The following is a 917,303-nucleotide window of genomic DNA, read 5'->3' as shown; positions in this document are numbered from 1 at the left end:
TTGAAAGCTACTGTCGGGCCATTGATCAAGTTCGAAGACCAAATTGTTGTGAAAAAGCACCATAGGGGGGAGTACATGAAATTTCCAAAATCGAAAATTTTTTTTTGATTCCGAAACTCTTAAAACTGCATGAAACATCAAAATTTAGTGTCACCTAAAAAATTTTTTTTTGTTGAAAAAATCAATTTTCTGGGACTGGGATTTTTTTTTAGTCCTAAAAAGTCGATTTTTTCAAAAAGTTTTATTTTCGAGATGACACTAAATCTCGACATTTCATGCAATTCTAAGCCATATGGCATCAAAAAATTTTTTTCGATTTCGAAAATTATAAAGATATATGAAAAATTCCACTAAGCGGACTGAGAAGGGTTATTTTAGCATCACTGTTCTCATACAAATATGCAATGCAAATGCCAAGCACTAGTTTGAAAAAATAATACTGACTGTGTGACACAAACACTGAAGCATGCTTTTGTGAACTACTCGAATCAATCTGAATCAACTGATGTCAAAATTAGTACCCGAAATTATTTAATAAAAGTATGAAATATATTTTCATGAGACTGTTATGAAAAAAGAGAAAGGCATTATCACACCACTAGGTGGATTAAGAAGGGTTTTTGATTCTTGTTTTTGGCTTGAGGAACGGATCCTCATATTCGCCATTGACTTAGCTAATGATGATGAAACACTTCAGAAGAAGGTTACTGCCAGACAATTCGATTCGATAGTCTTAGCGCTATAAATATAATTGGGTACAAGCAAAATTTGAACACAAATTTGGCATAATATGAATACAATTGCATACATTAGGAGTAGTGTTGGTGATTGCCGAAAATTTGACAGAAGCTGCTCGATATTTATCAATATTGTATACAACATTTTCAATCCGGTAGAAGATGCTACAAGAACTCGAGTCTCTCAATGCATGAACCGCGAGAAAAATTTTCTACATTTCTTCGCTCCACTTCATACTCTGAGTATTTCACGCCCTTAAAAAAAATTTACAGTCTGATAATGATCGGTGCCGTGTGGAATTTACCAAGAGAGAATCGCAAGTTGACAATTAACGCTGAAAATCGAATCGATGATTCTCATACTAGGTTGCAATATTCCAAAATCCTTGTGTGCAGCATTCACATAAACATCACTTATACAAAGGTTATATGCACATATTTAGAATAAGCGGCAATAGTAAAATGATTCTATCGCAATTATCCACTGCCCATGCAGAGTCGGATCGCGAAACGAGAATAAGCGGCCGTTTGATGCTTAAAGGAAATGGCCGCAGCAGCGAGTTAACCTTTGATATGTTAAATGAACCATGCCGGTTTTTGTTGCTGCGATGATATCCGTCTCTCTTTGATGGCACTGATTGAATCGTGTGAAGAGTTGTTAGTGAGCGTTCTTTGATACGATAAAAGCCATCCTTCACAGAAAGAAATTATGAATTTTACAGGTGATATAATTCTTCAAACTATACAATTCATAGCTACTTAACTTCTCAAATGCCACATTATTCCATTCGTACAGAAATTTACTGGCTCCGAGTGTAATTTGCACTCGGCTAGCAAGTGAGACTGTATGAATTTATATGCACGATTTACCAGCCAAGCAGATATGTGCTTCTGTGGCTCAGTCGACTAACTGGTGTGCTTTGTGATCTAATGTTTTTCGGTTCAGGTCGCATTGTTGCTGTCGATCTTTTGATTTTTATTCCATTCGTTTTAAAGCCATGTAATCTTCAAATCACACAATTTTTCATCTTCTTGAATATAAATTTGTGTAAAATATGACGCTCCATTTATGTGCGTCTGATAAGATGTAAAATCACAAGAATTTTTCGAACTGTACGATTTTTCACGAAAAAATCGAACATTTTGTTGCTGTAAACCTTCTTATAGTAACAAACGACGAAAAGGAAAACGTTGGGGTCTGGTTTTTTTATATGTAGAAAGTGTGTGCAAAATTTGAAAAAAATGGTGCAGTAGTTTTTGAATGACAATGGACACCGTCTTTCAAAAACTGCTTTCGAGAAAAACGCGTTTAAAGTTTATTGTCTGTAGAATCGAACGAAACAATTTATTACTCAAGGAAGCACGTAGGCTCTAACATTCTCAAAAAGCCAAATTTTTTCTTTTGTATTTTGTTATAATGAAACCTTTCGAGAATGTTTTGTCAAGTTTTTAAGTTAATCGAAGCAGAAATCTTAGGACTGTGTGCGCAGCTCTTAATTCTTCGTAGTATGAGATCGGCAAAGATAAAGGCCCATAACTTGCTGAGTTTTTCCGATAGGCTTCAAAATTTCACAGAATATTCTTGAAATGTTTTACTATCAGAAAATAAAAAGAAAAAAATAAATGATTTTTCAAAAGTGTTAGACCCTACCCGCCCCTTAAACGTAACGCACCTGACGTTGTTGGCTATAACTATAACAGCTATAACAGACGTGTTTCTGCTACGATGGTCATTTTTGCAACATAAATTCAGGCATTATGTGTGATTTTTGCAACGATGATCATATTTGTCATTCAGTAAAAAGCACGACGACTTACCTTACCTAACAGCTATAGGCCTGGGGTGTCCTTTGCTGTATCAAGCATACGTCTCCACATAACTCGGTCCATGGCTGCTCGTCGCCAGCCACTGAAGGCACGGATGCTTCTGAGATCACCCTCCACTTGATCAATCCACCTAGCTCGCAGCGCTCCTCTTCTTCTTGTACCAGTCGGATTAGATTCAAGAACCATTTTCACTGCGCTGTCGTCCGACATCCTTATGACATGCCCAGCCCATCGTAGACGTCCGATTTTAGCTGTCCGTACGATGGGTGGTTCTCCTAGCAGCTGTTGCAATTCATGATTCATACGTCGTCTCCACGTTCCGTCTTCCATCTGCACTCCGCGCACGACGAACTTTTTTTAAAATTAAAATGTTCTGATTTTGAAAAACGACGACGCAAGAGATAACGTGTTTACTTGCGTTCATTACTTCAGTTTTGATTTTGTGTTTCAGAATTTAAACACATAAACGAACTGAATGAAAAAACACGAGTGAATCAAACCTCTTAAAAAGAAACTCTATGTCGAATTCTTGCAAAAAAATCTATGAAACAAATTAATCAAAGTAGTTGAACAAAATATTTTTCTGATTTTCGTTAGTAGTGTTCCAAATTCACAATCGAATTAAACTCTAGCTCTCGGAATATTATTCTAGCAACAAGAGTCACATCAAATATGTAAGAATACATTCGAACAAAATGTAACATTGATGTTTGAAAAGCGTAGCCATGCTTAGTCTCTTATGATGTCAATTTTCGGTTCATTATCTTCTTTTTTATGTAACGTTTAATTCTCTATCAGCCGGTGGGTAAAACAACACGATTAATAAATGAACATGCTTCAGGATCAAGTAAACATTTTCATTAGGTCTTGCTTTTCAATGTCTGCTTTTTGCTTTACCATTAATCTATTAATCTATCACATCACTTGAGGCAGAGGGTTTAAAGTGATATCCAGGTAGAAAACTAGAGTTACGAGCTTTGAAAGAAATGCATTCTTTAAGTAACGCATTTTCGAACCATGATTAATTTTCATGGGAGAAGAGTTATTGCTCATGATTTCATGATAAGTTAAAATGATTGGTTTCATGGTTATCTAATCATGACAGCAGTAACGGATTTCTTTCCGTGTAATAATGGCTCAACGTTCTCGGAGATAACTTAACGGATTTCTACAAACTAAGGCACATTTAGAAGCATCTATGAGTTCATTGATCAAGTTTGGAAAGGTCATCATCGAACATTGGGCAATAAAATCTTACGAATGGCGAAACCGACAAAACGCACTTTTTGCACGTCAAATTCTCGGAAATTTTTATTGACAGTTTCGTTCTCAGAAGAGCTAGATCTTTTTTTTATTCGTTGATATTTAATTGCGGAAAGTAAAAAACTAGGTATATTGCATTCAACTTTAAGATGGAACAATTTATCTCTACCGTTGAATAATTTTACCTTACCAATAAGTAGCTTCTTATGAGACACTATAGAAAACTATTTTTCTAAAACATACCTTTCTACATACCGTTCTTCTGCGTGTGCCTAGTACTCAATTCGCTTTTGTCAGTGTGTACCTTTAAAACATTGATTTTTTTTCCATAATTCAACTTTCTCTCTAGATATCTGCTTGGCTCATATCCATGTCAACGAAGCAAATACGCCAACTAATAGCGAACAAACGTCAATCAGGTGTATAATTTTAGCATGGCACACGCCAATCTTACCATTAGTGCAAATGTCCACATCATCACTGTCTCCAGTGTGCAATAAATAATCGGTTGTCCAGTTTGCCATCCGGGGCCAATCGAGAAGATCGATTCCAGTTTGTTCTTGTGATCGTCTGTCGTCTTCGGTAGGCAATCGGATGGACAGGGCATCTCGTCAGCCGGTAATTAATTCGTTTGCTCGCGAGGCACTTGCGGACAGTTACAGTGCAAAAATACCCCATGTAAAAACAGCGTGCCTGTCTAGAATAGATGGCTTTACCGAGGCTTAGAATTAGTAATCCCGAGCTGGGTGTTGATGACGTCGTCTGAGTTGCTTCTTACCGAGCCTGCCCCTCGTTGGTGATGGTGATCAAAGCACGGCGATTAAATAGATAAATAGGCTCTAATTATGCGTACGGTGCCAAGGTACCGTTTTGATAGCGGTAAGCAGGGCTTCGACGCTATGGTCTTAGAAAAAAAAACAATTACTACAGCACGTGCCATATACATGCCATTTTTGGGTTGCACTAGCTCATATTAATACCTGCGAAAGTTATTGAATAATTCAGTTAACGTAATATTGATTGGTAGGAGGAATTGTTCAAAATTTTCATAAATAATTCAGCCGTTGGTAGTGATTAGAAATTACTAACGCCTCCTAAAAATCCGGATTTCGAGTTTTATGTCTTAATAGTATCGTTTTGTTTTTCACTACAATAATCAATCCCGTTTTCAGAACACTGGCGAATCCAGGATGTGAAGCAATGCAAACTATGCTTATCGTTTTTAGTTTTCTTCTCGATCTTCTTGACTAGCTAAAAGGCAAACTTCAGTAACCGTAAAAATCAAATAGCAGTCAATTAATCACACCATAATTGTGTTTATCTAGAATCTGGAATCAACAAACTTCAAGTTCACACCCTGATTTGAAAAGGGGTGAGGCGTCAAGCGATAAACAACGACGTTCTCACCTGTTCTCTGGAATGCTGTAACATAGTATCAAAACGAGTTAAGCTTGCTGGCCCAACAGCTCCACTGAAAGGATAATAATCTTCAGTTAATATCCGAACTGGATTTCCCTTGGTAACAGTTTCTCTCTCTTATATAAATTCGAAGAAAACGCATAATTAAAAGTATTGAATTTTATGTACTTACTATTCATCGTTTTGGCTTCATTTAATTTCAGTTGAATCTCTGGGATCGATAAAGACGAACAAGAAAAGTGATAACAATGTTTTACTTTCTGCGTCCGAAAGCACCCTACACGCATTGGTAAATTGTGCGGGTGGACTTTTTGCAAACCTCTGATCTACCGGAATTTTGTTTCGTCAAGCTGACAAACTATTTCTTTGTTTTAACGTTTCAGCATTATAACGATAAACGATTCTGCTAGCCATATTTGAAGGACTATCTACCACAAAAAATGTAATCCAGTCACCGTGCAGTAACAACACGAAGTTGAATCATATTTATCTATGCAAGTTACAGCACATTCTATACCTATTTAAAAATTTATAAAAAAGGTGAAACAGTAGATCAAGATGTAAATTATACTTTCTGTACATTTCTCAATTTTTCTGTGGTACACCCGCCAATAGCTTACTTATGGCACCCTCAGATACGCCCACGGTGACATTCTACATCCATCGTTTTAAATGAATTGTAATTCAAATTGTGGAACTGCAAGACGAATTGAAGATATAACTTGTATGAAGCCTTGACATTATTCCTTTCAATCTAAACGTGTTACAATCGATTAAGCATTCGATGAGATGTTAAAGTGAGATCCTCTTTAAAGTTGACAAACATGATTTATGGTACTTCCAGAAACGGTATTCAGAGACCAGCATAACCAAAAATAGTTCGTATGTCCATGAATTAGTATGACGAATAAATTGAAATAGTTTTGAGCCCAACTTTCAATATTTTTTGGTATCGCCATCTTCTATGACGGTTGGAATTTTTAAAACTCTTAACCTTGTAATTTCAAAACTGGAAGTCGGAACCGGACCAAATTCACCAATTTTGTATGGGACCATAGGTTCATTTTAATTTGAATTTTTGTTTATTAAATTCATTTTGGCTTTCATTCAGCTTCTCTATTCTCGATACTTTCGAAAACGGAATTCGGAAATTGGTGTTGAAAAAGTCATTTAAATTCGCCTACTGGATTGCAAAACATTTCATTAGATTCGAAATTTTTGAAAGTTCGTGTAGAGAAATCGTAGTGCGTTACATATAATAAAGTTAAAACTGTAATAAGTTTATTTTTTCATCGACTCTCAAAAACTGTGATGCCGAAAAACACCGATAAATTTAAGTGATATTTTTACACTAATATCCTGAACCGGATGTCGGATCTGAGCGCAGTTTTTATGGTACCTTAAGATTTTTTATTGGAATGTTAGATATATCGGTTCAGCCACCTACGAGCGAAATGAGTGACATTATATTAAATTCATTACATATATCATCCTGTAGTTCCGGAACCAGAAGTCGGATCCAATGAAATTCAGAAACCTTATATGGAAGCATAGGACTATTCGTATGAGTCTAAGTTTCTAGAAATCAGTTAAGCCATCTACGAAAAAAAGATTTAAATTATTTTTAACACACAAATTTGTTTCTCTCGACGAACTTCTTCGAATAGTAAAAAGGTGTAAGAATTTGTGTTCTTCCAGCAATTATTGTTGCAAGCAGTTTAAATCAATATAAATATTGAAAATTCTTTTGAATTTGAAAATACTGCCATCTTTCTAATACATATTTCATGTTCGAACGATTATGTTGCCAAAAACGAACCATGCTAAAATCGAAACGTCATGGAAAAAAGTGATAGTGCACAGTCTTTTAGGTGCTAAGAAACAATTGCATGAAACAGTATTGAAAATCGTGTTTTACTTTGCTCCGAAACATCGCTTTATCATCTAGCGCATAAAACTTCTACTACTGGAATAAGGCGAAGAGTCGCCTGCGCCAAAAAGGTCGATATCTCCGCTAAAAATGGACGGATTTTGACAATCTATGGATTGTTGGATAGCTATTATCGTGCGGAATCTAAGTCTGGAAACATATTCTGTTTCCAAGGCCAATTGTGACAGATACTGTAAAAAAACTGAAATTTTTGACATAAAACTTCGTATAACTCAAAAAGTAAACATCCGATCTCAAAACCATTCAAAAGCGTTCAGGGTGATAGGGAAACCTTTCATTTGCGACTAGTTTGATCAGAATCGGTCCAACCATTTCTGAGATCTCGACCTCTTTGTTCACAACACACACAAGGACATTTGCTCAGTTCATCGAGCTGAGTCGATTGGTATGTGACACTCGGCTCTCCGGACCTCAGAAAATTTGCCTAAAGTTTGAGCGAATTCTAAATTTATTTTTTATATTCATAAAAAAGGTAAAGAGATAAAACATTGGATCAAGATGTAAATTCTACTTTATGTACATTTCTCAATTTTTCTGTGCTACACCCGCCATTAGCTTACGTACGGCACCCTCACATACGCTCAGGGTGACGATTATACATCTTGTCTTAGTTTCTTCTTAGTTTCCGCTGAACTAGAGCAAATTATTTCTCCATTAGACATAATTCGGGACATTTTCGTGGATTGACAGTTTTTGGCACGTATTTGACCTCTTGTACCTTACACCATTCCTGGATCGATTTAGCATAGTAACAAGAAGCCGAATTGGGCCAAAACAGAATCGTGGCTTCTGATAAATACTAGCAACTGCCTTCGCAAACATTCTTCCTCGTACACATTTTTATTGATAGTGGCAATAGGAACTCAAATTTTAGATTTTCGACCCCAACTACATGTGGCCTGCCAGATCAAATTCTTCTTCGGGAATTTGGACACCTTTCTTGTCCAGCAACGCTTGTCAACGGCGTTCCTTTGCGTAGCAATACAAAAAATTTAATCCCGGAAGCTGTTTAAAGGTTCCGAGCGCGTATGCTTCGTCGTCCATCACGGCACAAAAAAAAATTTGCAAAAAAAATAGTAAAACATTTTGCTGTGAAATTTTACTTGTCATCACGGTTGGGAAATTTTTCGACTTTTTACTCCTTCAGTTCTTACCACTGCTTCAGATTTTATACGTATGATTTTTACCTTACTGTCCATTTGACGGAAGCATACTTTTCGAATTATTCCACTTCCAACTTTCCGATCTGTTATGTACTTGTTCGAACTATTTGTCTAAACCCTTTATTAGTACACTTCTCAGCATGTGAGAGTAAGTAACTTTGCAGAACTTCATATAAAAGAGACGTACAATATAGAGCCGGTCTCTCTTACCAGTCGTTCACTAAACCTAACGTGTCTAGTGTTATTATTACTGAGATTTTACTGCCGTACATACAAAATAAGTTTTCGTACTTCAACTTGTTCGGCGTCATTTTACTGAATGTAACAAGTCTGTGAACAAATTGTACCACCAAATTAAATAGACAGTTTCAGCTAAAATATAAGTTCTGCTCTATAAATGAATCAACATCTGATCATTCTACAGGTTACTCTAATGATTAACCAAACACATTGCTTTGGATCACAAATATACTTTTAAAAAATATTCAACTTAAACTAGTAAGCAAAAGCTATTCGAAACTCTAACGCCAACTAGTGGATACTTGCTGGCCGACCTCAAATTGTGTCGATCATGGTTTTCTGTGTCGTGTATGAATCCTACGTGGAAAACAGTATCATACGTTGTCTACATAGAAATCGTTGTGCATGTAGAAAATTCACAAACTGCACCAATACACAATCCGAATAAAATCCGGAGCACTGAATAAGTTCGCAAAAAATGTATACATGAAAATTTTCCACATTTCTTCTACACATATTTTCAAATGTAGTTCGAGAAGATATGTAATAAGACTGAATAAAAACAAAGAAAAAGCGACCAGTCGGTGTTGAACAGTCGTTCGCATCGCACGCGTATAGCTCTTGCCTCCTGGAAATTTTTTCTGGCTCCCTAGAGTTTCATTGGTTCAAGGCTTCAGTCTTTTTCAAGGCTACCTGAATCACTAACAGTCTTTCTAGAGACTAACAATTAGTCAGCCTTTCTCAAGGCTATACCATCTAATATAATCTAGTGACGGTGATGAATTCCGACTTCAAAGCAATCCGTACTGAGCTTTCTAGTTTTCTCCCGGAAGTAAAAGTCTCATTTCAAATCGGACGAAGAGGAGACTGTCGAGTCTTGGTTGATGGATTGGAAGATTACGAACGTCTTATCCGATATTTGTCCGAGAAACTTCATAAATTTATTCATATGATATAAAATCAGACAGACACTTCAAGGCTGTCTTGAAAGGCTTATCAAATGATCAAAGTACTGATGAAATTAAAAATGAACTAAAAGAATTGCTTGGTTTTACCCCTTCCCAAGTAATACTTATGAAAAAAGAGCGAATGGTACTTCTAAACCACGCTCTAGAATTTCCCATTGAAACTTTACCTAATACACTTCAATCGAAGTGACGTAAACAATTTGAAAACTTTAGAAAAAGTACGTTTCATTTCCCACATTAAAATTCATTGGGAACATTATAAACGGCATAATCGCATTGCAAACTTAACGCAATATCGTCGTTACCAAAAACTGTCATATGAATATACGGTGCTTGAATTGTGGTGAATCGCATTCGAAAGACGTTTGTCCAATGAATGAAACCACTGATAAATTTTCATGTTCAAATTGCGATGGAAATCATGAATCCAATTTGAAATGTCCTGTCAGGGAAAAAAATTTAAACGCTCGTTCACTTAGACAACAAGTCAAATCAACGACCTTAAATTTACAGAACATACCTGAAAATCTAAAAACCGTTACAAATGTCACGCCTAATTCTTCTAAGGCACTTATTTCTTTGAATTTAAAACAAAAAACAGGTACGCCTTCCAATTCGTCTTCTAACGAAAACAATTTATTGACAGGTAGATCGACCTCGTCATCATCTTCTTCTAATGTCAGTTACGCTAGTGTAACAGGTAGAAATGTACCACTTAATTCTTCTAATGTAAATAATCAAAACACAGGAGCGCCTTGCAATTCATCTTCTTACGAAAACAATTTGTTAATACGTAGATCGGCCAAATCATCTTCTTCTAATGGCAGTTACACTAGCCTACCAATATTCCTTCAATGCCATTCGCTTCTTTAAACGAACTCGATTTAGGACATATAACTGAAAATAAAATGATCTACCTACAAGATCAACTTTTTCAAATGATCATCCGAATGAATTCGACTTCATTACTTTTTGAAGCATTCCAAATCGGATGGCAGTTTGCAAATAATATTACAATGAATTTAAAATTTTACAGTAATGTTATATAATTATTTGAATATTTTCAATTGGAATGCTCGATCTTTAAAATCGAGTGAAGATGAATTTTATAATTTTCTCAAAGCTCACAAAATTCATATTGCCATTGTGACAGAAACATTTCTTAAACCAAATGTCAGATTTAAAAGTAATCCACATTATGTTGTTCTTCGATTTGACAATACCTTCTTTCAATACTAAAGTTATTGAAAGCTTGGGAATCGAAGTTGAACCCATTCATGGAATTTATTTCATCGCTGGAGCATATTTGCCATTCCAATGCACCGACGAACAATTAAATTTATTCAAAGGCGATTTGCAAAAACTCACTAGATATCGAACGAAACTTTTCGTAATAGGGGACTTAAATTCTAAGCATGTCCAGTAGAATTGTAGGCAAAATAACAGTAATGGTAAAATACTTCATAATCAACTCTCAGCTGGTTACTTCACAGTTCTTCATCCCAGTAATCCGACTTGTTTCTCTTCCGTGAAAAACCCGTCTACAATTGATCTGGTTCTAACAGATCAAAGTCACATTTGTAGTGAACCGATTACACATGCTGACTTTGACTCAGATCATCTTCCAGTAACATTCAGACTTTCCAACGAAGCTATAATTAATCCAATTAGTTCTATATTCAACTATCATAGAGCTAATTGGTTGGATTACAAATCTCACATTGAGAATCATGTGGATCATGAAACTTATTTAGAAAATTCTGTGGACATCAACACAGCAATTGATAATTTGAATCATTCATTATCGAAGCTAGAAATCTTTCAGTTCCCAAAGCTCAAACTAAATTAAATTCTCCTATCATTGATGACAATCTTCAACTGCTCATTCGGTTGAAGAATGTTCGTCGACGACAATAGCAACGTTCTCGTGATCATACTATGAAAAACATGGTTAAGGATTTACAAAAAGAAATTAAACTTAGATTAACTCTTTTGCGAAATGAAAATTTCACTAAAGAAGTTGAACAAATTAAACCATATTCTAAACCTGTCTGGAAATTTTCTAAGGTTCTTAAGAAACCTCAGAAACCAATTCCTGCTCTCAAGGAGGGAAATCAAATACTTCTTACAAATGCGGAAAAGATCAAAAACTTGCTCAGCAGTTCGAAAGTGTCCACAATTTTAATTTGAACGTTGTGAGTCCTATTGAAAATGAAGTCTCACTGAAATATGAGCATATTTCAACCCATGTGTTATTACACGATGACATTATTGAGACGAATTTTGATGAAATTAAGTCAGTTATTAGGAAACTTTAAAACATGAAGGCTCCTGGTAATGATTGAATTTTCAATATTCTTATTAAAAATCTTCCCGATGTTGCCTTGAGACTCCTGGTTAAAATTTTAAACAAGTGTTTTTCATTAGCTTACTTCCCAAAAAGATGGAAAAGTAATTCCTATCCTCAAACCTGATAAAAACCCAGCAGAAACATTAAGTTATCGGCCAATTAGCTTACTTTCTTCTATCAGTACACTTTTTGAAAAAATTATCTTGTTGAGAATGATGTCTCATATAAATGAGAATTCAATTTTTTTATCAGAGCAGTTTGGATTTCGTCATGAACATTCAACTACTCATCAACTTGTAAAAGTTACGAACATGATAAAAGCAAATAAATCTTCTGGGTTATCCACTGGAGTTGCTCTTGTACACATAGAAAAAGCATTCGACAGTGTTTGGCACAAAGGTTTAATAGCAAAAATGTCTGATTTCCAGTTTCCTATTTATTTGATCAAAATGATTCAAAATTATTTAACTGATCGTACTCTTCAGGTTAGCTATCAGAATTGTAAATCTGAATGAACCCGTACGAGCAGGTGTTCCGCAGGGTTCCAGCGTAGCTCCAATCTTGTATAATATTTTCACTTCTGATCTTCCAAATCTACCCGTTGGTTGTCAGAAATCGCTATTCTGTGACGACACAAGTCTGTTAGCCACAGGTAGAAATCTAAGAGTGATCTGCAGTCGCCTGCAAAGCAGCTTAAATATTTTCAGTGATTATCTGTCAAAATGGAAAATTAAACCAAATGCTACAAAAACGCAACTAAATATCTTTCCTCATATGCCAAGAGCTTCTTTTCGTAAACCAAACAATAATCACATTCTCTAATTTAATGGCTTGGAATTAACATGGTCCGATCAAGCAAAATACTTAGGTTTAACGTATGCCAAAAATCTCACTCTCAAGGATCACATTGAAGGAATTCAGGCAAAGTGTAATAAATATATTAAATGTGTATATCCTCTTATAAACAGAAATACTAAGCTCTGTCTAAAAAACTTATTAATTAATAAACAAATTTTCAGACCAGCCATGCTTTATGCAGTACCAATTTGGTCAAGTTGTTGTTCCACCAGGAAGAAAACGCTTCAAAGGATTCAGAATAAAATTCTGAAAATGATTTTGAAGCGTCCTCCCTGGTTTAGTACAAATAAGCTACACAGACTCACAAATATAGAACCATTAGATGTAATGTCACATAATATTATAAGCAAATTCCGACAAAAATCGATGCAATCTTCAATTGAATCGATTCGCACTCTGTATTAGTTAGTAAGTTAGTTTCAAGGGGAGAGTCGCTTAACACAAACTATATTGTGCCTCTAAAAAAAACACGTGATATACTGTGAGTCTAAGTGTGCCACGCTGTTCCCCATGAAACAGCTACTTGTCAAAACTGAGCCCTTTGTGTGCCGCAACTGTGCAACTGTATGAAAACGAAAGTGCCAATATTGATAAATGCGCCAACGCATTGTGTTAATGTGTGATTGGCACATTGTTCTAAGCGTCCTCCCCTTGGTTAGTTTATAAGTTCCTTTTCCCCATTACACAACACAAGTAGGCTTAGAATTTTCCCTACACAAAAATCTCAGAATTGCGGAAGCAAATGAGCAACCACTAAGGCATAAACAGAATTGAATTGAAATTACTGCTGATGTGTCCAATATAATTATTCAGTTTTTCGATTGTTATAACGTGTTTTCGTCTTGTCAGATTTAAAATTTCAACAGTCAGATTTTTGTTTCGAAAATCCTCATGAAAAGGAATATTTTACATTACGTTCATGACTCAAAGGGCATAGATTTCGACAACTTTGAAATTCAATTCGACGATTGTAAGATCGCTGAGAAATTATTTCATCAATTTTCTACTTTTTGTAATTATCAAAGAACAATTATTGCAGAATTGTTTCTGATGAGGAATTATACCGCATTCTATGTAGGAAACTATAAAAAACTTGACAGAGTTTTCTACATGGCATCCTGGGTTACGAAATCTTAACTTGTTTTTAAACCGCTTTATATCCGTATATTTTTTTTGTAAACGCGAGTGGGCAATAAAGTGCCCGTTTGGCATGAATGGGTTAAAATTATTCCCAGATTCAAACTTTTCATTACTAATTACTCCCATAAAGCACCGATCACGATTTACTAATTGTATTGAGAGCTCTGTCTAAAAAAACTAACTATAGCAGCCCATGGTGATAAATATTGCAGTCGTTTATCCGTTTGAATCCGACAGCAGTTTGACACTATCTCACCTGTCAGCACGGAACACGCCACTAAGCTATTAGGGTCTGAATATGGCAAGTTAACCCGAAAGACCGCCGATGCGGACCATCGACACTCGTGTCGGCGCAAACAAAGCAACACCGGTGGGTTTATCGAACATGTGCAACAGTCCTTGGCCGAGCGATTGGCTGCGGTGGCTTGTTCCAGATCTGAAAAAAACAGTAGCACATTATTTGTTTGCAGTGGAAAATGATTTATGTTCATACATTCGTTTACATCCCTTTCCCCTTGTGTGGTCGACGGTGCCCGCTGGTTTACGAATGTTGGTAAGAGATTTATGAATGTTGCAAGTGATGAAAAGCGGCAATTTTTCAACTTGATTTTAGGCATAAGGTGGAATATTTCAAAATCAGCTAACAGTGGTTGATTCTATTCGATGTATTTTTTTTTTTGTTCGTAAAGAACAAATTGCTAAAACGAGTCAGATAATTTACTGCGAAAGTTTGCTGAACGTCGTCCTTTCACCTTCTATCTTCAAAGCTAATAAGCATCTGTGGGCAATATTGAGGGCTCGATTACAAAAGCGATTTCCGAGACGGCCCATTAAGCGAACAGCACTTTGCTTCAAGAGTGATGCTCTCAGGCTAGTTCGAGCGTTGCATAAGGTAATTATTAAAATTCGAAGCCTGGTTATTAAAATACTCAACAGACTCAACATCTTCCATGTTTAGCAGCTTAGTAAAAGTGAATGTAAGAGTAATATATGTAAACCGTACCAACTCTTCGGTTCAATATTGGGACACAATTACACCCTTGGAAAACATAGTGTGCGATCAGCCAAAGAAAATCACGCAGTAAACCAGGTTAGTAAGCGTTTTTTGTTAAAATGATACACAAATTTGGAATAGGACAATAAAACAATTTTATAAAAAATATTCACCAATCGTTACCACCTTTCTGGTAACATACGGATACCATGTCAGAAGAAATGATCGCTTTTGGTACAAATCATTCACACTGTTTTCTAATTCTTCGCTGGAATCGAAGTTAAATGAATATTACGGGTGAAGTAATAGCTCCCAGCCAAGTGCTTTGATTGTATTCTGAACCGGTTTTGCTTTGTGTGCAGGCGATCATTATCGTGCAACGAAACTATTTCATTGCGTTTTCTGATCCGGTTTCACCAGGTTTCTAGAAGCTCATGATGCACCACACCCTTCTGCTTCCACCAAACACAGAGCACTGACTTCTTGTCAAAACGATCTGATTTTGCAGTCGATGTTGATGGTTGCACCGGATTACCTCATGACTCATTTCCGTTTTCATTCCCTCTTTCATTCAATTCATGCGGCACCAATTTCTCACACTTTTGGATGGCCTTCCACGTTGATGCGACTTTGCAGCACTTTTCTTCAAATGAAATTAGAAAAGTAAAGCGTTCCGCAAATCAATAATTTCTGGTACAAAATTCGTCATTTTTAACACAATGAAAATGTATGACATTGTATGTTCAATGAATTGATGTATATTAAATATGTTTTCAGATGGCATACCAACCAAACAAACAAAAATTAAGGCACGTTTACACCAAACTTCCTTTATCGACATTCATTGTATGTTAACGGTCACTACAAACCGGTATACGGCGACGGGTATAGCGTGTAAGTCTTTTTCTGGCAACCCGCTTGGGTTCGATTCCCAACCCCGCACAGATAGTTATTCCAGCACGAAGAGGCGATTGACCTTAAGGTTAAAACTTCTGGTATCGGAACATAGAAAATACAGGTATACCAGGTATTTATCCCGAATTTAAAAAAAAAAAACCATCAGAAAAGAAGCTATACTATTGTTATTATGTTAATCGTACCTGTAATTATAAAAATTTTGCTCCACAAACCACAGCTACCATTGGTCTTTTTATTTTTACGTTTCGTCTTTGACTCATCAGTGCAGAGCAGTTCAAATTGAACTGTTTAGTGCTAACTCGGCAGTTCAATTTGAACCGCAAAGCAGACGTAAAGTTTCTGCTACTTACAGAACGCTTTTTGTTTTGCAACGGAGTGCGATGTCTTTTCTGATGGCCGAACGAAGACGTGTTTTCGACTATTTCCGGCCGATACCATTGGTATCCGCTTTTTAGAGAACTTCGATAATTTTTCGATTTTATCACATTGTAATGCGGCTTTATCACATTGTAATGTGACTTAAAATTTGATTCATCAACCATCTCACTAGAATGTGAATGATGAAAATATGAAACGATCTCAATTATACGTTGGTGTGATTACTAACTTTTACACGTTTCAAACAAAAAACTACCTACTTCTTGTTCGAGAAGTTTCCGAATACAGTCTAACACCAAATAATGAAATTGACAGTAAAAACGAAAATTATTCGAGAGGTAAAACACTACTGAGGAATAGGTTTGTGAACTCTAATTGCTAATCTCCTGTCAAGTTGAGTTCTTTCTTCGTTTGATTTATCAATTTCTCCTCAGTTTTCGCGAGAGAATTGTTGGGGTAGGTTGGCCCAAAAATTCTCCATGGGACGCAGCTGGGGAAAGTATGGCGGACTCGCCGACTTGGATACGACATCGATATTCAGCCGCTCCATCTCCTCTAACGATCGCTTTGAGTAAAGCTTGCTTCAGATAGAATTGGAACAAAGACAATTGCCTGTATTTCAGTTATTTATTACTGAATTCAAGTTCTTTTTTATACAAATGTAGTGTTTTCTTCATACTTTTAAGAAAAAATACGGATAAAATTATTCGTCACGGTTTCGAATTTTTTCCTGTCACACGGCTCATTAAGCGGCGCACACCTTCTTCGTCCATCGTTTTAGCTATTTTATTCCACCAGGTCGTCATCTGATTGATGTCTTCGACAACCTTTCCCTTGGCCTTGAGTCTCCGTTTCATGACTGCCCAGTATTTCTCAATAGGGCAGAACTGGGGGTAGTTGGGTGGGTTAAGGTTTTTCGGAACAAACTGGACCCCTTTCTCTGCATATCATTCTTGAACGATTTTGCTGTAATGACAGCTTGCCAAATCCTGCCAAAACATTACGGGATGGTCGTGGGATCGAATGAACGGCAAAACTCGTTTTTGGAGACACTCTTTTTTGGTATAGCTCCGATGTCATTGTCTTACTTGTAACGAAAACTTTCGTTTTTTGCCACAGCTGCAAATGCTTTGCCATATCATAAATTTTCTTGCAAATTTGTCGGCAAAACCAAATTTAAATTTGGCTGGAACATCCCCCCGAGCCGTTGCCAAGTAAAATTTTTGACCTGGGATTTGCCCGACATAGGTTTCATCGTCCATCAGAAGATACCCGTCGAACTTGTTCAGCAACTGGTCATATAGATTCCGAGCACGAATTTTGACCACACTATTCTGTTTTATGATCCGATTTCGCTGTTTGCTAGCTCGATACGACTTGATTCCTTCCCGGAGTCGAGTTCTCTTCACGGTACTATGGGCAGCACCGAATTTTCTGGCCAAATCACGGTCCCACAGATTAGGATTCCTCTTAATCGTCTTCAAAATCTTACCACACCGGTCGGCAGTTCCACTCCGACGATTGGCTTGAGGCTTCCGAATCGTCGTCAATGTTTCCTTATACCGTTTGATAACGCGCCATACGGTATTTCTGGGCAAATTCAGCTGTTTAGCTAGCCTAGATGCAGACCACAATGGATTTTCCGAATAACTGTGCACAATTTTTTTCCCTTCTTTCGGTTTCCATGTTGATTGTTTACAAAGTACAGTCGATTTGCGGAATGTCAAAAATCATACGTGATACTGACAAAATTCCCGACACGTGGGCGCCAAGAACTTCCAAATCCGTCCACCAGGAGCGCCACAATATGAGCAAAAGTTTGTTCCAATTCTAAATGAAGCAAGCTTTGGACCGACACCAGATCCAGCCAGAACACCGCGTCTTCGCCCTGACTCTTGATGAATGACGCAACTTCCAGCAGTCATTTCATACTATAAATTTCACCGTTAACTGAAAGCAGCATGGTATTTATTTAATATAACAAGTGCAAGTTAAACTATTAGATTACGGAAGAACGATTTTTCAGAAAGACGGACAAATAGTTCGCAAATGTGAAGAAAAGTGAGAGATATCGAAAAAGATCTACTTATGCGAAAAGTCGAAAAAATCGATTTTTGATCTGTGTTCCGTTTAATGTTTGGCTTGATAGCAACTGAAAATGAATTCCGAATTAGGGTAGTTAAATTTAAATTTAAATTCAGAAGAACAATGTCTATAAGATTTAGTTTTATTCCTCTTATGAACGATAGATAAAAGATTAAGGAAATAAACTTCATTTCAAATTCCATGCTTGTTGTTAAGTACAGTGGTTCTATAGTTTTTCATAGCCTTTCTCAATCAATTGACGAGCCTAACAAATTCTTCAGTGATTGTTATGAGCGCTGCCAATGCTTAGAACCAAGCAATGGTGTTTTTTTTTCGGTTTTGCTTAGAAAAATTTAGAAGTTTTATATATTTTTTTCTAGTGAATTATATACAACACATATAAAAAATGGGTAAACAACTCGCGCGTTACTATTTCAGTGACTTTTCGTGATTTGTTTAACTAATATTAAAGGAGAAATCGTAAAATGGAATATAAAAATCGAGGAAGTGAGGTTGGGTGCTATTTAGAAAACTGGAAAATTCTTAGTTGTTGGATTTGTAAATTAGATGATGAATTAGGATCGAAATTAATTTTATTCGACTATCTCGGAAGATTATATTTCTACTTCAGGAAATAGGGCACCAGTCTAAGTCAGCTGAAAGTTAACCAATAGCGGCAAAATCTATGGAAGCAAATGGTTGAGTTTATTTAGTGCCATGAATATTCGTTGAGAGTGAAAAATTGGAGGATCCGCAAAAAAACCCAACGATTTCGACCTGACAGATAATAATTACTAAAAAATGTCAAAAATGAAGTTCTGTCAGTAGATTCCTGGTATTCATAATTTCCTAAAAGTTTTACTTGGAATTTTTTTGGACTTAAACATTGAATTTTTTCAAGATAATTTTTTTTTGGCGTAACATTCCTTTTGTGGAATTTGGCCTTTCTGTTTCAACAGACTTCGCAGCCGATTCTTAGCGTACAGAATCATTGCATGGCTAGTACTACGATCCTACTGACACTAAGAATCCTTCCAGGTCGAGGCTCGAACTTACGACAACTGGCTTGTGAGACCAGCGTCCTATGCATTGAACCGCCAACCCGGGACAATTTTATTTTAATATAAAGCAACCGTTTTAATCCGAACAATAAAAATATTTTGATGTTATACAATTTTGAAGACATTTTTCTCAAGTGTGTCGGATCAATTGAGATAAAAATAATTGCCTTGTCAACTTGCCGTGGTAAGAATTTGCTAATTATGAATGCTGGTTGCGTGTTATGGTTTTGTTTAAGTATCAAGGGAGCGGACTAATTCTTGATTGATTCACTATCGACTTTTTGATTCGATTGGAAGAAAACATTGCAAACAATACTTCGGGATCGATTTATTAGTCCTAAAAAGGACCGAGAAAAAAGACTTCTGTGACCTCGAATCTCGGTTACTTAAATAAAGCTCCTAGAACCTGTATTCTGTTATGAGAAACATTAATTCCGATTCCTTTTTGAAATTTATAAAATACTATCATTCTTGGAAAAAACACTTTCTATCACTCATATTTTTTACCAATTATCTTAAACCGCCCGCAAACAAGGTGCTTATTTTTAGGTCATGTTTACCGGGAAAAATTTCAGGGAATTAAAAACTACTAATGCGTTATTATTTGCAAAATTGGCTATGTTCAATTTCGCCTCCTATCCTAAATGCCCGAGCTTTCCTTTTCACTGCACTCATTAAATTTTGTATTACGGATTTTCACAGTTTTTTTGTTGTTTGGAAGTTTGGGAATGTTTCCGAAGTTTCTTTTTGCTTTCTCACATAGGCTATGCAATCGCCGTGTGTGTGTGTGTGTGTGTGTGTGTGTGTGTGTGTGTGTGTGTGTGTGTGTGTGTGTGTGTGTGTGTGTGTGTGTGTGTGTGTGTGTGTGTGTGTGTGTGTGTGTGTGTGTGTGTGTGTGTGTGTGTGTATGTGTGTGTGTATGTGTGTGTGTATGTGTGTGTTTGTGTGTTTGTGTGTATGTGTGTGTGTGTTTGTGTGTATGTGTGTATGTGACAAATAATTGCATTTAATTTTCTCAGATATGACTTTGCCGATTTTCTCAAACTTAGATTCAAATGAAAGGTCTTAAGGTCCTATATAAAGTTCCTGAGTTCCATTTGAATCCGATTTCCGATTCCGGAATTACTGGATGATATGCACCAAAAAAAGGAAAAAAATAGTCACACATGTTTCTCAGAGATGTCTGAACCGATTTTCACAAACTTATATTGAAATGAAAGGTTTTATGGTCTCATACAATTTTCTTGAATTTCATTTGGATCCGACTTTCGGTTCCGGAATTACAAGGAAATATGTGCAAATTTTATAAAAAAATCGAACTCTATTTTCTCGGAAATTTCTTAACCGATTTCCACAAACTAAAAAGCAAATAACAGGTAATAAAATTTTTAAGAAAATCCCCAAAAAGTTGATCCAGATCCAACTTTCAATTTCGGTATTACAGTGCGATTAGTGAATATTTTCAATAATATAATATTTCTCACAAGCGATGGCGAAACGAAGTGAACATTTTATAAAACTTGATGCTAAATTCATATAATAGGCAGATTTTATTAGTTAGTGAATATAGGGGTGCAGAGGAGACTAAAGTCTAATCCAAAATCATTCTGGAAGAACGTTAACGAGCAAAGGAAGGAGTCAGATCTTCCTTCATCTATGTTTTACAATGAACAGACAAGTTCTAGCATGCAGGAAATTTGCGAAATGTTCATGAAAAAATTCTCTGAGATATTTTCTAGAGAAATCTTAACACCTTCCCAAATCACCCAGGCGGCACTTAACGTTCCCGTTTTGGGACAGTCAATGAATTCAATTAACATAAGCGCTAGTTCCGTAAAAACAGCAGTCGCAAAAATGAAGTCTTCACACTCTGCTGGACCCGACGGTATTCCGGCAGTTATTTTGAAGCGATGCTCTAGTGGTATTGTAGTACCTCTATGTCTTCTGCTCCGACTGTCACTCATGACTGGAGTATTCCCTGATATCTGGAAATCTGCTTATATGTTTCCTGTGTACAAAAAAGGAGACAGGAAGAACATCGACAATTACCGTGGTATCACCGCTCTTAGCGCCATTCCTAATTGTTTGAGCTTGTCGTTCTGGAGCCTATTTTTAATCACTGCAAGCAGTACATCGTTGAAACTCAACACGGGTTCATGCCGAAACGCTCAACGGCAACTAACCTACTAACTTTCACGACGTTTATAACGGATGCTATGTCTAAAGGCCATCAAACGGACGTTGTCTACACAGATCTCTCTGCTGCTTTTGATAAAATTAATCACGTTGTCACAATTGCCAAATTGTATTTCAACGACGTGAACTATTCATTGAAAGGTTCACGATTATCTTTCGCGGACGACTTAAAGTTATTCCAAATTATCAAGACTCTTGAAGATGCCTATTTCCTTCAGAGTGAGCTTGAAATTTTCTCCGAGTGGTGTGAAATTAATAAAACGACGCTAAACATCAGCAAATGCTCAATTATCACCTTCACACGAAAAAAACACCTATTCGTTTCAATTATTGTCTTCGAGGATCAGTGATTGATAGAGTCAATTGTGTCATAGATCTTGGCGTTCTTCTCGACGAACAGTTGAAGTACAAGCAGCATATTTCGTACATCGTGACAAAGGCTTCTCGTTGTCTAGGATTTGTCATGAGAACCGCTAAGCACTTCACAGATATATACTGTTTGAAATGTTTGAAATTACTGCTCGCTTGTACGGTCAACACTCGAATATTGTTCGTCAGTATGGAACCCTCACTTTCATAATGGAGCTTTATGACTTGAATCAATACAGCGCAGATTCGTTCGTTTCGCTCTTCGTCGTTTGTCCTGGAATAACCCTCACCAGCTGCCTAGTTATGAAAGCCGTGTGATGCTTATCGGACTCGATACTCTACAAGTACACCGAGATTTGTTCCGTGCAATGCTAATTGCCGATATTTAGACGAACAATATTGATTGCCCTGCAATACTTATGCAAATCAACATCAATGTTCGTTGTAGAGCTCTTCGCAACAACAACCTCCTCATAAAATGTGTTTATTGTGGGGAAAGCCCTCATGATGATCTTTCAGTGTGCGCTGCATTTAAGCTGCGTAAAGACAAAATGAAGCTTTCTTTAAAAGCACGGTCTAAGCGCACATATGCAGAAATGCTCAAAACGGTCATACATGTCTCCCCTTTGGAAACCGAAAACGGTTTTTCAAATCTTGTGGAGCCAGAGGAATCTGACTCTGATGGAAATAGTGAAGATACCTCGTTTGTCACTCCTCAAGGGTCTGTTAAGAGGAGATTAACAAACCACAAAATACCAAAAAAGACACCTAAAATTATACCTTCAAAAAAAGATCCCCGTGTTAAAGCTAAAAAGCCAAATTTAAAACCAAAAACTGTGCCTCCTGGTTTGTCAAATTCACAAACCAATCCAGGAACTAGCTCAAGAAAAGACAATAATCCAGTGGGCTCCATTTCACATTCACCAACAGGATTACTGAAATTTTCGGAAATTGTAGAATGGATTTTCGCTGCATTCAATATTTCTGAACCTCTAAAGACCATCATAACAGCATTCCTTCCAATAGCTAGAACTTTTTTGAAACAGTTATCAGCTCAATGGCCAGCTCTTTCAGGTTTTGTATCATTTGATGGATAATTTATCATCCGCCGCAAATGATTCAATCACTGTCCTGCAGTGGAATTGTCGAAGCATCATGCCAAAACTTGATTCATTTAAAGTTTTGTTGCATAGTCAAAAATGTGATGTATTTGCTTTGTGCGAAACATGGCTTACATCAAACATAGCCTTAAATTTTAATGACTTTAACATTATACGTCTCGACAGAGACTCCCCGTATGGTGGAGTGCTTTTAGGAATTAAGAAATGTTATTCCTTTTATAGATTAAACATTCCTTCGACTTCTAGTATAGAAGTTGTTGCTTGTCAAATAAACATTAAAGGAAAGGACATTTGCATTGCTTCGGTATATATTCCTCCAAGAGCTCAAGTTGGACAACGACAGCTTAATGAAATTGTCGAAGCCCTTCCTGCTCCACGTTTGATTTTAGGAGATTTCAATTCGCACGGAATGATGTGGGGTTCCGTTTACAATGATAGCAGATCATCTCTAATATATAATATTTGCGACAATTTTAGCATGACGGTACTAAATATGGGTAGCATGACACGGATCCCAAGACCTCCTGCACGTCCAAGTGCATTAGATTTATCTCTTTGTTCGACTTCAATTCGACTAGATTGCACCTGGAAAGTATTTCCTGATTTACATGGTAGCGATCATTTACCAATCATCATCTCAATTAGCAGTAACAAAGGCATTGCTAATTCAGTTAATATTCCATATGATTTGACAAAAAATATTGACTGGATTAAATACCAAAGTAATATTTCAAGTGTCTTAACTTCAATGGAAGAGCTTCCCCCACTTGAAGAATATGACTTCCTCGTTTGTTCGATTCTGGAGGCCGCAGAACAAGCCCAAACCAAACGATTTCTTGGTCCATCGTCTAACAGAAGACCTCCAAATCCTTGGTGGGACAAAGAGTGCTCAGATGCTAAACACGCGAAACAAAATGCTTTCAAGACGTTTTTAAAACGAGGAGGAGGAACTCCTCAGAATTTTGAAAAATTCTTGGTTTTAGAAACCAAGTACAAGAACATACTTCGGGTTAAGAAATGCAGCTATTGGAGACATTTTGTGGAAGGTTTGTCAAGAGAAACCTCAATGAGCACTCTTTGGAATACGGCCAGACGAATGAGGAATCGTAACGTAGGAAATGAGAGTGAGGAGTACTCGAATCGATGGATATTTGATTTTGCGAGGAAAGTTTGTCCAGATTCCGTTCCTACGCATAGCATTGTTAGGGAGTCTTCTTCAAATGATGATTCCATTGATAGCCCCTTTTCAATGATGGAATTTTCCATAGCACTCATGTCTTGTAACAATAACGCTCCTGGATTGGACAGAATTAAATTCAACTTGGTGAAGAATCTGCCCGACCTCGCAAAAAGACGTTTGTTGGAATTGTTCAACAAGTTTCTTGAGCAAAATATTGTTCCACCTGACTGGAGACAAGTGAAAGTTATCGCCATTCAAAAGCCGGGGAAACCAGCTTCCAATCACAACTCATATAGACCCATTGCGATGTTGTCCTGCATCAGAAAATTGTTCGAAAAAATTATTCTACGACGTCTCGACACTTGGGTCGAGACGAACGGTTTGTTGTCAGATACTCAGTTTGGCTTCCGTAGAAATAAAGGGACGAATGATTGCCTTGCATTACTTTCGTCTGACATCCAAATTGCCTTCGCTCAAAAGCAACAAATGGCATCTGTATTTTTAGACATTAAAGGAGCATTTGATTCAGTTTCCATTGATGTTCTTTCAGACAAGCTCCACCAACATGGACTCCCAGCGGTTATAAATAATTATTTGCACAACCTTTTGTCAGAGAAACGCATGCATTTTTCACATGGCGATTTGGCAACAACCAGAATTAGCTACATGGGTCTCCCGCAAGGCTCATGCCTCAGTCCGCTCCTCTATAATTTTTACGTGAATGACATTGACAGCTGTCTAGTAACCCCATGTACACTAAGACAATTGGCAGATGATGGCGTGGTTTCAGTTACTGGATCCAAAGCTATTGATCTGCAAAAACCATTGCAAGATACCTTAGATAAATTGTCCGTTTGGGCTGTTCATCTTGGTATCGAATTCTCTGCGGAGAAAACAGAGCTGGTCGTCTTTTCAAAAAAGCATGATCCCGCGCAACTTCAGCTTCATATGATGGGAAGAATAATCGAACAGGTTTTGACTTTCAAATACCTCGGGGTGTGGTTTGATTCCAAATGCACGTGGGGAGGACACATTAGGTATCTGATAACGAAATGCCAACAAAGAGTAAATTTTCTTCGAACAATAACAGGGTCTTGGTGGGGTGCTCATCCGCAAGATCTAATAAAATTGTATCAGACAACGATACTTTCAGTGATGGAATATGGATGCGTTTGTTTTCGTTCCGCTGCAAATTCTCATATTATCAAACTTGAGCGAATTCAGTACCGTTGTTTGCGAATTGCTTTAGGCTGCATGCATTCGACACATACAATGAGTCTTGAAGTTCTGGCGGGAGTTCTTCCATTAAAAGATCGATTTTGGGAGCTTTCATCACGCCTGCTAATAAGATGTGATGTGCTGAATCCCATGGTAATTAATAATTTCGAACGACTAGTCGAGCTTCGATCTCAAACAAAATTCATGACAGTATATTTTAACCATATGTCACAGGAAATCAACCCTTCAAGATATATTCCTATCCGTGTCAGCCTCCTAAATGTACCTGACTCAACTTTATTTTTCGACACATCCATGCAGCGCGAAGTGCGTGGAATCCCGGACCACCTACGCTCTATGGAAATCCCAAAAATATTTTCAAGTAAGTTCAGGCATATTAACTCTGAGAAAATGTTTTACACGGACGGATCGCGAATGGAAGAAGCGACAGGGTTTGGTATGTTCAACAATAATGTTTCGGCCTCATTCAAGCTTCAAGAACCTGCATCTGTTTATATAGCAGAGTTAGCAGCAGTTCATTATAGCTTGAATGTAATCGTCACATTATCTCCAAACCATTATTTCCTCTTCACAGATAGTCTGAGTGCAATTGAAGCCATTCGCTCAAACGCTGCTGGCAAAAATGAACCGTTTTTCTTGGGTAAAATAAAACAGTGTCTGAACGACATATTGAATAATAATTATCTAATCACAATAGTTTGGGTTCCGGCTCATTGCTCCATTCCAGGCAATGAAAGAGCCGATATTTTAGCCAAACGTGGTGATATTGAGGGTGAAATTTATGAGAGACCGATTGCTTTCAACGAATTCTATAGCGCGTCTCGCCAAAGAACACTTGCCAGCTGGCAAGCTTCTTGGGATAAAGATGATCTGGGTCGGTGGATGCACTCAATTATTCCTAAAATATCGACAAAGGCATGGTTCAGGGGACTGGATGTGAGTAGAGATTTCATTCGTGTGATGTCCAGACTCATGTCCAATCACTACACGTTAGATGCACATCTCCTTCGAATTGGACTTTCCGAGACTAATCATTGTGCTTGCGGCGAAGGTTACCGCGATATTGACCATGTTGTTTGGACATGCGTGGAGTTTCGTGATGTCAGATCTCAACTAATAAATTCCTTGCGTACCCAAGGTAGACTATCCAATGTCCCAGTTCGCGACATTCTTGCTGGTCGTGACCTTCCATACATGAAACTTCTTTATCATTTCATTAAATCCATTGAAGTTCCAATTTAAGTTTTATTTTATGTTAGACTATTTTCTCTTCCATGAGTACAACCAATAGCCAACTATAGGATATTGAATATAAGTGGTGAACTGATACAAACAACCCTGAAATAGTTATAAGATCATGTACAAAATAAATGTATTTTATTTAATGTAAGTTATAATAGCAACTCGCTTGATAAAAACAGTGTTTAGATTAACTAATGAGTACCAACATACTAATATGATATTCGAAATGTATTAGGTTTAAACTACTATGTATTGTGGATGCCACGGCGAAGAAAAACTTATGTATATTGCCTATGAAATAAACGTGTATATGAAAAAAAAAAAAAAACAACCTCCTCAGAATGCCTCTACGTCGTACTAACTACGGAATTAACGGCGCCGTTGTTGGATTGCAGCGAACCTTCAATGGCGTATCTATTGGATTCGATTTCCATTTTCCTCGTAGCAGAATGATAGCGAATTTTTTGAATATTCTTAGAAATAACCATTAGGACTTTAGTTTGTCTGTTGATTAAAATATATTTCGTTCAATTGTTCAATTTCGTATAGTGTGCAGTGTTGCCACATAAATATTTATATTTTTTAAGTGAAAAAATGTAAATTTCTAATTCTTTTATTTAATTTGTACCTACTTGTTAGTGTAATTACAAGATCATGAAAATGATGCTTTTCAATAAAAGTACACTTATTGCCTTTCTCATATAGAAAGTTTATGCAATCACTAGAAAAATTGACTACTGTAAAATTGGGCCAGAGGGGTAAGTGTTCTATATCATTCGACACAGTTAATCGAGCTGAGCAATGTATGTGTCTGTGAGTGTATGTGTGTGAGTGTGTGTCAAATAATGCCACTCATAAAATAAAAAATCTCGTAGTCTCATAGGTTGCTATTGAATTTCACACCGTCATTTGGAGTGAATATGCAAGAAAGGATATAATTCATCTAGATTTGACCCAAAACTGCTTTAATTTGTAGGCTATATTAGTTACTTAATAAACGGACCGACTTTGGCTATAATGCTTCCAAGTTCCCGGTTCCAGAAGTACCCTAAATAATGGTCAAAAAGTTTAAAACGAGACACACTCAATTTTCTCAGAGATGATTTGATCGATTTCCACATACAGGCTCAAACAAAAGTTCCTATAGTTTTATATGTTGCTGTTTAATTTCATCCAAATTTGACTTCCGGTTCCAGAACTATAGGGCAAAGTGTGTTTAATCATTTAGTGCGACGATGCTAAATAAAGAAAAATTCTTAACTTGACTGTTTACAAATTGATAAGGTTAATGTTAGTTTATACCCAAAGAAAGTTTCTTATTTCATTCTAGATTGAAAAAAAAATTCTTCAAGTGATATTTTCGAAAATATAAGTAATATGAGAAAGGCATCATTACACCACTAGGTGGATTAAAAAAGTTTTTTTCATAAATGCGTTTATTTCAAAATTTTGATTCAGAATGCACATTAGTTTTTCTTCTCGTAGCATCCATCATATATAGTTCTTCAAACAAAATATATTCCGAAAACAGTCACAACGGTTAGTATTTAATGAAACATATTGCTACTAGTCTCCGTAAATATCATATTAGTATTCCGGTATTCATTAGTTGATTTACTCTAATACATTGTTCTTTTCAAATGGTTATCTGCTATAAATTACATAAAAAGCAATTTTATTTTGTATACTTTGTATAGGATCTTATATCTATTTCAGGTTTGTTTACACCAGTACATCACTTTTATTCAAAGTAAGAGGGTTTGCGATGATTCATCTTTCTAGTTGTCCAGAAATGTTCCAGTGCATTTGGTGGCTTCATATCTTTCGATGTAAGCGATACGCTCTGGATAAGATGTGCTCAAATTTTCAGGTTTTTTACTCATAAGTTTTCAAAAGTTACAAAATATTTTGTGTGTGGCAGTTTTTCAAATTGTAAATTCTAGTGTAGCAGTCTTTAAAATTGCAATTACTACATCACCAAACCAGTATCTTCGGTTATTCTGTATATCGGTCTATCGAAAGAAGGAAATTGTTATGGGAAATTATAATCGAATCGAGTTCACAATTCAAACCGTTTTCAATATATTCGAAAACAATCATCCATCCAGTGCCGAGAGCCAACTCCTACTTCCTCTAAGAATGATTGAAAGTCATTTCCTAGTTTGTCTTCGCTGGTTTCACCCTCTTGCAAAATATCAGACGCAAAAGGCAGTGCGGTTCACCGGAATTAATTTCTGAAAGGGAGAAGAAAGGCGCAAATAGAAATGCATTTCATTTGCCAAAGCAGCTGCCTCTCGTAGCAGTTTGCACACACGTGGATCGACCGAAGGTCGGCCCCAGGAAATTGAGGCAAAATATTTACATTTATCACAACTAATGGTAAACTTCAACTGCGAACCCTCGAATCTTGCATGTGTCGTTGTCGCAGAAATCGAATGAATGGGTACCAAATTGAATGTTAAATAAGATGCGGAGATTTCTTATATCCGATCGGAGTTAGCATTCCCCTCGAGTTTCACGCGTTATATGGACGACTTTATATGCTTTCTACAGAAGTTATTTATTGTTTATTAAAAAGGGTCTTCGGATGTTACGTAACCGGAAATGTCTAAGATTTTAATAAATTGAATTTTGTGCAATTCTTCGTAACGGAACCATAGAACATATTTCATATCTCTTTGAATGAAAATGATGATTCAATCTTAAATTATCACAGACGATTTAGTTTACATCGACTTAACCGCAGCTGACTCGACGAAGCCATCTCTTTGAAAATGAAGTCAGTAATTAAGCTATAAATTAACATTAAGCTAAGATTTATCTTAATTCGCATGTTGGCTGTCCTGCTGCCACCGCAGCCGGGTGTGTCCTTCGGCAATAAGTGCTAGCAATGTTCGCAGCCATGATGAAAGCTTTCATAATCTCCGTCATTTCACAGAAGATACGACGTTCGACCCAGCGAATATCTACTGCCCGGAGTGACACGATAACCGACTGCTCTCGGGTTGTCTTCCCGGAGCACAGTAGCTTTTCGCATGTTGCCAGCATAAGCTTGGCAAAGCAAATAAGCACTTGTGGAGTGTACTTCACTTTGACATAATCACCCGGCATCGAATTGATGTTCGTAAATTTGCAGGTTCTCTGCCATCCTGAAAATGGAATCGATCGGAAACCGACACGGCAAAGGGCATCGCCACTTGGAATGTTTTTCCATGACATGCCAGTCTGCAAGGTTGAATTGTTTCAATTATAGTTTTAGCTCTCCACAACTCGGCTGGATCGGTCTATCCCTTATTGAAGGCTATTAAGTGTAATCAATTCTCGAAATTAATTTCCAATTTCCTGACGGCATGCGGCGCTCTCCCGTCTGCTTACCGCTGCCAATAATTGCCGCCAATTAATATATCCTTGTCGCGATATTCTTTTTTTCGTAATTTATAGCATCGGATGGATATTTTCTTCCTCCACTGTGGAGGAAGGACATTTGTTGTAGGACCAGATGGTTGCGTAAAGTTGATCGAGCACATAAATGTCTGTGAAAAATAGTAGAAAAAGAAAAATGCATGTTTATTTTTTACAATTTTGCTCGAGTTTCTGGAAGAGTTTGTGGAAATCGATTAAATCATATCTGAGAAAATTGAGTGAGTTTCGATTTAAACTTTTTGACCACTATTTCCGGTTCATCTGGAACCGGCAACTTGGAACCAGTATAGCCGAAGTCAATTCTTTTAATAAGCAACTAATATAGCCCTAAAATTGAATCAGTTTTAAGCCAAATTTAGAAGAATTTTACCCTTTTTTTGCATCGTCACTATAAATGGCGGTGTGAAATTCAATAGCAACTTATGGGACTACGAGATTTTTTATTTTATGAATGACATTATTTGACTGATACTCACACACATACACCCACAGACACATACATTGCTCAGCTTAATTTACTGTGTCGAATGATAGGTATAGAGCAATTAGCTCTCTAGGCCAATTTCACTAGTCAATTTTTCAATTGATTGTATAAACTTTCAATGTGAGAAAGGCAATAAGTGTACTTTTAAAGAAAAGCATCATTATCACGATCTTTTAACAACACTAAAAATTAGGCATAAATTGAATAAAAGAAATATAAATTTATGTTTTTTCGCCTGAAAAATATTAATGTGGCAACCCTGCACGCTATACGAAATTGAACAAAGCACGCTGCGAACGGAGAAAAGCCGCACGTACCGGCGCGTACCAGTTTTGCATCGTCATTTTGAATGAAGATTTAAATGTTTTGGCACTCATCGCCCTATAATTTTGGAATAGTCGAATCTGGATGAAATCGCAAAGAATATTTAAAGACAATGAGAGCTTCAATTTGAATCATGATTCGTGAAAATCGGTTGCTGAGAAATCGAAGTGAGTTCCGTTTTTGGAGATTTTCCTCACTATTATCGGTGCTTTTATCAACGGAAACCGGGGACTAGTAGTTCCAAAGTAGCTTTATACATTCACTAACAAATAATATCTGCCTATTATATGAATTTAGCAGCAAAGTTTTATAAAAATGTGCACCTCGTTTCGCCATCACTTGTGAAAAAGTACTCATGAAATTGAAAATTTTCACTAATCGCACTGTAATACCGAAACCGAAAGTTGGATCTGGATCAACTTTTCGGGGACTTTTTGAAGAATGTTAAGAGCTTTTATTTGCCTTTTAGTTTGTGAAAACTGGTGGAAAAAATTCCGAGAAAATGCAGTGCGCATTTTTTATCAAATTTTCACATATTTTCTTGTAATTCCGGAACCGGAAGTCGGATCCAAATGAAACACAAGAAAATTGTATGAGATTATAAGACCTATCATTTGAATCTAAGTTTGTGAAAATCGGTTCAGCCATCGCTGAGTAAATTGTGTGACAATATTTGTCACTTACTCACACACACACACACGCACACACACACACACACACGCATACACCCACACACACGCACCCACACACACACACACACACACACAGACATTTTGTGATCTCGACGAACTGAGTCGAATGGTATATAACACTCGGCCCTCCGGGCTTCGGTTTTAAAGTCGGTTTTCACAGCGATTGCATAGCCTTCCAATATGAGAGAGGAAAAAGCATGTAAACTTGTATATATGAATTATATTTTGTAGTATACGAAGTCAATAATAGTGAGTACTTTTTGACAAATATTTTTATTACTCTTTTGTGTATTTTTTAAAGATAGCGAATGTATGCAACTTTGACCATATTCTTAAAACCTGCGACCGTTCCAAAATAAGTAGTTGAAGTATACACTATCTCAAAGAATTTGTCTACTTCCTGATTCATTGAAATAAATTGGGAGCTATCATTCTTATATTAGGAAATCTAGTTCACTTATTCTTCTAGATGAAATAGTTCTTTTAATCGCGCGTAGTTAGACAACGGATTGCATTTCTCTGGATTTAACATACGGTAATAAGTGTTGCTTATAGCGTGCACGAAATTGAACAAAGAACCATGTATGCATCGTTTGTGAAGGCCTGTTGTGTTTTCTTTTTCCGTGCCAGCACATACCGATGCGTACCGGCTTTGTATCGTCATTTTATATGGCGGGTTAAAAGCTTCGACACTTACCAAATGAAGTAGCAGGCTACCAGTTCCACTGTAACTGTCGGACTGATCGGACGTAAATTCGTGTTTCTCCAATAGTGCGGTGAATTGTTTTATTCTGTTTTCAAGGTCATTCCGTATTCTATTGTCTGCATCAGTGCGGTTGAGTTAAAATTCGAATTAGTTCGTCCTCAAGGTAAGCTGTGTAAAGATGCACTGTGTGTGTTACCGTTAGCCAACGCCTGCTATATCGTTTACAAATACATTAGACAGTGTATAGTGAAAAAACGTGTAATGTTTCATTGTACAGTGCAGCAAGAGACTGCACAAAAGTGCTTTTTTTCCAAGTGTTTTTTTTTGCACTTTATTGAACAGGAATATTCACCGATTGCCAAAAACCGGGTATTGCCGGCTGAGAGCTAAAGCTAAGTATTTTTTCTTCTTCTTTCTTTTCCCTTGTTGTTCAATACCACCACATTTGTCCTCAAATATTCACCCGCACGGACACATTTCCGTGCCATGATAAAAGACAGGCTCAAAATTGCCTGACCTCCCTCCAGTTGACGAAATGGAATCATCTGAATCTAGTGTTAAAAATTATCCCGATGGGCTTGCACTTCCCGCCGGACCGTACGCGGTTTACATCCGAACCAAAGCAAACTAAAAAAAAAATTGAACATCCTTAGATTATCTAAAGACCTGACCTCGCGATATTCTACAATACAAAAGATTGAAAAAGTACGTCCGGACAAGGTTAGGGTCTTGTTAGCCAGTGCAAAACAGGCTAACGAGATCGTTCAATGTGAGCTCTTCACGCGGGAGTATCGCGTTTACATTCCAGCTCGCGAAGTCGAGATAGACGGCGTGATCACCGATCCGAGTCTGACTTGCGAGGACGTTCTTAAGCATGGGGCAGGCGGTTTTAAAAACCCCCTACTCAAGAATGTTAAGATACTGGACTGCAAGCAATTGCGCTAAGTATCGAACACCGAGGATGGGACTAAGTCCTATATCCCATCAGACTCGTATCGGGTGACGTTCGTTGGCTCGGCTTTACCTAACTACGTCTTCCTGGACATAATCCCGGTGTATGAAGTGTGGAGGGAGTCATGCGGATAACTCCTGCAGTGGAGACATTGAAAAGTGTCTCTACTGTAAGGAAGGGCCGCATGACCTCTCGGCATGCCCCGCGTACCAACTGCGCAAAGACAAGATGAGGCGATCACTCAAGCAACATTCCAAGCATTCCTTCGATGAAATGTTGAAGAGTGCTACGCCTCCAGTGAATGTTTTCGCTTGTTTGTCAGCTGACGAGAGCGATGCTGATGATCCACTTGAAGGTACATCTTCGGCGGTCCTTCATAGCTTCAGAAAGAGAAGAAATAAATCTTCTAGTAAGCTCCCTAGTAAGGGTTTGAAGATATCTTCTGGTGGTCAAAAAATTAAAACAACTTTAAGTGATGGCAAAAAACCGGAGAAAGCTCCAGGCTTTGGAAAATTAAATTTCGAACAAGAATTTCCATCACTTCCTGGGACTTCAAAACTGCAGTAATAAAATTTGCCAGATACTGGGTTTGTTAAATTCTCTGATATTGTGGACTGGATCATGTCTACTTTCAATATTGCTGAACCTCTTAAAAGCCTGATAATGGCTTCTATTCCTACAGTTAAAACATTCTTGAAGCAGTTGACTGAAAATGGTCCCTTCTTTCAGCGATCGTAACCTTCGATGGCTAAGTCACCTACCGAGGTCGAGGCACGTGGAAGGTGATCTCTGATCCCCACGGTAGCGATTATCTACATATCGCGATTTCAATCGCCAACGGATTAAGACCATCGGAGACAATCAATGTTTCGTATGACCTCACACGAAATATTGATTGGAAATGCTACTCAAATTCGATATCTGAGAAACTAGAAATAACACAAGAACTTCCTCCGGAGGAGAGTACTCGTTTTTGGTTGGCTTGATTCTTGAAACCGCGACTCAAGCTCAAACGAAACGTGTACTCGGCGCGAAAACTAACTTCTGTCATCCCAACCCGTGGTGTGACAAAGATTGCTCAGAATTAAACGCGGAGAGAGCTTCATCATTTATCGAGTTTAGGAAAAACGGAACTTCTGATAATTTTAGAAACTACGCGGCATTAGACGCTAAAATGAAAAGGTCGATTAAAGCGGAGAAAAGCGGTTATTGGCCTCGATTCATAGACGGATTATCGAGAGACATATCAATGAGCACTCTTTGGAACACAGCCCGACGAATGTGCAACAAAAACACCACGAACGAAATCGAGGAATATTTTAACCGCTGGATATTCGATTTCGCTGACTCTGTTCCGGAACGCGTCGCCTCATCTAACAGAAACGAAACACCATTTTTGATGGTAGAGTTCTCACTTGCGCTCTTATCGTGTAACAATAAAGCTCCGGGGTTAGACAAAATCAAACTCAATTTGTTGAAAAATTTGCCTGACTCTGCCAAAAGGCGCTTATTGAATTTATTCAATAGGCTTCTTGAGGATAATATTGTCCCACATGGCTGGAGACAAGTAAGAGTTATTGGCATTCAAAAACCAAGGACCAGCCTCCTATCACAATTTGTATCGGCCGATTGCTATGCTTTCCTGTATCCGGAAATTGTTCGAAAAAATGATTCTGTTTTGTCTAGACAATTGGGTCGAGACTAATGTCTTACTTTCAGATACACAATTCGGCTTCCGCAGGGGTAAATAAACGAACGATTGTCTTGCGTTGCTCTCAACAGAAATTCAAATGGCATTTGCTCGTAAAGAACAAATGGCATCAGTTTTCTTAGACATCAAGGGGGCTTTTGACGCAGTTTTCATAAACATCCTATCTGAGAAGTTGCATCAGCATGGTCTTTCACCAATTCTGAATAACTTTTTGTATAGTCTATTGTCCGATAAATACATGTATTTCGCGCATGGTGATTTGCCGACAATTCGATTCAGTAACATGGGTCTTCCTCAGGGCTCATGCTTAAGCCTCCTTTTATACAAGTTTTACGTAAACAATATTGGTCAATGTATCAACACATCTTGCACGCTAAGACAGGTCGGGGTCTAGTTCGACTCCAAAGGCACCTGGGGATGTCACATTAGGTATCTGAAACAAAAATGCCAGCAGATAGTCAATTTTCTTCGCACAATAACCGGAACTTGGTGGGGTGCCCATCCAGAAGACCTGATCAGGCTGTACCAAACAACGATATTGTCCGTAATGGAGTATGGATGCTTCTGCTTCCGATCCGCCGCGAACATCCATTTCATTAAACTGGAAAGAATTCAGTATCGTTGTTTGCTTATCCGATGCGATATCTTGAATCCAATGGTGATTGAAAACTTCGAAAGGCTTGTCGAGCTTCTCAGACCCGTTTTATGTCCTTGTATTTTGATTCCATGGCTCAGAATATTAATCTTTCTTCGTTTGTTTCCAACCGTGCTCATTTCTTGGATACTTCTGATTCTACTGTGTTTTTCGGCACATCCATGAGAGAAGAGATTCGTGGAATTCCGGATCACATACGCCCTCGAATGGCCCCTAATATCTTTTATAATAAATTTAGAACAGTCAATTGTGAAAAGGTGATTTACACTGACGGATTAACGGGACGTTTATATATGCTTCTCATATACCAGTACCTTGAAGACATTAACATACAAGTGTAATCCGTTGAACATGGCAGAGAAAGTTCTCCTTTCTCTTGTCGAGGTTAAGAATAATCCTCACCCACAGGATCGACACTAACATCCGCCCAATTCTCCCGACCCCCCGTCTGTCTACCATCTCTATCGAAACATCTTTTCGCTGTTACTAACCTTCTCGCTCCTTCTTCCCTCATCTCTTCACCATCTCGGTGTCAACTAACTAGATCTTTTGTCGTTCTTAGTCGATTCGTTCCCATATCCCCTTTTTTACTCCGTTTTCCACAAAATTTACTTCTTTCATTCTCCTCGGCAATATCATCATCATCGCCCACGGAAAGCCGCCTCAATCGATGACCAACATGCGGCCTTCGTAGCCTGGGGGTGTTTCCCACGGACCCACACGGACCGAAGGATGCGGCCAACATAGATATTCTCCAACGCCATCTGACTGACTTGTTATATTCAATTCACCGGCCACTGCAGATCACCAGCTGAAAGCTGAGGCTCGCGGCCCCGATACGCCATTACCTAATGATATTATTCTAGTATTAAGTTTATTTATTTATTTATTTATATATTTATTTATTTATTTATTTATTTATTTATTTATCTATTTATTTATTTATTTATTAACTTTTTTATTTATTTATTTATTTGTTTATTTATGTATTCATTTATTTATTTATTTATTTATTTATTTATTTATTTATTTATTTATTTATTTATTTATTTATTTATTTATTTATTTATTTATTTATTTATTTATTATTTATTTATTTGGGAGCAGGAAAAAGCCCGGTGGAGATGAAATTTGGCAATCTCTCCAGCAGGCATAAAACCTCCTGATTATTTGTTTCAACAGATTACAATGATCCAACAGATAAATTTAGGCTTAGCACTAGAATTAAAACTAACAGTTGAAACAACATTTATAACACTATAACTAGTTGGAGACACCAAGTATAACAGATTAGTAATAGTGCTCTTGCTAAGAAGGTGAGAGAGAGGAGAAAAGTGGATGGTTAATTAAGATTGGAAAATACCCTTGGCATCTTAGAGCTTAAGCAGTGTGCTTTAAAATTATATTATATTACTGAATGAAAAAACGATTTTTATAAAGGGAATGATATTTTCTTTGAGCGTTAAGGGGTTAACACAGTTTATTTGTTGGTACCTCCAATCAGTTACCTATAAATAATCGATTAGTGCACGAATTACACCGGATTCACCCTGGAACTAATACCCGTCATCCTACGCAATTTGATTCGTTTTGAAATCATCCCAGCTCATAATTACTATTTAATAAATTACCATCAATATCGCTAATAAACGATAACTTTTATTTTTAATAACTTCATTACGCGGTTCACATTCGCAAACTGTTCGCAACCGAGCACAGTCCACAATCAATTATCGGATCCCTGGCTGGCGACTGCCGACATTTGAAACAAATTCAGCCTCAATCTGGCCACCGGTCTACGAGAGCTTTTCTGTTCCATCGTTCGATGTTGGCCGCATGGTGAATTCAAATTAAATATATTTTATAAGCAGACTGTTTATTGAATTACTCCGCTCGCCTAGTAGTTAGTAGTGTAGCGGCACTACACGGATGCTGCTGTTGCTGCTGCTCAGAGGAATTTACTCTCGGAAGCCTCAACCATGTCCGCGGTTAATTTCATTTGCTTCGGACAAACCAATAAACACAATACGCGGTGCCCGGTGCAGTTTGTCTACTGAGTCGGGCCGCAGCGCTTTTATCGACGTGGTTGTAGCGTTTTACGATGTGTTTTATTATTGAATTTAGTTCGTTTTACCCACCGTCGGTAAGGTTTTTTTTTGTCTCTATTATTGAATGAAAATTAATATCTGTTGGAACTATTACACTTACATTAATATTAGACAAGATCTTCAACAGCACTGTAACCAGTGAACAGTTTTAATAATAGTTATCTATCACTGAAATAATGAGCACAAACTAACTGATTAGCACCGTGAAACCTAGCCACACATGGAACAAAACTCTTCGTTTTATCTGCGTCCTTAAAATACAAATCTGCTGAACAAGTACCGACGATTAGAAGCAGCTGGTGTACAGCTGAACGATTAGATGATCCCGTAGGATCGGACAACGGCTCGTTCGCATGGTAATAACCATTTTGTCGAGTAATGTGAATCCATGTTCAACAAGATTAACCAGCCGACAAAGGCACGTTACTTGTAATTAAATGAGGTCGTTGCACAGCTTGGGTGCGGCATCGCCTGAAGCAGTCGGCTACCCACCGGATTGCCGCTTATGAAGAACTTTAAATTAACGTACTTCATTTGTAACTTGCACGTTTAATTGAACCCAGTTGGATCCATGTGTTCTAAGTCCGTGCGTAACTAGCAAAGGATGGTGAGTCTAAATGCGGTGAATTTATTGCAGTTCAAGGGAGATTTTGTTTTGCTAACATTTATTTGACAATTTACCAATTAGCGGTCTCACGTTACTGAAACGATAGTTTTTATTCGTGGTAAGTGAACTTTGGAGCTGAAATGTTTTATGTAAAGCTTGAGTCATTTAATACCTGGACACATTATGAAATCAACCGTAGCGCTCTTACATGTGGGATTTACAATGTTTTCACAGCAGTTCTTTTAACATTTCCTCTTTCAGCGCTAAAAGTTTTGTCGCTATTCATTTTATTTCAGCTGTTGGAAGCCGGAAACCGGAAATTTACATTGAGCACCCATTTCTGAACCCCGGAGTGGTCAGGTTGAAACATTGTGAAGTCGTTGAAATTGGCTCAATCGATCAGCAGGTTCACAGTAAGCTTCGTAGTAAAACTAAGTATCGGAAACGGTATTTGAAGGTGTTGAAAACAATTGAGGCATATCTAGGGCTGTCGGATTCAGGTATCAGGTATCAGAATAAATTGGATCATAACGGCACGTTCCCCATATTTTCGGGGATTTGTGCCTTGCCGTGACTTTTCATCATTTATCTGAATGATGGTGGGAAATAGAAGAGGATGGAAAATAAAGGAACGGGAGAAATACGAAATAAAACACGAACACAACATAAATGTGTACAGAAACCAACCGCAACTTACGAGACGTAGAAACCGCTTGCGAGAGTAATTAGAGCTCTTTTCCACATTGGGTTAGAAACCCAAGAATATCTCTGAGTTTCAGTTGCTTGGACATAGGTTCTTCAATGTAAAAACAACCAAAAACCCGATACCGTAGTTGAGATACTGCAGGGCAGTTACATATTAGGTGATATGAAGTCCCGTAATCGGATTCACAGAGATCACATGAAAATGGTTCAGCAAGATGTATGGTAGCCATGTGATAATTAAGTTTACAGTGGCCCAGAGCCCTCACCAGAACACCACTTCGCCAGTAGTTTGCATGCTCAGACGAAGCCTAAGACAGAGTTTTTTGTTTTATCCAGCATTTGGAAATTGGCAGTGCTGGTTCAGGACCTACGAGGTCGTTTTCTGCTCCCACTCTGGCCAGTTCATCCGCCCATTCATTTCCAATTATGTTGGAATGACCAGGTACCCAGACTAGGTTTACAGCATTGAAAATGCTAAGTTCTTCGATCTGAGTACGGCAATCGATCACAAGTTTTGAACGTGAGTCACCCGGTCTAAGCGGTTTAATTGCAGCCTGACTGCTTGGAGCAAAAATCTATTATTTTACCAGATATGCCTTGCCGGAGGGTACACTGTACTCCACACATGATTGCAAAGATCTCAGCCTGGAAAACGGCGCAGTATCTACCAAGTGAGTACAATTGCTCCAATCTCAATACACGACAGTAAACACCCGCACCAGCTCGGCCCTCCATCAGTGAACCATCAGTGTAACAGACTACGTGCTCTTGCTGTAGTGTTTCCATAAATCCAGACAGCCACTCCTGTCTAGATGGAATTTTTATTTGAAAAGTTCTATACGGGAAACCACAGTTGAGTGTTAACTCGCTAGGGGCAAGAAAAACATCATCCCATGCAACCAATTGGGACCACAGACGTATATGACCTATTTCTGAATTTATTGATTTATCCTTCCATAGACCGGTAGCTTGAATTGTAACTACTTACCCTCTCTGCCATCATACGAGGCATCCATATGCCAGTATTGGACGTATAATTGTAGTATAAATCCAATAGATATATTTCGGTTTCAAATCCCACGGCGTTTTCTAATAAAAGCGGCCCTAAAGATATTCCTCCTTTTGGCAAGCGTGTCCATACCAAGCAATCTGCAGCGATCTGTATAGGGTGGTAATTCTGTAGGGTTACGCCATGGCAGAGATCTTAGAGCATAACGAATGAATCTAGCTTGAACTGATTCAATTCGGTTAATCCAGACATCTATGTAAGGACTCCAAACTACAGATGAAGTTTCAAGGACTGATCGCACAAGGGTGAAGTACAGTGATCGAAGACAATATGGATCTTTGAACTCTTTCGCTATTTTGAATATGAATCCAAGATTTCGGTTGGCTTGAGCAATAATATGACAGTAGTGGTCTCTGAAGGATAGCTGTGTATCCAGTAGTACACCAAGATCTCTGACAACTGATAGTCTCTCGAGACATTCTCCGGAAACAGGCTTTTTCTTGCGTGTGAAGGTAACTACAGAACATTTGGATACACTTAGCGTCAATCGGTTACGTGTACACCAATCACAGAAAACGTCGAGCTGTTTTTGCAAAACAATGCAGTCCTCTTCGGATCGAATGATGAGGAAGAGTTTTAGATCATCTGCATAAATAAGCTTACATCCTGGTGGCAGGATAAAGCAAATATCATTAAAAAAATAAAGAAAACAGCATAGGTCCTAGGTTGCTACACTGAGGTACGCCTGACAAGTTGGAGAAATTATCTGACTCGTTATTTCCAAGTTTGACAGAGAGAGTTCTACCAACGAGATACGATCTAATCCATTCAGTGAACGTTTTGGAAGCACCCAGTTTTCAAATTTTCGCAAGTAAAATAGCGTGATCCACGCGATCGAATGCTGCTTTGAGATCAGTATAAATCGTGTCCACCTGTGCCCCATCTTCCATACTTCGAATGCAATGCGATGTAAACTGAGCAAGGTTTGTAGCTGTAGATCTGCCTGGGAAAAATCCATGTTGATCTGTCGATATGTATGTTTTAATTTCACTGAACAGTACATTGCTCACGAGAATCTCGAATAATTTAGATCCGGCGCAGAGTGATGTAATTCCACGATAGTTTTCTACATTTTGCTTATTTCCTTCTTTAAATACGGGAAACATGTATGATTTCTTCCAGCATTGCGGAAATATTCCTTGCGAGAGCGACTGATTGAATATAAGTTTTAAGGGAGAGCATAAAGCATTTGCACATCTTTTTTATATAATAGCAGGAATGCCATCTGGACCAGACGATGATGATGACTTCAACTTATTCAATGCAGTGAGTATATCAGCGTTGGTGAACTGGATGTTATTAATGCTTAGTACATCACAAGGAACATCTCTTAGACCGGACTCCACCTGTGCTGAAGTAGATGGCACAGTCTCAAAAACACTTGAAAAGTGTTTAGCAAACAGCTTGCAGATTTCACCAGACAAACTTGAACTTTCATTCCCAAGAGTCATCATGGAAGGGAGACCGTTCTCCTTGCGTATGTTATTCACAAAAGACCAGAAACGTTTTTGATTCTGTTTAAGGTTGGCTTGAATCTGTAGAACATGTCTCGAATAAAGGAAGTGATTATACGCCTTATAATTTTTGCTGGCATGAGTGAATTCCCGTTTGGTAGTAGGATTACGTCGAATTGTATAGTGCCGAAGTGCAGCTGTTCTTAAACGTTTTAGTTGACGAAGGTGTCGATTTGACCAAGGTGGTTTTGGTCGATGACGAGGGGCTGATACATGTAGTCTAAACAAATAGTTGAGCACAGATGTAAATCTTTCCACCGCTACATTGACGTCTTTTGCATTGTCCAAGAGTAATTCCCAATCGATTGACTCCAATGAACTATTAAGTTTAAAAAAATCGGTTTTAAAAAAATCAAATTCTACATCTTCGACCACATCATTAAAACAGATTTTTTGGTAGCATGTTAATTCAGCCAACAGAGGAAGTTGATGGCAATCTATACCAACAAGCGCTTCATCAGCTTGACGCACGTGACAGTTCGCTAACGCTTCCTCGTTAACGAACAAAAGATCCAAAGTGCGATTCAATCTATTAGTCACTGTACAAATTTGAATCATGTTCAATAAAGACATCCCGTCTAACAGAGTGCTACTAGATCCCGACACGACTGAGGATGACGGATCGGCAGACGCAAATCCATAGGAAGTGTCATTCCACACAATACCAGGTTGATTGTAATCACCAAATATTAGATGAGAGGTTGAAGGGTCAAGCGAGTTTGCAACATTCATCGCGGAGTCAATATGCTGTTGTACTATGCTTGCATTAATTGCCAATTCTGGCGGAATATATACTACACCGACGCATACGTTGAAATCTTGACTACCTATGTTCACCCAAAGCTGTTCGAGAGTAATGTTACAATTTTTGTTTGCTTTAGACATTAACCTATTAAAGCTTGCTTCAAATAGAATTGGAACAAAGCCAATTGCCTGAATTTCAGTTATTTATTATTGTATTCAAGATCTTTTTTATACAAATGTAGCGTTTTCTTCATACTTTTAAGAAAAAATACGGATAAAATTATTCGTCACGGTTTTGAAGGAATTCTCGAATTTTTCCTGTAACACGGCTCAGTAGGCGGCGCACACCTTCTTCGTCCATCGTTTTAGCTATCTTATTCCACCAGGTCGTCATCTGATTGATGTCTTTGACAACGTTTCCCTTTGCCTTGAGTCTCCTCTTCATGATTGCCCAGTATTTCTCAATAGGGCGGAACTGGGGGCAGTTGAGTGGGTTAAGGTTTTTCGGAACAAACTGGACCACTTTCTCTGCATACCATTCTTAAACGACTTTGCTGTAATGACAGCTTGCCAAATCTGGCCAAAACATTACAGGATGGTCGTGGGATCGAATCGATTTTTGACTAGGATTTTGACTAGGGCCTCTCGGAGTGACATCTTTCCTGTTGCGATTTTTTAGCACTTCAGCAAATGATTTTTGTTCTGTATTTCCAGATAGTTCCCGCAACAAGTCACTTTTTAAGTTTCCTACTGCATTTTCTATTTGCTTGCCTACATCATATTCTAATGATTTCACCTTTTCAATCAATTCATTCTTCAACAGCTCAACATTCTCACTCATTTTTGCAAAAATGCGATTACATTTGGCTATGATTTCATTTTGACCAGATTGATGCTTGCGACAAGATTGATAGATAGAAGATAGATAATAGTCCGTATTCGTGCTAAATAGTGTTTGTTACTCTCTCATCTTTATTCATAATGCAATAAACTTCATCAGATGTACAGATGTTTCGCCGAATAGGTCATTTCGCCGAAAGTCGTTTCGCCGAAAGGGTCATCTCACCGAAAGGATCATTTTGCCGAAAGCGTAATTTCGCCGTAAGGGTCATATCTCCTGCATGTTATGTCTCCTGTATAACTGATGTGGCGCAGCCACATAACCGAAGCCAAGATGGCTCGGCGGCACAAAGCTAAAACTAAAACGATGTGGCGTAGCCGCATTAGTATTTTTTCATTTTCACTTAATAAACTGAAAGAACCACCTACATTTGCCTGGTAGATACACCTATGCAATTGCTTTGATGCTTACTAGCTAATAGTCAACAAGTTTTCTTGGGAACTACTTTCTGAGGTTCATGAATCAATCTTTATTCAAGAGTACAACAATCAATCATTATTCAAGAAGTACAATTGTAAATTAACAAAACGGGCGTTAACGCTATCATCTTTTGTTTGTCTTTAATTTAAATCAATTCTAATTACGATTTCAAGACGATTTCAGGATTCGGCGAAATGACACTTTCGGCGAAATGGCTTTCGGCGAAATGGTTTTCGGCGAAATGGCATTTGGCGAAGTGACCCATTCGGCGAAATGTCATTCGGCGAAATAACCCTTTCGGCGAAACGGTTTTCGGCGAAATGACCCTGATACACCTATTACAACATATCAGAAAAAAAGTTGAGAAAGTCCTTTTCGTGAAATTTTATGTTTTCAAGATATTTTTTCCCAGTATACATTTTCCACACAGGTTTAATATACAAGTTATGTTATTTAAAAAAACATCATTTTCCGGTCCGTAGCAAACGGTGCATAATGTCACTTTCAGGTGTATCGAATATTTTCATACATTATGAAAGAGGAAATATATTCAGAGACCTCAAATTATTAAGAAAAATTCATCCAGCTGACGTTAATCGACATATCTATGGTTTTTGCCAACTTTTGTATGGAGAGGCATCACTGTGCGCGCGTGCGAGTTAGTTGCATTTGATCAAAGCAAACCTGTCAGATTGAATGCGATGCGAAAACAGTACATAGCATTTAATCGCTTCGCTTCGGTCCGCGTTCCGCGCTCACTCTGACATCAACTTAAGAATTCTGTAAAAAAAAGTCACACTTAATACGGTTTGCCAACCGGAAAGTTCATGTTTCAGCAAGCCACGACCTGATGCATACTGCCAAGAAGACAAATTCTTTTTTTTCGATTTTGTTTGATCAAACTCAAGGAATAACCTACACAAACTTTCCGAAGGATGATGAATTATTATTTACAATGATTTGTTTTTTTCTGTTTCCATTATTCTTTTCATAGTTTGAATTTCAAGGGGCACTTTTTTGTTGCTTTTCTATTTAAATACAAATTTAATTTATTATTTTGTTTGGTGATGCTTTCCGAAAAATTAAACGTTTAAAAAATACAACATATGAGCTTCATTGCTGCAACGCTCTTCATCTGCCAACCAAATCACATCAGTTTTATGTTGAACATGATTTGCCCATAGATTGAACCAAAATTGTATGGTTTCGCTAATCATTGAAAGCTCTTCTTCAAAGTTGAAGTTACTGCTTCGGATATATTTGTAAAAGTTCCTCCCATGTATATTGAACATCCTATTTTGTTCTTTACGCTTCCAATCATGTAACGAAAATCACAAAATCGCATTCAATATTAAATTAAGTAATGGTGGTCCCAAAAAAATTCTTACGTGGTATGTCTAGTACCGTCTCAGAATGTTATGATGTTAAAAACAGAATTCTATAAAGCTTCCGAATACTTCCATGGAAGGTGACACCTGATATATAGGATCATATCGGAACAATTAAAATTAAATGAAATCCGATTATTCTTGATCCCGCCTTCCAGTACCGAACGTTAGCAGAAACCAATCCGGCTAGGCACAGTTGAATCTAGATTAATGAACATCCCTGCAATCATCAGGTAGCCGCTCTTATTTAATAACTCATTCCTTGGTGGGCAGTCCTTGAAGAGGGTATTGATTATTATTGTTGTTATAATTTATCTTTGGCAGCTACCTTTTCGCTTGTTTCGCCTTTGTGTCCAGCTATTCTACTACTTGTTGTGCGTGGATTGCTCTGTGATCACGGGGCAGGCAGCATCCTGTGCGAAGATTCATTAACTTAAGTACAGCTGCGGACGGAAATTACCTGCCGCAGGTACATGGGTTTCTCCTTTTTTCGTGCTGAGACGAAAAACGGGCCTGACGGAGTCAACAAGGATCGACCGTGAATCGAACTAAAGACGATCATCAACGGTTTGGTCAGTGAGTGGTAATCTCGTGATGTCTTGTCCTCTGGCCCCTGCTCATCTTGAGATACTTTCCCGGACAGATCAATCTGGGTTTGATTTCCAGCCCCGTACATAGGGTCAGAAAGCTTTTCTGACCCGAAGAGACTTCTATAATTGAAACAAATAAAAAAAATTCTAAACAAGAACAAATCTGAACTATTTTGGGGGTTTGTGTTGAGACATGAAATAGTCTTGAATTCAGTTTATACACATTGTTGCGCGTCGACAGGATGAATAACGAATTTCCGATTAAGTTAATCCAAATTATATTTCACGGTAAAGAGATGGATTACAAAATTCCTGATGCAGATGAAATATGTTAAATTGACATTAGTATTTATTTATTGTGTTAACTTACGTTTACTAATCTTGCTACGCAAACAGTAGTCTGTTATCTGACGGTAGAATAATTATTCACCCTGACGTACCTAATGATCGTATAAGAACGGCAGATACATTCAATTAAATCTCACTTTCGGTATCTAAATTCATCCGTTTCAATCACTTACCAACTAAAAATTCAATTAAGCCTAAGCATATTCTTATTCTCCTTTATCGAGCTCGCGGTCCTGTTCAAACAGGTTAGATCACTTGTGTGATGTAGGTTAGGCTATAGAAATTAATATGATTTAGCTCAGTTGAATGATATTTGTTGGTAAATTCTTACCAGTCTTTCAGAATGTAAACTGTATTAAACTTCAATTAACTGCGTTGAAATTATTTAAATCTTAGCAATAAGTAGTAAATTATAATCACTCAATACACGATGCTATTACATGACAATTGTCCATGCTTTTTCTGTTTTCTCGTTCGATAGACCTCCCTGTCACTTGACGTCTGAGTGTATTAGTAGTGATAATGAATATGATAAGATGTAGTAAGATAATTAAGAATGTGGTATACAGACGAGCAGTGCAGGCAGTTTGGCTTAGTCGCGTGAGAACTACTTAGTTCTGCTAACAGTCCCCCCGGGTACGCCAACCTCTTGATTAGCTTACAAATTGTCGCGACGAACATCCAATACTGCTAGCTTTGTTGATGGTCGTTCATATACTCCGCTCGCCGTCTGGACAGTTGCAGATCGTATCTGTCTGTCGCGGCCGCTACACGTGTGAATTACTTTACCTTTCGGCCAGCAGTTCCTGGGTGAACTCGGGTCTACTATACCCACCACCTCGCCAACAGCCAAAGGTCTGGTGTATATGAACCATTTTGTTCGTCGGATTATCTCGGGGAGATAATCGGTGATCCAACGTTTCCAGAACTGGTTTGCTAAAATTTGCGAAGCTCTCCAATTCTGTTGTAGTGTAGATTTGTTATCGTCTATTGAAGTAAGAGGCTTCACGCCATTCGAAGAACCCAACAAAAAATGGTTTGGGCTGAGCGCAGGGGCCGAATCCTCATCTACAGCAACATGTGTCAGGGGGCGAGAGTTAACAGTAAATTCAATCTCGGTCAGTAAATTACGGAGCAGTTCGTCGGAAGGTTTTCGCGTAGGATGTATCGCCATCAAATTTTTCTTAACTGTACCTTTCCCAGCTTCCTCCCATGTGCGAGGCTGCCGGAGGGTTGAACACCCAGTCCATATCTGGGCTTATGAACTCCTTCATGATTGCTTGCCGATCAAGCAAACTTTCAGCCTCTTTCAGCTCGCGAGAGGCACCAATAAAATTCGTTCCACGATCACTATAGATTTTCCTTGGAGTACCGCGTCGAGCGACGAAATTACGAAGTGCCAAAATGCAGGAATTAGTGCTAAGTGAATGAACTACTTCAATATGAATAGCACGGGTAGTTAAACATATGATCAGCATTCCCCAACGTTTTTCAACACGTCTGCCCAACACAAATTCCATTGGTCCGAAGCAATCGATACCGATGTGTGTAAAGGGACGTGTGAAGGCTGCAAGTCTTGCTTCTGGTAGATCCGCCATTACTGGAGGATGGGGTGTCGTAGATTCGTTTTTGCATCGTTGACAGTTTCTACGGACCTTGCCGTACTCGACACGGATTCGAGATACGTGGTATTTTTGGCGCAACTCGTTGATAACTGTTTCATGACTCTGGTGATGGTACTTGTTGTGGAAGTACGCAATTATCAGTGTGGTTAAGTGGTGGTCACGTGGTAGGATAATTGGACTTTTTGCGTCATCGGTGGCGAAATGACAAGCTGCTATTCTTGTTCGCATTCGTAGTATTCCATGAACATCAAGCGACGGAGTGAGCTTGTACAATGGACTGCTTTTTGAAAGTGTGTTTTTGATAGCAGGTGGTTCATGTTTCATTAGAGACAAGGCGGTTACTTCCTCGGGATAGACGTCGAACTGTGCCTGACGTATAAGATATCTCTCTGCTGTGCGCAATTCCTCCATAGAAAATGGTCCTATGTAGATTTGTTGCTGACGGAGCTTCAGTCGGCAATTTATTGGAAAACGGAATATCGTTGCTACAACGTTGACCAGGCGTTTCCAACTAGAGAAATCCGTAACACGAATGAGTGTTTCGGAAACTTTGCGATGATGACATAAATGGGGACGAAGTTCAGTTTCGGTTGAGCCATAATTAGAAGACTGCTTAGGCCATTCCGCCTCTGGACGCCTGAGAAAGGCGGGTCCCACAAACCATCTATTGTTTGACGTGAAATCTGACAATTTTTCCCATTTCGTTCCGTCGTCCGCAACGTTTTGTTTGGTAGGTACCCATCGCCACTCGTTTGTTTCACAATTTTCTAGAATTTCGCCAACCCGGAATGCCACGAACTGTGTATAACGTCGGTGATCTGAATTTATCCAGCAGAGAACATCACGCGAATCCGTCCAGAATACTCTTTTGGATATCGGAATAGAAAGAGATTCACCGACAGTTCGTGCTAATCTGGCACCGATAACAGCTGCTTGAAGTTCCAGTTTAGGAATTGACACAAATTTGAGGGGCTACACGAGTTTTAGCTACGACAATCGAACACCTAACAATATTATCATGGACAAATCTAAGATAGCAGACGGCTGCCATTCCATTCTCGCTAGCGTCTACAAGTGTGTGCAACTGCGTATCGTCACTATCGCCTGGTGACGAATCAAGGCTATAACAGCGCGGAATTTGCACATTTTCAACTTGAGGTAGTACTTTAATCCACTTTAACCATTTTTGGAAAGCCTCGTCATTGATATCTTCATCCCATTGGACTCCTGATCGCCAAACTTCTTGTAGCAATATGCTCTTGTATAGATGCAGACATCTCGCGTTCTGATTGGCTGGTGCTGTCATAGGTTAAATCAAACAGGTGTGTACTATTGAAAAACTTCAATGTTATTGCAATACACGTTCAAGTTGAAAATTTTTGATTCTATTGGTAGTTAGATTATATAAATCTTCCACAGATCACTGAGCTATGAACTTTCAAAATACGAGAAAGGCAAACGCGCCTTATGAGTTATCCTCTTTGATACTCGTTTATACCAAACATTTCAGAATAGTTCAATTTTGAACTATTTGAGATTATATCACGCAATTGAAAATTTTATCATAAAATTGTGATCATATTTCCGATGGTATGTAGTAAGAATTATGTTGATTCATTAGATACAACAGGAGATATTGACGATCAAGAACTTATCACTCTCTCAGAGGGTAAATTTTGAAAAGGCGCCCCATAGTAAAGTAAGTCGTATGCACGACAAAGTACTTACATTTTTTACATGATCCATATAATTACTTAGAACATTGTAGAAGATACCAAATCAATCGGACCCACCGTTTCTTCAAGAGATTTTTACTTAGTAAGTAAGGCTAGACTAAAAAAGGTAAACTGATGACGCAGATTGTTTCGTTTTGGCAATAAATAACGCTTAAGCTAAATTTGAGCCAAATCACAAAACACAAAAACAAAATATCAAAAAAAATCTGTCATTTCCGGTGGAATTGCTCTCTCGTTACCATCTGCTTTTCAAGCACCTATATGTGACCCTAGAACTACAGATCAGTTCATGTGGGGCCCTAGAGCTACAAATCAGAGTAAGAAATAATGAAAATTTCGAAAGATTTTCTAATGTTTCAAATATACCTGTTTCATCCATGAAATGCGGTATAAGGAAGGTATCTCCTCATATATATAATATATATGTTTTCATAAATAGTGCTAAGGGATTCTTCAAAAAACTTTTATTCGAATCTTTAATAAGAAAAATAAAGTTTGTTTAATTATACATTAGCAAATCCATTCCAATTTATAAAATTAAATTTTTAAAAGGCTGTAATTGCGGAATAGGAATTCTTATCCGGATGAAATTTGATAGAGTTCTACAAAAGTTGATAGAGTTTTATGAGATTATCTATGAGACCTTCCATTTGAACCTAAGATTGGAAATTTGGTTGAGCGGTCTTTGAGAAAATCGAGTACCTTTATTAATTTTTTGTCTCGTCGAGCTGAGTCGAATTGTGTATAACACTGTTGATCTACGGAGCTCCGATCAAATGTCGCTTCCCCCAGCAATACTTTTGATAACCGATATTAAATCTTTATTGATGTTACGTGCTACACTTTAAACTATTACTAGTAAAACCAATGACTGTTCTGATGAACCTATTTGTGTTAATTTTTTTTTTTATAATGGTTCAATTGGTTAATATATTATGAATTATATAATATTTATTAAAAAGACGAAAGTGGAAACATTGAACAATGAAATAGGTGGAAAACCACCTGACAGTCGACTGTCAGTTTTACGAATTCAGCAAGATTACAGTTTTGTTCGCTGTATTTTCTATTAAGATCGTATTGTTTACCAAATCATATCGCAGATCTTCTCGATCCCTATTAATACATCTCATATCTTGTGATACTGGTGGTCTCTAAAAGAAACGAGTGTCGGAATAACATTCCTCTATTTTCTCAGTAGCACAGCTTTTGAGAAAGTGGGAATGCACAATGAAAATTATTTTCTTCTCACAATGAATTCGAATTCGAAGGATTCGATGAATCTGTCCTTTTGGGAGCATTCTGCATTTGTGGATTCTGGTACTGTTGCGCATTTTTATATTCTACACAGATTTTGGCCAATTTTTAAGAGAATGCGTTTCTTCAAACTTCTTAAAAGTCTTGAGCAGTAGATATTTAGCACACTTCAAGTTTTTTACAATTCTTTAAACAACAAATTTTTGGAAAGTCATTTGTGCATAAGTAATTGGCGAGTTCCGACCTGCCGTTTAAAGCTCCTTCCTTTTTTTTATTTCCCAGATGTGTTGCTAAAAGTAAACAATAGTTGTACACACTGAGTAAAAATTAATATGTTTTTAATGAACAATGCCCAATATTTATGTGATATATGAAAATGATATGATGATATGAATAATGTAACATTACATCACTAGATGGATTAAAACTAGGTTCCCAATATGAATCGCCCTTTTTAAGAAAAGTAACAAAATTTTTAACTCTGAAAGAGAAGAGCTTATCAAATGATCCACAGCCAAAATACTACTAATATTAACTATTTGTGCATTTACTAAATATTTGTGCGTTTATTAAGTGAATCGAATTTTACTTGATGTCCGATTGAGTTAAATTGAAAGTCGTGTACATAATACTAGTAAAATATTCTTAAAACTTTTTCCGTACAATACCAAAAACGTGACAACTCCTATTCAGATAATCCAAACCTTGGTCATTCCTGGGTTGAAATAATCCCGTCCGGTAGTCCATTCCAAGAAGCAGTATTCTATCTCTTCACTTTGTGCGATTTTGTTTCAAAGCGACGTTTTTCATATGTTCAACACTAACCACATCCTTCTCGAAAGAGCCCACAGGGGGGAATTTTGAATTTCGCAAGTGTGGAACTTCACGCTGTTTTCGAAGAAATTCGGCTGGCGAACTGTGCCGTGCAGTTGGCCAACGAAGCTATCAAATTACCCCTCTTAGTATGATGAACTGCAGGTAATTATCAAGCCAAACGGACACCAGTGTGTGGCATAATATTTTCTCTTCCCATAAGGTTCACTCAAGGTTAAGCGGGCTCGATTGGTAAAACGTAAGAAGCATCGCACCGAACCATGTTTCACCACTTGCCATCTCTTCCGGAACGCCATTTAAAGCGATGTTACGATCGTAATCGATGAACTACCAAATACACGGCTGCCCTGCCGGCTACCAAACAGCATAAAACTGTCATCACCTGGGAGAATCTTCGGGTCACGTAGAAACTCCATCTTTCCATTTAATCTAATGTACGTACCTACCCTCACTCGCCGAAACGATGGAAAGCCTTTTGTTGTAGGCTCGTCATTCGGAGAGAGAGAGAGCAGCAGAGAACTAAATGGCGAAACCCTTTCCGTGTTGTTCCCTGTAGCACTCAGTAGGCTCCAAGTTTAGCATATTTTACATTCTTATGAATAATTTATGCCGTTTAGCTGGAAGATAATTCCTGTGAGCACAGACATACTGCAAGACCCATCTTCGACATGGGGGCACTCCAAACAGGGCATATATCATCTCCGTCCCGCGTTCAGTTCAACCACCAAGGCTCCTTTACAAAACAGAATGTTGAGTATGTCGCCTCTGCCTGCACCGAGAGACGTCTTCGCCGGGCGGCGACATACAAAGGTACTACTTAAGAACTCGTACTTCTCGAGAACGAAAGTACGTCTAATTGAAGCTGCCAGCGCTCAACGGTGCGGATTTTTGCTGTAGCTAGTTTTCAACGTTGTCTGCGAGTTCCGTTCAGTGCAGTGCCGATGTCTGACTTCGCAGTTTGAAACTGCAAATTTAGCCTCGTTGCGAGCGGCGTTGGTTGTATCCGCAAAATTAGTGTCATTAGCATTTTCGATTAGGGCACCACCTACCTGGGGAACGAATGGTGTCGTTATTGTTATTATAAAATTAGTTGCAATAGTTAGTCTGATGTTAGTTCAATAATTGTAGAAATAATGAAATCAGAATAAATTGTTGTTGTTCCTAAACAGGATCGGGGTTTGTGAAAGTGTGTTTTGATGATTTTCTGAGTGGAACATTAGTAATAGTTGGACTTGATTTCAATAATCAGTTTTGTATTACCTAAACGGAACGAAGCTCTGTTTACTTTCAAATCCCATTTCTGTTCGGGACAATTCGCAGAAATTTGTCTGAAAAGCGATCATTTCTTTTATATCGGATACAGCACGGGTAGCGGTGAATATCAAACAAGGATCAAAATAATAACAAATTAAAAATTAGTTATTATACCTTGATTCGTTATGGATAAGACATACCAATTACATAAGGTAAAATTGATCGAGTGGTTCTATTTTCAAATGAAATACAATTGAATAAACTGCATCAATAAGAGAAATTCTTATGATGTAATACTATTCTCAGAGCAAATTAATGAAAAATTTATCCTATTTTAAACATTTTGTTCTTGCTTTGATGTTACAATGACAGAATTTTATATTTCGTTGCTATTTCCTCATGTAAACTTTGTTATGATTTTTCATATTTTAACTCTTATTTCTATCTAAATAATATTAATTTATACTATTGAGATGTTTGGTTTTAATAATAAAATTTGTTATTGGTTTGCAACTCACTTCTACCCGGGATGTGTAACCTCTAGGATTGAAGTTGTCAAAAGATGTAAACAAAATATTGAAAATAAAGTTGTGTACGATGCTCGCGAAGGAAGTCGTGTTCAGTTTGCTACATGCGGGAAAACCTTTAAACTGGCAAAAGAGGCCAATATCTTTAGAACTTCAAGCCAAAGATTGGTCACAGATGACTCAAATTTAAAGTCCAGGGCCAGAGTAAAACGACACCTGATAATGGCACTATGGCTGGAACGATCGAAGATTTTGATGAACGTGTTCAAGAAGAAGCAACCGATTATCGTGTTCTCTGACTTTCCACCATCGATTCTGCATCAAATTCTTGCACCGACAGGTTTCTTTCGCCGCAGAAGCTGAGGGATGTTCCAGAGAAGGTGAAGTTTTAGTTCACCACTAAATATCCCACTGGAGTCATGGTTTTCGGAACAGTATCATACCTCAAGAGTGGCTGAAGGATAACACGGCTCCGTATGGTCAAATGTTCAGACAAAAAAGCCTCCATTACAAAAGCATGGAACTCGATGTCTGCTTCATACATTCAGAAGGTAAAGTCTCCCGATTCCGGTCACGCCTGGAGGAAGTAATAGATAAAAACGGTGGCCACATCGAATAATGAACAGTAGAAAGGGTGAAGAAACGTATCCATAATTCGCATAACACTTCTCGAGAGTATTCAATACAGACCCGGCTAATTCAACTCAGGCCTTCAAAACGTTCCATATAATGTGATAAATATAGCAAACATTCGATTTTCTGATGAGGACATTACGGAGGCAATCATTCCCAAGTAGCAAATGTAACTTATTGAACTTTCAAGATGTTTTACAATTGATTTAGAAATGTTATTTATGATAGATAAGTTTAGAAATATATATTAAAATTGGTTGTGCAACTTATCACTGTTAAGTTTCACAATACTACCGAAAAAATCACTGTAGAACAACTTTAAGTACATCTAAAACAATTGTGCAGTAAATCACCAACTTGTTAATTTTTCACTAGAAGCTCTACAAAAAATCTCACATCGTCATGTAAAACGGGAGTGACTATAACAATTGTGCAACTTATCAAAAACTTTCCAAACGGCTGTCATAATTGTCCCGGACACAATATACGTTGAAATTTCTATAAATCTCTTGTGGAAGAAAAATTAGTGAAATGATTGATGCTCTCCGCAAGGCAAAAAAGGCTGAGCCAAATTGATAACGTTGCTGTAAAAAATATATTTCTGCAGAGTCCGCATTGCTTTTGCAGCCTCATTTTTTTTTAGATAAGTGTGTGCAGTTTTCTTCAGTTTTAGAAAAACATTTATATAAAATTCAAAACCAGCAAAAAAAAACTTGCAGACATGAGATTATTATCATAAAAGTTGCAGGAATACAGTGTTATATACGCAATGAAAACAAGAACCAATCAGATAATTTGTATTCGGTTTTCATCTCGCGAAAAAAAAGCAGACCTGACATCACTTTTCAAAGATATTGAACGAAAAGTTAATTTCATCATAGTTACTACCATAATTATATATTACCGCTTGTGCAACTTGTTTTTGCAACTCCAGCACACGGACTTACAAAATAATACCTACAGTGCGTATCACAAATGTCGGGTCGCTAAGATGAATGACTATACTGTATTGTTGTTTAATTTAACTAGAAGATTTAAACTGATAAAAAACAAAATGTAGAGCAATTATTTCCGAAACATTAACATGGTAATGTTTCCTGTTATTTAGATAATATATGCCATTACGTAGGGTGAACTATTTTCTATTCAACTCACTGTTACCATCGATGTCATATTGGAAAATATTCCTGAAAAATTCAGTTCGAGATTTTTCAGGTTTAATTACACATTAGTTTGATCAAATTCGTCTAAGAATTTTAAAGAATGTTTGAATACACGTATTTTAAACACCATTCCGATGATTCTCATTAAAAATAATAGACTGTTATTTTCACAGAAATTGGTTTAGAATCATCAAAACACGTTAATTCAAAGGCGCTTGAAAATGTCGGGCGTACGAATACATGTTTCACCATAAAAATGATGTTCGTTGTCGATTTTTCATTTACAAAAAAAAAAAGATCAATTCTACAATATGTTGGATTATAATTTTTTATGAACAGATTATTTAACAAGATCCATGTTTGTGTTAAGAGCCGTTGTATTGAAAATCAAATGTGAAACTTATTAAGTTTGCATGTTTTTGTAAACGTCATTCCATTTCTTGTTCACATTACATAGTAGTTCTCACGAGTTTCACAATTGTTTTTTCGCTGATTTTATTACTGCCTTTGTGGTGGGATCGACGCATGACTGTTTGTATCAGTTGCACAATCGTTGTGAATAAATGTTCGTGATGATAATTTCGCTTTTTCCATAACACACTAGTTACTAGAATAGTGATTTAAACTAATTTGATAAATTGCACAATCAGTAGAGAAATACAGGACAACAACTTAACATGCTACTTGGGAAGTAAGTTTGAGTGCTCGATCGAAGTCAATGTGCGTGGGAAGTGCTTGTTTTAGAGTAGCCGTTTTTCAACCAACTATTATAAATGTTACACCATACTTGACGAAAAATATTTGTAGTCGTTTTGCCCTGAAAATGAAGGTATAACCTTCGAAACGTTGGCCTTTATCGAAAAATAAACGTTTTGACGAGAAACCAATTGCCCAAAAAGCCATCTCTTTATTTGAAAATCCTCAACATCCGCAGGGCCAGATGGAACCCCTTCCAAAGTATTGAAAAAATGTTCGAGGGCATTGTGTGCGCCTCTCAGATCAATTTTCAACCAATCATTGTCGCTGTCACGGTATCCTGCGTGCTGGAAAAAATCGTATATGTTCCCGATATTCAAAAAAGGAGACAAATAAAATGTTGCAAATTACCGAGGTACAACTTCTCTCTGTGCTGGATCAAAGCTGTTGGAGATTTTAGTAGGGAACATTTTATTCCGTGAAACAAAGACATATATCTCTAATGATCAGCATGGTTTTTATCCAGGCAGATCTACAATCACAAACTTGACACAATTTTGTTCCCTTTGTATTAAGAACATTGAAGCTGGATCACAGATAGATACAAGATAAACGGACCTGAATGCTACGTTTGACCGTCTGGAACATACGCTCTTGCTTGCGAAACTGGAGCGTCTAGGTGCATCGTCTAGTTTTTCTCAGTGGCTTAAATCATATCTCGAAGGCCGAGTTTCATCCGTGAAGCTATGAAAAGTCGAGTCGCACAACTTCATTAACGAACCAGGTGTTCCTCAAGGAAGCAATCTCGGACGATTGCTGTTTTCATTATTTTTTAATGGCATTTCTTTTGTCTTTTGTATGCGGACGATTTGAAATTGTTTCTTGTTGTGCAATCGACAGCTTATTGCATGGAACTTCAGCAGCACCTAAACAATTTTTGCGAATGGTGCAATCTCAACCTCTTAACTATAGGTGTGTCCAAATACTAATACTGTGTGATTACTTTTACACGTAAGAAAAGCCCGATAGTCTGGAACTACACTATTTCTGGGGAAACACCTGAAATAGTAACTGTTTTCAAAGATCTGGGAGTGCTTCTTGATTCTCAGCTCTCCTGCAGACATCGCTTCTCGCATATAATTGCTCAGGCAAATAGAAACCTAGGTTAATGATCCACACTGTTTGCGAGCTTTATATTACGCGTTAGTACGGTCTACCCTTGAAGCCTCAGTGCATATTTGGTGTCCTTACGCCAGTGTTTCGATCAATAGAATTGAAGTAGTACAATCACGATTCCTACGATTTGCTCTTAGATCTCTGCCATAGCGTAATCCGTTAGAGCTTCCACCATACATTGAGTACTGTCGTTTGCTCGACATGGACACACTAGACAAACGACGAAATATACTCAGAGCTGTATTTATAGCGGAATTGCTGAATGGACAAACTTATGCTCCTGAGATTCTTTCGCAAATATGTATTAATGTCCCACCAAGAACGCTAAAAGCGCGGAATTTCTTGCGACTCGACTTACGAAGAACGGAGTATGGCCAGAACGAACCGATTAGGGCAATGTAATGCTTTCAATAGTGTGTACGACCTTTTTGACTTTTCTGTATCTAGTGTTGTTTTCAAGAATAGGATTAAGAGACTCAGATAGATTATAAGTAGAACTTAATCATTTTTTAGCACTGGGCAATGTTTGTACCTTATGATGTATCTAATGATTGTGAAATGTAGTTATGTAAACAAATATATTAAAAAGATTATGGGGTTTTACGCGCATTTGATGAATTTCAAATTGGAGCCACACAACCCCCCCCCCCCTCGACTGGAGTGGTCTTCCGTGGGCGGTGATGGTGATGTTACGGAAGAGAATAAAAAGAGGTAAATATTGTGGAAAGCGAGGTAAAAAAGATATAGCTATTCTGAGTGAGTAGATCGATGAGTTTATCATTAGCTCAGCTCTCGGTGCTGCCTGGTGCATTCAGGCACTTGAATCTCTTTTCGGTGGATTCAACGAGGAGGTGACTGGCAGGCGAGGACAAGCCAAAATCGTAAACTCACGATCCTATTACCATCCAATTGCTAATCCCAATCGATCTTATACATCCCTATCCCATTATCAGCTGCCGTTAGTGGTTTGAGTATCAGATTCAACGATGACATAAAAGTCAACCGCTGTCAGTTGACAGATCGGTCGCGCGCGATACGGTTCAGGTAGATCAAGCCGCGATTGGGAATCTTCGAATCTTCTAGAGTGAACTGTGAGAAAGTGAATATCGAGAAAACGCATTCCGCGTCTAAAGTCTTTTCTTTATTCATTTAGCTTTCCGGAAGTGTTTTAATAGCAACGGAGGACGGTCGTAGACCGCCCGTTGACCGTGAAGTTCGTACCAGTTACTAAGAAGTATTAGTGAGGCGAAAATAGCGTATATTTTCGCAAAAGTGTCGGCCCTCAACCACGTGCTAAGAGCAGTATCCATCACGAGGAGTCCTGTACCGACGAGAGCAGTCGGAGGAGGTGAGTCTGATACCTGTCATAATCCAAATCAGCGTCTTCACCCTAGGCGTGAAGAGTGTTTGGGTGCACCACGCCGTGCGTTTGTTGGGTGAACGTAGATTCACCGGTTTCTCTACCTTACTTTTGTTGCAGACCTGCCCTAACCTCATAGCTCTACCGACACATCGAGCTGCGACTAAAGGGAGAAGATCTACGGTCTAATCCGTACACTTAAGTAAATCTTTACTGCGACAATACTCAACACCCACAAAGGGGTGTTCGTAAAGAAAATCTAGTTACAAAGGGGTATGGAAACAAGATGTCTGAAAACTACAGAGATCTAATTAGTTGCCATCGAAATGGTGAAGAGACGGGGAAAGGGGGAACGAAAAAGTTAGTAACAAAAAAAAAGATCTTGTTAGTTCCAATGAAGATGGTGGACAGGGACGGGGATCGAGAGAATCGAGCGGATGTTAGTATCGAACCTGTAGGTGGAGATTATACTTTCTGAGGGAGAAATAACACATTACACTTGGATATTAATGTGTTTGAGGAAATGGTATATGAGAAGCATAGATGAACTATCCCGACTCGCCAACACATCCCGAACCGGAACCTCAGGCGGTCTACCTCGGGCCCTAAGGGATTCCAGTAGCTTCGACCTGGCGTCACGATACTCTACGCACGACCACACGACATGCTCGATGTCCTGATAACCGTCGCCACAGGTGCAGAGACCGCTCTCCGCGAGCCCAACACGCCGGAAATGTGCGTTGAAGGTGTAGTGATTTGACATGAGCCGCGACATAACACGAATGAAATCGCGACTCACGTTCATCCCCCTGAACCAAGGTTTAGTCGATACCCTAGAGATAATGGAATGTAGCCATCGTCCCAATTCGCCATTGCTGCATGAAGTTTGCCAACTTTCGAGAGTTTTCTGACGAGAGATACTGAAAAATTAAAATTCATTGAAGCAGATTGGTCTTTCATAAATGTCACCTTCTAATGCGCACACCTAAGCCAATGAGTCTGCCTTTTCATTGCCCGTAATGTAACAATGCGAAGGGACCCAGACTAATGATATTGAATAAGACCGTTCAGATAAACTTTAAAGGTAAAGGTAAAGGCGCTATAGTGATTTTGGTGGAATATTAGGTTACTCATGTAGGGAAGAGTATTATGAAGCGCCCCTGCTGGCCAAAACGCCCCCCTTCCTTTTTTTAAGTATTCGAGACTTTTTTAAACAAAAGCGTTATCACTAACAATATAGTTTCGTAAAAATTGTTTGTTTGTTTTAAAGATTTATAACGGTTATTAAAACAAAATGTAGCGTTGGGAGGATAAAAAATGTTGATTTCTAGTTGTAATTAATTGATTATGCAATTGATTTTTGATGCAAAGAATATCTTCTTTATCTGCTTTTCTTCTATATCGACATTTCAAGAGGCATATTGCATCATTGTTGTGGAGCATGCCATTGATTTGTTGTGAGGCATATTATACGGTTGCTCGGGCATTATGTCTATGGCATGCGAAAAAACTGAGAATGTTGTCGTTTTGGAAAATGTGTTTGTATCAATCAATTCTCATCACCGAAATCATTGAAAATTATGTTCCTAAGGCGTATTGCAAAGAAATACCTACATTCTCGAAGAAAATATGTCAGTACATTTAGAAATATCTCAATGTTTCATGAGGGGGGCGCATTATAACACTTTACCCTACCGACGTAATTTCAGGTGTTTTTTTGTCGTTTGTACAGCAGCACGTTTATTCTATTTTCGGCGCTGAAATGTTCTCCTAGGGTGAAGTGTTATAATATACCCCCCTTAAGAAAACATTGAGATATTTCTAAATGTACTGATATATTTTCTTCGAGAATGTATGTATTTCTTTGCAATACCTATGAGGATCATAATTTTCAATGATTTCGGAAGAAGTGATGAGAATTGATTCATACAAACACATTTTCAAAACGACCACATTCTCAATTTTTTCGCTTGCCGTTGGCATAATGCCCCAGCAACCGTATACACCGAAACCTCCATTTACGAACTAAACGGGGGTTCGTAAAAAGAGGTAGTTCGTAAAAAAAGTTTACGTTATTTCGGATTAGGTTCGTAAAAAAAGTTTACGTTATTTGGGATTTGGTTCGTAAAAAAAGTTTACGTTATTTGGAATTTACTTCGTAAAAAAAGTTTTGTGTGATTATTGTGGAAACCGCGCATCATATGTTTATTTTCGGAACGGATGTGAAGAGTAAGTGCAAGAAAATGATGTTTGGGTTCGTTTCAAAATCCAAGATGGCGGCTTCCGGTTTATTGAGATTGTCTAAAACCCCTAACAATATGGATATTTTCGGAACGGAATTGATGAGTAGATGTCAGAAAACGATGTTTGAGATAGTTTTGAAATTCAAGATGGCGACTTCCGGTTTGTTGATATTCCTTGAAAACCCTTGCAATATGGGTATTTTCGGAACGGAATTGATGAGAAGATGTCGGAAAATTATGTTTGAAGTGGTTCTTAAATCCAAGATGGCTACTTCCGGTGTGTTGATATTCCTTGAAAACCCTTGGAATATGGGTATTTTCTGAACGGAACTGATGAGTAGATGTCGAAAAATTATGTTTGAAGTGGTTTTCAAATCCAAGATGGCGACTTCCGGTATGTTGATATTTCTTGAAACCCCATTTAATATGGATATTTTTGGAACGGAATTGATGAGTAGATGTCAGAAAACGATGTTTGAGGTAGTTTTGAAATTCAAGATGGCGACTTCCGATTTGCTAATATTCCTTGAAAACCCATACAATATGGATATTTTCGGAACGGGATTGATGAGTAGATATCAAAAAATGAAGTTTGAGGTGGTTCTGACATCCAATATGGTCTCATCCGGTTTCTTGATATTCCTTGAAAACCCTTACATAATGGGTATTTTCAGAACAAGATAGATGAGAAGATGTCAGAAAACAATGTTTGAGGTGGTTCTTAGTTCCAAGATGGCAACTTCCGGTTTCTTGATATTCCTTGAAAACCCTTACAATATGGGTACTTTCGGAAAGAGATTTAAAAGTAGACGTCGGAAAATTATATTTGAGATGGTCTTGAAATGCAAAACAGTGACTTCCGGTTGATTATTATCTTTTGAAAGTTTTTGCCATTTTCCTTTAACTCTTTATTCCTTTAAAACACTATACCGTTCCGAAAATACCCATATTGTATGGGTTTTCAAGGAATATTAACAAACCAGAAGTCGCCATCTTGAATGTCAAAACTACCTCAAACATTATTTTCTGACATCTACTCATCAATTCCGTTCCAAAAATACCTATATTGTATGGGTTTTCAAGGAATATCAACAAACCGGAAGTCGCCATATTTGATTTCAGAACCACCTCAAACATCATTTCCGGACATCTACTCATTAACCCCGTTCCGAAAATACCCATATTGTAAGGGTTTTCGAGAAATATTAACATATTGGAAGTCGCCATCTTGAATTTCAAAACTACCTCAAACATCGTTTTCTGACATCTACTCATCAATTCCGTTCCGAAAATATCCATATTGTATGGGTTTTCAAAGAATATCAACAAACCGGAAGTCGCCATCTTGAATTTCAAAACTACCTCAAACATCGTTTTCTGACATCTACTCATCAATTCTGTTCCGAAAATACCCATATTATAAGGGTTTCCAAGGAATATCAATAAACCGGAAGTCGAAATCTTGGATTTCCAAAATACCTCAAACATCATTTTCCAGAATCTACTCTTTAAACCCGTTCCAAAAATACCTATATTGTAGTAGTTTCCATGGAGTCGGAAATCGCTTTCGATGAATGACAAAACCTCTTTTTACGAAGTAGGTTCGTAAAAAAAGTTTACGTTATTTGGGATTTGGTTCGTAAAAAAAGTTTACGTTATTTGGGATTTGGTTCGTAAAAAGAGGTACGTAAAAAGAGGTTACGTATAAAAAGTGTTCGTAAACGGAGGTTTGGGTGTAATATGCGTCACAACAAATCAGTGGTATGCCCCACAACAATGATGCAATATGCCCCTTGAAATGTCGGTATGGAAGAAAAGCAGATAAAGAAGATATTCTTTGCATCAGAAATCAATTGCATAATCAATTAATTACAATTAGAAACCAACATTTTTTATCCTCTCAACGCTACTTTTTGTTTTAATAACCGTTATAAATCTTTGAAACAATATTTTAACTCCAAGCATACTGTTGAATCGAAGATGGGGCATAATGTCCATAGAGTGATTGTTATGAGCAAATTCGTATATCAAAGAAATGGCTTTGTTTCTCTAGATATTTATACTGTAAATAGAGACATTAGCACTGCTGAAAGTTAACTACTATGTTGCAATCGACCATTAGACGTTTTACACGATTAAAATGGGTGCTTAGTCGAAGCAAAACCTTACATCGAAAAGCTATCTAATGATATTTTCAGTTTTTTCATATTTTACAGCAAACCACAACTGCCAAACTTGCATACCAGAAAGATCTTACGAAAAGATAACATTTGAGATAAAACTTTTGTTTAGAAAAGTCTTGAATACTTTAAAAAGGATGGGGGGCGTTTTGGCTAGCAGAGGCGCTTTATAACACTTTCCCCTACATATATTATATTTTTTCAAACTCGGCCAACCTACTCCGACTCTGGGGTTGGTTGGCCAAGTTGTCCGCATTTGATTGTTAATAACTATTTCCTTGATTTTTATTCAGAAATGAAAAAAAATCACACATGTGTTCAAAAGGTGTATTTTCATGACAGAGCAAATCGTTTCTCAAAAAGTCTAATCAGAAACAGTACAGAAATTCCCAAAGCAAAACTTGGTCAACCAGCCTAAGTCTTCCCTATCATCTTACTGTTAGTAATTTGAATTTAATAATTCAAGGTCTAATTGTTTGGTTTATTTAATAATTCATGAATTTCAATTTACGGATTTATTAAAATGCAGTGTCTAACTTATCACGTATTTCCCAGAAACTCGTCCTAATTCAAAAAAAGCTTGAGCCGATCCAACGCATTACAAGCGTTAACCCATTCTGATCCGAAACCATAATATACCAATTTGAAATGCTATCATCATTTCCTCAACCACTTTTGTGATATTACTGCTTTTCGCCTTATTTACGTATTGGCAAACATAGAGCAACTGACTCATTTTGAACACGAAAAACCGCAAACTGCCAGCTTTGATTTCACGATGTGGTTTACCACTTGAAAACTATCATCGGTGTCTGATTGCAGTACGTGTGTACATACATAAGCATCAATTGCACTAAAGGTAGCAAACGACATCGAAATCGAACCTCATCAGGATAAACACAGTGCAATTTGTGCGGTTGATGATTGCTGGATCTAGCAGGCGAGGAAAACAAATCGTTCCTTCAAAAATGATGGATCGTTATGGCATACCCGCGTTCATGTCATAGCGTAAAACCACCCACGCAGATGAAAACAAATCTCACCGATTAGCTACACAAGAAACCCTTGTCAAAAATCATTTTTGTTTCTAGGTCAACAAGCGACCACTGCCAACCATTGCCCTCGTCAGTGTGTTCCGACGCATCGCATGGCATCTTTATAATGTATCACTTTCCTGATGGATAGAGATAGGCATTCATAGTCATCATGTACGATTCCCTAGTTTTCCGGAGCCGGCAAGAACATGATAATAATGACCCACTGGAATCGGGTGGCTGGGCGGGGGATTTCAAACACCACCCCATATTGCGTATTGGTGTCAGTCACAGTCAGGAAGGATAACCGACCAACACAGCGCTACTCACAAACGAGTATACATTTTATCCGCCGTCGCTTTTTGAATTTTCTGCTTCCTGCTGAAGCCGAGTGGTGATCATAAAAACGAGACATGAAGGTGAAAATATGAAAATCCTCTTCATTATGGCGTTAAGTGTGGGACAACCGCTTAAAGTGGAATAATGATGAGCGGATTAAGTCTTTGTTTTGTTTCCAAAGCAATGATGCTTTTTGTCGCGGCCGAGATGAATGCGATGAAATATACATTAATTGAATTATTAATGGTAGTGGATGGATTTCGCGAGTTTATAAGTAACGTTTAAAAACTTGTGAATGGTGTATAGTAAATAAGCATGAGTCAGGATTTACACTTTTCACTCACTTATCAATCTTTTCATAAACACGCTTACCACATCACATGTCAAATTGCTATGATCTGTTAAAGAGAATTGTACATTGTCCAGTGGGTGCTTCATGCCAAGAATAGTTCCGTAAATGAACTAAGAGCATGAAGCCACCCATCTAGGCCACCATCATTTTCCCATCAAAAACCTGTAACCAACTAAATTACACTGACAAATGGTTCTCCATAGTTCATCACACCCCCTCTGTGGACCATTCACCATCCAACACGTGAACCTCGGGGAACAATTGGACTTGCTCAGGTCCATCGGTATTGTGTGCTACAGGATTTTCGGTTGTGTTGTCCGATTTCGACTTGCATTCCTGTTTCAGTTGTTTCACATCCGAACGGTGCTCTTCGTTGGAAATGTGCAACCTGGACGACTGATTCGGTGGGCAAGAAGATGAATGGAACGGAATCAGTACCAACTAGTTCCCCGAAATCCGTTCCGGCTAATTGGATTCGTGTGGTTTTACAGTGTTTGTTTATGCGGGTCTCACTCCGTCAAGCACGCGATGGATTTCAGTGCGCGTAAATTTAACATTTGATGGACAGTCATGGGCGTTGGAAAACATGGCGCCAAGCTGGATTCAGAGAGATGTATATGCGATTTGCGGTGTAGGATTTCGCTGCATAAGATCAGGCAGTGGAGATGGATTTTTCCAGTGGTATTATTTCAATTTTACTCATTTAACAATATTTAGAAATTGTTAAACAAAATAATGCAAATCCATCGCATGATTAAACGGTCGAAATTGTAAAATTGTCTATCAGACGCTGATTGTAAACCTACGACCTTCAGACGAGAGGAAAGTTAAAACATTTGCCTTGATAAAGACCAAACCCTGTAGGCCGTACCCGATCAAATGCACATATCAAAATTATAACAAAATTATTTTAACAGTTGTTATTTTTATCAAAATGTTATATGTTCAGTTATCTATACAGTATATTTGTCGGTTTATAATAACGCACAATATCAACATTATAACACAGTCTGTTACTATTACTTTAAACGTATACTATTAAAGTCAAATATTTATTATTGTTTATCGTCTAGACATCTAACATGGAAAGATGGGATATTACGCACCTTGAGGCAAACAAACATATCGCTTTTTAAAAAAAATACGACAAAATTATTCAAAATATAGACGCAAATTGCTGAATACTGAAGTTATGTTAGGAAACAGCTGATTCCACAAAAAAAATTTTTTGAAAATGGTTTTGTTCCAATATAGGTCAAATATTTGGAATTCAATTAGTTACTCTTCACTTATGCCAACTGAGCAAAATTATATAAATTCCAGAAGAGCAACACCCCGCCATTGGTTCCTAGGATTTAAGTATGAATTATCGAATTAAAGAATAATCGTGAATAATTCCTACATTTAACAAGCGCACTCGCTTACAAAATGTTCATCTATCTTTAATATAAAAACAACATATTTTAGTAATGAGTTTATATGTGTCGTTCGTTTTGTCATTTTATTGCATTATTATAGTGCAATTAGTAGTCTTTTTACGATTTTCGGAACCGGGGATCGGTTAGAACGAAGCAAATCTATTTGGTCATCAACATAAATTGACCTATTACACTCAAACCTTCATTTACGTTTTAATCGGGGGTTAGTTAATGACGTTTAAAAAATTTACGTTACTTGGAATTTTCAACGTAAAAAAGTTTTTCTTACGTAAATGTATTATTGGGTATGTATAATATAATGAATAATTTTTGAACGAAAATCATCAGTGTTTGCAGGAAAAGGATGTTCTAAATAGCTTCAAAATTCGCCTTCCGGTTTATTCAAATGTCATAAAAACCCTTACTATATGGGTGTTTTTGGAACAGGATTGATGAGAAGATGTCAACTTTTTGCCTATGTAAGGTTGTTTAACTAACTCTTACCACTTCATCGAAATTTTCCGACATCTAACCATAACACCCGATATGAAAATATCAAAATTGTTACGATCTTTAAAAGATATCAATAAACCGGAAGTCACCATCTTGGAATTTAGAACCATTTTAAACATCCTTTCTCGACATCTACATATCCAATGCGTTCTGAGAATACCCATACTGCAAGGGTTTGCAATGAATATCAAAGAGGCCATCGTAGATTTCAGAACCTCTTGAAACCCCATTTGAGGACATCTTCTCATCAAATCTGTTCCAAAAACAACCATATTGTAAGGGGTTTCATGAAATATCAATGAACCGGAAGTCGTCATCTAGGATTGCAGAACCACTCCTTACATCATTTTCAGACATCTACTCGTCAAACCCTTTCCAAAAATACTTATATTGTAGTAGTTTCCGTGGAATATAAATGAGCCGGAAATCCTTTTCCTTGTATGCAAAAACCTCTTTTTACGAAGTAGGTTCGTAAAAAAAGTTTAAGTTATTTGGAATTTGCTTCGTAAAAAGAGGTAACGTAAAAAAAAGTTTACGTAAACGGAGGTTTGGGTGTAATCGAAAACAATAAGACCAATATTGCAAATTTCACGTTCATCACTGTAGGACAATTTTGTAGTCATCACTCATCACAAGGCTCGAATTTAAAAATAATCTGGAAACTTGCAAACTTTTGGTTGGTGGCTATTTTCACAGATTTCACAAATCCGTTATTCCGTAACCGGAAATCGAAACCGTATAACATCCAGTAGCTGCTGATCATGATCTATGAAACAGTTCATATTTCGTATATGTCGATTTAGTTAACTACGTAAAAATTATGTGCACATTCTTGTCTCATTCACTCGATTTATTTATGGAATGTTAGGTTGGTTTTCGTGCTTTTTTGTATAAGAAAGCTAGTGCTAATCTAAAACAAAATAATCAAACTAATCCCATATGAATCTAAAGTGTATTGTATTTAAAATAATTTCCGTTTGTTTCAACTGATTTAAAGCCATATAAAATTTTCACTAAGTCATATAAAAAATATGTTTATACATAGGTAAACATCAAACCTATGTACATCCCGTTTCACATCTATATAACACGCACAACAATTGTATTTAGAAAATTGAGCGAATTGATAAAATATGCACAAACATGTTATTAGTGGTATCAGTGGCATGTAATCTACCCTGTAAGAAACAATGACAATTACATTTCATTTAATCTTTTCTGTCGCTAAAAGATCCTCCTCCAGTTTTGAACTGCCACTTTTATATTTAGTAGAGTAAATGTCATCATTATCGTAAGGGACTGTATAATTACTTTCACTGCTACGAGTACAAAGAAGAACAAAAATTAGAATGAATTCCAGGAATAGCTAATAGAAATATTCAGCACTCAATTTAGACAAAGTAGCTATTTTAGGCAATCTGCGATCATGCTTTATCACGTATGCCATTATTTACAGGAATATACAGTTTAAAAAAGACAAACCAACTTTTAATCTGTAGCGTATAACCATTTAAACATGTCAGGTTTACATACCCCACGCAAAAACCCGCTTACATGATCACTCACTGATTAAAAAGAAGCAACGCAAGAAGTGTGCGACGATGGAAACTATCTACATTCGGCTTTATTATTAAACACCGCTTATCATGTATTGATGATATTTCCATCCACTCATGAGTAACCTTCACAGTCTCGTGTATTCGAAATGTATGTTGGCAATCGCAAACTTCCCAATTGAAATTTGGTTCCGATTGCCGGATGCTTTTTTTTACTTCAAGCAAAATCCCCTAAAGGTATGCAATTGTATGGCACATAAAAATCTATTTTTAGAATTGCACGGTGAAATCTTACGCACCATAAAATTTGTAATAATAGTTGAAAACCGTACAGAATTCATAACAAATTTGGATATAATATTGATATTAACATATTAAGTTTTGTTACAATTTAGTTGTCATCTAAGCCAATTTTAGATATAATTTATGTTATTTTAACAGCTAACCAGCCAAATATAAAACCAATTTTGTTATGTGAAATAAATATCCCATTTTGTTATAAACTTGTTTCGACCATCTGATCGGGTATGTTATAAAAATTTATTTTTTTATATTCCGCATTCGACATATTTCCAAAGAAAGTGTGGAGTTTCAATTAACTCAATCTTGAATCATCTTTTTGCATTATGTTAGCACTCTCAACCAGGGCTGGCAATAATCAACTCCCTACTTCATCATCACCGAGTTCAGCTCACCTGCAAATCGGTTTCAGAAGCATCGCTGAGCGAGTTGAGTAACTGGGTAACCATTTGTGTAGAGAAAACATCGTCTCAACATCGTAGTGTCAAGCAATCAGCAGATGAGCGCTGAGTGCACATCAAATATTAGAACCCACTGAGAGACGATTTGTGAGTTGTGATTTGATGTGTTTGTACATCAACACATTGAATCAGATTCTTGTGAGACTGTCTCGCTTGTATTCCCCATCCAACAGAGTTGCCATGGGCGGCCAACGTTCGAATCGATGCCATTTCAATCCAATTCTCAAGACATGTTTTCGTATGCTGGAAAACGAATTCGGTTTTAGTAGCCAGTTGTGTTTAGCTCGAGACATGAAATTCAATCGCTACGGAACATCACGCTACGATTCGACTTTTGTTTTCGTACATTAATGCACGTGCTCGTTTTGAGTACCAGCAAAAACAAAACCGAAAAGCTGGGTCGTGTTGGCAGCTCTGTGGTTTAGGCATACACTCACCGGTGTAGCTCGTACGGTGATGCCAAACTCAGTACTCACTTTTTAAAACTAGGAATGAGAGTTAAATGCTATGAAATCAAAACTGAGAACCATCAATACCATCATAATTTGATGTCAGCGGTGCTCTGTATAGGTGAGTGTGTTTGCTTAGATCAGCGATGAGTTTCATCTTTACCATCATTTTACGGATTGCATCGTAAATCATGAGGTGAGCTGATTAATAGAAAAAATCGAATCTTATGAGCGAGTTTTTGCCACCCTTGCTCTCAACATAGACGAACTTTGCGCTAAATCGTATTCGGAGTTGGAAGCACCCTTTCAGATTTCAATGGAACTTCATGTACATGAAAACTTTGTCACAAAAAACGCTTTACGTACTTTGTTTTTCAAAAATTGATCAAGGCTGTGTTTTGAAAAGAGTCAAACTGTATTTTCAATTTTTTTTTTCAAATGATTGTAGATGAATATGTTTTGCTTGAGTAATTTTCACAAAACTTGATTTTGATGAAATTTTGTTCCAAATTAGGTGATTTTGTTCTCTGCCAAACCTTTGATACATTGTAAAACGGGCAAATTTAAAAAAATCCGAACTGAATTTTTTTTTTATTCAGTGTCTGTTTACAGAAAACTAAAATAAACAGATTGTCGTAATCATCCAAGGTCCCAATGAAACTCAATTTGTGAGAATATTTCGGTGCTAGTTGCAGGTTTCCCGATATTAGCATAAAATATCAGTTCTGAGAGTGCTGCCAACATTTGTTCGAATTAGCGCGAAACTCGTTCATATACAAATCGTTTCGTAATGCAAACATTCTACGGCTGCAACCCTGCAATCCTTGACACGTACACTTTCTGATATTTGTACTATACAATCGGTACCGGTATAAATCGGTATAAACACTCGTGCTATAAATTATCTGACAAGGGAACGTTAGTGGTCGATGGTAATATTTATCGAAATTAAAGAGAAACAATAATCCTTTTCGACCATATATACTTTTTGTATCTAATTAGGGGTCATAGGACTTCAGATGGAGGAAGTAGTCAATGTATCTAAATCTCTTTCTGAGTAGATTACACACTGGAAAAAAATATTAGTTACACTGAAATCATTCAATACTATATTATCGATAAGAATCAGTAAAAACCATTCAAGCGAAGAGGTTGTGTTTCGATTATACTGCTCGTGAGTTAACGGCTGCAGGTAGTTAAAACTGCTGGTGCTAATCGCAAAGGCAATATTCGGGGCGTTTCCCGACAGGAAAGCCAGCAACGAAGGCCATCCCGTTCATATGCACAGAGGTGTAGAGACACAGAGGTGCGATCGCATAGAAGTGACGAGTCACAGAGGTGCCATCGCATAAAGGTGCGAAGACGAAGGGGTGCAAAGGCACAGAGGTGCTAAAGCAACCCAGTGCTGATCTACCAGGTACCAGAATTTGTACGCTGCGCAGGATCGATAGAGACGACATATATCGCGAGGTGTTACACTGCAAGCATCGCATTTGTTCGCCACCAAGAGTAATAGCACTGTACCAGGGGTCAGGTACAGGCAGCCCACCATGTACAGTGGTGACCACAACGACGGTAGAGCAACTGAGATAGCAGAAGACGATACCAAAAGACTGCCAATTGGAAATCGTTGGATGAGCTTCACGTCGTTCTTTACGATAGAGGAACAGAGACAACAGCAAGAAGCAAAGTCATTATATTCCTTTTGTGCAATTTGGCCATTCTGTTTCAACAGACTTCGCAGCCGATTCTTAGTGTACAGAATCATTGCATGGCTAGTACCATGGATCCTACTGACACAAAGAATCCTTCCAGGTCGGGGCTCGAACATACGACAACTGGCGTGTAAGACCAGTGTCCTATGCATTGAACCGCCAACCCGGGACAACAGCAACAAGGTTGATTTAATTTATTTTAATTTTTTTATTTCTCTTATAACAGAAATTTTACTGTACATAAATTTTCATTTGATATTATTAATTTAAAAAAAACAGTTAATGTAATGGATGATCTCATGGAAGATCATCCGAATCCGATTCCGGATACTAGTAAGACCTTAAATACTCCAAAGCCTAAACATTATCGAGAGAGTACCACTGGGCCATGGATTGTCTATTTTCGAAAAAAAAAAAGAAAAAATATTAAATTTGATGCAAATTACAAAGGAATTGACATCACATTTTTAAAAAGTTGAAGTAATCTTTAAAGTTAATAGAGATAAAATTCGAGTTGTTGTTAACGATTTGAAACAGGCAAACGATATTGTAACCTGTAAGTTGTTTGCTCCCATCGAAGGAGGTGGAAATTGACGGTGTTGTGACTAAAGCAAGTTTGACAGCCGATAATTTACTTAAAAATGGAGTTGGTCGTTGTAAAAACTCCATGCTTGAGGGAGTTAAGATACTCGAGTGCAAGCAATTGTACTCAGCATCTATTGTCGATGGAATTAAGTCTTATCGTCCCTCAGATTCGTTTCGAGTAACATTTGCCGGATCTGCGTTGCCTAGCTATTCGTCTTCCTGTTTGACTGTTCGTACCGCATGTTATTTGACAGTTCGAAAATTGTTCTATACTGATGATATAGCGACGCGAAAACTCGAAGCGGATGCACCTATTTTCACTTATCATTTTAAAACAATGATTCAAAGAAAAGTAAGAAGAAGTGGTAAATGTACCGTTCCATATTACAAATCAAAAAAGTATAAACAGTTCGCTTTCACATCTCATCCAAGTCAGTCGATAAAACAAAACCGCTTACGTTCGGGACAGACGAAACCAAGTACAGTATTGTGTAGTGAACAATAGAACGACCTCGAGATGAGTGAACCAAACGAACAAAAGCTACTGCCGACACGAAAGAATACAATTGTTGTTGACTCAGGCAGTGCAAAATTCGACCTTCGATACGAGAACTTGAAGGTTTGTTTAAGCAGCAAATGCATCTTGACATTAAACGTGTGCATTTACTTCAATGCAATAAGACAAATAATGTTTTTTACATTCAGTTTTATAAAGAGTTGGATGCAATTCAATTCGCAAAAGACAATAACAATGTGCACTATGTGGAGCACGAGAACATTAAGTACAACATTCCAGTATATATGGAAGATAGTGCTACAGAAGTGCCTCGCAGGAGGGAAATGGAAACTCCTCTCCCCCTAGAAAAAAGGGTGACAACGAGATCCAACTCAAAAAAAAAATATTAAAAAAATCGGCTCAATCGGCCACGTAAAGCTTGTACGCAAATAGTAATGAATAGAAATATCTTTTAAATGAAAAAGTATAAACTACATTCATTGTTATTATGAGATCTTGCCAGTAAAAATTGTTTCCGCACAGTTAATGAGGAATAGGGTCTAAAATAGCTGGATGAAAATTGGCAGAGATGAAGCTCGGTAGTCATGCATATCTCTTCTTCCAAAGATAGATTCGTCACTCTCGACATATCAGTTACAATTTTATTGAGCCGTCATTACAGGAAACACGATCGCTGACATTCTTATGCGCATCGACGGTGCACCACCCAAAAGGTCAATCATGATTCTGATATGTCATAAAGATAGTATTTTTACGACCGGAGAATATTGAATTCCAATTCACGGCAGCCCAAGTGCTTCCTTATTCTGCCGGTGCATTGAAAGAGAAGGAATTCTTTAAAACGGTTGCCACCTTTGCCACGGGTCGAGTTATGCGCAATATTGGTAGGAGGGTATCTGGCTTCTTTCGGAGTACCTCAGCGTTTATTGGCCGACAAGCGATCTCTATCGCAGCTCGCCGTCAGCAACGGTTCCGATACCACCGGGCTGACTTATATAATTGCCTTGTTCGATCTCCGGTCTTCGGACCATGCAATCTTATACGGCAACGAAACTTTTATGGTCTTCATTAAAAATGGAAAACGGTTTGCATGCCGGATTGGATCCTTGCCGGTGTCGGTGGCGTATGACATTTATCTTATTTAATAGCCGGGATGATGCTTTTTTTTCGTTTCAGGCATCGACACTATCTCACATAAAAGTGCTTTCTAGTTTTAGAACAGAATGAGGCGATAAATATTGTTTGTTTTACGTACACTATAATGCTGTCATTTTCATTTTACATCTTTTAAGAGACCAATAAAATTCGGTAATGGCACTGATACCTGAGAAACCATCCGGCATGCGGAGGTTTTAGAACACCAAAACTGTTGAAGCGGTTTTGACAAAAAAAAACAGCTCTTTTAATGAAGAAAGTAGAATACTGACCATAAACCAGTGTCGTTCTTCTCGGTATTAATGTGATGCCGTTTAGTTTGGCCGTTCTGGTCGGTCACTACCACGCAAATATCGCTCACTCCTAGAGAACACCCCGAATTTCGCCTCATTTACAGTCGTAAATCCACCGCCTTACAAGCACGGCTCTACCCTAGGGACAGCCAATTATCAGGGCTGCCGAGTCCCGGCTTCGACTGTTTAATACACATGTTTATTCATAAGACCTGTTTTTATCGCCATCAGCATATCTAAGCCGTTTAATAGCTTCTGAATTGGAAAACCATCCAAATATGTTCTAGGCCAATATCGAATTTCACAGGTTTTTTTTTTGCATCCCCCGGGATCCGAAACCTGAAATGGAATGATTCCCCTCTTTGACCTATTCTCACCTTGGAGTCCGTTATAGAATTTATTACTGTTGTTGGATTCACTGTAATGGGAACGAATCAAACCTCAACAGTTTGTAATAAATTATATCGCTTTGAATATTCATCATTATTAGCACTGACTATAGGCCGAATGGCAAACCCAGGCGACAATCGAATCATGTTTCCAAGAAGTGATTATCACTGGAAGGTCGAAAATCTACCGAAATCCGATGATCCCACTGAGTGATATCGTGCTGAGATTGATGCGGTGAAGTGTTTTTGGGTAGAAATTTAGCATTGTTGATTAGGAACATGAAACAGATTTCAGCCGATCGGTTCGATAGTTAATCATTGTCTGATCAGATCATTGAACCTTGAGGTTTCGTTGAATTGAATTCGTGGTAGTTACGATTCACAGGCATTATTATTACGACAAGCATTATTATTGGCAATAAAATCTTTCAACTCTAAATCAGTAATCTGCAAGCTTAGCAGTTCCAGAGATCAGTATCAAGTCATCAGACTTGACACACGTTTTCAGCATAGCGATTTTTTTTGGTTTGGTCGGAAAGACTTATTACACTAAAGAGTTTGTGTTTGTGAACATCAGTTGAGGCGACTAAGATTTGGAGTTTTTGACTACTTTTCCTGGTAGATCCGGAACTGGGAACTGGATAGCGGTATAGCCTAAGTCGGTTCGTGCTGTCTATCAACTAACAAAATCAACAAATTAAGCTTTTGATTTTTGAGTCATATTTAGAAAAATTCGTTTGCTTCGTCGCTCGAAACTAGAGTTTTCAAATTTTTAAAACTCATCACCTTGTAACTCCGGAACCGGAAGTCGAAACGGAATAAAATTCAATGCAGTTCTATGGAAAGTATATTCATTCAAAGGAATTTAAGTCTGTGAAACTCGGATCAGGAAGCCATTTTTGAGCAAATAAAGTGCATATTGTATTGAAAGTACAAATTAGCTCGGTTCGTTTTCAAAATATGGCTCTGGCTGTTATGAATGTTGAACAGTAACAGTAAAGAAAAGTGCAGCTGAAGCACATCAAATGCTTGTCTATGGTGATAATATTCCAACTGATAAACCATGTAGGGAATGGTTTCGACGTGTTTCAAGAATGAAGATCTCAGTGTTGAAGACGCTCTGGACAGTAAAAAAAATCGAAGACAAATAGTTGGAAGCATTACTCGATGAAGATCCGAGATCGATGAATCATTGAAAGTGACTGATTAAAATCCAAGGGAACGATTCAAAGGCAAAGCAATTGAATGTCTTATGAACTGAAATCTAGATACATTGAGACTCGATTTTTCACATGCGAACAGCTGATTCAAATGCAACAAAACAAACAATTCAAATGCAACAAACGATCGGTATATGCTGCAATTGGTGCGTTTAAGTCGTGTATTACGAGAAGAACAGCCGAAATACAAGCAAAGACAAGAAAAAGGTTATTCTCCTTCATGACAACGCTCGGTCTCATGTCGCAAAAGATGTGGAAAAATATTTGGAAACGCTCAAGTGGGACATTTTGCAGCACCCGCCGTATTATCCTGACATTGCTTCTGATCCTTCTGATTACTGGTTGTTCCGATGGATGCAGCACGATCTGGTATGGCCATCGGTTTACTTCTTTCGCAGAAATCGAAAATTTGTTTCAAACTTGGATCACCTCAAAAGACAAGACATTTTATCGAGATGGAATTCAAAAATTGCCTGAGTAGTAAGTAGTAACTAGAGATGGACGATACTTTGAATTATAAAATTACTGATTTTATAGAGAATACAAGACCAGAATTATATTTCTATTGGGTTTGCGAAATTTTGTCTGAATTTGATTGTATTAACTATAGACGGACGCGCACGATACCCTGCGCATTTTGCTTCCTCTTGCTTGAATTCTCAGTGAAAGAGTGGTTAAACTGAGTTTCCAGTGATTAAGGTATTGAATATCAGTGAATTGAATGTACTGCTGAAAGTGACAGTTCAAGTAATTTCTGAAATGAAATGTGCTATTGCCAGTTGCGATGCAAATTTTTCGAAGCCTAAGTCAAAAAGTGGTGTTTCCAGCCACCAGTAATTGTAAAGAAATCATTTCTAACAGTAATAGCTTCTGGCCTCATATAATTTTCCTGAATTTTATTTGGATCCGACTTCCGGTTCCGGAATTACAAGGAAATATGTGAAAATTTATGAAAAAATGCGCAATCAGTTTTCTCGGAAAGTTCTTGACCGTTTTTCACAAACTAAGCGGCAAATAAAAGGTCTTAAAATTCTTTAAAAAGTCCCCGAAAAGTTGATCCAGATCCGACTTCCGGTTCCGGTATTACAGTGCGATTAGTGAAAATAGTCAATTTCATGAGTATTTTTTCACAAGCGATGGCGAAACGATGTGCAAATTTTTATAAAACTTAATACTAAATTCAACTAATTGTCAGATCTTGTTAGTTAGTAAATATATAAAACTACTTTAAGACTACTAGTCCCCGGTTTCCGCTTCCGAAAGCACCGATAATAGTGAAGAAAAGCTCATAAAACGGAATTCACTTCGATTTCTCAGCAACGGTTAAACCGATTTTCACGAATCATGATTCAAATTATAGCTCTTATTGTCTTTAAATATCCTGTACAATTTCATTATGTTCCGACTTCCGGAAATTATAGGGCTATGTGTGTCAAAACATTCAAATTCAATGACGATGAAAAACTAATACGCGATGGTACTTGCGGCTTTTCTCCTTTCGAAGCGTGCTTTTTTCAATTTCGTATAGCGTGCAGGCTGGTCACATTAAAATTTATATTTTTCAGGTGAAAAATATGTAAATTTCTAATCCTCTTATTCAATTTGTACTTACTTATTAGTGTTATTACAAGATCATGAAAACGATGCTTTTCTATAAATGTACACTTATTGCCTTTTTCATATAGAAACTTTATACAATCACTTGAAAAATTGACTAGTGGACATTGGCTAAAGGGCTAAGTGTTCTATATCATTCGCCACAGTTCATCGAGCTGAGCAATGTATGTGGCTGTGTGTATGTGTGTGAGTATGTGTCAAATAATGTCACTCATGAAATAAAAAATCTCGCAGTCCCATAGGTTGCTATTGAATTTCACACCGTCATTTAGAGCGACGAAGGGTAAAATTCTTCTAGATTTGGCCCAAAACTGATTCAATTTGTAGCCTATATTAGTTGCGTACAAAACGAACCGACTTTGGCTATACTGGTTCCAAGTTCCATGTTCCAGAAGTACCGGAAATAGTGGCCAAAAAGATTAAAACGAGACTTACTCAGAGATGATTTGATCGATTTCCACAAACAGGATCAAATAAACATTCCTACAGTATCATAAGTTGCTGTTTAATTTCATCCGAATCCGACTTCCGGTTCCAGAACTATAGGGTAAAGAGTGTTTAATCATAGTGCAACGATGCAAAACATTGAAAAATTCTTATTAAATTGTCAATTTGAAAAGGTTATGTTAGTTCGTACCCAAAAAAGTTTCTTATTTTATTCGAGATTGAAAAAAATTTCTTCACAAAATCTTCTCGTGATATTTTCAAAAATATAAATAATATGAGAAGGGCATCATTACACCACTAGGTGGATTAAAAAAGGCTTTTTTATTGGTGATAATATCATAAATCTCGCCAGGTAGTGAATTGGAAAAATAGCTAATCACCATGCAAATATTCATGGGCAAACAAAATAAAATGCTTCAAAATAAAAGATATGTGGAAGGCACTACAGACCTGAAGAAAAAATGTAGTTTGAAATCAAACACGCTTGTTCAAAGGAACGATACCAGTGGTTTTTGCTAAAACTAATCCTTGTGAAACGTATGGTTTTAGTCGATTTTAAGATTAGACGCTTGTTAACCGTTAGAGAATATTTACAAGAACAAATATTTTGAAGGTAACATAAAACTCGTATGCTTTTGCAGAAATGTCGTCGGCTTGAATTAGGGTAGCAAGCATGAAAAAATCGATTAAAAAACTAGGAATAAGGACATGTTTGAAATACTAATTTTGACTTATCTAATGCTGTGAATATTATTATTTGATCTACAATTTAAGCTTTCGGCACAAGTGTTTCGTTGGTTCGTGCTATGCATAATTATCGTTTTGGGTAACCCTACTGTGATGAGTTCAAGAATTTTGAGACTGCATTGCATTACTACTCTCCGCGTGCTTATCAATTCGTACGTCAAGCATTTTGAGGGAGATTAAGTGTTTAAGTTCAGTCTAATTATTAAAAATTATAGCTTGAAATGTGCTTTTTGTGATAAACAAATTTCGAATCTGATTAAAACCGATTGAACAATTTACTAACTTTTTCTTCATCCGATTTGAGGGCAAAACTCATCTAGATCACTTGTAGCACACTTTCGAACAGTTTCAATTCGCGCTCTGCTTCCACCGCATCGATATGTAGTGGTGCTAGGATGGCGTTCGGCTCCGCATTCAGTCCTCATGGTTGGTTTATGCACTTGCCGCTGCTTGTTTACATCCAGGAAACACACGTACACTGACACCTTCGCATTCGATTCATTCGCACACGAGTCCGACCCGAGCGCTGTGTTGCAGGCAACCACCATCATCCGAACATCATTTCCATTCAGTCTTTCTTCGGTTGTTGTCGAGCTCGGTCTACGTTCGGACGTTTACGCGTCGGTGTTCACTTCGGCAGACAGGATTTTTGTTGCGATAACTGCAAGGAAGACATCCAAACCGTAGCATAAGTTGCAAATTATGCGTTGATCGCAGCGGTTGGATGTTGCACCGCTGAATATGTGATAGTGATTTTTGGGTTGAATTTTAGTATGGTGAAAACCAGTAATCAGAGGAAGCAGTTTTGGCTCGAAACCCGAGTGAAATCCATTCAACAAGCGAAGTGTGAGCGTTTATCGGAATTGGTTTGAAGAAAGCAAAATATTCTTAAAAGAAATCACATTCGGTTGGTCCGCATCGGCCGAGGGTTGTGAAAAGCGTGCAAAAGGAAAAGTGGGAAATTTAGGATACACGGTTGTGTGTTGGTGTTTCGCCAAAAAATATTGATGTCGGCATCGTATTGAAGTGCAAGTCGAGCAAAATTTGTCCGGAGTGAGAAGAAAGATGTGTGTTCAGATTGCTTCATCTGGTTTGATGGTTTTTTGCTTAAGGTTTCTTGCTTCGGTTGTGAAGTGAAGCAACACAGAAGCGAAAGAAAAATCCGAGAATTTCGTGTTGCTACGGAATATAATGAAGTTAGTGGAAACAAGTGAAAAAAACAACAAAAAGGGTGTAAAGAATGAGCAAAATGGCAAACGTGTACTCGGTGTTCAGTTCCATTGTCCTGGTGTTTGGTTATGCTAATGTTGGATTAAGCATTCAGCAACCGGATGCATATGGCATGCATGAAATGTCGGGTATTGGCCCGGATGTCGACTTCCAGCACCACAACCGCTGCGAACCGATTACAATACCGTTCTGTACGGATATTCAGTACAACAAAACCATCATGCCGAACTTACTCGGTCACGTCAAGCAAGAAGAGGCAGCCCTCGAGGTGCACCAGTTCATACCGTTGGTTAAAATCGACTGCAGTCCAGATCTCAAATTTTTCCTATGCTCCTTGTATGCTCCGGTCTGTACAATCCTTAGCTATCCGATACCTCCCTGTCGGAGTCTGTGCGAAAGTGCTCGCGTGTGCGAAAGTATCATGCGGACTTTCGATTTCCAGTGGCCGGAGAACCTCGAGTGCAGTAAATTTCCGACCGAAGGCAAGGAACTTTGCGTGTCGCAGAACAACTCATCCGAAAGTACCCCGATACCACCGAGTGCGATCCATACTACCAAGCCGCAGATACCCCGGCGGAACACCGCACCAAACGTGCCCCACCGGGATTTGGGCTTCGTCTGTCCCGTTCAATTGAAAGCCCCAACGATTATGGGTTATCAACTGACGGTTGGTGGAAAGGTAAGCCTTGAGGGTTGTTACTGTTGTTGTTGTTGTTGATGTTGATGTTGATGCGGGGTCGAAAACCAGATCTGTTCACATTTCAATCACGTACATCAGCATCCGTTGAGCTGCAGGTCGGTTCGAACCGCCAGCTGAATCGTTCCGTATAGTGCGACTGACAGACTGACTGGCCGGTTGTACGACCGAACGTGGAGCTACTCCGTTTATCCATTTAAGGGAAAAATGAACAACTACTCTTTGTGCAGAATAACGTGCCACAAGGCGAAAGCTGTGAGCAGAGGCGAGGAGTTACACAGCTTGCCTTCTGGTGATGTTTGAAGATTAGATTCCTGGCTGTCTGTTTGACGACGTTGGCTAGCCGGCCTCGGTAGCGACAGAAGATGTCAGATCCACGAAGTCGTCGCTATCATGTGCTGAAAGTTCGTCTTGGGAATGGGACGTACAGAAAAAAGCAATTGTTGTGTTACGACGAACGGTGTCAGATTGGGTGCTCGTGTAGGATGAATGAGGGATGCGTTTGCTAGTTGCTATGTATGTCAGTAAATACAACACCTTACCCAGTTGTATCACATTTATCACCGTGCTAACGAGAGGTGTGCCTGGTATACTAATATTTATATTATTGAACGAAACGCTACGGTGTTAAACTTTTCAGTTATCCTGCGTATATAGGATTCCGTAGTAATTTGTGTCAGTATTTTAGATTCTATCCTAAATCTTTAAAAAAAATCTGTAAACTTTCTCGTTTTATGATCTGTGACATGTTATGTTATGTTATGATATGACAAGCCAATGAACTGCGATCGACATGAGAGATGTTGTTGTCATTTAACAAAAGCAAAGCCTTGGTATTACATTCCTGTAGTGGAATATGACCTTCTGTTTCTACAGACATCGAAGCCGATTCAGAGTGTACAGAACCATTGCATGGCTGGTGCTACGATTCTACTGACACAACGAATCTTTCCAGGTCGGATTTACACTGTGTAAATACTCTTGAAGTTTCAATACTGTCACTTCATCAATTAAACATCTATTCGTCCAAGCGTGGACGAGACTTTTGTGAATCCCAAAACATCAAAATATTATAATTAAGAGAAGTTGTCAAATTTATTATCAGCGAAATTCATTAGTCAACCATATTTACGTTTTTATGTCGAGATTGGATATGTCTGCAATGTATGTTGCTCTATCAAGCGTTGGTGTTCTGTTCACTCGAAGTAAGGTCGTTCGTCACTAGCCACTGAGAGCATCAATACTTATTCTTCCTCTACTTGATCGTACGTAACCGGTCTAATAAGCGTTATCTAGACGATCAATTTTATACCAATATTTCTCTACCGCACGGTTATTTCTAGTCCAAAGTACACATTGGAGTAAAGTAAAGTAAACCTAAACGTATTTATTTATCAACCACTTTGATATCACTGCCGAAGCGAAAAGTGTAGGGTTCCTTCTTTGGAACAGCTTCTTCCCATGTATTTTGTGTTTTTTTTTCCACCAGTCCGATGTATGTCTCCTTCATCATCGCCCTTTTTGAAACTCGAAGGAACTTGAAAGTTGCCTCGATCGGTCAGTATAGCAGAACAAAAATGTATGTGAGTAGAGAATAATCAAAAAGTCATATTTCATATAATTTGCAAACCCACTATTTCAATGGAAACATGGGCTGTTTCAGTAGGTGCCAATTAGTGATGTTTCTCATCATTTTACAATGCAAATTTTTCCCCCATCTGATAACTGACATACAACGATTAATCAAAAGGCAAATATACCAAAAATAAATAATTTCGGACCTACCCCGTACAGTCAGTTTGCACTCGTGTCTCATTCCGTACAGTCAAAAGTTGCTTTCGATCGCAATGACAAATACGAAGACAATACAGCTTCACAAATAATAATACGCTACCGAAGTGAGAGAATCCGATAAACAAAGCCGGAGTTTTTTCCGACACGATCAGTTTTTTTTAACTACGTTTTACTACGGTAAATTCTGCTCTGATACAGCGAAAAATACACTTTACACCAAAATCCAGGGTAAGCGTTTCGCACCGGCAACTAGTGAATCCTGGACTTCTGATCCAAAAACACTTTCATCATCGACCCAATTGACACTAATTGTACAACAAGACGCATCTACTGCAACTAGCACTCAAGACGAAAAACAAATAAAAACCACCCTCAACAATACTTTCTCCCACTGATGAGGAAACAAAGGGCGAAAAAGCGAGTTGTGAACAAAGTGCCACTCAATTCTAGCCAGAACTGGATGCTCTTTTACTTCAAGAACATGGGTGACTGTGACATCCTACAATAACAATTTTTTTAACTAACGAAAATGAACAAAAATGAAATCTTTTTCTCAAATTGAGAAACAAAACAAGCCCCGTGCACGTGCAAGCACTACCCAGTGTTTGGGCTATTGATACACTGATAAAAATCCATTCCCGGTACCATGATTAAAAATCATGTAAACATGAATCATGTCTATCATCAATAATAAATCATGATTTCATGAGCAAAATGATTGATATCATGAACAATAACACATCTTTCATGAAAATTTTGATATCAATCGTTTTGCTCATGAAATTTCATGAGAAGGTGTAATTCATCATTTCATGATTAAAAAATCCATGTATAATTTCGTCGGATACAAGACAAACACGAATCAAGCAAACAGAGTCTGTGTTCGATGTTGGTTTTTAATACACTGAGGTATTTTGTCGTGAATACGACTTACTTTACTATTGGGCGCCTGTTCAAAAATTACCCTCTGAGAGAGTGATAAATTTTTGATCGTGAATATCTCTTGTTGAGTGACATAATCTCAAAATATTCAAAATTAAACTTTTCTAATATGTTTGGTATCAACGAGACGCTTGTTTGCTTTTCTCGTATTTTGAAAGCTCATAGTTCAGTGATCTGTAGAAGGATTTATATAATGCAACTACCAATAGATTCGAGATTTTTCAACTTGAACGTATATGGCAAAAACAACGAAGTTTTTCAATAGTATACAGATTAATCTGTATTTTTATTATAAAGAACTATACTGATTATTTCATAATATTTAATTGTGTTTCAGATTGTTTAATGTAACTAATCTGAACTTTAGTTTAGGTGCTTCGTTTCAAATTCTAGTAGTGAAAAAAAGAAATGCTTGCATAATTCATACAATTGATCAACTAATTGATATTCGGAAATGTTAAGGAACATGCCAGTTGTTTTCGTATTCACGACATCCAGTTATGTATCTAACATTACCCACCCTCTTTTTCACGCGGGGGATACGTACCGCGTAAAAATCCGCGTAACTTCGGGAAACCGCATAAAAAATCGTGTGGCTTCGAAAACCCTCGTAAAAAACGGGTAATTAATCGCGTGTTATAGATCAATAATAGATGTGATATCATTCCAAGTGCTCCTGCATATAACATCTATTAACTATTAACTATTCTAGTGATCAATCAATATGCAGGATATTTTTTTTATATAAATACGTTTATTTCATAGGCAATATACATAAGTTTTTCTTCGCCGTGGCATCCACAATACACAGTACTTTAAACCTAATACATTTCGAATATCATATTAGTATGTTGGTATTCATTAGTTAATCTAAACACTGTTTTTATCAAGCGAGTTGCTGTTATAAATTACATTAAATGGATTACATTTATTTTGCACACGATCTCATATTTCAGGTTTGTTTGTATATTCATCACTTTTATTTAATATAAGATAGCTGGCTATTGGTTGACCTCATGGAAGAGAAAACAGTCTAACAACATAAAATTTAAATTGGAACTCCAATAGACCTAATGAAATAATAAATAAGTTTCATGAAAGGAAGGTAACGACAAGCAAGAATGTCGCGAACTGGGACATTGGATAGTCTACCTTTGGTACGCAAGGAATTTATTAGTTGAGATCTGACATCACGATACTCCACGCATGTCCAAACAACATGGTCAATATTGCGGTAACCTTCGCCACAAGCACAATGATTAGTCTCGGAAAGTCCAAGTCCATCTCTACTCACATCCAACCCCCTGAACCATGCCGTTGTCGATATTTTAGGAATAATTGAGTGCATCCATCGACCCAGATCATCTTTATCTCAAGAAGTTTACCAGCTGGCAAGTGTTCTTTGGCGGGACCCGCTATAGAATTCGTTGAAAGCAATCGATCTCTCATAAATTTCCCCCTTAATAGCATCACGTTTGGCTAAAATATCGGCTCTTTCATTGCCTGGAATGAAGCAATGAGCCGGGAGCCAAACTATTGTGATTTGATAATTATTATTCAATACGACGTTCAGGCACTGTTTTATTTTGCCCAAGAAAAACGGTACATTTTTGCCAGCAGCGTTTGATAATATGCAGGATATGTTTGGAATAAATATATTCGTAGATAAAGCATATATAACATTTAAAAGTAAAAAAATAGACGGAATATGCACATAATGCAGAAATCTGCCTAAAGTTCTACTCATCGATATAGCATGCGTTGCGCTCACATTACGGCGAAACATGGCAGTTTTTTACTGTATGATATCAGAAAACCCCGTTTTCGGAATCATGGCTTGTTGACTTGATCATCATGACAAATTCGGACTTGTACCTTTGTATGATACAAATTATACTGATGTAAACATTTATACTTGATCCGGTGTTTTTGTTCCGCAATAGATTAGAACATGGAATCATTTTAAACGGTTTAGAAAAAGCTTGTTGTTCAACTACTCTTTTCATATTTCAACCAGGTAATAAAAGATCTTTGCTATAGACAAACTTTATAAGTACTATAGCAGAGAAAAACCCATTATTCTATATGTTGCTTTAACGATGTTCGCAAGATAAAATATTTTAGAGTTGAAAACCATTAGTTTTACGCAGTGTTGGTGATTGCCGAAAATTTGACAGAAGCTGCTTGATTTTTATCTATATTGTATACAACATTTTCAATCCGGTAGACGATGCTACAAGAACTCGAGTCTCTCAATGCATGAACCGCGAGAGAATTTTTCTACATTTCTTCGCTCCACTTCATACACTGAGTATTTCACGGCCCTTTAAAAAAATTACAGTCTGATAATGATTGGTGCTGTGTGGAATTTATCAAGAGAGAATTGCAAGTTGACAATTATCTCAGAAAATCGAATCGATGATTCGACTTGATGATTCTCATACTAGGTTGCAATATTTCAAAACCCTTGTGTGGAGCATTCACATACATTTTCATAGACACAACTTATGCAAAGGTTATATGCACATAGTTAGAATAAGCGGCAATAGTAAAATGATTCTATCGCAATTATCCACTGCTCATACAGAATTGGATCGCGAAACGAGAATAAGCGACCGTTTGTTGCTTCAGAGAGAATCCCCACAGCAGCGAAATAACCTTTGATTCTCAGACAAGTCATCGAGAGAAATTCATTCTCGCACTGGTGTCTATTCTATGTTAAATTAACCATGCCGTTTTTTGTTGCTACGATGTTATCCGTCTCTCTTTGATGGCACTTATTGAATCGTGTGAAGAGTTGCGAGTGAGCGTTCTTTGATACGATAAAAGCCATCCTTGGTTTTACGTATTGTGATACCCGAAAGTATTTCATGAAATATGAACATGAACTTAGCAAGGCACCTCTCGCCGATGATAACGCAAATTGGTGAATAATTTGTTTCTAATATGTTTCTAATTAGTTACGGTGATTTTGAATTTGTTGCTCATTTATTTTTAATTTTTTTTGAGTACTTCGTCAAGTTCATATGAAGCTAGCAAAGCCCCCTTCCAAATATGTTTCAAAACAAATCGCACCCCAGTGAATAATTTACTGCTAATTTGTTGCTAATTAGTTGCAGTAATTTTGAATTTGTTGCTCAATTTTTTTTAAAGTTTTTTGAGTACCTCGCTAAGTTCATATGAAGTAAATCTTTCAAATATGCTTCAAACAGATCGAAGCCCAGTGAATAATTTGTTACTTATTAGTTGCGGTAATTTTTAATTTGTTACTCAATTTTTGTTTTTATTTTTTTGAGTACTCCGCTAACTTCATATGAACTTAGCTAAGTACTCAAACAAGTAAAAACTAAATTGAGCAACAAATTCAAAATTACCGTAACTAATTTGCAACTAATTAGCAATAAGTTATTCACTGGGCTACGATTTGTTTTTAAGCATATTTGGAAGGGGGGTTTCACTAACTTCATATGAACTTAGCGAAGTACTCAAGAAAATAAAAAATAAATTTCGCAACCAATTCGAAATTATCGTAACTTATTAGCAACAAAATATTCACGGGGCTACGATTTGTTTTGAAGCGTATTTAAAAGAGGGGCTTCGCTAACTTCATATGAACTTAGCGAAGTACTCAAGGAAATAAAAAAAATAATTGAGCAACAAATTCAGAATTATCGTAACTAATTAGCAACAAATTATTCACTGGGTTTCGATTTGTTGTGAAGCATATTTGAAAGGGGGCCTTCGCTAACTTCATATGAACTTAGCGAAGTACTCAAAAAAAAATTGAGCATCAAATTCAAAATTATCGTAACTAATTAGCTACAAATTATTCACCTATTTGCGTTATCATCGGCGAAAGGTGCCCCGCTAAGTTCATTCTCATAAGTATTTCGAAGTGATAATATAATTTGAATAATTTTCAACAATAAGCCGAAAAGCTTTAAATTTTCAAGTACACCCTACATCAAACACATAAACATGCTCCAGATAGGTTTAGTTTTCAATTCAATAACTGAAGTGCTTACTAATATTAGTACTCTTATTAGTATATCAGTTTCATCTTTGCTCAATTTCGTTGAAAAAATAAAACTTTGCATTAAAACCTGCCCGGCTGAATTTCAACAGCAAGTGTTCCCTATGAAAAGCCCTCCAAAAACCAAATACATCTCTTGCGCAACGTGGTGCTTAACGGCATAACATGTGAAAGTTTTTTTCCGAACGATCGAAAGATGAAGCTACAAGATCGATGACGGAAAAGGCATGAAGCTATCTGCGCAATACAAAGAAACCGTGGAACCGATCAATATTGCAAAATGCACACTTCACTTCCTTTGTCCAAATCGTAGACCGAAAATCGATCAAGTGTAAAAGAGCTCTCAGTTCCCCATCTCCATCGTTGTCCGTCGGTCCCGGGGCAAAATTTAAAATTGTACTTCTACAGACCATTAGATACCACCACCACACTGAACAACCGAGGAGAACAGTGGAATGGTAAATAAATACACCTTCACCGATTGAAGTTTGAACTTAAGTTTTTTCGAAGAAAACAATGTTGCATTTGACTGCAGGAAGAAAAGCTTCGCCAAATTGATAAAAAGCAAGTGAACGTTTAAATTTTCTTGTACCGGTAGCGCAAAGATCTGCACCCCATTCCCCATTGCGCACGTTTCTCCAACAGAACGGTGGAAAATGCTTTTATAGTAATTAGCTGGTTCGGTGGTCAGCGCATTCTGTACGGGTCTTTGTTATGTATACTCTACCCTGGAGAACACTGTAGATGAAATTGAACATTGAGAAAGAAAATTGTAAAAATGGATTCGGTTTGCTTAAGATTTATAGCGTCGGCCAAGTGAATGAACTTTCTATGGTTGAAATGGAAATTTCCTGAATTATATCCCTTGTTCTTTCGTTATGCACGATATGAAATTCTTTCAATGAGGTTTCTCGATAATCTTGAATTGACTTTTCGTAAGCGGAGTCCGGCGGCAGTGATGCGATGGAAGCGTCGATTCGTTGATTGTAAGATAAACTGTCGGTAGCTGTCTCTACGGACGGCTGTCTTACCGAGAAATATTTGCTTGTCGGAAAAGTTTTGCGGTTCGATCTACGGAGCAGAATCGTACCAATACTGGGGTGGAAATAATTAATTGTTGTTTATTTTGCTCCATAACTTTTGGTGTTGGTATGGTGGTTCTTGATGCCAAACTTGGTGGTAGCAAAGCCGAAAACTAGGTGCTCATTCGAACGTTGTTGAACAGAAGTAGCATATCACTAACATTGACGAGTGCTTCCTAGAAATGTTAAAACTCATACAGTTTGAGTTACACTTCACATAATTATCACTCATTTCATTTAAAACAGATTCTCGAGTTAAACATTAAAAACAAACACACTTTTCTCAGTCATAGCTTGAACTACTTTCACATATTTATGTTTAAATAAATGTTCATACGAAATTCCTTTATTTCATCCGAATAAGAATTCTGGCAGCGAGATTACAAGGTGATGAGAGTAAAAGTTTTCAAACTAACATATAAAATGCACCACACAGAAAAAAACAATGAAATTTACACAAAATGTAAATCAATAGTTTTATTAAATAGACATCAGTTAAATCAAAAATCATCAAATCGAACAGGTTATACTAGTTTCTACTCAAATAACCAATGTTTTTTTTGTTTATTATTCGAAATCAACGATAGAAGGTTTTGAATGACGATGGACACAAACTTTCAAAACCTGCATTCGAGGAAAACGCGTTTAAAGGTTTTTGTCTATAAAATCAATGCACGGAACGACCGAAATTAGCTCTGCGCCTAATTCGTATTACTGTTTTTGAATTAGTTGATTTTAACAACAAAATTTCCAAAATAACTATAAAATTAGTTAAAATTGAGAATTTACTTTGCTGAAAAAACTCTTATTTTTAGAGAATGTGTTTAGTTGGTGAATATCCTGGAATCAGGAATCAGGAATCAGAACAAATTGGCTCAAATGGCACGTTCCCCTTGATATTTGGAGATTTGTGCCTTGCCATCAATTTGTTTTTAGCATCATTTTCCCGATATATAAGAGGGAAGGATTGAAAGGAAATGGTAAGGGTTGGACTAGGAGGATGGGAAAAATTGACGACACAAAAACACATAAAAGCAGAAGTAAATTCTGCACCCCTAAGGGATGCTGAACAATCTGCTGAGGATCACATTTAGTGGAAGCAGAAGGAAATTCTGAACCTCTACGAGGTCCCGAACAGTCTGCTGTTAATAAAACCTCCAACCCCCGAGAGGATTTAGAGATCTTACAAAAGCGACACCATTCTGCACTCCCGGAAGAATGCAGAACGACTCGCAGTATGTACGAGCAGAAGTAAATTCGGTACCCAGGATGCCAAACAATCTGCTAAACCCTATTTAAGGTGAATACAGAAGGGATTCATTCACTCCAGGAAGAACGATGAATCCTTCTGACTATAGCTCCTTACCACATTGGGTGAGAAACGAAAGAATATCCTTCAATTTTAGCTCCGCATACACAGACTCAACCCTGTATGGAGAACCAAAAACCCGGATACGTAGCTGCGTCAATGCGGGACAGTTACATATCAGATGATATGAAGTACCATAATCTCATTCACACAAATCACACGAATAATACTCAGCACGTTGAATAGTAGCCATGTGATAATTGAGTTTGCAATGTCCAGTCAGAGCTCTGACCAGAATACTTCAATGATACTTGGAGAAATGCAGTAGACACTTTGACATTTTCAGATTTAAATCTGGTAGAAATGCTTTTGTCTGAGCGCAAGCTTGCAAGCTGCGCCAGTAGCCGGCATGTTTGGATGCAGCCCAAGAACGTATCTTGTGCTTTATTCAACTAGTTGAAAGTGGTAAAGCTGGTTCAGGACCAACGAAATCATTCGTTGCACCAGCTCTAGCCAACTCATCAGCCCATTCATTTCCAGTAATACCAGAATGGCCGGGTACCCATATGAAGTAAACAGCATTTGAAATGCTGAGGTCTTCAATTTGAGTTCGACATGCGATCACTAGATTCGACCGTGAGTCATTCGAACTGAGTGCTTTTAAGGCTGCCTGACTGTCGGAACAAAAATAAATACGTTTACCACAGATCCTCTGCTGAAGTGCCGATTGTACTCCACACAGAATTGCGTAGATTTCTGCTTGAAACACAGTACAGTATCTACCAAGTGAATGAGACTGCTCCAGCCTATTTCACGACAGTAGATACCAGCACCAGCACGACCATTCAACAGAGAACCGTCCGTAAAACAAACTATGTGTTCATCAAGTTGTCGTTCCAGACAACCAGACAATCATTCCTAACGAAGAGGATAGCTCACATTGAATGTTTTAAAAGGAAAACTGCATGTGAGAGTTAGGTCACTAGGAGCGAGTAAATACTCATCCCACGGAACCATTTGAGACCACAAGCGAGTGTGACTGGTAGCATATTCTAATGGGTTACTGTTCCAAAGCCCTGTAACCCTAAGACGGTATGCACAAGATAATGCTTCTTGTTTTAGGAACACATGTAGTGGTTTAATGCACAGTAGCGCCTCTAGAGCAGCAGTAGGAGTTGTCGTGAATGCTCCTGTCATCGCCATTAGGACCATCCTTTGGAGATGATTTAGCTTTGACTGAACTGTCGCGACTTCTCCTTTCTGCCACCATACAAGACATCCATATGCTAAAATTGGTCTAACGATAGTTGTGTAGATCCAATGAATATATCTGGGTTTGAGTCCCCATGATTTTCCAAAAGCTCGTCTGCATTGGCCGAAAGCCATGCAAGCTCTTTTAATCCTGAAATCAATGTGAGCAGACCAATTCAGTTTTGAGTCAAGAATAACCCCGACGTATTTAACTTGATCGACCACAGTGACCCCTGAACCAAAGAACTGCAACGGACGAGCTCCTGTAATTATCCTACGATGAGTGAAAAGCACCATTGATGTTTTGCCCGGATTTACAGATAATCCAAACCTGACAACACCATTGTTCAACAGATCGCAGGGCTTGCTGCATTAAATCAAAGAGAGTGTTAATGCTTATACCGGTCATCAATATATGATAATCGTCGGCAAAACCATAAGTCGGAAATCCAAGGTTATTAAGTTTCCTTAACAAACTATCAGCGACTAGGTTCCATAAAAGTGGGGATAGTACACCACCTTGAGGACACCCACAGACACTCAGCTTTCTAATCTCTGGCCTGCCGAAGCGATGATCAAAGAAGTTGATTGCTAAGCATTGCGTGTATCCAGTAAGGGAAAAGCCCAAGATATTCCGTTCACGACTGCAATGTTTAACCTCCTGCAGCCATTCAGCCATCGGCACGGAAATACACCTTGACTTAGGAGTTCCTATTTTTGTGGCCTTTTACGACATGGAATAGGAAACCAGTGGATCAATTCTTGGTAAAAAATAATTCCGCCGGATGCCACACGGCTTACCTGTTTGGTGGACTTATACCACCGGTACAGGTGGACCGTAGCGTTATTCTTAGCAGTTGGGAAACCGCTACCGACACTACACGGCTATCTAGGCTGCTCAGAGAGGGAAGTTAACATTGATGGTCAACTTCCATGGATGGCCGAGCAGCCGGAAAAACTCTTATTTTTAGAGAATGTGTTTAGTTGGTGAATATCCTGGACACAAACCAGCAATATTTCAATCCAACACAAAATTCTCTTTGACAACTAATTTTGTTATTAAAATCAGAAAATTTGTTTCTATTTATCTATCACCATCATTACTGAAGGACAGCACAAAGAAAACAAAACTGAAATGGGTATTATTAACAAGTTTATTAGCCAAAAACTCATGAGAAGTGTCAAAGCAAAACAATCCATTAAAAAGCTAAAAAGGACAGTCTTATTGAAACTGCTTGAAAATTGTTTTGATGTTTTTCGCATTTGTTCGATATATCTTTATTTAAATTTCTAAACCGATATGTAAAAATGTCGTAAACTGTTAGTGGAAATCGTATTTATTCAGAATTTGTGCGCACTTGAAGCGATTGTGGGTAATAATGTTTTTAGGCGGAACAGTGAAGTGAATTTCGAATGTTTCACTCTAATTGTGATGAAGTTTTTTTGTATCTTCAAACCTTCCGAGCTGCGCCGTCCGGTGTACTACTTGTATTCGGTTTTTGTTTTCCGAGTGCTCAAAGTTTTCAGTGAGAATGAAGAAAACAGTGATTTAGAAGAAAAAAAATTCAAAAAGATGTTTATGTTTCGTTTATGTCTTTTTCTCCAATACTACATCGTATTTATACCTGCCAATATGGAAAAGACAACCGCGTCTGAAATTTTTTCGGCAGTAGTGTGCCATCTAGTGGCTAGTAGTCATTACGGTGTTACCGTTTCGGTGACAGGGCGCCATGTAGCTGCAGATTGCAGAAGCCAATTCAACCATTCATATTGGTTGAAAACAACATTTTATTTCTTTGATTCAACTAAAAAATTAGTTGAATGGAAATGAAATGTGCCTTAGCTAAGAAATGACAGCACGTTTAATTTGTGAATTCAACTAAAAAAATAGTCATTTCAACAAATATTTTATTATTATTAAGGGAATGAGAATAAAAAATCTAAATTAGCAAAAGTAAGAATGTTTTAGTTGTCTCAAAAAATAACTAACTAAAATCAGCAAATCAACTAAATTTTTCGCGAAAATGCTGATTTCGGTCGTTCCGTGTGAAAACAATTAATTACTCCAGGGAGCCCGTAGGGTCCAGCATTATCAGAAAATCATACTTTTTCTTTTATAAAAGAATTGTCAAGTTTTGAAGTCAATCGCAGTAGAAATCTTGGGCCTGTGCGCCGAGCTCTTGCTTCTTCGTAGAATTAGATAGCCACTGAAGATCCATAACTTCCAGAGTTTCGTTCCAATAGGCTTGAAAATTTCACAGAAAATTCATCAAATGTTTTACTATAAGAAAATAATAAATGATTTTTCAAAAGTGTTAGAGCCTACCCGCCCCTTAAAGGGGGGAGGGGGGGGGGGTTAAGTTATAATTCATACTTTAAGTAAATTTAAGAACATTTTTTATTTCAGATAGTTCTACCCCGAGTTATCGTGTTCACCGCGTAACGTGATTCTCAAAAGAGATTTTGGAGCATGCTCTGTTACCGACTTATTTTTCATTATTAATATTCGAAAATTAAACTAAATGTTCTTTAAATAATGTTTTATAATGTAAAAAAATTTGAAGAAGTTTGCTTAAGCTGTTTCTTCGTAAAAAATAACAAAATAAGTGTTTTTTGATTCAAATTAACCCTTACTCTAGCTAGTGTTCTAGCTTTCGCTGAAATTCGGTGAAATACGTGTCATGAATTTAACACTTTGCTTGAAAATATACATACTATTTGAGAGAAAAATAATGTAAATTCCTATATTTCACGAAAAGAATGACAAAGAAAAATCATCAACATATAGTAGAATGAAAAACTTTAACTCTGCTATCCTCAACACGTGGATCAATTAGTCACGGAGCTGAGACATAGGTGGCGTTGTCAACAAAATTGTCGTACTTTTTTTTTGTCGGTGGTTCAGTCAAAATTTCATTCATACCATTTGTCGGTAGTATTCAGATTTTAAACGTGTTTGTACTGACACTGAAGATGCCGGCCAAATGAACCGAACAAAAATAATTGAAGCTAAATCGTTTTCGAAAACCACCGTAAATCAAGATTGTATGAGATAGTTGACATCGTAATAATATCGTACGGCAGTGTGTACATTATTTCGTCCATGAGGAAGCTGTTGTCAAAGTGGGTGCCGCGTTTGCTACGCCCGTTAAGTTAGGTTTACCACTTTAAAATTCACTAACTGCAATATTAGCGATTACTCGTCGAAAATTAGTCGTGAAAACAATAGAATTATCGCACTTTTATTTGTTTTTAAATACCTTGGAAATGGTTGAATATTGACGAAAAAAATATAACACATACTATGAATATGTTGGTATTTCTATATATATATATATATATATATATATATATATATATATATATATATATATATATATATATATATATATATATATATATATATATATATATATATATATATATATATATATATATATATATATATATATGAATATGTTGGATCTATGGTCTATTTTCTTGTTGGGTCCTAGTTTCTGTGAAACGCTCGCACTTTGGACTTGACATTCTTCATTGAATTCTTCACAGTTACTTTTGGGACTTTCCTGGTGGCAGCTGTCCAGATTTTTTTTGAACTCCTGCATGTTTTGGAACACTGTACCTTCCTTCCGAAAGTGCCGCTTGACAATTGTCCAATACCTTTCAATTGGCCGAAGATCGGCCAATTCGGTTCGGTGGGTTGATGTCCTTTTCCACGAATTGTACATTATTTTTTGACAACCACAGTAGAACGGAGTTGGCGTAGTGGGCTGAAGCCAAATCCGGCCAGAAGAGAGGAGGAGCCTTGTGCTTTCTGTAAAGTGGCAGCATTCTCTTCTTCAAAATCTTCCAAATCCCGCGTCGACGCCGATGGGTTTTGCCTGATGTACTCAACCACTTTTAAGTCCCGGCTGGGCTGGCTGGGACCCGTTTTCCTACCGGATCGGGGCAAATCTTTCATGGAAAGGGTCTTACCGAACTTCTTGATAATATTTTTGACACTGGGGTGGTGCATTTTCACCCGTTATTGACATGTAAACAAACATGTCACCGCAAAACACGCTGCAAAAAATTAAGCCATTTCAGAGTAATAACTGTTTGAATGTTGCTAACTACTTATCGATACACTCCTTAGTAAAGCTTTCGGTAGCAAGTTATCAATTGAATACCCGATACTCTATTTCGGCGAGAGAAGTTTCGACGAAACTTTCAACTCTTTTAATGTAGGTGGAACAACAGAAGCGCTCGAAATTTGGCCTATGTTAGTAAGATTTCCTTATGTTAAATATTACCCTTATCATTTAACTCTCTACCCAGACTACGTCAAGATATGATCTTATTGTACTTTGAAAATGGCATATTTTTATGGACTAGCATTTGTGTGAAACCCCTTAACAATAAGGGCAAAATGCCGATTCTGGAAATGAACTAAATGAGCCATGATTCCGACCAAGTATTGTATTTCCATGTCCAAATACACCACGAATAATAATCTGATATCACGAACTATTGCGGTATTGCATCATCAAGTGCATCTTATAAGTTTTTTGAACTGTTTGTCATGGACTTGTACTGCGTTCAATAAGCACAAATCGCGTTTGTTACACATCACACATCATTTCTGAGTTGTAGAAGAGATATCAAACTGATTTTATTAATACCGAGTCATTAACTATTTAGGGCAAGATTGATCATGACATCGCTCTAGGAAAATTCAACTCCATCAGTTTCCATGGTAGATTTCTCGACTGGATAAAGTCCCATCTCGTTGGCATATGCTGGCGCAAAATGTTGGTGAAAATTTCTGACAATATTTCTAATTTGTTTACCATTACCTCAAGGTAGTCAGCTTGGATCACTTCTGTTCCTGCTTAACATAAACAACATTAATCTCTCCTTGAAATGCATCTAGCTCTCGTACGCAGACGACTTCAAACTGTTTTGAAAAATTGATAGCCAAAGCGATTCTGAATTTCTTCAACATCTACTCGATATTCCCGGAAGTTGGTTTCAGGTCAACAGGATGGATCAAAGTGTTCTATTACAACGTTCAGTTGCAAAAAGAAACCAGAAATTTTCAACTATTCGTCTTTTTGGATCGAGTTAAATAGAGTGATCTGCATTAGGAGTCCATGATAGCAAATTAACTTTTTGCAATCATATATCATATATCGTTTCTAAAGCATTCAAGTAACTCTTTACGCATGTTTCGTACATTTTTCGAATTCTTTGACATTTTTTAATGCTTTTCTGTATTCTTCTTCGTATATATTTCTTCTAAAGTTCAATATGAAAAATTCAATTAAACTCAAACTTAATTCTTCGAAGTATTAAAATGTTGAGTTTTTAGAACATGTCGCGTTATGACGTTCTCTAAATAGTTCACATTTGGTTTATTGCTCTCGAAATATCTTCGTTTCTTATTTGCACAGATATTTGAGAACCCTCTAAAAATTATTTCCGACTAACGACGCATATAAAATTCATTCCATAGAAAGTGAATGTTGAATCTAGATAACAGCAAACAAATGAAATGGGAGGTTGTAGGTGACATAGATTTCAATCCCCACGTGCTTCTCTGGGTTCAACACCAAATAGTTAGATTTCTTTTCAAATATGTTGATTCGTGTTGATTCAACATATTGAAGTTGCTCTTTTTCACGGAATACCTAGAAAAGTTCTCTAAACTTAATATTATGGAAACTAAAGCGTTTAGTGTTACCTAGAACTAGAACGGCAAACTTTTGATTGGATCAATCGCCCAACCTCCTACGGGGCGACCCGTTCACACCACAGTCATCCGATTACAACACGATACTTCTTCTCACACCGGGGGTCAGACCGTTTCATGACCCTGGTCTGTGGGGTTCATTCGATATTTGAAGGTACAATTAGCAGTCTCTCTTATAAAAACGATACCAACGAATCGCATTTGGCAAATGATCGGAAAGAAAAGGACGGCGTGTGATTTGTGGTACGCCCTACAAAGCCAATCAAATATAAAAAAAAATATTTGAAAGATGCTCGGATTGGTAGCTGTCTGTTTGACTGGGAAAAGCTTTTAGGGTAAATTTCCGCCGGTAGGTGTGATCGATCGATCCATCTTACATAGCAAGTAGCATTTGGAGTGTTTCGAAGAAGCCATGGAAAGCGGATCGCCCACATTTTGGGGTTATTCACCATTTATTGGTTCGAGATCCATTCATTTAGCGAGGAAGTTGCGTCAGTGAGTTATTTTACCACTTCATTTTATGTCCGCTATTGCAACACTCTCACCATTAATAGAATATAGCATTACCGATGGGTTTATGCGACGTCTGAAAACATTCTCGTCATTATTTACAAACAATAATCCGTTTTGACTGCCCATTGTCGTAAAGACCAATTATCGCTTGGCTTTCTTCGTCAGCAAAGCTCACTTAACTAAGCCTAGTCACCGAGTGCCAAAACACTGAAGTACTTGACCGTTCTGAATACATGTTGCCGTTGAAAAAGATTTTTTTTTGCACCATCCCCCAGCTTATTCTGCAGACGACTTTTACAACCGACCGTAAATTATTACAGCTATAAAAAGAGTCGCACCAGAAAGCTTGAGTATTCCCCAAACCGCATGCTCGATTATTTCCGAAGATCCCACAGGGAAACGAGAGAAAATCATCACCTCTGTTTCGTTATTTTTTTTCCATTGGTTGATTCGCTTCAGAAACACAAAAGAAGTAATCCCATAAAATTTTCTGAAATCGAACAAAAAGGATCTTAAAATATACGCTGCATCAGCAGGAGTTCGCCTCTAAGCTATTGAGAAGCGTTCTGGTTTCACCCGGTACTATATAATGCGATGTAGGATGGTCTCGACTGTGCCTCTGCTCTCATGAGCGATGAAGTGAGTAATTAAAATGTCATCTCTAATTCATTGTCACTTGTTATAGAAGGTTTAGTTTGTGTCAAAAGCTATCCCTGATACGGAGCGATTGATAGGATTTTGTTGATGTTGCAGGTGCAATCTACAGGAGATCCGTTGTGACTATTCGAACAATGAACGAAATACTCTGGGCAAGGGGTATAGAATCAGAAAAAAAGGCCAGTAATTTACAACACTGTTTTATTATTAATCAGATATAGAAAATGGAATATTTTTTTCATTTCGTTTACGAGTAACAAATAATATTTATTTTGTAAATGAGATGGGATTGAAGTTTGATATCTTAATCACCTAAAAGCGAGGCCAGTCGAACCAGTTTCTGTATGAGCTGTATTGCCATAATGGTTTAATAAATCGCACGCAACATGAAGAAGTGATCTTCACATGAATTTTACTTGCACGTAAGAAAATTATTGGAACTGTGAGTCGTACAGTTTCTTCTGAAAATAAACTTCAATTAGTTCACTATCCCTGATGGGTGTTTGAATCAGTGTTTTTATTGCGGACCACTCTAAACAAAAAAGTACGGGTGTGTAATGTCAGAGACATAACTGGATGTCGTGAATACGAATAACACGATTTCTTTACACTTTCGAATTCGAATTGATAGTTGATCGATTTTGTGAATTGCGAAACTTTCCCCTTTTTCACTACTAAAATTTTAAACGAGTTTTGACGATTATCTCATTTTGGATTTGCATATTTCATTGAAAGAAACTATAAAGATGCTGTACAGGATTTATTTCTGCCTTTTAGAAGGACCAAATTGTGGAATTCTCTACGATATTTGGCACAGTTCGGAACGTTTTTCTCGAATAATTTTCGCACAGCGAAAAGTGCACGAAGCAAACAAATTATTTTGGATTTTCACTAAACTGATGATTTTTACCTTCGATTCGCAAAGAAGTAATCTTAATAGTTCTTTAGAAAACATTTAGAGCCATTAGAACGGCTGATTTCGTATAATGTTGTCCTCTTTTCGTTTCTTGTTTTCGTTCTCTACATTGCAAACGACCAGCAGCAGATGCAATCGTTCTTGCTTGAATTGAAACTAGCTTTGCAACAAACCGACACATCCGCTCGCAGTGCCAAATGATGCCAAACTGAATGAATTTGTCTTAGGAGGCTTCTTTTTACGTGATTTCGTTTGTAGCTTTTTCATAAATGGGCGGTTTCAACGGCCACACATATAGGCACTTATAGAATTTCGACGTCGATTATCTCATTTCGGATTGGCATATTTCATTGAAAGAAACTATAAAGATGCTGTACAGGATTCATTCATGCCTTTTAGAAGGACCAAATTGTTTAATTCCCTACGATATCTAGCACAGTTCGGAACATTTTTCTCGAACTATTTTCGCACAGCGAAAAGTGCACGAAGCAAATCAATTTATTTTTTATTTTCACTAAACTTATGATTTTTACTTTCGATTTGCAAGGAAGTAATCTTAATTGTTCTTTAGATAACATTTAGAGCCATTAGAACGGCTGATTTCGTATAATGTTGTCCACTTTTCGTTTCTTGTTTTCGTTCTCTCCAATGCAAACGACCAGCAGCTGATGCGATCGTTCTTGCTTGAATTGAAACAAGCTTTGCGAACAAACCAACACATCCGCTCGCAGTGCCAAATGATGCGAAACTGGTTTAATGCGTCTTCTCGCCTTGACGATCGGAAGGCAAATGAGAACTACGACCTGAGCGTTTGAGGTTTTTAACCACGCAGAAGGTGCGCTCTCCGATGCCGCTTTTTTAATGCGTCTGCTCGCCCCGACGTCTTCTTCCATCCAACGCACAAGAAGAAATGATCGATTTTCGACCACGGTTTCCCTTTTATAACGTTCAGTTGAAGATATGTCACTGACTACCTCAAAATCGTCGTCCTTGCAACCCAAGCAAAAGTAAAGAGTTTTCCGTGTTGTTTCAAAATTTTCAGAAAACTTAATTTTTGAGTTGTTTGTGGTTATCTCACACTGTTCAAAATATTATCCTAAATTCCTGATCATATTTTTGATGAAATAGTGAAAAAATTATGTTGCTGCCATTAATACAAGTCGAGATATTCACGATTAAGTTCTGCCCATTCTTCCATATGGCTAATTTTGAAAAGGCGCCCCATAGTAAAGTAAGTCGCATTCACGACAAAATCTTAGTTCCAAATAATAAACTCTAAATAAATCTTCAAATTCAAGCTTTCGACTCAAATTTCCAAGCTCTAAATAAAAATCTTTAGACCCCAAAGCTTGAACTCTAAACTCTAAGCTGTCAACTCTTCACATTACACATTGAACTTACAACTCCACAAATTCCATAAACTGTAAACTCTGAACTCTAAACTCTAAACTCTAAACTCTGAACTCTAAACTCTAAACTCTAAACTCTAAACTCTAAACTCTAAACTCTAAACTCTAAACTCTAAACTCTAAACTCTAAACTCTAAACTCTAAACTCTAAACTCTAAACTCTAAACTCTAAACTCTAAACTCTAAACTCCAAACTCTAAACTCTAAACTCTAAACTCTAAACTCTAAACTCTAAACTCTAAACTCTAAACTCTAAACTCTGAACTCTAAACTCTAAACTCTAAACTCTAAACTCTAAACTCTAAACTCTAAACTCTAAACTCTAAACTCTAAACTCTAAACTCTAAACTCTAAACTCTAAACTCTAAACTCTAAACTCTAAACTCTAAACTCTTAACTCTAAACTCTAAACTCTAAACTCTAAACTCTAAATTCTAAACTCTTAACTTTTAACTCTTAACTTTTAACTCTTAACTCTTAACTCTTAACTCTTAACTCTTAACTCTTAACTCTTAACTCTTAACTCTTAACTCTTAACTCTTAACTCTTAACTCTTAACTCTTAACTCTTAACTCTTAACTCTTAACTCTTAACTCTTAACTCTTAACTCTTAACTCTTAACTCTTAACTCTTAACTCTTAACTCTTAACTCTTAACTCTTAACTCTTAACTATTAACTCTTAACTCTTAACTCTTAACTCTTAACTCTTAACTCTTAACTCTTAACTCTTAACTCTTAACTCTTAACTCTTAACTCTTAACTCTTAACTCTTAACTCTTAACTCTTAACTCTTAACTCTTAACTCTTAACTCTTAACTCTTAACTCTTAACTCTTAACTCTAAACTCTAAACTCTAAACTCTAAACTCTAAACTCTAAACTCTAAACTCTAAACTCTGAACTCTAAACTCTAAACTCTAAACTCTAAACTCTAAACTCTAAACTCTAAACTCTAAACTCTAAACTCTAAACTCTAAACTCTAAACTCTAAACTCTAAACTCCAAACTCTAAACTCTAAACTCTAAACTCTAAACTCTAAACTCTAAACTCTAAACTCTAAACTCTAAACTCTAAACTCTAAACTCTAAACTCTAAACTCTAAACTCTAAACTCTAAACTCTAAACTCTAAACTCTAAACTCTAAACTCTTAACTCTAAACTCTAAACTCTAAACTCTAAACTCTAAATTCTAAACTCTTAACTTTTAACTCTTAACTTTTAACTCTTAACTCTTAACTCTTAACTCTTAACTCTTAACTCTTAACTCTTAACTCTTAACTCTTAACTCTTAACTCTTAACTCTTAACTCTTAACTCTTAACTCTTAACTCTTAACTCTTAACTCTTAACTCTTAACTCTTAACTCTTAACTCTTAACTCTTAACTCTTAACTATTAACTCTTAACTCTTAACTCTTAACTCTTAACTCTTAACTCTTAACTCTTAACTCTTAACTCTTAACTCTTAACTCTTAACTCTTAACTCTTAACTCTTAACTCTTAACTCTTAACTCTTAACTCTTAACTCTTAACTCTTAACTCTTAACTCTTAACTCTAAACTCTAAACTCTAAACTCTAAACTCTGAACTCTAAACTCTAAACTCTAAACTCTAAACTCTAAACTCTAAACTCTAAACTCTAAACTCTAAACTCTAAACTCTAAGCTCTAAACTTTAAACTCTAAACTCTAAACTCTAAACTCTAAACTCTAAACTCTAAACTCTAAACTCTAAACTCTAAACTCTAAACTCTAAACTCTAAACTCTAAACTCTAAACTCTAAACTCTAAACTCTAAACTCTAAACTCTGAACTCTAAACTCTAAACTCTAAACTCTAAACTCTAAACTCTAAACTCTAAACTCTAAACTCTAAACTCTAAACTCTAAACTCTGAACTCTAAACTCTAAACTCTAAACGCTAAGCTCTAAACTCTAAACTCTAAACTCTAAACTCTAAACTCCAAACTCTAAACTCTAAACTCTAAACTCCAAACTCTAAACTCTAAACTCTAAACTCTAAACTCTAAGCTCTAAACTCTAAACTCTAAACTCTTAACTCTTAACTCTAAACTCTAAACTCTAAGCTCTAAACTCTAAACTCTAAACTCTCAACTCTTTACTCTCAACTCTAAACTCTACACTCCAAACTCTAAACTCTAAACTCTAAACTCTAAACTCTAAACTCTAAACTCTAAACTCTAATCTTTAAACTCCAAACTCTAAACTCTAAACTCTAAACTCTAAACTCTAAACTCTAAACTCTAAACTCTAAACTCTAAACTCTAAACTCCAAACTCCAAACTCCAAACTCTAAACTCTAAACTCTCAACTCTAAGCTCTTAACTCTAAACTCTAAACTCTAAACTCTAAACTCTAAACTCTAATCTCTAAACTCCGAACTCTAAACTCTAAACACTAAACTCTAAACTCTAAACTCTCTAAACTCCGAACTCTAAAATCTAAACTCTAAACTCTAAACTCAAATTTTAAATATGATTTCTAAATCTTTGAACTCAAACCCAAAACTCGAAATTCCCATTATAAATCTCAAATTCGGAACTCTAAACTCAAAATCCAAAAAATTTGGAACACTAATTTCAAAACTTAGACTTTAGTCTTAGATTCTAAAAACAATTCGAAATTCAAAGAAACTTTAAAAACTTAATCGAAAACTTGCAAATTTAAACTTGAAACTCAAAACTCGAAATACAAAATCCAAAATTCGAAACTCAAAAACCGAAATTCAAAACTTGGAACTTATCTTAAAACTCGAAAATCAAAAATCTAAATTCGAAATTCAGAACAAGAATTTCAATATTCGAAACTCTAAACCTCAAAGGTAGAAATATTTCGAAATTCAAAACTCTTAACTCATCGAAGTAGAGCTTCGATGAGTTTAGAGTTTTGAATTTCGAAATAAAAACTCGCCACTTCAAACATGAAACCTTAAAACGTGAAATTCGAAATTTTTAATTTCAAACTCAAAATACAAAATTCGAATCTCGTCGAAATTTGAAACTCGAATCTCTAAATTCAATAGCTGAAACTTATATAATCTACACTCAAAACTCGATTTTTTAATTTTTTTTTCAAATCTATTCAACTCAAATTGAATTTAAACAGCTCGAAAATTTTGGCTCTAACTCTAAACAATAGAGAATAATCTTAAACTACGGATACTTAAACTCTAAATCGGAATTTTAAACACAAATCCTTCAACTCTAAATTCTAACAATAAAGTATAAATTCCAGACTCAAAATCGTAATATTAAATGCTAAATTCTAAGTTCTTAATATTAAATATTACACGGAAAACTAAAAATTCGATACTCGTACTCTTCGGTTGCAATTTCTCGTTTATTTGTTCTGATATACACATCACTAATTACGTGATTTAAGCTTAATCTCAATGATTTTGTGATTGAATCGAACAATATTTCTGATCAACAAAACTTCTGCCCGCAGTCGAAGAAAGTTTTGTGGTGAAAAATCAAATCCATGCTCTTGTTAGTTTTTTCATTCATTACATCATTCCAGCTCATTAGTTCGAGTATTTCAAAATTTTACTAAGTGTTCCAAATTTTTGTTACTGCAGCAAAACCGAATGAAGTGAAAAACCATCCATTGAAATAGGAAAAAATTTACCTTAGTAACATTCCAACATGTATAATCTGTTTTGCATTGTGAAGAAAGATTTATTCGACTCAAAACAAACTCTACGGAATCTGAACGAACGTTCTTCCAGGAATCGCTCATCCCGAAAACATCCTAAATCACTCTCGCTCAATTATCCCGTGCACAGTAACGCATTCGTTTTCCCCCAATGGAAGGATCTGTCGAAGATTTTCGATCAGACAACCCCGCACAGCGCACCGCCTAGACCAACCCGGACTCGTCCTGCGTCCGTGATAGAACGAAACACGAAAGCATGATTCCAAATCAAATCCAAACCATCGACGTTTATTTTTCGATTATGTTCTGCTGGCTATCGTAGCCGCGATTCTACGGTCTGAGAAATCGTTATCGTTTCAACTCAACCTTGCATGTCGCTTCGAATGGTTGGTCGGTGGGTTGGTTGGTTGACTGGTTTTTCGGCGGCCGTCTACTCGTCTGACTCAGCCTGCAACCGGTCGATATTGAACGAAAATCTTAAGAGGCGTGGCTCTGCTGGATGTCAGACAGCCGCCGGAAAAAATGTTTCTTCGAAAATTAATTGAAGCGTTTTCTGGTTTCGGTCTTTTGCTTGGTTCGATCTTAGTTAGCAACGATGACTCGAAGGATCCCAAATGGCCTCCCGTTCGCGTTCAGAGAATTACAAATAAATATAAAACGCAGGCATAAATTAATGATCTGAGTTTTTAATTAACATCGAGACGACTAGATGTAAGCCAAAACCCTCGACACTGTACGTGACCTTTTTCGGATGAATTGTGGCTCAAACGCCTCATGTGTCATTAGAAAATATTAACCGAAGAAGAATACAGATAATTACGGAGCATAAAAAATGTACTTGGAACAATGTTCCCACAAAGGATAACCAACTCGTTTCGTCTTCCATCGTAGGAACAAAATAAAAAGCAGTTCAAGTGCGTACGTAAGGACTCTCGAGAGTCATCCAACGACAACGAGACGGAACGAATTCCGGGAGCAGCAGAGTCGAGGACCGATTACCTGCACCTGCCGTCCATAATTTATCTGGTCGTTTGAAGAAGACACTGTCATGCCGGCGGAACGTTTGGAAAGTCATGCTGACGCTGAGATAGGGAAAAATACACAACTTCTCGAACAACTTGACATGTTCGGCTAGGAATAGCCAGAGGAGGTTATATCCTTCGGTTGTTGTGATGAGTGGCGGGGGAAAAAAAGGAACTACGACATGCCGCAAAAACTTTGAACTTTAAAAAAAATTGCTATGCCATCGGTGAGTTATTGAGTATAAATCGAAAGAGAGAGAGAGAGAGAGAAATTCACAGTATGAAATATCAATCGTAAACAGATTTTTTTCGCTTCGTACAGGAATGGAAACGAGGAAAACTTTTCTCATGAATGATTATGTTTTTATAAAGCATGAAAGTATACTTCGCCTGGCAGACAGGAGCCATTCGTTGGCACAGAGTTATTCGGTGGAATATTGTTGGCAAAAAAGAAAAGGCTTACGATATCAGGATGTAAAAACTGAGGATGCTAGTCTGTGAAAATGAAAAGTTTATGAATTATGTAGTTGTCAACTGCTTCTTATTATCTTGTGCATTTTACTAGGAACATTCGGAAAAGCAAAGGAATATCGCACTTCATCAGAAAAAAACGGTGATGAGGTAAATTGTTTCTTCACGTATTTCTCGTCCTCTGAATTCCGTTATTTAATCCTTTTGCTTTAAACTTCGGAATAGTTCATGATGATTTTTGTATACGTGAGATCCCTAATCTCTGACAACAAAATTCTTCGTCGTTTGGGCTCTTTCATTTCAATAATAATTTCAACTAGTTTAAGAGCTTTCGCGCCCTGGTTGTTTGAAAGCCACTGTTGGGTTCAATCTTCTGGAGATATAATCGTATTAGTGACGTAACCGACAAACGCACTGGCTAAACCGAATTTTACAAACTAAGCTCGTTTGAAGGCTTATATTGGGTTGCATTTCATTCAATTGAATGATCAAGTTTCAATGCATTATTGCCAATACTTTCGGTTTCGTGAATGTTACCGGATAAGCAACGTAAGCGTTGAAGTAAGCTTTGGAGAATAACCCGAATCAATCTGAACCACCCCGAATAAATTTGTGGTAACTGTGTGAATATTTTTATTTTATTTAAATTTTTTTTTTATTTATCTATTTTATTTCGTCAAGCAAATGTAGACTACATATCAATTGTTTACAATGTTCACTTACATACTACGCATTATTTCTACGACAAAGCTGAGATTTGATTTGATTTTTTGACATAGTAAGGTCAAGATGTTCGCAGTATTGATTGTAATGGCACATTATTCGATTGACTGGACTGTATTTTGCATAATTTGTTCTAGCTTGTTTTTCTAAAAATAGTTTCCTGGAACGTAGTGGACGGCTAGGTATGTAAAAATTTAATTGCGATAATAATGGAGCTGATTGAATGCGTTGAGAAAAAATGTCGTTGATAAAATAAAGCATTGTAAAGTCGCGGCGTTCTTTAAGTGTTTGTATATTGATGAGCATGCAGCGTGCTTCATACTGTCCAGTTTAATTTACATGCTGTCCAGTTTAATTTACGAAGTGCATATAAAAGAAATTGTTTTTGTATATATTCAATGCGTTCTTCGTGAATAATGTTATATGGATTCCATACTAGGCTGCAATATTCCAAGATGGGTCTGACATATGTACTATATAGCAATTTTATAGTATATGGGTCTTGGAAATTATGACTGAAGCGTTTGATAAAGCCCAGCATACTGTTTGCTTTATTGATTATTGTTTTATAATGTTCCACAAATGTTAGTTTGGAGTCCATGATTACACCTAAATCTCGTACAATTTTACTTTTTTCTACTATTTGATTTCCTAAAAATATGTCTACAGAATGGGTTTCGTTTTTCCTACTGAAAGTTATTGAGTTGCATTTTTTTACATTGAGTTGAAGTAGACTGGAATATTACAGGGTCGTTGATATTTTTAATTTCTATTAAGAGATTTTCATATCGTATGCATATATAAGCACTTTTAAATTTTTGAGTATGAAGGAAATGTCATTTATATTTAAAATGAAAAGAAGAGGCCCTATGTGAGAGCCCTGAGGTACGCCAGATGTTACATTAATTCTTTCAGAGTTTATGTTTTGGAAGCGAACTACTTGTAAACGATTCGTTAAGTATGATTCAAGACACTCCAGAAGGCTATGTTCTATGCCATATTTTTGTAGTTTGTATAGAAGTAATGGTGTGTCAGTACGGTCGAAAGCTTTACTAAAGTCGGTGTAAAATCTCTAAATCCTCTCAGGGGTTGGAGGTTTTATTAACTGTGCATCGTTCATCAGAAGGAATGCACATAGTAACAAACCTAAATAGGTTTTACAGCAGACTGTTCGAGAGGTTCAGAATTTACTTCTGCTTACACTAAATGTCCCTTAGGGGTGCAGAATTTACTTCTGCTTTTTGTGTTTTTGTGTCGTCAATTTTCCCCATCCTCCTAGTCCAAACCATACCATTTCCCTTGAATCCTTCCCTCTTATATATCGGGAAAATGATGCTAAAAACAAATTGATGGCAAGGTACAAATCTCCAAATATCAAGGGGAACGTGCCATTTGAACCAATTTGTTATGACTCCTGATAGTTATTACGTTCTTCAGTTGTTGAAAAAGTTTTTCGTTTACATTTTTTTCAAATAATTTTGTAATGCAAGAGATAACGGCTATTCCACGGTAGTTCTGAATGTTAGATTTTGAACCAGATTTAAATATTGGTACAAGAAAAGAAGATTTCCATGCTTTAGGAAAGGTACATTTATTAAGCGATAAGTTAAAAAGTAGTTGTAGTGGTAGTGTGAGTTCTTCAGCTAGATTTTTTAAGAATATTGGTGGTATACTGTCAGGTCCAGGCCCTTTTGAGGCGTCCAAGTTTTTCAGTGCTGTCGAAATGTCATGTTCTGATAGATAGTTCACAGAGATGGAGTTGGAAAATGCAGGTATGAAAGAAAAGTGTTCACGGTCACGGTCAGTTTCTGAATATGATCTATATACTTTCTGAAAAAAGTTTGCAAATTGTTTGCAGATTCCCTACATTCCTACTATTGTTTCCTACATGTCCGTCGATATGCATTTGTGATGAAAAATTGTTGCTTTTTAGTGTAGTTAAAAAAAATTGCTAATATGTTGTTTACAATTTGATACAAATTTTCTACTTCGTCGTCGACATTTCCTTCTATACTCAATACATTTCGCCAATTAATTATATTTAGTCTACGCTTGATTTCTTCAAAGTCAATTTTATTGTATTCCGGCACTTTCTCATACTCCAAGTCGTAGGGAAGGGATGCATTGTGTGAAAATAATGAGTATTCAATTGCGGTGTGAAATGCTTCATTTTTCCATAATGGCTGGTTTGATGCACTCACACAAAAGTCTTCTGTGCAATTTGTGAAAAGAAGATCTAAATATGTATTTTGTCAATTTTTTACGGAGTTTACTTAATGCAGGCCAAAATTAGAAATTTTGTCGAAAACATTGCATCGTTTTCTCCTACGACTGGAAGTAAGGTGGATTCATTTTCAATGTCAGAAATGAAGTTCGCATGACGTTGGTTGAAGTCGCCAAAAATATGAAGCTTTACTTCAGGTTCCATATTCGAAATGACATATTCGAAATGACTGTGTCTAAAGATTGAAAGAATAATTCAAAAGATAATTTGTTTGAATTTTCGGGGGGAAGTAGACAGAGCAGAACATATGAACTTCACCCGATATTGAGGCTTTGGCCCATCAATGTTCAAATTCTTTAAATTTAGGAGTAATAATTTCTGCAGAAGTAAAGCAAGAGTTAATGGCTATGAGGACTCCACCTCCAGATTTTTTCTGACAAAGAGATAAATTTCGGTCGTGCCGAAATACACTAAAGTTATTTCCAAATACTTCTTCGCTTCTGACACTTTCATCCCAGCTAGTTTCAGTTCCTAGAATTGCTTTGAAAGAGGAGGCTATTAAATTTTGATGAATTTCTTTTATTTTGTCTGGGCTTTTCATGCGATTAAAATTTTGGCAATATACCAGAATTTCAGTCACATTTTGTTTAAGAGGCGAAGAAGTTTTTGAGAATTTTGTTATACTTAGATTACTAATTTCTGAGTCTATTACTTCGTCAAAGGGCGTCATTTGTTTCGAAAATTTGGCTGGTAAAATTTGTTCGTATTTTCGCGTACTTGTTGTAAGCGACGGGTCCGCTCACTGGACAGATAGTTTCGATATGAGTCGAGATCTGCTACGGCTTCGTCCGGCTTAAGTCCATATTCTTGATGAACTTCAGTGTAGATGCGCAGGAGATATTCAGCAGATACTGGAAGTCCTTCGGAGACTAGCAGCATTTTTATACTAGTTGGAGTTTGTGCGTCTATGCACACGTTGGATGATTGGTCCTCCATGTATGCTAGATATAGTCGCACGATGTTTGAAATTTTTGGGTCGCGAAGTCTAGCTTTCAAGAACCGACCGTCGTCATTTGAAGACTGTTCAGTCAGTCGCACAATAGGTGGCCGCATGGGGTCCAGTTCAAATTGACTGTCCTTCGTACTGTCGAACAAAATTGCGCCAGTGCATTTGACTCCGATTGATGATGGTTCGGCGATGTTGTTTTCTGGGTGTTGGACTATAGATTTATTGTTACTGCCTTCAGCTGGGGTTTTCCGATAAGGGTTTATTGTTTCGCCCTTTTTGAAGTTTACAAATGTACAAATGTCAGGTAATACTGACATTTGTACTTCGTTGTCCAGAAAATTGAATATGCACTGCTGCCAGTAATTCCTTGTCCGAAGGTAAGTCATTTTGGATAACCGACGGTGAAGGTTGACTAATTTTATTGTTGTTGCAGTTGATGTTATTGATATTATTTTTGGTTTTGTTACTATTGCTCTTATAGCTTGTATTAAAGTTGACGTTGTCATTTGTTTTACTCTGTTTCTCCTGAAGCCGGCGATTGCACTGTTTACGGTCGTATTTACTTCAATCACTCTTCCAGATATTTTTATTCCCGATGAAGCGCCAGCCATGCTCGTTGCAAGTGTCTTTTTTTCTATTGGTTTTAGTGGTTTGTTTGCTTCCAATTCTTCAGCTAGAGTTTTAGACTGAGTGTTTTCCACGTCTTTAGCGACGATATTCGTGATTGATTTGACTTCATCTCTCAATTCTTCCAAAATAGGATTGAATGCAGCGGTGGGGGTTTCGACAATTTTCGAAGGAAGCATAAATTCTTTTTCGAGGCGAGAAAGACGCTCACTCATTTCATTCATAATTTTGTTGCTGGATTTGTTCGATTTGCAGACGTCGCTTATGGCTGTATGCAGAGAGGCATCGCATGTCTGTACACGCTGACCTAGATTACCGCAAATGTTAGTGTCCTTTTTGCTGATATTAAGTAATGACTGCTTTACGTCAATGACTAAGCGCTCGACACTATCGAAAATTTCAAAGTAGTGACTTTTAATGGTCCGGTGGAACGCTTCCGTTTGTGATTTTGTATACTTTAAAATCTGCTCCAGTTGGTGTAGCAACTTCAGGGTCTCTGCTCCTGTTCTTATTAAAGGCTGGCCAAGATTAAATTTTCCTGATGTCGTTGTACTCCAATGCAAGCGGCGTGATAAGCCTTGTCGCAATGTTCGCACTTCTATAGGAAGCGGTCGTCAATGTTAGAGCAAGATTTCACTCCACACTTCTTTTCTCTTAAATTTCACTAAACTTGATTGCACTATATACTTAGACTATAGAAAGCCCGCGCGCGATGTTTGACAACGCGTGCGAAAAATAAAATAAATCAATTATTACTTGCGGACCGCTCGAAAAATTCACAACTAATCGGTTTTTAACCACCTAGGATTTCTAATTTAAAATGGGGAAATTAATATGATGTTTATTTCTATTTTAAACCCGTATTGTACAAATTGTATAACGAGTTGAAGGAATATCCACGAACGGGATGTAAGAATTCTAAAATATAAATTATTGATATCCACTCGTCAAGCGTGGACAAAAAGTAATATTCTAACAATATCTTTTTCATATGGAATGACATAATAACAGATTTATAAGAAGTTCGTCAAAAATATCTAGTTTGTGAAGTGAATATTATATAAGTATATAAGAGATAAGTTTATATTTCATTCCAAAATTCGTGAGAAATGGAAAAATATTATTCTCCTGTATACTTCTCTATATTATTCACTTCACATACTTTGATAACGATACTTTTGATAACCATCGTATAAATCAGTTGTAATTCCATATGAAGAAGGTTTTGCTTGAATATTACTCAGTTCTTTTATAAAATGATGCATAGTTTTTTTTTTTTATTCAATATTATAATATAATTTTAAGGCACACTGCTTAAGCTCTAAGATGCCAAGGATATTTACTAATCTTAATTACGACTATATTAAAACTAGAATAGTATCATTATGTAATGCCGGTGAATTGGATATTGCATGAGGGTCTTCCATATGGCGTTTACAAATATCCATGTTGGCCGCATCCTTCGGTCCGTGTGGGTCCGCGAGAAACACCCCCAGGCTACGAAGGCCTGGCGGGTGGCCCGCATGCTGGTTTTCGACTGGAGCGGTCTTCCCTGGACGATGATGGTGATGTTACGGAAGAGATGAAGAAAAAAAAAAGTAAATATTGTGGAAACGGGGTAAAACAGGGGGTGTGGGGACAAAATGTCTGAAAACGATAGAGATCTAATTAGTTGCCATCGAGATGGTGAAGAGACAGGGAAGGGGGAACGAAAAAGTTAGTGACAAAAAAAAGATCTTGTTAGTTCCAATGAAGATGGTGGACAGGGACGGGGATCGAGAGAATCGGGCGGATGTCAGTGTCGAACCTGTAGGTGGAGTTTATACTTTCTGAACGAGGATAAACACATTACACTTGTATATCAATGTGTTTAAGGTACTGGTATATGAGAAGCATATATGAACTATCCCGACTCGCCAACACATCACGAACCGGAACCTCAGGCGGTCTACCTCGGGCCCTAAGGGATTCCAGTAGCTTCGACCTGGCGTCACGATACTCTACGCACGACCACACGACATGCTCGATGTCCTGATAACCGTCGCCACAGGTGCAGAGACCGCTCTCCGCAAGCCCAACACGCCGGAGATGTGCGTTGAAGGTGTAGTGATTTGACATGAGCCGCGACATAACACGAATGAAATCGCGACTCACGTTCATCCCCCTGAACCAAGGTTTCGTCGATACCCTAGGGATAATGGAATGTAGCCATCGTCCCAGTTCGCCATTGCTCCATGAAGTTTGCCAACTTTCGAGAGTTTTCTGACGAGAGATACTGAAAAATTCATTGAAGCAGATTGGTCTTTCATAAATATCACCTTCTAATGCGCCCACTTTAGCCAATGAGTCTGCCTTTTCATTGCCCGGAATGGAACAATGCGAAGGGACCCAGACTAACGATATTAAATAAGACCGTTCAGATAAAGTACTCAAATGTTCCCGTATTTTCCCCAGGAAATATGGGGGACACTTTCCTGGCTTCATTGCCCGGAGAGCTTCTATTGAGCTTAGACTGTCCGTGACAATGAAATAATGGTCTTTGGGCAAGGTTTCAATGATCTCGAGGGTGTACTGAATAGCAGCTAATTCTGCGACGTAAACTGAAGCCGGATCACTGAGTTTGTAAGAAGCGGTGATGTTTTGATTGAAGATGCCGAAGCCTGTGGACCTGTCGATGTTTGATCCGTCAGTGTAAAACACCTTTTCACAGTTGACTGTTCTAAATTTATTATAGAAAATATTTGGGGCCACTTGAGGGCGCACGTGATCCGGAATTCCATGAATTTCTTCTCTCATGGATGTGTCGAAAAACACAGTAGAATCAGAAGTATCCAAGAAATGAGCACGGTTGGAAACAAACGAAGAAGGATTAATATTCTGAGCCATGTAATCAAAATACAAGGACATCAAACGGGTCTGAGAATTGAGCTCGACAAGCCTTTCGAAGTTTTCAATCACCATCGGATTCAAGATATCGCATCGGATAAGCAATCGATATGAGAGATCCCAGAATCGATTTTTCAACGGTAATACGCCCGCGAGCACTTCGAGACTCATCGTATGAGTCGACTGCATGCAACCTAAGGCAATACGCAAACTACGATACTGAATTCTTTCCAGTTTAATGAAATGGGTGTTCGCGGCGGATCGGAAGCAGAAGCATCCATATTCCATTACGGACAATATCGTTGTTTGGTAAAGCCTGATCAGGTCTCCTGGGTGGGCACCCCACCAAGTTCCGGTTATTGTGCGAAGAAAATTGATTCTCTGCTGGCATTTTTGTTTCAGATACCTAATGTGACATCCCCAGTTGCCTTTGGAATCGAACCAGACCCCGAGATATTTAAATGTGAAGACCTGAGCTATGGTTTCACCCCCTAGTTGAAGCTGTAGTTGTGCTGGTTCTCGCTTCCTTGAAAATACAACCAGCTCAGTTTTCTCCGTAGAGAACTCGATACCCATTTGAAGAGCCCATGTCGACAAGTTGTCGAGGGTATCTTGCAATGGTCCTTGGAGATCGGCAGCTTTGGGTCCTATAATAGACACAACGCTGTCGTCGGCAAGTTGTCTTAGCGTGCAAGATGTGTTGATACATTCATCAATGTTGTTTACGTAAAAGTTGTATAAAAGGGGGCTTAAGCATGAGCCCTGAGGAAGACCCATGTAACTGAATCGTATTGTCGACAAATCACCATGCGCGAAATACATGTATTTCTCGGACAACAGATTATACAAAAAGTTATTCAAAATTGGTGAAAGACCTTGCTGATGCAGCTTCTCAGATAGGATGTTTATGGAAACTGAATCAAAAGCCCCCTTGATGTCTAGGAAAACTGACGCCATTTGTTCTTTACGAGCAAATGCCATTTGAATTTCGGTTGAGAGCAACGCAAGACAATCGTTCGTTCCTTTGCCCCTGCGGAAGCCGAATTGTGTATCTGAAAGTAAGCCATTAGTCTCGACCCAATTGTCTAGACGAAACAGAATCATTTTTTCGAACAATTTCCGGATACAGGAAAGCATAGCAATCGGCCGATACGAATTGTGATCGGAGGCTGGTTTCCCTGGTTTTTGAATGGCGATAACTCTTACTTGTCTCCAGTCATGTGGGACAATATTATCCTCAAGAAGTCTATTGAATAAATTCAATAAGCGCCTTTTGGCAGAGTCAGGCAAATTTTTCAACAAGTTGAATTTGATTTTGTCTAACCCCGGAGCTTTATTGTTACACGATAAAAGCGCAAGTGAGAACTCGACCATCGAAAAAGGTGTTTCGTTTCTGTTAGATGAGGCGACGCGCATGATCGTCTGTTCCGGAGCAGAGTCAGGACATACTTTTTTAGCGAAATCGAATATCCAGCGGTTAGAATATTCCTCGCTTTCGTTCGTGGTGTTTTTGTTGCGCATTCGTCGGGCTGTGTTCCAAAGAGTACTCATTGATGTTTCTCTCGATAATCCGTCTACGAATCGACGCCAATAACCGCTTTTCTTCGCTTTAATCAAGCTTTTCATCTTAGCGTCTAATGCCGCGTAGTTTCTAAAATTATCAGGTGTTCCGTTTTTCCTAAACTCGATAAATGATGAAGTTCTCTCCGCGTTTAATTCCGAGCACTCTTTGTCCCACCACGGGTTGGGAGGACGGATGTTAGTTTTCGCGCCGGGTACACGTTTCGTCTGAGCTTGAATCGCGGTGTCGAGAATCAAGCCAGCCAAAAACGTGTACTCTTCCTCCGGAGGAAGTTCTTGTGTTGTTTCTAGTTTCTCAGATATCGAATTTGTGTAGCATTTCCAATCAATATTTCGTGTGAGGTCATACGAAACATTGATTGTCTCCGATGGTCTTAATCCATAGGCGATTGAAATCACGATAGGCAGATGATCGCTACCGTGGGGATCAGGGATCACCTTCCACGTGCAGTCCAACCGTAGCGATGTCGAGCAAAGGGATAAATCCAGCGCACTTGGTCTTGCTGGCGGTGCAGGAATTCGTGTCATTTCTCCCGTATTCAAGATTGTCATATTGAAGTTGTCGCAGATATCAAGGATCATAGCTGATCTGTTATCGTCGTGAAGACAACCCCATCCCGTACCATGAGAGTTAAAGTCTCCTAAAACCAACTTCGGTGCGGGAAGGAGCTCAATGATATCACTGAGTCGCTGATGCCCAACCAAGGCTCTTGGTGGAATATATATGGAAGCAATGCAAAGGTCCTTGCCTTTGATTGTAACATGACATGCGACAACTTCAATACCTGGTATCGATGGGAGGTTAATGCGATAGAAAGAATAGCACTTTTTGATCCCTAAAAGTACTCCTCCATAGGGATCATCTCGATCCAGACGAATAATGTTAAAATCGTGGAAGTTTAAGGGTATTTCAGAAGTTAGCCAAGTTTCGCACAATGCAAATGCGTCACATTTCAGATTATTTACTAGAAATTTGAAAGGATCTATTTTTGGGATGATACTTCTACAATTCCACTGTATAACAGTGATTGTATCCGTGACCTCGGTGGGTGACTTAGCCATCGAAGGATACGATCGCTGAAAGAAGGGGCCATTTTGCAGTCAACTGCTTCAAGAATGTTTTAACTGTAGGAATAAAAGCCATTATCAGGCTTTTAAGAGGTTCAGAAATATTGAAAGTAGACATGATCCAGTCCACAATATCAGAGAATTTAACAAACCCAGTATTTGGTAAATTCTCTGACTGATCTTTAGGGACTTTCGGGGGTTTTGAAGTCCCAGGAAGTGATGGAAATTCTTGCTCGGAATTTAATTTTCCAAGGCCTGGAGCTTTTTTCTCTGGTTTTTTGCCATCACTACCAGTTGTTGTAATTTTTCGAGACCCATCAGAGGACATCTTCGAACCCTTACTAGGGTTAGCTTTTGAGAGGATTTATTTCTTCTCTTTCTAATTGATGAGCTATGAGGGACAGCCGAAGATGTACCTTCGAGGGGGTCATCATATTCGCTCTCGTCAGTTGACAAGTAAGCGTAAGGATTTTCGGTAGGTGGCGTAGCACATTTCAACATTTCCGCAAATGAGCGTTTGGAATGTTGCTTGAGTGAACGCTTCATTTTATCCTTACGCAATTTATACACGGGACAATCAGAGAGGTCATGCGGCCCCTCCTTACAGTAGAGACACTTTTCATTGTCTCCACTGCAGGAGTTATCCGCATGACTCCCTCCACACTTTATACACCGGGATTTATTGCAACAATGGGATGCTGTATGTCCCAATTGTTTGCAATTGGTGCAGTTCATGACCCGCGGTACATAAAGACGAACAGGTAAACGAACTCGGTCCAGGAGGACGTAATTAGGCAAAGCCGAGCCAGCGAAAGTCACCCGATACGAGTCTGATGGGATATAGGACTTAATCCCATCCTCAGCGGTCGATACTGAACGCAATTGCTTGCAGTCCAGTATCTTAACGTTCTTGAGTAGGGGGTTTTTAAATCCGCCTGCCCCATGCTTAAGAACGTCCTCGCAAGTCAGACTCGGATCGGTGATCACGCCGTCTATCTCGACTTCGCGAGCTGGTACGTATACGCGATACTCCCGCGTGAAATTCTCACTTTGAACGATCTCATTAGCCTGTTTTGCACTGGCTAACAAGACCCTAAGCTTGTCCGGGCGTACTTTTTCAATTTTTTGTACAGTATTGTATCGCGAGGACAGGTCATTAGAAAGTTTTAGAAGGTTCAGTTTTTTACCATTCGCTTTGGTCCGGATGTAAACCGCATACGGTCCGGCCGAGAGTGCAAGCCCATCGGGATAGCTTCTAATGCGCGATTTATTGCCATCTGAAGCATCCATCTGATCATCAAGGGGAAGGTCAGGCAATTTGATATCGCCTGTCATGTCACGGACTTGTGTCCGTGCGGTCAGATTCGGGGTGCAATTGAAGTGGTATTAAACAACAGAGAAAATAAAGTTTTACTTAGCTTAAGCTCCAAAACAGTGAACGGCTGCCAATACCCAGTCCGAGGCAATGGGTAAATATTCCTTCCAGTAGAGTGCAAAAAACCTCTTTCAGGAAAAAGCACTTTTTTTTTGTCTCTCACTACACTGTCCAATGAAACGTTTCTCTTATTATCACTATATATATTTATCACTGTTTCTAATGTACAACGATATATACGCAGCGCCCAGCGCTGGCGCTGGCTAACGGTACCGCACGCAGTGCTGCTTCACACAAGCTCACAGTCGGCCTTGAGAACGGATTAATTCGAATTATCACTGATGCAAACAATAGAATACGGAATGACCTTGATAACGGAATAAAACAATTCACCACGCGATTGGAGAAAGCCGAATTTACGTCCGATCGATCCGATAGTCACGGCACGAATGAAATGATGCATAGTTGGAATCAGCTAGGTGAAGGTTTGTTTCAGTGCATGAACATCGTATTTTGGCGCTGAATTTCACCTTAATGCTCGTTCATACCAAACATTTCAGAAACAAATTTGAGTTATTTGTGGTTATCTTTTACTACTGAAATTTTAATCGTAAATTGCAGATCATATTTCCGACGAAATGGAAGAAGAATTATGTTGCTGCATAATAACAATAACAAGAGATATTCGCGATCAAAGACATATAACTCTCTCAGAGGGTAAATATTATTTCTTGTTCGATTTCGTCATTTTGCAAAATCATGAGGAATTTCGAACCAATTTGCAAATTGGGTCAGTTTGAACAAATATTTATGATCATGTTTTGAAACGTAACGCGGCATGTTGGCAATAACAGGGTGGCAAGTGACCAAGAAAAAGTCGTGAATTTGGTTTCACTGGAAAAAAGTTTTTTACATGACCGGGAAAAAATATTACTATAATATGAGTAACAGTTTTCTGCATAATGATTTCTTTTATTCAACAAGTAAAAAGTAGGAGAATAGCAAAGTCTTGGCATTACATTCCCTTTGTGTAATTTGGCCATATTGTTTCAACAGACTTAGTAGCCGATACTTAGCGTACAGGACCATTGCATGGCTAGTGTTACGATCCTACTGACACTAAGAATTCTTCCAAGTCGCTTATTGTCTCAATTAAAGTAGATTCTTAGCAGCTTTCGTTATTTTAAGTTTGCCATTTGGCAATCATTTTTCATCATTATTTGACTTAGTAATGTCATCTCGAGACTTGTGTTTGTGTGAGATTTCAACAGGACTCAAAAAATTGAAAAAACTATCGACTTTGACCATCAGTTGCAGAAGATGTTGGATTTCTCTCTTTGAGAGCTGAAACTGGTTTCTGACGACTAGTATAGAACCTGAGAAAGATTTAGAATATGGTTTGATTTATTCAGTGAATCTATGTTTAATTTTTTTTAAAGGTCCTCAACTATGGATTTCATAGTAGGATCACAATAATGTTTATATTGATGTAGACGAAAGAGTAGTTGAAGATTGTCGATGACTGGAGAATTTAATTTAGTTCGAGCGCTTGGGACTAATAGACTCCTAGCTTCAATCATGTAATTCTTTATAGAATGTATTGCTGTATCGATATCAACCGATTTTCCCAAAACAATTTCATGGTTCATATTACATCATTGCTTAATTTGAAATCATAAATGTTATTGGTTGATGATTTAAATCAAAACAAGTTCGCTACAACTGTATCATTGATCTACTAGAACCAGATCGATTGTAGCAGGATTTCTCATAGAAGATAAATTAGTTGGACTGTTCGGAAATAAAACTGGCCAAAAACCAGCGGAGAGTTCATTATGAATAACTCATACTTAATATATATTAAATATATTTGTTCATCAACGCCATTATTTGTAATCATTTTGCATTTAAAAACTACACGGATCAGCCCCATGGGGTTGTCCGAGCCATTGATGTGGAACAAGGCATCCAAAATTTCTAATAATCTACAATCAAACAGTTTAATCAATCGTCACACTTCACTCTGGTCTCTTTTCAAATGTCGAATAAAAATCGTCACACTTTTGAATCCGCAATTGCACGAGAGTCTGCTTAGATTGGTCTTGATTAGGAACCAACACCTAACATTGTTTGTTTTATAGCCGACGGAATTACATCAATATCACAAATGTATGCAATTATATCTTTGTACATACTTGCGATACGGATTTCAGTATTTAAGGAGCAAGACTCTTCGCAAGCGAATGAGTAAGCCAACAATGTGTGCGTAAAAACAAATTCCGACGCTTTTTTTCCTGATTTTACTCAATAAATCTCTCATATGGTTGAAAAATAAACCAATCGGTTCATACTACTTGAAAATGCAGTTCAGAAAAAGCGAAAATCTTAGTCTTAAACTCTTCCGTTTTCCTTAAAACTGCTCGAGAAAAATTATTTCAGTTTCAGCTTACTTCCACTGACTTATTTGGTTAGCAACAAACACATTCCTATATGGATTTCCTCTTGCAGAAATTATTGCAATATAAAGATTTACGTACCTTCTAAAAGTAAACCCGCAAAAAAGGAACCTTAAATTTAACACGCGAAAAGCAATGGATATGTAATGTTGTCGTAAAACTATTTATTTTTCCGGAAAACTGCTTTTGTAACAGAAAATATTTAGTTTTGTTTATTCTGTGTAGTGAAATCTAATTCAAATGCATTGAAGCAGTGTTGCTAACTTTTTACCTTTTTTTATATATATAAAAAATAGGTATAGAATTCGCTCAAACTTTCGAAAAATTTTCCGAGGCCCGGAGGGCCGAATGTCATATACCAATCGATTCAGCTCGACGAACTGAGCAAATGTCTGTGTGTGTGTGTATGTGTGTGTGTCTGTATGTGTGTTGTCAACTAAGAGGTCGAGTTCTCAGAGATGGCTGGACCGATTTTGATCAAACTAGTCGCAAATGAAAGGTCTCCCCGTCACTCAAAACGCTATTGAATGGTTTTGAGATCGGATGTTTACTTTTTGAGTTATACGAAGTTTTATGTCAAAATTTTCAGTTTTTTGACAGTATCTGTCACAATTGACCTTGAAAACAGAATATGTTTTCAGACTTAGATCCCGCACGGTAATACCTATCCAACAAGCCATAGATTGTTAAAATCCGTCCATTTTTAACGGAGATATCGAAATTTTTGTGTAAACGACTTTTCCCCCTATTCCAGCAGTAGGAGTTTTGAGCGCTGTATGACAAAAAATTGCTTGGGAGCAACGGAGAACACGATTTTTTATACTGTTACATACAATTGTTTCTAAGTACCAAAAAGACTGTGTACAGCATCCTTTTTCATGACATTTAGCTTCGGACCGATTTTAGCACGGCTCGTTTTTGGCAACATAATCGTCCGAATATGACATATATAAACCAGATGATGGCAGAATTTTTATTAAATTATATTGTTTTAAACTACTTACAACAATAAATGCTGGAAGAACATAACATCCATATACCATTCGAATCAGTTCGTCGAGACCAGCAAATGCGTGTGTGACAAATAATTTCACTCAATTTTCTCGGAAAATTTATTTTCTACAAATTCAGATTCATACGAAAAGTCGTATGCTCCCAAACAAAGTTCCTGAATTATGTTTGATTCCGACCTCTGGTTCCGGAACTACAGGATGATATGTGAAAAGAAATCAAAATTGTGTAACTCATTCTTCTCGTAGATGGCTGAACTGATCTAAGATTCAAATGAAATCTAAGAATCATCTAAGATTCAAATGAAAAATTTCAAGATTCTATAAAATATCTTGCTTTTCAGTCAGATCCAACTTCCGGTTTCGGAGATACAGGGTGATTGGTATAAAAATGTCTATTCCACATAAATTAATCAGGTTTATCGGGTTAGCAGATTTGAATAATCGATAAAAAAAATTAACTTTTTTCAGTTTTAGTGGTATTCAGTTGTCGATTCAGAAGGCACCTAAAAATTTAATTCGTGCTATGATTTCTCAAAGATGTCTTCACTGATTTTCAAATATTTTGAAAAAAATGTAAACTATACAGCTACTCAGGTGAATTTATCTGACTTCGGCCATACTGATTTTAGAATTCCGGTTCCAGTATAAAATCGTTTCTCAAAGCTCAATAGTTTTCTCAAAAAAGGCCTAATCAAATTTCAGAAACAAAAATTCAAATTAAAATAAACTTATATACAAAATTAATTAATTTTATCCAATTATGACTTCCGGTTCTCGAATTACATGATGATGAATTTTTAAAATTCAAACCGATATAGAAGATGACAATCCCGAAAAGCTTCAAAGTTGGACTCAAAAATATTGCAATTTATTCGTCATATGGCCATACGAATCGGTTTGGGTTATGCTGGTTCCTGAATACCGGCTCTGGAAGTACCTTAAATTACCGTAAACTCTAAAGTGGAACATACATATCATGGCACCTTTAATCGATTATCACACTTCTAGATTTAAATTCGATCCGATTTGCAGTTTCGACATGACAGAGTAATGAGTGATTAAAATCTCAAATTGTCGCTTAAAACGACGGTCATTAAAATAATGTCATGAAAACTTGAACACCGAAGAATATTCATGCAAAAAACACATGCGGATTGATAAAAAAGGTATCATCTCACTGCTAGGTGGATTAAACACGTTTTTATAAGGGAATTAATATCTATATTCATAAAATGTAAGCAATTTTCCATCAAACGTTGGTGAAAAATTGATCAAAACTGATATTTCATCCAAGATGTCAGGATTAACATACATTTGAGAATAAATTATTATGAAAAAAGATTGTTTGAAACTCAATCGTGCAATCCACTTTGGTAAACTCGGTGCACTGCATATACGAACACATAGATCTATAGCATTCGTACCAAACAAAATGTACGTAATACACAAATTACCAACACAAGTTAACTTGGTTTACACTTGATCCTTAAGCTTCTCTTCGCCAAGCTTGTGTTCAAGTTTTGTATGCAAGCAGTTATTTTTATAGCGTTAAGTTTCTCTACCATTCTGCGATTTCGGTTGAAGCGATAAACTTTTTCTCATTATCAATCGAGTTCATCTTGTAAAAATTAGAAATTAATCTTAAGCACTCAAAATATACACAAGATCAGACACAAGATCAGAGCATACCAATTAAAGCTTTAAATCGTTTTATGGCACTTCTTGTCTTGCTGTCTAGCAACAACTTACCTCTAGCACGCTACGCGTAGGACTGAAACGTTAGCTATAATTTTGCTTCTATTTATAGATTCGCGTGCTTCCAACAGCTTCGCTTTTGCGTCGATTGACCAATCAGAGCTATGCTTTCCCTTTGATATATCGCTTACTCCTTCAAAACTGTCGTCTATGGCAGGGAAATCCGATATGCCGTAGATGTTTTGCAGACAAAATAGTACACTGCTCGCTACTAATCTAAATTTCAATCATTTATAATTGAAAATACATGGCCTGATACATTCAAATTGAATCTTAGAAATATTTGCAATCAAATAACGAAATAATATTACTAATTGATACAAAATATACTGAGCTGTAAGTGTTTAAAACCTGGCCACATTTCTACGTGTATTTTTCCTTGAGTTTCTGATTTGCACCCCTATATAGAAAATGAAGATGTGTTCCACATCAAAATAGGATGACGTGATGGATGTACGTATTATTAACTAAAGATACATTAAAATATTAATACTGTTTTGGAAGGGCCAGGCGTGGAGCAGAAGGATAACAGATTTTCCAAACAAATCAAATTGATCTACGAAAAGAAGCACTCAACATGAATACGATACCAGAGTCGAAATAAGGAAGCTGAATTGCAGTGCAACACGGCAGACATTTAAATGCAACACACATCCAAACACGTTTATCTAAAAGTTCATCTAAATACTTAGATCTTCAGCTAAGCTGTGAGGTTGTGATTGGTTTGCTTTCATTAGTCGGTAATAAAATACTTCCTTTCAGGGTCGAGTAGAGCTAGTCTCTATCGGATCTAAATAGTATTTCATAGCCGATATCGGAACGGGTTGAAACCTGCAGTTGAAAGTTAACACAAAGAAGGCTTTTATTAAATTGCTTGTTACCTTCATGCTGACAGGGGAAAGCGATTGCCAAGTTGGATCGAACAACGAATGAAATTTTCCTGTAACCTGTAAGCCGAAGGTCGTCAACAAGCCGTTAGAAATTTATAACAACGAAACTTTAATTGAAATAGCTGTAAGTGACGGGAATGGATAATGTGCAGACTGAAAACAAAAAGGATTTTAGTGAATAGAAAATTTATCGATTATTCATCAGACATATCAAACATCGTACGCCTCACCCTGATGCCCTCTCATTAAGTTGTCGGCAGCAAACGTTGGCAAATTGAATTTGACGTTTCTAACTAATTTTGTCACCCAAAGGCATGATTGTCAATCAAACGAACTGGTTCACAAAACAAAACTGTCACGAAATGATTGAGGACCCCCTCAAGGCATTTACTACTACAGCCAACCGGAGGCCAGATGTGCGAGTGTTTGCGTACTTTGCCAGCTATCCAAATCAATGAACAACGTTAATTAATTGCGGAATGCTCGATTCACGATAAACCCACACGAACACTTCTAAAATATGGAAAGATGGAATGTGATTCTGCTGTATCCAATTGAGCTGGAAATGATCTATTTATATTTTCTTTTAAAGAAAGCGAACGAATACAGGTTTTTTTCGTGCTAGTTCTTTCTAATAGATGGTAACAGTTTACGATTTGTGGTTTTGAATTGGGTTTCGTTTCGGAGAAGTGATCCAAGTTTGATGGAACTGCATCGAAGCAGTAGCATATGTTTCGCCAATTTACGTTTCAACTTGCAACGCTAAAAGGCAACAGATGGAACATCGCTTGCCCAACGCTAAACTGGATGCTACACTATTCCTTGATAATTAAAACACCCTTCATTATGCTCTTTATAGGTTATTAAGTATTTAAATTGAAGTGTTTCTTTTTGTCTCACACTTTGTTCTCGTTTTGCTTACTTCTCTTTCCAGGTCACAAAAGATTGCGGTGCACCCTGCAACTCGATGTTCTTTTCAGAAAACGAACGAACCGTGCTCAAGTACTGGGTCGGTTCGTGGGCAGCCGTCTGCGTGGCGAGCTGTCTGTTCACGGTGAGTTGCTTTTCGGGCTTTACATTTGTGCGCTTTGAAGTGAAGCTTCGCGGCTGAGTGGAGGATTTCCTTTATTTGCGAATTTGGTTTCTGCTGTACAATGTCTCTATTCAAATAGAAATGAAAAGAGGAAAATTTGGTGTTGCTGAATTGAGAGTATTTTTTCCTATAAACAGTTTTTACTGTATATAACAAGAATGCCATAGCTATGAAGAAGAAAATAATAAGTAAGCAGAAATTGAGAAATAGATCTGAATGAAAAATAGAAAATAAAAACTAAGCTTCCCATATTCGAATAAAAAAACGTACAAACAAAGACTTCAAGAAAACAAACAAACAATTATGCGAAAAATCAACATTGGGAATGAAAGAATATTGATAAAACGTATGAACATAGTAACAAAGTATTAGGAAAACAAAGCTTCTGACCCTGGACATTTAGATTGTAGTCAGATTGTAGCCATCCAGGGGTTTGATATCTCATGAGGAACGAGTTTATATAAAGGGCACAAAGAAACAAAGAAACAAAGAAACAAAGAAACAAAGAAACAAAGAAACAAAGAAACAAAGAAACAAAGAAACAAAGAAACAAAGAAACAAAGAAACAAAGAAACAAAGAAACAAAGAAACAAAGAAACAAAGAAACAAAGAAACAAAGAAACAAAGAAACAAAGAAACAAAGAAACAAAGAAACAAAGAAACAAAGAAACAAAGAAACAAAGAAACAAAGAAACAAAGAAACAAAGAAACAAAGAAACAAAGAAACAAAGAAACAAAGAAACAAAGAAACAAAGAAACAAAGAAACAAAGAAACAAAGAAACAAAGAAACAAAGAAACAAAGAAACAAAGAAACAAAGAAACAAAGAAACAAAGAAACAAAGAAACAAAGAAACAAAGAAACAAAGAAACAAAGAAACAAAGAAACAAAGAAACAAAGAAACAAAGAAACAAAGAAACAAAGAAACAAAGAAACAAAGAAACAAAGAAACAAAGAAACAAAGAAACAAAGAAACAAAGAAACAAAGAAACAAAGAAACAAAGAAACAAAGAAACAAAGAAACAAAGAAACAAAGAAACAAAGAAACAAAGAAACAAAGAAACAAAGAAACAAAGAAACAAAGAAACAAAGAAACAAAGAAACAAAGAAACAAAGAAACAAAGAAACAAAGAAACAAAGAAACAAAGAAACAAAGAAACAAAGAAACAAAGAAACAAAGAAACAAAGAAACAAAGAAACAAAGAAACAAAGAAACAAAGAAACAAAGAAACAAAGAAACAAAGAAACAAAGAAACAAAGAAACAAAGAAACAAAGAAACAAAGAAACAAAGAAACAAAGAAACAAAGAAACAAAGAAACAAAGAAACAAAGAAACAAAGAAACAAAGAAACAAAGAAACAAAGAAACAAAGAAACAAAGAAACAAAGAAACAAAGAAACAAAGAAACAAAGAAACAAAGAAACAAAGAAACAAAGAAACAAAGAAACAAAGAAACAAAGAAACAAAGAAACAAAGAAACAAAGAAACAAAGAAACAAAGAAACAAAGAAACAAAGAAACAAAGAAACAAAGAAACAAAGAAACAAAGAAACAAAGAAACAAAGAAACAAAGAAACAAAGAAACAAAGAAACAAAGAAACAAAGAAACAAAGAAACAAAGAAACAAAGAAACAAAGAAACAAAGAAACAAAGAAACAAAGAAACAAAGAAACAAAGAAACAAAGAAACAAAGAAACAAAGAAACAAAGAAACAAAGAAACAAAGAAACAAAGAAACAAAGAAACAAAGAAACAAAGAAACAAAGAAACAAAGAAACAAAGAAACAAAGAAACAAAGAAACAAAGAAACAAAGAAACAAAGAAACAAAGAAACAAAGAAACAAAGAAACAAAGAAACAAAGAAACAAAGAAACAAAGAAACAAAGAAACAAAGAAACAAAGAAACAAAGAAACAAAGAAACAAAGAAACAAAGAAACAAAGAAACAAAGAAACAAAGAAACAAAAAAAACAAAGAAACAAAAAAAACAAAGAAACAAAGAAACAAAGAAACAAAGAAACAAAGAAACAAAGAAACAAAGAAACAAAGAAACAAAGAAACAAAGAAACAAAGAAACAAAGAAACAAAGAAACAAAGAAACAAAGAAACAAAGAAACAAAGAAACAAAGAAACAAAGAAACAAAGAAACAAAGAAACAAAGAAACAAAGAAACAAAGAAACAAAGAAACAAAGAAACAAAGAAACAAAGAAACAAAGAAACAAAGAAACAAAGAAACAAAGAAACAAAGAAACAAAGAAACAAAGAAACAAAGAAACAAAGAAACAAAGAAACAAAGAAACAAAGAAACAAAGAAACAAAGAAACAAAGAAACAAAGAAACAAAGAAACAAAGAAACAAAGAAACAAAGAAACAAAGAAACAAAGAAACAAAGAAACAAAGAAACAAAGAAACAAAGAAACAAAGAAACAAAGAAACAAAGAAACAAAGAAACAAAGAAACAAAGAAACAAAGAAACAAAGAAACAAAGAAACAAAGAAACAAAGAAACAAAGAAACAAAGAAACAAAGAAACAAAGAAACAAAGAAACAAAGAAACAAAGAAACAAAGAAACAAAGAAACAAAGAAACAAAGAAACAAAGAAACAAAGAAACAAAGAAACAAAGAAACAAAGAAACAAAGAAACAAAGAAACAAAAAAAACAAAGAAACAAAAAAAACAAAGAAACAAAGAAACAAAGAAACAAAGAAACAAAGAAACAAAGAAACAAAGAAACAAAGAAACAAAGAAACAAAGAAACAAAGAAACAAAGAAACAAAGAAACAAAGAAACAAAGAAACAAAGAAACAAAGAAACAAAGAAACAAAGAAACAAAGAAACAAAGAAACAAAGAAACAAAGAAACAAAGAAACAAAGAAACAAAGAAACAAAGAAACAAAGAAACAAAGAAACAAAGAAACAAAGAAACAAAGAAACAAAGAAACAAAGAAACAAAGAAACAAAGAAACAAAGAAACAAAGAAACAAAGAAACAAAGAAACAAAGAAACAAAGAAACAAAGAAACAAAGAAACAAAGAAACAAAGAAACAAAGAAACAAAGAAACAAAGAAACAAAGAAACAAAGAAACAAAGAAACAAAGAAACAAAGAAACAAAGAAACAAAGAAACAAAGAAACAAAGAAACAAAGAAACAAAGAAACAAAGAAACAAAGAAACAAAGAAACAAAGAAACAAAGAAACAAAGAAACAAAGAAACAAAGAAACAAAGAAACAAAGAAACAAAGAAACAAAGAAACAAAGAAACAAAGAAACAAAGAAACAAAGAAACAAAGAAACAAAGAAACAAAGAAACAAAGAAACAAAGAAACAAAGAAACAAAGAAACAAAGAAACAAAGAAACAAAGAAACAAAGAAACAAAGAAACAAAGAAACAAAGAAACAAAGAAACAAAGAAACAAAGAAACAAAGAAACAAAGAAACAAAGAAACAAAGAAACAAAGAAACAAAGAAACAAAGAAACAAAGAAACAAAGAAACAAAGAAACAAAGAAACAAAGAAACAAAGAAACAAAGAAACAAAGAAACAAAGAAACAAAGGAACAAAGAAACAAAGAAACAAAGAAACAAAGAAACAAAGAAACAAAGAAACAATGAAACAAAGAAACAAAGAAACAAAGAAACAAAGAAACAAAGAAACAAAGAAACAAAGAAACAAAGAAACAAAGAAACAAAGAAACAAAGAAACAAAGAAACAAAGAAACAAAGAAACAAAGAAACAAAGAAACAAAGAAACAAAGAAACAAAGAAACAAAGAAACAAAGAAACAAAGAAACAAAGAAACAAAGAAACAAAGAAACAAAGAAACAAAGAAACAAAGAAACAAAGAAACAAAGAAACAAAGAAACAAAGAAACAAAGAAACAAAGAAACAAAGAAACAAAGAAACAAAAAAACAAAGAAACAAAGAAACAAAGAAACAAAGAAACAAAGAAACAAAAAAACAAAGAAACAAAGAAACAAAGAAACAAAGAAACAAAGAAACAAAGAAACAAAGAAACAAAGAAACAAAGAAACAAAGAAACAAAGAAACAAAGAAACAAAGAAACAAAGAAACAAAGAAACAAAGAAACAAAGAAACAAAGAAACAAAGAAACAAAGAAACAAAGAAACAAAGAAACAAAGGCTCTTGGTCAGTTTAGTTTTAAAATGTTGTATTGAAACATACCAAGCTTTAAAAATTCTAATTACAATATTGAAGCTACAGATGAATTGAATGTCATTAGCAAAAATACCGAATTCATTGGTATCGCATCTGCTGTCAACTGTTGAAATCGGACGCAATTGGACATATAATTTTCGAAAATTAACCCAGTAACCACGCAATCGTAAGTAGGATTAAGACATTTTTAATCCATAAAACCTTAGATTTGAATACATGTGAATTTGTGCAAAATGGTTAGGCCATTTCAAGGAAAATTAACTGTACATTTTTGTACAATGCATATGCAAACATACCCACATATACAAAAAAATTACACCCATAGTCTTTGGATATGGGAAAGCACAAAAATACAACAGAATTAAAACCAGAAAGAAACAGAGGAGCTAAGAAAAGATAAAATTGCAAGTGATTACCTAACAATACGATCATTATATTGCTAAAATAAGGAAGTAACAAAAAATTAATCTAAGGAGATGAAAATTTTTAATATATTTAATCCCATCGAATGAAAATTGATGAAATGAACTAAAATATAAAATAAATAGATAGAAAATGAATAATAATGGAAACTAGAAATAATAAGGTGACATGGAGAAAACCAACAGTAAAACAGTAAACAGTTCAAACAGTTCAAACAGTTAAAACAGTTAAAACAGTTAAAACAGTTAAAACAGTTAAAACAGTTAAAACAGTTAAAACAGTTAAAACAGTTAAAACAGTTAAAACAGTTAAAACAGTTAAAACAGTTAAAACAGTTAAAACAGTTAAAACAGTTAAAACAGTTAAAACAGTTAAAGCAGTTAAAACAGTTAAAACAGTTAAAACAGTTAAAACAGTTAAAACAGTTAAAACAGTTAAAACAGTTAAAACAGTTAAAACAGTTAAAACAGTTAAAACAGTTAAAACAGTTAAAACAGTTAAAACAGTTAAAACAGTTAAAACAGTTAAAACAGTTAAAACAGTTAAAACAGTTAAAACAGTTAAAACAGTTAAAACAGTTAAAACAGTTAAAACAGTTAAAACAGTCAAAACAGTTAAAACAGTTAAAACAGTTAAAACAGTTAAAACAGTTAAAACAGTTAAAACAGTTAAAACAGTTAAAACAGTTAAAACAGTTAAAACAGTTAAAACAGTTAAAACAGTTAAAACAGTTAAAACAGTTAAAACAGTTAAAACAGTTAAAACAGTTAAAACAGTTAAAACAGTTAAAACAGTTAAAACAGTTAAAACAGTTAAAACAGTTAAAACAGTTAAAACAGTTAAAACAGTTAAAACAGTTAAAACAGTTAAAACAGTTAAAACAGTTAAAACAGTTAAAACAGTTAAAACAGTTAAAACAGCTAAAACAGTTAAAACAGTTAAAACAGTTAAAACAGTTAAAACATTTAAAACAGTTAAAACAGTTAAAACAGTTTAAAAAGTTAAAACAGTTAAAACAGCTAAAACAGTTAAAACAGTTAAAACAGTTAAAACAGTTAAAACAGTTAAAACAGTTAAAACAGTTAAAACAGTTAAAACAGTTAAAACAGTTAAAACAGTTAAAACAGTTAAAACAGTTAACAGAGTTAAAACAGTTCAAACAGTCCAAACAGTTCAAACAGTTTAAACAGCTAGAACAGTTGAAACAGTTGAAACAGTTAAAACAGTTAAAACAGTTAAAACAGTTAAAACAGTTAAAACAGTTAAAATAGTTAAAACAGTTAAAACAGTTAAAACAGTTAAAACAGTTAAAACAGTTAAAACAGTTAAAACAGTTAAAACAGTTAAAACAGTTAAAACAGTTAAAACAGTTAAAACAGTTAAAACAGTTAAAACAGTTAAAACAGTTAAAACAGTTAAAACAGTTAAAACAGTTAAAACAGTTAAAACAGTTAAAACAGTTAAAACAGTTAAAACAGTTAAAACAGTTAAAACAGTTAAAACAGTTAACAGAGTTAAAACAGTTCAAACAGTCCAAACAGTTCAAACAGTTTAAACAGCTAGAACAGTTGAAACAGTTGAAACAGTTAAAACAGTTAAAACAGTTAAAACAGTTAAAACAGTTAAAACAGTTAAAATAGTTAAAACAGTTAAAACAGTTAAAACAGTTAAAACAGTTAAAACAGTTAAAACAGTTAAAACAGTTAAAACAGTTAAAACAGTTAAAACAGTTAAAACAGTTAAAACAGTTAAAACAGTTAAAACAGTTAAAACAGTTAAAACAGTTAAAACAGTTAAAACAGTTAAAACAGTTAAAACAGTTAAAACAGTTAAAACAGTTAAAACAGTTAAAACAGTTAAAACAGTTACAACAGTTACAACAGTTAAAACAGTGAAAACAGTTAAAACAGTTAAAACAGTTAAAACAGTTAAAACAGTTAAAACAGTTAAAACAGTTAAAACAGTTAAAACAGTTAAAACAGTTAAAACAGTTAAAACAGTTAAAACAGTTAAAACAGTTAAAACAGTTAAAACAGTTAAAACAGTTAAAACAGTTAAAACAGTTAAAACAGTTAAAACAGTTAAACAGTTAAAACAGTTAAAACAGTTAAAACAGTTAAAACAGTTAAAACAGTTAAAACAGTTAAAACTGTTAAAACAGTTAAAACAGTTAAAACAGTTAAAACAGTTAAAACAGTTAAAACAGTTAAAACAGTTAAAACAGTTAAAACAGTTAAAACAGTTAAAACAGTTAAAACAGTTAAAACAGTTAAAACAGTTAAAACAGTTAAAACAGTTAAAACAGTTAAAACAGTTAAAACAGTTAAAACAGTTAAAACAGTTAAAACAGTTAAAACAGTTAAAACAGTTAAAACAGTTAAAACAGTTAAAACAGTTAAAACAGTTAAAACAGTTAAAATAGTTAAAACAGTTAAAACAGTTAAAAAAGTTAAAACAGCTAAAACAGTTAAAACAGTTAAAACAGTTAAAACAGTTAAAACAGTTAAAACAGTTAAAACAGTTAAAACAGTTAAAACAGTTAAAACAGTTAAAACAGTTAAAACAGTTAAAACAGTTAAAACAGTTAAAACAGTTAAAACAGTTAAAACAGTTAAAACAGTTAAAACAGTTAAAACAGTTAAAACAGTTAAAACAGTTAAAACAGTTAAAACAGTTAAAACAGTTAAAACAGTTAAAACAGTTAAAACAGTTAAAACAGTTAAAACAGTTAAAACAGTTAAAACAGTTAAAACAGTTAAAACAGTTAAAACAGTTGTAACAGTTAAAACAGTTAAAACAGTTAAAACAGTTAAAATAGTTAAAATAGTTAAAACAGTTAAAACAGTTAAAACAGTTAAAAGAGTTAAAACAGTTCAAACAGTCCAAACAGTTCAAACAGTTTAAACAGCTAGAACAGTTGAAACAGTTAAAACAGTTAAAACAGTTAAAACAGTTAAAACAGTTAAAACAGTTAAAACAGTTAAAATAGTTAAAACAGTTAAAACAGTTAAAACAGTTAAAACAGTTAAAAGAGTTAAAACAGTTCAAACAGTCCAAACAGTTCAAACAGTTAACAGAGTTAAAACAGTTCAAACAGTCCAAACAGTTCAAACAGTTTAAACAGCTAGAACAGTTGAAACAGTTGAAACAGTTAAAACAGTTAAAACAGTTAAAACAGTTAAAACAGTTAAAACAGTTAAAACAGTTAAAACAGTTAAAATAGTTAAAACAGTTAAAACAGTTAAAACAGTTAAAACAGTTAAAACAGTTAAAACAGTTAAAACAGTTAAAACAGTTAAAACAGTTAAAACAGTTAAAACAGTTAAAACAGTTAAAACAGTTACAACAGTTAAAACAGTTAAAACAGTTAAAACAGTTAAAACAGTTAAAACAGTTAAAACAGTTAAAACAGTTAAAACAGTTAAAACAGTTAAAATAGTTAAAACAGTTAAAACAGTTAAAACAGTTAAAACAGTTAAAACAGTTAAAACAGTTAAAACAGTTAAAACAGTTAAAACAGTTAAAACAGTTAAAACAGTTAAAACAGTTAAAACAGTTAAAACAGTTAAAACAGTTAAAACAGTTAAAACAGTTAAAACAGTTAAAACAGTTAAAACAGTTAAAACAGTTAAAACAGTTAAAACAGTTAAAACAGTTAAAACAGTTAAAACAGTTAAAACAGTTAAAACAGTTAAAACAGTTAAAACAGTTAAAACAGTTAAAACAGTTAAAACAGTTAAAACAGTTAAAACAGTTAAAACAGTTAAAACAGTTAAAACAGTTAAAACAGTTAAAACAGTTAAAACAGTTAAAACAGTTGAACCAGTTAAAACAGTTAAAACAGTTAAAACAGTTAAAACAGTTAAAACAGTTAAAACAGTTAAAACAGTTAAAACAGTTAAAACAGTTAAAACAGTTAAAACAGTTAAAACAGTTAAAACAGTTAAAACAGTTAAAACAGTTAAAACAGTTAAAACAGTTAAAACAGTTAAAACAGTTAAAACAGTTAAAACAGTTAAAACAGTTAAAACAGTTAAAACAGTTAAAACAGTTAAAACAGTTAAAACAGTTAAAACAGTTAAAACAGTTAAAACAGTTAAAACAGTTAAAACAGTTAAAACAGTTAAAACAGTTAAAACAGTTAAAACAGTTAAAACAGTTAAAACAGTTAAAACAGTTAAAACAGTTAAAACAGTTAAAACAGTTAAAACAGTTAAAACAGTTAAAACAGTTAAAACAATTAAAACAGTTAAAACAGTTGAAACAGTAAAAAAGGTTAAAACAGTTAAAACAGTTAAAACAGTTAAAACAGTTAAAACAGTTAAAACAGTTAAAACAGTTAAAACAGTTAAAACAGTTAGAATAGTTAAAACAGTTCCAACAGTTAAAATAGTTAAAATAATTAAAACAGTTAAAACAGTTCAAACATTTAAAACTATTGAGCCAGTTATAATACTAGTTATGACAGTTGAGACTTTTAAGCAGTTAAGCCATTTAATTATTAAGAATTAAGCCCGAATATTTAAAAAGAACCAAAATTATATGACAAAAACAATATGTAAAGCATTGTAATATTAAATGGGAACGTGCCGAACGCGCGAATAAATTCAAGAAATGAAAAGAAAAGGTCAACAGTTCAAACCGTTGTGCCATAAATAACCGCATATCAAAATTGCGAAATCAGGGAAACGCTCTACGCTGTTAATCGCCAAGATAGATTTCACAAAACAATCCGGAATCACATTTCCGATATGAGACACCACTGAAGATTAATAATCTTTGGCAAATCATGAACACCACGAGATACAAACAAAGAAAGAAAAAGTGACCAACCCACGAATCGAATTCCCAGCAAGGATGAACCCGAAGAGCAGGAAATCAAAATTGCTACACCACTATTATTGCGAACCGCTCAGCATAGATTGATTAAGAGCTGCCATTTTTTTTTCTTCCACTTGTTTTCTACGGCAAGGTTAACCGGGTAGCCGGTGTCCGCGAGACCAGAGAATGCAAACATCACAAACAAGCTTCCAGGCGTCGGGACCGGCCTGTCCGACTCAGCTTCCAGAAGTGGCTGGCAGCAGGTTCGGTTTGATGAATGGACGTAGGAACGGTCATCTACCTGCATCTTGAACTAGCAAAGAGAAACCACGAGTAACCGCAGGTTTGGTAGCAGAAAAACCGGAGCACATGTTCGCTGTTCGTTCTTCTTACGGGCCCGGGTATTGGGATGTTGATGGTCAACGTTCGATCGTGGCTGGGAATATCCGCTAATGAATATAGGAGTTCATTAGGCGACCCGATGGGGATGTAGAACTCATGAATTTATAGCCACTTTGCTGGGGCTGGGCACCGGAAAGTTGCCAGTGGACGTGTGGGCCTCATTTGTTCGGCTAAACGAAATCGGCAAATCAGCGCTTGCATCACATATTTTGTTCCAATTTGCAACGAATGCAAAATAAGCGAAGCTGTCGCAAAATTTTACAAACTCATTCGCAACGGTAAATGAAGACCAAATGACTGAAGTCAAGATACGAATCAGCATTGCTTGTGCCATCCGAACCCGGTCCAACCGACCGACGGATTTACGACCGACTTCCATCGATTTGTTGGGCAAAGTCCGTATTCAAATGAATCTGATTGATGGACCGAAATTAAATCTGTCCAGTTGTCGTTTTTTTCCTCTAGCCGAAACGGTCGTAATAAAGTTTTTAAACTGTTTTTTTTCTGTTGCTGTTTGTTCCGCTTTGCTTACAGGTGCTTACGTTTCTGATCGATTCGTCGCGTTTTCGATATCCGGAGCGGCCGATTGTGTTCCTTGCAATCTGCTATCTGATCGTTGGCTGTGCCTACGTGGCCGGACTGGGGGCCGGTGATTCGGTAGCGTGCCGGGAGCCGTTCCAGCCACACATCAAACTGGGCCGGATGCAGATGCTGGCGACCATCACACAGGTAGGACGAATTAATTATAGTTTGTTTATTAGTTGTACGTGTAGTCGTTGAGGGGATTTGGTTTTTGTGACCTACTTTTCGGAGGTTGTCTATGTCAGTTGAAGAAGTTTATTTCTTATTACTTTTTCGCACATTGCACATATTTAACCCTTATTATATGATAAAAGTTCAAGTGCCGAGCAGATGAACATTCCAACTTTTAATTACATATCAGCAATAATCATCATTATTATTTAACAGTGGCGCCATAAGATGTTGCAACGCTTCAACAATTTATCCATTGAAATTCTAGTTAATTTTTGCCTTTAATTTAATACGCAAAGTCAAAGTTTTGGCATTAACATTCAGCAAATACCCCCATGTTTGAATAATTTATTTTTCCAACAAGGCAGTATGACACACCCTATGGGTTTATTTCTTGAAGAACAGAACTTCGTTTTTATAGGTTCTTATTACTACCTAAGGTTCAACGAAAAATTCGAAGTAGTATCGAATTAGTCATTAAGAAAACCCTTCGAAGAAATACGCTCACTGAATTTACTACATTAGAACCTCTTATGGATATGAATTACATATTTTTTTGGACAAGTTTTTTCTGCGAATGATGAATTATATTCACAATTATGTGCAGCGCTGTACCGTGTTGTCCCAAAGAAAGAAAAGCGCTATATCTCGAGCTACGTGATTTATGAACGGTTTCTAAGATAAGAAGGGTGCTCGATACGTTTTTAAATGAACAATAAAGCAAAAAGATTTTTCTCAAAAATGAATTATTATGGTATCAAAATAACACAGCAAATTTGCATGGCCATAAAGAAACAAGACCTGTATTGGATTCCTTTGAGTCTAAGTTTGTGAATAGTTGGTTACCTTTTCCTTGAAATATTGGAAAGTGTTCCGTTTTTTATACTTTTGGATTCCACTACTTCCACTATTTCGTTACTACCGAAAAGTAAAAATCAATTCATTTAGCTATCGGTTTAACTTTTCCTGAGAAATAAAAATGATTTTCTTAGGTTTCACTTTTTCAGGTATTTCCGGAACCGGTAACTGGGGATCAGTACAACCAAAACAGTTCCACCTTGACATCAACTAACGGAAACTTACATGATGGAACAGTTTTTAGCACAGCTTCGTGAAATCTTTGCAAAGTGATAGTTGGAAATTTTTACCTACCTTCACCTTTCAATTCGGAACCAGAAGTCGTATCCGCATGAAATTTCGTTACAATTTATCGGACCATAAATTCTTTCTTTGAATCTATGCTTGGAATAATTTGTCGCAACGTATACGATAAGTCAAAGTAAGTTGCAATTCTAGGGTAACGGCTCCCTATTTCATCTGAGCTCCTATTTCCATCTCATCCCGTCACCTCATTACTTTGAACATGAATAATATTTTACGACGTACCTGAACCAAACTGTAAAATGTTTTAAAATGATTATAAGAGCTATTGTCATACTTTCCCATTGAAAGAAATGGTTTTCAATTTTTCGGTGATCGTTTTTTTCATTTAAAATAAACTTACTTTTCAATTTAGGACACATTTTCGTCTCATGATTTACAGTTCGTCATGTTTCTGAATATCTACTAATCGATTCGCCTCAAAACATGATCACTATTTCGCTCAATTACACTACTATTGAATGCTGGATGACATCATAATTAGTAATTTTTACTTGCCACTTGTTTAATTAACGTTTAAAAACTTCAAAAATTACACGACAAGCAACAAAAATCTTCAAAATTATGAGATGAAAGTTTTTCACTTAGCTCACTTGATTGCGCTTTGTTTTCATCTCATTTGGTTTCGCAAAGTTGCCAAGTTATCTCATAATGTTTTTCTTCTTCAAATTATCATCAAAAAGTATATATTTGGTATCCGTGACATTAGTTTAATTATATTATTGATATCAATATTGCAAAAAACTATTTCGGTTTCGAATATTACCAGAAAGAGCGTGTTAAATACTATTGAAATAACCATTGTGACAAATCTAGTAGCACTGGTTTCATTCCGCTATACTTCAACAAAACGCTGTGAAGTGTGTGTGTTTCATTGGCTGTGCACAGAGATGCCAGATATTTTCATAGAAAATATGTATTTCTTTGAATAGAAAGTCTATATCTGCTCAATTTGTTTTCACTAATAAAATGGTGTTAATCATAATCAATAATCTGCATAAAAGATATCCACTTTAACATGTGATTAATCCGTTGATTAATAAACTTTTAAAGAATCACTGCAATCAAATACTAATAGATACTCAGAGCGAAAGATCTATTTTTTTTACTTCACACTTTTTATGAACCTGTACAAATCTGTATTAAATTTAGGAAATATATATAAAATCTGTACATTGATTTAAATCAGTATGCGAACGCAAAAATCTATACAATACAGATAAATCTGTATAAATGGCATCTCTGGCTCTGCATTTGGTTTTAAGAAGGGCTAATACCTAAATAGTAACAATTCCGTTTTGGTTTTATTTAAAGTTCACCAAATTAACTTTGCAATAAAATTTTAAATTTAAAGCGAACGGTAACGGAAACGACCGAAAAATTTTTAAACGTTGAAATGATTCCAGATTGGTTTCTGAAAATATCGTGTGTTGTCTCATAGTTGGCATTAGGCCGTTTTTAAGAAAAATTCTGACATTTTGAACTTGAGAGTGGAATAGTGGAATTTTTGGTTTTGATTGCTGTCGCCATTACTAATTTATAGGATGAATAAAGGACCAACGATAGGATGGAGATAAATCCATTGAGATGAAATTAGGAGCAGAGTAGTGAACACATCATAAGTGTTTTAGCCGTTTCATGAATATTAGTTAAATTTTCAAGAAATGTGAATCATTTCTTAACTTGGAGCAAGGCGAATGAAGCAGTAATATGAAAAATTTAAAGTGATTTTATTGGCTAAATCACGGTTTTGAGGCGACGTTCTTACAAATGAGATGAAATAGGGAGCCCTTACCCTATGTGTTTAATCATTGTTTCCGATACTTTCGGAATTGAGATTGTTTGGTCATTAACTTACAACATCTAGTATTAACTAGTTCTAAAGTATGCGCTTCGTTTTGCATGGTTACTTATAAAAACAATCAGAAATTGAATTTTTAGAAGTTATCACTCGTAACTCCGGAACTGTCAGTCGGATATAAATTAAATTTGGGATATTTCTATGATATCCTAAGACATTTAATTTCAACCTAAATTTTGGATTAAGGGCTCAGCCATTTCTACGGAATTAGCATACAAATTATCGTTTTTATGTTTCAATCACCCTGTAATTCTGGAACCGCAAATCGAATTTGGATAAAAGTTAAGAACTTTTTATGGTACTGCAAGACCTGTCATTAGAATTTTAAGTTTTTTGAAATCGGTTCAGACATTTTAGAGAAAAATAAGTGCACAAGTGGTATACAACATTTGGTCCTCCGGTCCTCGGTTTTCGCAGTGATTGTACTTTCTATGGAAAGGTAAAACACTCCTGAAATTTAAATTTTCACACCTATGACTCTGTAATTCCGGAAAATCGAATCGAATATAACTTCGGAACTTTTCATTTTAATCAAAATTTTGAAGAATTGATCCAAAATTTGGAAGTTTTCTATGAGACCACAAGAACTTTTATTTGAATCTCCGAGAAAACTGAGTGCACAAAAATATTGCATACATACACATTTGCCGACCCTGGCGAACTTAATCGAATGGTATACATTTGAAAATCTGTTTTATTCCACCTGGTGGTGTAATGATGTCTTTGTTATATATAATACAGTGGAATTCTATTCAAAATGTTTCTCTCGATTTTTTGAAGAAAACAAGGGATTGCTTGTGCATTAACTAGTATAACATACAGAACGAAACAGTGCTTTGCTCGCGTAGGTTCACTATTATATGCACCGGATCCCGAGAACCGGTATAATCGGAGTCGGTTCGTACGGCTACAACATGACATACAAACTCTACTAGTTTTTATTCAAATGTTGAAAATTTAGTACGATTTTGCCATCGTACTTGAAACGATGATTTAAATTTTTGTTGCATCCGAAAATATGCAGTAACTTTTGGAAGGACCATTTTCATTTGACCCTAAGATTGGGAATAACGGTTTTGGGTATTGTTTAGAATCTTTTTATGGTTTTTGTTCCGCCGGTTTAAGTGACGGTGTACAATATTGAACACACTTTACCCTATAACTCCGGAACCGGAAGTCGGATCCGGATAAAATTCAGGAATTCCGTATGGGACCACGAGACTTTTCATTTGAAGTTTGTCAAAATCGGTTCAGCCATCTCCGAGAAAACCTAGTGAGATTATTTGATACATACACACACAGACATTGTCACTTGGCCCTCAAAGCCAATTTTCAATAGTCGGTTTTTCAAGTGATTGCATAACCTTTTTATACGAGAAAGGCAAAAAGAGCGCTCAGGGCCTCGATTCCAAAATCGATTTTCACAGTTATTGCAAAACATTTCTGTATGAAAGAGGCAAGTCTCATGATTAATTCAACTAATATTTGGATGGATTCAAAATAAGGTACTTTGAATTTCTGCCCGTGTTGGCCATTCAGTCCGTAAGGCCTTGGTTTTACAAGCCAATTGGCGTAGATTAACCTGACTACCCTGACAACGGTTCTGTATAATTAGAATCGGCTTCGAGGTATGGGGAAACAGAATGTTCAAATTCCAAAAGGAATATAATTCCAAGACTTTACTTTCACTTTGAATTTCGAAACTTGGTTTGTTATTTAGTTTTTAAAGTTTATTAACTTTCAATAACTTTTCAAAGTGAGCCGTTAGCTTTCCAATAATGATAATATTGTCAATATTGCAATTGTAATGAAGACAACATGTTAAAAATTGCGTGCTACATAAGATTACAAGGATGCTCTAGTTCGATTGGATTGTCTTAAGAGTTGTGTTTCATCACATCTATAATAGTTCAATTGACAGAACGATCACCCAAGTTTGATACTGATTGCGGGCTCTGCCTCTAGGGATTTGTTCCATATTTTTTTTAAAGTAACTATTTATGGGAATATGAGTTAAAATTCAATTATTAAGATTTAAATTAGGTGTTCAGCCACAAGTGGTGACTTTTCTGAGATTTTTGTGTAGGGAAAATGACTTTTTCTGAGATTTTTGTGTAGGGAAATCGATTTTTGTCGGAATTTGCTTATAATATTATTTGGCATTACATCTAACACTTCTATATTTGTGAGTCTGTGTAACTCATTTGTACTAAACCAGGGAGGACGCTTCAAAATCATTTTCAGAATTTTATTCTGAATCAATTGAAGCGTTTTCTTCCTGGTGGAACAACACCTTGATCAAATTGGTACTGCATAAAGCATGGCTGGTCTGAATATTTGTTAATAAATTAACAATTTGTTTTTTAGACAGAGCTTAGAATTTCTATTTATAAAAGGATATAAACATTTAATATATTTATTACACTTTGCCTGAATTCCTTCAAGGCGATCCTTGAAAGTGAGTTTTTTGTCATACGTTCAACCTAAGTATTTTGCTTGATCAGACCATGTCAATTCCAAGCCATTCATTTTGAGAATGTGATTATTGTTGGGTTTAAGTAAAGAAATTCTTTTCGCTTATGAGGAAAGATAATTTATTGCGTTTTTGCTGCATTTGGTTTAATTTTCCATTTTGACAGATAATCACTGAAAATATTTAAACTTCTTTGTAGGCGACTGCAGATCACTCTTAGATTTCTACCTGTGGCTAACAGACTTGTGTCGTCACAGAATAGCGATTTCTGACAACCAACGGGTAGATTTGGAAGATCAGAAGTGAAAATATTATACAAGATTGGAGCTACACTCGAACCCTGCGGAACACCGGCTCGTACGGGTAGCAATTCAGATTTACAATTCTGATAGCTAACCTGAAGAGTACGATCAGTTAAATAATTTTAAATCATTTTGATCAAATAAATAGGAAACTGGAAATCAGACATTTTTGCTATTAAACCTTTGTACCAAACACTGTCGAATACTTTTTCTTTGACTAAAAGAGCAACGCCAGTGGATAACCCAGAATATTTATTTGCTTTTATCATGTTCGTTACTCTGACAAGTTGATGAGTAGTTGAATGTTCATGACGAAATCCAAATTGCTCTGGTAAAAAAATTGAATTCTCATTTATATGAGACATCATTCAACAAAATACTTTTTTCAAAAAGTTTACTGATAGAAGAAAGTAAGCTAATTGGTCGATAACTTGATGTTTCTGTTGGATTTTTATCAGGTTTGAGGATAGGAATTACTTTAGCGTTTTTCCATCTTTTTGGGAAGTTAGCTAAAGAAAAACACTTGTTGAAAATTTTAACCAAGAGTCTCAATGCAACATCGGGAAGATTTTTAACAAGAATATTAAGGATTCCATCATTACCAGGAGCCTTCATGTTTTTGAGTTTCCTAATAATTGACTTAATTTGATCAAGCAAGCTGAGCAATTTTTGAGCTTTTTATCCATTTGTAAGAAGTATTAGATTTCCTTCCTTGAGAGCAGGAATTGGTTTCTGAGGTTTCTGAAGAACCTTAGAAAGTTTCCAGAAAGGTTTAGAATAGGGTTTTATTTGTTCATCTTCATTAGCGAAATTTTCATTTCGCAAAAGTGTAAATTTATGTTTAATTTCTTTTTGTAATTCCTATGTTTTTCATAGTAGGATCACGAGAACGTTGATATTGTCGTCGACGAACATTCTTCAACCGAATGAGCAGTTGAAGATTGTCATCGATGATAGGAGAATTTAATTTAGTTTGAGCTTTGGGAACTAAAAGATTTCTAGCTTCGATAATGTAATGATTCAAATTATCTATTGCTGTGTCGATGTTTGCAGAATTTTCTAAAATAGTTCCATGATCCACATGATTTTCAATGTGAGATCTGTAATCCAACCAATTAGCTCTATGATAGTTGAATATAGAACTAATTGGATTAATTATAGCTTCGTTGAAAAGTCTGAATGTTACAGGAAGATGATCTGAGTCAAAGTCAGCATGTGTAATCGGTTCACTACAAATGTGGTTTGATCTGTTAGAACCAGATCAATTGTAGAAGAATTTAAACGATATAGAAGAATTTTTCACGGAAGAGAAGTAAGTCGGATTACTGGGATGAAGGACTGTGAAGTAACCAGCTAAGAGTTGATTATGAAGTATTTTTCCATTACTGTTATTTTGCCTACAATTCCACTGGACATGCTTTGCATTTAAGTCCCCTATTACGAAAAATTTCGGTCGATAACTTGTGAGTTTTTGCAAATCGCCTTTAAAAAATTCAATTGTTCGCCGGTGCATTGGAATGGCAAATATGCTACAGCGATGAAATAAATTCCATGAATGGTTTCAACTTCGACTCCCAAGCTTTCAATAACTTTAATGTTTAAAGAAGATAAAACTCGAGGTTTTATTTGCCGTTGGACAAAAATGGCAACTCCACCACCCATTCCAGTAAACCTTTCAAATCGATTAACCACATAATGTGGATTACTTTTCAATTTGACAATTTGTTGAAGAAAATTTTCTGTCACAATGGCAATATGAATTTTGTGAACTTTGAGAAAATTATAAAATTCATCTTCACTCGATTTTAAAGATCGAGCATTCCAATTTAAAATATTCAAATAATTATTTAACACCACTGTAAAATTTTAAATTCATTATAATATTATTTTCAAATTGCCATCCGATTTGAAATGCTTCAAAAAGGGATGAAGTCGAATTCATTCGGATGATCATTTGAAAAAGTTGATCTTGTAGGTAGATCATTTTATTTTCAGTTATATCGCCTAAATCGACTTCGTTTAAAGAAGCGAATGGCACCTGTTACACTAGTGTAACTGCCATTAGAAGAAGATGATTTGGCCGATCTACCTATTAATAAGTTGTGTTCGCTAGAAGATGAACTAGAAGGCGTTCCTGTGTTGTGATTATTTACATTAGAAGAATTAAGAGGTATTTGTCTACCTGTTACCAAAGCATAACTGTCATTAGAAGAAGATGATGACGAGGTCGATCTACCTGCCATTAATTGATTTACGTTCGAAAACCAATTGAAAGGCGTACCTATTTTTTGTTTTAAATTCGAAGAAATAAGTGCCTTAGAAGAATTAGGCGTGGCATTTGTAACGGTTTTTTGATTTTCAGGTATGTTCTGTAAATTTAGGGTCGTTGATTTGACTTGTTGTCTAAGCGAACGATCATTTAAATTTTTTTCCCTGACAGGACATTTCAAATAATTGGAGTTATGATTTCCATCGCAATTTGAACATGAAAATTTAACAGTGGTTTCTTATTTTATTCATGATTAAAAAAAAGTTTCTTCATAGAATCTTCTAGTGGTATTTTTGAAAGATAAGTAATACGATAAAGGCATCATTACACCACTAGGTATATTAAAAAAGATTCTTTTTTGTTATTTTCATCCATCAATCGACCGGAAAGTGAAATACTTACCAATACAACATTTTCCTACTCCAAAGTAATTGTTAGCTGAAGCAAGCTCTTTCTCTGGAAAATAAAGGGTGATTTTTTAAGAGCTTGAGAACTTTTTTAAACAATAAAACGCATAAAATTTGCAAAATCTCATCGGTTTTTTATTTTAAACGTTAGATTGGTACATGACATTTACTTTTTGAAGATAATTTCATCTGCCACAACGTCGAATTTTCAGTGAATGGGCCCTAGAAAAGTTGGCAGAAAATCCACTTTTTTATCGACAAATTTTGTTCAGCGATGAGGCTCATTTCTGGTTGAATGGCAACGTAAATAAGCAAAATTGCCGCATTTGGAGTGAAGAGCAACCAGAAGCCGTTCAAGAACTGCCCATGCATCCCGAAAAATGCACTGTTTGGTGTGGTTTGTACGCTGGTGGAATCATTGGGCCGTATTTTTTCAAAGATGCTGTTGGACGCAACGTTACAGTGAATGGCGATCGCTATCGTTCGATGCTAACAAACTTTTTGTTGCCAAAAATGGAAGAACTGAACTTGGTTGACATGTGGTTTCAACAAGATGGCGCTACATGCCACACAGCTCGCGATTCTATGGCCATTTTGAGGGAAAACTTCGGAGAACAATTGATCTCAAGAAATGGACCGGTAAGTTGGCCACCAAGATCATGCGATTTGACGCCTTTAGACTATTTTTTGTGGGGCTACGTCAAGTCTAAAGTCTACAGAAATAAGCCAGTAACTATTCCAGCTTTGGAAGACAACATTTCCGAAGAAATTCGGGCTATTCCGGCCGAAATGCTCGAAAAAGTTGCCCAAAATTGGACTTTCCGAATGGACCACCTAAGACGCAGCCGCGGTCAACATTTAAATGAAATTATCTTCAAAAAGTAAATGTCATGTACCAATCTAACGTTTAAAATAAAGAACCGATGAGATTTTGCAAATTTTATGCGTTTTATTGTTTAAAAAATTTCTCAAGCTCTTAAAAAATCACCCTTTACAAGCTTTTACAAGATAAATTGATTGTTTGAGGCTACGTGAACAGTCTGACCTTAGAAAACTTGGTGTTCAATCCATGTCATCATTCTCCATCGTTATTAGTGAACAACAGAAAAAAAACGATAAAATTAGTATGCCATCTGCTAAAATTATCACGAATCACGCTAACGCAAACAAGAAATTTCCATAAATTTCAATGTTAATAATTGCATTGAGTCGTTCTCTTGGAAACGAGTTCTTGCAAAAAATTCTCTCAATTTCATCTAAGCCATAGTCGGAACTTGACTCTGTGATTTATGTACAAGATCATAGTCACGAATATTGAACAGAAACCTGCTGCATTGTTAAATTTCTTGAATTATATTTAATTCATTAGCCACACAAAAATGACCAGATCAATCAGTTAAAATAAATCAAATAAAAATGACCCATTTCTCGGTTGATCAGTAATTCGGTTGATCATCCGTTGTAGCACCCGAAGCAACTGTTTGCTAGTCGTTCATGGAACATAGTTGATTGGTTTTTTTTTGTCGAGCCAACATTTCCTAACAATCTGTTAGGACCGGTTTTGATGTGCTACAGTTTGCTGTTCAATTCCATCGGACCGCTTCCCAACCGAAGCAAGTTTCTCGCCAGCTGACGAAGAAGACAAAACCAAAGTACATACATACTACTCGGGGAATGAATTGCGAGAAAAACACGCTTGTAACTGTTCCGAGCGGCAATTGTTTTGCTCCTTTTTTTCTGCTGGTGTATCACCACCCTACCAACCAGCTCAGGGACATTGACTTTCTAGGAAGTACAGCGCGTGCAAGAATGGCTAAGAAATGTGACATATCAACTTTTCCCATCACGTTGCTGATCCAATGACCAGTTTCCTGTGCATTGAATAAATATTTATATAACACGAACACGAAATATCAACGCGAGCCATATCAACAACGGCGATGGTAAATGTGTAACGGTCATAATTTGCAACTTCAATCGAGAACTCGGCAGTGACGTTGTCGTCACTGATTCAAGCCTACACCGAGGCCTGTGTTTGTGGTACTTGTACCATTTGTATTCAAAAGCGCTCCGAAGTGCTCGTTACCGGCTGGCACGACTGTAGCGACTAACTCTCTAACGAGCCATTCAAAGTTATGTTTATGCACGCAGAAATTGTTATGTCCGTCGTTCTAAAATCCATTTGGGGATATTTGTTTGGCGAGCGATCCTCAACAACCAGTCATAAGTGGGAGGACGGAGTTTCAACATGGACCATTCGTTGGGTAGTTTTTCAAAACCCATTGAACTCGGTGACAGATTGTTAGAAACTGCTCGGGGGACTTAAGCCACCAAGCGACGAACCAGTCAAATTTAGCTCATTTTATTATTTTATTCTGGATTTCACAATGTTCAGCACCGTTGCATTTCCTGTAAAACTCTCGTACAATATTCCATCTATAGCAGTGGAAGTACAAGAACCGAGACCTTTAAGTTCACCGAGCATCCATTGTTCTTTTTCCTGGCAGCGTGAATAGGTCTTCTTAGCTGCGCGTCGGTTGACAATGACGACAACTGAAAGACCACGATTCGTTGCATTTTTTCCCTCAATCGACTGCGTGCACTTAATCCCGATTCCAACTACCCAATTGTTGTTGTTGTTGTTGTTGAACATGGGCCGGGGCAAAATGGTACTGGCTTTTGGAAGGAGACGGCAGCCGATCCGGCTGAACATGACTGCAAAAAAAGGAACATGGTTGAGAGCATTCCCTGTTGCTCGGGGCTCGCTTAGTGGAAATGGTTTGCATCGTCCTACTTTTTCTTTTGCTTCACACCAACATGTGGTGGCGGTGCTTGCATAAGGCATAGCTCGAACAGTTGACGGCGACATGGCGATGAGCGGTGCGCGTGCGAAGGTGGGAATAATTTACTGGCACTGGTGGAGACAAACGGGGATATAATTATAAACTTTTGCCATTTTTTAGACTCTGTCTTCAGTGTGTTTCATTGGGTGGTGGGATCTGCATGGAATCGAATGAATAATGAACAAATTCTTGTGCATAGTAACGACCTATTGTAAAGCTTTGCAGAACTTTGTACGGAAGATAAGGCCTTCCGGTAAGGTTCTAGCGTTGATAGCCTCTCGGGTTGGGCTCTGCAAGATTATTTTTGATTAAAATGTTCACAACTTAACCTGTGAACAATTCCAGAAATTACCTGCAAAAAGAAGGCAAATCTTGGATCGGTTTTCTCGGCAGTTGAATGGAACTTTGTACAAGTCTTTAGTATGACAAAACCGAGTGACCGATTCAACTCAAAACTCTCGTCATTCGGAAAATGAAGAAGTTGCAGCTAAGACGATTTACAAATATTAGCAAAAATCTTAGAGCTCTGTGAAGTAATGGTGTCCAAAAAGAATTTGTAGGAGGTTGAAAGAAAACTTTTAACAATGTGTCCTCAGATAGAAACGTTGAATGCTTTTCCAAAAATAAGAAAATTAACCGAAAAAGAAAATAATAAAAAAATACGGTTCCCAAGTTTTATTTGCACACTGTTTTAAACTAGTAATGGAAACCAAACTGGTTAAACAGTTACAATGTCTTTGAAAACTTACAATTTTTGTAAAAAAAAATTGGTCCTCTTAGTGATGTGACAATGCTTTTCTCGTGTCACTTTAATAGTACCCTGATTATTTTTTAAGATCCTTGCCTCGACTATTAGTTTTGTTAGCTTAACAAATATCCTAATAGTAGCTTTCAACCTTGTCTAAGTTTTTCAAAATCGCATCAGGCATCTTCGAGAAATTTTGGCGATTACGTCATATACCTATTACATATCCTCTATAGTAGCTTTAAAACGAGACTGGACTTGTTGAAATCGGTTCAGACATCTCTGCGAAAATAGGGCGATAAAAAATAACGCGTTTTGTCGGTTACGTCATTTATACACTTATATCTCCGGAACCAGAAGTGATAGCCATTTGATTTTAGAACTTAATAAATGGTTTAAAAGTACTTTTCAGACGAGCTTAAGCTTGTTGAAATCGATGTAGCCATCTCAGATAAAAGTAGTAGGCTAGTAGGCTCCGTTTGAAAGTAGGTTTCTCAAGCAATTCTAAGGAGTGTATCGAAAATAAGCTATCCACAAAATTTGCTTTCAAATTATGATAAAAAACGATATTTTATTCAAATTTAAAATTGATCCTTTATTGTACGAGGTTAAACTTGAGCATAATAAAAACCGGATCAAATTTAGATTATTCCTTCACGAATTTTCGAACTTTTTTCCCTTAAGCCAATTGAGAGTGGTTTTTGCATAGTGAGCCGACACTAAATCTGGTCAAAACAGTGGAGGTGAACTATGCTTCTTATATAAATGCAGCAATCTCTTCTGGAGACACTCAGATCGATAGATTTCTGCATTTATAGTTCCGGTAGTGCAAAAAATGGTTGACTTCAAACCCCAGGAACATAATGCTTGCCATACCAGTACCTTTCGACCGAATTTCTCCACTTGAATCGACCTGTCCGCATCGCTCACATCCTCCTCAACGACGACAGTAAAGTATTGTGGACCTGGGAGGGTTTTTGAGTCCTCCTTTACATAAGTCTCATCGTCCATCAAAACGCATACATCCTAACATTGCAAAAGACGCGAATATTATTTCCGGGCCCTTGTTGCTGCTCGCTTCTTCTGTTCTACACTTTGATATGAGATTTTCTGCTTCTTGTAGGTCTTCAGGTGATCTCGCCTTTTGATACGCTGGATCATTCCGAACTCGTTCCTGCTTTCTTGCCAAATCACGTATTGACATTGTTTTGTTCTTCATGATTAGAGATACCACTTTCTGGTCCAGTTTCGGGTTGGAACAACCGGGTTGTCTTCCTCTTCCGGGTAGCTCATCCAAAGAATAGTGTTCCCCAAACCTATTAATGATGTCATTTAGGGGTTAGCCAAATTTTGTGCTAGGGCACATAACCGTTTTCATTATTTTTACGTTTCGTCTTTGACTCATCAGTGCAGAGCAGTTCAAATTGAACTGCTTAGTGCTAAACTCGGCAGTTCAATTTGAACCGCTAAGCAGACGTAAAGTTTCTGCTACTTACAGAACACTTTTTGTTTTGCAACGAAGTGCAATGTCTTTTCTGACGTGCCGAACGAAAACGTGTTTTCGACTATTTCTGGCCGATGCAGGTATGGTCATTTAGGGGTTAGCCAAATTAATGATGGTTTTAACACTGGCATGATAAATTCTAAACCGCTTCGCCAATTTTCGCATAGTAATACCCTTCTCACTCAGCCATGTGTCCAGAATCTTAATTTTCACTTCCTTTTTCAATACGTGACATTTTGAAAACGCAGAATTTCAGCCGCACAAACAAATGAACAAACGAAAGCTGACAGTCAAACGCACAGCATGCTGTGATCTGAGCATAAAAAACCATCACGAATACATGCGTACAACACAAATGAGATTTTTAAGTTCAAGAGCAATAAATTAGTTTATGATATCCATTCTCCTTTAAATAACCGTCCCTGAGATATCCGACTGCGGAATTGCAGGGGGATCAATAATAGAAACTTCAATATTAAAAGTGTGTTACCATTCTGCATGGAAAGATAATAGAGTTTCTGGAAAAAGCGACTTTCGAAAGATGCCTCGGAGACCAACAATGTTATATACCATTCGACTCAGCTCGACGAGATCAGAAAATGGCTGTGAGTGCTTCGTTTGAAACTATTTCGTTTGCCACTATAGCACTATTGATCTAGTTCAAAAATCAAATGGCTGTCACTTTTGATTCCGGAGATGTAAAAGTATAAGTGACGCACCTCTCACAAAATGTGTTATATTTTTATCGCTCATTTTTCGCAGAGATCGAATCGTTTTTATCAAATTTAGTCTCATTTGAAAGCTATTATTGAATTTTTGATGAAGTTCACTTGCGGTTCTGAAAATATAATAGTATAACTGGCGTATCCGACTAAACACACATTTATCATCCGTTGAATTTTCTGGAAGATGCCTCAACGAATTTTGATAACCTTAGGCTTATTTGAAAGCTAAAAATGTCAATGAAATTTGGAAGGGTTATGGCGAACAGATTGGAATTAATTTAATCGGGGTCCGACTTCCGTTTCCGGAAGTATTGATGAGTTGATGAGTTTTATTTATTTCAAATCGCCATTCGTATTTCAAATCACCGTTGACGCAAAACGTTTGAAATCTTCTAAACTTGTTTCAAAACTAGTTCAATGTCTTGTTAGTTGATGGTTATACAAACTTACCCTGCCTGCACACAGTTTTCGGCAAACACTCGAAAACAGGAATTCATCAATTTTTTAGATAAGGCTGGACCATTTTTTTACGTTCCGTCTTCTGTTATGCTACCTGGCAGTGCAACATAAACAGCTGAGCAGCATCGACCAATTAGTTTACTCTCTTCTATCAGTAAACTTTTTGAAAAAAATATCTTGTTGAGAATGATGCCTCATATAAATGAGAATTCAATTTTTTTACCAAGCAGTTTGGATTTCGTCATGAACATTCAACTACTCATCAACTTATAAGAGTAACGAACATGATAAAAGCAAATAAATCTTCTGGGACATAGAAAAAGCATTCGACAGTGTTTGGCACAAAGGTTTATTAACAAAAATGTCTGATTTCCAGTTTCCTATTTGTTTGATCAAAATGATTCAAAATTATTTAACTGATCGTGCTCTTCAGGGTAGCTATCAGAATTGTAAATCTGAATTGCTACCCGTACGAGCCGGTGTTCCGCAGGGTACGAGCGTAGCTCCAATCTTGTATAATATTTTCACTTCTGATATTCCAAATCTACCCGTTGGTTGTCAGAAAACGCTATTCTGTGACGACACAAGTCTGTTAGCCACAGGTGAAATCTAAGAGTGATCTGCAGTCGCCTACAAAGAAGTTTAAATATTTTCAGTGATTATCTGTCAAAATGGAAAATTAAACCAAATGCAGCAAAAACGCAATTAATTATCTTTCCTCATAAGCCAAGAGCTTCTTTTCTTAAACCAAACAATAATCACATTCTCAAATTGAATGGCTTGGAATTGACATGGTCTGATCAAGCTAAATACTTAGGTTTAACGTATGACAAAAAACTCACTTTCAAGGATCACATTGAAGGAATCCAGGCAAAGTGTAATAAATATATTAAATGTTTATATCATCTCATAAACAGAAATTTTAAGCTTTGTCTAAAAAACAAATTATTAGTCTAAAACAAATTTTCAGACCAGCCATGCTTTATGCAGTACCAATTTGGTCAAGTCGTTGTTCCACCAGGAAGAAAACGCTTCAAAGGATTCAGAATGAAATTCGGAAAATGATCTTGAAGCGTCCTCCCTGGTTTAGTACAAATGAATTACACAGACTCACAAATACAGAACCATTAGATGTAATGTCACATAATATTATAAGCAAATTCCGACAAAAATCGATGCAATCTTCAATGGAATCGATTCGCTCTCTGTATTAGTTAGTAAGTTAGTATATAAGTTCCTTTTCCCCATTACACAATACAAGTAGGTTTACAATTTTCCAAACACAAAAATCTCAGAATTGAGGAAGCAAATGATGTCTTCATGGTAATAACCAAATCATGTATATAATAGGGCTGAAAACTCACCACTTGTGGCTGAACACCCAATTTAATTTAATTTAGGTTCTTTTTCCCCATTACACAATTCAAGTAGGCCTAAAATTTTCCTTACACAAAAATCACAGAATTACGGAAACAAATGATGTCTTCACGGTAATATATAAATCGTGTATATAATAGGGCTGAAAAGTCAACTCTTGTGGCTGAACACCCAATTCAAATTTTAATAATTTAATTTTAACTCATATTACAATAAATGGTTATTAAAAAACCGATGAGCAGACAGACTTAAAGCTCAAATTTTACCCTACCTAACATCATCTGTTATGTCCTGCTGAATCGAAGGCGAAACGAAAAGAAAAACCAACTTGTCTAATATGCCCTTGGAACAAATTTAATCGATGCCCTGCATTATAATGTTATATATTGTACAGTGATTTAAAATGAAAAAATGCTGGACAAAATAATAAAAGCACGAATTAGTAACTGTCAATCAGCGAAATGTACAAAACTCTGTTTATTATAAGGATTCGAGTGAGTTATTCCAATCTGAAAATTTACAAATTTTTTTTCCGAATTTTGAACATGCTTTCCTACATGAGTGCTAATCATAATTTGCATCGGAGGATAAGAAGGACCACTACGATGCAATTTTCCATCTTCCATGCGCGACTATGTCCCAGATTATTGTACTCTTAAAGAACTTGTTTTCTATTATCAGGTCCAAACATCTTCTCAATTGACTTCATTTGCAATTTTCGATTATTCTAACTGCCTTCAAATTCGGCGTAAAAAGCTCTAATCAACCATGTCCACGCTCTGAGGAGCACCGGTTGTTTGACAGTGTCCGAAACGGTTTCCAAACTAGACAAGTTTCATTTGAATCCACGACCAAAAGGTTGTTTCATTATAGAATGTTTTCTTCAACCAAACGCTTCCCCTATGTTTTCACACCTATCATAGCCGTATTTCTATTTGAATTTGCACTAAGCTTAGATTTTTAGGTTGGCTTCTTGCAAACCTCGTCTAATAGTGTTAGAGCTAGCATGAGTTTTCTTTCTGGCTAGCACAAGGTGATGGTTCTACCTAAATATATGCGATCACTCTGTAGTGTTTTCTGAATGTTCAGGAAAAGTATCATCAACGAACCTTTTCGACTATTCAATTATTTTAGCGGCCCAGAGTTCGTTAACGTCAGTCGGTTTGCATAAGTACACAGAACACATGTTCCGTCTCCTGTTTACACTTTTCAGATGTACAAGCAAAGTCTTAGCATTACATTCCTTTTGTGGAATTTGGCCTTTCTGTTTCAACAGACTTCGCAGCCGATTCTTAGCGTACAGAATCATTGCATGGCTAGTACTATGGATTCTTCTGACACTAAGAATCCTTCCAGGTCGGGGCTCGAACATACACGGAAAGACCAAAATTAGCATTTTTGCGAAAAAATTAGTTGATTTTCTGATTTTGGTTAGTTATTTTTTGGGACAACTAAAAAAATCTTACTTTTGCTAATTTAGTTTTTTTTAATTCTAGTTCCCTTAATAATAATAAAATATTTGTTGAAATGGCTATTTTTTTAGTTGAATTCACCAATTAAACGTGCTGTCATTTCTTAGCTAAGGCACACTTCATATCCATTCAACTAATTTTTAGTTGAATAAGAGAAATAAAACGTTGTTTTCAACCAACATAAATGGTTGAATTGGTTTCTGCAATTTGCAGTTATATGGCGCTCTGTCGCCGAAATAACGCACCGTAATGACTACTAGCCACTAAATGGCACACTACTACCAAAAAAAAATTTTCCGTCGCGGTTATCTTTTCTATATTGGCAGGTATAAACACGATGTTGTATTGGAGAAAAAGACATAAGCGAAACATAAATTCCTTTTTGAAAATTTTACTTCTAAATCGCTGTTTTCTTCATTCGACTTCGCGAAATCGTCTCTCTCACTGAAAACTTTGAGCACTCGGAAAACTAAAACCGAATACAAGTAGTACACCGGACGGCGTAGCCCGGATGGTTGGAATATACAAAAAAACATCATTTGACATATACAATTAGAGTGCAACAATCGAAACTCACTTCATTGTTCCGCGTAAAAAAAAACATTATTACGCACAATCGCTTCAAATGCGCACAAATTCACAAATTTACAATATCAATAAGAATTTCGTGTTGGACTGAAATATTGCTGGATATTGTCCAGGATTTTTACCAACTAAACACATTGTCTAAAAATAAAAGTTTTTTCTAGCAAAGTAAATTCTCAATTTTAACTAATTTCATAGTTATTTTGAAAATTTTGTTGTTGAAATCAACTATTTCGAAAACAGTAATACGAATTAGGCGCAGAGCTAATTTCGGTCGTTCCTTTAGCGTCCAGAACCGGGGTTCGAACATACGACAAAAGATGTACACTAATTGAAAACAAGCGAAAAACGGTCTCAAGACTACTATTACACTACACAAAAAAAAAGTGATGTGACTCAACCCTGACTACACGATTGGCCCAACCTAGACAACAAGCGTTTTTGTCAAATCGCGAAACACTACACGCGAACAGGTTGAAAAAATAAAATTTTCTTTTGAAGAATTTGTTGATGAATAACCACTTAATAGAAATAAATACTTACTTTGGAGGTGACATCGTTTTTGTTCAAGCTTTGAGCTGTTTTACACGGTTTGCTGTCTGAAAAGAATAATACTGAAAAGTTTGCTGTCATTGAGAATAATACTTCCGCGATATAACACCGATGGCAGCACGTGTCATATAAAACAAAAAGCAATGGCCCAACCCTGACGACATTTCCCTACCAAACTAATATCAAATGTAACTATCATATCCTGACAATATTTCTATACTGTCATTATAATACTTAACAAGACTAAAACATATCGTTAAAAGTAAAATAACTGTTGAACAATAATTTTCACTTCATTGTTTTATTGGTGGAAAATTTCAATTTTAGTAGAAATGTTCTATGGATCATGGTAATTTGGCCGAAAGCCAGTTCACCGATATTGTCATTTCGTTAAATTTCACTTCGCTGTACGGGTAATTTCGCCGAATTGTACAATCGTCTCTAGACTGGCATTCAATACTACATAGCATTTACGATCGTTTTATCAAATTTATAAATTTAGTGATATTTATGTTTTGTACGATGTTTTGAAAAACTCTTTCGGCGAAATAATACTTGAGGCGAAATGACTTATTTAATGAAATGGATTTCGATGAAACGGTCCACTCTAACGTTCTAAAAGATCCATCTTCAAATGACCAGCAATCAAACAAACTTCATTAGAATCAGATGAGATAAATGTGTATGATGTTATCCTATTTCTAATATTAAACTAACAACTAAGTGAGAAGCTCGTCTTGTATAACTATTTCGCTTTTGATTTGTTATCACGACGACAGAATTCGATATTTTGAGATTATTTCCTCATGCAGAATTATTTATCTTTTGGATATTCTAACCCTTATTTTAAATAAAATAAAGTTTAGTTATATTATTGAGATAATTCGTTCTCATACTAAAGTTTACTATCGGATTGTAAATCATATTTTTTTACAGGCAAGATAGCCCTCATAGCGTTTTGCGGAAGTGGATCTCATTTTGATAAACGATTGATCTCTTCGTAGTTTCGAGAACCATTCTGATCAATTATCAACTAAAAAGAGGGAAGCTAATTTGAATATTCTGAATGTTTCTAATCGAAAACTTCACCTTGATTGTTTTGTAACAGAGCACACATTTATATTAAGAATTTGCAAATTCATTCGAACTATAACAATGAAGATGCTATTGATATTTTATACTCAAAAAACTATCAGAAGAAAACGTTACGTACTACACACTTGAAAAGAAATGATTTTGAGACAAAAAAGGCGAGTGGGTAATGTCAGAGACATAACTGGAATACGAAAAAACTGACTCGCTCCCATCACTTTTCCGAATAACAGTTAGTTGATTGATTGTATGAATTGTGCAAGCTTTCCTCTTTTTCACTAATAGAATTAGAAGCGATGCACCTACATTAAAGTACAGATTAGTTACATTAAACAGCTACTATTCTACAACTATATATTTCAAACTTGAAACAATTCCTTTTAAATTTGCTAATATAGGAGGCTAGGTACGACAAATTTGAAGTTTATTTTTATTGAAGTTATGAAGTTCGAAGATATCTGATTCTTCTCGAAATTTCAGTACGAGACAATTGCAATGGCCTGGTCTGAAATGTAACGACGATCTTCGGTATGCAAGAGTCATTCTAGTAATAATAATGGTAATAATAATAATAATAATAATAATAATAATAATAATAATAATAATAATAATAATAATAATAATAATAATAATAATAATAATAATAATAATAATAATAATAATAATAATAATAATAATAATAATAATAATAATAATAATAATAATAATAATAATAATAATAATAATAATAATAATAATAATAATAATAATAATACAGATTAACCTGTATATATGGCAACCCTGTTTGGCATGGCATATTTTCACACGACCCCATACTAGTATAAAGATATGTTCAACATCATCACTTTCGCTTTTGCATTGCCGTTCGTAATTGAATGTGTTAGTGACGGTACAAATCTGCCTTTCTACCGGTTTTCGGTGCCATCGTGCTGACGGTGTCTCGTACGTTCAGAGTAGCTGCTTTAACTTAAATGACGCAATTTCTCACATCACATTTCATTTTATACTTTCTACTGGTATCGGTGTACGGACGTCCCCTTTGTTAAAATATCGCAGAACGGGAAACTGTGAGACGATATAAAAGAGAGAGTTAGTAGAGCGGCAGCCAGTAATACTGAATTGGCTGTCAAGCTGTTAACAGCATCTTGTGGAATTTTTACGCATAAACACGCACACAGGAGGAACAGATAAGGGCAGGGCAAAGTCCCGCTCGAACCGTGCTGATCTGCAGTTCCCAGTTGGCAACATCCATCGTCTGCTCCGGAAGGGAAACTACGCAGAGCGTGTCGGTGCCGGTGCACCGGTCTATCTGGCGGCAGTGATGGAGTACTTGGCTGCCGAAGTATTGGAATTGGCCGGTAACGGTCCTTTTCAGGATGATCACATCACTGTGATAAAGAAATATTTAAAATTGCTTTAAGTTTAGCCAGTTCTGATACGCCTGGAAAGTAGAATGCGCAAATCAAGTGGAAACAATTGTTCTAACAATTAGTTTATTTTTGTTTTCGGCCGCATACTAAAGTAATCACGACAAAAATACATATTGATCTGTATACGTGGCAACTCTGTTTCGCACGGCATATTTGTATACTAGTATAAAGATGTGTTCAAAATCATCACTTTCGCTTTCGCATTGCCGTTCGTAATTGAATGTGTTAGTGACGGTGCAAATTAATTTAACTTCCATCTTGATGAATCTTTTGGTAGGAAATATTGAGATCTGAGATGGTTCTCGTGTGTGTCTTGTTTCGGCAATGGGCCTTGCTGGACTTTTTGGCTGCCTTTCTACCGATTTTCGGTGTCATTGTACTGACGATGTCTCGTGCATTCAGATCGCGAAACAGTGAGACGACAGGTCCTTGATGTTGCTATCGTGTGTCTTTTTTCGGGAAGAGTTGCTCAGCAAATGGTAGGAAAAATGAACGACTCAACTTTTATATGGATGCTCTTGTATAGATGCAGACATCTCGCGTTCTGATTGGCTGGTGCTGTCATGGGTTAAATCAAACAGGTTTTCCAATAGTGTACTATTGAAAAACTTCAATGTTGTTGCAATACACGTTCAAGCTGAAAATTTTCGATTTTATTGTTAGTTAGATTATATAAATCCTTCTACAGATCACTGAGCTATGAGCTTTCAAAATACGAGAAAGGCAAACGCGCCTTATGAATTATCCTCTTTGATACTCGTTTATACCAAACATTTCAGAAAAGTTTAATTTTGAGCTATTTGAGAATATGTCCCACAACTGAAAGTTTTATCATAAAATTGTGATCATATTTCCGATGGCATGTAGCAAAAATTATGTTGATTCGTTAGACACAACAAGAGATATTCACGATCAAAAACTTATCACTCTCAGAGGGTAAATTTTGAAAAGGCGCCCCATAGTAAAGTAAGTCGTATTCACGACAAAAAATAGTTCAGAGACCAACATATTCGAGCGCCGAAAATGGTTAATTTTTACACTTTCACGTATTTTCAAGTGTTGAAATGTGTGCCTCATTACATATGTGATTAAATAAAAACGTGTGTAAATTTTTCTGGTAAAACCGATGCTTCAAAGTTTTAAAGACTGTCCCAGAAAGTATGGACGCAACCAAAAACCGCTGCCATATCGCAATGGTTCAGAATCAATCAATTTTTATGGCTGCGTCCTGTTGTTTACACTATTCTCTAACCACTTGTGCAGTTGTTTATTCATTTTCATTAGTTTGTTTCGAAATGCGTGGGCTTTCAGCAGAACAACGTCGAAAAATTGTGCACAAATGGTACACAGAACGCGGACTGTCACTGAGAAAGATAGCAAAAATGGAAGGAATAAGTGAAAAAGCCGTGCGAAATGCAATCAGGAAGTTCGATGAGGATAACACCTTTGAGGATAAACCGAAAACGGGTCAAAAAAAAAGGTCCTGCTAACCCTCAGTTGGATAAACGTACACTGAAGGCGTTCGAGCAAAAGAAGGAAGTTTCAGTTCGGGATGTGACCAAAAAAGTGGGCACTTCGAAGTCAAATGTTCTTCGTGCTAAAGAACGTTTGAATCTTCGAACCTATAAGAAGCAGAGACAACCCAAACGTAGTCCGAAACAAGGAGCATCGATCAGGCCGAGGGTTCGAAAGCTGTACAATACGATTCTTGCTGGAAATTTGAACTGCATAATCATGGACGACGAAACCTACGTGAAACTCGATTACGGTATCCTTTTGGTAGTGCTGAATAACAATAATTAATTATAACAGTTGTTACAGTTGGAAAACGATAATTTAGGAATTCGTCTAGAGAAGTTTACAGTTTGAGTAGTTTTGAATATTTTCCCAAATTTCCACAAATCAGCTCAAAGGATTGAATCGGAATAGGTTTTTCATTAGGGTTTTGGTTATTTTTTTAACATAAAAATAGCAGAATGTAAGTTTTATGTACAGTTTTGTAGAGAATTTGATTCCTTGGAGCTCCTTACCATTCTAATGTTGCCAAAAATGTTCCACAAGTTAAAATCTTAGAATGAACAATTCGAACAAAAAACGTAAGAAGTCCTGAACACCTAGAAATTCAGTAAAAAATAAACAATAATTTTCCTGGAACGCTTAAAACAAAAATGCTAGGAAAACTCATGTTCAATTTTTTATGTGGAAAATATACAAAAACTTGCATCAAATCCCATATCGCTTCAGGTTTTGATTTATTCATCCAAACAAATAAAGCTTGATAACAGCCAATATTAAGTGATGCTCCTGAAAAAAAAAACTTGTTCTTCGTTTGACGGTATAATGCGTTTGAGATAAATCAAATCATGTTTATGCAAGCATAACTTTTTATATCGCCTCAAAATTAATAGCCTTAATTGGACAGCTAATATTTTTCAATCAGCTATAAATTCTTGATTACCGACAGTTTTTACAGGATTACTCCAACCGTATGGCTAGGAGAAGGAAAAAAAACATCTCAACCTGCCACTATCACTGTTGTTTCTATTTACTTACTCCGCCACTTAACTGTGCGTTCTTTTTTAACTCATTTGCTCTCCCTCCGTCGTTTTTTTTCTTCCGCAGGGCCACCGGCAGTCCACTCTCTGTACGGTACTCTTCATGTCGCTGTACTTCTGCAGCATGGCGGCTTTTGCCTGGTGGGCCTGTCTGGCGCTAGCCTGGTTCCTAGCCGCCGGCCTCAAGTGGGGTCACGAGGCGATCGAGAACCGGTCCCATCTGTTCCATCTGGTGGCCTGGGCCATCCCGGCGGTGCAGACGATTTTCGTGCTCGCACTCGGCAAAGTGGAAGGTAAGTTGTGTATTTTTTGTCGTTTGTTTTTTTTTCCTGGTTTCTTTCAGGCCGCGGTAATATTGACGTCAATTTTCCTGCTGGTTTCATCGAGCTGGATCGAAATTGTTTTAGGGGGAATCAATTTACGGTCGGTGTCGGCCGTGCGCACCGCGGTGCTGATGATTACGGGTGGTTCTGTTATGGCACCTGCACAGTCAGGGTCAGCTTATTGATGGTTGTCACGCTATGTGGGTCGAGTAATCTGCTGGGCGAACCGCATAATTGTTGATGTGTAGTAAATAGCACAAACTTTTATGAATTGTTAATGCTCCAAACTCAAACTTATTCTACCATCTCTGGCCTGGTGGCTACACGAAATCAGGCAGAACGATTGAGGAATGGATCAATAAAATGTGTGAAAAGATACATGGAAACTACTTCGCATAGCAACAAAAGGGATACCTTTTTGGGATCAGATGGAAAAGATTTATTGCTTGTTTCGTGCGCGATAAGCCACATCTCCAGAAGCAGGCTATTGCCGCATGAGGGCTCGATTGTGGTTGGTTGGTATTCAGTTTTATAACAGTGCTAATGTATAAAATACAACGCGGTTTTCGGTTCCACTTAAAATAAGAATGGTTATAAAAATAAGGATGCTTTTATCCCTTCGTAAATATCGAGCACTTTATCCAAACCATCGTGGTAAACTTTTGCAGTGTGAAAAGTGTGAATATTTGTACGTATCTTCGGGGCCTCATTGTTAATTCAGAACGTGTCCGGCGGTGTCATAAATCCATTTAAGTCTGAATTCCACGATATTTGAAAACCACTCACCAATGCGAGAGCAATGGGTGTTTTATGGTTATTGGCATCGGATGCTGCGAAAAATGCTTTCAAGTGTGGCCGTTGAACTTACTGCCGGGCTGAAAAAACATGCATCGATGGTCATCTTTTTTACGTTCACGCATTTATTGCCTGAGCCGGATAACAGCTCCGATTGCTTTAATGGTTATTCTGAGAATTATTTTCCTTCTATGAAGTTAACAATCTACTGAATTCCGAATACTTGCTTTTAATTATGATATTCGGAATGAATATCTAGGAAACGGACATTAAGCTCACATTTCGATTGGATTCATTTGCTTGAAGCCTGATTTTAGAACCAAGTTGAGATTCGGTTTTTCGAGCATCAGCAAACATGATTTTGATTTTCAAATTTGAAAAACTTGACGTTTGGTCACTCAAAAAAATTTTTCGATGACAAAAGATATCACGAATGTGTTCGTTGAACGTTCGTCCACAGGCCCGGTGATGTAAGAACGTTGAAAATAGTGGCGAATCGTTTCAATCGGAAACCCCAATTCTCCGTCCGAGATGTCCCAAGCAAGCGTGGAGTGCGGTCTTTCACCTTGTTTCGGGCTTAAAAAGGCGGGTGGGTAATGTCAGAGACATAACTGGATGTCGTGAATACGAAAACAACTGACATGTTTCTTAACACTTCCGAATATCAATTAGTTGATCAATTGTATGAATTATACAAGCATTCCTCTTTATTTTATCTCGATTACTGTGAATTTCACACAGCGAAAAGTGCACAAATCTAATCAAACAGTTCCAGATTTGCACTAAACTAAGGTTCTTTACCTTCGATTTGCGAAGAAGAAAGCCTAATAGTTCTTTAGAAAATTTTAGAGCAATTAGAACGGCTGATTTTGTGTGATGCTACTCAGGGTTGTTCTCTTTTCGTTGTTTTTTCACCAATGCAAACGACTAGCAGCTGTGACGTAACCGCTCTTGTCGGAAGCGAAACTAGCTCTGCAAACGACACACAATACATCTGCTCGCAGTGGCGATAGAATCCAAACTGATCAAATTTTTGTTAAGAGGTTTCTTTTTACGTGATTTCATTTGTAGCTATTTCACTCATGGGCGGTCCTAACGGCTAAAGAATAGCCGCATACAGAATTTTAATGTCGATTATTTCATTTCGGATTTGCATTTCATTGAAAGAAACTATCAGGATGCTGTACGGGATTCATTCCTGCCTTTCAGAAGGACCAAATTGTGGAACTCACTACGATATTAAGCACTGTTCGGAACATTTTTCTCGAACGATTTGTTGTACAGCAGCAGATATTGTGTTCTCTTCCTCAGAACGCGTACTGATTGGCTGGTGTTGACACGGGTCAAATGAGACAGGTTTTTCAATAGTGTATTATTGAAATACTTCAATTCCGTTGATATAACACATGGATCAATAAGTCCCGAGACTAAAGCAGAAATGGCGCTCGTAATAAACCAGTAACCACGTCTTTCTAGAGTACTAACCTTTGCTTGAAACGGGTCAAAATTTTAAGTCGATCCGACCAGAAACAGCTGAGTTATCGAGGTTGGAGTAAAGTCGTTTTGTAGTTTGTTTAAAAAATGGAAAAAACCGAGTTTCGTGTTTTGACAAAACATTGTTTTTAATGGGTAAAACACCGTGCAAGCGAAACAATGGATTGAAAAATGTTATCCGGACTCTTGTCCATCAAAAGCAACGATTTGTCGGTGGTTCGCCGAGTTTGAACGTGGTCGTACCGACACAAATGACGCGGAACGCTCGGGTAGACCTGTGGAAGCCGATACACCGGAAAAAGTGAGTGAAGTGACAAAAATTATAATGAAACATCGTAAAGTGAAGCTCCGTGAGATTGCTGAGATGACACAGATATCATTTGGAAGTGTATTTACTATTCTTCATGAAAAATTGAGTATGAAAAAGGTTTTTTTCCAAGTGGGTACCGCGACTGCTTTCGATGGAACAAAAACAGCAACGAGTCGATGATTCAGAAAGCAGTTTATCGCTATTTACTCGCAACAAAAAAGATTTCTTGCGTCGTTACGTGACCATGGACGAAACATGGATCCATCACTACACTCCAGAGTCGAAGCGGCGGTCATCTGAGTGGCGCACAGCTGGCGAAAGCCGTCCGAAGCGTCCGAAAACGCAGCAGTCAGCTGGCAAAGTCATGGCGTCAGTTTTTTGGGATACGCATGGCGTGATTTTCATTGACTACCTCGAAAAAGGTAAATCGATCAACAGTGATTATTATATTGACATACTGGTGCGTTTGAAGGAGGAAAAAAACGCAAAAAAACGATCGCACATGCAGAGAAAAAAATCCTTTTTCATCAAGACAATGCACCCTGCCACAAGTCGATTAAAACAATGGCGAAATTGAACGAATTGGGCTTTGATCTGCTTCCCCACCCCCCATACTCGCCAGATTTAGCTCCCAGTGACTACTGGCTCTTTTCTGATCTTAAAAAAATGCTCCAGGGAAAAAGGTTTGGCTCAAATGAGGAGGTCATCGCTGAAACTGAAGTTTATTTTGAAGCGAAAGATAAATTTTTTTATAAACATGGTATTGAAAAATTGGAAAAACGTTGGAACCAATGTATCACCCTAAAAGGTGATTATGTTGATGAATAAAAAAAAAATTTGCGAAAAAAAATGTTGTTTCCATTGTTAGTCTCGGGACTTATTGATCCATGTGTTTACACGTTTAAGTTGAAAAATTTCGATTCTATTGGTAGTTAGATTATATGAATCCTTTCACGAGAAAGGCAAACGCACCTTATGAATTATCCTCTTTGAAACTCGTTTATACCAAACATTCCAAAAAAGTTTAATTTTGAATTATTTGAGATTATTGTATCATAAAATTGTGATCATATATCCGATGGCATGTAGCAAAAATTATGTTGATTCGTTAGATACAACAGGAGATATTCACGATCAAAAACTTATCACTCTCTCAGAAGGTAAATTTTGAAAAGGCGCCCTATAGTAAAGTAAGTCGTATTCACGACTAAACAAGCCGGATTATGCTGACTTCCAATCGTGACGATATGCAAAACCAGTTGGTCAGAAAAGAAAGTTTCATAGAAAGGAAAATTATACGGTATCTGGAAGAGGAAGAACGTAAAGTTGTCGAAGGTCGCAATAAAATATTTCGTATGACAGGCATGAAAAACAATTTATACATCGATTTTCATTGACCGGTTCCATCAACCAGAAAATCAGTCTGCATCATCCTGGTGATGTCCAAGGAAATGAATCATCCCAATATGTCAGAGCTCCAGCTAGTAGTAAAATATTAAGCAAATGATAAGCGGAACCTCAAGAAAACGCAAAAGATAGCAGTATGTACTACATGTCAATCTCATAAGGAAATACTGTTGTTTAAAAAACAAATTGACGATTCAACGATTACTGGATTGATCAGTAATTCACAGATTGAATTATATACAATTGCATAATTGTATACCGGAACAGGTATGAATTGCTCGATTATTTTAAAGTAGACTACAGAGGGGTCTCGTATAACGACGTTCACCGGGAGCGTGGAAAGCGAATCCGCGATAAATGGGACCCAGAGCGTATGGGATTTCGACTGATTGGGGCAGTAAACGGTTATCATGCTTCGGTCGACAGATAGAGCCACACAATCTTCGGCAAACTTGTTGTAGATACTTAGACCCACAATTTAGTGTAGTTTGACAGACAGTTAGCTGAGAACTGCTCCACCAGAGGCGCTTTGAAAAGAGCATGAAATAATTCATATATTTACAATAGAAAAAACAGTTGAAATATCGCGAATATTTTAGCATCTAGAATCTTCAAACAACTTTTCGAGAGACTCATAGTTTATTAACAAGTTGAATGTATCTTCCGGAATCAATCCATCAGATGGAATTATTGTGCTCGCAATGGTAAATATCTCAATATCAAAATATTGCTCTAATTCTAAAACTAAAACTAATGTAATAGTCTACATTATGAAATTCATATTCGTTAGAAACTCCCTCACCTAGTGGCCCTAGTGGGCTCACAATTTTGCCAAAGAAAATTGATTCTGTTATACCTTTAAAGTTTGATGATGTAGAATGTTGGTGTTTTCGGAAAAAAATGTTCCGGAGTTCAAAACAGATCAAATAGTGTAAACAGTAACTGAACTTTATCTCATTGGTAACCCTAGTGTGCAATTCAGGATTGGAAATAACTGCAGCTCAAGATCGCGTTGACTTATTGATATGATTTCTTCGAGAGGGTGTTTTAGTGTTTCGAGAACCATTCAATGAATGAGTTTTTATTATATCTACAAGGTGGTCTAAAATCAAAGTTTTGGCATTACAATCCTTTTGTGGAACTTGGCCTTTCTGTTTCAACTAAGAAGATTAATGTAATGTATAAGTGTACGACCATAGTGTAATATGAAAATGTATGTATAATTGTATTATTGTCAACCGTCAGAAAAGATGAAGGGACTGACTTGGCTTTTCCCTTTCCAATACTTCATGGAGATTATAACAGGTCAGATAAAGGAATAAGAAATAAATAAATAAACAGACTTCACAGCCGATTCTTGGAGACCAGCGCCGTATGCATTGAACCGCCAACCCGGGCAAGGTGGGTTACTATATCTAAAAATCAGAATTGTTTACGAGAGTGATGTTATCAATCAGTTTTTAAATAAGTTGGTGAAGGATAGACAAATTGAAAACTGTTTTACTAGAAGGCGCTAGTAAGTTACTGGAGTATTAGAATGAATATCGACATCTGAAATCTGAGGAACTTGATAGAGTGAAACTCGTACATCCTACTAAAGTCTTGACTATTTACATTTAAACTGGCTCAGCACCACCACCTTTCCAAATAATCAAAACCGTTACCCGTAATCTAACTTTATGGTATTGAATGCAATATATTTTTTTCATGCTATTCTCAATGCGGTTCTGGTGAGACAGTTTATAACTAATTTTCATTGAAATATTTATATTTGTCTCAATTTATCAGAGTATTCAAGAAAATGAATTCTCGGTCGCTATAAAATAAAATTTAAAAAACCATACATGTCACGTCTTATGCACTTATCATTATATCTAGTAATACAAATAATCAAAACTTTAATATGAATTTCGAGTTTCACTCTCTCAAGTTCTTCAGATTTCAAATATCGATAGCTTATTCTTATAGCTTGTTAATTTTAGCTAGTAGCTTACTACCGCTTTCTATGAAAACAGTATCTGATTTGTCTATCCTCCACCAATTTATTGAAAACCGGGTTCAGTAGATACAATAAGAACTGTTTAGTCAATCATTTAATAGGTATTGAAACCCTAGAACAACTTCTCGAAGAAACCATCTGAATGAGTCAACATGAATTTCCAACCTTGAATTGCACACTAGCGTCACAAATGGGAGTATTTTCAGATACTGTACACACTATTTGATCTGTTTTGAACTCCGGAATATTATTTTCGAAAACACCATCATTCTATATCATCAGGGTTTAAAAATATAACATAATAATTTTTCTATCGTCAAATCATGAACCCACTAGCGCCATTCGATGGACAAGTTCTCGACTAACATGGTTTTCAAAATGTATATCCTAACATTCCTAACAACTTTTCAACAAAAAAAACCGCTCTATATCCTAAAGTTTTTTTGAAAAGAGCATAATTCTGATAATTATAATGTGAATTCCCGCATTCTTCAAAATACTATAATTTGTGATTTACTTGAAGATCAAGTCGTTTTGTTTGTATTAAGCGAATGATTTATATCAACTAATTGTCTGTCAAACTGCACTAAATTGTTCGTCTAAGTATCTAAAACAAGTTAGCCGAAGATTGTGTGGCTCTGTCTGTCGACCGAAGCCAGATAACCGTTCACAGCCCCAATCAGTCGAAATCCAATATGCTCTGGGTCTCATATATCGCGGTTTTCCGGCAATAACGAACCCGGCAACAACGAATACCGGCAAAACCGAATCCGCGTTGTACGAGACCCCACTGTATATTTTTGTAAACGTCACAGAATTTGGGTACATAAATTTGTTCTATACGATTCAATTTATTTATGTTAGAGCAAAACAGGCTGAAAGATGATGTTTTATACTTTTACTGATGCAGTGAAATGCTCACTTTAACTGTCAAATCTTAGTTGATTGCAATAGGGCGATAAAACTAGTATTAATTTTGTTCACGAAATAGTTTTCTTGTGTGAAGTATATCCCATATAGCCTCAATATCCTTGTTTCACGATTATCATTTCCTCACGAGAAAATAAACTGCGAAAAGCTGATGAAAACATGTAGAATTTGAAATTTGCGAAGAAAAATATCACAGAGACGGCTCTTGAACCGATAACTTTCCTGCCCGAGAGAAATTGTTCAGTCAATTCAAATACTCTACGTGTGAAATAAATTTGATCATTGTCAGACGAGGAAACCGAATTGTAAAAATAACATGTGAATACAACTATGACATAAAAATTTCGAAAAAGTTCTCGCAAAGACGAGACTCGAACCCGTAGCTTCCTCCTTGTCGGGGAAATCGTACATGCTCAACAGTGTATGAGTGTGTAGGTCTTTCAATTATCAAACCTGTCTCGTAGCATCATTCCGCAAGAGAACACCCTACACACATTTACCAAACCTATTTTTACCCTCTGTTTGTTTGGTTAGACACTGATAATATGAGATTTTATTGTGTCTCGTTTTGCCGCTTAAATGTAGGAGATATTATTGATCATATTTTTCATTTGTCCACATGCTAAATGCTTCAGAATATTGCCCTGTCCCAATTTGTATTATCAAGCCCAAACAATTTTTTGATCGATTATCTACATACGAACATTTTCGCTGCGAATAAAGTACCAAATAATGTAGTATAAATGAAAATATGTGACATAACAGAAAAACGCTTTTTATTTCTTACTACCCAATTTTCTCGGCGATGGCTGAACCTAATTCAACATGCTTAAGCTAGAAATGTTCGTATGTAGATAATCGATCAAAAAATTGTTTGGGCTTGATAATACAAATTGGGACAGGGCAATATTCTGAAGCATTTAGCATGTGGACAACTGAAAAATATGATCAATAATAGCTCCTACATTTAAGCGGCAAAACGAGACACAATAAAATCGCGCTACTATTGAGTCATTGATTGAATTCAGTATCAATTGGCTGTCGCTTCTAATTCCGGAATATATTGAAAGTAAACACAAAGAAACTGTCATAGGTATTTAGGCCTTTTGGTCGAGGCGCTGTTTATTAGTTCATTTAGCAATGTTTCAAATTGAATTCGCGTAGACATAAAGCCCGGTGTCTTCTGGTCGATAGATTTGGTCATTTCAAAGCGATTAAAACTTTTATTTCAAGAACATGTTTTAATCGGTGAAGATGCAAGTTTTTTGTAACTACTAGTCACAATTCAGCCAAAAATAGGGATCGATGACAAGTAAATTTTCGACTAATTCGGATGAGATGCGAACCCAAACTGGAATCGTACACGGGACCGCAGAACTACCTCAATTTTGATACTTTCCACCTCATTTCGGGGCACCGTGATTCTAGGTAAAGTGACTCTTAGAGGTTTCATATTGAAAAATGAGTTATATCTATTTACTAGCAAGTTATATTTACTCAACGGTTCAGTCGTATTGACTCAATTCAGGTTCGATGCTTCATTATGGCTCTTACATTTTCCCTGTATATAAGAAAGGTGATAAAACTATTATTTCAAATTATCGAGGAATTTCTGCCCTATGTGCTGTATCGAAACTATTTGAAATAATAATACTGAACTTCATCACTCATCACTGCTCTAGCTATATATATGATACACAACATGGTTTCATGCCTAAACGGTCTACGTCCACAAATCTTGTGTCGTACACATCATACATCATTCGATCTATACAAGCGCATCATCAAGTCGATGCCATTTACACTAATTTCTCGGCTGCTTTTGACAAAATTAATCACCAGATTGCAGTTGCCAAACTCGAAAGGCTTGGGTTCAGCGGTTGCTTCCTCAAATGGCTTGAATCATATCTGACAGGTCGAAATATGACTGTGAAAATAGGGGACAACGTCACTTCACCATTCATTGCGAGCTCCGGAGTTCCACAAGGACCGTTCATATTCTTATTATACCTCAACGACTTGAATTTTCGCTGGAATGCATGAAGCTATTATTTGCCGACGATTTCAAATTGTTTTGGATTGTTATTAGATTCTAAGCTCAATTTCAAAGATCATATTGAGTATACTATATCTAATGCTTCTAAGATGCTAGGACTTATGTTCCGCATTTCAAAAAACTTCAACAACGTATATTGCCTGAAATCGCTCTATTGCGCTTTAGTCCGCTCTACCCTTGAGTACGCTGTCGTTGTTTGGGCACCATATTATCAAACCGATAAGCTGCGAATAGAAGCTAGTCAGCAGAAATTCGTCCGTTTTGCTTTGCGTCGTCTGCCATGGAGAGATGCAGCTAACCTTCCAAGCTACGAAAATCGTTGTAGACTCATCAACCTTGATTTGCTATTAGTTCGCCGGGATACTTCCAAAGCCGTTTTTATTGCGCATATAATCCAATCCCGAATTCATTGTGTGGATCTTCTTCCACAGCTAAGCTTCAACATCCATCGTCGTAACTTGCGTACAAACTCTTTCTTCAGAATCCCTCGTGCTAGAATAAACTATGGATTTAATTAACCATTTGCTAGTATGTGTCGATCATTCAACGTTTGTTCAAATGTATTCGATTTTCATTTGTCCCGCAGCACTGTAAAAAACTTATTCAAGATTTTTCGCCAGCCAGCTTTCCTTATGAATTGAGGGTTAAATTATAGATATTTACAGAAGATAGTATGATAGATTAGTTTACGATAACGTGCAATATGTATCATTTGGATAAATGTAATCTGTTGGTACAAAAAAATAAAAAAAAAATAAATAAATAAATAAATAGCTTATTGAATGAAACTCAGGTAGGTGGTTTTGTTCCTTGATATGAATGGGGAGCCTGAATGAATGAAAAGATTCAAAACAACTCAAATTTAAGTTCAGCTTCTTTGGATTTTTGGATTCTGATTCTGTATTTATTTGCATTATATTTGTTTTATAATATAATAATAATAATAATAATAATAATAATAATAATAATAATAATAATAATAATAATAATAATAATAATAATAATAATAATAATAATAAGCAAATGTCGTATTTTTTTTTTGAATCTATTCACATTGGAAGCGTAATCGTAGTTTTTCAAAAACCTCAGAACTAATTTTCTCAAATATGCTAAATAGAAATAGCAGCTTTGTGCGCTATATTCGATCGAACCACATTCGATAGAAAAATCAATACGTCGTTATTCAGAATAAGGGTGAATACAAAAAAAAATTATCTTATGTTAAAACACCTTTTTACGCAAATTGGCACACTGTTAAGTGTATGCATTTAGGGGTTAAAATGTCGAGTCTTCAACATCAATATTGAATCCGAGCGGGTAAATGATCAAGGTGTACTTATTAGGAGCGATAAACAACACCACTAGTTTCAGTGAAGATTTTCTTGAAATTTGAGAAGATGTCTAGAACTAACCATGTATCGACAACTCATACGTATTATTAAAGTAATTATAGTATGATTTTTAATTAAAGATTGTGTCACTGCGAACAATGACCATGCGGTAGCAAAGAACAGCATATTAATGCGAGAAAACATTCTTGTTGCTTAACTAGGAAGGGGCGCACATCACCCGGTAATTACCTGTGCCGTGCCAATGATCTTTGATTTTCTTCGCCTTTGAACATATCAATTGTCAGCCAGCTTAATGAAACCTTTCTCCACGGTAACAGCTCTAAATTCTCGTCTATTTTCTATCATTGCAGGTGATGTCCTATCTGGGGTGTGCTTCGTAGGCCAACTGGACACTCACTCGTTGGCAATGTTCCTACTGATTCCGCTATGTATCTATCTGACGCTCGGTGCGATCTTCCTACTGGCCGGGTTTGTGTCCCTGTTCCGCATTAGAACCGTCATGAAGCACGATGGCACCCGAACGGACAAACTGGAACGACTAATGATGCGGATCGGATTTTTCAGCGGCCTGTTCATTCTGCCGGCGCTGGGCTATTTGGGTTGTTTGTTCTACGAGTTCTACAACTTCGACGATTGGATGATTCAGTGGAACCGGCAGATGTGCCGGATCTTCTCGATTCCTTGTCCGGCTACCAAGTACAACAGTGATATGGTACCGGAAGAGGAAAAACCAATTTTCCACATCTACATGGCGAAGTACGTGTGCTCGATGCTGGTCGGTGTGACGTCTAGCGTTTGGCTGTGGTCCGGAAAAACGGTGGTTAGCTGGAGACAATTTGCGGAGCGGTTGCAGGGAAAAGATAGTCGCAGTCGGGGAGCTTACGTTTAATAGGAAAGATCGATATACGGAGGATATCCATGAATGTTATTGCATTTAGCTAACCGGTAGTCAAGTATCAGATTTCGATTTTTTATCACATCTGTTTTTTATCCTAACTGTTCAAGAGTTTATAGTGGGTTCGATTATTGCCAACCCCAAACAACAAACTAGTGGGAAAACTTTTTACACCAAATCTACGGCAGATAGAACCCATCAGTTTAGAGAAGCTGCCTATCCGTTTGTAGCGAAATGAATGTGTTGCATAAATTCATTAACGTAACATAATTGGTCGGTAGATTGATCTTAAGACACATAAACCATCCTAACCGGTCGATGTGAATTCCTCATAGATCGAGACCCGAAGAGCATTGAACAATTTCGTTCATAGACTGTTCCAATCCGATAGTAAACCCCAGATATTCACGGAACTTGTCTTCTGTACTAAAGAAAACGAATAATCAAAATAGAGCCCTCCTTGTAGAATATCATGTAGCTGTTAAGTATCTCTGTAAATTGTAAACCCAGGCTTTTTCTTGCTAGAGAAAAAAAACGCTTCTCCCAAAACTGGGGAATAATTTCGAAGTTTTATTCATGATTTGAATAAACGTTGCCAAATATATATAGAAAGTTCAGCAATTTTATGTTGAAGAATTGAACATAACAATTTCATTTTCACAGTGTACGTAAGTCGATTCCTTTAGTCAAACTGTATTCGACCAAAGCGATTGTACCGAATTGCATGGTTTCGATACATTTATAGTACATGAACTCTTTTTTACCTTTACATCATAAGTTTTAATTTAAGGCTGATCGAATTGTGTCATACAAATGGACTGCACGTATAAAGTATTTGTTTACAAATGTAAAAAAAATATCTCTAAGAATGAAATGTGTCGATGGAGAAACTGTTACATATACAAAAAGAAATACGAATAATGGTGTCATTCGTGTTGTATATTTGACTTGAATAAAATGCTGTACGAAACAAGAAGTCCATCTTTCAATTGCTACTCTCTACAAAACACTCCATCCCTCTTCCATTTATCAATAAATTTCTACCCTGGCAAATCCCGTAATCAATTACCATCATATGCGAGAGTCGGGCTATTGTTTTCTAATGCGTACAACAGTAAATGCGAAAACCACGGTTCTGAAAAGAGATAAATTATAGAAGAGGAAAAAAAACAACTCACAGCATTCAACCGATATCGATAACACGTTGTTTACCAGCCATCATAAAGGTAATGATGGCGTTCGGTTCTTCGGTTACCCCGCTCAGCATTGTTGGATGGTGGAAATTGGCACAGAACGGATAGCGGAAAAGCAGGAAAAACTAGTTTTTACTGTTCCGCTGTTCTTTTGGACGCTGGCTCAGTGCATAAGCCGCAGTTGAACGCTCGCCGCTATCAGAACAGGTAGGTAGGGATGCTAGTTTTTCTCAGTTATAGCTGTGCACAATATTATATTGATACTCACTTTATACATAGAAAAAATCGGATAAATTAACGTCTTCTGAGAGCGCCAAAAATGACATATTTTAACCATTCGTGTGAAGCTCAATCTTTTTTCGAATTCGTTTGTTTTGAGTTATGTTCTATGTCAATTTACGCTACCTATGAATTCGATTCGAATGAATGGTGTTCTGGTTCCATAGCCTGCTATTAAATTTTTCTTCGGATTCGACTTCCGATTCCGGAGTAACGGGGTTAAAAATGAAAAAAAAAACTGCACTCGATATTCTCATACCGTTTTCGTTTTTGAACCTAGACGCGGGCTATTCTGACTCCGAGTAAAACGAACACGTGGTACGCGCCCTAAACAACAACTCATGAAAAAAAGAAAAAAATAAACAAACTCGGCTGGATGCGTGGTGCGACCCGAGAAAGTTTTCAGAGCGAAACTACGCGATTGGAGTCCGATATAGAGCGACCCCAGGTTGCTAAAACAAACATATCAAATGTTGTTTGGGCGACTCTGGGTCAGCTTTCGGGCTGCTCTGATCAATAAACGAAAACGGTATCAGAGATACCTGACCAATTTACATAAGCTTAGGCTCTAATGGAAGCCATAAAATCCCATAAATTTTCCGGTTCCGGTTCGAATTCTGGATCCGGAATCACAGATTGAGTATAAACATCTAAATTTCAAGAGCGTAAAATCGAGCAAAATATTTTCACCTAGTCAGTCGTATAACTGTTTTACTAGGCAGGATTGGTTAGTTGATGATCAAATACATTGAATTGGAGTATGCCGAATTTTCGTTCCTGGTTCCGGAAGTATGAGAAAAAGCGATGGTACACTCCAAGCTGGAAATTAATCCAATTGCTCAGAAAACGACTGGATCATTTTTTACAACATTAGATACAAATTAAAGCTATTATGGTCAAATAAGTTGATGTAGAGTTAGGGGCTGTCCATAAAAGACATCACGCCGCAAGGGGAAGAAGGGTGTTTCACAAAACGTGACCTTTTGTGACAGGGGGAAGGGGGGAGGGTTGTTGGAATGTGACGTCTAATATTTTCAATGAGCTCAATTTTGAAATACCTAATTATATTACTGCTTTGCCCTATTTCCTGAAAAAATCTTCACAATAAACGTTTACATTCTTTAGGAAAATGTGTATTTGTTGACGTGAAAGCTTCTTCTTGTAAATTGGGAAATGAATGATGCAGGAAATCAAACCCTTTGCTCCTGTTAACCTTATTTATTTATTTATTTATTTAGGAGCAGGGAAAAGCCCGCTGGAGCTGAAATTTACAATCTCTCTCTAGCAGGCATAAAACCTCCTCATCTTTTTATATCAACAGATTACAAAGATCCAACAGATATACTGCTTAATACTAAGGGCTTAAAGTAAAATTATTCCCGGCGAGGGTCAAGAGTGAATGGACGGTGACGTTGAAGGCCGCATCCTGCTGTCCGTGAGGGTCCGCGGGAAAACCCCCAAGTCACAAACACTCGGCGGGTGTCCGACATGCTGGACATCAAAGAGAGTGGCCCTCGGAGAGCAGTGAATAATAGCAATACAGGAAAAAAGGAAAGAAAAAGAGAGAAATAGAGAGAAGTGAATATTGTAGTAAATGGAATTACGAAGGGGTTCGAAGGGGTGGAAAGGGAGGGGGGGGCGTTTCGAAAAAAGTTGAAAGCGGCAAAAGATCAAGTTAATTGTCTCAAAAGATGGTGAAAGCTGTCCGTACGATAGGTGGTTCTCCTAGCAGCTGTTGCAATTCGTGATTCATACGCCGTCTCCACGTTCCGCCTTCCATCTGCACTCCGCCATAGATGGTCCTCAGTACCTTTCTTTCGAAAACACTGAGGGCGCGTTGGTCCTCTGCCAACATAGTCCAGGTCTCGTGGCCATAGAGAACAACCGGTCTAATGAGCGTTTTGTAGATGGTCAATTTCGTGCGGTGGCGTACTTTTTTCGATATATGCTTTTAAAGTTCTTTGTGACTCGAAAAATAAAACCAAGTGTCTTGGAAGCCTTAGAGATAATATACTCGACGTGATGTTCGAAACTAAGTGTAGAATCCAAAAGGACTTCCAGGTCCTTTACAGTCGATTCTCGCTTGAGGATAGTTCCGGAAATAGTATAGTATAGAGGTCACGGAACATTTAGATGGGTCTAATACCATTATATTGAGGTCACACCAGTTGGAGAAAATATCCAACTGTTTTTGTAGGAATCTAGCATCTTCGTGATCTTTAATAAGATGGAACAATTTAAAATCGTCGGAGAAAGATAATTTCAAGCATTGCATCGAATGGTTCAAATCGTTCAGATAAAGTAAGAATAAAAAGGGTCCAAGATGCCAAGACTGCCTTGAGGTACACCCGAATTAGCTCGAAAAAGTTCAGCTGTACAGTCTCCGATTTTAGTTATCATACTACGACCAATCAGGTACGAATGCAACCAATTCAAAAATGATCCATTGAATCCAAGTCTGTCAAGTTTAGCAATAGCTATTTGGTGATTTATTTTATCAAAAGCAGAGGAGAAGTCTGTATATATGGCGTCAACCTGCTGTCGCACCGGTAGCGACTGAATTACGTAGGATGTATAACATACCAGGTTTGTAGATGTGGATCTTTTTGGCATAAAACCGTGTTGAGTTGAAGATATGTAGCTAGAGCAGTTGTGGGTAATGGAGTTTAAAACGATTATTTCTAAAAGCTTAGATACAGCACATAATGCAGCAATTCCGCGGTAATTTGATATATTGCTTTTATCACCTTTTTTAAATACAGGAAAGATGAACGATTCCTTCCATGAATTAGGAAAAATTCCTGAGCGCAAGGAAATATTGAATGATATCATCAAAGGAACCTGTAGACTTTGCGAGCAATTCTTAAGAATAATGGAGGGTATTCCATCAGGTCCAGCGCTTGATGATCTTTTCAGTTTAGTTAAGGAAGCTTTCACCATATCTATGGTAATAATGGGATGGGTACCAACGGGGGGGCGTTGGCAGCTTCGAAGATGTTATTACTAGCCAGATTTTCTTCACAGAAAACGCTGCTGAAGTGTTTGCCAAAGAGATCACAGATATCACGCGGGGTCGATGCTTGCCGAGTGCCGAGCGACTTATGATTAGGTAACCCTGATTCCTTTCTTTGTTCATTAACGTGATTCCAAAACCTTTTAGGGTGGGATTTAAGATACTTCCATAAATTAAATTCATGTCAAAAAGCGTTTTATTGAGTTAAATCAAAATAGTGTATCATCATAAACATCATCATCAGCATCAACCAGCTGGAAGTAAAACATCGCTCTAATCACTACTTGGTGTGAAATATTTTTGTAAACTAATTTTGCATGGAGCATTACTATTGCGTAGAGAATGCTGTCAAATTAACAATATCAATGTGATTACGATCCAAACTTATTATTTTCATGAAACTTTCATCTATCATTTATTTCTTTTAATCTAGTATTTATTTTATTGCGAATGAAACAACGGTTGCGAAATCGAACCCGGTATGCATCAAACGAGAATATATGTTGAAACTACGTAAACCGTACCGTAACGAAACCGATATTTTCCCGCGTTATCCTTAGTTATAAATTTCTGTAGGATTGCTGTTGTTACTTATTTTCACACCCCTCAGCGGGGAATCAACGATTTCAGACGTAGTTCATGTCATATCTTATCTTGATGCTTTTAGTTCAAAAACACTACCGATTTTGTGTGACGGAAAATCAGTACCGATTTGATCGATGTGATTCAAAGATCACTGATCAACTGTTCTTGAAAAGATTAGATTAGAAGTGATCTTTTTTGGGAAAGATCACAAGCGGTCTTCTTCGGCAGTTTATTTTCTCAGCCCTGTATGCTACACTAAGGAAATATTATTGCTTAGCTAAAGGAATAATGTATCTGGGTGAATTTTATTTATTTTGAGTTCGTGACATGTGACATAGGGGGGTAGGGGGTCTTTGCTGTTGTGACAATTTGTGACAAAGGGGGGGTGGGGAACAAAAATTGCCAAAAAAAGCGTGTCGTCTTTTATGGACAGCCCCTTATGTCTAGTTCCCGCTTTCGGTTCTGAAATTACTAAGTGAAGTGTGGCAACCCATCAAGTGTAGCGATTATGCAAAAAAAAGGAAAAATTCTACCAAATTTCGCTCAAAACTGTTTCAATTTGTAGTTTATGTTAGTCACCGATCAAACGAATCGATTCCAGCTATATCGGTTTCCAGTTTCAGATTCAGGAAGAAGCGGAAATATAGGACAAAACCTTCACAAACGGAACTCTCTTCACTTTCTCAAAGAGGGCTGAACCGATTTTTACAAAATTACACTCTGTTAGACTGCTATTGACTTTTGTCCGGATGCTACTTCCTGTTCCGGAGCAACAGGGTGAAGCGTGTTTAAACCGTTATTCAGAGCATTGCAAAAACCCAAAGAGTTCTTCGAAACTTGGTTCAAAACTTCAAACGAATTGAAAAGGTTATGCTAATTTATGACCAAAAAACTGTTATGTTATTATTCAAGAATCGAGTAATGTTTTTTTAATAATCCCTTAGACGAATTTCGTGCCAACTCGAACAAATGTTGGCATTTACCCTCTCAGAGTTTTAAGAAACTTTCTGTTTTTACAAAACAAACCAAGAAACTTTTTTTATCTCTATTCTCTCTTTCAACAAATCGCGCTCGATTTCCTGGTTGAACCGATTTCAATAAATTTAGGCTCGTTTGAAGGTTACTATTGGGACATCGATCGAGTTTGAAGATCAAATGGCTGTGACTTCTGGTTCCAGAGATATAATTCTATAAGTGACGTAACCGACAAAACGCGTTGTTATTTTACCGCTTGATGTTCTCAGAAATGGGTGAACCAATTTTGACAAACTTATGCTCATTTTAAAGCTACTTTTGGATCATTGATCAAATTCGAAGATCGAATGGCTGTCACTTCCGATTCCGGTTACATGATGGGATAAGTGATATAACCGACAAAATGCCCTTTCTTCCTTACTACTCAATTTTATTAGAGATGGTTGATTGTAACAAACTTTTTGTAAGCTCATATTGTGTAATTAATCATGTTTAAAGATCAAATGGTTGCGATTTCTGGTTCTGGAGATGTAATGCTATAAGTGACGCAACTAACTAAACGCACTGTTTCTCTCCGCTTAATTTCCTCGTAATGGCTCAACCGATTTCAACTAAGTTAGGCTCGTTTGGAAACTACTATTGGTTTATTTAACAGATTAGAAGTTCAAATGACTGTCACTAACGGCTTCGCTGATATCATGGCATATGTGACCTAGAGATACTGACCTATGATTTTGTTCAAATGTTTTATTTCTGATACGCTTGATCTGAAAAATGTCACACACACACTTAATCGATATCTTTCAAGTTGTTGCATATACCTTTCTATATGAGGAAGGCAGAAAAGTATCAACCATTTTTTTTAGATCAGTTTCGTTTTCGAAATAAAGTAACATTGTTTTTTACAGTGAATGCTTTCTCCTTACTCATTTAAAATGATCAATCGGATCAATCGGATCAATCGGATCAATCGGATCAATCGGATCATTTTTGAAAATTTTCAGCCAATTTCTGCTTTGGCCCTTCTTAAAAGTAAGGCCCTTCTTACACTCAGTTCCCATCATACGTGAGATATTTGTAATCAAATATAGCGAGAGAACAATTAGAATTTTCTTTTTCAGGAATTAAACTTCAGTGCAGTTCAAATTGAACTGTTTAGTGCAAACTTAAGGACTATTCACACATATCCGGTCCGGTTTCATTCGTTTTCTATGCGCGCATTTACACCTATCCGGCACTGTGCCGTTCCAGTGCAGCTCGCCGTCAGTGTAGCATCCGTCCGGCAAACTCAAATTCGTCGTCACCGATATTTTTTATTTTCACTGAAGTCGGTATGTCATTGCATTGGCTGTGTCGGAACAGAAACAGCACGGAAACGGAACGGAAGGGTTCCGATAAAAAAAAAACACTGGCGGCGCACTGAAGGCACTTTTACTGAACCGTCACGGAACTGAAATGTGTGAATAGTCCTTTAAACAGTTGAACTTGAACCGCTAAGCAGAAGTACAGTTACTGCTATTTGCAACACACTTGTAATAAGCACCGAAGTGCTAAGTCTTTCTTAACGTGCACGGAAAGACCGAAATCAGCACTTTGGCAAAAAATTAGTTGATTTTCTGATTTTAGTTAGTTATTTTTTGAGACAACTAAAAAAATCTTACTTTTGCTAATTTAGATTTTTTTAAATTCTCATTCCCTTAATAATAATAAAATATTTGTTGAAATGACTATTTTGTTAGTTGAATTTACCAATTAAACGTGCTGTCATTTCTTAGCTAAGGCACACTTCATTTCCATTCAACTAATTTTTTAGTTGAATTAGAGAAATAAAACGTTATTTTCAAGCACCATAAATGGTTAAAGTGGCTTCTGCAATTTGCAGCTATATGGCGCATTGTCACCGAAAAAACGTTAACACCGTAAAAACTACTAGCCACTAGATGGCACAAATTCAGAATAAATCCACTTTCCACTAAGAGTTTACGTCATTTTTACATATCGGTTAAGAAATTTATATACGGATATATCGTAACACATGCAAAAAACATCAAAACAATTTGCAAGCAATTTCAAAAAGACTGTACTTTTTAGCTATGTAATGGATTGTTTTGCTTTGAGACTTCTCATAAGTTTTTGGCTAATAAACTTGTTAATATAACCAATTTCATTTTGGTTTTCTTTGTTCTGTCCTTTAGCAATGATGGTGATAGATAAATAGAAAAAAAATTTCTGATTTTAATAACAAAATTAGTTGTCAATGAGAATTTCGTGTTGGATCGAAGTATTACTGGTTTGTGTCCATGATATTCGCCAACTAAACACATTCTCTAAAAATAAGAGTTTTTTTTTCAGCAAAATAAATTCTCAATTTTTACTAATTTCATAGTTATTTTGGAAATTTTGTTGTTAAAATCAACTAACTCAAAAACAGTAATACGAATTCTGCGCAGAGCTAATTTCGGTCGTTCCGTGTGCTGAATCAAAAACAAGCTTCGGCTTATATTGGCCGATTCAGACGGTTAACCTTATTTTGTGCTAGGGTACATAACCAATTTCACTATCTTTACGTTTCGTCTTAGACTCACGATCACACAGGACACGTCGATAAACCAATCCATTTTTGAAATAATGCTTTCGAATCAAGTTGAATGTGGCATATACATTGACAAATCACCGAGATACAAGCGCTTCAAATTAGGTCCCATAAATCTATCGCCGAGTTCTGAATTAGCCTTCTAGTTCCCGTAGAATCAACAACTGATCGGTATTCAATATACTGAAGCAAACACGGTGTGTAGCAGATGGAAAAAGACACTCGAAACGCAACGATCAAGTGAGCAAATAGATATAACTTAGCTCTGTCATCCACTCACTAGACAAGCTAGATGTTTCATTTGCAGGTTGCCAGCGACTGTAGTAGAAAAAGTAAAATGGCATATATTTATAGACTTCTCTTTGTTCGAAGATTCATAGTAAGGAGAAAGGTGCAGTATTTCTTAAGCATGACCCGAAACCCCTCTATGGCAAACGAAACAAAACTGCTATTAAATGAAATTCGAGGTGTACAGCAACGAAATCAAATGGATGACATCATGATGTCTTGTTGTGATTGGCTCGTGAAAACTTAAATCGATTCAAACCAATTTTCAATAGTATGCTATTGAAATACTGAAACGACGTTGCCATAAGTTAATCGATCCGAATCGATTGGTTGTTATATTATCTCAATCCATTATCAAATGACTGAATTATTGTCGTTCAAAGTTATGTCAGAAAAATGTTATGCGGCTATTTACACACGGCCCCGTATAGTGAAGAGTGAGGCATTTTTAATGCCAAAAAGAGAGTATCAATGCCAACATCATTCGTTCTTCTATGACAAGACATGCTACTTCTTTATGAAAAGGAAAAATAATAGATTTTTCTTGCAAGTCTCCTTAATTTTACCTATATTTCAAATGTTTAAATGTTCTTGTTAAGTATTTAACAATCTAATTATAATTTTTTTTCCAATATCGCCAAAGATTATCGGCTTAAAAATTGCACAATTCGACGTGAACATTTTAAAAGGACCTTAAAACAATTGTCAGATTCTCTTTGTTTACTTTCTCTTTCAATTATATCTCCGTTATTACGCAATTGTTCGTTACATGTATGATACTATTACAAAGCTAGAGATATTTTCTTTCATTCATTTGGTAAGTGAACGTCAAAATTTAGGTGTTATTAACAGAAGAGAAGTAAACAAAGAGAATCTCTCATTGGCTTATGTGCCCTTATGAAATGTTCACGTCGAATTTAACTTTTCGGATTATCTATTGAGCATCACTAAGCGAAAACCAAATTGCTTAAACAGCTCATCGATTCGCTTCTCGATGGTAAGAACAAACCGATAATACATCATGCGTGTGTGTGAAGCTTATCAGTTCGGAGAAACGTACCTGATGGTTGAGGTATCCTTAAATCGAGAAGAAGCCCCCCAGGGAACAACACAACCAAACGAATCGATTGTTCCGAGCCGAAACAGGTTTGCACTTCTATGCCGATGGCTTTGCCCACACGTAGGTTTTGTAGGTGAGCACCGGTCCGCGGTGCTGGCTGCCCATCAGTCGAGTGGGCAGCTGGGCCAGAAAATGATTCCATTTCCCGTCGAGTTGGTAGGCCGATGCGTGGCAACGGCATAAAAAGCACTGAAATGGAAATTGTTGCTAGATGCAGAGATGCCGCACACGATCCATCCAGATCAATTGGACTGGAAAGGTGCCGATAGGTGTCAATCGAAGCTTTCGATAATAGAAGTGTTGGAGGGTTGTACCCCTACGAGTCAATGATGCTTTTTGTTTTTTTTTTTTCGAATTCCAGACACCAGAATTCAATCTCTCTCGCTAAGTTTGTATTTCCCTAAAATGTAAAAATGAAAAATCTGTTCACTGCTGGGTCGCAAGAGTTATTTTCGTAAAAAGAGTTTTCTATAAAGCAGATGTGCACGCGTGTATGTTTCCAGAAATGATTTAAGGTTTAAGGTGCAAAAAAAGAACATAAACAACAATTAGAGTGGTTTCAGAACAGGAGAGGCAGTTTCTGTGATGCGGATCCATGGTATTTCGATACATGTGAGAAAAAGGCCTATAAAAAATAATAGTAATTGATTTTTCCGGAGGGAACCATTTACGTAAACAGAACATCAATTTGAATTACTGTTCAATTGCTACGTTGCCCGGCAGCATACTAAATCACTGCCGAAACATAAATTAAATGAGACAATTTAGAAGGATTTCTATCGTCTGTAAATTAGTGACATTCTTATGAAAGAATTCATGAAAATTTCATCTTGTAACATAATTAACAACCGAAGCCAACGCACCGATGCTAATGCATGTTATCACTTCCAGATGTTCCAGCGTTGATCGATGATTTGTTATGACATGAAACACACTTGGGAAAGTAATTACTTCCTTGCAGCTAATAACCTAATAGGCAGTCTACGAAACGAGCAGCGCCGGAAAATTGACCAGTTGCCGGGGTTCGTAGCCCGTTATCAGTATCACGATACCTTCGGGGAGTCGTGTTCGGATGCATGCCGGACGGTAAGACGGGATTTTTCGAATGGCAATCTTAACCTCAAGCAACAGCAGCGGTCAATGAGACAATGAGGAGAGGAAAATATTTCAATGGGGCGTACCTGGAACGGGGTGTGTACAGATCGAACGAAGAATAGAAGTAAAAATGCATATTCATCTTTCAGGTAGGCCGATACTGAACCGGAGCCGATGCGCAAACTCCCGAGAGCCCGTGGGTAGCAAAGACCAGTTTGATGCGAGCTTTGCTTGTACTTGAAATCTTATCGCTGCTCCCTTTGGCCGGCAAATCCCGTAGTAGGTAGTAGACGAATCTCTGGAAAGAAGAAAAGAATCGGTAGATTCTGGAGGCTTGTGAGTGGTTTAGGCCGGTCAAATTTGAACATATGCGGAGAACTCAAAGCAAAATAACTGTAGAACCAAAATAACTACCACCAATTTTTAGCTAGAGCAGTTAGTAGAATTCATTTAAAATTGCAGTTTTGTTGAAATCCTGTTCTTTCAATTATCGTCAGTGTACCAAATTTTGACTGTTCTTTTCAATCATTGTCAGTGTACCAAAGTAAATAAACTTATTCGGGGACGGGTATAGCGTGATGAGTAAGTCAATGTCTTCCACGCAGCCCGCCTGTGTTCGACTCCCAACCCCGCACATAGGGCCAGAAAGTTTTCTGGCCCGAAGAGGCGAATGAACTTATGGTTAAAACCTCTATAATTGAAACAAAAAAAAAACAAACAAATTTAATAAACTTGAAGCTTGAACGACCACCACTAAACGTAGGCTAAAAGAAAAATATTTAACGCTATTGCAGAATGAACAGATATTTAAAAAAAAACTATTCCAGATGAAATCGATTTCCAAAACAGTAAGAGTGAACATGATTTGTGCTAATCGGTTGATCCATAATGATGGCATATAACAGATAAAGATCAGTAATAGGCGATTTTCAAGAGGTATAGGATTTGATTGTCAAAAAAAAGTACGGGTGGGTAATGTCAGAGACATAACTGGATGTCGTGAATACGAATAAAACTGAAACGCTTCCGAATATCAGTTAGTGAATCGATTGTGTGAATTGTACAAGCAATACTCTTCTTCACTACTAGAATTTGAAACGATGCACCTACACTAAAGTATGGATAAGTTACATCAAACATTCTGTCACACAATTAAATATTATGAAGTATTTTTTATAGTTCTTTGAAATCGCATCACGTAAGAACGGATGGACGGATCTACATGATTCTTATTTTGTTTGATCAGTTTTTATTTTCCACCGGGTTCGTACATCAAAAAAATTAGAAAAACTTACCGGAAAAGTGGGAAAAATCCATAAAATTGTTTTGTATGGACAATGGAATTTTCCACTAAAGAAGTCGCCAATGATTGCTAGATCTACAATTGATGTTTGGCGCGCAAGGAGATGCTCAGTATTTCGCCATTGAAGAAAAGAATACTAGATCTTTGGAAAATCGTTTGGCGCGCAACGAGTAGATTTGGGTGGAGATTTTACATGCATGATTGATTCGTCATTTGAAAACACGTGCTTAATAGGGTATCAAAATCATTACTTGCCAAATGACTGTTTTAGCTATACCGTAAACAGAAGCACAAGTTCTAATGTCATTTACCAGTAGATGTAGTTATATGAATTATGTTGGCCATCGTGGGCGTGAGTTGAACAAATCAAATTATGTAACGATTTTTTTACGTATCAATGATAGGATTCTGCTGTTGAAATAATGAGTTCAGATGAAAATATTTTCCTTGCATTTAGCATGCTGAAGTTTGTTCAGCCGATTCGGGTGAGTTTTCAAGAGTGGTTTACTTCAAAACGGATGGTATTCATGACATTTGTAAGCTGCTTAAGCCAAATCATTTCATTTTCAGAACTTTGGATTACTTGACGAATTACCATATGCGAATCGTGAAAATCATATCTGAAGGAAAAATCGTGGCATGTGAGAACCATTAGTTGTGAGATCTTCTGTTTTATACATTGGCTTTAACGATAAGAAGAATACTGGTATAATCACTCCTTATGTTCACTCCGCTAGAACAGAATATCGATTCTCAGGACTGAATACTAACCAAACCGATGTGGTGGCTCGACGAATGTATCAAAAGGCCTTTTGATACAATTCTTGAACGAATATAGCCTTCATGTCAAAGTTAATGGACACAATATTTAATAAAAGGGTAATTTGAATTCGTTAATCGAAAATGGATCCTGTCATTATCCTGCTACGAACATTCATCAAGCACGACTAAGTAATATCACTAACGGTGAAACAGGTTATGGACAACCGTTCAAAATCAGTTTATTACTTTCGATAATCCCTAAGGATTTGCTATTAAATTTTTAAACGTCTTCTGTACAAATAAGTCTTAATATTCAATGATAAACAACAATTCCCGAGAACTGCTTTTGGAAATTTGTGGGATCAATTTAAAGTATTTATCTTGGTCATCTCTTTTTCATCCATATGTTAATTTATTTATTTCCAGCAGGCATAAAAGATTCTCATCTTTTGTATCAACAAATAACATTTGACCAAATGATACATAACGAAATCTTTAATTACCCTTATTTAAACTACAAAGCTAACTAGCAACTATTCATATTGACTAATTATCCTAATAAAACTAGCGGGAAAAAATTTGGAGAAAACGGGTTTTAATGGCGTTACGATAAAATGAAATTAAATCCATCAGAGCAAGTATTGAATACGCGACATATACTCGAAAACGGTTCAATGAAGCCATAGTTAGTTCTAGCACGAGGAATTCTGAGAAAGGGATTAAACCGCAAATTACGCCGATGAATGTCAAAACTTAGCTGTTGTAGGAGATCTGAACAATCAATTCGAGATTGGATGAGGTCCGCGACGAAAACTGCTTTCAGTGTATCACGGCGGACAGTTAGCAAATCGAGGTGTACGAGTCTACATCGATTTTCGTAGCTTGAAGGATTCAATGGATCTCTCCAGGGCAGGCGACGCAAAGCAAAACGAATGAACTTGCGCTGGACAGCTTCAATGCGCAGCTTATCAGTTTGGTAATATGGTGCCCAAACAACAACAGCATACTCCAGTGTAGAGCAAACTAGAGCGCAATATAACGATTTCAGGCAGTATATGTTATTGAAATTTTTTGAGATGCGAAAGACGAATCCTAGCATCTTTAATGTTTTAGAGAGGGTATATTCTATGTGATCTTTGAAACTAATTTTTGAATCCAATAACACTCCTAGATCCTTAATTGATGTCTCCGTTTTAGTACAACTTGCGAAATAGTGTAATCATACATGATCGGGGTTCGTTTACGAGAGAAGGAGATAACGAAGCATTTGAAGGCGTTAATAACCATTCTGTTGACGTAGCACCAGTTAGAAAATACATCCAACTGTGACTGCAAGAAGTTTGAATCTTTCAGATATTTGATGAGATGAAACAGCTTGAAATCGTCGGCGAATGATAGCTTCATGCATTGCAATGCGAAATTCAGATCATTTAGATAAAGCAGAAATATGAATGGTCCTAGATGGCTTCCCTAAGGAATGCCAGAGCTCACGGTGAATGATGGAGTAACGCAGTCGCCAATTCCCTCCAGTCAGATATGATTCAATCCAATCCATCATCCCACATGTCAAATCTTTAGTTTGAGAGAGATCTACAATCTCTGTTCAATACACTGACTCGAAGGATGAGATGGCAATCGGTCCATTTGTTTAGTTTTTCCGTAACAAAAGCATTGAACATATCCACAATAATTCTTGATGATATTTCTTCTTCGGGACGAAGTTAATGTGTTGGATATGAATTTGTCGTGATTCGTTTATTGTAAGCCAAGTAATAAGTAAAATAATGTAAAGAAACATTATCGTTTGACAACTCTGCTGTCCGAAAACACAAATTTAAAAAAAAATAATTTCAGGCGGGACGAAGTTCGACGGGTCAGCTAGTAGTTTTATATAATAGTGGTTCTGAAAAGATCCTTTTATGAAGGCGTAGTGTTGGGGAGTGACGAGTTGAATTCGAATTCCGATGGATGCCGCTGACTGACCGTCATCTATTTTCAAGCTGATCTGTTGTCTGTAAACGTTCGTATAGCGTATACAACCCATTTTAATCTTCCAATGAAGAAAACATTAATTCGTTGGTTTGATCAAATATACAATAGGCTTATGATATAAAAAGTATGAAATATATCTACGGCTTTATACATTTATATTTTCAGCAAATGCGAGATTAATACATGTGCCTCCAAGCGTAGTAGCTTGTGAAAGAGATTTCATGTCCAACTTGATATACTTGCTCATGAAATCTAAGAATCTTATTTTGAAGAATCTATATTTAACTCCCCCACAACTATCATCGGCGTATTTTTACGCGAATATAAAATTGCCAGCAATAGAAAGTTATTTTTTCAATACAAAAAAGGCGGGTGGGTAATGTCAGAGACATAACTGGATGTCGTGAATACGAAAAAACTGACACGCTCCCATCACTTTTCCGAATATAAGTTAGTTGAATTGTGCAAGCTTTCTCCTTTTTCATTAATACAGTTTGAACCGATGAACCTACATTAAAGTACAGATTAGTTACATTAAACAGCTACTATTCTACAACTATATATTCCAAACTTGAAACAATTCCTTTTTAATTTGCTGTAGTTTATTTTTATTGAAGCTATGAAGTTCGAAGATATCAGATTCTTCTCGAAATTTCAGTATGAGACAATTGCAATGGCCTGGTCTGAAATGTATCGATGATCTTCGGTATGCAAGAGTAATTTTCATAATAATAATAATAATAATAATAATAATAATAATAATAATAATAATAATAACAAAAATAATAATAATAATAATAATAATAATAATAATAATAATAATAATAATAATAATAATAATAATAATAATAATAATTATAATAATAATAATAATACAGATTAATCTGTACATATGGCAACCCTGTTTCGCATGGCATATTTTCACACAACCCCATACTAGTATAAAGATGTGTTCAACATCATCACTTTCGCTTTCGCATTGCCGTTCGTAATTGAATGTGTTAGTGACGGTACTAATTATTTTTATTTGCATCTTGATGAATCTTTTGGTAGGAAATATTGAGATCTGAGATGGTGCTCGTGTGTGTCTTGTTACGGTAACAGTTGCTCAGAAAATGGTTGGAAAGCGCCAACATTCAACTAGTTCTTTAGGATGATCTTTAGCACTTAAAAGTGCTTTGAATGGGCCTTGCTGGACTCTTTGGCTGCCTTTCTACCGGTTTTCGGTGCCATCGTGCTGACGGTGTCTCGTACGTTCAGAGTAGCTGCTTTAACTTAAATGACGCTATTTCTCACATGACATTTCATTTTATACCTGCTACTGGCAGCAGTGTACGGACAGCCCTTTGCTAAAATTCCTTTTTTGTTCGCAGAGCGGGAAACAGTGAGACGACAGGTCCTCGATGTTGCTCTCGTGTGTCTTGTTTCGGGAACAGTTGCTCAGCAAATGGTAGGAAAAATGAACCACTCAACTTTTATATGGATGCTCTTGTATAGATGCAGACATCTCGCGTTCTGATTGGCTGGTGCTGTCATGGGTTAAATCAAACAGATTTTTCAATAGTGTACTATTGAAAAACTTCAATGGTGTTGCAATACACGTTCAAGTTGAAAATTTTCGATTCTATTGGTAGTTAGATTATATAAATCCTTCTACGGATCACTGAAATTATGAATTATCCTCTTTGACACTCGTTTATACCAAACATTTTAGAAAAAGTTAAATTTTCAACTATTTGAGATTATGTCACACAACTGAAAATTTTATCATAAAATTGTGATCATATTTTCGATGACATATCGCAAGAACTATGTTGATTCATTAGATACAACAGGAGATATTCACGATCAAAAACTTATCACTCTCTCAGAGGGTAAATTTGTGAGAAGGCGCCCCATAGTAAAGTAAGTCGTATTCACGACAAAATAACCGAGAAAAAAATTCGAAATTTTTTCAATTAGAATCTATCAGACTGTAGACCTACACTAAACTGTTTGTATTCACTTTCGATTTGCATATTTTAACAGATAAGTAATTCTGATAGTTCTTTAGAAAACATTTGGAGCCATTAGAAGGGCTTATTTTGCTAAGGTTTCCCAAGCTTGTTCACTTTTCGTTGTATCCAAATGCAAACTACCAGCAGCTCTTGTTTGAAGTGAAACTGGCTTTGTAAACGAACCGCGACACATCCGCTCGCAGTGCCGATTGATGCCAAACTGAGTCAATTTTTCTGAAGAGATTTCTTTTTACTTGATTTCGTTTGTAGCTGTTTCACAAATGAGTCGGCCACACAAATAGTCTTTTATAGAATTTTGATGTCGATCATTTCATTTCGGATTTGCATATTTCATTGAAAGAAACTATCAGGATGCTGTACGGGATTCATTCCTACCATTCAGAAGGACCAAATTGTGGAATTCACTACGATATTAAGCACTGCTCGGAATATTTTTCTCGAACGATTTGTTGTACAGCAGTAGATATTCAGTTCTCTTTCTAAGAATGCGTTCTGTTTGGCTGGTCAAACAGGTTTTTCAATAGTGTACTATTGAAATACTTCAATGCTGTTTATCTATACACGTTCAAGTTGAAAAATTTAGAGTCGATTGGTAGTGAGTTTATATAAATACTTCTGTAGATCATTGAGCTACGAACTTTCAAAATACGAGAAAAGCAAACACGTGTCACGTGTTTTCTTCTTCGATATTCGTTGATACCAAACATTCAAGCTTAATTTTGAATTATTTGCTTAATTTTGAATTATTCCATGAAACTGAAAATTTTATCATAAAATTGCGATCATATTTCATATTCTCCGCATTTGATTGTTAATAACTTTTTCCATGATTTTCATAGAGTTACGAAAAAATTTACAAATATGCTCTTCAAGACAGCGTAATCCGCTCATCAAAAAGTCTAACCAGAATGAATACAAAAATTTCGAAACGAAAACTCGGCCAACTAGCCCCGATATCCCCTACATACACACACAGCCATTTCCCGATCTGGTCGAACTGAGTCGAATGGTATGTAACACAATGGAGAGTAATGATATCGTAGAGATATCAATAGGAAGTGCGTCCACAATTTTACATGAGCACTTGAATATGAAAAAATGTTTGCATAGTGGGTGACGAATTTTCTTACAGCTGATCAAAAACCAGCCATCGTTACGATGACTAAACTTCATGAAATTAGAATTTCTTTCGCTTCCGGCAGATGTAGTCCCCAGTGACTGTTTCTGTATATCTGATTTGAAAGAAAAACTTGTATCTAATGATCAGTCCTTTATCCGTGATGATTAGTTCATGATTAGTTCGCATGTATTTTCTGTAGAAACTTGCTACAAACCATTTGTCATATCCAAAATTCCCTTTGCAAACCTACCAGCAAGGACGCAACCACTTGTGGCTGAACACCCAATTTAAATCTTAATAATTTAAATTTAACTCATATTCCAATAGTTATTTAAAAAAAATAGGACGAATTTTGTCGTGAATACAACTTACTTTACTATGGGGTGCCTTTTCAAAATTTACCCTCTGAGAGAGTGATAAGTTTTTGAACGTGAATATCTCTTGTTGTATCTAACGAATCAACATAATTTTTGCTACATGTCATCGGAAATATGATCACAATTTTATGATAAAATATTCAGTTGTGTGACATAATCTCAAATAATTCAAAATTAAACTTTTCTGAAATGTTTGGTATAAACGAGTATCAAAGAGGATAATTCATAAGGCGCGTTTGCTTTTCTCATATTTTTAAAGCTCATAGGTCAGTGATCTGTGAAAGGATTTATATAATCTAACTACCAATAGAATCGAAATTTTTCAACTTAAGCGTGTGTAGAAAAAGCATTGAAGTATTTCAAAAGTACAATATTGAAAAACCTGTCTCATTTGACCCATGTCAACACCAACCAATCAGAACGCGTTCTGAGGAAGAGAACAAAATATCTACTGCTGTACAACAAATCGTTCGAGAAAATGTTCCGAACAGTATTTAATATTGTAGTGAGTTCCACAATTTGGTCCTTCTGAAAGGCAGGAATGAATCCCTACAGCATATTGATAGTTTCTTTCAATAAATTATGCAAATCCGAAATGAAATAATCGACATTAAAATTCGGTATGCGGCTATTTTTATAGCCGTTAGGACCGCCCATTAGTGAAAAAGCTACAAACGAAATCAGGTAAAAACGAACCTTTTAACAAAAATTGGATCAGTTTGGATTCAGATGTATTTTGTGTCGTTTGCAAAGCTAGTTTCGCTTCCGACAAGAATACGTCACAGCTGCCAGTCATTTTATTGGTGAAAAAGCAACGGTGGAGAACATCACACAATTCAGCCGTTCTAACGGCTCTAAAAATTTTCTAAAGAACTATTAGGATATGTTTTTCGCAAATCGAAGGGAAATATCCTCAGTTTAGTGCAAATCTAGAACAGTTTGGTTAGATTTGTGCACTTTTCGCTGTGTGAAATTCACAGTAATCAAGATCAAGTGAAGCCTTCTTTGTTTTTGCGAAAAATGTGGAAAAGAGGAATGCATAATTCATACAATTGATCAACTATTTGATATTCGGAAGGGTTAAGGAACATGTCAGTTGTTTTCATATTCACGACATCCAGCCATGTCTCTGACATTACCCACCCGCCTTTTTATCTACTAAGAACATCATTTTTTGTTTCAATTATAGAGGTTTTAACATTAATGTCATTCGCCTCTTTGGGCCAGAAAAACTTTCTGACCCTATGTGCGGGGTTGGGAATCGAACCCAGGCGGGCTGCGTGAAAGGCATCGACTTACCCATCACGCTATACCCGTCCCCTAAAGAACATCATTGAGAAAGTAAAAAAAGTTGGTGTTAGTTTATTTCTTTAGGGAGTATTAAATTAAAACAGCTTCCACATATTCTACAATGTAGTCACCACAGCTATTAAGAACGGTCTGACTTCATCGAGGTATGCTTTCGACGAGCTGTCTCGCGTAGTTTGATGAAAGCGAAACCCACATCTTTCGAATTTCAGTAGCACTCGTGCAAGTTTGGTTCTCTTTGGTGGTGCAGACAGTTTAGGATGGTTTGCGTCGAGAGAATGAGACGGCCAGTCCATGGTGGTGTTACAATTTTCCTGCTTCCTGCTTTCAGCCATTGTCCTCTTGAATGATCCAGTTTCATGTTTTACTTGTAAAGCTCAAAGTAAACAAATCGCAGCCCTAGGTAGCATCCCCATTTGATTTTTAACAGTGCACCGAGCGAAATCCGTACTGTTTCTCAACCAGGCACGCTTCACTTGATCCCACTTTTATATGCTATGTACTTTTATATGCTATATACATTACCATACATCCATCTACAAACAAGAAACATTTGCCAGATCTTCGAATCAATAAAACCCCAATCCGAAAAATTTTCCCAACCTAATCAGGTCTCGATGGGTCATGAGTAGTGGCGCGATTTCAGCTCTAGCGCTGCGGGCAGAACATGGAACCAAAACTGTTGATACAATTGGCACGAGAAGGCGGCTATCCCGCATCGCATGATTCGGAACCATTGCCGGCTCTTGTCAGCGTCGTCCAGCTCTAAGAAACAGCAGATGTTTCGTCCCCCGTAGCTACTCGAATCACAGTCACGGACTATTCGATTGCAGATGTTTTTTCGTTGTACGGCAAGAATTGTCACCATCAGCAGCAGGATACTTGGACTGTTTCAGCGACATAGACGATGCTTTGAAACAAATTAAATTTATTACTGCTAATGGCTGACTTCTGGTCGTCGTGATTATTTTCTCCTTCGGATTTGTCCGGGGGAGATTTTAATTTTTCTTACTGATCGTACATGGTTTTTCCATGGTCGAATGAGAATGTGATCGGCCTGCAACGATGTAGAATTTCTGCGTGATCTTCTTGTGAGGCATCAGAGCCGTACGCATGATAAATAACGGATATAAAACGCATCGATCTTTGAATCAGGTGATTGTAGATCAGGTGATTATAGTCAATAAATGATATCATTTGTTTTTTCCTTGTCTTGGATTGGTTTGCATAGTCAAATTAGTCTGTTATTATCATGCCAATTAAACCATATCCAATTTTTCAGTCGGTCTAATATATCATTTGGATTGATACATTTTGTAAAAAAGATAAGATAGTGCCTGCTCAGCTAGACCCTAACCCCATGCTTGCAAAGAAGTTATTATTGTAGTTAGTAGCAGATAACATCCATGAAATGATTTAATTTATGGTACTCAATACAATTTCTAGCTCTAGACGGTTACCGTTTGTTCAGTGAACCTTTTGCATCACAGCCGGAGCAAGTGAGTTTGTGCCTAATTGAAACGGCTCATGGCGAGTAACTATAGGAAATTCAAATCTCACCGGGAGGCTGACCCTGGTCAAGAGCAACTGTGCACTGTATCGTAGACTATACTGTGCATTTTGTTGCCAGCTGTGCAAAACATTCAAATCAATGGGGCAAGATTTTGTTCTTGATGCCAGTCGAAAAGCAGCTCCGTCCCGTTCGGGTTATTAATTACTTAGGGAATCGGGTCTGCAGAGAAAGGAAGGAACTCGTCAATAAAGAAAACTATCAACAACTCCATCCGCCAAACATCGACTTCCGTTTGCATGATCTACCATGCTTCCAAATGATGTTCTATTCCATTAGACCGGGACACCCATCGATTCAAAAGTAAAACAGATAGTCATAAATTAATAACCTCAAGCACGTTGAAACTCTTTCGTTTGAGGAAGTTTGTTTTTCTTAACACGACTTGCCGTCGTCACCTACCTGACTGTGAGGTATCATAGGTTTGTTCAGTTCTTGTTCATCCACACTTTGTTGGGATTAATTTTAATTCATGATATATGTAGATACCTATTGAAATCGGTAAGTCGCCGTTTGTATGATTCATAGCCGTAGAGACCAGTTCTAAAATTGGTGTGAACGAACTGGTCGGACATCTTTGTAACAAGCAATCAACGGTCCATTGTTATAATATGATCAGGGTGTTGCTCTATTTCAGTGATTTCCAAACTGGTCCTACCGCCCACTTGTGGGCGTTGTGTTTTTTAGTGGGCAATAAACATACATTATACTGTTCTTCTGAGATTTATTCGAAAAACAATAAAAGTTAGAATTTAAAAGCTTGGAAGAGCTTGAACAAAAATTGGTCAAGCAAGAATGAGTGTAAATAGGTTAAACATCTATTAAAATTCGAATTATGTCTGTATTTCAAGTTTAATTCATACAGAACATAGGAAAAAATATTCACACAGTCTTTGTTTCCAGCAAATGCGAATATCCGGGTCTTTCGTTAGACACCATCCATCAAATTTTGTTCTGCCTCCTTGGTAACTTTCCTCACCAGAAGAACTGCATCCTGTCTGTTTGCCTTGAACTTCAACTCGCTGACAACAACCTGTTGTTTTTCTAAATGTATTGTTTATTGAAATATGACTTAAATTTAAATCGTCAAGATTTAATTTGGTGTTCAGTCACAAGTGGTGACTTTTCACAAGGTGTTATTACACGGATAAAAATCTATTTCCGGTACCACACGGAAAGAAATCCGTTACTGTTGTCATGATTATAAAATCATGAAACCAATCATTTTAACTTCTCATGAGACCATGAGCAAAAAGTCTTCTCCCGTGAAAATTAATCATGGTCCGAAAATGCGTTACTTGAAGAATGTATTTCTTTTAAAGCTCGTAACTCCAATTTACTATCCGGATATCACTTTGAACCCAATGCCGCAAGTGATGTAATGGACTGTGAATTTTTAACACCATCTAACGAAAAATAGAATTTATTTTTTTAACCACTTTGATTAATTTTTGTTCATAAAAATAACAACACAAGCTGTATTGATTTACCTGAATGTTTAAAATAAAATAAGATTTGGCAAATGATGTTTCGAAAAAATGAAAGGAAAAATCAATCCCTGATATTTTTCAAGAATTCGACATAGAGTTTCATTTTAAGAGGTTTGATTCTCATGTGTTTTTCATGCAGTTCGTTTAACTGTTTAAATTCTGAAACACAAAATCAAAACAGGAATGCAAGTAAACGCGTTTTTTTATGTGTCGAGATTTTTCAAAAAAACATATTTGGATTGTTGATTCTTCAGATTAAAATAAAATCGTTGAGACATTAGTTAGGATCGTGTAAAAAATACGCCACACACTTTCACACCATTCCATTTAATTCATATTTAAAATCTTCATATTTTAAAACATGAAGCCTGAATTTATGTTGCAAAGATAATCATCGTATCAGAAACACGCCTGAAGTTATACCAAACAACGTCAAGTGCGTTACGCTTAAATTTCAACGAAATCAGTCCAAATGGATCATGATCCGAGAACTTTTAATCATGGTGTATTATCACAACATGAAAATATTCTATTTTCTCCAAATCATGACTCGTATTGCTCATTTCGAAATTCGGAATATTGCCCGTGCATGATTAAGAAATTATGAAAATCATGAAACGTGTCTTCTAATCATTCACGCTCTAAATGACGGTGTGCGATTTTAAACACACTTTACCCTATGAAAATATGATGAAATTCTTTAGTAACCTATGAGATTTGTTATGTTATGAGTGACATTATTTCACACATACTCACACACATACATACACACATATAGACTTTGCTCAGCTCGATGAACTGTGTCGAATGATATAGAGCACTCAGCCTTCTTCGCCAATTTTCTCTAGTCAATTTTTCAAGTGATTCCATAACCTTTCTATATCAGAAAGGCAATAACTTTTATAGAAAAGCATCGTTATCATGATTTTGCGATATTACTAACAAGTAGGTACAAATTAAATTAAAGATTTACAAATTTACATAGTTTTTACCTGAAATATATAGATTTAAATGAGGCAACCCAGCACGCTATACGAAATTGAACAAAGCACGCTGCGAACGGAGTAAAACCGCACGTGTCGACGCTTACCAGTTTTGCATCGTCATTTTGAATGACCATTTAAATGTGATTTAAATAACACTCATCGCCCTATAATTTCGAAACCGGAAGTCGGATGAAATTGCACAGTATCTTTTAAGACAATGCACAGTGGTCCGGATTCACAATTTAGGGGGACAAAAACATTTGTGGCTTAGCCTTATGCTTTAGAGTTATGATATCTTCAGAACAAATGATCAGTGAAAGATAAGCCATATTTTGAAGTATATGGTATTAGGGTGGTTCTAATTATTAGGGTGATTCAAAAATTATTTTCTGTATGTGTTGAGATAGAGGACTGCATCCTTCGGCAAAATTGTAGGAAAACTTATATCAAGCAACTTTGCCGAAAACACTATTGTAGTATCTCTAACGGTTTTAGTGTTACAGATATTTTAATAGAGCAACTTAGGGTGTTCCTAAAAAAACCAGATTTTTTGCTCTAGCTTTCTTAATTTTCATTTCTCGATTCTGGTGTCTTTGAATATCTTTTAGAGTTTGTTGAAACCAATTTTTTCATGACTAGCGCATTCAGGTAGCGTTTTCTGAACCGAAATTATGAGCAAAACTAGTTCAAAAACAGATCATTTTTAAACTGCTATATCTAACATTGGAGCAAATGAAAAAAAAAAACGGTTTCTTTCATTTGATAGAAAATACTTTCGAGCATGTTTACAAAAAAAATGGCGGAGGAGATATTTTTTTAATTTTTTAAATTGTGTTCAAACATTGGGTTTTTTCATTGAAAAATGCTCTTTCATGTAAGACATTTATTAACTATATATATTAAAATAATGTATTGCTGTCTTCTAGCGTGTTAAAACTAATTCAGCTGCATAATCGGGAAGATGGAGTACACTCACGTTGGTTGTTACTCTATTCGATAATGCTATTACAGGATCAGACGTTAAAAGAAATCGTTTGAATACATCCTCTAGATTCACTAAACGATTGAATTTCTGCGGATGGAACTGCCTATACTTGCGAATAGATTTATTTCGACTCTCTTGCGTTTCCTTACTGTACATACCAATAGGAAGCAAAGCATGTTTTATAATTGCAGTCCCATGCACCAGAAGTTTATGCACGGTTGGCGACAGAGCATACCATCAATAGCAGGTACCGAAATCTTCACATTGCTGTTTATAAAGGTTAAGATTATAAAAAACCGTTCGAGTATATTTCCATTTAACTCGATGATTTGCGCTACTGTGTTATATTCTTTGAAAAATCTACAGGCCCAGATACCATCATTCGAGTTACCGCCTCCAGGTAATGGTTCACCAATGCCAGACTCTGCCAGCTTGGAGCGAAATCAATCTTCAGTATAGGAACGCCATCGCACGGCATCACATTCAACATATCATGTCAATTGTGTGGGTGTGCAGTGCTGCTATTTTTGCGCGCAAGAATTTGACATTTCTCTTCCCTACTTCTATGTACGAGATTCGATGCGGACTCACCTGAGGGCACCATGCTCGCAAAAAAGGATGTTGTCAATGATTTATTCTGGAAATGTGAGAGCTGGATATCTTGTTAATATGATGTCTTTGCCAATACGTAACGCTAGCTGCTCTTTTAATGCCGTTAGTATGTTTGTCTCTTGCTCCTTGACATGCTGATTTTGTCGGGACACGCGCCATGTCGGCTTCTCAATGTGCAAACAATAACTCACTTTTAGCAAAAGTTTCATAGATCGAATCATTACGTGTAGAGGCGAAATTCCAAATTGATATTTGTTAGGATTATTCTCATTTGTTTCAGCTCTTGAATAAATCAGAGCTTTTCCTGAGCGCTTGCATATGCACCAAGCTTGGGAGTGTATGCCTGTTATGTCGTTTAACATTTTCGTATCGTTCAGGCAGAACACTAGCTTCGTTGATACAAATACTTTCCCCAGTACTGTGGGAGAAAGCTCTGCAATTTCTGCATTTACTTTGTCCACTTCCTGCTATTAGTTCCGTGTTTTCCTTTTGAAAGATTATTATTTTGGGCAGCAATAGGGAAACAGATGAAGGATAATTGTTGTTCCAGATTATCCAGCCTTCTTGTTCAATAATCAATCGTAAGGGAACCAAACAGATAGCAAATAATGTACAGTAAGGAAGCGCAAGAGAGTCGAAATAAATCTATTCGCAAGTATAGGCAGTTCCATCCGCAGAAATTCAATCGTTTAGTGAATCTAGAGGATGTATTCAAACGATTTCTTTTAACGTCTGATCCTGTAATAGCATTATCGAATAGAGTAACAACCAACGTGAGTGTACTCCATCTTCCCGATTATGCAGCTGAATTAGTTTTAACACGCTAGAAGACAGCAATACATTATTTTAATATATATAGTTAATAAATGTATTACATGAAAGAGCATTTTTCAATGAAAAAACCCAATGTTTGAACACAATTTAAAAAATTAAAAAAAATATCTCCTCCGCCATTTTTTTTGTAAACATGCTCGAAAGTATTTTCTATCAAATGAAAGAAACCGATTTTTTTTCATTTGCTCCAATGTTAGATATAGCAGTTTAAAAATGATCTGTTTCTGAACTAGTTTTGTTCATAACTTCGGTTCAGAAAACGCTACCTGAATGCGCTAGTCATGAAAAAATTGGTTTCAACAAACTCTAAAAGATATTCAAAGACACCAAAATCGAGAAGTGAAAATTAAGAAAGCTAGAGCAAAAAAACTGATTTTTTTAGGAACACCCTAAGTTGCTCTATTAAAACAGATGTAACACTGAAACCGTTAGAGATACTACAATAGTGTTTTCGGCAAAGTTGCTTGATATAAGTTTTCCTACAATTTTGCCAAAGGATGCAGTCCTCTATCTCAACACATACAGAAAATAATTTTTGGATCACCCTAATAATAAGAACCACCCTAATACCATATGCTTCAAAATATGGCTTATCTTTCACTGATCATTTGTTCTGAAGACATCATAGCTCTAAAGTATAAGGCTAAGCCACAAATGTTTTTGTCCCCCTAAATTGTGGATCCGGACCACTGTGCAATGAGAGCTTTAATTTGAATCATGAATTGTGAAAATCGGTTTAACCGTTGCTGAGACATCGAAGTGAGTTTCGTTTTTTTTAGCTTTCTGCCTTTCTCTATAGAATTGCTGGAAAAACCGACTTTCGAACGGAGCCTCGGAGACCCATAAGGTTATATACCATTCGACTCAGTTCGTCGAGATCGTGTCTGTGTGTTTGTGTGTATGTATGTGTATGTGTGTGCACTTTTCGAAGATATGTGAACGCACTCAGTTTTCTCAGAGATGGCTGAATCGATTTTACGAAACTTGGGCTCGTTTGAAAGCTACTGTCGGGCCATTGATCAAGTTCGAAGATCAAATGGCTGTGACTTTTGGTTCCGGAGATATGATTGTATAAGTGACGTAACCGACAAAAAGCGTTGTATTTTTACGCGCTCAATTTTCTCAGAGATGGCTGAACCGATGTTAACAATCTTGGGCTCGTTTGAAAGCTACTGTCGGGCCATTGATCAAGTTCAAAGATCAAATGGCCCAATCAAAATCCAGAGATATGATGGTATAAGTGACGTAACCGACAAAACACGTTGATTTTGACCGCTCGTATATATATATATATATATATATATATATATATATATATATATATATATATATATATATATATATATATATATATATATATATATATATATATATATATATATATATATATATATATATATATATATAAATGTCCTCATGCAAAATTTGAGCTACATCGGACATGCGTAAGGGGTGCTGCCCGGCGGTTAAGGTTGGACAATTTTCGATCTTGAAAATGCACATTAGGAGGAAGCACATGAAATTTCCAAAATCGAACATTTTTTTTTATGCCGAAACACTTAAAACTGCATTAAACGTCAAGATTTAGTGTCATCTCAAAAAAAAATTTTCTCATTTTTTTTTTTTTCAAATATCAACTTTCTGGGACTTTTGATATTTTTTCTAAGCCCCAAAAAGTCGATTTTTTGAAAAAAAAAATTTTCTGGATGACACTAAATCTCGACGCTTCATGCAATTCTGAGCCTTTTGGCATCAAAATTTTTTTTTCGATTTCGAAAATTTCATGTCATGTCCAGAGGTCGGATCCAAATGAAATTCAGGAAAATTGTATGAGACCATAAGTTCTTTTATTTGAATCCAAGTATGTGAAAATCGGTTCAGCCATCTTTGAGAAACGTGTGTGACAATTTTTTTCCTTTTTTGGTGCATATCACCCTGTAACTCCGGAACCGGAAGTCGGATCGGAATAAAGTTTAACAGTAGTGTATGGAACCATAAGAATATGAGTTTGTGAAAATCTCTGAGAAAATTTAGTGACATTATTTATCACATACATACACACACACACAGACATTTTGTGATCTCAACGAACTGTGTCGAATGGTGTATGAAACTCGGCCTTTCGGGCCTCTGTTGTAAAGTCGGTTTTCACAGCGATTGCATAGCCTTTCTATATGAGAAAGCCAAACTAACACATTGTCTACAATGTACAGAATACCAAAATAGGGTAAACGATTCAAATCACGCTCAAAGCCTTGTACACATCAAAAATTATATTTAGATACATTTGTGAACTGATGAATTTGAATTGAATTTGAATATATTTGAAAAAACCTGAATACTCAAAAAGGTTATTTCGAGACGCACCAAATATCTGACATTTATTTATATAACTATAAGGTTTTGATCGGTATTTGAAATCGTTTTTAAATAACTATTCACGTATGGAGATAATAAATCCCACATTGTATGCAAATGATAAAAAGTCGAAGCTATCGAGTGAATCAGTTTCCGTTCTTAGGACTACTCAGAAAAAGTTATTTCATTGTCACCTTCAGACAATAAATATACGAGTTTCGTGTTCTCATCGGTGCATCCGTGGCCGCAATAACAATTGAACACGGGCTGTGTCAGTGTGGCATTTTAAAAAGATGATACCTACCTTCGTTCGCGGTGTTTTTAAAGAAAATATGTCTTCAAGAGAATGTAAATTTTCGAACCACGTGGAAGAAAAGCGAATTCAAGGCAATGGTACCTGATGCGAGCATTGCATACTCGAAGAAAGTCTTTCTATTTCTTTGATATTCTTCGGAACGAAACTTAATATAAAAAAACAAACGAGATTGTGACGAACAGCCATCGTCAAGCGTGCATAGCTTACCGTTGAATATTTACAATCGTTGTAAATAGGTAAACAAAAAATATATGCAATGATTAAGAAATCTGCGTGTGAATGTAAGCGCGTATGTGAGAATGCATTATTTTCTCGAAGATTTTAACGAACTTATAATTGTATCGTAGAGCGCCATTTAATTTTCATCGGATCCGACAACCAGTTTCGGGATGACGGGTTGCTGAGTACGGTCGAATAGAAAATGCCGGATGATGTACCAAAGAGCAAGAAGCTACACATAATCATATGAGTTCCTCTCGGGTCACCCTCAAACACCATCTTCACCAGGTCGTCGTCCGAAATCCTTACGAAATGTCCTGTCCACCACAAATGGCTGATATTTGCGGTACGCGCAATGTGTGGTTCCTCCAGCAGCTGATGTAACTCGTCGTACATTCACCTACGCCACGTTCCGTCTTCCATCTGTACTTCACCATAGATGGTACACAGTACCTCCCTTTCAAAAAAAAAAACGGTCTAATCAGCGTTTTTTAGATAATCAACTTCGTGCGGCGCTGAATTTTGTTACTTACCTGAGGATACCCGTGAGCCCAAATACACGAATTCTTCAATCAATTCGATTCCGTTCTCTGTTGATCCGAAATCGCATGCGCGAAAATCCAATTTACTCGCACACCCAGTTTATGAAATTGTTGAATGTGGCCACATGGACTATCACCAACGTAGTTCATAATCAAGGCCATCCTGCATTTCCCTCGAATGTGATAAAACAGTAGAATTTCCATGAAAATGTCTCTTGTGCGAGGCGAACGGCACACAAAACATATTCACAAATGCAAGGAGAACCCTTCGATCAAAAAATTGCGATATTGCAGTTTTTGATTTACCTAATTTATTTTTGATTCAACCAATATGGTTTTTGATTTGCATATATTCAAGTAGTTGAGAAATATGTTGTTTTGGATGCTGTCAAATGCCGGAGACAGTTGAAAGCAAAACAATAATAGCATTGCAAAATCAACAACTTTTTCAGTTGCAATCTGTTTGCGTCGCTTCAAAATGTCAATGAAAACAACATCGATGGTTAAAGCGTTTGGTGAAATTGTGTTCATTCGATTTGAGAAATTTATGATAACAAGTGTTTATCTAACAGCGGTGTTGTGATAAAGTTAACCTTGTTTAAGATGAAAAAGATTTGGTGACAAATTAGAAAATGTTAATGAATGATCATCTCGTAATCTTTCAGGTATACGCAAAAATTCGATAATTGATTTACTTCCAGCAGACTGTTTTACTTCCAGCTGTTTGATACCGATGATGATGTTCATGCATTAGCAATAAAACGCTTTTCGACATGAATTTAATTTATAAAAGTAACAGGAGCGAAGGGTTTCAAACACACAGAACGCGCTGCGATTGAATGGCGCGTTTGAATTGCCGTCGCAAAATTCCAATTCCCAGCGGTTGATGCACCCAAGCTCATATAAATTGCCTACAATTATCTGTGCATAACTTTAGTTCAACCGTTTGAAGGCATCATCTTTCAATATTCATTTTTGGTAAATTTAATAATTTCGCTAATTTATTCGCCCCTCCGGGTACTTTATCTGATTAAAAACGTTTTTCTACATCATTCATTTCCGATCGAATCAGAAGTATTTTTTTAGAATTTAGATCTTTACTAATCTCGACTTGACATGATCATGATCATACAAAAATCAAAATCACTTAGAGATCAGATCAGTTCTGATTTCGTAATGATAATTTATTCCATGATTTAGATCACTTGAAATCAGCAGTGATCGGTGGTTTTCCTAGCCCTAATGATATTACATGTCAATATAAAATACGGTTTATATTTTAACAACAATATTTTTTTCATGAATCTCAACATACCAAACTTATTTCAAATAGATCATGACGTATATCAATAAGCATATTTTGATTATTTTCGCAAATCAATAACATTGTTCGAGTTGATTCAATTATTTGTAATGTCTAAAACAAATAAAACCGAATTATTTTTCAGCTGACAGAATTTTGTTTCAATAACAACACCAGTTATTTCAACTAAAATATTTGGTGAAATTGAAAGGTATGTGTCCTCACTATTTGACAGCATTTTTTTCAAACAGTTAAATTAGTTGTTTCAACCATCGTTTCTGCTAATCGAAAAACAAAAATGACAGTTTAGTTAAAACAACAATCGATTAGTTGTACCAAATTTTAACCAATCGAATTCAGAAAATCAACTAATATTCTGGTTGAAATGGGATCGCGGGTGGTTCCGTGTGGTTCATTTACTAATGCGCACAGTCACATTTTTAACAGCTTTAACGAACCAAAGAGAGTGCAAGTGGGTTCTATATTGATTTTTGTTTTGTGAAAGGGTTTTGATTGAAAGCGAACACACACATCGAAGAGCGGAATTGCTAAAAAGGCGGGTGGGTAATGTCAGAGACATAACTGGATGTCGTGAATACGAAAAAACTGGCACGCTCCCATCACTTTTCCGAATATCAGTTAGTTGATTGATTGTATGAATTGTGCAAGCTTTCCCCTTTTTCACTAACAGAGTTTGAAGCGATGCACCTACATTAAAGTACAGATTAAAGATACATTAAACAGCTACTATTCTCCAACTATATATTCCAAACTTGAAACAATTCCTTTTTAATTTGCCAATATAGGAGGCTAGGTACGACAAATTTGTAGTTTATTTTTATTGAAGCTATGATGATCGAAGCTATCTGATTCTTCTCGAAATTACAGTACGAGACAATTGCAATGGCCTGGTCTGAAATGTATCGACGATCTTCGGTATGCATGAGTAATTTTAATAGTAATAATGATAGTAATAATAATGATAATAATAATAATAATAATAATAATAATAATAATAATAATAATAATAATAATAATAATAATAATAATAATAATAAAAATAATAATAATAATAATAATAATAATAATAATAATAATAATAATAATAATAATAATAATAATAATAATAATAATACAGTTTAATCTGTATATATTGCAACCCTGTTTCGCATGGCATATTATCACACGACCCCATACTAGTATAAAGATGTGTTCAACATCATCACTTTCGCTTTCGCATTGCCGTTCGTAATTGAATGTGTTAGTGACGGTACAAATTATTTTAATTTTCATCTTGATGAAAATCTACCTTTCTACCGGTTTTCGGTGCCATTGTGCTGACGGTGTCTCGTACGTCCAGAGTAGCCGCTTTAACTTAAATGACGCTATTTCTCACATCACATTTCATTTTATACCTGCTACTGGCAGCGGTGTACGGACAGCCCCTTTGTTAAATTTCTTTCCAGTTCGCAGAACGGGAAAAAGTGAGACGATAGCAAAATGTGAAAAAATGGCGCTTTTTAGCAATTCAAAAATGTAACGCACTTTGCGAATATTTTCCACCACGAGCATGATTTTTATCGTTTTGCACAGTGAAATTTTCACGCGACAGCTCATGGAAAAGGGCCATACGACGATGCTGGAGGAACTATCTAAAGAATGGCACGTCGAGCAAGTTTACAAATGATCAATGATTGTCAAATTTCGACCGCGAATGAATTGTACGAGTGGGCTAGGAAAGCATCTTCTCTACCCAATATTTCAGTCATATACAAATGTTCGGAAGATTATGTAAAAGCAGATAAACTTCTTAAAAATCGTTTCGAAAAATGTAAAAATCATTTCAACAACACAATCGTTTCACTATGTTGAGCCGCACGGAGACAAGGAATTAAAAATGAAAGGTTTCTCTTCCCAGGACACGTTTGAAGTATTGAGTTTTTGTAAACCAGAAAAACCAAATTATAGAAAAATTTCAACTGTGCAAAAACTTTTTGCCACCATTATTTTATTACTCACATAAATCCTTTGTTCTAATTTTACTCGCTTTCTGCCTGAACGTTGCTAACAATAAACTGACAAAGTTAGGATTCGATCTGTGGCGCGACATGTGTCGACAAGTTAAGCACGTATCCGAGCGAATTGCGCTGCGGTACGCTCCGCGCGTGCGTGTCGTAATTGAAAAATTCACTGCTCCGAAAGTATTGATCCTTCCACTCTGAAACTTTGCCAAGATTGAGTTAAACCCCTAAGACTTCTTTTTCCAACAAAAATAAAGAAAAAAAATTAGAAAGTTTGAATTTTTTTATTTGTTTATTAATTTTTAACTTTTGTCATTATATTAACTTTAAAGATTGTTTTATGGTATCGCTTATTTTAAAGCTAAGGAAAAGACGCACATTTTATGTCTTGGACGAATTTTTGTATCTTTATTATATTTTACAGTATAGGCTGTTGAAAAAAAGGCTTTTTTTAAGCGCGAAATTTAAAAAAATCATATCTCGAAAATTCCACGTACCATATTGAAATAAAAAACGTGATTAATCCACCTAGCAGTGAGATGATACCTTTTTTATCAATCCGCATGTGTTTTTTTCATGAATATTCTTCGGTGTTTTAGTTCTCATGACATCATTTTAATGACCGTCGTTTTAGGAAGCAGTTTGAGAATTCAGTCATTCTGACATTACCGTGTAATGTCGAAACTGCAAATCAATTCAAACGTGTGACAATCGATAGAACATTCCATGAGATGTCGAAGTAAATTCCACTTTAGAGTTTACGGTTATTCACGGTACTTCAAGAGCCGGTATTCAGGAACCACACTTTTAGAAAAAATGAAATTTACGCTTGACGTAAATTCAAGTATGCCGTAATTTCTTCGGTGATGACACAATACTACATCTACTAACATGTAAAAATAAATTTAGCGTCTGTATCGATGTAAGCTTCAGCTAAATTAACTGTGAAGTTAATGATATGACTTTTGTTTACATGCTTTGAATTGTGAATGTAAGTGAATCGCGACGCTCCTTTTATGTGCATCTATCAAGATGTACATTTTTTTAAGAGTGCAGCATAACCTAAACGGATTCGTATAGCCATAAATTAATATGACGAATGAACTGCAATAGTTTTGAGTCCAACTTTGAAGTTTTTTTGGGATGGAAATCTTCTATACTACTTTTCATATGAATCTGAGTTTGTAGAAAACGGTTTAGCCATCTCAGAGAAAATTGAGTGAAATTGTTTGTCACACACGCAATTGGTAATCTCGACGAACTGAGTCGTATGGTATATGGAAGTTATGTTCTTCCAGCATTTACAATTTAGAGCATTATACAAAAATGTCGATATCTCCGTTGAAAATGGATGGATTTTAACAATCTATGGCTTGTTGGATAGCTATTACCTTGTGGAATCTAAGTATAGAAACATATTCTGTTTTCAAGGTCAAGTGTGACAGATACTGTCAAAAAACTTAAAATTTTGACATAAAACTTCGTATAACTCAAAAAGTAAACATTCGATCTCAAAACCATTCAATAGCGTTCTGGGTGACGGGAAGACCTTTCATTTGCGACTAGTTTGATCAAAATCGGTCCAGCCATCTCTGAGATCTCGACCTCTTAGTTGACAACACACATACAGACACACACACATACACACACACGGACATTTGTTCAGTTCGTCGAGCTGAATCGATTGGTATATGTCATTCTAAATTTTCTAAAGTTTGAGCGAATTCTATACCTATTTTTTATATATATAAAAAAAGGTAAAAATACATGTCGAAAATTTTCGAGTTCTTTACCGAAAAAAAAATAGTTAGTTGAAAAAAAAATTGGGTGGCTGATTTTGCGTGGAATGCCCCATATATTATTTATTTATATACGAAATTAGTCTTAGATGAAATTAAAATTTTCTCACTGATTATTGCAATGTAACTACATATTTAACAAACATAAATATTTTAAATCTAAATATGTCCTTGTTCATTGTTAAATCGAATACTACCTTGATCACAACATTCCCGGAATCACCACCGTGTGGCCAGATTAGATTCATTTTTAGGTTGTCCATTGATATTGTATCAAATTTTCTGCTTGTTAACTGGACATTCGTAAAAGTTCAACTGTATTGAGTACAAACTGCGATTATGCACAATTTTCAAAATGAAACTTAATTTCGAACAACGAGTTTGCATTACATTTTGCGTTAAAAACGGTTTCAATGGTGCGACGACAATGCAAATGTTAGAAGAGTGTTTCGGCAACGATACTCTGAAGAAAACAGTCGTTAATCAGTGGAACGAACGTTTCAGAAGATGACGATGAGAGAGTTTTAAGTCGAAAAAGAATGCGATGGTCACAGTTTTCATTGATTACAAGGTGGTTGTGTATAATGCATTCCTTCCACAAGGCCAGACCGTCAACAAGGAGTATTGTTTGGGCGCTATGAGACGTTTGCGTGAAGCAAGTCGCCGAAAAAGACCAGATTTGTAGGCAAACAACTCGCGGATCTTGCACCGCGATAACGCACCGTCTTACAATGCCATCGTTATCCATGAATATTCGGCTAAAAACGAAACGAACACCGCTCAGCAACCATCGAATTCACCTGATTTGACTCTCTGCGACTTTCTCTTATTCGGTCGACTCAAGAAACCGCTCCGTGGAATGCGTTTCAGCGCCCGAGATGAGATTATTAAAAAATCGCAGATGGCCCCGATGTTTATACCGAAAACGAAATATAGAAAATGTTTCGAGGATTGCATCAAGCGCTGTCATTAGTGGGTTGCAGTCGATGAGGAGTACTTTGAAGGGGTTTTATCGATTTGGATGAATAATCTTGTATTTCTAATTTTCTGTATAAATACCGGGTACTTTTTGATCAAGGTAGTACGCTATATATAGGATTTTTTTTAATAAAACCTCTCCAAAAGCGTTGGGCAATCGATGCTATTTAAAAGCAAATCAAAAACAAACAGTGAAGATGCACAGAAGAAAAATTCGTCTGTTTTGTAGTGTAGGGGAAAGTATTTCAAAGCGCCCGTGCTGGCCAAAATGCCCCCTTCCTTTTTTAAGTATTCAAGACTTTTCTAAACAAAACTTTTATCACTAACACTATCTTTTCGTATGAACTTTCTGCTACGCAAGTTTGGTAGTTGTCGTTTGCTGGAAAATATGAAAAAACTGAAAATATCATTAGGCAGCTTTTCTATGTAAGATTTTGCTTCGACTAAATCACATCAAAATCCTTATCTTTGAACCATTTAAACCATTTTTTGCATGTTGCTTCTGATAGAACATGATCACCATGTGCATGAACAAGCGTTCGATGCGACTCTGTTACATTTTTCTTCAACTCTTCAAACAAAAAATTAATACATTTAGGGGTTTTTGGTTTGTACGTAAAGTATATATTTAGTTTAGATTTCTATAAAAAAAATCAATAATTTCTGCAAATTATAACTTTCTGGTAAAAAAATCGACGATTTAAACAGGATGCGAAAATATGATGTTGTTTGTTCAATGAATTCATATATATTAAATATGCCAACCAAACAAATAGAAATATGGCTCGTTCACACCGAATGTTTCTTATTGGCACATTTGTATCTTAACGCTCACTGCCTACGGTATAACTGGTACTCTAGATTGACCAATTTTGGTCCTATCCTATCATCCATTGTGAAATTCTTTTTTCTTCCCTTTTTATCTTAGACTCGCAGTTTATGATGAACTGTTATGCCACCCGGCAGTACTATATGTACCGCTAGTCTGTCGGAAAGTTTTCAATATTTACAGAACACTTTTCTCTTTAGTACTGTTTTTTGTGTTTGTTTCTGTTTTATGTGTCCTAAGCACAAAATAATATTAATCCTTAAATGAACCCATGTCATGTTTTAAATCGCATGGCTGATATAACTTTTTTGAGCTGCTGTGTGTAATCTATTCCGAATTCGCGTTGTATTTTAAATAAGAATATTATCCAAATAGTCCAACAAGAAATGAAATCTTAATAATTTGAGTTGAATTTCTTACTGGCGAGCAGTTTTTTTTTTGTTTGTAAATAGTTAGTAGTCACTGGGGGTCAGATTTGCATTATACGATGGATGAGGAAGCAATTCGGAGTGTAATTCGTTCAATTTAACTATCGTTGCCATCGACTTGTGAATCGGTGCATTGTAATGGTGAAACAGTGTTTTTTTCTTTGAAATATGATGTCCCTTCACCTTGATTTTTGAATTCAAACGATCTAAATGTATTTTCCTTTCTCAAGATAGTCGATGAAGATTATATCATCTGCAGCCCAATGCGCTGAAGCCATAACCTTCCCAGATGACTGTTGGGTCTTTGGACGCTTTGGAAGTGGTTCATCGGCTGCAGTCCACTCAGGTGATGATCGTTTTGATTCCGAAGTGAAGTGATGGATCCATGTTCCATCCATTGTTACATATCGATGCAAAAAAATCTGAATCATTAATTGTGAATATGGCCAAACACTGCTCTGAATCATCAATACGTCATTGTTTTTGATCAACTGTGACGCGGCACCTACTTTGGAAAGAGCTTTCTAATGGTCATGGCTCATGCATAATTGTGAACACACTGTTTTCTGATATTTTTACAGCCTGAACCATTTCATGTAATTTCAATTTACGATTACGTATAAACAATTTGTGGATATTTTTATGTTTTCCCAAGTAACTACCTCTATTGGACAACCAGAATGCTCACCATCATCTTAGAGCTTGAGCAGTGTGCCTTATAAATTATATTGTTAAATTAAAAAAAAAGGATCTACCACCACAACAATGCCATAAAAGAGATGGAAGTAACCTCGAACAATTGTACGAGTAGGATCCTCACATTAACAAAGATGAAATTGACTAGATATACGAAGAAATATCGAATGTGAAAGGAAGATAGAAACAATACTACATAAATGATTGCGATTATTCTCGAGCTTAGAGCGAACATTTATATAGTCGCCTGTAGCTTTTGCGTTTCATGAGACGAATTATCTTGATAACATACACACACGCAATGTTTTTCTTTTTTTTTATCTTGCTGTCGGTTTTGTGTAGTCTGATTCTGTTTGACCTGAGGCGGATTTCGGAAACATGTTTTTATTCGATGCTGATGATCTTCGCTGGATAAGTTTATTTTCATGTCCGAATGTACGTTCGTGCACGGTTCGTTTCGTTTTTGGTCGATTCCACACCTCTACTGGATCATAAATTTAACTGGATCACGTAAAGAAAAAGGAGAGAAAAAACACAGAGCAGTTGCTTTTCCTGATGCTTACGTTATTTTTAGCTGCCAGTTCCTAAGTTCGTCCATTGGAACAGGAGAATCAGCAGATCGATTTGCGAAAAGTTAGTTTTGTAGCTATGATTTCTGAAAGTATCACACAAATCTATAATAACAAAAAACTATCACGTATCATTTTCTTGCATCGTGGGTCTCCTAGTTCAATTTAAATAAATGACACCCCTCGGAATGTTTTGATTGGCGTAATAAATCAAACCCCTTTATGCTCTGCCATCCGCCACAATTAAGCAATATTTTGTAAAGATAATAAAATAAATCACTGCAGCAACGAGAAAAATAGCTGTCCTCTTAAATCTTGCATCGATTTCATCTTTCACTCTTATCATCAAAGTTCAATCGCCCGGAGGCGCCTTGATGTGCCCTCTCTGCTGGGCTTTCGAAGCATCGGAATTCATCCATAGAACGCTTTCTCTCCTTATCTGTCGCTCCACCATCCGCAGTTCGTTTCTCATCACCACCGTCAGGAAAAAGCCAATTCCTATCCATTTTTCCAACAAGTGTTTATTTTCACAATGTATCATGACGAGAAACTGCCTAGAGCAGATGAAAGATATGCTTTATAGTGCTAACCAGCCAGAACTCGTCCGTACGGCGTGGCTAAACCGCAATATCCGTGTGAAATTGGCATAAAAACAAATAAGAAAATAAATTCTAGATGTATTGCCTTTCTTTGGCACTTTAGCGCACCAGCTTTGGCATGCAGGCGAACACCGGCAGACTAGACAGACAGACAGACGGACAGGGAAGCCACACTAGCTAGTCACCAGCTACGATGGAGAAAGCCAAAGCCCTCGGGATAGCTCAGATGGAACTCTCCGGATAGGGAAATTATTTACTATAGAGTGCCAGTGCGACCGGCAGCGCCTTCACCAGAGCTTTACTTATCTATTGGCATCTCCGGCTTTCGAAGAGCGTCGTCTTCCTCGGGGTCCTCAAACCGGCGGCGAAGTGATTGCAGATATGTTGAGCCCAATCGAGCGGGTCGACTTTTTATAACTGGCCTATGATTTATGCTGCTGGTGTCCTTTTTGTGCTATTGCAGATGATTTCGTGGCGCAGATTGGCGTTCAGAATGCAGGCAGTAATGAATAGGGTACAAAAAGTCAAGAACTCTGGCGTGAACGCTATGACTCTAGAGAAAGAGAGGTCAAACTGCCGTTATGCGAATTGCGATCTGGTGTCTTGATCGTGGGACAGTGGATGTAGGTTGGGAACATTGCGTGATTGGTGCTTTTTAACGCTGGGAATGGGATGACCTTGCAATGTAATAAAAGTAGGTTTCGTCGGGGTTTTCATATTGATTTATCCGTGTGTGTTAAACGAAACTTCGATACACTGAGTGTTTCGATTCTTTACAATTTGAGGAATTTGCACGTTTTTAATCGGCACTTTCTCCTCGAAGAACCAAACAATCTATAAATTTCAAAATTATAATTGTGTTTTCATGCTTTGTTTCCTTCAACTTAATAGTTATTGATTCAACTAACTGTTGATTTTATTATAATCACATAAAAAGACTCCGTTGCACTGCTAAACAATAAGACTTTTTTATTATATTTTTAAGAAATTCGAAAATTTACGTCAAAAAATCCCAAACTCTCCGGTACAGTTTTCGAAGGACTTTCTAGTCAAGCGTTCATCTCAGAATTTTACTAATGAACAAACAAATCTTCTCTATCTTGGGCTAAATTATGCAGATACGAATAACTGCAATATTTCTTTTTCTCAAATTAATGACGCCAGAACTATCGTAGCTGATGTCATTAGAAATTCTTCATTGAATAATTCACAAAGCGTAGATGAAAAAGAAGTAGTAAACACTGTCCAAGAAAGTATGGACGCAACCAAAAACCGCTGCCATTTCGCAATGGTTCAGAATGTGTCAATTTTTATGGCTGCGTCCTGTTGTTTACACTCTTCTCTAACCCCTTGTGCAGTTGTTTATTCGTTTTCATTAGTTTGTTTCGAAATGCGCGGACTTTCAGCAGAATAACGTCGAAAAATTGTGTACAAACGGTGCACAGAACGCGGACTGTCACTGAGAAAGATAGCAAAAATGGAAGGAGTAAGTGAAAAAGCCGTGCGAAATGCAATAAGGAAGTTCGGTGAGGATAACACCTTTGAAGATAAACCAAAAACGGGTCGAAAAAAAAGTCCTGCTAACCCTCAGTGGGATAAACGTATACTGAAGGCGTTCGAGCAAAAGAAGGAGGTTTCAGTTCGGGATGTAGCCAAAAAAGTGGGCACTTCGAAGTCAAATGTTCTTCGTGCTAAAAACGTTTGAATCTTCGAACCTATAAGAAGCAGAAACAATCAAAACGTAGTCCGGAACAAGCAGCATCGATCAGGCCGAGGGTTCGAAAGCTGTACAATACGATTCTTGCTGGAAATTTTAACTGCATAATTATGAACGATGAAACCTACGTGAAACTCGATTACAAACCCTCCATGGCTTCATGTATGCGGATCCCAAGGAATCCACCTTTCACGCTGGTATCACAAGTTTATTGGATTATTATAGCGTACATTTGTTGCAACAATGTAATCAAGTCAGGAACGAAAACAATAGATTACTTGATCTTTGTTTTTCGAGTATTTCCGACAAAGCTCCCAAGATTGTACACTGTTCTGTTGGCAATCAATAAAATAAAGGCTAGCACCTCTTTAGGGCCAGATGGTATACCGGCGATTGTTCTGCGAAAATGCTCAGCTAGTTTAGCAGCACCTTTTAAGTCTTTGTTCCTCAAATCGCTAACTGCCGGAATATTTCCCGATCTGTGGAAGTCCTCCTTTATGTTTCCAGTTCATAAAAACTGAATAAAAAACTTGTTGACAACTACCGTGGGATTGCATTTCTCAGCGCCATTCCAAAGCTTTTTGAAATGATCGTTCTTGAGCCAATTTTCAATCATCGTAAACAGTATATTGTACAGGCTCAACATGAATTTATGCCAAAACGTTCTACTGCTACAAATCTGCTTTCGCATACGAATTGTGTTACAAATTCTATGTCCGTTGGTTATCAAACAGACGTCATTTACACGGATCTGTCGGCAACCTTCGATAAAATAATTCACGCTATCGCCATTGCTAAACTAGACAAACTCGGTTTTGGCTCGAACGTACTTAGCTGGATTGAGTCATACCTAAGCGATCGACGTCTTGCCGTAAGAATCGGTGATTCTGTATCTGATGAGTTTTTCGCTTCTTCCGGAATTCCACAAGGCAGTCATCTAGGACCACTGATATTCTTGCTGTACTTTAACGATGTGAATTTTGTCCTGGAAGGTGCGCGGCTTTCATTTGCTGATGATCTAAAAATGTATAACATAATCCGGTAATTAGATGATGCTGTATTCCTGCAACGCCAACTGTTAATTTTTGCTGACTGGTGTGAGATCAATCGAATGATTCTAAATCCGCAGAAATGTTCGATCATAACATTCACACGAACGAAAAATCCTGTTCGTTTTGAATACTGCATTGGTGACTGCAATTGAAAGGCGACATGTGTGAAATATCTTGGCATTTTCCTCGATGAGCAGCTGACGTTTAAGCAACATGTTAGCTACATAGTTGCGAAAGCTTCCCGATGCTTGGGATTTGTAATACGGATAACCAAAAACTTCAATGATATTTACTGCCTGAAAACTGTTTACTGTTCGCTGGTACGGTCTATTCTTGAATATTGCTCAGTGGTATGGAACCCTTACTATCTCAACGGTGTCAATCGGATCGAATCGATACAACGCAGATTTATTCGCTTTGCACTGCGCCGGTTGCCTTGGAATAATCCACATCAGATCCCGAGTAATGAAAGTCGAGCGATGTTAATTGGAATTGACACACTGCATGTTCGACGTGATTTATCACGAGCAATGACAATATCTGATATTTTAACTGATAGGATCGATTGCCCCGCATTTCTTAGCGAAATCAATTCAAAAGTTCGATTACGTGTTCCTCGTAACAGTATGTTCCTTCGCTTGTAATTTCGTCGCACTAATTATGGAATTAACGGTGCTATTACAGGAATGCAGCGGTTCTTCAACAGAGTTCCATCGGGATTTGATTTCCATCTGCCACGCCGTGCCATACGATCTAAGTTTTTAAATATACTAAGAAATAATCATTTGGACTAAATTATGTCTGTTGATTCAAATAAATAAATAAATAAATAAAAACCCTTGCCGGGACCACAATATTATACGGTGTGAGAAGGGCAAGTGTTAAACCAGTCCGAGACATCGATTGAAGTCGAAAAATTTAGTAAGAATGCTATGGTCTGGCAAGCAATTTGTAACTGCGGTAAGATTTCGTAACCCTTCATCACAACTGCTTCAATAAACAGCGAAATATACATCAAGGAATGTTTACAAAAACGACTTCTACCCATTATTCAAAGCCACAAGGATCCTGTTGTCTTCTGACGAGATCTTGCTTCTTGCCACTACTCGAAATAAACGGTAGAATGGTCATGTCACTTTCGTCCCAAAAGACATGAATCCAAAAAAATGCCACAACTTCGACCAATTGAGGAATTTTGGGCATTAACGAAGGCACATCTTAGGAAACATGCCTCGGCAGCCGAAACCATTCAACAGTTCGAAAGAGATTGGAAAAAGTGTCAAAACTTGTCGACAACAAGTCTGTGCAGAATTTAATGAGGAACGTTCGCAAAAAGGTGCGCCAGCTAGTCTACAATGGCTAAGTAGCAAATGTTGAGAATAATACTCTGTTGTTGTAGTCTAGTATTATCAGTATATCGAATAAAATTTGAATATCAAACACTTGTGAATTATTTACAGCGAAATCAAAGTGCGTCCATACTTTCTGGGACAGTCTTTATGGACAAACAAGTTTAATCAAGTGTACTTCAACGTACAAAAATAAAATATAGTTACACAGTTCCGATAAAAAATAGCTGCTGCGGCTAGTTTTCCGGGAAGTACAAAACGGGCGAACCGACTCCTAAGTAGCAAATGTAACTTATTGAAATTTCAAGATGTTCTACATTTTTTTAGAATTGGTATTTATGTTAGATATGTTCAGAAAGTATTTTGAATATAATTAAATCGGTTATGCAACTAATCATTGTTAAGTTTCACAATACTACCAATCACTGTAAAACAGGTTTAAGTACATCTAAAACAATTGTGCAACGAATCGCCTACTTGTTCATGTTTCACTACCAGTTATACAAGTTCTGCAAAAGTTTTCACATCGTCATGTAAAATGGAAGTAATTATAACAATTGTGCACCAGTTCGGGTTTACATCTCATCCAAGTCAGTCGATAAAACAAAACCGCTTACGTTGAGGACAGACGAAACCAAGTACAGTATTGTGTAGTGAACAATAGACCTCGAAAATGAGCGAACCAAACGAACAAAAGCTACCGCCGGTACGAAAGAATACAATTACTGTTGACTTCAGACAGTGCAAATTTCGACCTTCGATACGAGAACTTGAAGGTTTGCTTAAGAAGCAAATGCATCTTGACATTAAACGTGTGCATTTACTTCAATGCAATAAGACGAATAATGTTGTTTACATCCAGTTTTATAAAGAGTTGGATGCAATTCAATTCGCTAAAGACAATAATAATGTGCACTATGGGGAGCGTGAAAATATCAAGTACAACATTCCAGTATATATGGAAGATAGTGCTATAGAAGTGCGTGTGCATGATCTTCCCTCAAGCGTCATCGATCCTTATATTCGCGCAACTATGTCCCGATACGGAGAGATTCTCTCTATCGAAAAAGAAAAGTGGAAGAATTTTTTCCCCGGTATTCTAAATGGCGTACGTTTGTTACGCATATGCTTGAGGAGGCCTATACCTTCTTATGTGACATTCGGTCAGAATACAAGAATACCATGCAAATCACTTGTTACCTATGACAATCAGATGGCCACATGTCAATATTGCCAAAAATCTGTTCACTACGGTAAGCCATGTGATAAACCGGACAAGGAGACAACTATACCAAAGGACAATGGTGCTTCCTTCACATCAACCCCAAGCAACCCCAGTATACCTGTGACAGTCACCAACAACAGGGAAGTATCCCCTTCAATGAAACCATCCAACGTAACCCCTATAGAATAAAATACACTAGCTGCAGTTAACAGCTTACCATCCAACCAACCAGCAACTGCAAACAATGTACAACAAGGCGCATCTACAGCAACTAGCAACGAAATCAACAACAATACAACGGCAATGGATGACGAGATGAACCACGAACAAACTGCCCCTCAATCCTCGCAGGAGGAAAATGGAAGCTCCTCTCCCCCTAGAAAAAGGGTGACAAAGAGATCCAATACAAAAAAATTTGTATCTAAAAACTCAGCTAAATCGGCCACGTAAAGCTTGTACGCAAATAGGCCTGAATAAAATATCTTTTAAATAAAAAAAACCCTTCTTTATCCACCTAGTGGTGTGATAATGTCTTTCTCTTCTTTCATAACAGTCTCATGAAAATATGTTTCATACTTTTAAAAAATAATTTTGGATACTAATTTTGACACCAATTGATTCAGATTGATTCGAGTTGTTCACAAAAGCATGCTTCAGTGTTTATGTCACACAGTCAGCATCATTTTTACAAACTAGTGCTTGACATTTGCGTTGCTTATTTGTATGAGAACAGTGACACTAATCTAAAAAAAGCCTTCTCAGTCCACTTAGTGGAATTTTCATATATCTTGAAAAATCACCATAGGGGGAGTACATGAAATTTTCGAAATCGAAAAAAAAAATTTTAATGCCAAATGGCTTAGAATTGCATGAAACGTCGAGATTTAGTGTTATCTCAAAAAAAAATTTTTTTGAAAAAATCGACTTTTTGGGACTTAGAAAAAATAAAAAGTCCCAGAAAGTTGATATTTTCAAAAAAAAAATTTTTTGAGACGACACTAAATTTCGATGTTCCTTGCAGTTTAAGAGTGTCGGCATCAAAAAAAAATTTTCGATTTTGGAAATTTCATGTACTCCCCCCTATGGTGCTTTTTCAAGATCGAAAATTTTCAAATCTTAACCGCAGGGCAGCACCCCTTACGCATGTCCGATTTAGCTCTAATTTTGCATGAGGACATTTTTCGAGGTGCTTAAACTTTTGAGCACTAGCGCTTCACGAAATTAGAGGTGATCCCAAAATATCGGCACCCTTATATACATTATAGCGGTAAAAATCAACGTGTTTTGTCGGTTACGTCACTTATACAATCATATCTCCGGAACCAAAAGTCATAGCTATTTGATCTTCGAACTTGATCAATGGCCCAACAGTAGCTTTCAAACGAGCTTAAGTTTATTAAAATCGGTTCAGTCATCTCTGAGAACCTTGCACGGTAAAAAAAAACAACACGTTTTGTCGGTTACGTCATTTATACCATCATATCTCCGGAACCAAAAGTCATAGCTATTTCATATTCGAACTTGATCAATGGCGCGACAGTAGCTTTCAAACGAGCTCAAGTTTGTTAAAATCGTTTCAGTCATCTGTGAGAAAATTGAGCGTTAAAAATAGCTTCGAAACGTGCACACACACATACACACACAGACATTATCCGATCTCGTCGAACTGAGTCGAATGGTATATAACACTATGGGTTTCCGAGGCTCCGTTCGAAAGTCGGTTTTTCCAGCAATTCTAATACCTTTCTATAGAGAAAGGCAAAAACAATTGTGCAACTTATAAAAATTTTCCAAACTGTCATAATTGTATCGGACACAGGAAGGAAGCCGTCGTACTAACTACGGAATCAACGGTGCCGTTATTGGATTGCAGCGAACCTTCAATGGCGTATCTTTGGGATTCGATTTCCATTTTCCTCGTAGCAGAATAAAAGCAAATTTTTTGAATATTCTTAGAAATAATCATTAGGACTTTAGTTTGTCTGTTGATTGAATATATATGTGGATATATATATATATATATATATATATATATATATATATATATATATATATATATATATATATATATATATATATATATATATATATATATATATATATATATATATACATATATATATATATATATATATATATATATATATATATATATATATATATATATATATATATATATATATATATATATATATATATATATATATATATATATATATATATATATATATATATATATATATATATATATATATATATATAAATACATATAAATATATGTGGATTGGCTGTTTTTGGCACGTAACTGTTGGTCCGGAATGCTCGGCAGAGATGCTCCTTCGGTATTGCAGTATGGAAAACCAGATCCGAAAACTGTTTAGAGTTTTTGAGCACGTATGTTTCATAGTCCATCATGGTACAAGAAAATTTTTGCAAAAAAAATGGTGTAACGCTTTTTTGAACGATTTTCAGCAGTGAAATTGAGCTTTGTCGTCACGGTTGGATATCTTTAGCAATTTGTACGTTTTCAGTCCTTGCCTTTGTTTTACTTTTTGTATGTATAATTTTGACTTCCCAACTTTGTGAGCCACATTTTGCACTGAAAGATTTTTTTCTCACTAATGACTATCACCTTTTTGTCCATTTGTCAGGAGCCAAAAGAAAACACGGTACTTATCGGGAGTTTAAGGTTCTTGGCGCGTTTCCAGATCGCGTACCGATAGATTCGAATTTAGCTGCACTTAATTCCAAGCCTTTTTACTGAATCTAACAAGAATGTAAACATGTTATAGTACTAACTAAAGTAAGTGTTCCAGTTGTCACATAAATGAAAAGTTCCAGCCATCCGAGAAAAAACTCAAAATCTACATCGAAAGATGTGTCCGAAATTTTACATGGACAGAATGTATTCACTATTTCTGTTCGGTTTGAGTCACCTTATGTTGATAAAATTTCTCTATGACTAATCAGTAGCAACTGTATTTGGGCAACATCTCCGAAGTTTTGAGTCTTGCATTAGCATTTTGTTCCTAAACCTTTTTGTTAAAATCACGCATTTTACATGGTGGGATCTCGGGTACAACCCGTAACCTGTTCGTCCGTTTTTCACATTTTTCTCCAGGTTTCTACTGATTCTTAAACCTACTGGATGCAAACAAATCATTTGTCGAGTTTCCATAAAAAAGGTTTCATCTCATTCTGAGGTGGACTGAATATGTTTTTTATCAGCATCATCTTACTTGCACTGCATAGTGTGGCAATCTTCCGACTGCATATACCGTATCTGAAAAAATAATTTGGAGCGCAGGTGCCATGCGTAAGTCATTTGTATTAGTTTATAACTCATTCGAATGAAATCTTATCTTCAAAAGCTGAAATTGTTATCCGTGGATGAATGGCGATAATTTGACTGGTAATATATTACCAGTATTCTATTTAATCGATTAGTATTTACACTACTTGCGTCGACTAACGGCAGTAATATGTGCTCCAGTTGTTCAAACAGAGCTAAAGGATGGTGGTTTTTCGGTATTTCAGTATTAGCCATTGGCCTTGCTCTAATTTTCGGATTTGCTTGGCCGCAGCTCGTCCGAAGTGAGATAGAGAAGCAGTTTGTGTTGCAACCCGGTTCGCAAATATTCGACAACTGGATGGAAGCTCCGGTACCGATGTTCCTGGAAGTGTACTTATGGAACTGGACCAATACAGAGGATTATCGTAGTGACAATTACAAACCTCGTCTAGAACAACTTGGTCCGTATACTTTCCGGGAAGTTCATGAACGCGTAGATTTGCAGTGGAATGATGATTACACATTAACATTCTACCAGAAGCGGATCTGGTACTACGAACCAGAGCTTTCCGATGGAGATTTTGAAAATGACATAGTAATATCGATTAACCCTGTTCTGCTGGTAAGTCAGCACATGTAATCAGTGCGGTAAAACTTCATTTCGATCGAATATTGTTATATCCTTTCTTAATCATTTTATTTTTGTTGCCGAAGCTTCCAAAATTTTTCAAGTATTTCAGTTATCAGATTGGTTTACCTTTCATCCATTATCTTGAACCAATTCGAATGTTTACATGAACCTCACTTGCTCTCTCATCGAATTGTAAGAGATATTTTGTTTCTTCAAGAAATAAAATGATGGTTGTTAAACTGAGCTTCGGTAGAATGAGAAACGATGTAATAATAACTTCAAATACATTTTTTACGATGAACGTAAATTTGAAATAGGCACAGCATTTTGGGAATACCTAAATAAAACTTTGGTTGTTATTTGCAGTCTGTTGGTTACGCCACCATGAACAATCCTTTGCAGTCGTTTTTAGATTTGATGATTAGCGCTAGTCCGCACATCATAAATTCACCCTTCTACGTAGTACCAGTAAAGAAGATCCTGTTCGAAGGTTACGATGATTACTTTCTCACATCGTTACTGGAAATAGCGAAGGAAAATCCGGGGATTGTAGATGCCATTGAACTACCACAATTCGATAAATTTGGTTGGTTCTATGGGCGAAACGAGAGCGAAACCTATGATGGAAGTTACACCATTGGAACCGGTGTAGATTCCTTCGATACGATGGGAATGATGCACCGTTGGAACAACGTGAAGCAAACCCAGTTCTTTCGGGGTGAATGTGGTTTGGTTCATGGTTCTACGGGTGAACTGTGGCCACCGTTTCAAGAGGTACAGAAATCTAATGTCTCCGTATTTTCTCCGGATATCTGCAGTGTTATGACCCTCGAATTCGACGGCGTCTACAGTTCCCATGGTATCGATGGATACAAGTGGAAGGGTAATGAGCGACCATTTGATAATGGACACACGTACAGTGAAACTGAATGTCAATGCACTGCACTAGCCACTGAGTGTCCTGTATTTGCTGCTGGTGTGCTAGATGTGTCACGGTGTAAATCGGGAGCCCCGGCAACTGTGTCCTACCCACATTTCTATCTGGCCGATCCGATCTATCGACAAGATGTCGACGGCATGGAACCAAACAAAGAACAGCACGAATTCTTGCTAGCACTAGAACCTCATACCGGAGTACCACTTTCGGTGAAGGCCCAGTTGCAAGTCAATCTTGTAGTGAAAAAATATGGAATTACGTGAGTTTCAACGTTTTATGCTATAATAAAAAAAAAGAGAATGAAGTCCTACGAAATTTTTCAGTTTACTCGATGGGATCCCAGATGTGATGCTACCGATTCTATGGTTCAGACAAAAAGCGGATCTATCGGAAGAGCTTGCAAGTGATGTAAAGGTATATGCAAGGATGTAAGAGTCACAGTTCCAACAATATAACATAATTTTCAAATTTCAGCTTCTTCTTATACTACCGGATATTGGAATATATATTGGCATTGGGCTGGCCGTTGTAGGAGTAATATGTGTAGGATTCACAATATTTTTCTGTTTGCGAGTAAGGTGGAACAAGAACTAGTAGAATTGAAAATAATTCGGTTTTTACGAGATACATTTTTTAATTCAATATATTTTTTATTCGGCTTACAGTTACTTTTTTAAACTAACTAAATACAAGGATGTTTACATTTTTCAAATAAAAAGATTTATTCATGAATTTTCAATATTTAATAATTAAAGGAAACATGACAAGAAATAATAGTTACGTATAGAAAAATATATATGAAATTTACACGACAGGAAAATCAATAGTAACATGGAGTAAACATGGGTTGAATCGAAAGTTTGATTGAAAACCATCATCGAAGCAACACTAGATTCGATCGCAGTATCAGTATCAGTATCTTTCAATTAACGCTTAGTTTTGCGATTAAATTATATTCACGCGTACAGAATTGTAAAGTAAGTTTAAGTTTAATTGTCTGCTTCAAAAATGGATGCATGAAATTAGATGTCAATTCACAAAATATTTTTATCTGATGGATGGGAATTTGAGAAAAGTAACTAATAGGTTCTACAATGAACTACATTGTGTCTTATATTTCTAGAAATTCAGATAATGCTAGAATGAAAACGCCGAAGATGCGCGTCTAAGGTGTAGTGATTAGACTCGTGTCAAGACATAATACAAAAGAAATCGCAACTCACGTTCATCTTCCTGAACCAATGTTCCGTCGATACCCTAAGGACAACAATTCAAGTTCCGCGTTGCTCTATTTAGTTCGCCAACTTTCGAGTGTGCTTCGACGAGTAATGATGAAAAGCTCGTTGAAGTAGTCATAGGATGGTTTTGGTATATCATGGGTACCGGTTTGTGGTATCACGAGTATCTCCAAATGTTTCCCAGTTTCGAATTCTTTCGGAGATATAGTTGTTTGAATTTACGCGCGCCAAGCCAACGTTTAAAGCGTCTCAGATTTGAAGCCCCTTCACACGATCAACATACCTTATGATGAAAAAAGAACCGGAATTTTCATTTTAAAATTCCCGCGCTTGTCCAATCGGTAAACTTTTAATCTCTCAACGTTGGCAACACTTTTATACACATACTGTCAAAGTTTTTGTTTGGCGTCTGTACAAAGAAGTTGAAAAATTTTCGTGTGGCGATTTTTATAATGGATGAAAATTTAGAACAACGTGCGTGCATCAAATTTTGTGTTGCAAATGGATTTAAGTGTTCCGAAACGTTGAAAATGTTAGAAAAGGCCTTTGGTGAATCGTGTCTAGGAAAAACACAGGCATACGAGTGGTATAAACGCTTCAAAGGTGGTCGTACAAGCTTGGATCATGATGAGATCCCTGGCCGCCCAACAACATCTGTTACTGAAGAAAACATTGAATCGGCGAAGCAAATCGGGCATCTCTTATGGATCAGCCGAACACATTTTAACTGATGTTTTGGGTTTGAAACGCGTCGCTTCTCGGCTGGTGCCAAAAGAGCTGAATTTCTTTCAAAAACAGCGTCGTGTTGATGTGGCCAAAGAGATGATTTCCAACGCAGATAGTGACCCCACATTCATCGAATGCATCATAACTGGTGATGAGGTGTGGATCTATGAATATGACGTCGAAACCGCACAACAATCGACCGAATGGCGCTTCGAAGGCGAGCCGTGGTTCTAAATTTTCATCCATTATAAAAATCGCCACACGAAAATGTTTCAACTTCTTTGTATAGACGCCAAACAAAAACTAGTCGTACGATATGCGTCAAAATTTGACAGAATGTGTATAAAAGTGTGGCCAACGTTGAGAGAATAAAAGTTGACCAATTGGACAAGCGCGGGAATTTTAAAATGAAAATTCCAGTTCATAAGGTAAAACTACTGAACCAATCTACACAACTATAAAGAATTCTGTTTGACTTGTTTATATGATTTTATATTTATATGTCGCAAAATATTTAGTATTCTTATAGTATTTAAGGTTCGCGAATTTTAGTTAATCATTGATCATTTTAATGTATAACTTAGATGAACAAGAGTTGAACTTCGGACGATATCGTGTGAGCAGGATGACGACTTTTTTAAAACCATAATAAGTGGAAGCGCTAATATTGATTGACTATATCTCAGCAAGTTTTTGACCAACACAAAAATTTCTATCCCCATTAGAATGGTAATTTCATTGGGAATGAAATCTACTATACCCAAAGCTGTAGGAAAAAAAGTTTAGTATTTCATAGTGCAGAAATGTTTTTCATTTCCGAGCATTATTGTGTTTTTTCTCGGGACAGACTGGGGTATTGCAAAGCGCACAGCGACATGCAAACTGTGTGTAAACTCTGGTAAATCATATTGATAAAATGTCGATGCCCTAAAAAGAATTTTATTTATTTTATATTCATTGTAATAATCTTAGATAGCGGAACCGATTTTCACAAACTCAGATTAAAAAAAAAAGATCTTATGGTCCCATAGATCGCTATTGAATTTTATGCCAATCCGACTTCCGGTTTCGAAATTACAAGGTATTATGTGCAAATCTATGAGAAAATGCGCACTCAAATTTCTCGGAAATTTCTTAACCGATTTTTACAAACTAAGATGCAAATGAAAGGTCTTGAAATTTTTTAATAAGTTCCCGGAAAATTTATTCAGATCCGACTTTCGGTTCAGGTATTACAGCACGAGAAGTGAACATTTTTCAATTTCATGAGTATTTTTTCAAAAGTGATGGCGAATCGAGGTGCAATTTTAATAAAATTTACTAGTAAATTCATCTAGTTGACAGACCTTGTTAGTTAGTGGACATACACATCTACTTTTGGACTAATAGTCTTCGGTTTCCGCTTCCAAACGCAACGATAATAGTGAAGAAAAACTCCTAAAATGGAGCTCACTTCGATTTCTCGTCAACGGTTAAACCTATTTTTACAATCATGATTAAAGTTTAAGATCTCAGTGTCTTAAAAGATACTGTGCAATTTCATCCAGATCCGACTACCGGTTCCGAAATTATAGGCAATGAATATAAAAACTTTCTAACTGTCATACAAAATGAAGAAAAACCGATACGCATCGATACGTGCTAGTACGGAAGAAGAAAACACCACACATCTTGCTTCATTCAATTTTGAAAAGCGTGCAGGGTTGCCACATTTAAATCTATGTTAACTTGAAATAACTGTTTACAAATTGAAAAGGTTATGATACTTTATACCCAAAGAATGTTTTTGAATTTATTCAAGTTTGGAAAAAAATCTTGATAGAATCTTCTAGTGATGTTTTTGAAAATGTAAGTAACATGAGAAAGGCGTCATTACACCACTAGGTGGATTAGAAAATGTTATTTAATATTAGTTTTTCGACAAAATTGTATGCAGTAGTTAGTCAATCTACTCGATGTTATTTTGGAACAAGTTTTGTAAAAATGGAATGAATAATTTTCTAACGATTCTAAATTGTTGACGAAATATTGGTTTTTCAAATATTGATAAATATTTGTTAAGGTAAATGTCATTATCGTAAGATTTCATGAAGTACCCTGCGAAGCAATAAATTATTTTTTAAATCGTTCTGAACAATTACTTAACGAAACTATTTTTTTTTTAAATAACTGTTTATTGGAATATGAGTTAAAATTAAATTATTAAGATTTAAATTGGGTGTTCAGCCACAAGTGGTGACTTTTCAGCCCTATTATATATATATATATATATATATATATATATATATATATATATATATATATATATATATATATATATATATATATAATATATATATATATATATATATATATATATATATATATATATATATATATATATATATATATATATATATATATATATATATATATGATTTGGTTGTTACCATGAGGACATTATTTGCTTCCGCAATTCTGAGATTTTTGTGTAGGGAAAATTCTAAACCTACTTGTATTGTGTAATGGGGAAAAGGAACTTATATACTAACTTACTAACTAATACAGAGAGCGAATCGATTCAATTGAAGATTGCATCGATTTTTGTCGGAATTTGCTTATAATATTATGTGACATTACATCTAATGGTTCTATATTTGTGAGTCTGTGTAACTCATTTGTACTAAACCAGGGAGGACGCTTCAAAATCATTTTCAGAATTTTATTCTGAATCCTTTGAAGCGTTTTCTTCCTGGTGGAACAACAACTTGACCAAATTGGTACTGCATAAAGCATGGCTGGTATGAAAATTTGTTTATAAATTAACAACTTGTTTTTTAGACAGAGCTTAGAATTTCTGTTTATAAGAGGATATAAACATTTAATATATTTATTACACTTTGCCTGGATTCCTTCAATGTGATCCTTGAAAGTGAGTTTTTTGTCATACGTTAAACCTAAGTATTTAGCTTGATCAGACCATGTCAATTCCAAGCCATTCAATTTGAGAATTTGATTATTGTTTGGTTTAAGAAAAGAAGCTCTTGGCTTGTGAGGAAAGATAATTAATTGCGTTTTTGCTGCATTTGGTTTAATTTTCCATTTTGACAGATAATCACTGAAAATATTTAAACTTCTTTGTAGGCGACTGCAGATCACTCTTAGATTTCTACCTGTGGCTAACAGACTTGTGTCGTCACAGAAAAGCGATTTCTGACAACCAACGGGTAGATTTGGAAGATCAGAAGTGAAAATATTATACAAGATTGGAGCTACGCTCGAACCCTGCGGAACACTCATACTGGTAGCAATTCAAATTTACAATTCTGATAGCTAACCTGAAGAGTACGATCAGTTAAATAATTTTGAATCATTTTGATCAAATAAATAGGAAACTGGAAATCAGACATTTTTGCTATTAAACCTTTGTGCCAAACACTGTCGAATGCTTTTTCTATGTCTAGAAGAGCAACTCCAGTGGATAACCCAGAAGATTTATTTGATTTTATCATGTTCGTTACTCTGACAAGCTGATGAGTAGCTGAATGTTCATGACGAAATCCAAACTGCTCTGGCAAAAACATTAAATTCTCATTTATATGAGACATCATTCTCAACAAGGTATTTTTTCCAAAAAGTTTACTGATAGAAGAAAGTAAGCTAATTGGGCGATAATTTGATGCTTCTGTTGGATTATTATCAGGTTTGAGGATAGGAATTACTTTAGCGTTTTTTCATCTTTTTGAGAAGTAAGCTAATGAAAAACACTTGTTTAAAATTTTAACCAGGAGTCTCAAGGCAACATCGGGAAGATGTTTAATAAGAATATTAAAGATTCCATCATTACCAGGAGCCTTCATATTGTTGATTAGTTTCCTAATAATTGACTTAATTTGATCAAGCAAGCTGAGCAATTTTTGAGCTTTTTATTTTTTTTTATGAGTAAGAAGTATTAGATTTCCTTCCTTGAGAGCAGGAATTGGTTTCTGAGGTTTCTGAAGAACCTTAGATAGTTTCCAGAAAGGTTTAGAATATGGTTTTATTTGTTCAACTTCATTAGCGAAATTTTCATTTCGCAAAAGTGTAAATTTATGTTTAATTTCTTTTTGTAATTCCTATGTTTTTTATAGTAGGATCACGAGAACGTTGATATTGTCGTCGACGAACATTCTTCAAATGAATGAGCAGTTAAAGATTGTCATCGATGATAGGAGAATTTAATTTAGTTGGAGCTTTGGGAACTGAAAGATTTCTAGCTTCGATAATGTAATGATTCAAATTATCAATTGCTGTGTCGATGTCCGCAGAATTTTCTAAAATAGTTTCATGATCCACATGATTTTCAATGTAGGATCTGTAATCCAACCAATTAGCTCTATGATAGTTGAATATAGAACTAATAGGATTAATTATAGCTTCGTTGGAAAGTCGGAATGTTACAGGAAGATGATCTGAGTCAAAGTCACCATGTGTAATCGGTTCACTACAAATGTGACTTTGATCCGTTAGAACCAGGTCAATTGTAGACGGGTTTTCCACGGAAGAGAAACAAGTAGGATTACTGGGATGAAGAACTGTGAAGTAACCAGCTGAGAGTTGATTATGAAGTATTTTACCATTACTGTTATTTTGCTTACAATTCCACTGGACATGCTTAGCATTTAAGTCCCTATTACGAAAAATTTCGATCGATATCTTGTGAGTTTTTGCAAATCGCCTTTAAAGAAATTTAATTGTTCGCCGGTGCATTGGAATGGCAAATATGCTCCAGCGATGAAATAAATTCCATGAATGGTTTCAACTTCGATTCCCAAGTTTTCAATTACTTCAGTATTGAAAGAAGGTAAAATTCGATGTTTAATTTGCCGTTGGACAAAAATGGCAACTCCACCACCCATTCCAGTAAACCTGGCAAATCGATGAACCACATAATGTGGATTACTTTTCAATTTGACATTTGGTTTAAGAAAAGTTTCTGTCACAATGGCAATATGGATTTTGTGAACTTCGAGAAAATTATAAAATTCATCTTCACTCGATTTCAAAGATCGAGCATTCCAATTTAAAATATTCAAATGATTATTTAACATCACTGTTAAATTTTAAATTCATTATAATATTATTTGCAAATTTCCATCCGATTTGAAATGCTTCAAAAAGTGATGAAGTCGAATTCATTTGGATGATCATTTGAAAAAGTTGATCTTGTAGGTAGATCATTTTATTTTCAGTTATATCGCCTAAATCGACTTCATTTAAAGAAGCGAATGGCATTGAAGGAATATTAGTAGGTAGACTGCCATTAGAAGAAGATGATTTGGCCGGTCTACCTATTAATAAATTGTTTTCGTTAGAAGCTGGACTGCAAGGCGGTCCTGTGTTTTGATTATTTACATTAGAAGAATTAAGTGGTACATTTCTACCTGTTACACTAGCGTAACTGACATTAGAAGAAGATGATGACGAGGTCGATCTACCTGTCAATAAATTTTTTTCGTTAGAGAACGAATTGGCAGGCGTACCTGTTTTTTGTTTCAAATTCGAAGAAATAGGTGCCTTAGAAGAATTAGGCGTGGCATTTGTAACGGTTTTTTGATTTTCAGGTATGTTCTGTAAATTTAAGGTCGTTGATTTGACTTGTTATCTAAGCGAACGAGCGTTTAAAATTTTTTCCCTGACAGGACATTTCAAATAATTGGATTTATGATTTCCATTGCATTTGAACATGAAAATTTATCAGTGGTTTCATTCATTGGACAAACGTCTTTCGAATGCGATTTACCACAATTCAAACACCGTATATCCATATGACAATTTTTGGTTCCATGACCGAATCCTTGGCAACGACGACATTGCGTTAAGTTTGCAACACGATTATGCCGTTTATAATGTTCCCAATAAATTTTAATGTGGGAAATGAAACGTACTTTTTCTAAAGTTTTCAAATTGTTTACATCACTTCGATTGAAGTGTATTAGGTAAAGTTCATGGGATTTTCCAGAGCGTGGTTTAGAAGTACCATTCGCCTTTTTTTTTCATAAGTATTACTTGGGAAGGGGCAAAACCAAGCAATTCTTTTATTTCATTTTTAATTTCATCAATACTTTGATCATTTGATAAGCCTTTCAAGACAGCCTTGAAGGGTCTGCTGATTTTATAGCATATGAATAAAATTTATGAAGTTTCTCGGACAAATATCGAATAAGTCGTTCGTAATCTTCCAATCCATCAGCCAAGACTCGACATTCTCCTCTTCGTTCGATTTGAAATGAGACTTTTACTTCCGGGAGAAAAGTAGAAAACTCAGTACGGAATGCTTTAAAGTCGGAAAGCATCACCTTCACTGGTGGCATAGATTGTTGTTTCTTCCCATAACGACAAGCGTCCATTTTGGGAATTTTTGAAGAATTTTCTTCTATGTCGCTACAATCGGATTCAGGAAGAATATCGTAAATATTGTTAGACGGCATAGAAACAACGGAAGGGAAATCCGTCCGTTGTCTTTTATTTTTACATTCAGATTCTATAAGATCGTGAATGTTATTGGGAAAATGTTGAATAACGGATTGTGATTTATTCCGTATTGAATTATTTTTAGCCTTAGGCTTGTTGCCTTTCCGATTGGACGCAGGCATTTTTGAAATGAATGGAATTTTCAATTTTGAATAATAGTTCTTTGAATAGCTAGCCTTTAAAAAGGCTGATTAATTTCTTAGTCACTCTAATATCACTCTTTGTATCACTTAGTCACTCTAATATCACTCTTTGTATAGCCTTGGCTGACTAATTGTTAGTCTTTAAAAAGACTGTTAGTGATTCAGGTAGCCTTGAAAAAGACTGAAGCCCTGAATCAATGAAACTCTAGGTAGCCAGAAAAAATTTCCAGGAGCCAAGAGCTATATGCGTGCGGTGCGAACGACTGTTCAACACCGACTGTAATGAAACGAATATTTATTACTTACTAAAGACAATGAAAATTTCTTGTTTTTTCTTCATAAACACGTTTATTTTATAAGGAAATTTACTTTTTTTTTAATAACTGTTTATATGAATATGAGTTAAAATTAAATTATTGAGATTTAAATTGGGTGTTCAGCCACAAGTGGTGACTTTTCAGCCCTATTATATATATATATATATATATATATATATATATATATATATATATATATATATATATATATATATATATATATATGATTTGGTTATTACCATGAGGACATTATTTGCTTCCGCAATTCTGAGATTTTTGTGTAGGGAAAAGGCAATTAGTTTTTCTTCGCCGTAGCATCACTTTTACATAGAATTCTTATCCTAATATAATACTAGTATAGTCACAACGATTTGAGTTTGATAAAACATATTCCTCTTATTTTTGCCTTTCTCATATAGAAAGGTTATGCAATCACTTGAAAAACTGTCTAGTAAAAATTGGCCCAGAGGGCCAGTGTCATATACCATTCGATTCAGTTCATCGAGCTGAGCAATGTGTGTGTGTGTGTGTGTGTGTGTGTGTGTGTGTGTGTGTGTGTGTGTGTGTGTGTGTGTGTGTGTGTGTGTGTGTGTGTGTGTGTGTGTGTGTGTGTGTGTGTGTGTGTGTGTGTGTGTGTGTGTGTGTGTGTGTGTGTGTGTGTGTGTGTGTGTGTGTGTGTGTGTGTGTGTGTGTGTGTGTGTGTGTGTGTGTGTGTGTGTGTGTCAAATAATCTCACTTGGTTTTCTCGGAGATGGCTGAACCGATTTTGACAAACTTAGATTCAAATGGAAGGTCTCATGGTTCCATACGGAATTCCAGAATTTCATCCGGATCCGACTTACGGTTCCGGAGCTATAGGGTAAAGTGTGTTCAATATTGTACACCGTCACTTAAACCGGCGAAACAAAAACCGTAAAAAACGTTGTAAACCCGTTATTCCCAACTGAAAGGTATTATGATCCTATCGAAAATTTCTGCATATTTTCGGATACTACAAACATTTAAATCGTCATTTATAGTGCGATAGTAAAATTGTATAAAATTTTCAAAATTTGAATAAAAACAAGTAGAGTTTGTATGTCATGTTAATTGGTGGCCTTACGAATCGACTTCGATTATACCGATTTTCGGGTTCCGGTGCCGGAAGTGCATATAATAGTGAACCCACTTCGTTTTCTTAAGAATTACCTACGCGAGCAAAGCACTGTTTCATTCTGTGTTTTATAATAGTTAATGCATAAACAATTCCTTGCTTTCTTCCAAAAATCGAAGAGAAACATTTTGAATAGAATACTACAGTATTAAATATGAGAAAGGCATCATTACACCGCTAGGTGGATTAAAACAGGTTTTTAAATATCATAATATTTGAACCAAACAATCAACTGCTATAAATTAAAAAATAAGGTGAAATTTTTATACATTTTGTTTTTATCAGCACACCATTGCTATTAAAATTAAATTAAATAAATGGCTATTGGATGGACGCAGTAGAAGTCAGAACTAAGTCCCAAAAGGATCAATTATTCAATTGAAACATCAATTGTCTTTATGGAATGATAAAAAAGTTTCATGTAAGAAAGGTCACGACAAGCAAGAATGTCTCGAACTGGGACATTGGATGGTCTACCTTGGGTACGCAAAGAATTTATTAGTTGAGATCTGACATCACGATACTCCACGCATGCCTAAACGACATGATCAATATCGCGATAGCCTTCGCCACAAGCACAACGATTAGTCTCGGAAAGTCCAATTCGAAGAAGGTGTGCAGTTAACGTGTAATGATTGGACATGAGTCTCGACATCACACGAATGAAGTCCCTTTTCACATCCAGTTCCCTGAACCATGCTTTTGTCGATATTTTAGGAATAATTGAGTGCATCCACCGACCCAGATCATCTCTATCCCAAGAAGCTTGCCAGCTGGCAAGTGTTCTTTGGCGAGACGTGCTATAGAATTCGTTGAAAGCAATCGGTCTATCATAAATTTCACACTCAATAGCACCACATTTGTCTAAAATATCGACTCTTTCATTGCCTGGAATGGAGCAATGAGCCGGGACCCAAACTGTTGTGATTTGATAATTATTATTCAATATGTCGTTCAGGCACTGTTTTATTTTGCACAAGAAAAACGGTTCATTTTTGCCAGCAGCGTTTGAGCGAATGGCTTCAATTGAAAATTTATATACGCAATGAAATAAATAAATAAATAAATTAAATATTGAAAATAATCATTAAACCAAAATGCCCCCCCCCCCCTTCTCCTTTTTTGCTTGGTGTGTCCCATAAAGGGCTCCCTGAGACCGCGGGTAACTAAGTACTGGATAATCTTATAAACTTTCGGCAAAACGTATTTCTTTAAATTTTTCAATAAACATTCACAAATTTAAACTGAAGCAATATCCAATCGATTGGTGAACAAAAATGCTAAGATGTTCGCTTTCAATTCCTTGTACAGTGTCAAACATTTGATATTCTAAAATTTTTTGTGGAGATATCAGTTTTTGGAAAATTTTTGGTAATTTTGAAATAATTTTCTAGGATTAATTATAGCTTATATCAAACTCAATCGATTAGAATCCAAAAGTACTTAGTTCTGATATTCTAAAATTGATAAGAAAACTCAAAACATAACTTTTCATATCTTTTAGCTAGTAATTTCATGATACGTAACAAATACGAAGTTTTCCATTGCTGATACCTGGACTTGTGATTACGTTTATAATTGGAACTTTTATTATCTTTATGTAATTGAATGATATTACAGTTCATTTTATTTGTAAATGAATTATATTTCAAATGATCATAAATTTTCAAAATTGGACTACTAACGACTGCGATATGGCCAGTCAAAGTAAGCGTTCTCTTTTATCAAACGACTTTGATTTGCAGGTTTTCTTATAATTTTGGGTAGGCAACTCTGTTTTTCATAAGCCTAAGTAGATTTCATTTTCAATTAATTGACTTTTCTAATGGTTTCAATTCACTTTTAAAATCGGGCAAAAACTAGCTGAGATATAGTCAGTCAAAATTAGCATTCACATTTGGTGTTCGGAGTGATAATGATACTATTTAAATATAAAGAGGAAATCATTATCACACCACTAGGTGGATTAAGAATTCAATCCTCATTGTGAATAATTCGAAGCATGCCTCAACACGGTGATACTTGGACATTCAAATGAGAACAACCACTTTCTGCTTATTATTCCGATCGGAATAATTTTCTGTCATCGAGTTAGTGTCCATGCCTATTCTTTTCAACTTGGTCACTGCCGATGGCAGAGCTGTCAAATTAAAATTTATGTTTCAAAAGGGAACATCATAAAAATCCGTATAAAACTGTCATTTTTTCTGAAATATAAATAAATATGTAGGATTGAAAAATCTGTGGTTTTACAGGAAAAATCTGTGAATATGAACAGTGAAATCGGTTGATTCATTGACGCATTCGAAAAGGTGTCATGCTAGCAAAAAAAGTATGGCGCTCATGATTTGATCGGAAAATGAGAGACATAATTTTTTCCCGTATTCATACAGCGTCTAGTAGATTTTACTCCATAGGTAATGCTTGATCAACTCGTAATCTGAGAACATATCGTTGCATTAAAACAGTTGTTTTACTACAATTGGTGTTAGTACCATATCAAACATACACTTCACAGTGTGCCTTAATATTATATTATATTATTGAATAAAAAAAAAACATACACTTCCGGTATGTAGTGTAATATAATGTAAAGTCAAGTAATGCTTCAAGTCATTTTTAAATTCCGTTGTATTTTTAAAACTATTTAATGGTTATTTTTAGAATCTACTCGTGGAATCCGCTTAAAAAATACCCATACTATTTCTTACAATTAATTCAGGCATTACACGTTGGTACGACATTTAGTTTTTTTCTGGAGTGGGATATAGGATTTGAATGTAAGAGTATACAAAGAAAAGCACCTCAGACAATAGAAGACTAGTCTATAATAACCAAAAATTTAACCAAATAACCTGCCTGTACTTCTATCCTTACACTTATACACATCATTACCCATTCGAAAGGGGGTCTGTCTTGGGCGGCAGATCGTTTCGGGACAATGAGAACTATTCATCAGAGAATTAATTCATTCGCATATCTCATCCTAACGAGCCCCCCAGTTACAGTCGAAACGGCATCTATAAATGATCACCCATTCATTCTTCGCCTAAACGAGGTCTTATTCTAGTTCATCACCCGCTCATCAAAAGGGTCATCAAAAGCAAGAGATCTTTTCCCGTATGCCAAGATACGGAGTAAGGCGGATCGGCGTCCGATGACCATCTTCGTAACGACTTTTGTCAGGTATAAAATTTCGAGTGTTGTTTAATTTTCGTCTCTCAACGCCGAACACATGTTTGAAGTGCCTTTCAGCCAAATAAAGAACCAACAATCCGAGTGGTGATGGCATCGGATGGTGGTGACCACGGGATGCGGAATAATGGACAATCCCGACCGGAGGGGAGGATCATTAGCATTCATTTATTCATGGAAGATCATAAAAAAACACTGACGATGACTGTTGAACCGAGAGATTGTGGAGTATCACTTTCGAAATCGGCCACCTTCTGGCCTGGAAGAGTTTCGCGGTGCGACAAACAGTTCTGGTGATGAACATCGGCGATGATGGACAAGTGCTCCGCGAAGAGTGTGGCGCTGTTTTTCATTCGTACATCATATTTTTCGTTGGCTGAATTTTGAAAACACGAAACCCTGCCAGAAAAGGAAAGCGACAACAACGAAATCGACTTGTTTCAACCTGGGGAGTAGAGAATGCGGTCGTGATGTTCATTTGCGTTTTAAACCGGCTGTCTGCCGATAATTTATAATTAAAATGTTAATACTGACGTGACATCACCTTTTTCGGGGACGTGATGACGTGATCAAAGGGGTTTTCATACTGGCTGCCGGATCGGAGAAACAATTGGATTATCCAATAGTGACGACCATGCGAGCTTCTGTTGCATTATGTTAGATCGTTTCCAGAGGACTGAAAAATTATGTTGAATACTTTCGTTTACAAGAGCAAGTTGGAATATCAAGCAAGTTATCATTCGTCGGATACAACGGAATACACAAAGTGTCATGTGGTGTGTGAAATTTTCAACGAATTTCAATATGATAGCACCGATCCTTTGCATCGTGACAAACATTAGCCGCATTCTTGGGAGAGTCGACGGTGAACAAGCGACAAACCTGAATTTACCACCAGTTCGGCATTGAAACGGAACGATTCGGGTCAATCTTTTTCGGTTCGACATTAATAAACTATAAGTGATTATTGGACGAGGTGCTATATTAAATCGCTAAAATATCGTGTTATAATTTAGAGATTTTATGCGATAAAGGGGTGCTTAAGCAAAAACAGGTCGCGAACACAGCGGGTTTGCCGGATATGTTAGAAGTGTGTTTGTTTGTTTTCGAATCCTCAGCTTAGGACGACAAGTTTTGATCGTTGGAAATTATTCTTTTTGTTTTTGGTCAGAGTGAGATAACTGGGTATTATGCAAATAGAAATATGATTTACTGTTAGTATTCTTACATCTGTCGTTCACCGTTATAGCAATTCAAAATGTTCAAAATGGTACATGTCAAAGATGACATGCGTTTAGAACTGAATAAAAAATGCGATGTGTTCTAATTTCTAATTTCTAATGCTGACAAATGCAATTTTATGCTCCAGTATCGTTATAAATACTCGACTAAAGTGCATCAATTGCGTTCGATATCTGCCTCCTTGTAGTAGTTTCACTTGGCTGCAACAGTTTAAAATTTATTTGTGTTAGCTGGTCCCACTAAATCAGCGAGTCGGGCGCCACTGGAATGTTTGACCTAGAGCTGCGTCTTTCTTCACTGTATTGAAGTGGGTATTATCACGCGAATTTTACACATTAAAAGCGTTACGAAATCATTCCAGACTTAATTTCAGATTAAACTGTTTCACTTATTAATTGAAAAATGTTATAAGACTGTTTTCAATATAACGTTAATTAAGTGAACATTGTTTAAATAGAGAAAGAAGATCTAGAAACACAAAACCGAATTCTGAAGCGTTTCTGGTATGGGGCTGTCCATAAAAGACGTCACGCCGCAAGGCGGAGGGGGGTGTTTCATACAACGTGACCTTTTGTGACAGGGGGAAGGGAGGGAGGTTTTTGGAATGTGACGTCCAATATTTTCAATTAGCGCATTTTGAAATACCTAATAATATTACTGCTTTGCCCTATTTCCTGAAAAAATCTCCACAATAAACGTTTACATTCTTTAGGAAACGTGTTGTTGATGTAAATGCTTCTTCTTGTAAATTCGGAAATGAATGATGCAGGAAATCAGCAAAAGTGCACGGAGGAGCGACTAAATTAGCGAAATTAATAAATTTGGCCTAATATGAGTAAAAAAGAAAAAGATGCCTTCAAACGGTTTAAATTCAGTTATGCACTGACAATTTTTTCAGTAATTTGATTTTCTAGCATTGATAATAGTATATCTTAAAAATTTCTCTTATCTGATTCTGATGCAGTTTATTCAATTGTACTCCATTTAAAAAGGGCGGGAGATCAACGATTTCAAACGTAGATCATGTCATGTCTTATCTTGATCATATGTGATTTTCCTCCACCAACATCAAAGCTTATCGAATAATCCAATGATTGAACTTACATAAATCAAGAATAAGTTTAGCTCAAAATCACTACCCATTGTGTGACAGAAGATCAGTACCGATATTGATCGATGTGATTTAAATTTCACTGATAAACTGATAATGAAAAGATTCTCCGGCAGTGTTCTCGTGTTGATGAGGTTTTGGTCTTTATTTTGTCAGCCCTGTATGCTACACTAAGGAAATATTATTCTTTACCTAAAACAATAATATATCTCTGTACCCCTAGGAGGAATGAAACAGATGATATAAATGTTTCATCAATTCCAACCAAATACTTTTGTTAATTTATATACTTGATAATAATAAAATAATTCCGATGATTTTGTAGTTTTAGGGATATTTTTTAATCTAATGACAGCATGTAATAAGTCGCTTCTTCCGTCATATTTGTATGGTTTGTCATACATATTGAGAATGTATTGAGATGAATTTTATTTATTTTTAATTCGTGACATGTGACATAAGGGGGGTGGGGGGTCTTTGCTTCTGTGACAATTTGTGACAAAGGGAGATGGGGAGTCAAAAATCGTAAAAAAGCGTGACGTCTTTTATGGACAGCCCCTATGTAGTCTTAAGACAACATTGTGCATTTGAAGGTTAAAACCCCTTTACGAGCATCAACATCAAACAACATTTTTTTGCAAAATTTTCTTTTATTCATAAACATAATCACCTTTTAGTGTGATTCAATGGTTCCAACGTTTTTCCAATTTTTCAATACCATTTTTATAAAAAAAAATCTTTCGCTTCAAATGCTTCAGTTTCAGCGATGGCCTCCTCATTTGAGCCAAATCTTTTTCCCTGGAGCATTTTTTTAAGATCAGCAAAGAGCCAGTAGTCACTGGGGGCTAAATCTGGCGAATATGGGGGGTGGGGAAGCAGATCAAAGCCCAATTCGTTCAATTTCGCCATTGTTTTCATCGACTTGTGACAAGGTGCATTGCAGCAATCGCGGCACCCACTTGGAAAAAACCTTTTTCATGCTCAATTTTTCATGAAGGATAGTAAATACACTTCCATATGATATCTGTGTCATCTCAGCAACCTCACGGAGCTTCACTTTACGATCTTTCATTATAATTTTTGTCACTTCTCTCACATTTTCTGGTGTAACGGCTTCCACAGGTCTACCCGAGCGTTCCGCGTCATTTGTGTCGGTACGACCACGTTTAAACTCGGCGAACCACCGACAAATCATTGCTTTTGATGGACAAGAGTCCGGATAACATTTTTCAATCCATTGTTTCGCTTGCACGATGTTTTTACCCATTAAAAACAATGTTTTATCAAAACACGAAACTCGGTTTTTTCCATTTTTTAAACAAACTACAAAACGACTTTACTCCAACCTCGATAACTCAGCTGTTTCTGGTCGGATCGACTTAAAATTTTGACCCGTTTCAAGCAAGGGTTAGTACTCAAGATATACGTGGTCACTGGTTTACTGTGAGCGCCATCTCTGCTTTAGTCTCGGGACTTATTGATCCATGTGTTATTTCATCCAAAAAGTCTGGCTTAGGGGGGGCGGTTGGTGGGTAGGGTCTAAACGATGAAAAAAATCGTAATTTTTGCGATTTTTTTCCAGAATTATCGTTCAACAAAATAAATTCAAATGTTTTGCATTATAAAAAGCATCATTCGAACAACATTTTGTAATTTTTTCGTTGAAAAATATTGAGAAATAAGTCGGTGAAGAGGTATTTTTGAGAACGCTTCTTAAAAATCATGATTTGCGGTATCCACTGTATCTCAGCGTAGACTAATCAGAAGTGAACAAATGAACACAGCATAGTTAGAGTAGAAGTTTTTCTACACCCCAACGTTTCTGTTTGATTTTTTTAATTTTTGGTGGTTGTTCAAAGTAAAAACTACGATTTTTAACGAAAAAATTCGCCATTTTGTAGCTGTTAAACCTCCCCAAAGTAACAAACAACGAAAAGGAAAACTTTTGGTTCGCTCTCACGCGTTCTCGCCTAAATACACCCAAGTGACCACTGGTGCATGCTAGTGCGCGAACACTTCTGTGATTAAATTTTTAAATTTATACAAGGTAACGATGGCCTTGCTATGACAATCTTCTTCGCAGCAAAGAAAAACTAAATTTTAACGATAAATTGCGCATTTGGCGAATAAGCGTGCTCAATATTTCTCTTATGCGAACCGTGGACCAGAGTCCTCACCGGCGTGCACAACTCGGAGAAAATATCTTCATCCACCTCAGAAAATTTCAGAACTCTGCTCTAGCAATGTTGTGTGATCCAGTGCTAGAGTGGAAAGAGAATAAACACTCGCTCATTTTTTTCTCATTTTTTTCCCTTAAATTCTGTTTATTAATCTTATTTTTGTGTATTAACATCAACGATTTACAGTGCAAGTGTTTTGACCCTTTGACCTTTCATTTTTGATGTTCATACGATTCGTTATTAATAATAGGTGTTTTAGTTACTCTTGTTTTACATACTAATGTTTCATCATACTATTTATTTTAATTATTAATAAAATATCTACCTATTTATAACTATCCCTAACCTAATACGTATAAATTTTGAATTATTTGTATTACAGAGATTGAGAACCTCTCTTCAAATTTCGTGCAGTATTGTTCGAATTTTTGTTCTAGTATATCCAGGGAGGTCATCTCATGTACTTCACTAGTCCTTGTCCAAGGGGGTAGATTTAAAATCATCATTAAGATCTTACTTTGAATGCGCTGAAGCCTAAATTTGTGCGTTCGTGCACAGCCCCGCCAAACAGAGACTGCGTATTCAACTGCGGGGCTCGCTCTCATGATGCGTGCACACTTTATATAATAGTGGTGTATATGTGTGAAAGAGAAGAGCTCTCGTTGATGTTGTCAGTGCGAGGGGAGAAATTATACTTGCTCTTCCTCACACAGAGGAGATGGACACCTCTGCTGGTGACAGCTGATAATGACACCAGCAGAGAAATTCAGAGGCATATTTTGACTGGAAATCATGCGTACTTTGGACTCAGAAAAACCTTCGTACGCCACCGCACGAAATTGCCCATCTACAAAACTCATTCGACCGGATGTTCTCTATGGCCACTAGTCCTGGATTATGTTGGTCGAGAACCTGTTAACTGTTTTTTATTGACATATTGAATTCAATTATATTGCAATGTTGATTGTAACAACGCATCATTCGGTTGATTGGACAATTTTTTTCATATTTTGTTCTATTAGACTTTTACAAAAATGTGTTACGATTTCTTAACTAACGGATAGGTGCATGAAAATTTTTGTTGTAAAAGTAATGTTTCAGATTGATTCCGTTGCGAAATAATAACGGTTATGAAATAAAGCATTCTTTATTCTCGGCGTTTTTTTTTTTTTTTAAATAACTATTCATTGGAATATGAGTTAAAATTAAATTATTAAGATTTAAATTGGGTGTTCAGCCACAAGTGGTGACTTTTCAGCCCTGTTATATATATATGATTTGGTTATTACCATGAAGACATTATTTGCTTCCGCAATTCTGAGATTATTGTGTAGGGAAAATTCTAAACCTACTTGTATTGTGTAATGGGGAAAAGGAACTTATATACTAACTTACTAACTAATACAGAGAGCGAATCGATTCAATTGAAGATTGCATCGATTTTTGTCGGAATTTGCTTATAATATTATGTGACATTACATCTAATGGTTCTATATTTGTGAGTCTGTGTAATTATTCTCGGCGTTCATTAAGTATTTCTATATTGATAAGCATGCAATGAACTTTATATGGCGGAAGTAGAAATGTGATCCAATTAAGTCTACGTAAAGCCTACGAATCAAATTGTGTCTGGACCGATTCTATACGCTCTTCATGCTTGAGTTGTATGGATTCCATACTATACTACATCCCAGTAACGTACGTAACATATAACGATTTAATAGTGCATGGGTCCTGAAAATTATTGCCAAAACGTTTAAAAAATCCTAGTATACTATTTTCTTTATTGATCAAACTATTGAATTTCACATTTTTTTACATTGAGTACAAGTAAACTTTTGCTGCACCATACGTAAAACTGCATCAATGCCGTTTCTTATTTTCATATAAAGCTTCATACCGGCTGCATGAATAAGTACTTTTACATGTTTATGTAAGAAAGAAATGTCATTAACATACAAAATAAAAAGGAGAGGGTCTGAGTGGGAGCCTTGTGGAACATCAGAAGTGACATGGATTGATTCAGAAAATTTATTTTCAGAAAACAACTTGCTTCACATTCGATAGGTATGATTTTAAACATTTTAGAAAGTTTGGATACAAACCATTTTTTTAAATTTTAATAGTAGCAACGGTATGTCAACGCGATCAAATGTTCGTAATATATAATGATTTCTACACGGCTGCCATCATCCAATGCATTGAGAGTGAACGTCACAAATTCTAGTAAATTAGATTCAGTCGAGCTTAATAGAAGACTTAAATGCAAAGCATGTTCAGTGGAATTGTAGGCAAAATAACAGTAATGGAAAAATACTTTATTATCAACTCTCTGCTGGTTACTTTACAGTTCTTCATCCCAGTAATCCGACTTGCTTCTCTTCGGTGAAAAATCCCTCTACAATTGATCTGGTCCTAACTAGATCAATTGTAGAGTTACAATTGAATCTGGATTTGTAGTAAACCGATTACACATACTTACTTAGACTATGATCTTCTTCCTGTAATATTCAGACTTTCGAACGAAGCTATAATTAATCCAATTAGTTCTTTATTCAACTATCATAGAGCTAATTGGTTGGAAAACTGATCTCACATTGAAAATCATGTGGATCATGAAACTATTTTGTAAAATTCTGCGGACATCGACACAGAAATAGATAATTTGAATCATTACATTATCGAAGCTAGAAATCTTTTAGTTCCCAAAGCTCCAACTAAATTAAATTCTCCTATCATCGATGACAATCTTCAACTGCTCATTCGGCTGAAGAATGTTCGCCGACGACAATATCAACGTTCTCGTGATACTGCTATGAAAAACATAGTTAAGGATTTACAAAAAGAAATTAAACATAGATTTACTCTTTTGCGAAATGATAATTTCGCTGAAGAAGTTGAACAAATTAAACCTTATTCTAAACTTTTCTAGAAACTTTCTGAGGTTCTTAAGAAACCTCAGAAACCAATTCCTGCTCTTAGGGAAGGAAATCAAATACTTCTAACAAATGGCGAAAAAGCTCAAAAACTTGCTCAGCAGTTCGAGAGTGTCCACAATTTTAATTGGAACGTTGTGAGTTCTATTGAAAATGAAGTCTCACTGAAATATGATCATATTTCAACTCAAGTGTTATTACCAAATGATATTATTGAGACGAATTTTGATGAAATTAAGTCAATCATTAGGAAACTTAAAAACATGAAGGCTCCTGGTAATGATGGAATTTTTAATATTCTTACTAAAAATTTTCCCGGTGTTGCCTTGAGACTCTTGGTTAAAATTTTCAACAAGTGTTTTTCATTAGCTTACTTCCCAAAAAGATGGGAAAACGCTAAAGTAATTCCTATCCTCAAACCTGATAAAAACCCAGCAGAAGCATCAAGTTATCGACCAATTAGTTTACTTCCTTCTATCAGTAAACTTTTTGAAAAAATTATCTTGTTGAGAATGATGTCTCATATAAATGAGAATTCAATTTTTTTACCAGAGCAGTTTGGATTTCGTCATGAACATTCAACTACTCATCAACTTGTCAGAGTAACGAACATGATAAAAGCAAATAAATCTTCTGGGTTATCCACTAGAGTTGCTCTTCTAGACATAGAAAAAGCATTCGACAGTGCTTGACACAAAGGTTTAATAGCAAAAATGTCTGATTTCCAGTTTCCTATTTATTTGATCAAAATGATTCAAAATTATTTAACTGATCTTCAGGTTAGCTATCAGAATTGTAAATCTGAATTGCTACCCGTACGAGCAGGTGTTCCGCAGGGTTCGAGCGTAGCTCCAATCTTGTATAATATTTTCACTTCTAATCTTCCAAATCTACCCGTTGGTTGTCAGAAATCGCTATTCTGTGACGACACAAGTCTGTTAGCCACAGGTAGAAATCTAAGAGTGATCTGCAGTCGCCTACAAAGAATTTTCAATATTTTCAGTGATTATCTGTCAAAATGGAAAATTAAACCAAATGCAGCAAAAACGCAATTAATTATCTTTCCTCACAAGCCAAGAGCTTCTTTTCTTAAACCAAACAATAGTCACATTCTCAAATTGAATGGCTTGGAATTGACATGGTCTGATCAAGCTAAATACTTAGGTTTAACGTATGACAAAAAACTCACTTTCAAGGATCACATTGAAGGAATCCAGGCAAAGTGTAATAAATATATTAAATGTTTATATCCTCTTATAAACAGAAATTCTAAGCTTTGTCTAAAAAACAAATTGTTAATTTATAAACAAATTTTCAGACCAGCCATGCTTTATGCGGTACCAATTTGGAGAAGTTGTTTTTTTACCAGGAAGAAAACGCTTCAAAGGATTCAGAATAAAATTCTGAAAATGATTTTGAAGCGTCCTCCCTGGTTTAGTACAAATGAGTTACACAGACTCACAAATACAGAACCATTAGATGTAATGTCACATAATATTATAAGCAAATTCCGACAAAAATCGATGCAATCTTCAATTGAATCGATTCGCTCTCTGTATTAGTTAGTAAGTTAGTATATAAGTCCCTTTTCCCCATTACACAATACAAGTAGGTTTAGAATTTTTCCTACACTAAAGTCTCAGAATTGCGGAAGCGAATGATGTTTTCATGGTAATAACCAAAGCATGGCTTTTGGCTGAACACCCAATTTAAATCTTAATAATTTAATAATAAGTAATTTGTAATAAGATTTTTTACCTGCTGAATTAATTTATCATTGACTGTTTTTCGAATAATTTGGGAATACACGATATGATAGCAACTTCACGATCGTTCCAAATGTGTGATTAAGCACAAGATTGAAAAATTTGCACCAAATACGATGACCTCCAAATTTATGAGAATAGTAATGTTGGTATGAATTTAGTTCGTTTCGATGGCATGTATCGAATTGCTACACAAGAGCCTTTTTGCTACAAATTTTGAGGGACGTATGTGGGTTAACCCATTATGTCCTAGCGTATGATATATCATACGCAAAACTTCCTATATTTTAATGCATATTTGCTTTAGAAGTTTAATGCCTAACAGCTTTACTAGAGCACTAGTTGATAGTTTACACTTTTAATTTCTTTGTATATTGAAATTGTTTTGAAGTGTCAACGTTTTATTTGTATTATAACCTTGCAAAGTTCACACAAATCACCAAAGAAAACTAAGCAACATATTCGTGTGAATCTTATGTTGGAAATTATAAATAATACTTCCATCTTTTGCCAAACCATTGCCGAAGATTCAAACTAGTTATTTCAGAAGTGAAATTTCAAAAATATGTGTTAAATAATAAACAAATTGTTGTCAACATTTGAACGTATGGTATATCATACGGTGGGATAATACAGTAGTATTTTTTCCAAAGCATATCGTTAACCGATAAACTCGAGCATCAACATTTTATGATTAGTTGAAGTCTTTCGAAAATCTCTCATCATAAGCAAATCAAATCTATTTTTTTATATCTTCGTAATGTGGAATACTCAAAAACATGGCTACAAAAAATAGTGAAAAGGATAGGGATCCTTTAAGATTTGATGAACACGTCAACATTGAGTATAACGCTAACTTAGAAAAGCAAGTATGAATACCTCCAAAATTTATTAAACATTTAAATAGGTAATCCATTTTTTTTAATGTAGAAATGGAAACAAATGAAGTTATTTTTCGTTTTTCGATTAGATAAATTTTAACCTTAGAGTCATTCACCCCTTCGGGCCAGAAAAACCTTCTGACCCTGTGTGCGGGGTTGGGAATCGAACTCAAGTAGGCTGAATGAAAGGCATCGACAAAAAAAAGCCCACAGTACAATATATACAAATTCTCCCAGCGTATGATATATCGTACATAGGATCATTTCGTTTGGAAAAGATTTTTAATTGTGATTTGGAATTTCCCAACATCTTCAAACCAAAATATGATGGCATTGATGATATCTGCTCATTTGGTTAAAATTTGGGAACCCCTGGGTTATAATGGCTTAAAATGAATTTGGTGAAAAAATTAAATTCACTGGAACTCCATCCGCACAATAGAAAAATGATGGACCATTAGTCATCGCAATTGCAATTCAACACCAACAAGAGTTTTGAAACAGGGTAAGCCCAAAACGCGATTCATGCAAAGAATACGGAAGATTGCATTCGCTTACAATAAAGCTCGAGTGAGTTTTTCCTTTATTCTGTATGAATCGATGGCTTGATTCTTGAATAAAAAGTGGTTCTAATTCTTCATCGTATCACTGTTCAGTTAAGAGGGAGGGGGTCTGAATGATAAAAAATATCATCATTTTTGAGAATTTTTTTCAGAGTTATCGTGCAACAAAATAAATTCAATTTTTTTTGCATGATAAAAAGCATCATTCGAACAACATTTTGTAATTTTTTCGTGGAAAAATATTGAGAAATAAGTCGGTGAAGAGGTATTTTTGAGAACGCTTCTTAACCCTCAGGGTACGGACTGGGTTACCGTAACCCGAGCGAAATTTGAAAGAAGCGCCATACGAAGAGAAGTCGGCGAGGGGGGTCCGGACCAGGGGGGGAAAAAACTTATAGGTACACACTATTAGAGGCCCAAGCGGCAGAGTCAGTTTCCGCTTTGTGTCCGAGCTAGACACATATAAACATTGTGCTCGGGTGTGATACACCCAGTCCGTATCGAACGTTACAAAATCCAAATTTTCAAAAAAATTAAGTTTTAATTTTCGTCTGTTTGCCGCTGAGGAATAAAAAGGTAAGTAAGAATACGTACTCTTTACTTAATTTTGTAGATTCTAACCTCAAAATAACGCGTTGTACATGGTGTAAGCGAAGTATTGTAGTAGATCTCAATCACTTGAACGTACGTCTTATATCGAAATCTTTGCTGCTCGTAGTGAATTATAACTCATTAAATTTTGTTTCTTGTAATGATACTACTTGTAATGATACTACTCAACAATATCTGAGAAACATATTTTTTACGCTCAAAGTAATTAATTTTAACCTTTATCATCATAAATCAACGAAACAACGTTTTTTCGCTAACTCGAAAAAACGCGTGTTTTCATTTTTCAAAAAAAATATAGTTTTTGGAATAAATCAAAAAACCGTTATGGACATTTGTAAGAACTACTTTTTACCTTTCAAATGCGAGTTATACAATGTTAATATTTTTTTTTTTTCAAAAAGTTACAGCATTTTGAAAAAAAACGTTTTTTACAAAAAAAATTCAAGACCCGTTCACATTTTTCATTATAATTTTTTTTCAATCAGTTAAATGATTAATCTGACAACTCTATTATATTTTTGAGACAATTTCACACAAAATAAAAAAACATTATTCAAATTGACAAAGTACAGCTCGATATACACCCAATCAAAGTCGCCGGGTTAGGCTAACCCTGTCCGTACTGAACGTAACTTTTTTATAGTCCGTACCCTGAGGGTTAAAAATCATGATTTGCGGTGTCCACTGTATCTCAGCGCAGACTGATAAGAAGTCAACAAACCAAAGCAGCATAGATAGAGTACTTTTCTTTACGTTTCGTCTTAGACTCGTCAGTACAGAGCAGTTCAAATTGAACTGCTTAGTGCAAACTTAAACAGTTTAATTTGAACCGCTAAGCAGACGTAAAGTTAATGCTACTTGCAAAACACTTTTTTTAAATTGGCACCGAAGTGCCATGTCTTTTCTGACGTGACGGACGAAAAAATAGAAAAAGTGTTCTGCACGTAGCATTAACTTTACGTCTGCTTAGCGGTTCAAATTGAACTGTTTAATACCGTTTTCGTTTTTGAACCTAGACGCGGGCTACTCTGACTCCGAGTAAAACGAACACGTTTTACGCGCCCTAAACAACAACTCATGAAAAAAAGATAAAATAAACAAACTCGGCTGGATGCGTGGTGCGACCCGAGAAAATTTTCAGAGCGAAACTACGCGATTGGAGTCCGCTCTAGAGCGACCTCAGGTTGCTAAAACAAACATATCAAACGTTGTTTGGGCGACTCTGGGTCAGCTTTCGGGCTGCTCTGATCAATAAACGAAAACGGTATAAGTTTGCACTAAGCAGTTCAATTTGAACTGCTCTACACTGACGAGCCTAAGACGAAACGTAAAGAAAAGTAAAAACGGTTATGTGCCCAAAGCACAAACATAGGATAACCCCTAAATGATAGATAGAGTAGATGTTTTTCTAGACCCCAACGGTTTAGTTTGATTTTTTTTGAAAACTACGGTTTTTCACGAAAAAAATCGCCATTTTGTAGCTGTAAAACCTCCCCAAAGTAACAAACAACGAAAAGGAAAACGTTGGGGTCTGGTTTTTTATATCTAGAAAGTGTGTGCAAAATTTGAAAAAAAATTGTGCCGTAGTTTTTGAATGACGGACTTTTAAAACCTGCTTTCGAGAAAAACGCGTTCAAAGTTTTTTGTCTATAAAATCAATGGAATCAATTTATTACTCAAGGGAGCCCGTAGGGTCTAACATTTTCACAAAATCATATTTTATCTTTTGTATTCTTTTATAATGAAACATTTCAAGAATGTTTTGTCAAGTTTTTAAGTCGATCGTAGCAGCAATCTTGGACCTGTGTGCCGAGCTCTTACTTCTTCGCAGTATGAGATAGGCAAAGATAAAGGATCATAGCTTGCCGAGTTTTTATCCGATAGGTTTGAAAATTTCACAGAATGTTCTTGAAATGTTTTACTATGAGAAAATACAAAGAACATAATAAATGATTTTTTAAAAGTGTTAGACCCTACCCGCCCCTTAACAAATATTAGAGGTACTGAAAATCACCGAAGCCAAGAAAACATTACGCATTTGTGAAAAATCAACCAATGATTCCTTCATGGTACATTTGCTAAAATTTCAGGAAGCCTTTACCAGAGTTGTTCAACAAACTACTGCAATCATTTCAGCGGAAAAAATCAATCCATATGCCTCTCGTTTCCCATAGACCGCAACTTTATTTGGCTGACAACGTGTGAGATGACGTTGCGGTTTGCCGCGATATGGATCACATCGTTGCTTTATGTGGGTTCGTACGATGGGATCTGCATTCCAGCACCCTCGGTCCCGGATCACACAGACAAGTTATGATGAGTAAAGGGAACTGAAAGCACGAAATTTATACTCTCCAATGAAATGTCAGTTGATGTGGACGGCTGTGCTGTACGGTTACTGGATTGCTTCCATAAATAGAGGGCAGTTTCTTTCCGTTGATGATGGAAGCAGAATTTTTCACCGAACGGGACAACGACAGGAAACAGATGCTTTGCAGACGTTTGCAACGCCCCGTGATTAATATGACTCTTATGCACATTTCTCCTCGGTACGGCACCTGTAGCGTCGCCCGTGTGTTGTCTTGGTCCATCGACACTTTAACATTTAATGTGTGCTATGTTTCCGCTAAACATCGCTAATACTCAGCCCATTCCATGGAACGACCAACCTTTCGATTGATGCCATTCCTGCTTGTTTCAGACCAAACCGGCAGACATGTTCCGTTCGCACCATGCGTTGAAAGCTGTGCAAAGTGCCCTTAGGCGAGCCTTTCCATACTGTTGCATGTCAACACCGACGGACCACTTCGCACTACTTGGGGTAGAGTAAAGAGCTGAACTTTCAGGGTTCGTGTATGACAGGTGCGGCATTTGCTGGATTGACGCTTTCCAGTGTGAATTGAAACCATTCTTACACACTTGATACGTCGATGAATTTTCAGCTTTTAGTGATGGGAAGTCACGTTTGTCGTTTTAATTGCGTGATGATAATCACAATCGAGAACTTTGCTACTGGAAATGGTTAACGTTATTAAATCATGACTCGTTCATCATTTCATCAACGTGAGTTTAGCTCTAAATTGGGTAGATATTATTTTACCTGTTTTTTATTTAATCTGATAAATGTAGCCCGTTCTTTAACATCTGTCATCTACCGTTTATCCGCCGGCATCTAGCGTCTGTCGGCCTTCTGCTAGTATTTCAATACTTACTAAAAATGCTCTTCTTCGCGAAACACCACAAAGTGCAAGCGATTATCGATGCGATAATCTCCATTAGCTAGAATTGTATTGGAAAACTTCTACCCCATAAACTAACATATCTTACGACAGAAGGATGTACCGCGAGCGGCTCTCCGGGTAGTAGCTACTCCCTGCAATCAACCAGAAGCCGCAATCAGCGGTCGGTAAAGGTGCGATCTGATTGGTGCGAGGATAAGATTGAGAAAAATTTTAATTAAGATATTTAGTTAAGCTGCCCGGAGATTGCCAGCCGCGGTGATCAAGTACAATTTATGCACGAGCATACCAAAGCATCTTTACGGGAAAGAGCACTTACTGTGCTTTTATGAATTGGAGCATAATTATGTTGGATGCAAAGATAATGCGAGTCATTTGGATAGTGCTGACAATTTAACATCATCCGCATAAGCTTTTAATTATTTGACCGAGTTGTGGAAAATTAAGATCGTCTTATGATATCGCATTTGGAAGTACAATGAATAAATTGTTTTCATTTAAATTTATTTATCTTTACTCATCAGGTATATCGGATGTGGTTATTCGACACGCGGTTAAGATACTGAGTCAACTACATTCAGATAGAAATGTCTGTTTTTTCACACCGCCATTATTTCATTCAAAAGTCGTTTATGTTTTGGAAAGGAATAGCAAGATATCTCTTCGGACATCATTCCATCCCACTGTTTTATTACTGAACTCAAACTGCTAAGATGATTGAGACCGAGAGATTATCATATCAAACCAAATAAGTTGTTATTTGGTTAGTACGAGCAAACCAGTTTTAAATTGCCAATTAAAATAGTTGCTTGTAGATTAAGTTCATGGTATCCAACTACAATAGTATCAGTAAAACTACCCAACATTAATTAACCAAACAGTGTTTCAAATTAAAACCTGCCCTTCCCTTCGAAAGTTATCAAAACTGTTAGGTCATCCGTAAACTAGGAAAGCTTTTTCATCATCCCAATCAACAGCTTTATTGCGGTCGGTTTGTACTTCAAGCACAGCTTATTAAACCCGCTTCAATTAACTCCATATTAACGCAAGTTTTTCTATTTGCTAGCATCTGACAGAGAATCGGGACTAAAAGTTCGCCTTCGGGTCAGGCAGGGCAACCCCGTTTGCTCCGAAATTAAGTGAAAATAGTTCAAAGCGCACCACGAATGTAAAACTATGTTGCCAGATTGAGAATGAAGCTTCAAAACAAATAGTCTCCACTTGGACAACGAGTGGATGTGAACCCATAAAAAGCACTGGAGTAACAAAAAACTTTTTGATATTTAAAGTTGGTGAGGTAGTAGGATTTTGGTTGGAGAGCCGAACTCGAGCTTTGCGTCAGATTGTGGTACAGCGATATGAACTAGAGAGGAAAAATACGAGCGCAATTAACAATCCAACGGAATGATGCGACCACTGACTTTCAGCGTTGAGAATGTGCCAACCAACGTAAGAGCTATCATCACCATCACTGATTTAGCCGGTAATGATGTGAGCAAATGTAGCTGATGGAGTTTGGCGAAAGGGAAAAAAAAAATAAATAAAATTATATAAATGAACAGGTTTTATATACCTATGTACATTTTTAATTGTCTTTGAACTCTCCGACAATTCAAACGTTGATTCAGTAGAGTTAGTTTTTACTAGAAGAACATCTAACTTAGAAATTAATTAAAAAAATAGGATAGTTAATAAAACGTTTTACTGCAAGAAATCATGAAATTGGGGATGTTAACATTGCATAATTGACAATATGCATAGCTATTAAAATTATTGTTTATTTATTCGGCCGTCTAACCATGTACGTCATTCGGTCCCATGTATGCCTAGATACTTAGCGGCATATAAAATCGATTCGGTAAGAATACAATGCACTGCGGTTAATGGGATCAGTGTGGAGATATCTATTAAGAGTAACTCAACCTGATATGAGCCGAGCAATTCATGTAAATTGATCAGAATATTGCATCAGACAAAGGAAACTAGCATGTCGCATCTCCCAAAAATGTTCTGGTTTCCGTTTTCTGTTTTCTGTTTTCTGTTTTCTGTTTTCTGTTTTCTGTTTTCTGTTTTCTGTTTTCTGTTTTCTGTTTTCTGTTTTCTGTTTTCTGTTTTCTGTTTTCTGTTTTCTGTTTTCTGTTTTCTGTTTTCTGTTTTCTGTTTTCTGTTTTCTGTTTTCTGTTTTCTGTTTTCTGTTTTCTGTTTTCTGTTTTCTGTTTTCTGTTTTCTGTTTTCTGTTTTCTGTTTTCTGTTTTCTGTTTTCTGTTTTCTGTTTTCTGTTTTCTGTTTTCTGTTTTCTGTTTTCTGTTTTCTGTTTTCTGTTTTCTGTTTTCTGTTTTCTGTTTTCTGTTTTCTGTTTTCTGTTTTCTGTTTTCTGTTTTCTGTTTTCTGTTTTCTGTTTTCTGTTTTCTGTTTTCTGTTTTCTGTTTTCTGTTTTCTGTTTTCTGTTTTCTGTTTTCTGTTTTCTGTTTTCTGTTTTCTGTTTTCTGTTTTCTGTTTTCTGTTTTCTGTTTTCTGTTTTCTGTTTTCTGTTTTCTGTTTTCTGTTTTCTGTTTTCTGTTTTCTGTTTTCTGTTTTCTGTTTTCTGTTTTCTGTTTTCTGTTTTCTGTTTTCTGTTTTCTGTTTTCTGTTTTCTGTTTTCTGTTTTCTGTTTTCTGTTTTCTGTTTTCTGTTTTCTGTTTTCTGTTTTCTGTTTTCTGTTTTCTGTTTTCTGTTTTCTGTTTTCTGTTTTCTGTTTTCTGTTTTCTGTTTTCTGTTTTCTGTTTTCTGTTTTCTGTTTTCTGTTTTCTGTTTTCTGTTTTCTGTTTTCTGTTTTCTGTTTTCTGTTTTCTGTTTTCTGTTTTCTGTTTTCTGTTTTCTGTTTTCTGTTTTCTGTTTTCTGTTTTCTGTTTTCTGTTTTCTGTTTTCTGTTTTCTGTTTTCTGTTTTCTGTTTTCTGTTTTCTGTTTTCTGTTTTCTGTTTTCTGTTTTCTGTTTTCTGTTTTCTGTTTTCTGTTTTCTGTTTTCTGTTTTCTGTTTTCTGTTTTCTGTTTTCTGTTTTCTGTTTTCTGTTTTCTGTTTTCTGTTTTCTGTTTTCTGTTTTCTGTTTTCTGTTTTCTGTTTTCTGTTTTCTGTTTTCTGTTTAACTGTTTTGAAAATAAAGTAAAAATAGACTATTTCACAAACTTAGATTCCAAAGAAATGTCTTGTTGTCCCATACAAAATTCCTGAATATTATTTGGTTCCGACTTCCGGTTCCGGATTTGTGGGGTAAAATGTGCAGAAATTGTGAAAATAAGTGCACCAATTTTTTCAGAGATGGCTCAACCGATTTTCACAAACTCAAATTCAAATGAAAGCTCTTCAGGTTCCATTGTAAATTCCTGAATTTCATTTGGATCTATCTTCCGGTTCCGGAGTTATGGGGTAAAATGTGCAAAAAAAAAATGAAAATATGTTTTCTAGGTTCAAACGAAAGTTCTTGCGGTCCCATACGAAATTCCTCAATTTCTTCCGCATCCGACTTCTGGATCCAGAAATATAGGGTAAAATGTGTTAAAAATTTTATACCATCACTGAAAATCACCGAAAAACCGTAAAAAAAATTCTAAATCAATCTCAAATCTTCTCCAAATGATCGATCGCTTCAACGTAAGTTGAGTAACCTTCCAGAGAGCAGTTGGTCTTGTTCAAAATGAAGCAAGAACTCCTCAACGATAAATATTGTCTCTGGATCAATGTAACGGTTGCAGTTATTTTACTGGTAACAGCAGTCTAAAAGACAATACGCAAAATACTCCTGACCTCCTCCATCAGGGTTAGACATCAGATATAAATTTGTTTACCTGTTTTCCGAGTCAACAAATCTTAAAGCTATTGTCGTCTCATACAACTGCTGTATTTTGCCTCGACCACGGTCATCAGTGAGGGGGATCTACGGGAAATCCGTGTCGCCAAGATTTGCTGTCCGAAAACGGAGCGCCTAGTTGAAACCAAGTTATAAATGTAATTGGAAAATTTCTTTTGAATTTTATTGATTTTGATGTTTGAATAAAACACTTGAAATCATTTACCGTTAATCTGCGTTTTTAACATCATTTTGCTTAACTAGTAAATATTTTTGTTCAGAGTGTAAATTTGTGAAAAATCCTCTAAATAATTTTTTGTGTAATTGAATATACTTATCATCATTCCATTATATGAATATATTCTATCTGTTAATTCTCAATAGAAAGTGTTTGTTCTGGAATCAAGCCATTGTAGCCGCTTATCTGATAACAGTATGTTCATTTCACAAATAACACAAAATGAGATGTCACGTTTAGGTTGAAAAAATAAACTTACACAGTAATTCAGCTCCAGGTGAGCGCCTGACATGAACACGAGTTTATTACGTTCGACGTGTTGCAGTCCGTTCTGTAGCGCTACCTTTTGTTCGGACTTTCCAGCACGGGACCACGAACTCTTTGTTATTATTCAGTGTTTTGTTCGTCATCCTTATCTCACCGAAACACGGATGGCGCGACTGGAGAATGCAGAAAGCTTGTGTAAATTTTTTGTTCTTACTAACCGAACCTCACCCGATGCAGTGTGGGGTCTGGAGAAATGAGTAAGTACAACATGCACACACGAGATAGCGAGCAGCTGAATCGTGGGCAAGCTTTTGCCCGGTTTGAACAGAAAGAAAATGAAACATGACTGTCGAGCATCGCGTGCGAGATGGTTGCAAGATAAGATAAAAGGATGCTGTGAAAGTGGCTACCGAGCGTGTCGTTCCGCAGCCTTGCATCACGGGATTTATCGACCTATCGTAAGGGATTTGTTCGGCCTCATTGCTCACTTCCTTCGCCAATAACAAATTGACAGTTCGGTTCCAACCAATATATACTTTGCAGAGATCGGAAATTGCCTACCATTACTTTTCTGAGAATATCGCTCCGATCAACTCATTGCCATCATCACTCACGTTATCAACGGTTGAAGCTTTCCCTTTAAAAGGTAATTATCTTTCCAACCTGGAACGAAAGACAGCACGAAAAATTATACCATTAGGCAGCTGTGCCCTAGTCGTGTGACGGTCATTAGGCTTCGTGGGGGAAATTTATCACCACTGAGAGGACATGTTTGTGGCGGCTAGTTTTTTTTTACTCTACTTTTATCTGCTACCCGGAAGGCTGATTTAGTCCATCACTGCACGCATTATCGCCTAATCTTGGTGGACGGATCATTAGGAAAACAAAAGAAGACTGCGATGCGATAATTGTGTCAAGAAACATTGCCTAGCGCGGTGGGCGAGAGATGCCCTAGCAACTATGTCAAGACATCCGCTCATGATTAATGGTTTCAGTTTCGGGGCTAAACCGGACTGCCCGAAAAAGTAATTATCGGATACGTATGGTGCCGTTTCTGTAGCTTTGCAGTGGAAGCGAATTTGTACGGAGTTTGTTGCAAATTTGTTCGAAGTTTGAACTGCTTTCCGTAGAGTGCTTTAAACCGGGGTATCGACAGCTCTTCGTTTGGAATAAAAATGTGAAGCTCACGAAACTGTCAACATTTCGGATAAAATGCTTTGATATTTTTTTGTTTCGATTATAGAGGTGTGACCCTTAAAGGGAATCGTCTCTTCGGGCCAGGCAAACTTCTTAACCCTATGTGGGGGATTGAGAATCAAACCCAGGTGGGCTGCGTGAATGGCATCAACTTACACATCACGCTATACCCGTCCCCAACGTTTTGAATTGTTGCGAGTGTTTGATATTTCTGTCAGCTCTGGAAAAATACCAAGGATAAACTAAACAATGATTCGGTGCTACAAAAAAAAAAAAAAATAAGTAAACACATCCGTAAAGTAACATAGTGAATATTGTAAATATAGTCGAATAATGCATCATAATATTTACGATTTCAGATTTTACGAGTTATTGTATTGACATCTAGGTAAATTTACTATCGATTTTTAAAATCTACTATGTTTCAACATTATGTATCTAAATCTATCGTTGAAACTATCTAGATGTGAGTTTTCAACGAGTAAAACGGATAAAGGTGTTATTTCTTTTTCATTTTTTGAACTACCACTGTTCATTACAAAGTTTAATCAAGCATTATAATAGTGTATTTATTGATGAACAAATTAATGCATCATTTGATAAAATCGGACAAAAATTTTGTAAGTTATGCTTTTTTTCGTAAATAGACTAGGCCTAACATGTGTTTTTAGAAAAGCAATTAAAGAGGGTTAACTTTAATTTCGTGTATGTATGTATGCATGTATGTATGTATGTATGTATGTATACTTCAGACCTTCAGGGAAAAACACAAAGCTTCCCCCACGTGACTCAGGTTGGCAATCCACTCCATCATCCAGTCATTCACTTGTAAGATACCCTGATGCACTCCCTGCCTCTCCCCGTTGTCGATATATTTGAGCATAATACAATATAATATAATATAATATAATATAATATAATATAATATAATATAATATAATATAATATAATATAATATAATATAATATAATATAATATAATATAATATAATATAATATAATATAATATAATATAATATAATACAATATAACATAATTTAATGCAATACAGCATACTACCAAGCTGTTAGTACAAACTTTTTTTAAAAGCTGTGTAAAGCATACAAGTGAAAATCCGTTACAAATCACCGTTGTACACGACTGCACGTATGAATGTCTGTTGGACATAATACAATATAATGTAATGTAATAAAATACAACATAATATAACACAGTATAATATAATATAGTAAAGCACAATATAACATAACATTACACAATATATTCTAACAACATACTATAATTTAATACAATATAACACAATACATATACTTATAATATAATATAATACAATATAATATTATATAATGCAATGCAGTATAATATCATACAACATAATATAACATAACAGAAGATACTATACGAAATAATATGCTATGATACAATGTATAACAGTTGATGTCGCAGTGTAAGTTATGCTCTTCTTTCGTCGTAGTACTGCAGGAAATATAATATTTCTTTGTTAATAATAATAATAATAATAATTATAATAAAAGTAATAATAATAACAATAATGATAATAATTATAATAATAATAACAACAATCTATCTATCTATATATATAAAAATGGATGTAAGTTTGTATGTTTGTAACGCGATAGCTTCGGAACTACTGAACGGATTGGCACCAAATTTGGCACAGGTACTTATTGTATTTCAGAGATGGTTTATTTATATGAGAGGGAGCGTAGCAAGTGTCATAAACAAGGGGGGGTCATGGAAAAATTCATATAACTTGACAAGAATCAATACGTTTTAAAGACCGTAGAACCATTTTGCATACCTTAGATATGACTATATGGGGAGTGGATGTAGCAAGTGCCTTTAAATAGGGGGGTGTAATGTTTAAAACGGCCTAATTCCGAAACTACTGAACGGATTGCTATTAAACCTGGTACATGTACTTCTTACCCTTCAAATATGGTTATAAGAATATTTCCATGGGGGGAAGGAGCGTAGCAAGTGTGCTTAACAATGGTGGTCATTAAAAATATTATCTAATTTGACGAGGATCGATACTTTTTTAAGACCATTGAAACATTTTGCATATATTAAATATGATTATATGGGGGGTGGATGTAGCAAGTGCCTTTAAAAAGGGGGGTGTAATGTTTGCAATGGCATAACTCCGGAATTACTGAACGGATTGCTATTAAACTTGGCACATGTACTTCTTGCTCTTCAGAGATGGTCATAAGAGTATTTTTATGGTTGGAGGGAGCGTAGCAAGTGTCATAACTAAGGAGGGGTCATGAAAAAATTCATATAACTTGATGAAAACCGATATTTTTTGAAGATCTCAGAAACATGTTGCATACCGTAAATGTAATTTAATGGGGGATAGATGCAGCAAGTGTCTTTAAAAAGGGGGGTGTAATGTTTGTAATGGCATAACTTCAAAACTACTTAACGGATTGCTATTAAATCTGGTACATGTACATCTTGCCCTTCAGATATGGTTATAAGAATATTTCCATGGGGGGAGGGAGCGTAGCAAGTGTCCTTAACAAAGGTGGTCATTAAAAATATTATCTAATTTGACGAGAATCGGTACTTTTTGAAGACGCTTTTTGCACAACTTAGATAAGATAAGGATATTCTGTGGGGAGAGAGTGTAGTAAGTGCCTTTAAAAAACGGAGTGTAATGTTTGTAACGGCATAGCTCCGGAACTATGGCACGAATTGCTATAAAATTTGACACAGTTATTTATTGCTCTTCAGAAATAGTCATAAAGGTATTTTTATAGGGGAGGAAGCGTAGCAAGTATCATTTACAGGAGGGGCCAAGAAAAAAAATTCATAAAATTTGACAAGAATCGATAATTTTTGAAGATCAGGCAAACATTTTTCATACCTTAGATATGATAGATATGGGGAGTGAATGTAGCAAGTGCATTTAAAAAGGGGGATGTAACGGCATAACTCCGACACTGAACGGATTGCTATCACATTTGGCATAGCTGCTTTTTGCTCTTCAGAGATAGTTGTAAGGGTATTTTTATGGGGGAGAGAGCGTAGCAACTATCCTTAACAGAGGTTATAAAAAAAATATTTAATTTGACGAGAATCGATACTTTTTGGAGACCATAGATACTTTTTGTGCAACTTAGGGTATTCGTGTGGGGTGGATGTAGTACGTCCCTGTCATAAACTTTTTATGAAGAGGAGGGAGTAGCAAGTGATTACATCGATGGAAGCCAAAGGTATTGTAGATCGATTGTGACTAGGAAGTACGGAAGTACGTTACAAGCACATATACATATGAAACTCTGAGGTTACTAAGAAGTTATTTATAGAGAGAAAGGTGTTTTAAATGTTCCTAACAAAAGAGTTCAAATATAAAACTGATCCAATTTGTGGAGAATACCATGAAAATTATGATTATTGTGAGATCTAAGATGGGACACTGATCATTCGCAGTCTGAACATGAACGGAGTATTGTTCGATCGGGTTTCCGTCTAAGTTATGTTTCACTACTAGAGTATTTCACTAAGCAGGACAACTTCGAGAATTTTTTTTGTCGGCCTTCCCTTCACGAAACATTTCCGAGCAACGCCGGGTAATTCAGCTAGTATATTATACAATGTAATATAAATCAATTGAATATATAACAAATAATGCAACAAACAACAGCATAGTTATATGTGGCAATATACTATGAAAAATATTGCACTTTAGGATGAGCTTCAAACTACAAGCCATTTCGCACCCTCTCATTCTGCTACTAACGCAGAAGGCGATAGCACCCAGTCGACGCCGTTCTATTGACCAAATGTCATCATAGACGCTCGGGGAGGCATGAGATAGGAACTTCCGAGGACTTAGTTATCTCACCATTTGACGACCAAGGATAACTTAAATTTCGTGAAGCGGATAAAATAATTTAGTAAATAAACTCTGTTTCAATCCACCTAGTGATGTAATGATACCTTTATAATATTACTTCTAACGTCATAAATATTGCTGTGGAATTCACAAAAACAACTGTTCATTGAATAGAAATAGGGAAGTTTGCTCGGACTTAATCTAACAAAATCTACAAATTCTGTTTACCCTGTAGATCCGGAACCGGAAGTAGTATCAACAAAAATTTCGGAATTCCATATGAAACTGTTAGACTTTTCCTTTGAACCTATAAGTTTGTGAAAAGCGATTTGAATCTTGAAGAAAAGTGAGCGAGATCCTTTTTGCAGTTATTATCATTATTTTCAATTTTTCCGAAATCGGATACAGATGCCCGGAGTAATCGAAGTTGGTTCGTTTGCCAGCTACAAATTGGAACAGTTTTGAGTTTAGCTAAATCTAGACTTACTATCTCATGCTCTATTTCGATTGAACCAATTAAACGAAACCTAATGAACGAAGCGAACCTGCGTTTCTGTTACTTTTACATAAACAGCTGAATAGCATGAATCAGCAGCATGAAACAAGTAGTAGGAATATTATTATTGATATAATTGACATCACTACATCACCGGCATGCTATTACATCGCGAAGCTTGAAATTCCTATGTATATTTATTTTTTTAAATAAATTTAAATTCGTTAACACTCTTTTATACTTTTAGTCCCCAAATCATAAAAAAGCTAATAATTTTATCAATCGCAGCACCGTTTGTTACCAATATCATACACTAGTAGCAGACATCCGTAACCGTTTCGATTTCTTCATAGCGTGTACAAAATTTAACAAAGCACGCATCGTTCGTTTTGTGTTTTCTTTATTCTTTCGGTGTTATACATATTGTCATTCTAGATGGCGATTTGAAAACTTTGACACTCATCGCCCAATAACTGCTGAACCGGAAGTCGGATCCGGATGAAATTTCACTGTAGTTTTAAAGACAATATGATCTCTAATTCGAATCAAGATTTGTGAAAATCGGTTCAAGCATCGCTGAGAAATCGAAGTAAGTTTTAGTTTTGGAATTTTTCTTCATTATTTTCGGTGTTTCCGGAACAGAAAAAAGAGGAACCAGTAGTTCCGAATAACGTTCTTATGCCTACAAGTTTTGCAACCTACAAGAATTCATGAGAAAGTTTTATGGGATTTGCACCTGTTTTTGACCATCGATCGTAAAAAAATACTCATGAAATTGGTAATTTTCCACTTATCACGATTTACTTCCAGAACCAGAAGTCGGATCGAGATAAAATTTTTAGGAACCTACAAGAGCTTTTATTTGAATCTATGTTTGTGAAAAAAGGTTGAGCCGTTTCCAAGAAAATTGAGTGCACATTTTTTCTATAAGTTTCACATATTACCATGTATCTCCGGAACCGGAAGTCGGATCCAAATATAATTGAATAACAGGCTATGGGACCATAAGACCTATCATTTAAATATAAGTTTGCGAAAATCCGTCGAGCCATATTTTTGTTACATACATATACACATACACACACATCAGGAATCAGGAATCAGAACAAATTGGCTCAAATGGCACGTTCCCCTTGATATTTGGAGATTTGTGCCTTGCCATCAATTTGTTTTTAGCATCATTTTCCCGATATATAAGAGGAAAGGATTGAAAAAAAATTTGTAAGGGTTGGACTAGGAGGATGGGAAAAATTGACGACACAAAAACACATAAAAGCAGAAGTAAATTCTGCACCCCTAAGTGATGCTGAACAATCTGCTGAGGATCACGTTTAGTGGAAGCAGAAGTAAATTCTGAACCTCTACGAGGTCCCGAACAGTCTGCTGTTAATAAAACCTCCAACCCCCGAGAGGATTTAGAGATCTTACAAAAGCGACACCATTCTGCACTCCCGGAAGAATGCAGAACGATTCGCAGTATGTACGAGCAGAAGTAAATTCGGTACCCCCTAAAGGATGCCAAACAATCTGCTAAACCCTATTTAAGGTGAATACAGAAGGGATTCATTCACTCCAGAAGATCGATGAACCCTTCTGACTATAGCTCCTTACCACATTGGGTGAGAAACGAGAGAATATCCTTCAATTTTAGCTCCGCATACACAGACTCAACCATGTATGAAGAAACAAAAACCCGGATACGTAGCTGCGTCAATGCGGGACAGTTACATATCAGATGATATGAAGTACCGTAATCGCATTCACACAAATCACACGAATAATACTCAGCACGTTGAATAGTAGCCATGTGATAATTGAGTTTGCAATGTCCAGTCAGAGCTCTGACCAGAATACTGCAATGATGCTTGGAGAAATGCAGTAGACACTTTGACATTTTCAGATTTAAATCTGGTAGAAATGCTTTTGTCTGAGCGCAAGTTTGCAAGCTGCGCCAGTAGCTGACATGTTTGGATGCAGCCCAAGAACGAATCTTGTGCTTTATCCAACTAGTTGAAAGTGGTAAAGCTGGTTCAGGACCAACGAAATCATTCGTTGCACCAGCTCTAGCCAACTCATCAGCCCATTCATTTCCAGTAATACCAGAATGGCCGGGTACCCATAAGAAGTAAACAGCATTTGAAATGCTGAGGTCTTCAATTTGAGTTCGACATGCGATCAGTAGATTCGACCGTGAGTCATTCGAACTGAGTGCTTTTAAGGCTGCCTGATTGTCGGAACGAAAATAAATTCGTTTACCACAGATTCTCTGCTGAAGTGCCGATTGTACTCCACACAGAATTGCGTAGATTTCTGCTTGGAACACAGTACAGTATCTACCAAGTGAATGAGACTGCTCCAGCCTCATTTCACGACAGTAGACACCAGCACCAGCACGACCATTCAACAGAGAACCGTCCGTATAACAAACTATGTGTTCATCAAGTTGTCGTTCCAGACAACCAGACAACCATTCCTCATGAAGAGGCTAGCTCACATTGAATGTTTTGAAAGGAAAACTGCATGTGAGAGTTAGGTCACTAGGAGCGAGTAAATACTCATCCCACGTAACTATTTGAGAGCACAAGCGAGTGTGGCTGATAGCATAATATAAAGGGTTACTGTTCCAAAGCCCTGTAACCTTAAGACGGTATGCACAAGATAATGCTTCTTGTTTTAGGAACACATGTAGTGGTTTAATGCACAGTAGCGCCTCTAGAGCAGCAGTAGGAGTTGTCGTGAATGCTCCTGTCATCGCCATTAGGACCATCCTTTGGAGATGATTTAGCTTTGACTGAACTGTCGCGACTTCTCCTTTCTGCCACCATACAAGACATCCATATGCTAAAATTGGTCTAACAATAGTTATGTAGATCCAATGAATGTATCTGGGTTTGAGTCCCCATGATTTTCCAAAAGCTCGTCTGCATTGGCCGAAAGCCATGCAAGCTCTTTTAATTCTGAAGTCAATGTGAGCAGACCAATTCAGTTTTGAGTCAAGAATAACCCCGACGTATTTAACTTGATCGATCACAGTGACCTCTGAACCAAAGAACTGCAACGGACGAGCTCCTGTGATTGTCCTACGATGAGTGAAAAGCACCATTGATGTTTTGCCCAGATTTACAGATAATCCAACCTGACAACACCATTGTTGAACAGACCGCAGGGCTTGCTGCATTAAACCGAAAAGAGTGGTAATGCTTGTACCGGTCATCAATATATGATAATCGTCGCAAAACCATAAGTCGGAAATCCAAGGTTATTAAGTTTCCTTCACAAACCATCAGCGACTAGGTTCCATAAAAGTGGGGATAGTACACCACCTTGAGGACACCCACAGGCACTCAGCTTTCTAATCTCTGCTTGCCGAAACGATGAACAAAGAAGTCGATTACTAAGCATTGCGTGTATCCAATTTGTGATACTTGAAGGTATGCCATGACCACGGGCTGCTTCCAGAATTGAATTGAAAGACACGTTATCAAAGGCACCTTCAATATCTAGGAAAACTCCCAAGCAAGATTGCTTTTGTGAGAAAGCTTTTTCAATGTTGTACACAACATCATGTAACAGAGTTTTAGTGGACTTTCCACGCTGGTAAGCATGTTGCATTCCATGTAGCGGATGCACGCCCAGACTAACATTCCTGATATAGTGATCGACTATGCGTTCCACTGTTTTAAGAAGAAATGAGCTAAGACTGATAGGTCTGAAACTCTTCGCTTCCTCATAAGTGTTGCGACCGCCTTTGGGAATAAATTTGACAATTATTTCCTGCCAGGCTCTTGGAATATATCCTGTCGCAAGACTAAAAGTAAGTATTTTCTTCAAAACATGTTTGAAATGTTCATACCCTTTCTGCAGTAACACTGGGAAAACTCCATCCTTTCCAGGAGACTTGTACGGACCAAAAACTCTCAACTGCCCATTTGACCGATTCAATCGTCACAACACTTCGAGCAAGGGCCCAAGAATCGTAACTATCTGAAAAAGTCTCGGAAAGAGCTGTCGGTAATGGATCCATATATCCTGGAAAGTGAGTGTTAAAAAGATAGTGAAGTACATCACCTTCATCAGACAAGTGTTCACCATCTAAAGTTCTTAAGAAACTGACATTAAAGTCCTTAGACTTCGAAAGTAACTTATTTAATCTGCTAGCCTCGTTGAGACTAGAGACATTAGTGCAGAGGCTTTTCCAACCACTTCGCTCAGACGATCGAAGAGCATTTTTGTAAGCCCTTCGAGCCGACACGAATGCCTCCGACCCATCTCTGCGTCGGTGGTTCCAAGCTCTTCTGCATAGTTTCCTTAGTCTAGCAAGTTCAGCATTCCACCAAGGAGTTCCTCTAGTAGCTCGCACAATCCGAAGTGGACAAGCCTCTTCATATGCTGCAACTATGAGTGAGTTTGTCTCGTCGACAACATTTTCCAAATCAATTGGGGTTTCAATACGTCGATCTGAATCGAATATAATATGCCATTCGGCCCTCCGGACCTCAGTTAAAAAGTCGGTTTTCACAGTGATTGCAAAGCCTTTCTATATGAGAAAGGCAAAAACAAAAAATCAAGTGTCGCTTAAAACGATAATAAATACTAAAGCTTAGCCAACAGTTGAAAAAATCCTGGGATTTTATAATCAAGAACAATCACTACAATTTGCTTGTTCGTAACACTAGTTGACATCTGTTAATTGAAGGTATGTTCATTTACAGATATAATATATCTAATTGTGTTGCAAACAAATAACAACAATCGATTTTGAAAGGCATTATTCATTAAATTGTTGTTTGTATGTGTTTGAATACTGTTCCAGAAAGTTTTGACAATCGTCAATGCTGATTAATTGATTCTTGTTTTGGACTGCTTTAACATTTGGCTTCAAAGTGCCAACTTTTTTGATCACATCCCACACTGAAACCGTTTTCTTCTGCTCGAACGACTACAGTACAAATTTCTCCATATGTGGATATGCAGCACCTTTATTTCTACCTCGGTTTTTCCTCAAAGGTGTTATTTTCAACAAACCACCTGATTGCTCTTCTAACAGCTCACTTACACTTCCCATATCAAACATGACATCGTACTCAGTGGCAGTTCGGATTTTGTGCACCATTTGTGCACAATATTTCAATATCATCCATCCAGTAATCTTCAGATTATTGTTGCTATCAAAAAGGAAAACAAAATTTGTTGAGCGGACCCTTAAGCAAAGACTCTAACGCAAATTATATGAGAATGTGAAAATCAGTTTAGATAACTCTGAAAAAGTAGTAGGTTTATCGGTTACGTCACTCATACGGTTATACATCCAGAACCATAAACCTTTTTTCATAATTCATTTGAACCTAGTCTGTGACCAAATCGTTGCTATGATCAAGCACAAGTTTGAACAAATTGTTCGGATTGAAAAAGGTTCGATTTGTCGATTACGTCACCTATACAGTTAGATTTCCGGAAATGGTAGTATTTACCATCAGTCATTTGAAAATTATGTGTATCAAAATGCGATTTGTTGATTACGTTACTTATACCATTATAGTTCCAGAACTGGAACTGACAGGATTTTATTCTTCCGAACTTGATCAATGTCTTAAAAATAGCTTTCAGACGAGCATAAGATTGTGGAAATCGTTTAAAAAATTTAGCGTTTAGAAATCCGATTTTTTTATTCTATATTCTTTCTAAATAGAAATGCAAAAAGCGTACAGCGATTGATAAAAATTTTAGCTATTTTATGGTAAGTGCGACCGAAATAATAATAAATATCAATGAATTGAAATTTATTTGAAAAAAATATGCAATTTTCACAGCCGGTAGTGCACTAATACCGTGGCGGTTGTGTTGTTATGTCAATATTAATAATAAAAATAATAATGGTCATATTTGGTGCATAGGGCACATAACCGATTTCTATACTTTATGTTTCGTCTTCGACTCGTCAGTACATAACAGTTTATGTTGAACTGTTATGAAACCTAACAGCTCAACATAAACCGCTAGGCAGACATAAAGTTTCTGCTACTTACAAAACACTTTTTTTTTTAAAACGAAGTGCGAAGTCTTTACTGTCGTGTCTTACAAACTATTTAAAACTTCTTTGAAGCAAAGTGACACTCATCACAACGAAAAAAGTTCATGAATAGTTCAAACTAATCCTACTCATCTGTTGCGACCGATCAGTGATCATCAAATCATACGTTGTCTGTGTGACATCTCATCCCGAACGGGACATACCGTTATCTAAACCTTTATGCACTTCTCCACACCGGATTCCAGTTAGCTGGATATTCAGTGCGATGCGAGACTTCCACTATCGCCAGGGGCCAGGTCTCATTCGGTTTTCCGGGATCAGTAACCATAACAGCAGATTCCGGTCCTCGGTTTTGCGGTAGTAGGCTCCAGTTGGGCAAAAATGAAAAATAATGTCACCGGTTTATAGATGCCTGGATCCAACAGGCAGAAAAAAAGAGACAGATATATACATTTATATCTAGAGAGCGAGAGGAAAACTGGTTCTTTGCCTCGTATGGACAGAAGCAGCAACATCCACAGCACGGGGTGATGTTTGATGCAATGCGTTTGATAATGTCACCGTGTCAGTGAATTGAAATGAGATTCTTGTTAGACGAGACACACAAAAAGGTGGAATTTTCCCGGTTAGTGAACAACAGATGGTCGGCCGATCTATGGAGACAGTACGAGCAACGGTCTTCGACGAGTTGGCATTGAACTTCAGAAATGGAAGTTGCGCATGCAGTTTGGCTCACTCGAACACGGCAGGATTGATCCCGTAGTACTTACTGCATAGCATTGCAATCCAAAACGAGTAGGTATGGGAGTAGCGGGGGGTCTCATGGGTATTCTAGGAATAGCGACTTCGTGATAGACTGTGAAAGGCATGAGAAAAACTTATCGCTTTGCATTTTTTGCAATTCATTTGGGTGCTGTTGGTATCGTTATCGACGATGAGATGTTCACGGGACAAGCTTTTAAATGAAAATGTTATCGTTGAATAAGATTATAATTAATTGCATGTTATCTGTGACAAATAGAACACGATGTAGTGTGAATTATCGGAATGGCAACATAGGAATATTAATTGTGTGGTTGGTAGTACATTTCTAGCATTCCAATCATAATATTATGAAGTTGAAATAATTAAGGTTTTATTACGGTGCATCCTTCCTAGTAGTACATTTTTTTGCATTGTTTTTCTTACTCTTTTCGTAACCATAGTGTAATTGGAAAATGCACGTTGATCGAATATCGTTGCACATTCTTCATTCATTCATTCTTATTTCTAGAAATATTTCCAGTAGCAACGGTGCAATGTTCGATAACATTATGGAAAGTTCACTATTTTTATAGCAGTAATATTTGTTCAGTAAAAACCGTGAAACTTAATCAAATATTCAAATTCGTCTGCGTAGGAAGAAATAATGTGAACAAAGTATGTTGTGCTTTATTTCGAAAAAAAAAACATTTCCGGAACATTAGTCTTCATTTCAACATGTCTTAGAAAATCATAATTTCTTGATAGAGGATAAAAATAAGTCTCGTGAGTCATCATTAAATTTTCACTACAAGCTAAAATTTCGAGCAAATGCGCTGTAAACTTTCATCTCTTTCTTAAAAAGATGCAGCAAAATGTTAATTATGTTTCCATTTAGGCCATTCTCAAAATGTTTTCTCAATTTATCGAATTTTTAGGCCTTATATAACTTCAACAGTCGAATCCCGCTGTGGCTACGCTGTTTCCAAATACAAAAACAATTAAAAATGGAGTAGGTTTTATGTCAGTCAGTAGTTTTAATTATTGGTTCTTCCGTTTTAATTATTGGCGAAAATATAAAAGCTCTTAGACAAAAGCAAATGAGGATTCTTCCTCGACTTATATTCTAAAATTTAACCAGCTATAATAATTATAAGTAAAAAGGATACTATTCCGCATGAACTAATAACCGACATAGAACAGTGAAAGAGGAGCTCCGTAACAACACACAGTACAATCGGTAAGAAATGTCAAAATAATATAAAAAATCATGAAACATAAACGTATCTTATAGATGCCACCTCTCCCTTTCTTGAATTCTACTCTCAAAAAATGATATGTTATTAAGAAACCCTTTTCTAAAATTTAAAATGCGAACTTTTCAAAAAACTGTTGAAAAAATGTACAAGAAATGACATGATTTCGACCCCACAATGCAAAAACACCTTTAACGATATGCAGTAGTAAACTGTAAGTTTTGTCTCTCAAGATACTAACTCCAATTCTATTGGCTCTGAATGTTTGCTCCATATTATCACATTTTTTCACTTTATAGAATTTAAAAATAGGAATCCCGCAATAGTTGTCCTATTTCAGACCCCCATGAGACTAAATCAAAATTTTTATTTTATGCTGACAATAATGTGCAAGCTAAAATTTAGGGAAGTTGGGGCAAAATATACCCTTTAAGAAAATTTTGCTATATCAAATCCAAAGAAAATCAACCGTTAGAGTTTCATGCATGATTACCTTCGGTCATTATTATTTCTTATAATTGCAGAAAAATACTCGCATAAAACTCAAATGAAAACATTAATAATATACATGTTAAATTGCGCGAAGTCATGGGTACCAGAATATAGAGGTAGAATGATCCTCAACAACTGGTTAGCATTCATCAAAACAACTAGGCAATACGTACGACAAAAAAGAGACAAAATGCACCTTCAAAAAGTTTCTCTCTGTAAATTAAAAAAAGTTTTAGTCCTTTCGTGAAAGCAATACATTCTAGATGAAAGATTGTTCATTAGTATTCGTTAAATTGATAACTCATATGATAACGACTTCTTATTTCATCTGAACTCCTAGTTCCACACTTCACCCTATAGATCTAGAACCGGAAGTCGGACTCGGATGAAATTAAACAGCAACCTAGGAGACTATAGGAACATTAACTTGAGCCTAAGTTTGTGGGAAACGATCAAATCATCTCTGCGAACATTGAGTGAATCTCGTTCTAGAGTTTTTGACCACTATTTCCATTACTTGGAACCAGTCTAGCCGAAGTCGGTTCGTTTAGTAAATAACTAATATAGCCTACAGATTGAATCTGTTTTGAGTCAAATCTAGAAGAATTTTACCCTTTTTTGTATCGTCGCTCTAAATGACGGTGCGTAATTTTAAACACACTTTACCCTATGAAAGTATGATGGAATTCAATAGCAACCTATGGGACGAAAGATGATTAGTCGACCGTATAAATATTTTGCATTAATTATGGTTTCGGCTTTAGAGGTCTGTTAAATAAGAACGGCTGTTATATACTGCCCGACGTTTCGACCACTGGTTATGGTCTTATTCAAGGGAAACTGTAAGTTTATTGGTTATGAAAGATATTACAAAAAACTTTGTGTTAACTCACTATCTTATCGTTTCTCGTCTAAAAATCGTATGCCCACGAACGATTGTTTACATAATAACAAAGCTTCTTTCGTCACTTTTCTAAAATATACAAAAAACATATGTGCGATCACCAAAACCTGTTCATTTACAATCATTAAAATATTTTAGTTAAACTGATTTCTTAAGTTGCACGAATAACGTTTGTTTTAAACATTAGCTTTGTTATTATGTAAACAACCGTTCGTGGGCATACGATTTTTAGACGAGGAACGATAAGATAGTGAGTTAACACAAAGTTTTTTTGTAATATCTTTCATAACCAATAAACTTACAGTTTCCCTTGAAAAAGACCATAACCAGTGGTCGAAATGTCGGGCAGTATATAACAGCCGTTCTTATTTAACAGACTGCAAAAGCCGAAACCATAATTAATGCAAATCCTATGGGACTATGCGATTTTTTATTTCATGAGTGATATTATTTGACACATACTCACACACATACAGGCACAGACACATACTCAGCTGGATATTCATTAACCGAAATAATAGCGGTATAGAATGTTTGAGAAAGTTTTGTAGTTTCTAATGATGAAAAACTTTGTATAATGTGAAAATATATATGTTTTCTTACAAAAACTGGTTTTAGGAAACCCTTTTCAGAAAATACATTATGTCATGAATTACATTCAAGTTGCGGGAATAGTACCTTCTGCAAATTTGTTTGAAATAATGTTTGCACAACTTTATTGAAGTTACTTAAGCCCAGAGCTAAAATAATATTTTTATTTCATTTTTAGGGGGATTATTCACATAAATAAAATTTTCCAAAAGATGGCGCCTATCATTCTGAGCAACTTTGCTGAAGTACCTCGAAAACCGCCATTTTAATGAGTTGTCAATTAAGAGCGTGAAATTGGGCTTTTGAGCCACTGTGCAATGGTAGTCCATTGAGATGAAAGTAGGAACAGAGTAGTGAACATTTCAGAAGTGTTTCTAGCTGTTCTTTGAATATAAGTTTAATTTCCAAGTAATGTGAATCTATTCTCAATGTAGAGTAAGGCGAATTAAGCAGAAATATGAAATAACCATAGTGATTTTAGTGGCTGGATTAGGTTTTTGAGGTACCGTCCTTACAAATTAGATGGAATAAGGAGCCGTTACCCTACATAATTGTTGTGTGCGAATTCCTAAGAAATTTGCCCCGCGCAATTCGGGTCATCTTGTCAACTTTAACGATCATTCAATTCAATTGCAAATAGGGGAAGATGGGGTAAAACGCGCCCCCGTGCCAAAATGCTCCTCTTGCTTTCCTCCTTATTTTCTTCACTGAAATTTTAATGAAACTGAAAGTCCGTCATGACAAAAGATTATTTAAAAATTTTGGTGCTCTCATATTTGGAAAAATAACCAAAAAACAATTATGTCTCTATTATAAATAATTTTTTATGTTTGTTTTATAGTAATATTTTCTAGAGTGAGGAAGAGGATTTTAATTTAGTAATCAGTGAACGTCCTTGTCAATGCTTCGTTTTTTGAAAACTAGGTCTAATACAGACGATGTATTTGCAGCTATATATAAAAAAATAAATATAAAAATCGAAAGATTTTCACAAAAGTTCACTGGTTACAATATTAAAATCGTCTTTATAACTCTAGAAAATTACTGTAAAACGAACACCAAAAATTACGTATAATAACGACATATTAATTTTTGTTTTTTTCCATATTTGGTCAATCCATAGCTATACATTTTTTTTAGTAATATCCTATCATGATGAACTTTCAATTTCATTTAAATTTGTGCGAGAAATTGATAACTTCTGAGGAAACCAAGTAGTTGTTTAACACCATCTTCCCCTATAAGCGACTCGTCTGCAAGTACCTTGAAATGACTTATTATTGACTTAGGACAATGAAGGAAGAGCATCGGCGTAACAACACATAGTATTAACGTTTTGACAACCTACTTCTGTACATAAGTTTTAAAACTAAATTTCATGGGTACCGGTTTGAGTATTTAGTCATTCGTTATGCGATTATTTTTCGACTTATCAGTGCTGCTAATGATGAGGTGGCATTAGCAGTTTATGTTGAGCTGCTAATGCCACCTCGCCGTTCAACATAAATCGCTCAGCAGACGCTAAGTAAATGCTTTTCGCAAATCACTTGTTTTGCTTCTAAGCGCAGTACTGATAATATATCATTATTGAATCTTCGATTTCACGAGTTCGGAATTTCATTTTTTTTCAAATATTGTCTTAGAGTTAAACGTTAAACGTCCCGGGTTGGCGGTTCAATGCATAGGACGCTGGTCTCACAAGCCAGTTGTCGTATGTTCGACCTCCGACCTGGAAGGATTCTTAGTGTAAGTAGGATCCATAGTACTAGCCATGCAATGATTCTGTACACTAAGAATCGGCTGCGAACTCTGTTGAAACAGAAAGGCCAAATTCCACAAAAGGAATGTAATGCCAGGACTTTGCTTTGCTTAGAGTTAAACCAGAGGTTTTGTTTTGTTTTACAAAAGCCGCAATCATGTTGCCAAACCCGATTAGGATATTAAACCAAAACGGGAGCGGGTCATTTCACCGAAAGCCATTTCGCCGAAAGTCGTTTCGCCGAAAGGGTCATTTCCTCGAAAGGGCCATTTCACCGAATAGGTGATCTCGAATACAGCATATTATTTTTTTATGTTATTATGCCTTCTGTATAACTGATGTGGCGCAGCCACATAACCCAAGCCAAGATGGCTCGGCGACATAAAGCCGCCGAGGCGACGTGACTGAGTTGGCCACCGACCCGCCGTCGGAAGCGGCGGCCTTTTGCATACAAACCTGTAACCGCCTCGTTTTCCCGTTCTACTCAATGCTAGGTTGCTTTGCTTTAGTTAGAGCGGTAGCGAGGTCGGACAGCACACGAATCAAATCGATGTGGCGAAGCCGCATTAGATATTTTTTTCACTTAGTAAACGGAAAATACTTTGGTAGATACACCTATGCAATTGATTTGATGTTCAGTGGCTAATAGTCAACAAGTTTTCTTGGGAGCTTCGTTCTGAGGTTCATGAATCAATCTTTATTCAAGAGTACAATATTCAATCTTTATTCAAGAAGTACAATTGTAGGTCGACAAAACAGACTTTAACGTATTATCATTCATTTGTGTTTATTTTTAATCAATTCCTATTATAATATTAAGACAATTGCAGGAATCGGCGTAATGACCCTATCGGCGAAATGGCTTTCGGCGAAATGTCATTCGACGAAATGACCCTTTCGGCGAAATTACTTTCGGCGAAACGGCATTCGGCGAAATAACCCTGATCCAACCAAAACAGTTATTCCATTCTAGAGCAAATCTGACTGGACTATATCACATATATATTTTATTTGCTAGTAATTTATTGGAAAAGTAAATTTGTGCTCTCTCATCCTCATCTCATCTCTTCGAAGTCAATTTGTATAACACTGAAGTCTGTTTAAACACGGTTTTTTTTATGAATTTTCAAAGATAAGGCAAGTATCTTTCCAATGTGTCTCTCGTTGACGATTCGTCATAGCGAATGAAGTGCTATACATTTTTAGGCCATCAAGGACCTAATTAGGTGAAGTAGAAACCTCGCTGAAAAGGGCTGACACTACTACTTTTTCGACTAGGATTGCTCAAAATACTTCAAATCCTCCTTGGAATACCGCACAACCTGCGGCAGAAATAATTGTCTGTTGAAGGCTGTCCAGCTTTGTTTAGTGGACGCAAACGCTTCACACCGGTGATATCTTAATTTTAATTTATTCAAAGACCCCCAAAACCATACACGGCGTGGAAATGCAAACCTAAAAGCCGAATCTCCGCCATCGGATCGGTAATTGAAATCTCGCGAGTGCGTTTGTTTGTATTTACATTCAAGCACTTCAACGTGAGGAAAGTGTTGCCACAATTCGGATGTATTTTAATTTTATTTAAACTGGTGTCTGACCAAACACTAAATTTTAACTTTATTAGCACTCGAAACATGGATACTACATTTTCATAGTGATGAAATCGGTTAGTACATTCAACTGATTGTGGATCTACGGTTGAAAACGGTGGAGAGTTTCGTAATTTCCTATTTTCTTTAAAAATATACGAAAAAAGTTTGCCTCGAATTCTTATAAATGCAACCTGTTTCCAGTTTGAGGAAAATGAAAGAACTTTGGCCTATTTAGACTTTAAGCTACCCCAGAATTCGATAATTTCAGAGTAGTTTGGGATCATTTGTATATGACAGTTTTTTCAAAATTTCCATTTTTTCTTTTCCATTCATCAGTTTTTTCCGTCTGTTCTCCTCGTTGTGTACTCATAAGAATTTTAGATAAGCTTTGTCAATCACCAAGAAAATCAACAAGACAAACAGATTGGAACGCAATTATGTAATGAAAACCGCGAAAATGTTAGAGTACATTAATACCCGTTGAATGGCTATTTAAGAAATTAATTGATTTATTCATTTATTTGAAAAGGGCATCTCAACATTTAACTATCCTCTCTCTAACGGATTTCCAAAATAGTGCCATTGGTTCGTTGAATTTTCTATTACATTAAACAAGTCGATGTTTAGAATTTTTTCAGGCATTTCACGCACAAGTCAATTGTCGTAGGTTCGAGTCCTGACTTGAAAGGATTTTTAGTGTCAATTGTATCGCAGCACATCGCCATGCAGTCAGTGTTGGTGATTGCCGAAAATTTGACAGAAGCTGCTATATTGCTATCTATATTGTATACAACATTTTCAATTCGGTAGAAGAACTCGAGTCTCTCAATGCATGAATCTTGAGAGAATTTTGCTACATTTCTTCGCACCACTTCATACTCTGAGTATTTCACGCCCTTAAAAAAATTTACAGTCTGATAATGATCGTTGCTGTGCGGAATTTCCCAAGAGAGAATCGCAAGTTGACAATTATCGAAGAAAATCGAATCGATGATTCAACTTGATGATTCTCATACTAGGTTGCAATATTTCAAAACCCTTGTGTGGAGCATTCACAGACATTTTCATAGACACAACTTATACAAAAGTTATATGCACATAGGTAGAGTAAGCGGCAATAGTAAAATGATTCTATCGCAATTGTCAACTGCCTGTATGGAATCGGATCGCGAAACGAGAATAAGCGACCGTTTGTTGCTTCAGAGAGGATCCCCACAGCAGCGTGCTAACCTTTGATTCTCAGAAATGTCATCGAGAGAAATTCGCTCTCGCACTGGTGTCTATTCTATGTTAAATGAGCCATGCCGGGTGTTTGTTGTTGCGATGATATTAGTCTCTCTTTGATGGCACTGATTCAATCGTTGAAGAGTTGCCAGTGAACGTTCTTTGATACGATAAAATCCATCCTTTCATGCAATAAACCTGTAAGTTTATGAAACAGCTGAGAGATCTGTTGAAACAGAGGGTCAAGTTTTGATTGATTTTTTTATTTGTACATTTGACGCATATCAAGTTTTAGAAACTAAAAATGTTAGAATTTTATTAATGGTGCTCTCAGCATCATCTGGCCAAGATTTGGGATCAATTGCTTCACTAATCGTGTTTTCAACCATTGATTCACCGTCAGAACTATTGTGGTGTTTTCCTGTTTTCTTGACATTTTTATTATTTCCCGCGGCGTTACATGGAGCCAGTGTGAAAGTATTTCGTTTGTATTTGAAAAGATTTATATTCTATTCTGCTCGAGATTTACCGAAGTGAGCTGGTCATAAACAGTATTGAGGTGTTGTCAGTAACTAGCGATTTACAAATCTGACATTTCTATGCAGAATCTACTCCACCAGTCATCTTATCAATCGAATTGCTTATTTCAAACAACGATGTATAAATTCTCGTTTAAATGAATTCTACAAAAGAACACAGATAAGCGGAAATGAAATTGTAAAATTTGATAAAAAAATACCTGATAGAATAGTATATATTAGAACCAGTGATTAAAACGAGATCTACTATCTCTGTTCAATGCAATGGCTCTACGAATACAATGAAAATCGTTGCAATTGTTTCGGACTATTGTACACTTTTCACACTATTTTTGCTGTGAGTTATTCAGCTAGTTACAATCTCAATCGTTTCTCATTCGTGATATAGTTTAGCAAAGAGTGAAATGGATATAAATTTGTGAATGAACAGTCTTCTTATGCCTCTATTGAAGCCTAATGCAAACTGAATGCAACTACAGCTCGAATCAATTTTCACTCATTTTGTGTCCCCTCAATTATGTTGAAAATCCGTTCTATATCTTGAGGGCTAGCACTCTAGGCACATTGTTACACGTACAGTATGTACCCCCACTGGCGTATATTGAAATTTCTTGCTTTATTTGAAGATCAATAGATATTGAAAATGAATTCGAGTTTAACGGTATCAGACTATACCATTGAACCCTGAATCAGTCTTCTCCAATAAACAACGAACACCGTGCTCTGTTCTCATACCGAACTCTGAAGTCATGTTCAAACCCAAACTCATACACTTGAACACGAACGTGTGCATGTACGTGTTCAGTGGTACAATCAAACGTCATGCACATACATCGTGTACGGGCTCAATGTTCGCCTACTACTAAACAATGATTCAAATGCCTACTGCTAAACAATTTCCATGCCGGAAATTATCGATAGACAAGTATATCAGGAATATCTACAAATGAGTTTATAAGTGAGGACATGTCATTTCAGAATCAACATTCACTTCACTTGCTGTTGTTTGAATGTATTTTGTATGAGTTATCGAATAAATTTAAAAAACCTGTTTTAATCCACCTAGTGGTGTAATGATGCCTTTCTCATGTACATATAATATTGTGGTATTCTATTTGTACTTCCGGAACCGGATACCGGGAACCAGGATAGCCGGAATCGGTTTGTTTAGTTGCCTACTGATAATGACTATCGATTTATGTAGTTTTGAGACCAGTTTAGGAAATTTTTTACTTTATTATTTTTACGTTTCGTCTTTGACTCATCAGTGCAGAGCAGTTCAAATTGAACTGCTTAGTGCTAAACTCGGCAGTTCAATTTGAACCGCTAAGCAGACGTAAAGTTTCTGCTATTTACAGAACACTTTTTGTTTTGCAACGAAGTGCAATGTCTTTTCTGACGTGCCGAACGAAAACGTGTTTTCGACTATTTCTGGCCGATGCAGGTATGGTCATTTAGGGGTTAGCCAAATTTTGTGCTAGGGCACATAACCGTTTTCATTATTTTTACGTTTCGTCTTTGACTCATCAGTGCAGAGCAGTTCAAATTGAACTGCTTAGTGCTAAACTCGGCAGTTCAATTTGAACCGCTAAGCAGACGTAAAGTTTCTGCTATTTACAGAACACTTTTTGTTTTGCAACGAAGTGCAATGTCTTTTACGTTTTTTGTTTCGCCGGTTTAAGTGACGGTGTACAATATTGAACACACTTTACCCTATAACTCCGGAGCCGGAAGTCGGATCCGGATGAAATTCAGGAATTCCGTATGGGACCACGAGACCTTTCATTTGAATCTAAGTTTGTCAAAATCGGTTCAGCCATCTCCGAGAAAACCTAGTGAGATTATTTGACACATACACACACACACATACATACACGCGCACACACACACACACACACACACACACACACACACACACACACACACACACACACACACACACACACACACACACACACACACACACACACACACACACACACACACACACACACACACACACACACACACACACACACACACAGAGAGACATTGCTCAGCTCGACGAACTGAGTCGAATGGTATATGACACTTGGCCCTCCGGGCCAATTTTTACTAGTTGGTTTTTCAAGTGATTGCATAACCTTTCTATATGAGAAAGGCAAAACCATAACCACTTATTATGTTCAAAAAGTGCCCCTTGATCCTCGCTAGATGGAAATGGAAGCTCCTCTCCCCCTAGGAAAAGTCCAAAAACGAGACCCAATAATAAAAAATTTTTTGTATCTAACACAAACATGACTCAACAGGCAAAGTAAAGCTTACACGCGAGTAGGCCTAAATAAAAATTTAATTAAAAAAATTGCATGCCTTCCCGTTCACTACCATTTAAAATTTAGTTTACTCGAGCGAAAACAACATTCATTTGCACACGCGACAAACTAGCAACACTGCACTTACGTGACCCATCAGTCAGACTTGTTCAATGTTTGCACCTCAGCGAAGGTTCGTCGCTTGTCCGCCACCGGTCGCAGAAAGAACGCAGAAAGCGAAACGTTTTCAATCTTCGGAAATCCATTAGCATTCGACTGTAAAGAGTACACTTGGTCATGCTTCAGGCATATAAATAACAGATTTGCATTAAAGTTCCAGGGTGCTCGGGGATTTGTCTGTGCCCAGGTGAATCAATTAGCATATTTTGGATCCCGAGTGGTGAGAATTGAAATCCAACTCCCAAAACGCTGCCGACAGGAACAGATAAATATTGGTCAATTGTTTACCTTCTGCCAAATTAGATTTACCCTTGGGCGAATGAGAAGAGTGTGTCTTCACTGGTAAATGGAAAAAAATAAACTATCGGAAACAGTTCAAAGAGAGTAAATCGTGACTTAGCGGATCAAGGTTCAGCTTTAAGTGTCACGAAATCTATTGAAAGTGCCCAAGCCGTAGATTTCTTCAGAATTCGAAGCCCAAACGTTAAGATCATATATTATTGGAAGAACGTGTTATTAATTGAATAGCGTGACTAGTTTGCTGTATGCCAAATACATATTAAAAATAACCAAGTTGGTAGTATTCATTGCTGATAAAGTTGTATGCAATGTCCGATTTTTAAAACAAGCAAAACACATTAATAGCGTGACATTTACTGATTCCCCAGACGATCAAACTAAATTTCTGCGCTGTTTGGAATGCTATAAGTATTACCACAACTGTTTCACATTCCTGTCACCACCGCAGCGAAAAGTGTGGTCTATTTTCATCTTTCGTCAGAATGGTTATATTCAAGAGCCACTCCAGCTCCTCGCTTCAATGGATTGTTTGCCAACTAGTGCGGCTAGTGCTACCTTCGAGCTACCGGGCATCGTCGTAAACGAGCCGAGGCTCAGGTCCGCGTACCGACAAAACCACTTTTGCTGGCTTCCAGTCGAAACCAAAACCGACATCATTATTCAAGAAAACTGATAAAAATCACACCACTTTCGGGATCGTTTCACTCAACCCACGTAGTAAGAGCGGACCACCACCGCGCGTTCCGAGTGCGTACTTCGAAAGCATTCACTTAGCAGTTTGAATTTCTGTTAAGCTTTGTTGAACGATAAACAAAACTCTACAATCGAGTCATTTAGAGAATATTGTCAGTCTAATCCGACTATGCGAGGAGACCTGCTAACTATAGCAATCGGTACAACTGATAGAATTTCAAAGAGCTCAACACTGTTCTTTCTTGCCGTTAACCGATGCTGCCAAGCCTCAAAGTCACCAGCCAAGGGAATGGGATGAAAAATACTACAATTATTGTTATTTATGAGCGATTTATCTTCCATTCCCCAGCCCTGGTATAGCCCAATGATGTTGACAAGATTAGGCCGTAGACCTTATAATCTTAGATTCGGACTGCTCCAGCGGCTGCAGTGCAGCGTACGGTCAGGATAAATGATGAAGTGCCTTGGTTTTATCGAGTCATGCCTCATCCGCTTTCCTTTCCATCGGCTGGGTCACAACTTTGGCACATTGGCATTCGACAAAAACACATAACGAGCCTCTAAAAATGATAGTTTAGATTACAAATGATTTCAATTAAAGATACGCTCCTTCCATCCTAAGTGGGTACGATCTTGTTATGGGATTGGCCCCCGAAATGGCCCTCAGGGCCCGTCGGCTGAGGTTGAGGTTCGTACCAAATAGCCAACAGATCGCACGTCAATAGCGAATAAATTATGAAAATTTATCACCGCTTCACTGCAGCAAGGAAACGAGTCGTCCACCGCGGTCGAACCGGACAGATGTTTACCGGCGAGTTTGAGTAACGATAACGGTGCTGTTGAATTAGTTTTGACGGTTGAAGAGTTTCCCGTGCACTTGTCCTGAGGGAGATAGGCTCGATTGGTTGAAATGGTAATTATAGCGGTAATTATATAGTATTAACCTTATTTTAGCGCCATAAAGTATGGAAACAAGTTGGTTCATGGCTCATCGGAGAAGTCAGTCGATTGGAAATGTATGGAATTTTAATTAATTTATTTATTTATTTATACAGACCTCGACCTGAGAGGTTATTCACCTGTTGAGTACAGAATGAGGCATATTCATGACGATATAAATTATAACGTACTGGAAATTTTAAATCACTTTTGTCAGCTCAAAGTTGCATGCGTGTCAAAGCTTGGCAATTCATATACTACTATCTAAACAAAAATTTTCACCATTTCAAATATGAGAAAAAATTCAGATGACTTTATGAAATCTTATCCAGATTATCTTTCTTTAGTTACTGTGATCAACAGTTCAGGACAGGAATCAGTTGAGTGTTCAAAATTATGAGTACAGTTATCAGGAACCATTAAGACTGATTGATAAAACAAGTCAACAGAAGTGTCGTTCAAATCGAAATCCATAAACTCATGTATACGAAATTACCGTCTCTGTTAAGCGAAACCTTGATAATGGCTTTAAAAACAGAATAAAAATTAGACATTGCTTGATATGCATTGAAATTTGGACCACCACTTATCCAAAATATGTAGTTTTTATCGAATCGATGGGTAGAAATACTTTCAAGCAGTAGTTGTAATGATATACAAAATCTATTTAAAATCGGTTTAGCTGTAGATGTGCAGAAACTGATCGTTGTTTGAAAGCGGTTTAATTTCCCGTGTTTTGAATTCGCTCTCCTATGTAGAAAACAAAGCCGTCCTACGTCTACAAAAAGTTGAAAACCGTCTTTTAGTTTTTTTTTTAATAATTTTAGATTGATCCTGTTATTGAAACTAATAAATTAACATTATAGCAATTCGAGTCTTTTGAAAAATGAAGTAGTTACAGCTTAATTTTTTTAGTTATTATCAAGAATTGAAGTTTTTGATGAAAAATATCAAATGTATGATGATTTAAGCAAACAATTTCACAGATGCAAAGTAATAGATTTATTAGTAGCCTGTTTCCTAGAAGTAGTTGTTCTCGATATATTTGAACAAGAACTCAGATTCTTATTGAACTTAACCTTTTTTCGTTCTAATCTCTGTGCTCGGAAACAAAAAAGGTTGTAAAATCGGTAGAGCACAGTTGAAAACATACACTGATAAAAAAAATTGTTTTAATCTTCCTAGTGGTGTGATAATGTAATTCTCATATCACTCATATTCTCACATATAATAACGTGGTATTCTTCGAAATATTTTTTTCGAACGTGGTTTATGATCAGTCTCTTAAAGTGACCTGCCTTCCAGAAGTAGCTGTTTCCAAAATGTTTAGACATGACATGCAAATAACTCAGATTCCGTATGAATTATGCCGATTCAACAATGAACAGGTATTTGTATTTATGAGACGACGTTTTGCCTTTCTCATATAGAAAGGTTATGCAATCACTTGAAAAACCGACTAGTGAAAATTGGCCCGGAGGGCCAAGTGTCATATACCATTCGACTCAGTTCATCGAGCTGAGCAATGTCTGTGTGTGTGCGTATGTGTCAAAAAATCTCACTAGGTTTTCTCGGAGATGGCTGAACCGATTTTGACAAACTTAGATTCAAATGAAAGGTCTCGTGGTCCCATACGGAATTCCTGAATTTCATCCGGATCCGACATCCGGTTCCGGAGTTATAGGGTAGAGTGTGTTCAATATTGTACACCGTCACTTAAACCGGCGAAACAAAATACGTAAAAAATTTTCTAAACTGGTCTCAAAACAACACAAATCGATAGTCATTATCAGTAGGCAACTAAACAAACCGATTCCGGCTATCTTTGTTCCCGGTATCCGGTTCCGGAAGTACCGGAAATAGTGGTCATATATACCAAAATGGATCTCACTCACTTTTCTCAGCGATGGTTTGACCGATTTCCACAATCTTAGATTCAAATGAAAGGTCTTCCGGTCCCATACAGAATTCCTGAATTTCACCCGGATCCGACTTCCGGTTCCGGAGTTATAGGGTAAAGTGTGTTCAATATTGTACACCGTCACTTAAACTGGCAGAACAAACACCGTAAAAAATGTTATGAACTGGACTCTAAACCGTTAGGGTCAATTGAAAGGTCTTATGGTCCTACCAAAAATTACTGCATATTTTCGGACAAACATTTAAATCGTAAATAGTAGAGTTTGCATGTCTTGTTAGTTGGTGGCCGTGCGAACCGACTTTGAATATTCCGGTTCTCCGGTGAACCCACTTTGTTTTCTTAAGGATGACTAACGCAATCAATGCGCTGTTTTATTCTGTATGTTATACTAGTTAATGCACAAACAATCTCTTGGTTGCTTTCAAAAATCGAAGAGAAAATTTTTGAATAGAATATCACAATATTATACATGAGAAAGGCATCATTACACCACTTAAGTTTTATTACGTTTATCTTTGGAATCATATCTATTATCAATTCAAAGTGTTCATTTATGTTTTCTGGTGAAGATTTGTTTGAGATTGCTCAATCGATTTCCTGAAACTTCTTCTTCGACGCTATTTTTTTTATTATTAACAGTTTCCGAGGTACAATGAGAGATAAAAGTGCATACACAAAATTATTCGCACTTTTTGAGTCGGCTTGGTTTCTTCATTCGTGAAAACTAAATGGTTTGTCACATTGAAGGTATGTGCAAAGTTTCATTTTAACTAGAGTGTAAGAATTCTGATGACCTGCTACACATATCTGGAATTGGTCATTACCAAAAGCTCGGTAATTTGAATAATCAATGCCAAAGTCAACCTGTGAACACTTTGTTAATTTGAAAAGCGTGGAATTTGTAAGCATTAATTGAAAGACATGTTTTAATGTGGAACACATTTTTGTTTTCTATATAGGGGTGCAAATTAGAAACTCACTAGAAATACACGTAGAAATGTGGTCAGGTTTTGAACAATTACAGCTCAGTCAATTTTGTATCAATTATTAATATTATGTCACCATTTGATTTAAAATATTTCGACGTATTGATTTGAATGTTCATAGCCATGTATTTTTAATTGCATATCATTGAAATGTTGATTAATAGCTAGCAGTGTCCTATTTTGTCTGCAAAAAATCACCGGCATACCGGATTTCCCTGCCATAGTCGACGATTTTGAAGGAGTAGGCGATATATCAAAGGGAAAGCATCGCTCTGATTGGTCAATCGATGCAAACGCGAAGCTGTTGGAAGCACGCGACTCTATAAATAGAAGCAAAATTATAGCTAACGTTTCAGTCCTACGTGTAGCATGCTAGAGAAAGGTTGTTGCTTGAGTGCTCAAGATTAATTTCTAATTTATATAAGATGAACTCGATTGACAATGAGAAAAAGTTTATCGCTTCAAACGAAATCACAGAACAGTAGAGAAACAACGGTATAAAAATAACTGCTTGCATACAAAACTTGAACACAAGCGAAGAGAAGCTTAAATATATGATTTTGCGTTCCATAAGGAAAATTATACCAACGCATAATCATCCCCAGCTCGGACACAATATTATTGAAAAAGTTGACTATTTCAAGTATCTGGGCATATATTCCGACCCCATATTAACCTGGGCTCACCATATAAAGTTTGTTGCCAAGCACGTGGCATCGTACTGCGGTATTCTATGGAGAGTCAAGTCCTTTGTTCCCCAGCGTGTTCTGTTAAATTTTTATTTTGCTTACATCCCTTCACAGCTCAACTACTTGGTATCGGTGTGGGGGCGAGCCGCTAGTTCTTATCTTAAGAAACTCCAAACTCTACAAAACAGATGCCTAAAAATCATTTTCAATAATCCCTTGCTATTCTCGAGTCTATTGTTATACTCTGACAGAAACCATAATGTTTTACCAATAACATACTTATGTGATGTCCAAACGTTGCTATTCATTCATGATAATTTGCATAACTCCACAATACACCATAACCTACAGTTCCCAACTATATCCCATTCTAGAACAACACGCCGTAGTAACAATTTGTTTCGTGTTCGAGCAGCTACAAGCCTTGGTCAAAGACGGATCCTTTTTGTTGGTCCAACTAAATATAATGCACTTCCGCCTGATATACGAGGAATAAGTAATCGTGCCACATTTGCGGCTAGGCTAAAGTACCATTTTAGGCACAGACTGAACGAGATATTTAGCTAATGTAGTTTTTTGTTTTATAATGTAATGTATTTATCGTCAACAGTATTTCATATTAATAGCTAATTTCCTAATATATTTGTACTTTCTTTCCAACATAGCATAGTAATTAAATTGTGGATCCCTTAAAAAGAAATCTTTTCCACTGGGACTCCACTTCAATAAATTGCACATCAAACCATGAATAAATAGAATCTCAGCGGACTTTGTATCAAAATTAAATTTGTATTTCTAGTATTATTTTTGCCAGTGTTTATTTGTTTCTTGTTTTCCGCTGAGACTAGTTGCGTCCACTACCAGGGGGCTTCAAATTGAATATTATTGCGTCCACTACCAGGGGGCGTCCACTACCAGGGAGCTTCAAATTTTTGGTGTGGGGGAGTGTGGTGGGCAAAAAAAAATATCGATATCCGTACCGCAAGCATGTACAAACAATTGTATACAATTGAGTTGTTGATGTAATTTCGTCGGCTACAAAACAAATACAAATCACGACAAATAGAGTCTATACTCTGGGTTCACGTGTTCAGTGTTGGTTCCTAATAAAGATCAATCTAAGCAGACTCTGGTTCATTTGCGGAGTCAAAAGTGTGACGATTAATTGAAAATGTCGATCATTATAAATTTTGGTTGCCTTATTCCACATCAATTTGCAGTATCACGTTTTAAATGCCCGAATCTCTTATATGTGTCTGGATTACATAGACAATTTCAAGTGGCATACATAAAGACTGTCCTAGAAAGTATGGACGCAAACAAAAACCGCTACCATTTCGCAATGGCTCAGAATCTGTCAATGTTTATGGCTGCGTCCTGTTGTTTACACTCTTCTCTAACCACTTGTGCAGTTGTTTACTCGTTTTCATTCATTTGTTTCGAAATGCGTGGACTTTCAGCAGAACAACGTCGAAAAATTGTGTACAAATGGTACACAGAACGCGGACTGTCACTGAGAAAGATAGCAAATACGGAACGAGTAAGTGAAAAAGCCGTGCGAAATGCAATCAGGAAGTTCGGTGAGGATAACACCTTCGACGATAAACCGAAAATGGGTCGAAAAAAAGGTCATGCTAACCCTCAGTTGGATAAACGTATACTGGAGGCGTTCGAGCAATAGAAGGAGGTTTCAGTTCGGGTTGTGACCAAAAAAGTGGGCACTTTGAAGTCAAATGTTCTTCGTGCTAAAGAACGTTTGAATCTTCGAACTTATAAGTAGCAAAAAAAAAAAACAAAACGTAGTCCGAAACAAGAAGCATCGATCAGGCCGAGGGTTCGAAAGCTGTACAATACGATTCTTGCTGGAAATTTGAACTGCATAATCATGGACGACGAAACCTACGTGAAACTAGATTACAAATCCTTGCCGGGACCACAATATTATACGGTGCGAGAAGGGCAAGTGTTAAACCAGCCCGAGCCATCGATTGAAGTCGAAAAATTTGGAAAGAAAGCTATGGTCTGGCAAGCAATTTGTAGCTGCGGTAAGATTTCGAAACCCTTCATCACCACTGCTTCAATAAACAGCGAAATATACATCAAGGAATGTTTACAAAAACAACTTCTATCCATGATTCGAAGCCACAAGGATCCTGTTGTCTTCTGGCGAGATCTTGCTTCTTGTCACTACTCGAAATCAACGGTAGAATGGTATACTACCAAAAATATCACTTTTGTCCCAAAAGACATGATTCCACCAAATTGCCTACAACTTCGACCAATTGAGGAATTTTTGGCATTAACGAAGGCATATCTGTACGGAATTTAATGAGGAACGGTCGCAAGTAGGTGCGCCAGCTAGTGTACAATGGCTAAGTAGCAAATGTTGAGAATAATATTCTAGACTACAATGGCTAAGTATCAAATTTGAGAATAATATTCTTGTGTTGTAGTCTAATATTATCAGTATATCGAATAAAATTTGAATATCCAACACAGCGAAATTTATTTACAGCGAAATCAAAGTGCATCCATACTTTCTGGGACAGTCTTTAAAATGGTTATGACTATGTCGGATAACGTAAATACGAATAAAAAGGATCGTTCAGATCAGGCCAGGACTTACCATACCACTTCTGTAGATGAACCCGTAATGTGGTAAGTTGAGATCCATAATCGGTTCCAGTTCCAGGATCGGGGCTTACCATATATTATATAACCGGTTCATAAGGGCATATCCTAATGCTGTTCAGGGTTAAAGATCCAGAATTTAAAATTCTCTGGTTCATGATCTGATGATCATGATCGTCAGGATCACGGTAAATTTTGGCTCTGGATTCTGGACCTAGACTATACACCTGAATTCTGGAGTTGGATTTTAGATCAGAACTCTAGATCTGGATTCAGAACCTCTAAATTTACGGACCTGGACTCTGGACTTCAACTCTGGGCCTGAATCCTGTACCTGAATTCTGGACGTGGGATCTGAACTGAATTTTGGGTCTGGGATTTTGAACCTGGATTCTAGATCTGGATTATAAATATGAACTTTGAGCCTGAATTCTATATATCAATTTTGGATCTGAACCTGAATTCTGGGCCTAAACTCTTGTAAGAGTTCTGTATCTTGATCAATTGTATCTATGTAAGAGTTCTGTACTCGGTCAGTACAGGACACTTGGCTGAAAGATGAATATGGTGTTTCGTTCTCGTTAACCGGTGTAGACCGATTTCACATCCAAAGAGACGTACCGACCCCTGGTCTAACCGAATCCCGATTAGTGGGAATTTAAGTGTATACATAAATCTTGCGTTGGTACACGACAAGCTTATCCAATCTGAACGATTCTCTTTTCATCCCAATCTAAATGTCGCATTGAGTATCAAAAATTGTCCACACTAAAGTTTACCTCATTGTTTACGATGTTTAATCCACTGTAATTCATGACCAAATCCGTATAAGGTAGACACCCACCAACCAACGAACTACGTTCTAACTGCCATAATCCGAACATCTCATAAGTTGTAGCAGATTGTTCTTACGACACTGTTCTTTGTCAGTCTTCTTCTTGCACTCCTGTCGTCGAATCCACAAACACAGATGCACACACCCAAACACCTCCACACCACATCGCAAGTCATGAGGTCATATATGCCGAAATGCAGCTTCAGACAACCACGTCGAGTCGCGTCCCGAGCGAAAATGAATGCATTCCTGGCAATCGATGCCATTTGCAAATAAACACAAATTTATGCATTCCAATAACGATTTGAATTTATAACCAAGTGTGTATGGTTGAGTGTGCCGACGACCGTTATGTGCTCTCAACTTTGCCGAAAGGATTGCGCTTCACGTGCATTCTCACTGCTACATGAGTTCTGTTCACATTGGCTTGGAACTAGAACCACGAAATCAGCGTTTTATCGAACTGATGAAAGTGCAATCGTTTGTAGTGCTAATAAAACCTTTGCACTCTGTGGGGAATGTGGTTTTATGTGACGATGAGCGGTTTGAAAAATGGTGCCGCAGGAAGGAACTGTGTGGTGGGGGTGGTACTTTCGACATTCCTCAAATTTATAAAGCCTGAACTATTCGAAGTATGAATGATTGGTAACTAAATCTCTCTTTCGACCAGGAATATGATTTGTATCGATTTTTACACGAAAGTTTTTTCTTTTCATCTTATAATTGACCAACTTTCCACTTATGGTATATATTTAACTAAGAAACTATCACAATCACGCGAAAGTTGCTATCAAATCGTGACTACAAACAGCCACCGTTCAAATCATATTATTAATCTTTTTTAATAGCATGAAACCTTTTACGTCGTAGGATTTAATAATCGTCTATAAGTTCACAAACACCGACAGTTTCTTCGAAGCACAGCGACGTGGACTGGTACTTACTATAATCGACCATAATGCACAAGTGAAGCGTACCGAAAAGGACTATAAATTCTAATCAAATCGCCAATAACGGCTGGCTGAGGACCAACCCTTTGCTGTAGGGTTCGATCGACTGGAGGTGATATGTCAAAGCACTAATTTGCTCCGCATCGGCTTAATTGCAAACGTGATTGTTTTGAGTAATACCAGTTTCTAGTCGTAATCGATACTCTATTTTCAGGGTGGCCGGTTCGTTTTCAGTAAACCACAGTGGCCGCAAGAATCGCGTGGCAATTGCTATTATGTTTGGAATGAGGTCCACGCTTTGATACTTATGTCGTTTTTGCTTGAGAAAACTGAAACTGACCCAGGGTAGTTTCATCAAACAAACGCTTTTCACGAAACTGTGTTGTTTACGCGCTTAGCAACGGCGGTTTGAGCAAACCTGATATAACAACCAGGTTCGAAACTGACTCGATTTTCAGTTCAACAACGTTAAAACTAGGTTCGAAACTAGCTTCAAACAAACGGTTTGGCAGCAGTTAGGGTGGAAACTGGGTTAGGTTTGGTATCAAGCGAAAACGACATTAGGCGTACTCAAAAGTATGCAACAGCTTTTGAAACGGATCATGATGTGTTCGGAGCGAAAAAAAAGTGGAAGTCTTAATTTAAGCGCAAACTAAATGATTGATCTACTTGCCCATGTCAGCTGTTACGTGTTGTTCAGGAATCGGCTTTTCGAGTGATTTTCTTACAGTATCAAACATAAATTAAATTTATCTTTTAATTTGGATTTTTAAAGAGAACATTTATTTTAAACCTATGGATATTTTATGGAAAATTGTAATCCTGTGAAATCACTCTCAGATACGCCCATGAACTGACTTACTCGTTACACACATCTTAATTACAGGTAGTTCACACCCAACCGCTGTGATAATGTCAACTGTCAATCCAAGCGTACGCTACGTGAGACTGAAGTTAAACGAACGAAAAATACGCACGCCTGTCTTCCAGTGCAAACCTGATACCGTAAAGTCCCGCCCACACTGCTGCTACGTGTCGCAAAACTTTTCATACATTCCTGCTGACTTTCCACGGTAGCCATATCTATTACCAGACCGGGTACTGTTTGAATGTCCCCTTCGTTGATTGACGTTGATATAGCAAATGGTGGTGGATGCGTTCAGTTGAGCTTTCTGCTTAAGACATTGCAACCATGCATTGTGTCAAGCTCATCGAGCTGATGATTTCTACGCCACCAGAGTCAACAGAGGGAATTAATACTTTCTCTATTTACGGAATTGGCCGACGTGCGATTCACATCTCCAACCATTTCAATATTAATTACTCGGTTCAATGTTTCCTACTTAGGATTAATTCGAAGGCACAAATCTCCAAATAACTAGGGGAAGGTGCCACTTGAACCAATTAATTCTGATAACTCTTCGTCATGAACATGTAATCGTTCATTCTTTATAAACACAACATCATTGCTTAACCTGCAAGAAAGCTCTCTATATGTACTTGGACTACCCTACAGAAACATTCAAAGATGATCTTTGGAAGCAGAACATTTTTAGACGACAAACATTACAATATTTCCCTTGTTAAGGTTTTAACCATGAGGTCATTCGCCTCCTCCGGCCAGAAAAGTGCTACGTTAGGAATTGAACCCAGGTAGGCTACATGAAAGGCATCGACTTACCCATCACGCTATACCCGACCCCCTTTCGGGTTTAGGTTTTAACCAAGTAACAGTATAGAAAATAATATTTTTATTCAGAATGAACTTGAGATTCACAAAACGCATATGGTTTGAGAAACATATCCTCTTTTATACGGGCACAATCCAGCTTTGAGTGTACCAACCATGAAATCTAAAGTTTGAAAATGAGTGGGGCGAAAACGGCCAGTCACATTCAGACGCACAAAATAAACAGACATGGCTAACTATTGAATGAAAATAAAATTTTGAATATTACTTGAGGCAGAGGGATATATATATATATATATATAATATATATATATATATATATATATATATATATATATATATATATATATATATATATATATATATATATATATATATATATATGAAAACTTCGGATCAAATTTTATATTGGTAGTACACATCAAAGTTCATTCGAATGATACTACCTATGCAAGCTGGTGATTACCGAAAATTTGACAGAAGCTGACATATTGATATCTATATTGTATACAACATTTTCAATCCGGTAGAAGATGCTACAAGAAATCGTGTCTCTCAATGTATGAACCGTGAGAGAATTTTGCTACATTTCTTCGCTCCACTTCATACTTTGAGTATTTCACAGCCCTTAAAAAATGTACAGTCTGATAATGATCGTTGCTGTGTGGAATTTCCCAAGAGAGAATCGCAAGTTGACAATTATCGCAGAAAATTGAATCGATGATTCAACTTGATGATACTCATACTAGGTTGCAATATTTCAAAACCCTTGTGTGGAGCATTCACAGTCATTTTCATAGACACAACTTATACCAAGGTTATATGCACATAGTTAGAATAAGCAGCAATAGTAAAATGATTCTATCGCAATTATCAACTGCCTGTATAGAATCGGATCGCGAAACAAGAATAAGCGACCGTTTGTTGCTTCAGAGAGGATCCCTACAGCAGCGTGCTAACCTTTGATTCTCAGAAATGTCATCGAGAGAAATTCGCTCTCGCACTGGTGTCTATTCTATGTTAAATGAGCCATGCCGGGTTTTTGTTGTTGCGATGATATCCGTCTCACTTTGATGGCACTGATTTAATCGTGTGAAGAGTTGTTGGTGAGCGTTCTTAGATACGATAATAGCCATTCTTGAAGCTAACAATTGTGATCAATTTCGATCAAAATTTTTGTATTAATTTCTATATCCAACTATTGAAACTAAGAGTTTTCCAGATATGTAAATAATATCCAATCTCAATTCTTATTTCGTTTTAAGATTTTTGATTAATTTATTAATATGAATCTAACATAGTGCAGAAAGCCACAACACATTATAATTAATTCAGATAAGACTGAATTAAGTCCAAATAAAATTAAAAAATACCTACTTCCCTTCGCTTTGTCCCACAATCCGTTTGGGTAACGTTTTCCGTACACCGATTCCAGAAGTTTGATTACAAATCACAGTTACTAGACATAGTTTTGGATCAAATTACTCTTGTTATATTAATTAAATAACATGCATTTTTCAATTGGAATGACTTTTGAACAGTCCGACTCAGACATAATATGCCAAACGCACATAATATATCATGATATCTAAAACGATGCATAAGAATAAAGATTTCCAACGCTAATATGTTTATGAAAATTCATGATGCTATCGATAATTACCTTTAAATAAGAAGAAACGATTTCAAAAATTCAAAGTCGATAGCAATAAAGCTTTCGACCATTTCTTGTCGAGTTTAGTCGTTTACGAGCTCGATTGTTTTGGTTTCATAATGCCAAAACTTCTCGATAATCTAATACTTCTTCGATTGAAGTCGAACGAAGCTCGATGGTCGATTTCGAATCGAGAACAATACTATAAAACTACAAGGATCAGCCCAATGGGGTTGTTCGAGCCATTGATGTGGAACAAGGCAACCAAAATTTCTAATGATCTACAATCAAATAGTTCAATCAATCGTCACACTTGAATTCGCAAATGAACCAGAGACTGCTTAGATTGATCTTTATTAGGAACCAACAACGAACATTGTTTGTTTTATAGCCGACGAAATTACACCAATATCCCAAATGTATACAATTATATCTTTGTACATACTTGCGATACGATTTTGATATTTAAGCTTCTCTTCACCAAGCTTGTGTTCAAGTTTTGTACACAAGCAGTTATTTTTATAGCGTTAAGTTTCTCTGCCATTCTGCGAATTTGGTTGAAGCGTTATACTTTTCCTCATCAATCGAGTTCATCTAATATAAATAAGAAATTAATATTGAGTACTCAAAATTTACCCTGGGTAGTTGCATATTTCTCAAGCGAAACAACATAACATAGAATTTCATCCTAGCTTGCATGACACAAGATCAGAGCATACTAATTAAAGCTTCAAATCATTTTATGGCACTTTTTGTCTTGCTGTCTAGTAACAACCTACCTCTAGCATGCTACGCGTAGGACTGAAACGTTAGCTATAATTTCGCTTCTATTCATAGATTCGCGTGCTTCCAACAGCTTCGCTTTTGCATCGATTGACCAATCAGAGCGGCGCTTTCCCTTCGATATATCGCTTACTCCTTCAAAACCGTCGTCTATGGCAGGGAAATCCGGTATGCCGGAGATTTTTAGCAGACAAAATAGGACACTGCTCGCTACTAATCAAAATTTCAATCATTTTTAATTGAAAATACGTGGCTTGATACATTTAAATCGAAACATAAAAATATTTCCTATCAAATGATGAAATAATATTAATAATTGATATAAAACAGACTGAGCTGTAAGTGTTTAAAACCTGACCACATTTCTACGTGTATTTTTTCTTGAGTTTCTGATATGCACAACTATATAGAAAGTCAAGATCAAAACATAGTCGATTCAAAAAAATTTCAATCGAATGGAAATACATGATGCCACCTCAGTTCTCCGCCTACGGGGGCCTCTATCCGTTCCAACCAGCTAGTGATATGATCCTCGCACTGTTCGTAGGTCCCCAAAGGGCTCAACGAAAACGGTTCCCCGTCCCAACGTCCCAACGGTATGCTGCTCCTGTTACTATCCGTCCTATTGTTGATGATGGTGGTGGTGATGGTGGTGGTGGTGGTGGTGGTCGGACCGGGTCCGAAGCAACAGGTTTAAACTTTTGAACAATAGCGCTTAACGAAATTAGAGGTGATCCTAAAATATTGGCACCCTTATATACATTAGAGCGATACAAAACAACGTGTTTTGTCGGTTACGTCACTTATACAATCATATCTCTGGAACCAAAAGTCACAAAACCAAAAGTCACTTGATCAATGGCCTAACAGTAGCTTTCAAACGAGCCCAAGTTTGTTAAAATCGGTTCAGCAATCTCTGAGAAAATTGAGCGCGTTCAAATACAACGCTTTTTGTCGGTTACGTCACTTATACAATCATATCTTCGGAGTCAAAAGTCACAGCTATTTGATCTTCGAACTTGATCAATGACCCGATAATAGCTTTCAAACGAGCATAAGTTTGTTAAAATCGGTTCAGCCATCTTTGAGAAAATTGATAAATTTAAATAAAAAATATCTTTGAAAAGTGCACACACACACATTCATACACACACACACATTTTCCGATCTCGTCGAACTGAATCGGATGGTATATAACACTATGGGTATCCGAGGCTTCGTTGGAAAGTCGGTTTTTCTAGCAATTCTAATACCTTTCTATAGAGAAAGGCAAAAAGACAGGACTTGGCACTTTGTCAGTAGAATTTAATAGTTTTGAAATTGTTTGATTCAAGCTCAACAAACATTTCTGTTTCCGAAAAAAAGTGAATTCACTTTAGTTAAGAATGAAAACAAAAAACTTGACACACTTCCGTGCTTAGACATAGCACGGAAAAGGGAAAAGGCCATTGACGTAAAAACAACGTATTAATTATCGCCAGTAATTTATCACCTGTTGAGTATGGCTTCCTTCTACTGGCTGCTAACTCTAAGGAGAAACTTAGAAAGGCATTCCGATCAGTGATAAGGATCCGAAGAAGCAGTAAGTCGGTTCGAGCTGGCTGATATAACAACGTTGAAAATGTCGTTCCCTTTTTCAAAAGAAAGGCGGTTACATCGTTGTTAGTTTGTAAAAATTCTCGATACCGATAGATTTGAGAATGGCATTATAAAGGTGTATTGTGTTATGATTGGCCGATAGAGAGGAGCCTACGGAGCGTTATCACGAAGAAATCTTTCATAGCTGCCTGTTGCAACAAACTATTCTAACGACCGTATCATAAATTAAAGATTATCAAAATCTTAAGGCCTTTAACACGTAACTAATAAATCTTCTTTGATGATAAGAAAAGTGGATATCTGAAGGTAAATATTGATAAATTGAATCTCAGTCGATGATTTACTGCGGTGCCTGTTGGGAACTGTCGTCGCATTGAACGCAGAAAATGTAGTCATTTCTCATTCCCAAGCGGTCGTTTTCCCGTCGGGATTATTTTATAATGACTATGTGACACCTTTTGGGGTGATCATTAATTTTACATTAATTTGGTGCTGCATTCTACTTTTGAATATGGAAAGTGCATTCGTCCTCATTCGATTCCACTGTGAGTCGGTACGGGAACTTACGAACAAATTTCGGGGCCCTAATAAATCTTTATCTAACGACAGTATAAAAAGTGTTTTGTTTCATGTACCGTTATTTGGAATATTTTTAAAAAGAAAAATTGATTGTTTAGATTTATCTGGTTGTCTGTATTTCGCCTCGGTTTATTTGATCTTTTATTTATACGGCTTGCCGATCCCTTACTGTCAAACAGAACCTTTGAGTAGGTACAGCAAATGTTCGTTCTGTACTCGAGCATTCCCACCACTATAAACTGACAATTAGTTTGAAGCAAAGGTCTTTCGTCGTTTCGTCACCATTCTCCATCTCCTTCCATCCTCAAATGGTATATTAAAACACTCATAATCTCCTACTCCATCAGATGAAGATGTCGATGATCATAACGTCAACGATTGGTTTCATACGATGAGCTCGGCTCAGTTCGAGAGTATCACTTCTCGGCAATTTTGAAAACGTCCTCAATCAGTCATCAACCTTCGGCACTGGCAGACAGTACCAGAGGATTGTGAGCCTCACTTGAGCAGCGGCAGAAGGTTACAGCCACTAAAAAGGAATTGCAATCACACCTCGGGGGCTCGAAAGCCGCCGCGTTCAGATTATGCCGTCCGTACGCCCGGCAACAGCCGTGTGGCATAGATGATAGCCTAGCTGGCAATAGCGCTTCTTTGGAGTGTGTTTTAGCTTGGATGCTGTCCCTGCGGTGGTAACCAGATCCAAACAATCTCGATAAGAATCGAGCGTTCCAGTGCCGCAGGATGAAACATTTATCAATTTATTACTACCACCTTGCAGTCGTCGAACATCCATATAATGTCTCTCTGCAGGGAAGGAATCATGAAGGATACATCTGCGAGCGATGGAAAATGATTACTAGGGAAGGTAATCGGCTATTCAGTTCGTCATAGGAACACATTCTAAAGTATAATAACCCCATGAAGACGTTACGTTCGAGAAAAAGTTATTGCTAGTGCAATAATCGATGTATGTTAATGATTCAACCTTGAACTAAGGCTTATGGTAATCATTTCGTGATTTTAGATCTGAAACTCAGAACAGTTAGCCTTAGAATCCACAAAAGACTGAATGAAAATGAAACATCGAATCGATAAATTACACGCAAAAAGCCAGTAGTTCCAAATAATTTAATTAAAATACTTTTGCTTATCTCATTCTCAGATCCTGTTGCAAGACGTAAAAGTTTCACATTGTAAATGTTAATTCGTTCTTAGTCAGGTGATACTCTGTGTAAACTCACAAAACCAGTTCAATTGAATTCCCATGCTTCATTCATCTGTTTCGCAGACCTACTCCACAGTCCTTATTAGTTGTATCTCAGATATTTATCAAAACAAAAGGTATTTCCGAGAATCGCGAATCCTGTCGTAGTCAGGCTGGACAAGATCGAAACAACAAGTGCTCATTTGAGCAGTTGAATTGTAAAAATATTTCAATTCCGTTTTTGTGAGAGGTATTTTTTCAAGCATGACATAATCCTCTCTGCTGTTAATATATGATTAGCAGTTCATTTCTTCAACCGGATAGCGGTTTAAATGCTACTACAAGATTAATCTACAGTTGCAAAAAAAAAGAGAATATAATCCGCTTTGGACTGTGCCATGCTAGCTTTAGATGGAGTATGCTGTTGGGTAGAGTATGCTCACACAGTAGGAAGATAGCGATAAAGCTTACAACTTATCAGACAAGGACTATTAAGTTATCCACAGTGTGCTGATCTTTGAAATATCTTTCGCAAAGGATAACCATTCCGTGATGGAGGATTGCACATTATTTGACATGATGGTAGATGAATAAATTGTAAGCTCGCTGGAAATTCACCTTTGAAGTGGTTGGACATGATTATTACTCTATAGATCAAGAGTAGCACATCGCTGATCCAATCAAATAACAATAAGCAATACAAGCCACTAGTTCCCCAATTTTTCTAAAGAAAATTCCCATAACAGTTTCTAGTTATTTGGGAGACTGGGGCAACAGTTACCTTCCGACGTTACCGACGTGAGATTGCTATGCAAGTGGCTTTTGGTACCGAAAGTTGCGAATCGTTGCTTTAAAAGCTAACCCAAAGTATACTTTGGGGGGGTGATCAGAATGATAAGAAACGAGAAAATAAGAGAACTCAAAACCATATTTTGAAGAGCTGCACACTTGGTTTCCCATTTTGTCCCACCTATTTTACAGGGACAAAATGCTGGAAAAATTGCAGTTCGGAAAAAAGGTGATAAAAAGATTGTTTCGAGATGTAATCACAAAATACTACTAACAATCACAGAGACTAGATCTCAAAAATTTCAGCATCTTTGAAAGTTTTAATAAAACTGAAACGTAACGTAAATGTGAAAGTTTTGACACGAAATGCAATAAGTATAGTGGGTATTCCACGCAAAATCAGCCACCCAACATTTTTTTTTTAATCTAACTATTTTGTTTCGGTAAAGAACTCGATAATATTCGACACATATTTTCTTATTTCAATATGGTACGTGGAATTTTCGAGATATGATTTTTTGAAATTTCGCGTTTTCAAAAAGAGCTTTTTCATCAGCCTATACTGTAAAATCTAATAGTTAAAGATATAAAAATTCGTCCAAGACATGAAATGTGCGTCTTTCCCTTAGCTTAGCGATACAATCTTTGAAGTTAATATAATTAAAGAAGTTAAAAACTAATGAACAAATAAAAAAAATCAAACTTGGGCTTTATGTTTTTTTTCTTTTTTTTTTTTGAAAAAAGAAGCCTTAGGGGTTTAACTCAATCTTGGCAAAGTTTCAGAGTGAAAAGATCAATACTTTCGGAGCAGTGAATTTTTCAATCACGACCCGCACGCGCGGAGCGTACCGCAGCGCATTTTTTTTTTGCATAAATATCTGTTTATTAATCTTATTTTTGTGTATCACATCAACATTTTACAGTACAAGTGTTTTGACCCTTTGGCCTTTCATCTTTGTTGTTCATTCGATTCGTTATTAATAATAGGTGTTTTAGTTACTCTTGTTTTACATACTAATGTTTCATCATAATATTTATTTTATTTATTTATAAAATATCTACCTACTTATAACTATCCCTAATCTAATACGTACAAATTTTGAATTATTAGTATTTCAGAGATTAAGCACCTCTCTTCAAATTTCGTGCAGTATTGTTCAAATTTTTGTTCAAGTATATCCAGGGAGGCCATCTCATGTACTTCACTAGTCCTTGTCCAATGGGGTAGATTTAGAATCATCTTTAATATCTTACTTTGAATGCACTGAAGCCTAAGTTTGTGTGTTCGTGCACAGCCCAGCCAAACAGGGACTGCGTATTCAATTGCGGGGTAGATGATTTGTTTATAGGCAGCCATCTGATTCTTCAGGCACAGTTTAGATGTTCTACAAATCAGCGGATACAGAGACCTAATGAGTATGCTGCATTTTTGAACGATTTTGTCAACATGTGACCTGAATATCAGATGTCTGTCAAAGGTGAGTCCTAGATAGATAACTTCATCGGACCATTGAATGACCTCATCACCGAATCGTATTCTGCATTCGTCTGATGGAACAAGTTTTGGAGATCTTGAATGTGGAAACAAGATGACCTGAGTTTTTGCTGCATTGATCACAATTTTCCAGCTTGTAAAATATTCTGTTAAAGCGTCCAGACCTGTCTGTAGTTTATTTTTCAGAGCATTAATGACACGACCTTTGTAAAGAATGGCAGTATCATCAGCAAATTGTGACAGAACACCACCACCTGGAAGAGTTGGGATGTCTGATGTGAAAATGTTGTATAGAATGGGACCTAGGATACTTCCCTGGGGTACACCAGCAGGAATAGTAAATCTTTCTGAAAGTGCATTATTCAGAGAAACCTGGAATGCTCTATCTGCAAGATAATTTTTGATAATTTTAATAAGATACATGGGAAAATTATACCGATGCAGTTTGAACACCAGTCCATCGTGCCACACATTATCGAATGCCTTTTCAATATCCAATATTGCCATGGCAGTCGTTTTGGACACTGATTTGTTTTGCTGGATGACGTTGTTAACCCTTGTGAGTTGGTGGATGTTGGATCTTCCTTTCCGGAACCCAAACTGTTCTTCCAGTAATAAATCCTGTTCATCTGCGAAAGCAAGAATTCGCCTTTGTATTGACTTTTCAAACAGCTTGGATACGGCAGAGAGTAAGCTGATGGGCCGATAGCTCTTGGAAAAGGAAGGATCTTTCCCCGTGGTTATCTCAAAACTGGGATAACCACTTTGAAGGGAAGTAACCAAGCACCTGTTAAAAATTTCAGCTAAGAAGACAAATGAGCGAATACTCAAATGTTTCAGCTCAATGTTGAATGTGTTGTCGAAACCGAGGGCCTTCATATTTTTGGATTTTTTCACAATAGCCATCAGCTCATTCGCAGTGACTCTACTTTTCTCAGGAATCAAGCTGTCTGATTTTGTCCATGTTATATCGCTTCGTTTTAAACACCATCAAAGGCTTTAGTCCAGCCTTCGACAGTGCCTGCTTTAGTTCGGCTTCCATCATGTCGGGTAGCCCTCGAAGTACATTTTCATAGGTTTATTGGCGGCAATATCGTGTGTGAAGTATTCCGCTTTTGTCTGCTACAGGTACAATTCCACTCCTTTGTAGTGGTTCAAAGCCGGAACAGTTATTTTGTAGCCTTCAGTACATAAACGGATTGTTGCCTGTAGTCCTTTGCTGATCAGTGTGTTGAAATCCGAGTGTAGAGTTGGTGGGAAGCCCTTCAGGTAGATAGGCGGCATTTTTTCCTTCTTCTGCAGTTCCTCTTCGACATCAACTGGCAGATCAGCGTATTGGTTGTTACTCAGCAAACTATACATCACTAGGCTTCAGGCGCTTAGCATCCTTTGGATCTATGGCGCGTTTTACCCATAGCTTGGATAGGTAGAAAGCTGCGAATAAAAGATAAAACAAAATCGAAATTAGTCGTAGTAGGTTATTCGTCTATCCACATCGAGTGTTAGATGACGAATGCGTACCGCAGCACAATTCGCTCCGATACGGGCTTAAAAGGCTATCCGCATTATGCCGATCCGAGCTCACTGGTATTGACTTTTTTCTGCTTCGGCTATGGCTGAGCTGCACATGCAGCTGTGTGCTCGTCTAGCTCAACCATAGCCGGAGCAGAGAAAATGTCAACGCCGGAGAGCTCGGATCGGTCGGATCGGCCTAATGCGCCGAATCGATACATCTTAGCGAGCTGATCGGTTCTGAGCTGCTCACCAATATGAGCTTTTGCAGACAAATGATGTTTTGTGTGCACCGTGTAGGCAGAAAGCGAATAAAATTGGGGCAAAGGATTTACGAAAGTATTAAAATAATGATAATGATAATAATATTTCAGTCATATACAAATGTTCGGAAGATTATGTAAAAGCGGAGAAATTTCTTCAAAATTGTTTCGAAAAATGTAACACTATTTCTGGAACACAATCGTTTCACTATGTTGAGCCGCACGGAGCCAAATCATATAAAAATTGCAACTGTGCAAAAACTTTTTGTGATCATTATTTTATTACTCACGTAAATCTTTTGTCCCAATTTAATCGCTTTCTGCCTGAAATGTTGCTAACAATAAACTGACAAATTCAGGATTCGATCTGTGGCGCGACATGTATCAACAAGTTAAGCCCGTACCCGAGCGAATTGCGCTGCGATACGCTCCGCGCGTGCGGGTCGTAATTGAAAAATTCACTGCTCCGAAAGTGTCGATCTTTCCACTCTGAAACTTTGCCAAGATTGAGTTAAACCCCTAAGACTTCTTTTTTCAACAAAAAAAAATTAGACCCAAGTTTGAAATGTTTTTAATTGTTTGTTAGTTTTTACTTTTTTCATTATGTTAACTTTAAAGGTTGTTTATAGAACGCTAAGGAAAAGACGCACATTTCATGTCTTGGACGAATTTTTGTATCTTTATTAGATTTTACAAAATAGGCTGTTGAAAATAGGTTTTTTTTTGAAAACGCGAAATTTCAAAAAATCATATCTCGAAAATTCCACGTACCATATTGAAATAAAAAAATACGTTTCGAATATTATCGAGTTCTTTACCGAAAAACAATAGTTAGATGAAAAAGAAATGTTGGGTGGCTGATTTTGCTTGGAATGCCCCATAGATTTTTTATGAGCATCATGATAGAGTGTTTTAGTAATCAGACGTACGATAAAAAAATTAACTTAACTGTTTGGTCTCCTATCCGATTTTTGCATCAAACTTGAAAGTAATATATTAACGTACCGAATGAAACTCGATCAATAATACATTGTCCGTCTTGTTCGATTACCTTCGTTCAACATTAAAAAAGCTGAAGAATTCAGCATGGCAAAAAACTTCTGTTCCTTATTGTCATATCCCCCTTGAAGTCAAATGTATTACCATTCACAAAATTCTGCAGATAACCTGAAGTTGTTATATCAGGTCTATACGATAGAGGTAGCATAACTTCACGATCTCGGTAGAACATTTTTCTCGAGTGTCCAAAACTGAATGTGGTCGAATGTTGTCATGATGGAAATTGACACCTTTGTGACTCATCAGTGCAGGGTAGTCATCCGGGGGTTTTGGTACCTCATGGTTACCGGTTTGCGGTTGAATTTACATTTTAAACTTTTAGTCCAAGGTTCTTTTGTTTGTATTTGTCTAATACTGTTAACGAAAATCGAGCTTCCGTTCGTATTTAAGTTATTTAAATGGTTCTCAATAGTTGTTTATGACACACTGAACTTGCCTACAATCACCAGTTTAGTATTTCGCCGGATTCGTAAACCGACGTCAACAGTTCAAACTACTCTAAATGGCTGTCCTATTTATTTCATCGAATTCGGTCGATTATACAGTTTTAATAATAAAAAACATTTTTAATTCACCTAGTGGTGTGATGATGCTTTGTTCATATTAGTCGTATACTCATGAATTCTATTTGCATTCATCCTTAGAATATCAGCTTAAAAGTTAGACTTCTGAACTGATACACTGAGCATGAGTGCAAATAGCATTCAAAGTACTGGTATTTGTCTATCACTATTGCGATATTATTATAACGAAATAGTTAAAAATTCTTTATAGTGAAATTTAACTTGATTTTTTTTCAAAAACGGTTCAGCTCAGGTAGTGAATGCAACTAATTATTAGCACTGCCAGAATCGATACAAACAAAAAACACATTTGTAACTGTAAATTAAACTTGATTGGAACTAGAATTGCTCCGTTAGTTTTTGAAAACTTATTTGAACCCGTAATATAAAATCATAAAAAGAGAGAAAAAGGTTCATTTTAGTTTCGAACGAAGTTCCCAGTATCACGAATAAAATGGTGTATGGTTTTTTGGTTTCAGTTAAATGGAACAGCCGGCATCAATGGCAACAACGAAGCAACTTTTGGCATTAAAAAGGCCTTAGTTTTCACTCAAACGTTTCAATAATAGCCGCGTAACCTATTTATGTCATAATTTTGAACGATAATAACGTTTCAATAATAGCCGCGTAACCTATTTCTGTCATAATTTTGAACGATAATAACTCATCGATTAGTTGATGGATTGATATAATTTAACAATCAATCGATTCGGAAACGTTGGTATGAATCGACCTATGTTCTCAAAAGACAATCACAGTCACAGTGTCCCAATGATGTCATTCTCTCTTCCTATTTACGCAGCATGAGCTATCGCACAAAATGGAATCTATAAATATATGGTTGAACACATTTCTGCTTTAGTTAACCCCTGGCTGCCAGCGAGGAAGGTGTTTGAATAGTGAGTGGATGACGAAACTGAAAGTCCATTCCATTCGCTCGCTGGATAGTCACTTTTGTATGTGTGCGGTGTGTTGATACCGTATTCACTTGAGTATATTAAATACCAGTTAGCTGTTTATTTTGATTCTCCGGTGACCAGCAGGCCAATTTAGAACTATCGGCGATAGATTTTTTAACCTAACTTGAAGCGCTTGTATCTCGGTGAATTGTTGTTGGATTTACCTCATTTAACTTGATTTGAAAGCTTCAATAATGTACATTTGAAAATGTTTTATTTGTCGAAGGGTCGTGTGCATACGGAAATATCCATTTACATACGAACAAAACGGTGGCGCGCAAATAGATTCAGCGTAAGTAAACTCAATGAACAATCTCTCAGCATAATCCCTCGGACCCTATTATTGAACCAAACTAAAATCGTGTAAACTAATTAAAAAGTTAGAAATTAATTTAGTAATTGAAACGTAACATTTTTGTCTAACCTATATATAAAGTTTATTTCTTCACGGTTATTTACTATTTGAACATTCACATTTTTCGATCAAAATATATAAAATCTTCTCTTGAATCGCTGTTTATAAAATGAATAAGTTTGTACGTTCTCTTTCTTGAAAATTATAATGACATAAAATATTTTCATTTGTCCATTTGTTTATATCTTGAGGTTGCTCGTTCCAAAACATATTTTTCAATGTAAAACTTTGCGGAAGGCAATAGGATAGAACGAATTGTTCCGAAAGCATCTAACTGTCAGCATTCGCAAAAAAATCTAAATGGTTGAAGTAGAGTAAGTTTGTAATTTGTCACAGTTTAGTGCATCCACTGCATCATCTTTATTTTTGTATTTATTATGGGTACCTTAGATTTGTTTTATTTTCAATGTAATCGTGCTCGGTCGTGTCTAGCATACAACTCTTTAATTATTTTAGCTGTACGTATTCATCGGTCTATTTCCGAAAATATTTTGCGTAATGAGTTCAAAAAATTTCCAAAGATTGTTTAAATGTATTAAAAAAAAGATGTGCAATAAGACAATTGATTTGTTTCAACGGTGAGTTACGTTTTGGAGCTATTGACAACTACTTCCGGAACTGAGAACCGATCCGACATAAAGTTTCTTGGCCATCACAATATAAGAAGTATTTGGCTAGATCAAAGGGTTGTATTTAGTTTTGGCATCGCCATGTATAGAAACACGATCTTGAAATTGATTTTTGCTCATCTCCGGGAACCGGAAGTTACATTCAAATTAAATTCAATAGCATTCTATGGGTTTGTAAGATCCGGAAAAAATTCAATAGTGTTTTAAGGTAAAGTAAATCCTTTCATATGAATCTAAGTTGTTGAAAATCGCTTCAGCCATCTCTGAGAAATTCAAGTGCATAATTTTAGGCATATACGCACGCATGCAAAAACATACACATATAGACGATTTGTGATCTCGGCGAACTGATTCGATATATATATATATAACACTCGACCGTCAGTGCCTCGATTCAAAAGTTGGTTTTCACAGTAATTTCATATTCTGTCTATGTGAAAGAGGAATAAATATGATTTTTTTACTGGATCTCGTTGTTTCCCATTTGTTAGAGATACAATCTCAATGTTATACAGTGAATTAAGGGGTTGCAATGGTCTACTACTCCCATCCTCGTCCATTGGTTCGGTGACACTGTTGATAGAATCATAGTTGCGGGTTTTAAATGTCTCATTGCTGTTTATTCAGCTACAATAGTTCTAGAATAGTTAGTTTTCGAAAAGAAAAAGGTTTAAAACGGTGGCATTTGGCATCGCGATTTTTTAATTCCATTATGTCATCGTTGGAAGCAACCATAAGATTTCAGAGAAATATAAAGTTTTCAGCATGGGTCTAATAATTTAATATATATATATATATATATATATATATATATATATATATATATATATATATATATATATATATATATATATATATATATATATATATATATATATATATATATATATATATATATATATATAAGATTATACACATTGGAAATGTACAACTTTTTGTGAAAACTTTTTTGTATAAAAAAAATCTGCGATTGCAATAATCTGAACTCTTTTTCAACTCAGCTTTAATATTTCATCTCGGATTTTTTTGAAACTCGATGTAAACAAAGTAAAAATGAAACAATTTCTTAAAACCGATTCACTTCCAGTCCCCCTTTATGACACAATCATCTGATTCCCTCTTTTGCTACTCGTTAACTCTCAAGTCAAATATAAACATTTACGAATAACGTCTCACTTGGTCGGTCCCAGCGTGCTTTTCACTGCGATCGCGTCATCATCGAATAACACTACAAACACTGCCTGAAATCGAGTGTTCGCAAATATTCTCCTCTTGGTTCGTCGCAACACATCGCCTATAAGAAGACATGTGAAGACAGAAAAACAGACAGGCTAAAGGATAATCTCATTATATGTACCTTATCCCAACCCTCCATTCGAGGAACTCCGTCCGTCAGACAGTCAGTCTGTCAGCCAGCCACGCGCGTTCACCAGAATCATAAAATTTTATTACCGAACAAATAAGAAAAACAAAAATTTAATAATAATCAAATTATAGCCCATATGGACACATGCACGCACGGTTGAGTTTTACCCCGAGGCGATGACGGTTTTGAGCTATGCCTGGCAAGGCTCGAGATTTTCCATGGAAAACTTTCCTGCGTCTTTGTTTCGACGAGCATAAATTACGTACGAAAGGTGCTAAAAGTAAACCAGGCCCAATACGTGTCGTGCATTAATATTTCTGTACCCGCAGCGAAGAAATGTTCACATGCCTACACGTGTCGACTCCACCGGAGAGGTGGAGTTAATACGATAATAAAATGAGCTGCTACGGGCGGCAACTAGGTATCGAATCGATTTGTCGTGGACCTCGTTGAACAAAGGTCGTTCCAGATGTGCCAGCTTTTCATTGGCCTGAATTTCACCGGTAATGATGATGTAAACGATCAGTCTTGGGCTGTTCTGACAGTCTTGATGTAGTTATCAAAATGTTGTGAAGGCGTTCATTGGCAATGGATGATTCTGTTAAATCAGTTTGATTAGTTTCGAAACATCAGTGTGTGGTGCTTTGATAAGTTGGTGATAGCGTTGTATTGTAAACCTTAATTAATATTCAAATTAAAACGTCTCTTCAGGTGAGATACCGCAATTGTAAGATTTGTTTCTAAACAGTTTGGCATCATGGAAGTGGAAATAAAATGTCTCAAAATTCTAAGGAAGGTTACAATAATCCTGCACTAGTAGGCGTGTAATTTACATCAAACAAATGCATGCTTTCCAATGGCTGGGTAGCGAATGTCCAAGTGTTCCCATTAACGCATTGATACCCGTTTCGTTCCGGAAGATTTTAACACCATCGCAAAGTCATCACGAGATAGACTTATAGCTGGAACCGTTATGAGCAGCGAATCACTCAAGAAAAGCCAAGCCGACGACCGAACCGAATTCATAAAATGTAGACGTTATGAATGGATGATCATCACAGTGATGGGTTCGCTTTAGGAACGGTGCACGCCGACGCCGACGCCGACGATCTGATCTGAAAAAAAAAACATACAACCAAGTTATTCATTGATAATCCGATCACTACCATGTCCAATCTGTCGATCGCTGTTTGGCGTTATCGGATAATGATTCTCATCGCACGAAAGTCGGCCAACGAAATCTCCTGCGATGGTGTCAAATTTCAACTCGGCGTTTGTTTCGATTGGGATGCTGATGGACATATTCGGGTCTTATTCGAATCGTAAAAGTGATGAGTAGGACTAAAATGGAACGATTGGTGTTTGAGAGCTTTGGCTGTCGGGAGTAACTATTTCCAAGCAGACGCTGAACAGTTTCACTGCTAAAGATCGAAGAGAAATACGATCGCCCGTAGCGGTACATAAACTCAATAGCTAAAAACCTTTTTTTAATTCGCCTGGTGGTGTAATGATGCATTTCTCATATTACTTATATTTTAAGAAACATCACTAGAGGATTCTATCAATATTTTTTCTTTTAAACTTGAATAAAATCAAGAACTTTCTTTGGGTATAAACTACCATATGTCAAGTTAATTTAGATCTAAATGTGGCAACCCTGCCCGATATACACGCATGGTTTGGGGAAATCGGTTTAACCGTTGCTAAGAAATCGAAGTGAGTTCCGCAGTACAAAACCTTTCGTTGGAATCTATATTTGTGAAAATCGGTCACGCCATCTCTGAGAAAAGTGAGTGACATTTTTTTCCATTTTTTGTGCATATCACTGTAATTCCGGAACCGGACGTCGGATCAAGATAAAATTCAATAGCGATCTATGGGACCACAAGAACTTTCATTTGAATCCGAGTTTGTGAGACGTGATTCAGCCATCTTTGAGAAAATCTAGTGGCATTATTTGTCAAATACACACATACATACATACACTCATATACAGAAATTTTGTGATCTCGACGGACTGAGTCGACTGGTATATGACACTTGGCTCTCCGGGCTTCCGCTTAAAAATCGATTTTCACAGTGATTGCATAGCCTTTCTTTATGAGAAAGGCAAAAATATATTTGAAATGTGCAATAGTAAAACAAAGACAATCAGAGGTTTTAGGTTTCGTTCAATTCTCTTCTAAATGACTGAACCGACCTCCAAAAACTTCGATTCAAGTGTTACTATGATCGCATACCCTGATATGGAAATATATCTGGATCTTACTTTCGGTTCCGGAAGTTCAATGTGAAACATTCGGTTTTATGAGTGCTTAGAACAGTATTTTCAAGAGCGTGCTTTTATAAGGGACAATGTAAAAAGCAACAATTTTCTAAAACCAGAATAACACAAACACAGCACAAATAGCCATCTCTACAAGGGTTTAAAGGCCAAATTTTATGTACCACTTGATTGAATTCGACGAAATGAGTAAATGTCTGTGTGTATGTAGCTAACACAAATATGCACGCACTTTGCTCAGAGATGGTAAAATCGTTTTCAACAAACTTATGTTCTAATGAAAGATGTTACAGTTCCATAGCCTGCTATTGGATTTCATCTGGATTCGACTTTAAGTTGCGGAGTTACTTGGTAGTATGTGAAAATTAATGAAAAAATGTGCACTCAATTTTCTCGGAGATTTATTACCCGATTTTCATAAACTGGGATTCAAATGAAACGTCTCGAGTTTTATCTCGATCTGACTTCTGGTTCCGAGAATACAGCACGATAAGTAGAAATTTTCAATTTCATGAGGATTTTTCCACAAGTGATTGTGAAAATATATGCAAGTTCTATAAAACTGACATGTAAATTCTTCTAGTTTTCAGATATTCTTTATTTGGGGATATATATAGTTACTATCGCGGCACTACTATTCCCCGGTTTCCCCAAAATTAGTGACGGAAAACTCTAAAGATGGAACTTGCTTCGATTTCTTAGAGATGGTTGAACCAATTCTCACAATCTTTAACAAACTGAATTAAAATAAAGGTCTTATTGTCTTAGACTGATGCCAAATTTTATCCGGATTCGAATCTCGATTTCGAAATAACAGGCTGATGCCGTTCTTTGTTCGATTCCGTACACGTTGAACGAAAACCAACACCTTAGTTTAGAAAAATCATAGCCACTATACGGGAAGTGTAGCTGGAAAAATCAAAGCATTTTGTTGTAGTAGTGATGTAGTCATATTATCAATGAAGGATGTTTTGTGCAGCTTATCAAAAGAATTACACATTTAACTTGAATTTCAAAAAGTAACTCGATTTCGCTGGATTTGTTTAATCGAAATAGTGCATGAGAGACTAATCAACCAGTTAGTGTACCATTCCAGTATGCACACAGTTTGAAAAATTCTTGTGATTTTACATCTTATCAATCAGATGCACATAAATGGAGCATCATATTTCACACAAATTAATATTCAAGAACATGTAAAATTGTGTGATTTGAAAATTACATGGCTTTAAAACGAAAGGAATAAAAATCAAAAGATCGACATCAACAACGCGACTTGAACCGAAAAACATTAGATTACAAAGCACACCACAGTCGACTGAGCCACAGAAGCACATATCCGCTTGGCTGGTAAATCGTGCATATTTATTTATACAGTCTCATTGCTAGCCGTGTGCAAATTACATTCGGAGCCAGTAAATTTCTGTACGAAAGAAATATTGTGTCATTTGAGAAGTTCAGTAGTTATGAATTGTATCGTTTGTTGAATTATGTCACCTATAAAATTCATAATTTCTTTCATTGCAGTTCTTTTTGATTTATAACCAAACAAACTTACTTTGGCTGAACCGATCAAATGTCGGTTCAAGTAACTACGCTATATTTCATTGAATGCGGTTCAGTTTTATCCGGATCCGATATCCAGTTCCGAAAATACAGGAGGAGGGAGGTTAAAAACGTCTAACCAATAAATTGACGACACTTAAAGATATTTAAACTTCAAGATTTTTCTAATTGATGACCGTAAAAACTTATTGCGACTATGACGGTATTTGGACTTCGGCTCCGAAAACAAATGGATGTATATGTGTGTAAGTCAAGCCACCATCAGTTCAATGAATTGCCAGTGGATGCAGGTAAACTTACGGTAGATCCGAATTTGATTATTAGTTAGCTTTCATATTACTGCTGTTAAGAAGACCAGATCCGAAGCCTTCTAGCAAAAACGTCCGGTCATATATTAAAGAATTTCGCTGTACCTGCTTAAATCTGCCTCATGGTTTGTTTGTTACTCATTTCAGACTTACAGGGGAAAAAACAATGCTTCTCCCTTGAGAATAAGATTGACAATTTATTCCATCATCAAGTCTGTAATTGTTCACTAATGCATTCCTAGCCCCACCCCGTAGTCGATATAATTGAGCATAATATAATATAATATAATATAATATAATATAATATAATATAATATAATATAATATAATATAATATAATATAATATAATATAATATAATATAATATAATATAATATAATATAATATAATATAATATAATATAATATAATATAATATAATATAATATAATATAATATAATACAATACACCCAAAACTCCATTTACGAACCTTATATATGTACGAGGTCTATTCAAAAAGTACCCGGGATTCTCATTTTTCTAAAAAAATATTTATTTATTCGTCTACATCTATATGGTCCCCTTCAAAGTAATCCCCCCTAGATATAATACACTTATGCCAGCGTTTTTTCCAGTCTTCGAAACACCCCTGAGCACTCTCAGCGATTCTGCCTTTATCTCTTCAATCGATGAAAAACGCTGTCCTTTCATGGGTCTCTTCAACTTTGGGAACAGGAAAAATCACACGGAACGATATCTGACGAATAAGGAGGTTGGGGCATGATTAAAGTCTTGTTTTTAGCCAAAAAATTTGATCAAAATTCAGCAGTTTTGGAACGAATTTTGCTGCCACTCGTTTCATGCCCTAAACATTTGAAAAAATATGATGGCATGAGCCAACTGATATGCCAACTTCATCAGCAACTTCTCTAATAGTGATTCGGCGATCATCCATAATCATTTTTTCCACTTTTCCCACATTTTCATCGATTATTGACGTGCTGGGTCGACCGGAGCGTTCGTCGTCTTCAACGTCTTCGCGGCCACCTTGGAAACGCTTATACCACTCGTAAACACTTGTTTTTTTCATAGCAGACTCACCGTAGGCTCGCTGTAACATTTCGCACACTTGGTTACACTTTATTTAATTTTTCACGCAAAATTTAATACAAATTCTTTGACTCTTCAATTCTTCCATTGTTTAAACTAACAAAAATCGCCGAGCTCAAAAAAACACGTATACACCAGCCGCTACAAGACAGAATGTAAACAATGAATACAGCTGAAAATTTCACCATACATTAGGGACATATGTACCAACACAATAAAAAAAATTTTTGACCACTGGACTCTCCAGACGCGCGCAATTAAAAAATTCCGGGAACTTTTTGAACAGACCTCGTATGTATGTATGCTTACACACTCACCTTTTTTAATCCACCTAGTGGTGTAATGATGCCATTCTCATATATACAATACTGTGGTGTTCTTTTCAAATGTCTCTCTTCGATTTTTGAAAGAAACCAAGGGATTGTTTGTGCGTTAATTAGTATAACATACAGAATGAAGCAATGCTTTGCTCGCGTAGGTCATTCTTAAGAAAACGAAGTGGGTTCACTATTATATGTAATTCGAGCACCGGAACCCGAGAGCCAGTCTCGAAGTCGGTTCGTACGGCAACCAATTAACATGACGTATAAACTCTATTAGTTTTTATTCAAATTTTAAAGATTTCGAACGATTTTGCCACCGTACTCTAAACGATGATTAAAATTTTTATTTTATCCGAAAATATGCAATAATTTTAGGTAGGACCATAAGACCTTTCAGTTGATCCTAAGATTGCACGGAAGCACCCGCGAGCCCATTTCAACCAGAATATTAGTTGATTTTCTGAATTCGATTGGTTAAAATTTAGTACAACTAATCGATTGTTGTTTTAACTAAACTATCATTTTTGTTTTTCGATTAGCAGAAACGATGGTTGAAACAATTAATTTAACTGTTTGAAAAAAATGCTGTCAATTAGTGAGGACACATACCTTTCAATTTCAACAAATATTTTAGTTGAAATAACTGGTGTTGTTATTGAAACAAAATTCTGTCAGCTGAAAAATAATTCGGTTTTATTTGTTTTACACATTGCAAATAGTTGAATCAACTCGAACAATGTTATTGATTTGCGAAAATAATCAAAATATGCTTACTGATATACGTCATGATCTATTTGAAATAAGTTTGGTATGTTGAGATTCTTGAAATAAATATTGTTGTTAAAATATAAACAGTATTTTATATTGACATGTAATATCATTAGGGCTGGGAAAACCACCGATCACTGCTGATTTCAAGTGATCTTAACCATGGAATAAATTATCATTACGAAATCAGAACTGATCTATCTCTAAGTGATTTTGATTTTTGTATGATCATGATCATGTCAAGTCGAGATCAGTAAAGATCTAAATTCTAAAAAATACTTCTGATTCGATCGGAAATGATTGATGTGAAAAAACGTTTTTAATCAGCAAAAATGCCCGGAGGGGCGAGTAAACTAGCGAAATTATTAAATTTACCTAAAATGAGTATTGAAAGATGATGCCTTTAAACGGTTGAACTAAAGTTATGCACTGATAATTTTAGTCAATTTATATGATCTTGGGTGCATCAACCGCTGGGAATTGGAATTTTGCGACGGCAATTCAAACGCGCCATTCTGTGTGTTTGAAACCCTTCGCTCCTGTTACTTTTATAAATTAAAATCATGTCAAAAAGCGTTTTATTGCTAATGCATGAACATCATCATCGGTATCAAACAGCTGGAAGTAAAACAGGCTGCTGGAAGTAAATCAATGATCGAATTTGAAGCATAAAATTTTTGCGCATACCTGAAAGATTACGATTAGTTGATCATTCATTAACATTTTCTAATTTGTCACCAAATCTTTTTCATCTTAAACAAGGTTAACTTTATCACAACACCGCTGTTAGATAAACACTTGTTATGGAATCATAAATTCGCGCAGTTCGCGGGCAACTATTTTGCACCCGTTTTCTTTTTCGAGCAGCACGCGTGCAAACGAAAATTTACAAAACCGTTTCATTGATCGGCTGTCATGGCAAAACACTGGCACCGAGCGAGTGGAATCAATGAAAAACGACATAAGTTTGAGGAAATCGGTCGAACCATCACTGAGAAAAGTGAGTGAGATCCACTTTGGAATATATGACCACTATTTGCTTCCGGAACCGAAGAGCGGGAACCAGGATAACCGGAACCAGTTGGTTCAGTTGCCGACTGATAATGGCTATAGGTTTGTGTAGTTTTGAGACCAGTTTAGAATGTTTTTTACGTGTTTTGTTTCACCGGTTTACAATATTTTATACACTTTACCCTATAACTCCGGAACCGGAAGTCGGATCTGGGTGAAATTCAGGAACTCCATATGACACCGTGAGACCTTTCACTTGAATCTAAGTTTGTGGAAGTCGGTCAAACCATCACATAGAAAAGTAAGTGAGATCCATTTCTAATATACCTCAATTTCCGGTGCCTCCGGAACTAGTTACCTAATATGAACCAAAAAGCGGGCTTATATTTCGCTATTGTAAATCGCAAAAGTGCATTTCGTATGCTCTAAATTGCGATTACTTCAAGTAGCACCGTACCAGTGAAATCGCTGTGGTATTCAATTGGTACAATTAACAAGACTTAAAGCAGCAATTATTGATTCGAATAATTTACGATTCAAGTGTTATATCTTTAATTAGGGTTAAGCTCACTTTTTTGCAGTATGACCATAGCAAGTACTGAAAATTAATTTCTTGTAATACGCATATCTCACTTTTCAGGGAATAATTAAAACAAAACACACCGCAAACACATCCAACCTGTATCAGCCAAAAAAGGAGCTACCACAGCTTTTTTTTATCTTCTGTCGTTACCGACCAAATTCGAAACATTAATTGGATATTTTTCAGCTTATCAATGGCAAAAAAATTTCATTTCCATCACATAATTACCATCGCCATTTCTGCTGGATCTTCGATGAGTGAAGATCGTTAATTGAGTTCGATAAAAATCGAATGCGATAACCGATGCTAGCTCATTTACACACCATTAAGTGCTTCATTAAGGAGATAAATGAAATAAATCCCGACAGAGGGTTTTGTTTACCGTTTTGGCGGTCACGGAAGTAAAAGTTTGCTATGAATTCGCTACTACAAATGCGAATACAAATGACCTCCGTTGATAACGACAATTCGAAATTTTCAACATAAAAAGAAACTATAACATCGCTATATCGGACAAATGAGAACGGAAAACACTTTCATCAAATTTAGTTGATTGGTGCATAAGATGCGGTGAATCAGTAATTGTCTTATCAGAAGCTAGACTAAATTGTGTTATAGAGTAAAAAGAATTTCCATAAAAATTAATGAATAAAATGAAGGCGAAATGGTAGCGCGTATGCACGGAATGCATAATAACGTAGGTTCGAGTCCTGTCTCTGAGCGTATCTTTTTCCAAAAATTCTTCTTTTCTGTTAGTTTTTCTTTCATTTGGCTTCTTCAATATATGTTTCCGCTCAGTCATTGCAAAAACTGAACTTAGATATGGCGGCTTTACGTCAAACTAAAATTAATAAATCGTTAAATAAAATGAAGTCTAACATAAACGCAGTCACGTACCCAGAGGGGGGGGGGGGGGGTTAATTATTTAGAATGTCTCAAACATGTATGACAGAAATAACAAGACAGTAAACGTAATGAAATAATATCAGTTCCAGTGGAAAAGTTTGAAGTGTATGTTAAAAACAGCCGTAAAAGGTACACCGAGAATTTGGTACATAAGCAATCTTCAGTAACATTATTTTTTAATCTTTGGGCCCCTCCCGAAATGAAATCCTGGGTACGGGCCTGCATAAATGTAAATATGTTTCGTTTCGGTTCATGCACTTGAGCGTAGATCTCTACCATGGAACTGCAGAGAGAGAAAAGTTCTGCCACAGCATCAATAGCTACCAGTTAAATGGTAACGACAAATAATTTCGCTGTACGAGGAATGTTGCTTGGATTAGAATGAAACCAATAATAAAAAAACGAAAGAGAGCAACATAAAAGTTCGTCCATTTCGTCGCAATTTCAGCATCATCAGTTAGCAAATACTTGTTGGGAGAAATTTTTCCCAAGAAATGAAACTGAGCTAGCTGTAGGTGGAATTGAAGGATAGCAGGAACATTGAGGTTTTGCAACTAGTGCCAATGCCACGATTTTTCCTGGCTATTTGTTGCTCTAGTAGACGCTCAAAAGCAAAAAAGTTAGTTGATAGATTGACTGCTGATTGGTCGTGACATAAACGAAATGCAGCAATTTGAACTAGATTTATTGGTTACCGTTTTACCTAGGTGTAGTTGCCATAAGTTTTCTGGTAACAAACTCGTTGTGGTGGCACAAAGAAATACCGATTTCGGTTGATTTGAACTTCCATGTGGGTTTTTCGTTTTGCTTTCGCATCATGTTTTAATCATATTATAGTTCTATAAACTTGCATTGCTACTAATACATTCTGCCTTTTATCTGGATATTTTGTAAGGAATTCAACTATTCGGTCGTTAAGAGACCCTAGTAATAATTAATCAGACCATTTTCAAAATCGATTGTACCGTAGAATCAATTACTTGCGTAGTTGAAAACTTTTAATGCATTGTTTTGTATTTAGATTTTCACAAACTAAAACTACTTTTATGGAAACTGAAGTAAGCTTCAAGCCCCAAAGCGCTCCGAGGGTTGAGAAAGAACTCCACACGGCCAGGCGAAAAAATATTTTATTTGTCTAAAATGAAAAGGGCAAACCACATTCCTTTATTTTATGTTAATTCCCGTTTGTTTATTGTAACGAACTTATAAAATGATAAATGCAGTCCCAGTAATAACAAAAATGTAATCAAAATAACTCAACCTTTTCATATCATAATTATGGAGGGTTCTTCCACATGATCGGTACATACCGGACAAACTGATTCTGAATGTTTATACTAAACTGGCAGATATTTTACCCTGTTACGCGTCAATCCTTGGCATATTGAAAAATCGATTAACCAACTTTCTGTGCTGGCTGTTTCTGAAATGGCCAATCATATGACGAGTGCCGGTGTCCAATTAATTTGCCAGATTACATCTCACTCCTAGCCACAACCTACTGATCAAGTGGTCCGGTATGGTAGGAACAGACTCAAGCCAACCCCCAGCTGCGATCTCATCTCCTAGGCAGAGCATGTTTACAAGAGTGACGAAAACGAGAAACTACTTTATTGCGGCGTAACAATAAAAGATTCGATCCAACCTAGCATGCTGGCAACTACGATAGCTGATCATAATGGGCAAACTTGTGGCCCTGGTGTGCTGCTTCCGAAACCCGAATATCGATGCTATCTGGTGCAATTCCTTTTTGGACGTTGCTCATATTCAACCCAGACGGCATAGTGCTGCACTGCAGAAGGAGTGGTTGGTTTGAGGAGAGTAAATATTATAATCAAAGTCCAAGTCCGTGAAACTAGAGCACTGAAATGTATTTTACGCTGAAAAGTAAGTCAGATAAACATTCCCTTTCATGCGAAACTAGGACTTGGAATTGCCTAGTGGCATTTCTTCATAAAGAACTCTTAACACACCCTCTTGAGCATTAGGTGTTTTTGAATGAAATGTAAAAGTTTCCCGATCAGATGGTAATAACAGAATTATAACAACTGGAGTAATTTATTTCAGAAATATTTTGTAACAAATTTTGGAATGTTTTTGACTGGTAAGCTGTTAAAATAACAAAAATCATAACAAAAACGACTCTAGCCGGGACAAAATCGTAACAGATTTTGAAACGTTCGTATCACAATTATTATTGAATTTGATATAACTACAGAAGTCCGAAAGCAGAAATTTATAACAATAGTTGTAATAAATTAGATAGCAAATTTAACACAGAAAAACTATATCACAGTCAACTGTTAGCATCGTTTCAATCAAAAATTGTTGAATGATTTTATTATTAAATGAATAATTTATTTAGTGATCTGGCTTCTTCTTTTGGTTCTTTGAAATTATGATTATTATATTTCGATATGAAACAATGAAAGAACTCATTTTTTCAATTAATGAACTTTATCATGAGTCTTGCAAATGAAAATAAAACATCATAACTGATTTTGTCATTATATAGTTACCATAAGTTTTAACTCTCAACTGTTCTCATTTGTTAAATTTCTCAAAATAATACAAATTGTTATACATATCAACTGTTGATATACTTGTGTTATGATTTTGTTATGTGCATCTGATCGGGTTTGAGGAAAATTTTTATTATATGATTGTCTCATTTTTCGATTACTTTTCATCGTGGTCTCATTAGTACATAGCAATCCAGTTGGTAGCGTTATTCAAACGTAAAGTTTTCCCTACCGAAGAATCGCGTTTAGACGATTCTTGAGTGTGAAGATATAATCAATCAATATGTAGTATAACTAAATTTTCCTTTGTTTGTCATAAGACTTAAGTTATCATAAACAATAACTAACCTTGCTTGGAAAAATAGCAAACGTTTCAAGCATAACAAAATAACAAAGTGGAAATGCTTAAGCCGAATTGCGCTCCGAAAGGTCAAATTATTCATAGACCTAGTATTGAACAGTTGATAGCGTGAAGATGAAGTTAGTTGAATCATTGGGCATGAAACAAAAAACTTTGTTTCGCTTATGAAGTCATCAAGGATTCAAAATTGAAAAAAAAAGAAATATCATACGAGCTGGAACGAGCTGGAAGATTTCAAAAGCTGGCTTTGATTGTTTGATATTAAGCCAAAGCAGCACAGTAAGAAATCGTGTTGTTATCGTATTATCACTATAGACGAAAACGGTTTTTTTATGATAACCTTGAACTTAAAATAAACACAGGTGAAACTTAAAGAATCAGTCAAATCAAAGTCAAAGCGAAATATTCACTTTGAGCATGGTGTGATCACAAGGGTCTCGTTTACTGAAGCTACGATTACATTAGCCAGTATATCTGCCCAAACTTGTGCAGTTTGACTGTAATATAGTGTAATCGGTTCTCAGTTGTTTGCAAACAGTCAAAATCGGCTTGACTGTCTATCTGTATGCAGTAAAAGTGTGCACATTATCGCAATTATAATAAAATAGCTAAAAATGTTATCAACAGCAGCACCGTCTTTTACCAATGTTTTCTTCTTCCACCTTTCCACCACGTACCGGAGTTGTACATACTGTCATTCTATATGGCGATTTGAAAACTTTGACACTAATCGCCCTGTAACTGCGGAACCGAAGGTCGGATCCGGATGAAATTTCACAGTAGCTTTAAAGATACGATAAAAAAAATCATTAGTTTTGCGAATTTTTTTTCCAGAATTATCGCTCAACAAAATAAATTCAAATGTTTTGCATGATAAAAAGCATCGTTCGAACAACATTTTATAATTTTTTCGTGGAAAAGTATTGAGAAATAAGTCGGTGAAGAGGTATTTTCGAGAACGCTTCTCAAAAATCACGATTTGCGGTGCCCACTGTATCTCAGCGCAGACTAATCAGAAGTGAACAAATAAATGCAACATAATTAGAGTAGAAGTTTTTCTAGACCCCAACGTTTCTGTTTGATGCTTTTTTAAGTTTTTAAATTTTTGGTGGTTGTTCAAAGTGAAAACAACGATTTTTGACGAAAAAATATGCCATTATGTAGCTGTAACGAAAAGTAACAAACAACGAAAAGATAAACGTTGAGGTCTGGTTTTTTATTTGTAGAAAGTGTGTGCAAAATTTGAAAAAAATTGGTACAGTAGTTTTTGAATGATGATGGACACGGACTTTCAAAACCTGCTTTCGAGGAAAACACGTTTAAAGGTTCTTGTCTATAAAATCAATGGAAATAATTAATTACTCCAGGGAGCCCGTAGGGTTCAACATTTTCAAAAGATCATATTTTTTCTTTTAAAATTTATTATAACGAAATATTTCAAGAATGTTTTTCAAGTTTTGAAGCCAATCGAAGTAGAAATCTTGGGCCTGTGCGCCGAGCTCTTGCTTCTTCCGAGAATGAGATAGCCATAGATAAAGGTCCATAACTTCCAGAGTTTCGTTCCAATAGGCTTGAAAGTTTCACAGAAAATTCTTCAAATGTTTTACTATAATAATATATAAAGAAAATAATAAATGATTTTTCCAAAGTGTTAGACCCTACCCCCCTCTTAAGCTTGTTTTTCTCATAAGCAGATTTTGAAAGTCCGTGTCCATCGTCATTCAAAAACTACTGCTCCACTTTACACACACTTTCTACATGTAAAATAGCAGACCCCAACGTTTTCATTTTCGTTGTTTGTTAACTTTGGGGAGGTTTTACAGCTACAAAATGGCGGATTTTTTCGTGAAGAATCGTAGTTTTGACTTTAAACAACCACCAAAAATTTTAAAAATCAAACAGAAACATTGGGGTCTAGAAAAACATATACTCTCTATATATGCTACTTAGGTTTGTTGACTTCTGTTTAGTCTGCAAACCAAAGAAATTGAATTTTACAGGTGATTTAATTGCTCATACGATGTAATTCATAAAGACCTAATTTGACAAATGACGGACAATTTCATTTGAAATGACTTAATGTTAGATTAGCATGAATTTTACTGATTTCGACTGTAACTTACATTCTGCCTTTTCCACATTTTTCGGAAAACAAAGAAGGCTTCACTTGATCTAGATTACTGTGAATTTCACACAGCGAAAAGTGTACAAATCTAGTCAAACTGTTCTAGATTTGCACTAAACTGAGGATATTTCCTTTCGATTTGCGAACAACAAATCCTAATAGTTCTTTAGAAAACTTTTGAGCCATTAGAACGGCTTTTTCACCAATGCAAATGACTGGTAGCTGTAACGTAATCGCTCTTGTCGGAAGCGAAACTAGTTTTGCAAACGACACAAAATACATTTGCTCGCAGTGGCGATACAATCTAAACTTTTTGTTGAAAGGTTTGTTGCTACCTGATTTTGTTTGTAGCTTTTTCACTAACGGGCGGTCCTAACGGCTATAAAAATAGCCGCATATAGAACTTTAATGTCGATTATTTCATTACGGATTTGCATTTCATTGAAAGAAACTGTCCGGATGCTGTACGGGATTCATTCCTTCTTTTCAGAAGGACCAAATTGTGGAACTCACTACGACATTAAACACTGTTCGGAACATTTTCTCGAACGATTTGTTGTACAGCAGCAGATATTTTGTTCTCTTCCTCAGAACGCGTTCTGATTGGCTGGTGTTGACATCGGTCAAATGAGACAGGTTTTTCAACAGTGTACTATTGCTTTTGCTATACACGTTTAAGTTTCATAATTTCGATTCTATTGGTAGTTAGATTATATAAATCCTTTCACAGATCACTGAGCTATGAGCTTTAAAAATACGAGAAAGGCAATCGCGCCTTATGAATTATCCTCTTTGATACTCGTTTATACCAAACAATTCAGAAAAGTTTAATTTTGAATTATTTGAGATTATGTCACACAACTGAATGTTTTATCATAAAATTGTGGTCATATTTCCGATGGCATGTAGCAAAAATTATGTTGATTCGTTAGATACAACAAGAGATATTCACGATCAAAAACTTATTACTCTCTCAGAGGGTAAATTTTGAAAAGGTACCTCATAGTAAAGTAAGTCGTAGCACGCTGCGAACGGTGCAAAGCCACACGAACCAACGCGTACCAGCTTTGCGATTTAAATGTTTTGACACGCATCGCCCTGTAATTTCAGAACCAAAAATCGAATCTGAATAAAATTGCACAGTATATTTTAAGACAACGAGAGCTTTAGTTTGAATCATGATTCGTGAAAATTGGTTTAACCGTTGCTGAGAAATCGAAGTCAGTTCCGTTTTTGGAGCTTTTATTCACAATTACCGGTCGGTCCGTTCAAAAGCGGAAACCGGAGACTAGTGGTCTTAAAGTAGATTTATATATCCACTAACTAACAAGGTCTGTCAACTAGATGGATTTTTTAGTTAATTTTATAAACATGAGCATCTCGTTTCGCCATCGCTTGTGAAAATACTCATGAAATTGAAAAATTTTACTAATCGCACTGCAATACCGGAACCGGAAGTCGAATCTGGCTGTATGAATTTAAATGTACCTTTTACCAGCCAAGCAAACGAGTGCTTCGGCGGCGCAGTCGATTAACAGACGTACAAAGACTCTCGGTTCAAGTCGCGGTGGTCGCTATCAGTAATCTTTTTTTATTTCAATGAATTTCATGTCATGGAATTTTAGACACAATATCAAAATGTTCTTCCACGTAAATTTGCGTGAACTGCGATGTTCCATTTATGTGCATCTAATCAAATGTAAAATAACAGGATTTTTTTAAGTGTGCACACACTTAGAAATATTTACATCATAAAAGGAGCGTCGCGATTCACTTACATTCACAATTCAAAGCATGTAAAGATAAGTCATATCATTAACTTCACTGTTCATTTAGCTGAAGCTTACATCGATGCAGACGTAAAATTTATTTTTACATGTTAATAGATAAAATATTGTGTCATCAACGAAAAAAGTACGTCATGCTTGAATCTACCACAAGCGTAAATTTCATTTTTTCTAAGAGTGTAGATAAAATAATGCTCTTGTAATTTACGGCATTTTGAGTCATAAACAAATCGTCCTCATGCCCTCGGCATCTTAGAGGTTAAGCAGTGTGCCTTTACCTTTTATTATTAAAAAGCAGTGTGTCTTTGACTTTGAACAATGAATAGCTCTATATCCAGTCTCACGCGTAAAATATTGTCTTTTACACAGCCATCCAATCTGGCATCTTGTAGAGTTGGTACAAAGACCTGCACTTTTAGATCGTCACCATAACATTGTCCAATGAATTATATTCGGAAATATATATCTACTCGATGGACACTTATTAAACTTCATTATCTGAAAAAAAATATAGACATCCGAAAATTGTGGGCCGTAAAAATTGGGTTGGCTTCTGCTAACAAACCATATTCCACCAGGGTCACCCGCCAACAGTTAAATAAATGAGCAAGAGGAGGCAAATCGCTCGTTTTGCATTTTTAACAATCTTCCACACTTCCATCACTGACTGTAAGCTCCCGGCCTCTTTTCGCTGGTCCCGTTCGGGAGAAGACGGCTAAAAAGTAGGCAACGGAAAATTAAAACCGCCAACCCAGACCTTCAGCGGGATAAGCTGCTGCCAAATTGAACGCAAATTAATGACATATTCGGAACGTCGAATTTATGACGTCTCGTAAACATATTTATTAGTTCGCTTTCTTCAGTTGCCATTCACAGCCACGAAACACCCATCAAGCGAATTCCGAATTAGCTCCGATGGAATAAAATATGCAAATTTAGATGGAAAGTTGCGAAACGTTTAGCAAACATCGGTGACAGTCGAGGATAAATAGACTGGAAAAATCTGCCTGCATTGAGCTGTTCCATGAAGATTCGAAACAGAAGCATTAAAATGACAAACGATCATTACGTTTTCATCTAAATTTACACAAGTAAAAATTCAATGACTTAGAAGCTACGGATCTTATAAAAGAATATCATAAACGTCGGGTGTCTGAATTAATTTCATAAACAGCAGTTCTTGGTGAGCTTCACATTCTGAACCTTATTGTGGAAATTCCACATAACACCAGTTCGCAATAGTTTACGAGCCACGCCCGTATCCCCCCTTTCCAGTAAGCTCATGTTAATGGTCATAATGGCACTGAAGATGACGCCGCAACTCGTATGCCTACGCGCCACAGTTTTTTCACACCTTCGGCTGCAGTTCATAATTATGTCAGACCCCAGCATGCTGCAGTTGATGATAACTATTAAAAATCACTTTTCAAGGTAAGTTTCAAGTTATCGTTGCGGTGGAACAAGAAATGACAAATGGTCATTGCCGAAAATTAATTTAAACTGTATCTCAAATGAGGTGATGCTTTCCATTCAATTCCGTGAGCTCATCCCATTTTCAGTTAATTAAAATGAAAAATTTCTTTCGAATGACCATTTGGTATAATTTTCTAATAAGTAGAATACACAATAGAGTGTATTTTGAGCTTTTCTACGTATCATTAATTTAGAACGACGGAAAAAATATATCGTTACGATTATTGTTCTCACGTGTGGTCCCTTAGATGAATTTGAGCAGCAACGTTCAGCTTTGTGTTAATTAGTTATTTCACTGACTGTAAACAAAGTTCTGGAGTATTTTTGATTATCACATCCCTTGAATTTAGACATGTAAATAAGCCTTGATTTCGTAATCCTCTTGAAGCAGTCTTTTTATTGTTCATTTCAACATGTACATTCCGGGCAAGAACTACGAACAAAATGAGATCTGTTTTTCTTCGTTGTTACATAGCAAAAGTGATTTCTCTGGTTACTATCGTTTCGGTCCTTATTACAGTTTCAAAATCATAATCCATAGTACAAAAATTGAGCTATAATAATGCTGCTGCATGCAGTGAGAGTAAATTGAAAACTCATGAAAGTTATATGTTACTTTTGTACGAAAAATGCTATATTTCTATCGCAGTTAAGCGTTTAAGTGGAAAAAAAATGTTAGTTTTATTACTATACCAAGGGGAACTCCAGAACTAGCTTTTGATAATAAAACTACAAGGATCAGCCCCATGGGGTTGTTCGAGTCATTGAAGTGGAACAAGGCAACCAAAATTTCTAATGATCTACAATCAAACAGTTCAATCAATCGTCACACTTTTGAATTCGCAAATGCATGAGAGTCTGCTTAGATTGAACCACAAACGAATTTCCAGACATGACAGTCACGATCTTTTTTTGGCGCACATCTACGGTCCTCCGTGAAACTGGCACCAATGGTGATAAATTGGTTGCACTGCTGAGTTCCCATCATACATCCCTAATACAAATGTCAAGCCGTGAGAACCCTTTCGATTCGGTAGCTCATTTGTATATATTGAGAATTCATGGCACACTTTGGTTGAAGTGATAACAATGCAATTAATCTCGCGCTCCACCAAGTGGTGAGCGCGGTCATTTCAGAAGGTACCGGGAACGAACCACATTTTTTTTAAAATATTTATAAGCACATACATGTCTTTATTATTTATCTTTGATTGAACTTTATTAGGAACCAAAACCGAACACGCGAACCCAGAATATAGACTTTATTTGTCGTGATTTGTATTTGTTTTGTATCCGACAAAATTAAACCAATAGCCCAAATGTATGCAATTATATGTTTGTACACGATACGGATATCGATATTTAAGCTTCTCTTCGCCAAACTTGTGTTCAAGTTTTGTATGCAAGCAGTTATTTTTATAGCGTTTCTCTACCATTACAACCATTCTGCGATTTCGGTTGAAGCGAGTTTCTTATTATCAATCGAGTTCATCTTATAGGTATAAATTGGAAATTAATCTAATGCACTCCAAATTTACCCTGGGGTAGTTGTCAATTTCTCAGACGAAACAACATAACATGGAATTTCATCCGAACTTGCATGACACAAGATCAGAGCATGCCAATTAAAGTTTCAAATCGTTTTATGGCACTTTTTGTCTTGCTGTCTAGCAACAACCTACCCCTAGCATGATACTCATTGGACTGAAACGTTAGCTACTGACTAAATTGTATGTTTATTTATCATGAATTTGCGTTTTACATCAATGGTTTACATTACAAGTGTTTCGGTTCATAGTCCTTTCATCTTTGTTTCCCTATCTTAAGTTTTTAATGTTGTTGTTGAGATTATCTTGAATTATTTTACATTTCAAAATTTTGATTATGTTTGTTTGAATTATTAAAATACTCCAACCTAATCTATCTTACCTAATCTATCTTAACCTAAAACATTCAAATTTTGAATTATTGCTATTTCTGAGGCTGAGCACCTCTCTCCAAATTTTATATTTTGATGTTCGAATCGTTGTTCTAGGGTATCAAGGGAAGCTAGCTCATGCACTTCACTGGGTCTCGTCCAAGGGGGCAGATTCAGGATCATTTTAAGGATTTTGTTTTGAACTCTCTGAAGCCTCAGTTTGTGTGTCCGTGCACAACTCCGCCAAACGGGGACTGCATATTCGATTGCGGGGTAGATGATTTGTTTGTAGACAGCCATCTGATTCTTCAGGCACAGTTTTGATGTTCTACATATCAACGGGTACAGAGACCTGATGAGTATGTTACATTTGATGATAATTTTTTCAACATGTGACCTGAAGATCAGATATCTGTCATACGTTAGTCCTAGATAGACCACTTCGTCGGACCATTGCACGTCAGCGCCACCGAACCGAATTCTGCATTCGACAGACGGCACAAGTCTAGTCGATTTCGAATGCGGAAACAGGATGACCTGAGTTTTCGCCGCATTGATTACAATTTTCCAGTTCGTGAAATATTCATTTAGAGCATCCAGACCCCTCTGCAATTTGTTCTTCAGAATACTGACGACCCGTCCATCATAAAGGATGGCCGTATCGTCAGCAAACTGTGACAAGACACCACCCCCCGGAAGAGGTGGGATGTCTGATGTGAAAATATTATACAGAATGGGACCCAGGATACTTCCTTGGGGCACACCTGCTGGGATGGAAAATTTGTCCGATTGGACATTTTGCAGAGAAACCTGGAAGCTCTATTTGAAAGATAACTTTTGATGATCTTAATCAGATACATCGGAAAATTGTATCGATGAAGCTTGTACAACAGGCCATCGTGCCACACATTGTCGAACGCTTTCTCGATATCCAAGATCGCCATTGCTGTCGATTTGGATACTGACTTGTTCCGTCGAATGATGTTGGTAACTCTCGTGAGTTGATGAATGGTAGATCTTCCTTTTCGGAACCCAAACTGTTCCTCCAGGAAGACCCCATGTTGATCGGCGAATGCGAGAATTCGGCTTTGGATGGATTTTTCGAACAACTTAGACAGGGCAGAGAGTAAGCTGATGGGTCGATAGCTCTTGGAAAAAGAAGGATCTTTTCCCGGTTTCAGCACTGGAATAACTTTAGCTAACTTCTACATTGAAGGGAAGTAGCCAATCTCCCAGCACCGGTAAAATATTTTAGCTAGAAAATCAAATGAGCGAGTGCTCAAATGCTTTAGCTCGATGTTAAAGGTGTTGTCGAAACCGGGGGCCTTCATGTTTTTTGATTTTTTCATAAAAGCTATCAGCTCATCGGCAGTAACTCTCATATCTTCAGGTACTAAACTGTCCGATCTATCAATTTCGGCTACGCTGTCAGCAACGGCCCGTTCATGTGGACTATCTATGTTAAGTTCCAAATTGTGGGAACACACAAACTGCCGCCCCAGTTCACTTTCTCTAAAGCTGTTATTAGTATCCCTTCATCTGCGCCCTCAGGCGAAACCAGTGGAGAGATAGGTCGTCTTTTATTCTTAAGCACCTTCGTCATTGACCAGAAGGGCTTAGAATGAGGCGGAATTTGCCTTAGCTTTTGCTGGAATACTTTGTTCCTCAAATCAGATAATCTTTCCTTGATAACCCTAGTTAGATTTTTGTAAGCTATTTTCTTGGTACGATCACCAGTTCGTTGAAATTGTCTCCGGAAGATGTTCCGGAGACGGATGATGTATTTGGTGGTATTATCTACTTGGAGAGAGGTACTCACCTGATGATGTTCCGCCGGAACCGTCCTGTCCCGAGCGACCACGATAGCTTGATGGATGTTTGATAGTGCTGCGTCGATTTCCACCGGGGTACCAAGATATCGTGGCCAGTCGACACGATGGTAGTTCCGGCGATGTTGTATCGGCACTGTCGATGCTGGAGAGTCCAGAGTCAGTACCACCGGGTAGTGGTCGGATGAGAGGTCATTGAGGGTGACCGGAGGGCTGTCGATGACGATGTTACTGAGGAATATGTTCAAAACGGAATGGACTTCTGATTTGGACAATCTCGTTGGGCAGTCCGGGGCAAGGATGTTGTACTGCCCAGCTTCTTGATGGTCAGCGAGGACGAGCCCGTTCCGGTTCCGCCTTCCATTTCCCCATCTTTCGTGCCTAGCGTTCAAATCTCCGCCGATGATAAATTTGCCATTCCGTCGGGTGACCAATGACAAGTCGTTTTTCAGCATTGCAGCCGTACCATTCCGTGTGCTGGTTTGCTTCGGACAGTAGACTGCAATGATGACAATGGGTCCTCTCGTTGTTTCCATTTCGAGCCCGATGGTTTCCAGCAAACGAAGTTTGAAAGCAGGCAGTAGCTTGTACCGAATGCCTCTTTTGATGAGTATAGCCACACCACCTCCCCCAGAAGAGGTGCGATCCATACGTACGATGACATGATCTGGAAGACTGAAGCTGATGTTTGGCTTCAGGTGTGTTTCGGTGACTACTGCAACATCGATGTCATATCAGTTTTCCATGATGACTGGCTCGAAGCTGACTTTCAATTTTTATCATATTGTTTGTATCACAGGTTAATGAACGATAATACTTGGCTTGTATTCGTTTCATTCAGTAGCTTTTCAATGATGAAGTTATAGTTTTGCTATAAAAATTGCTACAATATAAAATAATACCTGTTATACGATATTACACAGCCAAGCTTTATTGCTTCAGCAACATCAATGCATTGAACTGAACAGAATTGGACATTTTTAGCATTATATATGACAGTTACTTAGAAAATGAACGATTTCTTACAATACCCATTTTATTGTATTCAACTCGTTTTCATTTCAACACAAAACCCAATGCTGTATAAATTCGCGTCATTATTTGATATGTAGTTTTTGCTCACGATATAATGCCACCGTGCCCACCGTGCATTTCTCACACCACCTCAATACGGAACAGCACCGCGCAAGCAATAAAAAAAAATTCGGAAAAGTTCATGTAAACTTTTTCAAATTTCGGTTGTTTTAGCTAATATTTTATAATTTTGGGTTGCATTTTCAGATTCTTTGTAAAACTCTGCTACAAACACTACTTTTCAGTTCTAAAATCATCCCAGTGGAACGGAACAGTAACCGTTTATATATTTCAAAAACCAATTACGGCTCGGCAAAGAGAAATTTCAAAATTCTAAGAATACTTAGTTGTGATAAATTTGATTTCGAAAACTTAAGTGTTTTTGGTTTTTCGAAAATCGGTCTAGTTTTTGAATAATTGATCATTCAATTATTCGCGATTTTTGCATTCCGCTACATTTCACCTTAAATCTGCGAAACAAAATAGAGTAATTTCATCTGAGCTCCTATTTCCATCTCATCCCTTCACCTCGTTACTTTGAACATGAATAATATCTTACAACGTACCTGAACCAATCTGTAAACTGTTGTAAAATGATGCGACAAAAAAAAATTTTTTCTTCTTCAAATTATCATCTACAAGTATTTTTTGGTATCCGTGACATTAGTTTAATTTTATTATTGATATTTGTAATATTTCTCGTTGCTTGGATGTTACAGAACCTATGGATCCAGCACGGTTTGTGTCAAAAGGACAGGATGTTACTAGCTTTTCGTTTATTTCTTTTAAAATTGAATTGAAGCCTGGCTTAAAAACTGAAAAAATCGACGAGTTTTTCTTGACAACGGCCTATTCATGAATCGAGGAGATTAAATTGTCGTAAAACTAATTTTACTGCTTTACTGGATCATTTGCGGAATGTTGATTGGATATGTTTGCAAGAGACCGATGATATAAAAGAAATGGCAACGGTTTTCTGCGATGCGTTACTTCAATGGTTTAGCTCAAATTTACCTTTTACCAAACGGCCCATAAATCGTGACTAAACCTTCGTGAACTAAACCGGGTTCGCATTGTTTGGCAGCGTAAACATCGTCGTTGGCTACGAAACATTACGAATGTTCAAAAGTTCCAGTGAAAACTATCGTAGATTGAACGCGGGGTTATACAAAGCCTACGTTATGCGGGTTCAAACCGGAGATTCGCCGGAATCCCAAAAATTTATGGAATTTGTGAATTCCAAACGCAAATCTAAATCAGGTCCGTCATCTGTTTGTTACGATGGTGTTGCATCTGGTTCAACATTGGAGTCTTGCGACTTGTTTGCAAAGTCCTTTGCTGGAAATACTGAAATAGAAACGATTCATTAAACAAATTTTAATCAATTATCGGGGTTTTTAATCGATTACTAATGATAACTCGATTATAAGCATTGGCTTCTTCGAATTATTCGATTAGTTAAATAATCAAATATTCGTTTCAAAATAATCGTTCAAATTCCAGTTGGTTATCAGAGTTATTAATCGATTATTTGATTGTTCGATCGACATTCCGAAATCTAAGTGAGATTCAATTCAACAAGGCGTCTAACTGTGTGTACATTGTGGTTAAACGTGAAAGCGATTAATTGCATTCGCTTCGGTTAACAACGAGGTGCACAGCGTTGAGTGTGACAACATTAAATACAAAATCCCTGTACACATTGTGGACAATGGCATAGAAGTACGCGTGCAGGCCAGCAGGCCAGCGATAAGTTCGTTCGGGAGAATATGTCGCAGTACGGTGAAATCCTTTCCATCGAAAGGGAAGTATGGCGGAATTTTTTCCCCGGCATCCGGAATGGCGTGCGAGTGATACGTATGCAACTACGTAAAGCAATTCCATCTTACATCATTTGTGGTCAAGGTGGGACACATCCGTGTAAAGCGCTGGTTACCTATGAAAATCAGCTGATTACATGTCAGTTTTGTAAACAACCTGCACACTACGGTAAACCTTGCACTGAAACTGCGAAAAGGCCATCTTCAACCAAAGACAAGCTCAAAACTGCGAACAACAAGGAAAACGAAAAGAAGACGGAAATCAACAACAAACCACTGCGTCTGCGGCAATTGATGACGAGACGAGCCCCGAACAAAGTGCCCCTCAACCCTCGCAGGAGGGAAATGGAATCTTTTCTCCTCTTAAAAAAAGAGTGACAACGAGATCCACTTCAAAAAATTCTTTATTTAAAAAATCGGCTAATTCAGCAACGTGAAGCTTGTACGCAAATAGGCCTGAATAAAAATATCTTTTAAATAAAAAAAAAAAATTTCTTGTGTGCTAACCAATCGTCTGCGAAGTCTACTAAAAAGAGAAGATCGCGATTTTTCCCTTCTTAAAGTTAATTGGCAATACTTGAAAACCGCGCTGAAATAAAAAAAAATATTGTTTGAAAATTCGTCCTTAGTTCCAACACCGGCTCTATTTAAAGACCTACTCAATTCGTTAAACGTAATATACTTCAGTTGCCGCTCTCGTAACCAACTGTGCGGCTAATCGGATTTCGCTCGTGTTTTGATGTATAGGCTATTAACTGTTAGTCAGTTGTATTTCAGTTTTCGAAAATTTTACTTCAGTATCATCCCACTCCGTTTTCAGTGCCCAAACCTACATTCACCAGGAACCATTCAGTGATGTATAATCCAAACCTTGCAACATACCAGGAAATTATTATTCTTTACGAATGGGCAGATAAAGGCAGATTCAATTTTAGCAGGACGTGCACGGTTTTCCCCCTGTTTGGATGTGAGCTGTACTTTTTGATATACTTGTCAACACGGTTGAAGCATAGTCAACAGTCATCATTTATCATACGGTTATTGCAAAGTATTAGAATAGTAAAGGAACTTTACCATTCAGCAAACTAGAAAGCTTCTGCGCTTGGTAGAGTTTTATTTGCGTCCTAATAATATATACAAAGTTGAACCATGATTGAAAAGATATCACACATGAATCATCTATGTTTACGAAACAGGCCCGTACCAAGGATTTCGTTTCGGGAGGGGCCCTAAGATAAAAAATTATGTTACTGAGGCTTATGTACATAATTTTCGGTGCGCCTTTTACCGGTGTTTGCAACAGATACTGGAACTATCATTAGAAAGTATTCAAATTAAATTTATAGCTGTGACCGAGAGAAGGTTATTTTGTTACATTTCTTAACGTTTACTGCCATGCCATTTCAGTCGCACATGTCTAACATTTTCTAAATGTCCATTTTTAGAGCACAAAAAAACCACAAGACTTGTGAAAGGTTTCGAGAACTGGTCCGAGATAGCTCCCTTACTTCGATTCGTGGAGAACGGAAAACATGTTCTAAATTTGTAGGTCATATCAGTTAAAGACGATCCAGCGACAGGATAACTACCTCATCTGCAGAATCTTGCCCAACTATGGTGAGTTCGCGCACTTTCTCCTTCCGGTCATCCAGTACAATTTAGTGTCTTTTTACCTTATATATATATAAATATAAAAAAATAGGTATAGAATTCGCTCAAACTTTCGAAAAATTTTCCGAGGCCCGGAGAGCCGAATGTCATATACCAATCGATTCAGCTCGACGAACTGAGCAAATGTCTGTGTGTGTGTGTGTGTGTATGTGTGTGTGTCTGTATGTGTGTTGTCAACTAAGAGGTCGAGATCTCAGAGATGGCTGGACCGATTTTGATCAAACTAGTCGCAAATGAAAGGTCTCCCCGTCACCCAGAACGCTATTGAATGGTTTTGAGATCGGATGTTTACTTTTTGAGTTATACGAAGATTTATGTCAAAATTTTCAGTTTTGTGACAGTATCTGTCACAATTGACCTTGAAAACAGAATATGTTTTCAGACTTAGATTCCGCACGGTAATAGCTATCCAACAAGCCATAGATTGTTAAAATCCGTCCATGTTTAACGGAGATATCGAATTTTTTGTGTAAGCGACTTTTTCCCCATATTCCAGCAGTAGAAGTTCTGAGCGCTGTATGGCAAAGAAAGGCTTGGGAGCAACGTAAAACACGATTTTTTATACTGTTACATACAATAGTTTCTAAGTACCAATAAGACTGTGAACAGCATTATTTTTCATGACATTTTGCCTCGGACCAATTTTAGCACGGTTCGTTTTTGGCAACATAATCGTTCGAATATGACATATTGGATAGATGGCAGTACTTCCGAATTCTGAACAATTTCATAATTATATTGATTTAAACTGCTTACAGCAATAAATGCTGGAAGAACAAAACACCCATATACCATTTGAATCAGTTCGTCGAGATCAGCAAATGCGTATGTGACAAATAATTTCACTCAATTTTTTACCTTATTTTCGAAGATGACTCAACCGTTTTCTACAAACTCAGAACATATGAAAATTCGTATGCTCCTAAACAAGGTTCCTGAATTATGTTTGGATCCGACTTCTGGTTCCGGAACTACAGGATGATATGTGAAACGAAATAAAAATTGTGTAACTTATTTTCCTCGTAGATGGCTGAACCGATCTAAGATTCAAATGAAATCTAAGAATCATCTAAGATTTGCTGATTTGAACAGTCGACAACCAAATAAACTTATTTCAGTTTAGTGGTATTCAGTTTTCGATTCGGAAGGCACCCAACAATTTAACTCGTACTACGATTTCTCAAAGATGTCTATACTGATTTTTAAACATATTGAAACAAATGTAAACTAATCAGGTGAATTTGTCTGACTTCGGCTACACCGATTTTCGAATTCCGGCTCCAGTATCGAATCGTTTCTCAAAGCTCAATCGTTTTCTCAAATAAAGCCAAATCGAATTTCAGAAAAAAAATTCAAATTAAAATAAACTTATAGTCCCACACAAAATTAATTAATTTTATTCAATGCTGACTTCCGATTCTGGAATTACAGGAGGATGAATTTTTAAAATTCAAACCGATATAGAAGATGATAATCCCGAAAAGCTTGAAAGTTGGACTCAAAACTATTGCAATTTATTCGTCATATGGCCATACGAATCGGTTTGGTTTATGCTGGTTCCTGAATACCGGCTCTGGAAGTACCTTGAATTACCGTAAATTCTAAAGTGAGTTCCCTTCGACATATCATGAAAAGTTTAATCGATTGTAACCTTTTTAGATAGAGTAATGAGTGATTAAAATGTCAAATTGCAGCTTAAAACGACGGTCATTAAAATAATGTCATGAAAACCGAAGAATATTCATGGAAAAAACATATGCGGATTGATAAAAACAGAGGTATCATCTCACTGATAGGTGGATTAAGCACGTTTTTATTATTGTTGTTTATTGTGCGCCGGATTTAACCTCCATTTTATTTAGTTTTGACACTGTTCGCTTCGCATCATTCATTCATTACGTTACTGTTACGAAACATTCGTCCAACCGACTTGCTTTCCGATTATTGGTTGAGATATACTTTCCCAGAACTGTCCTCTCTACAACAGGATTTGTGAGATAAATGGTAAGATTGTGTTTTCGAAGCAAGCGAGGGAAGAGGAAGAAAATTCTCAATCCCAGTATTGGTTATAAACACAAATAACCAACAAGTTCCCCCTCTAGTAGAAGGGACAAATCTGCAGAAATTCACCGCACAAATCGAGAATGAATTCTCGTCATTCGGTAGAGGGTGCAATTCAAAACCTAACAAATCGAATTTCCCCACACAAATCGGAAAAGGGTCAATGTCCTGAAAATTTATTTGGATTTTTCAAAGTTCAGTGGTAAGAGTGATTTGCGAAAATGCAACTTTAGCGCCGATATGTGGGACTGTATTACTTCAGTAGCACATTTGCAGATGCAGATTCTTCCCAAGAAAATTGTGCACCCAATGCTGTATACCGTCACAACCAACCATTTACTCTTCTGCAGATCCAACGTTCAATGTTCGATGCATACTCGTAGTGGTAATTTATAACACTGTCGATAAAAGGTAATGTTTGCTAATGGAGTGGTTTATCTCAATCCGTGCTGGTTGCACTCTAAACCCGCAAACACCATATAAAATCTAGCAAAACATATATTACTAGACAACTGTTGCTACTGATGGTGAACCTCCTAGCTTCTCTTGTCGGCTGGCTTGAGGTTGAGCAGTAAATTAAAGCATCAGACTCTCTAATCTGTGGAGTTTGTGGTTTAAAGGAAAGCGAGTAAAATGGAAACTGTGAATTTACCGAGCTTGAAATGCCCGATCAGGAGCAAAAGGTTCCCGTCCTATACCGCTCGTAGTGTCCAAACTGTTGCTAATAAGCATGTGGTATTGACTTTGTTTTTTTTATTCCATTTCAATTATTGAACCCACAATTCTCTTATGCATGAATATTGTCGGTACGTCGATACGGAATTCCATGACGACATGACATCGCTTGTGCATTTTTCTCCAGGAATAATATAAGATTTCAAAGTATTTGAGTTTATTCTACTGTCCTTGCTTCACACGTGTTTTATCACGAACAGTTTAGTGTAAGTAACGATACGAGTTATAATTGCACAAAACGAACATGGAAAGTTTCCAGAGCGATATTCGTTGATTCAAGAAAACTTAATCATCTGCAGAACAAATTCCTTGTAATTCCACTTAATTTAGGTTTAAAACCTTTTTTAAAATCTCTGTAACAGTGCAAATTAGTACTAGGAAAAGTGTTTATATATTAGTAATAATAAATAATGTTGTACATTCATCTCTTTTTGATCACACAAACTTAGTTGCTTATTCGAAATTCATTAAAATTTAGTGCTGGTCCATCCATCAAAACTAGTATTTTGCGGAACAGTATGCTTTTTGGAATATTTAAGCTGTACTCAGCTAATAGAAAAACAAGAATTCAGCACTTTTTCGAAAGATTACTGTACAATGTCATTTTTGTACTGATTTGTTCAGCTAACTAGATTGTATTTGCTGCTGTCAAATTGTTCGGTAAAATTAATACTGAGCCTACAGCTAGTATTTTTATTTTGCGGAATGTTCGTTCTTATTTTGCCGAATTGTTGTAAACTTGTATAAATATGTATCAAATGTGAAGTTAAGTGCTTGTGATGAACCCGCCATTTTGCAAGTTGGATTTCAAAATTTTCCAAATGGATAAAATCTTAAACACCATTGGTGGTTGTGATGCAGAAGCAATGCAAATGCTTGGTAAGCATGCTTGCTATTTAAAACTTCTTTTTTTTTATAGACGACACCATATCTTGTTTTTTCTGTCGTCGCCTTATTCCGGGATATGTCGAAGGCCTGGGCCAGCACATTAAAGATGGTAAGTATATATAATATATTTAAATATTGCCGATCGCCATACACGTATTAATATATTTTTAATAGATTTTCTGCGAACGCTTTTCATCATTCGTCAGAAGAGCCCAAGTCGAGGAGCTAGGAGAGCTCGTGATGAGAATCCTGCGAAAAAAAATTTGTTAAAAGGATTCATAAAATGGATAAAGGTAATCATATTTTTTTGTTTTAATGAGTGTTTTGTAACGTTAATTGATGTTTACAGTCGGAAGATGCATACCCCACCAAAAGTAATGTTCCTCTGGTCTGTGTGAAGGGTTTTTTTTTCAGACATAGGCTCTAGTGCTGCAATATCATAGACGCAGCATTCAATTATGTTGGAGCCAGATTTAAGAAAATGTTTTCAAAAGTTAATTGAATTTGTTTTCGTATTAAATGCCGATATACAGCCGACAGATAAGCAGTTTTATGTTCGTCATCTGTTTTAATTGCGGAACTGATTACCGAACACTCAGCTGTTCTAACTTCGTCAAAAATATTACTGAGTTCGTTAAACCAATTTAAGTGTGCAGAGCCGGGAGTCGGATCCAGTTGGAATGCAACCTCTGCAACATTTTATTCCCTTTTAAAATCGGCAAAATCAGTTCAACCATCTCCGAGACAACAATGTTAGTTCCGTTCGAGAGTCTTTTATCCCGGTTTCCGGTACATTCGAAAACAATATCAGGGGATAGGACTACCGCCGCCGGTTCGTTTAACCAACAACTAGCATTACCGACAAATTGTAACTCCGGAACCGGTAGTCGAATCCGGATTAAACTCAATAGCAGATCTTTCATTTGAATCTAAATTTGTTAAAAACGATCCTTCCATCTCTTAAAATACGAATACAGTTCAGTTTTGAAATTAATGGCCACTATTTCCGGTTATTTTGAAACCGGGAACAGTAGTCCGGTGTACCCAAACTAAATTTTTATAGCCATCAATCAACAACACCTGTTTAATGAAATAATGATATGGTCATTTCAAAGAAATTCATTCGGTTTTACATCGCCATGTATAAAAACGCTGCTTCTAAAATTGAAAGAGTGAAATTCTCTGCTTTTCACCATGTAATTCCGGAGCCGGAAGCCGTAAAAAAAAGCAAAATGTAATAGCTTTCAATGGGATTATATAAGCATTATTTTGTATCTAAGTTTTTGAACATGAGTTCGGAGTGATTAAATTGTGCTCAAATTTTCATCTCTTTCGTTAAGAAAGGTTTTGCTATCACTGTGAAAATTAACTTTGGAGCCAAGGCCTGGAGGGCCGAGTGTCTCATTTACGATTTGTGTGTGTGTGTGTGTGTGTGTGTGTGTGTGTGTGTGTGTGTGTGTGTGTGTGTGTGTGTGTGTGTGTGTGTGTGTGTGTGTGTGTGTGTGTGTGTGTGTGCGTGTGCGTGTGTGAGTGTGTATGTGTATGTGTATGTGTGTGTATGTGTGTAAAATAATCTGAACCGCTTTTGACAAACTTAGATTCAAATAAAAGGTCTCACGGTTCCATACGGAATTCATGAATTTCATCCGGATCTGACTTCCGGTTTTGGAGTTATAGGGTAAAGTGTGTTCAATATTGTATAACGTCACTTAAACCGGCGAAACAAAACTCGTAAAAAAATTCTAAACTGGTCTCAAAATTACACAATTCGATAGCCATTATCAGTGGCAACCGATTCCGGCTATCCTGCTTCCCCGTTTTCGGTGGTCATATATTCCAAAATGGATCTCACTCACTTTGCTCAGCGATGGATTGACCGATTTCCACAAACTTAGGTTCAAATGAAAGGTCTTACAGTCCCATACGGAATTCCTGAATTTCATCCGGATCCGACTCTCAGTTCCGGAGTTATAGGGTACAGTGTGTTCAATATTGTAAACTGTTAATTAACCGGCGAAACAGAAACCGTAAAAAAAATTCTAAACTGAACTCAAATCCGTTATTCTCAATCTTAGGGTCAAATGAAAGGTCTTATGGTCCTACTAAAAATTACTGCATATTTTTGGATACAATTTAAATCGTCATTTAGAGTGCGATGGCAAAATCGTATAAAATCTTCAAAATTTGAATAAAAACTAGTAGAGTTTGTACGTCATGTTAGTTGGTGGTCGTACGAACCGACTTCGATTATACCGGTTTTACCGGTGCTGGAAGTACATATAATAGTGAACGCACCTCGTTTTCTAGTAGACAGCGATCAGAGAACTGTTTCATTCTTCATGTTGTACTAGTTGATGCACAAACAATCTCTTGGTTTCGACGAGAAACATTTTGAATAGAACACCACAGTATTATATATGAGAAAGGCATCATTACACCACTAGGTGGATTAAAACAGGTTTTTCACATTTTACACACACTTTCTACATGTAAAACACCTGACTTCAACGTTTTTCTTTTGTTACTTTGGGGAGGTGTTACAGCTACAAAATAACAGATTTTTTGTGATAAATTTTAGTTTTTACTACAGTGGACACCGTAAGTCATGATTTCCAAGAAGCGTCCTCAAAAACACTCCTTCACCGGCTTTATTCTCTATATTTGAAGACAAACGAGCGAAAAGGTCCTAAGTGCAAATGACAGTTTCTCTTTGTTTACTTTCTCTTTTGAGTATTACGGTCCGATCAGCAATCTTTCCATTTAACAATTCACATAGGATAATAGCAAAAACTATCAACTTTCGTTATGCACTGTAGAATTTGTTGGAAATTACTGGAATTTGACGTCATAATTGAAAGAGCAAGTAAACCAAGAGAAACTGTCATTTGCACTTGGGACCTTTTCTAATGTTCATCGAGATTTTTCCACGAAGAAATACGAAATGTTGTTCGAATGATGCTTATTATTGCATGTATTATGCAAAACATTAGAATATAGTTTTTTGAATTCGTGGAATAGTGCTTTTTTCATCCGATAGACCCAGCTTATCAGAAATTGAAAAGCATCAATCGAAAAGGTGAGTGGATTGAATGTTTATGAGGTGAAATCGAGCTATTTCGTGATTTAATAACGGATGCTATAAAAATTTTCGCTATCGAAGTTTTTTTTCGTCTTTTTCAAAATCTCTACCGATTTTGGTTACTGGCACCCCAAGGTGTTCGGTTACCGGCATCCCATTTTTTTCGACAAAAATTGTCAGTGATATGCAGAGATGCCAAGTCTACAAATTTGTCTGTAAATTATCAAATTTCTTAGTTAACATGTAAAGCTTTTTTCGCCTAAAGACTTTTTACAGACTTTTAAAACTTCGATTGTTTGCGAACATTCGTCAGAAATTACAGACTTTTGAAAATTGGCGCGAACTTTTCTTTTGGCTAGCTAAACTTATTATATTACCTAGCATCTCTGTTGATATGCAACACGTAGACAACTTGACGGCTTCAACACATCCGTCATATAAGTAAAAACATTGGTTCTCTGGTTTTGGTAGTCATGTCGATTTCAAACAAATCGTCCAAGTCAAGTAAAATTAACTTCAAAGCACTGATTAATGCCATTAAACGTTTCTTAGTGGATAAGAAGCCAAAAAATCGACTGTAGCTACGTATTCAATCCCGCGAAGCCGATGGAAGACCGGCCAAATTAACACCTTTTTTGAAAAGGCCCAAATTTATCACTTTACTAAATTGATAATAAATTTTAGTTTCTTATTCAGTTTTTAGCTAGGGACTTTAGCTTTCCATTGATGTATATATGTCCGCATGATGTGCACTTAGTCAGAAGTTATAAGCTTAAAAGAAAAGGGTGCCGGTAACCGAACACTCTCCCGTACATAAAAAATGCCTTCAAAAACGTCAACATCCACTACTAAGGTCACATAATGGTCCTACGCTTTTCAGAGAAGATTTAGCTTTATGGCATTACTCGAAAGATGTTTTGGAGTACACTAGAGCTGCGGTAAATTGAAATGTATATACCATCTTGAAGCAGCCGCTTCGAAAACATCTTAAGGAAGTAAAATTGGAGGAAGGTATGATGAAAAACTGGATTTCCATACAAAAACAAAACGTTGTACAAGCCCATATCTGAATTGTTTAAAAAAATGGTACGTTAATTTGGATACGATGTTGAAATGGACGGAAGCGAACATGGTTAAATAATATCTTTTCTTTAATTTCCTAAAAGTTTGAAGATGATCGATTGAAAGGGTGAATTTGGCCGAAACCATTGTTGGAACCGGAGAATTTCTCGACGAAGAAAGTTCCGTATTTCCGTAGTTCCGTAGTACCCGTCGTTTCCAATACTCGTCTACGTTCCTCCGAATCCGTCTTTCCACTAGGAAACTGACGGATTTAATGTAGTTTTCATGCCAAACTCTCATGTTTCACAACACTGAAACTAATTTAATTAAAAAACAGTGCGTTCGTCTAAAATTCATCAACACAAAACACAGCCCATCACGAACTCACAACTTTATAGATTTTGATTCTCCCAGGGTCTGAATGGTTGACTCCAGCACTCCAAATGAGTGTAGCTTGCAGCCCCATTTCCTGCTGCGATAAGTTATAGCTACATCGGTGGTCGGAGTGCAACAGATTCGTGTTATTGATTTACAGTGCATTAATAACCCACCTCGGGGGAAAAGATAATTTGAAAAATAGGTTTCGATCGCTGAAAAATAGGTAATTGAAAAAAAAATGACACAACCTTTACCCAGAACCCCGGCGGGATGGTCGGTTGCATCGATGTAATCGTTTTTAAACTGAATAAATTTACGATAAATTATTCGATCCATTAGATATAACAACGTTATATGATAGTCGATGTTTCTAAAAGATTTACAGTTTTGAATTACAATATACATTGCTTTTGGCTGCCGTCAGGTCTGTCAGGCTCATGAAAATCAATTAGCGAAATGCGTTTCAATCGGATAATTGCATTTGTAGATTTAAATTATACATATTTTAGATTCAAATCAGAATTACTGAGTAATGAACAAAATTTGCAACCTAAGCAATTAATAATTATGCTGACTGAACATCCCACTATCACCGTTTCAATAACAACTATTCATTCACAGCGTGGCAAATTTCAGCACTTTAAAATATGTTAAAATGCATTACATTAACTGAAAAAATGAGTCATTTTTGATGCTTGAATATGTCGGTCTCAGAAGACGTAAATGTTCAAAATTTTTTTAGGTGTGCGGTTTGAACGATTGGACTTCTAATTCTCAATTAGATTTCTAATTCTCAATTCTTCATCAAACGAATCGAGCCACAACGAATGAAAAATTTTCATTACGATTCTTTTTCAATTCGCCAGATGAATTACGATGACTACGACAGTACCGACAAAAAATCAAACACAATTTTTTATTCACGGTGCAGCACAATTCCCCTTACTCTTTTCGTCAACTGTTTTATGGTTGCCGACACCTGATTCAGTTCTTTTAGTCGAGTTTTATGTTGAATGTCTTCTATGTGCATTGGTCAGCGGGGGCAATAGTTCTACTTGTTGTACCAACATGACAGATTTCATATCTCATAAATTATTTGCACCTAGTTCGCGTGGAATCTTACAAAACGTTTAATTAGAGAGAATGCAAATGTCTCTTGCATGCATGCACTAAGAATAGCTTTAACAACCGGAAAATCAAACTGTTTCATAATCTTTTTCGGTAGAATCGAATCTAGGGACGGGCATCAAACATTAATCTTTTGACCAACATCTATAACCAAATTTGTTTGGGAAACTAGATCTTAAGTACTAAAAAAGATGTCGTATCAGAACGATGAATGCGTTTACTCTGCACGCAGTCAACCAGAATTTGCCGTTACGCGTTGAATAATTCAGTAATCCGATTAACGCGGCTAGACGACAGACGGAGATGATAGGCCAAAGTTTTCAATTATGCTGTCGTTCCGACATCGAGGTTCGCTGCTAGATAGAGAAGTGAGCGGAGCTTGTAGCTACCAGTGGGGTGCCCATTGTCGAAATGGTTTAACATCAAGAGAAAATTTATCTTTCGATAAATCGTAAATCCATCGGTAAACGGGCTTCGCTCAGAAACTCAATCGAGAAACTTTTCCCGTAGCCACACTTACATTGCCTCAGTTAAAAGTGTGCTGGAATAAGATTTCAAATTATAATTTTCACTATGCTGTAACATAATGGTGCGAACTCAAATCAGTTCCAGACGTATCAGAGAAGTATTCATGGGCATGCGGTATAAAGCAACTTAATATTTTTCTCCTGACAACTAAAGCGTATCCGGAAATTTTTTTTGAAACTTTGTCGTGTCAGTGATCAGAGCCAACGTGAGAATTTCTTTCAGAATATGGTTTAGCTGTCGGTTAATTATTTCACTCTCCCGTTGACGTGCATATTTTCTACTTTCAGTTTGATGTTTTGAAAATGGTCTTCACAATAAGATTTGGGAAATTTTATTTTGGAAAGGTGCTTAGAAAATCGTTCACAGAAAACAATCACGAATTCGGTAGGGTTGACGCAGGAATCAGGAATCAGAACAAATTGGCTCAAATGGCACGCTCCCCTTGATATTTGGAGATTTGTGCCGTCCATCAATTTGTTTTTAGCATCATTTTCCCGATATATAAGAGGGAAGGATTGAAGGGAAATGGTAAGGTTTGGACAAGGAGGATGGGGGAAACTGACGACACAAAAACACAAAAAAGCAGAAGTAAATTCTGCACCCCTAAGGGATACAGAACAATCTGCTGGGGATCACATTTAGTGGAAGCAGAAGTAAATTCTGAGTCTCTACGAGGTCCCGAACAGTCTGCTGAAAAACCTTTTTAGGTTTGTTACTATGTGCGTTCTTTCTGATGAACGATGCACAGTTAATAAAACCTTAAACCCCCGAGAGGATTTAGAGATTTTACAAAAGCGACACCATTCTGCACTCCCGGAAGAATGCAGAACGATTCGCAGTATGTACGAGCAGAAGTAAATTCGGTACCCCATTAAGGATGTCAAACAATCTGCTAAACTCTATTTAAGGTGAATACAGAAAGGATTCATTCACTCCAGGAAGAACGGTGAACCCTTCTGACTATAGCTCCATATCACATTGGGTGAGAAACGAGAGAATATCCTTTTGCTGGCATGTTTGGATGCAGCCCAAGAACGAATCTTGTGCTTTATCCAACTAATTGAAAGTGGTGAAGCTGGTTCCGGACCAACGAAATCATTCGTTGCACCAGCTCTAGCCAACTGATCAGCCCATTCATTTCCAGTAATACCAGAATGACCGGGTACCCATAAGAAGTAAACAGCATTTGAGATGCTAAGGTCTTCAATTTGAGTTCGACATGCGATCACTAGATTCGACCGTGAATCATTCGAACTGAGTCCTTTAAAGGCTGTCTGACTGCCGGAACAAAAATAAATTCGTTTACCACAGATCCTCTGCTGATGTGCCGATTGTATTCCACACAGAATCGCGTAGATTTCTGCTTCGAACACAGTACAGTATCTACCAAGTGAATGAGACTTCTTCAGCCTGATTTCACGACAGTAGACACCAGCACCAGCACGACCATTCAACAGAGAACCGTCCGTAAAACAAACTATGTGTTCATCAAGTTGTCGTTCCAGACAACCAGACGACCATTCCTCACGAAGAGGAACAACTCCATGGGACTGATCCTTGTAGTTTTTCTCAGTTCATGAGCAGTGGCCCAAGGCTGCCTATTACTCTGTGACCCAAGGCAGCCGATTGTGAATTCTACGATCTTTATTAATCGAACATTTTTCGCAACACAAACGGAAAGGTGAGACGTGGCAAGGGTCATTTAAGAAAACAGAAAACTTTAACTAAAGCAACTTATTACCATCTACCAAAAAAGTGAAGTTCAAGCATCTCATCGCCCAGTGGTTTGAATCGACAAAAACGTGAACTTAATTCTCTAGCTGCTAAACCGTTGATCCGATATACATAGTTTCTTTGGAGAACTCATTCACAAAAATATTCCTCGTGATTGGATTACAATGAAAAATGTGCAAAGCCTACTACGATAAAAGTGCATTACAAAAACTTTTTTCTCTTAAGAGATAGAAAAACGATGTCCTCCAAAGTTTTAGAACTTCTAACGATAAAAAACTTTGCCGAAGAAGCTATAGGTCTAACCTAAAAAGTTTCGGATATATGAAGCATTTTCGTTTGAAACCACTTAAACTCAACTTTTTGTACATAACTTTTTTCGCAAATATTTTCAGTGTCTACTATGTTCGAGACAATTACTAAAAACGCAAAATTACACATTTTCGTTGAAGACTGTGCACGGTTTGGCCTTTTGCTTAAAAAGTTATTTAACATTTAAACTTTTACATACACTAACTTTAACTACTAATAGGAAGCAGGGTCGCAGACCAAAAGGCACATACATACACTTTTTGGAAAACTTAAATCAAGTAATATAAAGTAACGAGGTGTGTAGCGTGGCCCTTTTAAATTGTGTAAATAAGACAACGGAATATAGAGAGGTTTTTTGACCATTTTCTTAGCAAAAACATTTACTAAAACGACTATTTTTGGATTATTAAAAGGAGCTTTGTAGGAAATGTTCAAAAATTGGAATCGGTCGTTAGTGTGGTTTCGGTGCAATGGTGTAATGATTGAATATAATTTCATGATGCATTCTTGTATGCAATTGATCAAACTAAAGAAGCATGATAACGTGCTCATTAAATTTCGACAAGTTTTACTTATTCTTTTAATAGAATATTCCTTATTCGTTCTTTTAATTCCAATCCAATTCATTCCAAGGATGATATCTTACACTATTACCAGTACGCCTAAAAACAAATACGTTCTTATGAATTCAGCCATACACTGAAAAAAAAAATTCACACGATTTCTAAATAAAGTACTATGAAATGGACATCAGTTGAATAAAAAATTCGATTCAAAACCATCCTCGATGTAAAACTAAATTGGAATACATTAATTTCAATGAATATGACCGTTTATTTATATTGACGCTTAGTTTTACTTTTATAGTATATTGAAATATGAAGCACAGTGAAATAACTTTATATTAAATTACCTGCTACAAATATGCACTGTTGGTGTTGGTGAGAGCAGCGCTGAATATTATTTTTAAGATCACAAAAGAGTTAGTTAATAATACAAATGCTGGAGCATTTGGTCGATCATAATATTACAATAAAATGCGTAACTTTATTTTACTTGATTTAAGCTTTCCAAAAAGTGTATGTATTTGCCTTTAGGTCTGCGACCCTGCTTCCTATTAGTAGTTAGAGTAAGTGTATATAAAAGTTTAAATGTTAAATAACTTTTTAAGCAAAAGGCTAAACCGTGCGCAGTCTTCAACAAAAATGTGTAATTTTACGTTTTTAGTAATTGTCTCGAACATAGTAGACACTGAAAATATTTGCGAAAAAAGTTATGTAAAAAAAATTGATTTTAAGTGGTTTCAAACGAAAATGCTTCATATATCCGAAACTTTTTAGGTTAGACCTATAGCTTCTTCGGCAAAGTTTTTTATCGTTAGAAGTTCTAAAACTTTGTAGAAGACATTATTTTTCTATCTCTGAAGGGAAAAAAGTTGTTGAAATTAACTTGTATCGTAGTAGGCTTTGCACATTTTTTATTGGGTTCAAATCACGAGGAATATTTTTGTGAATGAGTTCTCCAAAGGGACTATGTATATCGGATCAACAGTTTAGCAGCTAGGGAATTAAGTTCACGTTTTTGTCGATTCAAACCACTGTGCATCGATGTAAATTACTAAAGTCTCTGGTGTATTGGAAGGTGAGAAGGCTTTTATTTTTCATTTTTTATGTTTTATTAATTTATTTACTTCATTTTTGTGTTATGTAGTAATACTTGCAATGCTCCATCATCTCATCAGAAAAAAAGACTTACGTTTTAGTCATGTTTTAATAAAATATTTTCATGATTTTTAGTTTTGAAGATGCATTTCACAATACGTAGAAACTATGTCACCTATGAAAGAAGGGTTTGACGTTTTGAATGTTGTGATAAAGTATGACATATTATATAGGATGTGAGGCAAGTGTGTGAGTTTGTGTTGTGAAATTTATGCCTTATTCTTTTCATTCCGGGTGTCACCACAGAAACCGACGAGCTGGGCACACTGCATACTTCAAAGATGATTGAAGCAACATGTACCCACCCTGGTGACACGATTGTCATCTGCATACAGTTGGCTTGAAGCCGAAATTTTTGGTTCTTTGGTTCTAGTTCACTGTCAAATGCTGTGTTTAAGCAGTGTTCACATCTTTCTTCATGCGGTTGCACCTATATAAGGAAACGATTTCGACGGAATATAATCAAACTATAATAAACCATAAATTTCTTTTCTTATTCAAAAAGAATTCAAATAACCGGTTTTAGAGAATACAAGACTAGAGTTATACTTATATTGAGTTTGACTAAATTAAATTTTTACCCCAGTGTGGTTTGATTGTATTAACTTTTGGATGCAATGTAATATAAAACTGTAAGAGTGATAAAACTGAGTTTCCAGTGATTTGGGTTTTGAATGACAGTTTAAATAATTTCTAAAATGAAATGTGTTATTGGCAGTTGCTATGCAAATTTTTCGAAGCCAAATCATTTCTGCAAGCAATGGTTTCTGGAGGAAAATTAGTGATAATATCATAAATTTCGCTAGGTGATAAAGGCGAATTGGCAAAATGGTTAGTATCCATTCAAATATTCACGGGCCAAACAATACAAAACACTTCGAATCGAAGGATTTGTGGGAGGCACTTCAGACCGAAGGAAATAAATGTAGTTGGAAGTCAACTACGTTTGGTCAAAGATCCGATACCAGTGGTTTTTGCTGAAACGAATCCTTATGAAACGTATGTTTTATTCGATATTATCATTAGGCGCATACTAATCGTTAGAGAACATTCACAAAGAACAACTCGAGCTTTTATTCCTTAGCTCAAGTAACGGATCTCAATGCTTCAAAAAGTTTGTAGTTTGTGTAAAGTATTGGTTGAAATTAAAATCTCATAATTATTAGATTCAATGTGCGAACGTTTTTCTTAGACAAGAGGAATGTTCGCTAGTGAGCTTTTCACTACTGATTTCGAGACATGTGAGAGCAGTTTCAGTGAGAATCGCGTTGTAACCGTTTGTTACAAAGTCCTCTGATTATTTTTAGTATATATTTAAATGTTATTTGTACTGTCACGTTTCTAAATGTTAATAGAAGGGTTTATTGTTAGTAGGGTTAGTCAAATAAAAATGATTAAAAATTGTTAGATTATATGTTAATTGTAAAACTAAGATTAGTAGGGTTAAATAAATAAAAACACACAATTGTCAAAACACTAAAACAACACAGTGGGTACAAATGAACACCGAAGCGTATAACAGAAAATGTAAGGTGGCGGAAAGCTGTTCTACGGCTGATGAAGTACGATTGCGCGGCACACTAATTGTTCGCGCCTGGAAGGAGGTAAAAACAACCGCCAAATTTCAGTGAATAGGAAGGAGAAGAACAATCGAACCCAGAGCAAAGGTTCAGAATTAATCTGGCGTTCGTGTGCTGAGGTTCAGTAGAGCAGTGAATAGTTTGAAGATTGTGGTATTTTATATAAATTGTGAGGTGTGATAATAATTCGTTAAGGACCTTTTGGTATATTTATTGATCGCCTTGGACTGAAGGAAAATCTTCCCAAGGTAGCACAGGATTCGGTCTAGTGAGCCCTAGATGCACACTACGTCTAACCCGTCAAAGACCAGCGATTGTTCTCTGGCCTTGGGCCATAACTGCAAAGGAGAACATACCCCTCTCGGCACGGTCACTCCGGTATCGTCCTGGGCCTGTCGATCTCCGTCAACGAGGGAAGACGCCAGTACTAGCCGTAACATTCAACCTAGAACCCACCAATTTCGACCAACCGGAATTCTACGCCAGCCATAGTTCCCGTACAACCGCACCGTCTGTAGCAGCCAGGCGAGCGGTCGCCGGACCATCCCAATTCACCTAACAACAGCAGTGGTACGTACCAGGAAACCCCCCCCCCCCCCCAGCATACACTCACACTTACAGATTAAAAAAATAATAAAATAAATTAAATCCAATAAATCCGTTTTGTTAGTCCAAATACATTTCATTTTTATTCACAACCCATATTCAGACAGGTGACAGTACCCTACATAAGTTGTTCGCGAAGCCCCTCCGAGTACCCAGTAGTAAGCCGACCCTGAGACCCAGCTCGAGGGGTCTCTTGCTATTGAGCTTTTGCGGGATACACAGTAGAATAGTTACAGCGTTTGCAAAAAATCAGTAGTGAACTTTTCTTTAGTGAGTTCACTATTCGCTGAGTAATACTCACCTTCGCCGAGGAATACCTAAAATAACACACTAATTAGATGACTACTGTCACAATAACACTATTCATATGTAAAACTGATTGAAAATTGATGATCTTCTCGTTGCAAAGAAGGAATGGATAATGTAAATGTTTTTTGCAATATCTAAGCCCTAAAATTATATATATATATATATATATATATATATATATATATATATATATATATATATATATATATATATATATATATATATATACATATATAGATATATATATATATATATATATATATATATATATATATATATATATATATATATATATATATATATATATATATATATATATATATATAAGTTAAACGCGATACTCCCCAACCAAACTTAACCGGACAATCGATAGAAGCTCCAAGCAATACAGCGAAGTCAGCAACACCGAAGTGGAACGTTAACGAACGCAACCCAACACCGTACGTGACCGGAGGACCATCGTTGCTAGCCGTCAAATCAGCAGTTTAGGGACAAAGACAGGGCTCTTCGATGTATCGAACATTTCATAAAATAAATCAGTTCTAATTTAGACTTGGATCAATACGCTTGACTTTCTAAAAACCCTCTTAACATAATCTAAAACTTAATTGGCGCAGTCGTGCGGATTTTACCGAATAGTTTTTAAACCGCAATCGAGCATTCACGAGTGAATATTGTGAATTTGTGTTTAAAAACCGGGAAAATTCGCGAACCAAGAAGTCCCATCCGCGAGTGAATATCGCAATCCAGAACTCATCTAAGATCGCGAACGAACATCGTGAAATCAAAGGTAAGTCTGCATTTTTATATCTTTAAATAATTTAAAAAGTGAATAATTGAAGAAACAAAAGTGAATAATTTAAGAAACAAAAAGTGCATAATTTAATAAATTTTACAATGGAATACCAAAACCAAATTGGCGAGCTGCGTCGTCTGTTAAACGAAAAAGACGAGCAAATCGCACAGCTTCAAGTGGAAGCAATCGGCGCTGCAGAAGCAGTACTCGCTGCTCAAGCGAGCGCTGCTGCGCAAAACCAAGTACCGCGTGTAGAGGAAATATTAAAATCCCTCCAAACGCCTCAAATTATCAAAGATTTGCCATCGTTTGATGGCAACCCCATAAAATTACATACATTTTTAAAGTCAATAGATCAATTGCTACCGATCATTGACAACGCTAGAGGGACTGCAATCTACAATGTCTGGTTGCAGGCTATTCGAAGTAAAATCCAAGGCGAGGCCGATAGCGTGCTAGAGCTATACGGAACAAACCTCGATTGGAACGAAATTAAAAATAATTTAATCACGCATTATAGCGATAGGCGCGACGAAGTATGTTTGAGCCGAGACCTATATCGCCTCGAGCAAACAACGACAGTAGAAGACTTTTACGGAAAAGTCTCCCACATTATTTCACTTCTAATCAATTTACTTAACCTGAACACGGTAAACGAACAGGTAAAGTTAGCTAAAATCAAACTATATCAGGATATGGGCCTTAAAGTTTTCTTAGGAGGATTAAAAGAGCCCCTAGGACCGATAATACGAGCACAAACACCCTCAACACTAAAAGACGCTCTAAGACTTTGTTTAGAAGAAGCAAATTATCACCATGCAAGAATTCCAAACAGGCAGAACCAATTAATAATACCACCTCCAATTCCAAGTAAACTAGTTCAACACCCTATTCAAAAGTATCCAATGCAAAATCGCGCACCATTTCCACGATTTCCGTATAAGCCATTAATCCCAGCTCAAGGAAATCCAATTCATACACACAAACCGAACCCGTTTAACCTTAACCCTTTCCATAACCAAACCAAGAACCCTACAAATCCACCTCCGTTCAACTTCCCCAGACAGCACTATTCAATACCGCATTCATTTAACATGCCACAACAACAACGTCCCATACAAAATGTGTTTGCTCCGCGATTTTTACCACAACCAAAACAAGTCCCGATGGAAGTCGACCACTCCATCAGGTCCAGTAAATTGAACTATATGAACAGACCCAACTATCATATAGAGCATGATACACATAACTATGACGACGACTATGATTATTATTATTATCACTATCCCGAATCTGAATTAAGCAACAATTACCAACCTATAGAAAGCAATTCAAACGAGCACGTCGTTGATACACCCGAACTGGTAGCAGAAAACGATTCCGAAACAAAACCAAACGAAACAGCTCCAGTCGATGATTTAAATTTTCAACTGGCCGGCGGTCCATCGAGCCAGACATGAACAATTTTATTCCATATATCACCGTTTCAACAAACAAAGGTGAACTTAAATTTTTAATCGATTCTGGGAGCAACCGTAACTATATTTCAGAAAAACATGTAAATTTACAAAATTGCAGGTACACAACACCCACTACCGTAAGAAATGTAAGAGGCATACATACAGTTAACCAATTCATAGAATTGAACCCTTTCCATACAATTCCTGATACAAAAAAGCAAATATTCCTTATTTTTGATTTTCACCCATTTTTTGATGGGCTAATAGGATATGAATCTCTCAAAAATCTCAAAGCAAATATTATTACTAGTAACAACGAACTACAATTCCCTCGAGGAACAATCAAAATGAAACGTAAGTACCCTGATAGAATATCTCTACATCTGAATGCACACGAAACGAAATTTACCAAAATTCCTACAAAGGTAAAAGGCGAATTTCTTTTATAAAATGACTTGGAAGTTAACTCACACGTCATAATTCACTCTGGATTATACTCAGCAGTAGACTCTCATGTTATAATGCCTATTATGAATCATTCTTCTGAACCATGTAGCGTCTCAATTAGCAACGATATCCTTAAACCAGAAATTAATAACTTTGAAACCATTACGTTAGAGTCAAAAAAATCCAATATTAAGCGAACAAAATCTATATACGATCAACTTAGGACAGAGCATCTTAATGATGATGAAAAAAGGAAACTACTTAAATTAATTTCTCAACACGAAAATATTTTCTTTACGGAAGGCTCAAAACTTTCTTTCACGAGCGCAATAAAACATAATATTAAAACAAAGGATGAGGCACCGGTACACGCCAAGTCCTATAGGTACCCATACTGTCACCGTGAAGAGGTTCAAAGACAAATTGCAAAACTACTCGATCAAGGAATTATCCGTCATTCGGATAGCCCTTGGACTTCACCGGTATGGATAGTACCAAAAAAATTAGATGCCTCCGGTAAACAAAAATGGCGGCTCGTAATCGACTACCGCAAATTAAACGAGAAAACGATTGATGATCGTTATCCGATACCGAACATCACTGACATCCTAGACAAACTAGGAAAGAGTATGTATTTTTCCACGCTCGATCTCGCATCTGGGTTTCACCAGGTAGAGGTAGAAGAAAAAGACATCCCAAAAACAGCATTTAGTGTCGAAAATGGGCACTATGAATTTTTAAGGATGCCCTTTGGGTTAAAGAACGCACCATCAACTTTTCAACGCGTGATGGACAATGTTCTTCGCGAGCATATAGGTGTTATCTGTCTAGTGTATATGGATGACATCATTGTCTTTTCCACAAGCCTTACAGAGCACATGGATAATTTAGCAAAAATTTTCAAAACTTTGCAAAACCACAATCTCAAAGTACAATTGGACAAGAGTGAGTTCTTACAGAAAGAGGTTGCTTTCTTAGGCCACATTGTCACACCGGAAGGTTGCAAACCGAATCCGGATAAAATCAAAATCATTCAAGAATGGCCATTACCTTCGAACGAAAAAGAGTTGCGCGGTTTCCTAGGAATTCTAGGGTATTATCGTAAATTCATTAGAGACTTCGCAAAAATTGCGAAACCACTCACTAATGCTCTAAGAAAAGGAGAAACAATTTCTCACTCAGAAGAATTTGTTAACGCCTTCGAACACTGTAAAACAATACTAACAGGAAGTAACATTTTGCAGTATCCCGATTTTTCTAAACAATTCATTTTGACTACGGACGCCAGCAATTTTGCAATTGGCGCTGTACTCTCTCAAGGGACTATCGGAAGCGATAAACCAATAGCTTTTGCCTCCCCAACCCTTAACAAGTCAGAAGAAAGGTACTCGGCTATAGAGAAAGAGCTCTTAGCCGTAGTTTGGGCTTGTAAATATTTCCGTCCGTACCTCTACGGAAGGAAATTCACTCTGTACACAGATCATAAGCCACTCACATATGGTCTCAACTTGAAAGACACCAACAATAGACTTGTCCATTGGCGTCTTTCACTGAGCGAATTCGATTATGAAATACGCTACCGCCCGGGTAAGCAAAACGTAGTCGCTGACAGCCTCTCCCGGATTCGAAATGAGCTTAATAATAATGAAAGTGCATCATCCAATATGACCGTTCATTCAGCCGACACGGATGATTCCGAGTTTATAAGTTGTACAGAACAACCGCTAGATGCCTTCAGCAACCAAATTATTCTAAAAATAGGACCCGACGAACCCGATCATTACGAAGAAATCTTTCCGAGAGTCTACCGAAGAACCATAACGAGATGTGTCTTTGGGGTACCAATAATATTTAGCATGTTTAAGGATTACATGGATTTAAAACGGACAAATTGTATTTATTGTCCAGAGAACCTCATGAACCTTATTCAGACTGTGTATAAAAATCATTTTAATAGAGCAAATCAATTCAAAGTTTATTTAACACAAAAGTTGCTAATAGACCTAAGAACCCCAGAAGAAGAAAACCTGATTATAGAGCAAACGCACGAACATGCTCATAGAGGCATCTGGGAAAACAACGAACAAATCTCGAATAGATTTTTCTTCCCCAAGATGAAAGCGAAGATACGAGAATATATCAAGCTTTGCGAAACATGTAATAAAAATAAATATGATCGCCACCCGTTTAATTTAAAAATAGGCAGTACACCTAACCCGGAAAGACCCCTAGACATAGTACACATAGACATCTTTACTGCAGAGAAAACATATTTCCTTTCAGCTATTGACAAATTTTCAAGGTTCGGATCGTTGACACACATTAAATCCCGTAACATTATAAACGTAAGAAAAGGATTGATTAAGTTTTTAAAAATACATGGTACACCACGGAAAATAGTTTGTGACAACGAACCATCCTTGAGATCAATTGAAATTAGAGGACTACTTCATGACCTCAATATTGAAGTATTCCTCACCCCTGCCAACCACAGTGGGAGTAACGGTACTGTCGAGAGATTTCACTCCACCATTGCAGAAATCTTTCGCTGTATCAAACCAACATTTAAAGAACTGAACTTAAAAGAAACCTTCTATATTGCTTGCACACAATATAACAACACAATCCATTCCGCTATTAAAATGAAACCTAGAGAAGCTTTTTATGGGCTGAAAGATTCCCAAGAAAGGCCTCTAGATACGGAAATGCTAATAGAAAGCAGAAACAAAGTTTACGATGAGATCATTTTGGCCCATGAAAAATCAAAACAAGAAAATTTACGCTATCACAATAAAAACAAAGAAAGCATTCCTGAGTTCCAACAAAATTCAACCAGATACAAGAAAGTGCAAGGAATAAAGAAAAAAACATATCCTATGTATTCACCGGTCATAGTCGCTGAAAATCAAGGTAGATTGCTGATAGACGACTCTGGGCGGGAAATACACAAAGAAAATATTAAAAGAACAAACTAACATAAATCTAATTTCAGGAAAAGAAAATATGGCTTGCGAACAATGGATTCTATTCCTATACACCACCTTCATAATCCTCATTTCATCCCATGCACAATCCATCCAGATTCATGACATTACGAACAACGCAGGAGCGTTGCTTCTTAAAAGGGGGGATGGACGAGTAATTGCAGGATACGACAGATTATTGCATGTGATCGATTTCTCACAACTAGAAATTTCAATATCTATTTTAGAAAATGTAATTAATCAAACTAAGAATTCATCAAGCAGTTCATCAGATATTCTCGAAATGAAACTCAGAGAAGTAAAATTCATTTATAGCACACTAAATTTGCAATCAAACAGATACAGGAGGTCTATCGACTTATTAGGAAGTACAATCAAGTTCATAACAGGTAATCTCGACGCAGAAGATCTGAAAATTATCAATAATAATTTAGATGAATTGCGAAAAACTGGTAATTCTATCGTTAAACAAAACAATAGACAAATCCAAATTAATTCCAAATTCGAAAACAGGCTTAACCTAGTAAACAGAGAAATCAGAAATCACCAAAGCATGTTGAACTCAATTTTAAAAATCGACGATTACATTCTGTCAGAAAACCAAAAAATATCGATAGCTTTTCAATTAGACACATTCCTAGAGAATCTAAAAGCAATAGAATATGCAATTATGTTATCAAAATTAAATATCATAAGTAAATTTCTACTTACACCAAAAGAAATACAAATCATTGTTCAAGAGTTCATAGAGCAGGGCATGAAAATTCAACACTTTGACGACGCTAGCAACTACTTAACGACCACTACATTACATAAAGGCTCAACAATCATTATATGTGTAAACATCCCCAGACTACAACCGATATCCTACGAGAAAGTTATTATCGAACCGTTATCCCGTAACAACCACTCAGTGAAGCTGACACATAACACCGTTTTGATAAACCCACAGCAGATACTAGCTATTACAACACAATGTCGAGAAGCCAACCAAATTACGATCTGTGAAAGGAGTCAACTAATGGACATCAGCAACAATGCATGCGAAGCTCCACTACTAAGAGGCCAACCTGGGCAATGCCCGGTATCAGAAAAACCACCATCAATGAATACCAAAACGATAGCTCCAGGAACGCTATTAGTGCAAACCGTTCACCAAGACGTAATCATTAATAGCACCTGCGGCATTCAACCAGAAACGTTGAAAGGAATTCATCTAGTTACGTTTCACAACTGTTCGTTGTTCATCAATAATGAGCTTTTTGAGAATTACGAACTACGGTTTGATCAACCATCAATTCTTCCGCTGCAACTTACAAAAATCAAAACGTTGCACGTAGAAAGACACGTAAACCTTTCCGAACTACATAATATCCATTTAGAAAACAGACAACTCATGAAAACTATAGAGTTCAAATACCGAATCGGATCCATATCATTCGGCACCGTCATCATTCTCACGCTCATACTTTTGTCCATCGGCATCATCAAATACTGGAAATTTACAAAAACAGGAAATTGCTCGGGACGAGCAATACTTATGGGGGAAGCAGTTAAACGCGATACTCCCCAACCAAACTTAACCGGACAATCGATAGAAGCTCCAAGCAATACAGCGAAGTCAGCAACACCGAAGTGGAACGCCAACGAACGCAACCCAACACCGTACGTGACCGGAGGACCATCGTTGCTAGCCGTCAAATCAGCAGTTTAGGGACAAAGACAGGGCTCTTCGATGTATCGAACATTTCATAAAATAAATCAGTTCTAATTTAGACTTGGATCAATACGCTTGACTTTTTAAAAACCCTCTTAACATAATCTAAAACTTAATTTATATATATATATATATATATATATATATATATATATATATATATATATATGTATATATATATATATATATATATATATATATATATATATATATATATATATATATATATATATATATATATATATATATATATATATATATATATATATATAATATATATATATATATATATATATATATATATATATATATATATATATATATATATATATATTGTTATTTATTTATTCTATCGAAATATAATATTAACATTGTGGCAAGTAATACTATTGAAGGACAACAGCGGTTTTAACTCAACCGCTTTTTCTCGAAAAAAGATAACAAGTGGTTTCATTTAATTTGAGCATTGCTCTACCGCAAAACGCACCCGAAATGAATTATTTTAAGTGCAGTATTCTGGGTGTGCCAAGCATTGCAAGACACACAAGAAAATAACATTTTTTTGTGCTTGTGCGGTGATTGCAGGAAAAATCAGGATTTGTATGTGTACATAGATTTTTTTGTGGAGAGTGTTTATTTTAAAATAAACTGACTTCAAACAGGTCAACTTGCCGGAGGTACTGGCTCGTTCGGTGCCAGGTAACAAAAGTGAAAAAGCTGACAGAGTAACGAGTGTGCATCCACTGGACAATAACAAATGAAAATTATATCTAGCGGCAAACTAGTTTTCATTTATGCCGAATGAAAACACTGGCCGACGCTTCATAGCCCGTGACGAGCGAAAAATTTGTTTGCGATTTCATACGGGATTTCCAAGTTCAAATAATTTCCAAAGTCAAGGGTTAGAACGTGTTGTTTACGTGTTGTTGAACGTAATGAAAGGAAAATTCAATCAATTATCTAACGTTTTGTACAGATGTCTAGATATATTTGAAAATAAATAGGCTCAAGCTGAAATCGAAAAGGACAACACCTGAGCAAAAAGTAAACAGCTCGCTATTTAAAAAATCATTAAAATTTAAAACCAACAAACATCGTACAACTAAATTTAAACTTTGAGAACAGCTACGACGGAAAAGAAGGTCAACTGTTGAATTACTCGACATAAATAGAAGAGATATTCACCGCCCATTTGACATTGCCACCTATCCTGAGGGTCTCAATCCCACCGCCCAGATACAGCAGTAATAACCCCATTGCGCTTGATGATCCACTCAAATAAGGAATTCATGTCAGTAGAGCTGTTGAATCAAGACGGACTGTTGATCCAGTTGATGCAGTCTCTCTCTCTCTCTCTCTCTCTCTCTCGGAGGCTTTAAAGACTTCCCTATGCTTTATGGAGTGTTTTTCTTGTATTGCGTCGCCATGTTTCGCAATGCCATAAATTTATACTCCAGCCTGCCAGCATCTGCAATAAGCAACGCAGCGGAGTCCGAAGCGCGATGCCTGAAGCAGTTGGTGCAGAATTAAGACCTCACGGTTAATGGGTAGGGGTGATGCGCTCCGTCTTAGCCGAAGAAGATTGCGAATATCTCAATTAGTCTGACAATTTCATAAGCGGATTTGATGGCATAGATATTTCAGTTCCATATATGTGCTTAAGTAGGACAAATCTGAAGTGAAAAAAGAAGGTATAAACATGTATTTTAAGCGCAAAAATATACAACAGCAAGTTAAAATTTTTATTAGTACATTCCAAAGATGGAAGGCTTTTTCGCGAAAAAATCTAGGCAGATAAAAATTGGAATTGATTTTACTCCAGCCATCAGGATCTGTGAAGATCACTTTGTAACCGATTTAGTTGCCTTTGTCAAAGATTTTCGAATTTTTTCCAAAGTTATGGCTTGTTTATTTTTATATTGAGAAACTCGGGAGGTCACAATCCCGGGTAGTTCGGTAGATTCCCTTCCTTCGGTACAACATGGACTCCAATTATACCATTCCAAAGTATCTTTGGTGTAGTGACCAGATGCCCAATCAGGCCAGAATAACGAGTAAGCGTTATGGCTGCATAGGAATGGCAACAATCGCTTGTTTAGGCTTTCCTCACAACATATTTATTTTTTTACGGGTTCCGGTAGTGATGAAACTTTGGTTTGTTCGATCACAGCTGCAAATTGCTTGCCACACCAAATTATTTTTTGGGAAACTTGACCTTTTTCTTCATCCTGAAATGCTCCTATACGCCATTTCGTTGATTGGCAGTATAAAAAGATATTACAGGAAGCTGCTTAAAATATTCCTGCACATAAGTTTCATCATCCATTATCACGCAGGAAAACTTCGTCGAAAATTCGAGTTACAACTTGCGAGTCCGTGTTTTAGGTTTTCACCTTGAACGATTTTATACCTAGCCGGTGCTTTAAAGTATGCTTAAAAGATGGAGAATTTTTATTTTTCTAGACGCAGTACGTATCGAAAGATCTGGTATCCTTTCCAATGTTTGCTTTACCTTCGCGTCCTTTTGGTAGTTCCTGAGATTCGGTTTTGTTCCGTTCTCAGCCTGTCTGGCTGTTTTCAAACGTTATGGACAGTGCTTGCAGAAAAACCATTCTTCGAGCTGAGCAATGTGTGTGTATGTGTCAAATGATCTCACTAGGTTTTCTCGGATATGGTTGAATCGATTGAAACAAACTTAGATTCAAATGAAAGGTCTTACGGTCCCATACGGAGTTCCTGAATTTCATTCGGATCTAACTTCCGGCTCCGGAATAAAAAGATAAAGTGTGTTAAATATTGTACACAGTCACTTAAACCGGCGAAACAAAACACGTGAAAAAATTTCTAAATTGATTTAAAAACTACACAAATCGATAGTTATTTTCAGTAGGCAACTATAAAAAAACAGTTCCGGCTATCCTGGTTCCCGGTCTCCGGTTTCGGAAGTACCGTAAATAGTAGTCATATATACCAAAATGAATCTCACTCACTTTTCTCAGCGATGGTTTGACCGATTTTGACAAACTTAGATTCAAATGAAAGGTCTCACGGTCCCATACGAAATTTCTGAATTTCATCCGGTCCGACTTTCGGTTTCGGAGTTATAGGGTAAAGTGTGTTAAATATTGTACACCGTAACTTAAACCGACGAAACAAAAACCAATTTTAAATCTACCTAGTTGTGTAATGATGCCTTTCTCATATCAATCATACTATCATATATAATACTGTGGTATTCTTCAAAATAATTTTCTTCGATTCTTAAAAGAATAATCGGTTTGTTTGACCGTCTACTGATAAAAACTATCAATTGGAGAAGATTTGAGGTCGATTTAGAAAATTTTTTACGGGTTTTCTCCCTTTTCAGTGATGGTATAAACACATACACTTTACCGTTTATTCCCGGATCCGGAAATCGGATCCGGATGAAATTCAGGAATTACGTATGGGACCACAGGACCTTTAACTCCGGAGCTGGAAGTCGAATCGAAATAATATCCAGGAATTTTGTATGGGACCACAAGACCTTTCATTTGAATCTAAGTTTGTGAAAATCGGTTCAGCCATCTCCGAGAAAAGTTAGTGCAAAAAAAAACGTTAGATACACACATACGCACATACACACACATACATTTTGCGTACTCGACGAACTGAGTCGAATGGTATATGACACTCGGTCTTACGGGCCTCGGTTCAAAAGTCGGTTTTCACAGTGATTGCATAACCAAAATAGCAAAAACGTAAAATTTTTCTAAACTGGTCTCAAAACTACACAAATCAATAGCTTTTATCAGTAGGCAACCAAACAAACCGATTCCAGCTTTGCTGGTACCCGATCTCCGGTTCCGGAAGCACTGGAAATAGAGGTCATATATTCCAGAATTTTGAATAGAATTATACCATATTATATTTGAGAAAGGCATCATTACACCACTAGGTGGATTGAAAAAGGTTTTTGAAACTATTTAAATACATATATTCAAAAAATGATTTCATATTCTCATTTGTGGCTATTGACTTTTATCTGCATCTAACTACCGGTTCCGGTATTGTAAGGTGAGCATTTAAAATTACAGTCAGTTATTTAAAATAACAATGCAATTAATGTTAAGACTTCGAATTAGCACTTAAAACTATTTCAATTTGTGGAACCTATATCATACGTTTGTAATGACGACGTAAAATACGTGAATTCCTTAAAATTATTCCACTACCTTGGTTCTGTTAGTTGTTGTACATAGAAACTTATTTCCACACCCTTCGTGGGAAATATCGGAAGTAGTGGTCGAATTTCTTGAAAAGAATTTGTATCAATTACTAATATTAACGATCATGAGAAAAGTACCATTGCACTAGGCTGATTGGAACAGTATTTTATTGAGTTTATTACGCCTGCTAAAAAAACACAATTTTGAATATATGGACAGATTAATCTTACCCTCAAACTTACGTTTAATGATTCACCTTTGGAACACATTTCCTGCCGTTTTCAAATTTATAACATGGTAAAGTTTACCATTTTAACTAGTGTGTTATGAAGTGATTCGTTTCTCAAAATCTCGTCATGAACATGCTTTTTAGAGATTTATGTAATAAAAATGATAGTTGTTTCATAATCCTGTAACATATATGTTATTTGAAATCTGTTTCATGTTTTTGGAATCTTGATCGTAAACAATTATCAATATAATGACTGCATGACTTTTGATTAGAGCGTTAAAAGATACAATGTTTACAGAGTGGATTCATTTAAGATGAGTCGAACCACTATTTCGCAGTAATAATTATGTTTTCAGATGCCTGCATCAGAATAATAAAATTATTTCTAATCGCAAATGAAAGGCTTTCGTTTCTAATGGAAACGCTATGAAAGGATCTATTAATTGTCTAAGTGAGTTATATAAAGAGTTAGACATGAAACATAAAAACAATTCAGAAACAATTGAAGAAAAATAAACAAAAAATTTGAGCATTGCACGATTCATATATATGCTTGGGTGGCAACGATTTAGAGTATTTACCCGTTACATCCTGGCACAGCAACCGGAATCGCAATGGGAGGAACGAGACAAAGTAATTTAGCATCCACATCTTGACACATCACATGACAGTTGATGCGATTTGTCTCACTTCATCAAACAGCTCGTTGGACCAGTAATCGTACTGGTTGATTACCGTTCTTCAGCACGATCTCAGAAGCAAAATACCCGGCTGTCGGATTCGAATGTTGTTGGTCAGTTTGTGAGATAAGAAATCACTCCAAGTCGCTAACTGTGCACCTGTTGGTAAGCATAGATGCGCAGCAAAGGTGCTGAATGTACTGAAAAAACTGGTCGATTGCACAACGACGGTTTGTCGAGGTGAAGTGAATTATGCAAATGTTGATTATTTTTACCGTTGTGTTCGTTTGCTTGAAATATGTTATGATTAGTTTGAGTTAGGTAGCACGATTAGCTTTAGTGTGTCCGAAGTAATGAAAATATTAATCCATTCCACACCACACAATTTCTCTCTTGACAACCGTAGTTATAGTATGCGTAGCTCGCATATCAGGCAGCATTCATAGTTACGTTTCTTTCCAGATATGAATATGTATTTGAATTGTAGACGTAGAACATGGAGTGCCAAGACTCATTTTATCGGTTCGAGTTCACTTTATCTATGCCAAACTGTATCAAAACAAAATTCCTAACCAAAACCTAATTCAAAGTCGGCCATCAACATGTTTCTAGTGTAAGCTCATTATTGCTTTGACATACATTGTCAAATCGACAAACGTCCTACCACAGTAAAAGCGTCATTCCAAAAGGTTTTTGCTATCCTTACTGGACAAGTCTTTAGTTAGTCATATAGACGCTAAGAAAGGTATCGACACAGTTTGTTTACCAGATTGGCATCATCCGTGCGAATACCATTCAAACAGTCTCATTAGAGTTTTTTTTGGTATAATTTCTGGTACATATTTCGGGCTGATTTTCAACCAAAAATCATATAGATTGTTTCGGTTAGTTTAGAAAAGTGTGAATCAACGATTACGTCACATATTCGACAACAATCTCGAAACCAAAAGAGCAATTCCAGAAATGCTTAGCAGATCATCAGACTCGACCTTCTCCGATTCGGATGAGACTTTGCACATGGCTTCAGTATGGCAAACCATAAGTTTTGAACCGATGGAGAGGTCAATCCGACTCACGACTGGCGCATGTATTTTTGCATTTCACAAAATTGCCTTTTTCAAATCGTTGTAACTCGGAAACCGTAAATTGTACAAAAATGACGTATTTTTAAAATATATTTCAACAGCATGAATCATTAATGAAACATTCTCATGGATTGTGCAAACACATATGTTTGTGAACCAGAACTTCCAAACAACTTGCAGTGTTTTGGTCTTAATGCTGCAAATGCACTAAATCCAATATTTCGATCTGGAAATTCCTTCTTATAACCCAAATTAATTTCTTTCAAAGATGAATAAAGCAATCGTTTTTGGTTGCGTTCACACTTACCATTCATTTGGACTGTGACGCAATCTCTTGATCCCGGCATTACTCTGCTGACGTCATTGCTGTTGAAATATTGAAGCACCGCGTTTTCTATCGTTTCGTTCCTGCTGCGTCTCGTTTGTTTCTTGGCTTTTTTCCAGTCCGTTGATTCTCTTGCCTCTGACACAATGTAATTGTTCGCCTTGAATTGGATGGCTATTTTCTCCTTTGACCACGAGTTTGGCAAGTCTGACAACAAGTGCACTTTTTCATTCCTTGTGCAATCAGGCTTAGCAAACTGCTCTATCATTTTAGTAATCACTTCATTCAACTCTGCTGCTTTCGTTTTGAGTAATTCTGGATCTTCTTCATCCGCCGGGAGCCCGAATATTTGCTTTTTCATACGTCTTGAAATATCCAAATTTTTTTTTTCGAGGATAATTAACATTCCGGGTTTTCTTCGTTGATATCGGAGACTCGTTGATTCCTGCGATGCCCTTGTTGAAGAGTTCAATGTTGTGTGCCCATGAATACTCCGCCGCGACTGATGCTTCAGAAGATGCTGAGTTGATTGAAGTTGCTGAAGGTACTTCCTCTAAATCGTATTGCAATGTGGATGGTTGTGGTTCCGTTGTTGACTGCCCTTCTGTTTCCGACGTATGACTTTCCTGATAAGCCCGCCTACGACAGCGATCACAAATGCTCAACGTGGTAATCAATTTAACCTTGCACTTTTAAGCTTCTAATTTTTAATTATGGTTTCTGTTAATTGGAGGAAATTTCCGGAACACACGAAACCAGGAAAAGGTTTACAACACTTTGGGAAAACCATATTGTAGTATTTTAACTGTTTCGAAAGAGATTTGTTATAAACTGATATCTGTTCTACGATGCATAGCTATTTATATGTGAAACATGTAGAATTTAGGTAAGCAATTCGCCGGTATGTACGTTGGTTGTGAACAGTAGGTAGTCAACTGGCACACCTCTTTGATTCTACATGTGTTTATTCGTTTAGACGTAGTTACGTTAGCTCTACTGTTTAAATGATTATCTTTCAACGAGAACTTGAAATTTCGAATATATCTGTAAATTGTATCAGCTGTAACTTCTTCGTTTTTCAAAAGGCACGGATGGGATAGCCATCAATCTGTAGGTTTTTATAACAGCTTTAAAATAAAAATTATAAAAAATAAATCGAATCCCAGATTTTTTTTAAATTTAGTTTTTTGGTTCATTTTGAAATTATTGATAAAAACAAATCAAAAAATTGTTTCACTGTATTTTTTTTAGAGTGCCCGATCGATTCCCTACAACTTCGTCCTGAACGCCATTTTTGTACAATTAACGGTTTCCGAATTACAACGATTTGAAAAAGGAAATTTTTGTGAAATGCAAAAATACATACGCCCTTTTTAAAAATCAGTCGTGAGTCGGATTGACCTCTCCATCGGTTCAAAACTTATAGTTTGCCATACTGAAGTCATGTGCAATGTTTCATCCAAATCGGAGAAGGTCGATTCTGATTTTGTCACTTTTTCGTATACTCATTCCTGGAATTGCTCAAAAGTATCAGCAATAATACTTTTTTTTCATTAATTCATTTATTTCATAAGGCAATATACATTATTTTTTCTTCGCCGTAGCATCCACTATATATAGTACTTTAAACCTAATATATTTTGAATATACTCACAACGGTTACTATTTATTACAACATATTACTACTAGTTTCTTTAAATGTCAAATTAATATTTCTGTATTCATTAGATAATCTACTCAAAACACTGTTTTTATCAAACGATTAGTTGCTTTAAATTACATGAAAGAAAAAATAGCATTTATTTTGTTTGTTTGTATTACTATTTATTAATTGAGACCTGACATCACGATACTCCACTCATGTCCCAACGGCATGATCAATATCGTGATAACCTCCGCCGCCACAAACACAATGATTAGTCTCGGAAAGTCCGACACGAAGGAGATTTGAGTCTAGCGTGTAGTGATAGGACATGAGTCTGAACATCACACGAACGGAATCACTACTCACATCCAGCCCACTGAACCATGCCTTTGTCAATATTTTAGGAATAATTGACTGCACCCACCGACCTGAGTCATCTTTATCCCAAGAAGCTTGCCAGCTGATAAGTGTTCTTTCGCGAGACTCACTATAGTATTCGTTGAACGCAATCGGTCGCTCATAAATTTCAACCTCAAAAGCACCACATTTGGCTAAATTGTCGGATCTTTCATTGCCTGGAATAGAGTAATGAGCTGGGACTCAGATCATAGTGAACGGAGAATTATTATTCAATATGTCGTTCAGATACTGCCTAATTTTTTCCAAGCAAATCGGTTCAATTTTGCCAGCCATGTATGAGCGAATGGTTTCAATTGCGTTCAAACTATCTGTGAAGAGGAAATAATGGTTTGGCGATAATGTGACGATTACACTCAAGCTACAATGAACTACTGCTAGCTCTGCTATATAAATAGATGCAGGTTCTTGAAGCCTAAATGAGTAAGAAACATTATTATTGAACATACCAAACCTAGTAGCCTCTTGAATTCGTGATCTGTCCGTGGAAAGTATTTGAATTTAGACTTTTTGTGGAATTTTTTCTTTCTGTTTCAACAGATTTCGCAGCCGTTTCATAGCGAACAGAAATACTGAATGGCTAGTACTCGAACATAAGACAACTGATTAGTAAGACCAGTGTCCTATGCGTTGAACCGCAAACTGATTGTCACCTCTTTTCATCGGTAGGACACGCACTGACTGAGCACAACGTCCACTCTTTTGAGGATGGACTGGGATGGACTCAATCAATTGCCCTATGAATGGACAAAATGTGTTGAAAGCGAAGGCTTCCTGTGATTTATAAATTGAATTCTACATAATCCCTTAATTGTTCCAAATCATTTTTATATTGATAAAGCAATAGTTGTAGAACTGATAAAAACACATTCAAGATAGTACAGCATGAAATGGAAATGTTTAGTGAATTAATAAAGACAGCAAAATGTCAACGGGAGCATCGCTTCCAACAAAGATTACCAGATTCGAAACCGGATTTAATGAAAGAAATATGATGAAGGAGATAAAATTCATTAAAACGTCATATTACATAGAAATAAATTATTCGCTAGCAGTCCATGGTTTCGCCCTGCGAAACGAACTCTACCGATGGCCAGTAAACGGACTGCATGTCTGATATAATCAAGAACCATTATGATTTGTGCTCCCTTGGAGCAGCTCCGCCCAAAGAGGCATCCTTCAAGTTATTTTTAATTTTAACGCTTTGCAATGATACTGCTTGGTGAACCTGTAAATATCACGCACGCCCAAGATCCTCGTACACTACACTGGCACCATCATCACCTTCTTTCCGTTCCAGAAAATTGAAACCCGAATCGGTGTGGAAAATCGTTCAACATGTAACCGGAAGGGGAAAATAGGTTCATTTGAATCTTCGGGTTAAATTGGTAAGTTTACTCGATTATATGCTTTTGATGCATATGAAAATAGATGTTTTTCTTGCAAATAAACGATAGAGCCTGAACCTAAAAATAAAAATGTTGACTCAACCTACAATGCCCCCGTTTCTCCTAAACAACTCGGTGATATAGTCGACGAAAAACTAACCGCGAAACGAACAAAAAGACAGGGAAATTAATATATTATGCAGTGGAGACCGACGATGCAGCGATGATTTGTCACCACGAAATCGATGCCCTTAGGAAATAAGTTGCCAACCGACGCGGCACGTTACGATGGTGGGCGCTGGGCGACGTGAATGTACCAATTTGGTGCAAGGCGGTTCTGCATGCATACGAGATTATCTGCTTGCACCGACAGTGTCGAAGCCAATTGGCGACGTTCAGAATTTGTCCAATTTATTTAGATCCTGCAGAAACCATGCCAACAATATTTAAATTGGCGAGATTACAAAGACCCTCGGGAATGAGCTGGAACGCAATGGTTTTTGTTTTTCCTATACAAAAACAAATTAACTCATGCACTTTTAACACTTTGCACTTAACACTTTTTATAATTGGACAAATATTCTTATGTGGGTGGACATTGGATGATGGGTCGTCGTTCAGGCAGTCCGTCTGGGTTCGATTCCCGACAAATGAAATTACCATCATTTAGTCAACTGTTCACATATTCTACGCTGTTGTCAATTTGTAGATCAAATTTGCGAGCAAAGGAAATTGAATGTTCGTGTCGTTAGTATTTTAGAATAATTTAAGTATTATAGAATAAGTTCCGGCGGTAGATGTCACTTGTTAAACTTGTGGGTGGACAACTCAATATTCTTGAGAATCATTGCTCTTTTCTCTCGGCCAGTTTTCGTAAACTATTTTTGAGCAGGAAGCTGGCTTAACATATCAAAAATCATAGAATTCATCACCCTCTATCGCAATCAAACTCCTTGCTTGCTTGCTTCAGATAGAATTGGAACAAAGACAATTGTCTGTATTTCAGTTATTTATTATTGAATTCAAGATCTTTTTTTATACAAATGTAGCGTTTTCTTCATACTTTTAAGAAAAAATACGAATAGAATTATTTCTCACGGTTTCGAAGGAATTCTTGAATTTTTTCTGTAACACGGCTCATTAGGCGGCGCACACCTTCTTCGTCCATCGTTTTAGCTATCTTATTCCACCAGGTCGTCATTTGATTGATGTCTTTGACAACCTTTTCCTTTGCCTTGAGTCTCCTCTTCATGATTGCCCAGTATTTCTCAATAGGGCGGAACTGGGGGAAGTTGGGTGGGTTAAGGTTTTTCGAAGCAAACTGGACCCCGTTCTCTGCATTCCATTCTTGAACGACTTTGCTGTAATGACAGCTTGCCAAATCTGGCCAAAACATTACGGGACGGTCGTGGGGTCGAATGAACCGCAAAATTCGTTTTTGGAGACACTCTATTTGGTATAGTTCGATGTCATTGTCTTATTTGTAACGAAAACTTTCGTTTTTTTGCCACAGCTGCAAATGCTCTGCCAAATCATAAATTTTCTTGCAAATTTGTCGGCAAAAACGAATTTAAATTTGGCTGGAACATCCCCCCGAGCCGTAGCCAAGTAAAATTTTTGACCTGGGATTTGCCCGAAGTCAGCCTTTCATCCTCCATCAGAAGACACCCGTCGAACTTGATCCGCACCTGGTCATATAGTTTCCGAGTACGAATTTTGATCACACTATTCTGTTTTATGGTGTGATTTGGCTATTTGCTAGCTCGATACGACTTGATTCCTTCCCGGTGTCGAGTTCTCCTCACGGTACTATGGGCAGAACCGAATTTTCTGGACAAATCACGGTCCAACAGATTAGGATTCCTCATATTCGTCTTCAAAATCTTACCACGCAGTTTCCGGTCGACAGTTCCACTCCGACGATTGGCTTGAGGCTTCCGAATCGTCGTCAATGTTTCCTTATACCGTTTGATAGCGCGCCATACGGTATTTCTGGGCAATTTCAGTTGTTTAGCTAGCCGAGATGCAACTTACAATGGATTTTCCGAATAACTGTGCACAATTTTTTCCCTTCTTTCTTTCTTGTTCTTCCTGTTGATTGTTTACAAAGTACAGTCGATTTGCGGAATGTCAAAAATCATGCGTGAAGCTGACAAAATTACCGACACGTGGGCGCCAAGAACTTCCAAGTCCGTCCACCAGGAGCGCCACAATATGAGCAAAAGTTTGTTCCAATTCTAAATGAAGCAAGCTTTACCTCAAACTACACAGAGGCTCAGAGTGTTATATACCAATCGATTCAGTTCGAAGACCTGCTAATATCTGCACGTCTCTGTATGTGGATGTAAAGCTAAATTCCCTAGCTAACAACTGATTAAGAAACTAAGTTGATTCATTTGATAGAAAAAAATTATTATCAATTTAGTATAGTGATAAATTTTGGAAATTCCAAAAAAGGTGTTCGGTTACCGGCACCCCAAGAAATTTCGGAAAATATAAGTAAAGAATGCAATTATTCAAAGGAAAACCGGAATTTATTCTTTTCGGAGTCGTTTTGGACAAAAGTCTTCATTGCCTGATGCTGACAAAAAGTACAAGCGTTTGTTTGTTCGGTATTCGGTACAAAAATAACATGCTGCTATTACACACACATGGCATTTGGCGGAATGACGCTATCTGCTTTCTGTCGAAAATTACGGTGGGGTGCCGGCAACCGAACACCTTCCCCTAACACCTTCGATTTTTTTTCGAGATAACGCCAGATTTGAACTTTTCATGTATTTCTAAGACATTTGGCATGAAAAAAGTTTAAGTTTCGATCGTTTCGTTGGTATTGTCTGGTATGCATCATGAAACGGATCGAATAACATTTGACTGTTAATCGGAAGCGATTATCCGGAAAAAAGCAGTCACGTCAACGATATATGCATCGATTTTAGTAGATACAATTATATATTTTAGATAATTGGTGGTCGAAATTTCAATTGATAACGTGCAATGTCTAACGTTTCCTGTTTTCCAAACCATTATCATGGTTTCTCCTAACCGAGACGACAGTTTTGTATAGGAATCCGCATTTAAGAAAAGCCCGATAAAAATCATCAATATCAAACCGACTTGCATTCTATGCGGTTCGTAATGTCGTAGAAAAAAGGTGTCTGTACACATCAAGTGAACAATTTGTGGATCTATTTTGTGCGCCTTTCGCCTCGTACAAGAAACATTTTCATCTAAAGTCTGCTGTCTTCGCTGTCAAGAAAAACGTTGAATAACCTCGATCATGGAGTTGCTGGATGGTCGTGATCAGCACCTTCCATCATCGACACCAACAGACTAAATGGTCTTTTCAGGGCATCCAAAATTCTCAGAGAATTATTTTCGAAAAAGTATTTCTATCAGATAAGTTAATAAAGCAAAGCCTACTGTTTGGCCATTTATTACGATCCTACGGACACTAAGGAACCTTCCAAGTCAGGACTCGAGAATACGACACCTGGCTTGTTATATCAGCGCCTTTTACTCTGAACCATCGACTCGGTGAAATATTACTTTACACATGCAACATAAAAAACAGCTGAGTAAATATTGAAAACAAATTTGCGTAGGGATTTTGAAAATTGCTGTGTAGTCCTACGTCAACAGTTCGTTCAACCCATAGGGCTATCGCTGTATTTATTTCCCGTGTAAAAACAGAGAATGATATATTATTTAATATTTGATAATATGCGTAGTGTTCACAAAACATCTTAGGAAATGTAAAAAATGTTCATCCACTAATCGTATCTGAAATATAAGACTCGAGTCATGACAATGGATAAATCCCAAATAAAAAATATGAAAGACACAATGAAGATTATTGAAAACATCACAGAACTCACTAAATTTCTGCCGTTGAAACTGTTTGATTATGAGACAATAAAACTTGTTGTAACATTTCATTAAAAATACCTTTTTGCCTTTCTCATATAGAAAGGTTATGCAATCACTGTGAAAACCGACTTTTGAACCGAGGCCCTGAGGGCCGAGTGTCATATACCATTCGACTCAGTTCGTCGAGTACGCAAAATGTCTGTGTGTGTGTATGTGCGTATATGTGTATGTAACGTTTTTTTGCACTAACTTTTCTCGGAGATGGCTGAACTGATTTTCACAAACTTATATTCAAATGAAAGGTCTTGTGGTCCCATACAAAATTCCTGAATATTATTTGGATGCGACTTCCGGTTCCGGAATGGTAAAATGTGCAAAAAAATGTGAAAATAAGTGCACTAACTTTTCCCAGATATGGCTGAACCGATTTTCACAAACTTAGATTCAAATGAAAGGTCCTGAGGTCCCATAAAAATTCCTGAATTATATTTAGATCCGATTTCCGGTTCGGGAGCTATGGGGTAAAATGTGCAAAAAAAAGAAAATATATGTTCTAACTTTTCTCATTGATGGCGCCACCTATTTTCACAAACATAGGTTCCGGGTCCGGAAATATAGAGTAAAGTGGGTTAAAAATTGTATACCATCACTGAAAATGGAAAAAAACCTTAAAAAATTTTCTAAATCATCCTCAAATCTTTTCCAATTGATAGTTTTTATGAGTACACGGTCAAACAAACCGATTTGGGTTATTCTTTTAAGAATCGAAGAAAATTATTTTGAAGAATACCACAGTATAGTATGATTTATACGAGAAAGGCATCTTTACACCACTAGGTGGATTAAAACAGGTTTTTCATTTAAAATAAATTCACTTTTCAATTCAGGACACATTTTCGCCTCAAGATTTACAGTTCGTCATGTTTCTGATTATCTACTAATCGATTCGCCTCAAAACATGATCACTATTTCGCACAATTACACTACTATTGAACGCTGGATGATTTCATAATTAGTAATGTTCACTTGCCACTTGTTTAATTAACGATTAAAAACTTCAAAAATTACACGACAAGCAATAAAAGTCTAAGAATATGAGACGAAAGCTTTTAACTTAGTTCACTTGATTGCGCTTTGCTTTCATCTCATTTGGTTTCGTAAAGTTGCCAAGTTTTCTCATATTGTTACAACAAAATTTGTTTTCCTTCTTAAAATTACCATCTACAAGTTTTTTTTTGACATTCGTGACATTAGTTTAATTATATTATTTATATTAATATTTCAATAAAACTGTTTCGGCTTCGAATATTACCAGAAAGAGCATGTTAAATACTGTTGAAATAAACATTGTGGCAAATCTAGTAGCACTGGTTTCATTCCACTATACGTCAGCATAACGCTGCGAAGTGTGTGTGTGTGTGTGTTTCATCGGCTGTGAACAGATATTTTCATAGAAAATATGTATTACTTTGCATAGAAAGTCTACATCTGCTCTATCTGTTTTCACTAATAAAATGGTGTTAATCATAATCAATTATTTGCATAAAAGATTTCCACTTTAACATGTGATTTTTCCGTTGATTAATAAACTTTCAAAGAATAACTGCAATCAAATACTAACAGATACTCAGAGAGAAAAGTCTATTGTTTTACTTCTCACTGTTTATGAACCTGTACAAATCTGTATTAAATTTAGGAAATCTGTATAAAATCTGTACATTGATTCAAACCAGCTTGCGAACGCAAAAATCTATACAATACAGATAAATCTGTATAAATGGCATCTCTGGCTCTGCATTTTGTTTTAAGAAGGACTAATGCCTGAATAGTAACAAATTCAATTATTCGAAGTTCACCAAATTAACTTTGCAATAAAATTTTAAATTTAAAGCGAAAGGTAACGGAATCGACCGAAAAATTTTTAAACGTTGAAATGATTTCAAACTGGTTCGAAAAATATCGTGTGTTGTCTCATAATTGGCATTAGGCCATTTTTAAGAAGATTTTACATATTTCCAACCTGAGAGTGTAATAGTGGAATATTTTGTTTTGATTGCTGTCGCCATTACTAATTTGTAGGATGAATAAAGGACCAACGATAGGATGGATAAAAATCCATTTAGATGAAATTAGGAGCAGAGTAGTGAACACATTATAAGTGTTTTTAGCTGTTTCATGAATATTAGTTAAATTTTCAAAAAATGTGAATCAATTTTCAACGTGGAGCAAGACGAATGAAGCAGGAATATGAAAAAGTTTTAGTGATTTTAGTGGCTAAATCGGGGTTTTAAGGCGATGTTCTTACAAATGAGATGAAATAGGGAGCCCTGACCCTATAATTCCATCCCAAATTCAAAGTAAAATATTATTCACTTATATACTGACAAGATATGCACTTCACAAACTAGATATTTTTGGAAATATTTTTCTTTTATAAAATGATACAATAATGCAATAATCATCTAGGTGATGTATTTTCATCATACCAAAGATTTTTATGTGATAGAAAGAATGAACAATTTCGCAAGAGGTGAGAAAATCAATCATAAAAGCATTTTAATTATAAATTGAATGACTAAATTCGCCTTCTTAAACAACACACACAAATGCATCTTCCTCATGTTAATCAATTAAATGTACTCATTGTTTATAAGCATCCATAGTTAGTGTCTGTTTTACTAACGACCAAAACATGTTTCGTGTTTCTATGAATCGGTTTGGCACGATACGTTTTGTGCGAGGTTTCGTTCAATTCATGCGGTTGAAATTTTACACGCCTTCTTTTGCAACTGAATTTATTTGGCTGAGAGCACAAATAAATTAAAAACATTAATTATAATGTCTGCCATTCAAAAGCTGAACTATCCTGGAAAACATGATAACATTTTACCAAATTGCCTGAAAATTTGGAATTATGTCATTTGATTACATTTTATGTTTGCTTGAGATTGTGGATATATAGAAGAGTAAAAATTAAACGATGTATATTTCTATATTTACCAGAACTTTTTCGAATTCAGAGCGGCATAAAATCTAGATTGATCTATTAAAAATAACCACTCTGTAGTACACAAGCGATCAAATTAGATAAAACATTTGTTTGTGAATAAATTGTGAATAATATAGCAGTTTATATCAAAATTCATTCATTAATACAGCTTCTCATTAACCTAGACGAAAACAATAAATTTTATGAGTAACAGCTCGTTGCTGAGCTGTCTTTTCTCTTGATGAAGATGTGTGCCGTTCATATAAAGATTCATGTGGATTGGTAATCTCTAGCTAGTATTAATAGAGAGTGATAGAGCCGATATTTTAGCCAAACGTGATGCAATTGAGGGTGAAATTTATGAGAGACCGATTGCTTTCAACGAATTCTATAGCGCGTCTCGCCAAAGAACACTTGCCAGCTGGCAAGCTTCTTGGGATAAAGATGATCTGGGCCGGTGGATGCATTAATTATTCCTAAAATATCGACAAAGGCATGGTTCAGGGGACTGGATGTGAGTAGAGATTTCATTCGTGTGATGTCCAGACTCATATCCAATCACTACACGTTAGATGCACATCTCCTTCGAATTGGACTTTCCGAGACTAATCATTGTGCTTGTGGCAAAGGCTATCGCGATATTAATCATGTTGTTTGGACATGCGTAAGGTATCGTGATGTCAGATCTCAACTAATAAATTTCTTACGTACCCAAGGTGGACTATCCAATGTCCCAGTTCGCGACATTCTTGCTTGTCGTGACGTTCCCTACATGAAACTTCTTTATTATTTCATTAAGTCTATTGGAGTTCCAATCTAAATTTTATTTTATGTTAGACTGTTTTCTCTTCCATGAGTTCAACAAATAGCCAGCTATCTTATATTGAATAAAAGTGATGAACTGATACAAATAAACCTGAAATAGTTATAAGATCATGTACAAAATAAATGTATTTTATTTAATGTAATTTAAAATAGCAACTCTCTTGATAAAAACAGTGTAAAGATTAACTAATGAATACCAACGTACTAATATGATATTCGAAATGTATTAGGTTTAAAGTACTATGTATTGTGGATGCCACGGCGAAGAAAAACTTATGTATATTGTCTATGAAATAAACGTATTTATGGAAAAAAAATTATCAATATCGAATATCAATTAGTTGATTGTATGAATTATGCAAGCATTCCCCTTTTTCTAATAAACAAAAAAGGCGTGATCTCGATTACTGTGAATTTCACTCAGCGAAAAGTGCACAAATCTAATCGAAAAGTTCTAGATTGGCACTAAACTGAGGATATTTACCTTCGATTTGCGAGCAAGAAATCTTAATAGTTCTTTAGAAAACTTTTAGAGCCATTAGAACGGCTGATTTTGCGTGATGCTCTTCACCGTTGTCCTCTTTTCGTTGTTTTTTTGCCAATGCAAACAACTGGCAGCTGTAACGTAATCGCTCTTGTCGGAAGCGAAACTAGCTTTGCAAACGACACACAATACATCTGCTCGCAGTGGCGATAGAATCCAAACTGATCCAATTTTTGTTAGGAGGTTTTTTTTACGTGATTTCGTTTGTAGTTTTATCACTAATGGGCGGTCCTAACGGCTATAAAAATAGCCGCATGCAGAATTTCAATGTCGATTATTTCATTTTGATTTCATAGAAAGAAACTATCAGGATGCTGTACGGGATTCATTCCTGCCTTTCAGAAGGACCAAATTGTGGAACTCATACGATATTAAACACTGTTCGTAAAAATTTTTTCGAACGATTTGTTGTACAGCAGCAGATATTTTGTTCTCTTCCTCAAAACGCGTTCTGATTGGTTGGTGTTGACATGGGTCAAATGAGACAGGTTTTTCAATAGTGTACTATTGGAATACTTCAAGGATGTTGCTATACACGTTTTAGTTGAGAAATTTCGATTATATTCGTAGTTCGATAATATAAATCCTTTCACAGATCACTGCGCTATGAGCTTTCAAAATACGATCAGGGCTAACGCACCTTATGAATTATCCTCTTTGATACTCGTTTATATCAAACATTTCAGAAAAGTTTAATTTTGAATTATGTCACACAACTGAAAATTTTATCATTAAATTGTAAGTGTTTTTCCGATGGCATGTAGCAAAAATTATATTGTTTCATTAGATACAACATGAAATATTCACGATCAAAAACTTATCACTCTCTAAGAGGGTAAATTTTGAAAAGGCACCCCATAGTAAAGTAGGTCGTATTCACGACAAAAAATTTCCTGGAGTTAACCTATTCATGATGATTTGTCAAACAATACTCAGTAGAGACGTAATTTTACACTGTGAAAACGACTTTCAGACAATAGAGTAATCCTTATTTAAAAACCAAACCTCCTAAAAAACAATCGTTATTAATCTAAGTTTGTGAAAATCGAGTTGGTCATCTCCTGGAAAGTTCAGTGCATATTTTTTGCAAATACACATACACAGACATTTTGCGATCTCGGTGCATTGATTTGAATGGTATGTGACAAAATGTGACGGTTGAAAAGTCGCGACAAAATGTGACGGTTCAAAAGTGGGTCTTCACAGTGATTGCTTACCCTTTCTCTATAAGTAAAGAAAAAGTAGTTTTCGGGCCATACTTTTGCAAAACGGCCAAATTTCCCATTTTCGTCCCTGCCACGGTACCTTCAACAACTACAATCCGAATGCCATGTTCAGGGGCTCAAAATGAATATTCATCATTGATATTTCATTACCACGGCTCTGAGATAAGGTAGTATTTTGTGTCCAGGTATTAAAGGACTCGAGCTTTATGTATTTATTTACCCCGGTTACAACTACAATTTTACATTGTGGATTCGTACACTTATATGCTTAGTGTATGAGAAAGACGTCGATAAACAAATTGGTGTAAACGTTATGCAAAATATAAGCTGAGAATGAACCTTCAGTGTAAGATTAATCATCGCATAGTGTAAACATTTCAGGTTTGGTGGCAGCAAAGTTGTTCGTCACGAGACAAATCCATGAGCGGAAAAATATCACTAGAACTAAGCCATGCAGTAAAACGGTAGAATAATGGTCACACGACTTTGGCCCCGGCACGAGTAGCAAACGGGGACCCAACGGTACCTCTACTGCATTAGACCAAATGTTCCGGAAGATCACATATGAATGGTTCGATCATTCAAATAGTAGAACTGTGATGGGAGATAAAACCGTTTGGTACAGGAATCCACAATTATAATATGTGTGCGTTCGCAGGCTAGACCATTACTAACATCTCTTTGGTGGTGGAAATTAGGTCACATGCATTACGATCATCATTTATGGTAGCACATTAGCCAGTTAAAAGTGTCGATAAGCTTCAGTCAAGCATTTCTTTATCCGGGGGATGCCCGGAATGATAATAATCATGAGAGGAAAACTGGTTCTAATTTCCATCCTATAGTCCATTCGGATTTGACTTGTGGCCCCGAGAAGGGACGGGTTAAGCGAGCAAATTCAAATTAATTGCACATTAATTTGACGGCAAAAAGATAGAGAAAATGCGCTGCAATGTCTGTTTTATGCTCCACCTTTTGCCAGGTGCCATTGTGCAGTTATGTAACGCTGCTATCGCGAACGACTACCACATTTTAAGCTAGCCAGATATGCCATGGCAGGACAGCAGAACTCAGTACACAAGGTTCCGAGTGTTTCTAATGAAATGGATGCGTTGATAAATCGAGCTCGACGAGTGCAGAGGGAATGTTTTGATCAAAATGTCGAGTAATTCTGCATCACCATCGATCGGACTTTCAGGTGCTGGGAACCACGTATTCCGTTGTTCCTAGCCTACCGACCAGCAAATTGCTCAAACGGTTTATAATGCACATACAATTTCTATTACACGAACGATGATTCGTTGGATCGGAGCTTTTTTAGTGCAAATATCCTGAATTGTCGTGTCGTCAACTCGTGACCTGGCACCCGTCGCCGCCAAGCTTGTTGCATAGAATCGTGCTTCCTACTTTTCAGCCGCTATCGGAGTGTAGCGGTCCCTAGCCGGCAAGGATGACATGATACGGACATAATGAGAGAGCGCTTCGTGCAAGGAAAGCCAGTGTTGACCATCAGCTATCCAACGTACTGGGGCTGTCCTGCTGTTTTGCTTCGTCGGAACATGTTTGACGCGATAACAGCTCGCAGTCGTCCCAGCCGCGAAAGCAGATGCGTGACGCGCAGATCCGCTGCTGGTTCTAATTCAATTACTACAAGTTAAGCACGAACGTTTAGGGTAACTCGATGCGGCATGGCAGCAAGGATGAATCACGCCAAGAGTAGAAAGCAGTAGAAAGGTGTTAAAGAGCTTCACCAAGGTGCAAAATCCGTTAACGAAAATTAACTGCTACGGGCTTTGGAGCAGCTTTCGTCCCGTGGTCAAAGGTACTACGCTTGTCTTCGTGTGCCGCTACATGCCGGGAAGGTGGCAGAGGCTTGAAACGCGTCCATGCTTCACGATTGGCTTGCTTTTTACATGATATTGATGTTTTTCATGTTCAGGCACATGAAAATGATGTTATCGATAAGATCTAGAAACAGGTTGGCAATGAATATTTATGAAGGTGAGCGCGTGCAGATAGAATTACCACGGACCTTGCCGCATTGACTCCCTCCAACAATAGAGTTCTCAATCACCGGGACAACCAAACTATCCTGTCCAGTTAATGCACGGCAAAAATGTATCATTGTAATATCGTGCAAGTATGTGTAGTTTATTGCACAATGGGTACTTGAATTAATAAAAATAATTCAAGCTGAGAATTGCTGCCTAGCACGGACGGGGCGGACATCCCATGTGACACCATCGGCGTAGTTCCACCATCGGATCGAAATTAAAAGCATAAATACAATTTTATTTGACATACCACATTTTATTAGCTCCGTTTCGGTTTTCCACGAACGCGCTATTCTTCCGAGCAAAAGGCAGTTGTTCCAGGGCCACCGCCTGATGTTTCTAAGAAAGCCGGACGGATGGAAGGAGAGCGGAAAACCACAACCATTCCGAGTCGTGTTGTGCATTTTAATTCCACTCTTGAAGAGTACCACCACGAACGATTGCGAGCAAGGAGTACCCGTCACCGGCATTTCTATTATGAATAATAATATTAATTTATCATTTATGGTTGCAGTCCGTACAAGGCGAGTCGACTGACGACGATGACGACACTGTGCTGGTTGGAGAGGACAGGACCGGTGATCCACGCTGAGCTCTGCGTGCGACGTGCAGACTATTGACGTTCGAATGCAAATAACTTTTTTACACCTTCGGTTGAGGAGCATTTGTTGGTTTTGGGCGGAATTAAATCATTTGTCAGCCATTCTGTTTGAAAGAGGGTATCATTTTTCTTGACTCGAAACTATTTAGAGTACAAAGACTAGGATTATGAAGCAAGCTGCAAACGTTAATGCTAAGAAGTTACCCCGTAGTCAGCAATCAACGTTAACGATTGGATTCAACTAAAAGTGGGGAAAAAATAACGCGATGGTTTGAAAATATATGCGAATATTTGTAATATGACTTCCCGCCAAACTATCATGCCAGAGCCGGTTTATACAATTTATAGCAATACGTCTGATTAGCGGATTATGTTGATCTGTGAGGTGGCATTGGCAGTTCAACATAATCTGCTAATGCATTGATGAGCAAAATGCGAAACGTTAAAAAAATAGAAGGATCAGCCCCATGGCGTTGTTCGAGCTACTGATGTGGAAAAAGACAACACAAATATATAATAATCGATAATCAAACAGTTCAACAATCGGCATACTTTCAAAAGGCACGAAGGTCTCCTTAAATTGATCTACATTAGGAACCAACATTGAACACGCGATCCCAGAACAAAGACTCTGTTTTCCTTGATTTGCATTTGTCTTATATCCTACGGATTTCGATATTTAAGCTTCTCTTCACCAAGCTTGTGTTCAAGTTTTACATGCATGTAGATTTTTTCTAGAATTTAGGGCTGAGGCCAGTGTGTTTTATTACTGAAAGAATTTACCGGCCACAAGCTGAATGGTTTTTGCTTCATCCGATCCCCATAACGATTTTCAGATGGTTTTAATAAGTCGGTCATTCAATTTCCCCTCTGTCAAAAACAAATTGATTTGTATGAATATCATTTAAAATTTGTTTGAAGCACACACACTTATAAATTGAATGAATCCACAATGTAGATGATTTTCGTTTCAAAATCAATCATCACAGCAGCCATATAGGAAATACTATTCATTTTGTAGTGCGTATGATGTTCGTACATATAATCGCATACCATAAACCGAATGAATTTAATCTACACCAATCGTCGGATGATATTAAGGAGATTTTCATGTAGTTTTATGTATTACGGAGTCCTTATAATGTGGATGATATTAAGATGAATTAATATTGAAATTATACAGCTGGAAATGAAAATAAATTAAAATGCAAATGACCTACAATTAGAAAAAGTTTTAATTATGCTCAACTTCCATTTTTTAACATTGCATTGGAGTTCAATGAGTATGACTAAGAACTGGTCAAAGTGTCAAAAAGGGAATCACAGTATATGGATATTTTTCAAAATCGATGAACTGATATGCTCCTAACAAAGGAGGAAATGATCAGATTTGATAAGAAAAATATGACGAAGGATGTCCCACACACTTCCGCCAACCAAGATGTTGGAACGGATTTTGGTTTATACTATATTTTACAAAAATTGATAAGATTATTCGCAAGAGTGTTTTGGGCTGGAACCGCAGGATGCCTAATAAAACTATGAAATATTGTACGAATAATTAAGTTTGGACAATTTCAATTTATTTTATTGAAATGGTAACAAAGTCATAAAATGTTAATTTAATTAATAGAATTGGTTGAAGCTGCAATTTGTTTTCCTTTAATGGATTTAGATTTTTTTAAATACATTTTCACTGAAATAATAAAAACAATAACATTGAAAGAAGAAGAAGATACAAATAACACTGAAGATAAAAATCATTTATTTAACAAATATAAAAATATATTTGTTCAAATTTAAATTTGGTTCATTTTCGCATACGTGTTGTTATAATTATAATTAATATATTTTAAACCGATCAACCCGATTCATCTGGAGGGCTTTGCTTCTAACCATTACGACGACAGTTTTTTCAAGTTTTGATCTGCTTTTTGAAGTTGGTCGTATTTTTGTAGTTGATAAAACGGTTCATAATAATCGAATGATTTATTGCCGAATTTATGTAAATCCACTTACACTGATTACACCAGAAATTACCGAGTGTGCTATTTTTCTTTGAAATAAATTCCAAACTGTAAACCTGTTTTAATCCACCTAGTGGTACAATGATGCCTTTCTTATATCAATCATACTATCATAAATAAAACTGAAAAAAAATTTTTTTCTTCGATTCTTAAAAGAATAACCGAAATTGGTTTGTTTGACCGTCTACTGATGAAAACTATCAAATTGGAAAAGATTTGAGGTCGATTTAGAAATTTTTTAAGGTTTTTCCCCATTTTCAGTGATGGTATACAATTTTTAACGCACTTTACCCTATATTTCCGGAACCGGAAGTCGGATCCGCATGAAATTCAGGAATTACGCATGGGATCACAGGACCTTTCATTTGAACCTAAGTTTGTGAAAATCGGTCGCGCCATCTATGAGAAAAGTTCGAACACATATTTTCTTTTTTTTGCACATTTTACCCCATAACTCCCGAACCGGAAGTCAGATCCAAATAATATTCAGGAATTGTGTATGGGACCACAAGACCTTTCATTTGAATCTAAGTTTGTGAAAATCGGTTCAGTCATCTCCGAGAAAAGTTAGTGCAAAAAAACGTTACATACACACATACGCACATACACACACAGACATTTTGCGTACTCGACGAACTGAGTCGAATGGTATATGAAACTCGGCCCTCCGGGCCTCGGTTCAAAAGTCGGTTTTCACAGTGATTGCATAACCTTTCTATATGAGAAAGGCAAAAAATGTCGCAACATTGGTCGTATGTATGCGGATCAAAGATAATTTCTTCTGGCTTCTTGCCCTTGACTAAAATAACTGAAAGACAATTGGTTGAATAGTTGATAATGTCTCAAGAAACTTACCTTCCCACTCCATGGTAGTAAAAATAATATATTTAATGAGGCACTCTGCTTTAGTTTTAAGATGCCGAGATCAAGGTTTTCACATATACCACTTAGAAACCTGAGACATTGTTGCAGAGAAACCATAAGATTTATTGTTACATATTCATTACATAAGTAGACATTTCAATATTCTGTATAAACTATGCTGGAGTCGGTTGAGTTATCGTACTAATTTTCGTCAGTGTATTTAATGAATTGTACACAAACTTTTTACAATGAAGTGTGTAGGTTGTTAAGTATCGTAACAATTAAAAGCTTAATTTTTTACCTCAACAAGTTTTCTGAAAAGAATTTAGTTTGAATATATTAATCATTCAGCAGCAGAAACCAACATAAGAAAAACATATTGCACAGTGAAAAATTTATTTTGTCATCAAAATACATCCGCTGTGGAATTGGTTGGTCAAATGAAAAATATAATGGTTTATTAATATAAGAAAAAAAGATGTAAGAAAACTTTAAAGTTGAAAGTATCAATTTCATATAAAATATCGTTTGCTGTGAGATACACGTCTTTTCCGTTTCCATTCAAATGCAAATTATATTACTGTTAAAAACCGTTATAACCTTTCCAAACGATTTCACTATAAATTCATTCAAGCAGCCAGAAAAGTTGAATTTGGATAAAGTATGAACGTCCAGCGCTTCGATTTATTTTTGCTATTTATTGTCTGTAAAAGTAATGATTTTAAAATAAATTTCCACGATTATTTAAAATAATAAAAATAAAAAATAAAATTGTTGATAGTAAGAACATGATTGACATGTACACTAAAAATCTGCAGCAAAGTATGCAGATGATTAAGTTCTGCATTGCAATATAGTTACAGACATTTGTTGGTTTCCATCTCCATAGTAATCCTAGAAAAAGACGCTTGTAAAAAGAAAAAAACTCAAATTTGATCCATTCTAAGAATATGAAAACTTTCTTGTCAAATTTTGATCATTTTTCATTTTAATTATTAAATCTGAGTTTTTTTTCTTTAAAAAGCGTCGTTATTCATTTCAATTCAGTTCTTTGGCTCGATTTTCTATTAAACATTAGGGTCGGAGGTCGGAACAAGTCTCCTCTTATCAAACTGATTGTTTAAGATAGTAGATACAAATAAAATATAATTGATCCGATATGCGGATTCAAAAAGGTTTTGATTTCATTAAATCAGGGGGGCAATATACAATCCTAGAGAAATAGAATTGGCCACAATAACTGTTTGTCTAAAGCAGAAATTGCCCTTACATTACGTGAATTCTAAGTCTACTACAAACTCTTACTTCACTGAATACTCACCAAAGTACTCTGACACCAGGTTTTCCAATATTTCCATCGAGCACCATTCTTAATCACTGATTTCGTATCACCACCACAATACGTATTAAATAGAAACCTTAAACGTATAACTTCGGTTAAAACACGCGTTTTGTTTACATTCTGTCACTGACTTTTCTGACAAGTTATCCAAAAATATTTTAACAATTGGAGGAAACGCACATATAATTAATAATAAAATCATGCTATGTTATTTTTCCTTCAACATTGCGAATCATCAAAGTTTCATTTAAATTTCGAAAGAAGAAATTCTTCTGTGTTCAATTGTATGAAACACTGTAAAATGAAAATAATACATGCATGGAAAGATTTTTGTTACGGGAATATCATATAACAGATTCATTTCGATTTTATCAATTTTACATACAATTGTAATACCATTCCATATATTTATGCCAATCATATAAATGATGGAAGAAAATCAGAAGAAATGAATATGAAACTCATTTTTCACTCATCATAAAATTATTCCAGCTGCTCTTTAATTCGTTATTAGGAATAAACACTTCTCAGGGATTAAATAACAATGGGTAACATACATTCAGTCTGATTCATGATGATTAACACACAGTTCACTAACATTTCAAACGTAACTGACAGTCATATAATATATGAATGGTAATCACACATATAAGAAGTAAAACTCACTGAATATTGATCATATGATCATGCAGATTGTTCTATCATTCAATAGTCGGACTTCTCAGTTATTCATCGCATTGAATGAAGTTTCATTCAAAATACGGCTGGCGTTTTTTTTCAGTGATAGGGCGTTTTAGATGGCTATTTTCACGCTTCAAATCTGATTTTCTCAGAAATGGTGACGAATATCAAAAAACCCAACTGACAATCTCTTAGAAAATTAGTTTAGATTATTCTGCGAAAATTTCAGAATGATTCATTGTCTTTAGCAGTCAGGGAAGTCTTTTTTTCTGAAAGGAAGAGTTGCATAGCTGAAAACGGCAACTTTCAATTTTTTCATTGAATATCTCGCCTTCAAAAGCATGGATCAAAAATGTATCCTGACAATGTCTAGATAATTTAGTTTAGATGCGATTAGTGTATAAAAACATATATGTTGTCGCGATAAAAATGAAGTGAAAGTTATTTTTGTGAAGGTAAGTCGATTTCTATGGCAGCGCCATTTTAGTTCCCTGGTAACGTAACGAAACATGTGAGAGATATAAAATCGGCTCAAAAAGGCTACCAAACAAGCGGTAGCTTTCTTGGATGTGGACAGTAGGTCGCGTAAAACCACGTGGCTCGCTCTGCGTATGTATTACATTTCCCTCTATGCTCTCTCGCAAATGTGCAAAATGACTCTCGAGGTGGCCGGGTGGCCAAGAAAGTTTTGATATTTTCGGTTACAAGTTTGACTACATCACATAAAATCCAATAAAGCTACCGCTTGTTTGGCAGCCTTGCTGAGCCGCTATTATTTCTCTCTCATGTTTCGTTACCAGGAAACAAGAGCAGAAAAATGGCACTGCCATAGAAATCGACTTACCTTCACAAAAATTACATTCACTTCATTTTTATCGCCACAACATATATGTTTTTATGAACTAATCGCATCTAAATTAAATTACCTAGACATTGTCAGGATAGATTTTTGATCCATGCTTTTGAAGGCGAAATATTCAATGAACAAGTTGAAAGACGGCGTTTTCAGCTATGCAATTCTTCCTTCAGAAAAAGACTTTACCGACCGCTAAAGTCAATTAATCATTCTGAAACTTTCACAGAATAATCTCAACTAATTTTCTAAGAGATTGTCTTTTGGGTTTTTCTAATATTCGTCACCGTTTCTGAGAAAATCAGAAGCGTAAAAATAGCCCTCTACATAATCCTAAAACACACAGGCCTCAGCCCTTAAGTTTCTCTTGTGAATGTGTAACATAATGATTTGTGGTCACTCTATCACTCTGCTATTTCAGTTGAAGCAATAAACTTTTTCTAATTATTAATCGAACCCATCTTATTTAAATCTTAAGAATTCAAAATCATCCCGGGGGTAATTGTAGATCTCTCAGACGAAAATGACATGACATAACATTTCATCCAAACTCGCATGACACTTAAGATCAAAACAAAGTTAAAGATTCAAATCATTCTATAGCACTTTGTGTGATACTTGCTGTCTAGCAGTAACCTTCCTCTGATGTATTTCATGGGAGACTGAAGCTATAGAAATTATTCTGCTTATATTTATAGATTAGTGTGCTTGCACAGTTTCGATTTTGCGCTGACTGACCAATCAGAGCGATGCTTCCCAGCTGATAAATCGCTCACTCCTTCAAAATCATCGTTAGGGTAATCCAGTAAACTAGCATATTGTCTTACATTTTAGCAGACAAAATAGGACACTGCTCGCTATTAATCAAAATTTCCATCATGTATAACTGAAAATACGTGGATTGGTACATTCAAATCGAAATTTCGAATTATTTTCAATCAAAAGATGAAATAATACTAATAATTGATACAAACTTTTTACCCTTGAATTTATAACTTGCACTTCTATATAGAGAACAAACATGTGTTCCACATCAAACATGAATTTTAAGTGTGTTTAACGTTAAATCGTCATTATTAAGTTAGGTTTTTGCAATGATTGAACGGAAAAACGGATTGAAAAATCCAAATGACTGAAAAACTTCGAAGATCAGCCTGATGTGGAACAAGGCAATCCAAATTTCAAATGATCGATAATGTCAATCAATCAGTTCAATCAATCGTCATAATACACTGAACTCTTGTTTTACGCAGGTGATACATATCGCACAAAAAAGTGTGACTTTGGAAAATTCACCTAAAATAAACCGCGTAACTTCGGAAATGCGCGTAAAAAAACACATAAAAACAGCATAAAAAAGATCTCAGTGTACTTCAGTTTTAGTGTGCATTTAAATCGATCCGCATATGATTGCGTTTCGAACAAAAGTACCGTTTATATTGTGTATCGCTAGTGCAAAAGAGCTTTATAATTCTGTCGGGGAGAAGTCGGCCCGATAATGCCTTGATTTGGTATCTCTTCACTATTTTGCACTAGCGATACATAATATAAACGTAAAGATGCTTCAGGTTGACGCAATTGAAGCAAATGGTACAGATCGATCGGACCGACATCGTGCTCAATCGATGCGACTCGATAAAGTTCACAGTTGATTTATATTTGTGTAATATCCGAAAAAATTGGCATCAAACTCCAAAATCGAACTAACTTCTCTCGGACCGACATCGTGCTCAATCGATGCGACTCGACAAAGTTCACAGTTGATTTATATTTGTGTAATATCCGAAAAAATTGGCATCAAACTCCAAAATCGAACTAACTTCTCTCGGACCGACATCGTGCTCAATCGATGCGACTCGACAAAGTTCACAGTTGATTTATATTTGTGTAATATCCGAGAAAATTGGCATCAAACTCCAAAATCTAACTAACTTCTCTCAGTGATGGCTTCATCTTTTTTCGCAAATTAGTTCGAAAAGAAAAGTCTTATGATTCAATAATTCCATAATTTCATCCCGATCCGTTCCGTTTCGAAATTATAAGATTTTGAGTCTAAAAAATATCAAACGTTCAACCTATGAAGCGCACCGGTAAGTACATGCACTGGTACGGAGGAAGAGAACACAACACCGCCTCTACGAACGAAGCACGTTGTGTGCGGTGTTCGATTTTGCACACGCGCTAAAGCAAACGAAAAGCAAACCACCGAAGCTTTGGAAAGCACAAGCGAGTACATCGGTCCCGAGCACACATAAGCACGAGTTTTCAACCGTTTTGAAGAAATCGGAATCACGGTGCAGGCACGAATGTCTGTTACCGATGTGTGATTTTTGTTAAACAAGGTGCTGAGGTAGAGACAAATCATAGTCACTTTACGAAATGTGCACCCGAAGGAATGAAAGAATTCAATTGATTCAAGTTTATTTTAAACAACATATGCATCGGGATTGCATGCTTCGCGATGTATATGAAATTTTTACAGTTTGTAGTACAGTAATATCGTACCCGTGGTGTAGTGATGTTTATGAAAACAGTAAATAATATCCGCATACATGCTGTGACCAAACTTGATTAAATATCTAATCACAAAATATGATCATGCAGCTGATTAAAAAATAATATCCTGTCTAGCTTGCATTCCATATACAAAAGTAACAGAAGTTAAGGATTTAGCTTAATTCGTTTGTTTTCGAATGATTGATTTAATTGAATTAGAGCATGATATGTAAGTCAAACAACTGGAATTTAAACAAAAACTTTGTCTTCATAATCAACATTCAGTATGGAATATTTTTCTCATTGAATTTATTGTTAGTGGGTATTGAAAATGGAACAAATTCTTTAAAACTAGTCAACTAATTCCTTTAGTATGCAGTTCTTGTTAACTTATAATAAAACAAACTAAGTTATGCTCTTCTTTCGTCGCAGTACTGCAGGAAATATAATATTTATTCTTACAATAATTATAATAAAAATAATAATAACAATAACAATAATAATAAAACCTTTTTTGATCCACATAGTGGTGTAATGATGCCTTTCTCATATTACTTATGTTCTGACAAAAAAAATTTCAAACTTAAATAAAATCAAAAACTTTCTTTGGTAAAAACTACCATCACCTTTTCGATTTGTAAATAGCTATGTCAAGTTAATATTGATTTAAATGTGGCAATCCTGCATGCTATACAAAATTGAACAAAGCACACTGTGTGATAGGTGAGTGCGTTTTCTTCTTCTTCCGTACCTGCATGTACCGATGCGTACCGATTTTGCATAATTTTGTATGACAATTCGAAAGTTTTGACATTCATTGCCCTATAATTTTGGAACCGGAAAGTCGGATCTGGATGAAAATGCACAGTATCTTTAAAGACACTGAGAGCTATATTTTGAATCATGATTTGTGAAAATCGGTTTAACCGTTGCTGAGAAATCGGAGTGGGTTAAAGCTTTGGAACTTTTCTTCGCTATTACCGATGCGTTTAGAAGCAGACACCGGGCACTTGTAGTCCCAAAGTAGATTTATGTATAAACCAACTAACAAAGTTGCGGAGAAAACAGAGTTAGTCGTCTTTTCAAGAAAGCATGATCCCGCGCAGCTTCAGCTCCATATGATGGGAAGAATGATCCAACAGGTTTTAACTTTTAAATACCTCGGGGTGTGGTTCGATTCCAAATGCACGTGGGGAGGACACATTAGGTTTCTGATAACAAAATGCCAACAAAGAGTAAATTTTCTTCGAACAATAACAGGATCTTGATGGGGTGCTCATCCGGAAGATCTAATAAAATTGTATCAGACAACGATACTTTCAGTGATGGAATATGGATGCGTTTGCTTTCGTTCCGCTGCAAACTCTCATATTATCAAACTGGAGCGAATTCAGTATCGTTGTTTGCGAATTGCTTTAGGGTGCATGCATTCGACACATACAATGAGTCTTGAAGTTCTGGCGGGAGTTCTTCCATTAAAAGATCGATTTTGGGAGCTTTCATCACGCCTGCTAATAAGATGTGAGGTGCTGAATCCCATGGTAATTAATAATTTCGAACGACTAGTCGAGCTTCGATCTCAAACAAAATTCATGACAGTATATTTTAACCATATGTCACAGGAAATCAACCCTTCAAGATATATTCCTATCCGTGTCAGCCTCCTAAATGTCCCTGACTCAACTTTATTTTCCGACACATCCATGCAGCGCGAAGTGCATGGAATCCCGGATCATCTACGTTCGACGGAAATCCCAAAAATATTTTCAAGTAAGTTCAGGCATATTGACTCTGAGAAAATGTTTTACACGGACGGATCGCGAATTGAAGAAGCGACAGGGTTTGGTATGTTCAACAATAATGTTTCGGCCTCATTTAGGCTTCAAGAACCTGCATCTGTTTATATAGCAGAGCTAGCAGCAGTTCATTATAGTTTGAGTGTAATCGTCACATTAATTCCAAACCATTATTTCCTCTTCACAGATAGTCTGAGTGCAATTGAAGCCATTCGCTCAAACATGACTGGCAAGACTGAACCGTTTTTCCTGGGCAAAATAAAACAGTGCCTGAATGACATATTGAACAATAATTATCTAATCACTATAGTCTGGGTCCCGGCTCATTGCTCCATTCCTGGCAATGAAAGAGCCGATATTTTAGCCAAACGTGGTGCTATTGAGGGTGAAATTTATGAGAGACCAATTGCTTTCAACGAATTCTATAGCTCGTCTCGCCAAAGAACACTTGCCAGCTGGCAAGCTTCTTGGGATAAAGATGATCTGGGTCGGTGGATGCACTCAATTATTCCGAAAATATCGACAAAGGCATGGTTCAGGGGACTGGATGTGAGTAGAGATTTCATTCGTGTGATGTCCAGACTCATGTCCAATCACTACACGTTAGATGCACATCTCCTTCGAATTGGGCTCTCCGAGACTAATCATTGTGCTTGTGGCGAAGGTTATCGAGATATTGATCATGTCGTTTGGACATGCGTGGAGTATCGTGATGTCAGATCTCAACTAATAAATTCTTTGCGTACCCAAGGTAGACTATCCAATATCCCAGTTCGAGACATTCTTGCTTGTCGTGACCTTTCATACATGAAACTTATTTATCATTTCATAAAGAAAACTGGAGTTTCAATTTAATAAAGGCCCCTTTCAAGACTTAGTTCTGATCCCAGCTGCGTCCATGAGTTCAACCAATAGCTAAATTAGAATAAAAATAATGTAATGATACAAACAAATTCGAAACAGTTTATGAAATTATTAACAAAATGTCTGAAAATAACAGCTTATTTTATAATTTATAGAAGTTAATCGTTTGGTTCAAATAATATTTCCGAGTAGATTTCATAATTAATGACGAGTTACCTAAGATGATATTTAAGTAATAAGAGAATATGTTTTAATAAATGCAAAACGTTGTGACTATGTTAGAATTAAATTAGGATAAGAATATTATGTAAAAGTGATGCTACGGCGAAGAAAAACTTATGTAAACTGCCTTAAGAAATAAACGTATTTATGAGAAAAAAAAAAAACTAACAAAGTCTGCCAACTAGATGAATTTACCAGTAAATTTTATAAAAATGTGCACCTCGTTTCGTCATCGCTTGTGAAAAACCTGTTTTAATCCACCTAGTGGTGTAATGATGCCTTTCTCATATCAATCAAACTATCATATATAATACTGTGGTATTGTTCAAAATATTTTTCTTCGATTCTTAAAAGAATAATCGAAATAGATTTGTTTGACCGTCAACTGATAAAAAATGTCAATTGGAAAAGATTTGAGGTCGATTTAGAAAACTTTTTACGGTTTGTCGCACTTTTCAGTGATGGTATAAAATTTTTAACACACTTTACCCTATATTTCCGGATCCGGAAGTCGGATCCTGATGAAATTCAGGAATTACGTATGGGACCACAGGACCTTTCATTTGAACCTAAGTTTGTGAAAATCGGTCGCGCCATCTATGAGAAAAGTTAGAACACATATTTTCATTTTTTTGCACATTTTACCCCATAAAGTTAGTGCAATAAACGTTACATACACACATACGCACATACACACACACACACAAACACACACACACACACATACACACACAGACATTTTGCGTACTCGACGAACTGAGTCGAATGGTATATGACACTCGGCCCTCCGGGCCTCGGTTCAAACGTCGGTTTTCACAGTGATTGCATAACCTTTCTATATGAGAAAGGTTAAAAAAAATTTTCTTCGATTCTTAAAAGAATAACCGAAATCGGTTTGTTTGACCGTCTACTGATAAAAACCATCAAATTGGAAAAGATTTGAGGTCGATTTAGAACATTTTTCAAGGTTTTTCCCCATTTTCAGTGATGGTGTACAATTTTTAACACACTTTACCCTATATTTCCGGATCCGGAAGTCGGATCCTGATGAAATTCAGGAATTACGTATGGGACCACAGGACCTTTCATTTGAACCTAAGTTTGTGAAAATCGGTCGCGCCATCTATGAGAAAAGTTAAAACACATATTTTCTTTTTTTTGCACATTTTACCCCATAACTCTCGAACCGGAAGTCGGATCCAAATAATATTCAGGAATTTTGTATGGGATCACAAGACCTTTCATTTGAATCTAAGTTTGTGAAAATCTATTCAGCCATCTCTGAGAAAAGTTAGTGCACTTATTTCCACAATTTTTTGCACATTTTACCCCATAATTCCGGAACCAAAAGTCGGATCCAAATAATATTCAGGAATTTTGTATGGGACCACAAGACCTTTCATTTGAATCTAAGTTTGTGAAAATCGGTTCAGCCATCTCCGAGAAAAGTTAGTGCAAAAAAACGTTACACACACACACACACACACACACACACACACACACACACACACACACACACACACACACACACACACACACACACACAGACATTTTGCGTACTCGACGAACTGAGTCGAATGGTATATGACACTCGGCCCTCCGGGCCTCGGTTCAAAAGTCGGTTTTCACAGTGATTGCATAACCTTTCTATATGAGAAAGGCAAAAATACACATGAAAGTGAAATTTTTTACTAATCCTACTGTAATTCCGGAACCGGAGATCGGATGTTGATCATCTTCTTGGCGACTTTTCTAAGAATTTCAATACCTTTCATTTTCATCTCAGTTAGTAAAAATCAATTAAGAAATTTCCGAGAAAATTGAATGCGCATTTTCTCATAGATTTGCACATATTGCCTCGTAATTCCGGAAGTCGGATCGGATACCGTTGATCAATTTCGATGCGTCCAGTGTAAAAAACCTATTTTAATCCACCTAGTGGTGTAATGATGCCTTTCTCATATTACTCATTACATCATAAATACAATCGTGAAATTCGCAAAAACAACTGTTTATTGAATAGAAATAGGATAATTTGTTCGGATCTAATCTCACAAACTCTATAAAACCTGTTTACCCTGTAGTTCCGGAACCGAAAGTAGTATCCACAACAAATTAAGGAATTCCGTATGAAACTGTAAGACTTTTCTTTTGAACCTATAAGTTTGTGAAAATCGATTTGGCCATCTCCAAGAAGAGTAAGTGAGATCCTTTTTGCAGTTTCTGATCACTATTTCCAATTATTGCGAAACCGGATTCAGATGAACGGAATAGGCGAAGTTGGTTCGTTTACTACCAAAAAATATGACCTACAAATAGGAACAGTTTTGAACGTAGTTAAACCTATACATAATAGTATGCTCATGCTCTATTTCGATTAAGCCAATTAAACGAAATCTAACAAACGAAACGAACCTGCGTTTCTGTTACTTCTGCATACGAAATAGAACAAAGCACGCATCGTTTGTTTTGTGTTTTCTACTTCTTTTCGGTGTTGTACATATGTCACTCTATATGGCGATTTGAAAACTTTGACTAATCGCCCTGCAACTGCGGAACCGGAAGTCGGATCCGGATGAAATTTCACAGTAGGTTTAAAGACAGTATGAACTTTAATTCAAATCAAGATTTGTGAAAATCGGTTCAAGCATCGCAGAGAAATCGAGGTAAATTTAGTTTTTTGAGTTTTTCTTCTCCACTTTCGGTGCTCTCGGAACAGGAAAAGAGGGACCAGTAGAGCCGAATTAAGTTTTCATGCCTACAAACTAACAAGCTCTGCAAACTAGAAGAATTTATCGGACAGTTTTATGGGATTTGTACCTGTTTTTAACCATCGTTCGTGGAAAAATACTAATAAAATTGGTAATTTTCCACTTAGTTCCGAAACCGAAAGTTGTATCCTGATAAAATGTTCCACAATTTTTTAGGGTATTATAATACCTTTCATTTGAATCTTAGTTTGCGAAAATCGGTTGAGTTGTTCCCGAGACAATTGAGTGTAAACTTTTTCTCAAATTTTCACATATTAACAATGTGACTCCGGAACCGGAGTCACATTCAAATGAAATTCAATAGCAAGCTATGGGACCATAATACCTTTTATTTGAATCTTAGTTTGTGAAAATCGGTTCAGCCATCTCTGAAAAAAGTGAGTGCATATTTTTTTCACTTTTTTGATACATATCATCCTATATCTCCGGAACCGGAAGTCGGATCGGAATGAAATTCAATAGCAAGCTATGGGACTATGAGACCTTTCATTTGAATCTTTGTTTGTGAAAATCGGTTCAGCCATCTCTGAGAAAAGTGAGTGCATATTTTTGTTACATACACACACACACATACACACACACACGGACACATACACACACACAGACGTTTGCTCAGTTCGTCGAGCTGAGTCGAATGGTATATGACATTCGGCCCTCCGGGCCTCGGTTAAAAAATCGATTTTCACAGTGATTACATAGCCTTTCTATATGAGAAAGGCAAAAACAGATTTTCGGAAAAGCAGCGGTCCAAAAACACCGGAGTTATTCCAGATCGCGTTGGGGTATGTCTGTTCTGCCGTTAGAAGTATGTTATGAAGGAGGCTGAAAGTAGTTGATCAAACAGATCTAAGTGGAAAGTACTTTGAATTTACATCAAAATCTCGAAAATTTGTAAATCAGCTAACAAATACTAAACTGGACTTCCCAAATTAGTTTTGAAAGCCTTCCAACAACTTGAGAAGTCCTGAGATGAAATGCCATGTCAAATTTGAAGCACAATTCTATGGGACCACAATCCAGATTTACCGGAATTGGACATTGCATTTTATGAGTTCTAGTAAGTCCTTTACATTTTATACAATTTCCGTATTAATCCCATACTTATATAGAATTTTATGTATCAAAAACTTCTAACGGCAGAACAGACATACCCCAACGCGATCTGGAATAACTCCGGTGTTTTTGGACCGCTGCGGTTCCGTATGAGTTAGCATGGACTAGAAGAAAATCTGTTTTTTTTGACACTGGACGCATCGAAATTGATCAACGGTATCAAGAGTTATGATTTTTTGAAAAAATAAATTCGTTGAAAATCCCTACCCGAGCGTTTAGGTGTTATAAAATAAATAATGCATTAGACGACAGAATTATAAATACTATGATAAATATTGCACTTTAGGATGGGCTTTTACTTATAAGCCTTTTCACACCTTCTCATTCTGCTACTAACGCAGAAGGCGATAGCACTCAGTCGACACCCTTCCTTTGACCAAATGTCATCATAGACACACGGGGAGGCATGAGATAGGAATTTTTGGAGGATTTATCTCACCATTTGACGACCATTTTGCTCATAATATCACCAGTAATAGGCAGGATCTCATGAGAAGACATAAAGGTTAAGTAGACCTAAGTTTGTGAAGCAATTAATAACCACCAAAGATCGAAGATCATGAGAGCATCGTATTTGTTAGGGTAATTAGCGTACAGCGACGTGATTGAGTAGCACATATTAGCCAACACCGTGGTCTGGAAGCTTCAAAGCTCGGTCCGAGATATTCTCGTCCGTAGGGCATACATCAAATGCAGAAAGCTGCTTGCACCGGGTGCAGTGGACCGGTTTTTCGTGAATCTCGGCTTATCCCGAGCTGAGCTGGTTTTTATTTATCGATTCCACACGGAATCCTTCTCTTATCTGATATATAAATCCAACGAAAAAACAGTAATTTTCAAAACATTTTACGATTCCGGTTTCAGCTGCTCAAAACGGAAAAGATAAATCACCAGTTGATTTTACGATTTTCTGCTTCTACTAGTTGCTCTCGGTGGTTCGAAACGCTAGCGGATCTGCTTACAGCAACTATTATAGCAACAACCGATCGGTAAGAATAAGTCAAGTGAATCGAACCTTAATCAAAGCGAAAGAGATGGAATCAAATCCAAAGTGAATCCATTAGATACGCCGTCAATTGAATTGGCCTCAATCTAAACCAAACACGAACCGTTGAAGTAATAAGGACGATATTGAACAACGATCCAAGCATTGGATATGAATCCATGCCTGACCAATCAAATGAGAATTACCAATTTCCCACAAATGAGAATTGCACATATTCGAATGATTCCCGATGCATAGCATGGTGCAAGGAACGAGGATACATCGCAGCCCTTTGACCCAGGATGCTTCGGGGCCCGAGTATGCGTTTATAATTGGATGCAACTTCTCGATTCCATTTACATCGCATTAATGCTCAACACAACGGCTTCGACTGAAAGCCTATTTGCGGTTTGGTTGTTGCAGTGCGGAACCAATGGGAAGTATATTTCCGCCTCGGAGAGCAATTTGAGCTTCATTTGTTACCCTGTTGGTTTAGAATTTTGAGCTGTCTATTCGAAGCTATGTAATTTTACAATTCGTACTTGCCAATTTGGTTACTAATGTGGTAATCCGAAGCAGAAACATTTGTCATCAATAGCAATGCTAGATCTGAATAATGAAACATTTACATTTCCGAATGTTTTCAGAATGTATACTTTGTACCAGACCTAAGATGTCTCCGATTAGAATTGCATGTTTCTATTCTGGTAGGAATAGTTATTTCCCTATACATGACCGCAAAGATATCGCAGTTTAGAATACCACAGACTATCGGAATTTTGCTTCTTTCTTTACATTTACAGATATCCATTTAGGTGGCTTAACCACAACATGGATGCAGCATGGTCCATTCCTAGTATGAACTCGGAATTGTTGGAATTTTCACAAAGTGCCTGAATGGAACGCTACGTCGGACTGTGATGCACATTTATACAATTGCAGTGAAGCCATCAGCAGAAATTCAATACCAAGAATAGATGCGGTTATGGTAGGAATCTGAGCTTCTTGGTGAAAAATAACCCATTAAAACGAAGAACAATGCCATTTGCAATACAACTAAAAATTGATAGTACTCTGTTTCACATCGGAAATAGCAAGGATTAATTTTTTTAACGCTCATGTCTACAGTGTACGATTCGATCTGTTTTCAGTTGGATGCAATTTTTTAAATTTTGTTACTGATTCTATGTAAAGGTATTGAATACAGTAACTATTTCACACGAAAGCCTACGCAGGAAAAACCTGTTTTAATCCACATCGTGGTGTAATAGTGCCTTTCTCATTAACATTTCACGAGAAATCGACGCAAATTTCATATTGAGTATTTCAAATAACTGTTTCTGAAACAGGAATCTGAGAACTGTCGCATTTACAGTAAGTTTTTACAGCCATCAATTAGCCAGGCCTACAAGTTCAAATAGTTTTTCAATCTGCTTCAACTATAAGAAAGTTAGGCGTTTTTAACTTTCTTCATCCTACAAGTTGGATCCGGATCAAATTCAACCTCATTCAATAGGATAATAAGAATTTTTTTTTAATCGAATGAATTTGATGAATATTTTGAGATTGAATTATTAATTAATTATGATTACAGCATGCATGTGAATATAATATAATATAATATAATATAATATAATATAATATAATATAATATAATATAATATAATATAATATAATATAATATAATATAATATAATATAATATAATATAATATAATAGATTATAATGTTTGACTCCATGTGGAAAACAAAACTATCCCAAACGGAAAACCCTTGCTAACGACGAACACAAAAAACAGTCCGAAAAAGCTTCATCGAATACTCCAATCACCTGGAGCTGGAGCGGACTTCTGGATATCGAGATATGTCGAGAAAAATGAATCCATTCAAATAATGTTAGCGCAATTATCATTACCTGACCAACGAATGAATTCCATTTTATTTCGGTGAATCCTTTCAAGAGATGTTTTGTAATGAAGTTGACGTCTAATTTCCAAACACTGAGTGATTATTTTCACCGGAAAAACATAGACGGCCAAATTACTCCCATCTTCCTATAGCGAAGCAGGAGTCGTTAACAATATTTTGCACACAATTGAATAAAAAATAGAACCCAAACCAACCCCCCCCCCCCTCCCTTCTTCCACGCCTTCTCCTTCGCACAGCGTGCCATTTCAGTTTGACTCCATGTGGAAAATAAAACTATTCCAAACAGGAAATCCTTGCTAACGACGAACAGTGGGCCGAGTGTCATATACCATTCGACTCAGTTCGGTCACAAAATGTAAATGTGTGTAGTCTGAAGTAGAAGTATTCCTCACATTGACTTTATATCGGTTCTCGTGTTCCGGTGCCGGAAGTGCATATAATAGTGAACCCATTTCGTTTTCTTAAGGATGGCTTACGCAATCAAAGCACTATTTTATTCTGTATGTTATGCATAAACAATCTCTTGGTTTCTTTCAAAAATCGAAGAGAATTTTTTTGAATAGAATACCACAATATTATATGTACATGAGAAAGACATCATTACACCACTAGGTGGATTAAAACCGGTTTTTTTTTGGAGCGTCGCTACACATTTATGGCTTTCGATCGATAATTTTTAAGACTGTGAACCATTTCGCGGTATATTTTATTTTTGGTTGAAATCTGACACTCGAGTGTTTTTTTTATGTTGTCCTAGGACAGGACCAGACAACTAGCTTCTTTTTTCAGAAATATACCTTTCTCTTCTTATTCCGGTTGCTCCCTGCTGTAAATAATAAATGCCTCGCGATCACTGTTGCCAGTAGAGATAATTATTTATTCTGAAAACTTTCTCCCCTTATAACATGCGATTATTTATCATTTGAAAACACTTAGACAAATGTTATCTCGGTCAAAAATATAGCTTTGGATTCATTTTGATCAGATGTTTGTTTTGAAGAAAACGTCTAGTTGAAACAGCTTAATAAAAAATTTCCTAAAACACTCAATTTTGGGTAATTATTTTTTGCAGCTTTATTAACTAAAGTATTCAAGATATTCTATTTAAGAAAAATACTAACATACAGAAGTATCCAAAGATTCGGTGCTATTCTCAACCAACAAAATCAATATTCTCGTCCATATTACACTTCGTGATTTCAGGCTTTCTCTTTGTATCATCCAGTGATTTGTTAAATGTATTCGTATACTTTCCACATAGACAGGACTTAAAAACAAATTGAACTTAAATCCTATTGAAATTAATAATTTTGAAAAGATGATCCGTAAAATAAAATATCCAATATCAAGCTACATTGTTATCGACGATACTGACCACACTTTTTCTACCACCCTGCAGTAATATTGATTTCAACAACTTGTACTTGCTTATGTCAATTTCAACCAATCACGAGCTGGTCCGAAACTGGTCCTAGAAGTGGATTAACAATTGTCAGGTCCTGTCCTAGATGTTGTCAAAAATAACCCTGCTCGAAAGCATGGTTAGTTTTGACAGATCGATCATGCAAAGAAAATTCTAATTACAAATCTTTAGTTAAAATTATTTCCAGTGCAAAATAAACCCTAATAACTTTCCATCAGTTCAAATTTTAAAATTTCTGTTTGAATTGCCCTGCATTTTTATTTAAATTCAACTACTCGACACAAAATAACCGCTCAAGTGTCAGATTTAAACCAAAAGTTAAAATCAACCGCGAAATGGTTCACAGCCTAATTGTTGTCAATACCCCTGACGGAATGCTACAAAATTGTTTCGTACAGTTTCAATATTGTTCCCATATGTGTGCCGTGTTGAAAGATTTTTGCTCTCTTCTCTCTTTCGGCTCAGACCAATCGGTCCGTTTATTCAGTTCGAAAGATTTTTTTTATAAATTGCACCCAGAAGATCTAACATTAGACCGCAGTGGTCTAACGTTCGACGGTGAGTTTAACTCTCTTTCACAAATCGCCCTAGGGCTATGCAACCCGCACAGCTTTCGTAAAGCTTACTAATCGGACTATCTTCTTTTTATAGCAAACGAAATGTAGAACAACCCTATAAGAAAAAGACAACGTCCCACAGAAATCCTTCTTTAATCTAATACATTGGACCGTTGGTCCGATGAATCTTTAATGGGAGGCCGATTCGGAACTTTCGTTTGCTGAACTATTGTTGCATTGCATATCGTGTTAGTGAGGTGAAAATTTGAGTATTTCACAAGAAAGTAAGGATTTTCATCCGTTCTTTGACGACTCCACGTTGTCACATAGCGAGGTTTTCACTTGTAGTCCAGCGAAAAGAAACCCCATTGGACTATAAACGAAGATTAACTGGCAATATAGAGCAATTCCAGAAATGCTTAGCAGATCATCAGACTCGACCTTCTCCGATTTGGATGAAATTTTGCACATGGCTTCAGTATGGCAAACCATAAGTTTTGAACCGATGGAGAGGTCAATCCGACTCACGAATGATTTTTAAAAAGGGCGTATGTATTTTTGCATTTCACAAAAATTGCCTTTTTCAAATCGTTGTAACTCGGAAACCGTTAATTGTACCAAATTGGCGTTCAGGAAGAAGTTGTAGGGAATCGATTGGGCACTCTAAAAAAATATACACTGAAAAGATGTTTTTCTCAATAATTACAAAAATATCCGAAAAAGTTAAATAAATAATTTATATTTTAAAGCTCTTTTCAAAACCTATAGATTGATGGCTATTCAATCCGTGCCTTTTGAAAAATGAAGAAGTAACAGCTAAAACAATTTACAGATATATTCGAAATTTCAAGTTCTCGTTGAAAAATAATCATTTAAACAGTAGAATATTATTCTACAGGTTAAAGGTAATAAATTTGTTCATGATATTCTTTCTTCTAAAAGTATCTGTTCTTGAGATACTTGGATATTTAATTATAACACCATTTTTTATACATCCATGAATTGTTTATTTGCTTGCTATATCTGCAATTATTACATGTACATGAATAATACTTAATTATATTTAAGGTTTTATTTATGTCTGACGGAGCTGCCTCGCAGTACAAAAACAGAAAAAGATTTGCAAGTCTCTGTAAATTTAAATCAATGTATAACAACTTCTAATGGTGATGTTATGCACTCGGGGGTAATTTAAAGCGAATGACACGACGTGAAAGCTTGACTAAACTACATGAACACCTAATCATAATAGCAAAACAATTATATGAATGGGCAGAGCAGAGCAGTCGAGATGCATTCACGACCATGTCTTTTTGTTACGTGTCACAAGAAGAATATGAACGGGGTATGACCGAGTGGAGTAGTGTTTATAAGGACACCAAAATGATTCCAGGCACACAGAAATACCATTCTTTCGTTCCGATTTCAGAAACCACAATCGTCACAAGACTGTATTCGAATGACGATGCACGTAGTACTCATACAATTTTCAAAAACTTAAAACCGTAAATATAATTATTTATTATTCATGTACATGTAATAATTGTAGAAATAGCAAGCAAATAAACAATTCATGGATATGTAAAAACTGGTGTTATAATTAAATATCCAAGTATCTCAAGAACAGCTACTTTTAGAAGAAAGAATATCATGAACAAATTTATTGCCTTTAACCTGTAGAATAATATTCTACTGTTTAAATGATTATTTTTCCACGAGAACTTGAAATTTCGAATATATCTGTAAATTGTTTTAGCTGTTACTCCTTCATTTTACAAAAGGCACTGATGGGATAGCCATCAATCTGTAGGTTTTAATAACAGCTTTGAAAAAATAACTATCCAAAAAATTAAAACCATGTTTTTTTTTTATTTAACCCATTTCGGATTATTTTGTTATTATTGAGATAAAAATCAAACATTTTTTTCAGTGTATATTTTTAGAGTGCCCAACAACTTCTTTCTGAACGCCATTTTTGTACAAATAACGGTTTCCGAGTTACAACGATTTGAAAAAGGCAATTTTTGTGAAAGGCTCAATCGGTTCAAAACTTATGGTTTGCCATACTGAAGCCATGTGCAAAGTTTCATCCAAATCGGAGAAGGTCGATTCTGATTTTTTCACTTTTTGTCTACTCATTTCTGGAATTGCTCTATAGCAAGGTACGCTAAAAATCGGCTGCGAAGTCTGTTGAAACAGAAAGGTCAAATTTCACAAAAGGTTTCACATTCGATCACATGAACTCACATCACATAACTATTTGGCTATTTTAATACATTGTCATTATTCGTCTTAGATATAACACTCCAACTATATAAGATCATTGGAGATTAAATTGGCTATCTGCGTTAAATGTATGACACAAGGAAAAATGCAAACATTTGGTGTTTTCGTATCGAATGCCTTCGTAAATAATTATGCGAAGCACTAAATTTTCTGCAATAATGAAATTTTTCTGCTGCAAATACCATACTATTACGATGTGCGTTTGTGCGAAATTATAAACAAAATGAACTGGATCTAGAAATTTCTTTTTGAATTGCCCTACTCACAATGTGAGTAGCATATTTGAAACAGAATTCTTCTTCATATATGCGACTAACAAAACGATACATAACAGTTCGGCTGAAAAGTTCGTATCGTTTAATAGAAACACACATTTTTTTGCCAAAATTCGTTTTTATTATTCAACATAATTTCCATCAGAGGCGATACAGCGATTATAGCGATCTTCCAACTTTTCGATTCCATTTTTGTAGTACGATTTGTCCTTTGCCTCAAAATAGGCCTCAGTTTCAGCGATTACCTCTTCATTGCTTCTAAATTTTTTACCAGCGAGCATTCTATTGAGGTCTGAGAACAGGAAAAAGTCACTGAGGGCCAAATCTGGAAAATACGGTGGATGAGGGAGCAATTCGAAGCAAAATTCGTTCAATTTCAGCATGGTTTTTCCTTGTTGTTTTTGATCGATTGTGAGCTCACGCGGCACCCATTTTGCACAAAGCTTTCTCATATCCAAATATTCGTGAATAATATGTCCAACACGTTCCTTTGATATCTTTAGGGTGTCAGCTATCTCGATCAACTTCATTTTACGGTCATTGAAAATCATTTTGTGGATTTTTTTCACGTTTTCATCGGTAACAGCCTATTTTGGACGTCCACTGCGTTCACCGTCTTCGGTGCTCATATGACCAGTACGAAATTTTGCAAACCACTTACGAATTGTTGCTTCGCCCGGTGCAGAGTCTGGATAACACTCATCAAGCCATTTTTTGGTATCGGCGGCACTTTTTTCATCAAAAAGTAGTGTTTCATCAACACACGAAATTCCTTTTTTTCCATTTTTTTCACAATAACAAAAGTAGCTTCACTCAAAATGCAATATCTCACAAACTAATAATCAGACAGCTGTCAAATTTATACACGTATCTTTTGAAGGTTGGTACTAACTGAAAATGGTATGGATTTAATTCTAGTGGCGCCCTCTCATAGAAACGATACGAACTTTTCAGCCGATCTGTTAATGGAAGTTTAATAAAGCAATCAGTTAGGTTATGAATCAATCAGAAGTTAGGATAATTTTGTGCACTTGGGTGCAACTTTATGTCTGCTTAGCGGTTTATGTTGACCTGCTAGGTGACATAACAGTTCAACATAAACTGTTCTGCACTGATGAGTCAAAGACGAAACGTAAACATATACTAAAACTTCCATTTTCGCGAACTTGATTTACGCACCTTTTTTACGCGTTTTATTTGAAACTAGCTGAACTACCCGGCGTTGCTCGGAAATGTTTCGTGAAGGGAAGGCCGAAAAAAATTCTCGAAGTTGTCCTGCTTAGTGAAATACTCTGATTATAATGAAACACAACTTAGACTACAACTCGATTGAACAATACTCCGGCGAATGATCAGTGTCTCATCTCAGATCTCACAATAATCATAATTTTCACGACAAATTGGGTCAGTTTTTGTTATTTGAACCCTTTTGCTAGAAACATTTAAAACACCTTTCTCTCTATAAATATCTTCTTAGTAACCTCCGAGTTGCATATGTTTATGTGCTTGTAACGTACTTCCGTACTTCGTCGTCACATTCGATCTACAATACCTTTGGCTTCCATGGCTATGAACACTTGCTACTCCCTGCTCTTTTTATAACATTTTTTATAACATCATTATTTGTTTAGAATTTTCCATCTGATAATGATTATTTTATAACGGAAGGCTGTTTAACATCATAACTACATTCGTACTGTAGAATAACGTTTTTATATAATTTATTTTACCAAGGTTTTAATCATTTTGGTCGTTCATCGGGGAGGATAACCTATAGAATAACGTTTCAGTTCATACAAATGTTGTTGTAAACTTATTTCCATCACCATGAGTCGACAGTTTTCTCAATTTACATAATAAAATGCACATTGATTGTATGATTTCGTCTATTCAGATCAATGTTGAGAATACTAATTCCCCCTGCCTCTTGTGAAATTTTTTGTGAACCTCACTTAGTTGCTAGAAATATACTGTACTCGTAAAGAAATACCAATTTTTCGTAAAACCCCATCAATTTTCTCTTACACTTTCCATGTTCGGGGCACTTGATACACTCCCGCACCCGCAAAATAACCTTATAATCTATTTTGATTTAACTTCCTTTTTGTCAGTGAACTTACTACAGATCTCCTGCATGATTACCCTGAGTAGTGTAGAAAGTATTTGTGCTTTTAAAAAAAATCGATTCCCACCTTTGGTACATGTGCCAGACTTGACGGCGATTCGTTTAGTTGTTTCGTAGTTATGCTGAGATTTAAATACACTCGCGTTCATAAGCAGATAAAGATTAGTTTCCCTTAAATCTTTGAATTTCCCGCAAAATGAAACCAGATCTTTTAAAATTCTAGTCTAAATGCCGATTCTCTTCAAATTATATAAATTTCGTCATTGACCCTCTCCCCCCATGTGAAGGACACTTGCTACACACTCTCCCCCCCTGAAAGATCTCTAATGATCACCTCTGAAGAGTAAGAAGTATCGGTGCCAAATTTGATAGCAATCCGTGCAGTAGTTCCGGAGTTATGCCGTTGCAAACATTACAATCCCCTTTTTAGAGGCACGTACTACATCCACCCCACACGAATTCCCTTATAATCATATCTAAGTTGCTCAATAAGTACCTATGGTCTTCAAAAAGTATCGATTTTCCTCCAATTAAATAAATTTTTTCATGACCCCTGTTAAGGATACTTGCTACGCTCCCTCCCCCATAAAAATACCCTTACAAACTATCTCTGAATGGCAAACAGCAGCTATGCCAAGTGTGATAGCAATCCGTTCAGTAGTTTCGGAGTTATGCCGTTACATCCCCCTTTTTAAAGGCACTTGCTACATCCACCCCCCACATATATCATATTCAAGGTATGGAAAATGTTTGCATGATCTTTAAAAATTATCGATTCTTGTCAAATTTTATGAATTTTGTCGTGAATACGACTTACTTTACTATGGGGCGCCTTTTCAAAATTTATTCTCTGAAAGAGTGATAAGTTTTTGATCGTGAATATCTCTTGTTGTATCTAACGAATCAACATAATTTTTGCTACATGCCATCGGAAATATGATCACAATTTTATGATAAAATTTTCAGTTATGTGACATAATCTCAAACAATTCAAAATTTAACTTTTTTAAAATGTTTGGTATAAACGAGTTTAAAAGAGGATATTTCATAAAGCGCGTTTGCCTTTCTCGTATTTTGAAAGCTCATAGCTCAGTGATCTGCGAAAGGATGTATATAATCTAACTACCAAAAGAATCGAAATTTTTCAACTTAAACGTGTATAGCAATATCATTGAAGTATTTCAATAGTACACTATTGAAAAACCTGTCTCATTTGACCCATGTCAACACCAGCCAATCAGAACGCGTTCTGAGGAAGAAAACAAAATATTTGCTGCTGTACAACAAATCGTTCGAGAAAAATGTTCCGAACAGTGCTAAATATTGTAGTGAGTTAAACAATTTGACCCTTCTGAATGCTAGAAACGAATCCCTACAGCATCTTGATAGTTTTTTTCAATGAATTATGCAAATCCAAAATTAAATAGACGTTATTAAAATTCTGTATGCTGCTATTTTTATAGCCGTTAGGACTGCCTATTATTGAAAAAGCTACAAACGAAATCACGTAATAAGAAACCTCTTAACTAAAATTGGATCAGTTTGGATTCTATCGCCTCTGCGATCAGATGTATTGTGTGTCGTTTGCAAAGCTAGTTTCGCTTCCAACAAGAGCAATTACGTCACAGCTGTTAGTCGTTTGCATTGGTGAAAAAAAAAGTACGGCTGTGTAATGTCAGAGACATAACTGGATGTCGTGAATACGAATATGACACGTTTTATTTATGCTTCCGAATTAGAATTGGTAGTTGATCGATTGTTTAAATTGTGCAACTTTCCCCTCTTTCATTACTAGAATTTTAAACGATGCGCCTAGACTAAATTACAGATTAGTTACATTAAACATTCAGAAACGCAATTAAATATTATGAAGTAAGCAGTATAGTTCTTTATAATAAAATAATGGTGACTCTGAAAAGAACCTTTTATGAAAACGTTAGTGATGGAGAGTGACGTGTATAGTTAGTTCAGCACGCAGACTCTGAACTCTAAACCCATATTCCGGAACCAAGCTCTGAAACTTGAAGACAATTTTTCGCCATGACTACCAAAATGGGTTGTATAGAGTACAGTAAAGTAAAATTCCGCATAATTCTTTAGGAGTATTATTATGGTTCTAAAAAGAACCGAATAGAAGAAGTCTGGAATAAAGAACTGGACCCTGAGATCAAGAACTAAATTTAGAACCAATAACAGACTCAGAATCCAGTTTCAATTCTAGAAGTGCAATTTCGAAACTCAAATCAGTTCCGGAATACAGTTCCAGAATCCAGTTTCAGCACGCAGGCTCTGAATTCTAAACCTATATTGCGGAGCTAAAATCTGAAACTTGAACTTTTCGTTACGACTACCGAAAAGCAAATGAGAGTTGCGACCTGAGCGTTTGAGGTTTTAACCACGCAGAAGGTGCACTCTCCGTCGCTGCTGGTTGATGGTTTAACTCCCACGGCGTCTGCTTCCATCGAACGCACGAAAAGAAATGATCTATTTTCGACCACGGTTCCCCTTTTATACGCATTCAGTTGAAGATATGTGTCTGACTACATCAAAATCGTCGTCCTTGCGCGAAAAACCCAAGCGAAAAAAAAGAGTTTTCCATATTGCTTTCAAATTTTGAGAAAACTTAATTTTTGAGTTATTTGTGGTTATCTCACAATGTTCAAAATATTATCTTAAATTCCTGATCATATTTTTGATGTAACGGTGAAAGAATTATGTGGCTACCATTAATACAAGTCGAGATATTCACGATTAAGTTCTGCCCATTCTTCCATATGGCTAATTTTGAAAAGGCACCCCATAGTAAAGTAAGTCGTATTCACGACAAAACAACGAAAAGAGGACAACGGCAGAGAGCATCACACAAAATCAGTCGTTCTAAAGGCTCTAAAAGTTATTAGGATTACTTCTTCGCAAATCGAAGGTAAAAAACCTCAGTTTATTACAAATCTGGATCTGTTTGATTAGATTTGTGCATTTTTCGCTGTGTGAAATTCACACACGGAACGACCGAAATTAGCTCTGCGCCTAATTCGTATAACTGTTTTTGAATTAGTTGATTTTAACAACAAAATTTCCAAAATAACTATAAAATTTATGAAAATTGAGAATTTACTTTGCTGAAAAAAACTCTTATTTTTAGAAAATGCGTTTAGTTGGCGAATATCCTGGACACAAACCAGAAATATTTCAATCCAATACGAAATTCTCATTGAAAACTAATTTTATTATTAAAATCAGAAAATTTGTTTCTATTTATCTATCACCATCATTACTGAAGGACAGCACAAAAAAACAAAAATGAAATGGGTTTTATTAACAAGTTTATTAGCCAAAAACTCATGAGAAGTGTCAAAGCAAACTGCTTGCAAATTGTTTAGATGTTTTTCGCATGTGTTACGATATATCCTTATATAAATTTCTAAACCTATATGTAAAAATGACGTAAACTCTTAGTGGAAAGTGTATTTATTCAGAATTTGTGCGCATTTCAAGCGATTGTGCGTAATAAGTTAGTTGGTGAATTCAACTAAAAAAATAGTTATTTCAACAAATATTTTATGATTATTAAGGAAATGAGAATTAAAAAATCTAAATTAGCAAAAGTAAGATTTTTTTTAGTTGTCTCAAAAAATAACTAACTAAAATCAGAAAATCAACTAATTTTTTCGCCAAAATGTTGATTTCGGTCTTTCCGTGCAGTAATCCAGATCAAGTGAAGCCTTCTTTGTTTTTGAGAAAAATGCGAAAAAAGGGAATGGCTGCATAATTCATACAATTGATCAACTAATTGATTTTCAGAGTGCTAAGGAACATGACAGTTGTTTTCGTATTAACGACATCCAGTTATGTCTCTGATATTACTCACCCGCCTTTTTTCATAGCCTGTTAATGATACTTGCTACGCTTCCTCCCCTATAAAAATAAGTTGTGCAAAAAGTGTTTACGGTCTTAAAAAAGTACCGATTCTCGTCATATCAGATAAAAATTTTCATAACCACCTTTGTTAGGGACACTTGCTACGCTCCTTCCCCCCATGGAAATATTCTTATAACCATCTCTGAAGAGCTATAAGCACATGTGCCAGGTTTGATAGGAATCCGTTAAGTAGTCTCGAAATTATGCCATTACAAACATTACACCCCCCTTTTTAAAGGCACTTGCTACATTCATCCCCCATTAAATCATATATACGGTATGCAAAATGTTTCAAAGATCTTAAAAAAATATCGATTTTCGACAATTTATATGAATTTTTTCATGACCCCTCCTTGGTAATGACACTTGCTACGCTCCCTCCCCCTATAAAAATACGCTTATGATCATCTCTGAAGTACATGTGCCAAGTTTGATAGCAATCCGTTCAGTAATTCCGGAGTTGTGCCATTACAAACATTACACCCCCCTTTTTAAAAGCACTTGCTACATTCACCCCCCATATAATCATATCTAATATATGAAAAATGTTTCTACGGTCTTAAAAAAGTATCGATTCTCGTCAAATTAGACAAATTTTTTCATGACCTCCCCTTTTAAGAACACCTACTACGCTCCCTCCCCTCTAAATTTACCCTTAAGACCTTTTCAGAAGAGCAAGAAGTATCTGTGCCAAGTTTGGTGGCAATCCGTTCAGTAGTTTCGAACCTTTGCCGTTTTAAACATTAAACCCCCCTTTTTAAAGGCACTTGCTACATCCACCCCCCGTATAGTCATATCTAAGGTATGCAAAATGTTTTTATGGTCTTTAAAACGTATCGATTCTTGTCAAGTTATATGAATTTTTCCATGACCCCCCTTGTTTATGGCGCTTGCTACGCACCCTCCCCTATAATAATACTCCTTAAACCATCTCTGAAATGCAAGAAGTACCTGTGCCAAGTTTGGTGGCAATCCGTTCAGTAGTTCCGAAGTTATGGCGTTACAAACATACAAACTTACATCCATTTTTATATATAGATTTTATTAGAGATGGGCAAAACAGTTCATTTCAAAGAACCGTTCAGTGATGCAGAGTTCTGTTGAAAGAACTAGTTCTCCAGAGCCGTTCGTTCGTTCTTTTCATAGTTGGTTTGTTTGTTCAAAGACTGAACGAGAACTCACTTTTGTAAGCTTAAGCGAGGAAAAAAAGGTCCCTCGAAATAGAACTGAGGTTTCGTGACGAAACTTTCTTATTAGTACCGTTCTTGAAAAAAGGTTGAGCGAGCTTAAAAAACAAAAAAAAAGATCCCTCGACTTTGAACTGAGGAACTACCGTTCTCGAGAAAAGAACTATAGCTCGTTCATTCTTTCAAAAGAACTAGTTCTTTTGAACCGTTCGCGAACGAATTGCCCATCTCTAGATTTTATATTTAACTAGCTGACCCGTCGAACTTCGTCTCGCCCAAAAATTATTTGTTCGAATTTATGTTTTCGAACAGCAGAATTGGCGACTAAGTGGTTAACGTTTCTCCCCATTATTTTTCTGATTAACCTACAAACAACGGAATTGGACACACATTCGCTTCAGCCCAAAAAAGAAATATCACCAAAAAATATTGTAAAATGTGAAATACTTCTGTTAGGCAAAAATTGAGCAAAGGTACAGATTATCATTTCATCCTTTGTATCAAAGAACTGAACAGAGATCTCTCTCTAATGGCTTCGACATATAGGATATAAGGTGCCACGTTTTCTCTTCCAGATGTGATTCTTGCTTTCGGTAATCGATGAAAAAGCTTACTAACCAGAGTTTTGTATTGACAAATTTAACACTATGTTGAAGAGTTTCTTTTCTAGAGTTCTTCATTTGGTGGAATATATTCACAATTTGTATTTAGCCAAAGTAACGAAAATTTCGTAAAAAAAGATTTGACTTAAGAAGCATACGAAGTATTCTGAACAGTCCGTTTTTAGGGAATTACTCATACTTGAATGTTCACCCAACACAACAGAACTAACTTTGAACAGTTTACAAGGGTAAAGCTTTTAAGTAGCGACAAAGTTTTCTCAGAAATGCGTTCAAGTTGCCAAAAAGTGCCACGCGTTCTCTATAGCTCTATTAAAGTGGATATTTTTCAGGTACTGTGGAACTTTTTGTTGCTTAGTGAGACGACGCTTAAATTTTAATTTGATATTGATCTTACAAATTTGAACATTCTTCACAGAAAATGCATAGAAAATGTCAGTCTAAATCCATTATGGTAATCCTCTTGAACATTGATCTAATCAGCAAAATTCAAGGAAAATCTCTTAGTTTGATCTTAGCGCTTCAATCTTTTCATTGATTAATTCAAAAATTTCAAGTTTTGTTAAACTCACACTCAGAATGACCAATATTATTCATCTGACTCCATTACACACAATCCATCAACTGGTGAACGATATCAGAACTTTTTCTCCTGTCTATTTCTAGAACAGTATACATTCCGCCAGTCATTTAGTTCGTTTTCGTTTAATTCTAAATTTCTCCCAGTTTCCTCCCTAACTGCTGTCAAACCATTTGTTTGAAGCTAGTTTCAAACCTAGTTTCAACATTGTTGAACTAAAAATCGAACCAGTTTCGAACCTGGTTTTTATATCAGGTTTGTTCAGATCCTCGTTGCTAAGTGCGAAACCAACACAGTTTCGTTAAAAAGTGTTTGATGAAACTACCCTGGCTCAGTTTCAGTTTTCTCAAGCGAAAACGACATTAGTAAGCAATAATGTTGATATCCAATTAGGCGCGTGGCTCGGAATGACGAAGAACATGAATCAAGTATGCATGCGAGAACTTCCCACAAAACAACTCGTTGCGCGCCAAATGATTCTTTCAACGATCTAGTATTCTTTCTTTCGACGGCCAAGCACTTATGCTACTCGTTGCGCGCCAAACATCAACCGTAGATCAATCAGTAGCAATCATTGACGACTTTTTCAACGGAAAATTTCATTCTCCATACAAAACAACTTTATGGATTTTTCCAACGTTTCCGGCAAATTTTCCAAAAATTTTTGATGTACGAACCCGGCCGGGGTAGAATCTGATCAAACACAAAAAGAATCATGTAAATCCGTCCATCCGTTCTTAAGTGATGCGATTACAAAGAATGACCTCTGCAATTTTATATATATATATATATATATATATATATATATATATATATATATATATATATATATATATATATATATATATATATATATATATATATATATATATATATATATATATATATATATATATATATATATATATATATATATATATATAGATTTACGCAGTGATCGCGTTTAAAAAACTTTTGCAATAATGAAGGAAATTGTTATGTATACGTATGCAAAACAATCTAACATGCTTCAGTTGATTAAATATTTATGGTCGTGGGTATCCGAGAATTCTCTCGAAAAACGAAATCAGTATAAAAACGCGTGAATGGAGACTTTTGTATGACGTACGGTATATGCTCGTAGAATTATATTCAGCAAATTAACATACTGGCCCTTAGTACTAATTGTGACCCTTATTATAGGTATCACTTCACGGTGGAAATCAAGTGAAGTGAATGTAGGTCCAGATTACGGAACTCACTTCAAAGAAAAAAGTATTACTTTGATGAGCTTGTGGTTATTACGAACATCATCAAATCACCAAAATTTTGTTGGAAAAATGATTTTTTCCGCTACAGTGATTACTGTTCGTGATACTGGTACATCTTCACGTTCCATACTCGTGATTCACTGATGTCCTTGGATGACTGAAAATATTTCTGAAACAGATCAGAATTGACAAGTAACCAATATGTAACTATGAACAGCATTGAAAATTTATTCATAAGCTGCTGATTGCTCTTAAGACTTGTTTTCACTGAAGTTCTTGGACTACTCAGAACATACCTGAAACCAGTATACTAGAAAATAGACCAGTAAGCAATGTGTAGCTCTAAAAATATGAAAAATGCACACTAACCGTGCTTACTGTGGCACAGTGTAGTCCTTCTATTTTTCTATTAATTCTTGGATCCTGGAATATCTCTTTCGGATTTCCATGGTTATATTTTTATGTAATATATATTAAAATAAAAAAAAAACGAAGAAGTTTTACTTAGTTTACGCACCTCTCGACTTTGCGCGTAAATTGAGGTTCCAGTGTATTAGGTTACGAATGTTTTCTGTATTTAAACGTGTTCGTTAGTTTGTTAGATTTGATATGTTCATTCTAACATCTGATTCTTGGCGAAAGCAACCGCGTTCATACTATTGTTTTCGTTTTGTAGGATACACAGGAGTCATCAATAAATCAATCATTGCTTTGGAAAATTTACCGCATTTTATTTAAACCAATTTTTTTGTGGTTTATAAATATCTACAGAAATAATAAAATAATAATTAAAACATATCAGGATTAGAAACACAAAGCAAGACCAGTGTAGTGTGTTGCGCTTTTAGCCAATGAGTTTTTTTTACGTTACGTACAAAACGATTTAAAATGTTAAATAGTCGGCTGTTAAGCAATTCATCACTAAGGCAAGAGGATTTTCATATCATCCATCAAAGCGGCTTCCAATTCAAACAGTTTTGTTATTTGTAACAGTACTTTCAGCACTACCGCTGCAAAATATAGGAATAACATTAGCATTAGTACGTTTGTTTGTGTTAGTGTTTTCTCTCAGAAAAACAAAACATGGGCTGTTAGAAATCCCCGCGGACACATTTTCAGTTGCATAGAACATTGAAGAAACTACCGCTTCCATAGGACTCAGTTCAACTTCGAAAGATTTTTGGAAGTATCGGGTAAAACGAACGTATGGACAAAGCGGCTTCTTAGACTGCGTTTGTGTACGAGCTGTAAGTCCTAGAAAAAGAACTTAAAGAGGAATAGTTTTCGAAAATAGAAAGTTGACAAGAACAGCATTGAAAGGTTTTTGAACGAGAATGAACATTTTTGGGTTCGATTGTTACGCAGAGTGCAAACACGGATAAAGATATGAGAATATCCGAAATAATTTAGGTCATCATTCGATAAGTGAACTGACGATCTAACAGCGGTAATTTACTTCGAGTTTTGGGATGCTATGCAACACTTGCCTTACACAAATACGAGTTTTTTAGTTAGCTTGACTAAAATTATATCTATAATGATTGTTGTTTTTTGTTTGCTTGTTTCACTCACAGATGCGTTACCCAGATTTTTTCGATTTGTTTTTTGCTACGCTTCGTATAAAGTTGCGAACATTCGACCGAGTCGAAGTTGCTAATTTCACAGATCAGTCTAAAACATTTTTAGATTTCATTTTAATAATGTTTGCTGTTAATGAATGACTACACTTTTTACCAAAATATAAATAGTTTTTTTTTCTGTATACAATTTCGAAATACGAATATAAAAAAAAATATACAAACAACAATTTTCTTAGCTCACTAGAATTCGTTTAAAAAGTGGATTGTATAAGAATAGAGATAATAATTTGATTATTATTGCTGCCGCGTAAGCCGCCCTTCAGTGACGGATTGGCTTCTGCCTTATCAATACTAGTAATTATTTATAGGAAAAGCTGTCTATCGTGTCGTGAAGTACGATCGGCGCTTTTACTTCCCGTAGTCCTTTTCCGCGCGATTCGTTTCGGTGCTCGTTCAGTCAGTTCACTTGAGTGTGATTCGGACACCGCCGTTCGGTAGCTTCTTCATCATGTTCCAGACCTGTATCCGGGTCATGCGCTCGATCGAGAAGTCGTTAATGGCAACAATTTCTTCGCCGGCCTTCAGTAAACCGGATTTTTCGGCAGCACCTCCTAGAGTGGATTATTACGATTATTAGCACTTAAATTCCGATCTGTTAGCTACGATCGATTTTACCCATGAAGATTTTTTTGATCAACAGCGGTTTGTTTCCGGCAGGCGAATCGTACCCTCCCTCGATGGAAAAGCCAAGGCCGGCACCATCTTTCACAATTTCCACCACTCGGTTGTCTATGTTCGAAGCGGTGATTTCATCTGAAAATAAACAATTATTAGAATTGAACTCACATACCACAGCAGACCAGAGAAAGCTCACCACTAGCGGGAGTGATCGAGGAACATTTGGATTCATCAGCGGAAAGCAGGCCATCCTCAGAAGCAGTTCCGTCGAATACACTTTCGGCTAAGAAAAAAAATTATGAGTCAATTTGAATTACAATTGATCGATCTTCTTCTCCTAGTGACCAACCTTCGTTGGAAACGATATCCAGATCTAGATCTAGTGAACGCGATGCCTTGTGTTGGATTTTAATCTTTCGCTCATAGTCGGAAATTTCATTCTTCTCTGCTAACGAACTGAGCGAACCCAGTGATGGCCTTTTGGTTTTGCCCAAAATGCTGTTATCGATGACGAGCGATTTGGAACGGGTTATTACCATTACCACCTCAGGACGGGGTGTCTGAAATCAAATACAACCGTTTACGGCCGTTTATTTTAATGGGAGTCAAATAATCGAACTTACCTTAAGTACACTCAACGACTCACGATGAGTCAACCCACGCATACTCAGCCCATTAATGGAAAGGATTCGATCACCTCGTTTCAAACGACCGTCTTTTTCCGCCGGGGAATTATTCAAAATTTTGTGAATCTACAAAGATACATATGTTTCCTTTAACAAAATCTCCGAAAAATCTTGCATTCAAAGTCATTTACCGTAATTTCCTTCGCTTCGTAATCCGATCCTCCAGCAAGTGTAATACCGATGCTGGATTCCGGAGTCTCTCGTTGTAGAACGATGACAAACGCTTCCGGTGCTGCCAGTGGTGGATCAGCTTCCTCAATAATTAGCTGTAGGTCCTGTGGGGTAATCAGACTATGACTGCTACCCAATGACGAGAAACTGCCGTAATCCGATGGAGTACTCTGAAGAGTTTGCGACGAGCCGGTACAGTTGGCAACGGCATTACCGAGCATACTGTTGGCCTGTAGTGAGGAAACTCCGGAAGATGAAGAAGCCAATGAATCCCAAGACGAAAAACGATCGTGCTGATTGGCGACTGTTTTTCCAACGGGAGTTGAAAGTTCTTTAGAAGCTATTTTGATAGGAGAAGGAACCACGGTGCTGCCATTCGATTTTGCTTCGAATGACTTTCGAATTTCAGCCAGATTTAATTTTTTAGTGTCAACCGAAGATCGCAGTTCTCGTTTCACAGGAGACGGTTTGATGTCTTCACTGGGTTTAGGAGGCTGTTCGGAAACTGGTCGAACATATTTCTTCGTTTCATTACGGGCGGGCAATTCACTTTCTTTATTCACAATTGTCTTCGCCGCTTCATGTCGAACCCATTTGGCCAGATCGGACATTGCATTCGCAGCTCCACTGTCAACGGAAGTACTTTTCGCAGCATTAAAGCTAATCTTTTCCTTGATGGATTCAATCGGTTTCTGCATTGGAATTACCACTTCCGTCTCAACACTGGCGTTTTCTTCAACGTCCGAAACCACCTCAACGTATGAAGCGACCTTGATGACCTTATCTACAATACTGTCTGCCGTATCCACCACCTTGTAGTGCGTCAGTTCCTGTTCTTCGAATCCGTTCGATGAATTCTTCCCATTGTTGATTGATCCTCTTGGTTTAGATTTCGACTTTCGTCGCTCTTCTTCCTCATACCCATCAGTACTGTCGCCATCCTCATATCGTTTCGTCTTTCCGTTGGCGGCTTCCTCAATTTTCAAATCTCCCCGCCCGCTTCGACATTTGGCTGATGCTAGAACATTCTTTCGGTTCATACTCATCTCGCTCGACGAAGACTTTGAGATACGTCGGCTCATGTCGATTGCCGGTGTGCTTCCAACCGAGCTGCAACTGGCCTGTGAGCCGGAGCTAGAAGTCAACGTTGAGTTGGAACTAGCGATCGAAGTGTTTGTCTCAGAGCTAAGTGTTCTGGTGAGGACATACTTTTCCGGTGGTGACGGAGCCACCGGTGATACAGGTGGCGAAGAAACTCGGGAACTCAACACCGAGTCACTATCATCGCTTTCATCCTCGGTAGTCTGACTGCGTTGATCCAAACCTTTCGGAGCTGGATAGACCAGAGAGGTTCGCGGGGGTTTGGCCGGGGGTATTAGTGCGATGGGTTTACGGAAAACTTCTTCGTCAAGCTCAATTCTTGGTTCCGGTTTTAAGGAGGAACCATTGAGATTACGGAAAATGCTTTTATAACTGCCACCAATGTCGACGGATGGTTTCGGGGTCACCATCGGAGTGAACTGATTGCCATTGGATTTAGACGGTGCTGACAAGGTAGTACTTTTCCTGGTGTAAGTACTTTCTGGAGTTCTGCTAAGTACGTGGGAGGATAAAATCTTTTCCGAATCTTTACTTTTAATTATGGGAAGACCAATGATCTTGGAGTCCGGAAGAACCTCTGTTTCGGGTACCTTTTCTGGAATAACTAATCCTCGCAGCTTTGACATTGATTTCTTTCTCTGTTCGAGTAAATTTGTAATCGAGGACTTTCTCCTTTCTTCAACGTTATGGTTAATCGATGCTAGACTACTTCCATTAGAATATCCAGAAAAACTTGTAGTTCTTGATAGAATTTTAGCATTTCCAAATAGTCCTCCGCCGTCATATTTGCTATCATCACTCATTGCTTTTACCACGTTAGACGGATTCAAATTCTCAACGCTGAACGCTTTCCCTAACATCACGGGTTTCGACGTTTCCAAACTAAATTTGGTCTTATACCCTCCGTTGTCCAAGGGTTTGAACTCGCTGTCATTCGGTATGCTATCTACCTCGTCCAAGTTCTCCACGCTATGTGCTTTCTTTCTCAGTGTTGCATAGGCTTCAATGGGATCGACCCCTTTCCGAGGATGCCCTCCATCACCAACACTGAGTAAATTCTCCGAGCTCTTGGTGAAATCTTTACTGAACTTTCGTAGCACCGTGGATCCTTCATTCTCCGATCCTGCTCCGCCTCCACCAGCAGAGGACCCGTTGGAAAACATGGCAATTTTATCGCGAACACTTCGTTCAGATTTCTCATCCTTGCGCCAATTTGATCCGACCAGAGTCACCCGAGCGGGTGGTTTGTTTATTTCGTGAATATCGAACGATCGGCGGCGTGTTCCCTCGGCGTGTGTCGCCTTTCCGGGACTGTTGCTGATATCGGCTACCAACGAGTTGGATCTGGCCGGTGACGACGGGAAGACGGGTGGCTTCTTGTAAACGGTCTCCGTCGATTGGTTTTGATCTAGTGGCTTCAGGACCAGATCCTGACGATAGACTTTGCGAGGCACAGCTGGTGGATGGCTTTTCGGCAGATCAGGAATGTCCTCGTAGCTGCAAAGAGATTTTAGAGAACATTATTTATTGGAACTAAGAGAATTATTGTAGATTGCGATGTATCGACATTTGCATTAAAATTAAGTTATTTTTTGAGTCAGTGTTGAACAGTCGTTCGCACCGCACGCGTAGCTTCATTCATTAGAGTTTCATTGATTCAATGCTTCAGTCTTTTTCAAGCCTACCTGAATCATTAACAGTCTTTTTAAAAACTAACAATTAGTCAGCCTTTCTCAAGGCTATACAAAGAGTGATATTCTAATACAATCAGTCCATTTCAAGCCTAAGAAATTAATAAACCTTTTTAAGGCTAGCTATTCAAAGAATTATTCTTCGAACTAATAAGTCTTTATTAAGACTACCACAAAATCAGTCTTTATCAAGACTTTTCCAAACTAGGAGTCTAATTGAAGGCTAATTTAGCCTAGTTAATTTAATTTCAAATTTCATTCATTTCAAAAATGCCTGCGTCCAACTGGAAAGGTAACAAGGCTAAGCCTAAAAATAATTCAATACCGAATAAATCACAATTCGTTTCTCAACAATTTTCTAATAACATTCACGATCTTATAGAATCTGAATGTAAAAATAAAAGACAACGGACGGATTTGTCTTCCGTTGATCCTATGCCGTCTAACAATATTTACGAGATTCTTCCTGAATCCGATTGAGGCAACATAGAAGAAAATTCTTCAAAAATTCTCAAAATGGACGCTTGTCTTTCTGGGAAGAAACAACAATCTATGCCACCAGTGACGGTGATGATTTCCGACTTCAAAGCATTCCGTACTGAGCTTCCTACTTTTCTCCCGGAAGTAAAAGTCTCATTTCAAATCGGACGAAGAGGAGAATGTCGAGTCTTGGTTGATGGATTGGAAGATTACGAACGTCTAATCCGATATTTGTCCGAATTCATAAATTTTATTCATATGATATAAAATCAAACAGACCCTTCAAGGCTGTCTTGAAAGGCTTATCAAATTATCAAAGTACTGATGAAATTAACAATGAACTAAAAAAATTGCTTGGTTTTGCCCCTTCTCAAGTAATACTTATGAAAAAAGTCAGGGAAAAAATTATAAACGCTCGTTCGCTTAGACAACAAGTCAAATCAACGACCTTAAATTTACAGAACATACCTGAAAATCAAAAAAAACGTTACAAATGCCACGCCCAATTCTTCTAAGGCACTTATTTCTTCGAATTTAAAACAAAAAACAGGTACGCCTTCCAATTCGTCTTCTAACGAAAACATTTTATTGACAGGTAGATCGACCTCGTCATCATCTTCTTCTAATGACAGTTACGCTTTGGTGACAGGTAGAAAACTATCACTTAATTCTTCTAAAGTAAATAATCAAAGCACAGGAACGCCATCCAGTTCATCTTCTAACGAAAACAATTTATAAATAGGTAGATCGGCCAAATCATCATCTTCTAATGGCAGTTACACTAGTGTAACAGGTAGACATCTACCTACCAATATTCCTTCAATGCCATTCGCTTCTTTGAACGAAGTCGATTTAGGCGATATAACGGAAAATAAAATGATCTACCTACAAGATCAAATTTTTCAAATGATCATCCGAATGAATTCGACTTCATCACTTTTTGAAACATTTTAATCGGATGGCAATCTGCAAATAATATTATAATGAATTTAAAATGTAACAGTGATGTTAAATAATTATTTGAATATTTTAAATAGGAATGCTCGATCTTTAAAATCGAGTGAAGATGAATTTTATAATTTTCTCAAAGTTCACAAAATTCATATTGCCATATTGAAAAGCAATCCTCATTATTTGGTTCATCGATTTGACAGGTTTACTGGAATGGGTGGTGAAGTTTCCATTTTTGTCTAACGGCAAATCAAACATCGAATTTTACGTTCTTTCAATATTAAAGTTATTGAAAGCTAGGGAATCGAAGTTGAAACCATTCATGGAATTTATTTCATCGCTGGAGCATATTTGCCATTCCAATGCATCGGCGAACAATTGAATTTTTTTAAAGGCGATTTGCAAAAACTTACAAGATATCGATAGAAATTTTTCGTAATAGGGAACTTAAATGCTAATCATGTCCAGTGGAATTGTAGGCAAAATAACAGTAATGGTAAAATACTTCATAATCAACTCTCTGCTGGTTACTTCACAGTTCTTCATCCCAGTAATCCGACTTGTTTCTCTTCCGTGAAAAACCCGTCTACAATTGATCTGGTTCTAACAGATCAAAGTCATGTTTGTAGTGAACCGATTACACATACTGACTTTGACTCAGATCATCTTCCTGTAACATTCAGACTATCCAACGAAGCTATAATTAATCCAATAAGTTCTATATTCAACTATCATAGAGCTAATTGGTTGGATTACAGATCTCACATTGAAAATCATGTGGATCATGAAACTATTTTAGAAAATTCTGCGGACATCGACACAGCAATTGATAATTTGAATCATTATATTATCGAAGCTAGAAATCTTTCAGTTCCCAAAGCTCAAACTAAATTAAATTCTCCTATCATCGATGACAATCTTCAACTGCTCATTCGGTTGAAGAAGGTTCGTCGACGACAATATCAACGTTCTCGTGATCTTACTATGAAAAACATAGTTAAGGATTTACAAAAAGAAATTAAACATAAATTTACACTTTTGCGAAATGAAAATTTCGCTAAAGAAGTTGAACAAATAAAACCATATTCTAAACCTTTCTGGAAACTTTCTAAGGTTCTTAAGAAACCTCAGAAACCAATTCCTGCTCTCAAGGAATGAAATTAAATACTTCTTACAAATAACGAAAAAGCTCAAGAACTTGCTCAGCAGTTCGAGAGTGTCCACAATTTTAATTTGAACGTTGTGAGTCCTATTGAAAATGAAGTCTCGCTGAAAAATGGTCATATTTCAAGTGTTATTACAAGATAACATTATTGAGACGAAATTTGATGAAATTGAATCAATTATTAGGAAACTTAAAAACATGATGGAATTTTTAACATTCTTATTAAAAATCTTCCCGATGTTGCCTTGAGACTCTTGGTTAAAATTTTCAACAAGTGTTTTGTCGACACAATTTTATGATCACAATTTTATGATAAAATTATCAGTTCTGTGACATAATCTCAAATAATTCATAATTAAACTTTTCTGAAATGTTTGGTATAAACGAGTGTCAAAGAGGATAATCCATAAACCGCGTTTGCCTTGCTCGTATTTTTAAAGCTCATAGCTCAGTGATCTGTGAAAGGATTTATATAATCTAACTGCCAAAAGAATCGAAATTTTTCAACTTAAACGTGTATAGCAAATGCTTTGAAGTATTTCAATAGTACAGTATTGAGCAACCTGTCTCATTTGATCTATGTCAACACCAGCCAATCAGAACGCGTTCTGAGGAAGAGAACAAAATATCTGCTGCTGTACAACAAATCGTTCGAGAAAATGTTCCGAACAGTGTTTAATATCGTAGTGAATTCCACAATTTGGTCCTTCTAAAAGGCAGGAATGAATCCCGTACAGCAACCTGATAGTTTCTTTCAATAAATTATGCAAATCCGAAATGAAATAATCGACATTAAAATTCTGTATGCGACTATTTTTATAGCCGTTAGGACCGCCCATTAGTGAAAAAGCTACAAACGAAATCAGTTAAAAACAAGCCTCTTAACAAAAATTGGATCAGTTTGGATTCTATCGCCACTGCGAGCAAATGTATTTTGTGCCATTTGCAAAGCTAGTTTCGCTTCCAACAATAGCGATTACGTCACAGCTGCCAGTGATTTGCATGGATGAAAAAGCAACGGTGGAGAGCATTACACAAAATCAGCCGTTCTAATGGCTCTAAAAATTTTCTAAAGAACTATTAGGATTTGTTGTTTGCAAATCGAAAGGAAATATCCTCAGTTTAGTGCAAATCTAGAACAGTTTGGTTAAATTTTTGCACTTTTCGCTGTGTAAAATTCACAGTAATCGAGATCAAGTGAAGCTTTCTTTGTTTTTGCGAAAAATGTTCCAGAGTTTAATGTCGTAGAGAATTACGCAATTTGACCCTTCTGAATGCTAGAAACGAATCCCTATAGAATATTGATAGTTTCGTTCAATAAATTAAGCCTATTGCATCATTGATCAACCCAGCGAATTAATGTTTTCTTTATTGGAAGATTATAATCGGTTGTAAACGCTACACCTAAACCTACCATATCAGTATCGCACCCACGTACAACAGTTCAGCCTGGAATTAGATGGCGGAAGTCAGCGGCATCCATCGGAATTCGAATTCAACTCATCACTCTCTATCACAAACGCTTTCATAAAAGGTTCTTTTCAAAGTCACCATTATTTTATTATAAAGAACTATACTGGTTATTTCATAATATTAATGTTTCAGAATGTTAAATGTATCTAATCTGTACTTTATTTTAGGTGCATCGTTTCAAATTCCACATACAATTTCATACAATTGATCAACTAATTGATATTCGGAAGTGTTAAGGAAAACGTCAGTTGTTTTCGTATTCACGACATCCAGTTATGTCTCTGACATTACCCACCCACTTTTTTTATTAGCTTACTTCGGTGATGCATTGTCTTGGTGAAAAAGTGGTTTTATCTTCAACCTTTATTTTTGCACTTCATCATCAGTGAGTTCAACTCTCCTGCTGATCGATTCTTTAGGATTCGATCAGTGGCGCGACATGTGTCGACAAGTTAAGCCCATGTTCGAGCGAGTTGTGCTGCGGTACGCTCCACGCGTGCGGGTCGTGATTGAAAAATTTAATGGCTCCGAAAGTATTGATTTTTCCACTCTGAAACTTTGCCAAGATTAAGTTAAACCCCTAAGACTTCTTTTTACAACTAAAAAAAAAATTAGGCCCTAGTTTGAAATTTTTTTATTTGTTTAGAAATTTTTTATTTTTTTTCTTTAAATTAACTTTAAAAGTTGTTTTTTTGGAATTGCTTATTTGAAATTTTAGGAAAAGACGCACATTTTATGTCTTGGACCAATTTTTGTATCTTTAGTAGATTTTACAGTATAGGCTGTTGAAAAAAGGTTTTTTTTTTGCAAACGCGAAATCTCAAAAAATCATATCTCGAAAATTCCACGTACCATATTGAAAAAAAATACGTGTCGAATATTTTCGAGTTCTTTACCGAAAAAAAAAATAGTTCAAAGAAAAAAAAAAATTGGGTGGCTGATTTTGAGTGGAATGCCCCATACACTTTACGTAGATAATTGTGCAGTAATGTTTCAGACTACCACTTTCTGTAGGTTGAGTTTCCCCGATTTCACAAACAAATTCAGAACAAATCGCTCAGAGCACCGGAAGAGCTTTGAATTAATGAAAATTCCGTATAAATCGCCCACTTCATTTTGGGTTCATTTTCTTGCGACCTCCACCTACCTGGAATGTTTATCTCCCTTTGCACCGATCGGGGCACCGTTGCTTCCTCCGTTAATGGCGGTCATCGTCGCGACGCTCGGTTCGCTGAAGTTGGGCGGAAACTCATGCCCGTCCGGTGGCAGCCGTGAGAACGCCGGAGGTGCTGCCGCTATTTTGTGGTACCCGATTGTCGTGGCAATCGTCGGAGTTGCAGTCGTCTGCTGATGCACGGTACTGGCGATGGCGGTCGCAGTCGTCGTTGTCGTCACCACATTATTCATTTGGTCCATAATCGTGACAGTTTGGCTGCTGCTGGTCGCGGCGCTCAGTTCGTCGACGTTGTCGTCGGCGCCGATCGGGGCAGTGTTGCTACCGGGGACACCAGCAGGCGTTAGGGTTTGCTGGGAAGAATTGGCTGATTCTGCAATGGAAAACAGAGCGCGAAGAGCACGGTTTTAGATGACATGAGAAATATGAGCTGCAATTAATTTGAATTTGTTTTGCTTGGAGGAGATCATTTTGAGTGAGGCACACAATTGAGGACTTGATTCCGGGCACGGTTTCCTTGCTTCTTTCCGTCTGCCACCCGCAGTGATTATTAATCATCAAAGCAAAAGATCAACGAGGTGATGGGTTTCAATTACCGGGGTTTGTGATGAAAAATGTTACTAGCAAAGAGTTCTGCACGACACAAGCGATAAATTTCTCATGCATGACTCAATATTTTATTGGATCGCTTATGCACGGCACGTACGGCACGTATATTGAGTACTATGGATTGCACAGTTGTAACAAATAGAACGCTGATCAGCATGAAACATTATTTAACTAGATCAAATAGTTTCGCAATAGTTTTTTTTTCTTAACTAAAAAACTGGGCGCTTGTATAGAAAGAGGTGATTCAAGTGGTTTTCAACGGTTTAAAGATACACAGGCATTCTCCAAAACTATATCTACTAACTTCAGACCCACACTAACATCACTCATTCAACCAAGAATTCCACATTTCAAGACACTCTCGACTCGTTGGACACACCCGACTGTACAAATCAATTATACTTCAATTGAAACAATATTTGCCCGCAGTAAACAAGTACTTCCACGCGGTCATCCATCAACACTTGGTCATTCAGACTGATCGAGAAGAGCCCTCAATCTTGACGAACTCTTAATTTCATCTTAAACTCTCTCCCTCTTCAGCTGAAGGGTGTGTGTTCTGCCAGGTAACAACTTTACAACAACTTCCAAGAACCCACTACCGACATCTTTGGAAGTCAAAAGCATCGCACCAGTGACTGAAATGTAGATCAATACCCATTCGATTCCGGTCGACAAACTCCAGCTAGCGCTACACCTTTGATTAATTACAGATCCTCGAATCAACCGTCCACAATCGTACAAGAACGCCGAACTCTCGATTCATCAGCAGCCAAGAGTCTCAAAATCAATAGAGCTGCTTGATAACTATTTTCCTTCTTCTTTTGTCGGAACCGTTCCGGATATCACCGTTTAATCAACCTGATAATGTGACGGAGAGCATCGTACCGGGTCCCCAAATGCGTGACTGCTCATTACTTCACTGTGCGAAAAACATAAACAAACGAAGCCGACGTCAAGACCGAACAGCACCCGGAAAACGGGCGGAGTCATCCTGGGAGTAATGATAATCGGATTTTTTTTTGCTTTGCTCTGTGCTTCGGAGGAGAAATTGAAACAGCTTCTGCTGAGTTAGCTCCCTGTGCTGTCGGGCTTCTAATTTAGGCGTTTGTTTCACTTTCGTAAGCGAGCCCGAGAAAGCTCGCTTCAAATTAGGCAGCTGTTTACTACAATAACATAGTGAACTTGGGAAATTCATTGAAGGCGCGACCAGAGCACCTTCTTCTTGATTTCTCCCATCAAACGCTGCTCACCTCCGGAGTCAACTTCCTTGGCACAGTTGGTCCACATTTTCGTCATCTGAGTCTCGTCCCTAGCCGTTTTTCCACTACCGCTTCATTACTGCCCAATATCTCTCGATGGGCCGGAACTGCGGGCAGTTGGGTGAATTTATGTTTTTAACGATGAAATCTACGTTATTATCGCGGTACCAGTGGATGACTTCCCGGCTGCAGTAGCAAGTTGCCAAAGCTTCACGGGACCTTTAAGGGCTTTAATGAAAGGTAGAACGCGATTTTTGAGGCATTGTTCCTTGCACAGTTTCGAGTCCATCGTCTTATTCGTCACGAACACTTTGGTCATTGCTCCGCAGCTGCATATCCCTCACCAAATCATCAGTTTTTGGCAAATTTGTGCACAAAAGCAAACTCAAACTTCGCAGGAAAATCTCCTCATGCCAGGAAGCTGTCCGAAATCCTTTTTGACGTAGGTTTCATCGTCGATGAGCAGGCATTCTTGGTACTTCGTCAAGCCTGTCTGTTGCCCTAAGTGTGCTGAAAACAATGCAGTCAATGATTGCAATTTCAACTTTGAGAAGTGTGTGAACTGTACAAAATCGATTTGAGCGTCGACATCTACCAATGAAGCTACTGGAACTTGCCACACTGTATGGAGCTTGGAATGCCCGCTCTAACTGAAGCGCCTAAAAATGGCCAAATTGAGAATTGACTACTCTCAGCAATCAGATGATACTGTAGACTCTTCATGTTCATATACCAGTATATCTTACACGTATATGTCACTCCGAAGCTAGGATTGATACTTCACTATCGCTGAGAGAGATGTCTCATGTTTGTACCATTGAGTCCCATATCGCATCAGTCCAAGAGCTATGCGACACAGGTTCTGATAAAAATATTTGTGTTGATAATTTATCTCAGCTATCACCTGCTAGCTCTGCCTTGATTGATGGAATGGATTTCTTAAATCTCAATCAGTTTAATTTACATGCTAACAACCTCGGGCGTGTCCTTGAATTGTGTATTGAGGAATCAACTGCTCCTCTTCTACCGATTGATATCCACCACCCCCCATTGGTTATTTAGATGCAACCCACTGTTGAACCTCCTGTGAGAGCCGTAGCTAGTAATGTCCGGTCTATGAACTACCGAAAGATCGATTTTTCAGCGTTGACAAGTTATTTACTCCATCTTGATTGGCAAGCATTGTTTGGACCATCTGATATTGACACAATGACATTTAAATTTTGTAATGTATTACAAGACTGGCTTGTTGCAAATCTTCCCGTTACACGTAGACCGATTTCCTCACCTTGGAGTACACCATTACTGCGTTCTTTGCGCCGAAAACGAAATGCCTGTCAGCGTAAACTTCGCCGTAGACGTTCGACTCTCACTACTTACGATTTCCATGCCGCTAGCATTGCATATCGGAATCTTAATGCTGCCTTATATAGGTCTTATGTTCTTCGAGTTCAATCTGGATTGCGATGTAACCCCAAAGGGTTCTGGTACTTCGTTAATTCTAAAAGGAAAACATCAAGTGTACCTCCTAATGTCTACCTTGAAGAAGTGACAGCATCTTCTACAGCCACTGCTTGTGAATTGTTTGCAAAACACTTTGCCTCTGTGTTTACTTCCTGCTCTGCATCTGACTCTGAGTTGACCTCAGTATTCACTACTGTGCCGCACAACGTTGCCGATTTAAGCACCTTCCATGTGTCACCTGATATGGTACTTAGCGCTGCCAGAAAGCTTAAAAGCTCATTCTCTCCTGGTCCTGATGGAATTCCTGCTGTTATTTACCGCCGCTGTGCAGCTGCTTTATCGGTACCATTATCGCAAATCTTCAACCAATCGTTTAATGAGGCAAAGTTTCCCGATATTCGGAAACAATCCTACATGTTTCCTGTGTTTAAAAATGGAGATAGACGGAATGTCCAACAGTATCGTGGAATTACGAATCTTTCAGCAGAAAGTGAAATATTTGAAATCATCGTCAATCAATTTATTCTCCGTCGTATCGCTAGCTACATTTCAACTGACCAGCATGGATTCTGTTTCAACGAATTTACTGCAATTTACGTCAATATGTATCGACCAAATGGAGAATAAATTACAGGTGGATGACCTGAAAGCAGCCTTCGATCATATCGACCATGAAGTTCTTCTTCGCAAATTCAGTCTGCTCGGAGCCACACACAAGCTAACTACTTGGCTACGGTCTTACCTTACCCACAGGATCATTTGTGTAAAACTGGGTTCTTACGAATCATCCGCATTTACCAATGGATCAGGAGTACCACAGGGTAGTAATCTGAGTCCTCTGCTTTTCATACTCTTTTTTAATGATGTAGCTTCCGTTTTGGCTACGGTCTTACCTTACCCACAGGATCATTCAAGTCAATAAAATCAGTGATCTTGGCATTATATTGGACCAAAAACTGAGCTTTAGCTCCGACATGCAGTGCTGGAAACTGCTGACATTTTTTTTGAATGTCGTGTGCTGGAAACTTTCATGTTGCCTACTATTCGGGCTGTCACACATGAATGTCGCACGAACCATACAGATGAAAGTCGCATGTGACAGTCATGAGCGAGCGCTTCATGAATGTCGTGGCGGCAGTCTTACTCGTGTTGGACGATGAATGTAACGAAAGAATGATAGTCCTCAATAGAATCGGCTGCATTTTGTCTTCGGTGCGAATTTCATTTCTGGCAATAAACTTTCATGAAGAAATTCAGAACGGCGTCATTAGTGACGGGTTTCATATCCATACCGTTCCATGAAATGGTTGAATTTCAAATTGCTGCTGTGGAGGGGATCAATGACCGTAGCTTTTAACTTTGTCAAGGTGCGTAGGGTTGTCAACGAATGCAAAAAGGGAATTTTTGAAAAAAAAAATCAAATAATAATTGAATAATAAAATGAAAAGTTTTGATGAGTGGATGTCAGCAAACAATGTTTGAAGCCCTTTCTAAATACAAGATGGCGACTTCCGGCATATCGATGTTCGTTACAAACCATCACAATATGAATATTTTTCGAATGGATTTGATGAATGGATGTTAGAAAACGACGTTAGAAGCCGTTTCAAAATCCAAGATGGCGGCTTCCGGCATATCGATGTTACAATTGATCACAATATGGGTATTTTTCGAATGGATTTGATGAATGAATGTTAGAAAACGACGTTAGAAGCCGTTTCAAAATCCAAGATGGCGGCTTCCGGCATATCGATGTTCGTTACAAACGATCTCAATACGAGTATTTTTCGAATGGATTTGAATAATGGATGTTAGAAAACGACGTTAGAAGCCGTTTCTAAATACAAGATGGCGACTTCCGGCATATCGATGTTCGTTACAAACTATCACAATATGAATATTTTTCAAACGGATTCGATGAATGGATGTTAGAAAACGACGTTAGAAGCCGTTTCAAAATACAAGATGGCGGCTTCCGGCATATCGATGTTACAATTGATCACAATATGGGTATTTTTCGAATGGATTTGATGAATGAATGTTAGAAAACGACGTTAGAAGCCGTTTCAAAATCCAAGATGGCGGCTTCCGGCATATCGATGTTACAATTGATCACAATATGGGTATTTTTCGAATGGATTTGATGAATGAATGTTAGAAAACGACGTTAGAAGCCGTTTCAAAATCCAAGATGGCGGCTTCCGGCATATCGATGTTCGTTACAAACTATCACAATATGAATATTTTTCGAACAGATTCGATGAATGGATGTAAGAAAACGACGTTAGAAGCCGTTTCTAAATACAAGATGGCGGCTTCCGGCATATCGATGTTACAATTGATCACAATATGGGTATTTTTCGAATGGATTTGATGAATGAATGTTAGAAAACGACGTTAGAAGCCGTTTCAAAATCCAAGATGGCGGCTTCCGGCATATCGATGTTACAATTGATCACAATATGGGTATTTTTCGAATGGATTTGATGAATGAATGTTAGAAAACGACGTTAGAAGCCGTTTCAAAATCCAAGATGGCGGCTTCCGGCATATCGATGTTCGTTACAAACTATCACAATATGAATATTTTTCGAACAGATTCGATGAATGGATGTAAGAAAACGACGTTAGAAGCCGTTTCTAAATACAAGATGGCGGCTTCCGGCATATCGATGTTACAATTGATCACAAGGGTATTTTTCGAATGGATTTGATGAATGAATGTTAGAAAACGACGTTAGAAGCCGTTTCAAAATCCAAGATGGCGACTTCCGGCATATCGATATTCGTTAGAAACCATCACAATATGGGTATTTTTTGAATGGATTTGATGAATGGATGTTAGAAAACGACGTTAGAAGCCGTTTCAAAATCCAAGATGGCGGCTTCCGGCATATCGATGTTCGTTACAAACTATCACAATATGAATATTTTTCGAACAGATTCGATGAATGGATGTAAGAAAACGACGTTAGAAGCCGTTTCTAAATACAAGATGGCGGCTTCCGGCATATCGATGTTACAATTGATCACAAGGGTATTTTTCGAATGGATTTGATGAATGGATGTTAGAAAACGACGTTAGAAGCCGTTTCAAAATCCAAGATGGCGGCTTCTGGCATATCGATGTTCGTTACAAACGATCACAATATTAGTAGCCGTTTCTAAATACAAGATGGCGACTTCCGGCATATCGATATTCGTTAGAAACCATTCCAATATGAGTATTTTTCTAGCGGATTTGATGAGTAGAACTTGAAAATGATGCTTACAGTAATTCCAACATCCTAGATGGTGGACAGAATGAGCGAATTTAGTTTTTGGTTATAAACTGTCATAAAGAAATTCATAAATTGCTTTCTTCTCGATATTCTTCCAAATCTTATATTGCTGTTATGAAGGCGATCGAAAATCGTAGTTTTGTACTTTTTCGAAAGCAAACAATTTTTGAAGAAATAACATTGTAATAATATTTGAACTACAAAGGAATTAAGGGATCGAAAATCATTAGATTTTTCTCATACCAACGAATATTCACAACCTTCCAAAAAAAATTTAAACATGAATTGAATGGAAAAGAACGCCAATATTGATCTATGACTACGATATGGCCAGTTTGCATTTCTGTTGGCTGCCAGTATTTTGGCACAAGCACACCAGCATAATTTAAACGCTTGCCAACTCGATTTGTTTACTTATGTAAGATTCGCCCTTCTTTGAAAAACAGCTGACATATCATGTCAAGTGTATGTCATACATTCGTATGTTATGTAGAACTCACAGCGCAACCCAAGCAAGGAGAGCTGCTTCGTACGTTCATTAGTTCCTGAACATGTCTGCCAGCTGATGAGTATGCTTCATGAGGTTAGCCTTTGATGAATGGTTCGCATATTGAAGATACCTATGAGAAAACTAGATTGATAACTTTTAGTTCCAATGAATATTAATTGAAAAAACATTGCTTCTTGTGTTTGTAGGATATATACACAGTATAATTTTTCAAGAAAAAAATGAATCGTTTGAAAACGGACTCAAATGCAAAATTTATGCTATAAAATGTCTGAAATATTTTTGAAATGTGATCAAATTTGGTCTTGGTGTACAAACGTTATGTTCAAAAATGATTTCTGCAAACCTACACTAAAAAGACACCGTAAATATTGCCTGTATGACCTTGCTTCGCATCTTGTAGCACGCCGTGAAGCAAAATTCTTCATTCTCGTACAGTACTGACGAGAGCGAAGCCTTCGTTTCATTGCATTGCCATGGATTGCTTAGTTCATGTGTTAATTGAGACTGAGAGCACAGGCAATTTACCAAACAAGGGAACTGGTCTGCTCAGTAGCATATACTCTCACGCATCCAGTTTCTCTCTAATATAGGACTTTCATTCAGTTATGTCAAGCAAATTATTCTCAGCGGGTGTTTTTTTGTTGCTTCGTTTGTTTGAGGATTCACAATACAAGCCCTGTATGCAGTGCTGTTATTTTCACGCGCGAATTTTACATTTTCTCATCTACTTGTATGTACCGGTTACGATGCGGACACGACTGGCAGCACCATGCTATCAAAAAAGTATGTCGCTAATGATTTGTTCGGAAAATATGAGAGCTGAATATCTTGATTATATGATGTCTTCTATTGCTGTTATAAAACACGTACACGCTAATCGGAAAGTAAATCGATTTCAATTGGTAATATTAAGAATACATCGCAACGCTCCAGGTAATGTTGCACGATACGATTGAATTTATTTTTGATTTGATTTTTAGTAGAAAAACATCATACTTTTTCAAATGGACTTTTTATTGCTATAATATAATTTCGATTTAAGAGCGAAATAAGAAAATTGTCGCATATTTTGATAAAGTCTAATAAGAAGACACTTGTCAACAGTCATACCAATAAAAAAATTCTTTTTTTCGGGTTTTTAAATGTATACTCTTCTATCTGTCCCAGCAAACTTCGACTTTGCTTAAAATTTATCTTTGGATTTCAAAAACAGAGTCGTTGCACGCAATAACATATCATTCCAACTTTATTACTTCTTAAAAATATTTTTGAATCAGCATTTGTCATATTACAAACAATAAGAAATCCTACTTGAATCGTTCTAAACAGGATATGCATGTGTTGTGAAATTTATTGTTGTATTAATATATACTAATATTGCTGTATAATACTACTATCTGTATTCTTAATTTTTTATATTGTCTCCATTTATCGGAACAAATCATGAATTTCGTTAAAAAGTGCAAGATTTTCATTCTGTCGATATCTTGAATTTCTTCACCAACATCACTCGCTAGCATTTAATTCAGAACGATCGAAAATTTTGATACTAGTGACAACCAGCAGTAGGCAAGCGATTACATCATGCTGGTGTGCTTGTGCCAAAAAAAATTTTTTTTTTTGAAAAACCACAAAACTGCGGTTTTGATCGCCTCAACAGCAAGAATATTAGATTTATAAGAGTATCGAAATGAAAACAATCACGAATACGTCGTTATGACAGTTTATAACGAGAATGAAATTTGCACCAAAAAGATAATGCAACTTATTCTCATTCTCGCTATCTTGGATGTTGAAACGACTGTAAGTACCGTTTTCAACTTCTACTCATCGAATCCTTTCGAATAATACTCATATTGTTATGGTTTGTAATGAACATCGATATACCGGAAACCGCCATCTTGAATTTTGAAACGGCTTCTAACGTCATTTTCTAACATCCACTCATTAAATACGTTCGAAAAATACTCATATTGTGATCGTTTGTAACGAACATCGGTACGCCGGAAGCCGCCATCTTGAATTTTGAAACGGCTTCTAACGTCATTTTCTAACATCCATTCATCAAATCCGTTCGAAAAATATTCATATTGTGATGGTTTGTAACGAATATCAATACGCCGGAAGCCGCCATCTTGGATTTTGAAACGGCTTCTAACGTCGTTTTCTAACATCCACTCATTAAATCCGTTCGAAAAATATTCATATTGTGATGGTTTGTAACGAATATCAATACGCCGGAAACCGCCATCTTGTATTTAGAAACGGCTTCTAACGTCGTTTTCTAACATCCATTCATCAAATCCATTCGAAAAATACTCATATTGTGATGGTTTATAACGAACATCGATATGCCGGAAGCCGCCATCTTGTATTTAGAAACGGCTTCTAACGTCGTTTTCTAACATCCATTCATCAAATCCATTCGAAAAATACTCATATTGTGATGGTTTATAACGAACATCGGTACGCCGGAAGCCGCCATCTTGAATTTTGAAACGGCTTCTAACGTCATTTTCTAACATCCACTCATTAAATCCGTTCGAAAAATATTCATATTGTGATGGTTTGTAACGAATATCAATACGCCGGAAGCCGCCATCTTGGATTTAGAAACGGCTTCTAACGTCGTTTTCTAACATCTATTCATCAAATCCGTTCGAAAAATATTCATCAAATCCGTTCGAAAAATATTCATATTGTGATGGTTTGTAACGAATATCAATACGCCGGAAGCCGCCATCTTGGATTTTGAAACGGCTTCTAACGTCGTTTTCTAACATCCATTCATCAAATCCGTTCGAAAAATATTCATATTGTGATGGTTTGTAACGAATATCAATACGCCGGAAGCCGCCATCTTGTATTTAGAAACGGCTTCTAACGTCGTTTTCTAACATCCATTCATCAAATCCATTCGAAAAATACTCATATTGTGATGGTTTATAACGAACATCGGTACGCCGGAAGCCGCCATCTTGAATTTTGAAACGGCTTCTAACGTCATTTTCTAACATCCACTCATTAAATCCGTTCGAAAAATATTCATATTGTGATGGTTTGTAACGAATATCAATACGCCGGAAGCCGCCATCTTGTATTTAGAAACGGCTTCTAACGTCGTTTTCTAACATCCATTCATCAAATCCATTCGAAAAATACTCATATTGTGATGGTTTATAACGAACATCGATATGCCGGAAGCCGCCATCTTGGATTTTGAAACGGCTTCTAACGTCGTTTTCTAACATCCATTCATCAAATCCGTTCGAAAAATATTCATATTGTGATGGTTTGTAACGAATATCAATACGCCGGAAGCCGCCATCTTGGATTTAGAAACGGCTTCTAACGTCGTTTTCTAACATCTATTCATCAAATCCGTTCGAAAAATATTCATCAAATCCGTTCGAAAAATATTCATATTGTGATGGTTTGTAACGAATATCAATACGCCGGAAGCCGCCATCTTGGATTTTGAAACGGCTTCTAACGTCGTTTTCTAACATCCATTCATCAAATCCGTTCGAAAAATATTCATATTGTGATGGTTTGTAACGAATATCAATACGCCGGAAGCCGCCATCTTGTATTTAGAAACGGCTTCTAACGTCGTTTTCTAACATCCATTCATCAAATCCATTCGAAAAATACTCATATTGTGATGGTTTATAACGAACATCGGTACGCCGGAAGCCGCCATCTTGAATTTTGAAACGGCTTCTAACGTCATTTTCTAACATCCACTCATTAAATCCGTTCGAAAAATATTCATATTGTGATGGTTTGTAACGAATATCAATACGCCGGAAGCCGCCATCTTGTATTCAGAAACGGCTTCTAACGTCGTTTTCTAACATCCATTCATCAAATCCATTCGAAAAATACTCATATTGTGATCGTTTGTAACGAACATCGATATGCCGGAAGCCGCCATCTTGGATTTTGAAACGGCTTCTAACGTCGTTTCCTTACATCCACTTATCAAATCCTTTCCAAAAATACTCATATTGCTATGGTTTGTTACAAATGTCGATATGAATATCCATTATATTATGTCGAATAATGTACATAAGATAAAAATTATGTGGAAAATCTGAAATAGGGTAACAAAGGTATTTTGGCCACTTCATATATTTTGGCCCACCTAACAAACTTTATCGATTTCATCGGATTTTATCGATGTTAAGTAACTCATTTTGCATCAATTTGAAGCTAATCACATTAAATTACCTATTGCGGAAGGGGTTTTCAAAGATATTACAATATTTGGTGGATATTTTTATAAAGTGGGCCAAAATAAAATCAATCCTAAAGTGGGCCAAAATACCTCTGTTACCCTATCGTCAACTTATTCTACGTAATGAATTTTAAATTACATAAACTTTTTTTGTTTCTGGATTTTGTTGACATCCTCGATTATTACGAAAGTAATTTGAATTTTTTCTTGGTAAATTTCTTCAACTATTGACTTCACTTTTTATTGAAATAAAACTAGAAACTGTTCAAAAGTAGTAAATTTTTGCTGGTTGACAACTCTATGCCCTTTTAAAGTACACGAATATAGTAAATTTTGTACTCTAAAGACTTACTTTTTATTTATTGCTATTTTACATTTTTTTTCAAAAATTGAAAATTGGCGTTAGTTGACAACCCTATGCATCTAGTAAATGTTTAAATGTTGTGATTTTCGATTAATATTCACTTCTTTTTCCATTTAATTCATGTTTTTTTTAAAAAAAATTGAGAATTTTCGTTGATTGACAACCCTAACCCGCGCTTTTTCATTGACATTGACGTTCTCATTTTGCAATAATGGTATGAAATTTGACCATTTCATGGAACAGTATCGAGATGAAAACTATCACTAATGACGGCGTTTTGGATTTCTTCATGAAAGTTTATTGCCAGAAATGAAATTCGCACCGAAGACAAAATGCAGCCGATTCTATTGAGGACTATCATTCTTTCGTTACATTCATCGTCCAACACGAGTAAGACTGCCGCCACGACATTCATGAAGCGCTCGCTCATGACTGTCACATGCGACTTTCATCTGTATGGTTCGTGCGACATTCATGTGCGACAGCCCGAATAGTAGGCAACATGAAAGTTTCCAGCACACGACATTCAAAGTAAACATCTACAGTTTTAGGTACCAACATAGGAATTTCACTTAAAACTGTCACGTGAAGGGACCGTTTCCAGCACTGCCCACATGGCTCATATTACTAAAAAAGCGAATCGACAACTGGGATTCATATCTAAAATATCCCGTGACTTTACGAATCCATATTGCTTAAAATCTTTTTATTGCTCCTTAGTTCGACCAATTCTTGAGTTTTCATAGCCAGTTTGGAATCCGTATCAGTTAACTTGGTGCCTAAAACTAGACAGAGTTCAGAAAAGACTCATACGATTAGCTCTCAGGAATCTACCTTGGTATGACCCGCAGAACCTACCGCCATATCAAGATCGTTGTCAGCTATTAAATCTTGAATCATTGGAACGTCGTCGTCGTATTCAACAATCCTTAACAGTTGCGAAAATTTTGAATGGTGAAATTGATGCACCTGAACTACTATCCCGTTTGGATCTTCGAGCCACTAGAAGAACCCGCGATGCGTCGTTATTATCAACAAGGTTTCATCGGACGAGCTATGGATATCACGAACCAGTTTCTTCAATGATACGTACTTTTTCACGAGCAGAGTGTACCTTCGAGTTTGGCGACTCATCAAAAAAAATTGGCATCCTCTATACGAAGACTACAATTACTGTGATATTTATGTATACTATTCATTGGTGTTTGTATGATTAACTTATGATGTTTGTATAGTTTTATTTATTAACAAAGAAAATTTTGTATGTATTATGTGTAAATTTTAGTGTACTGGAAAAGATAGTGGTTTTTATGAATCTTTGAGAATAGTGCCATTGAAATGTTTTGGTACACTCAAACGGGCTTTTCCCCACTCATATCATTTAGACTGTAATGTCCGATGATAATAAATAAATAAATAAATAAAAATCTTCTGGTACAATTTCCGAGCTCGAGTTTTGGTGACGAAACTTGACTTCAAAACGATACTGCAAGCAGCAGCGTATTTTTGTGCGATTGCTTCATCTGGTAGTCCAAGATTCGCTCTGACGGTTCTAGTTCTGGTTCAGCTTGCGGTCATATTTCCTACTACGACGTTTACCTTGAGGTGCGATCCACGCTCTTTCGCTCTCTGAAACGTTGGAGCACATCATACATTTGGCGACTTTCAACACTGCAGGATTATCAAAGTGGGTGTGCAGAAATTTTTTCTCTCCTCTCGGCCATCTTCTATCTGGAATAACTTTTGACTTACTGCACGAAACACCGTGAAATTATTACCACAGAAAAGGGGCGCCCAGATAAACAAACCGCTGTAAAAGAGTTCTTGCAGCAGTCACTTTTCGTACCGCTGCAACACAATAAGTGATTGCGAATTCTAATTGGACAGAACTTTAGCCCCGGACTCATATTCTAGTCAATCCGGTTATGTCTCTGACATTATCAACCCGTCTTTTTTTTTAATTCTAGCTTAGTTCATGATATCAAGCTAAATTCACAAACGAAACTGATGGTCCTTTCATGAAAACGAAATTGATGGTGCCTTGAAAAAATTGTGTCATTGTACGTCTTTTGGGAATTTCCGAGGATATTTCCGAGAAGCAGAGTAATGTTCAGTTGACTGCTTTTTTCTCGAGCGGACACAACTTCGAAGTTAGTTAGAGACCTCCTCCTCCTGCATATTTCCTTTTTTTCTCGCGCTAGCGCTGCGCTAAGCCCCAATCAACCGCCAACCCATAGTGATAAGAAACGGCCCTCTAATAGGATTAATTATGCTAATGAAACAGATTCGTTGCCACTTTTTGGTTCGCAATCCGTTAGTCAATTTTTCCCGGTCAAGGCGTTCGCTTCATTTGTGCGGAGTTAGATTATTGACCCGTTGCGGGACCAAGTTCTCGATCGAAACCCAGAAAGCAACAAAAAAAAAGCAAATCACCCGATGGAAAGTAATTTATGCTATGGTTTGGTCCACAACTGAGTTCTGGTATTTTCTGAGAAAGAGAAAAAACAACATGAAGCAAGACGGAAAATGGATAGTCTCTTTGATCATCAGCTTTTGCCCTACGGATCATAAATAGCTAAACCCACGAAAAGTTTGTTCCTATTCAGTCAAATTTAATCTTAGTTTTTGCTCGAAGCTATGGAAATGAATATCTGCTACTGGTAATTAGAAAAGTTTCCCAGCACAGAAACAAAGCCAGCAAAAATAAAATTTGTTCCAGAGAGTTTACGAGTTTCATTCACATATATTTTACCAGCCATAAGTTTTTTTTTTCTCCGCTTTGGGAGCTCTAGTATTAGGTGAAATGTGGATATCTTCTTGGAAATGTCCGAGCGAGTTATTCCTCCAGAATCACCCTGCAAGTTTACGAGCTCCGAAAAACGGTAAGACCAAGAGCAAACCGCTCGACAACGAGGAAACCGACGGCGGACAGGAAAGTGATTTATGAAGAAATAAAAAAGAACGCGAGGAACGACACCGCAGTTCTTTAGCAAGTTGTCATCCACGAAGAACTGTAATTAATTTATTAGTCAATTTGAAAGTGGTTCTAGCAAATTAGCCCTTTTTTTGGCGAACGGTTTTCTTTGCCGTTCGTTGGTCAATCAAGAAGAAAATGATTTAATTTGAAGGCGCACACATGCTGCTCAACGTTCCCGGCCGTCATCGGACAAGTATCGGTTGGTGAATCACAAATTGAGCCATCAATTTCGCCCCCTCGGCCGCCGGAAACTTCGATCGGGTCTGGGTAGCAACTCACCAGCCCTGGAGATATGATGGTAGCTTTCATTTGAGAGTTTTATTGCTGTTTAACAGCAACTCGAGGAAACGAAATGTTTCCCCGGTTCGGGAGACCCGCTGGGCGAAGGATATGCCAACCCTAATGAATGGCTGGTCGGTAAATAATTGGACCGGTGGTACCTAAATTTGTGGGAGCCAGCCGGGCCGGCACATGGAGCGATGTTAATTTGTAGTATCGATCAGAATTTCGTTTGCTGGATTATGATAATCGATTTACCGCACGGGAAGCACCGCGGAATCATGTTTTCCGGATCGGTCCGGGTAGGCAAAGCTATTCGCCTAAATGAGACATCATTATGTTACTCTTTGAATTACCGGGTTTGATCGAATAACAAATGAGGCGCAGTAATAGATTTGTTTATTTTCGAATTGCATTCAATTTTTCTAGATTATTTCTACGGCAATATGGGATGCCAACTGAACAAATGTGGTAAAAGTGCGTTATATCAAAGTGGATTTAAAAGCTTGTATACATAATGTTTCTTCTCCCGAACCGAGTGAAAATTATTGGAATATTGCAAAGAAAAACAGACATTCAGGAACAGCTATAACATAATGATGGGAAAAGCTGGTTTGTAAATACCACTCATTATCTTTATCGAAGTCGATACAGACGTTCCGTTATTCCATAGCCTAGTAGAAATTTATGAGATATATGTTAGATAATAGAAGTAAGTTTTTTCCTAAACATTTGTGTCTTCGATTCGGCTTTTTAACCGCCATTTCCGGTACTTCCGGAATCTGAGGATCGATATAGTTAAAACCAATTCTTTGAGCTGGAGCTTGAGCTTGCGCTTGAGCGACCACTTTGGTTGCTACTCCGTTACTGACCGGGATTAGCTGAAATTGCACAGGGAGTATCTAGAAGATCCGACCTGGGACAGTTTGGTTATAAGTTTTGAAAAAACCAATTCAACTGTTCCAGAGAAAACGAAATGTCCCAGGTAACTAAAAAGCACATATCAATGTCGTATTACGACAGTAAATAATCGCTAACTAGCATTTCAATCGCTTCTGAAACTGAATTAGGTCCAAGTTTGGTTAAACATACGGCTATTTGTAGATGAATAATATCTGCATTCTAGCACATATAAAGCTATAAGAGATTTCAGTGCTCATAAAAGGCTACTTTACAATCATTATTAGTGCTTACTGGTTGCCTGAGAATTTTGGTTTTCATGGAATTTTTTGTCATTATTTCCGGTATTTCCATTACCGAAAGCCGGAAGCAATTACCGTTTCGTTTGGGTATGAACTAACAAGACTTACTTATTGCAATAGTTTTTTTTGACAGTTTAGCAAGGTTTCATTGTTCTCTTTACCGTTACCATAATATCTTTTAATTGAATCTAAGCTGGTGAGAATCGGTTGAACCGTTTCACTTTTAATCTCCATTTCTCTATTTTTCTGACCAGTTTCGAAGAATCCGCTTCTTTTTGCATGGCCACTTAGAAAAATCTTACAAATTGAAATGTTTGCACCCTGTTATTCCGGAACCGGAAGTTATACCTAAATTTAAAAAAAATAAAAATTTTCTATGGGATCCTTTCCCTTTCATTGGAAATTGAGTTGACAATCGGTCTAACCATCTTCGAGAAAAACTAGTGCTCATATTTTCATTGTTTTTGCCCCTATCACCATATAATTGCGGAACAGGATCTAGCCATGACCTTTAACCACATTTTGCGCACTCATTGCCAGGTAACTACTACAAGACCATACGACCTTTCATTTGAACCTAAGGCAAATTCGTTCGGCACGTCAGTAAGGACTGTGGTGCAAAACTAACGAATATTCTGCAAATAGCAAAAACTTTACGTCTGCTTAACGGTTTATGTTGAACTGCTAGGTGAAGGTGGCGTAATAGTTCAACTTAAATTGTTATGCACTAACGAGTTGAAGACGAAACTTAAAGAAAATTGAGATATTTGAATGGTTTATTTGACTACATTTCGTATCGAACGAAATTTTCCCGTCATAAAAATGCGCTTGAAAATGATTATTTGTAAGATTCGTTTGTTAGAATTGGAAGATCCAATTTTCAAAGTTGAATATGAAACTATCGGAAAAAATGTATGAAAATATCGTCGAATTGATTTTTTCATCACTACAAAACAAATAGTTTCTCGTAAAGCTTGTTCACGTAAAATTTTTGTCACCATAATAAGCGCAGCAAAACATAAATTACATGGTTTAACAAATTGGTTGTTTATTTCAGAATAACAGAGTTATATGCATATTAGAAATAGTTGATTGAGATGTTATTCCTTCTTTCTGTAAAATGGCTGGGTTTTGATAAACCGCTTTTTCAGACATTCTTTCACCGTATCGATAGTGCCGGTAGAAACTAAGCTTTCAGATTTTTGACCATAACTACATATCAAATACCTTTCCTGGAATTTGGACATCTTCTTTTCCGGAAATGATCGGCACCGGTGTTTCTTCGCATTGCGGTACCAGACCTGGAAACAGTTCAAAGTCTTCTAGCACGTATGTTTCGCGGTGCATTACGATACAAGAGAATGTATGCAACAAATTGGTGTAAAGCTCCTTAGCACGACCTTTTGCAATGAAATTTTGTTTGTCATCACGGGAGTTCGATATTAGCAGACATGCGTGTCGGTCACGAATACACTCTACTAGCGTCTAATTTTTTTAAACCTTTTTTACCTTTTTTATACATATAAAAATAGGTGTAGAATTCGCTCAAACTTTAGAAAAATATTCCGAGGCCCGCAGGGCCGAGTGTCATATATCAATCGATTCAGCTCGACGAACTGAGCAAATGTCCGTGTGTGTGTGTCTGTATGTGTGTTGTCAATAAAGAGGTCGAGATCTCAGGGATTGCTAGACCGAATTTGATCAAATTAGTTGCAAATGAAAGGTCTCCCTGCCACCCTGAACGCTATTGAATGGTTTTGAGATCGGATGTTTACTTTTAGAGTTTTACGAAGTTTTATGTCAAAATTTTCGGTTTTTTGACAGTATCTGTCACAATTGACCTTGCAAACAGAATATGTTTTTAGACTTAAATTCCGCACGGAAATATCTATCTATCTATCTATCCATCAAGCCATAGATTGTTCAAATCCGTCCATTTTTAACAGAGATATCGATATTTTTTGTGTGAGCGACTTTTCGCCTTATTCCAGTAGTAGGAGTTTTCAGCGCTGTATGACAAAGTAATGCTTGAGAGCTACCTGAAACACGATTTTTTATACTGTTACATACAATTGTTTCTAAATACCAAAAAGACTGTGTACAGCATCCTTTTCATGACATTTTGCCTAGGACTGATTTTAGCACGGTTCGTTTTTGGCAACATAATCGTTCGAATATGGCATATGTAAACCAGATGAACAATGATGGCAGCATTTTCGAGAAAACAATTTCATAACTATATTGATCTAAACTACATTCAGTAATAAATGCTAGTAGAACATATCACCCATATACCATTCGAATCAGTTCGTCGAGATCAGCAAATACGTGTGTGACAAATAATTCCACTCAATTTTTTCGGAGATAAGAAAACGGTTATTCTACAAACTCAGATTCATATGAAAAGTCATATGCTCCCAAACTAGGAACCTTGAATTACGTTTGGATCAGACTTCTGGTTCCTGAACTACAGGATGATATGTGGAACGAAATTAAAATAGTGTAACTCATTTTTCTCGTAGATGGTTGAACCGATCTAAGATTCAAATTAAAAGTCTAAAGATCCTATAAAACATCTTGCTTTTTAATCAGATCCGCCTTCTGGTTTAGGGGATACATGGTAATTAGTATAAAAGTGTCCGTTTTACATAAATTTATTAGGTTAATCGGGTATGCAGATTTGAATAGTTGATAACCAAATAAACTTATTTCAGTTTCAGCGGTATTAAGTTTTCGATTTGGAAGGTTCCCACAAATTTAATGTCAGGATGTCAATGTTTCGAACATATTGAATCATATGTAAACTATACAGTTCCTCAGGTGAATTTAACTGACTTCGGCTACACCGATTTTCGAATTCCAGGTTCCAGTATCGAATCGTTTTCTCAAAAAATTGAATTTCAAAATACACCGTAAATAACTTTAAACTCTACAGTGGAATTTACTTCGTCATCTCTGTTCAATAGATTGTCACATGTTTAGATTCAAATTCGATACGATTTACAGTTTCGACATTACAGGGTAATGAATGATTAAAATCTCAATTTTCGTTTAAAACGACGATAATTAAAATAATGTCCTGAGAACTGAAACACCGAAGAATATTTATGCAAAAAACGGATGCGGATTGATAAAAAAAAGGTATCATCTCACTGCTAGGTGGATTAAGCACGTTTTAAAGACTGTCCCAGAAAGCATGGACGCAACAAAAAACCGCTGCCATTTCGCATTGGTTCAGAATCTTCAGAATTATGGCTGCGTCCTGTTGTTTACACTCTACTCTAACCACTTGTGCAGTTGTTTATTCGTTTTCATTAGTTTGTTTCGAAATGCGTGGACTTTCAGCAGAACAACGTCGAAAAATTGTGTACACATGGTGCACAGAACGCGGACTGTCACTGAGAAAGATAGCAAAAATGAAAGGAGTAAGTGAAAAAGCCTTGCGAAATGCAATCAGGAAGTTCGGTGAGGCTAACACCTTTGAGGATAAACCGAAAACGGGCCGAAAAAAAAAGGTCCTGCGAACCCTCAGTTGGATAAACGTATACTGAAGGCTTTCGAGTAAAAGAAGGAAGTTTCAGTTCGGGATGTGGCCAAAAAAGTGGGCACTTCGAAGTCAAATGTTCTTCGTGCTAAAGAACGTTTGAATCTTCGAACCTATAAGAAGCAGAAAACATCAACATGTAGTCCGAAACAAGAAGCATCGATCAGGCCGAGGGTACGAAAGCTGTACAATACGATTCTTGCTGGAAATTTGAACTGCATAATCATGGACGACGAAACCTACGTGAAACTCGATTACTAATCCTTTAGTAAGAAAGCTATGGTCTGGCAAGCAATTTGTAGCTGCGGTAAAATTTCGAAACTCTTCATCACCACTGCTTCAATGAACAGCGAAATATACATCAAGGAATGTTTACATAAACAACTTCTACCCATGATTCGAAGCCACAAGGATCCTGTTGTCTTCTGGCCAGATCTTGCTTCTTGTCACTACTCGAAATCAACGGTAGAATGGTATACTACCAAAAATGTCACTTTCGTCCCAAAAGACATGCATCCACAAAATTGCCCACAACTTCGACCAATTGAGGAATTTTGGGCATTAACGAAGGCACATCTTAGGAAACATGTCTCGGCAGCCGAAACCATTAAACAGTTCGAAAAAGATTGGAAAAAAGTGTCAAAACTTGTCGCCAAGAAGTCTGTACGGAATTTAATGAGGAACGTTCTCAAGAAGGTGCGCAAGCTAGTGTACAATTGTTAAGTAGCAAATGTTGAGAAAAATATTCTGTTGTTGTAGTCTTATATTATCAGTACATCGAATAAAATTTGTTTATCTAAACATGTGAATTACTTACAGCGAAATCAAAGTGCGTCCATACTTTCTGGGACAGTCTTTATGTTTATGTACTCCTTTGTCTACTTTTCGCTTATCACTTTTTTTTTGTTCAAATTAGCAGTTTTTGACAATATCTGTCTCAATTGATCTTGGAAAACAAAATAGACTCCAAAATTTAGATACCTTGTTGTAGTACCTATCAAACAAGCCATAGTTTGTTGAAATGCGTACATTTTTAACGGAGTTAATCAACTTTCGAATAGATATACCATTAGAATCAGTTCTTCGAGAAAAGCAAATGTCAGTTGTGTAAGTGTGCGTTACAAAAATATGTAGTTGTCTTTTCTCGAAGTTAGTTGGACGAATTTAGATGAACTTAGATTTAAATAAAGGAGTCTTTTAGTCCTATAGACTACTATTAAATTTCACCAAAAATCCAAGCATCAAACTGCTCAATTTTCTCAGAGACCGTTTATCCGATTTGATTCGAATAAAAGTCCCATATCCTGCTATTCAATTTTATCCGCATCCAACTTGCGGTTCTGGAGTAAAAAGAGAAACAAAGAGGTCGAGATCTCAGAGATGGTTGGATCGGTTTTGATAAAACTAGTCGCAAATAAAACCTCTCCACGGCGGTCTGAACGCTATTAAATGTTTTTGAGATAGGATGTTTACTTTTCGAGGTCCTAAGCAATAACGAAGTAGCAACACACAGGTGATCTCTAGTTCTAATGCTAATGAAATTATGATTGTCATCACGGTACCCGATCAGAAAACTATATCTGAATTGTATTAAAATTGTTATTTATACCAAAAAGAGATATAATTAGGATGTACAGTTTTGCACTCCATAGATAATTCGGTGTAAATTGTACCAAAATTTGATTTATCAGTAGTGATATTTATTTATATATAAAACTAAGATCAAAAAATTTTGTGTTTCAAACATTATAGCGAAATTATAATTATTTTTTTCTTCCTGAAAGAAAAAGCAAATAAACTGTAATTTACAGTACACAATTTCAAACCAATTAATATATAACAATATTATTTCACATAAAAATTATCTTAGATATAATCAGATACAGTTAATACAAATGTTTGATATAAAATCTTGATATTTTAACAACTATTTGGATTTTGTGTCATTTATAAAATCAAAATTTGATACAATTCTGATAAACTCATCTGATCGGGTAGGGCACCGTTTTCACTCCTTGCCTTTGCTTCACTTTTTGTACGCATAGTTTTTCAAGTTTGCGAGCAACATTACACACAGAAAGATTGGGATTTTTCTCAATAATGGCTACCAACTTTTTGTCCTTTTGTCATTCTTTTCGATTTGTTCCGCTTTGAATCTGATCGTTCCGATCCGGAGTCAAGTGCTGTTCAAGCAAAACGCAAAACACGGTACTTTTCGATAGTTTTAGTTTTTTGGTAAGTTCGCGTGCCGGTAGGTTCGGATTTGTTGCCGTTCATTTAAAATGCGTTTTTCTTGAGGTGATTCTACTGAATGTTAACAGGTTGTACCACAAAATAAAATGAAGAGTTTCTGCTATCATTTAAATGAAACGTTTACCGGTCCAAGAAATAATTCAAATATTTCAAATATAAAGTCTCCGAAATTCAACGATGACAGGCTTCTCTAAAGACGTGTAACAAGTTCATCCAAACCGAAGTAGGTAAAGTCTGATGACTTATCACCCATATCTGAAATTGTTCGAAGTCCCCCTCTCATCCTACGAGTTTTATAAATGGACTTCAATATGCCGAAATTGCACGTGAAAAATAGCGTTGAAGATGGGTTTATATGTAACTAAATTGTTGCAAAGAAATGAACACAAAACATTCAATTAAAAATTTTAAGTTATAAATCAATTTCAAGTACCAATGTAAATTACTTGTTAGCTACTGATACTAAAAATTATTTCTAGTCAGAGTTTGAACATACAACTACTGACTTGCGAGACCAGGCGTCTCTTACTCTTAACCATCGATGCAGGTTCTGAAATCGAACTTGTTGCAATTTGGCACAGAAACATGGAAAGGGCAAACAGAAAGCCAAGTAGAGAATTCGAACCGAACCGTATATTGACAAACGGATGTGTTTCTTTTAAATTTTGGACAGTTATATTTATTGCTAGACTCAGCAAGTTACAAGCCTTCCTCTGATTAGAAGATTGGAAGGTCTATTTCAAAAGTGATAGCGTGTCAGGTAATCATTTCTTGTTTCAAAGCTCCAAGTTCAAGGGCGCCGGACTTGTCTGCGGGCCGCAAATGGGTATATTTCAACTATCGCATCGTCGTGAGGTGAAACTTAAACTGACGAACGAAAAAAAAGGAAAGTCTTGGAGCCACACTCGAATGGGAGATGCACCCTCCGGGAACTAATGATATTTCAAAAACAATTACGTGCGCGAAATGAAGTTTGAACTTTTGCGATGATGCTTCCAGAAGGAAAATGCTAATTGCCGTGCCAGTTCCTTAAATTGATGCTAAAATGGTCACGTTTTCGGTCCAATTTCGTAATCTCTTGCGGGAACGTCACGGAGCGAACACTCTTGGTAATCGCAGTAATGAGCAGTACTCGGCGTTGGCCACTTCTTTGGAGGTGCCCGGAGTGGTTTAGATAGTGAAAACATGACTAGAAACAAACAAACAAAAATGAAACCAACTGAATTGAGCGTGTTATTTTTTATTCTTCCTGCTCGTTTGTACGATTGCATCGGTCTTTGAGAGAGACGGAAGATTCCCAACTCACCTCACTGGGCTACGGGTTTCTTTGCTTGGTGAGCCATTCTGCTGAAACGCGGTTGGTCACCGCGGCGAGATCCCAGTCCCGCTAATGATGACGAGCGGAAAACTTCCGTCACGAACTGAGAACTTTGCTTCTACGAATATACGGAGTGTAGCTTCACCGACGAGAAGATCTACGCTACGCTAGCTTATGTGGGAACCGTGTCAGGATGATTGATATGACAATTTCATGATTCATCAGATTAGTCTCGATAGAATGCATAATTTGGTCAATTTCAGTGCTTCACTTAAATTAGTGTTTCAATCTTTTTCGTCTTTCGCATATAGAAAAGTTATGCAATCACTGTGAAAACCGATTTTTGAACCGAGGCCGCATGTCTGTATGTGTGTATGTGTGTGGGTATGTTTGTATGTATGTAACATTTTTTTGCACTCACTTTTCTCGGAGATGGCTGAACAGATTTTCATGAACTTAGATTTAAATGCAAGGTCTTGTAACTCCACACAAAGTTCCTGAATTTTATTCGAATCCGACTTCCGGTTCCGGAATAACAGGGTGATATGTGCAAAAAAAAGAAAATAAGTGCACTCACTTTTCGCCGAGACGGCTTAACCGATTCTTACAAACTTAGATTCTTTTCGTTTCCTCAGAGATGGTCTAACTGACCTGAGTACTGTTTCACTCTATAGGTTATACTAGTTTTGTTTTTCAAGAATCAAAGAAAATTATTTTGAAGAATACCACACATTAATATATGAGAATATGTGAGATATGAGAAAGGCATAATTACATCACTAGGTTTTTTTTTCAAAATAAAATCAATTCTAAAACACAGTAATTATAATTGTAATGATTTTGACAACAAAAGAGAGTGCATCCACTGCTGTAGAAAGTGAAAAATTTTAAAGAAGGGAATTTGATTAAGAAGTAAATATGCGTTTATCGATAACAGTGCAGCAGTTAGTAAATGTAATTTTCATCTGATCGAGGGTTTGTTAACTTTGTTCACAGTTCACTTTATGTGCCGCTCAGCAAAAGCGCCAGTTCTCATACCGATTCGCATAAATTCATAATTTACATTTACAGAATAGGATCACGTGGTTGAAACATTAAGATTACGAGGTAAGATACTCCCGACTTGATAAACCATCGTCCGTGCAAAACTCAGGAGCCGATGGCCCACAAAAAGACAGAGCTAGATCCGCTCGATAGGGCGACGGTTCCAATAACCCAGAAAAACGGAGCCTTCAAAGTTACACACTCATTTAATTTAATTTATCACGTCTTACTGTTTCACCTTCGTTATCGCCCTTTCACCATCGGCACAGTAACTGCGACCGTCGCCGAGGGGTCCGTCGAAAATGGGAAGAGCAAGGCGAAGAAGCTTTCTTTTTGTGCAGCAACAACTGCCAATCTTTCGGTCGGTCTTCCGTTGGGGTAGCTAAGCTGGAAATGAGGCAGAACTTCATCGGGGTTTTCTTTTCTCGCCTTCTGTTTCGTTTCACCCGGCAGCCAGCCAGCCAGTCAACCACCCACCCACCACTTATTGGCAAACGGAAATTTATCGCTTACAAAAACAATTCGAAAATGGGTCAAGTCTCGGTGAGGTGGAGGCTGCTTGGTGGACACCACTAACTAGGCTACCCGCTTACCCATGGCGTGCGCGATTGCGCCTGTTCAATCAGTCGATAATCAATTTAAATCAAATTAATAGATAGATACTGGAGAGTAGAAGATCGCGCGAATCGCATCGCAAACGACTGCGGGTCCTAAGAAGGGAATAATAAATTTGGATTCCTACAGCGTATTAGGAAGTTTGAAATTGTTTGCCATTCCAGACAACTGAACGCTAAATTAGACTCAATTTCCAACGGAATGCGGTGCCATTTGAATTGAATGGCCTGGTGGTGTCCGATTGTGGTTGACTTTTCTTTTTTTTTTTTGCTGCATCGTCACCGGAGGTGGTCTCTGAGTTCCGGAATTCAAATCATTCCATGATTGATTGGTAATGGGAGTGTAATTTTCTAAATTTCTGCAAAAGAAATATAGGTTGCGAATATAAGCAATGCATCTTGTATTGCTCGCTAAATATCTATGATATTTGATCGTCCATCGCCTCATTATAGCATTTCCAATGGTTCTATTGTTAACTTCAGAGAAATTTTTTTTTTTGGAATTTGGATCAGCTTACAACACGGAAATGTTTCATACTAACTGATTTGAGACTCAACATCTGATCCTTTCTGGAACTTGCAAAGCCGCATCTGATGAAGTGGTTCAAGCGAATGAATGGTTTAAGTATCATGTCTAGTCCAATAATGATGAGGAGTAATCGAATTTCAGGTGGACGTAAATGAAAGAACTGTAGAACCATATGAAGACAAAGTTCGAAAAACTGTACGAAAGATTAAAATGGTACCGTGTGTAAATATGAAATCCTAGCTGATGATTCGGAAGTCGAAAGCGACCGGTCGTGTTGAACAATCTATCATGCGATCGGAATGAATCGAAATATGCATACCACAATGCACTGGACTAATTGAAGCAGGTTTTTTCTGTGAATTTGCAGATTTATAAAATAGGCTGCAAGTATTTTTTTTTGTTAGAGACTTTTTGAAATCGCTTGACCATTTCCGTGCATCATCTTTTATAAAGAACTTGTTAGCTACAAAAAAAAGTTCGAGCGTCTTGGGAATCTGTCATTTGTTCGGTAATATTCCGGAGACGGGATTTGCTCACACGAATGCAAATCCATAGCCGGTACCATGATTAAGAAATCATGAAAATCATGAAACATTACTTCTCGTGAGAGCATAAAATTTTCATGATTTATATCATTTTGTTCAAATTATGTTTAATAATAGGTATGATCTCATAATAAGACACATTTCATGATTGTCATATTTTCTTAATCATTGTACCGGCAACAGGTTTTTATCTGTACAGTTGTTTTAAGAGAGAAGTAAGTCGATGTAAAATAATCATGCTTTCCATATGGAATACAACTTTATTAGTTATATTTACTGGCTTTCTAGTTATGCCGAGCGTTTTTATTCAGTAAAAGACATAATCCAAATCTAAAACATGGTTTTGCAAGGTAGTTTTAGCAAACAGATTTTCTAGTTATGGAAAAAAGTTATCGAACATTTTACGAGGGGGGTAGGGGTAGGGGGGTCTTGTTTTATTAGATCAAAAACATACATGCAAATATACATTAATAGCAAGTCCAATCCCCTTCAGCGTTAATAATGGCTTGACACCTTCGAGGCATACTTTGAGCGAGATTTTGCGCATATTCTTCTGAGAATGATCTCCAAATTTTGTTAATTCGACGAACAAGCTGCTTTAAACTGTGAGGTCGGTTCTTCCCAAGCTTTGTCTTCATTTGAGCCCGAACGTTCTCAGTTGGATTGGCATCGAGTTACTGAGAGGGCCAATCCAAAGTCACGATACCATGACCCATTCAAGACGTTTTTGCACATGTTCTTCACTCATGTTCGAACCCCGACCTGGAAGGATTCGTTGTGTCAGTAAAATCGTAGCACCAGCCATGCAATAGTTCTGTACACTCTGAAACGGCTGCGAAGTCTGTTGAAACAGAAGGTCAAATTCCACTACAGGAATGTGATATCAAGGCTTTGCTTCACTCCACATCGGTTTTATTTTGAAATTTCAAATTATTTGCGATCAAATGTCTGCGAACAGTTCCGTACGATATATTTCTAAACCTTTTTTAGTCAATTTGGAGAAAACTTCGAGAAAAGTTGTTGTCGGATTTTTCAAAAACAGTTAACAAATCACAAATAATGGGAGTGTAATTTTCTAAATTTCTGCAAAAGAAATATAGGTTGCGAATATAAGCAATGCATCTTGTATTGCTCGCTAAATATCTATGATATTTGATCGTCCATCGCCTCATTATAGCATTTCCAATGGTTCTATTGTTAACTTCAGAGAAATTTTTTTTTTTGGAATTTGGATCAGCTTACAACACGGAAATGTTTCATACTAACTGATTTGAGACTCAACATCTGATCCTTTCTGGAACTTGCAAAGCCGCATCTGATGAAGTGGTTCAAGCGAATGAATGGTTTAAGTATCATGTCTAGTCCAATAATGATGAGGAGTAATCGAATTTCAGGTGGACGTAAATGAAAGAACTGTAGAACCATATGAAGACAAAGTTCGAAAAACTGTACGAAAGATTAAAATGGTACCGTGTGTAAATATGAAATCCTAGCTGATGATTCGGAAGTCGAAAGCGACCGGTCGTGTTGAACAATCTATCATGCGATCGGAATGAATCGAAATATGCATACCACAATGCACTGGACTAATTGAAGCAGGTTTTTTCTGTGAATTTGCAGATTTATAAAATAGGCTGCAAGTATTTTTTTTTGTTAGAGACTTTTTGAAATCGCTTGACCATTTCCGTGCATCATCTTTTATAAAGAACTTGTTAGCTACAAAAAAAAGTTCGAGCGTCTTGGGAATCTGTCATTTGTTCGGTAATATTCCGGAGACGGGATTTGCTCACACGAATGCAAATCCATAGCCGGTACCATGATTAAGAAATCATGAAAATCATGAAACATTACTTCTCGTGAGAGCATAAAATTTTCATGATTTATATCATTTTGTTCAAATTATGTTTAATAATAGGTATGATCTCATAATAAGACACATTTCATGATTGTCATATTTTCTTAATCATTGTACCGGCAACAGGTTTTTATCTGTACAGTTGTTTTAAGAGAGAAGTAAGTCGATGTAAAATAATCATGCTTTCCATATGGAATACAACTTTATTAGTTATATTTACTGGCTTTCTAGTTATGCCGAGCGTTTTTATTCAGTAAAAGACATAATCCAAATCTAAAACATGGTTTTGCAAGGTAGTTTTAGCAAACAGATTTTCTAGTTATGGAAAAAAGTTATCGAACATTTTACGAGGGGGGTAGGGGTAGGGGGGTCTTGTTTTATTAGATCAAAAACATACATGCAAATATACATTAATAGCAAGTCCAATCCCCTTCAGCGTTAATAATGGCTTGACACCTTCGAGGCATACTTTGAGCGAGATTTTGCGCATATTCTTCTGAGAATGATCTCCAAATTTTGTTAATTCGACGAACAAGCTGCTTTAAACTGTGAGGTCGGTTCTTCCCAAGCTTTGTCTTCATTTGAGCCCGAACGTTCTCAGTTGGATTGGCATCGAGTTACTGAGAGGGCCAATCCAAAGTCACGATACCATGACCCATTCAAGACGTTTTTGCACATGTTCTTCACTCATGTTCGAACCCCGACCTGGAAGGATTCGTTGTGTCAGTAAAATCGTAGCACCAGCCATGCAATAGTTCTGTACACTCTGAAACGGCTGCGAAGTCTGTTGAAACAGAAGGTCAAATTCCACTACAGGAATGTGATATCAAGGCTTTGCTTCACTCCACATCGGTTTTATTTTGAAATTTCAAATTATTTGCGATCAAATGTCTGCGAACAGTTCCGTACGATATATTTCTAAACCTTTTTTAGTCAATTTGGAGAAAACTTCGAGAAAAGTTGTTGTCGGATTTTTCAAAAACAGTTAACAAATCACATTTTTGTCTTTTTCCGACAATACACCGACAGAAGCGCGGATTGTAAAAAAACGATTCACCCACTTACTCACAAACTGTTTCGACTTTTGCATGTATTTCGGAGCGGAAGCTTGCGTCATTTAGGGAAATTTCGAGTGCGAGCACAAAAAAAATTTTTTTTTTAAATAACTATTTATTGGAATATGAGTTAAAATTAAATTATTAAGATTTAAATTGGGTGTTCAGCCACAAGTGGTGACTTTTCAGCCCTATTATATATATGATTTGGTTATTACCATGAGGATATTATTTGCTTCCGCAATTCTGAGATTTTTTGTGTAGGGAAAATTCTAGCCCTACTTGTATTGTGTAATGGGGAAAAGAAACTTATATACTAACTTACTAACTAATACAGAGAGCGAATAGATTCAATTGAAGATTGTATCGATTTTTTGTCGGAATTTGCTTAAAAAAAAAATTTCTTAAAAGCGCGAAGCGTACGCGGTACTCATTTTGGAAAAATGTTTAGATCAAGTTGTAAACAATAGTCAGCTGATGTATGAACAGTCAATCATTGCATGAAGTCCTCTGTGTTAAAAAAAAAAACAATCACACCATTCCACTTTACCGATCGCGAGTAATCGTGACCACATTCTTATGTAACAGCTATTATTTGCTATTTGTCTGATTTCAACAAACTTTGATTCAAATGGATGGTCTTATGGTCCCATACAAAACATTTGAATTTTATCCGGATCCGACATCTGGTTCCAGAATTATACGGTAAAGTGTGTTAAACATTCTATGCCACAACGCGGTCGAAACAGAAAACGTGAAAAAATTCAAAATCTGCCAAAAAACTACTCCAATTGGAGTCATTATCAGTAAACGGCAAACTAAAGCGATTCCGATTAATCTTTCAAGAATCTATAAAAAAAACTATTTTATAGAATACCACAGTATTATATACGATAGTATGTTCTATATGAGAAAGGCATCATTACACCACTGCGTGGATTAAAACAGGGTTTCTTTGTATTACAACAGAAATAAAACATTTCAAGAATTGTATTGTTTGTTTGTTTTATTTTATTAGCGACTTTAACCGTTTCTGGTCATTCGCCGCACATTCAAGAATTGTAACTTGAAAGGGGAAACTAATAATGTTTTACTCCCAAATTTATGCTAGGTGCACATACCCATTTTCATTCAATTTTACGTTTCGTGTCTGACTCATCAGTGCGTACCAGTTTATGTTGAACTGCTAGCGCGACCTAACGGCTTAACATAAACCGCTAGGTACTTTAACAGTAAACTTTCATTAAAATTTAAGCAATGTTTTTTTTTTCAAATTTTCAAGTCAATCGAAGCAGAACTCTTGGGCTTCTGTGCCGAACTCTTGCCTCTTCGCAGTATGGGATAAGCAAATATGAAGGCCGATAACTTCCAGAGTTTTGTTTCGGCTTGAAAATTTCACAAAATATTGTTGAAATGTTTTACTATAAGAAAATACAAAGAAAAAAAATCCAAAAGTGTTAGACCCCACCCGCCCCTTAAACGCGTCCTGCAATTGAATCCACGAATGTACTCGATCAATCGTCCTTCTTCGACATTCGCTCAGGTAATACTAGGTAGATTGCGAACTTATCTTGAACCTGTACACCCGTCAATCGAAGTGGTGGATTTGTGCGATGTTAACGGCCCTGTTCAAGATAAGTAAACACACGCCTTGAGATATCTTCTTCGACTGCCATTATTTGAGAAATTTTGAAACACCTTTTTTCAAAAGATGACTCTCGATCCAACACATCAAGCGATTGTTTATAGTAATTAATTGCGATGGATATATAGAGAAGATTTAAGAGAGATGAATTTATTTATTTTTATTCTGCGAAGATTTCAAGTAAAATTTCTTAGTGCAGTATTGATCCAATTTTATTGGGTCCTTGATTGGTCAAATTGCATACCAATATGTTTTCTCGAGAGATTAGTTTTATTTTCTTGAGATTTTTAAAAGTTATGCACCAATTGGTAAGCATTTTAGAAAAGTAGGGGTAATTAGCTTGTGTTCCGACATCGACAAGTTGTAATACTTTTAAACTTGTGCGTGTAGCTGTTTCAGGTGCTCTTTCAATGCTGTAGCCATTTGTGTATCTGTGCGTACAGTGAATAATGTTCGCGATTCGTTGCTTCCGTCAGCTGTGAAGTTCACACTGTAAAAATATGTATGAGATTTGTTCAAAAAGTATCTCGAATTTTGAATTTTAGTGGGCAACGATTTTTTTTCGAGTTTTGGTAGAGTCATTTTGAATCAATTTAGGTTCACGTTAGGTCATCAGCAAGTTCTCTGACGGTGACTCGACGATTGCAGTTACTTTAACACAAGGTATTCTGGGATCCTTATGTTATTAGCCCAAGAATACCTTGTGTTATAAGCAAGAGAGGAGAGGGGGTGATTTTGCCGACAGTCACTTCTTCAAATACTGTTTCGCCGTATTGGTTATTCCGCCGTATTTATCGCACAGAGAGTAGATAATGCTCAATTTAAAGAATTAGATTATTGCTCTTTATCGAAGTCATTTATTTATTTTTATGTCTAATAGATGATTTATACAGCTGGCGTAAAATGGCTTATACCGTTTTCGTTTTTGAGCCTACACGTGAGCGACTCTGTTTCCGAGTAAAACGAACACGTGATACGCGCCCTAAATAACATTGCATGAAAAAAAGAAAAAATGAACAAACTCGCATGGATGTCGTGGTGCGACCCGAGAAAATTTTCAGAGCGAAACAACGCGATTGGAGTCCGATCCAAAGGAACCCCAGGTTGCTAAAACAAACATATCAAAAGTTGTTTGGGCGACTCTGGGTTAGCTCTCGGGCTGCTCTGATAAATAAACGAAAACGGTATTAGATGCGTAAAAGTACCAAGAAGATGCCGACTGAATTGTTCGCATACCAGCCATCGAAAAAAGTGGCCTCTTGCATACAAACATAAAACCGCCTCGTTCACCCGGTCTACTCAAACTTTACTTTCTTTGGCTTGGTTAGATTAGAATGAGCTGCAGCTGGGGTCTTACATTAGGCGAACAGTTGTGATTACCAAATTAAAATTTTATGAAATCAAATATATTAACTAAATCACTTGTGGGATCACGTTTAGAAAAACTGTTCCAAATTATTCCAACTTTTTAGACCCCATAAAAAAGTCCATACCAATTGAAATACACATTCATTAATTTCACGTGATACTTTTGCAGATACTTGTATGTAACTTATGCAATAGACTGACCGGTTGGCTGTTCGGAGTTTTATTGCTAATGGTTCTGAAAATATTGTCAACTAGCAGCAGCCCGTACTATTTTTGAGATACAATACAATATTTAGAGCGCATCATAGACCTTATACACGTTGCAATCATCCATTCTGCGACACCAATGGCCCTACCCTATCTGATGAGTCGATATCCTCCCGTGAAGTAAGTTGATCATTAACATTTATTTTCTCCAATGTTTTTTATCCTCTCATAAAGGTGATTGAGATGGTGGCAAAATGGATAATTATAGAATAGTGTTTAGAACGACGCAATCTTTTTGTTTTGATTATAGAAGTTTTAACTTTAAGGTCATTCGCCTCTTCGGGTCAGACAAACTTTCTGACCCTATGTGCGGGGTTGGTAATCGAACCCAGGCGGATTGTGCGAAAGGCATCGATTTGTCCATCACCCATCCCACTAGTTCCAACGTAGCTTTCCTTAAGCAACTTTGATGAGTTATTTGGCAGAAAACATAATGAAATTTGTAACTGTGCAGTCAACCAAGAGCACCGTTGCAACTTGTTTACAATTTTTTTTCAACGCGGTGATCCTTACGTGATTTTTAAATTAAAGCAGATGATTGAAATTTTCTTAAATTTCCTCATTCCTTGGAAGACGAAAAACTTTTGCCATTGAAGATTGGATTGAATGTTTTGTAGGTGATTGGATTTTGCCATTTGTGAATTGAATTGTGTGGATTGAAGTGATTTAGAAACTACTGTAGTGAAGTATATAAATGTTGTTCTTTAAACTCAACAGAAATGTTATCTAATGGCCAACTTTTCAGTTATAATAAATTTCTACGAAATATAAATTACTATAATAATCTTTTAGGTTTGAGCTATTTATTATAGAGGTTTTATATTTAAGTCATCGCCTTCTCGGGCCAGAAAAACTTTATGACCCTATCAGCGGGATTGGGAATCGAATCGAGGCGGGCTGCCAGAAAGGCATCTATTTATCCATCAAGCTACAGCCGTCCCCTATCATTTAGAGGTTACAAAACTTTTCACACAATCTCGAAAATTTTTGTGTAAAATTCCATTCAGATCAGAGCGTGCGTTGGTATTCGCGCTGGCATCTAACACATGGATCAATAAGTCCCGAGACTAACAATGGAAACAACATTTTTTTTTGCAAAATTTTTTTTATTCGTCAACATAATCACCTTTTAGGGTGATACAATGGTTCCAACGTTTTTACAATTTTTCATACAATGGTTCCAACGTTTTTACAACCATGTTTATAAAAAAAATTATCTTTCGCTTCAAAATAAGCTTCAGTTTCAGCGATGACCTCCTCAAAATCATTTTCCCTGGAGCATTTTTTTAATATCAGCAAAGAGCCAGTAGTCACTGGGGGCTAAATCTGCCGAGTATGGGGGGTGGGGAAGCAGATCAAAGCCCAATTCGTTCAATTTCGCCTTTGTTTTCATCGACTTGTGGCAGGGTGCATTGTCTTGATGAAAAAGGATTTTTTTCTCTGCATGTGCGGTAGTTTTTTTTTTGCGATTTCCTCCTTCAAACGCACCAGTAAGTCAATATAATAATCACTGTTGATCGATTTACCTTTTTCGAGGTAGTCAATGAAAATCACGCCATGCGTATCCCAAAAAACTGACGCCATGACTTTGCCAGCTGACTGCTGCGTTTTCGGACGCTTCGGACGGCTTTCGCCAGCTGTGCGCCACTCAGATGACTGCCGCTTCGACTCTGGAGTATAGTGATGTATCCATGTTTCGTCCATGGTCACGTAACGACGCAAGAAATCTTTTTGTTGCGAGTAAATAGCGATAAACTGCTTTCTGAATCATCGACTCGTTGCTGTTTTTGTTCCATCGAAAGCAATCGCGGCACCCACTTGGAAAAAACCTTTTTCATGCTCAATTTTTCATGAAGGATAGTAAATACACTTCCATATGATATCTGTGTCATCTCAGCAATCTCACGGAGCTTCACTTTACGATCTTTCATTATAATTTTTGTCACTTCACCCGAGCGTTCCGCGTCATTTGTGTCGGTACGACCACGTTTAAACTCGGCGAACCACCGACAAATCGTTGCTTTTGATGGACAAGAGTCCGGATAACATTTTTCAATTCATTGTTTCGCTTGCACGGTTTTTTTTACTCATTAAAAAACAATGTTTTATCAAAACACGAAACTCGTTTTTTTCCATTTTTTAAACAAACTACAAAACGACTTTACTCCAACCTCGATAACTCAGCTGTTTCTGGTCGGATCGACTTAAAATTTTGACCCGTTTCAAGCAAAGGTTAGTACTCTAGACAGACGTGGTTACTGGTTTACTACGAGCGCCATCTCTGCTTTAGTCTCGGGACTTATTGATCCATATGTTAGAAGTATAAGGCGAACAATACTTTAAACGCGAATAGAGTTTTTGGAAAAATACCGTCGTGGTAAACGTGATATAGCAACAACGATTGACTTAGAAACAATTTAAAACTCCCACAAAAGAGTAGCTAATAAAATTGGCCGATGTTGTTCCAAGGAATTGGATGAAAAATTTATGTTAATTAATAGCAATTGAAGCATGGCAGCTTTTGATATCCACACATTATTTTTTCAATCGCAGTATTAAAATGCGGGTGGGGAATACCGGAGAAATAATTAGATTGACGGGAATACGAATAAAACTACGTCTCTTACTGTAGATTTGATTATTTCAAAGGGAAAAAATATCAATCAATTCGTTGTTTTCAAAGAGGTTCGAATTGTCATTATTATTTTTTTATGTCAAAGATTGATTTCTTTTCCCATGAATGGAAAGTGCTTGCTGCTGAGGATCGATAAAAAAAAACAATACAGGGTCCGGCACTCGAAGTGTAACCAACTTCAAACCTTCGAGCCTGGCGTCAAGGTAAATGCGACATATTATCGGGAAAGTATTCTGGAGGTTGCTTTGAAGCCGTGGGCAGACAAACATTTCGGTGGCAGACCATGGACGTTTCAGCAGGACTCGGCACCGTCTCACAAAGCTCGAGTGAACCAATAATGGCTGAAAAACAACGTTCAGAACTTCATCACGTCCACAGAGCATGGCTCTCGAATTCACCAGATGCGAATCCAATGGATTATTCTCTTTGGGCCATTTTGGAGAGCAAAGTCCGAACTAAAAGATACACCAGTCTCGAGGCGCTGAAAAAAGTTATTGTCCGCGAGTGGGCCAAAATACACCTGCAAGTCACATTCGGGCAGCTTGCGATTCGTTTTTTGACCGTCTCAAGGCCATAGTCAAGGCAAAAGATGGTCATATCGAGCAAAAGTGAATTGATTCTGAATTTTGTATTATTTTTACACATTTTGTACTTTGAATTAAGTAAAAGTAATTTTCCAAACTGAATTTATGGCCTTTTTAATGTGTTACACTTCGAGTGCCGGACTCTGTACAAATGGCGAACAAAAAATATTTTTGGTATATTTATTGCATAGTTCAATGATATTATCCAGTTGCACGCGGTGCTAGTTGAATTGATACTGACACTAGCTGCATGAAAGGGGCCCTGTTTAAATATTCGCATCGCTAACGATTACGCCCAAAATGGCGAAGCTAGTTATCAATGAAAAGAATTGCCACTTGATTGGAGCGAACGAAGCACAAAACAGATCGATCAATTGGTCACAATTGTTTTCTTATGAAAAGTACCATACGAAAAATGCTGGTTCTAGTTTTCACTCATTTGACATGAATTTTTTGTGTGCCTCGATTACAGCGGTTATTTGAAAACTTTTCTTCGTTCGTTCAAATTTTAGAAAGTAAATCTTAATTTCCACAGGTTTCTCGATCTAATCAGTTTTTTTTTCAGTTAAACTTTGCAGCAGATGAATGATGTGCAGAATAATGGCAAGACCAGTGCTGCTATCAGACTAGCTATAACAAGGCCCGTATTATAATCCAGAAACAACTCAACTTAAATCTTTTTTTCTGAACCAAGTCTCAAATCTATAATCAAGAGAAAATTAGCCTGAATCCACCAATTTTGGGACCAGCATTAATGACCCACATGTACTGAACAGAAAACTGAAATTAGTTCCAAATGCGGGTGGTCTCGCCAGCTCATAAATCATGGAGTGAATCCCAAGAATTAAAAAAAGTAAAATATCGATAATTTTGCAAGCTCAGTAAATATTAACTTACCAAAGTTTCCGAAAATAGCCATAAATCTCTTCTCGGGAAACCGACGCTTGGTTGATAATAACCAAATTATAAGCCGGTCGCATTAATGACATCGGCAGGGCTTTCGCCAGCATAGCAAAAATATAAAAAATGAGTATATCGGTACCACCCAGAACGGCAGTGACATACCGAACCGAATGACTCCAATATTCTGTCGAACCGGTCCCGTTCCATTCCAATCGACGTAAGAAATTAGTTATTAATTTCATTATAACTTACATTTAGGTCCATATTTCATCGCATGCTCTTTGCGCCACACGAATCAAAGTGATCACGTCGGAACGCTGGCGGAGGAGCGATCGATGAGGTCTCAGTCCAGTTTTGTCAACATACGCAAGGTCCATGCGGTTGGGTCGTGCAAACGAGGAGAACCGACTTCTATGATCTAAAAACAACCTGCAAACGACTGTTTCCACTGGTTCTGGCAGTTCGATCGTGATGCTGTCGCGAGAGTGGTGCCGCAACAAAGAACAAAAATATAAGTGAGATAGAGGGAGAGCGAAAAAAGCAACCACAGACCCAGGAACACACGCGCCCGCAAAACGTTTGCGGAGTCATTGAACCGGTGATTTCTTTCTGTTCCGAAAGAAGTCACCCGACCACGGTCGACCGTTCCGCGGAATATTACGGATTAAAGTCACAGAAAAGAAAGCAACAGAACAAAAATATGTATATGCATGAATAAAAACAACAAATAAATTAAACGCAGGTATAATCAATGCTAAACGCGGAGTAGATTTAAATTTTCTTTATTTTATGTTGCTTTGCGATTTTTTTTTCGCCCATACCTTTTCTGGCCTTCGCCTTTTTGGTTGAGAAAAAAAACCAACCAAGGCTCCGTCAACCAGGCAAGCGAGAAGGCCACTTCCCACTTTGATTTGGAGAGGGTTCTTGCTATTATTTACAACGATGCGACTGCGGGAGGAAGGCTAACTTTCGTCTGTACCAGTTAGTGGAAATATGGGGAGAATACATTGCAGCGTGGGATGTGATTGGAAAAGTGACTGAGGTCTTCGCCAGTGTGCCGCAATGTGAAAAATTGGCAGAACTTATTGACACTAATTAACGGATAGTGAAGGTTAAATTGTATTTATTTTGAAAGTTTTCATCATTCGGTGTCAGTAACTCGTTAAGTGAAACATTTAACTTTTCATAGGCATTTTCATGCAAAAATATCCCAACCAAACATAAGACAATCTTGCAAATAAAAACTTTAATCGGCGATGTTATGACAGAGGCGGAAAACTTGATGGTGGCTCATGCGATCGAAGCGGTTACCTATACTCGGATTGCTACTTTCAGGAAGAACTGCGTAAAGTAAATGCGATCGGAGAGGAATTCATCAGAGATAAACTTGGTCACCGAGAGTGTGTAGATCGAAAAAAGGAAACGAAAACAAAAATAAAGCCGAAGATGGAATGGAGTAATTCTACGCGAAAAGAAAATCTCTAAACCGGATTATGTAAGAATTGATCGGGAAGTCGCTGACCGATCTTGTCAATGTCTTTCAAGCGATTTAGAGTCTGTTTTAGATAGTGAGACCAGACAAACGGGCTTAGCCAATCCAGAAGTCACTTAGGTACGAACAATTCAGACTAATCAATGAAACAATTATTAATGACAACTGCATGTTAATGTACATAAATTGATAACTTGTTCGATATGGTGTGTTTGCATTATAGAAAAACGCGAACGATACGACCTACGTACGAGCCCGTTGGCTAAATGTAGGGGAGATCTTCCGAAATGTTGTTAATATTTTTAAATATTGTAATGAACGGCTTTTTTCAGTCCAAAAAGTGAGGCAGACGATTTGTTTTTAAATTTGCCCGACGTTTCGGCCGTTTTTCGAAGGCCTTTTTCAAGGGAAAACTACGGAAGTGAAGTTTATTTAAGATTTAGTGGTTAGAAAAGACATATTTTTAGAATATAAAATGCATTTTGGGAACTCACTCACGTCTTTGTCGATCTCGTTTATTGCTAACGGTAAGAAGTTTGTTGTAGTCTGTTTTTTTTTTTCAAAATAATAGAACGGATTCTGTGTCAACGGCATTAAATTTTCTTTAACTGTATTTACGATGGTCACAACTAAGTGAGTGATTAAAGTGAGTTTCCAAAATGCATTGGGATCAAGGTCGAAACGTCGAAAAAATTTAAAAACAAGCCAGCAAGCCCCCATATAGATGAAAACCTATAAATACCTTCCAATAATGGATTTACTGTGAGTTCTCATCAATTTCATGTAAGGAAGGGAGGGAAGTGTGGTATTATGAGAGGGATAGGGTTACAAGATGGCCTAACATACGGTTGGTGAGGTGATTTTTTAAAAGGTGTAGGATTTTATTTCCGAAAAAAAATTAGAAAAATTTATAGAATAGTACGATCAATATAATAGAATGATCAATATAATTTAATATTTGAAGATGATTTCATGCAAATGATGGCCGCGGCTCCGCTTTAAATGGCCGTAATCGTAATCCCCATCAAACAGTGACTTTTTTGGGATGTATTGGTAGCTCTTGCAATACTTCTGGCTGGTTTTCATTCCAGATGCGGTAATTTTGCTGTTGACATATCCATTCAACCAGAAATCAGCTTTGTCCTGAACAAATTTTTTTTTTTCAATAAAATAGTGGATCTTCCTCCAATTTTGCCAGCGCCCATTCATGATCAAATTAAGATTAAACGACGATTCATGATGAAATTATGAACCAAACTAAACAAGTTTGACAATAACACAAGACACAATTCGCGCAAAATTGGTAGAAAAAAGTATTGCCAAAAAGATACCAGCAAAAAACCACTCTATATATATTGTCATCGACCCATTTCCCTGTATCATTAACCGGTTAGTTTGAAATTTATTCAACGATTTGTTTTACTTTTTAGCATACAACTTGGAGCATGTTCGTAGGGACGAACTTCGCCTCCTAAAAATACTTTCCTGCAAACTTTGTTTGAGTGATTGCTTTTTTTGTTTTTTTATTATAAAAAAAATTTTTATTCTGGCCTTTTTGCGTAAAAGCTTTACGTGGCCGATTTGCTTACATTTTTGTTACTTAACCATATTTTCTCTGCTATTGGATCTCGTTGTCACCCTTTTTCTAGGGGGAGATGAGTTTCCATTTCCATCCAACGAGGATCGGGGGTTACTTTGTTCGCGGCTTATCTCATCATCCATCGTCTCATCGTCGGATTTCCGTTTTCTTTTCGTTTTCCTTGTTGATCGTAGTTTTGGGTTCGATGAGAGTTGCTATAGATGCGCTTTGTTGTACATTGTTTGCAGTTGCTGGTTGGTTGGAGGGTAAGTTGTTAACTGCAGCTGGTGTACTTTGTTCTATAGGGGATACTGATGGTTTCGTTGAAGGGGATGCTTCATTGTTGTTGGTGGCTGTCACAGATGTACTGGGGTTGCTTGGGGTTGGTGTGAAGGAAGCACCGTTGTCCTTTGGTGTGGTTGTCTCCTTGTCCAGTTTATCACATGGCTTACCGTAGTGAACAGCTTTTTGGCAATATTGGCATGTGGCCATCTGATTGTCATAGGTAACAAGTGATTTGCACGGTATTCTTGTATCCTGACCGAATGTCGCATAAGAAGGTATAGGCCGCCTCAAGCGCATGCGTAACAAACGTACCCCAATTAGGAAACCGGGGAAAAAATTCTTCCACTTTTCTCTTTCGATAGAGAGAATCTCTCCGTATTAGGACATAGTTTTGCGAATATAACTATCGATGACGCTTGAGGCAAGATCATGCACACGCACTTCTATAGCACTGTCTTCCATATATACTGGAATGTTGTACTTGATATGTTCATGCTCCACATAGTGCACATTATTATTGTCTTTAGCGAATTGAATTGCATCCAACTCTTTATAAAAAACTAGATGTAAACAACATTATTTGTCTCATTGCATTGAAGTAAATGCACACATTTAATGTCAAAATGCATTTGCTCCTCAAGCAAACCTTCAAGTTCTCGTATCGATGGTCGAATTTTGCACTGCCTGAAATCAACAACAATTGTATTCTTTCGTTTCGGCGGTAGCTTTTGTTCGTTTGATTCACTCATTTCGAGGTCGTTCTATTGTTCACTACACAATACTGTACTTGGTTTCTTCTGTCCCGAACGTAAGCGGTTTTGTTTTATAGACTGACTTGGATGAGATGTGAAAGCGAACTGAGTGTTTGCTGATGTCGAAGCGGTAAGATTTTACCAAATAATATAAAATTTGTTTATTACAAGTTGAACGCAGTATAAAAAATTGATTTTCAATACAACTGCTCTTAACACAAACATGGAACCTGTAAAATAATCTACACATGAAAAATGATAATGCTACATATTGTAGAATAAATCTTTTGTGTTTTTGTAAATGAAAAATCGACAACGAACTGCATCTTTATGGTGAAACATGTACTCGTATGCCCGAAATTTTCAAGCGCCTTTGAATTAACGTGTTTTGATGATGGTACACCATTTTCTGTGAAAATAACAGTCTTTTATTTTTAATAAAAAATCATCAAGATGGTGTTTAAAATATGTGTTTTTTCAAACATTTTTAAAATTTTCAGACGATATTTATCAAAGTAATGTTTTATTGAACCTGAAAAATCTCGAAATGTATTTTTCTTGAATATTCTCCAATATGGCATCGATGGTAACAGTGAGTTGCATAGAAAATGGTTCACGCAATGTGATGATTTGTATAATCAAAATAACAGGAAACATTAATATGTTACCATTTCGGAAAGAAATGTTCTACTTTTTTTTATAAGTTTAAATCTTCTAGTTGTATTTTTCAACAATAGAGTATACACCCAAACCTCTATTTTCGTACCTTATATATGTTTATATGTATTAATATACGTACGCATGTTTGCAAATATTTATATTTCCTTCTTTTTTGTCTTGGCATTACATTCCTTTTGTGGAATTTGGCCTTTCTGTTTCAACACAGACTTCGCAGCTGATTCTTAGTGTACAGAATCATTGCATGGCTAGTACTATGGATCCTACTGACACTAAGAACCCTTCCAGGTCGGGGCTCGAACATACGACAACTGGCTTGTAAGACCAGCGTCCTATTAATATTTCCTAATGCATATAAATATTGGTAAAGTAAAAGTGATCATTTATATGTATAAATATATACACATATATGTAGATGGGTGAGTGTGTAAGCATACATACACAAATATATAAGGTTCGTAAATGGAGGTTTGAGTGTAGTCATTCGTCTCAGCGGGCCCGACTTTTGTGATACGCACTGTAGGTATTATTTGGGTAAGCTCATGTACTGGAGATGCAAAAACAAGTTGCTCAAGCGGTAATATATAACTATGAGAGTAACTATGATGAACTTAACTTTTCGTTCAATATCTTTAAAAAGTGATGTCAGGTCTGCTCATTTTTTTCGCGAGATGAAAGCCGAATACAAATTATCTGATTGATTTTTTGTTTTCATTGCGTATGTAATGCTGTATTTCTGCAACTTTTAAAAAAATATTCTCATGCCTGCAAGATTTGCGTTCATTTCAGACAGATAAATCTTGCACTACTTTTTTGCAAGTTTTGAATTTTATATAATCGTTTTTCTATACCTGAAGAACACTTCACACACTGACCTAAAAATTCACGAGGCAGCCAAAACTATGAGGACTCAGCTGAAATATGGTCGGCTTATCATTTTTTTGTTTTGCGAAGAGCATGTTTCTTCCACACGAGATTTCTAGCAATTTCGACGTATATTGACGATTATGACAGTCGTTTGGAAATTTTTTGATAAGTTGCACAATTGTTTTAGTTACTCCCGTTTTACATGACGATGTGAAATTTTTTTGCAGAACTTCTATAACTGCTAGTAAAACATGAACAAGTTGGTGATTTGCTGCCCAATTGTTTAGATATACTCAAAGTTGTTCTACTGTGTTTTTTTCGGTAGTATTGTGAAACTTAACAGTGACAAGTTCCACGACCGATTTCAAGAAATTGTTAAAAATCTTTCTGAACATGTCTAACATAAATACAAATTCTAAAACAATTGTAGAACATCTTGAAAGTTACATTTGCTACTTTGTTTGGTTTCTACTTTCAAATTCATGGTAGGCAAAACTGGGATGCGCATTTAAAGCGAATGCCAGAATAAGGAAATAAGAGATGGGGGATGTTTTTGCCTTTCTCATATAATATTACTATAAAATTATTCTGAATCATGACTGCAGAATCGATTTCACCTATGAACCTGAACTGAGCTTGATCCCAATTTGACTTCTGGTTCTGGATTTTCAGGGTGATTAGTGATGAAAATTTCAATTTCAAAAGTGTGTTTTTTTTTAAAGTAACAATGTAAGGAGGAACTGCTCAGAATAAATTTCCAGGTTCCACAGTTTATCAGTTGATAAGCAACATATAGACTTTGCCTATTTCGGTTCTTGTTTCGGGAATAGTCATCAAATAAAAATAAAATAAAACTCAGAAATAGATTAACCGATTTCCACAAATTTAAATTCAAATGAAATGTTTGATGGTCTTAAATGTTACGTTGATCCGAATACCACCTACGAAATTACAGAGCGAAGATTGTTGAACGTTGTTTTTAAAAGTGATTTTTAAAGTCGTATGTTCACGTATGTCTTGTTTTATTAAACGATCATCATTCTTGCTCCATGGCATCAGAATAATTTCCACAATTTATAAATTTTTTTATAAAGTTTAAAAAAATATTGGACTCAATGAGGACAGAGATAAAATACAAACATTCTGCGTTAAGTCTTAATACTCATTCCCGTCAAGTGATTTGAAACTATAACCAGAATTATATCATTGGGTCTCATTATGAGAGAGAAATGGACTAAAAATCATTCAATAACGATTGTGGTTAATAGGCCGATTTTCACCATGTTCCATTTGCGACAAATAGAAATCGTACTTGAAGAAAATAGACTCCACTTTGTTTCACAGTTCGGTCCTTTGAAGGACCTATAAATCGATCCCGGAGAACTATTCGATGAAAACAATGAACAATTTTCTTAATAATGTTATTTTTCACTCTCGTTGACTCCGACTTATTGGATGTAAACGTACAGTGACACGAATATTTGAAGAGAGACCTTTTACGCAGCTAGCAACGTTTTTCGGTAACACATGCAAGGCATTCGCGGAATAAGGGAGAATGCAGGTCAGTTTAAATCATTTTCATGAAAATTCGGCCTCGTTTTTTTTATTTAAATATTATTCATGAGACGGTGTGCGCTACCCGTTCTTAGTTCTAGTTTGTATATTATTGGTACACTCTGATTATTTAATCTTGCGGCTTTCGTTAGTTATTATTGCCGAGTAAGACAAATAAAAGAAAACAGAAAAACTACACTGGACTGCGCTATGGAGCTTCTCGAGCTGTTGGCGTGGGTCTACACAATTATTTTTCTACAGTATATTTAATAGGGCACACTGCTTTAGCTCTAAATTGCCGAGAGTAACCTACTCCACAGTTGTCTAAACTACTGTGTTAATTTTTGCCTTTCTCATATAGAGAGGTTATGCAATCACTGTGAAAACCAACTTTTGAACCGAGGCCCGGAGGGCCGAATGTCACATACCATTCGACTCAGTTCGTCGAAGACGCAAAATGTCTATGTGTCTGTATGTGCGTATGTGTGTAAGTAGCGTTTTTTTGCACTAACTATTCTCGGAGATGGTTGAACCGATTTTCAGAAACTTAGATTCAAATGAAAGGTCTTGTGGTCCCATAAAAAAATTCCTGAATATTATTTGGAACAGACTTCCGGTTCTGGAGTTATGGGGTAAAATGCGCAAAAAAATAAAAATATGTGCTGTTCTCATAGATGGCGCGAGCGATTTTCACAAACTTGATTTCAAATGAAAAGTATACGTAATTCCTGAATTTTATCCGGATCCGGAAATATAGGGCAAACTGTGTTAAAAATTTTCTACCATCACTGAAAGGGGTGAAAAACCGTAGAAAGTTTTCTAAATCGACCTCAAATCTTCTCCAATTGATAGTTTTTATCAGTAGACGGTCAAACAAACTGATTTCGATTATTCTTTTGAGAATCGAAGAAAATTATTTTGAAGAGTACCACAGTATTATATATGATAGTATGTTTGATATGAGAAAGGCATCATTACACCACTAGGTGGATTAAAACAGGTTTTGTTACTAATGCTCAAATAGCATTTTGTCTCACTCCAATTCATCGATTTATGGCTAAATTTTGCAGTTAACTCGAATTTCGTCCGATAAACGGAAATTATTGTTACTTTACCGGTTCTTCGATGTACGCTCAGAAATCGTACAACAGAAGAGATTATGATTTCACTTATTTTGAATAAAAAAGCCATACACGAAATTGACTGAATCCTGCAATCGCCAATAAAAGACACTGCAAGCTTTCCAAAATCAGCTACATCTCAACAGTAAAACAGTTTATTATCCGCAATCAAAAAACTTGCAATCCGCTCCCACAGCACCGGATTGAAACTGCCTGCTGCAGGTACACCGTATCACGACGCAGGTCGCAGTTCAGCATTTCGTGGTCACACGTTCCCAAATTGAAAGTGTCCGATTTCCGCCTTTCACCAGAGGTTGACTACTGGACTGGATTGGACTACCGATTGGGCTCACTCCAGGAATGCCTTTTAACAAACTGACGTAACGCGCTTTATCTGCGCATTATTTGCAGACTTACCAGTAAGTTCAATTAGTTGCATAGCATTCTGATATGGCAAGACGAGCTGTTATGTGTAGCCTGAATTGAATGCAAGTTCACCAGGGCACCGACGAATCACGCAACCTGCGCACCTGAAACCAATCCCACGATTCGACACACATCATCCTCTCCGAAGTTCGACCGCACAAGTGAGAGTAATGATAGTTGCTGCAACCGTCAGAGCACTTGCGCAGGCAGCAAAAACCCATCCCCTAATGATGCTTAATTATTTACAAACATCATAATTAAGTTGATCCGAAGTGGTAGCTACTTGCGCAGGCTTCCAGGCGCCACATCTGATTGCTACTACCATAGGAAGGGTTGTTGTGGTGCGATAGACGCGCATCGACATTTGTTGTTATGTCGGTCCGCATGCAAATGGGTGATTTTTTTTTGCTTCTTCGCTTTCGTGTAATACCACCCACCGAAGCTAGGGTGCGATTACCAGCACAGCCGCCAGGTAAGACTTATTTTCGACTGTCAATTTGTGGCGGAACTTTTCAGTTCCGCCTGTTGTGATTGGAAAGTTACAATTATAGTGAAATGGGCTGCCGGGATTTTTTTTACTGTAAACTGCAACCCGCGATTACAACCGACATTATAGATTCGTAGTTCGGATTTTTTGTCATTGTGATCTCTCACTGTACTGGTAATGGAACGTAGCACGTGAAACATTTGGGAGGACTTACGAATTATGAAAGATGGAAGAGTTTTCTAAAAAAAGGCAATAAATCCACAACGATTTTCTTGTAAATTTGAATGTGCGTTTGAGTGAAGCAATTTTCGATACAGTCCTGGTGATGGTTCTTTATGCTCAAATCACAGCATGCTGTGCGTTTGGCTGTCAGCTTTCGTTTGTTTACTTGTTTGTGCGGTTGAAATTCTGCGTTTCCAAAATGTCGCGTATTGAAAGGAAGTGAAAATTAAGGTTCTGGACACATGGCTAAGTGAGAAGGGTATTACTATGCGAACATTGGCGAATCGGTTTGAAATGCATCATGCCAGTGGTAAAACCATCATTAATAAGTTTGGAGAACACTATTCGTTGGATGAGCTACCAGGAAGAGGCTGAAAACCCGGTTCTTTCAACCCGAAACTGGGCCAGAAAGTGGTATCTCTAATCATGAAGAACAAATCAATGTCAATGTGTGATTTGGCCAAAAAAGCAGGAACGAGTGTCGGAATGATCCAGCGTATCAAGAGGCGAAATCACCTGAAGACCAACAAGAAGCGTAAAATCTCAAAACAAAGTGTAGAACAGAAAAAGCGAGCAGCAAAAAGGGCCCGGAAATTGTATTCGCGTCTTTTGCAGTGTCCGGATGCATGCGTTTTGATGGACGATGAGACTTATGTAAAGGAGGACTCAAAAACCCTTCCAGGTCCACAATACTTTACTGTCGTCATTGGGGAGGATGTGAGCGATGCGGACAGGTCGATACAAGTGGAGAAATTCGGTCGAAATGTACTGGTATGGCAAGCAATATGTTCCTGTGGTTTGAAGTCAACCATTTTTGACACTACCGGAACTATAAATGAAGAAATCTATCGATCTAAGTATCTCTAGAAGAGATTGCTGCCTTTATATAAGAAGCATAGTACACCTCCACTGTTTTAGCCGGATTTAGCGTCGGCTCACTATGCCAAAACCACACTCAATTGGCTTGCGGAAAAGGGTATAAATTTCGTTGAGAAAAATATCAATCCATTAAATTGCCCTCAGCTTGGACCCATCGAACGTTACTGGGCATTCGTGAAGAGGGTCTTCAAGAAGACTGGCAAGGCAGCTGGGAACATGCAGGAGTTCAAAAAAATTTGGGCTCAAGCGTCCAAAAAAATGCGATGCAACACTTGTCCGGAACTTGATGAAGAGCGTTCGATCAAAATTACGAAAATTCGCGAAGGAATATATATCTTAAATTTCATCCGGTTTTCATTATGCTCAAGTTTAACCTCGTACAATAAAGGATCAATTTTTAGCTTGAACAAAATATCGTTTTTTATCATAATTTGAAAGAAAAACCGGGAGTCTGTACCGATTCCATTGATTGAATTGTTTGATTGGAGCTTCCCATGTAAATCTTGGATGCACCTTAATTACTCGAAATTATCAAATCTACCCTCATGAAGTCGACCGAGAAAATGTAGTAACGGATATTACTTCCATCAAGAGGATAACAATTCTGTTTTCCGATTTATTGATTATTTTATAGTCGAATTTCTTAATTTTATAGTTAACTCGAATTTCTTTCGGTTCGTTGAAATTCTCTAACATTTACCGTATCTACCGGAATCGTACAACAGAAGAGATTAAGGTTTCACTTAAGGTGGAATGGAGCGGAATGCGCGCGTCGCGTTTTTAACCAATTATTAAAAACTAAACCGATTTTCGAAAAGCTAAAAGCACTTAAGTTTTCTCAATTAAATTTGTCAAAACTAAGTGTTTTTAGAATTTTGAAATTTTGCGTTGCCGAGCCGTAATTGATTTTTGAAATGTATAAACTGGTAACTGTGCCGTTCCACGGGGATGATTTTAGAAATGACCGCACGAATCTTGTTATACCGTTTTACCCCAATTTATTTCATAAGTCGTATTTCTGGTTAAACTTTCTCTCGCATACCGAAAGCAGGTTGATTGCGGTTGATGAAAATCGATTGATATTACGAAGAAAGACCTGGAAATAGGATTACAAATGAATTCAATGATCGCACGAATCTTTTTATACCGTTTTACCCCAAATTATCCTTTAACTGAATCTAAAGATTTTGCTCCACATTGAATTCATTTGTAATCCTATTTTCAGGTCTTTCTTCGTAATATCAATCGATTTCCGTCAACCGCAATGAGCCTGCTTTCGGTATGTGAAAGAAAGTTTAACCAGAAATACGACCTATGAATTAAATTGGGGTTAAACGGGTTAAACAGGCTAGTACTGTCATTCCCATTGTGTTTAATTGGATCACAAATGTTTTGCACGTAATATGAACCAATATTGGTGGGCCATACTGGATCTGCTTCGGGATTGTAAATTTGAATTCAACACAAAATTATATTTGTCGGAAAATTGGGGTAAAACGATGTAGCACGAAGCATGCGATCATGAACACTATCTATAAATTATTATTTGAGGTTATATGCGAAACATAGAACTGTCTTGTTTAACTAAAATTGGTCCAAACACCGATCAGTAGAACTTTTTTTTTCTGTAAATTCACGGAAGAAGATGACTGGGGGTAAAACAGAATACAGTTATTTGCGGTCAATCTTATTAAAAACAATCCATTTATCTAACTTATGAGCATGTCAGGAATACCTTCCGATTGGTGGAATTGAATTTTTTCCTGAGTTTCACAGTTAGTTTTCAAAGTAAAGTCAGAAAAAAAGAGGAATTGGAGCATAACGGGCATGATAGTGAATTTTGCGGATCTTCTAACTATCATAAATCGATTCTACAGAAAAACTTGCATAATAAATACTAATTTTGAAAATATTTGCTCATGTTTTCATAAAATTATTGAGCAAAGTCGCGTTTTTGATCGGATTTCCCCACTGTGCATTGGGTTGTTTGTTGAAATAGAAACGAGTTGAATACAATAAAATGGGTATTGTAAGAAATCGTTTATTTTCTAAGTAACTGTCTTTTATAACGTTAGTAATGTCCAAGTCTGTTGAGTTCAATACATTGAAGTTGCTGAACTAATAATGCAATAACTATTTCACAAATAGTACTGTTGTTGTACCGACTGACTAACAGCCGGCTGTAATTAATTTTCTGATACGGATTTATTTTTATTTGCTATACAAGGCTACGAGTGTCGGAAGAAAAAAAAATGCATAATGAAGTGTTCTATTGGGGAACTTAAAAAAACCTGTTTTAATCCTAGTGTTTCTCTTCGATTTTTGAAAGAAACCAAGAAATTGTTTGTGCATTAACTATTATAAAATACAGAATGAAACAGTGCTTTGCTCGCGTAGGTAATTCATAATAAAACGAAGAAACACTATTATATGCACTTCCGGCACCGGAACTCGAAAACCGGTATAATCGAAATCGATTCGTACGCCCACCAACTAACATGACAAATAAACTCTACTAGTTTCAATTCGAATTTTGAAGATTTTATACAATTTTGCCATTGTACTCTAAACGACGATTTCAATTTTTGTTGAATCCGAAAAAATGCAGAAATTTTCGGTAGGACCATAAAACCTTCCAGTTGACCCTAAGATTGGGGATAACTGGTTTACAACGTTTTTTACGCCTTTTGTTTCGCTAGTTTAAATGACGGTGTATAATATTTAACTCACTTTACCCTATAACTCCGAAACCGAAAGTCGGATCCTTATAAAATTCAAGAATTCTTTATGGGACCGTGAGACCTTTCATTTTAATCTAAGCTTGTGGAAATCGGTCAAACCATCGCTGAGAAAAGTGAGCGAAATCCATTTTGGTAGATATGACCACTATTTTCGGTGCTTCCGGAACCGGAGACCGGAAACCAGGATTGCCGGAGTCGGTTTGTTTAGTTGCTTACTGTTAATGACTATCAATTTGTGTAGTTTTGAGACCAGTTTAGAAAAAAATTTACGTTTTTTGTTCCGCTGATTTAAGTGACGGTGTACAATATTGAACACACTTTATCCTATAACTCCGGAGCCGGAAGTCGAATCCGGATGAAATTCAGGAATTTCGTATGGAATCGAAAGACCTTCCATTTGAATCTAAGTTTGCAAAATCGGTTAACCCATCTCTGAGAAAACCTAGTGAGATTTTTTTTTTTTTTTAATTGCCCACCACACTCCCCCACACCAAAAAGCTCAACAAGGAGCCCCCTGGTAATGGACGCAACAAATCTCAGTTCATTAACACTGGCAAAATTTTAATACTAACAAAGAAAAACAAGAAGAACTGAGATTAAAACAATTTATTCTAAGATGTGCAATTAACTAATTAATTGGTGTGGAATCCCAGTGGAAATAAGTTTCCTTTTAAGGGATCCACGTTTAATATCTAACATTGAATAATATAATACTGTTGACGTTTAACTAACATTGATATACAGATAGATTACGATTGTTTAAACTTTAAGCTTATTGTATAAAAATTTCATTCAGTCTTTGTCTAAAGTAGTGCTTCAATCTAGATCTAAATATGGTACGGATGTTGATTTGTTGTATGTCAAGAGGAAGTGCATTAAACTTTGTAGGACCAACAAACAGAATACGCCTTTGACCCAGAGTTGTGGTTGTTCGAATGCGTTGCAAGTTGCCATTACGGCGCGTCGCGTACGAATGGTTTGGAGTTGAAAACTGTATGTTACGATGTGTCGTGGCATGCAAGGTGTCATGAACGAACAACAAGGTTTGCATGTCACATAAGTAAGCTATTGGTAGAGCATTATGAGCTTGGTCGGAGTACAATGAAAACGTAGAGAACAGCAGAGGTCTATTAAAAATAGTTTTAAGACACCTATTCTGAAGAGTTTGTAATTTTTTCAGATGAGAGCTAGCTGCACGGCCCCAGACCGATACAAGATAATTAAGTTGTGAGTGAATATAAGCATAGTAGTAGCTCAAAAGTGCACGCCGAGGAACATATGATCGCACTCTCCACATGATACCACAGGAAGATGCGACACGCTTTTCAACAAAACTTATATGATGAGTCCAAGATAACGTAGGGTCAAGATGAATGCCCAGGTATTTAAAGCATTTTACATTTTCAATCACGTAATCTGTTAACTTCGGGTTGTCATGAATTGGTAACACTTTTCGCATGGAACGAAAAACCATATATTTCGTTTTGAGTAAATTCAATGACAATAAATTAGCGTTGAAATATTTGTCAAGGACATCTAGGTCACTGTTCATCGAGCTTATAATGGTACTGATGTTATGATGGGGATAGAATAAGGCTGTATCATCGGCAAAGAGTCTTGGAGTACCGTTAAGATTCAAGTTGCCTAAATCATTTATGTATAAGAGAAATAATAAAGGTCCTATATTACTACCTTGTGGTACACCAATTTTCGTAGGAGCGAGGTTGCTACGTTCCCCATCAATGGATACAAATTGTTGCCTATTTGCCAAGTAACTACGAATAACGCTGTTTGCAATGCCTCTGATACCATAACATTCGAGCTTTTCGAGTAAAATCGTGTGGTTTAACGTGTCAAAAGCTTTTTTAAGGTCAAGAAACAAGGCACCGACAATATTCTTACGATCTATTTCACTCATTATCTTGTCAACTAGTTCTATAATAGCAGTTTGTGTGCCAGAACCTTGTCTAAAACCGTATTGAAATTGGTAGAAGACGCTATGTTTATTTAAAAAGTCAAGCAATCTGGTGACTAATAGTTTTTCAAAAATTTTGTTAAAGACGGATAATGTAGATATGGGACGATAATTATTACAATCACAACGATTACCGGACTTAAATATAGGAATGACTTTAGAGATTTTTAGACAATCGGGATAATAACCGGACAGAATAATTTCATTAAAACATTTAGAGAGAATCCTAGGAAACGTTGTACAATTTTCTTTTAGTAAACTAGCTGATATACCATCGGAACCACTGCCTTTGTTATTATCTAAGCTGTGTATCAGCAATGTAACTTCGGCGATTGACGAGGGACGTAAAAATATTGAGTCACGAACACAAAGAACATTGCTTAAAGGATTAATGCTAGTATTAGTTGAAATATTATTTGCTAGTTTTTGTCCAATGCTAGAGAAATAGTCATTAAAGGTCTGACATATTTCTTTACAATCAACAATTCTTCTACCATTTTCTATGAGGTTTATCTTATCGTTTTTCTTGGTTAAGCCGAATGAGTTTTTCAAATTTTTCCAAAATTTTGAGTGAGGTATATTGGTAAGCAAGTTTTCGTAAAACAATTGTTTACTCTTTTTTTTCAAAGTATCAACTTTTTTAGAGATATGTAGAAGCATTTGCTTGAGATGTAAATCTGTCGGATTACTTTTGACGCGCTGAAGATAGTTACTCTTTATTTTTATCAGAGTCCAAAGGTCAAAAGACATCCAAGGACAGTAAGAACCCTTCACTTTGATAGTTTTTGTTACTGTTCTGCTATAACGCTCAAGTAAGTGATTGTATGTATACATTATTGATTGAAGTATAGATTCTGCATTTTCATTTATATCAATACTGTTCATAAAATTTGAAAATTCGCGATTAATTTGACGACGATTAATGACCTTTTTTGTCAGTAACATTGGATCCTTTTCAACAAAAAGCTCAATAGTTGATAATACTTGTGAATGATCACTAAGGTTATTAAAAATAGTGTCATTTCGTACTCGATTTACGTCGTCAAGTTTACATAAAACATGGTCAAGTATGTTGTTACTAGTTGGTCTGGTAGGAAAACAGTTTGTACAAATAAAACTGTAAGAACCCAACAGTGCCCTATATCTTGTCACAATGTTGTGGTTAATCATATTAACTGGGACATTCACATCACCTACAATAAAGCACGAACGTTTAGGTTGGACTTCATACATTAAGCTTTCTAAATATACAAAAAAATCATTAAAGTCTAAACTGGGCGGGCGATATACTCCATGAACATCATAAAACTGTCCTTTGACACACAGTTCAATGTGTATGTGATGGAACCCATCAAGAGTATGAACTTTAATAAGTCTATGTTGAATGTTTTGTTTCACGTATACAGCTAAACCACCACTAGAGTGATTCCTGCAAGCAAAATAGGCTCTATATTGTGGTATTTCGTGAAGGATGCAGTTTTCGTTTTTAAGCCATGTCTCTCCAATAACGATAACGTCTATAGAAGTTTTACAATTTTCTAGGTCCTGTAGAATTACGTCAAACTTGGACAGTTCATTTATACCTCTAACATTCCACTGTAAAATTTTTAACGTTTGTTTATCATTACTAACGTAGCTATCATTGAAATTATAAATATTGTCGTGGGAGAAGTTTTTCTGATTTGTGTTGTCCATTTAATTAATTAAAATATAAAAGTAAAAAAAAAAGAGTTAAAAAAGTTAAAAAGTTGTAGATTATTTGACACTTACACACACACACAGCCATTGCTCAGCTCGATGAACTGAGTCGAATGGTATGTGACACTTAGCCCTCCGGGCCAATTTTTATTAGTCGGTTTTTTAAGTGATTACATAATCTGTCTATATGAGAAAGGCAAATATAAGACAATAGTTATGAAATACGACTTTATGATCTAAGATTTTTTCGAGTAATAACATGAAATTTAAATCTTTTGAAATATTGTGTCTTACTGACAATATCAAACAACACTTCATTACAATGGGTTGAGTTATATACAAAAAATAAACAGAACGACTAGTAAATAAGGTGGCCTGTCTTATACGATTAGCTACTTTATTATATATTATACTTTATCAATTTACTACCCAATAATAGCTTTCGAACGAGTCTAACACCCATACGTTTTTCTGATCTCGTCCAGCAGAGCCGACTAGTGATATGACATTTAGCCTGACTGACGTAGTAGTAGTACAAATTAGGACAAGTGTAAAGGACCGGTTCAATTTAACCGTACTTTAAGCTATGTTTTACATTTGGTAAAACGATTTCCTCAGATAGAAAAAAACTGCTTTCTCGAGTCACACTACTGTGGTAATTTTTTCGCAATTTTTATTTCTACTATTTCACTCTTTAGCCTTTTCCAGCATGTTTTATCGTTTGGTACAGATAAAAGTTATAACATTCAAACCATTGTGAATATCAAGTATTGAAAAAAACTAAATTTTTCAGTCATGAGATTGACGGAAAAGCTTGATGCTTCGCACGCCCCAACTTGAGCGATGTGGTTCAATCTTCCAACAATTACAATTCGTTACAGATGCAAGTCGTCCATCAACCGTTATGTGGGCTGCATATTCGTTTCGGCACATTACCGTAGAGTGCCGTTATATTCGCCTTCAAACTGCATCAATCGCAGTAAATGCAGGTACAGACCACCACCCGAACCGCCCAACCGGTGTGGTTTCTCCGTTGCGTTGCGAGCGAGGGCACACCGAATGACATAATTGCGAATTCGCCGATGATCGCCACTACTTTTTCCGGGCCGCAAAAATGATGATCGCGTGTAGAGCATCCGAACAACTTTTCTGCTGCTGCTGCTGTGGTTGTTGTTTGATGTGGATGAAAATCGTGAGCTTGTCTGTGTACCGCAACACGGGGGGGCACTTAACAGACTACCACCGAATGACGGTTGTTCATTGGAGTGGCCCAGGCGACGTGACGACCCCGGGAAACGAAGACTCTGGCGTTGGCGTTTTGGACTTGAGATTGAGGATCCGCGGAAAATTTTTAATGTAAATAACGGACAAATCGCGGAACGTAATTAAAGCTGTCAAAATTGTATCATGTTCAGGCCAGTTTGCAGTTTTTTTCCGATTCCGTGGCTCTGTATATTTGTCGCTGTCTTGCTTCAGGTGGGATTTAGGTACCGTTTCAGGCGAACGGTTTGTGTTTGGTTGCCTGCTGTCTGAAACGGGTGACTGATTTCGGGTGAAATTTCACTCCGTAGCAAAAAGGTTTCCTGCATTGCGATTGACAGAACAACCACTCATCGAAACGGGGCTACAGACGAGATAGGCATAATAATTAAAAAAAAATTGTTCAATTACAGAACAAAATCTGCTAAATTGACCCCTGAAATAAATGCCTTAACTAGTGCCAAAAATGCAAACTCCATTAATTCAGAACTTATACTGTTATTCAATCACGCTCCGGTTGACTAAAATTTCATTCCGAAGCTAACGCAAAATAATGCAACGAGAAACTCATAATTGAACCGATTAATTCCAAGATACGAGAAAACGTGATAAGATTGCCATCGCACCGCTCGACTCCATACTAGGAGATTTGGCGCTATTTCTGATAGACCACTAGATGTGGCGCCTGGCAAAGGTCATCTTCAGGAAGCGTTCATGATCGATCGTTGGATGATTGACTGCTGGAGCCTACCGAAGTTAGCTTAAAAGTCAACGACGCTTCTAGGCACAGTGATCCAAGCACGATTATATAAACAACAACTTTTTCATCGGATCAGCGCGCGTCACTAGAAGATTGTGAAGTTAATGAAGTAAACCAATGACATCCTAGACTAAATTATGATCTACGTGTGATGATTGAATAATTATATGTTCTAGTTTGTGGGTGTATTTTTTTTTGTTATGAGTAAAAACTTGCCCCTTGACGCACGTATTTCCCATAATTATGTAGACCAGTTCAGATGTCTTAGGATAAACTTCTCAAACCGAACGAGAGAGCGAAAAAATGAAGGTCATTCGCTGATCGAAACACGCGCCTAGCTGTCAGAGCTGATGTTATTTCACCTGGATGGAAGACTCACCTGAAACAATAAAGAGGTAAAGAAAAATTAAACATTAGTTGAAAAACAAAAACAGCTTCGCTTATTGCTTAGTGCTGATGATTGTGGAATCGTTTGAAGAGGTAATAAAACATGCCTCGGTTTTGTTGTTATTTCGCTGACATTGCTCCTACTGCATATTGGCAAATAGCAAGGTTTCTGTTTTAGTTTCCATTTGGCAATGTTTGCAAGTGGAGTGAAAAAAAAACCAACAAATGGATAAAATGAGTTCGCTGAGTAATGTTGATGACTTTTCTGCGTGTCTGTCTTATAAGGTATCAAAAACATGCTAGGGAGCGAAGGTAAAAAGTTGTGTAGCTGGTTGCGGGTCCATCAGCTAGAAAAATATCCAATAGCTTGGAGAAAAATGCAATGTTCCAATTTGTCATTATAGTAATTTTGTGTACCCAATTCTTAAAAAAAGAAAAGTTTTGAGAAGGCTAGTTTTGCTACTTGTTCATATATTATTTCTACACGTACCAAGGACATAATTTTCAGCTTGAACTGATTGAGAAAGCTGGGAATATCTATATCTATATGCGTGTAAAAAAATTACTCTTTATTATATTAGCCCGGTCCGAAACGAATGCCACATATTTTTACCTATAATTCAAGTTGAAGACCTTTCTTCCCGTTAATGCTACTGTTGAATTCTATCCGAATTTAAGTTCTGGTTCTGGAATTATAGATGATAGAGTAAAGTCCGCTAGAACATTCCGATTTCAGTCACAACGCAAAAGCAAAGAAACCCGCCAAAAACCGCACCACTCCGCATCAATTTTGAGGTCTTGTCGATAGACGACAGACTGAAGTGACAATTACCAAACTAGTATCGGAAGTTACAGAAGCATCGGTCAGCAAAAGCTCGAATTGAAATTCACATTAATTTCTTGCAGATGACCGGACTGATTTCCCCAAACTTAGGTTCAAATGACAAATGGGATAGAATAATAACGGGTGTTTTGTTAGGATGTTTGTTTTGCCTTTCTCATATCGAAAGGTTATGCAATCACTTGAAAAACCGACTAGTCATCCTGCCGGGACTACCATAAGGTATTACTTCGGCAGACGCCTCGACTACCCAGGACTGATCTAAGTCACGAACTACTCGGCTAATCCCCGATGATGGATCTAGCCTACACCGACGAAAAAGTTCCCCGACGATGGAAGTTTCCCCGGACCGACGTCCCCAAACCCGTGAACGGTTCGGACGGCAGGGTGCCTGGGTCGGTCCAGTGATTCCGGTTACTTCGGGTTCACTGGTGCCAGTCATTATCAGTAGGCAACTAAACAAACCGTATCCGGCTATCGTGGTTCCCGGTATCCGGTTCCGGAAGCCCCGGAAATAGTGGTCATATATACACGGAAAGACCGAAATCAGCATTTTGGCGAAAAAATTAGTTGATTTTCTGATTTTAGTTAGTTATTTTTTGAGACAACTAAAAAAAATTTACTTTTGCTAATTTTGATTTTTTAATTCCAATTTCCTTAATAATAATAAAATATTTGTTGAAATTGCTATTTTTTAGTTGAATTCACCAATTAAACGTGCTGTCATTTCTTAGCTAAGGCACACTTCATATCAATTCAATTAATTTTTAGTTGAATTAGAGATATGAAACGTTGTTTTCAACCAACATAAATGGTTGAATTGGTTTCTGCAATCTGCAGCTATATGGCGCTCTGTCACCGAAAAAAGTTAACACCATAATGACTACTAGCCACTAGATGGCACACTACTACCGAAAAAAAAATTCAGTCGCGGTTATCTTTTCTACATTGTCAGGTATAAATACGATGTTGTATTGGAGAAAAAGACATAAGCGAAACATAAACTTGAAAATTTTTCTTCTAAATCGCGGTTTTCTTCATTAGACTTCGCGAAATCGACCCTCTCACTGAAAACTTTGAGCACTCTTTCCACCAACACTTAACGTCATTTTTACATATCGGTTTAGAAATTTGTATATGGATATATTGTAATACATGCGAAAAACATCTAAACAATTTGCAAGCAGTTTAAACAAGACTGTCCCTTTTAGCTTTTTAATGGATTGTTTTGCTTTGACACTTCTCATGAGTTTTTGGCTAATAAACTTGTTAATAAACCCAATTTCATTGTCGTTTTCTTTGTGCTGTCCTTCAGTAATGATGGTGATAGATAAATAGAAACAAATTTTCTGATTTTAATAACAAAATTAGTTGTCAATGAGAATTTCGGATTGGATTGAAATATTGCTGGTTTGTGTCCAGAATATTCGCCAACCAAACACATTCTCTAAAAATAAGAGTTTTTTTTCAGCAAAGTAAATTCTCAATTTCAACTAATTTTATAGTTATTTTGGAAATTTTGTTGTTAAAATCAACTAATTCAAAAACAGTAATACGAATTAGGCGCAGAGCTAATTTCGGTCGTTCCGTGTACCAAAATGGTTCTCACTCACTTTTCTCAGGGATGGTTTGACCGATTTCCACAAACTTAGTCTAAAATGAAAGGTCTCAAGGTCCTATACGAAATTCCTGAATTTCATCTAGATCCGACTTCCTGTTCCGGAGTTATAGGGTAAAATGTGTTGAATATTGTACACCGTCACTTAACCTGGCGGAACAAAACCGTAAAAAATGTTGAAAACTGGACTCAAAACCCTTATTCCCAATCTTAGGCTGAAATGAAAGGTCTTATGGTCCTACCAAAAATTACTGCATATTTTCGGATACAACAAACATTTAAATCGTTATTTAGTGTGCGATGGTAAAATTGTATAAAATCTTCAAAATTTGAATAAAAACTAATAGAGTTTGCACATCATGTTAGTTGGTGACCGTACGAGCCGACTTTAATTATACCGGTTCTCGGGTTCCGGTACCGGTGAACCCACATCGTTTTCTTAAGAATAACCTATGCGAGCAAAGTATTGTTTCATTCTGTATGTTATACTAGTTCATGCACAAGCAATCCTTTGGTTTCTTTCAAAGATCGAAGCGAAAATTTTTGAATAGAATACCACAATTATACATAAAAAAGGCATCATTACTCCACTAGGTGGATAAAAACAGTTTTTTTTTCAATAGGAATTACTTTATTGACTAAAAGTTGTTTTGACAGTGTAAAATGATGTCTTTACTCAGTATTGTATAACAAATCGCGGACACGCCGTTAAAAAATTATCGATGCATCCCGATAAATGTACTGTTTGGTGCGGTTTATGGTATCATCGGTCCTTTATTCTTAAAAAAATGAGGAAGGACAAGGCGTTACCGTGAATGGAAATCGATACAGAACCACGATCAATAATTTTTTGTTGCCAAATTTTCAAGATGGATGGAATACGGTTTCGAAAGGATGGTGCCACTTGTCATACTGCAGCCGAAACAATCGACTTATTGTAAGAACATTTTAACGACCACATTACAAAATTTGTTGTGGTGATACCTGAAGTCATTGATTGATTCTAAACTTTTCTATCAATTGAAGAATTTATTTATGGAGATTTATGTGAACTTTGAACTTTTGGAAAGGTTCAATTTGTAACCTTGTCACTGCAGTCTAATGTTATAAGCATGTATATACAAACTCGGTTGCTCTGTAACTTACTAGTTGAAATAAATGAAGGGTCATGCTGATTTCTCAGCGTACTTATCACTTTAAGCAAATAGATTGGTTTCGAAATTCCTCACGACTGCTTTATGTTAAAAATTTACCGCTATACTCATTTCTCCACACAAGTTTAGAAATATCGAAGTTCTTCGTTTTAAATCCATGTCACTTCTAATTAATCTAATTTCTGCAGCGGCACTTTAAATTATATCAATTACAACTACAGAACAGAACAGCTGTACTGACCAGGTTGAGTAGCACCGAGTATTGAATAGAGACTGTCCCAGAAAGTATGGACGCAACCAAAAACCGCTGCCATTTCGCAATGGTTCAGAATGTGTCAATTTTTATGGCTGTGTCCTGTTGTTTACACTCTTCTCTAACCACTTGTGCAGTTGTTTATTCGTTTTCATTAGTTTGTTTCGAAATGCGTGGACTTTCAGCAGAACAACGTCGAAAAATTGTGTACAAATGGTGCACAGAACGCGGGCTGTCACTGAGAAAGATAGCAAAAATGAAAGGAGTAAGTGAAAAAGCCGTGCGAAATGCAATCAGGAAGTACGGTGAGGATAACACTTTTGAGGATAAACCGAAAACGGATTGAAAAAAAGGTCCTGCTAACCCTCAGTTGGATAAACGTATACTGAAGGCGTTCGAGGAAAAGGAGGAGGTTTCAGTTCGGGATGTGGCCAAAAAAGTGGGCACTTCGAAGTCAAATGTTCTTCGTGCTAAATAACGTTTGAATCTTCGAACCTATAAGAAGCAGAAACAACCAAAACGTAGTTCGAAACAAGAAACATGGATCAGGCCGAGGGTTCGAAAGCTGTACAATAGATTCTTGCTGGAAACTGAGCTGCATAATCATGGACGACGAAACCTACGTGAAACTCGATTACAAATCCTTGCCGGGAACACAATATTATACGGTGCGAGAAGGGCAAGTGTTAAACCAGTCCGAGACATCGATTGAAGCCGAAAAATTTGGTAGGAAAGCTATGGTCTGGCAAGCAATTTGTAGCTGCGGTAAGATTTCGAAACCCTTCATCACCACTGCTTCAATGAACAGCGGAATATAGATCAAAGAATGTTTACAAAAACGACTTCTACCCATGATTCGAAGCCACAAGGATCTTGTTGTCTTCTGGCCAGATCTTGCTTCTTGTCACTACTCGAAATCAACGGTAGAATGGTATACTACCAATAATGTCACTTTCGTCCCAAAAGACATGAATCCACCAAATTACCCACAACTTCGATCAATTGAGGAATTTTTGGCATTAACGAAGACACATCTTAGAAAACATGTCTCGGCAGCCGAAACCATTCAACAGTTCGAAAAAGATTGGAAAAAAGTGTCAAAACTTGTCGCCAAGAAGTCTGTACGAAATTTAATGAGGAACGTTCGCAGAAAGGTGCGCCAGCTAGTCTACAATGGCTAAGTAGCAAATGTTGAGAATAATATTCTGTTGTTGTAGTCTAATACTATCAGTATGTCGAATAAAATTTGAATATCTTACACTTGTGAATTATTTACAGCGAAATAATAGTGCATCCATACTTTCTGGGACAGTCTTTAGCTGTAATTGTCACTCAACAGTGCTTGGGAATTTAAAAGCTCGATTCTCTCAAGTAGAAGTCGAATTGAAAAACGATTCCACTACACCTGGTGCCTCTGGAATCTGAAACTGAAAGTCGGTAAGCTTGTGTTGTCATCAACTAACATGAACTACAAATTAAAACAGTTTTGAGATCAGATTCATAAATTTTCTAACTTTGCGATGTCACTTCTATGACAGATTAAAGTTACTATCAACAGTCCTTCTGTATTCCCGATCCCAGATGTCGGATTTGAATTAAATTCATCAGCATTCAATATGAATATAATTCACTTTTATTCAGATTTCAAAGTTTTTGCAAATTTCATCAGTCACTTTGGAGAAATAGATGGAAGTTTTTTTTCTGGTGATCAACCAACAAGATTCGCCAACTAGATGAATTTACTAGTTTCCAGTAATCTTACTTCAATTGCGCACAATTTCACTCAATTACGCTATCATACAAAAGTTATGATTTTTTTTCGTCAGAAGCTAGTCAACCTTCTAATATAAATATTCAGCAGATGCCAACAAGGCGATAGTTGATTCAGTCAGTACTTTATTCCACTACCAGAAAGCTTAGAATACTGATCTGAAAATAATGAGAATCATGAAATTGTTTTGGAATATTCCACTGAAATCGATGCATCAATAGATCATATGAATCTTTACCTAATTGAAGCAAGGGATCCATCGGTCCTAAAAGCTCTAACTAAATTCAATTCTCCAATAAACTTCAAGTTTGTATTAGTTTTTTGATTACTGTTGTGTTACTGAAAAAGTGCACTTTTTCTCTGTTGTTGTTGTTGTGCAACATATCTTAAAGTTCTTCCATTGTTAAGAATAACAACTGTGTATCTCGCCTTATATTATGATAAATCTCCTTTGTTCGACGATCAGTGATAATTGCTAAGAACTTCGCTTGTTTCTTTCACCGATTAGCTTTAAAAAGTTTCTAGATCCTGAAAAAGCATGATATCCCAAGCATACATACTCTAATTCATTACCAAAAAGCTACCAAAACTAATTTGATTTACTCTTCTACCCAATAACAACATCCATCCGATCATAATTACCTCTGTTAGTAAAACTACCACTTCGTCTGTTCTTCGGCTTCAGGAAGATCACTCTCGGTTCCATCGTCGAACTATCCCACGCACACCACTGGTAACAACTTCACGACCATCTGCTGGCTTGACACAATTCCAAGTATTGACACTTGTGTCCAATAGCAAGAAATAGAACTTCACCGTACTCGAACCCACCGTTCACGCGTTTCGACTGCAAACCATCAGCATGTTGCACACACTTCGATCAGTCGAGGGAACACGAACTCTCAACACTGTTATCTGTATCTTACTCTACGCTTGAAAATGTCAAACTATCAATTGAAACGAATTAAATTTCCATCCGTTTCCTTGGCTGTCGTGTCGGCTTGATTCACCGTTGACGCAAGGGGCTGTGTAAGAGGGCGGGAACAGGAGAAAAAATAAACACTTGTTGGCACTTTTATTGTTATGGCTTGGTCGTTCTCCAAATTGTCAAGATCGTGTTCACCGATAGGACTGTAGATTCTTAGAACTCCGTCCCATGCCACAGTATTCCCTGCCGTACACACTTCTCACTGCTGAGATGGGTTTTATTTTTCCTCACGTCAACTTCAAGTTCACTACGGTTGTAATTCTATGTTATTATTTATTTGTGTTCATTTCTTCTGATTTCTTCGCTTCATTAGCTCACTCACTAAAGTATGCGCTTTGAAAAGGCATCCACTACAACGTGATTCACTAGCCGTGCCTAAAAATGTGTAACAAAACAAACGGATTGATTAATTTGTCGTTATTCTCGATTCCCGCTGCCTCACCCATCACTGCGATTGCATCGTCACATCGGGAGAGGCAGCATGGGAGCAAGGGCAAGTTCACGCGCCATCACAAAGTGATTCGTGGTTCCCTCGTCGTTTAGCTGTACGCCGCAGGCGTTTTAGAATCAGACGGAAAAACACTACCATCGCAATCGCTCCAACCAGGCACGAATGAACCGCTAACAATTTGCCCGTTTATGTGGTATGCTGAGTTCGTGGATTCTAATGACTTTTCGGGCACTATACCGCTACGTTGTTAAGCAACGGGTACAATAAAACCAAAATTAGTCGGAATTATAGTTGACCTAAACGATTTGTGTTCGCTGAGTGCTGTTCGTACATGGGATCCTGCATCGGTACATCGGTTTACGGAGTAAGTTTGTTTGCTTAGCCCAGTTAGCCTTGATGGCACTTCTCATCAAGTCTTTCGGTCGGCGGCCGTTAATGGGTTCAAACTAAAGGAAGATGGTACCGCCCAGTATACGGTTATGTTTTTAGATTTCGTACTCTAACTCTAATGTTTTACTTATCCACAACGTGCGTGTGACCTGGAGGAGAAGGTTGGAGGAACATTCATCGATTCGGGGAAAATCCGGTGTACAAATATGTATGCGTGCGCTTCCATATAAGTAGGGCTGCCATCTGTAAGGCGACTCGCCCAGTAATGTTGGGTCTAGACGGCTGCCGTGCTTACAAAAATTTTGCCGAAACGCAGTACGACCGACGATTTCTGGTGATTCAAGATTTAACTCTTTATGGCATTAAGTAATCATTACCTTAGCCTAACTTCCAATCAATACCCAACAGAAAACAGATTAGAAATTGCAAAATGAAAAGATGGGCTCAGTGGCTTATCTAGGGATGGGACGGAGGAGGGTGAATAGCTGAGGAAAGCATTCGCCCCCGGTACAACGTTTTTGTTTTTGGGCGGCAAAATAATCTTTTTTTTTGCTCTCTTTTAGATGGTGAAGACGATGGACCGTTTTTCGCTCGCTAAACCGATGACTGCTTCGATGGGGGCCGCAAATCATCCCCAATGAAGGCATTGTTTTCAGAGAAAGTACTAAATCTTTAAATTGTTCTACTATTCAAACTATCGTGGGATGCGATAATACATCTCAAGAGATCATTAGATTGAACAAATAATCGTAAATGTACACTTCTCTCTCGACGTTGATCAATTTTATTCTTAGTCGTATTATTCCCGCATATAATATATTTAATTCGATTATAGGTTTCAACCTTAAGGTCATTTACCTCTTCGGACCAGAGAAACTTTTTGACCCTATGTGCAGAGTTGGGAATCGAATCCAGGTGGGCTGCGTGAAAGGCATCAACTTACCCATCACGCTATACCCGTCCCCGGAAAATATTCCATATTATATACATAGTATTTATAATACATTTCGTAATATAAACACATACACAAGATTTAATTGTAAGTAACTTTGAAGCTCAAGTTCTTTTTCAAACTTTTCGTAACTTTGCAAATATGTAGAGAGCTGTTTAGCGTAATTTTTGACAAATTTTACTAAACATTTTTTAATATTTTCGGAACAAATTGAAACATCTTCATGTAGCGTTTTTTATTGTGTTCAAGTAGTAAAATGTTTTCAATATTATAAACTTTCATAAACAACAAAATATTTTTTTGAGCAAATGTACGGCAAAACGTTCTGAATAATTACTTAATACTTTGTTCACACCTGCAGAAAATAACACGTTTTAACGATAGTAAAATAAAGTTAAAACCGAACTGTTCACACTTGTATTATATTATACGCATGACGTATTGTTTGTTATTGAGTTTGTTTAGAAACGAACTGCAAAAATGTTTACGTCGCAAACATTAAGCAATTGTTAAGAAGATAAATTACTGTGGAACTTTACTGAGTTCCGGAATTGTCATAGAATAGTTTGTAGTACTTCGGAGTAGCAAAATCTCCAGAGAAAAAATTTAAGATTGCATTCCCGGTTTCAAGAAGCATAGTTTTTCACAATGCCTCGGAAAAGTTGGTAAACATATTATGTCAATCGCTTCAATTTTTCCACTTCTTCACTCAGAAAGTTTTCTTCTACGTATCGTTTTTGGTCATTTGTTGGTTTTATATGTTTTTATCACGTTAGTTGTTAACGTTTCGAAGGGTATTTGCTTCGAAACTTTGGCCATTTTAGTCATGTCTTTAAACAAAAAAAAAACATGAAACGTAACGAATATTCACGATGAAAACAATTTTTAGTCGAGTTATACTATGTTCATACTATGAGTTAAAATAAGTTTTAACTCTGATTTCATGTTTTAAGCGAAATACGTGTTTTACTTTTGCGTTATTTCATATTCAGAAACGACACATTAAAACATGTTTTCCCGAAATAACATGATATAATTGTCATTAAATCACAACCCTGCTAGCATTTTCCGTCACTTTACGACTATGTCAATTGACAAGCTGTTGAACAACATCAGTTTTCCATCAAAGTAGCCATGTAATCATAATAAAACAAAACTGGAAACTGCACCAACGTTGGCAGGTATACCGATTTCTCGTTATATACGTACTCCCGAAATACCGATAACTCACGAATCATACAGATAAGTACCGATTTTGGTTTTTAGCTTGAATAGGCATGAGAAAAGGTTGTCGTGGGACCTTTTTTTTGTTCACCTCTTGGTGACATTTTCTACTACTTATGTAGAAGAGATCATGATACCGATATGGTAATGATAGATTTTTGCGCCGAATACAGATTTTTGGAAAAACGACCTGGAAACGCAGACTGGTATAACCACCCATCTGACACCGGTATGTAAGCACCAGCCATTTGAAAGTATACCGATTACGTTGAGCCCCTCGCGTTTCGAGCCCCAAACACTGAGATGTTTTGATACTCATCGCGACTCTCAAATTGTGAAAATTATCTCCATTGATGTCCCAAAACACTGTCTGCTGTATTTTAGGTAAACCGACAAGTTATTGTGAGAGAGTCGACCAAAAATTCACTAATTTTCGTGCACTAAACAAGGTGAACGCGTAAAACAAATGTATTACTGTTTGTTTGTTTGTTTACGTTGCAATCAGCTGATTTTGAAGTTCCGATTTTGATCTCATCAAGATGGCGTCGTGACAGGAGGCCGGGTATAACCACTTTTGTTTTTAAATTAAAAGATGACTTTTTTGATCATTTGCTGCTCAAAAATATTCGAAACGTTGGCAATAAGCGTGAAACGATAATATCCTTTATAGCTAGGAGAAGTATCTGGCTTATTTTTCGAATGTTGTCAAAATACTTTTTTCTTTCCAACCTGCGACGTAGGCATTTTTGCAGTTTGTTTATAAACAAACTCAATACTCAAGTAATATGTCATGCGTATAACATAATCTTAGTGTGAACAGTGCGGTTTTAACTTTATATTACTATCGTTAAAACATGTTATTTTCTGCAAGTGTGAACATAGTATTACAGGCCACTAAAGGCAGTGCAAACGACAAAAAAAAACAGCATTTAAAATGTAAACACAATCATTACATCAAACAGTTTTGAGCCAAATTTAGGAAAGTTTTCCCAATTTTTTGCTTCGTTGCAGTGAATGACGGAGGAACCGGGAACTGAGCACCAATATATCCGAAATCATTCTTTTCATAAACTATTTTCACAACCATTTTTCTTCTTGTCATTATGCAATTCCGGAACCGTAAATTGTATCCGGTTAAAATTCAACAGCGATCAATGGATATGTAAGACTATTTATTTTAGTCTAATTCTTTGACACTCGGTTAAGTCATCCCCGAGCTAAATTACGGATAAAGTTTTTGATTATTTTTTGAGCATTTGCATTAATTGTTCGAAAATTGTATCAAGATAAAATTCAATAGTGTTCTATGAGAAAGTAGGACCTTTCATGTGAAACAGCCATCAAACGGGAAAATTGAGCGCATTTTTGCACCTGTTACCCTTTAATTCCGGAGTCGGAAATCGGATCCGAGTAAAATTCAGTCGCGTTCTATTGAAAATGAGTTAGATCTACTGTCTCTGTTCGGTAAATTGACTTTGAGGGTAAGATGGAAATAGGAGCATTCGCTTCGATATATTGCATTCAACTTTATTACACTTCATTACCCTCCGGGCCTCGGTTCAAAAGTCGAATGCACAGTACTTGTATATCCTTTCTGTATGAGAAAGACAAAACCAAAAAATAGGTATAGAAAAATATTCAAATGGTGATTCACGTCTAAAATCGTTGATCACCCGATGAGGGGTGTGAAAATTAATGACAACAGTAATCTTTTAGGAAATTAAAGCTAAGGATAATGCGTGTCAATGAGACTTTTAAAAATGTCGAAAATTGCCAATTTTGTATCTCTGACGAATCTTGTAGTGGGTGATAAGGAATAATAAAGAAGCATCTCAGTTCGTGCTCGCATCTCACCCGACACAGTCGAAAATCGTTTACGGTCGAAACAACAGAAACAAAGACAATACGCCATTGAACAATAGAGTGTTCGGAATGGTCAAATACGATCTAACAAAGCCTGAAACTTGGCCTACAAGACCGAATTCAATTTGTATAGATTTCAAGCGTTGCAAAGTTAGACCAGCAGCAAATGAAATTGAAATCTTACTTACAGAACGAATGCATCTAGATGCTAATAATGTAAGTGAGATTCAATTCAACAAGGCGTCTAACTATGTGTACATTATGTTTAAACGTGAAAGCGATGCACTTGCATTCGCTTCGGTTAACAACGAGGTGCACAGCGTTGAGTGTGACAACATTAAACACAAAATTCCTGTGCACATGGTGGACAATGCCATAGAAGTACGCGTGCATGACCTTACCCCGCAGGCCACTGATAAGTTCGTTCGGGAGAATAAGTCGCAGTACGGTGAAATCCTTTCCATTGAAAAGTATGGCGGAATTTTTTCCCCGGCATCCGGAATGGCGTGCGAGTTGTGCGTATGCAACTACGTAAGGCAATTCCATCTTACATCATTTGTGGTCAAGGTGGGACACGTCCGTGTAAAATATTGATTACCTATGAAAATCAGCTGGTTACATGTCAGTTTTGTGAACAACCTGCACACTACGGTAAACCTTGAACTGAAACTACAACTGCAACCAATGTACAACAAGACGCATCTAAAGCAACGAGCTCAATACTACGAACAACAAGAAAAACGAAACGAAGACGGACACCAACAACAATACAACCGATGAGGCAATGGATGACGAGACGCGCCACGAACAAAGTGCCCCTCAACCCTGGCAGGAGGGAAATGGAAGCTCTTCTCCTCCTAGAAAAAGAATGACAACGAGATCCACGTCAAAAAATTCTTTATTTAAAAATCGGCTGATTCGGCCACATAATGCTTGTACGCAAGTAGGCCTGAATAAAAACATCTTAAAAAAATAAAGAAGCATGTAGATTTTTGTCAATTTACATGCGTGAGGGTGCTCAAATTATGAAAAACTGTCAATTTTTAACTTTCAAGGATGCTCCTTTACCGCTCCTTATCACAAAAGTTGGAAAAAATACCGGTTTCGTTACGGCACGGTTAACGCAGTTTCCACACTTGTTCGCGTTTGATGCACCCTGTGTTCGATTTCGCAACCGGTTGTCTAATTTGCAATAAAATGAATACTAGATGAAAGGATAAGAATGTTGGATGAAGTTTTTTTTCCGACCAAATAAACATCAACTATTTACGGTCGAATCAGTAGTATTTTTCGTTAGAATTTAAATCTTTACTGATCTGTACTTGACATGATCATGATTATACAAGTATCAAAATCACTTGGAGATCAAATCAGTGTTGATTACGCAAAGTTGAGTTTTTCCTTGGCTAAGATCACTTTTGATGAAATCAGTAGTGTTTTTTTTTTGTACGTGATAAGTGATCTTAAGATAAGCAGTGATCCTAGATCACCAATGATTTTTGATTTTCGGTGATTTTCCCAGCCCAGATTATGACTAGCACTAGCTATTATTCAACACCAGGCGCGTATACTGGGGGTGTTTTAGGGGTTCAAACCTAAAACATGATTATATTATGAAAATTCTTCTTTTTAAATATTTAAGTTAATTATAAAATGAATAATTTTCAACCAAAGAATTTAAAACCAAAAAATTTTCAAATACTTATATACATATTTCCATACGTATGGAAATTGATCAACATGTTTTGAAACACCCTCCGATGAAATTTACTCATGGAATCGGCATGGTGAAAGAATTGTTTAATAGAAATTTGTGCAAGTGATGTGGACCATTTTCAATTATTCCCCAAACAAGCAAATAAAAATAGTATAAACACATATAGCTAGTGCTATCATAAATCGCAATATCCTTCGAAAATTAAAGAAAAACACTTTATCAAGTTAATGAGAAACACTTTAATACCCGCAAAAACGTTAACATCCTCCTTTTAACGTGTCGTGGAAGAAAATGTGCTATCCTCTCATCAGAAGACGCGACAACATTTGTCCCGATCTGATTTAATTCGCAGTCACATAACTCCTGATATAAATTAATCATGCAGCGAAGTTTCTCACGCACATTCACAACATTGTTGCAAATTCCAAAAAAGCAACTCCCAAGAACTGCAACCTGCGGGAATCAGAAAAATTATCCGCGATTTCTTTTGTCCAATTATTTCTGGAAAATATAAAAATAAAACAGCCAGCCAAACTGCTCTGTGTCCAAGCTTCCATTGTAATGATAAAAATCTTTCTCGACTGAAACTGAGCCACCTTCGGGGACGATAGTGGCGTGAGCGGCCAGGGATACGACATCCAAAAAAGGGTCGCAAGCAACCATTTCAAATTTGTCGAAAGTCAAGCATATTTTCTTCAATCTCAGAGCCGCTTGAAATCCTCGTACTGGAACGGTTGAATTCGTTCACAAAAGAGAAATTTCACAAACATAAAAAGATTAATTATAGTTCAATTGTGGATGGGTGATGGCGATTCTTGGTCTGCATCTGCTTCATTACCGGGAACTGGTGCTTAATCATCCAATATTACGTGATAGCTACATACACTAGGGCATCATGGTTTGGCCGCCTTATTGAATAAGACTATAATTCTCACGACTCATCAGGTATTTCCAACAAACCTAACAATCCCTAGAGCGGTCCTAGGGGTGGGATGATTGTTTCGTTTCGTACCGAAATATGCAATAATTGATGTTAAATTTTTTTTTGCACTCAACCAAGAAAATCCACTGGATTACATTTTACGCCATCAACCAGAGTGCAGAATGTTGAGTAAAAAATGGGTCGTTTGTTTTTCAGCAGTATGAAGAATGTTTATTTTTTTTTGAGGAAGTACACAACGCTAGAGTTTATCTCGGTTTTTATGCTTGACGATGTAGGGTAAGGGTACCCTTATTCATCTGTTGTCTATGTTCGATTGATTGATTCAAAGAAAAATATGAATTCAGGAGCGTTCGCTTGGAGTTTTCGCGTCACCATAACAGCCGAAGCAAAGTTGTTGTATTTGATTTTATCATAATTCATGGATTGAAATTTGACTAATCGTTAAAATAACACAGTGACTCTACTAGTGAGATTATTGCTGGTACAATAGCCCTATCTGAAAGATTCCAACGTACTTTATTGCCACACAAGGTAAGCATTTCGTGTGCGATGCACTTATTTCCCTCTCCACACTGTGGATTCGACGTATCACAAACCGCTTCTGCTACTAATCCCGATTCCATGAGCAAACATGCTTTCCATCGCTGCATATATTGTTGAAAGTTTCAGAGAAAAAATCAGAATTGCATTCGATTTTCAAATACTCGTATTGCATCATCCTGTCGAGATGAAGTGAAATAAATGGTTCGTGTAAAAAAAGAAGCAAAACATTAGTTCGTGCAAAAACATTAGCTCTAAAACATGAAATGCAGCAAAGCATACATCCTGTACCGAGTTCCCATATGTTCTAAGTGGGTGAAAAACGACGGTATTAAAGTCTCGTTATCCACCATCAACGGGTGCCTTGGACCGGCTAGAATGTATGGATCTCTTTTTTTTTGTGGCTCCACCCAAGTCGACGAACACGACGGAGGTCAAACAACCCAAACCAGCCAGTCGATTACGGAGGGCAAGATGGATGAGGTTTTTGTCGGCAACGCAGTGCAACAGGCCAGCAAACAATGTTCCGACGGAAATTTTTCGCGCAATTGTTCGGAACTGTGTGTTCGGGGTCTCGGCAGATCAGATTTATAGTCGGCGATGTTCCCACCCGTTAACGTTTGCTATGCGAGCTTGCTGGTTGCTCCGGTCTTATCTGGCATTTCCATTAATTGTTTTAACGCAGACAGTTACGTTATACTATCTGTAGCATGCAATGTTAGACGCTTTAGCCACCCCGCCTGACAGGCCCGATAAGCCATAAGACGCTGTAGCTCTGCGAACATTTGTGATTCATTTAAACACCGTTCACTTCGACTTCCGTGTAGGTAATTCTGCTTCAACCAGTGACAAGTATGTTTCCCGAAAGAATGAGTTTCCGGCTGACCGGCTGTTGTTCAGACCTTGCAACTCGGCCGGGACCCTTACCGGGTCTATGTTGCGGCACTTGTACCCTCGGAAGCCATTTGAAATTAATCAACTACCCATCTGGCGTCACTTCCTTTTCACATAGCCCAGCTGAACAATGAGCTAGCTGTGTATGTATTATGTGGAAGCCGAAATTCGAATTATAATACCATTGCATTAAACTGCCAGCAAACTGTTGCCGACCGTAGAGAATATATCAGCTGTGGTTCCTTTCAATTTTTCTTTTAAGCCAAGAGTTTTTTTTTCGTTGATTTCTCACTATACTGACCTCTGTGTCTTGTGCGACAGTGTCTTGTTACGCAGCAGAATTCAACTCTCAAAAGAAAGATCCTCCAACCCAAAAACCATATTCTCGTCTCGGCCAATTCAAATCAATGCTTGCGGGTGGAAAAATGAAGTGCCACTTTCTGTCGGCTGATTCGAACAATGAGTTGGTTGACCTCGTACTGTTCAGTTACATCACGATAGTATCCTCGTGGGGCCCTCTTTTGCACAAAAAGAGCATTGGTTCGCCTCGATATAGCACTCTCACTGCGGGGTTACACATGTTGCCTTCGGCGAACTATGCTTCGAAGACCTTGGCCTTTAACCTCGGAAAAAATGTGCAGTTCATGCATGCCGGCCTGACTTGAAGAAACCTTAGTGGAACAGAATGCTACTTTTTACAAGCTAAATGTAGAGCAAATGCTGTTTTGGTTTTCTTCGACATGCTGATTCTATAAAAAGAAATATTGGATTTGCATGTCGTTTTCATATGAGCAAAGCGGGAAAGGTACCATACTTACCCGGGGGTGAGCAAAAACCGTGCAACATAAGGAAACTAGCCTGAATGTTTGAAAGTAAGATTCAAATATATGAAACCAAGAGTTTCCGATAAATACAGACGATTTGTTCACGAATTACGGAAAGCGCAAAACAAATTTTGATGTGTAGTTATTACAAATTTCATTACCAATCTAAATTCAACGTGCCACTGAGTAAAGGTTGACGCAATCGAAGGGCCGAGAGGGCTATGCAGAGAATATCTTTTCAACAATATTATCCAAAAGATTTACTAATGATTTTTCTTCCTTTGTTAGGCTTTCCAGGAGATCGACAAACTCTAGAAAGCCACGAACTCCGCATATATCAGTTTTGTATACTGATACGATAAGCGCATATAAAACTAAATATTTTTAACGAATATCTTACAAGCCACTGGCCATTCCGTATAAATAAGATCCTAATTGAATACCATTCAATTCATTTACAAAAAGATGCACAGCTCGAATCTACTAAATAAAGTACTATCATATGCTTAGCGGTTTAAGTTGAACTGCTAGGCACGAGATGGCAGTTCAATGTGAACTGCTTTAAGCACTGATTAGCCGAAGGCGAAACGTAATGAAATAGAAACAAAATATGTGTGTTTTTGCACAAACAAACAAAACCCCTAAATGTTTACTAACATATTGCCAAAAATGTTGGTCATGAATTACCGAGTCATCAGTAACCGAACGTGGAATGGATTTTTCTTTATTATTGTATTTAAAATAAATCACAAAAGCAAAGGTTGAAGAAAGATGGTGTTTTACTATGTTCATTTCAATCTAGCATACAAAAAAGAAAACATCACGCCAAAAGTTAATTTTTTAGTGCTCCTCATCGCACCTACATGGAAATAAGTAGATATAAAAAATTATATTTGTGTTTTCTTATTTCACTTATCTTGTCACGAAATATTAAAAATCTGTTTTCCTTCTTCCAATGTTTTTTAGCTTCACGAACAATGGCGACGTGGTGCTTTGTAAAATCGATAAGAGACATTAGATTTGTTTATTGACAAGTTCAGCATAATATTATGCCAAACTTCGGCAAAAGTACGCACTTTACTAGGATATCAGCATATTACTTTAACGAATTTCGGAAAAGAGCATGAACAATCAGCAAAATGTCGTGTTGCCGATCTACTTCGGCACTTCAAAATGCCAAGCTCGAGAATCGGTTTTAAGTGTGTAATGTGTGCACAAATGAGTTTTTTTCATATTAGTCAATTATAGATACTCATGGTTTATAGCCATAGATAGTTAGTGCCTGTTTTACTAGTGAACAAAACGTATCGTAAGCCCACTTCGTTCAATTCATGAGGTTGAGATTTGTGTCCTTTTGGCACTGAATTTCTATATGTTTTCCTTGAAGAATAATAGAATATATTTTCCTTGAAGAGTTGAATTGCTCCAACGGCAATCCAACATTATCTCTATACACCACTTTTATACCAAGATCTCTCCTGAGGCTAAAAAACGTGATTAATCCACCTAGCAGTGAGATGATACCTTTTTTATCAATACGCATGTGTTTTTGCATGGATATTCTTAGGTGTTTTAGTTCTCATGACATTATTTTAATTATCGTCGTTTTAAACGGCAAATCGAGATTTTAATCACTCATTACCCTGTAATGTCGAAACTGCAAATCGTATCGAATTTCAATCTTAACGTGTGACAATCGATTGAACATTCCATGAGATGTCGAAGTAAGTTTCACTTTAGAGTTTTTCGTCATTATTTATGGTACTTCCAGAGCCGGTATTCAGGAATTAGCATAGCCCAAAATGATTCGAATGGCCATAAATTATTACGCCAAACAATTTACATGAAATTTATAAACTCATCATCTGTAATTCCAGAATCGGATAAAATTCACCGATTTTGTATGGGACCTTAAGTCCTGTAATATTTGTTTTTGAAGTTCGATTTGGTCTTTTTTGAGAAAATGATTGAGCTTTGAGAATCGATTCGATACTGGAACCGGAATTCTAAAATCGGTGTAGCCGAAATCAGTTAAATTCACCTGAGCAGTGTGTAGACATCTTTGAGAAATTGTAGTGCGAATTAAAATTTGGGGGTACATTCCGAATCCAAAAACGAATACCGTTCAAACTGAAATAAATTTATTTGGTAATCGACTATCCAAATCTGCAAATCCGATAAACCTTTTAATTTATGTGAAATGGACATTTTTATACTAATCACCCTGCATTTTCTAAATCAGAAGTCGGATATGACTATAAAGTAAGAGGTTTTATAGGATTTTAAGACCTCTCATTTGAATCATAGATCGGTTCAGCCATCTACGAGAAAAATTAATTGCATTATTTTAATTTCGTTTCACATATCATCCTGTGGTTCCGCAATCAGAAGTCGGATCCAAACGTAATTCAGGAACCTTGTTTGGGAGTATACGACTTTTCATATGAATCTGAGTTTGTAGAAAACGGTTTAACCATCTCCGAGAAAATTGAGTGATATTATTTGTCACACACGCATTTGCTGATCTCGACGAACTGAGTCGTATGGTATATGGAAGTCATGTTCTTCCAGCATTTATTGCTGTAAATAGTTTAAATCAATATAATTATTGAATTACTTCCAACTCGATAATGCTTGTATCATCTGGTTTACATATGCCATATTCGAAAGATTATGTTGCCAAAAATGAACCGTGCTAAAATTGGTCCGAGGCAAATTGTCATAAAAAAGGATGCACACATAAAAAAGGATGTACACAGTCTTTTTGGTACTTAGAAACAATTATATGTAACAGTATAAAAAATCGTGTTTCATGTTGCTCCCAAGCATTGCTTTTTCATACAGCGCTCAAAATTCCTTCTACTGGAATAAGGCTTACACAAAAATATCGATATCTCCGTTAAAAATGGACGGATTTTAACAATCTATGGCTTGTTGGATAGGTATTACCGAGCGAAATCTAAGTCTGGAAACATATTCTGTTTTCAAGGTCAAATGTGACAGATACTGTCAAAAAACTGAACATTTTGACATAAAACTTCGTATAACTCAAAAAGTAAACATCCGATCTCAAAATCATTCATTAGCGTTCAGGGTGAGGGGGAGACCTTTTATTTGCGACTAGTTTGATCAAAATCGGTCCAGCCATCTCTGAGATCTCGACCTCTTAGTTGACAACACACATACAGACACACACACATACACACACACACACAGACATTTGCTCAGTTCGTCGAGCTGAATCGATTGGTATATGACATTCGGCCCTCCGGGCCTCGGAAAATTTTTCGAAAGTTTGAGCGAATTCTATACCTATTTTTTATATATATAAAAAAAGGTAAAAAGGTTTGTCTCAGCGATGAATTCGCCATTTGAAGCAAATCTCTTTCCAGTAAGCTTCTTTTGTAAATATGGGAAAAGAAAATAGTTGCTGGGGGATAAAACTGGTGAATATGGTGAATTCGGTAGCGATTCGAATGTCAATTTATGAAATTTAACCATCGTAACGATTAGTTTTATTTGATCGACTGTGAGAAAGTGCGTCACCCACTTTGCAAACTTTTTTTTGTATCATCGGTAATTGCACGATAACGTTTAAATTTAGCAAAATTGTTGATTTTGCTGGGACAATACTTTTTTCCGTTAAATAACAGTGTTTTATCAACACACGAAATTCTTTTTGCCTTTCTCATATAGAAAGGCTAAGCAATCGACTTTTTGACCGAGGCCCGGAGGGCCGATTTTTATATACCATTCCATTCGGCTCGACGAACTAAGCAAATGTCTGTGTGTTTGACAAATATTATCACTCAATTTTCTCAGAGATTGCTGAACTGATTTTCACAAACTTAGATTAAAATGAAAAGTCCTATGATTCCAAACAAAATTCCTGAATTTAATTTCGATCAGATTTCCGGAATGAAAGGGTGATATGCACAAAAAAAAGTGAAGATAGTGTCACTCAATTTTTTCGGAGACGGCTGAACCGGTTTTCACAAACTTAGATTCAAATGAAAAGATTTGTGTTTTCCTACAAAGTTTCTAGATTTCATTTTGATATGATTTTCAGTTCCAGAATTACAGGGTGATAAGCACCAAAAAATGCAAACAATGTCAGTAGCCTTACTCGAAGAAGAATAAATCAATTTTTAGCATCTGAGGTCTTCAGATACGATAAGGATAACCAGATTTTTATTCAGATCCAACTTCCGGTTCCGAAGTTAGGGTGCTTAGTGTAAAAATTTCAATTTCAGGAGTATTTTGTTTTTCATGAGTAACAATGTGATGAGTAGCGAGTTCTTTAAATTGGCTGATAAATTTCTCTAGTTTACAGATCAAGATCGTCTAGGGCCAAATGAATTCTTATCATATCTTTATAAAATCATAAATTAAACAGGTCGATACTCTCATAAAAATATCCAAATCGACTTTCTGTTGTAATATACCAAAGTGGTAAGTTTTCAAAATTTCAAACCATCTTAGAAAATCGTAAAATATCTTCTATGTTGTGCTCGATGCTGTTCCAGTTTGTAGTTCATATTATCTGATGGTTAAATTTTCCGAATTCCACTATACCGGTATCCAGTTTTCGCTTCCGGAAACTCCGGAAATAATGGTAAAAATCTTCAAAATGGAGCTCACTACATTTTATAAAATATGGTTGAATCGATTTTCAGTAACTTAAATTCAAATGTAGTGTTTAAATCAAATTCATAGAGATTTTCAAAATTAGATTTATCGAAAATTTTCAAACTTTTTTGTACCCTAACAAACATGCAATGCCATACTACATGGAATGAAAAGTGCCGGGACGCCCACAAAAAAAAATAATAAGCCTCTGGATGGCTCAATACCAAAATTCATTACAATCTATCCACTAGTGCCTAAATAACAGCTGATCGTGCCAGACGAGTTCTAGTTTTCATCAAGCTATGAAAAAGAAGAGTTTCGTGTCCTGATAAAACAGCAACGGTGAAATTGAATGATTTGCTGTACGAATTGGTCCACCATCCCCCGTAGTCTCCAGATTCAGCCCACAGCGACTAATATCTATTTCCAAACCTGAAAAGTTTTCTTCAGGGAAAGAAATTCTCGTCGAACGCTGAGGTCATTGCAGAAACGGAAGCTTATTTTGAAGGCCTTAATCAGAGTTGCAATTTGTCAGTCATGTCAAATGACCTTGACAGACTGACTAAAATCATCGTCAACTGTTATCGGTACGGTGAAAGTGTCTGTCAAAAAAAAAAATACTTGATAGTTCTATGACCAAGTAGAAATATACTCATTCGAAGACAGGCGACTTTTTTGTTTCCTCTCTCATTCTCCTATAAACGTAAATTGATAAAGTTCATTGTTGTTTGCAAAAAGTCATCAAACTTCTGAGTTTATTGGTGTAAATGAATATAATTCAATGTTTATGCTGTTTGATTAATATTTAGTCACATCGTAATCAAGCAGTGACAGGAGAAATGAAAATAATATCAATTGCATCGGCAATCAATGAGCGTCCTGGTCAGTGTAATATCAAGAGAATTGAAGTTCTGACAGAACGGCTCTCAGACCCCAAATATATGGTGATTAGAAGAGCCTGGTTGGCAGCAGTCCAGTGACATGAGCTTTTCAATTTTCTTCATGCAAAGTTGCTAGTTGATAGTGACAAATAGCAGCTCTGGCCTTGATAAATCTTTTTTCTTTCAAAGGGCATCAAAATGTTGGAGGACCGATGGGTCAAGTGTATCGCTCAAGATTGAGATCATACCGAAGAATGAAAAAGTTTTCACGGTAAAAAATCGACTTTTCATTTGTTAGGCTCGGGACTTCTCAGTTCTTCTTGGTAGTATTTTCTATTAACCAAAAAATTTCATTACTGTCGCAATTTTTGTCCGATTTCAACAAATGATACAAAAATTTTTGTTTATCAATAAATACACTCTCTGAGTTCAGATTCTTCAACTAGTTCTACTAGTTCTGATCGATTGTGGGTAACTCACCGATCTGTTTTGTGCGTCATTTAAACCGAACAAATGGTAATTTATTTTCTTTTCATATACGACTCGTCAGCGCATAACAGTCTATGTTGTACTGTTATACCACATGGCAGTTCAACCGGTTATGTGCATTAAGCTCAAAATAAGGCTAACCCCTAATTCCTAACTGAAGTAGAATTTTTTTTTATTTCGATTTTAGAGGTCATTAGCCTCTCGGACCAGAAAAATTTCTTGGTCCTATGTGCGGAGTTGGGATTTGAACCCAGGTAGGCTGTGTGAAAGGCGTTCGCCTTACCAATCACGCTACGCCCGTCCCCTATGATGTAGCAATTATTTTCATCGATATCCAGCATCAAAAGCTTAGTATTCAAGGAATATTCAATCTTGTTTGACATTGGAGCAATTCAACAATTTGGCCCTTTTAAGGATTATCAAACTGATCCCAATGAACTTTTACATATTTTCGTTGGAATAAGCGATTCTACGTATGCTCCACCTCTTTTGATATAAGCAAAGAGTGATGCGAATATTTCAATAAAATTTCTGCAGTAATCGTTGCTCCTGCCTACTGTGAATTACGAAGATATTATAAGATTTTTCTGTGCAAAAGCATCTCCGGCAGTGGAAGTTTATCGAAGGGTTATGCATAGATCATAGACCAACTGAAATTAGTGAAGGAAATGTTAAACAATGGGCCATGCGATTAAAGAAGGACGAACACATGTTCTTGACGAAGAGCGCGGTGGTAGGACCACTATGCACACCAACCAAAGTACTTCGCTGGTGGACCAAACACGTATCCTGGCTGATAAATTTCCATACCATGGATAAAGTAAACTGTCATTTGGTGTAATTTAAATTTTAAATTAATTTTATAACAGTCTCATGAAAATATGTTTCATACTTTTATTAAATAATTTTGGATACTAATTTTGACACCAATTGATTCAGATTGATTCGAGTAGTTCACAAAAGCATGCTTCAGTGTTTATGTCACACAGTCAGCATCATTTTTCCAAACTAGTGCTTGACATTTGCGTTGCCTATTTGTATGAGAACAGAGATGCTAATCTTAAAAAAGCCTTCTTAGTCCACTTAGTGGAATTTTCATATATCTTGAGAAATCACCATAGGGGGGAGTACATGAAATTTTCGAAATCGAAAAAAAATGTTTGATGCCAAAAGGCTAAGAATTGCATGAAATGTCGAGAGTTACTGTCATCTCAAAAAAATTTTTTTTTGAAAAAATCGACTTTTTGGAACTTACAATATATATCAAAATTTTTCTAAGTCCCAGAAAGTTGATTTTTTCAAAAAATTTTTTTTTGAGATGACACTAAATTTTGATGTTTTATGCAGTTTTAAGAGTTTTGGCATCAAAAAAAAATTTTCGATTTTAGAAATTTCATGTACTCCCCCCTATGGTGCTTTTTCAAGATCGAAAATTGTCAAACTTTTACCACCGGGCAGCACCCCTTACGCATGTCCGATTTAGCTCAAATTTTGCATGAGGACATTTTCCGATGTACTTAAACTTTTAAGCACTAGCGCTTTACGAAATTAGAGGTGATCCCAAAATTTTGGCATCCTTATATACGTGTTTTGTCGGTTACATCACATATACCATCATATATCTGGAACCAAAAGTCACAGCCATTTGATCTTCGAACTTGATCAATGACCCGACAGTAGCTTTCAAACGAGCCCAAGTTTGTTAAAATCGGTTCAGCCATCTCTGAGAAAATTATGCGCGTTCAAATACAACGCTTTTTTCCGGTTACGTCACTTATACAATCATATCTCCGGAACCAAAAGCTATCTCTGAGAAAATTGAGCGCGTTCAAATATCTGCTAAAAGTGCACACACAGACATTTTCCGATCTCGTCGAACTGAGTCGAATGGTATATAACACTATGGGTCTCCGAGGCTCCGTTCGAAAGTCGGTTTTTCCAGCAATTCTAATACCTTTCTATAGAGAAAGGCAAAAAAGACTCGGTGGATGAGTGCTTTGAAAAAAAAAATTAAAAGCGTCGTGTAAAACTGGTGCATCGTTACGAAAAAGACTTAAAAGTGAACGGCGATCTGGTGGAAAAGTTGACTGTATGTGCTGATAATTATGATTATGTTTTTCAAAGAAAATAAAGTCTTTACTTTTCGAATATGTAAATAACTTTCTATAAACTTTAGCGGGATTCTCCTGAAAACCAAAAGCTATTATGTCACCCGAAGGCCAAAACTGAAACTAGCTTCTTTCTAATGGTATAGAAAACCCCAAACAAATCAAATTCATTGCAGTTGGTAGGAAGTGCAGCATTAAACTCCTAGTAAGGAATGTTGTATATGACAAATTACAAACCATAACAATAACACTTTATCCCACCGTCTGACAGTGACCTTAAAATTTCACGCACCAATAATTTTCGACGGGTCTTTAACTTTTTCATTAACTCGTTCCACCTCGGGCCATTTTTTTGGAGCATGGAATAAAGTTCAGCAAATTCCTTCAGCCAGCGATCAGAAACCACTTCCTCAAAAGAAAAGAAAAAACTCAATCCACCATGCGAGCAACCAAGATAGGAATCTCTTTCGGGGTTTGCCACAGTCGTGCAAGTGGGAGGAAAAGCCATGCGTACCGAGCGAATTCGGTTTGTTGGGTTGTGAGAAAGCTTGCAGGCCATTTTCGACAGACCTAGTCAACAGGTCCGTACAATGGATAACATTGTCTCTTTAGCTATAGTAACGTGGGATAAGCTTGGTTTCGACTCTACGTAGTGGACTGGTCCGAATTTGGAAAACATGAACGTGATTAGTGTTTGGAATGGTTTGTTTGTAGCCATCGATAGGTCGGTTTTTTCGTCGTTGTTGCTCAGATCAGCCAACGAGTGAAGCACGTGCAACAGCGCAACCAGCTGTTGTGACTCACGAACGAAGAATTGCATAGCTGAATTCGCTAGTGCTGACTGGTTTTGTATGAGGGTCATTGTCAAGTGACTGTGTCAAGTTTCGGAGCACATGTTTTAAGGTGGTAAATTTTGAGGGATCTTGTGAACAAATGAATGATTATTTCTTCGGAGGTGATTTTTACCATACATCTTTCAACACCATAAATTGAATATTGAACTCGGTGTTTTATAACAAAATAACATTTTGCTAAGGTAAAACCTCTTGACAATCGATAGTCTACCACTGTGTATCATGCTGCTACGTTGCAGGAGTCCATTCACAATCGCTGATACACAGTTGCGACAACCGGCACAAAGCGGTTAACGGAATTCGATCCAGTTCTTGTCTGCGTAATACGTTGATCTGTGTCGGGATTGCTGTTGATAGGGGAGCAAAGTAAAACAGAAATTCATTCCATCGATCTGGAATGGAACCCAGTTTTGTTATTTGGACCCTTTCCGAGAGTATTGAAAAAAGCGATCCCGGTCCCAGAGAATTTCCAGCCGATGTTTAGCTGGAAGATACTTCAGATTTCCAAACCAACTGCAAGCGCTCGTTATACAGGCAGATCTTCCTTTTCCGATTCGCTCCAGTTGAAAGATACCTTATCGATTTTAATAATAATTTATCAAACTGCTACCGAATTCCGACCCGTAACCCGTGACAGCTCGCATCGACGATTGTTTCCTTGCATGAGAAAACGTCAGATCGGGTTGACCCACTAAACACGGCACACTCGTATGCGACTGACACAAACCACTGACCATTGGAACTGCACAGATGCTGGATCTACGAAAGTCGATCGCTTGGACGAAATCTGATAAAAATTTATAAAACGGTTGTGATCATCACACCCGGGACTTAATGATGATCTTTGATTACCGATGGGAACCTGACGAGCGGAGGGTAAGCCGCACGATGAGACCCATAACAGCATTATGTTATCATTAGGCTGCTGCGGTTGGCCGGCGTGGGTCTCTCTCTCTCTCTCTCTCTCCGGACGGTGACTACCCCGATATCGATTCACTCGTTCGATCAGCTCGTTTCTATGCTAAACGATGCTGCATGTGGTTGGTTGATTTTTTTTCCTTTATGTGTGTTGTGTTAGAATAAATTAAGGAATTTGAAAGCCGGGTTTTGCTTGTTTCCGTGGTAGAATGCAGATAATTATATGGGCCACAATATTTTTCCAATGTTTGTATGTTTTCCAATCCGGAGTTCGTTTTGAATTTGCATCTGATGTAGGAATGATAAAAACAACTTTTCTATTCGGATTATCGAAAATATCAAATGATGGTACTTAATCATTTCAGATTTGAATGAAACTTTGTCCAATTTTTGTTCGGCGACAATGTGCTTGTTTTGACCTCATTTTGATCAAACATAAATTTCAAACAGCGCTTCGGTGGTGATAATATAGATTGATAATCAAAAAGTCATATAAAATTGGCTGTTCCATTGACAACAAGGTTACAGTAAAATTCAGCACACCTGTAAAGATATTGAATATTTTAATTTTTAATCTTTCAGTTTTGAAATCCTAAGCATTTCGGAAATTTAAACATTCGTTGAAAAGAAATTCTAAGGGCATTTGCAAAATGAATAGCACCGAATTTATTGGATTTCAAATATCTTTTACAAAACGAATAATATATCTAAAAAAATTCTGTAGGCGGGGTTGTGACACGAAGCTGGTTGGCTGCGCGAAAACCGTCTTACTTTTATAACAAGCGCACCTTTTAAGTGTCAACCATATCTTTAATTGCCGAAACGCGCTCAAATTTCAACTACGACTGTGTCTGTTTATACACCTATGCCAAACTAGTGATAAGTATGTTATACAATATTTGTTTACTAACGAAACTAATATAATTCAGATCAGTATATGGTTCGATTGATATTAGAGGGTTTAGCGTTCAGAAATCGGTCAACTTCAAGTTGACGTTTTTTTTTATCGGAATTTAAAAAAATCCTGTATATCCATCCTTATATAGATTTTGAAGCTTACTTGTTTAGTTGTAAAAATCGCATCATAGCAAGAATAATAACACGTCTGAATTTTGCTCGCATATAGTGAAAATCCGAGCTACTCGCACGTCAAGTTGATTAAATTGTTAAACGTGACCAAATCAACTACTACTTACATAATAAAGTATTCATGAAACGTTTGTCGACAACCAGGAAGACATCGAAAGTCGAAGACCGCAAACAAGTCTAGAAGACTGAATACTTTTTTCTAGTGGAACTCCAACTTCAAGCAAGCTGAGAGTGTTGTCTGAAACCATGTTTTAAGATAAAAAAAACCAACAACAAAAAAATGGAGACTCCAAATCGTTCCGATAAGCAAAATAAGTACAAGGTACTACGTACAGAGTACGATCGTGGAAGTAGTATATGAAGATGCTGCTACAGGAAGATGCAGCTCCAGGCGTGATGCGGCGAAGAAAGTACACACTTCGAAAAAAAATCGTGTAAATTTACGTCTTTAAGATGCACATCAAATGAGCGTCGTAATTCACCTAAATTTACAATTCAATGTTTGTAAGATAAGTCATACAATCAACTTCCAAGTTAATTAAACTGAATTAATTGTTAATACATAGATGTAATATTGTTGTTTCATCACCGAAGGAATTACGATAAGTTTGAATTTGAGTCAAGCGTAAATTTCAGTTTTTCTAAGAGTGTCCCCAAGAAAGCTATGCAAAACTTGACAATTCACATTCGCTTAAAAGAAAGCATGAGTGAATATTGTTTCTTTTCTATAAATGAATTGAGCTTCAAAATGAAACATGATTTCATTTTGTAATAAAATGTTTGACCGATTTACATACCTACATACTTGTTTGATCAATTTTCGATCGTAACTCGTTTTAACTGATGATCGTAACACTCTTCAACTGTCAGTTGTAATCGTATTCACATTCACATTCGTTTGGTATCATTTTATTATGCAATTTGTTATTTTAATTGTTCACAAACGAAGTCTTCAGACAAATTTCAAAAGGTTTGGCCTGAAAATTGAACGGCTGAAAGCACAACAATCGGATAAGTGCAACTTAGTTTGAAAATCCCGTTCATGTATCTCCGGACTTTGTAATGCAAAAATCGATTAAAAACAAACAAAACTCAACTGGTTCTTTAAAAATAAATTTTTTATCCGGTTTCTGCATACAAAGTTTTTACCGATTTAGTACACTTAGTAGCAACAAACTTGGTTTAAAAAATTTCTACAAATAGATACGAAAAGAACTAATTTCAGTGCATTGTTGTTGCAATAAAAAAGTGTTTCCGAATGAAACTGGGGTAATTAAACCAAATTAGTTATTGTATAAGTCTTACTATTTAATTTACGGATTATCAAAAGTGACTTTGACAGTTGATACAATTTTCGATTCAATAAAAAATGGCTATCAAAACACCCGAAGATAAACAGGATTTATGAATGCATTTTAATTTACGAGATCATGGTGATTATATTCTGACTCAAACTTTGATTTTTAATCATAAAAGTGTAAAATCCATCTTAAAACCAGAACCAGATCCTTCCTTAGTATCGAGATAACTAGATTATTTAACAAAATTCAAAAATTAAAGTTCTGGGATTTTGAATCTTTATGCGGACTATATTTGTAATTTTAACAGATTTCCATCGACTGATCATGAATATATTCATTTATTTGATGCTAAGTTGTCACCCACACCAATTAAAACTGAAAACTGTACGGAAAAAAATTAAACTAGTCCTTGTCGTCAGAGAAAAACGTGCTCGAATCTATTCAACAACTTTTGCGATTAGTTGAACGTTCTGTTCTGTCCGCCGTTTGCACCGAACAATTGGCAAATATGTTCATCGATTTTCAGCAGCAGAAGCATCGAGTTTTGGAAAAACGCACTAGATTTTGTAAAACATCGAATAAATTCAGCAAATCGGGTCCAATCGATCGCTAAATCGAACCCAAACAAAAGTGCAAAAAACAGTGGACTTGATTTTTTTCAGCTTTCACAAGCTTAGATTCAAGAGAAAAGTCCTTCCAATCCCACATAACCCTATCAAATTTCATCCGGATACGACTTCCAGTTCAGTAATTGCAGGCTGATTAGTATAAAAATTTCATTTTCATGAGCATTCTTTTATACATAACATGTAAAAATCGTGCAAAACATCTTCAACTAGCCGTATAATTCTTTAACTGAACAGGTTTGGTTAGTTAAGACCAAATACATTGATTTTGGGTATACCGGATCTTCGTAGTTACTCGTCAAATGAACCGAAGAATTGGAAATTATGTTCACAAACTCAAAAACGGTACTATCTTAATTTTATCTGAGACGGCGAGACGATTTAAACAAATTGAGACTCAAATAAAAAGTTTTAAGGACTGCTTTTGACTTGTGTTCAGATGCGTCTTCCAGATCCGGAACAACAGGGTGAAGTGTGTTCAGAACTTATACTAAGGATTCCTATAAACTTGGCTTGGTTATGCTAGTGTATAGTCAAACAAATTTTTTTGTTCCTATTCCAAATTCAAATAAAAGTGTTTTTAAAGAATTCCTTGGTATTATTTGTGAAAACAACAAGAGTTAAAAAAGGCATCATTACACTACTGGGTGGATTAAATAAAGGTTTTTTTTTTTCAGTGAGCCTATGACAGAATAGTCATTGAATTAATTTTGTTAGTCGTATTTTTGCTCTCGTTAGCTCCGCCTTCTTGGGTGTAAACGTGTAATGACACGTGTATTTGAAGACAGCCCTTTCCTGGCACTAGTGTCAGTATTATTTGAATCCACACCGTATCCAGTTCATTTGTCACCTTGCGATCGTTAAATATCAGCAAAGACATCATGTCAACAAGATATCCAGCTCTCACATTTACCCAACAAATCATTGGCAACATCCTTTTTTGCGTGCATGGTGCCCTCAGACGAGTCTGAGATTGAGATCGCTCCAAGCTGACAGGGTTTGATATCAGCGAGCAAGTCAGCTGGAAAATTTGATTTGTTTACATCGAACAAATGGCAATTATTTTCGGGGGCGGCCCGTTTGACATAAGGTCATTTGGCATAATACCGTTTGCCATATCGCTATTTGGCATAATGGTTATTTGGCATAACGGTTATTTGGCATAATGCCATTTGTCATAATAATAATTGGATTTGTAAATTTTCGTTTGCGTTTCGATCGAGTTATGTTGTGCAAAGAAAACTCGAACGAAATATGTGAATTTTATATTCGGTCCAAATAGTTCGATAATATTAGGTGAAATAGCATTATTACATATTTTTTATATTTAAAATTCTGTAGTAAATTGCACACTATCATTTTATACCATCAACTCACTTAGTGCTAGCACAATATTCTGTTCGTCATAGATGATTCAGGTCGAGACGGCGTCGGCGACCCGCTGTCGGAAGCGCCGGCCACTGCGGGAGGGCAGCACCCCCGCAGAAATCACCTCTGTCTAGTTGCGCTCGTTTGCCCGGATTACCCAAAGCTAGAAGCTATCCCTTAGATAAGTCCGAACGAGCGGCAGCGAGGTCGGGCAGCAGGTCATTAAAAACGATGAGACCTTTCAAAATTGCAGTAAATTAGAACCATTTCTATTAGGCAGCATGTTCATCTGTTATGCCAAATGACTGTTATGCCAAATGACCATTATGCCAAATAACCATTATGCCAAATAGCTATTATGCCAAATAACCATTATGCCAAATGTCGTTATACCAAACGGTATTATGCCAAACGGCTTTATGCCAAACGTGGTAGCCCCATTATTTTCCTCGATATTCGGTAGCAGAAGCTTAGCTTTCATGGAATACCTTGTGTAACATCGAGGAAGTTCAATCGGATCGATTTAAAATTAATGTTTTTTTTATGTGCTCATTTGAATAAATAAACTATTCTAAAGTAAGAAATAAAGTTTGATTCAAAATTTCTTCAATTCCGTTATGCATCTGACATTAGGCATCTGCGTTTTTAGCATTAAACCAAAATTTGAATATGGGGCAAGCACAAATCACAAATAGCTGCTTGAATCGGTTTATTCCGATTCTTTCCGAAAATTGAAATTTTAGCTGAATTCGGATGTACCCTGCGTAAGTAAATTGCAATACGACAGAAGAAAACTATAAAACTATAAAAACACTGAACCGAAATTGCACATGAAATTTAGATCCATTCTTACTATGCGGGCAAATCTCGAAACACCAATATGAGTGATCTTTACGCTCTTGATCGTTATTATAAGTTTCAGGATCATTGTCCTACTGAAGGACACGGTCGTAAATTCTGAAATATTTAGATTTAGCGTGAGTGTTTTGCAACTTATTTCATCTGGAAACGTAATCCTATTCTGTAGTTTAAAGCTTGAATAAGTTCACTTTACACACTCATAAATGTAGCAAATCCGAGGCGATCCCAGGTTCCGCAGAAGAAGCTCTCGACGTTAAGCCGGCACGAACTTTCGGCTGGAATGTTTTAAATGACACGGTTTTCTGACAGCCTCCACGGCGGCAGAATTAATGAATTTAGAGTCAGTTAGTATTCGAATTTTACAGTTTTAAGCTCGAATGGGTCCCGAAGGCACCGGCAAACAGATTTTCCCTAGAAGGCGTCATATTTTTATTGTGTCTACTTTATTTGCATGCGATTGTTGCGTTGTGCTATGTGGCTTTTTTTTGGTGTTCCATTTTTTGTTTGTTTGAAACAAATCAAACCGGTTTCTGGGATTAGACCGGGGGTGACGTTTGATGACCGAGTCGAGTTGAAAGGTGTCAGAACCCGCATCGTTCTTAGTGTCAGCTCGTCCGAATGCCGTTTTGATACCGGTCCCATTGTTATTCATTGTATTTTTTTTTGCATACTTTTCTCAAGTAACAAGTTCGGATGCGGTAGTTTATTGCTGACCAGTTTATAACAGAAGACAATAACCATTTTTTGTTGTCGCAAAACTGCTGGGCACTCTGCCTGTCATTTCTCTTTGCGGAAACATTTTGTTTATAATACGCAACAAGACCATCGACATCCGGATGGTGACCCTTGAAGATTGTTATGATTGGCACTCAAAATGCCACCGGATGTGAAACATATTGCACGATTCGCGCATGGGAACAAGTCAGTCAGAACAAATTAATAGCCTTTTTACTATCGATCAACTGTTCTGGATCAGCAAACGGTACGAAACGCAAAACATTGCCATTCGTTTCGCTAGCGAGAGCAGGAAAATTTGCCGTTGGAGAGATCTCGTCTGTGTCTTGAACGGTTCAGTAATCTCTGTCAGCAAACAAAAACAATGCTGAGCTTCGTTAGTAATGTTCAATTCTTCACATTCGCTACAGTAGCCAGGTTGTTATAGAATCCATACGGACATCCCTTTCGCTAGTGGATTCCGCTACTGTTGGTGAGTCGATCGACGAGGCGTTAGAATAGAAAGTTTGCTGCACTCTGTTGCACATACGCATAGAGATTCTTCCCAGTCCAACCACGTGAACGGATGTAGATGCAAGCAGCAGGCGGCAGTAGTTGAAGTAAAAAAATTTGCCTGCTCGCCCCACCGGAGCCGAGAACAGAAACACTGTGTTTCACAAAGGAGCATTCTGTAATAAAAAACCAGCCTGTGTCCGCTCGGTCGTGTCGATCGTACACACGTACGGCAAAGGAAGGAACACAACCGGTTTCTATCCAGGTCTGCCCGTACGCGGAGGTACCGGCACTGGCAGCCCGGGCAGAGAGCATGGCTTACGCGTTTGCACGATGAAAGATATTTTTATATAAATTTAATCGCATAAATAATGGTTCACACAGACGCAAGTCCCTCACGCCATTGGTGAATGTCGCGCCGTGGCCCTGATTCCCTGGAAAGGGTTTTGCCGAGAAACGACGAATCGTACGCGCCCGTCCGGAGATACTTAGCCGCACTGAGGTGTTGATGAAAATGAGAGTTCACTCCCACGAGCGCTTCGCTGTCAACCACACCACACTACAGTGCGGAGAGCTGGGATGAGGTTTTCGGTACCCCCAGGGCTCACATTTGCTTATCGACATTTCAATCTGGCAGGTGACACCGACATTAAGGCGTCAGAACTTGCACAAGAACACGATTCCGTGGGTTAAAACTTCACTTACCCGTTTGCTAGTTCTGCAAATGATCGAGGTGGCAACTCCGGAAGGTTTATTACCTAGCGCAGTTAGGTGTTTTAATGGAATTCAATTATCATTTAACGTTGGACTCGAGCAGTAATGTTTGATTGATTAAATGGAACCCCGACTGCGAAACAGTTTCGTTACTATATTCATGTCCCTAATTTATGTTTAAAAAAAAACCTGTACCAAAAGTTTGTTCGAGCCAGTTTCTACATTTTCCTTTTAGGTTTTGAGACATGAAACAATGTTTTCTTTTGCCTAATAATTATTGCCCATAAACCAGCATTAACAGTATTTCTGCAGAAACACGATCAAGGAAAAAAAAAGTTCAACAGTCAATCAGCTCATTGTATTCTATTGCCCTCCTCTCATTTAGCAAACAAATTTCACTACAGTGTTGATCCAAATTAATATATGTTAACCTTTCTAATGGAACCCCACCTCACGGATCCTCTTGTGCTCTCCCCGCGTCTCTCGATCGTACGCCCCGTGTTCGTTTTACAGTTCAGTCGTAATTGATTACCTTTCTTTATAGTTTCGCTTCTTCGTAGCTTCATCAGGCCGGGAAGGCCATAAGCCGCCAACGAACAACCTTTCCGATCGGGCCGTTTCTGCCAGCAGCCTTACAAATGAACATTGCAGTTTTTCTTGCACTACTCGTTTTCTAATGGCGTGAACTAGATTATTCCTCCGTTTCACTCAACCAAAAGCTCAAATTTCTCTTCGTCAACCAGCTGCCAGTTCGGAGTGTCTGAGTTTCGCTACGTGAATGAAAATCATCCGGTGACTGGCGTACCGAAAGATGCAGCAGCCCAGTCGGACGGTCACGGCCGCTAGGGAACGTTAGTTTGCGTCCGGAAGAGGCGAAGCCGGGTACGGTTCAACCCCCTAATTTGCGAAGCTCACCATAACTCGGCAAACCTCAAATATGCGACCTTGAAGGAAATTAACCGGGAGAAACCACCGGAAGAAACTTTGGGATCGCGGCGGCGAAAAAGTCCGTTCATCGAGCGGAGAATGCCACACCTAATGATGGTTATAAATAAGTTCCGACCCTGGTACTGATCGGCTCAGTTTTCGTTTCTGGAAGGGTGCCGCCGGATTGGGGAAAGTGAAATCGACCGTTGAGGATCGATAGTTATTTTTTTGGTATGCTTTTAACAACATGAATAACAATAAATTTAACAAGAATTTATGTTTTCGAAATAAAGTTATGCGATGAAACGAGGAAACATGCGTTGTTTAAAAAAAACCTTGTGCAGAATTAACCCCAAGGAACTGCGTTGTATAAAGCTGAATCGATTTTCAGAACAAAATAAAATGCACTATATGCATATTGCAGTATTTCAGTTCAGCTTTTGATTAGTATGACTTAAATAGTTTACGATGACGACATTCCGTTAGCATAAAGCATTGGTACATTACGTATTGTGATGAAATGAACGAACTTTCATTATAATATGATGAAATGTCTTATTCAAAAAGCACTCGGCCAGCAAGTGTCACCGAGATTTAAAACATGGAATATTATTCACAAAATGATTGAACATACTCTTCAGATTTTTAACAAAATAACATCTGACACATCAGTTTTATACTTGAGTAGCAATATTATTTCATTCAGACTATTTTCGATTGGGTTTACCAAAAAAAGTACAGGTGTGTAATGTCAGAGACATAACCGGGTGTCGTGAATACGAATAAAACTGACACTCTTTCTTTATACTTTCGAATATCAATTAGTTGATCGATTGTGTGAATTGTTCAAGTTTTGCCCTCTTACACTACTAGAATTTTAAACGATACACCAAAACTACAGTACAGATTAGTTACATTAAACATGATGACACACAAATATTACGAAAAACCCGTTATAGTTCTTTATGATAAAATAATGGTGGCACTGAAAAGAACCTTTTATGAAGGCGTTCGTGATGGAGGGTGACAAGTTGAGTTCAAATTCCGATGGATACAATTGACTTCCGATGGATACCGCTGACTGACTGAGTCGGTGCTATGCATTTTATATAGCAAATCCGCAGAAAGTTTACTACAAACTACAACTGGTTGAAAAATGGGCCATATACAGTATAGTGAAGTAAAATTTCGCATAATTCTTTGTGTATAAAATTATGGTTCTAAATGGCACCGTAGAAAATTTTTATGTCGATTATTTCATTTCAGATTTCCATATCTCAGTAAAAGAAACTATCAAAATGGTGTACGGGTGTAACTTCTGGCATCCCAGAAGGGCCAAATTGTATGATTTTCTAAGATATTAAACACTGATTGGATATAAATGATTTTAAACACTGTTGCGAATTTAGCACTGTGAAAATTGCAAAAAAATTAATCAATTGATCTTATATTTGCACTACACTGCTAATTTTAACTTTCGATTTACGAAGACGCAATCTTTATAGTTCTTTAGGTAATTTTTAGAGCCATTAGAAGGGCTGATTTTGCATAATGTTCCACATTGTTGTCTATTTTCCGTTGTATTTTGCTCCAATGCAAACGACCATCAACAGGATGATGTAATTGATCTTCTTCGAAAGGAAACTGGCTCTGCGACCTGAGCGTTTGAGGTTTTGTACAACGCTAAATGTCTGCTCTCATTACTGGCGCTTGCTTCTCTGGACGATCGAAGTCCAAATGAAAGCACGACCTGAGCGTTTGAGGTTTGATTCCACGCAAAAGGTCTGCTCTCATTAATGACGACTCGTAACCTGGGGGTGTTTCCCGCGGACCCACACGGACCGAAGAATGCGGCCAACATGAATATTCACCAACGCCATATGGAAGACTCTCATGAAATATTCAATTCACCGGCCGATCACCACATGAAGGCTGGATCTGCCAAAGTCAACCACTGCGACCCAAATATGACATTACTTAATGATACAACCCTAGTTTTAAGTTAGTCGTAAATTTTAAATTAGTAAAAGCCCTTGGCATCTTAGAGCTTAAGCAGTGTGCCTTGAACATTATATTCTTGAATAAAAAAAAAATTAATGACGACTGCTCCACCTGACGACCGAAGTGCAAATGAAAGCATTGCCGACTGCTCCACTTGACGACCGAAGTCCAAATGAGAGTTACGACCTGAGCGTTTGAGATTTTCAACCACGCAGAAGGTGCACTCTTGAAGCTGCTGGTTGATTAAATCATTCCCACGACGTCTGCTTCCATCCAACGCACAAGAAGAAATGATCGATTTTTGAACACGGTTCCCCTTTTATACGCAGTCAGTTGAAGATATGTGCCTGACTAACTTAAAATCGTCGTCCTTGCGCGAAAAAGCCAAGCAAAAGTAAAGAGTTTTCCGCGTTGTTTTCAAAATTTGAGAAAACCTAATTTTTGAGTTGTTTGTGGTTATCTCACACTGTTCAAAATATTATCCTAAATTCCTGATCATATTTTTGATGAAATGGTGAAAGAATTATGTTGCTGCCGTTAACACAAGTCGAGATATTTACGATTAAGTTCTGCCCATTCATCCATATGGCTAATTTTGAAAAGGTACCCCATAGTAAAGTAAGTCGTATTCACGACAATAAAAAATCTATCAACAGAAAGGGAAATATAATGGGAAATGGTTAGCGCTGGAGACATTCTTGTAAATCGCTGGAAATTTACGAGAATCATGTCATGTCAGTTTTGCATCATGAGCGGTGTCAAATAAATGTATAAAACTTTTTATTACATGGGTTAAACTGATGAAACTTTGAGTAGAACTAGTTTAGAGTGTAATGTTTGCATGTGTAAAATGTTGTCACAATGTGTCAAGTGGTTTTCGAGATAGCTTCCAAGCAAAAAATGTTTCGGCAAAGTGCGGTTGTGGAAAATCCAGGCCAGTCCCACAGATGAGTACTGATGTAAAATCGTTCATGAAGATACAAACGACCAAGCCGTGAGCTGGAAGGGGAAGAAAAGCGAAAAACTCCGTGAACGCAGGAAAGGTGAGAGATGTGGTCAAGAAGATCAATTATTCCGTCCGGTTCGCCCAGCAGATACCGAAACCGCGTATGTTTGGTGTAACCGAAATGCATCGTAAGGGAGCGAGTCATTTTGCCGAAAGGGTCATTTTGCCACATAACCGAAACCAAGATGGCTCGGCGGCACAAAGCCTGAGATCTCTGAGATGGTTGAACTGATTTTGATCAAACTAGTCGCAAATGAAAGGTCTCCCCGTCACCCAGAGCGCTATTGAATGGTTTTGAGATCGGATGTTTACTTTTTGAGTTATACAAAGTTTTATGTCAAAATTTTTAGTTTTTTGACAATATCTGTCACAACTAACCTTGAAAACAGATTATGTTTTTAGACTTAGATTCAGAATGGTAACAGCTATCCACCAAGCCATAGGTTGTCAAAATCCGTTAATTTTTAACGGAGATATCGATATTTTTGTATGAACAACTTTTCGCCTAATTCCAGTAGTAGGAGTTTTACGCGTTTGATGATAAAACGCTGTTTCGGAGCCAAAAGATTTTTTGTACTGTTACATACAATTGTTTCTAAGTACCAAAAAGACTGTGTACAGCATCTTTTTTATGACATTTTGCCTCGGACCGATTTTAGCACAGTTCGTTTTTGGCAACATAATCGTTCGAGTATGACATGTAAACTAAATAATGGCAGCATTTTCAAGTTGGAAGTAATATCGTAATTATTTTGATTAAAATTACTTACAGCAATAAATGCTAGAAGAACATAACTCCCATATACCATTCGACTCAGTACGTCGAGATCAGCAAATTCTAGTGTGACAAATAATTTCACTCAATTTTCTCTGACATGTCGCAACCGGTTTCTACAAACTCAGATTCATATGAAAAGTAGTACACTCCCAAACAAGGTTCCTGAATTACGTTTGGATCCGACTTCTGATTGCGGAACCACAGATATGTGAAACACAAAAATTCGAATTAAAGGACTTATAGTCCCATGCAAAGTTGATTAATTTTATTCGTTTCTGGAATTACAGGATGATGAGTTTTTAAAATTCATACAGATATAGAAGATGTAAATTGTTTGGCGTATTAATTTATGGCCATACGAATCATTTTGGGATATGCTGGTTCCTAAATACTGGCTCTGGAAGTACCATAAATAATGACGAAAAACTCTAAAGTGGAACTTACTTCGACATCTCATGGATTGTTCAATCTATTGTCACACGTTAAGATTGAAATTCGATACGATTTGCAGTTTCGACATTACAGGGTAATGGGTGATTAAAATCTCAATTTGCCGTTTAAAACGACGATAATTAAAATAACACATGCGGATTGATAACAAAAGGTATCATCTCACTGCTAGGTGGATTAATCACGTTTTTTGGATAGATCTGGCATCGTGCCATTACGCGAATTCGATGATGGAGTAGTTCGAAGCCAACGGTGTCGTCTTGTGCGTAAGAAGAAAAATTCGCTTCGCCGAATAATTTATGAAGGGCCAGCTTTCGGAAATCAGGGAAGAGCTTCAAAAATGACAAGAATTTGAAGTTCAAGGTGCGGGCATCCTTCCTAGGAGAGGAGGTTAAATTAACCAATTTTGCAAAAATATTCGACTGAAAAAATAAATTTTTTTTTGAGTGCAGTGGTCAGATTATTTTGCATCTATGCTTTTTTTCCTTTCTCATAAAGAAAAGCTATACAATAACAGTGAAAACCGGCCATTGAACCTAGATCGAATATCATATATTAGTCGACCCAGTTTGTTGAGATTGAAGTATCCAAATGACGTTATTAGTATAAATATCCACCTCTTCGGCATCGACAATCTTTTGTGATGGAATTCCGTGTATGCAACGTTTGATGAATACAATCATATTAAAACCTTGCCACTAGCATCTTCGAACCGAAGCGAAGAAAACTGAATTTTCTAACCTACATATGGGTTAACGGAACAGTTATTCGTCAGTCAGTACTTAATCACTTCAGTCGTTAGTTTTAGTGCTCTCATCTGCAATCCCAGTTTAGTTAGTTACTTCCATTGTAGCCGTCATATTGTTCATTTATTAGAAAAGCTGCAGAAAAAGAAAAATCATTCCAATCCCGGATCCATTCTCGGTGTGCCAGCCCTTACCACATCACGTCTAGGTGCCAATCGCACAAGCCCGAATCGAATTACCACCCAGGACTGAGTTAATCACCTTACGGGGGATCGTTTAGGTTAACTTACCGTGAAAATGATCGTAACTTTCTTTCACTTGAAGACGGATAGCACCTTCGATTATCTAGGTTGCACTTAAGCGAACAGTAGCTGATCAATAGTCGTAAAAGCTGACATTCGGGTCCCCCCTTTCAGATTTTGCGAGAATTGAAAAGCCACATAAATCGGAGTCGGTCGGTCATTCGATGGACGAAAGTACGACAAAGTTTTAATGCCGGGGGACAGTGATTTATTAAAATTACGACAGATGCTGAGAGCCGTAGTGCGTTGACATTGCGATCATGAAATCATTTGATTAATTTTAAGGTGCACCTACAAGTAGCTGATGAAAAACAGCAACGTTGGCAACAACCTAGATCCAACCTAGCTGCTAATTAAAAATTTATCTGCCCGATAAATCTACCTCGTTTTCTTGTTCGTTCTTCGTCAGTCAATGATCAGGCTGATTAGGCAACGCTGCTAGTGATGAAATCATAATTACTGTGGATTTATAATTACTCATCTTCCAAGGATTACTTGAAGCTGTGAAATGTCAGCTGCGAATGGCACTTGACTAGTAAGCTACTGTGTACATGTATGCATTGCTGTCCTAACGAGCGGCTTGGTTCGGCAGTAAGTGTGCCAGATGACCTTCCTCCACTCGGTGTTAGAGATCTACGCACGATACAGTTGATTGAACAAGAACGGTACCATTCTCGTCTAGACACGCATAATCCTCTAGATATGATCTCATAATTTGGCACGTTTTCAAACCTAGGAAGATCGCAACCAAAGCTTGTTTGTTGCGGAAAGAAACCTGAACATTTTACAGTTATAATCGCTTTCAACGGAAACCTTCCCTTAACTGGTGTTACGATCGTGAGAATCACGAATCGATTCTTGCCAAATAATAAACACCTTGGCAGCTTAGTTGCAAATTATCTTTTCTATACAAACAAAAAAAAACGCCAGCTGAATCTGATCCAGTTCCAGCGATTGCGATTGCGCAGTCACGACGGACAGGCAGATCAATGGGCAGGCGTACTTTCTTCGCACATTCGCTTCAGCCTGTCGGAACAGCCCATGAGGAATGGTCGCGAATGGCCGGTACTTTCGGTTGGCTATGATCGTATGGAGCAAGACGCAAACCGACGCCTGGAAAAAAACGGCGGCCGACGCCATGCCAGGCCAGACCAGCTACGGCGTAAGAGTGGAATGGATTTGAAGATGGGCGACGGATCGAGTGAAGCCGGTGGTATGCTTCTCGGCACCAGAACCCGTTACGCGATTCTACCTACCTGTGCGGCCCGGGTAAACAGCCAGTCCCGTATCGCCAGGCCGGGACAGATATGGTCGTACACGCTCTTGGAGAGAAAGGTCAATTTCGTGTGTATAACCGTACCCGTGATCTTACCGCGAGTCTATCTCACCTATCGAGCGTCGTGTTGTCGCGGCTCGGTTGGTCGGTGGGCTGGTTGGCCAGTTGCGGAAACACAGGAAAGAGATGGTGAAATGAACACCCGGGATGGTGATGGTAGTTAGCCTTATAAGGCCTTTTAGCTTCTGTTACGCTTCAATGTGCAACGGTTCGGTAGCACCGAAGACTGTTAGTGCGAAGAGTAAATCAATATATTGCATGTTCTGTGAGCGACGGACCGAACAATCAACTCGGCTTTTACGGTGGAATAGCTTTTATGCACACTTTCAACTTTTTCACGTCAACGTTCCTCACAGACGTAATTAAGGGGCGGGTAAGGTCTAACGCTTTTTAAAAATCATTTATTTTTTTCTTTGTATTTTCTTATAGTGAAACATTTAAGAATATTCTGTGAAATTTTCAAGGCTATCGGAACAAAACTCAGCAAGTTACTGCGAAGAAATAAGAGTTTGACTTGAAAATTTGACAAATCATTCTTGAAATGTTTCATAACAACAAAATACAAAAGAAAAACTTTGTTTTTTTTTTTGAGAATGTTAGAGCCTACGGGTTACCTAGAGTAATAAATTGTTTCCTTCGATTTTATACACAAAAAACTTTAAACGCGTTTTTCTCGAAAGCAGGTTTTGAAAGTCCGTGTCATAGTCATTCAAAAACTACTGCACTATTTTTTTTTTCAAATTTTGCACATACTCTCTACACGTTAAATACCAGACCCCAACGTTTTCCTTTTCGTTGTTTGTTACTTTTGGGAGGGTTTACAGCTACAAAATGGCTAATTTTATCGTAAAAAATCGTACTGTTGACTTCAAACAATAACCAAAAATTCAAAAAATTAAAAATAAATCAAACAAAAACGTTGGGGTCTAGAGAAACATCTACTCTATCTATACTGTTTCGATTTGTTGATTTCTGATTAGTCTGTACTGAGTTACAGTGTACACGGCAAATCGTGATTTTTAAGAAGCGTTCTCAAAAATATCTCTTCACCGACTTATTCCTCAATATTTTTCCACGAAAAAATGACTAAATGTTATTTGAATGATGCTTTGTATTACGCAAAACGTTTGAGTTTATTTTTTTGAACGATAGTTCTAAGAAAAAAAAATCACAAAAATGATGTTCTCTTTTCATTATTTAGACCCTGTCACTCATTTTCAGCAAATTCATTGAAAGCTAAAGTACTTACATTAGAAAGGGCAACCACATATGTAAGTACTTTAGTACCTCTCACTCGGTAGATAAAAATATATTCAAGAGAAATAAATTGTAATTAGGAAGAAGTTTCTCACTAAACCATTCGGCCTGACTCATTATGTAATCGCATAAAAAAAACACATATAAAAGTCACAACGAGTAGATTTGACTGTACCCGATATTTCTGCTGTCTTCATTTTTTAAGCATAAAATTTTTTTTATTACCAGATGATTCAATAGAAATTTTTCTGCCAATAAAACAAAGAAAATGCAATTAAGTATTGAAATACAATTCAACACATATCAAAACAGTTTTTCTAAATTGAATACAAAACTACATATAACTTGTGATCAATTCCAGGAATGAGTAGACGAAAAAGTGACAAAATCAGAATCTACCTTCTCCGATTTGGATGAAACTTTGCACATGGCTTCTGTATGGCAAACCATAAGTTTTGAACCGATTGAGAGGTCAATCCGACTAACGACTGATTTTTAAAAAGGGCGTATGTATTTTTGCATTTCACAAAAATTGCTTTTTTCAAATCGTTGTAACTCAGAAACCGTTAATTGTACAAAAATGGCGTTCAGGAAGAAGTTTCAGGGAATCGATTGGGCACTCTGATATTTTTGTGTGTCCGAAATCATTTTGGTATCCTTATAAACACTACTCAACTCGGTCACATCCCGTTCATATTCTTCTTGTGACACATAACAAAAAGACATGGTCATGAATGCATCTCGACGTCTCTGCTCTGCTCTGCTCATTCATATAATTGTTTTGCAGTTGTAATTGGGTGTTCATGTAGTCTAGCCAAGCTTTCACGTCGTGCCATTTGCTTTAAATAATCCCCGAGTGCATCACATGGTCCTTTGCTATGAGAAGTTGCAAAAAAATGCCACTCAGCATCAATGTTATACATTGATTTAAATTTACAGAGACTTGCAATTTTTTGTTTCTGTTTTTGTACTGCGAGGCAGCTCCGTCAGACATAAATAAAACCTTAAATATAATTAAGAATTATTCATGTACATGTAATAATTGTAGATATAGCAAGCAAATAAACAATTCATGGAAATATAAAAAATGGTGTTATAATTAAATATTTATGTATCTCAAGAACAGCTACTTTCAGAAGAAAGGATATCATGAACAAATTTATTGCCTTTAACCTGTAGAATAAAATTCTACTGTTTAAATGATTATCTTTCAACGAGAACTTGAAATTTCGAATATATCTGTAAATTGTTTTAGCTGTAACTTCTTCATTTTTCAAAAGGCACGGATGAGATAGCCATCAATCTGTAGGTTTTAATAAGAGCTTTAAAATAAAAATTATCAGGAAAAAATCGAAACCCTGATATTTTTTAATTTTATTTTAAAATTATTGAGAAAAAGATCGATATTTTTTTCAGCGTATATTTTTATTAAAGTGCCCTACAACTTCTTCCTGGAGGCTATTTTTGTACGATGAACGGTTTCCGAATTACAACGAGACCCGTACACTGTTTTAGCTGTAACTTCTTCATTTTTCAAAAGACACGGATGGGATAGCCATCAATCTGTGGGTTTTAATAACAGCTTTAAAATAAAAATTATCAAAAAAAATTAACACCCTGATGATTTTTTTATTTAAATTTTTCGTATTATTTTGTAATTATTGAGAAAAGAAATTTTTCCGGTGTATATTTTTTCTTAGAGTGCCCAATCGATTCCCTACTACTTTTTCCTGAACGCCATTTTTGTACACTTAACGGTTTCCGAGTTACAACGATTTTAAAAAGGCAATTTTTGTGAAATGCAAAAATACATACGCCCTTTTTAAAAATCAGTCATGAGTCGGATTGACCTCTCAATCGGTTCAAAACTTATGGTTTGCCATACAGAAGCCATGTGCAAAGTTTCATCCGAATCGGAGAAGGTCGAGTCTGATGATCTGCTAAGCATTTCTGGAATTGCTCTTGTGTAAAATCTCGGTCGTTTTCAACAAATATTTGAAATTATTTGAAACTTAATCTACTGAATCAAATTTTTTCAAAACTTCAGCACTTTCTCCAGAAGGCATAAAACCTCCTCATCTCTTGTACGAAAAGATTACAAATATGCCATGGGAATATTTAAAAACTGACACTTTTAGCTATTAAAATTAAGTATATAATTTCTGGTATTTTGTAAGAAATTAACAAAACTTAACACTTACTGTGAATAATGAATATAATAAAAAAGATCTCTAACACCGATTTCTTAATAGAATAAAGCAATAAATGATAATCCACTACATTTCAATAGCAATTAGTGACACACGCTGACGTAAAGCGTGATCAAAATTTCTAGTGCAAGAAGAGTGGAGAAAGGGATAAGCTTAGAAATAACGGCGACAATTGTTAAAGTGCCGCCAATAACCATAAATTGTTGGAGAGCGAATGATATTACTGAACATTTCAAGCCTAAACGATCGTTTTATTTATTCTACACCAATTTGCAAAGTTCAACCCGTAGAATCCATAGTTTAAAGAGAAGATTTGATGAGATCGAAAATTTTAAAATCATCAGCGAACGTCGAATTTCTGAATTTAACAAAACCATCAAATCATTCAGGTTGAGTAAAAATATGAATTATTTCAGAATCTTCTTGAAATATGTAGTTTGATTCCTGATATCAGTATTCTTAGTTTGAAGATTTATCTTGTTGAAACAGTGAAAATCATTACGTGGAAATATTATGTATTTTCTAGAGAAAAAGAAATGTGATTCCAAATGATGTGATTCCAAATGTATGCGACAAAAAATAATCTCATTTACCACACAGATTCAGTGTTTATCTATCTAAACTCGAAATAAACCCAGATAGCTATAAAAAAGGGTACATGCTTTAAAGGATTGTACCGTAACCCCATACTCAGGACTCCAAACCACCTTACGTGGAACTTCCTATGTTCTTAACAACGGACATTTTCATCTCAAGTTAATAACCTACTTTCCGATCAACATATTGTTCTCAGTTCAGACACCTTACGCTAACGAAAGCCATCAAAAGTGAAACTAAACACATGGCCATGTGCCTCCGGTGTGTAGACTGGCAAGCTGACTCGAAAAATGTTGTAGTCGGATGTAGTGGCAGCTGCTACAGCAAAGCACATGCGGAAATGGACAGTTTCACAATGTTTGAAATGCATCTCGGCTGTGGCGATGTGTAATAACGTACTTATCCGAGTTACCATGTGTGATTCGAGCCAGAACGAACGAAACAAGCGAGCATGGTGGGGAAATAAAAGTCAACGCTACCCAATAATACCTACACAAACCTGTTCGAACTATTGCCACTTTTGTTGATCGCAACAGTTGGAAGATCAAGAAGATCGGTGCTTATTTGCATAGTATCGAGTCGGAGCGTAGGAGTTGGTGGCTGTTGGTGTGCCAAGTTTGAATGGAAGATCTATGCTTTATTTCAAATTATTTGACAATGAAAATAATGATGTTGATTTTGTGGCTGGTTGGGCCAATTTATTGTAACATCTTTATTGCCGGGACCGGTCGTTTGGCGCCGAGATGTGTATCCGGTGCCTCGTAGAACGTGTTCATTTAATGGTGTTGTGAAGTATTGGGCAATCAGGTTTCTGATTGTGCCACAAAACATATTATTTTTTACTTTTCTGGTTGATTTGGATTGCAATTAATTTGCAGCCTCCGCGACAACAAATAAATTCAAACTAACGTAGCTTGGTCCGAAGTCTCATTTAGAAATCAACGTTTTCCCTTTCTGAATAAACGTCAGCTGGGAATGCCCTGCAAGCGTTCTCTCTGTCGTCGGGATAACTGAACTCGTTATGTTTGTTTCTCACAATTAATTAATTAATTACCGCTGCCCCGACCCAGTTCAGTCGGACCCGTTTGCTTTGTTTCTGTTGAAGACCAGAAGCCCGAAATCGCCAAGCTCAAATTGGAGTCCTCATTCCGTCGTCCCACACGTATCTGAACATTGAAATCATTCATCGGTTGGGTGTATGGAAATTCGACCGCCACCATCTGTTCGAGGTCTTAAACATTCCCAAAACTAATTGGATTACAGACCCTTTGTTGATAGAGTTTGTAATGTTGTATTCATTGGTAAGCGGAGCGCAACGTGCTGCAGGTGGGTTTTTGGGATCAGCTTCGTCATCGTGCATAGCCCGAGGTAATCTGCATACAATTTGGAATCCCATTGGAGTTTGTTTACCCTGTTTGGTGGGGAGTCATTTAATTGTTATTGTTTTTTGGCTGTCCGCCGCTGTTGTAAAGTGGCAAACCGCAGGAAACTGTTTTCAAAATGATTATGTTTGTTTTTCTGAATGCAAGCAGCACAGAACCCGTTTCTCAAAGATAACTTACATCGTGGAAAAGGTATCGCGTTGTGAGAAATAATATTTCCTTGTAATGAGTGAAGCTTTAAACGCAAACCTGTCAAATAGCAGCAATCCGTTGAAGCATCTGACAATCTTATTAAAATCTAATTCTTCCCACGGATATACTATTACATGAGAAGTGTTACGTCTTACATATAACTTCAACAAGTTATATTTCCAATAGTATGCCCACTATGCGAGAGAAACCTCTACGATATTCTACTTTTGGCTTATCAAGAGGCATATTCAAAAAGGGAAGGTTATATTTCAAAATCGACAAATTGTAACACGCTCAAATGCAGTAGTGTGTAACTATTTTTGTTTTTGATTTGATTCAGTTGCCTTGCCTATCTCTGCGTACAGTAAACATTGTTCACAACAATCATTTCTTCAGCCAATTGTAAAGATATTTGTGTGCAACACAAAATTCTGTTGCTGAAATTCACCGAGGGAACGGGTGTAGACCACCTGGGTTCGATTTCCAGCCTCGCACATAGGATCAGAAAGTTTTTCTGGCCGAAGAGAAAAACGACCTTGAGGTTAAAACCTCTTTAATCAAAAAAATATCGAAAGTTTTTCTTAGTTTATCCTAGGATTTATTGTACAGAGTGTAGAAAAGGTTATACACTGGTAATGAGATTTCAAAAATAGAAGAAACCATTTTTATGACGAATAGTAAAGTTATACTGTAAACAAACATGCAAACCGATAAAATCAAAATCTGATTGTTGGTTGACAATTATTTCGTTTCAAAATTACAACAACTCGTCAATACCTGCGTCGTCAAACCAATTGTCGATGCCGAGAATAGTGAACCATTGCTCCCATTTTATTTGTAGAACGGAAATAAGAGCGTCTCTCCACAGGGGACAAAAATAATTGATAGATCCAGTTATAGGGCAATAGTACTCCCATTTAGCTCAGCTTTACTATTAATATCATTTATTAAAACCATAAGTTATAGTGCAGTCTACTATCTCTACTCGATGCATCGACTCAAAGGGTAAGATGAAAATAGGTGCAATCGCATCAAGTTTTTGTATTGCACAAATGTCGAACTGTTTTTTTCTCTGCGGTATTGCTTCTAAAAGACGAAGCGAAAATATTGTACTCGATTTTATCTCAAAATTGAAAGTCTAATAATCCACAAACTACTTTAAAAACGTAAGAGATCAGCTCCGTGGGGTTGCTCGAACTATTGGCGTAGAACAAGTCAAGAAAAATTCAAATGATCGTTATTTTCAATCAAACAGCTCAATCAATTGTCATGATACTTCATTTGTAATGTGCAATTGAACGAGAGTCTCATTCATATTAACAACACAACACTTTTGGGGTTCGTGTAAACTTTGCGCTTTGTGATTTATATGATTCTACCTGTATGCGAATTTGGCTATAGCAAAAGTGCTCAAAAATAATTCAAATCGTTCGTTTCAAATTTTGAATTGCAGTAATAAAACTGTCTATATCAATCTTTAAAATTTGAGCATCTATTTTCAGGTAAGGTAGATTGAGATTTTCACAACATGCTTCGGCGTTGCATATGAAAATATCCTACTTTCCAATTACAACAACATTTTCAAGCTCATTAATAGTCATTTGAATATGACTTCTGCTATCCCATTTTCATAATTGATTCCGCAAAGCTAATACTTTGAAATTTCGTAATCAATGAAGCCAAATATTGAGAATCGATCGCCAAGACATCTTTAGGATCAACTTCGGAATTTCAATCGAGAGAGAACTCTTTCTAAAAACCTGTTTTAATCCACCTAATGGTGTAATGAAGCCTTTCTCATATTACTAATATCTTCAGAAATATCACCAGAAGATTTTGCGAAGAAATTTTTTTTTTCAATCTTGAATGAAATAAGACCCTTTCTTTGGATATAAACTAACATAACCTTTTCAAAACAATTTGAAAAGGTTATGTTAGTTTATATCGAAAGAAAGGTTGTGTTGTGTAAAGTTGATAAGAATTTTTCTTTGTTCTGCATCGTCGCACTAAATGATTACCCTATAGTTCTGGGACCGGAAATCGAACCCGGATGAAATTAAACAGCAACCTATAATACTGTAGGAACTTTTATTTCAGTCTGTTTGTGGAAATCGATCAAATCATCTCTGTGAAAATTGAATGAGTCTCGTTTTGAACTTTTAGACTACTACTTCTGGTACTTCTGGAACCAGGAACTTGGAACCAGTATAACCAAAGTCGGTTTGTTTAGTAAGTAACTAATATAGCCTACAAATAGAATCAGTTTTAAGCCAAATCTAGAAGAATTTTACCCTTCGTCGCTCTAAATGACGGTGCGAAATTCAATAGCAACACACGATTACGAGATTTTTTTTATGAGTGACATTATTTGACACACACTCACACATAGCCACATACATTGCTCAGCTCGATGAACTGTGTCAAATAATATAGAACACTTAGCCCTCTAGGTCAATTTTCACAAGTCAATTTTTCAAGTGATTGCATAAACTTTCTATATAAGAAAGCAATAGGTGTACTTTTATAGAAAATCATCGTTATCATGATCTTGTAATAACACTAACAAGTAGGTACAAATTGAATAAAAGGATTAGAAATTTACATATTTTTCACTTGACAAATATAAATTTCAATATGGCAACCCTGCCCGCTATACGAAATTGAACAAAGCACGCTGTGAATGGAGCAAATCCGCACGTACCGTCGCGTACCAGTTTTGCATCATCATTATTTTTTATTATAGAAGTTTTAACATTGTTGTCATTCACCTCTTCGGACCAGAAAAGTTTTCTGACCCTATGTGCGGGGTTGGGAATCGAACCCAGGTGGGCAGCGTGAAAGGCATCGACTTACCCATCACGCTATACTCGTTCTCCTGCATCATCATTTTGAATTTGAATGTTTTGACACTCATCGTCCTATAATTTCGGAATCGGAAGTCGGATCAGGATGAAATTGGACAGTATATTTAAAGACAATGAGAGCTTTAATTTGAATCATAAATCGTGAAAAACGGCTTAACCGTTGCTGAGAAATCGACGGAAGTTCCGTTTTTTGAGATTTTCTTCACTATTACCGGTACTTTCGGAAGCGGAAACCGGGGACTAGTAGTCCCAAAGTAATTTGATATAATTACTAGCTGATAAGATCTGTCAACTAGATCAATTTAGCAGTAGGTTTTATAAAAAGGTGCACCTCGTTTCGCCATCGCTTGTGAAAAAATACTCATGAAATTCCAAATTTTCACCAATCGCACTGTAATACCAGAACCGGCAGTCGGATCTGGATCGACTTTTCGGGGACTTTTTAAAGAATTTTAAGACCTTTTATTTGCTTCTTAGTTTGTGAAAATTGGTCAAGAAATTTTCGAGAAAATTCAATGCATATTTTTCATAAATTTTCACATATTCCCTTATAATTCCGGAACCGGAAGTGGGATTCAAATAAAACTCAAGAAAATTGTATAAGGCTATAAGTCCTTTCATTTAAATCTGAGTTTGTGAAAATCGGTTCAGCCATCTTTGAGAAACGTGTGTGACTATTTTTTTCATTGTTTTGGTTCATATCACCCTGTAATTCCGGAACCGGAAGTCGGATTCATATGAAACTAAGGAACTTTGTATGGGACCTCAAGACCTTTCATTTGAATCTAAGTTTGTGAAAATCGGTTCCGCCATCTCTGAGAAAATTGAGTGACATTATTTGTCACACACACACATACACACACAGACATTTTGTGATCTCGACGAACTGAGTCGAATGGTATATGACACTCGGCCCTCCCGGCCTCGGTTCAAAAGTCGGTTTTCACAGTGATTGCATAACCTTTCTATATGAGAAATGCAAACATATGGAGGAATGATTCTATCCGTTATTTCTAATAGGTAAAATTTCAGTTAAACAATTCTGAGTCAGTATGATTCGTCAAAATGACCTTCGATGAAATAGACTTCAGCAAAACGGCTTCATGCGTACCGACTGTCGTAAAGATGACGCTGATCGTTCTGAATGTTTCTGTTTCTTTTTACAATTTGCTTTTGATTAGTCTTTTTCTCTTTATTTCATTAAAAAATAAGGCAACGAAAAGTTAATGAAGGCAATGAGGCTTCTTAAATCTGATAAAAGCTGATTTTTTTTGGTAAATGATCTATGATTATTATTGTTGAATTTCGGAAATACTATTAACGTATCATTCAGTTCATCGATTTGAGTAGTTTAGATATTTCACAAATTCCAGGTGTTTTGAAATTTATCAGAAATGTTCTAAATTAAAATGCACTCTGCAAAAATCGTTTGAAGTTTGGTTTGAGGAAAAATCGTGCAACGAGAATTTCACTAAAGAGTAGGAAACTTTTCATTTTCAGAATGAAAACAGTTATAATAATCAAAATCGTTTGAAATTTCTGAAAATTAGAATCTTTATGAATAGTCTGCATCTGTCCGAATTCTTCAAAATGCTTTTTACGTAGTTTACCAATTTTGTTCTCCATTTTTTTTTCAAAATTACCGGACATATATTCGTTTCCATAAACTTGAGGTTTTCTTAGGAAAAAGTCTTTTGAAAAATGTCCGTTCAAGAAAGGGTTGTTTAGGCAAGCGAAATTATTCGACAATGTGGACTTTAAACAGATGATTTTTTTTTATACTGAGCGATGAATTATGATATTTGCAAATTTGTCATTATAGAAAATATTTTTTGGTTGCAGTGATATTACTCCAAAGATTTTCCATCACCATGCCAGGTTTTCTGCTTTGTAATTAGATTCTCAAAACCCTTCAGTGATTAAAGTTCTTCTAAATTCTTCTAGAGCGTTTCGAGTTTTACTTATATAAAATAGCTCACAGCAGTTCTACAATAATCCTCTGAAATACTTCAATCTAATCCGAACATTTCATATTAAGACCATGAAATTTCGAAATTCTTCGGAGATTTTTAAAAATATAAATAGATTAGAATCAGAATTAGAAAACCTTTGAATTTTCTTCCAAAATAAACCCGACGATTGTCTCGATATCAGTGTTCAAGTAACATAGCCTAGTTCATCTGGTATTAAGAACTATAAACTTGCTTATAACTTTATATAGTTTTCCCATTTAATAACAATCTACGGAATTAACATTGTGACAATCCGGCATTGGGAACAGTGCTTTGAAAATATTGCTATGAAGCCATCTGATTATTGTAAGTAACAAGCGATTTACACGGAGTTTTCGTGTTCTTCCAAATTTTCTTATCGTTGGAGAGAACTCTTCGTACAGGGACACAGTTTTTCGAAAAAGTTGATCGACAGCGGCTGAAGGAAGATCATGAACAAGCACTACTATAACATAGTCTTCCATATAAACTGGTATGCTGAACGTGATGTTTTCATGCTCCACCTAGTTCACATTGTTACTGTCATTAGTGAAATGGAATGTATCCAACCTCTTATAGAACTGGATGAATAAAACATTATTTGTCTTGTTCAATTGAAGCAAATGCAGTCGTTTAAGATCAAGATGTATTTGCAATGTGAATCCAATGCTGGTAGCATTTGTTCATTGGGTTTGCTCATTTCAAAATAATTTCTCGTTGTTTTCAACACTATACTGTACTTTGGTTCTGTCTTACAAGTCGCCAGCAAAGCAAAACTTTGTTATTTCATTTCTTTTGTGGAATTTGAACTTCTGTTTCAATAAACTTCGCAGCTGATTAATAGTGTACAGGAACCATTGCATGGCTAGTGCTACGATCCTACTGACATTAAGAATCCTTCCAGGTCGGGGCTCGAACAAACGACAACTGGCATGTTAGACCAGTGTCCTATGCATTGAACCACCAACCCGGGATCGTACCAGCCGTAAGCAGCTTCATTTTATCGACTATTTTGAATAAGATGCGAAACCTAACTGAGTTTCCGGGTGTTGTAATGTGAACAATCCCAAATACCATATACGAGGTCTGTTCAAAAAGTACCCGGAATTCTCATTTTTCTAAAAAAAATATTTATTTATTCGTCTACATCCATATGGTCCCCTTCAAAGTAATCCTCCCTAGATATAATACACTTATGCCAGCGTTTTTTCCAGTCTTCGAAACACCCCTGATAGTCACTTTTTGTAATGCTCTGTAGCACTCTCAGCGATTCTGCCTTTATCTCTTCAATCGATGAAAAACGCTGTCCTTTCATGGGTCTCTTCAACTTTGAGAACAGGAAAAAATCACACGGAGCGATATCTGGTGAATAAGGAGGTTGGGGCATGATTAAAGTCTTGTTTTTAGCCAAAAAATCACGATCAAAATTCAGCAGTTTTGGAACGAATTTTGCTGCCACTCGTTTCATGCCCAAAACATTTGAAAAAATATGATGGCATGAGCCAACTGATATGCCAACTTCATCAGCAACTTCTCTAATAGTGATTCGGCGATCATCCATAATCATTTTTTCCACTTTTCCCACATTTTCATCGATTATTGACGTGGTGGGTCGACCGGAGCGTTCGTCGTCATCAACGTCTTCGCGGCCATCTTGAAAAGGCTTATACCACTCGTAAACACTTGTTTTTTTCATAGCAGACTCACCGTAGGCTCTCTGTAACATTTCGCACACTTGGTTACACTTTATTTCATTTTTCACGCAAAATTTAATACAAATTCTTTGACTCTTCAATTCTTCCATTGTTTAAACTAACAAAAATCGCCGAGCTCAAAAAAACACGTCTACACCAGCCGCTACAAGACAGAATGTAAACAATGAATACAGCTGAAAATTTCACCATACATTAGGGACATATGTACCAACACATTAAAAAAAAATTTTGACCACCGGACTCTCCAGACGCGCGCAATTAAAAAATTCCGGGAACTTTTTGAACAGACCTCGTATATTTTACCTTAATGTTATTTTCTTCTGCATGTAAATAAATGTATCGTAGCTCATGGAAATAATTTTGAATAACAAATTTCTCAACCCATTCGTAGATTTTGCTCAACAAAATTATATGTGACTTAATGAATTTTTAAACTGATGGCTACTATCCACTTCCGAATTGCCGGTAGTTTGAGATCAACTAAGAGTCTTGATGACCCGATTAAAAGACTGTAGTACTTCCGAGCTAATAAAATCTGCGGTAACCCTTCCGCACCTTGAAAACATCGCCACTCCAAAGTAGCTCCAGCAGAGTTAGTTGTTGTGTTTTATTGCATAAAATCCTAACCTTCAAAGCACTAATAAATCCAGCAAATTTTGCTTGCAAAAGCAATTTACTGCGATTCACTACCGCACCCTAATTTATTCATGGCTCATCCTGCAGCCCGAGCGAATCTAGTTTCTTGAAGACTACTGGAAAATCCGTCCTCCGTTCGGGAGCCATCACGCCGGGCAAATCCATGTTGAACAGCGTTTCGGTAGCACCGGGGGATCTACTGCACTTGAACTATGGCAGTAAATTTTGCCATAACTAATGCAAAACATGACCATGAATTAGATGCAAAATGGCTTCGGCTCATCGTGTAAACACAAGACAAGACGCTGGCAGGTAGCGAAAATGCATGAAAAAAAAAACGTTAACCGAACCATTATTTGAATAATAAATTTAATTTGCATTGAACAGATGCACACCGGCACCGTTAGGTTTCCACTTGTACGAAATAAAAAAGAAGGTGCCTTCAATATTTTTCTTCCCGATCAACCGTCGCCACCACCAACGAAGTGAGATTCTTGATCTTTGGCTTCCATCGATGGGAGCTCCTGTGGGAATAAATTTAAAGTTAACTTCTGGGTTCGTTGCGGCTACTGATGATGGCCACGATTCCGAAGTTTGTTCTTCATGATTAATTCACGCTTATTTCTGCATAAATAATTGCTGCTGTACAGCCCTTGAGGCTTTGTATTTCGGTACTTGGGTGCATTCTAAGCCACCCATAGACCGACCGACCGGCCGACCCTAGCCCGGTAGTGATCGAACCTGGATCGAACGTGGATGGCGGTAGGCAGCCAGGCTCAAGTTACCGTTTTCTGCACGATTATTTGCACTTTTTTCGTCCATTCCCGCTATTCCTGCTCAAACCTGGGGGCACATTCGGTGTGCCCTCCGGGATCGGACGGGTTTTCGCCATTCATGGATCGAAGATATGCGAATATCATTGCCCCGAGGTGCACGAATTAGGTCAACCGAGGCTGGCCTGGAGTTTTCGATGATGATGCGATGTGAACTGCGAAAATTTTGCCCAACGCTGTGTGAGGAAGTCAATTTATTTACGGTGGGGCACGCGATTCATAATTATGACGGTTTTGGGCAGTTCGCTTGGGTGTTCCAATTGCTCCATCGAAAATCAACAGTTGCGATAATTGTGGCACACGGACGGCTGCGTTTCGGTACTTAACGATGCTGATGTCATAGTAGTTTTTCAATATTCACAAATCAGACGAGTTGATTACTCTGAACTACATTCGATATGAAGGAATGCATCTAATGGAGCGCATCCGGCTGTTTATTCATTCTGCCAACGTTGAGACGTAAAATGCAGTAAACCTTTTTACATTTTAAATAAGCTGTTTCAAATGGAAACAAATTCTAGATGAACGTTTGAATAGATAGATTCTGAATTTCGTACCTAATTCATGCGAGAATTTCACATCGCATGATACTGGCGAAAAGTTTTCATTACAGTTTCTTCCCCTGAAACCAGAGAAGATCCTACAGTAGATTGTTTCTTCCTGAGCTTGCATTAGCAAATTCATTTGGATCGGTTATTCGCAATTCGGCCAAGACTAACAAAATCGATCTGGAAACATCGAAGGAGTTAACAGATAAATGAGAGCATTTTACGGGTTCCTCGGACAGCCCGGGCGGCCATCCTTCCGACCGACATCCGTACTACTCCAAATCGATGAGTGTTTTGACAGGAAAGCAATTTTCGAGCATCCACGAATCGCTTTATAATCAATCTCATTACCGCTAATGGTATCTTTAGCGTTTTCGATTTCCAACTTCGTGGCTTGCCGCGGTCGCTGTTATGTGCATGTGGAGCCCCAACACGAGAGCGCGGCTATCGGTTTCGATTTCAATTTCCGCGTACGTCTTCCAGCGTGTCTTCATCCACGTTTTGGCCGGTGATCGGTGCGCGCCGATGCCATTAACAACGGGGTCGGTCCTACAGCACTAGCTACCGGAATTCGTCAGAACTAATTGAGTGTAACAAATTTCTTGCGACCGCGGCGGTAAACGACCGCGTGTGGGCCAGAAACATGTGTACAACCTGATGGAATGGATGTTACAAAGACTTCCACACACGATCGCAGAGGACTTTGCAGATGCTGCTTGTAGGCGTTGATGAAGCGTTTTTTTTTATTTATTTCTTCGCTTAGCATGCCCAACTAATGATTCGATGGAACAGTTCGATGATCCTTGCTTGGTTCGAAAATTGCAAAAAAATAAAACTTGTTTTCAAGGTAAGAGATCTACACAGTTTTTGATTTGTTAATTTGGTTCAAATCAGATTCGACCAATCCCATTCAAGGAGCTTCGTAACTACCTGCGCGAAAAAACAAGCCCATAACATTTTAGAAATCTACGAGATGCAAACATGATTGCATTTCGATTAATCTAAAAGCATCGAATAATACATGCTTTAAAAAATAACATATGCTTTGTTATGATTGTGAAAAGATACATATGATAAAATGTGGAAAATTGTAGATTCTACGGCCCATGCCGCAAAAGGATTTTTTGGAATTTACCGTCACAAAAAAAAATCCGAATAATGCCAATTCTTTCAGCTAGTTCGTGATCTTAGGGTTTAAAAAAAAAAAAAATAAATATTGACAATACTTTTCTTGAAAAATCCAACATTCGAATATATATTTCCCGACAACCGAAGCCATGACTATCCCAACCAGTTGATCCTAGGCCACCTTAGAACACTCTTGACGGTTTCAGTCTATTGCCGGAATGTAATTCTGTTTCCTAACGTGTGTTACGAAGTCAAAATTCCACCAATCGTTACATATCGATGCCAAAAGTTCACCCAGTTCCCCATTGACACGACCAAACACGCTTCCGAAGTACACTTGCGTTCATGTTTCTGATCCGGAGTCAGCGTCCGCGGAACTCAGCGGTAGGATAATATTTCAAACCGCAGAATCTCGCCAAAAATATGACAATATAATTCTTTTGACATAAGCTAGCTCGCTCAACTTTACTTTTCAGTTGACCATAATAATTTCATTTTTTGTCGTGAATACGACTTACTTTACCATTTTCAAAATTAGCCATATGGAAGAATTGGCAGAACTTAATCGTGAATATCTCGACTTGTATTAATGGCAGCAACATAATTCTTTCACTATTTCATCAAAATATGATCAGGAATTTAGGATACTATTTTGAACAGTGTGAGATAACCACAAACAACTCAAAAATTAGGTTTTCTGAAAATTTTAAAACAACACGGAAAACTCTTTACTTTTGCTTGGGTTTCGCACCCGGACGACGGTTTTGAGGTAGTCAAGCACATATCAGTTCCGATTATCTACTGGACGTGATGTAAACCTCAAACGCTTATGTCGTGCTTTCATTTGGAATTCGATCGTCGGGAGAAGAATTTAGTTTTAAAGTTATGTTTCAGGAACTTAGTTCCAGAATACAGGTTTAGAATTCAGCACTTGCACGTTGGAACTGAATTCAGTTTCGAAGCTAGTTTAAAAAATAAATTGCAATTGAATTCTGAGCCTGTTCTAAGTTTCTGAATTAAGTTCTTGAGCTCAGGTCCAGTCCCTGATTCCTGAATTCTTCGAGTCGGTTCTTTTTAGAACCATTAACATATTTCCAAAAAACTATGCGAAATTTTACTTTACCCTAGTAGCAAACATTGTTCTTGTATTGTATTTTTTAACTCTTCTCACAACGATTGTGAAATTGGAAAAGCGGACTTTGTTTGTATGATGTGCAACAAGTTTCTTGTTTGATATGTTTTATCAGTAGTAATATTTGTTATGATAAATCCGCATATGAAACTGTTCAAATGAACTTAGTGTACAGTCAGATAATAAAACCGAGGTAGAACATAATCCTTACAGGTTTTTGAGTTGGTTTCACAAGCAGTAATACGAATGATTTTCACATTTGTTACAAAAACACGTGAAATCTCTTGTCGAACATATCCAACAAAAATAACCGTTCTGTAGCAATCGTGAAACAAGCCAATTTTAAACTTGTTTTAATTGCTACTTGGGTACTGTACTATATACGGTCATTTTTTCAACCAGTTGGAGTTGATAGTTGTAGGAACTTTCTATTAATTTGCTATATAGCACCGACTCAGTTTGTCGTTCCAAATTCTAGTAGTGAAAAAGGGGAAAGCTGGCATAATGAATACAAGTGATCAACTAATTGATATTCGAAAGTAAGAAGAAAACATTTCAGTTATATTCGTATTCACGACATCCAGTTATGTCTGTGACATAACACCCGTAATTTTTATTTGACAATGTTCTGTGTAGTCGCATTAGAGGCCTTGCTGTTGAGGGGTTTCGGTTTTTTCGGTTCATCCACGTTCTTGCTGCTTAAAAGGACATGCGGGACTTTTGAGAATTACAGAACAAGTGCTGCGTGAACATTTTTGGCAGCTTGAGAGTACACGTGAAACTTTTAGCAGTTTGAAAGTGCAGAACATATTCCACGTGAAAAATTGCAGAACATATTCGACAAATTTTTCCACATTTAAAGCCCTTCTGGTGCTTAACGAAGGTGCTTAAGAAAAAGTACGGGTGTGTAATGTCAGAGACATAACTGGATGTCGTGAATACGAATAAAACTGACACGATTTCTTTATACTTTCGAATTCGAATTGATAGTTGATCGATTGTGTGAATTGTTAAACTCACACTAAACGGGGGAACCGTTTCACTGCTAGAATTTTAAACGATTTTTGACGTCGATTATCTCATTTCGGATTTGCATATTTCAATGAAAGAGACTATCGAGGTGCTGTACAGGATTCATTTCTGCCTTTTAGCAGGATCAAATTGTGGAATTCTCTACGATATTCAGCACAGTTTGGAACATTTTTCTAGAACAATTTACGCACAGCGAAAAGTGCACGAAGCAAATCAAATTATTTTGGATTTTCACTAAACTGATGATTTTTACCTTCGATTTGCAAAGAAGTAATATTAATAGTTCTTTAGATAACATTTAGAGCTATTAGAACGGCTGATTTTATTTAATGTCCACTTTTCGTTTCTCGTTTTTCTTTCTCTCCAATGCAAACGACCAGCAGCTCTGTTGTCTGATGCAATCGTTCTTGCTTGAATTGAATACACATCGAGTGTTAGATGACGATTGATCGATTTTCGACCACGGCTCCCCTTTTATAAAGTTCAGTTGAAGATATCTCCCTGACTACCTCAAAATCGTCGTCCTTGCGCGAAAAAGCCAAGTTAAAGTAAAGAGTTTTTCGCGTTGTTATCAAATTTTGAGAAAATTTAATTTTTGAGTTGTTTGTGGTTATCTCACACTGTTCAAAATATTATCCTAAATTCCTGACCATATTTTTGATGAAATAATGAAGAGTTATGTTGCTGCCATGAATACAAGTCGAGATATTCACGATTAAGTGCTGCCCATTCTTCCATATGGCCAATTTTGAAAAGGCGCCCCATGGTAAAGTAAGTCGTTTTCACGATAAAAATCGAACCCTATTCCTCTTCTGATGTCATCCCAGGACGCAGCTGAAGGAATACCTTTAATCACACCAGTACAGAAGGCAAATGGGCTAGGCCAGCAAATTATATGTTCTCACAATTTAGGGCTCAACATTGTTAGTCCACACGAAAGAGCCGTTGCTGATAGCGTAGCTCAGGTTGACCAATTAGACAGCTTGGTTCCTGAGGAAAGTAGAGTCACTGCAAATGAGCTGATGGCTATTGTGAAAAAATTCAACAATATGAAGGCCCCCGGTTTCGACAACACTTTCAATGTTGATCTGAATCATTTGACTATTCACTCATTTATTTTATTAGCTAAAATTTTTAACAGGTGTTGGGAGCTTGGCTACTTCCCTTCAATGTGGAAGTTTTGAAACAGGGGAAAGATCCTTCGTTTTCCTTCGGCCCATCAGCTTACTCTCTACCCGATCCAAGCTGTTGGAAAAGTCAATACAAAGGCGAATCCTTGCTTGCACAGATGGACAAGATATATTACTGGAAGAACAGTTTGGGTTCCGGGAAAGAAGATTCACCATCAATCAACTCACAAGGGTTAACAACGTCATCCAGTATAAAAATGTTCTCTTTGTCCTTCTCATATTCAAAGCTGTAGCATTCAAACATTGTAACATTAAATTGAGTTATCTACTTGATGTCACACAACTCGCACATGTAATCACTTTGAAATACGAATTTAGCGGCTCTGAAGACCGAACGTTTTACAGTGAAGTCTTCTACAACACAGGGAACATGAATTAGGAATCCGGTAATAAGGTATCCCAGATCATTTGTTTTTTCGACTAATTGGGACAATGAACGATTATCTCGCTTCTGACCAAAGATAGAACCAGAATCTCTTCAGTAAATTTTTAGTTCTTGTGACAACTTATAATTTATGATCATTTGATGCAGAATTAGTCCTGTGACGCAAAATTATGAAGATTTAGTTATACGGTTTCTTTGGAAAAGTGTATTAAAGTTCCAAGATCTATTAGACGATTGATAAAATACTCCTCATAGTATCTAGCGTTAGTGAGTATATGAAGTCCTTCAAAACAATTCTATAACTAGGAATGAGAATTGAAGAGAGTCTTCGATACAGTTTATGGATTACTTAGGAATATACAAATTAAACATATATTTTATTGGTGGCTCCTCTAAGCCACTAAAGTATTATTAAGAATTAGCTCTAGGTTCTGAAATCTGAGACATTCAATGTTCGATGTTTGAACTTCGTAAACAATGAATTTTTCCATACTGTTGGATATAAAGTTATGGGTATTTTCAGGTTTGGCGAGTAGATTATATTTGCCATCCAGGTCCCCGATTTCTGGATGCACTGGAAATAATGGTCGAAAAACTTTGGAATGAACTTCGCGACGTCGTATGATTGCAAATATCCAAACTGAACGCAAAAATTGTTACAGGATCGGATACTTAACGTATCTAAAAGGAAATCGATGACGTCAAATATATTTCTCATATGAAATTCTGAAATAAGCTCCTTCTACGGCAGATGGGAATACCAAAGCCACTATTCAGATTGACCTGCTTCAGACAAACGTGGGACCGATGATCGCCAATTTATCTAATGCCTCCCAGACGTGTGGTTTAACACTAATATTCTCATGGTTAAAAAGTAGGAGCATTATTTGCGTAAAAGTTCGCGTTTATGGTTGCGGTCAACTGCAGGATCTCGGCAGAATGTCAAAGCATTTTTGTAAAAGGCAACATAGGATTGAAGGAATAATTCTTCCATTGAAACTTAACTTTATATTTTTGTGTTGCCATATGAAATTTGCTCAATTTCAATAGATTCACTAAGTTGTTGATTTTAATATTTTCATTTTCTGAGTTTCACAAAACTTTTGCCTTTGAACAGCAAAATGATAACATAATGTGATATTAATTGAAAATTTGATGAGTAAGTATCATATTAGGATTTCAATCTGATGTTGCTATCATAATCAGATTTCAATTTGTTCTCATTTTGATGTTAGACTTTACTCGGGTGATGTACCCCAAGGAAGTATCCTAAGTTCCATGCTATACAACATTTTTTTTTTTTTTTTTTTTTTTAATAACAATTTATTGGAATATGAGTTAAAATTTAATTATTAAGATTTAAATTGGGTGTTCAGCCACAAGTGGTGACTTTTCAGCCCTGTTATATATATATGATTTGGTTATTACCATGAAGACATCATTTGCTTCCGCAATTCTGAGATTTTTGTGTAGGGAAAATTCTAAACCTACTTGTATTGTGTAATGGGGAAAAGGAACTTATATACTAACTTACTAACTAATACAGAGAGCGAATCGATTCAATTGAAGATTGCATCGATTTTTGTCGGAATTTGCTTATAATATTATGTGACATTACATCTAATGGTTCTATATTTGTGAGTCTGTGTAACTCATTTGTACTAAACCAGGGAGGACGCTTCAGAATCATTTTCAGAATTTTATTCTGAATCCTTTGAAGCGTTTTCTTCCTGGTGGAACAACAGCTTGACCAAATTGGTACCGCATAAAGCATGGCTGGTCTGAAAATTTGTTTATAAATTAACAATTTGTTTTTTAGACAGAGCTTAGAATTTCTGTTTATAAGAGGATATAAACATTTAATATATTTATTACACTTTGCCTGGATTCCTTCAATGTGATCCTTGAAAGTGAGTTTTTTGTCATACGTTAAACCTAAGTATTTAGCTTGATCAGACCATGTCAATTCCAAGCCATTCAATTTGAGAATGTGATTATTGTTTGGTTTTAGAAAAGAAGCTCTTGGCTTGTGAGGAAAGATAATTAATTGCGTTTTTGCTGCATTTGGTTTAATTTTCCATTTTGACAGATAATCACTGAAAATATTTAAACTTCTTTGTAGGCGACTGCAGATCACTCTTAGATTTCTACCTGTGGCTAACAGACTTGTGTCGTCACAGAATAGCGATTTCTGACAACCAACGGGTAGATTTGGAAGATCAGAAGTGAAAATATTATACAAGATTGGAGCTACACTCGAACCCTGCGGAACACCGGCTCGTACGGGTAGCAATTCAGATTTACAATTCTGATAGCTAACCTGAAGAGTACGATCAGTTAAATAATTTTGAATCATTTTGATCAAATAAATAGGAAACTGGAAATCAGACATTTTTGCTATTAAACCTTTGTGCCAAACACTGTCGAATGCTTTTTCTATGTCTAGAAGAGCAACTCCAGTGGATAACCCAGAAGATTTATTTGATTTTATCATGTTCGTTACTCTGACAAGTTGATGAGTAGTTGAATGTTCATGACGAAATCCAAACTGCTCTGGTAAAAAAATTGAATTCTCATTTATATGAGTCATCATTCTTAACAAGATAATTTTTTCAAAAAGTTTACTGATAGAAGAAAGTAAGCTAATTGGGCGATAACTTGATGTTTCTGCTGGGTTTTTATCAGGTTTTAGGATAGGAATTACTTTAGCGTTTTTCCATCTTTTTGGGAAGTAAGCTAATGAAAAACACTTGTTGAAAATTTTAACCAGGAGTCTCAAGGCAACATCGGGAAGATTTTTAATAAGAATATTAAAAATTCCATCATTACCAGGAGCCTTCATGTTTTTGAGTTTCCTAATAATTGATTTAATTTCATCAAAATTCGTCTCAATAATGTCATCGTATGATAACACTTGGGTTGAAATATGATCATACTTCAGTGAGACTTCATTTTCAATAGGACTCACAACGTTTAAATTAAAATTGTGGACACTCTCGAACTGCTGAGCAAGTTTTTGAGCTTTTTCACCATTTGTAAGAAGTATTTGATTTCCTTCCTTGAGAGCAGGAATTGGTTTCTGAGGTTTCTTAAGAACCTTAGAAAGTTTCCAGAAAGGTTTAGAATATGGTTTAATTTGTTCAACTTCTTTAGCGAAATTTTCATTTCGCAAAAGAGTAAATCTATGTTTGATTTCTTTTTGTAAATCCTTAACTATGTTTTTCATAGCAGGATCACGAGAACGTTGATATTGTCGTCGACGAACATTCTTCAACCGAATGAGCAGTTGAAGATTGTCATCGATGATAGGAGAATTTAATTTAGTTTGAGCTTTGGGAACTGAAAGATTTCTAGCTTCGATAATATAATGATTCAAATTATCAATTGCTGTGTCGATGTCCGCAGAATTTTCTAAAATAGTTTCATGATCCACATGATTTTCAATGTGAGATCTGTAATCCAACCAATTAGCTCTATGATAGTTGAAAATAGAACTAATTGGATTAATTATAGCTTCGTTGGAAAGTCTGAATGTTACAGGAAGATGATCTGAGTCAAAATCAGCATGAGTAATCGGTTCACTACAAATGTGACTTTGATCTGTTAGAACCAGATCAATTGTAGACGGGTTTTTCACGGAAGAGAAACAAGTAGGATTACTGGGATGAAGAACTGTAAAGTAACCAGCTGAGAGTTGATTATGAAGTATTTTACCATTACTGTTATTTTGCCTACAATTCCACTGGACATGCTTAGCATTCAAGTCCCCTATTACGAAAAATTTCGATCGATATCTTGTAAGTTTTTGCAAATCGCCTTTAAAGAAATTTAATTGTTCGCCGGTGCATTGGAATGGCAAATATGCTCCAGCGATGAAATAAATTCCATGAATGGTTTCAACTTCGATTCCCAAGCTTTCAATAACTTTAGTATTGAAAGAAGGTAAAATTCGATGTTTAATTTGCCGTTGGACAAAAATGGCAACTCCACCACCAATTCCAGTAAACCTGTCAAATCGATGAACCACATAATGTGGATTACTTTTCAATTTTACATTTGGTTTAAGAAAAGTTTCTGTCACAATGGCAATATGAATTTTATGAACTTTGAGAAAATTATAAAATTCATCTTCACTCGATTTCAAAGATCGAGCATTCCAATTTAAAATATTCAAATAATTATTTAACATCACTGTTAAATTTTAAATTCATTATAATATTATTTGCAAATTTCCATCCGATTTGAAATGCTTCAAAAAGTGATGAAGTCGAATTCATTTGGATGATCATTTGAAAAAGTTGATCTTGTAGGTAGATCATTTTATTTTCAGTTATATCGCCTAAATCGACTTCATTTAAAGAAGCGAATGGCATTGAAGGAATATTTGTAGGTAGACTGCCATTAGAAGAAGATGATTTGGCCGGTCTACCTATTAATAAATTGTTTTCGTTAGAAGAAGAACTGCAAGGCGGTCCTGTGTTTTGATTATTTACATTAGAAGAAATAGGAGATAGATTTCTACCTAATATACCAGCATAACTGACATTAGAAGAAGATGATGACGAGGTCGATCTACCTGTCAATAAATTGTTTTCGTTAGAATACGAATTGGCAGGTGCCTTAGAAGAATTTTCAGGTATATTCTGTAAATTTAAGGTCGTTGATTTGACTTGTTGTTTAAGCGAACGAGCGTTTAAAATTTTTTCCCTGACAGGACATTTCAAATAATTGGATTTATGATTTCCATTGCAATTTGAACATGAAAATTTATCAGTGGTTTCATTCATTGGACAAACGTCTTTCGAATGCGATTTACCACAATTCAAACACCGTATATCCATATGACAATTTTTGGTTCCATGACCGAAGCCTTGGCAACGACGACATTGCGTTAAGTTAGCAATACGATTATGCCGTTTATAATGTTCCCAATGAATTTTAATGTGGGAAATGAAACGTACTTTTTCTAAAGTTTTCAAATTGTTTACATCACTTCGATTGAAGTGTATTAGGTAAAGTTCATGGGAAATTCCAGAGCGTGGTTTAGAAGTACCATTCGCTCTTTTTTTCATAAGTATTACTTGGGAAGGGGCAAAACCAAGCAATTCTTTTAGTTCATTTTTAATTTCATCAATACTTTGATCATTTGATAATCCTTTCAAGACAGCCTTGAAGGGTCTGTCTGATTTTATATCATATGAATAAAATTTATGAAGTTTCTCGGACAAATATCGAATAAGACGTTCGTAATCTTCCAATCCATCCACCAAGACTCGACATTCTCCTCTTCGTCCGATTTGAAATGAGACTTTTACTTCCGGGAGAAAAGTAGAAAGCTCAGTACGGAATGCTTTGAAGTCGGAAATCATCACCGTCACTGGTGGCATAGATTGATGTTTCTTCCCAGAACGACAAGCGTCCATTTTGGGAATTTTTGAAGAATTTTCTTCTATGTCGCTACAATCGGATTCAGGAAGAATCTCGTAAATATTGTTAGACGGCATAGGATCAACGGAAGGGAAATCCGTCCGTTGTCTTTTATTTTTACATTCAGATTCTATAAGATCGTGAATGTTATTAGAAAAATGTTGAATAACGGATTGTGATTTATTCCGTATTGAATTATTTTTAGCCTTAGGCTTGTTGCCTTTCCGGTTGGACGCAGGCATTTTTGAAATTAATGAAATTTTAAATTAAATTAACTAGGCTAAATTAGTCTTCGATTAGACTCCTAGCTAGCCTTAAAAAAGGCTGATTAATTTCTTAGTCACTCTAATATCACTCTTTGTATCACTTAGTCACTCTAATATCACTCTTTGTATCACTTAGTCACTTAGTTAGTGATTCAGGTAGCCTTGAAAAAGACTGAAGCCTTGAATCAATGAAACTCTAGGTAGCCAGAAAAAAATTCCAGGAGCCAAGAGCTATACGCGTGCGGTGCGAACGACTGTTCAACACCGACTGATATACAACATTTTTACATCAGACATCCCACCTCTACCGGGTGGTGGTGTTCTGTCACAATTTGCTGATGATACTGCCATTCTTTACAAAGGTCTGGACGCTCTAACTGAATATTTTACGAGCTGGAAAATTGTGATCAATGCAGCAAAAACTCAGGTCATCTTGTTTCCACATTCAAGATCTCCAAAACTTGGTCCATCTGACGAATGTCGAATACGATTCGGAGTTGAGGTCATTCAATGGTCCGACGAAGTTATCTATGTAGAACTCACCTTCGACAGACCTCTGATTTTCAGATCACATGTTGACAAAATCGTTCAAAAATGCAGCATACTCATCAGGTCTCTGTATCCGCTGATTTGTAGAACATCTAAACTGTCAACGATTTGTTTTAGTCTTTGTTAAGACGTAGAGCCGTCTTGAGCTAGTTTTAATCTGATCAGTATCTAACGGGGAAACAGATTGGAAAACCGACATGTTACCGCAGAGACGGGACTCGAACCCGTAGCTAACTCCTAACCGGGGAAATTGTTTTACCAATTAAACTACCCTGCATACGAAAACACATGAAGAGAAAGTCCAATTGATCTAAACTTTGCCTGAAGAATCATATCATCTACCCGCAATTGAATACACAGTCCCCGTTTGGCGGGGCTGTGCACGAACAAGGACAAGGACTAGTGAAGTACATGAGAAGGCCTCCCTGGATATACTAGAGCAAAAATTCGAACACTACTGCACGAAATTTGAAGAGAGGTGCTCAATCTCTGTTATACAAATAATTCAAAATTTGTACGTATTAGGTTAGGGATATTTTACTAATAATTAAAATAAATATTATGATTAAATATTAGTATGTAAAACAAGAGTAACTAAAACACCTATTATTAATAACGAATCGTATAAACAACAAAGATGAAAGGCCTAAGGGTCAAAACACTTGTACTGTAAAATGTTGATGTAATACACAAAAATAAGATTACTAAACAGATATTAATGCAAAAAATATCCTGTTTGATGGCTCAAACGAAAACGGCTTGCCGCCGCAGAATGTGAAAATTTATGGGTTTTTGGTTACTAAGTAAGCACTGATGAAATTAAATATGTGCTTTTCACACAAACTGGTTATTTAGTAACCAAAAATCGCTAAATGTTCAATATTGAAACTACTAGGGTAAAGTGTTATAATATGCCCCCCTTAAGAAAACATTGAGATATTTCCAAGTGTATTGATATATTTTCTTCGAGAATGTAAGTATTTCATTGCAATGCGGATGAGGAACATAATTTTTAATGACTCTAATAGAAAAGATGAGAATTGATTGATATAAACACATTTTCCAAAACGGCCAAATTATTAGTTTTTTTCGCTCGCCTCAGACATAATGCCCCAGCAGCCGTAAAATATGTCTCACAACAAATCAGTGGCATGACACACGACAAAAGACATTTTATCCCACAACAATGATGCATTATGCTTCTTGAAATGTCCATAAAGTTACTGTTTTGAGATAATCAGTATGTCAAAGAAATGGCGGATAAAACATCTATTTAGTCGAAGCAAAACCTTACATCGAAAAGCTGCCAAATGAAACTTTTAGTATTTTCATACTTTCCTGCAAACGACAACCACCAAACTTGCATAGCAGAAAGATCCTACGAAAAGATAGTGTTAGTGATAAAACTTTGGTTCAGAAAAGTCTTCAATGCTTAAGAAAGGAAAGGGGGCATTTTGGCTAGCAGGGACGCTTTATAAGACTTTCCCCTACCCGTCTGCTATGCACTGCAGGTAGGTCCGAAGATTAAACTCAAAGAGAATCAGTTGATACATTCCCGCCCATCGATGGAGGCTGGTGTAGCATAATCAACTTCTTCCCGATCTAATTGGATAGCCGGTGGCAACATTGTTGCATTTAGATCATCGCACTACGTAACGAACCTTCATGAGAAGACATGAAAGGTAACGTTGCGTTTGCATCGAACATCGGTAGCAGTACCGCCGGTAACACCCATCTAGTATGGAAACATTCTTACAAATGTCACCGCAGGAACGTCTGGAGTCGAATAGGAACGACTTGTCCAGTTTGCGGAGTAGCATTCTCCTGAACTTAATTGGATTTCATACCGCCGTCATCGCCACCAACAAACAAACTCCAGTTAGCGATAAAGGAGAAAAAAACATAGCAAAACTTTTGAGTAGCTGTTGAAACTCGGTGGGAGGTGGTGCACTTTTCATGGTAGGCAGTAATAAAATATTCCAGCGGATATTACATCAAGTATCGAATGCAGACTGGACATATTGAATTAAGTTGTTACAAAACCGGTGCGCTTCGACCATCAATCGAAAAGTGAATCAAAAATAAAGCACAATCTAGGCGAAGCATTATACCACAGGTTTCGTACCTGTGTGTTTCTAATGATATCATTCACTTCCTTCTCGCCCACCACCGACAAATCCTCCGATGTGTGCTCGGGCGGCGCCTGACCGCGACGGGTTCCACTGGAAATCGAGCGAATGAATCAGCATTCCGATGAAATCGCACGTTGGCTGGACCCACCGAAACAATCCCTTTCGCGGGCTGCTGATAGCGCAAAATATATGCAAATATGCAACCACACAACCAACACCGCCATTATCGGCCGACCAAGTGCAGTGAAAGAGGTGGGGCACATGGACGTCGAGAAATAAAAAGTGCACCACCGGCACACTCCAGCGGCGGTGGCCTTTTCGTCGGTAAAACATATAAATACAATAATGAAACCTTGAATCTACACCAACCCAGCCGTTTGTCGGTCGGTTGGTGGCGGCATGTTATTTTTTTATGCTTCTTTTGTGAGTGATTTTTTAGGATCAACGACTTGGCAATGCTAAATGCAATCACCACTTGGCTACTTCAAAGTCTAAACTCAAAGGTCGGAGTGTAGCTACTAGCTACCATGCAGATCATACCGAAATGAGCAACAAAATGCGCCACCTCCCGCTGCCATCGCCGTCGCCTTCACTCGACAGATACCGAGCGACTGAAGTACCGCCGAAGAATCTTTGTTGCAGTAAGCAAAGTTCCGCCGCCCGTGCTGTAGAGCAATAAGATCCGTGCAAGATCTGACAGTTGAATATGTTTTAATTCGAGGTTACCGACCAACCAGTTCAGTCTCGTAACCTCTCGAAGGAAGCCTCTCGATGAATCGGGGTCGACCATCTGTCAGCTATGCGCTGATGAGCGATGAATGCTTGGGATATTGAGGGGGTCTGCAGCTGACGGGGAACCGATTGAAGTGTATTAGTGAGTTAGGTGAAACCCTCGAATTGCCACAACTTTTGAGGTGTCCAAATAGGATAATTTGTTCGGATCTAATCTCACAAACTCTATAAATCCTGTTTAACCTGTAGTTCCGGAACCGAAAGTAGTATCCACAACAAATTAAGGAATTCCATATGAAACTGTAAGACTTTTTTTTTGAACCTATAAGTTTGTGAAAATCGATTTGGCCATCTCCAAGAAAAGTGAGTGAGATCCTTTTTTTTAAATCACTATTTCCAGTTCTTCCGAAACCGGATCCAGATGAACGGAATAGCCGAAGTTGGTTCGTTTGCTACCAACAAATATGACCTACAAATTGGAACAGTTTTGAACGTAGTTAAACTCATACTTACTATCTCATGCTCTATTTCGATTAAACCAATCAAACGAAATCTAACAAACGTTACTGTTACTTCTGCATATGTAAGTCAAGCTAAACAGCATGAATCAGCAGCATAAAACATGTAGTAAGATTATTATTATAATTATAATTATAATAATAATTATTATTATTATTATTATTGACATCACTACACAACGTGTACGAAATAGAACAAAGCACGCCTTGTTCGTTTTGTGTTTTCTTCTTCTTTCGGTGTTGTACATATTGTCACTCTATATGGCGATTTGAAAACTTTGATACTCATCGCCCTGTAATTGCGGAACCGGAAGTCGGATCCAGATGAAATTTCACAGTAGCTTTAAAGACAGCATGAACTTTAATTCAAATCAAGATTTGTGAAAATCGGTTCAAGCATCGCAGAGAAATCGAAGTGAATTTAGTTTTAGGAGTTTTTCTTCTCCACTTTCGGTGCTCTCGGAACAGGAAAAGAGGGGACCGGTAGTGCCGAATTAAGTTTTCATGCCCACAAACTAACAAGCTCTGCAAACTAGAAGAATTTATCAGACAGTTTTATGGGATTTGTACCTGTTTTTAACCATCGTTCGTGGAAAAATACTAACAAAATGGGTAATTTTCCACTTATCACGCTTTAATTCCGGAACCGGAAGTCGGATCCAGATAAAATGTTCCACAAATTTTTAGGATATTATAAGATCTTTCATTTGAATCTTATTTTTCGAAAATCGGTTTAGCTGTTTAAGAGATAATTGAGTGTAAACTTTTACTCAAATTTTCACGTATTACCATATAACTCCGGAACCGGAAGTCACATTCAAATGAAATTCAATTGCAAACTATGGGACCATAATACCTTTCATTTAAATTTTAGTTTGTGAAAATCGGTTCAGCTATCTTTGAAAAAAGTGAGTGCATATTTTTTTCACTTTTTTGGTACATATCATCCTATATCTACGGAACCGGAAGTCGGATCGGAATGAAATTCAATAGCAGGCTATGGGACTATGAGACCTTTCATTTGAATCTTTGTTTGTAAATATCGGATTAGCCATCTCTGAGCAAAGTGAGTGCATATTTTTGTTACATACACACACACACATACACACACACACACGGACACGGACACACACAGACATTTGCTCAGTTCGTCGAGCTGAGTCGAATGGTATATGACATTCGGCCCTCCGGGCCTCGGTTAAAAAGTCGATTTTCACAGTGATTACATAACCTTTCTATATGAGAATGGCAAAAAGGATTTCGATAAAAATTTATATTTCAAACTTTTTGCTAAAAGAGAGGAAATGAATGAAATTCAAGCTCCATTCCCAATGGGCTTTGTTGCAGTATTCAATGTAACAAAGTGGACTCACACCAAAATAGTAATAAATCATTGAAAATAATTTTGATAACATTTTTTAGACATGATTCTGCTTTTCACGATAGAAATTTCATCGCATGTAAAACATTATTGAACATTGAACAACAATCGTTTTCAAAATTATATGACGAACTCGTCACTATTAAATTGTTTCATTAGAACATGATCATATTTATTCTTTCTGCATGTATGTAAAAAGCGGGAGTTTGATTTTTTTTTAAACACAGTTCAAGCGATTGAGCACATATTTACACTAGTTCTTAGAACCAGTATGGTTATGGAGGAGTTTGAAGTTTTATAACTTATTCTATGATATAATCTTTCAAACTGTCGATAGTTTGTTTGAAATTATACCCAATTGTTGCGGTGCAGTTAACCATTACCCATGCTCATGTATGAGCTGCTACACCTAATTAACTAAAGGTAGGGGTGGGGGGTTATTTTTAAATTTTACAGCTATCCCTTCGGATCAAAATTGTTCTGCTAGGACTGCCCACGTCTTACGGTTAGAAAACTTTTCTGATCTGATAGACCCCGAAGACCTGAAGCCATCGACCATCGAAATATTTAAAAAATAATAAGTTGCAAGTAAAATGATTCCGGTTCGGTACACATCACGATATTTCGGGTGCGTTACAACACTTGTTGAGTATATCTTTCAAAATGACAAGGGTCCAAGTTTCAAAATGATTTCTTCAAAAATATGAAATTTTTCCCAGAATGTCACGTTCACAGAAATCTCCAACCAACCTTCGATGTCATTCCACTGGTACAGACGCAAAAACTTGTGTTTTCCCTCTGAAACTAATCAGAGCACCATTCCGGACCGTTCGATCCACCTATGGCTGTACAATGACGCAACTACTTGTTCTCGGCCGGTCGCAACAATTCCGTCTACGCCCCGAGAGCACCGCTCAGCCTGCCGGTGTCAGCTTCCTTATAAAGGCATCACAAACATTCTCCACCATCGTCTTAGCCTATTACGGAGCTGGTCCAACTGCAAACAACTGGCGAGGGCAACAAGCGCGTCTGCTTTCAACGGGTGCCTCTGGGACGGAATGACATTTAACTCTCGGTCGATCGAGGTTCGATTACAGGCCACGGTGTTGGAATACTGCAATTCTACTTTTCAGACTAGTTCGACCACGAATCACTTTACATGCGCACTTTGCTTCAATACGCATAAACACATACACACTGATACACAACGACACTTGCGAAGCCATTCACTTTCAACCTATAATTATTCATTGGATTCGAAACACCGTCACTGCTGACTCCTAAACCACGGGCATAGAATGCTTATTTAGATTGGGAGCAGCTACTTGAATTCTCTAAAGTTTCGTGGGAGGGTTTGGGGGGAATACGGGGAGCAACTCACGAGATAATCACCACTTCCTAGATGCACAATAACAAAAAAAGGCAAAAGGTTCGCGCTTCAACTCAATTCGAGCGTTACACAGCAACACGCACCGCGATGACGGAGATAGATGCAGCGTTTGTAAATAAATCATAGAAGTAAATAGTTAATTACAAATAATAATTAACAATTAATGTGCATGCTCGTATCTCCTGCATTCTCAGGCACCCCACAAATCGCACGCTTCAAGAGACCACGCGCAGCTTGTGACCGGTACCCAGGAGCAGCAGTTTCCTCTTCTTCACGTCTTTGGAGTTGCGTTATGCGCTTTGTTTTCACGCACACTTCTGTTGCATGCTTATGCGCAAATCTCTTGCACCGTCACGCACCGTTGCACGCGCATTAAAGTAGCAGGCGGCTTCCCCGAAACAAGCCAGCCAGCAACTGAAGTATGCTTCCACAATAAGCATGGAGAAAGTGATCGCCGAGATGCCGCGTTACGCGTTATACCTTTCTTTCACAATCTTCGGCACGTCTGTCACGTTTAGCTCTTCCTTTTCGAAAATTTTTCACACCACACACGCACACGTGCCTGCTGATCAATGAAGCGTTGAACGCAAACGCAACTTCGGTACCGGCAGACTGCCCGATCCGGTGGATGTGTTGAACCAGACTGACTACCGCTGACGACTGTTAGCGGCCGCGAACATGCTCTGCAATGGCTATACGAATTGGAAACATTCTCCCAAATGTGGATTGCCTTTTTCTCCCCTTTTCTGTCTGTGCTCTCCACTATCTTTGCCGATTCATGAGGCTTGTTGTTGTTATCTTTATTCATGGAAATAACAACAAAATGCACACCAATCGCTCATGGACTCTTTTCTCTCTTTTTCTCTCCTTCTCCAGTACGCAAAGTGCAGCTCTTCAGCGGAATACAAGCGAAAATGTACGATCACTTGACACGATCGCAACTTTGTACGAACAGATCTCTCCTCAAAGATCGATCGAGAGAGTCATAATAACGGCGGCTGTTTTGCGCACTATGGGCGGCTATTTACGATGGAAACAGAACAAGTATAGCCAATTAGCGTTCGGAAACTCTCTTGGAACCGCTCTCACTCTCGGTAGAGTTTCGCGGAACAAAGGTTTCATCCGTCCATCTATCCATTTAGCTCACCGTTTCGGAACCAAAAACCTTGCATGCACATTGCTCAGCGAAGCATACAAGACTTAAAGTAGACCAAAATAATTATAAACATAATGCCCGCACGGCGTGGGCGTGGGTGTAAGTTGACCAACTAACAGCTAACTAACACATGAGTTTTTGTACATTCTCCGATTGGAATAACGGTTACTGATTTACTTAGATAATGTAATCTGGTAACTGTTCACTATAAAAACGATAACGGCCAAACTTTCCAAAAACATAATATTGATCAGTACATTCGACACTACCAACGACAAACATTTCGAATGCTACAAACTAATTAGCTTACTCTGAAACAATACAAATAAAGAGCGAAAGAGTACTTTGAAACTCAACTGCATACGGTGATGCTCATGGTGAACACAAAACATAAACGCAACACACCTCAAATAAGCGGTAGTCTTCTAATGTTTCGCATAATAACTGTTGGAAGCTAAATAAAAAAAAGAAACCATGCGACTAAACAGTCATCAAACGAATGCTATGCGCTGGCACAGTATAAACCGTATAATTAAGGGAACTGACTGTATTTTCGGAGCTGGCGACGAGAAAAACTGTTTATAGAAACGCGGTTGTCCATTTTAGAGTATCCACACAATATGGGTAGCAACCTTAGGAAGCAAATGAGACACTGGTCCTGGTGTTGGTTCATTCTCGGAGTATCAAGCGCTCAAGTACACAAAAAATTGGTTGCAACTTTGTAGCTCATGAGGACTTTAGCATTCCAGGTTAACCAGCTCAGAGTCACTTTTCGCAGGACTCTTCTGAGATGTATTGATTGCTACATTCAAAAACTGCATTCTGTTGGTTTTTTGGAATAAGTGCATATTTTTCAAATCACTGTTTAACAATTGTGTTAGAATTTAACATATATTGATTTTAATACTTACAACTTTTTAGAATAATTACGTGATGAATAAATAAACTGACCTGTAAAACAAAAGAAAAAAAAACATAGGTTAGTTTCTATCTCAGTTTCATTTACGTTTATGCGACTCTGTGGTCAGCAATTCAACATAAACTGCTCATTTCTGCTTTAGTGACACTTTTTTTCGAATTTCATCGAAGTGATGTTTTCGTAAAAAATAAGTTTCGGCTTACAGACCACATAGTCATATAGTTTACAGTCATTAAGGCGTTTGGTTTAATGAAACTGATTTTCGCTATGGGCACATAACTTTGATTTCTGTTTACGGCTAGTGTTCGATTCATCATTAAACGATAAACGATAAACGATAAACGATAAACGATAAACGATAAACGATAAACGATAAACGATAAACGATAAACGATAAACGATAAACGATAAACGATAAACGATAAACGATAAACGATAAACGATAAACGATAAACGATAAACGATAAACGATAAACGATAAACGATAAACGATAAACGATAAACGATAAACGATAAACGATAAACGATAAACGATAAACGATAAACGATAAACGATAAACGATAAACGATAAACGATAAACGATAAACGATACACGATAAACGATAAACGATAAACGATAAACGATAAACGATAAACGATAAACGATAAACGATAAACGATAAACGATAAACGATAAACGATAAACGATAAACGATAAACGATAAACGATAAACGATAAACGATAAACGATAAACGATAAACGATAAACGATAAACGATAAACGATAAACGATAAACGATAAACGATAAACGATAAACGATAAACGATAAACGATAAACGATAAACGATAAACGATAAACGATAAACGATAAACGATAAACGATAAACGATAAACGATAAACGATAAACGATAAACGATAAACGATAAACGATAAACGATAAACGATAAACGATAAACGATAAACGATAAACGATAAACGATAAACGATAAACGATAAACGATAAACGATAAACGATAAACGATAAACGATAAACGATAAACGATAAACGATAAACGATAAACGATAAACGATAAACGATAAACGATAAACGATAAACGATAAACGATAAACGATAAACGATAAACGATAAACGATAAACGATAAACGATAAACGATAAACGATAAACGATAAACGATAAACGATAAACGATAAACGATAAACGATAAACGATAAACGATAAACGATAAACGATAAACGATAAACGATAAACGATAAACGATAAACGATAAACAATAAACGATAAACGATAAACGATAAACGATAAACGATAAACAATAAACGATAAACGATAAACGATAAACGATAAACGATAAACGATAAACGATAAACGATAAACGATAAACGAGTGACACATTGTTTTCCGAGCAATCTCAATATAATCTCGAATACTCGAAACTTGAAATACGAATTACGGCAGTTCGCATAGTACCAAGATGTTTATTTATTTATGTATCTACTAGCGGAACCCTGCACACTTCGTAGCGCAATAATATTAGATTAGATGTAGAAAATCAAAACTACTTTTCAATTTCAATGACTATTGAAAAAAATCATTATAATGCTTTATGATATTGGCCCCAACCTTTTTATATGGCGGACAACAGGACAAACTATATAAAACCGATGGTTTGCCGAAACGTGTACAGCAACATACAATTTTCCACATGAAAAAACTTTAAATTCACGCTACAGACTCATAACGATTATTGATGGTAACGGAAAAGTTTAACGGATGAGAAAATGACGTTCAAATCAAAATGACATATCAGTGGGCATAATTGAAATGCGAGGAATGAAAACTTTTTCTTTTTCTAATTTGCCATTCACAATTGCTGCCTCGACAACATTTGCGATTACCTTTTGAACTTTAAACTTTTTTCTGAACTTGTTCCTCGATTTTTTTCACTTTATTTTGTACTTCGTGTGCTTGTTTCTGTAACTTGTGTGTTTGTTCCTGTACTTTCTGTGCTTGCTTAGAAATTAGTTCCTGTACTTTTTGTACCTGCTCCAGTATTTTTTGTATTTGGTCCTGTAACTTCTGTACCTATATCTGTACTATCTGCACAATCTGTACCCTTTTTTGCACTCTCTGCCCTTGTGCCAGTACTTCTTGTACTTGTTACTCTCATTTCTGTACTTGGCTTTGTACTTTCTGCACTTATTCCTGTATCTTCTTTATTTTTTCCTGAACTTACCTTATGCACTTGTTCCTCTTATTTCTGTACCTGTAGCTGTCCCGATGAACTTCTCACAGCTCAAATATTATCTTTGGATGGAAATTATTTCGAATACTCTTAAGTCAGAATAATCGAACGACCCTCATGATTATTCTGGATGAGTGAAGTAGAATAGTATTTTTCTCGCACAGTGAGAAGCATCATCTTTCATGTTCCGTAAAAATGAATCAACTGACAATTGTTTTTGATTCGATCTCAAAATTTTTTTTTGAAATCAGGTACACACATACTTTTCACACTTTAAAGCAGTGTTTTCCAACTCTTAAAAGTCCAAAATGACCCAAGCAAAATACAACCAAAATCAGTTTGACCGTTTATGAGCAAGAGAGCGAATCGTTCGAATAGGTAAAACATGTCGATGAGTTCCCAAATCTCGGTTTCATCGATGTAATTTAATAATAGGAGGCAAACGGGAATAATTTGAAATTTCGAAGTACTCTAGGTTGATATAATTAGAATCGTGTTTGGGCCATTTGAATACGTTTGGACTTAAATAAATAACCGGACTTGCAATTTCAAGCGATTGACGAAAGTTGGAGGTCGTTTCGAGAAAAATTTACACAAAATCTCGCCCAAAGAATCCTTCAAAGGTATAGCATGGGAAATGCTTATGAAAAATTTAAGCCGAAAAACAAACAGAAAACATCTTTCTAATTCGAATGGAAGAGTGCCGAACAATTTTGGTGTTTGAGTTTACGGTGTTAATTTGAAGTGACAGCACACCTCAATCCTGTTGTCTCTGAATAAAATTTCAGCGCATTGTGACAGCAATAATTATATCTATCGTGAAGGTTTCTCATATCTGGAGTTTTAGGAAGAACGAATCATAAAAAAACATTTATCACTTTTTATTTCTTATAGTCGTTCTATAATTTGACTTGACGGCATTGAACCCAAATTTATATATCGGAAAATGGAAACCTGTATGCTGTTCATTTGGCGCCCTTACTAAATTGAACATGTGATTCGAAATAAAGAAACACGTGAATCAAGTAGGCTCAGTGAATTTTTTGCACAAATCAGCTCGTTTGGCGCCAAACTATTTTATTAATAATCTAGTATTCATATTACGTTCTACAGTCAGCTAGCATTTCAAAACTCCATACACGCCAAACAATCATCGGAGATCTAGCATGCATTGAGCGGAAAATTTCCAATTCCAAATGAACCAATTTTCTAGTTTTTCTCTACTTTCGCGAAGGATTTTCCTTATGTACTATAGCCTAAAACCTCCGTATAAACGCCACCTTTCGAACAAAAAAAATCATTTGTAGATCGGTCCACGCATATCAGAGCACATTAGCTACACACACTTTTTACGCTATTATTATATATATATATATATATATAGATTACAGATTATTATTTTTATTTATTACAGCGTCTTCTAAATTCATTTTCTCATAGGTCAATTTTATAATTCACAGATTTGTGATAGAATCCAAAGAGAACCCACCCCGTGGTGTCTATCTCTGCCATTTATCTTCATCTCATAAAAATATTTATAAAATTTTTCATCAGTCATTGGTATTGTTAGCCTATCAAATAACCTATTAGTAGCTTTCAAACGAGTCTACGACTTTCGAGTCACGCGTAAGTTTACTTATACCATTATACGAGGTCTGTTCAAAAAGTACCCGGAATTCTCATTTTTCTAAAAAAATGTTTATTTATTCGTCTACATCTATATGGTCCCCTTCAAAGTAATCCCCCCTAGATATAATACACTTATGCCAGCGTTTTTTTCAGTCTTCGAAACACCCCTGATAGTCACTTTTTGTAATGCTCTGTAGCACTCTCAGCGATTCTGCCTTTATCTCTTCAATCGATGAAAATTGCTGTTCTTTCATGGGTCTCTTCAACTTTGGGAACAGAAAAAAATCACACGGAGCGATATCTGGTGAATAAGGAGGTTGGGGCATGATTAAATGATGGTAATGCGTTTGTTTTTTTGATCAAAATTCAGCAGTTTTGGAACGAATTTTGCTGCCACTCATTTCATGCCCAAAACATTTGAAAAATATGATGGCATGAGCCAACTGATATGCCAACTTCATCAGCAACTTCTCTAATAGTGATTCGGCGATCATCCATAATCATTTTTTCCACTTTTCCCACATTTTCATCGATTATTGACGTGCTGGGTCGACCGGAGCGTTCGTCGTCTTCAACGTCTTCGCGGCCATCTTGGAAACGCTTATACCACTCGTAAACACTTGTTTTTTTCATAGCAGACTCACCGTAGGCTCTCTGTAACATTTCGCACATTTGGTTACACTTTATTTCATTTTTCACGCAAAATTTAATACAAATTCTTTGACTCTTCAATTCTTCCATTGTTTAAACTAACAAAAATCGCCGAGATCAAAAAAACACGTCTACACCAGCCGTTACAAGACAGAATGTAAACAATGAATACAGCTGAAAATTTCACCATACATTAGGGACATATGTACCAACACAATAAAAAAAAATTTGACCACCGGTCTCTCCAGACGCGCGCAATTAAAAAACTCCGGGAACTTTTTGAACAGACCTCGTATCTTCGGAACCAGAAGTGACAGGCATTCAAACTTGAAACTTGATCGATGAACTAATACTAGCTTTCAAACGAGCCTAAGCTTGTGGTTATTTTTTCGTTCGACTTCGAGGAAATCAGGCCATAACAAATAAATAATGTTTTATCAATTACGTCACTTACACCGTTACGAAACAAGGAGCGACAGCTATTTGATATTCAAACTGATTGAAATCTGTTCAATCATCTCTTAGAAAATTTAGCGGAAAAAACTAATGAGTTTTGTCAGTAACGTCACTTTTTGCAGAATATGTCCACTTGATAAATGATAAAACGAGCGCTAGAACACTTTGAAACATGCACACACAAACATGCCCACACAAACACACACACATAGAGAGAGAAAAAAAGAAAGAAAGAAAGAAAGAGAACGAGAGAGAGAGACGTATTTCGATCTCGTCGAACTGAGTCGAATTGTACACAATACTACAGGTTTCCGTTTGAAGCTCATTTTATCTAGTTTTATGCGTTTTATAGCATTGCAAAAAACTGGCACCGATTTGCCGATGATGTGATGAAAAAAAAGTGTCGGAAGGACACTGGACAACCAAACTACTGATCTAAAAGCGGCATTCGACCGAATTGATCACCGTATTCTTTTGTGCAAGTTATCGCGTCTGGGCGCAACACAAAAGTTCATTGACTGGCTTTGCTCTTACTTAAGTGGTAGAGTCTTACGAGTCAAGCTTGATTCCTGTATGTCATCCTCGTTCTCGAACATATCTGGTGTACCTCAAGGCAGCAACTTGGGTCCACTTCTGTTCTCGCTGTTTTTTAATGACGCTATTTTGCTGCTCGATAGTGGCTGCAAATTAGTTTACGCCGACGATTTGAAACTTTACCTTGATGTACGCTCTATTGACGACTGCGTGCGTCTTCAAAAGCTTCTGGATGAATTCGTTACCTGGTGTCGAAGGAACTGGCTTATCGTCAGCATAGCAAAATGTCAGGTCATAACATTCCACCGAATTTTGAATCCATTACTTTTTGACTATAAAATTGACGGACAAACGCTTCAAAGAGTTGATCGTGTTAATGACCTTGGTGTTTTGTTGGATTCCAAACTAACTTTTAATTTACATCGTTCCACATTAATTACAAAAGCGACTCGACAATTAGGATTTATTGCTAAGATCGGACGTGATTTTAAGGATCCACATTGTTTGAAGGCATTATACTGCTCGCGGCCTATATTTGAAAATGCTAGCATAGTTTGGAGTCCGTATCAACTAGCTTGGAGTTTACGAATTGAACGTGTGCAGAAAAGATTTGTTCGATTCGCTCTAAGGAATCTACCCTGTCAAAATCCGCTAGATCTTCCACCGTATCCCGATCGCTGCCGTCTGATTGGCTTGGACACACTGGAACGGCGCAGAAAAATTCAGCAAGCAATTATTGTTGCGAAAATAGTAAACGGCGATATTGACTCTTCGAAGCTTTTATCGAGTCTTGATTTCCGTGCTTCACAACGATCGCTACGTTCTACTGGTTTACTTCAACCGAGATTTCACCGAACGACGTTTGGATTCTATGAACCGATAACAGCATGCATCAGAACATTTGGGACTGTTGAACATCTCTTCGATTTCGGCGAACCTACACATAAATTTGCGCAGAAAGTGTTACGTTCCACTATTTTATAACTTGACTACATTATATTCATTAAGACCTTTTATTGTCGGATGAATTAGAGAAAAATAAATCATAAATCATAAACTATCTGTGACGAAATAGTGAAATTAATATTGGAACAGCTATAAAAACCGAACCTTGAAACTGCATGAAAAACGAGAACGAATTACCATTTTTTCAATGGTTGATGTTTCGATGACGTTTGACGTATTCGAGTTTCAGAATTATTAACAAACATGCAACCTAAAATTGATTCTCGATAATCACTGATCACGGATATTTCTTAATGTTGAACAATTTAAAATGAGAAAGACGAATTACCACGAGGTTAAAGTGGCAGTAGTGAGATCTCGACGGCAATAATTTGATCACAAAATTCGAACAAAAGCGCGCCTTCACACCTCAATCCGCTGCTGGGGTCCCACCTTGATCTAATCTTACCAATTGCATCATTATCCTCCGGTCCGCACAGTCAAGAGCCAAGCCATTTGTGTCTCCAGTTGAGAATTCAAATCATAATTCTACACGTCAGTGCAATTCCACGGCAAACGAGGTCAAACTCATTTGAATTAATTTCGCATAAGTTGATTACCCCAAAACGGCGCTAGACAAATGTTTACCAAGGAAAAATGAACGAAACAGTTTAGCTGGAAAAAATACGGTAGGTAATAGCGCTACGGAGAGCGAAAAATTACCCGAAATCCCGAACCGGCATTTCGGCTGAACCTCAACAACCAAAACGGAACTCTTTGCTCAGCATGCGAACTAGCAGCTACCAAAGCAGCGTCGGCTCTAAGGCTGTGTGCACGCTAAGTAGGCATAAAAAGTGTGCGATCATATTTTTCGCATGACCGCCGCCAACTGCCGCGTGAAGATCGGAGCCACTCTTTTAATTAAGCAGAAGGTCCCCCACCCCACAGAGCATGGAAAGTGTCAATTCGAATTCCGTTCACCCGTCTCCTGAATCGTCACGAAACGATCATAAATTTCACCAACACATCATTTTGTGGCATGTTACTTGCTGCAGTTTTGTTTTATTTGTGCAATCCCGTCCGCCGAGATTCGCTTTTCGAAGCCGGGAAAGAATGTTTCGCGAACCTCGGGGTACTATGGCCATTAAAAAATATTTGCAATAAACGAGTGTCTCCCAGTACAGGCAGCGACCCGGTGGCGAGACAAGCAGAGGCAGAAACCTCACCGGGGCACCTGGAAGCAAACAAACAGCGTTCCCATGACTTGATGACATGAAAAATGATTTGTATTCCCGTGTCTTTTTGCTCCGTTTGGGGCTTGTCGCAATGTTCCGACAATGGAATGATGACGATCGTATGTGAAGTCCGTTTGGTTCACATCGCGTTTCGCGTCCAAGTCGTGCCACGCATTGAGAACTTGAACCGAGAAACATGACGAGGTGCACATTCTAGGTTGCTCCACTTAGTCGACTGAACAAGCGGTCATCAGGACGTACTTGCATTGAACGTGTTCAAGTTATGCAAAGCATCCGCTTTGATCTAGAACAATGGTCGAGTCCGCTTGTATGTTCCGCCGTCGGGGTAAATATTGAAACCGATCTTGCTCGATCAAAGGCATAACCCTTTTATTGTAAGTTCAACCCATCATCGTCACCACCGTCGTCGAAGTCGCGGTCTGGAGCCCGACGGGATTCAGCCAAGTTACTTTAGAAGTTACTTCGCAATATTGTCACCGTGCGGGCAAGTGTAGTGAATGAATTAAAAGAAAAATCAAATAACCATCCGTCCAGCAACCATCATCTCTGCAACATCAAAGGACTGGCAGCCGCCACTGCCACTGCCGTGGATCGAGATGAATGTCAGCACCACACCGATTTGATAGCATTCTGGTGCATGCGGCTGGCTGTGCGGACGGTTCTGGCCGGGGGAGCACGCCGCCGATCTCGTTTCGATCAGTAACAAATCTTTTTCTCGCTTCAGTGCGCAAACTGAATAGGCGCCGACTGTTCGTTAGTCCGGACCGGCAGGGCAACGCGCTTTGACCGGGACGAGGGCCGGTTACCGACGGAACGGATGCATGAGCTCAAGTTCAAATGAGGAACCAGATTTTAAGCGGATTTTTGTGACATGCGTGGACTCAATTTACGCATAAAATAACTATTCTTCATCTACCTAGCGCTGTGATAATGTCTTACTTTTGTGATTGGCACAGTCTCATTAAAACATGTTTGAAATGTTTTATTAAGGTAATTTCTGACACGAATTTGGGCTTACTTTTGATACCAATTCATTCAGCACTTTACATATTCGACAACATTCCCCAAACCAAATGTATCCTCAATATTACTTTTGACTTTCTCTATAGAAAGGTATTAGAATTGCTGGAAAAACCGACTTTTGAACGGAGCCTCGTGTTATATACCATATACGAGAACGGACCCATAGTGTTATATACCATTCGACTCAGTTCGACGAGATCGGAAAATGTCTGTGTGTGTGCACTTTTCGAAAATATCTATACGCACTCAATTTTCTCAGAGATGACTGAACCGATTTTAACAGACTTGGACTCGTTTGAAAGCTACTATAGGGCCATTGGTCAAGTTCAAAGATCAAATGGCTATGACTTTTGGTTCCGGAGATATGATTGTATAAGTGATGTAACCGGCAAAACGCGTTGTATTTTTACGCGCTCAATTTTCTCAGAGATGGTTGAACTGATTTTAACAAACTTATGTTCGGTTGAAAGCTTTTGTTAGGCCATTAATCAAGTTCGAAGATCAAACGGCTGTGACTTTTGGTTTCGGAGATATAATGGTATAAGTGACGTAACCGACAAAACACGTTGTTTCCTACCGCTCTAATGTATATAAGGGTGCCAATATTTTGGGATCACCTCTAATTTCGTAAAGCGCTATTGTTCAAAAGTTTAAGCACCTCGAAAAAAGTCCCCATGCAAAATTTGAGCTAAATTGGGTATGGTTGAAGGGTGCTACCCGGCGGTTAAGGTTTGAAAATTTTCGATCTTAAAAAATCACCATAAGGGGGATTATATGAGATTTCCGAAATTGAAATTTTTTTTTGATGTCAATCATCTTAAAATTGCATGAAACGTCGAAATTTAGTGACATCTTAAAGAAATTTATTTTTGAAAATATCCACTTTCTAGGAAATTTTAAGAGTCACAGAAAGTCGACTTTTCGAAAAAAATTTTTTTTTTTAAGGTGACACTAAATCTCGACGTTTTATGCAATTCTATGACTTTTGGAATCAAACAAAATTTTTTGATTTTGGAAAAAATGTATGTTTTTGTTCGTTTAATGTATGTACTAGTGACTAATGAGCTGAATGCGACGTGTAAAAAAAAATTAAACTATGTCCACTTTAGCACAAAACGGTACACATGAGGTACCAAACCCCTAAATGACTACAATCTGTTGGCGGCCAGTATGTCGTAAATTTGTTTTACTCTTTCGGCACGTCAGGATAGACATGGCACTTCAGTGTCAATAAGTGTCAATAAGTATCAAATATTATACGTCTGCTCAGCGGGTTTATGTTGAACCGTTAGGTGGCGTTAGTAGTTCAAGATAAACTGCTGACGCACTGATGAGCTGAATGCGAAACGTAAAAAAATCGAATTATTAGATTAAATGGTAAAAATAACCAAATACTTTTAATCGATTAGCAACAGAGCAGTTCAAGAAATGTGTAGCAGGTCATCAGACTTCACATATTCCGATTAATAAGAAACATTGCACATGTCTTTAATATGACAAACCATTTATTTTTCACGGATTGAGAGACCAATTTGATTATTTCTTTAAATGTAGGAAGGAATTTTTGTATGGATTGTTTTCATTTCACTGTAGCTCGGAAGCTGTTAACTGACCAAAAATGGTGTGGAAGAAAAAGCTCTAGAAAATCGAATGTTTTTTCATGTTCATTGAATGTTGAATGTTCATTAAAATATCAACCGAAAAACTCATTCAAAATGGTTGTTGAATCGGTGTTAATCTTTCAATATCTGAATTCTTTTCATTTCATGCTCAAGCTTGAAATCGACTACTTTTAGAAGTAAGGTAACTTTGAGTAAGTTTATTGCATTTTGTGTGTAGAATCATATTCTATTCTTTGAATGTCTATTTCTCGTGAGGAACTTATGAGTAATGTCTAAAAACTGTTGCAGCTGTAAACTCCTTCTGTTTTTATTTATCCCTAATCAAATTAACAATTTATATGGATCGTAAGATTTTATGTTTAAGTTTCAAAAAAGGATACTTTAAAAATTATTGAAGATGGTTCTATTTTCAACTAGATTTTATCGATGGATTTTTTTTATTTTTGAAAAGCTATTCAACTTTTCTTCAGTGTATACCTTTTGAAAAGTGCTCAGTAAACTTTCCCACAACTTTCTCTCCGAAAGTTTAGTTGCACAACGTTTCAACGAAAAAAGAAACATTTTATTTTAAATTCCATGTCTAAATATTTCGAAAACGGCTACTTCTAGAATATATTAATTGACTACTTTTAGGTTTTGAATAAAATTGTTTAGACCAAGTTGGAATTTTTCGGATATGTTTTTAATTCTTGAAAAAGTGTTAAACTCTTTAATCCTGTTTAGTTTTTTTTGAGTACCCATTATTGTACCAACAAATGGATTCCGACAAAGGTTTTAAAAAAAATTTCATGCAGATTTTTTTTTTAAATCAGCTTTAAATCAAACTGTTTGTTTGTCATACTGAAGATGCATGCAAAGTTACATCCAAATTGGAATTAGTCGAGCCTGATTTTGTCATTTTTTCTAATGGTTTTCCGAAATTGATGATAAATTAAAGCTTGTATTGCGAATACAGACTTATTGCTGAATTTTTATCTTGAAACGATGATAAGGATTGGCACATGCATTGTTAACCAAGCAAAAAATAAACACAATTTATTCTTGATACCAACACTAGGCACGGCATCACATTGAACATATACAGGGTGATTTTTTAAGAGCTTGAGAACTTTTCTAAACAATAAAACGCATAAAATTTGCAAAATCTCATCGGTTCTTTATTTTAAACGTTAGATTGGTACATGACATTTACTTTTTGAAGATAATTTCATTTAAATGTTGACCGCGGCTGCGTCTTAGGTGGTCCATTCGGAAAGTCCAATTTTGGGCAACTTTTTCGAGCATTTCGGCCGGAATAGCCCGAATTTCTTCGGAAATGTTGTCTTCCAAAGCTGGAATAGTTACTGGCTTATTTCTGTAGACTTTAGACTTGACGTAGCCCCACAAAAAATAGTCTAAAGGCGTCAAATCGCATGATCTTGGTGGCCAACTTACCGGTCCATTTCTTGAGATGAATTGTTCTCCGAAGTTTTCCCTCAAAATGGCCATAGAATCGCGAGCTGTGTGGCATGTAGCGCCATCTTGTTGAAACCACATGTCAACCAAGTTCAGTTCTTCCATTTTTGGCAACAAAAAGTTGGTTAGCATCGAACGATAGCGATCGCCATTCACTGTAACGTTGCGTCCAACAGCATCTTTGAAAAAATACGGTCCAATGATTCCACCAGCGTACAAACCACACCAAACAGTGCATTTTTCGGGATGCATGGGCAGTTCTTGAACGGCTTCTGGTTGCTCTTCACTCCAAATGCGGCAATTTTGCTTATTTACGTAGCCATTCAACCAGAAATGAGCCTCATCGCTGAACAAAATTTGTCGATAAAAAAGCGGATTTTCTGCCAACTTTTCTAGGGCCCATTCACTGATTTGCAAGCGTTGCTCGTTAGTAAGTCTATTCATGATGAAATGTCAGAGCATACTGAGCAAATAATAATGCATGAAAATCATAACCTCAAAAAATCTGAGCAAATACTAATGCATGAAAATCCTAACCTCAAAAAAATCACCTTTTATTTTCTATTGTATGGGTACGAGTGCTACTATTTTGGCACGCACGAATTTGACATTTATCTCGCCAGAGTGCATCATGCTCGCCAAAAAGTATGTCGCTTACGATTTGTTCGTAAAATGTGAGACCTGGATATCTCGATAGTATGATGTCTTTGCTGATATGTAAGTAAATAAGTAAGTAAGTAAGACTAGTCATAAACCGTAAAATCTTTGTGAACTATAAACCAATAATACATAATTGCAAAGTTAGCAATAGAAGTTCGATTGATTGATATACCATTCAAAAAGAACATTTTAGCATTCTCGGTTTAAAATGAAAATGCCTTCTTGATCCATCGCCTGTTATAGAATTTCAAGTATGTATATATCGTAATTTGGAGTTTTATCGGAACAAATGGGGCTTTCTGATTCAAATATATATAGTCAAACGATTTGTTTATAAAATTGCCCGACGTTTCGGCCGCTTTGAATGGCCTTTTTGTCAAGGGAAATTTGGTCTACAATAACAATAACGATTAGAATCTCTTCATTAGAATTTCTTCAGATCTCTTTGAAAACCGTAATTGAACATTTTTTTTTTTCTTGAAATGAAGAAGGTTTCAATTACAATGAGGGTGAATGAAATTTCACTTGATTTTTACTATCAATTTCTTGTTGCAATAATTCAAATTTTATGTTTTGTCACTAAATTTTAATGTTATTAGAGAAATTCAAATTTTTATTCTCTCGGTATTGATTGCAAGTGATGGAAATTCGAAAATATATTTATTTTGATTTGCTGCAATAAAACCAGAAAATTTTGAATGTGTCAAGTTTTTACCGATTTTTTTTAATTCTACAGCAAACCTGAAACAAAATTAGAATTTTAGTAGATATCGATTGCGTTTGTGTTGTACACAAAAAATGGATTGATCTTTGTGTGCTTTTCTTGTTTCAATACAAAAATATAATCTTTTAGTGGTTTAGGTATATTTATCAAAATCCTTGAAATATGCAATGAAATCGAAGTTTCAATTTTGTTTTGTAAATTGTGGCCAAAATCGATTTCAAACTAAGTAAGTTGAATAAGTTGTAAAATTTGTAGCTGGTATCACTAGCAATCGAATGGTGTATAAAAATATATAGGTCATCACTTTGAATTTCTAGATATTTACGATCGTTTTAAAATGTCTCATGTTTTCTGAAGTCATCTATCTACAGTTTTTACTATAACTTTGGGTAGACAACTGAGACAACCTTTTTAATGGTCAACAAATTTTGAAAATCGTTTGATTAACAACAAAGTAATGACTCGGTAAAGTTTAAGGTCTCAATATTCTATTCGCGATGCTGGTGCCGGATGAATGCAGATAAGGCCTATTTTAAGCTTAGGTAAAGAACTTGGAGCGGGAAAAATCACATTTCTTAAACGATGGTCAACACTTAAAATAATTTACAAACTTCACAAGAGAAGCACGGAAGTCAAGGAGAGATTTGGGGAATCAATATCGCCATTGATTACTTTAGCCACAAGTAACGCTTGTTCAATCTTTCGGCGTCGCTCTAATGATTCCAGGCCAATCAGACGACAGCGGTCAAGATACGGTGGTAAATCCAGTGGGGTTTGCCTTGGGAGATGACGCAAAGCGAGCCGAACGAATCTTTTCTGTACACGTTCTATTCGCATGTTTCAAATGAGTTGGTACGGGGTCCTAACCAAACACGCATTTTCGAGTAATGGATGCACCAACGAACAGTATAGCGCTTTTAGACAGTACGGGTCCTTGAAGTCTCGTCTAATTTTCGCTATGAAACCGAGTTGTCGGGTTGCTTTGGAAAGCAAAGTTGATTGGTGCTGTGTCAAGGTAAGCTTTGCATCCAGCAAAACTCCGAGGCCATTGACAACATCGAGTCTGCGAAGCGTTTATCCATCGATTTGATAGTCGAATATCATGGGGCTGGTTTTGCGATGAAATGTTATAACTTGACATTTCACGGTAATAATAATTAAAAAGTTTCTGCTACACTAGCCAACGAAAATATTTAGAAGTTCTGGAGACGAGCAATAGATCGGACTGCCAGATACAGCTTCAGGTCATAAGCGTAAACCAGTCTGCATCCAACGCCAAGTAGTAAAATAGCGTCGTTAAAGAACAGCACAAACAGTAATGGACCTAGGTTACTGTTCTGAGGAACACCAGATTTATTCGTGAAAAGAGAAGAAATGCACGAGCCTCGCTGCATACATCTGACATATAAGGAGTGTATCGAAAATAAGCTACCCACACATTTTTCAAAGTATGATAAAAAAAGGATTTTTCATTCAAACTAAAAATTGATCCTATATTGTACGAGGCTAAACTTGAGCTTAACGAAAACCGGATGAAATTTAAGTTATTCCTTCACGAATTTTCGAACTTTTGATCGAACGCTCTTCACGGACAAGTATTGCATCGCATTTTTTGGACGCTTGAGCCCAAATTTTTTTGAACTCCTGCATGTACCCAACTGCCTGACCAGTCTTCTTGAAGACCCTCTTCACGATTGCCCAGTAACGTTCGATGGGTCGAAGCTGAGGGCAATTTGGTTAATTGATATTTATCTCAACGAAATTTATACCCTTTCCCGCACGCCAATTAAGAGTGGTTTTGGCATCGTGAGCCAACGCTAAATCCGGCCAAAACAGTGGAGGTGTACTATGCTTCTTATATAAAGGCAGCAATCTCTATGGAGACACTCAGATCGATAGATTTCTGCATTTTTAGTTCCGATAGTGTAACAAATTGTTGATTTCAAACCTCAGGAACAGCGATCGCGGCGCTCTCCCGTCTGATGGCCAACAGCTCGCCTGTGCGCTCCAGTAAACGAAGGTTACTGGCAGGAGTGGCATTTTCGATCCTCAGGTACGGCAGCCCGGTATGGGCGTCGGCACTAAATGTGGAACGCAACGCACAGATGCTGGAGAGTACGCATAGACTGATGTGTCGTCACGTAATCAGTGCATACCGCACTGTATCGAGGGATGCGGCCTGCGTGGTTGCAAGTATGATGCCTATCGGTCTGATAGTGAAGGAAGACGCGGAGCGCTACAGCACGCGAGGAGACAGGAACGCCCGTAGGGCCTCCAAAGCCGCTTCTCTACGCAGATGGCAACAAGAGTGGGACAGCTCAACCAAGGGCAGGTGGACACATCGGCTCATACCTAGGGTCTCGAGTTGGTTAGATAGACCTCACGGAGAAGTGAACTTCGGCCTGACGCAATTCCTCACAGGCCACGGGTCAGGCGCGTACACAGGGGGGGGGTTTTAGGAGTTCAAACCCCCCCCCCGAAACAAAAAAATATAACCCATGGGAAACATTGTGATATAAATTGTACATGTGTTGATTTATCACCATTTTCTAAACCCCCCCCCCCCCCCGAAAATTTTCTCTGGCTACGCGCCTGCCACGGGTGCTTCAGATGGTACCTCCACAGGTTCGGCCACGCGACATCCCCTGTATGTCCTAGCTGCCCAGACGAGATCGAGACGGCTGAACACGTCTTGTTCGCATGTTCCCATTTCGCGGCTCAAAGGAGTGAGCTACTGGAGGCATGTGGCATGGACACCACACCGGAAAACCTGATCCAGAGAATGTGCCACTGCGTAGAGAACTGGAACGCAGTGTCGACCGCGGCATCCCAAATTGCGGGCATATTGCAGCGGAAATGGAGTGTGGATCAACAACAGGTCAGCCGCGTACCGTAGCAGGCTCAAGAGGGATCAGCGAATAAACGTCGGTCCGGGAGAACCTTCTTCGTCGGGAAGCTCTTCGTCGGAGTAGTCTAGATCCATCGTCGGGGACTAGACGAGTAGTACGTAAAACTGCTAGGATCGTCGGGGCGCCAGTGAATCGGAAGCTATCCTCCAACCGGAATCGCTGGATCGACCCAGGCATCCTCTCGGTCGGGCGTTGACGGGTATCGAAAGCGTTGGTTTCGGGAGGGCATCCTTCGTCGGGGAACTCTCCGTCGGTGTAGGCTAGTTCCTTCGGCGGGGGCTAGTCGAGTAGCCGCCACAACACCGATCCGAGTCGTCGAGGCGCCAGCGAACCGGAAGCCATACTCCAACCGGAATCGCGGGACCGACCTCGGCACTCCATCGGGTGTCCCGTGTGGTGTAAGAGACTCGGTGTCGGGAGATTCTCCTTCGCCGGGGAACTCTCCGTCGGAGTAGTCTAGATCCTTTGTCGGGGACTAGATGAGTAGCTCGCCGCGTGGTACCGCTAGGATCGTCTGAGCGCCAGTGAACCGGAAGTCACGCTCCAACCGGAATCATTGGATCGACTTAGGCATCCTTTCGGTCGGGTCGTAGACGCGTACCGTAAGCGTCGGTTCGGGAGGACTTCCCTCGTCGGGGAACCCTCCGTCGGTGTAGACTAGATCTTTTGGCGGAGACTAGTCGAGTAGTTCCGCGACGTAGCATCAGTTTTGGGTCGTCGAGGCGCCAGTGAACCGGAAGTTACCCTCCAGCCGGCATCACTGGACCGACCTCGTCATCCAACTGGTCGATCCCTCGAGAGCAGGATGCTGATCCTCATTCTGCATAAATCTGGGGAGGGTGCTGTGAGCACCAATAGCCTTCCACCCCGAAGTAATACCTAGCGGTGGTGCCGGGGAGGTAGGGTTGGAGATCCAAGGTGTTTTAGTGGGTAGTTCCAATCAACAGTTGGGTAGTCCTGTGGAGAGTCCCACACTCCGTGCGTAAATGCATTTTACCTTGTAAAAAAAAACCTCAGGAACATATTGCTTGCCATATCAGTACCTTTCGCCCGAATTTCTCCACTTGAATCGACCTGTCCGCATCGCTCACATCCTCCCCAACGACGATAGTAAAGTATTGTGGACCTGGAAGGGTTTTTAAGTCCTCCTTTACATAAGTCTCATCGTCCATCAAAACGCATGCATCCGGACACTGCAAAAGACGCGAGTACAATTTCCGGGCCCTCGTTGCTGCACGCTTCTTTTATTGTACACTTTGTTTCGAGAGTTTCTGCTTCTAGTAGGTCTTCAGGTGATTTCGCCTCTTGATACGCTGGATCATTCCGACACTCGTTCCTGGTTTTTTGGTCAAATCACGTATTAACATTGATTTGTTCTTCATGATTAAACATACCACTTTCTGGTCAAATTTCGGGTTGGAAGAATAGGATTTTCTGTCTCTTCCAAAAAAAAGTGTTCCCCAAACTTATTAATGATAGTTTTAACATTGGCATGATGAATTTCAAACCGCTTCGCCAATTTTCGCATAGTAATACACTTCTCACTTTCTCTTCCTTTTCAATACGCGACATTTTGAAAACGCAGAATTTCAACCGCATAAACAAGTTAACAAACGAAAGCTGACAGCCAAACGTACAGCATGCTGTGATCTGAGCATAAAAAAACCGTCACAAATGCATGCGTACAACATAAATGTATGTGGATAGCTTATTTTCGATACACTCCTTAGATAGACATACAAACACGCACGTTTTCTCAATTTGTCGAGTTGAAAAGGGACTTTTGCAAACTCTCTGATTGCTCAGCTGTAAGTCGAATTCAGTTCCTATGTGAGTAATATATAATTCAATCTTCAATCTTTGCAAAAGTCTCTTTAAATGAATTCCCACCGAAAAGATTCACATTCACATGCGATTGTAGGCAGTGATGTGACATAGGAATGTTATAGAAAATAAACCACTAAACGTAAAGAAATTAAGATCATCGGATGAATCGGGATGAATGTATTTCAATCTGACGGTGGAATTGACTACAAAATACTCGTGACAAAACCCACAGCGAGACCAGTGAGCTGTCACTCAAACTCGAATGCTATTCTAGCATCCGGATCTGAAATCCGTTAATGCACAAGTTCCTGTCGATGTTACCGATCGTTGCTCCAAAATCCAATATCTGTTCGATTGGGTGTCTTTCGAAACACCATCCGTTGCTTCTATCTCCCGACGATTAAAACCATTTCCGTACCGAGTCGCCTACGTCCAAGGCCAAAACACATGGGGTTTAGCAGATTGATGGAATGTCGGACTGTATCGGAATGGATGGAATGCGATGGAAAAAAATGCATCTCAAACAAGGCATCCGCTGTCGGTGCAGTGCAGCTTAACGAGACTTGGTGAAAGAGGGGAGGCAATCGGGTGGTCACTGGTTGGCTGCAGAATGCTTTTTTTTCTGCCGGCCGGCTGTTGGGGTGTCAATCGGCTTTGGCAAGACTGCGAATAGGAGCTTTAGGTGGGAACGGAATGTCGAAGATGATCGCTTTCCTGCAACGATGAAGATCGTACCGACGGAGAGTGCAGTGATCTTCCCGAGAGCGGATGTGAGTTCTTACGCCTTTTTTTCACCTGGCCCAACGCGTGTGTTTATCGTCTTCGGACGGTACCTCGCGGAGTAGTGCGGATGGAATGATTAAGGATTTTATGTGCTCGCGAAGCCCATGGATTTAGGTGTGCTCGGATGCTGTTGATGTTGCTGCTGCCGTTGCCTCGCACTGACTGGGGCAGATAATTGTAGCGGGTAATGAACGAAGCTCTTGGCTATCAGTCAGTGGGAAAAAAGGTGCAAAGGAAAATCGCTCGAATCAGAATGGGAATGAATTAAGAGATATGTGTTTGTTGCTGAAGGAAAAGGAAGTGAGCATTTTTCGGGATTACTTAGATGATGTTTCAAAACACAAACGAGAGGGCGGCAAAAATTAAAACGAGGAGGAAGAGAAGAATTTCAGTAATTGCCTTCAGTTTCTGCGATAGGGCAATAACACTCCGACGAAGAGTCTTAAGGTTATAGTTTTGGTACAACGAATGATTGAGGACTTAAAGGGTAAAATAGTTGCTCAGGATAAGGTTGAGCTTCGGTTGATTTTTTTTAATTATATAAATAATGAAGTGACAATCCCCTTTTTTTGGTTAAGAAAAATATCATCTATTTGACGATGGGAGGCCTATGAGTTTCTGTGCCAGACTTTATACAATTAATTACCTTTCAGAGCTGCAATAAAAAGGATTGAATAAACTTTTGCACAAGTTTGACCAATGAAACCCACCCGAACTTTCACGTTCACTACGACGCAAATGGCTTGCGATTGGCCTTTGTTAGTTGAAATGCTCATTTTAATATGCTGCTTCATCTTTGATTACCGTTGCACAGCGGACGGGAAGATTTTACGTGGCCTGTCCCAAATAACATCAATTGCCATTAAAAGCTTCGTAAACTGGCAGGTCGGTGTTCGTACTACGCGGTTTGTCGTAGTACTCTAAACTCAGTTGGTGTGGTACAATTCGCAACAACTGCGGCACAGCGATGCCAAAAGTAATAACAGACTCACAAAGAGAAAATCAGACCACTTTTGAGTAGATGGAGCTCCCTCCTTTAAAACCCCTGTGAGAAAATGCGACTCGTAGCAGGTGGCACTGCGAAAACAAAAATGCATATCTTCAATCTCTGATGGTTCGCATTTCTCCAGCGGGAACAGCCGACAGAAGCATCGCAGATCTCGCAGCAAGCGGAAATGAGCAATAAAAGTGCACTCTTCATTTGAATGGTTTTAATTAGGGTGCTGGAAGTCGAGGCCAACATGGCAGAACTGGCCACTGCGGCCAGAAGTGCGCCGAATAAAACAAATGGTTGGTGTTTGTTCAGCGGGAAGCGAAATAATTGTTTATTTTTCGGCTCAGGATACACATCGGAAACAGTTTGGGGCAGGCCACTTCATGGCGCGTGCTTTTCCGCGTAACAGGAGACATCCAATGGGAAAAGTATTCGCTGCTATTTTTGGCTGCTCGGCTACATTTCCACCAGCTTGCCAGCCAAATGTTGCTGGCTTAGGTATGTAAATTAGGCAAAGTGGAGTAGAATTGTAATTGAAAAAATGTGCTGTCTCCAGCTCGATAAAGATCATCAGCGAACGCTCCCGCTGAATCATTTGTTCAATCGTAGTCTGTCAAAATCACGAATTGCGAGCGGAAAAAATGGACCGGAACCGGCGGGGCGAAAAATCGCAATAAAACAAAATGAACAAAGCATGATGAATGGAGTGTATTCAATTAGTACGAATGGATCCGATAAAGACCGGCTTAGTATTCGAGGAAACTTGTTGAGAGGAGTGGAGAGCGACTAAAGCCACGAGTCTTCGATTCTATCTTGCACTCAATGGAATTTATTACTTACGTCGTCTAATTATCAGAAATGTCAAGTCGTTAAGAAACATGATTCTAAACTGAGAGTGTTATTCGTATATTTAGTTGGCTATTTTCGGCAAATATTAGCTAAGTTATCCTCAAGTGGAGTATTCCGATGTCGTAGATTAAAAATGAAAAATCTATTCTAAGCAGGCCCATATAAGCCTGGTCGGATGGCAAAATTGAAATGTATTTTGCCTTCAGCTTCAGAGGGTCGAACTACAAGAAAAAAACTAAACCTATGATAATTCAATTCTTATTTACGTTAAGTTTTCGACTCATCAGTGCATTAGTAGTTCATATTGAGCTGCTGAAAAAACCACGCTCTGGAATTTCCCATGAACTTTACCTAATACACTTCAATCGAAGTGATGTAAACAATTTGAAAACTTTAGAACAAGTACGTTTCATTTCCCACATTAAAATTCATTGGCATAATGAAAAAAAAAATGATCTACCTACAAGATCAACTTTTTCAAATGATCATCCAAATGAATTCGACTTCATCACTTTTTGAAGCATTTCAAATCGGATGGCAATTCGCAAATAATATTATAATGAATTTAAAATTTAACAGTGATGTTAAATAATTATTTGAATATTTTAAATTGATGCTCGATCTTTGAAATCGAGTGAAGATGAATTTTATAATTTTCTCAAAGTTCACAAAGTTCATATTGCCATTGTGACAGAAACTTTTCTTAAACCAAATGTTAAATTGAAAAGTAATCCACATTATGTGGTTCATCGATTTGACAGGTTTACTGGAATGGGTGGTGGAGTTGCCATTTTTGTCCAACGGCAAATTAAACATCGAATTGTACCTTCTTTCAATACTAAAGTTATTGAAAGCTTGGGAATCGAAGTTGAAACCATTCATGGAATTTATTTCATCGCTGGAGCATATTTGCCATTCCAATGCACCGGCGAACAATTAAATTTCTTTAAAGGCGATTTGCAAAAACTTACAAGATATCGATCGAAATTTTTCGTAATAGGGGACTTAAATGCTAAGCATGTCCAGTGGAATTATAGGCAAAATAACAGTAATGGTAAAATACTTCATAATCAACTAACAGCTGGTTACTTCACAGTTCTTCATCCCAGTAATCCGACTTGTTTCTCTTCCGTGAAAAACCCGTCTACAATTGATCTGGTTCTAACAGATCAAAGTCACATTTGTAGTGAACCGATTACACATGCTGACTTTGACTCAGATCATCTTCCAGTAACATTCAGACTTTCCAACGAAGCTATAATTAATCCAATTAGTTCTATATTCAACTATCATAGAGCTAATTGGTTGGATTACAGATCTCACATTGAAAATCATGTGGATCATGAAACTATTTTAGAAAATTCTGCGGACATCGACACAGCAATTGATAATTTGAATCATTACATTATCGAAGCAAGAAAACTTTCAGTTCCCAAAGCTCAAACTAAATTAAATTCTCCTATCATCGATGACAATCTTCAACTGCTCATTCGGTTGAAGAATGTTCGTCGACGACAATATCAACGTTCTCGTGATCCTGCTATGAAAAACATAGTTAAGGATTTACAAAAAGAAATTAAACATAGATTTACTCTTTTGCGAAATGAAAATTTCGCTAAAAAAGTTGAACAAATTGAACCATATTCTAAAACTTTCTGGAAACTTTCTAAGGTTCTCAAGAAACCAATTCCTGCTCTCAAGGAAGAATATCAAATACTTCTTACAAATGGCGAAAAAGCTCAAAAACCTACTGAGAAAGTTCGAGAGTGTCCACAATTTTAATTTGAACGTTGTGAGTCCTATTGAAAATGAAGTCTCACTGTAATATGATCATATTTCAACCCAAGTGTTATCACACGATGACATTATTGAGACGAATTTTGATGAAATTAAATCAATTATTAGGAAACTCAAAAACATGAAGGCTCCTGGTAATGATGGAATTTTTAATATTCTTATTAAAAATCTTCCCGATGTTGCCTTGAGACTCCTGGTTAAAATTTTCAACAAGTGTTTTTCATTAGCTTACTTCCCAAAAAGATGGAAAAACGCTAAAGTAATTCCTATCCTAAAACCTGATAAAAACCCAGCAGAAACATCAAGTTATCGCCCAATTAGCTTACTTTCTTCAATTAGTAAACTTTTTGAAAAAATTATCTTGTTGAGAATGATGACTCATATAAATGAGAATTCAATTTTTTTACCAGAGCAGTTTGGATTTCGTCATGAACATTCAACTACTCATCAACTTGTCAGAGTAACGAACATGATAAAATCAAATAAATCTTCTGGGTTATCCACTGGAGTTGCTCTAGAAAAAGCATTCGACAGTGTTTGGCACAAAGGTTTAATAGCAAAAATGTCTGATTTCCAGTTTCCTATTTATTTGATCAAAATGATTCAAAATTATTTAACTGATCGTACTCTTCAGGTTAGCTATCAGAATTGTAAATCTGAATTGCTACCCGTACGAGCCGGTGTTCCGCAGGGTTCGAGTGTAGCTCCAATCTTGTATAATATTTTCACTTCTGATCTTCCAAATCTACCCGTTGGTTGTCAGAAATCGCTATTCTGTGACGACACAAGTCTGTTAGCCACAGGTAGAAATCTAAGAGTGATCTGCAATCGCCTACAAAGAAGTTTAAATATTTTCAGTGATTATCTGTCAAAATGGAAAATTAAACCAAATGCAGCAAAAACGCAATTAATTATCTTTTCTCATAAGCGAAAAGAATTTCTTTCCTTAAACTAAACAATAATCACATTCTCAAAATGAATGGCTTGGAATTGACATGGTCTGATCAAGGAAAATACTTAGGTTTAACGTATTACAAAAAACTCACCTTCAAGGATCACATTGAAGGAATCCAGGCAAAATGTAATAAATATATTAAATGTTTATATCCTCTTATAAACAGAAATTCTAAGCTCTGTCTAAAAAACAAATTGTTAATTTATAAACAAATTTTTCGACCAGCCATGCTCTATGCAGTACCAATTTGGTCAAGTTGTTGTTCCACCAGGAAGAAAACGCTTCAAAGGGTTCATAATAAAATTCTGAAAATGATTTTGAAGCGTCCTCCCTGGTTTAGTACAAATGAGTTACACAGACTCACAAATATAGAACCATTAGATGTAATGTCACATAATATTATAAGCAAATTCCGACCAAAATTGATGCAACCTTCAATTGAATTGATTCGCTCTCTGTATTAGTTAGTAAGTTAGTAAACAGGTTCTTTTTCTCCATTACACAATACAAGTAGGTTTAGAATTTTCCCTACACAAAATGCATAGAATTGGGAAGCAAATGATGCCCTCATGGAAACAACTAAATCATATATATAATAGGGCTGAAAAGTCACCACTTGTGGCTGAACACCCAATTTAAATCTTAATAATTTATTTTAACTCATATTCCAATAAATAGTTATTTAGGAAAAAAACTACGATCGCCATCCAGAATCAGCAGAGGACATCGACAGACAACTATATGAAATTGGACGTGGCATCGCCAGAGCACGTGAACTAAACATAAGAGAAATACCAATATTCCGTAAATCTATCACCATTGATTCTGATTCACTAAAACATTAATTAGGTTAAGAAATATTTATCGAAGGGAAGCCAGAGAACAGGGCTCAGAAAAAAGAAAACTTCAGCTAATAATCTCACTAATATCATTAGGCAAAGAATGAATGATATCAAAAACAGGGAATTCTCGCACCATATCAGTAAGTTAGATAACTTGTCTAAACCTTATTGGAAATTGTCTAAACTTCTTAAAACAAGCCGAAAACTCTTCGTTCGTATGACTGTTTGCTCATAACACCGACTGAAAAAGCTACTGCTTTAAGTCAACATATTGCTAGTTCCCACAGTCTCGGTCAAGACGTGGTCGGTCCTCACGAAACTACTGTTTCAGCCACTGTCGGAACTGTTAATAGAATGCCTTTTATATTTGCTGCTAATCACAAAATCACAGAAGAAGAATTGAAAAAATCCATCAAAAGGTAAAAAAATATGAAAGCTTCGGGTGCTGACTCTATTTTGAACATAGAGCTCAAACGTCTCAGCGTTAGATTTTTTCAACATCTTGCATTTATTTTTAACCAATGTTTGGTGCTTAACTACTTTCTCACTAGTTGGAAAGTGGTCAAAGTAATCCCAATAAAAAAGCCTGGAAAGGATCCCACCTGTCCGAAGAGCTATCGTCCGATCAGTCGAAAAAACAATCCTGTCTCGTTTATTAGAGTTTGCAGACACTAATAACATGTTTCCCGAAGAACAATTTGGGTTTAGAAGAGGTCGTTTTACTATTCACTAGTTGGTCAGAGTCAATAACATCCTCTCGAGGAATAAAGCTGTTTCGAAAACATCTGGCACGATTTTGTTAGACGTTGAAAAAGCGTTAGACAATGTCTGGCACGATGGCCTAATTCATAAAATGCATCATCTCAACTTTCCAACCTACCTGGTAAAAATAGTGAAAAACTATCTGTCAAACAGAAGATTCAAAATCTTTGTTAACAACTTATCATCAGATTAATTTCATGTTCCTGCTGGTCTTCCTCAAGGTAGTATCCTTGGCCAAAATATTATTCAATTTTTTCACGGCAGATATTCCGGCATTTCCGGGTGATGGCGTACTCTCACTGTTTGCCGATGACACCTCCGTCTTCTACAAAGACCGCGTAATTCGTTCATTAGTAAACAAAATGCAGAGAGGAATGGATTTATTGGTTGATTATTTCAGCAATTGGAAAATATGCATCAACGGAACTAAAACTAAACCTGTCATATTTCCCCACTCTAAATCTCCCCGACTTTTTCCATCTGAGCATAACAAAATTAAAATAGTTGGCTCTGAAATAGATTGGTTGAATGAGGCAGTTTATCTAGGACTGACCTTGGATAGCAAGTTTCTCTTAAGATCACATGTGGGCAAAATAGTGTTGAAATGCTGAACACCCATTGATTAACATAAAATCTAAATTGTCACCTCAAAACAATCTAGCTGTTTATAGGCAAATAGTTTATTCAGTCATTGAGTCAGTCAGTTCCAGTTTGGAGTCAGTCAGTCAGTTCCAGTTTGAAGAAATTGAGCAAAATGTCACAAAAACAAGCTCCAAGTCGTTTCAAACATATTTTTAAAAATGACTCTGAATCTACCTCCACGGACTAGAACTTCTCATGTACATACAATTGCTGAACAAGAAAAAATCGAGCAGAAATTTGAAAACACACATAATAAGTTCAAAACTAAATGTTCAACGCGCTATTATTAGAGCGCTTTACAGCTAGAGTTATGTTAGGTATTACTACGTTCACACTATGAGATAAAACGAGTTTTAACTATGATTACATGTTTTATGCGAAATAACGTGTTTTTCTTCCGTGTTATTTCATATTAAGAAACATCACAATGAAACATGTTTTCTTAAAATAACATAATATAATGATCAGTCAAGCACAACCCTGCTAGCATTTCCCGTCATTTTTCGACTATATCAATTGACAAGCTTTTATCGAATAAGTTTTCCGTTAGAATAGCCATGTAATCATGACAAAACAAACCTGGAAACTGGTACAAAAATGCTTGTTTTTTATATTTAAGACATGACTTTTTTGGTCATTTATTGCTAAAATAATTTATTTCACGTAAATGACCAAAGTTTCGGAGCAAATACCCTTCGAAAAGTTAAACAATTGAAGCGATTGCCATAATATTTTACCAATTTTTCAGAGGCATTGTGAAAAACCAAGCTTCTCGAAACCGTGCAATCTTCATGTTTTTACCTTTTTTATATATATAAAAAATATGTATAGAACTCGCTCAAACTTTAGAAAATTTTTCCGAGGCCCGGAGGGCCGAATGACATATACCAATCGATTCAGCTCGACGAACTGAGCAAATGTCCGTGTGTGTGTGTGTGTGTGTGTGTGTGTGTGTGTGTGTGTGTGTGTGTGTGTGTGTGTGTGTGTGTGTGTGTGTGTGTGTGTGTGTGTGTGTGTGTGTGTGTGTGTGTGTGTGTGTGTGTGTGTGTGTGTGTGTGTTGTCAACTAAGAGGTCGAGATCTCAGAGATGACTGGACCGATTTTGATCAAACTAGTCGCAAATGAAAGATCTCCCCGTCACCCAAAACGCCATTGAATGGTTTTGAGATCGGATGTTTACTTTTTGAGTTATACGAAGTTTTATGTCAAATGTTTTATGTTTTTTGACAGTATCTGTCACAATTGACCTTGAAAACAGAATATGTTTTCAGACTTAGATTCCGCACGGTAATAGCTATCCAACAAGCCCTAGATTGTTAAAATCCGTCCATTTTTAACGGAGATATCGAAATTTTTGTGTAAACGATTTTCCCCCTATTTCAGCAGTAGGAGTTTTGAGCGCTGTATGACAAAGAAATGCTTGGGAGCAACGGAAAACACGATTTTTTATACTGTTACATACAATTGTTTCTAAGTACCAAAAAGACTGTGTACAGCATTCTTTTTCATGATATTTAGCCTCGGACCGATTTTAGCACGGCTCGTTTTTAGCAACATAATCGTTCAAATATGACATGTAAACTAGATGATATCAGAATTTTTTTAATTATATTGTTTTAAACTACTTACAGCAATAAATGCTGGAAGAACATAACATCCATATACCATTCGAATCAGTTCGTCGAGATCAGCAAATGCGTGTGTGACAAATAATTTCACTTTTCTACAAACTCAGATTCATACGAAAAGTCGTATGCTCCCAAACAAATTTCCTGAATTATGTTTGGTTCCGACCTCTGGTTTCGGAACTACAGGATGATATGTGAAACGAAATCAAAATTGTGTAACTCATTCTTCTCGTAGATGGCTGAACCGATCTAAGATTCAATAGATACAGGGTGATTGGTATAAACATGTCTATTACACATACATTAATCAGGTTTATCGGGTTAGCAGATTTAGATAATCGATAGCCAAATAAACTTATTTCATTTTTGGTTGTATTCAGTTTTTGTTTCGGAAGACACCCAAAAATTTAATTCGCACTACGATTGCTCAAAGATGTCTACATTGATTTTCAAACATTTTGAAACAAATGTAAACTATACAGCTACTCAGGTGAATTTATCTGACTTCGGCCATACCGATTTTAGAATTCCGGTTCCAGTATAAAATCGTTTCTCAAAGCTCAATCGTTTTCTCAAAAAAAGCTCAATCAAATTTCAGAAACAAAAACTCAAATTAAAATAAACTTATATACAAAATTAATTAATTTTATCCAATTATGACTTTCGGTTCTCGAATTACATGATGATGAATTTTTAAAATTCAAACCAATATAGAAGATGACAATCCCGAAAAACTTCAAAGTTGGACTCAAAAATGTTGTAATTTATTCGTCATATGGCCATACGAATCGGTTTGGGTTATGCTGGTTCCTGAATACCGGCTCTGGAAGTACCTTAAATTACCGTAAACTCTAAAGTGGAACTTACATATCATGGCATTTTTAATCGATTATCACATCACAAATTGTCGCTTAAAACGACGGTCATTAAAATAATGTCATGAAAACTTAAACACCGAAGAATATTCATGCAAAAAAGACATGCGGATTGATAAAAAAAGGTATCATCTCACTGCTAGGTGGATTAAACACGTTTTTTCTGTAGATTTTCCTATTCCGGAACCCAGTAAAGTTCCACAGTAAAGAGCAACCCCAACTTTTTTTTGAAGAGGGGTACTTTGCGCAGCATATTGCAAAGTTGGTCAGTTTGTTTTACGATGAATTATGTTTGAAGTTGGCAGCTTGGCAGTTTTTTCCCCAAAAATGTTGGATTAGGTTCGGTAAAAAGAATCAATGCTGAGAAAAATTGTAGGCTCATCTTACTTATTATCGTGGCTGAATCGTTGTTTCGATGATTAAGCTTCCAACATCGACGTGAATAAATTTTTAGTAACAGTATAATTGTTCCGAACACCAACAATAAGCTGCCGAATCTTTCATAGTAAATTTTTTCATTAAACTTCAGTACTAGGGCTAATGAGAAGTTTTTCCTAACTACTGTACATAGTCTTTCAACGCTAACATCATCCGTAGCTAGAAGGAGTAACTGGCTTTTTCTAACTGTCTGGATCTTATCAACGTACATTTATCTTCCTCACAAGTGTTTACTGTTGGCGACATAAACAATTTTGCAGTTTGTTTCTAAACAAACACAATAACAAACAATATGTCATGCGTATAACATAATACAAGTGTGAACAGCTCGGTTTTAACTTTATATTACTATCGTTAAAACGTGTTATTTTCTGCAGGTGTGAACATAGTATTAGGTTAGGTTGAGTATATAAAAATATAAAATTTCAAGGATATAAATCTAATACATGAAATAAAAGTCACTAACAATGTAGAACTAAAACAATAGGAAACACAACTTTCACCTTATCGTTATATCGTTTTCACCTGAGAAATTTGCAACTACCCAGGGTAAATTTTTAGTGCTTACGATTAATTTGTAATTTATATAAGATGAATTCGATTAATAATGAGAAAAAGTTTATCACTTCAACCGAAATCGCAGAATGATAGCAATGGTAGAGAAACTTAACGCTATAAAAATAACTGTGTGCATACAAAACTTGAACACAAGCTTGGTGAAGAGAAGCTTATATATCGAAATCCGTATCGCCAGTATGTACAAAGATATAATTGCATACATTTGGGATATTGAAGTAATTTAGTCGGGTACAAAACAAATACAAATCATGACAAACAGTGTCTATATTCTGCGTTCGCGAGTTCGGTGTTGGTTCCTAATAAAAATCAATCTGAGCAGACTCTCGATCGATCATTAGAAATGTTGGTTGCCTTGTTCCACATCAATGGCTCGAACAACCCCAAGAGGCTGATCCTTGTAGTTTGTTTTTAAGTTTACCAAATTAACTTTACAGTAAAAATTTTAAATTGAAAACGAAAGGTAACGAAAACGACCTAAAAATTTTTAAACGTGGAAACGATTTCAAACTGGGTCTAAAAATATCGTGTGTCATCTTATAGTTATAGTCATCTTATAGTGTTAGGCACTTTTTAAGAAGAATTCTGACATTTTGAACCTTAGAGTGAAATAGTGCAATATTTTGTTTTGATTGCTGTCGTCATTGCTATTTTTGGGATGAATAAAGGACCAACGATAGGATGAAAAAATCCATTGACATGAAACTAGAAGCAGGGTAGTGAATATATAAGAAGTGCTTATAGCAGGTTTTCAAATACTATTTTGATTTCCAACAACTGTAAATTAATTCCCAATGTGGAGCAAGGCGAATTAAGCAGAAATATGAAATAATTATAGTGAATTTAATGGCTAAATCTGGTTTTTGAGGTAACGTTCCTACACATAGGATGAAATATGGAGCCGTTATCGTACATGAGAGGAAAGGGCTATTTTATCGGATAAGTGAAACTTGATGTGGAAAACCAGATTAATGGAAGCTTCTCCTGTAAACGGGGTTTTTCGTTACTTTATTTCGAGCTAAATAAGTATTTTTGAATGTAGAATCCAGATAACAATATTGGGTGCAAAATTCGGACACGGATTTTGCAATGCAAAAATCTTTTAAAAACATATTTTTCGCAATAATTGGACAAGTAAAAAATTTGGACAGTTAAAACCGGATGAAAACTTGACTTTATCTTAGCCAGGATAACCAGAACAAATGTTCATATTCGGTTCCGGCATTCAAAGTTTTTCTGTTGACAGTTGCTGTGGAATGCAGCAAAGATCAACAAACTTTGAATTAATTGAGAAGTCTCGTAGTCCAATAGCCTTCTACCGAATGTTATCAAGATCAGACTAACAGTTCCGGAGTAACGAGGAGATGTACTAAAAAATGAAATACATGACTAATCAATTTCTAGATACACAGTTGCACAGTGTTGCAAATGTGAACTCTTCACACCCAACAATCGAATTTCTATAACGTTTTAAGAATGTGCTTCATTGTCTCAGAGTGAAAGATTAGTTTCGTTTGAAAAATACTATTGAGTCAATGATAAAATTCGCAGATCAAATGGTTTTCTTTTCCGGTTTCGGAGATATAATGGTTTTAGTGACGTAACCGACAGAATGCATTTTTATCTTCTCGGATACATTTTCTAAGAGATGGCAGAATCAATTTCAAAAAGCTTAGGCTCGTTTGAAGGTCTTTGATCTAGTTCGAAAGGGCTATGGCGAACATTCCCGGTTCGGGTGATTTCATTTTATTGGTAACGTAACCGAAAAATCGGAGGTTTTGTCAATACGGTAAATTTTTTCGGAAATGCCTGAACCGATTTCGAAAATCTTAGACGTGTTTGAAAGTTACTATCAGGTTATTTGGTTTTTGTTCCAAAGATGTAATCGCATACGTAACGTAACCGATAAGCCGCATTGTTTCTATATGCATATTATCACACCGCTAGGTGGATTGAGAAGAGTGTTTTTACATACAATGTATGAAGAACCTTAACAGTAACCATTTAAGCGATGTATATGCTACGCTTATAGATAGTTTTAAAGAAATTTTCAAACATTCTCGTGCACACTCATGCAAAAAGTTACTTACCAATCAATATGTCTCATTATTTTTACAACAAGCTCGTTTGCTGATCAAAATTTGTTTGGGACTTTTTCAAATTTAGATATTTACTCTAGTAACTGGTGTGTCAAGATATATTATGTACAAAAGCTTAGAGCTTTATGGATAATAAGTTTTATTGAACACACACAAAAAAAATAGTCCGTCGTGGATTAACAGCCTATAATGGAATTGACTGTAGCATCAATTTCGATATCCATTGCCATTCAAAACCGTTATTTAATTTTTCTCAAACGGATTTCCTTTGTACCCATCAATAGTACAAAAAAATCAATTCAAAGTCAGTAAATTTGCATTTCATTTGATCACCTCGAACATAATGATAATCCCTCTATTACGAAATACCACCGAGCCCCCAAAACCTTGCTGCTGACGGTGGGCTCCCGCAAGGGCCATGTGTGAACCTAAACGCGAACGGATTCAAAACCACGAACCTATCTTTTCAACTTATAATTACCAATAATAGCATACACTTTTGATTATTGAGTATTTTACGTAGCTATTCAACTTTTTTTTGTTCAATTTCATATTTCTTTTCAAGAAGACTATCGACAACAACCGAAGAAAACCAAAGACCATCGGCAATTGATTTCCATTCATTCGAAGCTACTCTTCCTCTCGATCATTCATTGATTCTGGTTAAAGTGGCCTGCTCCTCCGCGGAGAAGCCGCGAGCTACCGATCCAATTTGACCCGGCACAAGATCATCATCGAGCTCAACGGATATGCGAGTGGTGCTTTGCCCAGAGGCTCTGCACTTCATAACCGAGCTCCGTGGTCTGTTTTGGCTTGAGTAGGTACACACAAACCCGGGTAGGTCACTGAGAACCGGATGCCAAATCAATTTTGCTGTTTCTCAGTCTAATTTACGGTGTGGAGGGAATTCCGAAAAGGAAAAGGATTTTAATATATAGATTACTCACTTCCTTGCTACTGTTTACATGTGGAGAGAATATCAACAACGAGTGCAGGTTCAATGCGCCCACACCCATTCACGGGCGATGAGCCGTAGGGCATCCGGTGAGCCTTTGGCCTTTGATGTGTTTTTAAAGGGAGAAATGAATGTTTCTGGTTTACAGGATGATACCATGTTTTCATTTCCTCGCGTATCGATCAATGCCCAAATTTGGATTAAATGGCTAAGTCAGTAAAAAAGCGGTTCCGGTTGAAATCAGGTTTCAGGTGAGCTTGAAATTTGCCTTTCCCGTTCACGTGATAAACAACTCGAACGAAGTCAGCTGATAGTCTCTCAATGGATTTGAAAATAAATTTTAATATTGTTTCTTGCTAAGAAACACTCTTAGAATAGTTAAAAGTTAAAAGTTGCTGACTTATACTTGTACTCATAAAGTTATCATTCAACCAAAAACTTTTTTTAGATGCTATTAATAATTTAGAAAAAATACTTACTCAGAAATGTCACTCACCTTTCAGGTCAGTTTGTGCAGTCAACAAGAACCCATCTGCAGAGCCCACTCGTAAAAATGTATCGACCCGGCCGCTATCGGCACCCCATTGTTTTACTTTGTGAACTCAGGCGATTGCAGTGAGCAGGACGACGGCTATTTGTTGATTTTATCAAGTTTCCAGCACAACGGCCATTCCAGTTAAAATAGCTCTACACATCCATAAGGAACAACAGAATGGAGAAGCTCTCAGAACTGTGTACTCACTCGTGCATCAGACCAACGTGAGCAACCTTGAGAATGTTTCTTATACAGCTACACTTACTTGCACCGGTACCCGGGGAGAAAACTCATAAAACAATCATTAAACTTTAATGAAACGCCAAACGGGCTGGTCGAACGGGTTGCGACCGTACGGTCATCTGTAAAGTTTGCTGTTTTGCTCGAAATCGCAGGCAATGAAGGGAGCTAATCTGCGAACGAGTGGATGGTGAGTAGTTTTCAACGATTACCAATTACAATTTTTCGAACGTAGCTACTAAGCATACAGTCCCTGGCCATATTATTAGACCCATGAGGAAAAATTCATATTTTTCTGAAGTATTGTTGTTACTTCCAGGGATAATAATCCAGCGAATTTAAACTTCGAAAATTGCACAAAGCTAATCAAATTATTCTAAATCTGCACTACACTGATGGTTTCAATCTTCGATTTGCAAAGAAGCAATTTTTATAGTTCTTTAGATAACATTTTGCGTAATGTTCCCCAATGTTGTCAATTTTTCGTTGTATTTTGCTAAAATGCATACAACTAGCAGCAGGATGACGCAATCGATCTTCTTTGAAGCTGGCTCTGCGAACGTCCCGCAATTGGTTCAATACTGAACTGAATTATTGGTACTGGAACTGGAACTGAGCTCTGAGCCTGAACCAACCGGAATGATAGATTTACATAGTAGGAAAACTTAGTTTAGTTTTTTGAGAATATTTTAATAGTTCTATTAAGAATCGATTTATAGATTTCAAAAACTGGACCACAGTTTAAAAACTAAACAAAACTCAGTTGTAATTTAGTTCTAGCACTGAATGCTGAATTTGAATTTCAAAACTAAATTTAGCAGTTCAGTTCAGTTGAGAGCACGACCTGAGCGCGTGAGGTTTTATATCACGCAAAAGGTCTGTTTTCATTACCGACGACTACTCCTCCTGACGACCGAAGTCCAAATGAGAGCACGACCTGAGCGTTTCACGCTTTATACCAGATTTGTTCTTACTGATGTTGGTGGGAGAACCTCACATCGACATCCAGTTCTGTCTGAAGCATTAGAAGAAATGAACGATTTTGAATCAAAATTTACCTTTTATACTCGTCCAGAAGATAATCGGAACTGATATGTGCTTGACTACCTCAAAACCGTCGTCCGGGCAAGCAAGTGTGATGAGTTTTCTCATTATTTCCAAAAGTTTTAGAAAACTTTGTTTTTCAGTTATTTATGGTTATCTCGCGCTGTTAAAAACTCAATCACCAATTCCGTATCATATTTCCGAAAGCTTGTAGAAAAACGTGCCTAATCCACCTAGCAGTGAGATGATACCTTTTTTTATCAATCCGCATGTGTTTTTTGCATGAATATTCTTCGGTGTTTCAGTTTTCATGACATTGTTCTAATGTCCGTCGTTTTTAGTGGCAATTTGAGATTTCAATCACTCATTACTCTGTAATGTCGAAATTGCAAATCGGATCGAATTTGAATCTAAAAATGTAACAATCGATTAAACATTCCATGCGATGTCGAAGTAATTTCCACTTTCGAGTTTAGGGTAATTCAAGGTACTTCCAGAGCCGGTATTCAGGAACCAGCATAACCCAAACCGATTCGTATGGCCATATGACGAATAAATTGCAATATTTTTGAGTCCAACTTTAAAGCTTTTAGGGATTGTCATCTTCTATATCGCTTTGAATTTTAAAAATTCATCATTTTACATTTCCAGAATCGGAAGTCAGAATAAAATAAAATAATTATAATAATAAATTAAATATAAAATTGGATTTATTTTAATTTGAACTTTTGTTTCTGAAATTCGATTTGGCTTTTTTTGAGAAAACGATTGAGCTTTGAGAAACGATTCGATACTGGAACCGGAATTCGAAATTCGGTTTAGCCGAAGTCAGACAAATTCACCTGAGTAGCTGTATAGTTTACATTTGTTTCAAAATGTTTGAAAATCAATGTAGACATCTTTGAGGAATCGTAGTGCGAATCAAATTTATGGGTGCTCCCGAAACGAAAACTGAAGACAACCAAAAATGAAATAAGTTTATTTGGTTATCGACTATCCAAATCTGCAAACCCGATAAACCTGATTAATTTATGTGGCATAAACATTTTTTTACTAATCACCCTGTATCCCCGAAACCGGAAGTTGGATCTGACTGAAAAGCAAGATGTTTTATAGAATCTATAAACTTTTCATTTGAATCTCAGATAATTCTTAGACTTCATTTGAATCTTAGAACTACGAGAAAAATGAGTTACACAATTTTAATTTCGTTTCACATGTCCTCCTGTAGCTCCGGAACCAGAGGTCGGAACCAAACGTAATTCAGGAACCTTGTTTTCTGAGCATACGACTTGTCATATGAATCTGAGTTTGTAGAAAACGGTTGAGTCATCTCCGAGAAAATTGAGTAAAATTATGTATCACACACGCATTTGCTGATCTCGACGAAATGATTCGAATGGTATATGGGTGTTATTATTTTTTTTATTTATAACAATTTTTTATTCAGGCCAATTTGCGTATAGCTTTACGTGGCCGATTTACCCATGTTTTTGTTACATAAAATTATTTTTTTATTGTTGGATCTCGTTGTCACCCTTCTTCTAGGGGGAGAGGAGCTTCCATTTCCTTCTAGCGAAGATTGTTCGTCATTTTGTCCGTTGCTCATATCATCCATTGCTACATCGTTGGAATTGTGAGTGGTTTCCGTTTCCTTGTTTTCATTGTTGATCGCAGTCTTGGGTTCATTTGCAGTTGCTGTAGATGCGCTTCGTACATTGATTGCCGTTGATAGTTGGTTAGATGGTGAAGGTGCTTTTGAAACAGGAGCACTGCATTCACTAGTTTCCGTTGTCGGGTGGTTGTTCTTGTTTTTGTTTCTTTTGTTTGTTTTCGCAGTTTCAGTGCATGGTTTGCCGTAGTGTGCAGGTTGTTCACAAAATTGACATGTAACCAATTGATTTTCATACGTAATCAACGTTTTACACGGATGCATCCCGTCTTGACCACAAATGATGTAAGATGGAATTGCTTTACGTAGTTGCATACGTACCACTCGCACGCCATTCCGGATACCCGGAAAAAAATTCCGCCATACTTCCTTTTCGATGGAAAGAACTTCACCGTACTGCGACATACATTCCCGAACATATCCCTCGCTGGTCTGCGGGGGAAGGTCATGCACGCGTACTTCTATGGCATTGTCCACCATGAACACAGGGATTTTATATTTAACATTGTCATGATCAATACTGTGCACCCCGTTATTACCCGAAGCAAATGCAATTGCATCTTTTTCACGTTTAAACATAATGTACACACAGTTCGACGCCTTGTTGAATTGAATCTCACTTACATCATTAACGTTTAGATGCATTCGTTCCTTAAGCAAGATTTCAATTTCGGTTGCTGCAGGTCTAACTTTGCAGCGCTTGAAATCAATACAAATTGAATTTGGCCTTGTAGGCCAAGTTTCAGGCTTTGTTAAATCGTATTTTCCCATTTCGTACACTCTATTGTTCACTGCACTGTATTGTCTTTGTTTCTGTCGTCGCGATGGTAAGAAATTTTCGACTGTGTCGTTTGCGATGCGAGCACGAACTGATATGGGTGTTATGTTCTTCCAGCATTCATTGCTGTAAGTAGTTTAAATCAATATAATTATGGAATTGTTATCAACACGAAAATTTTGCCATCATCTAGTTTATTTATGTCATATTCGAACAATTATGTTGCCAAAAACGAACCGTGCTAAAATCGGTCCGAAGCAAAATATCATGCTGTACACAGTCTTTTGGGTAATAAGAAACAAATGTATGTGACAGTATAAAAAATCGTGTTTTATGTTGCTCCCAAGCATTTCTTTGCCAGACAGCGCTCAAAACTTCTACTGCTGGAATAGGGGAAAAAGTCGCTTACACAAAAATTTCGATATCTCCGTAAAAATGGACGGATTTGAAAAATCTATGGCTTGTTGGATAGGTATTATCGTGCGGAATCTAAGTCTGAAAATATATGCTGTTTTCAAGGTCAATTGTGGCAGATACTGTCAAAAAATTGAACATTTTGACACAAAACTTCGTATAACTCGAAAAGTAAACTTCCGATCTCAAAACCATTCAATAGCGTTCAGGGTGACGGGGAGACCTTTCATTTGCGACTATTTTGATCAAAATCGGTCCAGCCATCTCTGAGATTTCGACCTCTTAGTTGACAACACACATACAGATACACACACATACACACAAGGACATTTGCTCAGTTCGTCGAGCTGAATCGATTGGTATATAACATTCGGCCCTCCGGGCCTCCGAAAATTTTTCTAAAGTTTGAGCGAATTCTATACCTAGTTTTTATATTTATAAAAAAAGGTTAAAAAGCATGGTTTTAGTTTTTTTTTTAATTTTTATTTTAAAGCTGTTATTAAAACCTATAGGATGATGGCTATCCTATCCGTGCCTTTTGAAAAAAGAAGAAGTTACAGCTAAAACAGTTTACGGATCTTGTTTTAATTCGGAAACCGTTCATCGTACAAAAATGTAGGGAATTGATTGTGCACTCTAATAAAAATATACACTGAAAAATTTTTTTGATTTTTTTCTCAATAATTACAAAATAATCCGAAAAAGTGAAATAAAAAAAAGCATGGTTTGAAATTTTGTGATAATTTTTATTTTAAAGGTGTTATTAAAACCTACAGATTGATGGCTATCCAATCCGTGCCTTTTGAAAAATGAAGAAGGTAGAGCTAAAACAATTTACAGATATACTCGAAATTTTAAGTTTTCGTTGAAAGATACTCATTTTAACAGTAGAATATTATTCTACAGGTTAAAGGAAATAAATTTGTTCATGATATCCTTTCTTCTGAAAGTAGCTGTTCTTGAGATACTTGGATATTTAATTATAACACCATTTTTATATTCCCATGATTTATTTATTTGCTTACTATATCTACAATTATTACATGTACATGAATAATTTTTAATTATATTTAAGGTTTGCTTTATGTCTGACGGAGCTGCCTCGCAGTACAAAAACAAAAAAAAAGTCTCTGTAAATTTAAATCAATGTAAATTTAAATATGTATTGATGCTGAGTGGCATTTTTTTGTCACTTCTCATGGTAAAGGACCATGTTATGCACTCGGGGGTAATTTAAAGCGAATGGCATGACGTAAAACCTTGGCTAAACTACATGAACATCCAATCACAACTGCAAAACAATTATAAGAGTGGGCAGAGCAGAGAAGTCGAGATGCATTCACGACCATGTCTTTTTGTTACGTGTCACAAGAATAATATGAACGGGGTGTGACAGAGTGGAGTAGTGTTTATAAGGATACCAAAATGATTCCAGGCACACAGAAATACCATTCTTTCGTTCCGATTTCAGAAACCACAATCGTTACAAGACTGTATTCGAATGACGATGCACGTAGTACTCATACAATTTTCAAAAACTTAAAACCTTAAATATAATTAAGAATTATTCACGTACATGTAATAATTGTAGATATAGCAAGCAAATAAACAATTCATGGAAATATAAAAAATGGTGTTATAATTAAATATTTATGTATCTCAAGAACAGCTACTTTTAGAAGAAAGGATATCATGAACAAATTTATTGCCTTTAACCTGTAGAATAAAATTCTACTGTTTAAATGATTATCTCTCAACGAGAACTTGAAATTTCGAATATATCTGTAAATTGTTTCAACTGTAACTTCTTCATTTTTCAAAAGGCACGGATGGGATAGCCATCAACCTGTAGGTTTTAATAAGAGCTTTAAAATAAGAATTATCAAAAAAATTTAAAACCATGCTTTTTTTATTTAACTTTTACGGATTATTTTGCAATTATTGAGAAGAAATGCTCAAAACATTTTTTCAATGTATATTTTTTAGAGTGCCTAATCGATTCCCTGCAACTTCTTCCTGAACGCCATTTTTGTACAATTGACGGTTTCCGAGTTACAACAATTTGAAAAAGTCAATTTTTGTGAAATGCTAAAATACATACGCCCCTTTTAAAAATCAGTCGTGAGTCGGATTGACCTCTCAATCGGTTCAAAACTTATAGTTTGCAATACTGAAGCCATGTGCAAAGTTTCATCCAAATCGGAGAAGGTCGATTCTGATTTTGTCACTTTTTCTTCTATTCATTCCTGGAATTGCTCAATAATAATAATAATAATAATAATAATAATAATAATAATATTAATAATAATAATAATAATAATAATAATATTAATATTAATTATTATTATTATTATTATTTTTATTTTTTTTATAATAATAATAATAATTATTATTATACTAGCTGACCCGTCGAACTTCGTCTCGTCCAAAACTGATTTGTTCAAATTTATGTTTTCGGACACCAAATTGTCAAACGACTAAATGGTTAACGTTTCTCTCCATTATTTTTCTGATTAACCTACAACCAACGGAATTCGGCACACATTCGCTTTAGCCCAAAAAAGAAATATCACCAAAAATTAATATTAAAATGTGAATTACTTGTGTTAAGCAAAAATTGGGCAAAGGTACATATTATCATCTCATCCTTTGAATCAAGGCACTGAGCAGATATCTGTCTCTAAAGAATATAAGGTGCCACGTTTTCTCTTCCAGATTTGATTTTTGCTTTCGGTAATCAATGAAAAAGCTCACTAACCAGAATTTTGTATTGATAAACCTAACACAGTGTTGAAGAGTTCCTCTTCTAGAGTTGTTCATTCGGTAGAGTAGGATATGTTTACTGTTTGTATTTAGCTCGAGTAACTAAAAGTTCTTAAAAAAAGATTTGGCTTAAGGAATTACTCCTACTCGAATGTTCACCCGACGCAACAGAACAAACTTTGAAGCTTTTACAGCTTTTAAGCAGTGTGAAAGTTTTCTCAGAACTTGTTCTGTACGTTCAAGTTGCCAAAAAGTGCCACGCATACTTTAGAGCTCTAATATAGTGGATATTTTTCAGTTACTGTGGATCTTTTGGTTGCTTGGAGAAACGACGCTTGAATTTTAATTTGATATTAATTCTACCAATTTGAACATTCTTCACAGAATATGAATTATACAATGACAGTCTCGTTCCATTATGGTAATCATCTTGATTATTGATCTAATTACCACTCATTATGTGCGGTTAGTGTAATCTAAATCATTAGAAAGCAACATGCAAAGAAAATCTCTTAGTTTGACCTTAGCGCTTCTACAGCACAATCTTTTCATTGATTCATTCAAAAATATTCCGTTTAGTTAAACTCGCGCCCGCGATGACCAATACTATTCATCTGACTCCATTGAACAAAATTCATCAGCTGGTAAATGATATCAGAACTTTTTCTTCGGCCTACAGGGGATTTCTAGAACATATGATTGAACATTCCGTCATTATGTCATTTCGCAAGCAATATTTTTGATACCCAATTAAGCACGTGGCATGTGAAATACCCACACAAAACAACTCGTTGCTCGCCAAACAATTTTGTCAACGATCTAGTATTCTTTTCTTCGACGGCCAAACACTTATGCAACTCGTTATGTGCCAAACACCTATCGAGGATCTAAGTAGTATAGGCGACTTTTTCAACGGAAAATTATATGTTGCAACAAATTATGATAAATATTGCATTTTAGGATGGGCTTTAACTTATATGCAATTTCGCACCCTGCTCATTCTGCTACTAACGCAGAAGGCGATAGCACCCAGTCGACGCCGTTCTATTGACCAAATGTCATTATAGACACACCGGGAGGCATGAGATAGGAACACCAACCTCAGTTGCCTAAAATAGTCCTAAATTATACACGAGTCTCTGCCTAATGACACGTTTTTAAATCTACGACGATTTACCCTGATCGATCCCTGACTTGTCTGACTTGTCGTTTCACAGCGCGAATGCTTTGCGCGCGTGTCCGCTGTTAATTCAAACGGTTCGGTATAATCTAGAAGCAAGCCGTTGAAGCCTCCCTCGCATTAACTGATCATCAACTGACTGTGATGACTTCGAAATGATTATTGAATGAATCGAATGCACACAGCGACAAACCTTGAACTAAGAGGTCAACAAATCGGGGTCAGCGGATCCGATGCCGACACGAAAAAGGGACCTTGCCTTAATGACAGTTTGGAGCGACACGAGTAGATGATCAATGGAGTGATGGCGGCTGCTGTGAAGTCCTATGGGCTTTGTGTAAATTAATAGTCATTATAAACACACTCCCGTGTCCAAGACGAACGATCACATCATATCATATATAGGACTGAAGGAATGCTACCAAAGTGGAATCTCCGGTGGGGTAGGCGGTGTGTTTTTGAGCTCGATTTTCTAATGAACTGGGTCATCGAGGAACTTTGCCGGACTGGACCGATCTGGACTTCGAGTTCAAACCACTTCATTGTTGGTTGCTCTGAAGGTTGTTTTGGATAGAATTATATCACAAAAATGCTCGGAAAAAAGACACTCGGGCTTAATTTTTGACTCGTTTTTACTTGCCACCACGCAAGACGCGAGATAATATAATTTATTCGCTCCGGAACGAAGTTGACCTTTTCGTCATCCATCGACCAAGCGACAAGACAAAGCATTCCTACGGATGAATCGAAAAACTTCCTTGTCGCGACCGAGTGGCAGGCAAATTGGGTTATCTTATTCAATTTCCCACATTGGTACTCGGAGTGGCACAACGTGCCTCGTTCGGAACGAGCTGGGTGTGGTGTGCAATTTGTGCGCAAATTGTTGCAACTTGCAGTGCAGCATCACCGTAACGAGAAAATGAAACGAATGAAAAAGAAAACCGGAGCGTGTAAATTGAAAAGAAAAGTATTTTTTACCAGAGCTGACAGCAGGCCAACCATCCGTCCGCCGGGCCGGCCGTCTGTGCATACCTTTCCGCAGTTGAAATGTTCCGACGGAGAAAAGCCTGCACAAATCAAACAAATTTCGAGAAAATATGGAACCCCGAGGTCCGGGTTCCTCTTTCCGTGCCGCGATTCAACCGCCAATTTACACCAGCCAGTCTTACTTAATCACTTTTACTTTAAACGTATCTCTCCCGCGCACTCCTTTCTGCGCTTGCCGGTCGCCACCACTGGCCCCACGGACGGACACCCACCCACCCTCATTAGAGCTGTGTGTTTGTTTTCTGTGGTTTCCCGGTTGCGTTACTCGCTGCGGGCTGGCGTATCATTTTCATTTTTCTTCATTTTCAGTGTGCAATTTTATTAATTAGCTATGCATGTTACCCATCGCATCCCATCGGTTCGGTCGTCGGTTGGTCAGCCGATCACTTTCGATATGGTTTTGGTTTTGGCCCGAAGCCACTGCGGAAGGAAAGTACGGAATGAAAAAGGGGTGTTTGTGTGTGTGTGTGTGCGAGCGCAACCCGTTCGGTCATCATAAATATTGCGGTATGATTAGTATTGCAAGCTGCTGGCTTTATCGTCCGCTTGTACGACTATCAACGAACGAGTTGGAAGTTGGCCAGTTTGATTATTGACTTGGTAAAAGGCTTGCTTTTTGAGATGAATGATTGATTTAATCGGTCTGACAGTTTTGCGGTTCTGGTATCGGGGAGGTACCGATAGAGTCTGATTTGTGAGAGAAGAAGAAACCAATAGAGTTTTGAACTTGGATTTTTAAAGCTCTCCTCTTGTAGTTTACCAATAGTTTCACATTAAAATAGAAATAGTCAGGTTTGATATTGATTGAACCCACGATGAGTTATTTACGGTTGAGCTGAAAAAAAATACAAACAATAATAATACGAGTAAAACTCTCGGCGAATGACCAAACGGCTGAAGCCGGGGTGAAATGGACAAATAATAATAATAATAATAATAATAATAATAATAATAATAATAATAATAATAATAATAATAATAATAATAATAATAATAATAATAATAATATTATTATTGTTATAATTATTATTATTATTATTATTATTATTATTATTATTATTATTATTATTATTATTATTATTATTATTATTATTATTATTATTATTATTATTATTATTATTATTATTATTATTATTATTATTATTATTATTATTATTATTATTATTATTATTATTATTATTATTATTATTATTATTATTATTATTATTATTTTTATTATTATTAGTATTATTATTATTATTGTTATTATTATTACAGTATAGATCGGAAAAATGTTTTCGTTCGTCTCGTCAGTTAGCAGAACGGTGCAAAACTGAAATGTTTTCTGGCAAGTAGAAGAAACTTTACGTTTAAACAGTTCATGTTCAACTGGTAGGTGGTATAACAGTTCAACATAAACTGTTATGCACTGATAAGTCGATGATAAAACTTAAAGAGAATTAAAAAAAACGTTCATTTGTCCTTGGGGCAAAATTAAGCTCTCTTCTGAATTAATAACTCAAATATATTTTCTGGATGTTAAATAAATAATACCTAGTAATCATCAAAAATTCCAATATACAAAAGATGACTCGGAAAATGTTTGGCTCCGGTTTTTAAAGAGCATTTTTCTTCAGTAATTCAAAGAGCAGTAACGTTTACCCTAAGGATAGATTTGAGACTTAGCAATCCAGTCTCGTCATCACAACTACAAAAGTATCTAAAACCCGAGTCTAACACATGGATCAATAAGTCCCGAGACTGAAGCAGAGATGGCGCTCGTAGTAAACCAGTAACCACGTCTTTCTAGAGTACTAACCTTTGCTTGAAACGGGTCAAAATTTTAAGTCGATCCGACCAGAAACAGCTGAGTTATCGAGGTTGGAGTAAATTCGTTTTGTAATTTGTTTAAAAAATGGAAAAAACCGAGTTTCGTGTTTTGATAAAACATTGCTTTTTAATGGGTAAAAACACCGTGAAAGCGAAACAATGGATTGAAAAATGTTATCCGGACTCTTGTCCATCAAAAGCAACGATTTGTCGGTGGTTCGCCGAGTTTAAACGTGGTCGTACCGACACAAATGACGCGGAACACTCGGGTAGACCTGTGGAAGCCGTTACACCGGAAAATGTGAGTGAAGTGACAAAAATTATTATGAAAGATCGTAAAGTGAATCTCCGTGAGATTGCTGAGATGACACAGATATCATATGGAAGTGTATTTACTATCCTTCATGAAATATTGAGCATGAAAAAGGTTTTTTCCAAGTGGGTGCCGCGATTGCTTTCGATGGAACAAAAACAGCAACGAGTCGATGATTCAAAAAGCAGTTTAAATTGAACGAATTGGGTTTTGATCTGTTTCCCCAACCCCCATACTCACCAGATTTAGCCCCCAGTGACTACTGGCTCTTTGCTGATTTTTAAAAAATGCTCCAGGGAAAAAGATTTGGCTCAAATGAGGAGGTCATCGCTGAAACTGAAGCTTATTTTGAGGCGAAAGATAAATTTTTTTATAAACATGGTATTGAAAAATTGGCAAAACGTTGGAATCATTGTATCATATTAAAAGGTGACTATGTTGATGAATAAAAAAAAATTTCAAAAAAAAATGTTATTTCCATTGTTAGTCTCGGAACTTATTGATCCATGAGTTATCTTAGTTAATATTTTGCACAAAGATAAGAACAATTGATTAAATGGTTTCAACTTAGAACTTTTTCCAACAGTATAACCCACCTGTTTCTTATTAATTTTTTTTATCTTATAAAAGCATGTTTTGTTTATTATAAACAATGGTCGTGAACAGGAGGAACAAAATGTTATCAATGCTTTTCAAAAACCTGTATACTCAGAATTTCTAAAAAAAATGTTGGTTCTAGATACTAAATTCAAGAGCCAGCTTCTTTTTGCCTTTCTCATATAGAAAGGCTATGCAATCGCTGTGAAAACCGACTTTCGATCCTAGCCTCGTAGGGCCGAGTGTCATATACCATTCTACTCAGTTCGTCGAGATCACAAAATGTCTGTCTGTGTGTATGTATGTGTGTATGTGACAAATAATGTCACTCAATTTTCTCAGAGATGGCTGAACCGATTTTCACAAACTTAGATTCAAATGAATGGCCTTATGGCCTCATACAATTTTCTTGAATTTCATTTGGATCCAACTTCCGGTTCCGGAATCACAAGGAAATATGTACAAACCGATTAAGAAATGCACACTCAAATTTGTCGGAAATCTCTCAACCGATTTTCACAAACTAAACAGCAAATAAAAGGTCATGAAATTCTTTAACAAGTCCTGGTCCGGTTCCTGTATTACGATGTGATTAGTAAAAATTTTAGTTTCATGAGTAGTTTTTCACAAGCGATAGCGAAACGAGGTGCACATTTTTATGAAACTTACTGCTAAATTAATCTAGTAGGCAGATCTTGTTAGTTAGTGAATATATAAAACTACTTCGGGACTACTAGGTTTCCGCTTCCGAAAGCACCGATTTTTCAGCAACGGTTAAGCCGATTTTCCCGAATCATAATTCAAATGAAAGCTCTCATTGTCTTAAAAAATACTGTGATTTCATTCTGATCCGACTTCCGGTTCCGAAATTATAGGGCGATGAGTGTCAGAACATTCAAATCGTAATTCAAAATGACGATGCAAAACTAGTACGCGACGGTCTATTTTTTTCATTCAATTATGTTAGTGTTATTACAAGATCATGATAACGATGATTTTCTATAAAAGTACACTTGTTGTCTTTCTCATATAGAATGTTTATATAATCACTTGAAAAATTGACTAGTGAAAATTGGCTCATAGGGCTAAGTGTTCTACACCATTCGACACAGTTCATCGAGCTGAGAAATGTCTCTGTGTGTATGTATGTGTGTGAGTATGTGTCAAATAATATCACTCATAAAATAAAAAATCTCGTAGTCCCATACGTTGGTATTGATTTTCACACCGTCATTTAGAACGACGATGCAAAAAAGGGTAAAATTCTACTAGATTTGACTAAATACTGATTCAATTTTTAGGTTATATTAGTTACTTACTAAACGGACCGACTTCGGTTTTACTAGTTCCAAGTTCCTGGTTACAGAAATACCGGAAATAGTGGCCAAAAAGTTTAAAATGAAACTCACTCAATTTACTCAGAGATGATTTGATCGCTTCCCACAAACAAATGAAAGTTCCCCTAGGTTCCAGAACTATAGGGTAAAGTGTGTTTAATCATTTAGTGCGACGATACAAAATATAGAAAAATTCCTATTAATTTGACATAACTGTTTACAAATTGGAAAGGTTATGTTAGTTTACACTGAGAAAAAGTTTCTTATTTTATTCAAGATTGCAAAAAAATTTTTTTTCAACAGAATCTTCTAATGATACTTTTGAAAATATGAGTAATATGAGAACGGCATTATTACACCACTAGGTGGTTTTAAATAGGTTTTTTTTGTTTAACGATACTTTTAATAAAGCACAATGCCTTAGCTCAAAGATGCCGAGGAAGACTAGGAACTAGAATTTCTCGAATTATAGCGTTGTTGGTATTTGGTTCACATTATCGTATGCTAGTCCACGCAAGCCTGGGGTTTCTAGTCTCCAGTGGGTGGTCGGCAGTGAGAGCAGGCTTCTTGACAAAAACTGTAATTAATGGTGGCGTTTTGTCTAGGGTTTGTCCAGTGAAACTTCATTGAGCACTCTTTGGAATTCGAATGAGAAGTCGCAACGAGAGCAATTAGAGCGAATAATACTCGAACAAATGGTTAAAAGAATTCGCTAGATCGAGAGCCCTTTTTTCAATGAAAGAGTTTTCACTAACACTTTCGTCTTGCAGCAATAATGCTTCCAGATTGAACAGGAATAAATTTGACTTAACAAAATATATTTTTGACCCTAGAAATAGACCCTTGTTGAAATTGTTTTTTTTTTTGAGAAAAATTGGTGATTTTAGACAAGCCAAAGTTATCGACATTCAATAGCTTGACATATCGTACGCATCCAAACCGTGTTCGATTCCCAACCCTGCATATATGATCGGAAAAATCAGACCAGGAGAGGAAAATGACTATAAAGTTAAAGCCTCTTCAGGAAAAAAAAACTTTCAATTACTACTCACATATACCCATTGCAATGCTATCTTGCATTCAAAAAATGTTCGAAAAAAATTCTTCGGCGGCTTGTCGCTTGTATCGAAACGAACAGTTTGTGATCAGATGCTAACTTTGGCTAACATGAAAATAAGGAAACGAATTTTGCCTAGCATTGCTTTAAAATGACATCAAAATAGTGTTTGCTCAAACACAGCAAATGGCATTAGTGTTTTGAGACAAAAGAGGAGTTTTTGTTTCAGTTTCCATTGATGTTCTTTCGGTTAAGCTTCCCGGACAGATGTGATTGTCAAAATTGCATCAAATTTTTATATTATATATGAAACAAAACTTATCGGAGTATGATATAAATTTCCTATGGATAGTTGTTAAAATATCAAGATTTTATATCAAACATTTGTATCGATAGCGTTGATTATATATGAGAATATTTTATGTAGAATAGTATTGTAGTATCGTAATTGGTTTGAAATAGTGTATCGTAAATTGTATTCCATTTGCCTTTTCTTTCAAATAGAGAAAAATAATTATAATTTCACTATAATGGTCAAAACATCATAGCACAATATAAATAGAATTCAATCTATAAACTGTAAACCTGATAATTTTAGTACAAATATTAAAACGAGCTGCCATTTTAATATAATTCTACGTGTTACTGGTTTTCTGATCGGGTGCACCAACATGGTCTTACAGCGGTTTTAAATTACCATTTGCACAACATTCCGTCAGAAGAACGCAACAATTTTTCGCATGACGATTTGGCTACATTGATATTTAGTAATATGGGTTTCCTGCAAGTTGTGGTACCTTAATTCACACCTTTGTAATTCTGACGTGCACGATATTGACAGCTATCTTATCACCCAAGCACGATTAGACAATTGGCAGATGATAGCTTGGTTTCTGTTACAGAACCCAAAGTTGTCAATTTGCAAAAAAAACGCTTGGTATCAAATTTGGTATGCATTCGACCAATACAATGGCCCTTATTACCGTTCTTATTTCCACTTTCACATTCACTTCACTTACATGTCATTTCACTTGATTTTCCATTTTTCCAACAGAATTTTGGTGATGTGATGTTCGTAATAACCAAAAGCTCGTCTAAGTAATTACTTTTTTGTCGTGACTTATTTTACTATGGGGTGCCTTTTCAAAATTTACCCTCTGAGAGAGTGATAAGTTTTTGATCGTGAACATCTCTTGTTATATCTAACGAATCAACATAATTTTTGCTATACGCCATCGGAAATATGATCACAATTTTATGATAACATTATCAGTTGTGTGACATAATCTCAAATAATTCAAAATTAAACTTTTCTGAAATGTTTGGTATCAACTAGTAGCAAAGAGGAAAACACATGACGCTTGTTTGCCTTTCTCGTATTTTGAAAACTCATAGCTCAGTGATCTGTGAAAGGATTTATATAATCTAACTACCAATAGAATCGAAATTTTCCAACTTAAACGTGTATAGCAAAAGCATTGAGTAATAGTACACTGTTGAGCAATAGTACACTATTGAAAAACCTGTCTCATTTGACCCATGTCAACACCAGCCAATCAGAACGCGTTCTGAGGAAGAGAACAAAATATCTGCTGCTGTACAACAAATTGTTCGAGAAAAATGTTCCGAACAGTGTTTAATATCATAGTGAGTTCCACAATTCGGTCCTTTTGAATGGCAGGAATGAATCCCGTACAGCATCCTGATAGTATCTTTCAATAAATTATGCATATCCGAAATGAAATAATCGACATTAAAATTCTGTATGCGGCTCTTTTTATAGCCGTTAGGACCGCTCATTAGTGATAAAGCTACAAACGAAATCACGTAAAAAGAAACCTCTTAACAAAAATTGGATCAGTTTGGATTCCATCGCCACTGCGAGAAGATGTGTTTTGTGTCGTTTGCAAAGCTAGTTTCGCTTCCGACAAGAGCGATTACGTCACAGCTGCCAGTCATTTGCATTGGTGAAAGAACAACGAAAAGAAGACAACGGTGGGGAGCATCACACAAAATCAGCCGTTCTAATGGCTCAAAAGTTTTCTAAAGAACTATTAGGATTTGTTGTTCGCAAATCAAAGGTAAATATCCTCAGTTTAGTGAAAATCTAGAACAGCTTGGTTAGATTTCTGCACTTTTCGCTGTGTGAAATTCACAGTAATCGAGATCAAGTGAAGCCTTCTTTGTTTTTGCGAAAAATGTTCTAGAGTTGAATGTCATAGAGAATTACGCAATTTGACCCTTCTGAATGCTAGAGACGAATCCCTATAGCATATTGATAGTTTCGTTCAATAAATTAGGCCTATTGTGTCATTGATCAACCCAGCGAATTAATGTTTTCTTTATTGGAAGATCATAATCGGTTGTAAACGCTACACCTACACCAACCATATCAGTATCGCACCCACGTAAAACAGTTCAGCCTGGAATTAGATGACGGAAGTCAGCGGCATCCATCGGAATTCGAATTCAACTCTTCACTCTCCATCACAAACGCTTTCATAAACGGTTCTTTTCAAAGCCTCCATTATTTTATTATAAAGAACTATACTGGTTATTTCATAATATTTGAGTTTTAGAATGTTAAATGTTACTAATCTGTACTTTAGTTTAAGTGCATCGTTTCAAATTCTACATACAATTTCATACAATTGATGAACTAATTGATATTCGGAAGTGGTAAGGAACATGTCAGTTGTTTTCATATTCACGATATCCAGTTATGTCTCTGACATTACCCACCCGCCTTTTTTCTCTGAACCAACTTTCGTGATAATGACCTTCATTCACTCAACTTGATTTTCACGTGATAATGACCTTCATTAACTCAACTTTTTGATCGCGACTGCTAATATGGTTTGAGATACTGAATACCAAATCTTAATGGGTACGCGATCTAATAAAAAAGCGCTCTACTGTCTATCGGAAATTTGGAAGTAAAACTATTCGAATAGTATGCTCCCGATAAATACATGAAGGTGGTTTTTTTTTATTCAATAATATAATATAATTTTTCAGGCACACTGCTTAAGCTCTAAGATGCCGGCTTTTTCTAATTTTAGTTAACGACTAACATAAAACTGTAATATTGTATTGGTGTTGAAATTGTAGATTCTCGAGAATCCAACCTACAGCTGGCAATCTGCACTGGTCGATGAACTGAATATATACAAATCTTCCTGATGACGTTGGTAAATATTTATGCTGGCTGAATTCTTCGGTCCGTATGGGTCCGCGGGAAACACCCCCAGGCTACGAAGACCCGGCGGGTGGCCCGCATGCTGGTCATCGATTGGAGCGGTCTTCCATTGGTTATGTTACGGAAGAGAATGAAAGAGACATAGACTAGTAAATATTGTATAAATACGGGGTAAAAAGGAGATATGGGATCGAAATGTCTAGAAAACGACAGAGATCTAATTAGTTTACAACGAGATGGTGAAGAGACGGGGAAAGGGAGAACAGAAAAGTTAGTGACAACAAAAAGATCTAGTTAGTTCCAATGAAGATAGTGGACAGGACGAGGGGTCGATAGAATCGGGCGGATGTTAGTGTCGAACCTATAGGTGGAGATTATACTTTTTCGAGCGAGGAATAACACATTACACTTGGATATCAATGTGTTTAAGGTACTGGTATATGAGAAGCATATATAAACTATCCCGACTCGCCAACACATCCCGAACCGGAACCTCAGGCGGTCTACCTCGGGCCCTAAGGGATTCCAGTAGCTTCGACCTGGCGTCACGATACTCTACGCACGATGCTCAATGTCCTGGTAACCGTCGCCACAGGTGCAGACATTGCTCTCCACGAGCCCAACACGCCGAAGATATGCGTTGAATGTATAGTGATTTGACATGAGGCGCGATATAACATGAATGATACATGAAGGTGGTAGCCATTACTGAGAAAAAGCCAGTATTTCTATTCGAAATGTAACTAGAAAAGTTGGAAAGTCAGAATCATACGAACGAAAAGTAAAGCAGATGCAAAGAAATATTTGATTTGGCTGGCCATTTGTAGTTGTGGTCGAAAACGTAAAAGTTCCGTTTCTACCGGCATTATCAAATAGGATGTGGCCGAGAAAAAAAACAGCATGAGCGGTTGCTACAATTTCTCAGAAACCACGATCAGAAGCCAGCTGTGTTTTTGGAATAATTTGATAACTTGTCACTATACGAAATTGCACAGAAAGTTCGAGAATGTTATAGAAAATAGGATTAATATCTTAATCAACTATTTATAAAATAAACATAACTTTATAAACAACTATTGTTTTTGTACAACTAAGTGATTTTTTGCAGCTTTTTTTTGGTGTCCTAAATTTAACGAGACAGGCTCTATTTTTTAACAAATCCATACAGCATGAAGTGCGTGGAATCTCGCATCACCAACGTTCGAGGGAAATCCCTAGAAAACTAACTAAAAATCATAACTTCACTGACGGATCGCTAATCGATGAGGCAACTGGCTTCAAAATTAACGAGCCTACATGTGTTTATATAGCAGACTCAGCAGCAGTTCATTATATTCAGCTTGAATGTCATCGACACAATCGCTTCAAACCATTTTTCTATTCATATTTTCTCCCTTGAACAAGATTGATAAGAATGTGCTGTTTTTCCTGAATAAGAAAACGATTTATTGAGCAATTATGATCAAATAGCAATAATTTAGGTCCCAGTTCATTGCTCAATCCCATGCAATACGAGAGCGTACAATTTAGCCAAGTGAGGTGCTCTTGCGGGTTGTGCATAAACAAACCTTTGCTTTTAACGAATTCTGTAGCACATTTCGCCAAACAACTTCCGTCAACTGGCTAGTTTCTAGGAATAAGGATACTCGGGGTCGATGATAACACTCAATTATTTCTAAAATATTGGCTCAATAGATTGGATGTGAGTAGGAATTCTATTCGTGTAATGTCATGTCCAATCATTACATGTTAGACGCACATCTTTATCGTTTTATCACGTTATTTATCATGTCGAGTATTGCCATGTGAAGCCTCAACTGTTTACATTATTCTTGTTTGTTGTGACCGGCCATACCTTGAACTTGTTTATCATGTCAATAGCTAAGTAAAATATGTTTTACAAAAAGCAAATTAGTAACTCAAACAAAACACTCACTGAACCATTTTCAACTATCAAAACGTTGCATATTCCCCCCCACACGACCTCAACCAAACGTCGCAACCGTAAATAGATCGAACCACACACAGAGTTCCCTTGCTTCCTGCAATCCTAACGATCAGTACCAACAATGGTCCTCTCATTCGCACCTCGGCTCAGCAATGTCGATAGTCGATAATGAGGCGGTGGCCTTCGGGTACGGAAAGCATTGTTACAACTGTTGTAAATTTAATATCTTCATGAATCGCAACTAAATTGTAGCGACTTCGGTAGCAGCAGCCGTTGCCCATTATCGGTGTTTGTTTTACGATGTTTTCCGATTTTTCCCACCTTTTTACACCCCGTTCGTCTCGCTCGCTCACACGCAGGTTACACCTTTCGCATACCCATGGGATCGGCGTCGTGAACATAAATAAATTGAACCAGAACAAATAATAAATCATAAATTGTGATTTGCCGCAATCCAGACATTGTATTGTTTCTGATGCCATACTCTCGACTGGAATCTGCTGGATCGGGATGAGACAAAGACTCATTCGAGGATTCGGGATTGCGTGTAAAAGAACGCTAAAAATAGCAGGCACAGGCCATTACTGGAGGCCATCGGTGCATCGGATCCCAAAGCCGACAACATTCTGCTACGGAATGGTTCTTTGGATTCAGACTCACGGCTTTCGGGTTCGGGATTGATCGTATCGCGGCTGATTGGCGGCAGGAGGCAATATTAAGTCATTTATCGATAATTGTCTTATAAATGAATCGCACTGGTCGGTCCGGCACAGCCCAGGAATGACTCTGGGAAGGAAATGTAGAATTTATGATCTTGTTTGATAACAGCCATGAAGTTACGAAAGTGGTAATTAAGAGCTTGGCAATGGATTGCTTCATTCATCGATATGTCATAAAGTGCCCGTGGAATGGGGTGCAATTTGCGAATGGGCCGACCGTTTTTATCTCAGTGGAAGAAATGCATACCTGCAGCTTTGTCATGGTGATGGGTGCGTGACACGCAAAAGGAACCTTAAGACGAAGGCACGATCATTCCTAGAGCTCGGGTAACCGCAAAGTATGGATTTCAATGTCTCAATTGTGACGGAGTGTAGGAGGTGCAGTAAGGTAAGAGTGAATAACAGAACAGTAACACTGTCTCAGACATAAATGTAGTTTAAACAGGTATTTTCAAATCATTCATTTTGTCGGGATAAACAAAAAATACGAGGTAGCTTGTTCCTAGGAGATTCAGTTTTAACAAAAGTAGATTCTTAGTGTGTCTCGCATGCAGGGAAGTTTAGTTGGCAAATCAATACCCCAGTCTATTTTTCTTGTTAAACACTGATAAATACTTAAAACTAGCGCAATACGACTGTACGTTCTAACAAGACTAAAACTAATCGTTATCCAATGTGGTTTATAACTGATCTAGCAATGATTTTTTATCTGCCGGTTCTCGGTAGCTTCGCTATGGCTAGGTCGGAGGACGACTTAAAATTGTTCTAAGCTGATGACAAATCGCTTCGCAGAAGTGTTACTTCTGTGCTGACAAGTTGTTTAAATTGTAAAATGTTATGAATTTTACAGGTGACATAATTCTACATATGACATAAATGTGAAAACGTTATTCGTTATGTAACTAGATTTCACCAGACTGACTTTTCTTTTATTCAGATGCATTTGTGCGCAAACTGAACGTATATCGTATGCATGCTTGAAAAAAAAGCTTTTTGTTTTTCTGATGACTATGTAAGCACTGTTAAATCGACTTTTTAGCCGAGGCTCGAAGGTTCGAGAGTCATATACCGTGCTACTCAATTATTCGAGTACGAAAAATGTCTGCATGTATGTGTGTGTATGTATGTGCGTATGTAACAAAAATATTCACTCGATTTTCTCGGAGACGGCGGGATCGATTTTCCCAAACTTAGATTCAAAAGAAAGGCCTCTTGGTCCCAAAGCCTGCTATTGAATTCTATCCGGATCGAACTTACGGTTCTAGAGTAACAGTGTTAAGTTCACAAAAAAAAACAATAAATGCACAAAAAAATTAAACATTAAATTTACAAATGTGCACTCGATTCTCTCTGAGACCGTGTAACTGATGTTAGTCGAAAACTCAGAAACGGAACGCTCTTCATTTTCTCAGAAACGATTGAGTCGAATTTCACAAATTTAGACTCCAATGAAAGGTTTTACGGTGTCATAGACTTTTGTTCGGATCCAACTTCCGGTTCCAGAACAACTAGTGAAGTGTGTTTGAAATTTCAAACAAACGCTATTTTTTTATAGCGACAATACAGAAAAACTGTAGAATTCTCCTAAAGTCTGCTCAATACTGTTTATAAATTGGCAAATTTACGCCAGTTATGACCATACAAACTTTTACAGTCCTATATAGACGCGCGAGATCAGTGTAGTGTGTGTTCTGTTGAATTTGTTTCCGTAGATATAGGACTGTAACAGTGAATGCCGTAGTAATGCCAAGCACAGCGAAGCATGTTTGGGTCCCGTCTAGTTAATTGGATTTTCTCTTCATGAGTTTTCATATGCAGGGTAGTTTAATTGGTCAAACAATTTCCCCGGCTAGGAGTTAGCTACGTCTCTGCGGTAACATTTTCGCGGTTCTCATTACATTATTGTACTGCCCATACTCGCATATCAGTCCCATATCGATTTTCGATAATATTGAGTTAGCTTGAGGAATGCAATCCATCCTCAATATACTCTCAGAAATTTCAATAAAAGTTGAGGGTTTATTCGGTAAAATGTGAAAAAAATATCAACTCATGTCTGTCCCATATGCAAAATACCCGCATATCAGTCCCATTCAGTGCAAGTTTCAATAATTTCATTTGTTGCAATACTGGAATAGCAAAGGTGTATTACCGATATTTCATGTAATAATACTATGATTTAGCATTAGGTAGCACAATAAATCAAAAAATTTGAAAATAAAATTTTAATCGTCTTTTTCTCGACATGCCTATTTTCCATATGGGACTGATATGCAAGTATGGGCAGTGTATTCGCATGTCAATTTACTAATATGTTTTCCCCGTTAGATACTGATCATATTATAAACTAGCTCAAGTCTCTACGTCCGAACAAAGACTAATACACAAATCGTGGAAGAAAATGATACTCTACACAATTTAAAATTGATAATTTATTCCAAGGCGCTTGAAAATTTCAGGTGAACAAATACATGTATCACCATAAAAATACAGTTCGTTGTAGATTTTATATATATTCAAAAACGAAAACGATCAATTCTGGGATTATCATTCATTCATGTGCAGAATATTTTTGAATACCGTCTTTGTGATACGAGAAGTTGTATTGAAAATCAAATGTGAAACTTATTCAATAGAAATTATGTTTGATATGTTTTTTGCAATTCGTGTTTGCATTACGAAATAGTTAGTAATATAAAATCACTTGATAAGTAGCAAAATCAGTATACAAATACAGGATATCCACTTAACGTACAATTTGGTTAGCTTCCATTTAAAGTATGCGTAGCAATCGTATGCCTTTCAGGATACCGGAGAACGAAAATCTTCAATACTCTATTTTATTGGTTAAATTGCAACAATTTGTAACATTTTGAATGAATTCATCATTAGTGACAGAAGGAAGAGTATTCACATGCACCGATGTCCATTATCTTCCTTATACACGGGTATGACGCACTTTATGTTATCATGCTTCATATAGAGCCCAGTCTTGTTGTCTCTAGCGAGCTCAATTGTTTTGGACTGTCTAAAGAATTTAATTTATACAACATTATTGCTTTTGGTGAGTAGAAGCACATACACATGCCTAATATCTAGATTTGAATAAATTTATTTCAAGTTATAATGTTCTGGGTTAAATTTTGAACTGCATGCATTGTAATATTATGCATCCAAGGATGACTAAATATAAGTTACAATAAAGCTTTTTTCATTACTGAATAAAAGATGACAGATGACTGAATTTAAAGATGGTAGATGACGTCTGAGAGATGTCTGTATCGAATGCTAGAGGGATTTTTAAATAGTTACACCATCTGTCTGTTAGCATATCTCACTTTCGAGAACTTACATAATAAATGAGTGGAACGAAGTTAGGCTGAAGCTTTCACAGATATAACTGGAGGACGTGAATACGAATAAAACTCGCATGCTTCTTTCACACTCAAATATAGATAATCGCTCGTATTAGTTGATTGAGTAAATTTTGCGACTTTTACTGCTTCGTTTCACTGTAACGTTTACTTGTAACGGTGCATCATGATGACAAACAATAAAGAAATACAACAAAAAATATTGTTGAAGTATTCTTTTTTTACTGGTTTAACATAATCAGTAGAAAAAAATTACATAATCCTTTGGTTCTAAGAAACGATTCACGGAATTTATCTGGTGTTTACAGCTATTGAGTATTTTGTACTATCGTTTATTTATCTACACCAGAAAAAAAACCCTGGAACCAGATTCGGGTGTGGAAACTGAATTCAAGTTCCATCATGAAGGTACAGCATTCTGGAAAAGAATTTTAAAACTAAAGTTATGGATTGAATTCTGGGACTGATTTCAGGAATTAAATTGAGAAACGGAATTCAGGAATTAAATGCAGATTCAGTATAGTTCCAAAGTTCTGGTTCGGAGTTCAGATGTAAAACTTAGTATCAGAATTCATATTAATTTCCTAAAGTTGAAATTCTAAGTCAGGGTTTTGGATTCGACTTTTGAACATAAATTTAGAAACTTAATTCAGTTAAAAAATCTACTCAAGAAACCGGCTCCAAATTCCAGAACTACGATTCAATATCAGCGTTTTAACGTAAGCGTAATGTGTAACCTGTAATCTGGAGTAAATTCTGAAACTAAATTCCAAACCTGAAATTAAGATCAGAATTCAAGTGGACCAGAATCTAAAGACTGTCCCAGAAACTATGGACGCACTTTGATTTCGCTGTAAATAATTCACAAGTGTTAGATATTCAAATTTTATTCGGTATACTGATAATATTAGACTGCAACAACAGAATATTATTCTCAACATTTGCTACTTAGTCATTGTAGACTAGCTGGCGCCAGTCACGTACCCAGAGGGGGGGCCCGAGGGGCCCTGGCCCCTCCCGAAATCGAAAACATATAATTATTTAGAATGTCTTCGGCATGTGTTACAGAAATAACAACACAGTAAACGTAATGAAATGTAATACAATATCAGTTCCAATGAAAAAGTTTAAAGTGTATGTTAAAAACCGCCGTAAAAGGCACACCGAGAATTAGGTACATTATTTTTTATCTTTGGGCCCCTCCCGAAATGAAATCCTGGGTACGGGCCTGGCTGGCGCATCTTCTTGCGAACGTTCCTCATTAAACTCCGTACAGACTTCTTGGCGACACATTTTGACACTTTTTTCCAATCTTTTTCGAACTGTTGAATGGTTTCGGCTGCCGAAACATGTTTCCTAAGAAGTGCCTTCGTTAATGCCCAAAATTCCTCAATTGGTCGAAGTTGTGGACAATTTGGTGGATTCATGTCTTTTGGAACGAAAGTGACATTTTTGGTAGTATACCATTCTACCGTTGATTTCAAGTAGTGGCAAGAAGCAAGATCTGGCCAGAAGACAACAGGACCCTTGTGGATTCGAATCATGGGTAGAAGTCGTTTTTGTAAACATTCCTTGATGTATATTTCGCTGTTCATTGAAGCAGTGGTGATGAAGGGTTTCGAAATCTTACCTCAGCTACAAATTGCTTGTCAGACCATGACTTTTTTACCAAATTTTTCGACTTCAACCGATGTCTCGGACTGGTTTAACACTTGCCCTTTTCGCACCGTATAATATTGTGGTCCCGGCAAGGATTTGTAATCGAGTTTCACGTAGGTTTCGTCGTCCATGATGATGCAGTTCAAAGCAAGAATCGTATTGTACACTCGGCCTGACTTCAACTGTTTCTGCTTCTTATAGATTCGAAGATTCAAACGTTTTTTAGCACGAAGAATATTTGACTTCAAAGTGCCTACTTTTTTGGCCACATCCCGAACTGAAACCTCCTTCTTTTGCTCGAACGCCTTCAGTATACGTTTATCCAACTCAGGGTTAGCAGGACCTATTTTTCGACCCGTTTCCAGTTTATTCTCAAAGGTGTTATCCTAACCGAACTTCCTGGTTGCATTTCGTACGGCTTTTTCACTTACTACTTTAATTTTTGCTATCTTTCTCAGTGACAATCCGCGTTCTGTGCACCATTTGTACACAATTTTTCGACGTTGTTCTGCTGAAAGTCTACGCATTTCGAAACAAACTAATGAAAACGAATAAACAACTGCACAAGTGGTTAGAGAAGAGTGTAAACAACTTTATGTTCTGAGTTCAGTTTCAGAATTATGTATAAGAATTCAGTTCCTGAATCCAATTTAAATTTTCAGTACCCGAATCCAAATCCAGTATTCAGAAGCTGAATGCGATTAGTTGTAATGTATGTTTGTGGCTAGTGTTCGCCACGACGCCTGAAAAGCAAATCAGAACAAAACCTGAGCGTTTGAGGCTTTATATCACGCAGAAGGTCGGTTGTTTCTGCTATTGGTGGAATTCCAGTTCCGTGTGAAGCACAAGAACAAATGATCGGTGTTGAACCATTTGCCTGACTACCTTAAAACCGTCGTCGTGGGTACGAGAAAGGCAAACAAGCGTGGAGAGTTTTCGTAATTGTTTCCGTGAATTTTGAGAAAACAAAGTTTTTGATTTATTTATGGTTGTCTCACACAGTTGAAAATTTGTATCATAAATTGCTGATCATATTGCTGAAGGCATGGAGAAAGAATTATGTTGTTGCGTTTAGTACAACTCGAGATATTGACGATAAAGTTCTATCCACTCTTTCACAGGGTGAATTTTGAAAAGGTAACCATAGTAAAGTAAAACGTATTCACGTGGCTTGTAATGTAGCTTCGATTCGATAATAAATTTATAAAATTTAGATCTAATGTCTTTAAGCATTCTATATGAGTTTCATTTCACATTTTCGGGGTTTCTATTTTTGGCACTTAATAAGCCGACTATCGATCGATGATCATCAATCATCAATATCTACCAAGCGATTAGGTATTGTACATTTGCATAGATTGTGTCCATATAGAGCGTTTTTGAAACTTAAAACACATACCGATTCGTAACTTCTAGACCTGAGCTCTGATCTGGTTAAAGCTAAACTACGCCCGGTAGGACAAAAGGACCCTAATTAAGGTTGGTGTTTGCATAACACTTCTGTTCCAAACGCACATATGCTTCCCAATCGCGACGAACTGATTCGAAAAGTTCATAAATACATAAATTTTAACAAATCAATTGATGATCTAACGAAATCGAAAACCTGGCTCGATCTATTTCCCCTTCAATTGTTTTAAATCATACTTTCCCCATCGAATTGACTGACTCGATCAGTGCTAAAATAGTTGCCAAATTAAACTCCTCAGCTCGATCCGAAGATTCCCATCGGAAAGTGATACACACATCAAACAGTTATTTGACTGACCTAGACCCAGTGTTGAACCGTTTTCCACCGTCGGAACGACTGGGACTTCCTGCCTCGACTTATCTGCCGGCCCCGATCTGATCAAACACACCACTGGCTGTGCCAAACTGACCCACAATATTCCTTTTCAACGTTTCCACCCGCGAACAATCTGCAAATAGTTACGACAAAACTGCTCACGAATTCCGACCCGCCCGGTTCGCTGACGGATGGAACGCATACCGGATGGTAGATAGCCAAACCGGTGGCACGCATAAGACCTTATTAAAATCACAAACTCATTGTAGTGTAATTTATTTGCTATTAAGAGTTAGGCAGCCTGATAGAGATTCGGCATCCACAGCTGGGAGAGAAATTATGGCGGTGGTAGTGGTAGTGCCAGCTGCGGACGACACCCCGGTGCTTGTGGCTGGCCGATCGAGCCCAGCTCCTCCCCAGTTACAGGGCTGAATCGCAGGCGGAACAACAGAAGGAAACGGCTGTGCTGTGGAACCGCAAATTTGCATACACATTGGCTGCGGAACGCCGTAGGGTGCTGCTGCTGTTACTTTTACCCACTCTGGCTAGTCATTGCTCGAAACTACCGGCAAAGAAAGAGGACGAAAAATTAGGCGAAATGTTCACCGGTGCACGATGCGGCTTTCGTGAAAATCGCTGCGAGTTCGATGCGTGAATGTGCCGCTATGATGACGGGTGGATTCTTTATCACCGTTCGAAGGTTCGTTCATGTCTACTCAGCAAAACGATGAACGCCAACACAGTGACGGTAATTGCAGAAATAATAATGAACTTGAAGTAAAATTTGATTGATTTGTGATGGACGGATTGACCGGAATGAGACTGAAAATCACCTCTGTGGAATCGGTTGTAAATAATTTATTCATGTTTCACTAGTAACACATGCACATGCGGTGGACCAGTTACGACCAAATTGTTTTGCATCAGCATTAACTATTTAGACCCATTAGCAGTGTACTTCTTTCAAGGGCGTCAACAAAGGTAGGACAACTTTGCACTGCCAGCACCACCGTTGGTTGGTTCACAGATTCTCGGTATGCATTCTTTATGCCGACAAGGTAATTATAACATAACTACTTCCTTGTTTACATAAATTCGAAAAGCACACACATTACACCGGACGGGTGGCTGGCGGCACAGCGCACAGCTAAACATTGTCACGGTGCTTGGTTCTCAGTCGCAGTTTATATAGTTTGACTGGGAGGTAGAGCGTCACTCGGTGGCGTCGCGCAACGAAGGTGTCCTGTTCGAACCGAAAGTGCGTTCTGGTGGCAGGATGCGATAACCGCAAATGACTAGCTTTGAGTTGCAGTTGTTTTCGTTGACAGGGCAATTGTTTTAACGATCAATTGCTACATAATGAATGTGAACCGAAGAGTCGCTATTGACAGAAAGATTTAATTGATTCATTACTTCCTATAAAAGGGTTGCAAAACATCGGAAACCTACAATAATACTATTGAGCAATTCCAGGAATGCGTAGACGAAAAAGCGACAAAATCAGAATCGACCTTCTTCGATTTGGATGAAACATTGCACATGGCTTTTGTATGGCAAACCATAAGTTTTGAACCGATTGAGAGGTCAATCCGACTCACGACTGATTTTTCAAAAGGGCGTATGTATTTGCATTTCACAAAAATTGCCTTTTTCAAATCGTTGTAACTCGGAAACCGTTAATTGTACAAAAATGGCGTTCAGGAAGAAGTTGTAGGGAATACGACTCGTATACATATACACTGAAAAAAAAATTGATTTTATTTCTCAATAGTTACAAAATAATCTAAAAAAGATAAATAAAAGAAAAGCATGGTTTTTATTTTTTTGTTGATAATTTTCATTTTAAAGCTGTTATTACAACCTACAGATTGATGGCTATCCCATCCGTGCCTTTTGAAAAATGAAGAAGTTACAGCTAAAACAGTTTACGAGTCTCGTTGTAATTCAAAAACCGTTCATCGTACAAAAATGGCGACCAGGAAGAAATTGTAGGGAATCAATAGGGCACTCTAAAAAAATATACACTGAAAAAAATTTGATTTTTTTCTCAATAATTTCAAAATGAACCAAAAAATTAATTTTAAAAATATCAGGGTTTCGTTTTTTTTTGATAATTTTAATTTTAAAGCTCTTATTAACACCTAGAGATTGATGGCTATCCCATCCGTACTTTTTGAAAAATGAAGAAGTTACAGTTGAAACAATTTACAGATATATTCGAAATTTCAAGTTCTCGTTGCGAGATAATCATTTCAACAGTAGAATATTATTCTACAGGTTAAAGGCAATAAATTTGTTGATGATATCATTTCTTCTAAAAGTAGCTGTTCTTGAGATACTTGGATATTTAATTATAACATCATTTTTTATATTTCCAATAATTATTTATTTGCTTGCTATGTCTACAATTATTACATGTACATGAATAATTCTTAATTATATTTAAGGTTTCAAGGTATTTTCCTATGTGCCTGGAATAAACACAATTCCACTCGGTCACATTCCGTTCATATTCTTCTTGTGCATCTCGACGTCTCTGCTCTGCCCATTCATATAATTGTTTTGCAGTTGTGATTGGGTGTTCATGTAGTTTAGCCAAGCTTTCACGTCGTGTCATTTGCTTTAAATTAACCCCGAGTGCATCACATGGTCCTTTACCATGAGAAGTTGCAAAAAAATGCCACTCAGCATCAATGGTATACATTGATTTAAATTTACAGAGACTTGCATAAATCAGACATAAATAAAACCTTAAATATAATTAAGAATTATTCATGTACATGTAATAATTGTAGATATAGCAAGCAAATAAACAATTCATGGAAATATAAAAAAGTAAGTATCTCAAGAACAGCTACTTTTAGAAGAAAATATATCATGAACAAATTTATTGCCTTTAACCTGTAGAATAATATTCTACTGTTTAAATGATTATCTTTCAACGAGAAATTGAAATTTCGAATATATCTGTAAATTGTTTCAGCTGTATCTTCTTCATTTTTCAAAAGGCACGGATGGGATAGCCATCAATCTGTAGGTTCTAGTAAAAGCTTTAAAATAAAAATTATAAAAAAAATTAAAGCCATGCTTTTTTTATTTAACTTTTTCGGAATATTTTGTAATGATTGAGAAAAAAATCAATTTTTTTTCAGTGTATATATATATTTAAAGTGCCCTATCGATTCCCTACAACCTCTTCCTGAACGCCATTTTTGTATAATTAATGGTTTCCGAGTTACAACGATTTGAAAAAGGCAATTTTTGCGAAATGCAAAAATAAATACGCCCTTTTTAAAAATCAGTCGTGAGTCGGATTAACCTCTCAATTGGTTCAAAACTTATGGTTTGCCATACTGAAGCCATGTGCAAAGTTTCATCTAAATCGAAGGAGGTCGAGTCTGATGACCTGCTAAGCATTTCTGGAATTGCTCTATTAGCATAAGATCGCCCATTAGTTCTCACTATGCGAGCTTTTCACAGATTGGAAAGCTAGAGCAGGGCACTGGATTCCGATGCAAAACTTGAACTTCTGTTTCAACAGACTTCGCAGCCCATTTATGAATATACCGGACGACAACCTGGCTAGTGCTACGATCCTATTGGCACTAAAAGTCCTTCCAGGGAAAAATTGGTACAGACGATAACTGGCTAGTAGGTCAGCACCTTATATTATGATTTGCCGACCTGACAGGTTTGCCTGTTAATGATGTGGAAATTTTTTATAGAACATAGGATATTTTAGAAGTCCCACTAACATATATCTTCAATTTGTCGTTCCAGCAACAAACATTCCCTACTGATTGGAAAAATTCTGTTATGTTCCCGATTTATAAAAAAGGTGACAAGTGTAAAGTTGTCAATTACCGAGCAATCACGTCGCTGTGTGTCGAATCTAAGATCTTTGAATCACTCATCAACGCTAATCTTTTGTCGTCAAACTTGTCGTCATTATATAAGTAATTGCCCGCATGGATTATTTCCCGGTCGATCGGTTGAGACTAATCTAGTTAGTTTCAAGTCAAATTTCACCGAACAAATGTCTAAAAAATATCAGTTTGATGTAATTTACACAGACTTTAAGGCTGCCTTTGACTCCGTTAACCACGAAATTTTACTGACTAAGCTTATTAAACTAGGTTGCTCGATTCGACTTTGTCAATGGCTTCGATCAGTAGTCTAGTTGTTGTACATTCATTTACTAACAGTTCCGGAGTTACTCAAGGAAGCACACTTGGACCACTTCTTTTTTCGCTCTTTATTAACGATGTTGTCTTTGTCTTAATGCATGGTGGAAAGCTATTCTTCGCCGATGATTTGACAATATTCCTCGTTATTCTCAAATAATCTGATTGTCAAGAATGACAGCATCTCGTCTATATGTTCTATGAATGGTGTGCACGAAACATGATGGTTCTCTGTGTTACAAAAAGTTATGTTACAAGCTATTATCGTACGAGAAACAAACTTAGTTTCAATTATACTGTGGCTGGCGCTGAACTGCAACACGTAGACCACGTCAAAGATTTAGGTGTTATTCTGGATGAGAAACTAACATACACTCGTCATCTTGCGGCTGCGATTGACAAAGCAAATCGCTTACTCGGATTTATATTCAAAATATCAAGAGAATTTCGTGATCCACTTTGTTTAAAGACGCTATATTGTTTCTTGGTACGATCGCAGCTAGAATCTGCGAATGTTGTTCGGTGTCCTTACCACGTCACGTGGATGCAAAGACTTGAAGCTGTTCAACGAAAATTTGTACGTTATGCATTACGTGAACTGCCCTGGAGCAACCCGTTGAGTCTACCGCCGTACGAAGATCGTCGTCAACTATTAGGATTTAAATCTCTAGCGGATCGACGACATGCATCACAAGCAATTTTCATATCTAAGCTGCTGACTGAATATGATGCTCCTAATCTTTTATCCCAAGTGAGCTAGTATTCTTCGACCGCGATCTTTACTACGTACTGATCTACGCGATACTAACTACGCTACAAACAGCGCTATTTTGGCAATGATTCACCGCTTTAACGTGTTCAGCGATTTGTTTGACTTCATCACAACGACATCACAGCTAAGTTGTCCGTAATTGTTTTTAATCCATTAAGATAACTTGTTAGGTAGCTTTTAGTAGTTCATTAAGACTTATTGTCAGATGAGAATTATTATCCAAATAAATAAATAAATAAATTACATCACTCAATAGGTCGTGTGACTGATACACAGACGGCGCTATCATTGTTAAATCTATATACAAGATTTCAAAAAACAGTTTGGTTATTAAGAAATTTAAATCATTTAAATGAAGCTACTTTTGCCATGTTTAAAAAAAAATGGATTTAAAATAAATTCGAGTGTTAATTTTTCATTGCTTCTTGATGAAAAAAAATATTGCGCAAAATCAGCAAAGTCTTTAAAAGTGTTATCCGGTATCTGCTCTATCGAATCCGATATCTGCTCATTCTCGTTTTGCGATCCGATTCTGTACGGGCAGTGGATAATTGCGATTGAATCATTTTATTATTGAATAACTATGTGCATATAACATTTGTATAAATTGTGTCTATGAAAATGTCTGGGAACGCACCACACAATGGTTTTGAAATATTGTAACCTAGTATGAGAATCATCAAATCGAATCATCGATTCGATTTTCTGCGATAATAGTCAAACTGCGATTCTCTCTTGGAAAATTCCACATAGCACCGATCATTGCAAAACTGTATCTATTTGGTAAGAACCGTGAAATACTCAAAGTATGAAGTGGAGCCAACAAATGTAGGGAAAAAATCAAAATTTCGAAAATCACGAAAATTGTTTTTAGTGATTTTTAGACAAAAAAAATCATCGATTAGAAAACTCACTGCAGAAAAATTCAGTGCTGAGTTTTTGACAACGCGATTCTCACTTAAACTGATTTTGCATGGCAAAAAAATCAGGTGTGAAATGTTCACTAGCGAAAATTCTGCTCGATGATATTTAAGAAAAAGTTCGCACATTGAATATATCAAATGATTCTCGAACAAAAGACTTTTGGAAAATGAATTTTCATCGATTCACAAAACATGTTATACAGCTGATTGAAAAGAATTAGCCATGTCATGCCATTTAGCTTGAATAACGTACGCAGAAGTAACAGACTACTACTATGACGATTGAAACGCCTATTCAAACATTACGCCGACTGTGTATTCGTGAATTACTGGCAGAGCTGCGCTCCTGTTACTTATATGAATCAAATTCATACTAAATAGCATTTTTTTCGGTTCAATCTAAATAGTGCAGTGTAATCAGCCAGCTGGAATTAAAACAGTCTTTCGTCGTTATAATCACTGTTTGCAATGTGGTAATATATGTGTGTTCAATCTAAATTAATGTTTGGATTAGTTACATTAAACATTCTGAAACACAATTAAATATTATGAAATAACCAGTATAGTTCTTTATAATAAAAATTCAGTTTAATCTGTATACGTGGCAACCCAGTTTCGCACGGCATTTTACCAAACGACACACATACTGCTATAAAGATGTGTTCTACATCAATACTTATCATTCTCGCATTGCGTGAATCGTAATTGAATCTGTTAGTGACGGTGCAAGCTTTGTCTACTTCCATTTTGATAAATCTGATGCATTTGGTACGAAAGAGATTATTCAATTAATTCTCTATGATGATCTGTAGCACTGAAATGTACTTTGAATTGGCACTACCAACAGGATCTGCATTCAGATCCGAGATGGTTCTTTGCATGTACACTGATGACTTCAGCTGGCAGGCTTCTGGTGTGGTTTTGTTGTGCGACCGCGGTCCGGCTGCAACTACCGCTCGCTGTATTTCAGCGTGAAGTCTTCGATGTTGCTCACACAACCTAACTGAGCAGCTCTTCTGCTTATGAGCTTATGGTGTGGTTTCACTGTGTGGCCGGCCCGATGTTACTCTTGTGTGTGTGTCTTCCTTCTGTAACCGTTGCTCACAAAATGATAGAAAAAGTAGCAAAATAACCTTTTATATCACTGGAACATGTTTTGTTCTCTTCCTCAGAACGCGTTCTGATTGGCTGGTGCTGAAATGGATCAAATCAGACAGGTTTTTCAGTAGTGTACTATTGAAAAACTTCGATGCTGTTGCAATATACGTTCAAGTTGAAAAATTTCGAATCTATTGGTAGTTAGATTATATAAACCCTTCCACAGATCACTGAGCTATGAGCTTTCAAAATACGAGAAAGGTAAACAATCGTCATGTGTTTTCCTCTTTGCTACTCGTTGATACCAAACATTTCGGTTTAATTTTGAATTATTTGATATTATGTCACATAACTGAAAATTTTATCATTTACTTGTGATCATATTTCCGATGACATGTAGCAAAAATTATGTTGATACGTTAGATGCAACAAGAGATATACGATAAAAAACTTATCACTTTTGAATTTTTGAAAAGGCGCCCCATGGTAAAGTAAGTCATTAATAAAATGGGAAAGAAAATACGCTACCGATGCAGGTTCTTTGATGAACAAGTACCCGAGGATGTCGCTTATCACTACTCATCAAACACTGCGTGGATTTGTAACGAATATCGATATACCGGAAGTCGTCAAGTTTACTAACGTAGTTCGCCATGCTCTTGATCTTTCGTGAATCAACTTGACTGAAACCTCTTCTTAGCCCACCTAGTGGTGTGATAATGCCTTTCTCTTCTCATTCAAACAGTCTCATTAAAACACATATTTTTCGTTAGGATAATTATTGACACCAATTCGGACTCATTTTTAACACAAATTAATTCTGATTGTTTTGGTTACTTCAGAAAAGCATCACTCGACGCTTGATTTCCATGTTCAATAACATTCTCGAAACCATAAGTATCAGCAATAATACATTTGAACATTGGTTACTTTCTGAAAAAAGTACGGATAGAACGAGTTTTGTCGGTTACGTCACTTATACCAATATATGTCTGGGACCAGATGTGACAGTTACCTGCTCTTCGAACTTAATTCACAACTCAATACCCTGAATTATAAGTCATATTCGAGAAAATTGAGAAACATCTTTTAAAAAGTACACACACAGCCATTTTCCGATCTCGTAGAGCTAAGTCGAATTGTATTTAACACTATGAATCTCCGGAGCTCCGATCAAAGTCGGTTCCTCCAGCAATTCTATTACCTTTCTATAGAGAAAGGAAAAAATATCCATATTTTCCTCATATCCGTCCAATGGATAACAGCGTTAGGGAGGTTGTAAATATACACACTAAGATTTAAATCCTTTGTTCGGTAATATTTTTGACGAAAAATTTCGGTAATCGATAGAAAAGACCGATATTTCGGTACATGAGTTTTATTTTACAATAATTATGCAATTTTTCACCAGACGATCAGTTTTACGTAAATTATTATTACAGAAATTTGTAAATAGATACACAATTCATACGGTAAATCTGAATAGTCGCCGAGTACGGTAAAAACCATACTGTCCGTATGGTAAAATTATTTTCCAGTAACCAAACTTCTGTGAAAACTGATTGTCGTGAAACTAACTGTCAAACAGTTATTAAAATTTTCAGTAAGTGTCTTTCTATTAACCAAACGAAAAAAATCATGAATGAATTGAGGTACAGGTGCTAAAGTTTTTAAAACATTAGAACCACTAAAAGCTTTTTGTTTACTTATAGGCAGAAAATAATTGTGTATCACTTGTCCACTTGCTGTCTACACAAATCGTTCGAGGGTAATTTCTGGTGAACTCGACGGATTGTGCAGTGTTTTTGGAAGGCGCTTATAATTTCGGCCAGCCGGAACATTTAACCCTGTTTTTTTGGAATAAAACCATAGCCACAACAGGTTGGAGTTTTCTTTATTCATTTTTGTAAATTGGTGTTGTTTTTTGAAATCTGAAAATCCAGAATTTTAACCAAAGGAAAACAAACAAACAAAAACGTGCTTAATCCACCTAGCAGTGAGATGATACCTTTTTTTATCAATCCGCATGTTTTTTTTGCATGCATATTCTTCGGTGTTTCAGTTTTCATGACATTATTCTAATGTCCGTCGATTCAAGTGGCAATTTGAGATTTTAATCACTCATTACTCTGTAATGTCGAAACAGCAAATCGGATCGAATTTGAATCTAAAAGTGTAACAATCGATTAAACATTCCATGCGATGTCGAAATAATTTCCACTTTAGAGTCTAGGTTAATTTAAGGTACTACCAGAGCCGGTATTCAGGAACCAGCATAACCCAAACCCAATCGTATGGCCATATGACGATTGAATTGCAATATTTTTGAGACCAACTTTGAATCTTTTCGGGATTGTTATCTACTATATCGCCTTGAATTTTAAAAATTCATCATCCTACAATTCCAGAATCGGAAGTCAGAATTGGATAAAATTGGATTTATTTTAATTTGAACTTTTGTTTCTGAAATTCGATTTGGCTTTTTTTTAGAAAACGATTGAGCTTTGAGAAACGGTTCGATACTGGAACCGGAATTCAAAATTCGGTGTAGCCGAAGTCAGACAAATTTATCTGAATAGCTATGTAGTTTACATTTGATTTAAAATGTTTAAAAATCAGTGCAGACATCTTTGAGAAATCGTAGCGCAAATTAAATTTTTGAACACCTTCCGAATCGAAAACTGAGTACAACCAAAAATGAAATAAGTTTTTTTGGTTATCGACTATACAAATCTGCTAACCCGATAAATCTGATTAATTTATTTGAAATAGACATTTTTATACTAATCACCATGTATCTCTCTAAACCGGAAGTTGGATCTAACTGAAAAGCAAGATGTTTTATAGAATCTTAAAACTTTTCATTTGAATCTTAGATGATTCTTAGATTTCATTTGAATCTTAGATCGGTTCAGCCATCTACGAGTAAAATGAGTTACGCAGTTTTAATTTCGTTTCACATATCATCCTGTAGTTCCGGAACCAGAGGTCGGAACCAAACATAATTCAGGAGTCTTGTTTGGGAGTATACGATTTTTCATATGAATCTGAGTTTGTAGAACACGGTTGAGTCATCTCCGAAAAGAATTGAGTGAAATCATTGGTCACACACGGATTTGCTGATCTCCACGAACTGATTCGAATGGTATATGGCTGTTATTTTCTTCCAGCATTTATTTCTGTAAGTCGTTTGAATCAATATAATTATGGAATTGCTTTCAACTCGAAAATTCGTCTGGTTTACATATGTCATATTCGAACGATTATGTTGCCAAAAACGAACCGTGCTAAAATCGGTCCGAGGCAAAATATAATGTTGTACACAGTCTTTTGGGTACTTAAAACCAAATGTATTTAACAGTATAAAAAAATCGTGTTTTATGTTGTTCCCAAGCATTTCTTTGCCAGACAGCGCTCAAAACTTCTACTGCTGGAATAGGGGAAAAGTCGTTTACACAAAAATTTCGATATCTCCGTTAAAAATGGACGGATTTTAACAATCTATGGCTTGTTGGATAGGTATTATCGTGCGGAATCTAAGTCTGAAAACATATTCTGTTTTCAAGGTTAATTGTGACAAATTTTGACATAAAACTTCGTATAACTCAAAAAGTAAACATCCGATCTCAAAACCATTCAATAGCGTTTTGGGTGACGGGGAGACCTTTCATTTGCGACTAGTTTGATCAAAATCGGTCCAGCCATTTCTGAGATCTCGACCTCTTAGTTGACAACACACATACACACACACAGACATTTGCTCAGTTCGACGAGCTGAATCGATTGGTATATGTCATTCGGCCCTCCGGGCCTCGGAAAAATTTTCGAAAGTTTGAGCGAATTCTATACCTATTTTTATATATACAAAAAAGGTAAAAATTAACGAACAATCAGTTGGACCATCTGGTTTACAGTTTACGGTAGTTGTTTGACAGTTCAGCAATTACCAAACGATTGGTTATCAATTCAATTACCGAACTGATCACCGAACGTGTTGAAAACTCGGTAAAAAATTACCGAATTCTGCCAAATTTTCTAAGTGTGTAAACTTTGATTTTTCTTTCCGAAAAAAGTCATATGAAAACCAATGCCAGTCAAACCAAACGTGGAACTCATAGCTCATCCATATGAAGAGGATCCGTACTTTTTTTTCTTTTGCACCATCTTCAGTAGCCTTCAACCAACGGGTGTAGAACAGCAGTAAGGTGGGAAGGAAGGCTTTATGACATAGTAGTAAAGAGTAGAAGGGTAAAGCAAAACACAGCTGACCGTGCATTCTTCATTCAAACATTCCGGAGCGGCCTTTCTAGTCTTCAGTTAGACGTACCTGGAAGTGGAGAAACAAAAACAAATGTAAGCAAGATTTATTGTTTGTTATTGTAGTTATAAAATTTTATAATGAAACATAAACGTAGAAATAATGATCACTAGCTCAGCGGTATCAATGTGCTTTTGTTTCGCTCCGTTCTACTATTGGAATGTGCTCGGGCGTAAATTGAAACCTTGAGGTCGACGGAATTGGTGTCCCATTTGATTTAGGAATCTATTGTTAATTAGTGGTGAGAACTTCACGAATACGAGCAACCGATTCGTTTGGGGTCTGTTTGACTATTCCTATACAATTTGCTGGAGCGCGTCAGTTCATTTAATTTATATTGACTCGCCTGCAAACAGGCTATTTCACAGATGATACATAATATTGAACATGCTCAGCCTGGGTGATCCCGGCAATCAGGTCAATTTCACGATCATGGATTATAGTTTGCCGGTATGTCAAGCTTTCAAACAGAGCACAACATGACATAGAGAAGGGATTCGCAGGATACAGTTACGGTTGTTTTATGTGACCCTCTGATTCAAGATCAATAGTTCCCAGTGCATTTTTTTCCCTACAATTGTTGAACGAGTAAGAACCCAATAAGACTCGATGGGATCAATTTTCAAAGGTCGCCTGAACTTGGCACTTGCACACGTTTCCCTTCGCCTTGGACTTGCAAAACTGAGCCATTCGAGGGCCAACCAGTAACCAGCGGAACACATTCACTTACGTGCGGTCTGATTTTCAAGAATTTCATCACGGTACCAAAACGGCCTCCCCGAACCGAATGCGACGGTAACCCGATAGGTTAGCTGCGTTCCCCTCCGATGAGCTGCACTCACGGACAGCGACATATTTCACATCGGTGGGCCGAGTTTCGAACTAAATGACATGAATACGGTGAGCGACGGTGACAGCGAGGACCAAGCCATCGATGACAATAAAGCAGCAAAAACAACAGAGACTGGCACCGCGCAGGTGGAACTGCTGGTGTATTGTTCTTCTTATGACAGCAACACCGCTGCTGACAGGCGGTTTATTGTTGATTGAACCCAAAAACGGGAAGCCACCCACCGTAAGCTTGACCCGAGACATCAGTGGAAATCGAGTTTTCGTTGGCCTCCAATCAGTCATTGTCACTTTCACTGGTTGGGATTTTTTTCAAATACGTACTGTGCTCAGCACACTCCTCAAACTAATCGTCAAGTTCAAGTGCAAGTTGTTCTAATCCGAACGTAAAATTCTCCGAAATCGAATTCCCCAGAAAGATCTACCGCCCAACTATTCCCTATCCTGAACCATCCATCATTTTTTGTTTGTGAACTCAGACTTGCGCATGGCGGCTTACCGACCGCAGCCCAAACCACGCAAGAAAAAAAGTGACCCAGATTCGGCCACCCAGATTTACCATGGTACAGTATCAGGGGGTTAAAACAACTACAGTACAACATGAACAACGAAAGCAAGCAGATTCGGAAAACAAACCTGCTTCAAAAGAAACGCCGAGCGATGAGTTGGAAATCAAAGTTGACCCTAAAAGAATTAGGATGGTGTGTGTGTGCGTGGAAAAACTCTACGAAAAAGTGAAATTTCGCGAGAAAAATTTGGGTTCACTTTAGTCAATCTGATCAATCTTTTGCCATATGGTTGGCTGAATTTCGCTCTTTGTGATTTAGAGTGGATCAGCTGCACTTCAATCGAACCGATAGCGACTGCCAAAGTTCGTATAAACGTTACGGGAAAGATAGTTTCGGTACAGTATCTGGAACGGAAGCATTGTTCTACAAATGAAAACGAAAGGTGTGTTGGAAACAGTGAAAGGAAAGCTTATTGAAAGAGAAGAAATTCGATTTTCAATCAGTAACGGAAATACTATCGCAAATTTTTGACTAAACAGTTTCACTTTGAGGTAGATTTCGGGTAAAAACATGACGTACGATCGAGAACTTTCTAATACATGTAAATACAAATTTCAAATAACAAAAATTTGTTATTTGGTTTTAATTGCCGCATAATGTCTACTATATCGATTTATAATGGTTCTTTTCGGCAAGCTGCTTGCCGAAAAGAACCAATCAAAATCGATATAGTAGAAACATGAATTGTTTTGAAATTAAGTTACATGAAATATTCGATTTTTAATCAACGAATTGTGACAAAATCGAATACTTTACTTCGTTTCTGTGAAGTAATACTGCAGAAAAAGTAGTTCGAAAAATTGTTCAATGCTGTTGTTAGAGCGACGAGAAAACTTGAAGCGAATGCTCCTAATTTCATCTTACTTTTGAAGTCAATCTATCGAACAAAAACAACAGATCTGACTCTAACTAATGGTTTTTCGTATATGAGATGACTAATGGAGCTTAGATAAATGAGGGTACCGTTACCCTACTTTTATCTTTACTATTGGTCGATCGTTAGTCCTGAGCTAAAAACGGTGGCCTTTATTATCGTTCTTGCATGCACTTCCTCTTACATTTCACTCACACATCATCTCACCCATCAGGTCAAAAACGACACATCCTCAAAATATAAACTGAATGAACATCGTTTGACAGCTATCAGTGGTTTGCTCATTTGTTCACTCTGTATTATTTTATTCTATTCTACAATCTTCTATCTCATTCCACAGTATTCCATGGTACACAAACCACCAATAAACGTCAAAGATTGACTAGATTTTCCGTTCGTTTGACGTCATCGTGTGAAACCCAATTAGGATATTTTCACTTCACACTGGTAAAATGTTGAAGTATGAAAATGAAATATAAAACAGAGCTCAGTTTTGCCCTATCGGCCTCTCGAAACCCCGGATGTTTGGAGTGTAATGCAATCAACATCTTATTCAAGTAGTTCCGTATTTCATTCATTATATTCAAAAATTAAGCTAAAGCTGTAACCTATATCTAAAATTGTAATTCTAAATGATTGTATCTGATGATGTTTGCAATACCGTCAAGCCCACCAACCACGGGAGGGATTAACTGACCAGACCAACAAATCGGAATAATATCTTATCAATCAATAAATCCATATCAATCTTGATGATATCCTCCCTGCTTTTGCGTCATCAACCATATGGAGGTTGGGACTTTTACCTTTTTTTATAAATATAAAAAAATAGGAATAGAATTTGCTCAAACTTTAGAAAAAATTTCCGAGGCCGAATGTCATATAGCAATCGATTCAGCTTGACGAACTGAACAAATGTCCGTGTGTGTATGTGTGTTATACTGTATGTGTGTTGTCAACTAGGAGGTCGAGATCTCAGAGATGGTTGAATCGATTTTGATCAAACTAGTCGCAAATGAAAGATCTCCCCGTCACCCAGAACGCTATTGAATGGTTTTGAGATAGGATGTTTACTTTTTGGGTTATACGAAGTTTTATGTCAAAATTTGAAGTTTTTTGACAATATCTGTCACAATTGACCTTGAAAACAGCATATATTTTCAGACTTAGATTCCGCACGGTAATACCTATCCAACAAGCCATAGATTTTTCAAATCCGTCCATTTTTAACGGAGATATCGATATTTTCGTGTAAGCGACTTTTTGTCTTATTCCATCAGTAGCAATTTTGAGCGCTGTATGACAACGCAATGCTTGGGAGCAACGTGAAGCACGATTTTTGCCTTTCTCATATAGAAAAGCTATGCAATCACTGTGAAAATCGACTTTTTAATTGAGGCCCGGAGGGCCGAATGTTATATACCATTCGACTCAGCTCGACGAACTGAACAAATGTATGTGTGTGTATGTGTGTATGTGTCCGTGTGTGTGTGTGTGTATGTGTGTGTATGCAACAAAAATATGCACTCACTTTTTTCAGAGATGGCTGAACCGATTTTTACAAACTAAGATTCATATAAAAGGTATTATGGTCCCATAGCTTGCTATTGAATATCATTTGAATGTGACTTCCGGCTCCGGAGTTATATGGTAATATGTGAAAATTTGAGTAAAAGTTTACACTAAATTATCTCTAGAACAACTCAACCGATTTACACAAACTAAAATTCAAATGAAAGGTCTTATAATATCCTAAGATTTTGTAGAACATTTTATATGGATCCGACTTCCGGTTCCGGAACTAAAGCGTGATAAGTGGAAAATTATCAATTTTATTAGTATTTTTCCACGAACGATGGTTAAAAACAGGTACAAATCCCATAAAACTGTCTGATAAATTCTTCTAGTTTGCAGAGCTTGTTAGTTTGTGGGCATGAAAACTTAACTCGGCACTACTGGTCCCCTCTTTTCCTGTTCCGAGAGCACCGAAAGTGGAGAAGAAAAACTCCTAAAACTAAATTCACTTCGATTTCTCTGCGATGCTTGAACCGATTTTCACAAATCTTGATATGAATTAAAGTTCATACTGTCTTTAAACCTACTGTGAAATTTCATCCGGATCCGACTTCCGGTTCCGCAGTTGCAGGGCGATGAGTGTCAAAGTTTTCAAATCGCCATATAGAGTGACAATATGTACAACACCGAAAGAAGAAGAAAACACAAAACGAACAATGCGTGCTTTGTTCTATTTCGTACACGTTGTGTAGTGATGCCAATAATAATAATAATAATAATAATAATAATAATAATAATAATAATAATAATAATAATAATAATAATAATAATAATAATAATAATAATAATAATAATAATAATAATAATAATAAAAATAATAATAATAATAATAATAATAATAATAATAATAATAAGAATAAAAATAATTGTATTACATGTTTGATGCTGTTTAGCTTGACTTGCATATGCAGAAGTAACAGAAACGCAGGTTCGTTCCGTTTGTTAGATTTCGTTTAATTGGTTTAATCCAAATAGAGCATGAGATAGTAAGTATAGGTTTAACTACGTTCAAAACTGTTCCAATTTGTAGGTCATATTTGTTGGTAGTAAACGAACCAACTTCGGCTATTCCGTTTATCTGAATCCGGTTTCGGAAGAATTGGAAATAGTGATCAAAAATTGTATAAAGGATCTCATTTACTTTTCTTGGAGATGGCCAAATCGATTTTCACAAACTTATAGGCTCAAAAGAAAAGTCTTACAGTTTAATACGGAATTCCTTAATTTGTTGTGCATACTACTTTCGGTTCCGCAACTACAGGATAAACAGCATTTATAGAGTTTGTGAGATTAGCTCCGACACAATTATCCTATTTCTATTCAATAAACAGTTGTTTTTTGCGAATTTCACGATTATATTTATGATGTAATGAGTAATATGAGAAAGGCATCATTACACCACTAGGTGAGTTAAAATAGGTTTTTATACTGTAACACACAATTGTTTCTAAGTACCAATAAGACTGTGTACAGCATTTGTTTTCATGACTTTTTGCCTCGGACCGATTTTAGCGCGGTTCATTTTTGGCAACATAATCGTTCTAATATGACATATGTAAACCAGATGATGGCAGCATTTTCGAGTTGAAAGCAATACCATAATTATATTGTTTTAAACTACTTACAGCAATAAATTCTGGAAGAACATGACACCCATATACCATTCGAATCAGTTCGTCGAGATCAGCAAATGCGTGTGATAAATAATTTCACTAAATTTTCTCGGATATGGTTCAACTGGTTTTTACAAACTCAGATTCCGATGAAAAGTCGTATATTCCCAAACAAGGTTCCTAAATTACATTTAGACCCGACTTCTGGTTCCGGAACTACAAGATAATATGCGAAACGAAATTGTAACTCATTTTTCTCACAAATGGCTAAACCGATCTAAGATTCAAATGAAAGGTCTTAAGATCCTATAAAACATCTTGCGTTTTAGCCATATCCGTCTTCCGGTTCAGGAAATACAGGGTGATTAGTATAAAAATGTCTATTTCACATAAAATAATCAGGTTTATCTGGTTTGCAGATTTGGATAGTCGATAACCATCGATTCGGAAGGCGCTCAAATATTTAATTCACACTACGATTTCTCAAAGATGTCTACTCTGATTTTCAAACAGTTTGAATCAAATGTAAACTATTCAGCTCCTCAGGTGAATTTAACTGACTTCGGCTACACCGATTTTCGAGTTCCGGTTCCAGTATCGAATCGTTTCTCAAAGCTCCATCGTTTTCTCAAAAAGGCTAAATCGAATTTCAAAAACAAAAATTCAAATTAAGGATTTATGGTCCCATACATAATTAATGAATTTTATACGATTTTGGAATTACAGGGTTATGAGTTTTTGAAATTCATACCGATATAGAAGATAACAATGCAAAAAAGCATCAAAGTTGGCCTTAAAACTATTGCAATTTTTTCGTCATATTTATTTTTGGTCATACGAATCGTTATCAGTTATGCTGGTTCCTGAATACCAGTTCTGGTAGTATCGTAAATAACCGTAAACTCTAAAGTGGAACTTATTTCGACATCTCATGGAATAATCAATCGATTATTACACTTGACTTGCGGCACGTTTATTTTTCATATGCGCCGGTTTTATTACTTTTTTTTCTGGTGCAGTGTTTGTCTCAAAAATCAAATAAAATAAAAATCAATAGAATGCACTCTAGTTCCATCAATATGGCAGTTAAAATTTTAGGAAAATTGTCTGCACTCCAAGTTCTTTCAAATGTGGTAAAACAATATGATTTTTTTCTGGGGTCAGAATTCACATGTTTTCTCATCTATATCCTTTATAAGGATCGCCGAAAACATTTATGCGAAACTGTGATGCATATTTTTTTCCTGCGCATAATTCTGCAATTTCGGAACCAGAAGTCGGATCCATTTTTTACATTTTTTGCACATATCACTCTGTAATTCCGGGAACAGAAATCGGATCTAGATTAAAAGTGATGTTGAATTAAGTGCAGATTTGCGCCACACACACACAGATTCGTTTTTCAATCTCGACGAACTGAGTCGGTTGTCACTATGATTGAATAATCTTTCTATATAAGAAAGACATACGAGCAATTCCGCCGCAATTGAGAGAAGTTATTAAAGGCTATAGCAGGATAACCATATGAAATCTGCCCCCAAAGGGAATTCATATTGTTATACCACATTCGAAAGGTCATAGACTGGAAACAATTTTCTCAAAGTTTCAACCCTTTAACTGCCATATTGACGGAGCTAGGGTGGTTCTATTGATTTTTATTTTATTTGATTTTTGAAGAAACTGCTTCTCCGAAAAATTTGAAAAAAATCAGGCATGTTTAAGGCATTATGGGGATGCTTCACAATTTTTTTCAAAATTTTTGAAGATGTATTTCTTTTATTAAAAAATACTAGAAAATTTTGAAACATATTTTTTCCCTCTTCCAATTTTTGCACCACCCTGGATTTTTTAGTGATAAATAAAGAATTTTTGGACATGTTAAAATGGTATGTTTTCATATTTTTTAAAAATGTGGACGACCAAAATATTTAATTTTTTCTAAAAAATCAACAACAGTCGACCATGCGTTCCCATCATATTCTGAGAAAAGGAAACGCATGGTGCTTTATCTTAGCAGTTTCTAGTAGTAGTCGACCATGCGTTCCCATAAAGTTCTCTTAAAACGGAAACGCATGGTGCTTTGTTCTAGTAGTTTATGATGCAACTCAAGCGCAGGGCTTAGAAATCAAAGTAACGAAAAGAAGGAAATGAGTATCAACCTTTGCATAATACATACACGATCATACTTCGGGTACAACATAGAAAGCTACAAAGCGAGAACTTACTGGTATGTGGTTTATATATGAATGGTAGTAATATATGAACGTTGCGAGTATCACACATATGCAGTTCGGTTACGGCAGTCAAGAACTAGAGCGAGTGACTGTATATAATTCGATGATTGGATAGTGTTTCATGAAATGGTCAAATCGTTTTGCACTGTTGGGTCTCGTACAACGCGGTTTTCGTTTTACCAGCTCTGTACATTTCACTAAATACATAGCGAGTTGAAACAGCAGTGAATATAATTTTTTCTTTTTTATATTGGTGTCAAACAAAAGTGGCCACTGATGAAGGTTGGAATTGATTTCTTAGAATTGTTTTTCCATAAATACGTTTATTTCTTAAGGCAATTTACATAAGTTGTTCTTCGCCGTAGCATCACTTTTACATAGAATTCTTATCATAATATAATACTAATATAGTCACATCAATTTGAGTTTAATAAAGCATATGAACGATGAACTGCTACAAATTTTAAAATAAGCTGAAATTTTTATACATTTTGTGGTTGATTTCATAACCCACTTGGAGATTTTTTTTATCGGCACATCATTTTTAATAAAATTTTGCTATTGGATGAACTAATGGACGCAGTAGGAGTCAGAACTAAGACTCAAAAGGGTCAATTATTAAATTGAAACTTCAATTGTCTTTATGAAATGATTAAGAAGTTTCATGTAAGAAAGGTCACGGAAAAATTTCTGTAAATTATTGACTGTATTTTTCATTTAAATAGGAAATGGGATAAAAATGTTATAAAAATACATTGCTGTTTCAATGCACACATTTTCTCTCTGATTCTTTTCGTTCATTCTATAGAATTATCATCGTCATTTGGTAGCTGTTCTGATTTAAGCATTTCAGACAATATTTTTGCCGGTCTTACAATTCTGTATAAAAACCGAGCATAAGGAAAGGTAGTGAATAATGGCGGCCTCGTGTGAACAGCAACCAACAGTTCTATTGCCAATAACGCATTCACAGCAACGGCGCTGGATTCCCAAATATCCAGTCGAATTTGTAGTGTACTCGATATAGTACTTGTAAGCTTTTAAAAATGAGACTTATTACCGGCCCGAATAGCTTTTTTGTGATCTGTGTTTCTCAATTGGGTCATCTCGTGATAAAGCTTTAAATCCAAAATTTCTTGGCAGAACATCCTTTTCAAAAGCTTCTATTCCAGAGCTACGATATTCCGATACTTGTTGCTCTCGTTCCAATCCAAGGATTGATAATATTATCTTATTAGAACTTCCCGTTCGCAATTTGAACAAAATTATTAAACCTGTAAAAACCTGGAAGCGTTCCTCTGAGAATGAAAATCACTTACTGAGTTAATTATGTATTCTCAGATATTTTCTGGAAAATATGGAGCTTTCTACACAATATACCCAAAAATTAAAGAGATCGATTCAGCGAATCAAGTTTTTTAATAGACATGGTCGATAAATGCTTGATTTGAAATTATGCAAAAGTTATAACTCAAAAATGAAAAATAACGCATCACTATTTTTTATATCTGTTGTTGTTTTAAATTTTCGAATGAATAAAAAAAATATATAGCGCTCTCAGTCTACAAACCATGAAAACCATCATAAAGATATTCGATTGAAGTTTTCAAACACAAAACTCCAACTTTATCTTTATTATACATTTTTCCAGAAAACTGTACACATCCCTCGATAACATATCTTTATGATAACTTTTGACACTGTAATGAAATTTTCATTCTTTCTTTCATTATTCTTTCTTTACATCCATCAGCAACACGTAAAAAACTGACACTCGCTCTAGTTCTTGACTGCCGTAACCGAACTGCATATGTGTGATACTCGCAACGTTCATATATTACTACCATTCATATATAAACCACATACCAGTAAGTTCTCGCTTTGTAGCTTTCTATGTTGTACCCGAAGTATGATCGTGTATGTATTATGCAAAGGTTGATACTCATTTCCTTCTTTTCGTTACTTTGATTTCTAAGCCCTGCGCTTGAGTTGCATCATAAACTACTAGAACAAAGCACCATGCGTTTCCGTTTTAAGAGAACTTTATGGGAACGCATGGTCGACTACTACTAGAAACTGCTAAGATAAAGCACCATGCGTTTCCTTTTCTCAGAATATGATGGGAACGCATGGTCGACTGTTGTTGATTTTTTAGAAAAAATTAAATATTTTGGTCGTCCACATTTTTAAAAAATATGAAAACATACCATTTTAACATGTCCAAAAATTCTTTATTTATCACTAAAAAATCCAGGGTGGTGCAAAAATTGGAAGAGGGAAAAAATATGTTTCAAAATTTTCTAGTATTTTTTAATAAAAGAAATACATCTTCAAAAATTTTGAAAAAAATTGTGAAGCATCCCCATAATGCCTTAAACATGCCTGATTTTTTTCAAATTTTTCGGAGAAGCAGTTTCTTCAAAAATCAAATAAAATAAAAATCAATAGAACCACCCTAGCTCCGTCAATATGGCAGTTAAAGGGTTGAAACTTTGAGAAAATTGTTTCCAGTCTATGACCTTTCGAATGTGGTATAACAATATGAATTCCCTTTGGGGGCAGATTTCATATGGTTATCCTGCTATAGCCTTTTATTTTCGAACCTTTTGGTTTGGCTCAAATTTCGCATAAGCATTATTTATGGCTAAACGAAACAATTTGCATCATCAGTTTGTCGTTTCAATTCTAGCCTTACTTTAGAGAAGAGACTAAGAAAAAATCCCTTGAAAATTTTCAATAATATATATCTCAGAAACGGTTGGTCTGATCGATTTGATATCTTCTGCAGTGTTTTAGGTTATTGTAAGGGCTATGAAAAACTATGTTTTCACTTGATTATCACTTGCCTGTCACTTTTTACCTTTTGTTATATATATAAAAAATAGGTATAGAATTCGCTCAAACTTTCGAAAAATTTTCCGAGGCCCGGAGGGCCGAATGTCATATACCAATCGATTCAGCTCGACGAACTGAGCAAATGTCTGTGTGTGTGTGTGTGTGTGTGTGTGTGTGTGTGTGTGTGTGTGTGTGTGTGTGTGTGTGTGTATGTGTGTGTGTATGTGTGTGTGTCTGTATGTGTGTTGTCAACTAAGAGGTCGAGATCTCAGAGATGGCTGGACCGATTTTGATCAAACTAGTCGCAAATGAAAGGTCTCCCCGTCACCCAAAACGCCATTGAATGGTTTTGAGATCGGATGTTTACTTTTTGAGTTATACGAAGTTTTATGTCAAAATTTTCAGTTTATTGACAGTATCTGTCACAATTGACCTTGAAAACAGAATATGTTTTCAGACTTAGATTCCGCACGGTAATAGCTATCCAACAAGCCATAGATTGTTAAAATCCGTCCATTTTTAACGGAGATATCGAATTTTTGGTGTAAGCGACTTTTCCCCCATATTCCAGCAGTAGAAGTTCTGAGCGCTGTATGGCAAAGAAAGGCTTGGGAGCAACGTAAAACACGATTTTTTATACTGTTACATACAATAGTTTCTAAGTACCAAAAAGACTGTGAACAGCATTATTTTTCATGACATTTTGCCTCGGACCAATTTTAGCACGGTTCGTTTTGGCAACATAATCGTTCGAATATGGCATATTGGAAAGATGGCAGTACTTCCGAATTCTGAACAATTTCATAATTATATTGATTTAAACTGCTTACAGCAATAAATGCTGGAAGAACAAAACACCCATATACCATTTGAATCAGTTCGTCGAGATCAGCAAATGCGTATGTGACAAATAATTTCACTCAATTTTTTACCTTATTTTCGAAGATGACTCAACCGTTTTCTACAAACTCAGATTCATATGAAAATTCGTATGCTCCTAAACAAGATTCCTGAATTATGTTTGGATCCGACTTCTGGTTCCGGAACTACAGGATGATATGTGAAACGAAATTAAAATTGTGTAACTTATTTTCCTCGTAGATGGCTGAACCGATCTAAGATTCAAATGATATCTAAGAATCATCTAAGATTTGCTGATTTGAATAGTCGACAACCAAATAAACTTATTTCAGTTTTAGTGGTATTCAGTTTTCGATTCGGAAGGCACCCAACAATTTAACTTGTACTACGATTTCTCAAAGATGTCTATACTGATTTTTAAACATATTGAAACAAATGTAAACTAATCAGGTGAATTTGTCTGACTTCGGCTACACCGATTTTCGAATTCCAGCTCCAGTATCGAATCGTTTCTCAAAGCTCAATCGTTTTCTCAAATAAAGCCAAATCGAATTTCAGAAAAAAATTCAAATTAAAATAAACTTATAGTCCCACACAAAATTAATTAATTTTATTCAATGCTGACTTCCGATTCTGGAATTACAGGAGGATGAATTTTTAAAATTCAAACCGATATAGAAGATGATAATCCCGAAAAGCTTGAAAGTTAGACTCAAAACTATTGCAATTTATTCGCCATATGGCCATACGAATCGGTTTAGTTTATGCTGGTTCCTGAATACCGGCTCTGGAAGTACCTTAAATTACCGTAAATTCTAAAGTGGAACTCACTTCGACATATCATGAAAAGTTTAATCGATTGTAACCTTTTTAGATAGAGTAATGAGTGATTAAAATGTCAAATTGCAGCTTAAAACGACGGTCATTAAAATAATGTCATGAAAACCGAAGAATATTCATGAAAAAAACACACGCGGATTGATAAAAAAAGGTATCATCTCACTGATAGGTGGATTAAGCACGTTTTTCTAACTAGTTTGTTTATTCGCAGTGCCAGATTGTTTTATATACAAAACATGGGTACCTTTAACAACCAATAGGTACATTTTTGTAACATCAGGAAAAATATAAGGCTTACCCTCAGACAATAATAGATGTTTATATCAGAAAACTGGGAAACATATTTTCTGATTACTTACGAAAAATATTTGTTGCCTTTCTTATATACTTTATACATTCTAATATTAGAAAAAAACCATATCATAGAATTAATACTAGCTTTAGCTTAACAATTTATCTACTGTTTCAAATAAACTTGCTTCTTGGTTAACTAGATTCAAAGATCATCCAAAATCGTTACAAAAATAAAAATTCTCCCAACTTTTTTTTAAACCGCTGTATCTCGAGAACGGTAACATATAGCAAAATTTGGTTAACATCTTTTTTATTGGAAATCTAGCGTTCTTTCAATAAATTTATAAATATATATTCTTGAAAATTCCCAAAGGATTTTCTCTTAGTCCCTTCTCAAAAGTAAGACTAGAGTGAAAATGGCACACTTATGATGCTGATTGTCTCTTTCGATCATAATGAAAACATTTACAAAATTTTAGCCAAATCAAAACGTACAAGAGAAAATCGACCTTCGATTTCGTATGGAATTGCTCATACCCTGAAAAAATTGAAAAAATTCCAGTTGTTAGCGATATGTGAAACAGAGCACGAATAAGTGCTAGCTGTTCAATTTTATCGTTTTTAAAATTGCCGATACGACGACGTTTTTGTCCTTTAATTAGACACATCATAAAGTAGATTGCATAGCTATCGGAACCATTGTTTTAGCCACTTGACTTGTCGAATAATTAAGCTGGAAACATGAATCCGTTGTTCATACGGCGTTTTTTTTATGTGTGCTTCAATTATGAGTGGAATCGGTTAACGGCATATCACAAGTAAAAAATGCGGCAGTGAGATTGCGGCAGTTTTTTGAATGTATATATGAAAGTTCGTTATCGTGATAACGATCAGGAAATCGACGGCTGGACGAAACAAAATGTTGATGCAATTCGCCAATTCGTTATTATGAATGTGGTTTATCGTGTGTGTGCGTGTGTCTGTTTTTTTTTTTACGATCGTCGATGGCAACAGTGCGAGATTAAAACAAAGTGGATAAATGTGTGTCAGCTTAAGCAAACGCACCGAACCGATCCGAACCGATAGTGCAACTCAGGTCAATCAGATTTTAGTGTGGATCTCGTTGGAGCGTAGTCAGTCGAACAACAGAAGGTGCCGATATGAATTGAAAACCCCGCATATACCTCCTCATCGCTACAACACTGGAGTGAGTTGATTTCGCCAAATAAACGATGGACTCTTCGAAGCTATCGGACTTCGATTGACCGCCACAGCGCGACTGAGCGGCGTTAAGCCGATTATTGACTGGTGATGGCGCTGATTGCTGTTTGATACTTCTCTCGGAGATCAGATTTAAGTTTATTTGGAGGTTTAAAATTATGCAAACCAGTTGATATCGGTTCCAAATTGAGCATTTCACTTGAGTGCGGCTATTTCAGATCTTTACGAGCAACTTGATAATATGCAACAACATGATTTAAGAGTGCTGGTTCCAAAACGAACTCGACGCTGATTTTGGCATTTCTCTGACTGTATGCAAGTCCACCAGAAGGTTCATATGACTGACCTACTGTCATGGTATTAGACTTAATTGTCGTTTGTGTAGTTCTAATTCGAAGAACTTTTTGTATCGAGTTTTACAATGTTAGTGGCACCATATGAAAACTCATAAAAAAAAACTCCAGATACATTTAAACTGCTCAAACATTGCCTAAACGCCATTAATTCTAGAATATTGTCTCCAATGTCATCGTGATGGTTGATTCTTAGAATTTACTGAAATGACAGAACCAAGTGACCGCACAGGAATTACGAGAAATCTTGCGGAAGAGGTTTGATAACTCTGCCTCAATTCTCCGCTCAATGTCTGTACGAACTTAAGCGGAATGCATCCAACGAAGACAGAACATGATTGCGCTAATAGGTCGCGCTAAAAGATTATACAAAGCAATAAATTTATCCTCAATTAAGACCACAAACTCGCCCTCGCCATAATCGTTTCACCCAAATTAACTGCCTTAGATCCCAGTAGGGCAACGCAACCAACTGCCAGATGAGGAGCAGATTCTCGACGGGCACGTTTTTAACCCGTCACAGACGGCATACGAACGTGATAGAAGCAGGCCAATTTATCTGCTATGGGGGCCAACCGGGTTGGTGGCATATGACACAAAATGTCAAATAATTTAGTTTTTTAATTGCCCTCATATCAATCAAAGAATTAATGAAACGTGCTTCCAAGTTCTAACGTCGAGTTGCAGTTCGAAACAAGACACGCCACACCTTCGAATGATTGCAGTTCAATTGCAACCTATAAAGTTGGACATGTTGAACCACATTTTCGCCAGCCGGTCATCGACAGGCTTAGTCAGGTCAGCATTCCGTTGTGCTGAGCTTGGTTAATTGGTTTCTATTGAGTTTTGTTGGAAGCGAAAGTTTCAGATTAGGACAGGATTCTTGAAATGTCCGCAATTTTCAATACCGCATAGATTTATGAGTCAACAGAAATAACAATAATCCATTTTTGGTGATAGTTTTTCATGCTTTGCATACCTACTAGGAAGAAACGCTTTTGTCGTTCACGGATACCACCCTGAGATAAAAGTCATGCTCGAGTCATGCCAAAGAGTGATTGTCGATCTAAATTGAACCACTTAACCAATACCTGAATTCAATCGTCCAATAAATCAGTCTGGTGCCCGGTTCAACTTTCGCACCTTGTCCCAATTGTTTCGACATGGGTCCCGTTGGCAGTGTGATTTCGAGCGCGTGGTCTCCAATTAGTTTCCAGCAAAACTATCAACAGTACCGCCGAATTGGTTTTCTCCAAAACCTGGTTCTGCCAGATGTGGGTGTGACCAAAATGGGCGATTTTGGTCGATCGAAATTGATATCAGCAGTAGCGAAAGCAACTCATTTCGCGACACACGAAGCTTTTAATATTCCATGTTAAATTGATTACCGGGCAGTGTTCGTAAATACCGGTTCAGTATTACCCTAGCGCAGCTGGACATTGACTGAGCTCAGGAGTCATTATAGCAAAAATATACCCTGAATCAGAAACAAATGAGCTGTAACAGGACACGAATGTTGATTGGTCAAAACGCACCAGTTCATTGATGAATCAGGATTTTTTTTTGCTAGATTATATTGTAAAGTACGAAAATCAAAAGAAGTGTTTCCAGCTATTGTTCAATGGTTGCAATTTGTCAATGGTGTCAAAAGATCTTGACATAATACTTGATAGTCATATGACTATATAGAAGTGCAAGAAAGATGTCTCTTTTTTCGTATTCTGACTCATTCTTCTATTTCACGCTGATGTAATTTAAAAATCTGTTTTAATCCACCTAGTGGTGTAATGATACCTTTCTCATATTACTAATATTTTCACAAATATCACCAGAAGATTTTGTGAAGAAATTTTTTTTTCAATCTTGAATAAAATAGGAAACTTTCTTTGGGTATAAACTAACATAACCTTTTCAAATTGTAAACAGTTGTGTCAAGTAGACAAGAATTTTTCTTTATTTTGCATCTCCGCACTAAATGATTAAACACACTTTACCCTATAGCTCTGGAACCGGAAATCGAACCCGGATGATATTTAACAGCAATCTATAAGACTGTAGGAACATTTATTTGAGCCTGTTTGTGGAAATCGATCAAATCATCTCTGTGAAAATCGAATGAGTCTCGTTTTGAATTTTTTAACTACTACTTCTCTCACTTCTGGAACCAGGAACTTGGAACCAGTATAACAAAAATCGGTTCGTTTAGTTATTAACTAATATAGCCCTACAAATTGAATCAGTTTTAAGCCAAATCTAGAAGAATTTTACCCTTCCTCGCTCTAAATGACGGTGTGAAGTTCAATAGCAACCTACAGGATTACGAGATTTTTTTTATGAGTGACATAATTCGACACATACTCACACATAGCCAATTACAATGCTCAGCTCGATGAACTGTGTCGAATTATATAGAACACTTAGCCATTCGTTTTTGCAGAAAAGATATTTTTAAACGATTCTTGCATTGCAAAATACATGTCCGGGATTTGCTGTCAATGTTTTCAAAGACTGTCCCAGAAAGTATGGACGCACTTTGATTTCGCTGTAAATAATTCACAAATGTTAGATATTCAAATTTTATTCGACATACTGATAGTATTAGACTACAACAACAGAATATTATTCTCAACATTTGCTACTTAGCCATTGTAGACTAGCTGGCGCAACTTCTTGAGAACGTTCCTCATTAAATTCCGTACAGACTTCTTGGCGACAAGTTTTGACACTTTTTTCCAATCTTTTTCGAACTGTTGAATGGTTTCGGCTGTCGAGACATGTTTCCTAAGATGTGCCTTCGTTAATGCCCAAAATTTCTCAATTGGTCGAAGTTGTGGGCAATTTGGTGGATTCATGTCTTCTGGGACGAAAGTGACATTTTCGTTAGTATACCATTCCACCGTTGATTTCAAGTAGTGGCAAGAAGCAAGATCTGGCCAGAAGACAACAGGATCCTTGTGGCTTCGAATCATGGGTAGAAGTCGTTTTTGTAAACATTCCTTGATGTATATTTCGCTGTTCATTGAAGCAGTGGTGATGAAGGGTTTCGAAATCTTACCGCAGCTACAAATTGCTTACCAGACCATAGCTTTCTTACCAAATTTTTCGTCTTCAATCGATGTCTCGGACTGGTTTAACATTTGCCCTTCTCGCACCGTATAATATTGTGCTCCCGGCAAAGATTTGTATTCGAGTTTCACGTAGGTTTCGTCGTCCATGATTATGCAGCTCAAATTTCCAGCAAGAATCGTATTGTACAGCTTTCGAATCCTCGGCCTGATCGATGCTTCTTGTTTCGGACTACCAGAGATGGCATTTCACCAGAGAGATACACGCTAGAGTCAGATTTTTGCCACACCGAGGATCCAGAAAACGAAGCACCGCACAAAGAGGAAAGCGCACTTCTTCTCAGTGTCGAATAGACAGCATTTGAGTGTGTGCTTGTGGTTAAAGCAGCTGCCGCGAGTGAAACACATTCTCTTCGCATGAATCGCTCACACACGCTCTCGTCTAAATACACCCAAGTGACCACTGGCGCGTGATGGTGAGCGAACACTTCTGTGAACTTCAATTAATAGAGAGTAGATCTGGCCTTGCTATGAAAAATTTTCAAGGAAAACCGAAAATTTTACGATAAATTGTTTTATTTTGCTGATTTTGCGTGTCCACGCTTCATCTACGAAAACCATACAGCAGAGTGCTCACCGGCGTGTACACCTCTGTGAAAGTATCTCCATCCACCTCAGAGAATTTATTAGCTAATGCTCTAGCACTTTGGTGCGATTCAGTGGAAGAGGTAAAAGGAAATAAACAAACGCACTCATGATGCGTGTACACTTTACACAACAGTGGTGTATAAATGTGAAAGAGAAGAGCTCTCGTTGAAGTTGTCAGTGCGAGGGGAGACATTTTGCTTGCTCTTCGTCACACAGAGGAGATAGACATCTCTGCGGACTACGTTTTGGTTGTTTCTGCTTCTGAACCATTGCGAAATGGCAGCGGTTTTTGGTTGCTTCCATACTTTCTGGGACAGTCTTTAGCTTTCAAACATGCCTTGTTGAAATCGGTTCAGCCATCTCCGAGAAACTTGCGCGGTAAAAAAAGCAACACGTTTTGTCGGTTACGTCATTTATACCATCATATCATATATCATATGGGTCTCCGAGGCTCCGTTCGACAGTCGGTTTTCCAGCAATTCTAATTCCTTTCTATAGAGAAAGGCCAGGTACGAAGTTCCACTACGACACTTGATGTTATAAATATAAATGATCGCGATGTTTGAACGTGACCACAACAGCTTTTCGAAAAGAGTATCCAGAATTAAATTTCGATACGCGGCTTTCATCAAGTGTACCTTTCTTGAAACAAAATGAATTGTGACTCTATTTCCAACACTAAAAAATTAAACATTTCAAAACAAGTTGCTGTCAAAACATTCCAAATCCGACAACTGGAAGCGCTACAGTAAACCAAAACAGTGGGTCCAGATATTCAAAAACTCAATCTGTTTTTAATAGAGGTTGCACTGACGAAGAACATGAAACGTGCAGAAATAAAAAAAAATAATAATAATATGCGAAATACTGTTGTATATGTCAAATATTAACTTGTTTGCAAGGAATTTTAAATTGCAGTAAACTTTGTGAAATTACTTTTTCTTATCTTTCAAAAACTGACTTGAAAATGAATAAATCTGAGTCGAATGCTTTTGCAACGAGAGATTACATCTGTTTCTGACTACGTACTAGAAATGTTTCCGTCATCCCGTGGGATAAAGATGCACTCAAAACATGCCGATTACAAATCGTTGCTGCTCCATGGTAACAGGTTAAGATCACGAGTCATGATCGTAAAAGGAAGTAGATAAATGAGTAGGCAGCATGATCGATCGACGATGGTCAATACTTCATGGTAAAATATTCGAAGCAGTTCTCGTACGTAGTCGTTCTTACTTGCTGGTTGGTTTAAACGTGGGTGAACTGCCGGTAAGTTGACGAAAATCGTAGCGATCTGGACTCCACGGAATAGTCGTCTTAAGATAAAGTATGAAACTACCGCAAACTTCTAATGAGAATCTAGAAATAGTTCACCTGTTATCAATTAGCAAATCTGTATATTCCTACATATAAAGAAAGTGGTACATGTTTCCAATAGGTAATAACCAAACCTGTTTTATCCGCTCAGACTCGCCAAGTTAACGTACCTGTTTCTGAAACCAACAATCTTTGAAACTCCACCCCATCGCAGATGTGCATCTCTTAATTTCCTCCCGTCCATTCTATTGCTAGCTGGAACTAACTAGGCTCAAGTTCCCAGAGAATCGCTGGTGAAGAGAACTGTGCTCTTTCACGGGCGTATGAATACAACGATTAATTGGTATATGATCATAAGTTACATAATATCATTGCTCCCCGCAAGCCACCCTCCCTGTTAGCCATTATGGCTTCAATCGTTTCCATTCTCCGCTTCAGTATCTGATCCTACAACGCACCAAGTGCGTATTTCACCTCGATCGCTGACTTGTTTCTTTTTTTCACGGGCAAATCTCAACTGGCCCCGAGGCAATCTGAGTTCTTGAAAGCTGTTCGTCTCGTGAACCGATCTTTCTCTCACCGGATCATGTGTGTTCGTGTGTTGGAGCCGGGTTTTGCACGGGTCTTGGCTCGGTACACGTATAGACATTTGTGGTCACCGGGGTCGGCAAAGCTCGCAGCCAAGCAGACGGGCAAAGTATCGTTCCGGTCAAACTAATGATGAATTTTGAAGAGTTCGAGACCGAGGCAAATGGCAAACTTTACGAGAATATGAAAAAGTAAAAACAATTTCGGTTAATGGGCACTAGTTTGAGCCGAGATAGAATTACTTCAACAGAATGTTTCTCATTAGCTCGCTCTGTTCGAAAAGAAATTGGAATAACGGCCACTGATCGAAAATATTGCAAAATATTTCACAATTTGAACTCATTTTAATTTATTTATTGATCGTTACCAAAACATTTTGGGTAAAAAACACAAATTGAAGGATTAAAAAAGAATTGAATCACTTGAACACCGCATCAAATTGCGTGATAATATTTTGACAGCAGACGACACAACCATTTACCAGCGAGAGGTGGGGTGAAGTGGGGTGAATTGAACCCAAGAGAATCGATTCGAAGTTCAATGGCCAGTATGTGAAACCGATATTGGCGATTGCCAAGCGAGAGGGACAAACCGAAGCTGCGTGGGTTGCCGAGGTGTGAAAGTGATCACGATGATGCTGGATGCTGGAGGGAATCGCCACCACATAAGTTATGGTCAGCAGATCGACCCGAGTAAAGAAATTAAATTTGCAGGACAACGCGCACGTTGATATTTACTGTCGGATTTTATTTGGCTGCAGTAAGTTTCCTGCCTTGATTTTCTGTTTTTTATTTGTTCGAACCTCATTAAGATGCAACTATTTCGATTCAATGATATTAATGAATTGTTACTGCAAAAGAAACCAAAAATTCGGCAAGTACCAGTATTTGGACACAGGAAACGTCACCCGGTTCGTTTGCTGCAGCCAATTAAAATCACCCAATCATAAAACGAATCGTAAATCAGGTGCCACAGTTTTTACGTCGTAACGGTGATGAGTCAAATTTTACACAGTTCGTAAACGAGTTTTCGGAGGGCGTAGCTGACTTGCGTGTTAAAAGCTAACTGTGCGATAAGCATTGAATTTATTTGCAATTCTGTTTATTGAAGAAGCGGTTGTTTCGTTCGGGGAAAGGATCCAGAGCAACCACACATGTGAGGAGAAAAAAAGTCCTTAGTGTAGTGGTTTAAGGCCGACGAAGAGATTGTTTGGGTTAATTTTGGACGGCATCTGTCCACGCGAAAGTTTCAACTTTCACAAAACAAGCTCCCGGCAAGAGCTGACCCCAAGGCTGAGGGCCCAGGAGAACTTGTTTTATTTCATACATTTTTTTTATAGATAACTCAAGGCTTTTTTATCTGAGGTCTGCTATAAACCTGTCCGGATATGCTTATCGTCCGACCGAACGGATTGACAGATTCAGTGTACTTTCTTATCTCCAGGATGTGCATACGCAAAAGTGCAGTTATTTTTCGGTAAAACTCAAGCCGAATGCTGCCATTGAGCAATAAAAAAGGGTTGGTATGGCAAACCAAAAACGTATAATAAAAGTACATTTTCCTGTTCATCAAACTGAGTCATGAACCAGTGAGTTAAATGAAATCAGTTGTTTCGGGTAGTCATTGGAAAATATCAGGTTCAGTTATTTCAGTTTGAAATTGATTTCCCCCGCAGTACACCACCAAACTCCAACTTCACTCAGTATGCATTTGGATGGCGAGATACAAAGTGTGGATGTCAACTACCTTTTCCCTGCCACTCACGGTATGTTATGGTTGCAATTTTAGATTATTTTATGACACTGGTTCCGCTCCTGTCAAGCTGCATTCCAGAACTTACCGGTCATAGCTGCCATAGCGAATGAAGAAAGTGTCGTATGAAATTTGCTCATGCAGAGTGGTTTGAAAACGGCGGATTATAAAGCAATAATAATTCAGGCCTTGTGAAAAAATGGCAAGTTTGTAACAAGTAAGATATATTACTTTCAAATACTAAGTAAGCCTTTGAAATAGATCGCAAAAAAACGTTTGATATGAAATAAAAGTTTCACTACCCAAGTAGCAAACATAGTTCTTGTATCGTATTTTTAAACACTTCTCGTTACGATTTTGCGATTGGAAAAGCGCACTTTGCAATAAGTTTCTTGTTCAATACTTTTAACAGCAGAAATATTTATTTTGTTTCAGTTATAGAGGTTTTAAAAGTTTAAGGTCATTCACCTCTTCGGACCAGAAAATCTTTCTGACTCTATGTTCAAGGTTGGGAAATCGAACTCAGGCGGGTTGCGTGAAAGGCATCGACTATCCCATCATGCTATACCCGTCTCACCGGAAATATTTGTTAAGTGAAACCCGTAAATGAAACTACTCAAATGAACTTATTGTACAGTCTGTTAAAAAACGATGCGGAACATTCAGATTTTTGAGTTGGTTTTACAACCAATAAAATGAAAGATTTCCACATTTGGTGCAAAAACATGTGAAATCAGTTGTCTATAATATCTAATAAAAGTAACCGTTCTGTAGCAATTGTGAAACATGCATAATTAAACAAGTTTTTATTGTAACTTAGGTTATTGCAAAATCAATAAATTTTCGCTCAATTTTACAAGGATAGTGTGGTCAGATGAAAAATATTAAAACAAAGAGAGAAGCTTTCAGCAAATATGCAAATTGAAGTCATTTTATCGAAAGCGTTGTTTCGCCAAAGGTCATTTCATCGAAAGGATTATTTCGTAGATGGTCATTTCGATGGAGGAATCATAACCATAAAAAATAATGAACGTTTAGATTTGATAGATTCCAAGTTCCAATTTTGATCTTGGACATTGATTTAAATTGTTTGAACCTTCCAGAGTGGGTTAGAATTCTTTCCGGATGATAAAGTGACATCATTAGTTAAGTTAGGCGTTGAATTTGTTACAAGCAAGCTAGCTATCAAAGTTTGTTATGCCAATGGGATGAATTTTTGCACACCGAGCTCGCTGACGCTAGTTCAAATCAAATTTTATTTATATTGCAACTAGTGTAATTTTCTCGTGATAGATAATAATCAAGATAGTGAAATCATTCAAACAAACTTTAGCAAACCAGTTTTCGATTAATTATGTTTTGGCTCAACACGTTAATAAAGACGAAGCTCTTTAAACAAAATGCAGCTTCATGTATGCGATGCATGGATAGTTACAGCTTAACAGACGTGGTTTATAAAGAAAGTTTTTTAGAGTGACATAACCTTATTTAAAAGAAAAGACACAAAAGACACAGCAAAAAAATGTTTTGATTAAAAGATCAATTCATGACAATTAGGCATTGAATAAGACGGAGCTCGTTCACCGTGCTGTATGCTCTACCATCTTTTATGAAAAATTTTTATTTAAAACAAAGATGGCTTTTTGGTCAAATATTGCTTTACAAAATATTTATTTTGCGTTAAAGGCCGACGTTTCGAAGGAATATCCCTTCATCTTCAGGGCAAAACGACAACAAATATTTGTCGTTTTGCCCTGAAGATGAAGGGATATTCCTTCGAAACGTCGGCCTTTAACGCAAAATAAATATTTTGTAAAGCAACATTTGACCAAAAAGCCAGCTGATTCAATGGAATTTTACAGGTGTGTAACTGTGTAGGCATACACACCAAAAAATTGAATTTTACAGGTAACTTAATCCCTCATACGATGTAATTCATAAAGACCTAATTTGTCGAATGACGGAAAATCTCATTTGTAATGACTTAATGTTAGATGAGCTTCAATTTTACTGGTTTCGACTGTAACTTGCGTTCTGCTAGCAGGTGCGACTGTAAGAATTTAAATGCACCTTTTACCAGCCAAGCAGATGTATGCATCTGTGGCTCGTTCGATTAACAGACATACTGGCGATCCAATGATTCTCGGTTCAAGTCGCGACGGTTGCTCTCAGTATTCTTTGTTTTTATTTCAATGAATTTCATATATGGAGTTTTAGACACAATATTAAATGTTCTTCCACGTAAATTTGCGTGAGCTGCGACGCTCCATTTATGTGCATCTAATAAGATGTAAAATCACAGAACTTTTTAAAAGTGTGTAGTATTCAATATGTTTCTACTCTTGTAAAACCGGGCTGGATTGGCGGTTCAATGCATAGGACACTGGTCTTACAAGCCAGTATTCGTATTGTCGAGCCCCAACCCGGAAGGATACTCAGTGTCAGTAGGATCGTAGCACCAGCCAAGCAGAAGTTCTTTACGCTTTGAATCGGCTGCGAAGTCTGGCGAAACAGAAGGTAAAATTTCGCAAAAGAAATTTAATTCAAAATTTCGCTTTTACCCTTGAAAACTAACATTTTTTGTGAAACACCATGCAGAAAGAAAGGAGTTCCTACTTCAACCGCGTTTCTTGTATTATATCTCTTGTTAAAAAAATTGTAGGAGTCATAATACTCACTTTACATTCCGTTTGTATTATTGAAATACCATACCTGAAAAGAACAGAAATAAAATAAGTACTAATTGTTTTATCTTAAATATCTTTTATGCATTTTTAAAAGTAATAAGTTTTGAGTGGTAACATAAAAAGAAATATTTCATAAGATGTTTTCTATTGAAGCTTTAAGCTATTGTAAAACCCCGACACGTTCAAAGAATCGTTCCAACAAGCGCGCGCCGATCATTGCCACAATTCGTGTCGCGCGCTCAGAGATATTAAATATCTTACGATCTAACAAAGTCTCAAATTTGAGGAAATATGCGATTTTCGGATGAAAAACCAGCGTATACAAATTTTTAATTTTTTTTTCGTTGAGCATATCAATGTAAAACCATTGTTTAAGAAATGGAATATTTATTATAGTAAGTTAATTAACAAAATAAAACTTTTTTTTCTCATAAATACGCTTATTTCATAGGCAATATACATAAGTTTTTCTTCGCCGTGGCATCCACAATACATAATACTTTAAATCTAATACATTTCGAATATCATATTAGTATGTTGGTATTCACTAGTTAATCTAAACACTGCTTTTAAATCAAGCGATTTGCAATTATAATTTACATTAAATAAAATACATTTGTTTTGTATATGATCTTATAACTATTTCTGGTTGGTTTTTATCAGTTCATCACTTTTATTCAATATAATATAGCTGGCTATTGATTGAACTCATGGAAGAAAAAAAAGTTTAACATAAAATAAAATTTAAATTGGAACTCCAATGGACTTAATGAAATGTTAAAAAAGTTTCATGAAAGAAAGGTCACGACAAGCAAGAATGTCTCGAACTGGGACATTGGATAGTCTACCTTGGGTACGCGAGAAATTTATTAGTTGAGATCTGACATCACGATACTCCACGCATGTCCAAACGACATGATCAATATCGCGATAACCTTCGCCACAAGCACAATGATTATTCTCGGAAATCATCATGAATCTTGTTTGAGATTGAAGCTCAACTAGCCTTTCGAAGTTAATAATAATCAGGGGACTCAGTACTTCACATCTTATTAGCAGTCGTGATGAACTTCAAGACTCATTGTATGTGTCGAATGCATGCAGCCTAAAGCAATTCGCAAACAACGATACTGAATTCGCTCAAGCTTGATAATATGAGAGTTTGCAGCGGAACGAAAGCAAACGCATCCATATGCTATCACTGAAAGTATCGTTGTCTGATACAATTTTATTAGATCTTCCGGATGAGCACCCCACCAAGATCCTGTTATTGTTCGAAGAAAATTTACTCTTTGTTGGCTATTTGTCATCAGAAACCTAATGTGTCCTTCCCACGTACATTTGGAATCAAACCACACCCCGAGGTATTTGAAAGTCAAAACCTGTTGGATCATTCTTCCCATCATATGAAGCTGAAGTTGCGCGGAATCGTGCTTTCTTGAAAAGACGACCAGCTCTGTTTTCTCCGCAGAGAATTCGATACCCAGATGAACAGCCCAAACGGACAAGTTATCTAAGGTATCTTGCAATGGTTTCTGCAGATCAATAGCTTTGGGTCCAGTAACTGAAACTACGCCATCATCTGCCAATTGTCTTAGTGTACATGGGGTTACTAGACAGCTGTCAATGTCATTCACGTGAAAATTATAGAGGAACGGACTGAGGCATAAGCCTTGCGGGAGACCCATGTAGCTAAATCTGATTGTTGCCAAAGCGCCATGTGAAAAATACATGCATTTCTCTGACAAAAGGTTGTGCAAATAATTATTTATAATCGCTGGAAGTCCATGTTGATGGAGCTCATTTGAAAGAAAATCAATGGAAACTGAATCAAATGCTCCTTTTATGTTTAAAAATACAGATGCCATTTGTTGTTTTTGAGCGAAGGTAATTTGGATGTCAGACGAAAGTAATGCAAGGCAATCATTCGTCTTTTTATTTCTACGGAAGCCAAATTGAATATCTGACAACGAACCGCTCGTCTCGACCCAAGTATCGAGACGTCGAAGAATATTTCTTTCGAACAATTTTCTGATGCATAGTTGCTGTCTATATGGGTCTATATGAGTTGTGATTGGAAGCTGGTTTCCTCGGCTTTTGAATGGCGATAACCTTCACTTGCCTCCAGTCGGGTGGGACAATATTTTGCTCAAGAAACTTGTTGAACAATTCCAACAAACGTCTTTTTTGCAAGGTCGGGCTGATTCTTCACCAAGTTGAATTAAATTCTGTCCAACCCAGGAGCGTTATTGTTACAAGACATGAGTGCTATGGAAAATTTCTTTTTTTCTAGAAATTCGTTCGATTTGGAAAACTATGTTCTACATGCCATATTTTAGATTTACATCATTTTCCAATTTTTTTACATTTGTTGTTTTCAAATCAAAGTAAATAAATTGTAGAAAGTTTTAATTTTAATTTAGCTCTAAATGACATGAAAAACATTATTCTTTTCAGCATGAGCTTGAGATTGAGCAAGAAATTAGCTGAAATTGTACAGGGAGTTTCTAGATGATCCGACAAGCAGACGTAAAGTTTTTACTATTTACAGAACACTTGTTTTCTTTGCATCACCAAATCACCAAATAAAGGTCAACAGATATTACGCGCGTCTTGATTATTTATTATTTCAATCATTTATAAAATTATTATTGGTTATATTGGTTAATCTGGGCAGCCGGCTACCGAGAATAATATAGAAAGGTTATGCAATCACTGTGAAAACCGACTTTTGAACCGAGGCCCGGAGGGCCGAGTGTCATATACCATTCGACTCAGTTCGTCGAGTACGCAAAATGTCTGTATGTGTATGTATGTGCGTATGTGTGTATGTAACGTTTTTTGCACTAACTTTTCTCGGAGATAGCTGAACCGATTTTCACAAACTTAGGTTCAAACGAAAGGTCTTGTGGTCCCATACAAAATTCCAGAATATTATTTGGATCCGACTTCCGGTATGATTGATATGAGAAAGGCATCATTACACCACTAGGTAGATTAAAACAGGTTTTTTACTATGTATTCAATATTAACTTTGTAATATCAACGAATTTGCGTAATAGTTGATTTTTATCATTTAATTTATAATCCTTAAAGACAATCAATAACATGGAAGAAGAAAACATTCCAAAAAAATTTTTCTCCGAAGCTAGACGGAAATTACTAGGTTGATTGAAGAGATAATTTAGTAAAATAGAGTAATCAGAAGTTTGAAAATATCTGAGTACTGAAAGGAAAAAGAAACTCCTGCAATTGTGCAATTGGAAGTAGGAACCCAGTGGATCTATTCTGTATTCATTTTTTCCGCCGGATTCCAAACGGCATATAGGCTGTGCCCCTGACAATAAAAAACATTAAAAAACATTGTCACCAGATAGCATTTACTGGTAAAGATGCGCTATGTCTGAAGCTTTTAGGAGGTTATACATTTTTGTATGTGCGATTATGAATAGTTGGCTAACGCCATCTTGCGTAAAATGCTACAAATTAGCTCCTCCACTTGGTAACAAGAATTTTCTGAGGCGAAACCATTTATTTATTTTTTACTTTTTTATTTATGACTTCTGGTCAGTCAGTAATTTTTACTTTTTTCGGTTTTTTTTAACGATATCAAACTAACTAAAGATTACAAGAGGAGAAAGAATATGAAATCATAGAGCCATAGTACTCAAGGAAGAGCAAGGATGTGAAGAATAAAGTGCGGAAAAGTGAGACGTGACAAGGGTCATTTAAGTAAGCAGAAGGCTTCTCGTATCTAAACTTTTACCTTCTACCAGAGGAGTCGAACTTAGGCATCTTTAGCGATACGAGTCATCCAAGTCTCTGATATGTCAGAAAGTAAAAGCAAAGGTCGTTTGCCATTTACTGTCCGAACCGGCAAAAGAAAAAGTTACGAGAAGTTGTCACATTCTGCCCACGACGATTTCTCACAGAATGTGTTTCATTGTGTTGATGTTTTCGCATACAGTTAGTTATAACACCGGAATGGAAGATTTGCCCGAAACTATTGCTTGAATGCCTGGAGTTGTAGCGTATGGCTATGCGTCCCAGGGTGCAAGCGGCGCACGGACAGCGCTCCATTCATCACTGTGTGTGATGAGATCCCATCAAATTTTTTACTTTTTACTTTTTTATTTATGACTTCTGGTCAGTCAGTAATTTTTACTTTTTTCGTTTTTTTTTTATTTTAACGATATCAAACTAACTAGAGATTCGTCGTGGGCAGAATGTGACAACTTCTCGTAACTTTACTTTTGCCGGTTCGGACAGTGCTTTTACTTTCTGACATATCAGAGACTTGGATGACTCGTATCGCTAAAGATGCCTAAGTTCGACTCCTCTGGTAGAAGGTAAAAGTTTAGATACGAGAAGCCTTCTGCTTACTTAAATGACCCTTGTCACGTCTCACTTTTCCGCACTTTATTCTTCACATCCTTGCTCTTCCTTGAGTACTATGGCTCTATGATTTCATATTCTTTCTCCTCTTGTAATCTCTAGTTAGTTTGATATCGTTTAAAAAAAAATAAATAAATAAAAAAAAACCGAAAAAACCTTTATTTATTGTCATTAGTCAATGAAAGCAAAGAACATTGGATTTACACGGTACTGAATGTTTGGAAAATCCGGTAGTGAAAGAGATTGTATAATTTTTTTGTCGAATACAAATAGACACCCGTTCGACGTTCCTTGGGTTCAATTCATGTGACACAAAATTGCCTACCTTTCGGATCATTCTCATTGCTTTTCAACGACTGAGAAATTTTGAGTGATTTTGCGTGATTGTCCTGACTTTTCCAGCTAGACAATGGATCTGTACCAAAGCTTTGCTTGATCGTTTTCTAGTTCGCTTATAAAAAAGTTCTCTAGAAATAGAAATTTTTCGTTTGACAGCCTGTAATTATTGAAACGGGAGTCGGATTTGAAAAACAAAGTCAGGATTCTTCTAAAATATTATAAGATGTTTTATAAGAATCTTATATGCTGAAAATGGGTTCAGCTATCTTCATGAGAAGTGAGTGACATTATTTTCATTTAATTAACACATTGACAATGTAGTTAGTAATTTAGTACATAAGTTCCTTTTCCGATACAAGTAGGTTTACAATTTTTCCTATACAAAAATCACAGAATTGCGGAAGCAAATGATGTGTTAATGGTAATAACTAAATCATGTGTATAATAGTACTGAAAAGTTAGCACTTGTGGCTCAATTTGAATAATAATAATTTATTTTAACTCATTTCAATAAATAATTATTAAACAAAACAGGCACATATTATAAAAGAGTATCTACTACTATCCACTCTTATTGCCTACCATCACTAACCGTGTACGAGTTCAGTTGCAGAACACAAGAACCTATCAAATTCTAGTCAGAGATACCCGCAAGCCAATCATACATCACCGAACTACACGATCGTAACCTTTTCCGGCACTACGATCGCAGATCGATAAATCAATCAATCAATCGCCGGTCAGCCGGCTTGAAGAATTCATCAAAAATCCACTACCTTCGAAAGGTGAGCATATTTAATACCATAATTCAATTATTGACATGCAATTTTCACCTCTTCGAAACGGCAACGGCACAAAGGTGATATACCTCGAGCTTCGGGGAAATCGAGAAAAAAAGTCCGCTGTGCTGCGATCCTGGCTGCTCGCCGGATTGATCGCCGGAAGGAAATTTGCATGCGATTATCACCTTCCTTGCAAGCGGTTTAGTAATGAGGAGCGAAAATGTTAGTCTCAACGGAGCTTGTGTGATTGATGCCTTATTGTTTCTTTTCTCCATCGCACCAAGACGCGCACCCCGAAGCAACCGAAGCTGCCACTTCCAACTAACCTACCAACGGTTGGTGCAGCGTACCGAGAGACTTTTATTATTTCATGTTTTATGAATATTTAATCGCATAACCTACATCTTCGGTTTATTTCCAGTGCACGGCTAAAGAATCGACTCTGCTGCCCGTCCGGGATGGTAACGCAGGAAGCCCTCGCGCATTCATAGGTTTACAGCTTGCTCACGTTCATTCATCATAATCGATTTCCTCCCTCACACTAGCCTAGTCATCGCCAGCAAACCAGCCGATGTTGGCCAATACCGGTCACCGAAAGCCTGAGCGAAAAATGAAGCCTGAGAGCGACGGTTCCAGTATAGCCGCACCCGGTTGGATTCGAGTCCTTTGCCTCGGACTCGGAATTCAGGTCACCAATGAGCATGGACCAATCTATTTAGGTCTAGTCGCCAGCATATTGATGAAAAATGGAATCCATTTAGCGACTACCATCTGCCAACCGGGGTGGTGGTGGCTGCCGATCGGTTCGACTTACTGTTCCCCTTTTCGTGCTGGAGACATTAATCTCCTCCAACCGAGCCGGAGGACTTTGGCTTATTTTTACTTTTCACACCGGTAGTCCGACACGTCCTCGGACGATCGTGCTGCCGGAAATGATCGGCACGTTTTGCAACCAGGCCGCCACGACTTTCTTCGCTTCGCAAGGCCAGTTTGAATGACACTGTTGAATATCTGATTAAAAACAATAATAAATATACAGGGAGGGTTTTCCAGTGCGATGATAATCTAGAGATTGGAGTTGGTTTTCTAATGCGACTGGTTTGCGAACTGGCAAAATGAAGTACGAGCTGTTTGAACTGGACCGACCGAGTTGAGACAGAATCACATTACAGTTTCTGTGCTCAAGCCCAACAACCCCCCATTACCACTTCAGGTACCCATTTACACATCATTATTGCCGTAATCGAGTAGTTCCCGTTGATTCTTCGGCAGCAAACCGTTCATTTTTTCAGGTTCGGTCTTGAATGATGATGGTTTCAATGGCGGCTCCCATCAGTAACCGTCTCAGTTCATAGGTGGTAAGGCACAAAGTCATTAACTGTTTCGTATCCAACAAAGACGCAGAGTATTGATAGTCGAGCGCTTAACCTCATGGCCGATGGGTTTTAAATACCTGTTGCAAAAACGTTTACCACGAATCTTTCGCAGGGTCAGCGAACATTAATGAGCCTGAAAAAAGCGTACTTTTTTTTCTCGTGGCACATTGATTCCCTATTTTTTTACCCAGAGCCATCCCTCGGTGCTCCTCGACGATGGGATGGAATACGACGAGTGCGGTCCATACGCAGAGTAACCCAGACTTAATGAAAATGTTAAACTCCTCTGGTGAGTGCTGTTGTTGAAGCATCAAAGTATTCAAGAGCGGTGTGGCAAATCGACAATGAAAACTACGACCGCACCTTCGGTTTCCAAGCTGCCGCGCCGTTGCCGTTGCGCACCGATAGGGTAAAAGCATCGTAAACGACCTTCCGTTGGGCGTTGGATCAGTTCCTTTTAGTTTTTTTTTTTTCGCTGAGAACCGTATTGACGACGCAAACCGACAGACTCGACGACCGCTCTCGCAAGCAGCGGTATTGTGTAGTGAAATTAAAGCGTAACACTTTTATTTACTTTTTACCTTTTGGCTTTGGACCAGCGCGCGGATCAAGCTTCGGTGCGCTGTGATCGATGGAGCGTGATGGATCAGGGGCAAGGTGCTATTAAATTATTTTCAAGCATACGAGTTTGCAACCTGCTCCGGCGGGAAAACGTTTGATTACTCTCGGCGAAGCCACGGTCCATCTAGTTGATGACTGCGCTGATTGCGCAGGTGATGGAAATTGCCTTCGGGCTACGCGAAGAAACGGCTCAGCCAGTCAAGGAGTAAGGCGTAAAGAATGTTGTTTTAATGCTTTATTTGCGATGATGTCATCGACTTATCCGTGCGAAGGTTAGAAGTCCCATTTCACGAATGCGGTCGTTTGCTCCTCGCAGGGGCTTACGATTAGTTCCACGGAAAAGAATGCGTGTGAGAAACCCAGGATGGCTTGAGGCTTCCGAGTGATTGTCTGATGTTGTTAATGTTATTACTGCATTGAAGTATTTTAGAAAACACGATCACGGTGACATTGGAAACCCAACTAAGTAACCACCAAATTCTATGCTCGCGTTGCATGCATATATAAGGCTGCTGTCAGAGAGAACGCGATTTGCGAGGCGATGCGAAGCGTTTTGATGTGATACACTTTTGCCGCATCGTGTTCACTCCGACAGGTTTGCTTTGATCAAATGTAACTAGCTCACACGCGCGTCCGGACGCTTCATGTGACACTTTCACTCTGACATCAACCTATGGCTTATATAAGATTCTTTGGTTCTGATCAATATGCACATCCAATGCATACATAGCGCATGATTGTGTCCCAGAAAGTCAGTCTACGATTTTTATGAACCCTGGTTGTTTTCGGAAGACGTTTCAACAGCAGATGATTAGTGCGTATTATTGTTCATATTTTAATCTGTATTTAATTTCCACCAAAATGCCAAGCATTTCTATGGAAAAGTACAAGGAGGCCGCGAACAAATGTTGCACTATTCCTAACGTTTTAGCGAAAATGGAAGATGTGAACAACGGAGCAGTTCGTAACGCGATTCGGTAGTATTGTGAGACATTTACCCTATCAAGACATGGTAAAATTTGGACGTAAATCTTACCCTGTGAACCGAATCCAACATGTTCGAGAAAATTGAGTCAAACACACACACACTTGGAACACTTCGAAAAAAATGAATGGAACATTTTATTTCACACAAATTTATGTGGAAAAACATTCAATATTGTGTCTTAAATTGCATGACATGGAATTCATTGAACTAAAAAAATTAAACAATAATAGCGACAGTTCGCTTTCACATCTCATCCAAGTTAGTCTATAAAACAAAACCGCTTACGTTCGGGACAGAAGAAACCAAGTACAGTATTGTGTAGTGAACAATAGAACGACCTCGAAATGAGTGAACCATACGAGCAAAAGCTATCGCCGACACGAAAGAATACGATTGTTGTTAACTTCAGGTAGTGCAAAATTCGAACTTCGATACTAGAACTTGAAGGTTTGCTTAAGGAGCAATAATACAAATAATGTTGTTTACATTCAGTTTTATAAAGAGTTGGATGCAATTCAATTCGCAAAAGACAATAACAATGTGCACTATGTAGAGCACGAGATCATTAAGTACAACATTCCAGTATATATGGAAGATAGTGCTAGAGAAGTGCGTGTGCATGATCTTCCCTCAAGCCTCACCGATTTTTATATTCTATGTCCCAATACGGAGAGATTCTCTCTGTCGAAAAAGAAAAGTGGACGAACTTTTTCCCCGGTATTCTAAAAGGCGTACGTTTGTTACGCATGCGCTTGAAGAGGCCTATACATTCTTATGTGACTTTCGGTTAGAATACAAGAATTCCGTGCAAATCACTTGTTACCTATGACAATCAGATGGCCACATGTCAATATTGCCAAAAAGCTATTCACTACGGTAAGCCATGTGATAAACTGGACAAGGAGACAACTACACCAAAGGACAACGGTGCTTTCTTCACACCAACCTTAAGCAACCCCAGTACATCTGTGCCAGCCACCAACAACAATGAAGCATCCCCTGCATCGAAACCATCAGTATCCCCCATAGAATACAGTACACCAGCTGCAGTTAACAACTTACCCTCTAACCAACCAGCAACTGCAACCAATGTACAACAAAGTGTTATTATTATTATTAAAATCATTTATTTTACCCCGGCTTTAACCTTTTGGTCGTTCACCGGGGGTCATACAACAAGGTGAATCTACAGCAACTAGCAACGAAAAGAAGACGGAAATCGACAAAAATACCATCGATGCGGCAATGGATGACGGGACGAACCACGAACGAAGTGCCCCTCAATCCTCGCAGGAGGGAAATGGAAGCTTCTCTTCCCCTAGAAAAAGGGTGACAAATCAAAAAGAAATTATTTAAAAAATCGGCTCAATCGGCCACGTAAAGCTTGTACGCAAATAGGTCTGAAAAAAAAAGTTTTAAATTAAATAAAATAATAGCGACTGCCGCGAATTGAACCGATAATTATTCGATCGCAAAGCACGTCAGTTAATCGACTGAACCACAGAAGCACACATCTGCTTGGCTGGTAAAAGGTGCATTTAGTTTCATACAGGCGCACCTGCTAGCAGTTACTGTCGAAACCAGTAAAATTCAAGCTAATCTAACATTAAGTTATCACAAATAAAATTTTCCGTCATTTGACAAATTAGGTCTTTATGAATTACATAGCAAAGTCTTGGCATTACATTCCTTTGGTGGAAATTTGGCCTTTCTGTTTCAACAGACTTCGCAGCCGATTCTTAGTGTACAGAATCATTGCATGGCAAGTACTATGGATCCTACTGACACTAAGAATCCTTCCACGTCGGGGCTCGAACATACGACAACTGGCTTGTAAGACCAGCGTCCTATGCATTGAACCCGGGTTATGAATTACATCGTATGAGGGATTAAGTTACCTGTAAAATTCAAATGTTTTGTGTTTATGTTTGATCTCAACGAACTAATATTGATATTTTGATTTCAACTAACAAAATTATAAAGTATAAAGTTATGTTATTTAAGAAATTATTGTTGTGGGCAGTTTAAATCAATATAAAAATGAAATTCCTTTGAATTCGAAAATACAATCATCTTTCGTTCCATTTTTCGAACCGTGCAAAAACCGAAACAAGGCAAAATGTCAAAATCGTGTTTCACATCCCGAGTAGAGTGTGAGATCAAAAAGAAAACTCAATTTGATGTTGTGCTGTTCGTATATATCATTTACTTAATTTGCTATCGTTTTGGTCGTTTTAAGGCCATCGTCCAAGTACCATGCGCGCGGGTGGTTTTAGGAAATTTTCGCTGGAAATTTTGAAAAATTTGTCAAAACCAAAAACATACAGACCTTTGAAAAGCTTTTATCTATCTACAGGGTGAAAATGGCTGAAAAATTCGCATTGTATGAATTTTTTTTCAAAAAAAAACCTTATGCTGGCAACAAGGATCACATTCGGATACATATTTTTGGAAAACCTTTTTACGCTTTTCAAGGAAAATCAACGAATTTCATATAACCGATTTCGTTGAAATTTTTGAAATTCATGGAAAAGCGTGAAAAGGTTATCTAAAAATGTGCCCGAGTGTTATCTTTGTATCCATCATAAGGTTTATTTGAAAAAAAAAATTATGTAATCGCATTATTTTTCCAGATAATTGTGAAAGATCACAAAAACACTCATTTTCAGAGCTATTTTTGATAAGACTCGGAAAATCCTCCGAATTTTCCAGTCATTTTCACCCTGTAGGTAGATAAAAGTATTTCAAAAGTCTGTATGTTTTTGGTTTTGGCAAATTTTTCGAAATTTCCATCGAAAATTTCCTAAAACCACCCGCGCGCACTTGGACGATTGGCCTTAACGGTTAAAAGATCAAAATCGAAAGCAAAAAAAATGCTGGGTGACATCAAACTGAAAACTAGTTTTGCTCTCAGTGAAAGCACATTGAGAACTTATGATGTAGATTTTCTCGAAATGACACGTCACTAGCATAAGCTAAAAAAGATCCAGGATAGTATACATTTAGGCGCAAGCAAGAAAAAAGATTTCATGCAATCTCCACACTACCGCGGAGAGAATCCGGTTTCGAGAACTTAGATGAATTGGATTGCGAACTTTTTGCGATTGCTATGGACTGTAAGTGCAAGCTATAAGAAGACGGGAAATGTTCGGTTATATGACAAGCAGTGTTGTTTCACAAAGTTGTATGCAGGTAGTTTCTGTCAATGCACACTCGTTGCGTCGCTTCCATCCCGCATCCACCATGAATAGCAGTGTGGCTATTTGAGCACAGTATAAAAATGTTCTCTTTGTCCTTCTCATATCCAAAACTGTAACATTCGAACCTTATAACATTAAATTGAGTTATCTACTTGATGTCACACAACTCGCACATGTAATCACTTTGAAATACAAATTTGGCGGCTCTGAAGACCGAACGTTTTACAGTGAAGTCTTCTACAGCACAACGAACGTGAATTAGTAATCCTGCAATAAGGTATCCCAGATCATTTGTTTTTTTTTTCGACTAATTGGGACAATGAACGATTATCTCGCTTCTGACCACAGATAGAACCATAATCTTTTCAGTATATTTTTAGTGCAGAATTAGTCCTGAGACTCAAAATTATGAAGATTTAGTTAGACGGTTTCTTTAGAAAGTGTATTAAAGTTCCAAGATCTATTAGATGATTGATAAAATACTTCTCATAGAATCTAGCGTTAGTGAGTATATGAAGTTCTAAGTATTTATAACTATGAATGAGAATTGTTTTGAAGAGTGTCTTCGACACAGTTTGTGGACTACTTAGGAACAGAGCCGCTAAATGTCACTATCAACGAGCAACTTTGCACGACGAAGATTGGAAAGTTTATGTCACTGGACTGCTGCCAACCAGGCTCTACCAATCATCATATATTGAGTGTCTGAGAGCTTCATCTTCATTTCTCCTGTCACTGCTTGATTACGATGTAACTGAATATTAATCAAGCAGCATAAACATTGAATTGAATTCATGTACACCAATAAACTCCGAAAGAACAAAGAACAATTAACTTTATCAAATTATGTTTATGTTAGTACATGGAATTTTTTTACTTCAACAGGGAATAGGAGAATGAGAGAGAACAAAATGCGTCACCTGTCTTTGACTGAGTATACTTCTACTTGGTCATTGAACTATCGAGTATCTCATTTGACAGACACTTTGACCGTACCGATTACAGTTGACGATGATTTTAGTCAGTCTGTCAAGGTCATTTGACATGACTGACAATTTGCAGCTCCGCTTAGGAATATACAAATTAAACCTGTATTTTTTTGGTGGCTCCTCTAATCCACTAAAGTATTATTAAGAATTAACTCTAGGTTCTGAAATTTGAGACATTCAATGTTCGATGTTCGAACTTCGTAAACAATGAATTTTTCCATGCTGTTGGATATAAAGTTATGGGTATTCTCAGAACGGGTTTGGCGAGTAGATTATTTTCGTCATCTAGGTCCCCGATTTCTGGTTGCACTGAAAATAATGGCCTAAAATCTTTGTAATGAACTTCACGACGTCGTATTTTTTTAAACTGAACGCAGGATCGGATACCTAACGTATCTAGAAGGAGTTGGATGACGTCAAATATATTTCTCATATCAAATTATGAAATAATCTCGTTCTACGACAGGCGATCAGCGAGATTGGAATGCCAAGGGCACTATTAAAATTGACCTGCATCAGACAAACGTGGTACCGATGATCGCCAATTTATCTAATGCCTCCCAGACGTGTGGTTTGACACCAATATTCTGGTTAAAAATAAGAAGCATTATTTTCGTAAAAGTTGTAAAACTGGTGAAAAAATCGTTTCTTCGCGGTTATGGTTGCGGTCAACTGCAGGATTTCGGCAGGATGTCAAAGCCTTTTTGTAAAAGGCAACATAGGATTGAAGGAATAATTCTTCCATTGAAACCTAACGTTGTATTTTTGTGTTGCCATTTGAAATTTGCTCAATTTCAATGGATTCACTGAGCTGTTTTAATTTTTTAATATTTTCATTTTTTGAGTTTCACAAAACGTTTGCCTTTAAACAGCAAAATGATAACATAATGTGATAATAATTGAAAATTTGATGAGTCGATATCATATTAGGATTTCAATTTGATGTGGCTATCAAAATTAGATTTCAATATGTTCTCATTTTGATGTTAGACTTTATTCGAGTTTGCTCTCAAGCATCGCTTTATCATACAGCGCTCAAAACTCCTACTGCTGGAATAGGGTGAAAAGTCGCTTACACAAAAATATCGATATCTGCGCTAAAAATGGACGACTATTATGACAGACATTGTCAAAAAACTGAAAATTTTGACATAAAATTTTGGTTTGATCCAAGAGATTACTTTTTTCCATTGTTTTACGCATTTTACTGCTTTGATCCAGAGCCGTAAGTTGGATCCGGATAAAATTAATTAGCAGGATATGGGATTTTCATTTGAATTTAATCGGTTAAGCGGTCTCTGAGAAAATGGAGCAGTTTGATGCAGGTGAAATTCAATAGCAGTCTATAGAACCAATAAATCTTTCATTTTAGTCTAAGCTCGTGAAAATTCGTTTAGTCAATTCCCAGAAAGGAAAACTACATATTTTTGTAACATACACCCATACACACCTACAAATTGACATTTGCTAACCTCGAAGAATTGATTCGAATGGCATATAACGATCGATTCGAGAGATGATTTTTCAAATGCGTGGTTAAAATCGTATTTCATTTTGCTTCCAAACATCGCTTTATCACTCCAAACTCCTTCCAAACATCGCTTTAACCCTCCAAACTCCTTTAACTGGGATAGAGATCATGAGCAGTTGATGTGGGACAAGGTAACCAAAATTTCAAATGATCGATATTTTCAATCAAACAATTCAATCAATCATTATACTGCGCAATTGCACGAGAGTCTTCTTATATTGAACTATATTAGTGAATTATTACTATTCAAATGAAGAGTTTTCATAATAAAATACTTTTATGAGTTTCAATAAATCATTTTTTCGTCCCTCGTAAATTCGTACTAGTTTCACAAATCCAGCAATACTAGAATCAGTATCGAACTCAAAAGTCTTCTTCAGTTTTGTCGTGAATACGACTTACTTTACTATGGGGTGCCTTTTCAAAATTAGCCATATGGAAGAATGGGCAGAACTTAATCGTGAATAGCTCGACTTGTATTAATGGTAGCAACATAATTCTTTCACCATTTGATCAACTTTATGATCAGGAATTTAGGATAATATTTTGAATAGTGTGAGATAACCACAAACAACTCAAAAATTAAGTTTTCTCAAAATTTCAAAATAATGCGGAAATCTCTTTACTTTCGCTTGGGTTTTTCGCGCAAGGACGACGATTTTGAGGTAGTCAGGCACATAACTTCAACTGAATGCGTATAAAAGGGGAACCGTGGTGAAAATAGATCATTTCTTTTCGTGCGTTCGAGGAAAGCAGACGTCGTGGGAGTTAAACCTTCAACCAGCAGCGACGAAGAGAGCACCTTCTGCTTGGTTAAAACCTCAAACGCTCAGGTAGCAAGTATCATTCGCTTGCTGGCCATCAAGGCGAGCAGACTGCCATCGCGAGAGTTAAACCATCAACCAGCAGCGACGGAAAGAGCACCTTCTGCGTGGTTAAAACCTTAAACGCAACCTTTTAAATTCAGGCCACTTTTTTATGTTATTTTTGATATTCCTTTTTTATGTTCTTTCGAAGTTAACCAAAACATCACCAGTTTCTAGAACATCGTTAAAATCTGCTCTGGATCCACTGACAAACATCAACTGACATTCGTAATGGTCCTTCGAAGATTCCCGCACACAGATGGCGCTATGTTATTGAAATTCAGAAAAAGTTTTTAAAGTACAAACTTTCAAAAGACTATTTGTAAAATTTAATGACATTTCAATTAGTCAGGTAAAACTGGCTGACTATTTGAGTGTCATTTTTAGAACAGTTTCGTGTGTTAATTTATCATTACTTCTTGATGAAAAAAGCTGTATAAGCTCAACAATGATTTCAAAAGTGTTATCCGGACACTGCTTCGTCGCAAAGAACCTGGTAATCCAGTTGAGGTATTTACTCCAAAAAACTTGAATAAAGTCCACAAATAGATTATATCTAATCGTAAATTGGAATTCCGTGAGATAGCGACTTCCGGCAGTGGCAGTGTGTTTAGAATTATGCCTGAACACTTGACCATGACGAAGCTCTTTCAAAATCATTTGCTTTTCGGTAGTCGTAACGAGAAGTTCAAATTTCAGATTTTAGTTCCGCAATATAGGTTTAGAATTCAGAGCCTGCGTGCTGAAACTGGATTCTGGAACTGTATTCCGGAACTAATTTGAGTTTCGAAATTGCAATTCTAGAATTGAAACTGGATTCTGAGTCTGTTATCGGTTCTAAATTTAGTTCTTGAACTCAGGATCAAGTTTTTTATTCCAGACTTCTTTTATTCGGTTCTTTTCAGAACCATAATAATACTCCTAAAGAATTATGCGGAAATTTACTTTACTGTACTTTATAAAACCCATTCTGGTAGTCATGGCGAAAAATCGTCTTCAAGTTTCAGAGCTTAGTTCTGGAATATGGGTTTAGAATTCAGAGTCTGCGTGCTGAACTAACTCAAATCGTCACTCTTCATCACGAACGCTTTCATAAAAATTTCTTTTCAGAGCCACCATTTTTTTATTATAAAGAACTATACTGCTTATTTCATAATATTTAATTGCGTTTAATGTTTAATGTAACCAATCTGTAATTTAGTCTAGGCGCATCGTTCAAATTTCTAGTAATGAAAGAGGGGAAAGTTGCACAATTCAAACAATCGATGAACTACCAATTCGAATTCGGAAGCATAAATAAAGCGTGTCATATTCGTATTCACGACATCCAGTCATGTTTCTGACATTACACACCCGTACTTTTTTCTCTCTCGTGTGACATAGGGTTCATCGAATTCGAAACAAATTTATTTGATTCAGTAATTTGGAGCACCAAATAGCATTCTATCCGGATCGAAAGAACTAAACAAACTGACATCGTACTGGGGTAGACTGAACAGCTCGCACAACCTTTCTCTTCCGTCAACATCTAATGGTTAGGGCAGCCGGTTGCTGCTACATCAGTTAGCTTCAGAAGAAAATGCTATTCCAACCGAACCGAACGTTTCCCCAGAAGCACCCAGTAGTCCTGTCATTTTTGTTATTTCAGCTGATTACCAACGAACCTCACTGACAGTAAGCTCAGTTATTAACATCAACGTCATGATTCAATATCCGAGGCGCATCCCACGACGACGACGACGACGATCTCCAGCTGAAGTGGTCTGGCCATGATCGCTTTCTAATCACTCTGATGCGCTCCAGTTTTCCATTGTCCGAACCGAAGCCTGGTGGGATGCTGCCGGGGCTCAGCCGATGATTTTCAGTACAGCTCGAAAAGCACGAAGAAGACCGGTAAACTTTCTCGCAAATATCCCACCAAGCGCCTCATTGCTGTCATATTGCATTTTTGTGCTCGCACTGTTGCAGCAGCGCACGAGGGTGTGGGATGATCTGATCCGGAATGTGCAGCATATGCACTGCCGGGTATCCTCTCCGTGTATGACCTCCTCGGTGCACCCATTTTTTTTTCTCTAAATCCCAAGCAGATACTGCGGTATGAGATTGTCACGAAAGCAAACTAGAAATGAAACTAACTCAAAGTTTCAGTGCCCTCAAAGCTTGGTAACGACATCAAAGTGGTTTCTTGTAGATTGCTCGGGCAAAAAAGTTTCCGCGAACTCTGTTTCCTCGAGGCCACGCTCGGGGACCGTCGTGAACCGTTCACATCGTTCAGCTCGCGGCTGATGTTTGTTCAGCTGGAATGGAAAATAGTTGAATTAAAAAATAAAATATTTTGATGGCACTAGCATGAACACCGAGGACGAAACAGTCAGCGTGAGATGGCATTGAACATCCCGCGGCTGTTCGCTGCCCAGGAAGTGGTTGGCGGCCCGGAGGAATAAATCGACACGAATCAGCTTGACTACGGGAATCCAGCCTGAATTTATTTGCATTTTGCACTGATTATTTGTCCTATTAGAGAGCAGTTTTTTTTCTTTTTCTGCCACTTTGCAAACAGTTTCTTCAATCCTGCGAATGACCGACTGAAGAAAGCGGTGGGATGGAGTCATACCGATGCTCGAAATAGGTATTGAACAGAAAGAAATAATCAGCAACATTGTTGTGCTACTACAGAGGAAAAAGCTTTGTCTAACCAGAGGAAATATTGAAGCGCTCGCGGGTGGGAGACCTGGAAGTTACACAATTTGTTTCTCAATGTTTTCAAATGAATCTGTTTCGAAGAACAAGTCGGATTTTAAAACATCATCAGAAATTGAGAGCCTAGGGTTTAACGAAAACTGATTACAATCGCAATGCAATGCGAAATGGAAAACTGAAATACACGGGTAAAAGTCTATTGCCGGAATCATGAAATCATGAACCATGTTTTTTTATGAAATTTCATAAGCAAAATGATTGATATCATGAAAATTTTCATAAAAGATTTGTTATTGTTCATGATATCAATCGTTTTGATCATGAAATCATGACTTATCATTTATGGTATGATAGACATGATTTATGATTACATGATTTTTAATCATGGTTCCGGGAATAGATTTTGTCCGTGTGCACTGTCAAATAGAGGAACATGGGCTCCTCAAGTTATGCGTACATGAACAACAACGAAACATTATGTCACTGGAATTATTCCGAAATAAGGTATCCACGGTATCAAAATGTTCCGTATCAATTTATTGGTTCACTTTTGGGAATTAAGCACCCCGCTTGAAATCGCGATAAAACGATACCCTCACGGAAAGACTGAAATTAGCATTTTGGCGAAAAAATTAGTTAATTTTCTGATTTTAATTAGTTATTTTTCGAGACAACTAAAAAAACTTACTTTTGCTAATTTAAATTTTTCAATTCTCATTTCCTTAATAATCTACTTGTTGAAATGGCTATTTTTTTAGTTGATTTCATCAATTAAACGTGCTGTCATTTCTTAGCTCAAGCACAAATAATTTCCATTCAACTAATTTTTTAGTTGAATTTGAGAAAGAGAACGTTGTTTTCAACCAACATAAATGGTTGAATTGGCTTCTGCAATTAGCAGCTATATGGCGCACTATCACCAAAAAAATGTTAACACCGTAATGGCTACTAGCCACTAGATGGCACAAAACTACTGAAAAAAATTTCAGTTGCGGTTTTTCTTTTCTATATTGGCAGGTATAAATACGATGTTGTATTGGACAAAAAGACATAAACGAAACATTAACTTCTTTTTGAAAATTTTTCTTCTAAACCGCTGTTTTCTTCATTCGACTTCGCAAAAACGACTCTCTCGACTAATAGCAATGAAGTGATTAATCGCTCTGAATATCTTCTTCAAAATAATAAATTTTTCTTCCGAACAAATCAATTCATGTTTCGCAACATAGGTAAGGTTTTCTTTCCTTGCAGTTGGTGATTTTGCTTGAAAGAAAACTCAACCCAGTTCTGACTGCAACTACTATCAATGAAGTGTATGATCAATTTACAACTGCCTAACTTATGTAAAAGTGATAATCAATTGCTTGCGACCACTTTATAAAATTGAAAAGCGTGAAATTTCTGAGAGTCAGTTAATCATAGTGTTCTTTTCTAAGTTAAGTTCAATAGAGCAGGTGATTAAGCTGTCATTTATTGAGTATTTTATTGATATTTTCTTTAAATATTTTTGATTACATCAATATTTTTATGTCATAAGACATTTTTTAAATGAGGCGAAATATTTAAAAGAAATACGAACATCCTTTGAATTTACGATCACATATCTAATCAGAATAGGCATTAAATTTAGCGTTTACGCAGCTGTTTGGAAGTTTTTAGAAAGATGGACGAAAATTTGTATACCGAAGGTTTCGTAACCAATTCAATTATCAAACTGATGAACGAACGGTGAGCTTTTGAAATTGCGATAAAAAATGACGAATTCTGTTAAATTTCTCAAATGAGTTTAATTTTTACAACTATTTTCTAATTAATCAAATTCTATGTGAGGAATAAATTTATTTCGTTCAAGCACAAAGCAGATATGTACATGTCTATTTCATTCAGGTATTTTATAAAAACGATGATTCAGGTATTTGACAACGCCTGTCTCGAAAGAAGGGTTCAATGAAAAGCGAGTACACGTGACTGAGAGATAGATGGGACAATTCCGGTGAAACTTTGTGCGTGAAAATTCGAGTATTTTGCGAGAAATATAAGAGTTTTGATCCATGCTTTGGCGACTCTATGTTGCAAACATAGGGAGGTTTTTACTGGTAGTTCAGTGAAAAGTAAGTTCATTGGACTATAAACGAAAATTATCTGGCAATATAGCTTAAGTTTCTGTGTCTTTAATCAGTGTTAGCCACATGAGACCTGCGAGCTGTAGGTTGCCGACCACTGTCCTAGTGTTATACACCATTCGAATCAGTTCGACAAGATCAGAATAAATTGGCTCAAATGGCACGATCAGAAATGGAATCAGAATAAATTGGCTCAAATCTGCTGGGGATCACATTTAGTGGAAGCATAAGTAAATTCTGAACCTCTACGAGGTCCCGAACAGTCTGCTGTTAATAAAACCTCCAACCCCCGAGAGGATTTAGAGATCTTACAAAAGCGACACCATTCTGCACTCCCGGAAGAATGCAGAACGATTCGCAGTATGTACGAACAGAAGTAAATTCGGTACCCCCTAAAGGATGCCAAACAATCTGCTAAACCCTATTTAAGGTGAATACAGAAAGGATTCATTCACTCCAGGAAGAACGATGAACCCTTCTGACTATAGCTCCTTACCACATTGGGTGAGAAACGAGAGAATATCCTTCAATTTTAGCTCCGCGTACACAGACTCAACCATGTATGGGGAACCAAAAACCCGGATACGTAGCTGCGTCAATGCGGGACAGTTACATATCAAATGATATGAAGTACCACAATCGCATTCACACAAATCACACGAATAATGCTCAGCACGTCGAATAGTATCCACGTGATAATTGAGTTTGCAATGTCCAGTCAGAGCTCTGACCAGAATACTGCAATGATGCTTGGAGAAATGACACTTTGATATTTTCAGATTTAAATCTGGTAAAAATGCTTTTGTCTGAGAGCGCAAGTTTGCAAGCTGCGCTAGTAGCTAGCATGTTTGGATGCAGCCCAAGCACGAATCTTGTGCTTTATCCAACTAGTTGAAAGTGGTAAAGCTGGTTCCGGACCAACGAAATCATACGTTGCACCAGCTCTAGCCAACTCATCAGCCCATTCATTTCCAGTAATACCAGAATGGCCGGGTACCCATAAGAAGTAAACAGCATTTGAAATGCTGAGGTCTTCAATTTGAGTTCGACATGCGATCACCAGACTCGACCGTGAGTCATTCGAACTGAGTGCTTTTAAGGCTGCCTGACTGTCGGAGCAAAAATAAATTCGTTTACCAGAGATCCTCTGCTGAAGTGCCGATTGTACTCCACACAGAATCGCGTAGATTTCTGATTGGAACACAGTACAGTATCTACCAAGTGAATGAGACTGCTCCAGCCTCATTTCACGACAGTAGACACCAGCACCAGCACGATCATTCAACAGAGAACCGTTCGTATAACAAACTATGTGTTCATCAAGTTATCGTTCCAGACAACCAGACAACCATTCCTCACGAAGAGGATGGCTCACATTGAATGTTTTGAAAGGAAAACTGCATGTGAGAAATAGGTCACTAGGAGCGAGTAAATACTCATCCCACGTAACCATTTGAGACCACAAGCGAGTGTGGCTGGTAGCATTATCTAATGGGTTACTGTTCGAAAGCCCTGTAACCTTAAGACGGTATGCACAAGATAATGCTTCTTGTTTTACGAACACATGTAGTGGTTTAATACACAGTAGCGCCTCTAGAGCAGCAGTAGGAGTTGTCGTGAATGCTCCTGTCATCGCCATTAGGACCATCCTTTGGAGATGATTTAGCTTTGACTGAACTGTCGCGACTTCTCCTTTCTGCCACCATACAAGACATCCGTATGCTAAAATTGGTCTAACGATAGTTGTGTAGATCCAATGAATATATCTGGGTTTGAGTTCCCATGATTTTCCAAAAGCTCGTCTGCATTGGCCGAAAGCCATGCAAGCTCTTTTAATCCTGAAGTCAATGTGAGCAGACCAATTCAGTTTTGAGTCAAGAATAACCCCGACGTATTTAACGACCACAGTGACCTCTGAACCGAAGAACTGTAACGGACGAACTCCTGCGATTATCCTACGATAAGTGAAAAGCACTATTGATGTTTTCCCGGATTTACAGATAATTCAACCTGACAACACCATTGTTCAACAGATCGCAGGGCTAGCTGCATTAAATCAAAGAAAGTGATATTGCTTATACCGGTCATCAATACATGATAATCGTCGGCAAAACCATAAGTCGGAAATCCAAGGTTATTAAGTTTCCTTAACAAACCATCAGCGACTAGGTTCCATAAAAGTGGGGATAGTACACCACCTTGAGGACACCCACAGACACTCAGCTTTCTAATCTCTGCTTGCCGAAGCGATGAACAAAGAAGTCGATTGCTAAGCATTGCGTGTATCCAATTTGTGATACTTGAAGGTATGCCATGACCACGGGCTGCTTCCAGAATTGAATTGAAAGACACGTTATCAAAGGCACCTGCAATATCTAGGAAAACTCCCAAGCAAGATTGCTTTTGTGAGAAAGCTTTTTCAATGTTGTACACAACATCATGTAACAGGGTTGTAGTGGACTTTCCACGCTGGTAAGCATGTTGCATTCCATGTAGCGGATGCACGCCCAAACTAACATTCCTGATATAGTGATCTACTATGCGTTCCACTGTTTTAAGAAGAAATGAGCTAAGATTGATAGGCCTGAAACTCTTCGCTTCCTCATAAGTGTCGCGACCGCCTTTGGGTATAAATTTGACATTATTTCCTGCCAGGCTCTTGGAATATATCCTGTCACAAGACTAAAAGTAAGTATTTTTTTCAAAACATGTTTGAAATGTTCATACCCTTTTTGCAGTAACACTGGGAAAACTCCATCCTTTCCAGGAGACTTGTACGGAGCAAAACTCTCAACTGCCCATTTGACCGATTCAATCGTCACAACGCTTCGAGCAAGGGCCCATGAATCGTAACTACCTGAAAAAGTCTCGGAAAGAGCTGTCGGTGATGGATCCATACAACCTGGAAAGTGAGTGTTAAAAAAAAGTGAAGTACATCACCTTCTTCAGACAAGTGTTCACCATCTGAAGTTCTTAAGAAACTGACATTAAAGTCCTTAGACTTCGAAAGTAACTTATTTAATCTACTAGCCTCGTTGAGACTAGAGACATTTGTGCAGAGGCTTTTCCAACCACTTCGCTCAGACGATCGAAGAGCATTTTTGTAAGTCCTTCGAGCCGACACGAATGCCTCCGATCCATCTCTGCGTCGGTGGTTCCAAGCTCTTCTGCATAGTTTCCTTAGTCTAGCAAGTTCAGCATTCCACCAAGGAGTTCCTCTAGTAGCTCGCACAATCCGAAGTGGACAAGCCTCTTCATATGCTGCAACTATGAGTGAATTTGTCTCGTCGACAACATTTTCCAAATCAATTGGGGTTTCAATTGTTGGATGGTATCCGTAAAATCTAGTCGCCAAGCCCTCTTCATAGAGGTCCCAGTTTGTAGATTTGGGATTACGATATGTGATAATATCAAATTTAACGTTTGAATGATCAAAGAAGATGTACTTATGATCAGACAACGTTCGAGCTCATCGGAGACGAGCCAATTCACCAAATCATGCGCAATTCTATCAGAGCAGAGAGTTACGTCCAAAACCTCCTCTCTTCCAGATCTCGCAAAAGTTGGACGGTTTCCTGCATTGACTGTGTGCAGGTTTGTACTGCTCACAAATTCCATCATATCAGAACTTCTCAAATTTATATCTGTGCTGCCCCAAATGATATGGTGAGCATTTATGTCACTGCCGATTACAAGCGGTAAAACATTCTTGAAGCAGTATGATACAACCTTTTTGAAGTCATTGCTTGGCGAAGGTTGGTTATGTGGTAAATATGCCGAACAATTTCCTGTCTATGCCATCAATAGTCATACCAATTGTGACAGCACAAATATCCCGAGTTGTGAGCTCCGATATGAGAGAAACATCGAGAGCACTATTTGCAAGTATGCATGCTCGAGACATTTCACGTGGATTAATCATACCGTTCTTGTTGAAGGCAACAAAGACTGGGTTTAACAATTTTCCAACGTAGAAGTTTCCCTTTTGGAAATATGGTTCTTGAACCAAAGCTATAGAAGCTTTACCTTCTTGCAGAAGTCTGGATGGATTTATAGTTGCTGTACGTTTATGCTGGAGATTGATTTGTGCCACTCTAACCATTATCAGTTAGAGTAATGAACACTACATCTCCAGCATTTATCGTACAACAACTAGAAGAAACCAAATATATTGGCTCATAATCGCCTATAGCAAACCATGTAAGGATTTTTTTTTAAATGTTTTAATCATTTAAATCCCACGAGTTGCGAAGAAAGAAGTCGTCCACTGTGCCAGAGCTTCGCTTAACACAGTAAGGGAAATCCCGTTCACGACTGCATTGTTTAACCTCCTGCAGCCATTCAGTCATCGGCACGGAAATACACCTTGACTTAGGAGATCCTATTTTTGTGGCTTTTTACGACATGGATCAGGAAACCAGTGGATCAATTCTTGGTAAAAAATAATTCCGCCGGGTGCCACACGGCTTATCTGTTTGGTGGACTTATACCAACGGTACAGGTGGACCGTAGTGTTATTCTTAGCCAGTTGGGAAACCGCTACCGACACTATGGATGACCGAGCAGCCACCTACAAATTGGTTATGTTTAATCGTAAATTGTATGAGAATGCTGAGACTGTAAAGATTTCAGAAGGTGGTGCATTTACAATTATGCACGCACATTTGTCCATGAGAAAGCTCTTTTTAAAGTGGGTGCCTCGTTTACTCACAGTCCATCGATAAAAACAAAGTGCTGATGATCCAGAACAGTGTTTGACCATGTTCACAAGCAATAAATCAGATCACTATTTTTACGTTTCGTCTTAGACTCGTCAGTGCAGAGCAGTTCAAATTGAACTGCTTACTGCGAACTGCGAACAGTTCAATTTGAACCGCTAAGCAGATGTAAATTTATTGCTATTTGCAACACACTTGTAATAAGCAGAAGTGCTAATTCTTTCCTGGCGTGCCGGACGAAAACAAGTTAATTTTTACTTTTTTATTTATGACTTCTGGTCAGTCAGTAATTTTTACTTTTTTCGGTTTTTTTTAACGATATCAAACTGACTAGAGATTACAAGAGGAGAAAGAATATGAAATCATAGAGCCATAGTACTCAAGGAAGAGCAAGGATGTGAAGAATAAAGTGCGGAAAAGTGAGACGGGACAAGGGTCATTTAAGTAAGCAGAAGGCTTCTCGTATCTAAACTTTTACCTTCTACCAGAGGAGTCGAACTTAGGCATCTTAGCGATACGAGTCATCCAAGTCTCTGATATGTCAGAAAGTAAAGGCAAAGGTCGTTTGCCATTTACTGTCCGAACCGTGTGAACTTTATTCTTCACATCCTTGCTCTTCCTTGAGTACTATGGCTCTATGATTTCATATTCTTTCTCCTCTTGTAATCTCTAGTTAGTTTGATATCGTTAAAAAAAAACCGAAAAAAGAAAACAAGTTAATACTGGCCGATTCACTGACGAGTCTAAGAGGAAACATAAAGATAGTGAAAATTTTTATGTGCCTTGGCACAAAATAAGGTTTACCCCTAAATGAAAAAATGATATTTTTTTGCGTCGATATGTGACAATGGATGAAACATGGATCCATCACTACTCTCCATGATCGAAACAATCATTATCTGAGTGGACTGCACCCGGTGAACCACGTCCGAAGGATCCAAAAACCTAACAGTCAGCTTGGAAGGCTAATGATTCAGTATTTTGAGATGAACATGGTATAATCTTCATTGACTAACTATATAATTAAAGAAAAAGCAAATACTGCAAAGCGTTGTTAGACCGTTTTAATGCCAAAATCATGGAAAAACGAAGAGGAAAAACAATGTTTCACCAAGATAATGAACCGATTTACAAGTCGATGGAAATTGCATTCACCGCATAGTCTAGAGCTGGCCCCTAGTGACTACTGGCTATTCGCTGTGCTCAAAAAATGCACGGTGGTAACAAATTCAACGAAAATGTAGAATCGATTGCCTATTTTAAGAAAAAAAACCTGTCTTAATCCACCTAGTGGTGTAATGATGCCTTTCTCATGTACATATAATATTGTGGTATTCTATTCAAAAATTTTCTCTTCGATTTTTGAAAGAAACCAAGTGATTGTTTATGCATAACATACAGAATAAAACAGTGCTTTGATTGCGTAAGCCATCCTTAAGAGAACGAAATGGGTTCACTATTATATGCACTTCCGGCACCGGAACCCGAGAACCGGTATAGACAAAGTCGGTTCGTACGGCAACCAACTAACATGACACACAAACTCTTCTAGTACGCACTCTATAACTCCGGATTCGGAAGTCGGATCCGGATGAAATTCAGGAATTCCGTATGGGACCAGAAGACCTTTCATTTGAATCTAAGTTTGTGAAAATCGGTCAAACCATCGCTGAGAAAAGTGAGTGAGAACCATTTTGGTATATATGACCACTATTTCCGGTACTTCCGGAACCGGATACCGGGAGCCAGGATAGCCGGAATCGGTTTGTTTAGTTGCCTACTGATAATGACTATCGATTTGTGTAGTTTTGAGACCAGTTTAGAAAAATTTTCACGTTTTTTGTTTCGCCGGTTAAAGTGACGGTGTACAATATTGAACACACTTTACCCTATAATTTCGGAACCGGAAGTCGGATCCGGATGAAATTCAGAAATTCCGTATGGGACCCGGAGACCTTTCATTTGAATCTAAGTTTGTGAAAATCGGTCAAACCATCGCTGAGAAAAGTGAGTGAGAACCATTTTGGTATATATGACCACTATTTCCGGTACTTCCGGAACCGGATACCGGGAGCCAGGATAGCCGGAATCGGTTTGTTTAGTTGCCTACTGATAATGACTATCGATTTGTGTAGTTTTGAGACCAGTTTAGAAAAATTTTCACGTTTTTTGTTTCGCCGGTTAAAGTGACGGTGTACAATATTGAACACACTTTACCCTATAATTTCGGAACCGGAAGTCGGATCCGGATGAAATTCAGAAATTCCGTATGGGACCCGGAGACCTTTCATTTGGATCTAAGTTTGTGAAAATCGGTCAAACCATCGCTGAGAAAAGTGAGTGAGAACCATTTTGGTATATATGACCACTATTTCCGGTACTTCCGGAACCGGATACCGGGAGCCAGGATAGCCGGAATCGGTTTGTTTAGTTGCCTACTGATAATGACTATCGATTTGTGTAGTTTTGAGACCAGTTTAGAAAAATTTTCACGTTTTTTGTTTCGCCGGTTAAAGTGACGGTGTACAATATTGAACACACTTTACCCTATAATTTCGGAACCGGAAGTCGGATCCGGATGAAATTCAGAAATTCCGTATGGGACCCGGAAACCTTTCATTTGAATCTAAGTTTGTGAAAATCGGTCAAACCATCGCTGAGAAAAGTGAGTGAGAACCATTTTGGTATATATGACCACTATTTCCGGTACTTCCGGAACCGGATACCGGGAACCAGGATAGCCGGAACCGGTTTGTTTAGTTGCCTAATGATAATAACTATCGATTTGTGTAGTTTTGAGACCAGTTTAGAAAAATTTTCACGTTTTTTGCTTCGCCGGTTTAAGTGATGGTGTACAATATTGAACACACTTTACCCTATAATTCCGGAACCGGAAGTCGGATCCGGATGAAATTCAGGAATTTCGTATGGGACCACGAGACCTTTCATTTGAATCTAAGTTTGTGGAAATCGGTCAAACCATCGCTGAGAAAAGTGAGTGAGATCCATTTTGGTATATATGACCACTATTTCCGGTACTTCCGGAACCGGATACCGGGAACCAGGATAGCCGGAACCGGTTTGTTTAGTTGCCTAATGATAATAACTATCGATTTGTGTAGTTTTGAGACCAGTTTAGAAAAATTTTCACGTTTTTTGCTTCGCCGGTTTAAGTGATGGTGTACAATATTGAACACACTTTACCCTATAATTCCGGAACCGGTAGTCGGATCCGGATGAAATTCAGGAATTTCGTATGGGACCACGAGACCTTTCATTCGAATCTAAGTTTGTGGAAATCGGTCAAACCATCGCTGAGAAAAGTGAGTGAGATCCATTTTGGTATATATGACCACTATTTCCGGTACTTCCGGAACCGGATACCGGGAACCAGGATAGCCGGAACCGGTTTGTTTAGTTGCCTACTGATAATGACTATCGATTTGTGTAGTTTTGAGACCAGTTTAGAAAAATTTTCACGTTTTTTGTTTCGCCGGTTAAAGTGACGGTGTACAATATTGAACACACTTTACCCTATAATTTCGGAACCGGAAGTCGGATCCGGATGAAATTCAGAAATTCCGTATGGGACCCGGAAACCTTTCATTTGAATCTAAGTTTGTGAAAATCGGTCAAACCATCGCTGAGAAAAGTGAGTGAGAACCATTTTGGTATATATGACCACTATTTCCGGTACTTCCGGAACCGGATACCGGGAACCAGGATAGCCGGAACCGGTTTGTTTAGTTGCCTAATGATAATAACTATCGATTTGTGTAGTTTTGAGACCAGTTTAGAAAAATTTTCACGTTTTTTGCTTCGCCGGTTTAAGTGATGGTGTACAATATTGAACACACTTTACCCTATAATTCCGGAACCGGAAGTCGGATCCGGATGAAATTCAGGAATTTCGTATGGGACCACGAGACCTTTCATTTGAATCTAAGTTTGTGGAAATCGGTCAAACCATCGCTGAGAAAAGTGAGTGAGATCCATTTTGGTATATATGACCACTATTTCCGGTACTTCCGGAACCGGATACCGGGAACCAGGATAGCCGGAACCGGTTTGTTTAGTTGCCTAATGATAATAACTATCGATTTGTGTAGTTTTGAGACCAGTTTAGAAAAATTTTCACGTTTTTTGCTTCGCCGGTTTAAGTGATGGTGTACAATATTGAACACACTTTACCCTATAATTCCGGAACCGGAAGTCGGATCCGGATGAAATTCAGGAATTTCGTATGGGACCACGAGACCTTTCATTTGAATCTAAGTTTGTGGAAATCGGTCAAACCATCGCTGAGAAAAGTGAGTGAGATCCATTTTGGTATATATGACCACTATTTCCGGTACTTCCGGAACCGGATACCGGGAACCAGGATAGCCGGAACCGGTTTGTTTAGTTGCCTAATGATAATAACTATCGATTTGTGTAGTTTTGAGACCAGTTTAGAAAAATTTTCACGTTTTTTGCTTCGCCGGTTTAAGTGATGGTGTACAATATTGAACACACTTTACCCTATAATTCCGGAACCGGAAGTCGGATCCGGATGAAATTCAGGAATTTCGTATGGGACCACGAGACCTTTCATTTGAATCTAAGTTTGTGGAAATCGGTCAAACCATCGCTGAGAAAAGTGAGTGAGATCCATTTTGGTATATATGACCACTATTTCCGGTACTTCCGGAACCGGATACCGGGAACCAGGATAGCCGGAACCGGTTTGTTTAGTTGCCTAATGATAATAACTATCGATTTGTGTAGTTTTGAGACCAGTTTAGAAAAATTTTCACGTTTTTTGCTTCGCCGGTTTAAGTGATGGTGTACAATATTGAACACACTTTACCCTATAATTCCGGAACCGGAAGTCGGATCCGGATGAAATTCAGGAATTTCGTATGGGACCACGAGACCTTTCATTTGAATCTAAGTTTGTGGAAATCGGTCAAACCATCGCTGAGAAAAGTGAGTGAGATCCATTTTGGTATATATGACCACTATTTCCGGTACTTCCGGAACCGGATACCGGGAACCAGGATAGCCGGAACCGGTTTGTTTAGTTGCCTACTGATAATGACTATCGATTTGTGTAGTTTTGAGACCAGTTTAGAAAAATTTTCACGTTTTTTGTTTCGCCGGTTAAAGTGACGGTGTACAATATTGAACACACTTTACCCTATAATTTCGGAACCGGAAGTCGGATCCGGATGAAATTCAGAAATTCCGTATGGGACCCGGAAACCTTTCATTTGAATCTAAGTTTGTGAAAATCGGTCAAACCATCGCTGAGAAAAGTGAGTGAGAACCATTTTGGTATATATGACCACTATTTCCGGTACTTCCGGAACCGGATACCGGGAACCAGGATAGCCGGAACCGGTTTGTTTAGTTGCCTAATGATAATAACTATCGATTTGTGTAGTTTTGAGACCAGTTTAGAAAAATTTTCACGTTTTTTGCTTCGCCGGTTTAAGTGATGGTGTACAATATTGAACACACTTTACCCTATAATTCCGGAACCGGAAGTCGGATCCGGATGAAATTCAGGAATTTCGTATGGGACCACGAGACCTTTCATTTGAATCTAAGTTTGTGGAAATCGGTCAAACCATCGCTGAGAAAAGTGAGTGAGATCCATTTTGGTATATATGACCACTATTTCCGGTACTTCCGGAACCGGATACCGGGAACCAGGATAGCCGGAACCGGTTTGTTTAGTTGCCTACTGATAATGACTATCGATTTGTGTAGTTTTGAGACCAGTTTAGAAAAATTTTCACGTTTTTTGTTTCGCCGGTTAAAGTGACGGTGTACAATATTGAACACACTTTACCCTATAATTTCGGAACCGGAAGTCGGATCCGGATGAAATTCAGAAATTCCGTATGGGACCCGGAGACCTTTCATTTGAATCTAAGTTTGTGAAAATCGGTCAAACCATCGCTGAGAAAAGTGAGTGAGAACCATTTTGGTATATATGACCACTATTTCCGGTACTTCCGGAACCGGATACCGGGAGCCAGGATAGCCGGAATCGATTTGTTTAGTTGCCTACTGATAATGACTATCGATTTGTGTAGTTTTGAGACCAGTTTAGAAAATTTTCACGTTTTTTGTTTCGCCGGTTAAAGTGACGGTGTACAATATTGAACACACTTTACCCTATAATTTCGGAACCGGAAGTCGGATCCGGATGAAATTCAGAAATTCCGTATGGGACCCGGAGACCTTTCATTTGAATCTAAGTTTGTGAAAATCGGTCAAACCATCGCTGAGAAAAGTGAGTGAGAACCATTTTGGTATATATGACCACTATTTCCGGTACTTCCGGAACCGGATACCGGGAGCCAGGATAGCCGGAATCGGTTTGTTTAGTTGCCTACTGATAATGACTATCGATTTGTGTAGTTTTGAGACCAGTTTAGAAAAATTTTCACGTTTTTTGTTTCGCCGGTTAAAGTGACGGTGTACAATATTGAACACACTTTACCCTATAATTTCGGAACCGGAAGTCGGATCCGGATGAAATTCAGAAATTCCGTATGGGACCCGGAGACCTTTCATTTGGATCTAAGTTTGTGAAAATCGGTCAAACCATCGCTGAGAAAAGTGAGTGAGAACCATTTTGGTATATATCACCACTATTTCCGGTACTTCCGGAACCGGATACCGGGAGCCAGGATAGCCGGAATCGGTTTGTTTAGTTGCCTACTGATAATGACTATCGATTTGTGTAGTTTTGAGACCAGTTTAGAAAAATTTTCACGTTTTTTGTTTCGCCGGTTAAAGTGACGGTGTACAATATTGAACACACTTTACCCTATAATTTCGGAACCGGAAGTCGGATCCGGATGAAATTCAGAAATTCCGTATGGGACCCGGAAACCTTTCATTTGAATCTAAGTTTGTGAAAATCGGTCAAACCATCGCTGAGAAAAGTGAGTGAGAACCATTTTGGTATATATGACCACTATTTCCGGTACTTCCGGAACCGGATACCGGGAACCAGGATAGCCGGAACCGGTTTGTTTAGTTGCCTAATGATAATAACTATCGATTTGTGTAGTTTTGAGACCAGTTTAGAAAAATTTTCACGTTTTTTGCTTCGCCGGTTTAAGTGATGGTGTACAATATTGAACACACTTTACCCTATAATTCCGGAACCGGAAGTCGGATCCGGATGAAATTCAGGAATTCCGTTTGGGACCACGAGACCTTTCATTTGAATCTGAGTTTGTGGAAATCGGTCAAACCATCCCTGAGAAAAGTGAGTGAGAACCATTTTGGTATATATGACCACTATTTCCGGTACTTCCGGAACCGGATACCGGGAACCAGGATAGCCGGAATCGGTTTGTTTAGTTGCCTACTGATAATGACTATCGATTTGTGTAGTTTTGAGACCAGTTTAGAAAAATTTTCACGTTTTTTGCTTCGCTGGTTTAAGTGACGGTGTACAATATTGAACACACTTTACCCTATAATTTCGGAACCGAAAGTCGGAACCGGATGAAATTCAGAAATTCCGTATGGGACCGGGAGACCTTTCATTTGAATCTAAGTTTGTGAAAATCGGTCAAACCATCGCTGAGAAAAGTGAGTGAGAACCATTTTGGTATATATGACCATTATTTCCGGTACTTCCGGAACCGGATACCGGGAACCAGGATAGCCGGAATCGGTTTGTTTAGTTGCTTACTGATAATGACTATCGATTTGTGTAGTTTTGAGACCAGTTTAGAAAAATTTTCACGTTTTTTGTTTCGCCGGTTTATGTGACGGTGTACAATATTGAACACACTTTACCCTATAATTCCGGAACCGGAAGTCGGATCCGGATGAAATTCAGGAATTCCGTATGGGACCACGAGGCCTTTCATTTGAATCTAAATTTGTGAAAATCGGTCAAACCATCGCTGAGAAAAGTGAGTGAGATCCATTTTGGTATATATGACCACTATTTCTGGTACTTCCGGAACCGGATACCGGGAACCAGGATAGCCGGAACCGGTTTGTTTAGTTGCCTAATGATAATAACTATCGATTTGTGTAGTTTTGAGACCAGTTTAGAAAAATTTTCACGTTTTTTGCTTCGCCGGTTTAAGTGATGGTGTACAATATTGAACACACTTTACCCTATAATTCCGGAACCGGAAGTCGGATCCGGATGAAATTCAGGAATTTCGTATGGGACCACGAGACCTTTCATTTGAATCTAAGTTTGTGGAAATCGGTCAAACCATCGCTGAGAAAAGTGAGTGAGATCCATTTTGGTATATATGACCACTATTTCCGGTACTTCCGGAACCGGATACCGGGAACCAGGATAGCCGGAACCGGTTTGTTTAGTTGCCTAATGATAATAACTATCGATTTGTGTAGTTTTGAGACCAGTTTAGAAAAATTTTCACGTTTTTTGCTTCGCCGGTTTAAGTGATGGTGTACAATATTGAACACACTTTACCCTATAATTCCGGAACCGGAAGTCGGATCCGGATGAAATTCAGGAATTCCGTTTGGGACCACGAGACCTTTCATTTGAATCTGAGTTTGTGGAAATCGGTCAAACCATCCCTGAGAAAAGTGAGTGAGAACCATTTTGGTATATATGACCACTATTTCCGGTACTTCCGGAACCGGATACCGGGAACCAGGATAGCCGGAATCGGTTTGTTTAGTTGCCTACTGATAATGACTATCGATTTGTGTAGTTTTGAGACCAGTTTAGAAAAATTTTCACGTTTTTTGCTTCGCTGGTTTAAGTGACGGTGTACAATATTGAACACACTTTACCCTATAATTTCGGAACCGAAAGTCGGAACCGGATGAAATTCAGAAATTCCGTATGGGACCGGGAGACCTTTCATTTGAATCTAAGTTTGTGAAAATCGGTCAAACCATCGCTGAGAAAAGTGAGTGAGAACCATTTTGGTATATATGACCATTATTTCCGGTACTTCCGGAACCGGATACCGGGAACCAGGATAGCCGGAATCGGTTTGTTTAGTTGCTTACTGATAATGACTATCGATTTGTGTAGTTTTGAGACCAGTTTAGAAAAATTTTCACGTTTTTTGTTTCGCCGGTTTATGTGACGGTGTACAATATTGAACACACTTTACCCTATAATTCCGGAACCGGAAGTCGGATCCGGATGAAATTCAGGAATTCCGTATGGGACCACGAGGCCTTTCATTTGAATCTAAATTTGTGAAAATCGGTCAAACCATCGCTGAGAAAAGTGAGTGAGATCCATTTTGGTATATATGACCACTATTTCTGGTACTTCCGGAACCGGATACCAGGAACCAGGATAGCCGGAATCGGTTTGATTAGTTGCCTACTGATAATGACTATCGATTTGTGTAGTTTTGAGACCAGTTTAGAAAATTTTTTACGTTTTTTGCTTCGCCGGTTTAAGTGACGGTGTACAATATTGAACACACTTTACCCTATAATTCCGGAACCGGAAGTCGGATCCGGATGAAATTCAGGAATTTCGTATGGGACCACGAGACCTTTCATTTGAATCTAAGTTTGTGGAAATCGGTCAAACCATCGCTGAGAAAAGTGAGTGAGATCCATTTTGGTATATATGACCACTATTTCCGGTACTTCCGGAACCGGATACCGGGAACCAGGATAGCCGGAACCGGTTTGTTTAGTTGCCTAATGATAATAACTATCGATTTGTGTAGTTTTGAGACCAGTTTAGAAAAATTTTCACGTTTTTTGCTTCGCCGGTTTAAGTGATGGTGTACAATATTGAACACACTTTACCCTATAATTCCGGAACCGGAAGTCGGATCCGGATGAAATTCAGGAATTTCGTATGGGACCACGAGACCTTTCATTTGAATCTAAGTTTGTGGAAATCGGTCAAACCATCGCTGAGAAAAGTGAGTGAGATCCATTTTGGTATATATGACCACTATTTCCGGTACTTCCGGAACCGGATACCGGGAACCAGGATAGCCGGAACCGGTTTGTTTAGTTGCCTAATGATAATAACTATCGATTTGTGTAGTTTTGAGACCAGTTTAGAAAAATTTTCACGTTTTTTGCTTCGCCGGTTTAAGTGATGGTGTACAATATTGAACACACTTTACCCTATAATTCCGGAACCGGAAGTCGGATCCGGATGAAATTCAGGAATTTCGTATGGGACCACGAGACCTTTCATTTGAATCTAAGTTTGTGGAAATCGGTCAAACCATCGCTGAGAAAAGTGAGTGAGATCCATTTTGGTATATATGACCACTATTTCCGGTACTTCCGGAACCGGATACCGGGAACCAGGATAGCCGGAACCGGTTTGTTTAGTTGCCTACTGATAATGACTATCGATTTGTGTAGTTTTGAGACCAGTTTAGAAAAATTTTCACGTTTTTTGTTTCGCCGGTTAAAGTGACGGTGTACAATATTGAACACACTTTACCCTATAATTTCGGAACCGGAAGTCGGATCCGGATGAAATTCAGAAATTCCGTATGGGACCCGGAAACCTTTCATTTGAATCTAAGTTTGTGAAAATCGGTCAAACCATCGCTGAGAAAAGTGAGTGAGAACCATTTTGGTATATATGACCACTATTTCCGGTACTTCCGGAACCGGATACCGGGAACCAGGATAGCCGGAACCGGTTTGTTTAGTTGCCTAATGATAATAACTATCGATTTGTGTAGTTTTGAGACCAGTTTAGAAAAATTTTCACGTTTTTTGCTTCGCCGGTTTAAGTGATGGTGTACAATATTGAACACACTTTACCCTATAATTCCGGAACCGGAAGTCGGATCCGGATGAAATTCAGGAATTTCGTATGGGACCACGAGACCTTTCATTTGAATCTAAGTTTGTGGAAATCGGTCAAACCATCGCTGAGAAAAGTGAGTGAGATCCATTTTGGTATATATGACCACTATTTCCGGTACTTCCGGAACCGGATACCGGGAACCAGGATAGCCGGAACCGGTTTGTTTAGTTGCCTACTGATAATGACTATCGATTTGTGTAGTTTTGAGACCAGTTTAGAAAAATTTTCACGTTTTTTGTTTCGCCGGTTAAAGTGACGGTGTACAATATTGAACACACTTTACCCTATAATTTCGGAACCGGAAGTCGGATCCGGATGAAATTCAGAAATTCCGTATGGGACCCGGAGACCTTTCATTTGAATCTAAGTTTGTGAAAATCGGTCAAACCATCGCTGAGAAAAGTGAGTGAGAACCATTTTGGTATATATGACCACTATTTCCGGTACTTCCGGAACCGGATACCGGGAGCCAGGATAGCCGGAATCGATTTGTTTAGTTGCCTACTGATAATGACTATCGATTTGTGTAGTTTTGAGACCAGTTTAGAAAAATTTTCACGTTTTTTGTTTCGCCGGTTAAAGTGACGGTGTACAATATTGAACACACTTTACCCTATAATTTCGGAACCGGAAGTCGGATCCGGATGAAATTCAGAAATTCCGTATGGGACCCGGAGACCTTTCATTTGAATCTAAGTTTGTGAAAATCGGTCAAACCATCGCTGAGAAAAGTGAGTGAGAACCATTTTGGTATATATGACCACTATTTCCGGTACTTCCGGAACCGGATACCGGGAGCCAGGATAGCCGGAATCGGTTTGTTTAGTTGCCTACTGATAATGACTATCGATTTGTGTAGTTTTGAGACCAGTTTAGAAAAATTTTCACGTTTTTTGTTTCGCCGGTTAAAGTGACGGTGTACAATATTGAACACACTTTACCCTATAATTTCGGAACCGGAAGTCGGATCCGGATGAAATTCAGAAATTCCGTATGGGACCCGGAGACCTTTCATTTGGATCTAAGTTTGTGAAAATCGGTCAAACCATCGCTGAGAAAAGTGAGTGAGAACCATTTTGGTATATATCACCACTATTTCCGGTACTTCCGGAACCGGATACCGGGAGCCAGGATAGCCGGAATCGGTTTGTTTAGTTGCCTACTGATAATGACTATCGATTTGTGTAGTTTTGAGACCAGTTTAGAAAAATTTTCACGTTTTTTGTTTCGCCGGTTAAAGTGACGGTGTACAATATTGAACACACTTTACCCTATAATTTCGGAACCGGAAGTCGGATCCGGATGAAATTCAGAAATTCCGTATGGGACCCGGAAACCTTTCATTTGAATCTAAGTTTGTGAAAATCGGTCAAACCATCGCTGAGAAAAGTGAGTGAGAACCATTTTGGTATATATGACCACTATTTCCGGTACTTCCGGAACCGGATACCGGGAACCAGGATAGCCGGAACCGGTTTGTTTAGTTGCCTAATGATAATAACTATCGATTTGTGTAGTTTTGAGACCAGTTTAGAAAAATTTTCACGTTTTTTGCTTCGCCGGTTTAAGTGATGGTGTACAATATTGAACACACTTTACCCTATAATTCCGGAACCGGAAGTCGGATCCGGATGAAATTCAGGAATTCCGTTTGGGACCACGAGACCTTTCATTTGAATCTGAGTTTGTGGAAATCGGTCAAACCATCCCTGAGAAAAGTGAGTGAGAACCATTTTGGTATATATGACCACTATTTCCGGTACTTCCGGAACCGGATACCGGGAACCAGGATAGCCGGAATCGGTTTGTTTAGTTGCCTACTGATAATGACTATCGATTTGTGTAGTTTTGAGACCAGTTTAGAAAAATTTTCACGTTTTTTGCTTCGCTGGTTTAAGTGACGGTGTACAATATTGAACACACTTTACCCTATAATTTCGGAACCGAAAGTCGGAACCGGATGAAATTCAGAAATTCCGTATGGGACCGGGAGACCTTTCATTTGAATCTAAGTTTGTGAAAATCGGTCAAACCATCGCTGAGAAAAGTGAGTGAGAACCATTTTGGTATATATGACCATTATTTCCGGTACTTCCGGAACCGGATACCGGGAACCAGGATAGCCGGAATCGGTTTGTTTAGTTGCTTACTGATAATGACTATCGATTTGTGTAGTTTTGAGACCAGTTTAGAAAAATTTTCACGTTTTTTGTTTCGCCGGTTTATGTGACGGTGTACAATATTGAACACACTTTACCCTATAATTCCGGAACCGGAAGTCGGATCCGGATGAAATTCAGGAATTCCGTATGGGACCACGAGGCCTTTCATTTGAATCTAAATTTGTGAAAATCGGTCAAACCATCGCTGAGAAAAGTGAGTGAGATCCATTTTGGTATATATGACCACTATTTCTGGTACTTCCGGAACCGGATACCGGGAACCAGGATAGCCGGAACCGGTTTGTTTAGTTGCCTAATGATAATAACTATCGATTTGTGTAGTTTTGAGACCAGTTTAGAAAAATTTTCACGTTTTTTGCTTCGCCGGTTTAAGTGATGGTGTACAATATTGAACACACTTTACCCTATAATTCCGGAACCGGAAGTCGGATCCGGATGAAATTCAGGAATTTCGTATGGGACCACGAGACCTTTCATTTGAATCTAAGTTTGTGGAAATCGGTCAAACCATCGCTGAGAAAAGTGAGTGAGATCCATTTTGGTATATATGACCACTATTTCCGGTACTTCCGGAACCGGATACCGGGAACCAGGATAGCCGGAACCGGTTTGTTTAGTTGCCTAATGATAATAACTATCGATTTGTGTAGTTTTGAGACCAGTTTAGAAAAATTTTCACGTTTTTTGCTTCGCCGGTTTAAGTGATGGTGTACAATATTGAACACACTTTACCCTATAATTCCGGAACCGGAAGTCGGATCCGGATGAAATTCAGGAATTCCGTTTGGGACCACGAGACCTTTCATTTGAATCTGAGTTTGTGGAAATCGGTCAAACCATCCCTGAGAAAAGTGAGTGAGAACCATTTTGGTATATATGACCACTATTTCCGGTACTTCCGGAACCGGATACCGGGAACCAGGATAGCCGGAATCGGTTTGTTTAGTTGCCTACTGATAATGACTATCGATTTGTGTAGTTTTGAGACCAGTTTAGAAAAATTTTCACGTTTTTTGCTTCGCTGGTTTAAGTGACGGTGTACAATATTGAACACACTTTACCCTATAATTTCGGAACCGAAAGTCGGAACCGGATGAAATTCAGAAATTCCGTATGGGACCGGGAGACCTTTCATTTGAATCTAAGTTTGTGAAAATCGGTCAAACCATCGCTGAGAAAAGTGAGTGAGAACCATTTTGGTATATATGACCATTATTTCCGGTACTTCCGGAACCGGATACCGGGAACCAGGATAGCCGGAATCGGTTTGTTTAGTTGCTTACTGATAATGACTATCGATTTGTGTAGTTTTGAGACCAGTTTAGAAAAATTTTCACGTTTTTTGTTTCGCCGGTTTATGTGACGGTGTACAATATTGAACACACTTTACCCTATAATTCCGGAACCGGAAGTCGGATCCGGATGAAATTCAGGAATTCCGTATGGGACCACGAGGCCTTTCATTTGAATCTAAATTTGTGAAAATCGGTCAAACCATCGCTGAGAAAAGTGAGTGAGATCCATTTTGGTATATATGACCACTATTTCTGGTACTTCCGGAACCGGATACCAGGAACCAGGATAGCCGGAATCGGTTTGATTAGTTGCCTACTGATAATGACTATCGATTTGTGTAGTTTTGAGACCAGTTTAGAAAATTTTTTACGTTTTTTGCTTCGCCGGTTTAAGTGACGGTGTACAATATTGAACACACTTTACCCTATAATTCCGGAACCGGAAGTCGGATCCGGATGAAATTCAGGAATTTCGTATGGGACCACGAGACCTTTCATTTGAATCTAAGTTTGTGGAAATCGGTCAAACCATCGCTGAGAAAAGTGAGTGAGATCCATTTTGGTATATATGACCACTATTTCCGGTACTTCCGGAACCGGATACCGGGAACCAGGATAGCCGGAATCGGTTTGTTTAGTTGCCTACTGATAATGACTATCGATTTGTGTAGTTTTGAGACCAGTTTAGAAAAATTTTCACGTTTTTTGCTTCGCCGGTTTAAGTGACGGTGTACAATATTGAACACACTTTACCCTATAATTTCGGAACCGGAAGTCGGATCCGGATGAAATTCAGAAATTCCGTATGGGACCGGGAGACCTTTCATTTGAATCTAAGTTTGTGAAAATCGGTCAAACCATCGCTGAGAAAAGTGAGTGAGAACCATTTTGGTATATATGACCACTATTTCCGGTACTTCCGGAACCGGATACCGGGAACCAGGATAGCCGGAATCGGTTTGTTTAGTTGCCTACTGATAATGACTATCGATTTGTGTAGTTTTGAGACCAGTTTAGAAAAATTTTCACGTTTTTTGTTTCGCCGGTTAAAGTGACGGTGTACAATATTGAACACACTTTACCCTATAATTTCGGAACCGGAAGTCGGATCCGGATGAAATTCAGAAATTCCGTATGGGACCCGGAGACCTTTCATTTGAATCTAAGTTTGTGAAAATCGGTCAAACCATCGCTGAGAAAAGTGAGTGAGAACCATTTTGGTATATATGACCACTATTTCCGGTACTTCCGGAACCGGATACCGGGAGCCAGGATAGCCGGAATCGGTTTGTTTAGTTGCCTACTGATAATGACTATCGATTTGTGTAGTTTTGAGACCAGTTTAGAAAAATTTTCACGTTTTTTGTTTCGCCGGTTAAAGTGACGGTGTACAATATTGAACACACTTTACCCTATAATTTCGGAACCGGAAGTCGGATCCGGATGAAATTCAGAAATTCCGTATGGGACCCGGAGACCTTTCATTTGGATCTAAGTTTGTGAAAATCGGTCAAACCATCGCTGAGAAAAGTGAGTGAGAACCATTTTGGTATATATCACCACTATTTCCGGTACTTCCGGAACCGGATACCGGGAGCCAGGATAGCCGGAATCGGTTTGTTTAGTTGCCTACTGATAATGACTATCGATTTGTGTAGTTTTGAGACCAGTTTAGAAAAATTTTCACGTTTTTTGTTTCGCCGGTTAAAGTGACGGTGTACAATATTGAACACACTTTACCCTATAATTTCGGAACCGGAAGTCGGATCCGGATGAAATTCAGAAATTCCGTATGGGACCCGGAAACCTTTCATTTGAATCTAAGTTTGTGAAAATCGGTCAAACCATCGCTGAGAAAAGTGAGTGAGAACCATTTTGGTATATATGACCACTATTTCCGGTACTTCCGGAACCGGATACCGGGAACCAGGATAGCCGGAACCGGTTTGTTTAGTTGCCTAATGATAATAACTATCGATTTGTGTAGTTTTGAGACCAGTTTAGAAAAATTTTCACGTTTTTTGCTTCGCCGGTTTAAGTGATGGTGTACAATATTGAACACACTTTACCCTATAATTCCGGAACCGGAAGTCGGATCCGGATGAAATTCAGGAATTTCGTATGGGACCACGAGACCTTTCATTTGAATCTAAGTTTGTGGAAATCGGTCAAACCATCGCTGAGAAAAGTGAGTGAGATCCATTTTGGTATATATGACCACTATTTCCGGTACTTCCGGAACCGGATACCGGGAACCAGGATAGCCGGAACCGGTTTGTTTAGTTGCCTAATGATAATAACTATCGATTTGTGTAGTTTTGAGACCAGTTTAGAAAAATTTTCACGTTTTTTGCTTCGCCGGTTTAAGTGATGGTGTACAATATTGAACACACTTTACCCTATAATTCCGGAACCGGAAGTCGGATCCGGATGAAATTCAGGAATTCCGTTTGGGACCACGAGACCTTTCATTTGAATCTGAGTTTGTGGAAATCGGTCAAACCATCCCTGAGAAAAGTGAGTGAGAACCATTTTGGTATATATGACCACTATTTCCGGTACTTCCGGAACCGGATACCGGGAACCAGGATAGCCGGAATCGGTTTGTTTAGTTGCCTACTGATAATGACTATCGATTTGTGTAGTTTTGAGACCAGTTTAGAAAAATTTTCACGTTTTTTGCTTCGCTGGTTTAAGTGACGGTGTACAATATTGAACACACTTTACCCTATAATTTCGGAACCGAAAGTCGGAACCGGATGAAATTCAGAAATTCCGTATGGGACCGGGAGACCTTTCATTTGAATCTAAGTTTGTGAAAATCGGTCAAACCATCGCTGAGAAAAGTGAGTGAGAACCATTTTGGTATATATGACCATTATTTCCGGTACTTCCGGAACCGGATACCGGGAACCAGGATAGCCGGAATCGGTTTGTTTAGTTGCTTACTGATAATGACTATCGATTTGTGTAGTTTTGAGACCAGTTTAGAAAAATTTTCACGTTTTTTGTTTCGCCGGTTTATGTGACGGTGTACAATATTGAACACACTTTACCCTATAATTCCGGAACCGGAAGTCGGATCCGGATGAAATTCAGGAATTCCGTATGGGACCACGAGGCCTTTCATTTGAATCTAAATTTGTGAAAATCGGTCAAACCATCGCTGAGAAAAGTGAGTGAGATCCATTTTGGTATATATGACCACTATTTCTGGTACTTCCGGAACCGGATACCAGGAACCAAGATAGCCGGAATCGGTTTGATTAGTTGCCTACTGATAATGACTATCGATTTGTGTAGTTTTGAGACCAGTTTAGAAAATTTTTTACGTTTTTTGCTTCGCCGGTTTAAGTGACGGTGTACAATATTGAACACACTTTACCCTATAATTCCGGAACCGGAAGTCGGATCCGGATGAAATTCAGGAATTTCGTATGGGACCACGAGACCTTTCATTTGAATCTAAGTTTGTGGAAATCGGTCAAACCATCGCTGAGAAAAGTGAGTGAGATCCATTTTGGTATATATGACCACTATTTCCGGTACTTCCGGAACCGGATACCGGGAACCAGGATAGCCGGAATCGGTTTGTTTAGTTGCCTACTGATAATGACTATCGATTTGTGTAGTTTTGAGACCAGTTTAGAAAAATTTTCACGTTTTTTGCTTCGCCGGTTTAAGTGACGGTGTACAATATTGAACACACTTTACCCTATAATTTCGGAACCGGAAGTCGGATCCGGATGAAATTCAGAAATTCCGTATGGGACCGGGAGACCTTTCATTTGAATCTAAGTTTGTGAAAATCGGTCAAACCATCGCTGAGAAAAGTGAGTGAGAACCATTTTGGTATATATGACCACTATTTCCGGTACTTCCGGAACCGGATACCGGGAACCAGGATAGCCGGAATCGGTTTGTTTAGTTGCCTACTGATAATGACTATCGATTTGTGTAGTTTTGAGACCAGTTTAGAAAAATTTTCACGTGTTTTGTTTCGCCGGTTTATGTGACGGTGTACAATATTGAACACACTTTACCCTATAATTCCGGAACCGGAAGTCGGATCCGGATGAAATTCAGGAATTCCATATGGGACCACGAGACCTTTCATTTGAATCCTAGTTTGTCAAAATCGGTTCAGCCATCTCCGAGAAAACCTAGTGAGATTATTTGACACATACACACACACACACATACATACACACACACACACACACACACACACACACACACACAGACATTGCTCAGCTCGATGAACTGAGTCGAATGGTATATGACACTTGGCCCTCCGGGCCAATTTTCACTAGTCGGTTTTTCAAGTGATTGCATAACCTTTCTATATGAGAAAGGCAAAACGAATCCTTCTACAAGCGCGGCATCGAGAAGATAGAGAAGCGTATCGGATATGCTTTAAATTGCACTATCTATCGGTCAAGAAGCGTATATTGAGGGCATATTGTAATTATATTATAATAAATTTCAATACATTGTTCCAGTGTCATTCGCTTCAAACTTGCTAGCAGAGCTCATACCGTTTGTTTCCACTAGAGTGCCGATCTGTTTCTGGCTCTTCTCGCCTCAGGTCAAGTGTTTAATCATCAATCATCCATCGAGCAGGTATCGACTAGTTTTTTATATGGTAAAAAAATCTTCGTTTTGAAGCAGCAAATTTTTCAATTTTCCACTTGTCTTACATTTTCAAAGTGACACATCTTCCCCGTTCGGCGTCTAGTATTTTTGTCTGCTTGAGAAGCACGTGCATCTCAACGAGACATTTATCCAACAGGATTACTTTAACCGTGCCGATGATCGAGAGGCAACTTTCGTGTCGATAGGTCTCTGACTTAACCGGACTACAAGGCAAACACTGTTGGGCTTGGAATGCTAACCCGTTCCCGGCTCGATGTATTCTTGTTGCGCACTTGCCCTGTCCAAAAATGGTACCGGTAAGGCGCGTAAAAGTACGTGCTATTTCTGCACTTTTGTCACTAATTGCAGACCTCGAGCCGAGCAAGAATTCGAGATGTTTTCCGTCCGAGGTCCGAGGCACGATGCGCAAGCTTCTTCTACTATTGCGACGCTTTCTAATCAGTATCTTGATGGGTGCGAGCAGTGCAAGCAACCTGATTTATGATTAAACATTAGTATGTAAAACAAGAGTAACTAAAACACCTAATATTAATAACGAATCGTATGAACAACAAAGATGAAAGGCCAAAGGGTCAAAACACTTGTACTGTAAAATGTTGATGTAATACACAAAAATAAGATTAATAAACAGATATTTATGCAAAAAAAAAAAAGCAACCTGATATAATTTTCAACACTATACAATTTTCACTATTCCTCATAATCACCGGCATCACTGGCACCTCTTCCGTAGGATCTTTAAAGCTGATGCAATACAAACGCATAGTTTTTTTTTTAATTTTCATACTTCGCCTACATACCGTCCAGCAGAAGGAGTGTCTTCTTCACGTTTGAGTTCTACGGGAGCAATGTATGTTTCGCATAGATGAGATGATGAATAGCAATGATTCTGCATGAATTGAGACCTAAGACTATCGATGCACAGGCAACACAACACGGTGCAATAGAAGGGATTGGGTGCGGTCGGAAGAATCTCAAAATAAAGAAAAGCTGGTACTTCTGGCCTGGAGAAGGCTGCATTGCATGTTTCTGTAGTTTCTTTCGCAATAGCACTTGAGGAAAAATTGCTGCCCATAACAGTATAAATAGCAAGACATAAATTCGCCAGGGAGAAACATGGGACAGGCGGAGGAAAAAAACCGATGCCCGATGTACTCGGTGCTGAGATCGGATTAGAGATTCCACGGGTGGAATTCAGTTCTGGAGTTGCACTGAACAGATGGCGACAAAGTTGTACGGTGCTGTTCCTCGGTCACATAGTCGACCGTAGTCACGCTACAATCATTACATTTCGATGCCTTTCCTACTTCAACCCTGGTATGTTTCGAACAGCACTTGTGGTTAACTACATGAAATTTCCAATCGAATGCTGTTCAATAAAAGTTCTACTCGGTTCTGTTTGTGATGCTGAAACAAAACCATTCCCATTAGGGGAACATCCAAGAATTAAAGAAAATCATATCATTTTTTTTCTACAAAAGAGATTTAGAGGAGTGACCAAATTTAACTACACTTTGCCATATCACTGACAAAACTAAAATGAAGTGGTGACTTTTTCTACGAAAAAAAACAATCCATTGAACATGTGCCCATCCTTCGTTGCTTGACGTATTTTCTGACCGACTCCCAGTAGGCAGTAGCATCCCCAGAGAATGGATGGAAAATGGCAGCCGAAAGCAGCAAACTGATCGCCACGAAAGGAGTCACCATCTCTGGAGCCGTTATAGGTCGGTCGTCCGTTGTTTTTGCTTCTCCTTTTCCTGCTAGTCGATATCTTCTTGTTAGCCGCACCAACTTCTTACCGTTGGCAACAGGCCAACCTGTTGGTGGCGTTGTTGTTGTTGGTGGTGGTGTTACCGCTATTGATGCACTTAAAGTCACAATTGCAACTAGCTGACCACGAACAGAATAAGTAATCTATGAATTCTTATCTATGCTCTGCGGCTAAGAATATGTATATGTACGTACATATTTATATGCTAGCGCATTCACCGTCTGCGTTGTAGGTCTTATGACGCGAAAGGACGGTGGAAAGAATAATGAAACAAATTTAAAGATGCGACGAGTGGAGATCCGAAGTCCGACGACCACGAGCTCATGTTCACGTTCATGATCTGCCGGTTTGAAGGGGTCGATGTCGCGCTGGATCAGGGACCCAAGTGACGACTGGCTCTGGTGTGGGTCGTCTTGGGCGACAGCAGCGACTAGAGGATTCATTGAAGTTATAAGTTAGCTGCTGTTGTTACACGACGATTGCCCTAGTCTTCCGTTTCGAACAAACGGCCTAGCCAGGCACAGTGCTGCTAAAAGTGTGTATGCAATAAATGTTTTGATTTATTATAAAGGCAATGGTTTTTATTTATTGTTATTTCATTCCTTCCAATATCAAAATTATGTTCTCTTACACTCAAGTTGTTTATTTGATTTTCAAATACATTCCGATCTAGCAATTGGAAACTTATGACAGAAATGTGTGAAGATGGGGAAGACATAACCCAACTCTACAGATGGATAGAAATCGGATATCTCCGCTATCCTCCATAATCATGACTTCTGTTCATGATGGTATGATCCAAGCTCTCTATATCATAAGCAAAAGCTCGTCTTCCATGAAGCTTTATCATGGTCGTTATGTGCGTTACTAGTGGAATGTAACACATGGCGCTACTTTTATTGCAGTCACCTTTTTTTCAGTTAATACTAACCTTTAAAAGACAGCTGGTAAAATTCCATGATATTGTATTCATTAGTTTGTGAGTTATTGTGCTAATAATGACGCTACTTTTGTTGTTTTCAGAACAATGGATCAAAAACAATTTCGACTTTAAATTTTACACTGCTTTTTGATCGGAAAAAATACCGTTCAAGCGAAGCAATAGCTTTCAAAAAAAATTGTTTCATCAAGACAACGCAACGTGTCACAAGTCAATCAAAACAATGGCAAAACTACATGAATTGAACTTCGAATTGCTCTCACATCCACCGTATTCGTCAGATTTGACTCCCAGCGACTACTGGCTGTTCGCAGACCTAAAAAAATGCTCGCCAATGAGAAATTTTGCTCGAATGAAAAGATTATCACTGCAACTGAGCAAGGGTGCGAAAATTTGACATTTTTTTAAACTGTCGCCAAACATAAGATAGTCACTGCCAACGATACGCGCAGCTGCTACGTTCAACAGTAGCCAACACGCAATGACACGAGAGCTTGGTGCAATCATGAGAGCCACGACACACGACAGCAACATTGAGAGCAGTTAATTTTGTAGCACTCTCTCACAGCAGTCAAAGCCACAGCGTTCGCTTTGTGGTTGTGTACATACATACTGGAGAGGTAGCTGCTTTGTTCATTTTCGGTCACGGGTTTCGAGAATGTCACGAGTTCAAAATGTCATGACATTTTCATAACGGAACTGTCATATTCGCTGTGACCGATCTATGGTGATAATATGAATGCGAACGGCAGTGTTTTCATTACCGGTTCAATTTCAGTTTTGAAAAAATTCAATCACAAAGCTAGTTGTTTCAAAACTATTACAACTATTTACTTAAATTTCATACACGAAGTATCAGGAGCGCAGCTTTTGCCTTTCTTGTATGACGCAAAGGCAAGAAATCTCACAGCTGAGACAATAAATTTTGCGCTCCTATTACTTCTAGAATTCGGGTTCATGGTAAACGGGGTTTAATTGTGTGCCTTGAAGTAAATCAACCAACTGGAAATAAAACAAAATCGCCCGAATTGCCAAAACGAACCCACCATCCACCTGGAAGTCAAAGCATTCACTTTGCTTTTCTCACTGAACCGATTCCTTCCAACGGGAGTGCAGAGAAACAGAACACGTAAGGATACAGCAAAAAACCGTCTGTAATGGGGAGCAAGACTTCTTTGTCCCCCTACACCTCATGAGAATCGACATAATACGAATTTCAAAGTTTAGTCTTGTTGGCGACTGTCTCTCGAAAGTTGGTGAAATTGGAAGGAGCTACTGTGTATTGTGGCTAGCCATTCTCAGATTGAAAAGAGTAGAACAGCTATCGATGAGAGCAAACGGCGATATTCACGAGAGAAAATGTCATGAGACCTATGACATTTTTTGTCTGCTATAGTCACGGCTAAGTACAATTGGCGACTGCTGTCATTTGCGCGGTTTGATTGCCTCCTGTTTCATGTCATTTTCCAGTACCTTTCGCAACCCTGCAACTGAGGCTTATTTTGAGGCAGAAGATAAATCGATCTACATTAGATTAGCAGGAATGATTGCGTTGCTCTTGATGAAGATTACGTTGATGAATGAAGTTAATTTTGAACCAAAAAAAAATCGTGCTCTCTTTGTTTGACCCGGAATTTTTCAGCCCATGTGTTATTTCATTCGAAGCTCGTTGTTCCCATTTTCTTCCCGGGTATCAGTTCATGGCTACTCAATCAAGTGATAAATGGAAAGATCCAATGTTTTGAAATAAAAAACAAACAAAAAACGTTCTGCAAATAGCAAAAACTTTACGTCTGCTTAGCGGTTCAAATTGAACTGCCGAGTTTAAGCAGTTCAATTTGAACTGCTATGCACTGATGAGTCTAAGATGGAACGTCAAAAAACGGTTACGTGCCCTCAGCACAAGATTAGGTTTACCTATGAATTAAAAAAAAAAAACCTTTTTTAATCCACCTTGTAGTGTAATCATTCCTTTCTCGTTTTTTTCATACCTTCATATGGGGCGTTCCACGCAAAATCAGCCACGCAAATTTTTTTTGTTCATCTAACTATTTTTTTTTTCGGTAAAGAACTCGAAAATATTCGACGCGTATTTTTCTATTTCAATATGGTACGTGGAATTTTTGAGATATGATTTTTTGAAGTTTCGCTTTTACAAAAAAGAACCTTTTTCCGACAGCCTTTAGTGTAGAATCTAATAAAGATACAAAAATTCGTCCAATACATGAAATGTGCTTTTCCTTAGCTTTCAAATAAGCGATTTCAAAAAACAATCTTTAAAGAAAATTTAATATAAAAAGTTGGAGTTGGCTAAACTGATTTTCATAAGCTCAATTCTATTGAAAGTTATTACGGTCCCATACAAAATTCCTAAATATCATTGTGATTCGACTTTCGATTCGAAAATATGCTTCCATTCTACGTGATTTCACTTGCACTATTTGCCAAATGAGTGGTATTAACAACCAAACAAGTGCAAATAAAGCTAGCAAGCTTTATTTGCACTTGTTTGGTGCGAATTTCGCACTGTGAAAAGTGCCCAAAACTAATCAAATTATTCTAGATTTACACTAAACTGATGAGTTTTATCTCTGATTTGCAAAAAAGCAATCTTTATAGTTCTTTAGATAACATTTAGAGCCATTAGTAGGGCTAATTTTGTATAATGTTCCACATCGCGCAAGCTTTATTTGCACTTGTTTGGTGCGAATTTCGCACTGTGAAAAGTGCTCAAAACTAATCAAATTATTCTAGATTTACACTAAACTGATGAGTTTTATCTCTGATTTGCAAAAAAGCAATCTTTATAGTTCTTTAGATAACATTTAGAGCCATTAGTAGGGCTAATTTTGTATAATGTTCCACATCGCTGTGCACTTTTCGTTGCCTTTTTCTCCAATGCAAACGACCAGCAGCTGATTGACGTAATCGTTCTTGTTCGAAGCGAAACTCACACTGCGAACGTCCCACAGCAGATATGCTCACTGGAGAACAAGTTGTTTTTCTGCGTTTAAGCTTGAGGAACGGAGCCTCACATTCGCCATTGACAGAAACACCAGTTCAATAATGCCGGGTTTAGTTCCACTGCCTTGACTTAGATGACGACTTACGCACTCGATGTGTCTCCGTTCATTGATTATCGTGAACTAAAGCTAGCAAACGTGCAACTGGGTTTATTTATAGATTCAGTTGATTTTTATGTTTTGTGTTTGGACCTATTTTTTCACCATTTAAACAACGTTTACGTAATAAACGTGACATTAACAACAATCTTACACCATCTCCAATTAGTTTCGTGAAAGAATTAGAGAAAATACTACAACAGGAAAAAAGTTATTAAGAAATCAAATCTGCAAAAATTTAAAAAATGCTCCCAGGTGAGTGCAGAAAAAAAAGATGTAGTCCTACGTAAAAAAAGGCTCCTGAATTTCATTCGGATCCCATTTCCAGTTCTGAAACAGCAGGGTGATGTGTGTTATAAAAATGAAAACAATTTCATTAAAAATGCTCCCAGGTGAGTGCATTTTTAATGAAATTGTTTTCTCGATGATGCCTTAACCGATTTACACCAATCATTTTATATCAGAATTTCATAAAATCAAATTTTTAGAAAAGGGATGAGAGTCTCATGAAAAATCTACTAAATTTTATTCAAGTCCGAATTCCAATTCTGAAATTACAGGATGATAAGTTTTTCAAATTTCAAGCCATTCTAGAAAATCGTAAAAGCTCTTCTAAGCTTGGCTACAAACTGTTCCAGTAAAAGGGTCAAAATTTGTAAAACCGCTCACTTCATTTACTTATATATGATTGAGTCGATTTTCACTAGCTTCACTGATTAGTTGAAAAGATTTCGTTTTCACCTTGTTATGTATAGAATCACGCTCATAAAAGTCAGCATTGTTAAACGAGTATATGAGACCTCTCCCAGCTGTAGGGAATACTTTTTCGACATCGTACCATTTCTGTAATTTCAAATACTATGCTGCTCTTTTTTACCTTTCTCATATAGAAAGGTTATGCAAACTGTAAAAACCAACTTTTGAACGGGGGCCGAGTATCATATACCATTCAACTCAGTTCGTCGAGTACGCAAAATGTCTGTGTGTGTATGTGTGTGTAACGTTTTTTTGCACTAACTTTTCTAGGAGATGGCTAGGCCGATTTTCACAAACTTAGATTCAAATGAAAGGTCTTGTGGACCCATACGAAATTCGTGAATAGTATTTGGATCTGAAAGTCAAATTTTGTTCTGTCTGAAGTCAACAACAACTGTATTTTTTGTGGTGAATCCACGATTTGTTCTTTTGGTTTACTCATTTCGAAGTGAACGTGGTTTTGTTCTATCGACTATTTTGAATTAGATATCAAAGCGAACAGTTTCTAATTCCGGGAACGTCGTAAATAGTAGGCAAAAACTCCAGAATGGACCAGTTTTTTCTTCTAAAAAAGTTACTACGTTTGATGTCTAAAAGTATTGAAACATGAAAAACGATCGCGACTTGAACTTAAGGCAATTCTTAAATTCATTTTTAAAACTGTACCCTAATGTTTATTAAAAAATTATTCGTTTGGAAATGGCACGAAAAACTTGAAAATATGTCTTATTTATAATAAATGACAGCCAAATTCTCGTAAAGTTTTCCAACACTGCTTTGCATGACAATTAATCGTGAAAATCATGGGAACTAACTCGAAAATCTACAACGCAACGAAATTCAAACGAAACCCAACTCTAGGTTCCTCATTTCGAAGAACAGATTCCTGAAAGCGAAGAAGTTGAAAATAATTGCAAAACACTGTTTTATTTGTGCGCGAGTGAAGACCGGGAAACGATAAGAGCACATATATAAATATAAAGACGGTCGCCGGGAATCTCACTAATGAAGTCTCGACTTCTTTCACCATAAAAAAAAAGTTCCCTTAAGTTCGACCGGAGGAAACCCCGATGTCTGATTTTGTCCCGATAGCAGCTAGAAACGGTAGCCCCGGTGAATCGAGCTGGAGTCACGAAAGCCTGAAACAAGGAAAACAACGATCGCCTCGAAGGTTGCTACTGCCCTTACCCAATTGCAGATGTGAATGGGAAAAAGGTTCATGGGCAACTATTGATCTTCTTGATCTAGTTTAGGAATAAAATCGACAGCTAATTTCTGATAAGATATGTGCTAACGAACTTATTGTTAATCAAAGTAATTAAGGAGATTGGTTACCTTTCCTGCGAGGTGCGATTTCAGACCGCAAAAGATGCAACACCTCTCGGAGTTTTTCTAGTTACTATTTTATTGCTATCAATTTTATTTTCTTATTAGAACTATTAATAATATTTTTCTGCTCTTTAATTATTGTAAAGTTTAAAAAAAACCAGAGCGTATGACGTGATAACTCTGTAATGTCCGACACAGTTTTATTCCGATCCTTTTGTTTGTGGTCACATAAAGTGATATATCCAACAATCCAAAAGTATGCAAAAGCTTTGCACATTTTATTTCAATACGGCGGAACAATGTGCAACCACAATATGGCGTAAAAAATAGCATAGGCATACAAAAGAAATGGTTTTCCAAGATCCGGAGTATCGGTCCGTTTATAGTTCTCTTTTCGAATTATTGTTACCGAACGACAGGCCCCATTAAGATCCGTGAAAGAAGATCCATCTTGCTTTTACCTTCTGCGGGGTGCTTCTACTGGTCCCTGCGGTTACCGAAGTGCTTCCATCGTAAACAGTGACGGATAGGACGGTTTCAACATCCGTGCGGGACTTTCGTGGCTGGAGTTCTGCGTTTCAACGATTCGAACCAGTGGAAACCGCAGCTTCCACCACCGGTCGTCATAATATCGTTGACTGGTGAGTTTCAGCAAAACATTTAACCGGTCCAAATGGCAGCCTAGGTACGGCGCAAATGAAATATACTTTTATTATTATTACCGCTCGCGGTCACAGGCGAGCACAAGCCCACATTGGCGACATGGCAAATGAACGTAAAACCCATCAGCCAATGGACCAGGCTGACCAGTAATCGATTTCGGCGACCGGCGTAAAGTACCGCAACCCGCTTTCGTCCTGCTGAGATTTGTGCTCTTGATGTAACGAACTTAAATTACGCTCGGATGACACGAGACTGTAAATGTTCGTCGGGTGATTTATTATTGCACATTCAATGGTCTTCGCAGTTTTACGAACGGTGCAAATAGAGCCGAACGGTTGTTATTAGCATGTCGTTGAACGCGTTGCGACTGATCAGTTGCAGTTGACGTGATGGGATCTTCACAAAGGTCGCATTGGATGGAAGAACCAGGGAAACGCTTTCTTCAGCTTTTAAAGGAAACCAGAAGCTTCAGAATCGAACATCTATTTCTGTACTAGTGTTTCACAGTACAACATTATTTAGTCATCATTAAATTGCGGAAATAACACGTCGGTAAATAAATTTCCGATCTAACAGATAGATGGCGCTACGAAGCGAAAATTCCTCTAGCGTCCAATAAAGACATCCTTTCAGAATCGAATGAAAAATCTAAAAGTTAAATTGCATGAGATAGCTGATATCATAAAGATATCAAAAGGAAGTGTATCCACAATTTTACATGGGCACTTAAATATTTTTTCCATTTACAAGTCTCCACACTTTCCATACCGGACGAACTAGGCTATGGTGCCCAGATGAATACTAATAACGAAGGAGGAAACCCTCCACCATGTAATCCAGCAAAGCCAAAAAGTTGTACAAACTTCCTGCTTGGTTCGGCCCTACGAATTCCTTAGCTATTGGTGATAAATGACGGCAAAGGATTTGGGAAAGTACCTTGTAGGCGGCGTTCAGCATTGTGATTGCGCGGTAATTGCAACAATCGAGCTTATCACCCTTTTTGTAGACGGGACATACCACTTCTTCCATCCATTCCTGCGGTAGAATCTCCTCTTCCCAAATATTAGAAATCATCCAGAGCAACGCTCTAGCCAGTGCCTCTCCTCCAGGTTTGAGCAGCTCGCCTGGTAACTGGTCATTGCCCGTGGTTTTGTTGTTCCTCAGCTTGCCGATCTACTCACTTATCTCCGACAGATCAGGTGCTGGGAATCTGTCGTCGGCTGAGCTTGTACCCAGATTCATTCTCTTCCGCCATTCAGATGCTCGTCATAGTATTGCTTCCACCTGTCGATCACCTCACGTTCGTTCGTGAGAAGGTTACCAAATCTCTGCACGTTTCGGCTTGTGGCGTGTAGCCTCTACGTGAGCGGTTCACCATCTCATAGAACTTCCGTATGCCATTTGCGCGGTACAGCTGTTCCATCGCTTCGCGATCTTGGTCTTCCAAGCTGTTCTTCCGTTGGTAGCACTAGCTCCTGTTGTTGCGTGTAGTCCTCTGCAGTACGAACGCTACGTAGCTGCTCGAGATTGAGTCCCGGCGTTCCTGTGCGACGAGTGTTGTGCATCGTCGATAGCTTTGATCGCAAACAAACCGCGACAAGGTAGTGGTCAGAATCAATGTTGGCATTGCGGTAAGTGCGGCCATTAATGCCGTCGGAGAAGAATCACCCGTTCATGAGAACGTGGTCGATTTGATTTCCGTATGTTGACCAGGTGATCTCCAGGTGACTTTGTGGATATCTTCGCGAGGGAAGAAGGTGCTTCGAACTACCATTCCTCGGAAGGCTGTACATTTTACCCATCGTTGGCCGTTGTCGTTTGTTGCCACGTGCAGGCTTTCCAGCCCGATCACGGGCCTGTACATTGCCTCCCGGTCTACCTGAGCATTCATGTCGCCGATGACGAGGTTTGTTCCAGCTGCGCGTAGAATGCTTCCTTCTCGTCATTGGGTCTCGTCTCATGTGGGCAGTGCACGTTAATGATGCTATAATTGAAGAAACGGCCCTTGAATTTCAATACGCACATCCTATCACTGATTAGCTGCCGCCCTATCACGCGCTGGCGTATATTTTATTTATTTATTTATTTATATATATTTTTAATCAACAGACAAACTAAAGTCCTAATGATTATTTCTAAGAATATTCAAAAAAATAGCTTTTATTCTGCTACGAGGAAAATGGAAATCGAATCCCATAGATACGCCATTGAAGGTTCGCTGCAATCCAATAACGGCACCGTTGATTCCGTAGTTAGTACGACGTAAAGGCATTCTGAGGAGGTTGTTGTTGCGAAGAGCTCTATAACGAACGTTGATGTTGATTTGACTAAGTAGTGCAGGGCAATCAATATTGTTCGCCAAAATATCGGCAATCAGCATTGCACGGAACAGATCTCGGCGTACTTGTAGAGTATCGAGTCCGATGAGCATCCCACGGCTTTCATAACTAGGCAGCTGGTGAGGGTTATTCCAGGGCAAACGACGAAGAGCGAAACAAACGAATCTGCGCTGTATTGATTCAAGTCTTAAAGCTCCATTATGAAAGTGAGGGTTCCATTCTGACGAACAATATTCGAGTGTTGACCGTACAAGCGAGCAGTAGAGAGATTTCAAACAATATATATATCTGTGAAATGCTTGGCGGTTCTCATGACAAATCCTAGACAACGAGAAGCCTTTGCCACGATGTACGAAATATGCTGCTTGTAATTCAATTGTTCGTCGAGAAGAACGCCAAGATCTTTGACACAATTGACTCTATCAATCACTGATCCTCGAAGATTTTTGTGTGAAGGTGATAATCGAGCATTTTCTGATATTTAGCATCATTTTATTAATTTCACACCACTCGGAGAAAATTTCAAGCTCACTTTGAAGGAAACAGGCATCTTCAAGAGTCTTAATAATTTGGAATAACTTCAGGTCGTCCGCGAAAGATAATCGTAAACCTTTCAATGAAAAGTTCACGTCGTTGAAATACAGTAGAAATATCAGTGGTCCGAGATGACTGCCTTGTGGAATACCAAAAAAAGCAAAAAACTCCTTGGAAACATTTTCATTGATCTTAACCGCCAGCCGTCGATTGCAAAGATACGATTGAATCCACCGAAGAATGTTGGAACCGAAGCCCAGTCTGTCCAATTTGGCAATTGTGATAGCGTGATTAATTTTATCAAAAGCAGCAGAGAGATCCGTGTAGACAACGTCCGTTTGATGACCTTTAGACATAGCATCCGTTATAAACGTCGTGAAAGTTAGTAGGTTAGTGGCCGTTGAGCGTTTCGGCATGTAACCCGTGTTGAATTTCAACGATATACTGCTTGCAGTAATTAAAAATAGGCTTCAAAACGACAAGCTCAAACAATTTAGGAATGGCGCTAAGAGCGGTGATACTACGGTAATTGTCGATGTTCTTCTTGTCTCCTTTTTTGTACACAGGAAACATATAAGCAGATTTTCAGATATCAGGAAATACTCCAGTCATGAGTGACAGTCGGAACAGAAGACATAGAGGTACTATAATACCACTAGAGCATCGCTTCAAAATAACTGCCGGGATACCGTCGGGTCCAGCAGAGTGTGAAGGCTTCATTTTAGCGACTGCTGTTTTTACGGAACTTGCGCTTATCTTAATTGAATTAAATATTTCCCAACACAATAAATTCCAGAACGCTGATTGTGCCACAGCTCTGGTAGAAGGTTCGATGCCCACATTTCCACACCCTCTGTCCCGTCCAACAATTCGGTCGTATCCTGGAAAGCCAAACGATTTACAGTTCCATGTGCCAAGCTTCCAATCGTAGTCCTTTGTTCGTCGCGTAGGTCTTTGCCGATACAAGGACCGTAGTTACCCGATGTTTTCTATGGTTACTCGTACCCCAGCCAGCACCACGGGGAGGTAGGGATAGGAGTTACTGGACTATGCAACACAGAAGTTCCATTAAATTTTGTGTGCGTAATCAAATTTCAGGAAGTGTTTTGATTGGTACAAGTTGTTCAAAGAGGTTCGAGAACGCGTTGAAGACGAACCACGTCCAGGACGTCAGTTTTGACAGTTTTCTTCAGTTATCGAGGTATTATGCACTCCGAATTTCTTCCGACTAGCCAAACTGTCAACAAAGAATACTATTTGAGTGTTATGCCAAATACAAATAATAATACCCCTAAGTCCCATACAAACGAACCGCCAATGTTTGGTTCACAGCCTGAACAAGTAAGCCTAGCCAATTACTCCATTTCATTGCGATAGTTTACAAATGTGGAAGTAGATCGTTTCTGGCAACGCTTTATGCTAGTTGCTACGGTGCAAAACAAACTTGTTTGTTTATGTTTATCGTTGCTGTATTAAATTGCAACAATCAGTCTAAATATCACCGGCACTAGCACAAAAGATGAAAAATGAACACAAACACCCACGAATCTACAAATATCAATACAGCTAGTAGTATATTCATGGTGGCTTAACCATTCTAGATTATTGTTTAACTTACATTTCGCTTGTAATCTTGATTATCAGATAAAAACTGTTTGTTTATTTATTTTTCACTATAATAAACAGTAACTATGGTGAACTTGTTCTTACCCTTCAGTGTTGCTAGTTTTATAGAAAACTCGTTAAAGTACATTGTCACTCTGACAGTGTATCATGACAGTGTACCGCACGATGCAAAATGTGTCCTTGAAAATTTGTCGAAGTATTCCGTATTATAATTTGTATTTGGTTATGCGTCATTTGCGCGAAGCTATTCGTAAATCAAGGCCGGAATTATTGGCCAACAACTCTTGGTTTTTGCACCTCGATAATGCACCGTTCATTACTGCATTGATTTTTGCCTACAAGTAACGTCGAAAATCAGTAAAAAAAAAATACCGCGTAATTTCGGAAATTTGCGTAAAACAACGCGTAGAAAGAAACCGTCATGAACCCGTCAACAGGGAATCATCATAAGTATTCTCGCCACTGCCGATAAGTGGCAAACCAGTTTGGCCGAAATATGATACTACTATTTTTAAGTCCAGTAGGCGATGGAAGATTATGCGATAAGCATTCCGAATAATAGAAATGCTTACCGTCTATGCCATCAATAGTCACTCTGAGGCAGTTTAAATATATTTTTTTTGTGAGCTCTGATGTACGAGATAAGCCGATAGCATTATTTGCAAGTATGTATGCTCGGGGCAATTTACGTGCCAATTTTGTTTGAAGCTGCGAAGACTAAGACTAAGCACACTTTTTGGAAATACGATTCTTGAAACAAAGTTATGTAGAAAAAGAGATAGATTAATAGTAACTATATGTTTAAACTGAAGATTGTTTGGTACAACTCTATCCACTATCCATCAGAGTAATGAGCATTCATTTTTCATTACTTATCATACAACTACAAGACCACAAATACATTGGCTTATTAAGTCACTGAAAAAACATTACCAACATAGCTAGATAACTTGATTATTTTCCGTTTATTATATCTTGAGCATGTCCCAGTGTTTTATCCACAGTTGCATTGAATTTATTTTTCATCGAAAAAAAAATTAATTTTAAGTTTTTTGTTACTGTAATAAAGCCTCATTTAATGAAATTGTCATGGATTCCAAAATTCAATCTTTGGTATTTTAAACTCGATGTAAAACGCAAATGAATGAATATTCCTAGCTCTATCACTTAAATATGACCTGATTTTTCTAGAAGCGTAACCACAAAATATTTGTATCAAACAAATCCAAGTTCAAGTTTTAGCACTCAAACCAAGCCAACCAGCCTTTTTTATATAAAGTTAACCGAAAGAAGAAGACCGACTGAAATAAACCGGTCAAGTTCAGATCTCATCATGCGATTGTTATTATCATACGAGAACGGGAGGCAGGGAAAAATTAAACCCATTAACGTTACACCTGAAGCTTTTTAGCAATTTAAATAAATTCAAAACACCAGCGGCCATTCAATCGCAAAGTCGAAAATCCGATTTGCTTGCTTGATGCCGCTGCTTCCTTTCGGCTTCTCTACATACGACAACACTCTAGAGACAATCCGACAGAGGACGGCTTTTTTCCCGCCGAACTTGCATAAAATGAGAGAAGTTCGAAGAGAATACATAGCGAAGATTCTAATATGGATTAACGTCAGATCGATTCTAATGCTTACACGCATCCGCACATCAAGGTGACACGGTTTTCGCCCTGTCTGCAGAACTCAGAACAATTTTAATGATTGGCACACGACGTTACCTGAAACGAGATGGAAAAAAGAAAACGATCGGAATTAATCAAACAGAACCCAAAATGATGGAAAAGCTCGTTGGCTTAGTTCCGAGCAACAGTATAAATCAAGCAATTAGCATAATCAATGCGAGATTCTTTGCGTAAAGTTCGCGGCGAAACTCGTATCTTTGAAATCGATTCCACTGTTCGATAGGCTTTTCAATCAGGGTTCGATATTACTTAGGCTTAGCATAACTAAAATGATGAGTTGATGTTTTGAATATCGATTTAACCGCAGGCACGTTTCCGCTAAACTCAGTTTGCCATTCACAGGATCAATAACATTCGTCTTCAACTCGATGAAATTGTTTTTAGCTAATCAATGATGGCACAGGAAAGCATTCATTCGGCGAATGAATCATCGCTCGTTTACAATAACTATAAGAATCGACCAACGAGAAAAGCTTCCAATTGACGCGCTGAATACATACAGTACATACTTCATGAAAGGAAATCGTCACTTTTTCATCCCATTATTTCTCTTTCCTGTCTTTTCCAACTAAATTCCGAGCTGAACCAAAAAAAAAATCTGTGATGTTCTAAGCTAGTGTACGGTGCCATAATCAGCTTTAAGCTACCAACAATCTCAATTGAGTTGGTTTGCTGCCGCTAATGACCCAAGCAGGTATCAACGCCAAATGAAATGAACATAGTTTGTGACCTTGAGAACGCATTGATTTTTTTTTAGTTTCGTTGCTTGCGTAGATTTTGGGCCGCAGGGTTTGCTGGCTTAAATCAAACACAGAAAGATGCTATTGAACTCGATTGGCTCGGCTGATCAACCGTAGAACCCGAGCAACCGAGAGAAGGAGTGATTGGATAATGAATATCGTATCGAAGAGGAAATCCTGCCTGTGGTTCTAATGCTAATGAGCCCTCTCCGGAACTTATTGCAGGTGCTTCGATTGTACCGATTTCACCTTTCCCGCTGGTCGATGTTGAAGCGAATTTCGTCGTGTGGTTTTGGCAGTTCCATTGAACCGTATTTGGTTTCATTTTGCATAACTTGAGATATAAATTTCTGACTCACATGATTTTTTTTTCACCGGATTACAGATGAAGCGCACAGTTTTCTCAAAATAACAGCTATAAAGTTAGTGAAATGTAACTAATCAAAATAAGTTGTCCCAGTCCCAGTCCCAGTCCCAGTCCCAGTCCCAGTCCCAGTCCCAGTCCCAGTCCCAGTCCCAGTCCCAGTCCCAGTCCCAGTCCCAGTCCCAGTCCCAGTCCCAGTCCCAGTCCCAGTCCCAGTCCCAGTCCCAGTCCCAGTCCCAGTCCCAGTCCCAGTCCCAGTCCCAGTCCCAGTCCCAGTCCCAGTCCCAGTCCCAGTCCCAGTCCCAGTCCCAGTCCCAGTCCCAGTCCCAGTCCCAGTCCCAGTCCCAGTCCCAGTCCCAGTCCCAGTCCCAGTCCCAGTCCCAGTCCCAGTCCCAGTCCCAGTCCCAGTCCCAGTCCCAGTCCCAGTCCCAGTCCCAGTCCCAGTCCCAGTCCCAGTCCCAGTCCCAGTCCCAGTCCCAGTCCCAGTCCCAGTCCCAGTCCCAGTCCCAGTCCCAGTCCCAGTCCCAGTCCCAGTCCCAGTCCCAGTCCCAGTCCCAGTCCCAGTCCCAGTCCCAGTCCCAGTCCCAGTCCCAGTCCCAGTCCCAGTCCCAGTCCCAGTCCCAGTCCCAGTCCCAGTAGCTTGAGTATGTTTGTATGGTCATCAACAAACAGAAACAGTTTAAATATTTTTTTCCGTTCTTTATTTCGTCACTTTTTATGATAGTCTTAAATTTTTAACACTCATCTTTTTACAATATCATTACAACAAGTCATGTCCGATTAAGATTGATTAGCCAACTATGGAATTACAGAAAACGTCAAATTTGATACTAAGTTTTGAAAATATGTTAAGCCATCGCTAGCAAATTGGAGTCGAGTTAGTATACGTTGTTATCAACTAATAATAGATACTGCAACTCCGAATATTAGTGTCACCTTTTTCAATTTGCTCTTCTGTTATGTAATAACAATTCTCCTGGTTTGCACAGACTTAAATTCAACTTGCTTTAAAATCTTCATGATCTTGCAGAAATCTGTCTTCTGAAAATATGTACTAAGTTTCTTGAACAAAATATTATTGTGAATAATTTGAAACAGATGCTCAATACTCTTTAGTGTGTGAGACCTGCTACTGTGATAACGATCCAAAGGCCTGATTTGTTAGTAACATGAAGAAGAGTGGCATGACGCCAACAAACTGTCACATCGCCCACCGATTCATTGAAAAAGTTTGATGACACTTTCTAGCGACGGTTTAGCATTTCAACTACAAAACCCAGTCAAAAGCTTTGTACCTATTCTACGCTAATCGGATTACACCAGCCTGTTGGATAAAATTCAAGCATTCTCATTAAGTTCAACGTTCAACGAACCTGGTATTGGTTCTTAAACCGTGATTCTTATATATCTTGAAAAAAAAAATGGCAGTGTCAGTGTAATTTTTACAAATGGTCTCAAGTCTGTAAATCATGAAACCGGGAGTGACAAACCGAACAACAGATTATAACAAATGAATCATATTCAACACTAAATGGAAGCTACGATTCCGTTCAAAAATCTACCACTCCACCAGCTTCCAATTAATCTTACTAATCACCAGTCCAAAACTGTATCCTGGCAAGCCACATCAGCACGGAAAGACCAAGTCCCCAATTTATTTCTTACCACAGTTCGATTTAGCAACTCTAACCAAGCGCTAGGCAATCATGAGATGAAAAATTAAATTGTTCCGTTTTCACACCTAAATGTCAACGGTTCGTTAATGGAAAGACGGCAATTTATTTGCCTTAATTCACTGCCACCTCCTGCCAGTCCGAACTCCCGGGGCACGACCGTACTGATTTTTCTTTTGTAACTGTATAACTGCGCCTCGGCTACCGATAAGATTCAAATGCTGCGGAACTCCAATGTTCGAGAGAAACAAAACTTTAATTCAGAATTGGAAAAGTGCTTTTAGGTTATCTCGCATATTGCGTTGATAGTCATTTTTGCATAAATGATCATTGTTGCTTAGGAAGGTTACATATAGGTGTCCGAAACATATGAAACATTTGCTGGTTATATTTAAAGAATGTTCATATGAAAATAAAATGCCTATTAGTCAAATTAAATTCAGATCATAGATAAAATCTTGCAAGCACGAAATACAGAAAGTTTGCGCGTATTATGGAATTTGGTAGGAACGCACTAACTTGAAATAAATGTTAAAACAAATGCCCATAATAATTCGTATTGCAGAAGGTGAACGGCATCGGAAGAAATAGAACTACTAAAACTGTCCCATTGAGATCTTAGTGAACGAAAAAATACTAGCGAAAATTAATTTTTACTTTCCGTCTTCAGCTAGTCAGCGCAACACAGTTCAAGTTTAACTACCAGTGCATCTCCACTCGAGTCGCTCTCTCGTGTTAACGAAGACACATTTTATCTGCCGTTCATAACATAATCAACTTGGATGAGTCGACGGAACCACCCAAAAAAAAAAACGGAGCATCGCAACCGAACAAGTTCATGGCGATTTGGTGGCAGCATGGACCCCCGAAAGTGACCACAACACAATGACCGCTAAATGGATGACAACGTCAACCCCGCACAAAAGCATGACGCGATAAGAAAAATTCGGCGCTCGGTGGCGTAAATGTGAATTTGAATGAGATAAACTTGAGTGATGGAAGAGCAGAAAGCGTCGCAGCATTCGGAGCAACAAAAAATAATAAATAAACTGAGTTAATAAGGGTAATTTGTGTGTGTGATGGTTCATTACGTCGAAATGAAATAATCGGATTTCTCTTCTTGGTTAATTTTTTTTTATTTGGCATTTTGAAGTGCTGCTCGCGTTCAATCGAATAGAGGAGACCAGTTCGCTGCTAGCCGTTTTTGTTGATGGGCAGCTGAAAAGTCAACACACGAGCACTGTGCCAACCAAAAAAAAAACACCGGATAGAGGTCATCGATGATGATGGCGGGGGTCACAGCACCGTAGAAGAATAGCAAACACGCTCAGTTGGACTGCGAGGAAGAAACTCGCCTTCCTACGGTTCAATCACGGAGGATTTTAATTGACGCACAACCGTAGAAAATTGACCAGTGAAACATCAATCAAGGGTGTATGTGTGTTTGTGTATATGTGTTTGCCCGGGAAATGAAGCATCCTAATGTGACACACATTAGAATCGATTTATCAAAGTCATTCTTGACCTATATTGCGTATGTTTTGCGAATGATTGGATGATTGATGAGCATTTTCACACGGTTAGTAAATAAATCGGGTAGATTTGGGTTCCGCTAATATTGAAAATATATTGGGTTTCGTTAATTTGGAACTTTTCAGAGTAGCTTCGACTACAACGAGTAGAATATCATCGTGATAAAATCATCATTTCTCATCCTCACGAGTGCAATACCATCCATGTTAAAAACTAATGCTTTTGACGTCTAATACCGTTTCCATTTATTGATCAGAGCAGCCCGAAAGCTGACCCAGAGTCGCCCAAACAACGTTTGATATGTTTGTTTTAGCAACCTGAGGTCGCTCTAGATCGGATTCCAATCGCGTAGTTTCGCTCTGAAAATTTTCTTGGGTCGCACCACGCATCCATGCAAGTTTGTTTATTTTTTCTCTTTTTTCATGAGTTGTTGTTTAGGGCGCATACCACGTGTTCGTTTTACTCGGAGTCAGAGTCGCCCGCGTCTAGGTTTAACGAAAACGAAAACGGTATAATACTATGTTTGAAAATGATTGAATTATTGAAATTGTAGCCCAAACCAATATCCGGCATAAACTATGAAAACATCAGCAATCAGGAAGAAAATCGGTTTCAAATCCATTGTTTCTAATCGAATGCTTCGGGAAAGTTATCAAACTCGTTTTTTTGCTAGTTTAACATCGTAAACATCACTTAGCCACGTGAAATACTTCGTGTATGCATTTTTGTCGTGAATACGACTTACTATACTATAGGGCGACTTTTCAAAATTTACCCTCAAGAATATCTCTTGTTGTATATAATGAATCAACATAACTCTTGCGACATGCCATCGGAAATATGATCACAATTTTATGATAAAATTTTCAGTTGTGTGAAATAATCTGAAATAGTTCAAAATTAAACTTTTCTGAAATGTTTGGTATAAACGAGTATCAAAGAGGATAATTCATAAGGCGCGTTTGCCTTTCTCGTATTTTGAAAGCTCATAGCTCAGTGATCTGTAGAAGGATTTATATAATCTAACTACCAATAAAATCGAAAATTTTAAACTTGAACGAGTATTGCAACAACATTGAAGTTTTTCAATAGTACACACGAGAACCATCTCACATCTCAATATTTCCTACCAAAAGATTCAAGATGGAACTTAAAATAATTTGCACCGTTACTAACACATTCAATTACGAATGGCAATGCGAAAGTGGAAGTGATGATGTTGAATACATCTTTATACTAGTATGTGAAAATATGCCATGAGAAACAGGGTTGCCATATGTACAGATTAATTTTTATAATAAAAATAATAATAATAATAATAATAATAATAATAATAATAATAATAATTATAATTATAATAATGAATTAGTATTATTATTATTATTATTATTATTATTATTATTATTATTATTATTATTATTATTATTATTATTATTATTATATATTCTAACTTCATTGCTTCAATGAAAATAAACTACAAATTTGTCGTACCTAGCCTCCTACATAAGCAAATTAAAAAGGAATTGTTTCAAGTTTGGAATATAGAGTTGTAGAATAGTAGCTGTTTAATGTAACTAATCTGTACTTTAATGTAGATGCATCGCTTCAAACTATGTTAGTGAAAATGGGGAAAGCTTGCACAATTTATACAATCAATCAACTAACTGATATTCGGAAAAGTTATGGGAGTGTTGTTTTTGTGTTCCAATTGTACAGACCATTGCACTATGGTCCGAAACGCAATGTTTTTGAGTTTTTTAAAGGTATTTTTAAAACTAATTTAAATAAGTTAAAAAAAATAACACCCTTCCAATTTTCTCTTAAATTTCTACTTATAGTATGGCCTTTCAGGAACCGCATAGGATACATTTATATCGATCTGGCATCTAATAAATATTGATATTTGAAGGTGGACTAGTTTTTGATAAAATAACAATCATAACTTTTCACTGGTAGCTCATATGAAAATGTTTGGTTCAGCGAAATTATGCGCAATAATTAGTTCAACAACTCTTCTGAAAACAACTTTTCCATAGAACGTTTCACAAAAAAGTTAGAACAAAAACGTGTTTAATCCACCTAGCAGTGAGATGATACCTATTTTTATCAATCCGCATGTGTTTTTTGCATGAATATTCTTCGGTGTTTAAGTTTTCATGACATTATTTTAATGACCCTCGTTTTAAGCGACAATTTGAGATTTTAATCACTCATTACTCTGTAATGTCGAAACTGCAAATCGGATCGAATTTGAATCTAGAAGTGTGATAATCGATTAAACATGCCATGATATGTAAGTTCCACTCTAGAGTTTACGGTAATTTAAGGTACTTCCAGAGCCGGTATTCAGGAACCAGCATAACCCAAACCGATTCGTATGGCCATATGACGAATAAATTACAACAGTTTTGAGTTCAACTTTGAAGCTTTTCGGGATTGTCATCTTCTATATCGGTTTGAATTTTAAAAATTCATCATCATGTAATTCGAGAACCGGAAGTCATAATTGGATAAAATAATTAATTTTTGTATATAAGTTTGTTTTAATTAAAATTTTTGTTTCTGAAATTTGATTAGGCTTTTTTTGAGAAAACGATTGAGCTTTGAGAAACGATTTTATACTGGAACCGGAATTCTAAAAGCGGTATGGCCGAAGTCAGATAAATTCACCTGAGTAGCTGTACACTTTACATTTGTTTCAAAACATTTGAAAATCAGTTAAGACATCTTTGAGAGATCATAGCACGAATTAAATTTTTAGGTGCCTTCTGATCGACAACTGAATATCACTAAAACTGAAAAAAGTTAATTTTTTTATCGACTATCCAAATCTGCTAACCCGATAAACCTGATTAAATTATGTGGAATAGACATTTTTATACAATCCCCGAAACCGGAAGTTGGATCTGACAGAAAAGCAAGATGTTTTATAGAACTTTGAAACTTTTCATTTGAATCTTAGATGATTCTTAGATTTCATTTGCATCTTAGATCGGTTCAGCCATCTTCAAGAAAAATGAGTTACACAATTTTGATTTCGTTTCACATATCATCCTGTAGTTCCGAAACCAGAGGTCGGAACCAAACATAATGCAGGAACTTTGTTTGGGAGCATACGACTTTTCGTATGAATCTGAATATGTAGAAAAGAAATTTTCCGAGAAAATTAATTGAAGTTATTTGTCACACACGCATTTGCTGATCTCGACGAACTGATTCGAATGGTATATGGATGTTATGTTGTTCCAGCATTTATTGCTGTAAGTAGTTTAAAACAAAATAATTAAAAAAAATTCTGCCATCATCTGGTTTATATATGTCATATTCGAACGATTATGTTGCCAAAAACGAGCCGTGCCAAAATCGGTAAGAGGCTAAATGTCATGAAAAAGAATGCTGTACACAATCCTTTTGGTTCTTAGAAACAATTGTATGTAACAGTATAAAAAATCGTGTTTTCCGTTGCTCCCAAGCATTTCTTTGTCATACAGCGCTCAAAACTCCTACTGCTGGAATTGGGGGAAAAGTCGCTTACAGAAAAATTTCGATATCTCCGTTAAAAATGGACGGATTTTAACAATCTATGGCTTGTTGGATAGGTATTACCGTGCGGAATCTAAGTCTGAAAACATATTCTGTTTTCAAGGTCAATTGTGACAGATACTGTCAAAAAACTGAAAATTTTGACATAAAACTTTGTATAACTCAAAAAGTAAACATCCGATCTCAAAACCATTCAATAGCGTTTTGGGTGACGGGGAGACCTTTCATTTGCGACTAGTTTGATGAAAATCGGTCCAGCCATCTCTGAGATCTCGACCTCTTAGTTGACAACACACACACACACACACAGACATTTGCTCAGTTCGTCGAGCTGAATCGATTGGTATATGTCATTCGGCCCTCCGGGCCTCGGAAAAATTTTCGAAAGTTTGAGCGAATTCTATACCTATTTTTTATATATATAAAAATAGGTAAAAAGTGATTTTTCAGGAGCTACCCTACTTTTACTGGAGAAAATTTATGTAACTCGATTAAATGAAAAGCTAGAGAGGTGCTTTTTTCAGCAAAGTTGCTCAAAACAAAATTTCCTACAACTTTATTGTACAACGAAATCATTTTTGAGCTCAATTAAGAAAGCTAGATTTCAGATTTCAATCTAAATAAGGACCACCCTAGTAATTTTTTTCAAAAAAAGAAGCAACATTTGATTACAAACTACTTTTGTGAAGACACCAACTACAAATAACTAATATTTAATAGTGAAAACATTTTTGTCACGCTAATTTCCCGTTTCGGACCACTGTGCATTGGCGGTACAGAATCAAAATATATTCAACATTTTGAATAGGAACATAACCACAATTACAAGAGGACAACTACATTAAGCAATCAAAGTACGAGAAAAATATCTCGTGTGATCAGTTATTTGTTCTTCTGGCTAGAAAAGCGATATTTACATTCCAACTGGAACCACCAGTTAGGATTATTTACCAACAGCGATCACAATGTAAACTACTTGGCACTTGAAACTGAGCCAGCAAAACTTCAAATGATTGAGTACGAACATTCAATTGACGATGAATTTTGGGAGCTTCACTTGAGTATGGAAACCAAACTCAATTGAATGAGAAGGGATATGTCAGTGGCCATAAATTTCATTTTCGTCTAATATTCGATTGAAAATGAAATTTTGCTGAACCCGGCGAACGAACGTAACTAGGTTAAAGCCGGTTATAAATTAACGATATAAATTAATTAATACAAAAACAATACTGCCCTGACCACAAATGTTTAATTACAATAAAGAGCTAAAATAGTATGATCGTCGAAAGGCTTACGTCTTGATTAACTTGATTATAATATTCGATCGCCGCGGCCATTTCGAGAGCCGTTTTCTGTTTCTTTTTTTACGGGCTTATACAAAACGAAATTGGGAAGTAAAGCTCAAAATTTAAAAAGTGTCAAAACTAAAGCGCGGAAATTTAGTCATGTGGAATTGGTTATATATATTTTATATAGACTTACATTCTAAGGTATTCAATCTGGTTGTGAACTACAAACATTTATGTAAGGAATGGCGAAGACTTTCCAGACGACATTTTTGTCCAATTATAACTAAAACTTGAGACTGACAGGGCCGAATTTCAATTAAACGATTGGAATATCAATCCTTAAAGTCAGATAACAAATCTAGAACGAAGCGAAAATGATGATGTTGCAAAGTATTTCAAAAGCGCAAAATCGAACAGCAGCTGCTCAAAACCGGACACTCAACGAGAAGTGAATAAAAAATATCGAAATGTAAAACGTGAAGAACGGCTAAATGTGATTATGATGATGGTACTGACGCTGACAAGAAACTGGAAGGAACCAGAAAAGAACTACCGAATAACAAAACGCCAAACGAAACTGAAGCACACGAAAAATGAAAATAATGATCTTGCAAGGTCGTTCGTTGAGTATAAGCTAAAATGAGCGCCGAACCAAAAACAAAAAAAAATGGCAAGAGCTGCTTATTCGGGAAGAATTATTCAAGCAAAAAATAAGTGTACTGCTGCAGCAGCAAAAAGAGCCCCGGCAATGACCCGGCTCAAAATTGAATTGGAGTTGAACTTTTGAATTGAGGAACTGACATCTTTAGTGCTCAAGCGAAATGGTAAGACAGGTAACTAGAATTAGATTACTATTAAGATGCTATGCAAATGTCTGCAAACGAGATGGCAATATTCGTCATCGGCGTAGGATGTTCGAAGCCATCAAAACAGCCATCCCAGTGATCCATCAAAATCATCCCCAGCGATCCGAACAGATCCCGGATAAACTCCATAAAAACACGATGACAACTTTCGAGACCCAATTCTCCATCCTCATATGTAAAATGGAAAACAGATTACGAAAAGCAAAGGCATAACACATGTGAACAACTACAGTTACCCAGCGGGCAGAACACGATCCCATAAATCAAATCGATCTGTTTAAATGGGATTAATTGTAGATAACGGATCGATCGAGATTATTTCTGCGAGGGGTTCCCCCAGCACCATGTTGCTCCTGCTGCTGCCGCGACCCGATCGATGGTCGGACTTTTAACCTGGAGTTGCCACAAAAGCATGTTGCGCAAATTTGGAAAGTTCAAAACGATATTCCACTGGTGGATACATCTGCCTTCGAAATGGTAAAAGTAGTGTCGTGAGTTCCTGGATGAGAAACAATCGACTGGCTCTTACTTCCCCTCCGAAATGGTATTATTTGCGAGTGTACAGTTTGCTCTAAAGATGACTTTTCTGATGGGATTGAAATTGGAAGAATGGATCGCCGCTGGTTTCCTGCTGTTACATTTTATTTCTGGTTCAAACAATAAGCTTGACGATCGATAAGCCGAAAATGAACGGGATTTAATGTTATTCGGTATTTTTAGTTTGTTCGGTATCTCTTTCACATTCCTTGTAAACTAGTCTCCTTGAACAGATTAATTGAAAAACGATGAGCACACTCATGACGGTTACTTCGTAGATATTATCTATAAATAACGTTACATCATTAGTATCCTAAGCAAATAACAACTGCACTTGCTTACTTGGTTGAAAAATGCAATCATTTTAAGGGAAAATATAGCTGTATTAGTTGAAATCAGTTAAAACAGTCCATTTTGGTGTGAACTTTTAGATGAAACCTAAATCATGTAATCACTTAGCGATTCAAATGTGTTGTAGTCGAAACGTAAAAACGTCGAATAAAAAATCAAAAACATTTTGAGAAAAATGAACATCGTGAATCGTGAAATTTCACCTGACTTTGAAACTAGACGATGAACAATCAACACCAAACATAGGGAGTAACACATTTTGTTGCAGAAACTCATTCCTAACAAGTTGCAACGAAAATATACTTATATTGTGCGAATTTGTCATGGCGTAACTTAAAGCAGGTTATATTTGCATATGTGACGAAGAACATTACATGACAGAAAGGCCCGTTCATGCACTACGTAAGCCAAAATTTGGCGCTGTTTTGACTAATGACTTTATTACCATTAGTAAGTTGGTTTTAAAGCTTAATATTATGATAAGGGTGGTTCTAAAGTTTATTCACCTTCATTGACCATTGACTTATAATTCATGATGTTATCGCTGATCTATCTGATATCTGATTAAGAACAGCTCTTTGTAATTCTCTTGTGAAAAGATACAACCCAGAGTTGTATTTCATCTCGTTTAGAGTACTTCTATTGGAAGAATGATTTCCAAGTTCGAAAAAGATGCAGTTTGTGACTCTAGGGTTTTTTTGTCAAGTTATGATTTTCTTTAATTTAATCCATCAGTCTTTTGTTGGATAACGATAAATAGCTAAACTGAGGTATTGGCGACTATACGTAAACCGATTACGAAGGTAACGAAAATAGTGATCAAAAGATTCCAGAATGGAACTAACAACGATTTCCCATTCATGACTGGACCGGGTTCTAAACAATAAAATTCAGACGAAAGGATGATCAATTTCAATTGAATTTCGTCCGTAACCGACTTCCGATGCGAGGTATTTAATCCGGGCTTGTTAGTTGATGAACCGACAGACTCACCAGGGTGATACCGATCTATAATTTCTGGTTCCGAAAGCATCGAAATGTTACGGCTCCGATCCAAAAACGGTCGTACGTGACAAACTAAAATGTGTTGTAAATTTATAAATAATGTACATTTGTAAAGTTTCAAGTTTTCAGAATTTGTTTCAAAATTTTCAGCTTTCTTATTTACCTTATATACTAAAAAAAGAGATAGATTTCAATGGTGACTTGACCGATTTTGATTTATTTAGTCACAAATTGAAAAAAATTTGTCGCAAATGAATCTATAAAACAATGAAAAAACAATCAAAATAACACTTATGATCAAATAACGTCAACGGAAAACCTCTAAATGCTCACATTCTGCAGTGACCATTTACTCGTCACTCGTTTACGTTTAAGACATCGGAAAGGATGTTTATGATACAAAAGTAGTGTAAACTCCTTGTAAGTTTAAATTGAGCTACTTGGTGGCAAAGGAAGTTTAATTTGAGCTGCTGAAGCATTGAAGAGGGAAACGTGAAGGAAATGATAAAAAACTAATTGAATGATTTTTTTTTCTTTACGTTTCGTCTTAGACTTGCCAGTGCAGAGCAGTTCAAATTGAACTGCTTAGTGCAAACATGAACAGTTCAACTCGAAGTCTAAGACGAAATGTAAAGAAAATTAAAAACGGTTATGTACCCAAAGCACAAACTTAGGATAAACCCTAAATAATTGAATAATGTTTTTATTAAAAAAAATAAAAACTCATCCGACAAATTAATGGAAAATTTATTGTGAAAAAAATACCACCTTATAAACGGAAAAAAAATAACTGAAGGTCATTTGTTTCGAAAACGAATTAGTGATCTAAAAATAAAGTGCTAAATATTTATATATAATTTGATTTCTAATGACGTTGAAAGTCTCCACGAATCTCAGAATAACTTTTCATTAGTATCCAATAAAAAATCACTAGATATAGACTCGACTTACCAAGAATTAAAAATTAATTTAAAACGGCAATATTCTTAGGCTGTGGACTATATCGAGAATTATTTTGTCTTAGAGTTAAAACTTGACAATCGAGCAGTTATTCTATCGTTGTAAAAAATAACCCTCACAAGAGCAGGTTATCTTCGACAGTTCGATAGTTATTTTCCGACACTTGCCAAAAATTTCTTATTTCAGTCCTTTACAGGGTCCGGCACTCGAAGTGTAACCAATTAAAAAGGCCATAAATTCAGTTTGGAAAATTACTTTTACTTAATTCAACGTACAAAATGTGTAAAAATAATACAAAATTCAGAATCAATTCACTTTTGCTCGATATGACCACCTTTTGCCTTGACTATGGCCTTGAGACGGTCAAAAAACGAATCGCAAGCTGCCCGAATGTGACTTGCAGGTATTTTGGCCCACTCGCGGACAATAACTTTTTCCAGCGCCTCGAGACTGGTGTATCTTTTAGTTCGGACATTGCTCTCCAAAATGGCCCAAAGAGAATAATCCATTGGATTCGCATCTGGTGAATTCGAGAGCCATTGTGTGGACGTGATGAAGTTCGGAACGTTGTTTTTCAGCCATTCTTGGTTCACTCGAGCTTTGTGAGACGGTGCCGAGTCCTGCTGAAACGTTCATGGTCTGCCACCGAAATGTTTGTCTGCCGACGGCTTCAAAGCAACCTCCAGAATACTTTCCCGATAATATGTCGCATTTACCTTGACGCCAGGCTCGATGAAAACGATTGGAGAGCGCCCATCTGCGGTTACAGCGGCCCAAACCATTATCTGTTGCGGGTGCTGCCTCCTGGTGGCCAATCGATGACTCAAATTCTCGTATGAACGGTCGGTCAAGTAAACCCTATCGTTTTGAGAGTTTACGAATTGCTCAATTGGAAAACTTTTCTCGTCAGAAAATACAATGTTCGGAAATTGACCGCTTTCGGCCAAACGAAGCAACTCCTTCGCTCTCTCAAGTCAAAATTTTTTTTTCGCGTTCACTTTTGGCAAAATGCTTTCTTGCGCTTGTAAACAATACAACTCCGAACTGTCAATTAGCAAATTTCTAGAGAGCTGATGCCCGTGCGTCAGCTGCGCGAGCGGTCTGAAGTTGGCTACACTTCGAGTGCCGGACCCTGTAGTAAAAAATTTTACTGTGTCACTTCATCTTATATTTTCAGTCGAAGAAAGTACTCCAAAATAGAGTTTCAATGCATTCTCAAACGATGAAAGTCTATCACGAAAATCTTCTATCGTTCGCCGTGTTGCAATGTTGTTGCAACATGTTGAATTCCGTTCAACAACAACCATTGTGAATACATAACAGACGTAGAAGTTCAGTTAACTATCACATTTGTTATGTGAATACGTCGTACTTTACTATAGAAAGCCTTTTCAAAATTTATCATAGAGACTGTCTCAGAAAGTATGGACGCACTTTGATTTCGCTGTAAATGTGTGTTATATATTCAAATTTTATTCGATATACTGGTAATATTAGACTACAACAACAGCATATTATTCTCAACATTTGCTACTTAGCCATTGTAGACTAACTGGCGCACCTTCTTGAGAACGTGCCTCATTGAATTTCGTACAGACTTCTTGGCGACAAGTTTTGACACTTTTTTCCAATCTTTTTCGAACTGTTGAATGGTTTCGGCTGCCGAGACATGTTTCCTAAGATGTGCCTTTGTTAATGCCCAAAATTCCTCCATTGGTCGAAGTTGTGGGCAATTTAGAGGATTCATGTCTTTTGGGACGAAAGTGACATTTTTGGTAGTATACCATTCTACTGTTGATTTCGAGTAGTGGCAAGAAGCAAGATCTGGCTAGAAGGCAACAGGATCCTTGTGGCTACGAATCATGGGTAGAAGTCGTTTTTGTAAGCATTTCTTAATGTATATTTCGCTGTTCATTGAAGCAGTGGCGATGAAGTGCTTCGAAATCTAACCGCAGCGACAAATTGCTTGCCAGACCATAGCTTTCTTACCAAATTTTCGACTTCAATCTATGTCTCGGACTGGTTCTACACTTTCCCTTCTCGCACCGTATAATATTATGGTCCCGGCAAGGATTTGTAATCGAGTTTCACGTAGGTTTCGTCGTCCATGATTATGCAGTTCAAATTTCCAGCAAGAATCGTATTGTACAGCTTTCGAACCCTCGGCCTGATCGATGCCTCTTGTTTCGGACTACGTTTTGGTTGTTTCTGCTTCTTATAGGTTCGAAGATTTAAACCGTTCTTTAGCACGAAGAATATTTGACTTCGAAGTGCCCACTTTTTTGGCCACATCCCGAACTGAAACCTCCTTCTTTTGTTCAAACGCCTTCAGTATACGTTTATCCAAATGGGGGTTAGCAGGACCTTTTTTTTTCGACCCGTTTTCGGTTTATCCTCGAAGGTGTTATCCTCACTGAACTTCTTGATTGCATTTCGCACGGCTTTTTCACTCACTCCTTCCATTTTGCCTATCTTTCTCAGTGACAGTCCGCGTTCTGTGAACCATTTGTACACAATTTTTCGACGTTGTTCTGCTGCAAGTCCCCCATTTCGAAACAAACTAATGAAAACGAATAAACAACTGCACAAGTGGTTAGAGAAGAGTGTTAACAACAGGACGCAGCCATAAAAATTGACAGATTCTGAACCATTGTGAAATGGCGGCGGTTTTGGTTGCGTCCTTACAGTCTGGGACAGTCAACATGATTTTTCTCCTTGTCATCGAAGATATGATCAGCAATGTTTGATAGAATTTTCAATAGTATGAGATAACCACAACTAACTCGAAAGTAATGTTTTCTAAAATGTTTGATAAATAAAGAAAGTAAAAATTTGATGCTTCATTCATTCTTGCCCGTGTAGTTGATTCGTTCAGCTCAGACCAGAATCCAGGTCGATAATTCTGTTCTAGTCGGTTGTTTAGAGTTTCCGCATTTTTGGTTCGCGCTGAGTCAATCTGAACTTTGCGTTTGGCATTTCTCTGGTATAAGGATGTTTAGTTTTTCAAGTGGTTGAATTTGCATTGAGTCAATATGAACTTTGCATGTGGCTTTTCTTGCGGATGTACGGATGTTTAATTGTTTGGTATTCTGTTTCTGGGTGAACGTTTGGGAAAATGCCAATGATTTAGAAATATGACATAAGGATAAGGATGATTTTTGAGCGTTTTTTTGGAGTTTGTGAGGATGGTCCAGTTTTAGCTTTGCCATATGTGTGTGGTCTAGAACGCGTGTAGGTTTTATGAAGGATTCATATCACACTAGCATTCGACTAATAAAATTAAATTTTAGTGTTCCAGGTCCAGAATAAAGATTTTTTAACATCAAAGAAACTGAACAATCCATTTTATTCGTATTCACGTCACCCGATTATATCTCTGACATTACCCACTCGCCTTTTTATATTTAATTATAGTAGTTTTAACCGTATTCAATCTATATCCTTATAAACAAATGGTTTACAATAATAAGTGTTAATGCAAATTCCACAATTGTATCATAAATTCCATCAAAATATCAATTCAAACCTCAAGCAAGCATGTCTGTACCTTAGTCAACACATTTCTTCATTCTGCCTAGAAAATATTTCTCACCTTTGAATGCTTAGTTAACTAGCGCTAAACGCTTTTCTCAACAAATAAACTGCTTATTTCTGTGGAGCGCAAACAAAAAATCACACACACACCAAACTTCCAAATTGGTAGAGTGCCTAGAACAGCATCAACACAGTCAATTAGCCACATTAGCACAATTGGTTTCCGCTAACATCGCACAGACAGGTACCGCTAGGTATCGGAATGTAGTACCGGGAAGCGTTCAACCGCACAAAGCCTCCGCCAATCCGTGTTCAACCCGACTAAGGTCACTGCACAAACCGTTTAGCTTTATTTTATTTTTGTACACTTTTACCCCGACTGGACATAACTTTTGTGTATTTGTTATTCTTTTCTTTTTTTTTTTACTTTGCCTGTTTATTTTGCATCAATTGCACCCGTCTGCTGCCGTTCCAATGCACGGTAAACGGCGACCGTGTTATTACCGATGCATTTGTTTATCTCCAACGCGCACCTCCACACAGTTTGCACTTTTTATTCTGCTGCACTTTTTCGATATTATTCTCCCTGTTTGCCAGAATGTGCTTCCTTATTTTCGCGTTTTATTTTTATATCAGCAAACTTATTTTTTATTACACGAGCGCAACTGAAAAGGGTCCCGGGATATCGTGCTAAAGTTGTTTTGGTTTCTTTTTTTTTTTTTCATGTATATATTGGCACTCTGTCTTCCGTGCACCGTGTCCTGTTATCGGTTTTTGACTTCATGAAAGCCACCACAGCCTGTTTCACGTTGCTAAAGTTCTGAGTGCTTGCTAAAAACATCGACAGAGGCACGAGACTTGACCGAAAGATTGTGCACCCAGCTCGCACAATCGAAGAACGAAGCGAAATGTTGTACCAGGTCGTGTCTCAGAACAATGCCCCGGAAACTTGGACACAAAAACACAGCCAATCGTGCATGGTAAGCGCGCCACAAGCGATTCAATGCAATTCAATCCTCTCGATCCAAAAATTGGATGCTGGAGTGGAAGCTTATTTTTAGATTGGTGGTTATACTTTTTTTTCAACTCGAACTTTATCGAAATCTATAAATCTACATCACTTTTCTTCGTATTATTTCGCGACCAACAATTGAGGTTTGCTCTTCTTTTCGCACCTCCGATTCAGCGCGGAGAAACAGGTTAACCAATAAATCACTTTTCCACGAATAACTCAATTTTTTGTTCGAACCCTGTATCCCTCGCAGCACTGTTATTACAATTGCAGAATTCCACCATAAGTGTAACAGTTACTAGTTTCGATCGCACCTCGGCCTATCACGCCTGTAGAATTGTTTATCACGCTTTTGATCTTTATTGCATTTTCCTCCGACTTTGCTGTGCCTTGTCGGTTCACAATGACGGTAAACAAACTATTTGTCGGCTATTGTTAGTCATCTTGCTTGCCGTCTTCGAAGTAGGGGCTTCTTACCACGGAAACACCGATCGGGTGTTTAGGAACTGTACATTTTTGATTAACCACAGCACAGGGCAAAACCACGAAAGATTTCAACACGCTAGACGACGAACCGCTCGCTAGGCGATGATGACAACGATGGTTGTTCGCGCTCACTCATCCGGCGCAGCATTCTGATGAATACTGACCGAGCATCGCGTCAGTGAGGCACATTAAAATCGAGTCAATAATAAAAAGAGTGTACAGAGCACGGCACGGCATAACAGCAACCACCGCAAGCTCTCGCGTGGCACAACCCGAACCCGGGTCCGTGTGGCACAAGACGATGCTCCTTTGATCCGCGGGGTCCACCTTTCTTTCTTAATGGTTCGAGGATGACGTGAACCGACCCGCGACGAATGAAGCAAGATGTGGACGTACGCGCGGGGGTAGCTTCTCTCGCCGCTAGCTTTGGTTTTCGCTCTCCGGTACCGTGGCTCGGTCTACAAGAATTCAACTGAACGACTTTGCGACTGGGATTTGCGCGTGGATGAGCCCAGGGTTAGTTAGAAGAGCAAAACATAGCTTGTTTTCCTGGCAGAGATTCGCAAATTGCGGACAGAGAGGGCTCATCGGAGATTCCTAGAATGGGAGAGAGTTCGAGAAGTTTTTCTCTTGGGCTCTATGCTGGAGAGCTTTTGCGATGTTGAGCTTTTGCTGAATCCAGCTCTAGATTTGATCGCAAATTTATTTTTCTTTCACGTAGGGCTCCTACTCAAACTATACTACCTTTCAAATAGCGGATAAGTTCTTAGCACTGTGAAATTTTATTGACTGATTAGCAAAAGTTTTGATATGATTATATTTGAAGTGTCAAAAAAGCTAGAAATTTATTTCAATTCAATAATTTCTATTTTTAAAGTCATCGAAAAAATCGGTAAGAATTTGAATTTGTTCAACCGAAATTCTTTCGGAAACACAAAAAAATTCAAATTCCCACAAATGATATTAAAACATCTTAATCAACGTTTGGTCAGAAGGTTTAACAATTTATTCAAATCCGGTTATAGCGTGATGTGTAAGTCGATACCTTTCACGCAGCCCACCTAGGTTCGATTCCCAACCCCGCATATAGGGTCAGAAAGTTTGTCTGGCCCGAAAAGGCGAATGAATAGTATAATCAAAACCAAAAAAAAAATATTTTAAGTTGAAAACCCTTCTTAATCCACCTTGTGTTGTGATAATCGCCCTTATTCTGAATAACGACGTATTGATTTTTCGATCGAATGTGGTTCGATCGAATCATAGCTACCTTTGATTTTGCTAGCGTTATGGGGAATACAAATGAAATACGAGGGAAAAAACGAAGGGGAAGGGCGAATGCCTTTCTCTTTCTTCAAAACAGTCTCATAAAAACATTTTTTATCTTTTTATTAAATAATTTATTACACTAATTTGTCCTCATTTTCGACACCAATTGATTCAGATTGAATCAAGCACACTGAAGTCTTTTTTATGCGCAACCGCATAAATCTGAAAATTCGCATAAAAGTTGCATAGAAAACCGCATAAAAAGACCGTACCCGTATTTTTTATGCAAGTAAGTAAACTAAGTAAGTAAGCATAAAAAACCGCACATCTCTGAAAATTCGCATTAAAAAACGCATAACTCTGAAAATTCGCATAAATAACCGCATAACTCTGAAAATTCGCATAAAAAAAGTCTCATAGAAAAAACCGCATAAAAAAGACCGCATAAAAAAGACCTTAGTGTAGTTCACAAAAGCATTCTTCAGTGTTTATATGAAAGAGTAGGCATCTATTTCCAACCAAGCGCTTGACATTTGTGTTGCCTATTTGTATGAGAAGAGTGATGCTAATCTAAAAAATAAAAAAAACCTTCTTAGTCCACTTAGTGGAATTTTCATAAATCTTGAAAAATTACCATAAGAGGGATTACATGAAATTTCCGAAATCGAAAAAAAAATTTGATTCCAAAAGTCTTAGAATTGCAGGAAACGTCGAGATTTAGTGCCATCTCGAAAAAAAATTATGTTTTTAGATCAACTATTTGGGACTTAGAAAAAATATCAAAACTCACAGAAAGTCGATTTTTTCAAAAAAAAATTTTTTGAGGTAACATTAAATCTCGACGGTTCATGCAATTTTAAGATCTTTGGCATAAAAAAAAATTCGATTTCCGAAATTTCATGTACTCCCCCCTATGGTGCTTTTTCAAGATCGAAAATTTTCAAACTTTAACCGCTGGGTAGCACCCCTAACCCATGTCCGATTTAGCTCAAATTTCGCATGAGGACTTTTTTCAAGGTGCTTAAACTTTTGAACAATAGCGCTTTACGAAATTAGAGGTGATCCCAAAATATTGGCACCCTTATTTACAGTGGAGCGGTAAAAAACAACGTGTTTTGTCGATTACGTCACTTATACCATTATATCTCCGAAACCAAAAGTCACAGCCATTTGATCTATGAACTTGATCAATGGCCCGACAGTAGCTTTCAAACTAGAATAAGTTTGTTAAAATCGGTTCAGCCATCTCTGAGAAAATTGAGCGCGTATAAATATCTTCTAAAAGTGCTCACACACACATACACATACATAGACATTTTCCGATCTCGTCGAACTGAGTCGAACGGTCTCCGAGGCTCCGTTCAAAAGTTGGTTTTTCCAACAATTCTAATACCTCTCTATAGAGAAAGGCAAAAAATCTAAATTCAATTGCTAAGCATTTAGACAAAAATATCTTCAAAATTTCGTTAACCCAAATCGGTTTCCTTGCAGATGGTTGTAACTTGATTTTTATTCCAGTAATTTACATTTCCTAATATGCGTTGGAAAGCTGCAGTCATGCAGTTGCAGCATCACTATGTCATTTAGTGTTTTTGTGGGGAGTTATTTCAATATGAAGAAAACAGCTGCCAAAGCCAAAGCCTTACATCCATTGTTACATTCCTTTTGAGGAATTTGACCTTTCTGTTCCAGCAGACTTTGCAGCCGAGTCATAGTGTGCAGAATCATTGCATGGCTAGTATTACGATCCTGCTGACCTAAAGCCGCCAAAAATCATTGCATTCTGGTGGAAGCGTATAGTGAGCATGCTCTAGCTGAGCGATCGTGTCGGAAGAGGTTTACACGGCTTAGAAGTGGCAATATTGATTTGGAAAGCAAAGAACGAGCCGGAGCGCCACTAAAGCTTGAAGATGGAGAATTGGAGCAATTACTCGATCGAGACCCGTCGAAAACGCAAGAAGAACTGGCAAAGCCAAAGCCATTTGTCAACATGTAAAAGCAATGGGAATAATCCGAAAGGTAAGCAATTGGGTACCGTATGGATTGAAGCCAATGGTGGAACCAGCGGGGTCTGTTGTATTTTGAGATACTGCAATCGAGTGATAGGATCACCGATAGACACGACAAAGGAATTTTGCAACATGACAAGGCACGCCCACAGGTTGCACAGCCGGTAAAACATACTTAGAAACACTCAAATGGGAAATTCTACGCCCTTCGCCGTATAGCACAGTCATTGCTCCTTTCGATTACCATTTGTGGCGGTCGATGCAGCCTTCCCTGATTGACCAGAACTGCTCCAATTATGATGAAGTCAAGCAATGAATCCATTCGTGGATTGCGACGAGAACGGTTAAATTTTTGAGAATTGTATCCATGAAAAGTCAGAAAGATGAGAAAAAGTAGTGACTTGTAATGGACAGTATTTTGAATATTGAATTTACTGCTTTTTCTTGCCAATGAAGTTAAAAAATAAAAAGCGGCTTGAACTTATTTACACTCTCAACAATTTCAAACATTTCGAAAATTGAGTCTAGATTTGAACAAAACTGATGAAAATTAATTCAAAGACTTTGTACTAAGTACAAATGGTTTCTTTCATTTGTTTAACGTTTAGTCTACGACTCATCAGTGCATTAGCAGTTTCTGTCGAACTGCTAATGGCACCTCACGACTTTAAATAAGTACATTATCCTGTAATGTGAAATTGAAAATCGGATCGAATTCGAATCTAAACGTGTAACAATCGATTGAACATTTCACGAGATGTCGAAGTAAGTTCCACTTTAGAGTTTTTCGTCAATAAATTTTTTTTCGGTACTTCCAGAGCCGGTATTCAGGAACCAGCATAACCCAAGCCGAGTCGTATGGCCATAAATTTATGGCCAATTAATTAATATGACGAATAAATTGCAATAGATTTGAGTTCAACTTTGGAACTTTTTGGGATTATCATCTTCTATATCGGTTTGAATTTCAAAATTTCATCTTTCTGTAATTCGGAAGTCAGAATTGGATAAAATTAATTAATTGCGATGGGACCATAAGTTTATTTTAATTTGAATTTTTGTTTTTGAAATTCGGTCTTTGAATTTAAGTCTAAAGAAATATTCTGTTTTCAAGGTCAATTGTGACAGATATTGTCAAAAAACTGAAAATTTTGACATAACCATTCAATAACGTTTAGGGTGACGGTGAGACCTTTCATTTGCGACTACTTTGATCAAAATCGACCCAGCCATCTCTGAGATCTCATACACGCACACACACGGACATTTGCTGAGTTCGTCGAGCTAAATCGATTGGTATATAACACTCGGCCCTCCGGGCCTCGGAAAATTTTTCTAAAGTTTGAACGAATTCTATACCTATTTTTTATATATAAAAAAAATAAAAAGGTAAAAGCCACATTACTTCGGAAGTCCACGTAAAAAAAATAAAGATTTTTTTTTTAAGAAAAATGTCTTAGAAATGAATAGCATGAAACGTCCAGATTTGATGTGATCTCAACAATTTTATTTTAAGCTGAGCCGATTTCGACAAGCTAAAGCTAATTTAAAAGCTACTATGAGTAAGTTATTGAAAGGTTTTGGCGAGCATTTTTGGTTCGTAACGTAAAATCCTATAAATGGCCTAACCGACAAAGTGCCATATTTTATCCACTGAGTTTTCTCAGAATGCGAAACCTGAAACGATTTGTAAAATGCGGAGCTATTTGATATGTGCTCAAAGCTCACAGCGAGCACATTCGGTTTCGTAGATATGATCGTATAAGATTAAGAGAACGGCAAATCGCACTTTATAACCCTTAGGTCATTCGCCTATTCAGGTTGAAAAAACTTTCTGACTCTATTCGAACCAGAGGGCTGTGTGAAAGACTTCGACTTACGCATCACGCAATACCCGCCCCCGCTGCCCGAACCAATCTGAATGAATTGATGTCAAAAATTAGCCAAAATTGATGTCAAAAATTAGCTCATTGAAAAAATAGTTTTGAAAAGACCAATTGTATGGCAAGAGAAATGCATTATCAAACCACTAGGTAGATCAAGAAGAGTTTTTTTGATAACATAGATTTTAGTTTTGTGGTCTGTCCTTTCTCGGATCAAAATAACTCTATAAGCGAAGTTGGAAATCAGACACAAATAGGGATCATCCTACTTTTCATGCTATGCCCCTTTAAATATGTTAACACGCTGATGAGTCGAATATAGTTACAAAAATCTAAAAAGAGGTAACACCCTCCTGGAACCCAAAGTTGTTTATTGAAATCTAAAAGTGTGCAATTTGGTGAAGTAATCTTCAGTCAAATTCAATTGTTGAAGCTTGATGTCTTCCTCAGTGCCTCTCGAGTGTTAAAGGAAACTTCAATATGCCGCCCTCAATCTTGATTTAAAAATTCAACAAGTTTAGACAATATTTAATTTTTTTTTTTTGCAGAGCCGTAGTTAGCGTTTCTGGCCCCCGAGGCGAATTCAAAAATATTCGCTCCAGCTATTTTTTTAATCCAACGTCTTGAAAACGATCGAACGTTATTTTTCTCTGTAAGGTTACTCCAAGTAACATTTTTAATTTATTAAATATTTGTAGATGTTTTGAGTATTATATCATAAATCTCTCAAAGAAACTGTAAACTCCACAGAAGCCTACTGGAACTCATTTTAAGATGATAGTCCAGCCAAGTGGACAATTCTTCATAAGCTTTATAAAGCAAAATGAAGAATTAACATATACCGGCATTAAATCTATTTCGAAATGTTTCAAAATTCAATAAAGTTTCAAACCGGTTTTACGATCAATATTAAATTTAGGCGGGTGAATTTTATAGTAAGAATTTCTTTTACGACTTTGAGCATTTCTCTAAATCTAAACAAAATTAATGCCGCTTTATTTTTAAAGATTACATGATTTTAAAACACTTTTTTTGTAATTCATCGTAATTTTGATATAAAATGTGGTGATATCAGTGCAGTAAATGGTAGTACGGAAATCTACGCACACGCACATTTTTATTAAATTTGGAGTTCCATGAATGGTAAATTCTGTCAAAGAGTAAATTGTTGATGGAAGGGGAACCTTCTCAATGATGAATTCAATCACAAAAGAAGTCATTTTTATCCAAGTTAAAATTTAAAATGCGCACTCAACGTTCAAATCAGTGGATTTTTTTTCTTTTATAAAATCTTTTTGCTAAAACACTCTTTAAGTGGTTCAAAGAAGTGCTCTTCGCTAGATCCAAGTGTACACCCACAATCGAGAAGGGGGCGTCTTTTGCTCTATAAAAATATTTTTTACGGTCGTCGCTGTATAACAGTTTTCTATTCTAAATGGCTGTAAAATTGTATAACATATTTTCACCAATTCCATCATTATTTCAGAATTGAGAATCAGAACTAACTGGCTCAAGTGGCAGGTTTTCTTCAGGTTTTGGAGATTTGTGCCTTGCCTGATCATTTGCCTGATGGAAAGGTAAGGATAAAAGGTACTATGCAGTGGGTGAAGTGGGAAAACAGCGCAAAACAAAGAGAAACAATACGTTCAGCTTCCCCGAAAATACGCTGAACGATCTACAGGTGCCAAAATGTATGTTTAAAGATTTTTTTTTTGCAATAGGATGGCGATTCGTGCGTCTATTAAAAACCATTCCATTGAATTTCTTGGATTTTTTTATATAAGAAACACTCTTGTTCCCTGGTTTTGTTACCCACTGTGCTTTGGGTAAAAAAGAATCATTTCGAGATCTTCATACACAAATTGAACCATGTATGGATACGCAAAAACCCGGATACGTAATCGTGTCAATGTGGAGCAGTTACATATCAGTATCATATATCAGTAATACTTGAAAAAATGCAGTAGATATTTTGACATTTTCATATTCAAGTCTCGTAAAAATGCGTTTGTCGAGCGCAAGTTTGAAAGCTTCGCCAACAGCCCATTCATTTTCAGTAATACCAGAATGACTGGGTATCCATAAAAAGTAAACAGTATTTGAAATGCAAAGGTTTCCGATTTGAGATCGCATGCGATCAATAGATTCGATCGTGAGTCACTCGAACTGATCTGCCTGACTGCCGATACAAAAATAAATTCGCTTACCACAGATTTGTCGATTTTACCCCACACCGATTTAATTTTATTTTTCTTTTGACGAGTTGAGCCGTATCATATGTATATGAGACCTGTTTTTGCATATAATATTTTGCACATTCAATTTAAAATTAATTGCAAAACCTTGTTTTCGAGAAAAGTAAGACGATACGTCTTATGATTCGTGCAGGTTATTGCTAATAATGTCCAATGTTTCCTTTGACGAAAATTACCCTACTATTCAGCTATTCAGCAACATACATTCCTCTCAGCAGATCTTCACTATCTTCTCTCTCCGTCGCTCATTGTTATTGTTTGCCAATGCGTAGTACAGCTCAAACAACAGTTTTGAATACGAAAATGCTCGATTCTCTTCCACGATTTTTAAGCGACGAACCCGCATACTGTATTTCAATTGAATCGATCAGTTATGCCGAAAGAAATTAAGAGCAAACGAATCTCTCCATTCCCTTCGTACCATCCAAGGAATAAATGAAATATGGTCTGACCTTGCTCACCATCGTAGAACCATCGAGCTGAGCAGCCGAAATGACTCAGGTCGAGTCATCGAGGAACCATCCGGTAATTTTGCAGCCAAGCCAATCGGTTTCGGAATTGGGACTGTCGAAATTCCCTGAGAGCAGAATCACAGCTGCAATCGTTCCGCTAATCCGGCACAGAACAAATGGGGAGCAGTTCGAGTTGGGAACTGGTGCAGGGCGGGTGACGCGAGTACAAACGTGAAGGAATTGAGCAACAAGGGACTATTGGCGAAGCTGATGCGTTCTGGAGGCTGGAGCCAGCCGCATTTGCCGCGGCAATTTTTTTTTTCGCAAGAAGGGAAAGAAACTTGCAAACCGTTACTTTTTCAGGTTTTCTTTTTACCCTTCCACGTGCAGAGTTGGAAGCCGTAGGCTCGTTGACTTGCCTTCCGATAGGTTTTACCGATTTCTCGGGAACATAACTGGTTTCCATGTTAGATGACATTTGGGAAAGGGTAGAAGGCAGCAAAATCAATGAGGTCAATCGAATGCTGTTTGCTTTATATGAAACGGGACACGATTCGTTTCTGCCGCTTTTGGAAAAACGAATTTGAACTGATTTCGAAAAAATTGTGTTTGCCAGATTTTTTGGTAGCATTTCGTTTTTTACTGTTCTACTAAGAATGTTGATTTGTAACTTCCAATATTATTCCTGTAATGTTCTATTTTCAGTCGAGACAATGTTTTTTTTTTCAAATTTCGTGTATGGCAAGAGAAAAACGCATCTATTCGATCCATTTGCCTCGTCACCATCTTCACCATCATGGTCAATTTGTTGGATACGGCTTACATTTGGACAAGAAGGCTTGAGCTGCTCAAAACTATGACTAGCAGATTTCCATCTACGGTGGATTTTCGTTTAGTTTCATTCAATCCATAAAACATATGCCTTTGAGCGATACCATAGTCCAAATCAAGTCAGTTCTTGCGGTACTTACTATCTGCTAATTTTCTAAGCTACCGGTAATGATTACGCAAAGCAGGCTGCTATTGGCTTTTGAGTATCATTGTATCAACATGCTTTGTTTTGCGGCTGCCGCAATTTTTTATGGTTAAAATATAATTGGATTTTTTCTTTTGCGATGAATAATTCCAGAAATTCATGTCGAAAGCGGTGACAAAATCGGGATCAACTTGTTCCGATTTCGATTTGGGACGGATGGAGAGTTCAATTTAACTCAAGACTGACTTTTAAAAAGGGGGCATGATTTTTCGTTGTAACACGGGAACTATTATTGCTAGAAGAATAGTCTCGAAAATTGAGAACCTGAATTTTTGGATTGTTTTGATTGTCTAACTATCTCGGAAACGACTACTTCTAGGAAAAGGTCGCTTTGAGTAAATTTATTGCTTTTCATGTGCAGAATCAGTATCTATGGTATTTTTTGAGTAACTGTTTTTCAACCGAAACTTTAAGATTGAAATTGTCAAAAAAATATTTTAGCTGTAACTTCTTTACATTTTAATTCATACTAATAACTTTAACAACAAATGTGTCTAAATTTCTTTTTGATGGATGTGGATTTTCCAATTTCGATTTCAAAGAAGTCAGGCTTGATTTTAAATTTCATTTGGTTCATTAAACAGGTTTGAAGTTCTAATGGCTGTCACTCATGGTTCCGGTGATATAATGACATAAGTGACGTAAACGTCAAAACTCATTACCACTCAATGTTCTTATATATGGATTAACCGATATTAATAATTTTAGACTCCCGACCACCAACTGTATACTGGATCCCCTAGAATTGCTGTGATCAGCATACGGCAATGTGAACTAAATACAACAACATGACGTTATCATAGTCTTAAGGGGCAAGACACTTTGCAAGTGTATGAGTAATGTCAACAATGTGTGCATAAAACAAATTCCTGCGTTTCTTTTCGTGATTTTAATCAATAAATCTCTTCCATATGGTTGAAAAATAAACAATTCAAGAAAAGTGAAAATTTTAGTCTAAAACTCTTCCGTTTTCCTTAAAAAGCTCGAGAAAAATTATTTCAGTTTCAGCTTACTTCTACTAACACATTTGATTACCAACGCACACAATTCTATATGGATTTCCTCTTGCAGGAATTATTGCGACATAAAGATTTACGAACCTTCTTTTAGCTATCGCGCAAAATAACGGGTGGCAACTAAAATTTTGGAATTTCTTTCTCAAACTGTCAAAAAAAGACAAACATACTTGAAGAAGATCTGATTTATTGAAATTAAAGATACAATGTCTATTGTTGAAAAAAAGTTAGTGAACATTTTAAAACGGTCCGTAATCGGATGTTCGGCGAAGCTTCCGTTTAAAGTCGGAACAGGAGCGTTGTACAGCCTTCATGTCAACTTTGCGAATGCATCTCTTGATTCTACCAATCAACTATTTGCAATTTGTGGCTTTCCAATTATTTTTGAACACCAAAGAGCTCAAAACCCCGAAGAAATCTTCGATTAGGCGACACTGAGGTAGATTTATCGGATTGTGGTTTTTGGGTACAAATGGGATCGAATGGGTATTCAGGAACGATTGTGTTTTTTGGCGCAATGCGATGACGCTTTATCCGGCCAAAACACGTATTGTCCATTAGCATGATGTTTTTAAAAAGACGGGATCAAAACTCTGTACAAACATTCGTTCTGTTACACATCTTGATTGATTGCCAACCCAGATGGCTTGAACCATGGCTTAGAAATACCTTTCTCGGAAATGGCAATATACAGCATCACTTTTCGTTCAAACTTATGTTTAAACTTATATTTTATGTTCGGAGGTGCAATAGAACTATCCGTTGAAAAGTATCGATCGTTTCCGGGAATCTGCGTCTTCGAAAGAGGGAAGTAACTTTCGTCGTCCAAAACAAAACTTTTTCCGGAAAAATTTTTAATCAACCAGCGGCATTGGGAATTCAGCGATGAAATCTGTGCGTCATTATATCCCTGGGCTCGTGTCTTCTTTCGGTACTTTATTCTATTACGATTCAGTGAATCCTTGTTGTTAAAGGCATGAGAAAGAGAACAAAGTTCTTTTGCGTCCATAATTGTAGCTGGTCTTCCACTACCTTGCTTGCGAGCAGTTGTTGGGGATCTTAGGATATGGTAAAGAGTCGAAGTTGCAACATTTTCGCTATTAAAATGTTGTATGTCTAATATAAATGCATTGAAGCAGTGTAGTTAACTTTTTCATTAGGGACTTAAAATCTGCATTCATAAAATGTAAGCAATTTTCCATCAAACGTTGGTGAATAATTCATCAGAACTGATATTTCATCCAATAAGTCAGCTTAACATTAATTTGAGAATAAATTATTGCTATAAAAGATTGTGTGAAACTCATTCGTTCAAGCTACTTTGATAAACTGGTTGCACTGCATATATGAATACATAGATCTACACACCAAAAAATCTGAATAATACAGGTGACTTAATTCCTCATACGATGTAATTCATGAAGACCTAATTCGTGAGATGACGGAAAATTTAATTATTTTTGAGATTTTTCTCAGAGTTATGCAACAAAATAAATTCAAATTTTTTGCATGATAAAAAGCATCATTTGAACAACATTTTGTAATTTTTTCGTGGAAAAATATTGAAAAATAAGTCGGTGAAGAGGTATTTTTGAAAACGCTTCTTAAAAATCATGATTTGCGGTGTCCACTGTATCTCAGCGCAGACTGATAAGAAGTCAACAAATCAAAGCAGCATAGATAGAGTAGATGTTTTTCTAGACCCCAACGTTTCTGTTTGATATTTTTTTTCAATTTTTTGAATTTTTAGTAGTTGTTCAAAGTGAAAACTACGATTTCTCACGAAAAAATTCGCCATTTTGTAGGTGTAAAACCTCCCCAAAGTAACAAACAAGGAAAAAAAAAACGTTGAGGTCTGGTTTTTTATATGTAGAAACTGTGTGCAAAATTTGAAAAAAATTGGTTCTGTAGTTTTTGAATGACGATGGACACGGACTTTCAAAAACTGCGTTCGAGAAAATTTCACAGAATATTCTTGAAATGTTTTACTATGAGAAAATACAAAGAAAATAATAAATGATTTTTCAAAAGTGTTAGACCCTACCCGCCCCTTAAATGCACCTTTTACCAACCAAGCAGATGTATGCTTCTGTGGCTCAGTCGATTAACAGACGTACATGCGATCCAATGATTCTCGGTTCAAGTCGCGGCGGTTGCTATCATCAGTATTCTTTTTTTATTTCAACGAATTTCATGTCATAGAGTTTTAGACACAATATAAAATGTTCTTTCACGTGAATTTGCGTGAACTGCGACGCTCCATTTATGTGCATCTAATAAGATGTATAATCACAGGGATTTTTTTTAAGTGTGTAACACATACGTACCAAATAAAATATACGTAATACTCAAATTACGAACACACTTAAACTTGGTAGACTTGGTTTACTCTTGATTCTTAAGTACTGCAAGGGCATCTTAGAGTTACGATTTGTTCGAGACTGAAATAGGGCTGTGAGTCAAGTGCGAAGGTCATATGTTTCGGTGATATAACCGTATAAGTGACGTAATCGTAAAATTATTTTTTGTCGTGAATACGACTTACTTTACTATGGGGCGCCTTTTCAAAATTTACCCTCTGAGAGAGTGATAAGTTTTTGATCGTGAATATCTCCTGTTGTATCTAATGAATCAACATAATTCTTGCTACATGCCATCGGAAATATGATCACAATTTTATGATAAAATTTTCAGTTGTGTGACATAATCTCAAATAGCTCGAAATTGAACTTTTCTGAAATGTTTGGTATAAACGAGTATCAAAGAGGATAATTTGGTGGTTTGGCTTTCTCGTATTTTGAAAGCTCATAGCTCAGTGATCTGTGGAAGGATTTATATAATCTAACTACACTCTTAGAAAAAATTAAATTTACGCTTGACGTAAATTCAAGTATGCCGTAATTTCTTCGGTGATGACACCAAGGATGGCTTTTATCGTATCAAAGAACGTTCAATCTTCACTCTTCACACGATTCAATCAGTGCCATCAAAGAGAAATGGAAAACATCGCAACAACAAACACCCGGCATGGCTCATTTAACATAGAATAGACACCAGTGCGAGAGTGAATTTCTCTCGATGACATTTCTGAGAATCAAAGGTTAGCACGCCGCTGTGGAGATCCTCTCTGAAGCAACAAACGGTCGCTTATTCTCGTTTCGCGATCCGATTCTATACAGGCAGTTGATAATTGCGATAGAATCATTTCACTATTGCCGCTTATTCTAACTATGTGCATATAACCTTTGTATAAGTTGTGTCTATGAAAATGTATGTGAATGCTCCACACAAGGGTTTTGAAATATTGCAACCTAGTATGAGAAACATCAAGATGAACCATCGATTCGATTTTCTGCGATAATTGTCAACTTGCGATTCTCTCTTGGCAAATTCCACACAGCAACGATCATTATCAGACTGTATATTTTTTCATGGGCCGTGAAATACTCAGAGTATGAAGTGGAGCGAAGAAATGTAGAAAAATTCTCTCGCGGTTCATGTATTGAGAGACTCGAGTTCTTATAGCATCTTCTACCGGATTGCAAATGTTGTATACAATATAGATAGCAATATAGCAGCTTCTGTCAAATTTTCGGCAATCACCAACACTGGATGACACAATATTACATCTTCTAACATGTAAACATATATTTTGCGTTTGTGTCGATGTGAGTTTCAGCTAAAACAACTGTGAAGATAATGATATGACTTATCTTTAAATGCTTTGTATTGTGAATGTAAGTAAATCGCGACGCTCCTTTCATGTGCATCTATAAAGATGTAACATTTTTTAAGTGTGTACCAATAGAATCGAAAATTTTCAACTTGAACGTGTATAGCAACAACATTGAAGTATGCAATAGTACACTATTGAAAAACCTGTTTGATTTGACGCATGACAGCACCAGCCAATCAGAACGCGAGATGTCTGCTTCTGTACAAGAGCATCCATATAAAAGTGAAGTGATTCATTTTTCCTACCATTTGCTGAGCAACTGTTCCCGAAACAAGACACATGAGAGCAACATCGAGGACCTGTCGTCTCACTGTTTCCCGTTCTGCGAACAGAAAAAGGGGCTGTCCGTACGCCGCTGCCAGTAGCAGGTATAAAATGAAATGTGATGTCAGAAATAGTGTCATTTAAGTTAAAGCAGCTACTCTGAACGTACGAGACACCGTCAGCACGATGGCACCGAAAACCAGTAGAAAGGCAGATTTGTACCGTCACTAACACATTCACACATTCAATTCAACGAACGGCAATGCGAAAGTGGAAGTGATGATGTTGAACACATCTTTATACTAGTATGAGGTCGTGTGAAAATATGCCATGGGAAACAGGGTTGCCATATAGACAGGGTAATCTGTATTTTATTTATTTATTTATATATATATATATATATATATATATATATATATATATATATATATATATATATATATATATATATATATATATATATATAGCTTAATCTGTATTATTATTATTATTATTATTATTATTATTATTATCATTATTATCATTATTATTATTATTATTATTATTACCATTATTATTACTATCATTATTATTATTAGAATGACTCTTGCATACCGAAGATCGTCGATACATTTCAGACTACAAACTACAAATTTGTCGTGCCTAGCCTCCTATATTGGGAAATTAAAAAGGTTGTTTCAAGTATATACTTGTAGAAAGGTTTAATGTAACTAATCTGTACTTTAATGTAGGTGCATCGCTTCAAACTCTAATAGTGAAAAAGGGGAAAGCTTGCACAATTCATACAATCAATCAACTAACTGATATTCGGAAAAGTGATGGGAGCGTGCCAGTTTTTTCGTATTCACAAAATCCAGTTATGTCTTTGACATTACCCACCCGCCGTTTTTCTATTCGCCTAATTGTTTCAGATACCTATGATCACGTTTAAATATATTATTGCTGATAAGCTTGGTTTGATAAATGTTTTCGAATATGTGACATAATTTCTCGTTATTTTCGTCTATTTTTAGTCAATGAATTTGACATTTATTAGCTCTGCTTCCTATGCTTCAGATTTCACATATAATAAGGTTCTGTTTTTTTGCTGTATTTATCTTCAAAAACCATATGTAGGCATACAAAACGAAACACTACATCTTGGTGATTCCTATTCCAACAATCGTTGGAATATTACTTCAATTGAGTTAACGAATTTCTCTAAGTATATGACTTTATTTTTGAAATTTCAATTTTTACACGGGAAAAAGCTTGAATAAGGATCAGATAGTCGACAAAGCTGTATAACTTGAAACTAGATGTTAGTCACCTTTTACACAAAATGCCTATCCTCTCCTTCTCATGGCTACGACTAGCGTAACCTTAGTGAAAATGAAATGAATAACACCGGTAGAACCTGTGGGTGTGTGCCAGCAGGGAAAAGGCAAACGAGCATCTGTTTCTCGTGTAAGGAGCAGCTCCAAACAGTGTCTGACCCGGAATGGGTGGTAGAAAAAGAAACGTGGTGTCTCATCAGCTTCATCCAAGATGACAGCACTGTCACGAGACCAGGTATCGTAGTCCTGGTAAGGCAGCATACCGACGAAATCCTCATGATCACGTGGTATTGCTATTGTTGATACTTCTCATAAAACAAGGACTCAATTTTTTTTTGTTCTTTGAACTGTGACAACTCAAATAAAGTGATTTAAATTTTCAGAAATTACCAGCCTATCTCCGAGTTCACGATATCATTTTTCAAATGTCCGGAATTTGATACGAAGTTTTTTTGAGTATCTATATTGATGTTGTTTAGTTTTATCTATGATAAAAGTTTTAAACAACAGAAACAAATCCGTATTCTTCATCTCCATAAAATGGTAACCAAACTTAAATATAAAACTATCCTAAAGATGACAGGCCTCAAACAGCCTTAGGCTAAAAAAATAAGGTGAGGAGTGTCGCCTTCATTTTTTTTGTTCAAGAATTATGCTGAAAAGTCATTACTAGTCATTTTACAAACACGAGACTAATCATCATCAGTATACTGAGCTAAACAGTGAAATAAACAAATACAAAAAAACTCCACCTATCATCTAACGTCCCAAAATGACCCTTCGGTCCACTTTGTAATCCAGCCATCGCCAGCTGTGTACTTATTCAACTCAAGATGGAACCCTTGACCTTGGTGTGCTTTTCAGTCTGCAGACAAAATACTCAAAGAAAAAAACAGCTAGATAATGTACACCAAATTGAAAATACATCCAATTTTGGACTCACCTACCGAGCCGGCGAATACTGCCTTCCCCATCAATCGCCGTGCCACCCAATATATAAAGTAAGAACTGCGTGTGTTCAGCACTGTGAGTGTTCCTCCGTTAAAGCTTACCTGAAATGAAAAAAAAGAACAAAAAATACATATTAGTAAGGGAAATGATAATGAAAACAAATCAATCTTTTTTGCACTATTTGCATCCTCACTTACGGCAAAGAGAAAGAAAAACAAAAAAATAAAACACTCTTAAGTCGGCAATAATAAAGATCATTAGGCCAATTTTCGACGAAGCGCACCTTCCCGCGGCAAAAGCTGCATCTGCTACCATCACATCGTAGCCAAACATCGGAAAAAGGAGTGCCTACTGGCACAGCCTCTCAGCGGACGGACCTTTCGACCGCGTACACACAGGCTCACTTGACGTCGGCGCCTTGCCTGCATTAAGTATAATTACTTAATTAATTAAATTGAAATTTACATCGAGAAGCCGTGAGATTTTTTTTTTCTTCTGTGTGTCTGCTAGAAAGTGTCTGATTTGCCGATGCTGTGCTGGACCATCGGCTGGATATCCGTCCACTGTTTTGTTTGGTAGTTTGTTTTTCAATTTTGAATATTTGGAAGCACTTGGAAACGCACTTGAAATCAGCGGTGCACATGTTTGTTCACATGTACACGGTTAAGCACCTCTCCAGGAGCTACTTAGGGCAAATTGATTGGAAGGTCTGTCCGTCCAAAATAGGCAATTTTTGTGCAACACCCGTCGTTGTTTCCACAATTAGCTCAAATTGAAAACTGAGGACCCTCGTATTGATTGCCAAGCAATGATAGCCATTGAATATGTGTTATCATTGGCAACATTTTAGTGCTCGAGGTCTCCTTCAGATCACTGTTTTTGCACAAAAATGAGCATCGCACTGTTTACCAATAACTTTCGATGATACATTTCGTATTCAACTGATTTTCGTTCTAAAAAACCTTCGTTAACAGGATGATTCAACGAGGCTATTACTCATTCAGACAACAGTCTGTGAATAATAAATAATCTAGTGATTTTATTCGTACAGCAGGGAATTGATTTTGTGACACCCAGAGCAAGAATACTGTTTTAGATTGATCGACGACGACAACAAATTAATGCACGTGAGGGCAATTAGCCTGATTCGATAAATGTAGCATTTGTCATATAATATCTTTGAAAACAAAGTCCAGCATGAAACAAGGACACAATTTGTAAGGAAATGAATGAATTTCTGTTCTGCAAGCTCGAGGCAACCCATGTGGTAACAATGCCAGACGGGGGGAGAAAACATAACGAACGCGTTTTGTCGGAAACGATTTCTAAAAAAAAAAAACAATTTGTTGGGTTCGAGTGGAGCGTATCTGATTGGGAAACAAGATAAATTTTAATCCATGCGCTATCAAAGATCAGGTAGAAGTGGATGTTTGGAGATGCGTTCCTGTAAGTTCCGGCAACATTGAGATGAAAAAAAATGAATTATGCAGCAATTCCAAGAGAAAAAGATACACAATCTCTCAGAAATTCGTAGTATTTGAAACAATTGTGCTCCTTTTAAAAATATTAAACGCGTTTTTTTTTTCATTTCGATATTAGAGTGGCCATTTACATGTTTGAGTGGATCATAAATCAATTTTTTCGATTTTTGAGAAAACTGAATTAGTGTTTGAAAACGCTAATTCATTCTTTTTGATTTTTAAAGACTGTCCCAGAATGTATGCACTATGATTTCGCTGTAAATAATTCAGTGTTAGATATTCAAATTTTATTCGATATACCGATAATATTAGACTACAACAACAGAATATTATTCTCAACATTTGCTACTTAGCCATTGTAGACTAGCTTGCGCACCTTCTTGCGAACGTTCCTCATTAAATTCCGTACATACTTCTTGGCGACAAGTTTTGACACTTTTTTTCAATCTTTTTCGAACTGTTCAATGGTTTCGGCTGCCGAGACATGTTTCCTAAAATGTGCCTTCGTTAATGCCCAAAATTCCTCAATTGGTCGAAGTTGTGAGCAATTTGGTGGATTCATGTCTTTTGGGACGAGAGTGACATTTTTGGTAGTATACCATTCTACCGTTGATTTCAAGTAGTGGCAAGAAGCAAGATCTTGCCAGAAGACAACAGGATCCTTGTGGCTTCGAATCATGGGTAGAAGTCGTTTTTGTAAGCATTCCTTGAGGTATATTTCGCTGAAGGGTTTCGAAATCTTACCGCAGCTACAAATTGCTTGCCAGATCATAACTTTCTCACCAAATTTTTCAACTTCAATCGATGTCTCGGACTGTGGTCCCGGCAAGGATTTGTAATAGAGTTTCACGTAGGTCTCGTCGTCCATGATTATGCAGTTCAAATTTCTAGCAAGAATCGTATTGTACAGCTTTCGAATCCTCGCCCTAATCGATGCTTCTTGTTTTGGACTACGTTTTGATTGTTTCTGCTTCTTATAGGTTCGAAGATTCAAACGTTCTTTAGCACGAAGAACATTTGACTTCGAAGTGCCCACTTTTTTGGTCACATCCCGAACTGAAACCTCCTTCTATTGCTCGAACGCCTTCAGTATACGTTTATCCAACTGAGAGTTAGCAGGACCTTTTTTTCGACCCGTTTTCGGTTTATTCTCAAAGGTGTTATCCTCACCGAAATTCAGGATTGCATTTTCACTTACTCCTTCCATTTTTGATATCTTTCTCAGTGACAGTCCGCATTTTGTGCACCATTTGTACACAATTTTTCGACGTTGTTCTGCTGAAAGTCCACGCATTTCGAAACAAACTAATGAAAACGAATAATTAACTGCATAAGTGGTTAGAGAAGAGCGGTTTTTGGTTGCGTCCATACTTTCTGGGACAGTCTTTATAAACCATGAATTGTAGATAGAGAGCGCTATATGTTTTTATTTTTGTTTTTTTTTTCAAAACTTCCACAATATATCAAATATTAGAAAAGTAAAATTTTTCTCCTTTGAGTTATAATTTTTGGTAAATTTGTCGACCATGCCCATTTAGAATAAAAATCAGCCACTGAATCGATTTTTAATTTTTGTTCATGTTATATGTAGAGAAAAATCTATCTAATCTGTGTTTTTGAAAACGCTGATTTCTTTTACTTTTTAGCGGTTTTTCTGACTCGTGCATCTATCAAGTTTTTTAAAAATTTTGTCATTTTACATAACATATTGACTTGAAATTATCCAATTTTTTTATCATAAAAAAATTCTTATTTTATCGCGTTTCGCATTTAACTAATTTTTTTAAAGTTATGCAAAAAAGGCGGTCTCACAAACATCTTCGTTTGTATACGAGGGGGAGGAGGCTTTTCAACTACATAAAGTCTACGTAGGGTAACAGAGGTATTTTGGCCACTTCATATATTTTGGCCCACCTAACAAACTAAATGGATTCAATCGATCTTAGGTAACCCATGTTGCATCAGTTGGAAGCTAATTACATTAAATTACCTATTGCGGAAGGATTTTTCAAAGATATTAAAACATTTGGTGGATATTTTTACAAAGTGGGCCAAAATAAAATCGATCCTAAAGTGGGCCAAAATACCTCTGTTACCCTAGTCTTATAATTATTTTTACACTTTTTCAAGACATTTAGCTTGGCTTAGTTAACCGTCCGTGCGTTTCCTTAGAATAGATTTGAAAAATCAAAATGATTAAAATTGAAGTTCTTCATTTCAAATCCATGCTAAAGCCTTGGTATTACATTCCTGTAGAGAAATTTGACCTCCTGTTTCAACAGACTTCGTAGCCGATTCATAGTGTACAGAACCATTGCATGACTGGTGCTACGATCCTACTGACACGTCGAATCCTTCCAGGTCGGGGTTTAAGACCCTTTTCTCAATTTTCAATAGAATAGAAAAATCTTTTACTAAAATTATTAATTTGCTCTAATTTTCAAATAGTCTATTGTTGCGTTCGCTGTATGGCATGTAGTATCTTCTTGTTGGCACGAACCTTTTGTAAATATTTGTCTGAAGATGAACGAAATGATATCGAAAAGATTGGTCTGCTAAAACTTTTCTAAGCCGTTCTGGTTGTTTCTATATTTGTCGAATTATTTTTTGTATTTGTTGCATCTGCACAGCAGGATATGAATGATAATTGATGAGTGGGTGGAGCACTAGTGTGAAACTGAGTAAATGCAACGAATGTCAGAGAAAGTACCAAGCATTTTACAACGCAATCTAAAAGAGAGCTACATTCAACATGCAATTCAACTACTAGGTGTGCAAACTTTGGACAAAGTTGTCCAAACCGTTTGCGGCTTCCAGAGAAACAAGATATTGTGGAATAGATGAGTATTTCACAATCGACAATATCTGTAACAAGAGTTACATGTATTTCGCAAGGAAATACTAGGTGTTATTGGATGAAATGGTCAACGTGAACCGTACAATTCCAGAAACCTAAATATAGTAGAAAATGATCGCCTCTGATTTGGTACGAGCACCGTAAAAAGTAAACTTTACAACTGCTCCTCCTGATAGTATACTGCGAACGTAGAGAACTTAAAATGCCCGGCCGTAGATCTACACATGGTACTGACACTAACTGAATGAAAGACTCTCTATGAATATTGCGTCATTACATATTACACAGCGAACAAGGCGGAGCACACGAAATCGAAAGAATTTTCCGACCACAGAACTGCACACAGAGCGAGTTGGAATAATACTAACTCTAGTATCGGAATGAAAAAAAATGACATTCATTCATACATCATTTTACTGATACTTGATACTTGGATATATTTTACTTGCATGTGGAGGATAAATAAAATGATAAAAAATTGCTACATGTATGGGACAAACGACATTCAAAGTACATTAATGAAATGTCAATTTGCCTATTTCAAGAAAAGAAAATAGTCCCTTTAGTTGTTTGAAATAAACTGATTCCAAATTAATCGGATTGAATAAAATCACTTTAAAATTTAGCAATGTTGATGAAATTTTCCTGGAATGGCATTTCTTAGATTCTTAATCAAGATTTTAGAAGTGATTTCTAGAACTGAATATTGGAATTCAATCGTGAGCCTGGAACTTTATTCCAAATCTCGATTCTGGAACTGATTTCTGGACCTGAATTCTAAGCCGGAAATATGGATCTGAAACTGAAATTTGGAACTAAGTTCTGAGCTGAGCTGAGCTGAAGTAGATCGCCCGTAGTTGCACTTCGTGATTTACCGAATAAGCGGAAATGTACAATGAACCAAAAAATGAAGCTTGAGAGAAACAAATCATTTTCACTGCACATTAAATTAAATACATTAAATTCATTAAATGATCAATAACGACGCCGGCTAAGACCAAAGGCTGTGCTACTGTGGAAAAGGAAGGAATGTTAGTCCGATGCTCGTTGTTTCTAAAGACCGTGGGTACCACTGTATCTCCACGAGCATCACGGGATATGAGATGTGTTAGTAGGGAGGGAAAGAGATCCGGATATGTTTTGGTGAACAATATGATCTCAACAAAAGCTGATTATCGATACCCGGGAGAAGTATAATAAGGCATTATAAGTAAAAAACACACACACACTTGTCACACCTGCACTATCACTTAACATAACTGTTTCAGCCAAATTTTTAACTATACGTATCAAACAACACATTGAAAATAGACTTTTTTTAGAGCAGCACTTAGACACCCCTGAAATTTGGAACTAAGTTCTGATCCAGGAACTAAATTCTGAATTGAGGTCTGGACCTAGAATTAGGTTCTGAACCTGAAACTGAATTCTCAACTTTAATTCTGGAACTGAATTCTGAACCTGGAATCTCTGGAACTGAAATGAGCTGCGTATGGGGAACCGGCTATACGTCATGCGCGTATGAGAATGAATCAAATGTATCAAATATTACCTTCTACTACGAATACTTCAATTTTGAGTTATATGTTGCTATCTCTTTACCACAGAGAATTTTTTTCACAAAGGACACTCACGATTAAGTTTAGTCCGTTCTAGTCCAGGATATATTATGAAACTAATGAAAGACGTTTCCACGTCAAAACCGATTTTTCATTATCATTTCTTTTCAACGGTCATCGAACGTTAAGGGACTTTATTGTTTGGTTGTTCCAAAACACAGCACTTGTATTAGAGCTTTAAGAAAAAAGTAGTCATCACAATTCAAATTAATTCTTTCGGTAGCAGTTTCAGTCATATCGTCGAAACAACAAAATTTTGTGCAATTGCAATCAAAATTCAGAGACTTCCCACCGACGCACAGTGATGCCAAGGTGTCAGAAATCCAAAAAATTATTTTTTTTTTCTGTACTGTATTATTTTTTACCGTATTAGTTTAAAGTATAAAAATATTTGAATAAGAAATAATCTCTCCATGTTCTCTCATACATAGGATATTGTAAACTTTCATTTCATCCTTCCATACGAAATATATGGCGCAATGATGATGTTTTGCGATTAGAGTTCTATATAGATAGGAAAGGGCTGCCACTGTTCAATAGTATTTGATTTTATAGCATTTTTTCCCTACTTTTCAAGAACCACTATGCGATCCTGCACATATCCGCACCTTAGAGGTTATTTTTAATTATTTGTGGGGTCGACAATAAAAATCACAAAGACAAGGGCTATACTTTTGTAAATGAAGTCGGGGCGAGTAAAATTTAAATGAAATCAGAATATTTATAACATACATACCATAAAACACCTATATAAATCTATTTATAATATATCAGGCGTTGGAATAAATTAGTAGCGTTTTTTTCTTCTAAGTTTCATGATTTTTAGTGAGAGTGTCATTGCAGTACCGTTTTCCAAAGTGTAGTCCATCGTTATGTACCACTTTCTGTCATCTTTCTGGTAAGACTCGGATACCACGTTTAAAAAATTCCTTCTACTCAGATTCGACTAATGAAGCGATCCAATTTTTGGTGGTGTCGTAGTTTTTGAAACTAACCTGACAAGTTATGCGCCATGGATTGGAGCAAATGGCAGCCGTATGGAGCAATGTCTGATAAAAAATGGCGGCTGGGGCAGAACTTTTCATTGCAGCAATTACAGAACGGTGCATCATTGCACTTTTAGGTGGAACGAATATTTTTTCATACATTATCAAGATGGAAATAAATTCAGAGACCTCAAATTATTAGTAAAAAATCATCCAGCTGACGTTTATCGACGTATTTATGTTTTTTGCAAACTTTTGTTTGTAGAGGCATCACTGTGCGACGGATCGCTAAAAAGCTTGGCATTTCTAATACATCTGTGCCTCGGATGATGGAAGCATTCCATGAGCGTCTGAGTGCCCTATTGAAATAGGAGAGTGGTCGTAAAAGTGGTCAATTGAAATAGCAATGTCAGTCGGTTTGGTGCAGAAAAACTTAAAACTCGCTGGTATATCTATTCAAAAGGTTCAAGGTCAAAAGGTTCAAGGTCAAAAGGTCCCAAACCCAGCTGAAAAGCAAAACATCATTGTGAAAACTCTAGCCTGGAAATTTTCATGTACATAACTATTCACCAAATCATGGATAATTGTGGTAGATGAAACGTCGAACCTTAACTTACATCAACTTATTGGTAAGTATATTTCGTCTAAGTTCAATACTCCAGAGGATGTTCGAAAGAAGCAATTATCGAAATTTGCAAATAAGTTCCTCACCTGGCAGGCTGTTGGTGGATGTGGTGAAATAAGGGCTCCTTTCATCATTTCTGGAACAATCAACGGTGCGATTTACACAGCAGAATAACTTAAGAAACTATTCTGGTGAGATCTAGCATCATGCCACTACATTCAATATATGTTAGAGTGATACCGAGCAAACGGAGCCAATTCTGGTCATTTTTGAAGACGGAACTTCGAAAAAATCTCAAAACTTTTAAAACAGAGCTGAAGTTGAAAAAACATTTAGACAGAAACAATAAAAACACTGCGAAAAATAGTTGTACATGGAAAGAATGAAAAGGTGCGATGTATTTGGAAATGGGAGACGAAATTGAATGATTGAAGTTTGTAAATAATAATTCTGCAGTAGATTTACTTTCCCTGAAAATTTCAAGAAAACCCAGTTAATTCTTTGGTTTTTATGTGTCAACATATAGTTAAAATCCGCTAGAAGAATTAATAAAATAGTGGTTTGACGAGTGAGAAATAAGTTCAAAGTAGATAAAATTGCGACATCACTGTATCAGGTACGAGCTTCAGAGCTTTTAATCATGCATGCCAAAGCACCTTGTAGTGAGTATCAGACGGACTGACGTTACAATATGCAACCAAGTGCGAAAAAGATCTCAGAAATTCGCATGGTTTCCGGTCAAACCCGACTTTGTGACCCTATTTCAGCAGAGTTTCCATGTTTATAAACACACCGACAGATTGCCTCATCACAACGAAGCATCATCGACTGAGAAGTGACTCATCTAAATTGTTCCGAAATCGATCCTAGAGTATAAGAGGAGATTCGGATGATTTAAATCAAACAACAGTGTGTCATACTTGTCCGTTAGAGAACAAAAACTGACACAAATTATCTTTGGAATGGGAAATTGATTTCCCTTTGCACAGTTAGACTCCAGTGTTCGAAGACTACAGACTGTGAACTACATACATAGGAATTATCGAACGACAAAATCAATTACGATTACAGTTTCACCTGAAATTTCCGCATCATGATTTAGGACGGTCCAGTTGAAAACAAGAATTTAATAGATCGGTTCCCTCCTCCACTTCCCGGGAACGGCCCAATCCAGCAGGCCGAATAAATCAACTCTCCATGACCGATGAGCCAAACAACGGAACGCTATCGAAACGGATGATAAATGTTGGTTCTAGATTTCCTACAAGCACTTTTGCGAGTCGTTGATGATGTTGTGCTACGACGACGGTACAATAAAGCACCGGTGTCCATACGACAAGGTGCGGGGTACGGAAGAGGGCGTTGGCTGTAGTGGCACCAAAACGAGGAACGGAAAAATCATCGAACCATGTGGCCATGAGTCGAATCCGTGCGGGGAGTCCGTTTGGAATGCTGTGGAGAAAATCTGTTTGTTTCATTGATTTGTTTGTAGGTTAACCAAATTTCCTAGCCGGTAGCAGGTTCGAAATCACCCAAAACCGATTAATGACAAGTGGTGCAACTGCACTTTTACTGTGATGCGATTTAATCCAGGTACGGACTACTTGGGCCGGGCGAACAGAGATATTTTCTTTCGTTATTAAAACCTTCAACTGGTGCTGAGTGAATCGAGCTTCATGTGTAGAAACGTTTGTACCAAGGTTTTCCAACAGCCTGGATTACAACTCAGTCTCGAAAACGATTAACTCAAATATTTGCGTTTCGTAAGAATTACTGCACCAAAAAAATGATTACTATTGGATCACTGGAGTTCTCTAAAAAATATCCGATGATATTTAATTACTTGTGATTGCTTCGTGTTTACGAAAACATATTGCTTCTAATTATTGAATTATTCTCGCGAAAAGTCTATATACATTAAAAAAAACTACAAGGATCAGATACATGGGGTTGTTCGAGTGTTTGATGTGGAACAAGGCAACCCAAATTTCTGATGGTCGACATTTTCGATGTTGATTATTAATATAGATCAATCTGAGATCTCGTGAAATTGCGCATTCGTATGCCGATTGATTGAAAATATCGATTGATTTGTGCTTACGAGTAACTATTTGTAATTTCTAAATTCAATATCTAAACTGAACACATTTCTCGATGATAAGTCATTTAACTTACACAACAGTACGTAATAGTTAGCCATTTCCAAAAGCATTGATAAATACCATGGTTCCGAAGTTGGCAATGTGAAATATACTTCAAGCAAAATAAGATTTGAGTCAACTTTTAGCACAGTTGTGATCCCAAGATGATTTCTCTCAGCAAAATGCTATCTGTACTAAGAAGGGCAACAAAGAGTTATTCGTGTAAGTTAATATTTCCCTCGAACTAATCGACAAACTTAGCACGACCCTTTGGCGAAGTGTCTCCACCAGTTTATTGTAAAATTCCATATTAAGATTTATCCAATTTACTAAATAATGTCTCGTTATTCTGTCGTGGTATTTGTTCCGTAACCAGAGTTACCTAATTCGGCCCATCTCAGTTTTCAGTTTACAAAGGGAATGGCCGGACCACGCTTTAAGGCTTATCAAAATTTAACGATTATTTATTACCCCTGAACCTAGAAACGATATCAAACTTGACAACAAAGCAACAGATCGAATTCACAGAGCATTCAATCTACCCATTAAAACAAAGCAAGGAAAAATTCGAAACTACTATCGCAACACTTTCCCCGGGCGAACCGAGTTCGGTATCGATTCGAGCAGCAGAGCCTCTAACTTGGATCAAAAACTGAGTCGTGAATTAATTATCATATTTATTTGCTTAGCATTTGCACACGATTTTCCCCAGTTTCCTCCTAGTTTGTTGAGGTACACTTGGTTTTAGACCAGAGAAGGCCCTAAACTGTGTTGAAAACCGGCGGAATCCGGGGGGCATATGCCACAATCGATTGATTCCCGGTGGTTTGCTCATTAAATTGGTTTTATGTTCCAATCGGTAGCAGCTGACGACGAATCAACAATCGGCGGCGGTGGCCTGGAAGCTGGCTTGTAACTGTCGGATCTGCTGTCGGTTCGCGAAATGAATGAGGTGCGATTGATCTGTATTTGACGAAATGATGAAGTACTGCCGGCTGGGAAATGCACCGTTGAACAGGGAACCCGTGTACTATCTTGTACGAATCGAAACGACCGGGAAACAATTTACGAATTTCACTTAGATTCGATTTTACAATATTTGACGGAGAAAATAAATAAATTCACAGCATAGATAGTAGATTTTGAATAGTAGAACTGCGAACATTGTTCACAGGTGAAATTTGTAATGAACATCCGAACTACACCTACAAGCACATATTACTTAGAATGGCCGTCAAATTATACAAATAATTACCTTAATTGAAAGTCACTTTCTTATGTGTGTAACTTTTTACTGCATGGATAAATTATCAAATTTTGGTAAAACCAATTTAGTGTGTAGTGTTTACATGTGCACAATTTCATCACAACGTGTAAAGTGGTTATCGCGACAATACAAGAGGTGCCTCGACATAAACAAATTAGTGCTGCGGTTGTGGAAAATTCATACCAATCCCATAGGTGAGTCGTGAAACAGTTGGAAGTCGACAATTCGACCATGTCCCATACACATTCACGCAAAAAATGAAACTATTAATAATTGACAAATATAGCGGAATCCAAGTGGAAATGAATTCCTTTTAAGGGATCCACAAATTATTATTTGTATATTTTCTGATTGCATTAATTCGGTTCAAGTACTGAGAAAAAAGGAAAATGTTTCAGTTCACTTTCACATCTCATCGAATTCGAAACTACTATCGCAACACTTTCCCCGGGCGAACCGAGTTCGGTATCGATTCGAGCAGCAGAGCCCCTAACTTGGATCAAAAACTGAGTCGTGAATTAATTATCATATTTATTTGCTTAGCATTTGCACACGATTTTCCCCAGTTTCCTCCTAGTTTGTTGAGGTACACTTGGTTTTAGACCAGAGAAGGCCCTAAACTGTGTTGAAAACCGGCGGAATCCGGGGGGCATATGCCACAATCGATTGATTCCCGGTGGTTTGCTCATTAAATTGGTTTTATGTTCCAATCGGTAGCAGCTGACGACGAACCAACAATCGGCGGCGGTGGCCTGGAAGCTGGCTTGTAACTGTCGGATCTGCTGTCGGTTCGCGAAATGAATGAGGTGCGATTGATCTGTATTTGACGAAATGATGAAGTACTGCCGGCTGGGAAATGCACCGTTGAACAGGGAACCCGTGTACTATCTTGTACGAATCGAAACGACCGGGAAACAATTTACGAATTTCACTTAGATTCGATTTTACAATATTTGACGGAGAAAATAAATAAATTCACAGCATAGATAGTAGATTTTGATTAGTAGAACTGCGAACATTGTTCACAGGTGAAATTTGTAATGAACATCCGAACTACACCTACAAGCACATATTACTTAGAATGGCCGTCAAATTATACAAATAATTACCTTAATTGAAAGTCACTTTCTTATGTGTGTAACTTTTTACTGCATGGATAAATTATCAAATTTTGGTAAAACCAATTTAGTGTGTAGTGTTTACATGTGCACAATTTCATCACAACGTGTAAAGTGGTTATCGCGACAATACAAGAGGTGCCTCGACATAAACAAATTAGTGCTGCGGTTGTGGAAAATTCATACCAATCCCATAGGTGAGTCGTGAAACAGTTGGAAGTCGACAATTCGACCATGTCCCATACACATTCACGCAAAAAATGAAACTATTAATAATTGACAAATATAGCGGAATCCAAGTGGAAATGAATTCCTTTTAAGGGATCCACAAATTATTATTTGTATATTTTCTGATTGCAATTATTCGGTTCGAGTACTGAAAAAAAGGAAAATGTTTCAGTTTACTTTCACATCTCATCGAAGTCAGTCGACAAAACCAATTACGTTCGGGACAGAAGAAATCAAGTACAGTATTGTGTAGTGAACAATAGAACGACCTCGAAATGAGTGAACCAAACGAACAAACGCTACGAAAGAATACAATTATTGTTGACTTGAGGCAGTGCTAGATTCGACCTTCGATCCGATAACTTGAAGGTTGGCTTAAGGAGCAAATGCATCTTGACATTAAGCGTGTGCATTTACTTCAAAGCAATAAGACAAATAATGTTGTTTTCATCCAGTTTTTATAAAGAGTTGAATGCAATTCAATTTGCAAAAGACAATACCAATGTGCACTATGTGGAGCACGAAAACATTAAATACAGTGGCGTATCTAGCGGGAGGGGATGGCAAAAAATCCCGTTCAAACCATTTGTTACCTATGACAATCAGATGGCCACACGTCAAAATTACAACAAGATCCAGCAAAAAAATAAACATTTTTATTGTAAAACAGCCGCGTTAAGCTTGAGTGTTTGGAATTATATGACCACATTTCTGTAATTTAAATCAATTGAGATGCCGATGCGTTTTCAATCCATTGGAGTAAAAAAAGCAGCATTCGTCGTAGTATTTATAATCTATTTAGGCACTATTAAAAAGTTAAATTAGAGTATTTATTAAGAGATAGCGTGATGGTTGAGATTTTAATTTACTTGAGTTTAAACGATTACAGACTATGGAACTATGCTATTAGAAAAATAACAAAAATATTGTTCTGTTATTGTTTACAAACAGATTGGTATATTTCAAACTGTTTTATTAAGGAAGATTTTTTGAAAAATGTACGACAAGGATGGCATCCTTAGATTACTTCACGCCCAGAAGTCAGTTTCAGATATCATGGCTCTTGTAAAATGTTCAAGGGCTACTGTATTTCGTGTCAAGGCATCAGTTGGACCAAGAAAACCTGAAAGTAGTCGGAAGTGATCTGTGAGAACGCCAGGGTTGATATAATGCATTAAGATGGAAGTAACTCGTAATTCCGTTCGGAGCATGAGCAAAATGACAAAGCAGGCTAACGTATCAGAAGCAACGGTAAGAAGATTAGTGAAATGTGACTTAAAGGAAAATCTAGAGCTCGAGTTAGGAGACATTTGATTACTGACAGAATTAAAGCAGCCAGAGTGAAGCGAAACAAGAAACTGCCAAATAATCTGAAGAAGAGGTCCAGTGAACTTAGTTTGTGAGAACTACATTATCGTTTTCAAGAATTTATCGTGAATTTTTGACGAAATTCTTTTTTTAATTCGAAATTTTACTGGAGTTGTATCAAAGTTCAATACGACTGAAAGCGATACAATTGAGACACTGGTTTGAATGCGTGACATTTGGTCAATAGAACGGCGTCGACTGGGTGCTATCGCCTTCTCCGTTAGTAGCAGAATGAGAGGGTGCAAAATGACTTATAAGTCAAAGCCCATCCAGTGCTATGTTTATCATAGTATAATACTACATATAATTCTGTTGTCTATTACATCATGCTACATTATTATTATTATTATTATTATTATTATTATTATTATTATTATTATTATTATTATTATTATTATTATTATTATTATTATTATTATTATTATTATTATTATTATTATTATTATTATTATTATTATTATTATTATTACGCAGTACTGCGACATTAACCGCATAAACTGGTAATGCCTTGAACTGATTGCGGCTTCACACATACATACATACATAGATACAGTACGAGAATATGAACAATATTAGTACCGTTTATTTCTTCTGTAACAGATTTGACGAATAAAGGATGTCTAAAAGTAACGTTGTACGTCTCTCGGGTGCCAGTGTTGATAAATCGAAAATCTTTGACAATGGTTTGTTTGCACTTCTATAGCAAACAACTGGGGCAAGATTGTTCAAAGTAGTCGATAGCGTTCAGGAATAACGTTAAAGGGATCTCCAGGGTCCGAACAGATTAAAGTTTTGAAGATGCCGAAAACAACATATTCTCGAGAGCTCGAGACCTACAAAATCAAATTTTCATCATATCCCTGAGTTTGGGAAAGAATCAGCAAGCCTACGGAAAAAGTGGATTATAAGCTATTCAGTTAGCTTTTGAGGTGCGTTAAAATCAACCCCAGTCCTTCGATCCGAGATATTACTAGAAGGTACAGCGCCAACTTTCAAACGATGCGTAGTATCTTTGTCAGGGAAGGATATAAGTCGTGAAAAGTCAAATCCGAATAACCGACACATGAAGCAGTATTCCGTGACCCAAAAGTGCAAAGCTTCTTCTACGACCTTGTTTTGACGAACCACAAGGAGGATCGATGACGAAACATACGTCGAACTCGATTTTTAGCAGCTTACCAGTAAAAAGTTTTACACAACAACTAGACGAGGTATGTGGCGGGAAGATTCAAGTTCGTGTTTGTTGGCAAAATCGCGAAAAATATCACGGTTTAGCAAGCGATTTGCAGTTGTGGGCTAAGAACGAAACCATTCGTCACATCCTCGACAATGACATGCCAAGTTTATCTAATGCCGTGTTTATCTAAAGGCGTGTGTTGTCGTTCATCCACAAGCATAGAGGCAAAATCATTTATTGGCAAGATTTGGTCATTGATATTTCATTCGAACTGGATAAATGTAACCATTTAATGCTGTAACATCTAAGTTTTAATAGAAACACTGTACTGTGTATTGAATCATGAATTCAGTTTCTTTTGTGAATCCCAATTTTGAATTTTCAGCCTTCATTGCGAAAACAAGAGGCTGGAATTTGAATATAATGTATAATACAGTGAAAGCACTTCCGATAGCCGACTGACCGGAGTTTTATCAATTTCAGAAGGTAATCGTTTCGTGCACTGAATTTTTAACTAGAGCGACGCATTTTATCATAATACAAGATAACTTTGAAGCACTCTTGGCATGTGGCATGTGGCAATGTATAGCATTTCTAGGTTTCTCGCAGTAATATGCATTGGACTAACAATCCTTCTCTTACCAAGTAGATCAGCATTCGAGCTTGGTCATCATTGGCTCTGATCAGCATACAGGGATCAATCCAGTTAGCACAATGTGAAACAATGTCCCAAGCAGAAAGAACTTTTTTCATCCTCAATTGGACTTGATAATTAAAAGAGAAGCAAAAGATAAGAGGCCTCTCTAATGTTATTGTAATTTTTAAAACGATTATTGATATTTTGCTTTTTTCCCCTATTTTCCCCGTCAATTCAATTTCCTTCTTCTATTACTGTTAGTGCTGTTAGGATCAAATAAACGCAAAATCCAGTTTATGGTTTCGATAAACACTGAAGAAATGATGAGAAAGCGCCGATTTGAAATTCTACCAATCCGTTAAATGTTCCGGCGGCAATTTGCTAGGCGGGAATCCGCAACAGCGTACACTACGCAATCAGCTGCGGAAAGCCCACAAACGATATTTTCACCACAGTCTTTATCATTATCATTGTCATTTATCAGCCCTCACCCAGGCGGATTAGTGCCCGCCCATCCAGTATGAAGCTAAATGAGGACCTACCCAGCAGCAACCTTGCCGTACATACATTCTAGACCGTATAGAACAGTAGGTTCCAACAAGCAGGCGCCGACTGTTGGCCAATCATCCCACAAGTTTCAGATAGTCGGAGGAAAAAAATACATATACATAGCAAACGATAGCTTTGATTCGTTGAAGCGAGACAAGTCTGCATAATTATGATTATTAGTACTGTGGTTCTACATGAATAATAAGTGAAAAACAATTTTTCACCTGTTCCATTATCATGCTATATCTTTGGTATTCCTGCTCTACTTTGTTTTGGTTGGCGTAGGTTCAGTTCTACTAGTTGATCATTTTCTCTCATGCTGAGTTGAAAAGACAAAAAAAATACAATAACTCAAAACGCAGGGCGTGATCAGTTCTGATGTAAATAGTGAAGGGTGTTTACTTGAATCGTAGTAATCATTAGTATTCAGATCACCATAGTTTTGATCATGATCTTATGATGGATGTTCAACGTATCTCTTTTAAATGGTTTCAGAATACGAGTTAATAATTAATTTTCTGTGACAATAATTACATGGTATATCGTAGTAACAGGTTCGTATTACAATAACAAACCAACGTACGTAAATGAACCATTGTACAACAATATTTTTTCCCTTTATGGACTGATCTGGTTGAGAGTGGGGGTTACAAGGCTCCATACTTTCCATACCGGACAAACTAGGCTATGGTACCCAAATGAACACTAGTAACGCTGTAGGAATCATCGAAATGATAGGTTCCCATCTTTCGAGATGATAGGATAGCTTGTAGTCCAAGCGACAGATTCCTTTACGGTAACCAATTTACAACGAATGATACGAGTATCATCTATGGCAAATTTGCCAGAGAATTTGTCACTTGAGCAGAAAATGTGTTTCACCCGGTAACCAATGAATCTCGTTTCCATCGAATCGTTGATATGAAAACAGAAATGCAAATTTATTATTATTTATTAAATGTACATTTTACATACATCTTACGAATTACAAACTTTGTAAAGAGAACATGACGGGTATTAAGCACACTGTCTGAAGAGGAAACTAATATTTTACTACTCTTAGTACTCATTGGTTATATCATGCACTCAATTCACATTTTAAAAAAAATCCTCTTCTAGATTATTCTTTTTTGTCCTGTTAGAGGACTTTGAAGTGAACTACGAAACAAATGCGTGTTTCGTAGTTCACTTCATAGTCGCGTAACAGGACATAAAGAATAATCTTGCCTTGAGATAGAAATAGTTGGAAAAGAAAAGAGAGAAGGCATACCACTATCATATTAAAACTTATATAAGCATATCGGAAACTTCGATGTAACTGATAAAGGAGAAAGTACAAAGTATTCTACAATCGACAATTTTACACAGCAAACTAAAAAAATAATCATATTTATAAATCTCCCAAACGTATCAAGTTAATTTAATTCCAGGCATAAGGTGATTAAATAGCTTGAAACCACCTAATGCCCAATTGTCAATTTTTAACTCTCCCATTCAAATCCATTACAAATTCCCGTCGCCAACATAGGATCGATTCCGGTATGGTTTGACTAAGTCCAACTTCTTTACTTTTTGTTTTTTTTGTAAGAAGTATAAAGTGACTACCATCCCCAACCTGCAATGGGGAGGGGGTCATAAAGTTTAAAATGCAAAGTGTAGAATCAGCATAAACCTGGATTAAAGCTCCAAATTCAAGAAAATTTTGAAACCAGCTTTACGATCAACATTAAATTTATTCAACAAACATTTATTCGGATGGATTGTCGTTTTGATTTTTTTATTCAGGCCTATTTGCGTACAAGCTTTACGTGGCCGATTGAGCCGATTTTTTGAATAATTTTTTTTTTTGAGTTGGATCTCGTTATCACCCTTTTTCTAGGGGTAGAGGAGCTTCCATTCCCCTCCTGCGAGGATTGAGGGGCACTTCGTTCGTGGTTCGCCTCGTCATCCATTGCCGCATCGATGATATTGTTGTCAATTTCCGTCTTCTTTTCGTTGCTAGTTGCTGTAGATGCACCTTGTTGTATATTGGTTGCAATTGTTGGTTGGTTGGAGGGTAAGTTGTTAACTACAGCTGGTGTGCTTTGTTCTATAGAGAATGATGATGGATTCGTTGAAGACGATTCTTCATTGCTATCGGTGGCTGTCACAGGTGTACTGGGGTAGCTTGGAATTGGTGTGAAGGAAGCACCGTTGTCCTTTGGTGTAGTTGTTTCCTTGTCCAGTTTATCACATGGCTTACCGTAGTGAACAGCTTTTTGGCAATATTGACATGTGGCCATCTGATTGTAATAGGTAACAAGTGATTTACACGGAATTCTTGTATCTTGACCGAAAATCACATAAGAAGGTATAGGCCTCTTCAAGTGTATGCGTAATAAACGTACGCCATTTAGAATACCGGGGGAAAAATTCTTCCACTTTTTTTTCGATAGAGAGAATCTCTCCGTATTGAGACATAGTTTTGCGAATATATGAATTGGTGACGCTTAAGGGACGATCATGCACACGCACTTCTATAGCACTATCTTTCATATATACTGGAATGTTGTACTTCGTGCTCCACATAGTACACATTGTAATTGTCTTTTGCGAATTGAATTGCATCCAACTCTTTATAAAACTTGATGTAAACAACATTATTCGTCTTATTGCATTGAAGTGAATGCACACGTTTAATGTCAAGATGCTATGCGTAGTCTTTGAATGCAATCAGTAAGAATATATTAAATTTGAGTAACGAGTTTGAGGCTTTTTACGAACGTAAAAATTTCATGCGCCCTTATTGTTATCTTGAATGTATGGATAAAAATAGGAATTATAACTAATCGCCTTGAAATAAATCCGGTTTTTGCGAAAATCTCCATGATTTATGAAAATTATTTTTTGGGATTCATCGTCATTTTTGTATAAAACTATTTCGTGACGTTAAAACTTGCATAAGTTCTGAAAATGAATCATGAAAGTCCATCATATTTCCTCGTTTTTGCATTTCGGAGTTTATTTGATGTAATAAAGGCTACGGCAAAAACATCATAATGGCGGCCAATATTGCGAATGAAAGCAATATTGTATGGTTTAATTCTAATACAAATAGTTTAATTTTTAGTCCAGTTGTTAGTCTAGGTAAAGGGTTTTATAGAAGCTTTGAAAACTTTGATGTTACTTGTCGAAAGAGACACTTATTATAGTTGTCATAAAACAGGTAGTGATTGAAAAATCAATTACAAAACTACTATAACTACTTTACCTGTTGGGTACATGCAACGGATAAAATCTCAACTGGGCATTTTCTGATTCCGGGATTTTTTTACATATTTATGTTATTTGTATTTTACCTGCCTTATTTATTCGTTTCTTTTCTTTAATCCTTCTGGCATTCTGCATCATTCTTCTTTTCCAAGATCAAGAGCTTCTCTCGTTCGATTTTCCAGTTTTCTCAGTTTGCATTATTTTCATATGGAACAGAAATTTTCTACACATGCGATTTACACACACATATACATATACACATGCACGCAAATATACTCACACATACATACATACATACAAACATACATACATCCATGTACTTCACAAGCAAACATCGTAACATTGAGGTACTGTTTCTATTATAATAGATTCTGACTAGGGTTAATATACAAATAGTCATCTCATTAGTAGAGTCACCAGGCTATTTTAGCGATTACAAGACTTTCAATTAATGAATTGTGATAAAATCGAATACAATATTTGTGAAGCAATATCGCAGAAAAAGTAGTTCAAAAATTGTTCAATACAGTTGTTATAGCGACGCGAAAACACTAAGCGAATGCTCTTAATTTCTTCTTACTTATTAAGTCAATCTATCGAACAGAGACAACAGATCTTCACTCTAACTAATGGTTTCGGTATATGAGATGAGTACTGGAGCTGAGATAAATGGGCGTACCGTTACTCTACTTTTATCTCTACCATTGGTCGATCGTTGGTCCTGAGCTGAAACGGTGACCTTTATTACCGTTCTTGCATGCACTTCCTTTTACATTTCACTCACACATCAACTCATCCATCAGACATCCTTACAAAATTAACTAGATGAACATCGTTTGACATCTATCAGTGGTTTGCTCACATATTCAGTTTATATTATTTCATTCTATTTCACAATATTACATCTCATTCCACTGTATTATATGGTACACGAACCACCAATAAACGCCAAAGATGAACTTGATTTACCGTTCATCTGCTGCCGTCGTGTGAAACCCAATTGGGATACGTTCATTCCACTTAATTTCCACTTCACACTGGTAATAAGGGCCGGTAGTATGAAAATGAAACTTAAACGGATATTGGAGCGTAATGCAATCAACATCTTATTCAAGTCGTTCCATATCTTATTCATTTAATTTAATAATGAAGCTAAAAACTGTAACACATATTTTTATCAAATTGTAACGCAAATTGATGGTATCTGATAATGTTTGCAATACCGTCAAGTCCATCAACCACGCGAGGGGGTGACGGAGCTGTAATGATATTTAAACAATACTAACAAATTATGAAAATTTACTTGTGATCGACTCACTGAAAATATCGAATGAATGCTCATTCCTGCTGACTACTCGTTTAAGTATCTTTGAATAATCCAACATGCTTCTGTGAATGGAATATTATATATTGTACATCAGTCGGTGTTGAACAGTCGTTCGCACCGCACGCGTATAGCTCTTGGCTCCTGGAATTTTTTTCTGGCTACCTAGAGTTTCATTGATTCAAGGCTTCAGTCTTTTTCAAGGCTACCTGAATCACTAACTAAGTGACTAAGTGATACAAAGAGTGATATTAGAGTGACTAAGTGATACAAAGAGTGATATTAGAGTGACTAAGAAATTAATCAGCCTTTTTTAAGGCTAGCTAGGAGTCTAATCGAAGACTAATTTAGCCTAGTTAATTTAATTTAAAATTTCATTAATTTCAAAAATGCCTGCGTCCAACCGGAAAGGCAACAAGCCTAAGGCTAAAAATAATTCAATACGGAATAAATCACAATCCGTTATTCAACATTTTTCTAATAACATTCACGATCTTATAGAATCTGAATGTAAAAATAAAAGACAACGGACGGATTTCCCTTCCGTTGATCCTATGCCGTCTAACAATATTTACGAGATTCTTCCTGAATCCGATTGTAGCGACATAGAAGAAAATTCTTCAAAAATTCCCAAAATGGACGCTTGTCGTTCTGGGAAGAAACATCAATCTATGCCACCAGTGACGGTGATGATTTCCGACTTCAAAGCATTCCGTACTGAGCTTTCTACTTTTCTCCCGGAAGTAAAAGTCTCATTTCAAATCGGACGAAGAGGAGAATGTCGAGTCTTGGTGGATGGATTGGAAGATTACGAACGTCTTATTCGATATTTGTCCGAAAAACTTCATAAATTTTATTCATATGATATAAAATCAGACAGACCCTTCAAGGCTGTCTTGAAAGGATTATCAAATGATCAAAGTATTGATGAAATTAAAAATGAACTAAAAGAATTGCTTGGTTTTGCCCCTTCCCAAGTAATACTTATGAAAAAAAGAGCGAATGGTACTTCTAAACCACGCTCTGGAATTTCCCATGAACTTTACCTAATACACTTCAATCGAAGTGATGTAAACAATTTGAAAACTTTAGAAAAAGTACGTTTCATTTCCCACATTAAAATTCATTGGGAACATTATAAACGGCATAATCGTATTGCAAACTTAACGCAATGTCGTCGTTGCCAAGGCTTCGGTCATGGAACCAAAAATTGTCATATGGATATACGGTGTTTGAATTGTGGTAAATCGCATTCGAAAGACGTTTGTCCAATGAATGAAACCACTGATAAATTTTCATGTTCGAATTGCAATGGAAATCATAAATCCAATTATTTGAAATGTCCTGTCAGGGAAAAAATTTTAAACGCTCGTTCGCTTAGACAACAAGTCAAATCAACGACCTTAAATTTACAGAACATACCTGAAAATTCTTCTAAGGCACCTGCCAATTCGTCTTCTAACGAAAACAATTTATTGACAGGTAGATCGACCTCGTCATCATCTTCTTCTAATGTCAGTTATGCTGGTATATTAGGTAGAAATCTATCTCCTATTTCTTCTAATGTAAATAATCAAAACACAGGACCGCCTTGCAGTTCTTCTTCTAACGAAAACAATTTATTAATAGGTAGACCGGTTAAATCATCTTCTTCTAATGGCAGTCTACCTACAAATATTCCTTCAATGCCATTCGCTTCTTTAAATGAAGTCGATTTAGGCGATATAACTGAAAATAAAATGATCTACCTACAAGATCAACTTTTTCAAATGATCATCCAAATGAATTCGACTTCATCACTTTTTGAAGCATTTCAAATCGGATGGAAATTTGCAAATAATATTATAATGAATTTAAAATTTAACAGTGATGTTAAATAATTATTTGAATATTTTAAATTGATGCTCGATCTTTGAAATCGAGTGAAGATGAATTTTATAATTTTCTCAAAGTTCACAAAATTCATATTGCCATTGTGACAGAAACTTTTCTTAAACCAAATGTAAAATTGAAAAGTAATCCACATTATGTGGTTCATCGATTTGACAGGTTTACTGGAATTGGTGGTGGAGTTGCCATTTTTGTCCAACGGCAAATTAAACATCGAATTTTACCTTCTTTCAATACTAAAGTTATTGAAAGCTTGGGAATCGAAGTTGAAACCATTCATGGAATTTATTTCATCGCTGGAGCATATTTGCCATTCCAATGCACCGGCGAACAATTAAATTTCTTTAAAGGCGATTTGCAAAAACTTACAAGATATCGATCGAAATTTTTCGTAATAGGGGACTTAAATGCTAAGCATGTCCAGTGGAATTGTAGGCAAAATAACAGTAATGGTAAAATACTTCATAATCAACTCTCAGCTGGTTACTTTACAGTTCTTCATCCCAGTAATCCGACTTGTTTCTCTTCCGTGAAAAACCCGTCTACAATTGATCTGGTTCTAACAGATCAAAGTCACATTTGTAGTGAACCGATTACTCATGCTGATTTTGACTCAGATCATCTTCCTGTAACATTCAGACTTTCCAACGAAGCTATAATTAATCCAATTAGTTCTATTTTCAACTATCATAGAGCTAATTGGTTGGATTACAGATCTCACATTGAAAATCATGTGGATCATGAAACTATTTTAGAAAATTCTGCGGACATCGACACAGCAATTGATAATTTGAATCATTATATTATCGAAGCTAGAAATCTTTCAGTTCCCAAAGCTCAAACTAAATTAAATTCTCCTATCATCGATGACAATCTTCAACTGCTCATTCGGTTGAAGAATGTTCGTCGACGACAATATCAACGTTCTCGTGATCCTGCTATGAAAAACATAGTTAAGGATTTACAAAAAGAAATTAAACATAGATTTACTCTTTTGCGAAATGAAAATTTCGCTAAAGAAGTTGAACAAATTAAACCATATTCTAAACCTTTCTGGAAACTTTCTAAGGTTCTTAAGAAACCTCAGAAACCAATTCCTGCTCTCAAGGAAGGAAATCAAATACTTCTTACAAATGGTGAAAAAGCTCAAAAGCTAGCTCAGCAGTTCGAGAGTGTCCACAATTTTAATTTAAACGTTGTGAGTCCTATTGAAAATGAAGTCTCACTGAAGTATGATCATATTTCAACCCAAGTGTTATCACACGATGACATTATTGAGACGAATTTTGATGAAATTAAATCAATTATTAGGAAACTCAAAAACATGAAGGCTCCTGGTAATGATGGAATTTTTAATATTCTTATTAAAAATCTTCCCGATGTTGCCTTGAGACTCCTGGTTAAAATTTTCAACAAGTGTTTTTCATTAGCTTACTTCCCAAAAAGATGGAAAAACGCTAAAGTAATTCCTATCCTAAAACCTGATAAAAACCCAGCAGAAACATCAAGTTATCGCCCAATTAGCTTACTTTCTTCTATCAGTAAACTTTTTGAAAAAATTATCTTGTTAAGAATGATGACTCATATAAATGAGAATTCAATTTTTTTACCAGAGCAGTTTGGATTTCGTCATGAACATTCAACTACTCATCAACTTGTCAGAGTAACGAACATGATAAAATCAAATAAATCTTCTGGGTTATCCACTGGAGTTGCTCTTCTAGACATAGAAAAAGCATTCGACAGTGTTTGGCACAAAGGTTTAATAGCAAAAATGTCTGATTTTCAGTTTCCTATTTGTTTGATCAAAATGATTCAAAATTATTTAACTGATCGTACTCTTCAGGTTAGCTATCAGAATTGTAAATCTGAATTGCTACCCGTACGAGCCGGTGTTCCGCAGGGTTCGAGTGTAGCTCCAATCTTGTATAATATTTTCACTTCTGATCTTCCAAATCTACCCGTTGGTTGTCAGAAATCGCTATTCTGTGACGACACAAGTCTGTTAGCCACAGGTAGAAATCTAAGAGTGATCTGCAGTCGCCTACAAAGAAGTTTAAATATTTTCAGTGATTATCTGTCAAAATGGAAAATTAAACCAAATGCAGCAAAAACGCAATTAATTATCTTTCCTCACAAGCCAAGAGCTTCTTTTCTTAAACCAAACAATAATCACATTCTCAAATTGAATGGCTTGGAATTGACATGGTCTGATCAAGCTAAATACTTAGGTTTAACGTATGACAAAAAACTCACTTTCAAGGATCACATTGAAGGAATCCAGGCAAAGTGTAATAAATATATTAAATGTTTATATCCTCTTATAAACAGAAATTCTAAGCTCTGTCTAAAAAACAAATTGTTAATTTATAAACAAATTTTCAGACCAGCCATGCTTTATGCAGTACCAATTTGGTCAAGCTGTTGTTCCACCAGGAAGAAAACGCTTCAAAGGATTCAGAATAAAATTCTGAAAATGATTTTGAAGCGTCCTCCCTGGTTTAGTACAAATGAGTTACACAGACTCACAAATATAGAACCATTAGATGTAATGTCACATAATATTATAAGCAAATTCCGACAAAAATCGATGCAATCTTCAATTGAATCGATTCGCTCTCTGTATTAGTTAGTAAGTTAGTATATAAGTTCCTTTTCATTACACAATACAAGTAGGTTTAGAATTTTCCCTACACAAAAAATCTCAGAATTGCGGAAGCAAATGATGTCTTCATGGTAATAACCAAATCATATATAACAGGGCTGAAAAGTCACCACTTGTGGCTGAACACCCAATTTAAATCTTAATAATTTAATTTTAACTCATATTCCAATAAATAGTTATTTAAAAAAAAAAAAAAAATATATTGTACATAACGGAATCGTTTGGTTTCATCTAATCTCGTTGACATCGGAGTATCCAATTCGTTGAAGAAAAAAACAGTATAGAAATACATGCCTGGTGACTTTTGCATGCCTTTTTAGTGCGATATGTGCTCGTGACGTGCTATCTTCAGCAAATTGACATACTGTTATAATATATGTGGAAGTTCTTGTACATCCAAAATCTAACCGATGATATTAGTGAGTTTCTTTTTTGTGGTCCATATTCTTGGCATCACATTCGATTAATGGGATCATTGGAATAAATTATGAGGAAGTGCTTTTTCATTAAAAAAAACTACGTGGAGTATAGGCCTTACGATCTACCAGCGTAACCAAGTGAACTAACAAGATCCTCGTGATTGGTATCAAATGCAAATCGTTGACTTATTGTGAATGTTCTAGGACATCCAAAAACTACCTGGAGTTCAGGCCTTAAGATCTACCATAATAACAAAGTGCATTAATGAACTTAATCTACACGCTCCACACTTGTGGTTTACTGAAGTTTTAGGAATACTGAAAATATCTCTGAAACAGATCAGAATAGAGAAGAAAGCAATATAAAGCTCCATGACTATGAAAAGCATTGACAAGTTATTCATAGCTGCTGATTTCTCGTGTAGATCTTAAGGCCTCTTTTCACAGAAGTTATTGGTCTACTGAGAACATACCTGGATCAGCTATAACCAGACAAGTAAGCCCCCGGCGAACGACCGCAACTTGGTTAAAGCCGGGTATAAATAAACGATATAAAAAAAAAAAAAGACAAGTAAGCAATGTGTAGTTCTAAAAGTATGAACAGCAAACAAAAATAGACATTAACCGTAGTTAGATTTTTATGTTATTTGTACCAAAATCGAATGGAATTGAAAAAACCTGTTCTAATCCACCTAGTGGTGTAGTGATGCCTTTCTCATATTAATCATTTTCTTCTATATATTACAAAAGAAATTCCCTGAAATACTACAGTTTAAAAAAATTTAGAAAACAGTTTTGAATTTCTTTTGCATACTACTACTACATTGGTATACTACATTCGAATTTAAGTTAGTGAAAATCTATTCAATCATATGTGAGAAAGCAAAGTGAGCTTCATTTTATCACATTTGATTACTATATTCGGTAGTTCCGGAACCGAAAGGTGGATATCGGCATAGTGATATTCGATTCATCCAACCATACACTAATAAGACCTACAAATTGGTTTGAGATTCTCCATGACGATTTGAATTTTGGAAAAAAATGTACCGCTAGTCGGACTTTGGATGAAATTCAGCAAATCATTTATCGGTAGAATAAAAAGTAAAATCTAAGATGGTGAAAATCGGTTCAACCATCTCCGAGAAAAATGACTGACAATATTTTCACATTTTTGCTGCATATCACCCTATAATTTCGGAACCGGCAGTCGGATCCAAATAAAATTCATAAACTTTGTATGGGACCATAAGACCTTTCATCTGTATCTAAGGTGGTGAATATTGGTTCAACTATCTCTGAGAAAGTGAGTGACAGTATTTGTCACGCACACAGATGTTTACTCAGTTCGTCGAGCTGAGTCGAATGGTGTATGGCATTCGGTCCTCCGGGTCTCGGCTCAAAAATCAGTTTTCACAGTGATTGTATTGCCTTTTTATATAAGAGAGGCAACATCTTTTTTTAAACACAAAAATTAAATTAAACTTAGATGGGTTTTACGATTGAAATTATATTTATCCGATTTTTGCATTCAGCCACTCAATTCTACACTTAACTTGCACCTTCTATGCATCATTATAGAATACCGTTTTGAAAATCTACTCAACACTTTTAAGGACAATTAAAAAAATCCGTTATAAAACACAAAACACTATCATCAGTTGCGAAAATTGAATATCACCTCAGTAAAGGATTGTTGCCACCTGAAAACAAAACTGTGATTTACGCGCGAATGTTGACTCCCACCGTTGGGTAATCAATCGCTCACGCCGACCGTTTAAGAAGGTGCCGGCTAAAAATTCCATTACGGTATAAAAATCATACTTATTATTTATAACCTTCTGACGGCCAGGAATCGTTTCTAGAACGTTCTTGCCCAGCAGTTCCAGTTCACGTTAGGATCCCGGTTCCCGAAGACTCGCCACACAATAAATCGGGCTGACCTCGCCAGGGCCCATCGGTCTTGTGGTGGAAGCAATGGTGTTCAATTTTTATTGCGGTAGATACCGATGCAAAATGAATAAGTGCATAATTACCTCTGGAGGTTCGACTCATCTGCCAATCCACGCCGGTTTGTGGTGCGCGAAGCTACAATGTATGGAGTACCTACTGAGACTTGCGGTCATGGTGCGTCAATTTACACCGCCTAATGATTGCGACTTTGGAAAAAAGTAACTGAAGTTCAAAATCCTCCCCCACTACTGCCGGTCGGTGGAACGTGTACCGATAAGGTCCCAAAGGCGCACGAAGGGCTCAGACCTTTGGCAAAAGCTGCTTTAGTTTATTGCACCCTCTTTGATGCGATTTTTTTGTTTCGTTGTTAATAGATTCATCTTCTTTAGTTAGTATTTGCACGGGTAGTGCGACATACGCGATTGAAGAGAGTGTAGCCTAGAAGATAATTGGGTATCGGCAGCAAGAGAGTTTCGACGCTTCAACACTTTTATTGCGTATGTTCCATTTTGGCAAAACAAATCAATGTGGAGGTTGCGACAACAAAGCTAGAAAAATGCAACCAAGAACCTTTTTGACGAACCTACATCCTTCGCCTTACCGTGGGAGATGCTTTGGTATATGTGTAAACACGTTTCAGCTAGCAACACAATTAAATATTGCTGAACACGCTCATGATACATTGTAGGGGAGAATGTTTGGTTACCGGTACCCTTTAATTTTAAGCTCATAACTTCTGGCTTAGTGCACATTATGCGGACATCTATACATCAATGGAAAGCTAAAGTCCCTAGCTAACAATTGAATAAGAAACTTGGTTGATTCATTTGATTGAAACAATTTTTTTTTATTATTTTGAAAAGCTATAAATTTTGGCCATTTCAAAAAAATTGTTCGGCTACCGGCACCCTAAGAAATTTCACTAAATATGGAAAAATATAAGTAGAGACTTCAGTTATTAAAAAAAACAGATTTTTTTTTGGAAGTGTTTTGGACACAAGTCTTCATTACTGATGGTGACTTCGCCTACTATAAAAAAAGTCAGGGTTGATTTTCACGCAATTGAAATTTGTTTTGAACGTAGCAAGAAGTTCAAGCGTCTGATATTACACGAGCTGATATTACATACACACATGACATTTGTCGAAATGACTCTATCTGTTTGCTGTCAAAAGTTACGGTGAAGTGCCGGCAACTGAACATTGCCGGCAACCGAACACCTTCCCGTACGTCCCGGTTGAAATTTGTACTGCTAGTACTAATCTCACTTCGACTATCACACACAACGAACTTACACACGATTAATCTTTTCCGTGTTTTAGTGAAGCCAATTCAGAAATGACCCGTTAAATCCTAGTCTATTCAACTTTGAGATTGTTATGTAATGATTAATCTTGTTGAATGCAGCGAAGAAATCGGTGTATCTACTTGTAGTCATGATTGCATAAAGGAAAAACGTATGATAAAGGAAGTATAGGATACTCAATTTGTAGACGTCGAACGTTGCACAAATGTTATGAATCCTCAAATTTCTTTTTGGGAGGATTAGAAATGCTTGCATTGCATTGAAATTTCTGATTTCTGATTTCTGATTTCTGATTTCTGATTTCTGATTTCTGATTTCTGATTTCTGATTTCTGATTTCTGATTTCTGATTTCTGATTTCTGATTTCTGATTTCTGATTTCTGATTTCTGATTTCTGATTTCTGATTTCTGATTTCTGATTTCTGATTTCTGATTTCTGATTTCTGATTTCTGATTTCTGATTTCTGATTTCTGATTTCTGATTTCTGGTTTCCTGTTTCCTGTTTCCTGTTTCCTGTTTCCTGTTTCCTGTTTCCTGTTTCTGATTTCTGATTTCTGATTTCTGATTTCTGATTTCTGGTTTCCTGTTTCTGATTTCTGATTTCTGATTTCTGATTTCTGATTTCTGATTTCTGATTTCTGATTTCTGATTTCTGGTTTCTGGTTTTTGGTTTCCTGTTTCTGATTTCTGATTTCTGATTTCTGATTTCTGATTTCTGATTTCTGATTTCTGATTTCTGATTTCTGATTTCTGATTTCTGATTTCTGATTTCTGATTTCTGATTTCTGATTTCTGATTTCTGATTTCCGATTTCTGATTTCTGATTTCTGATTTCTGATTTCTGATTTCTGATTTCTGATTTCTGATTTCTGATATCTCATTTCTGATTCTGTGTAAGCTCACTTATGCTGGTGAATTTAGCATTATTCATTCCAGTGGAAAAAAAACCCTAATTCATCTCAATTTCCCATAAGTATTTTACAGACACGAACAACTACGGAACACTTCCGCTTATTTTTGCTGTGAGCAGCCAATCGATGCACAATCGCAAAATCGGAGTCGTGAGTGGAATTAACTTAATTATCATCATATTTTTATTAAACAATTTGATCGAGTTGAGTTTTTTTTATTGCAGCACGACCATTGACCGTCCATCTACACAGCCTTTCCGCTGTGTAAACACTCGAAACGATTGCACGCTTTGTTCTACATTCACCGAAGCAGCCACGGAGCGGGCCTTATGAATTGATCGATGCTGCCGGGATGCTTTTGTGCACTTACTGCTGACTGACTGACACACGAACCAAGCATAAAAGCAAGCGCTCGATTCACGATTACGATCCGGGCTTCACGCGATTCATCAATAAAAGCCAAACTGAACATCAAACCAATGCTTTTGGGTTTTCCATTGTGAACAGCTGAATGCATCAGAGTGTGTTTGCTTTTTTTTCTCAATAGGTTCAAGCTGAATCCGTTGTATGGCGACAGGAATGCCCAGTCTGTAATTACCATATGGAGAGACCATACTTTGCTACACGGCGGCACACGACCAAAATCTCTTGAACGACACGATCTGTGATGATTTTATTCGGTTCGGGTGAATGCATATTGCATACGGTCGCGCGCTGTATGCTTGCCGTCAGAGCAATCAAAGGATGAAAGGTGAGGTAAAGAGGTTTGTCAAGCGTGGTGACCTATGGGTGACAGTGACAAATTGAGTGCCAGATTACGCGATGCAGTTAAAACAGTCGGAGACAAGCCAGTCAGTGCTACAGGCCACGGAAAATTACGCCGAATGGCGTAAACTTTACCATTATCACATGAGATATGCGCAAGAATCGATTGAATTGCATGGGATTGAAATAAATGAAGTAATTTTTCGATTTATTTCTGCGTGCTATCCCAGTACTACACGCTGATTGCACAATACTCTATATGTTATTGTATCCGCTCGTATAAAATTTCACTAAATATACGTAAGTACAACGTGATTCAAATCATTTGTGAACGCTATTTTCTGTTGCTTACACCGTCAGTGCTCACTTTTGCTTTCGTTTGTCGAGAGGTCAATCATTGAATGCCATGACACGGTTCTGCTGCGGGTCCAAGCGATATTCCAAGAACCCACTGTTCCTTCCCTTGTCAGGCATTTGTCGCTCGAGAGTGCGATAATACCCAAACGAAGGAGAGAGAGCGAGAGAGAGAGAAAGTGTTCATTCTTAAGGGACCTTTGATTGAGTTGTCATTGAGTACCGGACGGTACTTAAATTGATTGAAGGGCTTTAGTCTGCCTGCATACCAGCATTCTTTCGGTTCCTCTTCCTGGCTATCGGTTTCGTGTTCTGATCAGTGCCAAGAAAAAGGAATTGTTTCTTTTAACTATAGCGGTAAGCTAGATAAGAGGTTCCATTGCACTCGGAGGTCATGCTCGATTTCAGATCACCCTGGTTAACGGTGTCTCTTTGCTTTCGAAGCCTGCTTGACGACGACGGCGCGATGGCTTGTGATGTAACATGATCACGATGGGATCTGGATCGTTTTCTACGTAGACCAATAACTGCAAGCGTGATGCTTCACAGATTGAAGCTTAACGATTGCCCGATTACCATTCGTCATTCTTTTCGGTTGAAGTATTCGAGGTTACTCTGCATCACACGGGGGTCCGGCCGAGTCGATTGCCTGGGTGGACGAAAGTGCGGTACTGTGGTTCACCTAGCTAAGAGGCCACTCGTCTTGATTGCCGAGGATGTTCCAAGGGTTTGATCTCGTTGCTAAATGCGGTTGGATATGATGCCAGTGTTAGTTGCATAACAAACGAATTCATTCATATGTTTTAACGCATGAAAACAGTGAGTAGGAAAGGTTAGCTTTGGGCGGTTAAAAAGTGGTTAGCTTATCGATAACTTTATTCGAACAAACGATCTTTTTTCGTTTACCCAATTCTCAATTGAACAATTTTAAATTTCTTTGTTCATGAGGAAAAATTTCTGTTTTTCTCGAAAAAAAAAACATTTTGACACGAATTGAAGTCCAACCACCAAAAACTAGTTGAAATAAGGCATTTCTACATGAACTACTACTTTGCTGAATGTGAAGTAATCGAAATGTGTTCAAATTTTCTAGCTTATGGTATTCCTAATACGAATAATATGTTTCTTCCAGTGTTAGAAGCTCGCCATATAGTCCTCCTTCGGTACGGCCTTCAGCAACAACTTCGGCTAGGCTTTTATCTTTCCAATCGACACGAAACGCGTTCCCCGATGTAGCTGTTTGAGTTTTAAGAGCAGTCAGAAGTCACACGGAGCCAAAATAAGTTTTTTCTGTATCCTTTCGTGTTTTATTTCTCTGCACTCCCGCTTGAAGGAAGCGGCTCAGAGTAAATAATTGCTTTCACTTTCAGAGTTTGGATGGTGGGTTTGTTTTGGCAGTTCGAGTGATTTTGTTTTATTTCCAGCTGGTTGATTAACTTCAACGCACTTCTTCGAATAAACAATTAAACGCCGCTTATCAGGAATTAAAATCGTAGATGTAACAGGAGCGCAAGTCTTTTTTTTTCACTGCGTCAAGGTTTCTTGTAGGTGCGTCATTTCAGAAAGGCAAACCCCTGCGCACCTGCAACTTCGTGTAAGAAATCAAGTAAATAGTTGTAATATTTTTGAATGATCTTCATGAACAAGCTTTATGATAAAACTTTTATAATACCGATTATTGTCATTATAAATGTTATGTTATGTGATTTTTTTCCCCAATTTTCAAAGCAGATTTAAATATCATGAAAGCATAATTACGCATAAGAATTACGCTGCTGAAATTGAACCGGTTATGAAAACACTGTCGTTTGCACTCAATTCATCGCCACAGAGCGATCACAGCAGATATGTCATGACATTTTGAGCTCATTGCATTCTCAAAAACTGTGACCGAAAATGAATACAACACACTCTAAAAAAATGATATTTACACTTCACGTAAATTCAAGATCTGTTTATGGTCATTCAAAAATAGAACTTGTGACTTTCTCTCGTCATTCAAATAACATTTTCATCTTTTAGCTAATTTTTATGACAATTTTAGACAAATCCAATTATTTTCGGAACTATTCGGGTGATTCATAAAAGTTTGCTTCAAAGCTTACGTCGCATATTCGGTAAAAGTTCCGCAACCGAATGTATCAGCAATAGCACATTAAAATATGATCACTGACTCTTTTGCAGTTTTCGAATGAGCCAGAGTGTGTCGAAATTGGATGAGCCAATATCGAGAAAATTGTACTGATAAAAAATATGGTTTGTCGGTTGTATCACGTATTTGGTTATTCCTTGGGAACCGGAAATGCATTCCGTTATTACATTTACACTGATTCGGTTGATTGAGCCATGTGCTTTCTCAGTTTTATTACCAATTTGATTATTTTACCTGAACATGATCTGTGACCGTATTATAACTTCCAAACGAGCCTAAGTTCATCGAAAACGGTTGGGTTATCTTAAAGAAAGTAGTGCGTTTTGTCGATTACGTCTTGTATACGATTATGTATCCCAAACCAGAAGTGTTATCCATAACATATTTAAACGTTATTTGTAACCACACTGTCGTTTTAAATGGGCCCGGTTCAACCATCTCTGAGAAAATTGAGTGCACAGAAAAATGGGTAGTTTGTCGATTACGTCACTTATGCGATTATATCTATTCCCTTGACGAATGAGGCCGCAAAAAATTCAGGGTGAGATGCCACACCTACTTACTATAAGCACTCCAAGAAGATATTACAACAAAAGTGAAAAGATATTGTAAAATTCAAAAAAACAACATTTTTCTTATTTTGCTTCAGTTAACGATTCATGTATGAAATTTGGAAGAAACACAATTAATTAGAAATTAACTCACGAAAAATCTCTTCGACCATGTTCACTAAGGTCTTTTTTATGTGGTCTTTTTTATGCGCTTTTTTTTCATGCGACTTTTTTATGCGAATTTTCAGAGTTATGAGAATTTTTTATGCGAAGTTTCAGAGTAATGCGGTTTTTTATGCGAATTTTCAGAGTTATGCGTTTTTTTATGCGGTACGTAAACTCGCATAAAAAAAGACTTCAGTGTACATAGAAATTTATTTTTTGTTCGCTTGATGATAATGTTTGCGTTTTAGTTCAAACACAACAATAAACTATATTGATTTTGTATTAAAATTTAGAACATTCATTATATAACAAAAAATGTAAATAGTTTCTTTTCCCTAACGTTCCCCACGATCGGTATGGCACCTCACTTGATTTTGTATTTTTTTTTCAAATATAGACAACATGAACAAATTTGATTTTTTAAAGCAAAACAATTATTTAATATGTAGTACGATCTTTCAACTTTTAGTAACAGATAGTTAAATTCTGATTCTGGGAATAGTTAGGAAGAAATATAGATTTACTATTTGCTATTATTTACTATAACTCAATAGTAGCTTTCAAATGAATCTAAGATTTTCAAAATATGTTCGGTCATCTCTTAGAACATTGAGCGACTAAGAACTATGTGGTTTGTCGGATAAGTCACTTCTATCGGAAAAAAATTCGTGTATAGAAGGAAGTGCGCCACTTGACCTTCGAACTAAATGAATAACCTAATAGTAACATTCGCCCTAGTAAACCGTTCGTAAACCACGTAGATCAAAATCTGGAACTTTCTCAATATCGAATAGTTTACTTGTTAACCATTTCTCTAATTTCCCAGAGCCAAAATTAGCTGGAATGCATGAAAAATTAAACGAACGGAGCCTCAGAGAACCAGGATCAGGATCATTTCCCCGAAAGCCATTTCGCCGAAAGAGTCATTTCGAAGAAAGCCATTTTGCCGAAAGGGTCATTTCGCCGAAAGTCATTACGCCGAAAGCCGGAAGGATAATTTTTCCGAATTCGTCATTAGTCTTAATATCGTAATTGGAATTGATAAAAAATGACAAATAAAAAATGATTATGTGTACTCCCGTTTGGTTGACCTACAATCGTACTTCTGATATGATCCAGAGACTTGAATAATTTTTGAAGGTTTATTCATGATCCTCAGAACGAAATTCCCAAAATAACTTGTTGACTTTAATAGTGTAGATATCAGGTAATTGTTGTCGGAATTTTCCGATAACTGAGTGCAGATGGAAAAATATCTAATGCAGCTTCGCCACATCATTTTGTTCGTATGCTATCCGACCTCGCTACCGCTACCTAACTGAAGCAAAGAGCCCCAGCTCTCAGTTCGTGCACGCATCTCAGCCAACACAGTCGAAAATCGTTTGCGGTCGAAGCAAAAGAAACAAAGACAATACAGTGCAGTGAACAATAGAGTGTACGGAATGGTCAAATACGATTTAACAAAGCCTGAAACTTGGCCAACAAGGCCAAATTCAATTTGTATAGATTTCAAGCGTTGCAAAGTTAGACCAGCAGCAAATGAAATTGAAATCTTACTTAAAGAACGAATGCATCTAGACGCTAATAATGTAACTAAGATTCAATTCAACAAGGCGTCTAACTGTGTGTACATTATGAAAGCGATGCAATTGCACATGGTGGACAATGCCATACCAGTATGCGTGCATGATCTTCCCCCGCAGACCAGCGATCAGTGCGTTCGGGAAATCATGTCGCAGTACGGTGAAGTTCTTTCCATCGAAGGAGAAGTATGGCGGAATTTTTTCCCCGGCATCCGGAATGGCGTGCGAGTGGTACGTATGCAACTACGTAAGGCAATTCCATCATACATCATTTGTTGTCAAGGTGGGACACATCCGTGTAAAACGCTGATTACCTATGAAAATCAGCTGGTTACATGTCAGTTTTGTGAACAACTACGGTAAACCTTGCACTGAAACTGCGAAAAGAACATCTTCAACCAAAGACAAGGTCAACTATTCAACAACGAAAACTAACGAGCGTAGTACTCCTGTTTCACCATCAAACCAACCAACAACTGCAACCAATGTACAACAAGGCGCTCCTACAGCAACTAGCAACGAGCTCAAGACTGCGAACAACAAAGAAAACGAAAAGAAGACGGAAATCAACAACAAAACCACCGATGCGGCAATGGAGGACGAGACGAGCCACGAACAAAGTGCCCCTCAACCCTCGCAGGAGGGAAATGGAAGCTCTTCTCCTCCTAGATAAAGAGTGACAACGAGATCCACTTCAAAAAAATGTTTATTTAAAAAATCGGTTAATTCGGCAACGTAAAGCTTGTACGCAAATAGGCCTGAATAAAAACATCTTTTAAATAAAGAAACCCAGCTTTGAGTAGACCGGGCAAACGAGGCGGTTACAGGTTTTTATGCAAGAGGCCGCCGCTTCCGATGGCGGGTCAGCGGCCAACTCAGCTGGCCAACTCAGCAGCCATATTGACTTCGGTTATGTGGCTGCGCCACATGCGGAGATATAAAAGTATAAAGATATTTTTGACCCTAAAAAAATGACCTTTTCGGCGAAATGGCTTTTTCGGCGAAATGACCCTTTCGGCGAAACGAATTTCGGCAAAATGACGCTTTCGGCGAAACGACCCATTCAACGAAACGACTTTCGGCAAAATAGCATTCGGCGAAACGACTTTCGACGAAATGGGTTTCGGAGAAATGACCCGCTCCCGGAGAACCATGGTATTATATAGCATTCGCAACAACTCGATGTGATCGGAATGTGTGTGTGTGTGTGTGTGTGTGTGTGTGTGTGTGTGTGTGTGTGTGTGTGTGTGTGTGTGTGTGTGTGTGTGTGTGTTTGTGTGTGGGTGTACGTGTGTGTATGTGTTTTGTACATACGCTCAAATTTCCCGTAGATGGCTGAACCGATTTGAACAAAGCTAGGCTCGTTTGGAAAGTATTAAACCTATTCATTAAATAGGTTTGAAATGCAAATTGCTGTTATTTACGGTTATTTACGGTTCCGGTGATATGATGCGTAAGTGACGTAAACGTCAAAACTCATTACTGCTCAATTTCCTTGTACATGGATTAACCGAAATCAATATGTTTAGGCTCATTCGAGACAAAAATTGATCTGTGGGTCGATTTCGAAAATTATATGGCTGTCATTTCAAATTTCGGAGCTATAATCGTACAAGTGACGTAATCAACAAAATATTTTTAATCTATCCTTATAATTATTTCAGATTGTGACCAATGATCACGTTCAGATGTATTTTCGCTGATACGCTTGATTAGAGAAATGTATCCGAATATGTGACATAAACGCTTAAGCATCAATCTTAATAAAAAGCTGTCAAAAATGACTCCTCTTATCTTGTTATCGTAATAAATAGGCAACAAATATTTTAATGAGACCGTGTCGATGAAAGAGAAATGCATTATCGCACCACTAGGTATATTAAGAATACACAAGCGTGATATAAGCGTCTTCGCTAAGATCCACATAATTGGTTTCAGTTCTGAATCATTAGGTTTAGTGTCCCGGGGTTGGCAGATCAATGCATAGGGCGCTGGTTTCACAAGTCAGTTGTCATATGTTCGAGCCTTGAGTGTCAGTAGAATCGTAGTACTAGCCATGCAATAATTTTCTAAAAGAATTGGCAGCGAAGTCTAATGCCAAGACTTTGTCCATATGGTTTCGAAACAACTCGAGTGTGTCTAAGATATTTTCTCAAAATATTTCTAACTTCCCCCGTCTTCACGAGCCTTCAACTGCAGGGCAAATAAATCACTCGAATTCTTCTTCGGGCGAAGTTCGCGCTAATAGATTGCTGTTTGGATTCGGAGCGAGTACTACGTCAAATGACGAATCATTTCAAACATCGTTGATTGTTTACGATTCTGCACCTTTGTTGAAGCGACTGACAGGCGGGTAGACAAATGAGCAATTCTGCAATTGTCTCGCAGCAGTGTGGCAGACTCCTTTTTCTGCCAGAAGTGTTCGGGTGGCACTGTTGAAACCATCGGAATCAGTCTGTGGCATTGCGTAATTTTCAGTTTGCAGGTTAATTGTAAACCACATTCGTGGGTTGTTTGGAGGGCTGTTAGGAAAAAAATATACGAGGTGAGCTAAAAACTCCTTCAGTTACAAATTGACAAGTCTCAGGACGGGTGTGCAAAGTACCGATGTGTGAATGGCGGTAGCCCACGGATGCAATTGGAATGGTTTAGCTTCAGTCGAGCACGTGGCGATGAGTTATTTTCTGATATGTTTGGGATTGCCTTCATGGATGTTTTAGGATTGAGCATTAATGGAAAGCATCATTAAATTACAAGGAAAAAACACGTGGTTTATTGACATTTAACGATCATTAATTGTCATTAATCATTTATTTAAATTATCGAATTTAGAATAGTTGTCTCATACGAGGCGAAGACGAACTTTTTCAGAAATCATCAAATAAAAACACTGTCTATCAAAAGGCACTTTGCATTAGCAATAGAAGTCGGTATGCTGTTTCATCACAACGTATAGGCGAACAACACCCGTTACCATCCTACAAGTTGTTGAGCAGTTATTCCACGGTATAGCTTTATTGGATGATTTAATGTTTTTTGATGAATGTTTGACACTTATGGATTATTCTTGATTCGCCCGAGTATCAACTGATTCGTATAAAAAATTCCTTTCATGACGCATCGAAACATCTGGCTTAGAGGATCATTTACTTTTCAAACACACATTCAATCTTCACACTTGCAGTCATCGTTTCCTAAGAATGCGCGAGATTGATTGTTCTCGGCTTATTTATTTGACTAGAAATTGATTTTGATTTATGTGAACTTTCAGGCACACGAGTGTATCGTTTCCTGGCGATACCCTTCGACATACCAACGGAACGGTATGTAGTATGGACTGAAGTGCGCCATAGAGCCAAGGTCTGGTAGAAAGGAGGATCTAACATTCTTTCGTCGTATGTATGATGGGTTCTGATGGAGTGTGAAGTGTAGAGAAAGTTCCGTACCAAGGGTTAACTGTAAACATGAAAAGCTATAAATAATTAATTATCAAGGTCGTGAATGGCATCACAATTGGGTTTTGACACCGTGGGATGGAATTAGGTCCGAATGTGAGAAGCTGAGAATGTTCAAAATTGTTCATCTGTAGTATAAATAATAATATCCGAAATTTCTTCAGTTGAAGGTTGCTTCTATTATGAGATGCCACTTGATAGGAATAACGAAGCTGGCGAGTTCAGTTATATACAGATTGAAATCCATTCCCGGTACCATGATTAAAAAATCATAACATAATGAAACATGTCATCTCATGAAATCATCCCTTTTTTCATAATTTCATGAGTAAGAAGATTTATATCCTGAAAATTTTCAAGTGAGATGTATTATTGTTTAAATTATGAATGATTTTTTCTCATGAAGTCATGAATAACAGGCATGGTTTCATGAAAAGATATGTTTCATGATTTCATTTTTTTCAAATCATAGTTCCGGAAATGGATTTTTCTCCTTGTAGTCTACAGGCTACAAATATCCAATATGAATTCATTAGTGCTTGAGGTGTAACCAGTTCTTTCAAAAGGTTTGATAAAAAATGAACATATATTCTTATACTACTTTTTAATTTACCGGCTTTCACCATATTTCTCAATTTTATTGATTCAACAATAAAGAAAAGGAATTGAACAATCCGCATTATTCCAATGTGATTTGCAACGGAAACATCAATTTACGCGCAGAAACGGAGGTGCGTGAATCAATTTTCGCATTCAAGTTCATAAAAGCGTGATTCAGTGTTCACATCACATATTTGGTACCATTACAGAAATCGAAAGTATCAACAACAACACATTTGAACTAAATGAAATCGATGCATCTATCTCCGCGAAAATTGAGAGTGTAGAAAAAAATGCAGCTTATCGGTTACATCACTTATACCTGGAGTGTTAGTCAGTAATAATAGCTTTCCAGCGACCCTAAGCTTGTTGAAATCAGTTCAACAGGACAATCGAGCAGATAGATAAAACGATGGAAAGAACCAATTAATACGTACACATTTTTCGATCTTGTCAAGCTGAGTGAAAAATTATATTGCACTAGAGGCTCCGATCAAAAGTCGATTTTTCCAGCAAAAAAAGCAAAATCCAATTTTACAAAATAGTTGTAAAATTTTCAGAATGAGTTCTTCTCTTTATCAATTCTGGTCGAAATAATATTTTGAATTACATATTTGCAAAAAAGCTTGGTTTTCCTGTAAGCACTGTCCATAATGTTATAAAATCTTCCAATACACGTTTGCCAACAGCCAGGAAGAATGAAAATCAAAAATGTATCTCGGGACGGATGCGAAGGTGAATCAAATATTGCAGAAGAGACCAGATCTTGCGGTAGGTACTACGGACAGAAAATTAAAAATTTGTCCAACGTTCGTGCATACTTGCAAGCTCCGGTGAGAAATGCAGTCGTTTAAAATGAAAACTGTATCAAACCGCAATGGTTAACATAATGTGATGGATAAAACCCAGGCTCGCAAGTTGTACCGCGAATATTTGATGAAGTTTTCCTGATGAGTCTGACGATGGAACTTATGTACTGGAGGATTTTAAGCAGCTTCCCGGAATGTCTTTTCATGCTACCATGCAACGCATCATCACTACCGGAACAAGGAAATATACGCAGCCACTGACACTGCTTCGCTATTCTAGCCTGATTTAGCATCTTATGACTTTGTCTAAGATATTTTGGAATGGTATAAAGTAAATGCGAGAGTCCATTTTGTATCGAAAGATTTAATTAAAATTAATTTAATTTAAATTTAATCTGTTCAGATATTGCCCCAAACAAGCCTAACATTCAGAGGTTTTGAATGACGAACAAAAATATCAATAGATTTCATCTAATCTAAGCATAAACCGTTTTAAATTTTTATTGAATCCGCTGTTTATATTAAACTAGCACAATAGAATAAAAAATGACTACAAGTAAGTACGAGGTCTGTTAAAAAAAACACGTCTACACCAGCCGCTACAAGACAGAATGTAAACAATGAATACAGCTGAAAATTTCACCATACATTAGGGACATATGTACCAACACAATAAAAAAAATTTGACCACCGGACTCTCCAGACGCGCGCAATTAAAAAATTCCGGGAACTTTTTGAACAGACCTCGTATATCCGCACAAAAAGCTAACCTGTAGTTCGTGATTCAATATTATTAATTAGTCAATTTATCGTTATCTTACAGTACTTTTATATTACCGCAAAAGTTACAGCACTTAATGGTTCCTTTCTCCTGTTTGATTGAAATCTCGCACATTCCTCTTGAAGGAGGCCATCAGCGCCCATAAAATGGAAATGGACACAAAATTAAGGCTTTTCTTCCATTGCACCGTGGAAAAATATCTATGAAAACCCGCAAAGAATTCTGTAACTCATGAACTAATTAAAATAGGTCAACAAACTAAAGCGTTTCTTATGTAAAAATGTCCAAGGAATTCAATGGAATGGTTTACAAATGGCCGCACAAATCGCAATCCTGCTCGTTTTACCCCAAATGTACAGCAGTTTTGGGGTTTCCTATAACATTCGCTCTGTAACTTGAAAAGAAGTCAAATGCGGTATTCTGGAATAGCACCACGTTGAAAGCATACGAAAACTATCTTATATTATGTATAAAAGTCTGGAGAATCGAATGGAAGAACCTACACTGGCCGCACGAAATGTTCTGGTGACTATTTTATCCCTCTATTTCATGATATGTTATTGTAAGTCGTCCTTAACTCGGTAAAACTTATTGGAAGTTTACTAAATCTAGCTTATCTCATGTAAAAAAGTCTGTAGAATCGAATGGAAGAACCTACACTGGCCGCACGAAACGTTTTAATGACTATTTCACTCCATTTCCTTCATTTTATGGTATTTTATTGCAAATCGGTCCTAAATCATGATAAAACTCTTTGGAAGTTTACTAAATCTAGCTTATATTAAAATTCTGTAGAATCGAATGTCATAACTTATACTGGCCGCACGAAACGTTCTGGTGACTATTTTACCCCATTTCTCCATTTCATGACATCTTATTGTAAACCATCCTTAAATCTCGGTAAAATAGTCATCAAAACGTTTCGTGCGGCCAGTTTAGGTTCTTCCATTCGGTTCTACAGACTTTTTTAAATAAGGTAAGTTGGATTTAGTAAACTTCCAATAAGTTTTACCGAGATTTAAGACCGATTTACAATAAAATATCATAAAATGGAGGAATTGGGGTAAAGTAGCCATCAAAACGTTTCGTGCGGCCAGTATAAGTTCTGGCATTCGATTCTACAATTTTTTTTACATAAGATAAGCTAGATTTAGTAAACTCCAATAATTTTACCGAGATTTAAGGACAATTTACAATAAGATATCATGAAATGTCGGAAATGGGGTAAAATAGCCTCCAAAACGTTTCATGCGGCCAGTGTACACTCTTCCATTCGATTCTCCGGACATTTTTAAATAAAATCAAGCTATTTCAGTAGACTGCACTCGATTTATTCTCAAGTTACAGAACAAATACTAAGGAAAACCCAAAAACTGCTGAACGAATAGTTCCGTTTTCAGGCCACAACTGTGAATCACTTGCCAAATCACGGCCTTATTCTCGAACTTGTGTACAAACTCTAACTTAAACCTTACCGGCACATCCGCCGGTCCAGTCACGTTGAACAACTTTCGAAGAAAAAGCTGCTTAAAACTGAGTATGTCCTATGTTTCGTCATCATTTAATGTGCAGCCCAAGGTGCCGCCCTTGTATTTCTTCAAAACACGGTCGCACAAAAGCTTTGCGAGCTTTTAGGTCACGGCTTCAAGTGTCGGTTCGTGTGTATACTGTCTTGTGTCCTTCCTGGTAAGGATGTTCCGCGCCGTTTGAAAGTTGATATTGTATCTCCGGGCCACATCTCGGCGAAGACAGACAGTAGGGTCCTTGAGTCAGGGGTCGAAATCGCTTTTGTGAACGTTCCTTGATGAAAATTTCACAGCTGTTGTGAAATTCGTTCCGAAGCTACAAATAGCTTGCCAGACCATAGCTTCTTGTTTCGGATTGCGCGATTTCTCCTTCTTATAGGTTGGAAGATTCAAACGTTTTTTAACACGAACTTAGAAGTGCCAACTTTTCTGGATGCACCCCGCACTGAAATCCCCTCTTCTGTTCGAACACCTTCAGTATAAGTTTATCCAAACGGGGCTTGGCAGGATTCTTTTCGGCCCGTTTTCAGTTTATTCCCAAAGGTGTTATCGTCACCAAACTTCCTGATCGCTCTTCGCATGGCTTTCCCTCTTACTGTGCGCAGTATTTTGAAGATGTTCTGCTGAAAGCCCATGCATTTTGAAAAACTGATGAAAACAAATAAACAATTACTCAAGTGGTAAGAAAATATATTTCACAGTTAAAATTCAATTCCTATCAATCAAATTCTCGTATTATAAAGTTCTAGTGTGCTCAAAAATTCTTATTCTAACCAACTAAATAATTTAATCATAAATTAACACTCTCTGTGCGAAACTCATCTGTCCTCATATAGCCCAATTAGGGTGAAATAGTTAGCAACCAATCCAAAAACGCTTAATTTCGCGACTTTGCACGAACTGCTAGGCTCATTTTCAGGCTTTAATCTAGTTAACGCTTGCTATTAGTGCTGGATACCACTGAAGAAAAATAACCAGTTCTGTTAAAAAAGACCACGCCAATATCGACAAAAGAACGACAGATCCGTTAAATAGATCTTAAATTGAATTAATTACCGAGGTAGGATAGCAAAAACATTAACCCCCCGAAGCCCATCAGCCAGCAATTGGTGAGCTGTACACGGTGCGATCCGCTGGGATGGTGACGCTGCTGGAGGTTGCGGAGAAAGTGGTACAATAAATAAATTAATACTGTTTACAAATAGGAAGCGTCATTTATCACCGGGACAATTGTATCCATTTAGATTGCAGGAGATTGCTCAGTTTTTGCTGTTGGTGAAATAATGAGCCCAAGACAATCGCGAACGGCTGGAGATTTATCATAGTGGGACTTACAACTGTTTATGACAAAGGACATTCGTTTAATGTAGGCTGAGCACAATTTATTGCAGGCTTGGTACAGTGCTTCACATTTTGTTCGGTCGGATCATTATTTGTTTTTTTAAATGATTACTAGTCATTTGTAAAATGAGTCAATAAAGAAGAACAATTATGATGATAAGTTCTAAATATGCTCAATTAACTAGGACCGAGAGCGAAAGAAATTATTCACTCTAATTATAGTGCCTTAATGATATTCGAAAATCAACTTCAACAAAAATCATATGTTCGAGCGAATGTAGTCCAAGCACATAATGTTGAAAGGAGAATAAATTGCACCATCACCTGACTCATTGAGAGGCCCATCGAATGCATCGATGCAGTTTGATGAAAAGGAGAAAAAAATTTACTCTATACGTTGTCTGTTTTTCGTTTGCAAACCATAGTTGATTCATTTTTAGAAACTGATTTTCAACATCGATGAGGTGTTTGACGATCGATAAATGTGAAACTCGTCTTTCTCGTAGATGGCTGAACCGATCTAAGATTCAAATGAAAGGTCTCAAGATCCTATAAAACATTTTGCTTTTAAGTCAGATCCAACTTCTGGCTTAGAAGATACAAGGTGATTAGTATAAAAATGTCTATTTCACAGAACTATATACTTATTTCAGTTTTAACAGTATTCAGTTTTCGATCCGAAAGGTACCCAAAAACTTCATTCGCACTGTGATTTCTCAAATATGTCTACACTGATTTTTAAAAATTTTGAATCAAATGTAAACTATACAGCTTCATAGATGAGTTTAACTAACTTCGTCTACATCGATTTTCGATTTCTAATTTCGGTATCGAATCGTTTCTCAAAGCTAAAAAAAGACCAACTTGAATTTCATAGTTGCAATTTATTCGTTTATTTCTTTATTTGTTTGAAGAGTAAGGCATTTTTAATGCCAAAAAAACATTGTTATTTCGAGTCAATCCACGAATAGATACCATTTTCCAGTACTTCGAATGGAGCAAGCCGATGCCCAGCAAGAACGACTATCAGTTATTGCAAAGATAGATTAGTCGATTCTGACGTTATGATAAACTTAAACGCAACAATTTCCAACGTTAGAATTCCTCTGTGATTTCTAGGATAGTCTTAGTATATTTTAGGGTCATCTCTAATTTCGTTAAGCGGTAGTGCTCAAATGTTCAAGCACCTCAAAAAAAGTTCCTAGGCAAAATATGAGCTAAATTGGATAATGGTAAGGAATGTCGGTTGGCGGTCAGAGTATGAAATTATTTTTTTGATACAGAAAGACTTAGAATTGCATGAAACGTCGAGATTTAGTGTCAATTCATAAGGCGCGTTTGGATTTCTCGTATTTTGAAAGTTCATAGCTCAGTGATCTGTGGAAGGATTTATATAATCTTACTACCAATAGAATCGAAAATTTTCAACTTGAACGTGTATTGCAACAACATTGAATTTTTTCAATAGTACACTATTGAAAAACCTGTTTGATTTAACCAATGAAGCACCAGCCAATCAGAACGCGAGGTGTCTGCAACTATACAAGAGCATCCATATGAAAGTTGAGTGATTCATTTTTCCTACCATTTGCTGAGCAACTGTTCCCGAAACAAGACACACGAGAGCAACATCGAGGACCTGTCGTCTCACTGTTTCCCGTTCTGCGAACAGGAAAAGGGGCTGTCCGTACACCGCTGCCAGTAGCAGGTATAAAATGAAATGTGATGTGAGAAATAGCGTCATTTAAGTTAAAGCAGCTACTCTGAACGTACGAGACACCGTCAGCACGATGACACCGAAAACCGGTAGAAAGGCAGCCAAAAAGTCCAGCAAGGCCCATTCAAAGCACTTTTAAGTGCTAAAGATCATCCTAAAGAACTAGTTGAGTTTTGTCGCTTTCCTACCATTTTCTGAGCAACTGCTACCGAAACAAGACACACACGAGAACCATCTCAGATCTCAATATTTCCTACCAAAAGATTCATCAAGGTGGAAATTAAAATAATTTGTACCGTCACTAACACATTCAATTACGAACGGCAATGCGAAAGCGAAAGTGATGATGTTGAAAACATCTTTATACTAGCATGGGGTCGTGTGAAAATATGTCATGCGAAACAGGGTTGCCATATATACAGATTAATCTGCATTATTATTATTATTATTATTATTATTATCATTATTATTATTAAAATTACTCTTACATACCAAAGATCGTCGATGCATTTCCGACCAGACCATTGCAATTGTCTCGTACTGAAATTTCGAGAAGAATCTGATATCTTCGAACTTCATAGCTTCAATAAAAACAAACTACAGAAAATTAAAAAGGAATTGTTTCAAGTTTGGAATATATAGTTGTAGAATAGTAGCTGTTTAATGTAACTAATCTGTACTTTAATGTAGGTACATCGCTTCAAATTTGCTGAGAAAACTTGCACAATTCATACAATCAATCAACTAACTGATATTCGGAATAGTGATGGGAGCGTGTCAGTTTTTTCGTATTCCCGACATCCAGATATGTCTCTGACATTACCCACCCGCCTTTTTTTAAATTGGATTTTTTTTCTAAACTCAAAAGAACCGATTTGCGGAATTTATCAAATGCTTACAACTGTTTTGCAATTATTTATTTATCTTTTTTGCAATCGTTTATTTTGGAGCCAGAAATTTATGAATCAAATTCGAACTGGATTGTGAAATTCTGGAACTGGGCTCATGAACTAAATTCGAACTTGATTCAAGAACTAAATTCGAAAGCTGGGACAGGCACAGAATTCAGCTACAAAATTCAGGTTCAGAATCCAAATCAAGAAATCAGGCCATATATTTAGCTCTAGAATTATGGAACTGAACACATGAATGCTGAACTTGAACTCCGAACTGAACTCAGTTCCAAAATCTTGCTCCAGAATCCATGTTCCTAGTTTAGTACCAACATACAGGTTCTGAATTCTAAAAACGGAAACTGCATCTAGGAAATGAATTCTGAAACTAAATTCATGAATTAAATTCTGGTTCTGAAGTCAGTTCTAGACTGTTGGTTCGGAATTCAGATCTACCATTTAGTTCCCCTATCTAAAATTCATATCCTGAAATTTGTTCATGAATTCTGAAGTTAGAATCCTAAATCAGAATTCAATATTCGAATCTCGAACACAAATTAAGCAACCTAATTCAGTCCATGAATCCAGAAATAGGATTCAGTTTCAGAGTCATAGTTTTTATTTCTGAACCGTGAAATAAGTTCAGAACTCAGGTGGACCAGAATCCAGATTGTCTGTTGTTGCTGCTCACCAAGACGTCCAATTTCGTCCAAAGCACAATAATAAATGATCGATTTCAACCATGGTTTACCTTTTATACTCGTACAGTTAAACATCAGGACTGATACGTGGCTGACTATCTCAAAACAGTCGAGGGAGTACGAGAAAAGCAAGTAAACGTGATGAGTTTACCTTATTGTTTCCAAAAGTTTGAGTTATTCATGATTATCTCATATTGTTGAACATTTCATCATATACTGTTGATCATATTTCTGATAGCATGAATGAAAGAATTATGTTATAGTGTTTAGTATAACAAAAGATATTCCATTCTTTCACAGGGTGAATTTTGTAATGGCGCCCCATAGTATAAAAAGACGTGTTCTTGTCAAACTTTAACGTATTCATTTATTCATTGGAAAAAGAATCATTAGTGCTCTTCTTCAAGTCATCTTTACTGATATATCATTGGGCCAGAACGAGATACTGGAGACTCTCCTGTTACTAAGAAAGCTATAATTATCATATATGAATCTCAGTTTTTGCAATGACTGAGTGGAAACATATATTGGAGAATCCAAATGAATGAGAAACTCACAGAAAAGATGATTTTTTGGAAAAAGATACGCTCAGAGACAGGACTCGAGCCTGCGTTCTTATGCATTCCGTGCATACGCGCTACCATTTCGCCACCCTTAGCCTTGTGATAGACACAGCTCGTAAAGCGTACACCAAACATGATCTAAATCCTAGCCGCATTACGACCGGTAATCCCATATCCAAACATCTTCTCTGTTCATCAGACAACAAACACTAGTCCTTTCATTGTATACCTATTCTTCCGCTCAAGCACCGGATAGGAGAGTATATTATTGTTATGGCGGCTTTACGTCAAACCAACCAAAAATTAATAAATCACTTGAAATAAAGTAATTGCATGAGATTCAATTGATCAAAACATTTAGTGTAATATAAATTCAATTCTTTTCTGAGCGTGAGCCAGTTTATTTCGCGGCTGACAACAGCAATACACGGAGAGATTCTTTGAATCAAAAGCAGCAAACAACAAAATCCCATAACAATACTTTCGACAACCGCAGCGATGATGCAATAAAGGGAATGATAATGCGATTAATAACCCAATGGCTCCTCAGCCTTTGCTAGATAGTAAGTAGAGCGGTATCGTAGCATGGTTGGAATTTTTTTTTATATCATTTATTTATACCCGGCTTTGACCTAGTTGCGGTCGTTCACCGGATGTGATTGGAAAAATTTGCTAGTGCATTGCGGAAATCCGAACTACTCGCACTGTTTGATGTTATCAGTGTAATAAAAGTATCTGAAGAAAGTTTTTCAACAACCTGGAAGGCTGGATCGAGAACCGGATGCGTGAAATATGTTCAAAAGAGTGACCAGTTGTTTCAAGCGGATCGTGAGGATATCATGCATTAAGCTATGTAATGAGCTAGACTGTCGACTTACAAGAATTGGGAGACTTAAAGTCATGACAATAAGCAAAACAATTCGACCAGAGTATGATCGCGAAAGTTGTATATAAAGATTCGGACGAAGATTGATTGCGTAATACAGGATGATTCTAAAGAAATCTTTGTCAAGGCGAACTTCCCACAGCTTTCTCAATAAGAATATTATACTGAAACTAGAAGACGCAAGTACTCGAAGATATTGAAAACCACCAAGCGTCTTCTACAGCTTCAGAGCGAAGAAATAGCCCGTGTGACAGACAATCTATTCTTGTGGTTTGAAAAGTGACATTTACATCAAGACCGAGGCCATCAACCAGTAAATTTATGCGTAGAAGTCCCTGGCAAAACGATAGCTATGTTTGCTTAGGCAACACAATTAGTCAAGTCAATTTTGGTAGGATCTGGCATTTTGCCATTGCGGAAAAAGTGATATGAATCCTCCCAACATACCAAAGCCTCGCCCAAAACGAAAAATATTGGCTCAACGTCAAGCGAAACCTTAAGATGTCACGAAACACAGTTGTCGGCAAGAGGCAGTTCAAAGCAAACTGGCATTGCAGGCGTGGAAAGTGACATCTGCAATAAGTATTAACTATGAATTGAACTTTAGTGTTATTCGGTCGAATTTTTTTTCAAGTTCGTTTTATTTATATATATATATATATATATATATATATATATATATATATATATATATATATATATATATATATATATATATATATATATATATATATATATATATATATATATATATATATATATATATATATATATATATATATATATATATATATATATATATATATATATATATATATATATATATATATATATATATATATATATATATATATATATACTAGCTGACCCGTCGAACTTCGTCTCGCCCACATATTATTTGTTCGAATTTATGTTTTCGGACAGCAGAATTGTCAAACGACTAAACGGTTAATGTTTCTCTTCATTATTTGAAGACAAACACCAGAAAAGGTCCTAAGTGCAAATGAGAGTTTCTCTTTGTTTACTTTCTCTTTCGAGTATTACGGCTCATCAGCAATCCTTCCATCTAACACTTCAAATAGGACAACAGCAAAAACCATCAACTTTCGATAGAAGCTGTACAATTTGTAGGAAATTATTGGAATTTACCGTAATAAATGAAAGAGAAAGTAAACCAAGAGAAACTGTCACTTGCACTTGGGACCTTTTCTAATGTTTATCAAGATTTTTCTGATTACTTAACCTACAATCAACGGAATTCGACACACATTCGCTTTAGCTCAAAACGAAATATAACCAAAAATTTATGCTTATTTCATACTGCGAAGAAGTGAGAGTTCGGCGCACAGGTCCATTATTTCTGCTTCGATTGACTTAAAAACTTTACAAAACATTCTTGATATGTTTCATTATAACAAATTATAAAAGAAAAATCATGATTTTCGGAAAATGTTAGACCCTACGGGATCCCTAGAGTAATAAATTGTTTCCTTCGATTTTATAGACATAAAACTTTAAACGCGTTTTTCTCGAAAGCAGGTTTTGAAAATTCGTGTCCATGGTCATTCAAAAACTACTGCACCAATTTTTTCCAAATTTTGCACACATTTTCTACATATGAAAAACCAGACCCCAACGTTTTCCTTTTCGATTTTTGTTATTTTTGGGAGGTTCTACAGGTGCAAAATGGTGGATTTTTTCGTTAAAAATCGTACTTTTCGCTTATTTCTCAATAGTTTTCCACGAAAAAATTACAAAATGTTGTTCGGATGATATTTTTTATCAAGCAAAACATTTGAATTTATTTTGATGCACAATAATTCTGAAAAAAAATTCTCAAATATAATTATTTTTTGCATCATTCAAATCCTATCCCCCCTTAAGCAGCATATAAAGCATTCTGAATAGTCCGTTTTTAAGGAATACTTGAATGTTCACCCGACGCAACAGAAAAAACTTTAAAGCAGTTCTTTGTACAGATTTTATGCAGCGAGGAAGTTTTTTCAGAACTTGTTCTGTATGTTCAAGTTGCCATAGAGTGCTACGCGTACTTTAGAGCTCTAATAAAGTGGATACTTTTCAGGTACTTCGGAATTTTTGGTTGCTTAGAGAGACTACGCTAAAATTTTAATTTGATATTATACCAATTTGAACATTCTTCACAGAATCGTGCGCTTAGTCTAATCTAAATTATTAGAAAGAAAAAAAACAAGGAAAATTTCTTAGTGTGACCTTAGCGCTTCTACAGCACAATCTTTTTATTGATTCATTCAAAAATTTTCTGATTTATTAAACTCGCGCCCGCGATGACCAATGAACTGGTAAATGACATCAGACCATTTTCTCCTGCCAACAGCGGTCTTCTAGAACAGTCATATGCATTCCGTCATTGAGTCATTTGGCAAGCAATAATTTAGATACCCAATTAAGCACGTGGCTCGAAATGAAAAACCACATGAATCAAGTTTTCACACGCACACAACTCGTTTTGCGCCAAAAGATTCTTTCAACGATCTAGTATTCCTTTCTTTCGACGGCCAAACACTTATGCAACTTGTTGCGCGCCAAACACCAATTGTAGATCTAGCAATCATTGGCGACTTTTTCAGTGGAAAATTCCATTGTCCATACAAAATAACTTTATTGGTTTTTCCCACTTTTCCGGTAAGTTCTCCAAATTTTTTTGATGTACGAACCCGGTGGGGGTAAAAAATGATCAAACAAAAAAAAAGCATCTCAATCCGTCCATCCGTTCTTACGTGATGCGATTACAAAGAATGATCTCTGCATTTTTATATATATAGATATATATATATATATATATATATATATATATATATATATATATATATATATATATATATATATATATATATAAGCAGAGATCTTTGTACTTTGCACTCGCATCACGTAAGAACGGATGGACGGATTTACATGATTCTTTTTTTATTTGAGCAGTTCTTACCTCGTACATAAAAAAAAGTAGGAAAACTTGCCGGAATAGTGGGAAAAATCCATAAAATTGTTTTGTATAGAAAGTAGATTTTTCCCTTGCAAAAGTCGTCAATGATTGCTAGATCTACGATTGATGTTTGGCGCGCAACGAGTTGCATAAGTGTTTGGCCGTCGAAGAAAAGAATACTAGATCGTTGAAAAAATCGTTTGGCGCTCAACGAGCAGTTTTGGGTGGAGATTTCACATGCATACTTGATCCGATTTGTCATTTCGAGCCACGTGGTTAAAAAACACGAAATTATTGCGAAATTAAAAAGATGGTGCTGTAGCAGCGATAAGGTTAAACAGTAAAGAAATTTACTTAGTATTTTGCTTTCAAATGAATTTAGATTACACTGCGCGCAAATTATAAGTGTCAGTTGAATGCCAATGTTTAAGGTGATTACCATAATGGATTAAGGCTGGAATTTCATAATTTAAATTTTGTGAAGTAAGTTCAAATGGGTGAAATCAATATCGAATTGAAATTGAAGCGAAGTCTATCCAACCCACCAAAAATTCCACAGTATCTGAAAAATATTATTTTCTTACTCCTTTACAGTACCCATGGCACTTTTTGGCAACTTGAACGTACAGAAAAAGTTCTGAGTGAACTGTGCTCGCTACTGAACAAGGAGCTGCTTCAAAGTTTGTTCTGTTGCGTCGGGTAAACATTCAAGTGTGAATATTTCCTTTAAAACGGGCTGTTTAGAATGCTATTCATTAGATTTGTGTGCTACTTGAGCCAAATCTTCTTTCATTTTTACGAACTCTTGGTTACTTAGGTTAGTACAGATTGTAAATATTTCCTACTCTACCGAATGAGAAACTCTAGAAAAGAAACTCTCCAACATTATGTTAATTTTTTCAATAAAAAACTCTGGTTCAATACAAAATGCTGCCCGTTTTTATTAATTTAAATAACGGATTGCAAGAATCATATCTGAAAGAGCAAACGCGGCACCTTATATTATGTCGAAACCATTAGAGAGGGTTCTCTATTCAGTGCATTGACTCAAAGTATAAGATGACAATCTGTGCATTCGCTTCATTTTTGCGTAGTATTGCCCATTTTCACATTAATTTCTGGTGATATTTTTTTCAAGCCAACGCGAATGTGTGTCACATTCCGTTGATTGTAGGTTAAGTAATCAGGTAAATATTGGAGAGAAACGTTAACCGTTAGTCGTTTGACAACTCTGCTGTCCGAAAACATAAATTCGAAAAAATAATTTTCGGGTGAGACGAAGTTCTACGGGTCAGCTAGTAGTAAATAAAGTGGAGATATTCTTCACTTTATTTTGTATGATTTGAACTTGGAAATAAGGTTCGGCCGAATTACAGACATTTAATTTTACTTCTATTGATTTGATTGAGCCGCGGCAAAAAAGACTACTTGAAAAATATCCGAGATAAATAAAGAAAGCCTCTATCCGAAATTTGTTACAGTAGTGGTTTGAAGCGTGCCGAAGACCTTCGATGAAACTGGAACGCAAATTCCTGGGGATATTGCACATACCCACACGTAGTCAACCAAATTAAGAGACCATCGGAGAATGGCATGCCGTTCGTTCGCAGGCAAGAAACGCCAGCGCATCGAAAGTCGCTCGTTCGCACACGATGTACCTCGGATGCATCGGCGCTAAGTCTAACCCCATTAAGCCAGCAAATTACAATTTAATCAGCAATCATCCGATTTTTCATCGCCGCGAATGATTATCTCCCGGCAAAGCTGGCCGCCCATCGCCGCTGCGTCAGGGAGAACCGTCCTTTCTCTCGTTCCTTGTGATAGCCGGCTGGAGCACTTTGGAAGCAGCGACGCACAGTCACTATTTGGAGATACCAAGACGGAAACGAGTTTTTCCTGTCACTTAACCGCCGAGGAGACTGAAGCTTAAGACTTTCGAGAGACGGCCTCAGCTCACCGCAGCTCAGAGGGGACTGATATGCTATTTTTAGTTGCGATTTTCTCTGGCAACTCTCAAGCCAGGCATACGCTCGATGATGACGACGTTGATTAGGGTTGCTTGCATGAGATCAGCCTTGAGATGAAATGATGGGGATCGGGACGGCAGATTTTACCGATTGCGGAGCTCAATAGAATGGAATGCACTTGGAGGTTGCGTCCAGCCGTTCAAATTTTCAAACGATCCTCTTGCACACGTTGAACAAGGCCAATTGTCCGTAACTTTCTGCAGTAAGCAAAGGAACGAGGGAGGGAAAGCAATTAAACAACTCAATTGCCGAGGGATTTTTTTTTCGTGAGAGTCTATCGTTCGGAAAAGCAGATTAGCGACTGATAGAGAGAAAAATCAATTAGAAGCTCTTTCGAGTAGTGGCAGATGTCGGGCTTAAATGGGTGCAGTCGCGGAAGAACTTGTGTGCACACACAGACGGCGATGCCCGGTCTGGCAGTAAATCATATCTGAGATGAGATGTTCGCGAAACGCGTTGGAGAGATTATTTTTCGCTTCCCCGCACTATAATGAGCACTGTCTTGAAAATAAGTAGCCAGCCAAGCTGTCAAGAACTGAAGTAACTGCACCGCGCGGAATCTGAAAAAGAAAGACTTAAGACCTAAGTAAAAACTCTTGTTATTTGATATCGTCCGTTGCACATCGCACGTTCCCGAAGTTCCGGAATCAACCGGGATAATGAAAGCAGCAGAGGTCTTCGGGACCCGTCTACTGACTGACTGCCGACGACGCTGGGTGGATGGCTCAAGTGATATTCTTTGATCAACCCGATATTGGACCGGAGGATTTATGTTACACTAGATAGACATTTATCATTAGGGCTCGGAATTGCGTCTTTTTCCCTTACTGTAGCTCTCTCTCTATCTCTCTCTTTGTGTGTGTGTATCGAGCACCTGAGCTAATCTACTGGGAGCTGATCTCGTACAAAGATCAGAATAGCCGGTCAATCTACTATCGCTTCTCCGCGTCTGCACTGCACTGCTCGAGATTTGCAAATGTTAATGAACGATTGCTAAATCGCACGTTCGGCCGTTAATCCCTCCATGAATTCCGCACTAATCGTACGATGATCTGAACTTTGATTCCCGGGTGCGGCAGCGACGGGAGCTGATTATGAGAACTGATACTGCTGCTAACCAACCGGGGAGGTGTGTGTGGTCTCCGCTTCAAACGACACCGTCCACCACTGGCAGATTGAGCAAGCGATAGGGCAGATACATTAGATCCAACGGTTCATCGAGGTTGTCAAAAATATCCGCAACGTATCGTATGCTATTCCATAATTTGTGGTACGAATGAGTCGACATGTTATAACGTTTTTATTCGTAGGGTTAGACGAAAAAATTGCTTAATTATTGGGAGCAAAATTTGATCAAGACATTAAATCCCTATGGAATTTATCACGTGAGAAAAACATTTATTGCCGACAATAGGAAATTTCAGTTTTTTTGAGTACATGCAATAAGCCAAACTCGAATAAATCCATTACAATTTAACGATGGCCATTGAAACTCGAATGATGCTCCTAATCATTTGTAACATTAGTTTCCGACTTATCGTTCTAATAATGCGTGAGAAGAGAACACACATCGTTTCATTCGAAAACTGTTAGCTGATTAATGAATATGTCAGTGATTGTAGTTACCGTTTTGTCTCATTACACCAAACTTGAATGTTAAAAAAATCCATGCTCTCGAGAATAAACTTCAAAACTTCTAAATTCTAAATTTTAATTTTGATGTTAATGATGTGGTAATTGAACTTTGGATTGGATTCTAGAACAAAATTCTAAAACTGATTATTGGATTAATTCAGAAGCTGGATTCTGGTTCACCTGAACACAATTTCCGGAATTTCAGGATTCAGTTTCAGAACTCAGTTTTAAATTGCAGCTTCATAAATTGAAATTAAGACCACAGAACTGAACCAGAATTTTATTCCTGGATTCAGTTTCATAATTGAATTCCTGAATTCAGTTTTAGAATTGAATTCAGTTTCAGGATTGAATTCAGTTTCAGAATTGAATTCAGTTTCAGAATTGAGTTCCTGAATTCAGTTTCAGAATTCATTTTCGGAATTCAGAACCTGTATGCTGGAACTAAATTCGGAACTTGGATTCTTGAACTAGATTTGGGAACTAAATTTATTTTTTTTTTTTTTTATTCAATAATATAATTATTTTTAAGGCACACTGCTTTAGCTCTAAGGTGCCAAGGACTTTTTCTAATTTTATTAACGACTAATTTAAAACTAGGATAGTATGATTGGATAATGTTGTATTGGGGTCGCAGTGGTCGACTTTGGCAGATCCAACCTTCAGCTGGCGATCGGCACCTGCCGGTGGATGGAATATATCATGAGTCTTCCAGATGACGTTGGCCGCATCCCTCGCTCCGTGTGGGTCCGCGGGAAACACCCCCAGGCTACGAATACCCGGCGGGTGGCCCGCATGACTAGAGCGACCTTCCGTGGGCGATGATGGTGATGTAAATATAACGAAAAATATAGAGAAGTAAATATTGCGGAAAACGAAGTAAAATGGGGATATGGGAACGAAATGACTAAGAATGACAGAGATCTAATTAGTTGACATCGAGATGGAGAAGAGACGGGGAGGGGGGAAGCGAGAAGGTTAGTGACAGCAAAAAGATCTTGTTAGTTCCGATGAAGATGGTGGACAGAAGAGGACTCGGGGTAATCGGCGGAAGTTAGTGTCGAACCTGCAGGTGAAAATAATTCTTAGCCACAGTTGAAATAACGTCGATAAATAGGAGGAACTTTCTAAGCAAGATGTAACAGATTACACTTGTATATTAATGTGTTTGAGGAACTGGTATATGAGAAGCATATATGAACTATCCCGACTCGCCAACACATCCCGAACCGGAACCTCAGTCGGTCTACCTCGGGCCCTGAGGGATTCCAATAGCTCCGATCTGGCGTCGCGATACTCTACGCACGACCACACGACATGCTCGATGTCCTGATAACCGTCGCCACAGGTGCAGAGCCCGTTCTCCACGATCCCGATACGCCGGAGATGTACGTTAAATGTATAGTGATTTGACATGAGTCGTGACATAACGCGAATGAAATCACGACTCATGTTCATCCCCTTGAACCAAGGTTTCGTCGATACCTTAGGGATAATGGAGTGTAGCCATCGTCCCAGTTCGTCATTCGTCCATGAAGTTTGCCAACTTTCGAGAGTTTTCTGACGAGAAATACTGAAAAATTCATTGAAGCAGATTGGTCTTTCATAAATGTCACCTTGTAATGCGCCCACCTTAGCCAATGAGTCTGCCTTTTCATTGCCCGGAATGGAACAATGTGAAGGGACCCAGACTAACGATATTAAATAAGACCGTTCAGATAAAGTTCGCAAGTGTTCCCGTATTTTCCCCAGGAAATATGGGGGATACTTTCCTGGCTTCACTGCGCGGAGAGCTTCTATTGAACTTAGACTGTCCGTGACAATGAAGTAATGGTCTTTGGGCAAGGTTTCAATGATCTCGAGGGTGTACTGAATAGCAGCTAATTCTGCGACGTAAACTGAAGCCGGATCACTGAGTTTGTAAGAAGCGGTGATGTTTTGATTGAAGATGCCGAAGCCTGTGGACCTGTCGATGTTTGATCCATCAGTGTAAAACACCTTTTCACAGTTGACTGTTCTAAATTTATTATAAAATATATTAGGGGCCACTCGAGGGCGTACGTGTTCCGGAATTCCACGAATCTCTTCTCTCATGGATGTGTCGAAAAACACAGTAGAATCAGAAGTATCCAAGAAATGAGCAAGGTTGGAAGCAAACGAAGAAGGATTAATATTCTGAGCCATGTAATCAAAATACAAGGACATAAAACGGGTTTGAGAATTAAGCTCAACTAACCTTTCGAAGTTTTCAATCACCAGAGGATTCAAAATGTCGCATCGAATGAGCAAGCGATATGAGAGATCCCAGAACCGGTTTTTCAACGGTAAGACGCCCGCTAACACTTCAAGACTCATCGTATGAGTTGATTGCATGCAACCCAAGGCAATACGCAAACAACGATACTGAATTCTTTCCAGCTTAATGAAATGGGTGTTCGCGGCGGATCGGAAGCAGAAGCATCCATATTCCATAACGGACAATATCGTTGTTTGGTACAGCCTGATCAGGTCTCCTGGGTGGGCACCCCACCAAGTTCCGGTTATTGTACGAAGAAAATTGATTCTCTGCTGGCATTTTTGTTTCAGATACCTAATGTGACATCCCCAGGTGCCTTTGGAGTCGAACCAGACCCCGAGATATTTGAATGTGAAGACCTGAGCTATGTTTTCACCCCCTAGTTGAAGCTGTAGTTGTGCTGGTTCTCGCTTCCTTGAAAATACAACCAGCTCAGTTTTCTCCGTAGAGAACTCGATACCCATTTGAAGAGCCCATGTGGATAAGCTGGCAAGAGTATCTTGTAACGGCCCTTGCAGATCGCCAGCTTTGGGTCCTATAATGGACACAACGCTGTCGTCGGCAAGTTGTCTCAGCGTGCAAGATGTGTTGATACATTTATCGATGTCGTTCACGTAAAAATTGTATAAAAGGGGGCTTAAGCATGAGCCCTGAGGAAGACCCATGTAACTGAATCGTATTGTCGACAAATCACCATGCGCGAAATACATGTATTTCTCTGACAATAGATTGTACAAAAAGTTATTCAAAATTGGTGAAAGACCATGCTGATGCAACTTCTCATATAGGATATTTATAGAAACTGAGTCAAAAGCCCCCTTGATGTCTAGGAAAACTGACGCCATTTGTTCCTTACGAGCAAATGCCATTTGAATTTCGGTTGAGAGCAACGCAAGACAATCGTTCGTTCCTTTGCCCCTGCGGAAACCAAATTGTGTATCTGAAAGTAAGCCATTAGTCTCGACCCAATTGTCTAGACGAAACAGAATCATTTTTTCGAACAATTTCCGGATACAGGAAAGCATAGCAATCGGCCGATACGAATTGTGATCGGAGGCTGGTTTTCCTGGTTTTTGAATGGATATCACTTTCACTTGTCTCCAGTCATGTGGAACAATGTTGTCCTCAAGGAACTTATTGAATAAACTCAGCAAGCGCCTTTTGGCGGGGTCAGGCAGATTTTTCAACAAGTTGAATTTTATTCTGTCTAATCCCGGGGCTTTATTGTTACATGACAAGAGCGCAAGTGAGAGCTCTACCATCGAAAACGGTGTTTCGTTTGTATTTGGTGTCGCGGCGCGGGTGATCTTCTGTTCCGGAACAGAGTCTGGACATACTTTTTTAGCGAAATCGAATATCCAGCGGTTAGAATATTCTTCGCTTTCATTCGTTGTGTTATGATTGCGCATTCGTCGGGCTGTGTTCCAAAGAGTGCTCATAGATGTTTCTTTTGTTAGGCCGTCTACGAACCGACGCCAGTAACCGCGTTTCTTAGCTCCAATCAAGTTCTTAGTTTTAACGTCTAACGCCGCGTAATTCCGGTAATTATCAGGTGTTCCATTTTTTCTAAATACTTTATACGCGGAGGCTCTCTCCGCGTTTAAATTTGTGCACTCTTTGTCCCACCACGGGTTGGGAGGACGGATGTTAGTTTTCGCGCCGGGTACACGTTTCGTCTGAGCTTGAGTCGCGGTGTCGAGAATCAAGCCAGCCAAAAACGTGTACTCTTCCTCCGGAGGAAGTTGTTGAGTTCTTTCAAGTTTCTCAGATATCACGGTCGCATAGTTATTCCAATCAATATTTCGTGTGAGGTCATACGAAACATTGATTGTCTTCGATGGTTTTGAGCCGCTGGTGATTGATATTACGATCGGTAGATGGTCGCTACCGTGGGGATCAGGAATTACCTCCCACGTGCAATCCAACCGTAGCGATGTCGAGCAAAGGGATAAATCTAGCGCACTTGGTCTTGCTGGTGGTGCAGGAATCCGTGTCATTTCTCCCGTATTCAAGATTGTCATATTGAAGTTGTCGCAAATATCATGGATCATAGCTGATCTGTTATCGTCGTGAAGACAACCCCATCCCGTACCGTGTGAGTTAAAGTCTCCTAAAACCAACGTCGGTGCGGGAAGGAGCTCTATGATATTACTGAGCCGCCGATGCCCAACCAAGGCTCTAGGGGGAATGTAGATGGAAGCAATACAAAGGTCCTTACCTTTGATTGTAACATGACATGCGACAACTTCAATACCTGGTATCGAGGGGAGGTTAATTCGATAAAAAGAATAGCACTTTTTGATCCCTAAAAGTACTCCTCCATAGGGATCATCTCGATCCAGGCGAATAATGTTAAAATCGTGGAAGTTTAAGGATATTTCAGAAGTTAGCCAAGTTTCGCACAATGCAAATGCGTCACATTTCAGATTATTTACTAGAAATTTAAAAGAATCTATTTTTGGGATGATACTTCTGCAATTCCATTGTAAAACAGTGATTAGATCCGTGACCTCGGTGGATGATTTAGCCATCGAAGGATACAATCGCTGAGAGAAGGGGCCAATTTGCAGTCAACTGCTTCAAATATGTTTTTACTGTTGGCATGAAAGCAATTAAAATGCTTCTAAGAGGGTCTGAAATATTGAAAGTTGTAAAAATCCAGTCCACAACATCAGAGAACTTGATAAGTCCAGCACCTAGTTGGTTCTCTGGTAGATTTTCAGGGACGCTTGGGGATTTTATAGTCCCGGGAAGTCGTGGGAATTCCATCTCGGAATTGAGTTTTCCGAGACCAGGAGCTTTTTGCTTCGGTGTTGTGTCCCGATTCCCGTTAGCTGTAACTTTTCGAAGCCCTTCGGAAGACACCTTCGAACCCTTACTAGGTAGCTTATGAGAGGATTTATTTATTCTTTTCCTACAGCTATGAGGGACCGCCGATGATGGACCTTCCAAAGGGTCGTCAGAATCGCTCTCGTCAGTTGACAAGCAGGCATATGGGTTCGTTGTCAGTTTAGGAGGGGTGGCACTCTTAAGCATCTCGGCAAAGGAACGCTTGGAGTGTTCCTTCAGGGAACGCTTCATCCGATCTCCTCGCAGCTTATACGCAGGACATGCCATTAGGTCATGCGGACCCTCCTTGCAGTAGAGACACTTTTCAGCATTCTTACCGCAAGAGCCATCCGCATGAGCCTCCCCACAGTTAGCACACCGGGGCTTATTGCAGCAATGAGAAGCTGTATGCCCCAATTGTTTGCAATTAGTACAGTTCATTACTCGGGGTACGAATAGGCGAACAGGCAAACGAACCCGGTCCAAGAGGATGTAGTTGGGCAAAGCAGAACCGGCGAAGGTCACTCGATAAGAGTCTGATTGGGGATAGGACTTTGTTCCATCCCCGGCGATCGATACTGAATGCAATCGCTTGCAATCCAGTATCTTGACATTCTTAAGTGAGGGGTCTTTAAAACAACCCGCCCCGTACTTAAGAACGTCCTCGCAAGTCAAACTCGAATCGGTGACCACACCGTCGATTTCTACTTCGCGAGCTGGCACGTAGACGCGGTACTCCCGCGTAAAATGATCATTTTGAACGAGCTCATTAGCCTGCTTTGAGCTGGTGAGCAGAACCCTGAGCTTATCTGGGCGTATTTTATCAATACTTTTTATAGTATTGTATCGCGAGGACAGATCCCGCGATATTTTCAAAACATTCAATTTTTTTTCTTTAGCTTTGGTCCGGAAATAAACCGAGTAAGGCCCGGCCGAGAGTGCAAGCCCATCGGGATAACTCTTTATGCGAGACTTACTGCTGCCAACAGAAGTCTCCATCTGATCATCGAGAACGGAGGGGTCGGGATTCGAATTTGACATGTCGCGGAGCTACCTCCGCGCAGAAATAAATGATTCGGAGGGGGGGGGGGAATGAACGGTCGAATGAAGAAGAAAAAAAAATATACAAAATAATAGTACTTAACTTTTAATCCAACGGGGGCCACCAAGGCCAAGCCCTCGTCGATCGGCGTATCGCCGCTTCGAGGGTGTGCAAAAAACCTCCGAGAGGAAAAAGCACACTCACTTATAATCCGCACAGTATAATCACAATGGCCACTGAAATCTGGCCTTGATCGATCAAACAATCACCGGCTAACGGTACTGTTTCGATCGTCCGCTCACAACAATGCACTGCTTCAGTGTATAATGTACAAAAAACCTCTCACAGAAAAAAGCACTATTGTCTATTACACAATAGCGATATAATCTAGTTTTGATCGTCCGGTCACGTTATCACACACGGCACTGGTTTTTTTCGCAGTAAACACAAAGCACGTCCGTTCGCTTGGAAGGTTGAAACGGCAATGGGAACTAAATTTAGTTACTTTATTTAGGTCATTTTCTGCTGTACGAGAAATAGTATAATCGTAATTATTTACAGAGCACTTTAAAATAATTTTTGCCTTTCTCATATAGAAAGGTTATATAACCAACTAGTAAAACAAGAGTCATATACCATTCGACTCAGTTCATCGATCTGAGCAATGTCAGTGTGTGTATGTCTTAAATAACCTCACTAGGTTTTCTCGGAGATGGCTGAACCAATTTTGACAAACATAGATTCAAATGAAAGGTCTACCGGTCCTATACGGAATTCCTGAATTTCATCCGGATTCGAATTCCAGTTTCGGAGTTATAGGGTAAGGTGTGTTAAATATTGTACACCGTCACTTAAACCGGCGAAACAAAAACCATAAAAAATTCTCTAAACTGGTCTAAAAACTACACAAATCGATAGTCATTATCAGTAGGCAACTAAACAAACTGATTCTGGCTATCCTGGTTCCCGGTCTCCGGTTCTGGAAGCACTGGAAATAGTGGTCATATATTCCAGAATTTTGAATAGAAAACCACAATATTATATTTGAGAAAGGCATCATTACACAACTAGGTGGATTAAAACAAATTGTTTTCTATAGTAACCCATCATTTAGGACAAATTAATTGGTGAAATATGCCGGATCAGGTGTTCCGTATACCTTTCGACGTGAGATGCACAAATGATTCCACTTCGATGAATCAAAAAGCATGGAATAGTACTACCTTCGTTATGTTTGCGATAAGAAATAATTGTATATTGTACGGCCCGACTCCGGAGACCCATAGTGTTATATATCATTCGATTCAGCTCAACGAGATCGGAAAATGTCTGTGTGTGTATGTGTAATTTAACACTCCTAATACCAAGCCTAAAAAAGTTAGAACGGTAACTTTGAGCTATCATAGCTCAGTTGTTATTTGACCAATTTCGATAAATGTTTCACCCTCGAATTTTGTGAAGTTTGTAGATTATTTTAAGCATATCACTATTGACGATCTTTTAGGAAAAACTAATGAAAATCTGATTTTTCCCGTTCCAAGTTTTTTTTTCAAGCTCAAAATGTGCCCTATCTGCATTCATGCGGCACCTGCATCGCGAATCGGATATTGAGAACTTCAACTTTACCGAATCATAACTTTGTTGTTAGTCAACCGATCTTCAAAATTTGTTCACCATTGGAAAGGTACTACTTCCACAAATAAAATGCACTGAAAAATACTAAAAATAGGGTTGTCTACCTAAAGTTATCATGAAAACTGTAGATAGATGACCTAAGAAAAGATGAGACTTTTTACAATGATCGTAAATATCTCGAAATTCAAAGCGATGACCTATTTATTTTTATACATCATTCGATTGCTAGTGATACCAGCTACAATTTTAGCTCAACTACCATTCCTGCACAATCAAAAGAAAACATTAAACAATCGATGAAATTATAAATGTATATGAATTTTTCATTTTTATTCACATGTTTGTATATAACTAAAAAATTAAAGCGATGACATGTACATTTTTTGATTCAAAATATTGGAATCATTACCAGAAACAATGTATTGATGATCAAAATTATATATCCGTTCAAAGAATCTCAAGAATTTTGGTACAAATACAGAGAATTTCTATTATTGGGAAAATTTTGCCAAAAAAAAAAACAAATCAAAACTTTGAAATTTTATGACATATATTTTTTATTATTTTAGTTGGAAATTTATTATGAACAAAATTTACAAAAAAACTGAAACTTGGATTTCACTGGAAATCTTAAAAAATAGGTAAAAGATAGGAAATTTTAAAATTTCTGAGTTAAATTGCATTGCACAGTGGTCCGGATCCACAATTTAGGGGGACAAAAACATTTGTGGCTTAACCTTATACTTTAGAGCTATGATGTTTCCAAAACAAATGATCAGTGAAGATGAGCCATATGTCGATGTACATGGTATTAGGGTGGCTCTTATTATTAAGGTGATCCAAAACTTATTTTCCGGATGTATTAAGATAGAGGACTGCATTCTTCGGCAAAATTGTAGATAAACTTATATCGAGCAGCTTTGCTAAGGACACCATAGTAGTGCAACGGTTTTAGTGTTACAGCTATTTTTAAAGAGCAACTTAGGGTGTTCCTCAAAAAATCAGATTTTTTGCTCTAGCATTTATATTTTTCTCTTTTCGTATAGGTATCTTTGAACATCTTTTTGAGTTTGTTAAAATCAAATTTTTAATGACTGGCGTATTCAGGTAGCGTTTTCTGAACCGAAGTTATGAGCAAAACTAGTTCAAAAACAGATTATCTTTAAACTGCTATATCTAACATTGAGGCAAACGAAAAAAAATCCGTTTCTTGTATTTGACAGAAAATATTTTCGAGCATGTTTATAAAAAAAAGGCAAAGGAGATATTTTTTAAAAAAATTTTAAATTATGTTCATACATTGGGTTTTTTCATTGAAAAATATTCGCATCATGTAAGTTTTTTTTGGTTTATATGAAAATAAGGTATTTTATTTATTTTATTAGCTATATATGAAAAAAAGGTATTTTTGTATTCTAAAGTGTCAAGTTAATTCAAGTGCGTATTCGGGAAGAAATCGTTCTGCATTCTTCGGGGAATGCAGAATGGTGTTGCTTTTGTAAAATCTCTAAGGCCTCTCGGTGCCAACCGTGCATTTTGGCGAGGATGATTTATTTCTTTATGTTTTGTGCTGTTTTCCCGCCTCACCCAATTCCCAATTCCCTTCCATGTTCCTTTTATCTTTCCCTTGCCATCAGGAAGTTGATGAGAAGCTAAGGCAAGGCACAAATCTCCAAATAACTAGGGGAACATGCCACTTGGGCCAATTAGTTCTGATAACATAGGTGCAGGGCTTCATTCAGTAAAATGCATTCAAACGAAGAGGTTGTTTTTCGAGACGAACACAACTATGAGTTGCAAATAGATTGGTTGGTTGGTGCTAATCGCAAATGCTGCTGCAAAGCCAATATTCGGGGCGATTCCAGTTTCATAAGTACCTGAAATAGTGGAACTAACTTCACTGAGAAAGATGGCCTAACCGATCTGAGAACTGTTTTACTCTGTAGGTTACATTAGTTCATGCACTAGCTTTCATGTTTTTCCAAAATCAAACAAAACTGTTTGAAGAATACATTTTTAATATTTGTTTATTTGTTTGTTTATTTGTTTGTATGAGAATAAAAGAGATAAGAGAAAGGCATCATTACACCACTAGGTGGATAAAAACAAGTTTTACTTAATTTCGTGTAATTTTGTGCTATTCGGAATTCTACTTGTTCTGAATTGTTTACTAATAGAAAATTCAAATAATTTTCGAATTCTATACATTCCGAAATAATTCTAAGTTTGTGATATTTAAATTTTAATATTCTATTGATTATAATTGATGTCGTATAGGATAGCAAAAAATTTAAGATATATGTTTTTGTTCTTAATTGCTTGTAAAACAAAAATCAAGCAAAATTTTTTTTTTTAAATTGTAGTTGGTTTCTTTTGCCATGGATTTGTATATGAAATTCATATAATTTTGCGTTCTATTTCTTATTGTACAAAGCCATTGAAATAATTTAAAATTTTCGTGTTGTCACAAAATTTATTTTATTAATACAAACAAATTCTACGTCTCTTTGAAACAGATTCAGAAAATTCAGAACGGATTCCAATATTTTCACTCTGATTTGCAGAAACGTTGGAACGCAATATATATCAGAAATTTTGAAATTTCCGATCTTCTACCGATTTTTTGAGATTTTACGGAAAACCTGAAACAAGAAAAACTGATTTAAGTTGTTATCAATTCCGTTTGGGTTGTGCATAAAAATTGTTTAGATCTTTTGTCCAATACAAAAACATAATTATTTTTAGAGTTTAGGTATATTTACCAAAATTTTTAAGATTTTCAGTGAAATCTAAGTTTCAGTTTTTTGTAAATTTTGTTCATAATAAATTTCCAACTAAAATAATGAAAAATATATGTCATAAAATTTCAAAGTTTTGATTTGTTTTTTTTTGGCAAAATTTTCCCAATAATAGAAATTCTCCGTATTTGTACCAAATTTCTTGAGATTCTTTGAACGGATATATAATTTTGATCATCAATACATTGTTTCTGGTAATGATTCCAATATTTTGAATCAAAAAATGTACATGTCATCGCTTTAATTTTTGAATTATATACAAACATGTGAAAAAAAAAATTAAAAATTCATATATATTTATAAATTCATCGATTGTTTAATGTTTTCTTTTGATTGTGCAGGAATGGTAGCTGAGCGAAAATTGTAGCTGGTATCACAAGCAAACGAATGATGTATAAAAATAAATAGGTCATCGCTTTATCGAAAAAATGCGGCTTTCTCAGTCAAATGGATATAGGCGAACGATTTGTTTATAAAATTGCCCGACGTTTCGGCCGTTTTTGATGGCTTTTTTCAAGGGAAACTAAAAATATGCTTTTATTATACAACATTGAATGGACTTTCATGGTATATGGATTATTCTAATGTACTTTGTGAACTCACTTTGGTCTAATCGTTATTGTCAGTCTCGTTGATTTCCAACGGTGGGATGTCTGTTGTCTATTTACGGTAACACATATAAAATAAACTAAGTTCGTTGAAGAACTTTTCATCGGATAGCACTATTGCCACAGAGTTTGGTGTATGCAGTGAACCTGACAATTATTAGTTTATTGGTTTGTTGGTACAATTACGTGGTGGGCATGATTGATGTCTCTAATTCGGCTGTTTTTGTGCTTTTCTTTCTTCCACGAAAACACTCCAACGCACAACAGGTCGTAAGCTGAAGAAATTGATTAAAGAAAAAACAGCAACACCTGACAGTCCTACGCCTACACTCAACCCAAAATCCATACTAAATGCTACCAATGTAACGATTCCCGAAGATACCATCACACTACTCAGTCTGGGAAAAAAGTTTTCCATGCCAATCACAAATACCAACACAATTCCGTTTTACCACATGCTTGCCGATATTGAATCTTTACTACGCACTTCTCCAAACCAAGCCATTCAAGATCGCAATAGATGTCTAGTTGCAACACATATCCAAAACTATATATCAAAATCAGTACACCGCCAAATAGACACTCCACTCCATACGTTCTGCAAAAAAGCATCCAGTATTACCAAAAAGTTCATTTACGACAATCAAGATATCTGCATTATAGAAGCCGATAAAGGAAACAGGACTGTAATAATGTATAAACAAGATTACGATAGGAAGATGCACGAATTACTAGATAAACCTACATATCAGAAAACATCCAGAGATCCCACACCATCCATCCAACAACAAAACAACATGCATATTACTAGGTTACTGAATCTCAAGCTCATCGACAATAGTACAGCAACACCTTTAAAATCTACCACCGCTATCTGTCCACAAATATACGGGCAGCCCAAAGCCCATAAACCCGATCTACCTTTACGTCCGGTAGTACCAAACATCACAGCACCAACATACCAACTATCAAAATATCTAGCCAGCATATTACAAAGATCCACACACAGCGAGTTCAACGTTTCCGACAGTTTCCAATTCATTACAAACATACAAACATAAAGCCAATCACTCTACCACCAAACTATGTCTTAGTTTCGTTTGACGTAGTCTCTCTTTTTACGAACATACCATTAGACTTAGTCATCCACGACATCATAATGGATTGGAATAATATCAAAGCATACACCAATATAAACTTGGATTTATTTTTGGAATTAATAGAGTTTTGCGTAAAAAGTAGTTATTTTCGGTTCCAAGACAAATACTACATGCAAACTTTCGGTACAGCTATGGGAAGTCCGCTGTCACCCATCCTGGCAAATATAGTTATGGACAATCTACTACACACAGTGACCAAACAGTTGCCATTCAACATTCCTATCGTTCGTAAATACGTTGATGATCTATTCTTGGCTCTACCCGAAGATCAAATACAGTACACCATGGATACTTTCAACGCATACAACTCTTACTTACAATTCACCAAAGAAGACGAAAATAACAACCAGCTTCCATTCTTGGATGTAATGGTTACAAGAAATTCCGACCAAACATTATGCACCCGATGGTACGCAAAACCAATAGCATCTGGCAGACTTTTAAATTATCACTCGTTTCACCCACTAACGGTTAAAATGAATGTCGCTCATAACTTCATAAAGAGGGTTATGTGCCTCACTACGGATAACAACGTGGATACGCAAAAACATAATTTTCCAACATCTTAGAAGGAACAACTACCCATCGAAACTTATAAACAGAATTATCCATAGGAATAAGCACCAACGTTACAGCCTAGCAGAAAACGCCCCAACGGCGAGGAACTCACCAAATAGTACCGAGCAAAATTCAATTACAACCAATAGCACAGACCAAATTACCATACGCACCGACCCACCGATATACAGATCACTTCCATACATAACATCACTCTACCAGCCATAATTAACACCCTCAAAACTGATTATGATAACATTACAATTTCAACTAAACCTATCAACACGATAGCCAGAATTTTACCAAATATAAAACAACCAATTGATCTGCTATCACAGTTTTATGTTATATATAGTCTTCCATGCGAAAACTGCAAGATGAATTACATCGGCATGACTCGTAATCATCTAAAAACAAGATTATACGGTCACAAATCAAATATCAATCAGTACGATAAACTAAAAAGTGATGGGGAAAAAACTGCGCTCATTAAACATATGGTCACTCATAATCATACTTCTGATCTCAAGAGTGTTAAAATCATAGACAGAACGTATCGCTCCACCGCTCTACCGATTTTAGAAATGTGTCACATCACCAATACGAACAACAAAGTTAATCATCGCACTGACGTAGATGGTCTCAATACAACTTACGCCGGCATTCTTCACACCATCAAGGCATCGAAGTGTGGAAGAAAGAAAAGCACAAAAACAGCCGAATTGGAGACATCAATCATGCCCACCACGTAATTGTACCCACAAACCAATAAACTAATAATTGTCAGATTCACTGCATACACCAAACTCTGTGGCAATAGTGCTATCCGATGAAAAGTTCTTCAACGAACTTAGTTTATTTTATATATGTTACCGTAAATAGACAACAGACATCCCACCGTTGGAAATCAACGAGACTGACAATAACGATTAGACCAAAGTGAGTTCACAAAGTACATTAGAATAATCCATATACCATAAAAGTCCATTCAATGTTGTATAATAAAAGCATATTTTTAGTTTCCCTTGAAAAAGGCCATCAAAAACGGCCGAAACGTCGGGCAATTTTATAAACAAATCGTTCGCCTATATCCATTTGACTGAGAAAGCCGCATTTTTCCGATAAAACTCCAAAACAGTCGATATATACAAACTTGAGGTCATCGCTTTAAATTTCGAGATATTTACGATCATTGTAAAAAGTCTCATCTTTTCTTAGGTCATCTATCTACAGTTTTCTTTATAACTTTGGGTAGACAACCATTCTTTTAGTTTTTTTCAGTGAATTTTATTTGTGGAAGTAGTACCTTTCCAATGGTGAACAAATTTTGAAGATCGGTTGACTAACAACAAAGTTATGACTCGGTAAAATTGAAGTATTCAATATTTTCTATGCGACGATTATGCCAAAAGAAAGAAAATTGGAAAGCAGATAGGGCATATTGGGCGCGTGAAAAAAACTTGGAACGGGAAAAATCAAATTTTCATTGGTTTTCCTTTACCAATCGTCTGCTACAAAGTTTTGGAATCAATCTACGAACTTCACAAAATTCGAGGGTGTAAAATTTATTGAAATTCATTTGAAAAACAGCTGAGCTATGACAGCTCAAAGTTACCGTTCCAACTTTTTTTGAGGCTTGGTATTTGGAGTGTTAAAAGCTACTATTGGACCATTAACCCAGTTAGAAGATCAAATGGCTGTCACTTCTGGTTCCGGAGATGTAATGGTATAAGTGATGTAACCGACAAAACGCGTTTTTAGCACTCATTTTCTCAGAAATAATTGCTGTAAATTGTAACAACGTTTGAAAGTTACCATTGATAAGATTAGAAGGCTATCACCCCTGGTTCCGGAGACTGTCACTTCTGGTTCCCGAGCTATAGATGTTTCTGTAGATATAATCGTATATGTGACGTAACCGATAAATAGCAGTATTTTCTATCCGCATAATTTTAACAGAGTTGACCAATGGTATCTCCGGCACCAGACCTTCAAACACATTATTTGCAATACATTTCGATTGAGGAAAATTACCGAATATGTAACTTAAGCGCTAAACCATACTTTTGTTATCTAACCGAATCAATCGGAATGAGTTTGTATAAAAAATGAGCCATAATTAATGTTAGAATTTATCTCATTAAACAAAAAATGTTTCCATCAGACTATGTGAATGACAAAAGAAAGGCATTTTCACACCAGTAGATCGTTTAAGAGTAGTTTTTGTTTGTTCCAATTCATTTGCGGCGAACACATTCCATTCACTCGCCATAACCGGAAAACGTAAGTGAGAATAAAACTGACATGCTTCTGTTGCACTTCCGAATAAAGATAATCATTCGTATTAGTTTATTGTGTGAATTTTACAACTTTTACTACTTCGCTTCCAGAATCGCAAAGTTGCATCTATACTAAAGTAGTACGACTTATTAATGATAAATATTTTCAACCACACAAGAAAAAAGAAATGAAGAAATGAGAGTAAAACAATACAACAATCTTCACCAGAATCTGAGTTCTGGACATTTAAAAACTGAAACTAAATTCGCGAACTAAATACAGAACCAGGAACTGGCTCTGAATTCAGTTCATGAATTTAACTCTAAAACTCTGGAACTGAACTTATTTTCAGAATCCAGGTTCCAAATTTAATCCTGGAACTGAATTCTGAACTTGAATTATAAATCTGAATTATGGAACTGAATTCAGTTATAAAATATATTTCCAGAACCCGAGTTCCGGACTCAATTCCAGCATGCAGGTTTTGAGTTCTGAAGTTCTGGTACTGAATTTTGGAAGTATATTATGGTTTAAAAGTCAGTTCCGAAATTCAGGTTCGGATATCTAGAATTCATATCCTGCCTGAGTTTTGTTCCAGAATTCTGAAGGTGATTTGAGCTGCTTTAAGGATCAAATGTAAACCAACACACTTAAATTTTTCAGCTGAGTCTCGGCAAAAAAATGCCGAGATTCGCACAGCCGAGTAATCAGCAATCATCTCGGCAAAAATAAAATAACTGAGCGTCTCGGCACCCTCAAATTTGACAAACGTCAAATATTGCCGAAATCGCCAGCATAAGATTTACTGTTTGCTCAGTGAAACGTTCGCTGAATATTCGGCAATCCAATAAAACGAAAAAATGAAAAAAACAAATTACCAAATCATCAGTAATTAAAAATTTAGTCAATTAATTTTGTTTGTAATTTCTAAACATTATAAACACACCATTCAGGATGAAAAATTTATTTTATTAACACTTAAAGGAGGCTTACAAATTTGTTGCCAGTTGTGCTTAAAGCCTCTACCTTAAAACATGTAGCATAATAAAAAGCGGCGTTTCCGGATGCGGCCACCTTGAGTCGAGCTGGAAATATGAAAATAAAAATAAATATACAAAAATTTTCAATATTTAATGATGCATATACGGTATTGTTCAAACAATAAACTTACTTTGATCTATTGAATTTGTCCTCCGTTTTGTCTCGAGGACTCTTTGAGCCGTGTTGGGTGTTTTTCCCTTATAATCGCGAGTGCTCTGATAAAGTCGCTTTTTATAAAGCGAAACATGTCACTATATTTATTCAATATTTTTACTTGCAAGTGGTTCCACGTTTCTTCGAAGATTATTCATTTTTTCACTCGAGAATTTCATCAGAAAATAATCGCGCAATGCGAAGCGAAAATGTAATGACAGCTGTCGTGCTGAATCTCGGCAAAAGCTAGCGCATATTCCGAAATCTCGGCAAACGTCTCTGCTGATGTCGGCATATCTGTTGTTTACTGATAAATTCAGCAAGCAATTATGCCAAATTTCGGCAAAGTGAAGCATTTTACCGAAATATCAGTGAATGCATTTAACGAAGTTCAGAAACATGCGTATTGATTACTGAGCAATCAGCAAATTTAGGTGTTGCTGGTCAGTTTCGGCATTTTATTATGCCGAGCTCAAGAAATGGTTTTAAGTGTGAAGTTTACCTGTGTTGATAATTTGTGTGTTGCGTACATATTATTTGGTACGTATGTCATAAATCTATGTATTTATATATGCAGTGCATCCAGTTTATCAAAAAGGCTTGAATAATTGAGATTCGAACAATCTGTTTTAGCAATAATTTATTCTCAAACGAATCTAAAGTCTAACTTTTTGAATGAAGTATCAGTTTGGATCAATTTTTCACCGATGTTTGATGAAAAATAGCTTAAATTTTATGAATGTAGATTTCAATTCTCTAATAAATAAGAAGGATTACTGCTTCAATACATTTTCAGCTGAATATATTCTGTTAAAATAGCAGTTTTCCAGAAAAATTAATAGTTTTACGACAACCTTTCATATCCATCGCCTTTCGCGTGTTTAATTAAAGGTTGCCATTATGCGAGACTACTAACAGAAGGTATGGGAATCTTTATTTCGCAATAATTTATTCTATTGAAAATCCATATAGAAATGCGTTTGTTGCTAATCAAATTGTGTTAGTGGAAGTAAGCTGAAACTGAAATAATTTTTCTCGACCACGTTTCAGAAAAATGGAAAAATTTTAGACTAAGATTTTCGCTTTTCTTCAGTTGCAATTCTAAGCAGAATGAACTGATTTGATTATTTTTCAACCATATGGAGAATTCATTGATTGAAATCAGGAAAAATAGCGCAGGAATTTGTTTTTACGCACACATTGTTGCGATTACTCATACGCTTGCAAAGTGTCTTGCTCCTTAAGCACTGATGAGCTGAAAGCGAAACACAAAGAAACAATATTACACCTGAAACGTCAGGAAAAACATAGCACATGTGCAATATTATTTAAGGGTTACATAAATAGTGCAAACAGTGTGTCTGCTTAACGGCTTGAACTGCTAGGCGCAAGATGACAGTTCAATTTGAACTGCTTTAAGCACTGATGAGCCGGAGGCGAAGCGCGAATGAAATAGAAACAAAATATGTGCTTTTTGCACAAACCAACAAAACCCTCAAATGATCATTTCCAGATATATAACAAATATTTGTTTGATAACGCCGAAAAAATCGAAAAAGAAAATAAACAAAGATTGTCAATTACGTTTAGGCCTTTTTGAAATATTATGTCGAGGCCGTGAATCAGAATTCTTTATACGAATTCCGAACTTAAATTAAGGTACTAATTTCAGTTCCAAAATCTTACCAAGAAACCAGTTTCAAAAACCTAGTTCCAGAATCTAGAATTGGGATTTTGTTCCAGAGCCTTAGTTATAACATTTAAAGTGTTCTGGAACTGAATTCGGAAAAGTAAATTCTAAACCTAAAATAAGTTCAAAGATCAGGTGGCCCGGAATCCAGGTTCTAAATTTAACTTCGTCCAGTCCCGCTTAAGAAGAAATTATCGATTTTCGACCATGGTTTACCTTTCATTCTCGTTCAGTTGAACATCGGGACTGATGTGCGCCTGGCTATCCCAAAACCGTCGTCGTTGGTTAGAAAAAGACAATCAAGCGTAAGTTTTCCTCATTGTTTCCAAAAATTTGAGAAAACTAAATTTTTGAGTCATTTATGGTTATCTTACACTGCTGAAAATTTAATCATAAATTGCTGATCATATTTTCACGATTAGGTTCTACCATAAATAAAATAAACCTAGATTCCCCAGTATAATAGTACTGTAGTTGAGCAACCCGTGACACCAAAAGCGCCGCCTGGTGTAGAATGGGTGCGTAAACTCTGGTAAAATGCATGCATAAAGTTGCCTGCGCATTTAACACAACCACAGTAGCTAATTTTTTCCATTATACTAGCTAATGCCCGTTTCTCACTGTGTTAGTGTCACCGCACAGTGGGAAATCTATGTTTATTTGATTTATGGTTCTACCCATCCTTCAAAAGGACATAGTAAAATAAGACGTAATAATATAAAATTGAAAATTTAATGAGTAAGAAAAAATTATGCTGCACAAGCTCGTTGCTTACCTTAATGATATCACAAAAACAAAGCAATCCTTTTATTCCTAATTTCGAGGCTCCTACGTGATAAGTACAGCTAACGCGCACGGAATATTTTTTTAAAAAAAAATTAATCCCACAAAAAATATTTCATGTAAAAAATGTCGAACAACAAAATATTTTTTAAGCTCCTTGATGTAATTTTTATTATAAATAAACACATATTAGCTATGTTTCCGCAAAGTTGGATAAGGTTGGAGGTGGTTACCTCTCCTAAATTCCCGCACCTTGGACTTAACACTGCCCACCAATCTTTCTTCAAATCCTTTTAGTTTTGTTGCGAATACGACTTATTTTACTATGGGGCTCCTGTACAAGAATGGGTAGAACTTAATCGTGAATATCTCTTGTTGTACTTAACCCAACAACATAATTTTTTCTCAGAGCAACACAACACGAAAACATAATCATTAATTTATGATAAAACTTTCAGTATTATGAAAAAAGCACGAATGACTCAATATTGTAGTTTTCTAAATTGATTGTTTACAACGAGTATCGCTGAGAAAAATTCATGACCTTTGCTTGTCTTTCTCGCGCTAGGACGACGGCTTCGGTGCAGTGGGCGGCAGACGTTTCATTCATTCTAGCCTGTGCAATTGACTTTGAGGCATCAGTAAATTTATGATTAAAGAACATTTTGATATTTTCTTCCATTGAAAATTATTGTAATTCATACCGTGGTACTTCTGCAGGTGAACAATTTTTCTACTCTGTTTTCTCCTGTCTCATTACTTTATGAGTTAGAATAAACCTTGGCACAATTCACACGAACTATCAACCAGAGATGGCATTTCACCAGAGTTATACACGCTAGAGTCAGAGTTTTGCCACACCGAGGATGAAAAAAACGAAGCACCGCACAAAGAGGAAAGCGCACTTCTTCTCAATGTCGAATAGACAGCATTTGAGTGTGTGCTTGTGGTTAAAGCAGCTGGCGCGAGTGAAACACATTCTCTTCGAATGAATCGCTCACACGCGCTCTCGTCTAAATACACCCAAGTGACCACTGGCGCGTGATTGTGAGCGAACACTTCTGTGAACTTCAATTAATAGAGAGTAGATCTGGCCTTGCTATGAAAAATTTGCAAGGAAAACCGAAAATTTTACGATAAATTGTTTTATTTTGCTGATTTTGTGTGTCCACGCTTCATCTACGAAAACCATACAGCAGAGTGCTCACCCGCGTGTACACCTCTGTGAAAGTATCTGCATCCTCCTCAGAGAATTTATTAGCTAATGCTCTAGCACTTTGGTGCGATTCAGTGGAAGAGGTAAAAGGAAATAAACAAACGCACTCATGATGCGTGCACACTTACACAACAGTGGTGTATAAATGTGAAAGAGAAGAGCTCTCGTTGAAGTTGTCAGTGCGAGGGGAGAAATTTTGCTTGCTCTTCGTCACACAGAGGAGATAGACATCTCTGCTATCAACTTATGAGAACGATTTTAGATATTCAGAAGCGTGGTAAAACGTGTTAGTTTCATTCGTATTCACGTCATCCAGTTATGTCGCTGACATTACCCACCCACTTTTTGAGGACCATCACTGTTTACCGAAGGTTTTCCTTCATAGTTGACCAGAATTTTTCTATTCGGTGAAGTTATGATGAGTTTGGCCATCATCGGTTTCGCGTAATGGCATTAAGCCGGATCCCGCCAACAAAGTGAAGATATACTTTTTCATATATTTGACCGTTAATGATGCTGGTCATTAAGTACGGTTAGCTGAGTTTGCCGCATCCACAGATCGCCTGCCACACTAAGTACTGTTTGGCAAATAATTCGAGCTTTTTCTTCCGAAATTTCTCCAGGTGTGACTTGTAGATGAAAAAGGGGGGTGGATAATGTCAGAGACATAACTGGATGTCGTGAATACGAAAACAACTGACATGTTCCTTAACACTTCCGAATATCAGTTAGTTGATCAATTGTATGAATTATGCAAGCATTCCCCTTTTTCACAAAAACAAAGAAGGCTTCACTTGATCTTGATTACTGCGAATTTCACACAGCGAATAGTACACAAATCTGACTGTTCTAAATTTGAACTAAACTGAGGATATTTACCTTCGATTTGCGAAGAAATCCTAATAGTGCTTTAGAAAACTTTCAGAGCCATTAGAACGGATAATTTTGTGTGATGCTCTCCACCGTTGACCCTTTTTCGTTGTTTTTTCACCACTGCAAACGACAAGCAGCTCTAACGTAAGTGCTCTTGTCGGAAGCGAAACTAGCTTTGCAAACGACACACAATACATCTGCTCGCAGTGGCGATAGAATCCAAACTGATCCAATTTTTGTTAAGAGGTTTCTTTTTACAGGATTTCGTTTGTAGCCTTTTCACTAATGGGCGGTCCTAACGGCTATAAAAATATCCGCATTCAGAATTTTAATGTTGATTATTTCATTTCGGATTTGCATAATTTATTGAAAGAAACTATCAATATGCTGAAGGGACTCGTTTCTAGCATTCAGAAGAGTCAAATTGCGTAATTCTCTACGACATTAAACTCTGGAACATTTTTCGCAAAAAAAGGCTTCACTTGATCTCGATTACTGTGAATTTCACACAGCGAAAAGTGCACAAATCTACGCAAACTGTTCTTGATTTGCAGTAAACTGAGGATATTTCCTTACGATTTGCGAACAACAAATCCTAATAGTTCTTTAGAAAACTTTTAGAGCCATTAGAACGGCTGATTTTGTGGAATGCTCTCCACGGTTGTTTTTTCCCTATGCTAATGACTGGCAGCTGTGACGTAATTGCTCTTGTCGAAAGCGAAACTAGCTGTGCAGACGACACAAAACACATCTGCTCGCAGTGGCGATTGAATCCAAACTGATTGAATTTTTGTTAAGAGATTTCCTTTTATGTGATTTCGTTTGTAGCTTTTTCACTAATGGGCGGTCCTAACGGCTATAAAAATAGCCGCATACAGAATTTTAATGTCGATTATTTCATTTCGGATTTGCATAATTCATTGAAAGAAACTGTCAATATGTTGTAGGGATTCGTTTCTAGCATTCACAAGGACCAAATTGAGGAACTCACTGCGATATTCACCACTTTTCGGAACATTTTTCCCGGACGATTTGTTGTACAGCAGCAGATATTTTGTTCTCTTCCTTAGAACGCGTTCTGATTGGCTGGTGTTGACATGGATCAAATGAGACAGGTTTTTCAATAGTGTACTATTGAAATACTTCAATGCTTTTGCTATACACGTTTAAATTGAAAAATTTCGATTCTATTGGTAGTTAGATTATACAGGGTGATTTTTTAAGAGCTTGAGAACTTTTTTAAACAATAAAACGCATAAAATTTGCAAAATCTCATCGGTTCTTTATTTTAAACGTTAGATTGGTACATGACATTTACTTTTTGAAGATAATTTCATTTAAATGTTGACCGCGGCTGCGTCTTAGGTGGTCCATTCGGAAAGTCCAATTTTGGGCAACTTTTTCGAGCATTTCGGCCGGAATAGCCCGAATTTCTTCGGAAATGTTGTCTTCCAAAGCTGGAATAGTTACTGGCTTATTTCTGTAGACTTTAGACTTGACGTAGCCCCACAAAAAATAGTCTAAAGGCGTCAAATCGCATGATCTTGGTGGCCAACTTACCGGTCCATTTCTTGAGATGAATTGTTCTCCGAAGTTTTCCCTCAAAATGGCCATAGAATCGCGAGCTGTGTGGCATGTAGCGCCATCTTGTTGAAACCACATGTCAACCAAGTTCAGTTCTTCCATTTTTGGCAACAAAAAGTTTGTTAGCATCGAACGATAGCGATCGCCATTCACTGTAACGTTGCGTCCAACAGCATCTTTGAAAAAATACGGTCCAATGATTCCACCAGCGTACAAACCACACCAAACAGTGCATTTTTCGGGATGCATGGGCAGTTCTTGAACGGCTTCTGGTTGCTCTTCACTCCAAATGCGGCAATTTTGCTTATTTACGTAGCCATTCAACCAGAAATGAGCCTCATCGCTGAACAAAATTTGTCGATAAAAAAGCGGATTTTCTGCCAACTTTTCTAGGGCCCATTCACTGAAAATTCGACGTTGTGGCAGATCGTTCGGCTTCAGTTCTTGCAGGAGCTGTATTTTATACGGTTTTACACCAAGATCTTTGCGTAAAATCTTCCATGTGGTCGAATAACACAAACCCAATTGCTGCGAACGGCGACGAATAGACATTTCACGGTCTTCAGCAACACTCTCAGAAACAGACGCAATATTCTCTTCTGTACGCACTGTACGCATTCGTGTGGTTGGTTTAATGTCCAATAAAGTAAACTGAGTGCGAAACTTGGTCACAATCGCATTAATTGTTTGCTCACTTGGTCGATTATGTAGACCATAAATCGGGCGTAAAGCGCGAAACACATTTCGAACCGAACACTGATTTTGGTAATAAAATTCAATGATTTGCAAGCGTTGCTCGTTAGTAAGTCTATTCATGATGAAATGTCAGAGCATACTGAGCAAATAATAATGCATGAAAATCATAACCTCAAAAAATCTGAGCAAATACTAATGCATGAAAATCCTAACCTCAAAAAAATCACCTTTTATAAATCCTTTCACAGATCACTGAGCTATGAGCTTTAAAAATACGAGAAAGGCAAACGCGCCTTATGAATTATCCTCTTTGATACTCGTTTATACCAAACATTTCAGAAAAGTTTAGTTTTGAATTATTTGAGACTATGTCACAAAACTGAAAATTTTATCATAAAATTGTGATCATATTTCCGATGGCATGTCGCAAGAATTATGTTGATTCATTAGATACAACAATAGATATTCACGATCAAAAACTTATCACTCTCTCAGAGGGTAAATTTTGAAAAGGCACCCCATAGTAAAGTAAGTCGTATTCACGACAAAACTCCTGGTACCGTTATTTATTTTTTTTTCTGGTTTTACCAGTCGGGTAGCTGAATAGCGCAGATTCTAAACCGGGTCCATTTGTGGATCCAGGATATACAATCTCAATTCCTTGTCAGACGAACTGGTCTATGTTGACCAACTGAACACTGGCGGCCAGGTCGAATGTCTGAGAAAGCGTCAAGCATACTACAATGTAATCTAAGAGAGAGCTACTTTCAACAAGCAACTAAACTACTATGTGTGGATGTTTCGGGCGCTGTTGTCCACGCCATTTGCGGTTCCAAAAAGTAACAAAGAGTACACGATTCGATGATCATATAACCAACTGAATACTGCAAAAGAGATCAAATTTGATTAGTAGATCGCTTCTCTTCCTTAGATCAAAGTGTAGTATTTGTAGTAGCATGGACAATGCCTAACAAGTTTGGCACACTCAGAAAGAGGAACAAATCCATTTGATTGCTCCCATTCAGTGTATTGTTGCCTCTTCTTGTCAGACATTACCCATGCACCGTTAGTGTGCATTCTTCCCCATTAAGTAAGGATACAGACAAGCCCTGGGACCGCGACAGCATCATTCAATTTGTCTCAAGGTTGTGCTAAGGAGATGAAAAACTCTTGGTACCGTTATATAAATTAGAAAAAAAACAATGCCAGATCAGACTATAACAAACTTTAATGTACTCAACAACTTTTTATTATTTTATTATGAAACTGTATTAAATTCACAGGAAAATTTTCATCCATCAATACACTATGGAAGCACGTGCAATCAAATATTGAACTACGAGCAAAAAACCTCCCGGTGAACGACCACAATTAGGTTGAAGCGTGGGTTAAAAAAAAAGATTTAAAAAATAATAGACACTGCTAAATACTTCAACAACAACAACAGCTGTGATTTAGATAGTGTTAATAGATTAAATAAAAATTATTCAACGGAAGAATTGATCCCAGATGTCATAGATTGAACCTTCGATTTGTAACAGCGTATTATATCAGACTAAAAAAACGAATTAATCGAATCGAATCCGTTGAAAACTGTTTTAAAATCTAAAAAATAAACACTACTCAAAGAAATTCGAAAGTGTTAGATCCATAGATAGATGAATTCAACCTTTTTGCAGAAATAGTACTTCGTGACTATTGAGCAAAAAACCATGCGAAGTTAGGAACAATAAATATTAGCAGAAAAAAATTTTCGCTAATCATACTAGCACTGATTAACACCCCGGTAGCTATGAATTAACTCCCGTTAAACTTGGCTCGATGCCTTCTTTCACATCTCGTTCGTACTTGGTCGGAAAAAATAATACCGAGATGTACGCTATTCAAGTATTCACCACACTGCCGTTTGGGGGCGTCGGAGGTCATGATTTCTATTCGTTTGTTCCCGTCTTGTCCGAATTTTTCGCTGTCATTATTTTTTATCAATACATTATGAGTATTTTCACGGTCTACAATTACGCACCATAATTCGCGTACGCTAACTGCACCCTGAATCGACGGCGAGAGGTGCCCGACTCAGGTTCAACGGTCAACGGAACACGCAGAAATCGGAATGTTTACCTTTGGTGCAGACACTCTACTCCTACCAATTAGGTTCTTCGGTTAGTCGACTGGCTGGCTGGCTAGCTGGCTAGCTGATTAGCCGGCTTAGCGGTTCGCGTCGATAGAGTGGTACTGTTGCGGTCACGGCGGTCTGATGATGGTACAAATCTTCCGGAGTGACGGTCGCAACTCGCCGCAGTTGCCGCGATCGTGCCTCGGAAGGTGAAAAATGACGCCGATGTGGCTGTAAATCGAGCTTACCTGTAAATAAATAAGAGAGAGAGGAAATTATTATCGGATAAACAACTAAATGCAAATGCTTCTTGAGAACAGGGTGGAAGTTCGGAAAGCGTGTTAATGTAACATGCGTGGGTTGAAAAGATTAGCACTCCGCAATGCTACAATTTCTTTTCGTTTTATTTATGCTGAGGTCTTTTAATGAATGATGATGATAACATAAATCAGAGAACAAAAAGTTTTTCACCTAACGAATATTCAAACGTTGGTGTCCTGTGAAGTGTGTCAATGATAGTACACTGAAGCCTTTTTTATGCGAGTTTACGTACCGCATAAAAAAACCGCATAACTCTGAAAATTCGCATAAAAAACCGCATAACTCTGAAACTTCGCATAACTCTGAAAATTCGCATAAAAAAGTTGCATAAAATAAACGAAAAAAAGACCTTATTGCATATCTGCCAAAACAAGTTTCCGTTGGATATTTTTAAAGGCTACGTTATGAAAAAAAAAACGATTTATTTGCTATCTATTTTCATAGAAAATTTTTCCAGTAATATTTTTAGAACTTTATTAATATAGTCTACAACAAAACTTGGAGTTTTTTCTATTAATCAACAAAACGCAGATCATCACACATCCTGACTTAGTAAGCCTTTGAAGAACAAAAGTTATTCCGCGTTTTTGGAACCGCATTTGTACCGGTTTGTACTAAAATCACATGACAGTTTTCTAGTTTTACGTGTCATCTTCGACTCATCAGCATTAACGTTACGTATACACAGAAAAAATATATGATTTTTACAGGTGACATAATTTTACACACGATAAAATTAATAACTACTTAACTGTTCAAATGAGGCAATATTCAACTCGTACAGAATTTTACACGCTCCGAATGTAATTTGAAGTCGGCTACCAAGTGCCGCCAAGTGGAATTATATGTATCAATTATTCGTCAAGCAGATATGAGCCTTATGTGGTTCAGACGATTAAATGACGTGCTCTGTGAGCTTATGGTTCTTGGTTCAAGTCACGCTGTTGCTATCGATCTTTTTTTTATAATATCTCGTTGTCACCCTTTTTCTAGGGGGAGATGAGTTTCCATTTCCATCCAACGAAGATCGGGGGTCACTATGTCTGCGGCTTTTCTCACCATCCATTGCTTCATCGTCGGTGTTGTGTGTGATTTCCGTTTTCTTTTCGTTTTCCTTTTTGATCGTAGTCTTGGGCTCGTTGAGGGTTGCTATAGATGCGCCTTGTTGTAAATTGGTTGCGGTTGCAAGTTGGTTGGAGGGTAAGTTGTTAACTGCAGCTGGTGTACTTTGTTCTATAGGGGATACTGATGGTTTCGTTGAAGGAGATGCTTCATTGTTATTGGTGGCAGTCACAGATGTACTGGGGTTGCTTGGTGTTGGTGTGAAGGAAGCACCGTTGTCCTTTGGTGTGGTTGTCTCCTTGTCCAGTTTATCACATGGCTTACCGTAGTAAACAACTTTTTGGCAATATTGACATGTGGCCATCTGATTGTCATAGGTAACAAGTGATTTGCACGGAATGAGCGAAAGTCACATAAGAAGGTATAGGCCTCTTCAAGCGCATGCGTAACAAACGTACGCCATTTAGAATACCGGGGAAAAAGTTACTCCTTTTTCGACAGAGAGAATCTCTCCGTATTGCGACATAGTTTTGCGAATATAAGAATCGGTGACGCTTGAGAGAAGATCATGCACACGCACTTCTATAGCACTATCTTCCATATATACTGGAATGTTGTACTTAATGTTCTCGTGTTCCACATAATGCACATTGTTATTGTCTTTTGCGAATTGAATTGCATCCAACTCTTTATAAAACTGAATGCAAACAACATTATTTGACTTATTGCATTAAAGTAAATACACACGTTTAATGTTAAAATGCTTCTTAAGCAAACCTTCAAGTGCTCGTATCGAAGGTCGAATTTTGCACTGCCTGAAGTCAACAACAATTGTATTCTTTCGTGTCGGCGGTAGCTTTTGTTCGTTTGGTTCACTCATTTCGAGGTCGTTCTATTGTTCACTACACAATACTGTACTTAGTTTCTTCCGTCCCGAACGTAAGCGGTTTTGTTTTGAGTTTTTGGATGAGATGTGAAAGCGAACTGCTATCGATCTTTTGATTTTTATTTTATTCGATTTCAAACCATGTAATTTACAAATGACCCAATTTTATATGTTCTCGAATATAAATTTGTGTGAAATACGACGCTCCATTTATGTGCATCTTATAAGATGTAAAATCACAAGATTTTTTCGAACTATGTAGCAATTTATTGTGAACCGTTTGGCTTTAGCAATTCAACATAAACTGCTAACACACAGTCGAAAATGAAACGTAAAATTAGAACAAAAGTTTTTAACAACAGGTGAGGGTAAGAAAAAAGGGGATAAAGAGAAAATAGGGAGATTGCAGAATTTTCATAATATCTCATCAGGTTTTCTGGTGCCAGCTACCGGAAAAATTTCGTTTTAAAACACCCTCGAGCTTTACCACGCGTTTTCGTTCATTTTCTTTTAGAAGTATTATATTTATGACACTAGTATTTTGTTTCAGTGCGTTTTAATCATTCGAAATTTTAAAAATACACGTGAAGTAGTTTAAAATTACACTAAGGTTATTTTATGCGAATTTTCAGAATTATGCGGTTTTTTATGCGAATTTGCAGAGTTATGCGGTTTTTTTATGCGTTACGTGAACTCGCATAAAAAAAGACTTTAGTGTACTTAGTTTTGCCTTTCTCTATAAAAAGACATTAAAATTGATGGAAAAATCGACTATCGAAAGGAGCCTCAGAGACCCATAGTGTTATATACCATTCGACTCAGTTCGACGAGATTGGAAAAGGTCTGTATGTGTGTGTGTGCACTTTTCTCAGAGATGGCTGAACCGATTTTAAAAAACTCGTTTAATAACTACTGTCGGGCCATTGATCAAGTTCAAAGAGTAACGAGCCTAAGTTTGGGTTTGAAAACTGTGCGGAAAAAAATCTTTGAAAATTGCACACACACACATTTTCCGATGTCGTCGAACTGAATCGAATGGTTTATAAAACTAGGGGTTTCCGGAGGTCCGATCAAAATCAATCGATGCAATCCGTTTGATGTCTCGCGCACGGCCCACAGTTTCGATCGTTGCTTTACACCTCGAATTTTGCTCAGTAGCAGTTCTGCTTCGGTCGCAATATGAAGTGTAGTTTCTACATCGCTTTGTACTTCGAATATCGTACAGCATCAGTGATTTCAGTTTCACCTGATGTCAATCTGTTCTGATTCGAAATATACCCGGAAAATATAGTCCAAGAAAATGGTTCGGCATGTACTACTTGTTTTATACGGGATAAATTCTGTTTATCAAAGAGTACATTTTAGTGTTATTTAGATTATAGATGTGTAATAAGAAAACCGAAGAGAAAATTTTATTTTTAATTTTGCATTAGAAATTATATGATTATAATTGAATGATTCTCAATTTAGATTTTTAGTTGTAAATCCCTAAAGAAAGTAGAAATCTGTAGATATACATCGTCATTGAGACTAGGAATCTCTCTCTACGAATGGAAGCAAAAGATGGCAAAAAAAACTTTTGTTATGGATATTATTATAAATATTTCTCGAACGCACTTGGCGATGAGATATTAGTAACTGCACACTTGAAAAAATCCCTGTGATTTTACATCTTTTTTTTTTTTCAATAGTATAATATATATTTTTAGGCACACTGCATAAGCTCTAAGATGCCAAGGGTATTTCCTAATCTTAATTAACGACTAACTTAAAACTAGAATAGTATCATTAGATTATGTCGTCTAGAATTTTTGGAAAAAGCTTTTAGCTGGCGTTCGGCAGTGGTCGGTGAATTGAATATTGCATGACTTCCTGTTGGTGCTATCTATGGCCGCTTCCTTTCAGTTCGTGTGGGTCCGCGGGAAAGATTTTACATCTTATTAGATGCACATAAATGAAGCGTCGCAGTTCACGCGGAAGAACATTTAATATTTTGTCTAAAACACCATGACATGAAATTCGTTGAAATAAAAAATGAATACTGCTAGCAACCGCCGCGACTTAAACCGAGAATCATTGGATCGCATGTACGTCTGTTAATCGACTGAGCCACAGAAGTATACATCTGGTTGGTTGGTAAAAGGTGCATTATAATTCATACAGTCGCACCTGCTAGCATAATGCAAGTTACAGTCGAAACGTGTAAAATTCAAGCAATACAAATGAAATTTTTCGTCATATGACGAATTAGGTCTTTATGAATTACATCGTATGAGTTATTAAGTCACCTGTATTATTCAAATTTTTTTGGTGTGTGGAGGTACTGCCTTAAATTCTTACATTAGCTTTAGAATCATAAATAGTGCTTCAGAATTATTTGCCTATTTTTCAAATTTAAACCCGTTGAAAAGAGAGAGTTTGAAAATTGCATTTTTAATGTCATCATGATCGGTCGTATCTCCTAGTAATGTTTTTTTTTTAATCAGTCTTCTGTCGGAGTATTACCTACATTCGCGTAAAACGAATGGTTTTCCATACTGCAGAAGTTTTATTTAAATCGGATCGTGTCAATTCCGATTTTGTGTTGTTAATTGGTGGAATCGCCCAGAAATATGAAGTTCACCTTATAAATCGAAAGATAACTTTCAAGAAATGCCAATAATGTTTAAATAATTTGAAAAACTGATCCGAATGTAACGCTTTAAAAAACAAGCAAACACTCACCCATACATCCCTGACGCAAAGCTGCATTCGATCAAAAAAAGTGTAAAATGTACCACTTTGTACCCGGTTGCTCACCTCTGCCGGAAACAAAGTTAGTCAGATGTTTAAATCGCACGGCGCACTACAATTAGCGATAAATTTATTAACCTTTTCTCACCCATAACTCAAATTTTACGACATAATAGTTCGAAGTTTCCCTGCTAGTGAACCGTTAATTGTCGTTTGAATTGGTGTTATTTATTCTGGTTTTGTTTCTGTTTTTGTGTGTTTCGTTTCGTGTATCAACTGCTGCTTTTGCCACCGCCAGGCCGTCCGGTTGTTTGACAATGATTCCCGGCTGCAATTTAATAGTGCGGATTGAACCCAATTGCGATTATATGGCCATTCGATGGCGTGAATTGAGTAGCCAATAAATTGTTATACAAACTAGCCAGCACCAGACAACACAGCTAGGCTTTCGGACACAATCTTAGTACGTTTCCGCCACTCCGCAGATGGCATTTTTCAAATATCTGAATCGATTGTATGGTTGTACATATAACAGCGCTAAATTGGTTGCACTATAGCGGCGGGCCGCTTTACTCTCCGGGCGGGCTCAATTGAACTATTTTGAAGTCGCTACGCAAAGAAGTGACTGTCAATTGAATGTCCATATAAGCAAATTGTTACAATGTTGATGCGAGACGAGGGACACAGAATATTAACTACGATGTGGTCAAACAGAACAAGAGTTTTTATGAATATTCAGTCATACATTGTTGGTGCTTGCCATACATTGGCAGTTCACAAAACTCTTGTAAGTATCATTTAGATTAACAGAACTAATAGAAATTCTGGGAGCGCATTTACGGTTTCAAGAACTTACAACTAACATTCCATTGCCACAGTTTTCCATTAGTTTGATTAGCATTCCTTTCATCTACATTTTTCCGCTTCTTCATTCCAATCGAGGAGGCCATTTATTTTCCTTCCTATTCTATGCTCTGTAACTATTTATGATTTCAATTAGAGACAAACCTGACATAAATCAAAGTTGCATCACTATTTTAAGAATTTATTAAATTGATGTAGAATGTTTGTTGCCAGACCCCGTTCTAGCCGTACGGCCACCAAATGGATAGGAAAGTCTACGGCTACTGGCTGCGGTAAAAGTCGGGAAAAACACGACGTCTGAAATAAACTGGCGCGGATGGGGAGATTCCGGTTAACAGCGAAAACAGACTGAAAGAAACAAGCTCACATATTTGTCCTAACGAGACGGATGACTTTTGCCGGTGCAGGGAACTAGTCGGGCAAGAATGAGCATTTGTGAGGAAAAATGACAGGGTCAGTGTGACCAGGTGAGAAGTTTTTGGAGGAAATATACAGGAGTAATTTTTCTCACTGTTCGTACTGAAAAATAAATCTAATCCGTAAACAGACAGTAGAGCCTAATGAAAGGATTTTTCTGCTTTGTTCTGTTACACAGCATAAAACATTGTTTAATAACTTTACCATGCTCTAGCGAAACCTCAACCTCAACCGATGGTAGTTAAAATTAGTTAACCGAAAAAAACACAAAAAAGTTACGCAGGCATCACTGCTCCATGCATTTATGTCTATAGTGTGCCCTTGCCCGAGGACACACATCCATCTTTCGGTCATTTATCACTGTAATGGATAGGAGAACAAGTTTCCACCCGTTCGGAAGACCTGGCCGCCTTCGTGTCCAGACAATCTCGGCCAAACTGGTCGTCGTCGTCGCCGTCGCCGTTACCGGCCGTCGAACAACGAGGCAACGAAGATGATATAATTAAATCGTAATAAAAGTAAATTTTTCACACAATTGGAAACCGTACAGCCTGATGGGCCGATGGAATGTCCCCGCGGGCTAAACGGTTTTCACTCTAACCCTCTCTTCAATCCCTTTACCGTAGCAGCATTTCTCATCACCGGCATTGCCGTTCGGCTGACAAAAGATCAATTCCGACGGTTGCAATCTACGACCCAGTACCAGTGGCATGTGTGAAAAGTAGTGTTCAAGGAGACAGGTTACGATAAATAGTAAAACTGTTCTTTTGATTGCTTTCGAGCAGCGCTAGTCTAGCGAAAATGTTTGCCATTTTACTTAGTTTTTTTTTGTTCCCATTATAGCAACCCAAACAAGTTATTTCTCGTTCATATGATGTGCTGATTGCGAAGTCTCACCTTCCTTTGGCTATGGATTTGCAGTGCTACCGGAAAGTGAATTATTGCATGAGGCAACTGATGCGAGATGGCATCAAAACTGGGCTACTGGCCGACGAACGGATTCCACCTATACCGCTGAATACTGGTTGTAGTAACTGTTTCAGCATTGCCCATCACACCATATCGACCTTCGAGAAGTAGAGTTGTGACCGACAGGCACGTTCATCGCCACCGGTATTGACTGACTCCAATCAATTATGAGATCTGCTTCCGCTGTAGTCATTCAGCGATACATCGAATGAGTGACGGAGCTGAATAGGCAGAAATCAAACTTCTAGCATTCCAGAATTCATGAAATTTATAAAATGTATGAAACCCGAAAAACGTTGAAGACACACTTGGTATTCTTGAAACTTTAAGTACACAGCAAAAAAAAAATGAAAGTTACATGTGACGCAAATCCACATTTGATACGATTCATATACGTTCTTATAAATTGTATCAAATGTAGATTTGCGTCACATGTAACTTTCATATGTTTTGCTGTGTAGTTAACGTTTCAAGAATACCATTCGTCAAATGGCTGAATTTTACGAGAATTTTTTAAATATGGGCCCAATATACCTCACCTTTCAAGCAGAAGTGTAAATTTACTTGTTTCAGCTCTTAAAAATATGTTAGAATTCATCATATGTGTGATAGATCCACTGAAAATCGTTTTTAATGCAACCAGTGGTGTAATGTTATACTTATATTTTCAAAAACATCACTAGAAGATTCTGTTAAGAATTTTTTTCAATCTTGTATAAAAGAAGAAACTTTCTTTGGGTATGAACTAACCTAACATTTTTAATTAGTAAACAGTTATGCCAAGTTAAATTTGCATCGTCGCACTAAATGATTTTAACACACTTTACCCTAAAGTTCTGGAAACGGAAGTCTGACCCGGATGAAATTAAACAGTAAGCTATGAGACTATAGGAACTATTATTTGAGCCTAGTTAGTGGAAATCGATCAAATCATCTCTGAGAAAATTGAGTGAGTCTGGTTTTAGAGTTTTTGATCACTATTTTTGGTACTTCTGAAACCGGGAACTTGGAACCTGTATAGCCGAAGTCGATTCGTATAGTAAGTAACTAATATAGACTAAAAATTATATCAGTTTTAAGACAAATCTAGAAGAATTTTCCCCTCTTTTGCATCGTCCAATGTTACGCTCTTAATTGAAAACATGTCAAAAGTCCAATGTTACGCTCTTAATTGACAACACGCTAAGAACTTGGTTTTCGAGGTATAATATCTTCAGCAAAGTTGTCTAAAATAATAGGCGCCATCATTAGAAAATTTTATTTATGTATTTGATCCCCCTAAAATGTAGATAAAAATATTATTTTAATTCGGGGTCAACATAGGGTCCAAGCACCCTCGACAAAGTTGTGCAGAAAGTCATATGAAACAAATTTGCATATGCAAGTACTATTCGCGTAACTTGAGTGTAATTCGTGATATAACGTATTTTCTGAAAAGGTAGCCTTAAACCAGTTTTTGTAAGTTTTTCATGTTACACAAAGTTTTTCAACATTAAAAACTACACAACTTTCTTAAATATACTATGCCGCTATACTATGCATTTCAGTTTAATAAAATAGAGCAATTTTTCATGTTACTTTCATAATTTCAATTTGTCTATTATAAAAAGGTGCTAAAACGTGCAGATGAGACCACTTACATATAAATCTACTTCAAAGAGCTTTCATACCGTGGTGGAATTACTCGTCTGCAATCGTCTGCAGGCGAAATATGTTCCTTTCAAATATCCTTGTCCTTGACATTTGCAATGATCAGATTCATTGTATATCAGATCAGATTTCAGTATATATTCGTTACCACGGTAACTCTCACAATAAATGATTGTTATGGACATCGAAGTCTATAAATACAACAGTTGAGTAATCGTTAGAGACGTTTTTTGAAAGTAACTGTCAGATGTTTTTTAAAGCGAGCGAAGAAGCCTTGACTATGAAAAAAGGCAATCATCATGTCGGATTAAGTTATGTCGTTTACTGGTAAGTTTTTCTATGGAAAAGCTCTGCGGATAAATATCTTCAATACAATTAAAATTGAGATCGAAAAACACTTGCAGTTAAGAAATTTGTTTTATACAGATGTCGAAAGTATCATAAACGCAAGCAGTCCAGAGCACTTACGAATCGTGATCCCATGAATTCATTCAGTAAAAACCTGTTTTAATCCACCTAGTGGTGTAATGATGCCTTTCTCATGTACATATAATATTGTGGTATTCTATTTGTACTTCCGGAACCGGATACCGGGAACCAGCATAGCCGGAATTGGTTTGTTTAGTTGCCTACTGATTATGACTATCGATTTATGTAGCTTTGAGACTTGTGTAATCTAGGAAATTTTTTGAGATTTGTGTAGTTTAGGAAATTTTTTACGTTTTTTGTTTCGCCGGTTTAAGTGACGGTGTACAATATTGAACACACTTTACCCTATAACTCCGGAACCGGAAGTCGGATCCGTATGAAATTCAGGAATTCCGTATGGGACCACGAGTCCTTTTATTTGAATCTAAGCTTGTGGAAATCGGTCAAACCATCGCTGAGAAAAGTGAGTGAGAACCATTTTGGTATATATGACCACTATTTCCGGTACTTCCGGAACCGGATACCGGGAACCAGGATAGCCGGAATCGGTTTGTTTAGTTGCCTACTGACAATGACTATCGATTTGTGTAGTTTTGGGACCAGTTAAGAAAATTTTTTACGTTTTTTGTTTCGCCGATTTAAGTGACGGTGTACAATATTGAACAAACTTTAAACTATAACCCCGGAACCGGAAGTCGGATCCGGGTGAAATTCAGGAATTCCGTATGGGACCACGAGTCCTTTCATTTGAATCTAAGCTTGTGGAAATCGGTTAAACCATCGCTGAGAAAAGTGAGTGAGATCCATTTTGGAGACCTTTAATTTGAATCTAAGTTTGTCAAAATCGGTTCAGCAATCTCCGAGAAAACCTAGTGAGATTATTTGACACATACACAAACACACAGACATTGCTCAGCTCGATGAACTGAGTCGAATGGTACATGACACTTGGCCCTCCGGGCCAATTTTCACTAGTCGGTTTTTCAAGTAATTGCATAACCTTTCTATATGAGAAAGGCAAAAACATTCAAGCGGAGAAGTTGTGTTTCGATTATACCGATTATATCGGCTGCTACCAAGATAACTCTAAGCTGCAGGTAGATAATCTGCTGGTGCTAATCGCAAAGGTAATATTCGGGGTGTTTCCCGACTGGAAAGCTAACAACGAAGGCTATCCCGTTCATATGCACAGAGGTGCGAACGCATAAAAGTGTCGAGTCACAGAGGTGCTGATCTACCAGGTACCAGAATTTATACGCTGCGTAGAATCGAAAGAGACGATACATATCGCATAGTACTACACTGCAAGCATCACATTTAATCACCACCAAGAGCTATAAGCGCTGTACCTCCTGCCAGGTACAGGCAGCACAAACCAAGTTCAGTGGCGACCATGACGGCAGAGCAACGGCGACGGCAGAAAACGATACTAGAAGACTGCAATTGGAAATCGTTGGGCCGAGCTTCACGACGTTCTTCAGGACAGAGCCACAGAGACAACAGCAACAAGGTAGATTTAATTGAATTTAATTTTATTATTTCTCTTATAACTGAAATTTTACTCTACATAAGTTTTCATTTTGATATTAATAATTAAAAAAATCCCTTCTTAATCCACCTAGTGGTGTGATAATGCCTTTCTCTTCTTTCATAACAGTCTCATGAATATATATTTCTTTTATTAATTTTTGTTACTATTTTTATTACTTTTATTATATTCTATTACTATTACTATAATACTATATTTTATTACTTTTATTGAATATGTTCGGAAACTAATTTTGAAATCAATTGATTCAGATTGATTCGAGTAGTTCACAAAAGCATGCTTCAGTGTTTATGTCATACAGTCAGCATCATGTTTCCAAACTAGTGCTTGACATTTGCGTTGCCTATTTGTATGAGAACAGAGATGCTAATCTAAAAAAAGCCTTCTTAGTCCACTTAGTGGAATTTTCACATATCTTGAAAAATCATATACATGAAATTTTCGAAATCGAAAAAAAATTTTTGATACCAAAAGGATTAGAAACGTCGAGATTTAGTGTCATCTCGGAAAAAATTTTTTTTTTGAAAAAATCGACTTTTTGGGACTTAGAAAAAATATCAAAATATCCCAGAAAGTTGATTTTTTAAAAAAAAATTTTTTTTAGATGACACTAAATTTTGATGTTTTATGCAGTTTTAAGAGTTTTGGCATCAAAAAAAATTTCGATTTTGGAAATTTCCCCCCTATGGTGCTGTCAAACCTTTACCACCGGGCAGCACCCCTTACGCATGTCCGATTTAGCTCAAATTTTGCATGAGGACATTTTTCGATGTGCTTAAACTTTTGAGCACTAGCGCTTTATGAAATTAGAGGTTATCCCAAAATTTTGGCACCCTTATATATATAAGAGCCGAAAAAATCAACGTGTTTTGTCGGTTACGTCACATATACCATCATATATCTGGAACCAAAAGTCACAGCCATTTGATCTTCGAACTCAATCAATGGTCCGACAGTAGCTTTCAAACGAGTTCAAGTTTGTTAAAATCGGTTAAGCCATCTCTGAGAAAATTGAGCGCGTTCAAATACAACGCTTTTTGTCGGTTACATCGCTTATACAATCATATCTCCGGAACCAACAGTCACAGCCATTTGATCTTCGAACTTAATCAATGGTCCGATAGTAGCTTTCAAACGAGCCCAAGTTTGTTAAAATCGGTTAAGCCATCTCTGAGAAAATTGAGCGCGTTCAAATACAACGCTTTTTGTCGGTTACATCACTTATACAATCATATCTCCGGAACCAAAAGTCACAGCCATTTGATCTTCGAACTTGATCAATGGTCCGACAGTAGCTTTCAAACCAGCCCAAATTTGTTAAGATCGGTTAACCCATCTCTGAGAAAATTGAGCGCGTTCAAATATTTTCTAAAAGTGTGCACACACACACACACACACACACACACACACACACACACACACAGACATTTTCCGATCTCGTCGAACTGAGTCGAATGGTATATAACACTATGGGTCACCGAGGCTCCGTTCGAAAGTCGGTTTTTCCAGCAATTCTCATACCTTTCTATACAGAAAGGCAAAACAGTTAATGTAATGGATGATCTCATGGAACATCATCAGAATCCGATTCCGGATATTAGTAAGCGCTTAAATATTCGCAGGACTAAGCATTATCCTGAGAATACCACTGGGCCATGGATAGTCTATTTTCGACGCAAAACAAAGGCATTAAATTTGATACAAGTTACAATAGATTTGACATTACATTTCTCTGAAGTTGTAGAAATCTCTAAAGTTAATAGAGATAAAATTAAAGTAATTGTTAACGAAATAGTAACCTGTGAATTATTCGCTATTGAATATCGAGTTTACATTCCATCGAAGGAAGTGTAAATTGACGGTGTTGTCACTGAAACAAGTTTGACAGCCTATGATTTACTTAAAAATGGAGTCGGTCGTTTCAAAAACTCTATGCTTTAGGGAGTTAAGATACTCGAGCGCAAGCAATTGTACTCCGTATCTGCATAGCGCACATATTGCAGAAATGCTTAAAACAGTCATTGATGTCCCCCCTTTCGAAACAGAAAACGGTTTTTCCAATCTAGAGTCAGAGGAATCTATCTCTATCTCTGAAATCTGATGAAAATAGTGAAGGTACATCGTTTGTCACTTCTCAAGATTTTGTTAAGAGGAAGAAGTCCTCTACCAAATTACCAAAAAAGACACCTAAAGTATCAACATCAAAAAAAGATCCCCGTGTTAAATCTAAAAAGCAAAATTTAAAACCAAAAACTGTGCCTCCTGATTTGTCAAATTCACAAACCAATACAGGAGCTAGCACAAAAAATGATAATAGTCCAATGGGTTCCATTTCACAGCCACCAACAGGATTACTGAAGTTTTCGGAAATTGTAGAATGGATTTTCGCAACATTCAATATTCCTGAACCCCTAAAGACTCTCACAACGGCATTCCTCCCAATAGCTCGAACTTTTTTGAAACAGTTATCAGCTCAATGGCCAATTCTCTCAGGGTTCGTATCATTTGATGGATAATTTGTCATCCGCGGTAAATGATTCAATCACTGTCCCGCTGAGGAATGGAAGAGCTCCTCCCACTTGAAGAATATGACTTCCTCGTTTGTTCGATTCTGGAGGCCGCAGAACAAGCCCAAACCAAACGATTTCTTGGTCCATCGTCTAACAGAAGGCCTCCAAACCCTTGGTGGGACAAAGAGTGCTCAGATGCTAAACACGCAAAACAAAATGCTTTCAGGACGTTTTTAAAACGAGGAGAAGTTTGCCCAGATTCTGTTCCTACACAGAGCATTATTAGGGAGTCTATTCCAAATAATAATTCTGGCAAGCTTCTTGGGATAGAGATGATCTGGGTATTGGTGATTGCTTTTTAAAACAACCGTTAATTTGCTTACAGACATTGAAATCTCTACTTGGATGTCTGTTCTCTGTGCTAAAACATCGACAAAGGCATGGTTCATGGGGCTGGTTGTGAGTAGTGATTTCATTCGTGTGATGTCCAGACTCATGTCCAATCACTACACGTTAGACGCTCATCTCCTTCGAATTGAACTCTCTGAGACTAATCATTGTGCTTGTGGCGAAGGTATTCGGGATATTGATCCTGTCGTTTGAACATGCGTGGAGTATCGTGATGTCAGATCTCAACTAATAATTTCCTAGCGTACCCAAGGTAAACTATTCAATGTCCCAGTTCGCGACACATTTGCTTGTCGTGAACTTCCATACATGAAACTTCTTTATCATTTTATTAAGTCCATTGGAGTCTCAATTTAATTTTTATTTTATGTTAGACTCCTTCCTCTCCCATGAGATCAACCAATAGTCAGCTATCTTAAATCGAATAAAAGTGATGAACTGATACAAACAAACCGATCCAATTTTTGACTTCATTATAATTGAAGAAAAGCTTGTCAGCCAGACCATGCTGCATCGACCGGAACAAATAGTAATAGAAAGAAGATATGTCTCAACTTAACGGTGTATGAGGTTGGCTTTCCAAATTGAGCGTTTCTAAGTATGTTGTTACCGGCTGTGCAACATGTGGGCAAACATCGTCATGTTTCAAAGTTACTTTTTCGTGTCTGTATTGTGGCCGTTTTTCTTGCTATATTCGTCACAAATGCATCAATTGTCTTCGGTAGACCTCCCACGTGATCTTTTCACTCAATTGCAGCAGATCATAGAACACCACATCCAGCTGGTCACACCATATACAGAGCAAAACATTCAGACCATGAATATTCTGAACGGCCGTCGATGATGATGCATGGCCGTGGTATCTACACGTTGCCCGACGTTTCGGATTGTAGTAATGGAACCACTTTTTCATGGCAAGTAACAGCGTTCAGCGTCAAATTATACGGAACCCAATTGCCTACCTTTCGGATCATTTCCATTGCTTTTAAACGTTTGCAAATGGCGCTGTCTGTGTGACCCCGAGAGATTTTGAGCAATTCTTCCAAATCATCATTTCAAACTTTGGTAGCGCTCCGATTCGTTTTTTGTCTTTCAAATCATAATTGTCACTTTTCAACCGTGCAAAACACTTCCGACAGATTCGCTCAACTAAGGTATGCCAACCATACCCTTCCTTCAAAATACAATGACTTTCGGCGGATGTTTTCCTCATATTAAAACAATGAAGAAGAACTCCCCTCAAAAACACTTTTTTCGTCACAAAGTTCGACATTTTCAATATAAAAAAAAATTGGTTCAAGCTTCAACAAAATGACAAATAGAATTACGACATCTGCTAGAGAACGGCACGAACTGATTAAGACACCTATTATTCCAAACATTGTTTAAATGTGCTTAAAAATCATATGAAATATAATAATTATTTCAATTCAACAGTTTTTTAAAAACCCTAAAATAGTAACAGAAAACTGATGTCACACTAGAAAACCTCCTTAAGTTCAAAGACGTATTTCTAACAAAAAAGCTGAAATTTCATACCAATATAAAAAAGCCAAGTCTTGGCATTACATTCCTTCCGTGGAATTTGGCCTTTCTGTTTCAACAGACTTCGCAGCCGATTCTTAGCGTACAGAATCATTGCATGGCTAGTACTATGGAATGAATCCTTCCAGGTCGGGGCTCGAACATACGACAGCTGGCTTGAAAGACCAGCGTCCTATGCATACCAATATAAAACAAATATACAATCAAATCAATCAATCAGTACAAAGATGGAAATTACTTCCGACTTACTACGTACAATTTCGGCAATACTACTAAGAATAAGAATTCTTCCATGCTGACAATTGTTACAAAAACAATTCAAAATCAAAACTCACAAAATCCGCGCGAAGTAGAAAAATAAATCTCGCGTTTACACCACTATTTTTATGCAGGTGATACTTACCGCAGAGCTTGACAATCCACTTGAATATAATTTAAAAATCTTCATAGTTTGTCATCGGAACACAATAAATAAATCCGCATACAACACATCACTTTGAGAAACCCCATGAAAACGATTTCATTTTAATTCTTCATCTTTTTCGATGTTCTTAGTTCATATGTACTTTCTGATGTACGGAAAATGTAAGTGTGAAAATTATCATTACTTTCAATTTTGTGATTTTGAAAGAAGTTAAACAGATTTCAGCGAAGATAATTTTTTGCTTCAACAAGCTTGCCTTTCCTTTTTGGTAAGAAGAATTTTAAGGCAGGAATTTTAGAGACTGCTTTTGCCTTTGGTTCGAATCTCATCTACGGTTCCGGAACAACAGGGCGAGATGTGTTTAAAATTTGAAACCTTCATTTATAGCCAAAATGTAAAAAATGAAGAATTTCCATTAAATTGAATAAAAACTTAAAAATTGAAAACGTTTTGCTAACGTATGTCCAAACAAACTTTTCTGTTCCTATTCAATATTTGAAGAAAAATATTTTGAAGAATCTCTTTATTATAATAATGAAAACATGAGTTATATAAGAAAGTTATTAGGTGGATTAAAACAGGTTTTTATATTTCAAGTCATGACGATGTATTGTCTAAAAACGTCGTAGTTACGTCGAAGAGCAGAATAATACAATCGATTTCGTATAATATTTCAACGAAACAAATGCAAACTAATCGTGTGTTGCTGACTATTATTCTCGAAGAATGTAATTTTACGCAACATTTTAAACCCTGTTCATATGTATACTTTCCGATGCATTTTTTTGCTGTTTTTTATCACCCTGCCAAAAACGTGATTCCGCTGGGTACTCCTTGGAATTATTAATATCTCGGAAGCACATTTCAGGGACTGTACAAAAGCTGTTGTTGGCTCTAATTCACCAGACCCATCAAATAAATCAAACACCATTTCAGCCTTACCTCGCACGGAGAATGACGAGCTTACGCCAGCGATGCACGCACTCTAAAAAAATTTGAATTTTACAGGTGACATCAACCCTCATACGATGTAATTCATAAAGACCTAATTTGTCAAATGACGGAAAATTTTATTTGTAATGACTTAATGTTAGATGAGCTTGAATTTTACTGGTTTCGACTGTAACTTGCGTTCTGCTAGCAGATTCGAGAGTATAAATTTAAATGCACCTTTTACCAGCCAAGCAGGTGCATGCCTCTGTGGCTCAGTCGATTAACAAACGTACTTGCGATCCAATGATTCTCGGTTCAAGTCGCGCGGTGGCTGCTATCAGTATGCTTTTTTTTTATTCAATCAATTTCATGTCATGGAGTCTTAGACACAATATTAAATGTTCTTCGACGTAAATTTGCATGAACTGCGACGCTCCATTTATGGGCATCTAATAAGATGTAAAATCACGGGGTTTTTTTTAATGGGCGTATAAACAAAAACTCAATCATTAATACGTTTTTATTAAAACTTCCCTTTTTTGGAATCCTGGTGAAAATAGAGCAGGCAGATATTTCAAATCACTTGAAATGGGAATAAATTATTATTTCAGTGCTATACACTTATGCCGCTTTTCATTGAAAAACACTGTTGGCGTGGATTGCTCTGCACACTTAAAAAAAACCGTGAGATTTTACATCTTATTAAATGCACATAAATGGAGCATCGCAGTTCACGCAAATTTACGTGGAAGGACATTTAATATTATGTGTAAAACTCCATGACATGAAATTCATTGAAAAAAAAAAAGAATACCGATAGAGCAACCGCAGCGACTTGAACAAGAATCAATGGATCACAAAGTACGTTGTTCATCGACTGAGCCACAGAAGCATGCTGGAAAAAGGTGCATTTAAATTCATACAGTCGCACCTGCTAGCAGAACGCAAGTTACAGTCGAAACCAGTAAAATTCAAGCTCATCTAACATTAAGTCATTACAAATAAAATTTTCCGTTACTTGACAAAATAGGTCTTTATAAGTTACATCGTGGTTTTGCACCTTCAAGCAGAAATGACCACCGTCAAAAAATTGCACTTCTGCTCGAAAGTGCAAAACCACACCGCTAGTGTTTTTCAATAAAAACGGCATTAAACATTTACTCAAAAAACTAACATCCGTTGTTCCGTTGCGATTTTGTTTTGTTTATCTTACTTGACATTTGAAAGCACACAGTAGGTTCAATGTGTTTCAAAGTGCCAAGAATCAGCAATACTGGAATAATGTGTGTTCTAAATGTATTGGAAAAAGTTTATTTAGTGAACAAAGTGTGCCGGCTATGGCGCACCTAAGATAATTCGCACCCAGGGTAAAATAAGATCTGCCGGCCCCTTGGTTAAGCGTCGGAAGAAGCGCGAGCAAAAAAAAAGATCATATATTACCCTAGCAAATTCATTGATGCGATATTTGATGACTTGATGCGACATCCGTCAGACTTGTCTTTATACAATTACTCATTTTTTGGTTATCTATTGTCGTTTTCGCTTGAGAAAACTGCAACTGACCCAGCGTAGTTTCATCAAACAAACATTTTTCACGAAACTGTGCTGGGTTCGCATTTAGCAACGGAGGTTTGAACAACCTGATATAAAAACCAGGTTCGAAACTGACTCGATTTTCAGTTCAACAACGTTGAAACTAGGTTCGAAACTTGCTTCAAACAAACGGTTGGACAGTAGTTAGGGTGGAAACTGCTAAACTACAACAGGCAAATGTGAATGAAAGAAATTCGAGCAAAATCCGCGCCATCGCATCACAATCTGAGCGAAATCCGTACGAAAATCGCGAAATCCGAACGACCGTAACAACCTTGCTCTAACTTACGACAACTGATTTGTAAGACCTGCACAAATTCGACACGCACTCATAAATGAAAATACTTATAACCTGTCGAGATAGTCAGTTACTAATTCACCTCGATCTTTCAGTTATTTGCTGAAGTAGCAAACTCCATGCGAGTTTTCAATGTAATATCTGTTTCTAAAACAAACTTTATTTATGTGACGCTGCCTGTTTCGATAACAAAAAGGCACAACGGAAACAATTTGAGCAACGGGTGTCTGCCCTCATACGTAATTTCGATATAATAGGTTCAATTAGCACCCGGAATTACTGCGGTCGGTTATAATCGTTCATAACACTGAAACTATTCATCCGGTGATCACCACAGGCGATGCCAAATTCACCGAGCTGCCGGTTGCGAAATTTCCTAAACTGTCTTCCATTTGGAAGTTATCTTATTGCCCCTAAACTCGATTTTTTATTTATTTGTATCGCTCGGCAAACTCCATCACCACTCATCACCAGACTTTGGATTAGCTCCGCTGTCATTTTTCTAAACGCCAGCCTCATTATGTCAATTTGTAGCCTCCTCGGGCGACATCATGGTACCAAAACCTATTCAACCGCAGGGAATCTGCGCACGACGTCAGTCAACGGTTTGCAGCGCGTTTCAATCCCATTTTCAGCAAGCGAGCTTGAGTTGAGATAATCGCTCAATCTGATATCCGGTGTTAGTGAAATGATTCACCCTAGTGGAGCTTCCCTACTACCAAGGTGCGTCCCGGCCGGAGGAAACCGTCATCGCGTGTGTCCGTGTGTACTCTCAATGCTTACGCGCCCCATAGAATCTAATCAACTCAATCAATCTTGATCGTTGCCCGTGTTTACATGAATTCCATGATGGCGTACCTCTCAAAAGGCTGCGACGAACTTATCGACATCAACGCGCCCTGGTTGTTCTTGAAGCCAGCAACAGCAAAAATGAAAAAAAAACTAATGAAATCAACAACCAAATGGAGATTGCGCTGACGACGAAATTCCGGTTGTCTGTCAAGGGAAAATTTTTGTTGAACTCTGATGTTTTTGTCTAACAGCTCCACTGGAAGATGCCTGACACAGGACAGGGTATCAGGCCGACAGCAATCCATCACTTTGCTTGGTTTCTTGCAGAGAACGTTGGTCATACAGTGACATCACCGGAACGATTCGGAAGCAAATTGATCGCTTTGTTTTGACTTTGTTCGTCTGTGCTCGAATATCAACGTGACGAGCAGATGACAATTGAAGTTTTTTGCGGAAATTGATATGACGCTCAATGTGAATTTTGAATTCTTTTATTTGTTTTGTTTTTGTCGAACGAAAAAGAACGATGTTTGAAAGGAGAAAGTGTCCAAACAAATTTTCATCTAATTTTCAACAGTACGTTTTAAAAGATAGTAAACAAAATTTATGACAGAAATGAAAATAAAGACAGGTTGCGAACCCACCATCTAAGGAAATCATTTTACCAACTAAACTAATCTGGAACAGACGAAGTAATTCAATTGAACAGTACTCCGATGCGACAAAAAAGTACAAAAAAATCTCACATACGGTTTCCCAGTTGGAGATAAAAGCGGAATTCGTATGATTTATTTGGTATTTCTGTGCAAAATACGAACGACCAAAATTAAAGAATGCCCAGAAAGTATAGACGCAACCAAAAACCGCTGCCATTTCGCAATGGTTCAGAATCTGTCAATTTTTATGGCTGCGTCCTGTTGTTTGCACTCTTCTCTAGCCACTTGTGCAGTTGTTTATTCGTTTTCATTAGTTTGTTTCGGAATGCGTGGACTTTCAGCAGAACAACGTTGAAAAATTGTGTACAAATGGTGCACAGAACGCGGACTGACGCTGAGAAAGATAGCAAAAATGAAAGGAGTAAGTGAAAAAGCCGTGCGAAATGCAATCAGGAAGTTCGGTGAGGATAACACCTTTGAGGATAAACCGAAAACGGGTCGAAAAAAACACCCTGCAACCCTCAGTTGGATAAACGTATACTGAAGGCGTTCGAGCAAAAGAAGGAGGTTTCAGTTCGGGATGTGGCCAAAAAAGTGGGCACTTCGAATTAAAATGTTCTTCGTGCTAAAGAACGTTTCAATCTTTGAACCTATAAGAAGCAGAAACAACCAAAACGTAGTCCGAAACAAGAAGCATAGACCAGGCCGAGGGTTCGAAAGCTGTACAATACGATTCCTGTTGGAAATTTGAATTGCATAATCATGGACGACGAAACCTACGTGAAACTCGATTACAAATCCTTGCCAGGACCACAATATTATACGGTGCGAGAAGGGCAAGTGTTAAACCAGTCCGAGACATCGATTGAAGTCGAAAAATTTGGTAAGAGATTTCAAAACCCTTCATCATCACTGTTTCAATGAACAGCGAAATATACATCAAGGAATGTTTACAAAAACGACTTCTACCCATGATTCGCAGCCACAAGGATCTTCAGGCCAGATCTTGCTTCTTGCCACTACTCGAAATCAACGGTAGAATGGTGTACTATCAAAAATGTCACTTTCGTCCCAAAAGAAATGAATCCACCAAATTGCCCACAACTTCGACCAATTAAGGAATTTCGGGCATTAACGAAGGCACATCTTAGGAAACATGTCTCGGCAGCCGAAACCATTCAACAGTTCGAAAAAGATTGGAAAAAAGTGTCAAAACTTGTCGCCAAGAAGTCTGTACGGAATTTATTGAAAAACGTTCGCAAGAAGGTGCGCCAGTTAGTCTACAATGGCTAAGTAGCAAATGTTGAGAATAATATTCTATTGTTGTAGTCTAATATTATCAGTATATCGAATAAGATTTGATTATCTAACACTTGTGACTTATTTACAGCGAAATCAAAGTGCGTCCATACTTTCTGGGACAGTCTTTAGGTTAAAGCCGGGTATAAATAAAAGATATAAAAAAATACATGCAAAACAAGATCACATTAACGAGACCGATATTTTTAACAATTACCACCATTAAGAAATAAATCCAATTTTCAAGGCAATTCTTCTGCTTTTCTCATATAGAAAGTTTATGCAACACTGGATGATCCGATTTTCACAAACTTAAATTCAAATGAAAGCTCTTTATCTTTATCTCTATCTTTAATCTGACTTCCGGTTCCGGAGTTATGGGGTTATGTGCAAAAATTGGGAAAATAAGTGCACCAACTTTTTTCGGATTTTCACAAACTTAGATTCAAATGAAAGCTCCCTGAAAAGGGCAAAAAATGTGAGAAATTTTTTAAATTGACCTCGAATCTTCTCCAATTAATAGTTTTTGTCAGTAGACGGCCAAATAAACCGATTTCGGTTATTCTCTCAAGAATCAAAGAAAATTATTTTGAAGAATACCACAGTATTATATATGATAGTATGATTGATATGAGAAAAGCATCATTACACCACTAGGTGGATTAAAACAGGTTCTTATAAATGCATTTAGTCAATTTTCTCCGCCGAAGCATCATTGCAACATCGTATTTGGTACAATAAATACAATGTTTTCATTGTCTTATCATTTATTTATTTCGATTTCAGAGGTTTTATCTCTAAGGTAATTCATTTTCGTTGGGTTGAGAATCGAACCCAGGTAGTTGGTGAAGAATACGATTGTCTTAAAATCATAGACGCACACAAGTGATTTGTAAAAAACATTTGCGACCACCATTGATAAGTACCCACGTCATCTGGACAGTCCCCATGTAAGATCCATCCCATCAGCAACTTCTGACCACCAACGGAGGACTGGATCACCCAGAATTGCGGTGATCAGCATACGACAATGTGAACCAAATACAACAATGGTATAATTCAAGAAATTATCCTAGTCCTAAGTACTGTTAAAAAATGCCCTCGATATCTTACAGCTAAGGCAGTGTGCCTTATTAAATATATTACCGTAACAAAAGAAAAATAAACAAAACGTAAAGCAAATTCAGTCTCAGATGATACTACTTTCGTTATGTTTTACGGAAAAAACCACAAGGATCAGCCTCATGGGGTTCTTCGAGCCATTGATGTGGAACGAGGCAACCAAAATTTCTAGTGATTGACATTTTCAATTTCATAGGCTCGCAAGCGCGCCTCGCGTGACGCTTTCACTCTGACAGGTCTGAGGACAGAGGGCCACGCGTTGAGTTTCAAATCGACCACATGGCTCGCTCAATTCCCTTTGCGCATCGTATTTCTCTTGTACTCTCTCGTATATGATCCAACTGTACCGGGTTGCCAGCATACATTTTATTATTTTGATGAGAAGTTTTATCACATTAATCTATCGTATGGGTTGGACATTACATGGATTCCAATGAACAATGAAAAAATATTCACCTTTCACAAAGATTGAATGTCTGTGTGTTTGGCAGCCTTGTCGAGCCAATTTTATTTCTCTCTCTCCATTTCAGGAAACCAAAGCGAAAAAAATGGTGGATGCATTGAAACTGACTTTGTTTCACAGAAAAATACAAGCCTTTATTTTTATCGCGATAACATATATGTTTTTATGTACTTATCGTATCTAAACTAAATTATCTAGACTTTGTCACGGTAGATTTATGATACAAGCCTTCAAAGCCGAGATATTCGATGAACAAGTAGAGGTATGCATTTCCAAGCGTTCCAATTTTCAGCAGTTCTTCAGTCAGAATACAACACGACCGCTAAACTCAATAAATCATTCTGAAAATTTCACAGAATATTCTCAACTAAATTTCGAAGACATTGTCAGGTGGGTTTTTCTATATTCTGCACCGTTTCCAATTTGAAACGGGAAAATAGCAAAAAACCTACCACTTAACGGTACTGTCCTCAGCCCTTAACCTTACACTTCCAGTGAGGCTCTCAACGAGTGATCAGATGGGTTCGCACTAGTGCAACGAAACTTGTGTATTTCTTGTTCGAGTAAGAAAGATTTTCTCCGTCTTGGAGTAAATCAGTGTTGCGACACCGCGAAACTACCATCGGGAGTCAATGTAAACCTTTACAATAGAATATAATAAAATAATAGGAAATAATAACATAATCGAACATATAACCTCAACGGGCGAGATAGATCTCTATAGGTACCAGCCCTGTCAAGTTGACACACTAGAAAACAAAAAATAGTAATCTTAAGCACCTAAAATTTACCCTGGGATAGTTGCAAATTTCTTTCTGTGTTGCTGTCTAGCAACAACCTACCTCTGACATGCTACACGTATGCTATTATTTCGCATTTATTTATAGATTCGCGTGCCTCCCATAACTTCGCTTTTGCATCGATTGACCAATCAGAGCGATGCTCTCCCATTGATCCCTCTCGGCAAGCGGTTCTATTTTGTTGGTCGTTGAACGCTTGTTGAACGAAATACTGCACGAAATATTCGTTCAGTTTGCTGGGTCGGCTTGTTGTTTTTTCTCTTGCAAAAATAGTATCAGAACTAGGTGTTCATATAGAAAGAAAATTTGTTGTTATTCTACGTGAAGTAGAAGTGTTGTACAGGTATGTAGGGTTCATTAAAAAAAAATAATTGGATAAAAACTTCCAAATTACTCCAGTAAAACTATTCTAACGGGGCTCCAACTCTTTATATTGAAAATGGCTCAACAATGGATCCCTGTTTGACGAGTTCGTTGAACGAAAAAAACGGCGTCCAGTTCAACGGTCTGTTTCAAAATCGGTAAACGAAGGTCCCTTATTGGTCTTCCGTTGAACGATTAATTGGACGTTTATTGGAATAGCGATACAACGTATTGACCATCGTTGAACGTTTTTTCTAAGAAGGAAATATCGCTTACTCTTTCAAACCAGTCGTGTAAGTTAGGGAAATTCGGTAAGGACGAGATTTTCAGTAGGCAAAATAGGACACGGCTAGTTATTAATCAACATTAAAATGATATATAATTGAAAATACATATCTATGAACTTTCAAATCAATACGTAGAAATGTTTCCAATCAATTGGTGAAATAATATTACTGATTGAAAGCTGACCAAATTTCTACTTGTATGTATCTTTGAATTTCTAATTTGCAAAGAAAAAAAGATGTGTTCAACATCAATATATGAAAAAATATAAATAATATTTTAACGAAATCCTGACTGACTGACTGAAAATCTAACTAAGTGTATGAAAAGATACTGCAAAAAAATAAATAAACTGATTTAATACTTGTGTTAGCTGAACTATGTCTTCCTTTATACTGACCTAGGTGTTATTTCGCCAATTTCATACATCGAGAGCATTACGGAATTACTCAAGATTTGATTTCCTCCCGTTCATTTCTTGTTCGATTATTTTCTGTCAATGCTAAACTAATCTAAAGTAAAATGTAGAACTTTTGTCAATAATAAATGTACTAAGTAAATATTGTTAAAGTCATGAAAAATAATCCAAATCTATAAATATACGTTCTTGCATGTTTGCTGGCATAATTTAAAGTTAGAGAGCGGATGGAAACGTTTCAAACGTCGTTCGCATCACATGAGAGATAATAGTTTCACGCTGATCTTTTGCCATTGTTAAACATCGAAATAAATAAATCGTTGTTGGGTTCTTTGGGAATGTTACTAAAAGTTCCACTTTCAGCTGCATTTTCAAATGGATAAAATCTCTGCCATTATTATTATTATATCGTCAATTTCACCCCGGCTTTGACCTCCGCGATTAATTTCTATCGTTTTTGCCTTTCTCATATAAAAGAAAAATCAACCAGTCAAAATTGGCCAAGTGTCATATACCATTCGACTCAGTTCATCGAGCTGAGCAATGTCTGTGTGTGTGCACTTTTCGAAGATATTTTTACGCGCTCAATTTTTTCAGAGATGGCTGAACCGATTTTAACAAACTTATGCTCGTTCACAGATAAAAATATTTTGTGATTTTACATTTATTTTCATGCACATATTTGGAGCAGGCAATTGAATGGAAATTTACATTACAAAACGAAGCGGTTTGTAAATGTACAGTCTTGTTCAATGAAAAACTGAACGAATTTTAATGTAATTTTACATCAATCATGGTTTTAAATCAGATTTTGGTTTCAACTGATGTCTATTTCATAGTACTATCGGTTTACATGTCGTGTATGTTTCATCTTTTCTTTCTGTGTTTGAAAGCTACTGTCAGGCCATTGATCAAGTTGAAAAATCAAATGGCTGTGACTTTCGGTTCCGGAGATATGATTGTATATGTGACATAACCGACAAAACACGTTGTTTTTTATCGCTCTAATGTATATAAGGATGTCAATATTTAGGGATCACCTCTGATTTCGTAAAGCGCTATTGTTCAAAAGTTTAAGCACCTTGAAAAAAGTCCTCATGCAAAATTTGAGCTTAATCGGACATGGGTAAAGGGTGCTACCTAGCGGTTAAATTTTGATAATTTTCGATCTTGAAAAAGCACCATAGGGGGGAGTACATGAAATTTCGGAAATCGAAATTTTTTTTTATGCCAAAAATCTTAAAATTACACGAAACGTCGAGATTTAGTGTTATCTAAAAATAATTTCTTTGAAAAAAAAAGACTTTCTGGGACTTGACACTTGAAATTTTGATATTTTTTCTAAGTTCTAGAAAGTCGATTGAAAAAAAAAACTTTTTTCGAGATAACACGAAATCTCGACGTTTCATGCAATTCTTAGACTTTTGGCATCAAAAATTGTTTTTCGATTTCGGATTTCGTACACTTCTCAATATCAATCCAGAATCAGTTTTATTGTCGTTAGGGAAATTTATGCTGGGAACTTGGTTATTATCAAGTCCCTGAACATTTGCACATAGCTCGAATACAGTACTACGTCAATCACGCGGTTATCGCTATGGCATTACCAACTCCTAGTTTTGTTTATCAAATTATATATTTTAAACTGGTATTCAACGACTTCATCTCAATCCCAGTCTGAAAACTTAAACATTTATCAATACGGGTTTATGTAACCATTTTACCATATCTGTTTCCGCCACTCACGAAACGGTCCGTTGTCAACGGTTGTCACAAAATGAGTTCCATTGGTAGAGGGATTGGAGGGAAGTTGTTCAAGGCCGTTTTTATCATCGTACTTATACTTATTTGAAGAAAAAACGTATATCATCCGCCAATGATTGTCACATAAATCAAAACCTTCTGACCATATAAATTCTTGCAAAACAGAAATAAAAGCACGATTCGCACGTTTGTTACTGGCTTGCGATTGCATCGTTGCCATCGTCGTCGTCGTCGTCGTCATTTCTGCAGCCACCAGAAACTGGCTCATCCACTTAGGACCACGTCCACGGTTTGGCCAAGCCAGGCCAGACCAGCCCATATCCCAGCAAGGCCGATCTAATATGACGAAGGGGGAACATAAATATGTCATATTTTCCCTTCTAGTGACATATTATCTTCAATCCCAAGGTACTACCCAACACATACAAACTCGCAGTTATTAGGGTAACGGCACCCTTAATCACCTCAGCTCTTCCATTTGTCTTATATATGAGAACCATTAGTTGGTGATAGATCTGCTATTATTGTGTGACGCACTGGCTCAGAGAACATGAAGAAAATTTGTGCGTTTTGCTTAGAATTTTTTCGTCGCTATTGAAAATATTTTGCTTTAATTTTTCTATGATATTTTTATCATGGCCAACGCAAAGATAAAATCTGATGGCATGACTAATGAGATTACTATTGGTGCAATTGCCCTAGATTACGATGGGTTTCTTGTTTGACGGCAAATGTTGATGGAACATATTTCATACAGTTAACACGTTCAAGTCCTGAGTTCTGATGTTCCGCGAAGGTCGGAGACCCGGCTAAGTTCCTTCGGATGCAGCATATTGAACGTGACATTATTTGATGCGAATCTTATGAGGATTTTTATATTTGAGTCATGAAAAAACAAGAGCAGTAAATATTTGTTTCTACTTTATCAGTAAAATTGAATCATCAATCAGCGAAACCATACTTAGCCTTGCTCATTTATCGGTGCTATCGCAAATCGGTATCGGCAAACATGCAAAACTTAGAAACTGTCGAAGCACGACTACGATAATGAGTTCGAGCTTGAGTCACCGTCAAACGTCAACGATATTGCTTTCTTGTCCATCAATTTGCTTCAATCGATCGGTGGAGCTGTTGGTTTTGCCATTCAAACTAGTGGCGTCGCCAGGTTATGCGTGGTTACCCCCCTGAAAGTAACACCGAGACACACTACAGCACATTGGCATTCGCTGAGATAATTTTCTCCATCAAAAAGTACCAACCGTGGTAAAATGATCCGGAGAAAGCATTGCATTGCGCAGGGAACTCCAGTACAGTTTAACGAATCAATCATTCCCTTTTGTTGATCTGAAAATCCAGCCTGCCGTACCGTGAACAAATCAATCGATGTCAATCTCTGTACGAATGATTAGTCGGAGAGCTGAATATTTCACTCGAACCCAAAAGTGAAACTGGCGTTACGTCCTCGCGGGTTGCGGTCTCGCCGGAACTCGCCTTGTTCGTTTTCATCTCACTTAGATAAGAATCCACCCATTCCACTTTCGTTCGGTTGGTCACTACAATTGTCGGTATGCAAATGATCGATACTTTCGATCAGACCCAACGTTCGGTCGAACAAGTTACACAATAATTCATCCCTGAAGGCAGCAATTTTAATCCTAACAAGAATTGACGCTGTCACCCAGGGTGGCCACTTTTCCAACAAAAAATTATCCGTTTTCCTGAATGAAAAGTATTTCCAGTGATCAGTTATTTGTACTAGAGTAAAAAAAAGCATTTTTTGACTATGCTTAATTGAACCAAAACAAATATTCTCTGCAAAGTTATATCGGAACCAATCGAAGCGCTTCTGTTAGCTTATTATTGCTTCGTGGAACCAATATGAATGTCATAGAGAGAGAAAAAAAACAGCCAGAAGTAAAAATTGCTCCGCATTAGGCCGATCCGAGCTTTTCAGAACCGACTTTTGTTGTCATGACATTATTTTAATGACCGTCGTTTTAAGCGGCAATATGAGATTTTAACCACTTATTGCCCTGTAATATCTAAACTGCAAATCGGATCGAATTGGAATCTAAACGTGTGATAATCGTTTGAACATTCCATGATATGTTGAAGTAAGTTCCTCTTTAGAGTTTACGGTTATTTAAGGTACTTCTAGAGCCGGTATTCAGAAACCAGCATAACCCAAACCGATTCGTATGACCATATGACGAATAAATTATATAAAATTTTGAGTCCAACTTTAAAGCTTTTCGGGATTGTCATCTTCTATATCGGATTGAATTTTAAAAATTCATCATCCTATAATTCCAGAATCGGAAGTCAGAATTGGATAAAATTAATTAATTTTGTCTTTGTCGATCTGGCTTTTTTGTGAAAACGATTAAGCTTTGAGAAACGATTCGATACTGGAACCGGAATCCGAAAATCGGTGTAGCCGAAGTTCACATTTGATTCAAAATGTTTGAATATCAGTGTAGACATTTTTGAGAAATCGTAGTGCGAATTAAAACCGAATCGAAAACTGATTACCACTAAAACTGAAATAAGTTTATTTGGTTATCGACTATTCAAATCTGCAAACCCGATAAACCTCATAAATTTATGTGAAATGAACATTTTTATACTAACCACCCTGTATCCCCTAAACCTGAAGATGGATTTGACTGAAAAGCAAGAAACTTTTCATTTGGAATTTTCCGAGAAAATTAGGTGAAATTATTTGTCACACACGCATTTGCTGATCTCGACGAACTGATTCGAATGGTATATGAGGGTTATGTTCTTCCAGCATTTATTGTTATAAGTTCTTTAAATCAATAAAATTATGGAATTTCTTTCAACTCGTAAATGTTGCCATCATCTGATTTACATATGCCATATTCGAACGATTATGTTGCCAAAAACGAACCGTGCCAAAATCGGTCCGAGGCAAAATTTCAAAATGGTACTTAGAAACAATTGTATAAAAAATCATGTTCCACGGTGATGTGTGATGTGATGTGAAGTGAAGCCACCATCAGTTCAAGGACTTGCCAGTGGATGCGGGTAGACTTACAGTAGCCCCGATATGACTCATCCATTCACCTTCTTACTATAGCTGTTACCGAAAAGCGAACAAAAAGAGTTGGGCGGATACGTAAGTAGAGTCACTTACTCGTATTCCGCGGGAATAAAAGATGCTCTTCCAACCATAATATCCAGTGCATGGATGAAGCATATCGCTATACATGCTTGAACCCGCCTGATGGTTTGTTTGAGAAGGGCGCGTCAGACTCATTTCAAACCTTCAGAAGGAAACAAGTTTCCTTCAAGTGACTTGGGCTGGCTATCCACAATCCCTCGTCCAGTCATCAATTCGTCCGATGCCCTGATGCTCCCTCCCCTTTACGCCCCCGTGCAAAATGTTTTATATTGATAAATACAATGAAACATAGTGTAATGAAATTAATATAACATAAAATGATATAATAGATTACATAATACTCGAATCATATAAAAAATTTTACGGATGGTTCTAAGGACAAAGGTAGGGTAGGAATCGGAGTGAGCGGAATCAGAACCGGTATCGCACTTCGGCTCCCCACACAGTGCTCCGTATTTTCAGCAGAAGCCATGGCAATAGCTACGGCTATCTCCAGCAAACCAGAAGACGTTGCCGTCGTTATATTCTCAGACTCCTTATCGGTCCTTTCGACTATTGAATCTGGTGGATCTAGGCATCCATACATAGAAACCATTGAAGCTTCTTGCGATCCTTTAACTACTATCTGTTGGGTCCCGGGTCACAAAGGGATTGATGGTAACGAGAAAGCGGACGGTTTAGCTGCTCAGGGTGGCCGAACCAGAAAATTAGCAAATACAAAAGTGCCAATCTCGGATATTGCTAGAGACTTCAAACAAAAACTAATAATTAAATTTAACGCTCTATGGAGAAACTCCAAAGGCCACCTTCAGAAAATAAAAGGTAACATGGAAAAATGGACCGATCGGGAGAATCGCCGTGAACAACAGATCCTCTCTAGGCTTCGCTGTGGACACACAAGAGTTACACATGCTCACTGTATAACTAAATCTGCCCCCCCTCACTGTGATTCCTGCGGCACGAGATACACGGTCGAGCATATGCTTATAAATTGTCGGGAGCTTCAAGACCTGAGAAACCGTCATCACCTGCCTCTATCGATACGCGATGTACTGGCAAATGATCCAAACCGAGAGGAAGTCGTAATCACTTTCCTCAAAGATGCGAAACTGTTCTCCGCCATCTGAAAGACTAAGACAAAGCTGACGACCCTTTCCCCAAACCTTTTTAAAGAAGCCTTAAGTGTTCCAATGTCGCACTATAGAGTTGATACAAATGCTAATTTAATCTTATTTTTAATCTCTTCTTTTTTTCCGAGTCCTCAACCGCTTCGGGCCATCCGCCATAACCCCTTTGGACTATGGGGATGCTTTCCCGCGGCCCACAAGTAAATACAACAACAGAATACCGGGTATGGATCAACACTGACAACTGTTTCAAATGCAGGAGTCTCAGGCACGGACGGCTGCACGACAAGACAATGATCGAACCCAATGTTCGACAATAGCTCAAAGAAAAAAGTAAAAACGAATCCGAATCAAAACACAATTTAAAAAAACCGAAAGTTTAAATAATTTACCAAAATTTGTACCGTGACATGTATATTTATATTTTTTTAAGTGCGGCGAATGACCAGAAACGGTTAAAGTCGCAAATAAAATAAAACAAACAAACAAACAACATAATAGATTACAAAATAATATAATACAATGTCATACAATATAATATAATATATTATAAAACATGATATAAAATAACAGTCAATGTTGAGAGTCAGTTATGCTCTTCTATCTTCGCAATACTGCAGGAAGTAGAATATTTCTCTTCTAATAACAATAATAATATCCACATCTATAAAAATAATATATGTTATTATTATTGATGACAAATTAATAATAATAACAATCAATATAATAATGAAAATAACAATAAAAAACAGTATAATATAGTACAATGAATTATATAATAAATAATAGAATAAATAAAATGATATGTTGCGATATGCTATGATATTTTATTACTTGAATTTATATGTCATTTCTCATCCTCTCATTCTGCCATCAACGCATTCCATCGACCTTTTGTCATCACAGACACACGGGTAGGCATGAAACAGGAACCAGTGAGGACCAAGCTCACCTTGTGACGACCTTGATATTTAGTTGAAAGTTACTTTAAAAATGATAACTTATAAGGAAAACAAATTTATTAACTTTTCGTTTGAGTGTTTGAACAGAATGATTTTACAAGGATAAATTTTTGATTATTACCATTTAATTCTGTTATAAGTATATCACGTCACTATACAAATTCACTATGTATCTCACGACACTATAAATCTTGTATAATAAACGTCACATCACATATGCACATTTCGAATACAATTTATATTCATCTAACTAAACAAAACTATCACACTGAAGATGAATATAAATTGTATTCGAAATGTGCATATGTGATGTGACGTTTATTATACAAGATTTATAGTGTCGTGAGATACATAGTGAATTTGTATAGTGACGTGATATACTTATAACAGAATTAAATGGTAATAATCAAAAATTTATCCTTGTAACAAATTTATATTTTGCGCAGAGGTACGTAGTACTACTCATAATAAACCCTACAATATAATATAATATAATACAACATAATGCGATACAATCTAACATAACATAATAGAAATATAATATAACATAATATAATAAAATATAATATAATATAATACAATATAATATGATATAATGCAATGCAGTATAATACCATCCAACATAGTATATAATAACATAAAATAGTGTAAGACGACAATATATGAAATAATATGCTATGATACAATACAACCGTTAATGTCGCAGTGTAAATTACGTTCTTCTTCTAATAATAACAATAATAATAATAATAATAATTATAATAATAATAATAATAATAATAATAATAATAATAATAATAATAATAATAATAATAATAATAATAATAATAATAATAATAATAATAATAATAATAATAATAATAATATGTAATAAACAACAGAATTCTATGTTGTAATATACTATGATAAACACTGCACTTTAGGATGGGCTTCAACCTACAAGCCATTTCGCACCCTCTCATTCTGCTACTAACGCAGAAGGCGATAGCACCCAGTCGACGCCGTTCTATTGACCAAATGTCATCATAGACGCTCGGGGAGGCATGAGATTGTGAGAACTTAGTTATCTCACCATTTGACGACCGTATAAAAAATCATGTTCCACGGTGCTCAAAAACATTACTTTGTCATTCAGCGCTCAAAACTCTTACTACTGGAACATGGCGAAAAGTCGCTTACACAATAATTTCGATATCTCTGTTAAAAATGGACGGATTTTGACAATCTATGGCTTGTTGGATAGCTATAACCGTGCGGAATCTAAGTCTGAAATAATATTCTGTTTTCAAGGTTAATTGTGACAGATATTGTCAAAAAACAAAAATTTTGACATAAAACTTCGTATAACTCAAAAAGTATACATTCGATCTCAAAACCATTCAATAGCGTTCAGGATGACGGGAAGACCTTCCATTTGCGACTAGTTTGATCAAAATCGGTGCAGCCATCTCTGAGATCTCGACCTCTTTGTTGACAACACACACACACACACACACACACACACGAACATTTGATCAGTTCGTCGAGCTGAATAGATTGGTATATGACATCCGGGCCTAGGAAATTTTTTCTAAAGTTTGAGCGAATTCTATACCTATTTTTTATATTTATAAAAAAAGGTAAAAAGTGATTTTTTGAAGCCACCCTACTTTTACTCGGGAAAATTGATGTAACTCGATCAAATGAAAGCTAGAGAGTTACTTTTTTCAGCAAAGTTGCTCAAAATAAAACTTCCTACAACTTTATTGTACAACAAAATAATTTTTGATTTCAATTTAGAAAGTAAGATTTTAGATTTCAATCTAAATAAGGACCACCCCAGTAACTCTTTTCATAAAAAGGAGCACCATTTGATTATAAACAACTTTTGTGATGACGCCAACTACAAAAAACTAATATTTAATAGCGAAAATATTTTTGTCACGCTAATTTCCCATTTCGAACAACTGTGCACCGAAAAGAATACATATACAAATCGACAGTTCTAAGGGCTAAACGTGACAGTGCTATGATCCACAATTACGGTCAAATCATTTAGTTCCTAACCATTTTCAGTGTCTCTACATAGAATCAAGCAAAGAGTTAATTGGATTTATACATTAATCTACATATACAAACGTTAGCGCTTTAGGGAAGGGCACATAAGCATTTCGCAGATTTTCTTTGTGCGCCGTTCGTCAAACTATAGGCAACCGATTTGTTCGGAATTTTGCTCGTAGAAATAATTGTCAACCGTGTTAAAGGTTGGAGTAATGGTAACCTTCGGTTCTTTTCAGAATCCAAAGCGTTTTACAAAGATCTAATAAGATTTCACTTGAAATGGAAAATTTATTAGTAGACCAATGTCCCAGAAAAAAATGTGCACTATTAATAACAATATTACATCTTTTTCCATTCGCTTCGTGGTAGAATTAGAAAAAATCAAACAGGGAAATTTTTTTTAAGAAACAAATCTGGAGTAATTTCGTTACACTTCCGTGTTGTGAAATTTTGAAAATGCACCCAAAGTGAGCATAGTAAAGAAAGGCGCTGTCCTACGTCAAAATCACCTACCGATATTTGAACAGCTGAGATCGGTATCCCAATTTAAGTGCGTATGCATCCAAACACAAACATTGAAAGTCGGTATTTATCTGTATGAAAATTGAATTATCGGTTTTTTTAAGAGAGAATATCTGTAATACTGTATCGAGTGCAAAAATTGGTATAAATACCGATGAATCGGTATTGGCAGTTGGCAGACTTGTTCAAAAGCACCATTACATGATAAACTCATATATCAACAGTATTTTTTTTTAAACCAGAGCGATATTCACGTGTTTTTAATTTAGTTTGTATTTTTATTAAGTAATCATTGCATGTTTTTCGATAAATATTAGATGAGTGGACGAACTTAGATTCGAATGAAATACTTTTTATTCCGATAAGTGTATGTTAATTTTTCAGATGATGATGATGATGCAAAGAACGTAAAATACTGTTAGTTCATAGCCTAATTAACAAGCTTAGGCCAAATCGGCTCTGGAAATTACTAGCCAAAAACTCCAAGCGGAAAATAGTTAGATTTCTCATTGACGGATGATCCGATTTTCAGAAACTGATATTCTTTACACCACTATGAAGATTGAAGTAGGTTTTATTAATAATTTTAAATACTTTCATAAAATCGGATCGAAAAACATTTAACTGTTTCGAAAAACTATGACTGTTTTGATCATATTGTGTCCACTTCGACTAAAAGTTAATTAGACTTCATTTACAAAATATCGAAAACAAAACAAAAATCTTGTTTTAATCAACCGAGTAGTGTAATAATGCCTTTCTCATTTTCATTTTCTCTTGTATAATAAAGCAGGAATTTCCCGAAATATTACAATTCAAAAAAAGATTGATTTACTATAATTGATATACTGCATTTGGATTTAAGTTAGTGAGAAATTGAATTGAGCTCCATTTTATCACATTTGAATACTATTGTCGGTACTTCCGGAATCGACATCTGGATATCGGTATAGTGACCTTCAGTTCATTCAACCATACACTAATATGACATACAATTTTTTTGTGGTTTTTCTATGAAGATTTGAATTTTGGAAAAAAATGTACTGGTAGTTGGACTAGAATAAAATTCGGCAAATCATTTATAAGACTGGTTTGTTTAGTTGGGATTGGCGGTTCAATTCATAGGACGCTGGTCTTTTACAAGCCAGTTGTCGTATGTTCGAGCCCCGACCTGGAAGGATTCTTAGCGTCAGTTGTATCCATAGTATTAGCCATGCTATGAATCGGCTGCGAAGTCTGTTGAAACAGAAAGGCCAAATTCCACAAAAGTAATGTAATGCCAAGACTTTGCTTTGCTTGTTTAGTTACAGACTCTCATGGTCTGCCTACTAGAGAAATTCACTAGGAAATATAAAAAAGATAACTTATGAAAAAAAATATCCTTGAAATCGACATTTTTACACTAAACACCCTACCAGATGTTTGATCCGAATGAAAATTGGAATATTTTTATGGCATCTCAAGGCCTTTCAGATGAAATTTGTAAAAATCGGTTCAGCCATCTCCGAGAAAAGTGACATTATTTTCACATTTTTGGTGCATAGCACCATGTAATTCTTGAACCGGAAGTTGGATAAAATGATATTCAGGAACTTTGTATGGAACCATAAGACTTTTCATTTGAATCTAAATTTGAGAAAATCGGTACAGCCATCTCCGAGAAAAGTGCGTGACAATATTTGTTCGACGAGCTGAGTCGAATGGCATATGACATTCGGCCCTCCTGGTCTCGGTTCGAAAGTCGAGTTTTACAGTGATTGTATAGCATTTCTATTGGAAAAAGGTAAAAATTTCTTCAAAGAATTTTATTTTTGAAAAAAAGAACGTGCTTAATCCACCTAGCAGTGAGATGATACTTTTTTTATCAATCAGCATGTGTTTTTCGCGTGAATATTCTTCGTTGTGTTTCGTGTTCATGAAATTATTTTAAAAGCCGTCGTTTTAAATGAATTGTAATTAAAATTTTGAAACTGCAACACGAATCGAAAATAGAAATTGTATGAACTTTAAAATTATTCCTTCCAATCTAAACGTGCGACAATCGACTAAGCATTCCATGAGATGTAGAAGTGGGATCCTCTTTAAAGTTTTTGTCATTATTTATTGTACTTCCAGAAACGGTATTCAGAGACCAGCAAAACACAAAATAGTTCGCATGTCCATGAATGAGAAATAAATTGAAATAGTTTTGAACCCAACTTTGAAGATTTTTTAGTATCGTCATCTTCTATGACGGTTTGAACTTTAAAAACTCTTCACTCTGTAATTTCAAAATCGACCTCTTAGTTGAGAACACACACACACACACACATTTGGAAATATAACCATAATTCACGTTACTAATCATCAACATATTCATTGGTGCTCGGTTTCAGTTTCCCACAACTCTATCAAAAACTCCACCCAGCACCCCGGGGGCTCATATTTGTTCACATCTTTAAGAAACATTTTGTTTTCCACGAATACAGATCTAGATGAAGTGTATTTTTCAACACTCGTAAGACGTTGCTCTTACAAGTCACTTGTCGTATATTCTAAACCCGCTAAGAATCGGCTGCGAAGTCTGTTGGAACAAAAGGTAAAAATAGAGTAACTTCTAACAACAAAATTAAAGTAAAAAAAATTTTACCATGAAAAAAACAATACATAATAACAGATCAAATAATCGAAAATCATTATGCAATCGTTATAATTTCGTCGAAGTCTCCCTAGAATGCACACACAGGTCCCCTCACCATCTCGACTTCCATTACGCGTTGAAGCCAACCGTTTCACTCTCAAGGTTTCTGATCCAAGTGTGAATGAAAATACTTTATATCCCTTCAAGGAGTTTGTTCTTCATCCGTCCGACAGCCGGGAAAAAGCATTACAACAACCGCTCCATTGCACTCGACTACGTTAAAAAACTCCCAGCCAAGATGCTCTTGATTGCGAACTTCTGCGAATTCTATTCCTAACGGCAAACAAGAGTGGAGTCCTATTAATGGGGTAAATCAAAAACGACCGTTTCTCCGCGGGAAACTGCTTCTTTCCCCTTCAGGAATACAGTGAAGATTAACACCATTGACGAGGAGTTCGCTCTGGTGCATGCTTCTGAAAACGATTGGTTACTTACATCAGAAGCAGACTGTGCAGTCTGATTTAAAATTCCGGAAATGTATAGACCAGTACTCCAAGTGTTTACATTCGCTCGATTTCTTAGCTTGATCCAAATTTATACAGGATGAAAAAATCGATGAGCGGGTAGGTGCGATGCATTTGGAAGAGTGACTGTTCTACTGATGCAGAAAAGTGCATTAATGATGAAGTCTTGTTGATTGAACAAAATGAATGACATGCATAAACGTCGCATTGGAATATTTTCTTCATGCAATCTTTATCAACGAGAAACCCTTGAAAATTATCCCTTATTTACATGGTATTAGTTGAGGAAACACTCTCATCTCTCTTCCAATGTCGTATATACATTTCGCCTTACGAGGAGCGGACCGCTATTTAGTAACAGTTCCCACAGTAATGCATGCAATTTGATCATTGTTTTGTATTTCTCATGTAGAAAGGCTGTGCAATAACTGTGAAACCCGACTTTTTAACCAAAGCCCGGAGGGCCAAATGTCATATACCATTCGACTCAGTTCGAGTCAGGTTGAACTGATTTGCATAAAATTTGACTCACAGGAAAGGACTTATGGTTCTATAGCCTACTATTGAATTTCATTTGGATCCAACTGTCGGTTCCGGAGTTGTATGGTAATATTTAAAAATTTAGTATAAAATATGCACCCGATTTACTCGGAAATGGCTTTACCACTTTCCACAAGGTCTTAAAAATATATAAAATTTTCTAGAACATTTCAGCTACATTTTTAGAAAAAAGTGTAGCTGAAATGCATACATGTAAAGCAAGCCGTAATTGCTTCGGTGATGACACAATATTATATCTTCTAACATGTAAAAATAAATTTTGCATATGTGTCGATCTAGGCTTCAGCTAAATTAACTGTGAAGTTTATTATATGTCTTATCTTCACAAACTTTTCATTGTGAATCTAAGTGAATCATGCCGCCCATTTTATGTGCATCTATAGAGATGTAAAATTGTCAAAGTGTGTAGAGTACGATAAGTGAAAAATTTTCAATTTCATGTTTTTTTTCATAAACGATGGCAAACACAAGTACCAATCCCACACAAGTGACTGATAAATTCTTCTAGTATGCAGAACTTATCAGTTTATGGACATATACAATTGATTCGGTTTCCCATTTCCTGTTCCGGAAGCACCGAAGGTAGTGAAAAAAAACTTCCTAAAGTAGAACTGACTTCGATTACTCAGCGATACTTGAATCGATATTCACAAATCATGATTTAAATTAAAGCTTATATTGTCTCAAAAGCTACTATGAGAATTCATCTGGATCTTAGTCCCGGTTACGCAATTACGAGGCGATGAGTGCCAAAGCTTTCAAACCGCCATAGAAAATGACTATACAACACTAATACGCACCGGTATGAGCTGGCACGGACGAAGAAAACACAATTCGCCTTTACAAACAATGCACATAGTGGACTTTGTTCATTTTCTTACACTCTATAAAGAAAACTAAAACCAACTCCTAAGCTGATCAATTACTCACTTTTCTCAGATAGAGCGTGACTTTTGTCGTGAATACGACTTACTTTACTATGGGGTGCCTTTTCAAAATGTACCCTCTGAGAGAGTGATAAGTTTTTGATCGTGAACATCTCTTGTTGTATCTAACGAATCAACATAATTTTTGCTACACGCCATCGGAAATATGATCACAATTTTATGATAAAATTATCAGTTGTGTGACATAATCTCAAATAATTCAAAATTAAAATTTTCAGCAATGTTTGGTATAAACGAGTATCAAAGAGGATAATTCATAAGGCGCGTTTGCCTTGCTCGTATTTTTAAAGCTCATAGCTCAGTGATCTGTGAAAGGATTTATATAATCTAACTACCAATAGAATCGAAATTTTTCAATTTAAGCGTGTATATAAAAAGCATTGAAGTATTTCAATAGTACACTATTGAAAAACCTGTCTCATTTGATCCATGTCAACACCAACCAATCAGAACGCGTTCTGAGGGAGAGAACAAAATATCTGCTGCTGTACAACAAATCGTTCGAGGAAAATGTTCCGAAAAGTGATGAATATCGTAGTGAGTTCCTCAATTTGGTCCTTCTGAATGCTAGAAACGAATCCCTGCAGCATATTGATAGTTTCTTTCAATAAATTACGCAAATCCGAAATGAAATAATCAACATTAAAATTCTGTATGCGGCTATTTTTATAGCCATTAGGACCGCCCATTAGTGAAAAAGCTACAAACGAAATCACGTAAAAAGAAAGCTCCTGACCAAAATTGGATCAGTTTGAATTCTATCGCCACTGCGAGTAGATGTATTTTGTGTCGTTTGCAAAGCTAGTTTCGCTTCCGACAAGAGCGATTACGTCACAGCTGCCAGTCATTTGCATTGATGAAAAAACAACGGTGGAGAGCATTACACAAAATCAGCCGTTCTAATGGCTCAAAAGTTTTCTAAAGAACTATTAGGATTTGTTGTTCGCAAATCGAAGGTAAATATCCTCAGTTTAGTGAAAATCTAGAACAGCTTGGTTAGATTTGTGCACTTTTCGCTGTGTGAATTTCACAGTAATCGAGATCAAGTGAAGCCTTCTTTGTTTTTGCGAAAAATGTTCCAGAGTTTAATGTCGTAGAGAATTACGCAATTTGACCCTTCTGAATGCTAGAAACGAATCCCTATAGCATATTGATAGTTTAGTTCAATAAATTAGGCCTATTGCATCATTGATCAACCCAGCGAATTAATGTTTTCTTTATTGGAAGATTATAGTCGGTTTTTTTTTTTGTTTCAATTATAGAGGCTTTAACATTAATGTCATTCGCCTCTTCGGGCCAGAAAGACTTTCTGACCCTATGTGCGGGGTTGGGAATCGAACCCAGGCGGGCTGCGTGAAAGGCATCGACTTACCCATCACGCTATACCCGTCCCCTGATTATAATCGGTTGTAAACGCTACACATACACCAACCATATCAGTATCGCACCCACGGACAACAGTTCAGCCTGGAATTAGATGACGGAAGTCGGCGGCATCCATCGGAATTCGAATTCAACTCATCATTCTCCATCACAAGCGCTTTCATAAAAGGTTCTTTTCAGAGCCACCATTATTTTATTATAAAGAACTATACTGGTTATTTCATAATATTTGTGTTTCATGTGTTAAATGTAACTAATCTGTACCTTAGCTTAGGTACATCGTTTCAAATTCTACATACAATTTCATACAATTGATCAACTAATTGATATTCGGAAGTGTTAAGGAAAATGTCAGTTGTTTTCGTATTCACGACATCCAGTTATGTCTCTGACATTACCCATCTGTCTTTTTTTCACAAACTTAGGTTCAAATTAAAGATCTTATGATTAGAATTAGCTTTAGAACTTCATCCGAATACAAATTTCGGTTCCGAAATTACAGGGTGAAGAGTGTTGTATAGCGTCACTTTAAGCGGCGAAGCCAAAAACGTGTAAAATTCTGAACTGAACTCGAAACTATTCCAACCGTTAGTCATTGTTAGTAAAGGCCTATCAAACTAATTCCGGTTGTCCTCATTTCCGATTTCCTATTCCGGAGCATCGAAAATAGTGTTTAAATACTCCAAAATGAAAAAATCAGACTATTTTCTTAGAGATGGTTTGGCTGATATTCATGAACTTAGGTTTAAGTAGAAGGTTATATAATCCCAAATAAAATTCATGATCTTCATCTGGATCCGACTTCTGGTTCCGGAATTACTGGGTTAAGCGTCAAAAATTTTATACCGCTATCTAACGCAACGAAGCAAAAGAGGGAAAATTTCTTTTCTATTAGGTCCAAAACTGTTTCAATTTGTAGGTCATATATGTTTCTTGTGATACGAACCAACGCACAGTGATACCAAAGTGGCAGAAATCCAAAAAGTAAATTTATTTTTTTCCTACACTGTATTATTTTTTTTTGTGAATTCTCAGATAAGTGAAGGATTACAGTTTAAAGTATAAAAATTTTTGAATAAGAAATAATCTCTCCATATCCTCTAAAAGACAGGGTATTGTAAACTTTCTTTTAATCCTTCCATACAAAATATATGGCGCAATGATGATGTTTGCGATTAGAGTTTTACATAGATAGGAAAGGGCTGCCACTGTTCAAGAGTATTTGATTTTATAGCATTTTTTCTATACTTTCCAAAAACCACTATGCGATCCTGCACATCTCTGCACCTTAAAGGTTATTTTCAATTATTTGCGGTGTCGACAATAAAAATCACAAAGACAAGGCGATACTTTTGTAAATGAAGTCGGTGAGAGTAAAATTTAAATAAACGGCTATATGATAAATAAAATCAGAATATTTATAACATACATAACATAAAACACCTAAATAAATGTCGTTATATAAATCTATTCATAGGCGTTGGAATAAAATAAATTAGTAGCGTTTTTTCTGCTGAGTTTCATGATTTTTAGTGAGAGTATCATAGCAGTAGCGTTTTTCAAAGTATAGTCCATCGTTATGTACCACTTTCTGTCATCTTTCTGGTAAGACTCGGATACCACCTTTGAAAAATTCCTTTTCCTCAGATTCGACGAATGAATCGATCCAATTTTTGGTGATGTCGTAGTTTTTGAAACTGACCTGACAAGTTATGCGCCATAGATTGGAGTAAATGGCAACCGTATTTGACAATGTCTGATAATAAAATGTCATTGCAGCGATTACAAAAAATAGCTTTCACAACTTTCGAAACATGGAGTCTTGCATTGTCATGAAGCAAAAACACTACGCCATGAAGATCTTCATATTGCGTACGCTTTTCATGCAATGCTCTGTCCAAATGCAGCAAGTGTAATATGTATATGGAACCAGTGATGGTGCCACCTAATTTAAGTAACTCATAATAAATAGCGCCAAGTTGATCCCACCACATGCACTTTTTCTGTTGTTCGGAACTTTGTTGTAGTCCATATAAAAAATTCCTAAATTTGAACCACGAAAACCACTTTATGAATGTTTGCTCAGAGTCATTTTTTCGTCATTTTTCATTTTACATAGTTTAATAAGATGCTTTAACGTAATAAAAATTCACTACTATTAGTAAAACGGTAGTATTCAACAAAATTTTATTTTGTACTTGTGTTTGTGTTCTTTCATAAAGTCGAAGGTCTTAAAAAATGCAAAATGCAGAGCATTTCCCAAAAATTAATATTTTTGTACAAAAAAAAACAAAAACACACTTTACTCATAGTGCAATAAACTTCATCAGTTGTAAGTTACAACGTATATGAAAATAAAAATAATAAGATTAGGAGAAAATTTTTCAAGATATAAGGAAAAAGTTCGTTTTCTCAGTGTATACATTTTTCACACAGGTTTAATCATTATTTGAAACATTAGTGAAAGCTCCCAATCACGAAATAAATAAAAATACACAAGTCGTCATTTTCTGGTCCGTAGCGAACGGTGCATCATGTCACTTTTAGGTGGATTGAATATTTTTTTCATACATTATCAAGATGGCAATATATTCAGAGACCTCAAATTATTAATAAAAAATCATCCAGCTGACGTTTATCGACGTATTAATGGTTTTTGCCAACTTTTGTATGGAGAGGCATCACTGTGCAACGTCGGCTATTCTGGTCCTCGAAATTAGGTTTCGGAAGCATTGGAAATAGTAGTAAAAAACTGCAAAAATGATCTACGTTACTTTCTCTTTCCTTCACAAACTCACAAAATTCACAGGAAAAGGCTTACGGTTTTATACAAAATCCCTGAATTCGTTGTGGATAATATTTCCAGTTCCGAAACTATAGGGTGTTATGATTCAAAGATTTTTCTAGATTATACTGGAACAAACTTTCCTGTTTCTATTCAATGAACAGTTGTGTTTTCTGAATTCCGAGTAATATTTAGAAACGCATTTTTGCACCACTAAGTGGATTAAAACAGGTTTTTGTTATATTGATTATTTTCAAACAAACATTTTATCATGTATAGTGCTAAAGTTTCACTTTCGAACGATTCGAGAGAAAAACAGTTCAAGCTAGTTTCCCAAAAGCACTTCTGAAACAACCGCCGGGGCTGCATCCAATTGCTCGTATCAAGCCGTGCTTTATGAACGTCTTTAATCCTAATGAATGCAAATAACATTATTTTTTCGCGGTGACTACTTTGTGTTACAGCAGAAACGATAATTACAAACAGGAAATAAAGTTCCAACCCACGGCGGAGTGTGTTGCCACCTAGTTTCGACAGTTTGTTGTCAAATTCCGCACAGATTCCCATATATTTTCCATCTACTAAACGTTACCGATCGACATGCCACACGGTTGCGGTTTAGCTTCCAGCTGAGCTACTGCCGCCTCCACTAGCAATGGCGATCTGCAGCAGGATAAGTGAAAAAGCAAATCATTCGGTAAATAACATTTTAGCTGACGTGGAATTTTTATATCTCTCATTAACCCTAATGAAGAACAAGTATCGATCGACGTCGGGAAGAAAATAACGTTCCCATCACTACCACGAAGGTGTTGCTCGGTTCGCGTCACTCTGCACAGTTGGTGCGTTGTTCGTAGCGCCACTTGGTGCTTGCAAGTGAACAATTGGCCCCAGTCGCATCAAACTGCCACCACACGGCTATCATCCCAATTACGAGAAAACGGCCAAACGTGTAATGTATTTTGCGAAACAATTTGAGTGCTTCTGTCTTACCCATCAGAAGACGGTGTCTTCGGCATTTGTTTCGAGCATTGGAACGTCGAAGTGCGTCGATTGGCTGAGCCGATAAGCTCAACCCTACACTGCTTTCAACTGGCGAACCTTCGAAGAAAAAAAAACTAGCAAGAACACTTGCATGCTCGCAGTTATTTAGTGGTCCATGTAGCATTATTGTTATTATTATGACACCCGCAGGACGCTAATGCTGTCGATGCATTGCCGGGTTCCAATCGTTTTCAGACGATGACCGGTGGAAAATATATGAAACCATGTGGGTGAAAACAGTAACCCTACTGATGACTTTACCACATTGGAATTGGAACGTGGTGAAGGCTCTGGTAGATGCCTTGCTGCATGACTTTCCTTCGGTTGTCCGCCGGGGCAGTAGATTTGTATCGGTTCTTTATATGATATTGTGACAGTTTAGTTAAGGGTGTGAACCTAAACTCTGTGCCGTCGGTTGAATTAAAGGTGGTGTTTTGATACAAAAACTCATAGTGGAAACAAGTTTTAATCCATCTAGTGGTATGATGATGTCTTTCTCATATCACTTATATTCTCACAAATATTATTGTTGGATTCTTCACAAAACTGTTTATTGAATGGAAACAATAATAGCGTACAAATCGAATCAGGTTTGAGTCCAATTTAAAAAGTGTACCGTTTAGTAGCGGCACACACATCGACGTGAAATAATTTTGTCTACGAACCTTGAAAATTCGGATCTCCCTCATCGTGTTATCGGCAGAAAACTGCACAATCTACGGTATCTTGTGTTTCAAATCGGTACAGCGAACGTTTAACAGTTCGTCCGACGAAAAAAGGAGCCAAATGGATTTTCGTATAGTGAAGAGGATTGCAAGCAAGTAATTCAAGCTTTGAAGAGAAATCGAAATAGTTCAGCAAGAGATGTGGCGACTGCATTTAATACCGTTTTCGTTTATTGATCAGAGCAGCCCGAGAGCTGACCCAGAGTCGCCAAAAAAAACTTTTGAAGTGTTTGTTTTAGCAACCTGGGATCGCTCTAGATCGGACTCCAATCGCATAGTTTCGCTCTGAAATTTTCACGGGCCTCACTACGCATCCATGCGAGTTTGTTTATTTTTTCTTTTTTACATAAGTTGTTGTTCTGGGCGCGTACCACGTGTTCGTTTTACTCGGAGTCAGAGTCGCCCGCGTGTAGGTTCAAAAACGAAAATGGTATAAGTAAAACTAAATTAATTCAAGGCACCGAATCAAAATGAACGGCAAAATACTGTGGGAAAATAACGTGCACGGAAGCTCTACACACAAATGTTGACAAAACCGCATTGTCTCATTATGGATGACGAGACGTATGTGAAGGCCCACATACGTCTAAGTTTGATGTCTTATAAGACGTCATAAGTTTGATGTCTTATAAGACGTTAGAAGGCAGAAGGTGTCAAAGGTTACCGAAAAAAACGATTTGACAATCAATTTGCTCATGTGAAAAGCGGTGCACTCCATTTGTGATAACGATCAATAGGCAAGGAATGCTACCAAAAGCGTCCACTTCCACTTTCCATAAGATAGGCTTCACAATGGTCCTTCGCTTTTCTGGCCTGACCTTGTATCATTACTCGAAAGATGTTTTAGAGTGGTACAATGCTAATGAGGTTGACTTCGAGCCCTCGAACGCACCGGAACTGCAGTCAATGGAAAAGTAATGGACCACCATGAAGCAGACGCTTCAGAAACATCACAAGGACGCAAAATCGGAGGAAGATATAAAGAAAATATTTCCGCGAAAACAAATGTTGCTCCAAACGTTGTATAAGACCTCGTGAGTTGTGATAAAAGGAAAGTTTGTTTATTTGGGTATGGTATTGAAATGTAATAAAACGAACATGAAAAACGTAAAAAAACGTTTTTTTTTTTGTTTTGATTACAGAGGTTTCAACCTTAAGGTCATTCGCCTCGTCGGGCCAGAAAAATTTTCTGACCCTATGTGCGAGGTTGGGAATCGAACCCAGGTGAGCTGCGTGAAAATCATCGACTTACCCATTACTGTATACCCGTTCCCAAAAATATATTTAATTATTTTCCTGAAAGTTTGCAGATGATTGGTCAAATGGGTTAATATTGCCGAATATGTTCTTGTTGTGAATTTGGTCCTAACACACTTTATTAATCCAATGCTTGAGGGGTTGTTTTAGAAGGTACTTCTTCATAATGGTCGAGTATTTTTCTTTGGGTGCAGTTTCGGAGTGGGTTAAGATCTTTCGGCACGAGGCCGATATCATTCACCTTTACCATTCTAACACGTGGCATGATGCTAAATCCAGCCAGAAGAGCTATGAACCTTCGTGAACTTTCAGGAAAGAGAGAAGCCGCTTTGGATACACTCTTTCAAATACTACGGTCCATTCATGGTGCTTGCGATAACGAAAAGTGTACTCCGTTTTCCGAAAGTAAAAATTTCTTGTCAAATTTAGAGCTTCCTGGTGAACTTCGACACCTTCCGTGCTCGAAGAATCTCGGGAACCTCGGAGACTCAGAATGCCAGCAGGAAGCAGGTTATAAACCATTTTTACGTACTTGCGTTTTGTCGCTTATGAGGATGTCACTTTTATTTATAATGAACACTTCTTCTACCAACTTCCTGACACGTCTTTTGGTCACTATATTCAACTTCAGTGTTCCGCAAACAAGTCGAAAAAGCCCTTTCGCTCAAACAATCCAGCTTGGGAACTTTTCTAGATATAAAAGGTGCTTTTGACAATGTATCTTTCCAATCGATTGTGCAAGCGATGGAGACAATCGATTGTGCAGACATGGAGTATCATCAAGCATCTCAGGCTGGATAAGCGCAGCGCTTAGCAATCGCATCCTCTGCTCATCATTAAGACAGGCAGAGATGAGGAAGTTGAGTGTTCGAGGCTGTCCACAAGGAGGTGTCTTGTCACCATTACTCTGGAACCTTGTTGCTGATGGTCTGCTGCAAAAACTCAATGAACTTGGGTTTCCGACGTACGGATTCGCTGATGATTATCTAATACAAATCACTGCACTATGCATTGCAACGCTATTTGATCTGATGCAACAGCATTTAAGGGTTGTGAAACAATGGTGTCAACAGGTTGGATTGTCGGTGAATCCAAACAAAACCTAAATGGTTCTTTTCACAAAGAAACGAACAACAACCGGGGACCGTCCTTTGCATTTTTTCGGGAGCGTGCTGTGTGTACCGACCTGGTCAATTACGTTGGAGTAATCCTGGATTCCAAACTTAACTGGACTGCTCACATTGAGTCTAGAATCAAAAGAGCATGCATGGCCTTTGGCCAATGTAGACGCACTTTTGGTAAAACGTGGGGTTTGAAACCGAAATATATCTATTGGATTTAAACTACAATTATACGTCCAATACTGGCATATGGATGCCTCGTATGGTGGCAGAGAGGGCAAGTAGTTACAATTCAGTCGAAGCTCAATCATTTGCAAAGAGTGGCGCTCATGGCAATGACTGCAGCTTTCACAACGACTCCGACCGCTGCTCTGGAAGCTCTTCTCAATATAAGACCACTTCATGTGCATCTAAAGCAAGAAGCACTCGCTTGTGCCTATAGACTTCAAGCTACCGGTCTATGGAAGGATAAATCAATAAATTCAGAAATAGGTCATACACGTCTGTGGTCCCAATTGGTTGCATGGGATGACTACACTCACGTGTAGTTTCCCCTTATAGAACTTTTCATATAAAAATTCCATCTAGACAGGAGTGGCTGTCTGGATTTATGGAAACACTACAGCAAGAGCACGTAGTCTGTTACACTGATGGTTCACTGATGGAGGGCCGAGCTGGTGCGGGTGTTTACTGTCGTGAATTGGGGTTGGAGCAATCGTACTCACTTGGTAGATATTGCACCGTTTTCCAGGCTGAGATCTTTGCAATTATGTGTGGAGTACAGTGTACAATCCGGCAAGGCATATCTGGTAAAATATAAATGTTTGCTCCGACAGTCAGGCTGCAATTAAAGCGCTTAGCTCGGGTGACTCACGTTCAAAACTTGTAATCGAGTGCCGTACTCAGATCGAAGAACTTAGCATTTTCAATGCTGTAAATCTAGTCTGGGTACCTGGTCATTTCAACATAATTGGAAATGAATGGGCGGATGAACTGGCCAGAGTGGGAGCAGAAAACGACCTTGTAGGTCCTGAACCAGCACTACCAATTTCCAAATGCTGGATAAAACAAAAAACTCTGTCTTGGGCTTCGTCTGAGCATGCAAACTACTGGCGAAGTTCTGAGACTTGTCGTCAAACAAAAGTATTCTTGGAAAATCCATGCCCTGGAGTTTCGAAGAATCTTTTACATTTCTCGAAGCGCCATTGTGGTGTTCTGGTGAGGGCTCTGACTGGCCACTGTAAACTTAATTATCACATGGCTACCATACATCTTGCTGAATCATTTTCATGTGATCTCTGTAAATCCGATTACGGAACTTCATATCACCTGAAATGTAACTGCCCTGCAGTATCTCAACTACGGTATCGGGTTTTGGTTGCTTTTACATTGAAGAACCTATGGTCAAGCAACTAAAACTCAGAGATATTCTTGGGTTTTTAACCCAATGTGGAAAAGAGCTCTAATTACTCTCGCAAGCGGTTTCTACGTCTCGTAAGTTGCGACTGGTTTCTGTACACATTTATGTTGTGTGCGTGTTTCATTCCGTATTCCTCCCGTTCCTTTATCTTCCATCCTCTTCTATTTCCCACCATCATTCAGGTAAATGAAGAAAAGTCACGGCAAGGTTCAAATCCCCGAAAATATGGGGAACGTGCCGTTATGAGCCAATTTATTCTGATACCTGATAGTGCCTTTCTCATATCAATCATACATCATATATAATACTGTGGTATTCTTCAAAATAATTTTCTTCGATTCTTGAAAGAATAACTGGAATCGGTTTGCTTGACCGTCTACTGATAAAAACTAACAATTGTAGAAAATTTGAGTCGAATCCGGATGAAATTCAGGAATTCCGTATGGGACCGCAGGACCTTTCATTTGAATCCAAGTTTGTGAAAATCGGTCGCGCCAGCTATAAGAAAATTTAGAACACATATTTTATTTATTTTTTTCACATTTTACCCCTTAACTCTGGAACCGGAAGTCGGATCCAAATAATTTTCAGGAATTTTGTATGGAACCACAACACGATACGACAGTTTCGTATACAAAAGTTCAAGTTTTTCATAGGATTTCGATTTCAGGAAATCACTGACTGAAAAATGTCAGCGGCCGTTTATAGATTTGTTTTGTACGCCGTTCGCTTCGATCGAGGAACATTTTCATCGATATTCCGCTGTTTCTTTGCATTCGAGGAAAATGCAGGATGACGTTGATTACGGAGTACTGAATGAACGTGATCAGCACCTTGCATAACCATTTTGGAATTACGCATGGACACAAATAAGTTTATATGCAACACATAAACACTGCTGCCTGAATGTTTGAAACAAATGTTAGCACCAATGTTGACACTAGTTGTGTAGTTCTACTAGAACAGTTCGAACAACCTCATAGGGTTGTCCCTTGTATTTTTTTTCTTTCCGCTCAGTTTTCTCAGAAATGGTTAAACCCAGATCCTTAGACTCTTTTGAAAGCTACTATTGGTTAATCGATCAGGTTACTACGAAGACAATATAGTAATTTATATTATGAGAATATCCGAAATTACGCAGGTTTATACAAACAGTTATATTCTATATGGTACGTAAAGACTGTCCCAAAAAGTATGGACCCAACCAAAAATCGCTGCCATATCGCAATGGTTCAGAATCTGTCAATTTTTATGGCTGCGTCCTGTTGTTTACACTCTTCTCTAACCACTTGTGCAGTTGTTTATTCGTTTTCATTAGTTTGTTTCGAAATGCGTGGACTTTCAGCAGAACAACGTTGAAAAATTGTGTACGAATGGTGCACAGAACGCGGACTGTCACTGAAAAAGATAGCAAAAATGGAAGGAGTAAGTGAAAAAGCCGTGAGAAAAGCAATCAGGAAGTTCGGTGAGGATAACACCTTTGAGGATAATCCGAAAACGGGTCGAAAAAAAGGTCCTGCTAACCCTCAGTTGGATAAACGTATACTGAAGGTGTTCGAACAAAAGAATGAGGTTTCAGTTCGGGATGTGGCCAAAAAAGTGAGCACTTCGAAGTCAAATGTTCTTCGTGCTAAAGAACGGCTTGAATCTTCGAACCTATAAGAAGCAGAAACAACCAAAACGTAGTCCGAAACATCGATCAAGCCGAGGGTTCGAAAGCTGTACAATACGATTCTTGCTGGAAATTTGAACTGCATAATCATGGACGACGAAACCTACGTGAAACTCGATTACAAATCCTTGCCAGGACCACAATACTATACGGTGCGAGAAGGGCAAGTGTTATACCAGTCCGAGACATCGATTGAAGTCGAAAAATTTGGTAAAAAAGCTATTGTCAAGCAATTTGTAGCTGTGGGGAGATTTCGAGACCCTCCATCACCACTGTTTCAATGAACAGCGAAATATACATCAAGGAATGCTTACAAAAACGACTTCTATCCATGATTCGAAGTCACAAGGATCCTGTTGTCTTCTGACCAGATCTTGCTTCTTGCCACTACTCGAAATCAACGGTAGAATGGTATACTACAAAAAATGTTAATTTCGTCCCAAAAGACATGAATCCACCAAATTGCCACACAACTTCAACCAATTGAGGAATTTTGGACATTAACGAAGGCACATCTTAGGAAACATGTCTCAGCAGCCGAAACCATTCAACAGTTCGAAAAAGATTGGAAAAAAAGTGTCAAAACTTGTTGCCAAGAAGTCTGTACGGATTTTAATGAGAAACGTTTGCAAGAAGGCGCGCCAGCTAGCCTACAATGGCTGAGTAGCAGATGTTGAGACCCATAGTATTATACACAATTCGACTCAGTTCGACGGAATCGGAAAATGTCTGTGTGTGTGTGTGTGCACTTTTCGAAGATATTTGAACGCGCTCAGTTTTCTCAGAGAAGGCTGAACCGATTTTACCAATCTTGGGCTCGTTCGAAAGCTACTGACGGGCCATTGATCAAGTTCAAAGATCAAATGGCTGTGACTTTTGTTTCCGGAGATATGATTGTATAAGTGACGTAACCGACAAAAAGCGTTGTATTTTTACGCGCTCAATTTTCTCAGAGATGGCTGAACCGATTTTAACAAACTTAGGCTCGTTTGAAAGCTACTGTCGGGCCATTGATCAAGTTCAAAGATCAAATGGCTGTGACTTTTGGCTCCAGAGATTTGATGGTATAAGTGACGTAACCGACAAAACACGTTGATTTTTACCGCTCTTATATATATAAGGGTGCCAATATTTTGGGATCATCTCTAATTTCGTAAAGCGCTAATGCTCAAAGGTTTAAGCACCTCGAAAAATGTCCTCATGCAAAATTTGAGCTAAATCGGACATGCGTAAGGGGTGCTGCCCGGCGGTTAAGGTTTGAAAATTTTCGATTTTAAAAAAGCACCATAGGGGAAAGTACATGAAATTTCCGAAATCGAAAATTTTTTTTGATGCCGAAACTCTTAAAACTGCATGGAACATCGAAATTTAGTGTCATCTCAAAAAAAATTTTTTTGAAAATATCAACTTTCTGGGACTTAGAAAAATTTTGATATTTTTTCTAAGTCCCAAAAAGTCGATTTTCTCAAAAAAAAATTTTTTCGAGGTAACACTAAATCTCGACGTTTCATGCAATTCTAAGCCATTTGGCATCAAAATTTTTTTTCCGATTTCGAAAATTTCATGTACCCATCATGTTTTTGCATTGTCGATCTATGCAACGGATTCAAATTTTGAACCTTCATCAGCCTGTATTTTCGGAATCGGAGGTCGTATCCGAAAAAAAATTCAAAGGTTCCGTATGGTACCGTAAGACCTTTCATTTGAAAAATTAGTAAGTCGAGTAACACGTGGTCCTTCCGGAACCGGAATCCAGTGTAAAATTTAACTAAAATCAAGCCACCCTGGTGGTCGTTCGCTAATGCATGTCGCTAATATTTTGACAAAAGTTCCATTTAAAAACATCGCACAAGCCATCCCAATAAGTACATGTATTCAGAATGTATATTACTTCCATATCAAGCGATGTGCAACACCGTTTCCCTGGGGAGTTCCCCAGTCTCTTGCTGCAAAGTTTATTCAATGAAACACGATGTCACCACACCGGCAACCAACGAGCTCAACGCGAACTACGGCCTGCGCTGGTAACGCGCGTTGTCTTTGTTGTCTAGAAGTGCAAAATAAGGCGTAAAATATCATTCAAATCAATTTACAGTTAATTTCTGCTACTTAGCTACAACAAAATACACTTATTATTATTGTAAATATCTCGTACAGCTGAGCAAACCTCCAACCGCTAACGGGGCCAGAGTTGGATGATCAACGAGTGGAAGAGAAAGAGAGGGCCTGCACGGTGTGAAAATATTTTCACAGCATCATCATTGCCATCAACTGCATCCGCCAACCGCTGGAGAAACCGTGTTTGCCGACCAGCTGCCAGTTGACAAGACAGTCGTACACTCTGCCCGCCGACGGATTTCTGCGAACCAGTTCGAATTGCGCGAGTATCGATCGACGGCGACTGTTGAGAGCGCGGGAGTTAATCTGACTCGGAACGAAACAAGAACTGGTGCAAAAAGAAAAACATGCACTCATCTGATCCTGGGATCGAACTCGAAGGTGCCGTGACAACCGTACGGTAGTAAAAAGTAGTGCACCCTTTCAGGTTTTTTTTGCGATGAACAAGAGACGCTATGCAGGCGGAAATCCGATAGTCTTCTATAAGATTTTGAAACAAAATGTGACAGCTGGAGATGCTTAAACAGTTTTCGGAGAAAATGGTGCAGGAACAATAATGTACGAATATACTAGTAACGCTTGATCTCTACTTTGTTGAAGCAAAAGTGAACGAGACGACGAATTTGAAGGAGTAAGCGGTATATCAAAGGGAAAGCATCGCTCCGATTGGTCAATCGTTGCAAAACCGGAAGCTATGGGAAGCACGCGAATCTATAAATAGAAGCGAAATTATAGCTAACGTTTCAGTCCTACGCGTAGCCTGCACCCTCCTGCTATGTAAACTGGTTCCTGAAGCCAACGTATTTTGTTTTGGTGACGTTGTTGTCAACAATATGTTGAGAAACGTTCATATCATTTTGATGTGGACAGGATATAGTTATAGAAACTCGGTGTTATTCTGAAAATCATAAAATTTCCAATACGGAGCAGAGCAATCAAAAGTCGAAGAAATTTTATCGGCAACCGTTCGGTTGTATTATGTTATTGTCTAGTATATGTTGTAAAAAAAAGTGTTTAGTTGCACTTATATCGTATAATAAGAAGTAAATTATCTGTCAAATCATCAGTCATTCCAATAAAGTTCCTGTCGTGCTTCGTTTCTATTTTTATTAAGTAGGGTAAGGGCTCCCTATTTCATCTCATTTGTAAGGACGTTACCTTAAAAACCTGATTTGGCCACTAAAATCACTGCGATTTTTTCATATTTTGGCTTAATTCGCCTTGCTCTACATTGGGAATTGATTCACATTCCTTGGAAATTGAAACAATATCTAAAAAATCAGCTAAAAACACTTCTGATATGTTCACTACTGTGATCCTAATTTTATCTCAAAAGTTTTATATTCATCCTATCGTTGGTCCTTTATTCATCCAACAAATTAGCAATGGCGACAGCAATCAAAACCAAAATATTGCACTATTACACTTTCAGGCTCAAAATGTCAGAGTGTTCCTTAAAAAGGGCCAACTATGAGACAACACACGATATTTTTAGAAACAGCTTGGAATCATTTCGACTTTTAAAATTTTTTGGAACGTTTTCGTTACCTTCCGTTTTAAGTTTAAAATTTTACTATGCAGTTAATTTGGAGAACTTAAAAATAAACAAAATAAAGGAATTGTTACTATTTAGGCATTAGTCCTTCTAAAAACAAAATGCAGAACCAAAGATGCCATTTATACAGATTTTGTATAGTATAGATTTTTGCGTTCGCATACTGATTTAAATCAGATTATAGATTTTCTAAATTTAATACAGTTTTTTAAAGGTTCATAAAAAGTGAGAAGTAAAAAGTTAGACTTTTTTTCTGAGTATCTGTTAGTATTTGATTGAAGACTTTTATTGCTTGTCGTGTAATTTTTGAAGTTTTTAATCGTTAATTAAACAAGTGGCAAGTAAAAATTACTAATTATGAAGTCTTCCAGCATTCAATAGTAGTGTTATTGTACGAAATAGTGATCATGTTTTGAGAGGAATCGATTAGTAGATATTCAGAAACATGACGAACTGTAAATCTTGAAACGAAAATGTATCCTAAATTGAAAAGTGAGTTTGTTTTAAATGAAAAAAAAAACGATCACCGAAGAATTTAAAACCATTTCTTCCAATGAGAAAGTGTGACAAAGCTTGAATAATCATTTTAAAACATTCTACAGTTTGGTTCAGGTACGTTGTAAGATATTTTTCATGTTCAAAGTAATTAGGTGAGGAGATGAGATGGAAATAGGAGCTCAGATAAAATAGGGAGCCGTTACCCTATAAGTAAATATAGAAAGAATGGAAAGAATATGACAACTACCCCAGGGTAAATTTTAAGTGTTTAAGATTAATTTCTAATTTATACAAGATAAATTCGATTGATAATGAGAAAAGTTTATCGAGATTGATAATGAGAAAAGCTCAGTACAGAATCATTGCATGGCTAGTACTATGGATCCTACTGACACTAAGAATCCTTCCAGGTCGGGGCTCGAACATACGACAACTGGCTTGTAAGACCAGCGCCCTATGCATTGAACCACCAACCCGGGCCAAATCTAAACAAACAGAGTCTATATTCTGAGTTCACGTGTTTGGTGTTGGTTCCTAATAAAGAAGCTAGTGAAGCTAGTGAAAATCGACTCAATCATATATAAGTAAATGAAGTGAGCGGTTTTACAAATTTTGACCCTTTTTTCTGGCATTTCCGAAGTCGAAAATTGGATACCGGCAAAGTAAAATTTGGTTCAATCAACCATCAACCATGAAAAAGTTTCTATCCCAATTCCTAAATGATGATTTGACATAAATTGCGGGTCCAGTATAACCAAAACAGTTCGTTTGTCCATGACCTACAAATTGGAACAGTTTTGAGCCAAGCTTAAAGGAGCTTTTACGATTTTCGTAGCGCTTTTCAGTTTCTACGATGGTGTAAATCGATTAAGGCATCATCGAGAAAAGTTAATGATATTGTTGTCATTTTTTTAACACACATCACCCTGTTGTTTCAGAACAGGAAATGGGATCCGAATGAAATTCAGTAGCCTGTTTTGACGTAGGACTACGTCTTTTTTTTCTGCACTCACCTGGGTGCATATTTCAAATTTCTGCAGATTTGATTTCTTAATAACTTTTTTCCTGTTGGAGTATTTTCTCTAATTCTTTCAAGAAACTAATGGAAGAAGGTGTAAGATTGTTGTTAATGTCACGTTTACTACGTAAACGTTGTTTATTTAGTGAAAAAATAGGTCCAAACACAAAACATAAAAATCAACTGAATCTATAAATAGACCCTGTTGAACGTTTGCTAGCTTTAGTTTACGATAATCCATGAACGGAGACACATCGAGTGCGCAGATCGTCATCTACGTCAAGACAGTGGAACTAAACCCGGCATTATTGAACTGGTGTTTCTGTCAATGGCGAATATGAGGCTCCGTTCCTCTAGCTTAAACTCAGAAAAACAACTTGTTCTCTGCTGTGCGCCTTCGCCGTGTGAGTTTCGCTTCAAGCAAGGACGATTGCATCATTCAGCTGCTGGTCGTTTGCATTGGAGAAAAATACAAGAAAAAGTGGACAACGATGTGGAACATTATACAAAATCAGCCCAATGGCTCAAAATTTCTAATTTGCTAAGTCTCTAATTTGATAAATTTTGTGCACTTTTCACAGTACGATATTCACACTAACTGAGTGCAAATAACGCAAGCATTTCGCTGTTTCGCTTTCGATACAGTATTCAATGGCGTGAAAAAGCTACAAACGAAATTGCATAAAAAGAAAGCCCGTAAACAAAATTGCTTCAGTATTGAATCAACTGCACTGTGAGCAGTTCTGCTGCTGGACGTTTGTAGAGCCAGTTTCGCTTTAAACAAGAGAGATTGCGTCATCCTGTTACTGGTTGTTTGCATTGGAGAAAAATACAACGAAAAGTGGACAACGATGGGAAACATTATACAGAACCAGGCCTTCTAATGGCTCTAAATGTTATCTAAAGAACTATAAATATAGCTTCTTTGCAAATCAGAGATAAAACTCATCAGTTTAGTTTAAATCTAGAATAATTTGTTTAGTTTTGTGCACTTTTCACAGTGCGAAATTCGTACCAAACAAGTGCAAATAAAGCTAGCATTTGGTTGTTAATACCACCCAAACAGCGCAAGCGAAATCACATAAAATGGAAGCATATTTTCAAATCGGAAGTCGAATCTTGATATTTAGGAATTTGGTATGGGATTATAATAACTCTCAATAGAATTGATTTTATGAAAATCAGTTTAGACATCTCCTAGTTTTCAAAGTGATTGCATAGCTATCTATATAAGAAAGGCAAACCGCACTTTTTCCCTCCGCTCAGTTGCAGTAAAAAAATTTTAAATTTATATGTGACGCAATTCATAAGAATGTAATTCGGAAAAGGACCAGATTTTGCAAGAATAATTTAAACATGTGTCAAACAAACCCAGCCTTTCAAGTAATAATGTAAACTTACACGGAGAACCCTTCGATCATAAAATAGCGATATCGCAGTTTTTGATTGTTGCGATAGTTGATTTAACTAGTTTCTTTTTGATTCAACCAATATGGTTTTTGATTTGCATATATTCAAGTAGTTGAAAAATATGTTGTTTTGAATGCTGTCAAATGCCGGAGACAGTTGAAAGCAAAACAATAATCGCAATGCAAAATCAACAACTTTTTTAGTTGAAATCTATTCGCGTCGCTTCAAAATGTCAATAAAAATAACATCGATGGTTGAAGCGTTTGGTGAAATTATGTGCATTCGTTTGAGAAATTTATGATAACAAGTGTTTATCTAACAGCGGTGTTGTGATAAAGTTAACCTTGTTTAAGATGAAAAAGATTTGGTGACAAATTAGACAATGTTAATGAATGATCATCTCGTAATCTTTCAGGTATGCGCAGAAATTTTATGCTTCAAATTCGATCATTGATTTACTTCCAGCAGACTGTTTTACTTCCAGCTGTTTGATACCGATGGCGATGTTCATGCTTTCTAGCAATAAAACGCTTTTTTGACATGAATTTAACAGGAGCGAGAGGTTTCAAACACACTTAACGCGCTGCGATTGAATGGCGCGTTTGAATTGCCGTCGCAAAATTCCAATTCCCAGCGGTTGATGAGCACAAGCTCATATAAATTGACTAAAATTATTAGTGCATAACTTTAGTTCAACCGTTTGAAGGCATCATCCGTCAATACTCATTTTAGGTAAATTTAATAATTTCGCTAATTTACAGGCACTTTTTAGCGGGCACTTTTGCTGAAAAAAAAACGTTTTTCTACATCAATCATTTCCGATCGAATCAGAAGTATTTTTTTTAGAATTTAGATCTTTACTGATCTCGACTTGACATGATCATGATCATACAAAAATCAAAATCACTTAGAGATCAGATCAGTTCTGATTTCGTAATGATAATCTATTTCTTGGTTAAGATCACTTGAAATCAGCAGTGATCGGTGGTTTTCCCAGCCCTAATGATATTACATGTCAATACTGATGAGTCGAAGACGAAACGTAAACTTAATTCAAAATGGTTATGTGAACCTAGCATAAATTTGGGGGTAAAAGCAAGCTTTTCCCCTTTCAAATTATCACAATCTGTACGGCCAGTAAGCCGAAACTTGTTTCGTTCGAGACGTCAGTTTAGACGTTACACTTCTTGTTTCCTTATAGTTTCCTTATATTACATTTTGGTGGGGAAAGGGTTCCAATCAGCTTTTTACAGCCCTGTCCAAAACCTATTGCCCTCCTCGTTATTTTGTATCAGGCCGAATTAGCGCATGCGCGCCATATAAACGCCTCTTTCAATATGAGGAAATTACATTGTTACCCAGCATTTTTCAATAATGTTGGTTTCCTTACCTTTAGTTTAGTGTTACCTTATCCCCCATTGTTCAATTCAACTGAGTTTCGTTGTATTTTTTCCTTCTACATTATTTTCACTCCGTCCTTTTATGGCATGTTATTTTGTTCCTTGAATGTAAAAGTTAGTTGTATGCAATAATATTATTTTTCTTGCCAACATTTAACTATATTAACCAATATTCCGTTCCATTCCATTGCGATATCTCTGCTTTGTTGGCGTAAATTAAGACGTAAATTAGGAAAGGAATTAGGAAATAAATTTTTTTCCTTTTCAGTTCCACATTATTCCTGTTGTCGTACAGCTTCTGTTGGTCTTATGATTCCCATTCCTTGCTGCTTGTAATACTCTGTATGTTGCTTGTTATCATGTTCTGTGTACCCAAAATAAAACCCAAATCCAAAATGCAATTTTTACTTACAGTTTTTCCTTTTTTTCTTTCTCTTTTCTTTTTCTATTTCCCTTCCTTCTTCCTTTTTTACTTTTCCTTCTTTTATTGATGCGCTTTGCTTGTTCTGGACGAGTATGGTAATATTTCTCTTTTCTTCCTTCCTTCTTTTTTTTTATTCCTCTCTTTCTTCTTCATTCCATTCTTTTCTCTCCTCTTGTTCTGTTGAGTTTTAGAAGCGCTTCTGCTTCATCCGATTCTTTCTCTCATTGTCGGCGTGTCGTGCAAGCAAGTTAGAGAAATCAAGGGTTAGTGTACTGTATATACATTGTGTGTTTTGCCACTCAGAATGGTTCAATGTAAACATGACGCTAACGCTCAGTGATATTTGACTATTACGAAATATAATTTTACTCTTTAATTATTTAGCTATCACCCCTAGAACATGTTTCCATTTCATTATCTTCGATTGTTCATTATCTGTGTTTACCATAAACTCAGGCTTTTTGAGCAGCAAGTAAACCTAGACTCCCAATCGAAATGTATCACTACCAATTTGATACAACGCACTCAAAGGCACGGTAAAATGTATATTGTACAAACACCTAAAAACACATACATACACATACACACACATATTCCACACGCAAGCATTACAACATTGAGTTACTATTTCTACTCTAATAGATCCTAACTAAAACTAGTGTGCCAATAGTCATTTCATTAGTAGAGTCACCATGTTATTTTAGCGATCACTCGACTTTTAGTAATTGAATTGTGATAAAACCGAATACAAAGTTTTTGCCTCTTCTCTAAGAAGCAATAACGCATAGTAGTAGCTCGGAAATGGTCAATACTGCTTGCTTTAGCAAAGCAAAATGTTCCAAATTACATGTTACTTCTGAAGTTAATCTATCAAACAGATGTCACTATAACAAATGGTTCTCGTATATGAAATGACTAATGGATTTGAGATGAATGGGGGTACCGTTACCCAATTTCTATCTCTTCTAATGGTCGATCGCTAATCCTGAGCTGAAACGGTGGCCTTTATTACCATTCTTGCATGCAGTTACTCTTACACTTCACTCACAACTCATCCCACCCATCAGGTCCCAAACGACACATCCTCACAATACAAACTGGATGAACATCGTTTGACAGCTATCAGTGGTTTGTCCATTGGTTAAGTCATTATTATTTCGTTCTATTCTACAATATTCCATCTCATTACACAGTAATCCATTGTACACAAACCACCAATAAACGTCAAATATGGACTCGATTCACCGCTCACCTGTTATCATCACCCAATTGGGATACGTTCACTCCACTTAACTTCCACTTCACACTGGTAATAGTGACCGGTAGTATGAAAATAAAACATAAAAAGAGCTCAGTTAAGCCCTACCGGCCTCTCCAACCCCGGATGTTGGAGCGTAATGCAATCAACATCTTATTCACTCACAATCGAAATGTAATACCATATACGGTTTGATACAACGCATACATACATACATACATAAATACATACATACATGTATAAATATATACAGGCTTCAAGGCATACTGACATACGCACATACATACATACATACACACACATGTATACATACATACATATATATACAAATATGTATTTCACACGCAAACATTGTAACATTGATTTACTATTTCTTTTCTAATAGATTTTACCTAAATTCATTGTGCCAATAGTCATTTCATTAATAGAGTCACCTTATTATTCTACCGATTTATCGACTTTCAATAAATGAATTGTGATGAAATTAAATACAAAATCTTTGCTTCATCTCTGATAAGCAATACCGCATAAAAGCAGTTCAGAAAATGTACGACATCGCTGTTATAGCGACGCGAAATACTTCTAACCTCATCTCACTCTCGAAGTCAATCTATCGAACAGACACAACAGATCTCGCTCTAACCAATGATTTTCATATATGAAATGACTAATGGATTTGAGATGAATGGGGGTGCCGTCACCCAATTTCTATCTCTTTTATTGGTCGATCGTTAGTCCTGAGCTGAAACGGTGGCCTTTATTACCGTTCTTGCATTTCACTTCACTTATACTTCACTCACATATCACCTCATCCATCAGATCCCACACGAGCACAACAAACCTCGCAGAATAAACGTCAAAGATGAACTTAATTCACCATTTAACTATTCCGTTATCGTGTGAAACCTGACTGGGGTACGTTCATTTCGCTTAATTTCCACTTCACACCGGTAATAAGGGCAGGTAGTATGAAAATGAAACATAAAAACTTGTTTAGATCCACCTAGTGGTGTAATGATGCCTTTCTCATATCAATCAAACTATCATATATAATACTGTGGTATTCTTCAAAATAATTTTCTTCGATTCTTAAAAGAATAACCGAAATCGGTTTGTTAGACCGTCTACTGATAAAAACTATCAATTGGAAAACATTTGAGATCGATTTAAAAAATTTTTAAGGTTTTTCCCCATTTTCAGTGATGGTATACAACTTTTAACACTCTTTACCCTATACATCCGGATCCGGAAGTTGGATGCGCATGGAATTCAGGAATTATGTATGGGACCACAGGACCTTTCATTTGAACCTAAGTTTGTGAAAATCGATCGCGCCATCTATGAGAAAAGTTAGAAAACATATTTTCATTTTTTTGCACATTTTACCCCATAACTCCGGAACCGGAAGTCGGATCCAAATAATATTCAGGAATTTTTTATGGAACCTCAAGACCTTTCATTTGAATCAAGTTTGTGAAAATCGGTTCAGCCATCTCCGAGAAAAGTTAGTGTAAAAAAAACGTTACATACACACATACTCACATACACACACATACACACACAGACATTTTGCGTACTCGACGAACTGAGTCGAATGGTATATGACACTCGGTTCAAAAGTCGGTTTTCACAGTGATTGCATAACCTTTCTATATGAGAAAGGCAAAAAAGAGCTCAGTTAAGCCCTACCGGCCTCTCCAACCCCGGATGTTGGAGCGTATTGCAATCAACATCTTATTCAAATCGTTTCATGCCTCACTCAATAAACTCAATAATCAAAGTAAAAGTTACAACACATATTTATATTAAATTGTAACAGTAATTAATCGTATCTGATGATGTTTGCAATACCGTCAAGCCCATCAACCACGGGAGGGAGTTTAGACGTTACACTTCTTGTGTAATAAAAATGTCTTGCAAATAGCATTAACTTCACGTCTGCTCAGCGGATTATGTTGATCCGGGGGTTTGCGTCAGCATAATCTGCTGACGCACTGATGAGTCGAAGACAAAACGTAAACTTAATTTATGTTAATACTGTTTATATTTTAACAACGATATTTATTTCATGAATCTCAACATACCGAACTTATTTCAAATAGATCATGACGTGTATCAGTAAGTATATTTTGATTATTTTCGCAAATCAATAAAATTGTTCGAGTTGATTCAACTATTTGCAATGTCTAAAAATCATGTTCGAAGAAAAAAGATGACTTTCCATACAGTTATCGGTTAAGGAGTGTACCCCACTCCCCTTCGAAACTCAAGAAACTATTTTGGTAGATCGGAGCTAAACCGGAAACATCGTTAAACCGAACAGCTTAAATATTTTATAAACCGGTAATATGTTCTATCCAAGAATTTACTTTGTAAACGCGCTTTCTTGTAACAGACAGACGTCAGTTAGTTGGATGATGCTGAGTCAATTCAGTTTGGAGTCAATCGTGTTCATGTCAAAACGAGTATGTTTGTTACTGAATTTTTTTATATTTTCTAATTTTTAGGGCTGTTCATTCATCGATTCGAATTAGGTCGTTGGAATCTTATCATTTTTATATACGGTTGCATTTCCAATCTTTCAAACTGTTACCCCATACAAAACGCACAAATTTCAATTTACCGATTTACAAAGCCCAAATTTCAATTTACCGTTAGGTTTGGTCGTGACTTTTAGTTTTATTCAATATTAGTAATAAAATGATTTTACGTTTCGGTTTCAACCCATCAGTGCACTAGCAGTTCATGTTACATGTTCAATGCCACCTAACGGTTTAAATAAACCGTTAATTAGATGTAAATTTAATGCTATTTGCGAAACAGTTTTTGCATCAAAATGCCTGTAACTTTAGTGAAGTGCCAAAAGAATAAAGTTTAGTAGCGGTTATCTGGTTTTGAATTGGAAACTAGTTATATGCCGTTAGCACAAACCGGTACCCACGCGGTAACAAAACCTCAAAATAGCTAAAAAATAGTGTAGGTTTTGGGAAGCAGTGCACTTTTGCTTGACTAAAATTCATAAATTTCCCTAAAGAAATTTGATTTCAGGCGAACTTTGATTGTAACAATTTGTCCATAAAAATGTCTCAAATGTTGGGAAAAATTTTGTTGGAAAATTATTTCTATGCCCATCAGAAAAACTCATTTTTGTATCTAATTCCAAATTATGCTCCGGTCGGACCCTAACTAATTGCACTCATCCACTGAAAATATTATCATTGCCACGCAAGGCCGTTAGTGATCTCCACACACAATTAACAACATTGAACCAAGAAATTTGACCCACTTTTTCCAACGGTTGGTAGATCCACGACTTTCGCTCAAACAGATGACAAATACACCATTCCGTCCTTCACTATCTTTGCCTGCTGCTAGGACAAGACGCGGCGAATTGGAGCACTAAACCTAATCTCCGGTGTGCGCGCGCACTCGTACTGCCGTACTTACCTAGGCTACACTGAACTCGCTCATATTTATCACCCATAATGTCAAAAAGTCTAATTGCTCATTCGACACAAGACACCCGCTCCTGCTGCCAGATGGAGCGAGCTTTCTCGTTTCACACACGCACAACACAATTCCAGTCCGAGTTCCGAGCCCGAACCGAGCTGGTGAATCCGGTTCCTGAACACGATTTGACATTTTCACTCTCCCTTTGGCCATCGGGTCCAATAAGGCGCGTCGGGAAATGGATTGCTTACTCCAGCTGTCAGTTCGGCGGTCGCTTGAACGCCCAGGGATGAAGCAGTCATAATAAGAATCAATTTTTTGAAACACCGAACACAATTTGCGATTTCCTTAAAGTTGTCTCATAATGTTAGTAGCATCTTTTTCTAAAGGAAATAGTGGTGCAACAGATAAAATATTGTCGTCCATCACCCCCACAGTTCATCCCTTCTAGTGGGAGTCCACCGGCTTTGGTCGCATTACTTGTTTGGCATGCGAAGGAGTCCTCCGCGGAACACGTCAGTTTTCCACACTAGTGAACCTCGTTTGCATCATTTGGCCAGGGGCACGGAATTGGAAGGGGACCAAACGGACGACAACATGCTGATTTGCGTGATCATTTCGTTTAAATCGTCCACGGCTCAATGCCACATTCGCAAACAGCCTGTTGAGGGGAGCGGATTCATGGGATGAAGGCAGGTATTACGGCAGACCTTCCTCGGAGTTACAACCAGAGCGAAAGTGATTGTTATTATTATTATTATTATTATTATTATTATTATTATTATTATTATTATTATTATTATTATTATTATTATTATTATTATTATTATTATTATTATTATTATTATTATTATTATTATTATTATTATTATTATTATTATTATTATTATTATTATTATTATTATTATTATTATTATTATTATTATTATTATTATTATTATTATTATTATTATTATTATTATTATCATTTTTTTTTTCCTTTATAGGCTGCTCTGGCCGAGGGGGGTGGTTACAACGATCCACACTTTCCATACCAGACGAACTAGGCTATGGTGCCCAAATGAACACTAGTAACGAAGGAGGAAATCCTCCAGCATGTAACCCAAGCGACAGATTCCTTTTCGGTTATCAATTTGCAATGAAAGATACGAATATCTTCTATTGCAAGTTCACCAGAGAATTTGTCACTTGGGCAGGAAGTATGTGCTTCACCCTATAACCAGTCAATCATTGAGTCGTGCGTCTGTATCGTATTGTTATTTTGTCATCCTACCAGCTGCTTCTGTGTCTTAAATGTCCTCGTCGATGAAGCTTTGCAAAATTTCGCACTGTATCCGCTTCGGTCTTGGCCCTGCTTTCCTATATAGTCTTTTATGTCTGAAGCGGTACAAACGATTATTACTTTAAAGTTCCTAAATCAATGTAGATATGTTTGGTCTACTAACACTATCAATTCTCATCTGCTCTGATTATTTCTATCTTTGTCGAAGTTACGTTACATTACCTTTTCCCATTGCATCGCTTTTTTGACTATGCTGACTATGAAACCTGTTAATATCTCAATGTGATAATTTATCAAGAATAAAGAAATAATATTAATTACTATAACAATAATAATTTCAATAAGAAATAATTTGGTGTACTATTGCAGCGAATATACAGTGATCATCTCCAGGTATTTTTTCAATTAACATTACTCCTCATAATAATAATAATAATAATAATAATAATAATAAAAATGATTAAAAAAAAAAGTGTTGCACTCACCTTTCTCCTTCATCACACCACTACTTACCAAGAGTTATTATTATTATTATTATTATTATTATTATTATTATTATTATTATTATTATTATTATTATTATTATTATTATTATTATTATTATTATTATTATTATTATTATTATTATTATTATTATTATTATTATTATTATTATTATTATTATTATTATTATTATTTTTACTGATGGTGTCGTATCGAGTGGGATAGGCTGACTTAAAGTGTCGTGTCCTAAAAATAAGTATTTGCTTACTAGCAGGGTGAAAATCATGCCGCTTGTAAATTTCTGCAAGGGCTTTGGAATGAAACGGAAAGGGAATGATCCATATAGGCATCATGCCACCTTCCACACAGTATGTAGGCAATGTGTGTACCTACGGCGAAGGACCAGCTCGGGGATGTACGCGAAACACGAGTTCTGTGTTGATTGTGAAACGGTGGCTTTCCTGTCAACAATTAAATCATTTGTTTGGTAGAAAGATTTATTGCGACTCGGTCGTTGTGAACAACTCATAGCAAGCTCAACGTCAAGGAAATGACAACAATAGAAAGACACAGTAGATGTCAAAATAGGAACAATAATAAATTATCAATAATCAAGTATTTTTGTATTTCGACATTTTTTACCTTTCTCAAATAGACAATCTCTGCAATCCATATCATGACACGTGGAAATCGCCAAATGTATGTGTGTAATTGTTTTAAAAATGGCTGGGCCGATTACAACGCACTTAGTTTTATAAGAAATTCCTGAATTTCATATAGATCCGGTCTTTCGGTTACGAAAATACAGGTCCACAAAGGAGGTATGGACTTAAATTTCATCACTTTTAATTGGTTGTAACTTTTTTACACATTGGATATTTTCAATTAGAATTTTGTTTGAAACTAGTTCAACGTGTCAATTCAATTTACATTGAGTTAGTCACAGTTGTAGTTTTGTAATCGAGCAAATGGAGTCCATGTTGTATTGAAAGAGGCGAATCCTCCTAACTGACGGTGTTGTGACCTATCGAGCGGTATTGGGCCCTCGTGAAAAGAGAACTCTCTCAATATTAATAACAAGCTACAAGAGAAATTTATATAATAGTAGACAAACGCTACGGTTACAGAAAATTGTACTCAGATTTTAATGACTGGAATTAACTCGAAACTTCGCAGTTTCTTCATGCAGCTCAATTGATTAACTGTAATTAGTTTCAAAATGGCTAATGCACGATTAAATGAATAAAAAAAGGATCTGAAATTGAAGTTACAGGAAATTTGTTTCATTCCAAATTTAATCTGTCCAGATTTTAAAATATCCCACTTTTTTTCATCAACCGTAAAACATTGGAGGTCTAGGAGTTAATCAATGCAACTTTGTATAGAAACAAATAACCACTTCAAATTTATCGACATAAATTTCCGAAATCGAGAAGTGCCAACAATTTGATATAATGTTTTTCGTATATCAATGCGAATTCCCGTATTGCAATCCAATAGCTGCAACGGTTGAGATTTTGTCTTGTCTCATCCAATTTCATTATTTTGAATAATTGATAACGCTAATGTTTGTCTGTTTCGTTAACTATTCCAGTTATATTGGACGAACATTACAGAATGCAAATGGTCTAAACATCTTTTGAGAACATTATGCACATTGAAAATTCAATCCAGTGGATAGGATCCAGGAGAAATCTACACGAAAGTAGATATCTTTTTGATTTCTAAATAAAAAAGTCAAGTTGAAAATAAAATCTTGCAACCAAATATATTTGCAGAACTTTTGCCTAACAACTAAGGTAAAACATTCTACGGCAAAAATATTTCAGATCAGATATCTTATCAGTGCCAGTGGTACAATCATGTTAGCCTAATGTCCCAAACATGTACACACTATCTTTATAAGCTAGGAATTTTTGTTGTAAAATAGCTTCCCATTAGATGGCAAAAAAGAGAAGCATATTCACTAGGCACCCGTGCACTGGAAGTGCCTACCCTTTGGCAAATGATAAGCCCCGACACGCCAGATGCATACGAAAAGTAAACAAACCACATTCACAGCTTATAATGATAACAGAAGCACCTACCTTGATTATTTTCGACCTTCAATTCGTTTGAAAAAGCTGCATCTGATGTCACTTTGCCATCCGGAACATCCTCGGGAATAGCTTGTTCGTTTGAATCGGTTACTGAATCACTAACATTTGGTTCTTCGATCTTTTGATCAGCACTGTTTTCGCGATCACTGTTACTACCGTCACCGCTGGTGCTTGAGCGTTCAATTCCAACAATGATTCTCTCATGAATCAGTTGTATTTGCTCTGAATTCACATCATCAAGCTGGGACTTGACCAGTTCATCAAAATCACTGTCCACATTATCCCCAACAACTGCCAGAAGATCCATGTCTTCATCGGAAACATCACTGACGGACGGTTTCTCTTCCACCTTCAGCTGCGCCTCAATCGGTTTTCCTGGTGTGTGTCTCTGTTCCACCTCTAACAGAGGAATGCTTGACTTTGGAATCTCAGTAACTGGATCCATCTCCATCACGACATGCACTTCTGGAGCACTTGCACTCAAACTGTCGTTATCATCAACGAGGTCGTTCATCAACTGATCTAAACGCTTTTCGGCATCTCCCGCCGAAACGTTCGTCTCGGTTTTGTTCAGTTCGGAGCTAGTTGTTGCTACTGTTGGTACCTTCGAAGCATCACCGTTCTTATCAGTAGAAATGATAGTGGCAGTACCTGGATTGCTGCGCATTTCAACAGCTGTTTCATTTTCTCCCGTTTCGATGACATCACATTGTTTACTATTGCACGCCAATCCCTCTGCCGATGGAATTGAAACAGTACGACTGGGCACGGGCGGTGAATTCCCCGACTGTCTTCGATGCGGTGTCGGGCTAACGAGTTCAGTTTCAATCATTGCCGGAATGTAATCGACTCCGTCGGATTCCGAAGGCGAGATAGGTTCCTCATCAACCCAAAAGTGAGCATCCAATTTAAGTTTAAGCTCGCGGTGCTGATTGTTGTTGCTGTCATTGAACAGTGTTTCCTCAGCGGTATCAATGATGACGATGGGTCTGTGAACGAAAAAGCAATTTTCAAATGAAAAATATCATGCCTACATCGACAATGATCGAGTACATATAGAAATTGTAAAATAACAATCGTATTAGCGAGCTGTAGGGAAAAATGTCGCCTCTGGGTAAAACATTATTTGGATACATTCTGAAACAGAATTCTAAACCTAAAATCTAGAAGTGAATTCTTTTTTTATGGGTTTACCAGTCGGGCAGCTGAAAAGCGCAACATTCTAAACTTTGGTATCTAGGGTACAATCAGTTATAATTCACCATATAAATGACTGCACGTGTTTGTACATAAATTCAATTATTGACAATGTCATGTCAGACAAAACATTTTCCATTCTCAAGCAACTAAATCCAATTCAGAATCATTAGATGTACATATATCTAAAAGTTAGCAATCCCGTTCTGCTGCCACGTCTGGCTCTTTCAAATTAGCAATTTTATAATTAACAAATGACTGACACATCCATCATGTCATCCCATTTCTAAAACACGTCTGATGAACAAATCAAGGGCTATCCGCACTAGACCGACCCGACCGATCCGAACTCTCCGGCATCGACTTTTTCTGCTTCGGCTATGGCTGAGCTGCATATGCACACAGCTGCTTGTGCAGCTCAGCCATAACCGAAACAGAAAACAGTCTGTGTCGGAAAGCTCGGTCGGTCGGATCGGCCTAATGCGGAGCAACCTTTAATCTCTTCAAAGGCGATTTGCAAAACCGCACAAGATAGCGATTTTGTTTTTCTTAGCATGCTCCTGAATCCTAAGTATCTTTCGTTGAATAACCAGAAAGTTCGAGTTTTCCACTGGTATCTTTTCAGTTTTATTTCCAATTAGCCCAACTAGTTTATCTTTTGTGGAAAACCCTTCTACTATTGATCTGGTTCTAGCAGATCGATGTCACATTCGTAGTGAACTGATCACTCGAACAGCCGCTAATTCAGATCATCTACCAATAACTTTCAGGATTTCAAACAAAGCAATGATTAATTCAACTAATTCTATATTATACTACCCTTAAACTAATTGTTTAAGATACAGATCTCACATCGAAAGCAATGTGAATAATGAAATTGTTTTTGGGAATTCTGCTGATACTGATACAGCAGTAGATCATATAAATCGTTACATGATTGAAGTTAGAAGTCTGTCAGTTCCAAAAGCTCAAATTAATGTAGTTCTATCATCGGCAATCTTCGACTGCTCTTTCGTCGACATCAATATTCACATTATTGTGATCCTACTATGAAATAGAAACACTGAACAAATCGAACCATCTTTTAAGTTTTTCTAAGGTTCTATAAAAAACCCTCAGAAACCAATTTCATCTCTGAAAGAAGAAAATCAAATACTGCTTGCAAACGGTGGATGCGGTCAAAATTTTTGATATTATTTCAATTTTCTAAGTCCTATTGAAATCAATGTGTGTTTTCGTTACTGTATATAACGCTTACTTCGTTCTTGCTAAACAGTTTTTTTTAATTCGTGACATATCCGTCGATTTATAATTATTGTGAATATTATCATATTGTACTTTAAGCCCATCGTAACTGGACAATATATTTATATTGTATTTTATCGCATCAATGAACAAAACTGAACCCGATGTACATCGATCGTCGTCTGCTGCTATATTTGCTTTTGTTCTGTACTGCACTTTGCTATCATGGAGACGAAAAAACAATGCGGTGAATGTCAGTTGGAAATAAACGAAATTGAGCCGTTGTGTTGCGGCTTCTGCGAATGTTATTTTCATATCAGCCAGCAGTGTTGTGGATATAATTTTAGCCGTGCCAATAGAGAGCTCTTCCCGCATGAAAAGGCCTTGTTCGTATGCCCAAATTGCCGAAACGAATTAAACGGTAAGATCCGATTCGTACGAAGGATAATAATTGGCCAAGACTTGGTGTCAAACGTCGCCGTGGTAATGAAGGCTAATCGATCGGAGTACCATGTGATCGCGGTTTTAGTACTATTGACATAAGCGACTTATCCGTACCATCTTTGACACCCATTGTTAGTCAACCAAAATTTTGGCTTTTTTTGTCTGGTTTACACCCTCTGGTCACAGCCGATGATATGCAGAAAATAATTTTTCGCTGCTTGAAGCTGTTGACGTTATTCGTTTAGTGCCAAAGGACATGAATGTGACCAACCTTACGTTCGTCTCCTTTAAAATTGGACTTGACCCATCGATGAGAGATCTCGCTCTTGATGCTTCCATTTGGCCTGATGGTATATTATTCCGTGAATTTGTTGATTTATCAAAAAACCAAAAGATTTCGAGCAATCACAGTCAGTTGTAACTGATTTAGGACGAATTGACAACAATATGGGTGTTCTTTCTGTGAACGGTGGAGACTCTAGGGTTTGTACTATACTTGACAACTACTCTCGGACGTTTTTTCCAGACGGTGGAAAACCTAGGGTTTCCACCAGAGGCGAGTATTCTACTATACCTATCATTTCGAGACTTGATGTCTCTCTGTTGCAGCTTCCTGTTCGTGACGATTGTCGTCTGCATATGATATTAGATTATATTTCATGTTGACTATAGTCAGATGGAATTAATAACAATAAAATAAAAATATCTTACACAACTATGGGTATAATACAAGTATTGTCTCAAGATGACATTACTGCGAGAAATTATGATGAAATTAGGGCAATCATTAGCCAACTGAAAGACATGAAGGCTTCTAGGGATTTTTGATAACTTTATGGGATATTTTCCCAATGTTACTTTTGCCAACAATTTTGCATATTTATTCTAAAACTAGCAGACTCGTCGTACTTCGTCTCGCCCAAAATTATGTTTTTGCATTTATGTTTTCGGACAGCAGAATTGACAGGCAACTAATGTCGTTAACGTTTGTCTCCATCATTTCTCACATCATAACTTCTTGGCTTTCCATTAACGGGTTGCATCAGCAGAAGCATTCAAATTATCCTTATTTTTTATTATGATGGGTGCGTAAATGCTCCTAAAATGCATGTACAAAGTTGCCTGCGCATTTATCACAGTAGCTAATGGAAAAAAGTACAACCGTCCCGGTGAACGACCGCAACTAGGTTAAAGCCGGGTATAAATAAATGATATAAAAAGGTACAACCGTTTCTCACTAGAAGCGCTGTTAGTGTTTCCGTACAATGGGACATTTATGTTTATTTGATTTATGACGTCCATTAACATCGAGAACAAAAATTCGAAAAAAATTATTTAAGAACTTTTACATTTAATTTGTGCATGATCCTCCCATCATAGTTCGGCGTATGAGAACTGAAGACATTTTCCTATATGTTTATTACATTATCATAACGTAGATCATTAATAATATTTTTACAGCATCTACAATCGTTATATTAGTATTTGTTTTATGTGGTGTGAGTTAAAGTTTACGAGCTTGCAAAGAAACAAATGGCATTATATGCACATGATAATCACGCATACGGTATAACTTGTTCCCTGTTCGAAATCTTCGGTTGATCATTGACAGTATTATCATAGAGAACGAGGAAGCTAGTACAAACTTTTCTTTAAAAAAATCTGTGTAACGCATACACGACAAAATTTGTTAAAAATCATCGTTTCGTTCGGTTTTGTATACATAAGTTACCACTTAATGACTTATGGCGTTTTTCATTGTAAAACACTGGTGGCGCGGATTGCTATGGTTTTGCACTTCCGAGTAGAAATCGCAATGGAACACCGTCAGAATGTTGCATTTCTGCTCGAAAGTGCAAAACCAGCGCAATCCACGCAACCAGTGTTTTGCAATGAAAAACGGCATTAATGACTTAATTCGTAAAATGACTGAATGTTACAAAAATGATTCATAAATGGGTCGATCATATCCAGATTTTCAAGCAGGCGCGTAAATTTATATACACAGTTGAAAAAAATAAAATTAACCACGACAAAATAATATTCATCCCGTAATATCATGCACACACTCTTAGAAAAAATGAAATTTACGCTTGACGTAAAATCAAGTGTGCCGTAATTTTTTCGGTGATGACACAATTTTACATCTACTAACATGTAAACATTTATTTTGCGTCTGTATCGATGTGAATTTCAGCTAAAACAACTGTGAGGTTAATGATATGACTTATCTTTAAATGCTTTGTATTGTGAATGTAAGTATATCGTGATGCTCCTTTTATGTGCATCTATAAAGATGTAACATTTTTTAAGTGTGCATATAATGAATGCTTCGAATCACATAAATTTCAGCTTGACTTAGCAAATTTTTTGATAGCTTCATTGTGATTTCATACAATTTGCTCAATTTCCACAGCAAACTCACGTGTTTTACACGATTTTGCGTGAAACAGTATAGACGTAAGACTTACGCCAAAATTTAAGACCCGAATTATTGTTTCAACGACTGTGGAATGGTCTTGGGGTCAGTTTCAAATAGAATAAATAATTGAACGCACGTACTAAAACAACTCCTTCGGAAACATGCTCGAAATAATAATAATTGGAATAAATGTGAAACCAAAATACAAATGTTTCTCCAGGCATATATTCCGATTGCTAAGAGTCTTACCATTCATAACGTTTTTTACAAATGAACTTAACAGAATAATACATGATGTTCAATTCCTCGGCTATCATTCGTGGAAAATTACATTTCGTTCCTGTAAAATCCTTATCGAACGTGTAAACTTTATCTCTCGTGTAAAACTACGCAGAACATCACATTCCTTTATGTGCATTAGATTTGGTGTAATTTTGCATGGATTTTTCTTACTGTGTGGGCCAAACCTATGATAGACTTACCGTATTCTTCATCCAGGTCCTGGTTCAGATCCAGGTCTTGAACCTCTTAGGATGAGGACTAGCATCATGGTAAGACAATGATCTTGATTTCGATCATAGATTGGATCAAAAATATGGTAAACCAAACCTTAGCTGCTCTTTCGGATTTCGAGGATGGATTTTGATGAAAATCCTAACCGGATGAAGTTTTTCCTCGAAATCCATCCACTTTTGATCCAACTACCAATTCCAAAAAGATTAAAATTTACGTAATAAAAGATTAAAATTTACGATGCAAAACACGTAAAAATACTTCTAAGTTGGGTGCAATATTCTTTTGATTTGAATTTCATGTTAGTGACTGACCACACGAACCGACTTCGACTATAGCGGTTGCTGATTCCGAAAGTATCGGACAAAGAGGTCAAAGTTCCAAAAACGGAAATAACTTCATTTTCCCAGAAATAACTTCATTTTTCCAGAAATAACTCATGTACCTATGAAGAATTCCTGATTTTTTTCCTGATCCGAATGATGGAGTTGGAACAACAATGAAAATAATTCTTCTACTTAAAAACACTCTTACAATTTGTAAATTCAGTTAAATGCAAAATTCCACCGGGACCGTAAGTACCAGAAAAAGTGATCAAAAGTTTGCAATCGGAACTCCCCTCGATTTACGCACTTTATATATGTACTAGCTGACCCGTCGAACTTCGTCTCGCCCGATTTTTTTTTTAATTTATGTTTTCGGACAGTAGAATTGTCAAATGCTGTTAATGTATCTTTCCATTATTTTACTATTACATGGCTGCGATGAATTCATCAAAAAATATTGTGAATATGTTAAAAGCTTTTGTCACGCAAAAATTAAGCGAATGCATCGATCGCCATATCATCTTTTGAATCAGTGCATCGAATAGCGATTGTAGATCTCTCTCAAACTAATGGTTTCGTCATAGGGGATAAAAAGTGGAGCAAAAATAACTAAGATGACTAAGCTGCCCTTGCGACTTGTTGCGACGTCACTTCTCGCTAGTCTGGGGACATTATTTAGTCGTGTTTGATGAATGTTCTTAGCGTTACAATCACAGGAACAATTTTAGATTACTAATTTAGCGATAAAACTTTTTTTTTTACCTTTTATTTATGACTTCTGGTCAGTCAGTAATTATTTAGTAAATTTCTGACATATCAGAGACTCGGGTGATTCGCATCGCTAAGTTTGACTCCTCTGGTAGAAGGTAAAAGTTCAGATGTGAGAAAACGTCTTCTTACTTAAATAAACCTTGTTACGTCGAATTTTTCCGCACTTTATTTTCAAATCCCTACTCTTCCTCTTTATTTTCAAATCCCTACTCTAGTTAGTTTAATATTGTTAAAAGATAAAATGAGTAATTTTTGGACATTCGAAAGTTCAAGGTCGTCTCATTGGTAAACAGCACATCATTTTGTTTAGTAGTTTAGTTTAGAGTGTTTTTGATGTACGAACCCGGTGAGGGTAAAAACGGATCAAACAAAAAAAGAATCATGTGAATCCGTCTATCCGTTCTTACGTGATGCGATTACAAAGAATGATCTCTGCATTTTTATATATATAGACTAGCTGACCCGTCGAACTTCATCTCTCCCAAAAATTATTTGTTCGAATTTATGTTTTCGGACAACAGAATTGTCAAACGACAAAGTAATTAACGTTTATCTCCATTATTTTTCTGATTACTTATCCCACAATCAACGGAATTCGACACACATTCGCTTTAGCTGAAAAAAGCAATATCACCCAAAATTAATGTGAAAATGTGATATACTTCTGTTAAGAAAAAATTGAGCAAATGCACAGATTGTCATCCCATCCTTTGAGTCAATAAAGAATCTCTCTCTAATGGCTTCGACATAATGGATAAAAGGTGCCACCGTTTCTCTTCCAGATGTGATTCTTGCTTTCGGTAATGGATAAAATAGCTCACTAACCAGAATTTTGTGTTGATAAACATAACACATACATACAAAGCATGCAAACCATTCTAAACAGTCAGTTTTAGGAATTACTCATACTTGAATGTTCACCCGACGCAACAGAATAAACTTTGAAGCAGTTCCTTGTACAGTTTTCAAGCAGGGAGATAGTTTTCTCAGTTCTGTATATTCAAGTTGCCAAAAAGTGCCACGCGTACTTTAGGGCTCTAATAAAGTGGATATGTTCAGGTACCAGGCCCGTGCACAAAGGAAGGGGGGGTTAGGGGGTTTAACAACTACACCCCTACCCCTCTCCACCCAATGGAAGATTTTTCAACATTCCATGAACCATAGAGTACCTATTATGTAAAAAGGCAAATAACTTGACTTTTCCTTCAAATTTGTGCGTCTTCCCCACCCTTGAACCTCACCTCTCTTGAACACGTGCCCCCTTTCTTTTGAACCTTCCCTTGAACTCTCTCTTGAAACCCCACCCGGGGCTATCAGGTACTGTGGAACTTTTGATTGCTTAGAGAGATGTCGCTTAAATTGTAATTTGATATTGATTATGCCAATTTGAACATTCTTCTCCGAATATGAAATATAAAATGGCAGTATAAATCCATTATGATAATCATATTGAACACTGATATCTAATGGCCTTTTATTATGTGCGCTAAATCATTAGAAAGCAAGGAAAATCTATGAGTTAGACATTAGCGCTTCTACAGAAAAATCTTATCATTGATTCAATCAAAAATTTTCTGATTTGTTAATCTCGCGCTTACGATGACCATTATTATTTATCTAACTCCATTACATACAATCCATCAACTGGTAAACGATATCATAACTTTTTCTCCTGCCTACAGCGGTTTTATAGAACAGTCATATGTATTCCGTTATTGAGTCATTTGGAAAGCAATAATTGTGATATCCAATTAAGCCCGTGACTCGAAATGACAAATAACATGAATCAAGTATGCATGTGATATCCCGTTGCGCGCCAAACAATTTGTTCAACGATCTAGTATTATTTCCTACGACGGCCTAACACTTACGCAACTCGTTGCGCGCCAAACATCAATCGTAGATCTAGCAATCATTGGCGACTTTTTCAGTGGAAAATTCCATTGTCCATACAAAACAACTTTATGGATTTTTCCCACTTTTCCGGCAAATTTTCCTAATGTATTAAGAAATACAAATATTTGCACACATGTGTACGTACATTAATACATATATACATATATAAGTTACGTAAACCCAAGTAACAATTCGAATGCCTTATGGTTTTGATTATAATTTATAGGAGTTTTGTAATTGATTTTTCAATCACTACCTGTTTTATGACAACTATAATAAGTGTCTCTTTTAACCAGTAATATCATAGTTTTCAAAGCTTCTATAAAACCCTTTACCTACACTAAAAATAAAATAAAAATAAAACAATTTGCTCTAGAATAAAACCATGCAAACACTCTTAATATTGCTTTCAATCATTTTCTTTAAAACATTATTGCCAGTTAAATTCTTTCATAAATCTAGTTTTGTGTGTGTGCGTGTTCATTCTATGACAATTTCACTCAGAGTAAATTTGAGGGTTCTAAAGTACATTTATGACAAAGTACATTTAGTTGTAGGCTATTTGATTTATTGCTTCTTAGGTTAAGTGTAATTTGCATTAAAAGAAATTTCATGGCCGCCATTATGATGTTCTATACCGTAGCATTTATTGACATCAAATAAACTTCGAAATGCAAAAACGAGAAAATATGTTGGACTTTCATGATTCATTTTCAGATCGTATGCACAAGTTTTATCGCCACAGAATAGTTTTATACAAAAATGACAATGAATCACAAAAAATAATTTTCATAAATCATGGAGACTTTCGCAAAAACCGCATTTATTTCAAGGCGATTAGTTATAATTCTTATTTTTATTCTTACATTCACGATAAAAATAAAAGCGCATAAAGGTTTTACGTTCGGAAAAGGTTTCAAACTCGTAATTAAAATATAATATATTCTTACTGATTGCATTCGAAGTAGACATGACACACATAGTCAATAAAAATATCATCAAAACGACAGTTTATTCATAGCGGAATTCATTCCATCCAAAGAAATTTAATGTTGATCGTAAAGCTTATTTCAAAATTTTCTTGAATTTGGAGTTTTAAAGCAGGTTTATGCTGATTCTTCATTTTGATTTATAAACCTTATGAAGAATGGTCCACTTTGCAGGAACATGCTCTTATAGAGGTTTTCAGTAGGCTTTCGTGGAGTTTAAAGTTTTATTGCAAGATTTATTATGTAGCATTGAAGACAGCTACAAGTATTTAATAATATTAAAAATGTTACTTGGGAATGGAGGTTTGGGTGTACTAATGATATTCGCCCTTATTCTGAATAACGTCGTATCGTTTTTTCGCTCGTATTTAATTTGTATTCCCCATAACGCTGGCAAAATCAAAGGTAGCTATGATTCGATCGAACCACATTCGATCGAAAAATCAATACGTCGTTATTCAGAATAAGGGCGAATATGAGCAAAATGATTCAAATCATGAAAATTTTTATGGGATTTGCTCACAAAATCATCAGTAATAGGAATGGTCTCATGTGGAGTAATGTTTCATGATTTTCATGGTTTCTTAATCATGGTACCGGCAATGGATTTGTATCCGTGTAGGTCAATGGACTTTCTTTCCACTCGACTACAAGCGAAAATCTCGCTGTGTGGTAGCGTCGAGTCGTCAAAGTACTGATAAAATTTGTTTTCTTTCTCGCGAAATACTCGAATTTTCTCCGGACTAACACGATACAACGTGCTCACCCGTTGAGAGTTTCACCGGAAGTGACTAACTTTTGTTTGATTTGATTACTTATTTCACCCGATCGACATAAACAGTTTCAACACTGCTCGAATATGAATTGGTATAAATTGTATGGATTAAACGCCTACTCAGAAGGCAATCATCCGGTACTGTGAATTGAGCTACAGACTAACAGGCGATACAAACCAGTCTTGTCTGCTTGGTGAAACATTTATCATTGAAAGACCGTGGAATACTATTCCTATCATTTCACCCGTCACCAGGACGGCAACAGATTATTTTTTATAATTTTATAGTTCAAAGGAAATCTTTGAGCCAATTTTTTGTTTTTGTTCCAACGATAGCAACTACTACCTGGTTTAGTTTGAACTATCCACAGCCACAAGAGAATAACATTTTTCTGAGACTCTAAAAAAACATTACACCCTATGTCAGGGACAGAGCAAACTGTAAGATCAATTACATAAATCTAAACATAACTATACATAATCGACTGAATATCATGGATGCTTGAAATTTATGTCGGCTTTTATTGAAAAGCGCCGGTGACATGGAATATTCTGGTTTTGTACTTTCGAGCAAAAATGCAATCCTCTACCTGTGTTTATTGTCATTTCTGCTCGAAACTGCAAAACCACAACAGACCATGCCACCCGGCGCTTTCCTATTTAAAACACCAATAGCCTCACATCAAAAACGCCTTGATGGTATGCAATACGGCTTGTATGAATTTCGTGATGCTACTTGACTGCTGCTCCTCATGCATGCGTATGGTTACGTCTGGAAGCAGCATAAGGAAAACCATTTGTTAACAGCGGCACAGTAATCTAACAGCAGAATTGTTGCAAACAAGCTTGTATACAACAGTTTGATTGGGAAACTGAAAATATACGGGTTGAAATTGAAATTATGCATTGAAATGAAAAGCAAAAGTAAAGTTCAATTCGTCCCTCTGATCATTCTTTTCTGTTTTAAATTATCAACTGATTTCATCTAGAATGCATAGCCATGTATAAAATTAAAATCGTTTACTTCTCTTTGTCAATAGTTCCCTCAAATAGCCATTTAAATCAACTAACAAAACTCTCACTCACCCGCTCTGTTGATTCTCCAGCGAGGAAAACTCTTCCTCTACCTCTCCGATCGGTGGCAACAGCGTTGTCGACCAGTGAAAGTTGAAGTACGCCTCGGAGGGACCTCCGTCTACGATTTCCGGCGGTCCAAGCTTTTCGCCGTCCTCGTCACTGTAGTTCTCGTAACTACCGGAATCATCGTTACCGCACAGCAGTCGATCCTGCTCCATCTGGGATGGCTCGTAGATTTTCTCCTCCTCTTCGTCACTGGAGCTTTCAAGGTAGTTTACCATTTCACCAACACCGTTAGCAACAATTTTGATGCACTTTTTTACACGCACGGATTGATCCTCTGGTGTTGTTGGAACCTCCTGATTGTTGGGCACAGATGGTTTCGTAGTTTCAATGGTGACAATTGTTGGTTGGGGGAATGATACCGATTTGAAGGAACTGGGTACTTTTGGATGGAAGTCAATCAACCGTGGTAAGTTCTCGTTGCTATTAGCATTCCGAAGTGATTGTTTATCCTCTTTCACAGGTTCACCACTGTTGGTACCGGTAGGAGTTAGGGCACACTCATGAATGACTTCAGTAGCTTCCTGAAGCCAACTTTGAATAGTGTTGAACTCATGTGGTAGATGGGGAGGCATTGATGGCAGTTGAGCAATTTTTTGAGATTTTTGACGTGGAGGCGGAATGACACTTGCCAATGGAGCAGATCGTTTCCTTACATCTACTGCACCGAGACTAACTTGACCGGTTTGACGTGGTAGAGGTTGTGGTGGAGCTTTCAAATCAACATTTTCATAAACAATCGGATCCGTTGTGTCACTGGACGTCGAAACGATGACATTTTCATACGGCTGAGGATCTGTGACGGTTTGAATGGTAACGTTTTCGTAGTTTTGAGGCTGATGATCACTGGCATGGATTACTACGTTTTCGTAGTTTTTATTTTCATCCAACTTGGCGATGGTAATGTTTTCGTATTCGTTTGAACTCGACTCGAGTCTCACTTCCAGTTGAACCACGTTTATCGAAGTCTGAGGCTGAAAGGTGAACAAATTGTTTTCCAACTTACTGTCCAGGTTAAATTCTTTTTCCAGGAGCGTGAATGGCTTGAGGGCTTTCGCCAATTCTAAACTGCTTGGATTTGAAGAAATGGTGTAGTCCTCCGACGAAAGACTAGAACAGATTGAGTACTTATCTATGACTGTTGAAATTGTACTGGCAGTATCATCAGATTCACTGATAAGGTCACTAATGTCGTCTGAGAACAGGTTCGAATACACCTCAGCATCGGGAGGATGAATGATTTCTACGTTTTGTTTCGTGGGTGGATCAATGTTTTGCTGTTCAGTAACTTTTCTTTTGTTCAATTTTCGTGGTGGCACAGGCGGAGGAGGAGGTGGGATACTCTTTCGTTCTGGAAGATCTCCATTTTCATCGAAGAAATTTAGTACTTTTCCTTCGCCGTTTCTCACGAGCAACTTGATGGCCAAATTACTTTCTTTCAGACACTTGACACACTCAATTCGGGTCATTCGCGTCACACTGACACCATCAATCTCAAGAATCTCATCACCCTCCCTGAGGTAGCCCCAACTGGCCTGCACTCTTGAGGCGGGACTATTTTCCGCACATGACTGAATAAAGAGACGCTGAATTTTCTCATTATTTTTCGTCCCTCCCTGAAACTTAAGCCCGAAACCTAATCTTTCTCCTGGTAACCGATAAACCAGCACCATTTCTGGTTCGGTTCCTTCTACTGCTTTTCCATGGTTGATCGACAGCACCGTCACAAACTGCGAATCAATGGTTGCACTCGAATCCACTGATGGCGGCACGCCCCCTGTCGGCACTTCCTTGATGTCTACATTTGGTAGCTGGCTGCTACCGCCGTCTTCCGCCTCAGCTCCCTGCGTGGAAGGTTGATTATCAACCGATACGACCGTTACATATTTCTCCATGTTTTCACTTTCGTTTCACCCGCGCAGAGACCAATCGTCACGATCTAGTTGCAGTTCAAAGGCACAGCGCTGCTAGCATATGCAGCAGTCAATTGACGCTGTTTTGTTTTGGTTTCCTTTGCCGGTTTTGGAACTCCCGACTTCACCCACTTGAGTGAGTGATGGTTGCACTAAATGCTCATAAATAATTAATTAGATGGTTACATATTTTGGAATTCCTCTCATTCGACTGGTTCAGCAGTCGGGAGATTGTTGCTACCAGCGCCGTGTGATTGAAATCGCTGCCGCTTATGGAAAGTCACCGATCAGATCAAATGCCAGTTTCCTGGTTTTGATAGTGAGAAATCTGAAAGGAAATCGAGGAGAGGAAATCGTTTTAGAGAGACCGGGCTAGTTAATTAATACATTAGCATAAGATAGATAAGATTGAAATCACTTGCGTCATTTGCCTTTAGACCCCTGCAGAAACAGGGGCAGAATCTTTTTTACACCTGACAAATTATTTCTTTTTGATGTGGAACACATCTTTATTTTCTATATAGTGGTGCAAATCAGAAACTCAAGAAAAACTACACGTAGAAATGTGGTCAGGTTTTGAACAATTACAGCTCAGTCAATTTTGTATCAATTATTGATATCATGTCACCATTTGATTGGAAATATTTCTACGTATTGATTTGAATGTTGATAGCCTTTTTTTATTTTATGTCATTTAAATGTTGATTAATAGCTTGCAGTGTCCTATTTTGTCTGCAAAAAATCTTTGGCATACCGGATTTCCCTGCCATAGACGACGCTTTTGAAGGAGTGAGCGATATATCAATGGGAATGCATCGCTCTGATTGGTCAATCGATGCAAAGGCGAAGCTGTTGGAAGCACGCGAATCTATAAATAGAAGCGAAGTTATAGCTAACGTTTCAGTGCTACGCGTAGCTTGCTAGAGGTAGGTTGTTGCTAGACAGCAAGACAAAAAGTGCCATAAAACAATTTGAAGCTTTAATTGATATGCTCTGATCTTGTGTCATGCAAGTTCGGATGACATTCCATATTATGCCGTTTCGCCTGAGAAATTGACAACTACTGCAGGGTAAATTTGGTGTGCATAAGATTAACTTCCAATTTATATAAGATGAACTCGATTGATAATGAGAAAAAGTTTATCGCTTAAACCGAAACGGGACCCAAACTATTGTGATTTGATAATTATTATTCAATATGTCGTTCCGGCACTGTTTCATTTTGCCCAAGAAAAACGGTTTAATTTTGCCAGCAGTGTTTGAGCGAATGGCTTCAATTGCATTCAAACTGAAATAAACTGCTGGTTTTTAATGTCATTGTGTTCAGTAGTATCTTGTGTACAACTCTGTAATTTTGACTTACTTTACTATGAGAAACCTTTTCAAAATTTACCCTGCACATAAATGAATAGAACTTAATCGCGAATATTTCTTATTGTATTTAACGCAGTAACATACAATTTCCACCATATCATCAGAAATATGGTCAGCAATTTAGGATAAAATTTTCAGGAGTATGAGATAACCACAAATAACTCAAAATTGAGTTTGCTAAAATGTTTGGTAAGAACGAGCATTAAAGTGAAATTCAGTGTCAAAATAAGTCACGTAAATTTTCAACTGCATGAATCGCACGAATCATCGCAGAAAGCGCATCGTGCAAAGCCGACACATAGAAATACAAAATATCTTCACTGATTGAGTGCAGTTGGTTTACGACATGTTTTGTTCGCTAGTAAAACAGACACTAACTATGTATACACTCCAAAAAAAATTTGAATTTTACAGGTGACTTAATCCCTCATTTGATGTAATTCATAAAGACCCAATTTGACGGAAAATTTTATTTGTAATGACTTAATGTTAGATGAGCTTGAATTTTACTGGTTTCGACTGTAACTTGCGTTCTTCTAGCAGATGCAACTGTATAAATTTAAATGCACCTTTTACCAACCAAGCAGATGCATGCTTCTGTTATTTATTTATATTAAGCGAGACGAGCTATATAATTCGTTGGAAGCAATCGGTCTCTCATAAATTTCACCCTCAATAGCACCACGTTTGGCTAAAATATCGGCTCTTTCATTGCCAGGAATGTTCAATATGTCGTTCAGGCACTGTTTTATTTTGCCCAGGAAAAACGGTTCAGTCTTGCCAGTCATGTTTGAGCGAATGGCTTCAATTGCACTCAGACTATCTGTGAAGTGCCTGTGTTGGTTTAATCAATATCGTGCTTCATTCGGCTCTGACGTGGTCAACCTTTGCATTTGATCTTCATCAAAAGAAATATTTTCATCACTGCGTTACCTACTGGGTAGGTATAAAAGGTTAACTTTTGATTTATCTCGTTCATTCTAATCTGCAAAATTGACTGAGCAGGAAGTAAAGCAAGTGCATTATTCCGGTTGGTTCAGGTCCAGTTCCAGTTTCAATATCAAGAATTCATTTTAGTATTGACTCTATCCGCAACTATAAAAACTATTCGGCTGCAGGATTTTCGCAGTGTGAGTTTCGCTTCCAACCAGAGCGATTTTGTCATCCAGCTGCTGGTTTTTGCATTGAAGTAAAATACAACGAAAAGTGAACAACGATAGGAAACATTCTGCAATATCAACCTTTCTAAGGGCTCTAAATGTTATGTAAAGAACTAATAGAATCACTTATCTGCTGAAGTAAGCAAATCGGAATTGAAAATCATCAGATTAGTTGAGGTTTACAGTCTGATGCATTCTAATTAGAAAATTTTTGCAAACATTTTTCGACATTTTTTTTTAATTAAAATTTCGCTGCCTACTTGCGCAGCTTTGCTAAAACATCCATGCAGAAAGCCGTAGATATATTTCATACATTTTATATCACAGACCTATTGTATCATTGATCCACCTAACGAATTAATCTTCCCATCACTAGAAGATTATAATCGGTTGTGAACACTATACCTACGCCAATCATATCAGTATTGCATCCATGGACAAAAGGTCAAACCAGGCGACGGGAGTCAGCAGCATCCACCGGAATTCAAATTTAACTTGTCCTTCTCCAACATGAACGCCTTCATAAAAGGTTTTCAGAGCCACCATTATTTTATTACAAAGAACTGTCAATTATTGCGTCATATTTGATTGTATGCCAGTATTATTCATATTCACGTCATCCAGTTATGTCTCCGACATTACCCAGCCAACCTTTGTTTTTTTTAATGATATAGGCCCTTATTACCGGTGTCACTACACGGTGAAAACCAAGTGAAGTGACTGTGACCCTTATTCACGGTGGAAATCAAAAGAAGTGAATGTATGTCCTTATTACGGTAGTCGCTTCAGAGACAAAATTAATTACTTGGATGAAGTTGATGTCATTATGAACATCACGCCACCAAAATTTTGTTGAAAAATTAGTTTTTTCCACCACAGTGATCACTTCACTATTCGTGATACTGGTAATAGGTAAAATCAAGTGAAGTGACATGTAAGTGAAGTGAATGTTAAAGTGGAAGTGAGAACGGTAATAAGGGCCATAGTGACAACAAAAAATCTGATTAGATTCAGTCAATATTTTCTTGAAACAACCAATATTTGTTCTAAACAATCTGACTCTAGTTTACAGTAAGCAGATTCAAGCTTGAATCTATGATTTCTCAGTTCAAAACAACTATTTTTTTGGATTGATAGAAAACTGATCATTTTGTTGTTTTAATTTATCATTAAGATTATTCTGCGTGTACATAAACTTCTACACGAGAAACAGCTCTGGTCCGAAAAGACATACGTGAGTAGAGGTACGCATAAGCAGAAGCTTTCGGTTTGTTTAAAGGAATTTTTTCTATGGTTCTCGATGTAAAATTGAACCGTTATGGGACCTCGAAAGCATTCAAAAGCGTTCTTGCTGATGAGGAATCCTTTCGTTTGCGACTATTTCATTCAAAATCGACTTAATCATCTCTGAAATCTCTATCTCTTTGTTAACAACACACATACTAAACACACGCACATACACACAAATACATTAGCTCAGATCGTCCGATGAATTGATCGGTGTATGACACTTGGCCCGTCGGATGCATTTTCTAAAGTTTGGAACGAACTCTACATCTATTTTAAGTAAAAAGGCTTGAAATGCAATTATGTAGAATAGTTACATTTTTCATGTGAAATGATGGCCACGTATAATATTAAAATGTAAAAAAAAAACAAATGAAACCAAATATTTTCAATTAATTAATAACGAAAATATTCATATTTTTGTATTTTCAGGGGTTACTTTTAGGAAATGCTAAAATATATTTGTTAAATTGTATGTATGAACAATGTATTAGTCATAAATTGAAAATATAAAGTATACAAGAAAATAAAGTTTTCTAATATCTACTAGATTTTGGCTTTTTGACTTTGGTAACTCGAAATTTATAAGAATATTGAAAAATAAATCTACCTGATCGGTTTCGTCAACTCATAAAGCTGTAGTATTGTATTGTTATAAAGTTATTAATTGAATGACTAATTTTACCGTCTTAAACAACATACAGAAATATGTCCTATCAATTAATAATACTCATGGCTTATGACCATAAATACAGTTAGTGCCTGTTTTACTAGCAAAAAAAAATGTGTCGTAAGCCCACTGCGTTCAACCACCGAAAATATTCCGTATTTCTATGTGTCGGTTATGCACGATACGCTTTGTGTGATGATTCGTTCAATACATGCGGCTGAAATTTTGTGCGCCTAATTTCGGCACTGAATTTCACCTTGATGCTCGTTCATACCAAACAGTTTAGAAGACTTTAATTTTGAGTTTTTGTGCTTATCTCATACTACTGTTTCAATACAAGAGATATTCGCTATTAAGTTCTATCCTTTCTTGTACAGAGTGAATTTTGAAAAGGCACCCTACATTAATGTAAGATGTATTCATGTCAAATAACATCAATGTCTTTTCAATGTCGTACTAAATAACCTGATGTTTCTTTTATGAATTTCTACTCGAAGGCAGTGGCCAAAATGCTTCTGCGGTTCTGAGCAATGGTAGTTTTCCTAAGATTATAATCTGAGGTAGCATATTAAAACAATCTAGTTTGTATCAGAACAGACATTCAAATAAATGATTTAACTAGTCAAATTTCAACGATTCGACTGTTCGAAAACAACACAAATGGAAAGGTTTCCAGAAATAAATGTTTGAACCGATTCTAACGAAGCAAAGCAAAGTCTTGATATTAGATTTCTTTTATGGAATTTGACCGTTCGGAAAGACTTCACAGCCGATTGTTGACGTACTGAACCATCATTGCATGACTAGTGCACCTAATGACATCGAAAATCCCTCCAGGTCGGGTCTCGAATAGACGGCAACTGGTGAACCGCCAATATACAAAAAAAAAACAAATTCTTTGGTTAAAAAGATCCAACATTTTGGAACGAACGAGGGAGTAGAGAGATTAAAAGTATTAAATAATTTTTAGAAGGCAGTCTCAAAATTTGTGACTAACTTCGATAACAGGAGAAGAGTAGCTTTAGTTTTTGTTAAGTTTTGGTAGCTACTCTCAACATCATTTAACCTCAAACATTAGTCGATGGATTGAACTATCTCACTTATCTCCTTTCGAGCCACGAAGAAATCCTAAATAGAATTTCAATTGTTACATTCTGAACTGGCATGAACTATTCCGAAACCGTCCTTTGCATCACATAATCGACATTAACACATACACCGCGATTTGCTTCGCTCCACCTCAATGCAAATATAACACTTAATAGGTTATCATTGTTACACCATTGCCGATCTGACATGTATGAGCCGCACCGCTCCATCGCGTCATATCAAATACAATATAAAAAAATAAATAAAATTCACCTATCACTACAACCAACGCCTCCGAGTTAATATGGATGCGATAGTGCATTTAACATACTAGTCCAGAAATGGATTATTAACGCATGATTTAAACCAATTATCGCTACCGTGCACCACCGCAGTATTGATCGACTTGGTTAAACGCCGAAGCTGAAACGGCCAACGATAGGACGAGACGGACTTGAAATACGCGGTAGACGCGATCAATATGAACAAATAATAATATCATAAAAAGAAAAACAATCAGAGATATCAGTGATGGATGCGAAGCAGGAATAATAATAATTGAAACCATTAATTCGAATATATTGTGTGTAATTGTAGTTGGAAATAATTGAATGCGTGTGTGGTATGATGCATCGAATCCGCGGAGTGAACGCAGCTACGGAATCAATGTGGCGGTATTCGCACCGGGCGGGTGATTGATTCAGCAAACAATTTGTAGGAATAGGAACAACAAACCGTCGCCAGTGTTTGAGCTATAATTATTATATATTTGTAATTTGCTCTATTATTGACAGTGGAAACAAACATTTTAAGTTTCGCTTCTTTAATTTTCGCGATATGTCTTGCGACTATTGTAGATTTTTTTTAAAGTAACTTTCAAGCAGTTCCATATTCTCGAAAAACTATTTCTTTTTTTTTTTGGTTCCTGTCAGAGTGCAAGCGTCACGAAATCCTATGGAACCCCTCACAAAAGGGGAATTTTCTAGACAGATTTGATGAGTCGGTGTCTAAAAAAATAATGTTTTAAATCATTTTCAAGTACAAGTTGGCGACGGCCGATCTATCAATATTCGTTTCTAATAAAAAAAAAATTGACGAATAGTTTTCGGGAATTTACATATGAAATTGTTGGTATCCTTTGGAAGTGAATCTGACCTGTAGCTATAATTTTTTTAATTTAACTAACATGCACTACCGGTAGCTTTAAAACGAGACTGCTGAATTAATTAAAATCTACTCGTGTGAGAGTTTCAAAGAATAACGATAGTAAAAAAGTTGAACCTTGGCTACACTACAAACATCGTTTTTTTTTAGTTCTCCTCTTCAAACCCGATCCAAATACGGTACTAAGATATAGAAACGGCGTTAATCGTCGATTTTCGTCTACTATTCGTCAAACCTGTTACCAACTTACACACACATACAGACCTTTTCAAAATTATAAGGCCACCCTCGAATTTCAAGTTTTCGCGTGATTTTGATGGGACCACCCTAACCCAACGATGGCAATCGATGAAGAATGACACAAATACAAGCAAAACATTTTCGTAACGCATATTTGTTGACAATCAAAGCCGAAGCAGCTGAAGTTAGTAATTATCCCTTTTCAACATTATAAGGCCACCTTGTATGTTTGTCAGTTTGTGTTGAATATAGTGATTATAAATATCATTTTTATTCATTTAACAGCGTTGTGTAACTATAGGTAAGCGAAAGAGACTAAATCAACAAGAACAAGGACAAATTTTGGCCTTCAAGAAGGTAGGATGGGGGATCAGGAAAATTGCAGGAGAAATTGGTCGTAGCAGATATGTGGTCGCAAATTTTCTGAAAAATTCAGCAATGTATGGTCAGAATAAAAATGCAGGACACAAAAAGAAACTGTCAGAGAGAGATACTCGTCGAATTGTCAATAAATCTTCGAATTCTACCTTGAGTTGTTCACAAATCCGCATTGAACTTAAGTTGGAAGCTTCAGTTTCGACCGTTTGAAGGGCGTTAAAACTTTCGCCCAACATAGTTCGAGCAAAAATGAACAGTGCTTCTCGTTTACTACCTCACCACAAGGAAGCTCGACTGGAATTTGCACGTCGGAACATGCCCCAAGATTGAAAAAAGGTATGAACATGTTCTGCAATATTAAAAAAAACGCATTTAAACTATTTAATAACAAATGTGGTAAACTATTACAGGTGACATTCTCGGATGAAAAAAAGTTTAACCTAGACGGACCAGACGGTTATTGGCGTGATCTACGTAAGGAACCACGATATTTCTCAAAGAAAAATTTTGGCGGTGGATCTGTAATGGTTTGGGGTGCGTTCTGTGCAACCGGCAGTGAAAAGTTCCTATTACATAAATATCCTCAAAGCTAGTCTGCTGCCAGTAATTAAAAGAAGACGCAAGTCAAAGCTCATTTTCCAGCAGGATAACGCCAGTATTCATAAAAGTGCTGAAACAATGAAGTGGCTAAAGTCCGAGAAAATTGATATTTTGGACTGGTCAGCTTGCTCACCGGATTCAAATCCAATTGAGAATCTCTGGGTTATTATGGTACGAAAAATTTATGCCGATAATCGTCAATTTTCATCACTACAAGAGCTAAAAAGTGCTATTCTACAGTCTTGGAAAGCTATTGAACTAGTAACACTGCAGAAATTGGTGCAAAGTATGCCAAATCATATTTTTCAGACATTAAACCGTTCCGGTGGAGCAACGGATCATTAGATGCTTTTTGTTGCTTATTTTAATCATCCGAACTTCAATAAACTGCAAGTGGCCTTATAATTTTGAAAAGCCATTTTTCCTTAAAAACGTTCTATCACCAAAGTTTTTCAGCGAAATCAATCAACTCTTGGACTCACATTCGTGTTTTGCAATCTTATTTCATGTTCCATCGAAAAAATTTTTTAACACTATTCCTTTTTTTTTGTATCTTGAAATTTATGAGTGGCCTTATAATTTTGAAAAGGTCTGTATAACTGCTACCAAAAAATTTTGAATCTTCTGAGACCAATATTTTCATTTAAGTAGTTCCTGAAAAACTCAGCCATTTGACAAACTACGTTTTTAACCGATTTTGAGCTAAGAAAATACCCATATTGGATTGGATTCAGAAGAAAATTGACAGATTGGAAGTCGTCAGCTTGTATTTTAAAACAACTTCAAACATAATTTTATGTCATATCCTGTTCAAACTAAAGTTTCGGAAATATCCACATAGATCGAAATGTTTCGTAGATTCATATCTACTTCCATTACATAATTGAAGCAGGAAATGGCATATAAAGGAACATAACAGTTTTTGCCTTTCTCATACAGAAAGGTTATCCAATCACTTGAAAAACCGACCCGGAGGGCCAAGTGTCATATACACGGAACGACCGAAATCAGCATTTTCGCGAAAAATTTAGTTGATTTGCTGATTTTAGTTAGTTATTTTTTGAGACAACTAAAAAAATCTTACTTTTGCTGATTTAGATTTTTTATTCTCATTCCCTTATTAATAATAAAATATTTGTTGAAATGACTATTTTTTTTAGTTGAATTCACAAATTAAACGTGCTGTCATTTCTTAGCTAAGGCACATTTCATTTCCATTCAACTAATTTTTTAGTTGAATTAAAGAAATAAAATGTTGTTTTCAACCAATATGAATGGTTGAATTGGCTTCTGCAATCTGCAGCTACATGGCGCCCTGTCACCGAAACGGTAACACCGTAATGACTACTAGTCACTAGATGGCACACTACTGCCGTAAAAATTTCAGACGCGGTTGTCTTTTCTATATTGGCAGGTATAAATACGATGTTGTATTGGAGAAAAAGACATAAACGAAACATAAACATCTTTTTCAATTTTTTTTCTTCTAAATCACTGTTTTCTTCATTCTCACTGAAAACTTTGAGCACTCGGAAAACAAAAACCGAATACAAGTAGTACACCGGACGGTGCAGCTCGGAAGGTTTGAAGATACAAAAAAACTTCGTCACAATTAGAGTGAAACATTCGAAATTCACTTCACTGTTCCGCGTAAAAACAATCGCTTCAAGTGCGCACAAATTCTGAATAAATACGATTTCCACTAACAGTTTACGGAATTTTTACATATCAGTTTAGAAATTTAAATAAAGATACATCGAACACATGCGAAAAACATCAAAACAAATTTCAAGCAGTTCCAATAAGACTGTCCTTTTTAGCGTTTTAATGGATTGTTTTGCTTTGACACTTCTCATGAGTTTTTGGCTAATAAACTTGTTAATAATACCCATTTCAGTTTTGTTTTCTTTGTGCTGTCCTTCAGTAATGATGGTGATAGATAGATAGAAACAAATTTTCTGATTTTAATAACAAAATTAGTTGTCAATGAGAATTTCGTGTTGGATTGAAATATTGCTGGTTTGTGTCCAGGATATTCACCAACTAAACACATTCTCTAAAAATAAGAGTTTTTTCAGCAAAGTAAATTCTCAATTTTAACTAATTTTATAGTTATTTTGGAAATTTTGTTGTTAAAATCAACTAATTCAAAAACAGTAATACGAATTAGGCGCAGAGCTAATTTCGATCGTTCCGTGTACCATTCGGCTCAGTTCATTGTGCTGAGCAATGTCTGTGTGTCTGTGTGTGTGTGTGTGTGTGTGTGTGTGTGTGTGTGTGTGTGTGTGTGTGTGTGTGTGTGTGTGTGTGTGTGTGTGTGTGTGTGTGTGTGTGTGTGTCAAATAATCTCACTAGGTTTTCTCGGAGATGGCTGAACCGATTTTGACAAACTTAGATTCAAATGAAAGGTCTCGTGGTCCCATACGAAATTCCTGAATTTCATCCGGATCCGACTTCCGGTTCCGGAGTTAAATGACTTCCGGTTCCGGAAGTACCGGAAATAGTGGTCATACCTTATGATCAAAAAAGAACCGGAATTTTCATTTTAAAATTCCCGCGCTTGTCCAATCGGTAAACTTTTATTCTCTCAACGTTGGCAACACTTTTATAATGGATGAAAATTTAGAACAACGTACGTGCATCAAATTTTGTGTTGCAAATGGATTTAAGTGTTCCGAAACGTTGAAAATGTTAGAAAAGGCCTTTGGTGAATCGTGTCTAGGAAAAACACAGGTATACGAGTGGTATAAACGCTTCAAAGGTGGTCGTACAAGCTTGGATCATGATGAGATCCCTGGCCGCCCAACAACATCTGTTACTGAAGAAAACATTGAATCGGCGAAGTAAATCGTGTTGCAAAATCGTTCTGTACCGATTAGAAAGATTGCTGTGTTGTTGGGCATCTCTTATGGATCAGCCGAACACATTTTAACTGATGTTTTGGGTTTGAAACGCGTCGCTTCTCGGCTGGTGATAAAAAAGCTGAATTTCATTCAAAAACAGCGTCGTGTTGATGTGGTCAAAGAGATGATTTTCAACGCAGATAGTGACCCCACATTCATCGAATGCATCATAACTGGTGATGAGGTGTGGATCTATGAATATGACGTCGAAACCGCATAACAATCGACCGAATGGTACTTCGAAGGCGAGCCGAAACCATCCATTATAAAAATCGCCACACGAAAATTTTTCAACTTCTTTGTATAGACGCCAAACAAAAACTAATCGTACGATATGCGTCAAAATTTGACAGTATGTGTATAGAAGTGTTGCCAACGTTGAGAAAATAAAAGTTTACCGATTGGACAAGCGCGGGAATTTTAAAATGAAAATTCCGGTTCTTTTTTGATCATGAGGTATATACCAAAATGGATCTCACTCACTTTTCTCAGCGATGGTTTGACCGATTTCCACAAACTTAGATTCAAATGAAAGGTTTTCCGGTCCCATACGGAATTCCTGAATTTCATCCGGATCCGACGTACGGTTCGGGAGTTATAGAGTGAAGTGTGTTCAATATTGTACACCGTCACTTAAACCGGCGAAACGAAACACGTAAAAAATTTCATAAACTGGACTCAAAACTACACAAATTGATAGTCATTATCAGTAGGCAACTAAACAAAACGATTCTGGCTATCCTGGTTCCCGGTATTCGGTTCCGGATGTACCAGAAATAGTGGTCATATATACCTAAATAGATCTCACTCACTTTTCTCAGCTATGGTTTGACCGATTTCCACAAATCCAAAGAATCAAATGAAAGGTCTTCCGGTTCCATACGGAATTCCTGAATTTCATCCGAATCCGACTTCCGGTTTCGGAGTTATAGAGTGAAGTGTGTTCAATATTGTACACCGTCACTTAAAATATTTTCGGATGCAACAAACATTTAAATCGTAATTTAGAGTGCGTACTAGTAGAGTTTGTGTGTCATGTTAGTTGGTGGCCATACGAACCGACTTTGATTATACCGGTTCTCGGGTTCCGGTGCCGGAAGTGCATATAATAGTGATCCCACTTCGTTTTCTTAAGGATGACTTACGCAATCAAAGCACTGTTTTATTCTGTATTTTATGCACAAACAATCTCTTGGTTTCTTTCAAAAATCGAAGAGAAAAATTTTGAATAAAATACCACAATATTATATGTACATGAGAAAGGCATCATTACACCACTAGGTGTAATATTTTATTTATATTTTACAATCACGATTTTTTACAACCACTGTAAAAACCGACCTTTGAACCGAATTTCGGAGGGCTGATTGTAATACCATTCGACTCAGCTCGATGAACTGAGCAAATGTCTGTGTGTGTGTGTGTGTATGTGTGTGTGTATGTGTGTGTGTGTGTGTGTTTGTTGTGTGTGTGACAAATATCGTCATTCACTTTTCTCGGAGATGGCTGAATCGATTTCCACAAGCTTAGATTTAGTTGAAAGGTCTCAAGATGCCATAAGAAAATCCCAATTTTCATTCGAATCAAACCACTGGTTGCGGAGGTAGGGTACTTAGTGTAAAAATGTTAATTTCAATAATATTATTTTCATAAGCTATCTTTTTAATACTGGCTAGTGAGTTTCTCTAGTTTGCAGATCATGTTAGTCTGTAACCAAATAAACCATTGATATTGCTTACGTCTAAACTTTGTCAAATTATTTAATGATGATATGCCAAATGCTAATTTATGAATTGCAAGGAATTCTGCAGACGGTTTTCATGAAAACAAGTTGACAATTTAAAGTCAACACAAGGGTTTAAATACACTTCAGGACAATAGGATGTTAGGGTGAAATACCTGACCTATTTAAAGGATTTTCAGTTAGTTTTGCATTTCAAATGAATTATTACATACAAACTATTTCGCACCCTCTCACTCTACACCCACCAACGCCGTTCTATTGACCAAATTGTATCATAGACACACGAGGACGCATGTGATAGGAACTTGTGAGCACTTAGTTATCTCACCTTTTGACGACCTGTAGTAATTCGATGATTTTTTGCTGTAATATAAAGGAGAAAATGAAAAATGTGAGAAAGGTATCATTATACCACTAGGTGTATTAAATATTAATATATTAGGGGTTTTCAACATACTTTAATGCCAAGACGAACAACTATTTTAGTCTGCAGTCTTATTCATTGCACAATCAATGTATTCAGTTTTATATCAATGATGGTTTTCAATCAAGTTTTCGATTCAACTTTTTTCTATTTCAAATTAGTATTGATTTATATGTCGGATTAATTACATTATTTTTCTCTGTGCATATGGTAACGGTTCTCAATGAATATCGATATACCGACTTCGAACAGACTTCCAGTACATATCCATCAAATCAGTTCTGGAATCATCCATTTTAAAATGAATTTTCAAAGAATATCGATAACCCCAAATCGCCATTTTAGATTTTAAAAAGACTTAAAACTTCGATTTCCGTTCACTATTCGCCATATTAACTATTCAAATGCAGGATACGAATACTGACAAAGCATATGCTTATGCTTAGCATGAGCCCTTTTTACGAAGAGAGCTACTCATACTCTTTTTTTTAATTATTCTAGACTCTATGTATCGTTACTTGACTATGCATTTTTCACCTAAGTTCCACCAACACACGAATACCACGTCGAAAGAATTGTTTATCTTTAGAAGCAGTCCAGTCCAGTTTTGGTCTGTTTTCGAGCAATGTTTGGTTCAATTTCCTAATTTGCTGCCGGTAGTTATTTGTATTTTCAGTTTCTCCTGGTTTGAGAAGTTTGTAGTACAAAACACCACATCCATTTTTCATCTTTCGTCACAGTCTGGTGCAGAAAACCATTTTATTCATATCGAAAAAGTCAAATAGTTCTCCCTGCTTTTTGATTTACCTAATGTCTATTATTCAGCTCATGAGGATCTGATTTTACCATCTTCTGAATCTTTTCCATGACATATAGTCGATCAAAAATGGCTTGGCAACTAACCAATGAATTCTCTTTTGTTGAGTTTGGGTATTGTTTTCGTTCAACAATCCTTGCAATTCCCGCTATCAAATCTTTCAAGACAATGTTCACAAGTCGCGATGAATAGAGCATATTCTACGGGAGATTTAGCAACTTAGGATTAAACAGCAAAACAAGGTAATACAGCAACTCTTCCCGCAAATACACTTCACTTTCGACATATTCACTTCACCAAATGAATACGACACTAACTTGCAATTTACACGACAATGATATTTTACGCTATAAATCTCTTGAAAAAACCCACCATTATTAATTGGCATAACTGGTATTTGGACATTATTGTAAGTCCGCTAACAAGTTGTTTAATACAAAGAACACATATTGTATAGAATTGCATTTGCACTGTAACGCTAAGTCACTTAACGATCGTTGATTTGTTGTTGTTCTGCTTTAAAATTATCGAATATGTTTCGTCGAACTGAAAGCTGCAGCACACATCTTGCATTTTTGGAGAAATCAGAATTTATACTAAGGTATTTTTTTACAAATTACATTGTGATTGATGATGAAGTTAAGTGGATTCATCTGATATGTAGGCATATCGCATAAAATTGATTTAAGGATGATCAAGGTTAACTTGACATACACTAGGAATGACCAAACAATCCGAATTTGGCCAATCCACATTTATCGAGTCATCACTTTCAAACAAAAAAACGTAGGAGAAACTATTGCAAACCAAAATTCTTAGATACAAGACTTTCGCAAATTTAAATAAGTAGGAGAAGTCTCGCCAAACGGTTTCTGATGAACTCATTCATTTGAATTTTTCCTTGACTGTAGGTCAACTGGCCGCTCATGACTAGAAGTAGAAGACGGGACTGAACTTACATTTGAGGTTTCAATGTGTTCGAAATGGGTTAGCTTAAAATAGCTACGTAGTTTTTAAACGGTTACGTGCATATGTGAGTAACTTCGCTCGATGCTAATGGCCTTAGAAATGGGCTCAGCTCAAAATCGAAGAGCTATCTAGCGTGACAAGAAAAACAATCAGACTGTATAACAAGCTGTAACCAATTGCTTGTGTGAAATCGTTACCTGAAGAAGCCATCATAAATCAGCATCCGCTTGTGAGCGTAGTCCTCTTTAAAATGGAACTAAAAATGGCAAATTTTTTTCTGATCTCGAGTGAGACCCCCAGGTCATCAACTGGCGCGTCTTCAACTATTATGCCCTTCAACTGAATGGTGATGAAGCTTTCATCTCCGAAAGGTCGGGTGAAAACCAGTTATGCAGCAGAGCTGGAAGTGGATTAGAGGCTTGGCGGTTTTATGGTTTTTGAAAGTGTGCCTCGCTACGTGTTCAGTCGATTCGGCGAAGACGGCTGATTAGCGTTTGACCATTACTGGAATGGGATGAGCCATCGGTCCTCGGCAGACGATCGGATTGAACAGCTTGAAATGATAGTCCATAGGATCGATCGGAAAGTTGCTAACCATGACGGACTGTGACCTGGTGAAAGTACAAGTGATATCAATTTGCATAACTTCGCGTGATCGCGGAACCGTTGGTATGTCCAGGGCGAGACTTAAGAATGCTAGAGCGCTAGTGGCACTTGTAACCAAATTGCCTGAGACGAACAATACTAATAATAGTGAGATTTCCTGCTTTCGTTTATCGTATGAATAAATGTTTAAGGCCAGCTTCCTCCAAACAATTTACAAAACATCGAAAAATATTTTTTTCTCGTAAATTGCTAAAAAATTCTTATTAGTCCCGAGGATGCACGCGACCGTGTAGTTAGTAGAAAAAAGGGGACGGGGACGGTGCGCGCCCTGGCAAAATTAGTCGAGAATCAAAACTTTTTATCGTCTTTTTCTCGAAACCACGTTTTTTTCAACTGTCACTCGTATACCAAAACAGTTACACGTATCAACATGAACCAAACGGCATTCTACTCTTTAGATGTCTCCATATGGTAGGAGCTACAACCAAAAATATGCATTGTCATTTGAAAAGTTATTAACAATTAAATGTGCAAAAACAGGGTCAAAAATCGAAAAATGGTCGCGATTTTGATTTTTCGTTGTGGAAATTTTTCATTCTAGTTCCGATCATAGCCAATTTGGTACAGTATATGAAACTGTTTTGCTTTCTGATGATTGGTTACTAAGAAATGATGACACCTGTCAACAAAGCGAACGAGTTTGAGCAGCTGTTTTCTGAACCGCCACATTGGAAAAAGAAAAGGACAAAGAAAGATGTATAATATATGTAGTTTTATCTATATAAAGTAATATTTTTAATTCTGGTTCAAACAATAAGTGATTTTTTTAATATACGTTTTCTGGAGGAACCTAGCCTTAACCCCATTGTTAAGCCTAGAGGAATATAAGAAGGGTGGCAAGTGGATTGCCGATTTCAATTTCCGGGATTTTTTGCGAGATAAAATTTCCAGATTTTTAGAACAGGCCCAAATCGTCTCTTTTGAGTATTTTTTTAAATAAAACATGACAACAGAAGACTCATGTCAAAAAATCATTACAATAGTACCACTAGTTGAGTGTACACATGAAAAAGGAAACAATAATTATTACAAGTGCATATAAGAAAAGCGCAATCTCTAAGTAACCGGTTTGTTTTGAGTGCGCATGACTGTTTTTATTATGTTTTGGTATACCTAAGGTTGAAAAAGAATCAAGTTTCCTCCAGCAAATTCGATTCCATCTAACAACTTGTGATTTTACATCTTATACGATGAACACAAATGGAGTGTCGTGTTTCACACAAATTTATATTCAAGAACTTGTAAAATTGTGTGATTTGTAACAAAAGATCGATAGCAACCGCGCGACTTGAACCGAGAAACATTAGATCACAAACACGTAAGTTAATCGACTGAACCACAGAAGCACATATCTGCCTAGTGAATAATTGATACATATAAATTCATACAGCGGTAGCCGAGTGCAAATTACACTCGAAGTCCGTAAAATTCTGTGCGAATGGAACAGTGCGTTTGACAACACAGATAAACATATTTTGTGAATTTACATTTATTTTCATGTACATATTTGGAGCAGGTAACTGAATGGAAAGCTACATTACAAAACTAAGCGATTTGTAAATATACAGTCTTGTTCAATGAAAAAGCAAATGCATTTTAATGTAATTTTACATCAATCATGGTTTTAAATCAGATTTTCGTTTCAACTGATGTCTGTTTAATGGTACTATTGGTTTACATGTCGTGTAAGTTTCATCTTTTCTTTCTGTTAAGTTAAGTAGTTATGAAATGTATCGCTTGTAGAATTAAGTCACCTGTAAATTCATGTGCTGTCAGACCAAAATTTTAAAATTCTCTTCAACCAAAATCCAATTCAAAATCATTAGGTGTACATATAAATAAATAAAATTTAGCAAAACCGTTTGGGAGCCCCGCATACTCTTCAAAAACAATGTTTTGCCTTTTTCATATAGAAAGGTAACACAGAAAAAATATATGAATTTAACAGGAGACATAATTCCACAAACGATACAATTCAAAACTACTTAATTTTTCAAACGACGCAATATTCCACTCGCATAGAATTTTACATGCTATGACTGTAATTTGCACTCCGGTATCTAGGGCCGCTGTATACACACATAAAATTTTTTTGTGAATTTACATCTATTTTCATGTACACATTTGGAGCAGGTAATTAAACATAAAATTACTTTACAATTTTGTACGTTTCAATACAATTTAATCGCAACATAAGCGTTAATTGAAAGATACAGTTATATTCATTGAAAATTCAATGCAATTCAATTTAGTTCTGCATCGACGAAGGTTTTCAATCAAAATTTCGATTCAACTCATGTCTATTCCATGTTACTATTGATTTACATCTCGTGTAAATTTCATTATTTCTTTCTGTGTATATTTATATGTATCAATTATTCAACAACAGATAAGTGCTTCTATGGTTCAGTCGAGTAACCGGTGAGCTTATGATCTAATGTTTCCCGGCTCAAGTTGCGCTGCTAATATCGATCTTGTGTTTTTTTTTCATTCGAATTGAAGCCATGTTATTTTCAAATCACACAATTTTACATGTTTTGGAAAATAAATTTGTGTGGAATACGACGCTCCATTTATGTGCATCTTATAAAATGTAAAATCACAAGATTTTTTCGAACTGTGTTATGCAATGGTTATGGTTAGGTCATATACCATATACAGATAAAAAATATTTTGTGATTTTACATTTATTTTCATGCACATATTTGGAGCAGGTAATTGAATGGAAATTTACATTACAAAACGAAGCGGTTTGTAAATATACAGTCTTGTTCAATGAAAAAATACATGAATTTTGATGTAATTTTACATCAATCATGGTTTTGAATCAGATTTTCGTTTCAACTGATGTCTATTTCATAGTACTATCGGTTTACATGTCGTGTAAGTTTCATATTTTCTTTCTGTGTATACCATATCGACTCAGTTTGTGGAGTACACAAAATCTCTGTGCATGTGTGTGTATGTGCGTGTGTGTGTATGTTACGTTTTTTTCCCTTTTTACCTTTTTTTATATATATAAAAAATAGGTATAGAATTCGCTCAAACTTTCGAAAAATTTTCCGAGGCCCGGAGGGCCGAATGACATATACCAATCGATTCAGCTCGACGAACTGAGCAAATGTCTGTGTGTGTGTATGTGTGTGTGTCTGTATGTGTGTTGTCAACTAAGAGGTCGAGATCTCAGAGATGGCTGGACCGATTTTGATCAAACTAGTCGCAAATGAAAGGTCTCCCCGTCACCCAAAACGCTATTGAATGGTTTTGAGATCGGATGTTTACTTTTTGAGTTATTCGAAGTTTTATGTCAAAATTTTCAGTTTTTTTACAGTATCTGTCACAATTGACCTTGAAAACAGAATATGTTTTCAGACTTAGATTCCGCACGATAATACCTATTCAACAAGCCATAGATTGTTAAAATCCGTCCATTTTTAACGGAGATATCGAAATTTTTGTGTAAACGACTTTTCCCCCTATTCCAGCAGTAGGAGTTTTGAGCGTTGTATGACAAAGCAATGCTTGGGAGCAACGGAAAACACGATTTTTTATTCTGTTACATACAATTGTTTCTAAGTACCAAAAAGACTGTGTACAGCATCCTTTTTCATGACAATTTGCCTCGGACCGATTTAAGCACGGCTCGTTTTTGGCAACATAATCGTTCGAATATGACATATATAAACCAGATGATGGCAGATTTTTTTAAATTATATTGTTTTAAACTACTTACAGCAATAAATGCTGGAAAAACATAACATCCATATACCATTCGAATCAGTTCGTCGAGATCAGCAAATGCGTGTGTGACAAATAGTTTCACTCAATTTTCTCTGAAAATTTCTTTTCTACAAATTCAGATTCATACGAAAATTCGTATGCTTCCAAACAAAGTTCCTGAATTATGTTTGGTTCCGACCTCTGGTTCCGGAACTACAGGATGATATATGAAACGAAATCAAAATTGTGTAACTCATTCTTCTCGTAGATGGCTGAACCGATCTAAGAATCAAATGAAATCTAATGCCGTTTTTCATTGAAAAACACTGGTGGCGTGGATTGCTCTGATTTTGCACTTTCGAGCAGAAATGCAACATTTTGACGGTGTTTCATTGCGATTTCTGCTCGAAAGTGCAAAACCAGAGCAATCCACGCCACCAGTGTTTTTCAATGAAAAACGCCATAAGAATCATCTAAGATGCAAATGAAAAGTTTCAAGATTCTTTAAAACATCTTGCTCTTCAGTCAGATCCAACTTCCGGTTTCGGGGATACAGGGTGATTAGTATAAAAATGTCTATTCCACATAAATTAATCAGGTTCATCGGGTTAGCAGATTTGGATAGTCGATAAAAAAAATAACTTTTTTCAGTTTTAGTGGTATTCAGTTGTTGATTCAGAAGGCACCTAAAAATTTAATTCGTGCTATTAATTCTCAAAGATGTCTTCACTGATTATCAAATATTTTGAAACAAATGTAAACTATACAGCTATTCAGAAGAATTTATCTGACTTCGGCCATACCGATTTTAGAATTCCGGTTCCAGTATAAAATCGTTTTGCAAAGCTCAATCGTTTTCTCAAAAAAAGCCTAATCAAATATCAGAAACAAAAATTCAAATTGAATTAAACTTATATACAAAATTAATTAGTTTTATACATACATACAAAAATTAATGAATTTTATCCAATTAAGCTTCAAAGTTGTACTCAAAACTGTAATTTATTCGTCATATGGCCATACGAATCGGTTTGGGTTATGCTAGTTCCTGAATACCGGCTCTGGAAGTACCTTAAATTACCGTAAACTCTAAAATGGAACTTACATATAATGGCATGTTTAATCGATTATCACACTTCTAGATTTAAATTCGATTGTATTTGCAGTTTCGACATTACAGAGTAATGAGTGATTAGAATCTCAAATTGTCGCTTAAAACGACGGTCATTAAAATAATGTCATGAAAATTCAAACACCGAAGAATATTCATGCAAAAAACACATACGGATTGATAAAAAAAAGGTATCATCTCACTGCTAGGTGGATTAATCACGTTTTTTCAATGAAATATGCAAATTCGAAATGAGATAATCGACGTCAAAACTCGTTGAAAAGTTTAGTAGTGAAAAGGGGGAAAGTTTCGCAATTCACACAATCGATCAACTATCAATTCGAATTCGAAAGTGTAAAGAAATCGTGTCAGTTTTATTCGTATTCACGACATCCTGTTATGTCTCTGACATTACATACCCGTACTTTTTTTATATATATAAAAAATAGGTGTAGAATTCGCTCACACTTTAGAAAATTTTTCCGAGGCCCGGAGGGCCGAATGACATATACCAATCGATTCAGCTCGACGAACTGAGCAAATGTCCGTGTGTGAGTATGTGTGTGTGTGTCTTTATGTGTGTTGTCAACTAAGAGGTCGAGATCTCAGAGATGGCTGGACCGATTTTGATCTAACTAGTTGCAAATGAAAGGTCTCCTCGTCACCCAGAACGCTATTGAACGGCTTTGTGATCGGATGTTTACTTTTTGAGTTATACGAAGTTTTATGTCAAAATTTTCAGTTTTTTGACAGTATCTGTCACAATTGACCTTTAAAACAGAATATGTTTTCAGACTTAGATTCCGCACGGTAATAGCTATCCAACAAGCCATAGATTGTTAAAATCCGTCCATTTTTAACGGAGATATCGATTTTTTTGTTTAAGCGACTTTTCCCCCATATTCCAGCAGTAGAAGTTCTGAGCGCTGTATGGCAAAGAAAGGCTTGGGAGCAACGTAAAACACGATTTTTTATACTGTTACATACAATAGTTTCTAAGTATCCAAAAGACTGTGTACAGCATCCTTTTCCATGACATTTTGCCTCGGACCGATTTTAGCACGGTTCGTTTTTGGCAACATAATCGTTCGAATATGACATATTGGAAAGATGACAGTTATTCCGAATTCAGAACAATTTCATAATCATATTGATTTAAACAGCTTACAGCAATAGAGGCTGGAAGAACATAACACCCATATACCATTCGAATCAGTTCGTCGAGATAAGCAAATGCGTATGTGATAAATAATTTCAATCAATTTTTTACCTTTTTTTCGAAGATGACTCAACCGTTTTCTACAAACTCAGATTCATATGAAAATTCGTATGTTCCTAAACAAGGCTCCTGAATTATGTTTGGATCCGACTTCTGGTTCCGGAACTACAGAATGATATGTGAAACGAAATTAAAATTGTGTAACTCATTTTCCTCGTAGATGGCTGAACCGATCTTAGATGAAATCTATGAAAAAATCTAGTTTTAGTGGTATTCAGTTTTCGATTCGGAAGGCACCCAACACTTCTCCAAGATGTCTACACTGATTTTCAAACATTTTGAAACAAATGCAAACTACTCAGGTGAATTTGTCTGACTTCGGCTACACCGATTTTCGAATTCCGGCTCCAGTATCGAATCGTTTCTCAAAGCTCAATCGTTTTCTCAAATAAAGCCAAATCGAATTTCAGAAACGAAAATTCAAATTAAAATAAACTATTGCAATTTATTCGTCATATGGCCATACGAATCGGTTTGGGTTATGCTGGTTCCTAAATACCGGCTCTGGAAGTACCTTAAATTACCGTAAATTCTAAAGCGGAACTTACTTCGACATATCATGGAATGTTTAATCGATTGTCCACTTTTAGATAAAGTAATGAGTAATTAAAATGTCAAATTGCAGCTTAAAACGACGGTCATTAAAATAATGTTATGAAAACCAAAGAGCATTCATGAAAAAAACACACGCGGATTGATAAAAAAAGGTATCATCTCACTGCTAGGTGGATTAAGCACGTTTTTTATATATATAAAAAATAGGTGTAGAATTCGCTCACACTTTAGAAAATTTTTCCGAGGCCCGGAGGGCCGAATGACATATACCAATCGATTCAGCTCGACGAACTGAGCAAATGTCCGTGTGTGTATGTGTACGTGTCTGTATGTGTGTTGTCAACTAAGAGGTCGAGATCTCAGAGATGGCCGGACCGATTTTGATCAATCTAGTCGCAAATGAAAGGTCTCCCCGTCACCCAGAACGCTATTGAATGGTTTTGAGATAGGATGTTTACTTTTTGAGTTATGCGAAGTTTTATGTCAAAATTTTTTTGGCAGTATCTGTTACAATTGGCCTTAAAAACAGAATATGTTTTCAGACTTAAATTCCGCACGGTATTACCTATCCAACAAACCATAGATTGTTAAAATCCGTCCATTTTTAACGGAGATATCGCCATTTTTGTGTAAGTGACTTTTCCCCCTATTTCAGCAGTAGAAATTTTGAGCGCTGTATGGCAAAGAAATGCTTGGGAGCAACGTAAAACACGATTTTTTATACTGTTACACACAATTGTTTCTAAGTACCAAAAAGACTGTGTACAGCATTCTTTTTCATGACATTTTGCCTCGGACCGATTTTAGCACGGTTCGTTTTTGGCAACATAATCGTTCGAGTAGGACATATGTAAACCAGATTATGGTAGAATATTCGAGTTGAAAGTAATTATTGATTTAGACTACCTACAGCAATAAATGCTGGGAGAACATAACAGCCATATACAATTTGAATCAGTTCGTCGTGAACAGCACATGCTTATGTGACAAATAATTTCACTCAATTTTTTACCTTTTTTTCAAAGATGACTCAACCGTTTTCTACAAACTCAGATTCATATGAAAAGTCGTATATTCCCAAACAAGGTTCCTGAATTATGTTTGGCTCCGACCTCTGGTTCCGGAACTACAGGATGATATGTGAAACGATCTAAGATTCAAATGAAAAGTTTTAAGATTCTATAAAACATCTTGCTTTTCAGTCAGATCCAACTTCCGGTTTCGGGGATTAGTATAAA

General features: G+C 37.0%; 3 protein-coding genes and 2 long non-coding RNA genes across 5 annotated transcripts; 2 read left to right on the top strand and 3 right to left on the bottom strand.

Annotated features, from left to right (window-relative positions):
- Positions 1–78,419: 78,419 nt before the first annotated feature.
- Positions 78,420–170,180, top strand: LOC131434744 (frizzled-like). Its single transcript, XM_058601820.1, has 5 exons — positions 78,420–79,740; positions 123,102–123,221; positions 133,613–133,807; positions 157,711–157,936; positions 168,660–170,180. The coding sequence occupies exons 1-5, from the start codon at positions 79,072–79,074 to the stop codon at positions 169,196–169,198; spliced, it is 1,749 nt and encodes a 582-aa protein (XP_058457803.1). The 5' UTR covers positions 78,420–79,071; the 3' UTR covers positions 169,199–170,180.
- Positions 170,181–217,166: 46,986 nt separating this feature from the next.
- On the top strand, positions 217,167–219,575 carry LOC131437587 (protein croquemort-like). Its single transcript, XM_058607043.1, has 4 exons — positions 217,167–217,616; positions 217,992–218,821; positions 218,886–218,976; positions 219,037–219,575. The coding sequence occupies exons 1-4, from the start codon at positions 217,185–217,187 to the stop codon at positions 219,154–219,156; spliced, it is 1,473 nt and encodes a 490-aa protein (XP_058463026.1). The 5' UTR covers positions 217,167–217,184; the 3' UTR covers positions 219,157–219,575.
- A 184,673-nt stretch (positions 219,576–404,248) lies between these two features.
- Positions 404,249–894,234, bottom strand: LOC131437138 (uncharacterized). Its single transcript, XM_058606305.1, has 9 exons — positions 891,949–894,234; positions 880,273–881,273; positions 414,662–415,061; positions 406,614–409,251; positions 406,420–406,548; positions 406,146–406,356; positions 405,993–406,079; positions 405,794–405,931; positions 404,249–405,729 (listed from the first exon to the last, which is right to left on the bottom strand). The coding sequence occupies exons 1-9, from the start codon at positions 893,895–893,897 to the stop codon at positions 405,581–405,583; spliced, it is 6,702 nt and encodes a 2,233-aa protein (XP_058462288.1). The 5' UTR covers positions 893,898–894,234; the 3' UTR covers positions 404,249–405,580.
- On the bottom strand, positions 470,016–543,680 carry LOC131437140 (uncharacterized). Its single transcript, XR_009230720.1, has 3 exons — positions 543,201–543,680; positions 476,479–477,199; positions 470,016–470,191 (listed from the first exon to the last, which is right to left on the bottom strand). It is a non-coding gene; the product is annotated as an uncharacterized LOC131437140 (long non-coding RNA).
- LOC131437141 (uncharacterized) lies at positions 613,002–615,964 on the bottom strand. The gene is made up of 3 exons (XR_009230721.1): positions 615,858–615,964; positions 615,244–615,682; positions 613,002–613,286 (listed from the first exon to the last, which is right to left on the bottom strand). It is a non-coding gene; the product is annotated as an uncharacterized LOC131437141 (long non-coding RNA).
- Positions 894,235–917,303: the final 23,069 nt, after the last annotated feature.

The sequence above is a fragment of the Malaya genurostris genome, chromosome 3 (genome assembly GCF_030247185.1).
Source record: "Malaya genurostris strain Urasoe2022 chromosome 3, Malgen_1.1, whole genome shotgun sequence".
Classification (NCBI taxonomy): domain Eukaryota; kingdom Metazoa; phylum Arthropoda; class Insecta; order Diptera; family Culicidae; genus Malaya; species Malaya genurostris.
The sequence above is the reverse complement of the archived record's forward strand: the minus strand, read 5'-3'. Positions and strand labels throughout refer to the sequence as shown.

Bases quoted from the DNA above. Each gene is read 5' to 3' on its own strand.
- LOC131434744 (XM_058601820.1), top strand. From the start codon at position 79,072: ATGAGCAAAATGGCAAACGTGTACTCGGTGTTCAGTTCCATTGTCCTG. The intron at 79,741-123,101 runs GTAAGCCTTGAG...TTCTCTTTCCAG, and splicing joins AACTGACGGTTGGTGGAAAG to GTCACAAAAGATTGCGGTGC. The intron at 157,937-168,659 runs GTAAGTTGTGTA...CTATCATTGCAG, and splicing joins CGCACTCGGCAAAGTGGAAG to GTGATGTCCTATCTGGGGTG.
- LOC131437587 (XM_058607043.1), top strand. From the start codon at position 217,185: ATGTGCTCCAGTTGTTCAAACAGAGCTAAAGGATGGTGGTTTTTCGGT. The intron at 218,822-218,885 runs GTGAGTTTCAAC...GAAATTTTTCAG, and splicing joins GTGAAAAAATATGGAATTAC to TTTACTCGATGGGATCCCAG. The intron at 218,977-219,036 runs GTATATGCAAGG...TTCAAATTTCAG, and splicing joins AGCTTGCAAGTGATGTAAAG to CTTCTTCTTATACTACCGGA.
- LOC131437138 (XM_058606305.1), bottom strand. From the start codon at position 893,897: ATGGAGAAATATGTAACGGTCGTATCGGTTGATAATCAACCTTCCACG. The intron at 406,357-406,419 runs GTAAGTTCGATT...ATTTGATTTCAG, and splicing joins AGTCGTTGAGTGTACTTAAG to ACACCCCGTCCTGAGGTGGT. The intron at 406,080-406,145 runs GTTGGTCACTAG...TTTTTTTCTTAG, and splicing joins GGATATCGTTTCCAACGAAG to CCGAAAGTGTATTCGACGGA.